The following is a 1,070,084-nucleotide window of genomic DNA, read 5'->3' on the forward strand; positions in this document are numbered from 1 at the left end:
TTGCCGCGCCCCGGGTCTAACCGCGAAAAACACCCACACCGCGAATGCAACCCTCATCGTATACATTTTACATGAATGGGACATCCCTTCTACCGAATTTCAGAATTTTGCCAAAGGTACGTGTATCAATAATGACGTTCCTCTCAATTCCTTCCGCTCTTTTGTGCTTTGATTTTTAATTTCTTGCATCGCTTTTTTTAAGCGAATTCGAAATCTGTGTAGAAGACCATTATGTCAGCGCTCAGTTTTTTAAATTATTTTTTGTTGCTTTTTGTGATTTCTGAGAATGCTTAAAATAATTTATTGCAATGTATGTCATTAAATCGCTCGGACTTAAAATTATGCAAGAGCATCTCAACGTTAGCGACAAATATCTATTGACGATTCGAGCTTTATTCTCGCCATTGTCGTCCCAACATATCAATCGTGAACGATTTCGAAGAGATTTCAACCCTTTTCCGCTCTCGCTCGAAAAATATCTTTTCGAAATGTGGAATCATCCCTTGGCGCGCGATTGTCCGTGCACTCACCTCGCGGAAACACCCGGCTCCTGTTTGAATAAGACGCGCATCGGGCGCAGCTGTCAGAAAGATCGGGCGCGCGTTGAGGTCTTCCGTAGTTTTTCCAGATTTTTGCGCGCCGCAGGTGATGCGGGCACGCGACCTTCCACATGCATACGCTCTCTCTCTCTCTCTCATTTTCGTTGGCTGTTGTTGGCCTTTTCGCTGCCCGCAGGGAACCCTTTCGAGAAGTGGCCACTGTGAATTACGAGGATCGAGATCCTCCGAGGCGTGGGAGAGCTAAGAGGCAGATGCCAGATTTTGGCGTTGCTGCCAAGGGATGCGGTACCGCCGACTGCGTATGTGTCAAAACAGGATTAATTCTTCTCTGACTGCTCTCTCTCTCTCTCTCTCTTTCTTTCTCTCTCTTTTTCTCTAATGTGAAATCGTACGTGCGAATGTGCCTCTTGTTTACTTCAAGTTTCAACTCTCTAGAGTACAAAAATTTATATTTGATATTTATATTTGATTTTTTATATTTGAAAATTTACATCCGATCCTAATTTCTTGAAATTTGATATTTTATTTAACGCATGGGACGTGGTATTTTTATGACATAATTACGCGAGACGAGTGCGATAAAATAAAAAAAGCGCCCGGAAAGCGCGGTAGCGATGTAGCGAGTTCTCACGTGATGCGGAAATGAGCGAGGGTAATTTGTCATTAAGCCGCGATACCTTACGATAGGTCGTGCGAACGTATCTATGCGCGCGCGATTACTCCTTTTTTTTCAACGAACCGCACGTTGGATGATGTAACGATAATGCAACGACAATGCAACGATCCTCCCTATTCCCACGCAAGACACCGGTATATTGCGTGGCGCGGCTTGGCACGCACCCGAAATTCTCCACCCTCGTTCGTTGACCACTCGCCCTTCCGATGTGAAAAAGGGATCGGTCCGCGTGGGGGCCACGTTGTGTAATTGCCGGCCGAAGAGCGAAACCGGGCAATAACAGCAAACTACCTGGATTCGACGCGATTTCACCGCCATTTCTACGCCATATGGCGCTTCCTCTCGACAGAGAGCTCAACGGTTTTCCTACGTGACATTCACATGCACACGACTCTCACGGATGAGGCATCGAGATTGCTTGGCAATCAGTCATCGCGTTACGTTTCACACACCCTAAATATAAAGTAAGTATATAAAGTATATAATTATAGTTTATTCTGTAAAATTTCACGTTTAACAAAACATTTTAAAATTGATGTATTGAAAATTGATGAAAGTTTACTTGTTGCACTGAGAATATAAATTTACGTGATTTGTATATCGATTTCTTTGGAAGTCGGTTACTGAAAGATTTTGCAAAAAAGTTTCAAGCTTCCTTGTCTTCGAAGCTGTATATTTGCATAGTTGAATAATTCACGAACATAAAATGTCTTGTAATTCATTTCAAGCAGAAACAAGAAATAATTGCGTGGAAGAGGGAATAAAAGGAGGAACAAGGAATAAAATTCTCTTTGGAATTAATTTTAAATTCTTGTATCTGGAGAATTATTTGCAGAATTAAAAATCATAAATACTTTTATTAATTATTCTTTCACGGGTCTATTTGACACAATGGCTTTGAGACGCGAATTAGAGACACCCTGTGCACTCGTAAGTATACAGTCTAGACGCGTGAAAAGGATCACAATAGTGAGACTATAAATAGTGTCCGGACCGCCAACCACATGTTATCGAGCCGCGCATAAGCATAAAACAGTGCGAATTGCCTCGTGAAACCAAAGAAATTGGTAGCAAAAGGCGACAAAGGCGATAGTAAACAGTTTTGTCGTCTAAACTGCGTGTGTGGCGCTCTTTTCTCAATAATTTTCAAAGTAATTTATATATTTTTAAAAAATATTTTTGGAAATTTTACGATGAAATATTATAATCGATAATATCCTTTGGAGATGATACAAGCCTTTAAAAGAATTAGAATATATACATCGTAGAATTTTTAAATAATTTTTAATAATTAATAATAAATCTAATTGTGCTAAAAAAAATATCAAAGCGATGATCGAGATTTCTCAAGATCGCTAGAACAAGAGAAATACAATCTCACGATCGCCAGCCACATGTCATCGCATCCGTTTCTCCCGGCAAGGAGGACCGTGCGGAATACATATGCGAAAAATAAATAGGAGGTCGTCGAAACCGAGAGCGAGCGCGCTTCTTGCTGGCGAAGAAGCCGCGTGAAAGCGCTCGGGGAGGAAAAAAAGGACGCGTACGAAACGTGGAGAAGAAGAAGAAAAAACGGAACGTAAAGAAGAAAGAAATAAAAGAGAAGTGCAAGAGGATAAAGGTAGGAGAAGGTGCGCGCGAGGTGTGAGTACCTCTCTCGCGGGCAACATTTATACGTTTACGATCTTGCTGGCGCGAGCGATAGACGAGGAAGCGACGAGGAGCGCGAGGGAGAACAAAGAGGACAAAAACGAAGAAGGCCGCGTGAAAGTAAAACCGTTGTCGCGGTTTACGGGGAGGGATTTTATGGCATAACCCATAGAAGGAGAAAGGCTACGGCGCTATTATTATCTATCTTGGCAATGGAAATTGGCTCTTTTAATAGATATTCGTCTCTCGCGCGACAATCTTAATGACATCCGAGTCAGTAGAGTCGAAGACGCGGCAGCGATCCATTTCTGTCACTTTTTATATGAGAATATCCATAGAATTAACGCACGCGCCGTATTTTTATTATGATACTACGAGAAATCTCTAAAGGGTGAAGTTATGATACCTATATTTTCCCTTTTTTGGATGATCAGGTTAATTGCATTCGTCGTGAAATGTTCCTAGTTTAATCTATCACACATAATCGCACGCACTCAAACGTTTACATGATAGTTTGTTCGTTAATATAATATGTATATAATGTGAACAAGAGATCTATGAAAGTCAAAGTCAAAGTGTTCAAAGTCTCTATCGAGTCTTCAAACTGTCTCAAACTGTCTATGGGATAAGTATGTATTTCATTGCCGTTTTATTTTGCGATGGATTTGGACCCCAAAGAGGAAGAATGCGAAAGTTCGGCATCAGATGGTAGAGCTGGCGAACGAGACCACCGTGGACCATCTGGTGATCCATCGTGGCATACGGCGAATATCCGAGCGGGCGTACGAAAAAAGATTAAAATCTGATACTTGGGCTATATAGGAGTCTAGAGCATAAGAGTAACAACAGGAAGACAGACATTATTGTGTCAGATGATCTGTAATCATAGTTGGAGAACAAGAAATTGTTAAACAAATATAAAACTAAATTAAATTAAATTAACGTCAATTAAAATTAACATATAACATTATTTGCATTTATGCGCATTAATTTAAAAAAAAATTGAAATAAAATATGGCATTTTTTCTTTCTTCATAGTTTTGTAAAATTTTTTGAAGAAATTGAAAGTATTTAAATAAATTAACAGATTCTTGACAAACAAAACAATAATTTCTATTGAAAGCTAACATCTTTATAAAATAAAATGCCTGCAGAATTATTTGAAGAATAAGACAGTTATCGAGATAAATAGCTAAAAAACTATTCATCCCCCAATCTTGTCGTTCAGAAAAAAAGTATCAATTAAAAAAAAATAGTTTTAGAAATAGTCCCATACACATGCGTTTATGACCAAGCACCCTATATATATTATATATTCGAATTATCGCAAGTTCCCAAACATCGCGTATTTTTGCAATACCGCCCCCAGTGCACTTTGATCGCGTAAAAAGAGAGAGAAAGAGAGAGAGAGAGAGAGAGAAAGCGAGAGCTGGTGCAGGTTATTCTGTCGGGATTCTTTTGTCGGTGCGCGAAGCCGAAGCACGCGTGCTGCACGTGCCCCGTTGCGGACGTGACTCGGCCAGCATTACGCCTTATATTGCGTTAACCGTCTTATTTTGCCCCGGTTGCGCCCTGAAAAACAACGCCGTCCAGCCACGCGGCCGGCTCGACGCCTGAAATTGCGACGCCGCGCGAGCCGCGAGTGCGTGACCTAAAAATCCCATTTAACTTTCGACGTGTATTCGCGCTGCCCGAAGAAAGGCCCGGGTTTTGCTCTTCCTTCAATGTTAGATCTCTACCGATATGATTCGCATCAATTATTTCGATATCTCGTTTGTAATTAAAGAGAGAAAAAAGGAATCTGAATTAATAATTATTCCCGTTCATCACAGACAGTCGCAGAAAAAGGAGTATTCATCAATAATAATTTTAAATATATCGATAATAAATTTAATAGCAATGAAAATATTTTAAACTCAAAAAAGAGCGAAAAAAAAGAAATGGAGCGGAGGAAACGAGGAAAGAGTAGCCATCTCGTTCCGTTGTTTTGCCTCGATTAAGACCAGGGCTCTTTTTCCCCGTCAAGCTTGAAACTTGGCCCCCCTTTGTCTCCCGTAGCGGCACGTACCCCAGTTTCGGTGGAGTGATTTACAAGTCACTCCAGCATGAAGGCAGGTGACCGGTGCCGCTCGAGCGCTACTTAAGCGCTTACACGAGTTACGGACACAACCTCGTCGTAGAACAAGAAGGAAAAGACACTCCCGCGACAATAGTGATTCCACCCTCGGATCGACGTGTCCCGTGCCGCAATAATATGGAAATTTCACGGCGTTATATCGCACGTCTCGCGCGTGCCAGACGTTTTATACGCGCAGCGCATGATGCGTTTTATAAATAAATATAAAATCGCGAGCTTGTCTCGGTCCCGGGTAAGATGAATGGCTTATCCGACAGTCGATTGGAAGATTATGCGAAGAAGTTCCATACGGATCTTACAAGAGACACATGTTAAGTCCTCGTGCGCTTAAATTAGTGTTCATGTAAAACGTCAGGAAGGATTTTACGAGGAATGTTCTTTATTTGAAGCAAGACGGTAGGATCGCGAAATAAAAATCGTTGTTTAACAACGAACGGCTTCCGCCCGATCAAGATTTTCGGATCCTGAATCGGCGGACGGTTTTTTCTTTTTTTTTTATCCTTTATTATCTTGAAGAAAGGTCGAGTCACGAGCGCGACGGGTATCGCGCCGGCCCTCGACCGTAAAATCATCGTCCATTGGAGGTCCGGAATTTACCCCACGTACATCAGAGTGCCGAGATCGCTCTTGGAATCGTTCAAATGTATCGAGACGTGGTATAAAAGATTCTGGAGAAGAAAAAGAAAACGTGTCGATGGAAGTCACCGGACTGTAACAGCGCCGTTCGAGCATCACAAAACTTATCCACCTTTTATCACATTATTCCGTCTCTCCATAATCTGTTTTATTTTCTCGTAGTACATGACAGAAAGAAACGTTTAAAATCTACAAACGATTGACGTCTTTTTTCAATTATTTACAACCGCAAAATAAATATCTTTCACCCTCAAAATATTTTTATCTCCAAATAAAAATTATTATTTTTATTTATTCTTAAAAATATGTATTTTTAAGAGGTTGAAAGTTTTGTGACGTTCCTAAATTTTCGAACGAAATGAGAATTTTCACGTTATGAGGGATACAAAAATCTGAAATAGATTTTACCGAATCGTAAGAGCAGAAGGAAGAGCAGAGTTGCTTATTAAGTACGGGAAATTGATTTTCAAGTACGGGGTTAAGCGCAACCCGTTAATGTGTCAAGGTTAGACGAATCCGTAATTTCGCGGTCTCGTAAAAAAAGAAAAAAAACGGAGACGGAGAGAGACGGACGATCTGTAATATTAGGCGTCGAAATCGTTAACGCGGCTGAGGCGCGTACACCCTTCAATTACTTCTCACGTACCGCATCATACTCGGATGGGTTATGGTTTGCACTCACGCACCGTACCGTGGCCGTAATGCACCAGCAGCGTCGACACCATAAGGTAACCGTAAATATCAGTTCAACCGAGAAACCGATCGTTTCAACGCGAAATGCGAAAGTTTACACGGCGCGCAGATCCCTCTTTCGCTCCTCGAACCATTTCAACACGCGTGTTACGGAAAGAAAGGCTCGGATGGATGCACAACGGAAGCGGAATCAAGAGGTGCAATTTAGGTGACGTTTGTCAAATTATTCTCTTCTTTATATCTTTCATACATATTATTACATTACATTTTTATCTTTTTTCGTTGCAATATTTTTCGTCTTTTTTATTGTATTAAGTATGCTCAATTAATTTTTTCTAAATTTATTTTTTTAAATTTAACTTTTATTTGTTAATATTTTCTTAATAATAATTATAATAATTTTCTTAATAATAATAATAATTATTATTATTATTACTATCTGATATTGTCTTATCTTCAGTAAGTGACAGGATATATTTGATTAGAATTATTTTATTATTTTATTATTTTTCTTAATAATAATAATAATTATTATTATTATTATTACTATCTGATATTGTCTTATCTTCAGTAAGTGACAGGATATATTTAATTAGAATTATTTTATTATTTTATTATTATTCTTTTTACCCCAGAAATGGAATTGAATAACGAAACATAACGCACACATTTTTATGAAACATAAATATTTCGTTTACGGCGTGTTGCATTCTATAAATAGAGTACAGCACGAGCGAAGTGCAACGTAATACCGGTGCGGTGGCACGTGCTCTCGCGCGCACACAACTTGTCGCCATATTGGTGCGGGTGGTAGATACGACGGCGATATTTGTTCGCCGAAAGAGAGAGAAAAACGGAGCCGAGGGGAAAGATGAGAAGAGATGGCAAAGGACTTGGCGCTGAATCGCCTCGTTGTGCTGGCAATCAACACACACCCTTCCTTTTTATCTATTCACGCATACATCTGTCTCCGTCCTTCTCCTCCTTTATCAGTCACGCTATTGGCATCTCTTTTCCTTCCGAGGTTCCATCAAGCCGACGCTTCAAGAACCTCGCCTCCCTTCGAGCTACCCGCAGGAAACGTCGCCTATCTCGCCGGTTATCTCCCGTGGAGAGAAGGGTACACATCTTCGTCGTCGTGTCAAATACACGGAAAGCGATTTTCAGCCAAAGCGGGATCTGCGATATCCTTGACGTCGCTTTTATGTACTTCTTGGATGGGAGAAGCCATCCTTCTTACTAACTCGGAGAGATTAAATCGTTCTTTTAAAATAGTTTGTAATTTATTATATTTTTTTACACTTAAAATTCTGCCCTTCTTTTAATCTGTTTCTTCTATTTTTCAGGAGATAGAATATTATTTAAATTTGAAGATATGTAGGAAAGAAAAGGTAGAATTTTATTCATGATGCATGTCGCCTATCTTGCTCAGCGAAATTTAGTTGTGGATTATTTCCTCGCGAAATCGTGAAGATTAAGTCGTTTTTTTAATCACATTTAAAATAGTTTTTAATTTATTACGCTCTTTTTATATTTAAGATTCTGTTTCTCTTTTAATTTATTTCTTCTAATTTGCCTAAAATATTATTTTGATTTTAAAGTATGTAAAAAAGAAACAGAATTAATAATAATTTTATTATTTATTATTTATTTTATTATTTCTTTATATTTAAAGTTTTGCTTCCCTTTCAATTTATTTCTTCTACTTTATCTAGAAGATAAAATATTTCAAGTTCAAAGTTTATAGAAAAAAGAAGCAGACTTTAACTTATAATACATGTCCATCTTTCTAAGCAAAGTCTAACCGTGCATTAAATTTCGTCGCAAAATTGCGCAGATCACGAGTATTGTTTCTTGAAGGAAAATTATATTGAACTTGTTGCATTAATAGAAATATTACATTAACTGGCAGATCTCGTCGTAATTGAATTCTGTGTTGTTTTGTGTTATCACTGTTTCATTAAAATCACTCTTCTTCTCAGCACTAATTACTTTGGTAAACGCATCTCTTGCTATTCACCCTTTTCTCCCCCTCGTGCTCTCGCTTCTATTGCTCAACGTGTTTCACAGGTTACCCCAAAGTCGCGTTAGCAAGGCGCCGCTATTCACGTTCTATTATATCGCGGTCTCGCCGCTTTTTACTCGCCCGTAATTTCTTCATTCGAGGTTTTACGTTAATAAAGCGCTTTTACGGCGCGAGCTGTCAGTTCGTCGTCAGTCGGCTTTAATAAAACTTCTTTGATATAATTTTTTTCCCACACAAATCATGGCTCGTGGCTATGCATTTTATTTGAAGGAAATAAGTATCTACGAGTTAAGAATGTCATGTTACCCTTTGGCCTCTTTTAGCATGTGTTAAACACAATACACACGTATTTGATTAGAGATATTTTTGATGATCGACGGTAATAATATAAATAACAGTCACTAATTCCGACCATTTCAATTTTCTAAAATTCTAAAATTATCTCTTTTGTTAAACATGGGTGATTTGCTTTTTTAAATTAATAAAACTATCCTATATAAGAAGGAGAAAATCATGTCAATTATTATTTGTCTTTCTTCTGTTGAATATATATTTATCGTAATCAGTATTTCCTTAATCATGAGAAATAAAAATTCAAATGGAGTATTTCATTTATAACAGCATAAAGCATAATTGATTACTTGAATCCTTAAATTTATTTGATGAATATAATCAGCTACGTGTATATTGTCGCTCTCAATTCTTCGTGGTGTTCTGGCATTAGTGCGCTAATTCTCCAAAATAACGTTTAATTTCTGTCCAAATTTCTGACTTTCTACCGAAAATATTGACACATAATTGCTAGGGACTAGCCATAATTTAAATATGCAAATCCGACCTCGGAGTGTCTCGTGCCGAATCGTGGTACTGCATAGAGAGTCGTTTGAAAAACTCGTTGGATCGGGCTGTTAACTCGGGAATATATCAAATCGCATTCCACAGAAAGAGAGAGAGAGAGAGAGAGAGAGAGAGAGAGAAAGATAGAGACGGAGAAGAATGCAAATCCCGTGTGTCGCCAAGTTGACGTTAATAACAGTGATTTTTGCCGGCTCTATTAGCGTATTATGCACGAAAGCTTCGTGTGATGTCGCGTGCGGCCGCAACAGATATGTCCGTGTTCACGGCCTGTTTAACAAACTTTACAAAGTCTACAGCATAAATATTCATACATTATTATAGGAGGCGCGCATCCTTTTTTCCTATTCGTTTAGATTTACATTTTCAGCGTTTACGTTGGGCAGCAACACACGCACTAACGTCGGACGTCGCTATCGAGATGCCATCAGGCATTCGTGACTGAATCCCCAATACAGGTCCCATGCCATTCTCTCGTCCTTTCCAGAAATTACCGAGTCCTCTGCGCGCAGACTGCATCAGCGCATCAGCATTTTAAACGCGTGTCTTTATCGATACAGACCTTATTTGAGATATCGACGTGAACCGCGAACGATGATTTACGCGGCAATATGAAATCTCGATGGAGCGAGGGTCAATCCTTTTCTTTTAACATGATATATATTAAAACTTGTAACAAGAGTCATAAATTTCCCAAGTTATGTTGATCGACAAGTCTGATATCTTTTGTACGAAAAAATGTGCCACAAAACTTTGTTCATTAATTCTTTACCATTCTTACGTCAAGATGGAGTCGATATAATCCTTTGCAACAATCGATGTATACTTCATAAATGATACTTTTGAAATTGTTTTTCTAAATGAAATTTGCCAAATGAAATAAATTAAATGTATATTTATTGAAGAAAAGCACTGATAAAATTAAAATAAAAAAACTCAACTTTACTTGATTTTTATGGAAATTATTTGGACCGCAAATAAATATGGAGTTGATGAAATCGCGTTACTGAAACATGAAAACTTTTGCTTCTAGATTGCGTTATTATCCTCGAACGTGGCGAATGCCATCGATCCGGTGCACCGAGGCTACTGGTTCAGCAGCACGTGCGCGGGGGAATAGAAGCTATCGAGATTCCATCGCGCTCGCGTGACCGGACCATCGATAGAATGCCCCGTGTGCCATTTTCGTCCTTTTAGAAATTAGTAAATCCTCCACGCAGCTCGCGCTCGCAGGCTGCGCTATCGACACCCCCGAGCGTCTCTATCCTTCCTGGTGGATGCGTCGGGAATAATAAACGCGCCAGCCGAGACTCTGTCGGCCAACGCAGTCTCTCTCTCTCTCTCTCTCTCTCTCTCGTGTCAGTCCCTTCTCTTCTTATCTTCCTACTTTTGCGCCCTCGCCGGTCGTCTAGCTGAGGACACCTTGCCACGCGCCGGACTTTTTCCTCTTATCTTCTCTGTGTCAATGTTTCTTCGACCGTGACGTTCAGACGCGAATAAACATTACGTCGCTGGGACGCATTAACGCTATATTTCGAAGGGGAGGAAGGGGAAATTCACACATTTTTCATATCGTATCGCGCTACTCGAGTAAGCTTTGTGTTTACAATGGTCAGCGTGCGGTTAGTTAAATATTTGTTTATTTATGTCGTCTCTCTCTCTCTCTCTCTTTCGCTCTTTCTTGTGTATATCTGGACTGTAAGTATTTGACGTCAATACGAAATTTATAAATGGAGTTTTGCGTCCTGTATGTTCACGCTAGTTTAACATCTGTAGATTATTTTCTTGAGGAAAAATGTTTCAGACAGCTTAAGGCGGAAGAGGCCAGCTTCGCGTGGGAAAATTTGGACCCGCGTGCCTCGTGGGAGCGAAATGCATTTTGAGATTCATCTTTCGACTTTGTCGAAATTTCAAAGCTTTATCTAACGCTTTTACTATTTAATGTATACACAAAATTGATGACTACTTATGATGAATGTGTTGAAAAATATCTGAATGCTCACAATAAGAATTCTCTGAATAGATGCTAAATTATATCTTGTAAAGATGGGAGGTGTGTTGTAAGGTATTTTTACACATTTTATTTTTTATATACACATAAAGTATAATTTTTCATCGTCGTTTGAATTTTAATAAGATTTATCTTCACTTTGCTGCAATAAATCCGTCTCTTATGCGCAAAATTGATCATTTTTTTAAAAAGGAAAACAATAATGAGGGCAGTGACGGCAAAAATATTAGAGATATCCTTGTGATGTATGATTTAAGAAAGCAATAAAAAGCGGCAAAAAATTGTTAAAACTTTTACTTCGCGTGCATTGCATGATCAAAGTCTCCCGAGATCAGCCAAGAAGATGGAATTTTGACGTGGCTGCGACGTAACGGTTTAGCAGTTGAGGGGTCGAGACAGGAAGAATGATATAGGCGCTTCCGTTAGCAGTTGAGTGCGCGAGAATCGATTTGTAATCTTTCGGAAAATCTGCCCATTAGCGATCCAATTTTACAAAGTTCGAAATCTTCCCCTCGTGGCCTCCCTTCCTTTAGATCTCTCGATACCGATAGTCTCATGAATAGAAAAGCTGATGATGTTTTCTGATATAAAACTTTTATCGCGTGACGCGTTTTATAAACGTGAAACAAATGTTCATTTTTCTCAATATCCTACATTATATTGAATTATTAATTATAACCATGACAGTTACATTCTTCGGCAATCCTCCGTGCGCCACTTGAAAGGACGAGCTGATCCGGGGGCCTGAGGGCCGCGCTGTTCGTAGCGAGAAGGGAGTTCTCCCGACGGGGTGTCTCCTGGTCAGCGAGTGAAAATAATTAATGCGCCTCGTTAACTCACGAGATAGCCGCAATATATATATATATACAAAGTTGGTGGGGAGTGTGTAATGGACACTAACGAACGGTCGCGTCTTATTCGCTCCTCACCGGGGAGGATGCGGTAATCCACTTTTCAGCAGGAACCGACTCCTCGGGTGAATAATTAGACCTGTTCACCCCCGGCGCCGGGCCCCGAGAATGATCGAAGGGATCTTTATGGTCGTCCGCGAGCGGACCCATCTTCGGATGATTTAATAGGCGGCTAGAGTGGCGCGTCCCGAGTTCCTCTGCCGTTAAATAACGACCCGGTTATTAATCGCGTCTTGCTTTGAAACAGTCGGCGATTGAATCTGATTTCGGAGCCAATTGAACGATGCGATGGATCATGTTAGTTCTCTTCTTGTTTCGTTTTAATATTAATAATGCTTTTAACGATATGAATCAATTATTTAGAAGGAAATTGATTAGTCATCGTCGATCGTTTTACAACGGAAAAATCGAAATATTGATACCTCGAATGGGTCTATTTATCCGTGTAAACATGGACGCACAGCTGGTCGAACCACAGCTTTTTTTGGTATCTGTAAAGATTCTCAAAGATGTGAGAATCATATATCAATAGATATTTCTAATAAAATTTAATAAAATTCTAATAAAATCTTTCATCGAAAACAACTAATGTAACGCATCGTCGATTAAGAAATTAGTTTCTAATCTGATTATATGATAAAATATGAATATTGTATAATTAATTAATCGCTAATTTTTTTATTTTTGAAATTTTATTATATCTATTACATTTATTAAATTAACAAAATTTATGTATATAACATACAACTTTAGGTAACAAAAATGTGTTACAATAGCTACACATATAACATGATGTAATAATAATCTAATGTGATGGACGAAATAAAATCTAACAAAGTAAATAAAGAGCGAGAAATGTCATCGCTTCATCATAAACGTCGCAGCAATTGTGTCGAGCAACTTAATAGTAATTAAGAGCAATAAATTGCACATTAGCCGAGCCAAGAAGTTGGCGACATCGGCTACCGCTCTTTTTGCCGGTTACCGTTTTGCGGACGCTTCTCGATCGAATTTCAGGAACGAAAGTCGACCTCGATCCCGAATGCTCGATCATGAAAGCACGAGTACAATTACGATGACGATGAGGTAGTTCAGGCACGCCTTCCGCGATCGACCAGGAACAAAAAAGAGTACTAAAGCGGAGGGAAAGAAAGGCCGTACACTCTATAGTGAAATCAATCGATAATTACCCTCGACGGATGAAGTCGGCAATAATTAATTTTACATAATTATCTATTTGAAAAGCGCCCACGCACTCTCGTCGTACGGTATAATTGGGTTTATATTTATTACTACATTTTCTTTACATAATTTTATATAATTTTTATACAATTTATTTCATTAATATAATTTAATTATACAACGCGAGTACCGCACATTATTCATTAATTATACAAAATCTGGGACATGAATCGCATTATTCATGATTATCATAATGTAAGCCGCGGTAATTTCGAAGACTCTTTAAAATAGTAGAAGGTAAAAGTATATTTTTCGCAGTCCTTATACAATTTTCTTTTTGCACAACGCTCAAGATAAGCGCTTCACTTATCTCAAGATGAAATCCGCTTCTTCATAATTAGGTACATGGGCTCGCCTTTTTTTTTAATCGGTATTCTACGTTTCGTTCCTTTTAAAACTCGCCTTTAATTTGCAAAATAACTTGTGCGCGGCGGTTATACTAATAATGAACTGTCGCGCGCAATTAATTGCGCGTTTCGTGCTCTCCCAGTTTCGGTGTCGGGCGAAATTTTTATTCTCCCGACGGACCAAAGAGTCCTCGTCGAAGATAAAACGAATAAAAAAAAATGGCACCTTTCATTATCTCATGCCAGGCACGTGGCCCGTTGCACGACAACTTTCTCGATCCCGCGTTTTTCATCTGAGTAATTATCTCCACTCCCCTGCGGCTCTCGATGTAGATTAAGTTCCGCAAAAACCCTGATGCATCGCGCGTACTATAATACTACCGATAAAGGTGCCTTTCGAAAATTACTTTCGGATACGGCAATCAATTTAAAAAGTAAGTTTATTTTATAACATTAATTAAACCGTAAAAAATATGCGTGCGTAAAATCGTTATTAGTACAAATAATACGAGAATGCTACAGTTACAATGTTGACTCTGAAATATTTTGTGAAAATATTTATTATTATTTGATTGAGTATATATTAATCACAAAGTATATAAATTAGTTGCTTTAAATCATCCTTGATAATCACATATTCGCATATGGGACAGCTGTGTCGATAAATACACGCGCGTATTTTTCTGAGATGATATAAAAATGATCGAGAATCGTTATATAATGCTGCCAGATGTGCTGCGAGAGATGTTTGGGGCCAGAGGATATCGTAATGTATAAACAAAAATTTGATTTTGTTCATCAACATCGCGCTGAGGAAGGATCCAAAGATGATCCGAAAGGTTCGCTTTTTGTTCTTGTATAATGAGTTTTTAATAAACTAATATTGAAAACAGAAAGAAATGTTGCTTCTCTACCGCGCGTTGGCTCTTACGCCATTTTCTTTTTAATTTTTCGATTATTTGAGCCAAATCTCTAATTATTAAAAATTTGATTTAAAATTACGATGAAAATTTCGTCGAGGACGAAAAGAAGGACTAACAATAAGCGGAGCCAAGGTATTTCTTCGGTGGTTAAAACCAACGAAAAACTCAGCCGAGTGTGCGCTCGCGTGAAGGAGCGCGAACGTACGCACGACGCGTGTGGATGCGAAACGCGAGGCGAGAGGCGCGGGGGCACTCGAAGCAAGTCGCCCGGATAATTTGAAAGCGATCCGATCTTCTCTCTCGGGGCAGCTGCCTGCCTTACGCGTAAAATATTCAAGAACTGGCCCCCTACCCCTCCCCTTCCCTTCCTCCTCTTTCCTTACGTTAGTCGGTTTGTTAAGCGAGGACGCGATGACGAAGAGACCGCGTTAAACTCGTCGCGGCTCCGATATCTCTTCCCTCGTAAATTCGCCACGCCGTTATAAGAGGATCACAAAGTTCGACGATCCCTGGTTTAACTTCACCGTCGAAGAAAACGACCCGACTCTTAATTATCGAGAATTTTGCCTCCGATGTCCGATGGTCCCTAAGAAACAATATCGTTCGATGTGATATAAATGCGAGGATAATGAGTGTAATGTTGCAGGAAATGCAATTGTAAGGCAGGCTTTTACTTTTACTTCTTGAAGGCAATAATGATCCTCGTATATATTCTCAATACGCATCCCGCTTTCACCGAAATCGGTCGTTTGTCGAATCATCGATAAAAAAAATTGGCCCTCTTCTCTTCTTCGCTTTTTTTTCCGTCACGTAAAGTGTCATGTTACTAAAAATGCAGATGCGCCTCGCATATTCATCGTCTTCAATTTTGAAAAATTATCAAAGCTATAAAAACATTTTTATAACACTTTTTTTACCTATAAAAATATTTTTATGACGATCGAGGCTAATTCATGATCGATAATAATGCGTATCTATATTTTTGTCGCGATTACTACATGTCTCTTCTCCTCCTGCAGATGATTATTAATCCATTCATGAATAAATTAAAATTTGCAATAAAATTTAATCTCTCTCAAGAGCAGAAGAGGAGAAATTTGATAAATAGCGCACGATCCGAGGGAATTCTAATGCACCCGCTGACCGAATTTTCAAAATGGGTATCTAATTTTCAAAAGGGACCGACGTTGCGCCTCGTTCAGGGTATCGATTTCTCATATTGTGTCGCTGGATGTTGTTTATCCTTGCGGTTTACGCCGGCTTGTTTCACGTGAGCGAAAAAACCGTTCACTCCCGGCTTTCAGGTGATTCAGTGCGCAAAGCACTTTCTTGCGGTTCCTTCCCTTAATTTACCTAATCCGCGGAGATGGCCGGCTTAGAGCATCTGTGCACACTCGTGTCACGTAACACGATACCGACCTCCTGTGGTTTAGAAACGATGGAAATGGCAGAAAAACACGACGTACGTCGATTATCCAGGATAACAATGTATAACGAATGATACCTTAAATTTCTAAACCGCAATATTATGGATATAAAATTATCTGTTTAAATATTATGGATATAAAATTAAATCTGTTTAAGTATTATGGATATAAAATTATCTGTTTAAAAAATGTACAATCTTTCTAATTAAAAAATTTTCTTAAAAATACTCTAATTAAGAAAATTTTTATAACGTATAAAAAAAATATCTCATTAAATGCAAGTCGAGTGCACCGGAAATAGCTCAATCGAGAAGAAGCAAACTCAAAAGAACCGCCGACTCTCTTCAGATTTTCACGCAATCCCCATTACTTGAGAGTCTTTCATGGAGTCTACGTAATTATCCTGAAAATCTCGTCAAGAAAATGAAACTCCCTTTGCTTTGACGTCCGCTGAAATTTTGATTACCGGAAAGGCACTTTTAGAAGTAATAGAGGACTATCTTCCAGATTCCCAATTTCCGGGATTTTTCACGAGCACGTTGACCCTTCGAGAGACGCCTTCAGCAAAGAAATAATATTTCTGCAAAGGGGTAGCCCATCAAACAAAGGACTGTCTCACACACCCATCGAAATGTGCGACCCATCTGAAATTGACTCAGACAAAGGGATGAATTATGTCTGTCATTTTTATTCTTGTTTACACCATTTCTCATTTAACTGTCTCCAAATATTTTTGCCATCCCTTTTGCACACTTCCTTCAGCGTTCGCGTCACATTAGCAGCAGATCGTCCCTTTTGTTACGAACAACTATATGAAATCTGGGCAGAAAAACAATCGTGTGCGAAAAATTCTCACGAGACAGATTTATTCAGCGCTCGCTAACGAAAAAAGGATCTGGTGGAATTAATGATGGACAAATTGCATGGCGAGTTTTCGGGACTTTGTTGCTGGATTCTCTCAAAGATCTTAGAACAGGGGCGTAGAGATTAATTTTGGGGATGTAAAAATAAAATTACCTTTTATCAATAATAAATGCAAGTATTTATTTTATGTATATTTTTTACTTATTATTACACAGAGTATATATTTATATATTTAATAGTAATATTTATATAATTATTGCTATATATGTGAAATAGTGATATTTTATATAATTTATTTATCATATTTGCGATTTATTTCTCATTTACATGTTAATAGCAGGATATATAAAATTCCAGTCGCTCAGAAGGATGCGTGTGCATTCTCATGTTTACTTATGCTACGCCCATGTCACTGGATGTATGTAAATGCTTCCTTTACCGAGAAATAAGGAGCAACGAAAAAACTGATTGTCGAGTAATTATGCATTCCACGATCCGATGCGCCCCTCTTTCGCCTCTCCTACTTCTTCTTCTTCTTCTGTGGAACTAAGGGTCGCGGAATCCCGAAATGACGGGGCAGCTACCTGGAGAAAAATTCAGATCAAGGAGGGGTTGATCGCCATTCATGATTCCCGAATTGCTCATTGTTATTAATCTTTTCCCGTTGCCCTCCTTCTTATCGAGAAGGGGCGAATCTTAAATCTGCAATTTTTATTTGAATTCCTTCTGTGCACTATTGTATCATGTATCCTGTGTTCATTATACATGTATCTTTCGTTTGTATCTTGGCATGGCAGAAAGATAGACGTTATTTAATATATACAAACATTTTGTATGCGAGATTGAGGTGTGTGTTTCTACTTTAGCATATGGATAAAATAAATAATATGTATATTAAAACTAGAGATGATTATAATATTAAGTATAGGCTCTTGTACAATCTTTATAAATTGATATATTCGTGTAACGTGTGCTCAACGTTTATTAAAATTTGCAGAATAATCATGTATTCAATGAGAGGCAACATGACACTTCCAATTTTTTCGGGTCTTCTTTTAAAGATACGGGCCGCGAAATATCGAGGTTTGCAGGTAAAAAAACCTCGGCAGTTCAGAGCGGGGTTGGGATCCGCTTCGAAAAAGAGGACGATCATTGTTCACGTACGCGGGAGCTGCGTCTAGAATAGCATTAAGCTTGATTCTAACTCCGGAATGATTTCCAGGGTGAAAAGGGAGAATGTGTCGCGCACGCATTTTTCTCAATTTTTTGTCTCTCTTTCTTTCACTTTCTATCCTTCGGTACTTGGCTGAGTTGTCGAAGAGAGTCCCCGGGTCTTCGAAATGTTGGTTATATACGCGGTGATCTCGTTGGGAATCTTCCACATAAGGTGATCGTTTCGATCAAACTCCAGATGTTAAGATAAATTTACTTGTATTTTTTAATTGTATAACGCAAGTAAAACAAGTTTCTAGAAATACTTTATTATAATAAATACTGTTTTATATTTTATTAAAAAATAAATATAAATGATTTAAGCTATTATTAAAAGCTATTATTAAAAAATCTTTATCATTTAAAATATTATTTACGACACTATCACTGGGATATATATTTAATTTAAACATAATCGATTATTTTTAATTATAGATTTCCTCAATCTGCCAAAATTAGCTTTACTTTCTACCGCGTCGACTATGCTTTTCGGTCACCCGTTGTATCTAGATCGAGGGGGTTTTTCACGTGCTTCATCATGGAATAAGAGACGAGCGGTACGTAGGCAGGTAGAAAAGTCGTTGAATGTGATATCGCGTAGAAAAGGAGTCCTGCCCCAAATATCCGTGATCGACGAGCGGACTAGATCGAGACCAGGATCCTAAACACTGGCGCGCAGGTAAGACCGTTATCCTTCGCGGCAACCAGCTCACCATTGGTGTTTCACTGATAGTTTATGGGACACTTTTCGGGGCGTAAGCCCCAACTGCTATCGTCTATCATCTAGTTAAAAAAAAGTGATCAGTCTTTTAGAGCGAGGTCTGAAGTTTAGATAAAAAGGAGCGCATCGTACAATAATTTATAGAGTTCTATAAAAATTCTAGTTCTATAAAAATGTATTGTAAAATTATATAATTTTATAATTATATAAATTTAATTTTTTTGTTTACTTAGAAACATATATTATAATTTATTGTAAATTTCCGTAATAATAATCCTAAGAAAATTTAAGTAAAAATATCGTTATACGATAGAGACACAGCCTGCATCGGCACCCATTAATGATTGGGATAGGGAGAGGCTTCCACGGATATCTTTAAATGATCTTTAAATTTCTTTTGCCAAGGGCAAGTGAAGAGGAGAGTGGTAGTCTACAATCTCTAAATTTATGACCGAGACATTGAGTTTTTATTACATCAGATCGAGAGATTACATCGATACAAAATAATTTTGAAAATAAAAAAAAGGAACGGGTTTCTTCATAAGCATTAGAAAAAATTATAATTTTATTTTTATACAATTTAGTTATAATTTTACAAATAATTAAATAAAGAAGATAAAATTTATTTAATGTACATGCGCACTCATTAATTAAAATAAAAATTCCACGTGCAACGATCTCGCAGGCTGAACCTTCTGCTACTTTTTCGATGGGAACCGGTAATGATGGCTTCTCGGGGTATCCGTGATCTCTAAATTCGAGCCCGTGGGCAAGTAACGAACGGGGTAGTAGTTCACGAAACTGCCTTCGGATTTACGATCGGCATCTTTCGATCTCGTTATATCAGATTATTAGAACCATATGATTACTCCGATATCTCGGCTTTAAAGCAACGTTATTGCACATGTTGCGTTTTTCCTTCATACCTAATAAATATATTTATTTACATCAACAATTGTAATCAGATGCACTTTTCGCACACGTGGACGTGTGCGAAAAGTGCATCTGATTACAATTGTTGATGTAAATAAATGATGTGTAATGTAAATAAATACATACTTATATTAGGTATAAAAGAAACATGCATCTATATCGTTTTGTTTCTTTGACTGTCTCCTTTGTAAACAGAAATATTCAAATCTAAAAATCAAGATAATGTCAATGGTGCTTAAACACATTTTCAGTGTCTTAATTAAGGGAACGAGGGATGTGAAAATCCACGAAGATCAGGCGTTACCAAAGATCGGTCCATATTTTGTTCTGTCTGGACCTAAGGGGAGACGCGTATGGGGATCTTTCGAGATAGTCGTGATCTCTAAATTCCACCCTGGAGGCAAGTAGCGTATAGTAGAGAGTACCGATTCACGAGACCGTCCTTGGATTTACGAGCAGCAACCGAGTCGGGCCCCATGAAGAAGTCGCGTGGCCCCTTAACTACTCTTACCGCACGAAGTTCTTTAAATTCTAAGCTCGCCTCTCTTCATTTTCATTCGCTCCTATAGAATAACGCGATAATCTATGGAGATTTCCGAGGTTGGTCGGCGCGAAGCGGTTCCAAGTGGCCGAATTGAAAATTTGTAAATGAGCCGCGGTGCCCTTTGACGATTTTCGAGAGATTTAAGGCGCGAGAGCAACGCGCGTTCGCGCCGATAGACATTTTTATTATACGATCCCCGCCTCTCTTCGTTTCGATATAGCTGAAAGAAATTTTTAATACAACATGGCATGCTTTCGACACGTTAACGCTGATAATTTAATTTTCTATTTCCATTAAATTAAAGTCGAAAATGTTACAAAATTTATTTAGTGAACTTTATGAATTTTTTGATTTAATTTCTTTCTAATTAATTTCCAATTAATATCTTTCCAGGTCGCATCATTTCACTTGATAATTCTTACATCATATTATACACACACACAACAGTGCGATTTTGCTACTGAAAGAGGATCGAAAAATGATAATTAGACAACTGTATCCTTGATCTATTTAAGATTTAAATTTTTTGTCAAATTTTTGAAAGTAAATTATGCTGAATCAAGATATAAGAGAATAATTTATTGGGGAATAAAAATACGAAACATTTCAATTAAATTAAAAAATTCGGAAGAAATAATAACACAGAAAGTACATTTAAACCGTATTGAGTTTTAGGTCGTATTGGGACACAATTACCTTATATTTCTACCGAGAAGCCTCTATCGTCCATTCGACGCACACGGCGCAGTGAGAAGGTATATCTCAATCTTTAATATCCATAACGATCCATCACGCGTGACGCGCATTGTGCACCCGCGCGTGTATTGTATGCGCGCGTGGGTGAGCAAAGAAGAAGCGCACGGCGCCGCGTCCACTCTCTCCCTCTCCCTCTCCCCCTCTCTCTCATATACACACATATATATATATATATATATGAGAGAGAGAGAGAGAGAGAGCGAGAGCATGAAATCTTCTTGGTCCTGCGGGTCGCGGCTCAAATTTCGTCGTGCTAACGCATCGTCCCCGTCCGCGTCCTGTGCACACGAAGTGTCCATTTTTCGAGACTTCCGACAGAAAGGACACTCCCGTCGGTTTTAATGGACCCTTCGGGAGAGAGCCGTGAGAGCTCCGATCGCGCGCTCCTCCTTTAATCTTTTTTTAAGCAACCACTTTCAAAGCCTCGAGTACACTTCCGAGTGCTGGAGGCGCGTCTCGAGGAGTCGTCGCGACAAGATGAGAATCTGTCGACACGTTTCCGTTCACGGAAAAGAAAAAAAATATTGGATATCTTTTTCTCGTCATGAAACATCTTTGCTGCAACAGCGAGTATCATTTCGAAAAAACAATACCAATCCAAGAATCTCGTGGAAAGCAAAGTCTCCAAGAACGCTCGATAGATACTGCAAATATATTTCGATTAATTTTTGAAATATTTAAGGGAGGAACATTGCACGCTTTGTATTTTGTATATCTACTATGAAATTAACGTTTCGGAGTAATACGATATTTTTCTTCAAAGCCGGCCCGAAAACATACGCTTTTACGCTTTGCTTGCGCAAGATCCTCTCATTCGTATAAAGAATCTTTTCCTTAAAATTCTCTAAACTCTACGAAAATATCTGATGATGGGTTACATAAGCCGTTTACAAGATATCTTTACGGAAACGAAATACGGTTACATTTTCTCCGCAGCTTACATTCAAAATACTGCTTTCACTTATATATACGTTAATAAATATTATCCATACTGATACATCTTATCTTTTTTTTTCTATATATTTACATAGTTTAAAAAATCTGCGCTCTTGAAAGGAACTTTCCGAAATTATTTACAAGCACTTTTTGTATTTTAAAAATTATTTTAATTATTTTAAATTTATTTTGATCTATTGGAGAGAGAGAGAGAGAGAGAGAGAGAGAGAGAGAGAGAGAGAGAGGAAACAAAAAGAAGTTACATGAATAAAAATTCGTCGCTAGATGAAAAAACTTATATGTTGATAATTTGGAGACAGAACTGTAAAATAATGTGGCATTAAAGATTGTTCTGTCCAAAATAACGCTTCCAAGACATCGCATTATTTATTTAAATTCTACTAGTTTTAATTGACCAATGCTTTTTGTACAACTTCAAAGTATAATTATAGATAAAAGAATCGTTTCACATGGGAGTTCCTTGATAAATTGCATCGATGAACGAGGTTTAGCACAAATTAAGGCCGATTACGATCTTTCTGTTCAAAGACAGGTAGCCGCCTGGCTTTCGTCTTTCTTCCAACAGCCAACACTAATTAGGAGTTAATTGTATTAATGGACGATCGGACGGTCGGCTACTACAAAGGTAAGACTTGATGGGCTCAAGTATCTGTTTTGGCTGAATAGTTCGTCGAGACGAGATTCTCTTGGATCTGAAAATGCAACTCTCTTTTTCTTAAATTGCTTTTTTATTTATACCTTTTTTAATTATTAATTAGATGCAATTATGCAGAAAGAAAACAATTTTGTGATTTTTTTAGATACAGGTAATTTTAAAGAATACCAAAAATTAAATTTAAGACATGTTAATAAAGTTAAAATAATTGTGTTGATATTTTGTAACTGATAATTGGTTTCTATAATTGTTATAAATAATATGTAATAATTTTTTACTTTGCAATTAAATGCAAAAATTCAAAAATTGACAGTCTATTTTTTTCTACACATTTACTGTCCGAAATTATTTTCTTCAAATAAGTTAAACTTGCGTATATTAAATATAAAGAAAATATCGAACAAATATAATTATAAATTACACATTTAAATTTCTGAAAAGTCACCGTGTGATTTGTTTGCGAGAAGTTTGGTTCAACTCTAGACAAGAAAAGTGCTTTAACTGGATATGATAAACCGAAACATCCCGGAACATTCTCTCGTGCTCCCCAAAAGCAAAGAGCTTTCGAGCTACCCGAAAAACGGATGTTCGTTCCGCGTGCATGTACTACCAGGGGACAAAATAGGTACGTATGTACACATGACCCACTTCATCCTAAATAAATCGAGCGACTTTTAGTAGCCTCGGTCGACACAAATATTGTCGCATCAATTAAAGCCATTGTCCTAACGGTACTGCATGACCGAGTGTCGCTCTTTTCATTTATGTGTATATCGAAAAAACGTGGCGCCATATTCTAGAAGAACCTATCTTTTCCACGAGATTATAAATTTAGGTATTTCAAATAATTTTATTGTAAGACTTATTAATAATAAAAAATGATTTTTTGCATGTCGATGTTATTTATCAAAAAATATTATATGAGACATGCTAATTAATCTAATAAAGTGTTTAAAATGCCTGTTATATCCGTGCGACAAATTTGACTCGAGATCGATTTCGATTTCGTGAACCGACTAATGTTTCGCTCCGATAGGGAATAACAAACATGCCTCCTGAGCGTTTAATCGGAGCGACTCGAAAACACGAAATCGGGCCCTCTTCCGTAGCTTTTTTTTAAACTGCACGCGTTGGATGCGAGGCAGATGCGCCCCCGAGAGCGAACAGCTGTACGATTGTCCATTTCGTTTCCACGTCCAGTCGTTCATCCTGCGTAGGGCCCCCCAAAAGATACCAGGATAAGGATCGAAGGCTCTCCCGTGCGAGAGAAAAGAAGACGGCAAGAAATATGAAGATACGTCGACGGATAAAGATTGCGCCCCGAAGTAGGGGGTCGGTAAAGAGCGAGGGAAAGAGTGAAAGAGAGAGAGAAAGAGGATAGTCGGTGACGGCGAGATTAGGAACGGGTGAGCGAAAAAGAACGAATCATGAAGGTGCCACGCGACCGACAACGGAAACATAATAAAAACTGATTAGGAATCTTTCGGGGCCCCGTCATCGACCACGATGGTGGCGATTCGGCGGCGGCAGCGACGACGGCGACGACGGCGTCGGCGGAACATCTGGCCCTCCTGGCTATCGGTAATAATCACGGTTGGAGCGAGAAATAAAACGTTCGCGTGCGTGCGTGATCCGTTTAACGAATGTAATGTGTAACGATACACTCCAATTAGGTAGCCCCTCGTTGGACTTTTCGATCACGTCGGGGCGGTCAGTTGTTCTCATTGTCCATCGGCTTTTGCAAGGATGCAGCGTGGGCGTACGGAGAAGATGCGCTCTCTGCCTCAACAAAGAGTATTATCAAGGTATAGCATGATACTTGATTTATAAGACAACCTAAAAGATTCCATCGTATATTGAATAAATTTTTTGAGGTTTTTGAGATTTTTCAAGTTTTTCATCATGTGAAGAAAATTTCCTAATTTGTACACGATGCATACTTATTTTTTGAAAAGCATTTTATTTTTTGGAAAGTTTAATCGATTATTAAAAAAAGGCGGCTTTTGAAAAAATAAAAATTGAAGCATAGTAATTTTTAAATTAAGGAAAATAAGATTAAGCTTTTCATTTTTAGATCCAGAAATAAGGGGGGGGGGAAGTAATTATTTTTTTATCGTCTAATACTTGCTTAAAAATTTTGAAATTTATCTGAGTTTCTAATTATTAAAAAAAACTAAAATTTAAAAAATTATTTATGCATTAATAAATTGATTTTGTAAATTTAGAATAACGTTCGGTTCACTTTCTACCGAGTCAAGAGAGAAACCTCGTATTATTACACTGGGAGATTATTATATTCTGTGATCCTCGTCATTCGCCACTTTGTGGAGGTAAAAATGCAGGCTAATTTGGATCGCGCGCGCGACTGGCGGTGTCGGAAAAAAGGGCTGCGGTAAAATCGCGAGTCATCGTCGGCGAATGGCCCTTTCGTATGGTCACGATCGAAAATACTCCGCCCATCCTGAATGTCGGTCTGGACCGGCAAGGGGTTGCGTCAACAATGCGCGGCTCTTGACTTTTATTCGAGAAATTCGAGTGGAGAACTTTGTAAACGAGACGCGAACAAATAAGCGGTTCGCGCTGTCGTTCAAAAGAACCTGCGATACGGCGTGAAAATTCCGTTTGCAAATTATCTCGTGGAATGTTTTTATAGCTGCAACAATAACATTAACGGATTATTGACCCAGAGCTCATGAGGAGGTATGTGAATCGTGATTATTTGTCTTCCACTTTCTCGAAAGTTGGAAAGAAAAAGCTCTGCTAACAGCATGAATCGAGTTGCTGTCTAATAATGAGTGCATCAACCTTTATGTGTGGTCGCGATTATATAATCCAACTTTTTTTTTTTTTAAATTGGTAACGATTTCGATTTGGAAATAATTCTATGAAAGATATGATAAATATTCATAAATATTCATACATATTATATTGTTATATATATCGAATATTACATATTGATACATTAAATTGACTAAAACTTTTTTGAAAAAAATTATTATTATTTAAATTAATATTATTATTTTTATTATAGTTGCATTTATTGATGCACATTAAGAACTGTCATAAAATATTAATTTTAAATTATAAGTGAATTTTTGCAAATAAGATTTTTAATCGATATGCCTATTATGTATAGATTGGAAAATTTCATGAAATTTTGCTCAAAATTTGTTCAAAGAAAACCGACTACAGCTTGATCGGATTTGCGAAAAGTCCACTTGTGGGTAATCCGAATGCGGCAATTCTCGGCGATCTTGGCTCATCTCGATCACAAAGTACGCATCGCTAAAGGGCGCTCTAATGGTCACGTGAATTGGGTAACCGCAAAATCTCCTCCAAGATCCCGCGGTGTTCGTTAGTGCCTTCTAAGAGCGGCTTCCAGGACGTTGCATGGACAACAGCGAGAAAAAAGTGGAGAATCGTAGGAGCGTGAAATCGATTCACGGGCCGATCGGGTTTTGCGATTTGCTCGCTCGACCGACGACACAGTGACATCTGTGCCGGAGGAGAGCCGATTTTCACGTGTTACCCACCATTGCTGCTGGTCATCCGACGAATCTTTATGGACATTAATGGGATTTCGGGGCGAAAGAGGAGCCGCCCAGCTGCTCCTTCGTCATGTGTACGCGGGCAATACTCATATGTTTTAAGATATATGAAGCGTGCATTTTTCCATAAAAGGAGGGAGTGGTATACGTGTGAGAATGAGATCAATTCGACGTACTTATGCAAAAAGGAGCCAACTGCCGAGGCTCGAATCTTTGGATCTTTGTCGCTGAATACGTTATATGTCAGAATTATTATATTAGAAAATTGTCGTATTTTTTATTTGATATAAAACTATGGAATCTTTTTTATTTCTAGTGTTCTATTATTTCTGTTTTTTTAATGACTATGAATTGTGTTTTTTTAATGACCTCTTTTTATGAAGATAAAATTATTTCAAGTATTTTTGATAAAAAAGATACGATGCCGTGTATCAAATACTTTTATCTTCGAAAACGCAAATTTTTTTTTAATACAACATTAGTTTTTGTTATGTTTTCAGATATCGGTACATCGCGATGCATTCCACATGGATGTTCCTGAATCGCGCGAGACAGCGGGGCACCCCCTGGAGGAACACCGAGGGTGCCAGGCTTGTCGCATTGTCCCACACGAGATGGCAATTTGTAAGGCTTTGTGCGAGAACCAAGAGGACACGCCAAGCTACGCTATCTGATGAGTGAGAAACTTTTCCTCGCCGAATTGCATTTGGTATCGCACGGAATAGCAGGTTAGCTAAATTGACGGTTCGTAAAAAAATTTCGCTGAAATAAGTCTCGATAGTTTATGTTTCAATCAATCTACTTCAAGTATCAAATTTAAATCTCGCTTAATTCAAGATCCTATCGAAAGATTTTGTTTATAATTATAATTTAGATAAATTTTTTAAAGGCTCATATATATAAAATTAAAAAAAAAAATATCCTGCAATAGTTGCTGAAAAAGTATTCGCAAAAATAACTCGACACATTGACAATTCGTTCAAGTGGCGGACAACTCAATAAACGTATCCATTCCTGCGGCACAGCGGAAGTCGCAGAAGGAAGGGTTGAAAAAGAGTCTCTTTCAGAGAGAGGCCCTTTCTCGAAGAGCAACCCGATCCTCCCACCCTTTGACCCTTTTTTTTCCTTCATTGAATAAAGTAAATACGTTTGCCTATGCAGGCGGTTTACTCGAGCCTCGCTTGGCGAAGATGTTCGGACGGCAAACAGCAATTCATCGATTTCAGTCTTCGTAGGTATTGAAGCTTTTTTCCCCGCAGGACTCAGGTACCCGATATCTTTTCGATTTTTATTCTTCATCCTTACGTATCTACATGACAATTCACGAATCCGCAAATCACTTTGTGACATGCGATTTTCTTTACATTTTTTTTCTTTTCCTTTTTTTCTCTCACGATATATTATTATTCAACGCACATCGATTATTAATTTTGAAAGATAGCTGTAGAGACGAAAAATTAAAATTTATGGGAGTCGCGCGGTTTGTATAATTACCCCATTAACTTAACGTTTTCGTTTCTACCGCGTGTAACACGATCTCGACAAATGTCTTGATAATTTTATGCACCCACGTTGAAAATCAATTCTGCATACCAAGCGCATAATACGCGGACAAGTAACACGCATTTAATTAGTCGCTATGCAAATTCTTCGAGCGCACGTCCAGCAAATCAAAACTCTTTCGAACAAATTGGCAATTCGTTTTTCGGGACAACATCGGCACCGACGTGTCCGGCGTGGCACATAAATCGTTAATGTGCATGATATAATAAATGTTCGTGCTGTCACTCGAGCGATCCGTACGTTTATGGTAGCCATAAATACGAAATGTGATATTCTCATTGACAGAAACATAGCCGCGTATTCGTCCTGATGGATCGATTTGACGTCCATTCGGTCGAAAGTAAGAGTAAGTCGGGAGAGAAAACGGTGGTTTCGCGATGAGAGGAAGAAGATGCTGTCTCTCGCTGGTCCACTTTTTCGCGCCATCGGAAATGAGGAAATGTATCCGAAACGGGTTAGTGATTCATTGCAGAAAAACTATAAATCTAACGTAAAATATATCGAGGAAATTATATAAAATAAAAAAAAGTTGTAATTCCTCAGTGAAAATGTATGAAATAGTATACATATATAACATATGCAACAAGTAATTTAAATAACAAATACACGAGATATCCAACTTGCTTAAAGCATAGGAATAAAACTTTTATCGAAAAAACTTTTATCAAAAATTAATGCGATATATATATATGTATACGAATGCACTTTTCTTTGCCTTTCATCATGTGGCAACGAACAACCCTCTACAATCGGCCACGTGAAGATTTTATCACCTGTAATCGTTCCTGTAGATCTCGAGGGAAGCAGTCTGCAGAGAATAAGGGCGGATAGCGAGTAATTAAAAAATTATCGCGTCGAAGCACAGTGTACGGCAAATAGCCGTGAAGAAGATTAAAGATTAAAAAAACCTTTAAGTGACTACGCCTACCGTTATGCGGCGATAAAAATTCTCTTTAGATGAGATAATGAGATAAATGGAAATAAATCGATGGAAAATAATTTTTCTGATAATTTACAGTTTATATTTTAAAATGATGACTTGAAATTATAAAAAAAATTTACATTCATAAAGCGATCTATTACACATTAATATACACGCGTAGGAACGCAGTTGAACTAGATTTTCTTTTAAATATGATGCAAATCATTTCCGCTACCTGAGGCATACGTGGGATATGCATTGAAAAAATACAAAAAGAAGAAAAACAATTAACAAGAACTCCCGCTTGCTAGTATTTACACGGTACGCGTTTTTATATCTTACAAAAAAAGGTGAATGATGGTTGATGATGATAGATCGAAGAAACTATTACGTAGAGTAGGAAAGGATAGCTTTCTAGCCACTCTCGAGATGAGGTTTTCCTTTGTGTGAGGGTGTGGATACTATCTCATTAAGACGAATCTTTTCCATTTACCTTCTTTTCTTTTAGCGTGAGAAAATGTGAAAAATAACATTGCCTATAGAGTACAAGGAAATAGAAGGTATTTTATATATTATAGAATATTAATTTAGAATATTAATTTATAGAATATTATTAGGATATTATTAATTTATTTAAATATTAGAGAATACTAGAGATTATTTTTATTGAATCTAGTTAAATTTTAAAGATAGTTGTTTGTATATTTCACTTTACTGATTAGAAAATACAAATCATATAAATGTCTACATAATTATCTATAATTATAACATGCATATATTTTCATTTTGTTAGTTTCATATTTCTTAAGATAATATTTTCTATAATCTTATACATACAAAACACACATCAAATGCTTTCTTAACGTAAGTATCTTTAATATCTATAAGATGTAAAAATTTGTAGTATTTTTATTTTTATTCGACTCTCTTTTAGTTTTGCTTCTATAAAAAACGCTTTGAGAGATGCTCTCGACGACAAGATCAGGACGCGACTTTCATCTCGCATAAAATTCCCAAGGATCCGCGACGCCCTCGGATCAACGCCATTCTGAAAAAAGGATCTACATGAACGAGAGAGCCGATCGATAACATCCGTGCCTCCTTTCCCCTTCCCCCTCTCACTCTCTCTCTCTCTCTCTCTCTCTCTCTCTCTCTCTCTCTTTTTCTCCCTCTCTCTCTCTGTCTTTCTTTACCGTCCGAAAATTACGAGGGTCTGGCTCGCTCCGGTTGCGTCAATGACCAAAGTTGGCTGGGCCCGAGTTTCGGGGCCCCGACGCGATACGAGCCCGCGCCGGAGGCTGCCACGTTCGTATTTATATAAGTGATTTTTTATTCATGCAGCTTTTTGTTCGAGAGAGGGTATCCCGTGCTAGTCCTCCCGCCCCTCCCCCGAGACCGCCGCGCCGACGTTCAGCGATCGTCCATCGTCTCCGTCGGCCGCGGCCGCGGCTCGCACGTGGAGGTGTGCGTGTGCATGTGAGGGGCACCTGTGTTTTTCATATACACCTGCTCCATCGGCTCGAGTGTCTTTCTGGTATAGTTTCGGCGTTTCTTCTCGCCGTGGGGATACATTCGGCGAGAAAGAAGTCGGTTATGGGACGCGTGCCCGGTGCAAGCCGATTGGTCGACCCGTTAAGAAAAGACGGCCGAGGAACCGGCCGCGCGCGCTTTGATGAAATATTTTCGTCGGTTCTCCCTCTCGCCTTATTTTTCTCCCTTGCTTACTTCTCTTCCCCCTGTCTCTCTCGCTTTGATAGATCGTAATGTCCGCCGATACTTCCGTTCGCGCCGCCTCTACCGCCGAGTAATCATATGTATGTTATAGGGGGAGGTTTCGCGCGCGGGGTCCTTCCAGCGGTCGAAGTCGAAAATGGGGAGAGAGACTTTCTGGAAATTCGCAGAAATTGCAGGATCGATTATACATATTTCGGCGATCATCAAATATCAATTGTACTTTAATCACGGGGGGACGATCTTATATCCTGCTTTTTTTCCTATTCATTTCGATAGATTTTATTCGGCGGATGGTGGTTAAATTACAATTGCATTGATTATTCCAGACAAATCGGTTTGAGGTGCTTTTCTTTTTTTTTCCATGGTATCAAGGATTATAAGAAAGCGAACAAAATCCTTTGCAAAGTATTTTTTACGATTAATCATACTTGAATATTTTTATATTTTTATATTTTTCTGGAAAATACAATATTTTTATATAATGACTGGGAACTAGTTTACATATCTTATTTTGCAAGATACGGATATATCTCGTGTGCACAGTTGTTTTAATCGAGGATGCATGTCTATAGATATATGTATGTCTGTCGCAGGGAAAGGGTTAAAGAGATCCCATGTGTGACGTTTCTCTCGCAAAATGTTACCGCTCCTTTTTAAATTTAAGACATGTACGGTTGACACGAGCATCGTTGCGAAACGCGACCGGCTGTTGCATAAAACGTGCCGTAATCATAAGTTACTTTATCGCGTGGCTGTCCACCCGTATCACTTTTGCGATCGGCGCTTCACTTGAATTTAATTTATACGGGTCTCAAAAATGGATGCTCTACAAGGCAGCGGAATGCTTTAAATAAACAAAAGCAAGGAAATTTTTTAGAAATGTCACAACGATTATTATGCACGATAAAACAAGATATTACATTTATATTGCAGGAAAACATGACAATCGAGAAATAAATTAAACAGATAACACAGATCAATTTCGGTGTCTTGATGTGTTTAATGAGTACTGTCGTTATATTGATTCGGTTATTATTCATCAACCGTGTATCATAAATTTGATTTTCATATATCATTGCAATTTGTTAAATCGTACATATATTCCGTGAGATTTATTTGATCGAGAAGCCTGTCGTGTAAAGAAATATAATATATTCTTGAATATTAAAGTCCAGATATTTTATCTTTAATTTTTTTCTTTAATTTTTCAACTTGTATATTTATTCATAGAATTATAAAATTTGCGAGCATATATTATACGTTAAATATATACATATAATAATTTTGTCTTGTTATATTCTTACATTATTTCTCGTTTCTGTCTCTTATAATATATTTCAATATGTATAAAATAATAATTAATTATTATCTTTAATTACACTACTTTCAATTCATTTTGTGTTTAGCTTATTTTGATCTTTGATTCTAATAAAGTTCTTTCTCTTTCTTCTCCTTTTTCTCTCGCTCATTTTCCTTCACGCTATCTCTCAGGTCTTGTTAAACCCGCAGAGAAAGTGGAAATAAGTTAAAGAATCTCCTTTTCGGAGTAAGAGCCATTCCTTGTAGACGTTTCATTGGATTAATGTCCGACAACGGACGCGTATCTGTAGACAAGATCGACGAGGTATCTTGCAAAAGCAGTCTTTCGCTGATCTAACATCCTGCGACACTTTCGGTCTCGTTGCTCTCGACTTTAACAAGCTAGATTTTAGACGATAACGCAGCTGGCGCGAAGAAGACGAAGTTACGCGCTGCAAATTCTACGGGGTATGTTTTGAGATGTTTCACGTTCCTCACAATGAAGCGAGGCTGCTCCATGCTGCGCAATTCCATGAAACTTTAGCTCCAAACTGCAGCTTGAACATGATTTCTCGTAGAATTCGCGATCGTTTATTTTACAGATAATATTTTATATTATTTTACAGACAATAACATCTTCCATACATTGCTAGAATTTTACAGAAATTAATTAGAATCTTCATAAGATGGATTTTACAAAGCTTTGCTTATTAATTGAATCCAAAAATGTATATGCAAACAAATTTTCTTTTGCAACAAAAAGGAATTAAGATTTATATTTTTTTATAAAATAAAATATTTCGAAACTAATTGGAAAATATATTTTAACTGTTACTATCAATATCTCGATTTTTTCTTTTACAAATAATGTCCTAAAAAGTTTCAATAATTATTGAATAACAATTATAAATGGCATATTAGCATATTAGCTTTCATATTTCTGTGATAATAATATCTTTGCGATATATTTTGAATTCACTTGTATTTTTCTAGAAATACTTAAACTTTAAAATTTTTTTACTTACATCAAACTGATAAATAGATATGATTTGAACCTCGATGATTGAACTTGATAATTTCTTACACGTCCACCGTATCTTATTGCTCAGCTCGCCTCGCGGGCAGTGCTTGAAGCAGTGAATGAAGATCGGTAGTGTGGACGGCCTGGTCATCGTTTTCCCACAAGCTCCTTCCTCTCCCTCCCTCGGTTCCCGTACGAGGAATTGTCGGTGGATACACCGTCGCGGGAGAGCCAGGACCATTCGTCCTTCCGTTCTGAATGGGCAGAATAAGCGAAGTGAGCCTCCGCGAAGAGCCGCTCAACTCCGCGGGTAAATTTATCAATGTCCGGATACGAATCAGTGAGGCTTCATTTACAAGACAAAGCTGCGCCATGTGGCCGGTGCCGGGAAGACTCCGAGGAAGCCTTCTCGAAGAAGGAACAAACGGATGCTCGCGTAAGCTCATAGGCGCCGATTTCCTTCAGCGCTATTATTATCTAGGCGCAAACAAGGACTCTTCTTCTGTTAGTAATTTCGGAAATTCAAAGATTAGAAATCACGAATTAGAAGAGGTTGAAAATTAGGAATTAAGATGTTGAATGTTTAAGAGTTAGCGCGTGTAAAAGAGAAAAGAAGAATATTTTTCTCGAATAATTATGCTGTAAATGTAAATGTAACTTTTAATATTTTTTATATCGCAATGTCGCATTAATTAGTTCTTTGGCAAAAATTGTAAAAACTGCTAAATGTCTTCATAGAGTCGGCGCTTATGTTATGCGAAGGAGTCGAATGATAATCAGAAGACTTCTCCAATCTTCCTCTCAGGTCGGGTCCACCCACGCCGAAGACTTAATTCGCTCGATTGGATGCACTGATTTAATCGCGGACACTTGAGCAGAGCGGGATGAGAGGAGAGAAGAGAGAGAGAGAGAGAGAGAGAGACTTGATTTCTGAAACAATCGGATCCACCGGCGTCTTAATTAGTAACTCGAGATGCGGTAGCCCGGTAATCGAGACGATTTCTCTCTTGTCATCGAGAAACTTGTGGCTTTCTTTCAGCGTAGTGTCATAGACGTACGTAATTACATTTCCGTAGTATTTTTGTCCATCGTATATGTTTACAATAATTAGGATATTGATATATAAGCAGGTTAAATAATTATAAAAACGAGATGTTTATATGTCTAAATTTTATATTATTTTATTTTATTTCATTTTGTAAAATTTTTATACAATAAAATTTTTATTTATAGGTTTAAATCATCATAATAATATTTAATTCATAGTAATTGAATTGCAAATTTAATTTGTGCAATTACAGTAGAAATCTTTATTATGTATATAAATAAATAGCATTACTTGTTAATAATTAGCTGGACAAGAAGATTATCGAAAATCCTAGCAGCAATTTAATACATTGGCGCGAAATAAATTAATATGACGATGATAATTACTTAATTATAGCATCAAAAATACTATAAAAATCTGCTACATTTGATTTACAATTTATAAAATCTAATATTGAATTTATCTCATTCATATACATAATTCAATATTGAATTTATATTTCACATACATATGCACATAATATATACCATATCCGACTCGTTGCAACTATGCAACGCTGCTAGTCTGGTTGCTAAAGATTAGGGGCGTTTGCTATACATAATACACATACATACACACATACATATATATTTAATTTTTTATATTATATATTATATAATTATATTATATATTATATAATTGTTTAAAAGAAGATTAGACAAATACAACAATGCTATACATATATAGAATGAAAGTATCCTGAAAAATATTAGGAAATTATATATATAATTTGTATATATATGTATATATATAAACAATATAAAATAAAATAACATCAATATTATTAGATAATATTTTAGAATTGTGATTACATATATAAACGTTTATAGTGTAACTGAGGACTTATGATGAGAAAATTTTCGATAATAGAGAAAGCAGAGACTATTGTCTATATAGAAGTAAATATTTGTTTAGATAATTGCCCATAATTTCCAAGGGACAATAAGTATAGCTTAGCGACCCACAAAAAATTTGTTTTAGTCCTGGAAAGATAGGTAAGGATTTGTGATTGGTTCGGCTCTTTTCTATCCTGAAAACATGAAATGCTCGCTGATGAACCGAGAAATCTCGCGAAATGGGAAAGGGAGCTCTAATTTCTCATGAGGGTGTGGCGAGGAATCGTTAAGGGAGCTTATTGAGAATCTCGGGGGAACGATGAAGAAAACGGGATGAAGAAAAGAATGGTTGGGAGTTTCGAATGCCCCGAAAATCGAGAGCATCCCGATACATACAGATGCCGGAAGAAGGGTGTGGTAGTAATATTCCGAGGATGCACTAAAAATCTCTTATTTGAAAAATGGCCAATCCTTCTTCCTTCAACACTGCAACCGGTCTTAATGACGGTTCTCTCTCTTTCTTTATATTCCCAGTGCTGTCACTCTTGTCGTTCCATCATAAAGCGACTATATCTCTTATATCCGATAAAAATTACAGGGAAGGAAAAATCAGAACATTTTTGAATTTGAAAAAATTAGGAGGTCTCCACATTCTTATTTATTACAGATATAAAAAAATTGTATCTGCAGAATATAAATATATATAATATTATTTAAAAAAGAGAAAAAAAAAAGAAAAACGGAGAGAGAGAGATTTAATTGACAATTGTAGAATAATTAATAAAATCATGTTTATAACGAAGGATACATCTCTCTCGCGACGCAATGATATGTTGTTTGCTATAAATTATGGCATACGCCATTCTCGAAAAATTCAACGTTTATATCGTCTTGCCTGACCTCAATATTTCCAGTAGCACCTGGCGATTCATTCGACCGAAAGTGCCAACTTTACAGAAAAGTCATTCAACAGTCAAGGCACGCGTCGTCGGGACTGCTGCAAAAAGTACAGCTCAATCGATGCAAACATAACAGGCACAATGCCCGACCGGGAAATTAACATTTCTCGAATCTCTCGCGCAGCGATACTTCCGGACAAAGCTCGCTCCGCGAGCCCTATCCACAATGACGAGCAAAATTTTGAGGCAAGTTGTTTGTTCACAGTCCAATGACAGTCGGTCCCTGGAAAATCCCCCGGGACTATTAGCTATTAAACCTAGATTACCTCTCGCGTCCGAACGTCTCTAATCTCGATTTAATCCGGCTTTATGAACGGACGAACGGCATTACTAACGTTTGTCGGACGCTAACGAAGTCTAAGCTCGAATTAAAATGCGCCCGGACCCTTTCCTCGCCACTTCGTGTCATTGCTGCGATTCCTTTCTCGCCATTTCGCGTCACTTTGTGCGATCTCGAGTTAATTTGGAGCACCGTTCTCGTTGGTACGAGGGATTGTAACGTGCCAATTGTCGAGTGTGACACGAATCGCTATTTTTGCAATAGATGCTAAATCTAAGAATGAATTCAACGTCGAGCATTAATGCGTAGGTGATATCAAAATTTTATTAGATTTTATATAATTATATAGACATATCATATATATTGTATTTTATTCAATTTATCGAATACTATTGCTATCTAACAAGTTCCTGGATCTCTTTTTGAAATTTCATACATGCCAAATTTTATTATCAAATTTATCTAAAACTTGCATAATACCATAAAAAACAATTGCATTTTACACAAACAAAAATATAAGCTAGATCCTGTTTCGGATACTGCGTAAACTTCGATGATGAAGAGACAATCGAAAACACAGCTGCAAATTGCAACCGATAAACAATCTATTCTCCCAACAATGAATTAATTACTCGTAATAATTATCTACGGTAATTGCAACAGACCGCCATCGTTAAGGCTGTATTTACACAGCGTAATACCTTTCATTATTTTACGCAACTAGAGGCGGGCGAGCACAAGCGAACGGGAACGGAGCGGCGAAAAGGAAAAAGAAGAGAAAAAAAAAGGAGTAAGGGACAAAATTCCTCGAGGGTGGAACAAGCACGAATTCCCGAGAGCCATCGTCCGATGCACCTGTACCCTGCACGGTTAGGTTCTGCATCGCCCGCCTCTGTTGCACGTCGGTCCCTCTCTCTCGCCTCGTCTTCCTTTCCTCTTTACCATCCCCCTCCTCCCCCCAACCCCGTCTTGCATCAGGTTCTTCTTCTTTCGTTCGTCTCGCTCTTCCGCTCTCTCTCTCTCCCGCGTCACGAAATCGCTCCACGAACTTTCGGACGTTCGGTTGTGAAAGAAGAGGAGGAGGAAGAAGCACGTTCTTACCGAAGGAGACGCGTGCCTGTCGTGCGCTTCTTTTCCCCTACCCTTTCTCGCTCTCGACGGAGAGCTCCACGCATCGAAAACGACCAAAAGGATCAGGTGCACCCGGCAGAAATGCATTCTCGGTTTCCGATACGCATATGTGATAAGAACGTTACTTTGTTAGAGCGTTGCGGTCGACCGTGAGACCGGTTCGTTAACTTTGACTCCGCATCGATTAAGTGCTTATTGAGGTAAAACGACGATTCGGTACTTATCCGTTTCATTGAGATAGCTCGTGGCGTAAATTAGCGACCTTATAAGTGTTGTTTCACTCGGCGCGTTTTACTTTGAGCTCGAAAACAAACGCATCGTTGAAACGAGAGGAGAGATGATGTTGTCCATTAAATACATACGCTACATGATCAGCGTATGTAATAGTTTCAATGTGGAGTAACAGCGCGGAGGAGATTGCTTATATTTGCCCAGTAGCGAAATAGATTGGCCGGTCAGGATGCGTGGAAACTAATATTCGCATTTCCATTTACTTTACAAGTGTAATCAGTTACGGATCGGACAACATCTTGTAACTCCATTTCAGAGTTCTGTTTTAGAGAACTCTATTAGTATTAGACATTGAATGATATTCTCCGCAACTGCGCTCTGAGCTATTTTGCGGATGATGAAGTATCGCAATATGACTGATAAATCTCTTCTCTTTCTCTCTCTGTCTTTCTCTTTATAAATATTTTATGCATATTTTCGGTTTTTATCATTTTTATATTTGACGTTTTCAAATAATTTCACTGTCTCTCGATTTGTCTAAATTTATAGAAGCCGATCGAGATGGTTTGTCTAAATTTATAAAAGACATAGAAAAGTGATACTATATTTTTCGAGAAGGGCGAATTTGGACGGAGCTTAGATTGCAACGGCAAATCCGCCGAATCGAACTGGAATAAAGAGTGTTTGCGAGCGAAAGGAAAGGAGACGGGAAATAAACTCGGCGCAGGCGGTGGCCCCGGGTGGAAGAAGGAAGAGAAAGAGGAATTGCGGAGTGCGCGCCGTCAGTTCGGTTCTCCCTGCAGCAGGTTGGCAGCGACTAAATGATTTACCAAACAATAAATCCTCGCCAAGATACGATCGGACGCGGACCGAGCCTGGGAACGAGCGAACTCCTCATCTCGACATTGCAGCCGAAAGCAACTACTTCAGCTTAACTTCTTTGCATCGCGATGCGTCTTCGACGTCTTCCAGGCCGCGACCTGCACCACCATAGTTTTGAAGGTGAGTGTCAGTTTTTCAAGTGAAGCACACCTTTGGCAGCATTAATTTGATTATAAATATTTAAATTATTGCAGCATAATAGAAATATTTTTTATTTATAGATAATTAAATATTTTAAGTGTGATTTTTTTTCTTCTTAAGAATATCGCTTTTTTTTCTTTTTAGAAAATGCGGGAAAAATATAGGCAGCTTGATAGAAAATGAGAAATCGTAAAAGTTTAGCGAATAAGATATTAATGATTGACTTGTTCCATTCCAAGGTTGTGCTCACGCAAGATCACGATTTATTATAAGGAATAGACACTGCATTTCCGCGGCAGGAAATGAAAGCGATAAAGGATAAAGGAAGACGAATGCAGGAGATGGTATTCGAAACGTGCGGGTTGTACAGAGAACATATATTCGCGCTACCAAAGTTCTTCAGGCTCGAGCTTCTTCTGATTCGATTGGAACTCTTTGAGGCGTTAAATCAAGTTCTCGTCGCTTCTTTGATGTTTTCACAAGTCACTTATATCCGCTATTTGAATACACGCGTTGGAAATGATTGAATGAAAAGTCATACAATGCCACAATGCAATGTGGTTCTTTCTTTAATGAAGTTGCGTTACATTTTTATCAGAGAAATCATTATCTTTTTTCTCGGAAATTATGAATAAAATTACGATAAATACTTGTGTGCAATGTTACATGCAAATCATTAATGTTCAATATATAATAAAATGATACTTCTTTATTGAAACAATTTTGGAAAGCTTATCCTTCGATATTCTAATAATTAAATTTAATAATAAAACGATTATTAAAATTAAATGAGAAATTAAAAACTTAAGTTTGTAGGAAAATTATTTTTTGAAACATGTCTTAAACTTTTCTTAAACTATAATTCAAAAAGTATTGTTATCTTGACATTTTATTTTTTGATAAAAGATCCAATTTCAAATGGTTTTCTCCAAATACATTATGATTTGAAGATACTTTATATAGATAAACAATTATGGTATAAAAACGTTCAATTTATAAAAATGAAGTAAATATGAGCGAGTTTATTATTAAAAATAAATAAATTTACATCGTGAGAAAAGAAATCTCGACAACTTCAAAAATATATAATATGATGCTAACTAAAATTAAATTTTATAATATATAATAGTCAAATATACCATAATAATATTTTACGAAAAATTAATATACAAGATAGGTGCAAATATTGATTTTTTAAAGAAAGGATTCAATTTTCTTAACAATTTGCGAAAGACTGGACACACCGACTCATAAACCTTCTTGGCACAGAAAAAACGAGAAACCTTGATAGAATCTGGCGTTCCACAACATTGGCATCGCATTGCATCGTATCCCGCTAAAACCCGCGCGGCTACTTTGCACATTGTAGGGCGCAGATACAATTCCTCCTTCTCGCAGGGTTCATTTCTCCCGAGTCGACCGGAGGCGTCGGCCCTTTCTCGTAGCTTCGCGTAGCGGACTTTTCTGCGCCTCGAATTCCCTCCACCCTCCTCTCCCCTTTCGGTCCTCATCCTTCTTTCCACCGTTCCGCGTGTCCATTGTTCCTCCTCGCCGCCTCGGCCTCCTGCCACCCCCACCTTCTCCATTCATCCGGACACCGTTGGTCCGGAGGAGAGCATCTCGCTCCCATTTCGTTTTACGTCTTTGTACATAATGCTCTTTGTACCGTCTGCCTGCACCAGCGGCAGCAACCCCGCCGCCTCCCCCACCCCCTTTCCTTCTCCCCTCGCCGCGCTCTTTCACCTTCTCTCCGTGGACTCTGCGTTCGTCGACCTCGCACGATCATATGAGTGCACGTGGGTGGCACAGATCCGCGTGGCAATTCGAACGATCGGTAATTTGGACGATGCCGGATGACGATGCGTGTATTCGCATCAAAATAGAAGTTGCGTAATATATGTGTAAAATATATATGATAAAAACAATATTAAAATAAAATATCACAGTAAAATACATTTAGTAATAATATTTGTAAATAAAGAGAATATATTTCAAGATAGTTGTTTTTCGATGTTGTGTCGTAAGATCTCTTCAATTTGAATCATCTTCAACGAAACAGCTCGAATCCAATGTTGAGTTTTGATAAATATAAGGCAAATATATGACTGATACATTTCGAATAATATCTTCTACATCCATTGTTCAAAAATCATTTAGCATATAAATAATCGAATAGTGATGAAAGAAAGCATAAAAAAATATAATATCTATCTAATATACGTACGAGTACGAGATTATTATACATATTATTATAAAACTTAATTATACGTAACAAGCTTTATTAAATACTTTATTCTTTAATACGAAATTTTACAATTAAAATTATTAATCTACATATAAAATGCAACCGTGCATTCATTGCTTCCATCACGCTAAATTTATGCACTCGCTCTTTAACGTGATGACGATATGCATATTTTTTCCATTTTATGCAAAAATCCATCCGGGATTATCATAGGGATCCAGTCCGCCCGGCTCGCACACGAGATATTAAAATCGACTCTTTACCCACGGCATTATGATCGGGTCTCATTAGCTTCATCGCATGCAGTTCGCCAGAGGTAATTCGATCGGAAGGACAGGTATCCCTCGTCGTCGTCGTCGTACGAGTGGAATGTCATTCGCGGATCGCGTGGTGCGCGAGAACAGCGAGAAGCAGATATGATCGTGGTACACGAGCTGGGACGAAAGCGAGAACGAGCCAAGAAATAATTGTCTCGTAGGGTCGTGTTATTCGGGCGCGCGAGCCGCCAGATAAGTGTATCCCGGCCGTGCTAAGGTAACGGCACACGTCGATCGGATAAGAGCTTATGCAAATTATGCTTCTAGGTGCCATGGATTATAACCCGGGATGTAAATTCGACCGGGCTGTATCGATATCAATCCGACGAGAGAGTGATGCTTTTAAATAAAGCAAGACTAGTCTAGGAAACAACTCGCTGCGTTGGAAACGGTCTAATCCTTTCGTAATATACCAAGCTACGCATGGAATACCTTCCCTCAAATTACTCATGCGTACTATAAATATAAAGTATCTTGTAAAATGGATGCAGTCTTTTTTAAATAATTTTTCTGAAACGAGAAGCGCTTATGTATTTATTTATTTGCAAATGTATAGTTTACAAAATGCACGTGTGAAATTTTTATTTCATTTGGATGTGAAAAGTTTGCTACTTTGACTTGAAATATTTTTATAAATCATAATTAATTTTAAAAATTAATTTTATTATATATTGACTTAAATATTTTTATAAATAGCATTATATATAAATTTAAAATAAATGCTACTTAAAAAATATATAATATATATTATATATAAATAATATATAATAAATAATATATATTAATAAATAATATAAATCACATTAAATAATATATATTAAATAATATATAATAATATATGACTTATAAAATATACATACATGCTTGAGAGGAAAGAGGTTTGCAAAAGAAATAAAAAAATCGAGTTATCTTTTACGTTATATTTTTGTGAAAAAATGTACGGCAAAGTTGATTAAAAGCCTGCCAAAGTTTTATTTAGACGAATGATATTCTGCTGCCCGGAAATATAGACTAGCTTTTACCTCGCGTTACGAAACATTACGAAAATGGGTTCGAGCTATAACTTAGCTATATGTCGGTTAAAACGTAGCGCGAGTTCCTGCCGAAATGACATAGTATTTTGCCGTGCTCTTCTCTACGGAATCATGGGTTTGCTGGCACCATAATTAATTTAACTTCATAGGGTCTCTTTCGAACTCTTTCCGAGGGACGCATTACGGCGCCGGAGCGACGCGCGATCTAGCATTTCTACGTAAACAACGCTCTTCTTTCATCATCGTTGGATTATTAATTCTCGAAACGCGTATTCTCTACACGTATAATTCGCATAATTATTATACGCGCGGACTGCTCATCATTTTATTTTTTCGCGTCTCTCATTCAAGAACATGTGATCTTTCTCGAGCGCAGCTTTCGTAGATCTGCATTCTTTTCAACTTGCCCAAGAAGATTACAAAAACATCGTAAACCGGAAATGAATAGTGCGTATTAAGAAGCAAAAAGAGATATCTGCATCTTCTTGTAAAATTACACAATGGAAGAAAAGAAAGAGAAAATGGCGCGATTGCAAAAATGGAATATGATTGCGTGCGTGTCGGTGCAAAGTAAAAAGCGTATTATAATGCATTATCGTGCATAAAACATCAGATGCTTTTTATAAATTAATAAGACGTAAAAAGGCGACAGCTCTCTCTTTTTTATCACAATTACGTATTGGCGGAATATATAAAAATTATTGTCACGTAATGCTTCGTAAAATAATTGAAGTTTAAAGGAGAAAGAGAGAGAAAGAATGCAATAATTTATTTTTGTGTTTTATCATATTGATTTATCATGTTGATATACACATGTTGATTCAGAATATAATAGGGTATAGTCGGACAACCTTCAAGTACAGGTACGATCCGTCTGTATATCATTCTCAGCACCTCAATTACAGAGTACGTCACTTTTAGTTCTCGGAATCCGATGCTTGAAGCGTAATTCGGCAAAGTGTTGGAAGTTTAGGTTGCCAGACCTCTTTGCGATCGGTCGAATTTGCGAAACGGAAAAGAGGGAGGGAGAAAAGAATCGAAGAAGGATGGAAGATAAGTACGAAAATCAAGTGTAGAGTCGGTACGTGTCGACCGCCGAGGAGTGAACCAAATCGTGGCTGTCAGATGAGGAGAAAAGAAAGGGGGAGAAAAAAAAGATAGACGGGAATTCTTTCATGATTTCTACGCGAGGATTGGTAATTGCCAGGTCGTTGAAATCGCGTGCGAGCGACGATCGGAACCGGGGACGCGAGAGAAGGCGTAAGAATGTGCACACGTGCCTTTATTTATTTTACATAATTAGCGCTGTATTGCCCAAGGTATCACGGAGGCCGACAGGTTTTGCACAGCCGGATTTATTCCTTTCCTCCTTTTCTCTTTCAGGGAGATTTGTTGCTATCATTTACTATATTCGATGAGATTTCTCTCCTCTTTTGCGCAAATTAATTAGATCGTTAGCTGCTGATTGCGTGAGTTAAGTTATTCTCGTTAAGCTGCTAAGAAATTGTTCAACTAGGAAGTTTTAAAATATTACTCGCATTTGAAATATGTGTATGATAATTATTTATTATTTATGTTTCTCCTTTTTAATCAAATCGTTTTCATTGCACAATTTAAAGTAAAATAGCTTTTTAGAATAGATATTAAATAGGTATTATTAGATATTACTTTTTATATCAAATATTTATATTTAATTATATTAAATTATCTTAAATTATTTAATTTAATATAATTATTTTTGATATGGCGATAATATAAGCTTTATTGTCTTGGCATCGCGTACGTCAACATTTGTGTATATTTTTATTATTATTCTACGTCGCATTTTCTCAGCATTACGTGTGCTCATTTAGGAAATAATTCAGGTTAATAGATTAACCGAAAGAAACCAATTCTCTTCCTTTATTATCCCTTGTAATTTCCGTAAGTGTCCACACCCTTTTCGGGCGCAGCGCGTCGTGTCCCAGTGCAAAGTAGAACGCAGCATTTACTAAGGAGTCGTGTTCCGAGACGTGATTTGCAAATAGCTGAGAACACACGTGTCGACGTGAACCAAGCACACGCCACGCGACCGATTCCGGTTTACTTTTCGATACAACTGAAGCGTTTTGTTTAAATATGTTATACGCATTTCTCTTTTGAAATATTAAAATCACGTCACGAATCTCAAAATGCCATCTCGAGAATGTGACATTTATATCCTCGATATAAATGAAATGCGACGAATTTTGGATTATTTTTACGATTGAAGCGGCATATATGTACACATCTTTTATATGACACTCAATCTTTTATCATGATAAATTTTATTTATTATGACAATTTATTACGAGATTCAAAGATTTTCGAATAAAACGCTACAAAAGCGAGAATTACACGCAAACAGATTTTGACACACGAAAATTGGGCGAACGCATGCGAGAATCTTCGTAGGATGCGCAGGGCGTAAGTGAGATGGCATTTCTTCCTTCGCGGAGAGAATCGGGGATCCATGCACGCTCTCGAACTCAAGTTTTATCGCCTTGCCTGGTAAAAGACCTGAAATTTGGCCGGACCGGAGTCCGGTTCGAAATTAGTATTCATTAGAGTTTCACGTGAGATTTTCAACGAGTCCACGTGGGAATAATGAAGGTAAATGTGGGGTCCACGGTACCACTTGCTCGCTTAATAGTCGGTCGATCCTTTCACTCTTCCTGCTACACAAACTATGTATCATCGTAATTCTTTTGCAATTTATCGTTTGTTTAAACATCGTCTTGTTCCACGAGCACGATTATGTAATATAAATCAGAAATTTTGATATAAATATATTAAAAAACTTTCTGTCAATGTAAAAATAATTCCGCAAACATGTAATTAATATAAAAAATGCTTAATTGCAATATATATTTCCTTAGTTTTATCTTTCGATCGTTCAAGTTTATAAGTCGAAATTGATAGGAGAACCTAACTGTTCTTGGAGCACAACCTCGATTGCGTTATAAATCGAAGGCCGATTGATCGTGAAAATTTATAACTACGCTAAAAGAGAGGGGATATAAACCTTAAAAATTAGGAGTTATGAGGTAACATGTTATCTTCTCGAGGATAATTACACACGGGTGTATTAATAAGCAGCGTGGTCGTTAAAAACCTCGCGGCGCAAAACACCTCGCCGTCTTTTTTGGCATCCGTGGCTTTTCGATACACGGAGAAATTCCTCCCCTCCTCCCCCTCTTTCCCCTTTCGCGATATTACCTCCGCGCGTCCAGCTACTTTTATTATTCATCGATATGCTTCTCTTTTACGATCCGCGGCGGGACCGTCTCTTCCGGATGCATAAAACAACGGCCTTTTTAGGGAACTTATTATTATTGGGAAGAAACAGCGTCCGAGTCGAGTTTCGCCAAGGCGGCAACGAATTTCGCCGATGGCCGGCCGTTTGATCTCATTTCAGCGAAATAAAACAACGCAAGAAAGAGAAAGAGAGAGAGAGAGAGAGAGAGAGAGAGAGAGAGAGAAAGAACTTGTCGGTGCCGCTGAGAGAAGACCGGTTGGATATAAACGGCACCGCGGAAGCTTCGCGCGAGCGAGCGAGCGCGTGTCCAGCCGCCTGTATCATTACTCCTTGCTGAAACGTCTCTATCCAACGTCCGCATCCCCTTTTCTAAGAGAGGCCTCCGTGACGAAGCCTCGTGTGCCTAGAAAGAATTTGGGAAATAAACTTCCTTCATCTTACAATTTTACGGGGACTTCAACTTTATTATTGGAGGGGTATTTTTTTTTAACGTGGAGGAAAATTGTCGACACATTCACAATTGAGGACTCAATCAGTCCTTCCTAACATAGAGAAAAAAAGAGTTTATAATTTATTAATAAATTACATATATTATTAAATAATTTATATTAAATGTAATAATTGTATTAAATGTAATATAATTAATGTATAATTTATATTAAATTTTTAATACATATTTAATTGTTTAAAACTATTACTAAATAGTTAATTAAATAATTAAGTTTTGCTTGGAAATCTTAAGGAACTTTTGTACGAAATAGATCAGAAAAGAACAAATCAAGAATTAAAGATCTTGTTTTACTCATTTTCGATTTTTTGGACATGTCGAGTGTTGCACGCGCGCTTTTCGATTGCAACATGCAATTTTATTTATTTTGAAAATTTATAAAATATATTCTTTTACTTGCTACAAGTTTCGCCGCATTCCTTTACCTCGAAAGAAGAACAATATCGACGAAAAGTCAGCTCGGGCACACGCGCAAGAATCCCGCCTCGCCTCTATCAAGATTCTTCAGAAGATGTCGCCGCTAATAAGCTCTAATCATTTCTTTTTGTGTGGAAATCGAGACGTTCCTTCTGAACGTATATACCTGGTACCTCCCGAGGTGATGTACGACACGCGCGGGCACCTGTCCCCTTAACCTGTCCTCCCCGCACCGAGCCCCTCGGTACCGTTTCACGGCTAACCAATGAATTTTATGGGTAGTCTAATGAAGTCGTTTCAAAACTCGCCACCCAGGACCGCGGCGATCTTATCGTGACTTAATTGGACAAACCGTATTTCATCGGAGTCGGATCCGCGGTCGGGCAGCCCGTTTCATCTACCTCGTGTACCGGGCGACCGCTACTCGTCGAAGTATCTTTCGGGGTACTCGAGTACTTTTGGTCAAGAGCCTAACGATCGCAACAAAGACGTTGCTACTACCCTTTTTAAGAGGAACAAAAAGAGAGCGACAGTCTTTGGAACAGTTAACGAGCGTCTCTTCGTCTCTGCTCGGCTGTCAAAGGGCTTCCGAAGTGCCCGAAACGGGGGGCGGTTGACGCGTCCAAATTTTTTACGAGGGTAGAGCTTCTACGTGAAAGAATCGCGGATTGCTCCATTTGCTGACGCGTCATTTAATCGGGGAATCTCGTAAACGTCTCGACTTTTCAACACATACGGCTTCTCACGTCTCTTCTTCATCCCGACTTGATGCTCGTTTTCGTCGCGCGTTTCTCCCGCCATTTTTCACTCGTATCAGCGATTATTCTATGTTCGATAATAAATCGTTCCGTTATCTCTTTCGCGAGCGCAATCACTTCCTCTTCACTTGTTCGTCATTCGAGACCTGTCAAAGTCATATCTTCACCCTTGCCCTTTTCTTGCTGCTCGCGCCTTTGATCTGCTTTTTCCAGGTCATTTTCGTCTTCTCTTTTCTACTCTTCCCCTTTTCTTCCTTTCTTCTTTCTTATCCTACCTGGAAGAACAGACCACGCTCGTTAGTCTGTGCACCTGTACGCCTCGCGATCAATTCTTATGTCAGATTCCTCCCCCATCCTGATTTGTTCAAAAAAGACCTCCAACTTTGCGATTGATTGGCCTAGCAATTTACATTTTATAAGAAAGCATTTTCTTGTGGTTATTTTATTTTTAATTGATATATAAATGTGTTGAGATATGCGGTTAATAACATTGCTGATTAATAAGACATCTTACATACGTTCGTTGCTTTTAGATGGAAACATTTATAAATTGTTGCTATTTGAATTTTTCTAATAAAAGCTATGTTGTGATTAATAGATATTTTACATTAGTTTCATTCGATTAATATAGGAAATATTAGTTCTTATCGTACTTAAAAAAATTGTTTCAGTTCTTTTAATAAAGATTTCTAGTACGATAAATGATTGAATAATAAACAACAAAGCCGAAGCTTGACATGACTGGACGAAACTGAGGCTGTTTGCCGGGACACGAAATGAAACTTGTGCACCTGCCTCATTTTGCCAAGTTCTCTGCCCTTTTTCTTTTCCTCTAGCTCACAGTAACGTAACATTTATGAAATCTAAAAAGCGATATTAAGTGATCATAGATGTATAATATATAAACCGCGCGTTCTCACTCTCTCCTTTGTTTTGGCAACATAAAATTTTAGAAAGAGAAAACTTATGTTCATGGTAGTTTTTTCTTTGTCTAACGATACGTGGTGGAGAAAAGAAGTCGATCAAGATATATGTCAAACGCAGTGGCCATATTAAAATTTCTGCCCCACTCTTGTTATTGATAGATAGAGAAACTAATACCACGAAAGCATGTTGTCTCCTTCTAAAATTTATACAACTTTCTAGCCAAACGCGAAGTCTATATATTATACGTCTACGACTAGGATACGGTTAAGATATAAATCTTATTTTATGAAATTATTTTAGTTTAATTAATAAATTAATGATTATTAATGTTTGTTAAGAGAAATGGGCGATCCGATTAATGGTAAAAAACTGTTCATGAAAATGTGTGCTACTTGTCATACCACGGAAAAAGGTGGTAAACATAAAATAGGCCCTAACCTACATGGTATTATGGGCAAGACTTCTGGAAGTATGTATATTAATGAACTCAATTTGTTAATTCAGTTAAAAATAAATTCAATAATATTATAACATTAAAAATATTTCAAAAATTTTGATGTCTTTTAAATATAATGTTATCAGTTATTAATACGTAATAAGTTTAATTTTTTCAGCTGTCCCAGGTTTTAATTTTACAGAAACCATGAAGGAAAAGGCTGTTGTATGGGATGAGAAGAGTTTAAATGATTATCTCGAATTTCCTAAAAAGTTTATTCTAGGAACAAAAAAGGCATTCTATGGTATGAAGAAGGTCGAAGATCGCAGAGATTTAATCGCTTTTTTAGCTACTTTAAAATAAGCGTATTTTGATAAAATATTATACTCTCGATATTACTCTCGATAGAAACGCAACAAGCAATTAACATATAAATGTCAGTATTGTTATCGTATAAAGAATAAAAATCGAATCGTAAATACTAGGATACTAGCATCTCTTTTACATATAATTTAACAATATATTTTTAATGCTCGACGAACGTCAAACATATGTATTGTTACGTCCAGGCCCGGAGAAGGATGGGTCGAAGGAAGGGCATAACAATGATATTTTGCCGAAATCGCACAATAGGCGGTGAATGATTCGGGTGGAATAAACTTTAAGACCTAGAATACAGATACATTATTACAATATTCCTTGTATTTTTTTATTAACTGCATAAGTAAATATTGAGTTTTTCTTTAAAGTTTAATATGGGCATTATTAAGAATTAAGGTTCCTTATAAGACCCAAACATGTTTTTTTTTTAAATGTAACGGAAAAAATGAAAATTTTTTAAATAAAGCAATTCCTTATAGTTTTTTTACAAAATTTAATAAATAAACAATAATTTAAAAAAATACGGTCAGTTTTTGCATGATCCTTTAACTTATTAGCATTAACAATAAGGTGGGCCTTATTTGGTTCATTTACTTTAGATTAAATTTTTTTGTAGGACATGTATATGTGAGATATGTATATATTTTAAATATGATATATTTATTTATTAAATATGTCAATACATTACACATAAGTATTGAAAAATATTACAGGTAGCAAGTCCTTCGAAATAAATACTTGCTTCGGAAACATATAGTGTATATAGAAAATGGAATCCTCACTAAATATATATCAACTTATTTAATTTACTTTAGATTCAGTTCACATTTGCGCGGGTACAAAAATGTTAACTTCTTGCTGTTTTCCTAAATTATGTACGAGACACTGGCTTACGCGGTTCGAGCTTGATTTTAAATCCATCGTGTCGTTTTAGAATGATGTCGCCTTGCAATACGAAATCCTCGTCTGCTACATCAGAAATGACACGGTAATTTCTAAGTATTGTCGATAAAAGGACCTTTAATTTCAGCATAGCATATTTTCGCCCCACGCAAGACCTATACAAAATTTTCTTACATATATTATCAAATATAATATTGTAATAACAGTGTATATTGTATTGCTTTTATGACAAAATATTTTCACATGCTTTTAATGCTTATAATATATAATATACCAAAATTTTACAAAGGAATGAGTGTCAAATTCAAGTAATCTTTCGTGTGAAATATTTCTTTAGTCTTATTGTTAGTAGTTTCCAAAAAAAACTTTATTTTAAGAACCATCTTTTAAATACCTTGGTCCAGCACTAAAAGGAATAAAGGCATAATAATGTCTCTGTTGCATTTTTTTCGGTAGGAAATTATCTGGATTAAAAACTGTTGGATTTGGGTAATATTTTTCTGTACGATGTACTGCGAATTGTGGAATTATTACCGTGGCATCTTTTGGAAGGATATAATCACCTGTAACTATAATATGAAAGATATGTCATGTACCTTTTTTGTTTTGTTTACTTACTATACAAATTCCTATAGTTTATAAGTTCCTAATGTTTGTAACAATAATTAATATTATTGTAAATATGGCATTTAACGAGACATGCTTACTTATCTGTACATCTTCGTTAAGTTTTCTGGCAATCATCGGTACTGGTGGGAAAAGTCTCAGAGATTCCAAAATAACTCTTTCGAGATATTTCATTTCTAGAGTATCTTGAAAAGTACATTGCCTATCGCTGTCACCGAAAATCGTATCTAATTCTTCATGCACGCGAGCCTACACAACGAAAATTAAAATTAATGGATTTACGATTAAAATTAATAGATCAATTAAAATTAATAGATTTACGATTGGCTGAGCAAAATCGATCTCTTTAACAAGAATAATGAAAATATATGTCGCAACTGTTTTGAAGGCCGTTCAATTGAAGTATTTTTAATAAATTTAACTCTTTCTATAGACCATTTAAGAATTTATTAAGATGAAAATGTATAATAATATGAAACTGTTCATATGAAAATATGCTTTATGTAAATTACATGAAAGAAAAACAATAAATATATGGTAAGTCTTAATTTATATTGCAATATGAATAAAACTTGTGGAAAAAAAATTTTATAAAAGCCCTAATGTACATGTGTATGCGTATGCGGGTGTGTGTGTCATAAAAGCAAATTGTTACTTTAGTTTAAAGGTAAAAAAAATTGAAAACGCATAACTTTCTAATTATATTTTGAATATGCTTCATAACATTTACTTGATAATTAAGCATTATATAATATAATTATTAATTGACAATGTAGCAATTTGAATTCATATATAATTGTTTAATTTTTGTAGCGATTCCAAGACAAAGATGGAGCTATTATTATCGATATTATTATTTTAGAAAATAACCTCTAAATTAAATAATTTATAAGAATATTAAACTACTTTTTATATACATCTTTGTTTAATTTTAAAATAATTGATATACTATTGTTTATAATATTATATATTAATTACTGTTACTAAGTAGATATTAATTCTTAATATTAAACTTTAAATATCAATAAGAACTTGTTGTATATGAAGAAAATGTGATATAATTCTGATGGAAACAATTATAAAACACAATTTCGATATATCATTCCTTAAAAAAAATTTAAATATAAATGTTAAGTGATTTCCAAGATTTTTTCTTGTGAAAATATTAAATCGTTAATAAATCTACCTGAATATCCTGATGATTTCCTAAGGCGCATAACGTGAAACTCGAGCAAGCTGCTGTGGTATCATGACCCTGTAATAAATCAATAATTTACTTTTCCAACAGTGCATCAAATTAACATCTGATAGCGTGTACAATAGCGTAACTTGCAATATAATTTTTTTATAAAGAAAGAGAGAGAAAGAGAGAGAGAGAAAAAAAGAAAAGAAGGAAAATGAAAAAGAAAATTTAATTACGAAAATTAATGCATACACAAATATCAGAAAATTATATATATAAATACTTATATGTACGAGAAAATTATACATATAAAAATATCTTTCTATATATAGTAAATTCTTTATACGATTAAGTTTACTAATTTATATTAAAAATGCAGTACCTCAAACATGATAGTGTTTACTTCCTCCCAAACCTCCTCATCAGTCATTTTTCCACCGTTCTTTTTCAAATCAATCATCATTTCTAAAAAGGCGAGTCGTCTTTTTTCACCTATGTCGTTTTCATCGATGTCATCGAGATCATCTCTTACATAATGCAGTTTTGTATAAGCAATATTTTTATCATTTTCATTATTTTCTATAAGTTTGTCCTTTTGATCATCTTTTCGTTCCTCCTTTATATCATCGATGCTCTTAGACTTCTCTTCAATTACACCATTTGTCAATGTGTGAACAATATTGAGCAATTTCTCTTGCTTCTTCGCAAACTTTGTAAGTTTAAATATTACGTCAGAACGTAACCGAAAATCATAATGCCTTCGATGTAGGATATCGCTCAATCTACAACATTCAAATTATTGAGTTTTCTTCATAATAAATATTGAATAATAAAGTATCATATATAATTTTAAGAAAAAAATCAATGTCTCTTTACTTCATCACGGCCATGGCATAATCATATCCAGTCTTCTGCCTTTTTTCTCTTTTGACTCCCATCGCAGTTTCCGTTAAAATGTCAACCGTTACAGCTGATAGATAATCGTGACAATCGAATTCTTTTCCAACTTCATCGCGAAGCCGTCTAACGAGATCTATGCTATTCTCATAAAATAAAGGTACAAATGTCTTCAAAATACTCATGTGAAATGTGGGCGCTATTGCCTTCCTATGTCTGCGCCACTTATCGCCAGTTGTGATCAGCAAACCATCTCCAAGCCATGGTTGGAAATATCTAAGAAAAAGGATAACGAGAATCTTATAATATATATTTATGCATATATCTTTTTGAATGCGGCAAAATTGGATACAAATCTAAGATATCTAAAATAGGCAGATTGTACAAACAATTTTATTAAAAAAATATACAATAGAAACAAAATTATATAGATTGTTGTCAATTATATAAAATATTTGACTTTTTACCTATATTCCACTGATTTGTCGAGATGCACAGAACTACCCAAAATTATTTCGATATCTTTTGGATCTATCAGAGCGATTATTACTCTTGTTCCAAAATATGCGCTAATTACTGATCCATATATTTTGTGTTGTTTAAGAGCTACAGTGAATACAGTTTCTGGAGATAATCCCGCACCCATTAATGCCTGACCTATTATTGGTAAGCTCGGTGGATCTAAAAGAGAAGAATGAAAAATTTATTATTATCAATATGATCAATAAATTTAAATCCTTTTGATAAATCCAATTTTGTATTGTGTTAATATTTACTTGAAAATACAGTAGTAATTAAAATGTTTCAATTCTATACATACGTGGAAGCCGTTTTGAAAGACGAACCACTCTAGAAGTTTCGACATAATAATATAATGCAATTAGCGCTGTGAAAAATACAGCCAGCAGAGAATAAACTATGGTCGATAAATACGACATTGTGACCAAAAAATCATCCATTGTGGCAATAAATTATTATTCCAAGATGTCACGATAATAACGTCCCGATTTTTTGATATAATCAATTAATAAAGTCACGTCGGAAAATTATATCAAGTTAACACACTGTAACACAGTATATATTATAATAAATATATCTTAATTATTTTCTCTTTTCTATAATTGTAAAAGCACCAATGATATACACAGGTTTGTAAAATAGCACTCTTTTCTTTTAATCTGCTGGTAAGAATTGATCGATTACTTATAAGCTGATGGATTAGGAAATGCGAAAAATATTCACTGTTTCTTATGCAGTGACGTTAATTCTAAGTCAGAACAGTGTTCATTTGGAATATTTCATTATAAATAATAGATGGAATGAAACAAATTTTTTCACGTAATACATTTCAACTTTATAGAATCAATTGTTTCTCAAATAATTATCAATACATATATTTCTTTTTTTTATTTTATAATTTATATTTCGCAATAATTATTTACATTTATAAAATAATTAGTTAATTATAATTTATTCAAGAATGATAATTAATAATGTTTGCAATTTGCAATGTTTGTAATATTAAATCGATTTATCGATTATAAAATTTATTTAATTTAAATTATTACATTTGTATATATATATTGAATTCTTGACTCGATATTTTTAATTCTTTGAGAGATGTGTCATTTTATTCACATACATGAGGATTTTTAATAATTTACACTATATATACTTTTATATAACGTTTTACTCGTATTGTATGATGATTCTTTTCTATTTGAATTAAAAACATTTGCTTTATTAACATAATGCATAGTCATTATATTGCAAAATACTTTTTACGATATGAATATTTATCTTTTCACCATGATATAAATGTGCATGAATTTAGATTTTAAAATGCGCCATGACAAGTGATAATGCAAATATGAATCACGTAATAAAAATGGAAAGACAATTGGGTCTCTATTAGATAGATATACAACATCTGGTAGAATATAATATAACGATAGTTTCAGACATTTTAATGATACTTACGTGCTCGGAAATTAAACTTTTGACATGATGAAGGAAAAGTTAAAAAGAAACAGATATAAATTAAATAAAAACGAAAGAAAAAGAAAGTATGGACATTTTATTCTCTTGTAGCATTTTATTACAAAAGTCTTTATGTATTATCATTATCGTTGATTTTGTTTTCGATTAAACTAACTCTTTCTTCCAGTAAATTTTTCAGTTTGACAAATAAAAAAAATAGCATATTTTAAGAATTTCTTGGTAATAATTTTAATAATTAATAATTTTTTAGTAATTTCTTGTAAGTGACACATAAAGTGACATTACAAATGACATATAAAACATTCAAATTTATGTAACAGTAGAAAGAAATTAAGTGAAAAGGAAACAACTGTAAGTTTGTATAAAAGATTTATAAAAAGGTTACAAAATTTCCAACAAATAGTTTTTAGGTATATTTTTAATAGCTTTTAAATATGTATTCAATTTGAATCACATGTTAATGTTTATAATTTATAAATTTACGGGTATCTCTTCAAATATTATTATTTTATATTATCGATAAGACATTACTAATTAAATATATTATTACAATTATTACAATTGAAAAAATTAAAGTACGTTAATATTATATTATATTATATTAGCAGACGATAAGATATTACTGCATTTGTTTGTACTTCTAATCATCGATGTCTTAAAAGTGCACATTCACCTTATGAATGTCATTATTATACAAAATATAATAATCATTATTATATAATGATATAATCATTATTAAATAATCATTATTATATAATATATATATAAATATATATTATATAAATAAAATAATTACTAATTATCATAAATTGAATGCACGTATAACGTTCGGCAGACATATTAATTTTATGCGAATAATTTACCATATTGCAAACGAGGAGGAAGATGGGCGAATGAGATCCAAGAAAACAGAGAGAGAGAATATTTTCATAAAAACATCTTTAATTAAACATCTTAGTTCTTTTTTGAATTTATCTTTGGCAATTATTAACAAAAATTATTTGCAAAACCGCTTTCTGCTCTCATTTTCCTTCTTATTTTTATATTATTTACTTGAGCTTTTTTATTTTTATTATCTGCCTATTATGTTTCTACGCATACACTTTTATACCTTTCGAGTAAATGGATCCATATCCTGCGATCCTTCGCGATCTATCTCATGAATGTTCTCCCATTATATAGGATCAATGAGCGTGTCAGAAAGTACGACTTACGAAGAACACGTGCCATGAATTCGAAATGCGAATCTTCCTTCTCTTTTGTTTTACAAAGATCCGTTTCGTTCCTTTTTAAGTGCGAAAAGTATTTTTTTCTTTTTCAATTGTATTTAATTTCTAGAGAAATTTGTAAAAGTTTTTATTTTAGTCGATGATAATTTACAATCATAATATTAAAGAAATTAAAATATTAAACTCTCACACAAATAAGTTTCAACGAAAACTTAATTCTCGTTGAACTTACGCACTACCATCCGCGTTTGGCTCTTACTGCCCGTTTAAATTTAAGTTTATGTTAAAATATTAAAATATTAAAATATTAAAGAAATTCTTTCAGTGATTTATTATTGACATCTCGAGATTTAGATCTTTAGATTTAGATCAATCAATATTTGCTAATTTTTTACAATATAAATGCAAACCATGATTGTTATCATCTTTAATTTTTTAAAGCTAGAATTGAAATGTGCTCTTCCGAAAATCTGTGCTCTCATTATTCATAAAAAAGTGTTGTTATATAAGAGATAGATTGATATATGTATATATTTATGTAGTAGTATTATGTGATTCATATATATACACCATGTTAGAAAACTCACTTTCTACCAATGCTTTATCCAGAGAGTTTGCTCCGTTATATATAACATGATGTCTATAAAAGGAAAAACCAATCTACTGAACCATTAAATCTGCTTGATCTGAAGCCGTTGGCAACCCTTCTCGTTTGATGTCAGAATGGTTGCTGAAAGCTCAGGCGTTGCCACTAATTCATCTTGCTGAGAAACTTTCATCTCACACTAAATTAATTTTTTTAATTTTAACAGCCCATAAGAATCAAATTGCTTCTTTAATTTACTGAATCGTGAATTTTATATTTATATATATATATATATATATATATATATATATATTTATTTATTTATTTATATTTATACATGAGTTTTATATACATATTTTTCATTTGTGTATAATTATATAACATCTATCCTTTTTACAAAGAAGATTAATTAGAAGCCCCATAATAATTACTCTGTCTTACGTCCAAAATTATGTACTTAATGAAAACGAGGTCGATCACTCGAGTTAACCGTCAATTTCTTATTGCACAATTGGACCCGCAAACGACGAACTTTGCTCGCTTCGTTTATGTTATTATAGTTTTATTCGCGTTCCGCACCGTTATTTCGCTGAATCCCCTTCAATTTGCACAGCTGCGACTCGTACAAATACTCATAGAGACCATCGTACACCAATTATTTCATTACAATCAGATCCCGGAGACTAATGATCGCAATTTGTCTGGGACCTTCAGAGGTACCGCACGCATCCAAATACGTCGATGACCCGTATGTAAAATCTGGGAGCCCGGAGGCAGAGATTTATTTTCGAGCGAGAGGAGCAAATGGAATTAACGAGCGCTGCATATAAAATGACTTAAGGTGCGCTTCATTATATTTCGCATGTCATAGGACACGTAAATTTTTAAACTAAAACGAATAATATTTTATGAAAAAAAAATTACGTTCAAATTGTACTTATTCTGTACGAATAATTATTTGTTTAATTGAACACTATAACTTTAATTTATTACGATATTATCAATATCCCATTCGCTATTGATGTTATCTGTGTGAACGGAAATAATCGGAAAAATTAAATTTTCCTTCGTGGATAATCGAACTTCAAATTCTGCCAAGTGTCATTTCAACGCTTACGCTTACGCGTTGAAAAAGAAGCTACATTGATACGATGTACCTTGTAATTATGCATATAATACCTCGTGTTGCCGCGCCGTACATTCGTACGTTAATTATTACCCGATAATTATTACCACGAAATGCAAACCGTGCAATTAACCGTGCGGTTGAATCAGAAAACGTGTATAATGACAGTATTATATGTAACGCGAGGGATAATTCAGTATTTTCTCGCGCGGCGTCCCACTTTCTAACTTTGGTCCTCTTCCAAAGAGCTTTCGATGTTAATTGTTTTTTTTTCGAAAAAATCCATTTATTATTAATAGCGTGTGTTGAACTGACTTTTACACGCGTTTCGTAATATCACTAATTGCAAAAATATGACTTAAATATAGGACTGATTTCCACGTATAATAATCTTGAAATTCTTGAAATTTTAATAATTCGCAAAAAGCGTCTGATGAGAAAATGATAGGCAGTGATCTCTGATGATTCGAGCGAGAGTGACCGCTTTTAAATTACCATGTCAACTAGAAAGCAGTCAGGCGATCCGGAAAGCAATCTAGGCGGCCTTGATGGGGCACCAAGAAAATGCGAAGTCGGTCCGCATTAACTTCGCAGCTGACGAAAGTCACAACTAGATTAGACGTACGACTAAAGCTAATGCACGATGTTTACTGGAATACGTGTATTGACCCATTTCGGGACTTTCACTTATATAGCGTTGCATGACTGATTGAATCGCGTAAAGTTTACGGGCCCAGTTTCGGTTCCAGCGTTTGTAAAAAAAAATACATGCCAATCTAGGCAAGTTAGTAACACACGCGGTTTAATCGGTTCCACGACTGCCAGATATCTTTTCATTCGAAAGATTGTTTTGACGATTATATTGGCAAGAGTCGATTAAAGTTGGCGAGGCGTGACTTGTGTCAACATCTCAAGATTCTTTTCGAAATACATTTATGTTACATTTATATAACATTTTATACAATTTTAACATATCTGATAGTAATAAATATAAACCGGAATTAATAATTTTTAAATTTACATGATATAAGTGTCGCAGATTGCTTAAACTTTTAATGGCCATAGACTGGAAATTGCCTTGTTTATTGATCGCTATGAAAGTAGGAAATCAAATAGCAGTCTCATTCAATTTCCTTAAATTACGGTAACTCGTAATCGTCGTAATAAGCTTGTTATTGCGCGGAAAGAGGAGCAGAAGGGCACACTTCCGGATTTCTACGGCGTGAATCGAGTACTTTTATCACTACCTTATATATTTTATATATACAACGAATTTGTTTCACCGTAAGGTAAAATTTGCCGCGTTAATCTGACCAAACGTTGCATTCGATTTACCGTTAATGTCGCGCGCGTCGTCGATAATTAAACCGAAATAGTATTTCGAGCCCGCCGGCAATTATTCATTTTCGCAAATTCTGATTGCATCCTTCAGGAAGAGCGCGCTGATTAATGAAACGCGGCGGAAGGGATAGAGAGGAAGATGGGAAAGAGAGGAACGAGGAGGTGGACTGAACGCAATTTCAGCCGTCAGTTTGCGCGGGAAGATAACGGAGCGCCCTCGGGAATTTATTCTCGGGAGCCGATCATCCGTGAGACAGACGGCGGCTTTTTGTCGTCATCTCGTTACGGCTAACGAATGACTTTCCTCCCTCCCTTTCGCGCTGTTTTCACGTTCGTCGTACCCACGCGGTTCCCCCCGATGGGCACGTCGGAGATTTATGAATTTAATTAAATCGCTATCAGATTCAATTTAATCGTCCCGTTCGCGGCTAATGTTAAAATAAAGTGCGGTCATACGCATCGATAGTCTTCATTATGATTTATAGAAATCTTATTTGCATCTGTCATTGCGAATAGAGTGAGTTTGCTTGCAATATATCCAGCTATAACGAGACTAGTCACTCGCAACATACTTTACTTTTACTCTCAAATTTATAAAACTCTCGCAATTTGGTTGCAAATTAGTTAAGGAATTTATTTAACGATTTGTTGTTGTTTGAGAATTGTTATTTAATTATAATATAATTTGTGTACGTTACGTTAGTAATTGTAATTAAGACATTTTAGATTTTCTATCATTTCTATCAGTAAATATAATACTTGTTATTTAAAATAAATTATTATTATAATAGCGATTGTTCGATACAAAATTTAACGAAACTAATAATAATAATAATAAAAGAGGATAACAAAGTAAATTTTTACGCCCAAGCACAGTTTGTATAAATTGAATAGTGTAGAAAGGCAATAATTTTATCTCTAAGTAAATTTAGTCGAAAATTTAATCGACATTGAATTAAAAAATTTGTAATCAGTATTTGTAATTTAAATATGGAACATATTTTTCAAAAACAATTTATTATCTTTTTTAATTTCAGCAATAAATTAATAAATAAATAAATTTTTTGAAAACGTTTTCGAGAATAGACTCGGTACTAAAGTTTTCAAGTTTAAAGTTTGCACGTGCAAAGTGTACTTTTCCTCTCTCTTAGGCTATTAAATTGACACGTCGAAATGCATAAGTGCAGGTGCATACGATGTCCGGACTGCTTACTATAGGATTGCTTGGATAGGCGCGAGCATAAGTGCACGCCAAGATGCATTTCTCTCTATGCGCGGGACATGGGTTTCCGCGTGATATGAGTTATGGCTTAGCTACAAGACTGGGGTGCTTTATATACGGCGAGCGTATTACAGGAACATACAGTTTAGGATTGAAAGAGCGTCGGTAACTCCAGGTGTTTAGAGTACAAAAATCTCCGTTTTCTTTTCGCGTTCCTCTCACAATTCTTCGGTTTATATAATTTTGTGTTCGAGTGCTATCGAAAATATTGATTCATATCGTATCTATTTGGATAAATGTGGTAAATATCGAGGGAGGCAAGATAATTATGTAATAAGGTTTCATCTTATAGCCGCGATGAAATTGAAATTATTTTACATTATAAGGGAAAATAGCTATCTCAGATCATGTATTATTATGTTGTATATAGAGAAACTTTTTAATGTAAACGAATTTAATTCTCAGATATATAAAAAGGAGATTTTATGATATTTTCTTTTTTTATTGTGTATATTCAATATTTTGATTAAATTTTTATTTTTGGTTTAAATAATTTTTAATGAAAATTAAAGTTATTTTTAATACTTAAGAATTTTCAACTTTTCAAATTTTTACAAACTTTTATTTGAACTATGCATTTAATTATACAATATATTGTACATATTTAATGAACGTATTTAAATATATTTATTTATTATATAAATTTATAATTATAAATGTAAATTTAAAGATGTCATTTCTTGACATCATTGGCTAATTAAAGTATACTAATTTGACTTAAGCTGTATATTAGAAAGTTAATAATATACAAGTTAATTGACACACACATATATTTCATAATAGCAATATATTTTATTTTCTACATCAAGAGAGATTAATTTTTCGCAATGTAATTGGTAATAAAACTGATTAAAAAAATGTTAAATTAAAATTTTTTTTACTTTTTTGTTTTATATTAATTTTCAGTTTTCAATTTTTAAATAAATTTTTAATTTTTTAATATTATTATTTTTAAAAATTAAAACAACAATTTTGTATAACAATGTTTTCAATTAAAATATTTCTATTTAATTTGTACAAGTTTTCTTCCTTGTACTTGTATTTATCTTGTACAGATTTTTATTCTTAGTTGGCGCAATTTTTTTATATCACTATTTTTGTAGACAATATGACAGTTGGATACAATTAGTGCATGAACTTGGCGCCCTTTTTTTATCTTTTTTTAAAAAGGTTTTTCCACTCAAGGTTTTTTTAAAAAAGTTTTTGGGGATTAGGACTTTTTTTTGTAGTATAATTTGCTAAGAGATATTATGTTAAAAAAAAGATATATATATATACATATATATATATATATATATATATATACATATACATAAAATATACATATATATATATATATATATATATATATATATATATGTATATTTTTTTAAATATATAAGCAAATTATATAAAAATATATGTAGAATAAGTATATATAATATAATATATATATATAATATATATATATATATATATATATATAATATATATAATATAATATATATAATATATATAATATAATATATATAATATATTATATAATATATATAGCTTGTAAAATAAATATATTTATTTACCTTGCGCTCCAATTATCATACCTTACTGGCTCTTGCGAATTTTTAATTAATAATTTAATTATTTATTATTTAACTTGCACCTTATTACTTATCACTACCCAAAATGCGGTTAAAGATACATGTCATTAATATCGCAAAGCGTCGCTAGTGCAATCTTCTGTCAAGAGTAAGAAACTTACGTTTTCTCTTTCTATATGATGTGTACATGTGCGTTGATGACGGTGATGATAAAGACGTTTCTTAATTGAAAATTTTCATATTTCGATTTTGCGTTATAATATCTCCGTTTATAGATCACGCAGCACAAAAATAAAGATACTTTCTTTATACAATTCAAACTCGCTCTATCGATTAAGGCTAGTAAGAATTCGATCCGTTCAGCCGTTATTGAAATCCGATAATTTGAGTTATTCTTAATTGTCCGACTCGCGTCTAGACACACGGAGTGCCGCGCTAATGCTTCGCATAAACTTGGCACGAGACACTGCCGTGTCTCTTGATATATACGCGAAGAGATATATATATATATATATATATATATATATATATATATATATCTTGGAGAATGGAGAAATTGATATATATATATATATATATATATATATATATATATATATATATATATATATCAATTTCTAATATGTGCAAAAATGCGAGTCGGATACGTGTCTCCATAAAAACATGATAAGTGCGTAATTTATGCGCATATTTAAAAGGTTGGATGCATGCATAGATAATTAATGTTTCGTTCTGAAAGTATTTTTACATCTAGGAGCGGAGAGATAATGGAGAAATTGATTTAATTATATAATTAATTAATGATATATATATATATATATATATATATATATATATATATAAATTTATAATAGAATATTTTATAATATATATCTATATATGTCTGTAATATTTATTATAATGCATTTGTCTATGTTACATCTTATTTACATTATTCCTGCAGAGAATAATTATCATATAATAATATTTTTTTAATTAAACATATTTTTCACAGAAATATTGAATAACGAGGATGAAAAATCATCGCGTCTGGTATTTCCTGACTCTCATCTCGATCTTCCTGTCACTCCGGACTGTCGGAAACGTCGATGGGGTTCAAATATGGGGCATGCAGGTAGGACGTGCTCCACTTTGGGAAAGATTCATCTGGAGGACGATGGACTTTGCTTATCCGGATCAGCGCAGCCGACAGTCAGCGATAGCGAGCGGCGAATACGTGCCGGAGAATTCTCTGCCTGTCGGCATCGAGATCTGGAAGAACAAGCTCTTCATCACGGTGCCAAGATGGCGTAATGGTGAACGTCAGAAATATTAATCATTAAAAAATTACGGCCACGCTTTTGTCTGGATTAATGACGCGACAGACAAATGAACTCGGCTTGTGCCGAAAGAAACGAGGCGCGACGCTTCGAAGTTAGGAACCGGAAGCAGACGCCGGCATAATGCGCGGAAGATCGCCATAGGAGGTGCGCGCCTCGATTCCCGTCTGCGCGACTTCCGGCCCGCGACAAAAAGCGCCGAAAATCGCGAGCGCGCTCTCAATGGGAGAGTTTCCGTCTTTGTCTTCTGTCCACCGCCCCCATCTCCGCGGACCCGGACCCCCCTCTGTAAACGAGGGGGGTCTCTCTTCGCTTCTCTCCTTCCACTTCTCTACCGCCGGGGAAAGGGAAACACAGCGCGACGAACGGGTTTATTCAAGCTCTCGGCTGCCCTTTATTCACTCCATTTTTTGCACGCTCTATGTTTATTATATACGTTGGCGCGCGCCACCGTTTTTTGTGTCGCACAAAGACCAAACAATGACGGCGGCACGCTGTGTAAGCTCTTTAATGTTCCACCCTTCTATCCTTCTTCTTTACTTCCTTCGCAAGGCCTTCGCAAATTCAACGCAATTCCTTTCGCGCATTTTTTATATCTCTCCCCCTCACTTTCGCATCTTCTTTTCTTCTTTTTACACCATTTAACTTTTAATTACACATTCGATGTCATATATTTCTATATATATTATAATATTTATTTGACTTATCTCTTTACATTTTGAATATGTTAATCGTCATGTGCTGATTTTTAAACAATTATATAATAAAATTTAATTTTTATAATTTTAATGTTAATCAATTAATATTTAATTTAATATTTTATTTAATATTAATACAATGATTGCAACATTATACTACAGGAATACCAGCTACGTTGAATTACATACCGTTGGACGTTAATCAAGGTGTATCGCCGAAGCTTATACCTTATCCGAATTGGTCTCAAAATAGGGCTGGTGCCTGCGGTAGCGGATTGACCACCGTTTACAGGTAACATCGCTGATTAAGCTTGAAGATATTTTATAAAATATTGTATAATTTTTTTTTAGGATTCATGCAGATGCGTGTGATAGACTGTGGGTGTTGGATACCGGAACAATAGGAATCGGTGACACGACTGTGCAAGCTTGTCCTTATACCCTGAATATATTTGATTTGAGGACGGATAAAATTATAAGGCAATACAGACTCAGATCGGACGATATTAATCAGGTATGTAAGTCTTTTTGCACTCGATTTATGTTGCATCTCTGATTTTTAATCGATTTAAACGCTCTTTTTTTCTTCTATCATCTAGAATACTTTTATCGCCAATATTGCGGTTGATCTGGGAAAAGATTGCGACGATGCCTTCGCTTACATGTCTGACGAACTCGGCTACGGTCTGATCGTGTATTCGTGGCAGCAGAATACATCTTGGCGAATAACGCACAGCTACTTTATGCCGGATCCTCTGGCAGGCGATTATAATATCGGAGGCTTGAACTTCCAATGGGGAGAAGAAGGAATTTTTGGGATGAGTCTGTCACCGATACAAGCAGATGGCTACCGGACTCTCTTCTTTCATCCTCTCAGCAGCTATCGGGAATTCGCAGTTTCCACGAGGATCTTGAGAAATCAACAATTGTCTCAGAATAGTTATCATGAGTTTCAGGTATTTTAATTTAGTTTTTTTGTATTTAATAATTATTAGATAAAATTTTCATCTTTTATTTGAGAGAGAGTCACTTACTATCTAAATTTTTTTACACAATTGTAAAATAAAAAAATCTTTTATCGTTCTATATTATTTATAAATTTATATAATGTTATATTATTTAAAAAGTGAAAATATTTTGAATGCTTCGATAACTGCAGCAAGAACTCCAAACTGCAGCATCAATTTACCTTCGTAAAGTTTTATTCGCGAAAAGCTTTTTGATTTGTATCTGAAAATTCTCGAGAATTTCATCAAAACAAAAAAATATACTAAACTAAATAAAAAATCCGATATTATTAATTATTTACACATGAATACACAATTGTCATATTATATTGTTAATTTTTGCATGACGTAGGTATTGCCGTCAAGAGGGCCGCTGTCCCATTGCACGGCGTCTGTGATGGACGAGAACGGACTTCAGTTCTTTAACTTGATCGATCAGAATGCAGTCGGCTGTTGGAATTCCATGCTACCTTACGCGCCAATTAATCAGGCAGTTATCGCCAGACACGACGAGGCTATGATATTTCCAGCAGATATTAAGGTAATATATACGTAGCTTTCCTAATAGGTAACAGTTACATCGACTGATTAAATTATCTCGTCATACTACTTTCACTATTCACTGCCCCCTTTTTACTGCTTCACTGCAGGTGAAACGAGACTTGCTCTGGATCATATCAGATCGGATGCCGATTTTTTTGCTGTCGACTCTAAATTACACGGATGTGAACTTTAGAATATTCACCACACCGATTCAAGCAGCGATCGCAGGAACGGTCTGTGACAAACCGTTCAAATCTGTTAACAATCAGATCTGGTAAAATCGATGATTTGCGTATTGGTCTCCGCATTCGAAAATATGATCATCAATAAATTGAAAAAAATGGTAATAAAAAATATTTGTGTTAAAACAATTATCATGAATTTCAGGTATTTCAGTTTCGGTTTTCGTTTATTTATTTAATAATTATTTGATAAATTTTTCATCTTTTATTTTGTGTGTGGAGGCCAGCTTCTAGACTTCCTCGCGTAATTGTTACAATAAAAAGAGCCTTCATTGTTTATAAACTTATAATGTTACATTCTTTAAGAATTGAAGATATTTCGATTGCTTTGAAACTGCAGCAAGAAGTAAGACGTGTTTCCCTGCTTCTCTCTAAACTTTCTTCAAGGCATAAAGTTTCTCGAGTATCGGACATGCCTGACGTGAGAAGCGACTAGTTTTTCGGCTCGTGCGGTGCGAAAATGGCGAATGGATTGGCGTGAATCAGCATCGTCGAGCCAGGAGGCAGGAGCCAAACGGTTTAACACGGGACCCATTAGTTTTGGCCCTCGTTTCCGATAATTTGAAGGCCGTTCCTGCGGCCTGATATACGACCCGATTATTGCTTCCCTCGAAAATTATCCGTTTCACGCCTCCACCCGTAAAATATGGCCACGCGCTTCGTCTGTTCTCGGTGGGGCTGTGCAGAATTAGAACTTTCTTTCTCTCGGGGCGACGCGATGCACGCGGCCGTTTATTATGTTTCTTGTTCGGTGCAGTTACTCCAAGTAATCGCGAAGCACCGAATGAAGTCCGTCGAATGAGCCAAACTTGGCTCAGAAAAGCCATCATTATGCCGTATAACATTAATATTTCTTGATTTATTATTTTTTTCCTAGCCGCATACGATAATATCTCGCACAAATGTATCGCGCGCGGATCTACTCGTCGGGAGTAGAACGAATCGATGAATTACGCATAGATCGCAAGTGAGATCTATCCCTTATAGGGTTGGAGGAAGGGGGGCCCCAAAATTTACGTGGCTGCAGCCCGAGAGATCCGCGCGGTAAGATCCGCACGCCTCGAATGCTAATTCCGTGGATCGATAAATCGATAGATCGCGGCACTCGGGCCGACTAACTGGCGATTAGAGGGCGAGCAGATCAAGCCCCGCCGATTGTTCGCCGCGATACCGGCGCGTTTTCAATTTGGAAAACGAGTCTTTTCGCGTGCTGCATCCCGATCGTGATAAGCTGGGATCTTAATGGCTCCGGAGCTGTCTCGTTAACGCCTGGACCGCGTGCATTATGGATCGAAGAGAAAGATCGATCGAATCTGTAATGAATTGATATGCGCTCGAGGCTTACCTGAAAAATCGGGCTTTTTATCGGGTTTATTATCGAAGGGAATATTACATGAAAAATTGCTGTCTTGGCTGTTAAGTATCTTTGCTGATAATAAGATTTGATGATAAGAAAAGTGTTATCGATAATAATGATATCAGCGATATAATTTGTGAAATAATTCGCATAATCGAAAGAGATACGTCGAGTTAAATCTCGTGTATCTATAAACGAGGTATCCAATTATGAGAAGCTTAGATTTAAATTAGCGGATCAGTAACGGCTGGGCCAATTAAGTTCTTAATAAGTTTAATCGCTAGGTTGGAACTTAATTATATCTGGGAAAATGTGTATTTATTTTCACAAACTTCACGTGGCCTATAAAAGAAAATATTATAATGCAAAGTTTCAACGTGTAAAAATTTTTCATTTAAAAAACGTCTTGAACGTTTCAAGCGTCGTCTTTCCATCCTTTTCTATTATATACGAGAAGGATATGAAAACTAGAAATATAATTATAATATAAATGATATAAATTTATTTTTAGAAAAATTAAAAAATTAACTATAATTATTAATTATACATATTAATAATACATATAAACAAGTATTAATTATACATATAAACAAGTTCTTAATTTAACATAAAAGATTCTACATAATAATAATTTTCTCATTAGATTATAATAATTGTTTTGCAGAAAATAAATTTTTTTATCATAAAATAATATTTTTATTGACAATTATATATATTGTTTCTCATTCTTAGTTGCTGCAATTTTGTGTGTGTAGATGTGTGTATGAAATATCATTTTTCCTTTGTAAAAATTAAAATAACATTACTTGGAATAGTTTTTATAACAATAATATGTATTATTTTTATACTTTTTATTTTAATTAATACGTGATGGGCGGAAGGCCAGAATTTCATGATAATAAAAACAATAATTTACTGCTGCAGTTTTGTGTATGGATCAACTCGTCCTAGACTTTCGAGGGCGTTGCTCATCTCTTGGTGGACGCGAATCGTAAAATCACCTTCGAGTGATGAGAAAGAAATGGCAAGGTGCGAAAGGAAGGTGGGCATTGCCTGAAGGTAAACATAAAAAAATTGGTTCGAAACTGCTGTGCTGATTACACGTTATATACGAAAATCTGCTATCACAGTGGCGTGCTGTTGAGATTGCCGAAATTAATCGAATATTACTAAAATTTTGCAACAGAGAATCTGTTCCTCATTTTTATCATTTATATGTCTAATTTTGTTTATTTTGTTTTATTATCATCCATAAAATAACTTCTGCTTTTTATAATATATCTCAAAGCATAGAATACTTCAAAAAATAATTATATAAATAAATTTATAAACATAATTCATTATACATACATAAAATCAATGATAATAAGAAGAAAATTATATCCGCGATAGAAATAACTCGATTAAATTTATATGACTCAAAGACAGACTTCTAGATATTCAGTCTTTGCTACACGATATCTAAGTCGCTAACATCGAGATAAGAAATCTTCTTTGTACGCCACTGAAACGAAGATCGGCCGGTCGAAATTTCAGGGTGAATTAAAGTACACGGCGGCTGGATTTCAAATCGGCGCTCTATCCGTAGGTTTGTTTTAAATTAACACCTACCCCGCATGGAACACACGGGCACAAAGCACACTTTAACACCTTTTTAAAAGGTGGCTGCACGGCGGCTGTCTGTTTTTGTTTTGCGTTTTTTCCCTCTTTTTTTATCGGCGCCAGTAATTATGGGGTACCGGCGACGACGTGAGTCTCGTTATAAGTTACTCTTGGCCATTCTCCCGTATCTCCTAATCTTTTTGATTTATTTCAGTTTCTGACTCGAGTAGAGAGCTCCTCTTCTATTTTTTTATCGCTGATACACTTCTGCGAAGATATTATAGTACAAAATGTAAAAATCGTGTTAACGTTGACGTTAAAAGTTACCGCCACAACAATGTAACGTTTAAATTACTTAGGACGATATATGAAACGCATTTTAATATTATTAACATATTATTTTCCGAGCTCGTTATCAAATTATATATAAATGCAAAATAAATCTTAAATATAATAACACTTTTTTGCAAAATAATCTGAAATAAAAAAATACATATATAAAATAATATTTTAAAATATTTCTATAAAAGTGTTATATGAATTATCTTTAATATTTTTTATTAGCCATAAGTGCTTGAATTTTCTTAGTCTAGCATGAAAGTTGCATTCGATTTCAACATAGATTTAAAATATACAAATAGATATTTAATATCAAATGTTTATTATTTAATATAAGAAATTTTATCCGAAATTTTATAAGCATGTTGGCGATGAGGATTTTTTAAAATAAACGTCAATAATTTTCTAAATATTTATTCAGTCTCTTTCGTGTTATCGAAATTATGAAAAAATATGAACATATATAATGGGAATGATTATATAATAAAATAATTTTATATAATATATACATATGAAGTGCACATCATAAAGAAGTTTGAGAGTAACTATCCCGATGTTTCTCATGTAAAATACTTATCAAAGCATATAGTTTAGTATCGCCATCTGGATATGATACATATGTATCTATACAGGGTGTCTCTCTCATCATCAAGTCTCACAATTAACGTTTACAATATATGTTAGAATTGAAAAACATGCATAATTAATAAAAAATATATGAGAGATGTTTCTAATTTATATTTGTATAATACGCGAACCAAACGATGATTTTACCAGCAGTGTCGAAAAATGTGAAGGCGACTATGTAACTCTACGTAGCTTTTAAAATAAACTCAGATGGCGGTACTAAACAAGGTTCTCGATAAGTACTAAAAGGCCAGAATAGCCGCCCTCAGACTTCCCTTTTTGGGATACACAATTTTTCCAGTACTAAAAATATACAATTCTTATTAATAGAGCACATCTATGAACCTTTTATAATTATAAATAACATTATTGTAGAAAAATTATAATTTAGTGGATATACCGTATTTTTATGTTCCAATTAATTTGAAAGAGATAATTAACTTTGGATGATATATAGGATATATTCAAATTTAAAAAGAAATTTTATTGCTTTTTTTCCATTTTTTAGAGATAATTTTTTTATTGATTATTAAAATGTAACATAATGTTTTTATTAAAAAATTATTTTTTAACGATAAAATTATTTATTAACTCTTTTCTATAAATTTCTTCAATTTCAATCAATTTTTAAAAAAATAGACGAGCAAATAATAAAATTGTTAATATTATTATTGTTTATGTTAGAAGAAAAAGTCGACATATGATAGATATTAAAAACTTCCGTGATCTCATCAAAGTTACATTCTGAAAGTTAACAAAAACTAAGCAGTAAAAAATTAATAGCTTTTCAGTTATATGTGATTAAAAATGAAAAAAGTTACTTTCGAAAAATAAACTTTACAAGTGCAGAGAGATTAATGAAAATTAATTTTGTTTATTTTCGAATGAGATTTAAAGTATGTATATAAAAATTTACAGATATCAGAAATAAAATTAGAGAGAAATGTCGAATAATAATTACAATTCTAGTCTCGAAATATTTATTAATTAAAGATTAAATTAATAAATGAAATGTAGGTCACTAGATCTAAGAGCTACATTTATTATTTCAGTAACTACATACATTTGTTTTGCTGATTTAATTATTTGTTATTTCTAAAAAACTACGAGCAAGTTTTATATGTCAAAATTGATATTACGATATACTATTATGCATAGATTCACATTATTCTACGTAATTCATACATATGGACTTTAATAAATTTAACTTTATTCATATTTTCAAAACAATTTCTCCAAGTAAAGGTGAGAAAAATCTATAAAATACATTTTTCTAGTCTAGCATATCTCTTTGCAATCGATAATTTTAAATAATTCGGGAAAAAAGAATTAAACGTAGTGAGGAAATTAAGTTTTACTTAAGGAATTAAATAAATGTATTAGTATAATGCAATTTAAAAGGAATTCTCTTGAATTACGTAATGTCGCGGAGGTATGCATAACCATATTCTAGTCGTACATGTTGAAATTCATTATAGCAATCTACGCATGCATATAAAACCAGCTTTGCGTGTAATGTGATAAAATTACAGTAGAAAAATCTTGTAATTAGATGAATACGATTTATATCTTATTGCGATATACATATCTCAAAGCAAACTGACAATAATAATAAAATTAAATAATTTTAATATTTTAAAATTAAGGGTAGAATATTTGAAACACTAATATGGTAAACGATAAATTATCAAGAAAAAATTCTTTGCTTTCGAGTAGTCTACAGAATTAAGTTTTAATGGATAATTCAATAATTTGTTTTAATTAAAATATGAAAATGTGCAAGATAGCGAAATAGGATGTCTGAGATACTTTTCTCTTTCTTTGTTCAGTACTCTCGTAATACGAGGGTCAAGAGTTATTTCTCAGCTGCTTGTAGGGAGAAAGTCAGATCAATAAATTTTAGGTGCTGTTCTTAAACGATTATGTCTTTTCCTAAATGAGCGGCTGTTTCGAAACTAAAGCAATACATCGAATATAAAGGAGCTATCTCCTTATATCGCGTTACATCTTGTTATATCGCATTTAATTGAAGTCTAGGGTCACATATAACATGATTTGACTTGGAATTTCTGCTCTGAAATTTCTCGCATTTACATATATAAATTAACTTAATTGAAGCACATTATATTGCATATCCACCGAAACAATGTCAATATGAAGAGAAAGCTTTGTAGATTAGACGTTAACATTATTATGTATCATTCACACATACATAATATCAATTTAATTTTCTTAACTGTGATAATAAAACTGTGATAAATTTAAAACATAATATTCACTTGAATAGAACTAAATTATAATTTTCACGCTCGAAAAAGCTCTCCCGCACACCTTTTGACTCCTCTTTTAACCTTCTCCGCCTCATCTCTCTGCACAAGCACATCTTCCCTCCTTCTTTTTTCCTTTATCATTTGTATGCGCGTTGATCTGGAACACGAGCAGTAAAAGAACCTTCAAGTACATCTCATAAATGGTAGTGGAAGAAAGAAAACGATAAATTGCACGTATCCGAGCACGTGCCGTGTGCGCATTTTTATGAAAAATTGCAAAAACCCTGCGATGGTGAAATCAACCATCTGAAACGCGAATTAGAATTTATAAGCCGTAAACTTTTCGAAAATGTGAGAGGTGAATTTGAGGAACGATTCTCTTATTAGACACACGGTATTACACAGTAACACATAATAATATACAGTAATACATTCTTGATAGATGTGTTGAGATGAAAAATACGTAATTATTTGAATGCATGAATAAATCTTCAGTAACCTAACTTTTCAGTTCAGATAGTTAAGCGAATCATATGTTTCGCTGCATTTACAAAACCATTTCTAACAATTCAGCGTTTATTCTGAAATTTTCCAATACTGCATTCTCTTTTATTCGCAATCGTTTAATATTGGATAACAGAGATTAGTAAATGCAATTAAAAGCATTACTGGCTGCGAAACTCCGATGCTTTTAGTGGTCACAAGCATCGATAGACCGAAACGTACAGCAACTGACTTTCAAGGTACACTGTATTTTACATATACGTATTATGTAATAACTACTATTAGCAAAGAAAAGCAATCAAGAAGGGAAGCAAATTGAGAAGCTAGTTTACATAAGATAATAGAGAAACTAATTTATGGATTGTGTAAATAGTTAGAAATATATATTCCGTACAAGTTTAATATTTGTATATCGGTTTTTCTCAAATACATATATGCATATTGTCCAGTGTTAAATATCTCTCGTGCAAAAATACTACGTAACACGTTATATGTATATAAATAGTGAACTATTTTGGTCTGCTTAAATAATGTTAAGACTATATTAAATTTAATAAGAATATATATATATATATTAAATTGAATTCAAATTAAATAGTTTAAATGAGATTAAAAAGAATATTTTAACATAAATTAGATTCGTATTTTGTAATTTTTGACAAATAAAAACTTTGACGTATGTATGTGTGTATAATATCTTTTTTTGCAAATAATCAATTTATAAGCGAAATATATATTTAAAAATTATTTAGAGAAAAATTTAATATCAGAGAGTGCATTCTACCCAAGAAGTTTAATTAACTTATTATATTGATTGTTACATTTTTTACTGTTATATTTGTAGAATCTAATTGACGAGTTTACTTTAATAACAAATTAAACGGTAAATAATTAGTATATACGATACTGCAATTTGCATTTATTCAAGCATTATTATCAAATTATTCAAGCATTATTATCAAAGTAATCTGAAGCATGCATTTATATATATATTGGCATATTTCCTGACGAAACTAAAAGCTGATATATTCCCATGTCGTATCAGCATGAGCATGACAAACGAAGCATGATTGAAGTTCAAAGTGCTTACAATTTGTCTTCCATTCTTCTCGATTACCTCGATTTGCCCAAGTAAAATTATACCGAACGAACGATCGATTTTCATATTCGAATTATCACTGCAAATGAACAACAATGACATACGCGAGATTGATAATAAAAGCAAATCATATCAACGCAAAATTAACAATAAAAGCAAATCGAAATGAAGAATGAAGAAGAGACGAATTTTATCATCTTAAATGGAACAAAAATGAACATCGTTGAGAAGTAAGCTCGATTCTTGAATATGATACAGGAAATCGCGAGATTCTTCCTCTCAGCGAAATATTTTATACGTGAAATGTACAAGTTTACCTCGAGGCAACTTTAAAGCTTCGAAAGCAATGCTGTAGTTTTAAAGCGACCATGCCATTTCTAGAGTATCGATTTGGAAACAACTTAACGATAAACCTTTTAACAGTACGAAACATCTGAGGTTTCTTCTTTACCAAAGATGTTGGCAATTTATTATTTAATATAGTCGATTCTCTTAAAACTTATATTCAGGCGTCTTTTTTCAGAAATATTTCTTTTCGCTCAATATTACAAATTCGTTTATTTTTCAATTTATAAATATATTACTGTTACACACACATCGAATATATTGAACTACTCTCATCATTGAATCACATTAGAGTATCGTAAACAATTATAATTGAATTCAGAACCCTCAGGAACAGGCTTAATCGTAGAGATGGCTAAGTGTGCTTCATTCGAACAATAAATTAATTACATCAAGGATTATCGTGAAGGAGTCGAATCTTGATGGAACCTATAAGACATTACGCAAGCATTAATTTACGGAAAGAGAACAAATAGCCCGGTATTTCGTAATAAATTTATTTCGAGAGTAACTTTTTACGATATTGTAAATTCTATTGGAAGATAGAGGTGTTTATAACAAATATATTTTAAATAATATTATAAGAAACTTTTTTTTTATTGTAATGTATCATCTTACAATCTTTACTAGCTTACTAAAAACTTAACAAACGTAACGATACGTTTACGCTTCGTTAGAAATTGAAAATAATTAAATTATAAAATAAAATTATAAAACGTTGTATTATAAAACAATGGAAATGTTTCAATTGTATTGTTAACTTTAAATATTCATATAAATTTTTTTATAAAAATTTTAATTGCATAAAAAATGATAATAGATATATGGATTTTTTATAACATTCTTAAATCAAATAAATTTTTAATTTCATCGCGTACCATATAAAACGCATCTCTCTAATTTAAACAATTTATTATATAATTTTTATATACCTTTCACGAGTTGCTATGCGGGTGAATTGGATTGGCGTATTGCAATCACTATCACGCGATTATTATCCACCTGCATTCGTCACGCGGTACATGCGATATACATACATATAAATATGCACTGACCCTCTTAAGGCAAACGTCTCTCTAGGCCTACTCTTCTAAGAATCGTATAATGCACATTTTTCTGCGCTCACGCGATTATTATATCTAAACTCTGTTAATAATGAATAATCTCCTTTTAAAGTCCATTAATTTTATTATTCTCGCAGAAACTAATTACAACTAATTTACTCTAATGAAAGAATGACAAGACATTTGAAATATATTTGTCTTTTTCGAGGAAAATTCGATACGGAAAAATAATGATAAATGCGTACATGCTTTTAAACTCGTAATGACCAGAATCGCTGTTTTTACTGTTGAACAAATAACAAAAAAAAATAAATTAATAATTTATCCTTAATTATTTTTCGCACTTTATTTTTCATCAATGATATTTTTCATGATATCAAGATATATTTTCATTAGACTTCTTCATGTAAACTATATTATCGATTCCGATATTATCAAAGATATTCTAAAGTTTGGAAATATTTGTAATATAGCATATTAAACATCAAAATATGAAATATAATTTTTAAAAAATTAAGAATGTTATTTAAATAAAATTGATAAAAATTAAGAATGTTATTTAAATAAAATTGATATTATGACAAAACGCAATCAAAAATAATATGAAATCTTAAAGGTACTTATTCTTAAACGAGAATTTGATAAAAATTTAATAAATAAATAAAACTCCAAACATTTATATGTACGTATATAAATAATAATAATAATTAAAATAATAAAATAATTGAAACATATGAATGGCGTGCACGTAGCGCGGACTTCGTGCTTTAAATAAATGTTAAAATAATAAAGAAAGTATTTTATGAAGATTTATGCGGAAACACAATAGCGTATCGTTACATTACTATTTTGATTAAAAGTATTTACGTTCAAAATGCACACTTTATTAAAAAAAATATTCCACTAAAGAAACATTTACAAAAATTCAAATTAATATTCGCAACACGCGTTATGCGGAAATTATATGATATACCAACAGATGTTCCGCATTAGAAAGTCAGATTATGTCCTTTACTATTTGAAAAAGTACACTTGTACGTGACAATACTATATCGAATGCGCACTCTTACTTGAGTGCTTTATGCCGTATTTTATAGCGCCACATATCTCACACGGTACATATATACACAAGTACATAGGCATGAATGGGGATATCGCACATAGCGATTGTTCCTTGTGTATTTTCACAGAGACTGTCTTTTGAGATATTATAATTTATACACTATAAATATCCATGGCTGAGACACGTTCTTTGCACATCAAAAATATAAAGCGTTTAGATTAAATCAGATTATTTCGTGGGATGTTTATGATTCTTTTGCCAAGCATGAATAGCGACGAAGCTGATAAGATCGGCTAGCTATGAGTATGTTGTCGGGATTCCACTGGGAGAAAGCGATCTTTGAATTTTTTGACTTCTTTGCGTACGATGAAGCTTGTTAACATTCTACTAGCTTCTTCTGTTATCAGTATTTAGAATGAGTTTTGTAGAATTTAATAGAATTTAAATTCACCGAAATATTATGAAATTCCATGATTATAACGAACATGCAAACTGTTTTTATAAAATTGCGAGATAAACCTGATGTGTTCTAATTTCTAGTCGAGCAATATTAAACTCGTAATGTTAGACATCTTATGACTAAGAGAATGAAATTACCTTGTTTTTTATTTAACAAATTGAATTTCTGCAGATTAAACTTGTGATTATATACTATTAAAACAAGTATACAGAATTTCATTTCTTTGAATGGATTATTAGAGGATTTTAATAAAATATTTTATCTTACAATTTTTTCTTTACAATGTTTTTGAACAAAAGAAAAGAGCCAGATGAATCTACAATAAAATTTAAAATTCTCCGAATTTATTTTTTGACGCGTACATTCTACAAGGTGAAACATTTATATCGAAATATTTATATTTATTGAAATATTTATATATTGAAATATTCACATAATATTATATTGTGTATAGTATGTGTATGGAATATTAATAATTATATTGATAATAAAACGTGCCATAAAAATATGCAAGGAAATAAAATAAAACGTTAAAAGTAATCACACACCTAATAACTATAATGATATGCCATAAACTATTTTTATACATGGTGTCGTCATTTTTATTATAGTTGAGAGCTCTACTTGGAACTTCATTTCTTGTAATAAATATCGCGTGTTATTGTGTTACCGGGAAAAATGCTGATTCATTAATTGTAATATATTTAGAATAGATTTATCTGCTAGATATACTAAATAAATGTTAGTATTTTACTTTGAATATATAAGTTTGTATTTATAATTTAAGTTATATTAAATATAAGAGACAAAATATATATAGTCAATCGCAGCAACGTGTAAACGCGCTTTAATAATTAGTTTTATCTAGTTTCATTTAATTTTAATTTCATCCACTTATTGATTGTATAATTAGATCATAATAAGTATTAACGTAAACTGCAATAAATATTCCAATCTCTGCTATTCCACAATTTGCATCGTAATTAAAAACGGATTGATAAAAGTTAAAAATGAATTTCCTTTAATAAAATTGCGGATTTATTTTTCTTGGCACAAGGGAAATAACATATTGATAAATGTGATTACAATAAATACAAAAATATAATGTAATTTTGCGTTTATTATCGCATGTATTCTTTGCGTGATATGTTGCTATCTATATCTTAGATTTCAGCCTTTTGGCGGCATTTTTCGATAAACAACTTTTTACAAGAAAAAAGTGTTTTTTAAGAAATTTTTATTAATATATATTACCAACCTTAAATGACAATTTAAATTCTGCACAAAATTATTTGTCGCATTACAGATGCTTTATAGCGGAACCTTTTACTAGTAATGGATCTAACAACTATGTCTGACACGTATTTCGCGTGGCATAAAAGTTTATTACATCTCGTTCACATTAATGGTCTTTCAAGTTCTTTATATAAAGAGAGCATATAAATTAGGTCTTAAAGTGTGTGTCGTGAAAAGTTTCCTAGCTAGATCTGTCTTAATTCATTCGTTTGACCGCGAGGAAAAGTATTTAAGGCTAAATTATTCGTAAGTTAAGAATCACAAAAGTAATGATCGTGTTACGTTAGATTAAACCGACTTTACACTCAATTGAAACAGATCAGAATGTCATTAGAATAAGACTTGAAGGTCTGAAACACTTTGTATTCCAACCTGATTTTCTGGCCTGTACCCATCTGACGCCATTATAGTGACGGTGATCGACGAACCTCTTTGGCAATCTTGGGCGTCAATTTGTTATGGGGTTAAGACACCCTATTGTTGCTGATTGTAAGGGTGATAATGTAAAAGAACGATAACCGATGGAGCTGCTCAACTTTTCGGTGAGAGACAAAGAAAATATTCTCTCATTGTTATTATTAAATAATACAATTTATAAATAATATAAAGTCTCATCTATTTTTCTACTCTCATATATTTTTCTCTTTTATTTATATCTATTTTTTCGAAACGGCTTAAATCGAATGGATTCGGTGAAATACTTAAATTATATTTATTTACACATGCAGTACAATAAATTTAAAATGTTTGTTATAAATCTTCTTGTTTTAAATCTATTGTAAATATTATTTATTATTTTTTGTCGCAAAGATTTATTTATTTATTACGTTGATACTTTTGGAAACTTGATTTAATATCAATCATATTTCACGTCGATATTACATTTGCAGATGTTGATGATTATTAAATAGAACATTAATGAAATATATTAATGAGAATATGTACATATATGCATAAGAGTAATATGTAACGCTGTAATCTTGTTCAACGTGAGCAATGTGGATTTATCGCGTTCTTTCGTCGTGACAACTGCAATCTGTAGGAAAGGTTGTAATTTCGTTGTTAGAAAGACTGCAGGTAGAAAAATATCTATTGTTACAACAATTGTAACTGAGAGTTGTTTACGAGGTGTTGTTTAATCTATAGATTAGCTCACATTGACTGTAAGAAAACGATATATGTATTTCGCGTCAATATTTAATTTAAAAAATAATTCACTTTGCTTTATTGTTTTTTAATTATAGGTGTTGTTTTAATATTGCAAATTAAATAGAAAATAGAAAAAAACAACAATGATTTCTCTCCGACAAAAATATTCAAAAAGAATACACATACATGTACTCTATATGTATATTTTTAATTAATGATATATATATATATATATATATATATATATATATTATTATTATTATTATTATTATTATAGATATACCTATACATATAGAAAATGTGTAATAAAAACGCAAACTGACTGCAAACATATAATGATAGAAAACATATAAGTGTAGAAAAGAAAAGGAAGCATTATTTTCTGCCTTCAAGATTTTCGTAAAAAAAAATTTGTAAAAATACTTTTTCGCAATTTTGACTTATTTTTGCACGAGAGATCGCCCACATGTTTGAACTATGTTGCTGTTGGACCTTTTATAAGAATTGGTTAATTACTCATAACATTGAGTAATTAATTAATTTAATTAGTTTAATTACGCGTTTTCTTGAACAGAATAAATGTACTTTTAATGTAATTATCAAAGAACAAATTAATCACACTTTGTGGTTAATGCGTATGTGATGTCACGATAGCGTTTACTTTGGACATATGTACATGTGCGGGCGCGAGTGTCCAAGTATATATATATATATATGTACATATATGTGTGTGTGTATATATATATATATATATACATACATATATATATATATATATATATATATATATATATATATATATATATATATATGTGCACATAGTACATGTACATATGTACGTAGGACGGTTAATATACAATGTCAGCACTTAGCAATGAAAGGCTGAGAAATCGTAGGAAGGTTAAAGGATGGTAATTAGCCGGAGAAAAGCGCCGCCGCGCACTGAGAAACTTGATGTAATTTTCTATGTTAAATTACAATGCGAAGAAAATGCAATTTATCACCGGGCGCATATGGTGAATAATGTAAATGTTAGTGAATAGTGGAGAATACGGAATCTTAGGAAAATTCGCTCGATAATAATTCACATTGCGTTAAAAAGTTAAAACGTAAATAATGCGAAAAATAAATTGTGTTAAAAATTTTAGTCGGTATTTTATTGTTATTTAAAAAGCGTCATATTTTTTCATTGTATCTACGTAAAATATAACCGCTTTAATGCGAGGAGCATAATCACATCGACATTGAAGTCTGTATTCAGTCGCTAGTGTCAGTTTATTACCTCGTGTTGTATATAAATTAGATGTAAATGTTATATCGTAAATTTCTGCAGAAAGTGCATCTTCTCTGATCTTTCTCTCTTCTCCCTCCCCCCTCTCTCTCTCTCACTCTCTCTCTTCTCCTCTGCCTCTTCCTCTCTTCCCCTCTCTAAGTAAAACCGTTATGATTAAGATTAATATTGTACTTTGCCAAGTTCTCAAACAATCTCTATACTAAACATTCATAATTGTGTTTGCTGAATAGATCAATGTTTATGCACAGTATGTATGTTTACAGTTTATTAGAGTCTACAGTATGTATGTTTACAGTCTATTAGAAATGATAGAGACACGTCATTAATAAATAAAGTTTTAATTAAATCATAATATTATTGAAATACGTCCGTCGTTCTTTATTAACTACTTGCATTATTACACTTATTAGCTTTATTGTGGTGAAAATTTATTAGATCATTAATTATAGCAATATTTAAAATAAAATAATTTGCTCAACTTTGTTGAGAAATAAAGGTAAACATATTAAAAATAAATATATCGAAAATATATCATCGAAAATCTCAGAGGTAGAAAAATAATATCGATAAACGCATATTCCAATATTGATATTTAATAAACAATGGATTATATATACGCTTTCACGCTACGATCTTTCTTATAAGAATGATATTTATTTTCTATCTTCCAAGTATCATATGTATATATATTACAGATTTTCTCCCTAAAGAAATAAAATACGTGACTTATAATTGAACTGCCAAGTTATACTTACATATTTTCGTGTAAGAAGATATATATGATCCTCTTATATATATATATATATATATATATATATATATATATACGGTACTTACATCTTTCAAACTTCTTTACATTAGTCGGATCTTTTTAATGAAGAATAATTCCTCCCGACGGTGCAAGGCTTGCTGCAAGCGTATTTAAACAATAAAAGTTTCAAGAAACTTTCTTCTTACTTGAAGAATTTGCGGCAATTTTCGAGAACGGTTCTGCTACTAATTTTTTAGCAAGAGATAAAGATAAAAATAGAAAATTCAATCCTCATGAAAGTTAACCACACAAACTGCTGTGCCATTTAATCACGAGAAAACCTGATTTTCACTCTAGCATGAGAAAAAAATCGCTGAGAGTGCATCCGTGTACGGAATGGTACAAAACCGGGCTGAAAATCCCTCGGATTTTCGTCAAAAGGATTTCTCACTCACTCGCGTCCCATTTCCTGACAAACACGACGTATTTCAAGAGCTGCGATGGTATAAGCGAAAACGTCAAATATCTTGTTATATTATCAAACATTACATTTCTTTAAATTTTCAAAAAAATATTTCGCAATAATTTATGATAATAATTTCATGAATTTTTTACTAATTTCGAAGGCTCTTCATCCGAAAAATAACAAATGGAGCTTGTAAATGGATCTCGCGGATGCTATCAAGCAGTGCTAGATTGTTACAGCTGTGGAATATTACTTCCGTGCTGTTTGCGGGGACAACGGTTAACAAAGTTCTGTTTCAATGTTAGGACAAAACGTTTGCAGCAAAGGATGTATATAATTCCACAAACGCGTTACCATGACAATTGCAAGAAATGCAAATCGCAGCAATCTGAGCTCTCATTGCTGTTTAAAATAGCTTTTGTGTCGCCTCGTGTCTTTCGAGAAATAAAATTATTCAGATAAATATGTTTCATAGAAAAATGCAAAACTGTATTATAAATCTACATGAAATTCTATAATTAAAAATAGTATTAAAGTGCATCTATTTCTTTGCATTGATACATATTTATAATATTATAAATAATGAATGTCATAAGAAATTTGTCTCTTTTTAATCTCTCTCGATATAGTTTTTATTTTAAATTATATTTTATCGGATTGTAATCTGCAATGCACATTTATTTGTGCGCGTGTCATTTCTTTCGAGAAATATTATCAGTCGATTTCAAACGAGGACGCAACAAGTTTTGCACAACAACATTCGCAATAACAAGCTCGCGAATCGCGGAGGCGTGAAAAAGGAAAGGGGCGCTTAATAAATGTCGTCGCGACGACGCAGAATTTCACTCCGCGGTGAGACTTACGCTCTCGCTAAAATTGGAAGCGGCGTTCCTCCGTCCTTATTTCGGCAGGAATTCCGTATGCTTTAAGCCAGGATACATCCTATGCGGCCCTGTTTCCCTTAATCATCATCTTGAGAAACGGTCGTCAGTATTAAGGACAGTAATGGCTCTGAGTTTACGATGTCGAGGCAATGTAGGGGGTCTAATTTTTTTGAAAGGTCGCAAAATCTCACGTGTGTGTACAACGTGTGTGTGTATGTGTTTCAAAAGTTTTTAGGACACAATGAAAATTTGCCAAGGGGAATAATTTGTGATAGGTACAAAAACCAGAGTTTGCGATCAAGCAAACTTTAAGCTGATTTCAAGTTGCCTTTGTATTAGTTTCTAGCGTTAATTGACGTAATTACTTCAAAGTATCGATAATGAAATAGCTCAGCGAGGAGATAAGTTTTTGTTATGATGTAATCCGATCGATAAAATTTGTTAAAAGTGACTTCTGCTAAGTAGTGGCTCTTGTGAACGATAAAGAGCTTTTTAAGCGTGAACAGATTGGAATGTTTTCAAAAATTTACAATTTTCTCAGGCACTTCGAATCCTATGCATGTTGAAATAATACACAATTGTCATTTACTATATTATTATAATAAAGTACAATGCTGTAACATAAATAGTATATGATGAAAAAAAGAAGTATAAGAATCTTCTATGTTTTATATTATTTTTTTTAGAATTAGCATAAATCACATTGAGCATAATATACATAAAAGTGATATAATTTAATATCACTGTAATATTTTGACATATACTGATAATAAGTTGCAAAACTGTGCGATTGTTCTTTTATTGAAAATGAGCATAATTAATGGGAATTAAGGTATCAGCATATTACATTCATAAATAAACGAACTGATTTATGAACAGACTCTATTGTTTGCGTACAAACAATGAGAAATATCCAGTTTAGTAAAATGAATTCGCGCGGAATTGTAGCGGAAGTCTGGAGGACTGACACAGTTGAGAACGCAAAACAAGGACAAGAATATTTCCGTCGCAAAAACTCGACAGTCAATATTCGTGCAGTATTATCAACCAAAAATGACATTAGTTCAAATAAATTTTACAATAGCGTCGATTAATAGTCACGCGAAAAGAAAAACCAAGCATTAAAAATTTAATTAAATATTAAATTTATATTATATATTTTAATAGGATTACATATTATTGATGCACAAGTTGTCGGATATATGTAGTTTTTGTCCCTTTGTATGCGTTGCTACCTAGAATGTGTAAATATTCAATAAAAAAAAAAAGAAACATATTTACGTTCGTATAAAAATTTAATATAATTATTATCATCATTGAAAGAAGGGTTTAAAAGTGCTATAAAAAATATATTAATATCGACAAGCATATCGGAGCACTTTGCGACAATTTGCTCTGCATTAGAAGACCATAATTCGTTTCACAAATTAGAACGTTTAAGAACGATGCAAATAGCTTTGCACTCTTGAGCGAAGTAAATCCACGAAGTACATCTCACGGGAAAATCTCTTCTTGAAATGTAAAGAACAATTAGTCAGAACGTCTTACGTGAGACAGCATTTCTCGGTGCAGCATTGTTTACACACCGAAATCATGCTAACAACTTATATAGCGTACTGTTTATATTTATAATAGTCACGTTGTCATATTCTCCCTTGAGTCATCATTAAAATTGGCGTCAAGTATAATGGTATATTTGCCAAACATCAGGTGTTTGTTATTATTTCGTTGAATTTGATATTAAACTTTGCAACAATGAATAACAATATATTTTACTAAAAATTTAATAAATCAATTAATATTATTATTGTTGCTATTATTAATGATTGGTATTAAGTGACTGTGCTGTGATTATCTTTTAAAATAAAACAAACATGAAATAAACATAAAAATTATATATAGTATATAATTATAATTAAATATTTCTGTAATAAATATAATCTTAATAAATAATTATATAAAAAATAGAAATAGAATACAAAAAATAATATATGTAAAGAATTAATTCTTGCGTTATAAATAATAAAATAAATGTATATAAATATATATAAAATAGAAATATGTGAAACTTTTCTCTTTAAAATTAATTTTAAACCTAAAATCAAAATAAAAGAGAGTTTTATTTTAATCATAACAGTTCTCAAACATTATTTGAGATTTTAGAAATGAATCAGAAGGAATAAGAACACTTTTTCTCTTTTCTCTCTTTTTCATTATTCTAGTATAAGCTCGAAATGGAAGGTTAAATTGCAATCGAAGGTACATCAACGTTCTTTCGGTTGTCCTTATTACCAGTAACACCATTCGACACGCTAATGTGGGCGATGTCATTGGCCAGGCACTTTTTGTCTCTGTGCCGAAGGCACAGACACCAAATGCAATTCGACAAACGCGATTGGTCTAGACAATTGAATGACATAAAAAAGGGTGGAAGGAATAGAATTCAATCGAGGCTGAAAAAGATCTATGCTCGAAATGAAACGCACATCGTCATAAATCGAAGCAACTTTATCCGCTATTAGGTAAGCAAAAGGGAGATGCTCGTAAATAACAATGAAAAAGAATACGTCGATATTATTTTCTATGAAATTTTGATAGAATAATAGTTATTTATAAAATATATTTAAAAATGAAACATTGAAAATTCTTCATATCGATATACTCTATTGTAATTTAAATTTATGCCTAATGAAGAATAATTACTTCCAGTAGAATGTTAAATTCTATTTTATAGAATTCTATTCTTTTTTTACAAATTGTTGCGTATACACGTTAATTCATCCTAAATTGCATAATTTAATTAAATTTGAATAAATAATTATTGTGAATTTGAGTTGACTGATTTTGATATGTAGACAAATAAATAATCAATCTTTCTATGTCGATATCTGCTACGTGCAATCTGTAAATAAATTCAACATGCAATTGACGAATGTACGCTACATTATTTAACCACAATGTGTGGCTATTCATTGCCTAAAGAAGATGTTAACAAGTAAAATTACGGCATGCTTTGTCGCATAAATTGATACTTTAGCGAGTATATTAATTACAATTTATTACAATGTTAATATATTTTGTATCGCAGAATTAATGATAAATGAAATTTATAGTTCAAAGAAACATTGTGAAAGAGTATTATTGCTTTTGCAAAATAAACGCAATAATTACCGGTAAATTATTTCCGGTGAAATATGCGATTCAATAATTATTCCCCTAGTTATTGTTATTATGTAAGAGTTATGCAGAGCGAATTTCAGATTTATTAATGCATATACTATAATATCTTTTTGTTAAAACGCAATAAAATGAAAATGTAGATGAAAATGTAGAATGAAAAAGTGAAATATGTAAAACATAACTATTAATTATAATCAATTATAATTTTTCGCTTTTTGTTTAACCATAAAATAAACATTATATGATATATATATACTATTTAAAAAATTTACAATTAAAAAGAGGCAGAGAGGATTCAAAATGTCCATTAGATTATGTAACGAGAAAAAAGAAATCTCATATATAAACGTAAAATAAACATTATATGATATATTGTATATACTATTTAAAAAATTTACAATTAAAAAGAGACAGAGAGAATTCAAAATATCCATTAGATTATGTAATGAGAAAAAAGAAATCTCATATATGAAATATCGTGCATGTAAAATACACTACCAACATGTACCACGGACTTTTGTCAATTAGAGAGAAAGAAGGGAAAATGAAGAAGAAATTTCTCCCTTCCTTTTATATTAATGAAAAAGAATCATTTTTTTTAACAGAAAGCAAAGGTTATTTTAATATAATAAAAAGAATAAAAATTCTTATATTTCTAATTTATCTTTTTTCGAAAGTAATTTTAATGAAGTAATGAGACTTTTGTGGCAAATTATATCGAACACGACATAATTCGAATAATTTTCAGTTAAATGTATAACGACATTTTTTATTATGCTTATATTTAAAAAATATCCGAATTATTGTGTTTGATATTATTTTAATAGCAAAAAATCTCATTAATTCATTAAAATTACTTCCGAACAAAAAATAATGAAAAATTTATGAACATTTATCCTTTTTATTATATTAAAATAATGATTAAATTACATTTTTGAAAATTACAAACTGTCTTTGTATCTATAATAAAGACAATTCAATTTCCAATTAAATTTTGATTTGTTTTTGAAGAATTTACATAATTAAAAATAGTAATTACGTATAGCCAATTGAAATGCGATCTACACTTAAAATAGTGATAATTAGTTCAAATCTATCATCTGAAGAATCAAAAGTAATAAAAAATCAACTTGTAAAATTAATTAAAACATTTTGTTTCTTTCTTCTATTTACATCTCTAATTCTACATTTTCCTTGTTATTCCTTTTTGCTTTGTAACAATGTAGCTGTGAGTTAAAGCCGATCGATCGAGGTTGTCCACATCTACTGTACAAAGCGCAAGGTCGGAAAAAGCACTTCGCTCGCACTAAATCAATCTGATATATATATACGCTGGACACATCCGGAAACCGTTGGAATACTGCAGCGCAGAATGAATCTTGATGCTACTGAAACAGGTAGTCACAGATTGCCAGTGGTAATAACCAAGGTTTAGGATAATATAACATATAATTCGAAATACGAGTACGACAATTTTTTTCAAAGAAACGCAAATGCGAGTTCTTTTTTACATGTACATATATCTTTGTTCGCATGCAATTATATAATATATGCGTAGCTTTGTTTCACAAACTTTCGCATCGTTTATTTTTAAGTTAAAGACTCCATTTTTCCAGTACTTTGTACTCTTCCGACAAAATGCTTTCCATGGTTCTTTTTTTTTTTAAATTAGTATTAATAAACAACTTTTGCAATTTTTTAATTTTCCTTTACTCGGAGACATTACTTTTCATTTATTATTCTTATATTAGATTCTCAGTTTTTAAAAGCTTCTTTTTTATAAATAAATGTTATGATACTTACCTATAATATATTTAATAATACATAATATATAACATTTAATAATTAATTTTTAAAATGGATGTACGATGATGAGATATGAAGTAAGCGATTCAATGACCAAGAATTGGAAAGAATTTACTGCTTCTTTAAATGGGAAACGTGTCAACAAGAAAATCACAATATTTTTTAGAATAATATCATTAAAAGTTTTAGTTAATTATCTAACTTTTAACGGCAATATTTAATGAATCTCTTGAAATGTATGCGTAATCTGGAATATTCGTGTAGCATATAGAGACAAGTCAAAATCGATTATAGGGTAACGCCAAAAAAATAGAGAGTTGCTAAACCGACCACCATTGCGACTTTTATCTCTCAATACAGTCGTGAATCTTTAAAATTCTAAAAACGTGTACGCGCTGATAAAAAATTCTTTTAGTACACTTTGTTTCCTTCCTGCTTTTCGAATAATAAAACGAATTAAGTTAATCCACATACGATCCTAATTTAATTCTAATTCCCTTAATTCTATATCGATATTGTAAATCGATAATAAAAATCGTATCGATCTTCATTCTTCATCGTATCTTTCTTCATTTATTTACATAATTTTATTTACATAATTATTTACATAATTTTATATCAATTAAATTAAATTTCTTATTTTATTTCGTTAAATTAAATATTAAGTCGTAATATCGAATTTTATTCGAATATCTTTTATTCGCGGATAAGTAAATATTAATAATGTAAATATAATACATAAAAAAAATATATATATAAACTTTCTCAATTGATATTAAATAATTGAATTTTAATTAAACGATGGCAAGTACACGAGATACAAATGTACAAAACAAGATCATAATAAACAAGATCACTGTTTACAATCACTTTAGTTAATTAGTAATGTAAGCAGAATTTTATTTTTGACTAGTAATTAATTAAAGATTGCATTACTAAAAGATGGCATTAAACGTCACATAAATTACAACATATAAAAAGAAAATAAAGCTGCAGAAATGCAAATTAAACAATGGCTCTCTAATAGTAACGGTATTAAATCTAGTTTACATTATAATAGTCGGATTAGCTTCAACCGTTTATTCGAAATGCAAATTAAAGTGGATTTACCATTGTTCCAATTCTCGTGTAAAATATATGACAAGTTCAGCAAGAAACAAACCAGAGCACTGCTCATGGCCAATTTCAGATAATCGAATATTTCACCAATAAGCGCTGTGTAATTTACGTATTGCAAACTGCCAGGATTAGATTATGCACGCATAAATGAAATGTGTAGTGAGAGAAGAATAACTAAACGTAAATAATATATATAAATTAGTCTTATATTAATGTGCAACACTATTGCATTAATATTTTTTTTAATAAGATTTATATTATATAAATTTTTACATAGTATAATATTATATATAAATACATTATATACTCCTGGACAAAGTTAACGCATAATTTTTTTTCACTTTTTCTTTAAAAGCTGATATTTAAATTTTAACGAAAAATTTCAAAGAAAAAGTGAATATATACAGTTTTATATATATTATCCATAAAAGTAAAACACCCAGTGCAAACATGTTATTTTGGTTACTGCCAACACAGCCTTTTGATCAAGGGACTTTCAATGTCGTCGACGAGATAGAAGTACATTTCAAGAATAATAAAACAGATATAAAATATGATGAGAAAAAAAGAGTAAATCCTTCATCAAAATCTTTACCATCAAGTACCTTGCTTACGAGATTACCGAGAGTTTATATTGCGAAAGAAAATTATGTAATCAACAAAATCGAATTAAATCCCTCTTTTTACACAAAGTGAAAACCATTTTCATTAGATAGAAGCAGCTTCCGTACGTTAACTGCTCTTACGAAATGCCATGAAAAACGTTATGTATTATGCATAACGGTCCGGATGGTTTTATTAATGAACGCATTACACACTAGGTAGCCCAACTTTTGAAGACTTACAAAAAGCCATGGAAATAATATGAGAACTATCTCGCACATGACTGTCTAATTAATTTATTCAATAACGTCACTTCCAGTCACGCTCTCGTACCTATTTCCGTAACTTTTCCGTGACAAGAACGGGATCAAATATCATAGGAGTGATAAATGCACGTGACGTGATATATTGAAGTATTTTCGTCCGTTGGGTTTTTATTCCTTGAAACGAGCCGTAGTCTCTGATTAATAATTGGGTTGGGGTAAATCCCTTGCGGACCGATAAGACACGAGATCAAGTGGCCGACATGGGACAATATCCTTTCTTGAGCTTTACAAGGGCTCATGTTCGTTTAGATATAACCCAGCTTTATCCCAACCTTTTCAGTAAGAATTATTAATCCAAGAGAAAGTAGACAATATCGATGTAGCTCACATACAGGTATGCGTATGAAAAAAATTGTGAGATATTTTTCGATATGAGAAATTTTATTGAGATATTTTTAATTAAATTTTTTTTTATTTCTTTTCCGAGGAATTCTCAGCATAGATTTTATTGTATTGAAAAATTGAATTAAAAAAGATATTCCATTCTGTCAGTTGCTTGATTTATTGAATATATGTAACTCGACAAATAGTATAACAGAAAGCGATTATTTTTTTTTTAATCTTTCTCCATCCTTTTGATATATCCTGCGGCAAACGCGCGAAACGAAAGTCTTGGAATGCAGTTTGTAATAAATTTCCTTGTAACAATAGACGTCCTTTGACGACGTTGTATCAATGTAATAAATTTTTATACACATTTTTATTTATTACATACACACACACATACATAATAAATTGCGTTAGAAGAAAGTTGATATTTATATTGAAGTTATATATTTATATTTATCAGAACACAAATTTAATACAAAGCAAAGTCTTAAATCAAGCAATTAATATTAAAATTAAAGTTAATGGTATTAATATTTTGATAAAATATTATTCATGCATATATAATTCATCCATTATGCATTTTATTATGTTGTAATATAAAAGTTATGGTTATATATAAAAGTATGGTTTATTTTTCAATTTGAAGTTCACTTAGATGCGTGGCAACTTTTTTCATAGCTGGAAATCAATATGCACAGACAGTAAAATGGAGCACTTCTGCAGCATTGGCCGGAGAAAAAGTTGGAAAATTGAAGGGCACAGTTAAATGGCGAGATTAGGAAAGCGATAAAGAATACTTGATGGAAAAATAATACAGATTATAGAGTCGTGTTGAAAAAAGTTTATTAAACATCTTCGCGCAATGTCTAAAATCGATCAAATCTTATTCTATTTTGTTACAAGAGTGTCGCAACCGCGAAGAAGAACTTTCGAATATATTTCTTAAATATTTCAGAAGAATGTAGAACCCTACAGAATTTATTTTATTATTTTTTATTATATCCAGTTGAGCCAAGATGTGTGTTCATCTTAATATAATTTATGTATTAATCTATATTTTCTCTCTCTCTCTCTCTCTCTCTCTCTCTCTCTCTCGTCACATAATAATATACTTTTGTACACAGAAATACGCATTTATATGTATTTTTCTTTAACTTTAAACATTTAAATTTTTAATAAATAAAATAAATATATCGTTACATTGTTATACTATTATATTAAAAGATTATATTGAGAGAAATTGAAAAGAATCCAAACACAGTTATTTAAAAATCAGTTATTATTTAAAGCAGCATTTAAAAACGGATTCCGATAGATTTTTCATTTTGTACACATTTAATATACTTAACAGATTATCTGATATCTGAATGAAAAACTGCTACTAATAAAACATTTTATTAATAACATTTTTTTTAAAACGTTAGAATGATAAATGAATTCAAAAATAATTTTCTTAAAATATTGCAATTTTTATACAACAATAGCTAACAGAATTCAGCAGAAAGTAGTTATATTACATGAAAAGTGATATTTCATTACAAATAATAACGTACTAAAAAGTAACGAGAATAACGTATTAAAAAGTATCTAGATAGAAATATGGATTCTGTAAACTCAGCAAGTATGGCTTTGAGCAACCGCGTGCAATGTGCTTCTCTCGCGTTATCATTTAAGGGTTATTCCCTGACAGGTCTATGAAACGTGTGCAACAGGTGTATCAAAGATATGTATGATGAAAGATATGTGAACTGCATAACATGTGGCATTTATATATAAATTCTCTCTCTTCCCTTTTCTTTTTTTCTTTCATATATTGAATAATCTCATCAAAAAAATTGTTTTAAATTTTCTTTTTCAATGTATTTTTGGAACACATCTGCGTTTCATCGCAACAAATTAATAGAAATTGAATTAAATACTGTTAATTTACTTTCGAATTGCAATTATCGCAAAATATCTGATTGGATATATATGTGCGAAATATAAAACCATTTCTCGAAATTAGCATATGTAACATAAATGAACAGGCTGAAATAGCATAACTGTGTTTGTTTCCCATATAAAATTCCGTTTACTGAATAAATATTACGAATAAATATTACAACTCTACGCATTAAGTTTGCGATGATAAGTGTTTTATCATATTTTTATGTAAAAATATTATTTCGCAAAATCAGATGAATTATTAATCTTCCAAAAATTTTTACGACACATCACGAGAAAGATTTACAGCGCATGCCGTATCATTATCATACCTAAAGGATAAGAACTGATGCAAAATTACAATTTTTTAAATATTTGCAATATTATTTTGAAGTATTTCATCATTGTTAGAAATATATCAATCAACGATTATACACTTAATATATATAATTTATAGATGAATATCAATCTCATCAATTTTTTATAAGTTGTTATTTTATCAAGATATGATAAGCTTATGTCATAATGAGCTTATGACAAACTAATTATCTGTTTGCGGTTACATTGTAAAACTTTCATCCATCTGTTTGACTGATCTGTACAAAAACACTGACGCGATTATATTAACTACGTATGAGTGCGATCGGTTTGTCGCAGAATAGAAAAATAAAACATTCAACGGGAATCCGGCAAGACGCATAGGCGTCTTTTTTCTGTACATTTTATAATCTCTATGAAGTAATTAAAGAATATAAAAAGAGATCTCTGAAATACCTGTTAGGTCAAAAAATACGCACTTCATGGAGAATAACGTTAATATTCCGCTCCGGTTAATCGTAAAGAAAGTTGAGATTGTCCACGCAAGAAGATCTAGATGAGCAATGGGACGCACCGGCACACGCAAGTTCCTTGCCGCTTCCACGACAACCGATCTTGTCGACGGGCGGTCGCCAGGATATTTTCAGAAAAAAATCCTCCTCTTGCTCGCGAGACTGGGGTAGAGATATATTTGGTTCTGTCACCCCGTCACATAATCCGCACGACCTATACTAGACGCGATCTTCCTCCTCCAGCAACCGAACTACCTCTGAAACAATATTCCTTTTTCGTGAAGACGAGGGATCGTACAAATATGACCCGGATTTTGAGGATATCCAAGTTCGAAATAATCATTACTCGTCAAGTCCGAATGTGTCCGCATAAAATACAAGAAGTTATATATCCGTCTAAAACTGCTATCTATCGAAAACACATTAATTTGGATTAAAATGAATATAAAGAATAATTTGCGTTATATTTGGATGATCTTTATGATATATCATATATTAAAAATCTTAATACATCATATATTATGATCATATATTAAAAATAAATTTAAAATTTTGAGCAGAGGAAAAAATAAAATTGTTTATCAAGCAAAAGTTCATACATATATAAATTCTGATAGATTCATTTTCCGGATTAAAATCGTGATTATATGGACTATTCGGACTTGCGAGTGTATAATTATTTTAGAGTGTTAAATTATTCGGATATTTTTCAGCTTTGATGAAGAGGTACTTTTGCACAAATTCTTGCACGGGTAAAATAATGATTAAGATAAAATATATATTTCACGAAGTAAATTTTTAATGATGAAAGTGAGACGATGCATTTATTATGAGAGAAAAAGGCATGAGATATTATCCCCACGGAGTTTAAATTGAAATGTCTCGAAAAATAAGCAGGGTTTATAATTTTTATGAAATTCATGATTGCTTATCGAGAAACATATAATTCAATTAAGTGCTATGCTCACGTAATAGTACCCGAATCTGTTATTGAATTTATATATATTTATTATATAGATTACTACTACATTTTATCATATTTGGGAATCAAATATGCATTTGCGCATTATAAAATTTCCAAATATATAAAAGTAATTATATTAAAAAAATAAACTATCAATTTTTAAATGTTTGTGAAATTGTCGCATAAGAGAATGCTTAATAATCGATTATTGCATATTTAAAAAAATATACTAATTTTATTTTTAATTCTCAACGTCTCATAAAATTTTATTTCCTATTTTTATCTCTTTTGTATTCTTTTAAAAAATATCAAGATAAAAATTATATTTAAAATTGTTTTCTTTCTACAATATATAGTTATTTTCCATTATCCATGATAGATCGATATTAGTTTGTCATCTACAAGATAAAATGTTCCTATACTCTATTTTATGAAAGAGAAAAGTATTCTCACGTTTTTTCGATATACTTGCAAAATAATAATTTTTCGCTTCTTTTGAGCATTAAATCGCATTAATTTCTAATTTTAACAGCAAGTCTCAGTCTTTAGAGCTCAAAGTAGATGCGGTTATATGAAAAAAAACTAATTCCAAAAGATAATTTTTTCTTACAGTGCTTTTAAGAAGAAAAGCACATTATGAATAAAATTACAAATAAAATTCTATTCTTTTCTCAATATACTGATATATCAAATACTAATTAAATGTCGATTAAAATTTTACATGTTTATGTGTATATATTGAGGGATATATTTTCCAAAGTAAAAATCAAAATTCACAAAAATGACAAAAATTGATCGTATCTTATATTGCATGAGCACTAGGTAATATTGATTATTTTTCTAATTGATTATGCGCAAAAAACTTGTCAAAGTAAAAAATTTTCGTGTGTATATATATTATTATTAATCGCTACAATTCCTATTTTCGTGTGTACTTTATTATCATAAGCAGACCGAGGAAATATTCTCATGTAATACAGATACAAATAATTAACCTTCACACAAGCAGGAATTAGAGCACGTCTAATTATTCATTCAAAAGTTTAGAGACACATCCAGCGCACATATAGTAAATACAAGCTGGTATCTCATGAAGGAATTACGCGTGGGAACGCTAATGAATGCCGTGAAAAGCCAGTGAATGTGTTCGCGGCGGACTATTATCGATCACGTCATTGCTTCAGTTTACTTGTTACGAATCAGGCTAAATACGTGGAAAATGTCGCGCAATAAATGTACATGCTATATATCTTTGAACAACATATGGAATATTTGTTATCTATAGAATTTAATTATATAAGATACATTTTGAAATATGACAGGAAACTTGGAAGACAACGCGACAGATTCCTGAAAGTTTGCATCTCATGTAATATTCTGATAATATTATGATAATTTGATAAAATCTGGGCTGTTACGGTATCGTATAATTTCGCGGTAACGTAATCAGAATCTCAAAAGTTGATGATTGATGTCGCAACCGGATCTGAGAATGACGATAATGAACGATCAATTTAATGGTGTGATGATACCTGATCTAGCGACGAGGGACGCTCTGCCTAGATATACCGTCGAGTCATTTCCGCTTAATTCGCTGTTATTGCCAGCTTGCCCGACATTTCCCGTGGTCGCCATAGCAATATCGCTGTGCCTGCAACCTACCCTAAAACAAAACGCATGTCCGTTTATGCGAAAGTTTATTTATAGCATGCAATAGAGCATTTATGCCTGACGCTAATTCGCGCATTTTTTCTCCTAAATCTTGAAATTAGAAATATAAATTTTTAAATAGAAAATTTAAATTTTAAAATAAATACTTATAATTATATTCATTCAATTCCGTTCTTCATTTAGAAGATCAAACTTTACTGTTTTATAATTTCTGTCTAAATAAGAACAAGGACGAGCGCTCCTGTTAATAACTTTGGGACTTGACAGGAGAATGGCTGGTAATTACAGCCTTTCTAACCGGCCGCGGCAGTTCCGAGAGAACTCTTCTACGTATCTTCCAAGAAATTAATCCCGGCGCCGGAGAAGCCAACTGGTACAAGTCGTAAGGAGAACGGATTTGTACGGAGGAGCTCCGTCTTACGTATCATCATAATTCCTTTAAATCTATGTCACTCGTGATGGAAGATGTACGCGCGTGGCTTCACCTAGATTTTACCTCCAACAACGGTGGCAGTCGAAGAGGCCGAGGAACGCCTGGCGAAATTTTCTGTTCATGAAACAGTACGTGATGGGATTGCAGCAGCTGGATACATAGGCCAATAGCTGCACCAGGCTGATACCGGTGCTACCGACGACCGAGTAGACTAGATCAGGCGCGTAGAGATACCACGTATTGATCACGTGCAATGGCGCCCAACATACGAAGAACTCCAGAACTATCACGAAGAGCATTCTGATCACCTGCGACACCGGGCGAGAATGTGTTCAATGAGTTTAATACGGCGAACGAACATCATAGCGTTCCTGATCAAAATTCATATTCAAAAGATAATTGTGACATTCTCTTATCATATGATTGTCGTCTGATTCGCGCTCTATGCATGTATACCAGATTAAAACATATTTTCAAATAGATTTTTTTGTATATATTTGTAAAAATACAAATATATAGGGTATTTCAAAATTAAACTTTGCCAATATATTCCAGTAGATACAAGAAAATAATATTAAATATAAAATTATTTTCCCATTTCTAGAATGGCAAAGTTTGCGAATCGCTTTGAAACAATCTGTGTCTAAGATTCTTCGCGAACGAGCATTGCAGGCAAATAATAAAGGGTTAATATAGCTGCCGATAAATATCTCGCGACCTGGCGTGCACCGGTAACCGCGGTTTTTTCCTACGTTTGCTCCAGATTCCACGATTTCCTAGAAACAGAAACCTTCGAAATCGCTACGAGTGCGCTTTATAAGCATGCAAAGCGCAAATTATATACGTATAATTCCGTTAATTTGAATTTCATCGGAGCGGAAAATCACGTTACAAGTCATCCGTAAGTGTCCACAGTTCGTTTAATCAGGCACTCGCACATACCTTCTTCTTCGCCTCGATGCTCTTTCCCATGTAATTACTGCGTATAACGTGTTGCCTACTCAGGGGACAGGTCGAGTCCTGCTGATCCTCGTTAACGACGTCCTTCGTGTCCCGCGTTAAGCAGCCGCTTCCGTTCGCTCGTATCTGAATCCTGGATCCCTGAGACAAATCTGTACCGTGACACTTGTCGGTAAGCACCCTGGAGACTACCGTCCGTGGTAACCGCACCTTTTTTTGCAAGAGGGAGAATAAGGGAGAAAGGGAAACGCGATGTCTCGATTAACCATTGCACGTGTTACTTGAATGTTCGTCTCGAGACGATGAACGACTTAATTCGTCATCCTATTCCGCAAATTTATCTGCCGCGGGCCATTTCACTCGATCATGGAATCTCAATTAAGCGAGGCGAGTTAATAATGTCACTTTCTTCTCAATTTATAATCAAAATTGCAGCATATCTCGATGATTAATAAGCTACTTGTTGTAATAATATAGTAATAAAATGTAAATAATTAGATTTAAATGAGCTATTTGTCTAAATATCAAATCCGAAAAAATAATTGCAATATTATAATTAAAATACTTTTATAGCATGATCGACAATTTTAATTAAATATTTGAACTATATTAATTCTGCATTGATAAGTCAAAATTGAATTCTGTAGATAATAAAATACACTAGGTCTATGAATAATTTATTCTAAAATTTATAAAATAAAAGAAGCATTAAAAGGAAGGTAATAATTTAAATTTAAAAATTTTATGCAATTACGAGATTTACTTTTAGCTTATACTTGTAAACATTAGAACGAAGTCTAATATTATTTTATTTGATAAGAACTTGCGTTCTTTGAAAATCTTTTTGCGAGAGAATTCTTTCTTTACCTATTATAGAAAATAATAAAAGAGAGATCTTATAAATCTAATTTGCAGAATTAAGAAAATACTCTAATAAGACAAATAATTTCAACCATTAAGCGTTCGATCTCTCGCCTCTTCGGCGATGCTTAATACAAACTTGATTCCCTTGATACGGGATGCCTATTGATATTAGATTCCAAGGTGATGTTTACTCAATATTTTCTCACCCTAGATGGTGCACCCTGGGGAGTGCCTTGAAAGTGCCTCGAGGAAGACGAAAAGCCTCGACGCGACCTCGATGTTGGACCGCCAGCGCGAAATACAGTCAATCTTGCATCTCTGTCATTATTATTGTTGTAACTTGAGCCTCGCACTGTCGCACCAGACGCCGTTCTTTCAACTATAATTCATAATAAATGCATCAGATTTTGATTAAATGCGATCTTAAGATTATCTGAAATGAGCATTTCACATAAAATTTATTCGATTTTTTAAAAATATTTTTTAAAATATTCGGTAAATTACATTTTTAATTCACGCTCAAATGTATCGACGGAAAACGAAGCGATACAATTTCCGAATAATTTTTATTCAATAGCTTTTGCATGAATTATATATCAGTAATTAATATCATTAATTTTAATTACAATTTTATTGATAATATTTTGCAGGAAGTTTTTAAGAGAAAATACAGATATATAAATGCGTTTGATACATCGAAGCGACATTTCACTTACGTCTTCTGGTACATGTCGATGATTGTCGTATCTCGAGTTTCAGACCGCGCCAAAGTTTTATCGCTATCAACGAGTAGGCCAGGCTCATGAGCAGCAGCGGTATCAGAAGCAGCGTGCCATCCAGGAAAAGATTGTACGCTTTCTCGGTACCGTCATTCGGCCATTCTTCGCGACATTTGCGTCTTCCTGAAATCGTCATGCGACGCGAGAGAGTTTTTCAACCAGTCTTTTAACCAGTTTAGATGGAGCCTGACATAATCGCGGATTCGTATTGCTGCCATGTTTCCCAGTGGAAAACGACTGCGCGGTTAAAACAGAGATAATCTAACTCCTCATTTGTTCACACGGAGAACCTAGATGTAGCCATTAAGCTCGTTGATTAAAATTAGATATCTGTCTTTCTTCATAGATTGTTTCATTAACAAATAGAATTAATTTCAACTTAATATTAACAATATATATGTGTGTGTATGAATATTACATAATATATACAATATATATTAATAATTTTATTAATATATATTTATTAATAATTAATAATATTATTAATTTTTAAAATTATTAACTACGTTATATACAACAGATTTTGTATCCTTAAATTCGTGGAGATAATTAATATTCTAGAAATCTACTCTAGTTGTTAATGAAACGATTTATGAATTTATAAAGGAATTTATAGAATATCTATAAAGGAGTAATTGATAATGTTGCGATGCAATTAACTTTTAGTGCTTCAATATAGAATTTTAATAAATCATGTACGATGTCGATAATATTATGTGCATATTGACTTTCAATACCTAAATATCTTAAGAGAAATCTGTCAGAGCCCCAATTAATGAAGGAATTATATAATGCAATATGGCATGCTAGCACTTTACATAGTTACAGATCATGTATATGCACTATATATATTCTACTCTGGATTAAATGAAGTGTTCTAGAGGTGTTTCGGTAATATCAGACGAACGCGATCAATAATTAATTGACATCTTAAAGCGATATTCTATATAATATGTCGATTTTACTCGACAAATAAAGTGTAAGTCACGACTAATATTAAACAAGTGCAATCTCAATCACTATATAAAATAAAAGATTTGCTTGATATTTATAAATTATTTATCATTTGTCTCGTTTTAAGTTCTATTAAATTTCATTAATTAAAAGCATTTTTTCATAAGTAATAAAAACCATCAGCCTAACAAAGTTTTACATTCACACAAAAGACTCAATTTCTTCTGTAGATGTTCAATATTGCAAAGTATTCAATATGTTTCAGTTGTTAGATATTATGTATATGCATAAGCTGGCTACAGTTCCGAATGAAATTCCCGGAGGAAGACGAGGGTGGATGTCGATATTGGACCGAGATGAAAATGTCAAAATGGCGCTGAAAAAATTTGATTCCAGTCCAGTGAATAATTACAACATGTAACATTTTTTTAACAAATATCGCAAATGTCGCATTGAAAAATATGTATATTTGATGAATTTTTAATATTTGCAAACTATTTTAAACGCGATTTTGTAAATTTATTCGCGAAATGAAGATAAATCTATAAAAAAGTTTACTTGTAAAATATTATTTTTACTCGTTAGTATTATTTATTTGTCAATCGCGTTTGCTATTCACTTAAATAAATAAGATACCCATACAATACTCATATATTAGCATTATCTTACCTCCACGTAAGCTCTTTAATTGAGATACGACGAGAATCGGCGCGTTCCATGTGAGGCTGAGAGTCCATACAACGGCAATCATTTTGTAAGCGTGAAATTGTGTTTGCCATCGTCTCGACTTTAATGGTCGGCAAATAGCGAAGTAGCGCTCTAGCGAAATAGCGACCAACGTCCAGACACCCACCGAAACTGACACGGCTGAAGAAAGCATATCGTATATTTATAATATAGCACCACTTCTAGCACATGATACAGATTTATATTATCTGCCTTTACATAAATGCAATTTTTATATCTGATTTCACATCGACGATTCTATTTCATTGGATATTCCGTTTATGAAGCGGTAAAAAATTAATAAGATATTGTACAATATAACATATCAATGATCGATCGTTTTATAATTTGATCTCTGATTTATATCGTTCCATTTTTTTTTTTTAATAAATAAATCGATAAATTTAATTATCCCGAAATATAAAAGAAAAAAGAAGTATTTTTTTCAATTTTCTTTGATGTAACAATGTGATGAACAACAAAATACATTCAAAACAAACACATTGCTAGCAAAAAATATCAGTTACACATTGTCGGTGACAGAAAACAGTTTAGCATTCAATAACAGAAAATTGAAGGGTTAAGGCTAACAATCTAGACTATATACATCGCAAGAAATGAACGAACGTACGTGACATGCAGTTTTGCAGAGGATCACTTTTAAACTCCAGCTCGCTTTCTTTTCATCCCTATCGGTCGATACGAAAGCTACTGGTAGCAAAGTTTCTACTTAAAAGTGTCGCCAAACAATTTTTACGACTTACAACTTAGAGTACACACTTTGATGGATGAAGACAAAATTTTGCGACAAAGTTCTCTTTGTCGATGACTTCGGAGCCAATTACGAAATTCTTTCGTGACTTATTTACGTGGTGTTTTATTTCAAGACTGTTAACAGGAAATTCTCATTAGGTTCGAATTTTATCGAGAAAAATTCTCTGAAATTTTACCTTTCATAAACCTTGATTGGAAAATGCTTTAAGCATTTAACGAAATTTAATCTGGTTACAATGCTTTACAAAAATAATATTATTGTGTAGATAAACAAATACAATTGCAATTTTTTCTTTTTTAAAAATAAATTCTTCGACAATTATTTATTAGTAATAAAGAATAGATTCTTTGAGCAATTTCAATTATTCAAAATCAATTATTTCTTGACAATGTCAAGCCGAATAAAGACAAGTTTTCCATTTTCCATATATATGATAAACTTTTTAATTAAAATAATAGTAATTTTAATGTTACTTGAGATGTCTCAAAGAACGTAATTCAATTTATTCATTTCACATTCTTTAAAATTTACAAAAGATTTTTCCTTTTCTTAATCTCGTTTAAAGCTAAGTATAATTTAAAATACGGATCTCTCCTGACACTTTTGCTAAGATAAAATTAATTCCAAATTAATTAAAGAACTTTATTGTCAAGAGATAATGTGCGTGAAAAGTGGGACATTTTTTACGTAGATGCAATTTATCGCGTTACAATTATTTCTAATTTCGTTTAAGAACGCTTATTGGAATATCGAATTACAAATACAAATTACCTCGTTTAATATAGATTTCCGATCGACACAGCTAGTATAATTAAAATGCATGCTATTAATTTAATATGGATTATCTTTCCTAGTTTGTACTTTAATTATGATATGTATATATATATATATATATATATATATATATATATAGTTTATATTTATAGTATATGTACAGTGTTACTACTTTTTTAAAGATATCCAGAATTTCCTAAAAAATTATTTCGTGTTATCGGAGGCGAATCCATCGACAATGCAATACTACATTAACAATTTTCCATCGTAAAATTAAAAAAAAACATTTGTACGAGTAATACTTAAATAAATTACAAAATTTAAATAAATAGGGACACAAAGATAGCATTATTTTGTTTTAATTACAGCGAAAAGTTAATTACACACTTTGAAAAGGTGGACAATGCAAGGAATTGGAGCTAATTTGCATAGAACAAGGACAGTCAAAATTAACGGAATTAATTATTGAAAACGATTTGTGGTGCTTCGCCTTATTAAGCTTATCAAGCTCTTTATATACGTATATTAGCAAATCCTATAATAAGATTAAATGTAATATACATCGATGTATTTAAGAAAATCTTAATAGAGTAAATTAACTCGGTAATTCAAGCATTTAAAGAGTAATCAAGAACTTAAGAGAACAAATCTTCGGTTGTCGGATTAATCATTTTTTAATAACTTTATATTGTCCATTTATAGTATAATTAAAGTCAAAATTTTACATCCTCAATTAGACGAGATTAAATTACATTTATTAAATTTTATAATAATTAATGATTATATCTCTCTCTCTCGTGCATTTTGGAGATATCGGATATGTCTCACCCAAATTTACGTAGTCACTACTTGTAATGCATTTTTGTCATTTTCACGTCTTTATTGATATAAACTACGAGAAAACACATTATAGAGGAAAGCGTAGATAACAGAGAACATAGTAGCTGGCGAAATTGAGAAGGACTCTGGTCCTTTGCGAACGTCGCTCTAAAGCACCGATATATTGTCCGATAAATTTACTCTGTATCTCTTGGATATATTTCACTGGTAAGCTCTCGCATATGGTAAAATAAATACGAAATGCATCTATCCATCTACGACCTGTGACGAAACGTTTATTTACCTTCTGCACCTCAATTTTAAAATGGAAAAGAAAACGCAAAATTTTATTTTAAATAAAAATATCTTTTTCGCTTGAGCAACGTCGCTGATAAAATGCTATTATTTTCATCGCGACAAGTGGAACAATGTTAATTATTAAAAAAGAGAAATAATATAATAATTTTGTAAGCAATATACTTGTTACATATTTCTGTAAAATCTTACAATTAATTACGGTTACATTAACGATACAAGATTACGCGAATGTAAAACATACAGTCACCTGTTTTAGTCAAGCTAATTACGTTTTTATCAAAATTTACATAAAGAGTTTTGAATGTCGCGTTACAAAACATTGATCAATCTGCATTATTAATGTACGAATTAATATGACATGGCACGAAGTCCGCTCATTACGTGTAAAAATGTTACAACGTGCACCATGAAAATCCTTTATGAGCAAAATTTCGTTATTTCATACCTCGATATACGTTATATTTCTTTGTTCGTAAAAAAAAAAGAAGAATTGCTGTTAATGTCTATTCGTTTTATACGGGCGAGACGGATGAAACAGAACCGATATAATCCGTGACAATGGAAGAAAAAAAACGATTATACCCCACTCTTATGCCGCGACAATAAAAGTGTCTGGAGAAAAAAAGGAACGGCATCTACGGCGAAAAATGTACTGCGTGTTCGCGCGATTTCAATTTCAAAACAGGTTACGAAAAGAAGATTATATATTCCCTGTATGTATATACATATGCCTACATGAATCCTCGAAAATCCTTCATACGCTTGTGTGAATAAATCGACGTACGTACATGCCTATCTCTACCCCTGATTTTCTTTATCCTTTTTATGTATTCGATACGCTCATATCGCAGGTTATTGTTATGCGTACAAAAAGTTTCAGTTTCATAGTTATGCAATCGCACGCTGTTGTACAATCGTGTGTATTGCGTAATTTCAAAATCCAATCTACAACGAAGATCAAAAAGGGAATATGATAAGCGAGTAGTAGAAAACACGAGCGAGATTCAACGAACGGTAATAAATATTTTACCTCAATACATGTTATAATATATTTAAAAAAATAAACGTCTTGTTTGATATGTATATTATATACATATATATATAATGTTTATCTCTTTATTTCTTCTGAATATTATAAGCTTAAGACGAACTTGATAGCGCGTCATATTCATCTACAGAAATATCGAAGTATCCCCGAGATACTCAGAAGTGTAATACAAGTTTGTACACAGGATCATTTTCCTTTATCGGCGGACATTCGAGATGCGATTTTCACGAGAACGATCATCAGCGCATTTAAATTCCCCAGATGCGACAAGATCATTATAATACACGATAAATATGTATAAATATCTATCGAGAATTGTTTTCTTTTAGGATATCTCTCTATGATCAAAATTCAACTTTACATTAACTGGTATTGACTTATTGTATAAGCGTAATTTTTTAACATACATATATATATTATCAACATTTAATGAGACAGAGATATAATGTAATAAAATTTAATAATTGCAATCATTATGTAAAAAATATATAAATTATATAAATAAATTACATATATTGTTATATAATAAATAACTCTTTGTCCTTCTCTCGTTCTTTCAAAGAGTACATATATAATAAAAATAATCACAAATATATATATATATATGTAATTATTTTGATTTGTCACGATGTCCAATAATCTAGAGAATTAGTATGACATCATTACGATTATCCGAATACGCATTACGTAATAACAATTTGCTGCTTGCTTAGCGAATATATCACGTCTGACAACTGCAAGCTCTTTGAGTATTATGTGATTGATCGTGGCATCAGAGATCTATCTAATGGTTAGTTTATCTATTTATTATCCTAAAATGCTAGGAAATTTAAGTTATATTAGCATACAGTCCGGCTACTATCTGCATCATTTCAATCGTTTTACTATTTTATTTATTAATGATTATTATTATATTTTTTACATGCGTATATAAAAATGTTAAGATAATTGTGTTAAAAGACAATATTTTTTACTACATAAGTAACAAATATTAAATCCTTTTTATATAAAAATTGAACCGTATCTCTTTCTTTCTCTTAGTAATGTTTCTTAGATTTTTATTTTTAACTAGTTAATATCAATTATTAAATGTTATTACAACATGTCGACAAGAATAACAAAGATACCGAGTGTTTTTAAGAATGTTTTCCTAATAATGTATCAATATCAATTATTAAATGTTATTACAACATGTCGACAAGAATAACAAAGATACCGAGTGTTTTTAAGAATGTTTCCCTAATAATGTATCTTTCCTCTGTCTTGGCTTTACCGTCATATTCCTCTAGTATCATCCTCTTTCGTACTCGATATGAGACTTTAAAATTGCATGTAATAGCTGTAATTTTAGTAAGAGCCTTGAATAGCAATCACACTAACTTGTCATAATGCATTTATATAATATTTTCGGAAAAATTCGATATTAATAAAGATTAACGTTTTTTAGAACGTCGAAAGATGGCAATTTTAAATTACGATACATATGTATATATCTACAGCCAAGAAAACAACTGTACATCGAATACTAGATACTACAATAATCTTTCATGTTGTATATAATACAATTTTGTTATTTATATAGGAATTATTTAAAAATTATAATGCGCAAAGAAATTTAATATTAAAAGAATAAAAATTTTTTTCTACATTATTTAAATAAAATTGTAACTTTTTGCGTTCTTTATTGCGATCTTTTACAGAAAAATAAATTTTTTGTCTAGTTAAAGATGAATAAAATGTCTGAAATCATATTGAATCATTAAACGCACTTCATCGCGAATAAATGATAAAAGAATGTTTTCCGCTTCGTGATCTGAATGACTTCATAATTGAATACCGATTCTTTGATAAAACTTTTGCGGATATAAGAAATTACAAGCGTACGATTTTAATTTGCACTCAATATCGCTATCTCTGTCTTTCTTCAATCAAAGCTTACGGATAGAAAAGGCGCAATAAATTATAGACACGGATCTTCTTTGTCTACAGTTATTTTCGCAAATTAAGTTAAATCAATCATTGAAAAAAATGAGTTAGCCGCAGAAAATTAAGGATGTTTTGTACCTATTTTCAAAATATTGAGAATTTAATGAAAATTGTACAGAATGTTCTTACATATGTTTAGAATCTTCAGTACAATTTTTAAATCGATTCACTAAAGCGTTCACAAGTTATAAGGATTTTAATTTGCACCGAATTAACATATGTTCTTATGGGACGTAATGTATAACCACGTCTATTCAAATGACAAAAACACATGGAAATAATATTCAGAATTGCTATAAATAATGCATTTTTTTATTTAATAAATGTTTTAATATTTATTCTGACACTTTAAACCACTCAGTATCGTTAAATTATTTTATTCTCAAAAATGAAATTTCGTGTTGTCAAGTTGAATTTGAGGTATCGTCACTGCCAAAAGTTAATCATTTCGATTAACAAAATTCGGAATATTTCAGTAAAAACGCAATAAATATTAAAAAATACGTCTCTGCACTGTAGCTAAGATCAAATTGTAATATTCCACGCAATTTCTCATACTCAAAATACACCAAAAGTGGATATATTCGTCAATATTGATTTTCAGCTACTTTTTGCTGGGATTGTACATACAAAACATCCTTAATCTGAATCCAAGTCAAGAGAGATATTCAAAAGTCTATCTGTATTATATTAAATTCATGCAATGTATGCAATATTCATTCCATTGACAACGAAGTACTGTTTATTCAATCGATACTGCCAGATTAAAAAGCCAACTCAAATATAAAATAATCACTTCATGGATTAATTTATATGTACGAGAACAGAAATGAATCTAGATTAAACGGTTACTCGTTAATGCGTTCATCTTATTATCTTTGTTTCTCATTTTGTGATTTTCATATGAATTTTATTTAATACATTTGCAAAGACACTTTTCTGTATATACGCGATGAAAAGTGCGTTGCACAAAAAACGTAATTGCATTTTTTTTTAGGAAGAAGGATAAAATGAAAACTATTATTCCCAGTATAGAGCGCATCTTTCCAAGGAAAAATATTACTTTACCGCATTCAGTGCTTTTATGAAAAAGTGCTTATATCTGCACTAAATCGTAGCATTTATGCGAATATTTGTGCACAATAAAATTTTAAAACATATTAAAATTAATTCGATCTCCTTCTTCAATAAAATTTGGAGAAATATTTACAGAAAATATAATTAATAATATAAAACAGAATTATGTATACATCAACACGAAGAAATCAAATCTTCTTAATCAGAAAAATTTTTACGACATTAGTAACATAATTAATAAGTTGTCGGAAAAGAAATTGTTCATGTATTTATTTATTTTTTTAACAACAATTCATCAAGTCAATTATCTCTCAGTCATTTGAAAATTTTTCCCTGTTTAATCGTTTCAAAGAGCCAGATACTAGAAAAATATATCATGACAATTGTTTTAGTTCGTCAAACTCTTAATATGTGGGATACATTTTAGATAAATAATCATGTGCTTATATATTGACTAATTAACAGATTAGCGATTTAATATTCCTTAACGTCAATTAAATTAACAAAAGAACGATTTAATATTCCTTAGCAGAAATCTTTGCCTTACACTTTAGTAAATTGAATTGGATGAAACGTAGCCAATATTACTTAATTATAAAATTTCAAATCAATCTATAGTAACTCTTTATTTAATAAATCTTCCACGTCCACAGTGACAAATGTTTTAATAAATGAACATGACTTTTGTGATTTTCAAGATGCCATTCTCACTTTGAAAATCTCTCTGATCTTTATTATTATTGTATAATAGAATCAGAAGGCAAAGATTGGATTGTCTATTTCCAATAATATCGAATTTTTATATCACTGAACACGGTGAACCGACACTTACCTTGAAAATATGATATCAGCTTGCACATTGTGAGACCGAAAACAAAATTCTTGAGAAGCTGACCCAGAAGAGTAAAAGGCATACAAAACACACCAAGCAGAAGATCCGATACAGCCTGCAACAGAAATCAACAGTAATTTTGTTAATCGCGGTTGTGATTTAAAAAAAAGTATAGAAAATATATCGATAGTAAAAATGTCAAATAAAAATAATTGATTGTATGATTGCAAGATTAATTATGATATCAATCAGTGTTTTTTATCCAAAGATTTATTTCGCTAGACTTTATTTATCCGTGTAACATGAAGCAAGAAAGCTCACTGCACGGATTTAAACGTATCTTGAAGCAGAATAAAGCAGAACAAAACAGAAATAAATAATTTTATCGTTTCTTTATTGCGAAGTTTCAATATCTACAATTGCTACAAGTAAAATTGAAAATACTAGGTCGATCGATCAAGCAACAATAAGAGATTAGCTCTCAGTTGCACGATAAACTGGACTTCAAAAAATATTTAAATTTATTCAATCAGAAGATTCGCGCGGTTTATAGTATTTTTAAAAAAATATTTAAAAAATGCATACTATTTATTTCTAGGAAATAAAGTCTACTTTTACAATCAGAATGATTTTTATTTTTCGATGGAAACATTTTTTCTATCTCGTAAAAAGAAAGTCACTACTTTTAATTAAACTCAAGTCGTGTGGTCTTAGAAAACAACATTCTTGTTTTTCTTTTATTCGATATCCATTGGAATAGGTTTAATGATGAAAGTCTTTGCTTCATTATTGAATTTTTTGATATAGCTTCCAAAAAGAAATCGAGATAAGCGATTAACAATAAGGATATAAAAGGAACGAAAATAAGGAAATAAGCTGGAAGAAAACGAAAATAAGAAAACAAGCTGGAAGCTATTACTGATTTGTAAACGGCACTGTATTGGATCAAGATTATTACATGACTTTATTAAAATATATTGTGAAGCTTTTATTTCTCGTTATATTAATTTATATTTTTGACGTTACAAACATATGTCAAATTAATAATTCTAAAAAAAAGAGAATTTACATTTTTATAAAAATATATTAAAATATTTAATCCGAAAGAAAATAATATAATCTGTCTCAAGAAAAAGTAATTACTTAAATATTATTAGCAATAATAATAAATTTATAATTTTCAATTTAATGTTTCCTCACTAGATAATGTAAAATGTTATTCTTTGAAGGAAGACAAAACGTTATATTATTCATATAAAAATTTTACAAGATATGCAAATATATAAGCTGTGCTGATCATTTTGCCTTGTACATTAATAAATTAAAATAACGTAAAAAAGGATTATGAAAAAAAATATTAATAAAATATGAACCTCAATTTTACGTTCGTGAAAATGGTGAGAATAAAACTTATTATCTCATAATATTTATCACATCCGAATAATAGATCATCTCTTGCGTTCACTTATTTTCACTACGCGTACATTTTATAATAATGGCTTTGCCCAACTTTTATTTCTCACGTTCTGCATGTTAGTCCTTTTGTTAAGCGGAAAGTTAAAAAGTCATAAGCCCTAAGTCATAGCTTTAAGTCGTGTTTCCAAGTAGCCAAAATTATGTATAAAATATTTAGATGGAGTGATTATGAATTCATCGTTAGAAAAATATTTAAAGCTCCTTGCATAAATCTCGATATCATTGCATACTGTATTTAAACCTGATGTATTATTTCATTTTTGAAAAGAGTTTTAGCAAGGAAAATTTAATATTTAATCAAAAGAAAATATGACAACTGAAAAATTTTTAGAAATAAATGATAATAATAATAATAATATATAATCAAATTTTATTTCTTTATGTGCGATTCAGATTTAATTTGGTTAATAGAGATTTCTGATAATTTTCTATAAAAAAAAACTCATGAAAAATGTCTTAAAAATAAAAATGATGTAATAAGCATAATAATATGGTCTATGAATGAAAATACATCTATTTTTCCGCGTAGCAAATTCTATCTTTAATATCCCACGGACATTTGTAGTAATACAGAAATTATGATTTTTTAATCAGTCGGCGTACAATTATAATTCCAAATATATTTTATACGAAAGAAATTTTTATATTCTCGCGAACATTTATCAAAATTGTATGAACGTTTTAAATATAGCAGTTAACTTTTCGTCATAATATATATTTAAAAATAATTTTCTCTAAATATTTTTTATGCTATTTAAAAAAGTGAAACGTTATACGACTAATAACGGAAGCACATTCTGATGGTATTTTCTTTATACTACAAAATGTTCACCTATCTAGCAAAATTAAATTATATAAACGATAGAAATAACGAGTTTTAAACTACAAGTCAGAATAAAAGGCCTTTGAAAGGCTTTGTTCTTGGTATCGCGTTTGCGCTAAGTAAGAAGCTATTTTCAACGTGTTGCAACTTTTTCGTTTGTCTTGTGTAAAACTAAAAGTTTTGTACTTCGAGATATCAGTAAAAGTTTGCCTCTATTCGAAGAATTGTTATACAAGATGTATATTCAACTCTTTGATTTTTTCTTTTTTTTATAGATGTTATATGTTGACCAGACACTTATTTATATACATACAAAGCAGTTAACATTATTTTAGTATAAAAATTATATATTTTTATAAAATTTATTATATACATTTATATATTATATACAATTTATTATATACATTTCAAAAATTTCCTAATAAGTAATAGTGTATTAAAATATTTAAATATTTTATTTATATATGTTTTATTTATATAGTTATTTATATATTATTTAAACATTATTGTGTACACAAATATTAAATAATGCGTTAACAATTTAAATTTTAATGTAAGGTATGTATATGTATATGTATTGAGGAGCGCTGACAGATTTAGAAAATTTACATTTATATTTACAATTCTGTTATTTATTTTATTCTATTATTTATTACATTCTATTATATTCTATTATTTTCTATTTATATATTTTAATAAACGTGAATTTTTATCAAATAAACAAAGATTGATGATGTTAAAAATCTCGATACGCTTGATAATAAAATATACAGTAAGAATAAACAATAAATGCAAAAACAATAAATTAAAAATTTTAATTTACCTAAATTATTAATAAATTTTTGTTCAGCGTAAGAACAAATGTTTAAGCTTTTATTTTTCCCTAAATTTATCGCAAAATAAATAACTTTAGTTTGAATTATATATTTGAAGGGAGGAAATAAAATTTTATTCTTTTTACTTCGGCATTTTTGATCAAACAAAGTGTTCTTCTAATTAGCTATACTAAGCTAATTAGAATAAAATACAAAAACATTGAGCATGTGAATATAGCATTTCGCAATTAGAATACATATTTGTCTGTGAATACATTTTTCTCTCTCGTAAAAAATTTTTACATGTATTTTGTTATGAGTGAAAGTTCCTCATTAAAGTGCTCCTCTATTTAATTCCCGTTGTGACAAAAATCATCATAATAAAAGCTAATATTACTTATTTTATTAACAAGTTTCTTATTTTACTAACAAATGGCTAACTTAAATGAAACATTTATTAAATATTTTTAAATACGTAAAACTTAAGAGTTAATTAAATATCGTTAAATAGGCTTTAAAGTGATAATAAATCCTTTAAATTCACCAACATCAGAGAAAATATCAATAATTTAACTAAAACTTATAGCAAACAGCTAACAAGCACGCACGTGATTCAATATGTAATTCCGATTTCTACAACATAGAAAAGCAGTTTCAGTCGGCAATTATTAGAGCAGAGGTTAACACGTGTTATAAGTTCTACATTTAAAATTTGTTGTAAATTTGTTCAACATCTAAAATTTGTTAGTAAGTTCCATGCATAGAATGCATGGAACATTTAGGATTATTCTACATTGACGAGAGCCACGTTGCGGCTATAAAGAATGTTTTAAGTGCTTAACTACTTTCAAGGATCGCTGTTCAAGGATCAATTTCTTAAGAACATAATCACAAACTTCTTCAAAAGATAAAGTCTTACATTTTGGTAAAAATCACCAGAGAGATGTAGATAAAAATTCAATGTTACGAGAAATATGTAACTTTCTAGTATCATTGTACAAAAATGTGTCAGAAATTTTTTTATTTATGTAGCGTTAGTTATCTTCCAATTTTCATTCATTCGTTGCGTTCGTTTCGATAAACACAATGCAGCGAAAACACTATATACACTTGTCATCTCTGACAGTTACTTGTTAACTGATCTGTGTACATGAAATAGTTGTCCCTTTCAATTACCGACCTTCTGTCAGAGACAGACTTGAACTTTTTTTTATTGATAACGGTAAAACCAATGTTATGTTAGAGAAGCGAAATAAATTGGATCACGTACTAGAGATTCTGATTTAAGTTTAACGTAAAATATCATAGATTACATAGTCGAGGAAGAGAGAGATCGGCCTTCGCCAACTTTCGAAGATAGGTGAGCTATCACATCTTATCAACTTTTATTAAACGTGACATTTTGAATCCTCTAAAGCCCAATCCAATTTCTATCTTATCTAAAATATCACGCACATATAATATAGCTTAGGATGGTAATTAAATATTTAAAAATAGAGCATATATAACATATGTAATACGACAAAAATACAATAAATTATAAAACAGCTGCGAAGCACAACTTGATAAGAATAGGAACATATGATATATGAATAGTCACTTAGTCAACAAATCACAGCTATAAAAATCGCGTTGTAAAAATGATTGTTGTATATTGACTTTGCGGTTGCAGATACATTGCACAAATAGAAAAGCCGAATATAAATGGTGCTGAGTTATAGAAGCATCAGTTATAGCATCGATCATTTTTGATTGATAGGAAACGCTAGCGTAGCATTTAAGCAATCTCAACTTTGACATTTTACCATCCGTATCGCATGGAAGGAAAACTTATTTCACTCTCTGCTGCTGTAAACCAATTTACGCAATATTTTTTCATCGAATTACTATAACAAAATAAGATGAAAAAAGTAAAATTAAAAAAAAGGTAAAAAAATAAAAATTATATAAATGCATACAAATATCCCAATTTGAAAAAATAAAAGATATGAAGAAATTATTATTAAAAATATATAATGTTAGAGATATATTTGGATCGCGAGAGATTTTACCCTTATCACCTTTAAAAGTTTCACAAATCCATGTAGAATTATGATATCAGCTTTGATAAATTTGTTATATATATTACATATACAGAAATTACCATTTTTTTCCAGTAAATGTCAAGCACACGTACACGCGTAAATAAAACCGCACGGCGACTCAGTCACTATATTTTATTTATGGTGATTTGACATGTACTCTCGAAATTCGGGAGTCTGCGTTTCGATAATACATATGATGGAGGACAAAGGGCATATTACGAATTCAGAATAGATAATGATCCATAAATCTAGAAAGCGCGAGCTTTTTGGCGTTTTAACCACGTGAAAATAGCCATGTACTAAAATTGTTTACATATTACTCTTTCGGTCTATAAAACGCAAACGCACAAAAAGAGAATAATATACAGAGAATATTTTTACGGGAATAATATATGTAAAAAGCATTTCTATTACAGAATCAATATTGCAATGCTTATAGAAATGCTTTGCAATGCCTATAGAAATGCTTAAATTCAGTATTTTTGATATCGATCTTTTTATATACAATATAAAAAAATATCATATCAAAAATACAACCGAATCCGAGAAAATGGATTTACCGTGTATATTATTTTTCATACGTTGCAGCTATGTTGAAATATTTTGTATAACAGATAGTAATCGCTGATTCATTGATACATAATAAATCATATCAAGCAAATATACATAGAATGTTTTCTATTTTGGGGAATACTGTATTAAATTCATTCATTTTCCCAAAGATATTACTTGGTATCGATGCGGTAATCTACGCTGTTCACAAGAGCGCAGTAGATTATATTTGTTGATTGTCTACACTTCCGCTTCCGCAAAGCGCTTCCCAGCGCCCAATCCAAGAGTTTGCTAAGGAGCTTATCAGTATGATGAATCTGTTCAAGGAAGATTGCGGAAATGCGGGACGGAGTGGAAATATTTGGAGAATATTAAGCAGATGAAAGGATTTTGTTATAAAATTTTCTGCGTCAAGAGAATAGTGCTATATATATGAACGACTAATATATATCTAATAAAAAAATAATTATATTAATCATTAGTTGTCATAAATTGTGATTACGATATTATTATATTTATATTCTTTAATATCATTTAACGTATATGATAACATCGGTATTTTTTATTTTATAATTTTTGATGATTATGTTAATTTAAGCTAGAATTTATCTACAAACATGATTTTATAGAATATTACATATAAATATAATATTGCTCTCAATAATTTAAAATTTATTTTTTGATGAGATAACAGTAGTTTTGATGAGTCACAATAGCAATTGTATTGTGCTAGAATTAATAATATAAATATTAAAAGTTTTATTTATTTGATTGATTATTAGATATACATTATTATTAGATATACATATTGTGTGACTATTGATTATTAGACAAATACAGATTATCAAATAGAATAATTTAATTTTGAGAGAGATTACTGATTATTAGACAAATACAGATTATCCAATAGAATAATTTAATTTTGAGAGATTACTGATTATTAGACAAATACAGATTATTAAATAGAATAATTTAAAAAATACCTTTAAGCAAAAATGAAACAAAAATTAATTCAACGAGTAATTTCTATTCCACTCATACACAAGAGATGATTATAGCTATAATCTTTGATATATCATAACAGATTATTATAATGTAATAGCTTAAGAAAAATTTTGATAATTCTAAAGTTTGTTTAGGAAATAAAATGCAAACAATATCGTGTTTCACTTCTGTGTTATGAAAACTTTTTTAATCTCGGTGACAAGGACACCATTTGCTAATAGCACTACATAATTTGCAACCATCATGTTTCACTATACGAGGAATAAACTTTCCAGACTATGTATTGCAGCGCATACAAAATTATTTCACGCAAAACGAGCCAATTTGAATCAAGAAGACGGTTACGTTTCTTTTAATCGTGTAGTAAAAACTTTATTGATCCATACAACCAATAACAACCTACATATACTGTGGCGATACACAAGAAAAAAATGCTGAAAAATTACGTTCAAACATTATTCACAAATTCTTCTATCAATTTAATATCAGTTTCTTTCGACAAAAGTTGTAACAGGTTTTTTTTACCACATATTTTCTTAATTTTTTACATTAAATATTTTTATGATTAAATTAAAAATAAGAATACATTATAATATCTGGTAAAACATCTCTATGGAAATTAATTCACGAGAGATCGTTTCTTTTTTATTCTCAATCGTTTATTAGGATTCTTTTTTTATGAAGACTTAAATTTTGTGACACGATCCCAAAAGTTTTACATGTAAATTTTTAGTACTTTATATATCAAAACAATTCACCAGCTATAAGTATCTCTCTTCGTTTTCTAAAGATTCTTTTTACTTTATAAAGAAGAGTCTCGTCTCTCTTAAAAGAATTCTTTTCTTATTCAAAAGGCGTCACATGGCGAGGCGATTTATTGATGACATGACAGTTATTGCTAACTTTCCCTGCTTTCGTGGTAAAATACTTTGTATCTAAATAATATTTATGTAAAAAGAAACACGCGCACAACTCTTGCATTTATGAAGCTGCCATCTTGATGAAAGCTGTGAAGCGAAAAGCGAATCCTATCAATCTCAAAACATTTAATATACATAGTAAATTCTTTATATCTATTAGCTATGATTGTTATTTGCGTGGTTTTTTAGTCAATATATAATATGATACAATATTGATATAATAGTAATTACTAATATTTTTAATAGTAATTATTAGTATTTTGAATTTGTATATTATCTATTTAAATGTTTGAAATATTTATCTTCTCTTTTATTTCCTAAAGTAAAAATATAAAAGAAAAAAACATTAAAAATAAAACATTAAAAACAATAAAAAAACATTAAAAATATTATATATATTATGTGTATCTGTAAATAAAATAAATAGTTACATTTACTACCTTAATGTAAATTTTGATAGAAATTTAATCAATCTTAATGAATATTTAATAAGCAATAATGTATATATACATTACATATTTTATTGAAATAATTTTCTTCCTGCACAAATCAATATAATTTTATAAGTTTATTCATATGCTCATAAACCAAAGAAGCATTAGAAAATTTATTCGTCAATGTAAATAGACATAGAATACGTTTTAATATGAAGATGAGCAACGGAAAAATAGGAGAAGAAATAACTTAGTTTTATTAGCTTCGATATTTCCACTTTTTCGTTGTAAATATTTGTATTATTTGCGTGCGCTTTTTTATGCAGGTGAACTGTTCTCGCAATTCACTGGGGCGCTGGCGCAGCTAGAATATGTTTTTTCGTTCAATATAAATATTAAAATATTTATATATTTCCTCGCGAATTCGAATTCGAATTTCTTTATGAATGTAATTTATTTTTAAAAAGATAAAAAATACCTCTAAAAAAAATTTTTTAATCATATTTTTGTATGCCGTCTACGAGCAAGCAAATGTTATCAAACAAATAAGCATATTGAATGCTTCTCGGTGCACGTCGACAGGAAAATAAAATATGTATATCAAAATTATGAAATAATTTATTTACAAGATCAATGTAATAATATTTGTCAATATATATTTCATTGTTTTAAATCTTTTGTGATTTTTTATTGAAAATCCTTATTATTTTATACACATTTCTCTTTTTAAAAAAGGTTTTTAAGAACAAAAATTTTTTAAACAGAATTATTTGTTGCATTAAATATACATCGTCACACATTTAAAAAATAAGATATTGATAAATAAAATTTATATATTAACAAATAATTGATATTTATAATGTCAATAATTAAGCTCTGAATTTGCGTGTAATTTTTTCAAATAGCAATTTTAAATAATGAAATGAAGAGATAAATTGACTACCGTTCGACATCTATATTAAAGATTTTCGTGAAGAGCCTATTTTAACAATAAGCAATTTTACGAGGCTTACTCTCATTGAATACATAGTAGGAAAAGGTTTTAGGTTTCCGGCAGCCAAGAACGTGACCGACATTTTTCTTCGTTCTGGCAAAATGATGACTATGCACGCGTGACGAATCGCCAGCAGCCGGTGCAGCCGAAAATAGATGCTGTTGGCAGTTTTTTTCCTGGAGCACCGCACGTACGAAATATGCAAAAATAGCAAATAGATGCGTGTAGGACATTGCACACTCTTGAATCTCGTTGGCGCTTTTATCATCCTCCGCCTTTATTTATTAACCTATGCGCAAAACATACCGGATATTTTTCGCGCAGAAACCTGCACGAGACATCGTAAAAATTCCAAGAAATATTACATGGAGCACGCAACATATATTTTATCTCATATCTGATTTGAAAAATTGTTCAGTTGAATCTATGGATGAAAAACTTTGCTCATTGCTTATTTTTAAATAATGTATTATCCGCGTGAATTATTGTCGAATGCGAAATTACTATCTGGAAAAATGTAATTACTTTTGACGCAATCAGGAATGCAAATTTATATACACGTATGTTTCTGGCATTTTATTCTTTTGTTTTATTTTTTCCGCCACAATAACATATGTATGTATGTATACGCACACACACATATATTACAGTATTTATGAATTAAAAATTAAAGCAGCAACATTTATAATGCAGCATTCGAAATAGTTAACACAGATGTGTAGACGAATCATAATAAAATTATTCGAATTAAAGAGAATGGCATTCATGTTCATACAAAATCTAATATTACTGTGCTAATAAGAAATTGACTAACATTGTTATCATGAATGATACACTCGGCTTAAAGTAATTTTCGCAAAAATTTCATTTTGAAAGAGAGAGCGTGCCAGAAAATCTATTTAGCTCGATTCGATTCAATTCGATCGAATTAAAGTCGATTACAAAACAATTCAGTATTATCGAATAGTTGCTGTAACAATATTCCTGAACATAAATAACCAATCGGTCAGCGCATTGCCGCTACATTCAATTTGCAAAATACAGAAGCTAAATCAATCGCTGATTGGTGAACTGTATATGTTGAACAATTTTTTAAATGTTTTCGACGTCAATAACGGAGAATGTCATCGCATGAATTTTAATGACGATAGAGTTGCATATTCATGAATAAACAGTCGTGTCCATATTTCTTTTCAGGAAAGAAAAGTGATTATGTGCATCACTGCACTATCTGCGTTAGAGTATTGTTTAAGATTTTGCTATAAATTTTATAAGATAAAATTAATTGGATTCTTATTTACATATCAAGTAAACATATAAAGCATTTTGAAAATTAATATGCATTGATGTAATAAATATTAAAGTTGAAAATTAAAAATTTTATTATTAAAATTTCTCTTTATTCTCTCCCTGAGAGACGCTATCTAGTATTTATGAAAGAATACATCCGTATTCTTCATTTAACAAAAGTCAAGCAGAGTACAAGGACTTACCAAGTTTAGTAGGTAGACATTTGTCACTGTCCGCATCCGTTTGTTCCTCGCCAGGGTGATGAGCACCAAAGAATTTCCGACGATGGAAAGGAAGAAGATTGTAACGTACAACGGTATAATGAGATTCTCCAGAAGGCTGTCTTGACTCGACGATTGCAAAATGACTGGCGAGGTGACGTTGGCAATTTCGGAAGTGACGGTGGAGAACCGGGGAAGGTCGGTAATGAACGGCGAGCCGTCATCGGCTACTAAAACACCGAAATATTCAGTGGAAACCAGGTTATCGGACAAGTCGCGCTCTTGAATAGACATTTTCTTGTGCTCGTGTGTGCTCGTCGATCCTTGCTCGTTTCACCCCTCGTCGCATCGAGCGTTCATATCGGCGAAAGTATCCTACACCGGATGTTACACATCATTTTGAAATGTCGCTTTATTAAACCTTTGTCTTGTAACTGCACTGATGAATATAGGTTTCGTTCATTACTCGTTAATTTCCTAATGTCGCTTGAGTTGATAACCGTGTCACGATAAAGTCAACAATTTTTTTTCACGATTTCAAACATATCTTCTACAATTCTACAGCTTTCATCACGGTTTTGCCAGAAATTTGTCACTACGAATTGCTGCAACTTTAGTTAATAATTATTGCGACAGTGTTGAGCATTAATGTTAAACTGTGTTGTTGTATATTAATTAATAAAGTTTGAAAAAAGAATATATATAGCACTGATAATTTAGATATATTAAAGTTAAAAAAAATTTAGGAGTATATTATGTAATAAATATATAATAACTCTCTCTTGCGATTCTCGCTTGCCACATGGTTTAATTTTAATCGGTCTTCTGACACTTGTGATGACTTCCTCAGTGAGTATCTGTAAAAAAAATACATGAATTAAAACAATAATTCTGAATAATGTAAAATCCTTAACAGCTAAAACATATACGCATGCATTTCCATTTTTATTTTACACATATTTAGCTTAAATGTTGTTATATAATGCAGATTATTATTAAAACTTTTATATCATATAATTTATTTCCATTCATTTTTAAATCCCACAATGCAAACATTTTCTGAAAAAAAAATTTCAATACATTAACAGAGATGAATTAATATTTATAACACACGGTAAAAGAAAAATTAAAACCACTTTTAAAAATTACAAAAAATAATACGTAAGACAAGAGAAAAATATTTTTATAATTAATGTTCGTTTTATGACATATCAATTTATTAATCTCCTCTGTATGATGTTGATAATATATTTACAAATCTGCAAAAAGCAATATGTAAATGTATGTATGTACATGTCTCTTTAATCAGTCACCGTTTTAATCATTTGCATTTTTATCAACTGACAGTTACGTATTTATTATGGTTTCTAATTTTCTGCTTTTGCTATTTTAATTCCTACTATTCTTATTGTGCTCATATTATCAATAAAACAGATAGGTATACATACGATATTTACTCAATTTTTGTTAATATTACCAAATTTTATTCTCGTGGCTTTGTAACAATTTCTAATTTCGTTTTCAAAAGAATGAAATGTATTATAAATATAATAGTTTTTCAGTGGATTGTGCAAAAATAGTGTCCTTAGGCAATTACGAATTTTTCTTTGTTAGTTTTTCCTCTTACATACTACATTTTCTTTACAGTTTTTTACATTTTAAAACTCATGCTGCATCGTTTTTGCAATAAAAAGTTTTGCGTTATCTAGTCTTTCAGCTTCTTGTATCGCTATTTTTTCTCACGTTTTATTTTCTTTTCTCGTTCCTTTCTTTATAGAACGTAAGAAATATGCTGTGTGTGCTTATTGTAGTAGGTAATTCTTTCTCTCACTCGTTCAATTTTCCGCCATATTACGGATAGTGCCAATCGATGAAGCACATTCGTCGAAGCAAGAGGAAACTGTTACGATCGCGACACATATTCTTTCCTATACTGATTATAGGAATTTGTCACGTGTATCTAGTTTGATAACTGTGAAAGTCTGTATATTGAAGAATTTGATATGTATTACAAATAATATACATGATTACAATGTTGATATGCATTACAAATTTTTAGGAATGTTAAAATAAAAATGAATTATTGTAAAGAAGAATATGCATATACTACAACTTATAATTTATCCAAATTTTTTCTTTTTAATCAACGAATATTTAATTTAAAAGATACTATAATTCAAATTTAAGAAAATATTATTTAGAAATTGAATTTAGTTATATGTAAAATATAGTGTATAATTTATATATCTAATTCACATTATCTTTATTATAAAAATCTATATCTTATAAGTTTTTAACTGTAAAATATAATAATTATAATTATAGTATTATCCTGTTATTTTACTATTGAGTCAAAGAAATAAAAAAAATACGTTTCAATGATAAATATCTTCTTTCTACTAGAAAATAATAATTGTTAAATAATATTGTAAATAATATTGTTAATAATATTGTTAATAATATTGCGATGAAAATCCCAATAGCATTCAAGAGCATTCAAAATTATCTTTTTGCCAGCGAAATAAAGCGGCTTAAACAAGATTTGTACGCGCAAAGTGCAAATACTGATTCTCTCATATTCTTCTATTAATGAAAAAAACACTAGAATCAAGCAAAACCTCTATGATATTCTCGTTTAACTCTTAAACTTATGTTACATATCCGCGTTTTATTTGCTTCGCTTCTAGATATACGCCATAAAGGGCGTATATTTTGTAGTATTTTCTGTAGTATAATTTCTCATGAATTTCCTAATCATTTTTGTAGTACTTTATATATTTATGCTTGCACAGTTGAATCTCTAGAGTATTTCTTTGATTTAGTATATAATTACGCAGCGCAATCAACGCCATTTAAATCACTTTCTTCCTTTTCTCTTTGTACAAAAAAATGAGTTTCAACAAAATAAATATGCAGGTATAAAAATACCTGAATAAGGTAACTGAGATGCAAGTGGATTTTAATTACCATTTATTTTTAACAAATAACACTTACTATCAGATTTTGAATTTTATGTTAAGCATAATTTAAGAAATTATTTTTAAAATACAATTGAAAAATAATTATTACTCTACATAAGATTAATCTAATCTCTGACTATCGCTATATATATATGTAGTTTGTGGTCTCTTATACAGAGCCTTAAAATTTGTGGACACGGAATGCATAGCGTAAGTGTCTTACAACATTTAGTCTTCTGAATACACCAACTGTATAAAATTATTTAAGAATAAAAGAAATACGTTTATGGAGTTTGCTAAGAAAAACTTTTGCAATTTTAACTTGAATTATGTGTAATATTGACTGGTCTGTGGTGTATACTACTATATTATTCTTTTCAACCTTTTTTTTTCGCAGTGTTTCAAAGGAATATTCAATATTCAATATATTTTCTACATATAGGGCAAATATTTCAAAAGACGTTACACACAGATGTTGCAAACAAATATCTTTTTGAATGTATTATCTGCTTTTGAAAGCTAAATTTATACAAGAGCATCCGTTGACGTAAATACACGATTATTTCTTCTATATATTTTACACTTTAAGATATAATCTTATTGAGGATTCTAACGATATCCTAGAAAATTAGAAAAATAAACCCAGGCTGATTAAGATTCCGTTCACGTAGAGTCCAATTCGATTTTGATTCTGGATTTATCGCAGTTTCACTTACAAATTGCAATATGTAACCGCGCAACGTGCCGCGGATATCTGATTTATCATTTCGGTTATCGTCGTGACTCTTTAGAGTATCAGTCACATTTCGTGCGATCGCAATATGAAAATAATCGCGGAAAATACAACGAACACATTCAGCTAACTTTCGATTCACTCGCAAGAAAAGAAAATCGAAATCGAAATATATATACATATATATATATATATACTGCCATAAGATAAAAGCAGGCGCGCGATACTTGACCTAATTTTCTGAAAGTCTAATGAGATTATTATGCATATGCGGGATGATATCAGCACGATAGGCTCGCGAGATGCAGTAACAAATATGTCGTTGCGTGACAAAATTTCTACGGCGAAATTCGCGAGATTTGTACGAGTGTTTTCAGCAATGTCTATTTACAATGCCTGTGTAGTGAGCTGTTTAATAATTTATCATATAATTTCACATAGTTATATTATATATTCTATAATATTATATATTCTATATTCTATATTCTATATTATATATTCTATATTCTATATTCTATATTCTATATATATTATATATTCTATAATAATTACTTCTGTGGCATTTATTTCGAGCGACGCTGATAAACAATAGGTTAGTTTAATACAAAAATCAATAAGCATATGTTTTCGCAATCAATTATAACATTTAATTAAATTGTGATATATTTACCGTTTTCTACGTGTCAATATTACAGAGAAATAAAATATTGTACGAAAAAATCAATGATTATTCGACGGAGAACCGTTAGCTATTTACACAACAATTAATAACTGCGTGTTTTGCGCGCGTTATTTATTTACTGATTATTCAGATAATTCAGATTATTCGGAGAAATCAATCAGAGCGAAAACTCCTCGCACGCAACCGATTCTTAGAGAATTATCAGCAAGTAAAATTTTACACAATCGATTTTAGCATTAGACTACCGCCATGTGGCAGAGGCGAATCTCTAATTGGAGTATAACGGCGTACGAAGAATATTCGCGGGGATTGATAAATTTTCGCCTCGGATGCTTAACTGGGGTTAACCGAAGTCCCCGGAGGGCTGAAGGACCGTTGTTCGCGAGCTGGCACGTTAAAGTGCTAACGCGCTTGGTGCCTCAGACAGTTTCCACAATTGTTGCCGCGCGCCAACGGTTGGGGGAGACCATACGACGCCTCTCATTCCCATTTATATACTTCAACAAATCCACGCAAAAGCGGCGTGAAATGAATTTCTGAACCATCGAAATACCGGAGCCCCGAGATAACGTATATATACGTGACGGGTACATTTCAACTTATTGTTAAATGTAGGTTGTATGTTCCAGGTATATAAGACTGATGTTGGAAATGGTAAAAATGGCAGAGAGTGAATTGAAAATTATACGCAAGAGCGTTTTCAATTAAATTTATAATTTGACAATCGAGAATATGCACGTAGACTGTCTTTTCAGTCACTTTCAGACACACTGGAGGAAAAACTGAGAAAAATTGCAGTCTTTCGTTTTTCTGCTAAGGAAGAGTTGACATCAATTTATCATAAAATCTGTTGGAAAACATTTCGCGCAAAAAGCTAAACGCTCTTTTAACAAATGAGAGCATTAGTTACGTGTGTTTTCTTGAAATTCAAATGATTCCATTATTTTGGGAAATATCCTCGTATTTTCCAAGTCAAGTTTTCACATATGTTCCGAATGAGATATGGAAATATCCGCAAAATTTTAATGAACTTACTCGGAAGTGACGTGGACAAGCAAAGCGAGGAGAATAGTTGATATACAACGTTGGTGTACACGAGGAAACGCATCACTCTAGGGACACATCTCATCTCGCCCCAGACCACCGGATGGGAATCGGGTAGACACGAACGACGTAAACAATGTAGTAAGTCATTTTATTAATGCAACGTTGCAATAAATGTTCAAAGATACTTCCTGTCATTTATATATGCGTGCTTCGCTCCGCCGCCTTTTCAAGTGGATTGGGTCAGGTCAGGTTGCGCCGCAAAAGAAACGATACATATGCTGTGTACCGTACGAATCACGAAATCATGAAGAAACCATGATGGAGCAAGTGTTGATAAAAGGAAAGATATGCATAAAATTCGTATATCGTATAATCTTGTTTTTTCGTTGCTTGTCACTTGATTTTTACATGTATAATACGAAGGATAAGAATGAGAATACGAATGTGTAACTATCAGTGTTACTTGTTCTTGATATACATTTATACAATATATATGTGTATATCATTCTTATCGTTCTTGATATATACATGTATGTGTATAAATTGCACTTATATATTTCTGCAAATACAGTAAAATTTATAGAAATCTAATCAAATATTACACGACGATGAAAATGATTCATAATCACATAATATTCGATTTAATGCCAATTATTATACAGTGATACGTCATTGTATAATAATTGGCCGCTAAACCGAATAAATCCAAAACTTGTAGTTACGATTTAAATGCAATCGCACACAATACTAATAATTTTGCGTATTTCTATTATAGTATTAATCATGAGCCGACAAATTTGAACTACAGCCGTGAACTATAGCGTGAATTATTTTATGTTATAAGGCTAGTATATAATTTAGCATTCTGATTGACATTTCATCAGGCGCATGCAATATATGAATTGATCGGAAGCCGCGAATAATCAATGATTCATTGAGCAGAGAATGTGTCCGACATTTAAAATGGATGTATAACGGTACATATTTTATAAGATATCATATTCCATTAATCTTCATAAAAGACGAAGGGCCGGAACGTAAATCTGCCTGACTTCTCGAGCTTGTCTTGAACATACCAAACTTTCCCCTTGATATTTTATAACCGTGAGCTATATATATATTTGACACAACAAGAATTTATTCATTTTTTCATATTCTTCGCAAAAGTTATAACAATTTATTTTTCTTCATTATAAGTAATCAATCAATTGATTAATTAAAAGTCAATTAATTTTAGATATTTGTACAAGCACGTTATCTCGAAATTAGCAATGAAATACAGAGAGTTGCTGCCATTATTATTTCTGTCTATCACGTGCAATGGCCGCAAGGCTAATTTCTTGGCACACATACATAATTGTTTCTAATAATTTCTAATATATTATAATTATTTCAATATTATAACATCACGTATTATATAATGTAGCAATTCAAATGTGATTCTAATAGTAAATTCAGCAAATGCTGCCATCTCTTTCAATTAGAATTCAGCGAATAATAATGCTTAATTAATGATCGAATATCAACAAGAATATCTGCTAATCATTGAACAACGGTTAACATCAATGTTTTGTCTCATAGTCAATTAATACAATTATTCATAACAATTACATTGATTACGATACACTTTCGATATTAATCCCCACCTTCGATACCAATCAACACCTAAATTGTCAGTGGATAGATTAATAATGAATTTTTTCATATAGTTGACAGTGTGTTTTACGATATTAATATACTTCTTTTGATAGACAATCTGATAAGCGACTATAAATTATATTAAATGTCAAAGTCACAAAGAGATCACAAGTATGGCGGCTGATAAGCTCGCGAATAGTAAATCGCATTTTCAGCGATCCCGAAGCATCAATCAGTCCTTGATATCTTTGTCAATCTCTGATCTCTCTGGCTTTCAGAAGCAACTCTGAGTAACTTTGGATAGCGATGTTCATCAGAGAAGAACGAAAATAATATCATTCAGTACATTAATCATTTGTATGATATATCTCAGTTGAGCTTCTCTTTTTGTTGCGAATTTAGTTTGCATGATAAAGGCTGCCGCATGCAAATTAATATATAAAAGCGTAACACGCGTAAAATATGAACGGTTCGCTAATGATACACTCAATATATGAGTCATTATTTATTGTAATCACAACATTAAATATTTCAATTGATCAATACATTTTTGCGGTATGCTTATGCGTTTTATGGTTCCAACCATATTCATTGAAATGATAAAGCTAATTACCTAGTAATGCCGATTAATGTATATGGTGCCGCAGAAAGATCATTATATGTCGATTATACATTTCTGCATATATGCCCTGCGCGATATTTAAAATGAATAACTATCAATAATATGCGTTACAACATATGTATATACATTGATATCTAATAATGAGATAAAGAAATAAATGTATGATACATGTAATAGATAATTAAACTTATTGTACTTCAACATGTTTTATGAAAATGTTAAACGCGAATTAGTTAAACGTATAATGACACAAAAAAATTTTTTACATACAAAACTATTACAATTTCTAATATTTTTTAGTTATAATTTTCAATTTAATAAGTATCGATATCATTCTATGTTATAGTCAAATAATAGTAATTTATAGTAATTTTAATTCACAATATTTTGACACAGTGTAATTTAAGAAAAAACTTAATTTAAAAGATTAAATTCGCATGAATAAAATATTTATAAAAAATAAAATATAAATGTATGCGACTAGTTGTGTAACTTGGGAATCTTTCACTCACCGATTTTTCGAACGTCGGTCTATATCGGCACAATCGTTAAAATTGTTCATTTCGCAGAAAATCGTGTTCACTTCTCTATTCGAACATGATAGTCACATTTGTGAGTGATTCGGATCACTTAAAACAGCTTGAAATCATTCACTGCAAAGATAACAGTACGATAACGATTTTATATACCAGATTTACATCACAAGTTAATCTTCCAGAAATATTTTCGTTATATTAAAATTAATTTAAGAAAATAAACTTAAATAAGAAATCTATAAGTAGTTAAGTATGTGATATTTTTATGTAATAATGTTGTTTCAGTGCAAGAAAGACGCATTTAAAAGTTCGCGAGAAGTCCTTTTAATTTATCTTTGAAGGCGATCACAAATTATAATTATACTTTAAAAGAAGAATTTCTCCGTTATTGTCCATTTTGCTTAACAAATATCGTCATTGTCTTAAACAATGAAAAGTTATAGAAGCTTAATTGTGTTGCTCTCCTCAGACATGTTTGTTGAGTCAAATTTCACTTGATCAAATGCAAAGCAATGATGTTGAGTTTTCTTTCCACACGCGAATATAATTTTCCATATCTTCCCATCCGTTTTATTCAATAAAACGGAATGATATCATACTTTGGAATTTTATACGATAATCCAAATATGATTGCAGAATCGCGCCGTCCTATAATTTATTTTACGTTTCACCGCATAAACGAAACTAAAATAAACGAAACTAAAATTTTCAAATCGTACACATAAATGTCAATATATATAATTACTCTTCTTGTATCGCTGCGTAATATTTCTCGAAAATTTTTTATTACGTTATGTAAAATGATATTTCAGTTTACATAATTCCAATCAAATACACGATAATAAAACGTGTAAAAGTTTAATACAAGATTAAATATGGAAAATTTAAAATGAGATTTTTATAAAAATCGATTTCATCGTCTTGTAATTGTGTTTTTATAATATTAATTTTACGTCCGGTTATTAGAAACTATACTTTTCACTTAAGTTTTGTTGATAATAGATTAAAATTTTCATTTAATAATCAAGTTTCACATAATTAAATATACATGGTGAAAAGCTATCAAAGTTTAATATAATATTCTCACCGACGATACATTTTCTGTCCTGATCGCTATAAAGATCTTTGAACTCTACATTGCAAATATTCTCAACGAGAGAGCCTAACTTTAAAATTATACATCCTACAATTATATTATACATTTGAAAATTTATTTTTGTTAATTTATATACGAGAGAAAGAAAGAGAGAAAGAAAGAACAAGAGAAAGAGAGAGATAACACACAATTAATAAATAAAAAGTGTTTCTATTTTTGCATCACATAAGTTGCATTTATTTCTTGTGCAGATTAAAACTTTGTTTCGCGAATAAATCAATTGCTATTAATCGATGTTGAAATATAATAATGCTCGAGGAACGCCACGTTTATTTTAATTTGATTAAAATCGACAGATCGATAGATTAAAATTGTCATTTAATTCATTATTAACGTTTGTATTATTTATTATAAAAGTTCGGATATTTCACATCGCGCGCATTCGAGGCTGGCGCATTTCTCGCGGTCGGCGGCAAGTAGTAACGGTCGACGGTGGTACCCGGCATCAGCGACGCGTACGCGACGGTTCTGCGCCGCTGACTGAAACCAGGCTGGCTCTCCGGACTAGTCCGGGACCGCACACCTCGCCGACACACCGTGGCCAATCGTGAACGAGCTGTACGTCTTTATGTTCCTCGCGCCATCCTCGTGCACGCGTCAATTCTTACGCAATATCACAGAATAAATATTCCTCACCCTTGCCGATCCTAAATCCCCGACGACGATGTCGCGCATCGTCGACATATTAACCCTCGAAGCAAGTTTCTTCGGTTATACGTTCAAGATAACACGCGAAATGCTATTGCTCAGGACGGTCACATACTTCGTTTTTTTCTTTCCACAGTTTTCATCCCAACAGATAAGTCCGTGTATAAGTTTCCCCGCATCCTTACGACGAAAATTTCGCAATAGATTTAAGCTATTTGGAATTTAATATCCCTGTCCTCTCCCCTCTCTCTCTCTCTCTCTCTCTCTCTCTCTCTCTTTCTTTCTCTTTCGTTTACAATATTAAAATAAAATCTAAGAGATCTTGTATGTAAAAATATACGAGGGTTGAACACGAAATAATCAGCAACCAGAGTTTATGCGTATGACCATGGGATTTATCGACACAGACAACGCAACATTATGTCCCTCCAATATAATCCTCTCCCGTGCTCACAACCTTTCATCCATTCTCTATATCTGGACGGCTGTATCTAAAAGACGTCAGACACCATCAGCAAAAATATTTTTGTTGATGGAGCGTTGTTCGTAGGGTGACATCCCTGATACTATTCAGCAGTCTGATACTACTCGGGTATTACTTGCTTCCTGAAAAGCTTGACAAAATTTTGTAACATCGCCGTATCCTCGATCATTTCCATTTTTTACCCATTGTTTTAATTTGATAAACGTATCTTTAAGACGATGCTGTTTAACATAATCATTTCACTTATATTCTACGATGCTATAAACTTGTACAAAAAGTACACATTCTACAAGCCAAACAAACTTAGTACTAATTCTGGACGTAACTATGCCATCAAATGTTTGTACAATCAAGAGACAATATTGCCACCTCCCATTCTCGCATATTAGCTTTTAATTTTAAAAGATATTTTTTACACATAAGGTGACTTTTATTATTTTTACATCGAAAAACTTAGGAATCTATTATATGTATATACAGAGTGTCCCGAAACTAACGCTTGATATTTTAAAGGCAGATTCTCTGGCCAATTTAAAAACGATTTTTCCTCAGCGAAAATGTCGAGGGAGATCATTATTTTTTGCATATTCCCAATTTTTGTCATCATGTATCTTTCTAACTAAGCCTTAAATTAAAATTCTATTAAAGTAAACTCTACCTAAAATTAACTAAAGAATGTGACTTTATTAATATTTTATTCCCATAAGCCTTAGTTTGCGAAAAACCCTTTATTTTCAATCGTTTATAACTCGAAAACTATTAGTGCCGCGACATTTTCGCTGAGGAAAAATCGTTTTTAAATTGGCCAGAGAATCTGTCTTTAAAATATCAAGCGTTAGTTTCGGGACACCCTGTATATAAATAAAAAAATATATTCATTTCGTCAAATTTTTATTTTAGTTTTTTATTTAAAAGCTATTTTGTACTTTTGTCCTTATGAATTCGAGCTCTTTGTAAAATAAAATTATATATATATATTAATACTTTTTTTCTACCTCATTCTTTAGTACATTACACGTGCCAGCTAAAATTTCTCGATTCTTGTTTCAAATCCTTCCGCAGATACTTTATAAGATGGAATAAATCATTTCAATCATAAGTACTAGTTGATAGATAAAATGGAAAAAATTGGCGATGATGCAGCAGCCTTTCTCGTAGCAGCGCGACCGCAAAACTGTTGCGAGAACTTCACCTTTGCAAGGTATGCAGATCGATGAGTAAGTACACGCGTGTTGAACGATGTAGGCGGGTGTGACGTGGAATCTTGTAATTTTCTTCCTCGAGCTCCCGTTGTTTTCTCTGTCCCATGTGACGGTTATCAGTGAGTAGGCGTATGTGACCTCTCGTTGAGTCGTATAATGATGTTAATAAATGTATGTTTCGCGTTATCAGTGCTCTAATATCCGTTGCATTTTGATGATGCGAAGAGCAAGATAGACCGGATAAATGCGAACAAATATGTATATTGCCGCAATGCACTGCGCTTGTTCGCTATTAACGCGACATTTAATGCACATTAGATAACATTCGAGAGAACTCGGTTCGCATGTTTCCCGCCGGTATAAAGCGAGGTTAATCGTTTAAATAAACTCTATGCAGATCGTGCGTTTTCTTCCGCGGCGATTAATCATCGTGCACGAGAGAAAAAGAGAAGGAGAGAAAGAGAAAGAAAGAGAGAGAGAAAGAGAGTAAGAAGGAGAGAGAAAGAATGAGAAATCATTGATGGAGCGGATTTTGCGATTTAAATTTACAATCAATTGCAGCGTCAAGTCTACCATGAAAAATTATTCTGTTGCAAATTATAAATTATAAATAAGAATTTAATAAAAATAATTTACTAAAAACCTATTATCTATTTACCTTATGCAATAAATAGTATTTTAATATTCTTTCTCCTTTTCTTTTGCAGCTACAATATCTTCTAGTAAATTTGATGTGTTTTAAGATTATTCCACGTATATAAATCAAAGCCACTTGCATCCATATAATTACGTAGATCGTATGATCCTCGCTTAGTATTCGATATGTAAATCTGTAACTAATATTCCGTAAGCATTTTGCTCTACAAGTTTCCTCTCTGATTACTGCTTCAGTTTGCATATGTTGTGCACTGTCTTAGTAAATACTTCGCAATATACTATTGTGAGCACGATGTCTGAGAGCTCAAACTTTGAAATTGCTAATTCTACGTTTAAGTTTAACTTACCTTGCGGCGTTTGTGCTTTTACACACAATATACACATTTAGAATTTAAAATTGTTTTAACACCCTATTCGTTAACTATATTAATGTATATAACATGATTGATTACAATTAAATTTTATTTCGTCTTGCCGTTAATTTAACATGCACTTTTCATGTAATGTTTAATTTTTTTGATTGACTAAATTATTATTAATTAAACCAAATTATTTTACTCCTTTGTTAACACTTGAGAAATATTTGATCCCCTTACGTGATGTGAAATTATATATGTGGGACAAATTATTAGAGAGAAACGTGCTTTAAATTCTGAATAAATGACGCAAAATCGTTTCGACATCAAAGAATGTCTATATTAAATATTCCGACAAATTGAAAATTTCATTTTCGACTGAATTGTGGACTTTACACGAAATACATTTAAATATCTACCATCGGAGCATTTAAAACAGCACATCGGTGATTCATGGCATATCTGCTTCTCTGTGTGTATACGCAATTTCATCTGAAAAACTTTCCTTGTCTCTTCTGTAATATGAGCTCAGGTGAAAATTACGTATACAATTTTCTTAGATTATTTCACATTCCAAAATAAATTCTATAACATGTAAATAAATTTTCAAATAAAATATATGATGCAAAATTATATTTAAAAAATACAAGTATAAATAGACATTTTACTCAAAAATAAAATAAATTTTCATAATAATAACGGAATTGCGCTTATTACTATGTAAATTAATATTATATTATTTATTTTTTGTAAAATTTCGGCTCATAAATAAATGTGATTCGACACATTAAAGAAAAAAATTATATAAATTATTTTATAAATTATTTAATAAATTATCTTATAAATTATATAAATTATTATATAAAAAATTGTATAAAAAATTATATAAAATACGTGTGCGTATGTGTATTTATTTGTTCGTGTATATGTGTAAAGAAAAGATATCTAATAATTTAAATTTAGAAATTATAATCAATATTATTCAATAATTGGTATATTGAACTTATTTTATTTTGTTACATCGAAACTTGGTATGAGCATAATAATTATTATACTCTGAAAGGTGTCCTTTATGCATTAAATTACCGCATTAAATATTTCCCTTTGATGTTCTGTGGCATCCAGTCTTTTGAATACCTGATATACAAAACTGACAAAGGAAATTGAAGCCTGACTAGGTGGCGTGTCATGCATCTAGCGACAGATTCGTTTTGTTGGATCTCTCTTTTATTGACTCAGACGAGACTCAGGTGGACTATCTTGTACCTTTTTGTTTCTTGCATTCCCATTTTTTATCCAGATCTCATCGCTCATAGTTTCTTAAAATTTGCTCCAGTAATCCAATCTCTAAGTTAGCTCGAAGCTACGTGTCTACTTTAATAAGTATTTTTAATAAACAAAGCAGAATTGCAAGAAAATAATTAATATTTATGAACGCGCGCGCGGTATTACTGTAAAAAGACCAACAAGAACGTAATTTGGGTTGAAAACTCACTGCCTACGCGCGCGCTATCGCAATAACTCGCCAATAACTCAAAATCCATGATAACGCAAGAGTTAATTAACCTCAGCCCTTAGACCTGTCTAGGGAAACACTGACGCGGATTTACCAACTTTTCGTCGCTAATTTCCGACGTTCGCTTCGAAAACAAAATTCTTAGGCGAATTACGGAGAGAAAGAGAGAGAGAGAGAAAGACAGAGAAAGAGAGGGAAAGAGAGATCTTTGGAAGAATCCGGAAGGATATATAGGAGTTGAAATCGCATCTTCTTATCCTCTTCCATCGCGAATGGACGTTCCAACGTAATCGCGAGTACGTGATTGGAAGGTGGAAGACCATCGATCGCAATTGGAAATAGCAAGATTTTAACCCTCTTGAATCGATCACTTGTCAGAAGTCTCGCGAAATTGCTAAAAGATTGCCATTGCAGCCTTCGGTTAAGCAAAGTGCGAAATCGACATCATGCTGCGATTTGATTTTTTCATATCGAGCCACTAAGCAGATTAAGATCGATGATGATATACATCAAGAATTTATATTCATATATCTCAATATAATACACATGTAAGTTACAATAAATGAGTTTGTCTCAGCAAGTATTATAAAATTATTCTGATATATATATATGTATAGAAAGAGAAAGAGAGAAAGAAAGAGAGAGAAAGAGAGGGAAGAAAAAGATATATTGATATACATATATACTGTAAAATATCCAAATATTCTTAATAAATTAGAATAAATACTCGTGAGCAATTTAATCGTACTTTAAACTTCGATAACTTCGATAATGAAATGCGCATTTTTATTTAAGCTTTAAATTATATAAATAATAAAAAATATATATTAAGGAAAGAGATAAGATTATATTCCTAAATTAAAAAATAAGATAATTTCCGTTGATTCTTATTACTAAAATAAGATTCTTCTAAAATAAGATATCTTTATATCTGTCTTAAAGAAATGAAAGCTTTAAACCAAGATAGCGCACGAATCTCAGAAATATTAATAGATGAAGATTAAATGATACTTTAAGCTCATATTATTCTCATTTTTAATTCTGTAATATAACGGTTCGCAGCTGTGGCACGTGACAACATTTGTTACATATGCGTCGACAGTGTAGGTTATATAGTTTACATTCAACTGCAGTTGCATAGTTACACGAGAGAAAGTTGCACTATTCTGATTTCGCTCGTAACTATTTCCATCTGGATATCGGCATATTTAGACAGTGAGAGTATTTAAAGCTTTCCCGTTTATACCGAATATGGATTATACGTGCAACTTGTCGATGAATTCCCTTTGGTGATTTTACGCAACGTGCATACAAAGGGATTACGAAAATACTTAAAATTTATAATACATACCAAATGAACTTTTTTGACTTTTAGAGTTGTAATTGTTTGCTTTTGTGATGTAATGATTTTTTTATTTTGAGTACTGTTATTACTGATTGCAGTATTTTTTAACTAATAAAGCAACACTAATTTATAGTGCTATTATCGCAAATTACCTTCCACCGTTGCGATATTTCTTCTGTCTAATTGGATTAATCCAGTAATGAGGATTGCGATTTGCGTTCGAAGCATTTCGTAACGTTATCCAGTTTTACTCTCCATGTGTCACAACTTCTGCATTACCATAAATTATACCGCTACATATTACCATAGGGGACAGCTGACATTATATGAAGAGCATCACACGTTGTATTATACATTATATCGCTCTACATATACAGAACATTTAAAATTTTTTCCTTTTTTCCAAGAATGAGAAGCATTTGAAGTTGAATCTTTTATACGCAATAGAATACACAAATTTCACTATAACAAATTTCCATTTCAGCACTATATTCTCTTCAAGAATTCATTATACTTGCATTCCATCTTCAGTTCACTGTAAAAATCATTACACAAACATTGCATTATTGAAGAATAAATAGTCTCTCAATAACGAACGAAAATAATCTGACGTTTAATTTCAGCATCGTGGTAAAAACAGCGTCGGTATCGTTGTACATAGTGTTCATTTTACTGTTCGATTCGACTATCCGTTTTTTATTTTATTTAGTTTTTTTAAGAGCGAGATTTTCGACGAAAAAAAATTGCACTTTATGTACGTTGAAGAGAATCGAATATGTTTTATTTTTTAAATATTGACGAAAATAAAACTACCTTAACTATTTTAATGACGTATTTTATAACTCTTTAAAATTGTATTTTAAAAATGTTTTTTGCATTGAACGCAATGATCAAAAGTACAAAAATTACGAATCACTCAGTATTAAATTTTACGACGTCTGTAAAAGAAAATGTGTAAAACTGAATACTTTTTTACGAGTTTTCTTTGGTTTATGTGTGAATTTTTCTCGCATTATGATTTTTACTTTGTGATAAAATATGGAAAGATTCGCGAATAATTTAAAATAAAGTAGATTACTTAAAGCCCTAAAAATACCTTGTTCTCAAGCTAATATATTAATGAATGAACTTAAATAATAAATTGTATTTGAACTTAAATAATAAATTTATTTTGAAAGATGTATTTTAAATACCTAATTTTTTAATTATTAGATTTAAATTTATATATGTGGACACATTGTTATCATATTTACACAATACATGTGAATATATATTCATGTAAATAAATTATCTTCCATCGCATAAAAAAGTTACAAGAGTTAATTGTTATTCTTATATACGTTTATCTATTAAATGAAATAAAAATGTCAATAAAGGGAGATTTATAGGGGAAAAAATTTTCCAAAAATTTTCGCTAATTTAGAATCCTAAACTCGAATTATATCGCACGTGCGTCGACAATTGGCCAACATCCCGTCGAGAAAGGAGAATTGCTTTATGACCCAATTAATCACCCGAGTTAATCCTACTTGAGGGTACCAGGGATCTCTCTCCATTAAATGAAAACGCACTCAAGACTTTTTTCGGACAGTTATGATTCTCAGGGGCGACTACGCAGTAGTACAAGCATACACGAGCGCAGATTTAGAAGTAGGATGTATAGACGTAGAATTCGAATAAAAAACTTTTTCTCTCTTTGCGAGTACAAATCAAATCTGTCTTGCTTTTCAAGCTAGTAAAAAATATCGAAGAAAATTATTTCTACAAAAAAAGAAGCAATTTATAATTAATTTATAATTCATTCTAATTAAATGTAAATTACAGTATTGTGACATGTTTATCCGGCAACAAAACAAACGAACAATAATTCCGCCATTGCCGATTTTCACGATATATTCAATAGTCGTCTTCAATGCGCTATTAATGTCGACGAAGATCTTAGACTTGTACGTCTCTCCACTTTTCTCAAGCATCATCGACGAAGCATCTCAATGCGGAATGTGAAAATAGCAATCCGATGCACACTAAAAGATAGTTCTCAGGATCATCCATCCTGTTAAAGTGACATTGCCGAAAATTTCTCTTCTTCGAAGAACAAGAGATTTCGACTCGTGAATCGTGACTCGCATAAGCCGGATCTTTCATTCAACGGATGTAATGATATCTACTTACGAACCACGTTCTTTCGTTAGAGATTCAATATCATTTTCATATCATATCATATGCGGTTTGCAAAAATATATTTTTATTGAATAGCTCGAGCAAGCTCCTTAACGGAGCATTTTCTGAGAAATGAGACGTTACACGTGTTTCTATGTCAATATGATAAATCGAGATGATCGTTATTTTCCGTGCTTGCATAGCTTGTGTATATCATTTTTGACATGTTAAACACATGAATTTGTATCGCATTTGTATTTGTATTGTATGTTTATTCGAAATTCATGCAGAAATTGAGGATTACCGCCAGCCAGAAATTGTCATCGAATACGTGATGCAGATGGACGAGTTGGATGTGAAAACTTCAAGCAGAGATCAATCACAGAATCAGGTTAGTTGCGCTTTTGAATTTATATGGCAAATTTTTGCCGAGTTAAATTGCCTCGCCGACCCGGTCGTTAATTAAATATATCAAAATTCGGAAATGAAATGAAATTGCAATGTCGTATTAGGTTATCGTTAATGATGCTCGTCGCGAAGAAGATGACAGAATGTTAGTAAAGCCGGAAATAATTAATGAAGCCGATTCCAACAAATCCCGAGTACCAGACTCACTGAGTAAGTCAATTAATTTGCTTTCATGCTGAATATTCGTCACACTTAATTTCGGATTGTCTTCAGCGCACGAGTGATCTTTAAATTTATTCTTTCAATTAATACTTTTGTTCGCAAGATCGAAAAAGCAAGTAAATAATGTCTATTATTCATACAATTATATAACATTTATTTCAAGTCGTATAATATTCATTTATTAATTATTTTCCTTGAACGGAATTTCGATGCTTCGCAGATGAAAGAAAATAAATATATCATTCAAAAATCATAAAATGGATAATTTTTTTGCATAGCTATTAATCAATCTCAATGTGTGTTTTTAATTTCGTTTCATAGCATAATCCATCCTAAAATTACCGCTGACACGTTCGAATGTATCCACCCATTTGTTTATCTTTTATCTCGACGGTCAATATCGTTTATTTTGAAACGGAAATGAAATTTTAATAGTATTTTTAACGCACGCTTCGCGTACGCGGAACTTATACATACAATATTAACTTCTTGATATATATTTATATTTTTATATCTTTCTGCTGTTATGTCTAACGCTGCAAAAGATAATGCACAAAAAAGTATTATAAAAAAAGAGAGACAAGATAGCAGAAAATGTTAGCTCAGAAAATGAGATTTCCGCATTTGTACTCGATATCAAACTTTTGAGGGAGTTATCCCGTGATTTATTTCACTGCACCAGCTGCGACTCGATAAAAAAAACGTGTTTACTCTGCGATCATACAAGTGTAATTTTTCTGACTTGCAATTACAGTCGCACTGACAAAAATAAAACTATACCATCATTTAATAATTTTTCTCCAAAAATTTGCTATTTCAAATCTGTTATATACACGAGATACGTTTCAAGACTCACCCCATATTTATCGCTGCAACTGCTGTGCGATTGGCGGACTAGGTATCGATCGATTTTCCGCCAATTGCAATACATACATGGGAAGAGTGATATATTCGTAAAGGCAATTAGCAAAATGTAATTGCTTATATCGCATGCATGACTTTGTGGATTATATTCAATGTAAAATTATCGATGTGATAGCATATCAACTGTGCAGTATTGGCAACTCATAAAAATAGATAACATGCTGTACGATCAGAATTCAGAATTTTCTTATAAAATCCACGTAATATTAAATCAGTATATGACAAATGTCATGTACAATAAATGTAAGAAAAATTTTAAACTCTAAAACGTTTATTAAATGATAACAGATTCTGTCAGCGCTCGACAGATTGTACCATCAAAACAATCAACAGACCCGTCAGAATTGTCTCGAACAATATCAAGAACCGAGGCTGTCAGACAGGACGTTAGAAAGTTGAAGAGCGTCACGTTGGATAGAATGGGAAAAATATTTAAGATGCGTACGTCTGCCATGGGAAGATCTCTGGACTTGGAGACCGTAAGTGATTTGGATCCTCGGAGCGTAATGTTTCTCAAAAGGGTTTCTGAGGGTGCCCGAGCTTCGGTAATATTCGGTAATATGATATATGAAGGAAGTTTGTGAATCCTGAGAATGTCAGAGCATAGTGAGAACAAATTATACCGCATCCGACCTTGAACAAATCTTGTAGAGAGTAATGTACGTCTATATATGTGTAACGTACTCTCTTTGTATTTGTATTAATTTTACATTTATTTCATCTCGTCACTATATTTCAACTTTATGTAGAAGTAAATTTAATTGTTAAATAATAATTTTTCTCTCTTTTTTTAAATATTTTTTTCTGTTGTTTTATTAAACGATTTATATCTCGCGTCCGAAGAAAGTTAATAGATTTTCAATTAAATTGTACATGCTTCATATGTTGCTCTGTTCGCGATAACTGTAAAATACAGATTTGTAGATAAAATAATATATGTTGTGGATTATAACAAGGGAGAATGCAATATTATATAAATATATTACTCTTATATAACCAATAAAATAACCTAATGTATCTCTAAATTTGATTATTTTATCAGTGTATAATAAACGGAAATAACTAACTGGCCAATTGTGACTAATAAAACATATGTCGATAATAATTGTGATTGTAAAATAGTATTAATTAGTAGCAAGTAATTAATTAAAAATTACTTGATTTGAATTAATTATTTTAATATTTATTATTGGCTAATTTCATAGTCGCATATCGTACGTGCTAACTTGAATAAATAAGTAGAAAAAGCTTTAACGACTTATAACATTTTCGGTTCTTGTATTCTCAGAATGTGACAAGCTTCGATAATTATGACGAAAAAGCATCGATAAAAGAAAAGACAAACTCTTTGGGAAGAATGCTTAAACTCGTCAACAAAGACGGTTCGTCTAGGAAACTTTTTGCTCGTCCTCGGACAGGATCGCTGAGTCGTATACTACGTAGGCATCCTCATAATGAGGACAATGGAGTTATCGATAAACCCGCGGAGGATACCGGGCGTGGAATTTTCTCCAAAATGCTCAACCAACTGAAAGGAAAGTAAATATTCAAAGGAACCTGTCGAGCAATCCTTTATTGGCAGGCAGGCGTATCTTTATTGTCAATACATGGCTTAAATCAATAATTCCCAAAGTGTAGACAATAAATAATTTTCATTAAAGCGTTTAAATCTCTCTTTTATCTTACTTTGCTGGAAATATTTATAATATCGTTATCTTCTTTTTTTAATATTGTAAAAAATACATTTCACATAAACAATTTGATGAAACATATGTTGCTTACATATAATAAGACTATATGACATTTTAAAATTAGAATTGAATAAAAATTTATTATCCGATATATATATTTATCTCTGATAAAACTTTTCTCGTAAATCATTTTTTATTCAGTTTTTTATCCACTCGCACATTATATATTGCTTATTGATATAATAGAGGATAAAGAAAATAAAATGACAAGGATTATTGGAAGAGCCACGTTTATTATGCAAGCGTGTCCCTTTTCTCTTGTATATTTGTATAATGCGATATTGCGGGACAACCTGTGTCCACCATCGTGCTTCGCACGTTGTACAAATTCTCAGATATACACATACCTTAATATGTATTATGATATTACATGACAGAAATAATTAAACAAGTTTCGAATCATATCGTTACGAGGGACATGAGATTCTGGCTTCTTGCGCATCGGATTATCTTCCTCTCGCAGCTGATACAAAATAATATATTTACAAAACAAATTAAATTCTCTATACGTGTGTGTATGTCGATTCTTTATGAAGAAAACACGATGAAACTTTCTCGGTACAACTTCCTTTTATATTCCTATTTTCTTCAAATATTGCACCGCGCATGTCAAAAATACACTCGTAGCCGCGTGGCTTTGAATATTTGACATATTTCGATTAAAAAGCACCTCGTGTTCGATATTTGTTTCTTATAGAGAATCGCTCCTGAGGATGAGGGTCTGTGAATAAGCCCGACGTAAGATCTTAATGTTAAAAGATATATACAATATCGTCCTATAGGATACGCTTCGACACGCAATACATTAAAATCTCATCCCGCAATTTTTGTATTTCAATGTCAACGGTTGATTCAACGGCAACAATTGGCACGTATTAACCGCGGGTGGTAGCGATAAAGGAAAACGACTTCGCTATTAATTCGTTTTTTGGAAGACCTATCGCATATGTGCCTGGGTCTTTCGTTCCTCGTCCTTGATTGACGATTATGATCATTTATCACAGAATAAAGTAATGCAAAATAGTCCAAACACTAAACTATAAATTTGACGATTCACTTTCACATCTTTAACACGACTTTATCCCTTAAAACCTAATGAATCTTAATTACATAAATTTAAATTATGAAAGAACAATGATTGCACAAAATTTCTAAAAAAGTAAAATTCTTTAAAAGTTCTTACACACACATGCAGATATTTAATGTGTGTGAGATTATTTCTCATTCATAATTAACAATCTGTTTCCTTTTTAAAAAAGAAATATATAAATGCATACTTAAGCTATATATTATATGTTCATGTACATTACGGCGCATAATTTTAATTTTCTTAATTAAAATAATTTTTAACATATTATTAATATTATATATTAAATAATGGTTCTAAAATTACAAAGGAAATTTTCATAATATTAGAAAATAATTATGCTCTAAGTGGAAAAAAGAAATTATTAATAACAATAACAGAATATTTGAGCGTAGTTATTAATATATAAGAAACCAATTATAAATAGTGTTTTACTTAACCAGACATCTCGCAAGACACAATATGTCATAGCGTTGAAGAAATATACATTGAATATTTCACGATATTTTACATATTCGACGTCAACGTTATGTTACGATTAGCTAAAATACACATAATCTTATGTGCAGTATAGATTCCGGTGTTAAAATAAACATATAAAAATGAAAAGCTGCAACGCATACAGATCATATAAATTTAAATCTCAAATAAATTTATCAAATATCAAATAAATTTACATTCGACAAAACGAATGTTTCAAATATATTCATATCTCATATCCATATTGCCGAGAAGCGTAAAAATACAATAGAAAAATTTACTATCTAGGAAATTCTTATCTGAGTATTAAAAAGGATCATCGATCGTCCAATTATTTTAACAATAACGTTTAAGCGAGCATTGAAGTTTCGAAAGATGTCAAAGCAATATTACACGCGACAAGTTAGAGAATTGAAGTTAGGGAGAAGATCGTAATTACTAAAAATTTATTACATCCCTTTTTCTTTATCTTTCTCTAATATGTCTTTTGCAAATATAAATTGACATTGATAGTATATTGTGTGTAGCAATATATCAACAGCATTATAATTACTACTCGATGTGCGTATGTATAATACAATTATATCAGATTATTTCATGGAAAGTCTCGATAAATTAAATAAAATTTTTATTAATCCGCTTTCAATAATTTAAATATATACTATAGAAGCTCTTCCCTCTCGTACAAATTAATAATTAAATAGATTATTAAATTAAAAATTAAATTTCTAGCTTTGTATCCTAAATCGTGCTAATCTACTTAATTATTAATTATATAAGAAGTCACTCGTGTTTCTTAACGAATTAATATAAGTTCTAGAAAAATTTTACTGTAAAATTTAATAAATCTTCAATAATCTCTGCAATCGTTTATAAATTTACGATTCATTACGTGACCGATGTAAAAATGCTCATCCAAAAATACGACATCAATGAACACAAATTCCTTTTTTTTTTTTTAATTCACATTCTTCGAAAAATCTAACGAAGAAAATTGAATTCTAACCCTGATTATGAAAAGAAATTTACCTACGACATGTAATCACTTATGTTTACTACGCCCTGGTCGAGAGTACAAAATTAAGTACATTGAAGCATTTGTATACAGCCGCACAAAAGCGACATTTAAATATCGAAAATGACGGTGCGATTCTACGAATGATCATCATTAAAAAAATCGCTTGTTAATTCTAAGCTGCAAAATTAAGATCTATCTTTCTGAGAATTTTACTGCTCAGATGATTAACTATGTTTACTGTAGTTGAATATTTTGGAAATTCTATTATACTCAACATTCGCAATGATGGAAGGGGACATGTATATATATCACTCTAACGATTCAATCGATTATCGATTAATTACATACATGTGCACACGTATTACATCACACGTATACGCATGAGCGTACACATACACGCACACCTACACACATACACACATGTGATTCCTTCCAGAAATGATATGGCTTCTACGAAAATGCGAGTTTCTTGTTCCCACTGATATTGTTTCGCCCATCTCAGAAAGAAGGATCGATCAAAAGCTCCGCACATCCACACCCGCTCGTCCTTGAGATTCTTTTTTCTTTCTAGATAATTTGATTTAACATTAACGTTATTACTTATTAAATCATCGTCCAGTATAGCTCTTGGACGGACGGTTCTCTCCACTCCGAACAAATAGCTCAACCAGCGTGATCGTTGAACGCCTCGTTTGCGCCTCGCTTTTGTAACGAATCGCTTTTAAGCGATCATCTCCGATAGGACTATATTTAATTCCGTAGAAGATAAACGCGAGAGACAACATAAAATAAGCTTTTTCCGTCTATTTGTAGAATATGAACAAAGTGTTATTGGTGGTAATCTCAGAAAAGTGTTTGCATCGAGAGAAGAACCAAGACGCCAGTTTATACGGATCGATACGAAAAATGCTATCTGTCTTACATATACATCTATATACATTGTAATCTAACGAAAAAACATTCGCTAGACTCATTGCGGATGCGATGTGGTCCGAGGCCTCATCGTGACACAACCAGTGGAATATGCATCTTTGCGCTCGTTATACGGCCTGCATCTATCGACATTGCGCGTCTTATCAGCTTCTTGTTACTTATATATATACACATATATATCTATAGATATGTATACATGGGTTTTTATAGGTATATGTATTAATAAAGACGTAATCTCCGATCGTTGCAACGAAACGCGAAACGTCGCGCACGTAAATTTGATTTGTAATCCCACACTTGGCAGCATATTCAATTTGACACTCTATTTCTCATTTGTTTATTGTCCTGCGGCATTCCGTCTCCTTCGCGACATAATTAAATCTTAATCGTGAAACTATTCTACGTGTATCACGCAATTGAACACGTTTCTCTCGGATATGTAGACGGTAGAAGAATAAAAACAAGTGTGCTCACTTGCCATTTAACGCTATTCGATAATCTTCCAAGAAATTCCTTCAATCGATTTACACTGCTTTGCACACGATATCTAATTAATCCAATGTGAAATCGTTATTCTTGCCTTTGTTTCTATCCAATCCAATCATTTTCTTTCTACGTTTTTCTTTTCCAAATAAACTTGAAGAATCTTGAAGATTCAAGCTGCTTTGGAAAACGAGATCCGTTTTTGCTGTCATCAGTTATTACTCCTAACCAGTAATCGAACCATCACATCCCCGACTCGGCTATTCCTTCGTCATCTGCAAAACAATAAATTAAATTAGAAGGAATTTATATAATAATTATGATTATATAATGTTGTTTGTTCTATTTATAGCAACCATGCTTGATGCAAACTATATTATAATTTTTGCAATTGCAAATAAATTAATATTATTGTAAAAAAAGCTATGTGTTTATAAAATTAAAAATAAAAATATATTTTATTTTAAAATTAACGTGATCTTAATCTTAATGTAAAAATAACATATATAACTGACATAATCTGTGACATAATCTGCGTAATATAAATCTTAATTTGTAATAAAAATTTGTGAAAGATTAATATCTATAATATTAATAAGGCAAAATTAGAAAAAAATTCATTCCAAGCAATCCTTTTGATAGTTGATCAGTAATTTTGGCCACTGCATTTATTTAGCTAAAGTTTTTATGCGAAAAATTATGATAATTAAGTATAAAATACAGGCAAACATCTCATTCTCTGTTTTTTATTGTTAATAAAGCATTATATCAATTGTTTAATAAAATTATTTTTTTTCTTCTCTCTCTCTCTCTCTCTCTCTCTCTCTCTCTCTCTCTCTTTCTCAATCATGCTTTCACATACAAACATACACATCATTAATATACAAATTTTACATACAACTTTTGCAACATATAGGTTCATGCAGGAAAAAGGAAAAGCAACGATCGAAATTACCATCGACGCAGGAGTCGCTGTTCGAAGGTCACCTCTCCTTCTCATCCTCGGCAGGACTCTTAGTGTTTTCGACCGAGCTTCGATTCTTGCCTGAATATCAACAAAGGTCGCAAAAGATTGCAGATAGGGGGGGGGGGGGTGTGAGTTATTAGGCGAAGGATGTGATTTACAAAAAGAAAAACAACTATATATAGTTTTCTCAGGATACAATACATGTGTGCTTATAACCACCATCACCGCCCACACCATATTATTACTATTATCATAAAAATAATCAATTAGTTTATTTTTATAATACGTATTCCTTTTTATAAAATATTTTCTTATCTTTCTAATAATGATTTATTAATTCTGGTATTCTCTGTGAAATATTTAACCTGTTTCCATGTGCAAGAAAAGACTTTATATAAGAGAGAAAACAGGTAACAAATTACAAATAGACTCCATTTAGACTTTTTTCAACATGCACTACCTCTTCAGCTTCTCAACTTTTCAATAATCTTCAATTACCTATCTTGATGCATTCTCTAAGTCGCACTTGGTCATTGATCACTCAACTTGTGTCGCAATCGTCTCGATTAAAATTCAGAATGTCTCGATAGAATTTTAAGACGTACCTTCGAATCCCTGATTGTCATGAATCTCTCGTGGTGGTCCAGTAGTATCCTGTCCTTCCAGGACAGCAAGAAGACACTGATGGATGCAGATGTACTGCTGCTCCGTCTGAACCATCCAGACTCGCTCCTTCCTCATCGCCCAGACGATTCCGAAGATGTCAACGTACTTTGATACGAGAATTTGCTGCAGTATTCTGTCAAGGGTGATAAAGGTGCCGCTACGACCTACGCCGGCACTGCAATGAACGACTATCGGCCTCTGATCGGGCCTAACACGTTCCCTGAACGCTCGCACGAACCTCGCCAAAGTCTGAGGTGGACTGGGAACGCCGAAATCCGGCCAGGTGGTAAAGTGAAAGTGCTGTATCATTCTCTTTGCATCGCCCTGTGATAAGATATTTTAGGATGACAAGTTATCGTCAAGTTTTATTCAGGAGAAATGATCACCAAATAGCGTTTTAATATGTATTCGTAATAAACGTAATGGAAGAAATACAGTCACTCACTCTGCATAACATAAATTCCGTGATGCTCCAATCCGGATAGTGCGTCTCGTTTAATATCGTGACAGAAATGTCTCCATAATATACCGGTAAAGTATCCATCGGCCAGTAATGATCACACTTTTCTCTGCCCTTTTCGATACATCTCGTTAACATTACGATAGCTTTACTATTGCTCTCCCACGCCATTCGCCAGAAATCGTCGCGAGTCGAATGCAAAGGTCCTTGGGTCACGATAAACTCCCTTGGCGAGTTGTGACCCTGTTAAACCGGATAAAAAATTTTAGAGAAGAATTAATATTATTGTAAAATATAAAATTAATATTGTAAAATTAAAATTGATATTTTCACTATCAAATTTAAATATTTCTAGTAGAAATAAATATTTTTATTCAGTTTTTACCGGAACATAATTTGCGTTGATGTAGTCGGAACCCTCTTCATCATCGACAGGTTGAAGCTTGAATCTGCTGTGATCGTACGGAAGAATATTCGTAAAACGATTTTTTGGCCTGTTACAGGGTAAATCGGCCGCTGTGCAAGGCTGATCTCTTCCGACGTGCTTCAGCTCTTCAAATTCTTCTGAAAACCGGAAGTCGGAATCCGCCGACATTGTACGATAATGCTCGGCAAAATCTTCGACTTTAATAGGCCGACTGTAATAGATATAACAGCAAATATTATGTTGTTTTATAAATGATTATATGATATAAATTTTTCGAAAGGGAAAATTGAACTGTAAAGTTGCATAAATTATTCGTAATTATTTAAAATTAATATAATTATTATACGCAGAATATCTAAGAAATATATCGAGAATTTAAAAGTAAAAGAAATATTTTTTTCAGGATAAAAATTTTGAAATAAAGTAATGTTATAATTTCTAGATACCTAGTCTCAATAACGCTGTCCGGTAATGACAGGTTGTCGGTTGCCCTGGTTTCTGTCGTTTTGCGACCCTGACTTCTTCTCCTTCGCATAAACAGCCCGATGCCCAATAGAAACAGCAGCAATGCTATGGCGACGGTGACACCGACTATGATAGCTGTGTTGTCCTTATCTGTTTTGATACGCACAGCGAATTTTAAATTTCGCAATGAATCAAACGATCGTCAAGGATAGTGCGAGTTAGATAGATTTCGCGCTAAAAAAAGAATTGTTGCATTCATCTCGCGAGGCGTGCGTAAGACTTTTATTCCTGAGATCTTACCTGCCAGCAGCAATCCTTGGGCAGACATGTACACGAAATAACGAGGCATGAATTTAGCGAGGCTTTCACTACATGCGCAGTGTGCCTCTAAAGCTTTACAAATCACTTAACATATCCGTGTGTGTGTTATCATTATCATTATCTTTTTAATACACATATATGTAAGTTTTCACTGCTCGACTAATGAGACACATCGGATACGTTAATGGCACGCGATTCTTTTCCTCTTTAATGCCTTGAGACTTTTCACGCGATCGCTCTCACCTGTTTGGATGGGAAAGCTGTAGCTGGTATCCGTAAATTTGTCCGGTGCTGTAAACGCGCGCACCTTCACCCGATAAGTAGATCCCGATTTCAATGGTCCGTTACAGTATCCAACTTTATTGTCGCAGTTTTCAGAGCCAATCGTAAAGTCCTCCACAGATCCGTTTTTGAAAGGATAATATGGTTCCATCACCTATAAATATTAACGTAAAATAATGGCTGATGTTTATAATATTGCAAATAATAAAACAGTAACACAAAATAAAGTTCTTTAAATACTAATTCAAATAATTCAATCATTTTCTCAATTTATTTTGTATCTTGTTTTTAAATCTTTATAATTAATATTCTGTATTTTTTTAACGTATCTGTATATCTAAAATAAGATAATTATTTTCTTATAACTATGATAATAACTACATATATAATTATTATAAAAACCTGCATAAATATTTTCTTGGTCTTTGAAATTAAATTGTTCAAAATATCCATCGTAGAATTTATTAAACTTTTTCATAACTATAAGTTGTGATTTTCCGTGTCGTTCTTTTCCGCAAAACACTATTTTTTATTTGCTGCGCAATTTCATTCTATCTAATTCAATTCTAATGGAATGTTAATGATAATACTCATGATATTTGAGCACTCGGTCACAGAAAACTATAGTCGATAATTAATCCAATGTTTATTAAACAAATAATTAGTACATTAATATCTGTCACAAAATGTTCAAGGTAACCATCTAATCTGATATTTGTATGTTTCACGATTTTGCACATTATTTTCGATTAAATCTAATAATACGCGATTCAATAAAACAATAGAAATCGTCAAAGATTGAAAACTGCATAACTTGTATATTTCAAGTATACAAATTTTTTAAATTGTAAATTTCAAGTGTATATTTTTTTTTATTATATTCCTTTATGGTTATGTTTTATTTTACTCCTTTATGGTCACGTGAATAATTAAACACAATTATATGATTTTATTTTCTAAAATGTCACGGTAAAACCACATCTTCACCTTCGCAGTTTCAGATCACAACTAGCATTACGTATATATCCTTCGGTCGGTGCATAATATACTGGCCGCAGTCCGCGAACGTTTATTGCGTAATCGCGAATCTACGTCATAACACATACGTTTTACGACAATCGTCCATGATCTTGCAAATCAATGTGTTGCGCGATATAATGTATTGTATCAATTAAACGTTTGATCGTTTATTGCTTTGATATATTGCATGCACTTGCAATTTAAGATTGATCCTGATTTTTACAAGAAGAAAATTCTATTTATATATTTATATATTTATATATTTAATGATTATTAAAATTCGATACTGCATCAGTTTTATAATATTATGTATATAATTTGCAATTCAAAGATTGTAAATTATATCATTTCGCAATGCAATATCTGAATATCTAAATTTATAAAATAAATTTATTCTCGTTTAATTAAAGATGTTTGTACACTTTAGGATTATAATTAGAAAAATTGTACAATAAATAAACGAGCAATAAAATGTACCTGATACGGTGGCCAAATACTGTAAGCCTGAACGTCTCTCCAACTGGGCATCTCCAGTCCAGAAGCGTTCTTGCTATCGTCTTCAGCGACGATGACGGTGTACGATGTGACCGCGCCGTTTTGCTCGCTGAAGTAATTCTTCCTGAACCTAATTTGTATCGTCGTGCTGCTTCTGCAGACCTCCGTTGGCACTACCTGCGTAGAGGGCTTCGGCGGTGCCAGAATCGGCATCTTCTGCTTCCAGATCGCCTCAGGACCAAAGCCAATCTTGGTCTCCGCTTGAATCCGGAAGACGTATGTCTTACCTGGTACGAGAGACTTGATGACGCCGCGGAACTCGTTCGGCCTGAAGTCCTGCACTTGAGTGTAGGTTGAACTCTAGTGGAATCGCGAAAAAATATTTGTGTAATTTTTAAAGCGCTACATTTATATTCTTCAACGTTATGCTGTGCAATCTCGTCTCTTTTCGCGTATTTTTTAAATAATTGTATAAAAATATAGATTTTTCATACAAGTATATTTTTGAAAAAGAGAGAGAATCTTACCTCTAAGCTGTAAGTGATGCTAAATTTTCTAATGATGCCATTTTGTTCCTGACTGGGTAGAGACCAGACGAAGTTGATATCACTCGGTTGAATGTCGATAGGATGAAACTTCTCCACTTTTCCTGGATACGATTCGCTAGTAGTGAAACTGGCGCTGAGCGGATTTGAGATTCTCAAGTTAGAAGATTCTGTACCCGAACGTACAACCAGCGTGAATGTATAATTTCTATGCGGTTTCAAATCGAAGATGGTAATCGTGTTGTCCGAAGTTATATTTTGGATGTAGTTCCCTTCTGTGTTTATGTATTGTACTTCAAAAGTATCATACTCTCCGTGCGGGCTGTCCCAGGTCAACGTGATCCTCGTATCATTCACATCAATCGCGTGGATTGCAGTGACCGGTTCGGGATCTAAAAATCATATTTATTTTCTTAAAAATTAATTAATAAAAAAGTTTTATAATATAAGAATATTAAATTGTTTTTGTCTAAAATTAAAAGAAAATTAAAATATTTTATTAGTGTGAATAAATATATCTTTAGTAGAAAAATACTAAATAAATATAAATATATAAACTAATATAAATAAATGTGTATGAATAATTAAATTTACTATATCCCTTTAGAGTTAGAATTATTATACAAATAATATATCAATCAATATATAAAGTAATATTTAAAAAAACTATCAATATAAAAAATAAAATATTAAAGATATTATTCTTATTTAATTTCTTTACTGGAATCTTTTATAGTGCATATGTAAAATAATGTTATATCATATATATCATGTATTATAATATAAAATATATAAATAATATCTCAAGAAAAAAGATACAATACCATGCTTCTAAGTGAAATGTTTGCAAACTAAATTATGTTAGATACAAAAATATTAGAAATTTAATCCCCTGATTTTAAACAATTTAGACGTAGCGTTCATGGATCACTCATGAATTCAGTAAAAATCGCAGAATTAACATTTTCTAGAAGGAATTATCATCATAATCAAACTGTATTACTGATACTCACAGAGTCGGTCTTGCCGAAAGAGAGGTTTGCTCTCTACATTATCGCTTACTGTCCAAACGGTCACATTATACAATTTGCCAGGTGTTAATCCAACAAATGTAATCTTGGTGTCAGTGTCATCTACCATACGCTCTTTCGTGGTATTATCGTCATCGCTAATCCTGAATCGGTAGAGATCAAACTTCGAAGACTGTATCGGTGTCGGCGTGTATCGCAACGTCAACGACCCCGGTTGATCCCGATCGACCACTACGACGACCTCGGACTGGATCAGCGGCACTAAATTTCAAAGTCTTGTTTTTGTTTGCCTAGTTGTGAATCGGCGTACTATGATCATTTAATCGCTCATTGTCAGCTTTCAGATGAGATTGTCAAACCGGACAATAAAAAATTTTGACAGATGAATATGACATGACAGAACAGAAAAGCAGACGAAGCGGGCAAGATTAGTAATAAAGGAAAACAAAGACGTCTATTAATATCCAGGCGAAATTCGTTAATGAGCTGTCAAATAATTTGCGAAAAATAACAGACTCGTCACTGATAATAACGGAGAAAGCAATGCACTCACTCGTTCGTGTAGTTAAATTACTAATGTCGCTAACTAGATCGTAAGACATCGTGTAGACGACGAAGAAGTACTGTACTCCAGGCATTAGGTCGCTCATCAAGATCTTTCTGATTTGTCCCTCAAAACTGATGTCGGATACATTCTTCTCGCTGACATTCTTCGATCTAGAGTCCTCTGGATTCTTGACTGGCCACCATCTTATGACATAGGTCTCGATACGACCTTCTGGTCTCGGCCATTCGAGAGTTACATTGGTAGAGTCGATGACTGGCGTGATATTTAAAACTGGATTGGGTCCTAAAATGATACGAAAATTTATTTAAAAGTGAAATCGCGCTGTTAATTATTTAGAAACACTAACTATTATTGAAAAATTGTACTTACTGACTGTGTGATTCACTTGCAACGGATACAGACTTTCGACGCCATAACTGACAGTGTTGATTTGTATAGTATACCTCTCGCCGGGTGTCATGTCCGCGACTTCCGCTTCCGTATCACGAACGCTTGGGAGTTTGACCCACCTAGGATCGTCTTCTGTACGGTATCTAATGGAGTATTCGGTAAATATTGAGTTCGTTGGAGCTTCCCAATGCACGACAACAGTATTGCTCGTGACTTTCTCGATACTGAGATTCTTCGGTGGATAAGGTACTGAAAAATAATCCAATAAATGATTGGTAGATCAGAAAAACTTGTGCAATTGATACTAAATGAAAGATAAAATCTAACGAATCTAGAAAATGATTATTACTTACGGACAGCTTGCATATAATCATGCGGCTCGCTCCGAAGTCCATGACTAATAGCAAAGACTTTGACTTCGTATGCTGCACCAGGATAAAGATCTTCTAAAACTATATGCGATTCTGTAGTCAGAGTAGTCGCACTTTCTCCGGTGTCGTTTCTGTTGTGGGTTACTTCAAATTTCTCCTGCTTGGAATTGACATCGCTCTTCCAGGAAATGTTCAAACCCTTTTCAATAGGCTTCAGATCTTCGATCACAGGACTGGCTGGACGCGTCGCTTGGTACAGGACGGTTTCGTTTGATTCGACTTTATTGCTAATTGCTTGCACTATTATGGAGTAATTTCTTCCTGGCAGTAGAGCTTCCAGAGTAACCTGTAGATTTAACAATTATGTCAGAAGAATAAAACAAAACAATGCGATTGACACGAATTAGGCAATGACTAAGGGATTATTTTATTCAATAATTTATAAAACCTTTGTTTTATCAGTCGTCAAAGTATTACTATCGCCACCAATCGTCGTTTCCACTTCGTGATATTGTAACTTATAACTATCTTGTGTACTGGAATTCTCCGGACTCCAGGAAACCTCCACCATACCAGTTTTCTCATCGATCACTGCTCTAAGATCGTGAACAGGTAGTGGTTCTAAAAATACAAAAAAAAATCAAGAAACCGTCTACTTAAAATAATCACGAGAAAAGCGTATTGGTTTTAGCGGGCGCTAAATTAAGAAGCAATGCTTGCGAAGAAGAAAACATACTTAGAGTGACATCTCCGCTGGCCGGCCAACTGGTGACCTTGCCAGAAACTGTTTTCACGACCACTTGATACGTCTTGCCAGGCTCCAAATCCTTGAACTCCCATCTGTTCTCGTCGTCCCGATTTCGCGTGACAGGCGCGAGCCTCCGATTACTGCCGAGGGATATTTGATACTTGTCAAACTCGGAAGTTCCGTTGGGCGGATTCCAAAACATGCGGAAGGAAGTCGACGTTATGGAAGATTTGTCAAAGGTCACATTGAGGGGACGCAACGGCACTGTACGATACTGAGCTGTGGTGGGCGCGGACGTTTCATCCTCGGATACAGTATGCACGGAAATGTTGTACGCTCTACCTGTAATATGAAGACAATTTAGAAGAGCAATGCAATTTTTTCCTCCTGTTTTTGTAAATGATGTATCAATTTATATTTAAATATTAATTATAATTCAATATCGCAACATATTGCATTTTTGTTTTGGATCTCACCAATAATTAATATTTTATTTGTGACAAGCTTTAAATTAAATAATTCTGTTTTTTCAAGATCTGTGTATTTGTTCCAAATATCTCTACAATTGATTTTATTAAATATTTAATGCATAGGATAGACGATCACTTTGAGTTGATATCTAAAATTAATTTGAAAGTTATTTTATTACGTAAAACATATTTGCAAATTAGAAAAATGCATGGTTATAAATTAACGAGATATTTGCATTGATTTGATTTAAACTTTAAGAGTCAAGTAGTTTGTCACACTAGTAGTCATTACTTCGAATTCTTATAAGATACAAGTTATTTTTCTATTACACAATTAGCTTTCTAAGAAATACCGCAGATAACAGTTGTGATAACAAATGCCGTTATACTTGTATAATCAAGTGAATTAAAGCATAAGCGTAGAAAACGATACGTTCTATAAACAACTTAATTAGACCGAAATTAATATTTTTGTAATTATTTGTCTTATATAATGAATATAGATTAAGTTCTCTAACGTATGAAATTTTCCTTGACAGACTTGCTTAAGATCTTTTAAATAGATTTTTGAAAAAATTCCTTTTTTTTAGAAAAAAAAATAAATATTAATACAATTGTACAATTCACTCGTCTTGGAATTCATGAACTGCTCTATTTAATTGCAAGCGAATACTTTCTCCGCGATTCTATTTGAAACAGTTCCGCTTCGCATATCCAGAAAAAGGAAACAATAAGGTCGATTCAATTTCAATGCGTGTGTATAAATATTTTGTAATAACATTGCAACTTAAAAAACACACACAACTACACAGTTCCTATTTTTGTCAAAATTAATTTCTCACGGCACAATACAATAGTGTCTCTTGAAATTCGCTTATGTAATTTACATACAATCTCGTTTATTTGGCATATCCGATAGTGTTCAGCGCGTGTAATTACGTGATAGCAAACAGCTGACCTGGAACGAGTCCTTTGAAAGCTGCCTGTGCAGGACCAGGCGGCTCGCCCTCCTTCTCTACATAGAGAACAGATTCTATGGCGTCCGGTGGATCTATACTAACTTTGTAGTGCGTATATATTCCGGCAGGATAAGGCGGCTGCCATAGCACCAGCAGCGTCGTTTCGTTCCTGAACCAGACGATAAACTTTCCCGGAGTATTCGGTTCTACAAAAAATTCGATGCAACACGATTTTACACAAGACGCGAAAAAAAACTTACTTAGGTATTATTCTATCAATTATACATACTTGTCGTAAAGTTCCTGCTGGTGTAAGCGACGCTCTCCTTGGCGTCCAGCACGGTGAAGAGCTGAAGCGAGTACGTGGCACCGGGTGTAAGATCTCGGAGTGTATACGGCACCGAATCGACTGGGATGACGCTGGTCTTGGGATTTCCGGTGTCGCTGAAGCTCTGCGTCCGCAACCGGAAACCGGAATAATTCCCTTGGACCGGAGGGGACCAATATACGATCGCGGTTTTCCCATTTCGCACCGATACCGTCAAGTTCGAAGGTGGATCGGGCGCTATTGAGAGAAGAAAATTGTATTTTAATTGATCTCTCGTCATAAGAATCTGCTTATTGCGTGTTTTCCAGTCATTAATTTAATAAAATAAATTGCACTTTTAGACATAAAATACTATTTAATTCAAAAATAGCGAAAAAAACGAGAATCGTCCATATCTATCATAAAAGAGTATCGTTAAAAAATGCGTTATTAAAAATAATCATCGCTCAACAATATCGAATCACGTACGTGTCGTAATCGAGGCGGTCCATGTCAGCCAGTCGTGAAGAGTACTATTGCTATAGTACAACCAATATTCATATCTCGTCCCGGGCAGGCCGTCTTTAAACTTTATGACATCACCGATCTCGGTGGCGGCTATAGTGGTATTTGGCGGTGGAGAGCCGACGTTTGGGCTGTAATCCAAACGATACCAGGAACCACCCTGGCTTAGATTGCCTGGTATCTCGATCGCGAGATCAGCCGAGTATGTGACCTGCGGCGAAACACATAGGGATTGCATTAATTCGCACGTGTGTATCGTATCGTAATTATTAACTCTGCAGCTACATTTGCATTAGAATAATATGTATTTAACATACAGACAAGAAGCTAGCGTGTACAATATATCGTGCTATTGTAGCGAATTTCATTTCAGTTATTGTATGTAAATAGTACGGGAAGACGCTTGTTAAAAATATAAACTATGTTATTTGCCGAGAATAATTTATACTGAATTTGCGAATTATTTTAATAACTATAAATTGATCTCTATTCTATTATTAATGAAATACATTTTTTATATATAATATTTTGTTTTAGCAAACAAATAAATTAAATATATGGTAGCAAAAAAAAACAATAAATTTTTATTCTATTAGAAAAAGACTTATTAATTTATTATATTTATTATAAACTTTGATAAATAATTAATCGTATTAATGAGTATACTAGAAGCTTGAGTAAAATCAAATTATGTAGTATATTTCTATGCAAAGATGTGATTTTATAAGAATATGCGTACGCCTAACTGTTTCATACAACAATGCTGAATTTCAAATTCGTTTCAATGCTTGTGTATTTTTACACGATCTTGCCACGTAATATTGTAAGCATGATCCGTGAGTCAACCTCGGTAAGGACCCGTTATAAATGAGCAGTATATCTTGGATTTCAAGGTTCTGGTATCCTTACAGATGATCGAGAGGTTGAAAAAGATTAAGCTCGCAAATTATCACTTATCGCGTTCAATTCCTGTCTATCTTTATTTTCGTTTACGTAAAGTAATATCGATAATGGTAAAGAACTTGCCTATTCTATCATATAATAATGATTATTTAATTCGACGTAATATGTTTTTGCACGATATCTTGGTTCCCACGATATGCTCTAGGTTTTGTGGACAGCGTTTAACAATCTCTCCGTTCAACGTTTCGCTTTCTCCATTATAAAATATTGGCTATTAACTTGCGAATGAATGATCCTTCGAAATCTTATATCGTTACTTTTATTTTTTTAAACAATAAAACACAATTTCAAAATTCATTAAATCATTTTTCGTATAAAAATTTTTTATAGCTTTTCAAGCTGATCAACATATCAATTTTTTTGTAAATAAATTATGTTTCAATTTTTAAATAATGTTTATAATATAATAATATTTGCATAAACATAAAATCTTCAGCGAGAAGTTGATAGCTCTGAAATGCTTCAACTGAGTGCAAAAGATTGAAAGGCAGTTGTTTATGGGAAACAAACGGTACGTTGATTCGAAATGGATATACACTATATTCGTAGTTATGAATAAACCGCGGACATACAGTATGTGCATATATACACACTGGGAAACAGCGCGTTCCCAGAGACGTGGGAAAGATGCGAATCTATAACACTGCCGTTGACGTGTTGATGGGGGAATTACTGCGAACAATGTTTGATATACGGGCATATTCAATATTCAATAATTCCATTCGTAGGGAAATACATATCCAGCTATATTTCTTCTTAAATATACGAATATAAGCATTTTTTATTGAATATGGACTGTCCTATGCACAGTTTAAATCCCAAATATATTCGATGGGAAATTAATCTTGTACTGCACATCGAATATAAAAAACGATATGACAGGATGATCCCAGGCGATTAATCAAATTTCAGTTACAACTGTCAGGAGAGCAATTATAATATTTATTTATAATAAAACAAAACGAAAATTGACTTTTAGGATTTAATATAAACGTAAAAATTTAAAAGAAACAATTATTTGACTATTAATAATATAATTTGATGTTTAATTTAATTAATTATTTTAATACGAGAGTTTAATATTGATATATTAGATGATTATTTTGATTACCGGTAACAATACAATGAATCTCTCGACATTCATTTTAGAAGCTAGAGAGACGAAATCACTTCTCCTATTCGCTCGTGACAGTGTGAGATGCATATTGATCCTCGCTCTATCTTCGTCTATCGCAATGTCTCTTTTTCCACCTTCCCTTCACTTCTCTCGATTCTATCCCTCACGGCAAGCTTATCCCTCATGCCCATTGTCGCATGAACGACGACAAAAACTTCTAATTGTACAAAGAAGGTCTGAATAGTTCGCCGACGAGCTTGGAAAGAAAAATCAGAAAATGCGTAGCTGGTGCGAAATATTTCTTTTATTTTGAAATACTGAGAAGAAAGCAAATATAATTCGTAATTAATTGAAATTATATATCTGCGCACACGCTGGCGATGATTAAAAATATGGGAAAAGCGATGCAAGATTCCAGCAGTCGAAAATTTATCATTTATGATAAAAAATAGTATCTTTGAATTTTTAGCAAAATTACTCCACAATTAAATTACTCCACAAAAGGAACCCCTGTACAATATTAACAGTATTATAAAAAACATTACGTTGGATTATCGCTTGAAAAAACAAATCCATCTTCGAGATCCGATACGAGTCAGACGCAAATACAAGCGAGAGACCCGTAGATCTACGTCATTCGAGAGAGAAAAAAAAAGAGATAATATGTACGGATGTAACTAAAACTCCCGTCATGTGGTACGCGATCTCGCAATGTGAAGCATCGTGGCTGGCACGACTCACATTCCATCATAGACAGCTGTTCGTCATGAAACAACGTTGGATGAGCAGCTGCAGTTCATTCCAAATTATTATTACGAGAAGGAAAAACCGCGTTCTCTCTTATCAGTATCCTGGTCGGTTTGTTCTGAAAATATATTAAAGTTTCCTCGTACATGGCTACAATTTTAATATAATTTCTCATTTTTTCCAACGCACGTTTCCACTGGAAAGCTTCATCTTCTCATGTATGACGACGAGCGTTTGAATCTTATCGCTCCTGGTTAAGATCTTGAAAGTAAAAAGAAAGTAGCATCCAGCTCTCGATCGCGAGTAGCGCCCGTCACTTCCGGTTGACCGTTGTCACGCGTCTCGCGCGGTTCCGACCTCGAACAGTTTTCGTTTGCGTCCAACATGCGTGGAAGTAGGTAGGTAGAAATGTGGAAGTGACGCGTGTCCGTGACACTCCATCAGCGACGCGTCCGTGACACTTTGTAATGCGTACCGCTCGTCACCCTTTCGTATCCGCCTTAGTATCCTGTTATTAGAGTATCCAACGGGTTTTGCCTCTTTTTTTTAGCACGCACCAAGCGGATCATGTGTGTACAGCTCATCCCATGAATACTCAAATTACGGGTTGTTTCGGATGTAACCGGAAAAAATGCCTTTTTTCTTGAATACCGATTAATCATTTGAAAATATCAGTATAATCATAGGAATTATATGAAAATGTCAATATGATATCATTACATCATATTATTTCATTGAACGTAAGATTACATTAAAATATCGATTTTAATAAAATGAGCAGTGTATCGTAATGAATCATGAGTATTCTCTATCCGGTGCATTATGCCGACATCGGAATTGGAGGACTACATCCGTCATCACACATTATTCGGTATCGTGCATTATCTTTATCGTCATTTCCTTCTCTTGAAAAGTTACTATTAAAATCCTCTCTCTTTCTCCGACCAATTGTTTATGCGCGAGAAGGATATAGGATGGAATAAAGATAAGAGATACATTTCTGCTATATATATTTCTCGGCTCCACTTTTTTTTTATGCCAAGCTAGGCGAGATAAATTCTCGTTGTAAATTTCGTCTCGTGCATTAGCTACGACGACAAGCTGTTTGGTCGACGTAGCACGACAGGAATCCAATATTCCCTTTGTCTCCCTGAATTCAAGAGACAGGACCAAAGGTACAAATACACGGAACGCATTCTGGTTCACGGACGAGTTTCGAATCCGTAAATAAGTGAGACGTGATCGTGCATAGAATAGGAAAAACGAGCAAGCTGGTCTCAGAGAAAAAACTCCAACAAACAAACAACGTTGGGAGCAAAATAAATGTCTCGCGAGAGAAATAAAGAGAAGTTGTTTTATAGTGTCTTAAAAATGAAATTGCAGTACGAACTACAAGAATATGGCAAATATTTTAAACCTTTGTTGATTAGCTTCTTTCGATTTTATTAGACTAGATAACACGAGAAACATTAAACTTTGATTACTTTTTTTGAAATTGTATTAATTTTTATATTTTAATACATACATCTTATATATTCGATAATAAATTTAGAATTTTTCTTTACTAGACTTTAATTTGAGATTATATTTCTTAATCTTTTTATAATTTTTAATAATAAATATTTTAATATTATGTAAATCAAGATTATTTTTAAATCCAAACAAGTTTGTAATTATTTTTCACATTTCTTTTTATAATTGTGTAAGATATATTTTATGCAAGTATGCAAATAGTAGGAAAGATTCTCTGCAGAAAATGATTCTACGATACAATATGTAAACAAATAAAATATAAAGAGTGCTACCACTTTGTCCCTGTATATTCTATTGTAGGCATATTCCGAAAGATTCAAAACACATTGTAGGTCCGGCGATCACTTTATTCGTACAACGAGAATGAAGAAAGAAACTCGTTTACGAGTGTGCACTTGAAAGATTCTAAGTAGTTCGCGTGCTTCATCATCTTTACCCCTTGCAAAACCTGTTGCACGACCTTGTTCGATTCGTGTATGGTAATCTTTCTTTTCTCTCTTTTAATCGCATTCACTATTTTCATGTACAATTTATTATAAATATATTCAAACAATACCATTGCTTTCGAAATTATCCACACATGTTTCATGATAATACCTATTTTATCGAATTATATTATTTGCCATATCAAGTATTGCCAAAGTTATCTTTCTCATTATTTGAAGAAATGTGTTTAGAATAACGACGCACGCGCCTATTCACGATAATTAATAGCGCTTGATTAATTAAACGGGTGCCCTTTAATTTAGCTAATAAGTCGGGTAATTAAATAACGGCAAGATAAATCTACGGTAATAATGAAATACACGTTGCTCTTAGATAATCGCCAGGCTGACGTCATGCACGTCTCGCGTGACGAACGTTCCTCGCCGTTATCGACCGTCATTTGCCAAGAGATTTACACCAATTTGCAGTTTAAATACACATATATTTTAAAACTCGGACAAAATGGAATCGAACGAATTGCGCCATCAAGGTGCTCGAACAGTTCGATCATCGAGATATTTCGAGCACTAATTTTCCCGGACGGAACTGTGTTTCCAAACGCGCTGCGGATATTTCATTGTGCTTGTTCGGTTAGTAATCTCGCGGATGTGAATTGTACGCCTACTTTTGATCGACCATGAATTGACCCACATACCATATATCCTCCATGTTTCTTGCGGCGATTAAAGTTGCAAATTTACAACCGGACGTTGCATTAACATTTTAATCCGACTCTCTCGCTCTTTCTCTCTCTCTCTCTCTCTTTTTTTCTCCCCTTTTTGCCCGATTATATTATATAATTTTTGCAGCGTGTAAAACCTGTCACGTGATCATCCTGTTACGATATCCGCGTTATTCACGAAGCGTGGCACTGAAATGGTAGTTTCGGAATTTGCAGAAACAGCGGAAAAAAGTGCGATCATTAATGATGGGTAATGCAATTATCGCGTAATTTGAAACGGAATTATCAATTGGCAATTTCCACCGATGCATCGTTGAAGCTACGAGAATCGGAAACGACGTGACTGTTAAACAGGGATCTCTGTCGGAATTGCGAGGCGTTAAAATCTCTCATTCGTCATCATATTTCCACAACGTGAATAATGACAACGGGATAGTGAAGATGAGAGTCTCAGATTTTTCATCTCTGGAATATCTTTTATTTATCTACCTTTTTACAGTTTCAATATTAACATTGCAAATGTGGAACGAATTCTTAATACTCGATTACGTACGTCGAAGAACTCTCATTAACGAAGAGTTTATAACGGTATTTTGAGCAGCGATAACATTATTTAAGCTTAGTTATCACTCCGTAACCTGTTTTCAATACTACTATTTCTTCGTGGATAACGTATGACAACGGAAATACTTCTTTCGCCGGATATAGCGTCTCATAAAACGGTAAAAATATCAGGCATCGGATGTTTCGAGTATAGGTCTTGCAGCGAAAGATGTGTTCCTGCAAAGCGAAATAATATCATCCGCAACGAGCAATATGTCACGTACATAAGAACCATGTATTTTATAATAATGCGATCAGACGATTTTTCTTTTGAAAAAAGCGATAAGTGCGACGTGCCATATCGAGCGCAATGCAACGCCTCATTAATTGCTGAGAGATCGCTTTGACATTTTTTGCAAGAATAATAAGAAAGCTGTGGGACCGATTGTAAAAATATTTTCCGCGTTAAAAAGAAATTGAAAAATATTCATCGTCGCTCAACAAGCTCATCCGTGTTTTAATAATTGCTACGCGTCAATTTGTTGATTTTTATATTCTCGTAAAATATCCAATAAAAAATATATAGCGATGTATGTTATATCATTGAGCGATAATTAACAATTGCAAATTGCCTGTCAGCAAGAAATTGTCGGACATGTACTTACAATTATAGATTGAAAATAAGCTATTAATACATAATAACACAAAATAAATGATATGTCAATCGCATCATATTTTTACATATGTATATAAATATTATCTTCACATACATCGCGAAATGTATTCTTTTCTTCTGTTTTGTTTTTTAGATCTTTTATCAAAAATACATAAGCAATAAATATGGTAATTATTTAAAATAATTTGCGATAAAATAATTATGTACAGATAAGAGTATCGTTTGATTATTCTTGAAAGGTAATGGAATTCCATTGACAAAATATACTACCTCTGACTTATCTACGACTATTAATATGTTCCAACACCATCGCACAATGAAAAATAATCAATGCAAAACAACAATTGCGATTTGTCAAATTCATCAATTATATAACGAAACAATCGCATTTATCTATAAATCAGCGCTGCTGACAGATTTCATCGTCAGTCACTTAGTTATTCAACGCTCTCTCGGTCACGTTGTTAGCACAAAAGTTAACAGCGTATGAAGGCGCGATTTCCAATAAAAACGACATTTGTATAATTCCATCTTCATTCTGATAATCGATGTATTTTTTATAATAACAATGATGCATCTGACGCTCTATTAATATATTCGATACACTGTAGTATGAACCTAGATAAGATCTGCGTGCACTTAATGATCTTTCTGCTTACCGGATGTTTGCTTCAACTTCTCAAAGATAATTCAAATCTTCGCGCAGTCCCCACTATAAAAAAGCATTACCTGCGCGAGAAATGATTGATGATTGCGTAATCCAAGATACAGACACTGTAGATGATGGTTACGTTGCCCGTCAGGCATTTCCATTTCCGAAGCGAAAGTCTTTAAAGTTAAATAATGTACATTTCACGGAACAATAATATAATTTTCAAATTTATTTATATTAATATAATTGCAGTTTGCGAAGAAAAGAGTACGCGTTTTTCCTAAAATTCTATTGATTGAATTCGCCACGCAATTCGAAAGCTGCATATTAAGAATTTCACAGAGATATCTTAAGAACGGAAATTAATATGCTTGTTTTTCTTACAGCATGTATAGCTGGTTGGGCCGCGAAGAAAGTGTGGTTTATACGTTCATTTTATTTTGAAAGCAGCTATTGTAATAACACTGTAAGACAATAAAGCGAAATTTTTAAATAAAACCAGATAAAATGAAAGCGTCTCCGAAGGACGCTATAAAAAGGTGCTTAAAAAAATATTCTAAATTTTGAAAATTTTGATTATATAATAATAATTTATCATAAAAGATACCGCGCTATATATGGCATCAATCTATCGAAATAAAATTCCAATGCATTCACAATCGAGAAAGGAATATATTTCACTGTAAAGTGCGTTGCAAACTCATTTGAACATAAAACGCGCGCTATTCCTCGGCTGTCCGTAACGCATTTATCGCGCAACTTTTAACTTTGCGCAATTAAGGCTTACGTCATCATTCGCGCAATTACATGATGATTCTCTTAAAGCAAGCAAGCAGACAGTTTGGCGTTTAACGTTTCAATGGAAACACTATAAACCATTATAAGATTTTAAAATTTTATACTTATTTTATACTTGTAAAATCAGGGACAAATATTTTCTGATGAGTCTGTTTGTTATGTTGAAAAATGTAATAATTATTGCAATTGGTGAATTTCCTTCAATTAAAATATTCTTATAGCCTTTTTAAATTTCATAAAATTCAAATAATAGAAATTTGCAAATTTTAAAAATGTGTGTGAAAATTTACTGACAAAATGCTTTAAAACACAGCACTATTATCAAATTAATAAATACCCGCATTATCGTGACACAATTGGACACAATTACTATTATTAAAATCAATTATCGTCAAACTTTTATATCGCCGTATTTTTCAAGATATTATGTTCAAGTTCCCATAAATTGTTGACCATAAATTGAAACTAATTAGTACATTTTACAAGGATATTAAAAATTTCCGTGAAAAATCAACATTTTTTGGACGTAATCTGCATTTTTAATTATCCTAATGTTTATTGAACATAGATCTACAAGTTTTTAAAGGTCAGATTGTGAAACGTCTAAAAATAATTCCTTTATAGAAGAAGTTCTTTTAAATTGAGAAAATCAAATTATGTAAAGTTCCACGAATAATTTAATAATACATGAGAAGACTCAATTGTATCACGATATGTAAAATTCTAGTTTTAATTATCAAAGGATATATCATTAATATTTAGTATGCGACCGCGTCGATAATTCAACAAAGTCATTTATCAACCACACTTATAAATGTAATATAATTTAATTATATGCTTTATGAAACATTTGTTGTCATATACATACATAGCGCGAGAACGTATCAATGGTCTTGCAAGTTAGCTTAAAAATATTTTAATTAATTCATCAATACAATAATTGAACTATATGTCGAAAACAATTACACGAATCTTTTTTGCCTAGGAATAAAAATTCCTACGACTGTATTTTCTGTCTTCTCGATATTTCTGTCAAATACGGAATGTATTATACAATGCATTAATGTACATCAAAGCTAAATGTTGTTTCAAAGAAACCGGTTCTTTAATCATCAAGTAAACATATTTATACCAAGAATTGAGGAACATTTGCTATGACGAATTTGTTGTTATTATCGCACATTTCATGCGATCAAATTTTATTACAATTACTAATTATTCGATACTATAGATCTACTAACTGATAATTAAAAATCTTGTTAAATCAATTAGAAAATTACAAACAAAGCAAATTTAATTTACTGCAAAATTATAATATTCTATTTCTAGTAAATTCATTTTTTGTTGTCGCAGAACGAAATCATTGTTTTGAAAACAGAATAATAATTAAAATGTTATAGAGAAATAATTTAACAAAACTATTCTCGATTAATTATTTTTAATATATCAATCCAAGTACTTTTAAGAATTTTATATTTGCCACTCAATAATTAACAAAATTTAAAGCAGTATGAGATATGCTGTTCCAGCTTCTTTTATCCGTATAATCAATATAAAACCAAGGTTAATTAATTTGCATTCTACAGAATAATTGCCGATATAACTATATAATTATTAGTTTCCCTGTATATCATGAAAATTCAATTCAAATACAATAAGAGATCCACGCGGCACAGAATTAATTGCGTATAGAGTATAGACATCATTTATCTTTGCAGCGAGGTAAATAACTTGGGAATTTCTCATATAAATCGTAGACTACTAGACATCGGCGCGTGTAGAATTAATCAAGAGGATGAAGCAGGATGCAAGATACGACGCGCTTTAATTAAGACGCGATCCTTGAACGTGCGTAAAACGATGCCGTAGACAGTATGGGATGACGTCAATATAGTACTTTTTTTTCTTTCAAAAGCGCGATGTACGATTTATCCAAACAATCGTTGGACGGATGCAATCGAAAGAAAGAGAAGGCACGAGAAAGTGAAGGCAAAACTTCAAGCGTACGCGCGCGAATGCGTCCGGGACGAAGAGGGGTGTATCGGGGGATGTCCCAAAAAAATCACCACAAGCTGTTCCTCTTCTTTTACTTCCAACGGCGTCAGGAAACCGCGCACGTGGTGCACCATCACCGTTTTTATTTTTATCTTTTACTTCAGATCTTTTATTACTCGGCACAACATGCGGGAAGACGGATATTAAGCGGATGAGTAAAATTGCGGATGTTTACTTGCAGAAGACAATGCACCGCAGAGAGAAACATGGCGAATTTGCCACGAAGTTCAAAAGATCTCGTGCAGATTGAAATAAATCGTCTCAATTCTTTCTACTTCGAAATTAAAGTGGGAATATTTTCTCTTCCATCACGCACTTTCATATAGACAAACTAAGTGTGACAAGTTTATATTGAAATTTAAAAAAAAGTGTGTTTTTTCAAGTAATAATAATTTCATTATATCTATATTTTTGTCAAAAGTATTTTATCATGCGTAATCTGCGGATTATAATATGTATATTTCGCTCGTGTAAAAATTTCGCTTCTTGAATTTAATTTTTTACGTCATTCGCCACAGTTTAACGCGATTGAAGCTTACGAGACTTCGGATGCTGCTCAGACGAGCGAATAGTGATTTATTTCTCCCGTCTGCTTTATTTTCGTCACCGGCGTGCAGCCGGTATCTTCCCAGGCTAGTCCAGGATATACTTGGATGCATCCGGATGAACGATTCACCGAAGTCGTTTGACACTCAACAGAGCAACCACGTGCGACCGGTTCTTGCCTTTGCGAGACACCGTTTCCGGTACGTCGTATCCATAACAGAATAAAAAGAACTATTAAACTTACTATATTTGGTCTACCATTCATACAATACTGCGAAAAAAATGTGTGGATGTAAATATTATAATTTTCAATAAATTAAATCATTATTTTATCATTATTAATTTACATATTTTTTTATATTTTTTATAATCGTATTATTTAAAATATATATTTATGAATGCTATATGTATTTAATTAATTAATTATTTTATCATTATTAATTTACATATTTTATTATATTTTTTTATAATCTTATTATTTAAAATATATATTTATAAGTGCTATATGTATTTAATTAATTAATAAGTGCTATATTTATTTAGAATTAATAAATGCTACATTTATTAGAAATTAATAATCAATACTTACAAAATTCATCTATATTTAATAACGTGCGCAGAGCGTACAGAGATTGCGTACACTCGATTGCAAGAATAAATGTTGCATTGCTAATCGACTGCCTATAGCTGCCTCTTCGATATTCCAATAATCTGTTATTTAAATTGTTTAGCGATTCATATAGTACAAGTACTTCGAATGGCGCTGTTTTTATTCCGATTAATCTTATTTACATATAATCAAATATGTATGAAGTTCTTGTGAAGAAAAAAAAGCATATATATTTTCTTTTCTTTTTTATAATATTTAAACTGATAATATATACTTTCATCGCATTTTCTTAATGAAAAAAATATTCGACAGTTACATACCTATTCGAAATTCAAATAAAGCATTCGAATAAAGCTGACTTCACCACAAGCTCATGAAGAGAGAGAGAGAGAGAATCTCAATTATAAAGAAACTACTAGAGGCAATATTTTTGTTCGTCTTTGGTCTAACTAACGATATGCTAACTTGTCAACCTAACTTATCGCATGTGTAGCGTAACGCTCGACTTAAAAGTGACGACGCCGTCTATTTGCGAGGCATTCGGCGAATAAGGTCTCCGTAGTAAGAGCTTAATATAGCGCGGTCATGAGCCTCGAATTCTGGGCCAATAATGTCACGGTTCTATCCCCCTCTTAGAAAATGCGAAAAAGAGAAAAAAATCCAATCAAAATATGATATACGACCAAATCATTATATTATCTAATAAGGATTATCCGATTAGCATTAATTATTAGTAATTTCTACTTTTTTATAAACTACACAGATCTTATTTGCAAATATAAAATAATTAAATAAAAAAATGAAGAGCTTATTCGAATACATGCAGATAAATTTATTTATTTGCAAAACAAACAAATGATATTTTATATATGTATAAGTATAATGGAAATTATCATCTTATCTAATAATTTAGAAAATCTTTTATCCTGGTTCACAAAAAATGGTGACAAATACAAATTTTGTGAAGGATAAGTGATGTAAAACAAAACGAACATCCGGTGTACTTGGCCGTATTGCAAAAATATGTAAAGACACCCCCGCAGAGAGTGAGCGGATTTACAGAACAGAAAGCCGAGCACGTGCGAAACCGGAAGTGTTGCGAAACCTACTATAAATTTCATCAACTTTTTATTGTAACTTTCTTTTATATATTTATACAATTTTTGATTTACATTGTATTATAAAATTTTGTGCTATTTAAGAGACAAATTAATTGGCAAGAACCTTAATTTTATAAAATTAAATGCTTTAATATTATATTTTCAAAAAATGTACACTGAAAGTTTCTCTGAATAAAGTAACCTTTACATTTTTGCAAAAATAATCAAGTTTTAATTTAGCGTAAAACTTAACATTACTGGTTTATCTTTTTTATTTAATTATTCAGTTTACCAAATTAGAAATGTTTTCGAATAACAAACTTTATGCTCTTATTAATTTTGATATTCGAAATGCACATGTATGATATTAATTACAACGCATCTCCTCTACGGTTAATTATCACTTTGCTCCACTCACTCTCTATGATCAAATAAAGCACTAATTAAACATATTACATTAATGATTTATGCATATATGTATATACTTTCCATAATGTATAATTAAAGATATAATTAAAGCTGGACGTTCTCATGCTTCGTCAAAATTCAAATGTTCAATTAGTTTTGCAAAGAGATCGTAACATTTATCCAATAATAATAATATCATTGCGATTGATTTAATACGCCAAAGTTAATGACAAGTTACAATTAATTTTGATTTTTAAGATTGCAGAGAATGTTTTATGATGAAGAAATTGACGTAAAATCGATTTTGCGTATACAATAGCATCATATAAGGGTCGTTGAAATGGGCGTTGGCTTTCTTTCGAGCATGAAACATTCAGACAGTCCATTTTGTCTATTACGAGCTTCGTTGGGTAGTAACGTACTTTCGCCAACAAAACTTTCCTTTGGTCGATAAACCGTAATCCAACTACTTCCCCTTTCTTACGAGCTCCCTCTAAATATTATCATCTTTAAAGAATGCTACTATTCTTTCACGCCAAAAATGCGCAAGCATCTGTGACTGCTATATTTGAAATAAAATTAGATTTGCATTTATACTGAAAAGGATATATTATATCTGTTGACAAAATATGAAATAATTTCGAAAATTCGATAATATATTCAGACCAAAAATCAAATTAAATGTTTTTTTCAATTGTAATGTTTTTAATTCATTTTTTTGTTAAAAAATTGATTTCTGTTAAAAAAAATGTCGAAAAATTCATAATTTATCATAATTTTCCAATCTCTTACATTAACATTGTATATGATTTTAAATTAAGCCTTAAAAATTAAATTAAAATTTTATTAAATTTAGCTTAGATTAACTAAAAATTATCACATGTATTTATGTTCTTGAAATTTATAATTAATTCAAAAACGTCTCTTTATTTTCTCTCACTAATTACACAGAGGCTAATAATGTCTCGACATTTTTACCAAGAAAAAATCGGCTCTAAATTAGCGCAGAAAGCGTGGTTAAAGAAGCATGTGGTGCATTACTGGAACAATTTCTTTTTATCTCTTTCTTTACATATGTATATTCTTCGAAATTTTACCGTAGTCTTTAAGATACTATGGTAAGATAGTAACAGAAATTTAAAATAAATTGTTTGATATTATCATAACGTTACCATAAATCTCTAATAGCGAGTCATAAAAAAATTAACTTTTTATACAGACAAATTAAGTTGTGTGATTATCACTTCCGCGTATTGTTTTGCGAGAATAATGCTCCTGTAATGCACGTTGCTCCCATCTGATTGTCGTATAACAAAATCATTAGCTCCATGAGAAGATAATAAAAAAAAACTCGTTTATGTAATCATATGTCTATGTAATCCTTGCACTCTGTAGTGTGTTAAATATTTAAATTACCCGGAAAGGCAGATTTCCTTCGCGCTCCCTTCTCCTTCTCGAAAGAGAGGGAAATCTCGCAATTCGCAGTCTAACTATCGGCAAATGATGTCAGCAAACCAATCTGTTTGATTATATATCTACGGCAAACGCAATTTTCAATCTAAAGCGCTTTAATTTGCCAGCTCTCTGGTATCCGACTGAATTTGTCATGCGTGAATAAATATTAAAATCTTTTTCGAATATTGAAACATTATTATCATATATTTTGTTCGTATAAAAAAGTTCTCTATAATTTTTTATTACGTGCGCGCGATTGATGTATAAAGAAATGCTGATTCAGATGAGGTTTCACGAAATGTTGCATAACGAAGATCTGAATTTAAAAAAAAACGTTTAAATAATAAATAATAACCAAATATTAATTTAGAAATATTAATCATTGAAAATTTAATTATTTTTAAATGGAATTTCTGCTTAAAAATACATTTGTAAGTGACATAGATTTATTCTAATGACACTAACACACTGAATATTCATAGACAGATACAGAAGTCAACAGACATCGGCATTCAAAGCAACGTATTCGCAGTTGAGAAAGTCAGGCGAGTTTCGCAATGTCCAGACACGATTCGATCGAGCAAAGAAGACTGGATGTCGGTCGCGTTCCCCTTCACCAATCGGTTGACCACAACTCAAACTCTGACTCCAGTATGTCACAGGAGCACATAATTTTCTAGTATTGAAATTATACGTTCAATACTACTTCCCGATATACTGAGATTCGTAATCTCTTCTTTCAAAAAAAAATTTCATTAATAAATAAATAAAATCGGACGCGACGCTGATGTTTAAATCTTATCAAACCAAAATATCACATCAAAATCGTATTTATATATTTGATATCGTTAATATATGAATATAATTATAGTTATACGTAATAAAAATCCCTAAAAAAAAATCTCGACTTTTATTTATGTGCTGTTTATTCAGCTCGCTAAGCTTGATTAGCATATCTACATCACAAATTTAAATTTGCAAGTTTATGCTTCTAGATGTGTTTGTCTCAAGAGTGCTTTAATGTACGCGCATTTCAATGTAAAAAAAACATTCCAGAGAGAAATGTCCTAGATCGAGATCATTGTCTAGCCATTCCACGCCCTTGCTAGAGATAGTAAGAATAAAAGTTTAATGAAATCCAAAAACACCGACAAATTTTAAGTGAATTGGCATAGATAAGCGATGATTTAAGTAATAAAACAGTTGTAAAATTTATAAACTTGATAAGTTATTAAAAATGCAAGTGGTAATAAAATTATTGGCTTAATAAATTACAAAATTGGCCATTTATGATTATTTTATCATTTATATAGAGAGGCAAAAAATTAATGAAAACATTTGAGTTAAAAATAAATAATATTATTTTTTTATATATCTATAAGTAAAAGCAAATTAACATTGCTTTTTTACGATTAATATGTCAATCTTCATAATGCATTTTACGCGTCCTTCGTTAATACCCACACCTCTAGCATAAAACGACTCTATCCGCGAATCCTAGATCCATGTAATTAATACTCACCTCGGTCAAAAGAATCAGCGACAGCAGGAGGATGCCGCTGAATTTGGAAATCGGTTGTGGACAGGAGACTTTGCGGCACGTCATGTTTGATAAATATGAATTAATTCCAAAATCCTTATCTCTTCCTGGAACAATTGTTCTTGGTCCACCTCACCTTGGGACACTCACTGACACTTGACGTAATTAACTCCCACGAATACACTTCCGATTAAGTAACGAGGAATGCGCGAGGAATGTGCGTGTCACATCGATCGATCGACGACTCACTGGGACTCACTCCTTCGTAGTCGCGCCGCGCGTGTGGTATCACAAGAAATCGCGTATCCCACTCCGGGCACCTCGCGGTAACACCTGTTCGGTCGTTTGACAGCTACGCCGGTCTCGGACGTAGTAACGGCGACGATGATGGAGAAGCCGAGGGATCGCGATGGTAGGAACAACGGCTGCCATATCAGCCGGCGAACCGCGTGGCATCGAGTCTTCTAACTGACTGAAGCTACATGCGTTATCACGAGTCCGAAACAATGATTCAGTTGATGCGGGAACCTCCAAAGTCGCCGCTTTCAGTCCTTGGATTCTCCTCCTCCTTCCCCTCCTCTCCCCACTCGAATCCGGCACATTCACTATGTCAGATGTCCCGGAGTGTTATGTAAATTTTTAACGGATCGAAATAAATCGGTTTCCTGTATCTTAGCGCTTACTCTTCACTAAATTCCGCCTCGACATGCTAATCGCAGAATTCTTGTACCAAATTCAAGCGGTTCGGCTGCGTTGTGTATATTAATTTCTTTATTTTTTAACTATGTATCAATCTATGTGGAATGCTTCTTGCTGAATTTTTGATTATCGCGTTTTCTTCGTGTAAAATAATTTTTAAAAAGCAGACAGTAATTGATACATTATAGATAGATAATATATTTTTATATATTAATTTTCATATTTTCATTTCAGCACTCTTGCTGAAATTCTCTGAAACTTCTCTGTACATTTTGACATTTTATCTAATGTTGAAAAGATATATCAGCAATTGCTATAATTATATTAGCCAAGAATAGCTGCCTTTACTTTACCTCTTACGTGTATCGTATCTTTTCATTCTGCCTTTCTTCATGTTGTTCAGCGGAATACCGGTTCCTTCGCTCATTAAAGATCAAACAACTTTGTTTTCCCTCGCGTTATCCTTGAAGTGACGTAAAGAAATCTTATAATATATTAACATATGCAGCAAGAGTTGAATCGAAGAAATAATTATAGAATTACTCGTTTTCTCGTAAAAATCGCACTATTGTGCTATATATATATATTTCTATTTATATATTTATTTATTCAGTTTTTTCTTCTGCATCTTCTTTTTGTTGGCATCTATTCACAAAATGAAACGCGATATCGACTTATTTCAGAACTGGATTACTTTCCTCCCTCGTTATTTTGCAATTGGAGTACTCCAATGTGCGGAACGGAATAACGAACTGCAGGGGTGGCACCCTTTGGCGCGGTCAATGTGACAACAATGAGGTAACGAAGCAAGCTTCACAAAACATTGGAAATAGCCGTGAGATTGCTCGGTGATCGGAAACGCGTGATTTTGGCCAAAAAAGGGTCGGTCCAAACGATTTCTCTTTATATTTACTACTCCGACGTTCCTTGTTTTCGTATTATTGTGTTTAATTGTCATTTGACGTTGTGATTTTTAACTGCAATTTTTAACTAGTCTTTTGTATATCATACTTGTACATATATCTAGCCAACATGTATCTTGTATCTTGAAACCGCTTCATCTAAGTCACTGAAGAGAAATGTTACGAGTTCAAACATACCGAACACGACATGGAAATGTGACACGGAATTTAAGTTATGCCCGGATTATGAGCAGATTAAATTGTTCTGCTATTTCATACGTCCAGTTAGAGAAGAAACTTCCTTCCGTTATTCTACCGCAGCTCACGTGCAAGACATTACTCGAGAACATCTATCGCGTGAAACGTCAAGTCAATGACACGAAATTATCTTGAATGATCCGCCAGGAATCCCCATGAGAAATGAGAAATGTCGAATACAAATGCTCGATCTTGCTCAACAAAGAAGCACGCATCTGTGCATTATTTCGATGCCATTGTCCTTGCCGCTCCCTAGACTTTTATTTAAATCGGAGAAGGATACATACGCGCGCATCGTCATGGAACATGAATCAAAAGACCCGGATTTCAAATAAGCACCGTAAAACAACACACCAACTTTCTATATTTCTCCACAAAGTGAGTCTTTCTTCCGAGAGATATCAATCAATCGTTGAACGTCAAGGACACTGACCGTGCTTCACCTTCACCGCCCTAAATCATGACTTTTTAACGAGAAGAGAAACAACATCCGTCAAACTCGCGATCTCGCTCATCAGTAAAACTGCTACCAATCTGCCTATCATCTCTGTCATTCCGAGATCTCGATGAACACCTGGACAAGTCCCTGAGAGGTCTCCGCGTGTGTCAATGTCGAATTCCGAAATTGGATGGAGGTGCGCGACGTCGGTGAGAAAGAATCGGGAGAGCAAGCGAAGCGTTCAGCTTGCTTTCGTACAGCCGTAGGTACACTCGGTCGACTGGCGCGCTTTCATGACGCCTCACCCGGTGCGGGTGACCACCAGGGCCAACGGGACTCTCGGTTGCTCTCTCAACACTCCACTCGTGGCTACGATCGAGGCAGCGCCAGGCTAAGCCGTTCCCTGCCTCACCACCCCTCACCCCTGCCACCTCGTCGAGCAACCTGGCTGTCTTTCCATTCCGACTTTGGCTCTTTCTCTTTCACTCTCTCTCTCTTCCTCTCTCTTTCTCTCCCACCTGCCTCGTCCGCCTCCTTCTCTCCTTCGACCTGGCCTGCCCAGGCTAAACATCCAACGCAGCCGCCATCACTACTGCATCCGCTGCCTCGGACTCCCACCGACTGTCGAGCTTTCCTTCTCTCTTTCCCTCCTGCTTGCTCTTGTCATGTATATTGTGTACACGGACATGGTGTGCACGAGTGTGATATACAGACAAATATGATATAGTTGTGTGCGGGTGAGTCCAGTAACGTAACTAGAAGAAGAGAATACAAGTTGTAAATAAAGTAATGGATTTACTTATGAATTCTGATAAAATAACTCGTATTTGCATGAACATTACAGTTTAGTTTCATCTCTTATAACTCAAATAATTTTCTGATAATCATTCAGCTTTTTCCAATATTTCCTTACTCTAGTATTAATAATGATATCTCTATTGCTAATAATGAGAACATGAAAATATATCGGTAAAAGTGTCAAAATAAATTAACACAACACAGTATTCTTAAAAGGCTTTTTAAAAGAATACAAAGAAGTATATTCATTCAAAGAGAAATATCAGAAAAAAAGTTGATTATTCAATATTTAAATAGTGTCATATTATTTCAGCTAAGAAATTTATAAAACAAGGAAGAATTCTCTTGCAATGTAGCTTTACGAGAAATTTATTTATCAAAATCTAGACGATATATTTGCATAATAAATGTAACACCGAAAGATATTGCCACGTGTCATCAAATGATAAATGGAAAGACCCCCATAGACCCTGTCAATTCCACGCAATGACATTTAAATGGATGTGACGTCTTCACGGAGCTCGAAATCCCGAACGTGGCATCTGTAATCTCACATCCATGTTGACGCATCTTCTCTTACATCTTCTTTTTCCCCGGGTAACACATCATTCCCTGCCCTTCCCTGACATATTCCCGAAGTAAGGTAAAAACACCAACACGCATTCGCATCGCCTCGCTCGCTCGTACGAATAGACAATATCACGCACTTATACACGTGTATAAACTAACGACCACACACGTACATCTCTCCACCTCCTGTTTCTTCCTCTCTACCAGCATCTCTTGCTACATCCTCTCTCAACCCTCACCACACTTCACCCGCTGCGTCCCCCGGCCTTTGCCCTCTACAACGTTGTTCCTGAAGCGACAGTCACCACCTGACACACGTACGCGTGCGCACGCACACACGGACACATCTCGTCGGTGCGTACCACCTTTATTCATAGAAATCGTTGCTCTCCCACACCTACGCAGGTAGGTCTCTGCGAGCCTCGAAGTCAGAAACGTGGTTAGCGTAATTAGCGCCCCGTTGTAGACAACTGTCAGTGTTAGAATCTGTAATTGTGCGCGTTTAATTCCGTAGAGGAGTGGCAAGGGATGAAAAAATCAATAAAGCGGCGCAGGTATTTGGCTCGTTCTCTGGGAAATTTATCTCGCTCTTATCTATAACATAAAGATATAATTATTACTAAAAAATGCTGCAAACTTTCTACGTTTTATTTCTTTATAGGTGATTTAATAAACGCCTTGCTCGGTAGCCACTTGACAAGTAGCAAAATAACAACTCAACCAACTGTCACTTCAGTAATAGTATCGAAAATGTATGTGTCTAGTTTACGTCATCAAAGTCACTTTCACCGCTAATGTATCTTTTAACGTAGTATTTTCTGTAGTATAAATTGACAAATGAAGTAATTTGAAAATAAACTCGTACATTTATTCTTCCTTTGTTTAATTCATATCCAGTATGATAATATAAAACGATACAGAAATTAGCAGACACGTGTAAGTACGTCCATATGGATTTAAAGAGAAAATTTATATTAACTGTACACAAATAAAAATATATAAAGTTATACACTCGCAGAATATGGTTGCAATAAATAAAACAATATCGACCAAATAAAAGCTCTACTTTTTCAAAAGTAATGGTTATTTTGTAAAACTAAATTTACATCTATAATAATGATATGTCTCTTTTACATTCCATTACATATAATTCTGATAAGCAAAACGATTCTGTTAGCGACATCTGGTATTATATTAGCAGGCAACATCAGCTTCTACTATGACAATTGTTGATTTAAAGACAAATGAAAAGATAAATGTAATTTTTTATTTGTCACAAAGAAATCAAGTTTCTTTAATGATAATAATAAAATAGAATATATTAATTTTCCACGAATTTTTATTTTATATTCATTCTCAATGCTTCTTTTTTAACAACTGACGGTAAAAGACGTCGTATTTAAAAGGCTAAATAAATCGAATGATCAATGGAAGCGATTTCGTCATTTTTATCAATGGCACAATTGACTATAATTATTCGACTACCCACAACCTGAAATAGATGCGTATACCTGAGAATGTATGGCGAGGGCCAAGAAAACTGACGTCATCAACAGGTTGAGATATCTTTTGTCATCTTTCATCTCTCCTCATCATGACGTCATCGTCGAAGCAGTTGGTCTGCAAGCCTTTTATGAATAAATCTCAACAACAGCTTAATTACAAGAAAAATATTTCACATATTGCATCAGTTATTTACCGATATTTTATAATCAATTTTTTTAATACAAAAACACCGATGATCAAAGAAAAGTGTCAATAATTGTATAAACTCTATATTAATCAAATAAATTAATTATTATAATCATTACTCATATAATTGTGAAAATAATATACATATATTATATAACATTATATATATAATTTTATATTTTTTTGCAATTTATATATTTCTTATAATATTATTTTTTGTTAATAATATGTAATAATAAATTATAAATATTTAGAAATATTCAAAATTTTATTTTATTCAGCTATTTACCAATCATATATAATACGTATAATTTAAGTAAAAGCTATAATTATATTGCATTACCTCCAAGCATTTGCAAAGTATTATCCTTTTAAATTATATTGACGGAAATGATTACTCATACCACAATGTTGCTGCAATGTTCTGTGAGTATATAATTAATTTGTATTTGTATTTATATTCTGTCTATAATGATAGACATTATCATTGTTCAAGAGAATTAAAAAACTATACTTGATATTCCATGAAGCAAATTTTAATTTAAATAAACAATTGCTTATCTATATCTAATTGATATCGATGTTTATGGAATTAATAATCTTAAAAAAAAAAGAAAACATTATTATTTAAATTAATTCAAGATAATGGCATGATACTAAAATAATCAATATACACAACTTACGATAACACTTCGAAGACATAATAATCTTATAAATTGCATAATATGTCCTTGAATATAAAAGTACCTGAACTTTTGTAGACTTCTAACGAGATGATTGAGCGCACCTGCACATTATGCACCTAAACTGATAAAAAAATACAATTCTTAGACGATCTTCAAGCTACATTGTTGTCCTCTCATTCACATACATTTAAAAAATCCGCACACGAATCCCTCTAAAACTGCAATAAAGATTATGTGAAATGATCCATCTCTTCTTTGACGATCTGACACGATTCTGAATGGACAGACCGGTGATGTTTCGCAATATCGATGATCCTTCGATCTCGGAACACGATGATCGAAGATTTCTACGGGTCGGGGACATCTAACAATTCGCGATCCATCGCGCATGCGCACACACTGGTCCTGTCTACCTACGACGGATTCTGGCGAACGGCGCAGCAAGTGTAAAGTGTAACCAGTCCTGGGCGGACGGTCAATCCGTTGCCTCGCTCTCTCGATTAAGATCGATCGATTGGATTCGTCGTATGAGCAAAGTCACCGAGAAGAAAACGAGTCGAGAAAAAAGTGATTTAGACTGTGTGCAAATTTTGGATTACCCTTTTTCGCGAGGTAAGAGAATGGTCGTTTTGTAATATTTTCTTAGTTTGCTGACAAATTGAAAACTTTTCTTGGTACAAATCAAATCTTATTAATTTAGATTTATTTTATATGACGTAATTTATAAATATATAATAAATATAAATATAATAACAATAATGCAAAAAGATTTGCCAAATTATATGAAAGAAAGATACATGTATGTATTTAATAAAAAAAAATATTTATAATGAATTTATAAATATATCTATAAAAAAATTGATAGCAGATGATTCTGTGCATCACTTTAGATTAAATATAGCAAAGAATTAAGAAAATTATTACACAGACTAAAAACTAAAATTAGAAATACACTTGAACTGTAAAAATTACTCCAACAATATTTAAATATATTTATACTGCAAATTAAATATATTTAATTAATTAATTAATTAAGTCGAAAAATTAGCAAATAATGTTCATAATCTTAGCATAAGTTCCCTCTTTTTGCAATGTATTTACTTTTTTTAAATTACTATCGGCACACCGCGTTATCACAGCTTCATATAAGTAATTAATCTTCCGCTACTGAAAAAGCCTCGCTGTCTTTGAATGACTGCAAACAGTGACCGTCATTATGCCACACATGTCATTGGTTAACACGCCATGATTCCTGACGTTACCAGGTTGAAAAACGTTTATTCTCACTCGGAAATTGTTCATAAGTCTCGTCGAGACTCATTATAACAGAACTTAATACAGAATCATATGTCTTAAACATTGTATTACATATTATATTAAAAGATTATATATAAGTTTTATAAATTTGAGACTGTTAAATTATTGTAAAAAGCGTCGCTTTTATATTAACAACTTTCAAGTAATTTACGAGCAAGAAATATATATAATTGAAAAAATTTATTCGTGCGTTACATTTATTTTAAAAACACATTTTTTTCAAAATTTTTACATATTTATTGTGAATTGAGAGAAATTTTACGGTCATTTAGAAACTATATGTGATTTTTCAAAATAAATACTTTTTAACGTAATATGTAAAAATAGATTATCAAAAGATTGTATTTTACAAGAAAGCATTTTCTCTATACAAAAATAGTTTCCGAAATAGAAATTTTCGAAATGCGATAGTTTACACGAAACAATTCGATATTAATTATAAGCTTGTAATATCGATTGGAATTTGTCTCTTCAAGCATACTTAATACAGTAAGCAGATAATCAAAGATAGAGAAGGAAGGTCGAATTCCACTTTCCATCACAGATCTCTCAGCCATGTTAGGTGCGTTTTAAAGATTCAGAATAAACACTAGTATGTATAATTCATGCGTCACTACAGACGTTACAACCTTCATTAAGAGCTTCGTAAGCCATACATAATACATAAGAATAACAATTATTAATCAACTGAAACTCTTTGATATAGTACAATGTTTTACGATCATAAAAGATCATCTTTAATGCGATTATTAGATTATTAATTAAGAGATTTGAAAGAAAATGATAATCCTTAAAATTCTTTCTTGCTTATAACTGTTTCATTTTCACCAACACTATTCGACATATACATTATTACACGAAGCGGACTTGTAAGAAAATAAATAAAACGAATTTATACAGCTGAGTTAAAAAAAAAGGAGGACGCCATGCAACGAAAGTAGAAGCAAAAATAGGCGCAAAGCCAAAAAGATATTGGCCCGTTGTTTATAATGCTCCTTACCGTTGAGTTGGCATGTCAAAAATAGACGCCGATATATCTTTCATCGAGTTTTTTTACAACAAAACGCGTAAAACAATAAATTTACAAAAAAACGATTGTCCGATATTCCAAAATATTGTTCGACGTCGAAACTTTGTGTGTGCGTGTGTTGTATGTGTACTGAGATAAAATTTATATAGAAAAATATTGTCTTTTCAAATACATCCCCCCTTTTTATTTTTATACGTTCAAATTATTATAAATTACCAACGAGACGATTACACAGCTGCTGAAAACAGTTAATGACAGTCACGTGTGCAAATTTTATCTTGGCACAAAATTTTGCTCCTTGCGCCAAGATTCATGCTTCGTTTGTGAAAGTTTGCAAAATAGCATGAACTAATTAAACAAAAAATCAAAAATATCAAAAAGTCAAACATTTATTGCCCATATAAAATGCGCCAGCGGCAGGAAATTTATAGAAAAGCAAAAAAGGTGTCTGAGTTATATTTAAACACAGGTTAAACAAAGAACGGAGAATAGTGACAGACGAAGAAGGAGATGAGAAAGGGAGAGGAAAGAGATTCCGGGCGCCAGTTGGCTGGACCACTGCCACCCACGTAATGTCAAGTGTCACCATTAAATATACACGTGAAATTGGGCTTTATACTTTTTTCTTATTTCTCTTTCGTGTATGCATACATGCGTAACGTTAATAAATGACTGGTAATTTATTAAAGGTAATATCTTGTGATAAGTTGGCGAATGTCAAGGATATTTTTTTCTAATATCTTTTCGCTGCTTTATGATAAAAACCCTTGAATAGAGATGAAAAATACTATTAAACTAACAATGTTGCATCTTTTTATCTTTTCCCATTTTTACGTGAAATATTTGAGATTCATAATAAAAAAGTTCACATTATATTTAGCGAACTGTCAATTATAATCTTCTTACTCTTCTGTTAATTACACACCATTGATGAAAAAAAGTCGATTTGATAAATTAACACAGTTGAATTGATCGAAACCGTCAAGATGAATATTAAACTTTTATGTGATTTCTTCTCTCATGCAATGGTCATACGCCAAGAAGTATCGGACGCGCGAGAATTTCTCATTGAGTCTCGAGAACTCTAATAATCATTCACGTACGTAATCAGCGGTAATATCATGTTTCAATTACGTTCGAGTTACCAGATCGAAATAATGTGGCGCAAGAATTTAAATCGGTACTTTCAATCAAGTCTTGTAATTTATACGATGATAACTTCTCTCACGCACGCACGAGCGACTTGCACGCACGCACACACACATACACACACACAGTCCAACGCTATTTCAAATTATATTATATTTAATCTCATATAAAAAATAATATTTTTTTAATATTACGGAATCAAATAGTAATATAAAAATAAAATGAAGTAATCTTTCTCTCATATATGTAATAAAGCTTTTTTTCGATAGCATTAATAAAAGTGAGATATAATAACTGCAAAAAAAATTACTATAATTTTTGGCACAATTATTTGTTAACAGTTTTCAAAGGTTTCTGATAATCTACTGACAAACAGCTTCACAAAATTAACTTTTATAATATTTTTTATTATTGCCATCGATTTCACAAATATTTTCGACATTCGATGAATATTATAGAAATATTTCACAAACCTTTTGAAATTTAATGAATATCCAATGAAGGGGAGTCATTCATGAGAAACCTGTAATGCTGATGCTTACAGTCGTTTGCACAATTGTGAATGCAAACAGAACTTTCTCCCATTGACACAGATGTAATCTTGTAATGTTTATATGTTTTCGCTGTGTCAAATATATTGAATAAATATGATACACCATATGATATGTATGCACATAGTATGTTGTAACATAAAAAAAATATTCATAGTGCAGCTTTCCAGAATATAGTAACAGTAGTAACGATGTAACGTCGTCACAATATTTATATTGTTCTCTCTAATAATAAGTCGCTTTTTGTAGCGAATTAGCTCTTTGACCTTCGGTTCCTTCTCAGCCAAATGTTGACAGTTAACTGAATGAAATTTCAAGTCTTCTGTAGTACAATCCCCACTCCAGTGTTCAGTGATCTCGTACTATTGAGACAAATTGTAAATAAATAATGTTTACATTCGGGTTCGTTAATGTATCTACGAGATTCAATTTTGTCGCGAGAATAAAAATTTGTTTTTTATTTAACGAAATTTCCCATGAAGACATAAAATGCGTTCAATATATCACATACACACATTTACATATTTTCAGATTTAAATCTTCTTGTTAAAACATTACAATATTTAATCCCTCGGTTCTTGTAATGCACATATGTCTTTTGTAAACATATTAATGTAATATGATTTAAAGGGGAAAGAGGGTGTCATGTTTTTGTCGACGAAAAGAGGCGCATAAATTTTCTGAGAGATCGTGTGGACCAAAGGCGATGTAATTTCGCAGCGTGAGCAATCTTTCTTCTGTTTCTTTTCTCTCCGCCCACCGCACGCAGCTTCCTCGTGTTCAAATGAGACGAAAGTGATTGCGCAAGATTTGCGATCAGTAACGCGCAGGTGCTCGCTGAAATTATTACTCGTAATTCTCTCTCATTCTCTCCCTCTCTCTCAATGATCAAAAATGTATTTTTACACGTGCAAATTAAATTCGCAATTTAAAAAAAATGAAAAAATGGACGAGCAGTGAAACGAACTCTGCCATATTTATCGCTCTTTAAGAGATTTACTAATTTAAGAGTCGATTAGATAGTCTTTTTTGAATCGCAGTTTTTCTACCGTTTCGATTGACATGATAACCTTGGAGGGCGCGGTACAATGTCACTGACGATGACCGACCTATCTGCTTAAAGCAGTTGCATCGCATGCTATCAATGGCGTAACAACGTCTGACGATTACACGAATTTTTTCAATTCGTGCTTCCACATGCGCTGTTTGAAGATTGTAATCATCTTATCATTCTACGTAGCGTTATCAGTCATTCACATATATCTTTTGTAAACATTAAAAATCCATTATTACGTATTCATTATTACAAAAAAATAATTTTATCATACAATTTCCTTCTCTATCGAATAACTCGCTTGAATTTTAATTACGCCACTGCAATCGATACTGCTCATTCGAGCTGATCAAGTTATATGTGCTCTATATCAAGCAGGAATGACATACTTTGGAGCATACTTTGAAATCAATTCGCTGTTTGAAAGCAAAATACGATAAAATTCCTGAATGATATAGATTTTTTATTGTTTTTCTAGCTCTTACTTTTTACGTGTAAGAGTCTATTTGATTGCTAAAATTATGTGTTATAGATTATACATTATAATGAAAATACAATCCTTAAGTTTCTAGGCATATACTAACATAATTTTTATTTTTATTTTTATTATTTTATATATATAATTTTTATTAATATATATGTCATGTATATAAATAAACGCAAGTATGGAAATCATCTTTCATGCAGATGTAATAAAAAATATGCTGGAAAATAATAAACGTTACAAGAATTTTATTCTATTTAATGCTTGAAAATAGTATATATTCATAGCATAGTGTATCTTAGCTCAGAGTAAACTATGTTTAATCGTAATCTTGATAAATGTGTATACAGCTCAAGTGCCATTTATAACTCGTAAGTCATAATCAAGGCAGAGATATTCGTCGCGGAGACACAATACTCGTAATTGACCTTGATCCGCATTCATCTGTCCTTGGACCCCTTCGCCCAAACTCGCCTTCAATAAAAAGTCTGTCATTGTCAAGCTTAGATCCCCCTCGAGAACTCCTTTTTTTCTCTTTTATATGACGATTAATTATATTACGGTTACTCGCGTAGTAGTCAATGAAATACGAATTCCAGCAATGAATTTCCGTCGTGTGTTTCAAGATTTTAGAGGCGGTCGTGTAAATCTCTTTAGCTGCCGATTCTCGGAAGGTCTCCTTGGCCCGATGGCCTCATTCGCATTGATGCCTCCGGAATAAATACAGGACCATTTGGCACTTCCGCCGATTTAGTTTCCAGACTATGATCTCATCTCTTAATCCAGTTTCATAAATTTTAAACATGAACAATCAGTTTTTTCGAAACTCGACATTATATTTATTAAAGTGCAATGCAGTGGTATTTAATAATGTAGAATGAGCGCATAAGATCATTTAAACATGTCATGTATTCAAGTCTTTTTTTTCAATATATTTTATTAAATAGTCAATATAATATGTTAAGGAACTTCTACGAGTAATAAAAATCATGCTTGATGAAAATCATGAAACTACACTTACTCGAGCCTAAAAGCTGCCGTTCTGGTCGCGAGCCTTGTCCACAAACCGGCTTCGAGCGGCGAGTGCGAAAGTTTCTGCGAAAGTCTGTAATGCTATAGAGAGATCCAAATCTTAATATCAGTTCTATTTATAACTGCAGGCATCTATAAGTAGCGCGGTTGTATGAAATATCTACCCGAGCTCCAGTTATTCAACTCGGCACCAAAGATCTGAGAGATAAATTCGATGAAACAAAAAATAGTGATAATGAAATTAATCAGAATGTCAGTCAAACCTCTACGTTACTCTATTTATAGATTTCGTGAGGCAGGGCTTTAGAAGAACACAATGTCAGCAGCTGTAAGGGAGCGGACGACGACGCACACCAGCAGAAAGATCGTGAGTCATGGCGGTCCTATATCTGGCCAGAGAGACGGAGCAGCAACGGCCAGCAGCCTCGAAAACAACTTAGGTAAACCTTTAAATGTGCCACCGGAGATGTGTAACTTTATCTACCTGCTGTTCTTTCTTCCGCCACATGATTTTTTTATTCGCGACGTTCTTGTATTCGCAAATCTTAGCATATAAATTGGTTACCAACGCATACACAATTCATCAAACTTTTAAAAATATCTTGATCTTCTCTCTGCTACTGCTGATCGATGTGATATATTCCTAATATTTACATTTCAATCTAAAAAGCTTAATGCAAGAATCTGAACGTAATAATATTTTAATCGACGTCAATTATAATTGTCTATGTACTTGAATTCGCCTTTATTTAGCTCTACTATTTACTACTTCATGCTTCATTATAGTGAACACACATGTTAAATTGGTTCGTTTGGCTCTTTCAGACGCACTTCTCGAGGATCTGCAGACGAGTGTCTCGAGAAGTGCCACTCCTAGTCGAGACAGAGTACTTTCGCCCCAAGTCGAATATCGGGTGGCTGCCAACCCTACCAGAGTGGTCTCCGAGGGTAGCAGGTGAGAGAGAACAAAGTACTTTGAATTGGACGATAATTGGGACTAATGCATTTTTTGTTTTGTATATTTCCTATAAAAAACATATAAAAAAGATACATTATAATATTCAGATTTATAAAAATTATTTCTAGACCCATATCTCCAAGTCGTACGAAGGTGACTACCACCGAGAAATTTGTGAGTACTGGTCCAACCGGCACACCCAGCGGTATCCCGGGATTAGAGCTCCTAGATGCAGAGTTGCAAAACGTAAGTTTCCCAATTAAAATAATGTTATTAAAATACATAAAATTACACAGATAAAAAACTTACAAGATATCGTAAACTCAATATTCAACGATTTACACAATGACTGGGAAATAAAGTAATTACCCCAATATTTGAGAAAATTCTGGATTTGTGTAATTTTAATTTTAGCAAAATAATTATATAAATAAGTTTTTTGAAAAAAGTTTAGATAAGAAAATTCATTTGTCGTCATATCGTTTAGTTTCATTCAAATTTACGTTGCTATTTATCAAGAAAACAAATTTGCTTACTTAAGAAGTAATAAAATGCATGCAATATAAAAATCAAATCAAAATGTGTGACTTGTGTGTTCTTTTTATTACTTGGTATAAATATTAGCCTGAGGATAAAATCTAAAAACACGAAAGAGCTATATAATCTCGTTGGATAAAATTATGTGGCAGTCAATGGCGCTGGTTCTTGCACACAAAAAATGCGTCAATGCATGCAAGAAACTAGTTTCGCATACCATCATATGTACGATGCCGAGATTACTAAATATGCTGTTGAAAATGACTTTTTGATTAACTGATGTTAATTAAGTGAATTTATTTAAGTAGCGTATAAAAATTCTCGATATAACCGACTCTAGAGCAAGCAAAAAATAAAAATTCGATAAAAACTGCATTATTTAACCAATCTTCAAAATTGTCGAAGAAATATCATAACTCAATTAGAAGATTTAATTATTTCGATATTTCGAAAAAAAAAACAATTTTTTACTGCCAAACATAAATAATACATAAAGAATAAATTGTAATCTTAATCCGCAAACTTTAATTTAAAAAATCAATTAGGCGTATAAAACATGAATATTAATATTATTTATAATGATAAAATGTAAATCGATTATATTAATAACATGTATAATGTGTGTCTCTCATTATCGCGTTTATTATCAGTATTATTAACAGAGAATTTGATGAAACCTGCCATACTATATAAATTAGGCAGATTTTTAGTAGCATATTGATCACCTCTAATCTCTTTAACATCCACTATACGGATTTTAACAGAGTTTGCGTCCCGCTGAAGTTCCAATTATACGCTACGCAGATTGCATCGTTTATGCATTCGCCCCGAGGTGCAAGTGTCGTGTCGGTGCATCTAACGCGAACGTTTAATGTTGCCTTCTTGTTAGAAAGAGAAAGAAAGAGACCGCGAGGAATAAATGAGATCACACTTATACTTGAAGTCGCGAAGTAATCAACGCGTCTCGTGTCACATCCCCGAACGAAGAAGAAGAGCTAACGCGCGCGCTAAGGACAAAAATAGACTTACAGACCATATAATTTTATTATAACAGTCGCCCACATGGCTAACTAACTTGTCGCCAAATCACGACTGTCTGATAATCCTTCTTTCACTTTTGTATTTATTCATTGACCTTCATGATAAGACTTTAAAAGATATTTTAATAGATTAAAATAGTTGCAGAGAAATATAATAGGAAATATCAATAAAAGTAAAATATTACTGTAAAATTTAGATTTTTCTTTTTTACACATATAAAAAGTGAATGAGATAATTAAAATGTTTTATCAGAGAATGTCATTAGAGTTTTTATCATGTATGATGATACGTAATAAGAGTGATAATAGCAGTGATGATTTACATTTTAAATACAGACTTGAGAGAGAATGTAACTTTTTTAAGAGGTCATTAAAGTCAGAGAAGAATAACAAAATATTTCTCGTACATTCTCGATTTACTCGATGGTCTGGTAAGAGAGAAACGCGTTTTAAAACGACTATACTGTGTTCGGTAAAGATTTCCCGGATACCCTGGTAATAATACTCTGCCATTTTACACGATATATTAAACATTAGAAAATCGCATTGGGGAGGATCAAGCCGAGATGATTGCAACCTTCGCTGATCATACGCCTTGTAATCTGGCATCCAATGAAAATAAATTGGTTTGCTCGTGCTCCTTGCGTGCTAGCCGGATATATCTTCGAACTAACGGGCTTTTAAGATCTTTAAACGATGCTATCTATCTATCATCCGGAACGATAGAATATATAACAAAATAATCTATAAAATTTCTACACGTGTTACTTATATCATTTCGCACAGTTTATGAAATAATTCATTTTAATTATTAATTTAATCGCATGAAAGTAGCACGATGCGTGTGCTTATAGATTATATTTCTAAAACGTAAAACAGAGATGTTTCGTTCTGTAATATACTTGAATGACTTTGGTTTTTCTACATAGCTGCAGAATTGAAACAATCATCGGCCCCAAGTCGTTCCGCGGAATTTAAATGCTGTTACCGATCCGCCCATGCGTTACACGTGGGATAGTCGTAATCAGAGTCTTATAAGGAGAGTCCCAGTACCAACACTACCCACGCATTGCTCGCACTAATTTGTTACGACTGAATCGCGATGCTACGTATAAAGAAAGATGACCTGAATACCTACGCATACTAATGTGAGATTCTGCCTCATAACATCCACTTTCCTCTTGTATATTCACAGGTTCAACCCGGTCAAAGCAAAACGATAGCGTACAAACAGGTGTCGTATCAATACAACAAGGATTTGGATGGAAAACCAGGTGAGAAGATCTATATGTTTGCATTAAATGCACATGAATAGTATCGCTGCGTACATCGTTGTGCTTACATTACATATAGCAAAAATTGAAGAACTATAGCAAGATTCAGAGATTCCTCGAATTGTCTGAGACAAGTAATACATCGGTCGCGAACGTGAAACGTGGAAGGTAGGGGAGCTGGTTGCTCGTGTCGCGCCTTTTAAGGCGCGTGACGGCCTTGCTGGTTTACGGTTAATTGATAATGAAAAAAATCAAGCGGATCTCTCTCGCAGATTTGAGTACTATACACGATCTTCAATGCAATTCCAGTTGTATCGCGCAAAGAATATTGACGAGAATATAAATCTTATTTATACCTGTTCTCGAGAGAAAAAATAGGGATTGAGTTCTTGCGAATTTACACTTCCAATTTTTATAAAATTTAAAAATATTCTGAATAACTTTAAACGGCTACATGTGTAAGCCCTTTTAGCGTAAAGTTTGGTAGAAATAATGTGGAAATATAATTGAATAAAAATGTTTATAAATTAAAAGAAACGCGCGCGCAAACATTTATCGTGTATCATTCATCGTCAAATTTTATGAAAATTGGAAAAAAAATCTTTTCGAAATTTTATTTACCTCTATAAAGCAGCACGTGTGGGAGCGAGAAAGTTCTCCTTGTGTCTCTGTATTTGGCAAAGACGATACGGTCGTAGTTCACGTTCTTTGCGGTCACGCATAATACACAAACGTAGCCATATTAGGACCGCTTATAACAGAAGATTGACCCGATTTCTTCGTATCTCCGCTGTTCTCCTGAAAGAAAAAAAAGGAGTGAGAAAAGAGAACTACAAAATAGAGGAATAAAATATATAAAAGATTACATCATATTGGAAGAATATAAATATATCTATCTATCAGTAGATGGATTATTCATCGATTGGAGAGATGATCTTGTCAGCTAGCTAAAAAATTTATTATCAAAACAGTTGACATTATAAATTTCATAAGATTAAAGTCGAAATGATAAATTTCCGCAGTTTACATATGACATTTTATTATTTTTCGAATCCTGCATAAATTTACATTGATAATTATTTAAAATTTTTTATTACGTCATCCTCTTGGAAAAATATCGCGTTATTCACAATCACAATATGGTAGAATGTTAAATGATTCATTGTTTCAGATTCGTGGGTCGTATCAGAAAACAAACGATCTCTTACTGGCGCGCCCTTGATGTAAGTATGTAGTTGTGCCTCATAAGTCCCAAAATACTACCGGTTTTTGAATGCGTGCCAAACGACTTGGTCGCGCACAGACCCCATCTCTCTCTTTTTCCATTAAAATAAACTCATATTTCTCTGTCTCGATTGTATTTAATTTATGCATGACATTCAAAAGAAATTTTGCTGCAGACATAATACAAAAAATAAATTTTTTACAACTACGCTAAAATTGCGGAGCACACATATAAAAAAAAGCTTATATGTTCACAGTGACGACACTCATGAAACTACTTATGAGGAGACTAAGACTCCAGCGACATATACTACATATCAAAGTCCAGAACCGATTATTAAAAAAACAGTAGTTAACAGAGAATTAGTAAGTAACAATATATCTATCATTGCAAACATTTTCTCTAATATCTTGATTTGTTATTTTTATCGATATTAAATTATATATATATATATGATATTAAATTAAATAATATTTAATATTTTTATTCATATTGAATATGATATTAAATTAATTTTATTGATATTAAATATATAAGCATTTATTAGTATTTTAACAGCAATGTATCTATTAGGTCTATGGCGACAGTTCAACGTCTCGTTCGAAACAAACCTCCCCTCTGCCAGGAACTCAAAGGGATGTCAAATACATTCACGAATCTAGTACGTATAAATTATCTTACAAAAAGACGATTATATACATATATCTTAATCTTGACATTGAAATTAAACAAATAATTTTCTGCCTCCCAAGGCTACCAAACTGATCCGCGATCAACTCAAGCATTAACTACAGTGCATACGAGCACACCGCAAGAATACAAAACCATTGAATACGTGCCGGTTCCGTCGCCAACTCCAGCGATACCGATCAATCTGGCACCCGGTCCGAACACAAAGGTAACTACCACGATCAAGACGTACACATACGAACTGCCAGGAGCGCCGGAAACATATCTACCAGGTGGCAGTGTGCCAGGAAGAAATGTTGTACTGCCCGGTGATCAAACCATCACATACACCCTACCAGGAACAATCACAACTGCCACTACAGACAAGACAGTCACCTACCAAACTATGACAGAGAATGTACCCGGACATCTCGATACATCGGTCAGATACAATAGCCCGTCGAACGACGTCACCGAAAAGTCTACGACCATCCACAAGGAAGCAAAATACTATCGCGAGGAACATCACGACGATCATCCCGGTTGGAAGCCTTCCCCGGTTTATCGCAACGCACCATTGCCAACAAATATGGAGACCAAGGCCACCGTGACTGAGAAGTATTATCAGGTTGACGGTAATTATCCCAACGGCCACGGGCCGGACGATCATCCGGATTATCCCGGGAGCACGACCGTCATATACCAGAATCAACCGCCTACCATTGAACACACGAAAACCATTAAACGGATCGAAGAGTATAGATCTGATAGACACGTAACGCCTGATAAACCGGATACTCCGACCAAGATGACGACGACGACTTATTATCCGCAACACGGTACACCCAATACAACGATTTATAAATTTTCGAATACTACCTCGACAGTACCACCGAGCAAGAACGCGGAGGATCACGAAGTCCTCCTGCCGAAACCATTTCCGACTGGTGTCCAGATGTATCCCGCTAAGCCAGTCACCAACGGCGAAGGACCACCGAAAAAACTCGAAGATCTCATGGCTTCGTTCTCCGACTCTGAGGTAAAATAATTAATACTTGTTACTTGGCGAACGATACTAAAAGTTTCTATATGTATTATTTTTTTCACTTAGCGGGAAGTATTGGAAGATATACAGAGGCAAGAACGCCATACTAAAGAATCATCATCCAGGAAGAAAGAAGTCGATTTTATCCCGCACACACCGCCAAAGGTCAAAAGTAAGAACGTTGCTGGCCCACCGGTCTATTATCCTCCTGGCTCGGCGGAATTCACCAAAAAGGAAGAATCTAGTGCAGCCATGTCACAAGCTGGTGTAAGTCAATTATTTAATGTATTATACAGAGCAATCCTATATAAGTTTACAATAAATAAAAATGTTTTTCAATTACAAACCTTAAAAAAACAATTGTATATAACTCGCAGTAAATCCTAGAATTAAATTAAATAATTTAAAAACCACTTTTTTGGAGTAGAAGATAATGACTTTTGTTATCCAAATTGCAACATCATTTATCATCAATTTAGAGAGAAAAAAGCACTCTATGCTCCTTGTATTTCTAAAAACAAACATTTTTTTGATTGTGTTTGATTTTAATCAATCCCTGTTTGCATTATATTTCAGGGAGGGTGGCAAAGGGCAAGTGGAAAATATGAATATGAGGCCTCCAGTAAAAGCAAAACCAAAACCAGCAAGGGAGGCGCTGTCGTCCCAGTTTGTTTGCCGTTATGCTGTGCATTGCCATGCGTTATTATGTAATTCAATTTTTGCATTAACATATATTAATTAAGCACATAATATGGTCTGAAACATTTAATATCACAATATAATCAAAAATATAGCCTGCAAGAAACAGATCAGAGAAAGAATTAATGCAGATATATGGTTTACATCTAGAGCACATTATAAAAGCTTTTTTGAATATTTTTCCTTTTACCAAGACAAAGTACAATCACTTAAATTGTACATTTGCTTTTTCTTTGTCTTTTTCTCTTCGAGATCTAAACTCTTGTCTTATTTTAAATATATTTTAAATACAACAAATATGGCTGAAAAGCATAGATAAATATGTATATGTGTTAATATTTAACATATGACAGATTATCATTTATATTATAAGCAAATAATCTCTCAAAACAAATCTATCATGAAAGAGTGAGTTTATAACATACTTATGTGAGTGAGTTATTAACATACTTATAGGTATATACTTCAGAATAACAAATGTTTAAGCTATATTTATTTATATAATTTTTATTATTGTAAGTATTATATTCATGATGACAAATTATTCAGATTTTTTAAAAGTATGCCGCAATATGAATTTGCTATAATTAAATATAAAATGTAGCGTTTTCTTAAAATTTCAAATCATCTGTCTATTATTACACATTTTATATACATAAACAAAAAATGAAATTAGTAGCACAATAATCTCTTTTTAATAAATTTATTATAATTTTTACTATTAAACATATTTTTATATTGTTATTGCCTATTTATGCAAATGAATTTATATATATATTATATAACATTATATTAAGCTTCAATCAAATTGTAAAATCAATACTCACATTTTGCAAAATAAGTAATAAAATTCATTATAATTTTAACAAATAAATATTATTAGTGCCATTCTATATAAGAGGTATTATATTACTTTAAAAATTTTTAATATTCTTACAAATTATCTTTCTCGGAAGTAATTTACTAAAAATATGTATGAAAAGCAGATAAATCATGACAAAAAATATTGTAACAAGTAGGATAAATAAATGTTAATTATACTATACTACCGTGAATTATGGTGCTATAATAATTTTAATATTAAAACCATTTAAATAACTAATATAATATCACAATCATGTATATCTCTGTTTCTGAACACAAATACTATTTGTAATTATATGTAAAAATTGTGTCATCTCATATGACATATGATATGTGTTAATATGTATATTAATAATAGATCATATTTTAATAAAATTGACATTTTTAAATAAGTATATTTTTCCACTCACATGCATTTTTTATTCAATGTGTTTTTCTTCAAAAAATATCTTTTTAATAAAAATAAACTGCATATACTATAGCCATGCAGAATATAGAATCCTGAAAAACAACATGCAATTAACCCAGGAATAAGAATATATTAAGTATTAAATATTGTATGACAAAAATTGAAAGATATATCTCCTTACATTTATAAAACTATCATAAGCATATGTATCAGCTTCTGCATCCCAAATGCATCTTGTACCTATTTTTACACCAGCACCATGTTGCTGTCCCAAAACCACATTGACAATATATTTATATCTTTTGAACTGTAAGTCTATAAAACATGTAAAAAACAGAATATATAATTAAGTACTTACCATAGAACTTTAAGTGTAATACTTAAATAAATATAAATAAATATATATACATAAATAAATATAAATAATTTATAGATATGTAGGAAAAAAGATAAGTATTACCTTTGATTTTTCTTTCAATAACATCTGCTATATCTTTGGTCCATTGAGCAGCTGCCTGTGCATCATATGACTTCGTAGCGAGTTGATCAAATAAAACATCATGTATTATCTCTTTTGCACTTAAAGGTTTAAATCTGTATTAAAAATCCTAATGTTATTTAATTAAACTCAGAAAAAGACATTGACTATATCAATAGTGTATTTAAAAATAGAAAATTTGAAAATATATTAATCTATCTTATCTTTTAAATCAAAATCAAAGCAACTTTCCTTTCCACATTAATTTTTTGTACAAACGCGAACTTTAGATTTGCTGATTTTTCTAATTTTATGTACATAATATAGTGTATATCATATCTCTTAATTTCTTGATAAATCGGCTTACTTTTCGTGAAGAGGCGGTCGAATTTGATAAACTGGTTGCTGCGCTGTTTCCTCGACATCTTCAGGGACCTCCAAATTCACATCCTTCTCTTCCTTTTCTTGTGCTACATCCGCTATCTCTTGCATCAGGTTACGTTTCACAGAATGCGATATTCGTTTCTCTTCTGCCATTTATAATTAATAACTTTATAATCCGTATGTTCCAATTAAAGATTGCCAGTGCTGACAGTACTGAAAAATAATTTATATATATGTATTTTCATTCATATATGATCACTATTGTTTAAAACAAAACACAGCCTATCTTGTCATACAATATACACATACACACATAAGAATGTTATTCACTCATAAGAATGTCATTCAGGCTTGTTTATCAATAAAGCTACCCATATTGGTAATCCGATTCACACATGCTATATACATATGACATACACATATTCCACTCTTTCGAGTGCGTTCGGAAATCCTACTCGTGGAGTAAAGTAGCATTTGATTGACCAACCAGGACAAAAAGTTTTTTTGATTCTGATTGGTCATTTCAAAGTTATTCTACCGCCCAAGTAAAATTTCGGAACGCACTTTTATCTCAATTTTTTATCAATTATTTTCAAATTATTATTTTTATTATTATTATTCTAAATTACTTTTATTTTTTCAAATTATCATTCTTTAAATAAAGAATATGAAAAGCATTTATATGGTTGCAGCATTTGTATAGTTATTGGAAAAAATTTAAATGATATATTATAATTATAATTTAATTTATAGATAATTACAATGACATTTTGCATAGATATTTAATTTATTAAAATCCAGACAAGTCTGTAGATGAAGGAAAGAATGAACGCAGTACCTGACCGCGTTCCTTGTCTATGTACAAGGTCTTTCGTTTTACCATTATTTCGTGTTCAAGGGTACCTCTTGTTTTGACTAATTTTGCCTGAGATTCCTCAGTGCGTTTTAATTCTGTCAATAAAGCAGATGTCTGCTCGCCAAGAGATTTTACTTCTTCAATAAGGCTAAATAAAAAGTTTTTAATTAATTGCTTGCATTTGTTGATAATGCTTTATTAAAATTATTAACTGTATAATTATCCTTCTTTAAGTGACTTACGCAAATTGAGCTGCATCTCGACAACTTTCAACATTGCATCGATTCAACCTATTATCCAATCTTGTTTGTGCTAATTTCATGGCATTATTTAATCCCTTCGTTGAATCTCGAAGTTCTTCAATCAACTTTTCCGTACTCGCTAATTCACGCAAGCACTAAAAATGAAAATATTTTTCGTTAATTTTTAATTAATTTTGTTTTGTGCGTTTTATTGCATTCATTCATAAATCTTACGCGAAGTAATTCCTTCTCTAATTGCTCAAGACAATCTTGCGTAAGTTTCACATTTTCCGCGAGTGCAATATCAACGCAAGTTGCTTGATCGCGTAGGTCTTTGACGAAATTAATAAATATTTTGCTCAAAGTCGATCTTAAATTTATGGATTTTTGCCTAGCACTCTCGCCGGCAGCTAGTGCTTCTCGCGTAAAGTGTTCATAGCTCGTAGGAGTTGATTGACTAAAAAAAAAAGTGAAATATTCATGATATATTTCGATGATATTAAAAGTTTATAATTAGTAGCAATGAAATTATTATTCTGAATTGAAAATAGATTATTTTTATGTTTCCTTTAATATCAGCCACGAATATAAAACGATACAAACTCACTCTTCTGGAATCCTCGTAGCTCCAGCTTTCCACAATAAAAGCGGAGAATCATTAGATAAATTCGCGCACAAGGAGTCTATGTTATAAGTATGAACTTTATCGGACCAATCGCTTTCCATTCGTGTTTTGACGGTTTTTAATTCAGTCATTTGTGTCTCAATCTGTTCATAAGTTCTATTTAATAAATTTCGTATTTCGGAACAAAGCGCTATTTCCTGAAATATATAATTCGAATTAATAACTTTCAAGAGAGGCAAGTTTGATCACTCTGAGAGCAATTAATAATAAATAATCATAAATTCGATCTTAGATTATTAAGCATACGTGGATTATTAGATTATCAGATATAATCAATAATATCGATTAAGCATTTAATTGATAAATCAGAACAAAAAATCTTGTGTTTTATCTTGTGTGCTTTAAAACAAAATAGCGTCAAACAGGATATACTTTATATTATTTATATTAATCAAATTCAAAATCTATTTTTCATGACAAATTGAATTTAATCGTTCTCAGAACAATCAAGTCTGCTTTATAAAAATGCTATAAGAGATCATTAATTGCGAATTTTTGGCACCGAATTAATCAAGATTCAACCTTTGTTAATTGCTCCTCGACGTTGTCGCGAACGAGATCCGATTCCAGGCGAGAAGAGCGTATCTGCAGAAACTCGTTTGCAATAGATGCTGGGATGGTCAATATTGACAAAGATCGCTGTACTCGACGACGCTCAGTCTCTAACAATCCTATTTCTTCCACGTTGGCAGAGATCCCATGCTCCAATTCCGTCTTCAAACGATACACCTCGTTAGCCCGTGTTTTTAAATGTTCCGTCGTCTCTAATTGCGTTTTATCGGCTGCTGCGTACGTTTGTTCTACGCACTGCTTCGCATTGTTTGCTGTGACTCTAAAAAAATTAATTCTTACATCAGTCAATAATTATATAGTTTTTTTTACTAATTAACTTTAATTACATGTTTTAAATCTAGTACTCCATCTATTACTCATGGACTTTTCAATCAAATGTAAATATATAACGTAATTCCAAAATAATCATGAATCATAGCATGTATTATGTTGAATCATACGTACTGAGCATCACAAATTTTCTCATTCGATTGCTGAAAGATATTCAAATTATGCGCCCGCCATTCGCTTGGTCCATAACGAGTGATGGTATATCGATCCACAACTGGTCTCAAACCTGTGATACCACCTTTAGTAGAACACGTTACACTGCCTGTAGCCCATGGACCAAGCGATTCCATTGAGCATTCAGGTTTCGGTGGATAATCATCCTCGGGCTGAGGTAAATAGGACGGAGGTTTTTCGACGTTGTTTCCGCAATCATCTCCCTGTTCCATCGATTGCATTTTCTATCTCAAGATTTTTGCCACGAGATGAGTGATAATAGATTGTGCATGAAACGTGATACGATGAATAAATACAATTGTTTATAAATAAACGCCATTTGATTTAATTTCTTTCTGTTTGTTGTGTGTCTATGTGTGTGATATCTGACACGTACAAGTTTTCCACATATCTTTTTGCATATCTTTTTATACATATGTTAACGAGACATGTAGTACATATGTGCATACAGTATCAATATGCATTATCGACATAATAGGTGCTTTCCATTTACATCAAAACTCAGATAAATCTCACTTCTGTCTTTCTTCAACATTCATGTTAAAGAAAGACAGAAGTGAGATTTATCTGAGTTTTGATGTAAATGGAAAGCACCTAATATATGCAAGAACGTAAAAAAAAAAAACTTACCGCAGTTTGTTGCGAAACCAGCTGTGAGGTTTCGATCACACCATTATGTTTATCATTCGAAATAACAGACATTTCTTGAAATAATTAATTATATGCATATATCTTAGCAATCTTTTAAAATTTGTATTTTATAAATATATTGGAAATTTAAGACTTGTTTAAATTGCACATTTACACGCAATAAAACATACAAATTTCCGTAAATTTAAGAGTTGTTTGTCACTTCCGTACATATACATATGCTAAGGAAACCGGATTTATCGATTTAATACAGCATAAACGCGCACGAGTGGCTTCATTTTCTTGTAAATAAATGTTATTTTTTTTTTATTAACCTATTCTGTGCTATCAAAGAAAAATTATTACTTTTAGAAAAATAATGCGAATGACTAACTTCGGGATATTAAGTAATAGGTATATCCCCAGATAGCCAAGCTTGATATGACATATTCAGCAAACAAATGCATCGCATGTATTATTATATATTTGCAGTATACTTGCTGACATCGAAATAGAATGCGTTACGAACGCAGCTATACGTCTGCTTCTACACCCAGGTAGCAGAGTGACGTCAAATGACATCTTAATAACGTTTTAATGACGTCATTGTACGTCATTAAGACGTCTGGAGACGTCATCTTGCTACCTGGGCATGCAATCAATTAACGAAGCAAATGGTCTGCAATATTGGTATATTACGTTGTCTACATGTCAGCAATATGTTAACACGTTGCAATCAATTTGTTGTTATTAGCACATGAATTCATGCGAGTTCAACGTAACAGACATAATGCTGTCTCACCTTGTCTGTAGTTTGTTAAAATTAGTTGCTTCAACAATTATTGGCAACATGACAGCAACCTCATTGCATTTGGCTACCTGGGTCTTATGCGAGCGAATAAACATCATCGCGTTATGTAACGCGATATGCTTTTAATGCAAAATAATATTATGCACTTTAATAAATATTTATTAATGGATAATTCTGTTGCTCTCGCATATTTTTTTGGACTTACACACTCTGTGCACATATAAGGGTATTGATAACTTGATATTCTATCAAAGCTGAGCATGCATGAAAATGCTTCAAAGATCTCTTTATTAAGGTCGCGATATCTTTTATTATGTTATCATCGTATACGTAATTTCTTGATATAAATTCAAACGAATAATTAAACTCGAAAGCTCACGATCTGAAATGAAATGTTATTTAACAATATTTTTTTAAAAATCGATAGCTATATAGTATATTAATAGATTAGACAACAGGTAATTAAAAAAAGGTAATACAAAAAGATAAAGCTCGATAGCTCTGGTATATTAATGATAGGTAATTAAAAAAAAAAAGATAAAACTCTAACACTATAGAACTACTATAACGTTGTTGCATAGAAAGTTTCTGCGTAGAAATAATTTTTATATTGTATTATCCTCAACAGATTAATTTAATTATTAAATAAATAATAAAAATATTGGGAGAGAATTTAACATTTACATACAATTTAATTATTAGATAAATAATAAAAATTGGAAGAAAAAATCTCTATTATCTTAAAATTTGAAAACATGATCGTGTGAGACTGGCCACAAGGAAAAACAGACGATAAATAACAAAAGATATAAAAAAACAAAATATATGGAAATGGAGAAGATAAAAGTTTTGTTTGCATATATTAGCGATATGAATATTTACCATATGTTTAATTTTATATTTCAATGTGACTTCACTGATAATATGTTAATGGCTTTATAATTATCAATATTAACGCAGTCCGATTTAATAAATTTTGTCGAGACTTAAATTCATCATATATCCAAGAAGGACATAATATAAGGTAGATAAAGTATCCCACCATGTGTATTTATAGCTGATGTTTACGAAATCATATTATACGTTGATCAGCTGATAAGACATCAAGAAAATATTCACTGCTCACAATTGCTCGCCGACTGTCGACGAATACAGACATTGTTGAGGAGAAAATGGCAAAACAAGTGGAAATTAAGTATACCCAGGTAAGTTAATATTTCGCATTATTTCATAAGATGCATTGTGATAGATAATATATGTTTCGAATAAATTTTGTAGCTTTTTATTGATAATGAATTTGTGGATGCTGTGAGTGGCCGTAAATTTTCCACAATAAATCCGGCTAATGGTGAAGTCATTGCAGAAATTTCCGAAGGAGATAAGGTAAAATTGTTTGCGTAATATCAGATATAACATAAAAATTTGACAAAGCATTTAGCTCTAAAAAAATGTAGATGAAATTTTATAACAAAAGATAGTGATTTAGAAAATTCCCATGCCTTTTATTTTAGAATCTCTAAAATCTATAAATCTCTAAATCAAAGTTAATATTTGAAATCTTTATTTATTCCAAGACGAATCAATATAAAACAATAACGATATAACGAATGTAACATCGGAAGAGAATAAAATTAGATGTTTTATTAATTCTTGTATTTAGAAATTTACTAAATCCTCATTTGTGTGTTTCCTATAATTTCACGAAAAGTTAAAGAAAGTTTAAAATTTAAAAGAACATTTAAAAAACTTGAAATGAAATATTAGTATTTAATCGACACGGGTAAAAAAAATTTGAATTCATCAAGATTTGAATATTGAAAAAAAATTTTTAATTTTATAGAAATCCAGCATGTTTGCGAACAAATATCTGTTCGCGTAAATGTCTGAAATCAAATATCAGTAACAACTTAAAAAACTGTTATCAAAAGTGTCAAGAATATGTAGGACAGTATTGATAGCAGAGATACTATTTTGAAGAATTAAAAATTTAATATTTCAGTTATTATTTATTATAATTCTTAATTTTTACGATTTTAAACCATAAAATAAAAGTAATAACACATTATTTGATAATATTCATATATGTTTTTGTTCGTTAAAATAACGATTTTTTTCTCTTAAAAAAAAAAGTGATAAGATAATACTTTTTATCGATATACACACACTGTATATGTATACAAACATATAATATACCAATTTTTTTTCCCATTTTCATATATATTTCACATCTTCAACTCACATTAAAAAAATGATGCATTTTTAAAAAAATTCTTAATTTATTTGCTTTAATAGATGTATAATTCGAAAATGCGAAGCATTGAAATAGAACTTATTTTAAAAAACATTAAGTGTTTTGGTGTAAAATTGATAAGATAATTGATAAGCTAATTTTTTTTTTATTTCTTTTTGTAGTGATATTAAAGCGATTTATTTATCACATATACATATACATATATATATATATATATATGTGTGTGTGTGTGTGTGTGTGTGTGTGTGTTAGAGTTATCGATATCACTACAAGTTTATGTAACAAATCTAACAGGATTTTTTTAATTATTTTGTTATTCATTTTAATAAATATTATATGCTTTCTAAGTTTTGAACCTTTTTTAAACATTCCATATGCATGCGTTTGTACACATAAGTAAAAAATGGAGACAACAGATAAATATAAAAATTTAAAAATTCTTCTTATTCTATTACCTAATTCTCTCTCAGGTATTAAAAATTACTAAATTTATATTTCCACAATATGTTTATGCACATTGAATTAAGATTAGATTATATTTAATAAATTATGTGTGTTATAAAATGAAATAAAAAAATTTAGATAAAAAAGAAGCTAATCAATTATAATTTAAAGAATAACATTTTTTAGACCGATGTAGATAAAGCAGTGGATGCTGCTAAGCGAGCTTTTGACCGAAATTCGAAATGGCGTAAAATGGATCCATATATCCGTGGGCAACTTATGCATAAGGTAGATTATATTATATGAAATATAGCTCATGTGCAAGCGTTAATTACACAGTCTGAATAAATCTAACTAAAATAATAAAACAGTTGGCAGATCTCATCATGCGCGATTTAGATTATATCGCCACTCTTGAAACTCTTGATAATGGAAAAACGTATGCAAGTGCTGTAGGTGACATAGAAGCAGGTATTGCTTTTCTTCGTTATTATGCAGGCTGGTGTGATAAAATACAGGGAAACACAATTCCAACAGGTATTTGTATTATTCAAAACTATTTATGAATAACTACTTTTTGCAAATATATGAAATTCTATATATTTGTATGCGACCACATACATGTAAAAGATAATATATAATATGAATTTATATATAATAATATATATTGCTATATAAACAGATTATTAATCAAGGGCTACCATTAAATCGAATGTATAAACTATATTTCATTAAATTTCGCATACCAATGGTTATTACTTTTTTAACATATTGATAAAGAAATGTATAAATTATAAATTAAACAAAATAATTTTATTTATTATTTGACTAGGCGATACCTACTTTACACTGACACGAAAAGAACCAATCGGCGTTGTAGGACAAATCATCCCTTGGAATTATCCCTTCCTGATGTTAATTTGGAAATGGGGTCCTGCATTGGCTACTGGATGTACTTTAATCTTAAAACCAGCAGAACAAACGCCTTTGACTGCACTTTATGCAGCTGCTCTTGCTAAAGAGGCAGGATTTCCATCAGGTGTTATAAATGTCATTCCAGGTTACGGTCCAACTGCTGGTGCAGCTATTGCTGAGCATTCAGAAATTCGTAAAGTTGCTTTTACTGGATCTACTGAGGTATTTATATCTAAATAAATATTTTATATAATAATATACGATAATTAATACAAATAAATTATGTTTTGCTTCCAGGTTGGACATGCCATAATGGCAGCTGCTGCTAAAAGTAATCTTAAACGTGTCAGTCTTGAACTAGGTGGCAAAAGCCCACTCGTTATCTTTGATGATGTTGATGGTACATTGTCATAAATAATCTCACATCTTTATTTAATCTTATATATTATTTAATGATTAATAATGTATTTTAATTTATTATAATATTAATATGCTATTATTATATGATGTTAATTTATAGTGAAAGAAGCTGCAGAAATTGCGTACGATGCTATATTCATCAATCATGGACAATGTTGTTGCGCGGGATCGCGAACATTCGTGCACTCTAAGATATATGATGAATTTGTAAAGTATGCTAAACAGCTGGCTCTTGCTAGAAAAGTAGGAGATCCATTCGACTCTAAAATTGATCAAGGCCCGCAGATCGATCAAGAGCAGTTAAACAAAATTATGGGCTTAATAAATTCGGGCAAACAACAAGGCGCTGTTGTGGAAGTTGGTGGAAATCGCATTGGTGAAACTGGCTATTTCGTACAACCTACAGTCTTTTCGAACGTAACCGACGATATGCGAATTGCCAAAGAAGAAATTTTTGGTCCCGTTCAAACAATTTTGAAATTCGATACCATGGATGAAGTAATTGAACGTGCCAATCGCACTAACTATGGTCTTGCCTCTGGTATAATTACTAAAGATATTAATAAAGCTTTGGAATTTGCCCAAGCCATAGAATCAGGCAGTGTTTGGTAAGTAAATAAATTTGAGTATACTTTGTTGTACGAAAATAAACAGTTATGTACACTGAAGTAATAATTCTTAGGGTAAATTGTTATGATGCTATCATACCCCAGACACCATTTGGTGGATTCAAACAATCTGGTATAGGACGTGAACTGTAAGTAATAATTAATCGAGCTGAATTGATCTAAATGTTATATTAAACTTATAATGTATGTTATTATATTTTTTTAGGGGAGAAGAGGGCTTGAACGAATATCTTGAGATTAAAACAATTTCCATCAAAGTTACAAAAAATAATTAATATCCGAGACTAAAAGGAAATAATATACAATGTATCCCCTTAATTTTTGTTCTATCTTTGTCATAATTGATTTAAATAAAGCTTCTTTAACAGATTGTTAATAAAATACAATAATATATACAACTAATATGTATAATGATTTATCTTACATAATAACAATATGAAAAACATGTTTCAGAAATTTTTAAAAATATAACAGGATTGCAAAATAGAAAGAAACAAAGTAATGTTTCAATTTCTATTAATATTATAATTTTATTCTAATGAAATTTTGCAATTTCCTATTTTAGATATAAAGATAAATCTATTTTACCTTCATATATTACATGTAAAACTATCTATATACGAGTCACAGGCTCTTCATAATCATCTGGCGGTATACCTAATTCTTCATCTGTCCATTTAGAAGGATCTGGATATGGAAACTCTCCCTAAACATAAATAAAGCAAAATTACTACATTAAAGAATATATATGAATATGCTATGTAAATATTAGATCAGAACAAAAAGTAACAGATATTAAAAATTATTTGATACTTACAACAATGTGATCGAATTCATGCCACAAATGCCATAATACCCACCACCACATTAAGCCTCCTACAGCTTCAGCTGCATATACCCATTTCTTTTCTACTGGTGGGATTTCACGATATGACCATTCACTGACAACAAAATATTATGATATATTTGTAAATTATAATTGTTGTAGAAAAAAAAAGAATTTATAAGATACTTTTTCTACATTAACATTATATTACTGTATTATATTATAAGCACACATCGAGATACATATTCCGTATAATTCTTTTCATTTAATACGTTTGAACACTAGTAATAATAAAACACTGAGACCTAACCTATATAACATATAAGTTACATAATAATCTTACTTACTCGTGACTTAATCTAACGGATCGTAAATTCGTCGCAGGAACTTTGTTTTGATTACTTCTATAGGCAATTCTTAATAAATTCAACCCTCGTGAAGTTATCATTGTGGAAAATTGTCACTTGCAATTGATCCTCGGTAAACTACACTTGCGCAGACACAGAACACAGGCACAGGCAGTGCTACGCATGACGTAAGACAGGTCAGGTTAGATTAAAGTAGAATAGATTGGCGCGCATTTTGACATATGTAATATGACGTATGTTATAGATAAAAATCTGAAATTGAAGCTAGCAATTTTCTTCCCCTTCATACAATTAATCAAGAATTTATCAAAACGTGGATTTCACTTTTTTTATTATTACAAAACTCTAATAGTTTTGAAATAAAATAAATAAATCATTTCGAATTTTATTTCTGTATATTAATCATAATTTTTAAATCGAAATCGTGTTAACTTTCGCGATACTCTACTTTAAATTCATATTAATTGTCGGTTAATTTCACATTAAATCGATTATTTACAAAACAATTTATGAAATTTTATTTATGAATTTTATTTCTCTGAATAATTTTGCGCATTATATCGAATTTTGATACTTCGAGAGTTGTAATATCGTTCTCTTTACATATTTCGATTTCTCTACACATTGCGGTTAATCATATTGCATTAATGCATTGATTTAAATCTCATTTAAATCGCTTTGAAATTTTCATAATTGTATATTTTATTATCTAAATTTTGTCCACAAAAAACTATCAAAAAATGTCTCATAAGATGCTTATTGTAACGAAAATATCAAATCGTGTATAAAAGTTTCTACCGATCTTCTAATTGAAATTCGTATAGTAGTAATTTTCTTGTATTTGAAATTTGTTATTTTTTGTGACAAACGATTATAGACATTTACTTATTGTTAGTACAAAAAAGAATTACCTAATGATTCATTTAGCAATCATTGTATGCCACATTTTTGAACATATATTTATGATTTATATTTTATTTATATTATGTTTACCTTTAATGTATAGTATATTTTTTAATATGATTTGAAAAAGAAACATTTCTCTTATTGTCTACTTTACTACTTTATTATTTATTTTACTATTTTACTATTGAGATAACTTACTGTTATCTTAATTTGACTTGCTCTCATCTTATTGTTAGTAGTATCAAAAAATGTTTTTAAGAAAAGAAAACACACATCAGATGTTTTTATCAAAAATATCTATAAACGTTCGTCATTATAATATAAATTAATTTACAAACATAATTATATTAATTACTAATATACTTATTTACATATACATGTCATAAGTCGAAGCAAAAGATATGTAGTATATGTATATCTTCTTTAATTTTGGAGTTTAATTTTTGCAAGATAGTGCACACAATTAACTATTTAGAATATGATTGTATTTTCAAGATGTGTAACGTATTTAAGTAAAAAAAAACTACCTGGCTGCCCTTTTCCATTTTGTCCTGTCCTTCTTTTACGAGATTAATTTATGACAGCTTAACAACACAAGTCGACGGAAGTCGTAGAAGTATATCAGCCGCGGAATGTTCGCCATTATCCGCGGTACTACTGAAACTTGGGGAGCAAAAGGGGCGCTCTTCTATATTAGGGGAGCGTCGCGGCTCGTTGCTATTGGCCAAGCAGACACTTTTACAAGCTGCAGCTTGAGGCATTTGGTTCCCGAGGTAGCAACCCTCCCGAGACCTATCCCGCATTGGTGCTTCAGCTATAACGTGTGGCCCCCGGTCGTACCTAATATATTTTATAGAGGCCGTCGTCCAGTATCTTTCTCCGGCGAACGATCTCTTAACCGTAGATACGAAACATCTATGTAACCTGGAACTAAATTGTCTTTGCAAAAATACATAAAGTAAAATAGCATAAAAATTTGAGTCAATAAAATATTAATGTTTTTCTTTAATAGAAAAAAAAACAAATAAAATGAAGTAACATATTATATTTTTATTTCTCTATGATGTATTCAGAATAATCTATATGTATATTTTCACGTTAGCTATCATAAATTAATATCGTCTCTATTTTTATTATATTTTACTTTTAACATATTTGCTGTCACAAATATAATCAACAGTATCAACTAGCATAAAAAAACAAATGCAATATTTAAATCAAATCTTGTTTTTAAATATCTACTTATTGATATTATTTATATTTAATTCTCATTATTAAATCTCATAGAACTAGATATAAATGATTAACTAAATCAATTATATTGCAATATGCCAATTATCTTTATTATTATATCATCTTTATTTATCTTTATTATTTTCAGTTATTGTATTTTTTGTGTACACTTTTATATCGTATCTTATATTTAACTAAAATTGAAAATAGTAAAAATTGTAAAAAATTATGAAAATATATATATATATATATATATATATATATATATATATATATAATTTAAACAAATTATTTATATCTAAAAAAAAATATTTTATCATGCACCTAGTATAGTAAAAATATGAGTGTTTTACTTTTATGGTAATATAATTTCCTTGTCTTATTTTATATATAATATATAAGAGACAAAAATGACTTTTATCGGTATTTTTACTTAAAAAATCGGCATATTTTAATTTATCAAAGATCTATTATTAAGAATCTATCATTAACAATTGTGATCTCATAGAGAAATAAAATATTATTTTAATTATTTAATTTTTACACTATGTATATATAAAATAAAAAAGAATTGATATATAAATGGTATTTTTACATATGTATTATATATTTTTATATGTTTTTATATATATATATTTTATATTGTAAAACTTTTTAAAATCTCTTTTTGAAATTGTAATATATATACTTATTTCTTATGTTTTTAAATTTTTTTTTAATATGATAATGTGTGTGTGTGTGTGTGTGTGTGTATATATATATATAAAGAAGTCATTAATCATAACAATTTTTCAATTTTTAATATGTATCTTTAACTGAACACAAATTCTATTGCAAAGTAAAGTCTGTTTAAAATGAACAAAAAAAAAAAAGAGAATATAGAGTAAGATAATAATCGCGCTTATTTCATATACTACAATACATATTGTGAAACAATATATTGCACAATAAGTCAATCAATCAGGCAAATCACTTGTAATATATGTAAGATATTATATTTCTATAAAACAATAGCGCGCACGCTTTATCTCTACATAAATCAAAATAAATAATAATAGTTATCTAAAACATTAATGTTATATATTCCGTTTTTGTCAAATAATGTGTATACCATATATATATATATATATATATATATATATATATATATATATATATATATATATATATATATATATGTTTTAATATATATATTACAATTCCACCGGTATCAATAAAAGTATCAATAAAAAGTATTACAAAAACATTTCGAATGTCTCGCTTAAATCAACTACATTACATAAAAAAATATGTTTAATGAAATTTCATTAAGTTTCATATATTAATTTGAATATATTATAATTATTAATGTTTGCGGGATACAATTATGAATTTTTCCGAGAAAAATATTATTACACAAATGTTTTCTTAAAAAAAATTATAATTTTATAGTTACAATACTTTTTATTGATGTTATCAATTTTTTTCATATTATTGTCAGTTTTAATTCTAGAGTATTTGTACCATTAAACCTATTCTTTGTACGTAACTTGACTGGTATGGCGATCATAAACCAGCAAATATCTCACTATTAGCTACATGCATATTGACTAGACGTGTCAGCGCATCATCCGATTGTTAATTCATAATTTTAGCATCACCATTTCGACTAGTATTATTAATGATCCACGTTTATGAGAACATTTGGCGGTTTTCCGCATACGCTCCGTTAAGATTAAGAAAAAAGGACGGCCTAAGTCGCACCCCTTTTACGACTGCATAAACGGCATTGGATTGCATTAGATTGCAAATTCTCGAACACATAATAACGGTCTCATCGTCATCGCCGTCCTCGTTGAAGAACGGGGTCTGTAGATTAGATGGCTCGTTCGATGGGAGATACGAGAAATATGTCAGCTCGTATCCTTCGTCATCCGAGGGGCCACCCCTTCTTGGTTGATGTGGCGCGCACGCTATTTCGTTCATCCCTTCTTGCCATGAATGTGCTCCCTTCTGATGCTGCGAAAGAGTGTTTCCATGGATACGCGGTCGGCCATTTTGTTCCATGATTCCGTAAGGGATGCGACTGGAGAAAATTCGATAAATTAACCACGGCTACGTGGGAAAGTACTTCTAAAATGGCGACACATCTCCAACCATGATATAGGAAAAAATTGTATTTAATATATAATTTCCTACATTTTTATGTAATTTACTGTTTTGTTACACTTAAATAAAAATTTGTATATCGGAAGTTTTATTTGTTAGTGTTGATGTAATAGTAGTGAATTAAAAAGAAGTGCTATATAAAATTATTACAATGTATATATAAAAATATGTATTAATAAAATCAAAGCTTTTATGAATATTATACATGTTATGATAAAAATATACACACTAAACAAATTAAAGATAATTTTGACAATATTAATTTGGAAAGTATTGTAATTGTGAAATTGTTTTTTTTTTCAAACTTATTTATACAATAACATATAAAAATAAAATTGCAAGAACCTGGAATTATATAATTATATTTAAATTAATATCTGGAACGAAATTATTCCTTTATAGGATCAACTCTTTATATACACGATTTCGAACAATCGCAAATACTTTTCGCAAAATATTTTTATCTAGAAATACGATTACAATACTTTTCATATCGTTAATATGATTATAAAAAAGAACTTCTTATTTTCTTTAATAGTCAGTGATTGTCAGCTACATATCAATTCTACAGTCATATGATAAAATAACTCAAACTAAAAATAAAATATAAAAAGGAGTTACTGCACCTGAAAATGCTAAAAAAGCAGTAAAACTGGTGCGAGCCGAATATCTCCGAATCGCATTCTTTTCACGCATATTTGGCATTATTGTATGGCCAAGTTCCGCGATGTGGTGTTCCATCAACAGAAGGTTTAGATGAATGGGTTGCTAAAAGCACACTTTTATTGCGCCTGTAAATATTACAACCTCCAATATGTTCAGCTTGCTTCTTTTCTGTAACAGATCTTTCATAATCGAAAAGAGTAAAATGTCTAAAGAATACTATTATGTTTAAAATTTTTATATCCTATGCATCCATGCATTTCTAAATATTTTTTATATAATGGAAAAGTTAATAATGTAAATAACTTATTAAATTTTTTCGATATTTGTATAATCGCGGAAATTTATTCTTGAGATGCTTAGATGATTTACAAATCAATAATCTTTATTATAATAATTATGATAAAATGTCTTAACAGTGTATAAATTATATTACACACGAAATATTTAGATAAATTTTATTCTAGATTAATTTAGAATCGATTTCTTAGATATTTAGTTTAATATAATCTTTTTACTTTTATTTCAACATAACTTTAGAATTTTCAACATTTTACAAATATCTTATTGTTAGTAATTAAATCTTAAAATAGAATTCTATTATATTAAAGCTATTCAAAATCAAATGCAAATTTTAAAATTTTATTGATCAATTCTTATTTTTAAAACTTAATTTCCAAAGATACTTTTATCTTTATTGACTATAATAAAATCATTAATATCTCAACACATATTTTGACTAAGAAAATATAAGTTGGTCCAAGAATGCACATGTAAAATAGATTTAAAAGTATGTTACTAACATTCTATACTTGTTTCCCTTACACAAGATGTACCATTAATACTAAATAATAATGTATTATTTGATATATGTGAAATATTTTGATCTTACAAGATTAATTGAAAAAAAAATGAAATATCTGTCTTCTAATGTTAGGAATAAACATTGAAAATCAAACGATGGTAACAAATATCGCTAGCGATGACTAGTTATCGCTCAAAAGCTCAAAAGTCGTTTAATCGTGTCCCATGACAAAGACTTGCGCACGGTTTCTTTTACTTGTCAATAAAAACGTGCCATGCCCTGTTTCCTTGGTAACGATGGTAGAATATATTTCCTCCTTCGCAGTAAAGTCTTCCAATATGTCTTCCATGAAAGTAGCAAAGAAGTCGTTGGCCGCCGGTACTTTTGATGCGGTAGCAGCTGCTGAATCGCCAATTGGTTTTGACAATCTATTTAGAAGGGCAATAAAAATATCATTCTTTTTTTTCAAGTTATTCGATATATCAAATCGCAATCGCGCGCGATATTATTTCTTGATCCTAAAAGACTGATCAAAAAATTGTATATCTGATTATTTCTTGATTTGCAAAAGTGTATTTTTATTATAGATTTATTATAGATTTATTATAGATTTATTTATCATAAGAAATGTTTTTGACAAGTGATAACCTTGTATTTATATTTTTTATTACTCTTATATTTTTGTTCTAACAATAAGCAAAAATTAATAACAGTTGTCAAAATCTCCCTTATTTCTGTTTATCTGGGATTATATTAGCTGTCTGGGACTACATTATATGTATAGCAATCTTCATAAATTGGTATAATTTATTTTTCTCTTACAAATAAAAAATCTTTTGTTATTAATGTACATAGTGAACAAAATCCGGTATATTTTTAAGTGATTAATAAGTTTTTTTTAAATTAATATCAATAACATTATTGTCTTTTGCTTTTACAAAAAGAAAAGAATAAATTAGATATGCTTGTATAAGTAAAATTAATTATAATCGATTACATATTTAAAATTTAATTATAGAAAAATATAAAAATAAAAAGTATCTGAAAATTCAAAAGTTTTAACATGTCAAAATATTACCATGACATCTTTCCTCGATTTCGTTATAAAAAGAAAAATTGATTAAATTGTTTACTAAATCTATTATTAGAAAATAATGCAGCTAAACGAGACATTTTATATAAATGTAAAAGTGAAAGTAAATGTAGACCTCTATGTATCCTTCAATTTATTAACTATAAAAACGAATGTTTTAGATAGGTATGCGTAATGTCCGGGTTGTATAAGTACGCAGGATAACAAGCTATAAATCTGAAGCAGACAGGAACGTTTGTGTACTAAATATACGATGTCTAATTTCTCACGCGTTAACCGCACTTTGTTAAGATAACGAGGACTAGAATTATTACTTACGGATCCTTAGAAAGTTAAGAAATCGTTCGCTCACACTCTAACCGCCAATCATCGCTTCATAAAATTTCACCATGCGTGTAAATCCATTATACGAATTTAAAGATATTGCCCGAAGGATTATGTCGGTGTTCCTCCATTAAATGGTTTGCCATCTCGTTTCTGTAAAAAAAAAACATTCTCTAACACGTAATCACTATAATTATATACGAGCGGAATCTATTTCGTTGTTGGTGTTTTTTTTTCAATTATTTAAACAAACTTCATTCTTTAATTAATTTAGAATCGATTACTTCTTAGATATTTAATTCAATTAATAAATAATCTTTATCCATTTTTATTTCAATATATTTTTTAATTTCCGGCAAATAATCTCTCCATTTTTCTTTCAATATATTTTTTAATTTCCAACAAATATGTTAATAATTAAACCCTAAAATACAATTATGTTAAGCTATTCAAAATTAAATATAAATCTTAGAATTTTATTATTAATTTCGAATATCAAAAATAAGCCATTTACAATTGCTGAAGGTAGGAATTATGTGCATTAGATTCTGTGTGAAAATGCGTATAAAGCCATGTCCGAGTAAGCTTGTTGATATATTTCCGGTTCATAAACTTTATATTTATTAAATGATAATAAATCATAGCGTATCCCCCTCCCCCTCACACACTTACATTCGCAAACACACACATTTATTGTCAGCGGATCTAAAATTTTTTTCGAGAAAAAGCTGTACATACATATAGATATTTTTTCGTATATATTGCGTATATCAAAATAAAAAAAAAAATATGTACACACATATTTATATATACATATATGATACATACATATTTTGCATTTTTATTGTATATATCAAAATACCTCATTTTGATACTATACAAAAATACACTATAAAAACATTCCATCGTAAGAATTGTGATCATCAATCGCAATTATATGATACGTTAACTAACCTCTAATAACGCCTCCATTCCTCGTTAATCGTATTTATGTCTTCGTCCACGATATAATTAACGTTGGCACACTTGCAACAAGTATTCATAAACGTGTTTGATGCGTGACATATGATCATAATCGAGCGAATAAAGTGCGATTTATACGTCGAAAAAGCGCTCATAACATTCTCGTCTGTCGAGGCAAACTTCAAGATCTAACAACATTCACGTGAAAATGATTTATTAGATTCGCACATGTGTTGTTACTTTTTGTACACACTTATTTGACCTCATCATTCTTCGCACAAATTGACGTGTTCGAAAGACACTTGATATTTTACGTCACCAAATCTTAACCTTGAGACGATTGGCGATTGTACTCGTGCTACTGTGTTTACAAAAAAGTAAGTAACGAAGTTGTAAACAAAGCGTTCGCGCCCTCGCTCAAGTTACTCTCTACGCACTTCTCCCGCTTTACCTTTCCCCCACCGCAGTTTCTTTTATAGTATTATTTCGACTATCGTGCCGATCACGTCGAAACGCGTCGCGATCTTCCCTCGGATTTCACGTATATATGGATTGTTCAATCTATATCACATATCACGAGAGTAATAAAGCAATTAGGTAATGAATATATATTATAAGGCGTTCGTCGATAACTAGTAATAAAAATTATTTTATGATTTTCGCGTTAACGCCACGCATTTATTCGCTATATTGGGTTAATCGATAATTTTGACTTTGATAAGAGATTTATTACATTGTTGACAATGTTTATTATGCATTTTATAAACAAGAACGGAGATTAATCGATTAAGAAGTAAATTGATTTCATGGCATGCAAATAAAAGATACATTTCATTTGTCAAAAATGCTTCGAATTCCTTGATTAATTATTCGGGAGCAGAAACCTTTACCTCGTTTCTAAACTCCGAGGGTCTACCTAAATAAAGTAATAAAGTACGATTAATCAATTACGTATATAACGTATAAAATATATTGCTTTCGATTAATTTTTATGTATATTGTATTTTTTGTGCATTATATAAATTTATCAAGGTAGACTCTAATCGACCAATCAAATAATTCAAGCATACGCAGTCTAATTTTACTTTAAAAAAACCGAATTTTTTAACCGATCCATATATATGATCCATACATTTAATAGAAACGTATTCGAATTTTCACGTCAATCAGATAAATTCGTGTAGCTCAGTGTTTTGTAATTAGATCGCAGCGCTCTAACGGAAAAAAAAAACAGTCGCTAATCTACGTATCGCGCTTGTTTATGGTGTACTTAGTAAAGGCGCGAACGGTCGTGGCGTCGGAATTTTTTCGGCGTAAAAATAATCACGATCGAGCATCAGCGAGTGTCGAAGGTCGGAAACAATTAACGCTGTCATTTACTCGTGTTTCGCGTCACCTCCAAATTGCGATTTTAAATTACCGCGAATAAGTATCGTCGAAAATTAAGCGGGAACAGAGTATATTTTTGTGTTGCTAGTTTCAAGTAGTAGTCAAACGTATTCGAGATTAACGTCGCCTGCGCGTATATCTGATATATAATAAATAAATATCGGGAGTGCGTAAAAAAGTATCGTGCGTAAATATCGCGTGTGTCGTGTGTTATCGAAATTTCAAAGCCGAACTTTTCGCGAGTGAGTGCCTTTTTGTGGATCAACCCAGGATTGAGAGAAATTCATCATCGCGACGACCGTTGGAGGAATCATGGCGGTGTTGCAATCAGTGAGTAAATTTATCTGTCATCTATTATTATATTACACTTTATCGAAGAATAAAGAATTGCCCTCTTATAAAGGTAAAAAAAGGAGGGAAAAATGTTTAAAGTTTATGCGCGTGAAATATTAATATATCCGCTAAAATTGATGTCGAATATTAGAGTATAAGATTTTTCCAAGATGTCTTCCAAAATGTTACTTACACTTGAAATATTTTCCCTCGTACTAATATTTACTTGCAACACCAGTACATATATTTATTCCTGTTGACATTGTATCTGTGGTATTTAAAAAATAATTAAGATGAATGTTAGAAGATCTTATATCAATATATTTAATTCAGTATCTAATCTTCTAATTTTATAAAAATACGAAAAATTACTACCGCGGATAACTGTTTGCCACAAGAGATAACTAATTTCTAAGCATTCTATTATACCGACTGAAAATTATTTTGGAGAGCTTCTTTTCCAACATATCCCTTTCATATGAATTATTCATTATGAAAATTCTCGCTAGAGGGCAATTCTTTATATGGGTTTTTTTCTTAATTGCAGTATTGAAAGAAATATAAAAAATAAATATGCAGAAAAGAGAGAAATTTTACGTTAGCTTCTTTGAAAGCTTTTCAAGAAAAAATATTTAAATTCGTAAAAGATAGTTATATTAAATTAAATTTGTGTAATGATAATAAGAAAATATAAAATGATAAAGAAAAGAATATACAAAGTAATTTTTTCAAAATATTTTTGTAAATGATAAAAGATTTGATGCAATAGTTATTTAAAGGTAATAATAATAATATAAAGTTATAATAAAAGATTCACAAGATTTTAATACAAAAAGATAAAAATAAGTTAAAGAAAAAATAAATACATTAAAATAGTGTACACATATTTTTATTTTTGATATAAATACAAATTTTAAATTCAAAATATTTATATATTTTATCTTTTGTGCATATTTATCTATTTTGCCAGCTACTGTTAAATTGTTAATTATATATCTCATTTAATATATCTTATTTAATCATATCGTACATATTGAAGTGAATGGAATAATGATACTTTATATCTTTATATTATTATGTGCTACAAAAAAATGAAAAATTATTTTTTCTAACTATAATTTCTCTTGTTGCTCAGTGAGATGTAATTAAACGCAAACATGACGTTTGTTAATTTATCGCAGCCGTTTTTCATTTTAATATTTAAATTATAATATAAACGCATTCGTAAATATTTATTTTTATGCAAAGAAAAAACATTTTTATAATTTATGTAACTAGTTTAATGACAATTATTACATTATTTTTCAATTTTATTATTATTTCGTGTTCAGTATATCTGCTGTATTTTTAATATTTTCTGAAAAAATGTTCAATTATTTAAATAACATATTATCATAATCAGCCAAATTTTTCTTATAAATTGTTACATAAATTATATTTAAGAAAGGAAAAAAGAAGAGAAAGAACTTATTACAAAATTTCTCACATTTTACAATCGTTACTAATAATGAAAAATTATTTTTTCCAACTATAATTTCTCTTGTTGCTCAGAGAGATTTATTAAACATGACGTTTGTTAATTAATCGCAGCCGTTTTTCATTCTAATATTTAAATTATAATATAAACGCATTCATAAATATTTATTTTTATGCAAAGAAAAAACATTTTTATAATTTATGTAACTAGTTTAATGACAATTATTACATTATTTTTCAATTTTATTATTATTTCGTGTTCAGTATATCTGCTGTATTTTTAATATTTTCTGAAAAAATGTTCAATTATTTAAATAACATATTATATCATAATCAGCCAAATTTTTCTTATAAATTGTTACATAAATTATATTTAAGAAAGGAAAAAAGAAGAGAAAGAACTTATTACAAAATTTCTCACATTTTGCAATCGTTACTAATACACTGGCGCGTATCGAGAGGGTTTAAACAAAATATAAAGTGGAAAAATTCTGTATATTATGAATATTTTCTCCTTCTCTTTCGCGTCATCGATTCCGACTTTTTCCCGCCGCGACAGGTTTCTGAATTGACACTTTATTTCACTCGAGAAAACGGCATCGCAGGTTCGGCTACGAAAGGCAACGGCATATAACTTTGAAAGATGCACCGCGTATTTGTTCGTACACCGCGATAATCAGTCGAGCAAACAATGAACGAGTCGTCTTTGGCGACGGCCGTCGGATCTCGAAGGACTCGACTGCTTTCAGCAACCATGACGAGCGATCAGTTTCTCTCGAGTGGCACATCCGACTGCATTGCATTTATATATTTATAGTCCATTATTATTGATTTCTCGTTATCCTTTTTTTGCGAGTGCTCGTTAAATACATAAATTGAGAAAAAAGATTATTACAGTGATAAATTGTAAAATGTTTGCTTCGTTCTCGTGCCATAACTTGAGGATTATCCTGCCAGACTGAGTGAGTGAATATATTAAAACGCATGGTAAACTTGAGATATTAATAGACGAGATAAAAATATTTTTAATCCGATTTAACGTCATGATTCATCAAATATCTGTAAATTTTTCTAAATTATTGTGCAAAATTAGTTTGCTTACAAATTGCCAATTGATTAAAAAATACGTTTTCTATCATAAAAAAGCCACTTTTTTAAAAATATTTATTATACTTTGAGGTAGATAAAAAAAAATGAGAAAATGTGTAGACAAAAAAACATCGTTTCTTTATCATAATATCCTTGTTACGATTAAATGAAATTCGCTAGATTTATTCGGAATATTATTTATACAATGACCTCTCTGCGAATGACGTGTCGTACGTTTATTATCAATCTCCGTATTACGCTTACGTAAAGGCGGTAAAATACACTAAAATTCGCCGGCAAATCGAGACGAGTCGCCGTGCGTGAGATCTTTACGAGTCAACGTCATCATCGCAGTCGCGGAGCGAGAAGCGAGGAACGCAGGGACGCGACAGAAACGTCAAAGTGGGAGAAGACGTAAGCACGTTGTTTTTATAATACACGTTAAATAACTTTACGACGCCTCAAGTATCGTGGCAAATTGATTTCGTAACGACAATCACGGAATTAATGCACAATAAAAGTATCATGGCGGCAATTAAGCCGAGCACTTGCTTAACTGTGAATCGCTCGCGGCATTTCAGTCGCGCTTGGGAGCGCCGAATGAATGATACATAAAACGGATCGAGTGTTTCCGCGGCAATTTTTTTTTCTCCTCATCGTCGAAACATTGTGCGTTTAGAGGGATGTGGGAGAGATGGATAGGCGCGATTCGTTGTCGTAAAAGCGGCTTGATAATCAATCGGATGTATCTCGAGACATTCATCCGCCTCGCGCTTCGTGCATTCTCGGGATATTTTATTATATATCGGGGGAAAATTTGCGAGCGACAATTGCTTGGACAAATGCGAGATGCCCCGCATTACGTTTGCGAGCTTATTGCGATATTAGATCGTCGTGAGCGTCGACGGAGCCAGCGAAGTCGCGGCGCCGCGTTTCGCGCGCGTGCGTTTGTGTACACAACTATTAAGTGCTTACATTTATGCCTGTCATAATTGGCTTCGTTAAATGAAGAGAGTGACTGAGGAATTAGCTTGCCGGTAATAACGCGGCTATTTATTAACACGTGAAACGAGACGCCACGGGCCTCACGAACCAACTCGGAGAGCTCGGAAAGTTGATCCCCTTTTCTTTAACCGCGCGTTTGTCAAGTTCGGCATCTTCTTCGTTTCGAGATCGCCTCTATGGTGAGTACAGCTGATTAAAATCTAAAACTTGCTTCAACGTCCATCCGATATTAATCTCGGCATTTTTTTTTTCTTTTTATAAAATGATCACATTTTATATTTATGTGAATGCTCGAGACCTTGTCCTTGTTTTTTTATCAGAGACAAAAATAGATTGAGTAATAAATTTCACGCAATGGTAGAATAAAAAAATAATCGTCAGAACAATGACGGAAGATGCCAAAAGATGGATAAATTAAGTCTGGTTAATTTTGAAATAATTATTTTTATTTCTCTCAAGAACGCCCAAATTCTTGACGTTTCTGACAGATGTCGAAAGAGACATACATTCAATCTCTTCGTGTTTTTCGCGTCCGTTTATTTCTCTTGGTTGACTTTCCTCAGCTCTTTTTGATTTTCTCGATATTTTCCGGTTGTTTTCGCGCTGTTTATTTTTCGTCGAAATAATGACCGACTAGCCTATATTCTATCCCGATTTCACCTCGGTTTTCGCACTTTTCTAGGAAAGGATTTTACAAGAAGCAGGCAAAAAAGTATTTCTAGACTATAGAAATAGACGTTTCTCTTTTTTTTTTTAGAACGAAGAGCACTAAAAATGAAACAGATTTTGAATCTTTTTAAGAGAACTTGTTTCTAAAATAATTTTTTTAGATAAATTAAAATTTATATTAACAATTTAAAAATTACTCATCTATTTCTCTCTCTTTCTTTCTTTGATTGCTTTCTAACGTGTACACCCTCTTTTTTCTAAATAAAATTATTTTTCTATCGCTAAATAAATTTAATGTAAATATTAGTTTATATAATGTGGTTACTTTATTCAAACTGATAGCTTCGTAAATAAAATTTCTTTAGGACGATATTATCCTTCGTAACTGCCACTTTCTCCGAAATTGTTATTCGTCGTATATTTCAAGTGGTACTTGCGCGATGTTGATTGTTCTTTCACGCAATTCGATGTCATCGTGAAGATAGTTAAATGTATTGATTATCGTTCACGATCTTGGTCGGTAACGCGTTAACAAGTTTTTTTTTCTCAAAGTGAATTTACCTCAGTCCGAAGATCAACAAGCAAAGATTACGATTGCCAGAAAAAAAAGAGAGCTAATTTTACGAGACGGTCCATTGTCGGCGCGTGTAAAAAATTTGTGGACGCATTGCGTGGCTTACTTTTGACGTCAGAGCAGGGACCTGTCCTCCTGTCGGACCCTAATCTCCTCGATGCATTCACATTCCGAGTGCGTGGAACGAGCATCTGAAAATGGATGCCGCGGCGACCGTGGGAGGCATTTCGGCGTCTGGAAAAAAGATGGTGGTGCGGAGGAGAGGCTCCATGAAAGAGGTAGATTTACTATCAGAGAGATTTCATTCCTCTGGGGTTTAGGCTTTCTCGGCAATCCCATTACGGGAGTCAAATGTGATTTAGGATCTTGGCCTTATATCGCATGCCGGCCTGGCCATAGGCTGGTGTACACACCATAGGCGTTTCGTATCTCCTCGGAACAGATACCAACCGCCGCGCTCTCCGAGGCTCCACGGCCGGCCATAGTCATGGGCGTTTCCGTGGAATTAACTTTCCGTAATCTTTCGTGATCAATATTTCAATCGGGGAAAAAGAGGGGGAACAAGGGCCGATGCGGTCCTTTTCAAGAGCGTCCGGAGAAATGGTCGCCTCGGCACGATATTAATAATTTATATTCCACGCCTCAAATTACAGTTCGATGACTTCTCCTTGATACTTCTCGTAATATGATGCTTGACTATGAATAATTGCAAATTATATTAATAATTTTTTTTATTATTTCTTTTTTAATTATTCTCACGGAATCACATCGGAATAAATTAATATTATCAATCGTATTCGTCGCGTTCGCGTGCAATTGTTATCGTCCTTGCTACGTCCCTGCATTTCATTTGGCCCGAGGACGTGGTTTACCGAGACGTACTACAGGTTCTCGAGAGAGAACCTCGCTTATCCGCATTCGCTATACCTGCTATTATGTAGACGATAATGGTCGCCGCATAAATATTCACGCCGGTGATGCCCATAAATGCTACTGTCGCCGCGTGCTGCATGGTATTCGATATATACGGGTGGTTCGCGTATGGACATCAACGTTGCTAGGTAATTCACCATCTTGGATCGACCTCAGATCCTTGATCCTGCTGAGCAAGCGAGATTATTAATCCGCGCGCCGATTTGGTTTGCTATCGAGAGAAGCGAGTCTTTGCGGATGATTTATATCTTTTAATCAAAAGATGAATGAATTGGTTTCGTCCATCGCGAGGCGAGATTCGATTACAATCTTCTAAAATTAATATTAAAAATATGTATTTACGAATGTGTTTTTATTGCCCTTAATTCAAGCATCTTGACTTAATCAATAAAAAAAATTCAATTATAAAGTTAAATAAATAAATAAAAATCCAGTAAAATAAAATAATTATTTAATATTAATTTGATTATAAAATATTAATTTGATTATAAAATTAAATAAATAAATAAAGATCGAATAAAATAAAATAATTATTTAATATTAGTTTTCGTGTAGATAAACAAACTTAAGGGACTGTGATTAATCAAGTTTTATTTTAATGGAGCTGTCCAAACGAAATTACGTAGAGTGTTAAATCGCCTTAAGCAAGCAAAATTGTTTCATATTTTACATGTGAGACGCGGCCATTGAAATTATCTCTGGAATTATTTTTATGTATTTTTTTCCGCCGCAAATCCATCGCAAACAGGATATCAAAAACGTCGTAGCTGTCCTCGTATCAATATCTATCGAAGCAATGTGAGGGAGGGGTCCACTTACACAATTATCTGCTCGCGGAATCTCCTCGGCGGCCGTTCGTTTGCCGTTTTATTACCGCCTGTGCTCTCGCCCTTTTTTTTAAATTTTATTTCCAAGCTGCTTTTTAAGACTTCCCTCGCCTCCTTTTTTCTTTCACGCTGTCTTCCGCCTGTCCTCTTCGTCCGTATCTTCTCTCTTCTGTTTTACCGCCATTCTCTCTTCCTACGCGTTCCACCGATTCGTCCCCGTTTAACTCCCTTTCCTCTTCGGTACCGATTGTGTCGTCTGAAAATTTCGAGCGGTAGCAACTGCGGTAAGCTGCAACAGGCCCGACTTCAAACGCATTCGACTGAATTCATGTGAACCAGAGATGGAGTCTGGGCAGCGCGAAAGAAATTGATTTGGTTTGCTATCGTTGCTTATGTTGATACTTTGAGAGAAATTTTTGATATTGCTTGATGCACTGAGTAGTTTGAATAAATCATATCACTCATATAATTAACAGTAGAAAAATGTGGCAGAGAAATATCACATATAGTTTAACGATCTCCAACTTGTAACGTTACTTTTTGCAGCAACATAGTTTAAATTAAGTTAATGAGCTAATAAGAGACGCAGCGAAGAAGGTATCAGCTGATGCGTCGTTTCTTGCACGACATGAGATATATGTGAGACACCGTTATGCTTGGGCACCTTAGTCATAATTATAACCAGCCGTGAAACGTAACGAATTTCAAATTATGCGACATTCTCACCGCGCGCGATAACGATGCAAAAGGCTGTGCCCGCGTGTGTAAAACTTCTTCGTAGTATATAATCGGCTTTTTTATATTTCACTGCTCTTTGATGTGATAAGAATATCTGGCATCTTCGTTACAGGATAAATTCTGTTAATAAAACAAAATAAAAAATACATAAGCTGGAATTGTGGATAGAAATCAATTTAATATTTTGAATTATATCTTCGAAACATTTTATTCTGTTGATTTGTATATCCAATAATGTCTCTGCGATAGAATTTTTAAATTATTTTTGGGATATATATTATGTTTAACACTTTTATTTTTTGGCGAGCGATTCCTGCTCCCTGTTATATTGCTGCGCGGCCAGTAAAACCAGTGTCGTGGTGAATCGGAATGATTTGTGCCCTTGATAGAAACTAGTTTCGAGCTTTTTTGTGACGGCTAAAATGAAGAGATGGCTGGATTTTTTTTTAAATATACAACGACCTAGTGAAAATGGCAAATCTTTGTAGAAATTATTTTATTAAATATAATTCATCTCAAATTCTAGCTTCAAGCGTAGATTTTTGTAAACGTAGGTTTTTTTATCAAGAAAAACTGTTCACAAATAAAACTGATATTTAGACGATTGACAAAATGTTTGAAAACAACATTGAATAAACGTAAGATATTATTAATTTAATAATTATAATTAATTTAATGATGACTGTGTTATTAAAAAAATGTATTGCATAAATAGATAAATCAATGAAATTGACATTTTTCGTTGAAGATTAAGGCCGGTATTTATAATCCGTTCTTATATTCAAAAGATCGTCTTAAGGACGATTTGAAAATATTATTATTATATTATTTCAAATCGTGCTTAAGACGATCTTTTAAATATAAGAACGATTATATTATTTCGTTAACTATGATACATAGAAGCTTAAGATAGCTTAAGATCAGACTTAAGATAATTTTAAACATAAGAACGGACTATATATGAATACCAATTTTTTTTTTTTAAATGCAAGTTCTGTTTTCATACGAGCAGTCTTTTTTTCTGTTCATTAACTATAATTTTGATTTCAATCAAAAATACCTTGTCCTATTAAAATGTTTGAATTTGTCTGTTGCAATAATAATAATTTTTAATCGATTTATTTGCTTTTTCGATGGACATTTCGCGATGCTTTCAGGATGCGGCGGCTAAAACACTGTCCAACAGCGAACCCCGTTGGCTAGTGTTTTGAAGCGTGCTAGCAGAGTGGACAGTCGTAAATACGCGTGTAAATATATAGCGGCTGTTACGTCGGTCGCTGTAAAGTCATAGTATGTAGCCAACGTTAAATGTTTAAATCCTTACGGAGGATTTGTGACTACAATGAATCTTATTTTGCTCGGCGTGCGATGTTAATTGGATTACGATTTGCAACCTTTTCAAATAAATTTGTGGCCGAGCATACTGAGAAAATTACAGGCGGCTTCATTAATTAAAAAATATTATAATTATTATCGTCTGGAGTTGCTACAAGTATCGGTATTAAGAGATTTCAAAGTAGTAATAATAATTATAATTTAAATTAATTTAACTTAATATATGATATATATTTCGAGTAGATTTCTCTTAGTTGCGGATATGTTTTAGGATTTAATTAACAAGCATAGTATATTTTAAAAGGATTCGTTTGGATATCGTGCCCGGACCGCATTCTTTTGTATTAGCCGTTTTGAAAGTAAGTGAAACTATTTTGACCGCTGAGGAAATCTAAAGATGAAAAAAAAATCCGGAAGCAGTGTCTAACCAGGAAATTCTAACATCAGAAAAGCTAAGCAAAAAAAGCGGTTTTATGTTGGTCATTCAAAACGTAATCCCTGTCAATAAAATAATTAAAATCAGCAGGAATCCTTTGGCTCCCTACTTTATCACCGAACTCTTGGGTTCTTTTTTCCAAACGTGAATTGTTTTTTCGAGCTCTCGGATTTCTGCAAGAACTACCGGATTGCCTTTTAGAGTCTCAGTGCAATCTCTTTGGAAAAACTGTTTAAACAATGTAAAAATCGGTATAAAAGTTAATTCGAGTTTTGATTGATTTCAATCGTGCGAGTAATCAATTAGTCATTGAAAAAAAGACTTTTCTTATCCCTAATGTATAATTAAATTTCTTAATTAATTCACTTTTATGTCTCTCATTAGTGTATTAATCATGCTGGCACGTAAAAGATACAATAATTATTCTAGGCTTATTCCAACTTACTAAACCGGTTTGATTACACATAATGAATCAAAGGTGTTTCTGAACATATAACAGGTGTAATAAAATTAAATTATATTTAAGAAGGGGAGAAGGAGAAAGAAAAACTTTGTATATTAAAATTCAAAAAATTATATTGCAAATAAATTATAAATCATAATTCAATAAAATTATATCAACACATGCATCGTGATTTATTTAAAGATAATTGTACGTAATTGATGATTAGCAATCTCAGAGATTTATAAATATCTGCACAGAAAATTAAAAAGAAAAAAATATTTTTAATAAAAATTAAGTTAATATTTTTAATTAAAGTACGAATTGACAATTATATATAATAATATATTAATAATCTATATTTTATTAATATATTTTTTAATATATATATAATATATATTTTTAATTAATATATATTATTATCTATATTATTATACAATATGTATGCTTTGAGATTATGACATCATGATTAAAAATTATTCATACTTATACTCCGAATTAATAAACTGCATTTTTTCGTAGATGTTATTTTTTATAAAATTATAAAACGGATGTACGGGGTGATGATGCGAGATAAGATAGATTGTCATGCAGTTAATCCGAGGTGGCCGATCTCTCGTTTCTCGATCCGCGCAAAAACGAGATGAAATGGGAGAATGTCGACTATTCTTACGTGGCCGACGCTAGGAATCAGTAGGAACCAAATAAAAATGAAATCTCTTACGAAAGACGTACGCTGTGATCGCGGCTGAAACGATTGCCGGGAGAACGAATAAGTGAGATATCAAGGAAAAGCGATAGGGTTCTCGGGGGAGGCGTGTGATGTGCAAGCTACGTGTGGATATACATCGTACTTGGGGTACTTGGAGAGTGCCGCGTTTGAAAGGATTTACGACGTCAACAAAAATAATCGTTTAATACAAGAGAAGGAGGAGAGAGAGAGACGTTCGCTGCTGGATGACTGGTCGAACGGTCACCCAGTGTCTATTGCCCATCAAATGACCAGTCGAACGAGCGCGCTTCGGGAAGATCGACTTCCGTAAGCATTGCCTTCGATCATCGTTACGGTTGCGAATCGACGCGTAATGCTGTTTTTTTCGCGTCTCAGTCGCTTTATTATGTGTAAATAATTGCAATGATAATTCGTGTAAAAAGTGATAATCGAATTGGGCTTGTGGATATATGTTAGGTAAAAGAGAGAAAATCGTGAGGAGACAATAATTTCACAATCACGAATCTCATCTCGAAAGTAAGTTTGACAACTATGGATAAAATGTCATGGAATGTAGATATGTAATTATAGCCTCATTTCATCAATTTCGTCGTGCCGCGTTGTCAAGGGTCGTCAGCGAAGGGCTACGAGGAGGGTTGTCAAACGGCAATATTATTCCAGGAATTAGAATCGCGCGAGAATGATTCTCCCTGAAATTCCGCACATATTCATGCTGCAATCTCTGTTTTAGTAGCGAAGGTACACGATTAAAGTCTACGATAAAGACATTGAGGTATCATCTGCCGGAAATAACATGCTTTTACATGAATTATGAATTTCATACATATATTTATATAGAATAATTGAATATTTAATAGTAGGTTTATAGCAGCTTATTATGATCAAAATTTTGCTCGTGACAAAAACAACGAAAAACTACGAAATTTCGCAAAGACTGATTTATTTTAAAATACTTTGCAAAGATTGCATGATGGCGACAGCCTGTTGACCGTTATCTTCAATTCTCACTTTAGATTACTTGTACATTCCTTCGTGATAATCAGTAGCCAAGATAGCATTTTATCCTGTATGCTGCTGGTTTATGGCAGCTATATTTTTACTTAGGATTTTAGATAGCTGCATTTTTCATTCTTAAAATATTTTTCCTGAGAATTAGAAAAGTTTTTTTTGGAAATGCATTAAAGTAGATGAGAAGATAAAAATTATATGATATATTATATTTTAATTATGTGATATATCAGTTTTCGAAAGAATTTTTTCTTTTAATTGAAGATATAAAAATATGCTGAATCGTGTGAAAAAAAAATATATATATTATTTTAAGAATATATATATATATATATATATATATATATATATATATATATATATATATATATATTCTCAAAATAATACTACAAACATAAAATAGTTTCGAACGCTGTTGCTAGCTTATTTATCTCTTTCCTCTGTTGAACTATTATTATATTAAAATATACCTATGATATAAAATAAGATATTAAAATGTCAGTTGTGCGTATTTTAATAATATCGTTAGTCACCAAAGGCATTGTCAGGTGAAATTTGTTCAGTGAACAGGAAATTTATAATTCATAGGCTTTTACTATGATGCGCAAGAAGTTTTTGTGAGAAACGTCGTAGACACAATGTTGTACGCGCGAGTGGACGTTTACCTACTAAGATTTATGGAGAGAAACGGAAATGAAAGGGGACCGAATTATCGAGAATGCTCGTATCATACATATAAAGTACGTTTCGGTAGGATGTTCATGTGCCTCGAATCGGAGTATGCGTTGCGTTAATATCCGGCTCTCGAAGCCCTTTATCCATTATGTTTCTTCCCTCTTTCAAACGTAATCACATCATCCTTCTCTGCCCTCCATTTTCTCTGTCATCCTCTTGCCTTGAATTTGTCACCGCCCTTAGGCATACAAGTCCCACCCTTATATGAAGTAATTAAAATAATACCGTAGCCTTCCCTCTTTTTTCATCATTTAATCAAAGATTTCGTTTGTACAGATGTACATAACTGTACATGTATAATTTTGTACGAAATTAATTATTAACAATAATCATAAGAACGAGATAAAGAAAGATAAATTATTATTAAAATATTAAATATAGATAATGCAGTTAAAGGAATTATAAGAACAAAGTTATATAAAAAACTACTTCTTTTTTTGCGCAACGTCAAAATTACTTTTATCTTACGTTAGAGTATAAATTGTCAGATATACATCTATATCGGACCTAATTGGAGTCGGTCACCCTTGTTCACGCGAGCAAACTAGTAAAAAGAGGACGAGAAGAGGGGCACGCACTTCGAGTTATACCTATAAAAGTGAGCGTCAAGCATAATAAACACGAGTCGTTAATGGTATCGCTAATAGAATCATTCCGCTAGCTCGGGATGAATTTGGTCCTCGGCAAACGAATGTGATTTCATCTTTGCTCTCTTCGGTTCCCCTATGATTTTCTTTTCAATGAAGAATCTGTTACATTCGTCGTCGTTACTCGGAGCGAATTATACACATGTTTGGGCTACGCGAATAATATAATTTTTTTATTACAGTTTAATAAAGATAAAACTATTTAAGAATTTTAAAAAATAGTTAAAATTAAGTTATTTTTTTTATATATTTATAATGCTTAAAAATTATCGCAATATATTATAATTTAAATAAATGAGACGATTGATTGTATTAATATTTTATTATTAGAATATTTGAAGTTTTTGTTACTACAAGAGTAATCGTTCCTCCCGTATAAACTTTTCGCAGACGTTGTTAAATGAAGAAATTTAGAAAAAATGGAGTCGATCAATTTAATTTCTGAGAGAGGCTCATATACAGGGTGAATGTCCATAAAAATGACATAAAATGCGGAAATTATATTGCGGGTGTAGTTTAATTCTTAATTTAACGAACTGTAAAAGACATAGTTATCGATATTAATGGCTGGAAACATAATATAGCTTGTATCGATGGCGTGATTAAAATATAGCGTACAATTTGAAGGAGGAGATTGACGCGATATATTGCGAAGCACTCGCTGAGACTTTTATGGCTGCGTTGTATGTTTATAGAGAGTAAATATTTAAATATGCCGTAATCTTGCAGGTAACAATATGTACAGCTCGCAACAATCTTTATGTCACGTTACACGCGTTACACGCCTTCCGTAACGAAGCGTTCACCAAGTTATTTTGCACGTGATGTATATAAAATACGTAAACAATTTATTTCTAACGTATTCGTTATATATTTATACGTATATATATGCGATCGTAATATTAGGAACAATACACACATATAAATCCGACAGTCGAGGAACAAAGGCGTTACGTCTACCTCGAAGCAGTAAAATGTTTAAAAAAATCGTAAAGATATATCTCTCTTGCCGCGAGAGACCACCTCAACCGATAACCGCGAACAGTCGAAAAGGGAAGAAGAGACACAAAGAAGAGAAATTGCAACTTGCAGCCATTCAACCGTCGGCGGTTAAGTGTTATTATAAGCGTCGTGATCTGTACGAACATTGCGAACCCTCTCAAAAGGCACATATAGACGGCTCTTCTGCTCGTATACTCAGCAATGATTTCACGTTTACGCCCTGGCTGTCTACGTTGGCAACATTCTGAAAATGCTGATGGCAGGAGGCAGCTGGAAGGTAGAAGGAGACGGAAAATATGCCTCTGCGGGGAAGAGAGAGACGGGGGAGAAACAAAAAGAGCGAGAGATAGAAAAGGAGAGCGAGATGCATCAAGCAAGAGAGACAGAGAGAGAGAGAGAGAGAGAAATAAGAAGGGAAAAGAAGAAAAAAACCCCGCCGGATAAGAGAAGATGAAAGTGAAAGACGAAGGCGGCGGCCGATAGCAACGGTGCGCGGAGTGGAATGGGGTAGGATGTGGAGGCAGAGGGAGGCTTTATTTTATTTTAATGGCGCTGTAAGCTTTCTTGGCTGCGCACACCGAAGCTACCAAGACTTGACTTGGTCCGCCGCTCAGAGTCCCCCGGTATAACATTACTACATGGGATTTTGTCTCATCCTTTATTCATGAAAGACTCTCCTTATCTTCCTTTTCTCCCCTGTTTTTTGTCCACGAATCATGCGTAGAAAAGCAAACATTTTTAGCTAAATTATAATCTATATGAACACTACAAATTCAGCTTTAATCGCGATTTATAATAAAAATATATAATATGTATAATTAAAAAATATTTTTTATCAAGGAAAACAAGCTTATAACATAATCTAGGGAACTGCATTTATAATAATAGATTAATGCTTAATTAAAAACTTTATATTGGCATTACAATGAAAAAACACAACCGATTAAATTATCTCTATTCCATCTTGTATCAAATTTTTTGGAGAATTATTTTAATGTTTTAACGAAATTTTAATTCAAAAGGAAGTTTAATTTATTCTAAAAACTTTTTTTCGTTGCAATATTATATCGGTACGAATATATTTATTAATAACGCATATTATTTTGGCAAAAATTAAAATTTATTTAATTTAACTCTGTATTCTAAGAAAGCTTTAAATTGTTTTCGTTGTATTTTCTACCTGGATTTACGCTCGAGAAATATATACGAGATTTTCAATTAATGCTACTTTATGATACAAGTCGCGGAGTTAAATCATGCTTTCCTCGATTTTTATCTTCTTCCTTTTCTGCCGTCGGGATAAGAAGATACCGGCAATTCACTTATAAGATAAGTATAAGAATGGCCATGAATTAAGCCAGTCTGACGTGAAGCTATCCAAGGGCGGACTGGATTCGCGAAGAGATCAGGTTCTTTAGAAAAGAGTAGAAATGAGACTATAGAGAAAAAAAACACACATAGAGAAATACATAAGAAATTAATGGCTAATATAAAATAAAATCCGCATTCCTTTACTTAAGATTAATAATACAAAAAAAGTCCTGACAAATATAATAAATATAAATCATGCAATACAGAAAAACCTATATAAGAATATATCGATTATATTTTGCATAGTTTTAATGCAAATCGATTCGAATAAAAGGAAACTTGAATATAATGCGAATTTATTTGTTTCATATATAATTATGTGCATCTTGTTCCATCAAAGTCATATTTTATATCATGGATATTCTAAAGATATCACGAGATCCTCGATGCATAAATAATGTTTTCTCATTATCAGATCGTCGCATCTTCTATGCATTCGAATGAGAAGACGTCGGATTAACGTTCGCAGTCGAAGAGTTATTTTTCAGGCACGTCGTCGCATACCGATGTCACCCTTAGTTCAGTTGGAGCAGTTAGAGCTGTAGTAAGCGCCCGTTTATGAGATCTTAAACAAGACATGAAGAGGGAATATTGTGAATACAGCCCGTGCGCATAGGAAAATTATCGAGACGTAACAGTTATCCGCACCCACAATAATCTTCTTATCGGAAATAGAATAATCATCTCGATAGAGTTTACATTTTCGTTGTATAATAAAATATCTCCGTCGAAATTTTCGTTTGAATATATTTTTTTTTCGTCTTTCGTTCTCTCGTAAAACGAAATTTCGCGTTTGATGAAATTGATTTATTAGCGCGAATTCCATTTTCCCCAGATTGTTAAGTTGGAATGAACGCGAATGCGACGATACGAGGCACGACAACGTATACAACCTCGATGGTGGCGGAGGCTGTCGTGTCGTTATTTATGCTACGCGGCTCGCAATCCACCCTCCGACGACAGCCAACGGCATAAATCCCTCGTGTCCCATCTCTCCGGAACGTTTCCATCTCCCTCTTTCCGCCTCCCACCTTCTTCCTCTCTTTCTCTTTGTGTCTCTCGTACTCCCCCATCCACGTCGCGCTCTTCCTTCCTCGTTTCCTCTCGTCGTTTCCTCTCTTTTCTTCGATTTCTCCCCTAGTCTCGCGTAGCTCTATCCAGCCAAGTCCTACAGGGCTCTCGCCCTTACATCTCCCCTGCCTCCGCTGTTCGCTTCTATCGTTCCACGGTCATGGTGGTGTCAGCCAAGAGCACCGGAGCGAGCGTAACATCGACCCGAGCCGAGCTCTCTCAGCCAGCCTCCGCCTACCATCACAACGATCGCGAAGCGCTGCACCGCCGTTGGTGGTTCACCATGAACCGAAGGACGTGTGCGCGGAAAATTTATGGGCGCTTTCAGAGCGATATCGATCGTTGCAATATTAATAAATTGAAGGACTTATTTACGTTGGCTATTTACTAAGCTGCATGTTGGAATATATCGACGCTATCGAACGGTGAAGAGCTTCTTCAGGTGATTCTACACGCGTTGGTGAACAAGTAATTTTCGGCCGACATTGTCGAGTACCTCTGATTTCTTGAATTATTATCGCAGAAGATAGTAAACAAATAAAATTATTGATTTAATTTATGATATGAAAGTGTAATTGACATGTTGCTAGAACTTATAGAATTACTAAGAGTATACGCGATCAATCATGAGAATCTTAATTTTTCCATGACATGATGAAAAATCAAATTATTCTCAACATATCTCTCTTTCTCTCTTTGTTTCTTTGCGCAGCTTTTTTGTCAATAGGGACATTACTTTGTCATTTCATTCCCGTAGGTCGCTAATTAAACGCGCTGATATCGCAGAGATAAACGTGGGGATGAGTGTATACCCGGAAATTACGGAGGGTCGCGCAAGTCGGATGGTAATATCACAGGGATGACGAAATGGTCGGAGAAGATTGATGGAAAAAAAAGAAATAATCTAGAACGTGTTTGAGTACAATTGTGAGGTCGATGGGAAATTGTAAAACAAAAATATGTCGATAGTTGGAGGAAGCTAACTGTTTTATACTTCTTCGAGGTCCAACCGCCTTAACATTTGTACCGAAAAAAACAGATAATGCCATCCAAAATAAATTTTTTTCGTCCATCTCTCGTCATTCATCTATTAGAAACTAGGCAAATTACGATTAACATTTTTCTGGTCGAACATCTCTTAATAAAATAAGACTACGTGTATGATTATCAAAGTAGAATTAGTCTTATTATGGTAGCAGTTAAAGCGGATGGTGAAGGAATGAGGGGGTTCAGAAGACAGGGGGTGACTGGTCGTGAAATTGAAAAAGTTACCAAGACCCTGGAACACCGAGAGTGTCGGCGTTGGCAGGAGGCGGCCATCGAGCTCTGTAATTTGCGTTCATAAAACCCCATGGAGGTTCAAGCCAAAACCCCTCGAATATCACTGGTCGGTCGTGAATTTATTTTCATTTAGTTACAAGAAAATTACGCGTCGCGTTTATACCTTACGTACCGTTCTGTATAGTTGGAGCGCAAATGTTGATGTGTATTTCATCGTCGCGAAGGATAGAAAATTGTGCGCGTCTTCCATTGGCTCGTTCTTTCGTTACACATATTTAAATAACTGTAAGAAAACTCTTGTCATTTATTGTGAAAATTATCAATAACGGGGATCGAAAATTCGGGGTCATTGACAAAATAATTTTGCTCGATTAAAGACAATCGTATGTACATTTTTCGAGAATAAAAAAATGTAAACAGATGTTATTTATATAACGTATGACACATGCATATATTATTACAATTTCACTCATCACGAGAGCTCATCTTGAGGGTGTCTCGCTCTAAAATCGCTATAAAATATATATTGAATGTATTGAGCATGCAAAGAATTGTACGATAGATAGAGATTATCGGAAACAATTGATATTTACGGCGTAATTACACGAGAATTCGAGACACGCCGAAGACGTTAACGTTCGCGCAAAGAGCGCGTACGCTGACAACTATATTTAGCAGGGTTTGATGGCGGTGGTGGAAAGGCTGAATATCTATATATCGCGAGGGGGGGTTGCACGGTTGTGTTGTAGAGAGACGTACGTGAGGGGAAGCGAGACGTCTATCGCGCCGACCTCCCACGAATGGAAGGGATGAATTTTGCGCCGCGACGTCCGCGCAGGGGTGCAACGACGCCGACGCGGGGTCCACGGGGACCCGGAACCGCGACCGGAATGCCCGCACCCCATTTCGATCCGTCTCGAGGGTTGAGGATGCGTTTACTCGTAGTCGGCCGCTTGGTCCATACCTACCGACGGTCGTAGAGTCATCACGAGTCGAGTTTTCACTTGTACCGCGGAGTTTCTCTCTCTCTTTTTTTTTATTTCTCGTCTACCGTCAACTTCACGAGCGAATTCCACCCTCGTCTCTGCGGCTGAAATCCTGTCTGTGAGCTGCGATTGATCCGCGAGTACCTCAAAGGTAAGAAGAGAGAAATGTGTGACGTTGAGAGAGTGTATTATTGGATAATATTGTTATCTTTGCTGATTGACTTATAATTGCGTAGCACGTGTGATTGATATAATAATAAACTGATGATGAAAAATAGTGCAATTATATTAGAGGAATATTTTTAAAATTGCTTAGAATCTTTTAAAATTAATTATGACTTAAATTATATTTAATTTATTTATAATATAATTATATAATTGTATATTTTAATTACATTTTATTAATTATATTTATAACATAATAATATAATTATATATTTTAATTATATTTAATTAAATTATATTTAATCGTTAGTCAAATTTCATTATCATCTTTTTTACAATTATGTTGGTCTGATAATTGGAAAAAAAGGCGGAATAATGATAAGAATAGTTGTCTCACGAAATCAATTTCACTTTCCGCACCTCGTGATATGCGACACTATCATGTACGATATTATTTGACTATGTTTCTTCATTCAAGAACTCGTTAATTGTCAAGCGTAATTTATTAGCAACGATATCGATACATTTTCAATATTGCTAGTCGCAAACTGCTGCCTTTCACATAAAACATTCCAAGCGATAATCGACACTATGCAAAATTGTTCCATCATACATTTCATGATCGCGTAAATCAAAGTTTCGCCGCCATAAATTGGAATCATCACGTGAATATATTTCTCGTTATTGATATATTATATGTTTTATTTCCCAAATTTACTCGGTCCAGATATGACGCTTAAATGAAATTTAGATATCGTCGCGCGATATAACAGAAGTGAATTATCGTAACTCTATTTAACTATTCACGTTCACGTACTTTGGTTCATTTTCTCTTGTGAAATATAAGACTAAATGAACGGAATACGACTCGGCAATTATCGTTTGAAAATAATATTTTGTAAGTTTTATAGAGTTCATTGAATCAAGTGATATTTACTGACAAAATGTTTGTCATTCTCGAGTTAATTGTTTAATAGTAAACAATGATTTCTTGATAATACAGGTGTCTTGTGTGCGCCTCCCTTTGCTTATTGTATGCGGTACGAAACAAAAGATTATCTTATCGCATTGGCTTCAATGCGTGTAAATATTAGTCATTTGACTTATTGTGTGATGGGCCTGGCTTATATCGTGAAAAGTGGATAGAACGAGAAGGTTCAGTCGCGTGGCTTGCCCAGTCTTTTAAATTAAACCTTTCGAACCTTTTTTTGAAGGGCTTAAATAATTAGAGAGTTATTTATCTTCGATTTGGCAACTGATGGTTGCAATTAAAATAAATGCCTGCCAAATAGTTTGCAATAAATCACGTTTTTGATGCATTTCTTAAAAAGCACAAAATTCTATGATACAAAGATGCATAAAGAATCTCTATAATAAAATCTCTATAAATATAATAATATACAAAATATAATAATACACAAAAAATGCACATCTTTTATAAAAAATAAAAATGAAAGGAATTAAAACTGATTTTTAATTTAAAAAAAAACTTTCATATAGGACACAAAACAATAAAAGGAAAAACGTATTTTAATATTTCTTGCATTGTTTTTCAAGAAGTTTGTGATAATCATATCTTCAATCTATAGACACTGCAAATCTCTACTTTTTATCATGATTTCTCGAAAGCAGTCTTTCCGAAAATACGACCTAAGTAAAGATTAATGGCCTTCACCTAAATTTTCAAACTTTTGTCCCGTTGCCGTCTCCGATTTCCATTATGTTAAATCCATACAATGTCCGTGACTTTTTCCGGCAACCGCAACTTTTTGTAAATTGCGTGTTTATAAAAACAACATTGTGGTAACAGAAGGGTTGCGGCAAAAAGGAAAGTTTCGATGGGTAATTTTCATAGATTTTAAGGTGGGTGCTAAACTGTTTCTCTTTTCTTTCAATATTTTAGATAAAGAAAATTAATTTCCTTCCTTATTATCTATAAAAAAAATATTTTTAATTTTCTTTATTTTATAATCTGCGATTCTGAAAAAGATATTTGTTAGATATATTTTATAACTATTTATATATAAGCGATGGTAATTTTCAAATGAACACGGTTCTTCTAATTATTCACCTAATTATTCTAATTATTTGTCCTAATTTATATCACCTGGCACATTTTAATTTAACATAAGAGGAGAAGCTGCGGTGTTTTCATTAGTAAAAGCGAAACAAGCCGCGTAAGTGTAAAAACTGATTTTGAAATTAGGTAGGGTGCTGTCACGTGTTCATTATAATGGCTGCGAGTGACAGGTGGGCCTTAAAAAACAAAAGGCTCGTGTACACGGTTGGTATTTTCCATTCACTCGCGGACTCGTGGCCAAGCGGCGTGTAACGGCAATAATGAAGTTACACGGTTATGTTAATTGAGAAGTTAAACAGAAATAGGAGCATTAAACGCGCTGGCCCATGGGGTTCCTCGATATCCGGCGGCGATGCAGTTAATGCTCATTCAGTCGGCAAAGTTTGTGCATTACGTCTTCGATCAATTTAATCGAGCTAACGCGCTTCGTTTTTTTCAAAGTGTCGTGCAATTATTAATATCCCAATGCAAATATTCATCCGTTCATTAATCGTAACACGCTTTATTCGATCTTTTTAACTCCGTTATACAAATTAATACGGATCGTGAATTTTCCTATGGGAGTTTTTACGGATCGTTTATTCAGCGAGTTACTGAAAATACTCACGGGAAATGTCTCGCGTGCGCGAAATTCGTTGTACGCGTGGTATCAAGTCGAGGAATAATAGTAATCACGAGCACGTGGATGTTTTAGCATAAGTCTGAAAAAGGGTCTGTCGTCGAGCGGCACGACATGACGCATTTGATGCGGTGTTTAATAGATCGTAAAGAACATTTGAGTGTCACGATAAATATAACAACTCGCGATGCTGCTGAATGTTCGTGTCTTAACGCTTCGAGCGTGATCACTTCCACGTCGGGCGATGGTGCGAATTCGCGTGCGTGACTCCGGTATAGTCGCTCCCATACACATATATGTATGATGTGTACGCATTACATCACGTGGAGAGGAAGATGTGCGCGGCTTAAATTTTTAATTACAACATGAATTACGTGACATTATACATGTACATTTAGAAACCATCATATATGCATATTAGATCATATATGAACATTAGAACATTATATATGTATATTGGAACATCATATATATATATATATATTAGAAATTTATATTAAATTAAAGAAGCAATTTGAAAAAATTAATTTTTATACATGCAAAATCCCCCGCAGTTTGTATCATTTATTATTCGCTTTATGCGGTTGACAACATCTCGGAGACAAATTTAACAGACGTCTCTGTAAACTAATTAGCATTGCAGAAATGATAATGAGGACTAATTATCGGGGATTTTGTATATCGTACTGTGTACACCTGTACATGTATGAATAATAAGAGGCACAAAATGTCGCGTAGATGAGAGAGAGAGAGAGAGAGAAAGGAGGAAAAGAGACGACCAGATCTCTGAGACTTTGGCTCTGGCTCCAAGGATTGATTCGTTGCTTTCCAACCAGAGTAAAATCTGGTCTCTCGTCGAATCTGTTCCCCTGTATTTCTGCTTCCCTCTTTCTTCGTATACACTCTTTTTTTCCCTCGAGCGCTCCATATTTCCTAACAACCTGCTACACCGCGTTCTATGTCGGATGTTTCATCCTCTGTCGCTCCTTTCGAGAAAAAGATTACACGATAATATTTTATAAAAGACACAGCAGCGTATCATGTATCGCACTTTCTAATGTGCGATAAAATTCAATATTTCTCATCTTGCGAAAATAATAAACAAAATCGTAGAACAAAGAAAGATTCTCATATAAAAATATATAAAATTTAGAATTTTTAGAATTTCATAAAATAATATGACTGGACTATGTTTATAGAATGTTTGTAGATTAATTTAAAGTATACTGATTATTTTAAAAAATTTAATTTAATATATAAATTAAAATAACTATTGCCTTCTTATATTATACATATATGTATGTACATTACGTCATTCGTTGCATATTTTATTAGCAAAATCTTGGTGAAACGGCTTAGTGTGATGCTTATATCAATAGATTTTGATTTATTGCATTAATAAATTAATTATCTTTATTTGTATTAATATATGATTGCTACATGATAAGTCAACTTTGCCAGATATTTTTATCTTCTCTTGAACAAATGTGAATTTTATCAAAACAACTATATCGCTAACAATAATAATAACCGCACACTTTAACCGAAATAATGGATTTAAATATCTCATCAAATCAGATTTGACGTAGGGAAAAAATCTAGATCTTTAAAAAAGAAGCTTTGTTTGCCAGGAATAGCTACGCTTTTTGAAACCTGTATATGGACGCGTAGGTGTGGCTTGTGACATGAGACAGAACTAGCTCGTATTTTATTTTGAGTGTCAGACTCCCTCTCTCATGATCTCGAACTCTGCGTGAGAGCGTTATGTTCGCCGAAGATGAAAAAAAAGAGAAGAAAGCGGAGGCGAGGCGTTGTTCATTTCGATGATGGCATGAAAGATAGAACTTGCGGAACGAAAGTTCAAAGGAAGATATATATGTTATCGGTTGCACGATTCTCCTATTAAAACCAGCTTATAAAAGTCTACGACTTTGACATTAGGATTCGTAAAAATCAGAAAGATCAAAAATTGCATGAGTCAATCTTTTTTTCTTCTATATAAATTTATATACAAATTTAGCTATAAAGTTGTATTTTTTAAAGCATTGGTTATAAAAATAACACGAGTCAATTTATCTATTGAATTTCAATTAAATTAGAAAATAAATAAATTGATAAAAAAGAATTTAATTTAAATGAAAATGTATTTTTTAATTCAATTGTAATTTTAATAGAAAGCAAAGAGAGAAAGCATTTATTTTATTTTATTTTTTTATAATAATGTGTGCGCTTTAAATTTATATAAAAAAGATTACAAAATTTTTAATAATTCTGCGGTATTCTTTGTTATTTAAACCAATCATAGAAGAATCTTCTTTAGAATATAGGATAAAGCTAAAGCATTATAGGATAAAGTTAAATTCCCTCTTAGGATTATAAGATAAAGCTAAATTCCTTAAAGAGCTTAGAAAAGCGCATTCGCCATTTATATTTTTTAAAATAAGCGTGAAAAATTAATACTTCTTGGATTTTTTATTTCGAGAACAAGGGCAGTCTTTTGGCTTAACAATGATAATGGAGACAGATTAATAAATCTAAATGAGTTCGAAAAATACAGGAACATAGGAAGGTCTTTTACTTTGGACGTTGTTAATTATTTGAAAATTGTACATATATATATCGATAAAAATAGTACAAATATACATACAGTAAAACTATAGCATAGTATATACAAAAAAATTTTAATTAATCATACATTTTCATAATGTAAAATGCAAAATATTCGTCAAACTTTTCAACGATAGGAAAAACGAATAAAATAAACAAGATGAGAGAATACATTTGAAACATTCTTAAATAAATATAATACAAAAATGCACTTTGCGAATGTAGCTACGTGTTTCTCGCGCACCCAGTACATCGCGGCATTCGAATCGAAATTCTCGCCCGCTGGTGGGGGGGTTGTTCGACGAGGAGCAAAAGCTCGCGTCAGTTACTCCGGGCACAGTGGAGGGAAGTCGCGTACCGGGAGTGGCGCGGAGTTTCCGGGCGTTCTTTTACCGGCCGAGCGTACGGCGGTGGTGGGGGTCGAATCGTATCGAGTGGCGTTGGAAAGGGGGGCACCGGGGGCGAGGAGGGGTGGGATGCGCGGTCTGCGCGACGGAACGAGCGGCTGAGTGCGCGGTACGTCCCATCCCGGTATCACGAGCCTCGTTTCACCAACGTGGTCCATTGTTATGTGCTCGAAAAGTACCGGCGGAGTACATTGTTGGCGGCACGCACGCGCGCACGACCTCCTTTGGTGACCTACGCCGTCGATGTTTGTCCTCACCGCCGTCGGGGCTTCGTCCGCGCTCGACGGCCGCCGGCCTTTTTGAAGATTCCGCGCAAATTGCCCGGGACCGGAGCTGTCAATGGTCGACCTTCGCGGCGGGACACGTATCGTTTACCGTCTCCTCCTCTCCCTTTCTCTCGTCACCTTTGTTCTCCGATATCGATGAGCGCGCCATTTAATTGTCCCGTGCTTCACAAATGTTCGCGCCTCGTGAAAAAGTCCGGGGTATTCTGCGAGGGAAATTTGACAGTTCTCTGGCCGTAGAAGTGACGTTATAATGACCCGGTACTTTTTGGTGACAGTGAGGATCATGTAGAGAACGAACGAATCTTTGCGGTTGTCGGGTACGAAGAGACTAGAAGTGAAAGTGATTAGAATCCTCGTAGTGTCGCTTTAATAGCTCTTTGGTTTGTCGAGTTTCAAAAAGTCTCCAGCAGAAGATTCTATAATATATGATCATATTAGATGACTCGCTGAAACTCGAGGTATGATTTATTTATTTATTGTTATTGAATTAGAAATGTTAAATTAATCGAGACAAATATTTCTAATATAAAAGGTAAAAAACGTGTGTAAAAATAGAAAGACAAGATACACAGAATAGTACACAAATATTATTGATGTACAGAATAAAATATGCACATGCCATGATTTAGCTATTAATTGTTTAATGACAAGTTTGTCGTATGCAGAAAATACAGTCTGAGATTAAAGTTAGATAATAGGAAAATTATATTTTAAAAATCTTAATGATTAAAATCTTTACTAGGATTAATATTTGCATAATATTTTAATTAATTTTTAATGTGCAAAATCTCTGAAGAATATCGATATGTACTTGTAAATTTTTATACATGTCGCAAATGTACAGTTAATGCATTGTTCAACTAATGTTTGTCACATTAGGCAAGTATCTTATTTTATTATAATCTCAGAGATTATGCGTGCACGTAACGAGAAATGTCACTTTGCGACTGTCACGAATTGTTGCACGAGTGCAAAATCCTGCGGAGAATTCATGCAAATTAATTATTAATTAATGTCAATTTAGTTTAATGCACTAGTTTAATGCATTTCGATATATCACATAAAGAGAATCCATGAGCGGGAAGGTCGGGAAGAAATTGAGCTGTCTCAGGCGTGGGTCGGCGCCGCAGTCGCCCGTTAGACTTTCTCATTAGTTGGTTTGCTCTATCAATTAGAGAGTAGTTCTCGAGATGGGACACAGAGTCACTGTGCAAAGCGCCGTGAAATCTGTGTGCATAACGGTACGAAATTTTCAGAATTGCGACGTGTCCTCGCGAGGAAAAATCTTTCCGATTCGTCGCATTTTTTGCCTGTATTTAAATTACCCTATAAATACCCTAAATATATTTATAGAATAAATTATTCTATTTGTCGGTCAAATCTCGCGTTTTTGTGCGATAAATTGCGAGAGTCAGTCTCTTCACTTTGGCAACTTTAAATTCGTATTATTGCGCGTAATACGTGAATTGTACATGAATTACAGTTTTATACGATATAAGAAGGAAGACGCGTGAATTTTATGTGATTTTCACGTAGGATATTGCACTGCATCGTATATTTTATCACTGCATCGCACTTTTTGATATTAGCTTAGAATTGTGTCGTAACATACACGATCGGTTTTATTTACATTTAACTTGATGATATTTGCAGATACGATAAGCGATAAAAAACAGAGAATATAGATGAAGACGAACACGTACATACACACAATAATATGCCATGTGTATGTGTATTTAAAGATCATAAAGTATTTAATATGTTGGACGATGAAATTGAAAGTGTAACTGTGGGAAACGATTTATTAGTCTTGTTTGGGGCTACGGAAATACAAATATATGTTGTAAAGTCTTTTTTTATGCTTACTTGCTAAAGATTTAGATACATTTATTAAACAAAAAATTAGCTTTGTATCAAAATTAATTCTTATATTTTTGAATACCTTCTTTCAGTCATTTTTTTAGTGACATAAAGCGATACATTTCAATCTTTTTTTTTCTAAATATTTCAAAAATTATTGTTGAGAAATTTATACATATAACAGGAAATTATTAGATAAATTAGAATTCCTTTGTAATTTTTTTCATTAAAACTTTGCATACGTTTATTGCGAACAAAAATTACTTCGTTAATGAGACCAGTAAATTTGTTTAGAATGTTAAACTTATGTGCGTATGCAGAATCACCAACCGCATAATCGCACTATATAATAATCATTACAATTACGACCAATGTAATAGTGCTCGCTTGTCAGGCTCCATAAAGCCTGGTTATTATTTTGCTCATAAACACCTGCACTCGTGTCAGTATTTCTCGCTTATGTCTTCGTGTATATTTGGCTTTCCGGCCGCGCGTATATTAGCTGCGTTAGTCACTTAAAATAATCGAAGACAGATATTACACAGATAATTATAATTGAATGTTATGCATTTCCATCGTCTGATATGCTTTGATTTATTTTTAGCAATATTACTTCCGAAGTCTTGTTTCTTTAATTTTAAATAAAATGATAAATCGAAGATGATTAAGCTTATTAATCGAATTGATTATTAAAAAAAAATTTAATACGAATACAAGTTTATCATATTCTTATATAAAAGAGTTTTGTGATATAAAGTGTATGAAAAAATGTATGCGATTTATAAATAATTAACATAAACATTTATCATTGACTCTTTCGTGTTTACATTAATTCGAATTAATTATTGAAATATTATTGGACAAATATGTTTCTCTTATCGTTCATTGCGCTATTTCAATTACTTATAGCAAATAGAAGTTAATTAACCTTCGATATTAGCCCGTGATCTTATCACAGAGTGACGTCATCTTATAGGGTTTCACTTATCTTTAAATTTTTTATTCATGTACTCGCGAGAGAATCTACGTTAGATTGTGTATTATCAACCACACAATGACACGGCTAATAGATTTGGCGAGTGGAGCTTGAAATAAAGTTTTTAAACAGATACATGAAATCTTTATCGCTTTCCATGAAATAATAAATAAAAAAAATCCGCGATTTCGTGATGGAAATTATCTTCAATTCTCACGCAATATTTGAGAATTTATATAGCTCAATATCTGTAGTTATGCATGTTTCCTGCTTTAAGCATTTTTTTTGCTAAAACCGAACGTATATCATATAAATATAATATCATATAAAAATATAAATTAAAACAGAGCCAAGATGTTTTATACATCTTTACATAAATTATATTGTCATCATTTTTCTCGAAATAAAGTCATGTCATATTCTCTGTCATTGTCACAATGTCTCCAAAGTTCTAAGCATCAGGTAGTTATTTCATTCAGTTTTCACACTTGTGTCTCTGTGTGATAAAGTGATTTGCACGCTTTAGCCATTTTCATAGATATATTGCACATATACTTATTTAACTTTCTGGTATCGGTAATATATTTGTAGCTTCAATCTCCTATGGGGTCATTCGCTACGATTTAAAGTCAATAATCTTGTTACAACTCACTACCGTTCACTTTTAAGAGAATAGTATACATACAACCTCATGGTAAGAGACACGATAAACCTTAAGTGTCGGTTTGCACGGTAATTCCTTCCTCCGTCAACCATTATGAACGGTCGTTATCACATTACCTATTGACCTTATGAACAGGTGAACGATGATTCTTGCTTCTTGCTTGTTACATTGATATCTTGCTCTGGGTAAAATATTTTTATTGATAACAAAAACTAATCAAATTTTGCTAATATATTAAGTCATAATACGACGTTGATTGAGCATGAAGGAATCCCTCCATGCCTAAAATGATAGATAAAATCACACACGAATATTTTTATTTAGATAAAATAGATAATTTTGAAAAAAATTAATTAATTTTAAATTTTATTGTGTTTTTGACAAATTATATCATTGTTTAACTATTATTTAAATCCATATTGGTTTATAAATTAAAAAATACAATAATTTTTAAATTTAATAAAATGGTATAATCAAAATTATTGAAAATATTTAATTATTGAAATATTGAATTAAAATAAACTACAGATAATGAAATTTATTTATAAATAGTATTATTAGAGAGAGAGGACATCAATCACTCTTTATTGCAGAGTATTAATTATAAATTATAATTTCGAGTCATTTTTCATTTTTGATTTAATAGCTTATGCTTCATTTTTTCAAGTAAAGCCAATTCGAGTATAGCTCGCTGTTCCGTAGCAGCCATGCTGAAATCCATGATGGCCGTCTTGCGTTCCATAACGCCTCGCCTCTGTGGAAATGGCGCCAATAGCGTCTGCGAAACTTTCATTCGCCATCCCTACCTGAGATCCATTGCTCCTACTTCAACCCCACTATTCTCCGTTTCTTTAACATCTATGTTTTCTCCCTCTACCAGAGCATCTTCGACGGCCATCATGGTTTCATGCGTGCGCACATGATTCACACTAGACTCACGAGACTACCACTATATGTATAGAATTCGGTAGTTTGTGTATGTATGTGTCTGTGTACGAGTTGAAAATTTTTAGCATTTTCTCAGACAAGAATATTCTTTCGAATTCAATAGTCGATTAATTTTTTGTTTTTAATTGATTAAAGTCTTGTATACATATTTATAATTGCCATATTCATAAAATTATTTTAAACTTTCCATGAAATGAAGTAGAAAATACTGAGTTTTCAAAACTGAGAATAAATTTTGCCTTGATTTATCATATATAATATAATTTATTATATAAAATATGATATGATTTTATCATATAAGTCCATTCTTCTTATTTAATAATCATGTATTTGCTTTTTTATGTATGATTTTATTTTATTAAAATTTTAAGAAAGATGAAAATTTAAAAACACAATGAAATTCTGATGAAACAGAACATCTAACATATACATATATCAAGTAATTTATTTTTAAATAAATAAATAAATAAGTAATTTTATTATAGCTTTAAGCGTGCAATTCTGGTTTCATCGTTTACGTAATTATCTCACTGTTTAAAGATAATAACTAAATATATCTAATGTGAAAAAATATTAAGAATTATTTATAACTTGCTGTAATATCACACATTACTGAATTGAGTGAAAATTATAACAATTGTACATGATATTTAATATAATTCTGCATATATACAAATATATATACATATATATAAATTTTATCATTAACATTATTTCTATAAAAAAGCATTGCTTTTATATTTTAATAAAATGTTTGTTTTTATATCTATATTAAAGTGTCATGTTAAATATTTTACCTGCATTGCTTCCATCAGCAGCAGGTAAGAGATTTATTTTACCTATGTAAGATCTCAGAGTTTCTGCTGGTAAGGAAGAAAATGCGGTTTCGATACCAACATTTCTTCAGAACCGCTTATCAACGGGGATGTTGGCCACGTAGTTACGAAATGTACCACGATTTAGCCTTGCCAAGAAGCACTGTTGCATATTTTAAATACACATTTCTATTATTTAAAGTAATATTTAATATACAATATTTTTCTATTACATGTAAAGTACTAGTAAATTATATATTAAAGAAAAATCATATATCTAAAAGATTTCATTAGACATATAAATTATACAAAAATTTCCATATATGATTTTTAAATGTATTTTATCTGAAATAACAATAAATATGACAAATAATGCGTTAGCACACGAGTAGAAATATATGAAAAAATATGTGAAGAAGAAAAATGCATTTTTTGTGTATGATTTAAATATTATATGTCTGAAATTTTTATAATATTACTATCATAATATATGTATATTATAAGAGAATTCGCACACAACTTCCATAAAAGATATATTTCATACGACACATTTTATAATCGAGACATTTATAAATTAATATTAAATCTGAGATGTAAAAAACCTCTTTCTTCCTCATCGATTTCAGAAAAAAAATTTTGTAACATTTTATTCTATTTAGAATTTTTTTTCACATGTGTAATCATATATGAAGAGATATAGAAAGAGATCAATCAACTGCGTTTTTAGCGAGATATTACGTTGGTTGGGCACTTGCAATTCTGCTCTCGTGCATTTTTATCACATACATATAACATTATTATTAAATGAAGGGAAAGATACTCGGATCGTTGCAGGGCAACTAAAATTAACTAGCGAACGCATCAAGTTTACATACACAGACTTATTCCTTGTATAGCGAGCCAGCTAACTAACCGGCATGTGCGAGAGTAATTATTGAGCTCGTCGAGCGCGCAACGTTATCAGGCGTTCGCCTTCGCTTCTCGATGGTAGCCTGCATCTGTGCTCGCGCACACGCATCCTGAGCGAGCGATGCAGGAGGCGGGGAATAGAAAGGCAAGCACGTTCTCGTGCGAAGGGAAGAGCAGGCGAGGAGCGAGAATAACGAGGGACAGGGGGAGTCGCGGAGGATTAGGTTCGGGGGGGAGGGGGGGAGGGAGGCATCGGCTTGAGAAAGGAATTGGTTTGAGAGGAGGCGATGTGTGGCGAAGGGGGAAGAGATGGAAGATTCCAGCGACTCCACGGTTAATTTGTAGCAGTGCGCATCTCTACGTCTCTTCCCCTCTCCCTCCTTCTCCTCTTCCTCCCGTTCCCGAGGTATATATTTTTCTGAGGCTCGTGCATCGCGCACGTTCGCGCGTGCACGCGTGTTTGTGATTCCCACGTGTTTTATGCTCCGTGCGGTTTTGTATTTGCACGTCGCGATGCATCGGTACAGGACGACGAGAACGATCGAGAGCGGTGGAGGGGAGGGAAGGGCGAAGAGGGTTGGAGGAGACCACCCAGGAATCGCGAGCGCGTTTCTTATTCGCGCGTTTCCGCACAATGATATCTTTCTCATTCTTCCTTTAAATTCGTATCATCTTCGAACTCTCTCCCTGCCTCTCTCTTTCTATCTAGTCTTATAATTTATAACGAAACCGACAGAGATCGTTGAGATGTCGAATACTGACGCTGCAAAATTGACGATGCGTCAAGGAATGATACATTATTGTACGAGCAATATAATCGTGCAGCGTAAAATTGAAGGCTGATTTAAAAATGCTATGAATTTTCGGGCATTAAAATATAATTATGCTAAAGATAGTATATAATTATTGAAAGTATGTGTTTATAACCGCTTAAAACGAAAAATATCACAATAAAATTGCGTTAAAGTTGGAGCAAGAATTATTGCCTACTTATCATATATATTTTTTTGGCTTACGACTTATAAAGGCCTATTCATGTAAAAGTTGCATAAAATAAATACGCATTAAAATCGACCAACGTGTCTAATTATGGCATCTCGTTTATTAGACATATATTTTATTTTATCAAAATTTTTATTTTATTATCTTATTACAGGTAATGAAATGTGTATGTGTAAAATCACTTGTTTGAAGTTGATAGGTCCTCTTGATATTTCGTGAATGTAAAAAAGAAATATTGTCTGACGCGGGACTGCTCTTTGTTTTTTTTTTATTTTTTTATTCTTTTTCATCATTTAGTTATATCGTGACTGGAGCCAGGCAGCTAGCTACTTCGCCATCGATTTCTGGGCACTGGAAAGACGCATGCGCAAGTAAGAATAGGGACTGCCCGCTTATGATATCTTCTCCCTCCAGCTAACACCAGTTACTAATACATTCGCGAGAAACTGAAAGTTGCGCAGTTCAACATGTAAATCTTGATGCGTGTAATAAGTTCGACTTTTTAAAACCTGGAGTGCACATCCTTCCTAAAAGAAAGTCCTGTTAAATTCTTTGAAAATATTTATCCGAGAAATTTGTTAATTATCTCGCTTCTATCGCACATGAAAAATATACCAAATGATATTAATACTTTTTTACGTCCGTTGGCAGCAGAACAATTCGATTACTATTTTAATTCACGTGGGAGAAGATGCATAGATTACGTGGAACGCGTAGGCTCATTACAATTCAGCGTTCGTAGCTATCCGATTAAAAAACAGTATCAACCTTGAATCTTGTCCCAACGCTTATTTGGTTGGACCAGCCAACCCTTTTAACATTAGTAATCCCTCCATGCGGGCATTCCATTATCTGACCATCTTTATTCACCTCCATGCTAGGATCGAAGACTAAGAGAAAGAGAGAGAGAGAGGGAGGAATGAAGGAGAGAAGGGTAGAAAGAGGGATAGAGAGTGCGAGAGAGAATGAGAGGCGGAGGATGACGTTGAGGAGGGCCGGGATGGATCGAGGTGGGTTTTATGAGCGCGCACAAATCTCCTCATCAAGCTCCCGCAGGATCCAACGCCCGACATCCATGGGGGCTGGAAATTGCAGGGCGGGTTTCGCCATCGTTTCGGATACGGGGGAGGGGGAAGGAGGGGGGGGGGAAGCGGAAGGCGAGAGAAGGCCGTCGGGCACACAAATGAGGCAGCTTGATTCCAATTATTCAGTAAATTAAATACGGGGGGGAGGTTGGGCTTTACGAGCAGTTCCTCCGAGTTTCAACATTATTCTAGCGCGGTGAGTCCGACCGGGGATGCGAAGAAAGGGTTGAAACCGCTATTGTATCTCGTGCTCCGGTTCGAGGGACGTACTCCGGTTATCTATAGTTAATACTCGTTGTTTGGGGTGAATATGCGTGAGCGGAGAGATATTCGGCCTTTTCGATGTTTTAACACAGGAGAGACATTCGGTAATCTGCCGTGACCATGATTTTTTTATATCCAACGAGGTCCTTCAAAGGCAAAGTACACATGCAGAATTGAGTTCATTACACGAATTTTTCGCGTGTGCGCCAAATTAATAATATAAATTTATTCCGTTTGACGTATGCATAAATATTATATAATTTAAATTCTTAATAATATTATTAAAGATTTAATATAAAATTTTTAATAATATTATTTTTAATAATATTATTAAAAAATTTTTAATAATATTTTTAATACTATTATTATTATTATTCGCTTTCCGTAATAATCTAACGATAAGATACATAAAGCGTTTTATTTTATTACTAAAATCATTTATCGTTATCATTGTAAATATAAAATCGTGGCATTTGCATCTACTGCGTTTAATTCTTGGAGCGATTATATAAAAGTTTTCTCGATCACCCGGCTAGCTGGTTTAATTCGTATTTTCTTTGGGGACTACGCTTCGTCTTTTACGAGCGCGTATTTCTCTTCCCTATCCTACGTTGGAAACGAGCTGAGTTTTCCCTCTTCCTCCCTTACCACGCTTCTCTTCTCATTCCACGTTCTTTTGAGTTGCCCTTGTGCAGTTCCATCAAGTTCTCATCCTTCTGCGTACATTCTTCTATTTTGCCAGACACTTTGACAAAGATTAGATCCTGCTAGACGTGAAATGTGATTAAGATACAGAGGGAATAAGATGCTCGTTGATGTAAAAAAAATTTTGTTATGCAAAATAATTGCAATAAATCGATAAAATTAAAATCCTTTTATATTTTTTACGTAAATATCTTTTATATCTAAATGTCTTGCGTGAACTTGTCTAGATAAAAATTTTTTGAAAATATTTTTGTATTATTATATAGTAGGCTCCTTAATCTTTTAACGGCAGAGACATAAATTTAAGTGTGTAACGTCAGATCAGAAACATAAATTGTTTTATATAAGGAGAGATATTGCCCGACAAAATTCGAGTAGACATTTTAAAAGAACGCACGGGGACAAAGAGGCGTGTTTAATAACTTGTAAAATATGAGATGCAACCAGAGACATTTGCTCATTCCGACGTCCGGAGGGTGACGTTCTTCCTCCAAACATCGTATAATTGTATTCACGTGGGAGCCCCGACAAAAGGGAAGCGCGATCGAAGTCGGAGGGAAGGTCCGGGGCGGTTCCGCGGTGACTGAAGAAGTTTATAATCCATGACGTTTCCGGCTTTGCGGAGGGAACGAAGAAGCCTCTTATGTCTTTCGAGCTCGGACGAAGACGACCAAGTGCCAGATTACAGCCAGCTGCATCCGCGTGTCCTGGGGACGCGCGAATGCGCGGCAAGGACCATTTTTAAAAAATGGCCACCATCGGGATGCCATTTGCTGGAAGCTGGTCCTTTTTCTTCGGCAACGGGCGATAAACACTGGGATTATCTGCATCCTGCTTAACAGCTCCTGGACACGTTTCATGAAGCTGGATCGTCCGGCTGAGAAATGACTTGCATTCCTTTCGATGAGAAGCACTTGTACACCAACACGCGGAGACCGTCCAGAGTGACACGTACGAGTTGGCGTATCGTATATTCCAAAGAATATTTCCGTCGGTGCACGATACTTATATACGCCGGCGAAAACACGATGCGTTATTCGCAAAGCGCTGAAATATGTCATCCGTCTTAGATAAGGCACGCTTTCCTTCGCTTATCAAATTGTCTGTATACTTCGCAGTAGTGTTCCGACACTTAAGCTGGTAATTGCTAATTACTCTTCGTCGAATTTACGAGTTTTGGATAAGAAAAAATGCAAACCCGTCACACTCTTCTCTTCGTATCTCAACTTTAGATTATTTAGCGTCGGTGCTTTTATTTCGAGATTTTTGTAATTAACTAATGGAGGTGTATGTATATAATTATATTTATAAGGGGATATTATACCCGGATAATAAAGCCAGATTAGTCATACTAATTAATCATACTGCTGTCATGTTGCCAACAATTGTATTATTGTCAACAATTGTTGGCAACACGACAGAGCAGCTTCGTAGGCAGTTGGCTGACTGGATATATTTGCACCGTCGAAATTGACGTAAGGCAAGTAAACTCAATTTCGCGAGTCCCGCGGAACACAACATCGGTACGCACGATTGCACATGGACGCTTCTGCTACTCCTTTATCCTCGTCAGCTGTTTCCATTACTCCTATCGCTCCGGCGAGGTTCTAGGATTTTTCGAATATTCCATCAACGTACGGAAGTCGTATATTACGAGCCGAGAATGTGTACGAAGCCTGGGGCGTGCTTCGCATGCTAGCGATTACTTTTACCTTCGCCCTTTCGTCCTGGCAGGCGGTAAACGAGCAAGCGGTCTTTTCCTTCGGCCTGCCCTCCGCGAGCTCGAAGGACCACCCTTTTTCGCTCCCTCCTATCCTACCGTCGTTCTTTTCTTTTCCCAGTTCGCGTCTACCTGCATTTTTAGCATCGAATCAACGGATTGGTAGTCGATTGCTAGCGGTAGGTGAGAATGTCACAAGCTCACCTTTATGTGTGCGAGATTTAAATGCTCTCGTGTATAACGCATACAAAATTAAAATGTTTTTAATTTCGTTTATTATTATTAATATTAGAAATATTATGCACAGAGATATCACATGTGTCTTTTTATTTTTAACAAATTTTCAAAGAATATTTTGCACTTCCCAAAAAAATAGAAGTGAATGCAGATTAAATAAAGTAATACAAAAGTAAAAAACAAGAGTTTATGGAAAGTGAAACAAACATTAATGAAATCTATCTGCAAATTATATTTGAATTTTTATTTGAGTATCTTTCTTGATCTAGCCTAGCTATTATATTTTCTGCAAAATGTCAGTTTTCGTTCGATTCATACCCTTCCACCTGCCATTATTACACTAATCTATAGATCTCTCAATCGTGTGGATCTGGCGCCAATAAGTAGAATAAAGTGGAGGGTTGACATAAAAATAACGTGCGCCAGGCGCCATCTACTGTCATGATGATATTATGGCTTTCGATTTATAACGTCACACACGAAAGAATGATTGCCTTTTGCGATGAGTGGATATCATGAGGGGAAACATTGGAAGAAGTAACTAGAATTGCTTGACCAACCCAGGACCAACAGACCAACAGAGAAGCATCTTATCAAAGTCTCTGTTATGAAAATTAATTGAAGAGAAATTCGCTTTCTCAAAGATGAAAGATCTTTTCTACGTTTTAATATGCATTATAATGCATATAAAATCTAACAATAACAAGGATCAAAGTTGTATCACAAAAATATCTATTTTCAAGTATAAATTTAGAAAGATTTATAGTTTAATTTATAAAATTGAAGACACACAAATATCGACTTACTATGATTGCAAATTATACTAATAGCGATAATCTATCAATATTAGATTTTAATTGACAAATGGACTTATGTTTGATTACTTTATACAACCGTTGCCGTCGGAATAACGTGACAGACGTTCGTAAGCAATACGTAACATTATTTATGTTTTTCCGTAATAAATTGCCATAAAAATATTTTATTACAAGCATTATGATGCATAATTCAATTAGAAATGCAAATGAATATTAACTTATACAATAGCAAGCAGCTCGCGCTGTTTATAGAACGGCGTTGAAATGGCAGCGCAAATGTCTTATTATTAATTTAATATATTCCAATTTTCATTATTTATGCATTATTAATAGTAATAACACAATATATAAAATGTATGAGATTAATGCAATTTGTAAACTGCAATATTGCTCTCTGATGTTATAAACATATTAATAAACATTAATCTCTAAATGTGTCGATATTATTAAAATAAATAATTTACAATAAATACACAGTATTTTTATATATATGTATAATATATTCTTATTGTATATTATTATTATATATTATGAGAGAGATATAATCCATATAAAATAAAAAATTATTTTATATCTGTTTGACGATATTTTTCGAGAAATAAAATTAATTTTACTTTTTTTATTTGAATTAATATTTATTTATTATATAATTATACAAAGTGTAAAATTTTTATTAAGTGGAACAATTGCAATGTCAAAAATCTAAAATCTTTACACATAAATTTGGAATGACTCATATAAATGCTATTTAAATACTTATATTAATTATTAATTATATTTATATAAAACCATTTAACATAATGGTAATTTAACATTATGTTAAATGTTTCTAAAATGTATAATTACTTGCTTAGATGTAGTATTAGCTTAAAATATCTTTCAAAATTGCATGTTTTATGATGAGAATCTAATTCTTCATGGCCAAGGCTAAATAGACAATTCAGGAATCGCTATAAATCACTTAAGAATTTTTTTCCCTCCTACAAAGAGTTTTCTTCCGCCAATACTCCAATTTTTTCTATCAACCCACATTTGCCGAGACGAATAGAGATTCAAGGACTCGTCGCAGCTCCATTGCGTTGATTCTTTTCATTTATACGTCTTACCAATGCATCTCCTGAGAAACAGATTTCAGTTTTCGTTTCGGCAGCACGGCGTGCTGACGACTATTCGCGCGGTCAATCGATAATAATGTGAATTTGTGGACGTTTGTGTAAAGGAAGAGAATTTTTCATAGTCCGCCATGTTTGCCGTCGCCGCCAGATTCCGACGGGTTTCTCGCCGTTTCGTTGCTTTGACGATAATAATTGATAATCAGGTGATTTGCGTGTTCATATTAAAACATTAATATATTTATTAATATAAGCATTAATATTTCCATTTAATTTTAATCGGTGTTATGAGAACAATACTTATAATATTATTTTATTTATCAAGATGTGATTTATCATGATATGTGTTAATCGAAAATTGTTTACCTTAATTAATTTCGATCGAAAAAATTTAATAATCTTGAAATAAATTTAATTATTACGCAAAAGGAGGAACACAATTTAAAATTGTTCTTTTGTAATAGATAACATTATGTACAATTGTAGAAGAATATGGCATTTCTTTGTCGTTTAATGAAATTTAATATAAACACATTAAAAAGTATAATCATTTTAATAAATATAATAATTTTTTTTATAATCAATGTTACATAAATAATCGTAATGAGTAATCATAATGTTTCAAACTATGAATTAAAATTAAATTAGGAAATAAAAGGTTTTAAGTTATTAATTAAAAAATTATTAATCCTTAAGGTTATTAATATCTATTAAAAGGTTTCTAGTTTTTTCTTTTGATTAAGTATGATTTTTATTAAACGTTTTTTTTTTATCTGTATAGAAGTTTCTATTAGTTAATGACTGTTAGGCGTTGAAAATATTCGAACATATACATATATGTACACATTATATTAATATATTATTTTTATTACAGGATTCCTCATGTGGCGAAGAAGAACTGTCATCATTGGTTCACCGCCTAACTTGCAGCTTATTAAAGGTAAATATTTTATATAAAATCTTTTTAAAAAATTCCAATTCGAACGCACAAGATAATGAAAAGCTAAAAAAAAGTTAATTTTATTTGATAATTCACGCAAAATGATTTATAAACTTTTTTAACAAGACAGAAAAATATGTGTGCTATCTAATGATATTAATTAATATCTATTTGTAGATATAATATTATAAAGATTTAATATTATAAAATATTAATTAATATTTATATATTGTATCATTTAAATGATTCAATCATTGTATTTCTTCGTTATTTATTTTTATTTATCATATTTTCTGTTATAAATTACGTTAGTAATTATACTATGTAACATAATTTGTGAAAGCACACATCTTTCATCCTTATATAGATATCTTTTGTTGAATTTCAATGCCTTCTCTTTAATATGAAGATCAAAATTTCAATAGTTTTGTGAGCAATTAAAAAAGTAGTTTTATATAGTAACAGAAAGTTTTCCGCAGAAATAAAAAATTACATATAATTTCTTATATTTAAATTTCCTTTAAAATAAATTTTAATACTGTGCGTTTTTATTCGTGGAAAAATGAAAACATTGAAAATTCTTGTATTTAAACAAATGAGCAATGATAAATATTTTTGTATCACAAATATTATACGACGTGTAAAAATGTCATAATATTTTCTAAGCAATCTCGAAATTATCCTGATAAGCGAATGCGGATTATTTATAGCTAGTCGTATCTTTCCTCCCTCTTAGTACTAGAATCATTAAATTAATCTAAAGAGTAAAGCTGCATGACGCATCGAATTACATTACTATATTACAGAAATTTAATAATATTTTTCTCGTGAAAGCTATACGAAAGTTCTTGATATTACATTGCGGAAAAATGTTGTGATATATAGTTAGATATAAATTTTTATTTTAAATGAAATTGATAACAATAGAGCGATTTTTTAATTTTGTGTCGACAAAAAGTAAAAAAAAATGAATGCGTCAATTTTTTTAATGAATTTCTTAAACAATGAAAAATCTTATTCTAATTAAATATAATCTCCAATTTAACCATTTTTTTTTACATTTACCTCAATGTTTGATATAATCGTAAAACCGCTAATTTATAAAACAATGAAAACAAATGTCGAATAATATCGATATTGTATACTATCTATTGATGAATATACTGAGAGAAATGTAAAAATATATTTTTCTAACATCTTAGAAACGAATCAGGGATTCTGCGTCATCTCTCAATAACTTCTAATCATTTCTTATCACTGATGTTGGACAGTAGAATTATTAATTATCATAAACGAGATTAATCGAACAAGTGAGAAATTCCTTTTCGAAAGTTTCGATCGTGTTTTCGCAATACACTTTATCTCTTCGAGACGTTAAAAGGATCTCATCATCGGCTGCGATTAGAAGTGCTACGCCAAACGCAATTTCGTTCCGCGACACACGCGTGTTGTGTATCTTCTCCTGGAGGGACACATCGGGCGTCATTATTTACGCCCGCGTGCGTGAGATCCTTTTATAAGGTGATAAAGACAAGTCTCTCTCTCTCTCTCTCTTGCACACGCGAGAATGGGTGAAGCGGCACTGAAAGTGGTCCGGACTATCACGCGAGCCGACATGCAAACCGATTCTCGAGATCGTCGCGTCGGACTTGCTGCACTCGCGCTTTCACATGTCCAGAAGAGAGAAAATGCTTAAAGTGTATTCATTACGAAACAACCGCGGCTCGTCGACACTCGCGAACGCGACAGTCGGTTCTGCTTGTCCCTCGCGAATAGCTATCATGAAGCCATTAACTTTATTATACCGAGCTATTAACTTAAATATTACGACTCGCGTGTCGCGCACCTTCGGGCTCTCTGATTTATCGCCGGGAAAGAGATCGTGATGTAACGTAAACGCCGGTGTGTTTGGTCGCCATCGCTTACCTGTCGAGCATCGACGAGAAGAGGAGATCTGGGTACCAACGTGGCGTTGGACGATCGATTAAGGATGCCTCCTTGTGATGCAATGTCCGCCGATAGCTATCGGTGAGCGCCAATTCAATCGCGTGAATCAGATGGGAAATTTAAACCACATTACGATCATGCGAGATACTCTCGAAGAATGTCACCCAAACTCGGATGAAACGATAATATCGATCTCAAGCAGAGGTATTTTTCAAGCGTAAATTGGATGTTATAAATGTGTACGATTTGTGTACAATATCAATTGTAAGAAGAAAGGACCCCTGCGTTTACAAGATTATATCAGATATGCTTAAAGTGAACAAAGAAACGGATACCTGCTCGGAGGTGGAGTCTGCGAAAGAAAAAAAATTGCGAAGAAGGATGACACGTTTCGCTGAAAGGGTGGGTGTCCGGAATAGTGGGATTTTATATTAGTCTAAGGATTCGAAATGAGAATTTACGAGCGGGACGCGGAGAGAACATTGTTTCAAATAAGACGTCTTTGGGCTAACTTTCGAGAATCCTACCTACCTATCTACCAGTAGTGATCGCTTATACGTTGCTTGGAGAGAGGGCACTACCGCAGATAAAAGGATAAAGGACGCCCTGGGATGAAAGCGGGCGAGGAGGTGCTTGGGAAGGAAGATCGCGCGAGGATTGAGAGACAGTTGTAAAAAGGATGCGCGCGAAAAGGGAAAAAAATAAGAGACGAAAATTAAGGCGGAGATGAGAAAGATAGAGGAGAGGATGCTGCAGGACACGAGGGAAGTCGAGAGAAGATGAAGAAGATTGCTCCAACAAAGAACGAAAAGGAGACCCTGAAAACAAAGAGGGAGCTATTCGATGGAGGAGAGGAAGAGCAGAGAGGACGGAAAGGGCGAGTCTAATGAATATGGCAGAGAAGCGTCCCACGATGGAAGGGTTTTCCTTCGACCCATGATTGTGCGAGACCCCTATAAGTATGTAAATGAAGTATATTATTCCAACGTGTGTCGGTGTGCGTCATTCGAAGATCGCCGCACAGGCAGGGAGGGGGCGGTAACGTGTACGCATGCGCATCAACATCTTCATGAACTTGTTATTATACCAACCAGCGGATAATCAAAGAGCGGCCGCTCGTATATGGCTGCTTGCCATAGTTAGCGCGGTCTTTCCTTCGGTTTTCTCTTTATCCTTTCGTTCGCCGCACGTCCTGTCGATCGACGCGGTGCATCGTTTTATCGCATCAATTTTTCCTTTTTTTTTATAATTTATATTCTTATTACTTTTCCTTGAATATTCTTCCCGCCCGGCAATAATTCTGCAAATTCTTAAAAAATTAAATCCATGGTTATTGAGCGCGCAAATTTTGTTCTTTTCGATATTTTTATTCAGCTATTCCTCTTCTGTAAAGTTTTTAAAAATTTATTTAGTTATAATGCAAAGTGCAAATTTTATTATGTATCTATTATTTAGAAAAAGCGTCAAATTTTGATTATTTGAGTTATACATATAGTTACTTTACAAAAATAAATTATATGAAATGGAATTAATAACGATAAACGGAAAGAACAAGCGTAAAGAGATTTTTCCGCATTTTTTATTTGATACAATTTCGAAACACTACCGGACCGAACGTTTTTCGTACGCATTAACGATCAAGATCAAGTAGTCGTTAAACTTGGAATAACCGAGTACTCGCATATATGGTCTTTCGTAAATTTTCCAAAGGATAGTCTCATGTCGACGTAGCAATTTAGAAGCTCCTAGTCTTCAGTTCGCGCTTATATACATTGCACCGAATGTGCACGTCACTTATACCGACGCAAAGAATTATTTCGAGAAAGAAACGGTTCTCGAATAAAATCTTAACGCACTGTTTTATACGTGTACACGAGACTCGAAAAAATTTTATAGATATGTTTGCGTAGAAACAATGTTGTCTATAAATTTTTATTTAGTAGAGCATTAAATTTTTTTTAAAGCACTTAAGAAAGAAAATTTGTAATTTGCTAGATTGTTCGTTACAAAATTTGACGTTAGCAGTTTTTATTTCAGAGAGAAAATGTGTCTTTTTGAATTTTACTAAAATGTTTCTTTGCATTTTTGTCATAGCTCTCACAATCGTACATATATAATATATTTATAATCATGGATAATGTGATTATATGTATTTTCTTCAAAGTGGACTATTCCCCAGATAGAAACCGTCGTAATATGTTGATATAATATACAATAGGTAAATTTGGAAAATTTATTTGATGACAAGATGGTGCGGCGCATTAAGATGGCTCGTAATGAACAAAGTTTTCATTACAGCGAACATTTAAAATTAAAGTAGCCTACCTGTCTCTCTCTATATATCTTGTCTCTCCTTCTGCTATAGTTTCTTATCCCAATGGGATTTCACCTGATGAGATTTGTGCATTTCACACCTTCATGCTTTAAATCTTGTCATATTAAGCTTTTGAATTTTTGCGACTGTAATTTTGAATAAACACAAAAGGTTGCAAATGGATTGTTTAAATCATTTCATAGGGAAGATATACGAGAGGAGAAAGAAAATACATATTATATTTATTTAAAAATTTACTTGCGACAATTATTTATGCAAATTACATGCTTATTGTACGTAATATTAAAGGCAGTTTTATATTTAATATTAACTAAATAAACATACAGAAAATCTTAATTACTGAAATTTAAACGAGTTATCTTAAAGATCAAATACATGCTTAATTTGATATATTTTACAAAATTTATAATTCTGAACTTGAAATAGAAAATTTTAATTTAATTAAATGTTTAGTGGTTTCCTCGTGAATTTTATAAGACTGTTTCCTCAACATTTTATTGTAATTTCTAGTTTTTCCCGGCCTTCCTAGCTAGAGTATAGGTAGCTGTTGTTAGGGAATGTCTTCGATATTGATCCGTTCGAAAGGAGCTCGACGGGGTGGAGTCGCTTCGCCCTAAGGGTAGTTTTTACCCCACCATCGCTCGGCAGTTTCCGATTGGACGAGAGAGGAAAAGATGGCCGCCGAGGCACGTACCGGAAACGTGATGCCCTGATATAGTCAGATGAGGGCTTTCCTTCGGCTTTTCTCTCCTTCCTCCTTCGCGTTTCGCAAGAAATAAGCTCTGCAGCCAAGAGTGGACCAAGCAAGCGAGAGAACCTTTACCGTATCTTCCTTCCTCCTTCCCTCCGTCGGCTTTTTGCAAAATTTATTACGGCGATATATTCACATCCATTAGATACCTCACTTCTTTCGCCTGCATCTTGCCCTCCGCCTTTCTCTTCCTTCGTCCCGTCCTCCACCTTCTTCCTTTTTTTTCCTCTTTACCTCAGCCTCCATAACTGAATGCACTCTACCGAGATCCCAGCATCCTTTTCATTCCGGTCGGTTGCATGCAAAGCCCTTTAAATCATGACGGAATACTCTTTTAGGGCTTTATTTTAAATCCGATTTCGTTCAAAATTTATTTAAACGAAACGAATTCGCTGTCAATAAATTATATTGGTTCATGATTATTAATAATTTCTGTATCGATTTGTTCAAAGTATATTCCATCAAGAAAAATAATGGTAAAGGCAACTTGTAATAAATTATGTCATGTCGAATTAGTTTCATTTAAATACTTGCATAAGAATATAACATACAATATACTGATGACATATGATGTATTAATATATCTATTTAATTGCAACAATATTACATATAAAACCATTTGTTTTAGAAATTTCAAATTTTTTTTCTAAATGCATTGTTCTATTGTTTTGATTCTATCAATTCCAATTTATTTATATTTTACACAGAAATTTTATAAACTTTAAATATCATTTTAATATCCATTTAATCATTTATTATTATTTGTTGCATATATTATATATTCATTTTTGTTGCATTACGCATTGATATAATTTGCTGTACATTTGCCTCGATTTTATATCCCGTGGCGTTTCGCTTATCGCGTTACTCGCTCGAGCTGCGAAAGGGTGAAGAGGTCGTGAATCGTGAAGGCTGCTTAAACTACAGAAGGAACGAGAAACTCGGAGGTTGAGACGGTTCGACCTCTGGGAACCGCGGTCGATACTGCGTCTCTGCGAGGAAGGCAGTGTTGCCAGTCGGTTGAAAATCGCTTGGAATTTACACTTTCTTGGTAGACTGCAGTTTTTGATGCAAAGCAATCTATTTTATGTCTGGATATTTTTTTTAGAAATTTACTTTTTTTTATTTATTAAATTTTCACGAAACGTAATATATACTTGATACCTTTTTCACAAAATATATACAATTAATAATTTAATTAAATACATATAATATGTCGTATATCACAAGAAATTAATTTTAATGAGACTAAATTGTAGAGAGTGTCAAGTTTTTTCTTATGAGATTTGTAAAGATGATTGATTAAGACAACACTTTGATAGCATTATTGTTGTTTTTCATCTATTCTGATTAGGTATAATGATATGAAGACTAAAGGTGCAATGAAATATTACAATCTAAATATGCGCTTTTTATTCTTTTTTTACACATATTTGTAAGTTATAGATAAAAACCTGGATCATATAATCAAAGTTTATAAATAAAAAATAATAAGGAATATGCATTAACATATCTAGAATAAAACATCAAAGTATATATATTTAGTCGATAAATTGAAGCAAATTAATTTTGGAAATGCCAAAAACGATTCAGGTATTTCACAGAAGTCTGTCTACTCAGGAGTGTTTTTGCAGGCATCAATAAACCGTTTATGGGAGCTTTGACCTTTCGTTAGAACCTTTCTTATGTATCTTGGATCATTTCGGCATTTACAGGCAAGGGAAAAAATTGTATCGTGACGAATTCAAGGAGAAACATAATTTCGGAAAAGCAAACATATCTTTAAGAATATCATTTCTTTAACTTTTTTTTTATATAATCTTAGTACGCGAGGAAAGCAAAGAAGATATATCGGGGATCCAAGGATACCAGGGATCAGGGATCCAAAGCCTATTAATGCTAATGGCAGATTTTTTTTGGTTATATAAAATAAATAAATAGAAATCTTAACTTTTTGAAAATAAGTTATAAGTATAAAATTAAAAGCCAAGAAAGCAGCAGATTATTTTTACGATTCATCTTAATCTAAAAAAATATATGGTTACATTATAACATATAATATTAGAGAAAGTAGCCTAAGTAAAATCCAAGATTGAAATCACTTCGTCACTTTGATAATAATTAAATTATACATTGATTAGATCGCAAATTTTTCATAAACGCAACGCAAATGAATAGTGATATAATGAACAAAATCCCGCAATCGTTGAAGCACGTGCTTCCACTCGTTCACTCTCGATTTCAATGTGTTTTTATTGCGTCTCTTAAATTCGCATTTATGAGCTCTTATGTTCTCCCCCGTCTTCCCTTTTCTTCTATCGGAGTGACTGGACCGAGCTGTAAAACGCTGCGCTATGTTGAAGACAAATCGTCCGGCGTGAAGTTAAATAGGTGATAATTGTGACCGATATCTCATAGCAATTGCAATATCATAAATACTTTAATGAGTGAAACGACCTTGAATTTTATTGGTTCTCGTTATAATGCACAGCTGAGCTGAATGATCAATCACTTTATTATACATATGTGCGTTTACATTATGGCATTAAAACACGCGTTATCTTCTAGAGCCATTATGAATGAATTGTAATGTTTCTAGTTTAGATAAGAAAATTAGTTTGGAAATATCGATAAAATTTACAATTCGTATATATTTTATAAATTCGTATATATTTTATAAATTAAATTTGCAAGCCTTTTTTGATCATTTTTTATATTAAACCTATTTTCTCTAGCTTCTCAGAGTAATGTACAATATTATTAAACTTTGGATGCAAAATTAATAAGAGCTGTCATTAGTCATTGAAGTTACTTAAAACGTGTTTTTGCTTAATTAACGTGAATAAATATCTGATTTAAATATGCATCTCGTCTATAAATTTAAACATGCTTATTACGTCCATTTCTTTAAAGATCGCTTAATTAATCTAGATGTATAAATACCGATCAACATGTAGATATCACATAATGTATGAATGAAATATTTTATCTAGAATGAAATCGCTCAGATATAATTTATGAGATGATTATTCGTTAGATGACACGCAACAATTGTAGTCGTAAATACTTTAATGAGCGAAACGACCTTGCCGATTCTATTAGCTATTCTTATAACATTCAGTGTTTAAGTTCAGTGACTAATGATTTTATCGCTACTGTATCTATATGCGATTATGACTGTTTAAAACGACGATAAACGCGCGCAGCGGATCAACCTAGTTTTTATCGCGTTACATATTACACGTGATATAAAACATCACAAGTGTAAATTATTAAAATAGTAAAACATTTGTATTGTGTACAATATTTTTATTTATTTTTTTTTCCTTAGAATCGAGCCATAATTTGTAAAGATAATAAATTCTCTTCGGGTCTCAGTTCATTAAACAGTTATAACGAATACACGTTACACATTTCCATAATGAAAGTTTCTAGCGTAGGGTCTGCTGCCTGATTCAAGATCTTGGAGATCAAAGAATACAACGTATCCTTATAGATTATCTATGCTGCAGAAACGAAACAAGTTTTATGCTTTGCTTTCTAGGATTGTAAATTTATTGCCTCGTAGATTCGAACTTTGTGTCCCGATGGTCTTTTTGACGAACGACGATCAACGATAAAATATGACTTTACAAACCTATCGAGCGCTGTTATTTAAACGCGGTGGCCGGCTATTTAAGTCTTAATTGCCTACAGATTACGTCGCTATAAAATAATAAACCATGCTATATACACTTAACTAGAAGTGCCTAGCCGTTTTCTGATCAAAGTTCTTTAGTTTCATTTTCATTGCGTTTTCAGTTTCGAAAAATTATAATCTCGATAACAGACAAGATGTCAATGTAATCTAAAAGAGATGCGAATATTTGACATAAATTATTCACACCTAAAGTAGAATCGATAAATAAATTTAAATTAATTATATGGAAAGAATTGAGATTAAAGGTGTATTAGTATTAATAAAAATATCGCGAGCAGCATTGAATTTTAACTATTGGCACAAGATGGTCGTTTGAAACGAAACAGGATCCCTACGAGCAGCCATGACGCGATTCAAGTAGAAGAGAATCTATTAAGATATCGTGGGCCGAACCTGAAATCTCGAAGCGGCTCGAGTTAACCAATCGCGACATCAACAGCATCGAAATCCTTCCACGCCGTTGCTATTTTAGAATTCACGCTCGCCAGCCTTTCACGACGCACGCTTGTGTTGGCCAAAGTATTTTAATTAAAAGTTTTTAAAGTCCTGAAAGAGCGCACCGCCAAAAGTGATAAAGATACTTGACATTTTTATCGTCAAGCCATTCTGAGCATAATCGATGAAGATGAGATGTGTGTCGACTTATACGAGAACCGGGTATATTTTTAAATTGATATATTATAATTTGACAATGTGAGAAACCGTTAATAGGATCATTATATTTGCAAATGTATCAAATTTTTATTAACTCTTATTTCGAGCTGAATTATAAATCTTTCGCAGATTGTTCCGCACAAAACATGAGGAATGATACATAGATACATGCTTGATCATCGCGATGGATTCAAACGGATTACAACAGCATTAATCGATGATAAAAAAATTCATGTGCATAATGAATTATTCGATATTAGTTTGTTTTTGAATTGCAAAAGGTTTATTTATAAAGTTTAAACGTCACAAAAGTTTCATAAAATTTTCGCATATTAAAGTCGATCAGGTGCTTCAGATTCTCTTGATGTCGATAATAACAATGGAAATAACGATAAGAAATAATGAAGAGCGTCGACGGTTTACCGATACAATGAAAAGAGCCATTTCACTGGAAGAATGTTCAAGGGAGCGTTAAACATTTCTGAGAGAAATCCAATCAATGGCCTTTGTTTCGTATTTGCAGAAGAGCGTTAAGAGCCAGAGGCACCGAAATAAAACTGGCTAGTGACTCAATTTTCGGTGCTCCTTTTTACAGTATAATGACTCGCTTCTTTCCTCGGTCTTTCTTGAAATTCCTACCGAGAAATGAAACGTCGACTATTTTGTCTTCTCACGTATACATTTCGCGTCTTGATTAACGCGAATATCCAAGTGTCGAGAGATACTCGACACTCGTATCAATGTTGTTGACAGCGTACCATGTATCATTTTTTAGAACAAGTTATATTCATCTACATGCATTGTTTGACTCATCATTTGATAAATCGACTTGGCAACGCGCGTCGACTTGACACGCGGAAACGTTAGAACTTACCAGCGGGTTTCGCAACCACGTAATGCCAAGCGATGCAACGTCGAGCGTAGATGGAAAGAAGCGATAAAAGCGAAAAAGGGTTAAGTCGAAGCGAACGATCTGTCATCGACGAGCCGGCATTTTACAAAGTATAAGACCGAGACATATCTTGTGCAGGTGCTACACAGAAGGCAGTCCGCAGGTAGATACGGTGGGCGCCTGATTGGCCTGCTTCGACCTGACTCCGTCCTACGGTTTCGCGACGGCAGTGTGCGAGGCAAAGAGAGGCGGTCGTTGTTACGTGTCGCTCGCAACAACTCGTCTTGCTGCGCCTTGCTCTGCTGCTTGGCTTAAGCGGGAAAGAGAGAAGGTGAGAAAGCAAGAGCGGAAAAGAGGGAGAGAAGAGGAGAGAGACAGAGAGAATCCGGTACAGTTGAAGCATAGTAAATCCCGTTGGCTGGTACCTACGGTCTCTTGGGCCGTGCACGCGTCTCAGCTCGCGTAGTGGAGTTGCCAAGCTTTGGCAGCGAGCTAACTCGTTCAGCTCGCGGTGTATATTTCCGTTCCGTTACGTTCACCAACGTCGCCTCGCTTCGCCTCGTCGCGCGGCTGGTAGGCAGTCGAAATCCCGACGACGCGACGCGTCCTCCTGCGATCTCGCGGGCGACGCGATCCGGATGTCTCGTGATATGTGGTGAACGCCCAGATGTTATCGTTGCTGCCGTTCCCACCTTCTCACCTGTTTTCTTTTATTCCGCGCGATCGATGGTATACGTGATAAACACGATCGCTGCGCGCTCGATGTGATGCGAGCATTATCGTATACATCATCTTTCCTATGTAGATCTAGACGAAGGAAAGAGAGAGAGAGGGGGGGGAAAATGGCGTATTCTGAAAATTCTTCAGACTGTACTTCGTGATACCAGTCAAGCGAATTTTGAATCACGGATGAATGATCGTGATAATCGATAATTCTAGTATTGGTGTGCAATTTTTCTCGTCATTATTTGTGAAAGTGTCTTATCGAAAATAAATGGCTGCTTGAAAGAAACATGGTGCAAGATTCATGATTCGTGTTTTTCAAGAACAGATTTAATAAAAATGTTTATTAGTGACATTGTAATTTGCATTAGAATAGGAATTATAAACATTCTTGTATGAAGTCTTCTATGTTGATTTTGAAGGAACAATGTTCGTGAAATTTCGTAAAAATAGCATATCCAATGTCCCAGTTTTTAATCAGCTGTGCTAAACGCGGGTCCAATGTACATTGGCTGTTTCAGCAGTTGAAAAACGGATCGGCATGGAGTAACTACTCGGGTCACAGCGACCCTTGGAAGGGAAAAGGGCAGCCCTTCTGCCGCCACGACGCACGACCACATCGGACTGTCGGCGTCCTGCAGCGACCCCTGCGTCATTATTATTATTATTATTATAGCCGCAAGGTGAGTCGAGAAATGTCATATTTTTACTACATTAGAATTATTTCCGTGGACCGATTATGTCTCTAAAAACTGCTCTCCCGCGCATCAAGATGTGCATCAGAAAGAAGGATGGAATAAAAACTTCCAAATCTCGTTTTTCATTATTTAAACTTTGTTAAACCGGATAAAGTTTTTAAATGCATTCATTATACGCTCTATCAAATTAATCATAAATTAATAAAATATCTATAAGTAACATTTTAAAATTGAAAAATTATTTAAAAATTAAAGAATCTCTTAAATATCAAATTAATAATTTTTATACAAATAACTTTTATTTCACGAAATTAAAGAATTATTTTAAAATTAAAACATTATTTAATTATTAATGTTACGAAATAATAAAGTGCGATATTCGACGCTCATTCTTTACACGAGAAATCAATATGCTATCAAATAGATAAATGACATTACAAAATTGATAAAATGTCTAAATTATTTATTTCAAATTGTGTGAATTGAATTATATTAATTTTCATGTTTTTTTACGTTACGTATATAACGATAGTTTACCGGTATCTATTCGCTCATTATAAATTATTGAAATTCCTACCGTGATACAACAATCTCATTAGGCAATTAATGCTGCAGAAAGAAATTCGTGTGAGAACCATCAACTCTTACGATTCGATCTTTCTATTTTACGATTCTCCAATGGCACGCATGTTTAGCATTATTTTGTTCTTCTCACAAATACCTTCGTTCTTTACCCTTCCATCGTCGCATTAATTCACATATACACGCACACCCACATCTTATGACCGTGCAAACCTGCGAGAGATATAAAGTATATAAAATAGCTTCGCTATCTAAATTACTTTCGCTAATTATACATTCGACCCGAAAATTTTACCTGCCATTTATACATATGATCTTCGAGAATGTGTCTTGCATGTCATTTGCGCAGTAATTATGGAATAGGATTATGTGAATCCAATATTTGCAAATTATAACAGTTTTTGAATATTTGAATTTGAATATTTTTCGCTTATTTTTTTTATTTTTATTCTTTTCCTGTTGAAAAAATACTTAACATAAATTTTAATACTATAAATCAAAAGTCTTAAAGAGTTTAAATCTATAGCTAATTTTAGCATCAATACGAAAAGAATATTACAAATATATTGTATATGTATATCCTATATATATTATTTTATATTATTATATATTATCATATATTAATAAAATTAAAATAATATTATTATTTAATTATATTAAAATAATAATATTATTTTTACCAATAAAAAAAACGTTTGCTCTAAATCACAAGTAACAGCATTCTTCTTTAAGGGTGAGACTCTTGTATCCATTAAACTCGGGAGATACCACGATATCGGGATACCTTATATAGTGGCATGTTTCTGATTATACGCTCTGAACGTGCGATATCTTTTCGAGATACAACTCGAATGGGGTCTCTGGTATTCGAGTTTTAGCTTGGCTACAGTATGCGTGGGGGTAAAGATGCATAGTGGTGGAGAGCGGATTAAATAAAACTCTGAATTTATGGAAAACAAGGGGGATAGGAGGAACGAACGGGTAGATAAAGGGGGAAGCGCCGGTAACTGTCAGACTGGGAGTACTCGCGCTCGAGAAGTTTCCCAATGAATTTGAATAAAAATGAGGTAGAGAAAAAGGTGGAGAGATACAGGGAAGCCATGGGAGCTGGAGAAGAGATAACAGAGAGAGGTAGAAAGAAAGAAAGAGATGAGTATCCTTAGAGTCGAGCGAGTAGGCGCACTGAGTTTCTATTCGCACAGGAAAGCCTGCATAGATAACTCTGATATTTTGATCGAATGTCATGTTTCGATAAGAATGTTTATGATGATTTAATATGCATATATCACTTTATATGCCATAAATTAATATAATTCCCATTTTTCTTATCGCGTTAATGTGTGTCTCGATTGTCGAATCGCGCTTCATGGTGAAAGTTCAGGTTCGGCTGGACCAGTCATCGGGACATGATGGCCGAAAGGAGGAAAATCTCTCCCAAAGCTTGTGTTAGGGAGCATGGCTGCCGACGAACGATGGCGCGAAGCGAGTGGCATGGCCGTTTTCGACATGGCAGCAGCTTTGATTTTTTTTCTATTTTTACATCTTTCACTCAATTGCAATTGAATATAACAAAGTTTTAAGTACTTGAACTAATGAGAGAGTGACATATAATTTTTCAAAATTATAATATATGTATAAATCAGTCTATCTCAAAAAATGATTTGTTCACATAACCAGATTAAAAATAACTCAAATTTTTTGATAAGATAAATAAAAACTCCAGTCTAAGGATAATATATATATTAATTGACATATATAATTTATTATCTATTTCGTGAAACACATGGGACTGACATGAACGTGATTCCAAGGGAGACAGAAAAGTATTGAAACTTCTCGAGTAGGAGAATCATCATGGCCGTGATGTGACGCTCTTAAGCGACATACCACGTGCCACGAAGGCGAGATGGTGTTTGCTGGTTGCCCACGCATAGCGGCTCGCGATCCCGCGACAGCCATTTTGAATTCCAAGACTCTTTCTACAGCGAACTTGCTGGTCGGAGAGCAGAGTGTTTCTGGCCCCGCCAGAAGGGCAGGAGCCTTTCTCTGCGGATACCGTCGCGTTCTCGTCTTATTTTTCGCGTGTCAAAAGACCGAGACCGTGAGCAATATTGTTGATACTTGATGTTGTAGCCGTATACCCTCTCCGCATCACCCGTATATTCCGCTTGGCAGGAGGCCGCCTCTGCGTAGACTTTTACTTCACGTATCTCGTATATGTCGGTTCCTTTTTCTCTCAACTTCAATTATCTATTTATTTGTACGTAGCATCCAAAAATTAACGAATGCTTCATCGTAAACAAAAGTATAATATTTGATAAGAATCATCTTTTTTTTAGAAAAACTGTCATTTTGCACATGTACTTTAAATGATATTATTTTATATATACATGTAAAGCACGAAGAAGAATGTTAGATTTTTAAAAATATATTTTCTCATATGATTCGAGATGATTTTATTTTGTAATTGAAAGTGAAAATCTTTTAGAAATCTTTTAGTATATAAGCATTTCTTGCATTTTTTTAAATTATTTAAAATATAATAAACATTTATAGATTTTTCTAAACTTTCATATGGTTAAAATGCAAAATTTTCGTCGGTTGTCATATGATTTCATACTAGCTAGCTTTAATAGAACTATATCTGCGTTTTACCGTCGGACGTAAATATATTCTACTTCAATATTTTGTTTTCAATAAGAGAGAGAGTGTTCTTCTAAATTAATTTATATGAAAATACTATTTTATTTTGAAAGATATTATTTTTATCAACAAATCTTTTTGCAAAATTTAATTTTTTTCCGATTTATTCTATTGATAAATAGTTTTTGCCTTATTTAATTTATCAAAATTTTTTTCTTGTGCATTGACAAACAATATTGCAAACTTTAAAGCATATATACTTGGGTTTTTCTTAATTTGATAAATGATCTTTTTCATACTAGTCAATTCCTTGAGTAAATTTCATTTCCTATAAAATGTTTATATATAATAATTATTTTAATTTTCTCTGAGATTTTCTTTTATAATATACTGAATTATAAATTCATTTTTATTGATTTTTTTCTCTATTTTATTATAAAATTGTCCCCTTTAACATTAGTTTTAATATTGTGTTTTTTATTTTTCCCATATCTGTTCTTTTGTGCAACTTATTATTTTTATAGGACTCTAATATATTAGCATAATTATTTTCTAACGAGTATCTTATTTCTTAATAATTTACGAACATTTAAATATTTCTATGTCGCTTCATATATCGATGAGTATATTTCAAAGATAGGCTCATTATGTACGACAGTAATTAATGCTGTTTCCTACACGTTTGCCTTGTTTTTTCTTTCACTTATAATATTATTTATAAGATGTTGGTCTAATATATTAACATAAATGCCTATTGGCAAGTATCTTATCTATTAGCAATGTAAAATGCGAACGCTTAAATATTTCTACGTCCCTCCATATATCGATATTGCATTTTGAAGACTTGTTGCACGTGATAGAAATTAATAAAAATGAATGAAGAAATATAAAAACCGGGAAAAATAGGTGTTATAATAACATTTCAAAAATATAAAATTAGCTAAAATGTAGCAATAAATCACGATCAACAAATGAATAAAATATAAATTTATACTTTTTATGTCTTATTTTTTCTATCCGTTTTATTCTTCGATTCTTTTGAGGATACTCGATACCGATACTCTCGAGTACGCAGACAGATACGTATCTTGGATCTGCAGGATTATTTGTTTTACAAGAATAGACTTCTATATCAACTTCCTATGTTTAGGCTCGCGTATGCGTATGCAAAGTCGGCGGATCGTTCCGGTGATATGTAAACGTACTACTTTATGACTGACGACAAGTTTATGTTGATTGCTTATGTTAGTCATTCTTTTACTTTGATTAAAATTCCAATTCAGTGTGAATGCAGTTTATAAAATTTGATTTTATTTTTCCTTACAAATTTATTTTTTTCTCCCAAAATCTAAGTATATAATCTTTTAACAGTATTATTTTATATTTTTGCTACATATTTATGTGAGCTTGTCGTATGTGTTATGTGAGATTGTCCAATTTTCATTTCATGTTCTTTCTCTCTCTCTCTCTCTCTCTCTCTCTCTCTCTCTCTCTCTCTCTCTCTCTCTCTAATATTGAAATATTTATTGATACATATTAAATATGTTTGATAGAAAATACAACATTCTTGCTAATGTTTTCATTTTCACCCGCTAATCAAATTTATTTTAAATTAAATATTACATTTTTTAATTAGAGGAAATATTTGTACTAAATAGATGGAGAAAATGGCATTTATTTTATATTTTCTTAGTTTCAATTCGATAATTTTATTTAAAATTATTAGAGATAGATTTAATAATTTTATTCAAGAAAACTTTGTTATACGAGATGAGACTGATGTTTCTGAGTCATATTTGGTTAATGCAATCTCAACTCCTTCTCTCGAGCTCTCTTTTATTTACGCTGGACCGGTAGAAATTTATGAAACCCCTTTATTCTCCGTCCGGAAAAATAACTTCATGTTTTCTAGCGGTGTCATCCTCTTATATCATCACATTCTTTCGCCCTATCTATGTGCATTTTATATGTTCTGTAATATGAGTGATGAGAAGAGGTAAAAGTATTCTCTCATTTCACTTCCGAGATTACCGACATGTCTTTTTCTGTTTTATCGATCTTGTTGGTCCAACTTTTAGTAATCTTAGAAAGATGGCGTCCGTATCAAACAGAAATCTGATCGTCTAAAGTTTTGAAAAAATTACAATAAAGAAAAAAGTAAATTTCTTTTTGTGTCGCAAAATATTTATAGAAATATTGAATATGAAATATTAAGAATAATATGATCAAATTCACTTATGGAAGATTATAATGTATCTTCTATAACGAAGGTGGTGTATAAGTTAATGAGAAAACAATAATAATTATATTGTTATTAATATTATATTCTTATTAGTATTATTAAAATATATTTGATTAATTAGCATTTTGATTTATAATTATATAACAATGGTATTATAATTAAATATAATTATAAATATAATTAAATATATTTAATAGTAATTAAAAATATGACATAAGTGCAAAATATTTCTACCACTATTATAAGTAAAAAGAAATAAAAAACCGTAGAAAATTTTTGCAATTTATTTCAAATTTTCTTCGAAACCTGAGAACAACATACTATTTAACATATGGTGCATTTATGGTGCCTTTCTTTTGTTACTCATTTTTTATGTCTCTTATTTTTATCTCCGTTCCCTTTACTTGCTAAAGGAGATTTCATCACAGTAACCCACTTATTTTTCGTAACAATGATTTCAGGATCTCTCTTTCCTCAGCAGACCCTTACACCACCAACCATTCTAAGCAACATTCCAATGGGAATACCCTTCAAGAAATCATCTCGTCTTACTTTTGACCGATATATTGACAAAAAATGCAAAGTGCTTTATCCGAACCACTTATATTTATTGCCTACTTATCCCTATCTCTTTAAACCTTCCAAATCTTGAGTCAAATCTTAATTTCCATATTATATTCTATGGAACCAAAATATGCTTCATTTTTTTGCTCCATAGCTTTTCTTCATATTTGCAGCATTTTTTTCCCTCGAATTCATATACAAAACTATTTGCTATTTTTTCTTGGATGCAATTTATTTCTATTTACATACTTATATTTTCTTAAAACATTTATTTAAAAATGTTAATATTGTTACAGTTTATATGTTTATAATTATTTTATATATATATAATAATTATAAACATATTAAACTGTAATACAATTAACATTTTTAAATAAATGTTTCAAGAAAATATAAGCATGTAAATAGAAATAAATTGCATTCAAGAAAAAATAGCATCCATCGAATTATCTAAATAGAATATTTTTTCGAAATTAGAGTATGACTTATATTATTGTTTGCGATTGCATTTTGAAGGTTCTTAAAGATAATATGTTATATAACTGTCGACGTCGAGTGCTCGTTAGATGTCTGAAGTGTTTCCGTTTAAAGTTTCATGGTCGAATCTGGGTTTGGTTGGTTCGATCACTGCCGATCAGTGATAGTGATTCATAAATTCAGAATAAAAAAATGGATGCAATAAAAATTTCCAGATACTTCAGACTGTTCTATTTTTAATTTATTTCACCACTTGAGATAATAATCTGAAAAATATTCTTTTATTACTAAAAATATTATTATAAATTTATATATAATTCCCATGTAAATAGATCGTATTAAATTATAATAATTATATTATATAAAAGGATATTATTTTATAATTAATTAGAATAGCTCGAATAATTTAGTATATTAAAATAGAAAATGAAAGTAATAACAACGAATGGAAATTTATAGATATACGAAAACGAGTGAAACAAAAGAGATTTCGTGCATACAAAATATGTTAAACAATAATTATTTTTTAAGATTTTGATAACGTAAAATAAGTAGGAAAAATATTAAGAAAAGATGTACTTACTATCGTATAAAATAAGTTTAGGATTTTTTTTGAATTTAGACTGCAAACTCTCGAATCGGTTAAGTAAACTGTAATACAGCTGACGAGCAAATGTAGCAATATAAACAGATTCGTGATATAAACGAAGATTTCTCGACAACCGAATGTAAACGCTGACATATGCGTACGATTCGTAGAATCTGATTTGCTACTTCAGATCTGAATCAAGGTTTTACCAAAAAAAACCATACTTTTTTAGATTGTGAATAATATTAAAAATGAAATTAGAATAAAATGTAAATTTGCAATTTTAAGGAAAAGTTTATCTCTCTATAAATTATTTAATTTTAATTCGCAGAATATTAATGCTTTTTTAATTAATAAAATGATTTACATAAAATTCTTTATAAAAATACCTATTAATTAACTGTATAATTTAGTCTTTTTCCTTGATTAAACCCATGAAAGAAATGTTGAATGTAGATTGACGTAATGATTACATATTGTTTCATCGAAAATTTTCAGAGTTGGATAGGTAGAAGATGGATTTTTAGAAAGTAGATATTAAATGTATAATACATATCTTCTTTCCCCCGGAATAGTCGGGGCTAAAATGTAGGAAATGCGCGGAATTTCGAGAGAAGAATATGTATAGTGTTGTCAGTATACTGGCCAACGAAATGGAGGCGGAGAATTAGGCGAGGGGTATTAGGGGTGGAGATCGGGCTGCCTCTCATTAAATTTAATTGTCCCTTCGGATGAGCTTCCTTAATTACTTAGTTCCCTCTACGGTTCTCACCACCTCTTATATAAGCACTTTATATAGCCTTTGCTTAGGCTCCACTTGCGTTTGTAACAATTTAAAGCATTAGAATACTTTTCCAACGTTATTTCAGACGACACACTGCCATTTTGATTCGACGAACAATAAGAAATTTCGTTACGCAATTTACCTTTCTGTGTACGCACATGTAATTACATGTGATTTGTCCGCGACGAACGAGTACTGTTCATCACGCATCGTCATACATGTTGCATCATATATCATTAATCATCGAAATGAAAAAATTGTAAAAATGAAAACGTTTTTCCTCGTCGAGATAACGCATTAACTGCACGGCATCTCTTAGCTTACGCGAGATACACGAGGGGTACGCAACGGCTGACAGTCCGAGAGTGGTGGAAGTTGGACAGGCGGGATGAAGTAAGGGATGATAGGTGGGGCAGAGCGAAGAAAGAGGGGAAACAGTCTCTAAATATGCTAATACCCGCGCTGTGGAGTAATGAGTTTCTCGCCGCTACGATTCACCGGACTGCTATGCATATATATTCACAGCTATAAACACAACTTAGATTACTATGTAGCGTATCAACTGCCACGGCATTTATGTATCGGTCGCCCTATCCTTATCGTAAGACATGTGTACATATCATGAGACGTTTGACACATGTATATCGTTGTTTTAAAAATTACATTTATTTTATTATGATTTTTTGATTGATTGTTTCTTGATTTAATCGGACATATTCGGATGTACTTTTTAAAAAAAGATATTGCTACTTATGTATAACGTCTTTAATATTTCTAGTCGTGGCTGTGATAGCGCGTTCGTTCATGTCATGTATTATACATGGAATATGAATGCAGCTCCCGTAATTTCCGTAGGTTTCTACCTTCATCCTGGATCGCCATTTCTATCCCCTGTGCCTCGTCCATCACATTTTCAATTTCCACCACGTTTTCCGTTTCCTGCTTCGAGGCTGCCGCGGCTTCTTTTGATTACCGGGAATACTTCGACAATGCCGTTTCATCGATCGTTGTGTCAGTCTTACCGTCGGCTGTAGCGACTGATTCAGTTGTGACAACGAGCTCTTCGTGCTAACATTTCAACAAAATTTATTTGTAGATTCTCCGAGAAATTTAGGACCGATTCTTTTAATGAAAATTTGAGTGATTACCATTTTTTTACGATTTTACATTTTTTAAATATTTTAATAATTGAGTTTTTGAATCGAAGCAAAATTATATAATATAAAGACTGCGATCTGATCTTAAAAACGCGTTTAAAAAAATTATAGTTTCGATTTGAAATGAAAATTTCCGTTTCCAGCTGTCATCGCAGGACTGTCTGCTATTGACAAGTACATATGCACGTGCAAAAAATAACATTGCATTACTTGTAATCGGCCAGGATTAACGCGGTTGACATTCCGGCCAACATTGCACGTTTGTTGCACTTGACGCAGGTTAAAGAGATCCGTAAATCCGAGCATGATGGAGCGATGTTTAGGAAATCGTGGTCATGAAACGTCAAAGAGGCGCGTGGCCTGCGCCGACGACGGATGACGATGCCCCGGGAAAAACTAGACTAGGCGTTTTTATGGGCCATCAAATTACACCGACCACCCTATAAAATGTTTAAGCGGACTTCCGTGTAAGATACGCAACTGGCGACTAGGATAATGTATACTTTGGCAAAAGTGCATCCAACTTACCTGTCCAGTTTACAATCGTACATTTTGGGAGGATCTCATGGAAGTCACTTCATTTACATTCAGCTTCGTTTTCGACCGTCTATCTTCGTGTCTGATCTATCTTCGTGTGGCTTTATCTGTTGATTGAGAAAGTTAATTAATTAGAATTTTAATTATATTTTTTTTTAAAGCTGTCTTTTAATATTTTGCGATTTATTTTGTGAATTATTTCGTATATGACAATTAACGTAGATTCTTATTCAAGCTTTACGTAATTTTAGAGACATTTTGTATAAAAAAATTTATTGCGTCAACTCTTTCTCTCTCTCTATCTCTGTCTCTTTTCTAATATTTCTTTCGTTGACTCGGGGAAATGAAGACATCAGGAGTGTGTGCAGGTGGATTTGCTCGCGACAGAAGCTTCACATTTAGCTTTTACTAATCTAATGTCCGACATTGTGAATGAACGCATAAACGACAACAGTCTACGCGGACAACTGCGTCGTTAATATCGCGTGACAAGAATAAACGTCGACTATAATTCAATATTATAATTATACCCTCGTAAGAGGTTTTATTATCCCAATTAATATGCATCGTTAAAGTAATTGCTATAGTAATGTAGACTACTCACACTCATTGTGAACGTTTAGTCGTCTTAGATCGTGCCATTTCGTAAGATTTATAACATATATGCATAGCTGTTCTGTCTTTCAAAAAAAAATCTGACAGATTACTTTAAAATTGATTTTTTTAATTGATGAAAAGTCCATTAAATAATACAAATAATATAGATTTTCATTTCTTGTAACATATGCACTTTTTAAATGCGTTTGTTTTAATAAAAATGTATTTTTTAAATCAAGCACGCTATTTTGAAACAATGTGTTTCAATCATATACATATGTATAAGACAACAATTTTTCCAATTTAATTTATCACAAAATTGCGAATGGACCTGCATTCTAATGCAGACGATCTTTCTCTCAAGCAACAGAATTTTTTCTTGCAGATACGTAAAAGTAAAGATAAGTGCAAATGATGAGCTTCAATCAACGTGCATACGTGCATGGGCTCGCTAACGGGCTTTACATCCGTCCGTAGTACATATCATCGATGATAACGCGACGTTCCGATGATGACGCGGCGGTCATTTTAAACAGAGATTCACACGGGGACCACCCACCTCACGGAATTGGCTGATTATATATACCTTAACTTCGGCAATTTCGGCGTCTCGTTTTTACATTCGCCAGAAAAATTCGGGTAGAAACCGAGCGCCGGCTGAGATTCGTGAAGTTCGTTTCAGAGATTACCGCAAGTTTGTGGCTCCGGGCGACTTCTCTCTTCTCCCGTTCTTTGTTTTTTTCCTCCTCATACCGCAGGCCAGATAGGTATGTTTCTGGATCTACTAATTGGTCGTAAACGAAACGATGTTCGAGCTGAGAGTCCGACAGTCTTCCCGGCGTTCCACAAAATGTTGTTCGCGGTAAGGCCTCGCAATGATTTGCACCGATGAGTGACTTCTTTATCGAGGATGTCCTCCTCTAGAAATTAATATTTAAAATCCCATAACGTGTTTATTTTCAAAAGAGAAATATACGTGTATATAATTCATAATTATATTTTATAATGTCTATGTCTATAAATTAATTCTGCAATAATTTGCGTTGATTAAGCTGAAAATATATAAAGAAACGAGATAATAGAGTGCAGATTTAATTCTTAATACATATTTATGATAAGAATTAATTATCTTATTATATAAATATACATATATATATATTTATAACTCACAGAGTTCTTTTGATTTTACATTTTCAATGACAAAAGAATCTTCGGAACAAAAGATTCCTCGCATCGTTTGTCGCAGGGAGAAAGTTTCCAGGGCAAAGAAATCCTTTCCACATCCGTTCCTTCGAATCGTTCGGCATCGCTCGAGATCAGATCTCGCTTGCACGGGGTTCGTGTGCATGTATTTACAAAATTTACCCCGTGACACTCGCGATCGCGCAACCGTTTCCTCGTCGACGGCGATACCGATGTCCGCGATGGTGGTGGCAAATATATTATGTCTCTCGTAAAATTAAGTTTTTACGATCATTTTATGGTCGCGCGCGACCCGTCGATGCTTAGTACCTATAGGTGTGCATTTCTCACAGCTGCGCTAGGGGCTCGTGCCGACTCGTCACGGATCTCTTTCGTCATAAGCGTCGGTAGAACATTGTAACTATTTTTATGGACCGCAGATTTGGCCACTGAGCACCCTCGCAGGTGTAGTTACCTCGAGTAGAATCATTTTGAAGCCTGGAAACGAGGCCAATTTTACGCCAGAGTCCACGTACGATTTCTTGCATACATTAATATAGCCTTCGAGTACTTAAAAAATCGTACCTTTCGGATGTAGAGTAAAAAGCTTCTCTGAAACGCATGTCAAACGTACACGGTAATATTTACACGGGTTATTTTAAACTATAAATATAATATATTAATTACATAGACTCCTTTTGATGAAAGATGGTGGAATCTTGATGAACCCTTTTTAGAAATTTATTAATCTTTGAACTAGTCTTGATGGTGAAAACAAGTTGCCTTAATTTACTTGATAAGCAAGGATAATATTTTTAATATATCAACACTTCACTGTGTAAATTAAAACGGAAGTAAGAGCTTGTTATTTTAATTTTTCTATAGACGAATTTAATATAGTTTTGCGATATATTCGAGTTTGTATTCTATAAGGCGCAGATGTACAGATGTAAAACACATTTGTATTCCCAAAGAATCTTAGAAATCACTTGGATCAACATCTCTCGAGCGACAAGCACGGAATGAAGCTTCGCAAGAGGACGTCCACCGCTTACTCTCACGGGGTTACCGCTTTCACTTTGTATGAAAAACTTGTCGAGCAAATCTTGAAAGAATTTCGCTGAAATTCAGGTCACGTCGAACCACATTCGTAAAAGTTCTTTCCGGTCCTTTATTATCCTCAAATCTGAGGGTGCAAGCGCTATCGAGGAAAAGAAATTTATGCACTTCTGGCAACGTATAGGAATATTATTTGCAAGTATCGTAAGGTACAATGTAAATTCTTATTTTGCTAAAATAAATATATTATTAAATTAACAATAATTTTAAAATACGCATTGCTTTGAAAACGATACAGTCAGCAAATATTGCGTCTACGAATGTAATTTAATTGCTATTATCTGGCTAATGTCTTTTATCTACAAATATATTTGACGAAGGAAAATAATTTGTGAATATTTTAATGAAGATGTGAGAATTTATATGCTCGAAAGAAGTATCGAAAGCGATTCTTTTTTGTAAATGATATTTTATTTCTACCATACACACACACATTTGTGATGCGTGTGATTCATTATGCAAGCATCATCATGATTTGCAATCTTGAAATCTGGTATTTGTCTATCTGTATATATGTACATTGTACATGCATTTATAAGCTTGTATTCTTAATACAGATGTATCACATGTACTAAAAAAATACATAATAAGTAAATATATTTATTGCCGCTGTCGTGAAAAATTGCTCCATACAAGAATATAAATAGAATATAAATACTTACACGTGCAATAAGATATATACATGTCATATTTTTTTCGAAGAATATTTTCTATAAAACTATTTATAGTAAATTTAATTTTCCGTTGCATTTATAAGCTTGTATTCTTAATACAGATGTATCACATGTACTAAAAAAATACATAATAAGTAAATATATTTATTGCCGCTGTCGTGAAAAATTGCTCGATACAAGAATATAAATAGAATATAAATACTTACACGTGCGATAAGATATATACATATCATATTTTTTTCGAAGAATATTTTCTATAAAACTATTTATAGTAAATTTAATTTTCTGTTTTATCGTTTTACAATTTGAACAATTTTTTTTTTCAAATCGCTTATGCAACCAAATATGTTTTATGATATTACATTGTATTGTTTTATTTTAATTTAGCATTTACTCGTAACTTTTTAATTCGTTGACTAACAATTAAATCGTAATTATTCAACCGTAATCGTTAAAATTAAATCGTAATATTTACATTTTAATTTATATTAATTATATTTAAATTAGTGCATCATTTTTCATACTTTTTTTATTTTTTTTACGTACTGCAACATTTTCGTTTCTAGACTACGTGATATTATCATCGCAGACGAATATTTTTGTACGACTGGGAAAAAGCTTTTCACTTTTCTCGCGGGTTGTGACATCGAATAAAACGCGTTCACATATCTGTCTCGCGCATAATTCAACGACGGTCATGGTGTTTACGCGTATCTGTGAAAGCCGAGACTGAAATCTAAGGAGATATCAGTGCCTGAGAGTGGAGGAACTATATTATTTTAGTTGAATTATTTATAGAGTATTGATAGGGAAAAATAATGGCTACAGATATATGCAAACGGAATGCAGTTTATAGTATGCACTGTAAGTTTGAAAACAGATTCAACCAAAAGATTCAGTCAAACACCGATTCATTGATTTTTCTCTCGTTCCAAAAATTGCTATATTCGTTTTAGTCATAAATCAAGCATAAAAATATCGAATTAAATCGAAATGCGATAGCTTGATTGACCATAAAGACAACGTTAACAGACAAGCAACTAAAATAATCTATAAATCATTGACTTTTATTTTTTATTTTATTCTTTTAACATTTCAATACGGTATTAAAACACACAACGTATGCGAAAATTTCTTGAGTAGATTGTGATAAGAATTGTTTTATTAAGTTATTGAATTATTATAAATACATATTCGGATTTTATAAATACAGAGATAAATTAAAAATCTTGAATTTTTCTCAAGCATGTCGATCAGAAAACAAGTTGTCATCGAAAAAAAATCTTTCTGTGTTACTTTTAATATCTTTTAATATCTTTTAATATCTTTTCTCCGTGATATTCTAAATACTTTGTTCGGGGATTAAATTATAAAGTTAGAACTGAGGGTAACTGATGTTAACGTTAGAATAACGATTCGCTATCTCGAATATAGCAAAGAATCTGGGATTCTTTGAAGGAAATAAAATTCGCGAATTTACATTTTTGCGAGAGTCATCTTAGTATCCGCGTATACATGTATGAAATGCGCATATGTATATTTAGTGTCCCAAGTCGTGAATATCGCACTGTGCTGTAATATATGAAAATGAACCGAGATAAGATAGGATCGACTACGGGGCAAAATCGTGGGGATAAGACTAATGCCTCGGCATCTGGATATCTCGCGAGGCGTGGTTGCCGGATAGCTTTCTATCTATAGCTTCGCTTCCATGCGTCCCAATCTTCTCAGAGTACTTAGCGCGAGGAAAATGTCGTGCGATATTGTACTATGTCGCTTCATTTACCTTATTATTTCGACACACAAGAAGATTGATTATATAATCGAGTATTAATTCCCCCCTCCCCCCCTTGGACAATATTACTCTTATAATAAAACTTTTTCTTACACAGGTTATCGTCCTGTATAATAATAATCATTACGAAGCTGTACAAGATGTATTGTCAAAATTCATGGATAAAAAATATATGATAAAGTTAGAAATAATATTCGCCCAAAAATATTAAAAATTACAGATTAATTATTAAATATGTTATAATTTAAAGCAATATCTTCTCGCATAATATTGGTATCTTTCGAATGCGAGATGGGGTCGACAATAGTTGCGCGTACATCCCAGGTAAGGCGATGCAAAATACAGAAAGATATATGCAGAATACAGAGGGGGCGATGGAAGAATGAAGAAAGATCCTGAGAGACTTTGCCTGATGAGGATGGTTCCCATGACGACGCAACCCCAGGAACACGAAATGGTCTAGCCATTCTTGACTCAATACCGAGTCGCCATACATTCACGTAGACAACGCGCTCAAGCTCACCACCACTTTCCCAGTCTGCAAACCCTCTTAGGGCTTCCCCCTCCTCTGCGTTGTTCTCTGCACCCCTTGCTCCTCCTCTGTCCTTACTCAAATGGAATATCCCGCGCTTATACTTTGTTCCAGCTGCAACTCTGTATTGTATTGCAAGTGGTGAATGTGACACGAAATACAAATCGGTAGTTCAGGCTAGCAAAAAAAAAAGGAAAGAAAAAAAGGCAGGACGAGGCAACACTGCCAGACTTGGAATTGCTCTATTACGAGATGCACTACGGTTGGCGAATCGGTGTCGAATATAACCATATATCACATCCGTTAAGAGCATGAAAAATTACTAATAATTATGTCACATTATATTTATGCATAAAATATAATTTCAGAGACTTGACCTCTTTTAAGATTTATGTCCTACATGTTTGCATCTGCAATTATTATGATACAATTAATTAATTTGAGAAAAAATATTGCAAGATGGATTAAAAAATTTTAATTTAGATATGTAACATCTTATCCATCTCGTTTCATATCAATATTTCAAAATGATAGGAGATGGGAGAAGAATGGCTCACGCAACATGACTCGCGCGAATCGCGGGATTAATTGATTAATCATCTGGGGAACGGAGGAAATATCCGTCACAAAGCGAGGCAAGGATTCACTTGTCGCTTTCATCAGGCATAGTTATACTAGTTCCTCGTCCCGCTAGGCCACTGCCATATTGGAAGCGCTCCTCGAATCCGGACGACCAGGATTGGTCGTCCGACCATAGCATCTGCCTCTGAAAGGAGAGAGGGCGTCCCGATGCCGACAGCACTGAAGCGCCGAAAGGCGTCTCGACGCCCCGCTGAAACTGGCACGCGTCACGTCACGCGGTTATGAGAGAGACGCGTTATTTCACTCACCTACCCCTCCGCTCTCCGCGACACTTCCACGAGCTACTTTGCATACCGAACGTATTTTCATCTTCCATTCGCGAACGCATGGCTGCTCGTACACTTTAATTAGATCTTTTCACCTCGAAGACGTAAAATATTTGGCATCGTATAATAAGATGATAATAATACAATATTCTTATTCGTTTCCATGTAAACAGCTGAAAAAGTTGATACAGAGGAGACAAGATGAGAATTCTTATTAATATATTTTTTTTTAAATTTTCAAGTTTATTTTGGCGATATATTATGATGTATGTATTTACGACATTAGACATTTAATAGATATGTAGAATATTTAACATTACCTGATATTTGAAAAGAGAGATAGAGATTATATGTCACAATCGGTAAACAAACATATAATTAAAATTTATATAATAATTTATAGTGTTTATTTATTATATATATATATTTTTATTTTATATATATATATATATATATATATATATATATATATATATATATATACATATATATGCATGCATATTGAATAATGTATCTAAAATTATATTACAATAATAAATTTCTAATGTTATTTACATATTTGATTATTTTGATCTGCCATCCAACGCTATATATCCAACGCGATAGACTCAGATTCTCGCTCCTAAAATGACAGCATCCTAAATACTATATTTCGCCGGCTGGTTGAAATTGAGACTGACTTCTTCATCGTAGAAGGGTTAAATTTTTTTTAATCAGTCGCGAAAGGGATTAAATCTCTTGCCATGTTACGCTTAGGGTTGTTGCCTGTTGACGTAATAAGAGACAGGACATAAACTGTCTGGGATTAATAGAATCTTATATAAAATATTTAGGAAATATAAAATGATTGTCAAAAATTATATTATATCACGTAGAAACGAAATTTTTTTGACAAAACATTTTCCATTTCGAATGATATTTTCAACGATTATTTTCAAAGACTTAAAATTATGAACATTTAACGTACAAACAACTAACTTAAATGTTTAATACTATAGAAGCAGCGAAATCTCATTTCAATTTCAGACTGGAAATGGAAGGAGATAAAGAGGTGTTAGAGATAATGAAAATTATGAAAAGACGTTTACACAATGCATATTACTATGTCTGTCATGTAATCATAAAGTAGTGTAAAATATATACCAACTTTTTAAATTATTTTTTTCTTCTACATAGAATCTTATTAAAAATAATTGTTTATCGTAAAATAGAGTTTGTCCTGATAAGAATAATGGCAGATGTTCGTAGAGAGTTTAATAAAAAGTTAATTTTACCTCTCTCCAGTGATACTTTATCTTTCATTTATCTCGTTAAATATTAATTTTTTAAAGTAAGCATATTGTTATAGTTTTCAGAATATTAGCAATCTCTATTCCATTTGCAATTTATCACTCAGCTTTTACTGTAAAATTCTTTGCTTCCATATAAATAATCTTTTTTTGATAATGACATGATAAATATATCGATCAATCCATTACAGAGATACTCGTTATTATCAAAAACATATATTAAAGTCACTTTTGACTGCGATAAATTTTTTCATATTGTATAAGTCAAAATAAAAAATCACGTATTTTTTTGTATCACTCTATAATTTTCATGTGCTATCTTTATTTCTCAAGTTAATACTATTAATGAAAAAAATATAATCCATATTCATTATAATATCAAATAAAATATACAGCACAAATATATTTTATCAAATAAAATATACATTAAACATTAGGATCAGATATGCACAAGTAATTTACTTGAACTTGCGCTCAAAATGGCGCGTAATGGTTGAGAAACATACGATTTTTGATTTGATTACACAAGTGTGTTATGTTTGAAAGGGGTCTGGTAACATTGAGTGACAAATGGGCCGGTTCTCCCGAATATTCCGCATGAGTAGACCGTGCGTGTGAGTTAGCGAGTGTGTGCATCCTGGAATAATGTCACCCCCTTGGTAACGACAGGAATGGAGGGAACCAAGAGCTTTCTCGTGTCCGATTGTTTGCGCCCTCGACCAATCTCCTCCAGTTTGCACAGACCGAGTTTGCCAAACGCGTTCTCCGACTTTCCTCCATCCCCTTATTGTTCAACCTTAAAAGTAATATCCTCCGTAGCACGTCCTACCCACGTTTTGCCGACACTGTTTCTCCCCCGATCGGGAAAACGGAACTTTTTGTCCCTTTGTGACATTTAGAGAGAGGCTAAACAGTCTTTATTATATAACAGATGTTTATCTATATAAATATATTTTAAAAACAATTTTTTAACGATTTTATCAAGATATCAATATATATGTAATTAATAATGACGTTGTATCGTGCATATAATAAAATCTTGAGATAAATAAAAAAGAGATTAAATTTAAAATAAAAATAATAATTATTTATATTAACATAAAAAAATAAAATAAATAATAAAATATGGGTGACAAATTATGTTTAGAATTTTAGTCGATAATCTTAAAAAAGTCTATTTAAAAAAATAAATTATTTTTCAAATTTTCATTGAATTATTTAACTTTTTCAGAGATCTGTTCTTTGCATCTTGTTCCAAGTTTCCCCAAGTTGAAATTTCGGTGTAAATTCACTCTCAGAGATTTTACTCTCCGCGGATTTCTCCAGAGAGCATTTCTACATTTCCTATTTTCAACACGGGCTCCGCTATTCACCTCCGTAGTAAATCGAAATTCATAGATGCACCTTCGATTGAATTTATTTTCTATCTCGAGAACAATCGCAGTTAATTTAACTATTTCTCGACAGCATGCATTCCTTTGCATGAACAGTTTCAATCTCCTTGCAATATTTATTTCTCGTTATACTTGTTAAAATATAATATAAAAGCATTCTATAAATAAAATGTAAAAATCAGATTGATAAATGACTGTTGAATAATTAAATAACATTTCTGAAATCAATTTATTATTTTTTTTCTAGTGTCAAATTTTATTCTATTTCAATATATAAAGTGAATAATGAATGTTTTAAGAGGTTTGATAGAGCTAAACTTTTCGAGTATAGGAAGAGTAAGGCTAAGTGAAGTTTCGTTATAGAGCGTGGCGTCGCATTAACGGTTGTACAAGGTAGAGAACTTTATACCTGCCGTGATGGAGGCTACTAAAAGCCGTATAAAACTCACGGCGACACGGCCCGTTATGAAGGGCAGTTATCAGTGAACGGACCATTTAATTTGCACTTCCGTCTTGCTTTTTGCAGGCTGACGTTTTTCCTCTCAAACCTGTAAATAAAAGGCCTCAAAGTGTACGGCGCCGTGGAGAAGACGTTTCACCCGTTCGAGCTGAGCAGCAGGTTGGCATTGTCCAAATCATTAATATTTGCAATATTAAATTAATCGTAAAGAAAAAACGCAACAATGATGCAAATTATGATCGCAAACATGATGCAGCCCCGGATAAAAAATTCGTTAAAAAATTCTATTCGTATGAACGGACTATATATCGGATGAAAATCGTATGTAAAACTACAAAAAAGTAGTCTTAATTTGTAAGAGAACACGAGACTTCTTGATAATTCCTATTTTCCTGTTTTTAATAGATGTAACCTTTCTTAAGCTTCCCTCCTTCTGTGTGTCATTGTTTATTTTTTATTGCTTTCTTATATGTATCTCTATTTTCTTGCTTTGTCTTCTCTCTGTGTATTCAGAGTTCATTTTACGGTTGGACTCCAGTAGTTTAATGTATTTATTGACCTATACTTATTTTTTATAATTGTGATTATAGATTTTTTTGGACTTTTGAAGAATTTTAAATTTTTATTATTAATATTTTTTCATCTTGTAATATTAAATATTAGATTATGTTATTTCCTTGATTTAGTTCTTTGTTATATGGCATATTTTTGTGAATTTTGCAGACAATCACGTTTTGAATTTTTAGTCTATAATACTATCATAGAAAAGGAAACAGTCTTTTTGAATTCTCGCTGCTTATTGTCAGATCACACCGTTGCTTAGAAAAGAGCCTTGACTATTTTCCAACAGACTTTTTGTATTTGATTGTTTTACACATGTAATACAAAGACACAGCAAGCAGATATATGTCTTTCATACGGATTTCTCACATTATGATTCCTCACATTATTGAATATATGTTTTCTTTAATAATTTATTACGTGTACACAATATGATTTTCACCCGATACATAGTCCGTTCATATTTGAATAGAATTTTTACCGTTATCCAGGGCTACATTATATTTACGATCTGTATTTGTTATAATTTGACTTTTATTTATATACGGCAATTTAGATTTTATCGATTTATTTATTTTTGTATTTTATTTATAGCATTGAAAAGGATCCATAAAGGGATCGAAATGTTTAGTGAGCAATTAATTATATGTAATACAGTAATAAAAATATTTTTAAATATTATGCACCGTTTACTGCGTTCAGGATCTAATAGTCCTTTTTTTCTGTACGATTAATTGTTATTTTAATTATTACGATTAATTATTATTTTAATTATTATTTAGAGCCTCTATTTTTAATTATTTCAATATTAAATTATTCATAATTTTATAGAAAAAGAGAGTCTCTAAAATTAAATAAATTTATATATATTCTGATTTTTCATTATATATTTTTCCTATATAAAAATAATTTTAAATAGTAAATAAAATCTATTATATCTTCTATATAATCACAATCTGTTTATATTTCTAGGCTTTCCCGCGTGTTCCCCGGAACACTGCCCGGTATACAAGGTGAGTTGCATAATTAACTGCAATAATAATTTTCTATTTAAATATATTGAAATCTCTTTATAAGATAAATTCCTAAAAAGAGTACCATTTTTAGTTTATTAAATAATCTTATTAAATAATTTTGTTTATATAATAATCTTTTTTTTCATGTATGAAAATAATACTAAAAAAAAAATAGTAAATACTTGAAGAATATTACTCGCATATACTTGGCAATCGATCAATATAACAGCAATTTTAAGAAAACCGAGTTTAAAGAAATATATATATTGGAAAACAAATGAGAAAGAGAGAGGGAGAGAATTTTTTTCACGTCGATATGTCCATAGATTAATTCATATTAATGCGTGAATGATTGGCTTCAAAAACTGAAATGAAAATTTGACGGTAAACTTATCCATTTCCTACGTGCTTGTAGTAAATAGAGGATTGTGTATACAACCGCGTCTCGTACTAAGCCCATAGCTACTAAACCGCGCATACTACCTATAAATGGACGGGCTGCTATAAAGTCCATTCATGATCGCGTCGCTTGTACAACAAACGTCGGGTGGCTCGCGCCTCCCGCGCGATTTATTACACTCGTATTCAAGCACGAGTTGTGTTTCCTACTTAGTACACGTGTACGACGACACAATCGCTCTCGAAATCGTCTCATTGTCTGGCTCGCCAATGACAGACCAATCGACCTCGTTTTCATTGCATCTCGTTAATCATACAATCGAATATATGTGCATAGGTGTCATAAATTGCTCAACATTCACTAGATACATTTTTTTAAAAAAAGAGAGAAAGAGAAAGAAGATGCGTAAACATGTGTATCTAGATATTATTTAAATTATGAGGATTTTTATAGTAAGAGAATAGGCAAAGCTGAATCATCTTTGTATTATATGTCAAACAATAATCGACACACATCTAATCAGATTATTTCTAGTCATATCTTAAACGTAACGTTAAAAAATAAGAAAATCGTTATTCTGTATCCTATAGTAAACCGATAGAAAAAATTTCTCTTTGAATTTGTATTTCTTTCATAATTTTAAATAACTTTTAAATAACTTTCATTATTTCTCAACCTTGGAAAAAATTTCACACACACACATTTAAAATCTAATGTATGAAAGAAATAAGAAAAAGAAATCTTTTCTCTTTGAATCCTTATTTCTTTCATACATTAGATTTTAAATGTGTGTGTGTGTGAAATTTTTTCGACACCAAAATAACTTTATTTAAAGCATAACTCTCTGTCAGAGAATAGAACAATATTTGTATAGTATCCGAAACGAAAAAAAAACGAACAGAAATCATGCAGTTTTCGGATAAGCCATAAAATTTTAGTACGAAAATCGGATATAATTTCTAACAAATTTTCAAATTCATTCTTGATTTTTTCCTATCATATAAGATAAAAATAAATACATACTAATAATTTAAGATAATCAAAAATATTTTTTTAAAGTTTTTTTTTAATTCTGTCGAATTTAAGAAATAAAATATAAAAAATATAAATAAAAAAATATAAATGCCCAACAATATAAATAATAAAAATTATCACAATAATATTTTTAAAATTTTTTTATTCAATCTTTCTTGAATTTCATATAATTGCAATTTCATATTTCATCTTTCGCAATATCCTTTTTAATTTTTAATTTAAAATAGTAGTATATACATATATTTCTTCATGCTTATTATAATGTACTTATGTATTGAACTTTTATTAATATAATAATTATATAAATAATTAATAAGATTGTAATTTTTTTTAATCTTTATAAAATTTAATTATTAAAATTTCTCTTAATTTTACATTAGAACGGAATTTTTTGAAAAATTAGGGATTTTTGCATTTTTGATTATTAATATCGGTTAATAATTAATGATCATTAAAACATGATTTTCTCGAGTAACGCGATTCGGTGGCACACGACACTGATGGACGGACAGATGGAAAGCGTGTGTGTTACCGGAGTTGTTGTCAGACCGTTTTACTTTACTGCCCATAAAAGTACCGAGATTTAGACTGCAATACTGTGCCATGACGTATTGCTCGCGCGCTGCGTGTACATGCACATATACACACTATTAAAGATGAGTCCGGCTACTAGCAAGCGTGATCCATGGGAGCATTTCACCAGCCACGTGACATTTCGTAGGAACGAGAGAGAACTTTGAAACGTGCATTTCTAATCAGTTTGACAAATTGTATGTCATCGTGTGAATAAGTGTAAAAAAATATTGAATCTAATAGAATAAATGATTAAAATAAAAGTAGGCACGCGTCTCTTTTAGAGCTGAAATAAGAATCTTTCAATTAATGTATAATAAATATGAGGGAAAGATTACTTTTCAAAATTTAGTTGTTTAAAAATTAATTAATAAATTGAAATATAGAGGTGTAATTTTTGATAAATATATATCCGCATATATAACAAAATATAATTGTGAATAAATTATAAAGATACTATCAAAAGAATCAGATGGACATTTTTATTTTTTATTTTTCGTTACTATTAATCAGAAAAATAATGCAAAAGATATTTAATTAAATTGGATTATATTACAATTTAAAGATAAATAAAAATTACGTAATTTAAAAAAAATTTATTTTAAAGGGGAAAAAAATTTAATTCCCGACATCATAAGATTCATTGAAATAAAAAACATCTTTCTCTGTCTCTTTCTCTCCGTAGAATTATCTACACATTTAGTTGAAAACAATCGTTATCGATCTGTCATTTACTCGCGATTCACGATCGTTTCGTTTTTCCCTCCCCGTCGATTGCGAATCGATCGCATTCGGCAATATTTGTGGAAAGCCAGAGAAAAGTCAGCCTCTCCCGTAAGATAGTTGGGAAGCATGTTTGCGCTCGCTAGCTCGCGAGAAGCGGCCAGAGGAGAAGGAAGGAAAAGCAGATTAGAGCGCGCACGGAGCACGTGGGGAAGGGGAAGGGGAAGGGGCAGGGGAGGGAGCGGTGGAAAGCGGCGCGAAGCGGCCGCGCGAGGAGAGTGGGAGACAACGAGTTCGTCCGGACCTCGCGCATCAAACGATCCGAGAGATCGCGCTCGCGTCGCTTTTGGCCCGTTCGACTCCAAGCCGCGGGCAGAGCTCTCAGTTGACGCTCAGTTCGGCTCAGCGAGGCCAGCGAGAAGAAAGGGGGTTATTCCATATGTGTGAGCGTATCGTGCGTGTGTGTATCGACGCACGATCCTCCGGATCCGGAGGCGTTGCTACCTGCTGAAGATCCTTGAGCCTTATTAAACTTGTTACGCGAGGGGTGGTTCTACCTGACTGACCGCAACCCGAAGACGACACGTACGCGGGAGAGATAAAAGGATCCCGGTCCGATCAGAGATACGCTCTCTCTCCTTAGACTCTCTCTCGTTCGCTCTCGGCTCCAGATGCTCGTTATCCGCGTCGTTGCAGTTGTGAGAGTTTCGTGATTGGATAGATAATATACAGACGTATGCCGATCGCGAGCAGGCGGGACGTTTGATGAACCGCGCTCGCGGAATCCTCTCGCGATGAAGACGACGACCTTCCTAGGTGACAGAGACGGAACGACGTGTCGCTCGTGTACGATCGGTCGCGGGACGATCGTAACGCATACGATCGCGCAGTGAGTCGATAGATCGACGATTGCCAAGTGTCTGGTGCTGATTTTTTTTCCTCAAGAGTCGCGCGCGCTAGTTCTGATCAATCATCTTGGCTCTAACACGCGACTCTGATAAGGAGCGCGCTCCAAACTCTCGCGACCTGAACCTGATGCCTTCCTTCTAATAATCGCGCTGTGTCATTCTGTTTTTCTCTCCATGCTCGTCACTCGTCGTCATCGTTGGATCGGACAACGTCATCCGCGCTAACCGATCTGCATCGCACGTGGCTCGCTCGCCGTCCCATCGATCAATCGATCATCGTTTGTCGTCGACGTCGTCCTGGTGGTCGGCCCGATCGTCGTTGCCGCGCGTGGATCCTTTGTCGGCGGATTTGCCACGCACCCGATCGCGCTCCCGTCTATCCTTGGCGCTGCCTCTTGGCTTCTCCGTCCCGCGTTTACCCCTCCACCTGTCTGCTGCGGCGCTACAAACCCTCTCCCCCGCCGTCAACCCCTCGTCGAGGACTACGCGCACGATTTTCCCTATCCCCACCCGCCACCGTCCGCTCCTCGCGCCTCCGCTACCTTCCTGCGTGTGCACGCGCTTTCTTTATTTACTCCGTGAATTCACGGACCAACACGCCGGTCACGATGAGCGCTCCGTTTCTCGCCGCGCGGTGAACATCCTCGGCGTTGACCATCGAACCTGCCTCGCGATCCACGCCGTGCTCCGGGGTGTTTGGGAATCCATCGAAACCATCGATCGACATCACGATGACCACGCGACGACCCTCGGGTGAACGTCGATCGGCCTGAACCTGTGCACCGCGCGAATTGGAATCGCCGTGATTGTCAACGGGAGCACCGTCGTCTCTACGCCGAGCTACGCCGATCTACGCCGATCTACATCGGCATAAATATCGTTGTACCACCGGCAATAAATCGTCATCATCTGCACCATCGCCGATCACGTGGCTTGCTCAACGGCGACGCTGTACGATAATGTTCACGCCGCGCCGCTATGTGGCTCCGGCGTGGGCCACCCTGGCTCCGTCACCCCGATGGGAACAGCAACCGGAGCGGGGAATTCCACCGGGGTGACCTGGTGGGCCATGATGAACGGTTCCCTCTACGAGGACAGCCCGCCGCCAGTTCCACCGACAGCCTCGACCCTCGTATCGATTCAACACCAGACGAGCACGACACCGGGCGCTCATCAGCAAGCGACAACGCCAACGTCACCCGGGGCACCGGCATCATCGGCAACGACAGCGCCACCCGCGCCTACAGCGAGCGCCAGTTCAACCTCGCCGAGCGCTTCCTCGGTAGCGAGCAACAGCGCGGCCGGACCGCTTCACATACCCGCCAAGAGATTAACGGCGACCCCGGGGGGCGCCGGGTCCACCTACGGTGAGGTTGCCTGCGTAGAGTCCACGGGCGCTCCGGGAGGCGCGGGGGCGGCGGGCGTCATACGGCACTCGCACTCGTCTTCGGCGGGCTCTCAGGGCGGCTGGAGTTACAGCCCGCACCATCCCCAGGACTCCCACTATTCGTCCACGACGGGCGGCGGCGAATCCCTGAACCATCATCAGGCCTACGGGGGGAACAATCCCCCCACGTATTACAATCTGGCGGCCGATCCCACCTCGAGTTCCGGTTCCTCCAGGGACAACCGGAAGGTCGGGGCCACCCTTAGCTTCTGGTCGCCCGCCACTGCCGGCTCGGCCGGCACCGCCGGCTCTACCTCGGATTACAAGTCCTACAACTCGGCCGGCGCGGCAACCACGACGTCGTCCACCGGCGGTGGTGGGTCCACCCCCGGCGCCGCCGATCCGGCCGTCTCCTCCTGCCATCAGAGCTTCTCCCAGAGCTGGTGCAATTACGCGCCTTACACGGCGGCGAGGCATCACGTGGACACGGCCGGACATCATCATCCGCACTCGCAGGCAGGGGTACCCTATCTGGCGCCGTCCGCGGCGGACGACCGCGGTAGGGTCGCCGCCGCTATGGTCGCCGCGGAAGGTGCCTTTCCTCACGATGGATACGGCGGTCTGAGAAACTATGGAGCGCCCGAGCCCGTTACCTCGAGCCCCTACCCTCCTCCAGGTAAGCATCTACTCTCTCGTACTCGCTGTATCCTTCTTCTTCTCGTCCTCTTCTCTTCCACGCGACAAGGTCTCGGAGAGATTCGAATCTTTATTCAGCTTTACGCGCCGTCGAGTTGAAACGTAACATGGTATAACTCGTTGAATAATAACATTTATTTCGTCGCGTAAAATTATCATCGATGATGTATTTTTATTCGTATCATTGAATTGTTAATAAAGAATAGAGGAGACGTCGATTCGTTGGAAATGTATATTTTGCCGCTCGTAATTAATGCAAAACCATGATCTACGCTCTTCTATACAACGAGGAGGTCGTAAACCTCGACTAGTTTTCCGCGTTCAAGTATCATAAATCGATATAATGTTCGTCGGCCGCCAGATCCTGAGAGATCATTCGAAATTAATGAACCTGCGAGATATGAAATTTATAATTAATTTGTCATCTCGACTCGTATAGCGACAGATTGAACGACGAAGACATTTCGAAAAAAACCATGTATCACGCGTGACAAAGAGACCGCCGTTAATTTATATATTAACTTGGCGCGATACTTAGTATTATTATGACCTTTCGAGTACTCGTCGACGATCCTGACGAGCTTATTCGGACCCGCAGTTATCGTTCATTCACATCGTTCCCTTTCGCGCTCCTCTTCCTCTCTCCCTCTGTCCTTTTCTCGGGACCCTGCAACCCATGAAACGTCGCATGAGCAACAACGAACGACGGCGGCCGGGGTTTATTGGCGGCCGTAACTCGTAAACTCTGGCGCGCGCCTCCGATCAGCTGATCCGTTCCATGACCCGTGCAGGCGTTCGGTCTTTCCGGCTAACGGCTGTTCGCGCGCTTGTATTGTCGCCTACTATCTTCCCATTATTTCACTTTTGTGCGGCAACTTTTTTCCTCGCACAAACGAACGTTTCCTTAAGGAAAGTGATATCTAAAAAATGCCGCTACTCGATATTACATGTATTGCATTCTTCATTAAAAAATATTCGTAATTGTGTCAGATGCTAAAAGATGTTCTTATTAAAAAAAACTATAAGTATGATACGTATAAACTGTTACATATATATAACTGTACAACTCGACACATTTTTTTTAATGAAGCATTAACGTTGTTACTATTTTATTATCTCTCGAGAAAATGCAAGGAATTTTCATAGCATTAATTTATGTATTTCTTGCCGTATGACCCGGATATAAAACGCACGTGTAACAGCAGAGATTGTAAATTACATTCACACGGCGTAATTATATCACGACGGAGAATTGTAATATGACCTCTCTCTGTACACGTGGAAATATTTGAATTTCATAGCAGGCGGTACAAACGGCTATTTTCCATCGATCGACGTTGGCTCGCCTCGTCCTTCTGAAAACTCGCCTTGGTATCGCTGCTGCACGACGCTCGTCGTCGCGATTATCGTTACTTTGTTGCTCGTGCGACCGCCATTGACGGCGCTAACCGATAACCGAGATAACGCTCGCGTGATCAGCCAGCGGAGTCTTTAATCGTGCGCGCACGAGGATACGAGTGTGTGCGCAAGCGTGTCGCCTATACGTATACGTGAAATAGCGAAATGCGAGCGCGCACTGCGTGTAGTTTAAGCGTAACCCAATAGATGGCGGCTCCATTATCTTTACCCGTTCGCTCGGCACCAGAGAGTGCGCCGCCTGCACCGTATCGCGCCGTATCGTGCCATCCCATATTAGTCCGGGTAATCTCCCGAGAGGCCGGATTACAATGTCTTCCAGGTGTCCCCGCGCACGCAACCTGAGATATCGTCCTCGCTTGAGATATTATCTCCGCGCGCACACGACGGAAACGCACCGGGCGTTTATCGCTCCGTATTTAATCTCGCGGATCGGTATCCAGGCTCAATTAGGCCCGCGAGGCCTACCGGTCATCGTTATGCGAGCTTATATCACGGGACGAAGTAAAGTATGGCTTTATCAAGTCGCCGGTCTTTCTCGAAAATCAAATATTTCATCTGTTTTATGGAAATAAGAAAGTTTAATTGGATATGGTTTGAGAAATATTATATTTTTATTAGAAAAAAGATATTTTCTATCTCCTCATCCTCTCTCTTTGCGCGACATTTATTTGATGCTGAATTAAATGTTAGGGATAGTTTAGGAATTTTAATTTCAATAAATTGAATAAGTCGTACAATTAATTAAAATCATTTTTATATTATTGCTCGATATATTGTTTAATATAATAATAAAAAAAATTTATTTTATTTTTTTTAATTTGTGTGCATTTTATCTTATATAAAGTAACATCGGTAAATGGGTAGATAAAAGATGTTCGAATTATTCCCAATCGATATTTCACTCATTACTCGACAACCCCGGTTACGAACCCTTCGACTATTTCTATCGGAGGCTTGAATGTCATTCAAGAAAACTGCAAATTCTGATCGATCTCCCGACATCTCTTTCAATCTGCATATATTACATTATCTTTATTATTTTTTTATTGCAAGAGATTATAAGATATTTGTTTATTATACGTAAACATTGAATTTTTTTAAATTATATGTATATTACACGTGCTCTCTCTATTTGCGTTACTGTCAACATTTTTTGAGAATCCTGATCTTTGTTAAATAATTCGTATATATTTATACGTTTAGTGTCGCAGTCAATTTTTGCCCCTCGAATAATCGTGTTTAGGCAACGAGGGAATATATCAAACGAAAAAGGAAAATAGAGAGAAGCTCCAGGACGAGACGGAGAAAAATTCAATAATTGAATTGGATCAAAACTCGAGGAGCGAAATTTTTCGGGCAACCGTGTACTTACTTGATGAAGAAATATTAATTAATTTGCATATTAAATAAGAAGCTTATATATGTGTCTTTATTTTAAGCTAGAGAAGGGGAGTCCTTTTTGAAATTGGGAGAAAAATAACGATAATTTTAACGATAAACGTAGGAGATTTTGTGCCAACTAGAATATATGTATAAAAATACCTGCGTGACATCTGAGATATACTTAATGTTGCGCGGATGGCGCCCATCGCAAGCACATGTTCCGACGGATCAGACATAATACTACATCCGGTAGCGATGCGTTTGTTCTTAGGTCTCTTAGATAGGCTAAAAATAGACGATTCGATCCCTTTGGATAATTTGCGAATACTTTTGCGCGAGTCAAAGTTTCTTTCACCATTATTGATTCTAGAAAAAAATTAATAATTTACATATGTGATATTTTGCTGCGCGAATCAATCTGAAAAAAATTGATAGAACGCATTACATGTACATGTATAACGCGTGAGGTGTCAGCTATAATTTTTTACGATTTGATAGAACGTGCAAGCGACAAGGCAGGACGATATTCATCGGGGTGGGAAGGGGGGAGGGACATTTATTCGCGCCAAGATAAGAAAATACTCGACATTTTCGTGCGATGTATAAAATACAGCGATCGATCAACATTATTCGCCCGTCTCTTCTTCCCTGCGAGTGCACTTGGAAAAAAAAAATATTGAAAATATCGCGGGACACCCCGCTGGATAGAGCAATTTCGTTGCGCATTCGCGCGCACCAAGAAGGCGGCTTATCCAGTCCGCGGCTGGGTTAAAGATAGACCGCGGGATGAGTCGCGGGCTTTCGTAATCGCTCCGTTCCACTGGCGCGCGGGTATGCACCTTGCACCATCTCCCGTTGTATATTCCGCTTTAACAAATGTATTCGCGTCGCTCCACATTCTCCGTCTGTAACGGGGCATAGAGTATGCCCTGTTAAAAACCACCGACGAGAACGGACCTAACAACGGTTCGCGCGCGCCGGCTTCATGTTTTTCGTGCGGTTAGTAGAACCGGTCCAATTATATCATACCACTATGTGCCGGGGAACGGCTGCGGCAACCCTCGTGTGCATGTGTATATGCACGCGTATGCACGCACATATACGTATACGAGACTAACGTTGCGCGCACACACGCGTAGCCAAAGTGCACGCTTTGACACTCGGAGAGCTGGTCCAGGCACGGATTCAGTCGACAGTGTGCCCCGATGTGAGAAAAAAATTGAATCAAACAAAATGTCGCATTTTTCAAGTTCCATTTCTTAATTTAGACAAATAATATTTCAATGTCGAATATTATATCGCGAACAGCACATTTTTAATAATTTAAAAAAGAAAATTTTATCAAATATAAATGTACAGAAATATATGTAGAATTTTTTTTATTAAATATATTGGTAGAGATATAACGAATTTTTCTTTAAAAATTCTATGCTTGTTTATTTTGATTATAAAAATATATGTAATATATTAATCATTGACTATAAACAAGAGAATTTTTATTTAATATTAGCAGAAATTTTTATGTGAAGAGATAAATATGTTAGACTAATATTATACCTTAATATAAAAAGAAATTAATAATGTATAAATGAATGAATATTTTTTTACTGCAGTTTGGTGGATAAAAAAGTCGATACATTAATTGACCTTATCGATAAATTTTGTTTATGGAAAATTATCTTCGATAATTTGCCATAGTAATTAAAGAAGCTAATTGAAATATGCTGCATTCCTCTATCATAATTAGCGGCGATCCAAAGATTTTTAATATAATTATATGACGGATGCAATTAAATGCTGGATGTTCGTTTTATTTTCCCCTCTCGAGGTTTATGAATTTTGTGAAATCGATGGTGCGAGTCCTTATCCCTTTATCGTTTTAATAATATTTCCGATTCGATCTGTTCGCATATACGAGGTGACAATTTTCCGCGATAGATAGAAACGCAATTTGCCTTTTTATTAACTTGTACAATTCCTACAACAGAATTATTTGTAGTGGACGATTATGAAATGTTTATTGATAAAAAAGGAGTAACGGTATCAGTTACGCGCCGATACACCGATTAACGAACCGATATATATCCGCGCTCATTTCTGCCAGTCGACCCGTAGTAATGACTGGCGGTAATGAGAAAAAGGAATCGCTTACCTCATTGAAAATCCTTAGATGTGCCGGCGAGCAAATGAAAAACTAACGTACAAACACTAATAAACTTATTAATATCCGTGTATTTTGGGTTCATGCATCGGGAACTTGCCTTTTGAATTACTCGAATTATAATAAATTTTTTAAGACAGAAGCAGAGTGAGAGATTGGATGTAACACATTTGTCTTATTGAATCGATAAAATTTGTTTTCGAGCGGAGTATTAGCCGAATATTACTAGCTAGCAGCTAGGTACTTTATCATCGGCAAACTAATTGTGTTAAGTGATGTGGGGTTCCTCCCCATCTTCCTTGTTTCCCGCAGGTTCGCTTGCGGGTGTAGGCGTCGGGGTTGGCGTAGCCGGGATGGGCGTCGGATGCGGCAGCTCCAATCCCCTGGAGTGGACGGGCCAGGTGACGGTGCGGAAGAAACGCAAACCTTACTCGAAATTCCAAACTCTCGAGCTGGAGAAGGAGTTCCTCTTCAACGCTTACGTATCGAAGCAGAAGCGGTGGGAGCTCGCGCGAAATCTGAACCTGACGGAGCGTCAAGTGAAGATCTGGTTTCAAAATCGCCGGATGAAGAACAAGAAGAACAGCCAGCGGCAGACCCAGCAGCAGAATAACAACAACAACAACAACAGCAGCAGCGCCAACAACGCGAACCACCACGCGGCGACCGGCAGTCACCACCATCCGAACACCGCGCACGCACCACCCTCGAGTCACCACGTGGTCGCGCAGGCGCATCACGCGAACGGCTCCACGAAGCATCATCAGTGACCCGTGGCCTTCTCTGGGGTCGTCTTCGGGCACCATCATCACAGCCACACCTCGTCCAGCAGCGGTGGCAGCCACGGGGGCAGCCATAGCAGCCTGGTAGCAGGTCACAGCAGCCATAGCCTCCACGCGCCGCAGCCGCAGACGCCGTTGCCGCCGATTCACGTGTCGTCGTCGGGCAACGTGACGCCTGCCACGGCCGTAGTCCATCCACACACACACGCGCACGCACACACCGGCGGCCACCATCATCAGCTGGCGCACGTGGCCCAACAGTATCCCGCGCTCCTACATCAGACGCCTCACGGCTTGGCCGCCTGAATGCACCGGACGCTCCAGAGAAAGACGCCTCGGGAACGTCGCCGAGGCGATCCTGCGAAACTGTCGATCGATATCCATGTCCACGGGAACGACGAAAAATCCTCATGGACTCTGTCGAGCAGCCGTTCAAAGACTGCCTCCACTAAGGAAAGATAAAGCTCGCGCGTAGTATATTATATATTATTAATTATTAATTATTATTATTAATTATATTATTATTATTATTAATATTATTATTATTATTATTCAACAAGCGAAGATCTTTCGCTATTGTATAGAAAAGGCGCCGCTATTTCAAGCGGCCCGAAGACTCTTTTCGAGTGTCGGTGTCGGATGCCGCTATTTTACGAGTAATACGCGTCATCGGGCGACACCAAGCAATCTGTCCAATTCGTAATTCGGTAGTATTTTCTCCAGTTATATATACATATATACATAAAGTAAAGAGGTAATTAATGTCACTTAGTGTACCCCTACTCCTCCCACCGCGCCCCCCCCACAAACTCTCCAAAGTCCCCTCTCTTCCCCCGCTCCGCATCGTGTATTTACCTCGTCTTGCATTGTCCGGATCGAATATTGGAACGCGTATCGTTGCAGTTACGTCCGGGATCGATTCAAACATCATTGATTTTGCAGTTAGGGCTGGATGGTCCATCGAGAATCGCAGATTATAAATGGATGGGTCGCTTTTAGGGGTAAGTGGACTCACTGATCTCGCGTAAGTGCATGTGCATTGTTCTTTAACTTAAGTTTTCACTTCGACATGGATTACGATCGCGTTAAATGCCTACAAATCTTCTTTTGTATCGAGTATAAAACTAATATTAAAAAGCTAATATTAAAGCAAAATTTCCATGATATGTGTCATTTGCGCTTTTATGTTTATCTGATTTATTATGTCATTTTCTTAAATATAATAAAAATTTTATTGGCAATTCAAATTTTTATTGACAGATTCAAATATCGTGATACAAATAATTGCTCTTAATAGATAATAGTTTTCTAATATTCGATTCAAACATTTTGTATAAATAAATTCTACATTTAATCTAAGCAAATTTACAGTGTAGTTTACGTTTATCGGGATGCATATATAATTTGTAATTTCTCGACCATGAAGAGGAAGGTTATACAATAGTTTGAGGATGAAATGTCTTCTTCCTTCGTTATTTAATTTTATTTTGTCTACCGTGACGAAATGTAATAAGTTTCGAAATCAGTGTAGAACACGAGCGTATCCCAAAAGTTAGATAATTACGTCCACAATGTCGTAATAATCACCTGATTCACAATAATTGCAAATTAGTATCTACAATTCTTATTCGAGAAAAACAACTTGCGTTAAAAATATACCTAGTAGTTGGACTCTCTAGTGAGTGATCGTGATTGTATCGTTCTAGGCTGAGTTTGGGATCTTCATAAAAACTATGATATTATGCAGGGTCAAGATCGCATGTACGCTCAGTATTTTTATGCCCGCGCGGGCAAAAGTCTTGCCGTGAAAAGAATTAAAGGTTGTGGTACTTAACGCTTTGAATAACTTTACAATTTGCTGATAATAGCATAATTGTATTATTTTTATTGGCAATAATATATATCGATGAAACATAGGACACTTTTGACTTGTGTTGCTAGAAAATCGATCTGGAAAGTTTTCTCAATAAAATTACGCTTTCAAACAATGTTTTTAATTATACTATCGGATATTCTAAATATTTGTCGATAAAAACTAGACGTTGCACTTACTCTAAATCAACATTTGCAGTTATTATATAATATTAATTATTATTAATTATTATTTTATATATATAATATATATTACGTTATTAATATTATATAAAAATCTGCAAAGTTAATCAGTCTTTTTATTTATCGTATTCTACATTTTATAAATTTGAAAAGTAACAAGGAACCTATATAAAAAAAATGTTATAAATAAAAAATATATGCATGTAAATACGCACATAATGCGTGTATATACATGTATAATTCTTTAACTTGATTTAAATTTAATATATGTATGTGTTTACATATGTATATATTTGTAGCGTCTAGTAAATGTCGCGAGTATTGATCTCTGGAAATCCAATGAATGTATCAGCCGACGGATGTCTTCCGGTCGTTTTACTTTTCTTTCGTTTAAAATCCGTGCTCATATCTTTCACGATGAGAACAGAAAGAAATGAGAATAAAATCGATCTCGTACGAACGAAGTCCTAAGCGCGGCCGGAATACAATTTTAAACAAAACATCAGCGAGTAAGTAGATAATTTAATCAGATGTTTAATGAAAAAAAAATTATCCCTGTGGATCTCTATTCTCTAAGGTGCAACATTATCTAAATTACCAAGGGTTATTAAGTCTATGTGAATGGCTACAATATATTATATACGCGTATTTTGTGTATGTATATGTTATGTTACATGCGGATGAATGTGTATGTGTGTGTATAAGATGTATTTGCACACGTGTACGTGTACGTGTGTTTCTCTGCAAGCAAGTGCATCTGTTTTGTATGAATGTGTGTTGTATGAATGTGTTATACGGCTGTGGGTATGAATGTTATAAAATGAAAAATGGGCACGCGTTTTGCACTCTGAGAAAATTGATAGAAAGAAAGAGAGAGAGAGAGAGAGAGCGAAATCGAGAAAAGAGAGAAAGAGGAAGAAAGATGAAAAGGTCGAGGAGGAGCGAGGAAGAGAGAAAGAAAAACAGAGTAACCGTGAGTCGGAAATTCTCGGACGGTCGAGATAGCCGCGAACGATGAAAATAAATAAACGTATAGCTGAACTCGAGAAGAAGCGCGTCAACAGAATGCGAAGATGAAACGAAGATGATAGAGAGTGAGTTTGAACTCGTGAGAGACTGAGTTCCGGACAACTGTATAGTTCTGCCACGGTATTGTAACAGTTATAATTATGTAACGACGATAATATAATACAATATAAATAATAACAAAATAAATAATTTCTCAAGCGAAATGATTAAAAATGGGGAATTTCGACTGGACGGTAGTGGTCGTGTTGCGTTCACCCTACCGTCCGTGCTTTGCTGCAAGTTGATTGTAATTAGTTATTAAATATACCACTGATGATGTTTATTATGTCTATTAAAATTCTTAAGATTATTATTATTATATTATATTATTATTATTATTATCATTATTGTGAGCGTCACGTTAATATTATGTTATTGTTTTTATTGTGTGTTGTTTTGTATGTACCTTATCAGCCTATAATAATATCACTACAATAATCCATACACACACGCACATATACACACAAACACAATAGAGGGAAAAGAAAGTATATAGACATTTATCATCTTTATCTACTTTAAATATTAATATGATTTTCTGATTTATAAAAATTTACGGTGCCTGATATAACAAAAATTTCTAATTTGTTAAGTTACAAACGGAAATTTTATGTTGGCAAAGAATTTATAAGATTGTACTAATTTTCAATTAGTAATCTGAAATTTAAAATATGAGCAAATTAAAACTAAAATTATGTTATACGATTGTGTTGGAAAAAGGAAAATGGGATGCTCGAGAGCACCTTTTATTTTAAAGAAATTTGTTTATATATATATAGAGAAATGTTTTTTAAATATTTTGGTGACTCAATTGCTAAAATATTTTTCTGTTATTTTTATATAGCGACGATAAAGCTCTATATATGCAATAAATTATTTTTGGTGATTGAGAAAAATGTAAAGATTACAATTGTATTTCATTTATGTTGTTCAACTTTTTATGCAGTAAAAACTGTTCCATCATCGATTTACTGCTTCATGTCATATTGTATATTATCATGCGCTGTATCTTGTAAATTATATGCGTGAATATTGTTTAATGTTCCGTTTAAAAATCTTCATCTTTTATCGTACATGACTTTAACATATAACGCAATATTACAAATAAATCATCATGTTTTTTTTTATAAAAATTGAGTTTATTCGACCCATTATGCACATAAAAATAATGAAGAAAAATATTTTTGCAATCTCTTTACAATGCATTTTAACAAACATGTATACTTATCGAATTATAATGTAAATTTTCTTTCATTTATAAACTAAAATTTTATATATGTTTAAAATTATGGTTTATTTTCAAATCTTAAAGTTATGAAAATTATAATATAGTTTATTTAAAAATATTTTCAACACATTGCAAAATTTTTAATTTAATCTTGTATGATATTATGATACACTGTCAGCATGCGAAATATTCACATTTATTTAATTTGTTTATGAAACGTATTAACAAACATTATAATATTTTTCTACATTTGTCTTTTTTTCTTTATAAAATGCGAGAATTATCAATTTTTGCGAGAATTATCAACTTTTTATTTTATAAATTTTTGTGGATAAATGCATTACAGTTACAAATAATAGTACAATTTTTTTAGTAGTGTGTAGTAAAAATTAAAAAATATATCGATATTATATAATATTGTTAAAAATATCGATTACTTGATATTAGATAATTATTTTTTAAATATACGCATACATGGTGTAACATAAATAGAATTTTTCAAAGAATACATCGCACATATATTATTAACTGTCCAATCTGTCGAAACCATGTAATGCTATTTAATCCATAAAAATTTTTAATTTATGTAAACTTGAACATATATATATCATTTTTATTAAAGAGAACTTGACATATAATTAATACGTTAAAAAATATTTAAATTATAGCTTTATTAATATTTTTTATCATATGAACTAAAAAAAAATATAAAATGCAGTAAGTGCAAATTGTTTTTGTTACCTTTAAACATGTTTTTTTAATGTATGCATTTTATTCAAATTTTTCCATTCCTACATTTATCCATTCTCATTTTAATTGTATTTGTACAATACTAAGTATATGTGTCCGTAGAAATTATATATGCTACTTGTAAATAAAACCACAAGATTATTCCTGTATCGAAGTGCAATAATAAAATATGTTATAATAGTGCCAAAGTATAATTGCAAAGAAAAAAATACAAAGTTCCTTCCGTACAAAATGAGAGAGTAATTCATCAAAATTTCTTTATTTTTAAAAAAATGTGTTTCGCATAAAGTAAATGTTCCTGTTATACAAGTCATTACACAGAAAATTTTAATAATTTATTAATAATTTATTAATTTAAATAACTTGATTGTGTGAGAAAAAAACATTTCGTATCATAAAACTTGAAAACTGTTTGAATTTATATTTTGATTGCATTTTATACTTTCAATTTATCAATTCTGTGCATATTCGTACAGCATAAAATAATAATTTAATAAAACAGGATGTATTTTAGATATTTGTGTTTGAAACAATTTTTGCATGTAATTAGAAAGTAATCGTATGACAGAGGTATGCAAAATTTTCAAAGCAGCATTCAGTTTATATCGAGTGTATACAAATGCATGCTGTTGCTACAAAGCATAATACTTTGTCATTTTGTCTTATAATGCAAAATTATAATATGTCACTAATATATAATAATGCATTATTCAAAATGTTTTATATAATTAGTTAGAAAACTGGATAGTTAAATTAATTATTACACAAGATTATGTACATTTAAATTATTACATAAATAGATATATTTAAACTGTGACAGATAAAATATAGCATATATATAGTTTTCATCTGTTGTTGCAATATCACAGGATTTCGTAAGATTTATCGAAGAAGACTGGGGTGAAAATTCTGTCGGTGAGTACTAATATATAAAAAAGTCTTACGATTATAGTTTTTTTTTCTTTGTACATCAATGAATTCTTCTATGCAAAGAAAACTTAATATCAAATTATATGTATATTATTTCTAAATCAATATATTATGCTTAATTTATTTTCTATTTGATTAATTACATTACTAAAATTAATTGTTTTGAAATTCACTGCAATTACATATATCCAGTACGTATTTAAAAAGGCTTAAGAACATTTATAAAATACATAGCATGCTGCAGTTAACGAAGTAAGATAGAAGGATTGAGTAAATATTGTGTCGTCTACTCAGGATGTTTGACTTTCCAATGATCAAAAAAATTAGGTTCCAACTAAGTCACTCGATGTGTTTTCCGGCCATAAAGAACGGCTGAACCCTTGAAAATTCCGCCCCCGATACAAAAAAAAATTAGAAACTTCTGTCGCAACTTTCTAATCCGGTCGTAGCTTTATTCGCATCTCCAGTTTTGCGTGACACTGCAACGAGTAATGATGTTACGTTCGAGAATATAATGTTATAATTTAATTGAAGTTTTATACACAATCAATAATTAATGTGGTCACATTGATATATAACAGTGTGGTGTAGTTATACATTTAACATGTGTGCAATAATATATATGAATATACAAGTGTATATATTTTTCATGAGGAGCCTAATAGTTAAATCTCATAAAAATGAAATCTAAAACACAAAAAATAATTAAAGATAATTAAGTATGTTTTTTGATGAATTTATTAATGATAAAGTTATATTTTTCTACTTTTTGAACCACTGTTGCCTCGAGTGCTAATCATATTCGTCTTATAAAAGAAGTGAATTCTTAAATGAATATCATTACGCGTAAATATGCATAAATATACAAATACTTGTTTGAATAATTTTAAGCAGTGATATCCAGGTAGATGCTAAGCGATCATTATCTTATATTTGAATAATTGACTTATAAAATCAAAATATTAAATGAGAAGAATTATCAATCGTCTAATCAGTTTGAAAATACATAAAACCTGAGTTAGAAAATATTAAAAATTATAATCAAATCTGATATTTGCTTAATTTATACATTACATATTGATTGAAAATAAGATTAAAACATGTTTAAAAAATACTGAAAAAAATACAAAATATCAGATTTATACATATACATTGATGCAGGATTGATATTTTACAAACATTATTATAAGTCTTCTCTTCTTTTGTCGATCCTTTATAAAGGTATTTTAATATTTTCTTATAAATCTAATATCTTTTCTACATTTTTCGTTTTGATTCGTGAAATTTTGTTTTTAATTTATTTGTCTATATCAGTTTTTATATCAAGTCAATTATACTTAATATGTCGAAAATTATTTGCGCATACTATTAATCCAGTCGAAAATAGCATCTTAAACATTGCAAGTAAAATTTATTTCTTTTAATTATGCCTTTCATTATGCTCTTTTAATTATGCCATGCAAAGCTTGAAACCGCCTTTCACATGTTTTTTCATTCTTTTTTTCTTGAAAATTATATCTCACAATGACAATTTCCATTACTCAGGCTGCAATTATGATGACGTAACAGTTATTTTGCTACGACGGATAATACATTGCGCAATATTTCTAAAACAACTGCAGAAAACAGAGTTACATAGTTCTTATCGACTGGCTCAACATCAGCTGTACAGAAATATAGAGAGATGATATGATATTTTGAAAAATTATCTATTATTATATCAAATATATACGGAATATTTACATATATAAAAAATTGTAAAATGTTATAAATTACTATACAATATAAATGTAATATTATATAATATAAATTATAAAATAGCAGGAAAGTAGAACTACTTATTAAAACTATTTAGAATTGTTTTAATATCATAATGTTATCGATAAAAGTTGTGTTATTGTCGTATAATGTATAATTGAATATAAATAACATCAATATAAATGAATATCATTGCAGTAATGACGAAAAAGATTAGTAATTGTCACAACATTAATTATTGCTTTAAATAAAAAAATTGTTTTGATAAACAAATTTTTGTGAGCTTTTTATATTTGATTTTTTAAATATTACAAAAATCATTCGTACAAAAAGCAGAAAAACTACAAAGTAGCTATGTTACTAGTTATATATGCTAATAAGATTTTATGATGATAAATGTACATTCGTCGGATTTGCAATCATAGATGAATATAAATGAATTTTTTCGTGCGATAACCGAAAGATTGTATCTTTCGAGCGGCAACTTATACAATTACATTGTCCAAAAAATAACCAATAAGAGACTCTCGGGTTCTATCTAAATAAAAGATTGACGGTACGTCTTTCTCTGTGAAGTCAGATTTTAACGGGCCAAGACAAATATTCGCCCCTAGTGCTACCTCTTATTCGGCGCCAACTTGGTACAACTACTGGGAGCCAGACGTTCAAGCAAGAAGAGGAAGAGGGAGAGGGACAGGTACCGATTTCTGTCTGCAGCTCGGTTTTGTTGTTTCACTTAAATTGAATTTCGCGTTACGAGAACTCGCGCGTCGACTTATCCATTCCCCCCGGGGATTAGTACGTCTTGGATTTGCCGTGTTCGACGTGTTATGTGAAAGTATGAAAGGATGAAAGTTGCCCGACATAGAAAAATAATCTCAAGTTTTCATACTTCTTTTCTTAGCAACACGTCGCAAAGAGTCTTTCATAGATCAATTTTGTCACTTTATTTGAATTTCGTGTTAGTCTGAAAAAAACAATACATTTTCGTGAATAATAAAACAGAAGAGGTTGAAAAAAATAGTATGTATATCGTGATCCTCTATAATCTCCTAATAGAGAGTTTAGAAACGAATTTTCGAACGTATTGAAAGACATTACTAATCGCAGACTGCATTATTTATCTCTTGGCAAAATGTATTTTCTTATTTAACAGATTATCATAATCGGATAAATTTTTTAACTCATTATTAAAAGATATTATTGCTTGTATATTTTACCCAACTCGTCGTAAAATATATTTTTTTATCAACTCGGATGAATTTTCGAACAAATTAAAAAACACATTGTTCGTGAATGTCTTATATTGTTTATTCGAAAATGCATCTTCTATGCACAATAATCTACATGAATAAATGACATTTGACTGTTAAATAGTTTATATAATTATAATTTGCTTTTTTCACAAAATGTAAAATTCTTAATTTTCAATTAGATATTTAATAAGCCATTTATTAATAATATAAAAAAATCGTTATTTTTATAGTAATATTTTATCAATCATAATATAATAAATATGTAATTTGATATTTCGATTAATAAGCTTCTTAGAATTATTTTTATGGTAATTCTTTCAAGAATTCAAACAAATTTATATCTAAATATATTTTCTATAAATATAAGAGATACCTCTTTCTCAATCTATAGATAATTGTATAATAATCTAAGAAAGTGTTCTTCAAAAAATGAGTGTGTGATAATTAGATTATTTCTTTGAGACGAAAAATGTAATTTTTACGACGAAATAGTTGGAGTAGAGAAAGAAATAAAATTCGTTATATAAAGACATCGCCATTTCCTTTTCGTAACGTTTTACTATTACTTAAGCTCTTCGCCCTCTCCCGTATTGGCAATTCCATTAGGAGATAAAGATGATTGTCTGGGAAAAAGGGGAAAGGAATAATATTTGACTGTATCTCAAATTCCGGTTCAACGAGTAACGAGCTGAATTGAGACGTTACCGAACTGTACTCTCCGGTTTTTCATCTCTGGTTGACTGGACGAGGAGTTACGACGGACGTTCTCTGCGACTTTATTACCGTTTGTAAATTAACACGCGTGTAAATGAAACTCGAACGAATATGGCCACCATTGTTGGCTTGCGTGATTATTAATAGAAAATTCAAGATGCTGTGCGTGATCTCGGCAATATAAATAAAATGCGAAAAATATCAAATAAAAAATAGATGTGAATATGATAAGAAACAGACATGGTTCGCGATGACATTTCTTTAAATATTAGTTAAAGTAATGAAAAAATAAGATATAGTTAATTAGACATTCCTTCTTCTTTTTTGTAGTTTTCTGTTTTTCTTTATTAAAATCGCGTGAAATCAAAAATTATAAAAATGATAATAGAATAATCTTTGGAAAAGATTTTTAGACAAACAGAGATACTCTATGAGACTTCCTATATTAAATTAAAATTTTTTTTATATTCATGTAATATGTATGATGTAGAAAAAAAAGTTTTTCTACGTATATTTTCTATGTATATTTGATTATATATCTTTCTATTGTTTTTACATTTTTGCATTTATTAAATGTTTTTCATTTATGAATAAAAATATTCTTATTCGCTTTGCACGAACGTAAAACTTGAAACACATACATAAAATGGAAATTTATGTACGATATTATTTAATTAGAATATTTATAAGTAGAAAATAATTAAAAATTGAAAATAAATAAAAATTTTATTTGTCCTTACACGACTATCGTGAAATGACGTCAAAAAATCGTAAGCGAAAGAAAAGCTCAGATAATTCTATAAATTCGCGTATTTCATGCAAATTGGCATTTTTACAAGCGTATATTCCTTAGAATTTAATCTGCGGTGCCGATTACTGCTCGGTTATCGAGATTAACGTTCGTGCTTTCTCAAAATACATCTCGCAACATTCTTCTTCGCAAAGTTTCAAGAGGCCTTGAAAGCTTTTCGCAACACAAAGACTGGAATCTGCCACGCTGTATGATCGCCTCCGCGCTTCTCAGCGACTGAATGTCGCAAGTTGGGTCTATTCTTAGAAAGGATCGCACAAAACACCGGTATTTACAATGTAGGTGTATCGCATTTAAAATATTGGCTTTAATATATAGTTGCCGCCGTTTGTGCATGTGTGTGCGTGCGTGCGTGCGTGCGTTGTAGCTGAAGTTTGTGCTCTCTTCAAGATGATCGCGTACATGGTGGGGGCAGAAAGCTATTTAATACGTTTCGGCGCATAAATTGCCAAGTATATGGGGCATTATGGGGTGGGACGAGACCGTCGGTTGTCCATTGGCCTCTCTCGCCGGAGCAAGAATCGTCCTCGGCCACCATGTTGACTGCTGCTGAAATGTGGAACTTCTCTTGGTTCGCCTACCATACCATCTAGCGATTCTCGTTCTTCTTTATCTCTGTCCTCCGTTCTTACTTTGTAGCTATGTGTGAACGGAATCGGCAATAAACGCGCTCTTTCTCTCTCTCCCGCTTCGTTTCTCTCGAAAGAAATATTTCTAAGATTATCCGAAGTAGAAAAAAAGTCCGTGCAACGGACATTTATGTATTATACTTCTCACGCATTTTTTATTGATCTTTATAATCTTCTTGTCTCCCGACGTGGATGTTAGTAGAGAACGGTTCGGTATTTCCAATAAAATATTATATATTAAAATTTCTAAATTATACACGTATCCTAAGCAAGCGTGACGCGCCATGCTTTTTGCAATAAAATATAATCTCTACGGAATAAAACTCGTACGTATATCATTGTATGTAGGATGCAAATAACGTGTCATGCTTATTTTAATCTCCGAGGAAAACACTGATAAGAAACATGAAGAAAAAGCCGCGAAACAGCAAGTAAATTTCCGCGTTTTGTGCAACATTGTGCTTCTTTCATCCATGTATGCACGTATTTCGAGAGTGTGCGTGTATACATATATATGTGCATTGCGAGAGATGTCTTCTCGATTCCAGGAAGCTCACCGCGACCTGTCCAATTTATTTACTCGTCCTGCAAAATCCCATGCTCCGATTGGTCAGCGTCCGCGGCATAAACTCTCCAACTCGCCGTCTTCCCTAAGTGGTACGGGGTTCCTCATATTAGACTTTTTCGTATTCGTTCGGCGCATTTAACCGGGTATTTTATGCTTCATGTGTGGACGACCGTCTCCTTCATGGCCGGTTCTCTTGCCAGCGCGAGCGGATAATATCGCCAGAGCACGGTCAGCGCCGTCATTTTACGATTTTATTATATCGCGTCGTATCCCCGTCTGCGTTTGTGAAGAGGAGGAGCCTTTTAACCTGCCCGCGCTTCGCGTATCCTCGCTTTAATTGGGATTAATATGGACGACGATCGCAACATACTCATGTACTGTACATTATTTCCAACGCATGGGTGCGTGTAAAACCATCGCTTAAAGTTTCCTCACGTTTTCATTCGCAACCGGTCCTCGCTACCGTAGGATAACGTTAATAATTTTTGCTAAATTCCGCCGTGGGCTCCATTTGCCGTTTGCAAGTTTGCGATAGGTATACCGTGCGTGTCAAGAATTTCTATGGTACGCCGGCTCGTTTATAACAAAATTTTTGCTCTTCTCTTGCGTTCATGCTTGGAACTTTGTGAATGAGAAGTCTTTTATTCGGTACGATAAAGAGAAGATAGTTTTTAATGAAACATTGAATAAAAATTGAAGAATTTTAGGTGAATATAAATATATTCCAGAAGAAACGATGAGGGAGATAGAAAATTATATATACAAGGTAAAAAAGAATCATGTCAGGGATTTAATATTTTTTGAGATATGCGAGCAAAGTTGCTCGAAAATGTCTGTTGTCATCTCTTTCTTGAAACACACCAGTCTCAACTGCGTTCTTCAGAATTCAAAATATTCAAATCAAAAAGTATTAATTTATATTTTTTTTCCTAAAATTTATTAAGATCTTACCCTGAAAAATTAAGGGCTGCGAAAGCATATTGTTTACTGATACGTTACTTTGTGTTAAATAAAATTTTGGATTTTTTCCCGTACAAATTTATTAAAATATGTATATACTTAAGAGAATGATGAATACTTTTTTCTTAAGATGATTATTCAAATAATCGCAATAAATAAAGGATCTAGTAAAGTAAAATTGTTAAATGATTTTTACATATAAGCAAAAGAAAAAGAAATATAAAGCGCTGCTTAATATGACATGGCAATCATAAAACTGAATGAATAGAGAATTTTTTCTTTGGAGATTCCGTTTTAAAATATGTTACAGACAGATGAAATGAATTAGATTACACGCTCGCTAATTCGTTTGACAAACTTGAAGTTTTCAGAAACTTGTCTAAGTGCGAATTTCATCGTTCAATGTACCCATAGCAAGCGCAATTATTTTCATTTTATCATAACGTTGAATAAATTACGAGATAGATAAGAAAGCAGTTTTATTATACTCTGTTACTTTAAATACATTGACACTCTCTTTTTCTTCTAGCAATTCTTTTCAAACGTATGTACAATATCTCATTTATCTCTTGAACCTACATTTGAACACTCGATGAGCAGCGAATTTGATGATGAAACAATAGGAATCATCGAGTCGGGAATTTAATTGACGTCGGTTTCGCCAGAGAGAAAAACAGCAAAACCGACCACATCGTGGCAGCATCGAAGCCTCGTCTCCTGCATTCGCGGTTGGCAGACTGGTAGACGCAACCGATTGGGAGATAGAAATCCGGAAAAAGTGTGGGAGAAATGCATGGTTCTGGCCGGATGGCGGAGGGCGCCACCGCACAGTAGCAAGAAGCCGCACGTTAGCAGAAAATCCTCCTCTTCGTCTTGGTTTCGCCAAGAGTCTTTCTCTCTCTCTCAACACCCTCTCCTCGACACTACGAGGGATAGATAGAGAAACAGTTTTTCTCTCTCCCTTTCTCGCTCTCCTCTCCTTTTCTCCCCGCTCGCCGGTTCTCCTCTTCTGGTCGAGCGCCGCGCCCATGGCGACGATGACACACCATGAAGATGCGCACCGATACAACGTTTTCCTTCCAACACCGATCCTCTACGCGCATCTCTGTTTATCTTATTTCGGTGCGCGTCGTGATGTCCTTCTCCGAAGGCCAGTGGAGAGAAAGAGAGAGAAAGAATAATCAAAGAGAGATTATTAACGTTAATCTTATCTTTTTCTCTCTGCCGAGACTAAGCGCCAATTGTATTCCCTTTCTTTAATTTTTCATTTTCCTCCATGAATCATTTTTTCTTCCTCGTTGCGATTATCAACAATCATACGAATGCAAGCGTATGTATCTCTCCGACACGCTCTTTCCCGGATTTGGTCTCTCTCTTCCGGCCCTCGCCATCTTTCTCTGGCGTGGTCGAGCTCCTGACTCGGAGAGGGAGAATCGGGAGGGGGATTTCGAGGTGGCACCATCGGATCTCTCTTTCTCTCTCTCTTTCATCCTTCGTCTCTCTCCGATGTTTTTAGTCGTCCACGACCGGCGGGGTGAGAGAACCAGGGCGCGGTTCCGTGGGGTGGCGTACCGGGGAGCGAGGAGAGGGGAGAGGGTGTTCGCAAAGTGTCCCTAAAACTTTTACAATCGCTCGGCTCGGCTCGCTCGCTCTCGCGCTCTCGCGCTAGGGCTATGCTTGATGGCGTATCTTCCAATGTGAGTTGCCCATAATACTAAGATGTACGGCTGCGCCGGTAGGGGTCTCGGCTTGGTCTCTCACTCACTTACTACCTTATAGTATAGCAAAGCCAAAGGCGTATAGTGTGCCGAACGCCGAACATACGGGCGTTCCATCGCGATTGCCGGCTGTATCCGGCCGGCATTTCCGTCTGGTTCGCGAGATATCCGTCAAAGAATCGGCCGCGTCGTCCATCGTTCGTCCCGGTTCTGCCGGTCTTCCGGCCCCGCCGAAAGAAAGCCGGAAGAGAGAGCCTCGGCCTCGTTGCGCATACGTCACGTCACGTCAACGTGTAATTAAGTGCCGCGCCGCGGAAGCTCGCGATAAAGTACCTCGGTAATAAGTGAGTGCGAAAGCCGGGTCCTCCTCCTCAAGGTTGCCCCTTTGCTCGCCGCCGTAGATTCCTCTTCCGTCAGAGTGTGATGTGCGCCGAGAGTTTCCACGGTAACCGTACTGAGTCGGTAAAGCGGCCGATGATCGCGATGATCGAGCACCGCCGCGGATCTGTCAGAATCTCACGTGGTGTTGAGTGCGTAGGGTGCCCCCGTCGACGCCACCGGCGGATCCTGAGCCGCCAGTCTTCATGGTAAGCACACAACGAGCTATCACGTGCGACGATGATTGTATCTTGACAGCACGGCTATTCTCGAGACTGGTGTATTTATACATGTATTTAACCGCACGCAACTTAAGAGAGAGAGCAGCGAATGAGAGCCGATTCCATTTGCAGGATTCGAGAATTATTACTCGAATTATTATCTCTTCGTGTTGATGTATTTCAAGCGAAAATTCTATTAATTGTAATAAATTGATAAATGCCTTTGGTTTCGCAAATTATATAGAGTTTGTACGCTCCCTTATGAATCAATCTTTAAATTTATCCATTTATTACTCTACATAATTCGATATACATTATATAAAAGGATTATTCTCACTTATTTCTCATTTAGAAATTTAATTGTTAATATAATCAAACCATGTGTCATACAAGTATAATTTATGCTGTCAAGTTTAAATATTATTATTCTTTATAGAAATCCCGTAAATTATGAAAACGATTAGTCGGTGCATCCTTACGATTAATCAAGGATATTAGGTATTCGAGACGACACGACAGTTTGAGCAAAAAAAATGAAATAAACCCACCAAAGAGTCGCTAATTATTTTATCAAGAACAGTTAATGGCATGTTTGTCGATGCGCGATAAGTAGTAAAACTGGCGGAATAAACAAATCCTGTCGTTCGAGCAACCAATTAGAGGATATTTTTTCATCGCCGACGAGGTCCAGAGCGCGGAGGATAAGATCCTGGCAACGAGAGAGGGGGAAACTCGTGAATTCCTCCACGAGCCGTCGGATTGCTCGAGGATGATGTGGAGGGACGCGAGCCTTATCGATTGGTAGAGATGTCGGAAATGGCTGTTGGTCACGCCCAGCAGCTAGTCGCTAACGGACTGCACATGTGACTTGTATGTGCATCTTAAATGCAATGCACGAAAATAATCGCGCAGGTCGGTAGTCTCGAATTTTGAATGGATATAATATATTTTAATCTTCACTTTAGATACGTCGAAGACATCCCTCTTAAAAATGTGGTCTTTCCAAGTAATTATAATTCGCAATTTAAATAAAATAATTATTATATCACTTTATAATATACATATATGATAAATAATTTTATATTATGTATATATTTCAGCAGAATAGATTATATAAAATTAAGAGTGTGTGTAGCGAGAGAAAAGATGGAATAAAAACTGATAAATGTAACAATGAAATATAGAATGAGACAGATGAAATAATGGATCATTATTTCAAATTGAACACATTAAGTAAATTTGTTGATCAAGGTTCTAATGTTCGCTCGCGTCTAATCGTAAATTTTGTGTCGCAATTTTTAAATTTAAACATATAATATGAAATTTTATTACGCGATTAAATATTTACATTATATTGTATCTTTCAATAATATTACAAGAATAATAATTACGTCAAAAAGGTACTTTTATATATTTTCGTGAAAATAATATTCCCTGTCATATTAATCATCTTCAAGCTATAGAATCCGAAAATTATTACAAAGTTCTACGCCTATTTGGATAGAATTAGATAAATAGATGCGTGAGAAAAAGGAAAGCTTAAATAATCTTGAGATGTTTTCTCACATTTCTTCTAAATACATAAACATTCTATGTCTAAAGTGATAATATTACATGGCGTCATATAACGCATCGTATCGTTCAAAGTATATCCTTGTTTATTAAGCGGCGATAATTCAATCTAATTTATATGCTAAACTTGGATAAGCAAGCTTAGTCGGTTGCACGTGAAAGCCTTCTAAATACATGTATATGCATGTGTGTATACGTATAAATACATTTAAACCGATACATACATACATATACATATATGCTGCATTTACAAATAATTGTCATTTTAATCTGAAAATTATTACGCTCATATTTACTCACATTTTTAATTATATTAAAATTTTTTAATTATATTAAAAATTGCATTAAATTGTCTCTAATATAATAATCTTAAAATATCATAATCAATGTGATAAATGAATAAATTATAAATTGACATTATAAAAGTTGATAATTTACAATTTTCTTAATACATACTATGGGCGATAAAAATTAATTTCATAAAGAATGTTTTTTGAATGTAAAAAGAAATATAAAATTTTAAAATTAGCTTTTTTTAGAAAAAGAATTGTGAACAATTGATCTCTTTTTGCATTAATATATAAACTTAACAAGTGAATTTTTCTGCAAAATATATTCAATATTTCCCGGAATATTTCATTGATATTAAAATATAAAATAATATACTTGTATAAGAAATTTCCCAACTTTCTCTTTGCTTTCTTTTGCTTAGCGTATGGGTAGGGTTATTTTTTCATAGTAAAGTTTTCATGTAGTCGCTAGATAAATCTCATGAAGTGAAAGTAGGTTGTTTTCAATTTAGACCTGAGTTTTTATACGTTTACCCTTTTGTAAACCGAGCTTCAGAACATACCGCATTTGAACAAAGGTCCTATCAATTTTAATTTTTTACTTAGCATTTGTTCCTTTCTCTCCTTCTTTTGACATTTAAAAGAATTTTATTTATATTTGTAGAGAAACTGTGATTTTAATAATATCCTACAATAATTTGTGTCTATAACTTGTATTTGCGCAAAGAAATATATATAAATTAGAATATTAATGATATTTTATCTACGATATCAGCAAATTTCTTTGAATCAAGACAGCTTTAAATGAAATAACTTTTTTCATTTAATTTAAAATGTTACCATAAACAATATAAATTCTTGTTGTAATCAATAATTATATCGTATCGGCTAATGAATAAAAAAATATTTCAAACACTATAAACTAAAAATAATATGTAGATAATCCTGTCAATAATAATTGGACAAGATGAGTTAAAGATACAAAAGATGCAACATGTACGTCCAAACGAAATTGTATATCCTTCTACACATGTAAAGCACAGATGTTACGATACGTCATTTTCTTTGTAAACACACTAGCGAGTTATTTGTGATTTTAGTATTGTTTGACTGTGAAAATGAAGGTTTTCCAAGAATAATCTGTTATTCCACGGTACACTGCACCCTTCGCAGTTAAGTTGGAAGCTCATCTCACTTCTGCGTTAAAATTAAAGTATTTTAGAAGATTGAAACGTTGTGAAATAGTCAATTTGATTTTTTTATTTTTTATTTCAGTTCTAAAATTCACGACAACAGAGCGTATTTAAATTTTATTTATTTCTACAATCGTTCCTGTACAAAAATGCATCCCAACCAAAATAACTAATGACGTAAATGCCGTGCTATCTTTACCCTTCTTTAGAAAATTACCTGCCAATTTTAGATAGACAGTATGTAGAAAAATTAAATAAAAAGAAAAACATGTTAAATAATTGTTTTTTCAACTTATAAACGTCAATACAAGAACAAAATTTGCATCTAAATTTATCTGAATGATTTTTTAGTTTGTAGTAATTGAGAAAATGCTGCGAAGATTGTGCAATTACGTACACGTTATATTGAAGTATCCTTCGATAGCTTTATAAATGTCGCATCCCGCGTAAAGACACACGGCGGCAACAAACATTATCGTCGTATTTCGTATGTGAAAATAATGGGAATCTGCATTTTTCATGAAAAATAAAGAGATTCCGCGGCGTGACCGCCCACCCCGACGCCATTGGTTCGTAACCTTTGTGTCCACCGGGTATCTACCTATGTGACGCGAATGTTCGATACACGAATAAGGTTCACCTTCTTCGACGGGATGCTGCCTCTTTCGTTTTTCGTGCAGTGCGCATGGGTATACCTGTAAAGGAAACTCGGCGGCGGCGGTCGGAGCAAGTGCGTAAAAGGGGATGCATCTCCGGTGCACGGAATGTTCCCGGAACGCGGCGAGAGTCGAGAGATCAGTGGTAACTCGTGTCGGTGCAGTTCGCGATCTTCATGCGCTTCGTGTTTACATAATTTCGCGGACATTCACTGGATTCGTCGAGGCCAAAAAATTCGTCATACTTTTCAAGGTGTTTTCTATGCGGAATAAAAAATATCGCGCTAATTTACATTTATTGCCAAATCGGTGTGAAAGATTTCTTTCTTCGTCTATTTAAACTTGAGGCTTGATTATTGTTGGTTTTCTAAATATTAATTTTTCGATCCGAATGCATCGGAAAATCAGCAAGCTTTTAGAACGAAATAAATATTAGGCATTTTCGAATAGTTTTATGTTATTATTGAGTTTTTATCAAATTAAATTTATGTCAAATTTATGTCGATGTTTCATTAAAAACATAAGGCATTTCAAGACTGATAAATGATAGTGTTTATTCGGAATAAGAGAAGAAAATCTTTTGTAACATTAAAAATCTTGTCTTCTTTCTTTCTCTTTCTCAAACTCTCTTATATACTTTTTCGAATGGATAAACAATTTTAAAGAAAAAGTGTGAACTCTTTCGATGAACTTTTTAAAGAAATATGCATAAATGTCGCTATTTTGATTTAAGATGGAATCATTGTCATTAATTTCATTTGCGGTGTCGACTTAGATATACAGGCTATATTTTTTTGTTATTATAGGTCAACGATCTTTCTTACGCAAGAAATTAGTCAAAGATATTTGCGCAATATACCACAGATGTATGCGATTAAAATGATGTTTAAACATGTAAAGAGAGAGAATAATATTAATTTAAAATTGTAATATTTGTTGTACTTACGCATTTTTATTTTACATAATCTTTACATATTATATATTGATCACAAATTATAAATTTTTATATGTATATGATACATATATTCCTTACTTAAATGCTCAACAAATTGATTTTTTTATTGCTTTCTTAAGATATCACTATAATATTATATACACAGATATATATTTCTAAGAGGAATAAAATTCCTTCTAAAATAAAAACCTTCTAATAAAAAAATATACGTATATTTAAAAAATATCGATTCTAAATTGATTGGGGCTTTATATTTATAATGCACGTATAATGCTTATTATTAGAATGTCGACTCTGCAATTTATTAATTTTATAAAAATCTTATAAGACGTTCTAAAAAAATTCGGCCAGAAGTTACGAGTGGATATAAAAACCGGCGAGTATATAAAATTTGTAATAATATCGTAGCAGAGGCAGTAGAAGACGGAGCCTCCTTTGTGCAAGAACACAATGTGTTACTGAACAAACATGTAATCTCGCAAAACCTCACTCTCTAAGAGCTCTCTTTCCTTCTTTTCTCTCCCTCTCTCTTTCTCTCACACCTACACGCTCATGACTCAGGGGGTTGTTTTAGTTGACTCGGCGGAGTTTTACGGCGTATCCATCTCTCCGCGTACATAGCTCGCGCGTCCAGGTTGGGAGAGGACGACCGTACAACGACAAGAACGAGGGGAAAGAGCGATGGAAGAACTCTTCTCATCTGTGACGTGCGTAGGGGTCAAGCTTAGGCGAGGGGCGCACGCGCAGTTACGTTCGTGAGCCTCGCGAAGCACATGGTCGCCCCCGGCTACCATTCCGCGGTGCTGTCGGCTTCCTACATAGATCCGAAAGAAAAAAATAAATATCATCTTGTCATCTTTCGCGCTTTCGAGAGACGAAGATGCGACGCAGGCGACGCATGCGTTACGTGTCACGTCAGTAGAGGAATTTACGATATACGAGTATCATGGACGGTCTTGATTCCGGCTCGATTCCCTGACCTGTCCTACGAAAATGAATAAACAAGGCGACTCGTTCGATGTCACGCTGTGATTTTGCATTCTTCGCGTGTCTTCGAGATTAACAGATGCAGATATTATTCCGCGAATCATTTAAGTGACGCGAACAGGCTGCTTTTGATTATTTCGAGATCGTATACAACTTTGCAGACGTTGTACTACCGCTTTGTTGTCGAGTTTGAGAGAAATAAACCGTGACCGAATGTGATTAACTGAAATAAAAAATGCAGAATATTGTCAAGCAAGTCCTTGTAACAATGGTGTTTTAAAATTTTTAAAAATAATTGGGAGAATCTAATTTAGAAAGATTTTGTGATATAGTCCTTTGTGTTTTGCTCTTGATTTTCTTTAATATATTCAGTTGTCGCTGAATAATACATATACACGAGTTTATTAAATGCTCGAGAGTGTTTTCAATGTTTTAAATTTTAATTTTTTGATTATATTATTTTTTTTGGTGAAATAAATAAATTATATTTTACTGAATGAGAGCTAAAACGATTAATTATATTTTAAGATTTTATTAAGAAATATAAAAAAAATTTGATAAAAAAAGAAAGAAATATAGAATAGTTCACAAATCCACACCAATCCGATTCACGAATTTGTTTATTTTATAAAGTTATTTGATTATGCAATTGCATAAATTATAATTAAATTCTTCTGGATTTCTAATTTACAAATCAGAACGATATAAAAATTCGAAAATTATAGATATATGTTACTATAAATAAATACCGAGAAATTTTAAATAATATTTATTATATGTAAAAACAACATAATATTTCATTTATTTAATTAACGATATCAAAGAGATATCTTTTTCTTTTATGTGTTACAAAAAACGAGAACTTAACGCGGATCTAGGTGTTTGTTGATAAAATAAACGCGAGAGTCAATGAACCGAAAATATATACTGTTACGTAGAGGAATAATACGTGCGACAGTGTTGGACGTATTGTGTTTGCATCCCAATAGGATGTGGTACTGTAAGATATCAAAAAATCATCTATCATCGACACACAGGTGAGTATATTAATTCTGCGAAATATATATCTAATTTATAATATTTCTCTGCAATTTATAATATTTTTCTGCAATATATCTATTTTATAATATTGCTCTACATTTCATATTTTTATTTTCATTATTATACGTAGTATACACACATCGCAAGGGATAATTATTATCTGCGATTTAAAATCCCTAATTCACACTAGAATATCTCACAATTATCATCAGCAAATTGTTCGATAAAATTTATTATTCCATTATTACGCTGTTCACACTACGCTCAGTCATTCAGATCTATCATTTGCGAAATAAAAATTATTATGTGATCATGGCTAATTTTTTTACATAGCTGGCATGAGAGTTGACAACCGACGATTACAAGATAAGCACGATAGTCGAGAACGAACGAATAAAGTATGATGTGATCAGCCATAATTACTACCTACATAATTGTACGTTAATCATTTCGATGAAATTATCGCATGTCATCGGAAAAACATGGGTCATACGAGAGAGTAATTAGAAACTGAAATAATTAGCGACACGCAATGCAATGCAATTTATATATAAGGCAGGTTCTACGATTGCTATTTTAATGCAGTCTCTCGATTTTTTTCGATCTAATTATATCTATTAATCATTCGATGAGATAAATAAAAATTTTCACGATTGATTTACGCATCTCATGATTTATGAAAGATTAATATAAAAGAAATAAAAAAATTCTAAAAAATTCAATTTTACACTATTATTTTCACATTTAAAATACGTTTATGAGTTGATGAATAAAATGCTGTGTTACAAGTTGCAATAATCTTATAAATTTGATAAATTGGCGATCTGTTGTCAATGATTTCTGTGTATCTATGCATAAAAATAAGAAATATATGTAATAAAAATTTGTATCTTTCCACCTACGCATTAATTTGCGATATAATTTTCTGTCTTTTTAAAAGAAATAAGTTATGAATAATCATGTTTTATGATTTTTTAAAATTTAAACGATATACACACAGCCGACGGAAGTAAAGTGTGGATTTATATTCTAAAGAATAATATATTTTGAGAAACACACCATGAGACACTCTAATGCGCGAGTTGTACTTCGCTTTAATTTATGCAACAGTAAATTTACATTTATATCGGATAAAATGCAACATGAGAAAAAACATTGCACTTTTTTGCGTTAAACATAAGGCTATTTTTATACTTTGTAAGAAATGTGTTGTTATTTTTTACGCTTGATATCCAGATTACACAACGTTATCTATTGAATATCAATGTTCAGTTGTCTATAATAACAATTTGTAGATATGTTAAAGTTGATTCTTTTTTTAATGTTATTAAAAATAATTACTTTGCAATTATTATTAATGATTTTATTCATTCTAAGCGACTATTAACTATGTTATCTATATTATAATTATTGTGTTATATAATAACTACAAGAGATAAATTAATGCATGTGTTATTTTTATCGTACCAAATACATTTCCTATGAACATCATCGTATTAAATTGTTTATTTTATTTTTTATATTTTATTTATATAAATTATATATATGTATATATTTAACATTTATTTTATAAGAAATTATTTATCAATAATGCATACTTGCAGAGAGATCTTTTAACTTTTATATTTCTAAGATAAAGATAAAAATGATAACATGATCATATTTCATTTTTATTCTATGATATACGTTTATTCTATATATATTATATATTTATATATATCTCTACAGAAATATTGTATCAAGTTAATGTTACATTGTGCTTTAAAAACAGTTGAGTATTCTAATTGTATCACACAAGGTTGCGTTATATTTTAATCTCGTATTGTCCAACATTTATATTATGCATATTGCATAACAAACTTTAGTATGAATGATATGTAAGTTCATCAGTGAATCGAGTTTGACTGTTTATCGAGACAAGTAAATTTCGTGAGGTACATTCTTCAGGCGGGGGAGGGAATGTAGTTTTTCTAAAGAAACTACACGCTTCCACAGATCGGTGCACCGGCTTTTTACCAGTAGCGAGGGAGAGGGGACGGAATCATAGCAGGGGACAGTTTCAAAAGCGGGGTGTAACTGCCAGGCACGCAATAAAATTTTTAACGCTTTCGTATCCAATAAGCGTAACGTCCATCGGGTTTTACATTGGGCGGATCCGCGCGGCCATTATTCAGTAACAGCTCGAACAGACGCAACCATTGGTCTGCCCATGCCATCATGGCCGCCGTTTGCCCAGCGTTTCTCCCTCCAGACCATCGCGACATGCGCTTCCATCCCTCCAGCGCGATTCCTCTACAATCATCCTTCTTTCTTCCTTCTAAAACGTTCGAGGGGGATGGGTTCAGGATGCGTTTAGCATCCTAGCATCCAGGTGTTGCACTATATTTCGAGGAATTATTAGAAATTGTTTGGATTGGAAAATATCCAAGCAATATATGATTGTTATGTATTTTAAATATTCGGTTCAATTTAATTTAGATGGATTGTCGATAATAATTTTAATTAAAATTATTTTGAATAAATTTTAATTGTTAATAATTTTGCAGAGTCGAGACGCTGGACCAAAATAAAAAAATGTGCGTGTATCTTGTACACTTTTGAATCTTACGATCATGCTACGCGCCTCAAATCGATAATGTGTAATAGTACTCTGCTTTACCGACAACTGCCGCTTCCCGCCTTTCTGACGTCACCAGTTATTCCGAAAGGAATCTAGCTACCGCATACCGCTGCCTTATGACATCTTTATATAGCTCCTTTTTGTTTTAGCATTATCTGACATGCAACATGACATATATTCATGTACAATAATTTTGTACATGTAGAGAAGCTTTATATCTTTTTTCACATGCATATTTTATTACAGAAACTTGTCTGAGTAAATTTATTTGTATACCTAAGGGCTCGTGCAATAGAGTATAATGATATTAATAAAACCGAGACATCAAACTGAAATGTTGCTTGTCACAAAATGCCAACAAGATATAGATTATATTTCATGTATTATATATTTAATACACATAAATATACAATGCACAAAGTTACAAATATTGTTCTAAAAAAATCTATTTCTCACACAGCATAGAATATTGCAGCAATATTATTAATATTGTTGTAACATTGCAGCAGCATTGCAATATTGCCGCAATATTACTTCAATGTTCCGTGTGTGTGTGTTGTATGGGTTATAACAATATACTTTAATTTAAAATTATACACGAGATTATACATATTTTTTTAATTTAACGAAATGGTTTTATTATGCATTCAAATATAATATTTAAAGTATAAATTTTCAAATCGCGCGTGATCAAAATGCGAATATTATACTTCGTAAGGCGTAAGACGTAGGTTGGAATAGATTGGTATAATCCGGTGAAGAAGCAACTCAATTTTACTAAAATGCACTCAACGTTTGCATACAAGACTCCGGAGGGTTACTGGTTATATGAACTCGTATCAGCCGCACGTTGATACGCTTTCGTAAGCATATACATATACATGCACATGATATAGGATATACGTATACATGTATCGCGTGCGGATAGAATTATATACTGGATATAGAGTAGAAGAGAGTAACGTCACGGGGAAGAAGGTTATACACGTGGGTTTTGTCGTGGAGCCATAACTAGGGATACGATGGAGTACATAGGATGCAAACCCATAAACCCCCCACTTTATTCCGACTCTTCCTCTCGCTTCTGGATCTTCGGAGAGACACGGCGTTACCTTTACTTAGGACCGAAACGGCCGCACCACCTACGGTAGCGAACACCTTTGACGTGGCGACGACGAAAGTGACGAGGGTAGCGAGCGAGGGTATCGACGACAGCGCCAGCGAAATCGAGCTCGCGCGTTTCCATGCCTTCCGATTATGTCGTCTGCTACGCAGTCGGACAGACGTTTCGATCCGACGTTGTTTGTCGCGCCTAACGTTTGTCCCACGAAACGACCATCCGAGGATCGATCGCGAAGCGACAAGCGTTGATATCGAAATGTGTCGCGTGGATCGAGAATCGCTCGACGTTTAACGACTCGCGCCAAGTTGTCGAGGATAAGAATGGAGTCGTCAAAGGGGTAGTTCGCGCCCTTTGTTCCCGCGCGTTTAAACGAAAGATGACATCAAGGACGCGTAAACTTAAAGCGTAATCGGCACGTGATTCGGCCCCGTCACACTATACGCGCCTGTCGCTTAGTATTCTTCGTGTACGTGCGCACGAGACAGAGAGAGAAAGAGAGAGAGAGAGAGGCGAGGAGGAGGAAACTCGCGGGGAACTAACTGTGAACAGTTGGAGCCGCGACACACGGCCGGTCCGGTCAGGGTTCACCAAATCACGCTATCTGTCGCGAGGGGCGGCTTCGCCGGGACGGAAAAATTCCCGCACGATTTCATTTCGGTGTCCATCTCGTCGTCTCGCGTGTGAATGAACGTCGCCCGGGAACGCGCATGCGTGAAAAAAAGTATTATGGAATCCGCGTCTCTACATCTGTGCGGCGACTACGTGTGGGAACGTGCGTGGTGCCCACGTGACCACGTGAGTCTAGTTCGGCGATGCGATCACAATCCCCGATTCACGCGAAATTCCTCGCCCACGTCGAACCACAGGTCAGTATGCGATCAGGATTTCGCCGAAACTGTACCCTCTCTTGAATAATGGCTGCTGCCTGCGACGGATATCGAGCATAGCTCCCGTACTCTTACCTCTGTGTGCCATGTTTAGCCGCCTAAGAGGACTATTGTGTGCGTTTACACTCATTCTCGTAGATGCACTTACACATAGCTACGCACAGCTGAGAATGGCGATGGTAGTTAGGATGGACGCCTAACGATGGCGCGCGGTGATATCCTAGAATAATGACAGCTTTGACAGATGAGAAAAAATCAGGTGACAGATGATTTGTCACAATGCGGGGATATCGATAGATTATTTATATTTTATTAGATTATTTTTATATATTGATATTATATATAGATTTATTTATCGATCAAAGAAAGTATTTAAATCGGGGCTTTTTTAATTTCCTTCTTCTATTAATAGTTTTTCCATTCACGTTCGCATTCGTGCCTACCCCAAGTAATGCCGTCGCTAGACAGTTGGCGTGGTTGGATGTAATAAAAGAAGAGCTCCAAGAATATTTTATTCACAAATATCCGATAGGAGACATAAGATTATAGAATGATGTAAATTACAAATCATTCATATATCTCCTAACAAGGATTCTAATTTTGCTTGTCGAAAAATTGAAACTGACACATACGAGTCGTTTATTTTATAAATGACTTAAGATTAGATTCGGAAACAACTTGCTAAAAAATCTCGTTGGTTTCATATATATTTCGTAAATGTTTTTACATGCGCATTTTATCGAATCTTATAACGAGACTCACACATATTTGAAATAATCGCTTCATATTCTAGCTTACTTTTCTCACCTTTGCGTTTTGTAGACAAATTATAATAATTTACAATTACTAAAAGTAAAAAAAAAAGTTTTATCGAGGTCTCATTAATTTAAAGAAAAACTTTACTATTTTTAGCGTCACATAAAATTACCAATATGTTTGACGATATAATGAATATAATGTGTTTAATGACATTTATGACTCGATATGTATGTAGAGGTAAGGTATATAATATTTCGCACATGTGCTATTTTAGTCACTTTGTTATGGAATACGGGTTTTCGGTTTTCTTAATATGCGACACGCACACGCATGAGTTTTACATACTTTGCTGTAACACACAACCGCGGTACTAGTGCGCTATTATATTTTATAGCCTCGCATCTTTACTAAATGATTTATCATTGTCTGCGCGGGGATAATTGCGGTTTCCCGCTGATCGCTTGATTTACTACAATTGTACAATTAAGCGCTCGCGAGATTTACGCTCGGGATGGCCACACATAGCATATACATATACGATGCTTCGATGCAGATGACACTTGAAAGTTCGTATGTAAAATAAAGTCGGAATCTCAATTTTTTTTTCTACCAATGGGAGACACAAGGTTACGTCTGTCATCTCGCCTTTTATGCTATAAAATGCTCCCTTCTTCTTCGATCATGACATTTTTTTTAAACTTGCAAGACGCGCGATTTTTTATTTTGCTGCGATACCGAGTTAAAAATGTGAAATTTGTAATAAAATCGTGATTTAAAAAATATTAATATTATATGTATTATGTTTTAAGAATCTAGGAAAGTATATTATTTTTTAGATTCTTAATATATTATTGAGTGTATGAGAGATTAATATTTGTTGTTCTTGTGTTTCAACGAATAAATATTTTCGTGTGTGAAATGTGAATATTTTTTTTACGATATAAATATAAACCTTACAAAATAGCTTCGAATAATTATCTTATAAACTATCGCTACGTTATTCTGCACGCATATACATATAATGTAAGAGAAATTTACATTCCGCATTTTGTTATACGAGAATACTCGAGTCGATTATTTATTCCTTTTCTCCGAGGGTGGAAACGCGGATAATAAATTACAAGAAAATAGAAAAGAAATTGCATGTCGGATAAAATCCAACATGCGAGCGGTGTCGTGACTGGGGGAAATAGCGGGTCGCGGGTAACCGTCAAGTTAAGACAATCGAGATGCAAACCCGACGTATACATTGTATAGCTGAAATTATAAATCATCCTCTTCTTGTGTACACAACCGCGGCCTAAGTGCGCGACGGTGTTTCACAGCCGTAAGGCCGGCTCTTGATAGCCGGACAATTTTAGCCGGTCGACAATGTCTCGCGTGCGTGTGATCCGCCGAAAACCTTCTCACCGACTTGCATAAAATATTTTGTTGGACATGAATAAACTGGAGCCGCAGCGTTGCCGCAGTAGCCGTAGATGCAGTCGCTGCAACATTTTCACGTGTGTCATCCGCACATGCTCGTCTGCTCGTCTGTTCGTCTGTTTTGCGCGCATCTACATGTGCAAAAATACACACCCGCACAAATACATACATACGTGGCTTACCTCTTTTCGAGCTCACTGTCGCGCGTTTGCACGTGTCGCCATTGGTCTTCCAGTATACGAGCACGTCCGTGGATGCGCTCGTCTTTTATTGCGGTTGCGGTCCTCGCCCGCGCTATGAAATTTACTCGCACACCGTCAAGGATGTAACATTGTAGCTGTTACAACTATACCCGCCGGATACGGTCCGCCATCCCGCTTGATTATTCCTAAAATCTTAAGAAATCGATACATTTCGCCGAGATTTATCTTGCAAGTTCTAAAGAGAAAATGCTTCTATACTTTAATCCAATACCTACACGCAATAACTTTACATGTAAAATATTTTTGAAAAAGATGTAGCTTTATATAAAATCATAATTATTTATATTAACAGGAAAATGAACAAAGAAATTTTTTTAGTGATAGCTAAATAAGTTAGCTTAATATTTATAAAAAAAGAAAATTTATATTTCTTTTAATTTGATAATAAATAACTTAATTGATAATTTGATAATAAATAACTTAATTTAATAATACATAGCACTAGACTGATCATCGCAATTTCCGACGTTAAATTTATCAGGAATCATTCGTAATCGATAAGATGGTAATTGACAAGGAAAAAAAAACAAACCTGTACGAAGGCACAAGGCGACGTGATTATCAAATAGGACGTTCACGAAAAAGATCCAATCTAGCGTAATGGCCGCATGCACGAACGCCCCCGACGAAGATTTTCTCATCCCTTTATTTACATCGATGCACACCCGAGCGGTTCCAATATCGTTTGCTTTACGTCCTCCCACCGGAGATTGAGTAAACTCCTATTTATCTACTCATCTATGTGCGTGACCCATCTCCACTGCTCTTCTTTCGCCTCTTTTAGGACCAATCGCTTCGACTCGTGCAAAGGCACAGATCCGAAATCCTACTGAAATTTTTTCTCCTCTACCTACACATTCGCCAGTATTAGAATGCGAGTAAAATGTTAAATATACTGCCAAATTGAAATTATGTCGGGGTGAAAAGAATTATATTTTTCAAAAATTGTCACTTGATATTAATATGTAAATAATTATAAAAGAGTTTAATATCAATAAATTAATAGTTTTTATACAAAAAGGACTAATGCATTGATTTAATGAATTTAGTAATGAAAAGACGATGGAATATGTATTCTCTCTTTTGCTAAACATTTTATATTTTATTCGGATAATTGAGAACGATATGTGTGAGAAGGGAGTGACGTAAGAGACGAAAATAGAATGTTTGACATAAATCTGAGCAGGTATCTAAATTCCCATTTCTATTTCTTGAACCGTTCCCGTTTTCTCGATTACATTGGCTTCAATAAAGTTTCTATAGAACTTTGTTTCGTTAGCGTAAGATGCTTCATAGATTTCCTCTTCTCGTTTCCTGAAATTAATAATGCAATGAATAAATTATTTACAATGTTTGATTCAAATAATTAAAGCAATCTATAACATTTACAATGTCCATTTGCTTATGTGTAGTATAATTTTATATATTTCAGAGATCTGAAGCTTTTCAAATATTTATATTGCATTTAACATTTTCTGTTACATGTCTTGCATGTGTCTTCATGTTTCAGTGCGCTTTATAATATGTGATAGGTAATATTTTACTCGGAAAAGATTTCACGCTAATCTTACACCAATTAGCCATCCGACATGCAATTTGGTACATCGTACTTTTGCAATTTTATCGTAATAATTGCGGTAATATCTAGGACGCCTGATCAATGCATGTTAATTGTACGCATCCTCGCTGGGAGTCTCTCGTGGATATTAATACGTAAAGTAAGCTCGCGGATCGCGCAGACGTCAGGATTTCTTAATTAGCCAGCTAATTGTAAGTCATCGCGCAACCCGTTGTGCATCTCGAAACCCGCATGACAATATCGTAAAGAGGATTCTTTACGTTCATACGCAGACGATATCGTACTGGTAGTCGCAATGTCTGATTTTATGTTTCGACACGGACGCTTTGTCCAGCTGGTTACCACCGTTCCCATCTTTACACCCCCTATTATGTTTACGATTACCAGGCTTGTAGCAAAGTTATAAATGTGAGCCGATCTAACAAGTCGGCGATATGTTTTCTACTTTGATAAAATTGTCATCTACCTTCGATATAAGTATCAATTATACCTGGACAATTTTTGATATTTTCAAAAGTCGTAAAAATTTTTTTAAATTTTTTAAAACTATCCAATTCATATTATATTTGTTTATGCGAATTTTTCTGCGAATTAAAGCGATATATAACGCGTGAATTTAAAGCAGACGCGGTAAAAAGACGCTGCAGCGAGAGATATCGTTGATTATTACGAGATCCAGTTAAGTCTGGTAATTCAAGTCAGGCATTTTTATTTCGCCGCCAGAAACTTATTACCGTTGTATTATCTCGAACTGCATTTTATCGAAAGAAAGGAACAAATTTCGCGAATAAGCGTCTCTTAACTTTTCTCATCAGGGACAGGTCTCTCGCTCGCGAAATTTTATTTGTCTCCGCCGAGATGTAAAGCGTATTACATTGTTGACGTGAAGATTGGCTACGTAAAAGCGAGGTACGTTGTAGGATGAACAAAGTAAGAAGATCGGCGGAGGAATGTCGCCGTCGAGTTTCCAGAGAAACGTCGGCAAACGTCGCCGATGTCAGTGAGCGCATTTCCGTGCGTTGGTATGCGCTCGTACCTATATACGGAATCCGGTACTTAGGGATTTAGGTATGGATACATATACATATATGTATATATACATCCATGCGTCTATCTCGATGGCGACGTTGCAGTCTCATTAGACTCGAGTCGCAGGAACGAGTCGAGGAAACTTGGAACGAAGGGATATATTTCAGGGACATGAAAACTTGGAGATTGTGAAAACGCAGGGAATATCCGTGAACGCGAGGGAAAGGGACGGTGGAAGCGGAAAATGAGAAGTCGGATAGGATAGGAAGAGAGATACCGCAACGGTGATGGAACAGAAAAATCTCTCCGTACAAAGCTCGCGAGTTTTACGCGTCTCTCCTTGTGCGCCGGAAGAGAGGCTTCTCGATAGAGATAGCGCATTGATTTAATAAAGTCAGGATCTTATACAACGTTCTTCCTACGCGAATAAAATGAATTACGCGATGCTACATTTGTTAAAATAATAAAATTTCAAAAATATGTACGTGTCAATTTTTTGACAGTTGTTTATACACGTGGAATGCCTGTCACATCTGACGGAAAAATCGAGGACGGTTTCGGATCAGACTGCCGTCTAGACTCTCTGATCAACGCGCGGACTGTAAAACCTTGTAGGCACGTGATCTTCTATCGAAATGGTTCCCCCCCATCTCCTCCTCCTCTTCTCCCCCGTTCCTCCCTTGTAGTCGCATACATATGTATTACATCGGTGGTATCCGAGAGGAGGCAATGGCGTAATATATTTAACAATGTCTCACGATATGAGACGTTTTTACGGAAAGTCGTTGGAATAGGAATTGCTCTTTGGCTCCGGCAGGAGGTGAACACATTGGAAACAAGTTTGTTCCTCTAGCCGGCACAATTCGCGGTTGCACACATATCTCTCGGTGTACGTGCGATACATAATGCGTATACATACACGTATATAAGTGCGGCCATGGCGAAGCATCGCGCGGGTGCAGAATTTTATAACCGTCTCGAAATTCTGGTCATTTGCCGGGAATCCGCCCGATAACGCCGATGTTCTTTGATTTAATTCCGTCCGATTCTCCGGTACGAATTTTTCGATATTGCCAAACATGTATAAAGCCGCGGACACCGGTTTATCGCGCCGTCTGTTGATTAAACCACGTTCGGCGAGCGCGCGAGGGTCGTATCTGCCGTGAAAGTTGCAGTTGATATGTGACATTATTGCAACGAGAGAAGCGACCGTGAAATAACGCGAGAGAAATTTTTACAAGCGTAATGTTTTGCATTCTCTAAAGTCGATGAAACAATGTCGCGGTCTAAAAATAACAAGTTGAGAGCGCTGTAATTTTGCAATAATTAAAGATACATTTTATTGATATCTTGAATAATACATATTTTATCGAAATCCACAAAATTCGCGGTACAACTCAATTTTTTTCATTTTTCGATTTAATACTCGACGCTTATTTACTGAATCTAAATCTTCGTAATGAAAAAAATTCATGGGAAAGTATATATTTAATAAAAATTTGTTGAGAAAGTATATAATTAAATCATAACCCGCAAGAAACTAAGTTGAGCTCGGGAAAGCAAATTACTTCACTAGCCGAGGCTTATACTTCGTTATTCACTCGGCAGTGAACGATCATCGCGCGAACATGCCGCTTGCTAGAATGTGTAAAAAAAAGGAAAGAGAGAGATAGAAGAGAGAGAGAGAGAGAAAGAGAGCGTGCAACGAGCGCGCAGGGAAAAAGAAATGTAGCGAGACGAAGGAAGACGAGAGAGAAACGCGCGGAGGAAGGGAGGCTCAGACCTATTCCGGGAAGGTTGAGTTAGGTTGCAACGGTGGTTGGCTAGGGCGGTTGCCACGGCTTGCTGGAGGGAGCGAAGAAGGGTACGGCGAGGGATGGGGTGGGACGGGGGTGCGGGGGGAAGCCCGCAGGATGAAAGGCCGGAGGGGTGGGTGGAGAAGGGAACGAAGTTGATTCTCAAGCGAGGTCACGTATCTCGAAGCCAATCTAATACACTCGCCGAAGTAAAGAGAACCTCGGGTCTGGTCGAACGTCCGCCTTCGTTCCTATTGGACAATCGCGCCGTACTTCGCGCACGGGATCCTGGGATCCATGGGACGAGGATGCCTGGGCCGCGCGCGATCGAAGGGAGAAGCGCAATTTTGAAGTTCGTTGCCCTCCGGTTATGATCCGTCATGCGAAGTGTGCAAGGTGGCGAAATTTTACAGGCTGAAGGCGAAGTTAATTAGCGCTCGAGCTTCGGGAGAAATCGTCCTTTTTACGCATTTCGCGCACGCTACTTTGCATCGCAGAATATTACGTGGACTTGAGCAAGAGATGCGTTTAACGCAATCGTAAATCTTCTCGCTTCTCTCATTTGCTTAATGACCTACAGCAATTTGTTCGTTAAATAGACAATGTGACGTTTCAATGTGCGCGTGTAATACTATATTTTTTTTAATAGTTTGAAAGCTTTTTCTCTCTACTCAAAATATGCTAATCCAAATTACAACACACTGGAGAATCGATCGGGGGATAGCTCGTTACCCAATAGGAATTCTAGCTTAGAAATAGCTGCACGTTCGACTGTACGGAGAAACCGCGAGAAACTGACGAGATCGAGGGACCTCGCAATTTCGTGGACCATTGACCCCTAACGATAGCCATCATAAAACTGACCGGAGAGAACTTGCGTAACAGACAAGGTGCAAGAGAATATATGTAAAAGATACGTGTATACTTTGCGACACCCTTGTGCCTCATTTCTTTTCATTCTATTTCATTTTCTTCCGATCTTTATTTTTATTTTTAACCTCCTACATCTCCCATCTTCCTTTCATCTTATATAAATTTCTCTCATATGTGCATATGACTAGCCTTTGCAGAGAAATGAGAGATGTAAGAACAGATGTGTTTACGGGTAATATCGCTGTGCAACGCATTGCCAGTTGCATTTTTTTATATTTACTATCTTGCAAATATTTTTTATTTTGGACATAGAAGAAAAATAAAAGTTTAGATAGAAAATCATATATAATTTTGAAGTAATGATACTTTTTACAAAATATATCGACTGTATGTAATATATTTTCTCGTACATCTTTTCTTTAAGTATTTATGAAATAAAATCTATAGGGAAGCTTGTACCAGAATCGGCAGGCCATAAAAAAATATCATTACATAAAATCAAAATGTATTAAAATTTTATTAAAGTGTACTCTATTGAGAGAATTCAAGTAATTAATTTTTATATTAACAATACAAATAAGTGTAATTTATACATTAATTTAATTTTCCATAAATTGCGCATTATTTAAAGACCCTTGTGACACTTTGCAAAATATAATAATAAAACTATATATGAGCATCGAAAATGTTACAAATAGATAAAGAGGAAGTTATTTCCAATAACTTACAACTCTTCTTTCATCAATAAAACTTAATTAGTCAAATTTGACAGAAAAGAATCCGATTTCTCTCGCGTGTACTTCAATTTAATCGTAAGAGTTAAATAGAAGTTAATCAAAAGTTATATATCCTTGATTTTTATATCGAGGGAATTATAAATTTCTGCGATGCTTCGAAAAATCTTCGCACTATTTGCTGCTCATTTTCTTCGAGTACTGGGTGTCTCACGCGTGCGCGCAGCATCCGATATGCACGGGTTCAGGAAGATGCGCAGACGCTTTACAGGCCGGCGACGACGCGGAATTCACTTAGTGAACAATGTTTTCAGCGCAGAATCCAGTCGCATTCTTATATTTTTCCCAGATAAAATGTTGTCGCGCCGAGACGAGTTAATCCTCGGACTTAAATCATGCACATGCTATAGCGCATCGGACAGAGCATAAAATACACGATCCCGTTTCGCGTAATTGATCGCTCTAGGAAGCAATGCGTGCGAAAATTTGCAACATCAAGGTTTTAGATATACAAAAATATCTTTAATATAATTATATTATTCATGGAAAAGACTAACGAATATATTATACGGCAAATAATAAATTATCGCGAGCAAAAAATATGATTTATGTCGGAATGAATGTCAAAAATATAAAATTTTTCATATATGAAATTTTCTAGCAGATTTTTTTTTCGTTACATAAAAATGTCAAGATTTATTAATCATATTGTGTCGCGCTTAAATTATTGCTCTTTACTTTACCAGGACAATATCAAAATATATTTACATTTTTTGCGTGTACGATTAGAAATTACTTGATATTATCTAAATGTTCTGTCGAGGAAGATTTATCTTAGAACAACAAAAATAAAAATATGAACAACGAAGAAACCTGAGTTTTGTTATTCACGTTTGTTACAAATGTATTTGTTAAGGTATCGAATTTATAACTCAAAAATGTAAATTATTTTTCGTTTCATTATTGATAGTAATTTTGTGAGACTAAAGTAAAAATAATAAAGAAGAAAATATCAGAAATAAAATTTTAAGGAAAAGATTATTCTCCACTAATGCACAGTTTAATTAATTAAAATATTAATTTACCCTTAAAGAAAGATAGAAAATATAGACGGAAGTTCGACGCAGAAAACTTGGAATCTTGATAAAATCTGGGATACGAAATGCTACATTTCGAGATTGCCTTAGAATCCGCCATGATCCGTCTTTTACGCTATTTCGGAATAAAACTGTGCGCACGTCGCACGCTGGATCGATAGAATGGACCAACCTTCCATATATCCTTATTCTTTTTCAGCTTACGTGTACGTTCTGTTGTTTATCGTTACACATCAATATACACATAAATAATTTTAGGAGACTAGCAGCGAAGTAAACGTGGCAAACTGGCGCGAATATTTCGGTGATAGTTTGTTGAACCGTGTTGTTGAATTATAAATTTGTCGAAATGCGAAATTCTGGAGGTCTTAAAATATTTATCGCTTGACATGCCGTTGAAAAGTGCAGAAGTGAATTTTTTAGATACGATGTGTGTGTGTAATATACCGTGTTTAGAGATGCATTGGCTGCTCGCACTTGCCATTTTCGATAAAGCTATTGAATTCTAACGCATAATACTTATACTATCAATTTCTTCGTCTTTTAAGAATGAAAACGATATTGAAGTTTGATTGTCACTTAGAAATAAGTAAGAATAAATTTATAGAAAAGAGAGAAAGAATATGTAAATGTGTGTAAGGGAAATACTTTGAAAACATAAATCTTATTAATTCATTTTACATATTGGAAAATTATTTAAAAAATGTGATTTTTTTAGTTTATTCGTTTCTCTAAATGACTATTTCATGCAAGTGCACGAGCATATATTCAGGCAAAATTTTTAAGAGAACATACGCGAAGATACTTTGACGAATTCGAAGATTTTCCACTAACTCTGGCGCCGTTTGCCAATTCTCGCTGCTTTCTATTTCGTTGGCCCGTCGCTTTGGGGTCATTGAAGATTAACCATTGAATTTGTGCCAATGAATTTTTATATGACCGCTGTCCTCGTAACAAATATATTTTTCGAACGCATTGTTTTTAATTTACTTCATTAATTATAATCATGTGCGTGCAAAAGGAAAAAGCAATAATATTGTGATTATATTTCAGATTTATTTCAAATAATTACTTTGTTAGAAATAATTACTCGAACTGAAGATTTTTCATTGTAAAAAGAATGAGTGAAAACAATAGTGTTATATAAGAAAAACTAATTTAAAAGTAAACGCATTAATTATTAATTTACATTTCAATATTCATGCAAATGTAGTTGCGTTTTTTACATTTTGCGTATACATAAAAATTAAAGTAACATCTAAATATAGAATCAAAAGTTAAATAATGCATTTTTTGTATATTTTTGGATATTTACTTTTGCGCGGACTCTTCAATTTACTACTTTCAATTTACTTGCTTTTATCTAATAATAATTCCTTATGATTTGCTTCCTTATATGCGAGGAAACAAGATTTTTTGACAAAATAATTCTATGTGTGTAGAATCGCATCTCGTTCATAGTTTGTGTAATAATTTTGAAAAAAAATCATCTCGTTCCTTCTTTTTCTGAGTCTCAGTTTTCTACAGTAGACAATGTTCTCGTTCTTAATCTTCGCGATGACTGAATGTTTAAGAAAATCCATCCCCACAAACGTTGCACGGTCAAACCCATTTCGTCCGAGAAGGAAACGAAACTTTTCGCGGAGTCGTAAGAGTCCTCGTGCACTATGAAACTTTTAAGATCCGCGCTTCAGCGACATTTTGGTTTCCTCTGCGCGCGCCCTGCAGAACTTGTAAAGCTTAAAAGCACTTTCGACTTTATGCCCATGCGCATATCAGCAAAGGAATGCTCGTGAATGCGTGAGGAGGGACGAAAATAAATTTTGAAATTCCTAGGAAGCCGAGAGACGTGAACAGAAGGCAAATGACGCTTAATTGAATTGTCATAGTGTTGATCTTTTTTCGGACTAAATTACGAATTAGACAAATAAAATCGAATAAATGTACATGAGATAATTATTTTTCTACGATGGGAATCTGAAATATAATTGCAATTGTATTCCTCTTCTCCACGCATGTATGAAAAAAAAAATAAAATCATTGTACCTAGACTCACTAAATAATTTGATTAAACGAAGCATTTTTTGTATGTTTTTTTAAAATGAAAAATCATAAGATATTGGAAGTTCAAAGAGATTTAGAAAGATGTAAGAAAGAAACAGTCGGAGGAGATTCGAGCAAACGAGTCACTCAATCCCTTTTATTTAGAAAGTTTGACGTCATCGCGACGATACAAGTTTTCAACTAATTTCGGACTTTAACCTTTTTATCATAAAATTTGTAATAACCACGAAGGCTGACGAAGCGAATACGTTGATAAAGGGATAGCAAACTTTTCGCCCAGTTTGCGTAAGAGCCGCTTACTGACGACGGAACTTTCAGCAGATCGCAGCGAGCGACATTTAGGTTTCTCTCTTGGAACTTATAAAGCTTAAAAGCTCCTTGGGATTTATGCTTAGGCGCCTATCAACGATGACCTGCAGTCCCGAAGAGAAAGTGTTATCAACCGTGGAAAGAGCCTTGAATTGATAATAGTTGACATTTGACGAAGTCGGTTTGCGATAATAAAAATATATTTCATATTTTACAACAGCAGATCTAGATATATATTTAAGTAGAAATTTTGCTTGGATAGGAAAAGACTTAAAAACGCATCTATCATTCTTGAATATTTCTTAATAAAATTCTTGCTAATATTCTTAAAACAAATTAATCAATTAATGAAACAGATGCAATCATAATTCTGGACCAACGCCCGAAAAATTGAAAAAAATTGCGAAATAAAATACATACAAAAGGCAATTTTTGCAAAAGCAATTTATAACGATTTGACGATCTGAGAGATTATAATATGCCGCAGTCTCGTTTATTATAGGCAGCAGATGAATCTTGAATGTTTGTGCGTATGTATGTGTGCATATAATATCGTTGTATCTTTTATCGCTGTCAAATTATAGCTAGAAAGCGAAAATACCGCTGAAGTTTCGAACTAATTTTGCACTCACATGAATTGTCCGTAATTATCACTGGCAGAAATTGGATGTGCTAATCGAGAGAGAAAGAGAGATAGAGAGAGGGGGAGAGAGAGAGAGAGAGAGAGGGGAGAAATGCTGGGTTCACGGGAGTTGATTGGATACGATAGGATTGGAAGTCCGGAGAGATAGTCAGTAGGGGAAGTATTATCAAGGTAGCAAACTCGATCCATTAACAAGGTACCGCCCTCCTTATCGTTAGCCGCTGTCTTCGTTTCTTACAACGTTGTTCGCGTGTAATTAGCTCCGGATTCGTTATAGGCTGCGGTATGTAACTACGGATACATTAAGTGATAATGTTCCCTCACGATTGATCTTTCATTATTAGACATATTATATACGTCTCTTTTTCTCTTATGGAATTCTTACGGGTTTATTTCAGGAAGCTCTTTAGAATTGAAACTTTGGAAATAGTCGATAGATATTTACAACTTCGACGAAATAATTACGACTCTACCGAGATGGAAAATATGAAAAATAAGAATATAAATAACGTATGTTTTTATATTTGAGTTTTCCCTTGTGAGAAAGTCTGCTCTTATCCGAAGAAAGATATCTTATCGTGGTGTAATAAAATTATCATTCTTTCTCTCTCTTTAATGATATTATTTATGTACATTCTATGTCTATATAGTATTTTAATTATCGTGCTAACGATTAATCATGTTGTTATGTCTTGTATAAAACAGAATTAATACTTATCGATGCATTCAAAATAAATCTTATTCTTCTTATTTTTTTAGATAAATTTAGAGACAAAATATATATTTTAAATAGATTATAAATAAATATATTATAAATATAATAAATATATTTTCTTTATTTTTTCGATAAATATACGAAAAATAATTTATTATATTAATAGCTTTTTTAATCATTGCGATAAGTAATCATTCTTCGGTGTCTTGCTTTCTCGCTGAAATACGCAAATGCCGAACCATAACTTTCTACATTACGAGTATTTATTAGAGTTTTACGTTCATAACGCTATGTCACATCTAACAATTTAACGCATTCTGCTGTGGAAGAGAGAATATTTTCCGCGCGATGTACTTTCCTGTTATAAAATTTTTTTTTTTCACGTCACCTGCTTTTTTCAAGTGAGTCGAGGTCGATCAATAACTCGCTAGCGAGGTTCTGTCGGGGACGGGATGAAAAATTTTAGTATCTATCTCACGTTTCGCATACTCTTTTTTTTTCCAAGCCACGTAAGAGAAACGGAGTGTCGTAATAGTATCGTTTCCGCGCTTGTATTCTCATTAGAGAATTATCGATTAACGTACTATCGTCTCGAAGCGCGGACTCGCTAGGCGGAATATGAGATGCGAGAAGCCGGCTTTCAAAGTCGCGTTGAGGGAGCGAATCGTATCGAGACGACCATCAATGCAAATGAAGATATTACCACGCGTAACCGTTCTCGGTCTCTGCCAATGTTCGATCTCTATACTCTCTTTGAGGTATTCGTGCCGACATCTTAAAAGCGGCCGCGCCGCGTTTCTAAGTTTATGAAAGACAGCGATTTATACGTGTGTGATAAATACACGGACAGATATAATCGATGAAAAAAATGTTGTTTGCGTTCTAATATCGAATATTAGAAAGATAATACTAGAAAAAATAGTTTTAATTGTAACATCTAAGTATTGACTATCAAAATCTCATAAAACTTTTTAATCATGTTTTTAATAAAAGATAATACTAGAAAAAATAGTTTTAATTGTAACATATAAATATTGACTATCAAAATCCCATAGAACTTTTTAATAATGTTTTTAATAAAAGATAATACTAGAAAAAATAGTTTTAATTGTAACATATAAATATTGACTATCAAAATCCCATAGAACTTTTTAATAATGTTTTTAATAAAAGATAATACTAGAAAAAATAGTTTTAATTGTAAAATCTAAATATTGACTATCAAAACCCCATAAAACTTTTTAATAATGTTTTTAATAAAACTTGCAACGATTATTTTATAATTTGATTGTCTATAATAAATTTTTTAGTTATGCATGTTCTAATTTGACTTTTCTAGTGCTTATCTATTTCTATCACATCGTGTCACGTACATTTATTCTTGCTATGTTTCTGCAAGTTAATTTATTCTCTTTGACGATAAGATTAAAGAAATAAAGATTATATAATGATATGCGCGCATATGTTTCTCTCATCTATGACATTATCGGCATATTTACACATTTCCCTATTCATCTTGTTTGAGAGTACATTGTAGCGTAATTTTATCTTGACGATAAATCAAAACATGAATAAATCGATTATAAAGATGAAGATATTTTATCTTCTTGTGCATGTAATGCAAATAAAAAGAACTTGGCTGTGTAAAGTTGCGTAAAAAATTTTTAAGGAAGTATTTATCGATTCTACATTTAATAACATTTTTTATCAATTGGATTTAATGATCCGAAATATAATAAACCGTATTCTCACATTTATTAAAACGTAGAAAGTAGATTACGTCGCACAACATTTTCCGGTCAAGATACATTACGTGTTGCATTATAAAATATATTTATTGAAATATTCATTATTGAATACTTGGAATAGATAGTAATGTATGAATAATTAATAATATTTAATCGTTTTCGGAAGCTTACCTGAAAAATGTAGTTCATGCAGAATTAATACACATGTACAGATTTCTAAATCCGTATTCGTGAACATTCCTTGATAACCATAATTGATTAAGAGAGCACGCGTTGTTTAATAATATTTACACGTTATTACTATTGTTATTTAATTTTAAAAATAATATTTTTGGCGAAGATTACTAACTTGTTTGGCGCAAATTCGTTACATTACAGCTTGGAAACGTATTGGAGAAGCACCCAGAAATAAACGACGGGCATTTTAATATTGTTTTTTCAGTAAAACACGTTGAATGCCAAGGATTGGTGAACACGTGTGTACTGTTATGATAATTGATCGCGCAACATGCCGGGTATCACGTCAAGAATATGGCAGCAGCTTTTTAACACTTATTTTTCAAAACAAATTCAAAATATTTATGTACATGTTACTATGAAAATTATATAAATGATTTTGAATGAAAATATGTGTGAATTAAATTTCATTAATTTTATTTTAAAAAATCAACAAAGGAACATTTTTACTGATTGACTCGAGATGGCTTTCATTTTAATGGAAAACAGATCTAAAAAATGTAATTTTGCACTATCAAACTACATTTATGTATATGATTTTTAAAAATTAATCAAGCTAAATAAACAATAAACAGGAAAACGGATAAACCTGTCAAAGTTCTAATACGGTACTTCATGTCTCGAGTTTATACATGTCAGGCATAACTCTGTTCTACAGTGAAATAAACCACAAAGCTTGCTGTGTTCTTTGCTAGTATATACGAGACATAATGAATGATGCGCCAACGATATGAATTTTAAGCAGCCAAACAAATGAAGCTAGACATGGCCGATGAAAAAGATCCCAGGGAACACTGACTTTCACTGTTTTCGACATCGTATGTATAAAATTATCTAAGGTTCACTTCCGGGTTGATACGTGCAACGAATTGTCATAATTGTCACATGACCAGAGCGGTTGGCTACAGTTTTCAGCTGCGCGCGATGCTGAACGTGCGAAATTTCCTAATTAGCGATTCGCCGACGAGGACCACGCTCGCGTGATTAAGTTACGATTTAGCTAACGTTACTGTCGACGGTCCGGAGGTGAGTGAGCGACAGAGGACATTTTGCATTCGTGTAATAACGGTGACCCTTACACACAGACGTTCCTAGGGAGACCCTAAGGGAGGCTAACCCTTTTTTGCACTGATACACCATAAAGTTACGCGAGAGGCAGGCTGAAGCGCGGGACCAAACGACCTGTTTTTCGTGCTCGAATTTATAACGGTGCTGTTCTTCTCATCTTCCGCCATCTTTCCGCGCGCCTCCCCCGCAACCGGCGGTAAAAAGAGAAGATTGTTCGAATGTATTCCTTTCTTACGAGGTCCGATCTGACAAAAAATTGCACGAAAAAAGTGCAGGCAGGTAACGGACACATTTTCAGCATCTATGCAAAGCTGTTTGGAAGACGGGATCTCATCACTCACGATTAAACTATTTTATATGATGGCAATTTCTAAATGTTATATATTATATTATGTATTATTTTTCGTTCTTTTTATTATTCTTGAAGGATTTGAAATATATATTAAATATTGTATATTGATTAGACTAATATACATTTTTACTTAAACGAAGGAAGAAACTATATCTTATCTTTAATATTTATATATAAAATTCATATCCGTAAATAATTGAAGGAAAGACTAAAATGCGTAACGTATTTCATACCAATTCAACTATTTTGGGTTACAAAAATATGGCGTGAAAGAAAAATGTGTAAAACATAACATAGAAAATAAAAGTAATGGAACACTTCCGTGAAATTAAAAAAAAAAAGGATTGAGACCAATCGCAAAAAATCGGGTGAAAAAATTCGGGCTATTATAGCGACAAATGTAAGGAGAAAAAAAATTTTGTGTGGAAAAAGCAAGTCTCCGAAAATTTTTGCCTTATGGTTAGAAACGCATTGTTGTCAATGTTGTCGAATCCATCTCATCTCTGCTCGTGATATAAATTAAATAAACGCAATTTAATAAAAATTTATTGAAGGTATATTTAATCGCATGTTTTATTCAAAAATATTTCTTTAATTTATATTATAATTTATAATATAAAATTATATCATAAATTATAATATAAATTAAAGAAATATTTTTGAATAAAACCTGCGATTAAATATACCTTCAATAAATTGTTTTATACTATTTTATGCTATTTTATACTATTTATGCTATTTATATTTATGCTTATTTATGCATTATAATACACCGAAAAGAGGAAAGTACGATAAACTAATAGTCCCGCTCATCTTCGAAGCTCAGCATCTGGAAATTACGATGGAGGGGGATGAAGTTCTCACGGGGGTATCTTTGTCTTAATTGCTAGCGGCCGCTTTTATATAATCGCAGCAGGTAAAAAGAATCCAGAAGAAATAATATTCCCGAGAAAATGTCGATCTGATCTTCGTGTGTGGCCGAGCCTCTCCTTCGGTAAAGTCCCCGATGCACGGTTGGCAAAGCCGGCACGGATTAACATAGTCGGTTTCCAGTTCGACGTTCGGCATAAGCCGAGGGAACCGCTTATTGGGCATCGTTCATTAAAGTAATGGGCATGATCTTGGTAACTTTAATGGTGGCTCCACCCTCCCTCCTTCGTTTACGATGCTCCACGTGGAAAAGGAACGACGCGCCGAATCTCAAAAATGTCTGGATCATATTCGAATTAACGAAGAATATATTCGATATGTGTGTATATATATATTCCCCAACGGTTCGTTATATCCCGAGGACTCGAATGGTGAATACGTAAACAGAGAGAGAGAGAGAGAGAAGCTCATCGCGACTCACTATATCCGAGTTTTATTCATCTGGTGTCTCAAGTACCGCGCGACTCGTGCGATTCTCTTATTTACTCATCTTGAGAGGAATAATATACTTATTTGAGAAATATTTTACACGTTTATATGCACGTAATACGCAAAGTAAACGGGCTTTAGCTCGCCCCATCTAGCAATAACGTCGACTCTGTCCGCGTTAAACAGCATTCCGCACGAGGGACCTAACGCGACTCGCGTCTAGCGTGCTACAATGTTGCTTTTCACCGGCGGTCACCGACATTAACGGCCCTGCAGTTCCAGTCGCGAGTGTATTTCACAGTCTTATCGTTGTTAATTTATTCCATTTTTCTCCTTTTTACCTTCTCCTCCGAATCGTGACGCGTCACGCCCCCGCGTTTATCCTCCCGAGGGCGGAGGCGAGCGAGAGAAAGAGCCAGGAAGAAAAGGAGACTGATAATGTATTTCGAGCGATCGATGTAAGCTCGTAGTACAAACTGCTCTTTACAACCGCACCCCTTACGGCGGTTACTCCTCGCTCTCGACGGTGCTGGCGGAATGTTTGGAGTTTAGGGCATAATCGTTGCCTCATAAAAGTGCACGATGCGTTTTTAAAGGGCGCTTCTGCGGAGCAATAAACAGGGGAGCGTACCACTCTCTCTCTCTCTCTCTCTCTCTCTCTCTCTAACGTGGTGTAATCTCCGATCTCTCTTACATCTAGCTCGACAATCACGTTCTTCGTACAAGATGTAGCCTAAGTAGCGTGCACGATATACGACTCGCGATTCATTTTTAACCTATCGTGTTAATTGGACATCTCGATACTGGAATGTTTTGCTAATCGGATGCGATGGCCGATACCTTTGCCAATGCTATCTCAAGAGATTTCTTCAAGGCGTGTTCCATGTTTTTAGTTTAATGTTTTCCGTTCTCGGGATAGGCGGATATTAGCGATATTTTTATGGCTGACGCAGTAACGATATTATTCCATCACTGATTGACTTAAAATGTATTCGAGTAATATTAATTAAGGCTGGTTGGATAACGGAATATTTTTGAAAAATTGTTAGAGATATTTACATATATGTATACATACAAATGCAATTTATGATCTAGATATTGCTGGAAAATGTCAATTATATATCTAGTAATTTCATGGATATTAATCGCATGTGTTATTACAATATAATTATGCTTGAAATTTTTAATATGATGTATAATAAAATGATAGAACCATTTTATCGTTCAAAGTCAAATTGATATGATACAAATTACAAGAGTAGCAATAATCAAATTATTTTGTACTTCCAAATCTTTGTTTTATATTACATTAAATCTTGGTTTGTAAATCACAAGGAAAATGTGGAAAACACGAAATATAAAATTCTTTTCTAAATTCAACGATAAATATTTTCGTGATTCTTGAGATAAGTCGGCGACCGCTTGAATGATTCTCTAACGCAAAAGGAAGATGGGCAGGGCCGGCCGGATTTTGTGTCGTTATTTTCGAGTATTTGTATGCAAAGGATGTACACGAAAGAGAGGGGATTGGATAAAAGAGAGGGGAAAAGATGAGAAAGATGGCGAGCTCACAGATGCGACCGTTTTACGAGTTATTCCATACCAAGAGAGAAACATAATTTGTCCCGGACTTTGCGCGAGCTGTCCAACTTGAACGATTACGGTAAAACATCGGTCGAGAAAATTCCAAACGATGTCATTTCGAGAGATTTCTTATCTGCAATTCTAACCGAGTAGAGCGATTTGATACGATGCTACGTCAACTGTATGAGACTCGCTCGGCTCAAATTTCGACATATATTGACATACATATTTAAGAGATTTTTTAAATTGTATATTTTTTGACACGCGAATATGATAATGAGAATATTTACACAGTTTATATATATTTTAATAATTTTATAGTATATTTTAATCATTTAATTTAATAAATATATATCACATTAAATTTCTCTCACGATCTCATTAATTTTTTAATTGAATTAATAATGAAAAATTTCTTCAAGTCAAGCTGCGACGATGCAACATAGCTATAATATAATCAATATAATGAAAATATAATAAAAATACATACATTTTGAAGAGTTCAATCCTGAGACACATTTTATGTACCTGCTTCTCCATGGCCATAGTCCTTGAAGTTTCTCTCTGGTTCACATATCTTTTTTGTAATATGGTCCAACTATTTTTTGCCGCGCTTTATCCCCACTTCTTATTACTCGTCTAGATCCCAATTTTCTTCGCCTATGGCCGCCAGAAAGGCGAACTCATAGATTCTTACGTCTGTAAGCAAAAAAAAATACAATATTTCTCAGTTATACATGAAGGATACAGCTTGAATGTCTATATTTATGTATATATATTTAACTTAACATTAGTATATTTTTATTTATTTCTAAAGATTTTACATAAATTTGTATAAATCGCATAAATTGATAGGATTGCATTAAATTCATTTTTTTACTTATTCTTTCTTATTTTATTTTACAATATCAGATTAGATTAATAAAAATCATTATTTGCTGATTTTATTAATTTGATTTGATATCACAAGTTTACAAAAAAATACATAAAAAAATAAAAAAGATAAATAAATAAAAATAATTTTTAGAAATAAAAATTTATATGAAAAATACAAAGATGATGATAAACGATATTTAAGAGAGAATGAAAAATATTTATAAAATATTTCCACCGATATTACATTAATTTGCACATTTAATAATAAAATAATAAAATATAAGTAATAATCTAATTAAAAATTTGATTTATATAATGTAATTATATAAATATTCATATATCAATATTTCAAAGTTAATTTTGAAAAACATAACGAGATCTATTTTTCCCTCTTCATCAATCTTTCTGTTCCTCTTTTTCTTTCTCTTTTATCATGACAGTTTAAGTATTATAAAAGGTTCGGTTAGGCATCGAATTTCTGGTTAAAGTTATGGTAGTAAATAATTCTTTCTTCAAGAAACTCAATTTGTTGGAACAAGGAAGACTTTGTAGAGCGTTAAATGTCTTAAAGGCGGGCGAAACGTTTCGTTTCGACCGAATGCGTTTAGGGAAAAATCCCATTGCTATACTATAGATACTCCACCCTTGCTCTTAGCACCCCTTCCAGTTCTTGAACTAGCCCTTCCCTTACGTGGTGCTAAATTTCATTCTCGGCTCCTCGGTTTCTTCTATGATTTATTAACAAATCTATTGTATAATCTTCGAAAAATCGTATTTCAGCACAAGTATAATTACAACTGCACGTCTATACGTAAACACATGTGTTTGATTAACACATGATCTGCGTGTTTTCATCGAGAGAATTTCTGTTTTTTCATAAATTCATACATCTTTCGAATCTTTTATTGAAGTGAAATATTAGTGAAATTAAATTTAATATTAATATAAATTTAATATTAAATGAAATATTAATTATCTGTCATGTTACATCTGACAAAACATGTGCATTTTATCTGCATGCTTGATTATTTTTTGCAACAACGAATTAATTTGACAGTCGCACGCATAAGTCGTGAAATTCATGTTATCGCGCTATAAATGCAAAGCCTACAGGTTGCCTATATACAACCCCTTTCTGTCATATAATGTGAGGTACGACGTTGCTTTTCCCTGGTTATATTTATTATGCAAGTTCGATTTACACGCGAGGCAGAGTGAAGCACACGGATACACGGCATCGTATACATTCAAATATAGCTTCAGATTGCAATGATAAATTAATGTACATACATAGATTAATGAATGCTAGAGATTGAAAAACATTTGATTGAAAAAGAGTTGTACGAGTTGTAAGAGTTGTTGATAAAAAATTTTAAAAACTATATATATTATATACAATTAAAACAAACGAATAAAATTTATGCATAGCAAACTATAGTTTTGAATTTATAATTTAAATTCAATTTTTCATTTTAATTTTCGACAAAGAGCCTCGTGTATAATTTTTTGGATGATATTAGAAATTCGTACGAGTGTTAAATAATTAAAGAAGCAGTTTTTTTTAAATTGGAAAAATGCACAGCACATGCTCTATATGGTAACAATAAATACTGCGATTTATATTACATGAATGCAATATTATGCTAAAATGACATAATGTATTACTTTCTATAAAGCAATTAAAAAGATTCCGAGAAGAAATTAAAAAAGTCAAATTACATTCAAATGTGCCGTTTATTTTTATTTGTATGCATAATCCCTGTTCGTCGCTGATTATTCATTAATCGTGCTTATGCATGAATTTACGCCTCGTTAAAATACATGATACAAACTTAATGTGCCGAACTCGAGCAATTTCATTGTCGTAAATTACTCTTTTCCAACGTAACAATTGGAATATTTCTTTATTATTATACAAACTATATTATTACGCTTTGGAAAAAAAGGACAATTTTATTAAAATTTGTTTAATCGAATTTCTTTCTAAAAATTTTTCAGAGAGAGAAAAAAAAATATGGCTTTATATAAGCTCTATTAATGCTTGGCCATGCATTTCGAATTTTCAATACTCCTTTCATTAATTCTTTGACTCTAACAGAATGGATTATTAACGGATTAGAGAACACAAGTAATAGCCGATAGAATCGACTGCTTCGGTAATAAAGCGTATCAAGTAAGGTCATAAGTTATTGAAGGTTATCAAGAGGATATATTACATAGTTTTCCGATTGTAATTATCTTTGGTGTTATGTTAAAAATGTTATATTAAAAAATAAATATACACATTATTAATTTAATAGAGATAGTTATTAATTTAATAGATAAATCCATGCATAGAATGATCTTTTTTATATCGTACACTTTCTTAATTTTTTTGGAATCATTATTTATTATAATTAAATATTCAAAAATATGCAAAAATAGGAGATTCATTATTTCTACGATTACTGATACATATACATGTAAGAAACAAAATAATTTAATTAGAATATTGATGAAGCAATGAAAAAAACAAGTAATATGCTTGCAGCAAGCATAATTCAATACGCTTAGAACTATAGCCGCGCGGAGTTTACTTAACGAAACTGTCGCATGTTTCTATTTAACAAAATATATTTGCGTATAAAATATTGCGCTCACCTGATATTTTTTTCGATATTCTTGATATTACACATTTGCATATCATATTTAAAACCTTAATTCAGGTGTCATCAAACAAGTGATTACTATGTTAAAATCGTAATGTCGTACCGTAGTATAATTATAATCATATAAATGAATTGGATTTTGTTACTCGCGCTCAATTAATTTCGTTTCTTACACTCATAATGCTTGTTCGCAATAATTCGCGACTAAATCTTTGTTACAAAAATCTTGATGTTACAAGCGATCACGACTGAGATAAATCATAGAGCCTAAAAACTATTAAATATCTCAACTTTCAATTTCGTTAGAGTACCATGTTCAATTGGAAGATTATGAATTTGTTATATAATCAAATATAATTATTATAACATAAATAATTGTAGCGTTAATTAGCATTTAATTCTATTAATATTAATACACACAGATATATATATTGGATCAAGCAAAATATCCACTTATTCAATTTAGAAAAAAAATTATTGCATTTAATAAAAATAACTTATTTATCAATTCTACAAAGATATGCAATACAACATAAATATTCTTAATGTTACTTGTTTTAGATGCGTGTGAAATCATCTATTGAAAATTGAACCGAATTATAAATATTAATATATAAATAATATTGAATTTTTTATTTAAATGTGAAACGCAAATAATTAATAATTGATTAGTAATTAAAGATATTTAATATTCTTTTACTTGATTAACATATATTCCATACGCTTGCGCATGCAATTGTGTAGTTAAGAATTTCGAATAACATATTTTAAATAAGTGAATATTTTAATATTGCATCAATTTTAAAGTCAGGAAATAATTACTAATGATTTCTAAAATTACTATGATAATTAGATGTTTCACATAGGACTTTAATATTTATTCTCAGTTTATTTAAGATTGTTTATTAAATATTAATATAAAATATTAATATTTAACATTTATTATTTATTGAAAATATAATAACTTACATTTGATCGATGGAAAGATCTTTAACTGCAGAGAATAAACGCTGAAAGCTTCAGTTTTTGTTTCACGAGCTTTTGTTCCTTCAGAAATCACGCACTTATTTGATTTTAATCTCTACACTTTCTGCTCGACAATGCTACGTCACGTCTTTGGAATGTAAACAGTAACTTCTTCGTAGATTGTAATGTAAACAAAGAAAGCGGGCTCGATGTGACTCTCCCCACCCCTTCCTCACACAAGAGACATATTTTGCAAAATAGTTTCTTATTCAGTATCACCTTGACTGTCGCGAGAATTAATACAGTTTTATTCGTATGATACATCGCGTTGAAGACGCGATCACGCAACATGGCCGTTCCGATACTTACTACCAGTACTGAAAATCTATAGTTCACGTCACGTATACTATATATTTTCAGCACTGGTAGTTTATGCAGCCAGTTTCAATGTTTCAAATCAAGTGAACTCGCGCGGTTTTAAGCAATATATTGAACGTTATTCCGGGAATAAAATAGTCTGTACGCGATATCGAAATCACTGACAATGAAACAAGTATCGGGAGTGTCGAAAAAATAAACAAAACGCCGAAAAAGATATCGGGAGTGTCGAAAAAGATATCGGACAGTTTCAAATGAAACGAACTCGCGCGAGTTTCAGGCAATACGTTTAACGTTTTTCCGAGAATAAAATAATGGCTGCACGAAATCGCAGATAATGAAACAAGTATCGGGAGTGTCGAAAAAGTAAACGAAACGTCGAAAAAGATATCGGGAGTGTCGAAAAAAGTATCGGACAATCATTATTACGTGATTGCGTCGCGTTGAAGTGAAACACTATAGCCTAACCTAAATCATTATTACGTGTATTAAATATCGATAGAATGTGTAACACTTTGTGAATTCTAATCTGAGTCTTATTCAAATATTAATTAAGATATGCAATGATAATTATTATTTCTAAATTTTATTTTATCATTATATTATTTGTTTCAATAATATTATTCATGTCATTTTATTGAATTAAAAATTTCGCAAGTGAATAAATATCGGAAAAATGAGGCAAAACATATGAATAGAATTCACGTTGAGTTAATCGGGCGTTTATTATTTATATATTTAATCTAATTGACATACGCGATTAAAATTAGACTTTCGCGAGTGAGTGCTTTGTGAAACTTGGATGGATTCACCGTCAACAAACAGCGACTGGTGAGTAAATTCATTTACTATATTCACAAGATGATGATAAAAAATTATACACATTGAGAAGAGCATCTTTTTTATAAATATATCATCTATCATAGCTTGAAAAATCTGAAAAAGTGACGCAAGATATCTTATGTAATGACGAGTATCTCCCTTTATCTCGATTTTATCGTGAAAATTGCGATCGTGGGACTAGGAAATTTTCAATTCTATTCAGGGCGCAATTTTCTCTCTCTCTCTCTCTCTCGCTCGCTCTCTCTCGCTCGCTCGCGCTCTCTCTCTCTCTCGCTCTCTCGCTCTCTCTCTCGCCTCAGTCTATCGGCGTAACATTCCGTCTGCGCGTGCGCGTGCACCTCGATGCTCCGTGCATCGCCGGGCGTTGTCGCGGGGACGAGGGAGGGGGAAAACGGGTTCGAATTGAGGGAAAGGCTGCTGCGGCAGCTGCCGCCATGACGGCTCAATTTATTTTCGAGCTTAGCCGAGACTCGAACCAGCGAGTCGGTCATTACCGTTAGCGGAATGGACCCCCGACTAACCGCCCCATACACGCTCTACGACCTATTTCAATAACCGCCATACAGATGCCGCTGCAATAATCGTTGGATCTCGATGATGTCGTCGAGCGGATGCACGGGATACATATATTATATCGAGCATTCGTAAAATCCCCCCCTGCCACCCCTCTTCCACGGACGGGCCAGCCCAGGTAATGATGCGCCTTCCATATCATTAGTTCGTTTCATTATTCCATTATAAAAAGGAGGGTTTTTCTTGTTAATTTGAGCGAGATATAATCAATCTCATTTCTTGTTAGATTGATACCGTGACACAGATCTCTGATGCTTCGTGTGAAATTGAGACTGTCGGGTAAATTTGGTGACGTATAGGACGCGAAATCAATTTTGTCTGAAGGTAAACTTATAAAGTATATATATTTATGTATGATGAGGAATTTTATCGTATTGTTTCGTCCATGTCAAATCGAGATGTCGATAGTCTTATTTCTATAAGAACCCGTCTATATAATTAATTAAATATATATAATTAAGTAAAATGAAAGAAATATTTTTATGCGAATAATAATGGAAAAAATTGGAGATTCATATTTTATTACTCATATTTATTTCAATGTTTGAAAAAAGCTTTGAGTATAATTGAATAATACACTTCGTTGTTTTTGCTATAAATAATATGAAACTAGAGTGCTATGAATAATACGCGATAGTAAATGAAAATAAAATATTAAGTATTATTGATTTTCAAAAATAATTAACGTTTTTACAAATAAAATATGCAATACATTGTTCCGCATTGAACGTTTTTACAGACTAAATTTTAATGTCAAGCATTAATAATATTGTCTATATATTTATTAATTATATAGTACATCAATAGAAAATTATCCCTCAATACATTATTTTGGATGGTCGTACAGCTATAAGTTTGTATTCTAAAAGCGACCACCTGTTGGTACGAAACATTAAACCATTTACCACCTTTGCTCATAAAGGTAGATAACTACCATCGTTGAAGCGTGTGTCATTATCCATTTGTAACAACTATTTAATATTTTGTAATCAATGATTTTAATTGTCGCATGTCACTAAATATGCGCTTGTTTTTCAGCCAATAAAATGTTCTTATATTTTATTTTTATATATAAAAAAATCCAACATATGTTATTCTATTTGAAATTCAAAGCAATATTTTCTCGTGCTAATAATTCAAGCGAATATATGATTTCGCAATTCATTTAAAATATTTAATTTGTAAAATCTAAATTAATTATATCTGTCTAGATATATTAATATATTATGTTAAATTCTCTACAATTGTAGAGATAAAAAGATTTCTTATTTAAGAAACAAATAGTGGTTGCAAAAATTTTTCATTATATATAAGTAATGAAGAAAAATTGTTCTTAATTTCTTTTGCTTTAAAATAAAAAAATTTTTATTTACAATATCTTATACATATTGAGTGAAGAAGAAAATATTTCGTCTTTATTTTCAAGAAAATTATTTCCAAAAAAATTAATTTCAAGATTATTATTTTCAAGAGAATTTATTTACATGCAATTTAACATCTTTCATACATCCTTTCATTTTGAAAATATCAATGTGATTTTTCGAGTTAAAATATAGATAAGAATTTTATTTCTTTATGGGATATAGTTCGCGCGATACGAGCCCCGTTATTACATCTAGATCATCTCTGCGACCACATAATATACTGCCATCTTTAACGTCTCAAAGGGAAAAATTGCGAATGAAAGGCACAGAGCATATTCGAGATACAGCCAGATATCTGGTATAGCAATAGGATACTCTTACAAGCCGCATACACGTCCGGATACCACAAGTTATTTGTTTGGCATCAACCTCGCGGATTTTATTCTTTCGTCCGCGACATTACTCTAAATCATGTTTGCACCCATATCCCCTCGTCAGAACGAATCACGAGAGTGCATTGAAGCCGAGGGAGAAAGGGCTGAGGACGACATCGAGGTAAGAAGAAACCAGAAGAAGCCCACAAAGAGAAAGAAGGGAGCATAGAGAGGAATGGTGGAGGGAGAAGCGCGGTCTTTCTGGTAAGATGTTACCTTTTCATTCTCGTAAAGAGCCGCAACGAAGAAGAGAGAGAAAGAGAGAAGGAAAATGTGCGAGGCACGAGATCCGTGAAATGATGCTCTCCGTCTCAACTCCATCTGCTGCCATCCGTACGAAACGAATCGCCAGGAATCCACCACCCCACGTCCACGATGACGACAGGAAAGACGACTTCGTAGCTAAAATGTATTTCGCGGATGACATCGACGGTGGCATCGAACTCGATTGGTGCATCTCGGTGGAAGGGGCAGATATGAGGATGGAACGATGGAATGGCCGTAGGACGGGTTGGTTCTGCAGAAGAGGAAAGGGGAATCATTTGCTTCACTTTGAGACCGGCAGAGCCGAATCTCTTTTTACCCGTGCATTCGTTTATTTTCTGTCTGAGGCAATTTCATCGTCCGCGATTTTCTTCTTCAAAATCGATATCAAATACCTTCTTCGTGTTTTCTCTCTTTAGCCTCCGAAAGCGCATGTGAATAAATTAACTTTTTTTTTTTTTAGGTAATGGAATTTCATGAAATCAGCCACATAGTACGGTGATGATCAAATGTAATAGAAATAATGAGAGAGGATTCTAATAATCTTTAGTAACTTATCATGGAAAATGTAAATATATCAGAAATATTGAAAGATATATTGTTGAAAGTATTTGTTAGAGAGTGATGACACATCATATAACTTCATCTAGGTTTATTATGTCTAGTTTTGAGTCTTTTAAAAAGCTAATAAACTTTATTTAAGTGCAATGTAAACGGATCGAATTGCCTTTGCCTTGGGAGATTGTAAAACATTAAGAAAGCATATAGAAATATTGTGTTAGGACGCAAGGTGTGAATTGGAGAGTAAATAGAAATACATCCAAAATATTTGCTCCTACTTCTGTGCATCGTTATCTATATTTATGTACATACATAAATCATTTTCAACAGGCACGTTAAAGATTGAACATTTTAAGAATCTTTACTGAGTGATAATCTTATAATCCTCCATAAAAAAATAAAAAGTAAAAGGAAGAAATAGTTGTATAGAAAATAATATATGTATAAAACAATATAAATTAATAGAAAAACGTTGAATCTATAACGATGTATCTTGCGATAAATAAAATTCTTTTATTAAAATTTACGTTACTTTTATAGAAAATATATTTTAAAAAAATAAGAATATGTTATAAATTATATTTTTATTACTTATAAGTTTATAGATTATTTAAGACAATATCTCATATTATAATAGGTAATGATGCACAGAATTAGGATATAAATATTTTCGACATATCTCTATTTTAGATCGCAGTTAGATGTGATTTGTTAAAAATGAATAAAGACTTATAACGTTCAATGCAAATAAATAATATTACTTTAATTGTTCCAGTTACGCTTTAATATTTAAAGGAAGATTAACGTTATAAATTTAAAATATTTAGAGATATAGATTTTAAATATTGTAGCGTAGATACTGAAAGAAATTTGTAGTAATTTGCAAAACATTACTTTTATGACACATGGAGAAAACGTTCACGTTTCTTTCGTGATAAGTACTGGACGGAGACGGATCAGTCCGATGTTAGGCTAGGTGAGAGACAAGAGAAGGGGGTAGGTTTGCGGTTGGGTGGTTTGTTCGTGGAGTTATATACTGCCTCGTAAAACACGATCATTGCTTTATTACGTGCTCCCTGACGTATACCAGCTAATTGTTAGGTGCGAACACATTTATAGGCAAGTCATTCGCCTATTCTTTCAGCCTCCTCTTTTATTGCCGTGGAAGGAAAATGCTGACCGCAGCTCGTTTTGATAATAAAGTAAACTTGTTTGTACTAGTTCGGCTAGATTTCTTATTGACATTCGTACACACATACATGGCTTTATTTCTATCAAATATTTTGGGACAATCTTGAAATTTGTTTACTTGAATTTTCTTTCTATAATAAAATACACCACTTTATTAAGCAAAATTTACTGCTACATATGCAGATTTTAATTGCTAAATGATAATAATAAAAATATCTTTATTGATAATTTTTTGTTACAAACACAAGTTGTTGTTTGATGTATATTATATTTATTTGATGAAATATATTTCTTCAAATAATAATCTAAAATTAATTTGCGAGGCAATTAAATATATTTAAATTTATATGCTGAATTAAAATCGTATTTGTTCTGAAATTATTAAGCACGAGAGAATATTTTGTTTTAAACCAAATAGAATAACACACATGTATAATTTCGTTTTTTCTTAGTCACATTTATAGACATTTTAGAGATATAAATATCGACTGAGAAATGTTAATGATACACGTGTTTCTATGCGGTTAGCCAACATTTCCTGGTCTCGTACGTTGCTAATGAAGCAACTTTGAATGTTTTACGTGTAGTGGTGTATTATTTTATTCATATCTTATTCTACGCAGAGTTATTAATAGATTCCAAATAATTACAATTATTTCTATAGGGAAAAAAGTGAACGTAAAATATGTTATAATATTTCATTTAATACGTTACATTTGTCTTTCTTGTCACATCACGAAAAATCGCTTTAATATATTTTGTTAGATAATATATAACAGGAATATAAATATAATCCGTACAAAGCGCAAATATTTATAATTATGTAAATTTGAAAAATAAACTGATAGAAATAGAAAACATGGCATAAATATTAATTGGAAAGTTGTAAAATTTATCCCCGTAATAAAATTAACTTCCTCTACTTTGTAATCCGAATATCAAAATGTCATTTCTTATCGAAAGCAATTTGCTAATTAATGTAACAAAATTTATATTGATAGTTATTAGGTCATCTAATTGTAAGTTTTACTGTTATTCTTCCCTTCTCTTCGTTTTTGCCGTGTTTATTTTTCTTTCGGTTAAATAAGAACGAAACGTGCTTCCGAAACATAATTTCCAATAGATTTAAGAATAAAAGCATGATATGAGAAGATATAAACTGAAAAAAGCGATCATATATATGTCAATTTCATTTATTTCTGTTTTTAAATTTATTTTAAATTTATTTCTATTATATATCTTTGCAATTTTTAGCGAAATTTATAATATTTTTGCGCGTGAGAACTTTCTCTTTCTCTCTCTTTCTCTCTTTGCTGCTCCTTCATTTAATTATATTCCTTATCGTCGCTGAAGGAGTGTCGTAAGCACACATACGGGAAGCACACAATGCACTAAAGCCTGTGATTTGTTAGTTGAAGCATCACCTTCGTAAAGCAGGGAAATTGCGCAACAACATGCAATCCGAGTAGTCCATGGCGTAGGGCGAAATCTGTAGAAGTCAACATAAATACAAGATATTAACATCAAATTTTAGCAAAATATATAATAAATAATAATGACAATGCACAAGAAACAAGCATAAAATAGTATTGCATCGAGACATTACTTAGATTAAGAAGGATATATTTTTACTTAAATATATATTTATCATTGTGTGTGATAAGATTCAGTTCAGTAATTATTAAATGTATTATATAATTTTTTTATTATTATTTTTTATTATATAATTTTTTTTTAATTATTAAATGTATTATATAATTTTTTAAAATTTTTAATTAATTTTTTTTCAAGATTCAGAATTATACTGATACATTCTTTTCTATTTAAAGAAGATGAAGGTAAATCTTTAATATATATTTAATACATATGAATCGTTATATCATTATAAAACTTGTGTTACAGCAAAATATTTGAAAAATGACGTGCATATCAAATGGTTAATAAAAAATCTTATGCGTGACAAGACACGTAGCGTAATTAAGCAAACACAAACCAATCACGATACATGAATGATTTATGATTGAAAGCGTTGCGATTACGGGGATGGCGGAACCGCACGATAACACGCAATCTTACAAAGCAACGTGATGTACGAGAACCAAGAAATTCTTAAGAGATACGTACATTACCAGCTCTCTCTCTCTTCCCCTTAACTATACGTGACGTTTCTCCAAATCACGTAAATGGAATTCGAATAACGTGTTTACGGAGAAAGCATCGGTAAAAAAGAGGGGAAAAAAGTATAACGGAGATATGTCTCAACAAACACCGAAAATACTTTCGTAGTTTCATACTTTATTGGCCTCACAATCGCTACTCTCGCATACTTTTGACTTTTGCCGATGCTCTTGTCTTTATTCCGTATCTCCGTTCCGGACTCCGACTCTTCGTCGTCGCGCATATTTAAGAATTGTACTCGATTGCAGGCTTCTCGAAGCAATTTCTTATTCAATTAAATTTAATTGAGCTTACGCAAAATGAAGGCCTTGATTGCGCTTAATAACCACAATCCGGTTTAATTAATAATCATGTACCAAGAGAAGAGATATTTGGAACGAAAGAGGATGAAGCTCATTTAAATTTTTGATAATTATCAATATCGGCTCTTTTGATCCTTAGAAATTCGACGACTGCAGAAAATTAGTGAACATCTTTACTGTATATATTGATTTTTCATTATATTTTGTTATGACAAAATATTCATGACAAAACGTTTGCCCAAAAAAAATCACACACAGCAATTATATTTTCTTCATAATATATTTCATTTATTATATCGATCAAGAGAGCATGAGAGATGTTATGTGAATAACCGGCAAAAAACTAAAATGATTAAAATAATTAATTTATTAATAATAAAAAAAACTATTAATTAGAAATTTCGAAATATTGATGTAATATTAAACACAAAACCAAACTCGTTCCGAGTGATTTAAATATTTTTTCAATACACTCACGTTAACGTTACCAATATCTCGAGAATTTATTAATTCAAACGCGAAAAAAATACACGACCGAAGAACAAAATATCACCATACGAGATTTATTTTAATCAGGGAATATATATTAGTGATTTTGGCAAGGAAATGAAGGTCCAATCGTGGGCGTCCGAGTACTGATACGTACTTACGTGTCATATTTTCCGAGCTGATCCTGCCCACGCCTGGCCGTCTCGCGCATTCGCTTGGTTCGACGAGAAATATATCAGTTTGGCCGATGACGACACGTATACACGTTGGTCGCCACGTACGAATTTTCGTATTTGGCTGAGATCACGTTTGGATAAAATGGCAGCACGGATCCGCTGCTGACGCCGATATCCGCCCTCTACGCGACACAGACGCACGTTGTGCAGAGCAGCTGGGCTCACACGGACAGATACTGTCATACATACGAATACCTAGCCAAGGTATACCTGTCCATGCTTTTCTTCATCATCGTGCCGTCACGTATGCGGCAGAGATAGCTAGAGTGAAGCCGGGATCGAAGTACGAAATAAAAACTCGAGCGGCTGGCATCTAAATCAGATGAACTTGGCACGGAGAATTTCTTGATTACGCTTCATGCAGGAATGTAATTCAACGAATCGTACCAATCTGCGTTAATTTTTTATGGCTTTGATTTTGCTGATTTTTTCCATATCAATATTAATTTTAATCTAAATATAATTTTAATATCTCATTAATAATAATTTTATTTCTTAATTAAATAAAATTAATATTAAAAAATAATAAATATATATGTATATAAAATGTAACAATTTACTGTGTAAACTGAGAGAAGATCTATTGATTGGGAATAACGAAAAATGTTATATATATGTATATTCGCAATTAAATAAGGATAAGAATGCCAACACAGACATGGTCGTGTTTCCGTATAGTATAAAGGATGAAGTCCTGATAAATTGGACATTGAAAACTTGCGCAGGCGGAAACCACGTCCCATCATCTCGAAAGAATTGCCAGGAAATTCAATTGCGAAGATATTTTAACAGCATGTTCAACGATGCAGGGATTGATATCCTCCATGTTAGTGTATCCGATGTATGTATCTGAGCGAAATGTGTATCCATGATAACTTTCTGAATGTATTTCCAAGAATATTTGAAAGAGGAAAGAGGAGAGAAAAAGAGAGAAGAGAGGGAGAGGAGAAAAATAGAGAGAGAATATTATTCGAAGATAATATAATTTCTTTATACATGTCGCTTTTTGCTTTTATTATTTTGACGTTTGATTTAGTCAACATGGCCAATGCTTGGGTCAAGGATTAAACAATAATTTATCTGAATAATTAAGAACCAAGATAATGGAGAATGTGAGAATACGAGTATAAAGACATTCATCGTACTTGCATTGAAAATATCATCGTGCATTGATTTCATAAATGCAGAAAAAAATTTGCACACAATTTTATACGCATCCCATAAATGACAACTTATTTTTTTAAATTAATAGAATATATATAGCATTGTTTTATATCTATGTAAAAGATGGAATTCTCTCGAGAAAATATTGTCAGAATTGTAAAAGTAATTAAATAGATATTTTTTTCGGACTGCAATATATAAAACGCGTAAACGTGTAACACTTGTACATAATAGTTGTTACGAAGAATCTCGAAGAAGCATTTCAGAAGTTGAAGGTTAAAACACAAGTTTGAAGGCTTATACTTCAGAAAAAGAAAATTGCTATTTTCGCGCAGCCTGTATTCGTGCGAAATTGGTCCGTAAACAAGCTAACTCGTGAAACTCGTGATGTAGATGTGGCGAACATGGCCAGGAGTAATATTTTCTTTCTTTCGTTCGGCGAAAAAGAAACCTCAACTTATTTACTTTTGCTTTCCTTAAACGAAATGAAGCTCATCCGAACGAAATATTAAATATATTTTACGCTTTATTCACACAAATTAATTTAGCTTGCTGATAATATTTATGTGCATATATGTATATTATATGTATGTAAAAAATATATATATAATTACCTTTGCTTTTTGCAAATTAGCGCAATTATTCTACCGTAGAACAACAAAAAATTTTCCTGCGCTTAGATTAATATCTAACACAATGGGGATCCGTATTCCTCCTTCACCTCATCCGCTACCCATAGATACAAAAAGATTAATAATACATACGTAGCGAAATGGTTCAGTGAATTCTTGATAGTTATCATATATGCGCGTAGCTTCTGTTTACATTACAGCTGTTGAAAAGAGACATATTCCGTATCGTAATAATTAAATAATTGTAAATTTATGCCATAAATCCATATGCACATGAGACTCGCAGCGTACTTAATACCACAAATTAATAAAAATGATATATTATAAATGGCAACAATTTTAACATTCGAAAAATTTAAATTTTCGTTTTGTTTCGCACAGAGATAAGATAATTATTGCTCAATATTATCTTAGAATGGTCCTTTAAGAGAGAGATGCGTTATGAAAGAAAGATATCTGCGTTATTTTATAAGCCCTTGCTTTTTGTTGCCTCTACTTTTGTCCTTTCATTTATATACATGGTATACATAATGCATGAGCTATGGGAAAAAATAGCAGAAAAAATTTTATATTATCCATGTTTGTCGAAAAAGGCAAGAAAGAGACAAGAAAAATGATATAATGTTAATTCTTTCATGATACTTTATCTATTCTTTAGCATGATACCTTATCTATACTTTAGCTATTGAGCTCGAGCGACAAAAAATGATCAACGAGAAACGCAGAATCAATTTATGATAGAGATAGAGAAAGAAAGAAAGAGAAGATATAAATAAGAAAAAATAAAAAGAAGATATCGTGAATCAGACAAAATCAATTAATGTCAAATCTGACGTTACTACCGTATCAGATAATCGTTACCTTCGCGAGCACAAAGTAGATAGATGAGATCACTATCACAAGATACGTATATGCCACATTACATAAATATATCTACCTTATGTATCGTATATGGCATAGCATATTCCGGTCGCGTCGTTCATACAACAACTATACTCTATATCGAAATGTCCGTTTGCCGTGAGTTGCTAGAGCAATATGGACGAAAATGTCTTCCAAAGGTGAAGGTACGTTTCTCCATTTTCCCTCCTCCCTCCCTCTCTCTCTCTCTCTCTCTCTCTCTCCCCGCGTGTTCCATTTCGTCCGTTTCTATCTCTTCGTCTCGCGCGACCACTCAGTCGTATTTGGAGAGACAGGTATTGCTTCCTATTTCCCAGAGGAATGTTAGGTTAATTCCAGATCACGGAGATCACAGAGCGCGTAGAGGCAAATGTACGTCGGCCATTTTCGGGAAGAATAAGGGCGGAGGGGAGAGATCAGCTGGCCGAGACAGCGGATAAAGGAAGGGAGAGAGGGAGGGGAGGGGAGGGAATAGTAGGTATCCCAATTTCCACAAAGTACGAGATATGAAAGATTTCTTCGGCGAAAATATCCACCGTGCGTTTCTTTTACGTCGCACGAACTGCGTGTCCGAGATGTTAATTGAATTTCTTATTGCTCCCTCCCTCCCGTAAAGTTCCACTCGGAGAATGAAGACAAATTTATTTTCGCTCGTTCCTCGCGATGCACTTTGTCCCTGGCGATTTTTGCAATTTATAAATTGGAGAAGAGACGACGCGCATGTAAGAGATGAAAGTTAGGGGGAGAATAAAATAATCCACCGCGCGGATCCCAATTCCACAAAGTACGCGGACGATTTCTGCTCGTACATAAATGAGTCTAATACATTTTTGCGAATCGGTCCCGTCGTCCTCGTTACGATCTATTCTGAACTACGAGCTTTACTTTGTTCGGCTCCGATATTTTGGTTAGCCGATCGTGGACCAGCGTATTTTTACTGCGCAAAGTTCGGAAAGTACTTGGAACGAAGCATACATCGCGATCTTCGCGACTGTTCGGGGGAGAGAGGATTTCCTCCGTTTATTTATAGCGACGTAAAAAAAGAGACGAGTGACGTTTGCACGATACGGCGATGAAATAACTGGCGCGGAAAAATACGGCTTTGTGTACACGTGCTATTAAAAAATTGCAATCAATTCACCTGCGGATCGAAAAAAAATATCGATACGGTCGCGCTACAATTTTCTTATCTCGGGGTTAGGTCATCGCGATCGTAAAGCCACTCGTAGGTGTTTCTAACGGGAATGGTCGATTATATACACGAACAAGCGGCATTTATGGCGCCGAATCCTTGTGCATAGGACAGCTGGCGGGGGTGACGGATGACGGTGGGGAGAACACCTAGACATAGCCAACTGAAAATATTTAATTAAATTGTGTTTTCGATTTGATAAGGAATTACTTCACGCGACTCGAAGGCGCTCTTGTATTTCAATTGACAGAACATACAGGTATTGTCGATTATCAAACCATATATATACCATGTACTCGGTGTTATCGCCAGATACGGTACCTTTGATCAATCATGATTGTATTGTGATGTTCGGGAATTTTGTTATTAAAAATTTTACTTGATCATAAATAAATCTTAACCTTGCAAAGACATTAAATTAAAAAAGAAACTAATGCGATTGTTAATATTATCCTTCGAAATATTTATTATAAATAGTTATTTCATTGATTATAGCGCGTAGTTGAAATAATTAATAATTTAATTTAAAAATGATATATTACATAACTAAGATTAACTGAAATCTATTAAATGAAATCTGACTATGCACGATATCGATATTAAGATAAATCACCCTTGACGTATATAAGTTAACAACTAATTTTTTTAATACAGATTGTTTCGTATAATGAAAAATTTCGTGATTGATTTTCCATCATTAAAACCTTCTATATGTAATTAATTCACTCTTCAGATATAATTAGTCGATGATCTTAATTCGTAGGGATTATTTTCCGCGAGAAAATATGCTCTCATCGTCATCCGATAAGGCGATATAAAAGTCTATAACTAGCATATCTGGCCGTAATAAAATTACACTAAGAGAATAACCGAGGAATAGCGTTCCATATAAGAACTGCCTCGACACAATCCGTCGCAGTGATGATTTAGACGACGACGATAGACATCGATATTGGATCAGATCTATCCAGGTTTTCCTAATTTAATGACTTCTCTCACTCGACTGCGATGAACTTGTTCAATTAACGATTGCGAACGACATCGGAGCCAAATTATTTGACGCGTCTTCTCACAATTTCCGGGTAAGAATGTTATATAAAATATATTTTTCTTGAAGAATTTCATTCAACTTACGGAGAGACTGCGGAATATTTTTTTTTATTTAATCGACCAAGATATCGAGTAACCCTAAGAGTGAATAAGATATCAAATGACATTTAACCGAGGTCGATAAACCGTGGGTCTGATCTTTGTAGAAAGATAAAATTGCACATTTACAGTGAGACGCAAGATGCAAGGAAAATAAAAATCTCAGCTGCGACACTTGCAATGTGAAGCTCTCTTGGTGTTCAATCCTTTAAAGATTAAATGTTAATGTTTTCGCGTTTCGAGAAAAGTCTTGCTTTCTTGCTGCACTGAAAGTGTGTACCAAAAGTTTCGAAATAAAATAAGATTCGAGAGAGACGCGTCACCGACTTTTGCGAGGTGAAATTTTTGTAGCCCTTCTCCGCCCGCCAAGAGAAAGAGGACGCAAGGGTTTATTGACCTAACGGTATCAAGTAGCACGAAACACACACAACGAGAAGATATTTTTAAGATCGAAGGCAGGTATTTTTTGTGTGGCCAAAAGAATATCGTGTTAACTCTACTTCATTTTTTTCCCATCGATTCAACTGTCTCAGGTATTCTTCTCCCTGGGAAATAAAGGGTTGCGCTATTTTTTATTCTATTTGCTTTGGTTATCCGGAAGCTACCGCATCTTCAATAGTCCAAGTTTATTTTGCTTTATGGGATAGTTGCCTTCTTCTCGTCAAAGCAAACAAAAAATTCACTAGGAATTTCGTGGATTGTAAATCTTTTCTTTCAAACCATTTTATATTTTATTGCTTTCCTTAGTCCTTATATATATGCATATACATATATAAAGGATGCATAATATATTTTTACTAAGACAATAATTTTATCGAAAATTTTATCGTACACGTGTAAGTAATGATGATAAGAATATATCTTGTAATATATTTACTAATAATCCGGTCATTTCGTGATAATTCCTTTGAATTTGCTATAAAATTAATATCTGTATTTTTTACAATTATATATTAACGCAATCAATATATTATATTTATTTATAATTATATTATTTCTTATGAAAAAAATCTTACAATTATTCAATCTGTTATTCTTATGTTTGCTGTATTTGCGACAATGAATGGGAGGATATTTATTGTACATCTCTGAAATATCATATCTCCGAGACTATAATATTGGATCCTAGCTGGAACATATCTAAGGGATATGTCCTGATCTTTAGAGAAAATAGGATTCCAACGTTTCGTTGTTGGAGCCGTCTCTAGTATTGAAAGATATCCGATTCTTTCATCCATGTCCGCATATTTCCTCCGAATCATCCGACTGTAATAAGTTTTTTCTTTAGAATCCATCTTGAAATAAGATGCGATTCATTTTTGATATAAGAAAATTTGACGCAATGCATATAAAATTTTTCCATTATATTGTAAATATAAAAATCTCATTTAAATAAAAAAATATTTCTGTCAGTTTTTCTTTATAAGTGCAAACGTTAATAATAAAACTATCTCAAACAAAATTATCTCTAACATATATATTCTAATCTACAAAATATATTATTTAATCTATTTAATAATTTGATTTGATCATTTTTATAGAGATAATGTAAAATGTAATATTAATTTTTAACGAATTAGAGGAACGAATAGTTTTGTCTGATAACAAGATAAACGCAAACGAATTAGTTGACCAAAACGGATAGCTTACATCGTGACAAGATAATATATTATATATAACTCTCTTTTTATATATATATAAACACAAATTTTTAATTAAAACAATAGGATCATAGAAGAAATTTCAAGTAAATCATTTAAAAAATTGTTTCAGTTACATGAATCATAAATCGAAATATTTTAAAAGCAAATCATCATTTTTTGATACTATTTGAATCAACATTGTCATTTAAATGAATAAATGAAAATGTAAAGGCATCAAAATTTTTTACAAAATTTTCCCCAATATTAAAATGCAGAGTATTTAAAAGAAAAAATAAAATAAAATGGAAAACAGTCGGGATCACAAAATGGATCACGATGAAGCAGATTTTATACCGTGGAGCGGAAAAAGCACTCTGTGTGCAGCACGGGATCGATAGACTCGGTTAGCCTCTTATTCAAACGGGCCATGTGTGCGTATGCGTGCGTGTCACACAGAGCATATGTATGTACGTACATAGCGCACATATATATGCATATGTACACACACAGTGTCGCGAATGCCGGCGCGCGGGGACGGATTCCGAATTTATAAACTTTGCATGCGCAATATTGCGTGAGATTGCCACGCGCGGCCGCCATCCCCGTCGCCTGATTACGCCAATTTACTTTCATGCAGTTGTGTTGCATAACCCGCCGCAGTTGTGTCCGCGAATATATTTCGCGCTACGAGTTTGTACGCGCTATATCATATATACATATATATATATATATTATACGTATACAAAGCGTATATGCAATGTCGGTCGACGACGGAAATTTGACGTCGACGTGCATGCGCGTCGTCGCTTTCCTCCCCCACCCCCATCCACCACTAGTCGCGAACGATTGCGCGCGTGCTCAGAGTGTGCGTCTACGCGTCTCTCCGGCAACGATCTTTCGCACCCTCGAAATTCGGGTGGACCAGAATGCGCGAAGTGCATCGAGCAAGAAAGAGAGCAATATTATTAAACGATGAGTCTAGTCCAAGTTATTTCTTTCATCGGTTTCTACGACATGTTTCCAGTATCTTCAAGTATCTGTTGTCAGGAAATAATGGAGATGGGCTTGAAAGAGGCGATCATCGTGGACCCTCGTCGCGAGAACTAGGTCGAGCCTATCGCGCGATATCGATTTTCTTCGTTAAACCCGTTTTTCTCGACCGTAATTATCGCGCGATCCGCGAAATGTTGCTCGCGACTTGAACGAGATCAATTTGATCCTCGTCTCGTTATACTTTTAATGACGATCGTACGTTGGGTCGTTTTATACGACGCATCGAAAATGTAAGATAACGCGGGCCTTTTCGCATTTTTATGTAAATACGCAAACTTGTTAGATGCAGTTCGATATAAAATATCGTCCCCGGATAAGGAGAGGCGGAGGGAGGGAGGGGAGGAGACGCTAATGAAACTTTCGTGGGCAACAATTTTTCATTTTACGATAAGGGTCGCGGCAAACATTTGCATGCAGGTATTGCGTGCGCGTATCCATCTTACGTCCACTTCTGCGTCTCTTACGTCCTCATGCATACGGTTGCTCGTGTCTATAAGCGACTACACATGTGTGTATGCAACTCGAAACTTTATACATCTTCGTAATTATAGATCATGCGTCGCTTATATAAATAATTACTACGCTATCTCATAGCTCTATACAATAAAACCGCGGCGCGAGCGGTTAAAATACCACAATAAAATATCGCAGAATCTTAATGCCGCGTAATGTGTCTTACAAAGGATTTACAACACACGCGACATGTTTGTAAGTGATTAAATCATAGATAGAAACACTGTATTTACGTCAAAACAAGTACCGATATTATTCAAACGTGGACAAAAGGTATGGATATTTTTTAAATTTTGGAAGGAAGAAACGGATAGACGAGCATTTCGTTTCGAATACTAATTGATTGATAATCATTCTAAATCACGACTCGAATTTAAACATCAGGTTTGCATATTTTTAAATATATTTTTACAAGAACCGACTGAAAGATTTACTCTGTGAATAATAATTTGACGTTTTAAATCGCGATAAATCACGTTTACAATTATAAACAAGGAGAAAATTAAGCAACTGTCACATATTACAATCTGTCCTAAAAATATTCAAACTAGTATTTTACAGATGGTGCAACTAGAATTATCTATTTAAAAATTACATAATTATTAAAAAAACATTTCGTTTAAAGAAATGCATTCTTTGCTGCGATTATAAAATTTTCAAAAACACTTGATTTGTCTTTGTAACAGCTTCTTTTTATATCGATCGAAGCCTTTTGGATTTCAAAAATCATATTAAAGCGTTGTCCTCTTTTAGCTTCAATTTAAATTTAGGGAATAAAAAGTATTAAAAATATACTAAACCTTTTAAACTAAGCTCAACTGCTTTGTAGTCATAATTGAATCATCTTGAGCGCCTTGGAAAATGCTTCTTTAATTCTACACAAAATTTTTAATGTTCGCTCTTTGCTCGATTATCATTTTTTTCGATGAAATATTCTCACTTTTCTTGTCACAACAAATGAAGAAGCAACGCAATGTGACTAAACTTTACATAATTATAGATAAAATATTCAAGAAAAGAGCTATACACGTCATTTTAATGGTTGTCATTGTTTATGGAGTAATGATTCGGATATTTTTTTGGACAGACCGTGTATCTCGCGTTCGTCGGTCCACGATTGTTGACCCACACGTTAGGTTGAGACGCCGAAAGGACCCGGCTCCTCGACAACGCGCAGGAGCGAAACATGGCGTTGCAGTTCAGTCATGGCCGCCCGAGAGAACGCCTTTATACCATACACCATCTCTCGTCAAGACTGTGTTATACCCGATTTTCCCATCCACTTCCCCTCCGTCGACGTCTACTTTGTTTTCTCGGCGCGATAGCTGCTACCTTCGAAGCGAGATGCAGGTGAAACGGCGGTAGAGGGTAGGAGGTGAGGGAGAGGGAGGGGAGAGGATGGAAAGCGATTGGGTTGCCTTGATGGGTGCATCTCGACACAGTGCACGGTCGAAGGTACAAGAGAGCTCGAACTGCGAGGAACCATTTCTACATATCCGGTGTGTCTTGAAAATTGTATATGCTGACCTATAAGACATATCACATGAAGGCTACACCTTTGCAAACTCCAACTGATAAAATAACACTAATAATAATGTAATATGTGAGAAGAGGCAAACGTATGCTCATTTAATTTGACATAAAATTTTTTGAGACTTTGATGCGAGGAAATTGGGCATGTAATCTTAATGTTCTCTCCGATCCTTAGATATTATTTTTCTAACATTTTTTTATAGGGACATGATTTCTGATGTTTTTTAACTGTCTTTCCTACGAGGACACCCCGTATGTCTCACTTTGATAAATGCATGAAAAACCGAAACTTCCGTCGTAAAAGCAGCTCGAGGTACATCTAGTCTGCTTCACATCGCAGTACACGTATCCGAAAGTAAAGCAGACACTTGTGGATGAATGTGCGCTACGTTTCTTGCCCGCGGCGGGTTTATACACGTTGCGGGGTTATGCAAAGCATCTGTCGTGTAAAGCTAGGAGGATTTACCCGTTGAAAATACATGTATATTCGAGATATTATTTCTAAACGTGTATACTCTTTCAAGCAGGATCGCGTTCCCCGAGAGAACGATCGTGCCTGAAAATACAAAACGGGATTTAAAAATATTTAAATTACCGGGCACTCAAACGTTTCCGATATTTTTAACTATTCTCTTGCATTATTATTTTAAATTTTTGTTATACATATAGATGAAAATTTGTTATACATATATATGAGATTAAGATAGAAACTGGAAAGTAATCGCCTCGTATCTGAGGAGAGTCAGTTTGTTTTGTCTCCCCCGCAGGACAATTCTTTTCTTTCTTTTCGCACATGCAACTTGCATTTAGGGTTTCACGTATTCACGCGTACCCTCCACAAGCGTGAAAGTTGTCCACTTATGTTAGATACAGTCATGCTATGACATTGCGGTACTGGGTCTCTTTCTCTATCTCTCTCTCTCTCTCTCTTTCCTCTGTGCACCGCTGTCTTCGGGAAAACTTCTTAAGTTGTAAAGCGACGTATGCACTTTCGTAGGGGTATAAAGCGAAACGTGTCGGTAAAAGAATTGCCTGTATGTGTTACTACGTTGGTACGACCACGGGGGCTAAATATGTCAAGTGGTATATCAAAGTGGCGGTGTGTGTTTCTTAGAAAACTTAGCTCCCGCCGGGATACGTCGGAAGAGAAAGAGCGGGTTTTTGATCTTTCACAATTCTAACGCGCGAGTTAAAGTGAAACGAAGAATCAACGCTTATCCGATCATTAGTTACGTGGGAAAATGATATTTTCGCATAATTGAATATCTGCATTATATTTAATTAAAAAGTAATTAGATATTTATATATATGAGATAAAACGATGTAGGATGAAATTTCCAAATTTCTAAAATTTATTAAGATTCAACAACTTCCTAGCCATTGGAAGACATTACATGTTGATAAAACTTTAAATAAATATATAATATATTTTTTAACCGAATATTCTCATGAAATAAAACAAAACTAAAACTTTTAGAAAATATGTCATTTTATTCAAGATATATAAAATCTCTCTTTCTTTTTTTTTTCGCTTTTATAAAACGCTATGTTTTTTAAATAGTTTAAAAGTATGAATATTTAGAAGATTACACACACCATCATACACATATGCATATGTACGTGAAATTTTGAGATTTAGATTTATAGGACAGCTTCTATATTTGTGCGTACAAACAGCAAGACAATGCATTTATTGCACTGATCGTAAATTACTGCTCGGTGATAACATAAATGCAATCATATGATTGCGTTCTTGATCCAATTGTTCTCACAGATTAATTCTTATCGACACTATAACGATAATTGCGAATAGCGACCCAGTAAAATTCGAACTTGAATATTATATAAAAGTCTGTACTACAAAGTAATTTTTATTGAAGTTTTATTCAAAATAAAAGATAGATTCTCAAATAATCGCAATTTAAAAAAATGACTATTGCAAGTTATAAATAAAAAGAGAAAGAGAGAGAGAGAAAAAATTAATTAATATATTTTTATTCTAAATCATTTTAGATTTGAAATATATTTAAGAGGGAAGAATAAAAATTTATCGCGTTATGTAAATTATAATTAAACAAATTATTTGATTACATATTCCCTCTTTCTTTTCATATTCTCGGTTCGATATTGTAATATACAACTTTTTAACATTTAGTAAGATTAATAGAAAAGTAATATTCAACATTTAGTAAGTCAATAGTTTGCTCGTATCATGAATTACAAGCGTCCTTCACGTATGAAAAGGTTACAGCTAAAGACACGAGATGCAATTGTAAGCGCGAAAATACGAGCGTGTGAAAGGCATAAAACTAGCAGAATAAATGTGAATGCACACGTGTGTCTAATCTGATCGAATCGTTTCAGTTATCCAACGTGAAGAAATTAATAGTGCGAGACCAATCTCAATTTCAATACCTATTTATCGTGAATTCTCATTCGTTCATTTTATTTAGAGCTGCGAAGTTTCTCTCTCTCTCTCTCTCTTCCTAGAACGAGTTTTCACTTCTTTTCCTCCCCCATCTTTTTATCGGTACACATATACATACACAAACTTGTTATGTAAAAGCGAAAATTCTAAATATCAATTATTTCAAAATATTATAAAAATATTATAAAATAATTATTAAAATATGGGTGTACTTCCGAAAACCGATCACCTCCGATTTGAATGAAATTTTGTAGAAAGCTTCCTTTTAGCTTAAAATACAAGCCTGTAAAAGGAATTTTGGCGACTGCTACAAAAAGTTATTTTTTTAAAAGCGAGATTCCACATGAGTTTGTAACTTTCCACGCGAAGCGAGGGGGACGGGGTGGGTGCGGGAGAGGGGGCCAAAGGCCCCCCTTGCACACCCCCCCCCCGTGTGTGTGTGTGTTTGGCTTGTTGCGCGACCTTGTTTACATTTGTTACGATTTGTTTACATTTTTTGCTAGCCGTTACTCGTGATCTACGTTTCGATTTGTGCTGAGTACGTATGTATCGTTCAAAGAAGTAACGTTAACTAGTAAGCTAATAAAGCTTTGTTTAGTATTTTTTTGTGTATATATTCTAATCTTATCTATTATTATATATATTTCCCTTATTATTATATTTTTCATTTTCTTTAAAAAAATGACTTTTTTGTAGGAGTCGCCAAAATTCCTTTTACAGGCTTGTATTTTAAGCTAAAAGGAAGCTTTCTACAAAATTTCATTCAAATCGGAGGTCATCGGTTTTCGGAAGTTTATCCTAAAATATTATAAAATAAATTACATTCACTACATTATGATAAAAAAAAGAGATTAAAAATCAATATCGATACCTCAATCTAAAAATAAATAATTATTTTAAATGTATCTTGCTAAATTTTGAAATAATATAATGGATAATTTTAAATCAAAAAGCCCAAGCGAACAATTTTAATTGAAAGTTTTAAAATAAACCAAACTATTCGCGCGTCTCAGACAGAGTCTAACACGTGTCTCATATAAATTACCTTGTTGTTCGTACGTGAGCGCATTGTGTTCGTGAGTAATGTCGTGTAACGGTGCCTGCCTTGCCATTGTCCTTTGGACTCAGCTGTTTCATTTTTTGTTTCACTTTTTAGCAACTATTATCACTAAGAAACAATTCCTTATTCATTTACACTTTAAATTAATAATTATTTAAATTATTTAAACTTCTCGTAATTGAGTTTATTCAATTTGCATGTTTAATAAATCGACAAATACGAAAAAAATTAAAAATTTAGAGAAATTTATAAAAATATATACAATTATACACAAATAGTTTTCTAAATATTTTTAATTCGTCGAAATATGACTTGGAGAATCCTTGATTCTACGAATTATTTTCCTACGCTATTTTTATCTCGATTGAAACACCTTGTACATAACAAGCAGAGTGATATCATCTACTTGAAGCAATTGAGAGGAAGCGCTCAATAACGTGAACAATATGCTTTCTGAAGTAGCAATTTTTAGTCGGCCTGCGCATACGGATATCTATATACGGAATCTTCGATCGTCTCAGCCATATAGCTATACGTGTGTTGCAAAATCATCAGATATCTTTTCAACCGTAGCTCTCTCGGAGATCTTTTATTTTTTTTTCTCGGCAAGACATGGAGAAAGATCATCACTTGGCGTGTATCTTGTATTTAATTTTTAAAGTAGTATCTGATTCCGCAAAGTTTGCGCATAAAAGCGCAATGAACAGATGCAAATCCATACTGTGTGAACGATCGAGAGCTGGAAACAACGTGGTTAATGCTGCTTTTGACCGGGATGGTGCCCCGCCTTGGCCGTGGCTTAAGAATGTCGCTCGATTACAATGCATCGCGACTGAGGGGTCCAGGTAATCGAATGAAAAAACATGATTCGCGGGAACAGCGGGAGGTCGCTGATCACGATCACAAACACTTTGTAGTCGAGTGGGGGCGAATGACACACTAGATGGGAAGGATGATCATGTCTCTCGTGAAGCTTACAGACAAGTTGAGCCGAGCCTAACTTCTGCATTTGTATCAGGCTTGAGCACGCGTGCTCCGATTTTTCCGATAAAACTACGATAATCTGTGATAACTCATTGTGTCGATAATGATCTTTATCTTTAATTTATAATTTATATCGTAGAGCATAGTGTATACAGTGAACTTGAAAAATGCACAAGGTTAATGTAAGTTTCTCTTGGTTGAGAAAAGATCTCAAAAATACACGATTTATGTTTGATATTTGAAATTAAAATTTTTTAGATTAAAATCTTTTTGATCGTAATTAATAAATCAATTAAGATAAAATGCAATCTATATGATTTTTATACGATTTTAAAATGAGATAATAAATCAACGGAATATGTAATAAAATTCTAAAAATACATCGATTAGAGATATTATATTTTATAATTGCAAAACATAACATTGCAAAACATTTTAAACTAACAATGTTATTTTATTGTTGCAGGTTTGGGGAGTGCATCTTGGCAACTTAGCATCTTATGGGTGAGTTGGAACATTTCAATAATAATGACGAGGAAAAATATAAACTCAAATTATTGATAAAACATTTAATAATTTCTTGAATCAACGAAGAAGAATTTAATCGTTAAATTAAAGCATTTATTATATTCCGATTAGATTTTTACAATAGTTTCTTGAAGTTTATAGCTACAAATGTTTTCAATTTATTTATATATGTATAAGCATGTGTGTGATATTCTTAATCACTTTTATAATTATTATAAAGAGAAAATCATTGCGAGTATCCGTGGCATAGAATCTACGCAATTTTCTATTTGACCTCGTGATGTAATGGAAAAGCCAAAGTCGCGTGGAGGGGGTGGAAGGTAGGGGGAGGTTCGGGGAGGAAGAGAAGGTAGGAGAATTCCGAGCGTCCATATATAACTCGGAAACCTCAATTTTGGCAACGTGTCGTGGTAGAAAATTCTCGGCGTAATCTGACGGTTTATGCCGATCCGATGCTGGACCGGATAAACATAAAACATGAGGCGACGTAATGGAGAAAGACGTATAACAAAGAAACGTTCTAGCAATACTAAGAAGCTGACGGACTAACCTCGTGGATCCATGTTTAGTACATGTACGTAGTGAAGCTTTCACCTTTTTTTTTTCCTTACACGAGATTCACCATTGCTCGATACCGCGATATTTTATTGCGCGTGTGGGATCTCTACTAGAGTCCGTCATTTTTACAGGCAATAGGAATTGTATATATGTAATATTATTACGTATTAGTATTAATTTTGATATTATATTTTTGGGAAACTCGGTAATATTACATGCATATTCTTTTTTTTTAATATTCTAATAATAGAATGTAAAAATGTCGCGCGATTGGAACAAACATTTTTTTCTTTAAATTTAAATAATAATAAATGAGAGGAAAAATAAAAAATTATGAAAATAATTTTATAAAACAAAAAGAATTAACTCTTAAGATTTATATCTACAAAATTGCTTATTAAATATAACATATTTTCGATTCGTTCTAAAACAATTTCACAGTCGTAAAAATAATAATATTACATATTTTTTAGATAGGTAGGTCAAGGGATTGAGAAGAAAGAGGAAGCAGGGAGAAAAAGGAAAGGGAGTAACGGTTGATCTTTATGTAGATTGCCGAGAGAACGAAGTATCTCTGTTGGAATATTTTCTTGGAAAATACCTTTTTAAGGATGACTTTCTAGAAATTGCTTTACGAGATAGAAATAATCGTTCCCTTGATTGATCTTTAGAAGGAAGGGGAAAACTCGAGAGAGGAGTAAAAAATTTTTTAATGTAATAAACGCGAGAGTGACTCTCGCGCGCGAGAGGAAAGTTCATCATACTAAGTCAGATTTAAGCCGAATCGAAATCCGGAGAAGTTCGAGAGATTGAAATCATTTTGCAACCTGGCAATTTTTAGAAAAGAGTCGATCCCGAAATTTCCATCGCATTAAATTGCGAGTCATTCGAAATTAATTTAATCTAGAACGGACACAAATAAAGATGACTATCGTTTGCATTTTTCATTGAGCTAATAAAACGTTACAGATTAATAAACAAACATTTTCTTATAATTGATTTCTTTATAATTTTATAAAAATATTTGTTTATTATTTGTTTATGAAAAAATACAAGCAATAGTCACTTGTTTGTTCTAAACTGTATTAATAAATGTACAGTTACACATGTGCAATAAATATATTTAGCGGAAACAAGCATGTAGTAGCACAAACAGATAAAAATAAAATAATTTATGTTAAGAGTTTTAATTGCAAAATTATATAGATGTACGGGAAATTTTTTTCGCAAGAGTTGCCTGAAGCTATCGAGAGGAAAGATCCGATTTTTCAAAATGTCATGGCGGTTGCATCTTTTAAGAGAACAAGATTGCATGTACGAATGGCGTTTTTCTTGATCCGAGAAGTTGGGTTGGGTCTTTCGACGTAACAGCAAAGATACATGTCGGTACAGTGGAGTTTCGCATTGATCGGCCGGCAGTAGAAGAGCTTCGCTCTGATTGGCCAGACTTCACTACATTCTTGTTTCCACAATGCAGATGACAAGGACGAACTCATCCGCGCACTTCATTGATTAAAAAAAGACGACCTTTGCCGTATGAGAAAGAAGGAGGAATATATATCGCAATTTATAAGATTGAAAAAGAGAGAAGAGATTGGGAGGAGAGGAGAAGGAAAGAGAAAGAGAGATAGCACCATGTAATGCAAATATAATAGAAAAGATAGAGAGAGAAAAGCCATAATATATACATATATGTCCCTGCGTGTGTGTGTCTGTCGAGGGGAAAAGAAAATAAAAGATTTGAAGAGAAATGATCGATCTCTTAGAATACAATCAGTGATGCTTAAAGATAATAATTATTATGTAAAATTCAGCAATAAATTAATTAACAACGAAAGAGAATTTCGCTTTAAATAAATTGTATGGCATCAAGATTATCAATCTCTCGCTAATAATTGTTTTTATGGAAAATATAGAGGATTTGAATGCTTCAAGAATCCCCTTCTACTTTCGCCCTCTAATTCTTCCTGTCAACAAGATCAATTTCTGTCTGCTTTATCAATCGCTTCTTTCTTTTAGCCACTACCAGAGAGTACTGTTTTCTTTTCTTATTAGCCTTGCTGTAGGAATTATACGACCACGTCTTTACGGAAAACGAGTGTGCGAGTATTATGGTAGACTTTGTGCCATTAAATAAGGCACTTCAATGAATTAACCGGTTAATCGACGTTCTGCATCGGCGATTTTCGTCCTCCTCCTTTCTCCCTCCTTCTCTCGTGCTTTAGCATTGCTTTGGCATTCTATCTCTTCCTTCCTTTTTGTTTTTCCATTTTCATTGCCTCGCGATGGAATTCAGCATCAGCTGCATTCGACGTCAAAACGTATATTATAGCCGGCGTAATAAGTATGATAATCAGACATCCCGCTGCATCGACGTGGGGCGGGTCCTTCCTTTTCTTTCGTGTGTTTTTTTTAACCCTGCCCGGTCTTGCGTTTAAGCGAAAGAATATATCTGTGTTACATTTATTATCTGCTGATTATATCAATGATTGCGATAAAATGACGATACTATCTTTTAAAATACGCTTATAAATTCTCCATCTAAGAGCTAGTCCTCTGATATTTTTTACACATTTCATATTTTATCAATCGTAATCGCACGAATTGAAACGTTATCGCCTAAAAAGTCTCCAAGATAAACAATTTTTTTTGCTCTTAAAAATATCACTACGTTAATTCCTTTTATTAATTATATGAAAAACATCCCTTTACGTTGCATCCCTTTTATTGATTAAATGACAGACGGGTCCGCTCTCGGTGCACGTGGCGCCATCCTTGGAGAAAATCACTAGTCACGAATCCCTTTTCCCCCCTCATCGTTCGCGCAGAATTCTGCGGGAGAAACGGTGGATGTGGAATGTGGAAGGAGGCAGGGGAAAATCAGGGTGAAGTGGGTTGAGACCAGGCGAGACGGGTCAACCAGTCCAGACCAGTCGGTCGCGCCCCGACAACCCTGTCCGATCCCTGGAAACCGGACGAATAAGGGGGAATAGGGGAGAAAAGGAGAAGGGGAGACTGACTAGTATCGATCCGCACATCCATGTTACACGATTTGTAATCATTTTGTATTACACGCCCAGGAGTTTGTTCAAGACGGACAATCGGGACGCTGCCTCCCTCAGAATATTTTAGTCAGCTTGGCAAACTATTCAGAAGTATAATATTAGACCCCAGAGTAATGTGTAAATATAGTGAAAAATGTGCATAAGATTCTTGCATGTTTATTCCCTTTTTCTCAATTTTTATTTACATGTAAAATATGCGAGAAAGTTTTATTATTTTATTAACTAAACAAATCTGCAAAAGAATTATTTTTAAAATGTTTAGAATTTTTTAAAATGTAATATAGTAATCTTTTCTCTTTTTTTTTCTATCACAGTTTATTTTTTTAAAATAGATAATAATATAATAGGCAAATAAGAGCCTTCAGTTGCACGTGTTAAGAAATATTCATAATCTATTGTTTTCAATATTTTTTCATGGATTCGTGGATTTAAAGAAAGAGAAAAAATATAAATTTACTATATTTCTAGCACATATGTATCCAAAGACTCGTATTTGTCTTTCAGATTATTATTATATTTTTGGATCTATTTTTACGTAATTTATATTAATTATAAGATTTAAGAGTGATTAAATTTACTATATTATTTTTAATAATTTTATATTTTGTTATTAAAATATCTCATTATCAATCAAACATGCAAGCAATCATATACATGCAAGTGCATACACAAACATAATAGAACAGTCAAGCAACATATTCTAAGAAGTACATATATCTCTATGGACTAGATTTATTTCAAGAATATTCAAATTTTACACATATATACAATGTATGCATAGCATAATTTATAGAAACATCATTGCATCTGTTCGTGCATTTCTCGGAAACACTTAGTGTCAAGAGCAACTCTGCGAATGCTATAAATCCAAAATGTCCTTGAACTTAAATATCGAGATGCAGTATGTACGTACATACAAGAATACATTCGTATATCAATGTGTAACACACACACTCATTCAAAATCTCTCGAAACTCGCGATCGATTCGTGCCACCCTGGCACGAGCGGTACTTGCCTCTGCCTTTGGCATCGTGTAACGTGGACGCAAGTAAAAGCTTGGGCAACTAGCGGCTAGATGGCGACTCAAATCAGTCGCTGTCATGGAGCCTGAGTGGTCCAACCAGAGAGCCCGAATCACGTCCCCGTAATCGAGGACATGGCGCGGCAGCATGGCGTCGAATGTACATCGTTGGTATTCCAGGCACTTTTTCGTAACACCCTGCCGGATTTTTCTATATATTTCATTCAGAGTCGCAGGTATTTATAAGCCGCTAGGAAAGTAAAACGACATTCACACGCGCGCGAGGCGCGATGTTAACTTTATCTCTAGCTTGCTCTACAGAAACATATTTAACGCGCGTTGAGATTGATTCACGATGTATGTAAGCGTAATTTTGTAATACGTGTCGAGAAACTTGTCACGATAGAAGCTTATCTGGGAGAAAGTTAATTTTTTATTCATTTATTTCGAATAAAAAATACACACGCACAAGTATCACTTTACATGATACGATTTAATTATAATATTTAAATAAGTGTATTAAATATTTAATATTAAAATATTTTTACTCGCTACGAAATATTCATTTATTCAGCTTTACATAACATTATACGCATTATTTATACGATATTAAATTTCTAAAATATGTCTAATAATTTTAATTAATAAATTAAAGTTATATATGAATTATGTAAATTAAAAACCCGTTGTCAATGTTGTCTTTTTTTTACCGCGAGACTGTTTATTGCTTCCTTGCTTGAAAATGATTAAAACTAGATTTCAGATGAAAGGAAAATAATAAATATTTATCGATAAAGTTAATTTTTTGTATAGCAATGACGTATTTTTCATAATATTAATATGAAATATTAATAATAAACTTTGGAGTATTAAAATAATAATTTTTCTTACACTGTTATTATACATCATAAAGTTTTTTTCTTACAAAGATAATTTTTTTCGCATCCACATAAACATGCATAATACGAGCTACGCAAAAAAGGAATATAAAACAAGTCTAGTGCGTCATAACGTGATAAAAGATATGAAATACGTGTAAATTAAAAGACGGGAACTCTTACATGTGTTGCGGATATGAGGTTACTCTCTTACAACGTGATAATTATACTAATTAAATTTTATTTTATTCTTCATACGCGCATATTACATATTAGTTACTTGAAGCGTTATAAATGAATACTTCTCCCATGATAAACAAGATGTGAAAGTTATAAAGATTGCACATAACACTGTAATTTGAATTCTTTGTATCGTCGAAACGAGTCTTTTTTATATCGAATTAAAAAGTAAAATAAACCTCAACTATGTTAAAATGATTTCGTTTAGAGAGTAATACGTTGCGAGCGGTATTACTTTTCATCGCGTTAATTGCTAATTATAATAATTAATAATTTCAATCCTGGCTATAACGTGTGCGTGAACGCAATATACGTATACGCAAGTTATGTAGATGATTTTTTTCGGAGGCAACAATTTCCGTTGAGTTCTCAACCGGGAAAGTTTTCAGGAACGAGCGGAAAGATTCCAAGAAGAACCACGGAAAAGTTAATAATCCGGAAAGGCGGTTGCCGATGCCATAAGCAATTACATCCGATAACTAATAATAGCTACGAGAGAAACATTTCGTTCAAAATAATCTTTGCAGCTGCGCCCGACATCACAGATTATGCATAGACGCGTATGTTCGATCTGGAAAAGAGAGAGAAAGAGGGAGGGAGGGAATCAATCAGATTTTAGATTCTAGTTCGAAATATATAGTTTCCTGTGCGCAGAGAGAAAGAGAGAGAGAGAGATTGATCTCTACCTCATCTTCCGTTTCCGGAGAATTTGGCGAGAAAACGGCAGTCGAGTTTACAAGCGAAAATCCGGATCGAGTCATTTGCATTTTTAATCCCAGCGTTTTGGAATCTACCGAAAATGTCGGGTTTTCTCGCGAGAGCGGATTCTGAATTACGGACGTGTAATTTTAGGAACACCTGCCGTCGGGCATCGATCGCAAAAGAGGGACAGAGAGACTCGCGCTATTTCTGAATCACTATTCAGACTACATACTGCTAAACGTTATCGCGTGCTTTTAGAAAATTATATAATTACGGATATTAGGTGTAAAAGACCGTAACTCCTACTATTAAGAAATAAAAAGTAGATATGTTTGATTTTAAAAAATGCAAATTATGTAGGAATATTTTTCTCCACTTGACAATCACAGAATTAATGCAAAGAAGATATTTTATTTTAGATAAAAAAAAATTAAAGAAATAAATAAAGAAAAAGATTATATCGCGTGCAGTTGGCGTGATTTATTAGACGCTATTCCAATAATTCTAGTAATTTTTCACGTTCCACTGATTGTACATTGATATACACGATATAAATAGCATCGAGAGAAACTTTGTAAGAGCCATTTGCATACGTTATTTGCATCCTTAATTTCACCATCTTAAAAATTGACTATAATGTAGTCGCGAACGGTTCTGCGGACACCTGCTGCCGGTTGATCACTCGGTTTCATATCGCAGTCGCCGTCGAATAAATTAGAATGTTTCGCATGAGACGAAATGGGCCGGGAGCTCTACAGTTTATAGAGAGAGCGTAAAGTGCCTCTATTTTTTATTTCTCGAGACAGCCGTCGCGACAACGATAAAAGCAAAGCTTCTACGAGCGTTTAATACAGTGTATTCTTAATATATAATTTTGTTATTTTACTCGCTCTTGTAATCTCACCGCGGGAAACTTGCATTTAAGCTAACTTTGGCGTATCTTTAGCGAGGGCGAGCAATCGGTTACACCTCGATGAACGCGATGCCTTTCGAGATGCCGACGGAACTCTTATTATCGTAGATGGGGAAGAATTTTTAAATCACAATTTCTCAGCTATTTTTTTATTATTTCTTAGAGCTATTGCTCTAGAGCAATTATATGTGTATTAATATATTAAAGCTGTTGTTCTAGAGAATTATATATTAATATAATTAGAGGTATTGCTCTAGAGCAATAATTTTAAAAAATAATAAAAAATAGCTGAATAATAAAAAATATAAGGAAATTGTGATTTAATATAATTCCCTCTCACTTATGATAATAAAAATTATATAATTATAAAAAAAGTAATAACTTTTTATTATAGAATTAATCTGTTAAAATATTTATTAGTAAAAGTATTTCTTTATATTCCTTAAATTATTACATTTCATATTCTCGAAACAACATAAAATCAATTTTAAACGAGTGTCTTTAAAACATTCGTGTTTTCTTATTTAGGCATTAAATTAAGTTTGAAGTTTTCTTTTTCACGGAATTATGTCTCGCTGAATTATTCGGGGTAAAAAATCTTCTCCAAAAAAAATTTTTTTTTTCACTTCGAGTCTGAGAATTCCGAGTACCGATAAATCTACGTTTTCCTTTGAAAACGACAGATATAGGGATGGCGGTGAGAGAGCAGCTACAAAATTATTTTCCGAGGTATTTCTGCAGATCAGTGGAATCTCGTGTAACAGCCGGCTCTTCCAACCTCCGCTCTTTGCAATCTGTTTGCGCGCGCTCCTTTATGACGCAACGTTGAAGAAATATTGTTCCAGACATACGCGCGGACGAGGAGAAACGCCCAAATTTAAAGCCGCTACTAACAATATCTCATTTTTCCGAGAAAATGCAGTACGCATTGTCCGCTTTGAATATACGCGTAAAATTTCTCTGCTGAAAAAAAGCAAAGAATCGGGCGTAAGATGATATATAAATAATTTATATCGATATACTCGGAGTGGAAAAATATTTTTTCTAATTTATATACGAATTTACACGTCCAATATATAATTATGATATGATTTTCCCGCGTGTTATATTTAAAGGGAAACGAAATATATCCACGGACGCCATTTTTTTTGTTTTCTTTTTAGAACGCCAGCTCGGGGTAAAGATGAGAGCACGTTACGCGAGAAAGATTTTTCTGCGTCATTTCTGGAAATTGAAGTTTTGTTGTCCCACCCTATCGACTTGGCCGTGTGTGTCGCGGCAACACCTATCTCCCGTTTTCTTTCGGTGAGACTCTCCCCATCTTATTTCACCTCTTTTGTCTCGCCTCCCGAATATCCCCTGACGTTTTTATTCCGCCTCCCACACACGTGTACGCGTCTAGCTGGTAGAATCAACATTTTCGTCTCGGTAAACAGAATTCGGTGTTCTCCGCGCCACGGAATTTAGGGGAGTTCGCTCACACTTTGGCAATCGCGAAAACAAGATAACAAAGCACATGGTGTACCCCGATATACATATATTCAATTGCGTACGTGGCCTAGAATAAAAATAGGTAAAAAAATAGATGTAACAAAAATTATTTAAATTATTTTCAGGGAAATTCATTGATTTAATAAAAAAAAACATGTGATTTTTATATTCATTTTACAGTGACATATTTACATGTATATCTGTTTTAATTGAAGCTTAATTCTGTTATTAATTTAATTTGTGATATCTAACTTCTTTCTATACTATTCATTTCTAAATGTTGAAAGGAAACGTCAGCTGATTACGCGATACACGATATACACATACATATACGTTTACGTCACAGTCGGCATCTTTCATCCGAATATCGCGATTCTCGAATCGAAAAGTGCAACTCACGCGTACGGAGATGCGTGTAATATATACTAAATACGAAAGTTTACAACTTCATAACTTTTCTCTAGAGGTACCGGAATGTGCGTAAAGGTTACCGGTTACCAGTACTAAATGCTATCGCAAACGGGAATAACAAATTTTCCACGAGTGCCGCGATGCCCGAAGTTACCCGCGTGTGAAATTGCGGTTTGTAAGATCTCGCACGTGTACGTACACGGACCGCTTACACACAGAGGTGTCAACGAACGGACACACGTGCACGCGCGAATATTCGCGACGATAACGAGTTTCGTTAGCTTCCTCGTGGCGCGAGATAGATAACCGCGCCAGCGCGAGAGCCGTTCGACGTTATAATAAACTTGGCATTATATTATGTATATACACTTCGCGTTATATACTTTGCGGTCCGCGGATCACGAAGTGTATTAGTGCCGATGAATGCGCGGATCTCCCTCTGTTAATTTCGCGCGTTAGAACCTCAGAATTCGTCAAGCGTGATATATACGATTTGCACAAGTCTTACAATATTTGTAAAAATATTATATTAATGAGACAATTTTCGATAATTTAAATCTTGTCTCTCGAGTGAATCTTTGTAGCAAAAATCTTGTATTGTCTTGTCTTGAATTTTTATTAACGATTTTTATGTTTAATATTGAACAATTGTTTAAAATAATATTTTTTTTATATTGTTTATTGCTCCTAAATTTATTAATATAAAGTTTTTATTTATTAAATAAATTCTTTAATAAATATAATTTTTTCTCATCTAATTTATAAATATACATATTTTAATTTTTTTAAAGCAATAATCTTGACAACCTATTGTCTTAATAGCTAATTAAAAATTTTCTCTTGTTCGAATTCCGAGATAAGACAATATCAAGACTTGGTATCTCGTGTAACTTTAGTGATAAACATTTAGCTAATTTTAATGACGGATGTACAACGTCTAAAGGTTGCGATTTCGATACAAGTATTATCAGCTTTTGTATAATTGCTTCCGGTTACAAAAAGATATAACTCTTTAATTTAAGATAATCGTGCGGCATAAATTTCGCAAGAAATACGACGATATTTAATATATCGCTTTTAATTTCTCCGCAGACTTTTTAGCTCTTGAAATAATATTTGACATAAATTATGCATTGATATAAATTATGCAATAAATTATGACGTACATGACGTCGCGAATCCTTGCTTTTTAATGCTTGTTTTTATGTGCTTCATCGATGGAATAAATCGTATATCTGCAACGCGACGGTTTAGTCAATGTTCTCCACAACGAGTATAGGAAGTATTGATCATGGAAATTGCATTTATCGCGGAAGTGCTGTCGTCTCCCTACCTTCTTCTCGCTCTCAACCTCCCTTATCTAAATAGTTTGCGTTTGCGGGCAACGTACGACTGATTACGAAAAAAAGTCGCGTCTTACACATAAATGCTTGGACATTTTTACCGGACAGGTTGGCGTACACGAAACGAGGAGGAGACTCACCTTGTGCGCAAACAGGTGTACGTCGGACAAGTGTATTCTCGCGAACCTTGAGGCGATATTAACCTTGAGGAGAGTCGAGGAACGTACTTCCCTCACGAATCCTTGACGTAAGACTGTGCTCGTTTATGTTTAGTTTCGTGGTTTTCCGAGTTGCTCGTCGTCACGACATTTGTCGAGACAATATAACGATGAAAAAAAGGGTTGAGCGTAACCCTTTTAGCCTAATTCATACGAAAGGGCTTTTCTTCATCTTCCGTTTTTGAAGGAAGCCCTCTTGCCAGTCAACCTTTAGCACGCATTCCAGGTTAAAACGGTTTATTACAACCCGCGCGCAAACTGACCGGATCCTTTCTTTTCGGATGTGATGTTTTATTGTCAAGGTAAACATCAGGTAAATGGTCATCATTTTGCCGTGGAAAAGTTATAAAAGAGTGTTTACGCGGAGTCAATCATCCTCTCTTTAGCCCATTAACTTGAACCGCGGGCTTAAGACTGTTTTATTGCTGTACTAAGACATCGATTTTTATCCAACAATTATTAACTCGCTGCCATTTAATATATTTTATCAAAAGTATCGTAAAGTATTAAACTTGAAAACACATCATTGTGATTTCTAACAAAAAAAAATTGTTTTATCCGCGATTATTTTATCTGATTTAAAGGCTTGTATGGAAAATATCTGTATTTAAGATATTTTTTACGCAAAACCTTTAATTAAATTTAAAGAATTTAATAAAAATATTTGCGTTAAAAATATGGAACTCATGAGTTACCGGTAAATATTTTACGATAAATTATTAAAATCGCATCCGACCCTCTGTGACCTCTCCAATATTTTTGCTTCCTTTTTCTTGCACGAAAGCGAGGTTCGGTAAGGAAACATAGTTCGGGTAATGGCGATACATGGTTGGTATGTATTCGTGGTCATGGATGATCTGGTCACGTTTCGAGGTAGAACAAGGTAGCTGGGGCTGCGCGCGCAACAGTTCAATACGGCTGACCCAGCCTCTTTAAGTCTCGGCCATACGTGTATATATACCATATACCATCGAGAGCCATAGATCCTCCCGAACGTCGCCTACTCAGGAAAATGCATCTCATCTATTCTTCTCCCAGAGCTACTCTTTTGCATCCAGTCCTGTTCCTCCTCCTCCTCGTCCCCCTGCTCCTTCTCCCTCTCTCGTCCTTCCATTTCACCCGTTGTACAAAGTTTCCTCACGTTTCAACCCGAAAGACACTTCCCATGGTAAATACTCGCTTATTGCGACATTCGGCTGCGTGGTGTTAGTTTTCTTCATGCGCGGTGGGATACGCGGTCATTTACTTTCGTGATTCCTCATGCTGTTCAGCCAACTTTTGCATTAAGATAATAAACCTTTCTCACAGACTCTTATGTCCCTACTGTCATTTCACGCGTCAAAAAATTTGTACGCGTTACTCACAGGATATTTTTTTCATTTTTATAAAAGAGAGAAAAAAGACTTATATAGACTTTTTTTTATAATTGCGTTATTTGATAAATAAAGTTTACGTGAAAAAAATTCTTGCAAAATCTCTAGACAGGCTTGCATATTCTTCGGTATCAATTTTTAATGCGATTACTTGATAGAATCATATATTCTGTAATTTTCTTTTTAATATAAAATTTGTTAAAAATTTTTTGTCAAAAATGCATAATTTTTTACACAGTATTAATATACACACTTGACTCCAATTATTTAAAGAAATCCCCTAATTATTTTAAATTATATTTTCTATTTTTATTTTTTATAACATAGGTAATGTAGAATTATCCAAGTAATATTAAAATCAGGATACTAGCGGAATTTTACAGATCTGAAACTAATTTGATTGTTTTTGAAAAAAAAACTCGTTCATTGCGATGTAAAATTTTGTGGCTTGTCCGAATCTAAATTAAAAATAAGCATTTCTACCGCGAAGCTACTTTCTCGCGGGTTGACATATGAACAAGAAGGGAAAAACGAGGAAACTCTATGAGTCTGCTGATGAAACGTGACAGTTTGTTGGAATATGAAAAGAAGATAGGAGAATACGTCACGAAAATAATATGAAGTGAAGCAAAATTCTCTCTCTCTTTCTCCCTCTACAGAATAATTATCTTTTCCAAAGTTGCATTGTTGTCCAGCAGATGCGCTCTCTCGTTTCATCTTTTTCTTGTACCTGCTAAAAATTGCGAAAAAGTAATAGATAGTGTACGTAAACACACACATGTATACAAATACTCTATCCTGCATGCGTATATTGTGCACATACGCACTCTATCTTTCCAGTGAACGAGCTACGCGCGTTCGAAAGAGACCATTTTTCAAGATTAACGAGAGATGAGAAAAGTTTTAACGCTATCGCGTGATATCAAAGCGAGAGTATCCTCACGCGGACGCCGATATCTACCGACGTCTATTAAAGCAAAGTGAGTCCCGGAGTTATGAAGCTTTGACGCGGGATAAGTATTTCCATCTGATTGAAGTACTTGCTAAACTTGTCCGCGAATCCTTTTGTACAAAGTTCCAGCTTGCGCGATATATAAAACTGCACTTAAGAGAGAGAGATAAAGAGAGGTTGCGTTATTAAATATCTAATCAAAATATGGCACAGGATATCTCCTTTTTCGAAGTTGAAAATTGTTATTTTATAAATGCGAATTTATCTAAATAAATCTACTCATTAAGCAATATCATATTTCGCGAAATCGCAATTACTTGTACAATAAATAATTCACTGCGAAATTGTAATAAAATGTTCCTGAATTATCGTGCAAAACAATGTATCGGTAGTCACGAAGCCTCCATAAAGTTACATACTTAACGACACGTTACGGCGACGTGTTTCGTTAGCTATCAATCGTAAAAGGCTTTACATTCTCGGCATATCGCTTCTCCATTCAATTTGCCGAAGAGATGCGAATTGATCAATTTCGCGCAATGACTTTCCTATCGTCTAATGTACATCGTCGATCGATCACGTTGGTAAATTTGTTTGAGGGGATAAAAGTAAATTATGTTACTTTATTGGCATTTATGTATCTGAGAAAGCATTACATGTACATGTATATTGTGTATGTAAATCGGCAAACGTGCGACATGTAATTGTGTGCAACTGCAACGTACCTGGCGAGATAAGCGAGCCTGCTCGTGCATGCAGATCACACGCGTGGGACTCTCGTTACGCCAGATAAGGAAAATCCCGACTCTCCGCGAGCACTTAAACACGTTAAACACTCTTTACGACGCACTGTACGCCCGTAAATCACATTCTTCCCGTCACGTTCCATATTTTCGTAAAACGCCTGAAGAATTCTAAGTGGGATGAAGATTTATAAGATGTGATAACGCAAAGATAATGTATTTAAATAGCACTTTATCGACATAGAGAGGACGATAGTCGCGGTTTTTTTCTATGACGCATTGTGTTTGGCAGACGTGGACATAATAAATGAATGAATAAATTTATTTCTTACACACATTTTTTAGGGAGTTTATTTTTTCAAAGTAAATGTCATTGATTGAACCGTGAAACTTGATTTTACTTCAGCATAGAATTTATTATTACATATTTTGTAAAATATAAAATTTGCTATTTAAATTTTGTTTGTACAAGTAACTTTATTAATTCAAAATTCATAAAATACAAATAAAATATATTTCCTTATTTAATTTAATTTTATGCATAACTTTCTTGAGGTATTTCCTTGAAATTATTTTAAACGGATGTTTTGAATCAAAATCGGCTCCGTATACAAGTCAACTGATATTCGGTTTCTCTCAAGAGTTCATATAAAATTTATGTTTGTCTCGATACGTCGTAATTTATTATCTTAACCTATCAATTGAGACTTAAATAATTCTCGATTGCATATTCTTTTTTTAACATCTCTCATAAAGTATGCAAAACATTGAGTACGATTTATATATTACTATAAATCGTTAATTATCCGTTACAAAATAAATTATCTTCTGTGCATTGATGTAGCACTTTAAAAATGTTTGTATATACTTTAAATTAAAGAATTATTATTGTAAAGAATACACATATGTATATAAAAATACCCCCACAATTTCGCATACCTCTGGGAGTTGCATTGCTCAAAAAAAAAAAAAATTAGCCCGATGCCTTTGGAAAAACATGTAATACCTGCGTAAAATGTGTGCCTCTTAAAAATATCGAGAAGTTCGGCCGGTCAAATTTACGTACAGAGCCACGGTAGAAATTATATAAATTGACTGCGGAGTAAATTATCGAGTAAATTATACAATTACACACGGCACTGGCCGCAAAGTGCATTCTGGACGGCATCGAGGAAAAAGAAAACGCATTGCGAGATGGAGGAAGAGAAGAGGGAGGAGGATGGAGGGGAGGAAGGAGGGAAAGAAAAGGGAGGAGAAGGTCGGCATCGACTGGGAAAGATGATGCGCCGGGTTGGCTGGTTTAGCGAGCTTGCGAGCGGATGACGCGAGAGGACGGGGTTGGTGGGGGAAGTTGGACCCGTGGATTTCGTCGGTGTATGACGGGGAAAGGGCGCGAGGGGAGACGGAGAGGGGGTGCCAATCAAGTCCTAATTAGCCGGCGCGGCAATTTCGGTGGTAACCGGTCGACCCGTCTACGGTCCATCCCGCAGCCTCCAAATATGTCGAGTTTACCGCGAGTAAGGGGTATATATTCGCATCTCTACGCTCGTGTTCCATCGGGCCACGATCTCGCTCACGGTCAGCTGATGAAACTTGCGCGCGAGAAAGCTAGATCTCGTAAAAGCTCGCCGTATCTCGGAAGCTGGCGAGATTTATCGCGGCTTTTTCTCGTGATTTAACCGGATTTCCGTGTCCCTCGACATTTCGCTTAAAGTAATATTACGAGGCATTGAATACGAGTCGACATCAGCGATACCGGACATCTTCGTATAAAATGGCATTTATTTATTATTTATACAATTTTTCAAGCATTCATATGATGTCGTTTACCGTGATTTTTCTTTCCGATGATGTCTCTTGATGATGTTTCAGGGTAACATTCTCGACTATTACGTTATCGTTCGACTTGATGATACCCAAGTTTGTAGAATCGGATCGCGAGAATTTGATGCATCAGCTGAAGCTGTCAAAAATGAGAAAATGAAGGAGATTACATACGCATCTCTTGTTTCAATGTCTTTTCTCTTTTCGCGCCATAAGAAATATCATCCGGTCATCTTCCGAGCTCTAATTAAAACTTCCCTTTGTTTTGCCACTATTTTTTTTATTCTTTTTTTTGCCTCTCTGCCGTAACTCGCCTTACAATCAGGTTCCGCGGTTGTAATGTTATCTTAGCAACATTGCGCGAATGTATTAGCAAAAGAAGTTGAGATCGTTCGAACGGAAATTTATTATACACGATAAAATAATCCGCGCACACAACAACCGGGCAACGCCATTTTGGTATATTTTTTTTTATCTGGGATCCTCTCTCCCCTCCTCATCCTCGCCGAACGCTTCACGGAAATATCGATTGGAAGGTAAACAGAGCCTTAAATAAATATCCTGATAACAGACGCGATGTGCCCACGCGCTTTTAACCCGATTCAGTCGAGACAGCTCGCGACGTTCTACGTAAATAACGTACGATACTTTGTGATTGTAATTTTTCCCATCTTACTTCCATATCCCAATATACATATATATCCGGTCGCTCCGTATTCTACGTAAATGTACGCAACATTTTAGTCAGAACACACGCGTATATATACATACATGTTCCGGGCGGAATCTACAAGAGCAGAACCTACCCAGTGTCGTAAACATTTTCTACCATGAGAAAGAGAGTAAGAAGTTACGGAGCGGGCAGGAGAGTAGGGCGGAAGGGAGGGAACGGAGGGAACATTCCTTTTAGGGTACCATTTTGTCTGGTTTGGTTCCCCTCTCACGTCAGACACCGAGTGTATAATTCATTTCTCGTAACTCCCATGGGATTACGCCATGGGCTGTGCCTCTCCGCAAGGGTCCATTTCACAAGGTCCGTCCGCTTTGGCGCTCGAGCGGGTTGAAAGAAATATTGCTTCTGAAATACATACGCGAATATGGGGGTTCGTGACGGATAAAGTTTTATCAGTGTATACCGAGTTCTGCTCTCCGAGGAAGTTGGCAATTCTCTTCTCTTTTTGATTACATACAGCAAGTATATGTGTGCTTGTAAAAGAATCGCATAGAGAAATATACGGAAGGAAAGGAATGGTATTGTCGAAAAAGTAAATTATATAGGGAGGAAAGATTTTGGAGACTATTAGCTTTTACGTGAAAAAAAAATCGTAATCGTATGGTAGAAATTTATATTAGAAATTTATATTCAAAGTAATCAAGAATTGCGTTTAAACAAAACATGTTTAATTCATTTAAAATTTATATTTTGCTTTGCCGGATTTAATTTGATATTGACATCATACATCACAAAAATTATCTGATATTATTAAAAAAGTCGATAAATGAATTCAGTTTTTACGCATGTAATAATTTTATTTTTAAAATTAGAAATCTTTTCACAAGTAAAAAGTGTCATTTTTCTTTTTCGAATACGATTATTCTATTACAAAATATTATTAAGCAATGTAAAAGAAGATAAAAGAAATGAGTGTCGTTTATAAAACAAATAAAAATGTTTTAACGAAAAATTAAATATATTGAAATGAAAAAAATAAATTGAATTGTCATTGAAATAAATTGTAATGAAGTAAAACACGATCTTTTAACAATAATTTCACAAAGTATAATTAAATGCAGATATAAAAAACCAATAAAATGAATAAAATTTACACTCTATATGATTTTAACGATAGCGATAGATGATTTCGTTGAAAGTGTCAAATTTATTTTCTTCCTCAATTCAGCCATCTTCCTAAATGCGACGAAATCTCTTTAGTGACCGTAAAATAGCTTGGAAAAGTTGGAAATCTCATCACGCTATCGGTACGTGACGCAGCTATTTCTATGTTAATAAGATCTTCGATTTCATGTAAATTAACTACACATTGGTCCAAGAATTTGTACAAATATCCGACACTAGTCCAATTTTATTAGCTGAAAAATCACGTTCCTCTTAAAAGGAAAGTTTTACTAGTCACGAAAGCTTTTAATGTAATTTTAATTTTCAATATTTTTAAAAATTTATAAAATCCATTCTTTAGATAACATGTCACTAGTTTAAATTTTTCTGCTTCATTTTTTTTTAAATTAGAACTTGCTAAAGATTAGAGGAGTGAGAATTCAGTTAATATGTAGAAGCTTTTTTTTTAAAGCCTGGTTAATTTAAAAGACATTATTATATTTTTTGTCTACATTTTTTAAAATAATAACACAATTTTTAGTACATAAAATTCACATAAATATAAAATAATTTAATTCAAAACTTATGATATTGTATGTATTAATAAATATTCTATATATGATTATATGAAAAGACATGATTATATATGTCAATATAATTTTTATATATTATATTAAATTTGATTTAACTTGAAAAATATCTTGCTCTTTGCGAATGCAAATGGGAATGCTACAACGGTTACAAGCATATGTGTCCTAGGAGCATAAAAATGTTTTATTACATCGTGAAATTTATTACCGAGACTTTTTATAATGTTATACGTGCGTTGCCGAAATCAGTTCACTACTGTTCGTTCTCTCAAACGTCTTCGTCCGGAATATTCACCAGGAAGGTTTAGCCAAAAGTAATCTAAAGAAAGATAGGAAGTTAGTTCAGAGCCCGAGGTCAAAATGACGAGGTGTGCGAGACCCGACTATTCTCAACCCTTTCACTACTATGCTCGCTTTATAGTTTTATAGCTTTTCGCGGCGATTCAGTGTCAAAATCTCTCAAAGAGCCTTGCTTGAACCCTTTTATGGAATATTGTCCGAAGGACATTTACATCCTTTTCGCAGATCTATTTTACGTTATTGGATGACACATCATGCGCGTAACAAAATTTAATACGCTAAAATACTTGCAGTAAATTAACAGAAATTTTAAGTATGAATATGTTATGTCAGAAGCTCCTATATAGTAAGATTGTAATTAAAAGATTTTATTAATGATTTTATATCTTTTTATATTTTGCTCTCTTATTCAAGAAAATATTTGTGCTTTATCGTAATTTAATATTTTATATACGTTACATATATTGTACAGATAACAGATTCTTTTTCTGAATATCACATAAGACCATTTACCACAAACGTTAAAGTTTCAAAGTTTGATATTGCGGTGACTGGCCGGGCCATCGGTTTAAACGATAATTGACTATTTGAACGATTCAAGACTTTTGGAATTTGTAAAGTTTTGACCAAGTCACACATCGGGAATTTATTTTGTTCGCTTTCAAAAAAGAATTTCATCATCGACTCTCACATTTATTTTTTACATATATGAAAATGATGTATAAATATTGTGGAAATGAAAATAAAAAGGCTCAATAATGTTGCGTGCAAATATTTTAAATCTTAATCTTGTGTAATAATTTTCAAATTTTTTAATAATACGTAGGGAGAAAAAATTTGCATTAACGATAATAGGTCGACGCCTCTTAAGATATCTAGTTTGCAAGCATATTCTTTATAAGTAAAGTATTATTATATGTATATATTGTATATACACGATCGTGTTGATGCATGATGTATATCGATTCCTCGGATGATGCAAGAGAGTTTGACGGATATATCGTGCAATATATAAAGGGGGAAATAGCATCGCGTACGCTACGGGGGAGAGCAATGTCGTGCATATTCAACGTAACACGCAACGTACATGTGGGAACAATGTTCCGCGCAACACATGCGTGTTTTTGCGAACCGTTCGCGAGCGTAAACTATAAAGCCACGGTCGTAAAGTCAATGAAGGCGGTCACGTTTGCCCTTTCAGCGTCTTCCCCGAACGTCTAGGCGTCCATCGACGAGACCTAGGTAGCCTATGGAATTATGAGCTCGGTGTGGATTCATGAATATTTAAATTCTGAAGGTCGCCATCGCTTTGTTTCTCTCTCGGGCACAACTGTAGCGAGACGTGGAGATGCAGGTGTAAAAACTGCCACGGTTTGGCTCGTCTTTTTTCTGCAAATGGTCTTTCATCTGGTTGCGCAATTTCTTGGACGGTTCCGGTTTTTGAATAAAATTTTACTTTAGCTTTCCAGCTAAATATCTCTTTTATTCTGAATATTTCTGAATATTTTTTTCTTTTCATTCTTTTTGTAACAATATGAGACTTACTTTTGATATCATTCTCAGACCTTTTTATTATTAGTTTTACGCATAAATATATTTTTATAGTTTTTTCATCAATAGTTGTTACAGAGAATAATTATCTATATGAAATAAACGCAATATGTAATACTAAAATGTGACACAAAAATTTTATCTTGTATTTAAAGTTGTTTTCTAGACGAATATTATATCTCGTCGACTTAATTTTACCTATGATGATTTTAATTAAAGTTTGAGCTCTCAGAGAAATGAGATTAGAAGTTGAATCGAGAGAAGTTTGTTAAAAGTTTCGACATAGAAAGTATATATAAGCAAAATGGGTCATTTGAAATGGTTCGATATAAGTGGATTACTGAATAAGATCATACGCTGTAGGATTCATATAGATTAATCGCTGTTATACCGTCTAGTTCAATTGGCTTAATTAGATCTTCCTGGCTATTCGCTGCCAAAGTGCAGAAGGTATTTCGTAACCCATGTCGGTGGCAGATAAGGCTCAGAATTAAAATTGGGAAAGCTAAATATACAGACCGTCTCTCTAATTAGTGAACGCGGGCCGACGCACGAATTTCTCGAAGCCAAGGCAATTATTATGGCTTAAAAATATTATTGATTCTTGGGATTTAATCCTACATTGCGTCTCTCACTTTCTCTTTCAGATTATTTCGGAATATTTTAATTTATTATTTTTCAATGTTACTTTTATATCGATAAATATTTTATTCTGAAACATTTTTATTCTTATTGAAATCTTAAAAATCGAATATCGATAATTTTTAACACAACGTATAAGAAATGTTTAAAATTGTAATTCTTACTAGTAAATTGAAACGTAGGGCGTTTGGCGAAATATCTCAAAATTCGAGTCGATACGTAAGCCTACTTGTAACCTTTCTTTTTCCGTAGCTAATTATATAAAGAAACAATGGAATCTTTTGTTCTTTCTCACTTATGACCTTCGGCCATAGCTGGCTGTTCTGTCAGCGAGCGATTTTTTTTGCTTCTGTGGAAAGCAAAAAATTAACCCTTCCGACCCGCAAGCGGTTTCTTTATGATTTTTGCTTCTAGAGAATATTTATGAGCGTCCACATTTGGTTCGCCACGAACATATGTACGTGTATATGACAGCATTTCTGTGGGATTCGAGTTTAGTTAGACCAAATATATATGGTTCTCGATGCGTCGTGCACATTGCTACTTTCCTAAGAAAGAAAACGACTAGCATTTCATTTCGGGACCCTCGAGTGTATTAAGGAATCTTCCATATCTAATTATTTTAATTTTCATCATCTATGAATTTTAATTAAAGCTTAAATTGAGTATTTCGTAACTAAAGTAACGGTATAGTCAGAGTAGGCACCAGTTTTTCTATTGAATACAGTATGGCCGTTAGCATGTCGCCTAGGATTCATCTTGGGTCCAAATAAGGCATCACGAGGTCTAGAGAGGGCGTGGACATGACAAGATCCCGAATGATATTCCGCTTGGAATAATTTTAATGAGAATATTGCATACATATATATGTACATGTCATACATACGCGACTCCACTAATCGGTATTTTCGGCTCCGAAAATCATACAAGAGGTAACGCAGGGCGTCATGATTTTAATTAGACGCAGGGCGTCTTGATTTTAATTAGACACAGGTGCTCGCCACTTTTTTCTCGCGTACGCCGTCTCCAATATAATTAGCATAAGTGAAATAATTAACGGAGTGGACACGCTAAGCTTGCGTGAGAACCGGCCGAAGCTCATTCCCAATAAATAGCGAATGACCGAACAGAATATTACAGCTTAATGTACAATCCAGCTCGCATTACGCAAATGAGATTCCCGAAAATGTCGAGATGTGCGAGGAGCATATCGAGATTGAATCGGAAAGTTCCCCGATCGTTTCGTATGCTATACATATGCATATATGCGCGCTTTGATCTCACGCTTATTTAGCGGATAAATATGCATACGAGAGTGTGTTTGGTTCTCTTCTGGAGAAATCAAGGAAGACTGAAATTCCTCTCCCGAAATGGCTGACTAAACTTTGTAAAGCCGGCATTCCACTTTATTTTATAATCTGATTATAAATTCCATTTGTTATATATTTACGATAATTATATATTAATATAATATATGATGTTAAAATTATATTATTTTATTATTTTGATAAAATTATATTATATTATTTTGAATTTTACTTCAGTGTTTTTGCAAACAGAAGTGCCAAGAATAAAGTTGATGTCTCTTTCCCTGAATATCTTAAGAACAAATCAGATTAAAATTAAATTAAAAATTTGTTAAAATAATTGTTATAATGTAGTTGCTACATGAACATAATAATTACAGTGAAATATTATAAAATAAACTGTCGCTTTCTTTTCTTTGTAATTAACTCAATAATATAATAATAAATAATAAAAATAAGTAATAAACATGCATGGTGCGAGAACAGCAACAACCAGAATTTCGTAAGAAGTCGTAAATATAAACACGTGAATAAGAGAGGGAACCAAAGTTATTCCTGTAGAATAATTAACATACAGGCGTATAATTTTTGAGACCTGACGGGAAATATGCAGTCGAGCGTGGAATCGTTGATGATACGTTTGCATGCGTAAAATGATAATTTTTGTTTCTCCGCTAACACTGCTAAGTCACGAAGAAATTTTTGGTGAAATTATCTGTTATTTTTTTAGCCATTTTTCTATTCTTTTTACTGTGATTACGAATTAAATGTTGATAAGATGTAAAAGATACAAGTTTCAATTATTTTTAAAAATTATTTAATTTCAATTTTTTTTTGATTGTATAAAATTAATAGTATAATATTAATAAATTATAACAGGCATATTGCAAAAAATTAGAAATGTCACAGGAATTTTTATTGATTCAAAATATGTGGTAGGTTAACACTTCTAATTCAAAATCGAACACATGGGTCGTTCGATTTTGAAACGTCAAGCTCCGAGATTTCAGCCAAAGAGATTTTAGTCGATCACGCAGGGCGTGGCTCGGTTAGTTGACTTCCAATGGAATCGGATCGTTTGCTAGGTACGTGATTCGAATTTATCCGACGAAACAGGCGACACGACGAAATTGCTATTCGTGAGTGACTGTCTTCGACCGTAAAAGATTCTCTTACTCTCGTTGCACTCTTACTTTCCTTCGAGAGCGTCTCTTAGCATGTAAGTAAACATGCATAAATATAAATTAGCGCATAAATTTAGAAGCAAAGTAAAACCTATCCTCTATGCGAGCAAATGTGATATCGAAATGTGATAACTTACTCGACAAGTCGTTCGATCATGTTATAAAAATATCTCACTACAAAATTGTGCATCGCAGCGGTATAATCGGTCTTTTTTTCCACTCTTACAATTAATTATCTACCGGCGAACTCACATACACAACAAATGAAGTACGTGTACATCATATACACAGTTACAACTTGAGAGCATAAATTGTGCAATATTACGACGAGTGATGCATTTAAACGGGCAAAGTAAAGTTTCTAATTAAGGGCCTCTCCTTAAAAGCGTGCACCGGAGGATAAGACGGAGGGAATCGCGAAATATTACCAGGCACCGAACGGATAACGACCCTACCGGCTCCGCGAATAAACACCGGACTATCTCCCTCCCCCTTCTCCCCCCCGACCCATCGCGCTCTTTCTCTCTTTCGCTCTCATTCAACCCTTCCCACGCTTCGAACTTTGGGTGAAACTAATGAACCGTAACGCAACGCAATTACGCAGCCGCTTTCACGTGAATTCTTACGCGAGTCGCCCTTCCATTCGTCCTTTTTTTTCGGTCCTTCTCTTCCGACTCCTTCCAGTTGGTGCTTGGAGGGCTCGTAAATATGACAGGATCGCGGCTAACCGATGTTGTTATCGATATCGTCTTATCTTCCTCCCATCCCGTATCAGCCCCCGACCAATTCGCGATCGCCGGACTCGAGCGGAAGTGTAAAAACTGCATTTTACGACGAGGAGAACCGCGCCGCCACCTCTCGTAAACAAAGTTTAGTCAATTAATTCGAAGCTATGTAAATGCGCGGCTTACATGTACGCCCTGGACGTCCTTTTTTGCGCGCTTTTTATTCAATGTCGATGCAATCTTACTTGTGGCAAATTATGTTTTTCACCGGCAGCGAAAAGTATCGTTGGAAAATATCGCTCTCTAGTGGAATGTGAATCATTCTCCTACCTTTTTATATGCATAAGTAAAAACTAAAAAATTTTATTTCTGCTTTGTTATAAAATTATCAACTTTTTCTAAAAAGAAAAAATGTAATCATATAGTTAATAATAAATGTTACATAAAATTATTGATTTTTTTTAACTGAATATAAAATACTATAAGTGCATTATATAAACTACTTTAAATAAAATGAATTTCTGGAAATCAGAAAAATTCGTTATAAAATTCGCGTACTCGTGTATCTATAAATTCCGACTTTTATCGCCATAAATTACGTTGTCAGTATCTCGATACGAAAACCAAATGCCAATACGAATACGTGGTTGGTGAGCACGAAGAAAAATTTATCGGCTGGGAATTACGTTTCATCGTGGAAGGTCGGGTAGTCTGCGAAACCTCGGCGTATCTCTAGAAAAAATCATAAATATTTAACATCCAAGCTACTTTTTGTTCTGCGGAACTAGCGGGGATTCTCGAAGGAGTTGTCTGACCTTTTGCAATTTGTTTCTTCGAAAACACAAAGGCCAATGTCAACGTCTTTCGAATAATTTTCTCTTGAGATGCGATAAGAATTGTCTCTGTCGAATCGTTGCACGTCGACATAAAATTCGATTAAGATTAATTTTAAGAATCGAATTTGTCCTACGATGACGCACTTGGGACGTAGCCAAGGGCAAATTAACATCGATCATCGTGTCGCTCGTGAGGTATGACGCCGACCGAGTGACAATTGCCGCAAGTCGACGGTACTTCCGGCGAACCGGAATAGGAAGGAGACACCTAACGCGTGTCGCGCGTGGCGCGTCGTCGTCGAACTCGTCGTAAAAAAAAAAGAACGAGCTTGCGGACGAGGAGCATAACGTCTGTTTACGATGGTCGCATAAAATTCCCTCTCAGGATGGCATGCGAGCATGAATGAAGGCGGTACGTGTGTCGTAGGAGCGTAGCAGCCAGTCAACCGGCCGAGGGAACGAGCGATTACGCAACCGGCCGAGTTTACGAGCAAACGCGAAGTGGTATCTCTATGTCTTTAGACAGTCCCCAGACAAGGAGCAGCGGCGATGACCCGTGCACGCCATTATAACACGATGATCGCGATGACGAGATCGCGATCTGTCAGCTGCGACGAGTCAACAACGATCTGTCAAACTTTGCACTCGCGTTCCTCGACGATTGGGAATTTAATTTTCCCCATCGAGTTGGAACTGTCATTGTATATAAACCTTCCTCTTGTTTACGAGACGAAAGTAACGAGATTTATTATACGAAAGATGATGAGACGTAAGAGTCAGAGAGCGATGATAGGAAATCGAAATTGTTCGAGTAGATAAATAAAAGAAAGATCTGCATGGAATTTTTAATTTTCAACTTCTTCGTCTTTATCGTTGAACTGCTTTACGAGAAACTAACACAAGGCAATGATACACAGCGCAATAACCCGCATAATGCAAATTGCGATAACCTTAATGAAGAAATATGTAAGTGAGATGAGAAAACAATGAGTGTCTTTCTTTATGTTTATCTCTCGGTATTTATATGCGAATAATTTTGATAGTGTTTGTGTTTTCCTCAACTAAAAAGCGATATTACTATGGTGTAAAACAAACGATATAGAATAGACGGATCAAAATATTGCCTGTCTTTTCTGAATAACGTGACTTTAAATGTAACAGATGTCGAAGGTGAGAGAGAACATTGATATCTCTTGGTCTTTCTTTCTTATCATTTGATAGCGTTTATAAATTAGGAAGGAATCTAGAATATCCTTGCGACGAAATGTCACTCAAAAAGCACTTCTCTTTCACATTCGATTTATAAGTTATCATCGAGTCAAATTGGTTCAATTCTACAATCGTGCAAACTGTAGTCTGACCATATGTAGTTGACGGAATAAATTATTGCGACAGTTATGTGGGCAATAAAATTTGCGGACAGACGGCGTCCAGACAGTACATGAATCTTCCTCGCTCTGCCCACGATAACCCAGATTGTAAACCAAGCCCAGAGAGATACGCGATGATATCTAATGCAACGTCGACCGCGGATTATTACAGTTCCGAGCCGCTTTAATTAACCCTAAACGTTTCTGTTGTTGTAAAGAGTTTCTCTCTGTAAATAGTGGGAGAGGAAAAAAAAAATTGAATCGCATTCATTAGCAATCACGAAAGAGATACGCGTCTTTTTTACGACTATCGCTGGAATGCTCCTAAAACGCACTCCACATGCGTCGCTTAATGCGCGATTAAATGGCCCGAGAAATGATCTCCATTTATGAAGAATGACCTTTCTTGAATGATCTTTCTCTCTCTCTCTCTCTCTCTCTCTCTCTCTCTCTGTCTCAATTGACAAGTCTCGCGACACCATCAGTCTGCTCTCCTTCGATCGTTGGTCGCACGCTGCGCGTTCAAGAATGCACGACCGAATGCGCAGCAGTAGATAAGATAAGAATGTATCTCTTTTATCTCCCACGTCGTCCGGTCGGGACGAACCGTCTCTCGCTCCCCCGCCCCTTATTGCCCAAATAAAGCTAAACGAGCGCTTTTACGACCGTCTATAAAGCTTTAAGTGTTAGCGAAACGAGCGACGCGCGGCGACTCCGACTCCTCGCCGCGGCTTTTAAATCGCGCGTCTTTGCGGGCCCCTCTGTGTGCGACACGTACACGAAACACCTGAATGATGTCGGTCACTCGCATGAATCATGGCTGCACGCCATCGATGTCAAGGTTACTCGAGTAGCAAATAGAGCGATGGGTTCGTAAATGACAGCTGGGCCAAGCTACTTTCATCTGAGAAACCTTTTCCATCACCCCTTTATAATGATGTTTTACTCTAACCATGCAATACATATTACACTATTATTTTTTAAGCGTTATTTATTAAGGAAATAGGATGCTCTTTCTTATTGCAAACGAAAACAATAATTTGATACAATTAACGATCAATTTTAATCAAAATTTTACTAAGATATTATAAAGAATTTAGGAAACACATGGATAGAGACGGAGAGTTTGCAAATGTTTTTTATTTCAAGTGTTAGCCAACTTCCTCGTTCAGAGTCAAGGTCGCAGACAAGTTCACCAACGCGAGGTACAATTCCCGTTTCCTTGAAACATAACGATACACCGCCTGGCCAAGAAGCTCGTTTATCGGCTCTCAAACGAGCCGAGATACGATATACGTAGCGCAAAACGGCGCGCCTCACCCCGTAAAATATATTGTATATCCGTACAAGGTTTTTCACGTGTGTCTGTCTGTCTGTTATACGTGTGACGTCACGTGGTACACCAGGTTCGCGGGAGAAGCGCCACGACCTGCCCCAATCCGGACGGGTGTAAAGGCAGGGCAATATAAACGAACGTTTACAGGCTCGTTACATTTTTATGAGCTCGACGCCGCAACTACGCCACTACGGCCATCAACAGAATGTCGTAAACCATCAGCCAGCTCTGTCTCCCTTTCGTTTTCCTCTCCTCCTCCTTTGCCGGTCGCTCGCTCAGTCATTCTTACCGATTCTGTCTCCCCCTCGCCCCCGCGCGTATCTTTCACCTACCCACCCCTCGACGTCGTCTCTATTTCTCTCCCCCCTCCCCCCCTTCCCCACATCGATCCACGTGGCATTTACGCGTAACTTCCGGTCTGTGACGTCATGTTGCCACTCGTAGACCACTTAGGTTACGTCATTTTATTGACTGCGATCATAAAAGTTTTTACACGCGGACCTCCTGCGTGCCCCCCCTTCCACTCGAGATCGCGATGGAGTATCGCGGGGGGTTTTACGGTCTCGCCCCGTTTTATTGTTTTTACTACTCGCAGGCACATTGACCTCGTTTTAATTTCTCGATGCCACGCGAACGCTGCCCCGTCCGATTGAAATATTTATCATATTTCATCCGAATGCTATCGATGCTGCATCGCGTGTGGGAAACGAAAACTACATAATTTACATTTCATATTTTTTACAAAAGAGACGTATTCCGGACTTACTCAAAAAGACACACATACATACATATTTTTATAAAAATATTTCCATCTACACGTATCGATACATATTTTATCACGGTATTTCTTTTAATTTGGAATATACAGGGAAAGCTTATTAGTTTCTGATGTAAGACGATGCGTATTTTTACGCTCATATTTCCTTGGCGATCGAGGAATTTTTCGTAGCATCATGTCTGCTGCTGCGTAAAAGGGCGCGCCATTTTATCGATACAATGTCAGGTGCCACCCCCCTGACGTCATTGGTGGCTGCGTCGGCCATCATGAGGCTCATTATGCAATCTTCTATGCCTGGAATTCATGATGGCCGCCGTCCTGGGCCAATCCGTGCGCTCTCGTCGGCAGCCATCATAAAAACGGTCAATCCTGCACTCTGCCAGTCGTTTCCGCAACTTCCGGTTTCACAGCTTCCCCGATAGATGTCTCTACCGCTTAGAACATGTGCGCGTGTGGATCTTTAAAAATTACGTCGTATCTACATTATCTCGATAATTACAGCACAATAGTTAATTAATTGACAAATTTGTTCTTATTAGTAGCAATAATGATCACATGTTTATTGAAAGCAAGGACGTTGATAGCATGCGATATGCATTTATTTGTGTATTTAATTTAAATTGTTTAAAGTGTTGTTATTCAAATTATATTATCAGCAATTCCAATTTGGATCTTATAGATATTAATGATAACGTGATAAAATTCTATTTATTTCTTTAATCGAGAAGCTACAAATTAATTCGACCATTCATTGTTTAAATTTGAATATTGTACTACTTGCATGTATTATATTATATTGAAGAAAAAGTATTTCTGATAAAATGGTAATCGCTTGTTTCGATTAATAAGCAAGGAATAAAATTGTGTGTTTCGTATTAAATATTATAATTTCTCTGTGATGATCAAAAGATTGCGTAATGTTTAAAATCTTTCTTTATAAATACAACAGAAATACGTACGACATAATACATGAATTATAATTAAAATATGTTATTTATGTTACAATACTAAGAATGTATAGAAGAATATATTAACGATTCTGTCGTAAATTGAGTTATATACAAGAAAAGTAACGTCTTTTCCAGCTTTAATTAAGCCACTCGATAATATATCTTACGTCGAATAATATATTTTACATCATTGATAAAATACACGTTTTATGAATAAAAAATGAGGTATCTATCTCTCGCACATAATGAACACATTTCTTAAAATATGCAAATGTAAGCAGGTTCTTACGATTGACGATCGTGTTCGTTAAGAATGCAGCTAATTAAAAGTCGGCGTCATACTCGAGAATCTAGGATAATTTAAAAAAAAAACCCACAATATCCCCCGCCGAAATAGATAAGCGAGGAGAATACAATGTATTTAAAAATATAATATATTAATGCGACCTCTCTCGTGTTTGTGTCCATGCGATGTTATTCCATCTTTTGATGCTGTACGCGTCAGAAAGATTAAATTCACGGATATTTTCCCCTCGCGGACGAGTAGAAGACGTGCCGAGAGATGCGAAAAAGTGAAACGAAAATTTACAGTAACCCTATCCCGCAGAAAGAGAGACCAGCATCGCGCGGGACTTTAAAGGGAGGACAGGAAGAAAGGGTGGAAGGAAGGAGGAGGAGGAGGAGAAGGAGGAGGAGGAGGAGGAGGACAACCTTATCCGCATCTCGGATCCGGATAATTATGTCGGCGTGTTTATTACGCTCGGTTATCCGCGACTTTATTTCGTCGGATAAAAGAACGACTCGCGCAAGCAGATATCCCCGAGAGCCGGAGAGACGTTTGTGCAAAGAAAAGTCACGGCTGGAATTCATGATGGCCGGTCTTCTCTCTTTCCCCCGTCGATTCCGAAGCAGTTAGCCTGGGCGTAGGTAGGTAGGTAGGTAGGTAGACGAGCGGCCATGTGTGTATGTGTGTGTGTGTGTGTAATGTACACACGCGCGGTCATATATATCCGCTGTCTGGACTGCAAACCCTCCGAGGCAAGATTGGTAATTTCGAAGCAACTCCTTTTCCCTCCACGAAATCTATGCGCAAGACTCTCTTCGAAAGATAAAGCTCTTGTTTCTCTAGTCTATGTCTCTCTCTCTCTCTCTCTCTCTCTCTCTCTCTCTCTCTCTCTCTCTCTCTCTCTCTCTCTCTCTCTTTTTCTGGGATTTACATTTTTCATCTAACTTTCTATGGAATTTCTATCTCGAATCAGGAATTTTTAAAGAGAGGCGACATATCATATTCGAAGCGAGGAGAGTCTACAAGTGACAAGCAAACGTTACGTAATTACAAGTATAGTATATCGTGGTATATCGCTATATCTTTACGCTTTTAATCATACCAGTCACGTTAAGTGTACAAACATTATCCGATAAATATTTCATGAAGAGAGAATTCTGTTTATGACACTCGGATACTTTTTGCCAACGACAATTAGTCGTTCGATACGATAAAAGTAAATTTCACCAACTGCACAATTTGTCATTTGGAAAATCGTCTTTACAATTTCATTAATCAAGTTTATTCTCTTGGACTTGAATTTTATTTTATTTTTTTCTAATTTTAATATTCATTTTTCTAATTTTAATATTCATTTTCTAATTTTAATATTCATTTTTTTAACTGTATTTTTTTCTCGATATACATATATATAACATAACCGTTTTAGAAATTGCAGGTTTTAGATAAAAAGAATAATCTCATGAATTTTATCGGATTCCAGAAACGACGTTATACATGTTCTCTTTATGCTTCGTTGCACGTCAGTAGCTTTACATGTAGTATTATATATAATTACGGTTTTTTAATTATATTTGAATTAGTAATTAATAAGTTTGACACATATATATCTTCGATATATTGACAAATAATAAAGATAAATATTGGAAAGAATATCAAATAAATACTCCTTGATTTGTTTATACATAGATCATTATGAAAAAAGACTATTGCTAAGACATATCTTCTCCGATGATGGCGACTTATTCTTACCATATTTTATGCTACAAGACATCGTTCGAAATCATCGTGAGGCCTGGACGATATAACGGAAATGAAAAAAAGTAGAAGTTCCATTCGATGTACACATATGTTACGGTCATTATAAAATCCAATCGCGCGCCGATGAATCCCAATTTATTTTTGTCATTATCGGACATTCCTGTAAGGATCTCCCCGACTGAATTTGGAGCGGCAGCAAGAGAACGACGAGAAGGGACACCGTGTATAGCGTACGCGGGATGTCCAGGTAAGCTGTAGGGATAAACAACCAGCTTGGACGGATCCTCTCGAATCGACGAGCTTTGAAGATCCAACGAACTGTTTATTTCCACTTTTCTTTTGCCCCCGCTGCCGCGGGTCTCGTGTAAAATATCGGGGAACCGAAGCGGAAAGAAAGTTGACGCGTAACTCACGAGGGCGTCTTATTTACGACGTTATAAAATTACCAAGTTGATGCTTTAAACTGGAATGGAACGATTGCGGTGCCGCGAAAGAGCCTCTCGTGTCCGGGTATTAGTCAGTTTTTTTTTGGCTAACTGTCCGTGGATTGATGACAATGTATAGATTGCCCGCTGTGTAAAGTGGCTGGAATGTTCGTTTGGCTAATATCCGAAGAGTTGCATGTACGTATCTTTATTGTACGGTTGTCCGAGGAACGTTTTTAGATAAGCTTTTTTATATACCTATATGTGAGAGGAATTCCCACTTGGGAATGCGAGGAAAACGTTATCGAGAAAATATTATCGTATATTCCTGAATGAAAAGAAAACTCACGCACTATCTAATTGACTGCAAGGTGGAAATATATAACAGGACTTATAATTAATTACTTATTTCAAGCATGAGACACATGATTCGATTTTACAAAATCTAGTTAGAAAGAGAGAACCTTAAATTATGCGATAAACGGACGTTTTCTCGATATGCGGACAAATCACAGGTGAATTAATTCGCAACATATTTATTTAAAAAAATGTATAGCATCTAATGAAACCTTCGATTTTATAACGTGATATCAGTTAGGCAATTGGATTATCATATCAAGTATATAATTTGATTCGTATCAATTTTATAAAAAAATTATAGCGCGTGTTCTTTTCTCGCAGTTGTATTTGCTTTCGTTTGTCTTATCGTTAATTTATATGATGACGTTAAAGATCGATGATAATAGAGAGCATTAAATTCCAGATTTTAGCTTTTATTAAAACACAGAAAACATTTACATTTTTCATCAAAAGCGATCCGGTCAATAAATTTCACGCAATAAAACTTTAAAATAATTTAAAATATTTTAGGTAAAATGCCTTCTTCATTTCTGCGTATAATAATATTTTTACTCATTGCCGTGAGTAAAATATTTTAAAAATACATACGTTTTAAGAATACATATTCTCTTTTTGACTAAATATTTCGGACAAGTTAAATGTTTTCCGTGTTTTAAAATACAAAAGGATATATTAACGTGGATTTTATTGGACACATTTTTTTTCATGATAATGACTGTTTGGTTCTCGTATTTTTTTATAATTCGCAAAACAGTTCAATAGGTCAATAATTTCGCAATGTGTAGAACCCAGATTGAAGATAGCGAATTTTCGGCCGCGCCAAAAGCACGGGTGGTCGGCACGTGTGTCGTTTCAGGAACCTCGTAAATATTCGCTGGAAGATGCAATCGTTATGCACACGTTCCTTACAAGCTGAGTTACGGTAATACACCCGCAAGATGAATCCGGACCCGTCGCGGAAGAGGATTTAAAAAAGGCACGCGGAAAAATGGAACGCTGTATTATACGCGGCTCCAGCGCTATTTATAGTCTAATTTTATGGAATACGTAATAATCATAAAGTGATTTTTTTTTTGGTACCCCATGCTATCCTGCGAAAATTGAATCGAGCAACTCTCTGAATAAATAAAAAGAATATTTTCCACTCAGCTTACTCCATAAACATGTAAAATACAATTATTGTTGCCTGTGATTTGATATTATTGTCTTGTAAACAATTATTTAATATATGTAAACATATAAAAAAAATAGTTATAAACATAAAAATTTATGTTTTTGCGCCTCGCGCATATGTTTATCGTCGAGCTATTACAGTATAAAACAATTTTGATGGCTACGTTAAAGCAGATATCGATTTTATCGGACGTTTCTTACACGTCACTTAATTAAAGGCACTTTACACGTAAAATACAATATTTCATTCGCGTGATAAATTTTTCCGCACGCCCCACGTGCGTCTATATGTGGAACGAGTAAAGCAAACTATCGATGAAGACTCAAGAGAGAGTTCTAAACTTATCAGAGCCGGCGAGGGGGAGTAGAGGAGATTAGTAGTTACAGCTTTCGTTGTATTTGTAGCCCCGCCATTTTCATTCTCCTCTCTTCGTTCCTTCTTTTCTTGGCGAACGGCGGAGCGGTCCTTCGCCGGACCATATGGCCGGTTTGTATCGGCAATCAAGCGCGCCAACATCCTCTGGCAAAACTCGAACCCGTTCCATAAGGAACAGCGACGATTTTCTCCGTCGGTCGATAATCCCAGCTTCTCTCTGTCTCTCGCTCGTCTTTTTCTGCACGTCGTCACTAGTGGCCTCCCATTGGACAGCTCACATAATGCGTACTTTTTATACCCGAGAGCTCGCAGGTCCCGGCTGCTTAACATAACATCGGATTCTCGTACAATTTCTTTGCGAGCAGGGAGGAGTCGGGACGAGGGAGAAGATAAGACTCATTTCCTATTAATTTATTTATTTATTCCGACCGTGATATGCGCACATTTTCGCAATAAACACAGAGAAAAAGTGTGATATAGAGGGAGAGAGGGAGAGAGAAGGAGAGAGAAGCCGAGAATCTGATTTATTTTCGAAAAATATCAAAATAATAAGATCAAACAAGCAGCCTTAATGTTTAAATGATGTAAGTCAACTGCGAAATCTAATTGTAGCTAATATATGAGTTAATTATCTTTCTTAATTGCAATTTTGCCTTATACAACAAGAAATAAATTCTCCTATCTCCGATTTAGCTACATGAATTAACATTGTAAGAGAAGCATCCAATATTTTATATAATTGATAAGATTTAATTTATGCGAATAAAGAGAGAGAGAGAAAGAGAAGATGCTGCTTATCTACCTATTATTGAGACACGACGAAACAAATATGGACTTGTTTGCATTCGTATTGTACGATGCTTACAACTTTATCTGATTTTTTCAGCTCACTGATTCCGTCTACCATCTCGTGTCATCCGATGAAGAAATCACGTAACGAGAATCTTTGCACACACGAGCCTATCTTCAAGTTTTTTCCACGGACTAACGACTTATCGGATTCCTGTGCCAACTTTATCAGATATAAAAAGCGCTGTAATTATTTATTTAATCATTTTCTTCAGCTTCTCTCGAGACGCTCTTGTTGCTCGCTTTATCCGTAGATGTGGACAAAGTTATACACTCGACGATAACATATGCAAAATGCGTTTATTATGCATACTACTGTACCGAAGAGTGCTGATTGCGACAACGCATATAATAATTAGTTAATTATGTAGGTAGTTTATTAGGGATTCACTGACACCGGAGCTCAAGTTATCGCTCCAATTTACCCTAAAGCCGTCGATCCGTTTCGCGTTGAATTAAGAAGCTGAAAGAAATCGGCGCGCCAATAAAAGAGATAGTCCCTCGCGAATGAACAATAAAATTGCCAATTTGTGTCTGACAAAGTTGACCGATAAAGTCGATTCGTTCTGCGTGACTGTGAACTTTGAATGACTCCCCGATAATAATACTTGCTTCGTGCTCCTTACAAATAACTTTTTGTTCGAGCCAATCTGAGATATATTATTTTACGTCCCACCAGGGAAATTAAAGAAAAGAATATCATCGATGAACCTTTATTTTTGCGCGGGATGATAATAATTTTACCATGATTTAACAGGAAAAAAGTAAGTCATTATACGGAATAATTATTCGAGAAAAATTAGCGATTCGATGATTGATTTGCATACTTTCTGCGCGTGACAATTTTATCACGTGATAAAGAGGTGTTTTATGCATTCCTTTATAAAAATTTATTAATTATTATTAATTTTACGGCGCGTAATGTGAAATACTGGATAGTCATAAAACTCTGTAGGATGAGGGAAAAAAGAATTGCTTATTGCATCTATATATAACCACTCATTCGTTCTCAGGGGCACAGCTAAGAATGTCGATAAATTATTTCTCGTGCTAGAAAAATATCCTCGTCTTTCACTGTGTACGGATAAATAATAGCGACATAAATAAGCACGTAACACGCGAAAGTTAAATCAAAGACTTTCATAATTTTCCTTGGTATTTGATTCGACAAGGATGCGAAATCAATAAGAAATCATAAAGCTGTTGAGGAAAGTAGACGGACAAACGTTTTCATGCCCACGTGTACGCCTAACTATCACAATGAGACAGTGATTGATAAACGGACAATGATATTTTTGCATACTAGAGGAGAATAATACGCGGAGGAAGGATGCTTGCGATACCGAACCGCGGCCAAATAGGTGAGCCGGAGCCGAGTATCGATCTGAGCGTCGTGGACCTGCCTGCTCGAGCTAGGACGAGAGGGGCGAATGGGGAGCACCACTTTGGAGCGACCACTACTACCACCAGGACGATGCGTACCAGCATCCACACCCACCTTAAGAGCTGACACAAGTGCCTAGACTACCTACACAATCAGCTGTACTAATACCGGGGCTCACACGGACTCTCGCGTCTTTGCGCTACACGAGCGTACTTCAAGCGCCTGGCACAGGCCCTGTCTGACGGCGCATACATGTACGCTCATCGCAGGAAACGTACAAGTTTCGCCCGCGCTAGTTTGTCCAGACGTGCACGTAGGTACCAGCAGCCAGCATCGATATCCGCATCATCCCCTCCTCCTCGCCGACCGAGGCAAGGGTTCCAACCTCGAATCGACCCTACCTTGTAGTCAAACCTACCCTACGTGGGTTTCCATCGACGTTTTCAGGGTAGAAGATGAAGGTGTAGAGAGAAAGAGAAGGAGAGAAAAAGAGGGAGAGGAAGAGAGGGAGTGGCAGAGCAGGGCGTGTCGTTGCGTCTACGGGGCTCCACGAAGAAAAGGTCTGAGAAGCTCGCCGTTACTTTCTCTACCCTCGTCCATTCTTATTCCGGCACGCACAGCGGCCCAACTTTTACCATTTCGCCGTCTGGCGAGATAATCCCCCAGTCCCACCTATATAATCCAGCGCGAGAAAGAGAGAGCGGAATCACGATTCCCTATATCTGCCTCTGCGTCGGTTCTCGTACGCTTTCTCGGAAAAAGGGACCATCGTTATTTCAAACTTGCGCTGTGCAGGTGTCGCGAACTGTTTGGCGCTAATGACATGGGTTGAAGCGAAAATTTAATGGAATCAACCTGAAAGAGAAAAATTTATCAGTTCGTCTAGTGTATTAGAAATACATATCTTAAATCATTTCACGCAATGCGACAAATGTAAACTGCCGGCGAATGATTTGCCTTTAAAAAAGAGAGAAAAAAGTATATTTAATTAAAATAACTTAAATGTAATTAGTTTTATCTTTCTACTCACCTAGAATACAAATATATTTATCTGATAAATTTATTCTATAAATTCACTGCTTTTATTTGAAAAAATATACGCTTCTTCTGGTGTGAATTAATGTGAATTAACATCACACGAATTTATAAAATAAGTAAATTCTATTATTTTAATCATTTTTTTTCGAAACAGAATATTCATGATGTGTGAATAAAAAATATAGTTACGGTCGATGAATACGTGCTAATCTTTTGGATTGCGAAACATAGATAACCGTCGATAATACGTGAGAGAAGACAAATATTCAAAGCAGAATCGTGTACGTGACTAATGCATAATGTGGCCAAATAAAAAATGATAGAGCTCGAATTTACACGTATCTCTTATCATTATTATATTATTGTATTGACACGAGCACACGTTTTGCCTCAAGACAGACTTGTCTTTGGCTAATAGCGTGGGCGTGGATGCAGGTGCAACATGCATATTGCAGTGGAATGGATTCGTAAGTGGAGAGTGCACACGAGAGGTGGGATTAAATTGTCCCTCGTAGACTCCAATCAGGGACGCTCGGAGGAAATTAGAATGGACGAGACTGGCTTCGTGGCTGGCAGCGGGAATTGGGTGTACTCGGAGACTGAAGATGGCATTGAAATGAGTAAGACTACGAATCGAGAATTAAAAATACTTTTTCCTTTTCTGTCTATTTTTGACACAACGAACCGAAGATTGCAAAACGACCGCTGATATCTCTGACTCTGTGTCATATAATGTGATATGTTACAATTTCAATATTTAATAGATGATTTAAGGAAGCTTAATATCTCTATGCAATATTTAATAATCAATAAGATTAAAGTTTTCTAATAATTTCGATTATATCTAATATTTATTATTCTGATCTCTTTCTCTTTCTTTCTCTTTTCTCTCTCTTTTTTATCAAGGGGAAAGCATAAATTACTTCATCCCCGATAGTGAATTCGATTCGCGGCGAAATCTTCTCCAAGGTTGAAAGGAATAGACTCTGATAAAGTCGCTGGTTTAAAAAGCTAGTTGTTTTGACTTCTCTACCAGAGATTACACATCCTACATCCTACAAAGAAACTATCGGTAAAATGACGAGGCGCGGGAAGTTGGCAAAATCCGGAGTGCCACGTCGTAAAGATATGGTCGGCGAACCGCTCGGGAGTCAAGCGGAAAGCATGAAATTGCTTATATTTTATAAAAGCGAAGGAAAGAGAGAGAGAGAAAAGGATGGCGAGGAAGGTCTTGGCGCGGCGCGAGAGATGAGGTGGTATCGACGGGCAAGTAAAAAAGACGAAGAAAAGGAGACAACGTCTTCTCCCGTGAATAAACAACAAGTATCGTGCACGTCGTGGTAACGTAGGCTAAGAGAAAAATATAGTGACGCGCATGTATGAACACATATACTAGCTGCATGTACGTACGTTGGGATAGGACTTGAAGCCGCTTTTGTGGTCTCAGAAAAGGTCTCAGACGAACTTTTGTTCGATGCGAGAAATTAGACATTATGTGCAGATCGAAAATCCCGAGTCGAGATTTTGCTTCCATTTTCAATTTTATTTTTTATTGATTTTATAGAATTTCGATAGGTTTAATTTATACAAGAGCTCTTACTTTTTGTACTTCGAAGATGATGTCGAACTAACAGCTCTGATTTAGAAATTTAATAAAAAAGCCTTTCACAAAATTATAAATAAAATAATATTTCGAATTATAATTCGAATTATAATTTCGAATTATAATATTTCGAATTATAAATAATATAATATTTCGAAAAAAATGATTAACTTGCACATTTAACAAGGAATCAACACGCAAAAGAAACAGCGTATTCTCGTGAGACAGAAAAGAGAGAATTCTACCTTGCTCATGTAAATGTATCGACATGCAAGTATCGATTTTTCTACCTATATATATCTGAAGGTTCTTCTCGAAAAATATGGCGTCTTTATCGCTGCATTGTCAAGCTTGCAAAGACGGGAGGGAGAAAATGGAATATCCTACGTCCTACGTATATCAGGTTCCTTGCCAATATGGTTCAGAAGGGACGAGGACATGTGTAATCAACGCGCAGAAGAAACAGCGTATTCTTGTTTTGAAAGAACAGTTTACTTAGGTTACCTATACACCATCTGTGTGTGTTGAATTTATTATAAGAGTGAACACGCGCATGTGTACATATACGTGCACACATGAACATAGAAAACACGTCTAACATATTCGTCGCCATTTTCTCAACGTATTTCAAAATATCGATTTTTAAAATATATTATTACAAAATATATATAATATATAAATTATATTAAACTATATAATATATATAAATATATAACAAAATATATAATACATAAATTATATTAAAATATATAATATATAAATATATAGCAAAATATATAATATATAAATATATATCAAAATATATAATATATAAATTCTTAGCTGCGATAAGCAATATAAGATACGTATTCGAATCACAATCGGAGCTGTATTATAGCTTTAAGAAGTGATGGTGAAAAATCTACGTAAAAATGTTTAAATGATTCTTAGTCTTGGCACAAAATTAATAAAAAATTCAAATAGAATTAATAAGTCTAAATAGAATTTCGAATCGTAAAGTAATAAAAATTCAGATACATTACTTAAAGAAAGCAATGATAATATATTAGTTAGAATCCTTAGCCACTTTAGAAATGAGAACACGAATGTAATATTCAGACAGAATTTAATATTCATTCATTTTTATTCGATTACCAGCTTTCGCGAGATCGAAATTAATTTAATTCGATATCAAGTATTACATGTTAATAATGTACGAAAAGTCAAATGTGTATTGAACAATCGCGTCTGTTGAGATTCGCTTGAAGGAGTTTCAAGATATCTAAAAAGGGAGTGGACATTATTGAATTCACCTCGCATAGGAACACATTCTGATTCCTTATCTCATAAATTGCTAGCTAACTTAATTTATTGCAATGTTTACGCGGCTATTCTCACGTATTACGTGTTTGTTTCTATGTAATGAGATGAAGCCGGTCACGGTTCAAGACCCTCAACATGTTGTGTGCGCGGATCTCGTTAGCGAGAGATCATCTGTGAAGATTAATTAGCTGCGGCGGGGGCGGTCGTTTTGAGTTTCCTTCATTGTTGAATTTAACAGATTTTAAGTTTGCTATTTAAGCCTTTCTTCGATCCTGCGATCTTGAGTTAAACTCGTGAAAAATTCGGTCATAATTAAATTTTCGCGAATTAAATTTTTCACAAAGTGTCAAAATAATATACTGAACGAATTTCACTGAATTGGATATATCGGAATTTAATACGGCATCTTTGACAGATACGTTCAAATTTCTCTTTATCTACATTTTATAGGTAAAAAAAAAGAAACTTTTTTTTATATATAAATGTCAATTTGTATAGAATTTATATAATTTGAATAGCTAGAATTTCCTTTATATAACGTTTTGAATTATTATTAACACATTCGTACTCCTGTAAATATTATATACGCGCGAATACATCTCAGAATATTTATGTGAAAGAAAATGTTTACTTTGGATAAGTTATTTACGACGATCGACTCTCTAATCCAAGTTCTGGGAAAATTCTCCTCGACTATATTTCGTTAGATTATTTATACTTTCATGATTTTTAAATATTTATCATTCCGCGAGGAGCGTCCAACAAGCTTGAGAATTGTTATTTAACTTTTCACTGACAAGAGAGAAAATTCGGGTGGATTAATTTTGGTCGAATAAAACGAAGTTTACGCGCTTTAGAATTATTCATCTCGTGTCCGCGGCTTCTCTCTTCCGTAGCGACGTCATCGGGCCTGTAGCCGAAATTACAAAGGAATCTTCGGAACGACTTTGTTTGCTCATCGAGTCCCTAACGTACCACGAACTCGTGCAAACTCAAATGCGAGGGCGGTATAGACCGCCTCCCCTATCCGCGTATATTCTCCTATCTGAAAATCCGCGCGTATATTCATATAACTCTACACTGCGGTAGTAGTTGCAGCGTCGAATTCGCGCAGCCGAAATCACGAGGTGCTTGGAACTGCTCCATGTATGCGTATTTATATACGTGTATGTATGCTGTGTAATCGAGCACGTGTATACGCGAGTATTTGCGCGTCTATATAGATACGTGTTCCCCATCTCGCTATTGCAACGCGTCGGTCCCTCTCTCCTCCCTGCTCGCCGTCAGTTCAGTTTCCATGTCCCACCAACAATCCAATTTATACGCCGGATTATTCCGAGAAACGCTGAAGGAACGGAGGGTTGCTTTCGACCCTCTCTCGTCCTCTTCCACCTGGTTGTTGCCCTCCTGTCGTACCTTCTCCAACTTCTCGTCCTTTACGTGTCTGCGTCGACCGCTGCTAAATCGCGATGGCTGGATCGAGGGAGCGAGACGCGATCGAACCGCCTCTGCTCGAGTATGGCTCTCTTTTCGATCGTCACGTCCTTGCCTTCGTCTCTTAAATTAGATTGACACGAAATACTTTTCCGTTATTGTCTAATCTTAGCGAAACTTATTGGACTCATTTTAGAAAGTCATTCATGTGCGACGCGATCTATGAGATAAATCTAAATGATACTTTTTGTGGTTATGCATATACATATAGATATATGGATTATGGATGCAGAGATTGGGATACGCGTGCAAGATTTTCTTCCCGCATGTAAAAGCTTACGTAAGAGAAATGTCAGTTTTATTCGGAAGAAAAGCAATGCTATAAGAGTAAGCGATTGAACTTACGATCAGTTGACCTGATTCTCATCCAAATATCGTTGTATTTGATTTCTGATAACTCGAGACGATATTGTACGAATTCTGGTCTCTCTTTTCGACTTGGAAACTTTTAAATTAGAAACAGAAAATTTTTGTAATGCTACACGAAGATTTCGGGAATTTTATAAGCATTTTTTATAAATTTTAGCCTCGAAAATACAATATATAATTTTCAAAGCACGTGCAAATAAAAATAAAAATCGAAAGTAATTGCTACATCAATTATTTTTGTTTTATTTATTTAAATCTATTGTTAGGGTATCGTCTTTTTACAAATGCGTTAAACACGTTTAATCGAATTGATTTTATTTAAAAAAATATGTAGCTGATTTCTTTTGCGATCTCTTTCCCTCTTTCGCCTGCAATGATTTTATCCGTTTCGTTCAATAGATTTTCGAGCGATCAGTCAACGTAAAAATAATAATATTGCTTTCTTATTGACGATTATGCGATAGAGCTCTGAATCTTTATAGAATATTTACGATATATCACGATATATTATAGGCTCGTAAAATATTTTTGCGCGTTACTACTAGAATATTTCAAGATGTTCTGCAAATCTCCATACATCCTATCTTCGCTACATGTTATTGATTTCTTCGCGATTTTTCCTAAAACTTTATTGATATCTTTTTAACAAAGTCACAGAAGCATCGCAATAGCTGTTGGAGCTTCTTTACTACACGATTATATATCAATTTCGCGATATATATCAATGATTTAATAGTAAGGATATTTTAATAAATGTTTAATGGATTTTAATAAACCCGGATCATCGAGATCTCGATTCAGTTTCTATTGAACTTACATAGATTACATCAATGTGCCGTTGCAGAAATAGAAGGCACTTCACACAAGTGGCACAATATTATCCGATTCATATTTCTTGCGTATGCATGATCCATCCATCGTATCTGAAGTTTAAACGCTGACGTGGTAAAAATCTACCGTCGAAGAATGGTCGACATTCACACGAGAAGTCTCTTTGTAAAAAATTCTGAGCTTCTTAGAGAAGCGAACGACGGGGCTATATCGATTCTCGATTAAGCCAAAGTTTCCATTTGCCGATCGCTTTCTTTGAATTTATGGGATGTATAATTTCGCCGACGTTTTGTACGCTCAAATTTTACAAAGCTTTCTATTCCAATTGTTAATTAAATAAATTGCATTTTCGCATTTTGTCAATGTATCACGGCTACTTGTAAACTCAAATAATTGACGCCCGTAAAAAGTTGTTTATTAAATACTTTAAGCTTTTTTAAAATCAATTCAGAGTTTTGTTTGATAAATATATTTTATAACAGTAGGTAATCGTAAAAACAAACAAAGTTTTTATTTGTCATGGAGACATGTCCCGTTAATTAATGCAGCTTGCCCTCTGTCTGTGAAAACATTTTTAACTTTTAAATCCGTAGTTCCCTTTCACACAGGATAAGAGTCCGTAAAATCAGGACTTTACTGTGTCGGAGATTATGGGCTTCTAAACATGGATTTCTTTGTAAGTTTATGAAAAAGAAAGATGAGTAATTGTAAAACATCGCAGCAGGTGGACGGATCTTTATTAAAGACGCGGGGCGTTTCTTCTTATCGAGATGCATCTTGTAGAAAGTACACGAATATGTGGTCGTCCGAGGGAACAGAAGCACAGAGATGTGCAAATTGTGGGTGCAGACAGTTTGTGGCGCTTTAGGATGAGGATTTATGTCCTCGTCCGAGACGTAAACAATGCGCGAGATGCGGCGATAAATCCACAACGATCCTTCCTCTTTCTCTATCTCTCTCTCTCCCCTCCTATGTAAGTACATAAGTTATCTAGGTCTAGGAAATTGTCGTTTATTGCGCTCTATTGCCAAAGTTACATACTGCTATTACGTTGCCACTGTATTCCATAAAGATGCGCATCCGAGTTCTAATGCTTAACAAATTTTATTCAATAATAATATAAGCCATATGTTGATAGTCTTTTTGGGATATCGAGAAATTTTGATTAAAATTATTTCTTTAAGATTTGATTATTTTATTATAAATTTTCTAAATGTTCTCCAATTTTTAATAATTTAGTTCTTGCCGTTGGTCTCTTTCGAATGGAATAATTTTATTCATAATATATTTAGACGAAAATGTTTTCTTGCATACAAATAATTTTTACGTATCGATCAAATTGAAATTCTAATATACATGTAAAAAGTAAGAATCACTTTGTTAAATAATATACGTTTCACACGAATATTAAAGCACTTCAATCATCATAGTTATCATATCGTCGATAAAAAGATTATTGCAAAAAGAGAAATGACTATAGCAGAAAGAAAAGAGTGCTTGACGAGAAAGTTAAAACTTTATAGAGAAACATAAAAACAAAAAGGATTGCGCATTGTAGATTAATGTACCGTAAAATTACAACAACGTTACTGATAGCGAGACGTTTACAGCTGTATTGTAAAAAATTACCGCCTCCTATTAGTGAATTATTAATGTACACACGGGACATGTCAATTCTATCTTATCGATCATCTTATCGAGGATTCTGCTGCGAAAATTAAGTGACGAAGAAAAAAAACAAGAATTTGTTCAATAAATACTTGCTCGAGTGCACAGTAATTAGCCACACAATTAACTACACGCTCGATGCGATTACGCGCGCAAATTAATTTCGCATACGGAATGCTGGAATAGACGTTTTCAAGGATTTTAAGAGAGAGAAGAAATATTCCTCAATATCGTTCGAGGGAGAAAGAGAAAGAGAGAAAATAATAGTAAAACCAGCATCGGCTTCCGTAATGTCTTCGAATTTATATCCGACGATGTAAGACAATTTGTATTTAATTGAGCGAGGTTTGTTTCTCTCCCCGTAAATGATCCGCCGGGTATATACGAGTGTTTCCCCCGTGACTTGTGTGAATTGCGGCAAAGTTACCGTGAATACATCGACGGATGCATAAATCGTTCGCGCGAAAGGGGGAAACCGCGATGGAGGACCCTGGTCTCCATCAAGGTACACGCAAATACTGCGGCCGCGGCGATAAAGTGACACCCGATTATTACTCTTAAACGTCTCTAGCCTTCACGCAATTGTCTCCTATTGACACACAATCCCTTTAATTGAACCTTCCATTAAACACGCAGTATCGCCGCTGATACAATTCGAACGTTTGCGAGGAACGCTTGCAACGATAATTTTTTATCGATCTCCTCACAAACGAAACATCTTTGTGTAATATAAAGAATCTGCAAGTTTCTCCCATTCGTGTGAAAATAATGAATTTTAATGTGTCTTCTTTTTTTTAATTCAACAATTTTTTAATGCGCGGGAAAAAAATTTGCGAGGGACGCTTGCAACTATAATTTTTTATCGATCTCCTCACAAACGAAACATCTTTGTGTAATATAAAGAATCTGCGAGTTTCTCTCTCTCTCCCATTTATGTGAAAATAATAAATTTTAATGTTTTCTTTTTTTTAATTCAACAATTTTTTAATACGCGGGAAAAAAATTTGCGAGGGACGTTTGCAACGATAATGTTTTATCGATCTCCTCACGAACGAAACATCTTTGTGTAATATAAAGAATCTGCGAGTTTCTCTCTCTCTCTCCCATTCGTGTGAAAATAATGAATTTTAATATATTTTCTTTTTTTTTTAATTCAACAATTTTTTAATACGCGGGAAAAAAATTTGCGAGGGACGCTTGCAACGATAATTTTTTATCGATCTCCTCACGAACGAAACATCTTTGTGTAATGTAAAGAATCTGCGAGTTTCCCATTCGTGTGAAAATAATGAATTTTAACGTGTCTTCTTTTTTTTAATTCAACAATTTTTTAATACGCGAGAAAAAAATTTCTGACCGATTTCCCTTCCAATCCCGTAAAAGACGAAGTTCAGTTACCCGCGATGAAATGATCGCGTACTGTCGGGGAAACCGCAGTACGCCGACGGCGATAGTAAAAGGTTCGATAGAAAAAGAGTTGACTTCGAAAAAAGAATCCTTTTTCTGGCGCTTTTATAGCGCAATAAATAAGGGACTTTCTCTTAACCCTTTTTAGCGTAGAATCAAGCGGCACATCAGCGACACCATGAGGTTGCTTTCACCATTCTAGGCTATTTTTTTACATCCTCCCTTTTCTTTCTCTCTCTCTCTATCTCTCTCTGTATCCTTATGAAATGCTCCATAAAATATCTGATAGTTAAAAAAACGAATGTCGAAAGCAGAGATTTGTTTCGTGAAAACTTAGATTTTAAATGTCATTCGACTTTTTCAGTCTCTCACATCTTTTCTTATTTTTAATTGCAGATTACTGACATGCTAAGTCGTCGAAAGTCGCCGAGTTCCGAGGGGCGGTAAGTTTGAGACAATTACAGATACATAATAAGCATGAGATTATTGCGCATAATTGTGTACTTTCCGATAAGACGTAATTAGAAAAATAACAGAGTACGATAAAGAAATAGATTACATCGCGAAGAAATTGAACATAATTCGAGGTAGTGGCTATTAAAGCGCCATTATGTTCGTTTTATTTCGCACGAGGATAATTTGAATTTGAGAAGAGCAGGTTTTTTTTATACAGCAATTTACATGGGTATGCATATAAAATAGTGCAACGGATAGTGCTGTAAAAGATTCGCGGAAATGATTACGCGTTGTAGTAAAAATGACAACGTATCAAAGAAGTAGATTACATTCGTGAAAGAAAAAAACGCAACGCGGAGCAGTTTCCTAACAATTTTTCTCGTCGACTTTCAGTGTCGACTTTCTAGACCGACGATCATGAAGAACCGCTGAAGCGAAACCGCATGTGTTTTATTACAACTTTAATTGCAAGTATCCTCTTACGGCTGTACTTTACGCTAATTGTAACCAGGGAAAATGTAAAATATCGTATTGCGATTATACATGTAATTGCCTTTAAGGACTTTTTGCTGTTCATTACATCATGTATCGATGGAAAATGTTAGTACGAGGTTCATTTCATCGTTCAAAAAAAACGATGGATGAATTTTATTTTTTAATCATTCGCGTTGTACAAACCCGGATATTGCAAATTATTATGGACACGTCAAATAGCAAAGTGGATTTATTTTTGTGATAAATTTTAGTTTTTCATCATCACACCGTTATAAAAATACCATTTCTCTGTATTAAAAATATTACTGATTATATATATGAATGAATGGAGATGAATATATTAAAATCGTATGCAAGACAAATTTATATTCGGATTGTTTTGATATCGGATTTAAATTAACTACGCCTACAAATTCTTTAGATTGACATAAATTAATTCTATATTTTAACGATAAACTTTCTATTCGATCATTACCGTTATAAAAATACTTATTTATTATGTTGAGACGAATACATTGAAATAGTACGCAAGATAAATTTATTCAGACATGTCGTTAAAAATATCAATTTATTGTATTGATATTCCTGATTTATGTAAATTAATTACGGTTGCAAACATTTTGGATCGACGTAAAGCTAATTTTATACGTTTTGACAGTTAACTTTCTCTATATATTCACGTTTAAAATTTTGCACTTGATTTTATTCTTCGTATTATTCTCCGCAGCTCTCCTCTTAATTCGAAGTCGGCGAACGCAAGAATGTACGCGAGGTTTACCTTACGTCTCGGTATGAATCTACCCCGTTCTCTCCGGCGAATCCCCCTCGGGCATCCCTTTTCAATCGACATTATCTTGTTAGTCGTGGGAGACGTAATTTATAACTTCCCTAAGAGGTAGTTTGCCAAGTACAACGCCATTATAAATTCATGTTTACGTCAGACTCAGCCAGAGATCTCTCGTCGGTGGCGGCGGCCGAGGAGACGCTTACTTGAGAAACGTACACCGGGAACGTGGACACTTTGCTCTCCGCGACACACCCTGCGCCGTTAATTCGTTACTTTACTTGACCCTTTACGGCAGATAGGTACGATTTTCTTCGCAATTTATAGTAACCGATACCGTCGATGACCATTCGTATTCGAAAACGAGCCGACGCGCTCCTCTTATCTTTTCTCTCTCTCTCTTTTTCTCTCTTCGCAAAGTCCGCCTCCTGTTTTTCAGACGAAAAAACGCTTCCCACCGCGAGAAGCAGACGCCGATAGGATCATATACACGCATACATTAATGCCTGAGAGTCGGTAAGCGCGTAATGCGAATCCGCGAGCATTCCAAGCCGATTCGACATCGAGGGATACGTATCCTTACAGTGTAACTCTTTCGCAAATATACCTCTCGGGGACTCCGCCGATTGCAGTTCCTCTCAAGAATCTGGTATTATAAACCGAATTTGTGTTGCGAATCTCGTATTATGTACTTCGTCGTACGTTAGCTCTGTAGTTTTCAATTTCTTACCAAGATACGAGAGAGGAAGAGAGTGAGGAAATATTTTTCAAAGTGTGTAACGTTATATCCTCGGATTTTGAACGATGGTGTAAAATGGCGAGTATTCGCGGGAGATCAATAATGGACGTACGTTCGCGGGTCAATCGCGTATAAGACGGGCGGGAATTAATTAGCCAGATTCGCTATGAATTTCAGGCTTAATACCGTAAGACGAGCGAGGTAATCGCGCCTCTCCAATTTTACATCGAATTAATTGACGCCATTATGCCGTAACCTTCGCGCTTCTCGACTCTTGGAACTTTTGCGCGGGGCGCGATGTTTTCGAGCATTTTTAAGACGCCTTCGAGATCCGTATTATCTCGTTTTGAGTAACGCTCGAACGCACTTGCGTTTCTGATTTTACGGTCTAACAAGGAAACGCGTACGTCCGTCTCCGATTTCGATAAACTTTAAGCACGTTATCTCTCGAATAACGTAGAAAATAAAAGATGTTTTATTAGCATTTTATCGCGTGTTAAAGAGTTGAAACTGACTCTACAGGCTGAATCGACATCTTCGGTTTTATGCAAATATGAATTGAAGTCTTGAGATGTAAAAGAGTGTTTTCAAATAGGACTTTGTATAGTTAATGCATCCCTCAATTATGTGTTTAAATTTTCTAAAAAATGTTATTAGATTTTTTGAGACAGTCGCATTCTTTTATCATTTTCGCGATTTTAAGGTAAAATGAATATTATAATTAAATGTATAAATTTACTTTTTATAATACGATAAAGTATATTAAATCAAAATTTTTGTCTAAAATATTTTTTCACACGTATCTAAAATACTTCGATAATATTCATTTAGAATCAAATATTTTTCGAATAGTTTCAAATTTTAATATACAATTAAGATGTTAAGATATACTTATGAAGATATTCTTATTCAGAGTTATTCTATAACATATCTAGATTAAAAATAAATTCGCAAACGTTTCCTTGATAACATGCATATGCACTGTATTTTTTATTGTATTAGATGACAAATAAATGTCTAATTTTTAAGCAAATGATTTAATTTTAGCAATTCATCTTTTAAACTTTCTCGAAATTTGCTCTCCGCAATTAATATTATACATTATTATAAATTTTCTCTTTAATCATGGATTATTCATGTGATAAAAGAAGACAAGTATTAGCGAACTTGTGTTTGATACATACTCGTAGGTGATCAACAATCGATTTATTTTCTTCCTATGTAAGAAAATAATTTAACACGATTCATTTTGCAAAACCTTCTTTTCTCGAAATAAAAATTAATCTCGTTTTTTATCACTCGCGATTGAATCGTAATAGAAAGTTAGATATATGTAGATTTTTAATATCGATATTTTTGTAACATTTAATATTTAATATTTGTATTTTTAATAATATTTAATTATAGTAAATATATTAAGCAAGTTTCTCTCTTCGCGAAAAACTGTTTAAGTTAGTTTAATTTAACTGTTTAAATTAGTTTTAGTTACTAACTGTTTAATCCATATGTATGCTCACTATTTTTGGCATTGTAAAATTTTTTCGCCCGAGCGTGAGAAAATTGAAACGACACTTGTCATAAAAACCGGCGAGACAACAATTATCTCGGGCTATTTAGGCACCAAAGTCGCGGATTACGTTTCCATTATTTCGAAAGTTTCCAGAACCATGGAGATACGGAGTGCGTTGCATTTCCTATCCCGCGTCTCTCCCATGATGGCTGACAACGTCTCACCCCCTACCGCCCCCCCCCCCCCACTCCACCCCATCCGCGCGCAGCTCTCGCTCTCACAAAAGCGACGGGTCCAGAAGGACGAGCCTAGTCTAACCTAACCCTTACTTAAGCTCCCTTTTGCACTTGGCGGCCATGTTGCTCCGAGGGTTGGGCCACCAAAACGACGGCGACTCATTGGCCGCGTGAAGCGGAAAAGAGAAAAAGAGCGAGAGAGAAAGGAAGAGAGAGAATCTTTCCATTTCCGTCTCGCTTCGTTTCTCGCTACGTGTCTGTCGCCCCATCTCCCTTCCTCCTGCACTTGATGCTCTCTTTATCCAACATCCCCTATGGTGCGTTTCTCCGTCCCTTTCCCAGGTCTCGCTCCGAATTGACGTCTTCGTCCGTCTCGTTCTAAATTCCGCTCGTCCTTTTTACCTTCCCTTCTTCTCCCCCCGCGAATTCCGCCACACTATCTCGCCACTAGTCTCTCTGCGTCGCGGTAAAGTTAGGTTTATTTTTTATTATTCTTCATGTTTGTCGGACATGTTCAGAAGCATCCTTCGACCATGCGACCCTTTGCGTTTCTACCTTGGGCCTACGTGAAATTTATTTCGCGAGTTCGATATTCTAGATATACGCTACGTTTGCGGGGGAAAAGCATTGCATTTGTCGCACGTCACTTCGTTCATGCGAAAAAGAAGTCTCGAATTATTGCCCTATTCTGCATATTTACGTAGTACGTCAGGATTTTACGCAAATTTAATTACTCAAATGCGCGATAACATCTTAAATGTGTTTGTAATTTTTATTTGTATGACGCAGTCAACGAGATTTTAATCGGCGACAGTATTTCTTGCAATCATAGTTGTTTATGACATTGTCATTTTGTTACAAAGGAAAAAGAAAATAAAATTAATTCTATTCCACCTAATTTGATTTAAGACATTATTTTACTGTAAATAGAAAATTTTAGATATCATCTCTCTGATATAAATGTATTCATCGTATTATCAGAAATTAAAGTTTTTAATAAAGTTTTCGATAAAAATTTAACGAAAAGACAAGAATCATATTTTGTAAAATATATAAGTGCTTAAATAATCGTATTATTTATTTATTAATGTGAAACGTTTGCAACATTAATCTGGTATAGCAAAGTGGATGCATCAAATTAATTTTTCTTAATCCTACAATAATTTCATACGAGAAATGTAGACCATTAAAATTGAAAAGTGTATTAGGTGATGTTTCATTTTTTTATCTTTCTCCTCTGCTCTATCATCATTATTAAATTATATTGAATTTTAGTGTAAAAAAGTAATAAACCACTTTACAATATAGTGAAAAGATTAGGTGACAGACAGAAATGATATATGAATTTTTAGGAAGCCTATCATCTATACAAAAGAATCTGTAGGACCTACTTCATAAGCCATGCAAAATAAAACAAGCAACTTACCTGCTAATTTCTTTGAGTAGCACCTTGAAATAACTTGTTTACTTGTATAAACTCGTTCGTTGACTGACGAAAACTGAGTGACGTTTGGCATATCCCGGTTAAAAAAGTGAAATTTTCACCCCACCATTAGCTGCTGGCTCACCCTTTTTCCAGACATTCTTCTATTTCTATCGTACTCGACCGCTTTCTCTAACCCTTTCGCCGATTGCAGACGTTCGACTTGTCAAAACTCATTCATCGTTCACCTCTGTTTCGGATTATATCTTTTTAACCCTTTTTAACCCTTTTTATGAGTGAGACTTTAGAAGAGAAAGTCTGTCATAAGTTTGTTTCTATACAATAATAAAACGCGAAGAAAGGTTTATTTCAAAAGTATTATTGTCTTCAGAGTGAAATAGTTCATTTCTTTATCTCGATGAAAATTTATTAGCAAACTTTACATTTCATAATTGATTTAGTATATAATATATAAAGCTGATCTTTAATTTTGTATTTATTTTTTTAAGTTTTTGTATGCAATAATTGAATAATATATATTTATTTTCTTTATGTATATACATATAAAGTAAGTATAATATAATACTTATTTTTTCATATCTATACACAGACATATAATTTAAATAATGTTTTATTATTATGAATATACTTTACGCGATTAGAATGACTAATGATATCTTTAATTTTAATTTAATATTTAGCAGAAAGAAAAGACGTTTTAATTCGTATTTACAATAATTTCTTAAAACGGAACATACAAGTTTTATGAATTTATTATTGTTTTAGTCAATCTAACGATTCTTATCTTAAATAACGATTTAATTCTAAAAAAAGAGAAATATTGAAATATTGAAAAGAAAATATCAAGAAAGCTATAAATTTATCTTTTAAATTAAAAACGTTTATCACGATTATGCAGATTCCTTAAATCCGCTTTATTTTTAAATGATTGGAAAATTTGTCTTTCTATTTTTATACAATAAAAGATAACGCTATTTATCTTATTTCTAATTTAGAGGGAAAATTTTGTTATTCTCTCCCTCTATTTAAAATGGACATTATAGTTTAGATAATTAGCGAATGTAAAAATTATTTATTTCAAATATTATTTAAATATTAAAAATTTTTAATATACAAATATATAAATTAATTTAAAAAAAATATATATATATATATGAAGTATTTTATGTAAGAAATCTATATGTTTAACTTGGAAAAAAGTAATATAAGGAATTGAAAATCTAAAATTTCTTATATATTTCCTTTAATACAACAGGACATGTATTCTTATGTACAAATTCGCATGCATACCTCATTTTGCATTTATCTCATTAAGAACATGTATATATTGTATATATATTATGATCATGAATTTACTTAATCAAAAGTATCAATAAAAAAGTGTATAATTTATTCAAGATATTATGTCGCCATTTATTAGACATTCCGTCTGCATGAGTATATTTATACTTTAGATTTATATAATGATATTCAACAGGGATAAGAATAATTAATACTAATAATTGTCGGTATAGCAAAGTTTAATTTTTACACATGTAATATAAATCTTTATTTTATAAACTATTCAAGTCATTAGTATTTTATCTTTATGATTCGATTGAAAGAGAACGCAATATTTATCATTGAAAAATAACAATTGAAGCTTCTTTAAACTAAGGAAAAGATTCTATACGTATATGTGAATGTCTAGGCAATAATATCATAAATATTTAATTTACTGATATTATAAACATAATTTTTAGTATTTAAAAAATATCTTAACATATGTATATACATATACATAAATATATATATTAATATTATATCTATATAATTATGTGCGATATTTTTATCGGTATACTTTACTTAATTTATTGATGCACTTTACAGTTAATCAATTCACATGTAATGATGTGTGCAATGTAAACGTAACTGTGTTGAAACTTATTATATTAAAGATATGTATAATATAAGCAAAGGATATATTCATTAGGTAGATAATTTCTTACATCTTAGATGAATAAAATCTATATCTCTTTGCTCTATTTATTTTTATTTCTATGTGTAAATTATTCTCTATATTCTTAAGATTCTATATTTTATAGCACGAAGATAGGCTTTGGGAATATACGCCAATGAAGAAGTCCAGCGTTGTTCGGTGTAGCCTCCTGTTACGTATACTGAAGGTATACCGGACAGGAATACACTCAGGATACATTCAGTATACGTACAGGGGGTTTCACATTCCTCATCGGATACCGCCTCGCTCCTGCCAAGGATGCCAAGGTTGATAAGATCGACGGCTGTCTGGCATTGCGTACAGTAGTCTATCGCGTTACATCTTCCGGAACTGCTGGCACGATGCGGCAGACGACGTCGATCGTTAATATCTTCCACTCTTGAGTCTGAGGTAAAGTTTTGATTAATATCTCTAATTAAAGTTACACGCGTAGAAGAAATATCTAATACACTCACGTCTCTCACCGCAAACAGTCTTGATCGCGGAAGGCCTAATTCAATGTTAGGCTGCCATGAGCTGCTGCTTCTCATCAAACGTTGTTGATTTACGATAAGGTCGAGTGATTTTGCGACGATCCGATTGAATTAATCGCTCAAAGAACACGTCTTAAAGCGTCAGGAGTAGCGTCTGCACGCGTTTCACTTTTCATGGCGGTGTCTCGAGTTTACCTATGGATACACATAAATAACACTCGAGTTATTAATGGATATTGGAGGCTGGACGGTAAGAAAGGTCGACTCGAAGATTTAATCTCGGAAATTGCACGAGGACGATAGATTGATGATTTATGTAACGCGTTCCTCAAAGGATGCAAACGAGAAAAAAAGGAGAAGACGGTGACTAAACGGTCGTAAAATCTTTCGCCTATGAATGGAACCATAGTTCCCGAAAAGCCGTGGAACTTGGAAGCCCAGCATGCCGGGGTGTCGGACCGGTTGCCTGCAGTTTGGGCTACTTCGAAATGTAAGGCATCTCGCGCGACAATCGATCAATATCCATCTGCGTGCCACGAGCATGCAACGTACATTACATATGTTTACGCGCGCGATCGCATCGTAATACAGGTTGTAGAAATATTTTCAGACTAGAACAAAGAAATTCGCAGCGAGTATACTGACCTGATTGATGTTATTGCTCGTTATATCATTTCCGCCCGTATCTCTCCCTCTCTCTATCCGCGATCCGGCAACTTTTTCCCGGGGCATCATCGTCGCGTCGTAGATCTTGTTCGAGCCTCGCCAACTGAAATCAACCGATATGTGAAATCTGACGTAGGATCCTTCTGAAATATACGTCGAGCACCGCACACTGAGGGCTTGGAAGGGCAATCGAGGGGTCGTCAATCACAGAAGGCACTCCGATTCCGTCCTCGCGACGTACAAGAATGACAGCTCCGCTCGGTCTACATGCTACGAGTGACGTTCACAGCGGATGCGCTCGGTCCCTTTCGTCCGCCGAGTCGTGGACGGAGCGCTCGACGCATCGAGGAGAAAGAGAGAGACGGGATGACGGAGCGAGACGGAAATGGGGGAGGACGCGAAAGCGAGGAACGGATAGAACGGGAAAGAATGCGCGGCCGGGGAACGAAAATCGTCAAGAGGAGACGCGCGAGGAAGAGAGAGACGATCGGTGACGTATATCGGCGCCACACGTCCGTACGTCAGACGTCGACCTCGGGGGAGCGTGGCTGCAGCTGGATTAGGCGTCGATCTCTCGAGACGATCGTGACGCGTCCCGCGGACGACTGTCGGCGTCGCGGCGTTTGCACGTCACTCACGAGAATCCGGGCTCTCTCGGTCTCTTCCTCGTGCTCGGCGCTCACGGTGGTGCTTCGTCCAGGAACGCGCCACGAAGAAGCGGCTTCCTCCGACGACGTCGTAAGAGTAGCGCCGGGTCGACCTCGCGACGCCGACGCCATGCGGCGTCGCTCTGCGCCCGGCTGCGTCCAGGGACGAGCCACGTCAACGTTGTGTGGGTTTTCACCACCGCACACACGAATGCATGTACTCTTTGGATGCACGGGGGGTATATAAAGTCGGGGTGGATATGTAGGGGCGACCGGGAGGGGCGGCTCTTGATAACGCGCAGGGTCGACCAACCCCTCTCGCTCCGTCTCTGTCTCTCCTTTTTGTCTCTACCTCTCTCCCTCTGCTGAGCTTCCTCTCCTTGTCCTTTCCGTTGCGTCCGGGGGACAACTTCTCTCTCTACCTCGCACCTATTCTATCTAGTTTTCTCTCTCTCTCTGTGTGTATCTGTCTCCCCCTGCTCTCTCTTTCTCCCTCATCCTTATTGTCCCTGTTCCTTCGTCACCTACTGCTTCTCTCCAGATTGTTCCGTCCTTTTTGCTCTCACCAGGATCGATCAATCCCTTTCTGTTACTCGCTCATCTACCGTTTGTCTCCGTTTGTGCTCTCTTCGTCTACTTCATAGCCATTTTTCTCCCGCAAGTTTTCCTCTTTACCTTTCTCTGTCTCCGTTCATTATTTATCTCTTTCTCCCTTTGACTGCTCTCTCATATAATATCTTCTCTGTTTTTCTCGACGCTTAGTTTTGCCGCTATCGCCCTTCCTTCGAAGCGAGCTGGCGTCGATTTGATTTCACCGCGTCTCTGTGTGCGATAGCGTCTCGCCCCGTGGCCTCCCCACCACTCGCTGATTTTTTACGCGTGACGGCGAGCGTGAGCTTTATGCAACTCCCCGTGGATCGAGAACGCGGTGTAGCCTGGCGCCACCAGACGGCATCCACCCAGAAACTCCTCGCCCCTGAATCGTGACGTTTTTATTGGGCGACGCTCTCATTCGTAAGAGAGAGAGGGCTCGCGTAAATGTATCGTGCCATCTTTCCCCTGTACTTTTGTCTCACCTCTTTCCTTCCTCGTTTCTCCTTCGCGACGGTCTCTCCAACTTACGCTTTGTCCAGTAAGGTTACGACCTCGCGCATTAGTTTGCTACAAACTATGCGATGGCGAAAATTATTAATTCGAGTAGTTTGTCTCCGTTCACCGTAAATCGAGAAGAATGGGTCGAGTGGGCCAAGTCGAATCTGCAGCATTTAAAGAATGGTGAGTCAGATTTTTACTTCAATTCAAACAGGCATTGCATTTATTAGAGTTAATTGATATAGAATTTAAGATATATTGATACTTAATGGGCAATTGTATGAAAAAATAAAAATCCTCAGTTTTAATATTCGGTAGCTTTTATTATTTGATAATAAATTTAATTACACGAATGAGAAGAAATTGTGTGCTATGTCGTATCAATAATCTGGAAAAAAATTGTTAATCGGTTGTATCGATTAAGCTTTATTGAATGAAAGTCCGAGTTCCTTTAAACTTTGGTTATATTGACCTTCGTACGGAATAAACCTTGCTAGGTGCTGCCATCTGCACGACACAATCCAAGACACTTGTTTACGGATATTCTACACAACGTCACACATGTAAACATGTATGCATGCAGCATGCAAGCATGCTTATATAGTTAGATCAGTAATATAAGCGAAGCCTTCGAAGAGAACTTGGCCGAAGAAAAAACCAAGTCTTTCAATGATAATTTTAGTTTCTCTCGTTTTAAATTTATTCACAATATGTGATCATTTCATTCATTATTATTATTGATTAAAGACCAATGGAATCTAACTCCTTTAGAATTTTTTTATTGTCAACATTTCTACTTTTTTAATGATTTAAAAAGTAACTTGAATCATTTAAAAATCAAAGGGAAAAATAATAAAAGTAATTAATAACATTTTAACAAAATGTATTTTTTAATTTTAATAGCCGTATATATTGCCAAACATTTTAATATATAAATATATCTCCAGTGAATTTCATTTTTCAAATTTATTTTTCTATTAATAATTAATTTTTCTATTAATACTTTGTATAATGTGAATTTAATAACAAGTAATATTGCTTTTAAAATAATGTATCTAAATCTTATTAAAATTCCGACATGAATCTTATTGAAATAATATTACAATTTTAATAAAATTTCCAAACATGAAACCACATTGTATCGACTCGCGAGTATAAGAAATGGATGATACAATTATTTCTTTTAATTTCTCAGTCACACTAAATTCATACTTTTGCCCGATTCTGTACATCTCACGACTGGGATCCTAATATATGCAAAGGAATTCCGTGGTATCTAGTTAAGCGATACCGCATAAAGAAGCACGGCCGTAGGAACGCCACCATGAAAATCCGAACTTAATCGTCCGGATCCCGTGAAAAAAAAAAAAGAAACGAGAGCGAGGCCACCGACAGAAAACTCGATCCTCCCTCGAGGCTTTAGCGTGGGGCTTTCGGGAGCCGATGTAGTCATAAGCAACGTAGGTACACTAAAATCGGTGGCAATAACTTTGCACGCATCTCTCGGTAAACCGTCGTAAAACTGGAGAGCGAGCGAAAGAGGTAGGACGCGTGAAGACCCGGGGGGGAAGAAAAGAGCTAAAAGGGGGGAGGGGGACGTCCGAACAGAATGATGCCATGCTAGAATAATAGGCGAGGGGGTAGGGTATATATGTAAATCAACGTAAATTTTATAATTATAATGTACCATCTCATGCATAGTGTGCGCTTAGAATCTGGCCGAAGAATCATTCGATGGATTCGAGAAAAAAAGTGTATGTATATGTGATATTAAATATATTATATAATATTAATATAATTAATATAATAATAATTTAATATAATTATTGACAAATAAAATTATGATATAAAAAATATATATGTTAGTATACAAATATATACGATATTGTGTGTACGTGTGCATGTGTGTGTGTGCGAAAGAAATTTTTAATCGGGAATCTATATTGGAAATGCACAGAAGGTGTGGAATAATTAATGTATTTATTTGCCTCAGCTCACATTATTATGTGATTTATAGTTAAATGAAATGTTTTATTGTAATGGAATGATTGCATTCCATGATTAATTTATAATATATTAAATAATTTTCCTTCACTTTTCTAAATATATTCAAGAACGTATATTTATCGATATAAATTTCTACTCGCAAAAGTAATTTCCCCTTAAATATTACTTAATAGAATAATATCCCATGTCTCACTTTTTTCGCACTCACTTTTCTTAATTATATCTCGATATATCACTGTCCACTCACTATCTTTAATTTTAATCAGCCTTTTACGGTAAACGATATCTCTCTGATAAAAAAATGTGTTACGTATTTACTTTCGTTTCTTTTTATAAACTATTTCGGTAATATTATCCATATATATGTACATCATATATAATTGAATAATATCGTAATTCGATATTTCTACAAAAAATATTAAAAATGAATAAATTAATTAATACAAATATTTATTATTATGCGTCTGCAACGCATTTCAACGGTATAATATCACAATCGAAGAGAGAAAGAGAGACAACGCAGGGTTAGAGCCTGGGCAGATCCGGTATCGCTCTGGTTCGAAAGGGGCGAGCCTGCCCGAGGCAGACCAGAGACAGCCCAGCAGGCAGGTTCGCACAGATGTGCGGCGGCCATCATGAATGCCTGTAAAATATGTATTCTCGTGCGGCCCGGTTGGTAAGAGAACAGAAGGTGGGGAAGGGCTGGCTACAACGTAGCGGATGAGAGAAAGAGCTGGTAGGGAGAGGCGAGGTGGGGCTCGAGGGTGGGAGGGGCAGGGGGATGGAAGAAAAACCGTCGGAAAAGAGAGGAAGGGAGCGAGGAAGGGTGTGGAACGGCAAACGCATTCAGCTTTGGATGAGCTCGGGAGAGGAAGGGGGAGAGCCGAATACCGAAAGAGGGAGAAGCCGAGTAAGGTGAGAGCGCGCGCGAGCGAGAAGAGAGGGAGGGAAAAGAGAGAGAGAGAGAGAGGAGAGAGCGCGAGCAGTGTTGCACGCGTCGCACAGTTTCATTTCACGGCGAAATAGAGGCGAAAAAAAAAGGAAAAGGCAAAAGAGGCGAGAAGGTATCGAGGGTGTACGCTATGCGGAATAGAGATGACCCGGGCGCATTATAATGTCTCTTGGCGTGCGCACGTATATATCGCGTGCTACACATATATCCCCGCGAAAGAGAGTGCCGGCTGCATTTATCGTCGAGAACGTAACGCGACGACCGGTAATCCGGCGTTACCGGAGAGAAGTAATGGCTACCGGCGATGCCCCCTAACACGCGTTGAACGCGGGTATTTTTATAATGTCGCGTATCACGTCGCCGCGAATTGCGATCAACGGCGAGTATAACCGGCTCGCCGAAAGAAAACCGGGGAGAAAAATACCGGGTAATTGATATCGTCACGCAAATACGAATGCGCGAGTTGACGTAAGCGAAGGACGCATTTAGAGCGCGGTGTAGAAACACGTTTTCGACATGTTATACGCGTATAATTCCCACGAAGCACACGAGAGACGCCGTCGCATGGAGACGAGACGATCGAAGAAGAACGCCCCTCCGAGCGAGATGGACTTAATAGGATGCTTCCGCAGCAGATTGAGTAAGAACGACGATGACATGTACATATAATCTTGATAACGCGCATTTAGCCCAACTTATTTAAATCCAGACGTGGATCATTGCTCGCCATAATTTTTCTCTCGTTTTTCTTAGATAGATTTTTGCATCTATTTCTTTTGGTACTTTCATTCATATCATTTTTTAATTATTCGTCCGAAATTGCAAAGCATAGTTTCAAATAAATATTTTTATTGATAATAATCTGCAAAAAATGAAAATCATATACAAAAATATCTTATTCATTTTTTTATTTCTGCGGTATATACGATATTATAAAATGAATATACATAAACTTGTAAAAAAATAAAATGGTAAAAATTCCTATGATCAATACAAAACTCTTTCACGAGCGCTCTTTTTCGCCTTTGATTTTTTTCATCAAGTTGATTACGATTTCTATGCGGCATATTCATTAAAATTTGATAATTTTGACATGGCCTTGTCTCTTGTCGTGAGGAATAAAGGAGAAACGGTACGATGCTCGACAAGATACCGAAATGATTACACAGTCACCGAAAACAGAGAATTATAAGTCTTTGATCCCTGTACAGTCTCTACCGTCTTCCCTCCTCTCTTCTCCTTTCCTTTACAATTATCGAGGAGAGACCACCCACGAGACATCGTAGATCTCTTAATTAACGAGTTTCATGGATTCCTCTTAAGATACTTAACGATCATAGTTATATCCTACCGACAAAGTTATTTTCGAGCGCTCTCGCCATTTTCTTCGTCGTAGATGAATACATTAATTTACTTGTCTTCGGCATAAATAGACGTGTTTTACGAGAAACATTTTATAAATAATATTAAATCTTAATCTATCCGTTCTCATACAATTTCAACACATTTCTCATCTATTTATACATACATATGTATACATTTCAAAGCGTAAATAAAATCAAACAAGATACACGTGCATCGACATACGTATACGAGATGTCGCGCGAATCTACGAGCGATGCGCCTTAATTAGTGGCGGTGCAATCGCGCCAGATTTGAGTGGACGACGTATTTACGCGAGAGTGTCCCGAACGGCAAAAAAAATTTAAAAATGAAGGAAATATATATATATCCTGTCAGAGACAGAGAGAGAGAGAGAGAATGGTAAACGAGTCGCGAGAGCGCGGCTCGGCTCCGTGTAACATGTCCCGCGACTTTATGTAACGCCCGCGTCACACCGCAACGATATTTACGACCCTCCGCGAGATTATAATATCTTATTTCTACCCCGACGTCCCGGACGCGTATCCGGTTCTCCTAGAGCGCATGCGTGGGCCAGCGCGGAATATTTTCAAACTCGGCGCGCCGAGTTTTATTCCCTCCCCCGCCCTCCCTCCGAGCACGTGCGAGGTTCTCTCGACGGGAGAGAATCGCGATCGTTGAATAGGACGATGCTCGTCTTCGCGTAGGAGCGTATCGATTTAACGGTATTGCTATCTTCCTTATTACGTCCGCTAAGGTAATCCGTTGATATCGCCGGATTCGAAGCCGGGCTTTACAGCGGGAAAGGAAAGAGCGGGGCGGGGATGTCGACGGGGGGGAAGTTAAGATGGGGCATGTCGGGGAATCGAGCGAGACGATCTAGCGTCTCGTCGTTCGTTGGCTCGCTCGCAAACTTAGATACGCACATACCAGAACCGGAGAAAGAGAGAGAGAGAGAGAGAGGAGAAGAGAGATATGCTTTCGGAATAGGTCGTTATTTACAGCTCGCATGAATCACGGATAAAACGTCGAGATAAAGCTAATGCAACGCTTTGATATTTGTCGCCGGATTTTTTCTTTTTTTTTTTTTCGGTATAAGAAGCAGCCTCTCCCAGCTCGTAACTCTTTGTATTTCGCGGTCAACGTGCAATCAGCGAGTGCACGGTATCCGATGCGATAGTCCGATGGTAGGCATTTCATTAAGATTATGCACGATTCATTTTGTTCTCACGCTCGATTATAGATTCGTCGATTGCCTCGCAAAGCTCGATGTATAAATTATCACTCGACTGATGCGGAGATGGAGAAGCATGAAATTGCGATCGGCGAAATGATAGAAAATAAATGACGTAACGCGAACTGCGAATTTTCCAAGTGACGATTACTCGTGATCAACTTGGAGCATCGAGCTTCGCGTAGCTTTTTCTCTCGCTCCTCTCTTTCTCTCTTTGCTTCCCATGTCGACCTTTAATATCCGAACCCATTCGACCGTCTATTCTATCCGCCTCCGCATTATTTCTCCCCCTTCTGCTCGTCGCAGCTAAAGGAACATATACGCTCCTCTTCACACGTTCTTCCACTTATAACCTTTATTCCAATAAAAGTTCCTCGTACTGAAAATGGCAGGGAGGTATCTGCTATATCCCGAGACTGTGCACTCGGTTTCATAGGATGGTCACGGCGAATGATCCATCCCCTGACACCTATACCCTTGTCTTTATTTCTGCCGGCTTTTATGTGCGAATCTTTCGACTTCTTTCTCTTCCTCTCTTTTTCTATGGTTGACCTTCTATCGAACATATGATCGATTATCTTGCGATATCAGGTTACAAGTTTAAATCCTCTATCATTATTCACACATGATTATTCTCAAAATTTCATCTCACGATGATTTACAATCAAAGTGGAAATTTATATTGAGAGAAATTTATTATAATGGTATTAATACTCGAATGAAAATTCTAAAACCGAGATTTCGAGTGAGACGTCGACAAGGAATTTCTCGAAACGTTAGAATACTCGACGCGACCATAAAATACGTAGAAGAAAAAATGTATGGAGGAAAGAATATTGATGGAACGTGTAGAGGACTCGAGAGACCGCAATGATAAAGTTCTTAAAATACTAGTAGATGCAATGGAAAACCGTGAATGGAACCGGTATTAAACAGCCCGTGTTAATATCACTTTTTATTCGTTACTTAATTATCGAGCGATGCGGGAGAATCCAGAAAGGAAGAGATTAGTCTGAAGGATACAAAAAGTGAGCTTGTTTCTTTTTTTTCTTTCTTCCTCTCTCTCTCGATTTTATTCAGCATCACTGAACCAACCGCTAATAATCCTGAATGTCTCGACTCGTTGCCAGACTTCTTAATTTTATCCCGATAATTGGCCATCATATAGTATCAATATTATCGATTAACATTGCGTCTTTAAGAGAAGATTGCATTACTTATATTATTATATAAAACTATTTTCGAGTAATCTTCAGTTTTCATGCTGATTATTGGAAATACGGATACGCGCTAATTAATCTCGGATGATCCCTAATAATAAATCATATTTATCCGCGGCTGGCATTTCTCGACTAATTATTTCATTATTTCTAATCTCGAATATTACAAATCAAGCATTATCATAAAGAGCAAGTTTACGGGACGATGATGCTCTCGAGAGAGCCCGTAGTTTTATATATTCATATACGCGGCGTTATTAGTATCTCGGAATGAACGGAATAAACGATAAATAGCGGTATTATACACGAACTTGGAGCGCGGCGCGTACGAGCTTCTCTGAAATATATCGGATGAAATCATCGCCGCGGTACCTCGCGATAGAGGGTTAACGAAAACAATTCCGCCGCATTAAGATACGACGTTTTACGTTTTTGTTAAAAAGGTAGGACGCGCAGCGCCCGGCGGCCGGTCGTCAACTCCTGATTTTAATTAAAGCAGGAAGGAGAACGGCGGGAATTGGAACGTCGGACTCCCTTTCTGGCTGAATCGAGGAACGATTGCAGTCGGGCTCTCCCCCTCCCCCTTCCCCCTTCTCTCTCCCTCGCCTCCTTCACGTTTTCCCCTCGCGTCTTCTCTCTCTCTCTCTCTCTCTCTCTCTGTCTCGTTCGTTCCTCGTTTTCTTTCTCCTTCACCATCTCTCTTTCTCTCTCTCTCTCTCTCTTGTACGTGCGCTCTTAAGTTACCTACGTAGACAGAAATATTCGCGGAGAGCCCCGCCTTGTGTGCCGCCATCATGCTCTCGACCGGCGCGCGATTATTAGGCACCGTAATGCATATTTTCTGAAGTGGCGTTGGCTATTTTTTTCTCCTTTTTCCTTTTTTTTCGGAGCGCACTACGAGGCCTGATGGCAAATTGTTTTCAGTGCGCGAGGGAGAGCTCTAAAACGGCGCGGCTTATCTGGACGGGGTGACAATTTGTTTCGGACTCTATTTTGCTTGTTAAGATTCAAACTCTCGGTGCGATTGAATTGATGTCGAAGACTCGTATCGCAATGTCGATGTTTAGACTAAGGTGTACAAGTATCGGTGCAATATTCGGACGCTTCAATTCGATTACATGTTTAGAACTTATAGATATCCATGACATAATCGTAACAATCGAATGTGTTTGTCAGTAAAATGATAAAAATAAAAGTTTACGAACCTTTGTGCAAGGGTGATGAATAAACGTTAGGTATAGAGATTTTGCACATGACACACATATATCCTTGTAGACGAGAGGAGACACAGAAGCTCAAGGGGTTTCAATATCGATTTGTCATATCGAATTATTATTATTTCTCACATTGTTAATTCTCGCATTTCTCGCAGATATTGATCGGCGCCAATAGAGAATCGTCACACGGACATAGACACTCGCACACACGTACACAGCCAGTCGAATTCCTGATGTCCTTTTTGCTCGTTCATTTCGGCTGCCCACAATCTCCCATAGGCGAAGATTATATTCCCCTTCCAGCACAAGCCAACCGAATCGCCCATTCTCCTCCAGGAATCTTCGGAGTAGCTCGACTACGTTCCTCGGCAATTTGCATATTTGGGTAGGTTAAATCTAAAAACGGCCCGGAATGCACGACCAGTGAGATTGGGTAGACGCTAAATGAGTTCAGCAGCAATCTCACGGTAAAGAGATCCATGCTGGTGCATTCGCGTATGTTGAGTCGTAGATGAAGGACTATTCGATGAGGACCGCTTTGTCACAATCGCTCGTGTATCCCGATAATGCGTATCAGTCCTCTGAGATTATCGATTAACGGCGATTTCAGTTATGCGAATTTCCTTCGAGGCGACGACGAACCGCTAAAAAAAAGATGCAGGAATTACGCTCTATGAATTAAGAATTACCATCTTCATTTTAATTAATTTTGAGGATCTAAAGGTAACGTTCTAAAAGATGATTTATACTTTTTAAATATTTACCGTCTCGTTGTGGAAGAAAAAAATTCTATTCTCGATAATTTGACGAGATTTTGTGCATTATGTGAAATGAAAAAAAAAATCGCCGAGAAATTTGCGAGATATATTTTTCCGTTTAACCATGGGATTTTCGCAATCGTGTGCTGCGTCGCGAAAGTTTTATGGATTCTTACCGATTCAATCTTGTCACGAGCAGGTTCGCTCGCTTAGAGTACCGCCATTATTACCAATATCATGGTAACTTTTACGGTCACTTTGTTCCATTTCCCTCGAATCGTCGTGGCTGCAGTTTGTACTGCATCTCTATTGGCGTTCGGTCGTTGAAGATTTCGCCAAAGGGGGAATCAAACGTGGATGGGGAATCCGATATCCGATTCCGGGAATAGTTTGCAAACACGATTAGATTTCGGATCGAATCAATTGCGTAAAATCTCCAAAGTTTGTAATTACTTAGTTTAGTAAGCTGCGTGATAAGATATCGCGAGAAAGATATTCCATTTGCCAACGACGAGTTGTTTACAGTTAATGAAATGTATTTTATGCGAATTACAAACATCGATGCTATTTTATAATCATGAGATATTGAAGCTTTGCATCGAAGCACATATGTATTATTTTATCAACATTTTATTATCGACGAGAAATCTGTCAAAAAGCTGTTCGGTGAGGTGGCTTGACTTTAAAAATTGGAAATGTTGGCATTAATCGAAACTCTATGAGAATAGTAGCGCGAGAGAGAAAGAAAGAGAGAGAGGCAGAATTTTGCTTAAACCTGAAAATTCTCCTACAATTTGGAGGCGGGCCAAAAGTGGCTTCTCAGACTTGAAATGATCAGCGGCGCCTCTCTCAAGATAATACGCGGCATGACGTAAATTATTAAAACAAATGCAAGCTACTCCGGCAGGAGTTAAATCACTCTAAAGTCCAATTCGTACTCGTCGCGGCCGATCGGATTAACGATCATCGTACGTCTCTCGGATCCTCGTCCTAGCGAGAATTTCAGCCGCGAGGTGTCCGTCTATAAATGTCATACGAAAATTTACGATCGGGCTCCCTGACTTTTGACGATCGTTAACTTGTGCCTCTCGACATTCCAGCCCCGTGTATTCTATTTGCTTGTCATTAGCGGAATTACATTTTCGACTTTTACTGTGATCAGAATTCGACCCGAATGTCCCTAATGTCCCTAATGTCGATCAATCAAAGACACGTACGATCGTGTATTATATTTACCGCCAGCGAGAATTATCCACCTTACTCATTCCCGAATTTTGCTCGTCGCGAATTATTATCTTTACGCGAATTTAGAGAGTTATCAAAGAAATCCGATCAAAGATCCGGTCATGCGAAAGTCGAATTTCGAGAAAGAATGCTCGACATATCCGCACCTAGGCGATGGCGAGAACGTTCGGTCACAGATGCGAAAAAAAGTTTTCATTTGCGGAATCGTGCCAGCTGCAGCTGCATCGGCAAAACTGCGCCGCAGGAATGCGAAACGTCCGTATTTCAAATCCCTCTAATTGAACGTCCGCGCCGCGAGCGGACCATATCCGCGTACATTTCACTTGCAAATTAAAACACCTAGCGCCCGCTTGGAAACAAAGGGATAATTGCATTCGTGCGTACGCGCGCGATCGTTCAGGAATATCTGGGGATTGTTTCTCGGGAAAACATATCGACCGTATCGAGCCCGGCGTTTATCTGTCAGCTGAGACTACGCACCGACGTGTTCGATGTCATCCGCCCGCTATCTTGATAGGAGTAACGAGGATGGGCGAGCGAGAGAGAGAGAGAATGGGACATGAGAGATCGGTAAACGAAAAGGGGAACGAGAAACCCGTAGAGATCCTCGAGAAACTTTCGAACTAAATGAGCTCTGTTCAGGCGTATATTTCGCCGACGAGATTCTCCATTTTCCATTCTCGGCTACGCGATAGCAAAAGTTGAAAATGGCCGGCCATTGCGAGCATCCTGCGCGCTTTTAACCAGGCTTCGACCTTCCACTCGCTTCCACCCGCCTGCGTCTATATACATATATACACAGATGTATATATGTACAAATATAGTCGCGCGCGCGCGCTCTTCCCGTAGGACACGTCCGTGTTTGCTCGCGCGAGCGTGTACCCTATGTAAACGAAATGTACACCGAGTAAAAAGGCGGGCAAACTTGGTAGAGAGGCATCGCGGCGCACGCTTTTACCTACCGACTCGACGTAACCCGGTTCATTTCCCGTCCACTTTATATGCAGATTTTCCCTCTCTCTCTTTCTCTCTCTTCGTTCTCCGCTTTCGTCTCTTCTTTCTCCTGTTACCTCCACAATACGTGTGTTCCCTTGTACTCGAAGCTAACTATCGCGCGAGGTGAGCCAGCGCCATTTTTGCCCTTCTCGCCCCCTTTAATACGGGACTGCCGTATCCTCTGTTTAATCTCGCGCTTGAATCTGCATAGGAACGTTAGGAGAATTCTTCTCGACGCTTCCTCTTTGTTCGGTCATTACAGTTCGATCGCTATTATCGTGACTCGCAGGCGACGTCTCCGAATCGTTGAAATACGATTACACATCGACCATCTTTGATGTTGGACGACGTATTTTACACTGGCTCGATACGTAATTCTTAGTTTTGCGTGCGGATGATCCCTCTTTTCTCTCTCGTTCAGCCCTTTCTTTTTCAGTCATTTGCATATTCTGCCGTCCCACGATAACTCGTAAGCCAGATAAGAAAAAGACATGTCGCGCTTTCCTATTCCCGTCTCTAAGGCTCGAGTCAGCGAGACTTAATTCTATTGTTTATCGTTGTGTGCCCGATAAACACGAGAATTTTAAGGAAAATTTTCTGTTTGCATTCAACACACACTGTCGTAAATTAACGTTATTTCGCATTTGCATTTTAAAGAAGATGTAATCGCGTAACGCGAGATCAGATAGTTAATGAGTTTAACGAGATTATTATACGGCTTGTTGTAGTTTCCAAGCGATAGAAGAACAGTTTTCATTAAAAGTAATTTTATCGCACAACGTGTTCAAGTATTAGATATAGAGCACTCTGAGAAAGGAGACTCGCAAATAATTGAGCAACAATTATAATTTGTTCGACTTTGAATTAATTTTATATCCGTCATTATATATGTCACATTTTTAATCGTCCCTCTAATAACTTGTAAAGGGACCATTAGTCAGAAAAAGAGAGGAGATTATACATGTATGTTTATATATGTGAATGAAAGAGAAAGAGCGAGAGAGAAAGACACAGACTTCTCTTCGAAAAGCCCACCATGTTGCATACCAGCAGCCGAGTACTATCGACTGCAGTCAAGTTTCTTAATGTAATCTTCCTCTTTTTTTGCCTCCATACACATTCGCTTTACGAATAGAACTTTAGCCTCTTTCTCTGTTTTCCGTCTCCTCTCTTCGTGTCCTGCCGGTTCTCTCTCTATCATTCTGTAGCTGTATCTTAGAACATATCGTCCTTTTTTCTCTCTTTCTCTCTTCCCTTTCTCCTTCTCTATTTCTTCTTCTTCTCTTCCCTTTTTTTATGCATTCAACCGGCCGTTCGCACGAGTTTGCGAACTTTCATGATTCCATGTTGCGTCTCTTCCATCCTCTCTTTATGTCCCGCTCGCCCCTCTTTACTGTCGCAGGCGTTCAACTTCGTCTGTGGAGCAAAATCCGTTGCGGTCGTTATGCATCGAATTTACAGGTTAAGGGGTTGCATCCGATATAAATCGTACGTTTAATAATTCATGAATACGGCAAAGCTGCATTGTATGTACGTCGACACGAAACTCAAGTTTGTCGGAGAGCTGTCTCCGTTATCTAATGGTAAATTTGCCGCTATTAAACTGCACGCGAGAAATTTTCAAATACGCTCGTTACAGACACGCACTTGTTACATGCGTACGTTTTTGCATGTAAATAATGTTTGGAAGCGTAAATTTATGCTGCGTAAAAATAGTGAAGAAACATACCAAGGAATAATCAATGCGTATAATTATTGCATCATACGTATAGTTTTAATGAGTATAGTCCTATTTACATATATCCATTTTAATGCATTATACGTATAATTCTATTTATATTGCCGACGGTTATATTTGTATTGAATTTAGTACACGTTAGAAAAATAGAAAATAAGTTTGTATATTATTACACGGATAAGAAAAATAAATTATAGTTATTCTTAGCGGTAATTTAAAATTACTATTTCTACTCACAAAGTTATTATTACCAGTTATTATTATCATTATAGGAGTAATAACTATAAAAATAAAAATTTCAAGTTATTTTAATATGCAATTATAGCTGGTCCTTTTTTCAGTTTTCTTAATATATTTAATAAGTAATTTCGTTATTAAATGATAATTTTTTAAAATTACTGTAAATTATAAATTTTGAATGCATAATAAACCACTTGTTTAAAATAAATTTAGATCCTATAAATCAAAGAGTCTATTATAATATTGTATTTTTATTGAAATCTTGTTAAATTACATGTACATATGGTACATAATGCGATTTAATATAAGAAAGTAATCTTTCTATTTAAACTACATTTTATATAGAATTTTATGTAAAATTAAACTAGAAGAAAGAAAATTGGTTTCTATATTTATTAGTTTGATCGAAAGATTTTATGAGCGAAGAGAAATGCTATAAATACTGTATTAATATATGGTTCATTAGAGATGACGTCATTTTACGACGTATACTGCTATTTTAGTAAGCAATAACCGGAGGATGCATGTTGTTCCTTGACGATATAGCGGAACTTTTCAACCAAATATAAAACGCATACTGTATTTCATGCATATGAATGATTTCGGAAATAAATTACGCTATTTTTATCTAGGAATATTAAATTACATTTGATAAATTTTTCTAGCACGTTGTGTTATCTGATTTAATCTGAATTATATATGTGTGTATCTATGTATTTTTTTTAAAGATTTTTTAAAAATCTTTTTTTTATATCATATTGTTGATCTACAATTACATCATCATTTAAATTAGAAATCTACAATAAATGCAGGCAAGATTAAATCGATCTCATCGATATATTAATTTTTACTGCACTATAAATAATCGATTTATTATCAAGCGTCGTATTTTCAACTAATAAATATATTTATCATCTGCATAATAATATGCTATATATTCAAATGATAACTATTGCTCGGAGAGTAATCAAATAATGATTTTTTGAATAAAATATTTATTATTATTATTTAATATTTATTAATTCTCATTTTATACCATTTCGATAACGATATCTAATAAGAGAGCTATATTTATAAAAATAAAATTGGAAAATGCTACGCGTGTATGCGATCGATTCGTCTGCCGGATTTTCACCTTGAATTCTTCCTTTCCGATTCATCGTTTACCTGCGTGGCAGATAAATGTCTCGAAAGAAATGGTTAAACCGTGTCTCATGGACCTTCAATCGTCTGGTCTCGACCAAAGATACGCACTTTGTATATAGCTATATATTTTTTTCGCAATAAGCCTCGAAATTTCGTTCTTTCTCTCGAATCTCCTCGATTCGAGCAGCCAGATTCTGAGTAGATGACTCGTCGTAGACATCGAAGTTAATTTCTACAGAGGATTTTCTTCAGTTACACCGATCCCTTCGCACTTCTTTCGCATCCGAGCCCCATGCATCTGACGAACGTTGCGTCGAGAAGCGAGTGCTTTGAGTGCTTTGACAGAGACAACCAGAGGGGTTTACGCTCCGGATCCGTGGCTTGATCCTTATTATTACGTGAATCCTATATTCGAGCCACGATTCGGTGAAATAACAGCCGCACCCTACCGTCGCAGAACGTCCCCCCTCTGTCGCGTGTGCTAATTGCTGAAATGTTATTTATGATTCTAGCCAACGCTCGGCTGGCGCACACGTTTCTAGAATGGTAATGCGGTTAACCAGCGCTCCGACGTCGAACACGCTTTATGGCGCTTCCACTTGAAATCGCGAGACTCGACTCAACTCGATTCCACTCGCTAAATCGCCCTCGGTACACACAGCTTGGCGCGCAACGAGAACTCCACTTCAATAATCTCTAATGTAATTCCGCTCACTCTCGTATTTCGATAAAGTAATTCACAAGGGATGCAGAAACGCCATTATTGTTTGTCACTGCGATGATGATCAAATGTCATGATGTCAAATTCGATTTTAAGCGTTATCAATATGAAGGAGTCAATCAATCCAAAGGGGCATCGATAGTTATTTTTTTGTGGGGTTTTTCTAAATTTACATAGATTCATTTAATACATTATTTTTTATAGAATATTAATTTTTTTATAGAATAATGTATTTATAAAATATGATAGTCTTATGTATACATGTATATATTTTCTTTTAATTAGTCGGATAAGATCTTGAAAGACTTCTTGTAATTTGTGAGCCTATACGATGTTTCCATCAGCATCAAACGTTAATTGCTAACTATTCCTTACGATGCTGAGCACCGGTGTAGCGTACTATAAAGTCGCACGTTTCTAGAATGGGAATGCGGTTAACCTACAGCCGGGCATTGAACGCGGTTTGTTACATTTGCATGGGAAATTGTGCGTTCTCCGCAATACTGAATCATCGATACTCCAGTTGCAAATAATAGTTACAACAGCATTTCGTTGATATTTGATTGGCGAAATGTTTCAAGCATGATGATATTTTAATTATTACAATATTATGGCCACGCAAATCACTAGTTTTTTATTTATTTTAGAATAAAAATGACATAATATTATAGTAAAAATAATACAAGATCAAAGATACAGAAGATTTATTTTAAATTCCAACTTTTACCTCAGGAATTATGGAAAATGTTGATTAAATGTTAGTCAACTAGGAAAATACAGAAAGATTAGCTAAAGGATACAATAATATGAGACAGTTCTAAATATGCGAGCAGCTTGAAGAGAATAAATATATCGATGCATGTATTGCAATTATGATCAAAGTGCCATAAAAAGACTAGCTCGAACGCTATTTTTATTTATCATTTTATTTACATGTGCGGGTATCTTTAAATGATTTGTAAGACTTGAAGTTGTGATTGCGCAAGAAGTCTGCTTCGCGATTCGATCGCCTGTTAAATGGCAGTTTCGGGAAAAAAAGAGGCGAGAAAAAAAGTAGAGATAGTTAAATGTTCAGTGGTCGCGACGATATTATTTACGACGTTTCCGCTCGCGAGTGACAAAAGTAGCCGGGGATTGTCAATCCGTTCGCACGTTGGTAACATCCGGCGAGTCGCAAATTATCCGTCATTGCCGAAATGTCCACCGGGATAAGGATCAACGCTGGAAATTACGAATGTGAAAATTAACATGATCGTAAATGCGAATGACCTCGTAAAACGCGTTGTTGCGAGAGATTTATCGAGGTATTCGCTTTCTTCGTCCCGTAACGTAAATCCCCGGATTATGTATATTACATAAAGTAAAATCCTGGCGCGCGCGCACGCGAGCGAATCTCGATTGGCGATATCGGACGCGATTATTAATGCGACGATGAAAATTGATACGTGTCATTATTAACGTTCGATTTCTACGAATGCGAATCCAGGGCGTCGCGAAATTTACACGGGGACAGTCGATGGATATTTATGTACGAAAACGACGTTACGCGATACTAATTGCTCCCCAAGATTCGATCGTGATGGATGTTACACATTAAACGTATCGAATATATTCACACATCGTTGCGTATGAAATATAATTTTCGCACAATCGATGAAATACAACGCGCGTAAACAAAATAAATGCGTGGTTGAAACAATCTGCAGGCGATCGCATATATTTAGAGCGTTATCGGTTTGTAACACAGCGGCCGTTTAAGCAAATGTTAAGTTATGCGCAGGATGGTGGAAGGAGAGGGAGGGGGGAAGAAATTTGCATAACGCGAGAACAACGTCGAGCACGCGAAAGGGCCGTTTTCATTGTTCGCTTAATGTTATATGGATTTATTGTTAGGCAGATAGACGCACAGCTGATTTACGTCGTGACGCTCGCGCGCGCGCGCGCGCGCTCACTGAATGGATTACGTCTGGCGCCGATATGCATCGCGCGCATCTCTCTTGCACACGTACAATAACGCGTTTATACTGGATTTTCCACTTGTTTAACATTTCACGTCTCTACATTTTTGCGTCCGCTATCTCTCGACAGTTACTCATCCGGTTAATTGAAACAGCGCGGAGAAAGAGAGAGAGAGAAAGAGCAAAAATGCGCGAATATCATGCGAGAAACCTATTAATAAAGCGTACGATCTCTTGTGATCCTTATCGTAATGTTTTTCACTACGTTTTATTAGCGCTTTACCGACAGGATAAAGAACACAAGACCGATTCTCTCGCCGCGATGATATCTCGCAGACATTTTTGTCGTGTAATTAAATGATACAATTATTGTTAGCAAACGTGTTCGTCTCTTGTATCGAAAAGGAGGAAATAAAATTATAGTCTATTATATTTAGCTCTGGATGCGATCCTCACATTTTATATTCGCCTATTTGTTGTATATCCACTTGAATAAATTAGTAGGTATTTTTCCGCCTCGTTAGCACGTATCCGATTATTTTATTAATCTTGAAATATGCGAGGCAAATTATCGTCGAGTGTACGGTTGAATACATAATCAGAGTGGAAAGAAATAACGTTAGGCATGAAATGTAGAGCAAAAAGATTTATATAGCTATTTTCATATTATTATTATATATTATTTTATATTATTATAGCGATCCATGCGACTTAGATTAGAATTATGTCATTTTGCTTTTATAAATACGGATTGTTGCTCGATTCTCGGATCATAATTTACGCATAAATTCATTTACGAGGTCGCTTAAAGTATCTTTCCGAGATTAGTGGTCATCTCGTTTATACGAACAAGAGAATATTCATCGACGCGAACAAACAAATCTAATGAGTAACGCGGCGCATTTTTTCTATGATGAAATACGCCCACCTAATTTTGCTGGATTGTCGAATGTTCTCTCTCTCTCTCTCTCTTATTCTTCCTATCTGCAGCCGTTTCGAACCCTCTTTATCGTCCTCCCGTAAAAGACTCCAAACGATTTTGGCAAAATTGCCACTGCTGACCAAAAAGTATCTGCCTCCATGATGCCCATAATGCCCCCCCAAACCCGCCCGAGTGTCTTGGATTTGAACTGTAGCGACGGTTTCCCTCTTCCAACCGTGCTAACTGCGCTGGAGGCCAGAATTCTCGGTATTTGTGCGTTCGCAATATTTTTGGAGAAGATGCGCGAGAGAGGGAGGGGAGTACCTCTCTCCTATAATATTGTATAATTGTCGCAATAAGCATAATTATGGAAAACGCGCGGTACGAAGGAATACGCGATTGCTGCGCTGAGAGCTAATGAGCTAAACTTTATATATAAATATGACGCTTGCGGTAATTTAAAACTCATTGGCGCAGGTTTATTATCGGCACAGGCGATTTCCTTGCTTTAACTGTTTACGTGGAGTACATGCCGCGCGCTCACAACGTATAATAATACGTGTATGTTCCCGCGAGTACACACAATATCAAAAGACTAGTAGGTATCATCGCTTTTTAGATTAACATTTTACTCGGCAAAAATATACATTGCTGAATGTCTGCATTTATGAAGATCGGGATAGGATCTTATTAACGCGTAAACAACATCGTAATCTCTTATTAAAGTGGATGAGATTTCTTTACACGAATTTCGCTATCTCTATACTTCTGGTAAAATAATTTTTCAAAATCTATTTAAAGACGTACCTTCAATTATATTTGCAATCATAGTATGATGGGAAAATGTTAGACTCGGTTATATTGTATCGTATTATCAATATTGTTATAAATGAATAAGGAATATTTTGAAATTTCCGAGATGACAAGTGCACTATTATTATTGTAAATAAATCAATATTGATTTGATTTTATGAATTTAAACAACCTCTTAAAAATATTCCATGACGTTGAATTCTCTTGAGAATCATTTCTCAAGAAGAAAAATTTTAAAAATGTATTTTTGATTTTTTATTTGTATTTGGATAATATATTGCATGTGTGTAATTTCTAATTGTTGCGAGGAAATTCTCGGATAAAATCGGAGCGATATATCAGAGAGTTCGATTCGATAAAAGATTTTTAGCTAGCGACAGTGAAAATTCGTGCGTCGATGGTCTGATAGCCATGATATCGACGTCGGTAGCATCAGTGGATTGGGTTTAAGCCATACAAATGGCCGCCCTCTCTCTCTCTCTCTCTCTCTCTTTCTCTCCCTTCCCCACAACCGGTAGCGAGGATAACCGCCGCCAGTCTCGAAAACCGTGGGGACCATGTTGGACAATGCGAGGCTGCGCGCCCTAAGATGGCTGCACGCGCAACGAGTGCATTCACGCATCCTTAAGGTCAGCGTGCCGTGCATAGAATGGCACGTACGACACGGGCGACAGTCCGCGCAAACTCTCTCAGCCAATTAATGCGGCTGAGTATGCCGCCGAGAGGATATTTATGCGCGAGAGCGTCCGCGCTGCATCGCGGAATATAAACTGCGAAATATACAGCTCGCTTGCTATCCATAATCGGAATGATTGCCGGCATGATTATCGCTTCTTAATAACAATCGTTTGAGAAATTACGGCTCGCCGAAGAAATGTATGTTCCTGAACGTTGCCGTTGGGCGAAACTTATTCGCGATGCTTCTGCGCGCGTGTATGTGCGCGAGCTTGGTATTGCAAAATGGAATTGCCACCGACAGATGTTACGTAACCAATTACGTATTCTCGTTTCTATCCGATTATCCCATGTTTATTAACTATTTCATATCGCATTCTCTCTTCTTCGCTACCTCTCTTTGTCCTTCGTTTCTTCTCGCGATCTGTCATAAGTATGAGATTATCGATGATACAAATGTCTGTATATCATTATGTGATGTATGTTCGTGTCATCGCATCGGCTACTGCGGTATGTATGTCAAATCAATATACTTGTTAACGAGATAATTAAGAAACAGCGAGTTAACAGAGCCTTGATATTTTACTATTTTTCAGAATTATAATAAGTAATGCATTGATTTTGCATAAATAATAAATGAGCGTTTAATTTGATTTTTAAGCGTTGAATTTGATTTTATTATTTGTATATATTAAGCATAATGGATAAAAGATTAATATTTTTTACGTTTCTGTTAAATTATAATAAATATTTAATAAATAAAAAAAGAAAACAGAAAGAAAAAGAGAGGGAAACTTAATAAGTCGATAATTATGTTTTGCGAAATTTATGCAAGTTTATAATACTAAGTATATCAATTAATGTTGCAATTAATTCCATTCACGCACACATACATCTTAAACGCACTCATTATACACATGCGTTAGGAAAAAATCATGTGACACATAAAGAAAATGACGCAAACTAGAAAGAGGCAAAAGTCATATTGATAGCTTATCGATAACACTTTATAACAAAGCGTAAAAAAATTGTTAATTTCTGTCAGCATGTTTGGAAGTAATAGGTTTTTATGTTAATTATCGAGCTCGACATTATTCGAGTTATTGACTTACGTGACACTGATAGTTCGCTTCCTGGTTTCTTATATATCGTAATTGCAATTATGATATAAAACAGTATTCAGTACAATAAAATAGAACTATGAATAGTACATATTCACGGACGATGTAAGCAAAATTAGAAATTTATTACAAGTTGTTAGTCATAATCGAAGTAAAAAAGAGATCGTAGAGTAAACGGGAAATTCATTATGATAAGCTGCGAGGTAAAAAGAGGAAGTAAAAACGTAATAGAACATTGAGAAAATCTTGCAATACGATGCATAGCGCTTAAAATTATTATTATCACGAGAAACGCTCAGAGTTTGTAGCGTTATCAAACTTCAACCGATAGTTTTACGGCGTAAAAACCGTATATCATGCGGAATTAAAATGTAGCTCAAACTAACTATAGTCGAAAACTATCTCTTGTTAAAGTATAAAGTTTATTTAGGAATAAAATATTAATTTGAAAATTAATTTAAGGAATTTGATAAAATTCTTTAAATTAATAAAAATTGATAAAATATTTAATATTTAATAAGATGGATTTTTTATGCAGCTTTTGATTATGCATTACATATAAAAAATAATTTGAGTTTACACAAATATTACATAAACAGAATTTAAATAAATTTAGTTGCGTCGAATATCATCTCCGTATCTTCTTTATACGCAAAATATTATTCGGTATGCAAAGAATATAAGTAGTAGAGGCAATGATTGAGCTATATTTCCATTCCCTATGGCTCTCAAATTTCCCCCATCGTTGCTTTGATAATATTATAAATTCAAATATTTTCCATAATAACAATTCGTTTTACTTTCGCTTATTATATGTAACGTGTGTGAATGTATTATATGTAACGTGTGTGAATTTTGCAGAAATATCGTTTAATTAATTAAATAGCTATCATTATACCGATAATTATAATATAATGTTATAAATATTAATCCATTTAATATAAAAGTTTTATTGAGTAATATCTTATATTAAAACAAAATAATAATTATGGATAAACAAAATTAAATGCAAGAGCATTTTCTGAGAAGTCATTATGAATTAATTTAGAATATATATTTTATTTTTTAGTTCATTAAAATATCTAGCCAATTAAATCATATTATTTGGATGGAAGTGATAATAAACAGTTCGGACAAGTGACAATAAATAAGTTTATATACGTAGCTTCTGTTTGTGCGAGGATAAACGCGAAATACGGTCTACAATTTTTGCGCAATCGTCTCGCAAATTGCTACAATTATTCCTTACATGGTAGATAAAATCTTCTCATAATTAATCTCCATATCAAATTTTAATCAAATTATTAGTGACAATAATTATTATGATCGTATTATCATGTATGTCGAGAGATTCGTACTTGCCAAAGATATTTGCAAATGTGCGTCTAGTACATTGATGCCGTCGGATGAAAAATTTATTAGAGGTGATGTCAATCGTATATAATTGCGTGTTTCTCTAGTTTTCTCAAACATAAATTCAAGCATATAATAATGTTGAATCATTTCTAAATAAAACTCAGTAGGATGAGATAGCTGGAATTCCGCAATTTATAGCATTATTTTTATATTTCATCAAAATTGTTTTTCATTAAACGTCACGATATGTTATTTATTTTACGTATATTTTCTACATAATATGTATTTTATTAATTTTTATTTTCTTTTGTTTGCATAATAAATTTACTGGAACAAATTTATTCCAATATTTAGTTATAATATCGTTTGAAGTAAAGGATAAATAAAACCGACAGGTTGCAGTTCTAATAATGAAATTACCTTTCATGCACTAACTTCTTGATAGAGAGATAAAAGGTATATCGGACGTCGCCGATTCGTGTTTATCCAGAGACTCGGAGTCGACCAACCATCAAATGACTTTTTAACAACACACTTGACAAACCAACCGCACAATTCACTGAGCCTCACGTATACAGCAGCCGTTGATGATAAACGTAAATCACACATTTTTCTCGCAGTCGTGTTACCGGACCAGCGCGTTGGGACGAGCGAACAACGCAACACGATTCACGAGTAACGAGGCTCACCGGTTGTGATCCATGCTTCTTAGACAAACTTCAACGGTAGAGTGACAGAAGCGCAGCGACGCGACACGCATACCGACGCGAACACTGACACACCGGTTGACGCACGCACTAACAACACAGAATGGGACATGCTAGAGAGACATTTACAGTCAAGGTTCGGCCCGAAGAAGGCTGATTACCCCTTTACGACGCGCCGAAGGTTCCGTCGCTTCTCGGACGGGGGTTCTGTCAACCCGCCAGGTTAGATCGCGCGTCACTTTGCACCCCTCGTCATAAAAAAAGCGTCTGCTCCTTTTTTTTTCTCTCGACGCCCGGTAAAAAATACGGATGTTATATAATTCTAAATTTTAAACCCGACAGTGTAGGTGGTAGTTAAATTCTTCGCGGTACAAAAGCCGAAGAGAATCTCTTTAGACCGCGTGTACGGAAGAAAGGGTTGCTATTTGCCACGGTGGTGTCTTAACCTTGACGTTGATCTCTCGGCAGTAAAACGCACAAAATAACCCTTTTCCGCTGCGACTGCTGTTAGCGATCCAGGTTTCTAACCTTGACTCGACCTAAAGTGCGGCTTAATAACGCCGCAAGGCTTTTTTAGTAAAGCATTGTTAAAAATCTTCCAGGCGAGCCTGTCGCTCACGCAGTCTGTCCTCGTATTTTTTATTTTTTTATTTTCGTATTTATTATTAATTTTGCATACATTAAAATTTGCAATTTAAGCTGTAGAAATAATTCAGAATGATGATTTATCACATGTTACATCATATTATGTAAACTAAGTTGCGTCGCGAGAGATGAAATATTTTCTTTTAATTCTTTCACAGCGTAACAAACATCAGTTATCATCTTTAATGACTGTGTATGTTGTTTCGATAAATTTGTAATTTCGATATTTACCATCGATGCTCCTCGCAAAGGAATTTGTTTCATGTGTTTCAAAATATATGGCTCTTCTCGCCACACTCTTTGTACGTACCAACATATTTCTCAAAGTCCAAGCGAGCTATGAACCGCGTGTACGCGATACTTGGCGGTTATTTCTCGCTCGAAGGTCCATCTTCTCTCTCCCTTATCCTTTTAGTTAAAGAAACGCCTCGGGGAGGAGGTATCGGATATTATGGCGAGGCAAGGACGTGGTCTGTTCTCAGACCACGGCACTTTTCTTTGCAAGTTTAGACTCTTTTTTTACCTGTCGGAGACGAAAGAAGTGAAATATTTTTCCTCTATCAGCGAAATGAAGGACGAGAGACGAAAGGATCACGAGAAAGATTGATCGATAATTTTGATATTCACAAATTTTTTATTTTACCGATTGTTTCGTCATTCATTCGCATGATTCATTAATTTCATGTATCGTACATTTTCTCTCTCTTTTGTTGAATATAAAGCGTCTATTAATATATGCAAAATTTCAAGTATCTTTCAATGTGATAAAAATTCTTGTCTCTAAAACTATATAAAATTTCCCCTTAAATTCGAGGCGTTGATTGTATTGTTACGTGAATGTCAATAATTTATAAGATACCTACTGTTGTAGGAAATCCGACGAGCGCGATCGCAATCGTCGCTTCCTGATGCAACGAATTGCTTCTCGCGTACGTATCAGAATCGAGGTGACTCTCGAACGTACACGTTTCACAACATGATTTATGCGCGGCTGATGGTTTGTGTGCGCAGTCACTGGTTTTATGCGAGCGTTTTAAATGGGAGATAAACATAAAGAGGCCTTTTATGGCGCCATCAAATAAACAACTTGACTCCTCCTTCTGCTTTGCCTCTTTCTACTTTGCTTTGCCTCGATAGGCACTGCAGGCTCGACGTGTTCCTCTTGAAGAATCTTCCGGCGACTTTTTGGAGCGACGATTCCATGGCACTTGTAAATCGGTCAGATTTTACGAGGATAGTGCCGCACTTGGAACTAAACCGTTCGTGGGGAGAAAAAAGCGAGGTTTCTTTTTCATTAAACCAGATGCGGACGAATGAATGTGCTCTGATTGGGACGAATATTGTCAATCGTTATCTGCTTCTTATGCGAGCGTACGGGGCCAGGCGCAATCGAGTCGGGATCGATACCGGATTTAAAGTCAAAGGTCACAAAGACTGCAATGAGGAGCGGAGAGACATCTCATTTGTCGAGACGTTTTCAAAGTGACATAACGTCGAAAGCGAACGATTATTTTCTTTTTATTAAAGTTACACGTGACATGTTGTTTTGCAGACTCTAGAGAGGGAATCTTGTTCGTCCTTTTGCGGAGCGAGTTGCGTAAAAATTATTTGAATTACATAAGCGACGCGAAGTATACGCTTGCGATAAATTGGGGAGGAGGGGGTATCTGACGTATCCAAATTCCAGCGATAGAAATTAGCGGAGATTGTCACTTACCGATGTCCGTGGTGAGGCGAAATTCGGAATCCCGGGATGAGCCGAGGACGCGCGAGCACACACGTACGTACGCAATGGCGGCCATGACAGGCGCAGAATTCCGGCGTCGCGACGCTTGTCAGGCACGCGGCCCCGTGGTATCGACCACCGTGGGTGCGAGCGGTTGGTCGACCACGGTGAGATCGAGCACGAGGAAGGCGAGGTAGGGACGCCGAGGGGAGAATGGACGGGCGAGGGGAGGTGGAAAGTTAGGGGGGTAGCGTTAGGCACCACGCCCAACCCTCGGCGCGATCTCGAGCCCCCATCTTCCTCCCTCGTCGACCCCCCGCGGGGGCAGCCCACCCTCTACACACAGCGCATTATCATATATTTTCCTTTTATATCCTTTTCCGAACTGCACTCTTACTCTTATCGCTGTCCCTTTTCAAACTCCTACCCTTCTGCTACTCGTTTCGTTTGCCGTTTCCGTCCCGCTCCTTGTTTTTCACCGCTCGATTCGCGCACGGTGTCTCGCCTCTTGGTCACTTTATCGGGGAACAGAGATTAAGGAGTTTCATCGTGTGGTTTTCGTCGGAGGATCTTTTTGAAGGTCTTCCGAAGATAGCAGAGATACAGCGGTTGTTTTGTATCACTTCGCTGCGTTTCTAGTGATTCGGGGATCGCTTTGCCCTCTCGAAACGACGCCCGTTTCTAATTAACATGTCAAGGTACACTGGAAACCATCGTCGCCGCTCTTTGTCACTTTTTATCGCGTACGACACGGAATAAATGAGGAATTAATAATTTATTTTTATCCTCGCATCATCGAATATAATTCGTGATATAAATTTTCATTGTAATTGGGGGATATAAATACAAATCCTTCGTAAGAAAAATGGCACTCTGGCATTCCTGTGACCGATAGAATGCGCCGCGACGTAACCCTCGACGGTGCAAGATACATACATATAAAACCTTACGTTACGAATAGCTTAGCGGCCATACTCGCCGAGATATTTTTATCTTTCCTATATATAAAGCGTATGGCGACGTCAAGATTAATAATGCGCTGGTCAACGAACCGAAATGTGCGCGCACGAGATCACATAACTAATGTTATCTCACAACGGGATAATTTGTTATCAAAGTTTTGATTTTGTGATAAAATAAAAAGTCTCGTTCCACAGTGACATCTTTAGATTTTTATCCGAATTTATAGATGAGAAAAAAATTATCTATTTGTAGAATAAAATTTATAAAATATAAAAGCTCTTTTCTTCTCGCGTCGAGAATCATACATTAAAATCAAACTTTGTGCATCGAGATGCACAATGAACGATGAGACTTAATTTTGATTTAATTTGCGATATTATCTACAAAGAAAATAGAAATCGTGCACTTGATAAAACGGAAAGGGATTGTAAAATTTTTTCTTTAAATTGAAATACGAAAAATCCGGTTAGCGGCAGAGTATAATTTTACCATTATCTTAATTTGTACACCATACGCAAATTAAATAATTTCCCTTTCTCTCTTTTGGTACACTTAAGTCTGGGACCGAAAAGTAAGGAAGGTAGGCAGATAAGAAATCCAGGCGCAATTATCATTCGAATGCTGCAAGGTTGCCTGCCTGAGAACCTTCAGTTTTCGTTTTCACGATATTATACGCCCGTACTAAATACTTGTGGCCTGTATTCGCCGTTCGCGTTATCCGGGGATGGGTTTCTATCGTATGTACTTTGGCGGAGAACTTATTTTCTCGCGCTGTTATTTGTTATCGAATTTACTATAGTCACGGGCTAAATTTTACTACAATCTCGCGTTTTTGCGAATATAAGGGAATTGCGTGGCGCGGCGGGTTGATAAAGTCTAAGTTTCCTCTAACAGGTTGGTACCGTTGATGCGTAATTTCTTAGCACCATTTACAGCGCCCGATTATGCTAATGATCGAGAACGATATGTTTCTTCGATGATGTCATTCGCGTGCACTTTTATTAAAAATATATGTTTTTTAATGTACATAATTACGTATTGATCAACGCGTTTACCGTAGCGTGATTTTCTTATCTGTGGACATGCATTATACACTTAATTTTAATTGATAAAATATGCAACATGTCTCAAAAATCCTTGAAATTTATATAATACAAATATTCGATTAATGATGGGAAAAATGTAAGAGCTGTCAAAGTGTTTATTAAAGAATTTAATATCAGGTACAATGTATCAAAATTCTGCAAGTTTATACGTGCGTAATATTCAAGATCCGAAGCTTAAAGGAATTAATTGATTTCTTGATTTTGAAGAAAAAATATTATTTTTAATACAAACGAATGCGTGGAATCTTCGCTAGCGCGATTCTATACGTATTTCCACGTCCCCGATGGCTGTTGGATGTCAAGAGAGCCATATGCGTGCACGCATGTAGTAAGCCTACGTCATCGTCACTTTACGACACAAGGCCGTGCAATCGCGAGCGATCATCCGCCGACCGACATCGTAAATCCGATAGGGGTTCTCATCCTTATCGAACGACCATAACTCTGCCGCGTTAAATCCCGCTGAATGCACGGTTTACGTTGTTAAACGCCAGTTTGTCGCATTCTTTACGGGAAGCAAGCCGCCTTATTACGTTTCGCTTCAAATGTTTTACAGCACTATTGCACCGAGATGGTTTATATAATTTTAATTATGTTCCTCTTCACGTTTCTTTCGACTATGATAAAGGGAATGAGAATCTGTTGACGCGGCTTTCATTGAAAAGTTTCAGAGCGAATTGGAAAGAAGAATATTCGCGACTGAAGAGAGAGAAAACGACATTTTTCCTTTAATAACTATGCGTGTAATTTTGTTATGCACGCTTTTATTTTGTTTCGTTAAATAAAAATATTGACTAGTAGCGTCTTCCACCTATACTTTGATATTCCATCGTTGTTCTCCACCATATTTCTTTCCGCTCACACTCTTTCAATACGGGCGCGCACACCACAATTTCTAGGATTTTCGTAAGAATTCTCATCACGTCGCAATAATAGCAGTTTGCATTCGACTTGGAATTGAAACGTAAGACGAGGCAGGATGTGATCGAGACACAGGGCGACTGAATGCAACTATGTCGCACTCATGCATCGAAGCTCTTTCTCCAAATATACCAGATATTAATACTTGTGTATCATTTGTCTGTTATACATATAAATACAGATGTAGTCGGAGGGAAATCTAATATGGGACTTATATTTAGGTAAAAAGCCGATATTTTTAAAGATACATTTTTAGAGAAATTGAGAATTTCGCAAGAAAAATTCAATATTTCCGTGAATATATTTTTAATGAATTTACAATATCGAAAATATAATAGAGATTATTTTCGTTGCAAGAAAAAAATAATCTGACTCACGTGCGCTATCTCTGCAATGAGTCTAATGCACCTACCGAGATTCATGCATTCCTCGAAGGACCTCCGCTCTACGGAGGATGGCCACTCCGTGCAGTGCGGTCAAGACCGGTGCAAACGACCCTCCAAGGCCAACCACGCAACCCTTCTACGGATCCGAGCAGCGCCCATGCACTTTACTTTATGTCACCCTGAAAGACCGTCCTACTAATATCCAAGATCTCGGCTTCTTTCTCGACATAACGTATCATATTTTCTAGTCTCCCCGTAAAAATAACAAATACATTTTAACATATACATTAATATATTGACATTTTTATATTTAATATTATAAATAAAGCACGCGAAAGGAATGAAAGAATTTTTTTTGAAAAATATTAATAATAAATTCACTTATTTATTAAATATACTCTTATTAAAATAGAGTGTAATAAAATGAGCACCATGATTAAACAATGCATGCTCTTTTGTTCCGCGTAAAAACACAAGTCGTTCGACTTTGAACGCCGGCGCTTCGACGCGCTACATGAACAGTACGATTCGGCTTTCGGCGTTGACTTTCTGTACGAGACAGTGGCTCGTATAACGCTTTTATTAAGCAGTTAAAGTTTTATGAATGTGTCGGTCGACGGACAGCTACCGCGGGACGGTTTGCGCCGTTGGATGTCTGAGGGACATCACCGCCACGTGTTTCGGCGACACAGCGAGAGATGTCACAAGCTGATCCGCCCGAATCGAACATATTGTGTATTTCGTAAAGCGAGGACAATAGTTACTTCGATATTGCAAAAGACTGTTTTCCTAAATCTTAGTTAAAGATCCTCTCAAATTAATATTTCATATGTTTGCTTCTCTATTTTTTATTTCTGGAAAAAAAGAATTTGTTAAATCATCGTTAATTAATGAAATTTTAAAGGAAATCTATTATAAAATTATAAATTTTTTATCTAATTTTAATGAAAAATTATTTTATTAAATTGTAATTAATGAAAAAAACAGCAACTTTAATCAAAGAATTTATTCTCTCTTTACGAAACTTGAAAATCGGTATATTTCTATACATATTGTGCCCATGCGATAAGATTTCAAAAGAAATGTTAGAATGCAAATACGGTGCGCGAGCATTTTATTAGCAGTTTAATTAATAAATACGATATCTATGAATAAAATTAAATGTAGCATCTTATAACATTAGTGGTGGTTCTGAATATAAAACTAAGTATAAAAACTTTTTAACGGCGTGAAATGAAATATCGCTCGTACGAATAGAGAAGAGCGGAAGACGCGTTTATAACTTCTTGGCATTTATTGCCAACAATAAGTATACTTATGTGAACGCGGGAGTGTTATACGTGACATTCAACAATTTATGTGCGATGAATAACTCCTTGATAGATATCAAGGAACAACTATATGTAAATACAATATGTGTAATTAAATATTTTGAACTTTTTAACAAATACATTAAAATTTATAATGAGGCCATAAAAGTTCCCGCTACATTGAAACATATATATACACAAATTGCTCTTAAATGCTTGATAAAGTAAAAGAAAAAAAAGTATCACGAAAGGCAAAGCGCATACATTTTTTAAATAATTCAAGTATATCCGAAAATAATCATAATCAAACTATGACTTGATTATACATAATATACATATATGGTACATGTAAATTTACAATTAATTTCAAGCAAATTTTTTTGCAAAATAAATTCTTAAATATTATAGATGAAGTATATTTAAGTCATATTTAAGATAAAATATACATTTATCATTTATATATTTATTTTCGTGTTATTAAATTTATTCTTGTTTATTCTTGCGCTTATATAATACAATATGGAAATGTAACAAAATATATATTTGATATAAATTGTCCTTTTTTAACGCCACCCTGGCGACATTTGGAAGAACTATTTATCTCTGAGGGTACACCCCAGATTTCCACGAAAACTACGGGATACAGGAGTAAGGGAGGGTTTTGCCAATCGGATTCTGTTTGATCGGCAGATTTTGCGGAGAGGCATGAAAACACGGAGAAGGGTGCATCTAGCAAAGATGGCTTAGTCTTTCTACCCCACGCTAGATGACGCCAGTACAATGCAATATTTTTGCAATCTTTATATCATTTAATAATTGTAAAAAAAAAACAGACATGTGTTATTCCTTTCTATTCGATTTAATTTTTACTTTAATTAAATATAAAACATGCATGACTCTCCCTAATATTTGTATTGAATTATTTAGAAAAAACTCGCAAATAAAAATTATTTAGTAAAAAGAGAATCTCCTAGAATAAAAATGAATTTATACATTAAATCTCAGAAATATATTTGTCTTATATGGCACGTATAATTTTAAATAATGTGATATTATTAGTAATTAATTAATTATTGAATTATACATGAATTTTATCGAAACTCTTGTTTACAACTTTTGTTTTGTATTTGAAATGCTGCAATTTTTTGTAATTTGTGTATGCATATAATTTGCAAATAATTGTTGGAAAAAAAAGTAAATAAAAAGCAGCATTCTTTCATACAACTCATCACGTGAGAAACCGCATTGTCGGAGCATTATTGATTTTCACGCAAAGCTGAGCATTTCTCACCCTCTATCTCTATACTACCTTTTATTTTGTAAACAAAATAAATTATGGAATTTTTATTTGTGTGTTTAAAATTAAATAAAATTAATTTGTGCGCGTGTGCGATAATCACTTATACATATGTGCTATCAATAACGTTGAATTGTAATACATATTTTCATTCTTAAGTCATTCTTTCTCTTATAAATGTACTGAATATATCATATAAATATATTGTGTGAATAGATCAGATACTTTAAAATTCCATAATTTAAAAATGTTCGAAATAAAGAAAAAAAATTGTAGGACTTTTTAATCTAATTTTTTATCTAATTTTATTCTAATTTTTTATCTAATTTATGAACTTATACACTTGAGTGTTTTAGAATATGAATTTCCAGACAATGTTTGTCTCTTTCCTCCTTTTTGCGATCTTTCACTTTCTCTCTATAAATGTATGTAAATTAAATTTAAATATTTTTAAAGAGAATATTTTAATATGTGCATTTGTTCTCTTTTTCTCTCTCTTTCTTTCAAACAATATATTATAGATATGAAAGATATTATATATATTTCACACGCATATGAATACGATGTATACGATGTAATAATAGACCGCAATATAAATGTATACTGCCGGTAATTAATTTATACAGATAATATTTTAAACAGAGATATATAAAAATCAGGTTACACCGAGGAATAATGTAAAATATTTTCGAGCTCTCGGTTACGAGCAAGCACGATACGATTAATAAAACTTGCAATACAAGCTTGGCTGGTTTACGAACTTCGCGGTCCAATAAATATCCTATAATGCACCTCTCTCAGTTGTCGAAAGCGCGCTGTTGCATCTCGATGTCGGTATCCATTGCCGTGCGGATCGAAATGGAAATCTAAAAGCCACGTCTGAGACGAAATATATGCGCCAAACGCATTAAATGTAAATTCAAGAAAAAAATAATAGCGTGGCGAGGCATCTCACAAGCGTGCTCATCATTTTCTTTAATATTATTGTTAGAAAAGTTTAGTGAAACTACTATATGATTCTAAAACCTACTATATTAATTTCTACTCTCGTCATCTCGAATAATAAACAAACGTAGAAGAAATAAAATCTGACGAAATTACATCATATGAGAAATTTAATTTATATCATCATTGTAATTTAATTGTAAAGTTAAAATATTTAGTTACATAAATTTCTTATTGAAATATTTTGGAATATTCTATATCACTATCTGATATATTTTAAGAATTAAAAGATTACAAATATATATTAAAGAGATTACAAATATATATTAAATATATATTAAAATATATATTAAAGAGATTACAATATTAAATTTATTATACTTATATCGATTGGAATTTTATCAAAGAGAGAAAGAAGACTAAAAGAAATAATGTAAAGAGCAATATTTTTACAAATTTATGCCAGCAATAGATAATAATTATATTTAATTGTTGGTAGGATTATATTATTTACAACTTCAACAATTAAAATCAAATATTTCATCATCGTGCGAGATTAGAAACTCTTGGCTCGCGTCCGTAAATCGCTAAATTTGATATTCACGGAAACGCCTTCGAAGTTGCTGCGATCATTGGAGATGAAAGCTACCGAAAATCTTAGGCGATCCGAAAGTGACCTTTTTTTTTCGAGGCAGAACGAGACTAGGCACGATGTGGCGAATAAAATTCACGTGATATCAAGAAGGGCGTGAGCTTGGCGGAAAGAGACGAGAAAGGAAGCGGGCTAGAGAGGAGAGAGCCAGTGACCGCATTTGGGGAAGAAGGCACCGGCAGAAGGGTGGGAGGGGGAAAGAGAGAATCTGAGATGGAGCCGGACGGGAACGTTCTCCGGAGCAAGAAATCGGGGAAATGTTGCCCGGTTTAACCGGCAGTCGGCGGTAAAAGTGAAGTGGGGGTGGTACCCACGCGCATGCACGCTTCCCGGGCATTTTATGTTTTGATGGCGCAATAAACCGCCGTAAAGCAGCAGTAAAACGCATCGAGTCACAAGTCCGACCGTTTTGCTGGCCCCGCGTGTAACTCCTCTCTGTCTCTCTCTCTCTTTCTCTCTCCCTCTTTGCTTTTCTCAATCTTTCTCGCTCGCTCCCTACGACCGCTTCTCGTTCCCTCTCGCTTCCTCGTTGCTCTCTCTGATGTCGTTAAGGCCCGGCCCCGTTCGCAAGACTGTCACTGTCACACACGCCTCCGTTCGTTCGCTCGTCCCGCACGTTCCGGACCTTCCGCACGTCATTACGTCACTAACGTCACGGCTGTCAGACGATCGGTCGACTGTCACGTGCTTCGCGGTCGGCTCTTCGGCGTCGTGCATCGTGCGCGCGGCCTCGCGATTAGCACTTCGTTGTATGCGAGGAGTGTGGTTTACCGCGCGCAAGCAGCAAAACCAAGGAGTTTTCTCATTAATTTGCCCTCTGTCATGTCATTACCGAGCTAAATTGCTCGAAAGGGTCGAACGCTTTATTCTTGCGCAATTTCATCGACGAAATAGTTATTATCGCCTATAAAACAATCGTGTAAGCCTTACGAGATTTAAAAATGATATATATACAGGAGGTACATTATTTTATAATTGTATTCGTATAATATTATATACTATAATTTTAGTATATATTTTGCACTGTGTTGTAAGGATTATGACGTGCATAAGATTGTTTAATCAAATATGGAATATTTATAACTACTTAGATTGTTGACAACTATATGTGTGTCATGTAAGAAAACAATTTTCTAAAAAATAAAATACAGTAGAATATCAATTTATCTAACTATTTATATTTTATTATTATTTAAAGAGGATTATAATATTTTTATGAAAGGATTAATATTTTTTTATATTTTTTAATTAATATTTTTATATAATTAAGTACGATAATGTTTAATCATTGCTTAATCTATGTGTGTATGTTTGCATATTGCGTTATCTCTTTTTTATAACATTTTTATAATCATCGTGCAAGAATCTGTCAAGTACACATACATATTTTTCTCTGACAGAAACTTAACTAAACACAAACCAATGATTAGAAACATTAAAGGAAGGGAAACTTTTAACGCTTATTGCTCTGAGAAAAACTTGCGTAATAATCTTTGCAACAGCTTAATAACTCCCGCACTTCCGGTACTTGAGATTGTCGTAAAGTTTCATGAGTATCTACAGTTTATATCATGAATACATAATTTTATAATTAGAATGTTTTGTGGCATAAAGTGCGCCAACTTGTGAAATGTTTGCTCTCTTCTCGGCCAATTAAATTCATAAATCGTAGAGCAGCGTACAATGCGTAATTTTCTATTTTCCACTTATAAATTCACTCGCAAGCTTGTCCAAAATCATCAATCGAAAGAATATACGTCGTATCTTCATTTGCAATCGCTCATGTTGCTTCATATCTGTAATCGTTCATGTAATCATAATAACTTTATATTATAAGATATAAAAAATGAATTTACATGCAATATGGATGAGACTTAATATCAATTTTCTTTGATTCTTTTCCATCTTCTTTAGCAAAGTTAAAGATAGAAAAAAAGGAAGCGTTCTGATTGTAAGTAAATATTTTGATAGGCCTGTCTTATGTGATTATAAATGGCGGATCTGTATTTTCGCCTGAAGCTGATATTGTTGAGATGTTTTTCTTAAGAAAAAATAGAATTTACATGATGATTTTATTTTACCAAATCAAATTTATTAGTGGCAATTTTGCCTAACATTAAATAAATTTTTCATTCACACATTAAAATTGCGAATCGTAATAGGCTCAACAAGGAAACTATGTATTTTATATTTTTTACACATTATGTCGACAACAATTATTAACTTTTGTATAAAATAAAATAACTATTCTCAATCTATCAATATATATGATAAAATTAAATTGTATCAAATACTATTTAAATTATCGTGCCATTATGCAAGCTCACAGAATTATTAGAATTTTAATTCATTTTTTAAATAAGTATATAACATATTTAATTTTTAAAATTTCTCACGAGGTAAAAGCTAGTTTTTAGTTAGATAAACTTGCACACAGTCGATAATGTAGACGTGGAAACCTTGACCTTGGTGTGAATCCTATGTTTTACAATCGTGAAATGTCAAATTTTTGACTCCGCAATGCAATATCCTTAATTGAATGCTATCAATGCAATATCCTTAATTGTACATTTATGTGTACATACAGTATTTAAACTGTTATTTAAAAAAAAAATAAAAAGTATAATTGACATATATTATGCCAACAAATATAATTATTATATATAAAAATAATAAATTTTTATGGAAAACTTGAAATATATTGCAAAAAGCGACATGAATTGGCATTCACGTGCCGGAAATTCCTCGGCATTTAAAGGAGTCCTAAAACTTGAGCTTTATTAGTATACCGCTATCGATTTAACATTAAAAATTCATTAAAATATTTTTGGACAGTACTACTATTTTTTAATACATATTTTTTGTTTAGATAATATGTATGATAATTTTTTACGAGAAGCGATTTGCGCTGAAGATTTATGACAGTAGTTAACTTCACACACATGTAGATGCATAATATATAAAATTAAAATAAAATACATAATATAATATATTGCTGGTTTATTTACTTTTATGTCTACGATGTCTCGGCATTTAAAGACTATCTGCAAAATAAATGCCTTTAAATAAAATTAGAGACTGGCATGTGAAAAATTATTAGCAAAAACTGATCGTTGAAAATATAAAATAGACGCTGACCTTGTTTAATACGCGATAAAAACGCGCACATATAAAAAAATATGTAAAATTACATTTTGTTAATTATATAACAAAAGTATATACCGGAGGAAATTAATATAATATCCTATTTTTCATACATATATTGAAAGCATATTGATATTATCATTAATATTCCCATAAAAATGGGAATAAGAGCATAATTTTCATTTTATACAATGATGTTGGATATTATTAACATATATTGTTATTACTTTAGCGAAGTGCTTTATAATTGCAATCTAAAATTACTTCAATCTTGATGATCATGACGATAGATTTAGTGATCTTGTTTGACATCTCTCGTTACTTTCCCTCTATTCTGCGTAAATTTATCCGTGATATAAATCTAAGTTCCTAGGAGGATCCGATATCCCAAAGTCGAGCTATTTTTTGCCAGACAGGCATACCGATGTGCAGTCGCGAAATGCTTTTATCTTCTCGGAGATGGCGCACTAGGTGCTCTTCCCCAATCGCTAGGGCGTCTCCCCGAATGGGTTCGAGGACCAGCATCCACCGACCATTGCCCGATTTCTCCTTTTTGCGATCCAATCCACTGTCCTTCTCTTTCAGCCACCGAGAGGTCTTTGCGGATTCGCCGAAGGACTCGGCGTGTCCAACGAGTCCACTGACAGAGCGACACGTTCCATGTTTCATCGGGGGGGAGTGCACCTCTCTCTCTCTCTCTCTCTCTCTCTCTTTCTCTTTCTCCATCCCCTAACACATCTTTCCGCGGATACACACACGAAATTTTCACCTTTCTTCATCTCTTTTGTAGCGCTTGGCGCAGTTGCAATTTACATTACCTGGTGTTTGAGACAGGTACACGCGTGCCTTGATGGTAGAGGAGACTGTAGGTGTGTTCACATGCTCGCACTCGTTTGTGTTTGTACGTGTGAGCGCGTATTATGAATGTGTATGCGTGTGCAACTCTGACCATATTTGTGTTCGTGCCTTATCCGGTCGAGCAAAGACGTTGAGATCCGACAAGCGATCGTTGATATAATTGGACCGGTCGGACTATACACTCTGGTCAGTTTTCTCTGGGATTACATTCTTGAAACTTCTTTGTCTCAACTCATCACAACAACTTTACTCGTGTGCAGCTCAACAACGAATTAGTTGCGCTCCACGGAATTCCGACGAATTTGATATGTTTTGAAAGATTATTAATTAATGATAAGAGGAAAAAAGGCGCTTAAGCGTCAACAAAAAATAACTAAATTAATCCAAGTCTTAGGTTCTTTCGAATTAAAGGATTTAATTGTTGTAACTGATCATTTGCTCAAGTGTAAAGTAAAAAAACATGATATAAACTTAATGTAAATATTCATTCTTCTGTGATAATAAATAATTGCATAATTATTTAATTAATTATTTATTTATATAAATATATTTGTATTACTTCTACTGTATGTTGATCATATTGCACAAAGAACTGCAGTCATTTGCGTTTTTTATATTTTATATGCACATTGAATATGAGCTGTGTAAACGATATCTTAAAAACGAGGAGAGATATTTGTCTTTATAAAGCAAATTAAAATATGCATATTATTATTTATATTCCAATTTACATTTTACACCGAATTATTGAATTTTATCTCTACTGAATTTTGTCTTTTCTTAAATAAAATTATGCGATTGATAAGAATTATATTTCAAGGTAGATTGTGTGTAGCTTTACACTTAGATAAGCTGCATTTAACTTGAAATATGTAGAATACGCTGTAAATATGCTATAACAAAATTAATGATAATAATATCTTAGATATTAATAAGGAAGTAAATTTATTGAATTATTTTGTTCTCTTACGTTCCAAAATGTCAAAATTAAGGTTTTTTGAATTTGATTTCAGAAGAGGACAATCTTCATATTTTCATCCAATATTTTATATGGTAAGTACTTGGTGTTGTGTTGATTTTAAGTAGTTCATAAATGCAACTGAAGTTACGTTATTTAATTAACGTACGCATTTGTATATATTAAACAAGTTTATGTGAACGTAAATGCTTCTACGAGAGGTAAGTTCTCTTTTAATAATTTAAATTTAATAATTTCAATAAGCTGATACTTTTACGCATGGTACTTTTGATTTATTTTTTGAAATTGCGATAATTAAGTAGGGAAAAGAATATTAGAATCAAAATTATCATAAAGATCATCAAGATAAAATTGTTTATTGAAACAATAACCGATTATTTCTTTGATAACAGCTACCAAGACACAATTAAAAACGGATTTGTTGATGTGATTATATAAATAATCTTTGACTATTAATTTAAAAATAAAGTTGTCAAAATTCTTAATTATAAATTACGTTTTATATCATATTCTTCCTTAATTAATTAAAATTATTACATAGCAAAAATAGTGACTACAGCGATAGAAAAATTGCGAAACGAATAAATGTGTTTTCTACTAGACAAAAGTATATAGAGTATGCCAACGAAATAGAATGTGCGAAATGAGCTGTCCATGGTAAGATACGTTGCAATCCAAGCTGTAAGTTTTATCCGCCCCCACCAATCCCTTGCACCTTATTACCTTTGCGTGCGATATTCTCGGTACACCTTCTATCATGATATTCGCCCCCTGATATAAGCCGCTCCCTCTCGCGAAAGCCGCGTCACCTCTCGCCCCAACGCGGCGCCACTATTCTCACGTAGAAATGCCACGATATCCCAACCGGGACGAGTTCAGTGGTTTCCAAAAGTCGACGATTCGACGGCAGCTGAATCGCGCCAATTTCTGCAACTTGGCGAGAGCAGCGTCGAGAGACAGAAAGAGGGAGAGAGAGAAAGAGAGAAACAGAGAAAGAGAGAAAAAGGGCAGAAAAATGTGAATCAAATGTCTTCCTACTTTTGACAGATAGTTGAAAAGTTACGTATATTTTATAGTTTGAAAAAGATAGTTGTATTTAAAATGTGCTTTATGACGTATTAAATTTAAACTATATAATGACAGCTATGCAAACACACTGCTCTGCATGAGAAATCATAAAACACAAAGTATGAAATATAATTATTTCTCTTGTGAAGCGAGCTATTTTCGGATATCTCGATGATTCATAATTCATAAAATATTAATTCAATAAAACATCGTTTAATTTTGTATCCTTAATTGATTGTAACATTTTAATTTGATTTATTAAATTATAATATTACTGATTAAATCCAACTATTAAATCCAACTAATTTATATCGAATATAAAACAGAAAAATAAAAAATTAGCGAAAGCAATAAATAATTGATGATAAATACGAGAAGAAAGTTATACACACAAGCTTTTAAATGAAAAATTCTTATAATTACAATAATAATTATAATGAATATATATAAGAAAAAAATGAATAGAGGTTTACTCCGCTTTGTATTATGTGGCATAAAATTACTTTATCGTCGGATATGTAAAGTTTATAGTGGTCTAATGAATGGAAATAAAAATATGATATACATATTTATGAAGAACCGTGTGCTGCTTTTGAAGAATTATAATCACCACATCAGAGATTATCAATTAAGAAGGAATGAGAAGAATGCTTTGCTAAAATAAGAAATGCTATACAAAGAAGAGTAATTTCCGATTGCAAATAAAAGGAGAAGTATCCTCGAGAGTGTGCTCTCTGTTCAGAGATTTAACAGTCACAAATCTAGTCTCTGCATCTTTAAAATCCTAAAACTAATACAGGATAGGAAAGGAAGTGAATAACGTGTACGAAGCAAAAAATCGAAAACAGTGCTGCCTTGTAGGATCTAAAGGAAAAAAAATAATAATTTCGACGGAATAGAGGACGAAGATAGCGCAAGAACGAGACGAAGAGAGAGAGAGAAAGAGAAAGAGAGAGAGAGACTGCACTCGAACGAGAGAAAGAGAGAGAGAGTAAGCGAGGGAAGGACAGAAAATACCGTGTGAGACGTTGGAACGTTGCGAAGTATAAGGCAACGTGGCGAGCACGACTGCACTGGCGATGAGGCGAACGGACCGTCGGACGGACGGAGCACGCCGGGTATACGAGCGAGCGAGCGAGAGATGCGTGGAAGCCCAAGTGTGGGAAGAGAGCTCGTAGTATCGGCGAAAAGGAAGATCGGAGCGAGAGGAGAACCGATGGAGAAAGAGACCCATTCATCTTGGCGCGCCTAGCGCGGCGGCGATTGGTCCGCGACGAGCGCGGCCGCGCCGCGATTGGACGACGCTCTGTTTACCAGCTGGTACCCCGGCGCGCTCGAGACTCGCGAGAAGAGAGGGGGGAACGGAACGGGAGAGACAAGCGGCGCCATTATTGTAAGGGGTTACATTTAGCTCGCCGTGGGTTGTAGTACGCGGCGTTCGGGATAGGGGGCTATAGTACCTTCATGCATGGCCCATAAAGGATTCGTCGACTATCCGAGAAGTACGCAAGAAACGGCTTCTAACACCTGACAGGGGCCACGCTCTTCTCTTCTCTCTCCTCGTGCCGTCGCCGGGTTCTCATCGTCGCCCAATTTCCGAGTTGGGACTACGAGTTGGGTCGTCCGGGGTGGGTCCGATCGCGAGGAAGGACCCGCTGCTTTATCGCCGATTGTTATTCCGATAAACCGGGGTGGATTCGTAATAATCGGGAGGGCGCGCGATTACGATAGCGAAGATAGGCGAGGGTCGAAATTTTCGTACGCGAGGATCCGCGAACGTCTCGCGGCTCTTCCGACCCCGAGAGAGAGATCGAGAGGAGGGACATGTCATTTGCCATCGCGGACGGTCGGTGATTCGTGGTCCAGTCGTCGCCCAGTGACCGCGTGCGACCCGTTGCCGCGTTCGGTATTGTTATTGTGATAATGTGCCGAGTTGCATAAGTGGTACCGGAAAAAGTGGACGTCGCCGATAGGCAAGGAGATTGTGGACGGGTCGCGGGGAGAGCGATCGAAGCGAGGCGTCTCCTTGGAGCAGGCGGCGAAGAAGAAAGTGCACCTTGTTCCCTCGATCGAAAAGGAACCAACCGAAAGGAGCGCACGGTATCGCGATCCGTGCGGGGTCCCGGATTACGCGATGAGGCAGCAGCCGATGGACGCGTCGTCGTCGCGGTGTCGGTGTTGAGACACTCGTCCCGGCGCGGGCGTGTCACCGGCATCGGGTCCGCATCGGCACCGACAGCGGCGATATGAGTACGAAATTCATAATTGATAGTATGCTACCTGCCAAGTACCAACAGTTTCATCCGCAACAGTTGTTCTCAAGCGCGAATCCAGGTACCATCCAGTGCACGACGAGTCCGGCCACCGCGAGTCTAGAATCGAGCCTATCCGCGGCTGCAGTAGCGGCCGCGGCTGTCAATTACGCGCAACAGCACAACTCGCCGAGCCCGACGGGTTCGAGTCCCCAGCACTCGGGTAGCTCCGCTTCCACGTCACCGGCGGCGCGCACCACCTCCGGCATGTATCCCTACGTATCCGCCGCAGCGGCGCATCATCATCATCAGCAGCAGCAAGCGGTCGCGGCCGCCGCGTTCGGCACGTCCAGCATGGTACCCGGCTTCGGTACCACGGCGTCCAGCGCTGCCCTGGCAGCCGCCGCCGCCGTCGACGCCGCCACCGCCGGCGACAAGTCCTGCCGTTACACGGCCAGTCTAACCGGCAACGTGGCACCCGCCTCGGCCGATCCCATGGTTAACTATACCCTGGGCCACCATCATCAGAACGGCGCTACGCCCGGTAGCCTCGTCTCCTCCGCGTCCGCTTCCTCGGCCGTGTCCGCCGCCTCGGCCTCCATGGCAGCGGCCGCGCAGTTTTATCATCAGGCGGCCGCCGCATCGGCCGTCGTTGATCCCTTGACGTCCTGCCAACAACCCACCACCGGCCAACCCGGGATCTCGGACATACCCCGGTATCCGTGGATGTCCATCACCGGTGAGTCTCCCTTGACAAGTCGCGACTCTACCCAAGTCGTCGCCGTAGCTTGACCGTATCGTGGATCGTAGGGTGCGAATCGACTTTTGCAAAAGTAGACTTATGGAGAAGTAAAATTATGGCGCCGCAAAATGGACCTATGGCGTTTTTCTTTCAGCTAATTTGGCGTTCAATTGGTTACTTTGATTAATATCGTCAAATTACTGAATAAAACTGTAATACGCCACTTCCAAATTACTATAAAAGAATATATATGCAATGTATTGTATCCATGTATCTATGTATTGTATTTATATTTATATCGAATGTTAAATGTTTTTTTATTTCGATTATGTAATTAATTATTAAAATATGACGAAAATTAATTATAGGCACATAAGTCTATTTCTGCATTTTTATAATATTTCGATTGAATGCTGCGATACTTTTTTTTTCTTTATTGCATGATTGGGAAAATTGCATCGATAATTGTAATTTGCATGAAATCTTCAGCATAAGGTGATAACAAGAAATATTAAACAACTCTCTATAGCGATTAATTTAAAGAATGTATAATGTAGCATATAAAAAAATATAAGAGCGGTTCAAAATGCTATCACAAATCATCCATAAACCATCATTTATCGCTGTACAATAACATCAATTCACACGTAATTTATTTAAAGTAAATTCTCTTCTAGTTACATAATGTTATTTTTATACAAAACACGAGATGAAAAATTACGTATAAATAACTCCCGATAGCTTCTCTATTTTCATTGTTATTTTAAATTTATATTCGAGAGATTTAATTTATTGATCACTTCTTTAAATTACAATTTGCGGAAAAATATAAATGTTATACCAGACATTGTGTGTTTATATGAAATTTAAATATGGAAGAAAAGCGGTAATTTCCTCTATATATAATTTTACAATCATAATTAATTTCTACAAGTTGCAATTTTCATTATAATTGTTGAGAGATGTTTAATTAAATGATTATGTTAATTATGTAGACGACAGTTTATTCGTAAAACCATTCCACATGCATACAAATATTGTTTTTGCGAAATAAATTATATGTATATTGTTAATAATTGTATATCGTTCATATTTTTTTGCACACGTTTTGCGATAACGCTAGATGATAATGACATTAGCTGTTTCATAATTTGACATGTATCAGAAAAAAAATCTTATTTTTATTATGTACATTATATACATACAATACACATATTATATTATATACATACAAGAGTACTCTCATTTTATGACAGATTTTTCTACCGATTTTTTTCCCTGATAAAAATATTGATGAGTATTTATAATTTTAGAATAATTAATGCTATTTAACACACATTTATAATGCTATTTAAACTAACTTGTACATTAATTTTTAAAAATACACACACATATGCACGAAGATGATAAAGATATTCACGCTTTTTTAACTTCCTCGATTTTTTGGAATCGCATAATATTAATTTTGCTGCGTCATTATAATTATATCGTAATTATAGACGTAACATTGTCGACGGAAACATTTCGCAAAATGGAACGTAACGGATAATTTTCGAAGAATACCTATAACTATTGAAGAATAAACTTTACATTATAAATTTGAGTCCTCCAGACGCTGTTGTTGCCGCACGAAACTTGGAGTTATTCCGATGTCCATATAATACATTGTACGTGCGCGCCTTGTCGGAACAGCGTCTTTGTTTGCCAAGAGGTGTCGAGCTAGGACAAAGCGCCGACGGTATTTATCGCGTATATTTGCGGTGAGCGCAACGCCAGCCGGTCCTGTTGTCTCATTCTTGTCGCTGACGCGCGCGAAAATTGTTTAGTTTGTATTTTTCTCGCGTTTGTGATATTGTTGCGACGAAATAACTCCGAGAGGTTTGCGCGAAAAGCGGGCCTCGTCGGAAGGGAGATCAGCTGACTCGCCGTGACATTTCGCGCACGAATAGCGCGCGCGATTCTACGTCGTCGCAATTTGATTTTTGATTTATCGTTCCAGGTATATATCTCCGGTAAAAACTCCAACTTCAATTGCAAACAATTACCGTATTTGTCACAGCCGAATGATCAGCGGCGCCGATTCGCCTGGTTGAATTCACGCGACGAACGAATTAACTTTTTAACCGGCTTCAAGTTATTTAAGCGTTATTGCCGCTTAAATCCTAAATTTTTCGGGGAACGATCTTTCGTTCGCGCACTCGCGTGTGTTGTGAACACGCATAATAATAATATAATGCAAGGCGTACCCTCGCGAAGTAAGGGAATCGCGGAATATATTGCGATTAAGTTGTAATCTTTGAATATGCAAATTATTTTCCGAAGCCCATTTCGCTATCAACACGTTATAATAATACTTGGCGTTAACGTGTTAACTTTCCGTTTTGCCAACTCGTGAGGTCTCGCGTTATGCCCGATTTATGCGAATGATAATTGTAATTCTTAATGCGCGTCGCGATGGAGCTGATTAGCAATAGAATTTCATAAATTTCCATGTACTTTTTCCGCTTAAAATGTACATGTCGTTATAAGAAATAAATAAGTACGAATTAAATTAACCTATGGTAATTATTGCGTTTACATTATCTAGAAAGTTAAATCGCTTTCGTGTAAATTACTCGACGATCTATCTCCCAAATCAATTTTCTCAATCATAATTTTCAGAATGATCTATTTTCCGATTATTCCTATCACTTTAATCAGTCTTGTAAAATGCTCAATTAACGTCTAATATTTTCGCGTTTCGCCTCGTATTTAAATTTCTTCTTACATTATTTAAAGCGTCATCTTTTATTTTAGTACCGCTTTCGCATGTTTTAAACTGACAACAAAACACAGCTGATATTATTTTTACACTAGTGTAAGCATTAATGCCTTTAATTTTATTTATTTCTATTTTCACACTTGATTTACTTTTAACTTCTCTGAAGAGCTTACGGTTTTTCGAGCACTTTTATTGTCATATGTCTATTCATGCGTCAATAGGTTTCTTATCTATTTTATGTGTGTATAAGAATAACTTTACGGTTTAGGGAGACGAGGTGAATGATTCAGTCGACAGTGTAGCGTGACGATTTTAGTTTGCGAGACTGTAGTCGAATCAAAATCATGTTGGCAGTCTATAAGTATACATTTTTATAGCGCATAATTAACATTATTTTAGATAATTTAATTTCAATTTTAGTTTTAGCTTAATTGTGAATCAATGATGTATATATGAGATCGTGTATATGTGAGAACATTGCATTTTCTGTTTTTCTATAAAACAGTAATTTAACAAACAGTTTTTTCAATAAATTAATTATCGAATTGATATACATTTTATATAATGCAGACATTCGTTTGTGTGTTATTTTGAATCTAATTAATCTCAACATATGTACGTCAATATTTTTTAACAGATATTTTTAAAATCATACTTATTTTTCACTGTGAGAAATCAAGGATTATCTCAAATTTCTTAATGTCTAGCAAATTACTAATGTCAATCTAATTTTACCTATTCATTGAATCCAATCGTTTGCCATTATCGTTTATTTATTTGATGTTTTCGATTGACTAAATCAGACTTACATAGTTTCTTTCTTTCCATTTCCTAAATTGTATCTTAATGTTATGTATTTATGTAATGTTTAATATTAATATATGTGTTTATTATGCGTTTGAATCATAATGTGTCTTGCGACTTAGAGTATGCTTAAGAAATCTTGCCTTTATCTCAAGTGCACGTGGAAAGTTTTATCGCTTTGAACTACGCATGAGAAGCTGATTTTTGAAGTTGTATATTACCGACTTATTCGACATCATATGCAAAGAGGGGCAGAAGACGCTTCTTGAATCGTTTAAACAATTTTCTTCGAATGCTTTGATCAGTCTTTTTATTTTCCAGATTGGATGAGTCCATTTGACAGAGTCGTGTGCGGTGAGTATTGCTGCTAATTTTGAAATGTTTTTATATTATTATTACACATTATACGATATTATCATTATTTGCGCACATATTCGTAACATATATATATTCCATATTTCTGCGAATATGCAAAATGCTGTCTGAAACTGAAACATTTCTTCGCAAATTTAAAAGTTTTAATTGTGAGAGATGATATTAATTATTCGGGAAGTCATAAAAATAATAGGTTTTTTAAATTGCAATCTTACTAATCTACTTATATCAATTATAAAGCATAGATGAGAGAAAGATATACGTATTTCGAGAAATATTACGTATATAAAGGTATTTTAAGCCCATGAATTGTTTTAGTACTGATAACTTTCATATGTGTTATGCAGAGTGTTATATAATATGAAAATTTAATATGATAAAAATCTTTTTCTATTTCCACTTTTGTTCCTAATAAGTTCCTAAGGACCTAATAAGTTCTCGCAAAAATAAAAGTGTTTAATATAAGATCTATATGTCTCAGACAAGGACTAGCCTTCAAGAGGGAAATGGTTCTCTCCATATACGAAGTTATGACCTCACGTGCTAGCCATATTTTTCTTCCTTTCTTCAATTCTTTCTTAAGTTTAATCTATAGACAAAATATACTGGAAACATTACGACCATTTTTTGAACTGAATGAGACTAGTAATCTATCCTTTTCTTATATTCTCTTCCAACAACACTGACCTTACACGGATATCACCTTTTCACGTTTAAAATTAAGTTACAAGTAACACTTTCAAAGTAATTTGTTTCTATAATCGAGCTGTCGGTAAGGTAATCAGATTTAATGGTTTATTGTTAAGTTTATTGTTAGTCATAAAAGTACGACAAAAATGTCTTTCAATTTTTTTTAAATCTAACAAGTGTGTAGACAAAATATATTCAGAACATTACGGCCATTTGTTGGACTGAAAAAGAGTATAATCTATTCTTTTGTTAAATTCTGTTTCAACAATACTTTATACGTAGTGTTGAATATATAGGTATATCTATAGTCGTTACCTGAACAGTAGTTCGATCATATAGGAACAAATTGCTTTGAAAGCGTTTCTTGTAACTTTCAATTTATGTAATGTGAAAATACAATGTCCATGTAAGAGAAGGAACCTTATGTATTCAACAATATGTATAAAGTATTGTTGAAACAGAATTTAAGAAAAGGATAGATTATATATGTATACATCACTCTTTTTCAGTCCAACAAATGGCCATAATGTTCTTGTTGAAAGAAAATTTAAGAAAAGAATAGATTATATATATATATATATATATATATTACTACAAGAGAAGGGAATCCTTATATATGGACATTGTATTTTTACATACAAAGTTAAGAGTTACAAGAAACGCTTTCAAAGCAATTTGTTCCTATATGATCGAGCTATCGATCAGGTAATGATTTGATCATAAATCTGCGATAACAAAAATGATGTAATTCCGAGTGCTGTGCTCCAAGGTCATTGTTCGGGTCGTTTACGTGGATCGTGCTACCGAGCACGCGCTAAGTCCTTACCCTATTCATTTATGTTAGTTGCGCATGCAAGAAGGACATGTATATGGGCAACTACACCTGTCGTCACCGTGATAATGTTAGTCGCGAATAATCTCCGTGACTATCTTTTATACGGCCGCTTACGAGTCCACAATAGCGCAGTAAATACCGATTAGATAAAATTAAAACTTCAGTCGTTGGCTTTTATCGTGATGGTTTGTTTACATCAGGCGTATCATAATTTCAAATAGGCATTGGCGATCACTATATGAAGTTAGCGACTGCAGAGGGAATGCTTAGCCCGGTAGGAAATTACATTCCGATATATTTAAACGGGATATATAATATCTGTCTCCGTATATATTCAATTGGCCGAAGAGAATACGCATTCGCCATTATACCATAACTTATTAATCTTTCGTGTGAATCTGCACTTGTATATTTCAAGTTATATCACATTATGTAAATGTGTAAGATTAATTTACCATTTTACATTAGCATTAATGAATAAATCATTTATATATTTTGGATTAATGTTAATTAATTATATTAAATATATTAAATATATTATATTAAATGTAAAATTAATAAATTAACAGTAAATGACATCAAAATGATCTTAAAATGATAAAATAATAATCCGTAATAATGGTAAAAATCAAAATGAAAAATGTTACACATTATGAATTTAAATTATCTTAATAAATATATTACTTTAATTAGTCGCAGTAATTGATTCGAAAAATATATTAAATATAACGTGCCATTTTTTAGAATTTAATCTTTGTATATATGAATATTTTTTTCATATAGAAATTAATTTTTAGATCCCATTTTTAATTAAATTGATTGGAATACATATGGTTAAACTTATTATTATGTTTAATGTTTTGGCATATTAACTGATGCCATATTTGACGCGGAAAATATAAATATTTTATTATTGTATAGTATACAATAGAACATTTTTCGTAACATTTTCGTATCTATTGTATACATGAATACAAAGTGCTTTTAAATTCTCCTTCTTGACTATACTCTTCACTGTCTCATGTGATTAATATGTGAATGCTATACTCTGAAATTCCGAATCGGCAAATGACTCAAACTTGTTTTTCAAGATCGCATCTTATTAAAATTTGTTGCATCTAGAAATATATGGATGTAGTACAGTAATTTATGATGCAATCGAGAGATGAGACGCTGATATTTCTCTAAAAAAGGAGAAACGAAAAACATAGAATAAATTTTTTATTGATTACCTAGTTTTCAAGAAATATTTTGTATATTGATTGCTTATTGATTACTGAAATGTTAAAGTTTCTCTTTGTCTTTAAAATTTATTCGCATAACATTACATGCTTATTCTAGGTATTTATATTCATTAATTGTGATATAGTATATTTATAGCACTAAGAATCTGTAGCTATAATGTGTTAATTGCATCTAATTATTACAATAAATTCTATTTCAATAAGCGTATAAATATATGTTAAATAGATGTATATAATTTTTATATTCAAAATTATTTTTTCGCCAATTAAAAATCAATAAAATATTAATTTTATTTTTTTTATTTGTATTTTTAAACAAGAAATCAAAATTCTTGTTGGTTTTTTTACATTTTATTATTAGATTATTAATTATTATATTATTAAATATTAAATATTATATATGCTTATATGCAAATTGTTTTAACGATGTATAAAGAGATTGAGAACGCGGTATATATTTTAGAGAATGCGTACCAGGTGCGATCAAGACGATCTCATCACTTTATTCATACCAATAATCGGCAAGATAAAACGGCTTTATATTTGTATCAGCGATTCGAAATTCAACAGATTCTTTTGTAAATATTTGCGCGACTGAAATGAACATTTCGGCGATTAACGAAATTTCTAAACTCCGACCAAGCGAAATTGCTGGCACGGACGAATTTCTAATCTGTCTCTCGCGAGCATGGAAACATATTCTGACATTGAGTTTCGCAGGCACGTGAATGTCTAACTGGATTACGGTGTGTACACGGGGACTAGCAGGAGATAATGTATAATTTATAATCAGACCGATCCCGCGCGCCGACAACGGCGGGTAGAGTCCACTGCCCCAAAAGCCGCCAACCCCTCATTAGCATTCGATGATGGCTGCCGCGTCCTGCAGCGTCGGTATTATCCCATTTCATCGTCCCTGCCTCCCCTACCTGGACCCTATCTTCGTATTCTCCCGCCTCCGATTTCGTCGGCTCTCCTTGTTTCTCTCTCTCTCTCTCTCTCTCTCTCTCTCTCTCTCTCTCGCACGTGAACGCTATCCTCCCTCGCCTGGATCGCATCAGCATCCAGCAGGTATCCGACATTGGCTAGGAGAGAAAGAATAGTTCCCATCGAAATTTTATCCGGAAAATTTCATCCGGAATTCTGCTTTATGCCATCGGCTCACGACATCTCTTCCCATCTTTTTTGTTTTCCCATCGCCTTCTCGGTTAGCCATTAATATACGCTCCCCGATGTCGGCACAAAACACATCGACGCGTGTAACAAACACGCGGTGCGCGCGAGAAATCGGAGGGTTGATCGTGAAGCGGCTCGTAAAAGGAACTTTCGGGGAACGCGAAATCGATCGAGAGAAATACGTGCCGTGTCGAGAGAGGGGCGGAGGGCGACGATCGAAATTCTTTTTATCAGTGCAGCGAGCGCGTGACGTTCCTCCGAGGTAAGCCACGCTCCCGTAGACAGGTCGGAATCGTGTTGTCACAGAGATTATTGAAACTGCAGTTTTATGGGCCTTAAAAGCAGTTTAATTGCCGTTATATAAGTGTTTATACGCCGCCACAGGTTTGGCCCGCGCCCGCCACCCCGAACGTTTATTTTATGGTCATACGGCGGCGCGTATTCCGTTATGTCGCGTGCCGAAGCCATCGCACCAGTCAAATCCTCAGGCCCGACCGGTCGATTCCAAATATCAGTGTGTATAACGTTTACGCGACGGCCACCCTGAAACGATATCTTACCGCGTAAGGTAAAGGACACTTGGAATCGGGACTCCCGACGACCTGATTAATGTAATAATAATCTGAGGAATGTGTAAGGCTCGCACTTTCGCGTTTGGCTCTTCGCGTTTTTTTATCGAAAAGAAAATTATAATTATTTATTAATGTAAAGTTAATTAGAGAATTATTACGCAATAGGAAGACGATATTTATGAGAGAGAAAACTATCTGCACGTATCTTTCTGAAATATTTTTCATACTTTTTTTAATGTATAGAGTATTTCGGAACGTGTAGTGTATAATTTTATGCATTTACATCACTATAATTATTTTTTATACCTTTATTATTATACCTTTTATTATACCTTTACACTATAATTATTTTTGGCACTTTCAAAGCGTACAGAGGAGTTATTTTTGGCCGACGCGTTTTTTCAAAGAGAAAGTCTGAAAAAATTCCTATGCCTACTTTGAGCCTTCTAAATAAAGGCTAGTGTAATAAATTTGCAAAATAATTTGCTTTAATATATTTTTTCACAAATACATAAAGCGAAATGCTCAAAGTGCATCGCTATGAAAACATTGGTGGGATTAAAAATGACTCCCTTATACGGAATAAGGATTAATATTCTCACTAATCATTTAAATTTTTAATATATTTTAATATCTTTTTTTTCTCTGAGCGTTATATTTATTATTAAATTTCAAAAGAATTTAAATTTTAAATTTATTTCCTTGTCCAATACATATATTCCGTAAAAAAATATATTTTATGATTCATCATAAATATTTTTCCTTGCTTTTTTTAAAAAAATGATATGATAGTTGTCTAATAAAACTTCTTTTTCTTCGGAAATCTTTTTCTTCGGATTAACTCTTTCTCAAAAAATCTTTTCATTGTTGAAACTTTCACTCTTTGTCACGCGTTGCGTATTTTTTTCAAAAAATTTTAATTCAAAAGAAAAAGAACAAGAAAACACTGGAAAAGTACAATTTAAGATATTGTTCACAAATGTATAAATCACAACGTGGTTTCGTGCTGAGCCAAGTGAAAGTAAAGGCTTTGATCGTATCCTAATACAAAAATCAACCGCATGACATTTTCGACAAAGGACGTCATGGGTATCAGCGCATTCCTTCCTTTACATTTGTTTCCTTCCTTTATGTTAAAATTAATTTAATTTCGAAATGAGTAAATAAATAATCTCGCATTGAGTAAATACACTTTGCAATCCTTTAACTTCCGAATATCAAGCTATATATATATTAAGAATGTCTTTTAAAGTTTTTATCTCTCAATATTCTTTTTTCTCTTTTAAATAATTGTCAGATGCAGTTTTGAGATCATTCGTAGAAATTTACACTTAATGTTAAGAAACTATTATGAAGTGAATATAAAATTATAATATAATTTAAAATTTTAAAATTAATCGAGACAATCAAATGTGCAATTTATTCACATAATAATTTTTATGAATCATAATTATAGCGATTACATCAAGTTTAATCTATTTATTTGTAAGGTAGTCAATAATTTGCATCACTATTCCATTAAACGTATAGAAATTTTACATTTGTGTGATAATCAAGTCCTTAGATTTTAAGAAATTAAGATTTATTTTTAATATGAATTAAAGATTAAATAGCAGAAAGCAGTATTGAAAGATAAACGCTTATAATATTATCTAAAGTCTCTTATATTTTAAATTTTAATAAAATGTACATGTGAATTATAAAGAATGTTACATACGTATGTCTTGTTCTTTGCAGTGGTACACGTGCACTCTCGGTAGCAGATTTTATATAATTTATATCCTAAGCGAAACTACTTTATATAATTTATATCTTAAGCGAAAACGGATTATACTTGAAAATCAACCGATATTAAGCTAGCTAAATTCTAAATCTATTCAGTCATTTATTGGCCTATTCAATTTATCAAATCGATCAAAGATTTCGTAAATTCTTTGTTCGATTTGAAATCGTTTTTATATTTTCTGTACCACAAAAACGAATGCGATAGAAGAATGTGAAAATCGCATAAATGCTATTATATTAATGTGTCCAAATCTTGATGTGTAATGATACCCACTAACTAAATTATAAAAATATATAGTTCATCAAATATAGATCATCAATTCTTTATATTTGATAATGCTATAAAAATTAATATTATTTATCATATTGGTATTACTTTTTTTATCGAAGCCTGACAATATGTTATCATTCATATCTAACAATAAATTTTTGCATCGTTTATTATAAATCAATTTTACCAAAAAAATGATTTAATAAATTAATAACTGCAAATATATTCGAATTAATGAATATATCTTGAGTCGTTATATCAAGATGTCTTATTGCTTGACAAGCAATTAATACTTAATCATAAATCGATGATAATTAAATAAGTGAGAAATTGAGATGTTGAATTAAGATCTTTCATTTCGAGCTTCTGCTTAAAAATACATATGAGAAGACATTTCGGGAACATATTTGTGTATCGCTTTTAGGCATATATTTTTTAATCATTGACCACAATTCATGATTTAAAATTTTATAGAAAAAGTGAATAGAGAGAAAAAAATATGTAAAATTTAAAGTTGAAAGAAGTGATATAATTATACTGATATAAATTATAAAAAGAAATATATTTTTTATATTTTAAATCGTAACTTTAAAATATTAGTATTTAGTAAAGTCTATCGTCAATAAACTTTAGAGAACAGCAGATTTTCTGAGTCATTGATCAAAGACTGAACTATCGCTTTAATAGAGTGCCATGGCGTCAAATGGAACTCTAAACAACGATATCATTATCTGCAGGACTGCCGTTGTAATCTCATTAAATTATTTCAAACAAACAACGCTCGCAATGCACTTATCGTTGCGCAATGTATCGGCTTTTTAAATTAACCTACAAGTATACTTATGTGAATTTGGATAATTAGTACATTTTGATCGAAACACATTTTTATACATATACATTTATTATTTATATATATATCGTCTATGCATGTGTCAAGTAATAATTTATTGAAGCAAATAATATTCCAATAAATTAAGAAAGTATAATAATTGGTGGCGGAACTAATAAAATGTGCGTGGAAGAAGAAATCAACAAATGCAATAATGTATAAATATAAAACAAGGAAAACATGGCATGAAATCATCAGCCTACGGATGCTTCCGCGAATATTTCGGATTAATCGTTTGTTTTTGAAGCGATGTCTGCAACGTGTTGAGATAAATATTTTTAAACATATACTATGTATTACCGATACCTTTTTATCAGTATTTTATGACATCGGAAGAAAGAGAAATTCTTTCTCTAAAACGCACAAGTCCAGAATTTAATAATTATGAATTTTTCCAAATATCGATATTGTATACAATATGCTTTATATCATTTCTAATAATTTATATTCTAATAATTAATATTTTTATCATATATATGTATATGTTTATAATATAAAATTTACACCGCGTCTCTAACAATTAATATCTTGTATCTTTATATACATAACAAAATTTTTATCACTCATGAGTGGAAGTTTTTCGTATTTCAGGATTTTTTATACGAAAAATTTCGTTGCTACCAAATATATTCGCGACACTACGAGGATTAAGACTGCGTTACTCCGATGCCATTGCTCGCATGATCATCCTCGGAGTATACCATTATGTGAACGGAGAAGCGGCTCCGGATATAAAGGAGCCGGCAGGTTCTTAAGGTATTTCATATTTTCACGTTATAGAGATAGAGAGGAGAGAGAGAGGGGGGGAGAGGGAGAGAGGGAGAGCTCGTACTCAACGCCGGAGGGAATATCGTCCGCGTAGTTACGGAAATGTATAGCGTTGACACACGGAACGACGTTGTCCAGGCAAGAAAACGTGCTCTCCGGGTGCGACGTAAGCTGTAGCCGTGCACCTCCTTCGCCGCGTGCGTGCTCTTCGACGTCTTCTCGACCAAGGTAGTGGAGCAATCTTGGAGCGGTATATGGAGGGACAAATCTCACGCATGTGTAATCGTCAATGCTAGCAGACGCCGTCTCAGTCATGTTTATATGTTTCACTGGAATAAAGGATGTCGTTGTGTGAAAAAGAAATGAGAGATATTAAATAATGGAGGAGGTATAATAAAAAGATTTTAACTAAAAATACAATTTACGAGTAGTAACGAGATTTAATTAAAAAATTTATTTATTTAGTCTATATAATTAATAAATTTTTTAATGATTAAAAAAATAATTAATAAATTTTATATGATTATTATTTTTATTAACATAGGTAGCAAAAATATTAATAATTGGACCCCCCAAATGTACTGCTTAGACTTATGAGGTAAAGTCGATCACATGCTCCATGACGTAGTAGCTACACATGCACACTGAGAGTTCCGTCAGGAGGGATCCCTTCATATACCAACACTAGTAGTGAAGAATGAAAGCCCCGACGAGGCACTATCGTAACAAATGTGGCCGCTTGCATTACACGACGACGAGCAATTCGGACAGGTTTGATGGCGCGCGATATAGATCTTCGGATGTGGGATCTTTAGGGAAAGAGAAGGCTCGACGGGTTCGTTGACGTAGCGTAGGAAGTGAGAGGAAAGGAAAACGAGAGCGAATCGCGACACGGTACCTAAGGGTTCGTAGGTAGGGCGACGCGGCATCCCCAAAGGGGTTTCCCTGTCCTATGTCTCGGGATAGCCAATGCCGGATGGCGTACGCCTCCTGCCTGGGTGTGTTGCAGGCAACAATGCCGTGTAATTTGTTGGAAATCGATGTCCGGAAATACATTTGCATTTTAACGTGCGGCGAAACGTATGTAGTATGGGATGCTTGATTGTCGAACGTATTATTTGTACAATGTACGACGGTTGGGGACTTCTCGAGGGGAGACGATGTTTCATCCGACAAGAGGAGGTAGAGTTACCGCTTCGAGGCGTTGGAGTTCAATCGTTCGTAAGATGATCCGTTTGCCCTGGGCGGCCTCGATATAATCTACTACTAATCTTTTAACTATCCGCTCGTGAATTAAGTTTCTGACTTGTTGTAATAAAATACTTTTTACCCGTGTCGTAATTACTCGTAATTTCGCATTACCCTATCTATGAAGGCTGGCAATAGAAGCCTAGGAGAGATACTGATAAGCGTGTACGTACTTCTTCCAAAGTCATCCACTTTAACGTAAATCAACCGCACTTGGTGAACCACGTGTGCCCTTTCATACATTTCATTTTCTCTCCGGGGCACAAATTTTTATTCCCTGTGTGTTTTTAATTAAGCCCTCATAGAAAAATGGAGATGTTCTTGATAAAACGGAGTAATTTTTAATATATCGTAGTCTCTTAGGATACCCTGATGGTAATGGTAACAGCTTCCGGAAGCTCCACGATAGACGGAATAGTTGTGTATATCGTAGAACGATTCGGTTTAGATACGCATGGAGTACATCAGCATACTGTTTCACGCGGCGCTCTGATACCGTTTACCACGACTGTTATCCCCCTCCGATAAAAACTAAGAGCACTATTTCCAGCTTTTGTGTGTCGTCCCGCGCGTTTTAGATACATACTATCCTCCTTTTCTCGCTTTCTCCAATCTCGCCTAGCAACATGCTTGCATAAGTACTTCACTGTCTGATTATTTTATAAACATTAATACGTAAATATACTTTCCCGTGTCTCTACGTTTATCTTTATAGACATATAAGAACATATTTCGCGATTTTTTATCGAGAAATTGAAAGCCAAAGTTTCACGTTCTATACAATTTTTTCGAAAGGATTCGGAATGCAGCCTGCGAGTATCGATCGCGTAATATCTCTGGCTTAATTATCGAATCGCAATCATTAAATTAGAACACACGTACGGTAAATAAAATTGAAGTATATGTATATATGACAGATATCTCATCAAATGTATATATTCGTGCACGCATATATAGATTTTTTTTGCTTGTGTATGTGTGTGTGTGTGTGTGTGCAGATGATATATATATTTCGTTATGATTTTCAAATATCGCACATTTTGCCTCCGTTTGACGTTGCACACGTTCACACATTCGCGCAATGTTTTATCACTGTGTGTGTAGAAGCTACTCCAGCACCTTGTGTCGAGTCAGTGGATGTTAGCCAGGACGAGAGAAGAGAGAGAGAGAGACAGAGAGAACTAGAGGGTGTGCTAGCTTATAACAGGAGCTAGAATCGTTACCAGTGCTGTGGAATCGAGTGCGCATGTGCGCGCAAATCCCCTTTGTTCGCGTGATGTGTCCAAGTTGAACCGGAGAGTCCCAGAGGAAGCGCGTGTACGAAAGTATGAGAGAGGAGAAGAAAGTCTGTCTTTTTTTCCCTCTCTTTCTCTCTCAGAGTTCTTTTATCTTGTAGCTATTATTATATTTGGCCAGCGCGAAGGTTCCCTAATTATAGATTATCTCTATAGACAGACATAATGTGACTTTTCGCTGATGGGCTAAGAGCACTGTTTTCCTTGTTCTCAATTTTGGAAATTTCCTCAAATTTTTTTTTAAATAATGCAATGGAATGCAACGTTTGAATATTATTGATTAAAATCGCACAGTATCTTTAACTTAACTATTAAATTAGAACACACATGTGAGATAAATAAAATTGAGTTTCAGTTTACGTTTTAACGGCGCGATAATTTCTTCAAGGTTTAACCGTTTCGGAGCAAGTGGAATAATTCACTTCAAGGCGTCTGCAAACAATTTATTAGATGCAGTGCGAGATCCTTGTCTCACGGAAGCTTTTGATACGCTAAACGCACAAACCACGGAGATATATCTGTTATATACCTGGCACTCTCTCGAATGCATTTTATAGGAATGTGAGCAGAGGAGTACTTTTTCTTGGCGTAAAATCAAAGAACACTATATTTCTATTCTGTGCAAAGAACACTATATTTCTATGCGTCTGGAGAGACGTCATACTTCATGTGACGTTTGTCTTTAGCCTCAATAGAAATATTACAAGCTATCAGACTCAATAAACTCGATGATCTATTAGTTAAATATATCCCTAATGGAAGCGAAGGTCACACAGTGACAAGTTTAGTATTTTGATTGAGTTGTTATCAGCAGCAAGTCATACATGATACCTTCTTCTTGATATACAGATGTATCAAATTTTAACGCAGCGAATATAGAATTACGATACGTGAGACTTTCAGACAATCTCTATCGGTTTTACATTACCAGGATTATCACGCGATTTCGTAAAACATTAAATTTCCCTTACACATGCACATGTAAAAGATTTAATTATCTTCATATAATCAAAGGAAAGAAAAAAGTATCGATGTACGAGACAAATATATGTGCTTTATGGCAATTTACAAAATATATATGCTTATGACAATTTACAAAAAGCTAGAGTTTAAAACGATCGAAAGATTTTCCAACATTTTACTAAGAGTTTAGATCGAATTACCCTCTCAATGAGGAAGGTTGGAAAAGGATAAAGGAGAGTACGTGATATCGGCTAATATCGTAAGCCCGCAACGTGTTCTGATTAAACATTATGTGGATCCATTTCTTACTACACATTCATGAGTATAAACTATAGGTTTGCACGATTCTTTTCTTATACATCGATGAAAAATTTTTCGTAATTAATAATATTCGATTCAGTGATCCATAAGTGCTATTATAAATTATCAAATTTTATTGACAGCGGTGTATATTTTGTGTTTTAAAATACTAATTTATACAATTCGAACAAGATAAATAATTATATGTATTTTAGGATATAATCGAGATTGATATATAAATTTAAAGTATACATATTTCTTAATTTTCTTAAAAAATCTCAATTACATTTATTATTTATTTCAATGAAAAATATTAGATATAATATATATGATATTTAAAAAAATTAAAAAAGGGAATTTTTTTTATTTTATTTTATTCATCGAGTTCGAGTTGCATAAAATCTGCTGCGCGTCTTTACTTTCAACTCTACTAATGAGTAATAATCCTCTCCAAGTCTCTCCCGCTGTCTTTCTAGACTTATTCCGCGTCTCGTTTCGTATCTTTCGGAAGCCATAGCGCCCAACGTCGGATGTTCTAAATTGCACGGGCACGACTTTTATTAGCGGAAAGAGACAACCGTGGCATTTGCATGTAATGGCGTAGGGGGTGGGTTGTAGTGGAGTGTGGTAACACGGGGAGTGTCAGAAAATATGAGAATAGTCGGAAGGGCGTGAGAGAAAGAGAAAGAGAGAGAGAGAGAGAAATGGTGGGGGATGTAAGGCCGTAATTAGAGTCTTAGGGGTTCCATGGGGGTAGCTGTTCGCGCTGTTGCCCTGTCGGAGGTGGAGGTGGAGGCCGTTAGTCGGAATATAGAGGGTAGCAAGCCTTCGTTACGAGTTTTAAGAGGGAAAGGAATGTTTGCCAACGGCATTCTAATACTTCATTCTTTATTGTAAAATTAAAATTTAATCTCGTTTCGTATCGGCCCTCGCCCTGCGGATGAGATTACGCGTATTTCGAGCCTGGCGCTTTGCCGACAGGTTTATTTTTGAGAGCTGTTGCTGCTGCTGCTGCTGCCGCCAACTGCTCTTGAAGATTCTTTGGCAAGGAAAATTAAATAAGCGTGTATTGGAGGAGCGTACGATGCGACTAGCACGCGAGATGTGTTTATTTAATAATAAAAATTACGCTGTCGATTGCGCAATAAATTTTCGGAATGTGCATCGTACGCTTTATTTCATAAATTTAGCAGCAGTTTTAAGCGCACTTGTGTGTCAGCTATGCGACATTACGTGTATACGGAAGATGGCCAGCTCTTCGGCGTATGAATGAATTATCGATTTGATAAAAGTTACTGTGACGTTTACTCCTCGTTCGCACGGGCACTCAATTATATTTGCGTGTTATCTGCACGCTCGTATTGCGTACGTGACACGAGTGGATGTCGTGCGAAATTTAGTACCTTCCGTAATTTTACAATCCGGGACACAGCGATTAATGAAAAATTCCTCGGTATCGTTTTAAGTATTCATATAACGAATAAAAAAATAATGTCTAAAAAATTACTTCTCATACTTTTTGAAAAAGGATCGCACGAATATTTTAGAGAAATAAGAAATTCGTACTTGTAAATCATGTTTGTTATTTTATAAATTAAAATTAATCAACATCTAGAAAATTAAAGGGATGTTAGCGAGAGGATTTTTACGCCGGCAGCTTATCTATATCCTTTCCAAATCCGCGAAATATGCGCCGGCTCTCTTTCCAAGACGCCTTCTATCAGGTCGTTCCGGGAGAGACCTGAACCCTTTTTATAAATTTTCCTCCTCGACTTTACAATTTCGTGGGAGATTAGAGCTCTTATTGTGCCGTGGCGGCACAATTGATCGCCATGTAGGTACGATACACGCTACACATCGCGAAAGGTACCGCCTCGCATCTGGGTACATTCGATCTTTAGGCGAACGAGAGTCCGCGTATCTTCCGTGTATGTACGAGAGCACGCGTGCACGTCGAGGCGCGCGCGTGTGGTAGATACACGCCGGATAATGGGAGGCACCCTTATGGATGGCCTTTGGGTTCCGCCGGGAACAATGGAGCGAACTTCCCCCTCTCACCATCCATCCTTGTCGGAATCCTTTATTGCCGCGCCCGATGTATATATGTGTATATAGGAACCTCCATACGTATATATACTTTTATATATATGTACGGATCTGCTCTCACCTCTCCAAACGCTCCCCTGGACTTACCTGTGTGCTTCGCACACAGTCTCCGACTAGCTGTCCAACCAATCAGGATTTAAGTCTATTGCCGGTCGTGACGGACCGTGCTACGCATGCGCGCGCACCTGTGTATCCAGCTTCCAGGTGTCGGTATCATCTTTGCGTCATTTTCGATGAATGTGTAATATAAATGCCTATTTACGGATTGTTTGAGAGAAGTCGCGTTTTTCCTCCGGATTATTAGACGTGTATCTTATCGAGCTTAAGTAAAATTAGCGCTATTCATTTCTTTCGGAAATATGTTTAACAATTCTACATTAAAATACCTTGATAATTAATTGCAAACAAAAGTTTAAAGATAGAAATTTAATTTTTTTTCACTCTTAACTGATATTAACCGATTTATGATCGAATATGTAATTAGATTTGGATGAATAATCAAATTATTAAAAAATATAAATAATTAAAAAATTATTAAAAAATATATATATATGTCCTTGCAACTATTTGTGGTACTCGTACCGCCATATATGTGATAACTGAAGAGCGATAAATCGCTTCCGGTGATTAATGTCAGTGTCAGGTCGGCCATTGCAGCCGATCGGAGCAGAAAAATGCTCCAGTTTCTAAATCGCCAAAGATCTCTTCAGATTGTTCTCGTAGTGTCTGTGCCTGTTCCTCTTTTATATCCACAACATGATACGCCGGCATGTGTAAATGACATCTGTAAAAAAAATGTTCTTATGTAAGTTAGGGAACAAATCGTAGTCACACACAATCGCGACAAATGTTGTAGGAAAAAATCTGGTATACTTATAATTGAATGTATAAAAATTACATATTAAATATATTTTATACAAGTCCCATAACTTCTAATATACATATGTATATATATATTTGATATCTTTTCCTCGACATATAATAAAATAATTAGCAATGTATAAAAATCTAATAAAATTATTAATAAATATTCGAATAAAGAAGAGAAAGATATTTATAAAAGATTTTTTTTTTATAGATTTAACAATTTATTCATAAATGAATGTAATGATATTTAATAGACAATAATAAACATGATAAAAATGAACAGAAATGAAAAAAAAGTGAGTCGATAGCTAATATATTGCTAATTTTTCAACTAATTACATGACATAAATCAATGCATTCTTACAAATGACGCTTAATGTTTTTGAATTATGTGTTTACGTGTATGTACATATAATTATAAAGATGCTAATTTTATATAATTTTATATAATTGATCCTTTTAATTAGCACATCTACATTACGTAGATGATTTATTAATTGTATACCATTGCAAAAACAATATTTGATAAGACCATGTGAAGATTCCAGAGTATCACGAAGTGGCAGTCACTTCAAAAGTACCGAACAGTCATTCATTCCGACTGGAAGAAAATAGCTGTAGAGACTACTGTGCTGTAATAGCGGCTATAGGGCCAGATCGTCGTAAATCTAAAGAGGCGTTTAAATGTCAACCGCTTGCCTTGTGCACGCTTCTATACAATTTTGGTTCTTCTTACTAAACTTGGCAATCGAAAACAATAATTTTATTCTTACTCTAATTTGACTCATTCGGCTCTTATTTATATACAGGAAATATTGGAATCAATTTTCTTATTAACATCACATCAATTTTCTTATTAACATCACATAATTTGATCTTGTATATATTTCTTTTAAGTTTCCGAGCTTAAAACAGCGGTATTTTATTCACGATATCCGCAAGAAACTTTTCTCTAAAAATTACATTGGATTAAATAAAATGAGAATTTATATATTATATATATATATATATATATATATATATATATATATATATATATATCTTTTAATTTAAAATTGTTTGTGAACTGCATTAAGAATTTTAAAATTTCTTTTACAGTGTGAGATCGGACTTTAAGCTCTAATCTTTATCTGGATTTGAAAAAAGTGACATGTTAGAATAACTCAATTTATAATCACTAAATTTATAATGAATAAATAAGGAAAATAATATTCTTTAATTTGATTTCAAGATAAAAATTGGATAATTGTTTAAATCGTATTGCATTTTGGGAGAATGTATTGGCAATAGCTGTTTCAAGAGCAAAATGGGTCATTGATATATTCTAAAAAATAATATTTTAACAATTCATTTTCGGAATATATATTTTGCAAACTATAAAATTATCGACTTATAAATATTAAAATTAACTTAATGATATATTTTATTTAATTTTATTTAAATTAAATTCGAGCAGATTTAATCGGGACTTCCCTCTCGTGTACCGTTTACAATAATCACGTGCAAACGGAGACTTTATGTAAAATTTACGTAATACATTTTTCGCATTGATATCAATTCCGACGCACTGTCGGATATCATTTTTTTTCCATGAAACTGTGACAGAAAAAAATCCCGGTGTTATCAGTTACAAAATAGAAATTATGACACAGTTTGCAAGTTTTACATACGCAACATTTTACTCACGTGACTCACTATTGCGCTCTGCTCGCTCGTCAGATTCGGATTTTTCATGTCGCTAATCCTTCCGATAACAAACTGCAATCTCGCGATAATGACATCGCAACAAACAACCGGACATGCGAAAAAAGAATTTAATCAACAACGGTCAGATGGAACAATATATATATATATATATATATATATATATATATATATATATATATATATATATATATATAGCGAAGCCGAATAATTGGCCTTGAATTAGAGTTGAACCGGATACCTGGGCGAGATGCAGAGGCAAGAAAAAGTGCGGGGATTAGCCGCATAAATCGCGGCCGGACTTGAAATCGCGACGGAACGGACGGCGGAGTTATCGTGGGCATTTTTCCTCGCTTGGCACTCTCTCCGCATCTCTCCTTTCGTTCCTTTACATATCTCTTCCATCTCTCTCTCTCTCTCTCTTTGCCGTTTCTCTCGCAGAGTCGCATTCCACCTCTATTCCCTTCCCTTCCAACGTGCCTCCTACCCGATCGCCCAACTCTATCGTTCTGGCAGAGGTTGCAGTGACCCGAGACGGCGATCAAGCGAACCGTGGGTCGTGGCTACGCCGTATCTCCTCTCTTGTCCCTCACCCCCTCGCCCCTCTACCGCCGTTCCCCTTCATCTGGCGAACTGTCTACATTTTTCACCGGCTCGAGATTTTATTCGCCCGCAGCGCCGCGAAATTAAGCCGTTTTGAGATATTTATGAATGGATCGCTACGAGAGGGGCTCACGCATGGTCCCTCCGGCGGTCGAACAAAGAGAATTTCAGGCCGTATAACGCGACGCGCATCCGAGAACGCGAGGAGGGTCCCCGCGATTTGCAGGTGCTGTCAAATCCCCGGACGCGACGTCGCGACGTCGCCGTCCCAGAAATCTATCCATCCGACTTGTGTGTGGTTGCCGCTCGCAGAAGACCAGTGACATTTCCCGGACGACGAACCGCCGTCTCGTCCCGTCTCGCTGTGCGCTACATTCGCTCGAAATTTTTTGCTGCGATTGATAGTCTAGGCGCTAATCTTAGAACGCGCTCCCACGTGACGCCACATCCTCTGGAATGTTTAGAGCGCGATCCTAATCGCCGCTTAATCGAAGCGTTCTGGCGCGTTAATGCGTGACGTTGTTAATAAGTCACAAGTCAAGAGCAGGTTGATTTACGTAGAGATGATAACACGGATAATAAATCGTTATAGTTAGCATATTAATAAATCGGTTCGTGAAACCAAAAGCATTCGCGTCGCATTCGACGACGCAAAATGGGCAAGTCTGCGATGTTCGTGCATAATGCGACAGATATGAGATCGGGGTCGGAAAGAGATTGCGGATAAATTATTTATAAAATTGGAATAATCGTGTCTTATTTATCGAAGACCTGAAATATCCAAGAGACGGAATATGAATGCTGCGCGTCGTTTTATCTTTCAATACAGAAGAGAGGCGATAAATCTTTAGGTAAAGTTCTACTCGAAAAAATGGCGTGGGCCGAAACGTTTGATTAAATCCGAAGGGATGCCTAGCGGTACCCCCATGGAATGGCGGACATGGCATGACAAACTTCCACAATATCCACGATTGTTCCCCAAATCCCGAACCGCCTGCTAAAGCAGACCTAAAGCAGATATTAAACTTAGTATATGACCGTAATTAGACACAGGCTCGTGCCATCCGTAATGGCGCGTTTCTGTGTGCGCGTCCCATTGTGCCGCCCTTGTGTAGGGTGGCAATGGACTACCGGCAATTGACTATAATTTATTTGTCCCTGAATCATTCGCGATAAAACTCTAATTAACGCTTCTAGATAAGCGTTACGTTTCTTGTTTTCGAGAAAGAGACCTGACGCTTAGTTAATCGCATCAGCTGTTTCTTGGAAATATTTCGCATTCGATCCGAAGAAATTTAGCTTCTTGTTATTCGCCCGTCGAACAAACGTCACGTCGCTCGGGATAAGCCATCGCCATCGCATCTCAGCGACTTTATTCTCTCGCCAAATAAATTCTGGCACACTCCAGCATTAGTTTACCGCGTCGAAATTATTGATAATGCTCGCGCCAGCACTTCGCCGATGGGCCATATTTATGGCGAATGGAGTGGGCGCAATCAAGTTCACCCGTCTTCCTAAGAGCGACGGGCTCCTCTCGTAGGGTCGAGGAGGGCAGAGAGAGGACGCGAGAGTTTTCTGGCTCTGCCAGGCTTGGCCTCTCTCGCGTGATATGCCGCCAGGAGGATGGAATGGTTTCCCCTCTGGTTGCCAAGGTAACCTATGTCCCACCCTTCGGGCTTCGCGGTAACCACCCCGGTGGTGGCTGCAGCGGACGTACGTGTGCCAAACTGACGCACACGGCTACGCCGCTAAAAACCGTGTTGATTCGCACCAATACGGATGCGCGCACACCTACACGTACGCAAAAAGCGGATTTCGCGAGTGTGCGAGTCGCTGATTCAGGTACGTACACTGACGCGAGTGCGAGCGCGAGCGCGAGCTCGGACCGCACTGGCGAGAACGGCCATGCTGAATTCAATATCAGCATTCTCTGCATTCTCCAAGAGTTTTCTGCTCGGAGAGCGATACGTATTTCATGGGTCATCCTGCATCGGAAATTGCGCACGTGCGTGTCATTCGAGCGCCACCGCACGACCGATCGTTATGACAGGAGATGGAAAATACGGCGTCGCTACGTTTAAATCTGCCGTTGAATAATTCCCCTTCCCCCTCCCGTCCCTCGTTCGCTATTTGTTAATCTAATTCCTCGATATGTAGCAATCCGCGAGGTGTAAGCGGATCACGTTCGCCTATAAATTCAGCGTAAATTGCTATCGCTTGCTAATCGATCTCATGAATAGTATTACTGTCTTTTTAAGAATATCATTATATGTCTTGGTTTATTTATTTACGGAAATAAATGTATTTATAGAATGTGTGTCTCGTGTACGCGATATACTTTTTCTCACGATTACAGGGATTCTCCGATGTACCCAGAGTTACATTCTAATGAACATGTAATTACGTGTCTCAATTTTATAATTTCTGACGCAAAATTTCGCATGCCTTTAAATCACGAAGATTTGATACAAAGAGATTTTCTATCTTGTATTAAATAAAAAGTTAAATAAAAATTAGCTTACGATAGATGCTTTAAAATACCCGTAATCAGCTGTTACCTCCTCCCAAGAATTCCATTATAATAATTAATACAATAACAGATTTTAGGAATAATTAGGTTTCTCACCCTTTTTTTAACGTACCTACACAATCTTCGTGAAATAAGGGGAACGAAAAATCTTGCTATCTTTTATTGGTCAGTAGCACGCATTTGCTTCATCACGAGGCAATAATATGGCCACTCAGCGTCGCTTCGCGAATGATGGTATTATAGCCGTCCGCTCTTTGCACCAAGGAACCGGTTCCTTAGCGATCTCAGAAGAGACGTCCGTGACGACAACTGAAAGTGAAGTTACCTTCGAATTGATTGCGAAAATATGTTCGAAATTCAGCAATGACATTATTAGCACATCAAGAGATCCCTCTCTATCTCTTTCTCTCTCTCGCATCAAATGTAGCTGTCTTAAATTTATCTCACTGGCATTAATAAATTATTACTTGATTATTATTCTGTTTTCTTATTGTTTAAAATCGACAGTTTCGTATCATGTCATTTAATTATTTCATTCATCTGTCACGGAATGTCTTCCAGATCTGGCATTTCGCAGATATATGTGGTATATCCGCAAAGTAATGAGATTCAATTTTTTTTTAAGTCTGGAAACACTGTAAAAATTAAACTGCGCTGAGTCGAAAGATACTTTTTCACTCTACCTTCATAATCAGTACAAGTTTCACGCTGACATGAGCACGCGTGATTCTGCAATACTACTTATATAAGTGAATGCTTTGTGACGCCGAAGAAAATCTTAAATGATGAAATTTTATTTGAAACTAAAAGAGAGCCGCCGAACATACGATGAAATAAGAAAAGAATCCGGTGGATTTTATTGTCGTAAACAAAATGTTTTCGGAAGGTTGAAAAAAAGTGTACGCTGTGAGTCAAGGTCGGATATAAACATCATGGACATATGCAAACTTGCATTCGTCGGCGTTTGACAATGCGAATAATAGCTAAGAAACTTTATTTGAGTCACCTCACTTGTAGTGTTAATCGGAATTTTTGTAACGCATCAACAAAACATCCACTTGTATAAATGATTGAATCACATGTGCTTACGTCAATGTATTGAAATTTGCTCTGGAGATAAAATGAGAAAGTATCTTTCGATTCGATGCACTCTAATTTGCAGAATTGCCAGATTTTAAGGAAAAAATTGAATCTCATTATTTTACTGATGTACAACATAAATTTCATAATCGCGCAATCTGCACCAATTTTTAACTCTAAACATAAAAAGAAAATTAAAAATCGTTTGCATCTCTCTTTATAATAATAAATTCTTGAAGAAAGTAAGACGAATAAAACGTTGGAAAGAGTTTGTTGCGTAGCAATAGCATCCTGAATATTATCTATTGTTTCTCATTCTTCTTTTATCTTTTTTTTAGCTTCGTAATAAAAAGTGGTCTTTTTTTCTTTTGACGAGAGAAAGTGAAGAGAGAGTTTAGAATTGTGAAAAAGTACGGAAAGTTGCCTGTGGTTACGTTTCATTGAAAAAGGAGACAAAAAAGAGTATTGTTAGCTAACAATAATTCGCTGTCGTGATTAAGGAAGCAGCTCTTTTATTTGCAATAAAACGTTATCAAAAGCGTAAAATTTATGAAAAATAAAATTCTAATATAATATTCTTCTTTACTGAGAAATATGGAATATGTATAAAATTAAATATGTATCTCTCTGGTATTTTCCATATTTACAGCTTTTATAATTAATTTACATATTTAAGTATTTAATAGAATATGTGACGTTAATAAATGCCAAACGAAAAAACTTTTGAGTTAAAGATATTTGGAAAGAATATTTTTAATCTCATATTCATCATTTTGTTTGGATATTAATATTTCAGTACGTCGTATCTAAAAGAAGTTTAGATACTATCGAGAAAGGAATTTCAAAAATTAGATTTGTTAACATTTTCAGGTCCGAATGGCTGTCCGAGGCGCAGAGGCCGGCAAACGTACACGCGATTCCAAACCTTGGAATTAGAAAAGGAATTTCACTTTAACCACTATCTGACGCGACGACGACGAATAGAGATCGCGCATGCACTCTGCCTGACAGAACGGCAAATTAAAATTTGGTTTCAAAATCGACGAATGAAGTTGAAAAAGGAGTTGAGGGCGGTTAAAGAGATCAACGAGCAGGCCAGACGCGAGCGCGAGGAGCAAGACATGATGAAGAAACAGCAGGCGGAGAAACAGGCCAAGTTGCAGCAGGAGCAGCAGAGCGCTGCCCTTCAGCATCAGCAGCAGCATCACGTAAGCGGCCTGGAAAAGACGCAAAGCGATCTTCTGAAGGCAGTCAGTAAGGTACCCACATAGGATACCTTACTGAGCCGACTCTCTTTCTTTTAAGGAAGACACAAGAGACTGGGGCGGCCTGGACGAAGACTCCGAAGCGAAGTAGTTGGTAAGCTCGGCTACGTAAGAAGACGATCCCGAGTTCTCTTCGTCTCACCTTTGCATGCGAGAAACAGGTACGAAACATCCTGCAAGAGATTTTTGCGATCTTCTCCGGTGAAGCCGATGAGTTCGCAAATAGAGAAGTTTGCGGTCACCGGTCTTACGTCGAGGCGAGAAGATGGCGAAAATTTAGGAGACCTGGAAGATACACGGAGCACGCAGTCTTCTACGAGCAGGGAAAGGTATGAATGCCTTGCTGAGTCGGTTCTCCCTTTTGTTTTTTACGCAACACTAACTAAAATTACGTAGACATTACAGTAGAGAAAGAACTCTGAAAGCAAAAAATGAATGCACCCTATCCCCCAGCTACGTACTTACTTGGCTAGCCCCCAGAGCGAAGTCGCCTCGGGGTTCAGCCTGTGACTGATTCCTAGAACGTATAATGTATATTGTTAATCGGGTGCTACACAATGAGCCATATATCGCACATAACGAACGTACGAATTGGCGTGATACTGCCATGGAGAGAGCCAATTATTATGTCGAGGCGGTGAGTAGACTAGTTAAATGGGCCGAAATGAACTGAAGGATTAATGGTCGTATGGCCAACCGAATTACTATACTGATTAATCGAGTTAATTGGTCGAATCTTGAAAGAAGGAAGTAATTTAACCAGCACAAGCGAACATCCTGGCATCCAATTGTATGACGATGAAGAGAGTGTATGAATGAAGATTTAGCTGACCTTCGAGCCATCGCTTACGTGCGAATTTCCGAGTTCAGCTACATCTTCTCCTGTTGTGTTAGAGCACATCGTCGTCCCGGAGGAAGAAAACGATGACGCGACTTCGAAGAAACAGTCTTGTCGTTCTCGATGTTAAGATGTTTGATCTTCAACGTCACGCGAACGTTTTGCTTCCTTTGTACGATCGTTAATGGAAATTAATAGAGGCGTAAAACTCGCGATCTCCTCGTGGAAACAACGAACAACGTATCTCTCGCGCGATTGCGGACAAGTATTTACGATATCCTCTTCCGATATCGTGCTTAAATTATAAATGGCATATACAACTTATTTGTTTATACGCCCATTTGATCAACGAGCGACAGAATCCATTATTTTTTTTTTACTTATTTTTTGATGCAGTATTTGTCTTTTTAAACGAGTTAGCTTTCACGTTATTAATACCGACTTTGTTAAATGGCCAAATTTTTCCTTACAACGAATAGAGACTAATTATTGAATAAGATATATTTGCAACTTTTTTTTTATCTACAACAGGCTTTTTCTCTATGAACATAGCCAGGAAGGGGCAAGAGCAGGCTTCGCCTGCTCTTGTAACTTTTTTGCCTGCTATTAAAAAATAAAGTAATTAAAAAATAATTATATTAATTTTTGTTCAAATATTATTGTATTATTTACAATGATACTTTTTCATAAATATCATTCTTTTTTTTTTTTTTTTTTTTTCTCATCGGGTAGCGAAACTTCTCTGTCTTTCTTACTTGCTTTAACATTTCTACCTAGCTACCTGATGACCTTAATCTATGATATGAATTTTATAAAAAAAAAAATTAGCATAATTCTGCCACATATATATACAAATACATACACACTCAAATAGAAATATGATTTTACAAAAATTATAAAAATATATATAATGTAACACAGAATATTTGTATTCACCAGTTCTTTTGGTGCGATTCGCGATAAAAAATTTATATTCGTAAGTAGAAGGAACATAACAATTTTATTTCAGCTATTTCAATATACGTCAATTTCGACAAACCACAATAAACGAAACTTTTTGTCAATGAATATCGATGAATATAATAAATTATTTTAGATCCAACACACAATAAAAATTAGAATATTTATTTTTTTACCAACGAGACTAAAAGTAAATATCTTATCATGAGCAATAAAAGCGTCGTTGAATTCGCGAATTTAAAGGAAAAATTTAAGAAACGTGAATTCATCAAAATTATTCACAAATGATATCCACGCACTAAAAAGTGAAATGATAATGCCATGAACGCGTAAATATTGAACTTCAAAAAGAAATCTTTCTGAATGTTGTTCTAGGCATGATGGATAATATAATAATATTGTACAATATACACTTGGCGATCAAATTTTGCCAAGAATTCAGCAAAAATTATCTCGATTATCCTGCCGTGTTGATAGACTTATATACAAGTACGTAGTAAACATATGTTTCAATCAATATTCATTGCGAAAAAAACGCATTGATCATTAACGTAAGATTCATGTGAAATTTTACAATTGTTAAATTCTATAACATAATTTATATAACGTTTATTTTTGATTGTTTCAGTTTGCACAGACTTCAGTTATTCTTATCAGCGTTTTGTTGGAAATTATAGACGTAGGATGTTTATGAGTGCATACTGACTTTGATGAAAATGAGAAACAGAAACGTTATGGGAAAAAATTAAATATACATACATTCGTACACATACGTACTAGAAACACGAGCCACATCACCGGACGAGTATCTCACTCTTAGTACATTAAATACGTAATTTGGTGTCAGGGTAGACCTTTCCATAGATATATAGAATCCGTTGTTGGTATTACTTACTTAGAATTCGTAAAAAAAAAGAAAGGAAAACGTAAAACACGTGGAAAAAGTAACCAAGATAAATTATTACCCAATTATTTTTTTTCTCCTCCATGTTAACGCGATCGATGCATAGATCTTGATTCTTTATCAAAAAAAGTCTCGATTAAATTTTATCCGAAGCAAAGTATCGCTCTTAATTCAATAATCGTAAAATCGATAAAAAATCAACACATTGTTATTTAATGCTGAACTATAATGTGTTTATATTCTATCAATTTCACAATTATTATTATATAAAAAAGGGGTGGAATGAAATATATATATGTATATATATTACATTCGTCATTAAAAAAAGATGAGACTTTGAAAAAAAGATTTTAAAAGTGAAAATATATACGTAAAATGTGCGGCAAGAATATCAGATCTTTTTAGATTAATCAAGATCTATTGCATAAATCGTCTAGTAATATATAACGACGTAAAACATATATTGTACACAATATACCACATAATATATATTATTAAAAGTAATAAGTATATTATAAATATACATATAATATATATAATGAGAACAAACAAGAGAAAATGAAGAATCTGTTTATCGCGCACCAAGGCAGAATTTTTGCTGGCGCGGTGAAATTTTAGGGTACGTTTAAACGCAAGTACGTAAATTGAGGAAAAAGAGATACCTTATTAATTTAATTGAACGAAAGCAGCATAATGACGACGAGCAACTCCAACAAATAGACGTCCGTAATCAAAGCAAGAAATCACATTTAAATAAAAGTGAAAGGAAAAACTCGTATATTCGTATTAATACTTTATCCTCTAATTACCTAAACTATAAAAGTAATACTATAAATAATATTCCCATACGTAATGTAATGATTAAGCTGCGTATGTGAGTCCGCGTAAACTGATGTACTCACGTAAAAATATCTCCCCACATAGCGAAGTACCTACCTACCTACATACCGTAATCGTAATAATGTTTTAACATGTAATGTGCAAAAAAGAATGAAGGTAGAACGTAATATATGCGTGTGTAAGATTAAACAGTTTTGCAGAAATTAAGTCTGACCATAATGGGAGCGAGAGGGCATTCGCAGAGAAATATGGTTGTCTATATCGGATATTGCAAGCGCTCGGTGTAATTGTAATTAAAATATTCAAAAAGAGAAAGATGAGTATACATGTATACTTTAAATTTTATCTCCTATTCAAAAATTAATATCGTCTCTTGATTGCATCTTATAATAATGCATCGTTCATAATGATGGCCATACACGATTATGTTTAAAAATAATTATTTATGTGATTTACATTGATTTACTGTGATACGATGCAATTTGCAAACTGTAATTAATAATTAATAATGATTGGTATTAATTTAATTAAATCTGTCGATATCTTTTATATTTGATTCGAATATATTTTTGTTATTTGTACGTAATTGTAAAACTTGTTGGCTTCAAGAAATATTATATTCGCTATTTCATGATGCATTCACAGACAGATACATGCACATAAGAGACAAATTATTTATGTAAAAATTATTATTAATTACATTCAAAAATCATATTTCTATCAAAGTATATTTTCTTTATTGTTCATGAATGCGATATATGTTAGATGATGCGTTGAACCATATTTCGTGCTTGTGCTCTCGGCTTACGCAAAGATATACAGAAACATTATGGGATAACACAACATAGTCGTATATCGGTTCCACTCCACGTAATCTGTTATCGTGTTAAGATTACACAACGTAATTATTGTACATTTCGTGGCCGTAGCCCAAGGATCTTTCGGTTGTTCTGTCGGAATGTCGAAAAAGAGAGAAGTATGATCGCGCCTAAATCTACTCCGGCTCATTGTATACGGAACAAAAAAAAAGAAATAATATCGTGGAATCGAGAAGTGAGAAAGACGCATGTGACGCGATTAGCCCCGAAAAAATCGGTGTATCTATTTGTAGAAAAGCTTTATAGGAACACATGACTATATATATATTATATATATTATATATATTTACAAACTATTATTATTATTATTATTATTATTATTATTATTATTATTATTATTATTATTATTATTATTATTATTATTGTATTATTATTATCATTATCATCATCATCATTATTAATATTATTATTATTTTGTTTTTGAAAATTGCTTGTCAGGTCCGTCCTGTAGTTTTTAAACCTACAAGACGAACCTGGTACTTATACTCATATATTATTATTATTAATATTATTATTATTATTATTATGAGTTATTATTATTATTATTATTATTATTATTATTATTATTATTATTATATTGCTTAGTTATGTTTTGATGTTATAACTGAAAACACCGTTAATTATTAAGTGACGCGGTAGCAGCAAGTACTGCAACGATGGCGGCGCCGATACGTCCGACAAATTAGAGATATACGTAATGCGTAATAATAATAATTATTAATAATTATTAGTCTCCGAGGAGTTTGTACAGTACAGGAGCGGTGAGAGATTTATGGAGAGCGGTCGTGTTAGTGTTTCTACGTACGATACATTAAATCTTAACTAAGCGATGCGGCGAATAAAGCGGATGGCATTGACGTTACAAAGTCGCGCCGATTTTTTGCGTACATACGTCAGGCATCGACCCACAGTGTCAGACTTGAGAAACGGATCGACGACTTGAGGATCAGTAAATCTTCTTTTTTTTTTATACGCGATTCTTTTGAGAGAGATAGAGAGAGACTCTCAAGAAAATTTTCTTTATATCTATCGATTATTTACAGCGCGCTATTTCATTCAAGATAAGATTTCGTTCATCGTATTTAAATTACAATTTTAATCGAGAAACATTTAAGAGCGCTTTGCAATTGCTCGCGTTTTATATTTTTACCAGAGGTATACGAGTAATTTAAAGCAAATAAGAAAAATGATATCGACTCTTGTTTTATTTTTGAAAATTAATAAGAAATGCAAAATACAAATGCAAAAATATATAGATTTAATTCGCATAGATTTTTCTGAATCGCGCGAATTAAAGTTATCGCGCATCCGTTGTGTATCCTGATCAACAAGACGAAATCCCTTCTCGAATCTTTCGCACGGGTCAAAAGAGGTGTGTAAGGATATATACTAAGGCGGAAACTTTAGACTAAAAAAAAAAAATTGTGCGGGCGCCGTCCACATATGAAGCTTTCTCTCGGCTTATCTCTAAGCTAGCTGCAGCAACTCTCTATATGATTATATAGAATATTATTCCAAATAACTGAGACGCGTAATCATATCATATAACGTTCATAACGCTTCCTCTCACCCTCTCTTCCCTCCCCTTATTCTCCTTTAAAGATTTACCCTCCTCCTCGTCCCCTCTTCCCTTCCGCTTCTACCTCTCTGCCATTTACTTGTTCTAATCTTTATCGTAGACATACTATATCGAATTTGATAGTACCGATTAGGTATAATTACTGAGAGAGAGAGAGAGAAAGAGAGATTAGAAAAAAACGAAGAACACACATGTAATATGTTATAGTAGTACAACATTGCCCGACTTGCCAAACTCGCGTACACGTCTTTCTTGAATTCGTGTGGCCACGGTCACGATTCTTTGATCGTTAAAACAAGGATATTTATTGAAGCAACTCCCTCCAACCTTCAGCCCCATCCAAACCCCCGCGCGAGGACTTCTCTTATCCGAATTAAAAAAATATATATAAAACGAACACTAGAGTGTGGCTCAAACATTGGTTAAACAATGTAGTAACATTTAATGTACGAGTAGCAGAAGAGAATCAGCTTGAGAATGAAAATTTTTGTGTTTGCATGCGAGAATGATGAGCGAACGGTAAGGCACGAATGCGAACGAGAGAGAGGGAAGGATAGAAAATGCGTGTGTGCGTGTGTGAGAGAGATGGAAAGAGAGAAAGAGAAAGAGAGATACTGAGAGCGTGGGATATGTAACGCGTAAATCACGTCGTATTATCAGTATAAGCGAATCTATTGGCAAAATTTAAATATATTACCTATTCTTCGCGATATATATATTGGTTAAAAGGAAAGAGAGAAATGATATTTATATGGAATGAGTAGCCGAATCCACCTGGGCGGAACCCATAGAATCGAAGTGAGAAAAAAATTGTTTGTTATATATTTTCTTTATCTATATATGTCATTGTTTATTTATAAACTGTTTATTTTACGTATTTTTTTCGTATATTTGTTTTTTGTTAATGTGAAAAGAGAGGAGAGGGATAAGGATGACGAATTTTTTTTACGGTAGTATAGAGTGTGAATACCGCTTATCGTCTCTTATTGTTTCGACGTGTGTTTTTATATATATATAAAAATATATTATGTAGATTTTTTTTCTAATATCCTGTACACTCTCGAAGACGATGATGCTGTTGCGTACCACAATTTTCCGAGCTTGACACGAACGATTTCGTTTAAATATCTCGCGGATGCCAAAAAAAAAGAGAAATTATATAATTCTAATCTTTTTCTTTGGCAAAAGGACGCTGGTACGACCGGTACGGAACAATCTCGTTGTCTTTTGCGCAGCTGGTTGTATTATACTTATCGCATTTGTCCGTTAGATCTAATTAGCGTGTCCGATTGGCGTAATCACGGAAATCTGGACACTTAAGAGATTGGAATCGACTGTGAGCAGTCCCGAATTACGCGGAAATTGAACGGAGATTGACATTTCGGAACAACTTCGAACGATGTTGAACGTATTTAGATTGTTTCTGTTTATTCGCGCGCGAATGAAATGATCGGTTGTCCTTATTGTTATTTTTTTACGACTTAAAATTTGCGACGTTGCTCACAACTGATTCCGCAAAGTGATAAGCTAATCAATTTCATAGATACTTTAGGTGTTACATTTCCTTGTTGGCAGCTGTCCTATTTTGCGCTTACGTTTCGAATCCTTTTAACGATACACATATATATGTATAAATATGACAGCGCGTCCCGCGCCTTTTATACAACGTATGCAGTTACACGCATAATAGTTTCTTTTGTTCTTCGCACTCGTTGTAAAACTTGGCGATACTCGGAGAAATCTCGCAAAATACTCCTCGTTATTCAGCAAAGGATTCTCTCGTTATTCGTCAAAAGTGTCGCGTGTGCGACAAATTTGCGCGAAAACGTAAGTCATTTTTTAAATGACATTTCATTGCTTTTTACGTGCCACCGAGTATTCTATTTAAAAAAAAATTCCCAATGTGTTGTTGATAGATTCGTGTCGATCAGTGGACACTTGTTCCGCCTCCGATTGTTTGATCGAGTGTTATTTATTGTTCGAAAATTAAGACGACGTTTTCGTCGACTTTTTGCAACGCAAAGCAGTAAGACCGGGCCTGTGCACATTTTTATCAATATCGATGACTGTCGGATTCTAGAAATAATCCGACTTTATTTCTCTTATTTAAGTTCTCGACTTTTCCTCGCTCATAAATTAAAACTTCTTTATTTCTAATTCTTCGTAATATTAGTATTGCAAAACTGATATAAGAGTAATTCTCGACTTCTAATTGAACTTCTATTTTCGCTTAAATCTTCATATACGTGTTGAAATGATCCGAGCACGGAAAACTTAATCTCTTGATTATTACTGTTCTATCTATATCTATAGAATGGATGGAAAGCCGTACGTTACTTCGACAATTCTCGATGTAAATATTAAATGCCATGTAACGTTAACATCGCCCAGTGAGTGAAGAGCCGCAAGAGGAGATTAATTAATTAAGATGAATGAATCCGCGGGTCTTAACGTATTGATGATACCCAATTAACGTAATACTGTAACCATAAGGGGACGTAGCTGTCCTTCAATACCTACCTACCTACCACGTTAAGTAATAGGAGTAACAGAATAATGGAGTCTCATGTCTACTGACTATTAATGATTAGTATTATGCCGTATGACGAGAACTGGCGGCAAGAGCGACGACGATGATGATAACGATGATGATGGCGAGCGAAGTGGTAATTCATTGACAATGAATGTAAATGTATCCATTTTCAAAACTTGATGTAGAATTATATTCATAAGCTATATCTATGACATACAAACGAAATAAAAATATATAGTAAATTATGGATACCTCTCTTTCTATTCCTTTAATTAAAAAAATCCTTACCATTCTTTTTATCACTTTTTCCCTGCATGCGTATAAATGTAATTATATTATGTATAAGTAAATTGGAGCAATTTATTTACAAAGTATTAGAAGAAAAAGTAACGTTTTTCGTACCTGAGGGTTTGCATTTCATTGGCAAACTTCCGAATGTGAAGATAGCGGGTTTTTGTTCCTATTTTCTCCTAGGTTTCCATCCCCCCACCCCTACGCCTCGTCGAATTTTCGCCACTTTTACGCTCGCAAGGGCGGAACATTGAAATGGAGGCATCGAGTGGTCGCGTATGGCTGCGGATATTTGGAAATAACCGTATCGGTTTATGCGTTACGGTCCCCTAGGCTCTCCTTCCTATTTGCCGATCACCCATTCCTCTTACAATCCGTTTGTATTTGGCGTATCGCATCATTTTTGCTTCGTATCGCGCACCTCTTGTTTCAAACACGATTGCTTTTATATCCAGAAATGTTGTGTTTTATCTGAAAAAGAAAATATAGCCATACGATATTAGAAATAACATGACAAGTTTATAAAAAAAATATTCAAAGAATAAGAAGGAAAAATTTTTTATGAATGATATTTTTTTATCATGAATGAGATAACGAGATGATATCTTATTTTCTTAGTTCAGCTTAGTAGAAAAAAATCTTCGCTTCCAGTGCTCTCATAATATAAGAATAATTTCTAATTAATTTAAAAAAATATTATCTTGTTATACGGTATTGATTTTTTTAATCTATACATGTGCAGGGCATTTTTAAACATATGCGAAAAATTTCGAGGATTGATTTTTCCTTGGGTAATTTTTTGAAGAAAAATTTACATACACTAACGTGTTCTAAGTAACGGTTTTCAAGTTACAAGACATTCAAGGTTAAAAAAATTAGATTTAAAAATATTTTGAAAAGTAAAATTAAACAAAATTATAGGAAATATATTGGAAATGACCATCTTCAACTATGATACATGAATTTGTTCTCCATCTCATTGATTACTAAATACATTCAAAAATATTTATCCTCTATATCCTCTAATTATGATAAAATAATTTAATATGATATGTAAATATATAATTAAATATGATATATAATATATAATTTAATATGATATGTAAATATATATAATTTAATCTAATATGTAAATAAAATATTCTAAATTTTATTTAATTTTGTTTCTGTCAAAATATATCTCTTTTATTTTTTCAAATATCAAACATCCTATAACTCGAAAATTATGCCATTTAGGACATTGGTGTACACGAACATTTCTTCAAGAAATTACCTAAGAAATCACCTCTCAAATTTTTTAGAAGCACCCTGTACCCGAGTTTCTAGAGAAGAAACTACAAAGTATTACTATTAATGCACGAAACCAGTTGTTGGCAGCATTCCCCTAATATTACGCGGGATCGAAGAGAATCCGCTTTGTAGAATCTTATTCTCCACGGAGGGCGGAGAGAGATAGCTTCGGTATTGTCTGATTGACGAATGAAATAGATCCTGGTGCGGTGAAACTCGTCGTCCCGGTCTCTTTGTCCTTGCCCGGTGTTTCCGGAGGGTCCAGTACGTTCCCGCCATTGGCAATTCGCGAAGCCTCGTACAAACGGCGCGTATGGAATATTAATTCGTGGGGTTAAGGTTACCAACATCGCACATACACACACATATATATATATATGTGGATAGCCTGTACGAGTATATATTCGCACGTCGCGCGCATATATCCACGTCGCTTCGAATGTATGTCTTCTCTCCGACGCACCGGTCCTCCATCCCGTTTCTCTGCCCTTACTTATTGGTTTCGTTGGCCTCCCCGAAGTAAACCGGGGAAGTAAGAAAGTGGCGAGAACCCGCCACGAGATCCAAAGGATACGTGCTGCCTACGCGAGGAAGAGAACAGAGGCGAAGGGCGACGTCCCTCGGGGACTTTAACTGAAACGTATAAATGGATGAAGGCGCGGAGAAGAGCGGTGACCCTGAGCACAACGACGCCGTTGTTCTCCGTAGATCACAACTAAGTATCCCAGAGGCACGTTGTTAACGACGCGTCCCCTGATACGTGGCGCGATTTGATATATTGCAGAGTAGAATTTTTCAGGCAAGTTTAACAAATTTATTAATAAACAAATTTGTGTATAATTATTATTACTTTCTGAAAAATGCAATCTGGTGAATAAATTTATCATCTTAGGATCATGCTTATTTATCCGTCAAATTTTTTTTCTAAATTTGTTAATTTGCCACTTTTCTTAATTCTTTGAGACAGATATAAATGTACATTTTGTAATTTTTTAAATTTTAATTGAGAGGTGTATCTCATTTTTTTACTCATTTCCTTTCTAAAATTTGATATTTTTTGAAAATGAAATCAATTTGAAATTCAATTGATTAAAGAAATTATCAATCGACATGTGAAATCAATTGGAACTGAAGTGCAGGAAAATATCCAAGACTTATTGAGATAAACATTTCGTTTGTCTTATTCAATCTAAGTCTATCAAAAAAAGAAAATAAAGAATATGTAGCATTTGTAACAAATTGATGTGAGAAGAGAAAAAATTAGAGTCAAGGTATGAATGTGTAAAGTGCAATGTTAGTTTCTGTCTAACTAATTATTTCAAGGAATATTTATATAGTGGGTATATATATGTTTAATTAATAATCTGTAACTAATAATCGATCTGTGTTATCTTTTCCAAGAGAAAAATAAATAAAAATAAAATTCACGCAATATATATATATATATATATATATATATATATATATATATATATATATATATATATCGATTCGTAACAGCTCGATAGATTGCTAATTAATTCCAGTTAACAGATATCTCCATCAGAAATTCAAACAGTAGATGAAGTTTTTATCTTAATTACGACACAGTTACAACTATATTATAATTTTCACTGTACTGTAATTCTCTCATACCTAAAGGTAAATCAGATATTTTTGTTTAATAATGAAATTCATTAATGAAATGATATAAAATACTGTTGAAAGACGTAAAAAAAAACATTAGAGAGATATTAAAATTCAAGAGATCTGTTTTAAATGTTTATGCATTTTTCATGTCAAGCTTTTTGGAACAGACATTCGTTTATCATCCTTTAACTCATTGTTAATCAAAATTATATTTATTTTCATTAAATATATACTTTATGCGAATTTTGTAAAAGTTTGATTTCTCAAGGAAAATAACCGTTCTTAAAGGGTCAAAATTGTTAAAACTTTATGGAGATGGAACGCGAGGAGAGATTTTTGGCTGTAATCAGTCAGTTACGTTGAAACGTCGCGAATGACGAAAACGACATATCCTGTTCTTCGCATCTCGGTCGTTATACGCAGCTAACTTTATTGTCCTATCCTCGGACCGCGGTGTCTCACGGTTTCTTATCTCCTTGTGCTTGTAACATTACAACCGCTCTATACTTTCCGAGCCTGGCGGAGAGACGCCGCAAGGGTCAGATCAGCCTCTTTTGTATTATGTGCAAGTAGCATCGCCTTCTGCGAATTATTTCTTTATCGTTCTAAATTCCAACGGTTTCCGGTCCTACCGTCATGGAATTCTTAACGAATGTCTGTTCCAGAGAGCCGGTGGCTTTACATGAAAAATGCATGCCGTTTAAAACGTATTTCTGGAATTATCCATTTTAATATCTCTCTTACATATTTTTTACATCTTTCTGCAAGTTTTTATTTCATATTAAACGAGAATTTCTGTATCTTAGGTATAGCTATTTTAGAGTATAATGGAATTTATGGTATAATGAAGATTATGATACAATTGTAATTCTGTGCCGTAATTAAAATAGAAACTTTTTGTTTGAATTTTCTTCGAATATTTTTCGATGGAGATATTTCTTAACTGGAATTAATTAATAATCTATCGAGTTGTTAATACGGTTCGACATGTTGCGTGAATTTTATTTTTACTTTTTATTTATTTTTTTAAAAGAAATAACATAGATCTCTGGTAATGAAATATGTACGTCGACTGCATAAATATTAAATCATTGCTGTTACGCTCTGGATTTTTTTGTGAGAGATAAGATAGAGATAATTGAAAATTATTAAATGTATGTCGATTGCATAAGTATTAAATTATTTTTACAAGTAAAATTAAAGTGAATAATAATTATAAGAAATACACTTGAGAAATTATTCAAACGAGAAAGAAAGGAGGGAGAGAGAGATATATATTACTCACCTCGAGAGTTGCGTACCGTAAATGGAATACGTCGTCGGGTTCTTATCAGCTGTTTCATTCCGCACTGGTACTTTTGGCCCGAGCTAATTGAGATCGTATCTCTTTGCTCTTTATGAGCTTTCGTTCCTCCCATGCGCAACAATGTAAATCGCCGATGTTAGCAACTCCGTGACATTGAATCGAGAGATTGCTCGTCAGCATTCGCTCCTGAGGAACTCCGATATTTAGCGGTAGAAGACGGCTTGTCCCACTCCTGCGTACGATTCAATGATAAATTACAAGCGTGCTTGATAAATGTTACGTGTCATGTAATGGCAAATATTACAGATATCATGACGAAGCGCGATGGTTTCGAGGATGAGTCTGCTAGGATTGTAAAATGATTCTAGAAGAATCTTTGCCGGCAAGAGAGACACTTTCACCACCACCCGCACGGATAGGACGCCCATAAAGATTTCATCTCTTTTTCTTAAGGATTGAAAGAAAGTCTTTGGTCGCGACAGCCTTCCTCTCGCAAGAAAAAGCAAAGTTGTACGAACCAATGGCGAAAATTTTTGTCTAGTATGGAAGGGATACATCAAAATGTAAAGTTTTTTTGCCAGTTTCTTCTCGGTCGTTCAATGAGGTCCATTGCCTTCTAAAAATTTTCGCAATCTGTAACGATATATATCGAGTCATTGAAACAATCAGTTTTAGTATATTTTATAATCTTGTAATTATATATATATATATATATATATATATATATATATATATATACATTTGTAAATATTTTTACGGTTTGACTGTAATTCATGTGATATGTGTGTATTTGAAACTTTATGTGACGAAGAAAATTAATGTCAATTTTGATGAATCTTCCATGAACAAGATTAATTGCTGTTGACATTAACTCGGGTAAGTACATAATTATATATTTCTTGTAATAAAAATAGTAATATAAATTCAAAAAGAATCAATATTTTATCGTGTCACCGAGAATCAGCTCAAGATGCATGCGTTTTATAAATATATTATTAAATATATAATATTTTACATTGCTTAAACAACATTGTTATAACAATACTATTATATATATTATTTATAAGTAATAGATGAAGGCAAGAGCATAATTAAAATCTCTAATAACTCGTTAATAACAAGGCAAACACATTCTGTCATTATATCGTAGGCTAAATATTTAGGCATAGGATATGCAGAGATAAGAGATCAGAAGAATTTAGCAAATCGCCGATAACTTAGGCTTTTTTTTCCTTGTTGTTATACGTTTCGCGTGTCGCAAAAAAAAGTAGAGAAAGAAACGTATCAAATTTGTACCTCATCGGCGCAATCGGCGAGCGCGAGAGACGGTAGATAGATACCAAACTACAGATAACTTTTTACGCGACATTTCGCACGTTATTATTGCGCGAAGGTATTGGACAACTTCGAAAATATCGATCGTAAGACCGCCGTTATCGTAGTCGGCAATTTTAACCGACACACGCTCGTTATCCCCGGGTTATATTCTGCTTTTCTTTCTCCTTTTTTTTCTCTTTTCGCGTCGCAATTTTCTTCCGTCCGGTTCTTGCGCCTTCGGCCAACTTAACCGGGAGATGAAAAGCCCAGATTGTCTCTAACGACTACCTTGCGCCGCATAATATGCGCCAGCCCTACGTGCGTGCGTTGCATGTGCGGTGCTCGCAAATTCTTCGCCGTTTTCCACATAATTGGTCGGTTCGCCGGAGTAAATTGCTGACGTGCAGATTAGAGAGAACGCGTTTCGAGGGGCGAGCGCACGCTACCTATCCGCCAATAAATCGTGTTGATTTTCTTTTTCCTTTTTTTTTACGAAATTTTGCGGCGACAAGTGACCGAATTTTGTGTTTTCGTCTTTGAGAAAAGATATCGATTGTAGTGCGTCATTTTCAATATTCATGACAGCGTCATCGTTCAATCTATTCTGTATTATAGTCGGCAATTCTTGTAGATCAAACGAACCAAGTGTAATTTAATTATTCAAATTTAAAATGCATACTTATGTGACTCGGAAATATTCGACTCTGTGGATATTTACGTTTTAGAATTTTATGAAGTTGACTCCATTCTCGAGGGAAACCAATAATTTTACAACGCTCAGAAAAATTAATAAAATTGTCTTAAGAAAAGAGAGAGAATGATTACTTTTAGTAATGTGTTATTTTGATTCATTTATCGATAACACACGTAAACATAAATCACTTTTCATGCCTCTTTACTACAATATATAATTTATTAAAATATTGAAAATTACTTACAAGAAAGAGAGAGAAAGACTAATTATTACTGAAAAGTCGTACAGTCAATAAGTATCGAAGCAATTAGTAAAAATACGTGAGAACGCTTAATTAGGAAACCCATATTAAGCAAACGTAGGTAGAAGCGGTAATCAAGGGAATTAGCCTTTTTCAGGGGATATTAGCTTCTGGATATCTCAGGATACATAGAACTACGCACGAATAAAATGACGCAGACGCCATTAAGTAATTGTAATGTATTGCCGAAATTTGTTTTTGTTCTATTTACTTATCGAATGTCCCAAAGATATGTCTTTATGTATCGAGTAAGCGCGCGAGATAGGGACAATAAAAAGATGCAAACGTTCATACGAGGCACATAAACCCAATCGAATGATTCACGTTTCATAAACATTTATTGCCGGTATTAATTGATCGATTTGAGCACGGTTGTTTATGCGTGTCGCGGCTTGTCGGGCACTCACCGACGCGCATTAAAGTATTCTCGATGCGGCAATTTATACAAATTAATTCCGCGAATTAATGTCGCGTCGACTATTTCGCGCTCAAGAGTAGACGAAAGAGAGCAGCTTTCACGGCGCGTTTATTCGATTACGTACATATACAATACTAGCGATAATCGCGAGTAGAGGAAGAAACGCACTCGCGTTATCTTGATATACTCACGAATACATAATATGGTTTATGCCCATAATCAACGTTTCATAAATGGCACTTAAGCATCCACTTGTTGATACCATTTACGGCCATTGTATGGTGTTACACGTGTAAAACGGTCACACACCGATGCCGTACTAGCACGCACGGGTAACTATGTTTAATATCGCGTATGCACGCACGCGGATTTAAAACTGCACGAGCACGTCCTCCTATCCTTAGAAAAAAAATATATCATCGTTGTTTGACTTCTAACGCATTTACGAAAATTATTGAAACGATCGAGGCACGTTTTTAATCACGCAATTATCACATTATTCCCCCGCGTCGTTTTCGTGCGTTAATTAAAATTAATTTTTGATTTCATTAAATTATTACGTTACTTCCTAGGTGTGTATTATATTAATGAGTAGACTAGAAAATTTTGAGGAAGGATGTGTGCTATAAATGTCATTGCTCTAAATATCTCGTTATTATATTTTAATTGCGCACTCGTTATTTATAAGCAAATTTATTCTACTCATTATTTATTAAGTGAATTTATTTCACACGTCATTACCATAAATTTAATTTTTATAATTTGATAATAACTTGAATTTTTTTAATTTGATTATTAATGTTCTAGTGATTCCTTAATTTATTGTATTATGTTTCTTATTATAGTACATTTTCTATGATAGAAAAAATACAATAATTTTAATATGCTAATTTTTGCCAACTGATTTGCAGAATCGAATTTTTACAGACTGACGCGAACTTTGTTATCCATGCATACGAATAACATTTCAGTCGAATAAATTTGAGTATTTATAAAAGCGTAGCAGCCTCTCAATTACATTCTGTTAAATCTGCCAGAGAGAAAGAGAGAGATAACTTGTCTCTTTATCAGAATTTCTATGAATCAGCTGATAATGATGGACGATTCTACAAGCGAATATACGATGTCGATAAAAAGCATCGAAATAAATATAATATCCGCGCATAAAAAGATCGTACTCCGATTCGCGTGCAACTGAAAAACACATACATACGGCTTCTTTCCTGCAAGAGTGATACAAGCACGAGTTCTGAAAAAATGCCACACGCGTAGTAAACACATAAATACATCCCGAACTGTGGAAAAGTACCGTCGCTCGAATTCGGTTCCTCGCCGCGAGCGGAATTGGAATGCATTTTATATCGCGTCGCGATTTATTCCGCGGAGTTTTTTTGAGGCCTCGTATCGTAAATATAACGAGTATAGGGACGTTGGCGAGGAATAAAATACCGAGATTGTGCCGCCAATTATATGTATTTTTTTTGTTTTTTAATTCCCTTATTAATGATCGTCGATCAGTTGACACATTCGCGATGATACATCTTGGAATTATGCGTATCGAGAGGTGGCGATGGGTGCTTCAGTTTAGGCACTTGGTGTGCACCTATTTAGGTAGGTACGAACACTCGCACCATCTAGATTCCGGCGAACGCCGAGCACAGCGATGGCGTATTGATCTTTTTAGTGACATAGCGTCTCCACAGACACAATCCAGCTCCCTCTCCCCCGCCCTGCCCCGCTCCATCCCCTCGACGCGGAGACTAAAGGTCTATATTTCCTCTGGGACAAATATGTTTCACTATTCCTATAAACACAATTTGCCAGGAACATCGCGCTGCGAATATATGTATAAATGCGCAATGTCGAAGAGGGAGGAGGTCGGTTAAAGTGTCGGTACGCATCCGATATCTTCCGTTGTGTTGGAGGTGAGCGCGTAACGAACGCGCCGAGATGAAACATATTTTCAGATTAGGGGTGCGAGTGTTGCGCCTTAGCAATTTTGGAGTCTCAAACAGCTCAGATTTTCCCTTCAAATTTTACGTCCGGGAAAGAGACGCCCGAATTATGACGAGGTATTTATCGCGCGTCAGCTGACGTAGAGATCCGATTAGTCTGGATCAGCTGATTCGGTCGGTTTCGTAAAGAAACGCTGGAACTGCCAGCCGCTTATATCACGTTAAGCCGAAGGTTGCCGGCGCTTTGCGAGAGCGCGGAACTTACGGTGGACGGGAACGACTCGCGAACGACGAAGGTTCCGGGGAGGGACGGTATATAGGGGGAGAAAAAAATAAACGGCTCGTAAGGCCGTGCATATGCTTTTCGGAGCGCGTGCAGACAAGGCGTCCCCGTCGGCGGACGACGACGCCGCTCGACGAAGCCGCCACTCCGTCTAGCTCGACGTCTACTCTCTGTCAACCGTTTTATATTTAATCCGGGCCGCTTTAGTAAGCAATAAACAAACACTGTATCACATAAGCGCTGCTCAAATTAGCCTCAATACCATTTCAAACGGCCATCTCGCATTTATGAAGATGACCGGGGATGGTGGCCCACCCGAGAGAGTTCCTCTGTACGACGGGTCGGGAGGAAAAAAGGGGACTCGCGGTGGAGAGAGCGATGGGGAAGGGGGGAGAGAGCGAGCTGCCACGTGGAAGGGATGCGCGATGACGTCATGAGATGCCGTGGCACCGCCTACCGGTATGCGATGGGCGGGAATCTCGCTACGATTTACGATCTACCACGCCACCGACATCTAGTGTCAGTCGGATGAAGTTACGTGGCTCCATGGTGGCCATTATACGCTCGCGATTGGCCAGGATCGCGGCACAACGCGGATCAGATGACGCTTTAAATATGGATTTTTTTTGTCCCCAGTCGCGAAATCGTGACGAGAGGCCCGCGTAAATCGGGATTGATTATCGGACGGTACCGGGAGTGACCGTCTTGCGACGTTAATGCCCGTTTCGAGACGCGCGCTTGTTTACGGCGGTAAATCTATATTTGCCTAATCGAGGGAGCAGACGCGAATGGGGTGGAGAGAAAAAAGCGCGATTGCATTTTTCTTTTATAAATTATTGATAAAAATATTCCTCTCCTCTCTCGTACATCACGTGCTTCGTGTCGCGAGTTATGTGAATTTGTCCTCATTATGACAAGTTTTTCCAATATTTCGAATAGAATTATCGATGTATTTTGGACACGTAGAGAAAAAGATAGAAAATGTGGAATATCAATTCGTTTTTCATTTCGGCATCTATATGTTTATATGAGCAAATATCGAATATTAAATAATTTAGAGAGAGAAAGAGAGAGCTACATTAATTTTTTATATCTGTCATTTATCTTCAAACTTGATATATGTATAAATATACGGAATACTTTTTAGAAATTTTAAAATACAAGAAAGAATTGCAAACTGATAATTATTTATTTCGAATTTGTTATTACTCTTAAATAAAATTATTAAATAAACTAATACGTATTATTAAGAATTTTATCGAAAATAGAGTAGTATGCAAAATACTTGTAAAAAAGGAAAAGATTTAGATTCTTTCTAAAGTATAACATGTATGATACAAAGCAATCTCCACGCACACATGTATAATATTCTATATATTTATAAGTATCTCTCTCTCTCTTTCTATATTTTTCAACAATTTCTATTTATAGAATTTATACTCTTCTGTAACTCTTATATTTTTTTTATATCTTGTGAAAATGATGCTATAAATATTACAGTTTTTTTTTAATATTTTAAATATTTAAATAACAGAATATTTTTTCAATATTATGCTATAATAATATGAATGTGATACAATGTGATACTTTAATTTTTTCTTTTATTTGACATTATCTTTAATTTGAAAGAGAAGATTTAACCACAATTCAAGAAAATATATTATTACTAATTAAACATTTTGAAGCGATTTATATTACTTAAATTGAAATATTTTTACCGCATTGCAATGCAATAATTAAAATAAAATCAAAAGTAAAAAGAGAATAAAAATTTCTTACCAATTTTCAAACAATCAGCAACAATGTCACTCTTACGGCCGAGTCTTAAACTGTTTCGATATTGGAATACTTGAAGGATAATTCCTGCAATGCCTGCAGAGTCCTAGGTTCCGACTTATCACCAGTAGAAAGTTTACAAATAGCCAATTGTCAGAGGACATTTAAGCAGACCTACATCAACATATGATACATTCTTATTAGAAACAAATCAATAACTTCACAAATAACTTCACAAATATCAAAATTAAATTTTCAATAAGAATCTCCAATTGATATTTAAATCGTTTTGCGTAAAACTTAATTAAAAACAATATAAATATAAATATAAATGTAGAATTGACGATTACATACCATCATCAAGGATTGTGCGCGTGCGTGTCAAATAAAAATGCGTATTATAAATTCTAGACCAAGCAAGCAGTCAGTAGGATATAAAAATCTTATATATTTGATTCGAAAGCGTAAGACTGTGAAACATCGATGTCTGTAAGACAAGCTCCGTGAACGGTTACGTGCTTTACGGCTGTTTTAACGAGCGTCGTTACACGCGATCCGGCACTAAACCAACCTGACAGAACGCGTAGCCAAGCTCGAAGCGTTTTACGGTTAAATTTATTATCTGCCACTTCCTTATATGATGTTACAATAATGATAATTGTCACTTTTAATTCAACCGTAAATCAGCGAGGAAGACATTTGCACACCAATTTTAAACGCGACTGGGCTCGGCGCGATAGAGGCACGAGAGATCGAGCCCTCTGTCGTCGAGCGAGTGAAATATTTTCCCCTAGTGTAAATCTCTGTTCGACTATATCGGTTTGTCGCTCGTGTCGCTTATCTCGAATCACCATAGATGGAGCCAGTGAAAATCACTCGTGCATTCATGCCTATGACAGTCATTCATTTATATACATGTATCATTCATGTATTCATTGACAAGTGTGAATGCTGATGAATGTAATCATTCATGCATTCATTCATATACGTAAGTGATACCGATTGGGAAAGAGCGGGAAAGATTGTGGAGACCTCTGTTGGACACTTGAAGAGATTTGTCCTCTTATCTCGACGCATCTTATATTACTTTCTGTAACCTTTCATTTTCAAAACATTCATTTTCGTCGTTAGGTATTTTCGAGCCGGTCGCATTATGTCCGGATATTCACATGTCATAACTGTTGGTTTTGAGGTAAATTGGTATTTTCCTTAAAGATTAAATATATATTTTTATAAGAACATTCAGGAAGAAAAAGGAAAAGAATTGAATCAATCATATATATTTGACAGTGCTCTAAGACGAGAGATTCAGGAGTCAAAAGTGAATTGAAAAATACAAAATGAAGGATATCTCTTTGTGAAGAATTAGGCAATTTATTAAAATGGCAAGACACATCAAATCCTGCAATGGCTGGATTCAGATTCAAGTATATTAAAATTGATCAATTTATAGTAAACTTGCATAGTCCTCATATACAAGGCTATGCTATTTTTATATTTATATGGATTTATATTGTTCTTTTCAGGATTTGATAGGCAAAGACAGAGTTATCTTTGAAATTGAGAGAGGATTATCAAGATAATGATAACGATGAGTTTTTATTTTCTCCATTTTCACAATTTAGCAACGAGGAATATTAAATATATTAAACATGAATGATTTTAAAGATGAAGATGATAGAGATGATGAGAAAGGATCCGTTTCCCTTTACAAGCTTTGCAAAATTAAAAGCAAAGATAATAAGTTTGATCGAAAGTAAATCAGATTTTATATTATTTATAAATTATAAATTATTTCTTCATAAGAGATATAATAGAGATGATATATAATATTTTTGATGTATTAAAATGAAAATACATCAATAAAATTAAATAAAACTGTGTAAAACTTGCAAAAATACTTTATCGATATGTGAAAATCAAAATGAGCGAAGTGCAATCTTTTTGCATGTTTTACCTAAAATGTAAATTGCCATTTTAAATATAAAATTATGTTATATTAGGTCATGAAATTTGTTAAGCAAAAAGTTGGAGAAATTGTTCCTGCTAATGGTCAAATTACGATTCATTATATCAGAATTTTGAAGACAAAGATGAACCTTTTTATTCAACTTATTCTTCTGGAAAGCCAAGAATGCTGCGTTTAGGCCAAAAGTGCATTATACCTGATTTAGAGATCGGCATATATTACGCAGAAACATGAAATATAGCAATATTTTTGATACATCGTAATCTTGCTTATAAAGCTGTCCACCACATTCCTACCCAGTGAGGAAGTAGTATTTGTTGTCCATTTAATTAACTACCTTGATGATGGTTCTGCAGATACTTATCAAAATATTAAAATAGAAGAGAAGCAGTATCTAAGCATATAGTAAAGCCAGTAATATACATATATTTGTGGCTGCTAAGTTGCAAGTTTAATTTCAAACAGGCAATATGAAAGTAAGCAACATTATATGAGATTTATGTGCAAATATAATATGATCATATCTCTATAATATATATATTTTTTTTGTAGATATAAAAAAATGATTGATTGCTTAGAAAATATGCAATTAAAAGATAATTTAGAAGAAAAAGAAATTTATTACTTTCAAACGTTTATATCAATCTTGAAATATATTATAACAAAATAGAGTTATCAAGTCATGCCTATATAGATGAGTATCGATATCAACAGCTAAAAGTCATTACAAGTATGTGAATATATTAATTGATACAATATTTATTAATTAATCATATATTAAATTAATATCATGAAATCATTTTTCCTTCTAGTATATATAAAATTAATATTTACATAACATTTTTTGTAACATTTTCTAATAACAATATTTTGTAGCAATTATTCTCTATATTTAAATTATTTTTATTTTGTAAATGATTATTTGATCATTTTTCTTATTACTTGTATATACTTGCAATTTCATGTGATAAACATAAAACAATAATGTCTTAATGAAATAGGTAGCAAACGATCTATGGAATTAGTTCAGATAAATGGGTCCCTTAAATTTTTATGACTACTAACGTCTCACCAGAGAAGATGTTTCACGACGCTTCTATCGATAAATCCACGCTCGCTGCGGGTGGCGGAACTGAAGAGACGAGATGCGAAGTCAAACGTATCTGGCAATGTCATCAGTTACATTTATGAGGCTGTGAAGGATAAGGTGAGTACCTTGAGGTTGCATCATCGTCACTTTAAATCCCGTTTGCCCGCTCGTAAAAGTCTTTGACGACTTTGCCGGAGTGCTGCCGGTACAGCACGAGCGAGTTGCCATAAAGTTAAGAAAGAGAGGTTTCCCCTCTATATACCCTTAATCGTGACAGAAAAGGGCTTGGCATTTATTTATCTACTTGTCAATAATCCTTAGTCATTACCCCTAACATTCCTCTAATACGCCCAATACGAATAATTCAATTATATACGATATTATATACGATTTTATGTTATTATATGCGATATTTTTTATAATAGAAGTGAAACTTTTGATATACAGTCAATATTCGCATAATTTATATGCTAAATTTATAATCTTTGCAATAATGAATAATTTTAATAAAAATATTTTCAATATTTCTTTGCTTTTCGAAAAGAAAAAATATCACACATTGCAGTAATAAATATTTGATAAAGAAAGACAAATTTACTTATAAAATCATTATTACAGTAACTATATAAGTTACATCCCCCTTTATATGTATATCTTTAATCATGACAGAAAAGGATTTAACATTTATTCATTTACTTGTCAATAATTCTTAATCATTATCCCTAATACAATACGAATAATTTAATTATGCGCTGTTTTTATATGCTATGCAACATTTTTATAGAAATGAAATTTTTGACATCTGCATAATTTATATGCTAAATTTATAATCTTTGCAATAATGTTAATAAAAATATTCGCAGTATTTTTTTATTCTTAAAAAAATGCCATACGCTGCGTCAATCAATATTTGAAGAAGAAAGAGAGATCTTTATTTATTTATAGAGTCATTAAATATATAGATACTGCGGGTACAAACTATAAGTTGCATTCTAAAATTTTTTATTTGAGACTTATTTTTTCGTATAAAATATTACATTTTTTATTTGATCCCGCAGAGATCGGTCGTTGTCTAAATGAATAAAACATTGTTTTCGCGATGCGGTGCTTTATTTACGTTCCACGGAGTAAGGGACTTTAGGTACTCGAAATAAGCGAGTATTCGTTGCGAGTTCAGCTGGGTCGTTCATGAATTGGAAATATCCTACAATGTGACGACAAAACAACCTGCACAACGAGTAAACCGCTCTATATCGGTAAAGCGTACGATTACAGCGATTGTGATGGCACAATGACCTATATCATTTATATATTTGCGGTTTGAGAACATTCTTAGTATACAATAACGGAGAATTTTTTATAAAATCTTTCTACATATATTCTACATATTCGCAACTTCTGTTTTATTAAGTACAATAATACCTCAATTTCACTCAATTTACATAATGTGTGTCCCATACGATTTCCATGGTGCACATCGATAAGAAATAAGTCATGTGATGTAAAGTTGACATTACGTTACGAGACATTATATATCCAGCATCTGCTACTCTTTCTCTCTTTGCAGCTTTTATAGCTCTCCAAGGCATTATGTAATCTCAATTCTCTGTCAAAATAAATATAATAAAGCGGAAGAATGGAGCCATTACTGCGCATCAAAATTCTACATGCTCGAGAGACGTGACGAAATCGAAAACCTAAACTGTCAGGGATGCATTTATAGACACTCCACCATTCACTTGTGACCTAAATATCATACTCGTGTCTATTACGATCTCCAGATGAAACGCATCGATTGTTGGAACTTTCCCACAGGAGAGAGAGTTGGAAAGTCTTTCTTTCGATCCCGCTCTCCTATCTATCGCGATGAACCGCGACGAAAGTTTGGCGCGTAAATCTCGCAACTGACGTTTCAAATATAGTACCTGTGCGAGGCGTTCTTCTTTTTCTTTCTTTTTTTTTATCGAAGGATCTTGCGGAACGTTTCCTGGCGCGTTATTAAGGTCAGCCACCTGCCGCTCGATGGAGCTCACTTCAGGGATGAACACTATTACACCCCTCCCATACCTATATATAAGGAAAAACTTTAGGGGTGCAACGGGGTTTGGTCCGACTGAACAAAGAAAATAAGAGATGCGAAACGGTGCGTCGTGGATGGCGGAGGACAAGAAAGATAGCAGAAGAGCGGCTTCCTTTCGGCGCGAAGGAAAAAGAGAGAGAAAGGGAGAATATGTGTGTGTGTGTACGAGGGAGAGAGAAGAGAGGGAAGGGAGGAAAGAGTCCCGGGACTTCTGGAGCCGGAGGAGAGAATAAAGGAAAAGCGAGAAAAATGTGTCTAACGTGGCAAAGGCAATTCTTCAGTCGGAGTTGCCGCCTTAATGCCCGTAGGAGAGAGGCGATTGGTTCTCGAGAAGAGCCCGCGGGAAAGATGGCCGCCATTTCCCTCCAACCACCCGTGGAAGTGCTCCCCCTCCTGCCATTTATTCTCTCACTTCCTCCTTCGCTATCGTACCGCGACCTACGAAAGGAACCCCGTTCGAGGAATAAAGGGGGAGAGTCCGAGACGAAGAGACTCTTATTCTTATTAACTGTTTAATCTTTCTACGTGACGTACGAGACGCATTACCGCCCGCCGGGCTTGTTTATATTTCGTTGGATCACACCGCGAAGATGCGATACCTTCGTTACGCTGGATTCCGAATATTCATGCCATCATATCTCTCAGCAATATTCATTGTTCCCTTCTTTGGCCACTTGTACGTTACCTCGGAAGATAAAGATTACCCGACGCCATTTTCCCTCGTAGAAGACCTGCAAATTATAATTCATGAAAAAATAATTAATTTCAAACTATATATTTATAATAGAAATTTCTATCGAAACGAAAATTTTAATTGAATTATATATATTACGATATCATATATATGTGTAAAACTATCTATAGATAAAAAATATGAGAGTTGATTTTATACATATGAAATATCTTTAATTACATGCATCTTATCGAAATATATATTTTACCTTGCATGGTAGTAATTTATGTTGCATGATCTTTATATTGCTAGATGAATACGTAATCAACAAATAGATAATATCGTAGAATCGATGTAGCCTGGTCTAGTAGGCGAATAAGCGAGAAAGGAGAGAGATTGGAAGAGGAACGAGAAGAACAGGGAACAGCGAGATAGCGCTGAGTTACATCTCTCAATTATTTGATAATGCCGCCGACACCGCGCTGAGGGGATCTCGTTAAAACTTAAAACGAGCTCTCCCGTAATCTCCTCAATGTTTATACTTGATTCGTAAATCTGGGCGAATCTCGGTGGTGTTATCGCTATAGCCACCGAGAGGAGGAACAATAGATAATATAAACTTTTTAAATTTATAACAATATTTGTATAAATTATCGATTTTCTATTTTCGAGCCAATTTAAACGCGCTATAAATAACGAAATAATTTTTCAAAGATAAACGAGTAAAAAGAAAGAGAGAAGTTACATGTATATAACATATATAAATTAATATTTTTATTTTTATATTTTGCAATGTGATAGAGGTTTAATTTAAACAACATCGTATAATGATAATTTATAATCATATATCGGAATTTTATGCTCTAAAAAAAGCTTGTATTATGTACAACTCTACCTATGCGGCTACTCTGCATTTAAAAGGATTCATTAAGAGCCGAAGACGGTTGTAGGGAGACAAATGGCAAATTGGATAAATGAATCCCGATGGCCGGTCGAAGTCGTTAAGAGCGGTCGAACAAGCAACTATATCAGCGATAGTCACGGAGATTACTCAGCTCGCGCTTTGTCCGCTCGTTTGCCGTCCATAAATAGAGCGGCGAAATAAAGAAAGAAGGAAGGAAAAAGCCGGCTCGCACATAACGCCAAAATAACGAGCACACATCGTAGAAACCTGTCGGAGCTACATGAGGACGTGAGAGACAGTAGGAAAGGGGAAGTGTTAGCGGAAGGGTGAGATGTGGAAGGTTCGAGCGAGATGGGATTAGTTGTTGGATGGCACGACGGTCAGGGGCCGGGTACATCTAGATTAAGATGCATCGGAAAGAAAGAGAGCCGGAGACAAGAGACGAGGACAAGGAGACGAGAGGAGAGTCGGTCCCTTTTTAGGTTCAAGTGACGAACGACATCATGGGATTTTGAATGTCTTTGACTGTCCATGGGTATCGCTGACCTCCTCGTGGGTCTTTTTCGCTCGAGGGAGGAGCCAAACGACTGGCAGAGAACTCTCCTCGCACGTGATGTACGAGCACGGGGACCACCCTTGATGATCAAATCCCGAATCTTCCAGCCGGATTCACACAAAAATCATATTTATCGTCTTGTCTACCTGTGTCGTTCCTCTTTCACCTTTATGACCGACAGACGGATATTCGTTTTCATTTTTGATCTCGAGCCACCCATTACGACTTGCACGGATAATTGTCATGTAAATTCATATGGAGGAGACACTCGTGGTTTCGATTAGCGTACTGAAATAGATATGAATATATAATGAATGAGTTTTATGTGTGAGAGAGAGGGAGGGGATATTTGTCAAGAGTTCTGCGGTAACATGAGAATATTATACTAGATGGATATCTTTTTACCGTGAGATAGTATATCGTTGAAATATAATTTTGATTTTATCTCAAAGCATTTTTGGCAAGATGAAGAGATAGAAACAAGTTTCATAAAAATAAACTTAAATTGTCATATCTTTTATAAATAATAAATTAAATCAAATAAATTCAATCAATCGCGAAATTTCCATGCCTTTAATTAAATTCTCAAAATTTATAGAAAAGGAATTATAAATTAAAATTGATTAAATTTATTTCATTATTAAATAAATTTAATAAATTTAATAAATTTAATAAATTTAATGGATTTTATGTAGTAAGGAAATATAGAACATTTTTATTCTTTTTTATAAAAACAACGCGGCAGCGAAAAAAGCTTTGAAATAATATAATCGATTGTTATTATTTTTTTTATTCAAATTAAAAGTGATAGCAACCACAATCGATCATTAAGTTTCACCGTTACTGCTTTTTATTTACAAGTTACTCCCCTGTTTCTCATGTAATGGCAATAGATGTGTCGCAAGGAGGGTGTGTGGAATAGATGTAGGAGAGCAGAGGTTCTGTTGAATCAGGGCCATTCGAAGGGACGAACGCCATTCAATAACTCAAATCCGACTCAATTTTGCGGGAGCAAAGTTTGCGCGGATGATATGGATACACAAAACTAACTGGATTTATCGACTTTTCAAATTCATTGTAACGCGATCTAGTGTTAGTACAGTACGACAATGTGCGAAAATGCAATTTAGAAACTCGCAGACTCCATCTCTATATAAGTTTCGACGCGCGCAGAATGCCCGAGATTTTCAGCGTTGCCCGAAAATATGCAACGCGAGTAATTGAGACATAATACAACTCCCGATAATACCGTCGGCATGAAGAATCGAATCGTAAAAAATCTCAACTTAGCAATTTCGTACACGCCGCGCCCGCGGGAGGATGAGAAATGCCGGCAATGCTCGCGCGCATTAAGGGGGCTGTAGGGAACGGCGCCGTAATGAATTAAGGGAAATCAGAAATTGCTTTAAATAGCACCGTAAAAATAAAGTTCGTTTAAAGAAGGGGAACCCCACATCGGGGCGGGAAACGCGAGCCCGCGCGGATCGAGGAGAGGAGCGGCAGGACGAAGGGAAGAAGGAGGCGAACGCACAAACACCTCGGGTCCCGGATCGCGGACCCGGAGAGAAGGGGGTGCTAAGTCGGGTGCGGCGGGTGCGGAATGTGTAAGCGCGGAAATTGCCGAGAAACGCGTATTAAAATCGCTGGATTTAGTGCGGAGATAAGCCGCGGCGGAACTGGCTGGCGAGGAGGGGGGGTGGGGGGGTGCGGGGGAGAAAAGAAAAACTCTCTTTTACTTGCGCATTGCTCCGTCGTCTTTCCGTAATCGTTATCCAAAGCTCCAAGCCTAGATGACTACGTCACCAACCTACCCACCAACACCGATATCCGACGACGTTACCCGGACTCTCTCGCGCTCGGTCCTCAAGAATCCAACTCCTAACATTCGCATCATTTAAGTCGCTATGCACACTTCCGCTTGCTCATTCTTTTCTTCTTTACTGCGCGCGGCTTTGTGCATTTTCCCACGGAACGCTTTCCGTCCCGAAATGATTCGATGAAAATGTAAGTCGTTACCGTTTGCGTAAAGCTCGGCGAATAACGATTTACTTTCTTCTTTATAATCTGGATGTAATAAGTTGTATGTTAATAGTTTAATATATATGCGTTATATATTTATATAAGCGTCTCGATTACGATAAAAAACAGCAATGACGACGAGAATAATATAATAATGCAATAATAATGTTACACTGACAGAAGTAATGTATTAAAAATAAGCTTGATCGTTGATTTTAGAACATTGTAATTCATAGATATAATATTATAGTAAATAGTTTGCATAAATAGTTATTTGATCATATTAATCGAAGAGAATTTTGCACATATATCTTTGGAAATCTTTCTGTGGGAAGTTATAATTATATTAAATCGAAATATAATTATTTGATTTACAAGACACATCATTTTCTTCGCGAAGATTTTAAGAATTTAAAGCTCTTCTTAAATTACTTCAGAAATCATATATACCTGTATAATTTATGTACAAAGCACATGTTTAGCCAGCGATGTCAAAAACGTGCCACACAGCTTCGATACTGTTCACTGACCCCTGCGTAGGATGCAGCACGACGTACTATAGCGCAAGGCCAGATGCTCGTGCAAGATCTATGAGAGAGATGCATAGAATTAATAAAATTTAAAATTAAAAATATGTAACATATATGCGAGTTATGTATAAGATTCTGGAAAATTTCAAATTATATTTGACATTGATGGAAATTGAGCAGTTTTTATTAGATAAACACATAATAATAGATATGTATAGTATGTACATTTTAAAAATATCTGTTTGAATTTTCTTAAAATAAATAGAAACTTTTCCTTAGAATCATATTTTTCCATGAAAAATACAAAAAGCTCATTCATTAATATATTACGTTCTAAAAAAGAAATCATCGAATATACATATATTTGAAATACATGACAGGATGTCATATAATCTGTCATATTTTAATAAGTTTCACACAACATGATAGACGATTTTATTTACCGTTCATGGATTTATTTTTATGGGTCTTCACCTGAACCTGTCGTCGAATCGACGAAGAAGAACCGGCACGCGCTCGAGTATATGTGTAACTGTATACCGTACAGTCTCGTCGGAGGTAATAATCCATCGGAGGATTCCCCCTTACAGCACTATGCCCACTCAAATGGTCGTAGCCCGTGCTTTTATGCCGTCGTAAAAGCGCAGTAACAATTAATAAGTATCTCGTAAAAGCTATTGCCGTTGACACCTTTTTGAATGACAGGGGCGGGCTAAGATAGAGAGAGAGAGAAGGAGAGAAAGAGAGAGAGCACCGTCGTCGGCGCCCTTCAACATTCATGTTTTCTCCGTCAGATTTGTAAAAAGAAAGGACACCGGCTAAATAGCACGATGATTGTCCATAAATCTTGTTTACGCGCGAATCGTTATTTTAAATAGACAGTTATGCCAACTATTCTACGAGCCACCTATCGCCTCTTCTGACATTTTAATGTCTCCTATCGTAGGTTTGCTCTTCAATGCGAAACTGCTAAGTAAAGAAAAGGTAAAATATATAATAGCAGATTTTATATAGGCTTTTTGATATATTGTCAATAAATACTTTTAATATTAACGTATTTACTATCTCCTATATATTAAATTTTTTATTAATTATAAGCATAAAATATGTGATTTATATATTCGCAGATTAAATTTACTACTATGTTTTTAATAATTGATGCTTGAAATGATTATAATTACATGTAATTAAATCTGCATTTCCATTATTTTTGTAAAGATTCTTTACGAAAATATCAAGAGTGCTCTTTATTACTTTACGATACTTTAAAATAAAATAATTTAAGAGAATAAACGAAAAGCCAATATTCAAAGATATAATATATAGTACGGATATTTTAAATTTTAAAATTCAATCTATTAGACAGTAGAAAAAAATATAAAAATTCCGAGATCTCATTCTTTTCAATTCGAAAAATGATTGATTTGGCATGTAAATGTGAGCTGCTTTTCGCGCTTTCGACCGGAATGGATCTAAGATAAAACACAGTAAGTGTACATAACAGACAACAATTCCGAGCTGGCATTACGGCATTTCACGAGTTGCGAAGGGAACAAGAGAACAGACTAGATAATATTACGCGGGCCGGATATAGAGAAACGGTAGCCACAAACCCGCGGTCGGGTTTGCGTCGTTACCTTAATTAAGTTACATGCTGGTCGCATTGTTCCGAATATACATATAAATGTCAGAGCGCAGAAGGTAGAAAGGGAATATTAAATAATTACAATAGGAGATAGTTTTCTCTCCTTGTCAAACTTTCGCATGACCGTTATATATATATAATAATAATCTGTTACCCCTACAATATTATGTAAAAAATATTATGTAAAAAAATTTTCTCTCACAGTTTATATAATTTATTCCGGAAAATGGTGCGTAAAGAGATCGCTTATTATTGCTATAAATTATTTGTCGTAAAAACACATAATGTATCTTATATCACATGACAGAAAATAATATATAGCTCGTATATATAAAATAATAAAGTAGCATTTTCGCGAGTTACCTTAGTACGCGTCCACATTATTCGATCGGATTTGGGGAATAATCCGAGATATCGATAGAATAATTAATTATGCCCTACTGAATGGGATTGGATCGAGTATACCGGTACTCTACGTCGACATTTCTGAGGGTTACGAACGAGGTGCGTATAGAGGTACGAGGGGTTGAGGCATCCGGGTGGCGCTAAGCCAGCTTTCTCAGCTGCGGAAGGAGACGGCGGGGACGAAAGGAGGAAGGAGGGATGGAGGGCAGAGCAATAGCCTTTACGACTCGGCCATAGTATCAAACGATCTATCCTGCCATTAAGATAGTCTCAGAACGATTCGGTAACCTTTGGGTCCGTGGAAAGCGATACGCTATCGACTTCGTAGCTCGGCCGCGGCATTTTGTGAACGGATAAGGGAAGGGCGCTCTTTCCCTCTGCCGTTCGTCCATCCTTTCGCCCATCCTCATTTCGTCTTCATCCTCGGATGAAGGTGCCAATAAGGTTGACTGCTGTCGTTCCTAGAAAAAAAGAGAGATCTTATCTAGTCTTGCGATCTCCTCGATCAAATCGCGCATTCTGAACTGATCTCTCCTCAATTCATCAGCCAGTATTCGGATCGCAAGATTTTCGACTTTAATCGAAGCGAAATATTATATAATAATATATGCATCTCGAGATCTTGGTACGCCATGAAAAAATAAAATCCAATTGGGTATATTTTATATTGGCATTTGAAAAATTTAATCGGAAATCCAAAAGTAATGCATTAGAAATTATAGTAAAAAAATGTATGATATGTGAGATAAAATTCATAGCTAAATATCTTTGCAAATTTAAAAAGTAGCAGTTTAGACAGATGACCGCGTATCTCTGCCATGAGTCTAAAATGCGTGTTTTTTTTTCTTTTTTGGCATTTTGATAATACGCGAGACGTTCTTTAAAAAGTTTCTAAATGTCTACATCATAGACAGTACGTTAAAACGAGCCCTGCTGCTCATCAAAATAATTTCTTTCGGCATGAGAACGCATGGATATTATACAAAATGCAATACAAATGTTCGCCGAGAGGTGAATCCCGGGGTGGAGGAGGGGGTGGTAGTCTGGAAGGGAGGATACCATGCATATACATCTAAGGGAATGGAGCGTCATGCGCCAAGAAAGTGGGGACAGGGCTTGCGCGGCAACGGTAGCTTGGGAAGCGCCGTGTTTGACGGGGGTTTTCCCCGGCGCGAGAAGAGGGGTACGGTACCGCGAGAGTTTCCAGGGTAGTCCAGGGGTGGAAAAGGGGTGGAATGGAATGGAATGGAGTCGAGCGTAGTGCCCGTAGGGCGAGGCGGTAGTGCCGAGGGGCCAAGGGGACCGAAGATTGATAATGCAATTCCAAGACTGCCATTATCCCCGTCCACCCGACTCGCTCCGGCGCTTCTATCTTTTTTGCTTCTGCGTTTCTCTTGCCCACTTCTCCGCCCCTCCGCCTCCCTCTCTCTCTCTTTCTCTCTCTACCGTCGTACGAGGACACAGGCGAGTTTTAGAAATGTTAACTCCATAAATGTCACGCCGTTCCTTTTTTCTTCGGAAAAGGAGAGGGCAGGTAGGTGGTCTGATGTACAATCTCGCTTATAACTGATAGAAGATATTATTCGCCGGAATTAACCGTCCCGGGTAAACGCTGAGTCATTCAGGCTCATTACATTAGCTTTTTTATGGTAACTTTGTTTTGCGACTAAAACGTGCCATCGACACTTTCAAGATTATTCATTATATTCGAGAAATGAGATGAGGGAGAAGAGAAGAATTGGCAATTGTTTTTTTTTACTAGTATTTTTCTAACTTGGAAGAGAACGTAACGTATAGCCGAAGAAAACTCATCCTGAATCTTAATACCGGATATGAAAAGAAGCAATTCTAAAAGCCCGAGGTCAAGAGAAGCCCGAAGATTGATAATCCAATTTCAAAATTCCCATTATCTCCAACCATCCAGTTATCCCTCCGGGCCTTCTAGATCCTCCTAGCTTTTTCCTCGGGATCTTTCACTTCTGAACTTATCTTTTTCGAGAGGACGGTGAATTTCATAATCTTTTTCTTGCTATCGCAAAGTCTCTATGAAATATATGGCCTTTATTTTCTAGAAATGATTATAATGTGTGCAACTTTACGCGAGATGTCGCGAAATCTTTTCTGAAACATTCTCGGAGAAATATTCCTCGCGCGAAATATCTCTTTCGCCTTTCGTCTGATATCCTCTGGGAGATGCTGCCGTTGCCCTGGGAACCCCCTCGGAACCGTATTTTCTTGGCAGAAAAGCTCGCGTTTTCGCCTCGCTTCCCAAATCCCGCCAGGAAAGTTTTCGCCGACTGTGTGTTTGAATGGATGTTGAAGCAGAAAGCGAGGGGGTAGTCTACAGTACGTGCTGGTTGTGCAAGCTTTTCGCAAAATACGATTATAACGATAATTGTATCTGCCGAGTACCGAGCATTATATATCTTATTTATTCTTTCGTTATATTCTGTGATCGTAATGCAAATTTCGTCAAATCGAGACATAAACATAGAGTGAAATACAATGAGATCAGTGACATTTGTCTTGCAAAAGTATATTAATTCTGCAAATCGAATGCTCTTTTATAATTGTTATAAAAAAAATTTTGATATACGTAGAATTTTGAAATAATTTTATCTTAAAATTCTTGCGCGAAAATTAATAGAGATTGTTGCGCTAAAAGACAAATAAACTATCAAGGGACAATAACAAAAAATACCTGTTAAGTACTGTTTTGTACACCGAACGTTGTCAGTTGATGGCGAAGCTGAAGAGATTGAGACCTAACTCCTGCTGAGTACACGATGGTTGCACCATAATATTGCATCAGTTCATCGAGTTGCCCTCATCTAGAACTACACGTGATATTGGCCTGTCGTTGCTCCGGCACTGTTCCTAGTTTCGCGATCTTGTCCTCTTCTCACCGATAAAGGTTAAGCTCAAAAGTCATATGATGAAGAGCTTACCGCCATCTAAAACAAGATACGAATTAAAAAAGAATGAAGAGAAATTTTTATTATTAGTTTTAAAGGCTGGAAAAATTATTGATAAAAATGTTAAATATTAAAAAAATAAATTTTCTCGGATCCTTGTATCTCTCTTCTCTGTTCATAGAAACTTTCATAACGTGAGAGAATCCTTTTATTATAATGTGGATGATTGAATAAAAGAAGAGCTAGTTAAAATTATGCAAGTTTGAAAAATGATGCTGTCTGCGAAGTCATATATATTCATATATGTGCTTATTAACAGTTATACAGTAAAACAACGGAAGGCCGTAGAAACAGAAGAGTTTACCGGGAATAGCGGCGCATTGAGGAGGAGATAGGAAAGTGTTAATCCTACCGAGCAACTTTGCTGTAGGGAACTTGCACGCTCATGCCGAGAGGATTTCCATCCAATAAATTTGGAGCTTTGTATAAGCTTTCCACGCTTGAGTTTAAATCCCGGCGTTGGTACGGGCTTACGTGCAACTACGTTGGAAATGTTATATATCCGCAGTGGAAAACTCACTTTTCCATTGCTGTTTGTTAGAGGAGATGTTCGCAAGTCGAATAAAGATAATTTAAGGAATAGAGAGAAAAAAGCACAATGAATACGTTTTATATAAACATTTTATCAAATTTAAACGCAAGTTTCATCTTCTCCGAGTAATTTTTCAGTACAGAGCGATTAGAAAAGCTAAATGATGTGGTAATCGTAAAAAGCTCATGGATTTTATCAGTTCACCGAGTATCTGAAAAATCTGCCGGTGGAGAGACGATATCATTGCGTATAGGTATTTATAGGCATAGGTCTGGTCGTCACCCTCTTATGCGCAAATACCTGGTGTGAGACTAGGCGGAGGGAAAATTTTCGTGATCTCTTCGTGTACGGCTCCCCGGGCGCCCTTTCAGTCCGAGGCGGGTCTGGTCTGGAACGCGTAACACGCATTTTTATCAAACGTTACGAGCACCGGAACGAGCAGGATGAAAACCAATATCTTACTACCGCATGGGAATTCGCTCCAATGTCGACGTACTATTTCCCGTCTGGGTTCGATCCCTTGTTTACATACCTTTCGTAATCATGCGGTCTTTCATCGGAACTTCCCCTAAAACGTTCAAGACGTATAAAAACGCTCGTACAAGAGTTGCGATGAATTTTGGAAGATAACGAAAGCGAAAATTTGATCGATTATATTGATCGTATTAGACGCGCGTAGAAAGTACGATAAAATTCAGTGAGATAAACTGACTTTCTCAAAAACGGAAGTTCATCCCTAAGAAGCCCCAGGGGAGTCATTTGCGTCGTTTATGATCCGATCCCTCATTTTTCCCAGAAGAAATCGCTTCTCTATTGCCATGATGAGATTCCGACTGTAATAATCTAGAGAACGGAAGCCATTTTGTCTGGTATGCCAATAATGTGGCCGATCATTATCTTGTTCTTGATTGCAAACCGTCGAAGCACATCGCGGATTTCATGATGTAGAGTCCCTCGTGCTGCTACGGTTCTTAATTTTTATCACTTGTACGACGTTTCATTTAATAATCGTCGTGTATAATATTTTCTAGCACAATCATGATTTACTTAAATAATATATTTTTATCTCCAAAGTATATAAAGCCGTAATTTATCATGTATTTGTATCTTTATTAAAATTTATTTTAATATTTATTTATATTATTATTTATTTTATTTAATATTTATATAAAATTATATATATTTATTTTATTTAATATTTATTTAATATTTATTTATTTAAAATTAATTTTAACATCAATGTCCAAATATAATGGTTTTTAAACGAAAAAGTTTTCAAGCGGAAATAAAAGCTACAATATTTGTAAAACAGTTTTTCATAAAAAGCTTTTATTTCATGAATAATATGATATACGAATATATTTTGCAAATTTCATGTTTTTAAACATATATTTCTTTTTAAAATACATGTATAATTTAACGGCATTTTAATTTCGTTAAATTAATATCGAAACGCGATACGCGCCACGTTTTCTTGTATTGAAGAATTTTGTTGTGAATTCCAGCAGAAATTTAATGAGCTCGATCGGTATTCAATGTGTATCCTAATGAAGCCGATTTTATAGCCTTTAGTCTATTCGCAAAAAGCAAAGCCAATTAATTATCCGGGTCATTCAAAACGCCTGGTAGCGGCGTCTTTTATGTGGATTTGCTGATATCCGCATAATTTTACGAGGTACAAACTGGATTTTCCAACTATAGAGTATGAATTATGCATATCATTAACGAGGCCCATAATTATAATATCAATAATAAAATATATTACGAAAAAAATGTCTACAAGTTTAAATGTATAACAAATTAAAGTGACAAAAATATTGAAAACTCCTCTTTCATTAAAAAAGTCATACAATCAATTAGAGTTTTCAAGAAGAATCATAATTTTTTTAAGAAATTAATAACTCAATTTTTTTAATAAGTTGATGCTTTTAATAACTCTGCATATAAAGTATTAAAATAGAAGAAGTATTAAAAGAGAAAAAAGAGGTGGTAATCAAAAGATAAATCTACAAGAATTACATGAAATTGCTTCAAGATAATCTTTACTTTTTAATTTTGAAATTCTTGTCGCTCTAATTGTTTGCATATTTAAAACAGGCTTTTATTTGTAATATTTTTTATATTAATATTCAAAGTGTTCTAAAACTTGAACTTGCAATGTACACCTTATATAAAACGAACTTAAATCATTAAACGGCTATCATTTCCACGGCTGAGATATGTCTCTTAATTAAACGTTCTGCAAATAAAATTGTCAGCCATAGTAATTAGTTTCGCGATAATAAAATTTCTTGCGCCGTTAAAAAGTGACGTTTTACGAGTCATTTTATGGGAGTAAGTTCGTGATAATTGATTCAATCGGCAATGAATATTCAGTAGCGAATCGCAGCTGGCAAGTATACCGAAACGTCGGGAATATCGCTTAGCATAAATTAAAACCGACTATGTTGCGAGAGACGAGTCATTCGATAAAATTTCCATGGGGATGGGAGTGTGTTGAAGCGAACGATCGTGATGGTCGAGCTAGCTCGGGAGATTACGAGTAACCTCTGGATCTAAGCAAGCGAATCAGGTAGAGGATACGGTCCGATAAACACCGCGCTACTCCACTAGAAAGCATTTCTCGCCCCGATATACAGCCTATCGTAAGCTCGGTCACCTATCGAGCAGCTTCATCTAAATGAAGCCATTTATTCCTGGCGAATTTGATTGCGATTACTTGCTTAGCAATACATAGCGGCTCATGTAGAGATTTACAAATTAGAACATTTGTCTCACGTAATGGCAAATTCAACTACCTCTCCTTATCACTAGTTACTTCATGTAAAATTCACGTTCTCATTTCTCGATTTATATGCAATAAATAAATGATAAAGCTGTCATATTGCGTTTCGCGTAAAGTTTCTCTCATTCCCACAGGAAGTTGTTAAAATTAAATTTTTTTACCTTCAATTCTTATCGCGCGAAATTTTTGATTCATTTTGATGAAGACGATATATCTCTATCTCGTGATGAATAATTCTTAAAAAATATTTTACTCAGCATTCGCACTTGAAAACAACGCATATTTTTAAGACACATGTTATACCTCCTGGAACAGATTTATGCAGATCCCTTACGAGAGATATCGCTGCTGAACCAAATGTCTCATTTGATTTTAGCAGCGCGATATAATCGACATTCATTCATCTTTGGCGAATGGTAATATCAAGCACGAACCTAAGAAACTTTCGCCGTCGGGCAATTGGATATTCGCGATACATCAGTAAAATTAAAGCCCGCAATATCAAGACTCGCGGTACCATATCACTTGGCGAGCATTCGCATACATTGAGAGCTAATTCAACGCAATGCTTTGCACTTTTACCGTACTTTGCACATCATAAGAACCCAAGTCATTGGAAAATGTTGATGTGAAATCGCGAGCAGTTGTTATTGCGTCGAAAATTGAAGTGACATCATGATTTGCGAATCGCATTCCGCGAATTCTGTACGTTCATGATACAGCATCCACGTGACACGGCATACATGTAAATTATACGTCACTATTTGCCTCTGGTTCGCGCCAACTTTGCGTCAGTGTCTAGAAGACAAGAGATCTCTCGACCGACGGCTGTGTAAGAGCATCTGGGACCACATCTCCAACGCTTTTGGATGGCATGGTCGGGGTAGATTAGTGGAGGTGGAACACGTGTTCGATGCTCAGGGCGGACTTCACATCGTTGAACTACTACTACTACTACTACTACTACTGGGTGGTAGAAAAATAACAAGCGCGGGGCACGCGGATGGAGAGTATGTAAGACGTCGTTACGCACATCCGGCGCCACAACCGAATTCGAATCCGAACTCACGAGTTTCGACACCCTCGCCGAGAGAGAGAGAGGGGGAGGAGAAAGGGAGAAAGGGCATTCCATCTTTCTTATATATAAGTGACTGCCAGGAGACCCTGTAAAAACGTCTAAATCACATCTACCGAGATATTAAAGTACCTTACGATGCGGATTCTCATTTATTCCGCGCCCAACCCATCTTCCTCCTGGCAACGCACCAAATTGAAAAGCACAGATGCAAAGTTTCCTTAACTCGGCGGACCTGGCTCGACTCGCAACTTACGGAGGAATATGTATTACGGCGAAGTAATCCAATCCCGGTAAACGTTACCGCGAGTTTCCATTGATTCATCGAACAATCTGCGAGAGAGCACTTCCGTTTGGAACGATCGGCCGGATTAGATGATTTTGAGTCGTTTCAATTTGGAAAAGCGTAGAAAGCACGGACTAAATTAGTTTTCGGCCTTTAATTCAACGCGCTGCGACTACTCGATTCCTACACGTTATATATTGGTAGAATTCATATAGTTTCTATTCTTTTCCTCGGATATTTATTACAATAATATATCGAAAATTTAACATGTTGAATTAATATTATACACTTGTGCTTGAAAAATTACAAGTTTATACGTCAATAATAATTATACTTTCACTTTTTTGTTTTGGTTTCAATTCAATTGATTCAAATTTTAATTTATACATTAAGTTTATATTTATAAAGAGTAATAATTTTTTGAAATGCCACTTTCGGAAAAGAAATTTTTATCTTTCACATCAGACATATCACTTATTCATCGATAAAATGAAGACTGCCTTATTCGATACGAGAGACGAAAAATAATTTCCAAATTGAAGAATACATTCGGTGTATTTCCCTTATTCTCTCAGCCGCCCTGCAGCCGGATCTCTTGAGAACGCCCAATGATATAATGGTTCTCATTAATACAAGTGGAAAGCTCGAGGGTCGAAGGGATTCTACGTACCGTGGTAGCGAGGAGCCAGCAGCGTGCGGAGGTGAATTTATAATGAAAGCTGCGGAGTTGGACTTGGATTTGTGTGGAGGTAGGCTCACCTAACTTTGCCGGGAGAAGCAATTCAAAGAATCGACCGGCGAGTTAGACGATCGGCCAAGTGAAATGGTATAGCGCAACAACGAACCCAATCACCACGTGATCCGTATAATAGTCGTGTTAAAAGCTTTCTACCCCTCTCGCATGGCCCTCCTTCATCCACGGCGATATCCCACGGGTGAAATTGCAGATAACAAACGTTTATCTATCGCATTTTACTCCTTTGTCCCGCGGGCCACTGACGCGTAATGAGTGCAGGAGCTTTAAATAATGTATATATGTGTGTGTGTACCATTTAAATACCAGATGTAAATTTGTATCGGGCAATCGTTGTGTATCTGCAACTGTAATACAACTACATCTTAATTAGTTCTGGAGAATAGAGGGCAGTTTAATAAGACTTTACGCGGTCGATGTGATCGCCTGGCACGCACGCGAAATCTAAAACGGGAAATTGATTAAGATAATTATCCTCTAACATGATTATAGAGTAGAAAGAAGGATAGAATATTTATTGTTTTATTCTTGTTATTAATAATTGAACAATTTCTCTGAGAAATGCATTTATGCGATAAAAATTTCCATCTTATTAATACTCTTAGAAATGTAATTAAATGTATACAAATTCATAAGATGTGCGACTCGCGAAATTTTATCAATATTCTTTTCTTTTTAATGTCTATGAAATCACACTTGTAGAGGATAATTTCATTCATTAAAATAAAGTAACGAAAAAAAAATATAAACAAGAATAATCTTAAAATAAATTTAAGACCGCCAGAAAAAATCACAATTAAATTAAAGCATTTTAAATCAAACGGAACAAATCAAAATTATTGACGTTTCTTAAATCTCTGCGCGCGATTTAATTTAGCCTTGTACTTTTTATAAATCAGTGAAGTAAGGAAAAGCTCGTCTTTCCAAATCACGTTTTCCATTTGTAAAGAGCCGTTTAGTCTTGATGTTGTTGCGGGAGGCTGGCAAAGCGGAAGACGTTCGTCTTCATCTTTTCTCCGCAATCGCGCGAGTTCTATATGTTAGGAAACATTCATAAATCGTATTTCATTGCGGAACGTAAATGTACACGCGCGCAGTTGTTCGTGGAGAGGAGAAGAGAGAGAAAGAAAGAAATAAGCGAAAGAGACTGAGAGACGCGGAGCCTTCGTGGCGCATCAGCATTCAAAGTGCTCGGTAGAAGGAGGGCGCGGCTCTTCAGGGCAGAAGAGGAACAAAAACCTCCCGAGAGAGCAGGATGTTGCATTAATATTTATACGCGAAAAGAGGGGCTGTGTTACGCGGAAGGACGGGAGGATGAGATCCCGGAGGTAGGAGAGAGAGGGTCGAAATGAAATGCAAATGCCTTAACGAGCCACTGAGGGACTACCGGGGTACATCCTAGCCACGGTCACGAATGTACCTGCCTCTCATCAACACTTGCGTTATAATACGCTACGACACTACGTCACTTTCATCGCGCACCGTACATGTCAATTCGTCGATTGTCTTTCTGTCTGCATTTTCCCAAAGATTCCTCGACACCCGATTTATTTCGGATCGCCCTAACGATAAACTGAGAAGATTAATGACAAGAATAATGACTTCCCGTATAATAGCGTACCTGCATCTTCCTGTCGAGGGCACAATGAGGGAGAACGACCAAAGACGGTTGTATATCAGGGTTACGACTAAGAAAGCTTTGCTCGTACCTAAATACGCAACTAGATCTTCATTACGAGGGGAAGCGAATTTCGCTAGCTTCCAACGCACTTAAGTGATGTGGATGGTTTCGCGAGAGATGAGTTATATTCGATAGTAAACTGAAATTTCGCACATGATCGTCTACTGATATTTAGGGATCTTGTTCATTGCCTAACGATATTAAATGCGATATTATTTTATATAACAAATTATTAAACCACAATAGAGAGAAAGGCGTCAGTCGGATATAAGCAAATTCGTCTTTAAAATTTTTACACGACTCTCATAGTTAAGAAATCCTTTCGAAATTTCTCCATCTGACAGCGAGATAAATCTCTCGTCTCCTGAACAGCATCATTCCGGCATCGGCACGCGTCCAGCTCGTCCAATTAAGCGTGATGTAGTAGCAAAACATTTAATCTGTCATTTGAATACGCAATGCCCAGCTGCATAGGCGCTGTCTGCATATCTAAGACCCTCCGCGGGGCAAAAACCACGAACGAAATGGAAGATGCCGGAGAGAGGAGGAAGTGGAGGAGAAGAAGGAAGAGGGGAAAAAAAGGTAGAAAGAAAGTAAGATGGAAGCGGATGTATGTCGGGCACGTAGCCGCGGGGATTGCCTCGATGTGCCATAGAGGCAATCATGCTGGCAATGCAGAGGCCCATCTTACCGCGTTACCGTCCTGCATATAGCTACCCCCGAGCTATTCCGTATATATTTACTGTCTCCGTGCTTCCACAAACTGTGTTTCCTTTACCGCTCTCTCGTTCTCGCTCGCCATTACGCTCCGTACTTCTCCGTTTCTCTCAGCACGCTTTTTCAAGAAAATACCTACCGTGAGATACGGCGCGTATTATTAGTCACACAGATTTCATTAATATGCCATCTATTTAGAGATCTTATTATTATTATTAGTCATCTTTTATTATCACCTTTTTTTTTAAATAAGACTTGCAACGCATTTGCATTCTTCGAATATAAAATAATAAATAAAAAATGATATTTTGTAATATCTTTTTATATGCATTTTGTGCAGATCGTTTCGGTCGAGTTAAACATATTTATGTGACGCGTTATACTCTGCTATAAAAAAAAAATACAAGCAAACGTAGTGATTCGTACATGATCGATATGGAGGACCTGTTATTTAAAGTTTCGTGAGTCAAATTGAAGGAGTTTCAATATAACCCACCCTTCTGCAGAAACGAGGGATTTAGAAGACTGGTATTAGTAAGTCGCGAGGGTGATTCCAGCCAGGTTCTCTATGGCAAAAGCTGGCGGCACGAGGCGGCGGTAGCTCACCGGCGTTTCATTAGCGGAAGATGCTCCCCGCGGAGATGGCGGGGCAGAGAGCGAAGCAGTTTGCCTGGCTTCGAACTGGAAGAAGGAGGTGGAACGAGGCGGATAGAGGCGGGAAAGCGAGATTAGAATCCTGTGCATGGTTGGCAACGCATATATCGAATAATAACTCATGTCTTCAACATGCGAGAGTGTCCTCCTTTGGAAATATAACGCGAAATGTATCTGTCATTGGGATTGCGCTTCCCCTCATTCATTCGATATTTCTCGATGATGAGAGAGAGAGAGAGATTGAACCGTAGAAAATTATAATAATTCTTAATGCGACTTGAGAACATCTGTATTTCAAAATGTTTCGTAATAACAGTGACAATGATTTATTTCTAGCGATATATCTTAATCGAAAATATTTAAATCAAATATATGATAAGAAAGGAATTATGAGAACGTTAATATCCATCCTTTAATTTTTCGAGAAGAAATTTTTTTATATTTATAATTCTCATTCTTAATAAGCAATCAAGCAATTATATGGTACTTACTTTGACTTTCTCGCCAGAGTTAGTTCATAATTAACCAAAGCACTTACGGCTAATTACTTCAGTGTATCCATATTAAGCAACCATCAAGGATACGAATACGCCATTCCATAATTTATGTGATTATTATTCCCGCGATATGTAATTCATCCCCCGGTAATATGTGCAAATTAAACCTCCCTTCAGTCACCAATAATTGATTATTTCATTGTATAGCTTCTCGGATATTTTCGCAGTCATATATCGAGCGACTTTAATCCGAGCTTTCGGATCCTCGCGCGACACTATGGCGCCAATGACATTTACATCCTCGCGAACCGACGAGACAAAAGGGGGAGCGGATGGTCGAGATACGTCAGCGAAATCGCCACGAGCCGCAGTGGTCGGCATTCACAGGGTTCCATGACCGTCGGGTTCGGCCGTTTCGCAGTAGCATAAATGAGAGGCAAGATTAAACCGGGGGTGATGTATGGTATGTGTTGCTTTACACACGGCCAACCGCTACCATTTTTTCAACTCGCTGTTTTTTCAAGCCCCGCTCTACCTCTACCTAGCCATCTACGGAAGAAGGTTTAGGGAGAGAAGAGAAGGGGAAGTAAACATGTGAAGCTGTTGGAACAATAGATAGGGTCGAGTGTACAAGGCAATGCGATATACGAAAAGAGAAGTGGAGGAGAGACTCAACAAGCCCAATGGTTAAATGACAGAATTATCTAATCAAAAAGAGAAGCGATGTAGATAGCAAAAAAAACAATAATTATATTCATACACATATATAATATATAATCTTATGCAAAAATAATATGTCGATTGAAAGCATAAAAAAAAACAAAGCGTGTTAAATCTATCGCATATACGCCTATATTAATAAAGATTGTAGCAAAGTTGATGAGAAGAAAAGGAGCTGAAAGCAAAGTGAAGAATAACGCATAAGACTTTCGATACGCGTGAGTTAAAACTAGCTGCACGCATCGCGCGAGCGGATCACAACTATACATGGAGGAATTATCGTCGGGCTGGAGGGTATTCATATACATGTCGGCTCGTGTGGGATTAACTTGTACCGTGTAGGGGCGTCTGCCGCCCGCGTACAAAGGCTCCTCGTAAGTTTCACGAGATACCTGGCAACGAGAATTACGATCTTAGTAGCGAAGGATTCTACGGCACGAGCACATTAGTTTCCTCGGCGTCTTGCTGCTGGCCTCTCGCCTACGTCTACCAGACCTTCCAGAGGTCTGGCGAACCGGATTGGTCCAGCCGCATCTTTTACTTTGTCCAGGATGCACGTGGCAATAACTCTATCTGCTCTCCTCGATATCTCAGTAAAAACGATTACATAGATTCGAAAAGCAACGGGATATCTCTCCTTCTTATGAATACGTAGATATGAAATCGTGCCTAAAATAAGGGTGTCGCACTTGCTTAACTAGATAATGTGAAACAATGTTAAAAGCTTAATTTATTCTTTTATACGTTATTATTTTTATCTTGTCGTTTTTCTCTTATTTATCTCGTTCAATTTTTATACATACACATTTATATATATTATCTTTTATACTAATGTATATATTTTATATATTTATTTTTTTATACATTTAATAAATAATATATTAAAAATAATTTGAGAACGCACATGCGTATATAAATGCTTGTTTGATTAATTAATTATAAACTTTGAGAGAGCTCTATACGGATAGAATATATGCGGAGAAAGAAAATGAATTTCATTAGATGCTTACATTGATTTAACTAGACTTGTATCTGTGTGTCCTGTTCGGTAAAAAAAATGCTCCCAACATATCTTCATGAAGGCAAAATTTAACGCGGCCATTATGCAGAACGAGTTATATTGGCAGAGTCTCAATCCCAATTCCCAGGGATAGCTAACTGGTCGAATGGCAAAGCCAAACAAACCTTATTTATGTCTCAATTAAAAACGGGAATGGGATGCACCCTCGATGGAGCGACTCCAGACAATAAAGCAGTCGAAAGAGGGAAGTTGGACGCGAGAGGAAGAGGAGGAATAGAAGGATGGGATAGAGGAAGGGTCAGAGAGAATGGGCGAGAGACAGGGAGAGATGCGAGGAGACGTCTGAGAGGGACAGAGAATCCCAAAAAGGATCGGGGATGGAGACGGAAAGCCGTGGACTGTTGAACGTCGACCTCTGGGTTCTGCGCTCTCCCGGTCTATGGCCGCTACCGGGCAGGAGGGACGCGAAATGCCATCGGTTCTGGCTTACGGATCCACCGTATATCCGAAACTGAACTAAATACACCGAGGGGACACCGAGGTACCGAGGAGATAACGAGCGAATTCGTGAAACGGCCATAGATCAGGCGGCTTAATTATCTCCACGCATCGCTGCCTACCCCTTCTAATCGGCGTTCTACACCCGCATTCGTCCGGAAGCTGGTCCCTCTTCCAGCCAATCCGCGAACGTCGACTCCTCCGGTACATAAAGTAAAATTTATCGTTGTAAAGCCGAATTAGTATACATAAGCAAATGTATCACATATTCGTGTGTCGCAATTACATACTCTGATGCACTCTGATGTACAAAGTTTTTATTCAAGTTAAATGTGTCTTTTTAATAGAACGTCTTATATTTTTATTTAATAGAATGTCTTTTTAATAGAATTATATAGAAACTATCAATTAATTTTATCAATTAATTTTAATCTTTCTTATAATTAAACTTATCAACTAATCTTTCGATATTCATTTTACGTTAAGCAATCTAACGAGAAATATAAAGATTTCAAAACGTGCGAATTTATTTCTTATCTTCCACAAGATATCGATAGTACCACGTTGTAAAAAATATTGCGTCATCCTGCAATTCTATTTGAAAAGTTTATGCGAATCAAATATGTAATGTCCATACAAGCATACATATCGCGCCGTCGTCTTTATTTTACGCAAGTATCACGAAGAATCTCAAGTTTATTCCCACTTCGGCTGTATGTTTGTACGCAATAAGATATATTGATATTCCTCCCGTCTAAACCCTTCTTTTCCACCCCTTTCCATCGCCGCCGCCGCCGGTTCCGGCACGGCACCAACCCTCGTTCCTTTTTATCTCCGTAGAGTTTCCACCCCATCAGCCTCACCCTCGGAGCCCCCGCCACCCCATCGCATCCCCCATTCCCCCCTCATCCTCATTCCGCTACCGGCGCAAACCGACCCACCCCGACATCGTCCCAGCCAACCCCCCCAACCCTCCAACGAAGCGCCACGGCAGTCATGGCGGCAGTTACGGAATCAATAAAAGTGGTGCTCATGCGCCTCAACTACCATCGCTACTGCCGTCCGCTGCCACCTCCCTCTTCGCTTTCCCCTCTCCCCGTCCAACGACTTCACTGCCGTTTCAACCCACCCTTCTCTCTCGCTCTTTTTCTCGCCGTTGTCCTTTACTTTACCTCGCTCTCTCGCTTCCTCTTTCATCGCTCTTCCTTGCCTTCTCTCCGCACCACCAACGTGCACCGGGATCCCTCTCGCCACTGCTATGGATTTCGTTCTTTCCCCTCAACCTACGACTTTGAATCGCGCCAACTTCCATCTCCCCTTCCCTTCCTCCCCCTTCCTTCTTGATGTATCCATCCTTTTTGAAACTACGGCTAAAACTATACAACGAGCACGCTCTGTACCGGGTGACTCGGAACATATATATAATCTTCTTTCATTATTTCTTTCATTATGTTGAGGTAGTGTAGCGCAAAACACTCGAATATTTCCAAGGTATACAATTTTCAAACCATACCATGGAAGATTTATGTCGGAAACTGTCCCTCTGTCTTTCTCTGTCTCTCTTCCGCAGAGAGAGATATTCATCACGTGTCGCTTTCGAATATCGATCATGCTTGAATTCGGCATGAATATATCGAAACCCTACTAATTTACATTGAAATTGGTTCAATCGTCTCCAATTTATTCAAGCGCAATGCAAAGTACCAATGACGAATGGAGAGAGAATTATGTATGTATAACATATGTATTTAAATTTGAAAATGTAAGAGAGAGATTTATTTGCATATATTTAAATTTGCTGGAAAAAATGTTTCCCTCTTGTCAGATAAAATAATGTGGAATGTGAAATCGGAAAAAATTCGCGATTTACGCTATACGAGAAACGTCATTGCCGCGCAATTTATGAAAAACTGCGCGCACACGCTGCAATAAAAATATAATATAAAAAAGATTTGCTCTTTTCATTTCGCGCATTTATTTTGTGCAAAACAACAACAAAAAAAAGAACAAATTATGCGAGCGAGCGTATACTTTCAGATAAAATTTATGTAAAATATACATCTCATTGTGAGTGAATTATTCAGAAAGGAACGTAAACATTTGTAAATGTCAGGATGTTTAGACCGGTGCACACAACGAGATCTCCCAACGCTCTCCGTTAATTTCACGGATATCTGATTAATTAACTGGAATCGCGAGCAGATTGATATATCAGGGTGATCGATCATTTTCCATTATCCCGGTAAACAGAGCAATTCCGCGTCGGTTCGTAGGTTTTCCCGATGTAGTGCGGGATGCTGCGGCCAGGTAATGTCGGGATAATGTCTCGCATAAACTGCGGCGAGTCACATGTACGACAACGTGGGCGTATACGGTCGAAAATAAAGCGTAGCGTTGCAATATATACGCAACCTCGTTATACGCTCATCACGGTCTATACCGAAGTAGAGAAACGTTTGCAAGCGTGTCCGCCATCTCGGACCTTCATTGTTTTCGAATATGTTGTAGAATGATTCGAGGATTAAGAGACATGCATTTTTTATAAACTCGACCGTATAAATCTGATTCCAAGGAGACGTCACCTAAATTGTGATATATATTTAAAAAAATGCTTTAAGCAAAGACTGTAAAGGCATTTCAAGTCGTATACGCGATACTCAATTAAAACAGTTATTTTAAAACAGTTTTACGTATACCTCACTTTCGATGATATTCACTTAATTAAATGTTAATTTATACTTTCGAGACAGTTTCAATTTTTTTAATATGTATAAATGAATATTTATAGAAAAAATGCATCTCTTATTTAAAAATATTGCAAGTTCACCAAAATTAGAAAAGAATACTTGCAAATATTTTTTTAGGAAAATTGACTATCCGTGAGATATTTTAATGTCATTTAGAGCACGACATTTATTTTACATTTCCCGGGAAGAAAAGGGCAGCGCTGACAAAAAAATTTCAATTTAATGGCGCTTCGACACGTTAGCCTATCTGATCTCTTTCGGCATTAACGAGGCGATGATGTAATTTTATAATTTCGTATTAATAGCGAGCCGCTTCATCCGCAGTACAAATTAAGTGTAGTGCTTGTACGGCATAATTACATCACATGTAAATTTTTTAGAGTATACAATTTGCATAATGTAGTCATCTGTACGTTCCAATTAGCGTATAATTGAAAGACTTACATGTTCACCGGAAGGTAAATTATCTCACGAGCGGTATACATTTTACGGGATCACATTTTTACGTTTTTCTCTATATTAATATTATCTATCAGCGGTATAATGTATATTCGTACCATGTACTTTGCGCTTCGCGTAACGCCTAGTGCCGTAATTGATACAACAGATCCCCCTAATTAGACGAAACACGCATCCCCTTTTCCCGGATGATAAAAAAACGTCCCGCTCCAAGAGAGAAGCGGCTTTATTAACATAAATCTTATTTGACGAAAAAGAGAGAGAGAGAGCGAAGCTTTATTATCATTTCGCCTCGTGCGGTGCGAATAGGTCGCGTTTTACGGATCATCTCTGGTAAATAGCTCTTTGCGGAAATCCTCGTGTTGCAGGAAGCACGGAAAGAATGCTTAGCCCGGAGAGGTCGAAACGGACGACCCTTTCACGGCGAATGGGTCGTACTCTCGAGCGAAATAGGCCATAGCTGCAGCAACCAATGGGCAATGCAACCCTGCCCAAGTATAGCGTGCATGTCTCTGTGCACGTATAGCTCGCGGACACGGCAAAAGGGTATACACGACACACGGCAAGTGTACAAGTATACGTATACGCGGGAGGGCGATCGTACGGCGCGCGATACGACTAGAGAGGTTTTATCTTACGTTAGAGGCAACCCTCTCCTAGGGGCTTCCGGCGAGGAGTCCGTGCCAGCCGCGTGCGCCTCCATCTCGAGGCGATAAATGCTTCTCTGCGTTAAACGCAAACGAAAATCTCGTCTACTTAGCCACGTGATTCATAAATGATGCAGATCTCGCCTACCGATTTATCAGCCGCTGACAAGCCGTCCTCGCCTTCTTTTATCGTGTAGCTCTCGCGACTAGTTAACATCTTTGGAAATATTCTCGTTTTTTTCCCTCCGGTCAACTCGAAATCTTAAGGAGAAATCGTGATCTTTAGTGCCGTGGTTTTAATTTATGATGTTTACATCCTTGAAGCGTATCTACACCTACGTATACATATAATTGGTGGACTTTGAGTTTAAAAGAAATCGTATTAATGCACATGTAAACACCGAGAACGAAGCAATCGAATTTACAATAATGTGCGCGATAAAAAGATACGAGTTTTGTGCTTTGCATGTTGACTTTTCTTTTCTCTACGCACGCAGCAGTTTAAAAGTAAAATAAGTTCTGAATAATTCAAACGTTGCACAGGGTGTATATAAATTCATAACGCGCGAAACTTAATTATAATCAGTAACAAGATTATGCGCAAGGATTCCGTCTCTCATTTACATCGTGAACGTTCGAAACTTTGGCATTTAAATAACTCGCGTACATACGGAAGAGTAGTGTAATACTTAACATACGTACATGTCGAATCGATGTATCCAATGTTTCCAGTATTTATCGCGCGTACACCTATCTAAGTTTTATCTCATCAATGCAAATTTTAAATAGCATCGAAATTATTCGTACGATAATTAATCGTAGCTAATGAGTTAATGAGAATGATTTTCTAAATCGATGATTGTACTCGCGAACATCTGATTCTTTCGCAGACTCCCAGGTAATCATATGTTAAAATAAACCGAGTTACTACAAGGCTATAACTACTACATCAACGAGAGAGGGATGTATTTCCTTTATCTTGTATTTTCTATGTACTTGTTTGTTATTTGAAAAATATGTTTGCTGGAATTTATTATTAATTAGCTAGCATCAGTTCTTATGTGTTACTTTACTGATTTAGCGCAACCATTTTGCAAGAAACTACTTTATTATGAGACAATCGACTATAAATGGCAGATATCCTCTTATACTTATATTATGATATTATTGTAATATCGTTTTTTTTACCGTCTCATAGCGTCGGTTTACAAAAGAAAGAAATAAAAATCATATTTATCTACAAGTTCTTGTTTTGAAGAAAGAAAATATGTTTTGCATTCAAATATATTCACAAATCGAACAAATATCTTTAAAAGGATCTTTTAAATTATTTCTTAATCTATATTCTTACAAAAAATGTATTACAATAATAATGTATATTCAATTTCTAGTTTATTTATTTTTGTTTATTTCACTACGCAGTTTTATCGCTATAAAACTTAAAAAAAATTGAATAATTATATATATTATCGCTAAGTAGAAATTTCTATAACTAAATTAATAATTCTACAACTAATTAATTCCCCTTAGACACGTATAATTTTTTAAATAATTTTATATAATTTCTACATTTTTGTAAGATTATAGATTAAGAAATAATATAAAAGATGAATGATTAAATTGGAAACTACATTTCCAATTTAGAAAAATTCCTGCCTAAATAACTAATAAAATTTCTTTACATTTGAATTCTTAGTGGAACAGGTGCGAGAATATCGTAATTTACAAGAGAGTCAAAGATCGAAGGTTAAAAGAATAAAAAAAAGCGATTCTCGGATTCGAAAAAATCACGTCAAGAGTTATTATAGACTTAAATAATCAAAGAGTCATTGTTCCTGCAAGCGAAGGCTAAAAAAATCCACAAAAGGGCTTTTACGTAACGTTTTCTACTTGCATTGTTGTCCCTTGAACGGTTTTTTATCACACCAACGTGGCTACCCGCCACGAAATATAGCCTCGATTTTTTTACGGCAATTTTAGCGGATGCTGTTGACTTTTTTACAATGATGTTTTTATGACAATGCATTGTATCTCACCGAACTTATCAGAGGGATAGAAGCAAATTGCCTTATATACGCAAGGTCAGGTATCCCATCTGATTAATATTACCGTGAAAATGTATTTTTTTCTCAATGTTTCTTACCTTCGAATTTGCTTTTGAAACGAAGATGATCGCATTCGCGTTAAAACTACATTATGTGTCTACCTATTTACGAGAAAAAAAAAACGACACAAATTCTGTAACTTTTAAACAATTATTTACGATAATATATATGCTCTCGTTTGCTATAAATTAAATATAAATTAAATATACGAAAACTAGATATATAGTGATAAATCTTAACCCAAATTAATTATAAAATATACATTTATATTTATGTGTATTCGCATCTTGAATAATTTGCTAGAGCTTTATAGAAATATTTTAATTGACATCATATTTTTGACAGATGTTACAAAGAAAATTTCAAATCGAAATTTTGGTACACCCGTTATATTACCTATACACGAATCAACCTGTATAGAAGAACGTGATAGGTCGTGATAGGATGCCGCGAGATGTATAGGCAATCTTGCAAATGAGAATCGTGAGTAACGGCGAACATTAGCGCCGTCTGCACCACTATACCCTGCTGTAAAGAGAAGGAGCATGTCTGTAGCTAAAAAGTGTACGCGCGTTTAAGTATACAGACTTCTTCTAGATAATAGCCTGCTCTATTGGTATATTTTCTTATACCATCGTCTATAGACCACTATAATTTGTGACAAAATTCGGGCAAGGTTTCCATTTGTATTTTTACGTGTCGCGTAAGAAAACATTTGAATAAGTAAAATATAACATAAAATATACAAAATATGTATATTAAAATATGCATTAAGACGTGTGACACATAAAATTATAAGCAAAATTCTATCTTGAATTTTGTCATGAATTATAAATTGTTTAAGGTGGATTTAAAGCGGAGAGAATGGCTTACAAAAGAATATGCTATATTTTTTTATTATTTTATACATTATAGAGTTTTGTTTATAGATAAGTATTATCGCTATATTTTTTATTTTTGCCTATGCATTTATATTTTATGTAGCTCATTGAAGTATAAATTGACATTAAAATTAAGGAGAAATATAACTGCGCGAAATTTTTTTATGTGCTCTTGAGACACTAAAGCCAATGATTTTGCGGTCTTTTTCGAGATTAGACAAGAGGAATGTTTGTAATTAAACACTTGATTAATTGGGGAAATTTTTAGTACACACAAAACGAAAAAAGATTAACGAATGTTTATGAAAATCCTGAATATCACTGGTCACAAGTCTTTATACGATAAAAGGTATTTCAATGACACGATAGCGTCAAAACGTTAAACAGTTATCAGCGTTTCACGTCCAATGAAATTCTGGAGTAAATTATGCGCCACAGCGATTAATTTCATGCTGAATATAAGAAATTAATCATTCAAGTTTCGCACTCTAAATGACATTGCAATTATTTATAACAAATATCAGAAATTTATATGTTTGCTTCAAGTCGGTATACTTGTTTTCCTGTACGTATTGTTGCTTATGGCCCGAGATATTTTTTGTACTTTTAAGTGAAATAAACAAATTTTAAATAAAAGAAAAGAAAGGGACTCAAAGTAAATTTTTATTTTTAATATATTATAAAATATATTAAACATACTAATTACATACTTAATACTGTTTAACAAAATTGAATATTTTGTAATATATTAAAAATAGAATCATTTGCGAATACAAACGCGAACTGTGTATATAATGGTCATCATCCACAAAAAAATATTGCGACTAAACTAAAGGGAAGTAACAGTGCCATCTCGTAATTATTATAGTTCGCCGCAACTGCAAACTCTCTTGTCGTCGGCTAACAAGTAATTACTACCTCAGAAACTCTACGTTACTTTTGCGTGGTGCTAGCTTGCATCACAAAAACCTCTCAGTCCTTCCGCGTGGAGAGTTTGCACTTATGGGTAGGACACGTACATGATAATACTATGAACAAGGAGATTCAAGGGAAACCGTAATGCACGAACAATGTTTCGGTAGAGTATCATAGGATTCTCCTGTCTTGACTCATATGTATTTCTATGAAAAGCATTTCGTGCTATTTTTTTATCTTTCTCCGATTAAATTAAAATATATAAAAATTTTGCCAAATATGTACACATAAATTTAAATGTGCTATTCTTGAAAAGCATGTATAAATGCTATTAATTTTTTAAATTAATTATTTTTATGTGATTATATAAATATATAAAAATGCATAATTAATAAGAATATAATTAATGAAACGTTAAGTAGTAATTTTTAAAGCAATTAGCCAAGAAAACCTATGTGTCATATTTAGATTTATTTTTATGACAGCGTCGATATTATCTTCAATCTTGACAAAAAATAGACAGGAAAATCATTGACTGGCATTTCTGTTCGCGAAGATATTAATCATATCGAAGAACGGGGAATTGATGAGAGATCGCATCTTCGATATATTGTTAAGACATAATCGGATATTAAAGCCCATATCGAGCTACCGTAGCGCTACTGCATGCAATTAATTTATAATTGGCTCATTTTGTAATCTTAATTTAATCTATCGCCATTTGCGGCGCTTCGTTACGATCTGCAGCGTTTAAAGACCTTCATCGTATGTCGCGCAGTCTTATTTCGCAACACTGTAGGCGAGGCACGTATCCGCAATTCACGATATAATAATAATAATTTTAAGTCATCACGCGTGATGGAAATAAAAAATTCGTCACATAAATAACTTGTTGATAAGCATATGCAGTGGCGTGTGCATATTACTCTTTCCGACCATTAATTGGATATTTCGAAATTATTAAATGCTTCTACCAATTAATAAAAAATTAATATTAAAAATGGGAATATATATCCTCACGTATAGCATGTATTATTAAAGGGAATAAAAATTTAATTGTATATAATCATTATTTTTAAACATATTAATTATTTTTAATATCTCTCTCTTTAACTAATCTGGATATATTTTATAATCTTCACAAAAATTTATTTTATGAAATATATATATATATATATATATATATATATATATTTATAAATTATTAATTGTAAATATTTGTTTAAATATTTTAAGTATTTTAAGATAGGAGAAATCTTCAATATTTTAGTTTGTGTATTTTGTACATGATGTAAATAAATAATGTTGATGTAAATAATAAATCACTATCCAGATAAGGACAAGCAATTAATTTCGCAAATAAGAAAATATAAATTAACAAAATCACTCACCCCATGGTCACTCGCCGTCGCTCGACATCTCCCCATGCGCCTCTTCCTTCTCTTCTTATCCTTTGCTTATCCCTTGCTGTCTCTTCATGACACTCACACACTATACTCACTCGTAAAAATACCATTAATTACGATCGACAATCTTTTTTATATTTAGCATACTTTCGGCGCACATTTTAATCACACACGATACGCATTTTATTTTATATTGGTTATAAGACACGATAATCGCGAAAGAATATTTACTGGTTATAACCTTTAAATATTTGTAGGCAACGGTCGTTCGATATCACTTATTAGTACTTGTCGCGATCATACTTTGAGAGATAATAATAAACGGAGCGACGCGAGGCGGTACATTCCCCCTCTCAGCCGAATGACAACGTAGGTATGTAAACAATGACATACCATTCGTCGCACAAAGGTGAGCGCCGTGTGACGATAAAGAGCTGTTGAAAGATGAAATATTTAGCAAGGTTACGAAATATTTAACTACTATAAAATAAATTTTCGCGAGTTATTCTATATTCTTTATACTTGTCAAATTAATTATTACATAATGTGAGATAGTAAAATACTATAAAATTCGTACATGTATTATTTATTGGAGATAGCGTGTGAATTCGTTCATACGATTTTTCAGTGCTATATTTACGTAAAATTGTAATGTTCGTCTTGTGGTATAAAATAAAATGCGTAATATATGCGTTTAAAAATGCGTTGTAGAACATCGGGCAATCTTTCTTCGGCTGATTGGCGTAACTAATTATCATAACTATTGTGTTTTCGTAAAGAAGTGTCGTGTGAGTGTCATGAGCAAGACAGGCAGAAAAAGACAAACAAAACAGGAAAAAGAAGTTCGGGAAATGTCGACGACAGACTTAATCGTGCGAGCAGCTTATAATTTTGGTAATTTATTGTCCGTAATTTATAAAATTAATTGTGCGCTCAACTTCATATTGTATAATTTATATCATTGTATAATATATGGCGTGTAAAATAAAATCTTGTAAACAGCGATCTCTTGTTTCAAAATTCTAAACTATTTAATGATAAATATTAATAAAATATTTTTATTTTATTAGTATTGTTTACACATTATATAAATAAAAATTTAAATTTATATTTTTTTATTATGTTTATTATATTTACTTATTTTAAACAATGCTTTATATAATTTAGATATATTTGTATTTTACAGATTGATGTCTTCTACAACTCCACCGTCGCATCGTAAGGGTGAGTGAAATTCTTATCTGAATCTTAAGATAATAATAATAATTTGCGAATATTATATCGCAGGTATTATTATGTAAAAATTTGAATCTACAATGATGTATTAAGGTTCCTACATTATTCTTCCATAACAATTTTGCTTAGGAGAGATTAGGAAAATTTATAAAATAATTGAAAATATGAACACATTTGATTTCTCGTAATAGGATTAATGAAACTTGTCTAATTGATTTAATTATTCTCATATATATTATATTTGATCGAAAAATCAAAAATATTAAAGACGTATTTTAAATGGATGAAAATATATATGCTTCGCTCTGATACATGAAATATAGTTAATTCACTGGAGGACTAATAAAAAAAATTTATATGAATTAACTGAGCGATGATTTATTAGATACATATATCATAACATTTTATTATCGTAAATTTTAAATTGTATCTATATGTATTTCTAAATATATTATATGATACAGGTGATATGTATCATTGACTACATCTGAACATCTGTTTCGAGACGATTAAATATTCATACTACGTAGTTATTTATATAAATTGCTGTTTTTTATTGATATATTTTTATCGGGAATATTATTTTTTCTCTTTCATAGATTATTTCTTGATCGTGAATAGAAACAATACTGACAAGTTATCGTGATTACCGCTAGATGCCGGCACATTTACCATATGGGCTATGGTACCTGACCATGGTTCAAAGAAATCCAACAGGATTATTCAAATTCGATTAGCTATTTCTCATTGCCGTCTCTTCTGTATATTCATTTAGCTATTTCAAAAATTATTACCCTGATAATTACATGTTACAAAGCTTTTAAATTATCACACCAAATTCTTAGTACATTTTAATTTCTAATTTAAATTAGCGACTGCGAGATAGATGTGTATTGATGTAAAAAAAATTAAGAAATTTATGTAAAAAATGTCGCGTAGAAAACGCGAGCGGTTCAGATCGAGGCGAGTTAACGAGAAGCAACTGTATTAATCTCAAGGTCAAATTACCAACTACAAAACAGCGAGGTTCATTACTTGCGGTCCATTAAGAGCAGAAGGTCCTTACTGGTCTCCGCGATAGGAATTCCGGGGGAGCCGTCAGCAGGTCGACGAAGTTAGTTTAATCCCGCGAACAGTTTCCGCGCGCAGTTCACGGACCAAAGAAAGGAAAAGAAAGATAAAGAAAGGGGGGCCGGATCGAGAGTAAAAAACCGACGGTCTCTTCCTTCCAGCGGCGGATTTCACATGGCTTCTCCGGCCTTTCCTTTCGTCCCCTTTCGCGCGATTCCCGTTCCTTGGATATCCTAGTTCGTTTCCTCCTTTGTGCGCCCCCTTCTACCGGTGGTACCCGCTGTGGTACGGGCTCTCGCAGGGATCTCTCGCGGAGAATGGCCGTGTCCTCCCACGATCTCTCCTCCGGTTCAAGTTTTCGTTCGGTTAGAGGAGTCGACCGTCGCCCATTGCCCATCACTATCCCCAGTTTCCGCGCCATTTCTCCGTAACGCGCGCCATTTCCTCCCTTTTCTCTCGCTTCCCACCCTCCCCCCGATCTCCGATGCCCTCTCCTCCCTTTTTCCCTCGCGTTATTCTCTCTCTCTATGTGTGCACCCTCGCTGTTTGTTCTCTATTTAGGTCGTTTGGCCCGCGCAAATACCACCTTCCGCCACCGCCCACCCTCTCGTTGAAGCACGGACGCTCTTTTATACGCGAGACTGATGGCCCGAGGAAAATTTTCGAAACACTCGCGCGGCTTGAGATTTTCCGACATCCGTACGTCTGCGTGTATGCTTAATCTGTGCAAAATATGATCCCATAATGTGTTTAATGTCCCATGGAAAACGGTGTTCTATTTGTGCACGTTAGACTTGTATACTGAATAAGGTACGAGCGGCGTCATCGGGCAAAAGCTTTTTCGAGTGGGCGTTTCAAGTACATTTCTCTATTTAAACGGTATATTAATTTTAAGTCATTGAGAAGCAAAGAGCGTTACAAGCAAATTGCAAAGGAGATATTGTTGAAATTTATATGGAAATAAATAAATAATACACTCCCCATTAGAGAAATTAAATTAAATAAAAGTAAGAAAGAAATGCATGAAAAAAATATTTTACTTATTAAAATATTTAGAGATTATTATTAAGCTCGAAGTTCCGGACACAAGACATTATTTATATCCTTTATAGGCAATAATTTGCAGGATAATTAAAATAATCCGATAATGTAATAATGGGATATTTTTTGGACGAACGTTTTTCAAATGAGAGAGTTTAAAATAAGATTAAATCGCGCGATTAGAGATTAAAGACGTTGCAAAGTGATAAAGATTGTCAACTATATTTTTAAGGGCGATTGAGAAAATTGTTATGCACTAAGTCCCGCCTGTCGATGTTGCCATGCATGGTTTTCATCCTAAAGATAGCCTTATGATGTTAATCAACGCGCTCGATTGACTTTGCCGTGTAGATCGTTCGGTCTATAATTTCGTGGTAAATGGCGATCACGGCAGCAAATGGTGCAATGAACCTCCGGTGTATCCGCTCTGCGACACGCCCATTTTAAATATGAATAGGTCTTCTTGCTTCAAACTTGATGTATTAACGCGAAAGACTTACACCATCTCACAGAAGCTACCTAATAATTTCGAGACACGTTTTCTTTCTCTTTATCATTGCTTGATTGTCAAATTATGTTTAACTGTCAAATCGTATTATCTACATAACATAATTATATATATATATTACTTATGTAATAACATATAATTATATTATCTATATAATTATATTATATATAAGTAATACAATTTGTTAGTTAAATATAGTTTTATAGTCAAATAATTAGGTCGTAAAGAGAAAATTAAAATATACACACGTGTGTGTATTTTCATATAATTATAAATTTGTTTCGCGCATAATTAAATCAAAAGTTCTTTTCGCGAATAAAAACAGATAAGTGACATTTAACGACATTCCATAATTTTCCTTGCTATCATCATCTGTGAATGTATTAGCACTCAAAATATTTTGCCTGCTGCAGGCACAGAAGCCGCTTTAAATTATATCGGTCGGTCGATAGATCTATATGTTTGATCGGTTCCAAGTGTCTCGTAGACACTAAGGCGCCCGTGTGTATGTGAGGTAGCGTTGACACAGAGCGGCGATGAAAATAAATATCACAGACGGGCGTACGAACTGACGAAAAACCAGAGAAGGGTGGACGATCTGCGCTGACGTGGCACGTCGTCGCATGTCGATAGAAATGGAGATCTCCGGGTGTCTAGCTTCCGGCGGAAGAAATGGCTTTCCTCTTTCCTCCCCGCTCTTTGAGACGACGACGACGAGTGACCGTCGAAGCGTTTCAATCCCTCGTCGGATTGATCGGACAAGTATGGGCTTGGAATTAATAGCCTATCAGATATACCGGAAGGAAACTCTTTATAACATCCATAGACAGGACAAAAGAATAATTTTGTGTTGAAGAAAATTATATAATTATATGTCTTTTATAAATTATAATTCGAATTTAACATTATAAAAGATAAATTATTAATATCTAAATTTATTATATCGCTTCAACTAAAATTTTTACTGTAATAAAATTAATATTTATTATATAGTTGATAACTACATTTGATAGTGATTACAATCAAGCATAAAATAAGCAGATAAAGTTATAAATATAGTTGCATTATTTATTAGAAATTAGACACCGGGGGATTAAGAATACTGACTTAATTAAAATTTGTAATTAAACTTGTAATATTTTCTCGCTTATATTCAGTTTTACGAAGAGATGTTCTTTTACTATTTCGCGTTAGCAATATATATGGCGTGTAATTTAAAGTAAAGATTAGCTTTCTTTCTACGCCTTTTTCATTGATTGTTTCGGCAGTTCGGTAAAATCACGAACCTTTCGAGAGATCGTTAAGGAGCTACGTGCCTTGCTATTTCAGACGTCTAATTCTCCTTACGATCCTGCACTATTTCCTAAACCGCAATCGTTGGGCTCTCGAAACAATCGCGGGACGAGATTCTGCTGAATATCTGCGCCAAGTGAGGAAGCAACGCTAAAATTACACTATTATCTCGCGAATACAAGTTTCGTCAGTGTGCAATGAAGTGTGCATTATTAGATACATTAATATTACTATCACTTTATAATGTCGTGCATATAGCACGCATACTTTCTTTTTATGTTATCGTCTTATCTGCAATTATAAATACAGAATATTTCTCCTTCTCTTACTTTCTCATTTTCTCTTTTTATATAAAATACATGTACTTATATAAAATATACATGTTTTTATTTTCTCTACATTTTAATAATCCTAGTTGAAATTTTACATGCATATTTATTTTAAAAATGTATTCATTTTTTAAACACATTAATAATGAATTGAAAATAGAGATAGTAATATGTGTATCTAATAATTATTATTAAAACATTTCTATTGAACGAACCTTGCATTAACATTTGCTACGCGCTTGGTGGACAATACATTCCTTGTAATGATAACCACAACATAACCAGCTCTCTCAGTGCGTGCCGCCGGTCTCTCTCATAGTTTCCGAGAAAGAAAGATAGAAGAAGAGACATGTGGAATCAGTACTCTGGGTGGAGACCCTACTTGGGGCCCGCTTTAGGCAACCAACAAGTCGGCCTTGAGCAGTCAACTCCATTCCTGCTTGGACTCCCCATTACCATCTTCCATAGTATCATGGCTGATGCTAAAGTTTCTTCGTCAACCACTCTTCTACGCAGTTAATATTATTTTTAGAATATTTATGTATACATATTATATATAATATAATAAGTTTAACGTATATTTCAATAAGTGCGTAAAATTTCTTGACAAATATATATTGAAATTATTAAGCTAGAAAAAGAGAGAGAGAGAGAGTGATTGACGATACAAAATCTTTAATTGATTCTATAATATGTCTCTTAATTATATAATCGTATTTTAAAAACCAACATTACACAATTATAATTTGCTATGATAATATTATACATATTTTATTTTATTATTGTTATCATATTTGCTCATGTTTTCTCTTTGATAAAAAAATAATAAAAAATTTACTTATTATAATTAGTCAGCAAACAGATAAAATCTGTCGGACGTAACATTCTCACATAATAATTCGCTCATAATAATTTCGATAATAAATTTGATAGCACAATTTTTCACGACTTGTCGAGTTGTTTTGCGACATTTGATTTGAAATGTAAATTTGATTACGTGTCAATATATTATACGTCTTATGTATAATTCTGAATGATTGAAATCTCTGCTTAAGAGCACATTTAGTCTTATGTTAAATATTCATGATAACTTCTACTTTCTATCTATTAAGTGGTAAACGTCATATCTGGTTTTTTTCAGTATATTTTTAATATACATGTATAGATATTATATACAGTTGTAATGGAAAATTAAATAGTGCTAAAATTAATTGTAGAGCACAGTTAAAACTAATCTCTCTCACATAACACGTTAAACTTATTATATTTTATTATAAATTACTTATTTGCCCACCCGGTAGAAACACTGGCTGCAGACTAGACATATATACATATATATGTACAGACATGTGCGGTATCTCTACTGCACGGCTAATGGGGCTTGAATGGCCGTGATAAAATGGTATGGCTTCCGAATGTTGACTAAACAGCACCCATTGCAAGTGGAAAACCAACTGGAAAATAGTCAACGTTTTTTGTGTGACGAATTATTAATCATGTAATATCAATAATATATTACATATAATATATACATACACAAATTCACAAAATAGAATTTTAGACATGTCTTTCAAATTCCATAATATTTTTTCGAATTATCATATTTAAATTAAATATTTAAATCCAACGTAAAATATGTTAAAATTAAATATATTTAAATTAATTAGAAATTATTTAACGTATTTAAAACTTTTTTATTTATTCTCTCAAAAAATATATATCGACTAAAAGAGATGAGCATAAAACATGTGTTAATAAATACGCATTATATTTCAACAAGAGTTTGGAACATTGTTCCTCGTTGATAATGAAATATATTATTAAAGACACTCAGAATTGGTATTTATGTCATGTAACTTTTATAAAAAGGAACATTCAAGGAGTACAAACAGAAAAAGTTTAGATTGAGAAATTGGGAACTTTTTTCTCATCATACAAAAGGGTCAGCTATTATTTCACATTTATTTTAGACGTATATTTTTTTTATGTCTCTTGTACTGATATATAAAACTTTATTCTAAAGTGAGTGAAAAAAGGGAAGAATCTAAATGAGACATAGTGCAATACGCAAATCAAAAATATATATATATTTTATAGGTTATTGTTCCATAAAAGTCTCAGTCGATGTTTCAATTAAACATGTTTAATAGATGGCAGAAACGTTTATTCTATTCTTATATAATATTTCTCTATTTTATCTTATATTTTATTTTATTTTATTTTACTCGAAATTTTCTGAATATGACTATCACTTTTATTTTGTTTCTTTCCTCTTTGTATAGAGAATTACAACTAAATTGATAAATAAAGAAATACGAATAAATAGAGATGACATAATTATTATTAAAGTTATTAAATGTTTAGTAACTTTTGATGAAAAACTCTCGATAGAAGATTAAAAATATCAATTTTTAGACTGAAAAGAATAGAAGAGCCATGGATGAGGCGAATAAATCAATGAAAAGGGAGTAGCAGGATATATTATCGACAAGGAAATAAGAAAGGCGTTATGAGGGGCGAGGATGGAGAGGAGAGAACACGGCCACTTAGTATGTCTCGAAGCACGTCGCTGCTATTACGTGATGAATAGGTAATTTGCGGATAGTCGATCGCCGTATAACTCACAAAGACCGATCGCGAATTAATCAGCGATCATCATCGCGGCAGGTGAGAGAGTCAAGCTTTGAACGATATTTAGTCTCGCTCCAGGATGGAGACTGTGTTCAAAGAACCACGGCGGCGAGCGATTGGCGGTGGAATCAAGGAACGGAGAGAGAGAGAAAGAGAGGGAGAGAGAGAAAAGACAGAGAGGGAAGATAAGAAGAACTATAACGTTTTTCTTCTCGAGTAACGATTTCACTTTACCCAAACCGCAACTTATAACGTAATATCGATCACATTACCAATTATGATCGAATCAACGGACGCATAAATATGCCTCCTGTTACGCGGCACATGTGCGTTTAAACTCATTTATATTGTTCCATCATCTTATACCGTATTAAAGTCGAAATTGATGTATTTTTCATAAGAGAAAGAGACAAAGAGAGAGCTTTTGAAGGAATTGTTTTTTATAATATCTTTACCGAGAATATATTGGATAGATATTTTTCCATTATATTGGAAGAATGTTTGTCGGAGACAAAATGTCGAGTGACGGAGCTCCTCGTCTCTCGTACGCAATTCGAAAATAACACCCCGTTTTTGCCAGTTTATCGCCTCGGTAATGTTACTTCTTACACTGGAATACGAACGCGTGAAGCACGCGCAATCAGAACAGGGCAGATGCTCGTAAATATGCAGATGATGGGAGATAATCCAGATCTATGGTTACTCAGATGAATCACGTGTAGGATTAAGTTTGTGTTTTCTTCGCCGATGCTTGTTTCGTAGCTCGCCTCTCATTCTTAAAGCAAGAAAGTATCGTAAGAAAAAAGGGGGTCCGAGACGGGAGGACCGTGAAAGAGAGACGGAAGGAGTATAAAGTTAACTTAAGTAAAGGAGCAGACACACGAAGGGAGTCTTTCTTTTCCCTTCCTTCTCTCTCCTTCTCTGTCTCTCTTTCTCGGACGGGAGATGTATGTCGGTACGGTGAACCCTGTACGTTGCAGAGAGCAGAGCATGGAGGATAAGAGAGGAGGGATCGAGTAGCGGGGGAAGATGGATGTTCTCGATCCGCAACTCCCCTCCAAACTGCGCTGGAACCTTCTACATCCTTGCTAGCCGTTCATCGCGGACCCTCCAAACTCAAGGAGCGGCGGCCATAATGCCTGAATGCACCACCATCCCTGCTTTCTCGATCTCAATCGCTTACATTATCTCTCTTCTTCTAATTCTCTCCCTCTCTATTTAATTTAAGTCTTAATAAGACGTGGTAATTCAGTTCTAATCCTGCGTGCGACGTTCCACGGTCGTTAAGTCTCATCGTGTCAAATCATAATGAAACCAAAATAATTTCTTCGGTGTGAATCTAAAAACATTACAATTTAAATATTCTAAATTTAATTATGTTTAAAGATTCTTGATACAGCTTGTTGATAAAATAATATACAACTCTCGTTATAATATTTTACTCATGATGAAATATTTTCCACATGAATTAGTCAAAATGATTAATAATTTTATTATATATTTTTGCGTATTACTAATTATCCTGACGGATGCATAAAAAGGTTTGATGCGATTTCAATGGCATTAAATTATCTCTCGGTAGCTATAACGGGAGCGCTATAACTGGCCAGGAAGTCAGAACATTGAATCTTAAATTTTGCGGCATTTGAAATGGTCATAAATTTGTTCGGGCCTTTAATTTTACGACTTGCGTGAATTCATCATATGAAGTGGTGGCGTTTCATCGGTAACGCATCGAGCCATCGCACAAGACGGCTTTCAGAGTATTGTGGCGTGAATTTTATTACCTCGTAAACCAACGGGCCAACCAGTAGTCAAAGCATTAGAAAGCGTAAGTCCGAATGTGTGGTTTTGTTCGTCATTCATATGTTGCTATCCCGTCGTAAAAGTATACCGCATCCCCCGTTGGCACCTAAGCAACGTGTGACGGCAATTACCGGACACGTCCCGAGAAATGAATGTACAGTCGCGAAATTATCCGCTATTGTGCGCTCGGAATTTTTCGAAACTCCTTCGGGTACCTCTCGCCAAATGCATGTCAGCTGCATTAAAGTTCCTGCATTAGCGCCTATCTCTCTCTCTGTCTCTCTTTTGCTCCTTCGTTTATTCCGCTAGCGGCTTTATAGCCGAAACGCACATTAGGACATTTCTTGAACTAGCGAAGGAAAAGTCGTCTATTCGCGATTAGCTCTAAGAAAGTTTCTAAGGGCACGCAGTTTGTAGAATTTGACGACCGAACTTTTCGTAGTATTCAACAGGTCCGCCTCTTTGAATTTTCATAAAACCGGAGAATATTGTTCGCCGTATCTAAGAGAGAGAGAGAGAGAGGGAGAGAGTGACACCCGCTCTTACAGCGGACTATCTCGGGGCCCGCAACTCCGCCAACTCGGTTTTCAAATGTTCCGACGTAATGACGCTCGCAGCTCTCCGATTACATAGAGAAAGAGGAGGATGGCGTACACGTACGCGCGGATCGCATGAAGGATAAATGGGGAGTGGATAACGAAGGTACAAGAGCACGAGAACGAAGTAAGTACTCCCCCCCCGATTCCTGCAACATAGCGCTTTAGGACGAAGGGAGCGCCGTGAGCGATGTTCTGTCGGTCCATTGCTCGCACGTAGGCAGCCTCGAGAGTGCATGCACAGGGTGTTCCGAAAATATTCCATTACAATAGAAAGCATCGTGTGATCATTGTCTTATAAAGCTTAACCAAACGAATAAATTGAAATTTTATCGCACTTATATTTAATTATTGAAATATTGATGGATTAAAGCAATGATTCAAGATGAAAAGTATATAAATTCTCGATATAATTTCTCCTTAATTTGTGTAGCATACAAATGCATTTATATTTCATGTATAAATGTGTGAAAGAGGAAGAGAGATTAAGATAAATAATTTGGCAAAAATTGTATTTAAAAAATATCAATGAAAGAAATAAATATCTTGTATTAAATTTATATATTATTATATGTGTATAGGATTCTGCAATTATGCAACGGTTATTATATAAAATTTTTGCCATATAATAAATCACAATAGACACACACAACAGACGTTTTCTATTTAAGAATTATTATATACTCTCAATATTAAATATTAAGATTTTTATTTTCAATTGAGACTCTCTCTAGTTAATCCATTGACATTAGAAATGTATAATTTAAATTAGGACCACCGTATATACATACATACAATATATATATATATATAGATAGATTTCTCTCTCGTATATGCAAATTAGCTAACATTAGGTATGTATTCATGGGATCTTATCCGCATGCACGTGTACAGGGTGAATGATCTTCCCAAGTTGAGTCGCACGCACGCATGCGTAAAAAGAGAAGAGATTCAAATTTTCTAGATTTTGTCGTTGCTGGCCGCTCTTTAATTTACGAGAAACTCGTTCGCGAATAACCCGACGTTTCTCCAGATGCAATTATAGATATTTACGAGAAAAATATTAACAGCTCTCTCTCTTTCTCGCGGCTGCCTTTGCACAAACAATAAAGTATGGCACGTACGAGGATAGACGCAGTAAGTGAATACTGACGAAAAACTGTCTCTCGCAATGTGTTTTTGATTATTTTTGATTATTTTATTAATTAAAATAATAAAAAATGTTTTACATGACACGTAATCATCTCATTTACGTATATAATTACAATAACGATGTACTTGTGTATTGAATTAGCTTTCCGTATCGTATTTCGGGCGAACGTTTCATTTGATAAGTGGTCGAACGAGACAAATTGATAAGCTGATAAAAACATCTTACATAAAAATAACAATTTTAATGTCTCATCGTTATTGAACGCATGTGATATCAATGATGTATTGAATATTTTTTAATGCAACTGAAATCACATTAAAATCGCAATTAAAATCGCATTAAAAATAAATATATATTTGTAATTTGTATTAATAATTAGATAAATATATATAAACAATACATAGCAAAAATTATGCAAGCAAAATGAATTAAAATTATACAGAGAAAAAGAGAAAATGACAGAGTCGCTGTTTGTTATATGAATTTAATATCCAGAACAATGTGTCCACTGTATAAACTATATACATATATATGTATAAGAAAATACCATATGTCACCGACACTAAAGCGACTGTTCTTACGAAGCGCAATTGAATTAAGCGACTATCAGATTGTGAAGTCAAGTCATTGAGTCGATCACTTCCGAGAAGTTCGGAAAGAAGTTTATTAAATCTTTACTCCCTTGGAAGGAACCTTTATTAACATTATAAATGAAATATGCAGAAAAATATTCGAAATTCCTTCGATACAAGCTTCCAGCTGATTTGTACTTATGCTTTCATTTCCAACTGAACCTTAGAATACTCTGTTGCAGAAACGTGTCTTATTTTCCTCTCGCAATCAGATCGACCCATCTTTTCGCAAACACCATTAACCACCTATTCTGTGTATCTTCGCTCGCTATCATTTTCCCATTCTCGCATGTGTACAACGCGCAACAATGACAATTATTAACGAACGAGATCTCGAACAACGGTCGCGTACACGGCCGCGTGATGCCGTGACAAAGCGTAAAGTCGGACCTAACCAACCATGGCATGACACGGGACAGCTAAGTGCGAGATACATCACGGCCACCTTACCGAGGCCTCTCTCCAGGCTCTCTCTCTTTCCTCTTCACCTTCTCGCCCCGCCTTCCTTACTTTCTTTCGGTTGTGGATAACGCCAACAACAGCACCGTAGATAAAGGGCCTTCGGATCGTAAAGCACTCTCGTTAAGAATATGATCCGGGCTTACCTTCGACCAACGCGAACCACTAGGTACACCAACACCAACAGCAGTGTCACCTCGACCAAGAACAGGCGCGAGAGGCGCGCACTGGTCCCTCGTGAATTACGACGGCTACTGCCCCTCTTAGATATCGTCTGGTCGCGTATCCACCACCTTAATATAACCTCGCGCATCTCGTCAGTGTATAACGAACCGCCATAAACAGCGTCAACCTCCTTGCTGTATGTATGTAGCCTAACGCCTCTATACGTTCTCCCCGTGTTCGCCGTCGCAGACGGATGAGCCTGCCCCGCTCGATTTATCCTTGAGACCATTGCAACGCGATTATTTATTAAGGGAGAATTGCTTCAGGCCTGTTGATATACTCGGACGTTCACTGGGCGCCCCTGGATACGCGCTACTCTAGACTTGAATTTCGATCAACGGCGTATATTATACAGTACCGGTCAAAAGTATCGCGTCATTTATAGAAACAGGGAAGTCGTTACTTTGAACGAGAACGTGTGTAAATATTGCCGAATTATATTTTATCGCCGTTATTTTATGCTTTAATAATTTTATGAACGTGAGCGAGACAGCTGGAGGGTGAAAGAGAATAAAAAACTTATGCATCTTGCATTTTTTTGGGATGATGAAATACTTTTGATCGGTACTATATAAAACGAGCATTCCATTCATGAAATAAAGTCGAAAATTGGCTAAAGATTAGCTCGTTTTCACTTTAATATATCTTTCTCACTTTACAACGAGAGACGTTATTTTATTATTATCAATACAAAGTTATATCGATTTAATTTTATTATTTAATGTCGTGCATAAATATATTATATAAAATTTTTTCGTACATTTATTATATTAAAATTTGTTTGTCATCATCAATATTTTATTCAAACACAATTGAATGAGATACATTTACCGATCAATTTTTATACATTTTATATGCAATCGATAGCGATAAATAAACTACTTCTCTCGCGGCAATTTTTGACTTCTACCAGATGATATATGAATACTTGGTCTATGCAAATGATGATATTTTAATTATAATTTTTTCATCTACACAAGTTTCTTAATACATATATTTTCTACAGTACAGACGATTAAAGAGTATCACTTATGAATGGAAACGATAAGATCGCACTCCATGAAACAGAAATGCGAAGTACGAATATTACGACTTTCGATTACTCGCACTATCAATATGGAAATTGCACACATTTTTAATATTAATTAAATATTGCATAGATATAGAAATACGGCGTGACCTCCATATAAGTACGCAGCATTCAATATATAAGTATCAGCATTGGAAGGCTAAGCTTAATTTTTAAATGTATACCTAATGAAATGCTTTTCAAACGGTTAAAACGGACGTTACTTTATTGCAGATTTAATTGGGTAATTAATTTCATATTTTACGAGAATGTATGCGTGTGTGTGCGTGCGCGAGCGCAAATATGAGATGAATATGCGTAAAGATATATACGGCAATATACTAAATGAACATCATGACGTACATGTGCCTTGAGCTGTACAATAAATTACGAAAGCTATATCATCGCTCGATAAGAATCATAATTCTCGCACAAGCTATCGATCTTTCGTACATAAAGCTGTGTACGCACGCCATTATCGGCATCTTGCAAATGCATCGCGCGATTTTAAGATGGTTTTAATGCGGGAGAAAAAGACTCCGGCTTCAAAATTCAACCGGCAACCGAAAACCTGTTAACGAAATTAGTCACGTATCGGGCTAAACTGGAAATAGCCATTACATTTTATATATCGCGTCAACGTCTCCGCAAAATCACTCGCGCATAGTTTCCCAGGAAAGACGAGAGTGAAATATCTGTTTGGGAAATTTGTCGAGCGTCACGAGGCGCGTTCTCGAATAATACGAAAATAATTTTTTCGGCGCGCTCTTTAAAGCAGAAATAAAAACGGAGATAGAGAGAGAGTAAGAAAAAAAAAGAGAAAAGAAGAGAGAAAAAAAACGATCGGCAGCGACAAAGCCAATATAATAAAGCAAGGTCGCGTATCTCATCCCCGCGTCCTCATTGGTGCATAACGCTCGCCATAATCCCGCGGTCTCGAGATTTATAATCGCGCGGAGCAAATGCGTGCAGGAATGCTCGATGTTCTCTCGCACGAGAGTAGAACTCTCGGCGGCGTTACTCGCCGCCATGGCGGCTTGAATTATTCATTCCCCGGAGCCGTTGCGTTTTGTCGCCGGTGCTCTCTGTATCAAGCGCCTGGCATCACCCCAACCGCAAGACGCTTCGTTGTTTCGCGTATAATGTTGGCGATTAAATTCCACGGAGGATGAGCGGCGCGATGATAATTGGTTCCACCGCGCTCCAAGACATCCGCGAGTCTCATTCACGTTGTTCGTGCAAACTTGTATGTTGGCTGCCGATCGTTATTTCCGATTTCCGGATCATTAGAGAGATCCGCGCGGATATAACATATCGTCCGTTGGTATTATTATTCGCTTAATCGAAAAATTAGAGGCAATAGGCTGAATCAGCTCGTGCCAGTAATTTCGTTTCGAGCGGTTTTCGCGGTTTATGCACCCCCGGTGATTTATATCTTCGTGCTGCGCGTGACTATATCGCACAGAGAGAGAGAGAGAGAGAGAGAGAGAGAGAGAGAGAGAGAGAAGCTCGGTGAGGAGGTAAAAGGCAGCGGACGGCGATACATGCATCGCCATCGAAGTGATTAATGCATTCGAGTAACGTGGACCAAGCGCACGACAAGAAGTACGAGGCACGGAGTTGGGTTGCCTGCACGTGCACCGCTGATTTTCTTCCTTTTATCTACCGGGAATCTCACCCGTGCTTCCAGGTGCGCGTATGTGCATGTGCGTTATGAAGTATACGTGCGTGTCTGTACGTACGAGTGCGCAAAGTTTTGCATAGATATCTGATTTCGTGGCGCTCTTACGCGAAGCGACGCTCTTGAGATCGCCTGATGCGACCTCGAGCAAACGACTTCAAATAGAATTGACGGCGGGCATTTGTCAGCTGTACTAAACCGAAGCACTTTAGTCTACTTGCAAGTCAATGTCCCAACTAATTTATCGCTCACAACTGCAGAGAGATATTTCGCCCGTATTAATATTAGCGACGTAATTATCTTTCGCTCGCATCCGGAATTTGTCAAAAAAAAAAAAAAAAGATTTGACGATGCTGTAGGTGAAATAAAAAATCCGATGTGTCAGCTTCTAATTTTTATTACGACACGTGCATTCAAAGAAACAAAATAAGTGCCTATTATTATTTATGTCAGCTTTATCACTCAGTTTAATTGCGAGAAAATTAAGACGATAATTTTATTATACTTGTAGGGGATTTCCTATTATACGGAAATCTTAATGCTATGCAAGTTTAAAGGGGACATGTAATATTTTAATGTCCACGCGCACACACGTACCCGGGAAGAGAACAGAAGGAAGCCTGGGAAATACGCGGTATAGGTCAGAGGACCGTACACAATCGTGCTGGAGATAGCCGTCGAGTGGCATTTGTACAGCTATTATAGGCCGTTTCGAAGTTCATAAAATACATAACTTGATATCCATTTACGTTGATGGCGGCAGGTAAGAAGCGTTAATGAAAATCATTTGTATCCGTGTCTGCCTTAAGCTACTGTGAAACGTTCTTTGTGCACACCGCTACCGGATATTTACACGTATAACGTCGTAATCTCCGCAAATTCGTGCGTTGCACATATGTCCAGATGACCACGCGCGATATGATTTAATCATATTGATTAATCATATCGCTGTCATGTTGATTAATCACGTTGCTGTCAGGTTGCCAACAATTGTAGTACAAGCAACTTCACGGACAGTTGGCTATCTCTGTATGTGTTCGCTCTATTTGATTATTGTAATTCTGCGGATAAAATTCTATTCTAATTAAATGAGATTTATTTTATTTAATTGCTTACAAATATATAAAAAATAAAAGTAAAACAGATTTTTTGTGATAACTTTTTAACAACAAAATAAATACACATGATATGTATATACATATACATGTTTGAGAGCAAGAAATTCGGACAAAATTAATTTAGAGAGATTTTTTTTATTATATTTAAAAAGAGAAAAATATAATATATGAATAATGAAAAATAAACACAATTATATCAATGTAAAAATATATCATTATGTAATTACGTTATCGTACATTGAACGATTTAGACGTGTTTGACGTTTAGCAACACTTTCTGCGCGAATCAGAGGGTCGTATAAACCGATGCCACATGACACATGATACCTATGTCGTATTAATCATAACAAATTTCAAGCGAATAAAAATATAGAAAACAGTTAAACAGTGAACACGTTTTTATTATATTATTTTAAACGTTTCGCGTATGTAAAATGATGATGGAATTAAATATTTGACGCGCAAAGCACGTTTAACTGTTTTGGCGGATGAAATATTATTACCGTTTGTATATGAATAAATGTCACGCGTTTAAAATTCCCAAAGAGAGAAAGAGAAAGAGAGAGAAAGAAAAAGAGAGAAGGGAAAGCAAATAGATTGAGGTTGGACAATTCTTGTTATTAGCAATTTAATTGGGTCCAGTCTCTTATCCTGCGATATTCCGGGGAATAGGGACTCTACCAAAATGGGAGTTCTAATCTACAGCCGGCGGCAATCGCAAAATTATTAGTCCGATAGAAGCTGGCAGGAGAATCTCACTACCGTGACTCATTTAATGCACCAATCTTTTTATCGCTCTTTAATTCCTTTAAAAATTACACTTGGAGCATTTTTATTGCATATAACATAAATATTATATATTTATTTGTGTAACTTTTGAGAATCAATAAGAGTAAATCAGAGTAAAGATACTTTTATACTCGCTCTTATAAAATTATTAAAATTAGTTTTAAATCGATCGCGATATAAATCCAGAAATCTTTTTTATCCTGTCATTTCCGTGTTTTTTTCCTTTGCTTCCTCTTTCTCTCTCTTTTTTTTTTCTTCATTTTAAATCTCATTTCCTCGATTCGCAATTATTTGATGTTATCCAAGACGGTTCATTGCTCATGCATGTTCTTTTCGTAGATGCTATCTTACACCGCTTCCGAACGTTGAGGGATCGTTGGTGCGTTGAATCAACATTTAATTTAATTGACATTGATCTAACGCCACCTTCGTATTAATTTTAGACGGACGCATCATCCTTAGAGTGCCGAGTGGCAAAATGAAAGGAGCGCAAACGTAATTTTACGCTCTTAGCAAATTCTGGCGGCCATGCATTTTCCGAAACGTCGACACGTTTACGAGGGTGAGCATCCGACGGCAAAAGCGCGTGCATGCTATAACTGTGCGTCTATAAATAAACGATGAAATGCGGCAAGCGCGCGGCTTTAATTGGAAGGTCCGGACACACGCAACGTTCGTTACGATAGGTTTTATTCTCAGGAATGCAATTAGAATGACGATTGAGAAAAAAGATGCGTTACGTGTAAAATATTTCTCTTTCGTCCATTACGATTGCGACGAGATCGATTCTTTGCGGAATTAAATTTAAGGAGCTTCAGCTTTCGATGATCGATGTCGACGAATGAGGGGAGGAATTTCGAATTTCGAAAACGTGTCAAAGAGAGATCGAGGGAGGAAGAGAAGGAGATAATAGTCCTCGATTAATCGACATGGTAGAGGACGAAGAGGAGGAAGGATACGCGTTATCCCGATCGCCACTCTATCGCAGAGGCTCTATCGTGATGCCTGATGTCGCTACATGTCGATAGATTTACGTCTCGTCACATTTGTTTGCGCGCACGCCCACGTACGCGTAATGCTTACCCCTCTCGGGGATGGCATTTGCGAGAGTCGGTTGGTGTTTGAGCTCGTATTACAAACTCATGACGGCCGGGGAGGCGAACGCGGATCAAGCGAATACGCGAGATAAAGAGGGAAAATCCGTGGAGGATAGAGAGAGAGCCCGAGAGAATATCGCGAGAGGAAAGGGTAGATGCAGTGGCGTCGAACCAATCATCGATGAAATCGCTTCTACTTCTTCGATCAATAAAAGAGTTAGCAGTCTCCTATAGTGTAACGCGAAATTTACACTTTTCCGTGCAATATTGCAGAAGGCTTTCATCCAGACTTCTTTCTTTCTAGAAAAAAAAAAAGAAAGACATCCAATAGATATCAAAGGCTTTGAAGGGATTTACAAAAATTGCCTCGAAACTGATTGTTTTGTCTTTGCAGATTCCTTCCTGCGTATATTTCGCGCAAGATATTATTAACGCCACTGGCGCCAATGAGACGACAGGCCGAGAGTCGGTGTAACTTGGAGAAAGAGAGAGATAGACAACAACGGAGAACAGATAGCCGGGCGTGGAACGGGCTGCGGCAGAAATTGAGGGGCGCACACCCGTTCTCCCTGCGGCCGTCGTCAATCAGAATTCCGCGAATTAGCGTTAACGGGCCGTTATTGCCGCGTCCATTTGGCTAGTGTACAGTTTGGGTCGTGGATATGAGCCCATAGATTCCCCATATTCTACGCCGTATGGGGCGATGGTGCTGCCGCGCATAGCCCACCGGAATCCGGTTAGTTACTGCCACCGCGTTATGGACTGTGCGCCCTTCTCTCTCTTTCCTCCTCGTTCGCCCTAGCGCCCTCGCCCTTCCTCCATCGCCTATTCCTATATCCTTTCGTTCTCCCTCCGCGGTCGCGGAAAGCTCCACCCTAGCGACCGGGTACACGCGAATGGCGCAGCATCTCTCTGCCAACGGCTCTATGCATCTATCGATACCTATTTACCTGTTCGCGCAGAACCGACGATTCCTATTTCCCTAGACAAACGTTCCCCGCAGGGATAAACGAGGGTAAAGCGCGGGGTAAAAAAAATCTGTCGGGTTAAAATGATTGAAAATTTGAGCTAAAGATGAGAGAAGGGTTGGGATCAAGCTGGCAGTTTTTACATTCGAACGGATGTAATAAAAGAAAATTTTTATTTTAAATTTTTATTTCTTAAAAATGATTAATGTGATTGTTGTGAAGTTAATACAAAGACACATTATGATCATGATAACTTTGTCTAATATTATTAATAGGCCGTCTTAGAAAGGAATTTAGCCTTTGAATAATCCAGTAAATATATGATGAATTATGTAAATGAAAAAGATGGAGAAAACTATTCTTTGTTGATTATCGTTGTGGAAGCGATTTTTGCAACGAAACAGGAACATTTCAAAAGATATCCCGCTATGCAAGCGCGGGATAATCTTAAGCGATCATTGCCTTGTTTAAACCTTTATACGGTGAGCTACTCTAGCCACCGATAATTCCTGTCACGTTCCTCGGCTTTTATATGATCTCTCTCGTATGTCTGTCGGTTCTGTGTGCAGATGTCTTAATCCGATAATGTAAAACTCTCGAGTAATTTATTATGATGTTTATATAGATGTATAAAGACAAAGATAACGTTATGTGTTTTGTTCTCGTGCGACACAATAATAAAATTTATGTATAATTGTACTTGTATAAACAGAAATTAATAATCTTACATTATTTTCTCGGATGTAATAAAATTTATTTTTAATCAACATAATAAAAAGAAATGCAATTGATTTCTTGTCAGTTATATAAAGAAACAATTATTGTATACAACATATCTCATATAACAATATATTATATAATAATTATTATATATAATATATTATTCTCATATTTCTTAAAATTTATTTATTGTTAATTAATAAATACAAACACTCGAGATACGACTTTTTGACAATTATATATTTTTTTAACTAGATATAAAATCATTTTTCGCGGTTGCGTTATCAGATTCCTTGTACTATCCTAGATTTTTAATTAAAAAATCATACCTGTATACGCGAAAGTAGTTCATCCACGTTAATGTAGATATCCACACGATGAATGTCTGTAGATACACTTGATACAAATTCGTTAAAAATAATTATGTTCTTCGCACATTTTCTGCAAAATTACGGCAAAACGTTAGTGTTGAACAAATATGATTCAAGAAATATTAAGATTTAAAAAGTCATGATTTTATTTCCAGTAGAAAAGCGAATAACAAAATGCACGAAGCAACGCAGTTCACGTCAGTCCCTGTACTGTCAACAGCGTATCGTCACTTTAATATCACGATTTTTTTTTACCTGCTAAAAAAATCTAACAGCGAGCGAGACACGCCACTATAGCAGGGTAAGAGAGGGGGTGCGAGATGTCTGACTTCGAAGGACTTTGAAGGGTCGCGCTTTAGCCGTTTTTTTTTCTGTCATCACGCAGCCACAAAAAAGGCTTCTTTTTTTAAAAAAAAGGTCTTAAAAAATCAGTATCCTCGCAGTCATAGAACTGCGAGAAACTCCAAGGTTGACTATTAAAACTTGGAGAAAGAACGGCCACCGTCACTTCCTGCAATAGTGTGGCTTTTTTTCACGGTAGTCTGTGCCGGATTTAAAAAGGGCTAAGGGCCACGAGTCTCTCAAGGGTTGTTAAAAAAAAGAGCTCCGGCGAAAAAAGCATTTAAGGGGGGAGGACAGAGCGAAAGTTTATGGCACGAGAATGTCTGTAAAGGGTCACAGTTAGAGTCGTGGTTAAAATGGTGATGTAAAACTGGTGACTTTGCAAGAGATTGTCGGTCGTGCTTCGATCTGTCGGAATTATTATAATTTTTAACGGAAGGATCTCAAGTATCAGACATTCTTTTAAAAATATATTTCACTTTTCTTGTTAGAACATTTAAATTATCTTAATAATAATATATGCATGTAAAATATAAAAAAAATCTAAGACTACTTTAAGAAATTGCTAAAAAATTTTTGTTTATTAATTAAATAATATTTTAATATTTATAGAAGCTATCTGTAAAAACGACTATTCATTCACTTTAAAATACTATTGTATTCGTGAAAATTATAAAACATAATTTATGTTGTCGGTACGACGTTAACTGGTTGATGGCATGTTTATGACAGTACTATTTGTAAGAAAGCCACACAACACAGCTGAGTGATGAGACTCGAGCTTTGTAGGATCAATGCATCCGACGGAAATCGGTCTCTCGATCCGTCGGATACAGCCCATGGCAACATTCCTTCAAGCCGGGTCTATGGCCAGTGTACAAAGTACCTCGTAAACCCCACAATTGCTTGCCTTAGGTAGCCTTCCTTGCTTGGTCTCATCCTTTCCTAAGATTTTTTGTCAAGGATAACATTCGATTGTGGAGCCGAAGAGTTAGGGTTGTTGGGTTAACCGAGCATAGTGTCAGTTTGCTTTCAACCTCCTACGCGTATGTAACGTTATCGTTACAAGTGCTCCTCGAAAACTCGCGAAATTTCGATATATACCGTATATATCGTTTATATGTATATCATTTAATTTTTTGCATCAGTGATAAAATTATAAAAAATAGGAATTCGTTTGAATGGACAAAAGATTTATCTATTCTAGTTTGATGATTAAAACAGTATGATGAATCAGTAACCAGGTAAGATATAATATTGACTATATTGCAATTTGAAATTAATTTTTAACAAGAATGCGAAAAGAGAGAGAAAGATATACATATAACTGTCAAGTTATAAACGACTTGAATAAGAATTGAATTCATGGAAACAACTTGATAACATAATAAATATATATTTCAGATAAAATATATACATGTATAATTTGATAAAGTTTATATATGTGTGATTATATATAATATATAAAAGTTATGTGCAATGATAACAATTAGAAAGTTACGATAAATCAAGGATTGTTTTGATATTTCCGTTAAAAAAAAAATTAATTTCAAATAGATTATGGAAGTTGTTATTAAAAATAAATATGTAATAATATAAAATATGTTATGTATTATTAATATAAAATATATGTTATTTATAGAAACATTTTGCATATATAATATTGGACACGTTCAGAGTTTAATGAATATGTTGCAAAATCGTTACGATTTGCCGCAATCAAAACAAATTCATATACAATACAATATTCAGCAGTGCAAAATAATACTGTACAATTGCCATCGTGATTTTATTACGTAATAAAAAAAATCTTAGATTGCTACAAAAAATTGTCTCAAGGCCAACGAAATATTTTATATTCTGAAAGTATTTATAGATTTGTTATGCATAGTTCAAAATAAATAAACAGCTGTTAAATACGTATGAGATTAAATAATCAAAAATTTATCTGTCGTGCATTAATGTATGACAATAAAAATTCGTGAACGTTTGCAATAACATTTCGATAAAAATGTCAGATGCAAAAAGCCTCTTTCAACTCTTTTATGTTAATGTAAAAATGTTTACCAGAATATACGATTACTGCTTTTTTAATGGTAATTTATAAAATATTAAGGTATAGATTAATATATTTATTTTCATTACATGTTTGTTCAATTTCCATAACTGATTAAGTCTATTTTATAATTAATATATATTAATTTTATATAAATATATTTTATATAAATATATGATGCGAGCATATGTGATAATAAACATGTAAGAAACACCGTATTTTAGTGCTTTCGCGTAACATTAAATTCATGACTTTTCGTCATTTTTTATAACTTTTTATTTATTAATAAAAGAAATTTCATATAAAGTGTATTATCTCTCTGCAAAAGATTCTGATAAAATAATCCTAAATAAAGTGCTTTTTTATAGAGCAGCTCAATTTTAACGGAAGCGTAATAAACTTCGTGTTAGCAAATTAATCGGTCATTGAAACTTCGATTGACAGTCGCAAAGACTGCCTGATAAATGGCGTAGATAGAAAAAAAATAGGTTTGGACTTTGTTCTTAATATAAGTTAGAAAAGATAAGCATAATCTCGTGTCGCCGATGTCTCGTATACGTCAACGAACTTCTTTCGCAAAACATCACGAGTTCTTAAAAAAAAAAGTAAAACGTATATTCTAATTTCATTTATATTTCACCCTCTTTTCACATAGCATTTTTTTTATGCGATTCGATATCAATTGTTTTAAACAAGATTTCGATACCAAAATATTGCATTTTTTTCATTGCTATAATAATTTTGGATGCAAAAAGGACAAAGTCTAGAAGATGTTAAAATTAATATCTATAAAAACAACTATATTACGAAATAAATCGACAAGAATATGCATCTCTTCCAAGTGACATTTAATACACAAGTATTCCCTCTCGATGCTCATTCCCCGCTAGTAAACAGAAACGCATCGAAAGATTAACGATACATAACTCAAAATTTTCATGATAATTGCTAAAGGAGAAGCCTCGCAAGCCTAGACGGATAAATAATCGCTCTGTTACGCGCTTGTAACGGGAATTATGTAAAATGTGGCTATGTGACTAACATTCTCGTGGATAGTACGGTAAGATCGTCGGTGTTGGGATAGGTCGAGAGAGAGAAAGAGAGAGAGAGAGAGAACTCGTTGCCATATCAATATACCTAAGTGAAATGATACGAGGCGGCCGTAAAGTCCGACAGTAATGACGCATTAGGGGGTTGCCGAGCCGATTTAGCCGGCTATCAAACAAAAGGCAACTTTTACTGGTTCCGGCTGAGGCAGCGAGCGCGGGCGCGGACGAGGGCGCGGGGGCGCAGGGGGCGGGGGCGCGCACGCGGGCGCGCGCGAGCGTTTTAAGAGGTTCGGTTGGGAAAGAGAGCGCGCCGGCCACTTATACCTGACGTTTTATGCGTTTTATAGGCGCGACGTGCGTTTCGTGTGCCAAACAGCGCATAAAAGTGCAACCAGATTGGCCGTTCTCGTCGTTACCACGTCACGGATTATTCGCGATGTTTCGCGCCGCAAAATCGAGTGAGTCTCCTGCCTGTTGGCTCGGGATTATCTGCCAGCACCTTCCAAAGAAAAATATCGCACGATTCTGCGGGTTTGTTTCCGTGTACTTAACAAATCGCGCGGAAACTATTCTTTTCTGATAAACATCTATTTTTAAACCCTTGTGATCATTGAAGATCTATATATTGCGATTTAATATTCATATTTTTCATGGTAATTTACATTCAATTTTTATTATTATTATAGTAAAATGTGGATATAAATATATTATATATTTTAAATGCTTTATTATATTGAACATAAATTTCTGGAAAATTTTCATCTAACGAAATAAAAGATAAATTAAAAATAATGGATACTGTAAGATTGTGATAACATTTCATATGTAGATTACTTGTAATAAAAATGTAAATTCGATCTATCATTCGATAAAAATAAGATAAATAAATTATACATAATTATATATAATCTAGATAAGAATTAGTTGAGCATAAACAATCATAATCAAACATCAATTATTAATTTCTAATCTTCCCAATCTATCAATAATGAAGCAACTGTCCTCAGATATAACGTGGGAATGTCATAAAATATGATTAACTGCAAAAAGAAAAGAAGTACTATATTTATGTTTAAATTTATATCCTACGAATTTTGAACGTTCTAATATGTTCCATTGTTACGCTTAATTATAATCTCATCTTTTCTTAATTTTCTTATTTTTTTATTTTTTTTATTTTACACATAATACATGAAGAATTGGTTTTATTAATTCATCAAATACGATAGTCCAATTTTGCGTAATTCATTCCCGGAATATCGATCAAACATAATTTAACACTGCGTCAGAGTTGTGATACGAGGGAGCAGAAAGGAAGGTAGAAGGGACGAACGAGCGGGGAATAAGGGGAAGAGGAAGGTGGAAGATAGGATTGATGAGATCAATATGCAGTAAGTCTGAGCACGGCGTTCAGAGTTAATGGCGGAGACGCGTTGCGGAGAGAAGCTTTAACGCTCCCGCTCTAGGTGTGAAATATTTTATTAGCGATATCTTTGCGTTACGCTTAAATTGAAAACTTGGCAATAATAAACAACGCTTACGCGAAATATTTTCTATCCTCTAATGATGAGGATTGTTGCACGAATAGATAATAGAAACGCAAATTGTGCGATTATACAAGCACAGACATTATATTTATCGCGAATAAAATTACTAAACTTGCTTTCTTTGTAGCATGTTTAAATTTGATTGAATGAATTTCGATAACATCTACGAAGCAACATTTTATTTCTTTCTCGCACACGAGAAAGCAAAAGCGATGTAATTTTGAATCGTATCAAATTTAATTCGAATTTTACGATGCGAATAAAAAAAAGACGGAATCTCGATTTTTATCGCTCGTGTCATGACATGACAGGATCAGTTTCACGATACATGCTCCGATAAAATTCGATTTCGCAACATAAATATATGTACGTAGTACCAACAAAATTTCAATGAATCATCAATGAATTAAAATCTTAACTAATTTAAACCTCTAATTTAAATCTTAACAACTTAATTAAGACATAATAATGAAAAATAGTAATGTTCTACGCATATATAATAATCGATATACTCAAAATAAAGAAACATTTGGCCTCTCATGAAAGTGACAATCATTTGAATAATACGTATGATTCCACCTTGTCATTTATTAATTTTCCAAAACGAATCGTCTATTAATTTTCCACGTTTAAATCAGTCCGGTTTGTAATGAAGCGCGTATAATTTGCAATCGTGTTATACTCGTGCAATGAGATAAATTAATGGCATTGGAATACTATCAGCGGCATAATAAATGCTCACGTTATCGAACATACACATCCGCAACATTAGTCTGCCTGCTGTAGGTGAAAGCAAAGTAATTAACCAACGAGCTTTTCAACTCGTTCCAACACTATTCAAAGCTATTAATAAATTTGAGAAATATTTCAACTAAATTGAATATGAAAAGTTTATAGCAGATCTTATATTCGTACTGTGAAAGTGATTATCTAATGTCTAATGTATTGAAATTTATAGCGTATTGTTACAAAACATTCTTAAGTGAGAAAGTCTTGAATTATTGTTCCATAATTTCAGTGACATAAATTTACATAATTGCGTTAAATGGGAATTTACTAAAAAGATTTTATATATGGAATATATGAAATGCACCTAAGCGAAGTCGAGAATCGCAAAGAATCCGTGAATGTTGATGTTCAAATTTCAAGAGATGCAATTCGAAGATGAATATTTTCTATCGAGAAATGTTCCAAGTAGACTGGCTGTTAAGTAGCCAGAACGTGCTTTAGATTTGGATCGCGCCATTAGTATCGCCCTTCTGCGAGAATCGGCTGGCGGCACGTGTCAAAGGATGGGCGAAGAAGAAGAAGCAGAAAGAGAAGAAGAAGAGGAAACGAAAAGAAAACAGCGACGTCGCGTCGAAGAGGAAGGAGAAGAAATCCGGTGGCGCTGCGCGAGAGATATACGCAGACGCGAGAGCGAAAGAGAGAGAGAAAGAAAGAGAAGCGCGCGCGTGAAAGCGAGAGAAAGAGAATAGGAGCGATGCCAAGATGGCCGGATCTTCGCTCTTCCCCTCGCACGATCCTCCGGACAGAGAATGCCTCTGCCTCGACGAAAACCAGCTTCGTGCCGCCAAACGGAACAAATACACACACACACACACACGCGCAATCGCGCGCACACGTCACACACTTACCACGAATGTTTCCAAAACCGCCTGACCTCCCCCTCTCCCGCCGCAGCATCCTCTTGCTTCTTCTCATCCGTGGCGTGGCTGTTAACGCCTCGACTTTTCGGCTTCGCGAATTTCAAAATTGTCGTCACCATCATCCTCCTCCTCGTCATCCTCGTCGTCGTCGTTGATTTTCTTCGCGATCCGCAGCATCCCCGTACTTTCGTTCGGAATGCTTACAATACTGCGTTGTACTGTGAGATGGGTAGCCCCAGAGACGTACGAGGGGACACAGAGTTGGGTCGCAATAGGGGAGATACGTAGAGGGGCATCGCGTCGGGGTCTCGGAGTGACGTTTCTTTTCGTTAAAATTATAGATATTTACGTCTGGACTTTAGGATGTTTTTCACACGCGCGATAATTTATCTTGCTCACATACTCTTCTATAATTAAATCTCAAAATTCTTATTTATTACATCCATATTTTTAAACATTAAAAAGATGTTTGACAAATTTTCATATCCCACGCGAATGTCGCGCGGATAAAAGTTTGCCTCGAGTGGAAAGATGTATGAATTATCCCGCGGATTTTCAACGAGGGTATAGTTATCTGACAATATCGATCGTTTCGGAGCAATGGCGTGTCGCGCGCTCAAAGCTACGGGAAAACATTCCTAAATGGCGCATCAGTAGAAAAGAATTGTCGCAGTAGGATATCGCTTGAAAGATGTAGGAAGGCGGACGGAAAGGAAAGCACACAAGGCGCGAGACGGTCGGGGGAAGGAGAGATGAAAGGGAAGCAGAGAGAGCAGAGCGGAGGCTGTGCCGCGACCCGAGGACCGCGCGCGCACGATGGAGGGAGTATCACCAAGATGGCCGCTACGGAAGCAGCGGCATCCACATCGCGTGCCGCGGCAACTACGTCAAGTCAAGCGTCCTCACGAAGTGCAAGTGCAAATTGCGTCACGGTGCTTCTTTTCTGCATATTAGATCCGTCTCGATCGCAGAAGTTTCCCCGAGATGTATTTACGAATTTACGACGGGGCGAAAGTTTTAGTCGGACACGAAACGCGACCACGCCCAAGTTGCGGGCGGCCATCTTGCAATATCAGCTGAGCGCAGTGCATCATGGTAGCCAGTGATGCAACCCTAGCAACCGACGTTCGCTTTACCAACCTTTATTAACGTTATCAGGTATTTTCTGCGTACATTTTGATATTTTTTCCAACATTTTTCGTCCTTTTTTACCTTTGGAATTTTCTCCTTCTTGAATGATGTATTTGTAATTTAATTAATACGTGTATAAACTATAGTAGATATTACAGAAATTGTCTTTCTGCGTAGGTGTTATACGCATATATGTATAATAGTTTAAGTTTCTGTCACAATTATTAATCATTATTAATCACAAAATCTGATATATTAAATAAAAATTATATTACAGATATGACAACGGTATACAGTTAATAATATAATTAATTATTTGCAAAATTAATGCCCAACGTTAATTATCCAAGTATTTAGTGAGAAATAATTTTATTCAAAATCTATTTGTTTTATTTTCAATCAATTGCAACTATGTCATCAATAATCTTTAAATAAAAAAAATAAATTTTGAATATACATACATATAATTTGAAATATACATATTTATCTCGCAATAAGCATTTAATTGTCTATTTGTCTTATTGCGGCTTCCGTATATAATATATGCTCTTTTACATTTTTCGCTATTATTCGCTCACTGACGTTTTGATATTTGCAAAATTTACAGTTTCTCGTGAATAATTGATCGCACACGTTCTTCACCATTCTCCATCGTAAAAGAGTGCTGATATCATCGCATTTTAACAGATCACAAAACGTATCCACTTACACTTCATTGCTTAACACACTGAGTACTTTAGCTCGAGTTTCACGGTATGTTTCGGCTCCGCGCACGTTATATAAACATAGTATATATCAGATAAATGTTTTCTCCTTTCGTAGCTTCTCTGCTGTATTTGCTTACAAGTAGCGAAAGGCGAGCATAGTATTCTAAGAGATTTCTGATAAATTTGTCAGAGAAACTTGGATCGAATTATGGATTTCGAAATTTTCTACGGTTTCCGTTTGCCTGGCATTATTAGGATTTAAATTGCAATAAATGCATATTGCAATTTAGTATATTTACAATTGATATATTTTAAGAAATTTAAAAAGTTTATATTAATATTTTACATACAGCAAAATGTTTATTTTAACATTATTCTTTAAATTTAAGAGAAAGTTATTTATTTTAATTTAAAAAGAATAATTTAAAACGATTTCTCATGAGACAAATTGAATTTCTTGCAAATGTATAAGAATTATAGATTCTTAGACGAAAAATTCTATTAAAAGCACATCAAAATTATTTCATCCTATTCAGAAATATCTCTATAGTCGATCTTTAATAATCCGTAATTTTTACGGATATTAATCCGTAAAAATTGGTAAAGAAGTAAACGAGGATGGAAAATCTGAGCTAATGCATAAAGTTATTCCTGATGACTCTTCGTGAAAGGCCAATAAGATAAAAGAGACATCGTGAGACGCATACGATAAAGAGGGGGGGAACTAGGAGGAATTGGAATATTCGAAGGAAAGAAGAATCGAAGTCTATGGAGAATTGTGTCTCGACGAAAACGGATAAAAAGACAAAGCTAGAGGGTAGCCACCGCGCAGAGGAAGAACTAATTCGAGAAAAGAAAGAGGGAACTGTCTGACAAAAAGGATAGAGAAAGAAAGACGAACATTTATCAGCCTGAGATAAAAATAGCGAGTGACGAGCGTTTCTGAGGGAAAAAGAAAGAAAGAAGGATATATGTATAACGAAAATATATTATATATAATAAAAAAGAAAGAAAAAATATGAGAGTGAAAAAAGAGACAGAAAGAAAATAGTAAAGACAGTCGCGATAGTACACTGTGTCAAGATAAAAATAAAAGATAAGAGACGACGAAACATTGCAAATTGAAAAAGAAAGCAGAATCGCATCTCTCTGTAAAAAAGCTTCGGAGAAGCTTCTATATTCATAAAATACGCAAAACATTTTATCCGAAAGAATAGTATAATAATATAATATATAGTGTAGCAAAAGATGATTTATATATATAGAAAAGAAGTGGCCAAATATTTGGAAAAGAGGAGTTAAAATAATGAAGTTAAGAGACTGCGGAATAAAAAAAAGAGAGATAAAAAAAAGAATAAAAAGAGGAAGAAGCAAGAGGTCGCGTTCTCATTGGTTTCCCGCGTAGTCCATAGTTGTTCTCCTCTCGACTCGGTCCATCTCGGCGCTTCTTTAGAGCGTGCGCATTCCCCGGATCTCTCTCTCTCTCTCTCTCTCTCTGTCTTCATGGCCCCGATGAACCCGCTTGATGAAAAGCGTACCACAGCGTACGTAGAGTTTCTTACACCCCGCGTGACCCTGTCCAAGCCTACGCGATATCTAGGACTAATCCACGACTTCTGTTTCACTCGCGATCTTATCCGATTCTATTGTCTCTATAGCGTTTCTCACGTACGCTCATTCGCAAGAATCGTATACAACTCACCGTAAAAGCTGCATGCATGTCTAGCCAGATATTATGTAACGAAATAGATATTCGATTTTTTTTAGACTTTATAACGCCGTGTGAATGTAAGATACTACGCACGCGTTTCGCGTGTTGGCTAGAATTATGCATGCAGGTACCCCGCATATCCTATGTGCAGCACAATGCGTGCGTGCACTATTATTAATATAGTTTGGCAATACATGGCATCCACTTCTATGTACGAATCTATTGTTTCCATAATCCCGTGATTGTGCTAAGAATCAGCTTAAACATAGGAAAAAAATATATGATTACATATGTATTTTCTATTAAAAAATGTAAAATTTTTTTCAATGAAAAGAGAGAGAGAGAAAGAGAGATTTTAATTCATTTATAAAAATATTCGAAATTTTAGTAAAGCTCTTTCTCGGATAATTATTACTGCCATTTTAACGCACTCGTGTTGAGGTTGTTGATGTAACCTATGCTCTTGATAAACGTTTTATCATTTGTCAAATACGTCTACTGCAAAGTGTTATTATCACATTTTTGACACGTTGCACATTTTAATTGATTTAAATGTTATCTCTATCAAGCGGTAATCGTTGTGTACACAGACAGTCGTGGTTAAAACTGTCGGGATTTACAGATTAAACTACCATACGTGTATATATATATTTTCTGATTGAAGAAATTGTGTATTTTTCTCACCGCACTTGATATGGCGCTATATAGGGTGATCGCTATCTTTTCCTTCATCGTTTACACGTTCCTGCTGAGCCGCGTGTTATATTTGGCAGTTTTATGTTATTTACACACACACGCACACATATATCGAAAGCTCGTTTACGTACCTACCTATCTCTCTAATCTGAGACATTCAATCATCGGTCTGAACTTGTTAACGCCTAAGGTTATCGTGTGTAATCGTGTGTAATGCCGTTTACGCTCATATCCCATCATTGCTTTTAAAGTAGATAGAAATCAGCAGGGAATAATTGATAGGACCTTGCACCAGTAATCTATAATGTTTTTCTAATTATCAGTTTACGTCTGCGCTGTGCTTATACAAAGTGTAATCTGCACTTTGTATATCGCATTTTTTCAAGAATCTTATTTAAAAAAAACAAAAATGCGATTATTAAAATAATTAACGACACATAATTAGATAAAGAACGGAGCTCATTTGCGCCTAATAATTAATAATCTCACTGCTATATAATAGGATGAATATATGCAACACACGTGAGAAATATGTAACATAATTCTTCACACATAATATATTTTTTAAAATATATATTATATTCTTTTTTTATATATTTTTTATATAATATACTGTTTGTAGAGTGCGAATCGTAATAAAATAAAAATAAGTATTTATACTGCATTTACAACTTGTATCCTTGTACGTTCTTATATTTAAACTTTTACTATGACTTCTCTTGTTGCAACGTTTAAATGACCGTAGCAAAATAAAGCACTAATGTCACCTATTTGTGAACTAGATTAGGCAAATTAGGTAGGTGTACCTCCTACTGACAGTTTTCCCTGAACATTATGCCTGTTAAACCTAACTGTACTTAGGCAAACCTACCTGCTATGGTTGCCTAAAAATAAGATTATGGGGACAATTGTTGCCTTTATTCTCATGAGCATTAGAATACTTTTCGTATATAAAAATTTCGTCACAAAATTATCGCCAAAATCATCGTTGTGTATTTTTATAATAAATTTATTACAAAAATCAAAACTTTGGTTTAACTTTGTATAAAACATTTCTGACGATTAATCAAAAATTTTTTACGATTCATAATGATAAGCTGTAAAATTGAAATGACCATAATTAATTTAGTAGATACATGTAACGTGTATAAAAATTCTCCAACTTCAATTGTTCATTAATATGTAACGATACGCAGTACACTCAATTTAATTAACAAGAAAGTTTATAAAAGCTTTCATGTCATTCAAAATCAATGATGCAACTTTTCATCGACATAAATTAGAGCAAAATAATTCATCTTATCGCACGATTTGAAAAAAAACGTAAAAGTATTTTACTTTACATATGCATGTTTTGCAATACTTGTTTAATAAATTGCTGATAAACTAGATTGATTGAATAATTGTTTTATTTATTATTCTTATCATAATTAAATATCGATGGATGCAATCTTGTTATAAATGTAATGTGTCTTGTGTAGCGTTCATAGTGTTTTGCTTGTAAAGATACCTCTCTCACTGCAACTACACTTGATCTTGGTCGAGTGCGCTTGACATAATCATAGAGGCAGGAAAACGCGTAATGACGGAACGTTTACAGAACCAAGCGTGGCGATTTCATTGTCCCTGTGGTTTACCAATTTACGAACCATTACGGCTAACTCCTACAGACCATACTGGGCGCGAGATGGTCACGTCGTATCATCCATTATTCATCACCCTCTTCCCCAGACCTCGGTATAATTCTGCTCGTTGATTCTGGACTCTCTGGTGCACGTGTTCATATTCTTTTTATAAATATTCTTCCGCAGCGCAGATTTTTACTCGTTGTTAGACCAATTAGTTACGTATCTCATTTTTAATTAAAGATATATCTCGAAAATCGGTGTATCTTGGTGATTCAATTTAATTGCCCGTCGGACGATTCTGATTTAATTCTAATTAACTGTACAAATGAATATATATTTCACATGAGATATATGTAATCGAAATCATCTAATCTTTTATTTAGCAAAAATTATTAATTTATATCAAAAATTTTATTCTTTTATAATTTGATTGTTATTGGCTAATCTTTTAATTTGTCTAAATAGTAATTTATATGTTGATTGTCCAAAATACTTTTTACATATACATATATTATATTATATTAATATCTTTTAAATTATATTTTGATGAAAAAAATGCATAAAATTGTCGAATATAAATTAAATCTTCACATAATAAAAATTTTCACAAGATCGTCATTTTAATCAACGAAGACACACATCGTGCATTCAACAAATAATTTATTCTCGTCACATGTTACCATGTCTAATATCTCAAGATCACAACAGATTACCCGCTACTCTGCAAGCGGAATGGAATGTCGAGGAACGTGTACAATTTTTTTGATGCAAAGGATACCATATTTTCCTATCCAGTCTTGACCTTGATGTCTACAAAAGGAATGTTGGGCAAGATTGGGCAAGTCCAGAGACTATTTCGAGGGCGGGGTTGCCAAGAGGGATTCCGAGAGTACAGATACCTGAAGTCACTCCCCTTTTCTTTACAGCATCGTTCCTAGGATTCGCCCGGTTTTGTACCCCCTTCACGAAAGAAATCATCATGGCAGATACGACTTTCGTGATGGAAGACATTGACCTAAATTTGGTACAAACCGCTCTAATAAAGACATTTTTCATTCGGCTTTTATATTAAGGCATCTAAAGGCTGTAAATCATCGCCGTTTCTCGTGGATTTTACGCCATTATTGCTTCTACAAGGATTCTAAAGGATTATGATACATTGAATTTTATACTGATACCTGCAACATCAAAATATATTATTCTTCATAGCTTTGATACACAATTATCTATGATACAATCATGTTTTTATCGAAAAACAAAGATTCTCACTTGCAAGAAAATTGATAACTAATTGATTGTTAAAGAAAATATTACTACATTTTATTTAAATAAATGAGTGTGCGAAATTCCTCGTGCAATAATTTTATCTAATCATAAAAGAATTTATGGAATATGTAACGCACAATATTTCGTCTTTAAAATATTAAATAAAATGATTATCCGACTCTGGCAAGTTTCGCAAAATTTCGTACGCTTTGTGAAATATTTCTCTCGCAGTCGGTGCGATAAATTCTTATATTCTGCATGTTCCTTTTCGATCCTGTTCCTCCGTTTTCGCATTTCCCTCCATTCATCCTCCATCCATCCTTCCTCCATCCTCTTCTACCAATTTATTCGTGTTATACTCGTGGACGTTTGAATTGCAAATTCACGATCGCACAGTCGATCGTACGGCACAACATACCTAGCTTTGAGTTGCAGAGAAATGCACTACTGTTATAGACACAATCCTCGACGGTTCAACGGGACGAGTATTAATACACACGTTCGATGTTACGTAACGTTTTCCGTCGCTACTAGATTCGTTGATTGAGACTTTCTCGGTTGATTATCGTGTGTACACAGCCAAGTTTTATAGTTAAGCTTGTTACTACAAGTACGCTGCATATTTCTCAGACTAATGTAATGTACGCTAAGCAGCGAAAATTTATGTATTATTATTCTCTTCATTACTGACCTTATATACATGCATTTTAAAGTATTAGATAGAATAATTTATTATCCATCTATTTGTTTATGAATATATGGATTATCGATAACATTATTTTTAACACTCTACAATATTAAAGTTATAAAATTTCTTAAAAATTTAACATGTAAAAAAATAAGAAAAAGGAATGTATAAATATAAAAATGTAAATATTAAAGTATTTATGTTTTACTTGTAGCAATTATACACTTATGCATATGCACACATATATTTTCCATTCATTTATGAAATTAATTTTGAAAGTGCGTATAAAAGAATAATAAAGAAATGGCATTAAGTTGAAATCTGACGCAACAAGAGTTGCACGGTCATTTGTCAAGAGATCTTCTCCAATCTTAATGTCGCACTAGTCGGAGCACAAAGAGCATCAGTGTCCTTATCAAACAGAATATTATTGTAGGGCTCAGAATCAGGCATTCATTATTCATTTGATACAAACAGCGAATTCAGAAGCCTCGATGATTGCATTTATACAAAGTAAACGCGTCCAGTGTCCAGATATTCATAGAATATTACGCCATCTGCTTTCATACACCCATTTATATGTACATTAGAGTGTCTCGCGTTCCCCCTACTTCCATTCGTTTATGGAAGCTTTAATCGCTTTGAAGTATACTTTTTATTAATAAATATTTAAACATTTTTTAACAATTTTAAAGTATATGTAATATAATTTGAAATATTATGATTGTAAAAGTTTTTTAATCTAATGAACTTTTTTCTCTGTCTCTTTCTCTTTCTCTCTTTTTCTTCATTAATGTATATTTTTTACATTATATTAAAGAAAGTATATTCTTTTCCAGGTCGAAGATGCTTTTTCAAATTGCTGTTTTAGAAGAAAGTAGAAAGCGCCGTCTCTTCAATATGACAGGTAAGATATTAATCATTAGCAAAAAATATAACAAAGTTAAACATCGTTACTATTTATTACAGTTACTAAAAAATGTAACTGCAACGATAATGGCGTTAACTGTAAAGTAAGGTGTTACAAATACACGTTATTTTCTAATCTTGATAGTTCATTTACACGATATTATGTGTATTTAGCATTATTGAATATATCACGTATTTTATTATTAACATTCATGTTAAGTGTACGTGTAAAATTCATGGTTGATCTGAATTAATTCTGTTATATAACTAATCATACGTAAACGTTTTTTAATGTATATATTATAATCAATGTCGCTTTTTACAAGAATATAGTGCTCTATAATGTTGGCATAATTAATGATCTCCTAGCAATAACTTATCCGCACCCTACCATTAACCCTAAGTATTTACGGCCTCATTCATTTCGTTTTATGTTTCAATTTAAACGCATTGACGCAATTTGTCTATCTTTGAACATTATTTATTTAACCGGTCATTTCTTTTATTTATAACTGTCATAATATCTTTATGTAATCATTTGTTTATTGCAACTTTCTTATGATCAGTCATCATTTATCGTTCACCGTGTAAATTACTGCCCGAAAAAATTTTATTATTTACTTTATTTATACACATGTGTGTATATTGTGTGTGTGTATATCAATGTATATTTATATCAAATTTTTTAAACAAAATTACATACAAGTGTGGATGATCCTTTCTAAAATTAAAACATTTTTAAATGTTTACTTAAAATAAAAGAAACACCTAAAAATAAATAATAGGTCACTAAGACACTTTGATTCCAATAATAAATCATTCAAATTTCATTTAAAAGATTTCCTATAATACATCTTTAATGTTCGGTGAAATAAAAAAAATAAAATATTTATCTAATAAAATATGCATCTATTTTTTATCTCGATCGATTGCTTGGATATTAAATCTTTAAACGGATCAAAATGATTTCAATTATTCCATTAAATTCGTGTGATTGAGCATCACGAAATTTTATTCGATGTTATCTACGGTAACTGCGAACGAAACATGTATTGTCGCAATGTACTAATGCCCAGGTCCTCAAAATGTAAGGGTCCCTGCTAACGTCTATCCCTTAATGCCTGCCCTACCTGTAGGACGAGTTTCCCAACCGGTAAGGTAGATCACTCTGAAGCATTAAGAATCTCTCGAACGTGTTAATTAAATTGATCGTTAATTATTTCATTGAATTATAGAAGCTGTCCTCGCGCGCGCGTACCTTTCTTTTTATCATAAATTTGTTTTGTTCTCGATAGTTTTCTAGCTGCTCTTCTTCGTCTCGCAGCAGAAACTCATTTAGGATTTTAAATTATTAGTGAATTCAGAAATTATATCTGTTAGCTCTTAATTAAAGAAAATTAACGAATTATATAAACACGCGATCATATAATCACTATATTTACAAATGCATCGAAAATTGATAGCGACTGTTCGTTTCTTCATTCGTTCTGTAATGATGACATCAACAATAGTCTACATTTAAATTTATAACAAAATCAAAATAGGACGATATATATTTTTAATAAAGTGATACACTTTTTTATAAAATTTCTATCGACTGCAGGACTATAGAAAGTTTGGTGCAAGCTTTGTGCAATCAGGTGATATTGCGGAAGACCGCCAGATGGCAAAGGAAGCATCTTCCAAATCCTTACTACGTGATCGCATCCTTGCTCCTGATGCACTGCCGATCAATATGCAGTGTGTTAATCAATGAAAAATTTTTTTTAAATTTAAACTTTAGATAATACACACACGGAAAACGATATCGTCCTATTGGTAAAACTATTATCGCAGAAAAACGCATTGCATTTAAAATTATCGTGTGACTTTTTAATTTAAACGCATCATTATTAAAAATTAAATTATATCAATTTTTTATTCAGATACTACGTTTAACATTTTAATTTAAAAAAAATTGGAATGCTAAGCGCAATCTTTTATTCTGAAAAGAAAGCGTCCAGTTCACTATTTTCATCGTTGCTTGCATTTCATTGATACCTCCAGCTTCAATTTGCGTGAAAAAATATGACGAGAATAATATTAATCTTAAAATTCCGGTTATTAAATTTCGGTTTATGATGAAATACTTATGCACGGTTTTCTAATGGAAAGAAAGAGAGAAAGAAGGAGACGTGACAGATCGAATGAATAGAAATGCGCGAATTGACTGATGAAAGAACGAGGATTCAATCAGAATGAGAGCTCGAACAAGTGCGTTGAACTGTATGGAGGAAACCAGAAGAGCCGAAATTGCCAGAGTGATGAAGAATGAACGCTGGTTTAGCAAGAGCGCAGATTCGCTCTCCTCGCGCGCGCGCGGGAGTGCAATGGCCCCTTCGCTCTCGTGTTCACCTTCTCGACTCGATGTTGTAGCTACGCCCCCTAATCCCCCCTTTCGAAATCCTCCTCGTTTCTTCGCTTTGCTTTTATTCGAGATCCATATAGAGCGAACGTCCATCATCCTGAAGTATAAACTTGGTATCGATAGTTAACGATGATGCCCGCGCGTGTTTGTATCCGTGCCCTCTTACTTTCCATTTTCCACGTGAAATATCGCATGCAAATAAATATAAAGTATTTAACATGTGTAGTAATATATTATTTGAAATTAGAATTATACATATATGTATGTGTGTTATTGATGATGGCACTGAAATGCAAAGCACATATGAATATTTGACTTTATTCGACACTTGACGCAAAGCTGATCTCATCAAAACTATGTTTCTTTAATCGGCTGTTATATGAGTGCAATTTTGAAAAGAATATTTAGGCCCATTTTTGGCTTCCCATATGGCCTGTCATACCTTCCCCATTCGCATGGTGGCCTCTTTCACGCCCCCACCATATTCGACACGCGCCCCTCTATACGCTATAAGCTTAAAGGCCCTGACTTTTACGATTCTGTTCAAGTGATCATAAAACCGAAGTTTATTGCCGTCATGATTTTCAAGTAAACGGGTTGCCACCTGTCGGATTCTCGCAAAAGCGAAAACTGCATCAGATCTCTTCATCAACAGTGCCATCAAATTAAGGGGGAGCTTAATAAATCTTTTTTTTACAAGTTCCTTTTAGCGATCGATGATACTTGTGTACGAGGAGAGATATATATCTACATAATAAAAATATAACTCCTGCGTTATGTATACATTTTTATAAAATATATTTATCTTTTTTAGAATTATTTATTTATATTTATTAAATATATTATTTAATGATGAAAAATAACACACTATATAAGTAATTAGATTTCACATGTGGTTGACGTTTCGTAAACATCTGATTACTTATCGATCATACTTCACAGATTGTTCGAGCATTTTTTTCACCAAGCACTTTATTTCAATTCGCTTTAAACATTTGAAAAGCAAAAGTTCAAGGTATCTTTTATTTATTCGTATTTTTGCGACAGCAAAGTTCAAGATATCTTTTATTTATTCGTATTTTTGCGACAGCAAAGCAGGTGGCTAATATCCTAAACGTTCATAATGACGAGAGCGATCCAAGAACGTGTAAGCAAATAACTAGGGTCAGCCCTGGAGAGCAGCTTATGATGGGCATTACTCGGCTCGTTACGAAATAATTTACGAGGTGCGAATCGCGGGGACGATAATCCAGCGACATTTACATCCCAATAAACACTCCCGATACTCCGGAGCGTGGCGCGCGCCGCTCGCTCGACTGCGGGGCCTCATTTTACGACATTTTAATTGCGCGACCGTCTTGTCTTTAATTGCATAAACACGCGCATAAAAGACACGGTCGCGATGACATCTCTTTAACGTTTACACTCACGTCAGATTTATTCCATCATCGGGGGCCATTACATTTTACATTTACAGGACGATTCAAGTGTCTCGTATCGCTCCGCGTTTTCTCTCTCTCTTCATGTAGGACTCGTCAATTGAACGCTATCCTACATCATTGCGGATTTACGACGTAGCTACCGCAATAACGATAATCGCGAGGTAGCTCGTTGATGTTGGTCGTTTGAATGTCTGAATGGATCTGGCGAGGTTAGTTCGTTACGGGGCTCAAAGGTGGCGGTGCACGTATCCCCACGAGCTCTCGGAGAGGAGAGAGAGAGACGGCGAGTAGTATCGCGTGACCGCGCGTGCCGCACACGGCCTCGTCCCGTCTCTCTCGCTCGCACGGTAGATACGTTCGTGAACACGCTGTATCCCGCGCGCTGTCAGCTGGTGGGGGATCAGCTGGGCGGCGCCTAGCCGCTCATGGGCGTCATTTCCGACTTGGAACTACTTTCGCACGGCGTAGGAACTTTGGTGCCGTAGCGGAACGGTATTCGTGACGAATTCAATTCTGATTGGTCCTTAAGTATAACCTCCTCCCTTAGCGGCGCGTTCTCCCTCTTTGCCCGACTATCCGTGGCGGCGGCGCTCGTCTCGCTCTTAGCTGTTACAATTGCGCATAACGTTCTTTCTTTTTCTCCTTACCCTCCTCCGGTTCTCTCTCTCTCTCTTTCTCTTTCCCATCTTCTTATCCGTTTGTGTCTCTTTGCGCGTTCTCATCCCTCTCCGTTCCGTATCTCATCTCTTCCCTCTCTTTCGCGTCGCGGCCAGCATTTCTTTCCTCTTCCTTTCTTCGCGCCGTCTTATCTGCTCGCGCGCCTCAAACGTGACGCGCACGGCGAGCGAGTACGAATTTAATCTGGCGGTACGTCGTTGAGTTAGTGGAACGCTCGATAGGGGGCGCTGAGGAATCGTATCGCGAGAAAGAGGGAGAGGATAGATGGAATGGAAGGGAGAGGATGAATATCGTCGAGAGGTGGAGCGAGACAGAATCGGAGGGTGAGAAAGCAATTGTGGGGGGGAAACATTGGGGGTGGAAAGAGGGGGACAACAACGACGATAGACAGAGCGAGGAAGCTCGCGCCGGGAGGGGGATGGCGCGCGAGAGACAAAGAGGAAACGATAGCACCGCGATCTCCGTTAGGACGTAGTACTCCGGAGGAAGAGGACGAGCGAGAAGCGCGAACCGCGCGAACGGGAAGGAGCGAGGGAGACGGAGCGAGAGGAAGATAGAGAGAGAGAGCGCGTGGAGGGACGACGGTCGGCGGGACGGAGAAGGAAGCTCGGGAGAGAGAACGCGAGACAAGTCCGGCCGGGAGGAAGAGAGACGGGGCGAGGTGAACGAGCGAGCGAGAGACGGACGACGGTACAGAGTGGCGGTACACGGGGCGCGAGAAAAGCGGTAGTGTGCCGTGGACCACCGCACTGGCATACCGTGATTCGTTACAATCTCCATCGTACTCTAGACTCGGACTCTCACAGTCATCAGCGAAGTCACGATACGACGAGTGCTAGTGCAGTGCGGAACTGGCGAAGTCACAACCTGACATCTCGTGACAGATTGGCCGGTTTCGACGCAAGACAGGCCTTGACCCGACCCGACCGATCGCGCGAATTGTACATTTCGAAAGAAAACGAGAGAGAAGGAGAGAGAGAGAGAAAGAGAGCCGCCCCGCGAGGGTGGTTGTCGCGTGCCGGCTGACCGAACCGTCGTCGTCCGGTCCGCGCACGCGGTAGAGAAACCCGCAGGCGATTTTATAGCCCGTCTTATTACCCAAGTTTATTACATCGTAACGGCTTAACGATCATCGCCCGTTTCCACAGTTCAAATCGCCGTTTTATGCTCGGCTCGTCGCGTAGCGGTAACCATAACAAGACTATAAAAATCCCCGCCACTGTCATGAAACCCATTCTGAATTACACTCCTACGGCCTACTGACATTGACACTCTCATCGGTATATAACCGGCTATACCTGTCGATGACTTTTATCGCCGCTTAAAACGTTTAAATATCCCTCCGTTTATTTACCCCCTGTCAACACCGTCATCTGTCACCGCTCGCGTCGAATCCAGCGTATCTCTTCTTCGGACGTTTATAACTTACCGTAGTAGCTCGTAGTAGTGGTAACGTGGTCCGATTAACTTTCGTCCGATTATACCAAGACGTTGGTGCGACGCGAAATTATCGAGTCGGACTGGTCGCGCGCGTTTCATGCAAGCCCGCTCGAACCTTGACTCATTATTCCGCCGTCTCTTTTTTTGAGTGCCGGTGTTTTAGTGCAAGTGATTCAAAATACCCGGGATAATGAACTCGTACTTTGAACAGACCGCGGGCGGCTTCTACGGAAGCCACCATCATCAAACGGGAGCGGCGAGTCAGCATCATGATCCGGCTACCGCGGCGTATCGAAGCTTTCCGCTCGGATTAGGTATGTCGCACTACGCCTCGGCGCAGCATCATCATCACGCGTCCTCCTCGTTGGGGATACACCCGGGCGGAGGAAGCAACACGAGACCACCTCAAGATTCGCCGTACGACGCGAGCGTTGCGACGGCCTGCAAGCTTTATTCGACGACACCCGAGGCGACCGGCCACACCACGTCCTCGTACTCGACAACGGCGACGAAAGACTGTAAACAGCAAGATCAAACGTCAACGCATCAAAATGGCTATGCCGCGGTCATGGCAGCTGCAGCGGTCAAGGACGTTTGGCAGTCGGCGACCTCGGGAGCGAACAGCCAGAGTAACTCGGTCGTACGTCCATCCGCGTGTACCCCGGAGAGTACGAGGGTCGGGAGCTACGGTGGCCTCGTAGGCGGCGATCCGGCCTCGAGTCCCGGTAACAACAGTTCGTCAAGATCCCTCACGTCCTCCTGGAACACCTGCAGTTTAAACTCGTCCGCGAGTCAACCGGTCGCCACGCAACTACATCAGCAACCTACCGCCAACCATACCTTCTATCCCTGGATGGCTATAGCAGGTGAGTTTGCATTCATAAATGCTCTCTTATACGACTATTATCGTAACAGCCGCGATGAAATATAGGAGCCGCTATGGTTAGGGGAAATGTGGGGAGCCACGTGGTCGGGAAGGCGTGGTGGATCAGGCTTGCCCGTCTGGTTATACCGGACTAAATTGTTAAAATTGCTTCCACGCGATCGAATTACCTACGAGTTGTGTAGAAACGATATTATAGAATAGAATGTTTGGTATGCGTCGCGAACGGATGAAAAATTCGAACGGATGAAAAATTTTCTATCGCGTCAACAAGATGAGTTATTTCATCGTCCTTTCGTGTATAAAAAAAAATATATATATATAGAAGCGGAAGGCGTAGATGTGTCCTGCTCGACGAATATAGCTTATCATGGCTCCACTACATTCAAGCGCGAATGAAATTTTTCGCCAAGTCTATTTGTACGTCATTTTGAAATACGACACATGTCCACTCGTGAAACCCGAGATCATAGATTTACAATCGTTGACAAACTAAAAGCATTCCATTGCCATTGTCTTTTGGTCGAATGGAAAAGATTGACAACAAATAAAAGCGCTAAACGTTATACACATACATTATTATTAGTATATTTGACATATGCATTTTGAAATTATTATATCTTATCTTATTCGAAATTGATGACATTCACTTTCAAACGAACCAGTTTTCTAAATATAAAAATTGAATGTGTAGGTTATTAACATATATAATAATATTATTATCGCATAATGATAATGATAACATAATAAATATGTATTTTTATATATAAGACAAGATAATGTAATCATGTAATAATTTCTTGAAAGTATAGTCGCGAAAATAAGTCGAAGATGTAGAATGAAATTTTTTCACAGGAAGTTTCATTTCCAAGAAAATCGGTTCGATATCTCTACTTGACTTTTATACTTGTAATCTTTGTGAAGATATCGCGATGGTTAAATATAGCGATTGAAAATATACATTTTTATCGATTTGATATTTTCTCGGAAACGCGAAATCGTACAGTAGAAAAATTTCATTCTACATTTTCGATTTATTTTTGCACGAGAAATTTCCGTTTGCAATTATACTATCGTTATCGCCACGTTCTATATATATACACATACAATTGCTTTTAAATTGCTCGTCTTATCCTACCTCTTCGTACGCAACATAAGTTTTATGAGTTTTTCATTTTCATCGCGTATGCAATGTCAACGCACGCGAGCTATGTCGTGGAAAATCGGCCGTGTACCTTGGCAAAATTATGTCTGGTAGATAGGTAGAATGGAGTCAAGTGCGTGTAAAATCGTTGGGTACGCTGGGTATAATGGGGAAGTCCTCGTCCAATTGGGGGTTCAAGTGCCTTCCCCACTGTACTCACCCCACCGGAACCCCGAATTCCGGTAGTCAGCTGTTTCTAGCGATGTCTTTGTCCTCTTCATTGCGAGAAAGAGAGAGATACAATCCCGAATAACCTTCTGCTTTGCCGCTGGTAGATATATAATCATCAAGGCCTCGTGGGTTCTATCGCACTTTTGGTCAGAGTGCTTTCTTTACCACAGCTCAGCTGAGATCCTAGAGATCCCTAGCTAGCAGTTCTTTTTACTATCTCTTTCCTTCTTTTTTTGCTCCAAGTCGCTTCATTTTTGTCGGCGGGAATCTCCTTCCCGCGTTCTTCGGTCCGGTTTAAGGGTCAGGCATTTTTTTTCTTCTTCGTCTTCGATTATACAAGAGATCTTATGCATGTAAAGAAAGAAATTATTTTAAGAGGCATCAGATATTATTCAATGAATTTTATAATTTTATACACATGATACATATGATGAGTTTTTTTTATAAATGTATAATTTTTAATTTAATTAATTGCATTCGCATACACACATATTTTATGTCGCCAACTTTATATCTTTATCATCTCTTATTTTGTAAATTAATAGTGTGCGAATTGAGTCGCTGAAGAAGCCTGAAATAGTACTTTATGTGCGTATATCTTGTTTTTCATCTATTTTAATTTAATAGGAAACTCCCGATTACATTCATCTTTGAATCAATTAGATGTTTTGGATCATTGATTATGGGTTGCAAATTGCCTCGATGATGCATGGAATGCAGTGTTTGTAGAAAGAATCGCGAGAATGAGAAAAAGCAATTGATTGGCTGCATACTCGTATAACAGGTTCTATGCACTCGCGAATTGAAAGTCGTTGACTCATTTCGCACTTTCTAACAAGTTCTTTTCTGTGTTGTCGATATAATATCTAACAAGTAGGAAAATTTATCGATACAGCAATTATGGATTATTTCATCGTAAATAGAAGGGTAATGGAATCGTCAATGTTTATATCGTCAATCATTTACCATACAATACGATGAATGCTCTTTATAACATTGATAGCAAAATTAATTTATTGCGATCACCGAGATATCGTACATTTCAAGTAAGCGTATTAAATTAGGAGATGTACACATATAAGAATATGGGAGATTTTTAATATTGATACTTCCATTATATATATATGTAAATTTATTATTGTCTCTAATTAATATTTTTTAAATATTTCTTTTTGAAATACACGATATGGAATATAAGTGCATTAGAATTACACATTAATATAAATTGTATTATATGACACAATAATAATAGATGATAAATCTTATCGCTTACAGCGATTGCGAAACGTTAAAAATTGATGTATAAGCATTTGTGCTCATTGTCTCTATGTTCCTTCTTCAAATATTTCTCTCTTTCTCTCTTTCTCTTCTTGGCAATGGTAATTATATACCTAGAATACATGCCAGTATGAAATATTGCATCTGTCGTTTAATTTATTGCACTATTAATTGTATCTGTGTATATCTTGTAAGTGTATTGTAAACGATTGCGCGAGCAATGTTTAATTTATATAAATGTGAAAGCGATGTATAAGCATGGCGCCCGTGTGTCTCTATCTTACTGTTATCTGATATTAAAAGAACACATCTATTACATTTGCAACAAGTTGTTTTTCATAAAGATATATTACGTATTTATAAATATTTTCATAAATTATATAAAAGTTGCCGTTTCTGCCATAATAAGAAGAATTAATTTTTTTAAATGATCTCTTCTATTTATTTATTTATTTCCATTTTTTGTTACTTTAAGCGCATCTATCATTACTTCCATCTATTACTTTCAATTAATTATATTTGTTTTAAATAAATATCTCGTAAAATATATGTAAATTCATTTTATTATAGTAACAACATTTATAAATAGTTTTTAATGCATACATAATCATTAATGAACTATTAGAAGATCTTTAAATCAGCTATAAATAAATATTTCGTTTTATTATTTTTTATACTTGCCATTATAGTTTATACATGTATGAAAAAATGTGTGTGTATCTTCTCATTATCTAAGAATGATATATTTTCTAATATTAAATACATGATGTAACGAGAAAATTTGCATACGCTAATGCAAGAGATGAAAAATTTATAAAAGAATTATAAATATTATTTATTACAATGTATATTTTTTTCCACAAGTAAATCTTTACAAAACTTACCAATAGCAATGAGACATATATCTTCCTTTATAGAGCCGGATCACTTCCTCAGGATATACCCAAACGCGAACAATATTTATCACTGCTCATTGAGGGGTTGACTGCGTCTACAGGGTAATTAGAGGGCGCGACGATAGAGAGGCTGGGGTGCTATTTAGGCATCTCTTCATTCAAGCCCATTGAGAGAGAACCTCTTTTACGGTGCAGATCTGAAAAATGGTCCTTTTTAAAGTCACATTAAGGGTCGCGCGATAACCCGATACAGGAGTATTAATCAAGATAAATATGTCCGATGGACATGGTACTAATGATAGCTCGGTAGCTTCCGTTTCTGAAATTTACATTTTCCATTTCCGGTGCGCTTAAAGAAACAAATCTAAAAAAATAATAATTTTATTTATCTGGAGTAACACAGTGATCTTAGAAGAGGAAAAAGTAATGTAAAACAATAATGCTAATCAATTCACATTAGCATAATAAATCCGAAGTAGTGCGAATCGGAAAGAAAATTGATATTACTCGAGTGCTTTATCCAATTGCGCGCGCGATACGGCCAAAGAGGTACTCAACGAACCTTGAATTCCTTCACCGGATTCCCGCGTAAAAGCCACGTGGTGCTCGCGTTGCGTCGCTCCGGAGTTGGAAAGGAGTAGTAGCGCTACTTTCTACAATACGACGTCTGCGAGTAGGTGTTACGTACCTCGGGGAGCAACCTCGTTCAATATAAAGCAGCTAGGAACAACGCTGTAACCGTAACTTTGACGTTTACGACAACGAAATCGTGGCTCGACTCGTTTATCCCTCCTTCTCGTGAACCTCCACGCTTGCCGCTATGGCCGTTTACGAGGCTTGCCGGTAATGCAGCGCTCTACTCCCGTATCGACGAAGATCAGCCCCAAGATCTTCGTGTGCGTCCGTTGCAAGGATTCCCTTTTCGCGAACAGAAAGATACCGAATTATCGCCTTATCAATTCAAAACTTTCCTTTACGCGATCCATCGATATATTATTATTTTATTTTGAAAAATATAAAAATATTTAAATAATTAAACAAACAAATAATTTATTCCTGCACATATATGATGGATATGAAGTTTATCATCGAAATATTTTTTATTGAAATAATTTGTTTTTATTCTTCCACGCGATTAAAAATGTAAAAGAGAATCGCATTAAATATACGACGGAGAGGATACGACGTGCAAAAAGGGCGTTCATTCATACAGTCGCCTTTGCGTACCACAACACGTATTTTAAAATCAATTTTTGCGTACTCTATTAAAGGATTATGTGACGGATACGCGTCGAGTATAGGCGTGCATGTTGCACACCGGTGATCAAGTGGCTCGGGGTCTCTCCTCTCCTCGTGTGTATAGAGGTGCACGAAATATTCAGGGACACACACGTAACGTGCAGGCACTCACACTATCGAGCGTCGCGACCTAAAGAGGCAGCCCGGGTGAATGCGTTCCTCGTATACGGGGAGAGCTCTATCCATGTGTTGCTCCGTTGGCCCGGATGAAGTATGACGTACGAGCCTCTCCGTATGACTTACTACGCCCTTTTTTCCCTTCTCCACGCCCGCCGCTCTCCTTCGTACTGTTCAACCGAAAAACATTGGGGCCTTCTTAAAAATGCGCGCTCTTTAGTTGCAATGTGCATTCCTCGATGGCAGGGGAAAGCAGGTAGAAATGAAATGCAAGTGAGCCTCGAGGCGTTTTCATTGCAAAACTTTTGTAACGTATCATCGTCGTACATCTCGCATTTAATAATGAGTGTCTGGAGGATACAAATGTGTTGGAATATTAATGTCGGAAACAAACGATATGTTAGATAATACATATATTATTTTTTATAATTATTATCTTTTAATTCTTCAAATATTTTATCTATCCATTTTTTTCTTATACTGAAAATGTACCTTACATTTACCTGCAATTATTACCATTGATTTATTGAAAATTTGGGAATTAATTAATTAACAAAATAAGAATAAAATATTTATATAAATTATTTGGCCTTAATAATAAATAAAATGTGTATAGATGTGTATAGATGTCTTTTTATTTGCAATCATTAAATGATTTTATTAAGAATACTCGCATCATTGTTTGCGGATAAACGTATTTATTCTATTGAACTGCAATTATCGCCGCGATTATTGAATTCATTATATTTAATTGCGTATTATTCTTCAATCTTTTGTCTTTTTTGTTCGATTTTTCCACTTTTTTCCATTAAATCGCTGGCATTAAACAATTATGCGCGATGCAACGCGTAAAAATATAAAACAAAAACAGCATCATAAGCGATTAGCGAGAACGCAATAATTTTCATGATCATTTTAATATCATCGCGAGTCAACCAATCGGGAAATTAACTCAGAGCGAGGTAGACTAATTTTAAAGTACAACCTCGACGCCATCGAAACCAAGACGCATACAATATACAATATATACGAGTACACGATATGTACATCTCTCGCGTACCTTTCGCATTTTAATTTAAGCATCGTCTCGCGACCAATCACGCTATTCGCGCTATACGTAGCGGTCGACTTAAGCTATAATCTTTGATCGATCGTATCGCTCGCGTCTTGTCCCACGTCCCGCTTCTTCCTTTCGCAACTAGTAATTTTAACCCGCATGGTGTGCTTTTCGAAGGACTTTCAGTAAGCTTGTTATTATTATTGTTGTTGTTATTATTTATATTTCGCTCATTATTATTCAGCCCTTGTTTTTTTCACGGGTAATAAAATAATTATAAAGTATTTAAGCGATCAAATATAGCTCGAATAATTCAACATAGAAATATGCCAGCTTTAACTCTGGATAGGCAGTGCGTACAGTCGAAACGGAACTGTTTGATCGATTCCCATTTTGACGAAAGATCCGATTATTCGAGCAGATATCGGGCAAATTTCGAGCTAAAAAAAGAACCGATGATTCCTCGTTGAAGAGAGGAATAATCGGTTTCTATTTTTGTTTGCTTCGATAAACGATTTAATTTTACCTCACTTGTTTTATCCAGCTCATTGCATTTTTATATAGACGCCGAGATACATCTCATTAGCCGTAACCTTTATAAGTTATGTATGAATTCCTCGCGTCTAGGAATCGCGTAGCGAGAAAAAAAAGAGGCAGGTGAATATGCGTGAGCATAAGCGTAACGCGCGCCGAGGCGTTGAGGTACTGATCGGTAGGTACGTCGCGTCGCTAGCGGTTGCCTCCGCCAGGTTTCTCAATTTGATGAACGACCTGTTCGCATGTACGATTCGTGAGCTAGCCTGACTTTATATACAGCCAACAACAGTCGTGCGTTATATCTCGCCGTTTTGCAAATTTCATACCGTACAAGTTATTGTTAGCGGTCGCGAATTCCGCGATGTATACAGAGTGTTTCAAACGATCAAACTTCGCCATATGAGTGAAAGACAGAAAAAATTTTATATGTGAATTATTGGTCTGGTTTATTAAAATATAATAAAAATATGTTAAAATATAATATAAAGATGTCAAACATGAAGAGTGGATTCGCTGTCAATATTATGTAAGAGTAGATCGCTTATCTGTTCATTCTAGCCATGTGTTTATATTATTTGAGATTATTAAAGACGATCAATTTCGAATAAACGAACTTATATATATAATAATACAATTTCATATTAATATAATACAATGTTCTCGAATAAAGAATATGCAGAAAATATCCGTGAGAAAATATCAACGGATATTCCCTAATAAAATCCGCTATTTAGTTTAATATCTTCGTTATAATATTTTAATAAGGTGATTCCGGTTCTACATGCTTATCTAACGCACACACACGCTTAGCTTATTTCTATTCATAGAACATATTGGCGAAGTTTGATCGCTTAACTTTGAAACATCCTGTTTATACTGTTCTCGTCAGTGTCGATCAATTAATTAAGGAGAATCCTTTGACGTTATTTAGAAAATATGCACGTTTTCTGACGTGAATAGCTGCCATAGCGATTCAATTACACAATTTTACGTTACATCTACTAAATCTCATTTATTCAAAATTTGACATTTGATAATTCTTTGAAAAGTTTTTTAAGTCACTTATGTATTTCTCATAACTTTTTCAAAATTCTTTCCTTAAGATTTAAATGAAATTAAAAATATTTGTCACCGAAATATAATTTCAGATATATTTCAGTTATATTCAACGATTAGTCAGGAATCTGGCATTGACGAGATATTATAAACACCTATATATAGGCTAAAGTTGTCTACATAATACATATATTGTGCCGGAGGCTAAGATAATACATACGTTGGACCGGCCGTGCTCTTCGTAGGTATGAAGAATGTGCTTAGTTGCTCGGCGATCGGAGCGACTATACCGCCAGACACAAAGGCCATGTCTAGTTGTGGCCGCAGGGGAAGACGGTAAAATGGGGTACATGGTAAAATAATTGAATCGAAAAACGTTCTTACGCCCACGTTTTTCATGATTTTCGACTGTCTGTTATACGGATAAAGATATCACTAAAAAATATATCACTTATCCACGTGGCTCCATTCACTAGCTATTCCATAAATAACAGAACGTCACGATGAATTTTATTATGGTTTTCTTGGCCAATATTTTTGAATCTCATGTCGATATATCTATCGATTTAAACAAAGTTCTTTAACAATTTGCATCATTTTTAAGGACAAAAATTTGTCGTTTTTTCAACAAAATACACTTGAACTGTTTTATAAATGTTAGGGAAGATTTTTAAACATTTTTTATGTAAAAAAAAAACGCACAAACTTTTTAATACGAAACAGCGAAGAATTATGGACAGTGTCATCCAACGTATAAGGTGCTGATTTTAATCGAGTCGTCGCGAAAAATAACAACAGCGCGAAAAATATTTTCGAAGCAATATCCTCCAAGCCATGTTTCTCATTCTTATTTCGTCTCATGTACCAACGTCATCTGCGGAGCAGACCTCGACGCGTCGATATTCAATTAATACGCAACGATGTAATCGGGTCCGTTGATACTGCCAATAATCTTCCGCGTTCGCATAACTCTTATATAGCACTTTTTGCACCGGCAAACTTGCCCACCGTTCTTCTCGTCCGTGTCGATGGGCGGCCATTACGGACAGCACCTGCCACCCTGGCTACGACCTGACCACAATACCTTTACTGCGTCCATTATTGAGAGAACATTGTCAGTCTTCAACAATCTTACCAGCACAATTTAAAAGTTAAAAAATATTGGTACGACATAATAAGGGAAATTAACATCAAAATCAATTTTACTTCTTTTTATGTTATTATTATAATCTATTTTTTTTTCTAAAATTATAAATTATTATTACATGTATACAGTTGTAGTATTTATAAAAAATTGAATTACATTTTATACCGATTGGAAAAATATTATATAAAATATTGTATAGTTGACATATATTGTATTTATTAGTTTTTATTAAGAAATATATTGTTAAATATTGTTGAATTTTTTATAATCTTAGATTGTTCCGTCAAAAGCTCTGATAATTGAGCAATGTGCATTCTTTTTAATTTGCTACTATGTAATAAACAAATTTACTACGCCTAAAAGCCTCATAATTTATTCTTAGATATATGAAAACAGATGTGACTGATTATGTAATCTCCAGTATATATGCTTGAGAATCGTGTGCCGTGAACTTAAGTTGAAGACGTACATTAATATCGAATAGGACAGGCAAAGGGACTTTAAAATTAAGAAGTTTGCGTTTAGTAACGTCTCAGCAATTCTTTTGAAAGGTCGGGAAGTTGTAGACAGATAAATTATGCCCGAGACGTTCCTACCTATTTGTGTTCGACCTTTACTAGCTGTGCAGTAAATGCCTAAACTAAGCCCCGATTCAATCTCTATAGATATTGTACGTCTTGTAAGAAGCAATTTTTAAACTATTTAAATAAAGTAAATTTAATATGATCCATTGACAAATATCTTGTGACAATAAAGAGTTTGTGGTGTAGTCGAGATTGAATTAACAAAATTGATCGGCAAGAGAAAGCCTTTAGTTGACTCAATCGCGTCAATGAAACGATGAATGAGCAATCTGGAAAACGTACCGAGATTCTAATCTGAAAGTGCTTTTTGTGCTAATGAAAATGTACGATGCACAGAGTATTTGTAGTGAAATTACGTATTCGTCACGTGCGCCTATTTTATCAGTATGCGTAGAGAGCGTGTTAAAGGGAAAGAGAGACGGGGATAAAGAGAGAGAGACGCGGCTAGCAACATTGTGTAGCGATTAAGCGTTCGAGTTGAGCATTATGTAACTCAACGATGTCACGTTGCCCGACTGTCATGCATATGTGCCCGCTCACCCATACACGTGCAAAAGTTATGACGTATCGCCGCCGCGACATATTTATTAAACGCTACGAACGATATTAGGCTGGCGCGAATCGACATTACGAGCTTAAGTACGGACAAGCATTTGTTGTGCGCCATTAGCCCCGATAATTTACGGCTACCGCACTGTCTGCCCTCCATGCATTTTTGCATCTCGTTGTTTCTGTCCTTTGTTCTGTCTTCGGCGTGATATCTAGTTCGGCGAGATACCTTTTGCGATATATAATGAGCGGCGAGAGATTATTTTTGTCGCGGTAAATTGCACGCGTGATTCATTCACGAGGTTATTTTTACCGCCAGGCAAAACGCTAACGATATATCGACGACGTGTGTTTTGTAACAATTGTTTGCAAGACGCAATTCTCCCTCTCTCCCCCCCCTTCCTTCTTTATCTATCTATCTCTTTGTTTCACTCTTCAGGAATATAATACGGGGATCGATCGGTAAGGTCTTCCGTAATCTCGACGAGAATTAAACCGTACGAGCATTATATCGATGATACGATAGGTGCCCGCGTGGTTTATGAACTGTTCATTAGAAACGCCGGTATAGCAACCACGCGCGACAACATTTTTACTTCACGAAGCAGGTTTTCTCTAGGAATGCGCGAAGTCGTTTGTTTGATTTATGAGCCGGTTAAAAGTGGTCTTGCATCCGAGTCCTGCGCGTTATATATTGCAGTACATTCTATACTGGAGCAATCGTGTTTTCAAAATTATCCTCGGACTTCATTCCAGCACGCAATAAGAATTTCAGACGTTTTTTAATAAGAATAATCGATAAATTAATTTTCTTTTACATTGCATAGTAAAAATTGCACAAGATATCTTGAATTAATATGTCTTTAATTAATTCAAGTAACTAAATTAGTTGATGATAGACATGGTGTTGATTAGAAATAAATGTATAGATGTATTGATACTGAATACGTCAAATATTTCAATATAGTTGCGTCAATAGTATATAAATATGAAAATAATATAATAAAGAATATAATTAATATTAAAATGGTATTTTAATATTATGTAAAATATTATATATTTTAATATTATGTGTAAAGATACATATGAGATTTTTCTTCGGATACATTCTTAGGCCCAAGGACTAAATTTCTTTTGCGGCACAATAAATGTATAAACTGCTAGAACTTTACGTAAGATCTCGGATATCACGGTGTAATTTATACCTTGGTCAGCAATATAAAACTGGCGGGACGGGCACGTCGGCACGTTCGTCCTCCAATACTGTCATTTTACACGACACGAGAGGTGCGCGGACACGAAATGCTACTACTACCACTAACGCACACACATCCACCGCTTCCCTGACGAATAAATGCCTCTATAACGGCGGCGGTAAGGAACCGTTAGGTTTTTTTTTGCGGAAAAAGTCATAAAATGAGTGGCCAAAGCCGACGACAATGAATATAACTGTTACCTTTGGAGACCCACCTCAGATCCGTCCGAACCCGACCTATCTACCGATTCCGCCAGTTCAACTCAATCCGCCGTCGATGGCTCATCGATCGCTGTTTCTTACCGGGAATTGCGCGTGTATTCGTTAATTCAATCCGGTAGACTGTGCGATTCCTCCGTTTAGATTACATCTCCGTGCATTTACGTGGTGACCAAGATGGTAGTAGTCGAGAGTCTACATTCAGAAAGTCATGTAACAACCACTTTTATACAAGTGAAATTATCTGACGTTTCTTCCGTGCGCCTGGAGAGGAGAGCGTTTCGCTTCGCAAATTACTTCGTCTTGCTTTATGTCGCATCTTTTTTTCTCAATCATCTCTCCGAACGCTTGAAAATAATTTCAGAGGTAGGGTGGAGGGAGGAGGGGTTGTTTACCAAATTATTAATTAATTGAGGCGTAACGAAAAAGAGACAAAAGTGTACACGCGAATATCTGTCACGTGAGCAAGGTTGATTGGAGAGAGCCGAGCCGCACATGATCTCGGACAAGTATCGGACGCAAATACATTGCGCTCCGCCTACGAAGATTTACGGGTGCGGTGCCCGGTGTGCGTCCGGGTGTGCGTGCGTGCGTGTGTACGTGTGTACGAATGCAGTTAGAATCGCGCCAGTCGGCACATGCGCGCAGCGCGCGGACAAGTGTGTTGAGCAGGTGAGAAAAAGGAAAAAGATGAAGAAAAAAAAGGAAGAAACCGAGTTCCACAAACGCGATTCGAATCGAAGCGGAGTCGCGCCGGGTGATAATCTCGGTATCGTTCATCAGCTTTGTGTTCGGCCACGAATTCTCTTCAGCAGCCCCGCGAATCGTGCCTTACGTAACCTGGCGGGGATAGAGGGGGGAAGGAAGGGTGGTCTGCGGCTCGGAAACACCTCTTTCAGCTCCTACCACACGCGAAACCTGGCGCGGCGTAATCAGCGGTAGAAGTATCCTTGGCCAGTCCAGCGATGTATCTTCCAAGTAGCAATTTTCCCTTTTCGCCCTTATCTCCGTTTGATAAAAATTAAAAACGACGCGCGCGCGGTCGCTCGCCCTCTCGCGCGCGCGCGCGCACGATAAAATCGTATCCTGTAATTTCCCGTATCGACGCGTTCAACGAGATGTTAGAATGTATATATGCGCGCATATAATATGCGGATACCGTGTGGCCCTATGCCGCCGCATCATCATGCATCGAAATTGGTATTCAGACTGTCGATCGCTCATTACTTACTCGCCGTAACTAAAATTACATCTCTCACGTTTTCTCTCTCTCTCTCTTCCGACGTTTACGTGTACACGCGTCCCCCCTCCCACCCACCCCCCCGGTTTACGCGGACGTTTCCCATCCGACACGCATATCTGTCGGATCCAGCCGAGTTGCTCCGATCGACGAGTGATGACTTCGCAACCGAATTGTGATAATAACAAGATCGCGAACTGGTTTTTCTACCTCGGAGGAAACATCAGGCCCGTCCACGTACGATCCGAAATCTTCTCGCGGAGGAAGAGCTCTGAACACAGAGCCAAACGTCAATTTACCAGCGGAACTTGAAATTTGCGTGAGACGAAACTGCTGATTTTGGCGGGGAATGATTTGGGCGCGGATTCTCTCCCGATGTGGTTCCTGCGCTCCTCGCGCGAGTCTCTCCCTCTTGTGAAATATGTCTCGGACAGTTTTCGAAATTAAAAACCGTCGTTTTGTTCCTTCCGACGATTCCTTTCAACGTGCACTTCCTTCCCCTCCCTCGAGGAACTCCGCGCTTTGTTATTATTATTATTCGTTTTCGCGTCTCTTCTCGGTTCGTAATTCCCTCGGCTGCCATCTTCTTCCTTCTCCATTACGCCTTCGTCTTTCGCATCCTCCTTTTAATAGCAAAATACGCAAACCATAGGCTTTCTTCCATCTTCTCCGCGTTTTTACGCTACACTGTTTTGCTGTCCCTACGTCCCTCCTTTCCCCTGTACACTTCTCCACACTCATTATCTTCTCCGTTTTGTTTTTATATCCGTCAATTCCACAGTTTCTTTTTCTCTCGCGGCACACAGCCAATCCTTCTCTTTTATATTGTGTTTTCGCGCATCTCGGCTCTTCCTTCCAACCCCGCGCTTCCCTCTCTCGCCCGTTGCCATTTTTTTTATTTCGTTCTCTCCGCGCCAAGCTTCTCTCTACCTACCTACCTACCTACCTACCTACCACCGCGCGTATCTGTATGAGAGAATCGAATCTTGGGTGCTACGGAAAACACAATGTGCAGAGAGAAGGAGAGAGGTGGCGGAATGTAAACCAGTTATGCCGTGTACACCCTTTGGTTAAACCAAAACTGAGTGGTTTTATAGCGCCGATCTGTCTTGCCGTGTTATAACGAGTTCGTGACTCGACATAATATGATAACCCCTCCCCGAAACCCCTCCTCGGACTCTCGCACAGAATCGCGGGAACGCGCTAGAAGAGGTAGTAGAGAGACCGGGATAATAAAGAGTGTGCGTGGCGCGCGGAAGAAAGGATAGACTGCCGACAGTGACTCTTCTTCATCGTGGGTAGAGAAATAGTCCTAGAGTCATTATTTGTCCCCGGTTGATTATACGATGTGGTCTCGAGCGAGCCTTGACATTGTATCAAGACTTATCGAAGCGTACTTTATTCTCTAAATATGTCTAGAAGTGAATCTCGCGTGGAGTGATATTATCATTATAATCTAAATTAAAGGCATTATAAATTAATGGCTACCGATAAGTATCTTAATATATTGCGTTCGCGCAAGGTTGCGGAAATTGCTACAAGAAATGGGAGGATGAGGGGATGTAGGTAATAAGGAATGCATAACGGAAGAGAGAGGGCAAATCGCCAACAGTGGCTCTTCTTCGCCCCTACCAACCGAGAGAGGTTCGAGAGAAAAATATTCTTCGACGCAATCCACTTATATATCCATAACTTTTCGCTCGTAAAGTTGGCATTGTACTTAAACTAATTGATAGAATCGATGTATATGCATAATTAAGTGTTCTTTAAAACTCCATTACTACAAATTACCGCAATTTCATTCATTTTCATATTTATGTCTCGGTTTTGAATATGAAGCTTTATGCTTGCATAAATTTTGTGTAATTATCTTTTATTATTTTTTGAATAGAAAAAGAAAAAGAGAAAAAATATATTATGATGTTATTACAAATTATGTTTACTACAGCGTTCTTTGTTAAAAATAAATTGCAAATAAATGATAAATTTTCTTTTATTTATACGTAATAATTTTCCTCTTCATTATTAATAATTTTTACATAATTTCTACCTTTGCTAAATAATTTATTTCTCTTGACACTATAAATACTGCAATCTTGATAAATTCATAAATGTAATAAAAATATAATTCAATTTTCAGTTCTTCATATTTTAAATATTCTTATATTTGAAATGTCTCTCTACCTTTATAGTAATTCTTCTCTTTATAATATCAAAAGTTGAAAAATATGTTAAAAGTATACACGTACTACTTTATTATTTCTTACAATATTAATGCATCCTGTGAGGAAAGAAGAAACATTTGCGTAAAAAAATAATTGTTGAAATATCGGGGTTAATTTAAAAAGCAGTATTCCGTGAGATTATTGAATAATGATGAGCGTGGAGTCTCTTGTGGACTCTCGGCTCCGAACCTTTATCCTACGGAATCTCGTGTCGAGGAGCACGCTGTATGATCCTCATAATATGAGAATGTCCAAGCAACACTCTTGATGACAATAATGACGATCATTATAGTAACAACACTAATAATATGTTATTTCGTGGAAAAGAATTTTCTGCAAGATAGCCCCGATAAATGATCGTACTAATAATGCGAGTTTGTTAATGTTGACGATGCCAGGCATTTCGCAAGTCCTTCAAAAAATCTCACGACAAATATTTGTTTTGTGTATAAATTATTACCTAAAGTTCGACTATTTAATTTACACGAAAATATAAATTCTATATTCATGTTTCTACACAAGATATTTCATCAATTATGACAGAATACTAACTTTGAAAATACACATTGTGTAAAAGCATCGTTTCCTCGATTGTCAAAGTCAATCAAACGCAAAGATCAATTTTTCGCTTTCCGTAATGCATAATAACTGTCATAAACACTTGTTTCACTTATAAATTTGGCGTGATGAAAGATAGAGCTTTATGAGAAAGCAATGCCGCATCCACGTGCAAGCACACGTATGTAGCAAAGAGAATTTATTCAGAGAGAGATGCTCTCTCCCGCAATCAGTAACTCACAGTGGACGAAGGCGCGTGCGCGCTTTACAGCCGGCATACCAAAGAACACGGGCATAAACATTGTTGGCCGGATACACACACGAGGGGAACACAAAAGCGGCACGTGGTGGTGGAAGAGGGACGGGAATTAAGATGGACGGTGCCAATCGTATGCTAATAGAGCGGTCTTTTATTTTCTCCTTTACCAGTTTGGGGAAGTAACCCGCGGACGTTCTCAGTCGCACACACCCGGTCGAAGCTCGATCTATATGTCGAGCAAAGTATCGTACGAGCGTGTATCGGCATGTTTTCTGGGAAGAATGAAATGTGGTAGCTGTGTGGGGGCCACGATGAAATCCGGGTGCGAAAATACGCGTGTTTCGATATAAGCGCGTCCCAACTTTGGCCGTATATAGGTACCGTTTTATTCGCGTCTGAAATATATCTGTCATAAGGAAAAATCAGTATCTCTCTCGTCTTGGTTTTATTGCTAATTTAATAATGGATCCGTCAAAACGTACGTTTAAGTAGAGCGATTATTTTTCAAAATCAGACCGCGCTGCTCCGATATATTTCGGAGCATATCTTGAATCTTTTCTCTGCTGTATTAAAGTTTTTAAAATAGAAAACATAAATCTTTATATTTTAGTACGTGATTCTTCTGGAAGTTATATTGTAAGCGAAATATGTAAGCTTTGTATTGAACGTAGTATTATCGTATTACATCGGGTCACGATCTCTATTATATCTTTTTTGCTCTTTCGGCGAGACAAATTATTAGTCATATCATTGCGAAGTATCTTCAAGGATAGAAGAAAAGCAACAGTGTCCTCTTTCGAGAGAGAGAGATAAAGATCCTATCCTTCTTAGCTGTCAAGTTAATTTTTATACATTACTTTTATCCTGCACGTTGCTTTTTTTAAAAAAAAAGATTAGACTAATCATCGCAGATATAAAATATCTTCTACTAATTTTGAGCATGTTTTCCAGAGAGAAAAATTTTCTAATGAGACAATCTTTAAGTTGCTCCTATATTACTATTCCATGTACATGAGAGCCGTCATAAAAACTTGTTTCCATGGTTTATAGGTCAAGAGTGCCGTCAGTGACCATCTGCCTACTCTCTGATTTTTTCGGGCAATGTTTTCTAATTATATTATAAAGAAATACAAATATTATAATGTTCTATAACAAATAATATAAGCGCGATTAGGATATTTATAGCTCGGAGAGAGAGAAGATTAAATAATTTTAATATAATATTAATATTAAAGTAAACATGGAATTAAAATATCGAGTAAACATGATATAGTATTTTTGCTTAGAGTTTTTGGAAATAAAATTAAATGTGAAAGGAATTTTACACACGATAATAATAATAATAATACAAATAAATAATAAACTCTTCAAAAAATATTTTTTGCATAATTGCAAAAATTATTTCTCAAGTGTTATATAATACTATTTATAAATATATATATAATATTATTAATAAACTGTGCGATAAATTTGCGTCTCTTGTGCATATGCAAATGATGATTTATTGCTTCCGATATAAAATGTTCAAAGTCATACACGATTGCGTTCTTAATTGCAGGCTGATGGCTTATGCGGAATAATAAATCTTCAATGAACACGTTAATGATATTCTTTTCATTTTAATGCCAGTTCCACATGTGTAAACTTATCGATGCCATCGAACCATCGGGGAAACGATCCGGGAATCCGTCCATCATTGATTTCCCCCACTAAACGGGTCGGACGAGCCTTTCTCCCATAGACCTCTGGGTCTTTGAAGTTCAGCCATCGACCATGACCAGACGCAGGCGTTCCTTTATCTTCTCCGATGCTTCATTGCAATTATGCCTTACACAAAAACATATTTAAGCGCATAACCTAACAGCTTCCATCACGACATGATTAATATCATTTAATTTCATGTCACTCGAGAAAGATGAATATGGGAGAGAATCAATTTTGCTAAAATTTACATTACAAAAATAATTTTTAAACGGCTTCAGAATTAATATCGACAATTTTATGTTATCGATAATTACATCAGGAATAAATCAAAATTATTATTAATATCCATAAGAAATTTTGATATATATCGTATTTATATCAAACATATTTTTCCTTAAACTGAAAACTAAAGTACCACGTATTTTAAATATAGCCAATTTAGGTCGATTGTGCAGATCCTGATCCGCGGCACACCACTTAAAATCGAACGCGCATCTTATTATCCACGTCTGCGATATTAATCCTAGGTCTGGCCCATGATGCAGCTGCACTTAACCTACCCCTTCATCTGTGGAAATGCGCTGGAGATCTTTGCATAATTCTACCTTTATGCGAAGGTACTATCCTTTTTATTAGGTATCGGCTTATGTCGTCGCTTTCGTAGCGAAAAAAAATTTTTCACATAATTAAAGGAAGATAAAAAAATTGTTTCCGGTAAAGAATATAAGTTATTGTGCGCAATTTATTTTTAACATTATCTATTATCTAATTAGCTTTAAGATATTTGTTATGCAGCAACTAGTAATTTTTCTTACATTTTAGATTTCCCATATCGTAAGAAATTCGAGTTCGTTACACTCTCGTTGCCTACTTGAACTAAATTTCACCGCCGCATTTAGCATGTAAACGACTTTAAGCTTAAATGAGGAATGCTGTAAATGGATCCAGTCCAAATGAAGGTTCGGGGAGATTAATTTGCGACGATATCTGGAAAAGTCGCGTCCCTAGCAAATTCTCCCACAGACGAATAGTCGGACGAGAGTTGAAGTAGCATTATCAGCGCAGACCGTCCCTTGTATGCCTACTAAATCTGCGAAATAACGGCCGAAATGTATCTAACGTGGAGCCGTGGCTGTCCTTTGGCCCATATTAGGTTGCGTTCGTTGCCCTTTCTGTGCGTGATATTCGGAAATTTTAATGGTGTTTGCTCCGTTAGTCCCGGGACTGAAATTCATCGTGTATTTATTTTTCGCCGGTAGACTTCCGTTATCTGAATAACTCACCGCACGAATGCTTGTACAAGTTGCAATAAACTAAGAGGATCGAAATTTTTGTCGGGTACATTACGACCCGGAGAAAAAGTTTACGCAGTTCTGTCACGTTTCTTGCAGTTTTTATATAATTAATTAATTAATAAAAAATTGTTTTAACATGATATCTAACAATTTGATTTTATATAAATATTTAGGCAAGCGTATTTAAAAAAATAACCGTCTTTTCCGCAAATTTCGAACTCGTAGAGCTCGTAAGACGCGATTGTTAGGCACGTCGGTGGAACATGCGAGAGTATTCGCGAGCGTTAAAAACGCGCAAACAAAAATTTCAATACGCTCCCTCGTAACTCTCTCGAGCACGGTATTAGCAGCTCGTTATCTGCAAATCCGGTTGGTTGATGCTCGTATCTGAAACGTGCATCAAATCAGCGCCTCGGATAACTACGCTTGGAGAAACGACGTGACGGCGGGAAGAAAAACGAGACACGAGAAATGCGCGCGCGAGAAACAAAGGGGGAAAGTGAAACGCGATACGTTATTCCTTCGGTCACAATATTGACTGCAACTTTAGGTCGGCGAGATTTAGGTGACTTCCCGGCCTGCGAGCGGGAAAGAGGTGGATAAATGGTTAGTAAGTGCGATCGTGGAGTTTTAGAGGGGTAGGCCTTCCCTTTAAATTCGCTTAAAGCCGATGCCGAGTTTATTAGGGTTACCGGGCGTCCGCTCGGAACGGCCGTCAATTCACTCGCCTAGCGAAGCGACTTAAATTCCTATTGTCGCGTTTATTGCCGCGGGGGTGGATCCAAAGATGAAACAAAAAAAAAAAACATCGATACACAAATTTTTTCTTCCAACTGCAACGGGATCCTCGTCGAAAACGAACCATGTCGACCATCGCTCATCATCGGGAGGAGCGTGTTGGATATTATAAATTGGCTCCGGCAGAAGGTGAACGATCCGCGCGCTTCACTCCACCCCTATCAATGTAATCGTTATAGCTCCAATCTCTCGAATTGTAAACTTCGGGTTATCGAGAATTACTTGTACGTTCACTGGCTGCGATGGCTGGTCCGCCCTATTACGTCCTTCCGGAGGTTACGATAACTTTTGCGGTTAAACGCGGATCTCTCTCAAATTGCTGCGGCTTTCCTTGCTCCGGCATATTACCAGAAGAAGTATGGAATCTTCGACATGTTCTTGCGCGCCGTAATGATTGCACGTCGCACGTGTACCACCGCGTGTCGTGCGCAACTTGTGCGTAGCCGAACATGTTACTCCGGCCATCGAGCCAAGATTTCTGGACTTTTTTCACCTTCGATTATATTCAATCTCGTCTCTCGCTCTTCCGTGAAAGGGATTCGCTCGCAGATGCGTAGATTGTCGAGAGAAAGAGAGAGAGAGAGAGAGACAGAGATCGGTATCGAGATAAATATTACTTTATTATTTTTCATCGCAGATAAATCTTGTATTACGATTCATTTAATCATCGCATTTTCCATGGTGTGCGGCGAGCGTGAAATTATGGCTATTCATTCTTGCACAATGATTTTTGTCGATCACCATTCGTTGCGTTGTACTTGTTTAGTGAATATTTAAAAGTAGATAATGACAATTCGATAATTGGATAACCCTAGATCCACGGATATCGGATAATTTATGGACAGTCCACGAGTAGAGAGCTCTCCGGAGCTAGATATAAATGCGAAACTACGTTCTTCGTTTTGCTATCTATCGATCGCTCCGATTCATGAGCCGCGATTACGGTTAATTTAATTCAGTCAGTCATCATTCAATGATTACGGAGCTGAGGCAATGCATTACTCTAAGCGCAGTCTGCCTCCGTTTTCGGAAAATTGCTGTCGTTGAAAATGTTCTACCGATTGCAACTTGTTTCGCACGTTTACAAGGGGATCATTTTACGCATTTTTTTTCAATCCGATAAACGCGAATTACTAGCCACGACGGTCGGAAAAGTACACCCTGATATTCATAGATCTAATCAAAAATGCTATTCTTGAACCCCGCGGGCGAGTGCTACGACTATCGTGATTTCAAAGAGACTTGACTCGTTTATGTGATTTATGTAATGGATAGAGACAAAAAAAGAAACGAAAAACTCTCAATTTCTTTCTTCTTTTTTTTTTTGAATATAACTTGGCACGTCAAATAGATACTATTATCCTCAAAGAAATTTAAGAGAAACGTAATCTTTCTCTATTTCGATATATTTTATCAAATCTCTTTTTAAAGGGTTTTTTCTCGAGGAGCAAATTTAAAATTTTTATGATGATAGCAAATTAACGTTCAAGAACACTTGATGTATAATTAAAAGATTATGCAGATAATTTTTTTAATAGAAGGTGGTAAATTATATGGTAGATACATCTCTTGAATTTGAAAAAAGTGAGAGTTTTTCGGCTTGCTCAAAAGGGAATGCATTATAATTACCTCGAAGAATCATCCTCGGCGATTACAAGGTCGCACCGGCGTTTAGCCCAATTTCGAGAGCCGTGTTGTATTTATGCACTGGGTAACACGAGCGAGATTAACCAGATTAGCTCTTGTTCGGGTCGGAATAACCATTTACGTTGGCGACTGGTTCTTCACAAAATCTCTCGTTTAAAAGATGTTTGCTCAGTTTCGCTCGATTTCGCAAATTCAAGAATAATTGAATAATAGAAAATAATTTTGACATATAGGTATACATATACATATATATATTACCTATTATGTTGCTTATTATTGCATCCATTTCATATTTATTTATTTATATATTCTCTCACGAATGTAACGCAATTACATTTTTCTCCTCGAAAAAGATGATCGAGAAAGTATTGTCAAATTTTAATACTTTTTTGATAAACTCTTTAAGACCTTCGGTGTATTTTGATCTCTTTCTCTCTCAACGGATAGCATCAAAAGCACAGTTCTTACGTCTTCGACGAGACTATAGCGGCATATCAACTCCTCTTGGTCGGGGGCCGTCTCATTATCCGTGCTCCGATGGTACCACGCTGCGAGCTCGCAAGCCTCCTATAGTCGAACTCGTACTATATTCGTATCCCGAAGTATAGGTTGGTGTGTGCTTTCGGCATCTGAAACAATTCACTCTCGCACTATATCCAGGTTGGAAACAGTATCACGTATGCCGCGTTACATTTCCTCGTTATTTTTGGTCTCACTATTATTAATAAGAATTCTCGCAGATTGTCCATCTCTTTCTATCGAGATAGAAATTGGGTGATCATAATTTTCGGTTAGCTTTATTTTTATTTATTGGTTAGCTTTATTATTATTTATAGTTTTCATCTTATATACAATAGATATATATTATACGGAATATCTCACAATTTTTGTGCAATATTTTAATAATGTATTTTAGAAATAAAATTAAGTAAAAAATCTCAATAGAAAAATTTTAAAGCTGCAATTATAATTTGGAGTTACAAGCGATTAAACTTATAATTTATATTTATAAAAATATAAATATAATATAATATAATAAATAAAATATAAACTATAAAAATATAATTTAAAATTTATTTTACATTCGATATTTTTAGATTAAGATTTTTTACTCCATTTTACCTCTAGAACATTTTATTAAAATATTGTATGGAGGTTGTGAGATACGTATATAAATTAATTATAAATCAAATAAATTATAATACGAAATTAAATCTTTTAGTAAATTTACATAATTAAAAATCGCCATTTACTTTTAATAAACTTGACATTTTTCGATATAAATAGTCTCTTCCGGCGCTTTCTTCCTAAAATTATTAAAATTTCATTATCTATGCGCGGACGCAAAACCCCGTGGCACTTTTAGGTGCCTATGGGCAGAGCAACTAAAGGCAACGCACCCTGTGGTGGCCTTTGGTTTCTCGAACGAACGAAGGATGATGCATGGCGATACACGCATATATCCCCCTTCCATCCTCCCCCGCCTTTCCTCCCCTCTTCTCCCCATCGTGCGTCCGTGCCGCCGCCCTCCTTTCTGCTCCTACCTGGCATCGGGAACTCCACCTTCTATCGGGCTTATAACATCGGAGCACCGCCGTCCAAAAATAATAACGATAATAATAACAACGAAAGCAGCAAAAAAACCGGGAGACTAGAGAGAAACTATTCCTGTTACGTTGCATTCCTCTTGCAGAAACTCGTCGGACCACCCTGAATACGATGCTAACGCGGCACACATGGGGCTTTAACAGGAATATCATTTGCCTTTTGTCGTGTGCGTCTGAATACGCCACTTGACCCTCTTGTTCGTAAGCGTTTATTAATCCGCGTCAATCAACGCGCCGTGTCCAACGGAGAGTAATACGTTTATTACAATCGAGGATTGTTGTAACGGACGGTCATACAATTTTGCAATTTAGATCGATACCGAAGAAACAAACAGCGACAACGAACTTTGTAAATGTCACCTCTCGCGGTATGCATCTTAACGGGCTGACGGAATGCTTTAAGTGAACTTCGCATTTCGGAGGGACAATTTGGTCGCCTTCCAGAAGGATTGGCCGTATTCCAATGTCGACGAAATTGACAGTTCATTCGGCTCCGAGTGAAAATATTGTCTTTCCATGAATCTCTCTCTCTCTCTCTCTCTTTCTCTCTCTGAATAAAATCCCGTAATCTATAACATTTAATTACGCGCATCTCTGAAAATTCAGTTTTTTTATTTCGTTGCGCGATATCATCTATATCGACGCGAATGCAAATTTTTGTTGGAAACAGTACGATGCAATTCCGTATTCTCGATTGCTACAATGTTTCCTCGAATCTAGGGATACGCGAGTGATATAGTACACTGTTGCATTTAAATAGTTTGTATATTTTATTGTATCTCGTTATGTGCTTCGGGGAAACGTATAAATTTTCCTTCTGTCATATCGCTCTTTCGTAAAATATATGCAGTCTGGTCCGCGATCTTGATAATATTTTTTATACATTTTATATTTTATACTCTGTGATATATTGTATATATTTCTTTCTGCATTCACGTAAATCACGAATGCGATCGGTCGATCGATCTCAATCATTTTTAATTAAAGTACACAAGTTTATCGTAATAAGGGCACTATCATTGTATGAATAATGCAGACTCGTGTTACAGATTATACTTCCGCTGGGGTGCAATATATAATTTCTTTCATTAAAGCCAAGAATAAATTTAAACGCGCTTACTTGTATACAATTTTCCAACTCTTTTTCATATTTATATAGTTTATCGTGTCATCTTCATTTACTCGGTTGTACAAATAATTAGCCTTTTCACACCCTATCTTTTACATATAATCATATATAGATTAGATTAGTACAATATTGAAGAAAATATATTTATGTACGTAATAAGGTTTATAATAATAAATAAATATTTATCATTTTTATAATTAAATAAAATGTGCGGCGCGCACGCGTGTTTATTGTTATTAATTGCAATATCGAAATATATTAATTAACAAAATGCGTTAATAATAATGAATATTTCTCTTTCTCTGCGTTTGACGTGATAGCTAATTTTACGTTTCAGTCCTTTTACCCCTATATATTTACACACACGATACATATTTACACCTAAAAATATCTTCAGCTTTTAATCTGCTACGCATCTGAGCGTCGTTATTTCCATATCAGGTATAATTGCAAATTAATCAATGGTTCTCAAAGACGTTGAGATAAGAAGTTGAAATTATACGAGCGCATGATTCGCACTGATATACGCGTCATGTTTGTGCTTGATTGATTTTTAACGGGGAACACCAATGTTGTTTCGCCTTTGCGTGGAACGAAAATGGGATCAGATCACGTGACAGTATGCGAGCACGTGTGCATGCATACGTGAAACGCGGTAGGTAGGTACCGAGCGACACGCAATCGCCGCTTATAAGCCCTTACGGTGTATAAATTATTGTGATTTCTTTCGAGTAACCCTTGTTTATAGGGATGCGTTAGCCGATCGGCCGTCCGATATGCCACAACATCAAAGGGCTCGTACGATTCTCCGGCCGCTTTCAACCGGATCTTCGGACTTTGGACGAGGATCTTTACGTAGAATTTCATCTTATATTGACGCGTATATATATTTAGCAATTTATTTAAACGCGCAAGAGCTAAACGCGAGAGAGACGCGAATGAGATTGGAAGATTAAAGGCGCAAGAAAGCTAGCGTGTTACAAAAGCTCGAGACGGTTGTACAAAATATCTTATAAATTTAATTTAATTTAATTTAATATAAAATTAATAATAATAAAATTATTCAATATAAATTTTCATAATTTATATTAAAATTATGACATTCTTATAATTGCATTATTCCATATTTTTCGCAAAATTGTTTACAATCATATTCCATCGCGTATTATAGATACATGTATTAATCGAAAGATCGATTAATGGTGCTCGAGTGAAGACTCGACGAGATCTCAGGATAAGAAGGCGCATCGCGATTCGAAGGCTCGAGAGTCGTAGGCAATAACTCGTCATTACGGGACCGATATGCGCGAGAAAAGGAACAAACGCGTATCCTGAGATGTACCTAGAATCACTTTCTTGAACGGAAGAGTGAAGCGGCCACATGCACAAGTGGTACACATGGAAGGCGGGATGGCTCCGGACGGCTCTCGCAAATCATCCACATGCATCACGCCGCAATTACACGACGAGGGTTCATTTAAATCCGATAAATATTACGCCGCTCATTGTATCGTGCCATCTGGTGAATGCGTTCTATACTTTGTCCGTGTATCCGCGAAATCGGCCCGGAGGTCCGAGTTGCCTTTTAAGAGGGGGAGGGGAGGAGAGGCATCCTTTAAACCCATATTTATTACTTCGCTGCACTCGGGTAATAAATCTCGCGGATGTGTAGACACGATTATAAAATTAAAGTTTCGCACTCTCTTCCCCTCTAAATATATACTTTGCGTTAAAAATAAGAAGGTGGTACCTATGTAAATTCGCGCGTCCTCCTTTATTATGTATCGACCGATTGAATCGACGATTCGGAGCGAATTCATCTCCCGTGATTTCTTTCATCGTCGCGCCGATAAGTGGCCGGGATGGCAAATGGTAGCGGTAGGGAAAAATTGATGATTTCGATAAGAGATTTGATTCGCCCTGTGGAGCAATTCGTTTGCCGCGATACACAAAACGTATTGTGTAGCGTACGTGTGCCGCATGGATGCCCATCGCAGAAACGCATAGTGCATCGCGACGGGCGCGGATGTTTTTAAATCTCCCCGGAGTCTGCGTCGGAGATTTATCGCCGTGGCCAGTCCCTTTGGAACGTGCGTGCCTGCGCACATGCGTTAATTGCGCGACGCGAAATGCCGAAGGGGGTGAGGAAGGGTAAGCAGCCAAGTTATTTGCAGTGGCCAAAGTACTCCGCACTGTGCACCACGGCTAGTGGCGAATCCTGCGGAAGGTCAAGGACTGGCATTAGGATCACTGACCGAGGAATGGTCGCCTTCAAATTTCGCGTTTTTTTTTATTCTCTTTTTTGATCTCATCAATTAGCGAGGCAATTAGCGCGTTAGCGCAAAATCTGAATGTGTTGATTGTTTTATGGATATGACTTGATTCATGGTTCATATGATATAAAAGGAACACACTTTACATTTCACGGCTATGTGATTCTCTATTCTTTGCGATATTATCTCGAGCATTGTTACGTAATAATTTTCGCCGACAAGAATTATTTATATTAATTATTTTTCGTGATGAATGTGTGCGCAATAGTTGTAATACTGCTATATGCGAGGTTCGGTTTTACATAGTTAAATTTATTTGTATATATATCACTTGATACACGATGTACGTATATGTAACCATCACTAACGATTAAAAAAAGTAAAAAATATCTTTCCGAAACTATAAGTTAGGGAGATATTTTTTTTTAAATATATGATCGAATGTCTGCATCTTAAAACTAACTAACATATCATCAATTATAAAAATTTTGTCGTATAAAAGAAATTATTAAATTTCGAGTTTCTCTCTGACCTATTATTATATAATTATTACAATAACAAAGATTTTTTTCCTAGAAATCGATTATAGATAAATACGGTAACAAAAATAAGCGTAAGCAAAACCAGGGCAAAGCTCTTGGATCATCGATAAAAATTCTACTAAAATTCCGATCCGACCTTGAAGGTAAGTTCATCGATAGGAACGCGGACCCTAGCGCCATTAACTGAGGCCGTAGAATGAAGTATCGTAGCGGACAGGGAAAGAGAGAGAAAGAGGGAGAGAGATTGAGAGACAGAAAAAAAGAGGCGAAAGAAAAAAAGAAGCCTAGATGCGTGCGAATATGAGTGGATAGAGGACGAAGCTAGTATCGCAAAGTTTGGTATGCGTGAGTGTTTCGGGCGCGAATGTGGATAGTCAGCGTCACGCCACGCGGTCCCACGAAAAGTTATGGTTACTGCTAGGCGGTAAACGGTAGGGAAGGGCACCCAACTAAAAATAATATTACATTTTATGGACGGCCTAATTTTGTCGCGAGCCGTTCTATGGGGGCTTCAAAATGCCCATAACAATCTCCGTTATACGATCTCATCGATGAATTTCGGTTAATCTATCTCTCGGAAGATCTTTCCGCGATTTTTAATTATTTCATATTAAAAGAGACATCGCGAGTGCTCTTGGACGAGGGACGAGATTAGCGCTCTGCTACCGGTTTTGAGGCTGCGACTTTTTTTATCTTCGCTACCTATTCACCGCAAAATGCAAATTCGGCGTTATTGCGGACAGAATTAATCGGTTGATAGAACCTGCTTCAAGTTGTTGAAATTTCGTGTTCCACTTTTACGCTTCTCTCACAATTGACCTTTAAAGGACACCGCTTCGCTCTTTGCGCCTATTTCCTATTCAAATTATTCACTGAACCGCATTATTTTCCATGAATTTGTATGAGGATCGAGAAATCTCACTCCAACATTTACGATCGTTACTCGTGGCCTTTTTTAAAAGTCCATTTAAATATTTATCATTGAGTATACGAAAGATTTGACTTGCAAAAAATTATTTATTTAATAAAAGTTTACGATATATAAATCTGGCAGATTGCATTTATAGTGAAGTTTTTGTCACGTAATCGTATATTTATTCTAATTTTTGCAAAATATTCCACATGCCGAATTTTTACGCAAAAAGTCGCGAGCATGCCATCAGATGTTTGTCAATCGAGAGATCTAGATAACGAGCATCGTGCATACGCGTGAATGAAAAGGTATCGGGTGTGGCCTGAAGACATTGGCGCCATCTATGTAGTTCATTACGTACTAGAACACTCTTCAAAAGTTTTCAGTCGATAATATCGCATGTAATACAAAACATTTCCGTGGGACATTTTTACGAGGCGAAAACTTTTTGTAAAATATATTATTATGTAAACACATTATTAATAAATTATATCTAAACAGATATAACTCTCGTTTTATTATGTTTATTTTCTCCTATAATTAATCTAATAATATTTATGCATTATTTGATAAATAATTCTCTCTATTTTATATATTTTAATAAAATTATATATATTTTATATATTTTAATAAAATTATATACGACGCAAACTTTTACATTAATATTTTTCAATATATTATAATTTGTAGAAAAAACATGTTATATAATTCTATAATAAGAGTTTCTCTTTCTCGTAACATATTTAAAAATATAATTAAATTAAACTAAATAAAGTATTATAAGAAATTGCGCTTTTTACTGTTAGTATCAGCAGCTGAAGCGAAATATTGGAAAGGAAAGTATCCCTCCACGGAACTCTGCTGAGAGGTTTTACACAAGTACAAAGAGGCGGAAAAGTTTAATCGTACGTGAGAATCGACGCAACCGACTTTTAATCGATTAAATCTTCAAGTTACAAGAAGTTTTACGATATTATCGTGTAGAGAGCGCGAGATATACCTCCGGTATTATGACTATACTACGAGGGATATTATATGAATAGAGTTGAAGAGAGAGAAATCTCCCCTTTGGTTAGGCAAAGAAAGGGCAGGCCCTTCCGTCCATGGGAAACACCCTTACGGCCATGTTTGAATCCAACATGGTTTTTCCATTCTTAATGGGCTCCTCGAGATTCGTAGGTAGGAATCGAAATGACAGTGCATCTCGAATCCTAACGCGCGTACAACCGTTGGAATTCGAGAGGCGAGAGAGAGCAGATAGTCGCGATTGGACGCGTGAGTAAGCGACATGGTGCTTCGTTAGTCCGGTTGTCTCCGGGTACAAGATTTATGTACGTACATTTTAAGTTACGTGGTCGCCGATTGTTCCATTAGCTGGTGTTCCTCGAGACCAAAACAAATCTTGCCCAACTAAAATAAAATCATTCATCCATTATATAAGGTAATATAAAATGTTTCAAGATCGTTTCTATTAATTAATTTCATCGTGCTACTTTGCGTTAAATAAATGCGCGCTTAAACAAAGGATGAGGACGATCAAGTTGATAGCTAAAAAGCAATTGATGTCAACGGTTGAGATAATCGCTCGTTTCAGAAGTACGTTGTTTAGTCCCAATGGACGTCCCGGTCTGCTTTACGAACATGCTACTAACTAACCAACGGCCATTTACATTGCTAATTGCGCGGCCATGTGAGTGTAATGGCGTCTAACGTGAACAATGCTTCAAGGGAATCAAAGCCCTCCCTCTAGGAACATGAATGACCAGACCCCCCAGATCGCTCGTTGCATCTCACGATTCGAAAGAATTATTCGATACAAGAAAATCTCTATATTATTTGTAATAACGTCTCTATCGTTTTAAGAAGTACGGCAGCCTCGTATTTACGGTGTGCCGTTCTTGCTTTACCATTATATAAGCATTATTCTTCCGTGTTAATGTAATTTCGTGAAAAGCGTCACGTGCGATTTCATTTAATTTAGTCTCCCTGGTATGTAAAATAATGCGCCCATTTGGTAGGATAATTACGTTCGAAGAAAAGGGGTTTAGCTTGTGCTCTAGCAAAGGAATGCTTATACTTTAGGGTAGGGAAGAAGACGCCTTACGATTTACGTTGCATAAATACACAACATGCCTCCCTAACTTTTCCATTCTTTCGCGATTAAAACGTTACTCGAGACTGCGCTGTAAAATATTTATTACGCAATTTTTCTAAATTTCTATCGAGATAAAAGTGATTGATCGTGCGTATATACAGCTTGATTAAGAATAGTATAAAAATCTCAAAAAGATTTTCAAAGGAAAAAGATGTTAAATTTAAAGGACGATAAAATTTTTTAAAATAAATTAAAGTAAAAATAATAAATTAAAAATAATTTAAAGTAAAAATAATTTAAAAATAAATTAAAGTAAAAATAATAAATTAAAAATAATTTCAAAATCTATCAAGACATCGAGATATTAATGACATCACGAATAGCGGAATACACATCACGCTTAATCCTACGATACAACCGTTAGAAACCGATAGGGTTATATTTGATAGCGTATAATAATCTCGGACCGTGAAAGCGGTCTGTATTTGGCGGCAACCGAAGATACCGCGGGGCTATATTCCAGGGTAAACAAGAAGACGCGTACAGTTTACGATAACGCGTAAATATCCCGGGCGTCCCCAACTTTTACGAACCCTTTCCCAAGACGGAGGAGAGAGAGAGCGATAGAAGTGGCGGCGGGCAGGAGGAGCAGGGGTGGGTGAGAATAGAAGTTTGTGGTGACTGGGCAGGGCCCTTTATACACTTCTACGGAGTCTAACGCGCGCGCCCGGTACTTACTTCGGTATATCTTTGCCGGCCGGCGGTGGATGCGAGCTTTAACTCTTCCACCGCCTGCAGTCGGTGGAAATAAAACATTGCGCGAAGAAACTTCGCTCCGGCGCGCGCGCTGCTTTTTACCCTCTTTCTGATGGCGCGGCATTATGCCCGGCTTTTTTACCCGAGGCGACAGCATTGGCCCGGCGAGAATTTCCCCGACATGATCGCGATCGTAATTCGAGCCCGAGTCTCGTTCTCTTTATATCTCTGTGACATGTGAATCGTACTATTATTTGATCCAAGCATGCAATGAGCGCTTCGATCAATGTGTACATAAATTTGTAGAAATTTAGACATTTAACAAAGAGCACTTCGAAGTTAAACTCTCAAACTTTGCCAGGCATTCTATGAATAAAAATGAGAAAAAAATGCTATATGAATATAAATCCGGAAACGCTTTATTAAAACGTTATAAGATGTCAAATATGAAAAGCGGATTCGCTGCTTATTACGATGTAAAAATACATTGGCGATTTTATCTGGATCAATTGTTTGGATCCCGAGATTATCAGATCTTACATCGTTTTTATCTGTGAAGAAATATAAAAATGATAATGTACCGTACAAGAAGTGATAGATGAGATTAATGATGCATTCATTGAACTAAAACAAAATGATATGAAATTTATAGTGTTAAATTCAATTTAAGGATGTCAACCTCTTGCTCAAAAATTAAAGAAATTTCTTTTCTTTTTTCAATATAACGTAATAATACAATATTTTGGGCCTATATTTATACATATATAATATTTTTTTCTTATTTCTATTCACATAAAACATACTGACCATGTCTAATCGTTAGCCTTCAAATACTTTATGTATGTAACATAATGAATATTATTGTGCTTCGATTGTATAGATATTTTTTTACAATTTTTTACAATTTATTGCGAGTTAAAAAAAAACGATGCCACGTGTCTACTGAAAAAGCCATTTCGCGCGAAGCAAATCGCCAAAGGTATAGATAAGAAAGACGGGAACGATAAAAACATCACGGGCCATTAAAGATATTAAGAGTCGACATAATTTTGGCACGCGGCTTATTGCATACATATGTATATCCGCGCGCAATTGTGAGCGCGCAAGAATTGCGAGCGTTGTGTACACGCGTATGTGTGCGTGTGTGCCATAACTTTTAGATACGCTATTCGACGTAATATCGCAAGAGCGTAGGAGTGTATTATGCGCGCGACTAGGACTTCCAGTATATAAAAGTCGGTTTACTTTACGTTACAGAGGGGTAGACGTAAACGCAACTCTCTACCATCGCGATATACATGTATATGTGTGTGTGTATGTGTGCGATGCTATTCAGCCTCTCGTCTCCATTCGGCTCGCCAATGGATCGAGCGTTCCGTTTCTTTTTCGCCTCGATATGGAGTAAACCGAAACGTTCCCGGAGAGTCGAATGGCCAAAAGTTCTGGCAGTAGACAAAAATGCATCCGGAGTTCCGGCGCACTCAACTTCCGCGCGATCACGAGACGAGCGATGGAATCGCGATGCAAATCAAAGTGGAGAAGTTTGAGAGAGAGAGAGGAGGATATCTATGTCTGGAAATTTATATATAATAACGCGGTCCACCGCTCGAGATTTACATCGAAATGCGTATGGGTCGCGTTTACAACTCTTGTTATCCCCGATACGTTGAAAATCGAAATTACGAACGTGCAGTTGGGGCACCGATCGTATTATGACGTTTTGACGAGGAACATTTTGCGGGTATTATTATCACGCGCATATGGTGATACAAAAAACCGAGGCGAGCTTATGTAAAGCGTAAGTACGGCTTTGTTGTGTAAACATAAATGGTCGGAAACGTGACTGCGTGGCTAACAGACCGGCACGCGTTGCACGTGCGCCGCCGTCTTTTCACATATTCGTAACACTAAGTGCGTTTCTGACCTACAGATGAGGTTATAATTAGACACGAGGCTCACGCAAAGATACGTCGAAGGCAGCTTCGCGAAAGCGTGGATTCGAATAATAATTACGTGCATGGACGATCGGCGATATAACTTCTCGAGAGTCTATCATCTACACGTTTTCAAAAATGGCGATATGATTTAGCGTTATGGTCTGTCACAGTTAGTGCCAATCGATGGAATTATCGGGATCATTTAAATGCACGTTGGGGGAAGATGTATCACCTCGCTCGCGGAGACCGCAATAAAGGACGAAGGGGGAGGATAAACTTTGCTTATAGAAGGCGCAGGCGTGAAAGGAGATATCGGGGACAGGGATGGATGTAAGGAATTGCAGGGGGTGGTTCAGTCACGAGCCGCGACGTGTTACCAGGCCGATCCCTCGCGAAGGGTAGGAAGCAATTATAACACTAAATTAAGGACGAGGAAAATTTGGTAATTAGGGGGATTCAAAAGGGATAAAGTTGGATGGTCGTTTTTCCTCCGCCAGATTCTTCGGAGGTTTCTACCGAGCGCTTGGGGTCTTTGGAGGGGGCGAGAGTTTGAGTTTTTATAGCGGTACTTATTTCGCGATTTTCATTGACAAAGGGACGTTTTAAATTTTGCGTTACTTTGTATATATTTTTTTTATTCGTTTCTATCGCGTTGGTCTAACATCAGATTCGATAGCCGCGTAAAACGCACGCGTTCTACGCATTCAGACCGCAGAATCGCGATGGCGTTTTACGCGCTGACGCGCCGCTGTCCGTCATGATGGGCGCCGTAGCGCGAATGCCGTAGCCACGAATCCCCCGACCAAACCCTCTAGGCAGAGCAGAATATATCTCTGTTGGATTACACTGGGCTACCAATAGGATAAACACAAGCACACGATGCGCTATAGTTGCGAGAGGAGGCGGGGGTGGAAGGGAAAAAGAGAGAGAGAGTGAGAGGGAGACGGAGATATCGAGAGAATGAATTGGAACGAGCGGGAGGAAAAGAGACGGTCGACTCGTGTAGCGGGTAGAGGGTGGCGGATGGCGGAGATGGTAGTTTTGGGGGGATAGGGGATCGATGCGTGCAGGCATTGCGATCCGTCAGACCGGGTAAACCAAAAGCATAAATTTAATAGGTTTCACCCCCTTCTTCGAGCTTTATGGCGTCACCGAATTTCCCATTAAATAAACAAGCGCGATGTTCATTACTGGGCACCGAGTCTCGCCGTAATTTCATCCCGCCGTGTCGCCGCGATGTTGAAAATTGTCTCGAGGACAATTTAGGCGCCTCGGTATTTTGTGAAAAGTTGACGTTAGTTTTCTTTTTTTTTAAAGTCGAGGAAGATGGAACATACATTTATTGACGAAATTTGTCTATCGTTTCGTTTATTACCCGCGTCACCCATTTAACGATTCTGGTTTTTGAAGTCACATGACTCGTCAAGCAACACCCCAGGAAATTTTCTCACTCTTCTTATATTCTAATCAAGAGAGTATTTTTTTCTCTCTTTAAATCCCGATCGCGAAAACAGACAATTATCGTACGTACGGACTGTATACGCGAGCTACTGTAACTCCTGCTTGCTGATAATTAGCGCATCCATCAGCCGCAGCAAGCCGCCAGCTAATGCCGATCGTACGTTATCGTTATCACGGTCTCCCCATTTTGCCCCACTGTACTGCAGCACCTCCGTCCCCTCCCCCATCCTCCCCCTTTCCCCCTCGCGCCCTTTCTCCCACCAAACTTGTCCATTTGTACGCGATGTGTATACAAGAGGCGCCGACAGTGACACTAGCAGAGCCGCTGGTCTCCGTGCTAGGCTACGCGCTCTCCAATCCGGGCAACGCATGAGCTGTCGATACCGTCAATAATCTAATAACCATTCACCGCCAGGGTGTCGTAAGTCACTGGTCTGCAGATTTTCACCGGCGGCCAGTACGGAAGCAATAATGGCGCGCGCTCTCCTCGGATTATCAATTCATCGGAGGCGGCCTGGATTGGCCTGGATTGAAAGAACGAGACGTTTCGCGCGTTACGATGAGATCTCGATTTACGATCCTGTCGCGAGCCACTCCAAACGGCCAAGGTCGTCGTGTAGATGAATAAATATGTATATAGATAACAGACACGACACGGATCTTAATTTATCTGTTTAACAGCTTGCTCTTTTAGCGTTGCTCTCTTATCGATCAATCTTTAGTGGGGATATTAATATGTTTTTTTTTTAATTACGTTACGAACAGGGCTGGGAGAATTATAATTAGCAGTTTTACATATCGTGAAAATAAATTAAAAGTAGTATTACATCGTTATTGAAATTTCAGGTTTACGTTTTTGAGCGGGTAATCTCTCGACTCCTGCGCGAGGCATTTATAATTTAAGAGCATCCGTATCAACCGGACGAAATTAAACTATTAACGTCCACTGCATTTTTTTTCCAAGAATCTCGCACTCGCGATGGACCATCAATCATTCCGAGCCACTAAATCTATTTTGCACGCGAATGGCGGAGATGCGCGTATACGTGTGTTTATAAGCGCGTGCATCGATAAACTAATCGAGGTGTATTTTTCTCCTTTCGCGCAAATAGCGTTGATTCCCGAACTTTAATGAAAAAAAGATACAAGTCACGGCGCGTAAACGGCATAAATTGCGCGCCCGCGAGATGCAAAACAATTTGGCCACGGTTAAATTGCAGAAATGGTCGAAGTGTAATATAGCGAGCTACAATTTTTCGCTCTCGAATTCGATAGTCTGCGTACGCGCTAAATTGCCGCAATCTTCTATCGTCGACATTATCTCCTCGCACGCGGCCGGACCATATCGAGTATATTTGCTCACGTATAAGGTAGGGTACGACCGCGCGTATACATCTATGTGTGTGTACGTGTGTGTTTATGTGTTTATGTGTGTGTGTGTGTGGATCCACACTCGTGGTTACCTACTTAAGTTAGATATTATCGGCAGAGGAGAGGCGATTCGATTGCGTGTAGCGGAGCATGGTGTGCAGCGCTGATATAGAACTACTAAACAGGTCGTAGATCAGCACGGTTAGTTATAACAGCGGTCCTACCCATTTCTCCCTTGCCCTCCTCCCTTCCCTTCTCCACCACCACCCTGCGTCCCTCCATCGCTGAACCAATTCCCTCTGGTGTTCTGGATCATTTGGCGGCCCGCGGCCGTGAGATGCGCGCATGCACCGGCAACAATGCGCTATCACGATTATATAATCCGCGCTCTGCGACAATCTATATCCGGGGGGGGAAAAAAAAACGACAGCCAGAGAGCCGTCGATATAACGTACGGTCGTGATGGGCGATGTTTTCTCTTTTTAATTTTTATCGCGTAATAATTCGATGCCGCAAACGCCATAGGGCGTTGTCATCGCGAGTAGCATCTTTGATCGAAAGATCAAAGCGATTCGTTGTCGAAGGGAAAACGAGGGATGAACTCTTGCAGCTGAAAAACGTCTTTATAATTTTAATCGAATTTCCTCTTTTCTTTCTGTTGCAGGTAAGGATAATATTGCCAAGCCACGAGTCAAATCTGTGGGATGGACACCGATTATAAAGCGCGTGAGTCCAGTCTGTCTTCATAGAATTTAACTCGACCAACAATTTCCTCCATCTGCTCAAGCTGGACTTATAGAAATGTCGAAAAAGTCTGCGAGAAGTTTTTTTCCCAGTTAAATTTATCTCTCGCTTGAATTCGTACCACGCAGATGTTATGTTTCCAAGTTTCGTCGAATTCTCCTCCATCCCCGGGTGCGACATTCCCGAGCGACACGAGCTCCCGAGGAATAAAGAGTCGCGGGGTGAGTTTTCGTCGCGCGAGACCCTCCCTCGCGCGAGAAGAATCGCGCGTGGAAGAACAGCTGTCTTGGCGATGCCACGGAAGGACGGCGTCTGCCTTTTTTTCTCTTTTTTTTAAGAGAACGGGGATATAGAACGCGCGAAAAGAGAAAGTGCACGGAACGATGCCTTCGAGGGTGATCAATAAATATTGGCCCTCGGGTGAAATTGGGGTAGCCGAGTACGACCACGCCGGTTGAGAGAAAGGAGAGAAAGAGAGAGAGAGAGGACAGTCGTATTGCTGCGGTTGCCGCCCCTTTCCTATGGCGCACGACGTATGGCAGAAATAACCACTTGGTATAGGCAATGGAGAATCGCTCACGGATCGTAATTCCCTCAGCCTCCGTGATCGATACTTACTTTAAGCTCCTCCGCTACGAACCGAAAGGCAGGGATTGGTCCGATTTATGGGAAGGACTTTGCGACGTGAGCGTCGTAAAAAAATGATGAAATTCCGTTATATCGCAATGTTGCTTCAAATTCGTGACTCAGGGTTGGATGCCCGATGTTAATTTCGCGATAGAAGAGAGATCTTTGCACGCGTCATCTATAAATTATCGTTATGGTTAATATATCAAAGTAATGATTCCAACAATGGCTATTATATTGTCATGAAATGATAATTAATGAAAGAGCTGGCTGAGTTATCGATAGATGTGTAAATGCGTCTTCAAACAATGCAAAGGTATATCATTGTCTCAAAATTTATTCATCCGTTGATATCCGTTGTATTTATTATTTCGATATTTTTGCGATATAAAGATTTATATACTTTTATCGAGTCACGATGTTCAATGTGGCTGTGTTTCCGAGATAACAAAGATTCGATGTCTGTTGTACATGGGATTTTCCGTGAATTTTTTCAGAATGATAATGTGTTCATTTCCTATCTCGCTCAATTGTCTCTACCACTTTCCAGTCACTGCTAAATAGAAATCTTCGTACCCCGGGCCGTAGAGCGGTTTCCGTGGATTCGGTTAGAATTTGGATGAGGAAGCTGGATGCTTCCCGAGGCGTGAAATGGCTGCGTTAACCGCTTGCACGAGCCCATCCTCGACGAGGAAGGGGGCGGACACTTTCCACTCTCTTCTTTCCTACCCTTCGCGGCGCAACAAAACGCTCGCCCTGTACTTTCAAGATTTTCCAAGAGTTTAGAGAATATGAATAACAACGCTATCTCCTATTCTGCATAAAACGTATCTTAACCGGGAGAATAATCCTCAAATAAATTTTATGTTTTTACGCTTTCTCTTTTTATCTCCGTGGACTAATAAATGCCGGCTTGGAAATATTTACTAACGAAACGATAATAATCTGCATAGTCTGTGCAGCAATAAATTTTCCATATTTCGCGTTTTTATTGCCGGCCTCCAGTTTTTCACTCACTTTTGCGGAAACGCTTGTTCGCGATCTCTCTTTTTGCAAATTTTACCGTTTGACAAATTATTAAATTTCTCGCCATTTTCTTTCCCGCCATTATCGTTTTCCAATTCGTAGCTGGAATTCTGGAATACGTGTCTGGTGAAGACATTCGGAGGACTCGACGACTCCCGAAACATCGTCATTCTTTTCCCTTCTTCGGCACCTTTCCCCGTTTCTTGCTGCTTTTCGGGGGTCGCTCCCCGAACACGTGGATGGCAATATCATCGTACGGATCTCACGAGGAGAGGAGAGGTATAAAACGAAAGTTATGTGCTTCGCTATGCGCGAGGGAATCATAGATCAGCAGTCGGACGTCTGCGGGGACGTAGAAACGAACGTGAACGAACCAAGAACCCCCGCCAGCCCCCGTCGTCCTCCATCTTCTCGCCAACCCCCTTTCGTTTTTCCGCGTTCCCTCTTCCCCGCCCGATCGCTACCTTCTTTCCTCGCGCATCCCCTCTACCGATCCCTCGACAACCGACTCTACTCCTATCCGTTTCTTTCTCCTCGCTCGACATCTCGCTGTCTTTTCGAATTCCCCGTACGCGTCTCTTTATTTATACATACATAGATCTTTTATATAGTACTCCACATATCCGCGCTGATGTCTGCATGCGGTCGACGTATTGTATATATTATTCGTATACCTTACGTAAAATGCCAAAGCGAGCGCATACGAGCGTATAAGTACGCGTGTAGACAATACTGGGTGTGGCAGCCGTGGCGAGCTATTATTTCAGATAGAGATATGTTATGATCCTACAGGATCGGGGAGTCACGCGTATATTACGTATTCGGTATCGAGAGAAATGGTTGAATTGTATGGCGCTCGAGATGCGAAGAGAGAAATTCGCCATCTCTTCGAAAGTCTGTCGTGTCGGAAAGAATTGTTGGTGTTCATTAATTTTAGATTGCGCCGAAACACGCGGAGTATGCGGATTAAAAATAGAAGAGAAATCTTTGGAATGCACAAAACGCGATATTTTCCGCGAAGTAATTTGGCTCCGCGTCGGGCATAATGATTGTTGGCAATAAGGGTGATTTACCGCCTCTCATGAACATATTATCACGATCATTCTGACAAAGATCTTCATAAAATCTTGTTATGTCCTGCGGATCTTTTTTGAGAGATAGACAGAGAGAGAGAGATATGAAATATATCGAAATATATTTAATACAAGCAGCGTAGCGTGAATCACAGCCGCTAATTTTATGCGATCGAGAAAATTAAGAGTAGCGAATGCTGTTTCAATCTCACAGGGGACCATCCTATTTTTTCGTCGGTGGCACGTGAATTAAGTCCCTTCGCTATCTTCAGTCCTCACGTAAATTACGCGACGCTCCGTGGAGAGAAATAGCTGCCTCTTCTTTTCCCCGCACCATGCGGCTCTTTCTGCTTTATTTACATATAGATACGAAAGCCATTGAGCTGGCAGGAAAGTACTTCCCTTTTTATGGGCTGATTCATTCAGCATCGATAAAATTTGCCTGCTCGGAATTATTACCAAATTTGCATCAGTCGCGAATATCGCGTCAATATTTTATCGCATTATCTTCCAATTATGCGTAAAGTAAAGACTAAGCTCGCTAATTATTTTCTTTCGTTTCATCTCCATTTTTACGAAACGTATATATAATTCGCGCATAATAAAGAAAATTGCCGATAATTATATAATAATCGGACTCGACTCACACATTTTAATTTTATTTTTTGTAAGCAAAATTACACGTCATTTGAGTCAACTGTCAATCGCGAATATTCGCTACATGTATACTAATAGAAAATTCACTACTTGTGTATTAGCTTCGGTATCCTAACGGGGGCGCGAGCGTATTATGAATACGCACATAAACATCCCTTGGCGTTATCAGTTGTCGGACGCCGGGGTGCCGGATATTGTCGCATCCTCCGTTTTGCCTCTCCCGACTACGCAAAACGGAGCAAGGGAGATACGCGTTGTTGTGGAACAAAATATAGGAAAGCAAGTCAGAGAATGGAATAGCGCAAACCAAGTCGCAGATTTAATTAATCTGTCTCCGACGATCGCATTACTAACAGGTAAGAACGTTGTACAAATACACGTATTTTAACGGTATAACTCATCAGTGACGTTTTTATTATTTCCGTAAGAGAAATGTGAAATTCAATTTATAACGTCTATATAAGATTCAGGAATTTTTTTCCAAGGATGCGAACTGTGTAAATAACAACGAGTATCAAGACGAGACGACTTGTCTATTGTCACAAACAATCGAAAACGTGAAACTCGGATATCGCCCAGATTATACTTTCTTTTTGTCTGAAAGAGGATTGCGCGCAGACAAAAAAAAAGTATCCGACTTTTATTTTTTTGTGATCTTTACGGTGTGTTCGACGACGACGATATAGCCCCCCAATGTCTTTCGCCTAAGGGTCCGTAAAAAAACGAGACATACATTATCCGGTAGAAAGTTGCTCTCTCTCCCTATTAGAGATGGGACATTATTTTTTTGTACAAAAAAAAGATACGGTACACGAGAAAGTTTGGGGAGTCTTATAAAAGACGGTCAACACATTTCGTCACTTTTTAGAGAGATATCTTTTTACCATTCATCTCACACGTGAAGAGAATAAGATGCAATAAATCTCATAGGAGGATCGAGATTATTTACTTTAAGCGATATTATACTTTGTGTACTGGAGCGAAAATTCGCTAACAATTAATTATTCGCTTACAATTAGTATAAATTCACAATACAAGCGCTATGTGTATATTTTATACATGAAATATCCGTAAAATATTTACACACATTTATCTCAATATAAAATATTTATTATTTATATATTAAAATTTATATATTAAATAAAATATTAAAATATTAAATTTAATTATATATTAAAATTTAATATTAATATAATTATTTATATATATTAAAATGGTTAAATAATTTTTTTTTCTAAAAAGCGCATTCTTCAAAATCATCCCCCCGCATAATCGAGCGCAAGGATTATTTCGCTTCGTGACTATGTACGAGGCGTGCCGAAGGGTGAGCACGCGGGGCTTGAAAGAGTTAAATCGCGGCCGGCGTGGGACGGCTAGCGACGAGCAAATAATCGAGTTTAATTGCAAAACCGTCAGCATGATTTAATTACGCTGTACAACGTTGTCGGATATACATTATGTACCGGCCGTACATATACATATACATATATCTCCAATTCTCTTTTTTCACCCCTCTCGGATACCGAATAATAAGTGAAGCGCTTCATAGCGTTGCACACTCATTTTCTTGGATGCTGAACCACGTTTGTTTATTCCAAAGAATGCTAGCGCGAGATTTTCCAAATATATCGTTCAATTATTGTTTCCAACTTATAAAAGTATTATCCAATAATTATACAGTGATGTTATATAACCTGTTACTTACCCCTATGTTATTTACCCCTATAATTTATTTGATGTTATATAATGCGACATTAGAAATTAAATTCTCTTGAAAAGATACTCATAATGGAAGAAATATTTAGCAAATTAACAATGAATCGTTAATCAAACTTCTCGTACACGCAATTTTAATCAGACCGTAAAATAAATACAGTCGAAAAGGATTTAATCTTATTTTCACTAATGATTTCGAGGGAAGGCTCTTAAAAAGGGCTCGAGAGAACGGAATTGCGCTACTTATCCAACATAATGTTTTACGGAAGGAGCTTAACTAGGGGAATGAATGACTCCGCCATATTTATGAGAGTTTTTATTCGCGCATTACGAGCATGCAAGTGCATGCATCAGCATAAATATACGTATACTCGATGCATCGAGCGGCGATTATAACCGAAAAAAATCATGGCGGTGTCAAAATTTTTTGCAAAAAAAAAAAGGGGGAACTGCTCGCAGCTTTTTCGGCTGGAATAATTTCCCTTCGAAAATCGAGCGTATATTTTTAAAATTCAGTCTTTCTCTCAGAATCGTGAGCTTATCTCCGGTTGTTTTTTGTCCGTCTGCGTAGCAGCACGCGAAGCAACATTTCGCGCGAGACCACAACCTGCGACAGGAGATCCCTACCTGATAGCGTTAGTTCCTAGCACGCGAACGCGCCGTACCCGAACTAAGGAAGATTGATAAGGGGGCTTTGGACAGGCCCGCGTTCTTCATGGCGACTGACCCGGCGACATAACTATCCTATGCATCACATCTTAAATAACACAATCGCTGCTTGATACGACATTTTTGTGGAGAATTGCTATTTCTAAGAAAATAATGACCCTTTATTTCAATCGAAAGATTACAGAATTTCGATATAATTAAAGCATGACTAGCTATATAGCTTTATATTTATGAGCTTCATTGATAGGGAATTATCATCTAATTTCTCCCTCTCTTTCTGCCAATAAAAATTTCAATTTTTATGATTCTTCCATTAAGATTAGATTTAATGATCGTTTCCTCCATTTAAATTTAATTTTATCCTGTATTTCTACTCTTATTTTTGTCTAGTAGTAAAAATGTTATCATCTTATCATGTAATTGGAGATATTTTGACACGCGCGTACAATCAACCGCGAAAAAATTATAAATTGATAATTAAATTATGATTGAGGATGTTTGTAAATTTTTCTTTTTCTCAATTATGTATGTTTGTCTCGTAAAAAATTTATAACGAGCGATGTAAATATGTTATATAATAGTGATAAGATAATATTAATATATTTACGTAGAATATGTATTTCATTTACATTCTGGATCATGTCGCTTTAACTTATTTTGAACTCTAACAAATTCGTTGTTAGATTCGATGAATGCAGTTGCAAAAAAAAATAGAGATTTTTGTTACAACTCAATTAATGTAGTAAAAACAAATGGAAAAAAGGTTAATTTTGCAGGCCTCGAATTAAAAATTTCCATGAATTAGAAAATGTTTTCGGGATTCTGAGATATTTTTTTGAAAAGCTAGAGAGACTTTAAAACATTAATTTCATAAGTAAAATGGAAAAAAATTGAAAGCGTAAAGGAAAGTAAAGATTTTGTGAGATTAATGTCTTTAAATTAAAATTCATTTCTCGAACTTCGACGAATACGAGCTTGTTGACTTGTAGGGTCAGCTGCGTTAATAATGTTTCAATGCTACATGTATTTATCAAAGGTTATCTACTTTTTCGTTTCAAGGAATTCAGTAAATATCATAAATTTTGCAACAAATATGTAATAATGTACATATGTAATAGCAATGAAAAAGCGTCAACACGTGTATAACACTTTTATAATTGAGAAAACCTGATATAAAAATATGTCTAAATATGTATTTTTTATTTCTAATCATTTATGATAGATGATAATATCTTCATGAAATAAAATATCATTTTTATTCACAGCAATTATCTGATACAATTATAATTATTTCTTTTAAATGTTTTAATTCTTCCATTTCATATATCTATATGTAAAGAACAATTTTTTGAACTAACAAAAATATTTCAATAAAGAGAACTATATAAGATGTAAAAAATATTTATAAATAATTATTACATTTTCTCATAATCTTTATCAAACAATCATTATCGTCATTATATCACAATCGAGAGTTTTATGACTAATTGTTCAATTCGATAGCTGCAAAATACATCAGAAATATACGCTCTCCCGACAAAGAAAGATAATTAAATTCAACTAAAAATTGCCGCACATTTTTAAATATGCATGAGACACATCTGATTCGAATCGAGAAGTGTGTATATCGCGTATTCTAATATTCAGATACCCGCAACGGGTGACGACGAGTGCTCTGAACAACGGCGTAGTTTTTCATTCCGCGCCGTTACAGAGGCGAGCATGGAAACTGTAATCACCATCTTTTCATTGCCCTATACGTCCAACGTTTATCCTTTTTTTCATTGTGAATCCACGTAAATCTGCGGTAACAACGATAAACCTGCGAAGCTGCGAACGTCCAACATTTATTATTGCTCTCGCGTGTGAAGTTTGATATCCCGGGCGCGCATGTATACGCGCGGTTGCGCGCCAGTAGATAGGATGCAAAGGGCGACGCTACTGTTCCCGGTGGTGGTTTGCTGTTGGTGCGTAGGGGATGGGTAGATCGTGGGGGCGAGTTCTACGACAGAGGGGCGAGGGGAACGGAGGACGGAGACGGGAAGGGAGGCGAGAGGAAGAGAGAGAGTGAGAGCGAGAGAGACGGAGCAGGCAGGGGTGGGGCGTGCGCCCTGCACCTCATAAACTTAAACCCTAATTAACCAGCGCTACGACTACTGTTGCGCCCTACGTGCGTATGGTTCTCGTTCCTATAACACGAACGCACTTCGCTGCTTTTCTCACTCTCTCTCTCTCTCCCTCTCTCCCCCTCTCTCTCGCACCTCGAAGCCGCGCGTGGGCTGCTACGTATACGTGTATGCACGGCGGTATTCTCTAGTGAGAGACGCGATGTTTATTGCCCGACTTCACGTAAATTAGCTCCGCCCGCGAAACTATCCGGTGGGCTCCGTTCGCGGTGAAGCTATAACCGTTGTTTCCGAAGACAAGTCAGGCGCTTGAATTTTCGTTCTACACGCTCACCGACACGGATACAACTTATCCATCCCTGGAAATGAGAGCTTGAATTATTTCGCGAAATATTAAGTCAAAGTGATGGTTTCCTAAAGTATAATAAAGAAATTGGAAAGCAAAAGTCTATCGTCGAACTGAATCATATCTTGACGCGAGTGTTCGGCCATGCTGAGAATTTCGAAAGAGTGATATTTCTTTTATCTCTGTACGTATATTAATTTCTATACGTAAGGCGTCGAAAATTGGCACATCGAGTGTTTTTGGAAAACACGATCGGGCGATATTTAGATGGGAATTTATAGCGAGAAATGTTTTGGTCTTAACATCGAAAGCGTTGCAACTAGGTAGGTGGTAATATTTATTACCGACATTGTAATCCGCTTATTCGATTCTGTAAATAATCTTATGCAACGCGTATACTTAACGGAATGTCAGCTTAGCAAATAGTTTCTTCGAAATTCAGAGCGTGCAATGTTTATAGAGATTCACGGTATGCTTCTTGTTAACGTTACATCGGTAACAGATACCTGAATAAAGCAGACAAAATTTATGATGATCCTAACTTTTCCTTCATTCACATTTTATTGTACAATATAACGTTTTATATAAAAAACACATATATGCATGTGTGTGTATGTATAATAATTTATAGTGCCAAGTAATAACTTAATAAGTCTTTATGTGAAAATTATATTTAGTGTTTCGTGTAAAAGGCACTGTCATATATATCATTCTTTTAATATAATATCTTCTAAATTATTTTTAATTTTTGAAAGAAAAAATTATTCCTTTTTATGCTCCTTTAATATTCATTATTTCTATTGTATAATTTAAATCTTGTTATTAACATTAATTGTAGCAAATTATACATATATGTATATCTATTAAAACATTATTTTAATTACGTTATTCAATTTTAAATTATTTTCGGAAAAGTTACATCGATATATTGATTTCTTCTCCTATAAATATCTTTAGATCTATGTGTGAAAATAATTGTATCATTGCTTGTGTACATGAAATTTTACAGAAATTACCAAGTCATATGTCCTCCCTATTGCATGCGTGCGCGCTTTGACAGCGCAGGCGCGTCATCACACGTGAAAGCATTCCGTGTCCAATCTGCCAGATAGATGCACATGCAAGAGTTTGTCATTCATATCGAAGCGACAGCAAAGTTTCACGTGTCGTTCAAGGTCTGGGTAAAATCGGCGCGCAACAGCCTCGACCGAATCACTGTCAGACGCACAACACTCGGGAGAGTCGTATGCGAACACTTTCGGCTTGTGTCGTCACGGCATAACCCTAACCGCCAACATGCGATCATCGTGCCTAGAGGCTTTTGTTATCCCTAAGAAAAGCCTTCGCCGCGTGCGATCGCACCGTGTGTCGCAGGAAAAGCACTTCCGGCGACGAGACGTCGCTTTTACGCGGGACATCTTTTTTTATCGCTCGAGATTTCAAGCCGACCGGAATGATTGACACATGACGTAGGCGACACTTGGCCCGGACTAGCGGCGTCCAATCTGCGCAGGTCCGCGTCGGGCCAATATGGCGGCCCGTCCAGTCAAGTCGGGAGAGCGGCTGGCTTGGGACGGGACTCGTCGGTCAGCGTGATGGTGCCTGGTCGATGAAACCTGGAGCCCCGCGGCTCACCGCCGGGCGGCAGCACCGTCGCTCGTGGCTCCTTTACCGGCTCTCGAACCTGACTGGTTCGGGGAAGGGGATGAGGCCGCCCAAGATGGCCGCCGTGTCCAAGATTGCGCCAGGCTTGTCTCTCGCGGCTTCGGCTGAGTTAATTTTCTCACTATTTCTCACGGTGATTTCAGACGATTGTCGGGCCCGCACGCGACGTCACCGTCGATTGGATGTCGGCAGCGGTATGTAAAGTCGTCGTCCTTTCGCTTGGTGCGGACTTCCGATCGAGATGCGCGAGATGCAACAGCTGTAGCCATCTTATCCTAGGGTTTACGCCTACATGTGTATTTGCGCGTGTATGCGTGCGCGTGTGCGACGTGAAACGTGCGTTTTGTATCTTCACATTTTAGTGCGAAACCGCGGAAGATGCGTCACCGAAATCGTAAACAAGCCGTTTAATCAGCAGCGAGAAACGCGGTGAAACTTTCTCGCTCTCGTGGAAAAAAAATTCTTGCGATTTCGCGGGAGTCCCTCCCAAGCATTTTCCGAGGACGATATACAGCAATTGAAATGATTTTAAATAGTTTCATTATGTATTTAGATTTTGTGCAAGCGCGCCGAAGCTTAGGGGAAGCGCTCTTGGCAAAAATTATAATGCCGCAATTTGCATTTCATACGTAATCTCATATAGTAACAACCATTAACTTTTTCTTTCGCGGATTATATTCACAATTTGTGTACGTGCACCGGCATTTTAATTGCGTAGTTATCGTCGCACTTTCTTAAATTCCCTAATGTAAATGAAAACCCCTTTTATTTGGACATCCGGAATCGAGATAAACATAGCGGCATAGTGAGACTACGTTTACGCGACGATTAAACTAATTTTCTTTCAAATATATCGGTAGGCTTAATAAAACACTGCGCGAATTAAGCAAATGTCAGACTTGTAGTTTTCGTTAATTAAAATTAAAATTTATGATTTCATATTTCGATGCATTTTTATTTTTGATTTCATGCAATGCCAATCTTCCTTCATTCGTAATCAATACAAATTGAATCCAAATATAGCATCTCGTGAATGTTTGCAATATTTCGTGATTTAATAATAGTCAGTAATGTAGAATCGAAAAGAGAATTTGCTAGATTAAGAGATGTACGTAAAAGGACTTGCCTGTGAACAATTTCAATTCTCTATCTTTCTCTTTTGCCTATATATTTATTTTTAAATAAATAATTAATTAATTTAATATTTATAAATGCATAATATATTCATAAAGCATATTCTTAAATCTAATGCATTTATTTAGGCTGATAAATGTACTATATATAATAATATAACGACGTTTTCTTTCACACACACATATTTATTTATTTATATTATAGCGGAATCTAAATTCTAAATTAAGCTAAGAAATTAAATGTCGTAATTTGGAATTTAATTCTTGCTATAATTTAAATAAATAAATATAAAAGAGGAAGCAGCGATAATTATATAAAAATATGTGCATATACAATATTTATCAGAATCGATAAAATATGCTAGACTTAAGATATGTTTAGGTTAATATGCAAATTTTCATTGCTGTAAGTTTTTTCTAATTTACATATATGTATATGTGTGTACATGTACATGTATTGAAAAGAAATAAATTTTTTAGCAATAAAAATTGATATATTGCGGCATAAAATTAGCGACATTTCTTTTTTTCGTTATTTGATATATTGCAATATATATATTATATTATTATCCAACAAGTAAATTTCTATCTAATTAAAAGCTAGCTATCCATCAAATAAATTTCTATCTAATTAAAAGCTAGCTCTGTTTGCTTTATTACGGTGTGGTACCTTATAAGCAGGGAAACTTGCTTCAAACTTGCTAGGCGGGAGAAGAAGGATCGATAGGGCAAGGCAAACGTATAATGGATAAGAAATACGCGAGGGATGCGAAGAGATAAGAGTTTCCAAGAGCTTTTCCTCTTTTAGGGTTGGTGTCGGAATATCTCGAAATCTATTTAAAGAACCGTCTAAGATAATATTGTTCTGGCGAACTATTGATTTTTTTTCCCCTTCTGTTTTTTGTTCGGTTTCTGGGTAAATTGAATTTTTTCGACTCGTTGGCTTTTTGACCGATTGGAGTCATTTATTATTCTTCGAAATAGTTTTTCGTTAACACGATTTATTCAACCCTCCATTCACAAATTTGCTTTTACATTCTAATTATAGAATCATATTTCATTCATTTATACATGTTTACATGTAAAATTACGTTCTTAATAATGTTGTAAAGCTTTTACTTTTTCAATAGAACTGTATGAATAGTATGATATATTTTATCTCGAGTTTTTATATACTTTATATTAAATTCCATTAAGATTTGTATTCTATAGAATCAATTGTAATGTTTCTTTTATAAAAAATATCTTCACATGCTAAACAGTTAATTGTACAATGTATATAACATGAATCTAAACTCAATTTCTTTAAATACATAACTTTACATATTACTGATTTTATAAAATAAAATATTACTAATCAATTTTAATGATTCTTCGTTTTATTTTACATCGAAAATCATGAATAATGCAATGAAATATTGAGGGAAAAAATGCAGAGAATCTGTTATGTTTGCACATATGTTTGTGCAACTCATCCTTTTTAAGTTGGAACGAATAACAGGGTGACGTAGGGAGGATAAGGATGGAGGAGGAAAGAGAGAGAGAGCCTCGAGGAGTCTTTTCAGCACATTGAGTTGTAAAAGCGTTCGTTCGCTCTCACCGCCAAGCGGCACGGTCGCTTATGTTAAAAGCCGGCTACACACGCCGCGTGATGAGTGGATGCTGTTCTATGTGCACTTTTTCTTTTAACTCTTTGGCCTTGCTCTTGCACTCTTGCCTGCCGGTCGGTTATGTATGCGGGAAGGTTGGTCCATACGCGTTGTATTTGTCTGCATACTTGCGCCCTGCCTCCATTCTTGTTAGCTCTTTCCCCTCCTTGAGCAACGTTGACAATTTCACTTTTCGCGACGCGTTTTATCCTTTATTGATTACGCATCAAATTGTAAGATTTTTAAAAAATTCGTATAAAAAAATTGAAAACTGCCACTTGAGATATATGTCTTATAAATTTTGATATTAATCAATTTATTAGTTTCGATTGAAAGAAAGTGAAATTGGACTGATGAAATTCTATAAATTTTTCTTGATCCTTTGAAAATAACAATGATATCGTACTCAGAAATATCTATTAAAATTTTTCATTTAGAAATGAATTATTTGTGTCAATTTTTATTTATATTTGTAAAGGAGGATTGGAGCTTGTTTAATCAACTTGTTTATTTTCTCGCTGTATAGAAACATAGTGTTTCCACTATGAAAAGTATGTTTGCCATGCACGCAGAAATAAGCAGGTGTATCGCATGCCATAAAAAGAAGCAAAGTAAAACAGCAAACATATTATTGCGACCGCAATCTGAATAGGTTACACAAATAACTTCCCTTATTGATTTCCTCTAGTGATTCAGACCATTCGCAAGTCGAACAGACGCAATAAGAGAATCAATTTTCATTTTTCGCACGCATTATCATCAATGTTTCAATAAATACGTAATTGACCGAGAAGCAGATTATCTATACATAGTTTATATGGAGCAGGTCAGCATGTTGTTAGACCGGCGGTTAGGGGAGTCGGAAAGCGCGATGACGAGAGAAAGACTGAACCGGTTATGGGCGAGGCCCTTCGATTCTTCGTCTTCTTGTACCCCATCTTGGGGCCCGAAGGAGGCGAAAAAGGAGGAGGTGAAAGGAAGCGGTTGGTAGAAAAGAAGAAGGGTATACCAAGTATGGTGGCAAACGGGATGACGGGGCAACGAGAATCGAGAAGGAGATGCTCGCGGGGCGAGGGGAAAGAGGGGGGGGGGGGGAGAGAAGCGCGCAGCGGATGGGATGAGAAATTCTCGTTGGCTTCGCTTCGATGTCTTTATACGCGCGGCTCTTGTATGGCCATGGGACATATATCTGTCTCGCGAGAGCGAGGGGCGCCGCCAAAAAATCAGATCGAGTGTAAAAATCGCATAAACTCGTCGTGCAAACTCGAGAGCTATGTCCGCCCAGTTGGTTCTCTCTCGAAGCTTTCTCTCTTTCCTCTTCTCTTCTCTCTCCCTCTCTCTCTCTCTCTCTGCTTCTTCTCTTTTTCACACGCTCTTTACCTTAAGCTCGTTTGATCCTCTTTTCTCTTTCTCTCCTCTGCTCCTCTCCGTCTTTTTCTTCGCAACCAGGCCTCTACAAGCCCGCGCTCGCATGACTCCACCTCGAGAAAAGGCCGATCACCTCTCCCATATTTTCTTTTATTTTACTTGTCCGCCAGAAGGAGAGTTATGTGGTTAGCCGAGCTTATGAAGGATCCGCTCTTTATCGACAAGTAAAGCGATCTCCGCCAACGTTCGTGGAGCGAAAATAATTTTATTGAGGGATACCGATTACTACCTTTTAATCAACCGTACACGCGTGAACGCTTGACGTTAATGAAGTGGTCGGCATTAATAAGGCATTAATAAGGCAATATCTCTCGTTCAGGTTTTATCTCGACCTTAAGGCTTACCGATGCCTCATTCTTCAACATTTTTGTGCATCTTCTTAGATCGTTGTATTCTGTTAAAGCATGATGGATAATTTCGTTATTCCTTTCCTAAAAAATGGTTTATATCATTTAAAAATTTTTTTATAAATTTATAATTTTATAAAAGCAGTACAATATTTCTTCTCTTTTAATGTCATTTTTTATCTCTTCTATTTTTATAATGTTTTTTATTTTAATTTCAAAATTTTTTAAAGCATACACATGTGTATTTAAATATATGTGAACATTTTTCACATTGTAATATTTTACGAGCTTGCAATTTTAACAATAAACTATAAAACTATAAAATCTATGAAATCAACGAATAAATATAACTATAAAATCAACGAATTTATATTTTATTGTTTTTCAATTAGAGAGAGCAACAAATATCTGGCATAGATTCAATGTGTGATTGAGATTTATTAATATATAATTATTAATACGCAACTGATTTTTCACAGATAATTCTATAATTTCTAAGTTTCTTAATTTTTGAGTATTCATTTATTCAGTGGTATTTTATGTGAGCAGCGCAAACTGTTAAAAATATATAAGGAATAAGAGAAGAATGTTGATTTGAAAATGTAAATTTTATACAAATGGTTTCATTATTGATCAAGCACTGCTTTCTGCTATTTATTTCGCAACACGATATGCGGTTTCGTGGTTTAAAAAAAAATCATTACGAACGTTAGATTCGAATCCGAGGCAATTTTCCTTCTTCGGTTAACTCGCGCGATTATATCACGCAAAATCAAAACACGTTCAAACGTATAACTGTGTATTTATTCGCGAAAAACATACAAACACCCAAGTCCGGCCAAGTCGAGCAAATCGGAACCGCAGATCGAGCGCAGCAAGATGTACCGGAGAGCAGAGTGTTGCAATGCACCTCCTAACGAGCTCGCTTTGTTTTGCAGCGCATGCATGTGCATGCTACGATATATAGGTATACAATATATATGCGCATACGGAATATAAGCGTATGGCCAGGTGTACGGGGTGTCCTGCTTAAAGAATAGATTTGCGTGTTTTATCATTAATTTCGTCTTACAATAAATGTCAAGCGTAACGACAAAAATTCCGCAGAATTTTATGAGACATATAAGTATTTTATATCACTAATTATTCTGAATATTTTAAACCTGGCGTGTGTATTGACGTTTATATATTCTATCTAAAGAGTTGGGGACAATGACCGAAACGAAAGCTGAATGAAATTAAGCATAATTGAATCGATAGCTAGATGGTAGGATGTAGGTGTAGAGATTTACTCTCGAGTAGTACAGGTGAATATAAAACGCGACGATCTCGAAACTCAAAGAGAGCGGAGCTACGCGGTTTTAGTCGAATGCCTTTTCATCCCTCGCATCGTATCCCGTTTCTAGCGCAGCCGGTGTGCAAGAACGTTAGATCCGCACTGCCGTCCGTATCCACGAGAAGAAATACGAGATACGCGGGCGACACCCGGTATATTACCGCGAGGTATATAGAGGTGTATAGATAGGGAGACAGAAAGGGAGACCGGTTCCATACATGGCTTCCGAAGGCTTCCCTTTCTTGCGCTAAGACCGCAAGAGAGACAAGCATCAGCAGCCGTCTCCGCTAATGAGATGGAATTGGACGTGGCCGAGATTTTTCTAGACTCGTCCACGGGGGAACGAATCCGCGACTGGATCCGGAGCGTGTCTCTTTCCCCTCCAACCCCTTCGTCGCCCCGTCGCCCGTCTAGTACGCGACATTCCCGGGGTGCGCGATCGGCGGCGCTCTTTGATACGAATCGTTTAATTGCGTCCCATTAGCCCGACCTGGGGGCCCACCTCCCCCCGAAGGTGAATGCGGCCGGGAACGAAAGCCGAGAGCCGGCCAAGAGCGCTCCAACCGAGGATCCGGTCTGCTTTTACTCTTTCGCTCCTGCTTTCACTCGCGCCGTCTCGCTCGTCGCTCCCTCGCTCCTCCTCATTCTATTCGTTCCCCGCGCTTTTCTTCTGGCCCTTCTTCGTCGCGTGAGCGAGGAATCGGCGGTACCGAATGGCATGTACGCGAGAGCGGACATCGTCCAACTTTTTCTCGCCGCCGCGCTTGACGGTTCGTTATATCGGTGCCCGCCATTGGAAGCCCCACGGTACGTGATGTGACGCCGGCGGAGATGGCGACCAAACCAGGCCCAACCTACCACTTTTTCCGCCAAGGGACCGGAATACCAGGTTTTCGAAAGGCTGTATGCCACCCCTTCCCTCCTACTGCGCGACGCCACAGTGGTCCCGAGTGGTTAGCCCTCCCCGAAATTGCTCGAGGAGATGCGCGCCCGATGACGATCAATCTGAAATGGGTGTTTTCTTGAGACCGAAACGGTCAATTTAGCAAATACCGTTCGGTTTTTCTCTCTTTTTTTCTCAACGATGCGGCAATCATGTTACACGAGGATATGGACTCGATGGAACTTTGTTTTAAGCGCGAATCGAAGGAACGGCTCGCAAGAAATCGTGGATAGCGATAATGTTTTTCTGCGGTTTTTGACCTTTATCGTTAACGATGCATAACCAAAAGCCATTGTGATGAAATTACGTCCTATTAAGAAAGCGTAACGAGCTGATATCTGTGATCGGAACAGATAATTTTTTTTTTCCCTATACGTCTCATTAATTTTAATGATTGCTTATAAAAAATACTAAGAAAGAAAAAAAATGTCGTCAATTAATGATTTAATTACAAAATCTATTTCTTTAGATATTAACAATTTATTTTTTTTAATTTAAAACGCAGTATAAATTATATATATATTTATATAACGTGCGAACATTTTACCTTTCTTTCTAATGATAGTCTACATTGTTGCAGGTAAGAATCAGCTTTATTCCTCGCCTCGCACAACCAACCGAATATACGCTATTGCTTACGTAAGTAGACACGAAAAAGTTATATCTCTATATCTTTATATTACGAAATAAGATACGCAGAGAGAAAATAATTTAATATAAAATTATCTTTCATTTTCTTCTTTCTTTAATCTTTTATTAAAAAATTTTAAATTGAAGAACAGAATCTTTAATCTCTTTCTCTCTCTCTCTCTCTCTCTCTTTCACATACACATCTGTTATATATTTTATTAATTATATCGTATGTGCCAAAGTATCTCTATTGAATATTAATTAAGATTTCCCGATTCGAGATTTTATCAACAAACAAGTTATTTTTTCGTCCATTTTGCGAAATATTTTTTATCGGTGCGAATTAATCTCGATATGATTAAACAAACCTCTGCCTCGCTATGGTTTATCAAAAAGGAAACGCTAAAGTATCGCTAGCGCGGACTTTATAAGGGGACAACGGAGACCTAGCTCGTTGGTGCTAGGACGACAGTAGCTAGTGAAGATTTACGGATCCCCTCTATCTTAGCACGGTTTCGTTGAACAGCCTAACACGTCGGATCCCATCGGCAATGGGATTATATCGCGTAGAGAAGGTGGCTGCTTGTATCGTATCAAGATAGGTAGATAGCACTCCGCGCGGTGCACCAGCAACGGCAGCATCAGCAGCAACGGGCGATCGTGCCTTAGGTCGACTCACGCTGCATGAGTTCCGTGACGATCGTTTGCCTCCCTCCTCTCCTCCCCCGTCCTCATTCCCTTTACAACCCAGCCTTCTCTTCCTCCTTATTTCTCTTTCTCTCCCCGTGCCATATACTCTTCAGAGTTTTATTTTCGCTCAATTCCGGGAAGCATCGCGCTCACCATGGCGAAGGGATAACGGGCAGGTGGTGGGAAGGGAAAAAGAAACATGTACACACGAAGTTAGCCGAAGGACAGGGATAAGGAGGAGGGAGAGGTAGGTGGATACCCGGAGCAAAATGAGGAGAGGTAGTTGGGACAGCGGGGAATCATAAAGCATCCCGGTGATTTAATTCTATGCAACACCGAATAATCTTTTGCTTTCCTGCAATATCCAGTTCGGACGCGGCTGACGAGGTATACATGTATATAGCGATTTAAAATATATTTTTGAAGCTGTCGTAGTTTTATACACATATATACGAGAGAAAGCCATGATTAACTGCGGATTGCGTGACAAAGAGTTATCACGTTTCAAAAGTTTTTATTAATCCAGCTACTGTTATTTATATTAATCGAATTATATAGAGTTACTGGGTCGCTTATTTAAATTTTCTTTCCGATTTTTTATCAAGATCCTTGAGAGACATTTATGAGAAATTTAATAATTAAGAAATTATTTAAATATTTAAATTTTGCAGAAATATTTTTCACGCGAAACAAATTTTAGATTCCGCGAGCTAATAAGAGCCAGACGCGGTATAATAGTGCTTCAAAGTTTTAAAGGAAATTAATTTTTCTTTAAAACTGATAAATTGTGCTCGAAGCACAAATTTTTCCTTAGTGTTCTACCAAGCAAATCAATCTCAATTTGAGATTTAATTTCAATAAACCTCTCGTACCTCCCTAAGGAGATATTAAATATTCAAATAGATACGCGATAGATGCATATTAATAAAATATTTCAAGTAAAATGCGTCGGATCTAGAACGCTTTTAGCGAACGCCGATAGTTGGATCGAGTTCCCCGAGTAATAGAGTCATTTTCGCCGGCATTATCGGCCGTCGGTCCCGAGTTAATTAATGTCCAGCGAGGTATTAGATCTCTGTCCGCGGGGCAATGCAATATAAATAATAATAATTTGAGCGAAAAATGCCGGAACATCCCTCCCGATGATTATCTGCTCGTAAATCCCGGCATAAAGATATCGCGACTAAATTGCCGCGCGGAAGGGCGCTAAGAGAAAGGGTTAGAGGGAGGAAAGACGAGGGAAAGATGAAAAAGGTGAACGCTCGCGCTCGCGTTCTCGCTCGCGCTCGCGCGCGCGCGCACGTACACACGTGCGTACAAAAGGTACCGAGTGTTCGATTTTGCCAGTTGTGGCGAGTAGCAAGTATAGCGGTGTCGGCGACGCGACGGTATTGCAATATATAGAGACGGGGCGGCAACAGACCAATCACGCGCCGGCTACTAATTTGCCGGGCTCAAACAGCTGCCGTTCTGCCGCCTATGCGAAACCCCCGGGTTTATACAGCCAGAGTATATATATATATATGTATGTTCTCTCGAATTCCCGATCGAGGATTCGATCCCCCTCGGACTCACGCTGGGATATTCGATCGGCCGCGGCCTTCTTCTCGTGCTCTTATTCGGCTCGCGTCGCTCTTCTTCTCCTTCTTGCGATCTTCCCGCTCTCGATCTGCCCGCTACCTTTAGCCCTATCTACCCATTGCTCGGACAAAACATTTCTTAATTGGGTTTCGTCCGAGGGTGATGTCTGTCCCGCTTCTTTGGAAGCGCAGCCGGCTTCTCTTCTTCGATTATTTATTGATTTTTGTTTCTCTCGTGTAAGACAGAGCTTTTGAGAAACTTTTGTTATCGTCAAAATTCGTTTCCCCTCGGTATCATTATTAAATTTAATATATTTATGTACTTATTTATCTTAAAAATTCTTGCTATTTATATTCAGAGATCGCGGTCTTTACGCACAGGGCAAATTCGCGATTAGAAACGTGATTTACGAGATATCTTAATTAAACGCATCCCGATGTAAGAACGTTCGTGATCATCGATCGTTTCGCTGCTCTATATACAAACGACGCCAAGTATGACTCATGTAAATTGCATCTCTTCTATTTTGATGTTTGCAAAAGTCTGCGCGATTAACGATTGTTAACAGTCTCTCGCGTCGCACCGTCAGTCCTCGTAATTCATCGCGCTTGACAGCAGGACACGCAAATGGAGATGCGTGAATAATGGCGCCGCACGAGCGTGTGATACGTGCTCTCGCGCTATACATATAATGAAATCCCGAGGCTAAAAGATGGTCCTCTGTTCTTGAGCCTCCCTTTACACTGCTCTATGATATATGCCGTCCACTATACTTGAACTATACCCGAGAGTCAATAGCATCTTAAACGGCTATCCTTTTCACTCGGTCATTCTCGTACTAATTCTTCCTATTTCTATGCCTATTTAATTGAAAAAATTATGACAGCACCAATGAAGAGTGTTGCAGCTGTAAAACTTATTTGACCAATGAATTAGAATTTTGCGAAAATCTAGAGTTTTACCCAAATTAATACACAGCATGAATTTTTTTTAACGATACACTTTTTAAAATTTAATCGGCTTTGATTGTTGCACTTGTGCCGTAAAATGCAGTTATATAATATTTTTCGTTGGTACCGTGTCGAAATGATTTCGAGCTATTCTATAAGAAGCGAATTTTTTTAAAATGTTGTGTCGTACAATGTAATGGACCTTAAAAAAATAGTTTTTCCGGAAAATTTGTTTCCTATGCACGTTCTCTTCATTTCGAATAGAAAGATGCGAGTCTCTTTATAAAAAATATTTATGAGATTTGCATGTTTGTCTTTGCTTATTTATTATTACATTTAGTATCAGTTCTCTCCTTTGTTCCGGATTATTTTTTTTCTCCAATGTTTCTTCTCAAAATCCGAGATTTTTTAAGGTTCTTTGCATTGTTGCGTAACTTTCACTCGTATTTCCGACGCACCTTTCGCGCGTTCTCAAACTAGACACACCTAAAAAAAAAGAAGGAACAAAAAATCGACTACAAAGGAATCATATTTACGAGCAGCCGTGTGAATGTAAGCGGTTTCTGGATTCATTTTGACTTTCATTTCCATATATTTCTTCGAATCGTCACACTATTGCGCACGGTTTATCTTCTTTATATTTTAGAATTTAAAACTCACGAATTTATTTGTTTTTTAATAAAAAATATGTCTAAGGAAGAATATCTCTCATTAAATAATTTAATAAGCTACTTTCATTGATATAATAATCACATAAGGAAGAGTATCTCTCATTAAATAATATAATAAATATGTAATATATGTATCTTTTCTAATAAATAATATATGTATCTTTTCAACATAAATAACATTTCATATTAAAATAAGCTAAAGTGAGTTTCTGTGTTGTTCTTAAAATATACATGATTATTTAATGCTTCCTATACCCATAGCTGGTATACACAATTCATATACGATGTGATCGATACAACATGATATCCCTGCGATAGCTATTATAATTGGATTAGTATCTCGAATGTTTCTTGTCGAAGAACACGTACGGCGGACACAGGTAATTCAATAAGCATCCAAGAGCATCGATCTCCTAGACATTTAGTCCATTAGATTCCATGTCAGTTTATTGCTTCACGTTTTACGGCCTTACCCAAGAGTATTCTGATTCCCCTCTGCGTTAATCTTTCCTCCCTTAATCTTATTTCGTACCAATTAACGTTTACCATAACGTTTTTCACGCTCGAACGCACGTGGTTTAGAATTGCTATTGTTTCAATATTTATTTTATAAAATTATACTACGCGAGAGGAGTTTTAGATCGAATTGATTTTAATTGCAAGTTTTTTTAAGACAGATAAACGCGCAGATTTGGTAGTTAGAGGCGAAATATCTCTCGGCATTTACGATTCTCCGTCACACACATTCAATCAATGTTGTATTTCGATTGCTGTGAAATATAGCCAATCTCGAGAATGCTCATCTCCGACTTTAGATCCCTCTCCCCTTTTATTCACCCCTTCACCGCATTAGACGCTGTACTGTAATGCTCCGCCGGATATGCAAATCAATTCTACAATTTCCAGTGATTTATCTATTGCACATAATTCATTTAAGTGTCTCGATTCCATTTCGAGTGAAAAAAATGATCGCGCCGTTATTTATATAAAGCATTCCGGAAATACGTAATCCCTTCTCAGGCGCTTACGTAAGTTGTATAGCGGACGGAAATCTTCCGCGCGACTTGGCCAATCTTATAATGTCTAATGATTAATTCTCCGGGTCCAATTTCTTTAAGTGTGCCATAAGTTGGTCGAGAATTAGACAGTTACTTTGATCGCACGAGAAGAGGCGCGCTTTGAAATTTATATGCTCGCGTGCGCGTGTGTTAGGCTGCGTTACTCGGAGTGTTTTCTAGACAGCTCCGGCGAAACACGTTTACTCATTCCACGAGTGCGCGAATTTAAATATAAGTAAAAGGCTTTACTGGCACACAATCCGGGGAGTATCGTCTTTCTTTCTGGAAGTTGATTTGCCTTGCATGAAGCTTAGGAAGAGGGCTGCCTCTGCCGGGAATTCGTTGTACAGGTTGCTTTCTCGTCCCTTTTCCTCGGCAATAGAGGCAATGAGAGGGAAGAGAGAGGCAGACTTCGATCTCGACTAGGCAGCATCGCGACATCGAGGCGAGCTCCCTTGATTTCACCGATTTTTCTCTCGCCTGTAGTATTTTGTTTAAAAAGGAAATTCTCTTTTTTCCTCTTTTATACAGCACGTGTTACGTCATCATCTTATTTGTTAAATTTAACTTGATTGTTTGATAATATTTAATATATTTAATTAATATAAAAAATACGCGACTATATGTTTTGAATTAGTTTTGTTAGAAAATTTTTCATATAATTCTTAACGAAAAAATTAAGAAATTCTTTCTTGTATTCACAATGTGATTTCACAGATACAAAGCGGTATTTAGGTCAAAAACCTTGGACGTTCACAAAGAGGGACAGTTGAAAAAACTTTAACGATGCCTTATGTAATTTGGCTGACCCCATTTGACCCTCATAATAGCATCCCATTCGCAAGTTTGACCTCTTGACTCTTGTAAAGAAAAATGTGCTAATTCCATAATAACTGCATAACAGTTGGTGCATTACAAACATATTCTTCACAAAAATTAAGAAATTACTATAAACTTTCTTATTATTCATGTAACGCATTTAATTGATAATTTATAATCATGAAGAAAAATAAAATGACACAACTAGCTCTTCTTTCTTGCGAAAAATACTTGCGATTTCGCTTTCGGTTTCCGACTATCGCGCCATTTTAGTTTCGTAATCGAAAATATATAACTTTTATGACTCTAAGCACGCGCATGAAATATTCGACTTATAGCATTAACATAATCCAATGACGGGATGACGCATCGGAAACCTATCGGAATCCGAAATCCCGCAAATCCTTGCGGGTGCGGCAGTTATCCCGAGCGAGCGGTTTCTCGCGGATTTCTCTCATTTAATATTAGCAATTTAACTACTTCAACATCGCGCCGCAAAGGTCATAAATATCAGCCACCGTGGTCCGGAGAACGATCGTTGTCGCGATAGGGATGCGCTAGATCGTGGTTGCACGACTCAGCAACGGAAGCGCACTCTGTAAGGGAGGTAGACAAAGTTGGAGTGAGACAAAGAGACGGAGGAAGAAGAAGAGTCGCACGGGGGTGACAAAGGGGGGGAAGCATCGGAACGGGAAAGGGGGAGAGCGAGCAGAGTCGTAGAAGGGGTTGGTAGCACGGGGGATGGGCGGAAAGCGGAGGCAACGGGAGAGAAAAAGAAGCGGAATGAAACGCTAGGCGCTGGCTACACAAGTACACTCGGTGCTGGCACGCCAGAGGCTATACTTATACCCTATAGGCAGTGGTGCATGGTATGCCATGATGGCAGTAACTCCAGAATCCCGGGGCTTAAACTCGCCTAGCACCGAGGATCAGTGGGGAAACTTCCTGCACCGCGGCTTAAAGGCTTCGTGGTTGCTGCTCCCTTGCTTTCCAGGTGGAGGGAGCAACTTTTCGCCATGTTAATGGGCGCAATATGATCATACGTGGCGCATCCGCGTATTTATGTGTGTACGTTGTTTTCTTACTTTTGTTTCTTTTTCTTTTCACGACAATGAAAACGCGTAATTTAAACGTAATTCATTAGGAATGAGAGACAAAGATAAAGGCGGATAGAAGATTGACAGAATGGAAGAATCTGTATTAAGTATTAGCTACACTTGAAATAATTTTTCACAGAAAATTCTTACTGTACTTTTGTTTCTTTTTCTTTTCGCGACAATAAAAACGCGTAATTTAAACGTAATTCATTAGGAATGAGAGACAAAGATAAAGGCGGATAGAAAATTGACAGAATGGAAGAATCTATTAAGTATTAGCTACACTTGAAATAATTTTTCACAGAAAATTCTTACTGTACTTTTGTTTCTTTTTCTTTCCACGACAATGAAAACGCGTAATTTAAACGTAATTCACTAAGAATGAGAGACAAAGATAAAGGCGGATAGAAGATTGACAGGATGGAAGAATCTGTATTAAGTATTAGCTACACTTGAAATAATTTTTCACAGAAAATTCTTACTGTACTTTTGTTTCTTTTTTTTTCGCGACAATGAAAACGCGTAATTTAAACGTAATTCATTAAGAATGAGAGACAAAGATAAAGGCGGATAGAAGATTGACAGGATGGAAGAATCTGTATTAAGTATTAGCTACACTTGAAATAATTTTTCACAGAAAATTCTTACTGTACTTTTGTTCCTTTTTTGTTTTCGCGACAATGAAAACGGGTAATTTAAACGTAATTCATTAAGAATGAGAGACAAAGATAAAGGCGGATAGAAGATTGACAGGATGGAAGAATCTGTATTAAGTATTAGCTACACTTGAAATAATTTTTCACAGAAAATTCTTACTGTACTTTTGTTTCTTTTTTTTTTCGCGACAATGAAAACGCGTAATTTAAACGTAATTCATTAAGAATGAGAGACAAAGATAAAGGCGGATAGAAGATTGACAGGATGGAAGAATCTGTATTAAGTATTAGCTACACTTGAAATAACTTTTCACAGAAAATTCTTACTGTACTTTTGTTTCTTTTTCTTTTCGCGACAATGAAAACGCGTAATTTAAACGTAATTCATTAAGAATGAGAGACAAAGATAAAGGCGGATAGAAGATTGACAGGATGGAAGAATCTGTATTAAGTATTAGCTACACTTGAAATAATTTTTCACAGAAAATTCTTACTGTACTTTTGTTTCTTTTTTTTTTCGCGACAATGAAAACGCGTAATTTAAACGTAATTCATTAAGAATGAGAGACAAAGATAAAGGCGGATAGAAGATTGACAGGATGGAAGAATCTGTATTAAGTATTAGCTACACTTGAAATAATTTTTTACAGAAAATTCTTACTGTACTTTTGTTTCTTTTTTTTTCGCGACAATAAAAACGCGTAATTTAAACATAATTCATTAAGAATGAGAGACAAAGATAAAGGCGGATAGAAGATTGACAGGATGGAAGAATCTGTATTAAGTATTAGCTACACTTGAAATAATTTTTTACAGAAAATTCTTACTGTACTTTTGTTTCTTTTTTTTTCGCGACAATAAAAACGCGTAATTTAAACATAATTCATTAAGAATGAAAGACAAAGATAAAGGCGGATAGAAGATTGACAGGATGGAAGAATCTGTATTAAGTATTAGCTACACTTGAAATAATTTTTCACAGAAAATTCTTACTGTACTTTTGTTTCTTTTTTTTTTCGCGACAATGAAAACGCGTAATTTAAACGTAATTCATTAAGAATGAGAGACAAAGATAAAGGCGGATAGAAGATTGACAGGATGGAAGAATCTGTATTAAGTATTAGCTACACTTGAAATAACTTTTCACAGAAAATTCTTACTGTACTTTTGTTTCTTTTTCTTTTCGCGACAATGAAAACGCGTAATTTAAACGTAATTCATTAAGAATGAGAGACAAAGATAAAGGCGGATAGAAGATTGACAGGATGGAAGAATCTGTATTAAGTATTAGCTACACTTGAAATAATTTTTCACAGAAAATTCTTACTGTACTTTTGTTTCTTTTTTTTTTCGCGACAATGAAAACGCGTAATTTAAACGTAATTCATTAAGAATGAGAGACAAAGATAAAGGCGGATAGAAGATTGACAGGATGGAAGAATCTGTATTAAGTATTAGCTACACTTGAAATAACTTTTCACAGAAAATTCTTACTGTACTTTTGTTTCTTTTTCTTTTCGCGACAATGAAAACGCGTAATTTAAACGTAATTCATTAAGAATGAGAGACAAAGATAAAGGCGGATAGAAGATTGACAGGATGGAAGAATCTGTATTAAGTATTAGCTACACTTGAAATAATTTTTCACAGAAAATTCTTACTGTACTTTTGTTTCTTTTTTTTTTCGCGACAATGAAAACGCGTAATTTAAACGTAATTCATTAGGAATGAGAGACAAAGATAAAGGCGGATAGAAGATTGACAGAATGGAAGAATCTGTATTAAGTATTAGCTATACTTAAGATAATTTTTCACGGAATAATACAAGGGGGAATGAGCTCAAACTTGCATATTAAAATAGCAGTGATATGTGTCGTGTCGTACACGTATTAATAGCAATAATATGATGTACGATGAGCTATATATACGCAAGGCTGTATTACAAGGCTATTTAATTAAGCGATCGTATCGGAAGATGCAGAATGCGTTTTTATGTAATACATGTAATACACTCCTTTAACGTTATCTCGATATATCGCGCATTATGCATAATAATATCGGCTATTTTGCATTTGCTCCTTGTATCCCATCACGATTAGTAATGTGGAGAGAAGTAGACCCGTCGTTAATAAAGACATTAATATTGACTGGCAAATGTATCTAGATATGCCGCGAGGGTAGAGGCAATCCAAGTCCGGAATAGCGCTTGGGAATAGAATGCTCGGTCACGACAGGAATAACGTTTAAGAATAAAAGATGAGAGCGAAAAAGGAAAGTACTTATTGCTTATTTATAAGAAGCCAGGAGAGAATGTTGTTTATGTGACGGCTACGCGCGTCGAAATATGCAAGAAAATGTATATAATAAATAATCTTATTTATGTGACGTTTAGAATCAACGTACAATCGTAGGAGATATATTCTATAGTTTCGCAATTTACAACATAATCATTACACAAGCGCATTCTCGATCTTATTGGTTTGCTCTATGAATCCTCTCCCCAATTTTAAAATAAACAACTAAATTATTCAATAAACTATTGATAAAAAAATGGTGTCTTTTACAAAATGGTGTCTTTTACAAAATTTCTGGAATAGAATCAGCGGCCATAATTTCTTTGCGTTCGGAGTTTCGATCTTTTTCCGATCAGACCGCCCCTTTGAGAGGGTACCGCAAGATTTATTCGCCGTCTGGTCACCATAGCGGACGAATTTCATCAAAATGGGCAGCATATGGCGTACGCTGACGCCATTCTGCGGCAACATCCGTAGGGATTTTCGAATTTTGTTCGTCGTGATTGCACTCATGGAATCCATATTTCAGTTGCGAGAAGAAACGGGCTAATCAAACGTCACAGATGCGGTGTATCGGATTACAAGAGAGGCCGAAAGAAATCCACCTCTTTTCGCATCAAACTTTCAGGAGGGGTTTAAAAAAAATATTAGTAAAATTAACAAGAAATTTACATTGTTAAAAATTTTTTAAATAATGAATAGTGAGATTTTGCATGAGGAAAAGACGATTGTACTCGCTTCTTTCAGGCTGTTTGACATTACAGGCTATGGCAGATGTACTATATATATGGAGATTCCGAAAACGTAGCCTATGGGGAGTTGCGTGATGATCGCATCCTTAGAGACGCACGTGGTGCTGCGTATCGTATTACGTCGGTTCCACGTGCCAATAGCGACCGCAATTTTCTCGATCAGCTTTCCATCGGGTTACAATTACCAATTTACTCGCAAAGCGTGAGATATATATTCGCGTATGCATGGGAAGTATCATCCCATGCGCGCATAGTACTTTATATAACTTATAATCGATTTACTCCATAATACGAATTTAATTCGTGTTATGTTCATTATTATATATTATGCCACATTGATGTATATCGTTGATTCAATCTTATCGCTTTAATAGTTTTACATCAACTTTCTGTGTCAAAAAAGTGTATCGCGAAAATATACTCCTGGATAAAATTAACGCATAATTTTTTTTTCACTTTTTCTTTAAAAACTGATATTTAAATTTAAAGAAAAAGTGAAAAAAAATTATGCGTTAATTTTTCCAGGAGTATATTTAAAATTAATTTAAAAAAATTTCAGCATGTAATAAAATAGCTTTTCAATTAAAAAAAGGGGAAGGGAGAGAACAGATATCTTTCCTTATTCAAATTTTAAATAAAGAATCACAGGTTTCTCGTGTGCTGCTATTTCCATCGTCGGTATTATAATGATATGTACCGATAATCTATGGCAAGCGGTGCTGAAGGAGGAGCGGCTGATTGTACAGAGAAACATTACGCAGACGCAAGTTCCGGAAAGCTTACTTGTCATCCGTGTTATAACTTTGCTCGGCAGCCATTGATTACGGCACACCGCGCCTTATCTTCCCCTTACACGCCTGGGGATCAGAATCCCTCGGTCTGGAAATATTTCGTACATCCCCGAAATTAATATCTGTTGGTCCAATATCATCCGTCGACCGCTTGTAGCTATGATGGCATTAGTCGTCGACTTAATAACGATGAAATGTAAGAAATGATCTGTGTCTATTGCTTACTTCATTAAGAGACATATGCAAAATACATTCAGAGTCGTTAATGAAAGTTTCAGATTTTTATCAAAATAATTTTCCTCGCACAAATTATAATTGTATTATTCTTATTGTATAGAAATATGTGCGAAAATAATTTATATTCTTTCTTGTTTAAAAATTATTGTTGGAATTATTTTTATTTAATTAAAAAAATTCGAATGTAGCATATTGATAATTCTTTTCATTTTATTAATATTTATTACCTAACTACTTTTTAATTTTTTTGAAAGGAATTATTCATTATTTTTTCTCAAGATAATAAAAGCTCAATGGTATTTAATAAAATTCTCTATACATGATAGGTTGATGACAACGTGTACGCAAGATGCGCAAAAAATTCGCCGACGTGCATTGCGTGATTCAAAATTTAATTCTTTACAAAGTTTTACGGAAGTTTCACGGTCGGCCATCAAAAAGAATGCACCTCGGCGTAAAACCCGTTCGTGCCATAAGTGGGAATTTCAGGTACTTGGCTCGGCAATTTTTTAACACGGCGACGAGCGGAATACACAATGTATCGGGCAGTTTAATAATCGAGGTACGACAAAGTATTCGGCTCACGAATGACGCGACGATGATGATCCGCCATTTCACCGCAACTTGGGAGGTCCGCTCTCGATATCTCCCCTTGCCTCCCCCCGCCTTTCGCCTCCCTACCCCTTTCCCTCCTCTCCCTTCCTCCTCATCTGCCCTCTCATTTCTTCCTCGTACATGCGCTTCACCCTTTCGCTCCGCGCGATGCCTCTCTTCGGTCTCTTACCTTCTCCCTCCATCATCTCTCCATGGCTACCTTCCTCATCCGTTCGCTCTTTCTCGCTCCTCGTTTGGATGTCCTTCTCGGTGCGCGTTGTACCTGGTCCTCCTCTGTCCCTTTTTTCTCCACTATGTGCTCTACCTTCCTCGCCGTCCTCTATGTCAGGTAGACTCCTCGTCTCTCGTTTCAATTGGGACATGCCCATGGGAGCTTCAACTAGTTTCGAACGTATTTTTTGCTATTGGGCAGTTGGAAGAGGATAAGACAATACACGGAAAATGTGATCGAAGCTTTCATTTCCTCGCGACATTATATATAACGGTACCGCAATAAACGTTAAAATGTTACTTTTTATATTATTAAGGAAAAATAATTTAATCGCCCTCTCTTTTCGCGCGTAAATATATATTCCTTCATATTCTTTGCTGAATTGAATCTTATCTATCTAATTCAACTTGTTGTTACAATTCGTCCAATTACTAGCGATGAATTTTTCCATTAGACGAAAATGAGTTTAAGCTCCGAAGGAGATAAGAATCTCAAGGATAGCGAATTGTAAGAGATGAGGTGGCACAAAGACAATCACATCGATAAACGTAACAGCTACATCGATGTAACGTCCGTAATAACCGGCAATTTGCGAGAGGTACTTTTAGTTAGGCAACTCGCGTAGCCGCCTCTTCATGAGACCAGGAGAATGAAATTGCGGAAAGAGACGACGGGGAAGGTGGGATCGGGAAAGGGGTGAGGGGCGACAAAGGAATGGTGTGCCAGTCGCGCTCGACCGGTCGGAACGGGAATAATTATTGCGGGAGGAGCTATTTGCTCGCGTCTTCACGGAGATTTTGACGATAGCGCTTACGTAAAACTGGGTGTTGGTAAAGAGAAAGAGGGAAAAAGAGAGAGAGGGAGAGCGCAGATTGCTTTTAAAATAATAAAAGCAAGCAATGTACGCTTGCATTTTTCGGACATATTTATTTATTTTTTTCCGCCTTGCAAAATGAAGATGTAATTACCGTTTTCCGCAAATTAGCGAGTAACGATGATAGCCGCAAGGATAACGCTGCGGGATGAAATAATAGGGCGAAGAATTATTGTGAAAAACGAGTAAAAGGGATAAACGGTCTTGTTCTGTAAACGTATATTGTATATATACATACATACACATATATATATATATATATATATATATATATATATATATACACACACACACACACACACACACATAGATGAGTGCGTAATAATAACAGTGGTACCGAACGCGTTAGAAAATGCGAGTACATCGGTGAGCAAAGGCTAGAGAGGTATTCTTAAAACGACTCAATGTACTGGGCGTGTATCGACTTAACGATTACCTCTATAACCGTTTTGATCTCTATACGTTGATAACTCTTTCCTTGAACAAAAAAAAAAATATATATATATATATATATATATCTTTTAATATTTGAGAATTTTCTTTTCTCTCTTTTTAAACTCCTTTTAAATTTCTACTGTTCCTTAGGAATATAAAAGTATTCAAGATTAAGAATTAATTACCTTCTTAATTATCCACAATTTTAAAATACTACCACTTATTAGTAGACACATATTTCTTAAAAAAAAGAATCATATCTCTCAATTTCTCATTTTTTGTTATATTATTATTTATTATTCTTAATTCCATTTTGAATTAAAATTGCGGAATTTCGTACACATGATGATATTAACGTAACTGCCGATGATCACAGCAAATAGCGTGATACAAGCGGCTTATCGTAGGGCTTATGATTACAGCAGCTTGCGGTTGTAATTTTATTAACGCTTGATTATATATCGATTGAATCATACACAAGCTACCTCTAGCATTAATAAAACTGTCGACAGTTTTCATGTCTCGAAGGCATTATGTGTATTACTACCTGGTGGTTTGCATTCTTTACAACGTATAACAATAATGTGCGCTTTACAACATTGTAAAAAATATCGCAGAAACTTTATACACATATTTTTGGTATAATCGTATATTCTTCATAAATATTATTAAAAGTCTTTTTTGAAAAGTAAAAGAAAAGTGAGAATTATATATTTAAAATATGCGGTTGTAAAAGAATGCGTTACTTTTAGTACATGCAAATTTACACATCTTCCTCAATTACTTTCGATACAATGTATGATATTACATATCGTATATTTCACCCTTTAATATGCGGTTTTAAAAGTTGACAAATTACGAGATGCCAATTTAAACATCGATTTAACAACATTCTATAGCTTATCGTCAATCAATCCGTTGTATGGACAGGGATAATATTTTCGTGTAATTTGCGTAATCTCTCCGGAGAATAAATCCGGCCTGCGCGAACGCGAGTAACGACGATAAAGTGGCTGCGATGTCGGTGATTGGTCGATTTTCGATGGGAACGAGTTGAGTTTTTGCCACAATAAAACGCATCCACGTAATCAAAACCGAAACGAGGGTATGATGGGTACGCTATTATCGCAGTTATGGAATGCGCGTGTTTATCACTCGATCAAAGTTGCGATGCCGGTGAAAAGATTATTCTACTATAACTGCACTTTCGAAGAGAAAACCTTCAATAGATTATATAATACATCTTTAATAATATAAAATGAAACTTGCAATCGAAAAGTTGCTTCGTACTTGTTACGTTATTACAAAAATATTTTATTATACGGATATATTATTATACCATTTATACGAATTATGAAATTCATCTATGGCATTTGTAATCTAAAGCAACGATTTCTTTTTCTTCAATATTTTTTATGAGAAAGATGCCGTTGCTTTATAAAAAATATTATCGCCAGCAAATATCTCTTTCACTGGACGTATGAAGAAATCGTATAATCGTTAACATAATTAAGCAATCCCTAATTAATCGCGCTTATCGCGGAACATGTATTAGTTTTTGACTCCAATTAACCCAGGCGGCCGGACGAAAGAAGTTTTGCGTTTGTTAATTACCGACGCCGGCCGATCGATGTGTTAAAATTCGACATTTATCGGACGAAAATCGCAGACGAAATTTATCGGCGACTCTCTCTCTCGCACCGCGGGCCAATCTGGTTGGCAACATGGCGCGTTGGCAAAACAGAGGTGGAGGGTGGTGGAGGGAAGGCGCGAGGGGCCGAGGGGGGAGGGTGGTTCAGGAAGGGGGTAGGACGAAAAAGGAGTCTCATCGCAAGGGCTGGCCCCGCGGGGACTAATTTTTATTTTCCCTCTTTTCCAGTAAGTGCTCCGCGTCCACCTATTTCTCATAAATTTGAATTAATTTACATGCATTTGAATTTAATGCACCGCCATGCTTTATCAAAGCAATTAAGCTTTTAAGCGCGCATTTGCATTAATCCAATGTTTACAATTACGGCACGAACCTCTTTTTCGAGCGCGGCCCGGGTTATTCCCCTCCCCCTCTCTCGTCCCTCCTGGACACTGGCTACAGTCGAGAGACACTCTAAGATATACAGATTGGTTCCCTCTATATCTTACATGTTATATTTCATAGAGATAATGAATTTATCATTAATTAGCAATCTCGGGAATAATGCATCGCGTTAAGTCATTGAACGTACTAAACGGCACGTGTATGTGCATGACGCGATAAGGGAGCTACGTAATTAATATTATTAATCATTCTTTACACGGACTGCTTATCATACATGTATCTTCCTTCTCGTAATAAATACTCGTAATTTATAACGCGTAACGGCGCTATGCCTCGTATCGAAGTCGCGGAAAGGTAATTGGCTAATGCGTCATTACGATGAATTAAATATCTCCCTCGTCATATAATGCAATAGCATTTCTCATATTACGCGCATTATCTTTTTCGTAATTCGCATTCGCGTTAGGTTCCTGCCGCAGCCGGTTTCCTTGCAATCAAGAGCTTTTCAAGAGCCGCGAGAGTCCGCCGAGGACTCAGACGCCGCAACATAGTCGGTATGATTTACGCTAATTAAGATTCTAGTAGCGAACATTATTGCCTATTTGTAAGTTATAGGACTGTACTAGGAAGGCATTTTTCGCAAAATTCAAGATGGTGAAATGCGGTAACATTGTAGTAGCGCTGCGCAATAATTTTCACGATGCTTTCTCGTGTGAAAAATGTTCCAGGCGAAATATATACGTAGGTTCTTTTCTTTCTCCGCAACGATAATGGATATATAAGGGAAAAAGTTATCGAATAAAATTGCATAATTTTATAAGAAAGCTCTGTGCTATTATTTTCCACTACCATTTGTGTGCAATTACACTTTTTTTAATAAATCCCTAAATTCTTTCTGACATATTAATAGATGTTTTTATTCTGTGAAAAAAGTTTTATATATATAATGTTTAGAAAGAATTATTCAAATTTATTTCTTGATTAAATTTACTTCTTCATGTCTGTTTGTGATTGATTCAACTATTCCTTCTCTCTCTTTCTCCTCTTCTCTTCTCCTCCAACTTCCTCTAACTCTCTCCCAAAAAGAGGGTATATTGTCTCGCGGACACGGACACGGAGGTATGAGTGTAGTATCTATAGATATAATATAGGGAGTGAAGCAAAAGTCCTATTCAAAGCGGATGATTCAGTGGCCGCTGCTGCGCTGCTGGATAAGATCTCGTAGTCTGCCGCCTCGTTCATCTTAACCGCGAGACCGGCCAACCTGCGACAGCTAACCATTCGCCAACCCTTTCCGTTTTTTCCGCCCTTTTGCGCAGAATCGCGGAATCGCGCTACCTAGATAATCCGTAAGAGCGTCCGGATCGGAGGATTCGGTCCCCGAATATTTCGACGGGACGAAAGCTCATTAACGTGTTCAATAACCCGGGTACGTGTCGAACGCCTCCAACTTTTTCGCGCGACACATTCGGAGAGATGGCGGGGTCGGAAATACGTCGGGTTTTTTAATACGCCAAAAAGCTTGCCGTGTCGCGGGAACATTTTTGGTATAGCTCGCTCTAGCGTATCGCGGATATGGAGTATTCCGCGAACTAGTTCGGCCCAACTTTCTTGATTTACGCGAGTTCATTATTATTTTCGCGCTACGGAACAATCGCCTCTTCCGCACTTCCGTCTGTAACCCCCTCCCTCCGCTCTCGCGCTAGAGATGAAAAGTCACGACTGGAATACGTTGAATAATGGAGGAAATTTTTTCTTCGCCATGACTCTGCATTTTATGCTGAATATTTCAAGACTCGAGTATAGTTGTGTGTGATGGAAAGGAATAAAAGTAACATCCTCCCTCGTTTAAAATCGTAAAAAGGAAAAAAATCGAATCGTGCGCACCTCGCATCCCTGGAGTCACGAATTCAGAAATATGCGACGACGCAAAATTACTTATCTTTTTGCCGTCCTTTAAACAGGAGCAATACCTCGCTCCGTCATTATCGCGCGCGCCGCGCTTTAAATTTTTTCGTCGCGTCGAGTGTAATTTACTCTCCCAGCGAAATTTCCAACTCGCCTGTAGCAATTATTAATAATTGCGCATTGCGATCCTATCTAACGTATCGTTTCCGAAAATCCAAATTTCAAAGTGCAGCTCGACCGGGCCGGTAATCATAGTTTCTTGCTCGATTTTATACGCGCGATGGCGTCTTATTCGTCGAAACCGGCTCTCCCCACCCCCTTCTTTCCTCCCCGGCCGCTCTTGTACGTACCGGACGAGGGCCCCCCGGGGCTTCGTCGAATCACAAGTACGAAGGACCTGCCCTCTGTGTCTTGCTCCGTTCCGAGAGGAGCCACCGTGCCGCAAAAGAACGTAAAAGATGCCGGCAATCCGTGGCCCTGCAAATTATCAAATCATCTCTAGTCCGATTAATGCCGTATATAAGTTAAGTCATTACTTTGTGAGACACGTAGCCAACGAGGGAATACGCGTGTGGGAGATTTATACATCGTTCCCTACCGTTTCTTCCGAGGATCTATAATTAGAACCTCCGAGAGAAGATCTCTCGAACCTACCCGGTTGAGCTACATTTCTAACGTTTGAGACGGATATTTATCGAGCAAAATATTTACAGAAGCGAATTGTCGTTATTTCGCGTCTACGAATTATTAATTATTATTATATTTATTATTATTGTAATATAATTCGAGTGGAAAGACGTGGATATAATAAAGTTACATGGCGAAATTCGCTTCGATTCGCGCAGCTCTTTGTGGAGAGAACGCATCCTCGCACGCACTCTGATCTCTTCGTGCCCGTAGAGTTGGAAATAAGGCGGCAATAAAGCATATGTAAAATATATTCTTGAATTCCTTTTAGGACGCAGATATATGGATGGTTCGGTGGGTCGGTTGCCCGCTGGTAACCATGTTCTCTCCTCCCTTCCCCTCCTCCCCTTCCCCCCCGCGTTCTTCTTACAACGGCAGATACGCACACCGATGTTGGCACTGCGTGTGCGTGTACCGGGCGTGTGAGTTTATAGATGCACGGCGATGTAAGTAAGACAGACGATCCGTTTCATTAGAGGGTGTCGCAACGTTACCCACCTGTACCGGACCCTCTACCATCGCTCTCTTCGAGGTATCTTTTTTTTAAGATTCTCGCTTCCTTCGACGATTATTTTTGCTTAGAAGGGGCCAAGTATTTGTCTTGACGTAGAAAGAATTTTATATCTATACAAAAAAGCGTACCATTTTTAATCTATTTTATTTTAAAATAATTTTCTTAATATTGATTTCGGTTCAAAGACGATGACGGTAGGAAATAATAAGAGATATCAGAGATCTCGTACTATGTTATTGTCCTTCTCCGGAAGAAATAGCTTTAAAACTACGAATGTTAAACCCGATTAAGAATGATTATGTATAAACGCGGTCAATGATTCGAGAAAAACGTGAAAATCCTCTCGATTCCGAAGAGCAGCAAGAAAGGGAAAGTTCACCGTTTCTGCTCGGTAGGAAAGGAGACGTGGGGGAGGTGGACGGAAAAAGATGTACGGAGCCGCGAGGTGTCGTCTTACAACCGGCTCTCGGTTCGCTTACCTATGCCGAGCCTCCTTTGCATGCCATCTCCACCACCATCTTACGTCGGCTTGCTCCTTTTGCGCTGCGTCCCACGGAACATCCTCCCTTTCGCCCGAGATGCACCGTTGCATTCGGTCTTTGCATAATTATTACGATTACCACGAGTAGCAGCTGGCTCGTTGTGGAGAAGCCACCTCTCGGTATCTTCTCTCCCTCTCTCTCTATCTCTCCCTTTCTCTCTCATTTTCGATTCGCCTCCATTCTTTGTCTCGTTTTCGTCAGGAAGCGAGAGGTGAAAAAGAGAAACAAGGGCGGCATTTATGGCTCGCGTGTGTGCGTTAATTAAATTTCTTGCATGATAGTATACGCGAAATTATCTTCGGCATCTTCGCCAGCGTCTCTACTTTTTGCTCGCGATTAATTGCATACTTCGACGAATTGTCAGCCAATCGGCGTCTTTCCTCCATGTCATCAGATGTGGCGATGGATGAATTACAAGGAATCACGTAACTCAGAAGTCTGTGTTAATGATACTCCGTAGTCTACGTATCGAGTCACGTTCTTCATTAAAACGCACACGAGTTCTTGATCGAGTATGCGAATGACAATGTAACTTTCGATCGACCTTTGTTCTATTTTGATATAGATGCAATCGCAATTCCAGCGTACCGATTATGATCGACAAGTACTATCAGACAATTTAAAAATTCGGCCACGATATTCAGGATACATTCAGGATAGATTGCAAATACACAATTGATCGCCATTACATACGCGGTATGAATGATTGATTCCAATGTTTTATTTCGTAGATGGGAACGTACCAAATATAAATTTTATATTTCGTAATTATTTTTCATCAGCGCTCAAAAAAATATTTTACCGACGCGGATAGATTTCTAGGTATCACGAACAATTTTTCGCCATTTTTTTGTATCCGTTACAACATTTTTTCATGTAAAATTTATAGCAGCAAATTCTAATAATACCTTCTGACAAATTTAAGTAATTTAAATTTATGTTTAAAGTCAAATATTAATTATTACATTGGATAAATATAATTTTCTAGACTATAGTTAAAACGATTTTTTTGTGTATCAGTCAAACAATATTAGATGGATCCCTATGGATAGATGTCACAGGAAGAATTTTTTTTTTAATTTCGATTCAGATAGAAATTTTTTTTTTCATTTAGATTGATAAGTGCAAAACATGTCACAATATTTGCACAATCATTTATTTAAATTAGTTAATTTTTCACACCTGAACAATTATTGTATAGTTGCATTTTTTTGAGTGGGCGAAAACAAACATGATATAAATGAGTCTCGGACGGATTTTTCGTACGATAAGGTATTCGAAAAATCTGAATCATCTCTTTCGTTATTCTCGCTCAGCAGGATGCTTCACTTGCGTGGGAGCAAAGTCGGCACCTTGCCCGCGGCGTGGCTTACGCGCTTATTCAAAAGTGCTTGCACGTAAAGCCGATATCTTACTCTCGAACAAACTAAAGCTTCGCAAAGGTCTTCCTGTGACATATCTCCGCTTGCTGGCGACGTTTTCGTCCGCGTTGCGAAATTTCCCCAAGCGTATTCTACACGTACCGCGCTTTACCGGATTTGCGATTGCACGTAACGACGGGGCTCACTGAATCGATCTTTGCATTCCGGAATCAACCAGGAAAGGATTATTCCATTTCACGAAACGTACGATTCGATTACTGGCAATCGATAAATCTTGTCCATCTTGGAAATATATTCTACAATAATATATAGCTTTCATAAAATGTGTGTATGTTGTTTGTTTGAAAATGAAATATACTTGACAATTTACTATGTATGTTTCGCACAGTCATACGTTTCGCTATCTCCCAAACAAATCCAACTCCTTAAGATTGCCGTGGCCGATCTTCGACATTCTAATTCGGACCGCTCGTTCGGACGTCTCGGTGTTGGAAAACGTCAGAGACTTTATTAGACATATTTATGAGAGACGCGGTTAAATTCCATAAGCGTTCCATCTGACCGCTAAGTCTCACTAGTAGCTGCTACAGAAGAGATATACGTCTTCGCTGTTCCTCATTTGCGTGCGTCAAGCCTTAGTTTATTTATGCCGGCGGGTTTTTAGCATGTATTTATGATCGTTGAGGTTTCCGTCGTCACACCCCGAGAGGTCGCGTTGCCTCTCCCCTAAAAGAGAGACGACGTCGACGGTGTAACGCGCCGCGCACTCTTCGTTAGCCTCCGTTGTATATAACTTATTAATTACGGTTGACTAATGCGCTCCAGCTGTGCCACGTAGCAACATCTTACCTTCTCCCCTTCGTCCGCCAACCGTCCTCCAACTTTCTCCCGGTGCTTTCTCGGCAGCCCTTAGAGAGAGGAAAGAGAGCGAGAGGAGAGAAAGAGCGAGGGGGTAGGTGGAGACGCCCCGGCAGAAACGAGTCGAAGATCCTGGTAGAGCGTGAAAGAGGAAGGGAAACGCGGGAAAAGGGGGGTCTAGGTGGTGTGGAAGAAGACGGGAGAGAGAAGAGAGTAGAGCGCGAGGGACGCCAGGCAGTAACTCACGCCCCCGAGAGGATTACCTACCTTGGCAAGGCTGGAGGAGGGTATATCCCACGTTGAGCTACGATCTTGCTGCGTAGCTACGCGTTCCTCATACCAAGTGTCCTCGGTACTCCCGTGCCGCGTGCAAACAGGGTTCTTCGAGAGCGTGAGCGCGTTCCGGATGGCACCGGAAGGCCGAAACTGGTGATACGTGAACGGACTATAGCATTCTTCAAACCAGACGGAATATTGTTCCAGGATGCCTAAAAAGAGAACGAAATATTGCCAAATGATTATCTATTCGTTTAATTTTTCTCGTTATTTATACGAAATCTTAATATTTATGAAACTATTTTCTTTCTCCCCCATAGAAAAAATTATTAATTTAAAAAATTTGATCTTTTTATATAAAATTTGAAAAAATAAAACTTGTGTAAAAAATATAATAGAATAAGCGTAAAGAAAACTTGTGCGGAAAATAAAAACTTGTATCGATTAATGCAATTAAAATTTTGGAATTGTGTTGAAAAGTGCAATTGCGCGCATATAATAATACAAAAATATGAAACATTATAATTATATAATTTTGCTTTTTTAGATTTTTTCCGATTACTTTAATAATGTGTATAACCCGAATGCAATAAATTATACAACGTATAAATCACAATAATACTAAGCATTATTTAATTTAGAAGCAAGAAATTTACGAGGAAATTTACCATCCTGGTTGATGTATCGCTAGTCTTACGTACAAAAACTGCCCAACGTTGCGGAAACTCGAGGGGGCAAGCCTATAGAAAATATCTCAGGAGGAAGTCTGGGAAGTCCTTCATGAACCCAATTCACTTACTTTGATTTGATTGGTCCCGCGTATGATTCGGCTCCGTATATATACACGCACGTAACAGAGGGAAGCGGGAAAGGAGTAAGGGTTGCCGAAGCCAAGCTTTGGTTGGCATCGTGTTTTGCAAAGTTATACCAGCAAATCCCCAACAGCAATCAACGTATTGGCTGTTCTTGTTAGAGTTGGCAACCAGTTAAGTTGGGCTCCCTACCTCAGTTTATGGTCGAATACGTCGAATACGTCGAAACTCGGCAAATCTCTTTCAACCGACGTTTTCCCCTTCGCATTTGAAGCTGTTCTCAACGAGGCGAAAAAAAGCATTTGATTGCTTCGTAAAATTTTCTTTTACCGAGCTTCCATCTTTCCGATTGTTTTCCAAGATTGTTTCTTTTTCAATAAAAGTATACTAGTTGGATTGATTATAATTTATAGATAAATGTTAAGTTCAGCAGCTTTCAATACGAATTTTTGCGAGTTTGTTAAAATAAGATAAATTTACTTTACATATTTTGTATTGCGCATAATTCTTTAGAACTTTTTTTTTATTATAATTCAGACTTTTGAAAGAACAATTCGTCGGATGAAGGTTTGGGCGGGGTTGAAATTTTCCAGGATATACGGGCGAGCATTTTTCAAGAAAGGCGTGAATAACGAGCGAAATATTTTTCGCTCTTCTAAATATGCTCTACGGTTTTCCTGCTTTGCTGTTTAGCCAACCAATTCCTCTTGGCATGCCTTACCGATCTTCTTCTTTCTCCCTCCAAATGAAAGCATTTAAAGGGGTCTTAGCATAAAATTTATCCATCCCTTCGGTTAAGCAACCATGCGTACCTCTTTTTACTTTACGGGGAGCGCGGTAATCTTGATATTTCATCCCCTAATTTCGCTTGGTTCGCGATATCTCATGGATAAGATGTCATGCGGAGGGCGAGAGTAGTTCACTAGTTTGTGAATTTGAAACAAATCGAAGAGCGAGAATAATTAAAAAAGAGAGATCATTTCCAAATTATTTTTATAGAAAGATGGTTTCTAAATTATTTTATACACATTTTCGAAAAACTTATTAAATGATGATAATATATGAAAAAATGAAAACCGTAAAAATAAAATTTTTATTATTTCTTGTCAAATTCGCAAAAATCAGTTTCACAAAAAATATCAAAAACAAAAAGAAATTATAATAGTTTCTTTTATACTTTATTTTATATTATAGACTATTCTTTTCATAATTAAATGTTAAAATTTCTATGAAAAAATCTTATGATTATAACAGACATAATAGATCCGACAAATAATATTAGAGTGTCATATTGTTTACTTTGCTAATCTATATAAAAGCAATTTGGGACAACTCTATTTTCATTTATAGTTTTAATAAAGAAAGAAAGAGAGAGAAGGAATTTATTGCACCTATCCTTACCGCGCATCTCGAAAAAGCACGTGCCAATGGAACATGGAGGACGATTCTGTGGGAGTTATAATGATAGAGGAAGGTATGACGGGAGATTCCGAGATGGCAGGGAACCGGGCTCGACGTGCGCGATCCGTGTGACAAATAACCGTTAAAAATACGCCGCGTTGTAATTCCACGCCCCCTCTGTACTCGGTGCGAGCCGGGGCAACATGACAACCCGATATGAGAATCGTGGGGGTTGTCACGGGGTGGCAAGGAGAGTGGGATGAGGCGCCCGGAGGGATAGCGGTTCGGACGGCGGGGCACTTGATTACGTCGCGATAATAAACATCACGCTCCGATATAAACCTTGTTTCGGTGTACCGGCTATGATACGGATACAATGGTCGTCTGGAATTGCGGCAGCGTATGCGTGAATCACGCGCCGTGTGATTTTATGCACTTTGTTGATAACAGATCGGTACAGATGCGATTATAAATTTGAAGCGTTTATTGGGCGACTAGATTCGTATCGGGATGTTGAAACATATTAGATTCCCGCATATCCAACAATCATATCCCAAGAGACAGATTTTTTTCTACAAACTTTCAAGTGTCCATCGATTAATTTTCTTGCACTTGAACCTTTCGACAAACGGATTATTGTCATTGACAGTTTTGAAAGAAATAAAAATATGAAATAATATTCTTGGTCATCGAGAAGACCGATTCTGGTCGAACACGGAAGGATAAGCCGATAGAGAGCGGAAATCGCAATATTATAGATATTTATGTACTTGGGCACGCACCGTATGCGAGCGAAAACAGAGTAAAAGGAGGACTCTCGGCCGAGGAGAGAGGTCGGTTTAGGTTGGATACCGGTGGCAGAGGTGAAACGGGAGGGTTTTTACGAGGCAGTAATGGCCGATAAGGTGAGCTTGCGCCCCACTGTCGGGGCTTACTCCGCTACTGTACCCAAGTGACTGCTCAACAGTACCTATTCCCGCCGTCGTATACTCTCTTACCTTCTCCCGTTTGTCCGGGAGAACGACTCATGCCACGCTTTATTTTAAGCCGTTTACACATTTCCTTTATCGGCGCGGGCCTCGTTTATATATCGCCGCGTCTGATATTCGCAGCGCCACGGGATATCAGAAATTCATTAGAATGCTCTTTTAATAAGTATCTTAAGCGGCAGCTCATAAAGATAACAACTCGCTTTAGAGCAAGATAAGCAGCGGGGGATGGAATGACGAGCCGGCGTAATCTACGTACTCAATTGGCATCACGCACAAAGTGATGCTCGCCGATGTACCTACTTGTCTTTGAGTATCAGTAAATGAAAATTTATCGCGTTCGTAAAATCAACTTTTTTTCAATTTTAAGTACTCGCCGAGATTCGCGTATTGTCATCGAAATTGGCGTTTCTTTCAGCATTCTCTGTCCGAAGCGCAATCAGATAATCATGTCTGTCATATTGACAGAGTTCGATTAATATATCGTTGGGAGTTATTTAATTTGGCCGCAATTTTTTGTATTTTTATTTTTTTATATTCGATAAATATAATATTAGAGAAAAGAACAAAGGGAGAGCCCGCCACAATTCTTATGTCGTTGTTTGCAGGGGCGAATGGAATGCGCAGGCGCGGCCGACAGACCTACACGCGCTACCAGACTTTGGAGCTCGAAAAGGAATTCCACACGAACCACTATCTGACCAGGCGGAGGCGGATCGAGATGGCACACGCGCTCTGCCTGACGGAACGGCAAATCAAGATCTGGTTCCAGAATCGGCGAATGAAGTTGAAGAAGGAGATTCAGGCGATCAAGGAGCTAAACGAGCAGGAGAAGCAAGCGCAGGCGCAAAAGGCAGCGGCAGCGGCGGCGGTTGCACATCAGCAGCAAGGGGCTGGTGGGGGACCCGAGGGGGGCAACTAGGGGTACGCCCTGCATCGGAGCCCCCCTGACCACCCCACCGTCAATCCACACCACCCTCTACTAGCACCGCAATGTACACAGCTGTATTAAAGGTGAGTGATTTTTGTAATCATTTCTTATCCCCCCATCTCTCCTTGATTGTAATTCAATCAAGAATTATACTTAAATCATAATTTTTTAACTTAAACTATATAGAAAATATTACTGAAATACCTGGCAAATTTTACAGTCTGAATATTCTTTCTTCTGTATTGAAAATATGATTAGAAACGTCAACTCTTTTGAAAATTTAAATTGCAAAGTCAAAAATTTATTATAGTTAATATAGTTTATATAGTTAAAATTTATTATAGTTAATATAGTTTATATAGTTAAATGTGAAATAATCAATGTTTAATTCTTAAGATTCAATTCATTAAAATAATTTTATTTTTGATTTGATATTTCGCATATATGAGACAAATTTTATCATGTTTCGATATTACAAAGTAGATTTTAAATCGACTAAAGAAGAGATGTTATTTGTAAAGCGAGAGCCCTTGCACTTCAGTAATAATCTATATATATATTATAATACATATATTTTTGTTTTCGTTATTAGCGAATTAATAAAACGAGGATATATGCGCTTGGTGCAACAGTTAGGATTATGTGCTATGCACTAAAAAAATGATACTTGTATAAACGTTGAAAGCGGCGTTAAAAATGAGATTCGAGCTTTTAGCAGCAGTGGCCTTAAAATTAAATTTAGTCGGCGGGCTTAATGAGGATAAACCGCGTACAAGCGTGCCTTCATAATTTTCTAAGTTATGCTATTCGCGTGTATTTAACTTGCGTTAAACGTGCATCCCAAGAGGGCTATAAACGCAGACTTGAAATATTGCGTCTATTGTTTTTACTCTGCCAATAATAAATAAAAAAAAGATTATCAGTTTTCTCATGTTACGTCCGTTGACCATTATATATGAACGTGATTCTCGTACCAAACAAAAATTACGATATTTCATATCGCGATAGTTGTAACCGTAGAATAAAAAATCGTCATGTGCGTAAAACCTAAAAAAAGAAAGAAACTTAGAAACGATAAATTGCAGGTGAATAACACGAGAAAAAAAAGAAAGTAGAAAGTCTAGTCAGGTAAAAAAAAGAACAAGACGATAGTCTTGTTGGCGCTATTTATCCCAAAAAAATCCGCAGTATAATCTGTAGTTTTAATCGAGGGTCAACCATTCATTCTTGAAAAAAATAAACTGCCATTCGGTCGAGGCAGTTTGTAAGAAAGGTTCCCGCCTTTTTCACACTCACGAGAATCTCTATCATCTTTTAAACTTTTTTATGTGTTTTAGTTAAAGAACTGATTTAAAAATGTAATACTGATTTTACTAATTTAACTTAAAAGTACGCCGCGTACGCGAGTCTATTTATCTGTATCTTTACTTTCCTATGTGTGTGGGAAAATATTTTTTAACGTCTACAATTTTTTTGAACCTCCTTTTTTCAAAAAATACTTATATAGTAAATGATTATTTTTGTTAATCATATTAATATAATATAAAATATGTAGATATCGAATATTTTAGATACATATGTTCTCACTTTACAAGATAAAAAGAGAAACATTACCGAGTAAAATGGCAGATTAGTTTATCATACATTCTTGAAATACTCGAAACGTCTGCAGCGGAAAGGAAATACGCCAGGTAGAAAACTCGGATCGAAACTTCTTATTCGTCGAAATCTATTGGGGCGTTTAATATTTCTTTTTTGGTATCTTTGGACGACGAAGTTCGGGCATAAATTTTGCCGCGACTGCGCGTAATATTACGACACACACAGCGAAACGATTTCTCGATTAACTCCGAGTAATTGTACGCCACTTGAATCGCGATTAAATAACGCCCCACGGTGATGTTTATTTAATCACGCTTATTTAAATCAGGAGACGATTATATCCCTAAAATAGAATGCTGATCGATTTCCCCGCCAATTAGTGATTCGTGCGACGAGAAACTAGATTCGAATAATCTCGATCATGATAGCTCTTCATTTTATTTTCTGCACTCTCGTCTCATTTCTCGCTTATTCTCTATTTTTATCTCTAATCTGACTTTAATTAAACATAAAGTAGATGTAAACGTAAGATATATACAAAATAAAATTTTATGTCAAGAATTTTTCATTGAAAAAACTGAATCGTAATTTTTCCATGCGTCATCCAAAAAAGAATAAAATGTGGATTGGCTTCTGTGAGTCAAGATATATGTAAAGATATTTTTTGACGGGGAACATGAAAAAGCAATTTAGAAAGATTTAGGCGGGTGATGTAAAAAAACGATCGCGATGACATCCGATGATTAATTCATATGTTTTTTCAAGTCAGAAGTGTCTGCACAAATATTCTTATAATAAAAAAATTTACTCTAAGATTGCTCACCGAGAGATTTTTCCTAGGTCTCAGGTTATCAGATCTCCTTCGATTCGTTGCAATTGCACCCTCGTTTGCAAGTTATCTACGGCATGTTGTTGAGCCTATTTTTTAGATTGGCGGGGTATTGTTTTGTTTCTGAAGTCTCTATATCCTTTTTGTGTAGATATATGCACAATTCAGCATGTAACAATGAATGGACAGTAAACAATAGGGCAATGCCATCTATCGGTTTCAAAGGTTTTGGATTAGTTATGGCTGCTTCATCCCCCCGCTCGTGGGCGTGGTTGAGGCGTGGACACATCTATTTTTTGGCGCCGGTCATTCATCGCGAAAACTTTCTTCTGCTACTTGGTGACACCAACTTATCAAACTACACACCGACTACGTTGACTGTCAACGAATAGTAAATACGGAGCGCGCGAGACACGCGAAATAATCAAAATTTGAATCGTTTCATGTAACACTCCGCGCGCGGTCTTACTTGTTTTCCTTGTCACTTAACCACTGTCACAATAGGTGGCAGCACGAATCAGGGTTAGTCGGTCGGCAACGAGTCGCGCCTACCTTACCGATCTCTCCATCGGTAACGCGTAACTCAATTTGGGGAGAAGTTACCTCTACCCACCAAGCAGGATATATTGAACGGTAGTTCGATGATCGCCCGTAATGCGCTTTATGGTTTGTTTTTATCGACGTGGTTATATAGTAACTCACGACCTTCCTGCTTCCCTCTCGACGGTGGTGAGTCGAATCGTCGATGCCTCCGATGCCGTTCGCGCCCGTGCATGTGCATGTGCATGTGCACGGCGCGCACGTGCATCGGTATTGGTCGTATAAACGCGCGCCGCTGAGTCGGCAGGGCTATTCACATTTTCCCCGCGAATGCATTCCCCGGAGCTATCGGTCAATAATCCAATAAACCCCACGCGACTCGCGCAGCCCCATGAAGAGGAAATAAAGTACCGGCGACGCTGCGTGATTTTATTGCGTAGTAAAGCACGATTCCGACAGATCGATGCGCGATCACCATCGCATCTCTTTCTCTCGCTCTCTCTTTCTCTTTCTCTCCCTCTACTCGCGCGCGCGTTCACTTAGCCGCTCGCCAAACTGGTAGGTCAGGGATCTTTATTGGCTGTAAAGGAAGACATTTTACGATCCATAAAAGCGTTTATAGCGCCCAAGTAGTCTTACCTCGGTTCTTACATCCCGGTTATATCCATTACCCCTTCCGCGGCCTTTCCAAGGGCGGCCACTGGCACGCGTTCTCTCTCTCTCTCTCTCTCCCTCTCGCGACTTGCCTTTGAGATTTACAGGTTACGCTCCCGGTAACACCTCGTAAACTTGGCTTAACGACTTTAACCGGGCCTAACTGCTTCCTTCCTGCAATCAGACCCTGACCTACCTTGCGTACACACGGTCGTCCTAGAAAAATTCCGAGATACCGAGATAATCGAACGTGAAATCGCATCGCTTTGCGATTTTATCGGTCAATCTTTCCATTCACCGAGATGCGAGGATACATTTTTCGATTCTACCGCAATCGTTCGCGTAATATAACACTTTCTAGCATTTCTGCAAAATTATACATTTATATTGCGATATAATTATTAAGATTCACAATTATAATTAATTAAATTTTTTCATCGAATTTGTGGACAAAGTATATGTATATCAAATAATTTGGACTGTATATTTACAGATTTTACATTTTTTCGAAATATACATTAATATTTTTTCGCGATTTTTTACGTGTTTCATAACTTTAAATCATTACTTTATTTTACATCGTTTCACGTCTTTCATCGATGCTTATGTTAAGGTAATAATTCTGCTTGCTGATTTTATCACGACATTTATAGCCGTCATTATGAGCTGATATCGTTGCAGTTCTCATAAAATCTTCATTCAATCAAATTCATTTGAGACGCTCATGTAGATAGGCTAATGGAGGAAGCGGAGCGTTCGTACGAGAAGGGAAACTTTTATGATTTGGCTCGATGTTACGCTACATTTTATATCGCTGTATACTTGGATAGATTTTAATTATTATTATTATTATTATTATTATTTAATCTCTCCTTTAGAAATTATATACTTATCGAAGTAGTATAATTTAATATAAAAAAATTCTTTATTTTATTATTTTACGCGAGATGCAATTTTAGATTGCAATAGAATTGCCAGCAATAAGAATTAGCTTCAACATGGATGTTTCATTACCGTTAATAATTTTAATTTAATCAAATTAAATTAATCAAGGAAAACTAGCGCATTTCGCAATTAATAACATGTATATTTCCGGTATTCATTTTACACGCGGAGAAAGAGAGAGAGCAAAGTATATATTTTTAAAAATCTACTCTCACACACTCGACGATATTAGCATTAAAAAGTGTGCGGTACTCTGGCTCTCGGCGCCATTGCACCGCATTTACACAACAATAAGGGACCGCGATATAAAAACTCCGAGAATCCCCTGGCTTCAAAGTCCAATGAGAGATAGAGAAGAACCATGCGAGGCGAAAGGGAAACGGAGGATTCGGTGTCGTTTTCTCTCTCTCTCCCCCTGTCTCCTCCTCGTATTTTCCGTCTCTCATTCGACGGGGTATGGGACAAGACGGCTCGTGAAACAGGCTACGTTGCGCGCCGAAATTCTCAACACGAGACCTAAGGTCCGCATAATTTTTTTTTTCTCTTTCCTTTTCGAGAGTCAACTAGCCGGAGCGCTCAGCATATGTCTGCTCTGTCTGGTTAGTTATTTTTAACATACGCGATTTAACTATTTCAGTTACGGTATGAAATTATCGTAAATCATCGCTAGTAATACTTTTCAATATTATTTTTTATAGTCAAACAAAAAAATATAAAAAATTATGATGTTAAACTGAGAGCAATAAAAATTTAAATCTGATTGAATTTAACGAGAGATGTTATCAATGAAGAATTATTGTATTATTGGAGTAAAACACGGCGTGCCTACATAATGTTTTTGATAAGGATATTCATAAAAATTAAATGAAGGATTAAGTAGCTTTTAATTCAGGCATTACGATCATTCGCGACGTGTGTGCTATTACACGCTTCGTTTAATGCAGGATGAATGAATAATCTATCCATTCATTTCATTCGAGAACGAAAGAAGTCATGTTTTATCTGGCAACAGGTATAATTATACGAGTGTGTCAGTTTACATTGTATCTGTATCATGAGAAATCTATGCGATTAATTCCATCAATCTCTATTCACTTTCCGGCTCCTCGACAGCTTATGTAGGCCGCGCCCAAGATTGGATTAGAATAAAAGTGGAACGAGTTAGATACATTCCTTCATCTCGCGTATTTTTATGATAAATATAGCCCGTTCAATTTATCGTGCTTCCGTTTACACGTTTTATGGTTCTTGGAGGGAAATAATTTTATATTTGCATTACAGGGGACGACTTTCTTGCATACATTTTCTTATGGTCATGTAAACGAGAGCGCCACTATATATTTTGCGCTTGCAAAGGAACCGAAAATATTTTCAGAAGCGACGTAAGGTGCATGTATTAGGGAGGGACGCGTGATGAAGTAAAAGTTTTCTCTGAACGTGAATAAGGAAAGTAATAGGATAATAATACAAAAAAAGAGCGAGAAGCTTTGCGGGTACCTTCTTCGCATACTTCCGCTTCTTCCAAACTTTGTATAGTCGAACAACCGTCTCACTCACCGACGCAACCTCCCCGCAAAGTGTATCACAATTAACTGGCACCTTTCATCTCCTACCCTTCATCATCATACTATAGCCAACTTTCTTATAAAATCTTCCCCTTTCTTTAACTATGGATACGAGTAAATTTAATGCACTCTCGCGCAAACTTTTGAAAGCCCATTTCAATATTATGATGAGTAAGTAAATCAACGCTATTTCAATGGGTTCGAAAATTCACGAAAAAAAATTTAGTTATTTTATAGAACGTTTTAACGCGTTAGGTAATAATAATTTGCATAATTTCTTGCCGAATTTTGAATAAAAAATCAAACTAACAGGGATGATAGAAAGAGATTGTTTATGGAAATACTATTTTTAATACTTGAAAAAAATGTTTATCATTAAAATTAACGTTTTACAAATATTTAATAATAATCATAAATATGAGAAATGTATGTAATTATAATTTGAACGTGCACGATTAATTGGTACGCTTCTCATTGAGGTGATGAAGTTGCGGGTGGTATCTTGAAGCGGCCAGAGTTTTGCCCTCGCTGTACAAACTTAAGAAGTAGACACGGAAAGGAAAGGGGACATGGTGGCAGCGTAGTTAGTTATATGCCGTGCATGCCGGCAACAGTGCCGGTGTGTTTTTCATTTTCTTTATATCACCCTTGACGCTCGTAAAACCATTACCCATGACCGAGCGAACGCAACTTCTATATAAGCTCTATTGGTGTGTGAGCGCATAAACGCGCGGGACTCGAGACACTCTTTGATGATACTGAAACTTCTTTTACTTGTGCACTCCTCTAGGTAGATCTCCGTAAGACGAACCCAATTTCCTCGGCAAGCCGACCCCTCAGATTTGTCCGACATGCCCACGGGAAGAATTCAGTTTTCTCGTTGCCGATTGGTTACGGCGTCTTTTCGATCGTTATCCTTTTGTAGAGCGTTGTATCCAATAAGATTTAAGCGCTGGTTGTATACACGTTGATACAAAAATGTGATAAGCCCCGACATCGTCAACGATTTCATCATGACATTCATATAATTTATTTCGGATTATGTTGCCTATATTATGTAATTTTTATGTCTGTTTCTTGTATTCAATAGCCATTAATTATTAATTTGCTTTAATTTGTATATTTGTTGGGAATTAGCAATTTTAGAAATTTTTAACGGCCGAGCAAGTGCTTCTCTAAATCTCATTAAAGTTGATGTCTGAAACGTTCAAAATGTTCCATCTCAGGCCGAGCTGGGGGAACGAGCCGCATACTCTGATGTGTAGATAAGTCAGTTAGCGACTCGCTCTAGCGCGTTCCAACGTCGACTTTGCATGGCATCATCGTCTTATTGCTCCTTTTCTCTTCCCCTCTTTCTCTCTTTCGCTCCCACTCGCTTCTAACGAGTGATTCATCATCAGCGTCGCCTTCTCTTCTTTCTCCGACTAGCTTGGTTGGCTGGCTGGTTGGCTGTTTGGTCCCTGGATCTTCCGCTCTTTTCCTCTTTTTCCCTTTCTCTCTCTTTCTCTTTCTTTTTTCTCCAACCTACTCTCCAAGTACTCGTTTTACTCCTACACTGAAGTCATATCAACACATAATTCATTCTTATTATTGTAGGCACACTTTTAGTTCTTTCACATATTCTAAAATCTCCTCGTTGGCTAATATTTTAAATCTACTAAATATAGATTACATTTTGTAGTAAAACTTTAGAGCCTTTATAATTTCTCGAACACATTATATTCTTAAAAATGGTTTAAATTTTTTATTTTAAAATATTATCAATTTATAATCTAGATCAGATTTTTTGGAAGCTTAAAATTTCATATTTTTTCTAATTCTCACGTTCGAAATTATAAGAGTATATGTCACTGTAAAAATGTAGAATGATATTTTTCACCTCAACTGGCTAGTATATAAAGAAATATTTCTCTTTAGATAGTGTTGCGAGCATCAGTCATGTCTGCGGTATAAACGCAGCAGGGACACAAAAGGGAGAGATTAAGAGCTAAGTCTTTACATTTTTTTTCTTCTCTACTCATCATCAATGCTAGTAAAATAATCACTTTTTTCGATAAATTTTTTTTAAATTTTCCAATTTTTTAAATAAAATGTTCTAAATATAAACATAAAATTTATTTCTCAATTGTTAGCTACATTGACGATACGTTTGGAAAGAAAAATTGCTGACGCTTTTTTCAATACATAATTAATTCATTCCCTTCCTGATAAAAACCATCGCTTAAAAATAATTCTATTCTATTCGACGACGTGCCGTTGTATTATTTGTTATTAATCAATTTTCAAGCGCGCGCGGAGACAATACTATTCGAAACGTCCATGCATTTTTGAACAGTATTGAAGAACAAGCGCCGTTCGTCTCGAAAGGTCCACCTTCGGCCCGGAAGGTGGGATTCCGGTAATTCGGTCATGGAATGGATGGGTGACGACGAGGGAACGAGAGGGACGATGAAGTGGGCCGGGTAAGGGGGGACAGGGTAGGGACGGGAGGGCGTTCCACGGGCTACCCTGCATGGGGTAGCTTGCAACCTCACGCGACACTAGAGCCATCTATATCCCCGGAGATTTATGAGTTCCTGGTGCAACGGCTGCTCGTAGCAACTACACGCTACAGAATATCGGTATAGCGCCGGCGATGGTGATGCTGCCCCCTGTCGCGAGACGAGCGCACTGTTGCCCCGCGGGGGGTTTCGCGCACTCGCGCTCGTTCAACGCCGTCCCCGGCGCAAAAAACTCGATCTCAATTCGAAACTCTCTCGCCGATCCTTCCACTTGCCTGTCAGTTAGGGCTTCGACCGCATGCATGCACGTATGCATCCACATGCACATGTAGATGCATACCTGGCTCTCCGCCTTGAGAAATCGCATATTTCGCATCGCGGTTTCTATACGTGTGCGTTATAAATTGACGTATTCTTTTTCAAGACTACATATGTATATTGTGTTAAAAAATTAGACCGACAAGCTTTGAGAGGAAATAGACTTGAAAAAAAAATATTTTTTGTTAATGACATTTCTCTTTCTATGACGTTTCATCTTAATGTTATTTATTTTTTAATTTATTATATGGTATAAATTTCATGTGATTTTTATGTAAACATATAGGTGAAAATTAAATTATATTTTAATAACTTATAACACCCCCTGTATGTGTATATGCATTTGATAAATATAAAATGATTATATAATGCTTCATTCATCAAATAATATTTTTATAACTGTATATAAATTAAGAAACTCACTCTTGGGGGGATGTAAAATATATAATAATAATTAAAAGATATTTATCACTTATATGTCAGTTAATTATATATCGATATAATTTTGTTCGTTTTATCGTCGATAGAGACGAGAGACTGATATAAAATGGAGAAGATAGACAGTTGCTACATATAATTAAAAATTTTATGGCGGAGTATCTCGATTTTCATTCACGATCGGCCAAGCGTAGAGAATAGCGAGTCGAGATTTTCGAACAGCCCCCCAGACACAGCCGTCCGTTCACACTCCCCGTGTGATATTCTGCAGGGGTAACCGATGGGCATAGTCAGGGGTGGGAATTTACCCGTTGGTGCTGCTATGCGGGGGTACGAAACGACGGCGACGACGATATGAGTACTGGTATCTACCTCTACCTATGCTTTTGCACTCCATCCCGCTTCTCTCCAACCCCTTGATGCGGCCGGTTTACGAGCAACCTGTGGTAACGAGAGCGATAGATAATAACTGCTCCCTGCTCAATTCCACCCCCCTCCCATCTCTTTCTCTCTCTCTCTCTCTCTCTCCCTCTTTCTTTTCTCTCTCTTTCTTTCCTAGATCCACACATCCATGCAAAAACACAGCCACACGTGCATATTCGTATATATACATATGTATAAAAGTTAATCGTGATTCTTTTTTATTTCTTCTCTCTCTCGTTTCTCAAATGTGTTTCCCATCCTCTGATTAAATAGATTAAATACTCTAATATTATATAAAAAGAAGAAAATTCCCTTATTTTATATGATTTATTCAAACAAATAGCAAAAAGAGGATACGGTGAAACTCACGTCTGTGATGTTTCGACAAGACAGCATTTTCGAAATTATAATTTAGACGTTCCTTATTACTCGATAGAGAAAGTGCCCCAACGAATTACGCGAAATAAACGACGTTGTTTTGCAGCGCCATATCGAGAATCGTGTTTCTGGTTTTTGCGAGTTTTAAGTATGAGAATTTATGGCGGCTTAAAAACTCTAGCTTCCTTCGGAAATCCTGATAAATGCGCGCAGGAAGGACGCTTAGGTATGTACGCCAGACTCAGTTTCAGAGCATCGCGTACTCCTAGAAAGGCGAACTGATTCTAGGCCGAACTGCAAACGGCGGCGTAAATGAGATACATCCAAGTATGTGTAAACAATTTTCAAGTAACAAGGGCTCGAATCGTGAGGAGAATTCTGGGGAACTGTTTATCGTCCAAAGTCTTAATAATATCTTATTAGCATCGCTTCATTTATTGGTTTATTTATAACGATAACGAATAAAATTTATTTAAAAATCAAAACTTAAGAATACCTCAAATAAATCATTTTATATAATATACATTATTTAATGCATCTCATATAAATAATATCAAATTAAATAATCTGTAAAGTTATTGGACTTTTTATTAAAAGTACGAAATCTTTATTCTTCTTTCTTTCTTTCTTTCTTTTCGACTCGGAATTTTATATGACAATGAATATTTCCAATTTTTCTAAACGTGACTATTACACATGTAAATGGAAGGAAATGGAAAGAAAATTGGTAATGTAAAATCTCGCTGGCTCTCATTCCCCGTAAGACCGTCTAGATAAACCCCTTTCGCTCTTAACGTGAACTATTGATATCCCAATATACCAACACTACGAAAGCTCAGGCTCAACGTGCATGTAACCGAACGAGGCACCATGTGCATTCATTCTATTACAAAAGAAGCTGAACCAGCGTTCATGGCTCGACCCGTCGCGTCCCTAATACATACTCTATATATGAACGTTCCAACTCGAACTTTCAAACATTCGGTCTCGCATGATGTAATCTCGCTCTCTAAAAAGAGATGGCAACTAGAAAAAATGTTAGATTTAACAATTGCTAAATTTTTAATTATCTAATAAAATTATATAAAAATATAATTCCTTTCGCATTTTATTATCATAGAATCACGTTTGTTTTACGTTTGCTCATTATTAGAAAAAAAAACATGCTTTAAATATTTAATTACTTCAAGTATTTAATTTTACGTCGATGATGAGACACGTGGAACATGTATAAGCTAACTCCGTCGTTTCTGTTTCTGTTTCAGGTGAGTGGCAGGCTCTGCACCCGCTGTCTCTGCAATGCCAAATAGATGGTCGATGTGCGTATCTGTCGATCGTCAATTTATCGGTTGCGGCGAATCGGATGCTGCACCCGGTGAGTGACGAACCTCCCCTCCCCCCCCTACCCCATGGCTACCTCCCGTAGCTCACTTTGACCGATATGCTCCCAGACCAATCAGTATCCAAGTACACACAGTATCATCCGTATAAGCCTAGCGCTGTTGTAGTCGTTCCCCTTTCTGGTCTCTCTACCTGTAGTTTCTGCTTTGGTGCAGTAGCATGTAGATAGGGGTTGAATTATCGAGGGTGGCCAATCAGCCAACGTCCGCGGATCCGGGGTGTCGTTTGCGAAAAATCGACCGAAAACAGAGTCACATTCTCGACGTACATTGCGATAGGTTGTACGCGGATTAGAAACCGAAATACGTAAGGAAAAGGCTAAAATTACTTATAGGGTTAAAATATAGGTCGTAGGAACATTTATAATTCTCTCGATGGACGAGATCGAGTCGATTAACGTTCGTAACGAAAGTACGACTCGTTTTTTATTTCTCCATACTCAATGTACAAAACTTTATCACGTTTCTTTACAATTCTCCTCATTTTTTTCTTCGTTTGATACGTTCTTTCTCGAAAATGCGCACTCGATATATCTTTGCGACAAGAGGGAAAGAGAAAGATGAAGAGAAGGAGAGGAAGTAAAATAGAACGATTGCTATTGATGTTACGTTTTTTGTTATTTCTCTTTTTTTATTATTATCTGCGTGCGAAGCAATACGAGAAAGCGTTTATATTGTTACCAATATTGCTTTTGCTAATGGTAACATTCGCTCGTTTGTTATAAAAAGACTGTTTTATTTCATTTCGCGCGTTATTAATTAGTTACATTATTTGAAAACGTATATAACGGCAGCAAGCGAGATTAATCATAACGATACGATACGATATTTTCGATTGGTACAAAATATATATGTTGATATTCGGTAATATTTTATCAATATATTGTATAGAAACGTTTATATGATGTGCGTCTGCTTAAGTACCTGTTAAAATGGTCAAGAGTGCGCGGTCTCGAGATATCGGATATCTCTTTCGAAATGAATTCGGAAAGAATTTTCCGAAAAAAAGTTCCCTCCTCCCTCTTTTTTATCAACGTCGGTCCGAGAGAGAAGCAAAATGAAGATGGACATTACAAGCAAATATTATAATTATACGTATCTAGTACGTAGACGCCTGCTCTGTGTAAAGAGATTTGTGGCGTTATCTCCTATACGGTAACTTTATTCTAGTTAAAATGAATGTATACGAATAGCCGCTAAAAAAAACAGAAAGAATGCGAGAGAGAGAGAGAGAGAGAGAGAGTGTGTGTGTGTGTGTGTGTGTGTGTGTGTGCGTGCGTGCGTGCGTGCGCGTGCGTGCGTGTGCGTGTGTGTGAGAAAGAAAGAGAGAGAGAATGAGACAGAGAGTAATACGTAAACGCAATATTTCTAAGAGGTATGTAATGTTAATAGTTATTTATTTTGTGGATCTCGGAACAGAGATGATTCACTGCTCTGCTGTGCTATGCGTTATCAATTAGGCATGTAGTCCTGTTAGGGATAGGCGTTACCTTATGCGTAGTCGTAGTTACTTGTGTAAATGTTTCGCGTGGCAAACACTTTCTTCCTTTTTGTAATATACTAGAATATTAATTATTGACAAATTTCTTTGAATCCTGATTGTATGTACTCCGACAGCGACCAGGGCCGCGCTAGCTGCCTATGATTAAGATTATATCCCGGCGTTCTTGGGGACGGTCTCGAACGCTATTGTAATATTACATTGATTATACGATTGCTAAAAGAAAAGAAAAAAAAATAATAAATGCGATGTAAACTTAATCACACGTCTTACGCTTCATTGTCTGCGGCCCTGGCCGTAGCAAGTCCATCCCGCACCACATCTACTTTCCCTGATTCCCGTCGTCTATTACCCCCTGGATACGCGAAGAATCAGATTTTAGATACGAGTACGCGCAATTATCGTTCTCTCTCGAAATAACGTATAGCGGCGGTAGAATCGACTTTTATCGCGACGACGGTGTCTCTTTTAATCGTTAACGAGGATACGTATATCTCACCCATCGAGCACCCGCGATATTTATCGTCGACCAAGATATCACGGGAGAGACACGTACCCAATTTTTCCGGCGGGATCGTTATCAATTCTTCAACGATATCGCGATGCGGCGGACGTGCGGCGGTTGCTTTACGACACTTAAAAAGCACTCGTTACGCGGCGTCATCGCGGTACAGGATGTGGAGCCGCCTTAACGGGCGCCACGTTGATCCGGAGTTGAGCTTTCCACGGACAGCCATAAGTCTCGCGACGCTCCGGGATATTAATATGTTATTGCGGAAAGACTCCCTCATGAAAGTCGACAAGGACTGCAAAAATATGTCCCGCGCGTCTCGGTGTCTCCGGGGGGTGGCACACACCCCGTAGGACGGGGGTGGAAGCCCCGCTATCCGTTCGCTATTCCTACATACGCGCGCCAACACACGCACAGACGCGCACACACGTATAGGACGGAAGCCCTCGTTACTATCGTACACGTAGCGGGTAGTGGTCGGAGAGGAAAGGGGAAAGGGGAGGAGAGCGGGGAGGGAGGGAGGGTAGAATTCAGCAGACGCCATTTGTATTAATGAAGCTCCCGACAATGGTGCACGCCCGATGAATTATGTACCTATGTTCGAACCGAACGAAGGTACATAACCGATCTAGGCGTAAGTTTGCTATTGGCCTCACGCAACACTTCCTATTCTCTGATCCTTAGTTATAACTTTGCGAGATCCCTGGCTCCTTAATCTAAACGTAAAGCTGACACCGCCGATTTTCACGAAATCACATTTCCGAGAGATCGTGTAGCTTTTATATTAAAGCGTCATTTATAACTCAGATTCGAAAAATTTTATATAAAATTATAACGTTCTAATAATATTCTATTTCGGAACAAAAATGTGTGTGTGTAATATCAATATTTAACGTTAAATCTTAAAAATCTTAAATTTCACATTTTACGCGTATTTTTTTTAATTAATAATTTTGAAAATATATCGCACACTGTTAATTAATAATTTGTAAAATGTATATTACCTTCATATTTTCATCTAATTAAAAACGTAATATTCTAATTCTACGGTGTAAAATAGATAGTATTTTTTCGGACGTTCAATATGTTGACATTGACCGATGAGATAAATTAAAAATGAAATTTCTTGCTCGGTAAGAAATATAAATTTGATTACAAAACCGGGGAGAGGGGGTGGGGCATTAGGTGCGTAGCTACAATCTATTACGCGAAAAGACGTAGCGAGGCATCCATCTCGCCATGGCGCGGATAAAACGACCGCTTTACTTTGGATTACAGGGGGAGCAATTTACAGCAGGCGCAAGAGCACCTGTTCGTTCTTGAGGAGATGGAAAGGTGGGGACGCCCGCGCACAACGCGAGGGGTAGTCTTTTAAGGGTGTGGGAATAGCGTGCTTTGCAGACGTTGCGGTAATTGAATCCCAGTAAGTCCCTCTATATATAGGTGTATCTACTTAAATGTATAACACTACTCTCCTCCATCCGCACCATTTTTCTTTCGCTTCTTTAATCTTTCCGCTTCTCTTCTATCCCGTGGCCGTGCAATGATTTTTCCTTTGTCGACGGTTAGATATTGTAAAAGATTTTTATTCGCGCGCATTTCGACGTCTCGGTGAAGCATTATTTGACGCACTCGTCTCAGATAGATTCTTTGCTCACCTTTATTTAGTATCTCTTTCTTGAAATTATAAATTTATTTAATTATAAATTTATTCCATCTATTTCCTATACGATATATTTTTCTAAACTATACGTCATACATCACGAGCACGTGCGCGCGCGCGTGCCACTAGTTAAAAACTCTTATCTTTTCGTTCTACAAAAGGAATTCCAGCAATGGGTTGAGCCGTGCGAAAACTCATTCCGCCATACTCCTCGAGGAGTCTACTATCCCGGCAACGAAATCCTGATGTACGAGCTTCACGTTTCAGCAGCTCCTTGGCTCGGGCCGACTGATATGAATGTGTTAGGTGTAGATGAGCCTAGCGTGCTCTGCCCTCATATAATTACTTCACGCTTCTCTCTCCGTAACCTGGTGCCCTCGGATACTCTCTTCCTCCCTTCTCTTCTCGCTCCCTCTCTCTCTCTCTCCCTCTCCCTCTCTCTCTCTCTTTCTTGTCAGTGGTGTTCTAGCGGTGTTTCTATATCGTCGTGCTCTTGCACGGTGGTTTGCCCGTAGTTGCATGCACCGCTCGCAAATACCATCGTATCCCGTGCGCTTGGTATAACATGGGGGTCGGAGGAGGATTCAGTCGGGTTTGAGGGGGTGTTGTGCAAAGGGGAGGTTATTAGGCAACGCAGCACCTCATCCCTCATCCACCGTAACCGCGCCGCAGCGTGTATTATGTAACAACACGGAAACGAACTGTGAGGCGGTTGGCTGGCCGAAAGAGAGATAGAGAACTCGTCGTGGGGAATAGAGAAAGAGAAACTATGCGAAAGCCTCGCTGATGTTACTCTCTTGCTGCTACAAATATTACACGTATTCGTAACGATGCGCTCGTAACTCTCGGTTAATATCTGTTATTTCCACGAGTGCTGAATCATTTTCGATTTGAGCACAAATCATGCACAAACCATGCATTTTGGCAAGGCCAAGTTTCGTTTATATTAAATTCGGGAAGGGAGGGGCTGAGTCTTTTCATCAGATTCTTGACATTCTACATTCGATATTGTTTTACACGGAAAATATTATCTTTCTTCTCGTTAAGATATTTCGACATATTTCAATTTCGAACATTTTATGATACATCCTGTCGAATAAAAATTAATTTGATTTACAAAATCAATAGATGGAATCGTATTCGTGTTTTCATCACTTATCGCACTATTTCTTTATTATACGAGGCGATATAATTTCTTTGAATAAATTCGCCCTACGAACAAATCTCGTCCACCGATATACGAATCTGAAACTTTAATAATAGCTGCTAAGTTTTGAACGCATACATCTCACGGCATTATCAGAAATCTTAATTTACAATTGAGTTCTGGCGGTTTAACGGACATTTTGCGGCCAATATAATGTCTAATAATTCTAATAATTCGCCGGTTTAGAGATGAATGGTGGGAGGGAAGGGTGGCGGCGCATAGGGTGAGAACGTTCCCTGGAGCCGTGCCCGGGAAGGTAGGGAAGTGAAACCGAGAGATGAGATGAGCGAAGAGAGGGAAGGAGGACACGGAGAGAAGGAGGTACAGGAGCGAGAGAGAGGAGAAGAAGGAACAGGTCGAGACCGAGGGTATGGGCCGAGGAAATGGAGGGAAGGCCAATTAGAGGGCGGGAAGATTTATCTGCGGGCGACGGGTGTGCGGATAGTAAGGGGTAGGTTGGTCTCTTCTGCCTAGTGCACTTGTATTATTTCTTGGTTGGACAACCCCGTTCAAGACAACGGCGACGTCCAGCTGCTATTGGCTGTTCCTGATCCTTTAGGAATTAATTGTTGATTTAATTTCGCGTTTTCAACTGCATAATCTAACTTTACCATTTTTATACGATTGTACGTTAATTTGAACGATGTAAATATCGGAATATATATCGGATTCTTCGATTCATCAAATATATTAATTTCATTTTATTTTACTTTAGCTTGTCATCAAAATTGAAAAAGCACCTCGTAAATAAATATTATTTAGAGTTGCAAAATTCAGTTATAAAAGCATGCAATGTATTATACAAGCTGCGCGCAAAATAAAATTTCCAGGCAAAGCTCTCTCTCTCTTTCTTTTTGCGCGTGTGCGAATCGTAAATTATTTTAATAAGGACTTTGACATTTTAATTGTCTAGATGACGAGATCAAAGCATTTTCTAGGTGATGTCAGTTTCTTTCAGTATTTGCATGAAAAACACCTCCCACTAAATATAGGAGAGACAATTTTATCTCGGTGGATAATACTTGGAAGCGATGTCTCGCTGTTTTTATAGATTCACGAAATTAGAAACGCGAGCTCTGTGGAAAAAATCAAAAACATGAAGATTTATACGTGTGTGCATCTGATATTATCTGTTCTTAATTTTTTAAACCTATTAAAAATTAATATATAACATGTACATAAAATAAAACATAACAGATAAAATCATATTAAAAAATTAATATAAGACGAAATATTAGTAAATATTATCAAATTAAGAGTAAATATTAATATAAATATTATCAAAATATTTCAAAATTTCGTAATCAATTCTATTTGCATATTATAAAATTATATAATATCGTTATATAAAAAATACATAACATAATAAATAATATAATAAATGCAAAAATTCATTAAATACTAAACTCCTTTTGATTATACATGAAGACTTTGATTATCCGAAAAATACATGTACATCAAAATATCTTTTAATAAATTTTAATGGCATCGTGAAACGGACGAGATTAGAATAAATCCTCGAGATTTTTCTACAATAGAAGAGAACCTTGGAAATCTTCGAGTTATATCTGTAGTCTTTCTCACGCAAGATTTTATTTTATTACAAAAACCTTGAGGTTTATAGAGAAATGCGTATTTTTTTGAAGCTGCTTTTCGGAGCTATAATAATCCGTGACTTAACGGGACTAACTAACCAAAAAAGTGTTTGCGGAAGCATGACAATGTCAGTGATCGGGCAGTCACGCATTAAAAATTTTTCCTCGTTCGAAAAACGGAACTGCATTTTTCTGGAATTGGAGGGAAATAGGTCGTGCTCTTTCTCTCATTCTCTCTCTCTCTCTCTTTCTGCAAGGTTGTTCCACTTTTAACATGGCTTTGAAACGAAACGTGGATCTCGTAAATCTAGGACTACGTGGGAGATAACTTTTTGTCGGCTTATTTTACGCGCCACAAGTATCTTTCTTTTCTTCACGGCACAAGTCTGCTGCTGCTTTGTTAGATAGATTAATTTAAAAAAAAATTGATTAAATATTTCTTTTTACAAGTTTCTCTAGCACAACACGTATAGCGAGGTGTACTTTCAAAAATAATTAATATAATAAAAATCATTTTAAGTTTAATAATTCATCATTATTAAATGTAATATTTAAAAAAAAAATATGTAATACATATTTTGTTACATAGTTAAAAATATTTATTTTCTTTTATATTGTGTAGGACATTTAGTCATTTTATTTAAAGCGTCCCTTTTTGTATATTAACTTTTACATTAATATCTTTTATATTAATCTGATTAAAATTCTAATTAAAATTTAGTCTGTAATATTTTTCAAAAAAAGAAGTATTTCCCGAGATCTTTATAAAATTTCTCATGCAACTAAGATTATTATAAAATGATACGTTAATACAAAATGGCAGACGAGAGCCATCACCCTTGCCTCGGCCTAAATTCGACGCAAGGGTGCAAGAACACAAAAATAAATGGTATTCATTCACCCCCTGGATAGAAAACGGAGAAGTAGCTGCAATTGTGAAACAAAAGGCACGATAATCGTATTCGCTCCCCAGGGAGCGAGGAAGGGTGTGCGTAAGAGGGATGAGAAATGTAACGGGAGTTCATATTAAAGCGCGAAGAAATGTCACGTTAATTTGTAATCGCTTTTGCGGTTGGCTGATAGCCGCGCCTTTATTGAGTGAGATCTCGAGTCACGGCAAAGGGCCGGTCTTACTACTACGAACGGAGCGCCCTGTAGGGGAGACCATGATGGTTATGCAGATCAACGTGGGGTGTTGCGGTGGCTGACAGCGGTATAATAACTTGCCCCCAGCATGCCATCGTTTTGAAATAACGCTGAAATAAAGCATAACCCTTTACCTCCCCCACGTTTCGTATATAAAATTGTTCGTACAAATCGCACCCCGGCGATCGCTGTGACGAAAACCGCGACTGTTTTCTAAACTGCAACAATACTCGAGGGTAATAGTTTCGCACGGTAACGAATCTCGTTCGCTCGTTCAATAGCTCGGGAAATAATACGAATTGCAATTGCAATAAGTATAATTTTTTTTTTTTCGTTCAATCTTTTATCGCGTAAGCCTACTAGCAGTAAAAAGTTTCAATCTGCGAATAGATGGCAGTTCGCCAAAGGAGAGAGGATAAATGTTCGTTTGGTGAGTTTGGAGTTAGATTTCCGTGTCTGTGCCGAAGGAAAGCGGAATGGGAGGGAGGGAGGGAGGGAGGAAGCGAGAGATAGAAAGTCAACTGGCAACAGCGTGCACGTGATGTATCGCAGCATCGAGCATTCGAGCATTGGCCGAAGAAGAAAAAGATCGAGAAGCGAAAGAAGTTAAAGTAGAGGACGGTGAACCGGGTCCGGGCGACGTGCGGGGGTGGCCGAGTCGATCCTCGGGCGGGGAGAGAGAGAGAGGGAGGAGGAGCGGGAGAGAGGCAGCTACTTGGGCCACCGACTAGGAAGGAGTAAAATAAGGGGTTGCTCGGCGCCGCCGCCCCATGCTTGGCTTGCAAACCGACTTCCGTCCTCCGCGCGCGAGTATTCAGACGCCGGCGGCGTTTTTACCAGAACGAAGCCCGGGCGAAAAAAGAAGCGAAATATATAGAGCGCCGCGCGCCTCCTCGAGCTCTAGCGTCGCGGGCTTTGGCTACTAGAGCCAGCCGGCTATCACGTTCGGTATACAGCCTCTCGTTCTGTATACACCCGTATACGCGACGGGACGGAGTCTATAATATATCTCTCGCCTTATCTGCCGCACGCTGTTTACTGCCCGATAGACTCCGCAGATAGGAGAACCCTGTATCACCGCCCCGCGAGAGAGAGAGAGAGAGAGGGAGAGAAAGAGAGTCGAAAGAGATAGAGAGAGAGTCACTTACTTTTATATATGTTGTTACTTACGTCAGTGAGGAGAGCACGTGCGGGAGGGAATCCGTGAGACAAGTTAGAAAATACTGATGGCCGGAGTGAGATACGAGCGACGACCGTCGCCGTCGCGACTACGCGCGAGCTATGGGCCTCTTTGTGCCGGAAATCTTCCCTCGTCTGTCATGAAAAATGATTTTGGCCGAATCTCGGCATATATTGCGCGTCCGCTCTTTGATAGTCCTTTCCTTTCAAGACGCCGGTGGCGTTTTTATCCATCGACATCGGCCATTTGGCAACGTCCGATTTGACATTTTAGCAATTTTCTCGTTAAATTCTTTTATAAATTTAACGCGCAAATATATTCCGTATTTAAAATGATATTTCCACACACAACAATTTTATTACAAACAAGAGTGACACGACAAAAGAGATTGCGAATTAAAAATCTTTTCGTTTTACACGTTCAAGATACTCTGCGCATATTCTTGTCATATTTCGCTCGTAATGCATGCAGTGCCACTGACATTTCTCACGGCAAACAAACTGGGAATTCGTAAGCAAGCAATTAGAATGACGCTTTATCATTCCTTGTAGTATTTCTTAGTATATAGCAATCTCTTTTATCTGCGTGAATAAATGTCACGTGAATAAATACCCACTTTAAACTACGTTATCTACGAGTTCTAGTCCGTATTCCCGATATTTTCCGAATTTATTACGAATTTAATACTGGATTTTGGTGAACGGCACTTAATCACTGTTTTAGCCTCCAAAGTTTCGCCGTTAATCTCTCGCTTTTCGACTGATACGATTCAGCGTTTTCCCGTCGCGCGCGACGTATAACGAGGAGGAACGCGTACGAGATTCTAATGCCGTGGCTCGGTCAACTATCGCAAATAAAGAAAAGGAAAAGCCTCGAACATCATGTACAGTCACGGAGCAAGTATCAAAGATACACAACGAAAGGACAGGCGTTTGTCCTCGCACCGGAACTTTCTTCGTTCCGGCTGCAGATTGACGAGCCAAGTTTTCTCGTCTCTAGAATTTGGGTCGGGATACACCACCTCTTCCTTCTTTTCCTTTTCTTTCTTCCTCGTCGTGTCTCGCTTAGTTTTCATCCCCACCCTCCGTCACCGCGGGAGCTTCCGAAGCGAGATCTGGGCCCTTGGTAATTTTGCGGCGAGTTTTTTCTCGCTTGACGTTCGGCGCCTCATGAAAGTTTGATGACGAAAGCAGAAGTTAAGAAACTGCGTCGTACTGTTTGGAGGTGTATCAGTGCCACGTTTCCGCGCAACCAAGTGACTTGACTTTTGCGCGTAAAAAGTCCTCCGCGAATAACTTATTTGTGCAGTAAGAAATGACAATTTTTCTTTTCGCCCCGATATAAATCTCCGGTAGAACGTTTCGCGGACGTAAAATAAGAATGCAGTTAAGAACGACTACTAGCGCGACTGTATTTTACATAAAATATATAGAATTAAAAAGTTTCGCGATAAATCTCTCAAGAGCGCGCCACAGTTTGCGACATGCGAATTAAATCGAAATTCAAAAGCCATCTTCGCGAGAGACAAGCGCCATATTTGGCGTAGGGAGGAAGAGACAGGCACTGGGGTGAGAAGGGAGACCTTTGAAACGTTCCGTTTCTCCCCGTTCTCACCGGAAGGGCCACTCGGAGCAGCTGTTATCCCGCCGTTGATCGCACTTTGTTAAACCAACGGGGGAATAAGTCGAAGCAACTTTTTTCCTATCTCGTAACGTTCCCACCCTTTCAACTGTCGATTTTTCGAAGATAATCCCTCAGTGCTACTCGAGCATGCGGTCAAATCTTAGTGCATCGTGTGATTCTATTTCTTGTATATATAATACTAAGCGTATATTTACTTTCCAATTCCTTGCAATCGACTCTTTAGGAGTTGAACTTTATGTATCTTTTCTTCATATATAGGATAAACAGTGTTTTGTTGAGTAATAGTGTGTTTTTGTTCAACATCTACCGTAGACTAGTGTCGATTTGGATTCAATGCGATGAGTAAATAGACGAACAAATTTTTACAGTGTTCTGAAAAATAAAAGGGAATCTTTTTTGAGCTAATGCGCTGCCTTCTGTATATATTTACAGAGTGGCGCCAAGGAATTGTCCGGACTCTCATCGTTTATGAATCATCACCGGTTGGCAGTATCAGCTTTTGGAGTTGAATAAAATATAATTCGAAAGTGTGTGTGTAGAAAATATTCCTATAATTGTACAGTTAATATATTTATATATAATACGTTAGAAAAGAGAGTTTGCTGTAAGTATATTTTTTCTTCTCACGAAAAGAAAACACATGTATGCATCGGTCATGGAAGCGAAAAGAAACGACTAATTAAAGTAGCGTATAAAATATGTTCGTTATATTATTTAATTCAATAAATTATTATTATTATTACAGTCGAGTGATTTATTATATGTAATAATGTCGCACTTAACGAAAATCTTTTACCAAGTTTTCATTTTCGAGCGCAGAATCTTTCACGAATTTCTTTTGCGCAACTTTGTTAATAACGCCTTGACTCGATAAAGAATGGATTGTGAATATCTGAAATATGATAATAAATGTGAAATATCATGAGGACCGCGCGGAAAGTGCCCGGGTAGCTTGCGATCCCTCATCGTACAAAGCCTTCGATAAGGCCGCTATTGGAATCTCGATAGAGCAGGTGGAACGAGCGCGGCGCGAGGGAAGGAGGTGAGGTTGAGCTGGAGATCGGATTTGAACCGTCTCGAGGGAGAAGGGCGAATAGGGACCCTCAGGATATGAGGAGCAGAGAAGAAGGAAGATTTTGACGGTATTTGTGAACGTTTCGGCTCGTTCGTGTGCTTATACACGCGTCTCCGCGTGGGTGTCTTGGTTCTCCGGGGATAAAATGTAGATGGATGAGCCATAGATTTATACCAATCCCCGTAATATCGTATCTACGCGTAGCAGAAGAGAGGGGATGGCACGAGGACGAAGGGTGAAGAGTAGTTAGAGGGGTCTGTCAACGCGACGCCATGATGCATTGCGATCAGCTGCTGATAGCACACCAAAGATTTATTAAAGAGCTATTTACGGTCTGTTTCTGCCGCGAATGGTCAACGAGAAAAGAAGTGCGCATATATGTAACTTATTTTGACGTAGCTTCCTATCCAGATCTATCGATGTCGCGATGCAAATTTTGAAAAATGTTGGTAAAAGCGCTCCCGAACAGCGACGAACATGATGATTAAGTTATTTATTAACGCAACATAATTACGCGTATATATCTCTGCTTTTACATCGCGATGTAAGTAAAATATCCCATCGCGAAGCGTAATACTCGAAGCATCGTAAACGATCCAGTATCCTTTCGCTTCACGTATCGCGGAAAGAGTTAGGGAGTCATTGAAAAAGAGAGGTTTTGTCAGAATATAGGATATACCGGCGAGGATTCGGTCGGAATTGTGATGAGGTGGTGGAGGGGTAAAGGACGAGGAAGGGAGAAAGTTAGGGTAGGGATGGAAGCAGATATATATCCACGGCAATGCGTTACGGGTTCAGCTAAATCCGCCATGATGAATGTGTTGGCGGGAATAAATCCGCAATGCACACCCCCACCGCCTTCATCCTCCGCTGTACCACCTCCCCCCTTGCCGCCGTCACCTCTCCCGACCCCCTCGTACCCCCTTGCGCCATCTTTCCCGCCCCTTAACGACTCGTTCTCATACACTCTCGAAACGCACCTCTCTCTCTCTCTCTCTTTCTCTTTTTCTCTCTTTCTGTCTCTCGCGCGCGATTTCAACTTTGCCGTCCTCCTCTTTGTCTACCTCTCTTTCCTTTCTTCGCTATTCTAGATGCATCTTCGCATTGCTGCAACTGCAACTGAGCTCACGCTGCAGTTATCTCCTACAGCGATTTCATGATAAAGCCGCGCGGGCATTTTTTCTCGCGACACTTATCATCTTTTCGCGTAAATATTCCAATTGAATCATCGATATAACGTGCCCTATTGCGAGATACATTACTTCCAACGCGCGCAAGACAATTCAAATATTTTCAAAGCTTTCGGCTCTCTCTTTCGTTGTACATTTTCAAATTTTCATCTCTAATAAATCACTTGCACGAGCGAAAAATAATACGCATTGTATGCACAATTGTTAAAATTGTACGATATATTTTCATTTTTTCAACGTGAGTGCTTTTTAACTATTATATTATACGATATATAAAAAAAGTTGTCATATTTTCCTAGCGGAAGATCCTTTTGATGAAAATTTATAGCGCGACTTCCATTCAATCGCTTTTTTATACAAGCTTTAATTTCTTCCTCGCGCTCAAGATTTTTCGCGAAAAATCTTGAATCGAATCGCTACTGCAATTAGTACGTGCTACACTGTATATCGTCGTATATCGTGGCGCCCATGATAAAGCTGTATAGCATCGTTGGACGTAGCGCATGCGTGGCGACGCACGTGACTACACACACACACACACGGATAGAATGCGCCTGATCACGCTCTTCGAACACCGACGTTTTATTTATATATGTCTGCCCGAGGCAGGTAGACATTTATTAGGATTTATCGATCGTATTATTTCACGCCCATCGTACTTTTTTTTGTACACCCGATTTTAGTATAAGATGCAATAAGCGCGACATGATAGAAGTAATATAAATCGGAGCAGCAATGTATCGAACAAGCGTAAAAGGCGGTAGCTGAACATCCAAATATCGATCGCGTGAGATATAAATCTTGAATAATAATTAAATATTGCAGGATTAAAAAAGGGAAATAAATTTTATAAAAAAAAAAAATAAATAAATAAAAGAGACCTCTACTAATGTAAATATCTTACTCGTTGCATCTCGCTATCGAAATTTATCAATCTATTGACATATTATTTTAACGCTGATAGAATGAAATATATGAAAAAGAGAAATATTTGATTTACAATATAAAGCATTTTTCGTCGGCAAATTAGTATTGAGGAATCAAGCGTGTTTTTCACGGAGCGATTGAGCCGTACGAAGGCGGCAAGTAGGCTTATTTAAAGCTAGTTCAGAGAAAGCAGCGGGAGATGGTCCAGAAGAAGGAGAAGGAGAAGATAGAGGAGATGGGGAGGGAGGCAGGAGAGACGCAAGCTCAGACACACACCGGTCGGGTTATTTATTGTAACGAGGACTTATGGCGACAGATTTAGGAATTAGGGTATCGCAGCAGGCCCGGCCCCTAGCAAGGGTTTCCATGGAGAAGCCGTGCGATACAAACACGTAGGTGTATTCCACGGCATACAAATACGACGTCCTAGGGCATCCTACCCGTGAGCACGTATGGACCCACGTGATACCGCAATAATCCACGAGGATTATCCTCCGTGTTCAAGCGAACGGGCGGCGAGTGAGGGACTATCTGGCCACCGAACTGGCCGAATATTCGTATCGCCGGCGGATACTGGCCGGGAAATCTAGTTGCAAGCATTCGCGATTCTCTCTTTCTCTCTCTGTCGTGTCTGCGCGAGTATTCTTCTCCTAACTCGCGCGGAACAGCGACTATTTTCCATCAAAATACGAATACACGCTGAGAAACCAAAAACTCGACGCCGCACCAGTGGTCCTTGTTAATCCCGCAGGGATTTAACCTTCAGAGAAAGTTTAATACAAAGTTTTAAATCAGATAACTGTGAAATATATAGCCTGCGAGAATCGTAAATCAACACTTGTCCTGTCGCAAAGTTAAACCGATATACAATTTTGTCGCACGAACAAGTCGAAAAGAGCGAGAGGGGACGTGGAAAAAAATAACGTATTCATCATTATCTTCATTACGACGGCGTCCAAAATAGACTTTGACACATCTATAGGTTCGAGTTATTAGTAAACGTTCGATGTATACGCGCGGTGACCAAAATCGGATAATCGATTTATAATCGGCGCAAAACAACGTACGGGGTGTATGATCTATGCTAAATTAAACGCGATATTACTTTGGACGTATCATGACTCATCCGCCGAAGAAACTGCGATGCTGCGAGACGCGGAACAAGGGGAGAGAAGAGCGGGGGAGACGAGAAGAAGGCGAAAACCGCAGGCGGAACAGAACCGCGAGTCTTAGGCGAGAGCTGCATGCACGATGAGTAGAGAGGATAAATAACCGACTGCAATAAGCCCGCGTGAAATTATGAATCCCTGTCAGCCCTGGTCTCCCGTCTCCTACGTCGTGTATCTCCGACTCGAACCCTCTCGCTTATTATTTTTTTCGGGGAAAGAGATGCGTGGGCGATGGCTTAAACGGGGCCAGGGAGGATTATTACGATGCCCGTCACGCGCACCGAGAGCGCCATCGAATAACTTCTAAGGAATTCGCGGGAGGAAATTTGGCGAGTGGGGTAATGGTCCGCTTAAATGGAGGCACGCGTTTCAAACGAGATAATTGGAAAGAGACGCCTTTTTCATTCATCGCCGAATCACGATATCGGATCGGATGAAACGTCGGATGGCGAAGAAGACATCGGGGGTGCGCGCGAGAATACAAAGTTTCCGCGCGCAAGACCGACTCGCACGAGTCTCGCGCGCGGGAGATCAACAACCCGAGAGCTGTTTAGCCGATGCATCTCATATTTATTTATCGGTGGCCGGAGTGTGCCGTGTACGGTCGTAGACGCGCGATTCTGGCGAGCGCGCCCGGCGAGGGCAACGCCTACCGACGCCGGCAGTCGGTGTACACTTCCTCTTGCTCCTTTTTCAAGGCTCTGCGATTCCGAGCGGCAGCCTGAATCGAGATAGGAACCGCGGGAACAGTTGCGAGACGAGACGGCGGGTGGGAATAGGAGTAAGGGCGGAAGTGACGCCGGCGCCTCGGCGGAGCCGAGGCAGGGCGCCGGTGCGCTCCGATGCCTTTCTATCGCGCTTTCCTCTTTCTGCCAGCACTATGTCTCCGTTACGTCATCTCTCCTCGATTCGCTTTTCTCTCGCGACCCCTCGTTGACCCCTTCGCGGGCGACTAGAGGTATTCCCGTATTCGAGCAACGGATATATTAAACGCCGAAACGATGGCAAATTCGATCACCGCGAAATATGAAATCCCCTTCGCGCGATACTATTTTATAATTCTTTTCCATTACCAGCGAAATCGAAGATATAATTTGTAATCTCTATTCTGCACGTTTCTTCCTTTTCTATTCTCGTCCTAGTGAAAATGTCGAGAAAGTGCGACGATTCTCGGCAAAATTTGGAAAGGGACGAGACGAGGGACAGAATCTAAATGTTTTCTTCCCGACGAATAATTAACTGTCATTGGCGCCACATCGAGTTGTTGCGCGTTAAAGCGTTCGCGATCGTGATTTCCTGGCCTGATACGTGTTGACGAACACGTACTCAAGGCGCCTCTTTATTATGCACGGTCGATCGTCGTCTACGATTTCGATTACCGCGTGTCACATCGAGGTATCGAGAAGATGACGTAACGTCGTCCAACTCCCTCGTCTGCGAAATTAAATTATAACTTATACGGTGCGCTTTTATTATCCTCGCGTATTTTATGCGTCTCCGGATAAGGCGATAAAATGGACTTCTACAGCTGTTTCTGTCGTACGTGTCAATTACAATTGCTCACCGAGGCGGAATGCCATTCCTGCGCATGTGGCACATCTACCTGCGTCAGCGCGTATGGCAGTCACGAACTCTTCACGCGCAGCACGCGGCCACGAGAGTCACCTCGTGCAAAGACACCCGCTGTATCGATACCAGCGTCGTTTGTGTATGTACGCCGAGTCCTCGACGCGGATATCTCCTCACCTTCCACTTCGTGTCGTCCGTGCCGTTTGACGTATGGAAGATTAACTACAGGCACGTAGCCTCATCTGTCTATCTCACGGCGTGTAATCACGTGTACGCGACTAAGTGCATCGCAAGAGCAATCAGCGCCGGCCGCCAGCGACTCAGCTTTGATTAATTGAATCTGTCCTGAGACACGTGGGCATACTCTTGTTGGCACGCACGCATATTTACCTTACCTTACCCCCATGCGCGACGGTCGGAATAAAGGGCCTCGTGGAAATAACGATATCGAGATGTATCGTTATTTAATTATTGCAGTTTGAGAATTGGAAATTGAATGCAGTAGAATAATTCTCGATGATAAATGTATAGATATTTACACCTTGCGCGTAATTTATCCGAGTCGAGCGTAACCGGATTATGTTTTTATTAATACACAATGACTTGATAAATAATGCTTATAAAATAAGCAAATATAATTCATTAAGCTTCAGCACGGGTGGCGGATGCCAATTAATAGTCAGTAATTACATTCATTATTTCACGAGCGTGGCTTAACACGCTCATACATTACGAAAGTTGAGACCTAATAAATGATATTAAAAATTTATGGAATATTATATATAAACTCACGCGGATTAATCGATTAATCGATTAATCGTCTCTCTGTAATTCCAAAGTCGCATCATCAGGAAGCGAAAGTGCGCAAGGAGCGCACTTTTCGAAGGATAAAAAAATATTTCGCGGTAACATTAACCCGCTGTGTAACGAACATGTTTGTTAGCGCCCAATCTCTCCCCCTCCCTCCCACCCCTCCCTTCCAATCACATTACACCGGTTGGCCCGGTTCGCTCGGTAATTAACAGGTAATTATTTATAATGGAACAATGGAATTTAAATTAATAGTTTAGTTTCATTAATAACTGCGCGTAATTTCGGCCCCGTGTGTGTCAGTGCTAAATAAAATATATGAACCGGTGAGCCCCGACGAGGCCGCATTACGGTCCGGTAATGTGCGTGCTGCATCACAAAACAGCGGCCTCCGCCGCCTCCGGCCGTCTCTCTCTCTCTCTCTCTCTCTCTCCCGCCCTCTCCCCTCGCGCGATCCCGTCGCGACCTCCACCCTCCACCCTCCACCCGACGACCCTCTGTCGACACGCCCCGCTAGAATATAACCACTCTACGTCACGTCTGTTATAAACGCGTAAACACGTGCTAGTACCCCTTCCCCCTCTCGCCGGAATTCCTCCCCCTTCGCCCCCTTCCTTGTCCACTATCAAGTAAATAATGGCGCATTAAGCTTTTTCATTCGTATTTCGGTTATACGCGCGTTGGAGATGCGATGCACGCGTGCCGACGTATGCACGTGTGTGCGAGAAATCGTCGCGTGTTCGCGACCGCGAACCATGTTTGTATATCATGTAGCATATGTGCGTGAATGCGTGTGAATCGCGCGACTGCACGCCAGCAGGTTGCCGAAGCCCGCGATTAACGGAAGTCGGATAGATTCTTATCGCGGAAAAAAATGTCAACGGGTAATAATTATTCGTTTCTTTTTAGATGCGGGAAACTAAAAAGGGATGCCGTTCATTTTAAAGTCGAGGTATAACAATAGCTTAACAAAGCATACGCTACAATTCGAAAATCGAAGCTGCGCGCAAGATAAAATTTTGGCGAACGAATAATAACGTTCGGTTATTAATTTTTCAATTTTTTTTATAATCTGTATTTATTATTACGATTATAAGAATGTACGCAATTATACAAGATCCACCGATACAATCATCCCCCGGTATAATTTGAATTTAGTTAACTCGTGCCTGTGACTGGTTAAGAATGTGAATCGCTTGCGCGTGGCTGAATCTTATATAAGGCACTAATGCATTATCCTGACTATGCCGAAAGAGGCTTGCTTGGGTACGGTGTATGCAAGCTCGCGGACCGGAATGGAGTCGTAGGATAGCAATTTCGACCGAGCAGTAATAAAGCACGTCTGCGCGCCGAAATCCTGATGAATGGCCGCGCTTAGGCTTGAAATGGAGAAGCGACGAGCCCTCGCACTTACTCATTCTGCTGTACTCTGCTCTCTTATAACTTCTCTCTCATCCAGCTCCTCTGTCTCTTTTTCCTACTCCTACTCTATATACATGCCTCTCATATTTGATCCTATTACTCTTTCGCACTTTTCATAATCGAGCGCATTTCAATATGCTTAATACTAATTTATCCATATATTTACCTGGCAAACAACACACGTTACAGAATTATTACATTTATATATATATACGGAATTGTCTGTATATATTTTTATAAATTTTATTAATAATATTACATAAATTATATATAATTGTATATTTTATCTCTCATCTTTTGCGCTTGCATTGCTATTTTAATTTTGTAACATACCAATATAGATAATTCATATAAAATATAAAATTATATTTTAATATATTTATGTAATTAATCTTTATACAGATTATGTTAACAAAAGAATTTAAAAATTTAGAGATCATATAATATTAAATTGAATTAGAAATGTTTAATTAGTATAAAATAAAAAAATAATTTTATTTGAATTACTAAAAGTGATTTTTTATTTTAAAATATAAGCAGCTTGCTTTTATTTATTTCATGCGTAATAAAATGCATAAAATATTTTTCTAGTATATATTCTTACATTAACATTTAAAAATCTTTGCAGATAAATTGCTGGCAGATACATTTCCAACAACAATAGAAAGTACGAAATATATACAGACGACACACATATATATACGTTAAGAAGTAGAAAGATTGTTAAGGAAGGTTGAATGGTATATTGGGCGCTGAAGCTCAATAAATCTGCTCATCCCGAATTGAGAATGTAAAATATATGCAGCTCGTGTCTGCGAGAACATGCGCAGAAATTTATCAGTACCATGCTTTCGATGGGCTGGTACTGGTTCTAATTTATTCGACCTCGTTGAAGTTTTGGAGCGTTCTTAGAACGAAAATTGAGAATTCGCTAATTTGCTGAGTTTAAAATATAAAATAAATTTAATACTGCTACAATGCGCAACAGCAGAGTTATAGGGCACACGTTGATTCATAAAATACAAATATATACAAATTATATAGCAGAAAACTAATTATTATTATGTAATTAAATTTTGCATCCACATTGATATTTAATAAAAAAGTTATATAATTTATAAAGATGCTCTTCAAATATATAAATTTTTATTAAAAAGGTATGTATAATACACAAGAATTTTTATACGTAAGCAATTTAAATAATTATAAATATTAAATTTAAAGTAGAAAGACGAAATATTATATATTTTTAATTCTCGATTTATATTGATTTCTATGTATAATATTAATTATTTAAATAGGATTCATAAGTATTTCAGGAATATATATTTTCTAAAATAAAATCTAAATTATTTTGTGTATTATATTTTGCACAATACTGTAAAATACTTTACACAATAATGTAAAGTAAATCACACGGAAGTAAAGCAATTAATTTTACAGGTATTAAATGATATAAATTAAACAAGTTATAAATTATTTACCTCAGGATTGCTCCGTCGCCCGATGCCTCCCTGAATCTCCTCCTTCTCCTCTCTTGTTCATCCTTTCTGTTCGTTTATGGCACTCACAACACTCGCGAAAGCACGGTTAATTACGATCGCGTGCGCGCACTAATCAGCTGATTACAACGATCGCGCGACACTTTGCACGGCACTCCCGACTTTGTTACATCGCGACAAGAACCATTGTCCGATCTGCTCGACATCTTCGAAAATCATGCTGGCAACTTTGTACGCAATTTGTCACGGCCATGGAATTTACATATAATTTATAAAGATGTCCGCCGCCTGAATTGTGTGTGTGTTTGACGTTGATTGTGCGAGTATTCACTTGCTACGCACTTTTTACACACAATGAAGCTTAGAAAATATCTAGATATACAAAGAAAAATTTACTTTGTAAGTATTACTATGTAAGTTCTATGACCGCGAAAATGCTACCTTTATTGCTAATTAATAGTATATGCTTTCATTTTGAAACATAACGTTATAACATCTTATTACAAGCATGAATAAATCTACGATAATCTCTCTCGCATTTCGGAAAGTAATACGACGATATAGGCAAGCCGAGTGTCGCCGCGTGAATGATAATAAGGCAACTGCGTATAAACAACAGCGCACCGTACTACGTCACAAGGACAAGGTCGAACACAACATACCACACGTTACCGTCACAAAATATTCAACGATATAAAATATATTTATACGAAATATTTTATTCCTTGAACTTTTCAAACTGGGTATTAATAATCGATTAATCGCGATATCACGATTTCTCATTACTTGAATTATTCGGTTCTTGATCTTGCAGTATATATTATTACTTTTTTCTCTCTATCTCTTTCTTTCTCAATCTGAAAATGATCGGCAAATTACTATTATTACATTTAGATTAATGTCAAGCGACAATGCGAGGTACATTTAATTCCAGGTATTGTTTAAAAATAATGATATCAAAATTGTAAGAAAGTAATAATTTATTAATCTATTCTCTATCTCTGTCACTTTCTTTCAAATCAAGTGTTGAATCAAGGAGTCACCTTTAAGGAAAATAATCAGTATTGAAATAGTTTTACCAGTTATTGATACAAAAATTCAATTGAAAAAACTATTTTAATATACTGATTAATTTTTTAAGGGCAAGTACGGAGAAATTGTGACGTCACAATAAATCGAAATTTATGAATAATTAATTCGAAATTTGGATGGAATAAAATATTCGGCAAAATAAATTTATCTTTTAGTGCGTTAACTCTTTTTTCTGGTGGTGACAAATTAATTGTGCGTTAAATATTCTTCGTAGTGGTGGCAAATTATTTGCCACACGATATTCGGCATTCGTTGGATATTTTTTGCGATCACATTCCTAAGCAGTATATAAAAATCCTAGTATATAAACGATAATAACGAAGGAAGGGAGGGAGGTATGACGCGTTACTGTTTACATGACGTGGCCTTGCCATTCATGTCGTGAGACTCGAGCAGCAAACAATGGCTCGCTCCGTTCATTCGTGTTAGAGGAACGCGATCGGGAGGAGTACTGAAAGATATAATCAATATTACTAATTATCAATCCGCGTAATTGATTAATTAACGCTTTGGTTAAACATAATACCTATTCGAAACAGATATTTCGCATTTAAATAAACATTGATTTTATATGACTTATGTACATATATTTCTTCGGAATGTATTAATATTAAATTTAGATATATTTTTAGATAATCAATTCTGAAATTATCATTAATTCGACTTGCCTACTGCCGCGTAGTATTAGAATGAAAGGACCTCGCATACACCCTTATGGAAATTGAATTTCGGTCGAATTGTCTGAAACTTTCAGAAAAGTTAGTTCTTACCATGCTGATCAAAAGTCATAATGTCACATGAAGTCAATAACTTCACATACAATAACACACACTGACACACACACACACACATACACACACACACACACACACACACACACTTTATTGGTTGCGTAACCTATACAGCAATCTAATCTCAAAAAGCCATTTTTTTCGATTTTTAACCATACGTATCTCAAAACCTGGCCATTTTTGGACTTTGCCCATTATGACTTTTGATCAGCATGGTAAGAACTAACTTTTCTGAAAGTTTCAGACGATTCGACCGAAATTCAATTTCCATAAAGGTGTGTGCGGGGTCCTTTCTAATATTATTCGCTACTCTTCCAGTCATCGAAATATCACGGATACATGACGAATCGTGCGTGATCATGCGTTTAATTAGAATATATGATCGTAATTAATTATTATATATTTCGATACCAATCGCGTAGCAAAAAATCAATGTTTATACATATCGGTGATTTGTTAAAACGTATATTTTATATGATTTATTTAATATAAATCTATCACGCGAAAAAACAACGATATATTTTCGAATATTACGTTCGGCGGATATTTGTTTTCAATTTTCATTCGTATATATTTGTTTATATTTATATCACAAGATATAAGATAATCTAAAAAAGAAATATATACTATTCGCGTAAACATAAAGATAGCAGTATACGCATGAAATTGACCTGTTTGAGCTACTTGTAATTTTCATGTTATTCTCCCATCGCAATATACCAAAGTGCGTGTCGCGTGTGAGTACAACAAAGTGCGCGTCGGGAGTGCCGTGCAAAGTGTCGCGCGATCGTTGTAATCAGCTGATTAGTGCGCGCACGCGACCGTAATTAACCGTGTTTTCGCGAGTGTTTTTGTGAGTGCCATAAACGAGCAGCAAAAGATGAACAAGAGAGGAGAAGGAGGCCCGGGGAAACATCACGCGAAACAACCCTAAGGTAAATAACTTATTATTTATTTAATTTATATCGTTTACTACCTATAAAATTAATTACTCATTTACCTCCGTGATTTTACGTGATTTGTTTTGTATTATTGTGCAATATAATGTACATAAAACATGCCCATTTTATTTTTAAATATTTATATAAAAATATAAACAAAAATTTATATTTAAAAAATATCTTTATAAATTACGTAACTTTTTTTAAATATCCGTTTAAAAATTGAATGTAAAAATTGAGTTATATAATAATTATTATTTCTTGAATACTGCTTTATAATCGACATATATTTGTATTTTACAGAAAAACGTATATAACTACAACTCCATTGTTGCGCATCGTATTGGTGAGTGTTAAACTATTTTTTATCTTAATTTCGACGAGCATCGAAACAAAACTAAAATATTAAGATTTTTTTCCGATGGTTGTCGGAATGTGTACATGGGAGAATATAAATTATTTTTATGGTTTATATATGTAATAATAGTTTTGTATTATATATCACACACATGTTCTCGATGCTCTGCCCAATTTTATTGATACTATACGTTTATAGTTATTCAACGACATACATACGTATACATATATTATAAAAAAATATAATAGCGTTAAACTGGAAAATTGGTAAAGGAGGTTCGCATTACATTCCAACGGTTTAACAAAAAATTAAATTTTAAAACACAGTTGTGTATACAGTTCTTCTATAGAGAAGCCTGTTGACATTATGTTGCCGTGAATTATTAATCAATAAAAATCGAAATTATTCCGTGTAATCATAAAATGCTTGCGATAAAAATTTAGAAATAATCGTTAGCTCTATTCGAGATTTTCAAGTATAAGATCCATTAGGATACACTCTCTCTGCAGCAAGTTCACCTGGAGGTTACAGGCGGCTAGTACCTATAGCGGCAACTTCTGGGCCTCTAAATCAGCCTCCGTGTCGTGATTCATGGAGGGCAACCTCTTGCCCCTTTCTCCGCTTACTCCTCTTGGGCACCCCTGCCCCTCTACCCCTTCTGTGTTTCCTCCTTACTCTCCACCCGCTTTCCTCGCCCTCTTACGACTCCTTCGACAGTGACCTCTTGGACGACCCTTTTACCACCGTTGCTTCTACCTCCCACAGCTTCCACGATCTTCAACTTACGCGGTCGTACAGTCTTTTACCTGTGCGTTTCTTATTTCTTTTTTTACATGCATTTTTTTGTGCATTAGTCTAAATCGAGAAAAAATTTTTAGTCATACTGGTATCTAAATTAATTTGATCATCGACAAAAATTTTGGAAAGCAAAATGTCAGAGAGTGATATTAATTATTAGTATATAAATATGAATGCTTTAACGAATTAATCTGCAACATGTTTATTTTGTTTTTATAGATTTACATTTAAAAGTTAAAAGATGAAAATTATACTCGCTATATACATTATTAATAATGATCTGCGATATATTAAAGGACATGTCTCTCTTTCCTTCTCTTTATACTATTATAGAATTAGCGCTTGACAATGCAGATACGAGATATTAGAAGTACAGCAGGTCGTGCACTTCCATAAAATATGCCATTTCGTGAAATCCCACGAGATATCTGTAGAAGAAGGCTATTTTCGAGCTCATTGAATAGACAGCCATGATTCTATGACCATAGAGCGTGCCAACTCTATTGTAGCGCTCTTCACCATTTTAGTCCCTTATTCTCTTTTCTACTGAACGTAGTCATATATTTTAACACGGTGGTTTGGCCTCAAGATCTGTACAATCTAATGACAATGACGTTCGTTGCACCTCTCTCGCATTGTGATCGAAAATTAACTTGGATTTCTATTATATAACATTTTTTTTTATTTTTTAAATAGTATTTTATATTAGTAGATATATTTAGTTTAAAAATATCCTATATAGTTTCCTTAATATTTGTTTTACTCTTGCCCGAAAAAACATGCGAGAGAGATGCAACTGAATTTCTCGATTGTTTCAAAGCAAACATAATTCATCCTCACACCGACTTAAAAAAAAATATTAAAAATATTTTTGTGTGATTGTGGCATCAACTATATTACTTTCTTTTCATAGTTGTATATATTTGTCACGACACGTGTAAGCAAGAAGATCTTACCGATGCCTCGCTTAATTTATCGCATAAGATAAGAATTTCTCTTTATCCGGAATTATATCGTTGCGAGTATATCTTAGCATGTGAGGATGCGTGATGGATGTGACGGAAACACGAGAATGTAGTTTCTAATTAACGGGCCTACTTCGCTCTTAGAAGGCAGACTCAATTATTGTCGATATTGTAGAGGTGTAGAACGAATTCAGACCCGAGCGTTCGCGCTTGTATCGCGAATTGTGTATGCATAAGTGAATATGTACGCGAATATATATACAATATATACATACGTGTATACGTCGCTAAATGTGCGCGTTCGCGTACCCTTGTATATGTATATGGCTGGAAATACGTAAGGAAGCAAGGCATGAGCAATGGCTGGCAGCGTTCCGTAATAATGTTGTCTTCGTCGGCTCGTTTTATTTGCTCGTGGCACAAGAATGTAGCCTACAGTCCGCCTCAAAATTCATACCGACGTTGCGCAACGCGATTGGCCCGTCGAAAATATTTCGTAATGGCACGATTTCTTCGCGAGATACGATGGAATTTAAGAACGACATTCGAAATTCACGTTTCGTCATATGAAAACGCAAGATGCGCGTTGAAGATGTATTGCGAAATTTATAAAAAAATATATGAAGCATCATTGAATCAACAGCGAGTAGATATAAAATTGAAAAGGAATTTAAGTGAAAATATTTAGCGAATATTTCAGTGTTTTTCTCAAAATTAATATCTACGTGCAATCATTGCGAATTATCGCTATACGATAGTATAGATTTGCTATTTTGAGTACAATTTTTCAATATAAAAATGGATATGTATATCTGATAATTAAAATATTATTGCTTATAACAGCGGAGGATAAGAATGGGAATTGGTTCTTGCAAAAACATTAGGCAATGTATCAGACAGGTAGGGATGGTAGGCAGGAGAAAAACGAAAAATAGGGACGCGGCAAAAATGGGATGGGCGAGCTGATATCGTTGCAGTATTCCAGTACGGGCAAGAAGGCAAGGAAACGAGCATCGGTAGGCAGATAAAGTCAGGAAAAATCGTCACCATTCCTTTCGTCTCCTTTGGAGTCCCTCGGCTAGATATAGGTGGCCGAGTGGAGTGGCACCGAAAAAGTATAAATTTCTTTAATGGCGCTAATAATTTCATATCGCATAATTTACTTACTGCGAAACGTAACGCCAGTAGCTACCAGAGGCATTAACGAGGAGCCTAATATTTATGTTGGTACTTGGTCCTCTCCGCCACCCAGATAACACCCTTGCTTTCAACCCCCCTAGCCTCTCCTCCCCACCCAATCCCGCGCCATCCCCCTCGGGCAACCTCTACCTCCTTGTACCACCGGCAGAAAGTCTCCCTCGGTCGGTTTGCGACGCGCCTTCGCATCTTCGTAACTAGATAAAAAAAAGGATAGCTCCCTTTTCCTCTTCTCGAGATAAGTAGAACCTGCCACGGCTTGCTGGTTCTAAGATCGACTGAGGACAAAGGAGGAGGGCAACGGACGAAGTACCGGTGATTTAATGCACATTTCTTTTAGGGGAAAGGCTCGACCCCCGTCTCTTGATATCAGGAACGACGTTATGTAAAACTAACTCCGCGTTAATTTGATCGGGGTTGGCAATTTGTGGAAAACGTGGGATGTGAAGATATTAATAATCTTCAACGGATCTAAAAAAGATCAACAGAGTATAGTGCATATATAAAATAATAATTATTTACTCAAACGCGCACCCTTGTTGATTATTTAATTATAATTAACGTTATGGATTTCTTCCATTACTCGGTTCATTACTGATGAGAAAGTGCTACGTGAGACTATCGCTTTCAGTAAACCTATACATTACCTGCGGTAATAATAATTTTCTCGCTAAATTTTGATTCTTTTGCAACTTCTGTTGATTTTTTAGATCCGGTAATGTCCTTGGATAAGTGGGAAACTCTTATCTCCCTAAGTGCATTACCAGCACCGCATACATTACTCCTTTACACACTTTCACAGGTATTAAGTACATACAGCCATGAGGAAGTTTATGAGAGGAGGTTCTCAACTAGAATATTTTAAATGTATGCAAGAACACGTTCCGCCCTTCTCCTAAAGCAACCATTGCGAAGTAATCTCCCTTTCATCATTATGAAGAATTGACTCGCGTCATTGAGTTCTATACAAGAGAGCGTACCGTATATAATGTTTTTTTCATTCCTACAAATATTTTACTGCGAGGCAACCGCGGCAACCGGTTCGTAAAAAATAATCATAAAGACAATTTTTTAAATATTAAAATAACTAAGAAAGAAAAGAATTAATAAATATAGAATACGAAACTTTCTGCGCGGATACAGTCGCCAGCATGGCGATGACGATGTCTCGCGGTTATCAGAAGCGTCCGGTATGATATCCTTTTCTGAACCGCTAATGTGACAGGCAGCGTATTTCGCGACCATCCACAGGACCACAATAATAATAACTTTGTGCAGAATTGTGGAAACGGCGAATGTAGGCAACGGCGTGGCGGAAGGCAACGGAGAGGCAGTGATGAGGATTCGGAAGAATTGTGGAAAGACCTCGTTCAAACCCCTTCGAATGCTTTCTCTTTTCTCCTTGTCTTATTTCCTTCCATTTCTCGATTCTCTGTTGCCTTCGAGAGAAACCGACCGGGTGAAGAATAAGACACCAGACACATATTTTACGCCGGAGCTCTTCACGGATAGGGCAAAGCGTACGCGGCGAACGACGACGTCGCGTTTCTGAGTTATCGTTATATGAAGTAGTACTCTAAAATGTGTATGCATCCGCCTTCGGTATTTCTTTGTCGGATATATCATGCTGTTCATTTTACGGCGAATAAAAAAGATATCGATACAAGGGAAAGGATGTAATAATCCAATTTAATTTTAATAAGCGAAAGAGAAACATTGGTTTCATTTAAGCATTTTACATTTATCGGAGTTTTAGTTGTATTACTGACTAAAATTATCCTCTCATAAACTTTATATTACAACTATATATTAATATATATATATATATATATATATATATTTATTTATTTATTTATTTTTATATATTTATGTTATATATTATGTAGTAAATATATCAGAATATATTGCGGTTATGATTGCACTTTTAAAAGCGGTGAACAAATTCTAATAATGCTTCGCGTTCATAAATTCACGTGCATACAAGCGTGAATTTCGTTCCTCATCGCATCTCCACGCCCCACTGTCGGTACTTGATATACGATATCATTGTCATTCATTTCTCTTCCGTTTCACGCAGACAGTACATTGATCGTAGCGAAAGCTGAATTACACGGTGTGAATTCTAACGTATCATAGCAAACATCTTTTGAGTTTTTGAAAAGATGCAGTTTGCGAAAGACTTGTCTCATCGTTAATCGTTTATAAAAATTCAAGTTTTTCGTTAGGAAAATTTTTTGCAAACATTTTTAACTTTCTGCCTCTCTTTCCTACGCACACACATGCACACGTATATTTTATCCACATTGTAATGTTGAAAATGCAACATATAATTTATTATATTATAATTATTCGAAATAATTATTCTCATCATGTGTACTAGTGCGATATAAATTGTCTCCTTCATTCTATCGGAAAATTTTTTGCTGTTTCAATGCGTCACACAAGTCATCCATTCTGGTGACGGCAAAAGGAAGATGGAGGTGGAACATCGTAGCACGAAAGAAGTGCGAAGAATGTTAATACGAATATTATGATTTATTGATGGAACATTGGTCGGTAAGGCTCCAGGGGTTGTTCGGCGTGCCTGCCAGTGTCCGTAAGGGTGGCAAAATGAAGAAAAAGAAGAATAAGAAGGTGGAAACCCTGAGGGTACCGTTGCACACGTATACACATACATGAACGCGCGCGCGCTTGTACATACATATACGTATATGTACATATGTGTAGGTGTGTATATATATATATATATATATATATATATATATATTTACTAGCTCACGTGAGTAACGTAGGGCAAGGCGTTTTTCTCAGCCCGCCTGAGCCGCCAAAGATTTATTCTCAGGTCCCACAAGACAAATGGTAAGATTGTGTCCAAAATTTTAACAGCGCATTTGGGTGAACACGTCCCTGCAGCGCGAAGATACTCTACGAGTGCACAACTGTTACAAAGGATAAAAAAGAAGGAGCAGGGTATAAAGAAGGCAGGGGCGCGCGGGTGCGCAGGGCGTGGGTGTTGTTAAGAAGGTGGTAGCACTGAGTTTGGAATGTGTATGTGTGTATATATATGTGTCGGATGAGGGAGGCAGTTGGGCGGAAAAGAAGTTTTCTAGTTATCCCTTCGGCGAGAATGCGGTACCGAAACTCCTTGCCCGCTTCGTGACAGAATCGAGGCGTGAAACGAGATCCGCTTGAAAACGCCGGTTGGCGCAGCTTTACTCCAATCATTGGTCTTCTATTGGTTTATCCCACCGCTTTACGTGCCCAAATATACACGACGTTATTATCTGTTAAGTCTAAGTTTCCGCGAATTCTTATCGAGAAGACTGTTCAACGTATTTTTATTTTTATCACAATATATTAATAAAATATTAATTGATTAATTTAATTTATATACAATCAGATATGTCATTTTAGAAAATGCTTTCTTTATAAATAACGTTTAATGATAGAATGCCTTCTTACCAATTACTTTAAGAAAGATTATCATATACATATCTCTTACGCATTTTATGCGCACTAATATTTTGATGTTGTCTGCCCGTCGACACGTTTCGCATATGAAAATTTCCTCGCATTTAGAAAGAAAGGAAATAATAAGCAAAGCTCGCGAAATATACGTATACGGCTTGAAAGTGCGTGCCTAACATGCTCGGAGGAGGAAAAGACATCAATTTCATCCGCGTATATATTATAAGTAATACGCTAGAGAATGTGCGTGTGTCCCTTTAGATCTGAATGCTACCCCTTGGTATTTGAAAATTAGATTCCCTATCTGTCTGATGGCATCCTGAGAACTCGGCTTCTTACGCCCATGACGAATCTTATCGTGCTATCGATTTTGGCATCTCTTTTCTTCGCAATACTTTTCTCAAGAGAGCTCGACAGATAAATATAAATTGTCTACATATATATATGTAGACAAATGCATGTGTTACTAGTTAAAAATATATAGATAAATAAATGTAGAGCGCATAAATAAGATCGCCGAGTCTCAAGTAAAAATTCTCGACAACGGTACGAGCGAAAACAATGAGAGTCAACGTTGAACATTGGTAAATGAAGACAAAGTATTTAGGTTTACAGTTCCTCCCTATTGAACCATTGAACGTGTGCGTCGGATCTAGTGGGGAGGGGGGAAGGGGTAAAGAAGGCGAAACCGAAAACAGGGTTGGCACATTGGCGAGCCGAGAGGAGGGGATGATATACACGCTTGGAGATAAACGAGCGCCGCGTTCAATGAAGTCGACTATAAGGGTAGTCCTAGGTTCGGTTCTTGTCACTGGTAGATGGCCGGTGCCAAAGTTACGAGCGTTTGTGTGCGTCAAAGGTAGACAGATTGATAAGTCGATTGCACTGTAGTAAATGAATTTTTAAATTACGCATTGTCCCTTGTATGGATTCGAATATTAAGAAAATATTAAAAACAAAATTAATTCATAAAATAAATTAAATTCTATCACACAATTATAGTAATATATAATATAAAATTAAATAAATTATTGATTATATAAAGTACATTAATATAAATAGATAAAAATAATGAAATTTTAAAAAGGATGATGCTTTTTAATAATCTAAAATATGCCTGATGTATATATTTATTATTAGCTTATCGATTGACTCGATATTAAATCGCAATCTAAATTTCTTTACGCCGAATAAAGTATCAACTGACAGCAAATATCTTTTCATTTATCTTATCTCTTTAAGCCTATATATATTGATCGATTGCTGTTAGATGCGATACCAATCGTAATAGCGGTGCTGTCATCGCGTCCATAAAACGCACCGTCGAGACGGCACAATTTTAAGTTTTACGCCATTTACAAAATGAGTCGCCATTATTTTCGCCGGGTGGATTTATCGCTACATACATTTGGAGCGAGCGACAATCCAATTTATGTGGGAGTCCCGTAATAGTCTGCCACCGCAACGCGAGAAACCTCTTCCCTCCCCGCCGTCCCTCTCTTTCTCACCCCTTCTTGTTCCGCCATCTACTCTGCAGCATCCACCCAACTGACGCTCACCACCCACGGCACTGATTAAATAAAAGAACAAATGGAGGTAACTCCTAATTAGTGCACTAGTTCCTTGCATTCTTGCTAGCCGTACCAACGACCTTCGCCGGATTAATTGCAGTCGTGCGTTTATTGCGAGCACGATGCTTATTCGTGCATGAATTTGTCGTTTTTCCTGGGGGATGCCTTATTGCGCTTGAAGTGAAGAGGAAAGTTTAAACGCGCAACGTGAAGAATGTAACACGGAAATATAATTTTCTTTATAACGGATAAACGGAGTACCATGTTTATGCATTGAAAGCTTATTGATTTCTAATCGTTATAATACGCGCACAATCAAGCTCATCCGTTAAATAAATCAAAGACTGTCGCCTCTTAACGGCATTATTTATCATATCAGATTAGAGCTTAATTGGGAATGATAAATAGAAGGTATGCGCGCGCGCGTTCCAGAATCTACCTGATCTTAATTAAGACCTATTCGATGGGTAGAAACGAGTTTCTTCATACCTGACCGCGAAGGATTATGCTGGGTTTATTTTCCATCTCGGCCATCTTTTCTGTACATAACTTCTCTCTATATAACTTTAAATTTTATCTAACTTTAATTTAATTTTTATCTCTTCTATATAACTTTAATATATTTTGCAATAATATATATCTTAGTAATATTTTGATGTTAATAATAAAATAAATCACTGAAATATGATTTCCAAATATAAGAATTAAATTATATAATTGAAAATATATAGTATAGAGGAAAGATGGTTGATGAAAAATAAACATCATTATTTACATTCAAGAATCGATGATCGTATCGGGATGAACTAGAACGAAAAGCGAAGTGAAAAGTTCGAATACACAAGAGACGGTAGGAGAAATAAACGGTATCGGTAGGGGTTGCTAGGGGGCTGAGAAAGGCGGAGGCGCGGCTGCGTCTGAGTTGCTCGCGATGTATGGGTCTACCACCTCTCGTCCCACCCTTACCTCATCTTTCTGACCTCCCACTCCACCAGCTAGCAGCAATTTTTTGTTCGTGGTCCGCTTGTATCAAATTACGATAAATATTGCGGTGCCGACGTGAACCTCGGTAAGGGGGCGCCTATTCGCAACGCCACGACTTAAACATCACGTAGAAAAAGTGAGAGATAGAAGGAAAGAGAGAGAGGGAGAAGTTTCAAAATTTGCTTTTTAAAAAAGTGCTCCGATATAAAATTAAAAGTTTGCAGTTTGAACAGAAACAAGATTATATTTTTTATATGAATAATTAAAAACAAGGGAAAAATTTATTTCTGTGCATAGAGAAATAAATGTGTTTACCCTTCTGTATAACAGTGACGTGGCCAGATATACACAGGTGGTTTGAAATACTTACACGTCGCTCTCTATCTTTTATACTGTAAGATTTTTTTTGGTGATAATTAAATTACTTAATTTTGTAAGCATTTTCTGCATTACATTATTATTTATGTCGTAAGATATTGTTTTACATAAAAATCAGCTTAGAGAAATGGTACGAAGATAATCGTCGCGTGTCTCGACCGAGAAAAATCGTTTGCGCGAAAAATTCGTGACGATCCTCTCGAAAAAAAAAAAAAAAAAAAAAAACTTATAAATAGGGGTGTGCGTATAAGTGTGGGTGGGACCAAATATTATATATAACTATCTACCCTAGCCAGTTGCGTGCGGAGGATAGAAAACACGCGGACGCGCGGGAAGAGGTATGGCGGGGGCGAATTGAGGGATGGTAGTAGATGAGGTGCAGAGAAGGGTGGACTGGGATGGGAGGAAGCGGAAGAAAGAGCGACAGTGGGAGTGCGGGGGAGAGGGAGAGTGGAAAGAGAGGCGGATGGGAGCGGCGTAGTGGGGGATGACAGAGATGAATTCGTTTCATTTCACGCTGGGAAGCTCTCGCGTTCCCCGCGTCCGATGATTTACTGGGCTACAATGTGGTAACCCATGATTTATCGCCAACACGCTGGCTTGCCACTGCGCTATACCTGATACCATGGTTGCGTATGCGCCGTGCCCAGCGTGTCCAAAGAACGCTTTATACTCTTTCTCTGTCTCTAGCCCATCTTCGCTCCCCTCGTTACTTGGACGTACCTTCGCGGGCACGTCTTCGCGAGTGGGCGGCGAGAGGAGGGAAAGATGAAGACCCTCGCGACCGAAGCCATGGAATATGCTATCTGCCTACGATGTTGGCGGTGGCAGCTCGGAACCGATAATTCCATGCTCCGCCACCATTTATTTATGCGCGAGAAACACTCTCTCGTGCGTTTGATCGCCACCCGCGCACTTTGTCATCCGATGTAGCCTTATTTATTTACAAGTGACATCGTCATCGGCTTCTGAGTTTCTTTTCACATACTGCAAATTTTAACATTATTTACCGGGAAGCGCTTTAAAATTGAAGAATACAGTCGTATCCTCGCAATGACGTGACGTATTATCAAGTTTAACGAAGTAACGCGTATATTTAGCGAAAAGATAAAGAAAGCCGTTGCATTTAAAAAGCTTGTGACTAATTGCGCGGGCAACTGGCAATTACAAAACCAAGTCGATATTAACATAGGTTTGCGGTTGCATTTGCGGTTACATCAAATCGTTCGGTCAACCGTAATGCAACCAACTCGTAACCATCATGGTGAAAATGGACGTGGTCAACAAGTATAACTATAATTGCATTGAATACGGACGATAAACTGTACGCGGAAGCATTGTCAATTAGCATTCTCTCTAAATCGAAATTTATGAATATAATTTTTAATTAAGATTAATCTCGAAGTATATAACCAGATCTAATATGCGTCGTTTCTATCATTTAAAATTTATATAGGAATAATTGTTCAAAGTTAAATATAGAGTTGTACTTGTCGACTAATGATATTTTGTCAACGGTAAGAATAAATATTTAAAAACAGACAAGAGAGAGAGAGAGAGAGAGAACGAGCGATAAAGCATGAGAAGCGTATCGTTTGTATAGTTGGCGAATACGGTAGAGAATTCGCCTCTTCCGTATAGTTGGATACGTGGGTAAATGCGAGCATTTGAAACTTCACAGAACATGGAAGGTATATCCTTGGTTTGCTAGAAACTCGAGACCAAGTCTTGGCTACCGCGAGACCAACATCTGAGCCGAAGTTGCTTGCGCCCTCTCAAAAGTCAAGATCCCGACTCTCGAGGGTCCTTTGCCTAGATTCATTAGGGATCTTGCTGATCCTGACGCCGTTTGGAGACCCCACGGACGCTCTGCTCGAAGATTAATTCCGACCGCGCAAACTTTGTTTCCCATTGTAAACAAGAGACAGTTTCGAGAAACACCCCTTTCTCCCCGTTCGCTTCGAGCCACTTAAAACCTCATTTCTTTCCGCCCTCTATAAAAGTTGCCGCAAAAGAATGCTTAATTTTTCTATAATAACATTGGTTTTTAATAGTCGTTAAGAAAATGATTTATGATTCAAACGACTTCTAATCGAGATTTTACTATCAAAGATATATTAAAATTAGTATAAATTATTCGTTTCTCGTGAGAAAATAGCATGTTGACGATAGCGTACTGATAGATGTTTTTCGCATGTAACAAAATTGTTACAAGGCTGTTACTTTTTAATTTATTTCTGATATTACACACGAGATTACGTGTACAATTATCGTAATTTTACATTTTGTTTGTGGTTGAAAAAATCGAGATACGCGCGAGATATCCAGTTATTCTCAAACAGGATCTTTAAAATGAGGAAGCGTGGTTATTGCATAATTCGACGCATTTCGTCAAATAACGAGCCGTTCGTGTAACTACGCACGAATAAAGACTGCGAGAATCCCATGATTTGTAGTAGGTCGCGAATCTAAGCATCCGTCACATTTAGCGGTCGCGAAGCGAGAGTCGAGTTGTAAAACACGGCGAGACAAATGAGGATATACGTAGCGGAAGAAGTGTCGCTAGGTTATCGTGGTGTGGAGACTCGCGGAGGGTTACTCCATAGAGCGGGGGTGGCGAGCGGGGATGGGTGCGCGCGTGCCGCCAGAATCCAGATTTTATAGCGCCGTTAGGTTAACCCGACGATTTTCAAAACTCGCATGATTGCTCGCGATAAAAATCGCGACATTTAATCGCGCGGAAAGTAAATATGTTTTAGCGGTTTTCGACTGATATCTAACTCCAAGATTGCAACACGAGCATATACGTCGTAATACGTTGTAATGCCATTTTGCAAAATATATCTATGAATTTCCAATAATTGCCATATATCGAGAGATTAATTATTTTTTGTGCACATGTATTATATTACGCAAACTCAAATCAATTTCCGTTATTTTAATTTCATAATTGACTACCCGAAAGGAATGATTGTTGCTTTTTTTTTTACGCATGATAAGGCTTAAAGAAAATGTGCTTAAAGATGTCATCTGTTTCGAGAGTTATCTAAGAATTTACATTCTTGAGGTAATGCATATTATCAATAATATCGAGACAAAAAATTTTTAGGTTCAAGATATTTGTGACGCGATACGTTTGAAAAAAAAAAATAAAATATTTCAATATTTCACCGATAAAGGCACATTTAAACAGAAGCAAAATAATATTTATACGTAGAAGCATCCCGTATACATTTCAGTAAATGTTATCGAAAGATTTTATCATGTTTTTATAATTATACATGAGGAAAGATCCGCGCTTTTATTCGTATCGAGATGAACCCTCTTTACCCCTGCAATTCTATACGTCGGAGGGTCAGAGGTAGTATCATAGAGAAGATTGCACACGACGGCGCTTTTCGTCGTCGTGCCTCACAATCGTAAGTTTGGAATGGTACAGAGAGTGGTGAGATAAAAAGAGAGAGAGAGAGGGGGGGGGGGAAAGGGAGGAAGAAGTTGGGCTCTGAATGACGGAATTCATGCCATGCCCGTGGATTCAGAGACGCGGTGAATGGAGCTGGCGGAAGGGCTTTGGAAATTAAACGTCCTGTGGATGGTCTTTTTTCGTGAGCAGTAATGTACGACTGCTCCTTAGAGGAGTGAACATCCTCCCTCTTCTCGTCAGCGTTCTTTCCCGCTGCCTCTCCTCAACCCTCTTTTTCCTCTCTCCCTCTCTCTCTTTCTCTCGGTTAGGGAGGGTGCCGGGAAACTACCACAGCGGGCAGGACAATTTCCCTCTGATAAGAAAGTAGATCGAGGTGGGAGATATGTTGGAGAAATCTCTCATGCAGTAAATATATATCTTTCATAGTACATACACATATATATGCATTTAGATTTACGATTCCATATGTATTCTTCTATATACGTCAAATATTTTTCACATATATACGAATGTAATGTATAAGAGACCGAGTATTTGTCGGAGTTTCTTTTCATCTAATGGTATAGAAAGAAATAAACAGACCGAAAATTAAAAATAAAAAGTTATATATGTAAATATTTTAATATTAAAGTTGTCAGATTTTGACACGCGTCTATTCGTGAGCAAATATTCGGTAATGTATCTATGAACGCATGCGTAAGATGCAAATATACGTGAGTAGTAACCATAGAGACTAATATGGTATACATAGTGCCATCCTATATATACACATATGTGAATAAATAGATTTGCGTGTGTGCGGACATGTGTGATGAGATGTGTATGCACGTGCCGCAGGAGGGTTACGGCGAGAGCACAGAATATGAAGTGTAAATAAATCAAACATTTTGTAATTTCGTCGCTAATTTCTAGTTGTAACTGCATTTATCTTCAATTAGAAAAAGAAAAATAGACATTTTTCATAACAAACCATTATAAAAAAAAATATGTGCAACGTATTTTTTTAGATGATAGAATTTTAATTTCTTATCACACACATGTAATATAATTCTCTTATATTAATCAAAATTATTCAGATCAAAATTTACTTTCTTATTGTAAAATTAAATTGATTTTTAAATTTTTTTGAGTTATACGTGTCGTCCAAACATGGTTAATGTATATTTAATGGATATATGCTAGCATATCACGTCCTCAAATCTCATGCAAAGCTAAGAATATTAAGAATTGAATCGTAAACAACTGTTCGTAACAGAAGGCAAAAATATGGCATGGAAAGTTAAGCGATCATCCGCGTAGGTAAAGTGTCAAAATATTGACAGTCCTGTAGCCATTAGCATTATGAACGACTCGTACTGGATCAGTGCCGGTTGGCTGGCTGGCTTGCCTGCCTGTTTAGTTATTGTTTCCGCCACAGATTATAGGGATGGGGTCTTTATTGCCCTATGGCGATAATATAGATATACTCACAATCGTAGTACTGCAAGCTCTCACACATACACTCACGTATAGGCTTGTGCCGGGCTCGCACCTGTTGGCGCCTGCGATTATGGCCGCAATAACATTCCGTCAAACGGCGAATGCGTACTCGAATTTCCCAACTCTATTTTAACCCTCGGAACCGCCTCCGACGTGACCATGTGATCCCTGCATTGATTACACTTTACCTGTAACAAGAAAACGCTTATCTTTATCTCACTATATAAAAATCAATTATAAATTGATACTATTAATAAATTAATATAATTAGCATGATGTTTTTTAACAATCTAACAGAAAAGATTTATAAGAATTCTCGACATTATTAATGATCGAATCAACTTTTTAATAATATATTATCTACACATATTATCTACACATATAAAATAGCCGTTGTGTATATAAAGATTGCTTGTTATATAAATATATCCTTCGTACTAGCAAGGCACAGTATAATCTCCAGGATATATCTTGGCTGTCAGATTCTCATGCTTTTTTTTTAACAAATGTACTGTTTTATTTATTTTGTGTATTTACACACGACTCGCGGATTTAATATTGTCCGGCAAAACAAACAGGCGAAGCAAAGGAGTCCGGGGTTCCAATTCATCGATTTTACGTCTCGACATTATTTATTGTTCAATATATCGGACTTGTCGCCCGCGATACCATTCGTTGCGTCATACGCCATAATAACGGTATCTTCTCCAAAACTGTTCATTGCTGTCGCTGTAGGACGAAAAAAGTAGGAGCTTCCACACGCTTTAAATTCTTCAGGAAGAGCGACAAATAAATATCGGATGATGTATGAGCCGGGCGGCCTGGGCGACTGCAGTGCGCGCGCGCGCGCTCGCATGGTTCACCGGGTATACTTCCAGCTCTAAATTCGGTGCCGAGTTTAGGTGGGCTCGATTTAAATTTCGCCAGAAGCGGAATTGGCCGCATGGCGAAACGCAATTTCGCAGCGCGGAGTTTATTCTCGCGCGAATTCAAATTAATGGGACGTCGTGCGAATTGACTTTTCTAAATTATTCAAGCTGCGTCGAATGAGGTTTCAGTAGACATCACGTTTACTGATTCATGGCATTCTTTGGACTCTACATCAGTAGCTTTCTTTTACTATGCAAAATATGGTTCCTGGTGTAGTGTCATCATATACTTTTTTTTTTCCTCTCTCCGTTATACATTATTATTAATCTTTCTGTTATATATCTTTGGGGATATATAATCTGCAAAATATTTTAACAAGAATTAAAAAGAATAATTATAAGCGTAATAAATATATTTATAATAAAAAAAGTAAGGTTAACATATTTTTATAAAGACAAAACATTTCAAGATATATATATATATATATATATATATATATATATATATATATATATATATATGTGTGTGTGTATGTGTGTCGATATTTCGTCTGAAAATTTATAGTAGCAGTCAATGTACGTACCCACAATATATACCATAGTGTGTCTACCACGTGGCCACGGAGAGACTCGAGTATGTATACGTGCGGAGGAGCGGCCACAAATCACCATTACTCGATGTATATCGCGACGCTATATAATTATACCTATAACGCCAAGCACCAGGTAATGGCTCAATCCTGCATGTATGTTCGATGATAACCAGCCCTGAAGGTGAAGCGCTAGGTGGGATCTCTGACGGTGCCCGCCAGATTCGAACTGGCCGTCCGCTATTGGCCAAACGATGGTCACGTGTTACGTTACGTCATCGTGGCCATCCTGAGTACACGGCCTGAAATCAGCGGCGTAGGAGCGAGAAAGAGGAGAAAGAGAGAGAGAGAGGGGGAGAAAGCGCGGGAGAGACGATCGAGAGATGGGAAGGCAAAGAGGGGGAAAAGGCGCGCGCGCGACAGAGACATTGCACTTATCCTTGGAGAGGGTGAACGCGATACCGAAGAGGGATGAAAATACCGTTCGTGAGAAACGAGGACGGCTATATATCGCGAAAGGAAAGCAACATTTAAAGGAGGACGAAGGAGGAGAAAGAACGATTCGCGGAACGCGAGCGAAAGCGAGAGAAGCGAGGCGCCTGACGGAGAGAGAGAGAGGCCGAACGAAGCGGGAAAAGAGGCAGCGAGCGAGAGTCTACACCCTTCTATCCGTACTACTCCCTCCCGCCATTAACAACGCCCTTGCATATAAATCCGCCTCCTATACGTGTATAGTCGATCACCCGCGTGTGCGTGGGATCGTTCATCTCTGTTCATTTCGCGCGTCCCGCGATGTCACCGTCTCCTTCTAGAGAGTCGGCGCTCTCCCTTTCTCTAAATACGCTCTCGCTCGTACGGTCCGAATTCCCCGCCTTTGCGCTGGCCGCAGGATAGCCGTGGAGAGGAGAGTTAGGAGCTCGTGAAACGAAGCAAGACGCAACGACGAGAGTAACGTGCACGCGGAAGGGACGACACGAATACGAGAGAGAGAGAGAGAGAGAGACGGAGAGAGCGAGACGGAACGAGAGATAGCGAGCGAGAGAGAACGAGAGAGCTCTCTAGTCAACGGTAGGACGAAAACACGAGGAGCGAGGCAGAGAGAGAGAGAGAGAGAGAAGGGGAGAGAGAGAGAGAGAGAGAACGGAGGCAGCGCCGCGTGGCGGCACGAGGTGGGGACTATCGGGCCGTAAACCATCCGCGGTGAACATTTAACTCACGTATTGCCATCCAACAAGTTTGCTTTGGCCGGTGAAAGAGCGTCCCCGAGATCTCAGAGTCGGCGTCGACGAGGCGAAACCTCCGCGAGACCTCCGCGCGAGGAAGTGGACGAGGCCTACGCGGCAAATCCCGTGCAAGGACGTCCCCGTCCTTCCGTTCGCCGGAGTTACGATCGGGCAATCTATCGGGCGAAGACTCGGCACCGTAATCAACGACGTGAAGTTGGCCGCGACGTCAGTTTTTGGCGACGATCCGAGGACTCGACTCGACGCGACTCGCCTCCCAAAAACGCACGTTCGCGCGATAAAAAGACGGGGAAGCCAAGCGAGGAAAGGCTGAGATACGGACGAGACGTCCTCGGTAATCGAGGTAAAGCGGATGGAACGACCAATTTGAGAAAGGACGAGCTCGAACAGGCGCTATCATGAGCTGCAAGGAACGTGCGCGGACTAACCTTCCGCAAAGACGTCTTCGCCATCGTTGATCCCGCATCGGCCGCTACGGTAAGTCCATATCTCGTCCAGCTGTGGTTAACACACTGTCACGGCACGTAAAAGCGTCGTTTCCTACACGCAACTCGTTTCATGCACTCGTTTCGTATACTTGGGCGAAAAATTATGTTGGAGGTTAAATCTGTCAAAGCCACGGACTCGGATCGTTCTCCCGCCAAAACGTCAAGCAGCGCACATGCTCCGTCAGTTAGAGCTGCTATAACGAGATCACTTTGTTGATATCTCTGGATTGCTTTGTGTTAATTTTAAATTAGATCGTGTCGCGGTGTACTAAATGAAACCTGTTGTCTATGGATGTGGACGTGTGCCGTTTCATTGATTATTCTATTATGTAAACGGTTTTGCTACATATATGAAACATTTATATGTCATGCATTTTGGCAGACGAATCATCGTGCGAATGTAATAGTTTATACTCACACGTACGAGTATGTTTCGAAATTTCTTTATTTACTAAGAAATGTATTTATTTGTTTTCTCTCTTTCGGGCATATATTTATAGATGTTTCGATATATATGCTGCGATTTGTCCGTCATGTTATTTGAATAGACTTTATCAGATGACTTGAATTAACTTTATCAGATGTATAAATCAACGATCTTTGATAATGCATATGTGATATCATTTGTATATATTAGTGAAAGGTTGTAATAATGTTAATAGCTTTTTATATCGTTTTATAGCGCGGGAAATAAATAAATAAAATAAATAAATAAATGGCGTCATAAACATATAAACTGTAATTAAAAGCGACAATTCGAAAGAATAATGTTTAAAGAAGCATCTATTTACACGCCATAAATTACTAACAATTAGGACGCGTGCCAGATTGTTGATTAAATCAAGTTTACAAGTTTATTCGCTTCCTTTGCCAATATACATTTAAATCATGTCATTTATACAAATATACACATTGTAAAAAATAGAGCACTTGAGAGAATTTCTCTATCTGCTAAAATTATAGTTCAATTTGTAAGAAGAAGAGTTAATAATCACGGGGATTAAAATAACTTTTTGAAAATGGCAATCGTCATTTCCAATAGGTATTTTAATCTTCTCGATATTCTCTCCCTCTCTCTCTTCCTCTCTTTCTTTCTCTCTCTCTAGTACGCTTAGTAGGCGTTTTCGATTTTCCCAGAGGGGGAAAAGAGGTATCTGTCCGAAAATAAAGTGAGTTTAGTATCGTGGAACCTGAGGGTAAAATAGGTACTGTATACCGTAGCGACGCCTCTGACGGAGGCCATAAATAAGGATCCGACGGTCGGCGCGGCTGCAGGCGGTGATAAGCGTTCCTTTGCCCCCCACCAACGCAACCCTTAGACTTTCTCGTGCGTCATCTTCCTCTAGCGAGCGCAACCCCCGAGCCTATCTATGCGCAATATTCCGTTACAGAAAGATATCAAACTGGCGTTCGACTAGGTGTATGTTAAACATTTATGCTCAACAGCGACGTTGAACTTGTGAACGAGATATATGATGGATCTTGTTGTTGATAATAGCGTTAAAAAATATATTTAGCGAATGTCATCTTTCTATTTTGCTGCTCTTCCAAATAAAGTATTTATTTCGTTTTTCTTATCGTTTAAAATTTTCGCAGATAAAATAAAGTTTATATAGGTATTTCTTTTTATAAGATATTTATAAGAAATCTTTGAAATATGTTATGTAGAATTAGCATAAAATTGTAATTTTTTTATACGTGAAATCTTATGAGAAATTTAGTTTTCGTTGTTTTGCAGTAAAAATTTGAGAGAAAAGATTTGAGAGAAACTGAATCTTAATAATTTTTTTCTCTTGTCAACCTCATCTCTTTTTATTAAATTATCGTAAAATTTATATCGTTAGGTAAGGGGGATACTTTTTTAAATATTGCGCAATTTAATTAATTTTCCCAAAACTATGTACATAATAAAAATACATAATCAAGTAATAAGAAAGAAAGGCTAAAAGACCGTGGCACAAGATGTTAGAGTGTAAAAGATAATAAAGACTCTAAGTAAGAGACATAATATATTAATCAGTTAGAAATAAAAATACATACGTACGTTTCGATCTTTTCAAGATCCTTTTCAATGTTCAAGAAGTCATTAGAAAATAAACAAACATTAAAAATTTTAAAATAATAATAACGGAGCGCGATTAAACAAAGACAGGCGCGATAGGACAACAAATAGACATTGTGTATAGTAATAACGGTCGCCAATTTCTAACATCTTGTGCCACGGTCTTTTGGCCTTTCTTTCTTATTACTTGATTTGTTATCATCCGGACCGTATATTGCTTTTATCATTGTATAAAAATACATATTTGTAATATTAATATATGAATAACGCGTAATATATTGAATATTTCCTAATATTCGGTGAAAACATTTGCAATAAGTCAAACATATATTCGGAATTCACTAGACGACGATTCTTCTTGATATCGGCAGAAGTATGTAGAGTCGCGGATCGCTTGTCCTTGTATCGGATGAAGGGGTTTACGAACACTCGAGGCGCTCGAGCGTTTCCCGACCGTATAACGAATAGGTATAGCCGGGTTCCTTCATCCCCTACGGGCAGCACGAAGCGACCATTTCTCATATCAGTTTAGCCGACACTTTCGAGAACTTGCTCAGGGAGCCTCGGGCGTCGCGATGTCATCCGATGCCTCTTGCCCTCTTGCGTTCTTGCCCGCCTCCCGGGTCTTCCATCCCTCTTCCAACTCCGCAACACCTTAGCTACCCTTCCTCCTCGGCCGAAGAAACCCCCTTTTGTCGTGTCTCTACTCGTGGTCCTACGATCGCCCTTTCTCGATTTCGTAACCCCCAAAGTGTCGGCCGAGTGCCCGCGGCCTGAAGATAAGTGTCGCCCGAAACTTAACAAACCTCGGATGATAAAAGAGGCCGCCAGGTCTTGAATCATTCTCGGAAAAAAAAAGAACGGCGCATAGCCGAGTTTCTTATCTGTAATTCGTAGTCGAGAAGAAGTTGCTGTGAATCGACGAGTGTCCCGTTTTTTTTTCTTTTTTTATTAAACTATTTTGTTTTTAGGGATTAATTAATGCGCCGAAATGAATTATATTGTGTGGAAGTTTGAGAGAAAAAATATTCTTATCAAAGAATAAGAATAATATTTTTGAAGTTTCCCAATGATATTATTCATTTCCGCGCTGTAATATTGAGATATTCTTATCATTATTTGATATTATGGAATGTCTAAAGTTATCATATCAGTTAACTTTACGATAGAATTGTAACAAACATATATCGAATACTATTAGTTTGATGCTTCACAAAAAAAATATAAGTTCCTTTATTATATTTTACAAAATTCCGTATTAATTCGCGATTACACAGAGAATATTTTCTTAGCAACTTGAAGAAATTATAATATTTTGAGCGATATTTTTAAATTAAATATCGCGGAAAACACTGATTTCTTTATTTCTTTAATTTTTCATCCAGCTTCTAAACTAAATATTGAATATGTTGTTGCATTGTTTGTACATTATCAACAGATATTTTATATCGGATATATTATTGCAAGTCGCAATATATTTTTTTCATTATTTAATTAACTTTCAAAATACTTGTATCATTCACACGATATTGGAGATTGATAATACAATACATAATAAATTAATAAATTAATAAACAATTTAAGAAGTCTCTTCTTCTTTTGAATATTATACGGCAATAAATTAAGAAAAATATAATTAATATGAATTCTTTGACACTTTGAATTTAGTAGGATAGAAAGTCTCATATAGAATTCCATAAAAGCTACCGACGGATAGCGGCACATGCATGTTGATTCCCTGTGAAAGTTGTGAAATATAGTAAATATATATCTTTTCTATGGCTTTTAAATATATCGGAAAATTTATGTCTGCTTTAATCATGGCATCTATTATCGACTACAAGAAACATGTAAATTTGTACCTTCAGAAAAATATCGTAAAGACAAATATAATGCTCAAATAATTCAGAATAACAAGCCGAGTATTCACCAATAAGTAATGCTTATCTCTCTAAGGCTATAAATTTTCACTACTATTATTTAAAATGGCAGAAAGATTATCACATTATAAAGGATGACCTTAGCAACAATAAAAAAATATTTAAATCTTTGCTTTTCGGAGTATAACGAAATCTTGTCTAATTAAAGAAGCGTGACGGGCGTGTTCAAAGGCATACCATGCAATCTGAGGGTGTAGATATATTTTTGGAGCAAGGTCAAAAGGGCAATTGCGTCACCTGTACGATTTATTTTCTACCTGGTGTGCCGTACAAAAATGACCTTATTCACGAGCGCCCCGTAAATTAGAATAGTAATAAAAAATGTCACGCAAATGAAATGAGTCTAACGGCAATGCTTCGCTCTTTTTGCGAAGGCCGCTGGCCCCAGAACGATGCGAGTTTCTAGCTTCTGCCGGTGTTATTGAAAAATCACAAGAAATATAGTATATTATCCGCAAACTTTTAATTTAATTTGCAACTTGAATTTGGCATCATTTCGCGACTATTGACATTATCTTCTCATCATTCATTTGTCATGAAATGTAAAAAAGATGTGATATCTTTAAGATATAAAAGAATATTATTTAATATTTGCAAAAAATTAATAATTATTAGAGTAAACTTCTCATTTTGAACAATTCACTTTAAAAAAACTTTGGATGTTTCTGTAAATCTTTATTATTGAAGTAAATTAGTATATTAGTTTTGAGAAATATATGAATAATATAAACCATAAGATAAGAGAGAGAAATATATAAATAATATAAACCATGAGATACACCATTAGTTTAAAATAAATAATTATAGTTTCTTATCTCAAATCAAATGCAAATTCCTAAAATAATTATAAATTTAAAATATTTTCTTTTCTTATATTAAAACTTAAAATCCGTGTATTTTTCTTCCTCTCTTTTACATAGTATATTTTTATATGAATTTTTTTTAATTATTAAGTTTTGTGGTTTGCATTTAATAAAAATTTAATTAAAAATAAGTTTTTTATCTTATTAATATGTATATATTTAGATGAACGCGACACACAATGTGTGGATACAGAAAACAAATTCTAAAATGACAATTCGGTTATTTACACTTAGTGTGTATAAATACATCTTGAACGGCAACATAAAGAAATCCTCGGTCGCAGCGCAAAACGATGACCATGTAGAATGATGATTGTGTCATTAGTCGTTGCTGGTGGCCGTTGATTTATAAGTTCAACTTGAGACGGACAATATTTTTGTTTTAATGTTTCTTTTGGCCGAAAGTACGTGCGCGGACTGCCGGATGAGTGCGAGGTGGACATAGGTGGCTGATGATGTCACTCCCTTAGCAGGCAAAAGAGAGGAAAAGAGAGACAGATCCGTATGCCGTACCGGACATCGGTTACACGGTGCCTAGTTTAAGCTGGGTTGTCGCGATGGCACACAGAGATTACGCGATACACGGTGGAATATACTTAAGGTATCGCCAACACAGTTCCTAGATACATCAAGATTGTCGGATCGTTTCTTAACGCACGAATTGCTTCATCGCATTAATCTGATACTGATGTAAACAATCTTGATTCGTTAATCCGAGAAAATAATATGTATGGAGATAACAATACGCACGTAACAATGTATAACAATAATATAAAAATATGAAATGTAAAATATATGTATATAAAATTCGTAGATTTGTTATTACGCGTTGATGGAAGGAGAAATAGAAAGCATTTAAAGTACTTCTGATTAAAAGGAAGGCGCTATCGAGATAAAGTGCGAAACAATTTGTTAGAAATTAATAACGATGCAATACACATCGCATCGCGCTAATATACCCAAGGTACACACTAGCATAATTAAACCTCATTACAACCTTGCACACTTATTCTATTTTAAAAGTCGAATTAAGTAACGCCACGCTGCGCCTAATTATGATTATTTCATCGGAATCCTGCGAGCAGGAATCCGACAACAGGAAAAGAATTGCGCAGCGCGCGTATAAGTTCTAGTACTTCTGATGCGTGAAATACTGCGGGATATATACACGTGTGTGCGCGCGTGGAAACTTATTTTGCATGTTTCTTCTTCTATGTATCGCTATACATACACGTATGCGCGCGCTCGCGCGTGCACGAACGGAGCGTGCAGTGTCTGATTAACATGAGAAGCCTGAAACACCTGTGCCTTGAGCGTCGTATAATTATTCGCTTCTTCGGTTCGCAACGTTTGCAAAATCACTTGATAGATATCCATTCTTTCTCCCTATTAAAAATATAATATTAATAATGATAGCTTTGCAATACAGTTAGCGGATAATATTAATAATGATAGCTGAGCATTATAATTAGCAGATTTTGATTCCACTTATAGAGAATAACATGTAAGCTTCTCATAATTATTGGCAGTTTGTTGGAAAATTATGAGGTTTATTATATAATGCTACTGATAATTTTGTATAATTGATTAGAATATATTTGTTTAATTATTATGCAAAATTATTGATTGCCCTATATTACTAATGCAAATCTACAAAGAGATCAAAATATAATTTCATATATCAATTTATTGCATTTATGTATTTGCAATATCATCTTGTACTGTTAATCATTTAGTGCACATTAATGTTGTATCGTCTCTACAATTGCTTGGAAACAGTCCGCTAATTATTAGATCGCAGTGATATATTACTGCGAGAATCATGAATTATGAATCAAATGCAGTGCATATAAAATCTTGGTAGATATAAGTTTCTAATTAGGATATTAAGATATATGTGTGATAATATGCACATATATAATTTCTAATTTTGAAAAAACTAGCAAAATATATAACATATAATATTATAAATATTCCAATTATTTCAATTTAATATATTCTATAAAGATGTACAATATGATTGCAATCGCGAATATAATTATGACACTTAAATAAGAAAGAAAAAAATATATATGATGCCTTAATTATACATATAAACATGACATGGAAAATATTATATAAGACAATAATTAAACGATTAAAGAATTTTTTATCAAACGAAAATAATTAAACGATTAAATATATAACGATTTAATAAGAAACGATTAAAGAATTTTTTTATATTATTTTTTTAGAATATAATATTTTCTAAATAACAACATATTTTTATCTATAAATTCTGTAATTTGAAATCGATTTTTCCTTAGATGAAAAAATCATCATTTGTCAAGAGTTTTGCCATTTTTTCGTGAAATATCTGTGTAATTAATTTTTAAATTGTAATACATCACAAATATAGCAAAATTGATTTGAAATTAAACGAAAAAATAAGATTTTATTATCTGCTTATAATTTTAATAATTACTTTTCGAAAAGCTTTTCACAACAAATTTTAATTATTTTAAATTAACTTCTATGAATCTGAATATTTTTATTGAAGAATATTTTTATGAAGAAAATCGATTCTAAATTGATGAAAGTATCCGTAGATGAAAGATGAATCGGTAATTTCAAATACTTTACAAATGTTACTTTATTTGTGAAAGTCTATAATTTTAAAAAGTAAGTTCTTATGGCGCATTGAAGAAACGTTTGAGACGTTCTACAAACAAGTACCGCCGGTACAATAATTACTCCGCTACTCGGTTGCGTATTACTCGCGGTGACCATGATAAAAGGAGAAACTGGTTTGAAGACCACGTACGCGATAGAGCCGTTAACGATAAATCGAAATGTACGAATTCAGAGGTAAAAGACACAGTTCGCAGCCTATATATACCTCACATACGCACATGTGCACGCATACGTGTATGTATTAATGTCGTTCTTCTCGCAACAACTATCTTGCTTCGCTCTCGTGTCATTCAGATTTACATATGCCTATTTCGGATCAGCTTAATTAAGCGTTTAAGAAATGAAACTGGTTTCGTTATCTTCGCTTTTTATTTCTCGTTATTTCTTGAAATACATATTGTTATGACGCAACTGTGTTCTTTTAACATTTGAGAAATTTAAAGAAATAAAACGATGCTTTAAATCAAACAACTGTCGTATTCGAAAAAAAATTATTCATCTAAAAAAATTATTCATCTAAAAAATTATTCATTCTTTATCTTTTTAATAAGTTAATAAAATTTGATGTTATAACAATTTCTTTTTTCATTATAGACGAAATAAAATATTAATATTATTACAAAGGAAAAAAAGAAATGATTAAATTTATTTCAGATTTTATTAAGAAATTATTATTAGAATGTGTACATTTTGACAACTCTTATTATTTATATAATCTAATATTAAAATCTGTAATAATGTATAAATTTTATACATGAGCCCACTAATGCCATAATAATGTTAAACTAAAATGATATAGTAACGTAATCTAACTTTGTTTAAATCAAGCATTTCCTATTTCACTTTACGCAGCTCGTTCCTTTACTAATTAGGCATTAATAAATACGTTTAAACACTTGAAGTTTTCTCGATAGTCTTGGACATATAGATTACATCATTTTCTGAATAAAAAAGTATTTTAACGACTAATTAACTAAGTATTCGCAGAGAAATATAGGATAATTGGGAGTGGAGTCGAGAACAATGAATTCAACCGTAATCACAATCGCATTAAAGTACGATGCAACTGATAATTCACGTAAAATCACGCACGAATGCACTGATCAATAATCAAATTAATGTAGTAATAATAATTAAAAGCTATTCTATCTCCTCGCATTTATATATATTCTCTGCGTCTATTGATTTATAAATCTTTTACATGTATGCAATTTTCGATTATTTATGATGCATACTTGTAAATTAAAACATATATTTTATTGTATGTATATTAAACATTTAAACAATCTGAAATTTTAAAACTTGCTATATATATTTTTTTTTTAATTTAAATAGCCAGGGATATTATTTAAAAAATTTTATAAAAAATAAAATTTTGAATTATGAAATATAAAAATAATTAATAAATTCGTAAATCAATATAGATGCATAGAGCAGAAATATACAAGAAGACCAAATAATTTTTAATTATTATTACTATATTAACTTAATCATTAATCGTGGGCGTGTTTAAATGTGCGCGAAGGGGTTTACGAACACACGGCGATAAGTAACCAATACGTCTCCCGTTATCGGCATTAAAAAAAGCACATGCAGGTGAACGAGAGGGATAAGTGGGAGTAAACGAGCCAGCGGTGTAGGTGTAAAGCGAGCGTGATCGTGCGATGGATGAGCAGCGAGAGGTACCAGAAGGGAGTGGTCAGTGTGTTGAAGACTCCAGCTGACCTATTCCTTTCTGTGCCTCCGCAGTGCATTATGGCTGCTCGGCAAGGCTCTTGGCTTTTAGAAATTTCCCCGATCACCGGTGTTTCTCTTGAATGCCGTCCACTTGAGCTGCACGAAATTCCGTGGTGCGAATGAACGGAATTTTGCACGGAAATTTGCGGCTGATCGGCCTAACAGTGGCGTCGACATTAGTGTCTCTTGATGCCGTCGGTGTCAGTGTCGCATGTGTGTATGTGTGAACAGGAGCGTTGTAGACTGCAAAAGGGAAAAGGGAAAGCAGCGGAGAGGGAGGGGACTTGTGTCGTTATGGCACAATGGGACCGCTACTGCAATGCCTGTAAGTACCGCAAGCTTACAGACTGATCTCTTCTTTCTATTTTTCTCTCTCTCTCTCTCTCTTTCATTTCTCCTTCTTCCTCTTTCTCAAATTCGCGTTTTCGTTGCGTTCATATCTCTCGCGCTTTCATTCTTGTGCGAGGTTTTTGTTACGCTCTCAAAGCAAGGAAAGCTCTTGCGAGCGGCTTTACCCGGTCCATGACGATGCGGCGCTTACGGGGTATTTGTGGGATTAAGAATTCGCGCGCAGGACGAGGCAGTGGGCCAAGCGCGATGGCGCGACCAACGCGAAGATTTTGGGAATCTAAAGGGCGCTATATTTGCGGGTATAAACGCGAGTATATTCAGTTTAGTAGACGCAGCACAATTTCGGCATTACATTTCGAGTGATAACGTCGATAAATTTTGGAGCACCGGTTTACAGCTGTGACAGATTTATCGCCCCGCCCCCGGCCTCGGCAAAGTGCATAACGTGAACGAAAATGCATTGCGAAATCCTTGCAAAAATAATGCGGTACGCAAAATTGTACGTATAATAGATATACGAGCGGCATTTCCGTCGCATTGTGCGAGCAATCGCAATCCGACCAAATCGCAAATATGCTCGTTGACACACGATGACTCGTTTAATCTTGAAATTCTAAACGGATAAAGCACTGCACAAAATCCTCCCGCTTGAAACGCTCACGAAGCCTTCCACCTCACCTCGCGCGTTTGTTTCCAAGCCGAAAATAGCGATTGCGTGATAACGCGCGTAAAAATAATAAAAAATGTGAGTTTACTCGCTCCAAACTGGATTTACAATGTCGAGGCACCGTCGTCGTGAACTTAGAGGAATCTAGAGAGAAGGACCAACCGGTTGGCGCGACTTTGGCGGCCGCCATCTTCCCCTTCTCGTTCGTCTCTTTCACCTCGCGTGAGAACCTGCTCTCTATATGCCCACCTTTCTGTTCTTCGGGACCACTCTCCGTGAGAGTTCCGCTTATGGGATTTCTCCTTTTCTCTCTCTCTCGCTTTCTCTCTCCCTTTTCCTGGCCGCAGCGCGTTGGGAAGGGACGGCCTAGCCGAAAATACTCTTCCTTCTTCGTCGCTCGTGCATCGGATGTACCGACGACGACGAGGTGGGATCACGGGTCTCTCTCCGCCGTTCCTCGATGCTACGAAATGGCCTGTCGTCCCTTTTTCCTTCTCTTTATGACACTCTCCGCGATATTTATTTCGGGCTTTCCACGTGCGCCTTTTCCTCGAGCGTCAATTTCCATCGTTCGTTGTTTCCGTACGCAAATCGTCGCCCCGCGAAGGTTACAGATTTAACACGTCGGACGATGTTTCAGCGTAAATGGCCCGCGTAGGCTCGTAGGATTAACTCGCGATCTTTCAAGTTGACATAAAAAGCGCACCAAGTGGAGCGCCGCGGGATTTTATCGGGCGAAAAAGAAGACGCGTGTGATTTTTACGCTTCGCGAGCTCCGTAATGCCGTGTGTATGTTGTACCCGCATTAATAACTTGTGTCACTGCGCGGCGGTTTTAATATTTTGCTTTAATATACATTCTTCTCTCGCGTAATGAAATATTCATTACAGAATTCTACCATAACTGTTTCGTACGTGCAAATTGATATACTAGACGCGAGTAAAGTTATACGAGACGACTTGTGCAAACTCGTCGCAATTTTTCTGCGAGCTCAAAAATAAATTTTGTCATTTATTTAAAATCTTTCGTGTCGATTTCTCTTAACCTTTATTTCGCATATATATTTTTTTTAATCGTGGAATCTGTGTCGATTTCTTTACGCATGTCGTGCAATTTTATGGCGGATCAAGAGAGGCAAATCAGAGTTCAATGCATATAAATCAGTATCGATGACGAAAGGCTGTATGTTTAGCCTAGCTAGAGGTTTTCTAAGCTAGTCAACTTTATATATCCTCGCGACTTGTGAGGCGCAGATATTTGCGTAAGAATTCTGTGAAACCGGTGAAGCAGGAATAAGCATTCGCGTTGAATACGCGTGATTAAAATTCTATAAAATGATAATCTTGCGGAACATGTTGGTACGGAATTTAAAAGCGCTTTGATGTTTAATTGAATGATTTATGACGATATTATTTAATTCTTTCCTCTTTGTATTATTTATTACAATATATATTTCATCCTAGTAAAGCTTGCTCACAATTCAAACGAAACGAGTTGAGCGAAAAGTGAAAAACTTTAACACATTGGCATATTCTTATCGAAATTATCTCGTTACCTATTCATCACTATAATTGATTAACGAGCTTATTAAAACGTATCTCGGATATCAATCTTATGGAGATAAAGTCTCTTCATAAAAAGCTGCTATGCTAAATCGCTTACTTGTCCGATTTTTATTCGTCGAAGATGAGTGAGAGGGAGAGAGGAGAGTTGAGATACCCGCATTTTTTTTTAGGTATTTCCCTTATCAGTCGATAACCGCGCGGAATTACGTGAGAATCACGGGGTGAGAGTCAGCCGTCACCAGGCGCTGTGAACGTGCCCTAAAGCCGCGCACCTCCGATCGGCGGAGGGTATGGGAGGGAGGGACGGCGTGACGAGACTGCGAAGTAAAAGGGGAACCGGGCATAGAGTCACCCGCGCAAGAGGGTGACATGCTGCCGAGCCGGTTACGGGGCCCCGCATCGCTCGCTCGGGGCCCGACCGCCGAGGCAGGTGAACATAACCCACCGCTAACAGAAACCCGGCGCGCCGCGCAATCGCCATAGGTATTGGTATCGGTGGTAGTGCCTGTATACCGTACGTCTATACGTGTACTGTATACAGTACGTCATTCGCCGTATGTGCCAAGGCACATACTGATGGTGACGTGTCTCGGGTCTCCTTGATCCTATTTTGAATTACTTGCAGAAATCGATTATATTTATATCAATCGTTAAAAAGAATTTTCCAGCTAAAATATAATTGATTGCAGGATTAAATAATTATTATTTTAATTATGCTTTATTTTATGACGGAGGAAATTAAATTTGGAGAGGTGAAACTTTGCTCGATAATTATTTTTATCGATATCTTGTACAGGAAAAAATAAATGAAAAGGATGATGAAAGATTAAAGTATGAAGAATAAAATTAGGTTGAATAATGTGCATAATTTTAATAGTTGATTGGAGACAAACGTCACGAAAATTGCCATTTGGAATCAAACTTATATGCTTTTTTTTTTACACGTGATAGAATATCGGTGCCGATATTGGCACGATGCAAACTTTGCTTTGCGAATCGTTGTAATATATCAAGCCTTTTGTGGAAGCTACATGGTAGCGAATATTGACTAGATCGGCGATAAAATATTACTATGTGTCAAGCTACAGCATAACAAATGTCGCGATTCATTATGCTGCAAAATTGTCCTTCGTTCCACACACGGTCCACTTAATTACATTTGCAATCTTGAAATCCGCGAAAAGTTAAAGCACTGCGAGAGATACCAGTACGCTTATAATATATAATCATTTCAAGAAATTTTGGTTTCGCATTCTAGACTGCATTGTCCGGAATAATCGCAACGTTAAAAGCTACAGGATATGCATATATATTCTTTTCCATTTATAGAATCACGTATATAAAAATTACGCGCTGGAGCATTCACGTCAAAGATCGTGCACGTGTGGGAACGGCAAGTACACGCGTACCGGTTTCATAACGAGGATTACTTCATTCCTCTTCGTCCTTCGAAGAGCCACTGATTCTTTTAAGATCCGCATAGCATAGAAGGATCTTAACGTTTATATTGCGTGTAACATAAATTCGCGTAAGTAAGTAATCCGGAATAAATAAAATAAATATTAAAGACACGCCATTACAAGAACGAGATAATCGAATCAATTGCAGCTGAGAATTATATTAAACGAAACGCTTAACAAACATAATTTGATGTACACTATGAAGACGTAACAATTTTGTCTATTGCGCTGTTAATAGGCATATTACATGCAACATTGTTTCCTTCACTTATTTTACATATGTAAGTTTAATCGGATTGTGACACGTGACTCGACGTTCGCGTGTCTGGATAACGAATGTACAACATTGATCTACATACATCCAAGAATATTTACATTTTGAACATAACTTTTTGATTAAATGATAATATTTCAAATCAAATTATTAATGCCTGACTTCTTTTTGTAAATAAACTTAGTCGGTTTTTTATAAGAAATTGACAATTGAATGCTCTTCTGCATCGTCTGGATAATTCCGTTGTATTAAAATCAAAGAATTAAAGCGATAAAAAATTAAAAGAGACAAGATTTATTAATGTAATGAACTGTTTGCTCTTTTTATAAGAATAATAGTTCATAGCTTCAATAAGTTTGTAATCTCCCTTTTCAATTCTGTTTTCAATTTTCTGTTCTCGCGATTTATCTTCTATTTTTAGCTTTCCTGCGAATAAATTTTCCATCTTTAGAAAGCCGAGCTTTTGTCCATATTCTCAATATGTCAACTCACTAGTGCACATTGCAAGCTTTATTACGTAACAGAAAGGTCATTGATTCATATTGAAGTAGGACATGAAAAAAAGAATTTGAAGGGTGTGAAACTGATGTATTTGTGTAGCAAAACCGAAACTACGTTTACTATGCAATAGTACGCGTGCATATCATTAATATGCATATTTTCTGCAAGAATCTCGCATTTATTTATTTGTAAAGCGTATAAATATATACAATTTTAAAGTTTATATTATTATTATTATTTTATGTCAATGCGTATCTCTAAATAAAAACATAAATACTTTAATCAGATTTTAAGCGCAACAAAACGGCGGATATAGGCAAATGGTGGCTGTATTAGAGAGGGATGTGAGGGGGAGTGAAATGAAACTAATGCGGCTATAAATCAACATTACTCTGCATTAGAGTAGAGTTTCTGCCGTAGGCACCTACTAGAGTTTACCGCGAAGGTAAACTGTGGCCACAGGTAGATACTCCACATTACGTGTACATGAAAACGCACACCCAGCGAGCATCACGGATTCCGTATATATACATTTACGCGTACCGCGTATGTATCGGGGCCATGCGCAAGGGAGTATAAACCCCCTAACTTCCAAGTTACTTACCTACTTGCCACTTAGATTCCTGGCCGGTGCCTACCAGACTCCGCCAGTAATTCAATGTCAAGCTTACACAATGCTGGATTCAGGCACAGGTCTCCCTGCAGACTTCTTTATGATTGTCCAGTTATATTTGTACAATATTAATTAACGTTTCTCCCGATTTTAAAGATGTCGCAAACAAGATGTAAATTGCATAAAGAAAAAAAGATTTAATATACAAAATATATTCATATTGAAAACGCAAGGCGTAAACGGTCGACGAAATTTCTCAAAAATGAAAGGATCTTGCATCACTGTTATTGAGGGTACGTACATCTCCTCCTAATCAGCTAATTTGCATCCACACAGATTAACATAATCTGTATTCCGAATATTTATTTGGAATTAGCCGCGGCTTGCTCGTAACTCATGCGGGAATTAGTTAAGCTCAAGGATTTGGGGCTTACCAATCTCCCACCCTCTTTCGCGCTTACGCTTCTACCATCAGTACGTTTGCGTTATCATGTAGCCCTCTCTGTCTCTTTGTCCCTAGACTTTTATCTTTCGTCAAGATTTTTTTAAGAAAATATTAAAAATTATGCAACATATGTATTGGAGGATACGATGTCTGCAGAAATGCGCAGCCTTGTAATATCCATAATACGTATGCTACTGTGCATAATAAATGTGATTCTGGTTTAGCAATATAAATGCAAAAGTTTCATGGCTTATTGGAGGTATACAACGAGTTTTCTTATTATAAAAATTTTTTGTACATATACTATTTTTTAGCCTGAATACATTTATTGCTATCAATGAAAATGATTATAAATATTTGTTAATAAAATCGGTCGTTAAAGATGATTGATAAAATAAAGCAAAATATAAGCTTAATGAGAATAAATGTTAATGCTAATGAATATTTTGTTTAACTTTCGGAGGAAAGTATAGTAACCATGTGGAGCATATTATTAAAAGTTAATAGATTTTTTACACAAACTATAGCTCCTTTCAAGTATGAAGAGAATCTACATGAAGCGAATTGCGAATGATAAATTTCCGTCAATTATAGAAGCAACATCGTATTGTGTTTTATCGTTGTCTGGCGAGCAACATTGATTGATCGCAATCGCATCTATGTAACTGTTTCCTTGGCCTTTTTGCGACCTGAAATCATACATTCCTTAACTCGAGTATACTATTAGTAAGTCATGCATCGAGATCAACTAATTAAAGTATAGAATATCTAATTCTATACTTTATTTAAGTATAGAATACGCTTAATGTGGCTTCTTAATGTGTATTGTTTTTTATAATTCAGATAAATGTCTCGTGCAATTTTATAAAAAGTGTGCGAGTAAATATTATTTTGTATCTTGAAAATTTTGTTAACAATATTTCATAATCCTTTTGATATTAATAATTATTAAAATAATTTTTTGCGATATTATTAGATATTTATCTGTAAAGTACGAATTCTTTTTTCCTTTGCTTCCGAAACGGATGAAATCCTTGTTGCCTCGAGTCTATTTCGACATAAAACGGAGTCGTTCATCAGTCGACTTGTTAAAGACAAACGCTCGGTATTCGAACAGCCCATTCTAGAAGTAGCTGTCAAGATGCCAAGCGTTAATAAATATACTTTCGCCGTTAGTGGGAATAGAGCCGAAATCACTGACTTGCTTTTAGACGATGAGCAGTGAAGACATTGTCGGTAAAGTGTTCACATTTATCTTTTTTAACAATGCTTATAAATTGGTAATTATACGTTTAATTGCTCTATTCATTAATTTTGTCAATTCTTCTTTACTGAAAATATACAAACGCTAATATTATATGTTTACATACACATATATGGCGTAAACTCTTTATAGATAAATACCAATCTACCTTGTTCGCATACGTATATTCGTAAAATCATGTGTATTCAGTTTATAACGGTTTATAACGGTTAAAAATATTTCATTAAATTATACTTAAATTTTTTTTTCCTTTAATATTATATAAAATTTGAAATAATTTCGTTCCTTGGATTGTCTCAGTGTCTGTGAAGTTGGCACGACAATCTACGAATTATAAAAAAATACTAAGAGTTCTGATAGCACTTTTCATAGTTCTATAGTTCCTGATAAAAATTAAAAAGAGTTCCGCATTCCTTATATTAAAAAATCGAAATCGAAAAAATGTCGTGCTAACTTCGCGAATCTAGCACGACACTCTTTCCTCTAAAGTACCAAAACGCGTTGAATATTATTATTTTTAGCAAGAGTTCCCGATAGTTCTGTTCAAGTTCAGCCTATATATGCAATTTCAGATCGATATTTCAAAAATTAATAATTTTTAAACAATTTTTAAAATTCTCGCCCAGCACGACATTCTCCCTCTAAAGTACTAAACCGCGTTGAAAATTATTATTTCTAATAACAGTTCTCGATAGTTCTGCTATAGTTCAGCCTATATAGGCAAATTTCAGACCGATATTTCAATAATTAATAATTTTTAACGAATTTTTAATGTCCTCGACCAGCACGACACTTAGTAAAACTGTGTCGTGCTGATGATTTTTCGTAGTTTTAACGATAGTTCTCGACAGTTCTATAAAAGCTCTATTCTTTGAAAACGTTTTTACGCAGAGTTCCGACCGTTTAATATTTTTTAAACAATTTTTTATTATTATCCAGCACGACACTCTCCCTCTAAAGTACTGAGACACGTTGAATATTATTATTTTTAGCAAGAGTTCCCGATAGTTCTGCTATAGTTCAGCCTATGTATGAAGTTTTAGGTCGATATTCCAAAAATTAATAACATTTTATGAATTTTTAATATTCTTGACCAGCACGACACTTAGTAAAAATGTGTCGTGCTGATGATTTTCCGTAGTTTTAACGGCAGTTCTGGACAGTTCTATATAAGTTCTATCTTTTAGAAACATTTTTACGCAGAGTTCCGACCGATTACTATATTTTAAATAATTTTTTACAGTAACCTAGCACGACACTCTCCCTCTAAAGTACTGAAACGCGTTGAAAATAATTATTTTTGACAACAGTTCTCGATAGTTCTGCTATAGATCAGCCTTTATATGCAATTTTAGGTCGATATTCCAAAAATTAATAATGTTTAAACAATTTTTAAGATTCTCGCCCAGCACGACACTTAGTAAAAATGTGTCGTGCTGATGATTTTCCGTAGTTTTACCGGCAGTTATCGACAGTTCTATATAAGTTCTATCTTTTAGAAACATTTTTACGCAGAGTTCCGGCCGATTACTATTTCTTAAATAATTTTTTACAGTAACCTAGCACGACACTCTCCCTCTAAAGTACTGAAACGCGTTGAAAATAATTATTTTTGACAACAGTTCTCGATAGTTCTGCTATAGATCAGCCTTTATATGCAATTTTAGGTCGATATTCCAAAAATTAATAATGTTTAAACAATTTTTAAGATTCTCGCCCAGCACGACACTTAGTAAAAATGTGTCGTGCTGATGATTTTCTGTAATTTTAACGGCAGTTCTCGACAGTTCTATAAAAGTTCTATCCTTTAGAAACATTTATACGTAGAGATCCGACCGTTTATTATTTCATAAATAATTTTTTACAATTATATTATTAATTGTTGGAATATCGACCTAAAATTGCATATATAGGCTGAGTTATAGCAGAATTATCGAGAACTCTTGCTAAAAATAATCATGTTCAACGCATTTTAATACTTTAGAGGCAGAGTGTCGTGCTGGGTTATTGTAAAAAATTATTTAAAAAATAGTAATCGGTCGGACTCCGTGTAAAAATGTTTCTAAAAGGTAGAACTTATATAGAACTATCCAGAACTGCCGTTAAAACTACGGAAAATCATCAGCACGACACATTTTTACTAAGTGTCGTGCTGGTCAAGAACATTAAAAATTCATAAAAATTATTAATTTTTGAAATATCGACCTAAAACTGCATATATAGGCTGAACTATAGCAGAACTATCGGGAACTCTTGCTAAAAATAATAATATTCAACGTGTCTCAGTACTTTAGAGGGAGAGTGTCGTGCTGGGTTATTGTAAAAAATTATTTAAAAAATAGTAATCGGTCGGACTCCGTGTAAAAATGTTTCTAAAAGGTAGAACTTATATAGAACTATCCAGAACTGCCGTTAAAACTACGGAAAATCATCAGCACGACACATTTTTACTAAGTGTCGTGCTGGTCAAGAACATTAAAAATTCATAAAAATTATTAATTTTTGAAATATCGACCTAAAACTGCATATATAGGCTGAACTATAGCAGAACTATCGGGAACTCTTGCTAAAAATAATAATATTCAACGTGTCTTAGTACTTTAGAGGGAGAGTGTCGTGCTGGGTTATTGTAAAAAATTATTTAAAAAATAGTAATCGGCCGGAACTCTGCGTAAAAATGTTTCTAAAAGATAGAACTTATATAGAACTGTCGATAACTGCCGTTAAAACTACGGAAAATCATCAGCACGACACATTTTTACTAAGTGTCGTGCTGGTCAAGAACATTAAAAATTCATAAAAATTATTAATTTTTGAAATATCGACCTAAAACTGCATATATAGGCTGAACTATAGCAGAACTATCGGGAACTCTTGCTAAAAATAATAATATTCAACGTGTCTTAGTACTTTAGAGGGAGAGTGTCGTGCTGGGTTATTGTAAAAAATTATTTAAAAAATAGTAATCGGCCGGAACTCTGCGTAAAAATGTTTCTAAAAGATAGAACTTATATAGAACTGTCGATAACTGCCGTTAAAACTACGGAAAATCATCAGCACGACACATTTTTACTAAGTGTCGTGCTGGTCAAGAACATTAAAAATTCATAAAAATTATTAATTTTTGAAATATCGACCTAAAACTGCATATATAGGCTGAACTATAGCAGAACTATCGGGAACTCTTGCTAAAAATAATAATATTCAACGCGTCTTAGTACTTTAGAGGGAGAGTGTCGTGCTGGATAATAATAAAAAATTGTTTAAAAAATATTAAACGGTCGGAACTCTGCGTAAAAACGTTTTCAAATAATAGAGCTTTTATAGAACTGTCGAGAACTATCGTTAAAACTACGAAAAATCATCAGCACGACACATTTTTACTAAGTGTCGTGCTGGTCGAGGACATTAAAAATTCGTTAAAAATTATTAATTATTGAAATATCGGTCTGAAATTTGCCTATATAGGCTGAACTATAGCAGAACTATCGAGAACTGTTATTAGAAATAATAATTTTCAACGCGGTTTAGTACTTTAGAGGGAGAATGTCGTGCTGGGCGAGAATTTTAAAAATTGTTTAAAAATTATTAATTTTTGAAATATCGATCTGAAATTGCATATATAGGCTGAACTTGAACAGAACTATCGGGAACTCTTGCTAAAAATAATAATGTTCAACGCGTTTTGGTACTTTAGAGGAAAGAGTGTCGTGCTAGATTCGCGAAGTTAGCACGACATTTTTTCGATTTCGATTTTTTAATATAAGGAATGCGGAACTCTTTTTAATTTTTATCAGGAACTATAGAACTATGAAAAGTGCTATCAGAACTCTTAGTATTTTTTTATAATTCGTAGATTGTCGTGCCAGCTTCACAGACACATTGTCTCAATAATCTGAAACTTGTTTGACTTTTTTTCTCGTGATATAATCTTTAATTTTAATTCCTTAATGAAACTAGCAATAAGATCATTTTGATTTTTGTATAGATTATTATAAAATAATTTGTTGAAGTAATTATAAAAATAATTAAAAATAATATATAGATATTTTTCTCTATCAAAATTATACAATATATAAAATATCTCTCACATTTTGTAAACTTAATGTACTTTTTAGTACACTGTAAATATGTATATTGATGTTTGTTAGCATAGCGAAGCAAATTTATATGCACATATATACGGTATTAAGTTCTTAAACGTTGAATATTTTTACAGACATCAGCTAAAAATAAACTCAAGATTTTATGAACCTCGCGAAAGGGAAGTAATTGCATGATAAAGCCGTTATACTAAAATTTTTTAAAAATAAGTTTAATATCAATGGCAGTTTTCGCGAAAACTTGCATTATAATAGTGTAATTGCGAGACGTTGCGCTGTGTCGTCGCGAGTATATTTCCATAACTTTGCATACATGTTTTAATAATTCATCCTCGTTTGCTAGATAACTGCTGAGGAAAGCATGCTGCGGACGTTTATTAATAAGATACACTAGATTAATATCAACTCTAGATCAGAGTTTGCGTTATGTATACAACTCTAATTATAATAAGAAAGATGATAAAATATGATAAAAATGCAAAGTCTCGAATGGGTGATCACGTGTCTAATAATTGCTAGCAAAATATGTAAAATATCTGCAAAATACGCGTTGCGAACAATGGCGGAAATAAATGAGCGATATTTATCTTGATCATGATGATTCACGCCATGTATTCGATTTCCTTGACCGAATCAAATCGTACATTACTCGCGATATTACTGGCAATTCTTGAGATAATATGAGAACAAAAGGAAGAATACATGAGGGAAAATCCGACAAGGACAATAGCCGACAGAGAGATGTACAAAGGGAAAAAGGCGGAATCGAGTGAGATTTAGGAAAAGATGTAGTGACGATGGAACGACGTAGCAGCGATATTATGGCATTCATATAATAATAGATATGATAAACGAGTTTCCAGCTTATTCTTGGCAGCGGCTTTGCCGCTGGTTAGATCCGCTATCTCGAACAGAGAATAGGGGGTGGTGAGGATTCGCAGGGAGACGAGGGGTTGCATTCGCGAACAAGCAACAATATTAACGACGGGGTGGTGTGGGGTTGTTGGCTCGACTGCATGGACCCGTAAGATCGGTCGGAGAAGTCGAGCGAGGTTGCCTATATGCCTCTAGACACTCCCGCGGTTGTCGGTATATATACGTACGTACATCCCGTGCACGGAATCAGGCATTCGAACGACCGGAGCAAATATTTGGAGCCTCGCCACTAAAAACTCGGGACGAGCCAACAGACGAGTTGATTTGTTTCCCTACACTGCCGGCTTTCCTCGCTTTCTTTTTTCGACTATCTGCTCGCCACCCTCTCCCCGTCTTCCGCCCGTTGCCTCCTTCCTTACCCCTCGATGCTTACATAGCCGAGAATATTCGAGCATCTATCTGAAAATGACTCCTATAACTCAAGTTAAGTATACGCGCGCCCTCATTTACTGTTTATCGATATATAAACCTTTTTCATCGCAAAGTCCCGACCTGTCATTATATATTCATGCCTCTCCGCGTTCTTATTCTTTATGGTTATTTTAAATGTGCGGTTTGTGCCTCGAGACGGCATGTAATTTTATTTCGCGTAATTATGTGTAGCATGCAAAATGAGGCTTTTGAACTTTATGATTTAGATTACCTCTTCTGTCACCGACAAATGTTTTGAATGAAAATTTCAGGAAGGAGTTATGATACGTGCATCTATTTTTTGCAACGCACGTTTCGTTTAATACCGAGTCCAGTTTTTTTATTAATTAAAAAATTGCGCAGATTTACAATTAGATAAATTCAAAATATGCAAAACTTAATTAAAATCAAATAGATGGTCATTGTATATCCAGAAATTAATTCTAATTTTTATCGTTATTTATTGTAGTAAAGAGCCCCTCATTTTTTTACGCGATAAGATTTCTCATAATCAAATAGATATTTGCTTCTCTTCATATTCATTTTTCTCATTTCATGTTCAGTCTCAACCCTTATGTCCGTAGAGTTTTTTTAACCCCGAAAACGGGTACGTATTTTCGTCGGTGCTGAGCAAGCAGCTTTCTTATTCCGTGTGGCGTGAACATATGTTTTATGGAATGCAAATCTTGTCTACCTCGACCATCTTTTTTTCTTTCCTTATGCTATTCTCGGTACCGTTAGCTGCTGAAATAACGTTTGCCTTTTTTGTCCCGCTATTGCTGATGCTTTGACATGAATTTATCTACACGAAACGTACATAAATTGTAAAAGTTACGAATACTAGTGTATTCCGCGATAATTGTAAGAAGCAGATAGGGATGAAAATTGCGAGGAACTCACGCGTGCGGACACTCGAGCTACTTTATGCGAAGTCGTTGATGTATGGCGGATCTAACAGATGGATGTTTCATATCAACTATACACGAGTTGACTCGTTTACGTTGAAATTTACGGCAACGACGCGATATAAGCCAGCAGAGAAATTTATCGATGGGAATTATGAAATACTTTGTAAATACGTCTTTGTATTGTCCTTTTTTTTATTTTTTTTTTTCAACACACGGACGGCAGCGGATTCACGTCAGGGTCATTAAAGGCCGACGAGCGGTATCTCTTCGTTTTTATCCTGTGCGAAATTAATTAGTTAATTAAGCATCGCGAGATGGCGTCCATCCAATTAAATCCGCTCACCCCTGTCTACTAATGCGCAGACGCGACATTCAAGAGAGCGTCTCGTATTATACCGAGAACTACCACGGCACATCTCTCCCTTCCTTTAACTCATTCCATTTCCTCTGTGCTTCTCGCATTTTCATCTTCTCCGTTTAGCTCCCGCCTATCTCTCATGTGTTACCATGACACTCACCTGTCTTCTTTACGCGATATTTTTCTTCTCTATCATATGCTAATGCCATCCTTTATAATTCTAAGCTTTATATTAATCGAATAAAAAAAAGTTTCAAGAGTCATATTTCACAATAAATTGATTAACTTTTACGCATTAATTAAGTTATATTAATATATAATTAATTTAATTTAATATATTTATCATGCTTTTTTTAAGAAGGAATATTCAACGTTTTATTAAATTTATTGAAAATCCTAAGAGATGTTTATATATTTATTTGTGTGATAAATTAAAAAGTTGATCTTCAGCAATTAAAGTAGCTCATTTTTGTGATTCGATGTATGTACATACAACAAATTTCACGTTCATACACTTTGCACTTTCTTTTCTCGTTCATTTTAATTAATCCTTTGATTCGAACCAACATCTGTATTCGATTCATCGGCCAAAGTCACTGATGAATGCGCGTTAATTAACTCTTTTAAAGCGTTTTTACTCGCGGGCGACACGAGACGCTCGTCACACCTCCCATACCGACAGGAGAATTTTTACTACTCCAGGCACTTCGGACACGTTGTACTTGTCATCGCGATACTTGGGCGGAATGATCGATCGATCTCGATCGTTCTTAATTACCACTTGATATTTGCTCTGGAAAAAAGAAAATATTTCAACAACTTCCGAGAGAAATTGCAAAGTCATTATCGTGCGCTCGATATTATAACGAATTGATTTTTTTTGTCGGATCCCTGCTTCAGGCACAATTCAGATTCCGCAAAGGGCGTAAAGGCGAGGAAAGCTTGGCAACCGACAAGTCGGACGAGCTGGCGACGCGAATGAAACGTACTCAAATTTGTACGGAACAGTGCGTAAATTTGACCGCGAAGAAACAAAAGCGTTCGTCGGTGGGCGAAAGAGGAGAATGAAGAGTTGCACGAGGGCGGAGAGGGGCGAGGGATGTTGCATAGGGGTGGGGAGGGGAGGGGGAGGGGGGAGTACGGGCGGAGGGAGAGGGGCGGATCGGTGGAGCGATTTGTCCCGTCTGTTAATTAGTGAAAAAACGGACTATGAATCTCGAGCGATCGTATATTACCGCGAACGTAATGGATGGGATTACAGCTGCTGTGTTAAATTAAACCGGCCGCCGGCCGCGGGTACGATACAGTACGTTATGTGGATATAGGTGCGCACACCGAGCCGTGACACAGGGGGTTCTCTCTTCCTACGTGTATATGTATTATCCATGTACCAGCAAGTACAGTTACCTATGGTGCTTCCACTGACTCTCTCTCTCTCTTTCTCTCCGTCTGTCTCTCTCTGCCTCTCTCTCTCTCTCTCTCTCTCTCTCTCTCTGTGCTGATTCGTCGAGTGTCCTTCTCTCTACGAAACGTGGTACATTACACATAATCGTGTCCAGCAACGTGTCGGTCGTGACTCTTTTCGCGTTTAAACAACGCGACGAACATAACTGCGAAATGCGAGCGGACAAGCGTAGAGCGCAATTTCCTGCGAGTTATAACTATGTTTCAATTAAGTTTCGATCGCGCCTGTCGTTTAAGACTTTTGAAGGAAACTCCAAAGAGATAATTTTTGCTTTCGAATGTAAAACTTATCTATGGATAAACTCCAATTCTCTCATTCTCTCTCGAATAATTATGAGCCGTTTATTGTCTTTCGCTGTCTTCTTCCCAATAGTCTGATTCAAGCGCTTCCGGATAAATCCGGCATGTGTCCCGTAATTGCAGCACATGCGTATCGGCTGTTATTCATTCTAGTGAGGTGAAAGATGGAGGATGGAAAATGGCGATAAAACAAGTCGGATGAATGGTCGTGGCAGTCTTCCGTGTAATTATTGCGCAATAGGAGGGCTGAAGCGCTCCCGTTTTGTTTCTGTATACCTTGTGATTTACGTGATCCATTCTGAATTAATTATCCTATCAAAAATGTACACTTAGCAGTAGTATGTATATAATTTTACATCGGACGAATATAATTTTTTCGTTTTCGTGAAACGCACGCGAAAGGAAGAAAACCGGTTTTGATCTAATAAAGAATTGGCTACGATAATTAACAGATCGGCTCTCTTATCTTACGATAATACAATTAGGAGATAACGGTGACTCGAAACGCAAGAACAAATCCTTTTTATCTATACGGAAAAAGTAGAAATATTTCCTCTTCTTTTCGCCGAGAACCTCGTACATATATGTGGGTATACATACATAGAGATATATATAAGTATCTATGTGTCTGCAGACGTGTGTGAGTGCGAGAAGAAGGGCGCTCGGGAAAGGGAACCTGGGAAAAGAAGAGAGAGCCCATAGAGGCAAGGAGAGATAGATTACTCCGCCATTCTTGCAATTTCCCTGTCGTATCGAGGCTCGTAAATTCCCGGTGAAATATGCGAAGGGGCGCCTGGTGCGGGCAGCACGCTGCTGCTCTGCCCTGCTCTCCACTCACCCACACACTCGTCCACCCTCCGCCACCGCCCTTTACTCCCTCGATAGGGGCTGCTGTAGCAAGGGGTTTGTCTCTGCCGAGGCATGGTCGGTCGGCGCTTCAACGTATCGCGGCGGGGGTGCGAAATACCCGGAATTAGCCTTATCTGTCCCATCACCTTCGCGGATTCCCAAAGTTTTGCTCGGCTCGTAAAGAAACGCAACGTCACTGAGAGAAACGTAAAAACTCGGTAGGATATAAAGCCGAACAAATTTGAAGGAAATCCCTACTTAATCTTTTATTTAGCCATTTTTATTCATGGAATAGATAGAGCCTAATAGAATATGCAATCACATTTTCGTATTTTTAAATAATTATGTAATATTTAAATATAATTTAAATATATAATATTTAATATGTATCTATATGATATACTAGTTTTTTTCATTTCTCAGAAGTAATCACGAATATTATTATATACACTACTATTTATATCAATGAAAATAAGCAAATTTTTTTCTGGATTTAATGATCCATTCTCTTTGCTTTAACAAGACTTTAATTAGACGCTGTCTTTTTTAAAATATTACAACGCCCGATTATTATATCAATTATTCTTCGTTAAAAATATAGACTTTGACATTTTAATCAAAAAGAAACGCGTCTATATTTTGAGATCCAAACTCGTTCTTCTCGCGCGATGGCCTCGGCGAGTTATAGTATCGGTATCTAAATCGAAGGGACGCTAGATCAGTAGCTTTCAGATACACAAGAGGGAGGTGTTTGTCAGAGCGAAGATGGAGGGAAAAGACTGCGATTGCAGATAAGAGTAGAAAAAATAGCTAGAACGACCGAGAGATAGAAATAGTAAAGGCACTCTTTTATGTTGGGATGAGGAGGGAAAAAGATAGAGGAGAAAGAAGTGGAAGACGTAGAGAAGCTTATATCACCGCAGACGCCGGGCTGCAATTCGACCTCTATATTTAATTTCACTACTTTGGGGAGTCTGTGGATGGAATAGGTAGCGGGAACGAGAAAAGAAGAGAAGAGAGGAGGAATCGTCGTTTAATCTAACCGCGCGATCCTATCTTCCTGAAATTTATCATTCGATAAATTGCATCCCTCGCGTAATACATCGAGAACTTCCTAACCGTTGTCCCGTCAATATCTCAGAAGTTCCGTTTATTATCAGCCGTATACAATGCCTCTCATAAATAAAATACAAAAAAATTTTCGTCATTTGCGAAATATAACAGTTTTCATGAATAATATAATTCGAAAGAAAGAAATTTTAGAGATTTTTTGTAAACATATTAAATAATCTATATTTTTGTGTTTCTCATATTTAAAATTTTTAAACGAAAAAAGGAAATTAATTAAATTTCTACAAATACAACTCCTTTACGAAATATATAAATATTCCGCATATATTATAAATTTGATGCCTTACGTCATTATTCCTCATCGATTAAAATAAATGTGAAATTGGATATGCAAACTCGATGTTTTGCATCTTGAACTGTTGGCTTCAACACCCGAGAAATATGTAATCGCATGATACTTTGAAGATCGCACGCTGTTTTGTGGACGGGCAACAGGGTAATTGCTGGTTTATGAATCGTATTCTACCCTCTTCGCGCCGCTTCTATATGGCAGCTACAGTTATTTCCGTGTAATTCTCATACCCTGCTTTGCTCTTAACTTAATGTTGTTTCCCTCACTCCATTAAAAGCCACGCCACTCGGCTCGTTTCACTTCCCACACTGCGGTTGTGGCCTTGCGGTCGCACTTCACTGTACCCTCCTCACTCTTTCGAGTGTACAGACAGTCGCGTTCCATTACCCCCTTGGCCAACCAATTCTTACTTGATGTTCGCTATATTGTTAAAGAATTGACAATCAATTGTATTTTCTTGTACCTGAAAGCTCATCTTAATCCTGAGTGAGATAAAGAAAATTTTTAATTATATTAACACAATTTATAAAATAGAAGAATAGAATTTACATGTAAAGTGAAATCTTCAAAATTCTCTCAAAAATATAGTAATCTTATCATTGAATAAATTATAATCTAAGAATTATACGTTGCCTTAAAAGCTATAGAAGAGAAAAAAAATTTGTCTACGTGAATTGACTAATCGATTCGTTCATTCATTCGTTCGTTCATTCGTTATCAAATGCATCATCAAGCTAAGATCGGTTATCAATCGCTTTGTGAAATCGCACGTTTCAATCACTCAGCACGTTTCACGAATTTCCCAACCTGTCGACGTGAAACTGGGAGGCAATCCGAACTCTCCCAGATCTAGTTTAGAAGTGATGACAGTTATGGATTTCGCCATCGTAGCAGCGTGCCAACCGATGATGTCGTTTGTCATCCCCTCTTTGCCGCACGGACTCCCCCACGAACGTTAGTGACAGCAGCCCTCAAAAGCGAATCGCTGATGTAAACGTGGATAAAGATGGAAAGCAATTCAATTATTCATTATACGATGTTTAATATGCAATCTATATAGTTTATTTTTATTAATATGCTTCGTGAAGTTTTAATTATAATTCTGATACAATATCATGAATTAAAGCAAAGATTATAAAGAATATTTTAATTCAAAAATATTTAATAGTTTAAGAAACCTATAAATTGTTAATTAATTAATTATTAATTTATTACTGTGTCATTATATGCTTTTTTTATTGCAAATATTTAGATTTCTACCAGCATCGAGATTAATTAAATGACAAAATATGTATTATTATTATAATATATATTTTTATATTTGTCGCTTAGTCGATTAGTGTCAAGAATTTTCTACAAATTTGACCTGTATGAATCATGTTAAATATTCGGTATCTATTCATGTCTTGAATTTTCAACCGATTAAGTATTCATCCACGAGTCAAGCCTTTGAATTAATGTTCTGTAACACTTTATAAGAAATCCTTTCATAAACTGTCGCATACATTTACATTCGTCTGACTGAAAAAAACCCCATACGTTACGTCAGTGTGTGGAGAAAACAGCGCTAGCATACAAACGCTATTAATTTTCCAAAAGAAATCCGCTGGTCCGTGAAAAAGTTCTAACTAAAAAAAAGAATAAAAAAGGAGATTATGCTACACATCGTACGCATACCTTTGAACCATAGGGTCGCACCCCAGGGGCTATTGTTGCGTAGGCTCTATAGTAGTGTAGATAGCTATCATGCAACCGTAATCTGAAAGGCGGGTTAGTTGAAAAACCCATCGGTAAAATGCAATATTATGTGGATACGTAGCATACGGCAAGAGCTACAAATTTTTGTAATAGAGCTTCCATTCTATCCTTTATCAGCGAGTGTCCCGAGCAAAATTATAAGTATACAAATAATAAATTAACGTTATATTTGACAACTAAAAAATATACGGACACAATGGATTTTTGTAACGGCTCCGAAATAAAATGCTCGCGAATAGTTTCCGAACGAGCGCATGAAAAAAGATTCAAGAGACGCCGCACATAAATAAATGCAGGAATGTTGCACTTCAAGTTTCACGCATTGCATCGCGGTGCGAAATGCAGCTATGCCAGGAAAATGTAGACAAGAATTTACGATTGCGCGTGTACGGTCGTCGTTTCATGGTTTAAGCGTAAACTTTGGTCAGAAGTTACAATTTCCTGAGTAAGGGATAATCACTTGCGCAAACGGGGCGTTTTACCGTTTTAAAAAGGATTTATTTACAACATCTCCATCTCGTCTATTTTCGTGCTTATAATTATTAATATAAATTATAAATTATTACTAATACACAAATTATAAATATAAAAGTATAAATTATATATAATATAGATATAAATATATAAAATATATACATTATAATATAAATATAAATTATACATTATATAGATGGATAAATTATAGATATAGAGATGATGTAAATATAATATAAAAATCTATTGTGTTGGCATAAATATTTACGGTACTCGCCAAATTCATTTCAAAAATATTACTCCAAATCTTTTTAGCAGTAAACCGAAATTGCGGATGACGCAAACCATGGGACTCGACATGCCTAATTAAGACTTTCGTCGTTTAAACTTCGTAATTAGACGGGGAGCGATAGTAAAACGAGCAAGAGGGGCGCGCACCCATCGATGACACGTTGAAGTAGGAAGCCTTCCAAAGCCGCTCTTCACAAGCCCCACCTCGCAATCTCCCCATCCCTCTGCTCTAGCCCGTCCCCCTTTTACCCCCGGCACAAAATCCTATCGTACCGCAGGCAGGGTAAACCAGATCCCTAGGAATACTCGGTCCACCATAGTAAATCAGGCAGTCGCAGGCGGTCCTTCTGATCTATCCGTAGATCCGTAGGTGCTGCAGAGACGCATCAAAGTTAGCCCGTCCCACTCTCTCCATCTTGAAAGTAGTGAAATAACTCCTCTAAGTAACTCTATCTACCTCGTAGAATCGCTTATGGCTCATAAACGCCTCGTAACTTAACGCGGTGGCACGCGCCCCTCGAGAAATACTGCCGTACAGTTTCCGTCCATGGTGCTCCAGAAGAGACGACTCGGTCTTCAAGTGGCGCGAAAGTGAATTACTCTGATTGATGACGACTCTCTCTTTCCCCCTGTCTCCCTTTCTCCCGCTCTCGTTCTCACTCCGCGGACGTTTTAAGCTAGTTATACGCTACCATGGAGGGACTCGGTGTCAGATGGAAAAACTGCAGGTAAATTTAACAACGTTTATCTTTATTCTCTTTTTGTAAATTGTTACCGCGACGAGTAATGCTATTATGCCGACAATAACGCGAATTATTTATTATTGGCATATTGTATTCCGCGAATTAAGTTTTCAGCAACGGCAGGTTTGCGAGAATGCATATCTCGTGGATAAACATATGCGAGTCTAAAAACGTTAGTAATTAGTTTCGTCGATAATAAGCCAAAGTTAAATCGGATAATAATATCAGTAAACAGTCGTAAAAGCAGCCGTAAACGGTAAATATCAGGAAACCTATACATATACCGTTTGCAAAACCGGTTTCAAGTCAACTGCCACTGGCGCGCAGAGATCTTCCGGTGGTAAATGTTCGGCTTAAAAACGGCGATGTGACGTAAGCGAAAAATATCGATTTCCTAAACGATCGAACGGCGAGTCGCGAGTCGGGATTCCGATGCGAAACGGGACGCGCTTCCAAAGCATAATTCACAAAGTCAATTTACAACGGATTAATTAAAAACATTGATAATACCCCGACTTTAATTAATCACGCCCGGAACGAACGGCGGTATAACGAAGGACGTCGAAATTAATTAAAATTAATGAAGCATAAACGGAAGTAGCGATAACATGACGAATCGGCGGCCCCGTCGGCGTAGCGTCGCGTGCGTAAACACACGCGCGTAAGCACGTACGCACGCACACGGGGAGAGAGCGTTATCCAAAACTAAATCTTCCGCTATTGACAAAACACTATGGCGTCTCTCGTCTGGCGCGCAGGAGGCGTGCGACGCGTGCTAAACAAACGTCCAATTTTCGCGCCGCGCAACCCGTCGGCTGCAATTTAAACTAAAACGAAAATGCATTATCCTCCCCGGTCCCGGCGGCGCTCCGCTGCCGGCCCGGGGGTTACATCGACGAAAATAGCGAAATTCGCTGCGCGAAGCTGCAGCCGCGTATTCACGCATACCGGGATACGCGGGATCGCGGATGTACACGCGATAGGGAGGACGATACGCGCGTCCTGAGTTTACATCGTTGATGTATGTTCTCGACGGCGATCGATCTCTCTCACACGAACTGCTAATTGTGCGGCGTCATAATTCTCCGCGTGTGTCTCATCCCCTGTCTGTGCTTCGCCTCCCACCCCCCCACATCCCCCTGGCCGCGCTCCCCCAACGCCACCCCCGACGCCCGTCGTCGACGCCGCGCGCGCGCCAGCGAGCTCGTTTCCCGTGCTCTGTACAAGCGCGTTAGAAATACGCGCTTGTGCACGTTCGCCGGCAGTGACGGATGCGCCCGGAGTTTAATCTCCCACCCCTCTCTCGAGATGATGTCTCCAACTTTTCCATCGGCAATTTTTCTCCGCCGACGGGTCTTAATTTCAGATTTATGCAGATTTAAACGCCACCCCGTGTTTTCGTTCGATATCCTCCGCCATCGATCGCGAAAAGAAAATCGATGATGCGTTAAATTAGAGTCAATAAAGTCAGCTGTTATATCGATTGGCGTAGTAAGTGATGTTGTTGCTTTTATAGTTAAATTATGATTTTTGATAATTTGCAAAAATCATTATTCCCGACAATTCGCTTTAAACAGTGTTAAATGGGATAGAATGTATCGTTAGCTCCGTACGATTGAGTCGACTACCTTGTTCGCGTGTGAAGAGAGCGCCGATGACGAAGGGTGTGCGAAAGCACGTGGGTACATTATAGCGACGTTGTTTACGATGGCCCGCTAGTCTTTCGGACCATTGCCGATTAGCGGCCAGTCCATTTCACTTCATCATGTACGAGCCAGCAGCGGAATCACCGTTGCGCGATACGAACGGATGTTTCGTGAATTGCGGCTGTTTAATTGCTCGTCGGTCTATCGAACTTGCGCAGATTTACTCGTTAATAAATATTTATGTAGGGGCGAATCGCGTAGTTTTTACTCGTCGCGTTGATGTTTATCTCTCGCATGATTCTTTATTATATAAAAATCTGCGCGTGATATTCCCGCTTTGTACGATGCTGGGAAGAGCGGTACGAGTGTAAGGAGCTAGACGGCGCGCCCCTTAAAAAGGAGTATAGAGAGAATTGCTGTAGTAACGCTAATGTCACCCCAACGTTGAGATAAGAAGCTCAGGCAACCTCCCACTCTCCACCCTTCTGCTTTTCTTCCGCCCCACGCTGAGGCACGCTGGGGTGAGTTATGAGGCCGATTTTTATTATTCGCGTACCTCCGCCATCCTCTCCTTCTTCACCGTCGTACAGCCACCCAGCTCGCTTTTTCCTATCTGCGAGTGCTCATAAGCGCCGGCTGCGCAACCGGCGGAAACTTTCTCGGCGACAAGGAAGGGGTGGGGCCGGGCATCACAGCGAAGTTGCGTTATAAGAAAGACGCGCGAAAAATCGAAAGAAAAATGCAATTTCTTTTTGCACCTGGCAGATCGTAGCTGGCGATAAATCGTCCCTTTGCTGGAGCAAGAGCGTAGATAAAAAAATTTATTTTGGAGATTAAAAATTTTTTCACGCAGAAAATTATTGTATTATTTTGATAGACTTTTGTTCGATTAAAACTACCATTTGATTATTTCAGATGCATTATTTGTTTTTTAATTTTTTTTAAATCTTGTTGGAAACTTATTGGAAGCAACACAGAAAAAAATCGCGTTTAAAAAAATTTATTTTGAAAATCTATAATTTTTTTTCACGCAAAGAAGCATTGTATTATTTTGATAAATTTTTATCCGATTAAAAAATAGTTTGATTATTCCAGATACGTCTCGTTCCTCGCCCAATTTTTACGAAAGCGCGGTTGAAACTTATTGGAAGCAACACAGGAAGCTTAATAATCGCGTATTTGTACCTGCGGTTAATTTCTATGATCCGCTTATGCATGTAAAATGTTCGATATAATTCTGCGATGAATCATCAGATTACATCTACGCGGGGCTATGTACATCGATAATGGAAGCGTCCGCAGCAACGTAGCCTGCGGACGTTTCTTTCATCTAGATTCGTTTCTTGTTCGCCGTCATTAGGAAAGGACTTGATCGTAAATTAAGATACTCCTTGATTGCTTCATATAAAGATTACAGCATGCGTCTGTAAACTAATGCATATATAAAGATCGAATGCAAATTAATTGAAAATTTATGCGATTAGAAAAATGGCAGAAAAACATAATTGTGTTGTTTTGACAGAACTGATCTTTTAAATAATATATATTACAGAAATAAAGTCTCGCATTCGTTTTCCAATCGCTGTAAAATTATCGAAGTCATTTGAAAATGTCAGAAATTTGCTGGAATTTTGTGGAATTTGATCACTTTTAAATCGCCATACAATGTTATAAGTGTACAGTGAATTAATATAAATGATTAAATTTTCTCGTATATATCTGTCGCCAGCACAGAAAAGAACTGCGAAGAATATCGATGGTCTTCCACGGAGGGACGGGCGGAGTGAATCCTTGGGTTTTCGTAGCCCGACGGACCGCATTCTTCCTGGTGACTTTAGGCATTGTTCCTCCCGGAGATCTCTCCCTGTATACAGTCTCTCCTTTCCCTTCTCCAGTCCCCCTTAGATCCCGCGTCATCCTACCTCTTGGCGTCCGCCTAACCGGGGACCGCTTATAACAAGCTGGACGTCGGGGTTTTTGCCTCGACGCCTTTTTTTTTTCTTCTTGGCCTTTTTTTTCGCCCGGTATCTCTTCGGTACAAACAAAAAGCGTCACCCGCCGATTTATAGCCTCGCAGATGACCGACTGTTGTTCACATTTACTTATGACTGCGTACTTGCCCGACCTTGGAGGGACCAATGGCCACTTTCGAAGTTGATTTAGGTTCGTGCAATTTCAAATTCACACAGTATTGTTTATATAAATTTCGATATTGTTAAATATTGATGAATTATTATTATTGAGATAAATAATAAATTATAAATAAAATTTAAATTTAAAAAATAGATTTTTTGATAGGAAGAATGACATACATGCACGCGTAGTCTTTTATACTCGAAAACTTTATATCGAATAGTCAAAGAAGAATGTTGTCAAGTAACGGTGTTTTTTTTCTTTTATTTCTGCGTCTTTTGTTTTCTTATACATATACAAGCGAGAAAATCGGACTTGAATTGATGGTGTTACAGTTTAGGTTGTGGTCTGCTTCCGTTTTAAACCGCATTGAGGAAAGATTACTGACAAAAAGAACAATATTCTCGAAACTTTTTTACCGTCTTCTAATTCTAGAGCATATACGTCCTTCAACAACGGCACATGGAAACTTTTTTTTAAATTACGTATGTATCCCGCAATTCCGCCTTTTACATCCGCATAATAAAACTGTCTGAACTGCTGTTCTTCTCACTTCTTGCGTCCATCTTAACGTTTTCAAAAGAAGTTCCATTCTACTGACTTAAAAAACAACCGGTTGTATATACGTAAAAGTATTTTCTATGCTTGAAAATATTTTTACTCTTTTTCAATATTAAAAAATCCCTCCAGTTATGCCACAGTTTAAATTTTCTAATCGCAAAATATAATAAAAGAAGGATGTAAAAGATCACTTTTATATGTTTCAAAGGAGGGGAAGAGGGTGCGACTCCCTCTTTTATTCATTTATGTAAATCTTTTAAAATATCATTTTTTTTCGCATGCCTGAACGCACGTAATGATTCAGAAAATCTTTTCATGCAAAATATGGAATATTTTTCTCTCCTTTAATAACAAATTGAAACGGATTTGTTTGGCATAATGGTACAGTTTCCTCTTCGCGCGTGAAAGCATGTTTGATGCAAGTTTTTATAACAGTCGTTCAAGCGTGCACACGGTACTTACAATTAGTCGCAAAAGTTCGTGTTCCGCCTAATAATGGATTTGCTCACGAAGAACAAATTAGCGGAACGATATATCTTCCTGGCGCCCCCTGCGAATGCGTGTGTTCTTACACGATTACTCGATATTTAATACGCTTGCACATACACGCTATAGGGGGGCCTGCTCGTGATTTCCATGTGTACGAAAAAAAGTACAAGAGAGCGTTTTAATTACGCTCGAGTCATACAGTATACATGTATTCTGCGGAATTCTTATCTCTTAACAAATATGGCAGAATTTGTTAACTCGGCAACTTTGAATCAACCGTAATTTTCTCTCATTCCCTTCTCTCTTTCTTTCTGTATTTTCTTTACATTCAAATAAATCGCTTAAACATAAATAAAATATATTTGTGTAATATAATCTCAAAATATATTTAATAAATTAGAATATAATTTTTTTATTTAGAATATTAATTTTCAAATATTTTGAATTGTTCAACTTGCAGAATCATCATTATTTTAAAAATCTGAAAAAAGAGAAAGAATCTTATGATGTCTTTCTTATATTTTAATTATATTTCCACATGAATGCATAATTTTAATTTAATTACTAAAATCATCATTATTTTAATTTTATTAATTTAAATATAAAAATATTCCTTTGTTGTCAGAAATAGAAACGTAAAACTGTTCTTATAAATTCCGAAAGAACCTTTGGAGCCGATAATTTGACGCGAGTATAGGCGCTGGCGCGTTCACCGATCGCGGATAATCAGATCAACGACAACGACGAGAAAATTATAACGTGCGTAAGAGAGTGGAAGAGCGAGACAAACGGCGTGTACGGTCGAGAGGAGCGTGAGCAACGTGCACGCGCCCGCGGATTAAAGAGTTATTTGATTCTCGGAGGCGGCCATAATTCTCCGGGGCTATTCCCGTCCCCGCGCGCGCGCTCGTTCGCCCACCGGAATATTTTAACATGAGGGGTGGGTGGCAGCCCGGCTGATTCTGTGCCTGGATGAGTTTAGGTTGGGACACGAGACACATGTACCGCGACGCACACACGCGCGCACACACGCGCACGCATGTGGAATAGAATGTAGGAGGGTTGGTGGATGAGAGAGTAGTTGCGGGTCCGCCGCAACTCCACGCAGCTGACAGCTGTTTCCTCGGTGGGCCGACCAGGCCGGTAGGGAGGATTCAGCCTAGTCGCGCCCCTTCTATAATGGCTCCCTTTTCTTCCTTCCCCTACCTACAACAGTATGGCTGGCGCGACCGTTTCTCTTTCTCTTTCTCCCTCTGTCTCTCTTTCTCTTTAGATCCGGTTACGTCACATTCGCTCCGTCGTCCGCTCCTCTTCTATACCGCTGATGACGTCAACCCCGTGACGTAGGGAAGCGTGGCGTCATCGCTGGGATAGAGCAATCGTTTCATAGAACGTCGGCTCCTAGAGGCACGTTGATCGTGACACGAGACCATTACTCTGCGATGCGATTTGCATGTTTTCTACGGAACACAGGATATGAATTAATAGGCTTGATGTATCAATGAGAGCTTTGCGCTAGACGATAATTAAAATAGATGATAAAACAGTACGATGTAATCTTAGTAAAGTGCCACTTGATTTATGGGAGGAAACTGTCAGCGTGCGATAATTATTACAAAATCTCAAAATAGTTTTACATATGATTGTCTTTTCTTAAATATATTTATTCCTCGATATTAAAAAAGATGAAATATTATTTAATTTATGCAAATCGATGATAATAAAAAAATATTACTAAATATTGACAAAAATAAAATTTGCTTTTTCAAGTGAATAAGAGATTTTAAAAAGTATAAAAAGATTTGCCGCTTGTTAGATACCCCCGATAGGAATTAACCCAGTAGCCTTGGCCATCATCAAGGTCGACCGTATGTGTGTCGATGTCCTTCGGATCCGATTGCGTATGAGAACGGAAAGGGAAAGGATCGGGGGAAAAGGGGGAGATAGAATGACGACTCAGATAACACAGCGAACATTCTTTCACCACGTGCGCGAACGGTGGCAGCATCGTCAACGCGATAGGCAGCAATCGTAAAACAAGCGTTTTACGAGGCGCGACCGCGGTAGGGGAAGCGCGCTGAACGTTGAGTGGGGCTCTCACGGTTTACGAGCGCATAACAGACGCGTTTATGGGCGCGATCACATAGCCCGTGCATACCTACGGCTATATAACCGGGTCCCATAACCTAGTACGGAGTAAACAAATCGTAAAGCTCGGTTTCGGATTTACTGACCTACCGCAATACACGGAAAGCGATACGGAGAGCCAGCCAGCCAGCCAGCCGGCAGTGATAACCAGCCACCTCCCCTCTTCGGTTCTCCGCCTGAGTAAGAGGGGAACTGTCATGCTGGACGGCATGCGATCGAGATATCGCAACAAGCATGCGCGCGAAAGGGTTACGAGCCCGTAATTGTGACAAATGAAGTAGATAATAGCTCGAGATAAACTCTATTAGGACATTGACTGGGAAGACGGATTTGGTTTGGCTCGTGCCTTCCGTCAATGAGCACGCTCTTAATGATTTTACGCTTCGACACGATTTACGAGCAACATCGTACGTCATCTTTCGCGTCATGTATTATGCTCGCTAACAGGACAGCGGCTTTTTATTCGAAAAGGAATTTTGGTAAATAAAATTTGAAAAAAGTAAATCTCGTGTAATAAAGATTGCAAATTAGATTACCTCTCTCTACCAATTTTACGTGACGTTCTTGTGATCAATCGACCATGATATGCGCGCGCACACGTACAGTCGATGTCATATATAAAGGTATTTTCCGGTCGCATATATGTAGATATTTGTGTATCTGATACTTGAAAATTCCATAATAATTTTCTATTATTTTATTTAATAAGTCAAAAATAAATAGCTCTTGTTGTTTACCTATATTTTTTATTTTTTAAATCTTTAGCACGTGTCGCACATTTGCAGCTGTCAGTTTGCCGGACGTAGCTCTATGATATATAAAGTAACGACATACGAAGTATGCGAATCGGAAATATTTAACTTGAGACGTGCAGGTACAACATAGGACGCTGAATGTATAATGTCATATTTTATATCTCGCTCTCACAGACGTTGACAGAGATATCGATGCTGTTTTATGATTCTTTAAATAACTAACAATTTACATATTTAATCTTCAATTTATACAACGTTTTTATCTCTTGCTCTCATATGATTCTCGCAAGCACAAGAATTAAGAATTTTAATGTATTATGTAAGAAACATAACATTAAGACGGTGGATCATTGTCTGTAATTTTGGCTAACACATCCGGAAGATGAAATAATAAAAATGTTTTATTACATTGTTATAAACAGGAAAAAGAAGCATGTCGTAACCTATTGTTAAAAATAATTATTTCTCAACATCTAGACTCTATCATAGGTTTATTCCTAATGAATCTCGAATATAATATGAATGTTTTGAGCATTGTAACATTGTATTGCGTTAAAAGAAATTTCAACTTCGCGAAGCGGAAACACGGCCGAAGCTCTTGCGTAGCCGTACAGAGCCGCGGAGGTGATTTATTCGAGTTAATTCCAATTCCATTGGAGCCGCGGGGGCAGTCGGGGGAAAGGAGCAGAGAGGAGGCAGCCTGCCGGGGGTGGAGGGTGGATATTCTTATGCAATTTGCCAGAAAGGTTCAAGAACCCGGGAGATCCCGCAATTTATCTTGCCTTATGTTACGCCGAGCCAAGGCAACGGAAGATAGATAGCGTCACTGCTTCCAACCCCCTCCTGCGCCCCGCACCGCACCACCACGGGTCAACCACCCAAACCCCGTACAGACCCCTGCGACCCTTCCCCCAGCCAATGAGGGACGACCGCGGTGGCCATCTTGGATGGAGAGTTATTGAACGAAAAAGATGAGTAAGAAACTTGTTATGGGGGTGCGTTCTCTCCGCGCCGTTGGGACTTGGACGAAAGAAGGCGGTGGAAGGGGGCAGACGGAGCTCGGAAGCTGCGGAGGGGTAGCTACAAGGGATTGTTGGCGCTATATTGATCAATTGCTTTACCGTGCTTCGCGCTACTTTCGTGATATAAAGTACAATACCCTTGGAGAGAGGCGCGATACCCGCTGCGAGACCGAGTGAGACTAATTATATAACGATTATGCTTCCTACAACACTCTGATTTCTCGTTTTTATCGTTGAAGAATAACGTCATGATTCTGTCTCTTATGATTGAACGTAATGACATTAATTATATCATTTTCAGCATATTACGTGTAACATCCTTAGCAACATTTTAAAATCTACAAGACTTTCGACACTTTTTTTCTATATTGATTGCATTAAAATTATAAATTATAATGACAATTATAATTATATAATATATATTATATATAATATATATTATATAAATATAATTAAAAATAATTTATATATTATATATAATATATAATATATATATTATATTGAATTTAAAGTAGATTTATATAACAGGAGTCATACACACTTTTTACAGAGCCATTTTTCTTTTCATGTATTATAAATTTTAAACATTTTTTTCACTTATCTACAGTTGCATAATTGCACGTTTTATTATCGTGGATCATGTTATGTTTTTCTTTGTTGATCAAGAGTTCTTTTTATTCAGAAATTTTTATCGGTGCTCGCGATCGTGGAAACAATACGTCAATCGGTGTGCAGGAAAGAGCTGTAGGGTATGGGTGGTCTGATGGCTGCATTTCATGAATGCCTCACGCGTTCTCATTTTATGGGCACGTGCGCGCGAGGTGTCGCGTAACTAAGTTTCACCTTGAGATTTCAACAAATCGCCTAAGCAGATTGACTAGCCGGGAGGTAGCATTACTTCACGCATGCACGGCACCCGATCGTGAATCGATTCGACAATGCGACAATTGAATTGATGTGATACGCATCTACAAATAACGAGTGCACGTATACTTACATATAAATGCAAGCGTTTAATATTTATAAACTACTATAAATTATAAGTTTATTTTTTCACAAAATCGCACACATACATGCCACAATTTTCATATATTATTACACGTAAATAATATTCCATTTTAAATAATCCATGTAAATATTGTCAGCTCTATCATATGATTTATTATTCACCCTTATATATTAACTCTTATATTCCAAACATTTTAGATGAAAATTTTTAAAGGTAAAGATTATTATACCTGAAATGAAGACGAGTAGAGAAATCTAACAAAAATTCGGTATATAATTTACATGATAATATGTGTGTGTGTGTGTGATTTATTTTACGATCCTATAGCATTTTCCTCTTTTGCCGACTTATCGGGTTTTCGATCATGCGGTTTTTTACGTCAACAATGTTCGCGAGTCTGTCTCGAGATGGCGTTGTTGGTGCCAAACACGCGGCGCGCCATCTACGAGCTCGCGCTCAAAACTTCTCGCAGACCACGTGCGACGTGCCCACCAGGCGGCGTAGCGCGCTTGTCAATGTCCGAGAGGGGGGTTAGTTTCTCACTGCCGTACGAGAACGGTGGGGGTATGTACCCATGCCGTGCCCGCAACAGCGCAGAATCCCATCGATCATTCGTGCCGCTTCTCCATGTTTCACGCCGCCGTGTATTGCGCGACGTAGAGCGAGAGAGAGAGATAGAGGAGTCGGCCACCGTCACCCCCTTTTCACTCCGCGCAACCACCGCTTTGCCTCTGACACGTCCACCCATCTCACCCCACCCCGCGCAAATTCCCCCTTCCTGTACGATGTGCCGAGTCCGTGACGGTTCGGCGGGCAATGCCGGCCGACCATCACGAGGCCTTACCTTCTCTATTATATTTATGTGGTAGCTTGCGGCCGGGAAGGTTTATGCGGTGTCTCCACTCTGTCTCGCGCCGCTCCTTTTTTTCTTCTTCGCTTCTCTCTGCCTCTCTTCTACACACATACATTTCCCTTCTAAAATTATTCTGCCAGACGCGTCGAACTGGATTACGTCACAAATTCGTCCACGATTATCGATAAAATCGTATCCCAAGGAGCGCCGCGTCAAAAATTTCGAATTAGTGAGCTAAGTGACTAAGAGGAATCGAGATTTCGATGGTGTCCAACTGTGCTCGTCGTCCATCTATTCTATGGGTATTTGTATAGCAAAGTGTTGGATGAATGACACCACGTGCCGGGTGAGACCAATAAGTGCGCGCGCGATTATCGAGTATCAGCCAATGAGAATAAAGATGCTGGAGTAAAGATGCTGGACCGTATTCTCCGGACACCGACGTCATCGTTGTGGCAGAAACGTGACCTTGTTGCGCGTGCGTTTGGATGGACACGTTTCGAATTGGCCGGTAAATGATTTTCACGATGACATTGTCCACTGAACTTCCCCTCCTCGATCGTGCGTTATCGTATTTTCTGTCGTATTAATTATCGGTCGCATAGATATTTCGTTTCGAAATTGTTAACGTCTAATGCAACGAAATTTAAAATGCATAATCAAAGAAATTACATAATAAATTTATTAAATTACAAACAAATCCTATATACGTCGGTTTTATTACGATTTGTTTAAAATTGTGTTGTAAAATAATCATAAACATATTTCTTATACATATATGCATAAGGATTCTGACATAATAAGCTATGAATAGTAGCTAGTTATAATGTAAATGTATCATAAAATTGAGCAATATATCGCATCTATTAACATGACATATATACATGTATATGTGTATAATCTATATCTAACGCATGTAATTTATTGTTTCAGGTAAGTGACGTATTCAACGCCTCAAACCTTGCGAAGCATGCCTGTGGATCTACCATGCTTGATATAATGTAAGCGACTTATTTATTATAACATTGTTACGAACCTTTATTGCTTGCGCAAACGTGAAACAATAAAGATAGAATAATAATTCTATCTTCCATATGATAGGTTTATTACATAGCTTCCTGTCTTTTTAGTACACTATTGTGGAAATTCTATTATGTAGTAAATATATGACGAATATTATCAAATCAATATTTTGCCATGCCATAATGCACTAAAAGAGGGGGGAAATTCCACATAGGATTTACGAATAGGTATTAAAATCACCGGTAAAATAATCGATTAAATTTTTAATAGGTTGAATTGACATATTGGTCATTATATAATGAAAGTATCTCTATTTTTGTCCAAAGAATGAAGATATAACGATAATTTCAATATAAAAATTTTTATTTAAAAAGACGGCATCATTAATATACATTTATAGTTTTCGATATAAGAAGATGATATCTGGCATGTAATTTCGCTTGTCACATTTGACACTGTCAAAATCAGCTGTAAACTCGCCAGCGTGTGACAGAGTCAAACATAACGAGCAAAGTTACACGTTAAATGCCAAAATTTACTGATAAAAATTATTATTTGACAATTAGTGATATATATTTAAAATTACAAATACAATTTTTGGACTCTTTTTAATTTATAGTATCATTTTTAATTGACAGTATTTAGTTTTTTTTAATAAAATCTTTTTTTTTTATTTTTTACTGACTCTATCGCTTTCATTGGTGCACGCACGCGTTGTATTGCATTACATATATTATTATAATGATACGGGCTCCAGAGTATATTAATATCGTGATATATTAACACGATAAAGGTGTAAATACGTCTGAGGGGAAGACGCATTTATCAACGGACGCTGATGAAAGATGAAAAATAAGAAAGCAATAAGAATAAACGACGAACGAGAAAAAGAATGAAAAAAAGAAAACAAAAAGAGTAGAAGATAAAAAATGAGTATGAGAAAAGATTAGAAAAGAGCGCTGAGAAATCCTCGTCAACGACGAATCAGGATAGGCCCACACACCCGGCGGCTTGTAAAACACGCAGTGAGATTAAATGCTTCGTTAATATGATTAAAGTAAAAAGCTGCTTGAGTAACGAGCAACAGTGAATCATCCGAGTCCACCGAACCGGTGCATTGTACTGCACAATTCTACAGTTGGTGCCTTTTAACATATTTTATTTGACACATTTTGCTCTTTACAATAAAATTACTAATGGGAAAAGATGTATAATTATATCGTTTCAACTATTTTTGACATTAGTTGAAAGTAAATGAGATTTAAAAAAAAGTAGCACACTCACATAAAAAATATTGTTATATAAATTAATTTAAAATCCAAAGAGCACGCAATGATCCATCTACGAGATTTGTAAATGTTCTATCTAAAGATTCACCTCTTATGTTAATCGACTCCGTATGCCGGTAAGGCTTGAGAAGTCAGGCCAAATGGGGGAAAGGACAAGCCTTGTCTTTAGATGCAGGTGCCGGAATATTTTAACTTTTCAGAGTCGATATTCGCTGTTCACACAGTATGAAACTCGCAATGTCCGTACCATAAATTGATAGTATCGATAAAATCATCATTTTGCCATTTTAAAAAATAGCATTTTTACAAGTGTCCTTTTATGCATCTCTGTTTTTTATTTATTTATTTTTTTTTGTTAAATGCTGTGTTCGTCAAATTTTTTCACATACAATATTCGCAATAAAATTATAAATGTGTTTTTTTACATTTCCTAGTGTCCGCGTTATTAAAAATCTATATATATTTTTTACATATCAATATCAGCGAGTAATATAATTTGAATAGTATATAGATTAATCATTTATATCAAAGAGAATAATTATGGGAATAATTATTTTAATACATATCATTAAAATAATAATTTTTTAATATGTATCAAACATGAAAAAGAGAGAAATGCTCTCGTACATTTATAACAGAGACAATTCGTAATAATGATCGCGTTTATCGTTGAAATCATTGAAAAGTATTACGCGTAACATATCACTTCGTGCATATGATACACGTTACATCGTTGGTGTTTGGCGACATGCAAGGTGCCGTAGCTTGACGTAAAGTGCAAGCAGATGCGATCAGTGATTATGCACTTACAGCGTTACCGTATATAAACGGTGCCCGTATAAGCTCCGCGGTAGATATGCATACACCGCAGGTACATATAATGCGGTCCAAAGGACGAGGGTAATGCGTCTTCTCCACGTGACATTGGAGCCTACACTAATCGCGCGACAATCTTGTGCGGTGAGAAGAGAGGAATAAGAAGGAGGACAAGGAGAAGAAAATCGCACGTATATCGCCATGTGTGATGGGAGAAACGGTACTCGCGAGAGAAGAGGAGAATAAAAGAAACGAATGAAAGAGAAAGACCGTGTCGCAAACAAGGAAAGTGTGAAGAGGGACGCGGATGAGAGAAGATAAGAGTAAGAAGATTAAGAATGCGGAGAAGGACTTGTGTAATGTTTTGCGGATCTGCCTCCACGACAGCGAGAAGAGGAGGGACTCGGATAGATAGAAGCGAAGGAATACGGAAGCATCAGATATAAAGGAAAGAAAGAAGATGAATAAGGTCCCCCTTACGTATTTGCGCCATAATTTAAATGAGAAGAGAATCAGAAGTTAAAACACCGCGATAAAAATCGAACAAGAATGTTCAAATTGAAATTCTTCTTTGTCAGCGATAATTTATTTTTAGTTTATTCCGATTATTCTTATATAAGATTTCAAGAAATGAAGTCTGATTATTCCGAGTTGTCAATTTTTAATTTTTCATCGAATATTAATTGATTCATTTATAAAACTGCCGTCAAGATTATCAATCATCGGCTATATTACCATTCAATGAACCAATATCATTATTCAGATACGATACTATCTAATTTCTCTCGAAATTATAATGAGATCTTGGCAACGTCCGCAATTTGCAGCGGCGCTCCTTACCGTGAAGCAAACGCACAATTTATTTTTAATCTCATAGGATCAGGTCGGGTGTCAAGAGTCTAGCTGACGGCCATATTAGCGGCGATAAGAAATTGCGGAAACCGGCAGTTGCGATGGCGCTCTCTGTCGCATGAAACACACCGCGATACGCATCTATCGAACGGACCTATGCCGCTATGTCGACCGCACACAGCAAGCAAACCTGTAATTTATTCCTCGGCCGGCCGCGTACCACCCAACTCCAATATAATCATTATAATTATTGTCTCCCCTTCAAAATGGGGCTCGATAATAATCGTTTGTATTTGTTACGCGGCTCGCATTGGCTCTACCATATTCGTAGAACTTGGGGGGAATTTCTTCGAACTGTGTCGAGTCACTTTTCTCGTACATATAAGTCGACAACTTTGAATTGATGAAATTTCCACTTGCTACATATTTAATAAAGCATATTTGACAGAAAAATAAATATTCGAAATATTGAAATTGATTAATAATGCACATTGATAATTGTCATTATTCCTTTTCCGTTATACGTGTATCTCGTAATATCGAATGAAATTTAAAATTTTAGCTTATAAATCGATACTATCTTTATAATCTTTTTCAAAAATCGCGAAAATATGCATTTTAATTTTTACCGGAGAGATATAACGATTTATCACGAATTCCGATCAATCAATTCTCTTCATCGATCCTCGTTAATAATCTGCTATCTACGCTCCGGCACTCGTATCACATTCGTTCGTCCATTGTTGCAGACGCGGTATTATAAATTGCAGCGATCCGTTCACTGTGTTAATTTGTCCGCTTTTCAATTAGCGGCCGAACGAGTTCGGCGGCAGCGAATAAATCGAGTGTCGGCGACGGCGATCGCGGGGCCGTTCGTGACTTTCTAAATCCGCCACGTGTGTCGACCGCTGCCGGTTGAATTGTCGTCGCTGCACCACTCTCTGATCGTGTTTTAAATTACCGTCCTACGGATGAAACGAAATACACATTCTACGATATACGATTCTAGTTTTTTTCTTTTTTTTTTTTAATATCGTACGTATCTTCCTCTCGTAATGGAAATCTGCATTTTTTCAACACGAGAGTTTATACAATAATGTATATTTCACAATTAGAATCAAAATTGGTTTGCTCCATATGTCACTCTTTTTGAATTTATTTATTAAATAAATGTCTCTTAAAAAATTAAGCGAATTTATCTTTCAATAAAATAGAAATTCAATTTTAAATAAAGTAAATGTTTTTAAATAAATTTAAATGCCTCTCTCTTTGAATTTCTTTTTAAATAAAGAAAATAAAATCCTGAAAAAGCTCTTAAAATGTAGAATGCTATTTTCAAATTAGACAGAAAAAATTTATTTTTACATAAAGTAAATAAAATATTAAAAAAGCCGTTAAAATATAGAATGCTATTTTCAAATTCAAAAGTTGGAAACTACATTTGAAATGAGCAGTTTCCTCAATGTTTGATGGAGTTGGCCGTATGGACAAACACATCGTACAATTCCGAGAGGGGGATGTGTATAACCCGATGTAATATTCCGTCATACAAAAAGCAGTGCCGTGCCGAAGGCGAAGGTAACTTCGTGCCGGCCACCTGCAGGTAACCTGGGAGCGTCACGACGCCGCCGTCGCGACGAGTTACGACCACAAATCACGCGATTTGTAATTGCTACTATCAACTACACGATTTCACGTGGCGTTTTCTACCTGTACATGTGTGGATGAAAATCCATAAACATCGATTGTTCTGGCTTCTGGCAAGACGTAACGCGTCGAACACCTTGATAGGAAGTTAAATATAATTTGTTTCTACGAAGTTATTCGGACAATTTCTCTGTAATCTAAGAACCATGATCGAGAGAGAAATCTTGATACGTAAAAAAATTAATTCTGTGTCGATAAAAGCTAGGAACTTTGTGTAATTTTAATCCTTTCATGGAAGGTACACATTATTAGAAAATTATTGTTCTTATTAATTGTTAATTATTGTTCTCATTAATATTTTCTTTTATTTTCCCAGATTATTTTCCCATTCGGGCAAATTAAAATAAATATTTCTGGTTTAAAAAAAAAAAAAATTAAAAAAGGATAGCAGTCTCGATTTAAGTTACATTAAAATTTTTATTTTAGTAGATTGCAAAAAACAATTAAAGCAGAACGTGATCCGTGTAGCAAGGATATTAAAAATTAAATACGATTCCGTAATGGCGCCTTTCCTCCTCTATATCAAGCCAGTAAAAATCACTGATCACATATTTCGAGGTCTTTCATTATTCGACGACGACTACACACATGGGCGTTTCTAGTCCACATCATCATGTAGTATATCACGCACCGTGACAGAACGCGTTACCATTGTAACACGCTTGTTCCTGCGGCGATACATTACGTTACATCCACATCCCGGGTATTACTTCGGTTTCCCTTCTCAACACGGCTAGTAGCTTCGTACATGTTAGTAAGCTATGTCTGATTCGTTCGTCGAGAGACGGTCATGGTGCGCTACGTTAAAAGCTTTCCTCACCATCAAAGTAATTGCCGATATATAGTTCACGATGAGAAGTGCGGAAATTGTCTAAAAACGAACCAAGGTACAACGATGATTCATGATTTATATCAGGCAGGAAAATCGCTTCAGCTTGAATATCAAAAGCAAAAAGTCTTGTGGGAGATTTTAACATTTATGTAAAATCATTAATTTATTTTTTAACGCAATGATTAATTCTTCATATTAATACATCATCAGCATTTTTATCGTAAAAATATTATTTTTTTAACGAAATGATAAAAATAATTTTTTCGGATTACATGCATTACCAGATAAAATAAAAAAAAAGATCGATACTCGATTATCAATCTCCCGAAATATACTTTGATGCTTTGTGTGGATTCTTTGTGCCGTCGTGGACTAATGGCCGGTAATTTTTATCATTATTCCGAGGCGTGTTCTAGCTTCGATGCTCGATGATATGCAGAGGCAAAGTAGATGTGTCTGTGGCATCCGGCAGATTGTATAGGTGCGTGTTTCCCGCGCGCGCTCCTTCCTCCTTCAGCGGCGCTGCCTGCCATCGTATCAACATCGCACTTCATAATCCTGGCAGTGTTTCTGCGCGTCTCGATCTGTTAGCTTTATACACGATCGGATCCGTTTCTCCTTCCGATAATATTGACGGTCTCGCGGAAATTTCCCAAAAATAGTGCGCGCGTGGAATTACCGCTCGTTGCCACTTACGTCTTTCGTTTTATTCTTTTCGACTTAATAATGGACACCGGATGTCATTATTACCGCGCGTCAAACGTCTGCTCTCCGGTGATTTCGGATAATTGTGGCCTTACGCTTCCGTCCATGAACGTCTGACTTTTGTGCGAACGTCAAATTTATGCGACTTGTGATACCATCTATTTTTCTACTTCTGACGCCAAATTCACATCATTCTCTCTTACACTCAATCTTTTTTATTACAAAACATTTGTTAAGATTGACAATATTACAATCTCAATGTGTCGTGTAATGTAAATCTCATGGATAATGCATAATATTGTGCGAAATAAATGTGTCAACAATTTTTCGTGCCCGATCTCCCGATGCAAATTCAGAAATCCGCAAAAGATACTTTATCATTAGCTATTAGCACGCTACTTCGTTAAACTGATCTCTTATGTCATATCAAAATTATTACCTTGCGTAAAAGGTGATCATTAATTCACGCAATGAGTTGGCAGTCATATGGAATCGCAGCGTGAATTTTTCCTTATTTGCTATCATTTTTATTTTTATTCGTTTTCTCATGTACAGACTATTCTTCTATCACTTTATCACGATAGAAAATTAAACATGTTAGGATGTTGATTAACGTAAGAAACTTTGTGTACTCGAGAAATGTGAGTTGAATGCAATATTTTACGAAAGTAACAACCGCTACTAAGGACAATCAAATATTTGGTGAGTGGACACAATTTTTATTTTGCATATTTTTTTTGTCAACCGTATTCTTCTTTTGCTTATCATCTCATGTTTACGATAATTATTTACGAGATGCTTTTTAGCATATAAAAATATAGCTTATACATGTATATATCTGTACACACAATAGATCACATCGCAAGAATTAAGATTTAATTTCGTATTTCACGCACATGATACTGTTTAATTATTTGTAGAAGATTTATGGCAATTGATTCTTGGCGCAATTTATCTCCAAATGAATCATTGCTATTTAAAAAAAATATTAGGAGACTATTTTTAATGTTGAAAAAATAATTTCTTATAATCGTCGAAATTATGCAATCAAAAATTCTTTTAAATTAAAATCATTTTATGTACTGGATTAGCTTAATATTCCATTGAATATTTATTTATTTCACATTCATGTTTGTAATCTTTTTTTTTTAATTTGTGTGAAATTAATGATTTTTTTTCTCTTTACACATTTTCTTATTTATTCACAAAATTTTTGAATTTTCTGCAATATTCTTATCTATATCGCTCTAATCATAATTAAAATTAGATATCGCGGTTCTACATAAGGTGTCTATGATCGCGCTGCTAATAAGGTGCATATATTCAATTCCACTATTATAAATCGTGGAGAGAACAAAAGAATTCCCGGATACTTTGATAGGCAGACTAAAAAGGAAGGAAGAGAAAGAGAGGAAGGAAGAGAGGCGAGAGATTGGGTAGAAGGCTTAGGTGTAATTTACCCTTGAGGCCCCGTGGGTGGTTGCTTCGTTCTTGGTTCTGCTGTACAGGATTGGTCGGATGTTTGACAGTTGACGGATGATGAGGCGGCCTTCCAATCCCCCTTCTACCCCCCTTTTACGCCCCCAACGTGCTGATTTAGTCCCGGGTTCGGTTTCTGGCGCGTTTATTATCCGCCGTGAGGCAAATTCGAACCGGGCATAACGGGATTATTAGCTGAAATAGGCACATACGTCATGTATCCCGAGCTTTTTTTTACCTGTCCTTTATCCCCCCTTCCCCCGCGGTTCCTGCGGCCTGACCAAAAATCGTTGGATAGTGTTTTAGTTGTTGCACGGCTTTTTCATTCATCGTTTTACCTGAAATTTTAGTAGAAAATAAAACTGTCACTTTTCCCCGTCTTCCCCCTCCCCCCCTGTCATAGCTCGAAATTTTTCAATTTATACGATCTTGTTTACAGGAAAAGAATTATATTTCTAGAAAGTATATCTCTTCATGTATCTTGTATGTATTTTTTTATTAGAAGGCAGAGATAGCGAGATAATATTGTAATATTCTCTCCATTTTAGCGCGATTCCTATCTAACTTTATATAAGGCACACGGAATGAGCATCCAAGGCGCAGCCTGTCGCAACGTAACGCTTCGATGCATAGCTCGAGATAAGCTATCCTCTCGCCGAGAAGATGTGGATCTAGGAACGATGCGCGAAACGTCCGAGAGTGTAGTTTCTGTATTTCTTCGTGCTGGATGTTAAAACTACTAGCACGAGCGCCGCGCTCGTGGTGTCGTGTTTATCTACTCTGCGATCTACTGCACAACGTGATTGCGCGAAGTACTGTATATGTATATGTATATACATGTATTGCGTGGTACTCGAATGTTCCAGGGATCTCGACTGCGTGGAACCCAGAGAACCGGTCGAGCTCTACGCAGTTTCCTGTTTCTCTCGTACGAAATTTAAAATTTTCCTTCATAATTTTTCGTCGGTACCACACGGTTAATTATAGCGTTAATTACAAGATCGCCAAAGAATAACACCGTAGAATGTAATAATATTAACGAAAAGTAAATTAATTCGCGCAATCTCGATTAGCTCGGGAGTGGATGATTTAACGCATCTTAACAAAGTAATTAAAACGATTGTACGGGGTTATCATCGCGCGCGTGAGTAGCGGCTGTTCGTTTTGCATGTTTTGGAAGGAAGTTGGCTATGCGTGAGAAAACAGACATGTATGTATATATCCTTCCCCCGTAGCGTAGATTAAATCTTATTTTTCCACGACTTACGGGACGGATACGTACTCGTAAAATGGTTATGTAGGCTAATTGGTCATCGTCGATCTCTGCCTTTCACCTTAATTCATTCCCAGCGTTTTACTCCAGATTATCGCTCTCGGTCGTCACATCACAATTTCCTCGAGCTTCGACGGGGTATAAGTTACAGCCTTTACGAAGAGTATTACTACCTGTCCAACCAGACTCGCATGCTCAGACCTAGTCTGCCATTTATCATCTCATTTTATAGTCAACCAAACTCGAACATCGGAACGCCCAATAAATGTTTTTGCTCGTCGTATTTTATCTTTTGGTGAAAAAATTTTGCTCGTGAAAAAATGATAATTCGTGGTTTTTTTTTATGCGAGAATGTATACAGTTTCTTCGAAGAAAAAGATTCAATAGATTACTTGATGAAATTTGCATTCATTTCTAGTAATTCAAAGACGCAACTCAATCAGAAAGAAATTAAATTTTAATCAAACGCAACTATTTATTTCCAATTTTTCGCATGTCTTTCTTCCCGAATCTTCGATATAAAAATGTTATTACATTCTGAGCCTTGCATAAGGTTTAGTTTGTCACTGATTACGAAAATTTAATTTGCTGAGATATTAATTTATATCTGTCAAACCAATTTGTTGGATCTACGTTCATAGTATGAATTCTTTTTTTTAAAGAAAAAGCCGGCTGTGTATTCAGGGAAAACAAGTCCTTACGAAATGGTCCGTGTGCACCTGCCTACGCGGAACAGGTTACGCGATGGATCAATCGATATTTGGCCGATGGGAGCCGTTTCGCCACGCGGTCCGTTTCTTAGCGAGAAATCGTGGCAACATGCCCTCACGTATTCGTTACCCTACTCTGTCGCTAATAATAGACCTCGGTATTTCGCTGGTCCCGTCCGTGGACCACCCAAACGATCGCGCACGAGGCGAAAGAATCGGCATTAGCGGGTACCAGCGGGGCTGATTGGTATTGAAGGAACGTGGGGACGCACGGACCGAACAGCGGGTTGATCCGGGTGACTGATAAAGAGTGCCACGCGCCGGTCCGTTGGATAAATACGAGCGCGATGAAGGCGAGAGAAAGAGAGAGGATCGTTGGTCGGATGCCGCATATTTTTTAGCTCAAATTTTTTATTAGCGAAATTACAAATTTTTCATAGGAATCAAAGAGCGCTTTATATCGGTTGTTTTTTCAAAATTATTTTTTATTCTTATCTTATATTCGATATCTGTCGATGAGAGTAAGTTTGATACGGTTTGAAGAAAAAAAAATTGCTATTGCATCTAAAAATGTAATTAAAATTCCTCTATTATTTGTAGATTTTGCATAATATTTTTAATATTTCAAATAAAAATTAAATTAAAAATATAATATAAAAATTAAATTTAGTATAAAAATTAAATTTTTCTTATGTACAAAAATGCTATCAAGGCAAATTGAAAAATAATTAAATGTGCTAGTTGATTGCGATGCAAGAAAATTAATTACAGTTAGATTATTAATAATATTTTTATAAAACTATAAGCATTTTAATTTATAAATGCATTTTTAAAAAATTATAATAATGTATACCGAGAAGTAACGTACAATGGAAAACATATCGAAAACTCAACACTTGAGAAAAATTAATACATCTAATGCAATGAACGACCATAATATATTTAGTCAATAATATCATCTATAAGTATATATGAATACATAAGTATGCCTATGAATGAGTGTATATACCTATGAATACATATTTTTCTATTTACGCAATAAATGTCGCCAGCAGATACGTGTATTTGTTTGCGCTTAGAATATGCAAGGATCGATATAAATAATGCATGATATCATATTAACACTTTTTTACGCATATAATCATGGTTCATTAGCATATCATGCATATAACATTCATTGCATCATAGGCGATATGGATTATTGCATATAATTATATAAAAAAAAAGATTGCGCTTTATTTTGGATATTTCTATTTTTTGTTACGTGTGTTATATTTTCTCTAAATTTTTTTAATCGCAAGGGAAAGATCCATTTGCTCTAGTCGGACTAAAAATAACTCGTGTCGTCAATTGGGAGTAATGAACTCTCCCAACGTCGTTATCATTACCATGTATTCCTCTCGAGGTTTAAGCTCGAAATTATGGAGATTGTTTTTCCCGCCCAAAATGGAGCAAAGCCCTCTACCCAATTTCGCTGGAACCCAAAGGTACTCGACCTTCCGGCGATGCGCAGCAGATGGCAGTGTAATTCCATCTCAAGGCCGTTGTCCGCTGCTCGCACGCAGCAGCTGTTTCCGTGGTGCTGCCACCTTCTGCACCCTGCTCGAGATGAAGGCGGTACTGACCTGCGCATGTCTCGCACCATCATAACACAGCTCGAACGCCATGGATGCCGGCAAATTTATGGCCCGTATCATGGCGCGGCATCTAAACGATTATTTGCCGTTAAACGTAAACGGCTTACAAAAACGAGCCTGTATAATAGAGTAAACACAGGTTTAGTGTTCGGACCATGATAAATTTATAGCTCCACTTATGAAGATTTCGTATCGACTGACTGGTAAGCCTTAACTTGTTAAAGATGGATATTACTGAATTTTATTTACGAACTTCTTGAAAAATATCCTGTGATGAAATTACATTTATTTGTTTAACACGTATTAAATGTGGGCATGTACTATAATATATTTAAAAATATACATAATATGCATACATTTGAATATACAAGTACAAGTTATATATTATGAGTTGCTAAAAAAATAGAGGAATTAAAGAAATTGAAAGATCTTATATTCGTATTTTTGTTGTAGGTCAATTTTAGCATTTAAAAAAAACATCTATTTTTATTTGGAATATAATTTCCTCTATTTTATTTCTTATATAATATTTTGCACATGATTTCTTTATCTAATTTATCATCTTAATCTTTTCACGTGCACGAAAGTGTAAAATTTATTCTTGCAGATATATGATAAATAATTATTGTTCTACAAATATACTAAATATTTGAATAAAAAATACGAGAGATGGAAATAAAATTATCAATGTGTGATGTAAAATAAAAAAAATTATTTATCATATCGTATTATTAGATTTAATTATTATATTTGATAAGATACATATATAAATAGTAAGATTACATTTATTACGAAACGATCGTATTTTAAATATGTTAAAAATATCTCGCCTCATTTTAAATATGTCAATATCATTTGCTTAATTGAAAGTCGAAAACATTAATTGTTACTATTTAAATAACAAATGATATGCAAATTGGCTTACTTTTGAAGATCCTGGGCTATAAAAAATATGTCTACAACTTGGAGATTATCGTTGAGTTTGTTTAACTTGAAATGAACAAAATTGTATGCATATATAATATATTTTAAGGCACATCAAAATCATATAAATTATATAACCGAACGTATGGTTATTTTAATTTATAGGACATGTTATTCTTTAGGTTACGGATATGACATAATTATTATTTAGATTTGACAATTATTAATCGAAGAGTTAATTATTAATTTAATTTAATTTAATTAATGATTAATTATTAATTGAAGGAAAACTGAGTTTTCGTCAATCTAACGTTATGTCGTTTCTCGTTAATCCGGCAAACTACTCAGAAATTCTAGTCGAAGGGTAACCTCTTCATGTTCTATTCTTACATCTCGTGGCATCTCCCAGTCGTGGACTTAGTATAGCCTGGCTCCAAGAAGATTTTAATTAAACCCGCCCTTCCAGTGTTGCGTCTGATTGGATGAGCTAATCCTATTCGTAGAAAATTTAGGGTTTCCTTTCTAGAACGACAAATTCTCGAGAGCACGTTAAAATTTTTTCACGCCGCTCTAAAGAAATTATAAAATTCTATATAACCATAAATATACCTATTGTTTAAAAAAAATAAAACATTTGTTTTGCAATCTTTTTAAATATATGTCTTAAACCTTTCTAAAGGTTTTTAATATTAAATTGAATATTGCAAATTGTCTGTTTTGTAAAGTTACAATCTGTGATTGGACATATTTTTTAACATTTAAATTTATACATAAATGAAATATAAATTATTATACGTTGAATTATATGTTATTCATAATCCAAGTTTTTAATATTTATTAAAGTAAAAAAAAGTGTCGCAATAATTTAATTAAAACACGGTATATTTTCTTTGTCGAATATCTTTTGTAAATAAGTCATTTGATGAGTTTTTAAAAGATTGAGTGGAGAAATGCATTTGGTTGTTTTACCGGGGATAGGAACCACGCGATTGAACATATTTTTTAACATTTAAATTTATACATAAATGAAATATAAATTATCATACGTTGAATTATATGTTATTCATAATCCAAGTTTTTAATATTTATTAAAGTAAAAAAAAGTGTTGCAATAATTTAATTAAAACACGGTATATTTTCTTGGTCGAATATCTTTTCTAAATAAGTCATTTGATGAGTTTTTAGAAGATTGAGTGGAGAAATGCATTTGGTTGTTTTACCGGGGATAGGAACCACGCGGGTGTTACGCAGGAGGAGTAGAAGGAAAGCACCACGTCAAGGGGATGACGTCTAAATCTTGCTTTTCGTTTCACGCTGACTGCCCGCCCTTTCGTTGGCTATGCTTAGAGCCAAAACTCCCTTTCTTGCCTTTAGCCTTCGAAGGGGTGGATCCTCAAAGTACACTCAGTATCAAAAATTAACAAATAGTTGCAAGATAAAATTTTCAAAAGTTTTTCTCATATGAAACAATAATGCGATAACGTCTTTGAAGTTTGCCCTCTGTTAATATACAAATATATATAAACGTAAAGCTAAATATGCAATTACTATTTGTTATTTTTCTTCATTCTTTCTTAGATGGTACACTTTGAATATTATATAGAAGAGAACTAAAGTATATCGAATTCTTTTTCAGTCTACATTCTTTTGTGCTAGTTTAGTCCGGTGGTCAAACGTGTTGTTTTCTGAAAAAACATAGATTTCCGCTTAAAGGACAAGATTATATATAACGTTTTACGTAACACGCCGGAACGACAACGCTTTTATATTTTTATGGCGGTGAAAGTCGGCTACACGAGGGTCGCAGCCGTGAGGGTATTCCTTAAGTTGCACCGATAGTCAGAAAAACGGAGCGAGCACAAAAGCGTGTTTCACTTTCGCCCCCACCAGGTTGTAGGAAAAATCGACTTTCGCGAAAGAAGTACGATTGTCGTAGAAAAAACTCAGGGATCTAACGATATTTCTCTTCGCTAAAATCAGTGCACGTTTTATTCATCGCGATGAACTTAGGACCTTGGCAAAAGAGAAAAGCAGATCGATCGCGCATACGCAAACGTATCTGCAACTTTATTTTTTAACGTCCTTTTAACCTGTTGTTAGATTCGTCTTGCTTGATATTCTTTAATCGATTAAATTGTGAAACAAAATTGCTTTTTAAGTTTGTAATTTTCATGTAAATTATTAGTTTATTTTTAATAATTTATATTTTTAATTATTTATGTTTTTAAGATAATTCTATGTGTATATAATATTTATAGATTGTCTTAAAGATGTGTGATTACTTAATAAAAATTTTTAATAAAAAGAATGCTGTATAAACATACAGGCTATTCTAAAACTACTATGGATGTTTTTTTAAGAGCAGATTTTCTAGTCAATTTTAACATGATTTTTTGTAGTAAAAATGTGTAATGATAAATTGTGATATTAATAATTTCGAATTATTATAAAATTATAAAATTAATTATAAAAATCGAATTATATCTAATTATATAGGATTATGAAATTAATAATTTCGAATTATATATATAGAATTATAAACAACTGTAAAAAAAGAAGGATTTTCTCATAAACTAAATTCTATAGTATTAAAGGGATGATGGACCTACATTTTTTTAGTTGTCAAGTCGAATTTATTTTAATAGAATTTGAATATTACAAAGATATATAATGGCAAAAATGTAGAAACTTGCATAAAATAATGATCTTTATTGATATCTTCGCTGAAGAAAAAATATTTCTAAATTAGTTAGAGAATCTGTTGTTCTAAGAAAAATTCAAATTCGAGTTTTGAAATACCCTGTATCTCAAAAACGTCTTTATCTATTTATTTAAAATTCAGGACATGATTGAAGCCAAATGGTGAAATATTTAATTAGCAGCGAAAATTAATGAAATGGCACATTTGTCCTGAATACTTAATTTGCAGTATAAATTAAATTTCCCCCAAAGAACGAGTGATTTTCTATTTTGCGAATCTAGCGTGGATTCCATAGCTATTGATATCACTAGTCGCGAGTTTCCACGTAAAACGCCGCCCATTCCACGAAATCGTGCACGTGTGCAACGCCGGATTCAGCTGCCTCGTTCGGTTCAGGAATGAATTATCGCCCGTTCGGGGCTGAGCTCTTTCATTTCCAGTCTACGCGATAGTCCCATCCTTTTCTCTCCTCCATATCGGCCGAGGCTGCAGACAGCAACGCTTTTTTCTCATCCCTCTGCGATACCTCCCTCTATTCCTCTCTCCGTTTTCTTTTTCAATTTCCATCAGAGATATATCGCATCGTTTTTGTTTCTGTATATCTCTTTTATATGCTTGAATAATTTCTGTCTATATATAATTTATTATGTGTTTATTATTGAACAGTTATTGATACTGTTTATTATCCTTTGAATTTTTAGCGAGACTTTCACACATATACGGCTGAAAATAACATTTCGATAAGTTCTATCTATTTTAATTTTGTAAAAATTATCGAGATTTGATAAATATAAATATTAAGGAAAAATCGAGACATTATTTCATTAACAGTTTTACATTAAAAATTCAGCACACATAAATTATAATATAATCTTTTGAAGTTGACAAATCGTGCCTCAAAATTCTATTCCAATCATAATCGCGAAATTTAATTTTGATCGCCACAAGAGTCATTACAAAAAGGTATAAGATACATTTACATGTATTAATTATTTTGATATTTATATACTTCTTATTATCTTTATAAGCTTTATAAGAAACTTTTTAATCATTTCCTTGGAACTGTGATGTGGAGCCAATTTTGTATCTTGAAATTCGTTCGGAGATTCGCCAGTTATTCCTTTGAGAATAGCTGAGATAGAGAGTAAAATCTGTCAGATCCGAGCGAAGCAACTTTCATCTTGATATTTATTCTTGTCGGAAAATGACAGGGGTTACCATTAGTAAAAATCTAATTATTTGCTCGTACTCACATCAGATTATTTTTTCTATGTGAATTAAATTTGTACGAATTTATTCCTAAAAATCATTCTCTTTCGTTTTCATGGCATCAATTTTGTTATATAAATTTCAAATAAAATATATCAGATTATATTTCTCATAAAACAATATTTGATTGCGTTTATATTAAATTATTTTTTGGCAAATAAACGCATTTTTTTCGGAGGAAAACCCCTCGTAATTCGAGCAAAGAGTAATGGCATGCGAGGATACCGGGGACACAATCAATTGGATGTTTTCGTTTTGAACCGTGCTCCACGATCGAGAATGAAAGAAGGCACGAGGAGGGTAAATTGGAATTCCGCGACGCGAAGGATGATGCTGCTCCGGTTGGCCGGGACGAGAAAGAAGAAGGAAACCGGCGACGGAAAAAGGATAGAGGGGAATAGTAGAGGGAGGAGAGTAGCATCCAAGGAATATTTACTGCCATCTTCTCCACCACTTACCCACAGATTCACTGCCTGAAGTTGTAAACACCTCTTAACTATATGGAGATAGTATCTCGGTTTCCCTCCTCGTGTGCCCTAAACTGTTACGTGGGTGTTGTGCGACTATCATTAATTAGATCATCATACGATTGCAGCATGATATTTTTCTTTCTCTATATGCTTTGCACTAACATTGGCGTATGTATAAATTATTTTGCATTAGGAGAAATATGATATCAATAGTTAAAATCAATTTTATTGATTTATTTTTCCCAGATGATATATATAACACTTTTTTAATATTGAATACATCTTTTGGAATTATTGATTTATATTACGTATTTTTCAAATTAAATTTCTTTTCTATAATAATGTACTCTTGTTTTCAAAATAAATCGGGAATACATAAAATGAAATAAATATCTGAATGAAAATTAGAATATCAATATATGCATGTGTCAAATAAATAATTAATATAATATTGTATAATCGATAAAATAAGATAACGTAAGAATCTCTCTAGTAATCCATTGATATTGATGAAGAATTCGAAAAGTTACTTCCACATATAACACGCGAAAACAGCTGTAATATTAATTTTTTATAAATTAATAATATGACTGATTATTTTGTGAGAATATAGAATGCCAAAGTTAAAGCGTATACACAGTGTATCGTAACACTATGATTATTCTGCATTAAATTAAACTACAACACTGTTGCTAGACCGATTTCCCGCTATTTAATTTGCATATCGTACACCTTCGTGTTATATTTGTTAACGCTAGAACGACACCGATCGATACGCTGCCGCCTGCTTGTAGTTTAGCGTTCACCTGAATAAACGGTTTACATATTCATCAATGCTTGGGTCAACATTTACCACTCGCCAAAGAAATTTCGCATTTAAATGACCTTGCCTCGCGGCACGCGGTGTGGCATCTTCTCTCCGAAAATGTGACATTTCGTATGTCGTATAATCGAGATATATCGCGATTTATGCGTTCTGAACTTGACTCGTTTTCAAAACCGGTTTTACGTTCTATCCGGGGCTCGTGTGATCGCGGATTATTCAATCGGTAACTGTTTCTGAATTTATACACATACTGAACTTTCAGCGGTACTTTTGCACCGCTTGATTTATCGGGCAAGATTTAACGTGGGAAAAAAAGGCATCTGTATATACGCCGAAAATATGCCATTACTAATTATTTCGAAATAAATTCCACGTAAATCACGTTGTAAGAATGTTGCCGCGAGTATATCAATCGCTATGGGAACGTGTTAATTTCTTTTTTTTAAATACAATTAATAACTCCTCGCGAAAATGATATATTACGCTCCGCGAAGGGAGAGAATCGTGAAAACGGGGCTTAAATATAATAGTAACCGCTACTAGCGCGGGCGTCTCTTTATCTTCTAGTTTCCAAGCAGGATTATTCATTTCGCAAAAATAGAGCGTGCCCTTCCCGCCAGCTAAGAAAACGACGGCATCGAAACAATGAAGCCGATGCGCTCTCTTCGTGCGGCTGTAGATGGTGGAGTCGCGCGTCGAGATATAGAACGAGAGAGACAAATAGAAGGAGACGGTGAAACCCACTAAATCAATACTCTGCCATCGCTCCAACTCTGGGCTCATCCCCTCGCCTACCCCCTTAGACCACCCCCCTAGTCGTCAGCCCGCTTCTCTTCTCTCTCCCCCGTCCCCCTCCCCCACCCATCCTCCCTCCCTCCCCCCCCGGGCATCCTCCTTCACCAGCGTTTCTCGGTTCCGTTCGTTCCACGCCACCCTTCGTTCCACCCCCGTCACGCTCTCGAAGCGAAACTTCTCTGGCTCCGCTTCCACGGGCTACTCCCGCAGAGAATTTCCTACCATAGGGCTGGATTCTCCCTTATGCGTCGGTATAATCTACCCGACGCTCGTGAAATGTCGGTGACATGAAAACGCACTGCCAAACGTTCACGCGTTGCGCTTGTTTGTTGCTATTTTTCTTATCACTTTGCTTGAATGAGGAGCGCAAGTCGCTCGATAGCGAATATATATTTTTACATCATTACGTCATTTAAGTCAAGGTAAAATCAAGGTTACCCGAGACAAGCAGTAATTATATACGTGCGTTTAAATTTATAGAGAAAAAACGCACACGCGCGTAAAAGGGAATTTCTGAAATAATTCCGCTGCAAAATGTCCCGATGTAATTTCCAATAATGACTTTTTGTATAATCGTCTCTTTACACTTTGTAGTTTTCGAGCGCGACATTCTTGTTGGAATATTTCTAAAGTAACTGTCGACGTTCTGCAAACGGAAACGGAAAAGCGATATCGCGTTGGCACGTAGTCTGCAGATCCAAAAAGATACAACTTGCATTGAATTTTAATTTAAGACTACTTGGTATAAAGCGAGTGAAAACTGTATCATACCAATCGAATTTATATTCCTTTAATACGTCGCTGGTGATAATACTAATCGCGTGGGTCTGCTTTCAATTATGCAATTGGAATTATAATGCATTTTGCGTCAATTGCAATTTTATTACAGAGATTGTATCGCAATATTGCAACATTAATAATAATTATCGTTAAAGCGAGCTATGATATATTTCAATTATAATGACAATTTTTCAACGAAACTTTGAAGGACTCGCGAAATAATACTTTTTCAAATACTCCAATTTCTTTAATCGATAATCGTATTATTGTCCTTGCGTAAGCGCTTACTTATATTAAAATTAAATTCAAAATATACGCGAGAAAACCTTCTCTTTTGTCGACAGATGGTTCATTATCAGGCGATGTACAATAAGACGGCAAATCGAAATGTTCTTCAATTGTCTGTTCATTTCACGCGGGTATCACGCGCTTCATCAACAAACTAGGTCACGTAGTTCTGGTGGCACATACTCACGCAACCATCCCCGACCATTTGCAGACGAATGCTGAGCGTATCTTACGATCGTGAGAGATACAACTGGTTGCGTGGGCTATGAAAGAGAAGTAGAAGGAGGAAGGGTTACCGATGGTGAGAAGGGGCCCGTGGCGCGAATGGACGTTTGCGTCTGTATGTGTATGTATGTGATGCGACTACCCAAGACGAGGGTACGGTAGTAGTCCCAATGCGTCTACAATCGCGAGCTAACTGGACAAATGAACGGTTCGTTGCTTCTCACACTGCTGGCGATATTGTCTTCGCTATTGACGGCGTCATTATGTCGCGGCTCACAACGGTCGGAAATTTATGGTAAATTTCATTGTAATTAAAATTTTATCGAAACGATATTTGTTTCAAGACATTTTTTAAATTATATTCGAGGGTGTTTAATAAGTAGGTCGGAAAAAGAGAGCTCGATTAAACGACGAAGAAAAATCCCGTTTCAGAGTTCCAGCTTCTTTTGGAAAAAGGAGATATCAAGTCCCAAAAAGTTCAATTACACGGCCGGCAACTCCTGCTTTGTTTCACGGCCGCTGCCCGTTGGTTTATGCCCCCTCCGTCTTTATCTACTTCACTGTAGTTGTTCTTCGGATCTCCCTCTCTCTCTCTCTCTCCTCTTCTGCCCTTTGTTCTCTTTTTTCTTCGCCACCGACGTGCGAACTTTTGCTGTCTTGGTAACTGCCCAGTTTGTGATTTCTCGATGCTACCTCTCTACGCTCAGCATTCTACAACTTAGTGTCCCGTTAATTTCTTGCGATCCGCACGACGATTACCACACTTGTCCGAAAATTTAGCGCTCTCGGTGTCCCTTAAATCTCTCGTAGCGAGTTAAACCTGCAATAGTAACTTGGCGTCTCGAAAATACGCTCGTATTTATGTCATAAATTCGCGTTCTTCACCCAAGAATTTATGCAGAAAGGTCTTTTTACGGTTTAACAATATTAAAAACTATATACCTGATTATATATTTGTGTGTCGTGCTTATTGCACGATGTTTCGCACGTATTTGCGATAGGTAGATGCAACTAAAAATACACAAAAAAATTTCGATAAAAAATATAACTTTTATCCCATAGTAGTAGGTGTATTACATTTTTTGTGCACGGTAATTTACGAGTGTCCCCGTAAAATAACGTTTTAATATTTTGACGTTATATTTTAGTTTATTTTTACCGGCATTACATCACATTTAGTATATTTTAATCAGTTTATAAAAATAAATTTTGACAAAAGAGATTTTAGAATTATATTCATATATAATAAATCATGTTATATTATCGAGACATTAATAATGCTTCTTCGTCAGCAGTATAGTTTACCCAGTTTTACAATTATGTTACAGTGATGCCAGGTATAAAATTCTAAACTTGCGAAAAAGTAATTAATATCATGTAAACAATATATGCTAATGTGTATAATAATTGACGTTCGAACAAAGCACGATTAATATTTACAGTGTAATGCTTTAATTGCATATTTTATGTTCCATATATTTTTTTACAGAATGCAATAATTAATTAAATCATGCAATACCGCAAATTTATCATTTTAATCAATTATAGTAGAATAATTAAATCAGAGATTCGTCGAGTTTTATTAAGAAACTATTCGTTCGTCTCTTTGATAAATCCGTATAAACAAAAATTATTTTCAAAGTAAGTGTATCAATCATGAGATTTTTGAAAAGACGAGGAACTCTCGCGCAAAGTCGTGCGCTTTAATGCCATAAGAGAAATTGATAATTAATGGATATAGATTTTTTATTCGAGTATAATCGGATCGGCGCGTTTGTCTCGCTATCGTAACGCAACGTTCTCTCGAAAGGTATTTGAACGTTTCAACTTGCGCGAGTCGACGTCGGTAGTCGTCTGATAGGATTACGACGATCGCTGAAAGATTGACGATCGAATCCGTCAGCGACTTTCTAGCGGCGTGGACGGACTCGGGATTTTCTGCAATTTTCTCCGCGGCCTTCTCGGCGTTGTAGGCCGTGCACGTTCCGAGGCTCGAAAAGCTCGGCATTCAATTCGAATCGCGTACGCCCGCGGTTGATAGAAGCTTGAATGAGTGGCACGTGGATGCGATGCGATGCGATGCGATGTGCGCGAGGTTTAGTTAGCATCGGCGATGCTATTTTGAGCCTATTTCTGGGGATTAAAATTAGTCGAAGGAAGAAATAGATTCGTGATTTAATCCCCGAGGCTGCGTGTCTCTTTCGCCTTCTACCGTACAATTGTGAGAATGCACGCCTACGATAAATTAAATGATTACATGTAATCCAATATCTTCGGGAAAAGCGATGCGTCATTTTGTAACCTGGAAATAGAACGCAAAGTATATTAGGCTTTCGGAATTATATTAGTGATTATCTGCGAATAATAATATCGTTATAATTTATCTATCGTAACTATTCCAAGACACACGACTAATCTCGACTTTGCTCTTGGAATATCTGGAAAAGTAGAGAGACACAAAAAGTTCTCAAGTTTCTTTCATCCATTTTTCCATCTAATTTCGATATTACGAGAGTCGCGTTATTGAAATTGCGTGACGTAATCAGCAACAAAGAGCGCCGGTTGAGACGCTCTGTCCTTGTTGACGCGGAAAAGGAGCAGCGTAACACGGTATATACGATGGACGCCTCTCGAGTGTCCCGCGGTGCCCCTCGAGTCTCCCCGTGTCTCCCAAAGACGAGGGGGAGACGGGACTCCTCGGTCGCCGTACACAACCACCATCGTGGCGGATCACGGGGGCGTCAAGAGAAAAGCGAGAGCAGGAGAGAAAGAGAGAAAGGGAGACAGGGAGAGAGAGAGAAGGATCGCCGAGGGGGACACGCGGGTGTATCGGGGGAGAGCGAAGCTTAACGCATGTGCACAGGGCGCCTCGCGTCGCGGCGCTCCGGTCCCGCCGCCGGCTCGGAGGCTGCGAAACTGAGCGGGCGGAATTCGCGGATCAGAGTCGTCGCATCTCTCGCTTAAGATATACATCACCGCGGCACCGTCCGCGGCTTTCCATGGGTATCGGCGAGCGCAGTGCCGTCCCGACGCTGGCTGACACGCACCGAGCGCCAACCGCGAGGACCGCCGATCGCGGACGGGATGCTGCGTCGTTGGACGGATCTGCTCCGGTGACGAATGATAACCTTCGAGATTACGGTTTCTCGCGCGACGCGACACACGTGCGGTGCGCCTTCGAGTGCGACAGCGAGTTGCCCGACAGATTTGCAGCAGCGAGACGCGAGTCCGAAGCGACACGACCATCGACTTCCAGTTAACAAATCCTGAAGGATCGACGTTTATTTTCGCTCTGGTACTCTGAACAAAATATTGTAACTTCCGGGATCATCGAGCCTCGGCTCGCGCTAAGGCTGTACGTTGACGACTGGGGAGAAGCTGTGCGACATTGTGACGAGCTCCTCGCGAACATTTTTGACGATTCAATCTGCTTCGTCATCGATTCATCGTGTAATAGTTTAAGGAAGAATTAAAAGCGAGCGAGGAAGCACTCTTCGTTTGGAAAGCGAGGCTGGACTTTGCGCTGGTACAAGAAAATCTCGTCTCGAATCTGCGTTTTGTATTGTAGATTTTGGACATTGTAGATCTTGTCGATCGAGTTAAATCGCAGATCATTGAATACAGTTGACCTCGTGATCCTTGCTTTATCTTGAAAAGGTACGACCAATAACTCAGGTTCTCGTCGGCGATTTCACCCGAATAGAGGTGCGTGGTGCGTGGAGGAGAATAATTTCGGATGATCTGATCCGCTTCATGTTGCGCTAAACCGATCGCTCGCTTATTTTTTATCGTTATTCATCAGCACGCGCGGCTCTGCGGTCAGCTGATCGTTTCGCGAAATCCCCTTGTAAGACAATCCAAGAGACTCGTAAGAAACTCATTTCGAGAAGCAGCACCATCACGATCGGATCGGAAACGTGCCGAGAGTGTTCCGTGCGACTCGTCGAGTTCGCGTAGAACCGTTTGCGAAGATCTCGCGAGGGCCGAGCGAGAAGAGGGTGATGGTGAATGGACTCACATGGTTGCTCTACCCAATAGACAGTGAGTCTGTTCGAAGGACACATGGTTCGTCGACGGTGTTGGGTTTTTCTGATCCCACGCAGTTTCCCGTCGTACCTGGCTCGGTGACTGTCGGCGAATCCGTTCGCTCTTGGTGGACAAAGACTTCCGAGAAGGTGGTGGTGCGCGAAGGGAAGTACCAGCCACGACGGGGCCCAGCGCCGGGGCGGAGACAAGGCCCCCGGTGCAGGGAAGAAGCGAGACAGGGGAAGAAGTCGAGTTTAGCGTAGCAGCAACGGCCCTGAAACTACAAGGGAGAGCAACTACCCCCTTGAACAGGGGGGAACTTAGGAGGCGACCTCGCCGACGGAGGCGACGGAAAAAGAAGCGACGGAGGTGAGCGGAATAGTCCAATGTTTTTAATTGTCCTTTGAATTGTTGTCTGAAAATTAACGACATATAACGCGTGCTTCATCTTAGAAAATAATTTCACTAAGAAGTAGAAATTTTACGGTACAAGAATTGGATTTGAGTGAGATTTGATAGAGAGTGCAATTTACACACTCGTGATTTATTAGAGAACACGAATAATATATTAACTATTAGATATGAAATACAGTTAATTCTATCATACATTTATTGTCAATTTAAAATTGAGAAGGTTTGAGAAAAGTGAACGGTAGCTATTTTAAGGAGCATCAGTTTCTCGTAAAAAGGTGTGTTTTAGAATTATGACCAGCGATAGAATTATGACAAATCGCGAAACGTATGAAAGATAACGTGATATTAAATTAACGTCGAATCATATGAAATACGCTTCGAGCATTACATTACAAAACTCATAACGACCGATCAATGATCCTGCCAAAATTCGTTATTCACTCTTTCCGCTTATTCATCAAAATTCGCGTTGACGAAGCACGCGGACAGAGTTATCTTAATTATTACAATTTTTTCGCGATACATCTTTGCTCTTTATCCACCTGTATAAACACAATCGTTTTATTGGATTGAATAAAAAAGAGTTCTATCTTTATAGAATTTCTGATTAATTGTTGCAATATTAATAAATGCACGACTGACTTCAATCTTAAAGTTATGCTTTTGAAATGTCAATTATATATAAAATATGCTTTTGAAATGTCAATTATATATAAAATTTTTCTAAAAAAGTCACGCAAAAATTCACGCAATTTATTTTCATTCAAAGAAGTTGAAATAGTAAAATGCTGTCGGATATCGATGGATTTTTTGTCCGCGTTATGTCAAGTAAGATTACGCGCTGAAGCAATTCATAAGCAGGATTGTTCATTGCGGAGCAAGACGCGCGGCAAAGATTAATGATGAGAAATTACGTCTTCCGAGAAAGTCCTTATCGGGCCGCGCACGAGGCGCGGAATATATATCTGCACCGCGTGCTTGAAACGTTTGGCAATTCGCTAACCGTCCTTAATTGTAATTGATCTGCAGTAGATTTCAAGGCGGCTTGTGCGGTCGATGCAAAAACACAGATTCCGGTGTTAACCGCAATTTATCCGGTTTCTTGCAGCGGCCCGACTGCCGGTGGCGATGGCGATGATCGTCTGGCCATTTCGTTCTGACGTTTTACAATGCGCCGCAATTCCGTTTTTCTTCTGGCGTGTCAACAAATTTCATCGACATACCGATCGGATACTTGCGACGACTTTTCGAAACGTAGTATGTACGTGAGAAATTTCTCAAAAAAGAAAGGGATACTTTTTTCCCCCGTCTCTCGAGTGCTTTAAACTAGGAGGCTTACGTGATGTAGCTTCGTTTTTAATACTATTACGTCGATGCTTTATAATTTACTAGCTTCGCTTTTTAATCGATCACCGAAAGACGTTTAGATTTGCCAATTTTTATACCTATAATAAATATGTCGATTACATTTTTTAAAATTAATTATTTTACAAGAACGTGCGATTCATCAATACATAAGTAATGAGGTACTTTTGATCGAAATCATAAAAAGAGATTATATATTAGTTTTGAGAAATTATTTAAATCGAACATGAAATATATAAAACTGTATTTATTTTATTGCAAATCATATATAAACGAATTTTCGCGCGTATATTATACGATATAAATGCAGGAATACAACGAACAACATTGGCGCATGTTATTCTTTACACACATAACTCGAACTGTCGACATTGCGATATTTCTCACCGTGTTACTTCTTTTCTTTTTTTTCCGCCGAACATCGGCGTCGAAAAAGGGCTCGGGCTCTACACCACAGATAGAATTCTTATCCCTAAAAGCGACGACGCTGGTTGGCCGTGGGTCCCCCTCGCTCGTATTACGTCCCTTCCGTTCCACGATAGAAGGGGAGGAGAGGATGAGGCACAGCCAGCACGGGGGGGGAGGGGGGCGAGCAGGGGGATCGTCGGGCCAGGAAATGAAGGGAGTAGTCTGGGGTGATAGGAAAATTTGATGGAGGGCGGCAGAGTGACGGGAGGAACGGGAAGAGCGAGGGGGACGGGGGACCGGGGGGGTGAGGGGGGAGGGGAAGAGGAGCGGAGGGCTATCAATGACGCGTTAGAGCACGTCACGCTGCGCAATGCATCTGCCGCCATATGCCGTCATATATATTATCTTGGCGATACGTCAATTCGGCCACTGATCATTATACTGATTACCGCGAGCACGCAAACTATGTACATACCCCGCATGTGTGACTGTTCTCATGACTCTGTCATTAATAAGTACGATTTACTTTCTCGATACCGGGGCGAGAAATCACTTGCGTACGGATAACGTGTTGATTCTCGTCGTTTAAATCGTAAAGAGATGTCTCCATCTTTCTCGGGGAAGGAGAGTTATTTGGGGAGAGATGCTAACTCGATAAATAGATGATATCTAATAAATATGTGGAAAAAAATATACGTTACAAAGGAGCAAAGAATGGAGGAAGAAGCAAGCGCGCGAGAGATGTTAGAGAGAGACAGCTCGCAGACCGGGCTAACACAATAAGTCATAAATTTTTTTATTATATACGAGGTCTTTTCGGTTAGCTAAGAAAGAAGGAAGGCGAGAGGACGAGGACGATAGCCCAACGGTGATGCAACAGACAATGCTTTCATGAAATTTCTTAAATTTTTTTTCTTTTTGTGTGCTCCGTCAGTTTACAATGACGTAAACTTTCTCTGATTTTTCTCGGACGAAATATAAAAGACAATGCTAAATCGAAAAGAACCTCCAGCGATCTCCTGACCTTTCTTCTCGTTTCACACTTCCGAATTGTTTCAAGGTCGATAGAAACGAGCGAAAGAAATTAATCGATGAACAATAAGGCAAAAAATGTATTGGAAAAATTTTATTTCTATCTATACTTGATTATTTTTTTAACTTTAAATTTTTATATAATTTTTTAAAAAGAATGAGAAAGCGAGAGAAAAATTTAAGAGCTTAAAGCTTTAAAGAGACGATTTACTTTATAGCCAAAAACTATTTGGAACCTCCCGAAACAAATATTTGATACAGTTATCATTCACGATTCAAAAACCGCCTGGTTATAGCAGGTTTGCGGGGTCCAAAGTACATTTTTATTCTGGGATAGAGCGAGGCGTATAACGCAAGCCAACGTCCCTTGTTATTTCTCCTATTTTCCGTTGCGATAAATCACGAATGCCGACGGACGGACTAAGGAAGTAGGGCCAACAGAGGGGGATCTCGTTGCCGGACGCAAAACCAAAACCATAGCGGCGGAGGATGTCAACATTCCAGACAATTTATAGAAGGCAACGTTTCACGTACTAAAGAAAGAAAAAAAGAAAATAGTTGCCCATTTTCGCGTGACGGATATTTCGATTCGCAAAGTACGGATGTAAGTTCGAAGGAAAAAATCTATATCGAGTGTTCTATTTTTTTTACATAAAGCCAAGATGCGTTCCAATGTGTCAGAATCGGTTTCTCGATCGTCAAGTCCCTCGATCGTCGCGGGGGGGGGGGGGGGGGGGGCAAGGGAATCGCGCGCGAACAATTGGCTCATCGATTTCACTGTAAAACGCGGTCGCTAGTTGGTCGTAGTAGCAATTAACGCGCCGTACATCATGCGGATAACAAGGCATGGCGCCCCGAAGGCGTCGCACGCCTCTTGGCCGCACGCGAAAAAAAAATAAAAAAAAAGGGAGAAGAGACAACGCGAACAAAGGAGGGGAGGACGACATACGGGGGCGAGGCGGCAGTCGACGTGCCGCTCACCGTCTCTTTACGCGAACGACGCTTCTCAAGAACAACTTCCAACTTCTTCTCGGAGAGAGGGGGCTAAGACGGGGGAGGATGAACTCTCTCTTCCCTCTCGTATCCTCGCTTCCACCGTCGCGTCTCGTCTCCTTCCGCGATTTCTCTACTCCACTTCCTACTTTTCTCGGACGCGTCGTTGTTGCCAGAAAACCCGCATGCCATTCATCTTGCGACGAAAATAACACGAATTTAAGAAGCTCACGCTCGTAAACAATAAAGGGAACGCGCGACGCTGGTTACGTAATAACGTCCCAAGTGAAAAAACTCCAAGTCTCTCCGATGTTTTATTCCAGAGGAAAGCTCGAGTTATCGAATTTGATTATTAGTTTTGTCTTCTCTCGTCGCTGTAGAAATTAAAAGTAAAAATATCGAAGATATCTGTCATTTCTCTTATAAATATATCTTTAATCAATTTCATGATGAGGCAAATTAAAAAATATTATATGATTCAGGAAAATACTATTCTGCTCCAAAAGTATAATTTTTACAAAACTTAAATTTATAATTTTATCATTGAAATTTATAAATTAATATATAAATAGTCTACATATAAATGGATGATTAATAAATTTATAACATTAAATGTTTTATCATTTGATACTTGTAATTTGAATCGAGCTTTGGTCGCCTATTATTCGAGGAAAATATATAGATGAAAAAAAAAAAAGAAATTTGTGAGAAAATCATATATCGATAGATTGGAGGATACAAATATAAAAAAACCGAAAAAAAGTGCGAGAAAATAATTTACGAGTAAAGAATACGGGGTCATAAGAATACGTGTCAGAGCACGTATCTCGGAAGATCAAGAGAGAACTGGTGGAATACACCTGGTGTGTTCTCATGAATTCGCCGCTGCTCGTCCTCGCGCGCGCGCGCGCGCTCTCGCGCGTCCCTGCGTCCCTCCCTCCCTTTAACTTTACACATGTAGCTAACAACGTTCTGTGTTCGGCGCGTCTGCATCCTGCGCGGGGCGCCGTGTTGAGCTTGTTGGTTATGCTAATGACGTTCGCACGCGCGCATGTGGGCCGTAATATCGTGGTGGATGCTCATGCACGGGCACAATGCTGTCCCGATTTGTTACTATAAAAGTCACGAAGCGTGACGTAACGGCGCATTAAACACACATCGCGATGTCTCAATAAGTGACGCGATCTCAATTGTAGAGCGAAATATAACCCGACAATCGTGTTTCTGTTAACGCGCGAGATGCGATCTGCGACAAAAATCGCTTCGTATTTTTTTTTCCTTAATAAATTCAACGTTCGACAAGATTGTTATTGCGAGTAGAAGAGCGAATTATCGCTGTGAATATTTTAGCGTGGAGGGCACGCGATACCGTTTGTAAGATTGATAAATCTGGGGCACAATTTATAGAGAAACTGCATGTTGTGTAAAGTGAAAAATTACGTTATGTAAGATGGTATCGTTAATAATCGCTTAAAAATGCCGAAAATAATTTCCTGCCTGGTGTTCCCACGGATATTAAACACGAAGCTATTGGCAAAATGCCTTTTTAATCCTCCCGTGTAAAGTCCGACTATTTGAACAATGTCCAAGAGATCTCCAGCTTAGTCTATCTGTTATTAATTGAGTCAATTTGATACGGTAAGGATCATTACGAAATACATTAGATGATTGTGCCCCCGTAAGAGAATCAGCGTAATAAGTGGGCCGTAGGGAATCGTGAGGAGATTCTCTACCGAGTCCTTTCTTCGATATATACGACCGCCATTTCCGCAATTGAGGGTGTTTCTGGTTACCTCATGCCTTCGTGCAATGACGTGTCCTTCTCCCTTCTTGCCGATCGATTGCTCGAAAGGCAATTTTTCAAAAATAAAAAAATCTATCTTGTATGCCTCGTAATTTATTATCGATACATAAATATTGACGTATTAAAATCGGTTCCGATTCGTTAAACCTCGATACGTACCTACGATACTTCCGCAAATTATTTACGGCATTAATCATCGTTAACAAAATCGATTATAATAATATAGAGGACGCTGAAAATTCTCTAGACACTCGCGCCAGCACATGTGGCAACGGAACAGATTGCACATATTAACGATCGACCCTATATATCAAGGCAATTACTTTCCAACTCTTCTGAAATACCGGAACGTATCGATCGGGTCGATCAATGAGCCAGGAGGAGCGTATGGTTGATGTGCGTGTGCGGTTACGTTAGAGGTCGGCTGTTCGAAGTTCGTCGGGCACAGGCAGGATATCATCTACCATACATACATATACCTCTCGTTCCTTTCGTACAGGAGGGAGCGGCTGCGGAGCAGCATATAATTATCGGTACCGTAATGGCGACCATAAGTCATGGGCGCTTCTCTCCCTCGCCACGATTCCTTCTCTTTCCTCCCTGGGACTGCGGGTCAGCCTGCGGGTAGAGAACGAATGCGGATGAGAAATCGAGTCGATTGGATAAAGTCATCACGTCGCCTTCGCTCGGACGCAGGCCAACTCCATTTTCTTTGAAAAAAATTTCCACCCTCGTAGGATCTCGGACGAATCTGGGAACGATTCAACGGAGATTTCTATTAATAGATGTGCTAGAAATGAAATATGAAACGCGATGCTTTAGTTTGTCGTGTTAAAATGATAATCATCCTTAATATACAATTAGCCCATTTGATGTCTCATTTGTACGCAAATGTTTCTTCGTAGGTCAAATTTCAAGTATCAGAAAATTAAGACTTTAATTAAAGAGTTTGGAGTGGCACTTTTTATATTTTTATAATTGTTTCCATTATTTTGTAAACTAAATTTATTTAATTTAATTTATGTTAAATGAATTTTATATATTATACATATGTAGTTACTCTACAATAATTGTTTCCATTATTTTGTACAATAATTGTACAATACTGTACAATTACTGTACAATAATTGTTTCTTATTTTATGTAAACTAAATTTATTTTATTTAATTTATGTTAAATGAATTTTTATATATTATACATATGTAGTTACTCTACAATTGAGATTGACGAATTGAATTGTTCTCGGTTTTGCAAACTCTGGTGTATCTTTCATGTAATAATGGAGGCCATGTTAGTAAAATTCGCACTTTCCGCTCGTCGCTTAGTAAAAGGTCAGTCTCCGGGTGTCGAACAATGGCGATCCCTTATATTGGTCGTCAGCGACAAACCCTCGAGCCTAATGTCGACCCGTACGTATACTTCTTCATCCACGGGCATACAAACGCCTTTCACGTTACCTTTCCCTAACTGGCCTGCTGTTGCGAGCCAGCTCTTCGACTGCCGGCTGACATTCTTGCGCTTCAAGGATCCGGGACTTGATTCCAGACTCGATATTCTAGAACAAATGAAAAAGCAAAATAATAAAAGTGAGAAGAGAAATGCGAATATATAAAATACGTTTGAACATTTAAAAGATGTTACTAAATATTTAATAAACATTTTTCACTCCGCTTGATTTCGCGCATCGATCTCCCGCTACGGTTGCTTCGGGGTGGGTGTTCACGCTCCGATGCGAAAGTGGGGTGGTCAGAAAGGAAATGGGCAAAGCCGAGGCCGAGGTAGAATACCGGAAGGAGCGCCGAGAAGGAGGGGATGATTTCGAGCCGGAGGCGAATAAGAATTATGATTCGTCCGCGTCAGTGGAAATGAAAGGGATCGAGTCGTCTTTCCGGCGTTCCCTCGTATTTCCTCCCTCTGCACATCTCTCCTCTTTCGTTCCTTCATCTTTTTCCTTTCGAAATCCACCATTCGTTAGTCGAGATAAAAATTTGATCCTAACGCAAAAGGATATATAATTAAGAAACAAAACAATCTATAACTTGTTACATGCAGGTAGAATTTATTGCATATCGAGAGATAATTTTTATCCGCGCGTCAGGAGATAGACGAGAGTAGTTCTTCCTTATTACTCGGCTTTCGTGCGAGGCGCGCAGTGCTTTCGACGTTGAGACAGCCGGGGGTTGTCCGAAGAGGGATGGAGGAACGACTAGTCAAGGGAAAGAGCCTGCGACACGGGAGAGAAGGGAGGGGGGGAGTTTGTCACGATGGGAGGGATTGGTTTCAAAGGGGATTTCGGGGTGGGGTGCGCTGACAGCTCGACGCTCTCGTCCGTTCCACGCTCGACGGGAGGATACGCTTCTCTGCACACATTCACGTACATTAGTGTGCGCGCGCACACGCACGCGCGCGACGCTCGCGGAATTGGTTAGCGCGTGGTGGATATCCCAGCGTTCCGTCGCCGCGCTCTTTCCATCCCTCTCTTCATTTTTCCACTCTCTCTCCCTCTTTGGCCTTCTCTGTCGGCTCCTCCATTCTCGTCCCCCTCCCCCCGGCACGCACGCACGCACGCACGTGAACACGCACACGACCACGCTCGCTTTTCTGTGCGCCGTTAGTCACGTTGTGTAGTTTCGTAGTTTCGTTTCTGTCTGTGCTTCTGCCGAGTCAGAAGAGCTCTGACACACGTCGACTCGCGCGGGTTGCATCGCGTGTATATTCGGGACAGACGTCCTGCTGTCAGCTTGTAGCGATCGAAAGTACGAGGAACAGTCGAGAGAGGTGATAATACAACCGCTCGAAAAGTTCGATCATCTTCTCTTTTTGCCCCGAAAGACTTGTTAATTGATCTCGTGGACACGGATATTATTCTTATATGAACGAGGAGAGGGAAATTTCACGTACGAGTTCCTTCGAAGAGCGCGCATAATCAAGCGCACGTGTAACGTCAAACACAGTGAATTAAATCTCCGCACACGCGTGTCGCAAGATCGCGTTCACGCGCGATTCGATCTGCATTCGAGATCATCGGGAAACTCGTCGAGAATTATAATTGCAACGAGAGTCTACATTTTTGAAGAAACAACCGCTCGATTACACGCACCGCGTAGGGGAGCGAGCGTTATAATTGATAATCCCGGAAAGAATCACTCGAGCGGAAATACCGCTTCTTATCCAGCAAGCTGCATCGTCCGGGAGAGGAACTAATCGCCAACCATCGATCGCGGTTTGGCCTCCTGAACCGCTCGCTTGAATTCTCAACGTCGAACGGAGAGATCACGCGCATGAGAGATATGGAAGGTTGATTAAAAAGTCGGAGCACTTCCTAGATTTCGGTCGACAGCCACGCCGTTCCAGAGCGCGATCCGTTACATCAGCGTGCTCACCGGGACTAATTACCGGGTCGTCATTAGCTTACATCGCGATGTGCGTGATACCGCCTAAAAGCGGGCGCGAAAATTGCTCCGTTCTCGCCGGGAGATTCCTCCATCGCGATCCGAAAGCGTGACGCGCGAGGGACGCCGACAAATTGACACCTGTGTACACCTAATTGGCACCGTTTGCACAGTCTGCCGACAGCCGGTTTTTCGCGTTTCGGTTGACAACGCGCGAGGCGCACGTTGCTGATAAGGACGCCACGACGACACGTCCGCCGCGTAATCGCCGGCCTGCTCGTCGTCGAGTCTCGCGCCGCTACCTGGTAATGTTAATTAGCCGATAGCTGGGCGCGAGGAGTTTTACCGCGCGCGGGAGTGATGGTGTGCGTAAGACGCGTGAATCGTCGCGATATTAGCCAACGAGGAAGCTACACGAGGAGGGATCATGTGGAGAAAGGTATGTCTGCGCGCGCCAACGAATTGCCGATGAAAGAAACCAGTATCGCGAAGGGGATACTCTTCGCTCTCGACTCGTGGCGACTTGACCGCTCGATAAGCGCCTCGATGTTTCTTCGACAACTGAAGGATCAATCGTTTAACGAGCAGTTTATCGATCGGTCGATGTATCAATGTTTCTTCGTATTCCGAAGGCTTCTTCAGATGGACGATAATTCGCGACAAAATTCAAGAATTCTATTTATAATTTTATGTATCTTGATGTATAAAACATTGTTGCATAAAATTGCGTAAGATTGATTTAAATGTGTATATATTCATTCTTATTTTTTTAAATAATAGAATGTTTATATATAAATAATAATAATAGAGTTTGTTTGTTTTTTAAGTAATAGTTATTTTATTTTTTTGCTCATACCTAAAAACACATTTTTTATAAACGATTATTGTCACTTTATTACACATTATCGAAGTTATCGTAAAATGTCTTACAAAACTGTACTGAAATAAATATATTATTTCATTTTTAAAAATATAACTGCCATGGACAATATTTTAAAAAATAATTTAGAATTTTTTAATAATTTATTACTTAAAATAATTTATTATTTAAAAAAATAACTGGGTGTATACATTAAATCAAAACACATTGTACATCTTGATTTGTATGTACTTTACACGTTTAAATATTTTCTATATAACATAAACACGTAAAATTTATAAATAGAATTCTATCTTGAATTTTATCGCGAATTATAGATTTATTTATTGTCTAAAGAAGAGAATCCTTAATTCTCCAATTTCCAATCTCTCGATTTTCAGCTTTTGAAGAAGCTGTCATACCATGATCGCTCCATATAGCTATACATTAGATGATTTTAATTTCTATCATTACTTAGAACGTGAAAATAAATGCGCGACACCCTCATATTATCATGGATCAAGATCTTGAAAAGTCGAATGCCTCGGATCCGGAAACCGATTTTAGTTAGTGGATGGCGGGAGAGCGCACAGGGAACTCGGTAGTAAGAGCATGACAGGTCATTCGGTTACCTGAAGAGATAAGAAAGTCATCCCGTATAATGGTTGACCTGGTCCGGCTTTCCGGTTTTTCATTTCGTCACGCACGCAATCGTCGCATCGTTGCATCGGGGAACACGATGGCGATTGGACGACACAACATGAATATCTAGGTGGTCTCTCTCGGTTATAAAAAATAAAAAAAATAAAATATAAAAAATTATCGATGTGGGGAAATGCGTCTTCAAGTGTCGCTAAATGGCTATTATCGTAACATGTCATACAATCACGTCGAACAATAAGAGGCATTTCGATACGGTATCGGGACCCCAGGAATATTTAATGAGCCACAAACCCTTGAATTTGACGAGGGTCACCGGCAAAGGATTAATCTTATCAAAAGATAATCGTCTTTCGTTGTAGTAAGAAAGGATTATTCGCGATTACGAGGAATTCAGTGATAGGATTATTTTTCTACATCGGCTTCTTCATATCGATATTATATTGATTTCTGCGAGTATCATAACTTGGGAATATAATCATGATGATTAATCTCCCTCTATTAGCATTTTTTTAAATTCTAAATTTAAGAAAATAGGCTCAAGATAATAACAATTATTAAATGACAAGAATGATAAAAGTAAAAACTGCGATAAAAATAGTAAAAAAAAAATTAAAGTGCAAGGAAAAAATTTTATTTTTAATATATTAAAAAATATTCAATTTTGTTATTATTCACTACGTATGGATCATTTCTTTGGTTCATGATGGATGAAAAAATAATTCGTAATATTCAATGAATACGAAACTTTAATGAATGAATGTTTAATGAAATTGAATATATATATTTTGTAGTATATTAAAAATACAAATTTTTTCTTACACTTTAATTACCTTTGTCTTGGCTCTTATTTGCCATTTTTGTTATCTAAAAATTCTGTTTATCTGAATATTTAATTAATTTAGATATTTAAATTCTGTAAATTTCTGTAAATTCAATTACGAAATTTGCAATTTGTTATATTTATTTTATTATGTATTTAATTGATATATAAATATAATTTTTCGAGTCGAATTTATATCTGATAAAATGCAAATTTTATATTTTTAATTTTGATTAAGTAACTTGTCTTTATCTCATCACTATTATATACCAAGCAGATCTCATTGACTGCGTTGAAAAATGTGCAGGGACATTTTCTTTTTTGAATCGGATTCCGTACATTTATCCTGTCTACCTTTCCAAGATAGCAAGTATAAAACCCTATATATAGTACAGAGGGATGATTCGCGGCACCGCGACGCGACGGGAACGAAAGACGCTTCGCTGCGTTTCTGATTTAGTGGCTGCGCAGGTATGAGGTTAGCGACATGTAGTGTGAAAGAGAAGCTTGGTAAGCGTGAAGAAGAGCGGAAAGCAAAAGGGGTAATCCCGTACGAACGAACGGTATCATACGGTCGAAAGCGATTGTACATTTTTATCGCTTTTTTCATTTGAGAGAGCGTATCGTTCATCAGATATCCTATTTTTTCACAATTTTAAGCAAGTACACAATAATGTTTTCTTATTATCATAATTTAAAGACTAAACCAAAAAATTTCTGTAATTATTTTTATAATAACTCCTTTTATCGGTGTAATTAATATAATAATTTCTAAGACGCGGTTAAATTATGTTTGTAATTATAAGCTGTTAAAGCGATTAATAATAAAATCGCGAAAACTTTAGCTGATGTTTAAAGTATAATTTTATACGAATATAATTTTATATATTTTTTTACTTTAATTATTATATTTTTCCGTGCACTTTTATTGATTTAACAATTAAAATGTGACAGGTATTTTATATTATTAAAATATAATATTATTATGTTTTTCTGAAATAATATTGCTGTGGTATAATAATCGCGTTTTTAAAATTTAATAAATCTTTTCTCGTTTTTTTTTAAATCTGTTTTTTGAGATCTTTTTATATTTTTTAAGCGCATAACGCGTACATCAATGACGCGAATTAACGATGCTTGGAACGAAAGGGTTGGACAAGGGCGGCGCGTGGATCATTGAATTACTTCGGGTGCGCGGAATGATAGACGTTCCGAGATACGAATGATGTTTCTAATGACGCCGTGCGGTATTTTCAAGCGCGATAAATCACAGCGGCGGCTCGTAAACCATAAGGGAGTCGATATGTGTATCAATGTGGGCTGAAGCGCGGTGTGTGACGAGAAGGGGGTACGGAAACGGGAAGAGTCGGTGCCCACGCTAACGTTATACCGCGGTATGAATGGAACGCTTTTGCGGAGGCTGCCTTATAGAAGGTGGTTAGCGAAGATATTTATTGCCCTTTGAACGGTTATCGGCACGCGGTACAGCATTCCATTGTGAAAAATTGTCAGCGCTTTTACGGGCGCGAACCCGTATTCTTTTCGCTTCCCGTTTCTTTTTCAACCTCCAGGCGGGGATGAAATTCTATGGGATCGCATCGAAGATATATGATGAGTTTTGAATTTGCATGTTATATCTTTTCAAAAATACCAATCAACAATATTCAATTGAGTATAAATTATATATATACATATATTTAATTAGATGAAATATTTTTTCACATATATAAAATTTAATGACGAATGAGAAATAATAATCCTGGAAAATTGTCTCTATCAATTCTTTCTAAATTATTTATCGACTCGTCTAATTGCAAGATATCGCCGGCGTTTAAATTTCCATTCATTTTCAATTGCCATGCGAGAATCAAATTGCCCGGCACCATATATTGACCTCAGCCGCTCGGGGAACAGCGATTATCTCCCACGGTCTTCCGATTTAATTAAGCACGAGCTTCAGCTTCGCCCTTAACTTTCGATATTAGGCCCGCGGCGTATCTATCAGATCGGTCGAGCGAACCTACAAACCCGAACTCGCCCACGCTCGCGCGTACACACGTATAAATGTGCGTGCGTCTTCGCGATTCCGAGTAAATCGGTATCTCCGTTCTTCCCCAAACTCCCGGCTCCCCGATGAGCCACCCTTTGTTCGCGGCGTCGGATCTACCGGGCTTTCAGGCTCCCCGCCATCCGGCAATCCTCCGTCGCTGAGCGTCGCGACGCTCCCCTACCATCGTTCCCACCCTCCGCGCGTTTGTCCCTTCCCTTCTTGCCGCTCGCTCGAGGGTGTCTGCCACGGCCTTTGTGCTCTTGTCAACTTGTCAAACTACCCCTACCGTGAACCCCCGTCCCCGGTAGCATCCAATACCGTGTCCGTATCGCCGGCCCCTCTGCACCTCCGGCCGAATCCTCGATCTCACCCTCTTAGGATGGCACCCCACCCGATATCTCCTTTTTTTTCTCTCTCTCTCTCTCTCTCTCGCTTGCTTTTCTCTGCCTGTCGTTTGATTTTTGCGTTCGAGACATCGAGCTAAGAGCAGCTGCAATTTCCGCCTTTCAAGATATCCTTCACAACAGTTTCAGGTCGTAGGCTGTTCATTTTAATCCAGTTTAGCATGAATATTCTATATAAATTTCTATTTCTACCTCCATCTTTGAAATGTATAAACATTTTTTTCAATTGTTTTTTTCAATTGTTGAGGTAGGTCATTTTAAGAACAATATCCTGCACGCAAAAAATTTCAAGGTTTTCAGTTTATTATTAGTATGTTAATAAATACGTACCGAACACGATAGCTCTTATCTTCTGCGTATGATAATCGCGAGCGCTCTTACTAATAGCCGGCCATTGCCACAATAATTATACATTTGCGAAGATGTGCAGCATAATTTCAAAATAAACTGATTATTTTCTATGTGAATGTGTGATATCTATGCGCGATCAAGATTTGCGATAAATCGACTTCTTATTTCCTAATTGGAATATTTATGCGCTTCTATCGTTATCTTATCATGCGAAGTATGTACATTCATATAAACGAAAGCAGACGAAAACACATTTTTTCCTAGTAACAGATTATCACGACTATCTCGCAATATTTATACACTGACCACAACAATTATAGCGTTATCTTCTAATGCGTAAGCATTATTGTGCTTAACACAATGTAATTTTAGGAGGCTTGCAGGTTTTTCTCATGTTCTTTTCTCGTCAATTTTGTCAATTTATATCTCTCTTGTTCATGTATGAAAATATTATTTATAATATCGCATAGAGAAAGAAGGAGAGAGAGAGAGAGAGATGTCTAATAATTCGATAATTATTTTGCGAGTAAATTAAATAAGTAATGTTGCTTTAACTCTCATTTTTCCAATCTAAAAGTTTATTAATTCCGTTTCGTTATCGCGCCGACGATTTTAATTCAAGAGAACGTCGTGCATTTTCTCGGCTCGCGACCGTAATATAAATTACCTCGAGATAATTTCAAAGTTGCGCCGACAGAGCGTCGGGCGCGACGATGCCAAAATTTTTCGGTGGACCGGGTCGACTCCAGTGCCTCTGTTTATTTTGACATTCCGACGTTCTCTCGCTGTATACGTGCCATATAGTTCATCTTCACGCTCTCGCCACCTCATCCGATTTAAATTCGTATATCTACGCGTGTCATCTTAACTCGACGCTCTCCTCAATTCTCCGGTAGCGTCGTAAATTATCCCGAGAGATAGTTAATTATATGCGTCTATTTTGCTCACAAAAATATTAACAAAGTAAAAAATAATTTTGCAAAAATTTACAATGTTTACTCTTCGTATGTTTATTTCATTTATTTTACTCCTAGATAATATTCCGATCTTAATCTTATGTATATGTACGAGCCACGTTCGATACGACAATTTCCTCCTAACAAGCGTGCTATAGTATACATTTTTGAACGACGGTCCCATGGTTATTTTATCCGATGTATGCGCGAGATTTAAGATGTGTGTACGAGAAGCTGCCGAAATTTTTGACTCACCTTGTACAAGTTGTCCGCGTTGAGAGCAGAAGAGACATACGGTGAGCAAAACTTCAACTCGGGATGTGTTCGTGCAACGTCTTGAGCGAGCGAGTGTGTTGGTTGATTTATAGGGTGACGTCAAAACTTTGTACTTTCCGCCGTGTCTCGGCGGCCTTATAGATACCCCCTCACGCTCGCGACGAAATAAAAGCACGGCCACGTAATTTCGAGTTCGTTGTCGCCATTGTGCGAAATGTGTGAAGGTACGCGACACCTTTTTTGTCCCTTGGAATAATTTACGATGCCGAAAAATTATGATTTTTAATGACCCGGAGAATCATCGAACCTTTCTACGGCGGAAAATCAAACTTTGGATTTCATTACTTTCTCTCTTCTGATACGGCGTAATACGTAAACTTTAAAACCGTTATGACAAAGGATTCCCTTGGTGTTCTGTGGCCACGTGTAGTTCTCGTCTCATCGGTCACCCACATACGCGTAAATTATGAATTATCCGAGTATCCACCCTTTCTACATTGTCCCTCTGGAAAGTAACTAGTTTGAATCATGAATCTTAATTATCTAATTTAAATCACGGGAAATTATGATGATGAGTGAAAGTGGTCAATAATAAGACAAATCAATGACAAAATTTTGTCTTTATAGATATTTATTTTTTTATATTTATTAAGACAAGTTGTTCATCCCTTAAAATAGCTGGAAAATTATATTGAATTTGAACAGTTGCGATCATATACATGTGTAATTCTTCAAATTTAATATAGCTTCAAGTTTTTTTTAGAGAGAAAATTGATTTAAAAAATCAATCTAGATAAATATCTTTATCTGTATAGTTTAGCATAATGAAATTATAACATGTAATAGTCGCAAAATTTAGGTTAAGTATCTTGTGCGTTTATACATGATGTGCGCAAGATGTTTTACTTGGAAATTTAATTCGGTTCCGTTATATACGCGGACACATAGTTATCTACGGGTACACATTTCGTACGGTGAAACTTTTACGACTCTTTTAAAAAACTTCCACCACCTTGCGATACCATCTGGCCGCGAGATAATTCAGCTTCCATTCGTCTTTCCGTTAATTAAATGAAATCTGGAATGATTAACCCTTGACCCATCGCACCTCAGGAGCAACACTAGCAGAATCCAGAGTGACACTCCTTACGGTCGATGATATCGCGGTAACAGTCTACTTTCATTCGGTGAACCGTTAATGATCTTGTTTCTAGTTTGCGGTAAAAACCGTGTCACAAGATGTTTTGGAGAAATTAACTTTCGCCCTTTGAAATTGAGTATAACACTTTGAACGTGTTCCTTCTGACGATGAGATTATTAGGGGTCTCGTCTTACATATGAAGGAAATCTCGAAAATAAAGGATGTGGTCTGGTTTGTCTTTAACGCACTAGAATTACAGAGCGACTGACCGGCGTCCCTTTCAGACGAGCTTGCAATCCCCGGTCTAAAAGAAAAAAGAAAGTTCTAAATTCCGATGAGAGAGCGGTCGAGGAACGTTTGCATTTGAAAAATATGTGAAAGTTGCGAAATTCTAGGGAGCTTGTGTCGAGACCTTTCCCGGCTTTCAACTGAAATTGCCAAGGTAGATTGAACTCTATAGGCCTTGGTTAAAAGAAAGCCGCAGAGGGTGTCGAGTATCCCGCGGGGAAGAAGTCACGCAAAATTGCGAAGATATATTTTACGCAATTTAGTCGTGCTCCAATTTATCTCCTTTTTATATCGTTTCTCGTAATGTGTTTTATCAATGGACCGATAAAACTAAACAAGTAGGAATTTTAGTTTCTTATTTAAATATTCAATATTAGTTAGTACTATTAATATTAATATACTATTAATATTTTTATTATAATTAATATTTATCATTATTATTATTATTATAGTTTAATATTAATATTCTTTCGCATTTTATTTCGTTCATTGATCTTGCATTAATTATGGTAAATAATTTTGTGAAAAATGATTACGCAATATCTTTTTAGAAAGTTTTAAAAGTATTCAAAAGCTTTCTCACGATGATTAAGTCTAGTCTGTTTTACAAATAGCTACAAATACTGACAATTGCACATACATTCATGAATGAATTTATGTTCTGCCGTTTGTAATAATCATTAGTTTTAAGTATATAACTTACGTGCTTTTGTAATTATTCTTTATGAATATGATTCTGATCTTTTTACAGATTACAAAATATGCTATACTATAATTGCTTTTAATAGGTTAATAAATTCCGTGTAATTAAAGCGGTACTGTATGTTAAACGCGGGAACCAAGTTATCAAAGCTCGTTTATCATGCCACCTCTTGCATTCTTAAATCGCTTGCTTGTGTGCGTTCGCATATGAAGATCCATATAACTTTACAATATAAATATAATTAATGCAACGGCACATGAATGGCACGTATCGAAATGTGTGGAAATTAAAATTTCAACGGAAAATATTTATTACGATGCGGAAAATTACACATGTATAAATTTATATTTTTTTTTGTAAAATATAACGTATAGATATATGCTCCGCATATACTGTAATTAATGTAAGTGCAATTCATGTAAAACAAGTTACTTTAATAATAGGTTTAAAGTAGAACGCGTTTAACAAATAGATCCACTTCAAATCGATAAAATTATTTACAATATTCACAATTTTAATCCGCGTATCGCGCTACCTTTCTCTTTAAATCGGGAACGATTCGCTCATCCGGATCCATAAAAATGCACGTATCTCTATTTATTAAATATTTTGATATATCAAAGTTACGGATAACGCCAACGAGATTTTTTAATTGTTGAAGTAATTCTTCTATAATTTCTTCTATAATTTCTGTATTTTTCTCTTTACACGAAAAATTCGAGAGGATAGATCAAGCCAAGTTTTCATTCGCGTGAAACGGCACTTCTCTCTCTCTCTCTATCTAACGTCATTGAGTGAGAAGAAACGAAAAAAGAGAACGGACACTCTCGATTTATAGAATCAGCTTGTACAAATGTACTCGTTATATCTATGTACTGCGGTCAATTAACTGTTATCATTATGAGGAATTATGGCGGCGCTGAGCGGTATAGACGTAAAGGCCCTCCTTTACTCTCGATGAACTTGGATAAGTCTGACAATGAGATAGATGGATTTCATTTAAAAAACATGCATTCGGCTTTTTCGAGACGCTATTTTCTTATCCTCTTATTAAAGTGTAATCTTTTCACATTACATCTAATTAGAAAGTCAGCACGCAACTCTCATTTGCACTTGAAAAATTAACTAATAAAACCAGTACATACATATTATAAAATAATTGACATCAAATTTTAATAAATAACTGCATCAACATATTTATCTAGGATAGATAGTGTTGAATAATTTTTTATAGCAAGAGTAAATTTCTTTATTTACACGTATATATATAAATATATTCAGTAACCCTTCTCAATATTTAAATTATCGTTATTTTAACAACTCATTAAAAATGATGCAATTTACTAATTAATTAATATCTCCTATATTTATATATTTTCTTTTAGTTTACTTACTTATTTTTCCGTACGTATAAGTCGAGAATCAGCTGACTGCTGTCATCTCGTTGTCCGTTGCAATCACCGTAATTTAGTGTATCAAATTGCACACAATAACGATTATTACTATTATTATTTTCGATCACATTAACGTTTAACGCGGTAGGTCGATCGTGAGAATCTTTATCGAGTAACGCTATCATCTCGCCATTCATCGGAATTTGAACAGCATGGCATTTCCATCGCACGCGCCATCTCGCACACGCGTATAGCCATTATACGGTATTAAGTGGAAGTTACACGATCAGGTTCTTATCGGAGGAGCCTCGTAATTCGAGAGAGAGAAAGCTCACGTAACCCACCCGTTCGCACTCCATTCGCAATCCGGACGAGCGGGGCACCATCCTCGGATCTCGCATTCAGCTGACGTTATCGGCGTTGCGGATGGATCGCGCGTCCGCCGCCGGTGGGACGGGGAGAAGGGGGGTGGGGAAGGGGGAAGGGGGAGGGAAGGAACGTCGGGCATAAGCGATCGGCCGGCTTTTCAGTGGCCTTGCAAACTGGTTCCCTGCAGCCCGACTCGATTATGCTAATCGCACATGCGTGTCGACTGATCTGCTCGCACACACGGCGCGCGTGGCTCGTGTGTTTATCGCTTGCACCGTCCTTACACGCACTCACGCACATATACGCACATACACATACGCGTATACGTCGTCGCAGGCAACGTTACAAGAATCGGAATACCGATACCATGTGTGTGTGTGTGCGTGTGTGCGCTGGAATCCTTGATCGCGAACACCCTTTAATGCCGCCTCGACCTCCCGCCAACCGAACATCTTCTAATGCGCGTAACGGTATCTCCGAGGTGCTGCCTCCGCGTTTCTCGCTAAATCTAGCGTGGCCGTTTGTTGGCACACGTTTCTTCTCTTTCTACGAGTACGATATATTATTCGGTGATATATTTAGCGCAACGCATTATCCGATTCTTACGTGTTTCGCTTTTAAAGCGCAGACAGATATCATACTTGTAAAAAGATGACTCATTGGTTTATCACAAGTTTAATTTTAATCGTAAGATTGTATTTTAAGAGCATAAAGCTCCCAATCGTATGATCCCGATGCAATTAATCGCAAATAAATAACGAATATTGAAACAAAACGCGAATGAAATCTAATAATTAAATCGTCCTTTTATCCTTGTTATATGCTTGTAATTTTCAGCATCATTAAAAATCCGTGATATATGTATAATAACGCGTTAAAATGTAAATTCATTGTACAATGGTTCAGCAATCCAGACAGGTTTAATGCCCGAGAACTTCCGCCAGGCGGAATAAATCATGCGACAGCAATATCGAATTCATATAACAAATTCGATTACGGTATAATATGGAGTTGAAAAAATATTGTCATCCTGCTTTTTTATACAGGATGGATTATATTTTATGTAATAGACTACATCTCGTGATATCTCTCATGAATATTCATCGGTATCAGTTTAAAATCGCCTTGCAATTAATCGCCTCTTTTCTTTTGCGAGCCATCTCGTTCGAAATTATATGTTATATATAATGATAGTTATTAGCGTATCCGCTTTTCGCGCCCATCTTTTGTAATTGCATGTGTGGGTATGGGGGGCATATTATGAAAGTAGTCGGTTATCTCACATTAACATCTTATTCGTATAATGTATAAAAGATAATAATATAAATTCCGCTATTATACCAAAGATGATCCTAAAGTGAATCGAAATGTTCATGTAACGTTATTTTAATTTTTGTTTATTTAAAGAGGTGACGTAAATTCGCATCTGGCACTTATTTGTCCGTTACGTTTGTTTGTTTATATTGAAAGATGGTAGCTACGCGTTAGTGCATAAAATATAAATTGATTTTAATTATGTATTATGGCTATTGTTAATTGTTTATTATTAATTGGCTATTATTACATTACATTTCACTAATTTTTTATCATTACTTTTACGTTGACTTTTATTTTTATTTTTTTTTGCATTTAAAATTTAATTGTTCTACCTGGAAGCGCAAATGTTAAGGGCCAACGATAAACGCACTACACGTTACGTAGTGCAAGGTCAAGAGCTCGTAACTTTTTAATGTAACGCTACTGCTGTACGTGGCATCAGTTTATCACGTGCTTAGTTTACGACTGTTTTACGAGGCGCGAACGACCGACACGAGCTACGAGTTCCATAACCGTCAAATCCAAGTGCCATTTATGGCTGAATCTTTAGGGATACAGCTGCCTACAACACGACGCCGTTTATTTGAAGCGGTCGTTTTATCTACATCAGCCTGAAAGAGACATAGATCTCTCGACACACTTTCGTTATTTTCCAGGTTCTTTTTTATACTTTAAAGAAAGACGGTTAACATCAAATATCATATTTTATTATTATTTTTTATTTGATTAATAGTATTTATTTAACATTATTATTTTGAAAGAAATGCCAATCTCTTTACACTCTTTACCTTTTAAATACTATAAACTGATTCTCTCTTTTTTTTTAAATAATTAGATAATTTTGTTTCATTTCTCAGAAAGAGAGACATAAGAATGAAAGAATGACATAACAGAAATAATGTGTTTCTTCCGGGATAAGAGCGCCTGACGTAAAATATAGTTGGCGCCTGAACCATTTTCGACAGATTGAAGCCTAATAGTAGATAAGGGACCGCGAGACAAAGAAACTCCTATCCAGAGGCCATTTTGCTAACTAGAGGCCATCGTAGCTATATGACGTCACTTCCATATCCAACCATGGCGTCACATGACGCTCCACCCTGTTTTCAATCACCTTGGACCCGAACCCACCCAGCTGTCAGACACGCTCCACCCCGTTTTTTCCTCTTCTTCCGTGCTATCACCATCGCCATCTGCCGGTAATATTATGCACTTCTTAGACCTTTAAATAGTTAGTTGGTCTGTGATCTTTCCGATTGATGTCACCACCAAACGAAGTCTAAATATTAATAAAAATTAATTTCGTATCGCGTTCGTGGAAGAAAGAGCAACGAATGACGTAAGGTATTGTCTCTCTCTCTTTTTCCTTTCGTTCCTCTAATTTAAAGATATTAATATATTTGAGAGATCAGCCACCAGCGCACGCTCGAATTAAAGAAACGCATTCCGCGTAGTCGAATAGTAATGTCGCCCGCATCAATGGGATCGAGATACTTGCACTTGAGAGGAGAATACATAAAGGGGAATTTAGTTCAAATCCTGCGAGAGGTCGAATTTATACGCGAGGGACGTAAGGGGAAGGGGGAGAGGGTGATGGGAAAGGCGGGGGGGAGGCGGGGGGAGATGGGGGCAGCGAGCGCGTGGAATCGCTATCGGCGGCCATTCATCAATCCGTGGAATCAATACGCTGGAATTAATGAAAGCGCCGCGCGAACAGCAAGCTAGCGGCCGGAATGTTAATCGCGATCGTCCCGCGTCCGACCCGTTCTCGTGTACAGCAAACTCCCAAGGGCCTCACCTCTCACCCCTGCCTTCGCACCCTTCGCTCTTCGCACCCGCTACGCCAACCCGTTGCACATTTGAGCCCGCTCCTAACCCCGTGTCTAGCGCCACCCACACTGTCGTATACCACCCGCGTGCGATACCCGTATATCCACGTGTATATTTTTGTGTTTTTATCCTTTCGCCGTGTAACAAATTTTTCCAATTGTTCTAAAAGATGAATATAGTTTAAATGGGTCACTTTTTCATTAATCAAAACCTTAAATCTTATATTGCTTTTTATACATGACGAAGTTTATACGAATAGTATGCAGTCTTTTAAAGATTCTTCTTAATTACAAGTTTTGATTAAATTTTATTTGTACGTTAAAACCAAGAGAAACTATTAAAATTAGAAAGATTAATAAAATTGTTGGTATAAAAAATGGGAAAATAAATAACTTGCATTCGAAAAAGATGCGCAACTTTAATACATCAAATACAGTCGGTAGAGAAGATTTCGATCCGGAATCGGCAAATCGACTTGTTCTCTTTGAAGGGAAAGCTCTTCCAGCTTCAGTCGATAAGAAATCAATTGATATGGATCATGATTTTTAATTTATTGCATATGTATATGTCTATGTTCAAAGAAATAGAGCTGTGGATTATTTATTGTTATATTCATTAGTTAATTATATAATTTTGATATTATTAATTTACTACAGTTTCCCTGCTAACAAGAGGAATATATTTTTATTATATATTCAACTCGAACATATATTTATCATTTTCTTAACGTTTTCGTTTTACAATTTAAGATTAGTTTTATGTAATCTGTAAATAAGGATTTGCAACGATTTGTTTTAGATATATAATTCCGAAATAATTTACAGTATAAATAATAATATATGAAATGCAAAATATTTTAAATTAAAAATTATGTCTTTCATAAATACATTCCATGTATATGAATCTATGTATGTAAAAATATTTTGCCATTAATATATTTTTTATGCCAAGAAATATTTTCAATATTTGAATCGTTTTATAATCAACTTAAATAAGAATATTTAATAGAAAAACTGAAATCGATTATATCGATTATATATCGATCTCTTTTTATCTATTTATTAAATATCTCTGTTGCACTTATTAGTTAGTTAATGCTGAACATATTGTGAGTTAAATATGAGTAATTTGCGTCCATCCTACTAATTTCACACGAAGCATACATCGGTAACTTCACAAAGCTTCCGAAAAAGAGATTGATGCGAGGGGAAGATTTCGGTGGGAAGTGGCCATGCTGCCTAATGGATGGAAATTTTTCCAAATTTAACGATCGCTTAGCCCGCCCACACAGAACACTGCAATAAGTTTGGCGTCTGTGCGATGGCCGTCACCGTGACGAGCACATGTGTAACTCGCCTTCTGTCATTCAGAGAGCTAAACTCTGCTTTCAGTTCATTCAGTTCGCTTGACAAGGATCATGCAAAGTGAGCTTTTGGTTGCGTCCGTGATGCTATATGTTTAGATATCGTGGAATCTCCAAAATATATCGCTGTAATGTCATTATTATTTTTGTCTGATTTTTCTAACGATAATAGTCCACTTTTTAATATTAGAATAAAGATTTATATCTAATGTAAAAATAAAAGTTTTCTTTAAAATTATTGTTAATAATATATTGTGTAATTTATTTATAATTATTGTAATACTTATCTTATTATTTAATATTTCATCTATATTCTTTTTATTATGGATAATAGTATGGGTATAGTAATTTCGATATAATTGTTATTTTTAAATAAAATACTTTATATATATGATATACGTATACAAAGCGTGTTTAATGTAATTTTATAATATTGTAGTTTGTGATACTTGTAGTATAATGTGGCTCTTTCTTTGTGTTACAGGTGCGGCGTAACTTCGATTGTAGGGTGGACAGAGGAACGAAACGGGTCTGGAGTGGCTTGGCGCTTTGAACGAAGGTGTCACACCAGGGTAGACGAAGGACTTTGATTACATCTTCCGCCACCATCTCGTATACGCGGTATACTCTCCCCTCTCTTCGCTAATTAAAGGTTCTGTAGTGCTCCAGTTTATAATTTTATCAGTAGTGAGCTCAGTGTGATAAAAAGTCAAATGATGTACACATGTGATCCACGATAATGATAATTTGATATATATATGTATATATATGTATATATACATATACATATATATATGTACGTGTGCTTGTGCTGTCTAAGAATGCGTGAGATGAGAAGAATTGAGTGAGAAAAAAAGTAAAAAAATCGCGAAGAAAAATGCAATTTCGAAGTGATAAGTCTGTATCTATATAAAGACGTGTGTGTTAGTGTGTCCGCACGCAAGAGTACAAAACAAAATAAATATACGAAGAGGAAAAGAGAGAGAGAGAGAGAGAGAAGAAAAATCATATAAATCAACCGAGGATAACCAAAGGAAAGCCCGTCAGCAACGTAGAGAAGTGACATTAGCAGGTGAGACAGGTGGGACAGTAGCATGAGTTCGTACTTCGCGAATTCGTACATCCCGGACCTGCGAAATGGCGGGGTGGAACACCCGCATCAGCATCAGCAGCACTACGGTGCGGCCGTACAGGTACCTCAGCAAACACAGTCGGTTCAGCAGCAGTCCCAGCCAGCCGGTGATCCCTGCGACCCGAGTTTGTTACGTCAAGGAGTATCCGCCCACCATTATGGAACCACTACGGGAGGTCAGCAGGACATGCCTTATCCGAGGTTTCCCCCGTACAATCGGATCGACATGCGGAACGCGGCCTATTATCAGCATCAACAGGAACACGGAAGTATGGACGGCATGGCTGGTTACAGGTCGACGTCTCCGAACCCTAGTATGGGTCACATGGGACACACGCCAACTCCCAACGGACATCCGTCCACCCCCATCGTCTACGCCAGTTGCAAACTTCAGGCGGCTGCTGTCGATCATCAGGGCAGCGTTCTCGACGGACCGGACAGTCCGCCACTCGTCGAATCTCAGATGCATCATCAAATGCACAGTCAACATCCGCATATGCAGACGCAACAGTCGCAACATGCGCAGCAGCAGCCGCAGCATCAGCATTTACAAGCGCAACAACAACATATGATGTATCAACAGCAGCAGTCTCAAACCACGTCGCAACAGGGACAAGGCGCAATGCATCCTCAACAACAGCAGCAAACTCAACAGCATCAAGGTGTTGTCGCGTCGTCGCTCAGTCAACAACAACAAGGCGCGCCTCAGGGTGCGGCAAGTTCGAACTTGCCAAGCCCACTGTACCCTTGGATGAGGAGTCAATTTGGTAAGTGTAATATTTTTATAAAATACGTACAATGACACGACAGCATTTTATTTTTACATTATTAAATTTGCACCGGAATTTATTAAAATATTAATTCTTATTCTCAAAATTATATACACAATATATAGCTTCGATAGAATATATCAAAATTTAAAAAAAAAAAGTTTTTATGCGGCACCTGCCCTTGCTAAACGAAATACATAACGCAGCTTTCAAAAGTAGAATAAAGGTTTCACTCGGTGCGTGACCGAAGGAGGTCTTATAAAGAGCTAAGAGTTCTCAGGTAGCGGGTGGTCGACTTTTGAATTTATGTAACACCGCACAAAACTAGACCAAATTCGTACGGCAACCGGTTCAGAATTGGCACAATGTCTCTAGATATATCGCGAGCTATTATTTATTGCGCTGGCTTTTTAACTTGTCTGCTGGTTTCCGCTCGTTCATCAGGTCACAATAAGCATTACCTTTTTTTCTTTATGCGTTGTCATTGCCGCTTGAAATCGCAAAAGTCTATGTATATCAGTTTTTATTCGTAACATAATTCATTTTTATTTATTTCATTGATTTATTTTATGTGGAATAGAAAAGTATAACTTTTAAAATTATTTATAAAAATTTCCTGTAAATATAAAATTAGCAGTGTCTCTTATATAAGTATAATTTATAAGAAATAGGACTCTCTCAGTCAATAGTTTAAATTTTATTATTTTTGAAACATAATTTATAAATGCAATCTCACATAAAAAATTAATCACTCTTAAAAATATAATTATACTTAAAATCACTTCTCAAAGTATTCATTCGATACGTTATTTTTTTGTCGCCACGATGCACGGTATATTATTACGTAGCAAAGTTAAAATATTTTTTTTATTTAAAAATTGTTTTAAGATTATTATATTATATGTCCTTCATTTCGTCAATATATAAAAATTTGTACAATTAAATAATACATTAGCTTTGATTTTTGATACAAATTGCTCATAATATGTTTTTGAAGATAGTTTAATAAATCTTGCGTTCTTTCATGGTATTTTTATGGTACTCAACACTTTTAGGATCATTTGCAATAATAATGATGAAGTGACAATAGCATTACACCGCCACTTAAGTAAAAGATGCCAAATGTAGACAGTTGTGGACAAGTTGTAGAACCCTGCTGATTCTTCATGTTCATCTCTCGTTTCCTTACTGATTGATGGTTTTCGAGTTTCAAAAAGCGACGTCTCTATTGCCTAATCTTGCAAGGTTGTTTCCACCTGAAAAAAAGCTATGGTGAACTATTCTTAACTTTTTGTTTTTCTCACTGTTCAGTTGCTCGTGGTTTCTCGTAGAAGCAGTTTCTTTCCGTATCTTCGAATATAAATTAAGCACAAATCAAGCATTTATAATTAATTTTTCAACATGATTAAGTGTAATTATATTTTTAAGAGTGATTATAGATTTTTAATGTGATTTATTTTTTATGTGTGATTGCATTTACGAGTTATGTTTCAAAAAAAAGTGAGAAAGTGATTATAAAGGTATGTGTGTACGCGTTAACATGATCAGATATTTAAATTGTCTCGTATTCTTGTTTTAAAAAATTATGATGAATAATTTCCGTTCTACATATATTTTTAGAGCGTAAAATTGATTTAAATAAAGTATTATTTATGTTATTGATAAAAATTACATAATATTAATTATAAAACAATTATAAATTAATTATTGGTGTTTTACCTTTTGAAAATTATAATTGTAAATTTTTATTTGTTCATAATCTTTTCTATTCAATCTTTTTCATTCACAAGTATGTATTTTCATTCACAAGTACATATTTTCATTCATAAGTATTTTCTTCCGTCAATGATTGCTCGTACCATCTTTCGGTTTAGTTCAGAAGCTGATCCCAAGTATCTGCTCGAGGATAGGCCGATAAGCAGTACGGTTATGACGACGCCGTGGCTCGTAGTTTACTATCAGTTAAACGAAGAAAACGGCCCGAGTCCCTGAATATGCTCACAGATGTCGGCACGTTTAAGAATGCTCCATGCCTTGTTCTCTCATTGTTATAATATTAATTTTGCGATTTCAAAATTTTCCTACATGCTTCTAAAATTTCCCATTTATTTCCTGTTTTATTATTATTTTAAAATTCTGACATAGAATTAATATTTTAAAAGTATTGCGTGCCATGAGAGACAACAGAATTAATATTTTTTATATATTTAATCAATTTCACACGTTTTCTTTATCATAAAATCTGAGCTAAACATGCTGTAATTAGATATTCATGAATTATGCATAGTTTATTTTATAGACGCAAGTATCTTTGGCACATTTATTTAGAAAAATTATCTACATTTTTGGCATCCTTTATGAAACGCGTTACACAAGCTGAGAAATTGTGATATAGATAGTAAATTATATTACAAAGTAAAATGACGAATGTGAGTCTATACATAAATTCTTGCTCAATGCCAAAGATCTCAAAACACTGCTGCGAATATATATTGCACAATAGGAATTCTCTCCCTTTGTTTTATTTTTGTATCACAATTTTGCTAAAATTATTTTACAAGGGAAAATTTTAATATAACAGTTTAGTGATTTTTTAATGTTTTTATTTAATAGAAAAACAATTGTACAAAAATATTACTCAGAATGTCTACTTTAAATCTTGTAAAAAAGTTTCCTGACAATTTTCTGATTCTCCAAGTACTTTTATTCGAAATTTGAAATAGAAAGAATATTTTAAAGATTCTTTTATGCAATTTTATAAAGTTTTTTTTATTGTATATATTTTTTAATGCTTTCCATGGGACAAGGAAAAACACAGAGCTAAAAAAAATTTTCGTAAGATAATATTTTTCACTTGCATACCATTTTTATTTTTTATCATTAAAAATTATAATAAAAGCATATGCATTATATACGTATTTGTTGAATATTTTGTTAAGTCATTAAATATATAAACAGAAAGATAGATATACATTTATAATACATTTTAAACACACATAATTCATTTGTCGACTGTTTACAAGAGTAAAATTATCAAGGAGAATTTTTCAAAAAATTTCTTGGATCTTAATAAAATTCTCTAAGAATTCTCTGATTCCTTCAGGTACAAAAAAAATCCTGAAAATTCCAGGTTTTCCAAGGAGTTTAAAAATCTATTATTATAAATTAATTATAAATTTTTAAGATTCGAAAATATTGATATATGCATATTCTTTTCATCCTCGATAACGCAAAACGTCGTGATACTTTGCAACGTTAAGCATTCCGATTCCAAGTGTTGACCCAAGAAAAAGAAATCGACCATCGATACCGACGATGCTTTTAATGCATGAGATAATTGCAATCCTCTGTGCGAAGAGAGATTTATGACATCCCCGTTCTTTCCCTTCTCCCTTCGTGTAATTCTCAATCGGCAAATAAGCATGTCGTGACACAGTTATATACGTGTAAAGCTTCCGTTACTGCACTCTCGTATACTGAGACAAAGTTTAGAACGTGTGCATTGCAAATAAATTGGCGCAACATGAAACATATGTTATTGACAAAAGATAATAAGAGAATTCTAATTAAATGAACAGCTTTGTTTTTCTAATGTCATAAAACATCTCTTGTTTCTTCTTAATATGCATCTATTAATAACAAAAGAAATATTATAATTAATATCAAATTTATATCAAATAGGATTTATTAATATCGTGTAAAAATATTTTATATACACATATTTAAATTCAAAACCACGTGAGAAAATTTCTTAAAGCGTGATTAAAAAACAAATAATACTTAATGCAAATTTAATCGAGTGTATATAAAGTTTGTAGTCGTGTGGGAAACGAATTAGCAGATTCAGATAGAGCACGTCGGAGAAAAAGGCAATCTGAATATGAAATGCATTTTATTATAATCTAACTAGCCGTTCCCGAGATTGGTGGCCATAATGATGGCGGCTTCGTGAGATATTCGAAAAGCGATGGAGTTCAAAAGGGGCAGGAAAGGAGGAGCTAAAAAAAGTAGAAGACAAGGGAACACGTGTGTGTATATGTATGTGATTATGTACGTACAAGTATACGCATGTGTTTGTACGAGACGGAGAGGCAGGAGGAGGAGGTGGAAGGGACGGATGATGATGATGAATGAATCCACAGAAATCCTGGGACCGTTTGCTTTTGGAGCTCCGCCATGGAGGCAATTGTGAACGATATGGAGGTCGAGGTTTAATTTTCTATTCGATGTCTGGCTAAAATTCAAGCATCCGGGGCATAAAATTATCCCTATTTTATCGATTTAATTTATTCATTCATTTAATAATTATAATTCTTTTTTGTCTGAAGCAAAATTTTTCTCTATCTCGATTCGATCTTGAGTTTTACAGGACGGCCATACTGTCCTTATCTAGAGAAGCAGGTGCGAGAAAAAGTAAATTTTAATGTTCCGAGTGATACCCTAAGGAAGTAAGGATGCATATGTCGCGGCGAGCCATTCTCGCTGCTCATTATCTCGACCTTCTACCTCGGGGCTCTTTCAGACTCCGTCTTCTTGTCCGACTGTCTGCTCGTCTGTCTGGAAGACGAAAAAAAAGCAGAGAAGGAAAACCGCCTATCAGATACTCTGGTTTCTCTTCTTGGGGATTTCTAAATTCCTTCTATGAATGTTAGAGAAAAGGAAAGCTTGACGATTTTCTTCTCCGACTTTTGCGAATTTAATCTTAATTCGAGATATTCTAATTGTGTTAAGTTTACGTCAATGTTAGGATTTTATTAATTATATCAATAAATATCTGCCTATCTAAATGTGATAAAATTGAAAAACGCTTAGATTTTATTGTGGATACTTGACTTAAAATGTACGCATAATTAGAACAGTTTCTTATTATTTTTTCTTATTATTATCTTGTATTAATTTATAGAAATTATTTGGAATATATTTTCTCTCTCTTTTTAAAAATTACACTTGATTTTATAATATTTAAAAACAGTATTTTTGAGTAGCGTGTGAAAAGCTTAAAACAGCAAAGTAACGAAAGAGATTTTAAATGCCGACTTTGCGTTGCGCATCTCTCCAAGCATTTACCCAAGAAAATATTTAGACGAGATCTGTGAAGGATCTCTCGCGCAATTAATATGGATGTCTGTCAACGGCGTAAATATAATCCAAGGCTCATACCGCGAGCGAAATGATAAAATTAATGGCTACATCTGGGGTATCTAATCGAAGAGCGTTTCAAGGTCTGGTCTCTTACGGTGCCCACGTAAAGCTTAGCTTAATTGGGCAGCGAGTGGTGGCCGCACCTTATTAGCGGGTTACAACATCCGGCTAGCTGTTAATCTGAAAAGTCCTGCGTGTATCCTGCGGCGGGCCTGAAAGACCAGTCTTGGCAAGGGCGGGAGGGAAGGGGGGAGGGCAGGGGAAGTGGAGATGCGGAGCAACTAGCCTATAATAAGCCGCACGGTTGTGTACGTTCTGTTCTGTTTCGTTCCTTCATGCTGCGCCAGTGAAGGCAGACCCATAAATCTCCCGGGCATACTCCAGGGGACATTTGATCCTTGCGTAACCCAACGCCGTTAATTTATTGCCCCGCGTTTAAAGTCACCTCCGTCCGCGAAAGCCGTGGCAGCGCTGGTTACGCCGCAAACTTAGGTCATCGGTACGATTTTCTTATTATCGGGATACCCCCTTCTCCCTTCCCCTTGTGTGCGATACCCCAGAGATACCCCGGTCGAATCGAATTTACATCGTTGCGACAACCGACATTGTTTCGAGAAAAAAAATTGTTATCGAAATAATAAAAACAGGATCTGCTTCCGTTTTTTTATAAAATGCTATCGTCGAAGATTAAAATTCATGTAAAGATAACACAGATGTATTTTTGGGCGAGTTTTCGGTCCCGCGATGTGCATCATCAGCGTAAACCTTTCCAGAGCGTTTAATCATGCGTGCGTTCCATTTCACGCGTACACAATCACATCCGTGCACGCATAACGGAAACAGGAAGTATCGCTGTTATCTCTTTAATTAACGGGGCAAGTCTCAGCATCGAGAAATCTTTCGCTCGCGCAATATCGACGCCTAATTCTTCTACTCGGGTACGCCTAATCGAGATTTAAGTTTTTTCAAATCGATCGGCTTGGAAGCTCCCTATAGGTTTCAGTTCATAAATAATACAGACTCGTCTCTCGATGCAACGTTTAATAATTCATTTCTTTACTCTGCAACATCTAGTGGCATGAAAGGATTTATGGGCGAAGTGACCTTTCGAAACAAACCTGATTATTACGCCGCATCGGCTCAGGATTATCTTTATTTGAAATGGTCGTGGAGAGACGCGTGTGTTTCAGAGAAATTAATTTTTTAAATAAAAATATGTTTTGTTTCGCGAGTTTCAACAATTTAAAAATAGTCATTTATATATGGTTGCTCATATTTTTAAAATTTTATTATTATTTGGAACGATGTGGATTCGATAAAATATGTAGAATTTTGAAATTTTTTAAATCTAAAATTTAAAAATATTTTTCACAAATATTCTACTTTCAAACACTTTCTTCAAAAAGAAAATTTAAGTTATGAGGTACATTTTTATTTCTTTACAGCCTGATTAAAATATTATAAATAAATCTACATATATAAATAATTTATAAATAGACTGGACTTTTCCCTGGATGTATATCAGTGCAGTCGTTTGAACGTGTACCATGTATTTCTCGGGCGCTTTGATGATTTAGCTTTAGATCTAGAACATGATCTTCATTAACGGCGTGACGAATGAATATTAATATGATGCAGCTTTCATAGAACAGTCGACAGCGTACACTTGACAGTTAACAGTGATAATATTTTACTCATGTAATATACACGATTCCATAAAAAGCGTTTGTGCGAAAGAAACGCAACACTTATCATCGTCCACATTTATATAACACATCGCGCGATACACACATGCCCGCACATACGCCTACGTAATCGCTTTTTTTATCATATTTATTATATTTTTCTGGCGGAATAGTAAATGACTACTTTCTTAAAATAGCGGAGCCAAGAAAGTTGCCTAAATCGTTAAAGCTTATAAGAGAGCGCTAGAGATTGGTATGTTGTTAATTTGAGAGCGTAGCCCAAGGGAGAGAATAAGAGGGCATGCTCTCCCCAACTTTCTCTATATATCCTCTCTCTCCTTTCTTCCCCTCTCTTTTTCCAACGCGCGCTTTTTTCCTCTTCCTCCCTATCCTTTCTTCTTCGTCTAGTCGAACGTTTCAGGAACCTACGCGATCTCTCCATCTCTCTCCGGAGCAGAACCGCCATCCATCTTCATCGGCCGACAGCGCGACGGGCGGCGTTTGCCTCGAATGCTCGCCAAGGAGAGTTTTCTTCTTCTTCTTCTTCTTCTTCTTCTTCACCTCTCCCCTCCTTACTTTCAAGTTCTCATCCTTACGCCGCCTCTCTTCCTTTTTTCCTCCTCCATTCTGAAACATTCTTGTTTTGCTCTCTCCCTCTCGCACTCGCACGCCAGGCTAACCCTTTGCGGTTTATACCTTGTAAAGTTGTGAGACTTCTCACACAGGCTCAACTCACTCTGTCTCTTTACTACCTCTCTCTCCGTCTTTACCACCTCTTTCTCTTTCTCTCTCTCTCTCTCTCTCTCTCTCTCGCTCTCTCGGCAACTATAATTAATATTCTTGTTCGGGATTCGTGTACCGCGCCGACCGCAGATCATATCGCGGATATCGTTAAGGTATCTATCATATGCGGAACTGCACTTAGGATCGCAAGATTTTTCTTTTCAGTCGCGGAGATATTTTCGTTTCGCTCAAGGTTTTACAAAACTCTTTCTTAAGCCGACGCGCAGATTGCGGTATTTATTAAATATGCCGGTTGCCTGTAGCTTAAAAATTGAATGGAAAAATATCCATACGTACTTTGCTAGTTGCATTTCGTCATCTATGCAAGTTCAATGTCAAAAGATGTACATATTTAATATTTCATAATATTTATCAATAACGATTCGAAATTTATCTCGTACAATATGTAAATATTTCGATAGGATTCGCCAAATCCTACGTTTTTTTGATAAAATTCAAACAGTAAAACTGGTCTTTTCTATTAAAATGTTAAATTAAATAGAGAAAATATTTTTATCGATATTTATTAATTAAGTTTTTTAATTCAGCCTTTATCCAAAATGAAATCTATAATTTAATTAAGAATCGAAGCAAATAAATTAGTTTTTTGTTTAAAAAAAATGTGAATCAGATCTATTGATAATAATTTTTAATTAAATTATTATTACATTTTTCTTATAAAATTAAAAATTAATATTTAATATAAATATAAAATTAGCAATATAATTTAGCAATTTAGCAATATATATTTTCCACTGGACTTTTCCAGCCAATTCTGATTTCAAAACCTTTCCTGCTTGTACACATAATAATGGAATATATTAAATTACATTTATATGCTAATGTTATGTCTATAATAATCCTGTAACACGCAACAATTTATACTAATTAGCCATCATCATTTGTTTTGTTTCAGAGAGGAAAAGAGGTCGGCAAACGTATACACGATACCAAACGTTAGAACTGGAAAAGGAATTTCATTTCAACCGATATCTCACTAGACGGCGACGTATCGAGATCGCACACGCGCTATGTCTGACGGAACGGCAGATAAAGATCTGGTTTCAAAACAGACGGATGAAGTGGAAGAAGGAGAACAAGACGAAAGGCGAGCCGGGCTCGGGCGATGGCGACACTGAAATCTCGCCGCAGACGTCGCCGCAGGGTTGAAAGAGCTCCGAGAAGTGGAACTTCCTTTCCATCTCTCTCAGGGTCGTTTATACCTTGTTTCCAGCTACTACCTCCTTCCTACCCAAACCTGAATCCTCATCAATGACCTCCAAATAATCCCTGTAAGCAATGACGCTTATTTTGTCGTGTTAATCATGTTGCTTGTACCAAAAAAAGAAACGAAGCAGATTAAGGCGAGGAAGTTATAAAAGGACCCGTAAACGCGCTCGATGACGAATAGAAGGATGACGATAAGAAGGGATGCTGCGATAAGGCAAGAGGAACGGGAAAAGAGCGAAATGAAACGAACAAGTCCGGAAGGAATATTTGCGAAAATACGCATGAATGTTGTGGATCAGGATTATTAATGAAGAAGAGGAAAAGGAAACGTAAAATAAAACTGGATCACATGCTAATCAGAACCGCGTTAACCTCTATCGAATAATTGTACTAAACCTATAAACACACACATATATATATACATATACATATATATATATATATATATATATATATATATATATATAGGGATGAAGATGTACGTAGTTTAATGTGAAATCGTGCGAGAGAGCGAGTGATCAGTAATACAAGTGTAGTAATATACGAGTAAGGCGCATGAGAAAACGTGGTAGTATGCAAAGAGTGATAGCTATAAAGGGTTAAAATTGTCGAAAGAATGAGACGCGCGAATCTGATTGCGAGGATGATAGAGAAAGAGAAGAAGGAGAAAAGCGTTGAAATCTTTTAGGGAGAGCATTTTATTATTTATTCTCTTACATCGTAAACACACAAGTAGAGTCGTAGGATCGATTAGTAGAGTAGCAGTACGAAGATGTCCGTCGCGTCTGTATTTAGCGGTAGATAAGCGGTTTATATATAGTGTTTTTTAGAGGATTGTTAGATAGATCTTTCTTTAGTACCGCGGTGGTTCCAACAAGAATACTTTTGATTCGTGCCAAGTGTGATCTTCGAACGTGCTTTGATCAAATTCGAGGGAAGGGTTCGAGTAAACAGCGGCATACGGCAGATGGACGGCAAACGCACAGTGTGAAAAGCGGAAGAGGAGAATCACGAAGAGAGTTCTATCCTGATAACAGTGATACAAGTGTGTGCAAAACTAATTCTATTGGAAACCAGTGAATTTGATGTATAAATGTATAAGGATCATGGCGATGTTTTGACACGTTGTACGGAGGAAAAAGGCGATAGAACGACCGTGGATGTGAAACGGATTACAGTGCTGAATGATAAAGTGAGTTTGAAAAAAAGAAAAAAACAGCGCCTTCGGCGGAGCAGAGTCACTTGACGTTTCTTCATCAGCGTCATTGCAAGGTTAGTCTTGACAAAGATTGCTAATGATGTGTAATTATCGATTACGATTATTTTGTTTCTCGTTAAATCGCGTGTCCGCGTTTAATGAAATCAATAAGCTTAGTAAGAATTTCAACGGGATGATTACGAAGAATACGTTTTCACGTGTATAGTTATTTCTATATATTGTTAATACGGTTGCACGAAAGATAACTATACATCTACTGACCGATAGTTGGAAAAAAATTTGTTCCTATCACGCATATTGCTCAAAATATAATGGTGTAATATAAGCAGTTTTCTCGTAATTAAAGAGCGTGTCCGTCTAGAGAAAGATGTTTGAATATTTTGACGTTTTATTTGTTGAAAATTTAGAAATGTCACATTTAATTTAGGTGATGACATTTTCTAATATTTCTCTCAGCAAACTCGGAAATTTTTAATTTGTTAAACAAATTTGAGTGGTTTCATAGAAAATACATTTAATATTATAATATTATATATTATGATATTTTATGATATTTTTTAATACGTTTAATAACGTGAATTTATAAAATGTATAAATGGACATAATGTACAATATCTTTTACGATGTCGGACACGTAGTGTGATCTCGAGTAAATTATTTTCTTCCGTAATATACTCATGTTGGTCTCGATTCTTCCTCTTTGCTTAAGAGCAAATAATTGAAGGAATGTGACAATTCATTTCTTAATGTAGATATCGCGAAAATTTACTCTTGCTCCGCGCGACATGACGCTAAGTTACCAAGTGTTGTAATACATAGCATATTTTCGGAATAGAGAGGAGAGGATGCTTTCGGCATGAAACCGCTTGGCACCTTAACAATGGCTTCGAGCTGACAATATAATTTTAACCAAAGACAATTTTTCGGTTACGTAGACTCTACACAACACATAGGTCATATATTTTGATATGTATTTTGATTCAAACACACGCAATTACACCTTCCTTCTTTGAAAAATTTTTACACACCTCTTATGTGAAAAAAATTCAAACACATTTTTTTTATTTCGGTATTATACATATAATGCACCTTTAATGAATCATTTCCTGTGAAACTTCTATCTATACCTTACGAGATTTTACATATTTATGTCACATTATGTTACAATAAATCATGAAGTATCTCGTAAAGTATTGATCTTATGCGATCTTACTTTCATACTTTTATATGCAGAATAAGTAAAAGAACCGAAATATATATATACAATATATATATATTTATATATATATATAAAATTATATTCTCATATAAAAAATGGAGATAATTCTTACATTTTCTCTAAGCGACTTCAGCTATAAGTAAAACATCATTACCATACTTGTTCTATGCAACGCGACGCTTTCGTTCGACAAATTTTCCTCGCATAGTCTCAACAATACGGAAGATGTTAATCATCACTGGTCCATTCTGTGTATAATAATCGGTAATATTTCTGCTTACGCGATGAAAACGTTACACGCGCACGCGGGAAATGCGTGATTAGCAAGTCCAATTTGCCAATTTGTATCGAGAGGAGCGGGTTAAGCGTGGCAAGCGGTATCAGTGCACTCGTCAACTCGATCGTCTGATCTGGTTCGATGAATTGATTCGATTACGCCGTATCGGGAGATCCAGCCGGGAAGGCCCTGGCCACGTTGTAGCCGGACGTAGTTGAGCCGATTTATTCCGCCGCGGCGAATTCTGTGCTGTGTTGTAAACTTAGATCCGCGCGACATAATTATTTAGTGTACATCTTGTATACACATACACACAAATACAGACACGCACACACCCACGCATACACACACGACGATTAACGATATACGTAATTAACGATATTGATAAATTGCGAACGGTCGAAAATGTCGGAAGGTGGTCAGTCTCCTTCAAGTCTCGCTGCATAAATCGACTCCCCACCATTTTTGCATTTAAGAAAAAAAATGGAGAGAAAAGTGGCGAAGGGGGAGCGACATAAACTTGTATAACCGTAATACGTAATACGTGGTCTAGCTCGCGTTCGCGCGTCGAGATTGACCAGCCTTTCCTTCTCGAGAGATTTATTTATGTAAAACCCTTTGTCCTTGCGGAGGAGCAACGAGAGAAGTGTGTGAAGCGGAAAATCCGCGGCGGTCGCTCGCTGCCGCGCGTATTTTTTTTTTCTTTTCTCTTCTGGATACGCTCGCGTAATTTAACCAATCACGGGGTCTCACGGGAGAAGCATCCTTTTCGTTATATTCTGTTATTCGACTTCGCAATTTTGTACGCAACTTGATTACATCAATAACAGAGATATTATAGTTGCTCGTGAGATTTTTTCAGTTGTATAAAAATTTGCGCCTTTGATTTTTTTCAGCATAACACCCGTTTATATATATACGTATATCGCCGATAAATGATTTAGACGTAGGTGTACAACCTCGCACGATCGAAATGAATATTTTGTTGCGGGTAGATCACGTGTGTAAGCTCCACAAATTGTACATTAATCCGCATATGATCGGTGTCGATCCCACATTAAGATTTGTATAGTAAAGGAATGCGTGTTTATACGAGAGACACACGGAGAAGATATTTCTTACCCTTTGGTCGTAATATCAAGTGTTATAATACCGTGACCAACGTTTTAAAAAAATTTTATGCCGGAGATGTCGATTTAATTGGAAGTTTTATTTCACGACGCGTAGAAGGGGAAGGGAATTATGGGATGACTCTTCTTCTTACGATTTGCTCTATTCTCTCACATTACTCTTTTTTGTCGAAATTATTATACATATATGTTTGCAGATCAAATTTGAGACGTATATATATATAATACCGATCATATAAGTCGAAGATTCTTTATATAAACATCGGTTGTGTAATGTGTAAGAAAGTCAAATAGTGTGCAATAAAATAATATTAACGTTTAAATAAAAATGTAACGTTTAAAAAGGTACGATGGGTGTCGATGCTGCAAAAGTAATCGTCGAGCGATCGCCGTGAATGCGAACACAATTAAAGAAAAATGAAATTTTGTATCTATCGAATAGCAAAAGCTATTGCTTAGATTAAAAGTATATATATATATATATATAAAAATATAACACGCGAGAAGAGTGAAATCCACATAGTATTAACTGGGAGAAGCAAAAATGCAAAATATATATTTTATCTTTACTCGTATATATGTATATATGTATGTATATATATATATATATATATATATATATATATATATATATGCGCATTGAATTACAGATAAACATAAATTAAATCAAGTGTACCGTGAGTGTATGCAAAAGTAGAATTAATAAAGCTGAAACGCATATATAAAATGCAACACAGTGTGTGTACGTACGAAGTATGTCTCTCTCACTAAGATATAGTATTTCTCGATAAGCATAACATCTAAAAAGTCTAATTCGTAAAGTAAAGAAATAATATTTAAGTCAAAAACGGGCATGTTCGGTCGAGTTAGAGACGGCGATCGTGAATTTGAATTAAATTTTCTGTCTATATAGATAAAGAGAATCTCGTACATGCAGCATACACCACGGGGAGAGAGGGGAGAGGAGCGCAATTAAGAAATTTTATTTATTATTGTCCACGATACGCGCGCGCGCGCGAGAAAGAGAGAGAGAGAGAGAAAACGGCGAAAAAAATGTACATAAGTCCGATCTTTTTAACTAGGCTATCCGCGCAAAACGCTACCACTAAATAGAGAACAAAGAATACGAAGAAATATATAAGTAACGCTTGTCGATGAACGAGTACTTTTCAGACCCTAATATTGTTTAGTCCAGTAATATTTATTGATAAATGTTTTATATATACATGTACATGTATATGTATATATATGTATATATGTATATGTATATATATATGTATATGTATACTGCAAAGTGAATTTTTCTGTTTGTTTAATTGATTATATACACAATAAATATTTTTTATAATGTACTCTAGATAGTTGTAGGTATATTTGTATGTACCATTACTCTAACACTTCCTTGAGTATCTCTACGTGAAGTAACACACGTGGATCGGTAGAGATTACGAGATCCTATGCTGCTGATGTACTCTCGCATATCCAATCATTTTTAACGGATTACACACGTAGATACGAAACGACGTTTGAAAAAACGATGGTCGAAATTGTCCGTATTTCGATGCTTCACTCCTTGCTTGAATTCCTTGATTTCCATCAAAATATCATGTTTTTTAATCGTGCGAACGTTAATTTAGCGAGAAACGCGTCGTACGTGTATGCGCCGAACAGTTCCTGGCTTCCTGTCGCGTTTCAGGAAGGTGTCATTAATTTCATATACCCTTTAGATATCGTACTTCAAATCTAAATACGTAATTTTTTTTATTTATATAAAAACAAGCAAGTTGTGTGGAAGTCCCTCGCCTCTTCAAACTATCCAATTTGAATTTATCATTGCGAAATATCCGATCGATATTGTTTTAAATATAAACGATTAGAAGCTGATAAAATTTTACAATATTCCCTAATTGGTAAAAGACATTAATATATGTTGCAATACGTTTTTATCTTTTAACTTTATCGATTATCATAAATTTTTATAATGTGCTAAATTGACTATGTAATATTTACTATATTCGCTTGATTTAATATACTTGAACCGTATTTCGATGTATGTGTAAATGTAAAGGAAGAAATCAAGGCATTATATAGATGTATCGCTTACGTATAATTGCAACTAGGGGAGATTGCCATAAACGTGAAACACGAAAAATTCGAAAAAATCCTTTTTGCTATTTCGAACATTTCGCGAGATGTGCGGTCTCGTGTATTGATTATATAAGTTTCGCCATGTCAAGACTGATAGACTCCGTATGAAACGCGAGACAAGAATATTATACAATAGTCGCTAAAAACAAGAAGACATCCAGACCGATGTAATTATTTATCGATAGACATAATTATTTAATGGTATCCATTGTGCGTTTACATTGAAAACTAATTATTTCAGAAAAAAGAAAAAAATCCATAGGTCGAGAATCAATTTTAGAGCGACTTCGGATTTAAAAAAAAAATCTTTCATTTTGTAAAAATCTCGAGTCGACATCCAAATACAAGACGCAAGCAATAAGAATTTTCCAAAGTCGCTCTAATTTTCATTCTGACGCCCCCCCCCTCCGGAGGACACGCAGCAGGCAAGAGATGCATTTGTACATAATTAGTCATGGAAAATGGAGATCTTGCGTTTTTTTCATCTTCTTTTTTTTTATTATCGGCAGGGCAATGTTGAAAGGCGACGTCTGACGTCGCGGCATCGAATCGCGAGCCGCGACCCTGTATACGATACCGCGTAGGTAAAGTAGGTACCTGTTTACTAGACTAAAAGAATAAAAAAAAGAGAGAGAGAGAAAACTTTACAAAGTAACGGTAGCAGAGGTCTAATTAATTACTATTTATTGATACGATATAGTAACGATATGCACACGATATGTTGAGTTTCTCGAGTAACCTTTCAATTACTCAGTGACTCGACGAATATAACTATAGAGTAAGAGGATGACAATATTTCGAGAGCCGCCACGTTGTCGTCCGCTGACGTACTTACGGTCACTCCAGTGTGTTGCAATTGTGAATTTCACAAATTATACAAAAGATTCTTCTCGGCCGAGAATTTCGTACGACGATTTATTCGCGACATTAATTATTCGTTGATTTATTTACGACGTCGATCGTAATTAATTATTTAAATGGAAAAAAATAAAGACTGCCTTGTCGCAGCCTGTAACCGTAGATTAAACGGATCGTTCATTAATTCGTTGACGCAACTTTTACGAAATTCCACCAAGGTCACCGGGGATCGCGCGAAATTGATTTTTAGACCCGAGAAACAAGTTCCGGATATACATAATACATATATGCCACGAGAATTTCCGAGAGACAAATCGCACGGTGTATCTCGTTGAAAGCCGCGGAGATGCCGTGTCGTATTTTACAAAAGTTCGCGTTTTAACGTGTTTACCTAAAATATACGATGACGTGTATATACGATTAGATCGATTCGCGATCTCTTAGCGCGCGCACACACACACACACACTTGAGTCACCATGGTTATGCATTGCCCCGACCGAAAAAAAAAAAAAAAAACAAAGTATATATGTATCATATATTCCACGTATAGTACGCGCGCCCACGCATCCACACGTGTAAACACGCAGGTATACGCACACACGTATGTATACATTAAATATACAAATTCACACGCAGAGAGAAAAGAGTATACATTGCCTATTTACAAAAGACCGGGTACAATGCATTCGTTCCAACGATTGTGCGGAGGAAATACTTAAATACAGGTGTGCCTAACAGCCGAAAACAAACATGGGCAACACTGCTTTATCGAACGATAAAAAAAAAATCGAGAAGAGAAAAAGATATAAATATAAATGAATTTATATATATAAATATATATATATACATATAAATTATATATATAAATATATATTTAAATATAAATATATATACGCGATATTATATACTATACTATATATATATATATATTACAGCTACAACACAAACGTATATAGTTATTTTGTAGTGTCTCGCATTATGTAAACTACATGTATACATAAAGAGTATGACAGTGGCGATATGTTGATGATGATTGCAATGATAAACGATGTCTACGCGAGTGAAGTATGTATTATGTATAATGACGAAAACGATGACGACGACGACGAAAAAAAAAAACCGGTAGATAATAGTATTATATGCTATCATGTGTCGCGCGACGAGTCTAAACCGTATTGTATTATATTATATAAGAATCTGTCCATATTAATAATAATAATAATTATTATATTAATTATAATAATAGCTGTGTTTGAAAACGAGAAATAAATTGTGGTTGAATATGAAAAAAAAAAAAATTGGATGTGGTATAAAGAGCGGATGTGTGTATCGTGTCCCCTTGTCGTTATACATGTATACACACATGCACGCACACGCACACCTACGCACATTCGAATCTATCCGTCTTTCTCTCCCGACAGTCGATCGGCGAGAATCTCGGCGAGGGCATCTCGAGGATGATTCTCGGCGTGAAATCACGATTTCTACCGAGGATATCGCGATTAGTACGCCACTGGCTTCCTTTCGAGAGAGAAGTAGCCCCGGTATACCCGGAGGTTGCGTTTATACGAATTGCAGCGGAAGGAACCATTGTATAATCCAAGATGGCCTCCACCTCGGAGAGGATTATTATTGGCTAATACGAAGCAAGAGGCCCCGCCTTGGCTCACGGCTCGTGACGGGATGATTTATTGGGATTTCTGTCTGTTCGCCCCTTGCGCTGCAACGAACGCCGCGTGCCTAGCTCGCTATCTAGACCGTAGGTAGGTATGCTCGGATTTGCGATATTGGATTTCGACGTCTCGACGAGATGCAGCTGCAACCGTCCCTTCACGACGGACGTCTTCATTTCCCCTCGGGCGCCTGTCCTATCCACGTGCGGGTCCGGCGTGCCTCGAGTGTCAACGCCGGATTCAATTTTCAGGGAGATCGCGGTCCTTTTCATATTTTTTTAAGCGTCCTTCCGTTCGCTCCGAAGCTCCAGGCGGAAATTTGCGAAGCACCTGTTGAACTGAAATTGCATCGCATCATGTTTTCATAAGCGCGATGAATTTCGATCGACATTAGAGAATAAAATAGTCTGAATGATCGGTCACCTTGTAAACAATCGACAGGAAATGAAAGAATGAAGGACATTCTTTTAAAACATATTTGAAGATATTCCTTAAACTATGCGTAACACGTCTAATCCACTTATACGCACTTTGCTGACGCGACACAATTGACATTGCAGTGTCAAAATGTATTTTTTTACATTAATTTATGTTCTACCGTTACTCCCGCCAAGTACGGAGTCGATCGATCGCATTAATCCATCTATAGCCGTTCGCCCCAATTGACGCCAACATGTATCGCGTCTGCCAAGAGACGCAAGGTGAGTATAATCGGCGGAAGTCTCGTAATGTTATCGCATTTCCGGAACTGGGTAACGGAATCCAGGTCACGCGAGACGAGAAGAATTCATCGTCGGGGTGAGTAACGGCTAGCTGTGTATGTGCGGTTTAAAGCGACGAGATATATACACGGTGACCTTTGCCAATTCGGTTGTTGCAGGTGCATCCACGAGTTTGTTGCGAGGCGAGGAGGAGAGGATCTCCGTATAGGCGCAGGACGAAGCGCGCCGCGGGGGCGAGGACGCGAGGGGGAGGAAGCGAGCGAGGAGTCGGAGGAGCAGAGAGAGACCCGGCAAGATAGAGGAGCCGGTGGGAGGATGGCGGTTAGAATTTATGGCCGCTTTATCACTTTACCGGCCTTGCCGCGTCTCCTTTAGCCGTGAGGAGGGCAGGATCTCACGATGAACTTTGGCACTCGACTACGCTGCACTCGACGAACGGTGAGCCCGTTAACTTTCTTGTTTACTCGCATTTCGCGAGAGATTACAAGTACACCTGTTTTCTCTCTCTCTCTCTCTCTCTCTCTTTCTTTCTTTCTCTTTCCTTCTCTCTTTCTCCCTCCGTTTCTTTTCAAATTTAGCGCGATGCTGCCTCGCAAATGCGTTCCAAATCTGGGGAAAAATAAACGTATTATGATCTGAAAATCGCTTACATAATAAAATCTTTTTATGATAAATTTTTAAATGGAACGATATTGAGTAATAATTTTCAAAACACGGATACATTGGGATTTTATTGAATAAATTAATAATTCTTTTATGATGAAGAATATTTGGAGAAAAAAACACACGATTTATTATCACACATTTATCGAAGAATATCAGACTGATTAAATTGCACGAAATCTTAACGAAAAAAAAATCAGTTTTTTTGCAAGCAATATTGCAGTTCATAAAAAAAATATAACATCCGATTAATAAACTTTTGAATCCGCGTGTGAATCAATATGCAATTGCGCAGATTTAGAAGGACGGTAAGATAGAAGGGGGAGATAAAAGACCCCGCGCAGACCTCCAGTCTGTAGAGTCCGCTAACCCTACATCTACGATCTAAATTTATGTCTTTATATGTTTGTTGCACGCCTGCCTCCTCACGCACGCTTCATTATAGTATACACTCTTGTGTATATTCCGCGCTTAATCCTTCGATTTTAATTTACTCGGTCCATCGGGCGCGCGGGGGAGGGAATCGTTTCCCCGGCGATTAACGGAGGAAAAGTGGCGCCGGCCGAATCCGACGAATATCTAGTGTAAACACATTAATAACGGGTCTCGCGAGTGTGTAACTTATCGCACGGGACGCTCCTCGTGCGCGGGGCTCTCGTAAAATTTACGTCATACTACCTGTCGGCATGACGACTACAACTACATAACGCATAAAGTAACCCCACCCTCCCCGCCCCCTCCCCTCTTCCCCATTAATAGACCATAAATTCTATCCCCGCAGCGCGCACCGTTGTTATGTATGAGCGTCGTTAGTGTTAATAGAGTGTTAACGGCTTCTATGCCGCTCTCGATTCTGTCCAGGACGTAGGTGACGGAGGTGGTGATGTAGGTAGAAGCTTGACACGGTGGTGGGGGGGAGGAAGGGGAGAGAGGAGAGAGAGAAAGAGAGAGAGAGAGAGAGAATGGTAAGCGGTTACCATAGAGGAATTCTGGTTGCGTGCTGCCCGGCTACTATTAGCCTCGTGTGCTTCTGCTATTTTGCATAGAGAATGCATCAATTTTCGGCGCTTCCCGCTCGCTGGCCCCCCTCCCGCGTCCCCTCTCCCCTCGCTGCCTATCGCCACCTTCTACGATTTTGTCTCCTCGTCCCTCCCTGTCTCTCTCTCTTTCTCTTTCTCTCTCTCTCACTCACTGTCTCTTTCTCTTTCCCCCCGTCTGGCTTATTCCCGCCTAATTTCCGCCGCGTATCATTCGGCACAATAATCGTATAACACGCTGCTACGTGTGCGATGTAAATCATAAATCGAAGATAATTGATAACGCAAACGTCTACTTCCCTGGAAATGCGCGCGTACGCGATAGACGCGCTCGCTCATCCCGGCTGGCTGTTTCCGCTGGTGTTCGCTTCCCGTTGGCGATGATCGGCTTCGATGAAGATGTCCGATAACGTAGACAATTATCAGGAGTTTATGGAGGTTTAAACGCTCGCGTGTCACAAGGCTCTGTGAAACAGATTTGGAATTTAATTTTTAGATTTAAAGATCTCTCTCGTATTATTTTTATTTGCACGGATTATTCAAATTACTTACTGTGCACTTTATATAACGTTAATAATTAATAAAATTTTATAATAAAGATAAAATTATAAAATTTTATAAAATTTTATAATTTTATCTTTTCGGTTCTTGTATGTCATATATATATATATATATATATATATATATATATATATATATATATATATATATATATATACGTATATCAAGATTCTACAAAAGAATCATAAATAAGAAATGTACAAAAATATACACCGATTGCTGTAATAATTTTGGGGGAAAAGTTTATTACATGGTTCACCTTCAGGTGTAAACATTGTGCAAGTATTGTGTGTACTTGGGGTGGATCATTGCATGCTGCGGAGAAGACCGTTGGATATATAACGTATAACGGGACATAAATCAATAATATCGCTACCCCCTCTCCTTTCTTCCCTCCCTGGGATACGCTCACTATCCCCGAACACTGTTACCGCTCTGTAAACCGCCAAGCGAAGCCGGCATCTCTTTCGCAATCAATGTTTGCGTCTAAAACATCACAACGTATGATCTCTGGTATGTCAATTAATGCGTGCGTCTACTGAAATGTGCGAGGGTAACTTTGTAATTGATTTAATTAATCTACTGATTTATTTTGATCAAGTAATGCTTGCGATAGTATTATAATTAAATACTCGATATACGCTCCTTTAAATGAGATGCACAATATAGTAATATATAATTGTGAATTAATATATATTATTAATATATATAATTAATATATAAAATTAATATATATATAATTAATATATAGAATTAATATATATAATTAATATATAATTAATTAATATTAGTATCATTACTTTACACATGATGGAGCATATTTTTGCATATTAAAGCAGTTTCAATCCAGAAAAAATGTTGAAAAATATCTTCTGATACTGATATTTACGCAGAAAAATCCAATCAAATATATATTTATATTTTTTAAATTTTTCATCATACACTACGGTAATGAGATACGACTTGACATTTGTCAAGGCGTTAATGCGAATTTATTTCGAGCTCGGGCGCAACATTTCTACGTGCTTTAGGAAGTTCGGGTCCGGATATACGTCGCCGATATAGAAAGGCTAAATGCAAAACCTTGTAAGGGGAGAGACTCGCGTACTCTGAGAAACTAACAAAACATCCTCGCAATTAGCCGGATGTCCCGATGACATCAACGGGGCATCCCCCGGGAGACCGCCAACCGTGCTACGCGTAGCCTCGCGACAGAAATTTCGCCGCTGCGCCACTCTCTTCGGTCCCCTACCATCCCCCATCTCTCTCTCTATCTCCCTCTCTCTTTCTCCTTCCCCTTAACAGTCATTGTCTCGCTCTCGTACCAAGCAGCCTCTCAACGGGATTCTAGGTGACGACATTGTGCTCCTACTGTACATACACCGTGCTTCTACGCAGATATGCTAAATAATAAAAACTTATCGGATTTATGTCGTTCAGAATTGGACGACACGGGGCGGCGAGGGTGGAGCGGAGATGCTCGTCGAATGAAATTGAAAAGTAGCCGGGAGATATGGCCCTACCGACGAATATCGGTAGACAGACGAATGGCGTGGGAATGAGCAAGGGGTCGGAGCGAGTAAACGGGACATGAAAAACTGCCGCGCGGGGTCTGATAGACTGAAAAGTGTTTGTTCGACGGACGGGCGTTTTTTTAAAATCTTTCTCACCCTGGGTCATTGGGATGCATTGTACGCGAGATTGGCGCAAATACATTCGCCTCTCATTGTTCCCCGTTAAAAATATCGCGATCTCGTGGATTCAATAAACCTTCGCGAAGAATCAGGCGTGACGTGAGTAGTATCGCGAATATAAATTGAGAGGATTTTGCCGATGCTCTTTTTCTCCCATCTCACGTTACATCAATACTATCGCAAAGTTGTTTATTACGCACACATATTTGCGTCGTTGTAATTGTTTTTTGCAATGATTAATGTATGAGAGATTTTATTCCACATCTGTACTTTTATTAAAATTTTCTTGATTATTTTTTTAAAAATGATTAGAATGATTTTATTAAATTTCGAATAAAATAATAAGAAAATGTGTTTTCTTGTTTCAGATTCAATAAACGTTATCTGTCAAATATTATCGTGGATTTCAACAGAATCGTTATAACGACTTGTTGTTGAACGAAACGTTGTTGGACGTCCTTTCGTCACATATCGTATTATACAAATAAATCAACGTGAATGATGATGCTCTAATATCACTACATGCTATTGTGACCTATTGCTTAAATGGATAACGATTCAAAGTTGTGAAGATACAAACCAGTTCTGATACCACTAAAACATTTCTGTTATAATGACAGGCACACTGCATTTTTGCCTCATGAAAAATATCGGAGGAAATTTAAAGAAAAATAAATAAATAAATAAATTAAACAGAAATATACAAAATACAAAAATGCTCTTCTACCAACAAGTCAAAGTCGGATCACATCGGAGTCAGTTGTCAAGGGTTGAACGGCATAGCGATATGATGCACATGGATGATGGATCCGATCAAAGAGACGGTCGTCGAACAAAGCCACAATCAAACTATGCAATCGTTATGTTGTTCATTTGGATCGCGATTCAAAACTGGCGCCTTTTCAAGGAGACCGGCAACCATTAGACTACCCCCGTGACATTCGAGGTAGAGTATGATGGTTCCATCGAGTAGGTAGTGCCTAGACGGGGCTCCACCCAGCACTTAGTTTACGTCGCGATTGCGGCCCCGAACACGACCGTTTCCAGGGTACAGTCACGCCCCTGCCATGCGAGTACTGTACTCCCATTCGCTGGCCCATATCTCATCTGGTCCATCGCATTAGCCTAATCTGCCAGCAACGTGAACGGAGAAAAAAAAGGAGAAAAAGGTAAAAAAAAAAAATGCGGCCATATCGACGTTGCCACTGACGGGAGAAATCGCGGCGAGGTGCTGCCACCTGGCAGGATCGGAAGGTTGACCGGTTGTCGAATCGATCTCTTTTTTTTCTTCTCCGCAAGCAACGTTGTCTCGCTCTCATTTCGACTAGTAGTTCGATTTGATTGTTCGCGTGTCGCTAGCGTTAATATTTCCTGTAACAGTTTTGCAGTTTGTTGTTCGTATCCTGTTTGCGTCGGCTAGAAACAAGAATTTCTCCCATGGCCGTTTGATTCATAAGAAGGACTATTGGATGATGGGTAAGGAGAAATTATATTCTAATAATAGATTTGGATGTACTGTATCTTAAGTTTTAAATCAGTAGTTTACTGTATATTATTAATTACAAATCGTGCAATTTTTAAATGTAGTAAAAATTTGTCACAAAGATAATATTATCTTGGCGGGAAAAGGAGAGAGAAAATCTCTACCTCTAATCTCTAACCTTTTGGAAATATTACCAATTTCGATTTGTTTCAAATAAATTTTTCCTTCATAAAACTGTTGAGTAATTTTAGAGTCATAGAAATTGAAAATTATTCGTAGAGATAACAAAAGAGATTACAAAACGATTAATAATAAAATCAAGTATTGGTTTTATTATTTAATTAAAAAAAAATGCTTGCTGTTACAGTTTATTTCATCATCGGAAATCCATTGCAGTTGACGTCACGATGCCGAGCTGCTGACGATGCTGCAAATTCTGGACAGTTGCAGGATTGGTAAGTAATCTAATGCATGAACGAAAAAAAGCAATATGATATAAATTTTTATATCTTTCTCTCTTGATAAAAAAATTTGCGCTTTTTATTTGCTTGAAAAATATTTTCTTTAGTCTTGCTTGATTTCTCTTTCTTTAAGAAGATAATATAATATTAGGAAGAATAAGAATATCATATTAAGAATATAATATTATATTTATTTAATTAAATTTAGTTTTACTAAAAATAATTTAAAAGTTACTTAGGACACAAAATGTAATATATAATATTAATGAAGATCAAGGGATCATTTATTGCTTTAATTAACCTAAAAATCATGACACACTTGTTTTTAAAATAATATCTGCTAATAAAATATAAAATCTGTCATCTGGAAGTAATGCACTTGTATCAATATGCTTTATGTCAGCTTTATTATGTTACGATTTTGTAAACGCTTAAAACATTCTTAAAATAATATGTAGTCTTTGAAAGTCTCAACTTTAATCAGTATAGAACAGTCATATAAGCTTGGAAAATAAGAGAACTGCGCGAAAGAACGTGTTTTTTAGCCGCAAATTTACGAAAACGCCGAATGAGCAGATGCATTGTCATGATACACGGTCGCATTTCTCCTATATATTACTAGTTTTAAAGTTAAAAAATTAATCTCTCCTTTTATGCCACACATCTCGTACAGTAATTTACTAACGTTGTCTTTCAAATTATCTGTCATATATATCTTAAATAATACGTTGAATTATGCGGATTATTTAATCACACGATATGTCGCTCTCGTAAAATTTTCGCATCGTTCCCTCTGCTCTTTATCTTCATTTGAATATTATTTTTGATAGGAAATAATATTGATTCAACCGTCGAAATATTAGCGATATCGCAAGTGAATGTAAATACAGCTCGCACAAATATGTATATCGAATGTGGAAAAATCCTGAAAAATTCGCGATGCTTTCCGCTGCTCTTTGCAGCGACACCGCTTCGACTGACGATGCGTCATATGGTTGTCAGATTTTATTAAAACTGATAAAGTTATATTATAGCGCAAAAAGATTTTGCACATACACGCATACGCGTGTACGGTAGCTTTTTTTTTGCTTTTTTCGTCGGTTCCATGCCGCCACATGCTATCTACGAACTTGTGTGGATATATTGCGAGGCATAAATTTTCGTTTCATTTAAAAATACGTGACGCAAAGTCAGAGAAAGTCTGGTGCGCACAGAAGCGCACTAGGAACGTACGTATGTGGGCTATGTTCCATGGAGAAAAAAAGCCAGATGTCAACGAGGTATGCGGTTAGGTCGAATATTGCACCGATTTTTGGACGCCCCATAAATTGCTCCAGTTTCCGAAAGAAAACCGCAACACGTGTGCTTATTTTAGACGGCACGCTGGAAGTTTTCTTTATTGCGGAAATGCCCCCGCGTTATTGTTGTCGAGATTGAATAGGCTAAAGTGTGTCTAACCTTGCGAAATGCGCAGGTAGAATTTCCAACGTTACGCAATATTGTATAAGTTACGTCGTTCGATTTCGACGATTTGATAAAATGATGTCGAATCGTTCTCGACGGGATGTGTGACAGGTATCTTTGCATAATTCATTTCAATTGCGTTATGTGTCCTAATTAAATCTGCATTTCTCGTAAAACACATGTTCAATGTGTTTCTTAAATCAAATCTCAAATCGGGAAAAAACAATTAAATTACGTAAGTAATTAAATTCGTCAGTCATTAATTTGCGCATCTCATAGATGTCTTTTTAAAAATATTCCTTTTAGTTGAGATTAAAAATTCAAAGCTCTGTTGTTAGTTTTATTAAAAATTGTTCTATTTGCTATAATAATTACTTGATAATAATATTTTGCCAAATCCTAATATATTTATTTTGTTTTCGACTTGATAAATGATTCGCTTATTTTTGAACGGATTATTTTATTATCGGTCTTTATTGTTCCGTTGAGTTAATAACATCAACATATTCACATGCAGTACCTGTTCTAACAACGATGTTTATTGTTATATGCGTAAAAGAAAGACAAGATTAATGATTCCTTAATGATTACACGAATTGTTTTGAAGCATTACTGTCTGCTAAAATATAACTCAATTTTACGTGATGGATATTGGTGTTCTTTCAAAACTCATAGACGTTTGCCTAGGACAATGTAATGCATTTAATATAGATACGAAAACCTATTTTCATAAACGTTGATAAATCATTCTATGTAAACCTAGTGATTGAGTCATAAAATCTACAAGTCGTGAGATTGGAAAATAGACAAGTTAGATGAGATTCAAAAGTATAAATATATACGTGCATTTACATGATATACAAGCGTCAATGTTGATGATAGTGTTTGATATCGAAACAAATTCAGAATATTGCTGTTGTGATAAAGATCAAAATATGAAAAAACTGAGTTCAGTTTAAATTTAGCGATTCCAGACGCTCTTTATAAACTTAATAATATATGATATATTAATAATCGTACCTATATTATTAACTGTAAGACTAGTACAAAAAAAATTCAGAATAAACTTTCGTTCATATGAGAAACACGTCCTTAGCAACCTTCAGGAGATTTTATATGAATCTTTAATGAATACTTCAGAAATCTGCTTCGAAATTATGCATGTTGCGTGTCTAATCATATCGTGCGCGATGTAATCAGATGACGTATTTTACAGATAATCTTGTACTCCCATTTTTTTGCTTAGTTTAAATTTTTATGCTTATTGTTTCGCAAGGATTTCGCTTTTGCGTGGTTGAGGTTTTTAATTATGATTGAGAAGTGATTAAAATTAGTCTGCAATTTTTTTGTGTCTCGTAAAATGTTTCCCGTCGCACGAAGATACATCCGTATATTGTATCTGAACAAACGAGATTGCGGAGTAAAAATTCCATAATTTCATAATTTAATTTGAAATTCAATATTCAGTATTTTATGTTGTGATATAATGTATATAATGTTTTATGTAATATTTAAAAAATCTCGCTCTCTTAAAACATATCGTTGTAGTAAAAATTTCTAATCTGTAAATGAACTTTATGCACAGTCTTGCTATCTTTATGTTTGATATATGGAATAGGTTTGGCCTTTCCTGAAAGCCCTAAAAGCGCCGTAAACTGGCAGTTGGCTTGATCGGGTGTGAAATCGAGATAGAAACTTGCAAAGTTTCTGAATCGAATTATCTTGCGAGTGAAATTCATTGAATCTTCGTAAGAATAAGCTGTAAAAGAGAAACAACAAAGCTCTCATCAGTAATTAACAAAATATTTCATAAATCTAATGTAGAATCAGATTTAAACGCACACACACTTTTAACTAATTATTATATTTAAAATATCGAGCAGACTCGCGCGATAGGATTTGAGGAACGATTTCTATAGAAAGTACGTCTGGCTTTAATTAATGCGTTAGTTTAATTATGCAATTTTTATGATTAAAATATTATAGCGGAAAAAATTTTTTTTTTCATCGCGACTCTCACATTTTTCATTTCTGTCTTAAATTATAAGTTTTCAACGGAGAGAAAGGCATTCATCACCGTTGAATAAAATACATGGTCATTAATAATACATTATTAATAATACATATTTTTTATGTTACATATTTTGCATGTATAAAATGTAGGCGTGTAATTATAAAATATTACTTTAAGCTATCAAAGATATATGATTAAAATATTATTAAAATAATATTTTAATTATGTTTGCAAAATATTGTTAGATTTATGGTAAATTATACAATTTGGAGACATGTAAGAATGTGAGAAAATATTATAACGATGTAGCAATTGCATGAAATACTCTTGTTTATACCATGATCATTACTGTTTCTTGTTAAGAACAATCTCTTCTTTTGCGACAAATAGATGGTTCGATTCCGTTTGATTAATCCGTTTACATTGTGTTTCGATCTTCGTGTACTTCTTCCGCGTTCATCAATCAACGTTTAGCGAAAGTACTGGAATGTTATGTAACTTTAATCGTGTCGTTTGCTTTTTTTCTTTGGTGTTTGATTCGTATCTTATTGGAGGTATAAGTTTAATCGGAGTTTCGCTTATGTGTTTCTGTAGAGTGCATCATATGGTGGGAAATCTTGTCATTTTATCATATATCTGAGATGCCATTCGGATATTTTAATGATAATATATTGATGTATATATTTTGAGATGATTTATAACTAAATTATTAATGTGATACAATATATACACAATATTTAAAAATGTTTATTTTATATTTTCAATGCATTACGGTATTTTAAACACATAAAAATTGATTTTGTACAATCACTTGATTAGAAATATAAAGTCTTTTCAATGTTTCTTTCTTAGCAAGATTTTTCTTGCATTAATAAAATATAAGTAGATTTGCTGCGAGTGTAAAGATAAAAATTAAATTCTGGAGAAAGAGTCTGAAAGAAAATATTTTGTCATTATGTGTATTGCTATATTAAAAACATTAAAATTAATCTAAATTTAATTTACTGACCACATTGATATTAATATAATTGTTTAAATATCTCACACATACATAAAATTTGTATCATTTAAAAGCTATTCTGATGAAAAATAATCATATTTTTCTCAAAACACAACAAATATATTAATAATTTTCTATATTCTACTTAAACAAAAATACGCGCGCTAGCATTAAGATGTTGAATGATTAAGCTGTGCTGGCAAAATGTATAGCGGCAAATGTAGCATGATTAATAGAAGATCGGTTTAAGACAAAATTTATGCACGATACTCTTTTGCCTGCTGGGGATATCAAAGCTACTGCGGACAAATAAATCCAGTCGCATTCCTTGACGATGAATTTCATTCGTGCCACGCACAGAAGGGAACGGGAGGTTTGATTCGTAGGGAACAGAATGGGTCGCCATGATGTCCGCATCAACGTGAAATGACAAAGTGCCATACTGAATTAACGTTTTCGGTAGAGGATCATCAAGCGAATGAACGCAATTCTAATATCGTACGTGATATTTATTTTTATAATGCTCGCGGTGTAACACAGCGTAACGCGATGCGCAAAATATAGAGACGCCAACCATGATGTACCATAAACTTCGAAATGTGTTTACGGACTTCTACCGTAAATGCGAATAGTGCTAGTATAACGATGTATAATTTTAAATGTTTAATAATGCCATTATAAAATAATATTGCCGCGCGACACACGTTCTATTTTCTCCGGAGGCTCTCGTTAAACATATTACTTAATATTTTACAATTTATATGCTTTTTCAAACGAAAAAAGGGAATAAACTCTGAACGTCGCGTGCGCGCGCGACTACTATTAATAATCTAGGAAAGTTAAAAATGTTTGTTTCACGTATATACGCAAAAAACAACAACTCGCGGTCATAACGACGGTATAATTTTGAACACTGCTTCGTACTTAACGCTACATCTGACACTTTGATGCTTACGATCGCGTTTTACGCACATACATATGGCAGGAAGGTAAACTTAAGCTATTCTTGTTAAAGTCACACGTAACAGCGCGTTATGATCGTGTTTGACATTATGCAAATTTCGCATGACGTATATAACACGCGGCAAAAAATAATATATAATACGAGAGAAAAATTTGCAAGACGTACGGGAACGGACGTGCAACTAATATTAATAACGTGGCAAAGTTAAAAATGTTTACTGTGTATTACGGCTGATATGAGGGCCACGAGCATGGCAGCAGGGTCCCTTGTGATTGATTGCACGTCTCTACGTCTCTCCCTCTGACGGGGTGTTCCTATGGATATTGCCTTGGCACGGCCCTGCACGCTACGATCTCCCCCTTGCCTCCCACTTTCGTGTCTATAGAGACACCATACCGATCTATTCTGTCCCCTCCATGAATCAAATCGCCCTCCATCTCTCGCCTCTCCTCTCTTCGTTATGATAAAAATTAAAATCGCCTTCGAAGAATGCGATGGAATTAACTTGTTAGTTGTGATTTTCTGTAATCGATTAAAAATAATTTTACGATTCTCACACATAAGTTCTTGCTTTGAAAAATATTTGTATCTCTTTGTACGTTACGTTTCTCAAGAGCGTGTTACGTAAAAGAAGAAATATCGTTTTAGATGATAATATTTAACTACTTGGAATATACAATAATTGTATGCATTAAAATTAATAGCTATAAATTGAAAACATCGCGATATAATAATTATGATGATTGTATCGGGGAAGTTTAAACGTTTTTAAAATTTATTAAATTGGAATCGCATAATTATGAGTATTTCGCATGTCGTGTCTTACGTTGAACTGCTTTTTGCAGCGCGTTAATGAATAGTTCTCGATACTCTAATTAAGGCTTTATTATGGATTATCGCTCTCTCTCTCTTCCTCTCTCGGCAAGATAACGGTTGGCAGATGCAAAAAGCAATGACGTAATTGCAAAGTAAAATGCTCTTGGATATAAAGATTCTAGAAGAAAATAACTAGACGTTAAATCATTTAATTCACCTTAAAAACGCAGCTTATTAACGACTCGAGGAGTGTACGCTTGTGTAACATTATAATTTACAGTCGTTATATTTTTTTTATAACCTTGCACAAAGTGTGTTCCTCTATTTTCCGTTGTTCTCTGTTTTCTATATTCTTATATTATTATTATTGAGAAAATTATGATAGTTTTTATATATATTACCAGTAATCGTGTGTGATAATATACTTGTACCGTAGCTTTGTAATTCTAACGTGCTTCGTAATTACCTACGTAACAAAAAGATCTATACGTCTTTAATGACTTCCTGTAATTTTATGTAATACATTAGAATAATTTAAGAAGACATAGAGAGAGGGAGAGACAGAGAAAGAGATGCGCTTGATCTGTCACTTATAATACGAGGAGGAAGAATGCATTTATTTTTAAACGTGTACTCAAACACAGATTCTATAGCACGAATGAGACGATAGCTTACAGTCTGTCCCTATTACGCTTTTAATCATCGAGCAAGTTTGCGAGAGGAATCTCATTAACACATGTATATTTCTTACTTAACGTATATGCGCGCAAGGCGGTTCCTTGACCCCTGCGAAGCCTCCATACGTGTTTAGTAGCAACTGGTTGCAGTAGCAAGAATTAGCAATTAATCTTTTGGTTGGTGTTACGAATGGGGATGGAGAATGATCTGGACGCAGAGGAGGAACGCGGGGAGAGCGTAATAAAGAGAGGAACGAAAGGAGAGAAGCGGACAGCGCAAGGGCACAGGGCCGAGACTTACAGACCACATATTATGCAAACAACGCAGCAATTACATCGCAGTTTCCCGCTGATTGTTTATCGTTAGTGCTTCTGTAATCTAATTTAAATCGTAACATATATATATATATATATATTTATGTTAAGTATTAAAAATATTTAATTTTAAATGATAAGTATTGAAAATATTAATTTCCTTTGTCGCGCGTGAAATAATTCGTTGCGATAGGAATTTCCAATAGAACAATGCACAGCATTCCCATCTCATCGACAGCCCTGACGCTGTTGTACAAAGAAATGGGCAGCGATAGTGGTAGTGGTAGCGGTGATGGTGGTGGTGATGGTAGTGGTAGGTAGGTCCCTCGGGAAGCTGCGATCCTTCCTTTCTCGCTCCCTCGTACGGCGAACGGGAAGGCGAGCGAAGAGCCACGGAGAAGGAGGGACCGCATCTTGCTCCGCAGGACTCCCTCTCTCGCCACCGGGGTCTCGCTATTTATTTTCCAGGATTTCAGAGTCCGAAGCCATTAATCTCCGCTCCGCAGCGTCAGTAGAGCGCGTCAGGGCGACGTCGGGGTGCGTGGCGTCGCCGACGTCGCTCTGCTCTTAGCCGCAGCCTCGTGTACGGCGTTTGGAACCGCGGCGGTGAGATAGAGGAGAGGAGAGAGAGAGGGAGGAGGGGGATACAGAGAAGGGAGAGCGCCGAGAGATGAGGTGTCGGTAGGAGAGGTCGTGGAAGTTGGTCAGAGTGGAGGGAAAAGGGACGTGTGGTGGTCGGGATGGATGGGGGGGATCTAGGCTGGGTTGCCTCGAAGGGCGAGGGAAGGGAGAGAGAGAACCCGGAGAGAGGGAGGTGCTGATGGCGGCGACGAGAGGGGAATAGTCGTATGGTAGAGTTATGCAAAAAATATCTGCGTCCGCAAGAAGATCGGATAAAGAAGGTACAGGATATTAGTGTATTAGAATTCAGCTCTGCATCGGTTGAGACGCTATCAGGGACAGGTCGATGATTTATTTCGCGAGTATCTCGTGTAAGATCGCGAGCGTATCGACCAGTTAATTATCGAACTTAACTTTGTTTTCGGCATGAGGAAACCGTTTTACCGTTAGTAAAAACTTGGACGATAATTTTTGCATATTTTATGCCGGTAAAACACAGTTGGAGCTCGTAAATAATTTGCATAACGCGATCGAAGATCGCCGTTAATGTTGGCCCTTTTGTTGCGCGCAAGACGGACTCGCCGCTGGTTGAATGCCAGCCACGTTGATTGAGAATCGCGAGCGCGTAGCCGCTCTTCTCTCGTTAATTAACATTGTGTTCTTCGTGGGTAAAGGGAGACGTCAAAGCCCCTGTTAGATTCAGACTCCGAAGCCCTTTTGTCCGCGGAGAGACACCGAGCAACCCTCGCTCCTGCTCCTTCACCCCTTTTATTGTTTATCCCACCTACTTATTATGTCAGCATCATACCAGGCTGTACTAACCTCTTGATATTCTAATCGGCCAATTCTCATCTACGTCTCTCGTCACTTCCTCCCACACCCTTGTCGCCGTTCGCTCGGCGCGCGCGTCTAGCTAGAGATTCCCGGAATTCCTGACATCGGCGATAACTCTTAAATTCCTGCAGGATGAAAGAAGCGCAACGCCGTCGGCAGAACGTCCGGAAGAAATACTGTTCCGCTGTTGGAGGGCCGATTCTTTCATGTGAGGGACGAGAGAAATTCCTTCTCTCAACAATCGCGAGGGTAAAATGGAGGCGAGAAATCGATAGTGTTATTTTTGCCGATGGCTCTCGTACTAAGTAGTACGAGAATGGTTATTAAAACGCCGATCGATATGTTTTAATAAAAGATTATTGGAATTCTAATAAATTGCTCGTGTGTGGGTGCGTTCGGTTTCAATAATGTCGGACGTCTATATTTCCGCGAAATTATTGTGTTCTACATTAAGGATTAATTATTTAGAAACGCGATGCGATGCACGATCGTTCGATAATCGTTAATGCTAATCGGTTGTGTGATATCGGTTATCTTATATAATTAAATGCGATTTTTTCATATTGCTTGAAATTTTTAGCTTCGAAACCGTAGCATAATCTCCTCCCTCTCTTCTAGAGAATCTCGATATTATTACTATGTAAATCACCCCTTCTCTACGGTATGCTGACGCTCACGGTGACAGCCCCTGGAGTGCTACGCGATAGGATGGATGAGCTCTAGGTTCTTATTAGATATTCCCGCGCACCCCAACCTCCGAGCTGCAAACCTGTTCTATCGTTCTGCGTCGATACACCCTTACATTGAGAAGAGACGCTGCCTTTCACCATGGGCGGCATGTAATTGAATGCAAAATTGCATTTGGTTCCCAAGTAATGACGACACATTATTGCAGATCCGCTTTTGCGTCATTGCGTGCGATATTAATTTCATATTACTTTATGTGTGTATTTTTTTGGCTTAAAAATGTATTTTTTATTTAAAGTAAACGCATAGGGAATAAATCAGTTTTGTTGAATATACTCTAATATAGAGTGCTTTCCCTCTCTCTCTTTTTCTTTCTAGAGAGTAAACTCTAGAGGATAAAAATAAAATTTCTTGAGCGGAAACCGAACCTGAAGGGTTCGTCTCAGCTGCTACGAGTGGCGGATGAAACGAAAAGGTTGGACACGCAATTTCGGTAAAATTAATGTAAAGCTTTCGTGAGAAAAGAAATAGGGCAACGAGAATAAGCTAAGGGTTGTAGCGAGCTATAGTTGGAACATTAATGCACTTTTAATGTGTTGCAATAAGAGACTAACTGTTTTGCGGGTTTTTCAAATTTGTTACTAAGGATTGATACGGCTATTTTAACTACATGAAATGGCAATGAAAGATTTATTTGAAAAAAAATATCAAAAATACATATTATCACGTAAAAAATAGTATTCTTTCTAAGATAAATTAAATGAAATTTACGCGCAAGCAGATTTGAAGAAGTCATTTCACATATAAAACAAGGAATAAAAAGACGCAGCAAACGACAGAATTCTCTTGTTGGTATCGGAAAAGAGCGAATCAAACGAGCGACGCAGTCGAAAACGATTCAACCTTTGGAGAGTGAGGGAGAGAGAGAGAGACAGAAGAAGAGAGAGAGAGAGAGAGAGAGAGAGGGTGAAATTCTTCGATAGGACGTCGGGTGATGCCACCGCCTCTCCCAATCCTGCCGGCGAGCGAGTGACTACCAACATTAGTCCACTGACATCATTGACACTTTTATTAATGACACCGTTGCCCGAGGCATCTCCCTCCGCCACGAGGCACCCTCCGCGTCCCCTCGCTCGCCACCAGATTTTCCACCGCCGTGGATGCAGTCACGATAGCACCGAGATTCGTTCGTTTCCACCCATCTCGCGCTCCTTTTTTTTCCTCCTCTTCTTCTTCTTCTCCTCGAGCATTATTGTATTCCCCCCGCAGGAGAAATAGGACTCTGGCCTTTTCTCTTGCCGTGTCTATCTCGTTGTGCCCGCGCCCCTCACAATTGTCCTTCCTTTCTCTTATCCTCTCCGTTGTTCTTGTCGCCGCGCGATCCCCCCTTGCTACCCCTCTCTCCCTCGTCTGTTCATCCATTCCTGCGCCCTGGGACCTCGCGAGGGAGCGGCTCTCAAGTTACATTGAAAAATCTAGCGGACGGGAGAAAAATTGGCGATACCTATATCATCCATTGTGCTCGCCCTGCTTCTCTTTTCCTACCGCGCGAAGCGGTTCTGCGCAGAAAAAAACTGCGTATTTAACTAATTGCACCCTTTCGTATTGGCAAATTTTTTTTCTCCTACAGTATTTCATAATATGTGGAACTGTGTAATAATATGTTCTCGTTGACCAATCATTTCATTTCAATCGTTGCCAATCGTCAATGCAAATATCGCGAGAAGATAATATACATCGATGCCTATTATAGGAAATACGTGTAATGTGCGTTACATGAATTTATGCTTCCGGTATCTAACGAACACATACACTCCCGTGAAATAAATTAGAAGTTTGCAGCTGGTAATACTAACTTTAAGCGGCTACGTGATTGGTGTAATTTCTGACGCGCGCGGACGTGGAAAATATCTGAGTTATCAGCAGGCTGGGGATGGTATCACGAAGAACAAGTAAGGCAATCGATATATAACAAGCAATATATATACAACGGCGCATGTCTCAAATTGTCGGGTCGTTTGTAATGATGATTCGATCAGACCGTTCATTCTTCCTGTAGCCTTTCTACCCTTCGGTTTATCCCCAATGTATACTGCATTCCGGTCAACACCAACCTCGACAACAGGACTTTCGTTTCCGATGGCTTATCCGCGGATTTGTGACCACCGCTTGTATCGTGAACTGCCTACTTATAAGATTTATTTCTTGGAAGTTCGAGAATCGTTCTCTCTTTTCCTCATTCGACGTTAATCGGCCGCAATATACTTGTTTTCCACAAAAGGATATTTTCTACAGATAAACGATAAACATATTAATTTTTCTAGCGATGCTATTTTTATCAAATATACTTATCGCGTAGTGCGAGATGAAACTTTTACAATTGTTACTTATGCATTTCTGAGATGACGTAACGTTTATCGTATAATATAATTTGTTACGTAATATAATTTATTTTATACCGTAATATAATTTTTATTTTATATTTTATACCGTAATATAATTTTATTCAATATTTTATTCAAAGGAAAAATATTTTTAATAAATTAAATTGTTTCTCTATTGTTTCTCTAAAGCATTCTATCGCACATAATGTTGAGTAGAGCGGGAGAAGGAAACGATAAGCACCGTACAATAAGGCCAAGTTGGATCAGCCGCTCTTGTGCAATCTTGCGTAGATAGGACCGTGTGCTGATGGATGACAAATGGCTCCTCCACGACGCGTCACTCTAGACGCTGCTAGAGGCTCCTCCTATACGTGATCAACCATAGCTCTGGGTGACGTGAGAAGGGTAGGGGGATGACGTTGGGGTAGAAACCGGGGCGCAACGGGGGCTGCAGTAGGATAGAACGCGGGTCGAAGAGAGGCAGAACGAGGGTGACGGGTGGGTGGGGAGGGGGGACGAGAGGGATAGGGGTTGAACGGGTCGTCGGAGATAAAGTGGGACGTCTGATCCTCCGCCGAGGCGAGCAAAAAGATCCTCGCGCTTCGCGTCCCAGGAGACGGAAGCCGGGAACGAGAAAAACTCCCCCAAGCCACGTCGACCAACCTCCCCTTCCTCCTCACTCTGCCTCACCCTCTCTTTCTTCCTCTCGCTCTTCCATCTCTTTCTCTTCTTTCAACTCACACCATGGCCAACACCGACCTAGCCGATGCTTTCATCCACCTTTTCCGCGACGAGCCATCCCCGAGCACGAAGAAAGAAACTTCGAAGGGAAAGAATCTGCGTTATACCTTATCTCAACAGCGGCGGGTCATTAATTAACGACGGTCAGTCGATCAAGAGTCATCCGCACACACATGTACGAATGTTGTCATAAATCTTTTTGCTTTTACGCTCTTATATAATTGATCTTTCCATGTAAAATATTCTTCGACAGAGCAGTACTTTTAATTATAATCACACAAAATAAATTTTTGAAGGTATTGTTCTCAAGAATGTTTGTCATAAATATCCAAGTTCTTATTATCATCTATAGGAACTGAAAATTCGATTATATCACGAGAATATTTGTCAACTTGCGAGACGAAAGAAACCACTAGTTTTTTCTTACATCTTCTCTTCCTTAAATTATCATTATTTTTACAAACTAAGAATTACATGTTTTTTATTTTTTTTTGTTTTTTTGAAAATCCCACGAATAAATCTCGCGTAAAAAATATGAAGAGGAACGGAACTCTAAAGTTTTCGCCGTATGCCGTGTCGCGATAGTGCTGCGAGGATCCCGAAAGATGGATGATACGTAGCTTGGACCTCCATCATGAGCGACACGTCAGGCGTATGAATTCTTCTTGATTGCTGGGCGGGCTGTAAGCATAACGAGCCACCCGCTACGTCCATCAACTACGCACCGGTCAATTCATTTCGGATACATGCTTGTGCTCGCATACATACACACGTACACGCACACGCGCGTGTATACGTGCACACGTCCACGGTACATGAACGAGGGCGTAGACTGTACGCGTGTGTGTATGCACACGAGAGATATGTATCGATTGGCGCATTCTGTAGCCCCGACATACTCGCAGCATGTACTTACGTGCCAGATAGACCTGCTGCGTTGACGCCTGACCTGTCTACCGACGGTATGCGGCATTCATTTTGCTTGATTTCTTGATTTAAATCTTCACCGAGCCTTAGTTAAGGGGCAGACGTGTGTTTGATCGACGACTTGTCTCGTCAAGAGGATGAGTGGTGGCTTTGGCCGAAACTAGGGTTTCAACGGCTAGATTACGTGAGCTGCCTGAAAGAGAAGGATAACGCGCCTCCACATGTGTGGCGCATTATGCAAAATTTAATACTACGCACGAGATGTGTCCCAGCTTCCTCTAACTGCGGACTCTTTGACAAATTTTGGGGAACTTGAGAAGTAAAACAGAAGCGTTAGGAGAGAAAAATAATACAAGTAAATTTACGATGCGTTTAAAAAGTAAAGCATCAATTATACAATGAGGTTTATTTTGAATAGATCTGAAGAATAAATAAAAGAATTTTTCAATCCGCCGGATATTTTTTTCTCCATCTTAAAAATGATTCGCGAAGCCAGTCATCGTCGTCTTGTATTCTAAGCAGGTAATTGAGAATTCAATCATATTGATGCGACTGACACTTGCTTCCGCGGAGGATTAAGATTCAGCCCCAGCAACCGATGAGATTCTCTTTTTGATCGAGAATCAAGCCGCGTTACAAAACTAGTCATTAAATACTTATCTGTCCTTTTAACGCTCGGATATCTCGCGTGTAATTCAGACGAGACACGACTAGCGCCACTGCGGCCTTTCGGTTTGCTCATATCAATTACCTCGTACACACAGCGGGCTAGCTTCAGAAACGCAATAAAGACATTTAACATTGAAGTTTATTACAGGTGAATGGTGTATAAAGGAGGCTCGATCCCGTCTTGAAGGGGCTTAACATTTTGCCCGTCTCATTTTCGCTGCTCGTAAACTATTCATTTAACCGCGCGGCTATAATCTTGATCGAAACTACGGATTATTATCCTTCTTGTACCATCATCTTACCTCTTTCCGCCTTTCTACCCGATACTCATCCGCGCCTTACCAATCTTTCCGCACATTGCACGCGTTTAATTTTTCTTCAGGGGCGCATGCACCGCCCGAGAACATGCGCCGCTCACGACACATCACATTTTGACCATCTGTTCGTCCTAAAACAGTTTATAGGAAAAAAAGATACGTTTAGTACGTTGCGTAAAATATATACAGTTTAAGAATATACTTGGATATTGTTTGTTGTACTCTCGTCCGACAAATTAGACAAATGTCGAGATAATAATTCGCGCAGTGGAAATAGAGTTACGTGTGATGAACGAAATATAAATGCAAATTTTAAGAGGATAATAACGATAATAATAATACGTAAAACGGTACTCGGAATGCGATTAACATAAGCAAGCATCTTCAATTTTACGCTACGCGCGCGATCGTTTATTGATAAAATTATATTGGAAAGAGAGATATAGATAAAAAACGTGCGCGCACATACATTGCACCAGTTTAACTGCAATCTGCATAATATACATTAAAGTTTATTATTACGAACATCGATGCTACGCGGTCTTTACTTACCGATCTGGCTTTCGTCTAAATTATACACGTCGCCTAATGTCTTAACTGAAAACGGCTCCGAATCATTATCATAATTTTGGCATTTCCTGTCGTTCTTGTTTTCGCAGCCGCACCCGCAATCTTCCTTCTGGGTGGTGTTGCAACTTATTGCTGGTTTTATCGGCGATTAAGATATCGTCCATATTTTTTTCCCCGAGTGGTACATTCTCATATTGCATTTTTATATCGCGTCTTTTAATTCTAAGTTATATAGGGAAGAATTTGTTTTTTCAATTACGCTAGTTCTTTTTTCGCAATTTTTTAAAACACTAGCACGGAAAAGAAATGAATAAAATATAATCAATTTACATTATAGATATTATATTACGCAATATTAATCACATACTTTTAATTTGATTCATATAATTTAATTGTATTATATTATTTATTGATCAAACATTAATTGTACATTGTTTACGAAAATTAATTATTATTAATTTCTTTCTCGCGCGACAATTTATATTATATATGTATTTATTGCGCCGTATAATGATTAATAGAAAGATTTATAATTGTACCGCAATATAATTTATAAAGAATGGGAAATTATTGGTCTACGCGATATAAAATAATCATTTAAATTACGTGAAAAATAATTTTACTTTTCTTTGCTAAAAGTCAGTATTCAAAAAGCAACTTCTATTCAATTTATACGTTCTCTTTTCACGTGTACAGCTTACAAGAGAGGTAAGGTTTATGAACACGTGAGCCCCAACTATGCAAATTCCATGCCCGTCTGAAGGTCCCCTCGCTCGGTCAGACATGATTAAACACAGAACGCTGTTGTTTCAACCCCTTCCCGTGGCGTCCCCACAAATACCATGGCAGGATTCGGCGGCATACCCGCTCGATCTCCAGGATTCAATCCCCAGTTTAATCACTAACCCCGAAAACTCGATGGCGCCTCGCCTTTCCTCCGCCATTCGATAATATCTATAGTCATCCCCAAGCGGTTTTCTCGCTTTTATTAAATCTCCGCAGCATCTTTCGCTCGATGTGAATTTATCCTGTCGCGTTTTGATTCCATCCTCGGCATTCCTCGGCGCACCCCTTAATTGCCATCCTCCTGGATAATGGTTGTTTATTGATAAATCTTCGTCGTTAATTGAGATTATTATGTAGCGAGTTAAGTTATCAGAGATAAACGCGCGCATCGCAGTGATTTATTATTCGTTTCGAAGGCGGAAGTTACGCGTCTATGTTTGTCGAAAAGGGTAAATCCCTTTCTGGGTATCTTCCTTTGCGAGATTTATATACAGACTGTCACGCAAAATTATAAATACAAATCACAGAAGCTGCAAAAACCACAGAAAGACATATTAAGCAAAAATATTATTTTATTTAATTATTTAATTATTTAATTTAAATTTATATTGTTCTCAAAGTGCGCTCGACGAGCGCTTTTAAACGCTTATTTGAATAAAGAAATTAGATAACCCTACTAAAGCTAATTATCCAAAAGAGAAAATTAATGTTTCGTTGTAATTAATGCATCGGTATGGAATTAGTATAGCGGATTAATACACGCGTGCACGCATTCAAAGCCGTTTGACGCGGTAATCTAACATTTCGCCCCGCCCGTTCTAAATCTCACGACACGTGTCCAGATATTCAGGAGCAGATTGTTTCGTTGTAAACGGCGATATAACGACCCCGTTTAAACCGCTAAATGGATCGTCTCTCTCTCTATACATATACATGTATCTCTTTAACTGTTATGCCATGGTGACTCCCCGGCTGCGCGCCGCTGTACATCCCCTTATAGCATCGCGTTTACGTTTACGAGCACCACCGCTGACGTTTACGAGCCACCGGCTGACGTACGAGCCACTTGCTGCTCTCTTGCTTTCATTGCTCGAGCTCACGCTTTAGCGTTTCGCCACCGTTTTCGTCGCTTCTGATCTCCGGAACGGATAGCGATTTTATTGTCGCCGCATCGAATTCCGTGTCGCATTATCGTCGCTCGTCGGATTTTAAGAATTCGAAACGAACGACATCGACACGTGTCACTCCATGCGACGATGCTGTAACGAACGTTTCGTATGGCGCCTATTCTACTTTGCCATAAATTTCTCCTATTTATCATGGAGAAAAAAGTTGAATTTAAAATAATCGACTTGCGAAGACCTACAAAGACGAGCGGAGACAAGAGATGGATTTAAGGGAACCTGGCCTTTGGACTTTTGTAAGTAAATGTAAACATGCTGCGCTATTGCGCACGAATTTGAACGATTTATGGGGTCGGGCGACTTATTGCCTCACTGTTCTCCGCATGACGTTTTTATAAGACATGCCGTGACGTAACCGAGCCGGAATTGTAGGCCTACCTATTTATTTACCTACCACCTACCCTGCAACACGAAACAACAGCACATGTTACGCACTTTTCGCGTCTTTATTATTTCCTTCCTGCCGCCTCTGAGCGAAATTTATCACCGGTAGCTATCCCGAAACAAAAACAAGAAAGTCGCCCGAAATTGTATGTGCGCGTTCCTGTGCGGTCGAAATGACGGCAAACAGAAGTAAGTACCTAGGATCCGAAATGGACTTGGCTTGTCGCCATATTGCTAAAATATGATCGTTGCGTTTACCGCTGTTTCTATTCTGTCGTATCTTTGTTCAAGTCGAACGAGGGACGCGAGTGATATTTGAATTGATATTCCAAGTCTCTCTGCTATTTTGTAATTTTTAAACAAGGATGCTCTCTTTTAAAATTTTAAAATGAGAACACAATTATACATAAATATCTACACTATTGAGACTTGTATCGTAAATGCCCCTAGTCAAATAATTAATAGCTTTTATTTCGTTATACATGTCTCTTTTTCTCTTTCAATATTTAGATGTAATTTGTATCTATCTGTGTGTATATGTGTAATTAATTAATTAGCTTTACCAGGTAATTCAAAGTTAGTCATCGTTATCGTCATCAGCGCGATACGTAATCATCATGTCAGGGTAATTAGTTGTCTTTAGTACGCGCGTTGAATTAATAATCACTCCACCACGCGTCAACTATCCTTGTTTGACTTAAATAAAGATACGACAGGTTGTGTCCTTGGATATGGCGGGTGCCGAGGGGTTAGTTTCTTGACTGATGAAGCATCCTCAACGTTAATTACCTCCTCGCTTTTAACCATCCGACACGTAATGTCATCATTCTCGTCACATCGCGCTGTCTGCCTCGACTTCTTCCATTATTATAACACAAGAAACGTGAAAAGCTTTCTTAAAACTGTGTCTCTCTCTCTCGTACAACAAGGTGTCTCAACGTCACGCTTCATCCAGACGCATTACCGTCTATGCACTATGCGCCGTTTTACAAATGCCGGTACTCGTTCCACGCAACTGCGTAAATTAAAAACCCGGTCGTCTCTCTTGCATTATAACGATCTGCGATACGGTCGATTGACCTTGATGAAAATAGAGAAAACACGGCGCGTCTAATAATCTCGCGCAGGTGCTGCTCCTCGATATTTGATTAATGGAAAACTAGCGATTCGTGAGCTTAATTATCAAAAATCGGTCACGAATAATGAGAGAATATGAGATAGATCGCGCGAGCAATTTCGTCGAGTTACAGTTTTATCGAGTCGGTCTCGTTACCAGATTTATGACAATGAAGGGTCGGGAAAGAAAGGGACTGTCAAAGTGAAATGTCGATGAAATGGACTTTTTCTTTTTTTTCCAGCGCTGATAAATCGAAAAGAAATACGGACGATTGATTCACTCCAGCGAATTCTCGTGAAAACGACGAGAGGATCTCGTGCGGGGGTGGGACAAAAGTGATAATATTTTCTTTCGTTCTATAGTGACATTCTTCCAACGGAGAGTCAACATACATATATACGTATATACACCCCCGTATATATGTCGCACACATACGCGACGTATCCACCCTTCGTAAGCCTATTCACGAGCTACGCGTCTACGCAAACAGTCGGAAGATCCAAACAATGAGTCGGCACTGCGGTCGCTTTTATTTTTTGAAAAATGGAGAAACACGGGCGGTTCGTCGGACGTACTTCCGGAAGATTCCAACCTCCGTTCTTCGTATCTTCGTTCTCCGCTTTTTCCTGTTTCATCCCTCGCTATTCATCATCGTATCTTCGTTCTATTTTATCTTGTACGCGCGCTCTTCCCTTTTGTATAACATTCATTTTTGCTCGCCGTCAAATTATTTTTCTATTAATTATAAACTCGCGTTATATTTAAGCTATCGCATTTATACGTCCATTCTCTCTTTACATGTAGTACATGTAATTTTGCTTTCTTTGTAATTACGATCATTGATAATTAAGCAGTTAATTCAGCTCTATCGCTATTAATATTATTTCTTTTTTACACGAATATCCACTGATGTGTCCTACTTTCTCTGCATCTATCCTCGCCATCGATCGCTGCTCTTTTGCTTCTCCTCTGGTTTGTCTCTAGCAAGCTGTCGTAGCCATTTCGTGATTCATCGTCGCAGCTATGAATGATCCATCTCGAATCATGAGACACTAGACCGGACATTCGAAACTCGCAACGTCATCGACACGTACCGTATTCTCGATTGGCGAGGCTGTTATTTCTTTCCTCGACTCTGGATATGCGAGAAAACATTTTCCAGACTCCGTCGCGCACATTTGGCATTTTCGTTAAAGCGCGAACTTGTTTGAACCTATATCTTGGCAACGGTCGAATTATAATCCTTCCACGCGTTAAATTTTCGTAACAAGTAACGGAATATGTCTCGGCGACTCTTTTCCTAGGACCGCGATATCGGACGTTGGGTTTTTGCGTCTTCCATATCTTCGCATTCTACTTGGCGACATTAACTCGGTGATTTACTCCCGCCATGATGATCTATCTTTTCCGCTGATACTCACACAATCTGGAGTCAAAGGATGAAATCGTTCCGAAAATCGAAGCGAAAACTGGGTGACAATGATGCACGACATGTAGAATATTTCCTTGAAAAATATTAATCTAAAAAGACTGTGCGACTTAATTTTCGATATTACATTCACCGAATATATTGCGATATAAATACATGAAAATTATGTATTCTGTATGTTATATATGTATCTCATCAAACTGTGATCAAATGCACGAGCATAAATTTAATAAAAAAATATCGCCAATATTGCGACATATTGACAGTTATTATTTTATGTAAGTAAAAATTTGTGATATTAGTGGAGCAAATTTTTACAAAATATAGTCCGCGTTTCATCGAGTCGCTCACTTTGGCGGATTGATCACGATACAAAGCCGGTTAACTGCCTGGTACAGACCGGTCATGCGGGATGCTGTATTCTCTACTACCTGTTATTTTCTTTCGTTTCTACAAGAAACAGTGCTCGAAGCTTGCGAGGCTTCGGACCACTTGATTCACTTCGAAAGAGCAACGCATCAAAAGCACACGCCGCAAAATCTTACGTAAGTGATTGTGGTGTCATTTTACACGAGCCTGCAAACGTCTAGTTGTCTAATTGAGAGGAGCGAGCGATAATATCTGCACGTAATCTCCGTGTGGTTTTTTCGAGATACAAGCCATGAAATATTCATGGAAACATTAGGAGATCGAGTCGCAAAAGCTGAAAAGCTGACCGTGTTCGGTTTACAAGGCGCTGGAATTATCTCTGGCCCTTTAAAATATCTAAACGATCCCCGTGGATAATCAGTAGAACCCCGGCCTGTCGCGAGACCACGCGTTGGTAGACCAAGTCTGAGCTACAAAGTGCAGATTATTACGAAGGCTGCAATTTTGCAAAATGGATTGGTCTCGGATAAGAAAATTTTAGCCGGCCGTTCCCCTACAATGTCTTGCAATTTTCTCCCTTCCCGTTGCCGCCATGCAGAAATTACCAGGTGGGAAATTTTTTTTCGAGCCTCGCGTTGGGGATTGGCCGCCCTCCTCTCCCTCCCCTTTGCTTCCCTCCCCTCCTTTCCCCCTTCCTCCTCCGACAACAGGTAGAACCGACATCACCACCGAAAAGCACGCTTAACGATTTGCCTAGGTGATCGCCCTTAATCGGCGTCCGGCTGATTTCGATGATTAATTTTTGTCCAGAAGTGGCCGTTAGTACGTGCTCAGATCGGAGCTAAGCTAACCCTGGTGTAGACGGTATTAAGTAGTGGATCGTACCTCTCGAGCGTATACCTCTCGCTATATACTTTATCGCAGCCGCGCGCCTACTCGTCTCGAGTAGTATCGTGCTGATTTTATCGTGCTGATTGCGCGTCCAATATTCTGACGCTTCTGGCCATTGATGATTAGCCGATATACGAATCTCCTTCGCGCAAATGTCTCTATTTCGGAAGGGTCCCTGTACCTACGCGGCATGTATAATATTTTTTTATACTTGTAAAAATATTTTAGGGAGATTTCTCTCGTGTGTTGCGTTCAGGGAAGAACAATTCAATTTAATCGAGTCGTTTTTTAACTTGACATGACGATTCATATATCGAAACGCTTTCTTTCCTAGCAAACAAATTGTTAATTTGCTTTTCTTAGTAGTTTTTGGCAAATGCATTAATAACACACTTTGCTATGTTTGAGATGCGACGCGTCGAATATGAGCTCGATAGCACGTGATCCATATCGCTTTACACAGTGCAGCGGATAAAAAAAGAAATGCAAGATTTACGCGCGGTTTAACGGACGTCAAGATCTTCCTTATTCGGGCATGAAGACGGTGCCATTAATCAACGTATATACATTGTCGCGCTGAACGACCCACGTCTAACACGGTGTATGATTATCTGGAATAAAGTATCCCGCGCGACAAATCACTTTCTTGTCAGGAGTTGTTTAATCGACCACATAGAAAAAAAAATCGCGCTTACATTGTATATTAAAATACCATATAGGCGTGGCTCTCAAAAGAGGCGCGATGCGAAACATCGTTATCAGCTGATACAGACTACTTTGTATATCACTTGGGCGATTACTTTGTAGCTTAAAGATGTTGTCTTTACGGTCTAAAATTTCATCATTTTTGTTTTCGTTCGTGCAAAAATTAATTTCCTTATAATTTCTCTCTCTCTCTCTCTCTCTCTTGCATGTGTGTAACGTAAATTATTATTTAAAAAATGTATCGAAACGTAAACAAATGTCGCGATATTTTTGCGATCATGTTTTAAAATTGCAATTAATTCGGTGATGGATCTTTGCACGACGAATTTTTTCGACGTCGTCGTGTTTAATCGACGAAAGACGAATATCTTTCGCGATATTACATACATATATCTATTTACATATATACGTGCGTTCTTTTTTCCTTCCTTTTTTTTTTTTTACCGAGGCCAGCGGCCGTCAGACGCACGGTGGTCATTTGTCGTGTGCGCGCATGTGAAAATACGACAGAGGAATATTTCACTTTTCGTAGCGTTCACGCGCGCCCCGACGACAGCGTCGCGGTGCCACGTCACGAGGCATTCATTTCGAAATACGTATACCGGTGCGTCCAGGGTTCGGGGAGTAGCCTTAATAAATGTAGAAGCATTTATAAAGGCAGCAAGATGCGAATGTTCCTGCTCTCCCCTTTCTATCCCATTCCCATCCCGCTCCTCTCGTTCTTTCTCTCGCTTCCTCCCTCTTCGCGTTCCCTTGGCGCGGCGGAAAATACACGTGGCAAAACCCTACGTCGAAAAACGTCGATAAGGTATGACGTTCGAGAAGAATGAAAAGAATTTTTCTCCCGCGTGCATGTTCCTTCGTTTTTCCTTTTTTTTTTATTTTTTACTCCCTTTTTTAGTGCGTTGCGTATGCAAGCACTCTCGGGGGCTCGCGCGTGTCTCGCTGTAAATCTCTTATAAATCTTTTTCGGCGAAGCGACGTCTATGAGACGCGAGAGATTCAAATTGAATGAAAACGGTGGCTCGCTCGTAACGATAAAGCGATTTACCGCCGGCGTCGGTGTAACGGAAAGGGGGGCAGCGGAATACGATGAACAGAATGCTTTAGCGCGGCGTAATTAGCACTTCTCCGCGAACACGTGAAATGTTTGATTGATTGTAGATAACGCGATGTTATCTCAGGCGTTGAATAACGATTCGCGCGAAAGAATTATAGCCGTATGCAACATTATGGTACTTTTCTTATATGCATTATGCAAATATAGATACACCGCGCGCGAGCGCAAATTACCATTTTCCACGGCTATTTGACTTTTTGCGTAATTACTCTAAGTCAACAGCTTGTCGCGCCGAATAACGTTTGAAATTACGGACGAATTTAAGACAATTGCGGCAAAAATGCAAATGCATCTATAATTTCGCTGCGATGCCGAAGCATTTTTCCGACCGCTTATGTCATAAGTGATTATGTGGCGGATTTAAAACTAATGATAAACGTCATATTTTCCGCCAACAATGACTATTCAACTCTCGCCTTGTGTATTGATAAATTATATAAACGCAAGTTTTTTCTTAATTGCAAATGAAACTCGGATAATTATATTTGAAATAATTGCAATGTTAGACAAGTATTTATAATATTAATTTTACGAAATCTATGATTATATGTGTGCAGGCTAATGCTAATAATATGAAATTTTGCAAAACGTTTAATTTGTGATTTTACTATCCTTCTTGTCTTTTATTAGACAAGCTGCAAGTAATTTAAGTAAAATGGAATTATAATTAACTGCTCAAATATTTTCTATCGTTTAATTATTTATATATTTTGTTGTTTGATAAAGAATATTCTAACGATGAGTTTGGAATCATACTTTGACATTTAATATCAAATTTTCTGACAAAGGAAAGCTCCGTCCACCGAGAACTACTATAATTATTAGAGGTACATGAGAGAGAGAGAAAGATACTTGGAGTAAATCTAATTTACGCAACCGGCGGCATCATAGTATCTCAAACAACTCGCCATCCGCGGACACCGGGCGCAATCTCTCATAGTTGGCAACGCGATTTCCATCGCGGACCGACGAAAAATAACGAAAATTCGCTCGTCCGTGCGACGCGGTGTCGGCGCGACGATTCATTTCGGGATAGTTAAATCGGAACCGCGGTATTTACGCCAGTCATCGAAAACGCGCGTCGAAGACACGCGCGTAGAGCGTCCAGCGTCGCGCGTGTATATTTATACGCACACACATATAAGTACGCACGGCCAACAGATCGAACGAGTGGGTATTAATAGAAGCGTAGTTCGACGCCGGGGTTGTTGCCGGCCGTCAGGCAAAATGTTTGCGTGCACCGAAAAATATGTATTCGCGCTTACATACGCGTACGTACATGCTCGGATATGTGCATATAGGTATCCGGCGATACCGATCGGCGAGTATCGCGGGTATTAATAGAAACGCCCGTTCGACGGCCAGTTGTTGTCGTTGACCATTAAGTGATGGAAATGATTTTTCGAAACCAATCCACCGAGTGCGAGCGACGCGAAACGCGCAGCGCGCCGCGCTCGCCGCCCGCGAGGCCCCGTCGTCGCCATGTTCCGACGGCCGACGGGGTACGCCATATTGGAAGTCCGCTACTCCAATCCAATCTTGCCCGACCGAATACATCGGAGCCCGTTTACATCCCGTCCCAGGTGTTGGGCGAAGTCAGTAAGCGCTTTTTCTCTTTGCTTTTTTTCAAATCATTCATGCCTTTTTCAAGAATAAACGTATTGTGCGAAATGTTTCAATAGTTTTTTGAAGTGTATACATTATAGAATACGTTTAAAAGTGACGAAAGTTAATTGTGGCGAATTCTTGTCTCCTCGAAAGCATTTCGATATTTATTAATTAATTATTTTTTTGAATATTCTTTATCAAGTTTCTGATCAATCGGAAATCTTGCACGTTTGCGAATAATTTTCGATACGTTTGATGTTGAAAAATTTGAAATAATGTATGCTCAGTATACTTATCGATACGTTTTTAATTGATTAATTGATTAAAATAATTGATATTTAGTTTTAAATATAATATGATGACTGCGAAAGATTTTTATATCTTTTAAAATATAGGTTTCATTTTTATAAAAGGTTTTTAGACACAACAAAATAAAGAATAATTTCTTTTTACCATTTGTGGTATTTTTGTCTAATTTATTAATACTAGTTTTCATTTTCGTGATTGAAAAAGTGTATCTTATAATTTAATTATAAAACTCTAACTATTTTATTATTTATCTTATTTTATTATTAGCAACTATTTCGCAAATTTACTGTAAATAATATTTAATAAAAGCATTTATAATAGAATTATAAATCACATTCGTGAAAATAATTATTAAAGTAGGATAAAACATTTTTGTATATAATTATTTTGTTGGTTCTTGAATATTACATAATATTACATAATTTGACATTAATACTGTCTCTGCGTGATCCGACGGGCGATACACATCATGGATATTAAAATGTTTGCTTTTAAAGAAAGATATTTTTAGAAATATATTTAATATTTTATCGAAATGGTGTACATTTATTGTAATTTATTAAACAGGAAAGGAAGTCAATGAATACATTATTTATTAGAAAATCTTGTTGCACTTTATCGTTCCTCAACTTATATTTACCATAATGCATAATTTTTAACTCGCTATTATATTTACGAATGATGTAAATTATATAATATGTTGAGAGAAATTTGATAAAAGTTAAATTGAACAAATTTTTTCGTCAATCAAAGATTTTCGCCCCTTTTCGAGTTGAATATTGAATCTTGCTAAGAATTCCCGTATATTATTAATAATGACAAGAATTTTTTAGAAATATATTTAAATATTAAACAAATTATTCATATATCTTCCAATTTCGATTTGTCTTTCTTTAAAATTCTGACGTTTTAAAATACTATTAAAATTCCAAAAAGTTGATTTTGTAATATAATGAATTTATTTAATTGAATTTTTATGTTTACTTGCATGTATAATATTATTCGATGTATATTATTTAAAATTTTTACATATATTGAATTTTTATGACATATTCTATGCTATTGTTGGACGTTATCATACATTATGCAATATTGTTATTGACATCGAGAAAATATTTTATAATTAAGAAGAAATCTTCTCTATTTATCCTCATGAAATAGATATGTATGAAATATTTAATTTTTCTTATTTAATAAAAGTAAGACATTGAAAGAAATCGTGAAAATAAAGATATAATGTTAAGATGTAAAATATATATATGTTCTGCGCCAACAAGTATGTGTGTTAAAAGAAACAACAAAAGTAACAGCGGATTAACATTTTGAAAAATATTGCTGTGCAGTTTAGTAACACTTTGTAATTTCACCAATCTGGAATTAAATTTTAATTCATGTCGAGAAACAAAGAGAGACATACTTTGTTCGCGATTGTTTCAAGTGCACCTGTATAACAATGATAGTAATTTGGCCGCTCATTTTACTTTACAAAGTACAATGTCGCGTCGCTAATAATTTCGTGATCTCTTCGACACAGGAATAAGCCGACCGAATACAGTATTTCGAAATATTAATCAAGACCAAGCCCCTCAACAAATGTATATGCCTGAGCGAAAACGAATAAAGAAAGTATATTTACGAAAGCAGTGCGTACACCACGTGTGCGTCATAAATCATTTCGCTGACTCCTCTAATTATAAGTATGACTATCGCCGCTATCGCATCGTCGCGCATTTAATGCCGGAGGGTAGAGTAACAGTGAGTTTTCTTGTGATAACTTTGCCCTTTTCTTCGCGAGTGGAACAAAAAAGCGCGCAAAAAGGGCCGACAGAAGGATTCTACATGAGCAAGAGATTGGCACGAGAAAATAATTGCTTTACCGAGAATGTCAAAACACTTTCTCATGATTGCCTTTTTTCCTCAGCGTGGTCATTTGAGCACATAATAATAACATTTTGGTGTATATTCTTCGTATGTGGCTCATGTTACGATTTTGAGAAGTATTTCCTCCATAATTTTCGACATTTTTAAAAAATGTCATAGCACATGTATTCGAGACTTTCAATATAAATATGTTTTATTAATAATTTTATAAAAATTTATTTTAATATGTCAATTTTTTGAAAAGGGAAAATCTGTGTACGAGTTTTAGATTTAAATGAAGATATAATTAAGGAATTTATAATAATGTTTATATAATTAAAGAAATTTAAAATATTTCAATTGAAAATATAAATTACATTTGGTAAAGGATAAATTTCTTTTTATACGATGGCTTTGAAAATTAATTCTCAGCTGCAATCAATTTCTCAGGTATGTATAAATCAGGTATGTATAAATCTGGCATTGGATCTGCGAAATTTCAATAGAGAAGGAGCATGAAAGACCGGCGCGCCCTATAGATGCATCATAGATTTCAAAATATTTTCGATAACCGTGATACTGATATCAGCATCATGAACCAACGCCGCGGGAAGATATATCGCTCATGCCTCCTAAAATATTACTTCCTATACATCATGTGTATACAGCTACTCCGTGGATATCACGCGCCATTATCGGTACCACATCGATACCTAACGCCGAAACTCTAATCGCTGGTACTTCGAATGAAAATTAACTGCCGACGCTTCGCGCTCGATATACTTTTCCGATACATTTTGCGTTAAGATTCGCGATCTTTGAAATATATTCTTCTTTTATCAGTTTATCATAATTAATACATGAGAAAATTCATCCTTTTGATGAGGCTTTTATTGTACGTTAAAAAGAGGAGAAGAGCGAGACAGAGAGAGAAAGAGCGTTGTGTCCTCTTTCAGTCTCCGATTAAAAATTAATACACACCATATTCTGCACATTTCGATGACGCTGCAGAGGATGAGTTATTAGAATACGTCGTAGATGATGGAAGTGAACAACCGTATACTCAGAAATTTTACTTACAACTGAACCAGGTAACGCGCGTTTCCGTGTTAGCTATGAGGTAAAATTCTTGATTTTCGGGGACCTTGAATTTCGCAATTTGCGTATTCCGAAAATACAATGGGCAAGTTTGTTGGGGTTGACCGGCAATAAATCAAAACGTAGAGGAATCCGTCTATTCTGGTGGGCCGGAACTAATAGAGAGTAGGGTAAGGTAGGAGGAATATAAACGGGAGAAGCGAAGAGTAAAAATAAGATCAAATCGAGCAGAAGGAAGGCGGACTGGGAAATCGAAGTGAACAGTGCAGATATTAAAAGGGCTGGACTGAAGTGGCATAAATTAAGTTAGCGGACAGACTTTCGTACGATCGAAATAAGAAGAAAATTGTTTACGACGATAATTTTTATAAATAAGATTGCGGCACATTTATGAATCGTTTGCAACATATTGTTATAAATGTAAACGAAAAAGAGTTATTAAGTAACCGTGCTTGTTAAAAGGGAATGCAATTTTCAGCTTAGCTTAATTTGATTTGATTCTTTTAAAATTAGATTAAGATACTTTAATTAAAATTTTTAATTTATTATTAATTGAATAAAAAAGATTGAAAATATAATACTTGTAAGATGATTCTGCGAAATATCTTTTTCGTTTATATTTTATAGCAGAGAATTATATCTTAAATATTTTTGCCAGCGAGAGAGAGGAGAATCTCAAATCTTTGTCTTTCTCTCAGTCTACGAATTAAGCTTAAACACACTCCACGTACTCTGCTTTGTAACTCTCGTTCGGCAGGTGAGACATGAAACTCGAGAGCCGGGTCCTTGAGTCTTGCAATCTTGCATATTTGGAATTTCGCAAAGCTTTTCCGGGTATCCGGGCAGTAAATCACCGCGTATGCATTGATTCGCCCGTTGTATTTTGAAGTTTCAAGGTGCAAAGGGGCAACGTGAGACGGAATACAACCTGCCCAGATCGCCTAGACTCCTGTCGAACCCCCGGTCACACTATTCAAGCATCAAAACTGGACCGCAGCAGGTACTCTCCTGGGCATTTGTTTTGCATAACCTCGTCATAACCCCTTATAACCAAGCCCTTCTGAGCTCTAGGAGTCATTCGCCTCGAGCTCGAAGGCAAGTGGAGCCGTCTGTGAGACTCTGCTCCGTTTTCGCTTCTCTCATCGACACCCCGCGGATTCTCGAGTCGTAAAACTCAATCGCAAGATTCGCTCTGCTTCAGTTACGATGAATGTCGAAGGCCGTCGGAAGACTTTGCGGCCTCGATAGCTGATTCTTGAAGGAATGCTTGCGAATGTGGTTGAATCTCGATATCTGAAATGAAATCCAACCGCGATGAAATTATTTCCCTTCGAGAGGGGCAGAAGCCTTCTTATAATTCGCGATTTATGTTTGAATGCATTATATGAAAACTCGTCAAGTTCTGATAGCAAAGATAGATAATCTACCTGTGTAATACGAGCTGTGAAGAGAACGATGCGTGAGAATGGCTCCTTTTTTTTATACGTAATGTAATAAAGTTTCTCTATTAAAAACGCCAATTTGCGTTATACATATAAATATATCTTTGCTAGAGACTAAAGCTGTGTTAAAAAAGCTCGCGTTAAAAAAAGGAGTATAAAATGTCCATTATCCGTTGAATCATCCAACGGAAAGTTGCGTGTCGTGTATGCCCGGTGAAAAAATTGCATATTGCGCGTATCGCGCGTAGATAAAGTATTTCCTCGCCTTTTTAACAACGCGCTCGTTACTGCACGAGTGCGCAGCGGACTATAATTTTCATGAAATGGGAGAGATATATTATTACATATCTACATTTTTAAAAAGCTTGTAACGTCTTATTTTGGTCGCTCGCTAATTGCTCAATATTGCTCGTTCACTTCGCGCATCGTAATTATATCGTGATACAACGAGATATGTAATTTGAAGTTCTTTCTCTTGTGTCTTTATTTAAGAAAAAAGAAGGGGAGGACGAAATACTTGTGCCTCGGTAGCCTTGAAAGGGCGGCGAAGTCTAGTAGCTTGAAGGAGAAGATTCCGTTGTGTGAAAAGATAAACTGTTAGCAGATAGCGGCGATCATCGCAACAGATGGTCCCAGGCTCTAATAATGATAGATGAATAAGTGGCAAAATGAGTTCCTTTAACGGTCTCATTGATTCGATTTGATTAATGGTCCTCTATAGTCCTTGTGTTTTTGCACCCGGTGAAAATCATCACCGTGCCACAACCATTAAGAGCACCTCCCGCTTGTTTACATCACAGTTGTGCATGCCTGTCGTACTAATGGTGTTTAATTTTTGACACACGAACCATAATACGCGTACAAATAATGGATTGGCATCGTAGAATGCAAGTAATTTCACATCTAATAATGCGATTTTAGAGTTACGAGGAAAGAAATACGAAAAAGGATGCAAGGAAAACTTGAAGAATAGCGTCTCGAAACGAGCCATAAATCGTTGTACGATCTTTACGTGAGATAAATTCTTTCGATTATACTTTTCAAGTTCCTACTCTCTCTCTCTCTCTTTTTCGACTATATTGTAAATATGAAATGTCTTTCATAGTCCTCGATCGCGCACGCGATAGGAAATGTATAAAATTTGCACATTTCTTGCACAACAGCATTATTTCTATTAATTAAATGTGCGGAATGTTTCGAAATTGTATTCCACGTCATAAGATATATGTAAAATACTTTTATATGGTCATTGATACGATGAAGTAAGAATACAAGTAAATAATTGTCAGTATCCACGCGATTGTTAAAGTTAAACGTAGCAGGTGGTTGATACTGTTATCCAATTTTAATCTGCAACCGTGCGCCGCCTATCACGAATCGCCGCGCGCACGTCATTAAGTATAAACCACGTTATTTTCACACCGATAACTATCTGCGACCGACCGATGTGTCGAAATGGCACAGTCGCGATATATCGCGACACATTCGAAGTGGCATCTAGATGACTTGTTTGAAAAATGTCTTGACATGAATCGATACAAAGTTGTAAAAACTTCCTCTCCTCCCTCTCTTTCATGTGTGACACTTGATAAACATTTGTAGAATCACGCACAATTGACGTAACTTTGCAACGATCGCATGATCGACGAATCAGTCAAATCGCAAATGTCAAAGTACCTCCGTTTCTTTGCGGCTGCTCATTATGATGGAGAATTTACTCGCTAACAATAAATATATATACTCATAAATAAATGAAACTGTGGAAAGCTATAATCTGCTATTACATTATTACGTTATGATTTTTACATATTGCAAATACAGAATATTTTGCTTCTGTTTCTCGTGTTTGCGCTATTATGATATTGCTTACGTCAACATAGCTATTTCACATATATCTTTTATTATATGTACAGCAATTTCAATAGCCACATAACAAAGAAATACGAAAAGGCTAACGATCTTCTTATATCGAATATAATTTTTATATTTGTTAACCTCTTTAATAATTTCGTTTTCTAGCTTTAATTTTATAGATGAATATTTTATATGCATACATACAGAAGATTACAATATTTTTAATAAGAATATAATAATTTAATATATTTAATTCAATTTCGAAAAGAGTTGGAAGCAAGAAATTAGATCTATATATATATATCACTCAATTGTGTTTAGATAAGATGAAGCGAGACTCTGACGGAAGTTAAAACGTCGCGTAACAAACGGCGGCGAGTATACCAAAACGTAAGAGGAAATGAATGAGAACGGAGCAAACAGGATGGCGTAGAGCGAACAGAATGAGTAGCGCGGTATTCGAGGGTGAAAGTGGGCTAGAATTCAGGGTAAGGGGTAGTTCGGCTAATGCGTGATGATTAAACTAACGGGTGCTACCAATCACCCTGCCACGAAAACCCTCTGATCTTCTCTGCCGCGCATTCAAACTCCGCTTCTGCTCATCTTTCGGATATTCATTCTTTTTTACCACTTCTCTCTCTCTCTCTCTCTCTCTCTCTCTCTCTCTCTCTCTCTCTCTTGAACTCTTGTCATCGGTGACATCATCGTGCTGCCTACGAAAGTTTCTGCAAAATCGCGGGATTTTAGCCGCAAATTTGTGGCTAAAATATTGATATCTAATAATTTTTTTATAAAAATTAATCATGTACGTTCTCGCAATATTTTTCGAATAACGTAGAATTATACGTGGCATTGTACAAAAACGTATCCTTAGAAAAAGATACAGTTGCAACTGTTTATCAAACTTATTCGTTGGATGGTAACTACAATTTGGCCATTTTCCCACTTTGCTTCTGGAGCAACGGAAAAAGCATATGATTCGAAAAAAGCAAAGTTTTCCTTTTAGTATTTCAATTTTTGCGTCAACGCTTTGCGGATTTATAGTTATATTTATCGAAGTAACATAAAGGATATCAGAGAAACTATGACTCTCGAGTGAAAGAACGTGGAAGTCAAAGCAAGAACGATGATAGATGCGACAAGTCGAGAATGCCCAGTAAGTTCGTGATAAAATCTCTTTCGGGTAGATTTACGTTATATACATATACACATATTTTGTTTCGTCATAAAAATTAATTATCGATATCTTTAGCATGTAAAATTTAAGTGTGCGTGTAGCAGCAAATTCAAACTTTAAAATACACAACTTTTCCTTGGAGCTTCGTCCTAAATTCTCGTTTAAAGAAAAAACAACAACGTCATTGTGTCAAAACTATTATTCAACGTATATAAGATTAATCGTGTAATCTGTTGCGAGTCACACGTTAGCGACATTCGTGTATGAAAAAAATCTACAATTGTGAAACTTAAAAATAGATACATGGCGTATAATTTTTTTAAAGTGGAATAAATTTCTCAGACGCATACACAAGGACACCCATCTTCAATTTTGCTATTAAACACTTACGCTTTTATTGCATATATTCTAACTCGTGTGACACATCAAAGCGCTGCCGTTTCTTCTCTTAGTCACAGCATATCCTATGTGAGGATTACAAACGTTCGTAGAACGAACCTCTGAAGGGAGAATACGTCAGAGGAAGGTGGGAATCGGAGGTAGAAAAAGATGAGGGAAGAAAGCGTCATCTGCGGTGGTTCCCAATCCTTTTTCGGCCGCAGTCTCTCCGCGAGTTGAGAAGAAAAATGGTCCTCCTGGATTTTCGACCAGTTAGACTCTTCCCTCCTTCGTCCTTCCCCGCACGTTTACCTCTGTTCAACCTGTTCTCAAGGTACATATTTCGTTGTGTTCACAATTTTAAAAAAATGTAGAAAATACTTTCGAAAATTATGTAAAATTGCCGAGAAATTCATCATCGGTCGTCATCCATGTCGTTTACGATTAATCTCTTTTTCTCCTTCTCGCCAAAAAAAGTCATCTGAAATGATGAAACTTATAATTTCATATTCAGCGGGAAATTTAATATTTCGGCAATTTATAAAAAATTGCCGTGAACCTCCTGACCTCTTGACATTTGAATATTTCTGATGCTTCCACTTTATCGATATAAAATATAAAAGTTTAATTATAATCTCTTAATTATAATTACAAATGTCAATTATAGTGACCTTGATATTTTTAGCGTCTTTATGCGCAAAAATATATACCGGGCGATACATCAGAAATGAAACAATCGAATAAATATAGCTGATGAAAATGCACAATGCGAAACATTTTGCAGGGGTATTCGAAAGAACAGATACAATTGTCGCGTGATTGCGGCGCAGTGTGCACTTGCGGGAATATTTCTCGCTCGCGTCGAAACTTACAAAGTATCGTATCCGCCACACGCCGCAGCGTTTTGCGTGGTAGTTACAGGCAGTGATGGGGAAAGAGCGAGGCAAAGCCAGGGTTCGCCCGGCGTTGTTCGCTCGCGTCCCGGCGCGCAACAAAAGCGTGATAAATCGAGTACATTAATTCGCATTTTACCTTTGTTTGCGTTATGGAATACAATATTAAATGGAATGGGCGCACAATAGATAATACTGGGCGCCATCATTTACGTTGGAGCGCGAAGCGGACGAGAGCGAGACGTTACTTAAGTTGTCCAGGGGGTTGCCTGGAATTTCGCTCCGCAGCAATTGCCTGTTTGTTGTTTGTTGCCATTGAAATTTCTCCGTTTCGCTTGGCACCTTTTTTCCTTCAAAGTAGTTGAAGATTTTCAATATATTTGACAATTATATTTTCCTCTTTTGTAGATATTGTTGTTACGTTATCCACTTATATTAATTATATTTTGATGTGTATGGCAATAAAATAAAAAATATTCGACGTATGCAATTAATCGAAATAAATTAATTAAAAAAAAAATACTTTAACGATATATCGTACGTTACACGCAAATCTCGATTTCTATTTTATTTATCGGGCGGTTGCCGATTTTTCCTCACTGGTAGATGACATTCCCGGTTCTGCCACCGAAACTTAAGGTCTGTGGAACTCGCTAGCTGCAGATGGTGTTGGCAGGCTTGGGTGACGCATGGATTCGATTTCTGGGAGCTCGTGATTCCGCTCGGTTAGCTCCCGCGTCACTCCCAGCAAACCCCATTACCCGACCCCTCGCCTCTGCCGTACCGCCATTTCTATTCCCCGCTCAGTGTCGTGGAATCTAGCTTCCTACGCAGCCTAGCATGGTATCCATATCTACCTAACGTACATACGAATTATGTCATTGCCACATACATAGACCAACAGTTGCGGACTGGAAAGGCTCGAGGAATGATGATAATGTTATTTTGGACATATATTCATTTTATTTTATCGCTTTTTTCAGAAAATTTAAAAGATTTGTCGATTCGAAACATATATATTTGAATTTTAAAATAATACAATATTGAATATATTTTATAATATTGAAATTATAATATTGAATATGTATATTTTTCTCTCTCTTTTTGTTGCGCAATACTTTTTAATTGTAAAGATATAGATGACACTAATAAGGAAAGAACGCTATGTTAAACATTATTGATTATATATCTTATAAAATTAAAGCAGTTTAAAAATTTAATTTTTTTAAAGAAAGCTATAACGCGTAGCGGAAGTAATTGCAAGCGACACGACTCATTATATGCACGAATAAACTCAACTTTCGAGACCAATCGATTATCTGCCTGCTCCCCGCAAAGCTTGTCGTTCAGGATCCTCCACCACTTCCTGCCACCCCACACCGATATTCATTACTCCCAGCAATGGTGAAGTAATTTAATTTGTTGCAGGATTTGTGGAATGTTAATGAAAACAGGACAGGCATCCCTATACCAATTTCTGATTAAACTTTGAAGCAAACTGAACATTGGAGGATGTGCTGAAATAGTTCAGAACCTTCGATAGGCAATTCTTTTCTTTTTATGAAATTTATCGTATTAACTGATATATATATTCGACATGGATAAATAATTTTATTATAAAAGTGAGGTTTGTGAATAAATCGATATTGAATTATGGAATCAATTTGCATGAAAATGTATTACAAGTGAAATTTGTTATTCGCATGCAAATGTTATTATTTGTAAACGTTATCATTTTGTAGAAATGAGATAATTTTTTAGATTTAAATAATATTCTAAGCATTTTCATATCGTTTTTCATTTTGAAAACGCTGCGAAAAAATATTAATTCGGTAAAATATTCATCTCGTGCAGCATGTATATATAATTTTTCGATAATAACTACCAGAGATAATGTTCATCTTCGCTGGACCAAAGATTGTAGATACACTAGTTTGCATGTCGATGTCCGGTTGCGTGTATGGGCGAGTCTGGGTCGAGAACAGCGTAGCTCAACGTCCGGCAGTTCAGAAGGGTGGAACAGGGATGAGGGCACTCGCTCAACCCGGTAATGGAATACCTTCGCGAAGGAACGCAATCACGCTGATGTTTCGGAACCCCAAGGCTGCCACGAGGGATTTCTGCGTTCATGAACAGATCAGGCCTGCGCGCTCCTTCTTCCACTCCCGCTCGTTTCTCTAATTCTTGCGCTCTGTTTCCTCTTTGTTCGACTCGCCGATCGATGATGTAACACGAACAGCCGACTATTCTTTTAATATCGTATACGTATAATAACATGTTTGTTGACTCGCGATTTTTCAAAGTTTGATAAATGTACGATAAAGTTTGATAAATAGTAAAGTATAAACTTAGAATATTTTTTCGTAAATGTTTTCGCACATACACGCAGAGACATGTAATACTACATCATTCTTCTTATGCAGGTCAGTTTTTGATGAATTTTGTACTTTCGCGAGTATGAATCATCAAGCTGTCCGGGTCCATCTCTAGCCAAGTTTTTCGTAACATTTTTCTCTTCGCGCTGTGAACAATATAACCCATCTTATCCCCGAGACACCACTACACGCGAGGCGTGAAATCTTCTTTACTAAGACTCCGTCAAAGTTATGAATTCTTTCGAAAATCTTGGTGGTGATCCTTCGAAGTTGCGCGCTCGACAGGGATCAAAGAACTTGGCGTGGCAATGTCTGAGGGATGAAAAGGGGGTGGATCAAGTCGCCTTAGGATGAAGCTTCAGGCATCTTCAGCGGAAGGAGCTGGACGAAGACGAAGACAACGAAGAAGAAAAACGAAAGCGACGTAGAAAAGGAGGACGAGGACGCGACGTATAAGATGAGGGTTTTTGGTGAGAAGGACATGGGAGGGTTGGCGGAGGGGGGAGGATCAGTGGAAAGGGATGAGAGAATCGTGGAGTTTGAGACGATGCTGAGGAAGGAAGGGGGAGGGCGCGCAAGCAACGCAGAATACAAAGCAGCGGCCGAAGAACCATCGGAGGAGAAGAGGGGAGAGTGGAAGAGAGACGAGTTGGTGGAGAGGGTGCACAGAGAGCCCAGAGCGCCTTCCCAAAGACCAGACCTCCTGCTGTCTATTCAAACCGCATATGATTTACCGCCGTGGATAATCTGTAAATATATTTATTTTGATTTTGTACACAACATGATTTTATTTCGTCGTGTCTCGCGTGTGTGTCGCGCACTCTTGTTTTATTTAGCCAGATTTACTCTATTTAATCGAATTTTCTTTGTAAATTAAAAGAAATACTAAACTAATTTTTTGGATCGACATGTAAGTTTAAAATATTATATTTTACACACGTAAGTGTTTTCAATGACCACACATTTAATGATTTTAGATTGCGGATACTTATCTAAGTTCGAAAAACGCTTGAATATTCTCGAACGAATTCATGTAAATCAAATCTTTTTTATTCGGATTAAACTCATGTATAAATAGATAACACCTAAAACCATTTGTGGTATGCTTCTCGTAAACTGATCCCTCGATCATAGGCGCTAATCAAAGGAACGCCAGATTTATCGTCCGCCATTCCGCATTTGCGCGGACACTGTGCACCCGTAGTTCCCGCAAGGACGGTTTGACGAAGGAGATGCGAGAGAAGGTCGAATCGAGGGCAAGGGGATGAACAGAGACGGTCCGTGCGACAGCCACGAGGGAGCAGAGAACAGGGAGATGGGAAACACAAGCGGGAGGGGAATGAAGAGAGGAACGAAGGCCGCCATGATATCAGTCTTGCTTGCGCCGACAGTTCGTCATTTGTCACTGTCGCGGCCATTAATAACTCCGCCATTCTGTCACTGTGGATAATACGAGTAGGTCTCCGCACTTGGGCTGTTGTAGCTATTGGCTCTGGGTAGGGGTGGTGTTCCGTTCAATTCAGTTCAGTTTAAGGGGTCGCTGCGACGGATTGGAAGGGCATGCTATTTAAGGGGATGTCACTCATATCGGACCATCATGGCGTGTAGTTTCCGTGTCCAACTTGGCTGATGCTGTCGCTGATGCGAATGATGCCCCGTATCTCCTCGGATGATGCGCGGATTTCTTTCTCCCTTCTTTTCGGGATGCGTGTCCCTTCGGACTTTGACCCGCCGGGATCGAAATACGTATTAGATCCCGTATCTTTATACAGCGTGTCTCTATGCGAATCACTATGAAATTTCCGCAGTGCGGTACGACTCGGAAAAAAAAGAAAAAAAAAACGCGAGAACTCCTACATCACACTTGCACGCCAAACTGTCTCGCTAGAGTTTTTATTGTGTCCGAATTGCGAAAGGTGCGGAGAATTATTGTGAAAGCACCAACGTGTGGGCGTTAACACCAGAGAGCTCGTGTGGTACAGACGAGAAGGGTTGGGGATGGTTCTGCAGCTTGTTGGTATTATATAAGCGTGCTCGACGAGCGGCCATTTCAAAAATGAAAAAAAATAACGAAAAAAAAGGTTTCGTCCTGGGGTCTTCCATGATGCCGCTGCCGACACGGCTTTTTAATTAGAGCCGGCAGCGCACCAACACCTGACATTGTGCAACACCAACTCCTTTATCAAAGTATCATTCTCGTTTCGTCGAATTTCAGCAAGAATGGTGCACGCACAGACCGATAAAAAAACGAGAGAAAAATACCATTTTGCTGGTAACAACTTTTGACCGAACATTAATCGCTCTAGCGTTTAACGGATGGAAAGTAAGTAATTGTTTGATTGGTCGTTCCATTTTCTTGATGAAAGAAGAGGTAAATTATTACTTTACAACTATAGAGCTTGCAAAATATAATTCTTTATAGTTTTGTAATTTCAATATTTTCTTCCTCTTTTTCTTTCTCAAAGAAATTAAATTATTATATATAATATTATATAATTTATATAATATATAAATTATAATAATAAATACTTGATGAGACTTGGTTTTTAATTAAATCGAAGAGATAGAACTTGCTTATACGACATTTTCTTCTGGACCTTTGTTTCACTCGCTGTGTAAGAGCGTCAGCATGATTTATCACGGTTTGCGATTTTCTTAAAATTTTTGCCGCTCTTCCGAGGGTAGTTCGCGGATGAAAGACTGTGGTGGCAGTATAGGATTGGTTCATCGGGGCGTGTAGCACACGCGGGTAACCCCCCGTCGATCCAACGTTCGTCCGCGACGCGGAAGCGAAGGGAAATAAATTACACGGCGGCGTCCAGCAGCTACGTCTATTCGCTTCACCCTCCCGAGGCCTCGCAAGACTCTCTCCTAGCGCTCCCCCTGTCGCCCTCCCCCTTCCCCCTTCATCCCTCTTCACGGTTCATCCGTGCTCCCTCCGTGACACTCACCCACCCGCGGATCGTTCCTCATTCCACTTTCACATCCAGCCTCCCGCTAGAGCGCGAGTTCGATCGGGCAATCCAACCGTTATTAATGCTCTTCAATTTTCAGACTTTACCGTTATCCCTCTGCAGAAACAAACGCGCGAGCAAATAATGTAATCAAAACCCATCTTCATCAATCCAATGTTGAATTACAGCGGCCGCTTTAGCTTTTTCACGGACGATACGTGACACGTGACATTTTCAATTTCGGTAAAAGTTATCTGTAGCACATACGCGATTAATAAACGGTTCACTGACTATCTGTCGGCATTTTCTCGTTTGCCAACTTGTATTTCACCGCTTGACACGGTCATTATTAACGTCTTTCGGTTTCTAAATAGCTTACCGTTATTTTGCAACGGCAAGAACAAATAAAGTGTGCAAAGTGGAACGACTCTCGAGCTTTCCAAAAAAATTCCTAAAAAAATTTTATTCTGTTAAACAAAAGAATACGTTAAATTTTTCAATACATTATACGCCCAAGTTAAGGAGGAGGAGGACGTATATACACAGTAAGTCTGTCATTATTAATTTTTAACGTAAATAACTTGTCACACGTAAGTTTAAGTCAATTAATTAATCATTTATCGTCATTTTTTGTAGATTAAAGTACGATAAACTTAATAATTGATTATTATGAGTCGACTAATTTGCGGCGATTGTAGCGTATTTTCGAGTTTAAACGATTCTCTTCCATTATAGTGTCTTCATAGAACATCGATCGTTCAATATTTGCGATGTCATTTCTGGAGCTTATTGCGAATGCAGCTTCTACTTTCGGCCGAGTTACAACAGTATCATTAAGATCTCATTATTCAAATTCGACCCTTGCATATTTAATGGTCTACTGTACCCCCTTTGTATCGCGCATATAACTACTATATATAAGAAGTGCTACTGAGATAAAGCATAATATTGCGATTCCTGGCAACGTAATGATGATGACCGGTTTGCTCCTGCGTGGATAGGTAGGTAAGGCCGGATACATAATATGCCGGATACATAATGTGAAAAGAGCCCATTTTGTTCATGCCCAAAGCAGGCGCAAGTAAAACAACTGGTTACTAAATTTCAGTTATCAAATCTAAAGAGGCGACTCTGAGATAAAGATGCTAAAAGTGATAGAATTGTTTCGCATGACTCTAAACGATGGCCAAATTAATTATAAAAGCATTAAATCAAAGAAATAATGGAATATATTTATTTAGAATCACACGACGAGAAGTATTTAAAATACATTTAAGTGCTACGTATGAGATTCTCTGAGAAAACCTTTAAAATATTCTTATCTTTGTGCCAACTTTATACGTCTCTAGTTAAAAGTTTGCGATGGTATTTTAGGACATCATAATTACTTTTCTTCAGTAGCAGAACCATCCAGAAAGTGATTAATAGTCTCCTTTCCGTTGAATAAAATGTTCTCAGCATTAGCCTTGGAATAGCCTTGTAATCTTAGATAATAGCTTTGAGACAAAGATTGCAACGTAAACTTGTAATATCAATTTTACCTATTAATTACAAATATAAATATGAATTATTTGTAGTCGTGTAATGTATACTTTATTAATTACTATAAAAGAATATTTTATGGCTATAGAGAAGTTGATATATAATTATATATTTATTTCCTATTTTATCACACACATAGAGAATGAAGAAATTAATTATATTTAGCAGGTAGAATAGGTTCGAAACAGTCCGACAGATATCCATCAACTTGATATCTTTGTTCTTGAGCTGTAGTTGTGAGATGCAAAAGGATAGAGCGTAGATCAAGTCAACTGAAGGTTCGAGAGAGAAGAAGAAGCGTGAAAAAAACAGAGCCTTCCCTTTTGTTATAATGATGATCTGTCAAACGTCAAGCATCGATTTTTTTTACGCGTTCGAGCTCACGAATCCGCTGTTTTTGGATCAGCAGCTGCCGTAACCTTCTTCATCCAATCTCCATCTTCCGTTCCACCAGGCAGCTGTGACGAAGCTTTATACGAGATCCTCCGAACTTTGACGAGGATCGACAGATTCAAAGGCAAACGCATTGGAATCTGTCGCGTCGCTTCAATCCTCAGCGTATCTACGACTGACCGCCATTTTTCAGAGGTGTCATCCAGCATGATAGGTGATACATTTATAAGATCTATCGACCCAATATGGACGAATAAACGTATTGATGCGTAATGTGAAATAACTTTGGCTCGATTAATAAATTAAACTAATTTAGATATAATGATATCGATATTATTTAGTATTTCAACCTTATAGTTTAACTGTCAAAAATTTTCACAATCATCGAAAACATTTTTGTAACGAATTCAAATTTGCAAATGATAAATTAGATAAGTTGGCGTATATTAAGGTAATGTAAATAATAATTAAGGAAATAATAATAAAATAATGATAATAGTAATCATTCATTTATAATAGAAATCTTTATTTTTATCGTCGTAATGTATGGTAGACTATTTGCGTCGTTATTCATCGATGTTCATCGACAAGAAAAATGGCATATAGAACTGGGCTAATCAACTTTAACTTTGCTTTATTCATCTACGGGAGATAACAGTATTCTCTTGCCACTGCGGCAAGATTAATCTGCAATGATGAGTGGAGTGGCGTTTGTAAATGTTTGTATTTGTCACACGCAAGAATGCTTTGAGAGCCTTTCACGCTTGTATACCCAATAAGGTCATGTTCTGCCAAGCGAACAGTTAAAGTAGCAAAAATTTATTTCAGTAGAAGAGGCAAAAAATGGCATTTGACAAACTATTGTAATCGAAAATAGATTTTCTCCACTGAAAATATTAATGAATGTTTAATTTAAATATAATACAATTAATGATATTTTTATGCGCTTCACATTTTCTTTAGCTCGTAACGCTAGTATGTAAAATTGAAAAATCTACACAATTAATCAATGTATAAAAATCTCTCTTCATTAAACATATTATCTGTAAATTGTTAGATAAATAAATCTCTCTGCCTGTAAATATTGACTCGCCGATCGCGTTACACCTTTGAAATAAATTGATCGATGCAATATAATGTGCAAAAACATTACGCCTCGGAATTCGTCATCTGCTACCGCCGTATCATTGCTTCGCGACATTCAGAGTCACCTGACAAATGGCGTGTTTAAAAAACATCTCTTGTACCCGCGAACATTTTAGACGGTCTTTTGGGGTTGCGTTTGTCGCGCGCGCGAGTGTTTGGAAGCAGCCGCCTGTGCGACGAGTTTGCATAGGGGACACGGGGGCGAAATCGAGGGGTGCTCTGCTGCCAACACAGGACAGAACCGTATGAGAGTGGAATACGTAATACGGGGAATATTCGGAGCTCTGGTTCGTGGAAGAGGGACTCGCGGGGTCGGGTAGACAGAACAGGGGTGGTAGGTGCTGAATGTGGGCTGCGGGGGCGGTCGAGAACTCCCGCGGGAGGGTGGGAGGGAACGGGGGAGAGGAAGGGGGGACTGGAGAGGGTAACGAGGCGCGGCAATTAATATCGCCGGGTTTCCACAATGCGCTTGCAAATGAAAGGCCTTTGTGACGTATGATTGCGTTACCGAGTGAATAGTTGAGTAATGGCGGTCGGTGCTGCCACCAGCCGAATCGCGCGGACGATGCAAAAGCTCAGTCTCACTGCCAGCCGATAGTCAGACTATCCTCCCCCACGCGAGTTCCGTCGTGAGAGTAATTTTGGCTAAAGCCGTCCGTATAGTTGATTAATTTTCGAGTACACTCGGAAAAATATCGCGTCTTTACACGACGCGATAATCATTCAGAATTATAAGATAGTTTCTTGAAATACAAAGAAAAATTGTTGGCAAATTTTCTAATTTCATGCATATCATTGATATTTTTATGCCTCTATTACTTGTCTTTTTTTTTAGAAATAAAAATAGCATATTTAGATATATAGAAAATAAAGCACAATATCAAGATTATTTATCTCTGCGCAATAAAAAAACATGTATAATTCTTTTATATATTGTATATAAATTTATTATATTATTTTTAAACTAATTTGTTATATATTATGCTTCCTTATCCCCTTATGAATCTGGAAAAGAAACTACGCATTACTTGTAGCCACACGCAATCATATGCTAAAATCGGTTTAATGATATTATGACAATCAGTTTTGGATTATTGCAGATACGTCATAAATCTCATGCGCTCCTAGTCAGGATTATGTTTAAGCTGTCGTCCGATACTTTCCAAATTTACTGATCGAGTGAAAAGTCAGAACCGTAAAAGCGACGCGTAATTCCGATCAGTGCTCGTTGTCCAATCATACGTTCGGCAAATGTGTCAGACGGATGACGGGAATCCGCTGCAACGCAAGCTTATAATTTATCGGATCAAAAAAGGTAGGTGTAAAACATATGGGTTTTGCATCAGACAACAAATAAATATAGGGATTTGTTGGTGACTCGTTGGCTAACAGATTTGTCGTATAACATGCAAGATTCCACGACGAGAGGCAAACATTTTTATAACAATAACGTATAAAAGAATTTTATCACTGTCATTGAGATTTTAACTGAAAGCATAAGCGCGGATAAATATAAATAAAACGGATTTCGTCGCTTAAGATCGAATCGATTAAACAAATAAACGATTTATCGCTTTTTAACTTAACATTTCAATGCGATAAAACTAATTGATTTCTCATCAACTCTTGATGTCTTCCTTTCTAATCTTGCGTATTATTTTTTAAAATAGAATCAGTGTATTGACATTTTTTATTGATAAGCAGCAGTTTCAATTATAAGTGCAGCAGTGAAAGCGCAAAATCTTATTGAAAAGAATTAATTAATGGTTGAGTGAAAACTTATAATTATATTTATTTCAGTAAAATATAAGATGGAGGAGTAAAGTGTGAACGTTTTCACTGAAATACTCGCTAATCTTCGATGAAATTTAGCTTTAATCAGTGACATTTCCATCGATTCAGCTTGGGAGAGCACGAATGCAACATACAGTTGCGATATCACTTTTATAGGAAGCGTGTTATCCCTCGCACTTTCATCGAAAGTTTTAAATAGCGATGCAAAGAATCGCAAAATTGGATGTTATTTTCAGAAAATCGACTATGAATAAATAATCCGAACCTAGGGCTCCCTGTTCTCCACGGTAGCGAGACGACGATGGTCGGAGGTATGGCGAACGTAATGCGCTACGCGGGAGCAAGGGGGACGGAGAAAAAGGGAGAAACAGAGAGAAAAGCGAGGCCCACCGACTATGAGTAATATTGCGGGGCTTTTCCACCCCTGGGAGCGCGAGCCTGAACGTGGAGGGTGGCTCACAGGGGTGGAAGTCGGCGGGGTTTGGAAACCGAGAGAGTGAGAAAGAGAGAGAGAGCCGCGAGAGGGTGCAACGAAGGGAGGAGCACCGATCCATCAGCGTCCCTCCACCCTCGCCTTTCCGCCACTCTCATTTTTCTCCACGGTCCGCGCTCCATCATTCCGCGTCACATCCGCCCTCTTTCGTCCCCCTTTCCTTCCTGCTTCCTCCCTGCCTCTGAAACGGAGCTACTTTACCCTCCTCGTTCCGTGAGCGCCGCCGGAGCGCTGCTTTCCGACTCCGAAGACATCCCTGCCGGGGTGCGCTACTGATTGCTCTTTCCGAATTCATTACCGAGGCCCTTGTCAGAGGTTTGCCAGAGTTTAGGTACTAGACTGCTATCGTCGGAGTATGCAGATCTAGGTGAGGTCGCGCGGTCGCTCGTTTCGACGACAACACCACTAAGTATGCCGAGAGTTGCTTACCGAGAGGGTAGGTACAATTTTGGAAAAATCAAATTACTCGGACGGGAAAATGACCTCTCGATGCGATAATTCGATCGCATCGATAATAATTACAATCATTGATGCACAATCTGGGAGCCATTGTCATTGCGCGAATCAGAATTGAACGTGGAGGGATCCCGATTGTACGAAGCGGTAAAAGTATTTATCAATAATATATTTACGTCACTAAACCGCGCTTAATAAATACACGGCGCATTTCACCCACTCTAGGCAGTAATTATAATATCATCACTCTTGAACGGCCCCGCGGTCGGATCCCGATGTCGAAGTACATTTATTTTCATTCGAGTTTAATTAGCTATGCATTGCATGCTGTAATGGCGAGCAATTAAATTAATAAGAACGAGCATCCGTTAGTATATCCAAAATAATGTTCGCCATCTATCTTATCGTGCTACCGTCTTGGATCGCTTCGGAGAAGCGTAAAATAATACATAACCGACTACGTGAAATAATGTCCTTTGCTTTTTAAATCGCTTCCTTCTCGCTCGTCCGCCTGACGCCGATGCTGGCCGATGCAAAAATGGTCCTGTTCCATCGCGAGCGAGCGATTATACGCTCGCGGGCTAAGTTACAACAATCAGATGGAAAGAGGAGAGAGCCATTCAGATTCGAGGTACGATTTACCTGTTAATGGACGATCATCTTTTATACGTCACGAGGAATGTGTTTGGGAATGCATGTTGATGCGCAGTAATTCACTTTCGTACGTGTTAATATTGGCAGCTCGACGACGGAGAGAAATGCCCTAGACTAATGTACAGATAAATCTTGGCTGTTCTATTAAAGTGTTATACGCATTTAGCATTCGATCTTGCCACCGACAAATTCTATTATACGGCGCAAATAGCGGCTCGTTCAGCCGAGATGATCGACTAAGTAATATTAGAGACTTGAATTATCGCGAAGAGAGAGAAAAAAATGGAGAGGAGAGAAGAAAAGACGCGGCCAAGTGTCCGTGCGTAATGCCTTTATAATTATATGGCGTAATATAATAACGAAAGTGCCATAAACACATCCCACTTTCGTAACGTAATATCAAATATTTTGCCGCGCGCAATATAATAAATCATAGGCGCGCATTAGCGAAATTCCTCCGCGGGTAATGTCTCCTTTTTCATTCGAGTTGTAGCCGCGGAAATCACGGCGAGTTAACATGGACGATGCGCCGCCATGGTAACGATCATCAACATTATCATCATTATCGCTCCTCCTCTTATCCCATTTCGTTTTATCCCGTCTGCTAAGAACATCGCACGCGTTGTTCGCGGTCGTGGGCTACCATGGTCGCTGAGAAATCTCGCGACCAGAGACTTAATACTTCCTGCCATTGTCGCTAAAGCGACATTTGCAAATTTATCGAAACGCGAGACAATGTAAATTAAATGTGCGATCATTTTTTTTTATAGACAAGCGCATTTTTCTATCGTAGAAGAAATTTATTATCGAAATTTGTTAGGAGCGCGCGATATTCGTACCTCTTTAGTTAGGAATTTATTAAATTTGTGAAGCATGTAGCGTATCAATGGGAATCAGCTAAAATGGCTGGCCCGGCGGAGTTATGGCTCTGAACGCTGTAATCAAATGCGCATTACCGGAATATCCTCCCCGCGTCGCGTGCCTATAATCTTCTCCATTCCACCCTGTGCTGCTGCAACGTCACTCGCGTATGTATTGTGGATACGTGAACGTATTTCTTTGAGTGCTGCTTGTACATATCTGTCTACGATATGACGCGAACCGGCATCATGTACCAATAGACAATAACGTGTCTACAGCGTATAAATCTTGACACGCGAGTCACGATGATAAACCCGGTCAAGTTTAAAAAAAAATAAGATAGATGCATATCTGGCGAAAAAAAATAGAAATTTTTAGATAATCTAGACATATTACATATTATATGTTAAAAAAAAATTGCTCGCTGCGAGAGAGAGATAGTCAAAGTGGCATCCATCAAACAATACATTACATCGAAGAAGTAATGCTTGCTATGAGAAGCTAATCGTAAGCTTTTACGAGGGCAGATATCGTTAAAGATAATTTGATTAATTGAAGCCTGGAATATTGATATATTCTTTCGAGCAAATCGGTTTTCTACGTCTATTTATATGATATGATGTGTTCCATCGAATCGGCGCAACATACCAATACGCGATAACGTGTCTACAGTACATAAATTGCCGCACGCGAAACAGCCATTATCATCGTGAACTCGAATCAGATGTGAAGCGTCGAAAGAAACGTGTACGCATGATAAAATATTTTCAGGGAAAAATGGAAAAGGTTACATCCTATAAAATTATCGGGTGTTCTACATATCTCTCGCAAAATGTAATCTTGCTACATATATGTATATTTATTCATAGAAACGTTCAAAAACGATTTTAGAATTTCAAAAAATATCTTTTCGTAATTTCTTTCACAGTATAAAAAGAAATGGACACCGATGATTGAAATACAAGTTTAAATTACACGTTTGTGTTATTATAATTTTTAAGGAAATAAAAACTATGGCTCAAAAACTGTACGGGAAATTTTGTGAAGATTTGAAAATTTTCCTGGATCCTACATATTTTTTACGTATTTCTATTTATATAATAGTTACATTTTTGATATTAATTTGCAATTAAACAATCAATCAATCATTGTTTTAACATTTCTATGAATATATTGTTTTGGAAATCACTTGTATATCTGTTGTGCACGCACATTTGGAATAAAAAATAAACCTGAACATTGTTGAAATGTCGGACACAAATCTGAGGTGCGTGCGATCACGTGGAAAGTTAGTCCGTAATTATTTCACGCAAGAAAAGATTCGGCCAATCCGGCGATTTCGTGATTAATTTCGGTACCCCTCTTTCAAATTACCCTGATGATGTGCTTCATAACTTAGGCTACCTTTTCTCTTCGCTACTGCTTCTTAACAAGTGCAAGTCTAATGAGAGCTGTTATTAATTTAGCTTGCAATATACTTTTTACATATTTAATTAAGCAATTTTATTGTCCAACGTACTGTAAAAGCTGCTTATTGACGATAGCATATCTTATCGAAATCAGAGTAATAATTGTGTTTATATTATCAGAGTGCGCAATCTGCAAAGAGGTGCTCGGTTGAAGATAAAATTTCTTCTCTTTCCTCTCTCTCTCTCGCTTTAAAATTCTTGGAAATAAGATTCACAAGCGCGTTACTTGCATTCTTACCTGCATCAAATACTGTCTATCGGTCTAACGACACGTACAACGGCGTGTCCGAACAACAAATAACAGGTTAGCCATCGCGATATGAAATATGATTACTCCGGTTCGCTGTACGGATCGCATTGGTCAGCCGCGTTGGAGTTTTCAGCATGTCGGTTTGTCAGGGCGTGCCAGTGTCTATGGATGGATCGGTAACACGTTCAGAATTTTCAACCGTGTCGCGCATCCAACGAGAGACAGAGAGAGAGAGAGATAGAGAGAGAGATAGATAGAGGGAAAGCATGAGAAAAAATGGAAAGAGGAACAAAGACGGAGAATGAACGTGAAAGAGTGCGAGATGAAGAGAAAAAGAGAGAGAGGGAGGAAGAGGGTGAGAGAGAGAGAGAGGGAGAGTAGAGAAGTGATACGAGCAGGCTTCGTGCGCACAGCACACGGAGTGTACACACAGCACGAACTTGTTCGGGTTGGGATAGAATAGGATAGGTGGGGCCGTTATTAATCTGGTGTCGAGTTGAGCACAAAGTTATATAGGAGCTCAGGAAATGAAACACGAGAAACCTCCCTCTCTGCCTCCCGCGGCCTTTCCCCTCCCCCCCTCCTCCTGGCATGTCCACCTACTTCACCACTCTCCTATCTCCTCTCTCCTCCTCTTTCCAACACCATCCGAGAGTCTCCGCATCCCCCTTTCTGTCCCTACAGTCCCTACGTCCAACTTTGAATGTATTACCGGACCACCACTAAACCTTCCTCTCCTCCCGCCCACCCCTTTATCCCTTCCAGTCTCCGGTCAGATGGAGATATAACGATCACCGGCACATGAGCCATGGGCCCGCGGAGACATGCATATTTATGTCGCCTGCCTGTATTCTAAGGCCGCCGGTGACACTCGGCTTGTCCTTCCTGAACTCTTCCGCCGCGCGCAAACAATAGTAGTTGCGCAACTGTCGCGGTCAATGTGCTTGGGACAGATCTAGAAGCAGTTGCTTCGGACCAACGATAAATACTCGATGAGTTATTAATCGTTATACCGCACGAAGAATGTCTCTTGTCACGAGAAATTTCTTATCAGAATTAAATGTATAGAGCTTGTACGCGCAAGAAGCTATTTTTAAACGATAGCAATAAGACTCGAACGATCTGTATACATAGCGTATGAAAACAGGTCCTTCGCTCTTAATTAATTCACTATTCTGCCCCTAATTACGGATAATAAAAGATTAATAAATCGCTCGAGCGCAAAAAGTCATGAAATATGAACGCGTGGGTTGTCACTCAGGCTTTCAGGAGTTCTTTTGATATGTACTGCGCGTAGGGTAGAGCAATGAAATTAATCGGTTTTACACCGGCGTGGCGAGGGGGTTGGACTTGGAAATGTTGTTGGCAGTCGGGGCCGCGGGCGGAGAAAAAGCGAGAGGGGTGTCCATGATTAAAATCGCATCAGACCGTCCTTGATGCACGAAATGCCCGCGTTACCGCGTCTCCGTGCCTCTTGAGTAGCCGACGTGATCGGTATACGTGGTCGTGCGTGTATACGTGTGTGCGTTCCACACCAAGTACGAGCGAGCGTTATCTCTCCCATGCTTTCGTCCCTCTGTCCGCCTTATTTCCAGTCCACTCTGTGCCAGCCGTCACAAAAACACGAAGCTTCGTTTGCCGCTGATGGGCTTATAATTGCGGAAATAACGTTGCTTGCTATGGCCACTACGGTGGTGGCATGAGCGCGACTTGCATGCGTCTATTTTGTCTTCCAGACTGGATTGTCATCTCCTTTTTTTATAGCCGCGCATGTAACGTAATATTAGCGAGCCCTCGAAGCGCTTAATATCGATAAAGACCCGTTGCCTTGAACAATTAATTCTCGCATTTCCGAGGAAAGCGTTTTTTAATGTTCGAACTATCGTCTGAAATTTAATGCACGGGGGGGTTAGTCGAGCAGCGATCGTGACGTACCGGCACAGTTGATCGCGCTTTTTCCCATGGGGTGGCAAGAAAGACCGGGAGGCGGGAGAGTGAAAGGCGCGTGTTCGGAGACCGAAAGAAGGAGAACGGGGGAAGGAACAGAGTGAAGACAAATGCGAGGGCCATCAGAGCACCAAGCCATTTCTGCCTCATTGTGGACTCCATTTGCGACTCTTAGATTGTCGGTGAAATATCTCGCCGCGGTGATGGAAAAATCGCTAACGTAGGGAACTGGCAAAATAAAACTAGCGGCATTTCTCACTAGTACGGACTTGGAGTTCCTGCTATCCGACACGGTAAAGAGAGTATCGTGGCAAAAACCGAAAGACGATAGAGTGGCCCGGAATACAACTTAACCGAGAAAAGTCCGAGGAAAAAACTCCGGAGAGATAGCTGTTGATAGTTTCATGTGTGTATTTGCTTTGAGCGCGATAAATATTCCCCTCCATCGCTTTTATACTTCGCATCTACTCTCGATCTCGCAGAGTTTGATAGATCCGTACATATTTTATGGATTAATAATATAAAAAATATAATGTATACAGATATACAATATAATATAGAGATTCGTAGATTAATAGTACATAAACAAATAACATGATTTTCTAAAACATGTTGATCCAAATTCATCTGGGATAAGAAACTGTGGCGTTTCATCAAATTACGATTGGATATATACAAATTATAAGCGATATTTTCGTTTCAAGACACGAGCGGTAAGGTTTCGAATACGAGGGAGAAGTACTAGTAATAGATGACAACGTAGAAAGAAGCAAGCGGCACATTTCTACTAGCACGATATAAAGAGAGACTTTTTTCACCTGGTGATGGATCGCTCGTGGCCGAACTGGTGTAACAGAAAGAAGAGAAGAAGAAATCACGAGCGCGAACGAAGGTTCCCTATGGGGATGTGGTGGCGTCATTAGGCTGGTCTGAGCGAGCTAATGCACCATCCGTCGGATTTCGCCGGAGGCCTTTGGAAAAACCGAGTGAGGTCAGCATGTAAGTCCAGCATGAAGAACGATGAGCGCGTAAATGGCGTCTGTAAAAGTTGCCAGACTTAGAGATTCCTACGATTTGCTTCATATTGAAAGAAATCTTTAGAATCTTACGAAATTAAAACGGAAACGAGGGAAACTCTGTACATAAATAAAATGATGATGATACTAAAACTTTTTTATACAGATTAAATTGAATATTTATATACCTTACGTGCGCGCTCTCCTAGAATATTAAATTCATAATACAGTCTAAAAGGTTGCATTTTTGTTGAGGTACAAACGCGTTATCTACAGCGAGATTTCAATGCGTGGATGCTGCTTTTCCTTTGACAACAGGACGATAAGCGAAAGCGCGAGCTATACCCGGTCGAAAGAAGGAGATAACGGATGAATGAAGAAGAAAGGAGGAAAAGGATGATCAGGGTTGCGCAGGGGGTTAAGCGCTACGAAGGGATACGAGGAGGAAAGTGTAATCCCAAACGATCAGCGTGCGGCAGATTCGGCCTTAATGAGCTCCCACAATGATAAATGATACCGTGGGCCGCGCCTCTCTCTTACCGCGTTTATCCACCAGTCGGAATAGGGTGTATCCTTGTACGGGGTACAGGTCGGCGGCGCATACACGGTTCCTCTGCGCCTGTACCAACGTACGACGGCATCCATCCTACCAACGAGGAGCCCCGATCTCTCTTTCTCTCGTTCGCGTTCTCTCCGCGCCGCGTGAAGCCTTCATCTCCGCCTACGATTCCTCAAACTCGGCCTCGGGATTGACCACTGCGAAGGAATTCAAAATGGCAACCTTAGGCTCGATCGAATCTGTCTCGTGTGAGTGACAACTATCCATCCTTCGCTTCTGGACGTTTCAATTGGATGTCTTTCGGACGTCTCGTGCACAGTGGGAATCCACGTGGGAATCGTGTTCGGAGATACCTGCGCGCTTATCGAGAAAAATCGACTTTTCTCAATTTGATGTTTATCTAAAAATAGTACTTTTTATGATATGAATATTTTTAAGCAAAGAGAATAATGTGATACGTTAAATAACTATTATATTTTCATTCTTTCAATACATTTTTTATTAATTAATATTCGATTTTTGTTCTAATTGTAATGATTTTGCAAACGAATTATAAAATCGGATCGCCAATAAAAAGACATTCTTTTTACATAAAAGATATCACGCTTATATAGGCCTGTCACTCTTCGAACGCTATTCATCATGTTCATCCTTTTCCCGAAGGTCGAAGCGCTTGTAGCTATTAATAGTCCACTTCCGAACTGACGACGAGTTATCTATTTTCGAGACATTTCAATTTTCAGGTAGCCCTTCGTCCAGTTAGAAGGTAAAGATAGAGATCAATTGTGTTCACTCCTTTAAAATCACGCACTTCAAGGTCGCAAATGCCTCGAGGGACATGAAGTCTTCCTGAAATCTTACCTGGATGACTTGTAATATTAACAAGTGTCAGCGAAGTAAATCAAAAGAGTCAGCTTCTTCTGTTTCTTAAAATTCGTAAAATATTACAATCTATCAAATATATATTTCTTTGTAATATTTTGTTTCAAATTATATATTAATTTGTTTTTATCATTCATCGATTTTTTTCTGAATATAATTGGATAATATTTTCATTGAATTATGAATTAATAAATGTAGATTTTTACAATCATACAAAATCAAAGTATTTACTATTGTGTTTAATATATCTATATTAAATATCGGAGATTATTGGCGTTCTAATTAAACCGTCGTATTAACGCTCTTCTTATTTCGGAAACTATATTCCAAGGATCAATCTGGCGCAGCTGCCGTCGATGACTAGCTGACAGGTGATTTCGTCTCGGTGAAAGAAGATGATTGCCTCATTAGAGTAACCAACTATAAGCGGATAACAAACTTGCTCTCTTTTCTTTTACTACCCGTGCAATAATTATATACAAGCAGTAAAGCAAGTGAGTTGTCAAGTATAAAACTAGAGTGTACGCTTGTTGAGAATGAAATCTCCTTATCGGGAAAGACAATCTTGATGGACGCACTTATATTTCCCCTCAATTTATGCGCATGGCCTCGTTATTTCTGTATAGCTTTATTGCATCATCACGTCTCTTATTGTTATCTAATTAATCATCCATTGTCATTAACATCTTTGCACCGTCTGTTCGGGAGATAATGGAGCTTTATTGTCGGAATTATTTGCCGATAATTAATTATTAAATTATTAAATTAGCATTTGCGATATTCACGAAATTTATGCGATTAAAAAATTAATCGAGAAACGCGAGAGAGAGAGGATATCGGGAAGAACCGCGATGACGAGCAATAATCTCGAGTCACGGTGACGATCCCTAGCACTTGGATCAGTAGAAAAGGCGAGCGCAATTTCCGACGTATTCCCGACTGCAACAACTGTACAAAGAACGGGGAATCTTTTCGTTTCTGTGAATGCCGTGCATTAATCAGGCGCCGCGGGCGCCTGACGTCTTAATCTGCTTAATCCTCGGTGGCCTACGCAACATCCTGCACGCCCACGATTCTATGTACGTACTAAACGCCAGGTACATTCGCGATGCGGCCTTTGTCAGGACTCGAGACTCGTCGTGGGATCGTTGTTGTAACAACGTGCGCGGTAACGGGACTCCGCGGTGGTTACAAAGTTGCAAGGCGGATGAATAATCGGCGCGATATCGATATTCGCGAGGAGAGAATTTGCACCGCTGGAGAAGAGGAACAGTTATTCCTCGGGGATTCGAGAAGGGATTAAAAATATGCGCTTGCACGCGCACTTTCTCGACATTTCGCGGTAATGAACTCGATCGACACGAGATTAATATCTGTGAGACCAAAAAATAAATCTCGATTATGCGCTAATATTTATATGCATTATGCGAAACGAAAGTACGAAGAAACTTGCACGAGACGCTGTTCATAAAGGATCTTTAACGAAGAAGTGAATGCGTAAATCCCGATAAATGAATGTCTCCGCTTGATAAGCGCATTAACGAGCGCGAATTTGAATTCTTAATTAAAGGTTCCTTTAAAAGAATCGTCACGTAATGAAGATAATTCAATGATCCGATGAATAAAACAAGAAAAATAAAATTTAAGGGCGCGAAAGATCGAACGAGGACTAATCTTACATGACCGACATCGTTTCGTGGATGTCGTGCTTTCACTTCAAGGCAGGTTGACTGCAGGAGGCGATTGGTTCTCGCAGGGCTCCTCCCAGAAGCCATTAGGAGCCGAAACGGAGAAACAGCATTAATTTTAAAACCAATCCTGGAAGAGAAATCGAGCATTCGCCGCCATTCGTGCGAGTCCACGATGAGGAGAAAATCTTCCAAAAGAAGAGCCGCCTTAATTGCTCGATCGTTTTATCTCTCGCCTTTCGGAAACAAGTGATTTAGAAAATTAGAGCATCTCTAATTTACAAAATTTCATTATTTTATCAGTCATAAATCATTTGACAAGAGCATATAGGATGAAGAGTACTTTTTCTGAGAAAATATTAAATTTTCAAAAATCCTTTAATAATAATTCGTAATCGAAAGTAAAGTCAAATAAAGTTAAGTCTATAAATTAAGCTGATTTCATATAGAACTGTACTTTAACCTTCGTACTATATGATATTTGTCATTTAGCTTTTCTTTCTCTTTTTAAATAAATTTTGTATACCATCATCAAATATAATAACAGGTTATAGATGTATCATCGATTTTCATCAACGTTTGCGCATTTAACTAGTTACCACCTTAATAACCGGTAAGGCCGATCGTGAAATATTTAAGAAGCAACGGGGAAAATCGATGATGGAGGAAAAGGAATAGTCGAGTACAAGAGAGATGAGGAGGGATAAGGAACAGAGACGTGGAATAAGAAGAGAGTAAGGTTTAGGTAGCTACTCTCGGGTTGAAACGGAGGGAGCCGCCTTGTGTTTGTGCTCTCGCCGGGGAGCACAAAGAGAAATGGCAAGGTATTTATCAGTGCTCACCCCCTCTATACCCTTTTGTCCCCTTTTCCATCGGCTCTCCGTTTCTCTCGCCCCGATCTTGTCGTCCTCGTCCGCCTCTCTTCTACTATTACCTTGCCTTCCATTCTACATCCAAATCCATTCGCCCGGCTGCCAAACCCCTCTCTTTCCTCTCTTCCGTAAGCTCTCTGATGCCCTTTCGCGCACCACATATATGAGTACTCCATCTTCTCCTACAGAGGACTTTGACAGCTGTCTAATTCACGTTTCACATACGGTTACCTGGGATTTTCTCGTGTGTTTCCCCGGGGGCGAGCCTCGGACGTATTTCGGTGCGCTACACAAAGAGATGAGTTACAAACTCATTTTTAAAACAAAAACTTTTCTACATTTTTCGGCTACACGCTACCTACCACGCATCAGAGGAATTTTGAATGATAGCATGACACAGCCATTTCAAAGGAGCAATGGATTTGTACTTGAAACAGCTATTTTAACTTGTACATCCATTACATTTTCCCCTCATTGGAAGAAATCCAAGAAAGAGAAAGAGAGAGAGAGAGAGAGAGAGAGAGAGAGAGAGAGAGAAAGAAAGAGATATTTATACTTTTAAAAAATGTAGAAATCATTTATGCATGTGTGGGTGAGAAGGAATGACCATCTATGTATTTACATGATTATATACAATATTTTTTTCGTTTTAAGACAAAACCTTGCGATGAAAAAATACTCTATCAAGAAAAACAGTCATAGGTCACCGTTAGTTGCAATCTTTCTTAGTAGAGGCATCTTTCAATAACAAACAACTTAAGATGAGTGACTTGAGATAAATACAGTCACTCACATCCATGAGGTGAGTCAAAGTATAGTACCCGATCGAAACGACGCGGATAATATAGCGTGAAATCTATATTTGCTCTCCAAGGAATGGGGAACTTTTCGATACCTGGCGAAGATAAAAGAATGACCTCTCGATTCTGTAGAATACATTCTGTTAGTCGCGGCATCGACAATTTTGATTCGTCACAAGTTCGGCCAGCAAAGGATGGAACAAAGATGGGGGGAAGGAGGGAAACCGGTATTTTTAAATCACCCTTTTTTAAAGGGCGATTCGCTAAATCGACTTTGCCGTTCTACTGTAATTTCTTATCCCTCCCGCATTGAAAGCTCCCGACTTTCTTATGGGGTGCTCGCCACCCCACTTCGCTCGAAACTCTCTCCGACCCCTGGTCCGATCTCCGCCAACGAGGGGTCTTATCGGTTTCGATTATTGTTTGTTATCAGCATTTAAACATTTATGGTTCTCGGCTTTGTTGCAAATACCCCGAAATAAATTCAACGAACCATTGAACTTTAGACGCGAGATATTTTTCATTCGCCACAAGTATCGCGTTTGCTCAATACTGCGTTATAGAAAGAGCGTCTGTCTTGCAATATAAAACAATTTAGCTCTCGAGAAAGTGATTTTTCCACACGTGACGAGCGAATAGAGTTTCTCCACTGGATAATTTTTGAAAGAATTACAACAAATGTTAAAACCCGTGTAACTCGTGTATCGCAGTCGATCTTACCGTCGCAAAAGTCGAAAGAAAATCGTAAAATCGTATTTTGCGCTTATTCGCAGCGACATTAGCGGGCCCATACGCGAGTCAAAACATTACACAAAGTTTTTGGGAAGAGGTGGAGAAGACTAATAATCTCGAAATAATGTAAGCATAATAAATGGCCGGGCATTAGCGAAGCGCTCGGCAGCCGGCTCATATTTTCGGTGGCGCTGGCTTTGACGTAACATTACTCCAAAGTGCGTTACATATTACTACCATATATATGTATTTGTATTTTCGCGCGTGTAAGCCACGCAACATATTCTTCCAACAAGTCGTTCCAACACGGGGGGATATTACATTCTGTTGCCCGCTTCCTTCCCGTGGCGTTTGCTAACGAATATCTTATAACCAGAAATCGTCAAGAATAAATGCTCCCTCGATATAAATAAAACACGCTTAATTTCATTTCTTTCTCTCGCATTATATGAAATAAACAAGTTTTAATAATAAATCGTAAAAAAAAGAGATCGTTGCTTACATCTTTTATTTTAACCGAGGAGCAATGTTGTAATAAATATTTAATAAATGATTAAATGAATGCCGATTGAATATTTCTTTCGAGACAACGTAAAGAGGTGCGCTATTTCCGACGTGGAAACTACGCTGTTATCAATTTAGCGGCAACGAGTTAATCTTTGCCAGGCGCACTTGCGCGTTTTTCAAAATGCAGCTTCTTGCGATGCATCCGTCACATACGGTTACCTTTAAAATTTACTTAATTGTCCGTAATTAATTCGCCTGTAATCAGTTAATAATTATATGCTCTTAACGAATTATACTAGCAGGAAATTATTTCTAGCTGCGCGGGTAATTATGCTAAGAATTTCTACACCTTAATTGATTCGCGGAACTGCAGGAGCGCTCAGGGTTTATATACCATATCGCGGAATCAAGCATTAAAAATTATTGTCCGTATTGATTACTTCCGGGTTGTTACAAAACGCAGATTTTTCTTGGTTCTGTCCACACTATGATCCTTTTATTTCACGGACGAGACGTAAAAAAAAAGATCCGTATGATTGTGTTCGCTCTTTTTACATAACATGGATTATTATTATTTATTGTGCAAAGATTAATCAACGTTATTAAATTCTTGTATAACGAAGATCGGCTATTTTAATATTTGAATTTTCTTTAAAACTACATTTTACAAAGGAAAATCACGCATGCTGGGTATTTCGAAAGACCGGAGGAGAAAGGGAAGGAAGGGCGGAAAGAAGAAAAGGAACAAGATTTTCTCTTAAAGTCACGTTTGCATTCCGCACGCGACTTCTCCGGTCGGAACGAAGAACAGTCGAAGGAAAATAAGGACGGCGAGGAGAGAAGAGGAGGAGGAGGAGGAGGAGGAGGAGGAGAAGAAGAAGAAGAAGAAGAAGAGGAAGGGAAGGCAACGGGGCACGCAGTCAACGACTACAGAGACTATCCGAGGTGCTGGTTGACAGCAACAAATGCCTCGGTGCAGGCAAGACGGGGAGCTCGCGCCCGGGACGCCGGTTGCAGGACCGGCTTGAGATATTACCAGGCAGATGCGGTCGCGCGCTGATCAAAGAAACGCTCCTCACTGAGAGAGATTAAATGGATGCTGGTGCGCGCCGGCAACCACCACAACGTGGCTACAAATAATAAGTCGAGAAGAGAGAAGAGAGAGAGGGAGGAAGAGAGAGAAAGAGAGAAGGGTAGACTCTCTCTTCGTTCGCTCGCGCGGCCACCTTCCTAACTCGGACTTGATACATTCCCATCTTGCGAAGCTCCGCTCCCGTTGTGCCGGGCCCCGGCTCCGTAACTCTCACCCACGTCACGTCATAACATCATTACGCCCGCGATTGGTCATGAACGAATGATTGGCCGCGCGTTATTCCAGCGTCGCGCGCGACATGCCGAGATGTATCTCGACGAGATGTCGGATCCGAAGGCACGTGTGTAAGCCCCGAGACTTTTACCAATCCCCGCGATGCTTCATCTCCGAGGAAGCTCCGAGGTTTATCGCCGGCCGTACAAAGCGAACGTACGCTTCTAACCGGTGTGTAGTCATCTTTCACGTTAAGGACTTTGATTTCGTCTCGGTGTATTAATGCTCGTTATATTCCCGGAATATCCTCGCGTCTTTTTTTTTTTTTTGGAAAATAATCTCCGATCATTTTAATTCGGAGAGACGCGAGAATGCGATATCTATCGTCGATCGAATCGAAATGCGGGGGCGATCCGAGAGTAAGGCTCGAAAATACCTGCTGAAGAGGCAACGCGATATCCTCCCGCTTAAAATTCAATTAATTTGGCGGCGATGATTATCTAGTAGAGAATAATGAGAATGCATCTCAACAAGTGTTATCACCGTCGGATCTCCCTGACATCCCCCTTATTTAGAAGATAACGACGGCTGTTCGCTACAGTCACTCTTCTTGAATGGTGTTGTCATTCGTCGCTTACTCCCTGCCGTTGTCTGAGCTCCTAGAGGGTCTCTAGATGCCGACTAAACTAGCCAATGAGAGAGGCCCTCGTGGTACACCTCGCTTTCTTCCACCTACACCGCTATTTCTCCTACGCCACGCTTTATGCCTCTTTCTCTTTTCCCCCTCTCTTCCTCCCGCCTGCACCTTCACGCTGGCTTTCTCGCGATGAGATATGACTGCCACATTATCACCTGATTATGTTATCACTTTGCATCGCCCGTTCTTTTACCGCGCCAGCTAAGGGTACCGTCCATCACGACCATGAGGATCTGCCGTTAGTAGACGCGGATTAGAAAACAAGATTTTTAATATTTGAGGCATATCAATCGTTTGGCGCGTCATCATTATTATTTTTCATCTTATATAGGAGAAAAAACTCTTATTAATAATAATAATAACGCAATATATAGACTCGATAAAGCGTAATCGAGTATAATTGACCGGTTAAAACGACAGAGAAAATTTCTCATCATGAGATTACTTGGCCGGTCTTTCCGCTTTTTACCCGCCATTATTAAAATTCGCGAAATTTAACGCTTCGAACGCCCGCGACGGATATTCGCGGTGGTTACGCGGGAATAAGCATAGGCAGTAACTGGATCCGGTATAGACATAGTCGGGATAGACCGTCGAGCAGCGGGCACCGCTGCGGGACCATCAGGTCGCCCACAGCTCATCGCCGAGCGATCACATCTCATCGCCTCGCACCATCGCCATGGACTATTACAAACAGAGCCCCCCCCCTTCCCCCGCCGCCCGGGGTTTCCTCGCACCACCGCTCGGCTCCCAATTCCAGTCCAGGTGCCCTCTCTTTCTCCGTCGCGCTCCGTACTCTTGTTCCGGGCCCGTGTTTCAACCCCATCGCGATTCCACCTCCTGGCCCGACGTATCACTGACGCTCTATCAACATATCCGACCGCTTAGCACCTACTTCCCAGGAGTGCGATACCGCTCGTAACTCATTTGAATTACACATTTCCCTCAGTTCTGCGAAATAATACGTACGAGGATCCGCCAGAGCCGCGAGAATGCAAATGGTATCAGAGCCAGCGCGAGAGCCGGCGCTCGTCCCACTTGTAATCACCGATCGTGTGAATCCGCGCAATTTTAATCGGGCCCGAGCGAGCGGACGATACTGTACCCCTCGGATCTGATCGGCAAGACTGTGCGATATAAACGAGCACGTGTGATTAAGCTGTAATTGAATCGTCGTTTCAATACTTTACATCGAAAATTGATGCTGTACGCTTTCACGTTTAGCTCCTGGTAATGTCTAAGAGACGTTCAGCCAAGATAAAAGCGTTCTAAACAAATTTATTAATCGATGCAATACCTCGAAGTAGCCAGCGCAGATTTTAACTGCTCACCAAAGTTGTCTGCATAACAATAATATGTAAAGTAAATTGACGTTATACGTTTTACTATGCAACATTATAGTTGTTAAATTGTCAAGAGAAACTGTACTGTTTTCAGCAGATATATTTCTAAGGATAAAAAGGGTATCGATTATTAATGTCGCAGAGGTAGAAGCTGGCACATTAGAGATTCTCCGAATCTACGAGGAAACTTTGTATCCTCGGGAGTATTGGTAACGTCGCTCGATCAAGAAACAGAACCGCGGAAGGATATGTGAAAAGTGGTTTCTCGAGATTCTGCTGTCTACGGCTCCCTGGCGCCTCGCTTTGCTAATCGCGGCCCATTAAAACGCCCTTCTTCCGTTCCTGAGCCATGAGTTTACCAAAGCGCCGCCGCTTCTCCCCGCAAATTTTCTCGCTTTAATCTTGGCTGTAATGTCCTAACTTTCTAAACCTCAAAGACCAGAGCAACTTTCCCGGCTCGTAATAATGGGAGAATCGGACAAGTAAGGTACTCTCATTTCTTGCAACAGTTCACGGTTATTGGTTCCTCTTCTTGTATATCTAATCGTCTGCCAGAATCTCAATCGAACTGAAAAAGAAAGAAATACGTTATTACACGATATAAGACTCGTAGAATATCCAGAAAATAAAGTGGAGTAAACTCGCTTTAACGCGATATATTATGTGAACATTTTTTTTTCGTTTAATAGACTTCGATGATCAATGACATGTAGAAATATTGAACAACATCCAAGTAATTATTAGAGTCTCCTTGAGAAGATATTTAAATATCGATATCGATCCTTATGACGAGCATTAAAAAAGTGTAAAACTATAGCTTCTTCCGTAATTTCAAAGTTTCACCATTCCAGAATTTTGGCGATCATCGAGCGGCGTTAAGCCGTGTAATTCGATGAAATAAAGCGAGATCGGCAACGGGAGAGGTTCTTACGAGGACCAATTTCCGACGGTAAGAATTTCCCTAATTATTATTGACCATTAAGGCGATGAGCGTTATTATTTTAACGTCCGCGTCTGCCGACCGGCCTCGGCTAATTTGCCTTCGTGAAATCGATTGTGCCGCGTGCGTTTGCACGTTCATAAATAATCAGAGCGTGCTTATGGGATGAAAGATCGCGCGTCCGCTCGATATTATAATAAGTTCGCTTTTTCGCGGCTCTCTAACGAATATTAATTCAGCCAACGTCGATCGTGTCAATTATATCGGACTCGATATTCTCTCGAGACAGAAAAGGCATCTCCTTTTCGCTCACGCATTCCTTCTTTGATCGGTGAATTTTTTTTATGTACCTACATAATCTCTTGTCTAGTCTACAATCGAGAATGATCAATGAAAACCTTTAACGAATGTCAGCTGATATCTGTCAACGAATATCAGCTGATATCTGTCAACGAATAATTCGATAAATGATCCAAAGCATTCGCGCGCATTCGTCCGTATATCGATCGTTATCAAACGCTCGTGTAATCCAACAGCTCTCATTAACCACCCACCGATACACTATTCGTGACAGCGTTTTACCGGCTACAGGACACGCTGAAACTGCTGATAGCAGTTTCGCGCTTTGTCCGACAGATGTCCGACAGATCGATTAGACCATCGTCGTTTTCAACCCTCTAAGCCGAGCCACCCATCCGTTAGCGGCCTGTCCTTCATCTGGTCTATCCTGCGGGCATCCCTCATTGGATGTGCGCTGGATGAATTACCGACGCGGCGCAAAGATGAGGGGATGAACTTCATGGCCTCCTCGTTTAAATAGGTTTATTCCGCGTTATACGCCCCCTCTCTCCCCTTCTCCACGCGATTCTCGCAAGAGAAATATTTTTTTGTTAAACTTGTACTTTATCTTTATATTGAAAATTTGATTTTCCTGTTTATATTTTTTAAATAAGTATCCCATAGCTTCCTTTCAATGTTACCTTTACATTCATTAGTAAATAAATGCTACATAGCTGGATCATTTTTTATTTATGTACTATGTCATTTTTAATTTATCGATAAAACATTTCATATTCTAAATTAATAAAGCTTAATACGATTAATTTTTAAGCATTCTTCGATATTATCGTAAAATTATACTTTTTATAAAGAATATCTATTTTTAGATACACATTTTCCTGTAAATGTATCAATTGAAAGTTTTATTAAAACTGAAAAATTTAGTTTTCTCATACGATGAGAGAGAAATACCGCGGTTCTCTCGTATATTAAATATTCAGAAAATCGGATCTCGGATCGGCGGAACAATATGACGGCGAATTTCTTTGAAGATTCACCGAAAGAGCCAAAGACTTTAACTCCTCCCCCAAGGCGCTAGACCGCATGATTGCCGTAATTTTGACTCATTACAATTACGCTAATGCCCAGCTATCAATTAGCGGAGGCTAAAGAGGTTCGCATTAAATATAATAGATAATATCGTCGTCGTTGCGAATCGTTCGTTCGTTTGCTATGCCTGGGGTCAGCGCAGAAATGAACGATGATAGGAACGATGATGACTGCTATGAATTAAGTTTCCACGATAAATCTTAATGACTAAATTATATACGTCTACAAGGGATACGGTAGACTTTTGTTCCACAGTAGCTGAGAAAATATTGTTTAAATGTCCAAATTTATGCTTACAAAAACAAGAAAAAGAACGTAATACGAATAGCTATCATTTTTATTACTTGGAAATGCATTAAATAAATTAATTTAACGTAATCGATCGTATATTGAATTATCGTGTGACGCGACATATATTTTAAGGAAATCTATATTAGAGAAATACGCAATGTTTATTCATGAAATAAATTATTCAAGTATATATCGACAAAGATAAAAAAGAAGGAGAGAGAGAAAGAGAAATAAATCTTTTATTTATAAATTAATTAAATTGATATTGAATGTTGAAACGTAAATAACGGAATTCCACGTTGCACTAGCCATTAATTCTCGGTACGTATGAATGACGGGCGAGTATCAGAAGATATTCTTTTTACCGCAGTTGTGGAAGATAAACGGAGAGTAGGTTTAACGCGCGCGCGTTTCAAAGCACGTGCTATAATTCCATTCGGGTGGAGATCTCGGCGAGTAGCGGCGTGGATGTAAACTTGATTTTCCTTGACTTGCTCGCATCTCTTTGCCAGCTCGCGTCTGCGATCGTGTGTGCATTCTTAAACTAACTCTTTCTCTCCCGGGCATCCCGGTCTAGGCTTCGGCTCTTTTTGCTCTCATCTCGTAAATATATAAAACAATCGCGATGCTCTCTCTCGCGACTCGAGTTCTTGTTACAACAATCGATGAATTTATCACGCACTGTTTTCAGATCGAATACGCCGCGCATTTCATCATTTACTCGCTATAAATGCCTCAGATGACATTAATTCAGGCACTAAACGTTATTCCTTTGCGTTCTATCATCGACTCATATTTTGATGATTTATTGCCCCACGTATGTGACGCAATACCCTCTCTTGAACCCATAAGTGCACGTTTAAACGATAAATCTTGGCAGTCAGGGTGGAAGGCCCTTTTCAGGTCTCTCCAGGTACGGTGCAGATTCGTGTCACTTGCTTATCGCCGCGCGATACCTTCTCAGATATATTCTGTATGTCGAATGATATTAAATTCATGAAATATATATGAAATTTATAATTATATGTATGCATGTGTATATATATATATATATATATATATATATATATATATATGTGTGATTGTATTTCCAGAAATAATATAGTCTTGCATCTGATGTTAATAGAAGGAGGAAATTAATCGACTGTCGGAAAGAGATTAAAACTTTCTGCAATAATTCATACATTCTATCGAATGTATGTACAACTTAATGAGTAGAATTAGTATGCTTCACATTGCACGCAATTGTTAATATTATGGTTAGTATCTGTCAATTGCTAATTAGCGTCGATATGACAATCGATAATACTGCTATAAATTTGTGGCTTTACTACTCGAGTATAAGCCAATTGATTCTTTCGACGCTAACAAACAATGTGACAAATACATGGCTAAAACATTAATCAATAAGCTATAAATTTGCTCCGCGATTCAAGTAATAACCGCGATATATTTTTTAGCTAAACACATATATATGAGAAATAACGTTCGGAAAGTGTTTTGCTTCAGCCGATATAAATCCGTCATTACATTTGATTTTTAAATATATAGCGTGGGTCGCCATTGATTGCGTTTATACTGGCCCACAATTATCTCTTGTAAATTCAATTCTCTATTCGAATTGTTCCCATACATCGCATAGAATAGGTATTTTTTTTAAAAATACAATATTGAGTTTAAAAATAATATATACAGCGTCAATCGCACGACATATTTTTCATTTGGCCCTTCTTGGTTCGATGATGCCGCGATTTGACTTCAAGCATCCTGTGTGGGTAGGTATAGATTTTGCCGGGCAAGATTTCCAGTCAGCTCCAAGTCAGGATTGACGCCAGTCGGAGCGATTTATCAGAATAATGCACACGCCATTACCCTCGTGTCCCCACCTTAACCGAGATCTTGATTTCGCGCAAAGTTCCATGTAAGGCTCCGGTTTTCTTTACTTACTCCCTCGTAACTTTCAATCTACGAGCTGCGATATTATTGCACAGATCGTCTCTCGCGTCAAAATGTAAAAAAACCGTGTCTCACATGTTTAGGTGGTTTTGCCGAGAATCGTGGAGTAATGAGTAATGCAGTCGTAGTTAAAAAATTAAAATAGAGCGATAGAAAATATGCTACTGTCAAGATATGTATGTTATATATCTGATATGATTAAAAATTCCAGAGTACTTGCGGAAATTGTCGTTAATTTTTTGATTCTCTTATTTCTTTCTTTATTTGTATCTTTAATTTGTTGGTATTCTCATAACTAATTATTTTAAATAATAAAAATAAGAAGACTAATATAATAAATAAATAAATTAAAATCTTTTTATTCTTTTTTATTGAAGATTCAAAAAAGGACTAAAACGTTTGACAATTAAAGAATAAAGAAACAATTAATTTATGCACTTTAATTACTGCTCATTACTTTATATTCTATTTGAATTTACTTAAGTTAAAGTACCTAGTTATTTGAATTATCATTATAGCCTTAAATCATTTGATAAATTTATATACATTATTACACATATACACACTCATGTCAAAGTTTCTCTAATCTAATCTGTCAAATTATATATGTATATATATGTGTTGAAATCTGAAGTACTTGGAAGCAACCAAACGAATGGGGATGTTGTCGTGGACACGGCTACCGTGCATTTGTTTGGTCGTTCCGCGTCGACCGGATCATATTAATCTACTGCTAATGAGCGGCCCTGATTAGCAGTAAAGACGCACGAGTTTTATCTCTAAGATACAGAAAACGACCTCATTATGAATCAAGTCAAATGTGCTTCGTAGTCGGCTTAATATTTAATCCGTCTCGAATCGCTCCATCACCTCCGATACTTTTCCAATCTGGAGAGAGGATTAGACCGCGTCCATATAAAGGCGCCTCGTAAGAGTTGGAACGTGGAGTTACGCGTCAGAAAAAGACCTTTCTGCTAATGGCAAATAATTTAATAGAAATCGAAATTATTATTTCGCGTTTGACGCGATTGGCAATGAAAGTTTCAAAATGGTTTATTTTATAAAAATTTATTTCGCGTTGTTTTAAAGTCGATTAAAAAATATTATAATCGCTTCAAGATTATATAGAGCATTTTTCGAATAATTTTGTACTGTGCATAAATTATTAAATCTATGAATATGCTGATATTTTTTAAATTGCGATATCCATTTCGACAAAAGCGATAATTGTCGAGTGCATTTATGTACAATTCTTTATATTATTTTAGGTAAATAAAGTGAACGAGTTGCGATCGTGACGATAGCTATCTTCGAGTTACAAATAATTAGTTAATCGCTCGCGCTGGAGATTGTTTTATTTTAAATGTACAGGAGAAAAGCACACGTTGGGATAACAAGCGGCTTCATGGCCGATCCGAAGTGCCTGATTCCCCTGTCCCCTTTTGCGCGCTCGTCTTCGTTTCTGCCTGGACTTTTACACGTGCCGTACCATTAATCGTTCGATTAAGTCGCCTGATAACTCCTTCTCGAGCTCAAATCTTGTTCGCGTACCGCCGGCGCCATAACTCCCTAGTTGTAAGCCGCATTACAGGCTTTGGAGGAAGAACCGTATAGAGGAAGATCCCGATGGAACTACGACCGCCTACCTGGAACATCACAGCCGCTTTTTCACGCCGCGATTTTTATTTTTTATTTCTGCAACGCGTATGTCGCGAAATTATTCTCGAGGGTGAAACATAAAAACAGCTCGAGGAAACATTCGGATAACACGAAAGTACACTCTTATAGGATTCAGAGAAGACTGGGCAGAGTCGTTGCTCCAAACATAAATTTCATTAGTCTTTTGAATGTAGATCTGTACAGTTTCCAATTAGGTAAATAAATGATAAAATGCTCGAAGGTAAATGATACGCGGATCGGATCGTGACGCATAATTATTAATTGTACATTTTTATATTCGAGATACCTGAGAACGAAATTCTTACGCAATAAATGGAAAAATAAAATAAAATAAAATATAAAATATATAAAAAATATGCGTCATTTCTATAAATATATTTCTATACGTAAATGAGAGATACAAATATTGAATTTCCGATAGCTTCGTACAGCAGATCCGAATACCATCCGTATGAATGTCATCCGGTTGAAAATAGTCCTTCGGAACGGAAGCAACAAATAATCGGTCGAGGTGTGGATGTAAACTGCGCGCGACGTGCACTCGTCATATTGGGAGAGAAAGAAATAGCAGGAGAAAGAGGACGAGAATGGATGCAAGCGAAGATCGGTAGAGACAGGAAGAGATGGAAATATTCTGGGGAGCGAGCTTATGCGAGTGTATACGTGGACGCGCCCCATATAATCCCGACGATGCCTCTCCAATCTTCTCTCCGCCTTGGAGATCATCCTTGATCCGCAACGAAAAGTCATTTTCATGCAACTACGGAACGCTTATCATCGCGTTTGTCGTTCCGAGAACGCGCGTGATTTTCATAAATGTGGCATCGATTTATTTCATAGATTTATCTCTCATAAATCTCATAAATGTAGGATGCGTATCTCGTTCTTGACTAAAACAAATTTACAAGCATATTAATATTTAATTTATTGCCTCGATATTTCTGAAAGATTTTAACAAGATTGTAATGTGACGTAATTTTTACGAGAAAACAAAAATAAATAATTTTTATTGTTACGTAACAATATGCATAAGTAGAAAATATAAACACTTTATTATTTATATAATTTATTATTATATATAAATCCATTTTATTTATAACTTTTAGTGTTTAGTTTTAATGTTTACTTTTAGTGCTTATTTTTTGAGAATATTATTTGAGAAGGAAAACAAAGGGAGATTTTATAAAAGATATAAATATGTAACAATATGCATATGTAGTAAATACAAACATTTTATTATTTATATAATTTATTATTTATTTATATAAATCTATTTTATTTATAACTTTTAGTGTTTAGTTTTAATGTTTACTTTTAGTGCTTATTTTTTAAGAATATTATTTGAGAAGGAAAATAAAGGGAGATTTTATAAAAGATATAAACATTCTCATAATCGTCATCCATACGCAGTTTATAATCATATGTCCGAATTTGCCGTCCAAAGCAAACCATATGTCGGACACCGCTACGATTTATTGCGTTGACACGTGTCTCTGTCGCGTACTTCGTTCTTTCGTGGATCCCCTCTCTCTTAACGACGATTAAAATATACTTTCGTGGATAGAACGATCGAGTTTCTTGAATTTTTGTGCGTTGTTGGTTATATTTACATTTCTGTATTGAAAGGGGGAACCTGTGATAAATATAAATTGTTTTATGTAATTCGCGCGCAATCTAAACATTATTTATAATCTATTTTTATATATATGTATAAAAATAATGTATGCAATAATTTGTTTGTTTCAGATAAAACTTGAAAAGCGTGAAAGTTGCGGACAATTTTACCCTAAGAGGGAATATTTTTAATTCAAACAGCCAACGCTTATAATTCAACTTTATAAAATACCCCGTGTTTAAAAAAGTGCAATTCTGCATTATCGCTCTATTTGCAGCCGTTGGAAAAGGCACGTAAAAAGGAATACCCAACAACCGAGGGTTGAGTAATGGATTATATTCCTTCCTGATCGTGGGTATTAAAAAATGGTAAATGCTCTTAATGACGGCATTAATAATTGTATTCACCGTACTGCCAGTATTGACCTGAAGACACCCATACGTGGCACGCCCGCAGAATACCCTTGTAACGATCCGGTTCGCATTCATCTGGGCGGAGAGATCGTTTGTGAATGAGCGAACATTCAATGGCCGCACTTTTGATCTCGGCGTTATTAATTATCCGCAAGTAGCTGCGAACGTTTGGATCCTTTTTCCCGTTCGCCTTGAATTTCGTAAATCATCTAAACCACCCCGATTCTTGACGGGTTCATCGCCACCGACCGATCGTGTGATTTAGACGTGTCTAGTCTATAAGTGTCTCGTCTATAATATAATTTATTATTACTGTAAGATACCTAAATAAATACATACTTATATACATAAACAAGCTCTGTTTTTTAATCATTTTTTCTCATCATTATTAAAATGATCTGTACGCGACGCACATACTCGATTGGCGGATGTAGGCGTTTCGAAGATTCCAGTTCGCTCCCTGATGGTTGATCCGAGCTAGATCACCTACTCGAGACCGCTCGAGGCAAGTCTGAAATCGTTCTCGGTAGGTGACCTTTATCGCCTTATTAGAGGATGCACTCTCCGTACTTTATACGTCTTTTTTTTTACAATCCCTCTTATCTCTCGTACATGCGCGCTTTATCTCGATCCGGTATCGATACACACGCGGGTCCCTACCTTCGGAACCAGGCATACTTAACACAGACCGTCATTACTTAACGGAGAGTAATAAAGTTGTATTACCAATTAGCCCATCGTGCGAGCACGCGCATGAACGCGCTCTTCGCCGATAGCTTGGTAGCTTATCGTAGTTACCATCGTTTACCCGCCGCCTGCCTCGTTTCGATCCGAATCGCGATGAGGATAAAATCGGGCGATCCGAGAGGGATAATCATTGTTATCTCGCGGGGGCTCTCGATGCGCGATCGATGCGCGGAAACGCTCGAAACGAGAGCGGCAGGTGAATATGCAACGTTCGCCTTGGTCCCCGTGAATATTAAACGGGCCACGGGGCCACAATTTCCTCGATGCGTTCAACAATGGATGCGCGAATAATTGTACGGCGCGCGTACAAATCCACTCATCGCGCCGCACGGTCGCCGCGCCGTCCGAAAAAAAGAATCCGGAAGTACGCGAGGGACGGAGGGAGGCCGGGGCTCGACTTGTAGTTTGGCAGAGCGATTTTTATTCACAACGGGTGGCGGTAACCGAGCGGCCGTGAGGAGCGACGATGGGTAGAGGGTGAAGCAGGGGACGAGGCGGGGAGGACAAGAGATGGAAAGACAAACAAATGGATAAGTGTGAGTGTGTCCAGGAACGTAATTAATGGGTAGTTTGGCGGTCGGCTGGACAGCTGTCCTCTTTTTTCTACGACGACGGACGGAACCCGTGTAGCCGACGGAACGTCGCGGCAACCGAAAAGTGGAGAATGAGAAAGAGAAACGCGGAAACCTCCTCACGGTCCAACTTAGACACGGCTCCAGACATGGCGGAAGGAACAAGATGGATTACCTGACACTACCGGACAAGATCAATTGAATTTCTATTTGGACGTAACCGAGCCCGCCTCTAGGTACCCCCCTCGATCCTACGAGTCCCCCTCCCTCCCCTCACCCTCGCCCTTCTCCAGCGAGCGTTAACGTCTAATTCTCTTCCACAGTCCTGTCGTGGATCCTACAATCTCCCTATGTATATTATATTTTTCTGACAATAATAAAGACTGAATTTTCGACATATTTTATATATATATCCATGTATAAAGTGTTTAAAAATAGAGTGTATTATTTGAAATATTTTTTTATAACAAGGAGCATGTCGGAAAAATTTATTAAAAACATCTGCTGTATAATTGTTATCATATATGCGAATCATATAAAATTTTCAATTTTTGCAGTAGAAGCAATGTAGAAATAATATTATTATTTACAGTAACAAGTATGATCCAATTTCTGAAAAAAGTATGTCAAACTTCTTACATACATACACATACGCATTTATAAATTAATATAATTAGAAGCAACCAGACTCTTGCCGGAAGTTTCCGTAAAGTAGCATGTTTGATAATTTTCGCGGTGGTCCTCTCTTAATTTTTTACGCACATTATAAAACAGCGGAGGGTCACGCATCCTTCTTTCGCTGTCTCTCCGACGGTCGAGTAATAATAAATGACTTTGGCAGTAGCTGTCTAATTACCTTCATGGACACCGCACAGATGCACGATGCAAGTACTGATAATCATGTAACTTTTTTGTCACTTGTTTTTACCTACGTCGGTTGAATTCGTCGCATTCAGCTAATTAATAAAGTAACATTGCTCAAGAATATCTATGAATATTTTGTACGTCGCATATTCATCTTGAAATTTTTATTCTTTCCAATCAATTTTTTCTTATATGTAACGAGAGAGAAATATCAAATCGCAATTAATTATCTATTATTTTGTACAATCGGACATCCGATGTGATATGCAGTTTATATAATATTTTTATATATTAATTAATTATTTAAAATAAAAGAAGCATGCTTTTCATATTATATTAGAAAAGTTTGACCATTGAGTGTGTATTAAACACCATAAATGCATTCGATTGTACAAATATTAGAGTGATATAGATTGTATACAATATATATATATATAATTATTTTTTCACTTTTTCTTTAAAAGCTGATATTTAAATTTTAACGAAAAATTTTAAAGAAAAAGTGAAAAAAAAATTATGCGTTAATTTTGTCCAGGAGTATATATATATATTACACAGATATATTATATAATATACATTATAAAATACATATTCTAGATCGCATAATAAATACATGCAGTGTGATATTAAGAATCTTACAAAAACGAATGTCTTCAACTTGCATTTAACTGACCTACGCTGACCGGAAAAAAAACGAATATAAATCAATATATACATACGAATCATGTATGCATGGCCTTAACATCGTGCACTCCGATACGACGATAACGCTTCGTCTGAATTTGCAATCGTGCGTCACTCATTTCTTAGCGAGTGTCGTGTTGGCGGAACAAATGTAAGCATTTTTGCAGTCAATAACCGATTATCACGCGCTCGCCGCCTATTGTGTACCGTAGAATTATTTTTCTCGGCAGCACGCATACGATTACAAATAATCGCATAATCATATCTAACGACCGTGACGAAGAAGCGTAATGATAACGGGCGACAAATAATGCGTGTCGGGCGACCGCTAGTGTCAATCGGCCATAATTTAGCGGCCGTAAACACGAGCGTGTCGCGTATCGATAGGGTGCAGAGCCGAATGGTACAGGTACAGGTGAATCGGCACGTTAACGAGGCTCCTCGGCTCCGGCCGATAACTCGCTAAATACCGCACAAACTTATTTTGTTCACCCCCAAGAACCCCCTCGAGCGTCCGCGATTTCGCGCGCTCGATCTTCGTATATACATATATATGTACACACATGTATATACATGTGTATACCGGCGACGACTTCGGCCAACAAACCGGCAATGCATCGTTAGCCCGACTGGCTGGCAGATAAATGACGTGGTCGCCTCAGATCTGACGTGAATGAAGCCACGATGGCTTTACCCCACGTATATGCACCTATATGCGTGTTTATACGCGCGTTTATGTGCGCGTCGCGTGTACACACACACACGTATACGTATATACGTGCCGGTACACAATCTACGCCATTCCGCATCCCCCCGGTGATCGCAATAACTACCTAATGGTACATTGAACGCCTAGCCGTGTGCAGCTTTCGTTCGCATCAATTAAACGTTTTGTCGATCTCGCGTAGAATTTTAGCCTCGGGCGATTGTTCGCGCGTATTGACCGCTCTCCTCCCCCTTTCCCCCCCTCTCCCCCTGTTTTTCCGCCCTCCCGCTCTCTTCCGTTAACAAGCATCGGATAAGCGAGCCGCGTTAATGATAATTGCTATCACGGCCACGTAAGTAAGTAGGTTTAATGGAATGTTTCGTCAACCTTGAAGCGCTAAGACTAGATCTAGATCCAGTTTGATCCCCGCGTGTAGCGACGTTTATTTAACGAGAATAGATCTCGTGGGAAAATATCGATCGGTGATCACTATGATTCTCCTCAACCTACCCGATATCCGGTCGTCCAAGGGAGTATGATTTATGTAATGGTTTTCCCAACGCGCGCTTACATCATATCGCATGCTGGATCCCTAAGGCGTTATTTTTGCATACATTTACGCCGCGGCTTTCTTGCGGCCGAGGCGTAGCGTAGTTTAACGAATGAAATTTTAAACCAGTGGACGAAATGCTGAATAAAATATTAAATAGCGGGACGTTAGAAATAGAATTTTCACCCACGCTGATTTTTCCGACACGGTGACAAAATATTTTTACGGGGGACACTGTGCAATAAGACGATTAGATTGATTATCTTAACAATTTTTTTTGTATTTCAGATGCGACTCTTATGTTATTTTGTCCGCACATTTATACACGTGTATATTATATTCGATGCGACAATATTCTCTTTTTATGGATGCATAATTATTAGTGTCAAAATTGAGTGTCATAATTAGATCGTTATCGGTATCTCAATCGTGCGAAATTATTTTTCGCCGGTCAGATGGGCAGTTTCTTAAATGTACGAAACATTTAATGTGCGTGCCAAATTTGGGAGTGGCCATTACACAGCTTACAGGAGAGGGTGGAAGTTGTCTTCCCTAGCGGCAGAGGAATCCAATGGTTTCCGGTACACGCGAAAGCCTCATTAACTTGAGCCACCCGATATACATCCCGTTTTAAAATGGATCTACTGTTCTTCGGGTAAGAACGACAAGTATAACCGACGAAAGAAAATACAATCAACATCAATAAATATAAAAAAGGCTGATTCAAATATTTAAAATTTTAAGTGTATTTACACATTAATGATGATTATTTTCTAAACAAGTCGTTCGAATTCAAAATCTATTGTCTCACTTAGAATTGCTTGCATTAAATTCCTTTTAACCTTTTTCCAAATAAATTTATCTGCCACTGAATCATAATTTAATTTAGAAAGTATCTCCCCCCATGCGTGCAATATTAATCTCCAATTAAAATTATACTAATATACATAATTAGAATAGATATAAATGTCATATTAATGATGGAGCGTGCATCGCTTTAATTTACAATGTTATGACGGGACATCCTACGCACACCCAACGAGAAACGTCGGCGGTTCCACGGCGGATGAGCAGCTAGCGAAGCATCGCGACGTCGGCGGACTATCATCGTATCAATGCGGCGGAGATTGACAGTCCTGGCCGTGATAAATGATATTTCCAACGTCCTACTCTCTCCGTCCTCCCCCCCTTCTTGCGTCTCTTTTCGCTGCCATTCCTTCCTACCACCGCGGATCCATCCCTGCTGAGTTCGGCTCGTCGCCGAGGGTGCCCCGGCCGAGTAGCACGAGGAGGGAAGATATCCGCGGCGAGAAGTAAACACGTTACGCAAACAAACGCTGGATCGATAATCCCTCCCCGTCCCATTCAAAGTACACTTTATACGGAAGATTTTTTCCAATATATCTGACGTACGGATGTTTCCTTTTATTGAATCGATTCTTCGTTAATCGTCTGAAGATTAAAGATTTTTTTCATCCACGTCTAGTCTGATTTTCTTGTGGAAACACTTAGGGCTATTTTAGTGATAGCGTAAAATAATTAGATATTAATGATTCTAAATAATTATATCATGTTTTCTCTAGATTAAACTTGAATAAAAAAATATTCTACTGCAATAGCTATTTATTTATTTATTTATTTTGAATTGATCCACTTCCTTGGTTTGGAGAAAAAATAAAAAATTTTGTCAGCATCTATATTTATAATTTACCCGTAAAGTTTATTTTTTCTCGAAAAATTTTTTATTTCGTAGCAAGATATTCTGAAAAATACGACAAGGAATTAATATATCAATAAAATATGAAAAAAAGATCGAGAGATTATTGCCTCTTTTATTTCTCTAGAGTGTAAAGTTATCAGTCAAACATTAAAAAGAGATTTCCTGGTCTGCTTAAAAACGCTCGATTAAGAAAGCATCCTACGATGTTGACAACGTATGCAAAGTAAGAGACATATAAAGAGATCCACGACATGTTAAGAGTAACACTTTCTAATGAATGATTGAGACAAGCATCAATTAACGCACGTAAAAAAGAAACATGACGTTTAGTGCCATTATTAATTACACATGAAATTGTTAGTGAAATATCCCGTCGTTTTTGTCGTATTATGTCTCATTTATAAAATGCTCGCTTTATTCTATCCCTATTGATACGTTATTATATGTAATCAATATTTAGGAAATTACAAACAATGCGAATTATTTCCGTAATCATTGACGTAATCAAAGAGAACTATGATTAAAAATGCAACGAGTTCAAAAACTATTCTATTAAATTCTTTACACAGATATATCTCAATCTAATGTGAAGCTAAACAAACTAATAAAATTTCACAGTAAATTTTGTATTATTGTAGTTAATATAAAATCGCATGTGGATGCAAGTAATTTGTCATGATACGACACATACACCGCAAACGAAATATATAAATCAATCGCACAATAATAGATGCCGTCTGGCTTGATCCCGATACTCCCAATTTTCCCAAATGGCTACAAATGTCGCCTCTTCCAGTAACGAAAATTCCTTACGTCGATTGTTGCTCATATGGCGGAGAATCGGACAGGGAGTACATAGGCACATATGTTACTCTACGAGATGTTACCATTTTATACAATGCGAATCTATGACCTAATACATTAACTAACAATTAATATAAAATCGGTTCTTGCATCCTGTATGTGTTTCATCTGTTATAAAGATTTTTAATTTTTATACGCGCAATATATGTATATATAATTAATATAATATATGTATATATTATAATATATGTATATATTTTATATTACATAATTAAATATAATGATAAAATAAAATTATTATATAATTAATATAATATATGTATATAATATATTATAACATATGTATATATTGCATATTATATTATATATAATACATATATTAACTTGAAATTATAATAGCTAGCCTGCATACAAATTGTTTTTTCAAACTGTTAAAAATAATCTTTATAAGTTTATCGTCTCTATAAGTTATTTGTGAACAAAAAATTTGGGATATGTTGCATAAATGTAGGTTGAAAGATATGTTGGAGCAACTAAAAATAAGGTTTCAGTCCAAAAATTCTCGAAGGTCTATTATATTAGTTCCGGTTATTTGCTTCGTTTAAAGTGAAAGTTTTACAACTTATTGTCATCAAGAACAATGAGATTTTTTTCTATGAAAATTCTCAGCTTCGTCCTTAGACCTTGGACTTGGCTTTGTATTTGCCGACAATAGACCGTTTTATTATTAGACCAATGGGCAGACATATGACACATTGTAAAGATTACCTGGTATAACTTAAAATAAGAAATAAACGTAAACGGTTTTTTTTTCGTAAAATAGAAAAAAATATAACACTTATAAAAATGTATATTTTGATTATAAGCTAGGGAGAAAACTCGTAAGAAATAAAGATACATTTGGAAAATTTCAAGGCTGTCGTTCAGGTCATTATTAATGTCCATCGTGTCAAAGACAAGACCTCACAAGACGATGCAATCCAATACAAAATAAAAGAAAGTTTAAAGATTATATTAATCACGAAATATATTTCTCTCGCGTAAAAATATAAATGTATATATAACATAATTTATTGCAATCAAATGTAGCAATTAAAAAAAATTTAATTATTAATAATGATAATTTTTATATTTTAACTTTCTTCTCTCTTACATAACGTATCATACATCGGTGTTGCCAGCGAAAATAAAGTCAGTATAGCTAAAATCATTAGGAAATGCTCGCAAAAAATATAAATGTATATATAACATAATTTATTGCAATCAAATGTAGCAATTAAAAAAAATTTAATTATTAATAATGATAATTTTTATATTTTAACTTTCTTCTCTCTTACATAACGTATCATACATCGGTGTTGCCAGCGAAAATAAAGTCAGTATAGCTAAAATCATTAGGAAATGCTCCCAACTCTGGAACCCTCGTCCCTTCCCACAAGTATCGGCCATCGAGGATTATTATTTATTGCTATCGGCTAACGCAGAACGCATTTCGCATCCATGCGCGTGAGAGCGCGAGGCGTTCTTCTGACATCCTCTGATTCGCCATGTACGCCTAAACTCGACCGCATACGTGTGTAACGTGTGTTACGTGTGTGCGCGTGCAGACGCGTGTCCGTTCAGCCGTTTAGAATCCCCGTAGGTTTGGTCACCACTTCGAACGCATCATTAATCACTTTTTTTCGGACGCTCTTTGCTATTTATAGTTTGTCCGTGAGGCCGTCTATTATCTTCCGTTAAGGATAATTATTCTCGAACTGTTCTTTTAACCCTATCGTGACGCCTTGTCCATCGTGTTTAATCAATACGTCTCACTTAAGCATCCTAGTACTTTCTTGTTTAAATCACGACTTTGTGATCGACGGAATCTCTTGGCTAAGTATATTTGTAAATACTGGTAACGCGTTTACAGTGATCTCTTGGTTAAAGACTTGTTTTCGTGACCTGATTAACCGATAAACATAGAGGTACATTTACATTCGTTATACCTGTTAGTGTTCTAACTTTTAAATTATAATCAAAGTATAGAATCGAGAGTATATGTGTGCGCAATTTTTTAATCAAGAGGAAAGAAAATCGAGCCAGATCGAACTATGAACAGGAAAGAAGATATCTCAAGGTTACTTTAGGAGAAAAAAATTAACTAATGAAGAGATTTATCTCATAGAAATAGCGAGAGCCAATTTCAAATCGACGTGTGCAGGATCAATGACCCTGCGAGCAAAGATGTCCCATACGTGCACATGGCACCGTGCATTGTGCGAGGTCGCGTTGGAAAGAGGGAGGAAGGTAGGGAAGCCAACGTAGATTTTGTGTCAATAGTATTAATAGTGGGAGGGGACTGTGGCACGAGCAGCAGATCAAAAATCGAATGTATATTCGGGGGTGGCCTTAACAGTGAATGAAGAGGCAGCTGACAGAGGCTGAGCCCCCCTGCGATACCTCGGATAGAGGCCGACCGAGAGACCGTGCGGACTTTTGCCAAGGGTAGCGCATGCCCCCCCACCTTCGCCAAAGGACCCTATTCTGCGTGGTGCAGTGTTACAGTGCAAGTTCGTTTGTGATTTTCGGTATAGCGTAACCCCCGCCTCTTCTCTCTTCCCTTTTAGAACCAAAGGACAAGCCTGAAAGCTACGGAAAACCAGACGAGCAAACCATTTGCTTTTCGGTTCGGTTACACTGTGTACCGTACCAAAAAGAAAAGACTGCAGTATCAGTTTTACGTAGCTTTCGGTATCGACGCGTGCGGACTAAACGTGTGAGTATAAAACTCTGCATCAAGTTTACCTGGTTATTCGTGACAATAATGTGATTTCAGTGTACCAGCGATCGAAATAAATTTGTTGCAGTAAACTCAATTTCGTGAATAAAAACGAAAGCATTTATGCATACTCGTGGGCGTGTGTAATAATGTATAGTGCGCGTGTAGTGTGTGTATGCGTGTAATGTGTGTGCGCGTGTATGCGCGCGCGCACGTTTGTAAATTGCTGTGATATTATATATATATTTATATAACAATATGCAGTCAATACCGGACAACTATTGGGAAAATTGTTTGAGCAAGGAAGATTTCTCTTTCGCATTTCAAAACGAGTCACTTCAGTCATTTCAACAGTCAATACATGATTCACTACATCGTCCACCATACCAGCCAACACATCCGCCAACACATCCGCCAACACATAATGAACCATCGTACCATACACTTCAGAAGCCGCCAAGCCAACAAACACACCTAAACTTACTTCACCCTGTGCAACGATTTGAAGAAAAATCATCCATACTGAGGACGGTTCTAACGCATGATAGGAAACCTCCAGCAGCAAATTACTATACAAATCCAGACAATTATTCACCGACTATCAGTACTAACAATCGAAACGTTTCGCGCGATTGGGAAACGTTCTCGTCCTCATCATCTAGTCAAATATCGCCGACGATTGCCGAGAACCAATTCAACGCACAGGAGGCGTATCGGCAACAGCAAATTCCTTATGAACAAAATTACACCGATCATGCCGGCAGTTGCAATACTCCGATTTCCATGTCAAGTCGATTAAGAATGCAGGCCTTACATCTCCAAAACACATACTTACAACAGGAAACGAATTGCAATAACAACAACAATAACAAACCAAGAAATAGACACAGAGATATAAATAACAGACACAGATTTTCTCCTCACGAAAGCCTCCCATCGTTTGCATGGGTAAATAGAACTAACGGTAAGCCAGTTACTCTAATATAGTGTGTGTTGCATATATATTATTATACAAGAAGCAACAAAAATTCGTGTTTTATAAATAATTTGTAGTTTCCATTTTTCATATCTATTTTGTATTTATACAAAAAATAATAGAAATGACGTGGAAAATATTTAGCAGCTACAATATCAAATTATTATTCAATTTTAATATATCAAATTATTATTTAATTTTAATACATATATATAATATATATAAGTCACACACATAATTTGTAACATCACACATATATATGTTATAGTTTCAAATCAAGTAACCGGAATCGAACAGAAACGCACAAGGCAGACCTATACACGGGAACAGACTTTAGAATTAGAGAAAGAATTCTATACCCATCAATATGTCTCGAAGCAGCGTCGCGAAGAGCTATCTCAACAACTACATTTGACAGAAAGGCAAATCAAAATTTGGTTTCAAAATCGGCGAATGAAAAGTAAGAAAATGAAAGGTGAATCACAAAATGACGTCTCTTCATCTACGGCCGCATCAATAAATGATTCGAGAATCGATATGACAGCGATTCAACAAGAACAAACATTAAATGTCTCACAACAGCTGCAATCGCAACCAATTCTGCAACAATATGGAGGAGCATATCAGGATTATCTTAACATGCAACCTTATCAGCAAGATCCGCTATCTCTACTGCAATATCACAGTGATCTTTGAAAATAATAAAAATATCCAGGTAAAATATAATTCTTCACGTAAAAATTGAATTTATAAATTTATCTTAGCGAATATTAGAGCAATTATTTCGAATTCTTGATTGGTACACTCTCGTAATTATTTTAATAAATAAATTATAATAGATTCTTTAAACACCATTAATAAAAAACTCTTGGCAGATATTGTTGAACGCGTTCACCTATAATGTAGACAAGGAAAGACGGAATCACATAATTATTAAATATTGTAGTAATAATTTATTAATACGTTAATATTCATATCTGAAGATTAATATAACACGCATGCTGGACTTTTTACACTTCATAAAATTCAATATTCAATGATTACAGGGAACTGTTGCAATAACGATCACAATGTAGCCAGGTAAGACTTACGTCGGCGTTTTGAAGTCATTCGAAGTAACCTTCAGAAACGCAGTATGTCGAACTCGGAACACAGTTGGTCCTTCACGCCGGTTCGTAAAGAGGGAATGCCGCGACGACCGAGATCGGGGCAGCTGACCTTGCATCACTATGATTTATAGCCGAGCGAAACAACAAGCGTTCTACAACTCAGGTATCAAAAAAGCTCGGCCGTTCACACTGCATTTTCTTCGAAACATTCTTTTAATAATATTACATTTTACGGGGAAATATTTGCACACGTCATTCTCGAAAATATTTGGACACATAATACAAAATTCACAAACAATTTGATTAATGAACGAATATTCACATTTGGCAGCTCGTTATCGCTTAACTTATTAGCTGTATTTTAGAACAGTTTATATTTTTTTATTTAAAAGTTTATATAACTGACTAAATTAAAATCATGCATATCTCGTTTTTATTAAATGCAAATATTATTATTCATCCTATAAAGAAATATCATATTTGAAAATGACATTAATATAAAAAATTATTATACGCACAAAATTAATTGTATATTACTAAATCATTGTGTAATGTGAATAATTTGTAAATAATAATGAAATGATACAAGTGATACAGCTATGTATAATAACAAGTTAAAGAAATATGTACATGATTTATATTTTATTAATATTGTATATATACTATAGCTATATACATATACATATATATATATTAAAATTGTACATAAATAAATATATATGTATATAATAATCACTCTGGTCTTGGAAAATTAAAAATTAAAATCTGTGCTAATATACTTGCTTTACATGCAATAGATAACGAGCAGAAAGAAGGCCAAAAAATGTTGATTATAGAATAGTAATATATAAATAAACTAACAGTAATATATAGGTAAATTAATTTCTTTCTCTTTAATTTTTTGTGTCATTTTCTCTTCATTCGATCAAATAGAAAAAATGGCGTAATTTGTTTGCTTACAATCATTAATGTAATTATCTAATCTTAAAAAAGCCAATATTTTTGGAATATAAAACAGAAAATCAAAGTTAAGATTCCGATTAATTAATGTTTGATTAATGTACATAATCAAATTGAAAATTGCATTTGAAGAAAAATATTCTTTGAAACGCTTTTCTTAATTTACATATTTTTTCTATTGATCAAATAAAGAGAAAATGACAAAAAAATTAAATAAAAAGAATAGTAATTTTAGAAAAAATTATTATTTCTTATTTTAATTTATTAAAATTTACTAAAGATTATTTCTTAAAAATCGAATCTGCGTTATATAATACAAGTAATTGTAAATAAATGAAGAGAACATGTTTCTTTTGTAAAGAGAACATGCTTCTATTTCATTTATGTACGCATGCCGAAAAAATTTTGTTATAAATTTTGTTAATGTATAAAAAAACAAATTATACAATTAGAAACAAAATTATTTAATTATTAATTAGAAATAATTATATTTAATAATTATGTCATTAATAGTAATATTCTTTGGTTTCAACGAAATAAATTTCATAGAAGTATATTTATCATAAAAAAATGTAAAAAAATTTTTAAAAATATTCAATACGAGAAATAGTGAAAAACTTTACATTTACTGGAAATCGGATTAATAATTTGATTATTTTTTTTGACTATTTTTGCTCACTTAATTTTAATATTATTTATTTCATTAAAAAATTAAATTTTAATCTTTCTAATAAATATTATAGTCAATGTATTAATAGATTGATATGATGAGATATATTGATATGATTGAATGATTGTGATATATGAAAAATAAATTGCAGTTTTGAATTAATTACCATCAAACATGAACGAACAACAAATTTCATGCAAATTCATATCTTTTATTTCTTTATACTTTTCATCTTCAATCTCATGGAATAATTGACATAATTTTTATTTACGAATAACATTTAACATTTTTACTCTTATACATTTAGATTAAAAATTTCTTTGAGATACTTTGTTATAAACGTAACTCTATATATATATATATATATATATATATATATATATATATATATATATATATATATATATATGTATATATATATATATATATATATATAAAATATGTTATAATATGTTATAGTATATTATATAATAAAATATAATTAAGTAATTCATTAAAATTTGTGACACAACACACAAAATAAAAAATACAAACATCACAATACATACTGCGCTTTTTATTTCTTGCACCATACTGGAGAAGCTTGTATAGTTAAATATTAATGGTATATTATGTATATATAGCTATGTCTCATCATCAATATTTACTCTCTCTCTCTCTCTCTCTCTCTTTGTAATTATTTATAACTGCACATTCTTCAAATGTAGAAAGCTCTTGAATTTTTATAATATAAAACTGTTATATTATTTTGTATATATAAAACACAGTATAACAAAATTCGGAAAAAAGAATTATTGTTTTGAAAAAAAAAACCACTTAAAACGTTAAAAAAAGAAGGACGCCTATCCACGCACGTTTCACGCTTTCAACCATCTTGTTCCGTGTGAACAGCGCAGCTGCATAGCTATCCTCCCCACTCCACATCTTCCTTTCCTTCCTCTGTCTCTCTCTTTCTCTCTGTCTCTCTTTCTCTTCCTTTCTCTATTCATCTCCCAAATTCTAAGATTTTAAGCTTGTCGAATGGCAAGTTAGTTGCGTCTCTAATCTTATGCAACTATGTATACTACTAGATATATTATTTTTTAATCATAAATTTGAAAATATTTTCAATCCATCTTTGAAAAATTTTACTTTTCTCACATTAGAATTATTATAGAGAATAATTCTGTTTTGTTTACATTTAATGTTAAGCACTCCTAATATATTTAATAACAATTATTACTTAATTAAAATTTTTTCTGGAAAATTATTGTAATATAAATTTTAATTATATATACATATATAATTAAATACATATTTAATTATATATACATATATAATATATACATATATTTATATACATAATATTAAATACATATTTAATTATATATACATATATAATTAAAAAATATTAATTTTAAAATTATAATATATATCTTACACATTAATTATTATAAAAATTACATAAGTATATTAAGATTAGAGTTTGACAAAGAAACCAGTAATATAACAAATCAACAAATTGCTTGCTTAACCCAATCAGATAACTACCGAGATTTTGCATACCTGACAGATAAATAAATACTTATATACTAATATGATATTTTCAATGAATTATCAAATTATTAATTTTTAAATGCTGACATGTTAACTTAATTGTCACATATTTTGCTAGGACTGATTTATTTATGATCTAATATCAATTTGCTTATTATTCAATTATATTTCCACAAGTACACGCACTACATAGACATCTGGATACCTGCAAAAACTGATGTTCACCCAAGGTTATAAGCAGGAATACAATTATGCATTTGTTACCTGGTTTCCTTCCCAAACTCCAATCCTAATATGTCTTAATTAATATACGTTATTTAAAAAATTCGTAGATTTTAATTTATATTATTTTTTAAATATAATAAATAATATACAAGATATATATACATATATATTAGATAGAAGGAGTCGCAGTAAATGTGTATTTATATATATATGAGCGCGTGAAATTATTTTTAATTTTCTCGGAAAGTTCGAATATTACAATAATTTTACAAGCGTTGCACTAGGATGCATTCTCAGGCAAACGAAAGAACTTATGAAAGAGAAGATAGGTTGTTCGCGAAATGGTCGAAGATTTGGGCGAAAACGAAAAGAGAGGGGGAAGAGGATGGAAACAGGGGGCTGAGAAAGGTTTGTATGGCAATGTGTAGGTAAACCTACATTGCAGAACGCACCCCCAGGAGGGACGGCGGCAACGAGAGTGAACCCCGAGTTTGCAGGGGTTGGACAGAGAAAGCGAGGGTCGATATTGTGCTTGACAGATAGTTTCCCATAGCTCCGACAATCCATCATGGCCGGCACGCGGATACGTATTGGTTTTTGTGCAACGCGTCTTAGCTGTGAACCTCGAATTGAATATATTTTTTTCTCTGCCAATCCTCTTGCGTAAAATTTGTTTTCGCGTACTGTGAAAAATTTTAGAAGAGAAGAAAGAGAGAGAGGAGAAAAGAGGAAGATGAAAAAATATACATAATAATTAAATAATCTGTTATAAATTTACATATAAATGTACATACACGTACATGCACACATACACGGGCCATTTGATTTACAAGAGATGAAAGGAATGCAAACTTATTCTCCCAACTAATATAAAATTATAAATTTTGAGTTATTTTACATTATGATATTTCACATTAATTATAATTGCAAATTTGCAGTCTATTAACATAATTTTAATTAAAACTCTTATATCATCTAGTATTCGATTATTTGAATATTCATTAGAATTGGGATTTAATGTCAAGATTTAAATCTTGAATGTCCGAATGCTTTTTCTCCATTGCATAAATACGTAAAATATTATTAATCATCGAATATAAATTGCCAGAATAATCTGCTAATCCTAAAACCGATAAATTTCACACGTATGTACATGCGAAAATATGCTCAATATATAATTACATTTTTACTCTTGTCTATATGTATGTATTTTATTTTTAAAATTTATTTTTATCCCCTTACGCGCAAATCTTTTATCATATATATTCTTTAATTGAACAAATATATAATCTACCTTTGTATTAGCTGCGATGCATTATCAATTCATAGCGCGTATCGCGCACAGAACTGTGCGTAAACCGGTTACGGATGCTTCGGAATCTTAATTTGATAATTACAATTGCCTCGGTTCGATCCATTAAATTCGTGATTATTGAACGGATGATGACACAGATTATATGGCTCTCCGACGGGAAAGTCCTGTCACGAGCAATCTTTATAAACCCACGTGTGTGACGTTGACGCAAAATAATGTAGCGATAGTATCAGCCACCTAGAGAATCGATATTAGAGTTCTTACTATTCGACTTATTTATTTGTGACGTCACATTATTAATTTGCAATTGCCCGGAGGTCGAACATTTATAGATGACTCGAATCATTCTTCTCGTATATGATTGAAACCTAATTTCAATGATAATAATTGCTTCGACGGAGTCATCGACCCGTTGACACTGAATGGATGATGGTGGGGTAGATTATAGCAGAAAAGAGAGAGAGAGGAGGGAGGCGTACGGGTGCATAAACCATCCTGCGAATTACCGAGAGAAAGCATAACAGATACACGTGTCTTGGCGGCTCCGCTTTGCGACGCATGATTCATGGGGGTCTTGATACGTTTTTTACACCTGCGACAGCTTTATTGGAAATTCTAATGGAGAGGGTCCACCGCGAAGAGAGTGACACGAGACTTGAAGGCGATGCGCCTTGGATCGACTGAAATAGGCTGGTCAGGTCCTACCTCTTGTCGAGCAGAATCTTCATCATCGTCAACGTTAAATCGAAATACATTTTGTTTCTCGACTTCGATTAAATATATTTAAAAAGTTTTAAAAATAAACTACTATATATTGTTCTCATCTCCCATCTTCCTTTTTTTCTTTCTAATTTTGATGATATAATTAATTAAAATAAGATATAATAAGCCCGCGATAATAAAATATATTTCGGTATTTGTCATCAAAATAGAGACTAAGATCATTCGTGTGTTTTATAAGTAAGTAATAGTCTCCAAAAATGCAATGATGCATATGGATACAGTTACATACTGATCGTTGAGTGTCGTAATAGCTTTGGTCCACCGTTTAGCGGTCCTTGGATCACGATTTTTCATCAGCCGCGCGAAAGAAGAGGTCTAAAGTGATAGTAGGTGTAGGACAAACAGCACGGACTCTGAAGTGGCGAATGCCATGGTGCGAGTGGGGGGCTATGCGGCCGTGTACGTATACAGATGCGACGACTCAAAGTGGAAAAGATAGCCAGTTTCGTCTGAACGGAGGGGGTAGACGATTAAGTGGGGAGAAGAAGAGGGAAAGGGTAGGACGACCGGGGGCGGGCGCGCGCCACAATTCAACGAGAACGGCCGCACTCACCACATCTGGCGAGCAACTGCCACACTATCGGCTTCTACTCAAAACTCTCTTCTTCCTTTCGAATTGCTAATTGCCGCAAATTAAACGCCGTAAGCTCTCCACAAGTCAATATGATGGAAACATAAAAACAAGTGAGAGAAACATGTGCATAGAAAAATTGAAACACCTAGATTTTGATTATTATAATTTGTAATTATGTTACCTTTTTATAAGATTTGTTACTTGAATAATTACAATATTGATGAGAACTAGGAATAGGAAGAGAAATTTTTAGAAAAAATACAGGTAAAATTTATACGTAAATTAATGACGCGCGCGCGAAAGAGAAAATATAGGAAATACATTGTTATAGAATATGTTGAAGAAATTTTGCTTAACGTCGTAAAGAACTTGTTTAAAATCTTATCTGCGCGACGAGAGTAAAGAGAGCTCCGCCTCCTCAGCCGTCCCCTCCGTTGCTACCCCGGATTGCCCCCCGTTTGACCAACTGGCTACTACGTCACACATGCTTCTGGTTAGAGCCGCCAACTCCGAAGGCTCTCCTCTCGGTCGGCTCAGTGAGTTACGAGTTGCGTCCGGGTTCGCCGTACGAACGATAACGGGGGCGTCAATCGAATCGCGATTGGGAGAGGATTCTACCCCGTGCACCCTCTTCCCTCCTTGTCTTTCTCGACTACAGGCAACAGGTTTGAATTTATGGGACAATAAAGAGTGTGGTGCGTAGTGCGCGTGTCTCTCTCTCTCTCTTTCTCTTTTTCTTTTCCTCCCTTTATAGCTTTCTTTCCCGTTCTAGGCCGCTCTTTCTCTCGCGCAAACATCCTGTCCTTTCGTGAAAAGAGGAGCGAGCGAGCGAAGACTATCAAACTCTCATAAAACTGTCAGCCGCGACCACCGGGCTGACTTATGTGCGCCCCTTCCTTAGTCGCGGTTGGAGAACCACACGCTTCCAGGTTGGATCTGTGCCTGTCGCGCGACGATCACGATTCTATCGCGAGCCTTTTAACGAAAGATCAGACGCACAATCTCCGCAGCCTCGAGAAGATACGGAAGTGAATGCTCTACTCGCTCGCTCATATCGCCGACTCGCGATTCCGCGAATTACGTTATGCCCGCAATTGGCACTTTTGAGACTTACGTACCATTCCTCTACCCCCTAATCGAGTAGAGATACGTATGATCGAGCTGAGATGAATTCACGATCGAGGATGAAGTCGACGGCGGTACGGCGATAAATTAAATGGGTGAATAGTTTTCGGTCGATCGGTAAAGAACAATCGCGCTTTCGTGTGTGCCACCCCTTTTCTTTTTCATCCGTCTTCACCGCGAGGCTATACAGTAGGGGGCGCGTGCGCGCGTAGCCCCCCTCGCAGAGCGGACGCAAGACTGCTTCTTGGTGACGTCGCGGCTAGAAGGCTGCAGAGGAGAACGAGAGAGCGATCGAGATACTTCTCCCCCACCAGCGGTTTTCAGAACTCCCGAATATCTCTCCATTAGCCCCCCTGACGGTGCTATCCCCTCTCCTTGACCCCTCTCTCGCCCTCTTTCTCTCTCTTACGCACACCCCTCTCATCGGTTCCTGTCACGTCGGGTAGCAGCCAGGCAACACCACCACACGACGAGCGCCAGCGGCAGCGGAGACTCGACGGAGACGCAAGGAACGGGGTTGAAGAATCGTACGCCGACGGAAAGACCAATCAAGGTTTGACGAACGGCAGGGATTGGTCGAGGCGCTCCTCTGACACGCAGAGAGCGCGGGCACGTGACAAGCTACCGCACACACCGGTCTTCCGTTGGATCGTGACGAGGGCCTTCAGTACGATAGCAGTCACCCTTCGCGCACGCAACAGGAACGGCGAACGCTCGCGCGATATACTCTTCACCCTCTGCCGTGGTGATACGGGTATACGAGTCACCGCGATACAGAGTCGTCTATCGTTAAGTGAACCATCTGTGACATCGGAGCGCAATTAATTGTCGCGCGAATAATTTGAACGCGCGCTTTTTACGAGGTGTTTAATACCCTCGTAATACATTCGGCACTTTACAAAGTCGTCATCAATGGGACACCTCGATAAGCTGTTTGTTACGCGCTACTGCACGGTGGGCCCACAAGTTCTCTGTAGGTAATCGCGACTGCCGAGGTCGTAAAGAAGCAGAAGACAGTTTTATAGCCCAGGCCCACGTGGCCCTCGTAAACTTGACTCGCAGGTCGGATTCAGGCTCGACCCGCCTGCCGCCGCTCGTCTACCGCCTCTCTCTATTAGTCTTGAACCCCTCGTTCATTATCGAATCGTTTCGGGACGTGTTTCTCCACGTGTAGCAAGTCGTGATAGCTGTGAATCGTTCGACGAACAAGGTGTCAAACCGGCCGCGTATGTCGCGCGAACGTTCTCGTCACGCGCAAGAGTCATCGATGTGATGATATGGGTTTCTATACTTAATGACGGCGTACGCGCGTTGTTTAATCACGTCTCGATCGATCGAACGCGACGTCGTTGGTGTTTTCGCTCGTGAATGACGGAACATAGACGTGCAAAAGTATCGGTACAGTGACAGTTGACGATAGGTGGAAGGTACAAGGTGGAGAGAATGAGTTCCTATCAGTTCGTCAGCTCGCTCGCATCATGCTACGCGGGTCAACAGCCACAGCAGCAGCCGAGACCGACGCCGAATTCGCCTGGAGAACCGATGCAGGCGGCATCGCCGGCCGGTGGCGACTATTACAATCCGAATGCGGCGTCCACCAGCTATCCCGCGCCCTGTTACTCACCGCAACAGCATTATCCTCAGCATCCCTATGCCGCGCCAGCGTCGGGGATGCAGCATACAGCACCGACCGGGATGATAGACTATACCCAATTGCAACCGCAACCGCGATTGAACGCGACCACGACGTCGCAGCAACACGGGATGCACGCTCAGCAGACGCAGCATCATCCTCAGCAACCGCATCATCCTCAGCAACAGTTGCACGCGGACCCGACGACACCGCTATTGCAGAGCGCATCGGCACCGTCAGCCCCGTCAACGTCCAGCTGTAAATACGCCGATTCGACGTCGTCCACCAGCGTGGCCTCCCCGCAAGATCTGACCACGTCCACTTCGAGAAACAGCCCGACGCCCTTGCAAGTCGCGCCTGGCACGAGTAAAGCCGCATCGGGGCTGACTTCTCCGCCCGGCAGCTCGTCAAGGTCGTCCGTAGCCGCGTCCGCTGCTTCACCGCCGAGTGGTAGCTCGAGGGGTGTCGGCGAGGGAAATTCGACGCTTACAACGGCATCTTCCGCTTCGTCGCCCGCTTCCTCCACATCCAGCACATCTAGCACGGGTAACAATTCGTCCAACAAGGGCAACCCCTCTGGCAGTAACCCGCCACAAATATATCCCTGGATGAAAAGGGTTCACATTGGTCAGAGTAAGTCGTTTTTCACATATATATTTTATTGTACGTATCTTTCAAGTCTAGTTATTATTTCAAAAATGGAGAGACTTTCATTAATTTATTCTAAGGCACGTTTTCCGCTTCCTCGTCCTCGAGTGGAAGCGAAACAAATTACTTAATTAAAAAGAACTGTGCTTGGGATGAAATTTTAGACACTTAATCTTGTTTCATTTTAAATTTAAACTTGATTCTGACATGTGATTTGATATTTTAGCTAATATATTATTGCGAGCGCACATAATTATTCTGTTTCACATCTAAAACTCGTCTATTAAAAGCATAAAAATAAATTATTAGCTAATATATATGCGATTTATAGCTTTTATATAAATCTATCGAATTTTAATAACGGCAATCTCTCCTCATACGTTATGTTTTGTATATTTTAGTGCTGTATAAACAGGAATATAAATCTTGACTTTTAAAAAAAACATCGCTTGATTTTAAGAGCAAATTCTATCTGTTTATATATACATATATGTAGGCATTTATTTTTGATCACAAACAGCATGACGTTAAGTTGCGTAACGCGTTCTTCTAACGTACTTTCTGTGCAAAAATATTAAGAAAAGATTAAGAAAAAGATACATCGAGTTATATAAATAACTTGCATTGTTCAAATTACAGTTAAAATTAACTAATCGTTGCATAAGAGAAACAATTAACAAAGTACTATTTGACGTGAAAGAAAAGTAGATTCCATAAATATTACCTGGAAATGAAAGATATGCATTATACATACGTCAGAAATATTGCGTGATAATTATAGAGTTAATTAATTAGAGACTAATGCATATATTCAAAGACTAATAGATGAACTTGCTCAATACAGGAAGAGAGAGAATATCTTGCTTTTTCATGAAAATTATCTAAAAATTATACTAAATTATAGAAAAAGATAGATGGAAAAATTATAGAAAAAGAGCTCCCGCATAAATAAAGTTAGAAATTATTACTGATTGCAAAATGCTTTCGCATCCATGAATATGTTATTGCAAATAAATCTATCATCATCGCAAAAGTTAATTAAATGTAATTAAATTATGTAAAAAAATTTAACGCGCTTGGTATAATTATCTGATTTCGACTGATGCGAAAGATTTAGCGACAAATATTAATATTTAAATAATAGTTGAGCAAATATTAATTGAGTGAATAAAATATCGATGTAAAATGTTTTGAAATCAACAATATGCGCACAATATTGCCGTGCCATCGTTCTTACAACGTAACAAGAAAAAGCGGACAAAGCGTACACCGGACAAAGAAACAAGGACTGGTTAATAATTCCTCGAGCGAGTAAATAGCGCTTACATAAATCCAATCTCTCGGCTAAGTGCCTCGATGAGCGCGTCAAAACTGGCCGACGTACGAAACGTCCTGTGCGGAATCCCAATCGCGATTTCGGCCGAAAGGCAGCGCGCGGGGGTGCGGCCAGGCCAGGGCCAGAGCCAGGAAACGGGTAACGGTAATTCAGCGCCCGAGACTTAGAGGATTCACCTGCCCCCGTGGCTCAAAGAAGATAAAACAGCGCGCGCTGCGCGCGCTGGTCGCGCTCACATTAGTCGCCCCGCGTGATTTACTGCGCGGCCAGTATGATTCAGTCAGCGGGGAATTTGACGAAGAATTAATGGTATTATGATATCGTGTGTAACTCTATGTATGTGCGCCCGGGGCCATAAATCAGGCTGCATTGTAAGGCGCGCGGGAGGGTGAAGGGAGGGAGGGAGGGGGAGAGAGGCAAGAGGGTTGCCTTCTCTCCTTCTGGTCCTCTCTCGGGTTAGCTCGAACCGAAGGCCTCGGTCCGTTCGGCTTGGGCCCTCACCCCCTTTTGCCCCCCTTCTGCCCCCCTAAACGCTCGGATCTTTCTTGTACATGTTTCGGCTTCCTCTCTCCCGATCGCTCGCATCGAGATTGTCCGCCTGGTTAATGTAGCATCCTTTTACCCTCATCTTACGCGCCCCCCTTTTCTCCCTTTTCTTTCCCGCCTCTTGAGATTATTTCGCATAAGCTTCATCTCGCGAGAAGCGCGCGTGCCGCTTAATATACCTTAGATATTAGAGAGATATGATGTGATATCAAAATTGTAATGTATGTATAACATGTAGAGGAACTTGGAAAATTCAATCAATTTTCGATTAGGGAAGAATTTTAGCTGTAAACCACGAAGCGTATGTTTCAACAGCGATGCAGAAATCTGAGAACGTTGGCGTATTATAATTAATACGGCGATATCGCCGATGATTAATGAGAGTGTAATGGAAAATAGATTTTATCTCTTCGTCTCAAGCAGATGAAATATAAATACTGAAAAATTTACTCCGTGGAACATTGAGTAAATAAGACAAGATAGTAATAATAATAATGATCTATAGTGAGTGATGCCATTGTAAATTCTCCTAACGCGAGAGTAATTGCTGTGGAGCAAAGAGTGAAAGTCAAGTAATCGTAAATCTTGTGCGAATGCATGGAATGCGATGGTCCATACAATTAGACACATGCTGGAAATAGTTATCAAGTGCACTATTGACTTATGAGCTCTATCTTAGAATTTCTCTCCGTATCCCTTGGTCTTGCCGACAAAATTGACATTTCCAATTGTGTATCTGGGTCAAAATATATTTTTCTTTTGCGGATGCCTTTTCTTTTATAAAAGTTATCTCTTTGTCCATTCATCTCAGCAATTTCAATCAAGGGTAATAAATTTTAAATGATTATGGAAAGTACGAGAAAATATTGCTTAAAATCATAAAATTACATTCAGATACTAAACTACTTTGAAGAGAAAATAATTAATTTGTCGAGGATAATGTGTGTTCATTGACATAAGACATTCTGTTTAGATTTCGTTCAAATGTTGTTGCGACGCCTTTCAAGTCGGCTGCTGAGAAATAAACATTTGAGCACTAAACAAATAAACTATTGTCAATAATTAAAGAATCGAATAAGAGAGAATCTGGTTTAAAAATTGCACATACAATAAAAATTGCATTACAATCTTACTATATCTTTACATTTTTCTACATTATATTATTCTATAATGCGCAAATAATGAACAAAATCTTTGTTATACATATTATCTCAATAATATAAAATTCATTGATCAATAAAAATGTTACTAAATACGTTTTTTCAATAAAATTTAAAGTTTTTTAATACACATATATTTTAGTAAGATTGGAATCATGTATGTGTGCGTGGGTATATAACGTAAGTCACAGCTTAATTTTATGAATAATTTATGTAAAGCGCTCGCGTGATTATAATAACTAGATCTAAACGGATTATCATTGCACAAATAATTATTTCACTAGATGATTGCCGATTAACATGCAGATAATCCGGAGGAAATAAGAGAGAAAGAAAGGACATACACACTTCAAAAGGAATTAGATAATTAGATAAATGGAGAAAAATAGCCTTATTCTTATAGAACTATAATTATGCATCAATCATTCTCTTTTAATAAACAAAACTAATAATATAGAAGCACTTGCGAAAAAAGACAATGAGTTTTCTTTAAAGCATATCAATGACAAAAAATCGTAATTTATGATATCTGGGATTTTAATTTTAATTTTAATTTATTGATATTTTCTCTCTCCCGCTTTGTTTGCTGAATCAAATATAGTGTGCAAGTTTTTACCTCGATATATCTTTTATTCGTTAAATATTAAAAAAATAGATATATCTCATATTCTTCATAGCCTTTATTATTTTAATTTTTATTAAAGATATATGAAGAGAAAATTGTTTTGATTTAGTAAAAATTTTTCATGATATTTGTATCATGATATATTAATAATAGAAAAATATTTTTATAAATCTGGCAACACTAGCATTTTTTACAGTTGTGTTTTTTACATCTTCTTTACACTACATTCTCTGTTTCGGAAGTTGGAAAAATAACTCGAAATACGTCCTTGCTGTCGGCAAAATCACGCAAGCATGTGGGTCATCCTTGATATAAGTGGGAATCTCGCCGGGTTCGAGATAAGTAGTTATCATCCGATGAGGGGCAAATGCGAATAAACATGCAATTGATGTGCGAAATGAACAGTTGTGCGGGTTATTTCCGAAATACTCGAGATCCGCGAGCGCACGATTCGACGTCGTAGCCCCTGTTTAGATAAGCAGAAGGTCGTTTTCGTTACAGAGTCTATAATTACGAGTCGATTATTCCGCCATAAATAAGGATGCGCGGAGCGCCGCGAGGAAAGGCACGTTTCTGTATCCCGATTGATAGATGGCTACCAACGTGATTCCCAACATACGAATCCCCCACGCCGGAAGGGTAGACAGTGAAACCAGTGGAACTGGATTTCGCTTAATGCCCTTAACACATTTACACGTCATAAATATATAATGGTTGGTGGAACAATCTTCTTGTCAAGGGACAGCATACGTATACATGTACGTACACATACGATTCAAATAAACCGTGACACTACGTTCAGCTCTTCTCGATTGCCGTTTTATTCGACAACCTGTGACGCTATTTCACACCCGGTGTACGTCTGCCCCATGCTAAACTGACGAAGAAGTGTAAAATGTCTTTTCGTTTACTGCAATCTCGATATACCGGATTTCGATATGGGGTGCAGATAAAACAAGTACAGAACGCCTTGAGCAAACATATGCATGCACGTACGGTCACGGCGCACTAACAAGGAATGGGAGATACGAAGACGCGCATCAAAGAACTGGTTTTACTAACCGCATAGCATACTGCATTTTTACGCCGACGAAAATCTTTTTATTACGAAACGCTTAATCAATCCACGCCGTCCAGACGTACGACTGTTCCCAAGATATTAAGGTTGGTGAAATTCAGAAAATTTTTCGTCACCGTCCAAAAATAATTTCCACCGTCACGTTTCTTTAAAAAAAAACGCCCGTCTGTGCTCGGCCTGCGTATTCTTCTTCGCGTTTCGAGATAGTGCTATTTCGTAAATTTATCGTTAATAGAAATATTTCGATCGTTTCCATGACTTCACCGGAATTAGTGGCCGACAAAAGAAATAGTTACGTATGCATAATTTTAATCGTCTCTCTTAAATCACGAAAAAAAATATGCAGGTCGGATAAGAATCTGAAGGCTCAATAAAACTCATAATTTTCTGCAAGCTCGCGATTGCTATTACTGTGCACAGAATCGTTTGAAGCGGAACGAGAAGAGATTACCACCGTACTGCAGTTTGCGTATAACCGCGGGAAGAGCGTGAATCACTTATTAGGACATAAATTTTCATTGCAAGCGCCTAGTGCAAACGGGATGAGCCGATGGGGTAATGGATGTGTGCCGGGGGGGTGAGGGGGTGAGGGGGAAAGGTAGGGGGAAGGGGAGAGGACGAAGTGGGCCGCCTGTTGCTGCGTGGCCCGGTCGCCACGGGGATCCTTGATCCTTATGCTCCTGCAGTCCTGCCCTTTCGGCCGACAAACCCTCCCCGAGGAAGATTCCCTCTTCTGAAAATTTACGAGCCAACGCTGAATGGCGTAGTAAGGGCGACGTCGCGGCGTACACACTATTTCGTGGTTTTGTCAAGACACGTGAACCGAAAAACCCGCCACGTAAAGGAAATAATCGCGTATGTATTTTGTTTCCCTCCACGTCGTATTTCACGAAGGATCCTTCAGATTTGTCGAGGATACGCACCTCTGATTACGCCGCACTGATTAAGAGGGTGCGTCGAAAGAAGCGTGTCAGAAGGTGTGTCGTGTGGATAATAGGAGATTTTAAAGTCCGATTCTTTTCAATCTGCTGAATCTTGAGAAATGAATGCAACTTTATAATCTTGTATCTCTCTTCGATGGGAGATTTTATAACGGTAGGATGATTATATTAAAATACAAGTGGTATCTACGATTCCACGTGCTTTTCCCACGTACGTTATTAATATCGCGCGATCTCAATGCACGCGCTCGTAAGAGTTTCGCTAATGATTATTAACGATTATTAACAACGTACGTTTCACGGCAGGCGATCGTTGCGAGAGGCGCGGTAATGCAAGAATCGTGCGAGAAGCGTCATCGTCCGTCGCGACAACTCGATTTAGAAGATACACAAGTTGCAATACAACGTGCAATAGTCGTGCATAGAGCTCGGCCGTGCCAGCGATAAATAAATCACGCGAGATCAACGGTTCTGTGCACTTACATCATCCTTTTAAAATGTACAGCCTAATGTGATGTAATCAAATTCTCGGCCGTTTTGCTCAGGTCGCCGCGAAACAAACTCTTGCCGTGAAATAAATCCCGCGCAACTTCCATGTAGATATTTGTCATTCGTTGCCATTAGTCAGAAAACGCCGACTCCTTTTCATACATACATATATATATATGTATCGTAATAAATTGCTAAATATTCACAAATAATTTTATCTAAATTAATCTCCATCTCTCTTTTTTTTTCTCTTTTCAATAAATTAATAAATTTTGAGAAGAAAAATTTTTCTACAATTTTTATCCTTCATATTGTTATTTTGTTTCATGTTTCTAGTTTTTAATATCCTCAAAACAAGTTTAACGCTTAAGGCTTGGATAAAAATTAAAATTAAAATTAGGTAAATATAATTAATATTATAATTAATGGTAATAAAATATTATTAAACATGAATTGATATATTGCCGGAAGGATAATAACTTTATTCACATAGTAATTTAACGTACGTGTCGATGTTAATTTTGATATTAAAATCTTGATACAAACTTAATGAGAACAGCTCCTGCAAAATTTGATGCAATTCATTATACTCACACTATTCTGTTAGATATGAACGGCACCGTTCTTTCCGTCGAGATTTACCTTTTCAAGAACCGACACGGATTTCCACGCCTCAATTACTTAATTATTCCGATGCCTCAATCCGTGAAAGTACAAGCGCTTATTTTGTCATGGCAAGTGCCTCGCACGGAATCACGCTCGGTATACAACTTCTTTTTTTGCCTCTCTACTGCAACTATTTCGGTCCCACTCATCGAAAGTAACATGGGGGAAAGAGGCCTTTCAGAGAAATCCATCACATAAGAAATATACCGAGAAAAGATGTAATTTTTTTAAATATACCCCTTTATATTTTACATATTATTATTTAGAATCAAATGTTATAACGATTCTTTTAATAAGATTTTAGATAAAAATATAATCCTGTGTATGTGTATAAATTTTAACTATCGCTAGCAATGTTCTTTGAAAACATTCTCTCTCTTACAAAGTTGGAGCAAAGTGACTATTATGGAGAAATGGGATCATTACATGCTCGCGGTCTCTTTTCACTGTTATGCTGTGAGAGAATCAAGGGCGAAGATAGATTTCAGACGGGAACAGCTTCATTCCGCGGCTGATGCGCCGGGTAAAACGTGTTTGGATGGCGTAGAAGGCGGTCCTAGGTACACTCCAACGACTCGGGACCATAAATAAATGCTTGCGCGAGGCTTATGTACTAGCGTGAGGCGTTCTAAGAGCTTGCGGCATCGCTCGTGTGGGGTAAACCAGGAGGAACGCCATGGACGATCAAAACGGACAGCCTCCTAAGAGGAGCAACCTAACCCTGGAACATAGGTACTGCATGATTCATAGAGGATGTGGAGCCCGGAAAAGGGACACACACGCGCGCGCTCTCGATGAGATTTATCCGCTCGATACGACGAATGCCACGCGCGAAACGAGGAACAAATGGCGTTCGTCGCAGCTGTCGATGCTCGAGAACTGGATTTCCAACATTTTTTATTTTTCACCAGACAATTTTATTTTTTTTTATCTCGCTCGCATAATAATCCCTCTAATATTTTCGATAGAAATATCGCACGTCATATCGCTATCGAAACAATTATATCTGACCTCTCGCGAAAAAACAAGAGGCGAGATGTATCATCGATAGAAATATATAAAAGTAACGTCGTATAGAAAAATTACACATTTGCATTTTATCCTTTAGCTCGCTCGATGGGAATAAATCAATTCGCATAGGTGACACGCAACGAAACGTACACGTACGTACGCACGTATACGCGCGCCCGTGTGTTTTTGTTCGACCTTAGGCAGCTCGCATCACCGCGACGCACTGTACCCAGACACACGTAGAGAGTCGCAGCTGACTGTATTGTTCCCGCTGAAGGTAAGTCATTAATTTTCCCGCAGCAGGAACGTTCCACGCGAACCAATACACGCACGTCCCACGTATACGTGTGCGTCCATACGAACATTTATGGAACGCTGATGTCTACTTCGCGCGGCAATAGCGGTACATTCCTGCGCATGATTATTGTCAATTAACAGTTTAAGAGTCTCTAAACGCGGGCCATTGTTCGACTCTCAGTGGGTCATCAAGGTTTGAGAGAAGTTTGACTTCTTAATCCTTCATTGCTTTCTACGCTGGCAAGATTAACAAGATTAACAGAAGCCGATAATCTCTAATTGTTGCTAATTAAAGCTCACCCCTTTAGATTCGCTCGCGACACGTTCTCTCGAGAGAATTTTAATACTATTATAAAAGCGCAATAAAGAAAGCTTTTATGAGAAATTGCTCGAGATCGGACGAGAAAACTGTCGTTCAAACGATATGCGTGTGCACCCTCGAGAGAAGATAATGCATTCGGAAGGTTGTCGGTAGGTTTGAGTCGCGTGTGTCGGACGCGGCGGTCGGGACCGTCGTCTGATGGATGGAGACGCGTAGCCTCTATCCCCCATTCTTCCTCAATCCGAGGACCCGAGGTCCGCCATCCCTCCTCCACATATACACGCGCGCGATCGCGTCTCTTGCGCGGCTCTCTTTCACTCGACTGTATAAAGTAACCCCTCGGGACCGACAGTTTCTTGCGCGTACACAAATATTCCGCAATCCACGCGGCGAGAGAATGGATAATATGTTATTCTCGGTTCTCTCTCTATCAATTCTCCCTCCCCCCCTGCTCCTTCCTCCCTCGAAGATGACCCAGTGAAAGAGGAGAATATCTAATTTTAGCCGAGGCGCGGATATTTATCGAGAAACGATAGAGATCGACATATATCTTTGGTCCTGGTCCACGTAATATTTGAACAGCGAGATGTAAAAAAAAAAGACGTGCAATTTAAATTTTTCGCGATATCGCGCAACGGGATACCCCGTCGCTTCGCATTCGGCTGGACAGTCCGGAGAGTTCAAGGTCATCAGGACTTCGAGGCACGTACCTCAATATTCTCATGGTTCATGCGCCACGTATAAAAGAGACGAAAGAAAGACTGTACTGGCTTTTGTATGCTGTCAGCGAGTACAAAGTGCAAAATGAAGGAAAGGTGGATAGGGGGGCAGGGGAGGTGGAGTAAGGAGGGGACGGTAGACGTGGGGACGACGAGGCGTTAATTGAATTTGAGTCCGCGCGGATTATTGTGAAGCGTTTAAAGCGGCCAGAAACAAACCTATTTGCGTCAGAGAGCTTTCTCGTGGAAGATAACAAATGATCCGCGGAACGTCCGCCGCGCAAACTTCGGCATAAAAGCTTCAGCAAGGCTGCCACTCTCTTTCTCCCCCTTTTCTGCATCCCCTTTACTCCTCCATTTTCGCACCCTTCGTTCTTTCGTCACCTCGTTGCCAGTATAGCTCTTCCAACTGAATCCAAGCCCTTGAAAACCACTTGCTATCCCGTTCGGATTGAAAAGCAATAGTTTTTAAATCTATTTATAACTGTCCGATGCACACGTACACACTCGCATACACACGGATGCGTCTTCGCGAAGATGCCGGTGACCCAATTCGAGCATCGCATCTCTCTCTCTCTCTGTAAATGAATTTTCGTAGAAAAATTCTTGCCAGTTCCGTCACGACTATATTCCACGTGACGGAATATATGTCCGTCTCGACCTACTTTTATCGGGCCTCCCTATTAATTTTAGGCGAGACGTTTACAAAATGTCACACAAATGTAAGAATAACAAACGCGTGACATTCTCATTAGCGTGCAGAAGGATACCCCACGTGCCACGATTGAGCGTAACCAATAAAAGGATTTCCATGCTCCACGCGAGTGGGGCAGAAATTAATAGATCCTTTTGAAAGCGACTAGGCCCCCGTGTTCTCCGGAGGAGATTTATAACCGGCAACTTTCCGCGGTGTGGTCCGAGCGTGTCAGCTGTACCGATCGAAATAGATCCCGCGGTCCGAGAGCTCGGGGCGACAGGTCTCGAACGTTTCGGTAACAGGTGGATCGTGGACACCTAGAAGCTCAGCCCTCCCCCCGATCAACCGCGTCTCGGTCTCCTTCGTTCATCGTCGAAATGCGCGACCCGAGCGTTGATTTCCCGTCCGGGGAAGACCGATCTTCGGCTCGCAATTGGTCGTACAGCTGCGCAAGTACGGATAGGTCACAAATCACGAGTCCGAACGGAGGCTGACTGACGGAACGCACGCGTGTAGATAAATTTAAATTGTGCGTGGATTACGAGTTTGCTATACATCGTCGGATCCGACGTGATGTTTCGACGAAAATTCACGAGCGCCACTATAGCTATTCACACTGGCAATAAGCCAGATGAAAAATGTGTGCATGTGTATCGAATAATCTCCTATCATCATCACTGATGTGTGAGTGAATCTTACTCTACAATCTTCATATCGTATGCAAATAACCATGAATCTACGTTTTGAGAAAGGATAAATTATTACAATAATTTTGATGCTTGATGTCATCATTAAGCATCTAAATGCGATATACTTGCGATTACAATAAGGGAAGGCATTAAATTTCATTTCATTTGGTTACATAATTTCTGTGTTTTGATTAATTTATGTGCTTCTTATATGAAATAAAAGATTAAGACTACAGGTAAAATTTTGTTGAAATAATTTGGTAAAGAGATGAACAAAATCTCTGCAAAGAGAGAGCTCTAAAAATTGGAGATAAAGATCGACTTGGAATCAACTTGAGACTGCAAATGTCACGGGCACATACATCATATTCGTGTAAAACTAGAATTATATTAAAGTTTTCAAATATATTCCGTGCAATTTGCGCGGAATGAAACGGTGGATTAAAGAAAACACAGACTGCAAACCTGTCATTAGAACTCGGGCAAAGTAAAAAATGAAGACGCGAGATACAGCAATTACACGATATACCACCAGCTGAATATCCCAGGTAGAAACAACGACAACTTTTAAGAGACACTATCTCTCGTAGGGCCGAACACGAGATCTTGAAGCCTTAGACCACCTAAGCTATAGAGATGCAATCGTAATTGCATAATAACGATGGTGAACTGCTCGAGTTATTTATGAACCTTTCCTTTTCTTTTACGATATCGATATAGACGATGTTGAATATCGTAACAGATTAAACATCGTGCTTCATAACATGATTTTACATTGTAAATGGAATTGTTTCTTTTCGTTATGCAATTAATTACATTTCTCTTTATCTATGATTTTTTGTTTAAGACAGTTTTGAGATTTTCAGAAAATTGTTCATCTTTTTTTATCTTGATCTTGTTTTATGGGAATCTGCACGTAATTCGTAAATGAATCATGAATCTTTTGATCAAAGATATGATTTTGAAAAAATTATAACACGTTGAAAATGCGGGTAGTCTTTTGAAAATCTCTTTAAAAAGTTTTTCTTTTCTGATCCGGTTTGTCGTGAAGATGTAAAAATTACAGAATGAGACATCGACTAATAAAATCGGACTTTTTAATCGCGAGAATTCATTGGGACCGTGAAAAAAAATTGATTCCCGCTGTTCATTACGTCGCGAAACTTACAAATCTTTATTGGTTTCTTTGGAATTGTTGAATTGATCGCGCCGATGGAAAGAATTGATACGGTCGTACTCTCGAGCTCGTATCAGATAACCACTCAGATATGTACGGGGAATTAGGGGGGAATAGTAAAGAGTTCTATATATACTTTTGTGTAGAACTTGCTCTCGACATACTGAGCTTATGCGCCCCCATACATTGACACCGTCCTCATGTAGCACACTCACTCACACTGACGGAATGTAATACATTACAGTTATGATCACGAGAGATTACTTTAATTCTTTTCTCAACACCTAATCTATAATCTATCGCGAATAATACACTACGATGAATAATATCTTCGATTTACCATTGGCACGGTATTAAACACCTACGCATCACTTTATAGATAAGCAAACGGATGATAAAAATAGCGATTATTTTTCTATTTAAATTACGTGTATGAAATATACTAATTCTCTTATCAAATGTATTGCATAAAATATTTACGTAGACTACACGGAATTGCTTTTGCACGCGATATATGTATCAATTATAATGACTAATAGTTATTTAAAAAATATAGTCTTTATACGTATGAATTCTTCTAATAATAAGATATTAAATTTATACATGATCAACTTCTAATAAAACCTACTATAAAAAAAATTTACTCTGAATTTATAATATTAATAAAGATAATTTCTTTTTCAAAATGTAACTTAGCATACGTGCAATTTTCTAAACTTCTAAATATACGTCCTGAAGAATATATTTTTCCGTTGGAAAAAAATTTCTTCTGTGCGTGACATTTCTCTCACCACGAGAGCTCTTAGATTTGAAAAATGAGGAACATCTCGCATATAATAAATAAAACTTGCACATTTGATGGAAAAGGTCACGTGACAAAGAGAGAGAGGAGATGTATTAAAAACCGAGAAGGTCAAAATCAGACGCATACCGTGAACGCGCCATGGAGTCGCACGGTATTATCCCAGTCACGTGTTACTCAGACTTAACCAGCCGATCTGTCAGTCAGGCAGACGGGGACAGTCGTCAGCCTGGCAGTCGGTGACACGTTTCGTACAGGGTTCGGTGCAAATACATGCGCGCTCCGCGTTCTATTAAGAGCGAGGCACGAAAAGGCTAGACGACACGAGGTGACATCGAGATGGGTGACACGACATGGCCTTGCGCTTAGCCCGCCTCAGTCTTACAACGACGACGACTATGCGCCCTGGGCCTTCTCGCTCGCGCATTTCTTATTGCGCGATAGAGTGTTTTTATTTCAATTTTTATTCCTTCTCTAAAACGTCGGAGGTCTCGGGCCGAAATTTGTATAGCGAATTTTGCACATATTTTACTCCAATTTTGCACATATTTTGCTCCAATTTTGCACACATTTTACTCCAATATAGCGGCATTTAATATTATTTGGATTAAGACGTTGAATAATTATTAGAAAATCTGTTTTGTATATTCTCTTAATTTATCATGTAATTCTGAATATCTAAGACTTAATAATTAATGACTTAATAATTCCTTTTTCATTGGTTTTCTCCGTAATTATTCACATGCATAATGAATGCAATAGATAATATTATTTAGCAAGTAATATCTTGATTGATCGACTTACAAGGCGGTTGATAGTCGATAACGATATAATCTCACGGGATTTTAAAATAAATAAATAATATATCGTCCCATCGGCTTCATATAATTAATCGCTTACCTCTATCTGATTGTGTGTGATATATTTGCGATGTTAAAATATATTTTTCATTACTTTTTGAAAAGAATGAAAGCTCGCAAGAAAGAAAAGAGTGTAAAGAGGAGAATCTTCCGCATCCTTATGAAAGGGAATGCACGAAGTGCTCTCATTGCATCCGCTTAAGATTCAATGTGATTACAAAATTTATTACCAAGCGATATATAACGCAAGTCATGCGTATGATTACGGAAATTCACGTTACAATAACATATTGGCTCCTACTCCCCTCGATGTCTTAGAATTTATAGTGCGAGAATAACTACTGAGATCGCGCCAGATAGAATCTAAATGCTAATTAAACAGGTGCGCCTGACACGCGTGAAATTTAATCGGGTCAGCGATTACCGCGGTACTTTAATGCATTAAAAGGCATGGCCATTAAAAAAAACAATAAATTACAAGCGTCTCGAATATAAAATAATATTCAGCGATTTAACATACACGTAATCGCATCGCTCCGAGATTATTGCTGCTGTGTGCGAGTTTCTGCGGGAATGATAAAAAAATCTCCCAACCTGTTATAGACATCTCGGCGCGAAGCGTTGCGGAATGTATCGAGATCTCTCTTGTGGTTTATTAGTTGAAAGAATTAACATGATGCGTCTTAAGAAAACATACTTTAATCGCGTATGATGGTCGGGAACTTTCTCATCGAGTCTTCGCCGAGTACATTCCTCTAGCAACGCGTATCGACGAGATACAAGAATAGCAATTTATTATCGGAAAAGACGCGAGGATGAGTTGTCAAAGAAACATCCATTCTTATTAATATTTTTTAGTTATAACAATTTCGTATGACAGAGGGAAAAGAGAAAAAGCAAGAGATTATCTCTTTATATCGACGAAGAAATAACGCGTAACTCGATAATAATTAATAAAAAATAAAATGTTTGAGAAAATTGAATTTAATAACGATAAATCAAGTTAAAAGAATTAAAAAAAATTTGACAATTCTCGCGTTATTTTCAAGATACTTTTATCGAATATAAGTATCGTACAATAATGAGTGGACGAAAAGAAAATTCCATTTGTTACAAAACGGGTAGATGCACCGGATAAACGATATGCAGACCGAACGAGTCCGCGTGTCCAGACAAGCAGAACACTATTTATTAAAAAGTCAGGCCGCACGACCCGGCGACGTGTTATATCGGGAGGAAAGCGATAACACCGGACGAAGGGTCCTGTCATTAAGCCCGTAGGTAGGAGCTTCGCTGTTCAGCCGTTCGTTGGTTACCGTCCTCTGCGAAAGCGCTTTTCACTCTCGTGGAAGTGCTCAGCCAAAGTTGCTCAAAGCCGTGGAACGGATCTTTAAACGTGCCGTTATGAATGTTACGCTCGGAATACCGGCTATAATCGCAGACGCCAAAAGCTTTTCCGAGAAACTGTGGCCGGCAATATTATTTATTCGCGACAAGCAAGCTTACGATCAGCTGTATATTTTATCGTCGTTTTTTTTTATACGTGGAAGTATAAATCAATAAAAGTTCACTCAAACGACGCAATTTGTTGCGATTATTGTCGCTCGCGCACTTCCTACTTGACTGCATCTTTATCTGTACGACTCATCGACCTCTCCCCCTCGTCCCGCGCTATTTTAATAGCCATTTATTAAAGCTGCAAATGAACCGGTTCTTTAATATCCGCAATGACCTGTGCTTACAATGAACCTGAAAACGAATAAGTGGCACCTTTGCATGCGTAGCACCTGCATAAGCATCGAACCGAAACCTCTATGTACTTCTGGGAAAAAGCGGGGGGAAAGAGAGTAGAAATTACTGGTATTATTGATTATACCGAAATATAATGATGTAAACGTTATAAAAAAGCAAGCTTCACGAATATTTTAGAGAGCAAGCAGTCGTAGAAGCGATAAAGAGCCATCTGCTTCATCAAATTCGATCGTAAAATATTTGATCTTCGATACATTATGCGAATCACAAACATCTATCATCTTGCTAATCTTAGGAGACGGTGAATGTGGTATTACATTTTTTTTGCGCGACAAATTGCTAATTTTCATCTCAGACTTAAAAAAAGAATAGACTAGAGGTGCATTATATCAAATTGCATTTGATTTACGCGACATTTTATGTCACACTGCGAATGAATCGAGGCTGAGCCGAGGGTCATTTCTAACGTTGTTCGGCAGTCGCGTTGGCAGTTTTTGCGAAGGAAATATCCGTGTAATAGAGGCGGAGTATCGTAATAATAGCGTTGCAAAATTATTTATGGCCGAGGCGTGCAAAGCAAATAGGTAAAACAGCTGCCAAGTGACCAGTTCGCGATCCAGCGGCACTGGCGAAGGCATTAACCACGAGACTCGTTGAAATAATTAACGAGGTCGTCACGCGTTGCACGCTTGGGCCCCTTGGTAATATGTATCGTCTTTATGCTTTTTATTCAACCCTCGCGCTTTTTCACTCGACGCTCGTGATCAAATCTCCGTTTGAAAAATAAAACGACGATATTTTTCAAACGTTTCACTTCATACCTGTAAATTAATTTTGTACAAATGTTATTATAACATTAGTACTTCGAGACGTGCGAGGATAATAAATAACGATTCTCTGTTGTCGCCAACTTGGACCTCTCACAAATCCCTGCTACAAAGTTTACATTTGTATCGCTTTTCGCAAAATAACGGAATGATGTTTTTTCAGGTACGGTAAACGCGAACGGCGAGACGAAGCGACAAAGGACCTCGTACACCAGGTACCAGACCCTGGAGCTGGAGAAAGAGTTCCACTTCAATCGCTATCTGACGAGGCGGCGTCGCATCGAGATCGCGCATGCCCTCTGCCTCACGGAACGTCAGATTAAGATCTGGTTCCAGAATCGGCGTATGAAATGGAAGAAGGAGCACAAGATGGCGAGTATGAACATCGTGCCGTACCACATGTCGCCGTACGGGCACCCTTACCAGTTCGCGCCCCACCCCGGCCAGTTCGCTCACTTGGCCACATAGGACGAGTTCTCGCCCGCCGAGCTCGGAGCACACGCTGTCCGGTTTCCCGGGATGTACGGCGAGCAGAACTTCTAAGGGCTTTTTCCGCCTTGTCGGACCCCTGCGCCAAGCCTGTCAACGGGGGCCCGAACCCCCCGGCAGACCTTCGAGGGGCCTTCACTTCCAGTAGGACACGTGGTGCGTTCCGCCGATTCCGCAATACGCCGATGGTCGGTTGTAGATGGATTGTTGCGCAACAACGCGAGAGGAGACGCGATCCTTCCTCCCTCCGTATATGTTAATAACGTACTTAAATTATTTCGCGCTTAATAATGTTGATTCGTGTGCTGATTCGTCGTCAGCCTACGTGTATAAGATGGGAGAAACTGAGCCTCGGGAGAGGAGAGAATGCTTTCCTTCTCAGGCTGACGAAAAGCAATTCCATCCTCGCTCACCTTCGGCCTATGCGGACACGCCAAGTACCGTACGACTATTCGAAGTTGAAGGGAAGCCAAAATTTTCTGCATACGTAGCGCCGTGTTAACCCGAGTTAATAGACTGGACGCGCTCCGAGGGGCTCTCTCTTCACGCACACGAGATTATAAAAATATTCATACTAACGCGGATGAGAGACCGTCTCAGCGGGTGAGATAAGACCGAATCCTCTAGTTTAAGATGTAGAAATTAGCGTCTAAGTAATTAATTAATCAAATAATGAATTAATTAATTAATTATCTTGTCTTATCTGGCTGCGCACTGTTTCACCTAAGATTAATAATTATTACTGATGAAATATATTTATTTATTTTCTTTTTTTTTTTTACACATTATTCTCTCTTGTGTTTGATCCCTTTCGTCCCTGGAAAAATGCTTCGCAAACGACTCGAAATAGAAAACATAATCTACGCTAAAATCTTCATGGAATGGTTTGTAAGAGATGTCTCTGTTGATACTCAAATTATTTTTCGTCTCGAAAGGAAAGATAACCTTTAAAAATGTACAACGTATAAATTATGCTGGTTTTATGAAATATTGTAAAAAAATGAGAAATATATGTGCTTTAAGATTCGTGGACTATCTGCATTTTAAGATAACAATGGGATTTTCATACAGCATAACTTATACATAATTAAAATAATACAATATTATTGCGGCGTTAAAATAACTGCAGAATCAACAAGAACATCCGGTACATCTGGTATTTCGCTTTCAAATATTTTTTGCATCAATTGATATAAAATATATTAATATATAATTATATAAATTAATAATAATTATATAATTATTATTAATTGATTATATAAAATATATTAGTTGATTATATAAAATATATTAATTGATTATATAAAATATATTATATAAATATTGATATATTTTTATATCAATTGATTTACATAATTATTATACATTAGAAATTATGAAAAGAATAGACTATCAGCGTGTTCCAAATCGCGCAAATTTATTTCTAAAATTGAATTTCGCTCATATATATATAATATTCATTTTTTTCAATCTTACGATATTATTTTATTAATGAAACGGTGGACAGCTATGGCCCAGCATCTCTTTGTACATAATTTGCAGCATAATCTAACCAATGTCTCCCTGGAGCAGCCACGTTGTTCCTATATTGTCGATATAATAGGGGAATCTCGCGTAGAATCTAATATTCATTTTTATTCCACCGCATCGAGCATTTTATCCCGATTGACGACAACAACAAATCAATCACTATTGTTTCTCGCGCGTCAACTATAGTGACTTTAATCCATATAGAAACATAATTAGTTTCTATAACCTAGTTGAAATCCGAACTATTAAATAAAAGAGGGATGTTTCGCGCATAAAGGGATAAATGACCCCGGATGTGTGCGTTGCGAGTGTGTGTGTCTGACTTTTCGATGGTGCAATGTATGCGCATGTATATCTAACGCAAATTGTGCATGCACGTGCCGCCTGATTACGCGTATTTATCGGTACAGGTGCGTGATCGGATGTGTGACGGAGGAAATGTATTATTCTACACGGATCGCTCACGAAGGATCCGATAAGAAAGACCGAATATTAATAATTAATCCGGGAAGCGAGCGCAAGAGTGTGTAAATTAATTAGCTAGTATTCGAGTAATTGATTATCTTGTGATACGACAGAAAGAAAAAAAATAATGTTGAAAACAGCCGCTCTATAATGCTTATTGAATTGTCATAAAACCGCGTTTACACGCGATGCAAATTCGGAAGAATACAGGGAATTTAGTATGTCGAGATTCTAAGCGATACAAGCGAGAGAGGAGGAGAGGGAGAGAGAGAGAGAGAGAGAGAGAGAGAAAAGAAACAAATAAAGAAGAGACCTTCTAACTAGGCTAGTATTTGAATTGTGTACATAATTATTGAATATATATAACAACACACAGGATATCGAATGACGTTATATTACTGTACGAGACGTTAACGAAAGAAAATTTTTCCTCCTTTTATTTGTCATTATATAAATTATGCTGAGCTATGGATTAAATCGAGATAAATACAAAACTCTACTCATTATCATTAGATAACACTTTGCGTAAAATTAATCGAAATAAAAACGGCAGACCATCTTGAAATTGTATTTAATTCTCTGCGATTTTACAACGAATTCTATAAAAAAAAATATACAGAAGAGAATATTCGTTTTCTACGAGAAAAAATGCTGCCAGGTGCAACATGATATTTTTTTTCGTTATCGTCTTGTACACTATATGAATATTTAAATAAAGCATAGTGAGGATTATTATTATTATTATATTATTATTATTATTATTATCATTATTATTGAAATTCTTGATATTATCTTTATTATTGTATTGAGAGTGAATCTGTTGCTAATGACTTAGTATACAGTGTTAATATTGTATTTTATTTGTTTCGTTATTATTATTATTTTTTTTTGTTGTTTACGCCGCGTGTCGTACAACACGTTCCGTACCTATGAATGATGTGCACAAATAATGCAAGATTTGCATCACTTTTTTACACGAGATCCATCGCGTGGGATACGTAGTCGTGCTATCTCGACTCGCGGAGTCGAATTGGATGGCGTGAGAGACGAAACGGAAAAACTGCAGATATTTACTATTTATTCGTATCAGGTGCAAAGAATGCGTTCTATCCAAGTTATATAAATTAAGCTCAAGTATTACGTTCGCGTAGCGTCACTCAAATGTTATTTCATTCCATGTAATATACGTAATAGTCTAACTAAAAAAAAATACTTACTTATTACATCTACGTAACCTAGAGCACCCTACGTGTAAGGTCGTCTAATTATATAATTTAAATTGTAATTATTAAATGGTATGACGTACAGAAATATCATCGATGCTTATTTCTTTCTGAAACCTACGAGATACTAGGGAAATATTGGTCGATATACGATATACGAAAGAAATCTTTTTTATTAAATAAAATCATTTTAATTACACTAATGGCTATAACGAGGAGAAAGCATCGCGCATGAGAAGCAACGCGCGATAATTATTGTATTTATAATTGTCGATATGATAATTTTTGACGCGCGTACTTTATACATGTATTGCTCAAACATAAAACACGATAACGTTGAAAGGTTGCGCGATGGCAAGCCCGAGGTTATCTCTGACCGAGATAGTTCACTAATACAATACATTTCATTATTTTAATTAACGTGTATATTGTTTCGATAAATTTATATATAGTTGAACTTCTCTCTTATTTAACGAATTAAAATATGTAAAATTTGACTCGTTCTTTTCTTAGGAAGGTCTAATAAGATAATATCAAGACCAATACGAATCGTTAGGCGTACCTGTGTTAGAAGATGCTCCCTCGTAACATTTGCACATGTTACTCTCCGAGGCAGATTCTCTTTGGCACTTTAATTTCGATCGTCATGTAGATTCTCTTCAATCAAAGGTTAGAAATTGACTGAGTAAGCTTTCTACAAAAAGGAACATACGTAACAACTCCCACTCCAGCGTTCACGGTCGCGCCGCCGTGGAATGTAAACAATGTTTACATTTGTAATGTCCTCTATATTTATACGAGATTTTATTTTGTCCCGAAAATAAACACGCTCTATTTAAGCGAACTTATTTTGTTGAGAAAACTCTTTATATACGTCTTCCAATATTCAAAGATTCGCCGAATAAGATAATTTTAATTAGGCGTCTAAAATTAGAAAGAAAGCGGCAAAGTTTTAATAGTATATTTATCTCTTTTTAATTAGTTTAAAATCGCTCCATGGTAACGATATTTAAAAGAGAAGAATGAACTTTCCAAAGCTCTCTTTCTTTTTTTAATTTTGACGCAATGCTTGATCGATACATGCCCGTACGTCTATGGTAGATTAATCGACACATTATTTGTTTATAACGTCTAATTGATGCGAGGTCAGATCCCCTGGAGTGGGAGTCGTATTAGCATAAGCGTGAGAAGAAGTTTTATTCAGTCAATCATTAAACGTTGAAGAGAATCTAAGTATTGAAGATCTTGAAATTAATGCAACCACGAAGAACAATCTACTACTAATGAAGAGCAATATTACGCCATGTATCGTAAGTACTTTTTAATATAAGCTTCTATTTTGTCTTGACATTATTACGTAAGTTTTGGAAACATTTAGCTATTAATTAAATTTTCAATAAAATTTCAAATTTCAATAATAACAAAAATGCAAATCGATATCGAATGATATTTAAATTAAATGTACTCATTTAAATTTTGCAAATTTCGACTTTATATTTATTACGTACATTAATAATATTTACTTATAAATAATAAATAATATCAATTTATCATATCGTACATTAATATCTCATATTTATTACGTAAATTAATTAACGTCGCGAGCAAAGATTTTAAGCGTGACGTGAACTTATATTCGTAGACTGTACGCTCAGCCATGGTCAGTTGACATTTTATTCAATCTGAAGGCGCCGATAAAGATCGCGTATCGGCAGCAGAGGGTCGTGTGTGTGTGATAAAGCAGAGTCACACCCTCGAAAACTACCGAAGCAGACAGGAGTCATGTAACAAGAAAACAAGAGAAGACAGGACTTAACGCAAGTCATGATCCGTCACAGGACTTACTCGAACGACTAAGATCGTACTAAGCTACCGACGATGACGCCGCGTATTCGATTGGCTCGTAGACTCGTGCACCTTTGTCAAGGATTGCGGGAAGGTAACCGTGACTTTGGATGTATAGTCCGTAACGGAGTACCGTATAAATGAAGAGTAAACGTGGCGCCAGTCTACCCGTAAGGTCACGATTAAATTGAACCTTTCCGCTCTTCGGAAAATAGAAGTCTAGATTGAACCAGGCGAGTCGAATACGTGCTTCGGCATCGCGATAATTGATTCGCTCGCTATATTTATCCGCATGTTTCATTGCGTATAGCCAATTTCGCGTTTATCGCGATTAATCGCGATGAACGATCCAATTGTTTGCTCGATCAACGCACACGTATAAATATTGTTTCTCATCGAGAATCGACACAATCGAGACTTACAAGAAAACGCAATTTTCTTGAATAAGCTATTAAGCTCAATGTAAAATGGAAAGGAGAAAGTGCAAGAAAGTTTTCAGACAAGCCTCTCTCGTCAGTCTATCAGAGACGAGAAAGATCCCCACGACGAGCATCAGCATTCGCGCGAACACCGTAGGTATATAATACCTCTCGCCTGCCGTCAGTCACTCAGTCAGTCATTGATACCACGAGGTGATTAATGAAGAGTCAAGGTTCGGGATCACGGTACTGTGCGGCGAGCAGAGGAGGGAGAGGGCAGGGGGAAAGGGGGGGAAAGAGAGGGAATCGCGGAGCTCCGAGCACGACATCGCGAAGAATGTCGATACCACGCGGCTCCGAGAAATGAGTGCGCGTGGGTCGTCTATTGTGAAATTAAGTCTTGTTCAAGGTGCGGGATTTATCGAGCAATCATGTCGGGTATAATTCGACACGGAAACGTTTAGTGGCGAAAGACCAAGTCCGGAGACGCCGCGAGTCGTGAAGGAAACCTCGTTGCTATGAGATTTTTTTTTATACGAATTATTTTTTTCCCCATAAGAATTTATCTCACTTGGAGATATATTTCATATTTCTCTCTCTCTCTCTCCCTTTCGCGAGAGAGAAATGGAAAAGTATTTCAAATGCAGGATGTATTCGCTTTTGAAAATACATCGACAGGAAGGAGCGAGTAAGCTATCTGCGAACGGATAAGACCCCCTCCCTCCGCTCCCTTCTCTGAATATTGACTGACAAGCGTGGCAGGGATCCAGGAGCGCAAACTTGAAACAGGCTTCGCGTTTATCCATCTGCGCTAACGTTCGTTCCGTCTGTCCGTCCGTCTGTCCGTTTGTCCGTCCGTCCGTCCGTATGTCCGTCCGTCGATGTTCGAGTCGTCGTCGATACCCGCCCTGTCCACAAACGGAGCGGAGCAAGACTTCAGCACTTTTATGTACGGAGTCTGAATAACAAATCTGTCCAATTCACATGTCGACATCAAAGAAGATAATATAAACACTACATCGATACATCGTCTACAAAACCTTAATGTTTTATTAATGCGGCCTCCATTCTTGTCCCGTGTCCACCGAGCACGTTCCATTCCATCCCCAGTTAGGCGACTCGCCGGAACCACCGAACATCTCCGCAAGAAGAGAGCGGCTATTCGAAGAGTGCGGAATATCGCGCGCTCGTGAAACACCCTGAGTTACGGGACTGCCGCCTCTGCGTTTTATACGTTTTATACGCACGTCCATTCGTGATCGCCCGAAATGCCTCGGTTTATCGCACTAGGATATCAAGATTCTCATCTTGACACCCAGTAGGTTCTGTCGATGTTTCATACGACGAATGTAAGACAAGGAAGACAAACGTCGAGTTGCATAGCTCTTGATCTGAGGATTCAAATTACGAATTTTGTCTAATTAAGAGAATGATAATAAGATTTACAAAATCTTCAGCGTAATTAATCAAACTGAAATATTGATAAACAAGTGAGATAAAAAATATAGAATTATGTATGATTTATTTGGCAATAGATGTATAGCTTTCGAGATGATTAATAATCATATTCTTCAACGCATTTAATATGACATTTTAATTTATATAAATCTCTTCCAAATCAATTGCCTGATTCTCTTAATTTAATGATTGGTATTGATTAATTAATTTTTTATACACATCAATAATATTTTTTGCATGATACTTGCTTGAAATAAAGTAACTATTCTTTGAAATACATACACGTGATGGTCGATTCTTAATATTTCTTGTAGCATCCCGTGAAATATTTCGAAAATTCACGGAATATTCGACAAAGCGTGGCTTCACTTGAAACAAGTAAGCGAGCATTACAGGAGACGTAATGTGTAAGCCCAGCCCCGTGTAATAGTATGCAGGAATGCAGGCAAGGTAGCGAACGACAGGGTGTAGGTGCTTGCATGCTGCGGGGAGGTTTGAAATCGAGAAAAAAGGAGAAAGGAGGAGGAAATGCCGAGGGGAGATAGAGAGGAGTAGTGATCCGCGGCCGATGCGAGAGAAGAGACTGAGGAGAGTCCTGAGAAACTCTGAGTGACAGCCTCGCCACGTACGTGGGAGGCGAGTCCGCAACAAAGGAAAGACGATAGCCTTATGCAAATGCAACCGATATCGGACGCGTGTGCTTCTACGGTTCTTGCAGGATCGGGCCACCGGATGAGCTCGAATTTGAGATGAAACGGATTCTGGAGCTACTTTTATACTATTGCTCGTGATAAACATGAATATCGAGAAGAATTTTTATTTAGTTTTTTATAAATAATTATATTTTTTATATATTTTTATATATTTTTTATAATTTAATTTTTTATAAATTTTTTTGTGAATAAAATCTGAAATGCTGAAGATAATTAGTACGAAAAATAATTTGCTAGGAAAATATACGAGAGATAAATACTTTATGACGTGAGCATTAATGGCTATTTTGTGACTTTGATCTTATTAGATTATTATATATTTTTTACATGTACGATATATCTTCAAAGATAACTAAGTGCGAATAAAACTTTATGTTTAATCAATGTTAAATTCTTTTGATTATTAAAATATACACAGATATATATGGAGCGATTATTAATTTTTTCACAATGTCAATATGCTAGGCAAGTGTCCAATTGAGGATATTAACAAAAGTAGCGTCGGACATGGTTTTCTTTAAGGTAAGAAACCGAGTTATCGGTTAAAGCACCGGCTCCCTTTAGACGTCACTTGGAATTCCAAATATCCGCGAGTTTCTACGATGTAATAACGAATGACACGGGCGGAGAACAAACGAAACGAGAAAGTCTGCCGGTGGTAAGAGAGGTTCAGAGGGTTGAGTGCGCGAGAGGAATGAGGTGGTTGTATGAAGAGCGAGGAGGACCACTGTGGAATGGGAAAAGCGAGAATGGTGGGGACGTTACAACCGAGTTCCAAAGGGTCTAGCGCTTTCCGACAAGAATTAATCATCCCTGGCAGCTCTCAATGTCCCTACCTACTACTTTCCTCGCATTCCCAATTATACGCTTATCTACCAAATCCGCTTTAGAGTTGAAATATTAACAAGTTTCAAATGACGTGGATTGCTAGGAATCGCTGCTCCGATTAAAGTATAATTAAAATTATCGGGCAATATTGCCTTGAGCGAATAATTGGCCAGAAAGGTTGTAATTGGATGAATAAGAGATCATGATTAATAATTGCAAAATTATGTACAAATAATCTTACATCTGCATTTGATAATATATGAAATTTTTTAAACAACTTTATAATTAATTTTTATTTAAATACAGAGCTTACATTTTTACAATATAAGATTAAAAAATTTCATGTAGTTTCAAAGTCTAAATAATAAATTTCAAATTATTCTAATTACATTTATCATATCGTAATAATTATATGCTAACAAAACGAGGAAGAAAGAAATGTTGAGGATTTGAATATAATTTAATATAATTATTGAGCGATATTTACAAAAATGAGTGACATAAAAATGATATTTTAGAAACAGAGCTTATGATAAAAAAGAGAAGGGAAATAAAAAGTGAGCGTTTCTATATGTGGATGCAGGTGGGTAGCAGCACAGAATTTACGAGATAGCTACCCCACTTCATCCCTTCATCCTACTTTCCTTGTCCTATCTTCAACAGGTGGTCGTTTTGCTCAACTTCTGTATAGTAATTTATAATTTAATTGATTTATGCTCTCCCAGGCATGCTCTTTGCAATCTCGGGACACTATTTTCGAGAGATACACGCATTTCATTCATCGACGCAATAATAATATTTGTATTGCAAATTTGATTTATTCTTTGCATTTTATAAATTAACGTTAGTTCTAAATAAACTCTCGCATGTTGTAACAACCTATTTAAAATATTGAATTCGGCTATACGTGTAGTAAATTTTAAGAAATTTAACATAGATGTTTTAACGACTCGTTATAAATCATAGTTACTTAGCTGTGATCTCTCTACAAGACTATTAAACTAAAATGTGATTGCTTGTATTATTCTGTATTATCCTAAAATTAGATCTTCTGTACTATTCTGTATTATGTTTCATGTATGAGATTTTCGAAATTGTTGGTAAAATGTTAGAAGAGAAAAGATCGAGGCAAAGACATTTTCTTTTTTGGCACTATTAACCTTGATAAGCAAAAGCGTGCAAAATTGTGTGCAAAAGTGTTTTGTCCGTAAGTCAATCACAATAACTAGGAAAGTTGTAGGGATTTTTCCTGCTGTGAAACGTTTGTCTGAATTCATTTTGCTCGTAAAAAACTTTCTTTTTCCTAAATGATGACTTCTTTAACACATTGCACATATGTGCATATATTTATACATTTATATGTATTTGTAGAAAGAGAGTTACATTATTCCAAAAGTAAATTCAAAGAAAATTTAAATTTAGATAGCATTACTCTTGACACGGCTGATAGCGTCTTTATCGATGTAACATCGGTAAATTAAAGGTGCTCGCCATTCACGATGGATCATTAGGAGATAGGTATAGAACGCTAGTCGAATCATGAGCGGTCTTATCGGGCTTCTAAATCGCGCCAAAGAAAACAAGACTTGCCTCAATCCAACTTACTTGATGAACTCACCGACGAGTTCATAGTTCACGTGCGACGACTATGCAGTCGACACCTGGAAAGTTTTAGTTTCTTCTTGTTGCTTCTTAAGAATGTCTACTTCCAGTTTCTCTTATCGTAATTTGTTTGTGCCTTATTTCTCTTATTGCTCTAAGATTAAAAACTCATTTCAGGGAAAGTAGTTTTACTAAGTCGTTAATAATATTCTCTTTAAATTGCACAAATATTTGAATCTTGCCACTCGGTGCAAGCTATGAGAAAATTTACTATTACTAAGCTTTTTATACATTTCCATATTTTTATGCATTCATAATAATTTAATTATTTAGTAGGATTAATAAAGCGTGTTGCCATCTTAATCTTTTTTTTTTGAAAAATTGCAAGAACATACGTCTTCATAGAATTCTTTCCAGTGAGAAAACGTCACGAGCGGCAGCGAGAATTGCTTTCACAATTTTCAAACCGCGGCGGAAGGGTTCGTTCGCGTCCCCGCGCGAATCTTGAGTGACAGATCTTAACAAAAGCGGAGGCTTCCTCCCCGTGCTTCCGCAATGCCACCAAGACAGTGCCACATCGTCCGATCTTTCGGGTTCTTTCTATTCTCGCGGGGGTGTTCTCGCACCACCCCCGCGTTAACCCCTCTAGCAAAACTATTACAATTCCTGGTATGGCGAGAAGCGTTCCCTTCCTTTCTAGCATCCCCATTCCGCCGCCTATCTACCGCCACCCCTCCCATCTCCTCGCTCTCGCAGTTCTCTCCGCAACCCATGTCCCGGCCCCCTTCCTCGCCATGTTGGCATCGCGCCCGTCAAGGGAGATTTATAGCAACTCGAATTCCTCGACTACTAGTCGGCCGTAGTTGAAGGAAGAGAGGCCGAAGAGAAGCAAAGAGTGAAAGGGGGTGCTCCGCGGTTCCGGGGAACCTCCGAAGGGCTCTGCGAGGGTATGTGGCTGGCGGTGGCGGTGGTGTTGGGTGACGTTGGGCGGCCGACGTTGGGTGGATGGGTTTGGTAGGTTGGAGGGGAAGGCACTCGTCACTCTGACGTGACGGCCGCAGAACTCGGCTGGTACTCCATCGCCTACTCACCTAACCCGCCGATGTTGCTGCTTGCGTTACCTGAAACTGGCAGTGTCGGTGATGGCGGGGTGCTGCGGGGTTGAAACATGCTGGTTTTCGCGATGCCGTTTCAGGGAAAATGTTGACACGATAATCGCCTATGTTATTGAACGTATATTTATTGTCTCACTGCAACTGTTTTCGTTTTCAATGAGCTTAACTTGGCATTATTATCGTTAGATTATTAATTGTTATTTATCGTGTCTGATTAGAAGTATAATAAGAAAAATGATGAACGCTTTTTTTATGATCGAGCAGAGAAAGTGGGAGTTTGATCGTGAAAAAGAAAGTGAGAAACGAAATAGTTTTCTCTCTTCGTGATGCGAATTGTACGGATGAAGAAGAGGGGAAGGCAGATATCAATCACACGGGTAGTGACGGGCTGAGATTTGGTAGCAGCTTCCAAGCTGAAGAGTAGCATGGGGAAGTTCTACCCGCAAACAACTCCGTATATTCCATCATTATTTTTCTGAGAGCTCGCTGTATTGATTCACAAGTTATCAAGGTGTCAACACAACTTCTCTTTTTACGAATGTTTATTATTAAATTGTTAGAACGGTTGCTGATAAATAATTTTAATAAATAATGACAAATGTCATATAACAACTTATAAGCAATTTTTTGCAATTTTTTGCAATTTTTACTTAAGATTTGAAACAGATTTTTTCTCTCTTTTTTTATATAAATATTTAGATAAAATTTAAATAAATCTGTCTTAAATCTTCTCATGTAACTATTCTCTAAACATTCTGTACATATTGTAAAACATCTTATACGTTGTAAATTTAACCGATGTCATTTTCTATATAAAAACCCTACTTTTCTACTTTGACCAATACCAGTTACAGAAATATATTTCAGAATACTAGACCCATGGGAGTTCAAAGGTTGGGTAAGACAGACAGCGAGGTTGTGCATCACAGTGCCTGTAAATGCGATATGACGTTTACACGCAGTGAGTCGAGAGGAGTTATTATAATATGATATGTGCTATATAGATATATATGTTAAATCGCTCGAGAATGTTACACAGTGGTAGAAGAGAATTCGAATATAGAATAGAAAAATATATACATTTTTTATCATTTTTTTATTATATAAAATATTACATAGTTTGCACTTGTAAAGTTCGCGAAAGAAAAAAAAGTCAAGGCTGTTTCTCTCGAGCTGGTTCTCATAAATATTGTTATTAATATATTAACACGCTCTTAAAAAATTAATTTGGATAAATCATCGGATGTTACGATCCATTTCTGCTTTTACAAGACAGAGATTATGCCATCTGTGATAAATAGCTGAACAGTATACTTGGAAGGATCCTTGGAAGGATGAAGGATACAGAGAGAGGACTGAAAGGTGTCATGGCCTGCTTTTAGGTGATCCCTGAAAGCGATACGCCCTCTCTGGACATTAAAAACGTGGACATGAACTACAAAGCCAAAGTCCACGAATGTTCTCAGAGGATAACATATATGTTACCCTTTTTTTAATATAAATAATATAAATAATATATAAATAAAAATATAAATAATTTAATTAATAATAATTTATTATATAAAATATTAGTACGTTCTCTCTTTCTACATTATTATTTATTTATGTGTCTTCTTTTTCTTCTCAACATCATTTATTTATTTATTTATTTAGCTCTATAAGTTAGTCTTTTAAAATGCAAAACTAAATATTATAGAATTTGACTTCGGAAAAGCGCGGTGAAACAATCGAGTAAATACAAATAATTAGCATAACGAAAGGTCCCATGATACATCAATCGTTTAATAAATAATTGTTTAATAATTAATTTAAAATAAAATATATCTCTATAATTTAAAATTCCGCGTGTATATGTAGTAAAATATTTCGGAAGAATAATCAATAAATTATGTTTGGCCTTGTGGCAGCGAGCGCGCTATTTACATGTCACAGCTTTATCATCATTCGCAAAGTGACACTCGAACAGTAAAGGAGTGGTGTGTGCGAAACGCTTCGTATATTATCTTTTAAAAATTATTTAATGCTGCTAATGATTAAAACTTTTTATAAAATAAAAGAATATTGTTCATACTGTAGGAAAACTGTAATGTAATAAATCTCGATGAAATCGATGATTCTCGAAGCGTATATTTCTAATAGGGGGATAAGATGTTTATTATGTTATGATCTTTCGATCACATTGATGCTTATAATAATAATATTTCTTTAAAATATTATTTCTATATTCTAATATTAATATTAGAATTAAATATATTTCGAACAATACTTTAAATTTTCTCAATCTTTGTTAATTAAACAATACACAATTTAATCGAGAATCGATTCGGTTTAATAAATAATACGGTGTTCGACGTTTAATAAATAATACGGTGTTCGACTTCGGCAATACAAAATGTAAACAGTAGCGCTCTATGTTACGGCTTTGTCATCATTCGCACGGTGACTCTCGAGTAATAAAGTAACAGTGAGAAACGCTTCGTATATTGTAATTTTTTTACTAAACACGATTACGATTAGTATCGAAACATAATTTGCTATAAATATTAATAAGTCCTTGTTAATTGAACAATCTACAATTTAATCGGGAATCGATTAAATGATAGGATCCAAAATATTAAATAATCACTTCGACTATTGCGACCTTTACGAACAATAATTATTATTTTAATACTTAGAGTCAAATATATTTCATCCGTGTTACTTTATCGTTCTACTTGACAATCTAAATATAATTTGGATTATGAGAGAACACGAAGTAAAACAATCGAATTATAGATGCAAATAATTAGCATGACGAAAGGCTCCGTGACAAATTGTTTAATAAATAATCAATTTTAATCAATAAATTAAAATACTTCTATAATTTAATATTCCGCGTTAGTGTATATTTTATAATATATAAAATATTTCGGAATTATCGATAATACGGTGTTCGACTTCGGCAATACAAAATGTAAACAGTAGCGCTCTATGTTACGGCTTTGTCATCATTCGCACGGTGACTCTCGAGTAATAAAGTAACAGTGAGAAACGCTTCGTATATTGTAATTTTTTTACTAAACACGATTACGATTAGTATCGAAACATAATTTGCTATAAATATTAATAAGTCCTTGTTAATTGAACAATCTACAATTTAATCGGGAATCGATTAAATGATAGGATCTAAAATATTAAATAATCACTTCGACTGTTGCGACCTTTACGAACAATAATTATTATTTTAATACTTAGAGTCAAATATATTTCATCCGTGTTACTTTATCGTTCTACTTGACAATCTAAATATAATTTGGATTATGAGAGAACACGAAGTAAAACAATCGAATTATAGATGCAAATAATTAGCATGACGAAAGGCTCCGTGACAAATTGTTTAATAAATAATCAATTTTAATCAATAAATTAAAATACTTCTATAATTTAATATTCCGCGTTAGTGTATATTTTATAATATATAAAATATTTCGGAATTATCGATAATACGGTGTTCGACTTCGGCAATACAAAATGTAAACAGTAGCGCTCTATGTTATGGCTTTGTCATCATTCGCACGGTGACTCTCGGTGAGTAATAAAGTAACGGTGAGAAACTCTTCGTATATTGTAATTTTTTTACTAAACACGATTACGATTAGTATCGAAACATAATTTGCTATAAATATTAATAAAAATTAATTAATTAAAAAATAATTAACGACATGATACTGTATCGCGACGATAAATCTTTATCGAATCGCAATCATTCATTACTGCGAATAAAAATTGAAACAGAAGATACGTAAAAAGGGATAAAAGAATTAATTATGTTATGATATCGATCATTGATGCTTATTATAATATTTTTTTAACAATATTAGAATTAAATATATTTCGACCAATGCTTTAAATATTTTCAATCCTAGTTAATTAAACAATAGTTATGTATCACGACATGTAATTATTTTAATCTTTTAATCTTACGACACATTAATACGTTAGATATATGAGATACATTAATATGTTAAAATATTTCAACAATGAATTAACAACAACATAGTATCCGACATAAACAATATCGCGCTAATGATTTTGTTTTACGGTCTTGTTATGCGAATTTAAATTTATATACTATATTACAAAATAAATTCCAAATTATATATATTATATTATATTATATATAAAATTATATGTAATATAACCCTCCCATGGGGTACACCTTGTCGCGGTGGGAGGGCTTAGTACTTGGATGGTGCCTTGAGGTTTATCTTAAATTTTTCTATTTATGATAAATCTTAAGGAGCCTGAAGGGGAAGCTAAGTACCCTTTCGCGTCGTCGGTGCCGTCAACGTGCCGCGGACGGCGACGTTTCGTCACCGCGTTTTCGCGTTTAGCATCCTCGCGTTATCGCGTTTTCGCGTTTTCAAAATCCCAATTTCGTTTTTGTCAACGAGTCTCTCCTTCCGACGCCAACTAACTGGGATGTTTCATCGAGTTGTTGCTATGCAACGTACTCGCGCCTTGTGCATCGTGGCACTTGGTGATGCCGGCCGCGCAGAACGTATGTCCAGTACGAAATGTGCATGGGCGCGCGGGTTCGAGCTTCGCGCTCGATCGGCTTAGTGATGGACACGCTCTGCTTCGTCAATTGATTTGGCCCGAATCGGTTAGAACTCGATCGATTGTTCGGAATGGTCGTTAATGGGTCCCTTCTCTTTGCTCGTCTACAGCCACACGCACTGCGTGTGTTAACCCTGTCGAGACTCTGTCGAGTGGATTCCCCTAGGCACGATTTTCGCTCGGTAAAAGGGGTTGCCTCCCCATTTTCTAAATTGCTGATTGTTAGCATTTAAAAAATGTGGGTATCCTCTTCTTTTACCGTCTACTAGCCTTGTGTACTGCGCTAGTGATATAGCATCCATGCGGGTCACCTGAAATCGTGCTTAGCGGGTCCAGGTTCGATACGAGATAGGATAATTATGCGCGAAAAAGAGCTGGTGAACTTCATTCGCCTCTATTCAGTCAATCGTTTCGTCTTCTTTCCGGTTCGGGCCTAATCTTTGCTCGTTGTATCGTTGCATTCCCGACCTGTTGGCTCGAAGTTGATTCTTGTGAAATGAAATGGGATTTTCGCTCGTACCGAAACCGGGAGTGTCGTTGAAAGTATATATATATTAAATATATACATCGCGCGACCAAATTTTTAATCGTACCGAAATAGTGCGGGAGTGCCGTTCAGTATCGCGCGTAAAATAGCGAAAATAGCGATATAAAAATATCGCTCGTGAGTGCGGGAGTGCCGTTAAAAGTATCGCGCGTCAACAACATGAGAGGAGGAGGAGGCCTGGGAGAGGCATCTTGCATCGGTGGAGCAACCTGATGGTAAGTATCTATTTGTATGGCAATTGTTATAAATTATACGCACAATAATTCGGTCTTACTATTGAAATGAATTAGAGAAAGAGAAAATTAGAGAGAAAGATTTTTATAAAAGTCATATAAAACTTTCCATTTAAAAAACAGTTTCAAAAATTTATAAAATTTTTCCACACGTGTTTATCTCTGCTTATTATTTTACACATCGGATATAAAATTCTGCGCGATAAAAATTTTTTGAAATATTGATTGCATTTTGTGAGCATTAATATAAATGAGTTTTATATTTGTATGTTATAGACAACGTAGCTTCGAAAACAACAACTCCGCTGTTGCGCATCAGTGCCGGTGAGTGAGAAAACTTTTATTTAACTTTAAGGTAACGGATTCGTAGAGATTGTAGATGTAGATGTAGATGTAGATGTAGATTGAGATTGTAGATTGTAGATTGTAGATTATAGATAAATCCGTTGCCTTAAAATGGATGAGCTAGGATAAATTAAATAACTTTTAATAAATTCTTTCGAAATGCTTTGCATCCATTGCGAAAATATATTGAAGTATTATTTAAAAAAAGAGAATCAAGGAAAGAAAATTTTTTGTAAAGATTTTGTCTAATTTATTAAATAAAGAACACGCATTAATAATTTTATCAATTTTATCAATTTTTGATGCTACTTTATTCTTATAACGCGCACTTATTTTATTCTAATTTCTTATAGCTCATCCATCGTAGAATTTGTTTGTAGATATTGTTTTTTTAAACTTCACTTTAACTTAATATAAAGCCAAATGATTAATTAATTAAATAATTTGTAATATGATAAAAGTCATACACACACATTAATTTTATATTTTATTAGAAAATATAATATATAGAAATTTGTAGTAATTTGGCTTTATTTCAGTTAAAGTAAAGTTATATTCAAATTTTTAACAAGCGATCGTAAAATTGAGCGATCATTACGATGAGCGTAATGTTTACGCTCATTTGCCGGTAATTAGTCGGCAAAAGAAGGAGTGTTTATCTCCTTTTTCGATCTCTGATTAGAGATCGAGCGAGAAAGTGGCCAAGATCAACGAAAAGTAAGTTCAACTGGCCTGAAGAAAAGCTTTACGTACAATAGTACGTAATGTCGGACATTTATTCACGCGATTAGGGTACGCGGTTAGGGCACACGGAAATTTAATTAGGGCACGTAATTAAAATATATGTGATTAGAGATAGGCTCTCCTCGAATAATTTCACTTAATCGAGAAGTAGGATTGTTAGGATTATTAGGTGATCATTAAGATTTTTTAAATTTTTCTTTCAAAAGAAAGAAGTAGAGGATTGTTAGGGCTATAATGTGATTAATTTAGGTGATTAATATATTATGTATTTTTTAAAGAGTCAGGAAATATAGGGTTAAATAATATTAGGGAAAACAGATTAATAAATATTTCAATAATTATATTATTAATATTAAGAATTTTTAGGTCAATATTTTTTTAAGTGTTTTTTTATAGGTATTTCATTTATTTGAGGATGAAAATTAAATTGTTAACACAAAATAATTTTTATAGTATTTTTATATTTTTAATACGAATTTTTTTGCAAATTTTATGTATAAAATATGAAAAATTTAAAATACAAATTTATATATTAAGATATTTTTTTAATTTAATATGGATAAATTTAGTATATTTATGAATTTATAAGACATTTTTAAATATAGGAATAGAAAGATTTAAAATAGATAAAGAATGAGTAGAATTTATAGAAAAGGATTTATTATTAAAATTTATAAAAGGTTTTAATTTAAATAATATTTTTAAATAATAATTTTTATAAAATTTATATATTTATATATTTATTTATTTATATATTTATGGTTTTAATTTAAATAATAATTTTTATAAAATTTATATATTTATATACTTGTATATATATTTATGTATATATTTAAGGCTTTAATTTAAATAATAATTTTTATAAAATTTATATGTTTATATCTATTATAAGAATAATTTCATTAATTGTATTTCATTAATTATATTTATATAAATTTATCTAAATAGCTTATATTATTAAAGTTTAATATTGAAGATATTAAGAAAATTATTTCTTTCAGATATTTATGAATATATATTATATATATGAATAGAAATTTAATTATATTATATATTATTTTTATAATGAAAATATAATGTTTTATTATAAACTATATAAATTAAAATTTTTTTAATATTCCTTTCAAGAAGTAGGATTGTTAGGGCTATTTTAGGTGATCATTAAAATTTTTTAAATATTACTTTAATGCTAAGGAAAATATATTAAAATTCCAATAATCTTAGGGAATCATCGCTAATCAGTCTTGTCTGGACTATGTAAAAATTTTTAGTAAATTTTATATTATAAAATATTATACATATATTTTGGACATTTTCGTGTAATAAATTATTCCATGTTATAAATTATTTTGTATTACGTTTCAAATTATATTATATTTTACATTAACTTTTGTATTAAACTTTGTATTGAAAGAAAATAAAAAAAATAAAATAAAATAAAATTTTTCCTCCTCGACGGTATCTTCACCTTAACGAAGGCATTTGCCGGGTGAGGAGGTTTGAGTACTCTAATGAACCTGAGAGCTATGCCGGCGGTAACGTACACCGATATTCATATAGATTATTCTTATATTTAAAATCATCTCTTAAGTGGTTAAGATTTCATTCGGCTAATAAAATGATCGTATAACATTTTCAAGCTTTACTTAAGATGATCTTAAATATAAGAAGATTATGAATATCGGTCGTAGTTACTGGTAGGGTTACCCATGCCGGACAGGTCAAAGGGGAAGAGTCAGACTAAGAGAGATACCATAATTATATATATATATATATATATATATATATATATATATATATATATATATATATATATATATATATGACTCTCAACTCAATGCTTGGACCTGTTTTTTTATGTACTTGGCGTCGCGACGCTACTGCGTCACTTGATATATATATATATATATATATATATATATATATATATATATATATATATATATATATATATATATGTATAATATTATATTAATTATATTAATATTTTTGAATAAAATGGAAGAAAAAGAGAGAGAACGTAAATTTAATAAATAAATTTGAAAAAATATAGTAAAAAATATAATAAACAAATATAATAAAATATACTTATAATAACAAATATTTTTGATCTTTACATGTAATAAATTATAATAAATGTTCAATATAACCACCATCTTCTTCTAAACATAAAGCAATTCTGCGCATGAAATTTTCTTTCACTCGACTTATCATGAGAGAAGTGATCTCCGTACATGCGTTACGAATTCTATTTTTAAGAATTTCTACATTTTCCGGCAAGGTGTGATATATTTTATTTTTTAAGATTTAAAATACTTCTATAATTTAATATTCCGCTCGTGTATATTTTATAATATATAAAATATTTCGATGAATTATCAATAACATAATGTTCGACTTTTACAACGTAAACAATAGCGTGCTATTGTTTGTATGTTATGGTTTTGCTATCATTTGCTCGGTGACATTCGAGCAGTAAAATAATGATGCGAAATATACATATATATATATATATAAATGCTTTGTATGTTAATTAATTGTTTAATAAATAATCGTTTAATTAATCTATAAATTGAAAATCTTTTACAATTTAATATTTTCATGTATATGTTATAGTACGTAAAATATTTCGGCAACGAATTATCAATAACACGGTGTTAGACTTTGGCAATATAAACAATAGCGTGCTATTAATATGTTACGGCTTTGTTATCATTCGCACGGTGACACTCGAGCAATAAAGTAGTAGTGCGAAACGCTTCGCATATTGTCGAATTTTTTTCTAAACACGATTACGATTAATATCGAAACATAATTTGATATAATTATTAATAATTAGAAATTAATTAACTTATGATAAACGACGAACGATAACTTATGATAAAATTGTATCGCAACGATAAATCCTTATTGAATCGCAATCATTAATTACTGCGAATAAAAATTGAAACGGGAGTACATAAAAGGAGATAAAAGAATTAATTTTGTTATAATCTTTCGATTATTAATGTTTATTAAAATAATTTCCTTAACGATGACCAATTTAAATTTTCTTAATCAGCAATCATTCATAAAATATTTCAACGACGAATTATAACAATAACATAGTATAAGTCGACCTAGGTTGGCGATATAAACAGTATCGCGATAATGTTTTTGACTTACGATCATTCGCAGTAACTTTGAGCAATAAAGTAGTGACGTTTCATATATTATCAAATTCTTTCTTTCCATAGTCAACCTTGGCGATATAAACAGTACCGCGGTAATGTTTCTGATTTACGATCATTCGCTCAGTGGCTCTTGAGCAATAAAGTAGTGACGTTTCATGTATTATCAAATTCTTCCTTTACATAGTCAACCTTGGCGATATAAACAGTACCGCGATAATATTTCTGACTTACGATCATTCGCTCAGTGGCTCTTGAGCAGTGAAGTAGTGATGTGAGACGTTCCATATATTATCAAATTCTTTCTTTAAACACAATTGCAAGTGCAACGCGGAACTTTTCGTGTATAAGTGTAAGTGCAACGAGGAATTCAAATGAGTGTAACGAGGATTGAAGTGCCACGAGGAAAAAGCGAAAAAAGCAAAAGAAAAAAGGAGGTCTTGGAAATGGATGGATCAATAAAATATGATGTAAGTCATTAATATTTTAATTATTCATCACATTCATTATTTATTATATTGTTATGTCCCCACGTCCCATCCCCCTGGATGTATTCGCCACCTGTTGAATTCTTTCGGCGGGAAGTACGTCGACGGAAGATCATTTTCGCGCGCGTTGTCAAGATGTTGTTATAAACAACGACGATCAAAGAGTTTGACAATGATCCCAGCTGTCAAGCTGTGCGGACGCGCGTCTATCTGTGATCCGTTTTACAATTATTCTGAATTCTTGTATGTTACTCGTGGTTTATTAAAGTTTTTATATCTTAAACCGCGTTATTATTTACGCGAGCGTCAGCGTGTGCCGATCGATTGTGTCGCGCGAGTTCGATATATATCGTTCCGCGAACGCAACAATATATAAATTATTTATCAATAGTATTTATTGTTGTATAACAACGATGGTCAGCTGAGTCGAAGAATAGCTGTCAAGCTATCCGGACGCGTTTTACATTACGGGTCGTTATCGCGAGATTTCCTCTGTTATTATTCATTGTTTGTGTATTCTGTGTTTTTAATTAAAGTTCTTAATTTCCATTAAGAGTATGTTGTTATTTTACGCGGTCCGCGAGTGCCCGATTGTGTTGAACGCGCTTCGATATCTCAAAGTCGCCGCCGCGGACGTAACAATATATTCAAAATTTACATATTTCTCGTTTGGTTTTATTTCTTTAATTGTGATTCAATAGTGACTTTAAATTGTAACATAGAAAAAATAGAAAAAAAAAGAAATTTTTTTATTCATCATATTTTTAAAAGTTTATATCTAAAAAATATAAATTATTTTGTAATTACGCAATTTATAACATTAAAATATATCTACTTAAAAGTAAAAATTAATTGCGCGCAATAATTAGTTTTAAAATCAATTATTTTGAACATTGTTTTATATAATAGATTTTCTTTTATCTCTTATATTTTTATTTATCGTTTATATTTGCGAATTAAAATTTATATAGTATATTACAAAATAAATTATATATTATATTATATATAAAATTATATATAATATAACCCTCCCATGGGGTACACCTTGTCGCGGTGGGAGGGCTTAGTACTTGGATGGTGCCTTGAGGTTTATCTTAAATTTTTCTATTTATGATAAATCCTAAGGTGCCTGAATGGGAAGCTAAGTACCCTTTCGCGTCGTCGGTGCCGTCAACGTGCCGCGGACGGCAAGCGCTTCGTTACCGCGTTTTCGCGTTGTAGTATTCGCGCGTCGTCGCGTTTTCGCGGAACTTTTGGACTTTTCATATAAAATCCCAATTTCATTTATTGTCACGAGTCTCTACTTCCAGGTACATCTCGCGATCAAATATAAAATTACATCGCGCGATCAAATATAAAATTTTTAATTGCATCGAAATAGTGCGAAAATCATTAAGTATTCGCGCGTAAAATAGCGAAAATAGCGATATAAAAATATCGCTCGTGAGTGCGGGAGTGCCGTTGAAAGTATCGCGCGTCAACAACATGAGAAGAGAAGGAGGCCTGGGAGAGGCATCAGGCATCTGTAAAGCAACTCTATGGTAAATAAATTATCGCTTATATATAATTATTTATTAATTGCGTATGCGCGATTTAAATTAAGTAATTAATCGCGTAATTTGATTTTTTATTTATATGACTTAAACAACAGAAAAAGAGAGAAATTTTTACATAAAAACTGTAATTTAAAAGTTTCTACGTTTGAATAGCTTTTGATAGAATTATTAAATTATTACTTATTAATAGAATTTTTTTCAAAATTTATAAAATTGTTTATCTGCTTATTATTTATGTGCGTCGGATATAAAATTAAATGCATATAATAATAATTTTTTGACCATGATTACAATTTGAATCTTCTTTGTATGTTACAGACCAACAAAAACTATTGTGAGAGGAGGAGGAGGCCTGGGAAAGGCATCTTGCATCGGCGAAGCAACCTGATGGTGAATATTTATTATTTATATCAATTGTTATAAATCGTACGCACAATAATTCGTTCTTATAATTTAAAGGAATTAAAGAGAAAATTAGAGAGAAAGATTTTTATAAAAATCATATATAAAAATTTCTATTTAAAAAGTAATTTTAAAATTTATAAAATCTTCCCACGTGTTTATATCTGCTTATTATTTTACACACCGGATATGAAATTCCGCACAATAATAATTTTTTGAAATATTGATTGTATTTTGAGCTTTGTTATAAATGAATTTTATATTTGTATGTTACAGACAACGTAACTTCGATAATGACAACTCCGCTGTGGCACATCAATGCTCCGGTAAGTGATAAAAACTTTTATTTAATTTTAAAGTAACGGATTCATAGAGATTGTAGATAAATCCGTTGCCTTAAAATGGATGAGCTAGAATAGATTAAATTAAATAACTTTTAATAAATTCGTTCGAAATATATTGCATCCATTGCGAAAATATATTGCAGTATTTTAATTATAAAGAAAAAAGATAGAGAAAAGATTATTTTTGTATAGATTTTACCTAATTTATTAAAAATAAAGAACACTAAAAATTGTATCAATTACATCTAATGCTAATTTATTCGCTTATAACGCGCATTTATCTTATTCACTTATCTTACTTTAATTTCTTATTAGCTCATCCATTACAACATTTGTTGTAGAATTGTTTTTAAACTTAATGTAAAGCCAAATGATTAATTAATGAAATAATTTGTAATGTGATAAATGTAATATGATAAATGTTATACACATATTAATTTTATATTTTACTATAAATTATGCATTACTATAAAAATTTATTAATTACATATATTATTATAATATCAATCAATTTTTATTGATAATCTGCACAGAGACTTTTATATTATAAGAATTTTATATATTATACCAGGCTGCTAACAGCTGAAGCCAGGATAACCATTTATATTTGGGCAGGATATGCATATACAGATTAGATTAATATACATATTATGTCGTACTGTCAATTTTTGCCGGCATTTATTAAAATAAATATAAACTTCTACGAGATAGTGATTAAAATGAACATAAGTAGTTACAAAATATTAAAATATAGTATTTAAATAAATATAAGCAATAACCAGCAATTATTAAAATAAATATACAATCGATACTCATATAAATTACAATTGCATCTTTCGAGAGCGATAGTTATGTTATGTTAAATTCTGTGATACCCGGTATAAATTCTGTCCAGTTATAAATGGTTGCCTTTGTTTTACATTTTATCATATGAGATATGGCCGTGTTAGCAGTCTAATATAATATAGAGAAATTTGTAATTTGGCTTTATTTCAGTTTAAAAAATTAAATTGAATTTATTTTTAAAAATGCTAAAAGAATGAAAATATTTAAATTATTAATTTAAATTATTAAAATTATTTTCAGGAATACTAAAAGAAATTGCAAAATTATTAATGTTTAAGAAGATTGTAAATTGCGTAAATACATTCTTATGTAAATTACACGAAAAATTATCCAAAGTATACGTATAATGATTATATAATAGTAATTCATTAAATTAACATATTTATTTTTATAGTATATATTCTTTAAATATTCATAAAAGAGTAACTATATTTATATTTTCATATCAAAGAGTCATTAATAAATTCGGAAAATTTTTATATAAAATGTAAAAATTCGATGCTAAATTAATGATTAAATATAAGCGTTATAAAATTTGACGGACGCCTTTGTTATAGAATTGCGAGTCAATTATTATAAATTTAATGATATGCTTTCCGTTAGATTTATCTATTTATGAATTCCATATCGCGCGGAGTTGAATATTCTTAAAATAAATTATTAAATTATGATTACGAAAATACCGTGTTCTTTCCGCGTTCTTTCCGCGTTCTTTTCGCGTTTTTTCCGCGTTCTTTCTGGGTTCTTTTCGCGTTCTTTCTGGGTTCTTTTCGCGTTCTTTTCGCGTCCTTATAAAAGATTACCGTTTTAACAAAAGAATTTTATCGCTGTCCCTCTCGTCAGATAATATTCCTAAATATTGCTAATCAAATATAAAGAATTCTCGAATAAGAGTGTGAAGATTCGATGTGATAAGTCAACGATTAAATATTAGCTATCACAAAATTTGACGACCACCTTCGATATTATAGGATCGCGAGTTAATTATTATGAATTTAATAATTTGTTTTTTCAGTTATATTTACGAATTTCGTATCGGAAAAAATTCATAAATAAATTAATAAATTACGGTTGCGAAAACACCACGTTCTACCGCGTTCTTTTTGGCGTTCTTAAACGAGATTGTCGTTTTAATAAAAGAGTTACATTGCGTTATCGACTTTCCATCGTCGGTGCCGTCAACATGTCGCGGACGGCGGCATTTCGTTACCGCATTTCCGCGTTGTAGTATTCTCACATCGTCGCGTTTTCGCGCTTCCGCGTTGAACTTTTCGTATAAAAATCCCAATTTCCTTATTGTCACGAGTCTCTACTTCCGATGCCAACTAACTGGGATGTTTCGAGTTTGCACACGTTGCTATGCAACGTACACTCGTGCTTCGTGCTTCGTCAAGTGATTCGGTCCGAATTAGTTAGAACTCGATCGATTGCTCGGAATGGTCGTCAATGGGTCCCTTCTCTTTGCTCGTCTACAGCCACACGCACTGCGTGTGTTAACCCTGTCGAGGAGTCGAGTGGATTCCCCTAGGCACGATTTTCGCTCGGTAAAAGGGGTTGCCTCCCCATTTTCTAAATTGCTGAATGTTAGCATTTAAAAAATGTGGGTATCCTCTTCTTTTGCCGTCTACCAGCCTGGTGTAGCCATGTCCTGCAATCGCGGGAAACTTCGTGTTCCGGGCGAAGCACCTGAAATCGTGCTTAGCGGGTCCAGGTTCGATACGAGATAGGATAATTATGCGCGAAAAAGAGTTGGTGAACTTCATTTTCCTCTATTTCCGTCAATCGTTTCGTCTTCTTTCCGGTTTGGGCTTAGTCCTTGCTCGTTGTATCGTTGCAATCCCGACCGGTTGGCTCGAAGTTAATTCTCGTAAGTGAAATGGGATTTTCGCTCGTACCGAAACCGGGAGTGCCGTTTAATGTATAGGTATACATATTAAGTATATACATCGCGCGATCAAATATAAAATTTTTAATACAAGTTCTTATACAAAATTATCGTTTTAACAAAAGATTTTTATCTGTCCCTCTCGTCAGATAATATTCCTAAATATTGCTAATTAAATATACAGAATTATCGAATAAGAGTGTGAAGATTCGATGTGATAAGTCAACCATTAAATATTAGCTTCACAAAATTTAACGATCACCTTCGATATTATAGAATCGCGAGTTAATTATTATGAATTTAATAATTTGTTTTTTCAGTTATATTTATACTTACGAATTTCGTATCGGAAAATATTCATAAATAAATTAATAAATTACGGTTGCGAAATCACCGTGTCTTTCCCGCGTTCTTTTCGCATTCTTAGACGAGATTGTCGTTTTAATAAAAGAGTTATCGTTGTTCCTTCCGTTAAATAAACGTTAATAAAAGTTGCGTGGCTTGTCCTGCCGAGGAGTCGAAACGATTTTCATCATGGAGAATTATTTCTCACCGGTTCTTGTGAGATCCATTCGCGACGTCTAGTTCGGTGCCCTGTTGAAAATTGGGAATTTTTATTGTAAGATTGGAACTAATCCCAGGTTTTCCTGGCAATTTCCAAAAGCAATGATTTCGGTAGTAATTCAACGACGATACGCTTCTTTAACGTCGAATTAATTTAAATAATATATATTTAGATGAGAGAAATGTATCTTTTCTTTTCTTTGTTAAAAATGTTCTATCATTATTAGGATTGGTATTATTATTGTCTATATATATAATGCCAGAAAGATTTAATAGTAGATTAAATATGGATATAGCGTTGTGTATAAATTTTTATTTTTCAAGTAATTTCATATTGTAATTAGTTTTTATTAACTGTTTGATAAAAATGATTACGAACGAATATATTTTATTAATTATTAATTAATTATTTCTAGGTACTGGGGACATTAATATTAGTTTTTAGTTTCTTTTAAGAAACTATTTGCAGGTATTGGACATCCATCGCCATTTTAGAATATTAATTTTTAGATATATACCATTTTATATATATGTATAATAAAATACATGCACAAATTAACGTATCCAAAATATTTTTATAATTTTTATTAATATTATATATTATATATACGCGAAATTATACATGAATGTTACATAAAATGTGCGAATACTTAAAAATTTAGAGACGAATCGAATGGGTACCCCTATATCAGCAAGATATTGATTAAGAGAAAAAAAATTATTAATTTAAACATTATAAGAATAAGAATCTAGAGAATTAATCTAGAATTAATTATATATTTAAAATTATTTGATTCATTTTATTTTGCATACTATTCGAATTGAAATTTTTTAAATCTTGCTGTTATCGGGTTCGATTCGTCTCGCGCGCGCAAACGGTACCCCAAAATTATTGTGTTCGCACATTTAACACAAACTCCAATGATGCATGGATTTTATTATTTATAAATATAATCGTTCGTAATCACATTTCTATAAAAAAATTGCTATATCCATTTAATTTTCAATAAAGAAATATATTTCTTAATAATGGAAGAACATGTTTTCTGACGTGCATATCAATTTCGTGAATTGAAAATAATGACGAGGGAATTGTCGTTGATTTATTACTGAAATCATTGCTATTGGGAATAGTCCGGAAGATCCAGGATTCGTTCCCTCCTACAGTGAAGTTCCCGACGTTCAATGGATCACTTAACTTTTCTTCGCAGATTGATCTTGCGAAATCTGATGAGAAGCAAGATGTTAATCGTTCTCCATTTTTAAGATCGCTCCTCTTTTTATCGCATATTACTGGTATGTCACCCGCGTATTTGATGGCTTCGATTATTATATTATAAAAGTTATACGCAATTGAATATTTAAAATATTATCGATTTATTTACTCGTCGCGTTTTATCGTGAATTTTAAATTGCGATTTATCTTATAAAAATTCGCAAATAACTCGGTCGGTGAATTGTATATCCGCAAACATTACAGACCTCAAACTGTCTATCGAAATATCTTAGCCTTTGTGTGATAATAATTATTTCGCGTGCGTGTCTATTGAGGACGCTTCGATTATCAAATTACAAAAATTAATACATGTCGCAATCGGATATTCCGAATATTATCGATTTATTTATTCGTCGCGTTTTCTCGTGAATTCAAATCGTGATTTATCTTATAATTTAATCGTTGACTTATATATCGAACCTTTGTTTATCTTTCCACGTCTTTGAATATTGTTTTTAATAGTTCGCGCAAAATGCGTTAGTAGTGCGAATATTTTTTTCTACTATTTAAAAGACGATCAATATTTTTATGACTGTTTTAATCGCGATTATTTACAAATTGTGTGATAATTTGAGTGATAATAATGTATCGCGCACGCATCTTGATGATTTCGATTATCATATTATAAAAATTTTTCATTTTATCTTATTTAACTAATCATGCGCGAGATAGGTATCTTATGTGAATCACGACGTTCATATAAAGTTGCGTGTTAATCGCAAATAAATCGGATAGTGAATTTTATATTCGCAAATATTTCAGACCTCGAATGTCTGTCGAAATATATCTTCGCACTTATATGTGACAGCATAATTATATTGCGCGCGTATCTATTGAGGACTTCGCGATTATTATATTATAAAATTATTATTATATTATAAAAATTACGTATCGAATATTTCGTGTATTATCAATTTATTTATTCGTCGCGTTTTCTCGCGAATTTTAAATCGCGATCTAACTTAATCGCTGACTTACATCGAAACTTTGTCTATCTTTCCACGTCTTTGAATATTGTCTCTTTTATAAATCTTTTACAATCTGCGCTAGTAGTGCAAATATTTTTTTCTACTATTTAAATAGACGATAATTTTATTGATGATTAATCGCGACTGTTTAAATCATTATATAAATCTTATTAAACTCTACTAATACATCGACAGTTAGAGATATAGTTAGATATAGTTAAATTATTAGAGAGGGATTTTGATAAAATCATTCGTTCCGTTATTCTCTATTAAACGTGGCGAACAACGCGATTTTTTAATTATATGTTAATTATATTTAAAATTGTAAAGTCTTAAGATTCATTTTATTTCATTTAACTAATCATGCGCGAGATGCAATATGTATTTTCAATATGTATTTTTTTAATCGCGACATTTATATAAAATAGCGTATTAATCGCAAATAAATCGCAAATAAATTCGCAAATATTACAGATCTTAAATGTCTGCCGAAATATCTTCGCACTTGTGTGTGATAGTAATTATATCGCGCGTGTCTATAGCGGCTCCGATTATATTATAAACATTATACATATCGCAATCGAATATTCCGAATATTGTCGATTTATTTATTTGTCGCGTCTTCTCGCGAATTGTAAATCGTGATTTATCTTCTAAAAATTCGCAAATAAATCAGACAATAAATTCTATATTCGCAAATATTATAGATCTCAAATATCTCGAAATATCTTCGTATTTGTTTGATAATAATTACGTCGCGCGCTGTCTATCGTCGGTTTCAATTTTCATATTATACAAAAATTATGCGTATCGTAATCGAATATTCCTAATATTATCGATTTATTTATTCGTTATTTTTTCTCGCGAATTTTAAATCGTCATTTATCTTGTATTTAAATCATTGATATATAATTGACACTTGTTCTATCTTTTCGCGTTTTGAATATTGATAACCTACATAAAATGCGCCAGTAATGCAAATACTTTTCTCTACAATCAAAAAAACAATCAATAATTTTATTAATGACTCTTTTGATCACGATTATTTACGTTTAAACGTTATTTATATAAAATTAATTTCTATTCTTAAATTCTATTATTGTATGTCAATTATTAATAATAAATATCGCGTAATTCATCATTGCTAATCAGTCTTGTTTGGACTATGTAGAAATTTTTAATAAATTTTATATTATTCATATATTTTGGATACTTTCGTGTAATCCTTTGTAATGATTTAAAATTGTTTTTAAAAAATTAAATTGAATTTAGTTTTAAAAAAGTTTTAAAAATGAAATTTAAATTATCAAAATTATTTTCAAGAAGATTAAACAAATTGTATAATTATAAATGTTCAAGATATATTTTAAAAATTAAAAATATATCATATATATATGTAAATTAATATATAGCTATAATATTAAGTCTAAATATTAATGCTATTAATATCAAATTATTTATGTTATTAAACATTTGAATAAATCGAGTACATATATTTGATATTGATAACATCATAAATTGTATTTTGTAAATTGTAAATAGTTATAATTGTATATTAATTATAATCTAATATTAATATTTTTAATTATTGACATAGTTTTGTATAAAATACAATTATAACTATAATTATATTACATGAAATTGTATTTACGATTGTAAATTACGTGAATACATTCTTATGTAAATTACACGAAAATTTACCGAAAGTATACGTATAACGATTATATAATATTAATGTAAAAATTCGATGCTAAATTAATGATCGAAAATATAAGCTTTACAAAATTTGACGAACGTCTTCGTTATAGAATCGCGAGTCAATTATTATAAATTTAATGATATGCTTTCCGTTAGATTTATTTATTTATAAATTCCATATCGCGCGGAACTGAATACTCGTATTCATAAAATAAATGAATAAATTATGATTGCGAAAATACCGTGCTTCTTCCACGTTCTTTTCAGGTTATTTTCGCGTTGTTTTCGCGTTCTTATATAAAATTATTGTTTTAACAAAAGAATTTTATCGCTGTCCCTCTCGTTAGATAATATTCCTAAATATTGCTAATTAAATATAAAAAAATATCGAATAAGAGTGTGAAGATTCGATGTGATAAGTCAACGATTAAATATTAGCTTTACAAAATTTATCGCCTTTGCTATTAAAGAATCGCGAGTTAATTATTATGAATTTAATAATTTGTTTCTTCAGTTATATTTATATTTACGAATTTCGTATCGGAAAATATTCATAAATAAATTAATAAATTACGGTTGCGAAAACACGGTGTTTTTCCCGCGTTCTTTTCGCGTTCTTAGACGAGATTGTCGTTGTTTTTTTCGTTAGATAAACGTTAATGAAAGTTGCGTGGCTCGTACCGCCGAGAAGTCGAAACGATTTTCATCATGGAGAATTATTTCTCATCGGTTCTTGTCAGATCCATTCGCGACGTCTAGTTCGGTGCCCTGTTAAAAATTGAGGATTTTTATTGTAAGATCCCACAATGGCTTTTATGTGGCACGCGCATTTAATGTGTTGAACGCACATTGCGTCGTCGACTTTCCGTCGTCGGTGCCGTCAACGTGTCGCGGTCCGCGGCGTCTCGTTACCGCGTTTTCGCGTTTAGCTTTCTCGCGTCATCGCGTTTTCGCGCTTTCGCGTTGGACATTTTTGTATAAATCCCAATTTCATTATTTTTAACGAGTCTCTACTTCCGATGCCAACTAACTAGGATTTCGAGTTTGCACACGTTGCTATGCAACGTACTCGTGCTTCGTGCTTCGTCAAGTGATTCGACCCGAATTAGTTAGAACTCGATCGATTGCTCGGAATGGTCGTCAATGGGTCCCTTCTCTTTGCTCGTCTACAGCCACACGCACTGCGTGTGTTAACCCTGTCGAGGAGTCGAGTGGATTCCCCTAGGCACGATTTTCGCTCGGTAAAAGGGGTTGCCTCCCCATTTTCTAAATTGCTGAATGTTAGCATTTAAAAAATGTGGGTATCCTCTTCTTTTGCCGTCTACCAGCCTGGTGTAGCCATGTCCTGCAATCGCGGGAAACTTCGTGTTCCGGGCGAAGCACCTGAAATCGTGCTTAGCGGGTCCAGGTTCGATACGAGATAGGATAATTATGCGCGAAAAAGAGTTGGTGAACTTCATTTTCCTCTATTTCCGTCAATCGTTTCGTCTTCTTTCCGGTTCGGGCCTAGTCCTTGCTCGTTGTATCGTTGCATTCCCGACCGGTTGGCTCGAAACTGATTTTCATAAAAGAAATGGGATTTTCGCTCGTACCGAAACCGGGAGGGCCGTCCAAAGTATATACATATTAAGTATATACATCGCGCGATCAAATATAAAAATTATATGTATCGTGATCAAGTATTCCGCATATTATCGACTTATTTATTCGTCGTGTTTTCTCGTGAATTCAAATCGTGATTTATCTTATAAAGATTCACAAATGACTCGGACAGTGAGTACTGTATTCGTAAACATTACAGACATCAAATTGTCTGTCGAAATATCTTCGCATTTATGTGATAATAATTATATCGCGCGCGATAATAATGTCTATTGAGGGCGCTTTGATTATTATATTATAAAGATATACATATCGCAATCGGATATTCCGAATATTATCGATTTATTTATTCGCGTCTTCTCGCGAATTTTAAATCGCGATTTATCTTATAACTTAATATTAGCTTAATTTAATCGTTGACTTGTACGTCGAAGCTTTGTCTATCTTTCCACGTGTTTGAATATTGTCTTTTATAGTCTGCGCTAATAGTGCAAATATTTTTTCCTATTATTTGAAAAGATGATAATTTTATTAATGATTAATCGCGATTGTTTAAATAATTATTTAAATCTTATTAAACTCTACTAATAAATCGACAATTAGAGATATAGTTAGATAGTTAAATTATTAGAGAGGGACTTTGATAAAATCATTCGTTCCGTTATTCTCTATTAAACGTGGCGAACAACGCGATTTTTTAATTATATGTTAATTACATTTAAAATTGTAAAGTCTTAAGATTCATTTTATTTTATTTAACTAATCATGCGCGAGATGCTATATTTATTTTCAACATGTATTTTTTCAATCGCGACATTTATATAAAATAGACATTTATATTAATCGCAAAGAAATTTGCAAATATTACAGACCTTAAATGTCTGTGGAAATGTCTTCGCACTTGTGTGTGATAGTAATTATATCGCGCGTGTCTATTAGGGCTCCGATTATGTTATAAAAATTATACATACCGCAATCAAATATTCCGAATACTGTCGATTTATTTATTTGTCGCGTCTTCTCGGAAATTGTAAATCGCGATATATCTTCTAAAAATTCGCAAATATATCAGACAATAAATTCTATATCCGCAAATATTATAGATCTCAAATGTCTCGAAATATCTTCGCATTTGTTTGATAATAATTATGTCGCGTGCTGTCTGTTGACGGTTTCGATTATCATATTACAAAAATTATGCATATCATAATCGAATATTCCTAATATTATCGATTTATTTATTCGTTATCGTATTTATCCGTTTTCTCGCGAATTTTAAATCGTTATTGATCTTGTATTTTAATGTATTTTGACTTACATCGAAGCTTGGTCTATCTTTTCGCGTTTTGAATAAAATTCTATTATGTCGATTAATAATAATAAATATCGCGTAATTCATCATTGCTAATCAGTCTTGTTTGTAGAACTTTTTAATAAATTTTATAGTATACGTATATTTTAAATACTTTCGTGTAATTCTTTGTAATAAATTAAAATTTTTAAAAAATTAAATGGAATTTATTTTTAAAAATGTTTTAAAAATGAAATTTAAATTATCAAAATTATTTTCAAGAAGATTAAACAAATTGTATAATTATAAATGTTCAAGATATATTTTAACATGTTATATTTTTTTTCAAAAATTAAAAATTAAATATATAATTTACATATATATATGATATGTAATATTAAGTCCAAATGTAAATGTTGTCAATATCAAAATATTTATGTTATTAAACATTTGAATAAAACGAATCCATTTATTTGATATTGATAACATCATAAATTCTATTTTGTAAATTGTAATTTGTAAGTAGTAAATTGTGTTTTGTAAATAGTTATAATTGTATATTAATTATAATTTAATATTGATATTTTTAATTATTGACGTAATTGTGTACAAAATACAATTATAACTATAATTATATTATATGAAATTGTATTTAGGATTGTCAATTATATCAACGCATTCTTATGTAAATTACAGGAAAAATGGTCGAAAGTATACGTATAATGATTATATAATAGTAATTTGTTAAATTAACATATTTGTTTCTATAGTACATATTTTTGAAATATTCATGAAAGAGTAACTATTTATATATTCATATCAAAGAATCATTAATAAATTCGGAAAATTTTTATATGAAATGTAAAAATTCGATGCTAAATTAATGATTAAATATAAGCTTTATAAAATATGACGAACGTCTTCGTTATAGAATCGCGAATCAATTATTATAAATTTAATGATATACTTTTCGTTAGATTTATCTATTTATGAATTCCATATCGTGCGGAACTGAATACTCGTATTCGTAAAATAAATGAATAAATTATGATTACGAAAATACCGTGCTTTTTCCGCGTTCTTTTCGCGTTGTTTTCGCGTTCTTATACAAAATTATTGTTTTAACAAAAGAATGTTATCGCTCTCGTTAGATAATATTCCTAAATATTGCTAATTAAATATAAAAAAATATCGAATAAGTGAAGATTCGATGTTATAAGTCAACGATTAAATATTAGCTTCACAGAATTTAACGATCACCTTCGATATTATAAAATCGCGAGTTAATTATTATGAATTTAATAATTTGTTTTTTCAGTTATATTTATACTTACGAATTTCGTATCGGAAAATATTGATAAATAAATTAATAAATTACGGTTGCGAAATCACCGTGTTTTTTCCGCGTTCTTTTCGCATTCTTAGACGAGATTGTCGTTTTAATAAAAGAGTTATCGTTGTTCCTTCCGTTAAATAAACGTTAATAAAAGTTGCGTGGCTTGTCCTGCCGAGGAGTCGAAACGATTTTCATCATGGAGAATTATTTCTCACCGGTTCTTGTGAGATCCATTCGCGACGTCTAGTTCGGTGCCCTGAAAATTGGGAATTTTTATTGTAAGATTGGAACTAATCCCAGGTTTTCCTGGCAATTTCCGAGAGCAATGATTTCGGTAGTAATTCAACGACGATACGCTTCTTTAACGTCGAATTAATTTAAATAATATATATTTAGATGAGAGAAATGTATCTTTTCTTTTCTTTGTTAAAAATGTTCTATCATTATTAGGATTGGTATTATTATTGTCTATATATATAATGCCAGAAAGATTTAATAGTAGATTAAATATGGATATAGCGTTGTGTATAAATTTTTATTTTTCAAGTAATTTCATATTGTAATTAGTTTTTATTAACTGTTTGATAAAAATGATTACGAACGAATATATTTTATTAATTATTAATTAATTATTTCTAGGTACTGGGGACATTAATATTAGTTTTTAGTTTCTTTTAAGAAACTATTTGCAGGTATTGGACATCCATCGCCATTTTAGAATATTAGTTTTTAGATATATACCATTTTATATATATGTATAATAAAATACATGCATAAATTAACGTATCCGAAATATTTTTATAATTTTTATTAATATTATATATCATATATACGCGAAATTATACATGAATGTTACATAAAATGTGCGAATACTTAAAAATTTTGAGACGAATCGAATGGGTACCCTTATATCAGCAAGATATTGATTAAAAGAAAAAGAATTATTAATTTAAACATTATAAGAATAAGAATCTAGAGAATTAATCTAGAATTAATTATATATTTAAAATTATTTGATTTATTTTATTTTGCAAACTATTCGAATTGAAATTTTTTAAATCTTGCTGTTATCGGGTTCGATTCGTCTCGCGCGCGCAAACGGTACCCCAAAACTATTTGTATTCGCACATTCACTACAAACTTCAATGCTGCATGGATTTTATTATTTATAAATATAATCGTTCGTAATCACATTTCTATAAAAAAATTGCTATATCCATTTAATTTTCAATAAAGAAATATATTTCTTAATAATGGAAGAACATGTTTTCTGACGTGAATATCAATTTCGTGAATCGAAGATAATGACGAGGGAATTGTCGTTGATTTATTACTGAAATCATTGCTATTGGGAATAGTCCGGAAGGTCCGGGATTCGTTCCCTCCTACAGTGAAGTTTCCAACGTTCAATGGATCACTTAACTTTTCCTCGCAGATTGATCTTGCGAAATCTGATGAGAAACAAGATGCTAATCATTCTCCATTTTTAAGATCGCTCCTCTTTTTAATGGATATTATCGGTATGTCAATCGCGTATCTGCAATTGAATATTTTGAATATTATCGATTTATTTATTCGTTGCGTTTTATCGCGAATTTTAAATCGCGATTTATCTTATAAAATTTCGCAAATGACTCGGATACTATACTTGCAAACATTACAGATCTCAAGTTTTCTATCGAAATATCTTCGCTCTTTTGTGCGATAATAATTATATCGCGCGCGTGTCTATTCAGGGCGCTTCGATTATTATATTATAAAAATTAATACATGTCGCAATCGGATATTCCGAATATTATCGATTTATTTATTCGCGTCTTCTCGCGAATTTTAAATTGCGATTTATCTTATAATTTATTATTTTCTTATAATTTAATCGTTGACTTATACATCGAAGCTTTGTCTATCTTTCCACGTCTGAATATTGTTTTTAGTAGTTCGCCCAAAACGCGCTAGTAGTGCAAATATTTTCTTCTATAATTTAGAAGACGATCGGTAACTTTATTAATGACTGTTTTAATTGCGATTGTTTTTACATTATTTAAATCTTATTAAGTTCTACTGTTACATCGACTATTAGAGGGACTTTGATAAAATCGTTCTATCCGTTATTCTCTATTAAACGTGGCGATAACGAGATTTTTAAATAATATTTTAAAACTTATAAAGCTTATTTTATTTTATTTAGCTAATCATGCGCAAGATGGGATATTTATTTTATTCTCGATCGTGAAATTCGTATAAAGTCGAATATTAGTCGCAAATAAATCGGACAGAATTTTATATTCATAAACAATATGGACCACAAATGTTTATCAAAATATCTTTGTGTATCATCATTTGTAATAATTATGTCGCGCGCGTGTCTATTGATGGGTCCAATTATCATATTATAAAAATTATGCGTATCTCGCAATCGAATATTCGATTATTGTCGATTTATTTATTTGTCGCGTTTTCTCGCGAATTTTAAATCGCGATTTATTTTGTAATTTAATCTTTGATTTACGAAGCTTGTTTTATCTTTACGCGTTTTGAATATTTCTTTTGATGGTATGCACAAATGCACCAATAATGCAAATACTTTCTTCTACAATCGAAGAAACGATCAATAATTTTATTAATGATTCTTTTGATCATGATTATTTACGTTTATATACGTTATTTATATAAAAATAATTAAGTACTATTATTGTATGTCGATTATTAATAATAAATCGCGTAATTAATTAATTACTACAAATCAGTCTTGTCTAGTCTATGTAAACATTTTTAATAAATTTTATATTATACGTATACTTTGGAGAGACACTTTCGTGTAATTCTGTGTAATAAATTTTATTTTGTATTAAGTTTCAAATTATAGTTTATATTAAATTTGTATTATATTTTGTAATATATATTTGTAATGTACATTGTATATTATATATTCTACATTAAATTTTATAATATATTTTGTAATATATATATATTTGTAATAAAATTATTTTTATGTTACATAATTCAATATTTTGTAATGTGTTCTTTATGTAATTGCAAATTAATTATAATTTACGTTGTAAATATTATAATTACGTAATATATATATAATATTCTCTGTTTGGAAACTGCATTAAAAGAAAATAAAAATAAAATTAAAAAAAATTTTTCCTCCTCAAATGTATCTCCTTAACAAAGGCATTTGCCGGGTGAGGAGGTTTCAGTACTCTCATGAACCTGAGAGCTATGTCGGCGGTAACATACGCCGATATTTATATAGAATATAGATTATTCTTATATTTACAGTGGCACACACATACATATAGGTAAATAATTTATAAAAATTATTTTTATTATTTATTATATTTATTATATTACTTTCAAAACAAATGAATTAATTGTTTTATAAATAATCAATTAAAGAATCTATAAATATATTAAAATTTTTCTATAATTTAATATTCCGCGTGTAAATTATATAATGCATAGAATATTTCGGAACAGTAACGCGTTATTGTTTACATATTACGGTCTCGTTGTCATGGTGCGTGTGTATGTGTGTGTGTGTGTGTGTGTGTAGAGAGAGAGAAAGAAAGAGAACCACAAAATTTTATTTAAAAAGTTAAAATTAAGAATTTATTTATATTTATATAAATAAGCGTCTTGCTATATAGTGGTCCAGAAAATAGAAAAAAGGCAACTATAATGATTTGAATATCCGAGAACAAATCTCCATAAAAAGTATCCCGATGGACTCCAGAAAGGACTAGAAAGGAACAAGGAATATAATAAACTATAATAATCCAAGGACCCGAAGAAGAGAAATATATTGGATAGGAATGCATGGTGATTGGAAATGATTAGAAACTAAAAGATATAGTTTACAGTTGCAAACAACCTATTTATTAATAACAATACTATTTTGTAATTATATTAAATTTTATAATTTAGTACATTTGTATTATATAAGTATTAAGCATCGAAATATTATGCAAAAATTATAATAAAAATATTATAATAAAAATATATATAATAAATAATATTGATTATATTAGAATGCAACATATGAATTCTTTATATTTTATAAAGGAAGACATTTTTAAAATATTTTGCAATATCTATATTTTTTGAATCTTATTATAAATCCTTCAAAAGAATCAGTGATTAATTAAGACAGTAATTAAATCAGAAATTGTGCACATTATATCCCAGCAAACACAGAATATTGCAGCAATGTTGCGGCAATATTACAATATTGCAGTAAGTTACCTTCTGAGAACATTCATGGACACTGGCTTCATAGTTCGTGTCCACGTTTTTAATGTCAGAGGGCGTATCGCTTTCAGGAATCATTTAAAAGTGGGCCATGATACTTCTCAGTCTTCTCTCTGAAGGATACCTTGTAACATGATCGGTTATTAAGATGTAAAGTCGGTAACAATCTGTCGATACGACTTTTAATGTCGGTCTTGCAATGGTTTATAAACCTTATAAAAGATGGGGATACGAGCGAAACGCAGCCATCATGAATCAAATTGTGTTCAAAAGAAGTGGGGTTGATGGTGACGAGAGGTGGTCCTTTCCTGGTTAAGCCTACCATTCACAAAGGGTGGAGTTTGCCACAAACTGCAACTACCTGCAGTTACAGCATTGGCGTGGGAAATTAAATTTTCATAAATTTTTAATTGTACATAAATTTTTTCAAAATTATATAAAAATAAAAAAGGGCGTATATTATATTTTAATTATTTACTTATTGTACATATGTTACGGAAAAAAATATAAATACATTTAATTTAGAAGCATATAGCTTTTATGATCTTTAAATATATTTTGTTTAGATACATTAATAATTATTACAAAATTTTCATGTTATGCATTTGAAATGACTAATATTTCTATATTCTTTGGAAATAGCATGCAAATAATAAATTTAAATCGAATATATTTTTATTTTTTAATTGAAAAATTGAATCGATTGTATTAAAAATAATAATATATATTTATTAATATAGTGTATATAAAAAACAATCTATTTAAATATTTTCTTGTTAATTTTTTTTATAAATTTTACTTTAAGAATATTTTTAAATATACATAGTAATTTTAAAATACATATTTAAAGGTGAAAGTAGCGTTGAAGTTTAGGAGTTGAAATAATCAGTGTGTGTTTTATTGAATCGTTTTATATACATACATTTATTACATATCTACATTGTCAGTATAAGAATTTTATATCTATATTTTATGCTTTCTCTTTCTCTTTTTCTCTCTTTTCTCTCTCTTTCTCTCTGTTCTTCTGGTAGGACATTATTATTATTATCGACATATATTAATTTGTCTGTACTTTTCTAATTTTACTTAATCTAAATTTAATAATCCTGCAATTTAATCTTCATATGATAATTAAGATTGACTTATATTCGTTGATGCAAATAGTCATTTGAATCTCAAACGTCGATAATATATCGTTGGAGATAAAAGATTCCTGACAATTTCTTCAGTTGATAATGCACTATGCTATATGTATGCACATGAATTTTATAATTATTTTAAGGACTAATTGTAGAAACAGAAAATACAATAGTAAGGACAATGTTTGAAATAGCTAGTATCTACAACATAAAGAAATTACAAAAAGAGTATGAATTGGTTTGTTGTAACATAGATTTTTCTTCTATCCAAAGCTAGTAAATAAAATATTAACAGCGAATTTCGAGAGTTTTAATTTTACTGAAATAAGATTGGATCTCTTTAGGTATAATCATGACATCATTAATGAATCATTTAAAGTGATTCATTAAAAACATTATAATAATACCCGTATAATAAGAAGACATAAAAGGAAATTCTAAGACCTTCGATAAAATTTTTCCTGATATTTTTCTTTCATGCTGTAAAAAACAAGAGTATTAATAGTTTTTACTTCGACTACATTTACATACAATCGTTATATATTTACATACAATATACAATTTTAAAAAAGTCATGATATGTCATGTGAAAGAGAAGTATTACATAAAAATTTTAAAATTTTAAAATTTTCTTAGATTTATAAATATTTTATTAACATACATGTGTGTTAATAAATGCATCATTTTTTAAAAAAACTTGATAAAAACAACATTTCTATATCATATAATCATACAATACTTTTATATCTTATAATTATATGTAGTGCAATTATATCTTAAAATTGTATAGATACATGTAATTATATAATTTATTTTGAGATTAATTTGATAGATAATTATTAAATATTTATAAATATAATTGCGTTTTAAATATATTGTTATTTATAAAAGAAACTAGAATATTATAAATTTTCATAAAGTGTCACAAATCTCTAATAATTTTTTTATAATAATTATGTATTTGTATAATTTATCATTAAATAGATATCATTAAGATATCATTAAATTACATAATTCAGGATTATATTATTTAGTTATATCGTGAATTATACAAAGATTACCAAAAATAAATAAAACTTGTACATTTAATCTTCATGCATTCGTCTTTTTAAAATAAACCTCTTTTTCACATTGTAAAAAATATAATAAACATTTTTATTTTCATAGATATGCATCCTGAAGTTTAGCTTACAATAGAAAACAAATAACCTTTTAATGGTTACATATTAAATTTAACATATTATCGTTAAATTTTATATTAAGAAACATTCAGGTATACCGGAATTGCATTGTGCATTCTCTAGGGTAGAGTTTCCGTCACGCATTATATGCAACATTCTTTCCTTTTAAAAGCATACTATAAACCTAACTCACAATAAACGCGACATATCCATAATACAGTAGTAATATACTTGCGCAGTTAAAAAGTTATTTAATATCCAAAGATAGAGAGAGAGAGAGAGAGAGAGAGAGTGAATGAGAGAGAAAAGAAACTTACGTATGTATATATATATATATATATATATATATATATATATATATATATATGTATATTAGCTAAACTCTCTCTAATAATGCGTATCAAATATTATTACAATATTATTAAAATAAAGAAAATATATCTGTATTAAATATATATTGCTTATTTTTTGATACTAATTATATATTTCATAAAGTTACTATTATTTGCAATATAATATACATATATTTTTTTAAATTTAGAATTGCTATATAAGCAAAATATTTTTTATATACGCAAAAAAGATTAAATGTTAAAATTAAAATAAATAAGTTAAAAAAATTTTTCTAAAGATTAAATGTTATTAGAGTTTGAATGAAATAATTGAAAAAATGCTATGCCGGAAACTACTAATATGAAGTGATTAAAAAAATACGTGTCAGAAATTATTTTGCATACTGCAAGAAAAATACTATTAAATTAATTATTATATTTTTCGAGACCTCGATAAATGTATATGGAATAAAAATAGAAAATCTGCAAATCTGTGCAGTATTACGGCTGTGTCCAGTTTATTTTGTGTCCGATAGAGAAGTGGTGGGGTGGTAACTGTCACCGAAGACAATTTATGTTAATGACTGTTCGTAACCGAGGAGCGCCGAGGTCGCTCGACAGAACAGTCTGCAGGTCGCCGTAGCAGCGGTCGGACACGAAGCTCCTTGCTCGACTTTCGAATCCCTCCCCTCCATTCCAACCCTGATTTCACCACCTTATCGTGTTCCATCCCTACGATGGCGACGCCCAGCGTCGATTCGGTGCGCACAATTTCATCCCCGACTCGGAGATTCGTCTTCCTATGGACGCTTGCACGCTCGTCGAAATATAGTCGATTCATGTGATTGAAACCAGTGTATTAAGGTAAAATTAGTGATGTGTTAAGGATAAATTTGCATCATTATTGGTGAGTTTGCGTTCTCATTTTTTTCCGTTGAAATTGATTCATTATTATTCGTGAGGAAGGTAATATTAAGTGACGCGTCAAAATAGTTCGGTCTAGAAATCTATAAGAAGGATAAAATATATATTTTGCTTCTCTGATAAAGATATAATTGTTTAATTGGTATTAAACGGAGAAAAGATTTCGATGTACATGTATTATATCGGTATTTTATATGTCCTTGACACTGTCTATTTTTATCGGACGAGAATTGAAAATGGCTACGAAGAAGCAGAAAAATGATCTGCCACTATATACGATATTTTATATGAAAGTGAACAGTATTATTTGTTTAACATAATTTCTCAAAATACAAGAAAATAATCTTGTTTGCTTCATGTTATTATTAATATGAAAAATATTCCAATATATCTAAAATCAAATTTATTGTTGCTCCGAATAAGTGATAAATTACAAAAATTTAACTTTATTTATAGCAAAAAATTTACATTGAAAATTCTACAAGTAATTTGTATAAAAATAATGATAAAAGTAGAATTTTCTTATAAGTTACATATGTCTTTATTCCTTTACATATGACATTTAAAACGCATAGCATTGCATAATTGTGTACACATTATCTTTACACCTTATATCTTTCTATTCAATCTCTAAATGACGTAATATCATCTGCAAAATGTTCCGTTCAAAATAACAATCTGAATGAATTTACATATTTCGTAATTCTTAGGAATGTACGTTCAAAGTAAACAAAAATATAAGTACGTTTCTCCTAAGAATTCAATTGTACGAGACTATACGGAACGAATTCGGAATTTGAACGGCTCATTTTACATAACTGTCCAAATGGATGTATTGACGTATTCAGACGAGGAAAATACATATTAAACGTGATGTCGATAGCCGACGAGTGTACACTTGGGCAACGTATAAGGCCGCGGTGGCGCCGACGGTGGCGGATTTCGCGATTCCCGTATAGCCTCTCGCAATCTGGCGGGATGCCGATCGATTTGCACTGTGTTCCTCACCCGTACAACACGATTCCATTTCAGTTCATTTCGCTCAACTCGCGAGATAGTACGTATCCTACACAATTGTACAACGAAAATTTCCCTCGCTCATCGCGGCGATTGCGAAATTTTCGACAGATCCGTGTGAGAAATTTCACCCTCCATTTTCCAAGAACTTTCAATTGTATAAAATTGGTGACTCTTGATAAAATTAATGTTTTTTTTCTTTTTATAAAATTAATCTTTTGAAGAAAGAAGAGATATTGTTCCTCGCAGATGATATTAGGTTTACTTAGAGTTTGTGCGCGATACGATCCTTGGAAGTGACGTTAGACATCGATGAATGATTAATTAAATTGTGTGATTTTGATATTCTTGTATCTAATATTTTGTGTATAAACGTAGACTAATTTTCATATTATTTTAAGGAGCACAATTCAATGGTAATTTAATTAATTTAATAATACTTGAACATTTTTTGATAAATATTACAGAGAGAAAGAAAATTTTCACGATTAAAAAATATAAATAAAATTTCTACTATGTATTTCTAAGCAGAATTAGTATACGTTGTACTTGGACTTTTTCGTGAAGCATCTGGTGAATGCGTTCGCTTAACGAACCATCTTCTCTATAGTTCTTCACAAAAGCTACAAAATTTAAGGTGAGCATGTGTAGACGAGAACAAACCGGCTGTGAATCCAATCAAGAATTTATGACGTCCACATTCCACATTTAACTTCTAAAATCTAAACTTGTTGAGCATCTTACCAAAAAGATCGGTCTGCAGGGAATAGGAGGTTTCTTTCAACTATTGTTAAACGATCGCTGAAGTGAATAATATGATACATTATTGGAGGAGAACAGTTGAAATCTTCCAATTAATTTGATAATTTTACTGGAAATTTTTCACTTGAATTATTTCGAAAGAATTCGCGAAATAAGAAATAAAAAATTTTTTTTGTGTATATGAATTTAATGTATTTAATATAATTGAATGTAACTGCGAGGCGGCACGTGAATGAAAACAAGAGGTAGCGTGACGCGACAAAGCGTTAAGTGATCGATGTTGTGTCCGTCTTGCGAGAAGTACGGTCACCGTGATTGCTATATATTTAATGGGGATGTTACTACAGCACGTGGCAAACACGTGTACTGGTCTTTTGCATTATCTTTCTCCAGATATCCAAGTAATTTTACAATATAGTAATTTATATTAAATTTATATAATATTAGAATGGGAGAGAGAGAAAAAAGAGTATTGTATAATATTTATACAATTTCATATGTATATAGAAAAAATATCTGCGCGCTTGGGATGTCTCATAAAATCTTCGGAGATTACTTTACAAGGCTTTTTATCGATAATTTAACAAGAAAAAAGATTATACTTTGATACATTATATAATTTTTCACTATAAGCTTAATAATGTGCTGTCCAATTTAGTAATTCTTAGTGCGGTTGAATTAAAGTACCGGTGTCATAAATTAACACGTTTCCGCAAGAAATGACGTCATGCAGTGTAATTTGTGCATGGGAGATGCGACAAGGTCTTGTTAATCTTTTATAGACTATGCAGTCGACTCCAGATTACTATAATGACATCATTATAATATATACTGTATAATTCTACGAAAAAAAGTTTTAGATATAATATATGTGTGAGATCTAGAATTTATATCAAGTATTTAATAATTTAGACATACATATGTTAAATAATATAAATTCCGATTAATTATTAGATATTGAATAGAAAAAAAATTTACTGTGAAATTAAAGAGTGTGAATGTAATACTTCACGAAAATTCACGTTTCTCCTCAATTTAGTTACCATGAACGTTATTTGAAATTTCTCTACGCGTCTATTCTCAACGTTTTTCTTTTTTCGGTATTGGAGCAGGTATCACGGTCGGTTGTAGGTAATAGGTTTTGGATAATAGCAACCTATTTGACCTTCGTTTCGTAGCCTGCTGCGTATTCTTAACTTCTTCGAAGTTTTTGTCTTCGAGAGATCCTTTATAAAAGACTGTGTACTACATACGCCTTTTGTGATTTCTGATTTCCTTCAACTTTATTTTCACATTATACGATAATATTTCAACGTAATTTCACATTTTATAATTCTAATTATATATTAAAATCAATAGCTTTTTATACTTTTAATTAATAAGTAACATGAATATTTTTACTAAATACGGTAAATAATTATAATCCCGATTTTATTTACCTGCCTAAATAAAGTATTGAAAAATGTATCGAGATTATACATGTATTGTATGTATGTATTATTATGTATTATGTATTATTATGGAATATAAATGCGCGTTTGCAAGTTTCTGCATTAATTTTAAACTGATGACAATTATGACATTTGATAAGGAAAGTAATATCCGATGCCTAAATTGTCCTTTGGCTCAACTGTATCGAGTTGCTCCGATAAAGATTCATCGTTGTAGGTGGATTCGCTTATTATCGCGGCACAAAAGCCTCGCGAGTTCCACACGGATGCTGTGAACCCTCACATGGATTTCATTTCAGGATAGCATAAAATGGTGCTGAGGGGAAGAGGAGAGAACGAAGGGGAAGAAACACGAGGGGAGAAGAATGAAGTCGCGGGACGGCCAGGGAAACGAGAGGAAAGGGAAAGATGCCGGCTGGCAAGCAGATGGTTGCCTCGTTTATTGGTTTATTCGTTGCTTCAGCCATGACGTTCTGTCCGGCCATGAAACAAGCCGGAGATTCTCCTTGTGTTGGAAAGCATCATACAACGAGGCTCATACGAGGCATACGAATGCTCTTCATATTAAAACATTCACGTACTATTTATTCACATTGTAGGTAAATAACTTCTTCAGCATAAGCCTTATACCGCTTAAAATTAGCGGTTGTTTTCAAGTTTTTCTAATTTATTTTATTTATTTATTTTTACAGCAGCTATGATGGCCGGCAACATAGTTACTTTGCATCTACAAATAGGTTTTATTATTCGGCAAACATCTGCTTATTTTACATCTGACGTTCTTCTATTACGGCTGTTTTACATATAAGGTAAAGATTTAGATTTTACAAGTAATAATGAAATGATTAAAATTAAAGTCTAGTTACAAAACAATATATTATTCTCCTTTGTTATTACAGCTTAATATTATGTATTAATAAAAAGTATTACATATGTCACGAAATGCATTTGCATAAAATTATAGGTAACTTAATATTTAAAACGATTCATGTGTTTATATATTCAACAAAGAGAGATAATCAGTTGATTGACATTTATTAGTCTTAAACTTTTAATGAAATAAAGTACAGTCTTATTTTTTAATTTTTGCAATCTGCTATTACAAATTTTTTTCTTGTAATTATATTACAATGTATGTATTATAATATACATAATATTATATAAATATTATAATATACATGCATATTATATAATATGTATACAAGTCTGTTGACAATTATTTGATAATAATAATTGCGATTAATAATTCATTTAATTTAGCTATGGAAACTCTTGTAATCGTTGTTGAAACAATAGTTCTTATATTGTAAATTATGTGCAGTGAACGAGATGTAAGAGCGGCTTTTTGACAGCATGCGGACGTAAGCGAATATTATAGATGATATTCAGTAATGGCGTCTTGGGGGCGGATGAAATGCTCGGGTCGATAGAAGGCTTGTCTACGAAACCCATATACTCTTTCATCTTATTGTCAATAATCATCCCCACCTACAATGACCTTTTCTACGGTTTCTCCCCAGGGATGTAATCCACAGCTCTAAGTATGATCGATTATGCTCGAAAGAAGGTAAATGTAAATAATTTTAAACGTTTATTCAATCAACAAATTAGTTCTTAAAGGAATTATGTCAAAATATATAGTTTTAAGAAAATCAATACAAGATAACAAAATAACAGCTCTTTCTAGGGAATTTCAGTATTCTTGTATTACAACATGTCGGTAAAGTCAGTTGCGAAATGAAGATGCAAAGTTGAAGACGATATTATTAGCAATGAAAATTTATTTATCAAAATGAAATATTTAAATTAATTCTTTATAAAATATTTGAAAACATTCATCAATAATTACATATTTTTTGTAACGGCGATTTATTTGATATAAAATTTAATTTAAATTATCAAATTTATATCGTAACTTAAGTGTAATAACGTTGATAATATCAAGCTGACAATGTATAAATTTAATTTAAAAAAAACTATTCCATATATTTTAATTAAAATATTTATATTTCTACATTTATTTTTATACTATAATTTTATATATAATTATATATAAATTTATTTACTAAATTATTATAATTCTTCTTCAATATCAAGTAAAAAAACTTATCAAAATATAATAAAATAATTTTAAAATAAAATAATATCACTTTTATTTTAAATTCTTTAAATTAAATTTGTTTATTTAATAAAAAAAATCTATTCCATTTCATTACAACTCTTTATTAGATTTGATAGATAGATTTGATACATCATATAATAATAACTTTATTCTTAAAAGATACAATTTCTATGTCAGTAGTTAAGTCAGCTCTTTACAAGCTAAAAAATACAAAATATCATAAGTCAGATCTTTCAGATTTTCTCCTTAATCCGGCTCAAGACCCGAAGGAGCTATTTAAAAGGATTAACATCTTCACCCAGTTTATAAGAAGAACTACTAATATTTCTAATAACTCAAAATCGTCTAAAGTTTCCTTTACAAAAGAAAGCTAATTTACATAAATATTGTGACACATGTCATCTCTGTGGTGGTCACGTCCTTTGCACTTTTGCTAAGATATTTTAAAGCCAAATTTACACATTTCTATTTATCTAATATACGATATATTATCTCTGTTCAAAACATATTTATACAATACACTTAACATTTTTCTTGTAATATCAATGTTATTGTGACGAGAAAATATTTATATATTTTTTTCACACATTATTTGCATGTAAACGATCAGCAACATGACCAAGTAACCTGGAAATGAAAGGTACATCGACACGCGTACAGGAATAAAAGGAGTTGTACCGCTAAGAAGACGAAGAAGAAGAAGAAGAAGGAGAAGAAGAAAACCAAGGAGAATGCGACCTTGCTACATTCAGCTGTGTCATCCTTGAGCCGTTAACGCTCAGGTGGTTTCGATCCCAGGGACGAGCATCAATCATCATCGGTAGTGCAGGTGTAATGTGATCATTGTCACCGAGATAACCCAGTACGATATTCACTTACGAAACGTGTCAAGTGACATAACAGAGTTTATCTATAACAGCGTATCTGAATACTGAAAGAATCGCCTCCAATGTTTGTGCCTCTCGATAGCACATTATTTGTTAGGGCAGGTCTTTGACTCGAGTAAGAGAGGCATTACGAAACAATCGTCCATATATGTATTGCAGATTTTACGCGCAAAGTTAAGATTGCGTATGCCTCTACATATGCCATTATCTATTTTACATAACTTTACGATTTACATAATTTATAAGAGTATAGAATTTTTTTACAGATTTTTATAAGATTTGCTTTAATAAAAAAATGAATTAAGGCTATTAGATTTGTTAAGCATGACAGATAAAGATTGATATTATATTTGTATGGATAACAAAACATAACGCAAAATCTTGCATTATAAAATATGCATTGCAAAATATTATCAAGTGAGAAATGAGCAATCATTAAAACTAAAAGAGATAGTGAAAATGACAAGAGAAAAGAAGAAAATGCGTCTTTAGCGATTACAATTCAAGAAACATAAATTGTATAAAAGTCAAATGAGTATAATTGAGGAGAAATTTTTATTTTCACTGATAATTATGTAAATTCGTATTAATTCTTTACAATATTTTAAAATATTTAGAAATTAATTTTATTAAAAAATATTAGATACATATAAAACATTAAACTCAATTAGTTTTATTGATTTAATATTTCTATAGCGACGAGATATTGAAGTTTATGCAAAGTTTGATAAAAATGGATTCTGCTCTGCTCTCTTGAAGGGAGACCCAAGCTCATTTTCGTATGACTAAGCACTTTGTAAGCTTGAGGGCATGCTACAATTTGAGATTAACGATAATCTATAATTTTAACAATCATTTCTTGTAAATATATTTCGCGCTTTGAAAACACAACATAAATAAATGATTAAAAGGAAGAAAATATGCATGTTTATATAAAGAATTACGTTGCGACACTTTGATGGAGGATGATATATTTTTAACAAGGCAACCACAACGTTTAGAATACAATATTTTCATTACATGACAAGTTAAATATAATAGAAATGAATAAAATTGTGCATATAAATGTATTTACAGAATCAAAACTGTAGAAACTGATATTAATAGGGAAATATTTTCAGGTTCCTAAATGGTACCTGATACGAAGTCTGAAGATCACGTACTGGGCGGATAAAGAAGTTCAGACCGGCACGTACGTTAAACATTTTTAATAGATAAGAAAACACAAATGAACGATGTGCCGTACAAGAGAAAGCCCAGTTAATGCTCTACATCTACCCTGTAGATCCGAATTTGTTTGATAAGAGGCGACAAATTCGGTTCTAGAGAGGTTTGTGTGGTGCATACAAAGCAACGGTGATCTTTGAATGAATGATTATAGATATAAATCTACGTACAATCTTGTCTTATTAATTCAGCGTCGAATATTTAAATATTAAATTTATTCTCCGATATTATTGATAAAAATCAATATCAAATTATCAATACTTTTATATTTTCAAAGTTTTCATATATATATATATATATATATATAAATTTAAAGCATTCTATAATTTATTATAAAGGATTATATATAATGGAATTTATAATATTCTATAAGTTCTAAATGAGGATTGTAAGAAAAAAATGTTATGCATATAATATACGTGTCGTGTGGAGATATGACCTACATGACTGTATAATTAGATGAATGTAATTAGGTCGCTAGGGATACCTAGCTTTGAATTCACTCATGCGTATTATGGATGAATGTATTAATAGCGACGGAAAAATAACAAATGCGAAAAAGAATTAATGAACGTCATTACGCCCATGGACTTGGTTGCATGTATGTTAGTACAGTGTCGATGATGAACTGCTACGTCTAGCGTGACCTGTTGCATATAAGTTCACCAACACATCCCATTAAGCTGCACATTCTCCTCGTACTTTGTACAGGTAGATTCAAATTCTATTTAATCAATATCAGAATGAAGAAGAATAGTTTGTATAAAATATAGAATGTGTAAAGTAGCGCCGTTGAATTAAGTAGGTAACTTATTACGGAAAGAACGTGCGAGTTCATTGAAAACATATTATTTATATAGCATTATTTATACAGCAAAATTTGATTAACAATATTTCAATATACGAGAAGGATCGATTAAATTGATTTCAATAATGATTATCTTTTTTTTTCTACAGTACATATACATATTTGTTATTATTTTTCTTATAAAATAAATATCTAATAAATAAATATCTAATAATGTTTCTCTATCTTTTTATATTTTTGCTGCCTGAAGAAGCAATTAATTAATTTTGAACTTTATTTACATATATGTAAAAAAATGTATGTTAAATTGGAATTTTAATGTACTCTCGATCGAAAAAACGATTTAAACATAATTAATTATGTTCGATAATTTAGGATTATAAATTAAAATACTTTATATAAAAAAGTTTGTTTAACAACGATATAAATAATTATATTACATACTTTAATTATGCGGTTTTCTGATGAATATATTACGTGTATGAATATCGTTTAATATTCCAATCTAAAGAGAATGGCATATTTTTTCCGTACCGTGTGTGTATAATACATACATGCAACGTATATTTTTAATCTCTGATTTCTTTACAATGTAGCTGTTCATTGAATGGACATCTATCAGATGCGGATGCACGTTTTCTTGAATCTTTCTGTAAAGGCTGTGGCAAATCCATTAATCTCTGATCGTGTTCATATTAAAATGACATGCCAGTCGTCGTTACGCAACTACTCATAAGTGCTAATGAAGTGCATACACAGGTGTAATTACCAATCAAGTGGACTGCCCACTTTTCACTCGCAGCATAATCTAGTGGATAAAAAAAAAGAGTAGTTTCATAATGACACGACGGGGAAAAACGCTACCGCCTCGCATAAATCAGCGATTCCTAACTGATGCTTCGTTAGTAGAAGTTTTCATTAAAAATTTCCTACACGTCATAGCTTATACTTTTAAGTATATTTATACATTCTTATATACACACAGTGGCAGTAAATTTTTTTTCATATACATATACTTTCTTTTCCTTAAAAGATAAATTTTTCAGTCTTCAGTGATTTATAACAAGAATAATGTCGAAAAAATTTTTCAAAAGCAAAATTGAAAGCTGCTTACATAAATATTAATCAAAATTTTATGAAAATATGCATAAAGATATTATGCAAAACGTAATCAGATATGATAATATTACAAAGATATGATCTATCATCGTTCTGGAATATATTGTGTTGTATTCAATATTTTTTATCTTATCGATCTTATCTATTTCTAGAGAGATCGCATACACAAGAATGATATAAAATATATAAGACAAACAGAAAATATGTACGTAAGGAATCCGTATTGATTAGTTGCGTAATCATATTTAGCTTTCCCCGCGAGACAAATTTCCTATCCTATATATTTGAGATATATTGAACATTAGATTAGTACGGAAAACTTATAATGCGTTTAATTCGAATGTATCTTAATTCTTACTTTAAATGTCTATTATGGTAAAGCAACTTCAATTACGCTAATAACATACCATGATTAATTTAATCCCATGTTTTCGCAGCTTATCTCAATCAATCATTTTATTAATGGCTTAATGCAGGTGGCTTGATCGAGATTAACATATATTTGAAAAGGCATAAGAAGCTCGCCGGTATAAATATTTTCATAAATAATGATGCAAAATTCTATTTGAAAAGAACGAGTTGCGAGAGCGAGAGGTGTAAGCGAAACCCATTTTCGTAAAAAAAAAATTATCTTCTTGACGCAGTCGCTACTGATTTCTAGGAAATTTATAATTTTGTGAACAAGGAATATAATAATTTCACTATAATAATAAGAATAATTAGAAAAATAATTAAATAAAGAAATATTAAAATTATTTCTGCATGCAACGAATTCAATTCTACAAAGCAACGTCGTTCCTTTAATTGACGTCTGTTATTCGAATAACTTTTGATTCACTAATAACGTGACGTTACATGGAAGCGATCCAACGCAAGATCCAATCACGCTTACATACATGCTCCGCAGGAAGCATCGCCGTCGGGGTATCGGGATATCGATATACCTACGTACAGGCAAGACGTACTTGACGCACACGGGGAATTATCGTTATTCGGATCGCTACGTGTCTGTCGGACGTTCACGTCGTCGGGTTCTGGTCCCCGGCCATTCCGACTCCAACCTGGCGGTTGGACGGAGACAAACGGCCGCGCGGCCGTAGATACGGTTGGACGCGCGTTTACGTACGTTTCCAGAGAGATCCTCGCGCGCGGAGTCTCGTCTCGGAGTCTAAATCCACATTCGAATGTGCGAGAAAACATAGCAAGATTAATGATTTGTGTGACACACGTAGGGAGAGGGTGCGCGCAGACCGTCAGCCAGTCAGCCAGCCAGTCAGCCAGGCTGCCTGCCTTGCCTTGCCTTGCCTTGCCTTGCCTTGCCATGCCTTGCCTGGCCATGCCTTGCCTTGCCATGCCATGCCTTGCCTTGCCTTGCCTTGGCTTGCCTTGCCTGCCAACCGACGGTGGCGGCTGTGGCCGCGAGGAAACCGCGGCGGTATAGCTCTCTGCCACTTTTCTGTCTCTCGTAGCGAGCATTGTATCCGTATATCTCCGTCACGCAGCGGCGAGCCGTCTTACGAAACTATTGACCCGATTCCGTGGATTCCGCACCACTTTAAGCGACGTCCCCCTCGACCGATCGGGGGAGATCGAGGGAGAGGAACGTCAGCGGGAAAGTACATGTCAGCGCGACTCGTTTCTATGTCGTATAAAGAACGATTAGTTTTTTTTGCTTGGCGTGTTCCGCGCACTATATACGCATAATATTCAATTTACGAGACGAGATAATCGCTCCGAGACGATTAAGATAACGCGAGTGCAGAAACAGTTTTTCGCGCGCTCGAAACGTCGGATGTATTCCGGGAGTTAATCATCAGTTTCGTTAGCTCGGAGAGAAAGCCAGGGGTCTATATCGATTACGCGAGATAGATGCTACGTGGGGGGAACAATATCTTCTCGTTGCTTTTTGCAATATGCTAATTATGTCAATTATGAGTTATATCTATCCTATCCCGGCTTCTATAACGCGCAGTTATCTGATTAGTTTTCGTAAATTACATCGTTCCATATTTTCTTCGTAGTAGTGATTGATGAATTCTAGCCGATTAACATTCCAGCCTGACACGAGGCATTCATTAGCTGCCGGGATTGTGTGCCGTGTATAAAAATAAGAACCTTTAACTCTCGTATTAGCGATAGATCGAATGCGTTCTCCTCGCGATACGGTCAGCGATGTTTTATATTTTCCTCGCTAAATTGCATTGTTTCTTGCTTATTTTTCTTTCAAATGTATTAAATTAATTCCACGCAAAGCCTCGAATGAAAATGTTTCCTTGATATACCTAGGTATCTTAGGTATCTAAGATTCGATGCAACCCAAACGAAGAAGGGCTCCGACTAAATTCTTTTGTGCAAACAATATGGGACATTCACCTCGATGGATTCGTGTCTCCTGTGACTGATGAGGTCGCTTCAATCACGAGGGAGTCCTTGTGGCGGACATCGCTAAAAGGACTTTAGGTATGCACAGGCACGTTCGACATATTTCATATTAACTGTCATTCGAGTTAATATTCGCATAAAATTGCCGACAATCGCATCGCATTAACATCGCATTAACGAGCGCCGATCGCGTCACATCAACACCGTTACCGAGTTTCTTCTAATCTTGTTCACGAGCTCTCGTCTAAGCTGTCAGATTAATACGAGATACGGAAACTTGTTCCATATATGCAAAAAAATCACTTACCGCACGCTTGTTCGAGGCAGTCTATAGCGTCATGAAATCACAAGCGGATACGCATGTTTGAGTGGCAGTTATTCGAACTCGATATCTCGAAAAATTGTGCGGTCGGCACGTCCATCAATTCAAAATTGTGTGATCTAGAGGGTATAACGAATCTACGGCCGATAAGTGGCTCGCCGTGGCGTAGGTCCAGTCTTGTGGCGGACGTACGGAGGAGGAAGGCGAAGCTTTTGATGCCTCTGGCCTTCGATCCGAGACGTGCATCTTGTATCGGACGCGGACAGAAAGAGGTCGGCATAGATCTGACGCCCGCGATGAGCGCCGCTGCGGTATAATATTAATGATGACTAGGCTGGCCCCTTGGAAGAGGCTGTCTACTTGGTCTGTCCTGCAGTGTCCTTTTTCTTCAGGCACGGATGCACTTTCTTCATAATCGGTTTATGCATGTTACTCTTCATTTATTAATCCGTCTGGCGCTGATAAACTTCCAATTTATGCTCGAGAATTTTTTACTTCCCTCTTATGCGCGCGTATATTTGCTACGCGCAGTTGGCGTATATCTGAGATTTTTATTAATTATCTCTTAACATTACTAGTTAATTGAAATCCTCGATTATATTTTCCCACACATACACACATGTGTATCGCATCTGTCAAGTCTTTTAGACTTCATTAAACCGATATGCAAGTTTAGTTACCGTTCAAAAATTGCAAATCTGTTATTTTAAACATACAAATCTATTGCTTATCTACTGATTTAAATAATATCTAATTTGTATACCTTTTCTACAAGCTTTTTAATTGCAGTTTCTTCTTAATTAATTTATATACAAATATATATGATTTTAATATATGAATTTTATTACCTTGGATGAACATAAAGTTGCAAGAAAGAATTTTATAAAGTGTGTATGATAGATTTTTAAAATACAATATCTTGTAAAATATATATTAAATTTATATCAATATGCAATTTTTGAATTTATTTTCATTGCAAACAAACATTAAATTTCTCATAAGGAAATATCGTACAATTTTCTTAAGAATTATTTTTTTAAATGATTCTTCAGCAATATGGCGGAAGAAAGCAGTAACTTTGGAGGATACGGACCAAGGAGCGAGGTATATCCTGCGGGGAAAGATGGCTGTGGCCCTGACCACCTGCTGCCTCTTTGATTCCGCCGCTAGAATCTCATTTAGCCATGTAATCCCGATGTTCATTGACGATGGATCACCCCGTCCGCCGAGCATTGTAGGTGTACTAAAACATTTTACGTTGTCTAATACATCATCGGCCGAGAATAAAGAGCAGATCGACGATGTGGGCTGTTACCGATACCGGAACATCCGGTTGGACAAAGAAACAATCCGCACATCGATAAGAAATCTCGTCAAGGTATCTTGCTGAGAAATCATAAATTTCTGATATGTTGCACTTAAGAAAAACAAAAAGAGATGAAAAGGGAGAGAGAAATAGAAAGAAAATAAGAGAGAGAGAGATATTTAGAGAACATTTTTACTAGAGAAAGAAAATAAGAGAGAGAGACATATGTAGAGAACATTTTTACTAATCTTACCATCGTCATACTTACTAAAATATAATATATTTATTATGTTTCTAGATATATTTAATAATTATTAATATTAAATAATATTAAATATATTATTTAATAATATATTTAATTATAATTTTTGTCATAACTCTTTTAATTTAGACATTTTTTTTTTTACGGAAGAACGCTTCTCTCAATAATATAATCATTATAATTTACTAGTAGTTTTAAGGAATTTGAGATATGTTTAAAAGAAAGAAAGAGGATATTCTTAAAAAATAAAATATTGTTTCCAACCTTTGATACAATTCTATCTCCGCTCGTTTTTAAAAATTAAAACTTGTTGATGCAGTATGTGTGTATTGTATTTTTATAAGAGACGTTCATTGTACTGTATTATATAATTACAAAACGTGTTAAAGAATTGAAATACTAGGTGGTTATTTGTCACATAGTGAAAAGAGCAATGATTAGTAGTTTAATACGGTAGCAAGCTTAATAATTGATAAAGAAGTGAGAACTGACATTGAAGGGTTTAAGAGAAAGGGAGAGAAAGAGAGGAGTTATTAAGTAGGCGCTAAATGCATCTAGTAGTTTTCGATTTCCGTAGAAGACAATGATTCGGCTTTCCTGACTACCGACAATGAATGAGCGCTGATTGTTTGCGCCGTGTCATGATTTTAGAGTCGTATTTAATTTAATTTGCGAGTGTGACTTACGCTGCCTACCCTTAGTCATCGTACGTTTTATAGTCGATTTCTTCTTGCTCGAAGAGTGGAATAAAAAACTTCATCAAATGAATAGTGTATAATTGTATTATATTTCCGCTATCTGCTACTAATAACCGACAATATGTGTCTGATATAATTAGAGTAATTTCAACATTTTAAATAGTAGTTTCTTTGAACGCGAGGTTTCATTCACAGATATACGATATAAATAAGGAAGAATGGAAAGTATCTAGAGAGAGGCTTAGTTATTTTGCTCGTCGCTCTCTCTCTACTATTTGTTTATAAAGTCAGTTCGTCGGAGAGTAAAATCGAAAGGAAGCCGAAAAAGAGAATTATCGTCGAGGCCTCGCCTTGCATCTTGGCCGCCGCGGAAAGGCAAATGATTGGTACCACAATGGGACGTGTCGACTGAGGATGCCGCTCATCAAGTGAATCAGCAGCAAATAGTAGCGGGCTAATAAGTGCTATTATTCCGTCGCCGTTGACGTTATACGCACGTGATGATACGTATGTACGTAAATACGGAAGAGAAGAGAAGAGAGAGGAAGAAACGAGAAGGAGGTACTGTTACGTCGATATGCCGCAGACGAAAGAGAGAGAAAGTTACTGTTAGGCGCTGAACACCCTCCGTCCAGCCGCCGATGACCAAGCACATTCGCGCCCAAGTCTAGACTCGGGTAGACCGCCGGTCATGCACCAGTCCAGGTTGCCCCGAGCCACGGTTGAATGGTTATCCACGCACATTGCCCGCTTCGGCAGTCCAGTTTCACTGCGTGGTATTCGAACTTTTCGCTGCGAAATTCTCTCGAGTATAACTCTGGTGTTATTAATATCCATCTACACAGCATTATGCCCGATCGAGTAATAAATTCCGTTTCTAATCTTTGAACGTATACCGTTATATATATGTGACGAGATTCACGAAACACCATGTTATGAGATGTAATTTGTACTCGCGAATATTTATAATTATTAATTACTTTTTTTTCTAAAACAAGAATATTCTAAGATATGTCATATATATTAAATGGTCTTTCGGAAAATGAGGGAAAATGAAGGAAAATTTGCGATGACATCAGCGGAAAAATTTCTAGACATTACTCCTTTGTGCTCTATGCTGAAACGAGTATAGGTATATATGGTGCGCGTTTTATATGGCTGTACGTGATTCTACGGTAGCCAGATCACCCGGTATTATCTCGACTATTCGCACAGAGCCACGTAATAGTGAAGATACGAGTGGAAAGAAGGAGACGCGAAATCGTTGGTGACCATTTCTCGAGAGTTGCCATCAGGAGAGATGAGGACGAGAAATGGAGGAGACAAGGACAGAGATCTAGATAGGAGGGAAAGAAATAAAGAAAAGAGGAAAGAAATGAAAGGCTGTCAGAGCTGCGGAGAATAAAGTAAGAGGGAGAAAGAGCGAGAGGGAGAAGAAGAGCGAAGGATGCGATTGCAGAAAGGGAGAACGGGGGAGAGAGAGAGCGAGACGGAGATCTAGGAGGGTATTAGCCGGTCTGAAGGGTGGATGCGAAGAAAGAGAGTTCCCTCTTTCTTATATATTTTTTCTTGTATTCTCCAGCGTTCCTTGGGAAAAGTTTGTTGTTTGAAGCAGCGCTCTGCCTCTCTCCGATCATTAATCATGCCGAGTTTTGGTTTGACTAGCAGCAGCGTCGGCATGGCTCTCTCTCTCTCTCTCTCTTTATTCTCTCTCCCCCTCCCTCTCCTTCCTCGTATTCCTCTTATCTGCTCTCTCTATTCCTCCTTCTCTGTGCACTCTGCCCCTTCCCCCGATTCGTTCCTGTTACGTCGCGTTTCTTGAGCCAACCTCGAAGCTTTCTGAGGGGAAGAAAGAGGGTTGCTAGCTAGGCGGCGGTAGGGTTGGCTCGCTTCTACCCCTCATCCCAGTCCCCTAATCTGCTTCTATCCTGCTCGATCCTACTGTGCACCCCTTCGTGAAAGAGGGGCCGCCATACGGGAATATCATAGAAGGGGCCACCATAGAAAAGGAAACCCTCGTATTTCGTACTTTCTTCGGTCCCTTAAAAGCGTTGTACGCCAACTGGGGCCATTTCTTTCTGCGCTTTCTACAAGGGCTTTCTTCGTAATAATAGATTGTAAATCCTTTAATCCTACGCGACGTTTCATGCACGTAACGTTTATCTCGTGACTGCTGTCTACTATTTATTGATATCGTATCTATGTCACAGATAAGAGATACATGTAATTATTTTATAATAATATAGCCGTGGAATTTGTCCAGAAAGAATACGATTTGCAACAACAGCTTGATCAATTCTCGTCGTGAACAAGTGGAGTTTAATTAAGAATAAAACGCACTCAGAGAATCATATTTAGCTATCTGACACCGCGTTTGGGTAGAGATATCGAGATCGGAGGAAGAACGAGGTGAAGCCATACCTGTGGATCGGTACCTCGAAAGTTACGGGGTCCCGCTGCAGTTGATTAACGATGTGAGCGTCCAGGTCGAGGTGGGTGGCGCATGCCTTTGTGACAGCACAGCCGCTCCTCCGCTCCTCGACATCGCCACCGTTGCTATCACGGATTATTATAACTCGTACGTTTCATCTGCCTTCTTCATTGGCTGTTCAGTAGACGTCGAAATGGTCACCGGTTATCGTCACGTCCGTTTATCTATACGTGGTTCGAAGTCTAATTTTGTTCTTTTCGACGATGAATAATAAAAATGTGCACGAAATCGCCATTATATTATTTTTACAGGATATATTTATGCAGGATATTTTTAAGATTACCTCAATAAGTTTATTGTCGAAATTTTAAGCGTAAAAGCTAGATCTGAAAATCAGTTATTTGTGAACAGGATTCATAATTGTGTGATATATTATGTATATGTGCGTGTATGTGTATGTGTTTCAATATCACTCAACCAAAATATATATCATTATCATATAATACATATTTATATATCATAAATTACGTATAATGCATCATGTAACTTATCATATATTAGATTAAATATTAGCTATTTAGATAAAAAAAAGAATAAATATTTATGATGATAATGACGAATAAAATTACTTTATAGTACTGTTATAAAACTATTATACTAACTATATAAATTGATTATATATATTTTCGATTAATAATTAAATATTATAGTTGCTGGAAAAATAGACGTATTTCGTGTATAGTATGCGGTAATATATATTATTTTATATAAACGATTCTATTCATACATATACACACTCACATACATGCTTTATATAGTATTTATGTTTTAAAATATAAAAATTCCCATTTAGAAAAAAAAGTTACTTATAATTTTATGTTTATGCAAATCTTTCTGTGATAACTATTATTTTATTTTGTGAGATGCATATACATATTTTTATTTCTTTACAAATGTAATGCAAATAATAGAATATATTAAGTAATATTTGTAATTTTGCATTAAATCTGATTGACTTACATTACGTTAAAAACATGGTGGGTCATCGCTAGTAGGAACAACCAACGTGGAATCCATTTTGCGAAATGAGTTGGGTCCAGCAAGAGAAGAGAAAAGAAGGAAGGCGGGTAAAAAGGATAAGGGTCGCGATCTGACGAGGGTACCTACCCTATATTGGCAGGCGTGGCTGCGGGTTGCAGGGTGCAAGAGGGTTTTTCGAAGGGCCGCTGATTGGTTCTCTCCAAGCGGGATCGACTGAGAGAGAGAACGCGAAATCTCGTGAACACGGGATCTATGGGGCTGAAATGTCGAAGGAGACGAAAGCGTATGCTCTCTCCCCCTTTTTTTCCTTGATCCGAAAGGGGGGTGTACGACGCTTTTATTCAGCCTTAATAAAATGCGCATTTATGCGAATTCTCTTGCGTGCATAGTATGTATTACATCCCGCGAATATAATTATTTTTCTCTATCTATCGCTAAATATTTTATATATTTTCTCCTGATATTTATTAATATTTAATATTTATTAATAAATATTTTAATATTTATTAATGTTTAAATAATGTATATCTCTTATGATAATTGCGTTCTTTGCCTTTAATTATGTGCCTTTATTTATGTATATACATATATTATCTTTGCACATAATTATAGATTTTTTTTATACACATATTTTTTTATTTTATGAGATTTTTTGGCAAAGATTAAGTAGTTTTTAAAATACAAATATCAACAATTTTATATAGTTGTTTTAATATAAATTACATGTATCAAATTGTTTAAATGGAAATTATTGTGTATCAACAAATATTAATATTAATTAAGAATTTGCGATATAAAAAAAATATTATATATCAGTCATATGATTATAAATAAACACAAACAATATTTTTATATGTATATATTATATAATATTTTATATAATTTTTTATTATACTATGCACACATTTTCATTATTATAGTTTGAGAACTGAGAAAAAGGAAAAGAACGTTGGAAACTGTTCGCTTTTGATAACGTCATTCGGTGTCGGATCTGCGAGTGAACCTGGGTATGAGGGACACCAAAGTTTTCTGGGTGACGGCGGCTGGAGGGTGACTGGCGCGATTGCAAGTCTCTGGATAGGTGATTGATTCATTTTGAATGATTAAAGAACGCCGAAAAAGCGCAGAAAAGTAGGGACGGCATACCATTCGATAGACTCATCAAACTTTCCGTGAAAATATATTAAAATCTTCTCCGAATGCAATGCAAAGTGATCGGAAGATCGTAACTGTTTGTGTCAAGAAATCGAACTCTTGCTTTAAATAGTTTTACTCATTTTTTCACATTATATATCGATTTCTTATATTTTTTTTAGAGCAGAATAAGTTTGGTTGAGAGAACTTTATATATATTTTTTTATATACTTTGAAACTAAAAAATAACTAAAAAGTAATTGCAAAATTGATAAAATATATAGCAGACAAAATTTAATATTAATTAAAATAATAATAAGATTTAAAATTTATCATTATTAAGAAAACATTTTTTAATATTATTTTGTAATATTTAAAAACTTATTTCACTTGTCCAACTTAAAAACAAAATGTGTATAAAAATAACAAAATGAGTATAAAAGTACTTGTTTTTGAAATATTTTAAGTCTTTGTCTTTAATAATATATTTTAAGTAAAGTTAAATTGTGAGAGAACACTTGCAACGTGCTTCTTGTTAACAGAAAGCAAATATGAAAGTTTAAAAATTATTTCTTAAATAATTATTTTATAAATAATTATTTTGGAGAGGGTAGGAGGAAAAGAGAATAATGGCTGTGAGGTGGGATAGAGGAAGTTGATCGTTTTAAATATTTAGGTTATACGTTGCAAAGAAATAATAGAACAAAAAGACATATTTAAAAAATTCTTAAAAAGATTATGTGTGCCATGAAGCAGGAATGGAGAATAGAACAAAGAAAATTCGCAGGAGATTTTAGGAGAAGGATCTGATGTTGTCATTTAGTAAAGAGTATTTTGGTGGAGCAAAGATTTGGGGATGGAAGGAATATGAGACTATAGAAACGTGTCAGGATAAATATATAAAATAGATTTGGATTAGACTAGAACACTCCAAGTTATATTGTTAGGGAAGAAACAAAAAGACAATTTTTAAGAATAGAGACAGGTAAAAGATCTGTTAGTTTTGTAGAAAAAGTTAGGGAAAAATCGAACAATAAGATATTGATAGAATGTTTTAGGGAAGTAGAGAAAAATACGGAAACTCAAAACAAATGGGAAATAGACAGAAAAATGCATTTTCGAAGAAATGAAATGTCAGGGATAGAAATTAAAAGATTAAGAGAGAAAGGTTTCGAAATAGTTCAGAAGCTAAGCGAAAGAGATGTAGAGAATCGAAAACGGACTCAACAGAATAAAATTCAGAATTTTAGATATGATATAAGATGTAGAGAGTTATATACGATAGGAATACCAGAATATTTAAGAAAAAAAGGTCAAAAAGATTTTTAAAAGATCATAGCGAGATTTAGATGTGGAAACGAAGAACTCCGGAATAAATTTTGGCGTGAACAGGAGGAGAAATTGTATAGAATATGTCACAAGGAAGTAAAGACATTAGAGCATTTAGCAACAAATTGTACAGAAGATACGAGGAATAATAAAAGAATGAGTTAAAATTTAGGAAAAAAGGAGAGGGAAATTAGTTGGATGAAGATAATTCTAAGATTAAGAAAAGAGAATAAAACCAAAGAAATTATTAATAGACAATCTAGAAGTAATTGAAATTATTTAGGATGAGAAACAACATTATATATGTTAAGCATATTACAAAGTCTGCAATGAACACTTTATGTACATTTTAAAACCCCTTTCAATGCCGAAAGGCAAGAAATAAATAAATATATCTATCTATAAATAATTATTTTATATATAAATAACTAGAAATAATTATTTTTATTCTTACATACAATATACAGTATAAAATATATATTATTTTACTCTAAAATTTTCTCAAACTATGTTTAGATAGACTGAAAATTTATGTAAATTTATGTAAAAAAAATGTTAAGAAATAAAAGAAAGAACTTGTGTTTTAATATTGAGTTTCAAGAATTTCTATACAAAATCATTGGAACAAAAGGATTATTGTAACGGTAAACCTATTTTACGGTAATAGTAGAAAAGAATTTTTCATTTTTAGACATGTGTCGCACACATCAAAGAATTAAAAAAAATATCTTTGAAAACGTAAGGGGTTAAACTTGATTTATTGCTCTATTGATTGATTACAAACTTCTTTTATTTAGACAATAGACAATCGACGTTTGAAAGAGTGAAATTTCAGAGAAAAGATTTTCTTTTAAAAACGAAAGCAAGCGTAAATAATTGTGTTTACAAAGACACACAGCTAGACTACATTTTCAAAATTTCCTGCACGTAAGAAATATGTGTACATATTTTCCATACAGCGACAAATCTTAAAAACATCCCTTAAAACCATGTAATGTACCCCTCCAGTCATTACGAGTAGATGTAACAAATTCGCAATCAATATACCTAAATAAATAAATATTTAATAAGTTGTAATTTTTAATATAAACAAAATGTCGATTTTACATTTTAAACTTACTAATATATTGTAAAATAAAAAACAATTAAAGTTAAAACATGATGTTATATTTTTACATTCTAAAGTCTTTATTTGTCAGATTAATCAAGTTTTAATATCTAATAATTACTTTAATAATACACATATATATATATATATATATATATATATATATATATATATATAGAGAGAGAGAGAGAGAGAGAGAGAGAGAGAGAGAGAAATTCAATATCCCTTTAATCACAAATACTGAAAGATTTTTAAAAAATATGTTAATATGTGTATATATGTATATTAAAATATTTTTAAAAAATCTTTCAGTATTTGTGATTAAAGGGATATTGAATGATCTTTGGACACGTTGTATAATAATAATAATAAATATAAAATAAGCGATAGTGTGCCACACAATTAATACGGCAAAAAATTGATCGCAAAAATAAAGCAATGGACTCGCTAAATACCAAAGTTCAATGATTGAATACACGGATGTAGCTGTGCCGATTGACACGTTGCATCAAGAAATAGTAGGATGCAAAGCGCACGATTGGGTTGTTGAGAATTTTCTTATGTAGTTGGGAAGCGAAGTTGAAGTAAGATAAAGGTCGATAGGAGTATCAAAAGACGAATGAGAGATAGCGGTACTGCTTACGGAGGGTTATTGTGCGTCCATCGGTTACGGCTCATCAGCTGCTGTAATTCCTATCTTCGCCTTTCGTAAGAAAGATCGAAGGTCCCAAGGCGTCAACTTTATCCTATTCCCTCTACGTCGTGATCCTCGCTGATTTTTCACACCGACTTTTCGATTCTCTACCTCATAATTCGCTTACCTTTTCCAAGATTATCGTAGCTCTTTAAATTACTACCAAATTACTGAACACCGAAAATTACCTGTCTCGCGGGTTTTAGACATGCGAACGACGGACGGTCCCCGGTGGCTTGTAAGAATATAACCCCTAAAGAAGAATAATATAATCCCTTTGGATTACATTCCTTCTGGATTACACGTGGGCGGCTTTTTTACAGACGAACGCGAAATAATCTGAGCCAAGTCTTAATAATCTGAATATTCGCTTTACTTAGCACAAAATGTCTAACGAAGGTCAAACGTCACTATCGCGAATTGCGTAAGTCCGCGATGGCGCCGCCCGTATGCAGAAAACTGATGTCACGATTATCAATACCTATTTTTAAACGGTCTAATACAAGGCGATGGCGGACCACGTGTGTGACTTACCTGTGCGTGAGAGAAGATCACGGTTTAATTCGAAACCATTAGCGTGAGGCGAATCGATTGCGATTTTCTGTCTGGTCCATGCGCGCGGCGGAATTTTTGAAAAATGAGACACACTTCTCTCTTCCCTCTCCTTTCCCCCTCTGTCTCTCTCTCTCTCTCTCTCTCTCTCGTTTCTCAAAAGTAGTTCTAAAACGCTTGAAAAAATGCCGACAATACAAATCCATTAATCTTAGCTTCGCGCTGCTCTTTCTTCCCCTCCCGTTCTCTGAACCGTCGTGCCTTCGGGACATCCCTTTGCACTTACCTTCTGCAACAACACTTTTCCAGAGTGCTATTTCCTTGATTTTCAAAAAGGTGTGCGCTTTAAAGCAGTCTGTAGGTCACAATAAATATTAGTTGTGAAACTCTGAGAAAGGGTAGAAAATGTTGTACGCGCGATACATTTCGTACATATGTTTTCACCTCTCCTTAGCAGTAAAAATCAGAATTGTTGTACTATATAGAGTATATGCTATTTCTAAGATTTTTTAAAAATATATTTTGACTTTTAAATGATAATAAATATGTTTTCTATAATAATTGATAAATTGATTTTTTATTATAATTATAAGTCTTTTCTAAAGTATTTAATTTTTTAAAAATATGTTTTTAATATATTCTCTTCTAAGGTAAATTTAATTTTCACATCTTTCAGTATTTGTATGCATATACTATTATTTGTTGTCCTTATATTTTTACTCTTACTCGTAAAAATTCAGACGAAACTATGCCCTTTGTTTTGTTCGATACAAAAATAGGTATTTAAAATCCCATTCAAGCCATTTTTGGAACAATTAACGGTAAAACGGGGTTCTTGGGTATCATGTGCTGTAAAAGGGTCGGGCCTCCTCCTTTTCTCGAACAATGCCGAAACATTCCCAGTGTATGCAAACTGCTTTTGAAACGAAGACGAAGGGTGTCGAATGGTAATTGCCGAGGTCATGGATGGTAAACGACCTTAACCTCGTTACCTCCTTCTTTCCTTCTCGTGCTTCAGGCAGTAATCAACAGCATCCTTGAACGTGTAAATGTTTCGCCTCCTCTTCAGCAAGCGGTGCCGCTATTACTGCTACTGCAAATAAAAACGACCTGGCGATACACAGGATACGCACCCGTCATCGTTCGCGACATCGTGCATACGCGCTAAGACACTTCCAAGAACTCATTTGCTTCGGAATTTTAGATAATGAAAATTTTCGAGACAGTCAATGCAACATACGCAGCGAGAATTATTATACGTATATCTAATAATATAAATGAGTCACGGTATAAAATGCATTGTAACATTAATTATATTGCTATTAGCATAATGATGATGAATCTGCATCTTATTTCTCAGTAACTATTATTGTGCGCTTGTTATTGCACCAGGCAATACTTTTTTTATAATTTTTTTAATATTTCTGCTAGCGCCTTGTGTTCGAATAGATTCGCGGTATATTCTATATATCCATCGTTGCTGCTGACCCCGGATTTGTTTGAGGAAGAGTGTCAAGATTGTCAAGAGGGATTGGCGCTAACGACGCTTCGAATTGCAAAGATAATGAGCCACTTTTGTGCCTCTTGACGCGCATAAACGGCCGCAGGCACTTTTTTCCCCCTCATCTTGCACTATCTTTTCAAGGAAGCTGGAAAAGCGCGCTGTATACGCAAATTGCTTTCAAGCAGCGGTGTCAGGTGGTAATTGTCCGAGGTTACGGATCGAAGGTCGCGTTAACATCTTTACCGTAATGCCCGGCCGATAATTATCGCGCCTTTAGTGATTCCTCATCTTCTGCTCATCCTGGTAAGTGGGGCTACTGTTGGCCAAGAAACGACTTACAGCTGACACTTTCACTCATACGCCGGCTTCAGACGTCGAACTTGGGGCATTCGTCCAGTTGCTTGATGAAAGATGTCATGTTCATTGCCGTCAACGTGACTTTACGTCATTGCCGCTCGCCGAGTTATCATCGCCTTGCACGTGGTGCTTTTTACATTTTCGACGAGAACACGTTTCCTTCTTTAATAAATTGTTTCTTTCCCGTGCGACTAAATAAATGATCTCTCAAGAGAGACTCGAGAGATAAAAATATTATAACGTTTGTATGTTAATGGCAAAGTTTTGTGCAAATATGGATGTTTCTTTGCTTCTCGTATAATTGTTCTCCAAGATATGATGAACGCTTGCTTATAATTTTTTATCGAGAGAAAATTATTGCAAAATTGCAACAATACTCGAGTGTGCATACTTTTATGTTGTTTAGCTGAGCGCACATGGATAAAGAAACAGTCTTGAAAACCGTTCGGGATATCTAAGGCATCAGATGTATACTGGATGTCCCTAAGGGGACACGGACCCCTTTTCATGTCGGCAAGCTCGAGATCGTGACTCAGCAGCGAAATCGAATCTCCAGAGACTCATGTTTCTCACCTCGGACAGATCCGCTGCCAACACCTTAAGTTACAACGAATGCGAAAAACATTCGCATTTTCGAAATTTCAAAATCTGAAACGCCATGTGTGAAATTGTATCGCGCGTGATTCTCCCGAAAGATCTATCGATCATGATTCTATTGTAGTAGATTATATTGGATCGTAAATATTTAGAATTCTCAAATAAATATCATCGATCGATGATTCCCCGAAGATTATAACAGAGATTATTATAACTTGATAGGAATTGAATTATAATTTTGCTTGCGGCGTTTAGCTTTTATTCAACGATATTGCATATTCATTTACATTTATCCTTTCTTTTAGAGAGCAAATTATTTTTTATAATAACTTTAAAGAAATCATACTTTTATATCGCAGATATTTAAAGATGACTTTTTATTTTCCGATATATAGGTGACCCGATTCTCTTCGAAATATCCTCTGCAGTTTTCTATCTTCGGTTGAGATGATTAATCAGCTCTCGGGCCTCGCTAAAAATAATCCCGGAAACGCAAATTCGCGTAGCTTCAATATCAGAGACGATGCTCCTCTTTCATAAGCGATCAACAAGTTGAATATAACTGAAACGCCGTTAATAAAGCGATGAAAATGATAAATCGCAACGGTTTCACCCCCGGCCGAGCACCGTATTGCGTTATTAAAACTTTACTAATGGGTAATAATAAGCACCAGCCTTGGCCAAGATTGATATTAAATCGTAAACTGTTTCGTCATTTATCATTATCACAATGCAAGTCCGTTGAACTCTTTAAATCTTGAATCCACGAAGAATTCCTGCCAAGCGAGTTTTTATAGAGAGATATCGCATGGTATAGTTTAAGACGAATTACTTAAAGCATTGCATTGTCATTTTGACATTTGCTCCGGATCGAAATGTTGTTTAAGCGCGAGCGAGTTTTTTAGCTCAATAAATAGATTTTCCAATAATATGTAATAAGTGATTTACTATTTTAGAATTTTTGTCAACATTGATAATATAAAATATATCACTAGATTTCGTTAATACAAAGCTCATTTTGAATGTCGGAACATCGACGATACTCCATGAGACAACAAAATTCATGAAGCGATATAACAGACCCACGTGTGCGATCTCACGATAATCGTCACTTGGAAGATCACACATTCGTCCGGTAGCCGAAAGGACTCGTCGTTGACGAAGCAGGCCCTCTTGGAGGATAGCCGTGGGTGTAAAGGGGGTGTCATGCCGGCGGACCGGGAAAAGTGATTGATCGTGTTTCGCCGGAAGACAAGAGCAGAAGAGTCGGGGCAGAATCGGAGGAAAGGAGCGAGACGACGAAAGTAGAGATGGCGTAAGATGGCGGTGGATGAGGAAAGAGAGAAGGACAGAAGTTTCCGAGCGTCGTCGGTGATAAAGACGAGGAGGTTGTGTCGCAAAACGAGAAGACAACCCCCTCTAGTCTCCTCCACGTCATTCAGCGCGCGACCCCTTCAACCCCTCTGGACTCTTCCAGATTCCACTCAAAGCTCCGCTCTTCTGCTTGGAGCGACATGAAGTGGCCATAAGAAAAATAGAAATAAGCCGCGGCATATCCGAGTTAACGAAAAACCAACTCGAGAGAGGAAGAGAGATATGTATGGGGTAAAAACGAGCGATGCGCTCTTGCAGAGCCTTCTTGAACGCCATTCAATCCTAAATTATTTCCACTTTTCTTGGACGCATATCCGACAAGTTGAAAAATCGAAAGATAATAAGGACGTAAAGGACTTTTTCCGTTTGTATCGTTTAATCCTCACGCGACGACTCTTAATCACGTCTTTGTTCTACGTTTCTACAATACCGTTCTACAATATTCCCATACTGTTATTTCCTGGATCGTTTATACAGGCGCACAGTCAACGTAACTTAAATTTACCGTGCTGTATTGTCGTACCAAAGCAAAACACAGTGAGTATGCTCTTTGTGTAATGACTCGGCGTTTTATATTCTCTATGCCACGCAGCTGATCGCGAGTAGACGTACTTGACCGAGTACGCCGAGACACCAGTGCATTAATATGAACAGAGTGTAATCAAAGAGCAGATCTATTACTATTAATTTAGCCAATTCGAACTCGTTTCACGTAACATTTTCAAGCTCAAACGCTTATTATTTACAAAGAGCCTCGCGAAAAGATGACAATAATATAAGCTACTTTCTTCCCCGAGAACTTTATATATTTATTATTTTATAACAAATACACGTGTATCTATTTTGACGTATAGAAAATATTTATTTACTCGTTTCTTAGGACAACGATCGATGATAAATATATTTCGTTAGCCGCAACTTCGGTTATTAAATTTGTTGTAACGTACAGAAAAGAGAGATATCTATTATAGTAGATCGATTAACACTCCATTTTCGTACAATATTGGCAAATAGAGGTGTAATGGGCGGTTATAGTAACACCTGCTGGTCACGACAAATAGTTCTGAATTAGTGGCGCGATTACCTTCGCCGCAGTATTCAATATCAACAGCATTAACGTTCATTGCCACCGTTTCTCTCAGCATTGACTCCGGCCATAAGATGGATTTCCGAGGCAGGGAGGCGGGTTAAGGGGATACGTAGGAGTGACTCCACGGTTATACGTACCCTCGAGTATGCCCCATAAGGGCACAAGATCCACTGTTTCCGTGGCAGGGGTTGGTCTCATGCCGCTACAGAGTGGGGGTAACTCTGGAGAAGACGCATGACGAGAAGGGGGGACGCGGCTCTCCGCATCGGCTCAAAGCCAGCCGGCGCGAACGAAGCTGGAGGGAGTGGAAGCAGAGTAGAGTTGCCAGACGAGTTTCTGCCGAGGCAGGACGAGCTCACTTTCAAGTCTCTCTTTCTCTCCGACGAGAGGCTTCGTCCGCTTCGTCTCTGTGTACTTGTAAGAAGATTGTTTTACGAGACAGCAGTGATACCGAAGTGCAGTGCGGAGAAATTGACATTTACTCATTTATTCGAGCATATGATTCGTATCGATGTTTGATTTGTTCAGATGAGATTGTTCGTAGAAATATCATACTTGATATTGCGGATCAATGGTGTGTATGAAAAGTGAAAGTTTATGAGAGAGACAAGTGCGTATTATCAAGAAAAAGGGGATTGCAGTTTGCGTTAAAAATTAATAAACTGTGAATGTATAGAATTCGATGACAGTGAAATAGAGAAGCAAGGCAAGAAGTTGCTACACCTGCCGCAGTGGATCTCGCGGCGCCACTCACGTGTTGCATGCGTGCCATGGTTATCCATCATGGTCGCGGGCTAGGAACAGCTCCGATTGGTCGGTTTTGTGGTCACGTGGTATGGTAATTGGGCTCCGGTGGGCGGGAAGGAGCGAACGAGGTCGTGGAGGATCGCGAAAGTGGCGGAAGGAGAAGAGAGAATAAGCAGCTGTCCACCGGGAGTCCTGTGCTCGTTGTAGCCCCGCTCTTTCCATTTCTTTTCTCTTTTTCTCCCTCTCCTTCTTTCTCTCTTTTTCCTCCTTTCGAGAAAACGTCACCCCTTTTCGCAAGAGGCGGCGAGGTGTGGACGATGGACCACAGCGCAGTGCGGTGCAGTGTCAGCTTGTGAGAATGATGAATATTAATATGAAATGGTGCATCGAATCTGACGAACTGATGCGAAGAGTCAGATAAGAAGGCAGAATCGCGAAGTGCGGTCGTTTCAAATTTTTCCGAACTATCGTGCGCGTGTGTGTGTTTTCCGCGAGAAAGTGCCCCACGAATATGAGTTCCTTCCTGATGAATCCGTCCGCCGCTGGTGGATATCATCACCATCATCAGCATCAGCAGCAGGCTGGAAATCATCACTTAGCCACCACTTCCGTCATGGTCGATCCCAAGTTTCCTCCTAGCGAAGAGTACAGCCAGAGTAATTATATACCTTCGACCGGCGCGGACTTCTTCTCGAGCGGTAGCAGCGGTCATCACTTGAGCCATCCGCAATCTCAGCTACAGTACGGCTATCATCAGCATCATCATCAGGCAGCATCGACTCCTTACGGAGCTTCCTCGGCGGTACAATTGAACGGAGGATACGCGGGATACGGCGGATATTACGGCCCTCATCATCCTCATCACCAAGTGCACACGGTACATCATCCCAGTCTGCATCCTCATCATCACGCGGTGGGTGCTTTAGCGATGCCGCCGGAAGCCCAGCAGCCGCCGCTCACGTGTCCGTCGTCGATACAAAGTCAGCAGCAGCAACAGCAGCAACCGCAACACCAGCAACCATCTGTACCTACGTCAACTATTCTCGGATCCACGCCTCTGTCGCCGTCTATAATGCAGAATCACGTGCAACAGCCGGATACCCTCCAGCATCATCAACAACAACACGAGAACAATGCCTGCAGTCCGGCCGGCTCGGGTCAGTTGCACCGGGATAATTCGCCCGATCTTCAGACGCAGCAGTCATTGTCTCAGCAATCTCAACATATACAGGGTGGCCAACAACAGACCCCTCAACAACAACAACAGCAGCAGCATCATGTGGAGGATAGCTCGGATCCAGATGACATAGAAGACGGTCAGATGGAGAGTTCGCCGGGTATAATGGAGGAAGAAGAGGAAGATGACGAGAACAGAGAACGCACTATTTACCCATGGATGAAAAAGATTCATGTTGCGGGCGTCGGTGAGTAAACATACATAAATTTGCAATTATTTCCGCTATTTCTCATGAGGACTACACGTTACCATGTGGCATTCTATTTTATTTTATTTCATTTCCATTATCTATGCATCATAATATTTCATGCTTCTTCTTTACTTCATTTTATTCTTAAGGAGAAAGAGATTTATTTATTATGATATTTATTCTTAATCTCGAAGGTATCATCTATTTAACAAACAATTTATAAATTATCTACATTATCTACAAATTATTTACATTACAATTATGTTTTCACCATGAAAAATATAATCAATCATTGTAAAAATATCCGACGGCTTGATGCAATTGTGTCTTGCATAGAGAATCTATTTTTTTTTACATATTCATAATTCATAAGACATTAAATTACTGCAAATTAAATATTATACATCATCTCGATATCATTTCCTTTTAATCAAATAGAAAAAAGAAATTAAGTAAAATTAGTTAAACATTTATCATTATTTACCGCGTTGTTTATTTATTAATATTATTCAAAGCAAGCGAAAAAAAATATTTATGGATTTAAATGAATACGATGATATATAAGAGTGCCTAGATTTTGTGGTAAATTTCTTTTCTTGGATCCGACAGACACACCTGTCCAAAGTATCTCCGTTTATGTATTTAATGGATATACATTGCATTATACGCGCGCAAGGTGACGGCGCTTTGGAGCGGCTCGAAGACTTATGGGCCGAAATTTATCGTTGCACCTTGTGATCACCTGTGTGAGGTTCCAACGACACCTCATTTTATAGGTGAATTCGGTTACGCCTAATATATCTTCATCCTTCATACAGTAGCGAATACTGCAAGAATAGAAGTTCCGCAACACGATTCACCGCTGCGGTCAATAATACAAATTTCGAAATTCGACACAGAGGTTTTCCATCGCGTGTTTTAAGTAAACTCTCGCCGTTGGTGGTGCTCGAGACTTGGAATTAGATATTGCTGGCGCTGGATATAAGCTCCGGACTGTTATAATTAAGGCAATTAAAGTGAAGTTCTTCTCTCATAATTAATCAGACAATTACTTCCAGAACTAATATACGCGTGCTTCCTATTCTCATAAAGATAGAAAGACGATTTTCAACGTAACTACAGGTGTATTAATTAATGTTCTACAAATTATAAAGATTGAGAGCAGTATATCTATTATTCGTATCCCGGATTTGTCATATTTGTATATAACGTGGCTAAAAGAAAAATCATATATTTCTCAGGTATATAAAAATAGTTTTTGCAACGTAATATCCCTTGAAAATTAGACTATCTAGCTTTGCTGCTATAAAAATTTCTATTCCGCTTGATCTGAAAAGTGCTGCTCATTCCAGCTTGCAAGTATTTTCTTCGCGAGACCGCTGTATATGATATGACTATAATAAAAAAGATTCCACGCCATACTGTAAAACCGAATATCATAATGGATTTTTTCAGAAAAAAATTGCCTGCAATAAAAACTTTTATATCCTAGTACCCCTTAAAAGCAAAAATGCAGCATTTTTACACAGACGCATACATTACAAATGCAAATTAAAATATTATAAGAAGAGTGATGAAAGAGAAAATGTTATATATTATTGAAAAAATTTTGTTCAGTTTTTAACATTCAACATATAAGAGTCTTCAATATTATACATATATTATAATATTATATACAGTCATTATCTGATGGGAAATTTGGTAGCATGTAACAATATATAACAAGAATTTAAAAAAAGAAAATAATTTGTTATAAAAAATTTATTCTGCTAGAAAACTAGAAAAAATATCTCAAAAATAATTTGCTGATAATATAAAATCTCATATAAAATTATAATGTAAATAATCAGCCTAAAAGGATAATTATTTTTTAACGAACTACATAATATAAGAATTCATACATTTATCGTTTTATAATTATTATATAAAATAAATATAAATAAATATAGATTATAAAGATTATACAGATTATATAGAGATATATATGTCAATTTACCGAGATTGATGATTTCATTTGAGAAATGATTGAAAAATTGTAATGTACGTATACAAATGACAAAATTATATTTAACTGTCTGTAATTGTTACATGAAAATATCCTTTCGAATGACGTATGACGTTACATTTTCCATTATGCTACGCGCGTCGTGCGATTTAATATTTGAAATCTCTGAACTTTGGTATGCTCGTCCGTCGGGCTGTCAGAGTCTGCAATCTTTCCCCTTTGGTTGTCGAAGTATGGTCGCCGGACGTCGGAGTTGAAAGGGGCCTCCGCGAGACCGACGGTCAGCTCGGAATGGAATGTGTCTGCACGGATTCTAGACTGAACTTGTTCCCATGTTTCCTCTATCGAATTGAACGGACCACCATGGACTGCTACTAGCATGACTCACAAATATTAATATCAACCTCGCACACAGCGAGATACATTTTTTTTCTCCTAATTCGTTTGTTCAACCTCGTTTGTATGTTGTGAGTCGTATTTCAATGATATCTGATTGTTCTCGAGAGTACTTTGGACATTTTGCGATTTATAATTAATATTTATATTTGCATTTTCAAATATTTCTATCAAACATTAATCAACTGCATCAGTGTATCTTCTGATAAGACCTGTAAAACTTGACGAACATGTTCGACGAGGCAATTATCATCTGATCTTGAAACTAACCTAGGGTTGTGTAAAGGATAATCTATTGTTCCTATATTTCTTTAAATGCTACTACACACGTGTGTATGCGCCTGGCAGTTTTTATCCTCGTGAATTTACATACGCGTATTCTGCCTCCGCAACTCGATCGGCGTATCTTGCGAATTGATCAGATTACAAAAGTCACTTCAACTGTTGATGCTATTCAAAACGACCATGACGTGGTCATATGGTCATATACAAAAAAAAATGTTATATGCATGTAATATCTCTGTAAATCATCACTGTAAGAGATATTTAATAATTACGGTAATAATTATATGTATAAAGTAGCAAACTCTTTTTCTTTTGTTGTTAAAATGACATGATTTCGTCATCGCTTAAGCATTCATTATATGTTTGTATTATATTTTAACGATGTCCGAAGAGAAATTTTTCTAGTGAGCATCCGATACCTTCTTTTCACGCAACTTATTTCTAGATTTTTATGAATAGATACAATAGTAAAGTGCCTAGGAAAAAAGTCACGAAGGAACTAGTGGACATAATGATGCAAATAATAATGATGCAATAAATCGCACGGAAGAATATTCTTAAGATTTATTTGTAACACTTCGTCGAGCTAATAATGATAATGTTAGCGATGAGTATCGGGAAAAATGGGAATGGCTATTTTTAGTTTAGTATAAGTAGAAAGCATGAGAATGTTCTCTCAACAAATATTAAAAATTTTTTTAAATTTTAATAATATAATTTTAATATATAGCATGGAATATGTAAAGTATTCTATAAACACACATATTATTTTAATATTATATACATATTATTATAATAAAAATCTATAAACGTGCAATTTTGATAATAAAGAATTTAATTCGTAAAAAATTATTTATCGTCAATCGTGATGTGAAGATTTAGAAAATTAATCATATTAAAAATTTTCAAAAAAGATTGCCTCTATTATGTGTGTATATGTGCTTAAAAAATCGATGATTGAAATTTATTGATAAATCATTTCGTATAATTGTGAACATAATATCTCATTTTAAAACTGAATTCTTTGGGGAATTCGAAGTTTATTTTTTCTTTAATAAAAATGTGTGAAAGTGCTGATAGTTTTTAAATGGATATCTCTTTGAAATATTAAACTTCATATATTATGAAATGCACACATATTAATAGATAATAAAATTTTAAATATATATAAATGGAAAACATAAATACAAACTACGTATTTTTCATTTAATTTTATAATTTTATATGTGTTTGTGCTAAGAATGAAATACAAAAAATGTAAGAATTATTTTTTACATTTATATAAGACTTAATATACATGTATATATTTATAATATTTATAATATTATACAATATATATAATTAATTTTTAAGTGTAATGTTAAAAATAAAGTCAAATTTCTTTTAAGAAAACGTCAACTTGAAATTGTTTAAAAAGCCCAGTTTTAAAGACCACACACGTGTTTAGAATAGTCACGTTCTTGAATAGCCATTCTTTTCAGATAAAGAAGAAAGTAAAGCCTTTGTAACTGAAAATTCCTCATTGTTTGTTCTTACCGTACTACATATTTCGACTTTTCTTTTTTTCTTATAGCGAACGGCTCGTATACACCTGGAATGGAGCCAAAGCGACAGAGAACTGCCTACACGAGGCATCAGATACTCGAACTGGAAAAGGAATTCCACTTCAATAGGTACCTGACGAGACGACGACGAATCGAGATTGCTCATAACCTGGTCTTGTCGGAGCGACAGATCAAAATCTGGTTTCAGAACCGCCGTATGAAATGGAAGAAAGACAACAAGCTGCCAAATACGAAGAACGTGCGCAGGAAGAACGCGAACGGCCAGGCACCGCCAGCAACGGCGAAACCGGCGAAGACGTCGGCGACACGAGCAAAGTCCGGCACGGGTAACAATAACAGCCAAAGGAAAAACAACAACTCACCCTCCAGCGGTATGGAGAACAGTCTGGACTCGAACATCGGTCACGATATGGGCGAAGTTCATGGGGTCAGCACCACTCTTCCTCCTCCCGTGGTTCACCCAAGCTTTCAAGGTCACCCTCATTCTCTGGCTCATCTCCAAGCGCAGCTGAGTCATCATCACGTGGGTGGAATGATGGACGGTCCGACGGGAGGACCGTTGGGACACATAAGTTCCGGAAGTATCAGTCCACTCGCTCCGGCTACCAGCCCTCCTGGATTGTCGCAAGTATCAGCTCCTGTACCGCCATCGGGGATAAAATCCGATTACGGTCTTACGCCTCTGTAACATCCATTCCGGAAGATGTATTCGATGATGTAACATTTTCGATACCACACTGCTATCCGCTGTCTTTTGTGTTCGATCGGATATTTATTGCAAATTGTATAAACGGTCAAATGTAGTTTGAATTCTCCTCATTACATTGTGGACAAGAAAAATGATCGGACATTATTATTTTTACATACGGTTTATTGCAACGACGATCCGTTAATTTTTATTTAAACTGGTAAGTTCACAATAGCCAAACTTGAAAGTTTAGTTGAGGTTATTTTAAAGGAAAAATATAAGAATAATAACGTTTGATTTATCGCTACAATGAGGAAAATTTCTTTAATTTTCGAAAACTGTGGAAGCTAGATTTGAGAAAAACTTATCGTAGCTGAGTAAAAAAGGGAACACAATTCTACAGCGAAAGAAATAAGGTAATAATGTCCGGATGAAGTATAGAATATATAAAAACGTCGTATCTTAAACTGTTAACAATAAATTTGATTATCAAAATGACAAGAAATTTTATTCTTCCAAGACAACTTTCTATTTATATTTGACTGAATATCAATTAATAATTATATAATCTTAAATTTTATAAGTGTATTGATTTATTAATTAACTTTAATTAAGTTAATTAAATGTGTGAACACACATTTCAATAATGCTATGACAAATCCTGTCGTTATTTATTATTAGCATTTCTAATGCTAATTATGCATAAGAATACACACATGACACATAATTTATATTTTAAAATTATATTTAAAATATTGAGATTTTTTACTGGTAGAGAAAAGATTGGTACTCACATGAATGAACACTCTGCCACTGTACAACAAAGACCAAAGTTTTTACTTGAAAATTTATATTTTTTTATGTGTACTTATGTGTGACACATCATGTAAAAGTCAATATCAACACTTATTTATAATATACAAAAAATAAACACTATTACTTCATATTATGTTGCGCGCATTTCTTTACATTAATATATACATATATAAAAGTTAAATGAGTTATACACACACATATATATATATATATATATATATATATATATATATATATATAAAATTTTTATTTTGTACTAATTTTTCTTTAAATGTTGATTAATATGAAAATAATAGTAACATATTAACGTTTCGAATTATAAGTCTTGAAGAAAGAAAAATATGAAGCATTAAGACATTTGTTTACAAATATAATTCAATCAGCAATATATTCCGTATCATGTGCTTTCTCTCTCTTAGTAAAAATATATTTTTTAAATATAAAAATCTCCAGTATATTTTAAATATCATTTTAAAATATATATGTCTTGTATTCTTACGCATTTTAAAAAATTATTACTCATCTGGAAAATAGTTTGATTATAGAAAGGCAAATTATAAGATTCTTTTTAAATTGTTGCTCTAATATTCTTAGTAATTTTAAAGTCTGATCAAAGATTTCTGATCTCTTACGTTTTGAGTGTTCGCAGATATACTAATTTTAAATCTATCGCACATTATCATATGCATAGAAAGCACAACATGTATGCCTTATACCAGCAAGTTAAATACATTCAAAAGTGCATTTGGAGCATACACATCGTGTTCAGATATGATGCGATTGCTGATTAAAAGGTTAGACTATATTTTTATTGTTTAATTTAATATCGTATAATATTATATTAAAAATAAAATGCCATGTACAAAAGATAAATATAAAATCTTTTATATTTTATCTTTTGATCTTATATTCAACCACAAAACACTTACAGTAAAGCAGTTCTAAGTCATGAAGCACACATATTCTATACATGATACGTATGTCCCGAATAGTCATCGAATGCATGTTTAACTTTATATAATAAGGTATACTGTGCAATATTGTACAAGATGAAAAAGCACATATATTATGAGAAATGTATATATTATTGTGAGAACATCTGATACAGATTAAAAATTGGACAAATAAAAAATGCATATGCGTGCAAAGGAAATCATAAGATCAAGAAAGGCTTTTTTAAATCATAATGTAGAATTTTTTTCATATGTTGTTTGAATTATACTTATAAACAGATTAAATTATAATTAACGTAAACACATTTCTTCATGCTTGCCATAGCATTTTTTTTATGTCTGAGGAATGAAATATTTTTTTCTTTTTAAGACTTGCAATTCGTTAATATTTTGCTCTTTTTAAGACTTGTAAAACATTAATAGATCACACGTTCTTATTATCGTTTTAATAATAATACCAACATTTAAAGAGAAATTGATATTTTATAAAATAAAAAATTGTACATATATATATATAACTCACTACAACTTTTATGTATGTATATATTCGTGTAAAGAGAAAATTTTATTGTAACATGATATACAAATAATGTTCATATTTCATATATTATCATTATTATTGTATAAGTAAATGTTAATATTGACTTTTACATGAAGTATCAACAAAAATTAAATTTTCCAGTCAAAACGTTGGTCGTTATTGTATGATTGCAGAATATTATTATTAATATCAATAATTTTTCTTCCCAGTATTTAAAATTTTAAAATATATATTAGATGTCATGTATTTTTACGCATTTTGAAAAAATTATTACTCAATTGGAAAGCAGTTTAATTATCGAAAAGAAAATATATATTTCAGGATCTCTCTAAAACGCTCTTAAAAATAGTAGAGGTATAATTGAAGCTATTATATTTGAAAGCATCTTTCCGTAAGGTACATTGTAAATAATTCGAAATGATAGTATATATTTTTACCGAAAGGAAATGAGGAATGACCAATAATAATTAGGACACAATTGCACGTGAGTAAATCAGAAGTTGATTTAAGCGAGTAGTAATCAAACAATTAATGCACAGAACCGCTGTGACTATACCAAAACAATATTATTAGATGTAAGAAGCTGAGTTAAATCTCTTAAGGTACTTTAATTCTAAAGAATCGAGTTAGTATAATTAGCGAAAAGGACATAAAAAAGTAAATGTATGAGTTTCGAGATCGTTCTATAAGTGTGACATTATACCCTTTGCTATAATTATTAAATGTATATAGAGCATGTACGATAAGAAAACGTCATCGGGCACACTTCAATGCTTATGTTTATATTGATCTTAAGGATCGATGAGAACTATACAACCGTCAAGTAAATCAATGAATAAATAAATGTTTCATAATTTACAATAATATCGTGTTTCCAAATCGTATATACTCCCACACTCATTTAATCACGTCCATCATTTTTTTTCGTCCAACATTTTCCTTTTACGTTATGTATGTGCGTATGTATGTGCGGTGCGCGCGCGAGCGCGATATTTTTCTCTCTTTCATATTTTTCATAATCTTTTACACTATTTATTATTCTGTCAGGAAACACCGTTAATCAGCCAAGGCTAGTGCAACTTGTTATCTTAAGTTTTGACACTATCTCTTTCTTAGGTATATTCGCATTATGTTGGGTTCGCAAGTATCGTTTCCATTCCAGATTTGATAACAGCTGCAGTAAAAACGAAAGCAAAATTGAATTTAAAACAGGTTAAAAATAATAAGTAAATTATTTGCATGGATAACGTTATAACAAACATCTCTTTATCGCACATATTATTAAAATAATTATAAAAAAATTATAATATAAAAATTAATTATAAAAATATAATAATATATAATAATATATAATAATACTAAAGATGTATTTAGCATGTGTATAGGAAAAACCTAGACGTTAATTAATTGTATTACTTTATATATATTTATTTAAGTTTTACAAACGATTAAGTTAATAAGCAAATAAAATATTTATTAAAATAATGATTCGATACAATTATCACATGTAAAAAACATTTACTTCTTACAAAATGTAGTATTTTTAGAGACATTGTTTGAATAATTCAAATATTTATTAACACTTGTGCTAATTTTGATATATAGCTTATCATATATTTTTACCCTCTACAGTTGCAACGATAATGCCAAAGAAAAATTGGCACGTAACTTGCGAGACAACAGACGGACGGAAATATCATAGTGGGTGAACGTTTTGCTTAATAGAAAAATAAGCAGCCTCGAAACACACGCGGTATCATAATTTACAGGTATCACAGGAGCATTATGGTGTATCATAGGTATTTACTGTTTCTCGTATCCCCTCCTATGCAATCGTATGGGCGCTCATGGGCGCCCATGGGCACCCATGCGTGCGATGTTGCCGTACCAGCGCATGCGCGAGCATGTGCGTGATTGCCGCAGCCCGGGGCAAGGGATAGCTCGTAGCAGCTCGAAAAGAAGGGTGGCACCCGGAAAGCGAATGGGGGGTTGCCTGTGAGATTCCTGCCTCCGCCCATGCCGCCAACATCCCGGCCAACTGCCTAGATATGTTGCTACCAACAGGGTTCCAAAAGTCAGACATGTTATGGCGTGAACCAGAGGAACCTGGTCACATCATACGTACTTAAGGGAGTATTAAGAGATTTTGGGGAAGAGAATATTGATAATACTTTATATCTGCACATCTCTCTCTCTCTTATATACCCTTGTCTTCTTCATATTTTTATATCTATTTAGCGATACCAAGTCCGACTTCTGCAAAAGATTCTAACGATAATAAGAGATAACTAATCTTTTTGATCGATCTTGATAACTAGATAATCCTATTGCTCTTCATTTTTCACTTGAGTAATGAAAAGAGTTTCCATCAATTTTCTGAGAGATTAAAAAGTAAAAAAAAAAGATTCAAGTAAGGAAAAGAAAATTAACAAGAATTAGTGAAAAGTAATAGTTAACTAGTAATTATATTGCACCCAAATATTACGATATTATGATATATAATATACAAAAAATTGTATGTCGGAAAAATATATTTATCATTTATTTATATATATGATTTATTAAACCATCAATTAAAAACATGTATCTCTTATTTTAAAATTTTTACAAAAATTTATCAAAATAAAAAAAATATACATATGTTTCCTCGTAAAACTCAAATTAAAATTCAATTTATTTAAAATTAAAGAGGATATGTCTTATTATGTATTTTATCTCTTGAAGTTTAAGTTGGCAAAAGTTTTCATTATTATTTCACTATTATTTTCAACAGATAATTATTGCTTTGAAATTTTAATTATGAAGAAACTGATTTATATAATCGATTTAAGAGAGTCTATCATTATATGCAAAATAATGTTGTTGTTGTGTGGTTTATATATTAATCACAATAAGTATGATATTCTATTGTTGCCTCTCGACATAGATATCCGCAATTTTTTTTCATTGCAATCTGATGGAAAATATTTATGGTATACAATATAAAAGTATAATTTTAATTACACAATATATACTCTTTTAATTCTAAAATACATGTATGCTATCTAATGCAAGACGCGATACGATTAATAGCGAGCTCCCAAGCGAGTAGGAAGGAAGTACACAAGAGAGCCGCTAATTGCAAGATCTATGTTGTGTGCTTGTTGTCCGTGAGTAGATAAACCATAAGTTTCGATGCTAAACACCTTCGCTAACTTCTCTCGGATGTAGATTACTTGGAAATTATTGTAGACATTTTGGTTGGTCTATTCCAAAGTAGAACGCGATAATAATGCAAAATTGATTACAACTTGTAATCATAAATTGTATTAGAAATAATAGAAATTAATTGCTTGAGGAGAAAGAGGGACAGAGAAAGATGCTTCAAATAAAATAAGAAAATATTGTGTAAAATATATAACATTTTTATATTGATGGAGTATATTATTAAAGTAAAAAATTAAATTAATAAATCGCTATATTGTTTGTTTTGTGAAGAAAATGATTATTAAAGTATTTTATCAAGTATGGAGGTGCATTTTTTATAGTGTATTAAAAATAAACTGTGAAAAAGCTAGTTATTGAATATAAATAAAGAGAGACATTTTTATAAAACACTCAATTTTCTTGTTAATAATTCAAATATTTTTAAAGAACAATAAATGTTTTACGAGTCAAGTTTCTATAAAAAAAGGACAGGAATATATCTTGTCAAACATTATTTATCAATCATTTAGACCACGCTCGACAGGAAAAAGACCAGAACACAGTTGTTGATGCATAAATATTTACGTCACAAATAATGGTTTCGATAGCGATTGTAGAGGTATAATAATTGTTATCGAAACAATCATTTGTGACGTAAATATTTACGCTTCAATAAATACGTTCTGATTCTTATCGATCCTCCTTCCATCGAAATTCTACATCGAGAGAAAAGTATTTTCGCATTTTCTCTATTTAAACTGTCATTTATTTGCACGTGCATAGCTCTGTACACAGATACTTACCATGATGTATTTCCGGATCTTCTTTTTGCTCGCTCCTATGTGACACCTACGCGTTCCATATTCGTTCTTAAGACAAATGATGCATATATATGCTGGTCATTTCGTTTATATCCGCATCATAATCGCTCCGATCTACAACCTGTACGGCGCTGAACGTGAAGTGGGTAGTCGTTAAATTTCTCGTTTAGCGAGTATAGAGACAGATAGGACAAGAATTTCGCTCTTATTATCGTTGAAAGTCAGCCGGTTTGCGACTATACGCTTTGCATTCAGCGCAATAAAAATAACGCACTATAAAACAAATTAAGATTAAATAATGTCAAGGTCGATACGAGCCGTTAGATATTGATATATGTGTGTATGTGTGCGTGTTAAATAAAACACTTAAGTATTTCTCGCAATATTTATGTCGCTCTTCGTAAAACTTGCGATGCGTCATATGCGGGCCAGACGAGACGTCTGACGACTGAATGTAAGATATATTTGCCGAAATACGTTTGTCAGTATTCAATCATTACTTATATCTTACAAATAAATCGTTATAAATAATTGTTTAATTAACAAAATGTAAGAATTTTAGGTCCGATATATTATAAGCATTTAATCTCATAATCGGATACACTTCACCGTAAAAAAGCAAAAGAAATATTTAAATCTAGTCTAAAATATATTCGGCTGGGTACATCTTTGCATTATTGAAAAGTTCACTGAATAAAACAAATTTATATTCTTCCAGCAAGACAAAACATCGTAGATACATTAACGTGTTCAAACGTAAACACTTTTTGTTTATACCGCTCGTTGGTCCGAGACCACTGAACGCTAGAGTGGGGATTGTTTACATATTGCGTACGTTTGAGAATGCTTGGAATTTTATTCAGTTAATCGTTAACCTTCGGTTGGAGAGGACTAGGAAGTGTCAAAAATGGAAACTAATACTGCTGCGAAGAACGAACTGCTACGAAGAGCATCATAAAGACTACGACAAGTGCACTGTAAGTACTTTATAACAGACTTTTGTATCTAATTATTGCATGGATTTCATTTCATTATTACTTATAATTCGTAATTATTGTATAATTATTCCTCACATATTCAATTATTTTCGAGATTAGCACGTGTTCAAATCAAAGTTTCTTTGATAAAAGGAAATTATTAAGATATAAAGAAATTTATAATTAAAAATACTATTGTTTATTCTTAGTTGAACTCCTATTCTTGCTTCGTTTATTGTTATAAAAAAACTAATAATATTGCAGAGTACTCGTTATCTGTGTATGTGTTTTAATAATTTCCTTTGTTTTATTTCTTTTAATTTTAAAAGTATAATTATATACATATATACACACAAACACATGCGCACATATTATATATTTAAAATGTGCGATCGAAATACATCGAAGGTGAAACGTTCGATAAAATTATACTTTGCAATGATATCGAAAAATTCCAAAAGCGATGCAAGATAGATTTGGTGTGAACGGTCCCCATCAGATGTAATTGGAGGGGATTAACGAGTCACGACTCCATTTATCAGCCACCGTAATTACAAAGCATCTCTCCCTCCCCTCCCCCCTCTCTCCTCTCCCTCCCGCTCCCGCTCCCTGCGAACCTCGTCGAACAATCCACCCTAGCCGTTTCTCCCGCGCTCGCCGCATCGCTTTCCGCTCGGATCTCTCGCTCCGCCGACTGACTGACATCCCCCAAAGACAGTTTCGCATCTCAAATACACATTCGCCTGTAACTAAAGATAACAGGTACCGCCGTGTCATCGGAGGGAACCGACGCGAAATTAGATTTAAATCCACGTCGTACGGACGTAGCGCGGAAATGTTTGATCTCCGGGCGCTATTAATTGCCACTTCCGTTGAACGAAGATGGCAAACGGATAAGGTTCGAGAGGGTTCCTAACGTGGCTTATTTTGATTTTGCGAAAGCAGATAATGAATCGACCGCCGTGACACGCGGCACAGTAGCAGTCTGACGACACGCGCCGATGATCAAACGGAAGTCTTTCTCCTTCCCTCCCTCCCTCTCACCCTTCCTTTCTCCTCTCTTTCGCTCTATCTCTCTCGAAAAGCTGACATGGGCGGCCACGTCCATCTCTAGAATTAATTAAAACCATCGGACCAGAGGAGAGACATGTATTTTTATCTACGGCTAGCCTCGGTGACGCGCTCTACCTCCGAATAGTAGCTGGATATAAAGGGAGAAAGGGTGCCGTGTTACTGTCATCACGTTCCACCGCAGATAATCTTACATGCCAGCTCCAGTTCACAATGTCGTATATCTCGCGCCGTTAATTCTCGTTACACATAACGCCTCGTGAATATTTTACCGAGATATACGTATACAGCGATGTGTATGAATGATATTAATGCGCGATCGTTATATCGGTACGGCTCAAGATTTTACTCTTATCTTATGGAATCAAACGTAAATTTTGCGTGCTTGATTAGATGCGAACTCGATACAATTTCCCGTTTCGTTCGATTGCATTATTATCATTTGCGAGCGTATCTCTTCAGCTTCTCCCTGATAATGGTACCCAAAGGTTGCGCACCAACAACAAGCACCGAAGTGCCACTATTACGAGAAGCCGTCGACGGTACCTGTCGCTAGTTCGCTACCTCTGTATAGAAAAGGAAAGAGTGAAAAAGAGAGAAAGAGAGAGAGAGAGACGAAAAGAAAGGAGGGGAGAGGAAAGGGGGAGAGGGAGAGGGAAGAGAAATAGAGAATGAGAACGACAGACTGGGCGGCGCAAAGGCTTCGACTCGCAAGCCGCACGTTCATTAATCTTGATCGGATCAGTCGAGATAGCGGCGAGCTGTTTCGGAAACCCTCTCCTACCACCCCTTCTCATCAAGTCCCCTAGTACCATCGCCTCCACCTTCTCCTTCACCCTCTCTTCCTCCCCGCGTCGCTCCCTGTGTGTCCCTCAGCTCCTTTTTCTTCTGCACGCTCCTCGAAGTCTTTCCTGCAGGACCCTGCCTTCGGGTCGGTTCACCCGAAAGTTAAGAGCGAGGAAACCCCCGGAACGGATCGACAGCGGCGAGAACGCCCGAAGCTTTTAATTCCCGTCCACACGCGCTGACCAATTTCATCCATCCGAATCTCAGAGAGTATCTCTCTGAGATTCTCGGAACTGCAAAACCAGATCCTTCCAGCTCGCAGACAAACACGGTTCTCGAAATTCTCGACTGTCTCCTATATAATCGGTTAGTGAAACTAATACTATAATAGACACTTCCGTAAAAAGCTAACTATTGTTATTTTAGACAAATAGGAGAATAGTTACTTTAGAAAAATAATAGGATTTTCTTCTTCAAAATCCCTTAATTCTTTTCTTTGAGAGATACGAGTAAAATATGTTAAGACTTGAGTCTAAAATATTGAAAACATGTACGATTTTTCTTTTTTGAATTTACGTAGCTTAAATTTTCCAAATTTTTCAAATTTTTGGTACTTAGTTTCTTGTATAGAAAAAATAGGTATAGAAAAATATTAGAATATTTTATTTTGATTTCATTTACAGAAAACAGTGAGAATATTAAATATTTTAATTTTTAATAGAGATCTCATACCAGTCGGATTTTTTTCTGTTTTTATCCTATTCGCTGCTTATATTTCATTAAAATTCTTTTTGCTTCTTTGAAAACGTGATGGATCTTGTTTTCAATTTAGTAGAGCCCCAACTGCGACTACCATAATGCTCTGCACGATCCACTCGTAGAATAGCAATGAGCTTCCACCCTGGTTGATAGCGAGCTATGAACTGCGGCGGTGATCAAAAAATTTGTGCATGGAAATCGATCAGATTCCACAACAATATTGAATATCTGCTTTACTATCGAATATAAAAATTACAATTTTTTTCGACATTGTGAATACATACATATGCACGTGTGAAAAATCAGTTTTTAATCAAATCTTTAATTTAATTTTTGATTTTAGACCACATGGTCTAATGTAAAAAAAATATTTTAAATAAAAAATATTTTAAAATATTTTACGTAGCAGATTTCTCAAAGCTGTGGTGGCAACTGTTAAGTGACCGTTAATATCATTGCTTTAGTCCACTATAAGCATCCCTCTTCAACGCTAGCCGAATTGGGTATTAACGCCCTTCATGTAATTAATCCCATAATCCTGTAGAGACGTGTCCTGTATCTCGTGAACAGAAAAGGAACGATATTTATCTGGTACTTGTATCAAGGCAGTTTTGATATATAGTATTACATAATATATTGATTTGCGCGCGCGCATATATAAATTTGATCACGTGTCTTTAATTTTAGTCAGTTAATGATTACTCGCGTAACAACCAAGTGGCTTGCGTTGATTGTACTCGCCAAATTAATGTTTATCTTACTACGAAATTAAATTTCTTCGTCAATCATGCTCGTTAATAAATGACTCACCGGGTCACTGAAATCGACTCACGAAGTCGTCGGATCAAAAGGAACGCCGCGTATTTTGTGACGCGCAGAGAATCGCCATTTCGAGGTCCTATTCACAGCTGCTCTTTTTTCGTCCCACTCATCTTGATCTTTTGTGGTAGCGTGTTTGAAGTACAACGCATCGACAATGTAAGTCACGAGTTACAATTATTCACGGGGAAACTGAAATTAAGTCATTCAACAAAATCTCTCGATTAATCGCATAAGTGCATCCGATATGAAAATTTAACAAACAATCAAACTAATAATTTATTTTTATCATGATGAATTCTGAAAATAAAATAAACCAAAACTGTATTTTCATAAATCTTTAGAATGTTTTAGAAACTCACTTCAAATTAATTAACATCTCATAATCGAATCATAATAGAATTAGACAGAATTATAACAAAGACAAGGCAGATATTCTTTTGTCACTCCATTATTTTTGTTTCTTTTATTTTCTATGCTCAAGATGTCAGACTAAATCAGTCAGAAAAGATATTTTGCTTTTCGTCGAGATAATTTTAGAATAATTATAACTTTTGTGATGCCTGTGGAAATATATGTATTTTAATTATTAATGTTGTGCACAGAAGATGACTGCATTTTCTGTAAATATTATAATTCAGATAATTCAAGTAAAGGAAATTAATTCTTCCTGCGTAATAAACAACTTTAGATTAGGAGGCCCTTGTAGATCGATCGATTCCCCTTAAATTGTCAATTTTATCTTGTTATACGGATAACGAACGAGTCCGTAAACAGAGCCTGATAGACGCTTAAAACAGACCCTTAATTGAATTCACACTTAGTCACTCTGCTTCGCTTACGAAAGAGCAGAGTCATCCGACACAGATTTTTTTCTGCCTTCTGCACCCCCTTGTTTTGAATAACCTATTGCATCGCTACTACTTAAGTGAGAGATACAAAGTGACAGTAAATTAAATGTCAGATTGTTTGACATTAGCACTGTGAGGATCCCTCTATTTTACAACCTCCATAATTTAACACGTACACAAATTTTCAGGAGATCAGAAAAGAAATATTTTTTAAGCATATCAAAACATTTCTTCGTGCTTATTTCGTTCACTATTATATTATTATCTTTCAGAAAATTGTATCTCTTTTAGTTCTTTCTACTTGGGATTTCTTAAAAATATGATTAATTATTTTTCAAAATATCTCTCCTCATTCATAAAAAATATTGTAGCATTATACATTGCATATGAAGAAAGATTGAGCTTTTATCTAATTGTTCCTATAACAAATCATGATTTCTCTGGAATTATATAATTTTTCGATATTTTCCATAATTTCAAATATTATGGTAGAAAATAAATTAATGTTCATCAAGAAAATGTATATTTTTTATTTTTTATTTCATACTTAAAATTTTTCGAGATTTTTCCCTTTTCGTCTTTGTCTACCAAAATCTGTAAGTCTCTGTTTGCGCAAATTTCGCATATTCGTATCAAACACAAATATATTGAATATTTTTGCAAATCTTTAATTTTTTATTATTGCATTAACATCTACTTAAAATGTCAATGTGCTAAACCAAAATACTCATATTATACCATCTTATGTATGCAACATTCTACAAGGTCTTATCGTACTCGCTATTCCGCGCCTTCGTAGCCGAGTCGTTACATTATTCATGTTTAATATCATCAAGTATTTCATCCCCCTGACTAAAAGCAACCAGCCAGCCACCACCGGTGGCAGCGCTAATATTGCCAGGAGGGATGGACTCTGATGGACGGACAGCAACGATAACACCTTTGCACGGCATGTAAAGGAAGCTTTTTTCAAAGGCGGCCCTCGAAATATATATTTAAACCTTTCTTGCTCTTTAAATTATTCTGTGTTTTATCAGACACCATAGCACTCTCTAGTCCTATTTTAAATAATTATAAGGAATTTAATAAATTCGCGCGCGAGTTATCCAGAGTTATCTGGTTACATTTGATAGATCCTTAGTAAGTAACAAATACCTATGAAAAGATATTTTTATGACTGTGAATTAATTGAATCAAACAAAAGCCAATATAAAGAAGCTTATATATTTATATTTAATGATAGCTATTATATTTAATGATAGTTTTTGTAGAACAAAATAATCTGTTGAAATTCTCTGATTATTTTAATATCTTAAAGAAAAAATTCTAAGATTAATGTATATCTAAAAGTTTACGAAATTCATAATACTTTCGGAGAGATACACCTTTTTGACATACCTTTTTGAATATTTAATATTTATCTTATTATTCCGGATATGTTTTCGATAAAATTGATATTTCTTTTAAAAATTGATATCTGTTAAATCAAAAGTGATGGAAAGTTTCTTTTTGACGTTTTTATAAAAAAATTTTATAAGATAAATATAAAAGAATATCGAATTCATAAAAGAACAGCATTCTTATATATATTATATATTTATACAGAAGGAAAAGACCAAGATTTTTAATTTTGGTTACGTCAAATTCGCGCGCGAGTTGTTCAGAATTATATATTTAATAGTTCTTTAAATAAAAAAATATTTATAAAGAGATATTTGTAATTAATTGAGTGTGAAACGAAATTTTGATATGAAAAAACTTACACATTTAACAATCATATATGAATATTTTCAAAAAAAGAATTTGTTGAGATTTCAATAATTTGTAATATATTGTGACCTAAAAAATTTTGAAACTAATGTATATCTGAGAGTTTCTTCCCGTTTTGACATCTTTATAAGGAATCGAAATGTTGTAAGACAAATATAAAAGAATACTCTGTTCGCAGAAGAACAGCATCCTTATATTGTCAAGAGCGAGCGTCATAAGCATCATACATACGCACGCGGGAGGAAGAGAGCGAGGCTTTTAATCCCGGTCGCGTCAAACAAAATGCGGAAATAGAGTCGAAAGGATGTCGGGGGTGAGGAAGGGGAGGGAAACGCGGCACGTTGCTGGCGTCCCGACGTCGCCGGGGGACAGACGAGAGAAGAGTCGCCGTTCTCGTCGGCGTCCCATCAGACTCGTCCTCCACCCCCGTTCCAATTCTGTCCGTGGGTCCGTCCGTGGCGATCACTCCGCTATCTTCCCTCCCCTCCTCCCCCTGCTCCCTTTTCACCCCGTGCTATTCACTCGCATTGCGGGGACCGACGGTGGCGAGTGAGTGGTGGTGGTTAGGCATCATCCAACCCTGAACCGAACTCGCCGACAATACGCCGGAAATTTCACCGAACCGCTCGCCTCGCGCACCCCCGCACCCCCGCCGGGGCTGACATCGGGCGCCGCTGATTTCCGCGGGGAGCACGAGGTCTGACTGTGTACGCTCGGGTTAATATCGGGACGATGCCCTATCGGAATACATCGCAATTGGATCCTATTATCGGCTGGTCTTGCAACCCGATTCGCACGTACGATCGCGCAATCGACGCGTCGATTGATTTCTACATAAACAAGGAAAATCGCGAATTATAAAGTTGTACGCAAACAGGAATGGCTAGGAAAACGATTTGAATTATAACGATTTGAATAATTTGAAGATATTGTTTGTATTAAAACAATATCTCATCCTCCTTTTAAAAGAGACTTTTAATTTGTTTTGTTTGCTCGCAGGAAGATTAACAGCTTCTTCTTTTAATTTTCGCGAAACATAATCATTAAAAAATTTTGATATAAATGTATTATAATGATTACGCTATAATTATTGTGTATTTTACATGAATTGATTGGAAAGCGAACTTTTGACATTTGCGTTTGTCGCTTTTAGCTTGCCATTAAGAAGGATTATCACAGTCATTAGTCAACAGAATTATTGAGCAAATACATAGATATCAAAAAGGGGAACTGTCACGCATAGTTTACGCATAATTTGTGTGAAAATATGAAAAAAAGATATCAAGATCAATGGATAATACTGTCATTTCCCATTAGTAATGATGGAGGGATATTTCGAGCTTAATCGAGAGATGCTTTATCAATATTTTGATAAAATTATTTTTTTCGCACAAAGTACATTCGTTTTTATTTCGACATTATTAATCACGTAAAAGTTGGATAGAAAACATATGCACATGTGTGCGTTTATGTGAATCTTTCTATTATAAAATATAAAGATGTGTTCGGGATAGATTGGCAGGAAGTACATCGACAGATTCAAAGTCATCCTAGACCGATCGGAGATTGACTGATTTCTTTGTCGACTCTTACGATATTCTCATTTTCCTGCAAAATTCCTTCGCGGACATCTTCATCTCGTGCAATCTGCAAACGCATAGAAACGAGAATCAATCTCCGAGTCTCTATAATACAGAAACATTTTTCTATCATAATAATATTTAAATCCAACACATGCCAAACCAAGATATAATATACATATGTTCAACTCAAAATTTATATAATAGCGAGACAAAAATTAATTGTTCATCAGAAATTAAACGAGTATTTTAATTTTGACATTTCACATTTTATACATTGACGAGAAACATAGAGTATTGTTCGTAAAACTTGTGACCATTTCATTAACAGTCTTTTTCTTTGAACATTAAGGCAAAGCCAATTGATTTTTCTCGGTAGGTCGTTCTATCGTAGCCCATATTACCGAAAACTCTTAGAAGAACCGAAACTAGGTTATAGGCCTTAACACATATACACGTACACGCATGCAACCCATCGTCGAATAATCAGCAGAGCGCGCGGCTCTCCTGCCGGTGAAAGAAGAAAGGAAGAAGAAAGTTACCAACAAGAGTCCAATCGCAGACGCGGGTATTGTGCTCGGGCGGTTGCAGCGGCAACGGCAGCAATGCCGCCGGCATCACCGGGGGTTGCTGAAAGAGAGAAGAGCAGGAGAGCGAGACAGGGTCGCGAAGAAAGAGGCGGAAAAGAGGAGAAAAGAGAGAGGGAGCTAGACATGGGGAAACAGAGAGGCAGAACGGCCAAGGGGAAAGACGAGAGAGAGAAAGAGAGAAAGGGGAAAGAGAGAAAGACAGACAGACAGAGAGAGAGAGAGAGAGAGAGAGAGAGAGAGAGCGAGAAAGAGGAGAGAAGAGTGGTGCGCTGCATGGCTCTTCGTGGCGATCATTAATCACGTTCTCGTGTCACGGCTAGCACCACGCCAGGGGTACCTTACTAAGGGTATACGGCAGTGGTATGGGGCTACTAAGGGGAGGGCCAGGATGCTCCCGCTCTTCTGATCACGCTGAAGACCGAGAGCAGCCAGCCTCCGTGAACGACACGGAGACAGGACGATTACCATTATCGTCGCCCGCAAGAAGCGAGCGCGTGAATAATATTGCACGAGACATTATCGCGCACGCGTGAACGCCGGATGATACCGAGATTATTCCTGCGTGTTCGAGGACTACCATTACACCAGCGACCAACAGACTACGCATCCGCGAGAAATCGGAAAACGATGGGTTTCAAGGAGATTGCTCTAAAACCACGTAATATCAAGAGACAGAGAGAAGATTAGAGTGCTGGAATTGAAGTGTCTCCTTAGACATCTAAAAACTTCTCATAATTACATTCGTTAATTAACACGAGTATCGTCAAATGATATTGCATGAGCGTTATCTCATCACATGCGTGAGAACAAAATAAATCGCACTTTTACATGAACATCTAGATACAGCCTACTTTGTCTGGAATCTTCGGTGTTTGCAATATGGGGAAAAATTTGCGAAAGTAAGAGACTTAATACGATTGCGATTCTCTCGATCTGACTCCCGTTTCGATTGTATCAAAACGCTGTCGGTCTAGGCATTGTTTCGCTTTTAACCCTTTACCCTCTTGCCCGACAGTAGACGGGTCATAAATAAGTCACTGGCATGCCTTCGTGCTCCCGATGCAGAAAGATTTATTTGCACGTGCAGGTACTTTGCAAATTGCTGTGACGGGACGTGAAAGTTAATGGAGGGCAGTCCTTTTCTTTATTTCTCCGTAGAAAAGGTGCCATTCTTTTTCTGTGCCACTTCTCGACACTTGTAACTACCAGATGTAATAACATAATTTATCGAGAGAAATATTGCATTTGAGATTTATGTCGTTTAAATATATGCAACGCATATTATCTTGAGAGATATATGAATAAAAGTATAAAAGTGCAGGATGTTCCACAGGAAGATGCGAAAAACTAATTAAGTATTATTTTTAAATGCACATAGGAAGCAGGGAAAGTAAAACATTTAATAGAAGATATCTGACAGTCTTATTAATATACGAATTAAAAATAATTGGAGATATTTTGATAATTTAATAAACATTTATAAAGAAATGCCAAATGACAATCTAATATATTTTTGAAATAATTATTAATTATAATAATAATTGAAGCGGAATGAAGTTTATTTTATTTCATAGTGAATGGCAAATAAGTAAAAGAAATGTTACATAAAGTTCTTTAGAGTTCGAAAGAAACTTGGTTTCTGCTTCCATCTTGAAGCACTTCAAAAACATATCATTAAGATTATCGATATTTGGCGTTTTTTTAAACATTTATTAAAATTATAAAAGTATCCATTCAATTATCTTTACAATTAATTCATATGTCAAATGACTGCCAAATATTTTCTATTAAAAGATATCTTACTATCCCTGCTCTACATGCATTTAAAAATAACAGCTGATTAGTTTCAGCGACTTCTTGTGGAATAATCTATAAATAGCAGTTTGTTAAAATTTAGTAAACAGTTTTATGATAATTTTCATTCATAAAGTCGGACTTGCTACTTTACATAATGGAAGAAAAAAAATTGCGACCCTTTTACTGATACAAACCCTCGATACGGATAATAGGATGAAACTAAATAATCATTGCTTACGGCATTATGCATGGAACACCAGGGCAACGGGCGTTTGCCATGGTGAAGGATGAGCATGCGTGATTCCACACACGGCCCAACTCCTAATTACTTGGAGATAAATATCACTCGGCGCTTGCGAATAGCGTGCTCCTGCAGCGCCGTCTGAAAGATCGTCAGTCAAAGCAGCGAGCTACGGTTGGATGTTATCGCGAGCTGTAGTAATCTTTAATTATACTGATTTTGGGCTAAAGATGCATTTAAAACGCGAGGTGAAAGCAGTTTAACATTGCTCTTTCACGTCGTTGGCACCTCTACCTCTGTTAATATTTCGATTTTGCGGATATGCAATTGTTTTAGGTAAAACTTTAGGTGCACCTTTAAATAAAAAATCTCAGTATATATTGAAAATTATTCTACTTATTTTAGTATGATTTAGATAGTGATTACAAATAGTACTTTGATATGATAAAAATGTGTTTAAAATCATATGAGAAATAATTATTCATTCATTTGAGAAATAATTATAGATAATCTGTTATAATTATGAATAAAATCATCATTTTATATGAAAAGTTAAAAATAATTTTAAAGTTAGTTGAAAGGTTTAAATGCATACTTATCGAGAGGATAATTTTCTCTTAGGCAACGTTTTAATCGAATTATTTTCGATTGAAATAAAATTATCTTCAAGAATTCGAAAACATATCTCTATCTAGTAGCAGTATCAGTGTACGAGGTATTGTTCTCCTAATTAAATTAATAGTTAGAGTAAGCTACGTGGCGCATAACATTAATCCTCGTGGTATTAGTAACACGTTGAAGACTTGAGCCGAGATCCCAAAGAGAAAGAGGAACGCAGAGAGATGTCGGAGAGAGGCGAGAGAGAAGAGAGAGAGAGAGAGAGAGAGAGAGAGAGAGAGAGAGAGGAGAGAGCACTGAGAGAGTCTGGAGGACAACACTAAGAGTTCAAGCCACGTTAAGGATAGCAGGATATTATGCCTTCAGAATGGTAGACCAACCGGAAGGAGATGAGAAGTAGAGCATAGCTGGGAATACTGGAAGAGGCACTTTGAAGTGTCCAAGAAGGGTAGGTTTATCATCTCTCTTTCTCTCCCTTTTCTTCCTTTTCTCTTTCTCTCTCTCTTTCTGTATTCTACTCATCCTTTCTCTCTTTATCATCCCCCACCTCTTTCCTTCTTCCTTTCTCTCTTTCTTTTTCTTTTTTCATTCTTCTTCGTCTCTTTCTTCTTTTCGATCTCCATCTCTTTATCTTTTTACTCTAGTCTCGAGATCTAAAATAAATGATTATCATGGATTACTCCCCAGGATATGTTGACAGCTTATAATGGCGAAGTCACGTTAACCCACTAATGCGTCATTGAGAGGCATAATAATTTTCTATTAATCGTTCTCTATCGTCCAACAGCTATCTAGTAAATGTTTTGCCTCAAAATATTCTGCTGTGAATTTGGACTTGATGTATAGATTGGACAAAGTACGATATATGTATAATGCAATTCAGCGTGAATGATTTTTTTAGACAACTATGTTAACATGCAACCCGGTAGTACCAGGAGAACGCCGGATATTACGACAGCTGATGGGGACAGAGCTCGTGGAACGATCAATAATATAATACCACGTCGCCCCAGGTACCACCATGCTATCACACCATCAAACATCGTGCTTCCCATACCTCGAGATCTTAGTCTTTTTATCTACACATGCGCTATTGCATGCTCTTTTTTAGAATTCGTTCGAATGTGGAGATCTGTACAATAGCTAGAGCCTAAAAAGCTTTTCGCGATATAAATAAATCAAAAAAATTAATTTAAGAAAAAAGCAATTTTATTAGGAAAATATTATTTTCGAAACGAGACATATTACATCGGAGAACAATACAATGCATTATACATTTATTAATTTGATAAACTTAATTAACTTTTTAGTATGCTTAATTGTAAAATTAATGTATGTAAAATAATGAGATATTATTACACACTAATATACATATAGACCGGTTTAAATATTTATGCATTAAATATTCATTAAAATGAATTTTTTAATTTTACTCATAACAAAAGATATATATATCTTTTGTTATATGTGTTGTTTCGAACTTGATAAAGATATTATAAATAATATAATATCATCTTTCTTTGTCATTGCACGATAATTTAATATATTTTAATTTATAGTATATTTTCAATAATAAAAAGAAACAAAGAAACGGATTTGCAAAAATATTTATTATATTTGTGTGTTTAGCTAATAAATTCTTGATATATTTATCAATCTTTTAATATTATCAAAAAATAAGAACCACTTACATATCGTAATCAAATTAACTTGGAAATTAACTGTATAAATTAGTTTAGAAATAACTGCCTTTTAAAAATATATATTGTAATTCAGAAATTCTTAACTTCTCTATAGCTATATATTAATATTTCTTTTTTGCTTTAATGATTCATTTTAATGCCTATATTTACATGGCTTTATAGAATTTCTAACTTACCATTTTTTAAAATATTTCTTCAAAACATAAAAGAAAGTGATCATAAAGAATAGTTGATTTTGTTTCAAAAAGTAATAATTTTAATACATTAAAAGCTACACCAAAAATTTCGAAGCTTTTTTAGCTTCTCATTGACAATGGCTTATATATCGACACGTTGCTCCGCACGTTCTTTAGACACTTTAGTGACATCTAGTTTCACGAACAAGCGATATCAAGAAGTGAAGAGAATATGAAATCTCGTGTACTCTCCTACATTTACCTTATATCTAAAATATATTTACAAAATACATAATCAATTAATTATTTTAGCTTTATGTCGTGCGATTTGTTGCAATTTAGTTTGATAAGAATTTAATATATTTTCGCTTACAGATTTTGCTATATTCAATAACGGAGAGAAACTTAAGAACGTTATCCTGGCATTTTTCGCGGGACGTTTATGTATCGCCATCTGCATCCATTTTAGATACTGCCGATAAAATCACTCCGTTTTTAATCTGTTTTTTATGTGTATTTGTTGTATATTCATAAATTGTGGCTCAAGAAGAAGCCAAATTTTAGACACGATCTCGAATATATATATATTTTTTATTATATATTTAATAAAAATTATTAATTTATAATGCAAAATAAGTTCGTTGTTTTATTTAAAGAGAATCGTTTCGTTCTCTGAGATTATTTAAAAACAATTTAATTTATCAAATACTATTTTCTTTTTTTGCATTAAGAATAATATTTATACATGTACAAATATGTTTAAAAATATTCCAATAATAATAATAATATTAATATTTATAACATGCTAAGATAGAGAAAAAAATCACAAGCAACTAATGAAATATATAATTAATTTTATATATGTGGGACGTATTTTTAATCCATAATTTCTAAATGCAGTACGCTGATTTTAACGACAGTAAAACGGATATGGCTACATAATTCTTTGGAACTTCAGGATAGTTGCAGATGGCGGTACCGAACAGAGTTTGATAAGCGCTTGTCACAAAGAATGTTGAGATGCTTTCAAAAGAATCTTCTCTTCTATTTGTTATTAAATATAAATTATAATTTCTGGGGAAAAAGAGAGGGAGATAAAAATGTATTACATTTCAAATTTTGCTAACTTTTTTTCGTTTTACAAACGTATTTTTATCTTAGGACCTAAGAGTTTTCAATTTATATCTTTCTCTCATGAGTTTTTCAAAGATAAATTAAAATTGAGATTGTCATAAGTCGTAGTGAGAAGACTTAAATATTGGAAATATAAAATGAGTAAATAAGATACATTTATTATATTTATTATACGATAAATTCTTTTTGTAATATAAATAGTATGACTATCAGCTAAAAAATTCTATACAATAGTATGACTATCAATATTACATTTCTTTTATTATACATGCTAATTAAAATATATAATCATGTAAAGTATTTGATAGAATTAGTTAACATTATCATTACATGTTGAAATTTTAGCATTGATAACATATAGGTGACATGTTATGCAAGTGGATTTACAATTTTAATCTGTTATTTATGTATTTTATTTAATTATGTATTATTACATTACTTATAGCAAGTAAAATATACCAGGTTCTATAAAGTTCGATAAAATATATATACATGATAAATAATAGTCTATTATTTATAGAATATAGTTATTTTCATTTTGCATTTATTCTTTGCATTAATTCTTTGCATTAACTCTTGATATTCTAGCAAAATAAATATTTAAATTAATCTACAGACTTTCAGATGCTTATCATTTATGCTTATTATCTAAACGATGTACAGCGTCACTCATTGCAATCTAGAGTCGCGTGGCATGTCATCCGTAAGATACCTGTAGAGTCGAGCTTCTGATATTTACATTCTACAAAAGCCCGGATCTACAGGGTAGATCACGAATGTGCCTATTCTTTGCAACCCCTTCTTGTCGTTTCCACTTAGTCGTAATCTGTAAAATAAAATTTTCCATTTAATATGCTGCTTTTGACATCTTACACAATCATATTTACGAATTAAAATCTTTTACTTCATGCTTAATGAATATGTGATTTTTTGCTTTACATTTTCAGAAATTAAAATAATAAATAATTTATTTTATTGAAATAAGAAAAAATTATCTCACGCAGTATAATTTAACAAATCAGACATCTGATATTAATAGACATTTTTTTCTGGGATAGAGAAAGTATTTAGCACGAGAAATAAAAGAGAGATAAAAGAATTTCAAATCAATTAAAGAGAGTTAGATTTAATCCCGAGTAACAGATATAGTCGTTTAAAGCCATGGCAGATTAAAAGTCAAATTCTGGTTGCGCCAACATACGTGACACCAGAATATGCGATTTCTTATCTTGGAATTTTCAGAAATAAATCTATAATTATTATAATATATAACATATATTAGAATAATTAATAAAGAATTAAAAAAATAATTTTACGCAGCAATTTAATAAATCCGCATCTGATGCTAATAGACGTCCTTTTTTTCAGCAATAGAGAAAGTATTTAGCACGAGAGATGGGGAAGAGGAATGAAGGAATTTTAAATCAATCGAAGAGAGCGAGATTTAATCGAGTAATAGACATGACCATTTAAAGCCATGGCAGATTAGAAGTCAGGCTCTGGCCGCGCCACCGTACGTGACGCCGGAAAACCTTCGCCGAGAGATACAGGACGTGACCCGGCATGCATATCCGGAGTATGAGTTAAAGGAAGTCGTGTATTATAATAGCGCCTACCTGACGCGATTACTTTCTGCGATTTTAATGCTTGATTCGAAGCGCATTGTATCGCGCAGCACGATCCTTTATCCGCCGCTCGCATCGGATGGAGTATCGTCGAAATTTTTAAAATTTTTTTAGATAAATCGCGATATTATACTTGCTGATAATGCGTCAAAAATGTTGGATATTTTTATTAATATTTATATTTTTTCAGGGCACTCACGTGTCGTCGCGTTTCGATGTGTATTTCATGTTTACATGAATATTTTGAGGGCCAATACCTGAGATATCCTCTTTGAATGCAGGTAAAAATGTCGAATAATACTTACATTTTTTAGCGCATATGTATATAATAACTTGATGAGATTTATAAATTATTTCATGTATATGAAGATGTGCTTGTTGAGATCCATTGGAATGCATGTATGGTTCTAAAAGCGAAAACAATCAAAAATGTATGTAATTTACATGAAAGGAATTTGTATAAAAGGAACTGAGGTGTTCTTTTTATAATTAATATGTACGGCTGATGTGATTCCACTAACTAATAACTGCTCTTATTATGTTATGTGAAAATCTTTCTCTATTGACAATATCATAATTTTACAAAATACAAATATGCGTGATAACAAACATAGATGCAACAGGGCTACTAATCGCTTAGTCGTTATAGCTAAAGCCACCATACTAAAAGATTGTAATTGCATGACATATTCGTGAGAAAAGATATCATTAAAAGAGCGAAAATCATTAAACATGCCAGTAGAAATCATGCTTGAAACATACGAATAGAATAGAAGGTGAATACAACTATATGTATGTATTGTAAACGTATATATACACACATACACGTGGAGTTTTATGCGATATTTGTATACAATCAGTATATCTTACAGATAGGAGAGATGAGAAGAGTTTAGATTAAAGACGATCATGCTAAAATAATTGATATTCAGAGATATTCGTGCGCAAATAACGTGTTTGCGGGCCGCAATATTGAGCCAGCGCAATCCGTCAAATATACATCGATACATCGGCATTGAAAAATGATGCAAAACATATTTCTATGAGCAAACAGACTCACATCCATGCACATTTGGCACACATTAACACGCTCGCTCTTGGCGGAGAGTGTCTCGGATAAAAGACAATTATCATTGAACAAACTGTACAAATTGGTGGGTGAAGAGAAAGACACTTGAACCGCTCGCAAAACACTGAGGGTTCCCGCAGTTTGGCATTATTTCACGCTCGGTTCTATCCTCGAGGTCGCCCGAGGTCGATTTGCGGATTTGTCACTTGGAGTCTCGCGTGCCAGTTCAGTCAAGGATTTCAGTCAGGATGACGAGAAGTCTGACGGAACCCGGGTTTTTTCTCTCTCTAAGATTTTCGGGGGGCACACAAGGACAGCGAAGGAACCGGGCCAACGCCCCTCTAACCAAACGCTGTACCGCCGACTGTCCTTTACGACTCGACAAGATATTCGGCGACAAGCGAATCCTCGAGTTGCGGGGCGTCTCTCCCACGGCTGCCCGGGTGAAGCCAGGGGCTTTCTCCGGATTCTGCGATGATTGGACCGCGCGCACCCTCACTCCGACACGGGGGATGCTACAGCACAGGGCCGTAGGCTCGGATGGTGCCTCCGGATTCTCCGCGATTTCGCGATTTCGATTTCTATTAGCGAGAACCGTGCGACGTTTATCCTAATCGATTGTTACCGCCTGTTACCGCCAATAATGTAAGTACCGATACTGTTTGTCGATTTGTCTTCGTTATCGGATTTTATTACGGTCGTATTTTCCTTCATATAAGTCTCCTTTTTTAACCGTATTAAGTCAGAGTATGTTTTGTCATCGTAAGAAAAATAGATTATAATTTATTTCTTTTTTTTTAAATAATGTTAATTAAGAATCTAAATCGCAGACAAATAAAATACAGCTTATTAATCGAATAAAACATATTTCGTATTAAATATGTTTCGGCAAATTTATTATCTTTCTTCCTAAAGGGAGACAATTATATATATTACAATATATCGATCAAATGTAACCGAAAAATTTCACCTCAATATTATAAAGCTATTAATTACTGATTTGTAAATCGAACAAAACGTATGAAAGATTGCTATAAATTAGTCGGTTCATTAATTATTGCTATCTCGTGAAAGATTCAACGTTACATTTGCACGTCAGTATATCCGCGAAGGGGTCAAAACAAATGTACCGAAAATAGTTGAAAATTTATGTACAACGATCCGTCGCTCGCACGCCAAATCGATAAAGCCTTTCTATATCACGGGAGATATTCTCCAATAGTAAAACTTGCATAAATCTTGGAAATGTCAAGGACTATCGACGCGCAAAGTGGAAAAAGATAATTTTGCGAGTGCGGGTAGATGCGATACATTTGTCACACCTTTACAATATAATTACATCTTTGAATTTAGGTGAAACTATTGGCACTACTACAGGGTCTTTTACAGAGACAATGATCTCTCTCAGATTCAATTCAGATTTTAAGGAAATTTTATTTTCATTTATTTACGAAACATTGTATATCTTATTCTTGCGGAAGCAATGTATAAATATGACGATAAAGATGTTGATTTAGCCGGATTACGTAGCAAGTGACAAGCATTAAATATTTCTCAGCTATATATGATGCGAACCGGGTGACAGGAGTCACCGGGATACTTTTGATAAGTTTATCAAGGTTGGATGGGACCGATTCGCACAGCCGTCCCTGCGCTCGTTGACGTTCGGTTCGAGTCGTGCAGTCTCGGTCCGGAGTCCCTGTCAACCGAGCCGCTAGAGAAAGAGAGACGCAAGACCCAGGGGCCACCCTTCATCTCATCATCTTTTCGCGCTCATAGCTGGGCATATCTGGTCTGAGCCAGGCCTGGTCTCCTCTCCTCTGCTTCTCGAGGAATCGCCTGGAAAAGGTCCCTTTACCTCGCGGGACCCCTTTCCGCTCCCCGCGAGTGCCAAAGTCTCCCAATGACGTAGCTTCCGTTCCTTCTCCGTTCTAGAGCGACGTATTGATCGTCTCTCTGCTCCTGAAGCTGCGGAGGCTGACACCAGAGGGAAACGAACAGCGGAGAGAGAACGTGTCTACGGCGGAGGATGAGGGTTGTGCCGTAGAGCGTGCCTCTGTCGACGCTTAGAGAGACGGAGGGAGACGGAGGAGTTGGCCCGTGTGTATATATGTATAATAGATAGAAAAAGTTAAGTAGAAGGAGAGAAAGGATACGAGGCTCTTGCGCGAGGGGACGTTTTAAACGGCGGAGGAGTCGAATCGCGATAAGATGGAAAAAATGGAGTAGATATAGCGATGAGATGCCATTCTTTTTTCATCAATATCGCTCCGGTTAGGGTGAATAAAATAATCAAATGCAGATAAACAATAATTAATAAACGAGGAGCGTAAATGTAGAGAATATGTATGGCTATGACAGAAAATAATTCGCAGAGGAGGATGAAATTTAAGGAAGATAATAATATATTTTTAAAATTATGGAGAGAGAGAAAGATATTTAAAAGATATTTTTATATTTCCCTTAAAAGACAATATATAATAATATTTAAGAAAATTAGAAGCAGACGAAGAGGTAGAACAAGCGATTATTATTGCTATATTAATATGCAATAGAATGAAAGTTTAATAAGGGAGTACTAATTCGATATAAATAGCAACCACACTATTCGTCTCTTCATATAACATCAGCCGCACGTCATATACCACTCAACTACCTTTCCACCTGTCATTCTCTACTCACACGCAATATGTCTTCCTAAAGTTTGCTTACGTCTCATCATCGGGTAAAGTTGCGGCGTGGATAAAGCCCTGACAACAACGTGAGGATCTCTGTCTCCTGATCATTCCGGAACTTTGAGCAGGTCTTCATCAAACCAATCAGCTTGCACTTCGTGCGCAGAGTGACTAGACACCTGAACAGAGATTAATTATTAGAATAAATGTATAATTATGACATATAATTTATGTATTACACAATGGTTAATTAATAACGATCATTAATACCTTTCAGAGTCCGTCACAGCGACTTATTCCATATATGATTGCAAAAAATCAAGTTAGAAAAGATAGAATCAATTATTTTCATTATTCACACGTCTCTTTTTTTACCATAATAATATAAGCTGAATAATCGGAAATATGTTTGGCTACGCGTCTGCGTTCCCAGACGTCGTTTACAGACAAACCGTAATGTAGTTCACGCAGTAGCCACGTATTTATTGATTAATTCACTAAAGGTCATTGCCATAAAAGACCGCTTAGTCCAGCGCGACAAAATAGAAATAACGATATTGACGGATAAAACTCGTACTTTTCTTTTTAGATACAATGAGAAATATTTTAATTATATTATTAAAAAATATTTATAACAAATATCTCATACTTCTATCAAAAGCCGAGTGACGTAGAATAAAATATTGTATAAAAGTTGTACAACACACAATGTGTGGAAATTTGGAAACCGATTCGATTAAGATTTTAATGCGAATGATTGTCTCGCAATCGCGACTTATTAAGAGATAACGTGCTATTAAATAAAAAAGCAAATACCTCGTGCGAGATTTATTGTTTCGCAAGCGTGTCCCATTCGCGTCGCACTTGCACGTTCGGAAAGAAGCGTCGTCTTCGACTGGCACCACCTCGTATCGTGGAATGTGTTGAGAAGGAATGAACGTCCGAGCGGCATGCCTGGAATAATAATCCGACAGGCAGTCGATTTCCTTTTCTGTACTTGGACACGACTGTCGATCTCCGCATTCGTAGCTCGCGACAAATTTGAATCTGAAAACGGAATTGTGCGCCATAAAAGAATCGACAGCACTTCGTTCTGTGTGAATTGAATTGCTCTACGCGATCGTTACGTGATCGATTCGATGGTCATTGAGTTTTTTTAATTGCGTTAAATGTTATTAAAAAACTTAATTCAATTAAATTCTTTGGAAAACATTAAATATTAATCTACTTTGATATTTAGAGAGAGATGATATAAGATGAGTCCATATGTTCGAGGAATATGTTTCTCGTTTTCAGAATTTCTAATATAGTTAAAGAGTCCTGGGAATTACGTGCATTTTCTACTCGGTAGATATAAGCCAGCGTAATTAAAAGCTTAAACGATTAAGCTAATGTTATTGAGATGAATCTGAAGCGAGTTGGGCGGGTTAGGGACTCTAACAAGGAATTGCAACATCGCCCACGATAGAATTTAGGTTCCTCTCTTCCTTGTATTCCTATTTAAAAAATGCCTCTGCTGTAGTTAAGTTGAATCGTACACGTCGGCAAAAATATCGCAAAAAGCGCGCTAATGAAATATTTATAAAATATTTTAAAAATATTTAAAATATCTTGAAAAATGATGAAAGATTTTATATTGACAATATTATTTTAAAATAGTAATTCAATAATAATTGATTATTAATAGTATGAAAATTAGGTTTAATACTTAATAATTAACATTTATAAAGTTTATTAAAAAATGTTGCGTAATTATTATAATAATTTTACTAGTTTTCTTGCTTTCCTCGTTTTTTGCAATTCATTGAAAAAGTTAGCTAGAAAAGAGTCAAAAATTGCTGTTCTTTTTAATATCCCAGCTATGACCTGCCATAGATTGTTATAAAAACTTTCTCGAGACTCGTGATATGCTTTACTTGCCACAATGCAACCACGTGCCAAGATGTTCCCATTTCGGAAGCTTTCAAAACACCCTTTTATTCGTTAAAAGTAAAGTGAAGTTGCAAAAAAGTTGAGAAGATCCATAGAGAAAATCTATTTAATTGCTAAAAATGAATAGCAAGTTGAATGTAATAGTCTTATATTTGTTTTAGTACGAGAAATAAAACGGTTAATCAACATTTTCTCATCCCGCAGCCAAGAAAGCGCGTTGTATGTTGCATTAATGAAACCATAAATCATAACGGGAAAGAAGAATGGAATGAGAAGGTCGGAATCTGAGTGACGTCCGCCGAGAGAACTCATTGCCGTTGTGATCCTGTCCATTCGTGAAGATCCGTGAAGAGGTTTCGCGTAACTTGAAGGATCGTGGGTCGGGGAAACGAAGGGGGTTTCAGCTTCTTCTGTACGAACGTTGACGCAGCTCCCGTGGGGCACTTTTGCGGATGAAGACCACCCTATCTTATACTTGACGTAGCAAGAAACGCTCTGCTTTGCTCTCTTATTTTTTCCCGCGCTTGTCATTTTTTTTCATTCTTCTATCTCTTTTACTGATTCTCCGTTCGCAGAATCCATTTTGCGTTGCTCCTCGTACCAATATACCTAGTGACAAAGAAAATAAAAACTGCAGATACATGAAATATCGATCAGTTAGATAATGTATTGACTTTGGTGTTGATTCTGAAGGCAAATTCTCTGCCATCATTCTTGAGTCTTTTAATGAATAGAAAAATGTTTCTGTAAACAACAATATTGAACTATAAAATATCGTAACGTAGTTTAGGAGGCGCTAGAGATTCCGCAAGAGACGATCATTTGTCAAAGTGAAGCGGATGCGAACGTGAACACGTTATCGCGGCTTTACCGAGGTAATCTATCGCGTGTCTCCTACAAGAAAGAGATTTTTAAAGAGAGAACAGGGCCGTCATACGCCCGTCATCGTAATAAGAAGCTGCAAAAAATTAAATGTAACAATCTAGTTTTAAAATATTACATATATTTTGACGAAAATTATCACATATACATCTATTGAAACAAACAGAAAGAGCTATAATAATTTTGATAAATGCAAAAGAAATTTTGAAGTCCTCGGTAAGCCCATGTAATTCAAATGCTCATAATACATGACTGCGCCATTTTAATTAAAAAGTTGTATTTTTAGGGAGGAAGGAGGGAAGTGTGTAGTTCAACAAGTCGCAAATATATATATATATATATATATATATATATATATATATATACATACATGTATATATGTATGTATACATATATATTTATGCATGTATGTGTGCATATTCGCGACTTGTGGAGCTACCTACCCATATATATAGGCATAGGCGGAGACGAGGGGTTGGCAGGCAGTCCAAAGCATTGAAGGGGGTTGGATCGTGATGGCAGGTGGTGGCGAGGGAAGAGGAAGTTGCGATTCCATCTGCCAGCCTGTCATTCTGATACTACGTACAATGTCGGCAGTTGGCGGAGACGATCAATACATTGCAATCTATATAAAATGGCTGCAGTATTTGGAGCGCTGTGCATAAAACGTTTTCCCTCGCGTAGAGATGAGAGAAACAAATATCATCCACTTATGGCAAATTAAATAGGTATCTGTTTTATATTCTATATAGAATGATTTTTCTTCACTCTTTATCCTTACACATTTGAAAAAAACTGTAGCAATTATTCATCATGAAATAACTTTTTAATAAGCATGCGTATGAAAAAATATATTTATAAAATATATATAAAATATCAATATATAATTGTAAAATATTAGATATTTTAGTATCTTACTATTGCTGTTTATTTGATTGATTATTTTTCATGAAAAATCTTCTTTATAATTTTCCATGTATTTTCCAGTTACATTCGATTCCAAGTCATAACAAAAAGCCAAAGTTGGAAAGCATATTTCTTGTATAATTGACGTCATTTTAGATCGTGCCAGGAATAACGAAATATATGAGCAAGTAACATGTAATCTATGTGTATGGATTTCATTTTTATCGTTAAATTTTGCATTAAAGAAAAATATTCTCTTTAGATTCAAAATATTTATAATATACATTTTTACTGAAATTTGATAAATAATAGTTGTACATATACAATGACACGTAATCTTATCTCATGAAGAATATTAGCATAAACTGTATTATACATGAATATCTCTCATCACTACTATTAAATCGATTGATTGGAAATTTTTGTTAGAAGAAAAAAACACACTTTGGAAAACTATAAAAAATATTAAAATATATATATTTACTCATGTTATAGAATATTAAAACATATTTTCTAACAATGTATAGAAAAATTTAAAATAAATCTTTATTTCAACTGTTCTCCATAAAGTCTGGGAATAATTAATGAGGAATATTATAAAAGATTCTATTAAATTATTTTCGCTTTCAAGTAATTATTAAATATTTAAAAAATATAAAAAATTATTTGTTTTTGAAAATTTACGTCACAGGATATTTCTGTGTGATTTTAATCTAACTTAATCTTACTTATCGAATTAATTTACTTGATTTTGTTCGGAAAATTTTAAGTTTGTCGCGTACACAATATTATGATATTAAAAAGATTTTTATTTTAGATTTTATTTTAGTTATATCCTAGCAGCTACGGAGGGAAGAAACAGAACAAATTGTTATAGCAGCGTCATCTTTTGCATACCCACTGATACTGGGAGATCACCGACAGATGGCACCAATCATATCAAGGTACTTCCTGTTCGATTCTCTCTTTGAAGAATTAAAATAAATTGCAGGGAAACTTAGGAAGATTTACTCACACACTCTTCGACTTATTGTCTTTTAACACAACTTATAATTCCACTCTTACAGATTAAATGTTATTTACATTACAGTCTTAAGTCTACTAACTGAAAGTGGATAATAATTGCGAATTTTACTCTTATCTTTTATGTATTTTCAAAAACTAATCTAGAGAGATGCTCGTATAATTACTTTTTTAATTTAACTAAATATTAAAAAAGTAAAAATATACAAATGTAAAAATGGTTCAAATGATACAAATCAAATAAGAAGCGAAAGAAGGATAGGAACCAAAGACGCAGGTAATAGTGCGTGACAGTGGTAATATATTATGATAGAAACTTTGTAAAGTTATTTATCTTACATACAATAAGAAGCGCAAAAGGAGTCAATGCAATAAAAGAAAAAGAAATTGAAAAGAAACGGTAGGGTCGCACAATTGCATCGCAGACACTCCTTTTTTTATTATTCAGTTAAGTTTAAATAATATTATATTTTTTCTACTTGACTTTGAAAAGGACCCAGAGCAGGTCGAAACGTCGTCGATAGTACATTTTAAACATTTATTTTTGCGCTTCTTGTTGTATGTAAGATAAATAATAATATATTATCACTATCACGCACCCCATTACCTGCATCTTTGGTTCCTAGCCTTCTTTTGCTTCTTAATTAATTAAATATTATTATAAGAACGTTTTATTTTTCTTTCATGCGCATTTATATCACATACTTCTCATCACGATATATTTTCAGATATGCACACAAATCAAACACATGTAATCACTTTCCGATCACAAATTTATCGCACGATTCATTATACGATTATGCCCCGACGATTCAATATGGCCGAGTTGTACGCACATGAAAGCAACACGTGATCGTGCAATTAATTGTCAGGTAAAAGTTGTCCGGTAAAACGGGAGAACGAGAGAAGAAAGCGGGATTGCGTTCCCCGACGGTGTGACTATACAGAAGGCAGGCCAAAGCGAAACTAACTCAGCTTGCGTGCAATAAAGGAGATCATTTTGAATCCGTGCCGCTGAAATTTATGGCCTCCCTTCCACGAGGAGAGTTCTCGGGGATTTGCCGCGCGATGCAGCGCGGTAAAAAGCGCACCGACTATTAATTTGACATCTACTGTACTGCGAGAAGCGCGATTTCCGATATCCCACCTTCTTCGCTTATCGATGAAATCGGGGAAAGTAATTTATGTCTTATCATCTTCGTCAGGAGAAAAGACAGTAATTAATTAATTACCATTATACGCTGTTAGAAAATATTTATATATAAAATATATATATTTTATTAATGATAAGAGCGACGATTATTCAAGGTATCGCATAGGCTACCCTTGAGATCCTCTCACAACGTGATAGTATTCAAAAGCTATGCGAGGAAGAGTCTCGAAGAGTTTTTGCTTGGATTGACAGTGTCGAATTGAAAACGGTGCTCCGGTGTCTCTTGGAAGTTTTTACGAGTGACAAATGAAAGAAAATCACGTTTGAGAGTAAAAGTATCTTGCGTATATACCTGGATCTTCTTACTCGGGGAGCCTGCAATTCCGTGATTTCTTCTCTTCGGGAGAAGTGGATAAGATTCCTCTCGGTGGTGCGCGCTCCAGGTGATGTTGACCGTTCGCCGATCAGCGATGTTATGGTGCAGGAAAACGCCGAGGGGTAGTATCGCGGGGGAATGATTTATGACTTCGGGGACCAGGTAGGGCGCCATTCAGCAGCACCGGGCTCGTTCTCTTCTTCCGCCACCTCTCCCTGACGATCCCTCTCTGTCTCTCTCTCTCTTTCTCTTTCTCGCTCTCTATCGTGGCCGGTGACTTGCGATGTCAATGCGTTTTCAGTTGGCCTATTTGCGCAATAGGCGTAAGACGAATTTCACGTTCCTCGTGGATGAAGTTGTGATTAAAGTGGAACACGTCGACCTCCCGTGTGCGATGTGGAACGATTCGCAAATCGATCGATTATCGTGTCCGGATTCTGCGAAAAAAAAAAACAACCGAAGTATGCCACGGTAAGTGTCACCATTATCCGCGATATACGTCTCGAAATTAATTGAATTGTACCCCAAGAACACAGTATTGACATTAATTATAAAATAGCATTTTCAAACAGTAGCAAAGAATACGAAACATGAGTTGCTGAGAAGAAGATAACTTTATATGCAATCTAAACACTTTTCTCTCAGAATAAAAATTTTTATTTGCGTTCTGAACAATGAATGATAAGAGTGATTAATTGTCATATTCAAGCGACAGTTACATAACGCCAGTGTTTGATAAATAATACGTCGCTGCGACGCAAGAGATCTCTTCGGTCGAGGTATGGAATTCGATTGGCAACGATGTAGGGTAGATTCATCCGAGCGAAACGACAGCCGGATATCGCGTTTCTGTACGAAGACTGGCAGGAAATTAGTCCTCGGAGAATCGCGGCAACCTGCAATACCCGGGTAGGCGCGTGAATTTATGCAACTTAATTTGTAACACGCGACGTACGAAGCTGGCCCCGAGAAAGCGAGGGCAAAAAAAGGAGAGGAGAGAATAAGAAACGATCTCTCGGAAGCTCGCGTAAGTGCCGCGCGCACGCACATGCGTGGAGACTAGGCGCGAAAGGAGCAACGGACGGAATAATGGTCAGCCCTATGGGCAACTTTTTCACTTTGCATGTAATAACTGTGCTGTGCGAGGGGCTAGCGCGAGAGGGAACGAAATATGCCTCCTATGCGCGCGAGCGGAGGAGCAGTTTAATAAAATCTCGTTGGCCTAATGACGAGAGCAGCTACGGTAGTCGTCTCGAGGGCGAGACAGGGGCGACGATGGGGAACGAGGGATGGACGAAGACGGTAGCAGACGGGCGAATCCGTCCTGATGGTAGTTTGGATGCGGAGGGGGATGGGGATGGAGAGGGGAACAACTTGGCGGGATGAGGAGGACAGGAGGGGTTGGAACCGAGAGAGATATCGCCCGTGTCGCATGCGATGCCGCCGCGTTGCTGATGTCTTCGGCGATGCCTCGCGCACAACTCGGCTCGTTTTTATGCAAAGATGTTCATCAGCGCTTTGATCTTCACCGACGAAAAATATGAGCGAGCTTTGTAATTCGGATGTATGATGATAGCGAGATGGTTCTCTCGCGATAAACACACAACAGACAGGTAAGAAAATGCCGATGAGAAAGAGCTAGAGATCGAGAACGAAATAACGGATACGTCATTCATACTAATGCTTTGGTTTTCTTCAATTAAATACGGAAAATAGTGTGTTCTTATGGATTATAAATATTTCAATTATCATTAATTGTCGTTAAAATCGATTTGTAGCATTTTGCGTTTATATTTATCAATCGCAAATGCTATTTATTTTTAAAAGACAATATTTATTCAGGTAAATAATTTAAATACTAATAATATTTTTAAAAGACAATATTTATTCAGGTGAATAATTTAAATATTGAAAAAGATCGCAACGTTGTTGGTCTCTGTTCTGAAAGCCTTTCTTCTTGGTTAAGCATTCTTCGATGCTTTGTCATCCGTCTTCCTTTCACGCTCGTTGCCCCATTTTCATGATTTTTCTTAACTATTTTGAAGAAAAATTTCAACATATGTGTTGACCCGATACGTTGCACTGAAATTGTCAGAGAAACGAAAAAAGCTGGAGGGAAAAGAGGGAAAAGACAGACGCGGAGTCAAGGTACAGCAGCAGCTACCCCGAACGATCATCAATCATCAAGAGCGAGACAATCGAATAGTGCAGCCAACCGGCGAACAGCTGTCGCTTCGGTGGGCTCTAAGCGTACACGTTACACGTTGCTACTGCAGTTTCACAAAAAAAAGCAAAGGACACCGTAGAAAATCAATCGCATATAGATAATATTGTCTACATACGTTTAAAACGTAAATAACAATTTCTCTCTAAATCATATTATTTAAGAAATAAATGCTGTAGCACCTAAAGAATTATTCACGATATTACAAGAAGAGGTGAGATAAATATAAATAAATGTAAAATATAAAATGTATAGTGAATCAGTGAGAATGGAAATGATGTTAAATGACTGAAACGTATAATTAAGAGAAGAGTTGAAGAATACAGCGCGATTCTATGAAAGATTGAGAGACCTCACTCATTTTACCTCTTTCAATCTTTTATAATTTATTTTCTAGTACGCTTCATACGTCGAGCATTATATATCTCAACGAGCTCGATCCTCCTCGCATCGCATCACATCATATCAGAACGCTACCATCACACATGCCGACACCCTCCCTGCGCGTTCCTATATTGCCTGCTACGTTTCATAAATAACTCTCATATTGCAAAAAGTACAATTTCAATATTACAGCCGATGGGCATGCCAATATTGCTCATGTATGATAGATAGACGAGCTATATTGTCTATAGAAAAAGCTAGTCGTTTCTTTGAAAAATATATACTCAATATAATTTTTAGAATATTTTCGAGAATACACCTGCTCACGAAACAGCGTCGACTTGTTTCATTGATAATTCTGTAGAAAATAACGTTGAGTTTTTGAAGCTTTCATAAGTCACGTTGCAGAAAAGAGAAACGTGCTCTTTTACGCCGAGGTATATTTATACATTTTAAATTTTTTATACAATAGAGAGAGAAATTTCAACTTTTTTTAAAACTGCAATCATGTCGCTTTTGATTAAAAACACTGAAAATTTTATATAAAAGTTAAATAATTATTTAGATAAATTGAAGATTAAACAGTCACATATCTCTTCCTTGCGAAAAATGTTTAATAAAGAAAAGAAAAAATTCTTTTAAACAATGCTGAACAAAAATATATATTTTTTAAAGAATTCATTAAATTCTAATAAAATAGATATGAAATATAGCAGGAATTTTATATTTTTACACTAGAATTTATATGCATGATTTTTACTATGATATTCATCCATTGTCCGAGAATACGAATATTGACAATATTAATTTGATGAAAGTAAAAAGAACTGTTAGTCCAACAATCTCTCGTGGAATCTGACGTTAGTAAGGTAGTTTACTGCAAAGGGATTTAGTTTACCGACCCATGGGACAGACTGTCTCGACGCACATTTATAGACGATAGATGGAACTGAAGAAAATATTTTTTTCCTCGGTTACTTTTTTCAAGCGTGAATTTTTTACAAATCTCGCATGCAAATGCATAAATAAAATTATATCGTACCGCATCATTATGTAATTGTGTTGTTCATGTAAATTCATGGATTTATGGATAAGCCGAAAACTCACATTTTCTTTAACCCGTTCAATTATTTGATTAATTCATTTATTCATGTGTGATTAATACGCATATGCAAATTAATTAGCTTTTGATAATCCTCTGGTTATTTATACAAAGCGATCGATCGATGCATTATTCCAGAATTACAATGGATGCAGATACACATGCATACTTTAAATATCGGGTTTCTATATTGAATTTCCACCAGGCATATCAATGATAAGTTTCATTTACGTTTTAATATGCATATATATATATGTATATATATATATATATGTACACAAGTCTACTTAATTTGTCATTACAAATTGTAAACAAAATATTGTAATCATACTTTAATCAAATCATTTAGTTCATTTAATTCTTATCTTTTATTCGAGTCTTTTTCTTCAGTACTCTAGTAGTCTTTTTCTTTATTTTTCATCGTAAAAAGTTTTAATCATTAAGTAAAATATGTCATTTTTCAAAATGTTTTACTTTTTGTTTTACTTTTATATACTTTTCAATAATTAAAAAATATGTAATGTGTAATTAGTGAGAAGTATAATTATTAATGCACAGAGCAATTTCATTAATATCGCAATTTCATGACAATCATATTTGCTGAAGCCTTTTACATTAATACAGTTAGCACTTTGGAAAAACCATCGCTTCAGGGTTGATATCTTCTTAATACGATTATCAGCGAAGGCGTAGACATAGCCAGTCAAAAGTAGCAAGCAGAGACGGGAGGGTTGTCACCCTTGTCTCTCTCTGAACAGCGTGAGATGCCAGCCATCTTGAATGATATATGGCGCCGGTTACGAGGTCGACTGAGCGGCGATCACTCAACGCTAAGCTCCGCGGCTTTTGGGGACATACGTCGTCGAGCCTCCTGTTCTGTCCATTTCTTTCTACCTTCTATCAGTTGCGATTTATACTAATTATTACAACATGGACTTTGCTTATTATGATTAATGACAGATTTCTTCAATTCTTCTCTAATTTGCAATTATTTTTTTCTCTAAACAATAATTTTCGAATCATAGATCAATTAAAAGTGATTTTGATAAATTAAATTATCAAAATATAATTATATATTAATTATATTTAATTAATAATAATAATTTAATTTTATTAATTATATAGGATACAATTATAAAAAATTGTGTATTTAGATTTAGCTGATTTTTGTTATATCTGTCAATTTTTTTAAAGAAAAATTAAAGAAAGAGAAAATGAATTAAAAATTTGAATATTACGCCAACTTAAATTTTACATCGCTGTTAGCGATAAAAATAGAACATAGTTCTAATTCTGTAAACGGCGTGAATTTTTGTTTACAATTTCAAAGCACCTGCTTTTATTGCACGGACGTGTCGATGTGTTCGTGACGAAAAACGGTCACTGTTTCCATATGACGGGCCGTCAATGACAGTGATCCGTAATCAATAACCGCATCAAGCTTACACACATTGTTCCACACGTTTCTCTTAAATCCCGAGCTATTCCGCTTCCTCCTTTTACCGTTATAACCCCCTATCTGCGCATTTAATATGCAATACCCCATTTACCCCATTGAATACCCCACTGAATCCACTCGAGGGAGCCTTGCGACCCACATTTCACCCCATCCCACTTATCAACTTTTGCATAAGATTCCTAATCCTGCGAGCTAAAGAGCGTAAGACATTCATATGTGTATAGACAGTTTATATTACACGTAAGCTAAACGCATTTTTCTTTAGACAGTTTGCAAATCGTACAATGTCACTACGCGCACGAGAAAATTTCCCGAAAGAAATTAGTCTCGAAAACTTTACTTTAATCGCAATCCTTATATCAGTCAGACTAAACACTCATCGCCGTTGCGAACAGATGAAGAGGAAAATAATAGTGAACTAAATTATACAAGCCATTGCAATTAATTAGCCTTAATACAAATTATACCAAGAATCGCAATTATAAGCGACCGTTAGTCGACGCTTCAACGGGCGTGGGGGGGAAAAGGAGAAATCTCGAAGAAAAGAGCGAGAGAAAGAGCGGGTCATGGGAAATGTTGGGAGCAGTTTGCTGGCAACGCGCAGGGAGAGGAGTGAGAGTGAACACGGGAGGGAGGGGGGAGGGTAGGAGGCTGAAGGCGGGAAAGCGGACGAAGGATGAGTCCGGTTGCTGTTGGCGCGGAAGAAAAGAGAGTCACGAGATGCCGGTTTGTGGGACCTGCAGGAGAGCCGCGGGGTTGAGACGCGGTGGATGCTGGAGGACGAGGAGCCCGGTGGACAAAGCGAGGGTGGCGGAAAGGAGAACGACGGAGGGAGGAAGGGAGGAGAGGAGGAGGAGGAGGAGGAGGGTGCAATTGGGGTGGTGGTTTGCGCTGGAACGGAAAAGGGAGGCCGAGCGGGTGTAGGTTGGAACACACCGGAGGATCGGAAGAGAGGAGAGGGCTCTCGCGAGGGCGAGGGGTGAGTTGGGGGGAAGCCCGGCACGCGGATCCTCCCGAAGCACCCGCGCAATCCCGGGGGCCGCTTTAAATGAGTCAGCGTTTTTATGCCCCGCGATGTTGTCAAAGTGCAAACAGCGCCCGATAATATATCATCCGTTGCGCAAGCAACTCCCCGTGCCGCCCTTGTACACTGGCAACACGCTTGAAGGAAGGCATGCTGTAAGCGTTATGGTGGACGTCGTCCGTTGACCACGTGTCTTCTAACAGGATAGTGTAACTTGTAACGCCACTTATCACGATAATTGTAATTAGATTTTGAAGAGAGTTTGATATACGTGGACACTATCAATATTTTTAAATTTGACTCTGTAATCTCGTGTAATATTTTAACAAGTTTTACACGTAAATTTTTAGTAAATGAGAAATGTTACAAATTGCATATCTCATTAAAAGGATTTAAATGTTATTTATTTAATAATTTGTAAATTAAATTTCACCGATGATCTTATTATATTTGTTGAAGAAATATTACTTTTTTTATTTTTGCGTTATATTAAATGACTGTAAAAGATGGCGGGTGTAAAAGTGAAAGCTAAAATAATCAAAAAATAAACATAAAACTAGTAATATGATAAGCAACATAAAAGAAAACAAATACTATATTAACAAAACTTATACATATATATATATATATATAAATAACATTTAAATCCTTTTAATGAGATATGCAATTTGTAACATTTCTCATTTACTAAAAATTTACGTGTAAAAATTGTTAAAATATTACACGAGATTACAGAGTCAAATTTAAAAATATTATATATATATATAAGTTTTGTAAATATAGTATTTGTTCTCTTTTATGTTGCTTATCATATCAGTGATGTCAGATTCCGGCCTTTCGGTAGCATGAAGGGAGTAATAGAAGGAGACAAAACATGATTCTCTCTCGCTCTTTTCTCGCAGAGAAGAGCGAGAGAGAATCATGTTTTGTCTCTTTCTATTATCCCCTACATGCTACCGCATGCTACTGAAAGGCCGGAATCTGGCATCACTGTATTATATCACTGGTTTTATGTTTATTTTTTGATTATTTTAGCTTTCACTTTTACATCTGCCATCTTTTACAGTCATTTAATATAGCGCAAAAATAAAAAAAAGTAATATTTCTTCAACAAATATAATAAGATCATCGGTGAAATTTAATTTACAAATTATTAAATAAATAATATTTAAATCCTTTTAATGATATGCAATTTGTAACATTTCTCATTTACTAAAAATTTATATGTAAAACTTGTTAAAATTCTAAATTCTTGTCTAAATTCTACATCTATATATATTCTATCTATATATATTCTAAGCATTATATTTATACGCAATCATTATGTTTAGATAAAAGTATACTATAGAATTATCCTAGATATTAGAAAGTAGATGACTTAAAAGAATTTAAACGTCTAATCGACAAGAGTATAAATTTCCCCGATGATTCATGGAAAGCATATCCGCATTTCTAATTAGATATTGTGTATGAAAAATTTTACGGCTTTCTTGTTTTTCATTATTTCCAAAGATGATCGCATTCAAGACATATATTTGAATATTTCCGTTTGAAAATAAAATAATAAAAACTTTAAGAAGAAATATCTTTAATTGTTACATTTCTTTTCCAAATAAGTAAATCTTTCTATTATTATTTTAAATTTTAAATTATTTAATTTTAACAGTGATATATAAAATAAAATTCTTACTTTAACTCTTTGCTTTTTCTATAAAGTGTAGATTAATGTTGTGGGGTATTTATTATTTGAATTTTAGACTTCTAGATCAATGTGCGTGTACTATATTATTTTTATTTATTAGATATATAAGTGTAGTCATACGCGAAATATATAGTTAGAAAGTTTAAAATTTTTATAATAAAAACGATAAGGACAATATCAGAATTTTGCGTATCTGAGATGGGTAACCGTAGCAAGTTGGTTTCATTAAAATACGATACAAGTTGCCCATGGAGAGCGACATGGAGGGCTACTCTGATTTTGCATTCAGTAAACTTATATTATAAGATTTCTAACTTTTTGCTCGAACCGAGGGACATGGAAAGAAAAAAATGATGAAAAAAATAATGCCACAGAGCGAGCAAGAAAATAGTGCAAGAGAACAAAATACAAAATTCAAAATACAAGATTGAAACGATTATAGAAAGAAACAGTATGTAATCATCAACTTATAATTATCTTTTGAATTTTAAAGAGATTTTATCAAATAAGAAAAAAGGAAAATTTTTAATTAAAAGAAAGTCAACTCGATAGGAGTAACAATAGCCGGATGGGAGGAAGGAGACAAGAAGAAAGATAGACAAGAGGATGATGAGAGGGAAAATCCTCACGATGGTGAGGGTGGCTATGACGGGAGACGTCAAGCAAGCTGACAGGGTTGCTTTTCTCACCAAAGTACGGTGTGGGCGAAGGCATTCAACCGAGAGTCAAAATAACTTCCTAAACTTTAACCTCCAGAGTATAAAAGTGCTATGCCTTTTCTATCTGCTCGCGCGAATCTCGGCATCCGGCTTGGAGTTGACGATTCTTCGGGGTCTTGGCCGTGGTACCGCCGATAAAAACACGTCATATCCGCGAGTGCTTCTTGCGCGCGATGTTCTGAAGAGTCCCGATCCCCGGTAAAAACGATTTTCGACTCATTCCGTCGAAGAACCATCGTTTCTCTTCGGCATTTCTTCGATCACGACATCTTAATACGATCGAATTGATTAGCATTAATATATTAATTATAAACTTATGAGCATTCGAAAATAACCGATCGAGGAAAAAGTATCAAATAACTTATAATAATTAAAGAATGATACGCGCAACACACAATTTTACAGGAACATCCATGTTTTATATACATCAGACTGTTAATTAAAAAATTTCAATTTGAAATATATAAAATTCTACTGCAATTTGTAACACATTTTAGAAAATTACGCGCGCGTTCAGAGTGCGGACAAGTGAGCGGTAAATTGAACGACCCCGTTCGCGCTGTGCGTCTCTTCGCGCGAATTCCTTGTGAGAAAAGACATAATGTGGCCTCTTTAAGGATATACCATCTCGCGCGAAAAGAAGAGAGAGAGAGAGGGAGAGCGACGCCATTCGTCGTGTAACATATGCTTTTATCTAAATTAAACAGTGTCGGCGCGATTTTCATTTCCTGCCCTGAAGCCGCTGATGTTATCCGCAGGATAGCGCGTCGCGAGAGCGTTGCTAAGGGTCGGGAAAGGTTTACCCTCCTACTTCAACCGATCCTCCCTTCACTCTCTCCCCCTCCTCTCACCCGGCACCCCGTCCTCCTTCCTGTCCTCCATCGCCTTACTCACCCATCGTCTCTGTATACGTATGCACGTTGTCTACTATCTCCCCGTATTCCAACCAAGCCCTTCATACCCATCTCTCCTTCTTCCTGATGTCAGCTCGCTCATTCTTGTGGTTAAAATATCTTCCTCCGTTCGTCATCTCCGTTGCTCTCTATATCAATGCGCGTCTCAACATCTCGAAGACTATTCGCGTGCGACACGCGCGATAATTATTCATTATTGCGTAGGTATAATCGGGAATATCGTGGAAGGAGTACTTTTGAGGTATAAGTTGTGTTATCAAGGTTTATAGTCATATTCCTTATAAGGAAAATCATATTCCTAATATTAAGCTTCGAAATTCGACTCAGATAAGAACTGAAAGGAATATCTATTTAATTTTAAAATTTATTTTTAATTTAATAATATAATATACAAACAATATATTTTATTAATTAAAAAAACTTATTTATTATTCTTAGTTTAACCGCAATTGCTGGCACTAATTTTTATTAATAAATTTATTAATTTTCTATTATTAATTTTCATTAATATAAATTATTTTAAATATTAACTATAATTTTATTATTAAATTATTTAAATTTAATTAAAACTTTAAAAAGTTATTTATATTTAAATTATACAAATAAATTCATATAAAAAAATTAACTATTTTTATATTTTATTCAGTTTTTATTTATTATTATCAAACATTAGTATTTCTTCAAAACTGTAGAGAAAATTATTAGTATCAATCATTAGTATTTCTTCAAAACTGTAGAGGAAATTATTAGTATCAATCATTAGTATTTCTTCAAAACTGTAGAGAAAATTATTTTTGTTTTTCCACAGCATTAGTCATGAAAAAATTTCTATTGTTTGAAAAATCTGTGATTTCATTAGAGAAAGTTAAACAATATTTCTAAACAGAGTTGGGAAACTATTTCTGAACGGCCAATTTTGGCCGTTTAAAAATGGTTAAACTATGGTGAAGAAATATAACTAGCATTTACTATAATTTCAAACATGATATATAATCTTATATTGTCATCTTTGAATGTCGAAAATATAAAATATAAAATTAAATGGAATAGAAAGAAAATATTATCATCTTCGGATGATGAAAATATAAAATAAAAATTAAATCAAAGAAAAAGAGAATTTATAAACAACGTTAAAAATAATTATTAATTATAATTAACGTTGTTTAAATTCTCTTTCTCTTCCATTTAATAATAATTCAATTAAATAATAATAGTTCAATTAAAATATAATTTTAATTATATTTTAGTTTTTTTTTTTCGCTCCTTTTACAGTTAATATTTTCTTTTTTCTATGTTTTCTATTTTCTTTTTTCCATTAGTATTTTTTATTTATATTTTTAACTTGTCTGATCTCATTTAAAGCTCAAGAATGGCAACAAACTCAAAAATATTGACAAATTCAAAGGTTTATGACAAGATATAATACTGTTAGAGCCAACATTAGACCAATCAATGTGCGAGTTTTAGTAAGATTCTAAAGTTATGACATATAAGTTATAATCTTAGCTAAACATTTATACTATAATGTTGGTAGAAAACAATCAGCATTAAATCTAGGTTTAATTTTAACGAAAGTTTCGCTAAACTGGAGATTAAGACGAAGATGGTAAAAACGGACATTTCTCGCATGTATTTTATTCTTATGATAAACATAAGAATAACTGATGTCAAATGTCGTGTAATATTGTATCTTGATTGATGCCACCATTCCGTCTTTTTTTTAATTAATCAATTTTGCGCTTTAAGTATGAACGTCATCGCGATATTCTGTACGTGAAAGAAATTTGTAAAGAAAGTTTAATCGTATCTACACATACTTTCTAACGAGATGAATATTTTATGAGCTCCTGAAATATATCGTGAATCAGGAGCGCGGATATCGCAGCGTGAAGCAATAATTTTTGGCGGTAAAACGGAAACGGCCAAGGTGCGGACGCGTGATCCCGCCCAAAAAGTTGATTGCAAGAAGAGAACGAAAGAAGCAACGAGAGGATGCTCTCTCCTTTTTTTCTTCCTACGGTATTACTCACCCCCATCCTCCGCCCTCCGTCCCCCCCCTCGGCCGTTGGCCTTCTTTTTCCATCGCGGCGATCTTTGTCTACGGAACAAGCAGGCGTAGAAAAAGAGGACGCTCAGACGACGAGGAAGCTTCGGCGAGGGGTGGATGTGGCCGAGAGTCGGAGGATGTTCGTCCTTGGGGTGGGCGAGGAAGGTTGGAAAACCGGTGGCGCGGATCTGCAGACAGCTCTCTGGCGCGGATGGAGAATGGCTGATTCCGAAAGGAGAGGAAAGACGGAGAAGGATGAGAAGTAAGAAAGAAAGAAAGAGAAAGAGAGAGAGAGAGGCGCGCGGAAAAGGGATGCGAAACGGACAAAAAGACAATATAGAATCTCGCGGCGGTGAAAGGGGAGGAGGAATACCGGAGGAGTCCAGAGATAGACGGACAGGATGACGCTGATCAATCTCCCGGTTTCGTATCTCGAAGTCCGGATCCGATCCACGTTTTTCCTTCTCGCTTCCCTATCGCTGTTTCATAACACAAGTTCGCGGGAAAAGTCTGCCTATGAAATCAAAAATTATCGCACATATCGATGTATAGAGGTGTGAAAATTATTAAAAAAGTTTACAATACGATACATATATCTCGAGGATAGAAATCTAAACCGAAAATCGTTAATTGCGATTCTCTCGACTATTTGGCAACAAAAGAATTTCGCGATTCTGTTTTTAATACATATTAATAATTTAACACATAACTTTTTAACACATTAATATTAATATTTATTGCATGGGAGAAATTTTGAAATAAAAATCCTTATGTGTATTAACAAAAGTAACTCGCACATTTTTCACATATTAGTAAAACAATCTTAAAAAATCAAATAAACGAAATATCTAGGCGATGAAGCTATCGAATGAGAACTATAAATTTTCAGCAGAAGATTCTGTTTCGACTTTATCATTTTACAGATCTAGATTCTCTTCTAATATCGGAATTTTCATTAAAAGGAATTTATGTTTTCACTCTTTTAATTCATTTATTTATTTATAAGAAAACCTAATAATAATATATATAAACATAATACCCTTTTAAATATAATCCTTTTAAAAATCCTTTTAGTACGCAATCAAAAGTATTAAGAAAGAGACATTAGCAGACGCATATAAGATAAGCAGTAGTTATTACAGGAGATTAACATCAAAAGCAATTTCTGTAAATACAAATAATGTTTTATCAATGGAATCAGGTAGCCAATAAAATTTAAATATATGAACTAATATGAGATTTATGATTTAATAAGAATTATCATTTGATAGTTAAACAAGATTAGAACAACGCAATTAAGAACCAATTATCTTGGTTTAAAGGTAGCAACTTAATGCTTGTTTAAATGAACTCATTCTTAAATAAAAAAGGCCAACATTTGTATATAATGTATACAGGGTGTCCCGAAACTAACGCTTGATATTTTAAAGGCAGATTCTCTGGCCAATTTAAAAACGATTTTTCCTCAGCGAAAATCGAGGGAGATCATTATTTTTTGCATATTCCCAATTTTTGTCATCATGTATCTTTCTAACTAAGCCTTAAATTAAAATTCTATTAAAGTAAACTCTACCTAAAATTAACTAAAGAATGTGACTTTATTAATATTTTATTCCCATAAGCCTTAGTTTGCGAAAAACCCTTTATTTTCAATCGTTTATAACTCGAAAACTATTAGTGCCGCGACATTTTCGCTGAGGAAAAATCGTTTTTAAATTGGTCAGAGAATCTGCCTTTAAAATATCAAGCGTTAGTTTCGGAACACCTTGTATATACGGGGTCCTTAGCTATCGTGTGTCAAAAAAACCATAAGTAGATCTTATTAAAATTCACGTAAAATTTCGAGATATTAATTAAATTTAATTCTTTCCACCCTCATCATCGCTCTACTCACCGCTTCGCCATGCACTTAGAATCAGGTTACAGTGGACTGAATGTCGCCGCACGCTTATACTCGCACGGATTGACCGATCTTCTTTAATTAATATTTCAAAAATTTTTTTATTGGTTATTCGCATAATGTGTGGGACTTTTTAGTTCGGTTTAACGAGATTTACTTATGATTTTTTGACACATGATAACTGGGACACCTTAGGATATACGGTGTATTTTATCATGAGAAGATGCAATTTATTTATTTATTATATTGTTTTATTCGTATATATGTACATATGTTAAGCTTAAGGTCATTGAGAAAAAATTAAATTCCCTTTTTTAAAAATTTTATTTTTACAATATTTCAGTCTCGCATCTCAGAAATAAAAAAAGAGCGCTATACATAATTTAAAATATATATTATTTAGGAGAGCTGTGCACCTTCTATAATATGTCAAAGTAATTTGTGATATGTAGGTTAATGTCAATATTTATAAACATGCTACTATATTTCTACGCATTTTCATCAGCATAATTATTTTAATATTTTTCCGTGCATTATATAAATTTGTCTGAACAGATTCAAGTTTGACAAGTGTAAAAAATTAAATATAAGATTTTTAAAATTAATATAAGATTTTATACGTATGTATATAGAAAATGGCCGAGAAAGATGTAGCTCATTGGAAGAAACTCCTTGAACAATCTTGATAACAAATTATCTTATGGATACAAAATAAACTTTCAACGCCTAACTCAACAATTTCAATACGTGTCATTGACATCGGTATGCGGCACTTTAGTAGATAACTATTCGTTATCGTAAGGGAGGATCGTAAAATCCACCAATATTCGTTCACATCGTATCTATCTAGTATCCTGATATCTATCTGGAATGGTTATATGTATACAAAGAGAAAAGAATTTAGTAGGACAGTCTTTAACTGGCAGTTGTAAGTGAAACATCGTGCGTTTCGTTTGTAAGTTTTCGAAGATCGAAAAACATCGAAAATTTTACCAAGACTCGAATCTCCATGAGTAGGTATACGTACATAAGTCCGGAACCTATTGCTTCTGAACAAGACTTCGAAGATCACGTCAATCGTATATCGAATTTTATTGCCGAGAAATTGACAAAATATTGTGAAAAATGCTCATCTGTGACGTTGAAGACAATCAGCTGCAAAATGGTTGCGATTTCAACGTAAATGAATATTCGTGTTTAGAAATCTTCATAAATTCAGTGATAAACAACGATATGAAAAACGATATGAAAAACGATCAAAGTGAGTTATTTTATAACGACTTAATACGTTTGAGGGATAAGATAAAAACAGAAGCTATGAGTCCTGAGCATTCATTTCAACAAAAAGCCGAGATGAAACAACAACAAGTGCAACCACAACAAAATGAGCAATTATATTTTAATTTTGGGACAACAATGGATTATAATCAAGGTATTTATGCAAATTTGGATTTGTCACAAATGTTATTACATCAAACTAATATTAAACATAATGTGTATCCAGTTTAATAATGCAATAATTATTGTAAATTTTTATGTATAAAGTAATTAATTAATTTAATTTTAATCGAAATATTAATTTTTAATGGATTCACAAAATATCTATCGAATATCACAACTACTATACACAACTTACTAGATTATTAATTTAAATTATTGATTTAGATTATTTATAAACTTTTATTGATACATGCATATATCGACGATAACAATAGAAAGTAATTGCATATTAGAAAATATATTCGAGAAAGTTCAAGAGAGAAAGAGAGAAACCAAAATTTCAAAGATATAAAACATATTTCAGCATCTCTAAAAGTGCAAATAAGTTTTTTATTTTTTTCCTTTCTGGCTTTGCTAATGTTCATAAGATTATTAAGGTTATGAAATAATAATAGTAGAATATAATATGATATTTATATATATTTTTATTCATTAAAATAATGATTTCCTTGTTTCTATGCAATACTTTTAACTCTTGCATGTGAATGAAAAATATTTTGTAAAAAAAATATAAAATTTTGTAGTTATTAATTAGAGAGATACAATTCTCTTATTAATGTAAATATAATTCTTACTATTCTATTTTTTAACAAAAGGAGCTCTTGTACAAATAAGTATTCTGAAAACTGGGAGATTTTTAGTTACTTTTCATCGATATATAGTGATTTTTGCTAAGTTGCTACTTTTTTTAGATCACGTTTTATACATTCTTCTTCTTCTTCTTCTTTCACGGCATAACGAACCTAATGAAGTCTCTGACCTCATAATTATATATTTTTACAATATTATTATCTTATAATGCAAACGGAGAATAAAAATTTATTGAATTAATCTAGCTGGATACGACATTAATTATATTCTAACTTAAATATATAGTATTATAGTATTATAGTATTATAGTATTATAGTATT

The 1,070,084-nt window shown here is 35.7% G+C and overlaps 21 protein-coding genes, 17 long non-coding RNA genes and 2 pseudogenes across 83 annotated transcripts in view; 22 read left to right on the forward strand and 18 right to left on the reverse strand.

The window, feature by feature from the left end:
* The first annotated feature begins 48,104 nt into the window (after positions 1-48,104).
* LOC145960752 (cytochrome c-like) lies at positions 48,105-48,980 on the forward strand. The gene is made up of 2 exons (XM_083080443.1): positions 48,105-48,322; positions 48,468-48,980. The coding sequence occupies exons 1-2, from the start codon at positions 48,196-48,198 to the stop codon at positions 48,650-48,652; spliced, it is 312 nt and encodes a 103-aa protein (XP_082936569.1). The 5' UTR covers positions 48,105-48,195; the 3' UTR covers positions 48,653-48,980.
* Positions 48,981-49,309: 329 nt separating this feature from the next.
* On the reverse strand, positions 49,310-61,868 carry LOC145960950 (cytochrome P450 4g15-like). 2 transcript variants are annotated; one of them, XM_083080699.1, is made up of 9 exons: positions 61,584-61,868; positions 53,101-53,344; positions 52,748-52,961; positions 52,260-52,556; positions 51,766-52,165; positions 51,387-51,455; positions 50,281-50,449; positions 49,968-50,142; positions 49,310-49,728 (listed from the first exon to the last, which is right to left on the reverse strand). In XM_083080699.1, the coding sequence occupies exons 2-9, from the start codon at positions 53,237-53,239 to the stop codon at positions 49,542-49,544; spliced, it is 1,650 nt and encodes a 549-aa protein (XP_082936825.1). In that variant the 5' UTR covers positions 53,240-53,344; positions 61,584-61,868; the 3' UTR covers positions 49,310-49,541. The 2 variants fall into 2 exon arrangements, with proteins under 2 accessions (XP_082936825.1, XP_082936826.1); XM_083080700.1 differs by lacking the exon at positions 53,101-53,344 and having other exon boundaries at positions 61,584-61,867.
* Positions 59,923-65,514, forward strand: Y-y (yellow-y). The gene is made up of 7 exons (XM_083080701.1): positions 59,923-60,086; positions 62,417-62,717; positions 63,602-63,731; positions 63,791-63,953; positions 64,039-64,395; positions 64,799-64,987; positions 65,097-65,514. The coding sequence occupies exons 2-7, from the start codon at positions 62,435-62,437 to the stop codon at positions 65,265-65,267; spliced, it is 1,293 nt and encodes a 430-aa protein (XP_082936827.1). The 5' UTR covers positions 59,923-60,086; positions 62,417-62,434; the 3' UTR covers positions 65,268-65,514.
* Positions 65,515-90,017: 24,503 nt separating this feature from the next.
* On the reverse strand, positions 90,018-127,351 carry LOC145960481 (cholecystokinin receptor type A). 5 transcript variants are annotated; one of them, XM_083079987.1, is made up of 12 exons: positions 126,476-127,351; positions 125,707-125,847; positions 118,289-118,369; positions 117,495-118,123; positions 106,899-107,013; positions 99,213-99,410; positions 97,527-97,712; positions 97,017-97,189; positions 95,929-96,087; positions 95,050-95,294; positions 94,415-94,545; positions 90,018-92,175 (listed from the first exon to the last, which is right to left on the reverse strand). In XM_083079987.1, exons 4-12 carry the CDS (start codon positions 117,804-117,806, stop codon positions 92,138-92,140), a joined length of 1,557 nt encoding a protein of 518 aa, XP_082936113.1. In that variant the 5' UTR covers positions 117,807-118,123; positions 118,289-118,369; positions 125,707-125,847; positions 126,476-127,351; the 3' UTR covers positions 90,018-92,137. The 5 variants fall into 5 exon arrangements, with proteins under 5 accessions (XP_082936113.1, XP_082936114.1, XP_082936110.1 ...); XM_083079988.1 differs by having other exon boundaries at positions 117,495-117,887; positions 117,979-118,369; XM_083079984.1 differs by having other exon boundaries at positions 117,495-118,369; positions 126,818-127,351.
* On the forward strand, positions 121,438-123,349 carry LOC145960765 (uncharacterized). The gene is made up of 4 exons (XR_014435458.1): positions 121,438-121,608; positions 122,122-122,457; positions 122,517-123,072; positions 123,116-123,349. It is a non-coding gene; the product is annotated as an uncharacterized LOC145960765 (long non-coding RNA).
* A 7,608-nt stretch (positions 127,352-134,959) lies between the features above and the next one.
* On the forward strand, positions 134,960-138,580 carry LOC145960759 (uncharacterized). The gene is made up of 5 exons (XM_083080457.1): positions 134,960-135,248; positions 135,545-135,645; positions 135,767-135,872; positions 137,097-137,287; positions 138,097-138,580. Exons 2-5 carry the CDS (start codon positions 135,589-135,591, stop codon positions 138,349-138,351), a joined length of 609 nt encoding a protein of 202 aa, XP_082936583.1. The 5' UTR covers positions 134,960-135,248; positions 135,545-135,588; the 3' UTR covers positions 138,352-138,580.
* A 192-nt stretch (positions 138,581-138,772) lies between these two features.
* Ptp10d (Protein tyrosine phosphatase 10D) lies at positions 138,773-173,558 on the reverse strand. 6 transcript variants are annotated; one of them, XM_083080444.1, is made up of 21 exons: positions 173,328-173,556; positions 169,471-172,541; positions 153,542-153,788; positions 153,035-153,310; positions 152,745-152,951; positions 151,305-151,658; positions 151,017-151,189; positions 150,551-150,914; positions 150,177-150,446; positions 149,793-150,089; positions 149,222-149,500; positions 148,191-148,600; positions 147,646-148,023; positions 146,110-146,302; positions 145,846-145,860; positions 145,527-145,695; positions 145,039-145,291; positions 144,639-144,896; positions 144,133-144,517; positions 143,516-143,605; positions 138,773-142,835 (listed from the first exon to the last, which is right to left on the reverse strand). In XM_083080444.1, the coding sequence occupies exons 2-20, from the start codon at positions 169,552-169,554 to the stop codon at positions 143,544-143,546; spliced, it is 4,674 nt and encodes a 1,557-aa protein (XP_082936570.1). In that variant the 5' UTR covers positions 169,555-172,541; positions 173,328-173,556; the 3' UTR covers positions 138,773-142,835; positions 143,516-143,543. The 6 variants fall into 6 exon arrangements, with proteins under 6 accessions (XP_082936570.1, XP_082936571.1, XP_082936575.1 ...); XM_083080445.1 differs by having other exon boundaries at positions 173,001-173,556; XM_083080449.1 differs by lacking the exon at positions 149,222-149,500 and having other exon boundaries at positions 173,328-173,558.
* On the forward strand, positions 172,964-174,024 carry LOC145960762 (uncharacterized). Its single transcript, XR_014435455.1, has 2 exons — positions 172,964-173,708; positions 173,816-174,024. It is a non-coding gene; the product is annotated as an uncharacterized LOC145960762 (long non-coding RNA).
* Positions 174,025-175,968: 1,944 nt separating this feature from the next.
* LOC145960756 (uncharacterized) lies at positions 175,969-190,589 on the forward strand. Its single transcript, XM_083080450.1, has 11 exons — positions 175,969-176,144; positions 182,435-182,589; positions 182,975-183,104; positions 183,236-183,353; positions 185,880-185,958; positions 187,130-187,181; positions 187,440-187,548; positions 187,757-187,844; positions 187,936-188,891; positions 188,964-189,164; positions 189,474-190,589. Exons 2-11 carry the CDS (start codon positions 182,466-182,468, stop codon positions 189,606-189,608), a joined length of 1,992 nt encoding a protein of 663 aa, XP_082936576.1. The 5' UTR covers positions 175,969-176,144; positions 182,435-182,465; the 3' UTR covers positions 189,609-190,589.
* LOC145960760 (dynein light chain Tctex-type protein 2B) lies at positions 181,199-191,884 on the reverse strand. The gene is made up of 6 exons (XM_083080458.1): positions 191,715-191,884; positions 191,330-191,463; positions 191,051-191,184; positions 186,580-186,756; positions 182,139-182,230; positions 181,199-181,893 (listed from the first exon to the last, which is right to left on the reverse strand). The coding sequence occupies exons 1-4, from the start codon at positions 191,882-191,884 to the stop codon at positions 186,673-186,675; spliced, it is 522 nt and encodes a 173-aa protein (XP_082936584.1). The 3' UTR covers positions 181,199-181,893; positions 182,139-182,230; positions 186,580-186,672.
* Tektin-a (Tektin A) lies at positions 191,827-196,515 on the reverse strand. Of its 4 annotated transcripts, XM_083080453.1 has the most exons (9): positions 195,616-196,507; positions 195,222-195,295; positions 194,532-194,815; positions 194,037-194,346; positions 193,437-193,651; positions 193,064-193,286; positions 192,830-192,984; positions 192,570-192,735; positions 191,827-191,944 (listed from the first exon to the last, which is right to left on the reverse strand). In XM_083080453.1, the coding sequence occupies exons 1-9, from the start codon at positions 195,686-195,688 to the stop codon at positions 191,900-191,902; spliced, it is 1,545 nt and encodes a 514-aa protein (XP_082936579.1). In that variant the 5' UTR covers positions 195,689-196,507; the 3' UTR covers positions 191,827-191,899. The 4 variants fall into 4 exon arrangements, with proteins under 4 accessions (XP_082936579.1, XP_082936580.1, XP_082936577.1 ...); XM_083080454.1 differs by lacking the exon at positions 191,827-191,944 and having other exon boundaries at positions 192,457-192,735; positions 194,532-194,794; positions 195,616-196,515; XM_083080451.1 differs by lacking the exon at positions 191,827-191,944 and having other exon boundaries at positions 192,457-192,735; positions 195,616-196,509.
* LOC145960758 (aldehyde dehydrogenase 1A1) lies at positions 194,603-201,089 on the forward strand. The gene is made up of 10 exons (XM_083080456.1): positions 194,603-194,748; positions 197,090-197,237; positions 197,311-197,415; positions 198,914-199,015; positions 199,099-199,264; positions 199,560-199,864; positions 199,940-200,042; positions 200,163-200,670; positions 200,745-200,819; positions 200,897-201,089. Exons 2-10 carry the CDS (start codon positions 197,205-197,207, stop codon positions 200,964-200,966), a joined length of 1,467 nt encoding a protein of 488 aa, XP_082936582.1. The 5' UTR covers positions 194,603-194,748; positions 197,090-197,204; the 3' UTR covers positions 200,967-201,089.
* On the reverse strand, positions 200,944-202,055 carry Ndufb2 (NADH dehydrogenase (ubiquinone) 1 beta subcomplex, 2, 8kDa). The gene is made up of 3 exons (XM_083080459.1): positions 201,865-202,055; positions 201,509-201,632; positions 200,944-201,397 (listed from the first exon to the last, which is right to left on the reverse strand). Exons 1-3 carry the CDS (start codon positions 201,963-201,965, stop codon positions 201,305-201,307), a joined length of 318 nt encoding a protein of 105 aa, XP_082936585.1. The 5' UTR covers positions 201,966-202,055; the 3' UTR covers positions 200,944-201,304.
* Positions 202,056-205,387: 3,332 nt separating this feature from the next.
* On the reverse strand, positions 205,388-210,491 carry LOC145961076 (uncharacterized). The gene is made up of 5 exons (XR_014435555.1): positions 210,012-210,491; positions 209,052-209,210; positions 207,896-208,068; positions 206,799-207,017; positions 205,388-206,089 (listed from the first exon to the last, which is right to left on the reverse strand). It is a non-coding gene; the product is annotated as an uncharacterized LOC145961076 (long non-coding RNA).
* A 38,790-nt stretch (positions 210,492-249,281) lies between these two features.
* LOC145961075 (uncharacterized) lies at positions 249,282-283,123 on the forward strand. The gene is made up of 5 exons (XM_083080910.1): positions 249,282-249,586; positions 250,255-250,320; positions 261,844-262,005; positions 281,612-281,704; positions 283,079-283,123. Exons 1-5 carry the CDS (start codon positions 249,512-249,514, stop codon positions 283,121-283,123), a joined length of 441 nt encoding a protein of 146 aa, XP_082937036.1. The 5' UTR covers positions 249,282-249,511.
* Positions 269,464-273,582, reverse strand: LOC145960682 (uncharacterized). The gene is made up of 5 exons (XR_014435443.1): positions 273,363-273,582; positions 272,779-273,112; positions 271,587-271,702; positions 271,269-271,498; positions 269,464-270,969 (listed from the first exon to the last, which is right to left on the reverse strand). It is a non-coding gene; the product is annotated as an uncharacterized LOC145960682 (long non-coding RNA).
* Positions 283,124-284,858: 1,735 nt separating the features above from the next.
* On the forward strand, positions 284,859-298,096 carry LOC145961073 (uncharacterized). 2 transcript variants are annotated; one of them, XM_083080909.1, is made up of 2 exons: positions 284,859-288,824; positions 294,120-298,096. In XM_083080909.1, exons 1-2 carry the CDS (start codon positions 287,780-287,782, stop codon positions 294,575-294,577), a joined length of 1,503 nt encoding a protein of 500 aa, XP_082937035.1. In that variant the 5' UTR covers positions 284,859-287,779; the 3' UTR covers positions 294,578-298,096. The 2 variants fall into 2 exon arrangements, with proteins under 2 accessions (XP_082937035.1, XP_082937034.1); XM_083080908.1 differs by having other exon boundaries at positions 284,862-288,824; positions 294,081-298,096.
* A 20,104-nt stretch (positions 298,097-318,200) lies between these two features.
* Positions 318,201-320,149, reverse strand: LOC145960196 (uncharacterized). The gene is made up of 2 exons (XR_014435295.1): positions 319,992-320,149; positions 318,201-318,706 (listed from the first exon to the last, which is right to left on the reverse strand). It is a non-coding gene; the product is annotated as an uncharacterized LOC145960196 (long non-coding RNA).
* Positions 320,150-320,394: 245 nt separating this feature from the next.
* On the forward strand, positions 320,395-589,643 carry LOC145960185 (uncharacterized). 6 transcript variants are annotated; one of them, XR_014435275.1, is made up of 9 exons: positions 513,053-513,176; positions 513,275-513,411; positions 513,511-513,740; positions 513,988-514,429; positions 514,506-514,683; positions 514,955-515,160; positions 547,990-548,104; positions 548,397-548,434; positions 583,313-583,358. It is a non-coding gene; the product is annotated as an uncharacterized LOC145960185 (long non-coding RNA). The 6 variants fall into 6 exon arrangements; XR_014435276.1 differs by lacking the exon at positions 583,313-583,358 and adding an exon at positions 549,046-549,077; XR_014435274.1 differs by lacking the exon at positions 547,990-548,104 and having other exon boundaries at positions 583,313-583,362.
* Positions 321,656-382,902, reverse strand: LOC145960187 (uncharacterized). Of its 3 annotated transcripts, none has more exons than XR_014435281.1 (5): positions 382,565-382,902; positions 341,082-341,290; positions 323,937-324,718; positions 323,324-323,536; positions 321,656-323,203 (listed from the first exon to the last, which is right to left on the reverse strand). It is a non-coding gene; the product is annotated as an uncharacterized LOC145960187 (long non-coding RNA). The 3 variants fall into 3 exon arrangements; XR_014435280.1 differs by lacking the exon at positions 382,565-382,902 and adding an exon at positions 353,816-354,044; XR_014435279.1 differs by lacking the exon at positions 382,565-382,902 and adding an exon at positions 345,085-345,507.
* Positions 398,582-403,316, forward strand: LOC145961077 (uncharacterized). The gene is made up of 3 exons (XR_014435556.1): positions 398,582-398,739; positions 399,869-400,106; positions 403,080-403,316. It is a non-coding gene; the product is annotated as an uncharacterized LOC145961077 (long non-coding RNA).
* On the forward strand, positions 421,938-425,435 carry LOC145960345 (uncharacterized; annotated as a pseudogene). Its single transcript, XR_014435340.1, has 2 exons — positions 421,938-424,862; positions 425,177-425,435. The product of XR_014435340.1 is annotated as an uncharacterized LOC145960345 (transcript).
* LOC145960181 (homeobox protein abdominal-A homolog) lies at positions 463,598-500,973 on the forward strand. Of its 3 annotated transcripts, XR_014435271.1 has the most exons (5): positions 463,603-466,058; positions 469,948-469,980; positions 491,798-492,135; positions 492,233-492,521; positions 494,619-500,973. XR_014435271.1 is itself a non-coding variant. In XM_083079437.1 (4 exons), exons 1-4 carry the CDS (start codon positions 465,314-465,316, stop codon positions 492,281-492,283), a joined length of 1,167 nt encoding a protein of 388 aa, XP_082935563.1. In that variant the 5' UTR covers positions 463,603-465,313; the 3' UTR covers positions 492,284-500,973. The 3 variants fall into 3 exon arrangements, 2 of the variants coding, with proteins under 2 accessions (XP_082935562.1, XP_082935563.1); XM_083079437.1 differs by having other exon boundaries at positions 492,233-500,973; XM_083079436.1 differs by lacking the exons at positions 492,233-492,521; positions 494,619-500,973 and having other exon boundaries at positions 463,598-466,058; positions 491,798-492,223.
* Positions 477,162-512,745, reverse strand: LOC145960188 (uncharacterized). Its single transcript, XR_014435282.1, has 9 exons — positions 512,556-512,745; positions 512,339-512,471; positions 511,988-512,158; positions 505,545-505,873; positions 505,220-505,472; positions 502,364-502,938; positions 501,127-501,486; positions 484,726-484,927; positions 477,162-478,560 (listed from the first exon to the last, which is right to left on the reverse strand). It is a non-coding gene; the product is annotated as an uncharacterized LOC145960188 (long non-coding RNA).
* On the forward strand, positions 477,417-482,283 carry LOC145960191 (uncharacterized). 3 transcript variants are annotated; one of them, XR_014435290.1, is made up of 4 exons: positions 477,417-477,829; positions 478,055-478,219; positions 478,370-478,619; positions 478,776-482,283. It is a non-coding gene; the product is annotated as an uncharacterized LOC145960191 (long non-coding RNA). The 3 variants fall into 3 exon arrangements; XR_014435291.1 differs by having other exon boundaries at positions 477,417-477,585; XR_014435292.1 differs by having other exon boundaries at positions 477,825-477,872.
* On the reverse strand, positions 516,007-575,031 carry LOC145960190 (uncharacterized). Of its 2 annotated transcripts, none has more exons than XR_014435289.1 (7): positions 574,635-575,031; positions 526,557-526,809; positions 524,144-524,316; positions 521,726-521,863; positions 520,993-521,320; positions 518,065-519,544; positions 516,007-517,854 (listed from the first exon to the last, which is right to left on the reverse strand). It is a non-coding gene; the product is annotated as an uncharacterized LOC145960190 (long non-coding RNA). The 2 variants fall into 2 exon arrangements; XR_014435288.1 differs by lacking the exon at positions 574,635-575,031 and adding an exon at positions 547,196-547,482.
* Positions 552,108-560,199, reverse strand: LOC145960192 (uncharacterized). The gene is made up of 3 exons (XR_014435293.1): positions 560,112-560,199; positions 553,983-554,142; positions 552,108-553,196 (listed from the first exon to the last, which is right to left on the reverse strand). It is a non-coding gene; the product is annotated as an uncharacterized LOC145960192 (long non-coding RNA).
* Positions 588,329-767,383, forward strand: Ubx (ultrabithorax). Of its 3 annotated transcripts, XM_083079439.1 has the most exons (9): positions 588,329-590,215; positions 626,076-626,137; positions 643,477-643,535; positions 669,270-669,675; positions 681,051-681,160; positions 692,065-692,159; positions 704,424-704,466; positions 763,916-763,983; positions 766,988-767,383. In XM_083079439.1, the coding sequence occupies exons 1-4, from the start codon at positions 589,540-589,542 to the stop codon at positions 669,610-669,612; spliced, it is 1,140 nt and encodes a 379-aa protein (XP_082935565.1). In that variant the 5' UTR covers positions 588,329-589,539; the 3' UTR covers positions 669,613-669,675; positions 681,051-681,160; positions 692,065-692,159; positions 704,424-704,466; positions 763,916-763,983; positions 766,988-767,383. The 3 variants fall into 3 exon arrangements, with proteins under 3 accessions (XP_082935565.1, XP_082935566.1, XP_082935564.1); XM_083079440.1 differs by lacking the exons at positions 692,065-692,159; positions 704,424-704,466; positions 763,916-763,983; positions 766,988-767,383 and adding an exon at positions 700,423-700,846; XM_083079438.1 differs by lacking the exons at positions 704,424-704,466; positions 763,916-763,983; positions 766,988-767,383 and having other exon boundaries at positions 692,065-694,760.
* On the reverse strand, positions 590,960-636,409 carry LOC145960189 (uncharacterized). 5 transcript variants are annotated; one of them, XR_014435287.1, is made up of 6 exons: positions 635,412-636,409; positions 611,586-611,956; positions 611,310-611,504; positions 594,470-594,699; positions 593,770-593,978; positions 590,960-591,951 (listed from the first exon to the last, which is right to left on the reverse strand). It is a non-coding gene; the product is annotated as an uncharacterized LOC145960189 (long non-coding RNA). The 5 variants fall into 5 exon arrangements; XR_014435286.1 differs by lacking the exon at positions 590,960-591,951 and adding an exon at positions 592,790-592,998; XR_014435285.1 differs by lacking the exons at positions 590,960-591,951; positions 593,770-593,978; positions 594,470-594,699 and adding an exon at positions 607,366-607,710 and having other exon boundaries at positions 611,310-611,462.
* On the reverse strand, positions 718,407-720,494 carry LOC145960193 (uncharacterized). The gene is made up of 3 exons (XR_014435294.1): positions 720,196-720,494; positions 719,280-719,971; positions 718,407-718,930 (listed from the first exon to the last, which is right to left on the reverse strand). It is a non-coding gene; the product is annotated as an uncharacterized LOC145960193 (long non-coding RNA).
* On the forward strand, positions 721,385-906,753 carry Antp (homeotic protein antennapedia). Of its 9 annotated transcripts, XR_014435272.1 has the most exons (7): positions 785,990-787,978; positions 812,286-813,700; positions 822,230-823,815; positions 831,949-832,228; positions 836,114-837,221; positions 837,596-837,683; positions 906,032-906,753. XR_014435272.1 is itself a non-coding variant. In XM_083079443.1 (3 exons), the coding sequence occupies exons 2-3, from the start codon at positions 812,896-812,898 to the stop codon at positions 822,481-822,483; spliced, it is 1,059 nt and encodes a 352-aa protein (XP_082935569.1). In that variant the 5' UTR covers positions 721,385-721,922; positions 812,286-812,895; the 3' UTR covers positions 822,484-827,745. The 9 variants fall into 9 exon arrangements, 8 of the variants coding, with proteins under 8 accessions (XP_082935569.1, XP_082935574.1, XP_082935570.1 ...); XM_083079443.1 differs by lacking the exons at positions 785,990-787,978; positions 831,949-832,228; positions 836,114-837,221; positions 837,596-837,683; positions 906,032-906,753 and adding an exon at positions 721,385-721,922 and having other exon boundaries at positions 822,230-827,745; XM_083079448.1 differs by lacking the exons at positions 785,990-787,978; positions 831,949-832,228; positions 836,114-837,221; positions 837,596-837,683; positions 906,032-906,753 and adding an exon at positions 763,016-763,493 and having other exon boundaries at positions 822,230-827,745.
* LOC145960184 (uncharacterized) lies at positions 794,766-807,246 on the reverse strand. The gene is made up of 2 exons (XM_083079450.1): positions 806,923-807,246; positions 794,766-795,180 (listed from the first exon to the last, which is right to left on the reverse strand). The coding sequence occupies exons 1-2, from the start codon at positions 807,117-807,119 to the stop codon at positions 794,958-794,960; spliced, it is 420 nt and encodes a 139-aa protein (XP_082935576.1). The 5' UTR covers positions 807,120-807,246; the 3' UTR covers positions 794,766-794,957.
* On the reverse strand, positions 829,204-833,172 carry LOC145960197 (uncharacterized). The gene is made up of 2 exons (XR_014435296.1): positions 832,143-833,172; positions 829,204-831,406 (listed from the first exon to the last, which is right to left on the reverse strand). It is a non-coding gene; the product is annotated as an uncharacterized LOC145960197 (long non-coding RNA).
* A 7,255-nt stretch (positions 906,754-914,008) lies between the features above and the next one.
* Positions 914,009-918,298, forward strand: LOC145960593 (uncharacterized). The gene is made up of 3 exons (XM_083080171.1): positions 914,009-916,685; positions 916,966-917,412; positions 917,744-918,298. The coding sequence occupies exons 1-2, from the start codon at positions 915,980-915,982 to the stop codon at positions 917,391-917,393; spliced, it is 1,134 nt and encodes a 377-aa protein (XP_082936297.1). The 5' UTR covers positions 914,009-915,979; the 3' UTR covers positions 917,394-917,412; positions 917,744-918,298.
* Positions 918,299-924,359: 6,061 nt separating this feature from the next.
* LOC145959943 (uncharacterized) lies at positions 924,360-947,064 on the forward strand. Its single transcript, XM_083079131.1, has 2 exons — positions 924,360-927,260; positions 943,433-947,064. The coding sequence occupies exons 1-2, from the start codon at positions 926,438-926,440 to the stop codon at positions 943,735-943,737; spliced, it is 1,128 nt and encodes a 375-aa protein (XP_082935257.1). The 5' UTR covers positions 924,360-926,437; the 3' UTR covers positions 943,738-947,064.
* A 19,061-nt stretch (positions 947,065-966,125) lies between these two features.
* On the forward strand, positions 966,126-993,898 carry LOC145960027 (uncharacterized). 4 transcript variants are annotated; one of them, XR_014435253.1, is made up of 7 exons: positions 966,126-966,623; positions 966,957-967,028; positions 967,317-967,366; positions 990,210-990,509; positions 990,603-990,719; positions 991,232-991,477; positions 992,643-993,898. It is a non-coding gene; the product is annotated as an uncharacterized LOC145960027 (long non-coding RNA). The 4 variants fall into 4 exon arrangements; XR_014435256.1 differs by having other exon boundaries at positions 990,210-990,505; XR_014435255.1 differs by lacking the exons at positions 966,126-966,623; positions 966,957-967,028; positions 967,317-967,366 and adding an exon at positions 986,395-986,663.
* Positions 993,899-1,014,456: 20,558 nt separating this feature from the next.
* Dfd (homeotic protein deformed) lies at positions 1,014,457-1,022,166 on the forward strand. The gene is made up of 2 exons (XM_083079288.1): positions 1,014,457-1,016,425; positions 1,020,688-1,022,166. Exons 1-2 carry the CDS (start codon positions 1,015,513-1,015,515, stop codon positions 1,021,365-1,021,367), a joined length of 1,593 nt encoding a protein of 530 aa, XP_082935414.1. The 5' UTR covers positions 1,014,457-1,015,512; the 3' UTR covers positions 1,021,368-1,022,166.
* Positions 1,022,167-1,028,572: 6,406 nt separating this feature from the next.
* LOC145960030 (uncharacterized) lies at positions 1,028,573-1,044,140 on the forward strand. Its single transcript, XR_014435264.1, has 3 exons — positions 1,028,573-1,028,661; positions 1,040,445-1,040,556; positions 1,043,925-1,044,140. It is a non-coding gene; the product is annotated as an uncharacterized LOC145960030 (long non-coding RNA).
* Positions 1,044,141-1,047,865: 3,725 nt separating this feature from the next.
* On the reverse strand, positions 1,047,866-1,054,232 carry LOC145960026 (uncharacterized; annotated as a pseudogene). Its single transcript, XR_014435252.1, has 3 exons — positions 1,054,174-1,054,232; positions 1,048,742-1,048,972; positions 1,047,866-1,048,104 (listed from the first exon to the last, which is right to left on the reverse strand). The product of XR_014435252.1 is annotated as an uncharacterized LOC145960026 (transcript).
* Positions 1,054,233-1,068,576: 14,344 nt separating this feature from the next.
* Positions 1,068,577-1,070,084, forward strand: part of LOC145960025 (uncharacterized) — a 5,508-nt gene continuing 4,000 nt past the window's right edge. Inside the window, exon 1 of the mRNA XM_083079289.1 lies at positions 1,068,577-1,069,104. Coding sequence (XP_082935415.1) covers positions 1,068,798-1,069,104 — 307 coding nt within the window. The 5' untranslated portion in view covers positions 1,068,577-1,068,797. The remainder of the gene's footprint in view (positions 1,069,105-1,070,084) is intronic.

Source organism: Camponotus vicinus, unplaced genomic scaffold, assembly GCF_025532165.1.
Source record: "Camponotus vicinus isolate PSW18456_S1 unplaced genomic scaffold, iyCamVici1.0 SCAF_10, whole genome shotgun sequence".
NCBI lineage: Eukaryota > Metazoa > Arthropoda > Insecta > Hymenoptera > Formicidae > Camponotus > Camponotus vicinus.

Excerpts from the sequence above, each read along its gene's own strand:
- LOC145960752 (XM_083080443.1), top strand. The coding sequence starts at position 48,196 with ATGGGCGATCCGATTAATGGTAAAAAACTGTTCATGAAAATGTGTGCT. Across the intron at positions 48,323-48,467 it reads TATGGGCAAGACTTCTGGAA|CTGTCCCAGGTTTTAATTTT; the intron begins GTATGTATATTA and ends TAATTTTTTCAG.
- LOC145960950 (XM_083080699.1), bottom strand. The coding sequence starts at position 53,239 with ATGGATGATTTTTTGGTCACAATGTCGTATTTATCGACCATAGTTTAT. Across the intron at positions 50,143-50,280 it reads TAACGAAGATGTACAGATAA|TTACAGGTGATTATATCCTT; the intron begins GTAAGCATGTCT and ends TTCATATTATAG. Across the intron at positions 49,729-49,967 it reads CCTTTTAGTGCTGGACCAAG|GTCTTGCGTGGGGCGAAAAT; the intron begins GTATTTAAAAGA and ends AATTTTGTATAG.
- Y-y (XM_083080701.1), top strand. The coding sequence starts at position 62,435 with ATGAAAAATCATCGCGTCTGGTATTTCCTGACTCTCATCTCGATCTTC. Across the intron at positions 62,718-63,601 it reads GGTGCCAAGATGGCGTAATG|GAATACCAGCTACGTTGAAT; the intron begins GTGAACGTCAGA and ends ATTATACTACAG. Across the intron at positions 64,396-64,798 it reads ATAGTTATCATGAGTTTCAG|GTATTGCCGTCAAGAGGGCC; the intron begins GTATTTTAATTT and ends TGCATGACGTAG.
- LOC145960481 (XM_083079984.1), bottom strand. The coding sequence starts at position 117,806 with ATGTCTATTCAAGAGCGCGACTTGTCCGATAACCTGGTTTCCACTGAA. Across the intron at positions 96,088-97,016 it reads CCCAGGGTGCACCATCTAGG|GGATCCAGGATTCAGATACG; the intron begins GTGAGAAAATAT and ends GATTTGTCTCAG. Across the intron at positions 92,176-94,414 it reads GTCCCTCGTCGCTAGATCAG|AGGTAGTTCGGTTGCTGGAG; the intron begins GTATCATCACAC and ends ATATTGTTTCAG.
- LOC145960759 (XM_083080457.1), top strand. The coding sequence starts at position 135,589 with ATGCAGATGGACGAGTTGGATGTGAAAACTTCAAGCAGAGATCAATCA. Across the intron at positions 135,873-137,096 it reads CCGAGTACCAGACTCACTGA|ATTCTGTCAGCGCTCGACAG; the intron begins GTAAGTCAATTA and ends AAATGATAACAG. Across the intron at positions 137,288-138,096 it reads GATCTCTGGACTTGGAGACC|AATGTGACAAGCTTCGATAA; the intron begins GTAAGTGATTTG and ends TTGTATTCTCAG.
- Ptp10d (XM_083080444.1), bottom strand. The coding sequence starts at position 169,554 with ATGACGTGCCGCAAAGTCTCCTGTCCACAACCGATTTCCAAATTCAGC. Across the intron at positions 151,659-152,744 it reads TTTCAAAGGACTCGTTCCAG|GTAGAGCGTACAACATTTCC; the intron begins GTCAGCTGTTTG and ends TTCATATTACAG. Across the intron at positions 148,024-148,190 it reads GCATCACTTACAGCTTAGAG|AGTTCAACCTACACTCAAGT; the intron begins GTAAGATTCTCT and ends CGATTCCACTAG.
- LOC145960756 (XM_083080450.1), top strand. The coding sequence starts at position 182,466 with ATGTCAGCAGCTGTAAGGGAGCGGACGACGACGCACACCAGCAGAAAG. Across the intron at positions 185,959-187,129 it reads GGATTTGGATGGAAAACCAG|ATTCGTGGGTCGTATCAGAA; the intron begins GTGAGAAGATCT and ends TCATTGTTTCAG. Across the intron at positions 187,845-187,935 it reads CAAATACATTCACGAATCTA|GCTACCAAACTGATCCGCGA; the intron begins GTACGTATAAAT and ends CTGCCTCCCAAG.
- LOC145960760 (XM_083080458.1), bottom strand. The coding sequence starts at position 191,884 with ATGGCAGAAGAGAAACGAATATCGCATTCTGTGAAACGTAACCTGATG. Across the intron at positions 191,464-191,714 it reads CGACCGCCTCTTCACGAAAA|ATTTAAACCTTTAAGTGCAA; the intron begins GTAAGCCGATTT and ends TTTTTAATACAG. Across the intron at positions 191,185-191,329 it reads TATTGAAAGAAAAATCAAAG|ACTTACAGTTCAAAAGATAT; the intron begins GTAATACTTATC and ends CATGTTTTATAG.
- Tektin-a (XM_083080451.1), bottom strand. The coding sequence starts at position 195,688 with ATGCATTTGTTTGCTGAATATGTCATATCAAGCTTGGCTATCTGGGGA. Across the intron at positions 195,296-195,615 it reads CTATTACTTAATATCCCGAA|AAATGTCTGTTATTTCGAAT; the intron begins GTTAGTCATTCG and ends AATTATTTCAAG. Across the intron at positions 192,985-193,063 it reads TAGAGAAGGAATTACTTCGC|TGCTTGCGTGAATTAGCGAG; the intron begins GTAAGATTTATG and ends TTTCATTTTTAG.
- LOC145960758 (XM_083080456.1), top strand. The coding sequence starts at position 197,205 with ATGGCAAAACAAGTGGAAATTAAGTATACCCAG. Across the intron at positions 197,238-197,310 it reads TGGAAATTAAGTATACCCAG|CTTTTTATTGATAATGAATT; the intron begins GTAAGTTAATAT and ends TAAATTTTGTAG. Across the intron at positions 200,671-200,744 it reads ATAGAATCAGGCAGTGTTTG|GGTAAATTGTTATGATGCTA; the intron begins GTAAGTAAATAA and ends AATAATTCTTAG.
- Ndufb2 (XM_083080459.1), bottom strand. The coding sequence starts at position 201,965 with ATGATAACTTCACGAGGGTTGAATTTATTAAGAATTGCCTATAGAAGT. Across the intron at positions 201,633-201,864 it reads TCCGTTAGATTAAGTCACGA|TGAATGGTCATATCGTGAAA; the intron begins GTAAGTAAGATT and ends TTTTGTTGTCAG. Across the intron at positions 201,398-201,508 it reads ATGAATTCGATCACATTGTT|GGAGAGTTTCCATATCCAGA; the intron begins GTAAGTATCAAA and ends ATTTATGTTTAG.
- LOC145961075 (XM_083080910.1), top strand. The coding sequence starts at position 249,512 with ATGTTTGCCGTCGCCGCCAGATTCCGACGGGTTTCTCGCCGTTTCGTT. Across the intron at positions 250,321-261,843 it reads TAACTTGCAGCTTATTAAAG|CAGTTGAAAAACGGATCGGC; the intron begins GTAAATATTTTA and ends TGGCTGTTTCAG. Across the intron at positions 262,006-281,611 it reads ATTATTATTATAGCCGCAAG|GCTGACGTTTTTCCTCTCAA; the intron begins GTGAGTCGAGAA and ends TGCTTTTTGCAG.
- LOC145961073 (XM_083080908.1), top strand. The coding sequence starts at position 287,780 with ATGGGAACAGCAACCGGAGCGGGGAATTCCACCGGGGTGACCTGGTGG. Across the intron at positions 288,825-294,080 it reads GAGCCCCTACCCTCCTCCAG|TGATGTGGGGTTCCTCCCCA; the intron begins GTAAGCATCTAC and ends AATTGTGTTAAG.
- LOC145960181 (XM_083079436.1), top strand. The coding sequence starts at position 465,314 with ATGAGTACGAAATTCATAATTGATAGTATGCTACCTGCCAAGTACCAA. Across the intron at positions 466,059-469,947 it reads TCCGTGGATGTCCATCACCG|ATTGGATGAGTCCATTTGAC; the intron begins GTGAGTCTCCCT and ends TTTATTTTCCAG. Across the intron at positions 469,981-491,797 it reads ATTTGACAGAGTCGTGTGCG|GTCCGAATGGCTGTCCGAGG; the intron begins GTGAGTATTGCT and ends TAACATTTTCAG.
- Ubx (XM_083079439.1), top strand. The coding sequence starts at position 589,540 with ATGAACTCGTACTTTGAACAGACCGCGGGCGGCTTCTACGGAAGCCAC. Across the intron at positions 626,138-643,476 it reads GGACACCGATTATAAAGCGC|GTAAGAATCAGCTTTATTCC; the intron begins GTGAGTCCAGTC and ends ACATTGTTGCAG. Across the intron at positions 643,536-669,269 it reads GAATATACGCTATTGCTTAC|GGGCGAATGGAATGCGCAGG; the intron begins GTAAGTAGACAC and ends CGTTGTTTGCAG.
- LOC145960184 (XM_083079450.1), bottom strand. The coding sequence starts at position 807,119 with ATGAATGGCGAGATGATAGCGTTACTCGATAAAGATTCTCACGATCGA. Across the intron at positions 795,181-806,922 it reads TTATACGTACGGAAAAATAA|AATATCGAGTCTGGAATCAA; the intron begins GTAAGTAAACTA and ends CATTTGTTCTAG.
- Antp (XM_083079443.1), top strand. The coding sequence starts at position 812,896 with ATGAGTTCGTACTTCGCGAATTCGTACATCCCGGACCTGCGAAATGGC. Across the intron at positions 813,701-822,229 it reads TTGGATGAGGAGTCAATTTG|AGAGGAAAAGAGGTCGGCAA; the intron begins GTAAGTGTAATA and ends GTTTTGTTTCAG.
- LOC145960593 (XM_083080171.1), top strand. The coding sequence starts at position 915,980 with ATGCAGTCAATACCGGACAACTATTGGGAAAATTGTTTGAGCAAGGAA. Across the intron at positions 916,686-916,965 it reads ATGGGTAAATAGAACTAACG|TTTCAAATCAAGTAACCGGA; the intron begins GTAAGCCAGTTA and ends TATATGTTATAG.
- LOC145959943 (XM_083079131.1), top strand. The coding sequence starts at position 926,438 with ATGAGTTCCTATCAGTTCGTCAGCTCGCTCGCATCATGCTACGCGGGT. Across the intron at positions 927,261-943,432 it reads AAGGGTTCACATTGGTCAGA|GTACGGTAAACGCGAACGGC; the intron begins GTAAGTCGTTTT and ends ATGTTTTTTCAG.
- Dfd (XM_083079288.1), top strand. The coding sequence starts at position 1,015,513 with ATGAGTTCCTTCCTGATGAATCCGTCCGCCGCTGGTGGATATCATCAC. Across the intron at positions 1,016,426-1,020,687 it reads GATTCATGTTGCGGGCGTCG|CGAACGGCTCGTATACACCT; the intron begins GTGAGTAAACAT and ends TTTTTCTTATAG.